This window comes from Gorilla gorilla, chromosome 12 (assembly GCF_029281585.2).
Source record: "Gorilla gorilla gorilla isolate KB3781 chromosome 12, NHGRI_mGorGor1-v2.1_pri, whole genome shotgun sequence".
Classification (NCBI taxonomy): Eukaryota; Metazoa; Chordata; class Mammalia; order Primates; family Hominidae; genus Gorilla; species Gorilla gorilla.
In genome coordinates this window covers 111,471,295-112,501,103 of record NC_073236.2, presented here as the reverse complement: position 1 = coordinate 112,501,103, position 1,029,809 = coordinate 111,471,295, and the positions used below count along the sequence as shown (strand labels likewise).

Sequence of the window (1,029,809 nt, the reverse complement as noted above, 5' to 3'; positions counted from 1 at the left end):
GAAGAATGTGAACTGCATTTGGGGAGGATTTCTGAGGAAGCTGGCTGGACTCGGAGAATGATTGTAAGTGGTAATATTAACTAGCTAGCTTGATAAAAAGAAGCGCCAAGATGAGTGACTTGGACTTCATTGTCGTCCTGGTGTAACCTTTGGCATCGTTTGTCTAGTCTTTGTATGCAGTGTACATTGGAGGGAGAGAGTCTGGGGCACTGTTGTGTTGTTTTTTGTTTGTTTGTTTTTGAGACAGAGTCTCGCTCTGTCGCCCAGGCTACAAGCTCCGCCTCCCGGGTTCACGCCATTCTCCTGCCTCAGCCTCCCGAGTAGCTGGGACTACAGGCGCCCGCCACCACGCCCGGCTAATTTTTTGTATTTTTAGTAGAGACGAGGTTTCACCGTGTTAGCCAGGATGGTCTCCATCTCCTGACCTCGTGATCCTCCCGCCTCGGCCTCCCAAAGTGTTGGGATTACAGGCGTGAGCCACCGCACCCGGCCTACTATTGTTTTTTTTTTTAAGACAGAGTTTCGCTCTTGTTGCCCAGGCTGCAGTGCAGTGGCGCTATCTTGGCTCACTGCAGCCTCCGCCTCCCGGGTTCAAGCGATTCTCCTGCCTCAGCCTCCCGAGTAGCTAGGATTCCACGCCTGGCTAATTTTTGTATTTTTAGTAGAGACGGGGTTTCACCATGTTGGCCAGGCTGGTCTCGAACTCCTGACCTCGTGATCTACCCGCCTCAGCCTCCCAAAGTGCTGGGATTACAGGCGTGAGCCACCGCGCCTGGCCTGGGGCACTGCTACTAGTTAGAGAGCTCTTACTCTAAGCAGGAGATGAGAAGAGCTGGGAGTAAGGTGGTACCACACAGGGTGGCAATGGGAATCCAGATGAAAGGACAAATTAGACAATAACAAATAAGACAGATTTGGTAATAAATTGCATTCAAGGGATGGAGAGAAAAGGAGAAATTCTCCAAACTATGACAAAATTGATTCTTTTCGGCCGGGCACAGTGGCTCACACTTGTAATCCCAGCACTTTGGGAGGCCAAGGGGGGTGGTGGATCACTTGAGGCCAGAAGTTCGAGACCAGCCTGGCCAACATGTGAAACCTGTCTCTACTAAAAATACAAAAATTAGCCAGGCGTAGTGGTGCGCTCCTGTAATCCCAGCTACTTGGGAGGCTAAGGCAGGAGAATAGCTTGAACCCCAGAGGCGGAGGTTGCAGTGAACCAAGATGGCGCCACTGCACTCCAGCCTGGGTGACAGAGCAACTCCGTCTCAAAAAAAAAAAGATTCTTTAAAAAGATAAAACTAATCATGGCTTCTTCATGCTCTTCAGATAGTCCAAATTCCTTATAGTTTACAAGACCCTTCATGCTAATCATCCAGATTCACGTATGCCTCTCTTTAACTCTCCATTTCTCCTACAACTCTGCTTCAGCAATGTCTTTGGGTGCATCTAAAGCCATGGTTTCTCTTACACTTTTACCCGTGGAGCACACCTCTCCACACCCCTCTTGACCATCACTTTCTCCAGGAAATCTCTACTATCACTATACTAGTTTGGGTCCACACTTGTTTGTCTTTCCTGATAGAATATAAGCCTTTATGAAGGCAGAAGTTCCATTAAACTTACCATTGTGTTTTCCAGCATCCCTTGCAAAGTTGTATGTGCTGAATAATATTTAAATATTTGTTGAATGAATGAATAACACCAAGATTTTGACTCTGCATAACAAAATGTGGTGGAGCCATTAACAGAAAAAGGTGCAGTTTGAGGGGATGCTAGTTTTGGGAGGAAAACAGTGGTTCAGTTTAGGGTGACAACTAATATAAAAACATTGAAAATATTAGATTGGAGTTAAGCCATGAGAGTGGAAAAGATGTTAATTAGGCTTGCAGGTTGCCAGGAACCTAGATGAGATCTCTGACCAAAGCAGTGTAGAGGGAGCATATAAAATTACTCAGCCTTGGTTGCAGTGAGCTGAGATGGTGTCACTGCACTCCAGCCTGGGCGACAGAGTGAGACCCTGTCTCAAAAAACAAACAAATGAACAAAACAGCAACAACAAAAATTACTCAGCCTCTTCTTTCTTCTCCTTCTGCTCCTCCTCTTCCTCCTTCTTCTAAGAAATGAGGTCTTGCTATGTTGCTGAGGCTGGTCTTGAACTTCTGGGCTCAAGCAATCCTTCCACTTTAGCCTCCCAAATAGCCAGGACCACAGACATGTGCCACTATGCCCGCCTTCTTTTTTTTCTTTCTTTCTTTTTTTTTTTTTATTTTTGGCCTTTGTTTTTTCCTAAGAATGGAATGTGACATTGTTTAAAGAGCATGAATTTTGCCACGTATTACCTATGAGATCTTTCACAAGTTACTTATTCCCTCTCAGGCTAAGTTCATCTGCAAGACAGACATACAGCATCTACTCTTCAAGACTGCTTTAAGGATAAGAGGAATTGAATGTAAAGTGCTGAGTTATCCATAAATGTTGTATATTATTCAACAAAAGACTGCTGTTTAAGTGTCCATACATACACGCTAAATATGGAATGGAAGCCACATTTAATTGTGTTCACAAAAAATAGGAGGTGGCCTGAAAATAAATGGGAAAAAAACAGACAAGAAAAAAAGTGGAAAAGAAAATATAACTCGAGGCTGGGCACAGTGGCTCATCACGCCCGTAATCCCAGCACTTTGGGAGGCTGAGGCAGGCGGATCACTTAAGGTCAATAGTCCGAGACCAGCCTGGCCAACATGGTGAAACCCTGTCTCTACTAAAAATACTATATAAACACACACACGCACACACACAATATGACTCAAGGAAAAAGTAACGCACTGGGAGAGCAATGATGTTACAGAGAGGGGAGATAGATACTAAGGGGGATCATGGAAAGAGGTGAAAAAGGAGAAAGTACGAAGATTATCCCCTCACCATCCTATTCCCCTCGAAGTCACTACAGTATAGTTCCAATGACGTAAAGGTTTCATGCTTTGACTAGAAGGGAGAAAGAGAAAAATTTTAAAAAAAAGACCGGGCGCAGTGGCTCACGCCTATAATCCCAGCACTTTGGGAGGCCGAGGCGGGTGGATCACGAGGTCAGGAGATCGAGGCCATCCTGGCTAACATGGTGAAGCCCCGTCTCTACTAAAAAATACAAAAAATTAGCCGGGCGTGATGGTGGGCGCCTGTAGTCCCAGCTGTTCGGGAGGCTGAGGCAGGAGAATGGCATGAACCCAGGAGGCGGAGCTTGCAGTGAGCCGAGATCGCGCCACTGCACTCCAGCCTGGGCGACAGAGCAAGACTCTGTCAAAAAAAAAAAAAAAAACCCAAAACGCAATACTGTATTCATAGATCGATTGATAATGCTGAGTCTGTCTTTAAAGTATGAGCTGCAAAAATCTGGCTAATCAGACATGGTAATAGAGCCAGCTCCTGAACATGTACTTGAGGTGTTAGTCCACATGAAAAAAGGGTTTTTATGGCAGGCATGGTGGCTCACACATGTAATCCCAGCACTTTGAGAGACTGAGGTGGGTGGATCACCTGAGGTCAAGAGTTCAAGACCAGCTTGACCAGTATGGTGAAACCTGTCTGGCCGGGCACGGTGGTTCACGCCTGTAATCCCGGCACTTTGGGAGGCTGAGGCGGGCAGATCACGAGGTCAGGAGTTCGAGATCAGCCTGACCAACGTGGTGAAACCCCGTCTCTACTAAAAATACAAAAATCAGCTGGGCGCGGTGGCGCACACCTGTAATCCCAGCTACTTGGGAGGTTGGGGCAGGAGAATCGCTTCAACCCAGGAGGCAGAGGTTGCAGTGAGCTGAGATCATGCCATGGCACTCCAGCCTGGGCAACAGAGCGAGACTTTGTCTCAGAAAAAAAAAAGAAACCCTGTCTCTACTAAAACTACAAAATTAGCAGGGTATGGTGGCAACATGCCTGTAATTCCAGCTACTTGGGAGGCTGAGGCAGGAGAATTACTTGAACCTGGGAGGCAGAAGTTGCAGTGAGCCGAGATTGCACCACTGCACTCCAGTCTGGGTGACAGTGCAAAACTCCATCTCAAAAAAAAAAAAAAAGAAATTATGAACCCTGAGGCATGTAATTATAGATCTCTGGGAATGTTGCCAGCCTGGGAGACATTGCCTTAAAGGTTAAATGTGGATGGGCGTGGTGGCTCACACTTGTAACCCCAGCACTTTGGAAGGCTGAGGCGGCCAGATCATCTGAGGTCAGGAGTTCGACACCAGCCTGGCCAATATGGTGAAACTCTGCCTCTACTAAAAATACAAAAATTAGGTGGGCGTGGAGGCAGGCGCCTGTAATCCCAGCTACTTGGGAGGCTGAGGCAGGAGAATCGCTTGAACCTGGGAGGCGGAGGTTGCAGTGAGCCGAGATCGTGCCATTACACTCCAGCCTGGGCCACAGAGCAAGACTGCATCTCAAAAAAAAATATATATATATATTAAATGCTCTAACTTTAGAGTATAATGTGACATCAGTTCAATTGTAAATTTGAATGTGAACTGAAGATCACTCAAAAAAGTGTTAATCTAGATCATCCAAAATATGCCAATATGCTTGTATTTATATTGCATATTATAAATTTATGTTGTCTTCCTATGTTACCCAGGCTGGCCTCAAACTCCTGGGCTCAAGCAATCCTCCCACCTCAGCCTCCTGAGTAGGTGCATGCTGCTGTGCCTGGATCTCATTGTTTTTGACCCTTTCTTCATATACATGTGATTCATATACATCAATATTATACTATTCATGAAATGATACCTTTAAAAGCTAAGCAGTTTTGATACCGTATTCCTTCTTGGTTGTGATTAAAGGTGAAAGATTGATCCAGAGAGGAAAAAAATAATCTCAGGGACAAGATTTAGGGCTAAGAAAGAAGGAATTCAAATATTTTGAAGGTACCAAAAACGAAGAGGGAGAGTCTATTTCTGGGATTCTGGGCTAGTTCTTACTCCCCTTTATACTCATTAATTTATATATATATTTTCTGTAGATGATAATATTTTGACTTTTTTTTTTTTTTGAGACAAAGTCTCACTCTGTCACCCAGGCTGGTGTGCAGTGGCGCGATCTCGGCTCACTGTGACCTCCGCCTCCCAGGTTCAAGTGATTCTCCTACCTCAGCCTCCCAAGTAGCTGTGACTACAGGTGTGTGCCACCACACCCATCTTTTTTTTTTTTGTAATTTTAGTGGAGGCAGGTTTTCATTGTGTTAGCCAGGATGGTCTGGATCTTCTGATCCTCGTGATCCGCCCACCTCGGCCTCCCAAAGTGTTGGGATTACAGGCGTGAGCCACGGTGCCGGGCCATATTTTGACATCTTTTCTTTTTTTTTTTTTGAGTTGGAGTCTCGCTCTGTCGCTGAGGCTGGAGTGCAGTGGCACGATCTTGGCTCACTGCAACCTCCTCCTCTGGGTTCAAGCAATTCTCCCTGCCTCAGCCTCCTGAGAAGCTGGAATTACAGGCGCCCGCCAACAAGCCCGGCTAATTTTTGTATTTTTTAGTAGAGACTTGGTTTCACCATGTTGGCCAGGCTGGTCTTGAACTCCTGACCTCAGGTGATCCGCCTGCTTCGGCCTCCCAAAGAGCTGGGATTACAGGTGTGAGCCACCGCACCCGGCCCATATTTTGACATCTTATAAAATCCTTTCTGGCTGGGAGAGACTGCCCTTCCAACGCTAACCAATTAGAGAGAGCAAAGGACTTTTTTTTTTTTTTTTTGAGATGAAGTCTTGCTCTGTCACACAGGCTGGAGTGCAGTGGTGCCATCTTGGCTTGCTGCAACCTCCGCCTCCTGGGTTCAAGCAATTCTCACGCTTCGGCCTCCTGAGTAGCTGAGACTACAGGCACAGGCCACCACACCCGGCTAATTTTTGTATTTTTAGTAGAGACTAGAGTTTCACCATATTGTCCAGGCTGGTCTCAAACTCCTGACCTCAAGTGATCCACCTGCCTAGGCCTCCCAAAGTGCTGGGATTATAGGTGTGAGCCACCACGCCCAGCCAAAACCTTCCTTTGATACATAAACTGACCAGTCCAGCGCTATACCTCCCCTATCTGGCCTGTACATCACAAGAAGCAATATTCTTTTGCCTTAATCATCGCAGGCAATTAGGGACCATCCCTAAAGTTTACAGCCTGCAGGAGTTATTCAAACTAGCCAACCCTAAACTCTTTGCCCTGCCTTGCCTTACCCTTAGAAACCCCAGCAAAACTTCTGGCCTAGGCCAGGCGCAGTGGCTCACGCCTGTAATCCCAGCACTTTGGGAGGCCTAGGCGGGCGGATCACGAGGTCAGGAGTTCGAGACCAGCCTGGCCAACATGGCGAAACCCTGTCTCTACTAAAAATACAAAAAATTAGCCGGGCATGGTGGCGCACACTTGTAATCTCAGCTACTCAGGAGGCTGAGGCGGGAGAATTGCTTAAACCTGAGAGGCGGAGGTTGCAGTGAGCCAAGATCGCGCCACTGCACTCCAGCCTGGGTGACAGAGCGAGACTCTGCCTCAAAAAAAAAAAGTTCTGGCCTAGGTTGGGCGCAGTGGCTCATCTTTGTAATCCCAACACTGTGGGAGGCCGAAGCACATGGATCACCTGAGGTCAGGAGTTTGAGAACAGCCTGACAAACATGGTGAAACCCTGTCTCTACTAAATACAGAAAAATAAGCCAGGTGTGGGGGCACATGCCTGTAATCCCAATTACTTAGGGGTCTGAGGCAGGAGAATCGTTTGAACCTGGGAGGCGGAGGTTGCAGTGAGCTGAGATTGTGTCATTGCACTCCAGCTTGGGCAACAAAAGTGAGACAGAGAAAAAGTTCTGGTCTATACTTTCTCCTTGTTACTGTCTTCTGCTACCTGACCCAAACTTGGCATTTCCCCTGTGACCTTGTGTGGCATATAATGGCCCTCTTTCTAAAACCTGTGAGTGTAATAAATTTTGTTTTATTGTGCCTCTCCCGTGTCTCCTCTTGGCCGCACCTGACTGACCGTCCCCTAAAGGAACACAGAACAAGTGCCCAATAAATGAAACTATTTTTTTAAGTCAAAAAAGTGTTATGTTTTACAGTTGTACTTTTCTATTTCTAGAAGGCAAGACATAAATTAATCTTGAAGCAATCTGCCTATACTCATGGAATTCACTAGAATGGGCCCTTTAGACACATATAAAAGAAATACCTATCTCTATCCTAAAGAAAGTCACAAAAGGACCATTAACCAAAATTCAGGTCTTTCAGACTGATATGCTGGGGTTTATCTTTTTATTAATAATATAAATTGTGGGTTGGGTATGGTGGCTCACGCCCATAATCTTAACACTTTGGGAGGCTGAGGCGGGCGGATTGCCTGAGCTTAGGAGCTTGAGACCAGCCTGGGCAACATGGCGAAAACCATCTCTACTAAAAATACAAAAAAATTAGCTGGGCATGGTGGCGAGCGCCTGTAATGCCAGCTACTCCGGAGGCCAAGGCAGGAGAATCTCTTGAAACTGGGAGGCAGAGGTTGCAGTTAGCCGAGATCGTGCCACTACACTCCAGCCTGTGTGACAGAGCGAGACTGTCGCAAAAAATAAAATCAACTGTGACTGGGCTTGGTGGCTTATGCTTGTAATCCCAGCACTGTGGGAGGCTGAGGTAGGAGGATTGCTTGAGCCTGGGAGGTTGAGGCTGCAGTGAGGTGTGGTTGCACCAGTGCACTCCAACCTGGGTGACAGAGCAAGACCCTGTCTCAAAATAATAATAATAATAATCGTGTCTTTAGCAAGATTATGTCCTTCCAGTGGGGGGTGGGGGGTCAGGGAGAGATCATATTTTCTTTTAAATAAGGATATAGAGTGAACTGTCTCTTAAAATCCTTATTTGTTCGGCCGGGTGCGGTGGCTCACGCCTGTAATCCCAGCACTTTGGGAGGCTGAGGCAGGCAGATCATGAGGTCAGGAGATCGATACCACCCTGGCTAACACAGAGAAACTCCGTCTCTACTAAAAATACAAAAATTAGCCAGGCGTGGCGGCGTGTGCCTGTAGTCCCAGCTGCTGGGGAGGCTGAGACAGGAGAATGGCGTGAACCCGGGAGGCGGAGCTTGCAGTGAGCCGAGATTGCGCCACTGCCCTCCAGCCTGGGAGACAGAGCCAGATTCCATCTCAAAAAAAAAAAAATCCTTATTTGTTCTTAGGAGATCCACGTACGGGTTTTTTTTATTTATTTATTTTTTTTTTGAGATGGAGTCTCGCTGTGTTGCCCAGGCTGGAGTGCAATGGCGCAATCTTGGCTCACTGCAACCGCTGCCTCCCAGATTCAAGTGATTCTCCTGTCTCAGCCTCCCAAGTAGCTGGGACTATAGGCGCATGCCACCACGCCCAGATAATTTTTGTATTTTTACTAGAGACGGGGTTTTACCGTGTTGCCCAGGCTGGTCTCGAACTCCTGAGCTCGGGCATTCGCCTGCCTGGGCCTCCCAAAGTGTTAGGATTACAGGAGTGAGCCACTGTGCCTGGCCTCCCCATCTTTTAACTGTATATATCCCGAGTTTTTGTGCTGCATTCTGTGTGAATTAACTTATTCTTTTGTTAGTCATACCAAACTTAGAGCTCTTTTTATTATTTTGTTTCTCTTAATACCAAACAAATCAGGCAAGGAATTTCTTTACTTGTTTTTGGCGAGGTCTTTGTCACTCTCTCTCCAAACCTGCTCCAACAATTAACAAGTATCAGTGATCTGATTATCTCTCTAGTTTTCTCATTTATTTTCTGAAGAATGTTCTCCTTTTCATCCCTGAGAGGTCTGAGAAAAAAAAAAGAAAAAAAGAAGAATTTCTCTCTGGAAAGTCTCCTCTCTTCCCTCCAAGACGTAATACATTTTATTTGTTTGTTTGTTTGTTTATTTGAGACAGAGTCTCACTCTGTCGCCCAGGCTGGAGGGCAGTGGCACGATCTTGGCTCACTGCAACCTCCGCCTCCCGGGTTCAAGTGATTCTACTGCCTCAGCCTCCTGAGTAGCTGAGATTACAGGCGTGTGCCATCACGCCTGGCTAATATTTGTATTTTTAGTAGAGATGGGGTTTCTCCATGTTGGCCAGGCTGGTCTCAAACTTCTGACCTCAAGTGATTCGCCCGCCTCGGCCTCCCAAAGCGCTGGGATTACAGGCGTGAGCCACCGCGCCTAGACAATAAATTTTATTTTTTAAAAAAGATTAAATTTCAAACTGCAAAACTGGAGGTAAGGCAAAAGAAAGGAAACCCACACCCAGGTTCGAAATTTTCAACTATTACTGCTAAAAAGTGAGACATCTTCACAAAACTTGGAGTGGAAAACCATAAGTTTTATGGTCCAAGTTCCTGACTTCCAATACTGGAGATTCTTCACTGGACTTTTCTTCACTTCTTTAACTGCTTGTTGAATTCCTATTTATCATTTAGAACGCAGCTCAGACAGATCAACTTTGTTCTTTGGGAAACCGTATGTATTAGTTTCCTATGACTGTTGTAACGCATTACCATAAACTTGGTGATATAAAGTGCCACACGTTTATTATTTTACAATTCCAGAGGACAGATATCTGAAATTAGTTTCGCTGGTATAAAGTTAAGGTGTTGGCAGCACTAGTGCCTTCTGGGGGATCTAGGGGAGAATCTGTTTCCTTGCCTTTTCTTTTTTTGAGACGGAGTCTCACTCTGTTGCCCACACTGAGTGCAGTGGCGTGCGATCTCAGCTCACTGCAACCTCTGTCTCCCAGGTTCAAGTGATTCTCCTGCCTCAGCTGCCCAAGTAGCTGGGATTACAGGTGCCCACCCAGCTAAGTTTCGTATTTTTAGTAGAGATGGGGTTTCACCATATTGGTCAGACTGGTTTTGAACTCCTGACCTCAGGTGATCCACCCACCTCGGCCTCCCAAAGTGCTAGGACTACAGGCATGAGCCACCGCGTCCGGCTCCTTGCCTTTTCTAGCTTCTAGAGGCTGCCTGTATTCGTTGCCATCACTCCACCCTGCTTCTGTGGTCATATTTCCTTTTCTGTATTCACACCCTCCCTCTGCCTTCCTCTTACATGGATACTTGTGATCACATTTAGAGCCAACCCTGATAATCCAGGGTAATCTCCTGGATTATCAAAAATTTTAATTTAAGTCCCGGTGCAGTGGCTCATGCCTGTAATTTTGTAAAAATACAAAAATTAGCCGGGCATGCTGGCGGGTGCCCGTAATCCCAGCTACTCGGGAGGCTGAGGCAGAAGAATTGCTTGAACCTGGGAGGAGGGGGTTGCAGTGAGCCAAGATCATGCCACTGCACTCCAGCCTGGGTGACAGAACAAGACTCCATCTCAACAACAACAACAAAACAACAACAACAACAACAACAACAAAACGGCCAGGCGAGGTGGCTAGCATCTGTAATCCCAGCACTTTGGGAGGCCGACAGGAGTGGATCCCTTGAGGCCAGAAGTTCGAGGCCAGCCTGGCCAACATGGCGAAACCCAGTCTCTACTGAAAATACAAAAATTAGCCGGGCATTGTGGCACGCACCTGTAGTCGAAGCTACTCAGGAGGCTGAGGCACAAGAATAGCTTGAACTGGGAGGCAGAGGTTGCAGTGAGCCGAGATTGGACCACTGCACATCAGCCTGGGCAACAGGGCGAGACTGTCTCAAAAACAAACAAAAAAAGTGCAAAATAAATAATACATGAATTTGATTTGAACATAATTGAACACAATTGTGGAAATCAAATAATCTCAGCTGAATTAAGATTTAATTGGGCTATGTTTGTCTTTTTATTTCTCAGTGGCCCTATTTATGTATTTGTTTATCTTAGAAGTTGACTCAGTTCCTTATGATAGGACTTACAGGTATACAGCCAAATAATGTTCCCATTTAATAACTTTTAAAATGAAGCTCAGAGGCCTAAGGTATGAGGCAATGCCCCAAGGCATCATTCCAAGACAAGGATAAGGTGTGAGCTAGGGTTATGGTTACTATCCTTCAGCCTAATGACAGGCTATCTGTATCAGAATCACCTGGAAAAATTCTTAGACATGCAGAAACTCAAGTCTCCCTGACCCCAAGATTCATATTCAGCTGATCCAGGGAGGGTCCTGGAGATGTGTGTTTTAAAACACCTCAGATAATTCACAATTATCAAGAAATCTAGGCTTCTCTTATTTAGTTTGAAATCATACAGAAATGTAAATGCTATTTTTATTTGGCCTTCAGTTTGAAAAAAGGCTCTTTTGGAAGAAAGGATCCACACCACATCCCTAGAGAAATGATTAGATTGAAGGCATGGCTTGCAAGCCTCACATTGAGAAAAAAAAAAAAAAACTTAGAGCAGAAACCCAATAGGTTTTCCAATTGCCCTGATCTGTGGGAACTAAGACCTCGAAAGATTCTAGACAGTTTTATTGGAGTATGGGTGCGGCAACTCAAACCTGTAATCCTAGCACTTTTGGGAGGCTAAGGTGGAAGGATTGCCTGAGCCCAGGAGTTTGAGGCTGGAATGAGCTATGATAACACCACTGCACTTCAGCCTGGGCAACAGAGCAAGACCCTGTCTCTAAAGAAAAAAACAAACAAACCTCACTCATTGTGAATTTAATGACTTTCAGTAAATTTACAGAGTTCTGCAACTGGCATGTCACAATGCAAGTTATAGTCCACATGGGAAATTAGGTTAGCAGGTCACCAGGGAAGCTCAGACTTAGAACAAATAGAAATGAGTAGTCTCAAAAATAGACAAGTGAGATTGCATCAAACAACAACAACAATGGAAACTATCGACAGAGCGAAGAGACAGACTATGGAATGGGAGAATATATTTGCAAACTATGCATCTGATAAGGGGCTAATAATGTTAATATCCAAAATATATAAGAAACTCAAACAACTCAATAGCAAGAAAAACAGGCTGGGCACGGTGGCTCATGCCTGTAATCCCAGCACTTTGAGAGACCAAGGTGGGTGGATCACCTGAGGTCAGGAGATCCAGACCAGCCTGGCCAACATGGTGAAACTCTGTCTCTACTAAAAATACAAAAAATATGGCTGGGCGCAGTGGCTCAGGCCTGTAATCACAGCACTTTGGGAGGCTGAGGTGGGAGGATCACCTGAGGTTGGGAGTTTGAGACCAACCTGACCAACATGGAGAAACCCTGTCTCTACTAAAAATACAAAAATTAGCCTGGTGTGACCGGGCGCAGTGGCTCACGCCTGTAATCCCAGCACTTTGGGATGCCAAGGCGGGCGGGTCACCTGAGGTCAGGAGTTTGAGATCAGCCTGACCAACAAGGTGAAAACCTGTCTCTACAAAAAATACAAAATTACCCAGGCGTGGTGGCAGGTGCCTGTAATCCCAGCCACTTGGGAGGCTGAGGCAGCAGAACTGCTTGAACCCGGTAGGCGGAGGTTGCAGTGAGCCAAGACTGCACCATTGCACTCTGGCCTGGGCAACAAGGGTGAAACTCTGTCTCAAAAAAAAAAAAAAAAAAAAAAAAAAAGGCGGGGGGGGCAAAGTACCTGAATAGACATTTCTCAAAAGAAGATATACAAATGGCTAATGGGTATATGAAAAAAGTACTCTAATAATCAGGGAAATGCAAATCAAAATCACAGTAAGATATCACCTCACACCTGTTAGAATGGCTGTTATAAAAAAAGACAAAAGATAACAAGTATTGGTGAGGATGTGGGGAAAAGAGAAAAGAGAACCCTTCTCGTACACTATTGGTGGGAATGTAAATTGGTACTACCATTAGGGACAACAGTATGGAGAATCCTCAAAAATAAATAAATAAAAAATTTAAAAGGCTAAGAACATCTTAAATTTGAATAGATATTGCCAAGTTGCTTTTCAAAAATATACCACCCAGAGTATGTTAGGGTTCCTCTTCCCTTGCATCCTTACCAACACTGAGTAATACCAATCTTTATTTATTTATTTATTTATTTTGAGACAGACTCTTGCTCTGTCGCCCAGGCTGGAGGGCAATGGTACGATCTCAGCTCACTGCAACCTCCACCTCCCAGGCTCACTGGGTTTAAGTGATTCTCCTGCCTCAGCCTCCCGAGTAGCTGGTACTACAGGCGTGTGCCACCACACCCAGCTAATTTTTGTATTTTTAGTAGAGACAGGGTTTCACTGTGTTAGCCAGGATGGTCTCAATCTCCTGACCTCGTGATCTGCCTGCCTCGGCCTCCCAAAGTTCTGGGATTACAGTCATGAGTCACCATGACTGGCCCAAGTAACATCAATCTTTTTAATTTTGATGATACATTAATTAAAAAAAGATATCCTGTTTTAATTTGCACTTATTTAATTATAAGTGAAGCTAAACATCTTTTCCTATGTTTATTGCCCAGTTGTATTTCCTCTTCAATTTCTTGCCTATTCAAGTTTTTTTGTTTATTTCTTTACTGAGTTGATCATTTTTTTTCTTTCTGGCTTGTAAGGGCTCTTTGTACATCAGAAAAATTCTATTGTCTTCCCAATCTCCTACAATGTTAATTTCATCCTCTTGCTACTGGAATTTTACTCTCAATTTATTATAAGTTTCTACTGCAAAGCTCTTTTTCATTCTTAATTCTCCATGATCACTTCAGCATTCGGGATTACTGAACAGCTCTTTCTTAAAATTTTCTACTCACTTCCTTTTCATAATAATTATTTATTTCATTTCTCTCTGTTTCTTAAATTAAGAAAAATTATCTTAATTTTTCTCCTCTATCTTTACTTTCTATTCCTCTTCCTATTAACGTACCCAAAGTTATATCCATTGTTCTCTCTATACCAGAGTTTCTTGCTCTGTTACAGAGGCTGGAGTGTAGTGGCACAATCACGGCTCACCACAACCTTGACCTCCTAGGCTAAAGCGATCCTCCTGCCTCAACCTACTAAGTAGCTGGAACTATAGGGGCATGCCACCATGCCTGGCTAATTACAAAAAAAATTCTTTTTTTTTTTTTTTTTTTTGAGACGGTCTCACTCTGTCGCCCAGGCTGGAGTGCAGTGGCGCGATCTCAGCTCACTGCAACCTCCACCTCCAGGGTTGACACCATTCTCCTGCCTCAGCCTCCCGAGTAGCTGGTACTACAGGTGCCCGCCACCACGCCCAGCTAATTTTTTTGGTTTTAGTAGAGACAGGTTTTCACTGTATTAGCCAGGATGGTCTCTATCTCCTGATCTCGTGATCTGTCTGCCTCGGCCTCCCAAAGTGCTGGGATTACAGGCATGAGCCACCGCACCCGGCCAAAAAAATTCTTTTATAGAGACAGGGTCGCACTATGTTGCCCGGGCTGGTCTCAAACTCCTGGGTTCAAGTGATCATTCCACCTTGGCCTCTCAAAGTACTGGGATTACAGGCATGAACCACCATGGCCAGATGCCTTTTTTTTTAAATTTTTTTGAGACAGTCTCACTCTGTCACCCAGGCTGGAGTGCAGTGGCCCAATCTCGGCTCACTGCAAGCTCCACCTCCTGGGTTCACGCCATTCTCCTGCCTCAGCCTCCTGAGTAGCTGGGATTACAGGCGTGTGCCACCATGCCCCATCTCTACTAAAAATACAGCCAGGGATGGTGGCACATGCCTGTAATCCCAGCTACTCAGGAGGCTGAGGTAGTAGAGTCGCCTGAACCTGGGAGGCAGAGGTTGCAATGAGCCAAGATTGTGCCACTGAACTCTAGCCTGGGTAACAGAGCGAGACTCCATCTCACAAAAAAAAAAAAAAAAAAAAAGATATATGTAGCTAAATGCTCATTGCTGCTTTATTTATAATAATCAATGATGAATGTTATCCCAATGTCCACAGGTAGTTACTAATTAAATGCTGGCATATTTGGACAGTGGAATATTCTGCTGGTTAAAAATTAACCAGTAAAGGGTCGGGCACGGTGGTTCATGCCTGTAATCCTAGCACTTTGGTAGGCCAAGGCGGGCGGATTGCCTGAGTTCAGAAGTTCAAGACCAGCCTCGGCAACATGGTAAAACTCTCTCTCTACTAAAAATATAAAAATTAGTCGGGCATGGTGGCACATGCCTGTAGTCCCAGCTACTTGGGAGGCTGAGGCATGAGAATCGCTTGAACCTGGGAGGTGGAGGTGGCAGTTAGCCGAGACTGAGTCACCGCACTCCAGCCTGGGTGACGGAGTGAGACTCCTGTCTTAAAAAAAAAAAAGGCTGGGTGCAGTGGCTCACACCTGTAATCCCAGCACTTTGGGAGGCCGAGGCAGGCGGATCACGAGGTCAGGAGTTCAAGACCAGCCTGGCCGACATGGTGAAACCCCATCTCTACTAAAAATACAAAAATTAGCTGGGCATGGTGGCACGTGCCTGTAATCCCAGCTACTAGGGAGGCTGAGGCAGGAGAATCGCTTGAACCCAGGAGGCGGAGGTTGCAGTGAGCCACGACTGCGCCACTGCGCTCCAGCCTGGCGACAGAGCAAGACTCCATCTCAAAAACAAAACAAAACAAAACAAAAAGACAAAAAAAAAAAAAAACCCAAGTAAAGTAAAAAATTAAAGTAGTGGTTAAAAAATTAAAGTAGGGCCATGTGCACTGCCATAGAAAAAAGTGAAAAAGGTTATGTAGTATAAACTTGTTTTCATTTAAAATTATATACACATATGTGAATATATACTTAGAAAAATAAAAATAAAAGGTCAGGCGCGGTGGCTCATGTCTGTAATCCCAGCACTTTGGGAGGCCAAGGTGGGCAGATCACGAGGTCAGAAGATCGAGACCATCCTGGGTAACATGGTGAAACCTCATCTCTACTAAATATACAAAAAATTAGCCAGGCATGGTGGCACACGCCTGTAGTCCCAGCTATTCGGGAGGCTGAGGCCAGGAGAATCTCTTGAACTTGGGAGGTGGAGGTTGCAGTGAGCCAAGATCGTGCCACTGCACTCCAGCCTGGGCAACGGAGCGAGACTCCACCTCAAAAAAAAAAAAAAATACACCAAAGTCTTAATTATTGGGGGAAGTAGGATTATAAGAGATTTCACTTTCTACAGAAATTGTTAATATTCATATTACTGTTGTCAGCATTGTTGTCATAAAGCAATTAAAAGTGCCTAACACATAGAAGCTACTATATAAATATTACATTATACTAAAATAGTTTTGGGAATATTTTTGCGTTGTTTTTTGGCAATGAGCATGAATTATTTTTATAAGCAGGAAAAAATAAATACATGAGGTGGTGAAAATGCAGGTAGTATTTGATCATTTTAAATGTAATGAAGGGTTAAAAATGAGAGCTAGAGGATGCCAAAGGGTCCTCTATGCATACTTGAAAGGACCTAGTTGAAAGGGGAAGGTTGATAATGATAAGGCCCCAGGCAGGAGAGAATGGGAAACTCTAATGATAACATGAACTGATATTTAATGAATGTTTACGCTGGGCCAGGTGTTCCAATTGCTTTTGAGCCCACAGGAAGGAAAGGTTAATCTTTTCCTTTGAGATTAGAACCAATAAATTATTTTATTTATTTATTTATTTATTTTTTAGGTGGAGTCTTGCTCTTGTCGCCCAGGCTGGAGTACAGTGGCCTGATCTCAGCTCACAGCAACCTCTGCCTCCCGGGTTCAAGTGATTCTCCTGCCTCAGCCTCCTGAGTAGCTGGGATTACAGGTGCCCACAAGCACACCTGACTAATTTTTGTATTTTTAGTAGAGACGAGGTTTCACCATGCTGGCCAGGCTGGTTTTGAACTCCTGACCTCAAACGATCCGCCCGCCTCAGTCTCCCAAAGTGCTGGGATTACAGGCATGAGCCATCGCGCCCAGCCCAAAGCAAAGATTCTTAACCTCAGTTTCCTGAAATTATATCCTAAATTTGTTGGGTAAGTGCATTTTTTAAAGTACAAGAGAAGGCCCATAAGTTACATCAGATTTTAAAAAGGGTGTTTGAGCCCCCCTCTTCCAAAGATAGAAGAATCAAGGAAGAAAGGGTAAAACATATACCATATATATATATATATATATATATATATATATATATATATTTTTTTTTTTTTTTTTTTTTTTTTTTTTTTTTGAGACGGATTCTCACACTCTGTTGCCCAGGCTGGAGCGTAGTGGTGCAGTCTTGGCCTACTGCAACCTCTGCCTCCTGGGCTCAAGTGATCTTCCCACCTCAGCCTCCCAAGCAGCTTGAGAGAACAGACATGTGCTACCTCGCCCAGCTAATTTTTGTATTTTTAGTAGAGACGGAGTTTTACTACATTGACCAGGCTGGTCTCGAACTCCTGACCTCAAGTGATCCGCCCATCTCGGCCTCCCAAAGTGCTGGGCGTGAGCCACCGCGCCCGGCCGAAAGATTGGTTTTAAAAACGAGTATTTTGAGATGATGAGAAAACGAGAGGGTTTCTGCCAGTTGTCCTTTCTCCCAGTGAAACAGGATTAGAGATTCTCTTTAAGGACAGTAAAATTTGGTGATTGTGACATTTCCAAGTTCTGTTGATTGATTCATCATCTTCCCTCCATCATACACGTCTAAGGGCAGAGTGAACTTCCATCCTGAAGGCTCCGCGCTTAGTTTTCGCAGATTAATAGCTCACCAAGAATTTATCATCTTTTCTTTCCACTAACTCGAAACCAATCTAAATTCTTTCCAAACATCTTCTCAACGTAGTCTCCTTTGATGAAATTTACTGTTTCGGATTCTAGACTTGGTTCTTACCAACTTAACTTTCGGTTAATAGCTTAATACCTCTGATTCAGGTTTTTGCATTTGTCAACTACCATTGAATGATAATTTCAATGAGTTCGTTCTTATGAGGATCAAATGAAATAACATCTGTGAAAACCTCTTACAAAGTTTAAGCAAATAGTGCTAAGCAATCACCAAGCGTTAACTACTAATTTTCAGTGTTAGGTAATTTTTAAAAGCTTTCCGGAGAACTGGCGTCCTGCACACCAGTCTCGTTCCAAAATAATGCAGGCGGGGGCTGGGGTGGGGGCGCTCCTCTCGGACTAAGGCTATGTCTTTCGCTCCTTTTGTCTTTTCCAGGCATTAGAACTGTCATGGCGCCTTCAAGAAGAGGTAGGAGGCCCTCCCTGCGTCCAGCAGAACCATCTGGGGCACCTGGACCGGGCGGTGGGGTGGACAGAGAGACAAGCCCCAGCTGGGACCGAAAACATCGACCCCTCCGAGAGGTCTCGGCCGGACCGGCGCAAGGGGAGGAGAGCTGGTGGAAGCCTACCCCAGCGAACGCCCGGAGGCCGGGCCCCGCCCACCCAGAACGTCACCCAATGGAAACCTGCCGGCGGTGCGGCACCGCCCATCGTTGGTCCGGGCGCCGCGAGGGCGGGGCCCGCAGTTCGGTTGCGCTGCGGAGCGCAGCTGTGAGGGAGTCGCTGTGATCCGGGGCCCCGGAACCCGAGCTGGAGCTGAAGCGCAGTCTGCGGGGCGCGGAGTCGGGAGGTGAGCGCCCAGGGAAAAGAGGGCCCGGGAGGGAGGGGTTCGCGAGAGGACGGAAGGATCGGCCTCCGAGGCCCGGGACGGTGGGACCCGCCAGGCGGGTGCTGAAGGCGGCCCTGCTCACTCAGTAGCCCAGGCCCGATCGGGCCCTGCCTGCTGGAGCCGAGGGGCCGCTTCGGCCCCGCAGTCGCTGCTTAGCCCTCCCTGGCGTCTCTGGCTTGGCGGCGGCGCCCCGGGATTCTGCGGGCGCGGGTCGGGAGGCCCTGGCGTTCGCTTGGAACTCCGGCTGCGAGAGGCGGGGCCCGGCGGGCGGGGGCGGGGGCGGGGGCGGCGGTCGCGGCCCGGCGGCCTGCGGAAGCTCGGCGGCCTGGCCTGGCCTGCTCGCGGGGCGGTGCGCAGACTGCGCGGGGGCGTGGCCTGCGCCCCTGACTGCGCTGTCGGTCCGGCCTTTGATGAGGTGGCCGCCGCTGGCTCCCTGGGCCCCAGCCTGGTTCCCGCGCGGGCCGCGGCTGCCTTCCAGACGCAGGGCATGCGACCTGTTGGAGTGTGAAATTCTAGGGGCCGGGTTCCTCCCCAGAGCGGTTTTATTTCCGACTGGACTGTGCTGCGGGTCTCAGAGGCCCTCTGGTCCGTTCAGGGTGAGGACAGCTGAGAGGCCTGGGCCCGCGAGCTCTTGCAGAGGAGTTGACACGCAGAGGGGCTGCTGTCCAATAAACGAAAGTCTCGGGGAAAAACTTTGCAGGGCGATCTGCATTACTCCAAAGTGAACACACTGCATGTCTCAGGGTGGCTGGAGGCGGCGAGGAGAATCCCCTTATGGGAGTATATGAGCTTTTCCATGTGTTATCTCTTTAAAACCTCTCAGCGGCTCCGAGGCAAAACTCCCAGTGTCGCAGAGGTTTCTTCATCAATAGGAGTAGTGCTGGAGAATCTTGGGCACTGCCTTCATTTTGCCTGCGAAGGAAAAATTAGGAAGGGATAAAAAGTCACAAAAATTAGGAAGGTGGGGGGGGATAAGCAAATTCCAAGGGCATCTATCTCTGATGAAGGGTTGGTGTCTCCTGTGGTGCTCTACTGTGGATTAGTTGTGTCCTCGGTCCAGAAGTTTCTCTGGAGCCCATTGGCTACAGCTTTCCTGTATTAGAATTCTACTCTTATTTCCTACTGTAGTCTGGCTGGGAATTTTATTTAGTTGTTCAGATTCTAGATGCATTCAGTGAATGCAGCTGCTCAAGGAAGTAACTAATAGTGTCTTACCATTTTCTTAGCTACTTTTCAGAAGAAGGAACATGATCTCTAACAGAAGTTTTCTGGTAGATTACTAAAACAGGCAGATAGTAGCTTTCCTGGCTGGCTGAGTTAAATCCCTCTCCAGCGATCCTCCCACTTCAGCCTCCTAAGTAGCTGGGATTACAGGCATGAGCCAGCGCGCCTGGCAAATCTCTCTAGAATAAGTCAGGATCTAGAAAATAACATAGGGAAAGAATATCTTGCCAGATTTCCTCTGTACTGCCTATTGCTCTTTGGTATTTACTAGACTGTCTTCTAATAAAAATCTCCTGAGTTGAGTTAAACGTAGTGTAGATTGGGGGCAGAGATGGGCACAAATGGGCATCAGAGAGTTCTAAAAATAAATGTGGGCTTTTCAAAAGATTGGTGTGTTGACTGGAGACTTCTGAACTTAGAGGAGCACATTTAGTTTCCAGGGTATCAGTTTCTTTTTCTTTTCTTTTCTTTCTTTCTTTCTTTTTTTTTTTTTTGAGTCATAGTCTCACTCTGTCACCCAGGCTGGAGTGCAGTGGCGCCATCTGGGCTCACTGCAACCTCCGCCTCCTGAGTTCAAGTGATTCTCGTGCTTCAGCCTCTTGAATAAGCTGGGATTATAGACGTGCGCCACCACACCCTGCTAATTTTTGTATATTTTTGTATTTTTTTGTTGCCCAGGCTGGTCTCGAACTCTTGAGTTCAAGCAATCTGCCTGCCACCATCTCCCAAAGTGCTGGGATTACAGGCGTGGGCCAGCTTGCCTGGCCCAGGGTATCTCTTTCATACTGTAGAGAACTCTCTTGAGCCGAGCACACACAGGTTCTAACTCCTTCACAGTCTTTATTCTTAGAGATATGAAATAACATTAAGTGGTTGTCTTGTGACTTTTTGTACAAGTTAATGGCATTTAGCTCTCGATAATTCTTTTTCTTCAAGTACCCATGACCCTGAAAAAAATGTTATGCTGTATAATACTTTTTCCTATAAAAGTTGTACCTTGAGTTATTTATACTTGTAAGAAATAACCTAGGCTGGGTGTGGTGGCTCATGCCTGTAATCCCAGCACTTTGGGAGGCTGAGGTGGGCGGATCATGAGGTCAGGAGATTGAAACCATCCTGGCTAACACGGTGAAACCCCATCTCTACTAAAAATACAAAAAATTAGCTGGGTGTGGTGGCACGTGCCCATAGTCCCAGCTACTTGGGAGGCTGAGGCAGGAGAATCGCTTGAACCTGGGAGGCGGAGGTTGCAGTGAGCCGAGATTGCGCCACTGCACTCCAGCCTGGGTGACAGAGTGAGACTCCATCCCCTCTGCCAAAAAATAAATAACCTATATCAGATCTAGTCCCCCAGAGAATGGAAACTTCAGAGCCTTTGAGCAATGTGAATGAAATGAAAGCTAGAAGCTTAAAGTCTTAGCTCTGGCTTGAATTTGTGGCTGCTTGAATGTGGACATTTATTTTGTTTGTTATTGTATCTCAAGGACTTAGCCCAGTGCTTGGCCCACAATAAATGCTTAATAAAACATCTGTTAAATGAGTGAATGAAAAAAAATGTTGTTAACCAATACCCATTTGTCACACTCACATCACAGGAAAGGTGAGGTCATCAGGGATGAAGTCACTAACAACTGCCAGTCATCTGCCCCAAGGGTAGCCTCACCATGGACTAGTGGGCTTGTTCTGTGTGGAGAAGGGATGGATAGTGAATGCCAAGGTTAGTTCTAGCTGGATAAATTAGCCAAGGGTTTCAGCTGGATAAGTTGGCTGAGGGTGCTACAGGTCTAGCCTTAAGGCTGTCTCAGTGAAACATTTTGGAGTCTGGAGTCATCTGTTCTGAATAGCGCCCACATAGTTTATATTTTTTTATTTTTTGAGATGGAGTCTCACTCTGTTGCCCAAGCTGGAGTGCAGTGGCACAATCTCAGCTCACTGCAACCTCTGCCTCCCGGGTTCAAGTGATTCTCCTGCCTCAGCCTCCTGAGTAGCTGGGACTACAGGTGCGTGCCACCACACCCAGCTAATTTTTTTATTTTTAGTAGAGACAGGGTTTTGCCATGTTGGTCAGGCTGGTCTCGAACTCCTGACCTCAGGTAATCCACCTACCTCTGCCTCCCAAAGTGTTGGGATTAAAGGCGTGAGCCACTGTGCCTGTCCACACATAGCTTAATTCTTGAGCACAGTACAAATAGGGTGTACTTCGGGATTCAAAGGGAAGCCTATTGGATGAGTATTTGCCAAGAAGGAATGGAGCACCTGATTTTGCTGTTGATTTGAACCTTACTCTAAGTGGGATTAGACTGCCATAAATCTTGTGTTTGTCATTCCTGGGTGGGTCATCTTCAACTAAGATAGCTCCCCTTCTCTAGACTAGAGTTAGGAGAATAGTTAATGTTTCAGTATTTAGGACTGATTCTGATTTTGGATTTAAAGGAAACAAAGGTGGTGTGTGTTCTCTATTTTTAATTTTTAAAAGTTTTGTGTAGAGACTGGGGTCTTGTTATGTTGTCCAGGCTGGTCTCAAATGCCTGGCCTGTTTTATTTCCTTTTGAATTTGCAGATGAAGTATTAGGATTATTAAATCTTTTTTTTTGTTTGTTTGTTTTTTGTTGAGACAGGGTCTCCCTCTGTTGCCTAGCCAATGGCATGATCATAGCTCACTGCAGCCTCAAACTCCTGGGCAATCAAGTGATTTTCCCATCAGCCTCTCGGGTAGCTGGGACAATAGCTGTGTACCACCTTGCCCTGCTAATTTTTAAATTTTTTTGTAAAGATGGGGTCTCACTTTGTTGCCCAGGCTGGTCTCAAACACCTGGCCTCAAATGAACCTCTTGCCTCGGCTTCTCAAAGTGCTGGGATTACAGAGGTGAGCCACTGTGCTCAGCTGGATTACTAAATTTTTTTTTGAGATGGGGTCTTGCTCTGTCACCCAGGCTGGAGTGCAGTGGCGTGATCTCAGCTCACTGCAACCTCCACCTCCCTGGTTCAAAAAAATTCTCCTGCCTCAGTCTCCTGAGTAGCTAGGACTACAGGCACGCGTCACCACACCCAGCTAATTTTGTATTTTTAGTAGAGATGGGGTTTCACCATGTTGATCAGGCTAGTCTTGAACTCCTGACCTCAGGTGATCTGCCCACCTCAGCCTCCCAAAGTGCTGGGATTACAGGCATGAGCCACTGCGTCCAGCCTGGATTACTAAATCTTTACAGATGTATCCTGACTTTCTCTGCCTTCTCCCTCTGTATTTGCCCCAACCAGTGCAGGCCTGAGTGTTCCTTCCAGCATGTCGGAGGGGGAGTCCCAGACAGTACTTAGCAGTGGCTCAGACCCAAAGGTAGAATCCTCATCTTCAGCTCCTGGCCTGACATCAGTGTCACCTCCTGTGACCTCCACAACCTCAGCTGCTTCCCCAGAGGAAGAAGAAGAAAGTGAAGATGAGTCTGAGATTTTGGAAGAGTCGCCCTGTGGGCGCTGGCAGAAGAGGCGAGAAGAGGTAAGGTTATGGTACAGTCACCCTTGGGCAAGTGAATTCTGGAAAGGTGAGAACTGGAAGAGCAAAGTCTTAAAAGAGGCCGACCAAACTTCAATAGGTTGGGGGCTAGGAGGAGATGATCATATGGAGTGTTAAAATGGAGGATTTGTGAGATAAATTTAATTCTCTTTCATATGAATTTCTTCTCAGGTGAATCAACGGAATGTACCAGGTATTGACAGTGCATACCTGGCCATGGATACAGAGGAAGGTGTAGAGGTTGTGTGGAATGAGGTACAGTTCTCTGAGCGCAAGAACTACAAGCTGCAGGAGGTAGGTGATGCTGAAAAGGTGAAGCCTGGGGAATGTTGGAACACTGATGTTAGAGAGGAATTGGTGTTGGGAAGCTGCCCATGAGGAGAGTATGTTGGGGTTAGATCGTTTCTGGGGAGGGATAGGGAATGGCTTCTCAGGATTATTACAGTGATTTGTGAACTCTGTTATTCCACTGTCTCCCTTGCTTTCAGGAAAAGGTTCGTGCTGTGTTTGATAATCTGATTCAATTGGAGCATCTTAACATTGTTAAGTTTCACAAATATTGGGCTGACATTAAAGAGAACAAGGCCAGGGTAAGAATTTTTTCCCCATATTTCCTGAACTTACTGCAAAGAGACTAGCTACATTTATTATTGTTCCTTTTACACTCAGAGATTAAAACAAGGTAGTTTTGAAACAGAACTGGAATCAGCTGCAATGGCGATAAGAGTAGGGCTTCAGTTGTCACCTATGCCTTTTGTGTGGCTATAGATTGGGCAGAAAATGAGTGAACTTTTGCTTCCTTCTTCCCATAACTTTTATTGCTTGTTTTCATTGCCCTATTTAGTCTAAGTAAGTAAAGCTAAGAACAAAAGGAGAGAAATTTTAACAAACTTTCAAATTTAAAATATGTTAACAAGGGAAGAGATCATTTCTACTATAAGGCCTTTTAGTAAGTGCTTTGCCTCCCCAGGTCATTTTTATCACAGAATACATGTCATCTGGGAGTCTGAAGCAATTTCTGAAGAAGACCAAAAAGAACCACAAGACCATGAATGAAAAGGTATAGAAGGAGAGCAGACAAAGTTTGAGGCTGGTTTTTGGGGGTGGTTTTAAAAAGGACTATGTTAATAATGAAGCTGATCAGGAAGGGATGGAAGGAGCTAGTGGGAGAGAGTTAAGAGAGGGAATTACTGCTGACCCTTGGATCAAACTTTGTTCCAGGCATGGAAGCGTTGGTGCACACAAATCCTCTCTGCCCTAAGGTAAGTAGTACCTGGTTAGTTTCTTACCCATATTTCCTGATGTAGTTACTCCAAACAGATTTCAGGGCACTACTCTTCTGTTCTATTCTGCCTCTCCCCACTTTCTTTGAATCATATACTGTCAAGATTAGGCCCCCTACAGGTCTTTTAAAGGGTGCGTCCTAATGCCCTAACCACGACACTTACCTCCTACCTCTTTCTCCTAGTGCTTATCCAGCTATTTAAATCATCAGGCATAATGGAGATTCAGAGTGTGGGGATTATCTTTAATGGTGACCAGCAGGAGACCTGGCCCTTGCTCCTCTTAACCCTTGGGTTCCCCCTGCCCTTAATTTCCCAGTGGCCCCTCTAACAGCCCAGTGCCCCCACAGCTACCTGCACTCCTGTGACCCCCCCATCATCCATGGGAACCTGACCTGTGACACCATCTTCATCCAGCACAACGGACTCATCAAGATTGGCTCTGGTGAGGGGAGGGAGAGGTTCTGGGCAGGGGAGCCTCGGGAATTTGGGAACCATGGGGGTAAGATGAAAGGAATGGGGGATAACAGAGCAAAATTCTGAGGTGTGGGCTGGTGAGAAGAGAAAGGACCTTGCTAGGGGTAATTCATAGGAGAGGCCAGTTAATTAGTGGAGAGGGGGTAGGATATATAATCTTACACCTTTTTGAAGGGAAAATTGGGGTTAATACAGAGATACTGATCGGAGGCTGGGAAAGGGCAAGAGATGGGTTTGAGGTTTGATTTGAGTCCTGGGGCCAGACCCTGCCAGAGGAGGTTCCAGGCTGTGCCTGCTGTGAGTGCTTTCGTTTGCTGTGTATTGTATGCAGTGTACAACATTTTTGTGTGCTGTGTCTGTGTGGTATTTGTGTGTCCATTTGTCTGGGGCTTGGCTGCTCCATCGCTCACAACTTTTCTCTGTTTTCCTCCCTCCCGCTTACGGGCTGCTCTGTTCCCAACAGTCTTTCATAGGATTTTTGCTAATGGTGAGAGCTCCCTCTGCCCCACTTGGGGCTCTGTTTGTGCTCCCTCTGCTCCCTTGGCGGCTGCCCAGTGCATGCAGTCGTGGGAGCAAACCCTCTTCCCCTATCTTCCCTGCCTAATTATGCCTGCTTAGCTTCTGCCCTGCCAGCCCTCCGCCTGCTTGCCCCTTCATAACCTGCTTGTTTCCTGTGGATTCTGCCTGGCTGGCCACTTACCTCCTGGATTCATGTTCTCCCTCATCATCAGGCTAGTTCCCAGATCATACTGTGCTCCCAGATTCTCTGTGACTTGTAGTCATTGTTTATGATCTGAGTGAGTCCAAATTGGGCCTGGTCCTGGTTCCTCGTTCAGCTCTGTGGCAGACAGTGTTGAGGAATAAGGGGGTAGAACAGGAGTCTAAAATGTTTTGGTGGATTAAAAGTGGAACAGATTCAAGGGTATTAGCTCAATTCTGAGCTGTTTTGAGTTTCACTCAGCAAAGGTGGGTAAGAAGGAGGCTACCTCCTGAGCTGTATGTTAATACTTCTTATCCTTATTTATCCAAGTTCCTGAGGTCTCCAATTGTCCCAGATTAGGAAGGGCTGCCTGTGTTTTTATGTTATTTGCAGGGTGGATGAAAAAACTAAAACCAAATATTTTCATGTGAGCAGGGATTAGATGTACCTGGGATTTAGGGAAGGTGAACGCAGTACAAGTGAAAATTTTTCCTTAAACTTCATTGCTTCTAGACCAGCCTGAAGCCCCCGTGTATCTGTTAATTTAGTCTGGTGCTTTTGTTGCTCCTGATTTAGGGACATTAGATGAGAAGCAGTAGGCTTAAGAAAGGGGAGGTAGGTGGCATCCATGTGTGGTCTGTAGTTCAGGACAGGAAAGGGAATACGTTTGTGCCTGTTGAGGGTCATCAGAAAGGAGACTTCAGGAGAGAATTTGGCTTTTGGGGCCTCTCTCTGGAGTGAGACTATTCTTCATTGATGATGGTCAGATTGTGGGTGTCTCCCCTACTCCCAGTGGCTCCTGACACTATCAACAATCATGTGAAGACTTGTCGAGAAGAGCAGAAGAATCTACACTTCTTTGCACCAGAGTATGGAGGTGAGCCTTCCTGCTTTCTCTGCCCTGTCCTCATCCCCCTGCTTTTGCACCTTATAACTTGAGGTACAGAGGCAGTATAACTGAAACTTCTAGGCCTTCTCTACCAGCATACAAAATATTTTTCTTTTCTTTTTTTTTTTCCTAAGGCATTCCTGCCAACCCTAGCCCCCAATCCTCTGATTAACCAAAGCCTTCTCTGTTTTCCCTAGAAGTCACTAATGTGACAACAGCAGTGGACATCTACTCCTTTGGCATGTGTGCACTGGAGGTGAGGGGACTGGAGGGGAGGGGGGGAAGGGGTCAAATGAGAAGATGGAATTGGGAATGGAGGGAAGACAAGGCGCTGGCTTGGAGGGAGTGATTGTGGAAGCACTGAAGTTCTTAGGTGTCTACTTTTTTTTTTATTCTTCCTCACTGAAGATGGCAGTGCTGGAGATTCAGGGCAATGGAGAGTCCTCATATGTGCCACAGGAAGCCATCAGCAGTGCCATCCAGCTTCTAGAAGACCCATTACAGAGGGTAAGGATCTTCAGGATCACTCCCTCCTCAACTGACCTTCAAATGTCTTCTGGTTTTTCTTCCTTTGTACCCACTGGGTATATGCTCCTAAGAGCTAGGGAACATAACAGAAAGGACACGAAAAATCTATAAAGATTTTCTTAGGAGGTGCCTACCATGTTTTTGCATAGAAACACACAGGTAAGGGGGTTAAGGTGGATGATACTGGGGTTAAAAGTTGTGTGTTGGAAGCCGGGCATGGTGGCTCACGCCTGTAATCCCAGCACTTTGGGAGGCTGAGGTGGGCAGATCACGAGGTCAGGGGATCGAGACCATCCTGGCTAACATGGTGAAACCCCGTCTCTACTAAAAATACAAAAAAAATTAGCCAGGTGTGGTGGTGGGCGCCTGTAGTCCCAGCTACTTGGGAGGCTGAGGCAGGAGAATGGCATGAACCTGGGAGGCAAAGCTTGCAGTGAGCTGAGATCGCGCCACTGCACTCCAGCCTGGGCGACAGAGCGAGACTCCGTCTCAGAAAAAAAGAAAAAAAAAAAAGTTGTGTGTTGGCTGGGCGCAGTGGCTCACACCTGTAATCCCAGCACTTTGAGAGGCTGAGGCGGGTGGATCACTTGAGATCAGGAGTTTGAGACCAGCCTGGCCAACATGGTGAAACCCTGTCTCTACGAAAAATACAAAAATTAGCTGGGCATGGTGGTGTGTGCCTGTAGTCTCACCTACTCGGGAGGCTGAGGCAAGCTTGAACCCGGGAGGCGGAGATTGCAGTGAGCTGAGATTGGGCCACTGCACTCCAGCCTGGGCAAGAGAGCGAGACTGTTTAAAAAAAAAAAAAAAAGTATGTTAATTTAAATGTGTCTACATGGAGGTAAATTAATTTGATGGTTACTTCAGGCAATTGCTGTATACTCTCAGACAGCCATTTTTATATTTTTAAGCACATCAGTCAATTTAAATTAAACCAGTTGTTTGGGATTTTATATTTATACAGTTTTAGTTAGGGACGGTGGCCTGAAATAATGAGCTAAGATTTAAAAGATATAAGGTTATGAATCAGTTGATAGACTATAGTAAGTAGAGCCTGGACAGGAAGGTCCAAACAAGAACAGTTTGTAACTCATTAGATAAGTATAGTAGGGAACAGGAGAGAAAAGAAGACTAGTGGGAAGTCAGGAGGATAGTGTGGAGTAAGTTTCTACTTCAACATTGAGGTGGAGTATTCAAGTGAAAGATTAGGTATGTGACCTTGTTAGCCTTCAAGGTTAAAAGCAGGAAAGCAGGTTAATTGTCATGGGACATGCAGGAGGTAGAAAAGGAGGCGGTGGTGGAACATGGTGGCTCATACTTTTAATCCTAGCACTTTTGGAGGCTGAGGTGAGAGGATCACTTGAGCTCAGGAGTTCGAGACTAGCCTGGGCAACGTGGCAAAACCCTATCTCTATGAAAAAAAAAATAAAAATTATCTGGGTATGGTGGCACATGCCTGTGGTCCCAGCTACTCTGGAAGCTGAAGTGGGAGGATTGCTTGAGCCCAGGAGGTTGAGGCAGCAGTGAGCTGTGATTGTGCCACTGTACTCCAGCCTGGTTGGCACAGCAAGACCCTGTCTCAGAAAAAAGAAAGAAAGAAAATAAGGCAGAATCGTTAGAGGAATCCTGGGAAATTCAGTGAATTCAGTGATTGTGGGCAAAGGAAATTGTGATACTAGGCTTGTGAAATAAAAAAATGGTGAATATTGATCACATTGGGTAAGTTTGGGAAGAGAGAAGCTAAATTTGGCAAGATTTAGAAAAGAAGATAGGCAGTGAGTTGACTAATAAAGCAGAGAGGTAGAAACTAAGGAAAAAGAAAGTGTGGGGCCGGGCGCGGTGTCTCACGCCTGTAATACCGGCACTTTGGGAGGCCGAGGCGGGTGGATCATGAGGTCAGGAGATCGAGACCATCCTGGCTAACATGGTGAAACCGTCTCTACTGAAAATACAAAAAATTAGCCGGGCATGGTGGTGGGTACCTGTAGTCCCAGCTGCTCGGGAGGCTGAGGCAGGAGAATGGCGTGAACCCAGGAGGCGGAGGTTGCAGTGAGCCGAGATTGTGCCACTGCACTGCAGCCTGGGCGACAGAGCGAGACTCCGTCTCAAAAAAAAAAAAAAAAAAAAAAATTGTGAACATTAAAAAAGAAAGCTTGTGGTTGGAGAGCAGAAAAATATTTAAAACCAGAAAGGCAGTGGATGGTATCTTTCATATAATATCTTACAGTTTTTGAAGCCCTTTCAGGTGCATTTGTCAATATATTGTTTTCTCAGCAAGTGCTGAGCACCTACTATGTACAAAGCCTTGTGCTAAGTAGAATGAGAGCTATAAAGATGAACACACTGGGGGGCTTGCCGGATGCCTGCTCCAGTTCCTTGTTTCCTTTTCTAGGAGTTCATTCAAAAGTGCCTGCAGTCTGAGCCTGCTCGCAGACCAACAGCCAGAGAACTTCTGTTCCACCCAGCATTGTTTGAAGTGCCCTCGCTCAAACTCCTTGCGGCCCACTGCATTGTGGGACACCAACGTGAGTCGTCTTGGCCCTATGGGGAATAGTCTTCCAATCTGGAGCCCTGTAACTATCACTGGCATGCTTGTTTTCCTCTTCTATTTCCAAAGGGATTTTTTTTTTTTTTTTTTGAGACGGAGTCTCACTGTGTCTCCCAGGCTGGAGTGCAATGGCTTGATCTCAGCTCATTGCAACCTCCAGCTCCCAGGCTCAAGCGATTCTTGTGCCTTAGCCTCCCGAAGAGCTGGGATTACAGGCATGTGCCACCATGCCTGGGTAATTTTTGTACTTTTAGTAGAGATGGGGTTTCGCCATGTTGGCCAGGCTGGTCTTGAACTGGTGTCAAGTGATCTGTCCGCCTCGGCTTCCCAAAGTGCTGGGATTACAGGCATGAGCCACTGTGCCAGGCCTCCAAAGGGATTCTTTACCCCTTTGCCTGCATGCCTTCTATGACATTTAATCTGACTATCCCTTCATAATATCCCACTCCATCATGCCCTCCAGACATGATCCCAGAGAACGCTCTGGAGGAGATCACCAAAAACACGGATACCAGTGCTGTACTGGCTGAAATCCCTGCAGGACCAGGAAGAGAACCAGTTCAGACTTTGTGAGTAACTGAGAGGGTCTGAAAGGGGCAAATTGGTCACTACCACTCTTGAGGCTCTGTAAACTGTCCATTCTCTGGGAATGCTTGAATTTGCTATTTTGCTTGTTTCTTTCCTTCCATCTCCTTTCTCTTTTCTCGTCCAGGTACTCTCAGTCACCAGCTCTGGAATTAGATAAATTCCTTGAAGATGTCAGGTGAGAGCAGAGTGAGAAGCAGGCTTTCTTGAGGAAGCAGGCAGGGTTGGGTATCCTAAGGCGTTCACAGAGCCCATGTGACCTGTCTTCATCTCCCTCCAGGAATGGGATCTATCCTCTGACAGCCTTTGGGCTGCCTCGGCCCCAGCAGCCACAGCAGGAGGAGGTGACATCACCTGTCGTGCCCCCCTCTGTCAAGACTCCGACACCTGAACCAGCTGAGGTGGAGACTCGCAAGGTGGGGGCTGTGTGGGTGTGGATTGTCTCCATGGTTGTGGTGGAAGGGAGAGAGGACATCTCAAATAAGGCTCTATCCTTTAGAGAAAATGCTCCCTAGCAGCCATGCCCTATGGGCTCGAAAGACGTCTAGGTATTGGGTTTTTTATGGACAGGTCTCTAGAGTGACTCTCTCTTCCCTCCCTAGGTGGTGCTGATGCAGTGCAACATTGAGTCGGTGGAGGAGGGAGTCAAACATCACGTAAGGCTCAGGGCTAGGGTTGCGCAGGGCTAGTAGCCAGAGGGTAGGGAAGAAAAGTCTCATTTTCTGACTGTCCTATTCTCCAGCTGACGCTTCTGCTGAAGTTGGAGGACAAACTGAACCGGCACCTGAGCTGTGACCTGATGCCAAGTGAGTCTCTCCTTTCCTTCAGAGGATGGAGAGTCTATGAGCCTTATCTTTTAGGGATATATTCAGGGGTGGGGGAGGTGACAAGGCAGTAACACATTGACTCACATAGAATGACTATCTTAGACCCTAAAGCAGTGGGTGGATCTGACTGACAGTTTAGCCCTAGTGGGGCTGTCTGAAGGGCCCCAGGTCCCTCAGTCCCGTACTGTACTCACCCTCTCCTGTTTCTTTGTCAGATGAGAATATCCCCGAGTTGGCGGCTGAGCTGGTGCAGCTGGGCTTCATTAGTGAGGTGAGGTTTCTGCCTTCATCTGCCCTGGCTGCCCCCATGCCTTCTCTTCTCTCAGCCCCCATCTTACTGAGCTCTTCTTCCCCAGGCTGACCAGAGCCGGTTGACTTCTCTGCTAGAAGAGACCTTGAACAAGTTCAATTTTGCCAGGAACAGTACCCTCAACTCAGCCGCTGTCACCGTCTCCTCTTAGAGCTCACTCGGGCCAGGCCCTGATCTGCGCTGTGGCTGTCCCTGGACGTGCTGCAGCCCTCCTGTCCCTTCCCCCCAGTCAGTATTACCCTGTGAAGCCCCTTTCCTCCTTTATTATTCAGGAGGGCTGGGGGGGCTCCCTGGTTCTGAGCATCATCCTTCCCCTCCCCTCTCTTCCTCCCCTCTGCACTTTGTTTACTTGTTTTGCACAGACGTGGGCCTGGGCCTTCTCAGCAGCCGCCTTCTAGTTGGGGGCTAGTCGCTGATCTGCCGGCTCCCGCCCAGCCTGTGTGGAAAGGAGGCCCACGGGCACTAGGGGAGCCGAATTCTACAATCCCGCTGGGGCGGCCGGGGCGGGAGAGAAAGGTGGTGCTGCAGTGGTGGCCCTGGGGGGCCATTCGATTCGCCTCAGTTGCTGCTGTAATAAAAGTCTACTTTTTGCTAAAAGCGTCGTGTGTTCTCGCCTTTCCCGCCAGGGGGAGCGGGCCCGGGGCGGAGGCGGGGCCCAGGTGGGAGGGGGACCCGGGACGGAGGCGGGGCCCAGGTTGGGGCGGGGCCGGGCCCAGGTACAGCGGCCCTGCGGCTGGCGCGGCGGACGGGATGAGGCGCTGCAGTCTCTGCGCTTTCGGTAACTTCCGGGCCCTGGCGTCTAGTCTCCTTCCCCTGGGGCTACCCTTGCCCCGTCCTACTGCCCGCGGTTAACCCGCCGCGAGCCGCCTCTCCCCTCCCCGCCCGACTCAACCCTGCCCTCCCCCGTGCTTTGCAGACGCCGCCCGGGGGCCCAGGCGGCTGATGCGTGTGGGCCTCGCGCTGATCTTGGTGGGCCACGTGAACCTGCTGCTGGGGGCCGTGCTGCACGGCACCGTCCTGCGGCACGTGGCCAATCCCCGCGGCGCTGTCACGCCGGAGTACACCGTGGCCAATGTCATCTCCGTCGGCTCGGGGCTGCTGGTGAGCGGGGCAGGCGACCCGGGCGGGGGCCGGGCTCCCGGAGAGCCCAGCAGGCCAAAGGCTTTGTGTCTTCCACAGAGCGTTTCCGTGGGACTTGTGGCCCTCCTGGCGTCCAGGAACCTTCTTCGCCCTCCACTGGTGAGAGGGACTTCCTGGAGCTTTTAACGAGTAGGCTTGAGTCAGGGAAATGGGGGCTGACTGAGCTTGGTCTTTCAATAGATTGGAGGAGCCTCAAATAGAGAAACTGGGTGTCTAGTCACTGGGAGAGTTAGCCAGGCCCAGGCTGCTCACCCTGATCTCCTGTCCCTGCCAGCACTGGGTCCTGCTGGCACTAGCTCTGGTGAACCTGCTCTTGTCCGCTGCCTGCTCCCTGGGCCTCCTTCTTGCTGTGTCACTCACTGTGGCCAACGGTGGCCGCCGCCTTATTGCTGACTGCCACCCAGGACTGCTGGATCCTCTGGTACCACTGGATGAGGGGCCGGGACATACTGACTGCCCCTTTGACCCCACAAGAATCTATGTGAGCACTTTCTCTTCCTTCTTGTGGTCTACAAAGCCTCGGTCCTGCCCTTTCAATTTCCCCTATTTGCTGCACTTGCCCTACTCCCTCCTACTCCCCATCCTTCTTGCTTTTCAGGATACAGCCTTGGCTCTCTGGATCCCTTCTTTGCTCATGTCTGCAGGGGAGGCTGCTCTATCTGGCTACTGCTGTGTGGCTGCACTCACTCTACGTGGAGTTGGGCCCTGCAGGAAGGACGGACTTCAGGGGCAGGTAAGGAAGGTGAACAGGAAGGGTTCATTCCACAGAGATTGGCTGTGTTGAAAAGATGCTGACCTGCAGGGTGCGGAGGCTCACACCTGTAATCCCAGCACTTTGGGAGGCTGAGGCAGGCGGATCACTTGAGGTCAGGAGTTTGAGACCAGCCTGGACAACATGGTGAAACCTCGTCTCTACTAAAAATACAAAAAATTAGGTGGGGTGGCGGGCGCCTGTAATCCCAGCTACTTGGAAGGCTGAGGCAGGAGAATCGCTTGAACCCGGAAGGCGGAGGTTGCAGTGAACTGAGATCGCGCCACTGCACTCCAGCCTGGGCGACAGAGCGAGGCTCCGTCACAAAAAACAAAACAAAAAAAAGATGCTGACCTATCATTCAGGGCGAGGGTGTCTAACTCTACCTTCTTCTGCAGCTAGAGGAAATGACAGAACTTGAATCTCCTAAATGTAAAAGGCAGGAAAATGAGCAGCTACTGGATCAAAATCAAGAAATCCGGGCATCACAGAGAAGTTGGGTTTAGGACAGGTAATGGGCCTTGAAGGTGGTGGCCCGGGTAAGAGTGGGGACAAGGAAGTGCTCTTAGAACTGGGTCTAGGTCTTGCCATGCTGCTTTCCCCTCTGACCTGGGTTGGTTCTCCCCTCTGTCCAGCAGGTGCTGTTCCGAGACTCAGTCCTAAAGGGTTTTTTTTCCCACTAAGCAAGGGGCCCTGACCTCGGGATGAGATAACAAATTGTAATAAAGTAACTTCTCTTTTCTTCTAATTGATTATGATTCCTTTTGAGGAAAAGGCACTGTGTGGTGTTGGGAATGACTTTGATCAAAGAATACAGTGGTCTCAATTATTTATAAAACTTTAATGAGGGAGAGGCCCTAACTCTTCCTCAGCTCTACCGACTACTGAAAGGAAAAGCTGGTGCTGGGGAGCCCTCCACACCACTGACTGATGAATTTCAGCACGTCCTGGCACACTGGGCTGTGGGAGGTCTGTGAGCAAATGGAAGAACATGAGAGGAACTTGTTAATGCTGGAAATAGAGAGAAAATCAGCTCTATCGCAGGCTTCAGGGTCTGCATCTGCCTTCCTGTAATCCCACCCATCTTTCTAGTGTGTATGTGGGTTTTTTGTTTGTTTGTTTTGAGACGAAGTCTTGCTTTGTTGCCCAGGCTGGAGTGCAGTGGCACAATCTCAGCTCACTGCAACCTCTGCCTCTCGGGTTTAAGCGATTCTCCTGCCTCAGCCTCCTGAGTAGCTGGGATTACAGGTGCATGCCACCACACCCGGCTAACTTTTGTATTTTTAGTAGAGACAAGGTTTTAACCATGTCGGCCAGGCTGGTCTCAAACTCCTGACCTCAGGTGATCCGCCCACCTTGGCCTCCCAAAGTGCTGGGATTAAAGGTGTGAGCCACTGCACCCAGACTGGTTTTTTTTTCTTTTTTTTAGTGCTGCCCTCTCTGCCTTCATTCTTCAAGTCCCCCTCTCTAACCTTGATGGCCATAAGGAATTTATTCCAGTTGTCCTTGTTAGCAGCCTTCCCTGGCCGCTTAAATTCAATTTTGTTCCTCAGAATGGGGTATCCTGTGGAGGAAGAAAAAAATGATGAACTGGGGTTTGAGAGAGATTGAGGAGGGAAAAATGAGGAGCAGCCTGGTGGGTAGAAAGCACGGTCCTGTCTTTTGTACCCTTTACTGAATCCTAGTAAAATTAAGTTTATTGATCCTGCTGCTTTCCACCCACCACAGGATCTGGGGTGCTGTAGGCTTCTATACCTGTAATAAGGCAGGGCAGGGCTCGAACCCCAGTGCTCGCTGCCACTAGGGAGGCCTCGTAGGCGCCACGCTCATCCCGAGGCAGAACCTGCTCCAGCCGCTGGTCCATGGAGACTGTAAGCACCCAGTCTCGAACCTCTTCTCTCTCAGCCTCCTGGAAAGGACATGAGGGAGTGGTAGCTTCACACAGGGCAGGGCAGGGCAAGTTGGGGTGGATGGGTGAGGAGGGGGTTTGCTAAGCCCTCATCCTGTAAACCAGCTTTTAGCCACGAATCCTCCTTGGATTGGGGGATGCAGTCACAGCCTTTTCTTTCTACTTTGCTTCTACTTTCACTGAAAAAACAGTGAGGGCTGAGGTCCTTCCAAAGATGGCAGCACAAAGATATTCTCCCTCCTCAAGGCACTCACACTGGTGAGGCCTTCCGGTTTTCCAACCCTGTGCCCTTACCGGTACATGCTGCTTAGCTGGGAGTGGCACCTCAAAGGGAATGTCTGTATCCTGAAAATCAGAGTGGTCAAGGCCATCTAGAGTCCCTTCCTCGATTGCCTGCAGTAAAGTGGGCAACCATGAACTAGGAGGCACAGCTCGCGACCGGCAAAAACCTCCACCCTCGGGGCACAGCTTCCCTACTCACATCGGTCAGGTCCAAAAAGCGATTGAGGAAGATGAATGCCATGTTATCCCAGCCAACTGCCTGCAGCAGAGAAGAGTTGCAAATGGGAGTGAACAAGCTGGGTTTGAATGCTACTTCTCTGGGATCCAGATGCAAATGGGAGTGAGCAAGCTGGGCTTGAATGCTATTTCTCTGGGATCCAGGGAGAAAAATCCAGGAAGACATAGGAGGACTACATCCTCCGTAACATCAGCCCTACACTCAGCTTTCCTCTACCAGAGCAGAAGGGATATTCTATTTTCCAACCTTTGATTTCCTCCTATCTGCCCCACCCTTCCTTGTCCCAGCTCACCTTGGCAGCAGTGCCTGCTTCATAGAAGGCTTTGTCTACAGGTAGTAGCTGGGTGTGACGCAAGAGTGAAACAGAAAGCCTGGCAGCCACGGTTTCCTGGGATTAAAGTCAAAGCATTATGAATATGGCACTAAAGTGACTGAGCTACCAGACCAATGATCCTGTAAGGCAGCCACAGAACTAAAAAACAACAATTATTAAACTGCTCTGGATCTCAAGCTGTTCTGGGTCTTAGTTTTTTTTTTTCTTTTTTTTTTCTCTGAACAAGACACCTGGGCCTAGGTTCAATTCTTTCATCCAGGCTGGAGTGCAGTGGTGCCATCTCAGCTCACTGCAACCTCTGCCTCCCGGATTCAAGCAATTCTCGTGCCTCAGCCTCCTGAGTAGCTAGGACTACAAGCGCACATTACCATGCCTGGCTAATTTTTATGTTTTTAGTAGAGATGGGGTTTCACCACGTTGGCCAGGCTGGTCTCGAACTCCTGGCCTCAGGTGATCCACCCGCCTCGGCCTCCCAAAGTGCTGGGATTACAGGGGTGAGCCATCGCACCCACCCACCTAGATTGTTTCTAAGGTTCTTTCCACTTCTAGAATTCTATCATCCAAGTACATGAAATAAATATACAGTGAACAGTCAAAAATAAGCCCAGAATATGTGTACATTGTAAGAGGTGAATAAAGAAATCATGGGATTTGGATGTTTAAACATAATGAGGCTGAGGCTGTGTCGGCACAGAGCCCTAAAAAGGTCGGAAGAAGAAAACCTCAACAAGGGCTAAAGATTTGTTTAGACAGAAGAGAAGCTGAAAGACGGGGAGATTCAAGAGCCCAAGCTGAAGAATCCAGAATGTGAATCAATTCAGCTTTATACATTTGCAGATGAGCCCTTCTGACTGAGTGCTCCTCCGCCCCCCTACATCTCACCAGCTGTTTGACACTCTGGGCTGCAGAGCGCGTGGCATAGTAATGAGCGATCAGCAGCATCATCTTGAACTCCTCATGGGCTGGAGAGTTTGCCTCACTGGACTTCACCAGGTTTTCACACTAGAGGAGGGAGACAGCACAGCCTGGCTCAGGGGTCAGAGGAGTGCCAGGGCCATAGAGTGGTCTCTGATAGCCACCTGGCAGAGGAAGGTAAAATACATCTGAGAATAAAGGTTTATGTGCATCAAAGAAGAGATGAGGACAAGGACAGATGGAGCAGCCCTTTCGCTTCCTCACCAGGTTGAAGAGAACATCTCGAAGATCAGCCCAGCTATGATAGGCCTCGGCACAGTTGGTTCCAGGAGAGCTCACCATGTCAATGAAGATCCTTTTGTAGATATTGAAGTTCTAGAGGTAGAGGGAAGAAGGGGATCTGAGAAGGGCATAGCTAGAAGAGAAAGTCAGTGGAAGTGGGGCCAAAGGGAGGAGAAACAGGCTTTGTGTGTAGAAATGGGTATGTGTGTGTGTGCAAGGGCTGGGGGACAGTGGCAGATTTTTATTTTTTTTATTTTTTAAATTTTTATTTATTTATTTATTTTTGAGACAGAGTCTTGCTCTGTTGCCCAAGGCTGGAGTGCAGTAGCGTGATCTCGGCTCACTGCAAGCCCTGCCTCCCAGGTTCACGCCATTCTCCTGCCTCAGCCTCCCGAATAGCTGGGACTATAGGCGCCTGCCACCACACCCAGCTAACTTTTTATATTTTTAGTAGAGACGGGGTTTCACCGTGTTAGCCACAATGGTCTCGATCTCCTGACCTCGTAATCCGCCTGCCTCGGCCTCCCAAAGTGTTGGGATTACAGGCGTGAGCCACCGCGCCCGGCCAACAGTGGCAGATTATTAAGTGCTGATTATTGTTAATGAAGTAAATTATTTTTAAGTGCTGATTATTTTTGATAAAGAGAAAAGAGGAAGAAATAACTTTCTTAGCTGGTGCTGTGTGAGTGTGGGCAACTGTACAAATGTAAATGCAGAGTCACAACATTGTGACTCAGATCAGGGAGCAGTGTTCATTCTCTGGAGGAAGTCAATAAAGGCCCTAGAGGTGTGTGCAGGATTCATCTCTGAAAGACAGGTGCCTGTGTATTTGCTAACAGCATGGGGAGCTCCACGGGTGTTTCTTCAAACAGAAGTTGGAAGTTTCTGCAAACCTCCCCATGCTCTTAGCAAATACACAGCCTCCACAGAGGCTGTACATTTCTGGAGATGCGTGGGGGGCTCTGGGCATGACGTTCTCTAAGGATAGAATCCTATGAGAAGATAGTTCCTGAGAAGATAGGTGGTTCTAGAGGAGAAAGAGCTTTCTTGTGGAAACATTCAACCCAAGGAGAAGGCTGGTACCTGTGGGTTAGCAGGGGCTCCGTGCTGTACATACAGGGCCAATGCCTGGGCAGAGCTACCCTCCCGGATCAAGTGAGTTGCATACAAAGCCACGTACTTGTGCAGAATCTTGTAGTTCTGTACAGGGGTGGAGGAAAAGCATGAGTGAGGTTTGGATCAGCAAGACCAAGCAGTGAGGTGACTTGAGGCCATGTATTTGTTGAGGGGAAAAAGGGTGTATGCAAACCTCTGACCCCAGTTTCAGACTGAGCTTCTCTGATGCCCATTAGAAATCTTTGGGCTTTGGGTTTTTGTGGAGGTAGGAGAGATGCATCTTTAAGGCAGGTGGGGAATCAAGGGAAAATGTAAAGAAAAACTGGGAATGGGAAGAGAGCAGTACCTGCTTGGTAGCTGTTTCAATGCACTTGTCCCACTGGCCCTGCTCCACATACAGGTCCAAAGCAGCTATCACATCCACACCCACCAGCTGGGCCAATGGAAGACAGAGTTACAAGAGAAAAGAGATGACATGAGGGAAAGAAGAGGGAGAGAATCTTGTGAGTCTCTCCCTGCATTCTGCCTCCTGCTAACTCTCCAAGTCTCACCGAGTCCACTTTGCCCTGGTTCTTGAGGAACTCTTTATAATGCTGGTCCACATAGTCTTCATACCTGTGAAGATGTTCAGAGAGCTCCATCTTCATGTTCCAGAATACCAACCCTCCCGGTAAGACTTTCTCCCAGTCTTTACAAAAGGAAGTAAAAGAGAATTTCGCAGTAAGAAGGGGTTACAAGCTTACCTGGGATCTAACTCCTTAGCTACACGCTTCGCCTTGTTCCACTCCTCACCCTCGATGAAAGCATCAATTGCTTCCTTGACAAGGTCCAGATTCAGATAGAGCTCTGCAGCCTGCACAGTGGGAAATCAGCGTGGAGACTTTCTCCTTGCTCCCAGTCTTCCCACTGTGAGCTCTCCCATCTGTTTCCCCAGGACTGCAAGCCATGCCCACCAGGAGGCCCACCTCACACACCTTCCTGGGTGTAGATGTCACCCTTGCACCCATCTCTGTGAAATCTATTTCTGTTCCATCTCAGCATCCTACTTACTGCACTGTGCTTTCCAATTCCAATCAGCTGGGGTCCTACAGCCAGAACGACTTCCATATTACGTTGGGGAGGCAGAAACTTGATGGAGAGTTCAGCTGCCTGAGTGGTTGAACAGAAGATGGAAATGGGTAGGAGAGACAAATACTGCTGAGTCCTCAGCCTCATCCATTTCATACATTTTTCTCCTCCAGATGCCAACTTTTTCTCTTACTCTCCCCTTCAACCTTGCACCCTCCTGGGCAAAACCTGGCTCATGGTCCATTAGATCCTTTGATTAGCCATCAGTGGACCTATCTTTCCTCTCAGTTCATTAACTCTTTCAGATACTTCCTGCGCTGCCTGAGGTCACTGCATTTGAACCTTCCACCTTTGACAAAATCATTTTCAAGGTCTTTGTCATAAGTAAAATCTTCGTAGCAGAGTACAGAGAAAGGACTCCTAAAATGAGGAGTCCAGGGCATTCTGTAACTATTTGTGTTGGGCTTTTATGAACTTGTTTCTTCATTCACACACACTGGATTTTGAAGACTTAGTATAAAAAAAGAATGGAAAATATCTAAATAATGTGTGTGAGTACATGTTGAAATGGTAGTATTTTATTTAATTTTTTTGAGACAGAGTCTTGCTATGTCGCCCAGGCTGGAGTGCAGTGGCACAATATCAGCTCACTGCAACCTCTCCCTCCCAGGTTCAAGCAATTCTCTTGTCTTGGCCTCCTGAGTAGCTGGGATTACAGGCACCCACCACCATGCCCGGCTAATTTTTGTACTTTTAGTAGAGATGGGGTTTCACCATGTTGGCCAGGCTGGTCTCAAACTCCTGATCCTCAAGTGATCTGCCCACCGTGGCCTCCCAAAGTTCTGGGATTACAGGCATGAACCACTGCGCCCAGATGAAATGGTGGTATTTTAGATATACTGTGTTAAATAAAATATATTACAATTATTTTCACCTGTTTTTTTTTTTTTTTTTTTTTACTGTTTTTAAATGTGGCTACTAGAAAATTTAAATGACATGTATGGCTTACATTTGTGGCCCGCATTATATTTCTAGTGCCAGTGCTGGTATAGATGGTCTTGATGATACCTTTCAACACTTAAAACTCAGAAATTCTACAAACCCAAGTGTTTAATGAGATCACTCTGTTTCCATTATGATGCTGACATCCTTACCAGATTTCAATTTCCACACAATCCAATTTCGCTGTAGTTTATGCTAATCCCCTCTGGTCTTTCCCTCACCTGTTCTTGCCTCCCTTTCTTACTGTCAAGCCCTTCAAAGCTTAATCTGCCCTGTCTGCATCAGGAAGCCATTTTCTGACTAATCTGAAAAAGGTACAGTCATGCCATGCTCCCAAGTTACATATATCAGATGCTTATTCAATACTGCTGATTAAAATCTGCTAGAACCTCAAAACCAATCATCAGCCCCTCTTTCTACTTCTCTCCCTCTAACTTCTAGGGGTTATTGAGTTTTAAGACCTCAAAAGGCCAGGCACGGTGGCTCACGCCTGTAATCCCAGCACTTTGGGAGGCCAAGGCTTGTGGATCATGAGGTCAGGAGATGGAGACCATACTGGCTAACACGGTGAAACCCCGTCTCTACTAAAAAAAATACAAAAAAATTAGCTGGACATGATGGTGGGCGCCTGTAGTCCCAGCTACTCAGGAGGCTGTGGCAGGAGAATGGCCTAAACCCAGGAGGCGGAGCTTGCAGTGAGCCGAGATTGCACCACTGCACTCCAGCCTGGGCGACAGAGCAAGACTCCGTCTCAAAAAACAAACAAAAAAACCTCAAAACCTAAGGGAAATTTTGCAGGGGCATCACCATACGAATATGTCATTTAGAGGGCCAATCTCACCCCCCTCATGACCCCCACTCACATTTCACTGTATCTAAGGTGTGTAATTTAAACTATACCTGCATCCCAATTTTAAATATATTAAAATATAATTTTATATATATATATATATGTTATTGTTAACTTTATGTATCAATTTGGGCTACAGGGTATCTGGGTATTTGGTCAAACATTATTCTGGGTGTTTCTATAAGTGTTTTTGGATGAGGTTAACATTTAAATTGGTAGACTGAGTAAAGCAAATTGCCCTCTCTACTGTGGATCGACCTCATCCAATCATTTCAAGGCATGAACAGAACATAAAGGCTGGCTCCTTCCCAAGTTAGAGAGAATTCTTCCTGTTTGACTGCCTTTAAACTGGGACACTGGCTTTTTCCTGCCTTCAGATTTGAACTGAAACATCAGCTCTTCTTGGGTCTCAAGCTTGCTGGCCTTCAAACAGGAACTACACCATCAGTTCTCCTGGGTTTTCAGTTTGCCAGCTCACCTGCAGATCTTGGGCCTTGTCTATCTCCATAACTGCATGAGCCAATTCCTTTTAATAAATCTCTTTATATACATGTACACACATATACCTACAGTCATGCATTGTCTAATGATCGGTATGTTCTGAGAAATGTGTCCTTAGGGGATTTCATCATTATGTAAACATCATAGCACAAACCTAGATGGTATAGTCTACTATACACCTAGGTAGAGGTTGCGTAGAGCTTATTGCTCCTAGGCCACAAACCAGTACAGCACATTTCTGTACTGACTACTATAGGCAACCATAACACAATGGCAAGTATTTGTGTATTGAAACCTATTTAAGGCCAGGCGTGGGATCACCTCAAGTGATCCACCCACCTCAGCTTCCCAAAGTGCTAGAATTATAGGCGTGAGCCACCATGCCCACCCATGTGGTCTACTGTTGACCAAAACGTTGTTATATGGCATATGACTGTATATATCCTGTTGGTTTCTCCAGTACAGTATGTCTTATTATTTGTGACACATACTGGCCTGGCTTAATTTGCTGGAGGCTTCTTTTCAGGAAATGTTGGGTGGGGGAGGCGGAGCCCATGCTTTTTTCATGTTCCCTGTCTAGCCAGTTCCTGTGCCTGGAGTTGCCCTTCCAGCTCCTGTCCAAGTCTTCCCTCCTTCTTCACAGAGCCTTCCTGACCCCTCTAGCCCACAGAGATCTCACTGTTCTCTGAACTCTACTTTAAATCATGCACTTTAGTCTTTACTCAGATATGATAGTAATTGAGCCATTTATTGGTCTAATTCCCCTAACTTTTGGCTGTCAGGGCTCTGTCTTATATCCACTTTTACAGCCTTCAGAGGTTCTGGCTCTATCATCCAGCAGGCACTCCATAGATTCCTGCTACCTGATTGAAAATAAAAAGACACAAGAGGAAAGAGCTGCAGATGTGAGAAGCAGAGCCGAGTGTGAATAGAGGCCTAGGGAGAAGGAGGGCCAGAAAGGGCCTGCTGCCCTCACCTTCATCCAGCACTTCTCCGCCAGGCCACTGTTTCCAGAGTCTCGCACTTTGAGGTAGCAGTCCACGGCACGGCTGTACTCTCCAGCCTGCTCCCAGTGTCGAGCTTGTTCCACAAATCCCTCCACACCCCTGTGGAGATGAGAGTGCTGGGACTTGGCATGGTAGGGGGGTAGCGTGCTCTATCCTGTGTATGCCTCATGACCCTCCCAGCCCTGCCAATGCTGCCTGGACCTCTGGCCTCATACCTGGCCCCCTTCTTAGTAGCTTCCCGCTCATATTCTTCCTGCAGAGCCTCCAGCTGGCTGGGCACATAGTCCTTGCAGATGCGCAGAGCGTCACTCCATAATCCAGCCTCCTGCTCAGATTTCCAGGTATCAAGAGGGCAGAGGCAGGCCTGACAGCTTCCCACTGCCACACAGGTGCTCTGGCCCACAGACTCCTGGGTCCTTGGACCTCTCTTCTCCTCCTCTTTCCTGTCTTTCCCACTCCCCAATACTAACCTCCCTGATCTTTCTTCATACCAGGGGTCAGTGTGGCTCTCTGTGGGCTCTTAGAACCTCTCCCCCTCCCCTCATGGCCCTGCATCCAGTGCCCCACCTTATAATAATTGAGGGCCAGGCCTGGTCTCTGGGCCCGGAGCAGCAGCCCTTCTGCTTTCTGAAAGTCCTTCTCCTCCAAGGCCCCCCGGGCCTGTCCCACAAGCACCTCGGCGACACTGTCAGGGTCGTGAGCCTCAGCCACACGCTGAGCTGCCTCCCAATCCTGGTTATGGACAAACCTGCCTCCAGGTGGGGACAGAGGAGAGACTGAGTATAGGACTGAGGCCCCAATAGTGGGAGACAAACAGCCATGTCACTGAGGGGTATAACACTGATTTGTTCTAGGTTTGAATGAAGGTCAAGATAATCATGAAAGATCCTGGGACGGTGACTGGGGAAACAGTATTAAGGAATGTATGGGGTAACTCACATGAGGACTGCCTCCTTGGGTTTACCAGCTCTGATGAATTCAGCTTCAGCCTCTTCGAATTTACCCTACAGGGAGAGAAAGGCAGCCGTGCATGATGAGAAGGAGACTGGCATCACAGGCAGGCATGAGACTGGGGGTCTGCACACCCAGCAGCAGTGCACTAGGGGATGGAATAAGAGGGCTCTGCGGTCGGGGTCCAAATCACACCCATACCTCATCCTCCAGGAACATAGCATATTTGAGATGAACCTCGGGGGTTTTGTGCTTGAGGGCCAGCCGAGAGAGTTCAAACGCAAATTCAAAGGAGCTGAAACAGAAAGTGCAGATAAAGTTTTCTTACTTCATGCTTCCCTTCATAAAAGGAACAAGACAAAACAGAGAAAGGACAGAGTTGAGGGGAGAAAAAGTGACAGATTTAAGGATAACAGATATGAAGTGACAGAAAAGCGTGGAGAGATAAAAAGGAAGACAGGCAGGCAGCCCTGTGAAGACCACGTCACTGTCAGCGTGGATCAAGGGATGCCTGGAAAAGCCTATGCGTTCCCTGAGGCCAGCTGCTCCTGAGGAATTAGTTTGGGCCTGCGAAGGGGAAGGAAGGAGTGAGCCTCGCAGCTCTACACTGACAGGGCTAGGAGGGCTTCTGGTGCTCTCCACCTCTTCCTGAGCCCCAGCTACATTAGCAGAAACAGAGTCTCTCCAAAAAATGAGCAAGACCACCCTCAGCATCGGACTCCACGATTGGCACTGATAACAGTAGCTTGAAAACACTTTGCTCTTTTGGCTATCTTTCTGCACCGCTGCAATAGTACGCATGAATGTCCTGGCTGATGTGCTCAAGAGCATCAACAATGCCGGAAAGAGAGGCAAATGGCAGGTCCTTATTAGGCTGTGCTCCAAAGTCATTGTCTGGTTTCTCATTGTGATGCTGAAGTATGGTAAATTGGCGATTTTGAAATAATTGATGATCACAGCTAGGAAAATTGCTGTGAACCTCACGGCAGGCTAAACAAGTGTAGAGTGATCAGCCCCAGATTTGATGTGCGAATCAGAGATCTAGAAAAATGGCAGAATAGGCCGGGCGCAGTGGCTCACGCCTGTAATCCCAGCACTTTGGGAGGCCGAGGCAGGTGGATCACAAGGTCAGGAGATCGAGACCAGCCTGGCTAACAGGGTGAAACCCTGTCTCTACTAAAAAAATACAAAAAAATTAGCCGGGCGTGGTGGCGGGCACCTGTAGTCCCAGCTACTCGGGAGGCTGAGGCAGGAGAATGGCTTGAACCTGGGAGGCGGAGATTGCAGTGAGCCAAGGTTGCGCCACTGCACTCCAGCCTGGGCAACAGAGCGAGACTCTGTCTCAGAAAAAAACAAAAAAGAAAAATGGCAGAATAACCTGCTCCCATCCTGCCAGTTTGGTTTTATTGTACTGACAACCTCAGTTGGCATCATGGACCATGAAGAAGCAAGACAGCAACACATAGGAGGGAAAATCCTGGGATTCTTTTTCTAGAGATGTAATACATATTTACAAATAAAATGCCTCACGGACTCTGGTGCTTCCAAAAAAAAAGAAAAGTTCGGCCAGGCGCAGTGGCTCACACCTGTAATCTCAGCACTTTGGGAGGCCAAGGTGGGCAGATCACAAGGTCAAGAGATCAAGACCATCCTGGCCAACATGGTGAAACCCCATCCCTACTAAAAATACAAAAATTAGATGGGCGTGGTGGTGCATGCCTGTAGTCCCAGCTACTCGGGAGGCTGAGGCAGGAGAATCATTTGAACCAGGAGGTGGAGGTTGCAGTGAGCTGATATCGTGCCACTGCACTCCAGCCTGGCGACGGAGTGAGACTCTGTCTCAAAAAAAAAAAGTTCACTCTGCATTTGACAGAATCACACTTCCATTACCCAGGAGTAAATTATTGGTTTAGTGCAGTCTGCAGTCCTAGCTTTACAATCTGTTTCCTCTCCACCCTTCTTAGAACAGCCAAAGGTTAAACACTGTTCTGAGCCCCTAGGGAACAGAAGCAGTTAATTTATTCATGCCACTCTATCATGTCCTTCCAAGGATCTTTCTTTCAGTTATACATCAATTTTCTTTCTCTAGATAGTGGCTCTGGCTGGGATGGGGCCAGTGGAGAGAAAGCTTGGGGCCTCACCAATTGTCTGAAGCGTGGTCAACAGCAGCTTCCAGGAGTCCCAGCTTATTAAGCAGTCTAACTGCAGCCTCTCCTCCCAGGCTCTTTGCCCACAGATAGGCCACGTGTTTGTGGGCATTAGCCCCCCCTTGAGTTCTGGCCACCTGTAAAGCAAAGTCACTCAATAATCCTCCAATACAGAGCTTCTCCCTTCTCATCTCTGACCTCGGCTTTGACAAGGATCCAGTAACTGTTCTAAATTGAACAGGAAGAGGCTGGGTGTGGTGGCTCATACCTATAATCCCAGCATTTTGGGAGGCCGAGGCAAGAGGATAACTTGAGGTCAGGAGTTCGAGACCAGCCTGGCCAACATAGTGAAACCCCATCTCTACTAAAAATACAAAAATTAGCTGGGCACAATGGTGAGTGCCTGTAATCCCAGCTACTCGGGAGGCTGAGGCAGAAAAATTGCTTGAACCCGGGAGGTGGAGGTTGCAGTGAGCCAAGACTGTGCCACTGCACTTCAGCCTGGGTGACAGAGCGAAACTCCATCTCAAAAAATAAAATAAAAAGTTAACAGGAAGAGGGTTAAATTTCAGGGTTTCTTAACTTAGGTTAAAGTACTTAGGGTCCAAGGATAGGCTTCACCTGGTCCACAGACCCTTAAAATTATAAGTGAAATTTTCTGTATACAGATGTGGACATGGTTCTGGCAAGAGAGACTCTGATCTTCACTACATTTTCAAAGATGCTCTGACCAATTGTGAATTAGTCACTTAAAGTGGGAAAGAAGGGCTGGGCAAGGTGGCTCATAGCTATAATCCCAACACTTTGGGAGGCCAAGGCAGGTGGATCGCTTGAGCCCAGGAGTTCAAGACCAGCTTGGGCAACATGGTGAAAACTTGTCTCTGCAAAAAAATTAAAAAATTAGCCAGCTGTGGTGGTGTGCACCTGTAGTCCCAGCTACTCAGGAGGTTGAGGTGGGAGGATCAAGTGCTTAAGCCCAGGAGGTCAAGGCTGCAGTGAGCCATAATTGCACCACTGCACTCCAGCCTGGGTGACAGAGTGAGACCCTTTCTGAAAAAAAGGAAAAAACGTGGGAAAGAAGGATGGATGTATCCCTCAGCGTGGCCTGAACTCCTTACCCGGTAGGCCTCTTCCCAAAGCCCACTGGCCCGGTACATGTTCACTGTTGCCTTCCATTCCTGGGCCTCGAGGTAGTGGTACTCAGCCTCCTGTAGTCTGCCTTCAGCCTCCAGCTCCTGCAGGAAGGTGAGTCAGGATGGAGAGATGGGGAGATGGAGCCTGGTTGGGGAAGAGATAGGGAGAGCCAGGAGAAGGGCTCACCTTGCCCAGATGTAGGTGTGTATCACTGAGGAGATCTGGATGGTGCTTCCCTACCAGGCGGATCATGTCATCATACAACTTGTGCTTTTTGTACATGGTGATGGCAAGATCAGGCTCTTGTACTGTCACATATAGCCTGGGGAAGGGAGATACATCTGGGGCCTCCTAGACCCGATCCCTGCTATCACTGCCTTCTGGGCAGAGGGTACACATCCTCAGGCCCCATCCCTCCTCCCAGCCTTGAAATCTCATCTCCCTCTACACCTCCTCTGGGGCCACGGCTCACCTTTCAGCCTCACGGTACTTGCCCTGCTTCTCCATTTCCTGGGCCTGAGTGATGTATAGCACTGACACATCTTCTGGTCTCATGCATTTCATCGCCAGCTGTGGAGGCACAGAGGCAAGGCAGCCTCAGATCCAATTCCCCAGGGAAGCAGGGCTTCAAGGAAACCTGCTTGTTCAGAAACTCTGAACTCTCCCAACAATCACGGGAGTTTGGTTATTGCCACTCTACTAGTGAGGCTGGGGAATTCCAAGTCCATAAGAAGCAGAGGAAGAACTATATTCTGCTAAGGTGGGAGGGTCTGCGATGCCTTGGCTGGGGCATACACTCCCATTACCACGGTAACCACTGGACTCTGAAGTGTAGGTGCAAGAACAAAGTCATCAATGTGACCAGAGGCATCAGGAGTGGTAGTTCAGATTCCCCAGCTCCCAAGCCCATCTACTCCTTCAGAATGATAGATAGGTCTGGAAACAAGGGCCTCTCTTCATCCCTTCCTTTCCCTATGGCTACGGATCAAAGTGGCTCAGACTGTTTTTTGGTACTCTTTGTTAGCTTTCAGGGAGCCAAGCGAAGAGGAGAAACAGGTATCAAGGAATGAGGCCACACTGCCACTAAGGCAGAGTTCTCTTATCATGAACTCCACCCATCCCTACCTTGTGGGCTTGTTCCCAATGACCAGCCTGGGTGTACATGTCTATGGCATCTTTTGTCCGATCTCCCTTAGTATAGAGCTCCTCAGCAATCTGTAGTTGATGGGAGGTAGATACAAAAGGTCAGAGCAACAGACTTAAAGCAGCTTGAATGAGGAAAGAACAAACCTCGGCTGGGATGGTGGAGAGCCTGCGATACGACCTTGTAATAATAGAGAAGAAAAGATGAGTATGGGTGTCTCATACATTCTACCATTTAAAAAGAAAGACCAGCCCCAAACAGTACAAGGACAATACAGTGGAATCCAAAAGGGCCTCACATTTCTGCAATGCAAAGCAATTTTATATGATAACTATGTTAGCGTTATTCATGAAGAATCACTCACGCTGGCTGGAACATAGCTAGAGACTCACTTTATATATCTGGGGTGAAGGGCGGTATCTGTGTCACACTGGAATGAAAATGGGAAAGTAAACTGTTCTCTTCCCCTTCAAGGTGATGATGCTGTTTGGAGCCCAGAAAGAAGGATCTGGTGAACTTGCCTCCACTTCCTGCTTTGGGTTCTCTCATTGTTATCCTCTACTGCATTGCCTCGTGCTGCGGAAAGGGACTCTTCCTCACCTCATACTCCTGCAGGGATGCATAGTGTTGGGCCACGAGAGGATAGTATTTTGTTGCAGTGTTCCGGTCCTGTAGATCTAATATATAAATTGCCTTCTTCCACTGGCGGGCACCCAGGGCGGCCTCAATTGCCTTAATGGAGCACCTGGCAAAGTTGGGAAAGATATAAATATGTAGGATGAAAGATGAAGATGAATGGAGGTAAAAGGACCCTTTAAGCACACTTCAACCCACATTTTGAGATCTCTTCTTTTAGGCCTTGGTGTCCTTACTTGCTCCACTGCCCCTCACTTCACACCTAAATCTCCTTTACATTCCCATACTCCCATACCTGGCTTCGATGTAGTGATTAATGGCTGCATCAAGCTGCTTCTGCTGCACCAGGTGGTCCCCCCATGCCTCCTCTAGTTTCACCACCTCCACTGGGAAGGCCAATCGAGCCAGCTCTACCGCTGCCAGGGAGAGAAAAGATGCTCAGCCCAGATTTCCAGGGATGGGCCTCAGGAAAAAGGTAGGACAGGGAGATGAAGCATGGAGAATAGGTAAGAAGGGGAGGAATGGAGGACTGGAGCCAGGCATCCTGAACACAAGCACCAAGAGGTGCCAGGGAACCAGATGGGCAAGAGTCCACAACAGTAAAGGATGGCTTATAGGTGGCTAGTACCTTTCATGAATGCGTTGCCTTTACGGTAGCACTCCAGGGCCTTCTGTGGATTGTGAATCTTCTCAAACAGATCACCTGCCTGTTAACACATACCACATTACTATGATACCCCTACAACACAAAGAACTAAGTATTAGCTCCGAAAACAAGGGAACACCAGCAGTCAGGAAGCGCTCTGCACCCCAAGACTCCTCTGGGTGAGGGAAGGGTCCTGAGCTCTGGAGATAAGGGCTAGGAAAAGGAAGCCAGCATACCCTTTCATAGAGTTCCCCCTTGATAAGGGCTGCAGTGATGTGTTCTACCAGCTCTGTGTTGGCTAGCAGTTCCTCTCGGGTCAGCACCAGCCGAGCAGCTTTGGCAGGGAGCCCAGCTTTGAGGTAGAGACTGATGGCTGCTAGCCCATCCCCTTGGCTCTCCTGTAGTTCACCTGCTCGCTCCTCTTGCTGTGTGTCCATCAACCACTGGTAGTAACTACGACGTAGCTTCTCCAGGGCTGGGTGCCCCTGGACATGCACAGAGGACAACTAGGAGTCACATCCCCCTTCCTACCCTTCTGCCTCCCATGCTTCTCCAATCCCTCTATAACAAGGGGAATCCTCCTGGGTCAGCAGTATCCTAACTCCTCACCACATCAAGTCCAAGCCCCAACCCTGTTCTGGTTTCTATGGCCTCCTTGACAAAAGGAGGTTTTTGAAATTGGCAGAACCAAATTCTGAACAACTGTGGAGAAGATAAAACAGGTACCTTGGCTTCAGCCACAGCAATACACTCATCCCAACGGTGTAGTTCCTGGTACATGCCCATGGCCTCCTCCACAGCGTTCTAGGGGAAACAGGCAGAGCAGAGAGGGATGCCAGAAAGATATGAGGATCAGAAAGCAGCAAGCTCTCCTCAGCCTGGCTAAGATGCCAGCCCATGAGGACCAAAAGCCTTTTAACTACTATACCAACAGAAATATTGGGAAACTAAAAGAAGCTTAAGCTTCAGGGCTCCTTATTTGCACACACCCTTTCCAAGGCAACTGTTCTTTTTCTTGAGATGGAGTCTCACTCTGTTGCCGAGGCTGAAGTGCAGTCATGTGATCTCGGGCTCACTGCAACCTCCGCTTCCTTGGCTCAAGCGATTCTCCCACCTCAGCCTTCCGAGTAGCTGGGATTACAGGTGTGTGCCACCACTCCTGGCTAATTTTTTGTATTTTTAGTAGAGATGGGGTTTCACCATGTGGCCAGGCTGGTCTTGAACTCCTGACCTCATGTGATCCACCTGCCTCAGCCTCTCAACGTGCTGGGATTACTGGTGTGAGCCACCACGCCTGGCCTAAGGCAACTGTTCTTAAAGAGAGCTCCTCAAATTGTATAAGCTTCCGGCCCACAAAACCTGGATCTACCCCTATGCACAAGAATTGCAAAGACAGGCTCTGGACTGGAGGGGAGGTAGTAGACTGCTTATGAAAGAAAGTAGTAATCAAAGGCCAAAGAAGGAAGTTTGTCTAGAAAAGTAAGGATTAACACAAGAGGAGGAAATTAAGAAAAGGGTGAAGTTAACTATATAAACCCCTTTGAAAGTTTTCCCCAAACCTTTGGAAGCCTAGTTCACCAGCACGCTTTCCTCCCTTGAGTTTGTACCCCCTTTTCTCTCTTTTTCCCTCATATCCCCTCTTCCATCCTGTCCCTCTTTTCCTATTACCTGTTCCAAAAAGATCATTTCAGCCAGTTTGTAGTTCTTTTCCAGCATGGCTAGACGTGCTCGGACCTGATAAAAATCTGTTCCTTCTCCGCCCTGTGGGGGAAAAAGGAGGTTCTGATTTTTCTGTAGGTGCTGCCATTCTGTCTGTGAGGGCTGAAATTGGAAGGCCAGAAGGATGTAGAAAACAAAAGACTTGGGAAGGTAAAACACTTCATGGAGCTTAAAGGTTTGAGGTTTAGCAAAAGCAATTCTGAAATGGTCTGACTTGAGGGTAAAGGTGGGGTGGGCAGGGTAAAGGAAACTAGGGATGGCTGGAAAGCTAGGAATCATGGGGCTGAATACTAAGAGAAATCAGCTTGGGAGACAGAATGAATCAGGAGCATAATACTTGCATATTCCCGGGATACTTGATCTGCAATCTCATTGGTCTCATGCAGGAATCGAGCTTTTGCTACTTGGCCCAAAGCAGAAAAGCACCTATGGCATGGAAGCAATAACATTAATAGTAATATTATTATAGAATCATCATTAATTCATTGGTTCAGCAAATACAAATTGATGTACATCTATGATGTGCCAGGCAATGTCTTGTCACTGGAGACATATAGAGACTAAGGAAGATGAGGGCCTTGCTCTCAGAGAACTTCCATTCTGGTGGAGACAAATAATTAGTAAAATTGGAGATAATAAAAAATAAAATAAAGTAATGTAATATTACAGATCAAGCTTGTTCAACCCATGGCCCAAGATGGCTTTGAATGTGGCCCAACACAAATTCATAAACTTTCTTAAAACAGTATGAGATTTTTTTTGTGATTCTTTTCTCTTTTTTTTTTTTTTTTAAGCTCATCAGCTATCATTAGTGTTAGTATATTTTATGTGTGGCCCAAGATAATTCTTCTTCCGACGTGGCTCAGGGAAGCCAAAGATTGGATACCCCTGTTATAGACAGTGACTGAAGGGGCCACTTAAGTTGGTAGTTGGAGGTCTCTCTGATGAATTGACATTTGAGCTGAGACCTGAATACAAGAAAAAGCCAGTCATGGCAGGATGGGGAAGTTATTCCTGGAGAGGGAACAGCTAGTGTAAAGGCCCTATAGCAGGTATGAGCTTGGCACACTCACAGAGCCAAAAGGATGCCAGTGTGGTTGGAGACTAATGGGCAAGCAGGAAGCTGGCATGAGAAGGAAGCAGAGGCCAAAAAACTTCAGGGCTAAGGCCACACAAGGAGTTTGGGTTTTATACTAAGTAAAACAGTAAGCTAATGGAAGGTTCCAGTTATGAAAATGACACAATCTATGTTTAAAAAAATGACCTCAGCTGCTCTGGGATGAATAGATGGTAGGGGTACAAGAAATAGTATCAGTGCGACTAATTAAGAGGCTGTGCAATATTGCAGGTGGGAGATGGCAGTGGTCTGCACAAGGATGGAGACATCAGGATGTGTTTTGAAGACAGAGTCCTTAGGACTTGCTGATAATCTACATGTGGGAAGTCTGGAGAAAATGGGATCAAGGATGATTCCTAGCCAAAAAGGCAGCAGGTGACATTTATCGAGCACTTTGCACAGCTTCTCTCATCACTCCTTCATTACCAATATCCTTACCATCTTCTTTATCATCATATGAGGCAAATACTATTATTATCCCCATTCTACACAGAGAAAATCAAGAAGCCAAGGTTTGGGAAGGTCAAATAACCTCTCTACGGTTATATAAGTTGGTAATTGGAACCAAGATTTGAACTCAAGGAGTCTGGAGTCCCAAGTTTGTCCTGTGAACTGCACTCCTATACCAAACCTGGATTATATACATGTGCATAGATTGAAGGGTATGAATAGTAAAAAAATGCTAAAGGGAACCTAGTTACAAGAAGGGGCAGTAAAAATAATGAAAGACATACTCTTGTTTTTTCACTTTTTTTTTTTTTTTTGAGATACGATCTCGCTCATCAGCCAGGCTGGAGTGCAGTTGCATGATCTCAGCTCACTGCAACCTTTGCCTCCCGGGTTCAAGTGATTCCTGTGCCTCAGCCTCCTGAATAGCTGGGACCACAGGTACGCACCACCATGCCCGGCTAATTTTTGTATTTTTAGTAGAGCTGGGGTTTTGCCATGTTGGCCAGGCTGCTCTCAAACTCCTGGCTTCAAGTGATTTTCCCACCTCGCCCTCCCAAAGTGCTAGGATTACAGGCATGAGCCGCCGTGCCCAGCCAAGACATACTTTTTTTTTTTTTTTTTGAGACAGAGTCTTGCTCTGTCACCCAGGCTGGAGTACAGTGGTGCAATCTCAGCTCACTGCAACCTCTGCCTCCTGGGTTCAAGCAATTCTCCTGCCTCAGCCTCCTCAGTAGCTGGGATTACAGGTGCCCGCCACTACGCCTGGCTAATTTTTGTATTTTTAGTAGAGACAGGGTTTCACCATGTTGGCCAGGCTGGTCTTGAACTCCTAACCTTGTGATCTGCCCACCTCAGCCTCCCAAAGTGCTGGGATTACAGGCATCAGCCACCATGCCTGGTCAAGGCATACTCTTATAATCTAGGATGGGAGAGTGTTTGGAATATTGTACTGCAGAAGGGTTCTATGCTATTTGCTGGCAGTGGAAAGGGAGGGAGTACCTTAACACCGGATTGGAGTAGCCCACAGGGAAAATACTCATGTGGTCATCCCTCCTAGCTGCCTGGCACCTCTGTTCTACATGTCTACCTCACCTCTCTGCAATGTGTAGTTGCCTTGCCTCTAGCGTCAGTTTACTCAAGGTTTTCCACATTGCCTCTGTTTCTGGGGTCATTTCCAGAGTCTCTAAGAAGGCTGTTGCCCTGGAAAGGGAAGGAAGCAAAGCATAATGAATGAGGAATGGGTTAGGAAGATACAGCAGAAGACTGGTGATGGGGCAAGGGGAGGGGGAAGGGCCATCTTTGTCTCATCCTCTCCCAGGATCACTGGATCCTTATTAGTGCTGGCCAGTTTTACACCCCACCCCAGGTCCTCCCCTCTCAGAACCAGACTCTCCCACCACCTCACTGGTTATTGGCCAGCCTCTCACCGGATGTAGTTGCCATCATCAATGGCTGTTCCAAACTCGATGAGGCCCTCATCCAATGTGTAGGCAACAGTAGTCACACCTTCCATCACCATCACCTCGGTCTTTCCCCCGCCCCGCTCCAGACCTATAACATCACCCTGTAAAAGTTTATCCCCCCACCCACCCCAATTTCAGGTTAGTTTCCACTGAATCAATTATAGAAAAGACCCACCCTCATCCGACCCAGTCAGTGGTCAAGAGAGTCACAGCAGCCCTGATTTTCCTAACATTTTAGTTTCTCTCAAGCATAAAAAAATACTTCATTTATAGCAATATCCTTGGGTTAAAGTATACTCCTATGACAGCACCAACTCCTGGAGGTATAAAGTGTGGCATTCACTTCTGCTTCCAGCAGTACCATAAGAGTAAGATATTCTTAAGGGATCTCTCATTAAAATTTGACTTGAACCTGGAACATACTTTTTAATGCATTGCTTGGGCTTACTTGAAGAAATCACTAAGAATATTCCCTACCCATATCCTACCCTTCTCTCTCAGAAAAAGACAGACAGAAAGAAAAAGGTCAATAAGCTAAATCCTGAGCAAGAAAAAAAGGAAAGTGAGCAAATGGGAAAAGTACAGTTGTCCTGAAAGCAAATGCAGTGTCAGGAGAATAAACCTCAGGCCCTCCAGCAGGATGGGGAGTCTGAATTTGAAAATCCTTAATTAAACCTAGGATCCACTCTTTAGTAAAGGGAACAAAAGAAATGGTTACAGATCATTAATATGTCTGATTCCTGCAGAAGCAAGACCGAATCATCACTGGAGGAGAACATATCCATTTTAAGCCCTCAGGATTCCAAAAAAATACATTCAAAGCAACATGAGCTCACAATAAAAAGGAAAAAAATACAAGGAAACCAACCACTATGAAAAAGTAAACAATAACTACAAACAACAGTTTTAGACCTTCAAGAATTTCAGATATTAAAAATAACAGTTAAAGGCCGGGCTCGGTGGCTCATACCTGTCATCCCAGCACTTTTCGAGACCAAGGTGGGAGGAGCACTTGAGCTCAGGAGTTCAAGACCAGCCTGGGCAACATAGCGAGACCTCATCTCTACTGAAAAAAAGAAAAAAATTATCTGGGTGTGGTTGCATGTGCCTGTAGTCCCAGCTACTCAGGAGGCTGAGGTGAGAGGATCACTTGAGCCCAGGAGTTTGCTCATGCAGTGAGCCATGATCATGCCACTTCACAGCCTGGGTGACAAAGTGAGACCCTGTTTTTTTGTTTCGTTTTGTTTTTGTTTTGTTTTTAAGCCCAGTTATGGATTATTTATGAAGCACCTAAATACCTTAAAAGATGAAATGAAAAATTAAGCAAGGAATAAGAAATTATCAATATGGCCAGGCAGACTGGAGAAATAATCAAATAAAACTTAAGGAAAAATTTAATATTTGAAGTAAAAAACTCAATGTACAGTTTAAATAGCAGATTAGACAATGATAAAAAGCAAATTAATGAATCGAAACAGATCTAAAGAAATTATCCAGAGGCCAGATGCAGTGGCTCATGCCTGTAATCCCAGCACTTTGGGAGGCTCAGGCAGGAGGATTGCTTGAGCCCAGGAGTTTGAGACCAGCCTGGGAAACACAGTGAGAACTTGTCTTTACAGAAAATTGAAAAAAAAAAAAAAAAAAAAAGCAGGGCATGGTGGCATACGCCTGTAGTGGCATACGCCTGTAGTCCCAGCTACTCAGGAGGCTGAGATAGGAGTATAGCTTGAGCCCAGGAGGTCGGGCTGCAGTGAGCCAAGATCACGCCACTGCACTCCAGCATGGGGCAACAGAATGAGACTCTGTCTCCAAAAAAAAAAAAAGGAAATTATCCGGAATGAAGCATGGAGCAGGAAGAAAGAAACTATGAAAGAGAAATTAAAAATGTAAAACAAGAAATCTAACATTTGCCTAACTAGAGTTCTGAAGAGACTAGAGAATGGCTGAGGAGAAGAATGTTCAAAGAGATAATAACTAAGAAACTTCCAAGAGTGATGAAAATATGTGTATTCATAAACACAGGAAACACAATCTATACTAAGCAGGATAAATTTTAAAAATTTATGGCTGGGTGCAGTGGCTCATGCCTGTAATCCCAGCACTATGGGAGGCTGAGGCAGGCGGATCACAAGGTCAGGAGATTGAGACCACCCTGGCCAACACGGTGAAACTCCATCTCTACTAAAAATACAAAAAATTAGCCGGGTGTGGTGGCATGCGCCTGTAGTTCCAGCTACTTAGAAGGCTGAGGCAGGAGAACTGCTTAAACCCGGGAGGAAGAGGTTGCAGTAAACCAAGATTGTGCCACTGCACTCCAGCCTGGATGACAGAGCAAGACTCTGTCTCAAAAAAAAAAAAAAATTATATCTAGACATATTGTAGTGAAACTTCAAAACACCTAAGAAAAAGAGAAGATTTTTTTGTTTGTTTCTGAGACAGAGTCTCACTCTGTCGTTCAGGCTGGAGTGCAGTGGTACAACCTCGGCTCATTGCAACCTTTGCCTCCCAAGTTCAAGCAATTCTCATGCCTCAGCCTCTCGAGAAGGTAGGATTACAGGAGCACGCCACCATGCCCAGGTAATTTTTGTTCTTTTCAGTAGAGATGCGGTTTCGCCATGTTGGCCAGGCTGGTCTTGAACTTCTGGCCTCAAGTGATCCGCCTGTCTCAGCCTCCCAAAGTGCTGGAATTATATGTGTGAGCCACTGTGGCCGGTCCTAAAAAAGAAGACATTAAAAGAAACCAAAGAGAGGCCAGGCACGATGGCTAATGCCTGTAATCCCAGCACTTTGGGATGCTGAGGCGGGCAGATCACGAGGTCAGGAGATCAAGACCATCCTGGCTAACACGGTGAAACCCCATCTCTATTAAAAATACAAAAAATTAGCTGGGCGTGGTGTCAGGCGCCTGTAGTCCTAGCTACTCGGGAGGCTGAGGCAGGAGAATGGCATGAACCCAGGAGGCAGAGGTTGCAGTGAGCTGAGATCACGCCACTGCACTCCAGCCTGGGCAACACAGCGAGACTCCGTCTCAAAAAAAAAAAAAGAAAAAAAAAAGAGAAACCAAAGAGAAAAGACAGATCACCTGTACAGAAATGGCTGATGATAAATTTTTCTGAACAACAATGGAAGTCAATCAATGAAACAACATTTACAAATTAAGAAAAATTAACTGTCAATCTAGAACTGGGTACTGAGTCCAAGCATCTTTTCAGAACAAAGGCTAAATAAAAACATGTTCAGATAATGAAAAACTGAAAATTTATCATCTTTCACTAAAGAAATTTCTAAATAAGGCTGGGCGCAGTGGCTCATGTCTGTAATCCCAGCACTTTGGGAGCCTGACGGAGGCGGATCACTTGAGGTCAGGAGTTCGAGACTAGCCTGGCCAACATGGTGAAACCCGTCTCTACTAAAAATACAAAAATTAGCCAGGCATGGTGGCACATGCCTGTAATCCCAGCTTCTCAGGAGGCTGAGGTGGGAGAATCACTTGAATCTGGGAGGTGGAGGTTGCAATGAGCCAAGATCGTGCCACTGTACTCCAGCCTGGGCAACAGAGTGAGACCCTGTCTCAAAAAACAAAAAACAGAAACCAAAAACTTCTAAATAATATTCTTCAGGAAGAAGAAAAGTCATTCCAGAGGGAAGATTAGCATTGCAAGAAAAGGTAAACAAAGGAACTGGTACCTTGATGGTAAATCTAAATGAATCCTGTCATAAAATAATCAGGCAGGGCGTGGTGGCTCATGCCTGTAATCCCAGCACTTTGGGAGGCCAAGGCGGGTGGATCACCTAAGGTCAGGAGTTCGAGATCAGCCTGGCCAACATGGCGAAACCTCATCTCTACTAAAAATACAAAAATTAGCTGGGCATGGTGACAGGTACCTGTAATCCCAGCTACTTGGGATGCTGAAGCAGGAGACTCTCTTGAATCCAGGAGACGGAGGTTGCAGTGAGCCGAGATGACGCCACTGCACTCCATCCTGGGTGACAGAGAGACTCTGTCTCAAATAAAATAAAATAATCATGCCTAACTTTGGAGACAAAATAAGATTAGAACTAAAATACTGGACAACAATGACAAAGGGGAGGAGATGAAAGTTAAAGTCTTGTATTGTTTGCAGGGGAGTGGTTAGATGCTGATTAACTTTAGACTTTGTTCATTTAACTACATGTTAAACTTTCAAGGTAACCTCTACAGAAACAGGACATATAACTTTCAAACCCAAAATGTGGAGGAAAAAAAAAAGGTGTTTAAAGAAATTAAACACAAAATTAGCTGGACATGGTGGCATGCACCTGTAGTCCTAGCTGTACAGGAGGCTGAGGCAGGAGGATTGGCTGAGCCCAGGAGGCTGAGGCTGCAATGAGCTATGACTGTATCACTGCACTCCAGCCTGGGAGATAGTGTGAGACCCTGTCTCAGAAAGAAGAGAGAGAAAGAGAGAGAGAAAAAAAAAAGAGAGGAAGAAAGAGTAAAAGAGAGAAGGAGAGAAAGAGAAAGAAAAAGAAAGAAAGAACTAAACAAATAAATTTTAGACCCTAATCAGTTTAAAATGAGGTAAAAAGGAGATTTTAAAAAGGTATGGAAAAGGACAAAAAGAAAGCATCAAGCGCTCTACCCATACACACACCAGTCATCCTAGCCTAGCACAGGAGCCTGCCTCTCGTTTTCTCTGGCTCCTCCCAGATTTTGGAAGACTACTGGGTATGTATGATGTTGTGGTAGGACAGGAGAGAAGATCTGATCTGTAATTTGAGAAAAAAAGGCACTTTGAATGGCTTATAACGGAGAATCAGCACAGAAGGAGATGACATTAGAACTGCCTCTCCTATCAGGGATCTTCCAGCCTACAGGGATCTCCATATTATGACCTGGTGACTTCCCGGGGCCACTGTAATGAACCCATACTCCAAGGGTCTAATATAATGTCAGGAATCTGAAAAAGGATGGTTCTGGGGGCTGGTCCATAAGTCTAAGCTTTATTTGCCAATTCTATCACAGAGATTAAGGGTGGTAGACACAGAAAACCAAGTAGCCTTCAGAGTCTCCTCATGGCTGTAATTAATCAGCTCAATACCACATCTGAGGGCCCCTAGTGCCCAACATACCCTAATAGTGAACATGGTGACTCTCTCAGGTGCCTCAATGTTGTACCATACACACAGACTGTTTCGGTTCTGAGCTACCAGCACATCACTTCCTGGGACCCACTGCACATAGGAGCAGAAGTTGAGGATCATTGTCTTAGAGCAGCTTTCAATATCATACAGATGCAACTGAAGAAAGAAAAGGCAGGTAACACAATTAGAAGGGGATGTGGGGTTGTCTCCTGCTTTTGACCATTTTCCTAATGGTGAGATGTGGTGAGCTAACCCACCACTCAGGTTCATGCTGCATTTCAAAGCTTACTGACCTGCTTTCTGCTGAGCTGGTATATCCTAACTCTGGTCAAGTAAGAGATGACCCATAGAACAAAGATCTACATCCCAGGAATTTTAAGTTAGGTGAAGGTCAGACTTTCCTTCTTGAAATAACTCTGGGCCAGAATTACCAGCTTGGATTACAAATGGCAGGCCACTAGAAAAATTAAATTATCCAGAAATTTGTGATGTGGCTTTCACTGAAATGAAAAGTCATCAGGTTGTCTCTTTGATCTGAGGTTGAAGACTCTGGTGCTACCATATTGGGATGAGAATCAATGAGGGACAAAGAGGCTGTCCTCCAGCCAGTTCATGCTATCAGATAAGTGTGGCTGAAAAGCACTGGACAGCAGGTCTAGGTGAAGGTCAGCTAGGCATGAGGAGGAGGAATGCAGGGTTAAGGAAGTTTCCTGAGGGCACAGACTGTGAATAGTAAGAGACACCAACTTCCAAACTCCCTTCTTGACTTTGTTGCCATAATACAATCACCTCTGAGGTAATATAGGATTGCCGGGCGCGTGGCTCAATGCCTGTAATCCCAGAACTTTGAGAGGCAGAGGCGGGCAGATCACCTGAGGTCAGGAGGTCAGGAGTTCAAGACCAGCCTGGCCAACATGGTGAAAACCCGACTCTACTAAAAATACAAAAATTATCTAGGTGTGGTGGCACGTGCCTGTAGTTTCAGCTACTGGGGAGGCTGAGGCAGGAGAATCACTTGAACCTGGGAGGCAGAAGTTGCAGTGAGCCCAGATTGTACCACTGCACTCCAGCCTGGGTGACAGAGTGAGACACTGTCTCCAAAAAAAAAAAAAAAAAGAGGTAATAAAGGATGGGTTTTGCTATCAGTTTTGGTATCAGCTACAGAGAATGTTGATTCTTCTGTGCCTTCTGCCATGCTGATGACACAGCAAAGACAATGTGCTCCATCCTGCCTCCCTCAGTCCCTGGTGGCAGCTTGTCGCACACCCTCTGTGGGCCAGCCAATGCCTAAGGCCTTAGTAGCTCTTCTTACACGAAGTTTCCGGTCCCTGAAGAGGAGCTTGTGTCCAGTCTCATTAAGTTCCAGCCAATCCACACGGCTCTCATGGCTGACGGTGCCAATGTTGTAGCCACCAATCAGATCCACTATAGAATAAAGGAGACAGGGTTAAGAAGAGAGATTCCACACATGTACATAGTATGGCCAACACACATAATTTTGCTAGGATGCCTAGGAAGCTAGGTCTCTTTTAGAATTGTAGAGGTTTTGTTTAACTATGTTGTTAACTCAAAAGGTCCAGACCCACAGAAATGTCATCACTCTCTGGGGCTTATGGAGTTACCTCAGAGCAGACTAGAACTATTGAGCAAGTGGCTTCTCCTACTCACAGAATCCCCTCGAAGGCAGCACTGAGCACATTAAAGATAAGCCTGATACAATACAGCAGTGAGACAAGGCTGATGAATCAATGACCTTGATGGTCATATGCTCTAAGAAGTCACCCGTATATTTGAATTCCTACTGTGTAAGAGCACTGCAAGGGTGGATGGTGGGGAAGGCAACAGACAAACCTCTGACTAAAGTTAGGCTGGTCACTGCAGAGGATGAATATTTTAGTTTGGTTTGAATCTTTAGACATTATCAGAAACTATCACATTTAGAGCAGACCAATTAGGGCTGGCTGGGATGGTTTCAGGGGGTCTCTTGATCAAAGCCTATTTATAAGTTTTAGTGATATCCATTATTAATGAACAATGGGCCTCACTTTGTTATATATGCTTAAGCTAAAGACCAAATGTCCACTGGTGTCCATAATTCTGAAGACCAATTTAAAAAACAATCTTCCTTTAATTAAAAAGTAAAATCGGCGGGGCATGGTGGCTCATGCCTGTAATCTCAGCACTTTGGGAGGCCAAGGTGGGCAGATCACCTGAGGTCAGGAGTTGGAGACCAGCCTGGCCAACATGGTGAAACCCTGTCTCTACTAAAAATACAAAAACAATTAGCCGGGCATGGTGGCTGGCACCTGTAGTCCCAGCTACTCGGGAGGCTGAGGCGGGAGAATGGCGTGAACCCGGGACGCAGAGCTTGCAGTGAGCTGAGATCGCGCCACTTCACTCCAGCCTGGATGACAGAGCAAGACTCTGTCTCAAAAAAAAAAAAAAAAAAAAGGAAAATGATAAAGTCGTATTTTTTTTTTCTCCCGCCTCAGCCTCCCGAGTAGCTGGGACTACAGGCGCCAGCCACCACGACCGGCTAATTTTTTGTATTTTTAGTAGAGACAGGGTTTCGCCGTGTTAGCCAAGATGGTCTCAATCTCCTGACCTCGTGATCCGCCTGTCTCAGCCTCCCAAAGTGCTGGGATTACAGGCGTGAGCCACTGTGCCTGGCCGATAAAGCCATATTTTAATGCCCCAATTATAAGTAGAATCAGAGTTCTAGAGTGGCGAGGGCCCTAACACCTCAGAACCCTGAAATAATACACAAAATTATGTGTGTACAGTATATATTTTTCTCTGAGAAGGTCTACAATTTTAGATACTCCAAAGGGTTGATAGCCCAAAGAAGTTAAGAGAAGAACTTTTTTTTTTTTTTTTTTTTTTTCCCCGAGACAGAGTTTCACTCTTCTCACCCAGGCTGGAATGCAGTGGCACGATCTTGGCTCACTGTAACCTCCACCTCCCGGATTCAGGCGATTCTCCTGCCTCAGCCTCCCGAGTAGCTGGGATTATAGGCACCTGCCACCATGCCCGGCTAATTTTTGTATTTTTAGTAGAGATGGGGTTTTACCACGTTGGTCAGGCTGGTCTCGAACTCCTGACCTCAGGTGATCCGCCCGCCTCGGCCTCTCAAAGTATTGGGATTACAGGCATGAGCCACCGTACCCGGCCTTGAACTCTGTCATTTTACATACATTGAAAATGAGACCTACAGAGTGAAATTGCTTGTCCAAGTTCTCACAACTCATTTTTGCTGCTCGAATCTTAGGCCTCTTGGTCTACATTATTGTTTCCATTATAGATACCTACATTTCTGAGTGCAGAAACCTAATGTGAAATATAATATTCATGAAATGTGCAACTATTTTAAGAATGGACTCATGTATATGGAAACTCGATTTGTGACAGAGATTGCATTACAAATTAGTGGGTGAAGAATGGACTTTCAACAAATGGTTAAACATATGGAAAAAAATAAAATTAGATCCCTACCCACATTATACACAAAAACAAATTCCAGGTGAAAAGCAAAATTTAAAAATGTTAAAATATAGGAGGGAATAGGAAAGGATTTCTTAAATTAGACTTAAAGCATCATAAACTATTTTCTTTTTCTTTCTTTTTTTTTTTTTTGGAGACGGAGTTTCACTCTTATCGCCCAGGTTAGAGTGCAGTGGCACAATCTCAGCTCACTGCAACCTCCACCTCCCTGGTTCAAGTGATTCTCCTGCCTCAGCCTCCCGAGTAGCTGGGATTACAGGTGCCCTCCACCATGCCCGGCTAATTTTTGTATTTTTGGTAGAGACGGGGTTTCACCATGTTGGCCAGGCTGGTCTCGAACTCCTGACCTCAGGTGATCCGCCTGCCTTGGCCTACCACAGTGCTGGGATTACAGGCATAAGTCACTGTGCCCGGCCTCAAACTGTTTTTTTTTTTAAGTGAAAAAAATGGATTATTTTAAAGTGAAATGTCTGAACAGTAAAAGACTCCCAAAAGGAGAGAAAAGACAAGCCACAGGCTGAGGCAAAAATATCTGCAATGCAAATAACCACCAAAGTCTATACAAGCATATGCAAAGAACTCCTTCAAATCAATGAGGAAGAGACACTCTGATTTTAAAAATGGGTAAGAGATAGGAACTAGCAATTCACAGAAGAAGAAATATAAATGGTCAATAATTATTACACATGAAATTAATATGAGATCTAATTTTATATATATCACGTTTAAGCCAAATTATGAAGTCAGATAATTTCAAGTATTACAGAAGATGTCAGACAATAGAAACTCTAACTGCTGGTGGGAATAGAAATTGGTATAACTTTTTTAGAGAACAATTTGGAAATACTTAGTGAAGTTGAAGACACAGCTCCTCTATGATTTAGCAGTTCCATTCTAGGCATGGAACTAACTGAATCACTGTAATAGTGAAAAATCAGCAACTTAAATGCCCATCAATAAGAGGGAGGATATAAAATGATTCAATGTAAATATAACAAAATGTCAGGATTTGACAGAACTGGGTATGGATAAACAAGTGATAATATCTTCTTTTAAAAAATTGGTTTAAAGTGGAAAGCTTCATAAATTCGTGTGTCATCCTTGCACGGGGCCATGCTAATCTTCTCTTTATCATTCCAATTTTAATATATGTACTGCCAAAGCAAGAAAAATATCATTATTTATAGCTAACATTTATTATTATGTACCAGGGATAAGTGTATTTCATATAAAGTACTATTTTTATCCCTATTTTGTAGATGAGGAAATTGAGATATAGAAAGATGAAGTAACTTCCTGAGATCACACAGGGAGAGAATTGAGATGGTTTGACTCTAGAGTCCTATTCTTTTTTTTTTAAATTTAATTAATTTCTTTTTTCATAGAGACAGGGTCTCACCATGTTGCCTAGGCTGGTCTCAAACTCCTGAGCTCAAGCAATCCGCCCGCTTCAGCCTCCCAAAGTGGTGGGATTACAGGTGTGAGCCACTGTGCCTGGCCCAGAGCCCCATTTTTAACAGCTACATTGTATAGGTAATGCTATTCTCTATACTACTTTTTATGCTTGAAACATTTCACGATAAAAATATGAACATATAAGATTTATAAATCTTATATGTTAATATTCGTGAAATGCAAATAAAATTTCTGTCATTATTAGTTACTAATGATAAACTATACAAAAAATAAGACCTCTTCCAGTTCTAACAGTCTATGATTCCATGAAGTCTAAACAGGAAAATTCATAAATTTAATGGGCCTTCTCTACTACTCACAATTTGCCAACCCTAAGATATATGTCTAGAGAACGTGAATAATTATATGGACCTCTGGGTTTTGTTTTTGTTTTTGTTTTAAGAGATGGGGTCTTACTCCATCATCTAGGCTGGAGTGCAGTGGCACAAACAAAGCTCACTGCAGCCTTGGACTACGGGGCTCAAATGATCCTGCCTTGCCCTTTCAAAGTGCTGGGATTACAAGCATGAGTAACTGTGCCTGGACTGAACCTTTGTTTTTATATCTAGATATCCAGATACAGATGCACACATATTGACTTAAACATTTCATATATATCCACTGTACATGTGGAGTTACTATTTACCTGGTGTGTCTCAGATTCCTGCATTCCCCACTGAACGCAATCCTGTGGTATGGAAGTGTGATATAAACATCTATTTTGTTATTAAAATTATGACAGAGTCTTACTCACCTATAGCAATAGTCTTAATATCAATAAGATAAGCCAATTTCTTATTATCTTCTGTTCCTCGCTGACACCTCTCATTAATACGAACACTGAAACATGAAGGGTGAGGTAAGGCAAAATGGGCTGAGGTAGTTGGGATGTTTATTAAAGGCTCTGAAGTACCATATGGGATGAAGCTTTTATTTATTTATTTATTTATTTATTTTGAGACAGGGTCTCACTCTGGTTGCCAAAGCTGAAGTGCAGTGGTGTGATCACGGCTCACTACAGCTTTGACTTCCCAGGCTCTGGGTGATTCTCCCACCTCACCTTCCTGAGTAACTGGGACTACAGGGGTGTGCCACCATGCCTGGATAATTTTTTGTATTTTTAGTAGAGAGGGGGTTTCACCATGTTGCCCAGGCTGGTCTTGAACTCCTGGACTCAAGTAATCTGCTTGCCTCTGCCTCCCAAAGTGCTGGGATTATAGGCATGAGCCACCACGCCTGGCTGAAGCTTTTGGATTAACTGGAGGACACAGAATTTAGGAGTCCAAAAGGAATTATTCTGGGTTTCAGGGATTCAGAGAATCTTGTGAGGTTACCTGATGAGGTGGGGGTTCATGAATTCAGTGCGTACAGAACCCAGGGTGTCATTATTCCCATATTCCACCAGGGTTAGCTCTCCGGCATTGAAGATCATGCATACCTGGGAAAAATGGAGTTGTTATACGGTGGAAAGGCTACATGAAGAAAAACAGTAGTGGGAGGTGTACTGTCAGTTCAAGGTGACTACCACTTTTCTCCTTGTTCTCTTACCCTGCCAATTTCATCCTCCCTGTTTCTTTATCTGCTGTTTCCCTATCCCTTGCAACTTGCCATCTTTATGACACAGAAGCTAGAAGGAGGCTTATCAAGATGGTGATGGTGAATCAAGCTCTACTCACATTCTCATTTTCAAAGAAATACTTCTCATTGCCACCAGATCCTTGCCAGGCTATCTGTAACGGGAGAAGACTTAAGAAGCAATGTGGATAAATACCCAAGATAATGCCGAAAGAATGAAGAATTACAGGTTGGGAAGTGGAAAGATATATTTACATAGGCTTTGGCACTACACAAAAGAGGTGCTGTATCAGAATCTGCTCTGGTCCCTGAGAGAAACCAGAGAGATTTTCTGAGAGATGGCATAAAAACAGTCCAAATATGGTGATTCATACTCTGGGATTATAAACCTCCTGGGTCTCCTTCCCTGAAACCAGGTCCCCTACACCAGAATGTTAGAACTTCTCATGGAGAGCTTACCCCTAGGGATTTTGGGTCCCCACAAATATTAAGCCAAGATGCCCCATTCCCCACCCTACCCTCAATTTTGGTTCCTACCTCACTAAGCCGATTAGTGTTCAGGTCCCCCAGCAGCAGTGTTTCTGATGTGTGAGCCACCAAGTAACGTTCCTTTCCTAGGATTTTCACCTCTTCCACCTCATAGCCATAGTGTGACTTGAGCACCACTCGGGTTCCTGATGACAGGTTCTTCACAATCACCTTGGTAAAGGACAAGTCTGAGCCCCTTAGGCTTCCCCAGCCCAAAAGAAGGGTGAACAACCATGCCCTTTGCCCACCTCCACAGCACTAAACAAAGCTAATACCTTGTTTCTTCCCTGGGTCTAGGATATTGTTGATAGTAATGATATCTTATGTTTATATGGGGCTTTACTATTTATGAAATGCTTTCCTATATTATCTCTTTTGACACTCATAATTTATATAATTCTGAAAGTTCCACTGGGTAAAACCAATCACTCTATGTTCTCATGGTCTTTGTACAAAACCTTATATATCATTGGTCACAGTGTATGTATTGATCAGTTGATTGACTGACTTGACAGGGTCTCAGTATGTTGCTTAGACTGGCCTTGAACTCCTGGGTTCAAGCAATCCTCCTGTCTCGGCCTTCTGAGTAGCTGAGACTACAGGTATGTGCCACTGCATCTGGCTAATATTATTTTTTGATATGTCTGTGTCCTCTGTTATAATGATCTCTTTGATCAAGGGACAATGTCTTACAGATAATTATCTGTGTATTCCCAATGCCTAACACTGCTGACACATAGTAGAGAATGAATAAATGTTTCTGGAAAGAACAAAAGAATGAAGAAACCAATGTATAATAAATGGAAGAACAAAGGTAGAAAAAAGAGAAAAGTGGGCCCAGGAACTGAGAAATTTTTAGCTTGCAACATCATATACAGTGAGCTCAGAGGCCTTAAAACAACAGAGTTCACATTTATAATCCTATTTATCCAACTGCCCAATTGCCAGTGTGTAGCCAGTAAAGTTTTAAGTCAGGAAGGCTTAAGTGGCAATCTCTGCACACCTTATGCCTGGTGCTTAAAATTTTTCTTTTTTTTTGAGACAGAGTTTTCCTCTGTCACCCAGGATGGAGTGCAGTGGTGCAATCTCGGCTCACTGCAAGCTCCGCCTCCTGGGTTCATGCCATTTTCCTGCCTCAGCCTCCCAAGTAGCTGGGACTACAGGCGTCCGCCACCATGCCTGGCTAATTTTTTTGTATTTTTAGTAGAGATGGGGTTTCACCATGTTAGCCAGGATGGTCTCAATCTCCTGACGTTGTGATCCGCCCGCCTCGGCCTCCCAAAGTGCTGGGATTACAGGCATGAGCCACTGTGTCCAGCCAAAACTTTTCTTATAATAAGCTGCAAGAACTACAGGAGGAAAGTTACCACGGTGTTGCCCTGACATATTCTGTTGCCCAGAACAGCTCTTCCAGAGGGATGAAGATTAAATTTGAACTATGGCTGTGGCCAGAAGGCAGGGAAATGTTATAAGGATGAATGAGCCACGCAAGGTCTCAGTGCAGTAGGCTACCATCCTGCTTACCTGGCTAGGTCCCACATACGTCAACTCAAACTTGTTCTTGTAAATACTCCTTCGGAGGCAGCAGTCAAACTGTTCCACCCCACCACATAGTGTGCCCTAGAAGGGAAAGTGACAGCATAAAAGGTCACACACATAGTACACTGGCATGGGGAGAGTATCTAGAGACATCCTCAAAACCTAAGCTCTAGAGTCTAGAGAAGAGTTGGCAGTGAAAGAGCTGGCAGTTTTTGGAATTACCAAAAGGAAAGAGGCTACAATCATTGGACTCAAGGGCACAACATATTAATGGGATAAAAGGGAAAAACTAGCCCTGCCTACACACAATTTTTTGTCCCTTTTGTGACCTAGGGTAAAGTATGAATTTCTCTTTCCTGCCTTTAATGCCAGAATTTTAGGTCAGGGTCAAAAAGGAAGAGGAGATTCTGTAGTGTCAGGGAACAGTGCTTTAGGATAAGGCAGGATTTTTTTCTAGTTTGGTGAAAGTCACCAATCCAGAAAGGGATTACTAGTAACACACCACACAGAGCCGTGAGCCATCGCGCTTCCAGGCCAAGGCAGTGATGGTGTATAAATTGGTAATCTCCTTGGGCTTTGCCTCTTCCCAGATGCTTCTTTGAGGGATCCAGTTGAACACCCGAAGCCTGAAATAAAGTATGTGGCTTTTAGAAGAGATTGAGGCTGAGCTAAAGAGTGCAAATGGGCTGATAACCAAAGGACGTTAGTCTTGCTATATCAGAAAAGAAAGGAAATAAAAAGAACAGACAAGCTAGGCAGTCTAGCAGAAGAGGATATAAAGGTGCACAGGAAATAAGCTGGGAAAATCAAGGCAAAACTAAAACAGAATAAGAGTGAGGGGAGCAGAGAAAACAAAAAGACCAGGGCAGGTGAGAAAAATAAGCTACTAGGAGCAAAAAAATATGGAACAAGGAGATAAATGGTAGGAGTCAGTGAAGAAAGAAGACAATACGAGGAGACATAAGATTGAAGGGGATAGAAAGACAGGACTGATAAAGCTGGGGTTAAACACATGCCAGAGAAATGATGAGACCTGGAACATGGCTGTTTATCTGCTGTTCCATCATTCATTCATTCATTCGCCAAACATCTGAGCGTATCTTAGATATATATAGCATATAGATGCTAATCTAGGCACTGAAAAGATGAATAATAAGCCCCCTTCTCAAGGACTCTGATTTAGCCATCTATCTGGCTAAAACAACAGTAGTTTGCAAACAACAAACTGTAATATAATGTGAGAAACTCTAAGCGGTCTCAAAGGGGGCAATGGAAACAGAAAATAGAGATGAGTTCTGCTGTGGAAGTGCAGGGAGAGGCACAGAGACAAAATAAGAGCCCAGGACATTTTGGAACTGCCAGCACAACAATGGATAGCGGGAGCAGGAAGAGGAAAGCGCATGAATTACATACATACATTTGATTCTGCTCCAGTCTCCCACTCTGGCTCAGAATAATTTGGCTAAAGCAGAGAGTGTTCGCAGGGAAAGTAGGCAGTAGATAAAACTGGAAAGGGGACTTACCTGTCATAACTTCCTAGCACAACAGACTGGCCCCCAGGACTTGATACAGCTGTGGTGAACTCCCGCTCCTGAGGGTCACGGCTATAATCAAAAGTTTGTAGCACGTGGCCTTCTTTTCCATAGGCTACAATTTTCCGATCACAGCCTGCAGCCACGATGCTATTGGTTGCCCATGCCAAGGCATAGGGTGGACACGGGTGGTTAACCAACTTCCCCTAATAAGACAGAAGTAGAGGGTTTCAATCACTCTTCGAAGACTCCACCCGAGAAATTCCTCACTCTCAACACCTGGTACATTCACTCTGACCATCATACCCTGCAGAAATCTCTTCCAACATTTCCCTATCCCAACACATCCTAATCCTGAACTCTTCACAAATTGTCACACACACACACACACACACCCCTATACACATAGGGGTTGACCTTGTGCTCTAGAAAAACCTCAAAATGCTTGTATATTGGAATTTTCTTTTTTCTTTTTTTTTTGAGACAGAGTCTCACTCTGTCACCCAGGCTGGAGTGCAGTGGCACGATCTCATCGCTGCAACCTCCGCCTCCCCAGGTTCAAGCGATTCTCCTGTCTCAGCCTCCTGAGTAGCTGGGATTACAGGTGTGTGCCACCATACCAGGCTAATTTTTCTATTTTTAGTAGAGATGGGGTTTCACCATGTTGGTCAGGCTGGTCTCGAACTCCTGACCTTGTGATCAGCCCGTCTCAGCCTCCCAAAGTGCTGGGATCACAGGCGTGAGCCACCACGCCCAGCATGTATTGGAAATTTTTAATCTGCACCTGGTAAAGCTCCTCAGAAAAGGAGATGTGCTACACATTAACCAACACCGTCTGGGCCCACAAAGAGCATAGGGCTTCTTTTTTTAAGGAGGGTTAAATTTCATTATTATACGAGTAATTCTTTTTTTTTTTTTTTTTAGATGGAGTCTCACTCTGTCGCCGGGGCTGGAGTGCAGTGGCACGTTCTCACCTCACTGCAACCTTCCCTCCCGGGTTCAAGCAATTCTCCTGCCTCAGCCTTCCGAGTAGCTGGGATTCCGGGCACGTTCCACCATGCCCGGCTAATTTTTATATTTTTAGTAGAGACGGGGTTTCACCATGTTGGCCAGGCTGGTCCTGAACTCCTGACCTCAGGTCATCCACCCGCCTTGACCTCCCAAAGTGCTGGGATTACAGGACTGAGCCACTGTGCCCGGCCTATACAAGTAATTCTTTTTTTTTTTGAGATGGCATTTCACTCTTGTTGCCCAGTCTGGAGTTCAATGGCATGCGATCTTGGCTCACTGCAACCTCTGCCTCCCACGTTCAAGTGATTCTCCTGCCTCAACCTCCCAGAAAGCTGGGATTACAGGCATGTGCCACCACGCCCAGCTAATTTTTTTGTATTTAGTAGAGACGGGTTTCACGTCAGGCTGGTCTCCAACTCCTGACCTCAGGTGATCCACCGGCCTCGGCCTCCCAAAGTGCTGGGATTACAGGCACGGCCCACAAGTAATTCTTAATGTAAATGATTCAAACAACACACAATTACATAGAGTAAAATGTGAAAGTTTCCTTTTTATCCCCCATCTTTTTCCTTTCCCCTTTCCAGAGTAAACTGTTAACTCTTTTTTCTATGAATCTACATACATAAATATATATTATATATATTTTACATAAATGGGAATAATTTTCACTTTTCATTACTCTAAGAGTTTTTATTTCCCTTTGTCTCAAGGTCCCTTTCACCTGATTCATCCCTTCTTATAAGCAGTAAGCTCCAGGCTCCTAAACACAAATCCTCTCAGTGGCCACATCCAACTTTTTCTCTGTCCCTGAGTTCTCCTCTAGCTTCCTCTCTTAGTATCTCAATCCAAATGCCTTAGAAGTCCAACCTCCTCTAGGAGGGCTCCTGGAATTTCCTTATCCCCTATTCCACAGCATCTTTTTTTTTTTTTTTTTTTTGAGACACGGTCTTGTTCTGTCACCCAGGCTGTAGTGCAGTGGTGCTATTTCAGCTCACTGCAGGCTCAACCTCCTGGGCTCAAGTGATCCTTCCACTTCGGCTTCCTGAGTAGCTGGGACTACAGGCCCATGCCACCATGCCCGACTAATTTTTGTATTTATTTTTTGTTTTTTTGGTAGAGACAGGGTTTCACTGTGTTGCCCATGCTGGTCTCAAACTCCTGGACTCAAGCGATCCAAGCCTCCCACAACATTCTTTATTCATACCTGTGACTCTCCAGAGCCTTCATCATCAAAGAAATACCTAACGATGGTACCATCTGCATGACCAGAGAGAATTCCTTTCCCAGAGCAACTAAAAAAGGAGAAAGGAGAGAAATACAGGAAGAGACTATTTTATCTCACCAAGAAAGCCCCTTTCTCTGTCAAACACAACCTTGTCTGTGCTTCCTGCTACCAGTTCTCCTGCCTTTCATACTATGGTCTTGCAGTCCAGACTTCCCCACAGCATTTTCCTAACACTTCCAGACTCTAGTGATACTACTCCTCTTTACTCACTTTGTTGTTAGGGACACCACGTAAGACTCTGTCCCATAGATGGTAGATGATTTATTAGTTTTGGTGTTTGCTAAACGAACCTGAAAATGGAAAAATTGATACAAGTATGGTTAGGCTATTTTATATTTAACTAAGCCCTAAGAAAAAAAGGAAAAACTGTCCCACAAAACTGGTCCCTATGCATTCTCCCCAGTATGCAACTTGATCCTAAGAAAGAGGATGAACCATATTCCTCTCTCCAGAACCATTATCCCTACCACCCCCTCTCTTGTGTTTCCCTTCCCTCTTTTACCTTCCCTTCAGCCAGTCCAAAGACAATGATGTATTCTGCCGGCCATTGCAGACAAGTGACAGCACTCTGCGTGAAAGGAAATAATGAAAAGGATAACCCCATCTGTGTGGGCCAGCACTTTTATAACAACTTCAACACCCCACCACACACCACCACCTCAATCTCCTATAGGGAAGGACACAGCAGGGCTCTAAGGAAGACAACAGATGACCATGAACAGCCATGAAGCACCATCCTTGCAGTAGGAAAAGTCACATTCAGATGTTAGAAATGCAACTCCTGGCTGTATTTATAAGTAGATATACTGATATATGTTTGTTCATCCTAAGGTTCCAGGGACTGGTCTGAACTTTACCGTCTGGATGAACTTGTTGCAGATGACTTTCTTGTCACCCCTGCCAAACAAAAGAAGGGGAAACATATTAAAAACCACTTCCAGGCCGGGCATGGTGGCTCATGCCTGTAATCCCAGCACTTTGGGAGGCCGAGGCGGGAGGATCATGAGGTCAGGAGATCGAGACCATCCTGGCTAACACGGTGAAACCCCGTCTCTACTAAAAATACAAAAAATTAGCCGGGCGTGGTGGTGGGCGCCTGTAGTCCCAGCTACTCGGGAGGCTGAGGCAGGAGAATTGCGTGAACCCGGGAGGAGGAGCTTGCAGTGAGCCGCGATCGCGCCACTGCACTCCAGCCTGGGTGACAGAGTGAGACTCTATCTCAAAATAAATAGATAAATAAATACCACTTCCATAAACAAATTGCCAAAAATGATGCTGAGGGAAGAGAAGAAAGAGCAGATTTCTTCCCTGGCCCAGTAGTGTTTCTGACTACTCTGTAGGAGCCCTGAAAGGAGGCATATGAGGGAGCCTAAGCAGCTTCAGAACAATAACAAAGATATGACATCACTCTGGGCTTCCAGGATCTCACAGGGCCTCCTGTTGACCTTGGACTGTTTCCTCCAGGGATGGGATTGAAGAACACGTGGGACAGGTGAAGGCAGAAAAGCAAAAACAGACTCCAGAAAGTCTCTGCCTTCAATGGCCAAGCTTGGCTTCTCATCCCCTGTATTTCCCCTCCCCAGTGAGGCATTTTTTTGCCTTCCCCTTCTTTCCTGGGCCATCCCATCTCCCAATCTCTATCCTCACCAATCTTCTCCAATCTTGTAGACATAGATGATGTTGTCAGTCTGTCCTATGGCAATTTTAGTGGAATCAGGAGAAAAAGCCATGCCCTTCACCATATAGCTCTTCCTGCCATACTGAGTTTAAAAAAAAAAAAGAAAGAAAAAGAAGTAATGAGTACACATGAAAGAGAAAAGAGAAAAAAAGGCATATGTGTGCTCCTAAGGGAGCTTGAGGATTTATACTGAGAAAAAGGTGGGGTATGCCATTTCCTATGCCGATGGCTAGAAGGCAGACTACGTCTTTCAGGTTGTAAGACCCCATCAATAGGTTAAATAAGGTACACATGAATACACTGTTTACCTTCATGTCAGCTGGTTTGGTGGAGAATTTATCTCTCCGTTCTCCATGTTCATCATACAGCAAGACCACTCGGTCCACTGTGCAGACAGCAAATTTGGCATTGTTGTGGGACCAAGCCATGCAGGTCACCTTTGCAGCTCCATCCTGTAGAGGCAAAGGGGTAAAAACAAACCCATGTGCTGGTCTAGAATGCCAAAAGCATTTCTAGCTTCATTAATTCTAGTGTAATACTGGTCAATTTTCTTTCTGTCACGGTTCTATCCTCAAAACAAAGAGATGCCTGTGGCCCATGCTGGTCTCCAAGGCCTTCAGATCCTGGACTGTGAGAACAATAGGCTTCTAGAGACTCATATGCAAATGCACTAAGAGGCAGGGTGCTAAGTCAACTGTATCAATGAATCCCTGCAACGGCCTCCTCGTTTCCAGGTCTACTACTGAAATAAATTCAATTAGTCTGGTAAGTTTTGGTCATTAGCCATTCATTCAATTAATATTTTTTTGAGCACCTTATTGATCAAGGCACTTGGCCAGGGGCTGAGAGAGAGACAAAAAGCAAACCATAGATCCTGCCTCCACGTCTAATAAGATGGTGCAAAATAGAAAAGTCCTATTAAAGTATGTATAAAGTACTGCAATAGTTTGGAGAAGCCTGAGAGAATTTTATGCTTAAATTATCAAAATTAAGCTTTGAAGAATGAATGCAGTTGAGTAGGAAGTTATCTGAGATGGGAGGAATGGCAATGAGCAAAGGCAAATTCTGGACAAGAAACAGTAATTTAGTTTATTTGAAACTATTATACCTTATAAATAGTAGAATAGATGGGGTAAGGCAGGAAAAACAGGCCAGCTCAGGAAGTCTTTGAAGCCAGGCAAAGGAGTTTGGGCTTATTTGAAAGGAAAGGGAGAGACAGTGAGAGTTCAGGATGGGGGAGTACGAGTTGAGACTCAGGATGAAAAATCCCACTTTCTTTTCTTCTTAACTACCCACTTCAGAGAAACCCAAGTTAGAAGTTATCTCCAGGTGAATTATTCTGACCAGATCTGACCCTTCCAACACTAGCTCTGGTCCTAAGGGACTAGCTCTGCTACTAAGGGTTTCCTTCCTTGAAAACAAAACATTTTATTCTGCTTTTCTTCTGCCCCAATTGTTTAATTATTTGGACACTAGAGTTCTGGCTTAAAACATTGACACTTTACACTCCAAACTCACCTATCTCCAAAGTCAGAAGTAAAAAGTCTCTTTTCCTGCAAATCCTCAAACCAGAAAATAGCCACACCACCATCACTATGATCCTCTAACTCTTCATTATATTAGGTTAGAAGGCCTTGAGGGCTCCTCATCAACCTTTGCTGATCCTCCTGCTTTATCGCTTTGCCCAATCCTGGGCATTCAGCCCTACCTGCATCATGACATCATCTTATTTTGAGAGACTGAAGGAGGATTTCATTTCCAATTTTTCCATTAGGGCGGAGAAATTTTTAAAGTACAGATTCAATGGACAGCTTGCTGAGCAATGAGCACAAATCTCTGTCTTTTTATTTTTTTCTCCAACTGAGGAGAGAGCACAACTATCTTTGTTCTAATTTCCTTTTTTTTTTTTTTTTGACGGAGTCTCACTCTGTCCCCCAGACTGGAGTGCAGTGTCACAATCTCAGCTCACTGCAACCTCTGTTTCTTGGGCTCAAGCGATTCTCCTGCCTCAGCCTCCCAAGTAGCTGAGGCTATAGGCGTGTGCTACCGTGCCTGGCTAATTTTTTTTATATTTTTGGTGGAGACATGGTTTCGCCGTATTGCCCAGGCTGGTCTTGAACTCCTGACCTCAAGTGATCCACTCACCTTGGCCTCCTGAAGTGCTGGGATTACAGGCGTGAGCCACCATGCCCGGCCTGTGTTCTCATTTCCTCCTATTGTCCAAATACCACACCCTCTGTGAAGCCTTCCTGATTTCCATAATCAATTAATTCTCCTTTCTCTACAATATGTACCTCACTAGATTGTTTTATTAAGTGAGGTAGGGAATAAAATAATAAGAGCTTGCCTTTAACAAGTACTTACCATAGAATAGGCATTTTGATAAGTGCTTGACAAGCATAATCTCATTTTACCTCATAACACTGAGGTAGATGCTATTATTATCCCCCTTTTACGGATAGATGAATGGAAGCCCAAAAAGATTAAGTAATTTGCCCAAGTTCACATACACAGTTTGTAAGTGGTAGGACCATGATTTATTTATTTAATTTATTTTTTGAGGCAGAGTCTGCTCTGTCACCCAGGCTGGAGTGCAGTGGTGCGATCTTGACTCACTGCAACTCTGCCTCCTGAGTTCAAGCGATTCTCCTGCCTCAGCCTCCCGAGTAGCTGGGATTACAGGCATGCGCCACCACACCTAGCTAATTTTTGTATTTTTAGTAGTTTCGCCACGTTGGCCAGGATGGTCTCGAACCCCTGACCTCGGGTGATCTGCCTGCCTCGGCCTCCCAAAGAGCTTGGTTTACAGGCATGAACCACTGCGCCTGGCCTAGAACCATGATTAAATCCATGTATGTGTAAATCCATAAACCATAATCCCTATTTCTTTATTAAGGTACCCCAGTACATATTACACACTCAGTTATGGAACATCTTATTTATTTTTAAGACACAGCCTCACTCTGTCACCCAGGCTGGAGTGCAGTGGTGTGATCACGTCTCACTGCAGCCTCGACCTCCTGGGCTCAGGAGATCCTCCCACTTCAGTGACCCCAGCAGCTGGGCCTACAGGTGCTTGCCACCACACGAGGCTATTTAAAAAAAATTTTTTTTTTTTGGACAAAGTCTCACTCTTGTCTCACGATCTCGGCTCACTGCAACCTCCACCTCCCGGGTTCAAGCGATTCTCCTTCCTCAGCCTCCTGAGTAGCTGGGATTACAGGCGGCTGCTGCCACGCCCGGCTAATTTTTGTATTTTAAGTAGAGATGGGGTTTCACCATGTTGGCCAGGCTGGACTTGAACTCCTGACCTCAGGTGATCCGCCCGCTTCGGCCTGCCAAAGTGCAGGGATTACAGGTGTGAGCCACCGCACCTGGTCAAAATTTTTTTGTAGAGGTCTTGGAATCTTGGGCTCAAGTGATCCTCCCACCTTGGCCTCCCAAATTGCTGGGATTACAGGTGTGAGCCACTGTGCCTGGCCAGACATCTTATTCTTATTAGCTTTGTATTATTCTGTCCTTTGAATTTTGAATGTCCTTTCCTCCTGTCTATCAATTTTTCACACTGCTTTTCAGTTTACAATGCTCTTTTGCGTATATTACTCTATATAACTCTTCCCCAAGTCCCCTAAAGTTGCTATTAGTACTCATGTTTTTTCAAATGAAGAAGTTGGTGAGTGCTCCGAGACACTGTATAATAAAGGCTAAAGTTAGAGATATCAGGTCATTTGTTTAAAGTACTGGTGGCCAGTCTGGGCAACATGGGGAAACCTCGTCTCTACAAAAAACAAAAACAAAAACAAACAAAGAAACAAAAAATTACCCGGGCGTGCTAGCGCACGTCTGTAATCCCAGCTACTTGGGAGGCTATGGCAGGAAAATCCCTTGAACCCGGGAGGCGGAGGTTGCAGTGAGATCGAGCCACTGCACTCCAGCCTGGGCAACAGAGCAAGACTCTGTCTCAAATAGTTAAATAAAGTAGTGGTGGACCTGAAATAAGGACAAGGTAAGAAATTTTAAAAAGAAAGTAAGAAAGTAGTGGTGGAGCTAGGACTTAAATTCTGGTGTGCTAACTCCAAAGCCCACCCTTTCTTCACCATGTTTCAGGGCTCCTCCCCTAGTGCCCAGCCTCTCCTGAATCAGAATACACGGTTCGGTCTTTGCACTCCCCCTTCAGGGCTTGCACCTAAGGCGCTTATTTAATTATGGGCACATGCATACTCGCTGCTTACATGTGCACCTCTCCCTCTAATACGAGCCTCCTGAAGGGAGGGACATAAGTCGGGTGGTTTGGGATTCCTACGAACCCCAGCATGGGGCCTGTACGCAACTGATGTGAATGAAATGTAAGGAAAGCTACAAGTCCTTAGCTCTGCATCTCGCCTCCTGGACGCTGTATCGACAGGCCAAGATCCAGATCATCGCTATATCCTTTACAGCCTTCTGCACACAGTAGGAGGTCAACATCATTAAACTTCAGTTCCCCCACTTTTCTTGGAACATAAAGCATAAGGGGGAGGGACTGGCACGCAACTCCTCACCTGAGGGCTCAGCAGGGTCCTCAGGTGCTTCAAGTGCATGACGCACACCTGTCTTTCAGATGCTCCTAGACAGCGACAACTCCCGTGGTTACCTGGACAACCCACCACGCAGCCGCAGCGACAGGCGCTGACGCTTATGCGACCGGAGCGCAACACGCGTCGCAAGGTCACACGTAACTTTGCGGCGAAGCAAACAGAACGTGCGCAAGCGCGGTGAGATCTAGGGCGGGCCCTTGAGAGGGCTTCATGAATGTTCTCCTTGACCAATCCCGTCGTCGCATGCAAACTCCAGACCAAGCCCCGCCCACAAGCCTTCAGCCAGCCCCAGGTCCTACGTCATAGCGGTCCGTCTCGTTCTTCGATGTACCTGACTTTCTGAGTGCACTCTCTTAATCCTCACAACTCTGGAGGGAAGCAGGGCGGTTTCCATGATAGGCCTTCTGCAGTCGACGGAATTGTACCCAAATAGGTTACATGATTTGCACGGGCTCGCCAGGCTAATAACGATAGCTAACGATGAATACTCAGTATGTGTCTGCCAGGTACTGTGTAAAGTATTGTACGTGCATTTATGTCATTTAATCCCAAAACCACCTTTTGAAGGGGATAGCGTTATTATTAGTCTCATTTTACATAACACGAGACTCAGGGCACTTGCTCAAACTAACACAGCCAGCGAAGGACTTGGAACTGGAGTTCAACCCAGAGTTAGCAGCTTTAAACAGCTTTTATGTTCCTTCTCAACTCCTAGCTCGCTCTCTCCATGCCACGATACTATAACCTGTCACACTCCCATCCCAATAAATGACATTTATTCTCAGAATCTGAAAGATGAGTGTTTTGGAAGTAGCTGCCAAAGAAACGTAAAGTACCCTACTTCCAAATTGGGTAATGGTGGGTTAAAGACTGCTGTTTACATTGGAATGTTTTTATGGTTCAGTTTGTTGTTGTTGTTGTTTTGAGACAGAGTTTCCCTCTTGTTGCCCAGGCTGGACGGCAATGGCGCGATCTTGGCTCACTGCAACCTCTGCCTCCCGGGTTCAAGAGATTCTCCTGCCTCAGCCTCCCAAGTAGCTGGGATTACAGGCATGCGCCACCACGCCTGACCAATTTTCTATTTTTAGTAGAGACAGTGTTTCTCCATGTTGGTCAGGCTGGTCTCAAACTCCCGACCTCAGGTGATTTGCCCGCCTTGGCCTCCCAAAATGCTGGGATTACAGGCGTGAGCCACCGTTCTCGGCCTATGGTTCAGTTTTGAGGGCAGACCTGACTTGGCTCACCCGATAGGTTGTCTTGTGATACCTGGGGTTAGAGATTGGTTAAGTAGAAAAGAGACTGACTTGTTGATCTTTGGAGTCCCTTTCAGAATTTTTGGCCTATCTTCTAACATACCAGAGAGATTGAAATGCAGAAAGGAGTTATTCATAAACCTGCTCTGAAATGATCCAAAGTTGGGAAGATCTGTAACTCTCCAGGAAGTGTAACATATGCTCTCCAGACAGACTGTGGGTCCAGAAGCCTTCCCCCACAGTGGTTTGCAAGTGTCAACAGGTGTTTGTCTCATGGCCACCAACCACCCCTTAGAAAATAGGAAAGAGCAGAGGACAGCCCCTATTTTCACAGGAAACAAGTAGGCCTCAGAGCTCAAATGAGAATTATTTTGACAGGGGAGTCCCAACCCCTCAGTTTTATTTTCAGAATCCTCCTCTGGATATGGTGGCAGAGCATGAATATAAACTCATTTATGATTTACAGTTATTACTGACTTTGACTGACTAAACAGAGACAGAGATGAAAGGGAATGCAAAAGAGGGAAGAACAGACACAGGAACACATAGGATAGGAGCATGTGGCACCAAGGAATCCATGAGTGTAGCTGTCCTTTCATTAGTCCCCAAGACACTGCTTAGTCCTTTTCTGACCATTAGCCCAGGGTTGATGGAGGAGTCAGAAGAGTAAGCGGTGAGGAGCTGTGCTGTCGATGCAAGCAGTGAAGATAAAAAGGCTACTACCCTCTCATATGATATGTCTTAGTTTTCAGTGGTGCAGGAACTTATATCTTTCTCTTCTCTTTTTCCCCTTCTTACCCAACAAAGCAAAAGAATCTGGGGTTAGTTTTCTATACCTCTTCTTCCTGGCCCTATCCTAGGGTGGGGTATTATCACACCTTGCAATGCTCCTGTCAAGTAGGTGATGGTGTAAGGGGCCCTTGGAGGGTCAGGAGAGAGACAAGGTGAGGAAATGTCTTCAGCATACTATACAGTCAGCTCCAGTTTGTCCAAGAACCTTTATTGGAAAAATGTCCAACAAGTGATATCACTAGCAGCTGAAGGGGCTGCCAGGTGAGAGGGGGAGCACCTGAGGCTCCATGGAAGACATTGGAGTAGTGCAGTGCAGCATCTGCCTCTAGGGTCAGACAATTCCTTTAATTTGCTGGGGTAAGAGGAGTACCCACAGAAACACCCCTCTCTGAGGCCCAGAGGCAAGATGTGGGGCAGCTGGGGATGCTCAGAGTCCTGATACAGGTGAAATGGGGCCCCCACTTGGGACCTAATGGAGTAGGGTACAACTAGTGACTCTCCCCTGGACCGGGGAATGGAAGGAGATATCCCATCTGATATCCACTCCCCAGGTCCAGGGGCACAGACTCTGAACAGACCTACCTTCTGGCTCTGCTCACAGTGGAAAGAGGATGGGTACCAGGCCTGAGATTGTGGGAGTGGCATTACCCTCTGGGAGTCTCGGGCAGATCACCATCTTGGGCTCCCCCTGACCCCATCCCTATCCCCAGTTGTTAGTGCATCTCTCTTCTGGGTGTGTTTCTTCACTCAAACGTCGATGGTGTTGATAGATGGTGACTTTTTCTGTGAAAGAAAATGGTCTGAGTCTCAACTTCAGGAAGGTAATAGGTGCCACCCTTTCTCTCCAGCCTCCCCCATCCCAGGTCTTCCATTCTCCATCTTTTTCTGCCCCTCTTTGACCTTCTTCCTTTCCCTGGCTGCCCCTCAGGGGCAGAATCACCCTTTCCGCCCTCACTGGCCCCCACATCACCTGTCTTGTCCCCACTGGCCTTCCCTGAGGACTCTGTTCCGGCCCCTTTCCCTTCTCCTTGGGATTGTTGTTGGAGTCATTGTCCTTGATGATGTCATACTGACGGCAGAACAGCCCAATTACAGCTGAAACACAATACAGTCTGAGCCTTCATCTCCACTTCCCCCCTCATAGGGAGATACCTACGTAGCTTCTAGAAAATCCATGAAGAACATCCTGAATTCCTGGTGCCCATGCAGTCCTCCTCTCTGGGCTCTCAACAGCCTCCTCTCCCTCTCTTCAAAGTTCAAATCATCCCTCCTGAACTAAGTATCTCCCCACTCCACTCTATTTCTCTTACTTCTTTTTTTTTTTTTTTTTTTTTTTGAGACAGAGTCTCGTTCTGTTGCCCAGGCTGGAGTGCAGTGGCATGATCTCGGCTCGCTCACTGCAACTTCCACCTCCTGAGTTCAAGCAATTCTTCTGCCTCAGCCTCCCGAGTAGCTGGGATTACAGGCGCCCTCCATCACACTCTGCTAATTTTTGTATTTTTAGTAGAGACGGGTTTCACCATGTTGGCCAGGCTGGTCTCAAACTCCTGACCTCAGGTGATCTGCCTGCCTTGGCCTCCCAAAGTGCTGGGATTACAGGCGTGAGCCACTGTATCTCTCACTTCTTTTTCTCCTGACAACCTTTGCCACCTCACACCTTTACTGAGTCCCTGGTCCCCTGTCTAGCTGCTTACTCACCAGCCCACATGAGCAACACCACCACAATGATGACCACTTCCCCAGTCTGCAGTGGCCGCTCTCCATCCAGACCTTCCACTGTGATGTCACCTGAGAAGGGAGAAGGCAGAAGGCAGACTCCAGGTTACTGGGGAATAGCTATCTATGCAGACATATGCAGGATGGAGATGCTGGGGATTAGAAAGGGTAGACCCATCATAATGTTGCCCTTGGAGTGTAGGGTAGCCCCTCCCTGGGAGGAAGCCATTGGTGGACAGGTGGTTAGCGACCAAAAAGCGGGATGGCTGCAGGTTAATTACTCACTCATGCAGGCTGCAGCTGATGTGAAGTTGAGTAACAGGAAGCTTAAAAGGCCTTCCCCCGAACAACTCAATACCAGCCTGTCTATACCCAATCCCCTTCCCACCTGCTTTTCTTTCCTTTCCTGGCAGTACAATGAATTAAATCATTCTATTCAACTCAGCTAGTCTGTTGCTTGTCTTGGGGAAGTAAGTAAGAGGCTGCAAGCCAGGTAAGCAGCCAGAGAATCCAATAGCACAGACCCTCACCTGGGCTTGAACTGTTTGAAGGTAGCCGGTCAGAACCCTTGAGAGTTCGGAAGTGCACCCGGGGCCCTGGGGGACTCTCTCCCCGAAGGCCGATGCTCCTGACCTGCACTGTGTAGTCACTGTCTTCAGCCAGGCCCCAGAGGGCACAGGCCCGGGTGGTGGTGTTCACCTCCCTAATCACACGCTGCCCGGGGCCATTCTGCCGCTGCAGGGAGATGAGGGGAGAGGAGGACAGCCTCACCCCAGTGCCAGGCCACAAGGCTCAACCAGAGACTCTTCAATATCCAAGCACTCCGGGGGAGTAGCGTGAAAAGGGCAGCCTGAGCCAGGATACGCCAGCTTCCAGATCCCCCCCACTTAAGTGAAGAAATGTGCCGAAATCCAAGGACACAGGTTGGGGGAGCAGAAGGGTGATTCATACTTGCTGGGAAATGGAGTAGCCAATGACGATGTTGCCTTCTGGGACGTCCCAGGACACAGTGGCCGAGTTGGCTCTGAGGTGAGTGACCGTCACATTCACAGGAGAGGGAGGCCGGTCTGCGGGAGCCAGGGTGTTTAACAGGTTTCACCCATTGACTAGCTGTGGTTGACCCTCAGCCCCGTTCCCCTTTACTTATTACTTACCTGCTCGCACGAAGCCCAGGTCACAGCTGACCAGCAGGAGGACCGTGGGGCTTAGATATGGGGAAAGGGGCACCAGCGAAGCCATGTCCCCACGGAGTCCGCTGGGGGGGGAACTGTGGCATCCGCTTGGCATCCGCTTGACATCCAGGCGGGGCTCCTGGAGATGGCAGGAGTTGTGGGGGGTCAAGGACTGCCCAGAACGCACGGAGGTTGGCGGGGGGGCGCAGCAGCTCTCCTGGGCTCCCCACAGCTCACAACAGCTCTATTTTCTCTACGCCCTCCCGCCCCCGCATTGCCCGGGCGGCCCCAGAGCGCTGTCCGCCCTGCCCACACCCACCTCCGCCGGTCCTCGCGGTTGGTCAGGCCTCCGGGGGCTGCTCGGTGCCCAGAGGGCGGCCCATCGCCCGACTCGGTGGCGCTGCCCCTACCCCATCCCGGCGCGGGCCCGGCGACGCGGGCAGCGCGGGGCCGAGCTGCGGGCGGAGCGGGCGCGGGTCTGCGGAGCCCCCAGGGCTCGAGCGGGCCACGGAGTCTGTCCGGGAGCAGGGGGCGTTGCCCGGACGCTGGCCTGGGTCCCCGGTGCGGGAGGCAGTGCGGTGGCCTCCGCCCGCCCCTGCAGCGGGATGTGACCGTCCCGAAGAGCCAGCCGCCGCCTTCTGCAGCGCTGGCCCCGCTCGCTCCGCCGCAGCCCGGCCGGGACGCGCGGGCCCGCCCCGCCCAGCCGGGGTTCTCGCCGCCGTCATTCCCCTCCCACCCCCTCACTCCCGTCCTCTCGGGGCTCCTCCCACGACCCTCCCAATGGCGCCTCCGGAGCCCCCATCCCTTATCCCTTCTCTCTCCCAGCTGAAGCGGACGAGTCGGCGGGGGCGTGGGGGGTGAGACGCGGGTGCTAGGGTCTCCGGCACCTGGGAGATCCCCTTCCTCCCCGCATGGAAGAGCCAAGTTGGGAAGAGGAATTCCACCTCCAGTGCCCGAGGGGCTAACAGGAGAGGGGAGAGAGTGAGGGAGATAATAATTGCTTTAACAATCCCTTACTTGTAGACTGCGTCAGCTTTTAAGTCTCTTTCCCATTCATAATCTCATTTAATTCCGTTCGCTTTCTCATTCATTCTTTCATTTATTCACCAAATATTTACTGAGCATCTCCTATGTGTCTGGCATTATATTAAAACCTGGAGATACAGTGATTGTTAAGAGTGTTGGGCTTCTCGGGAGAATCAAAGCGCAAAGACTTTTGGCTTTTTTAAAAAAATTATTATTCCTTTCTTTTCTTTTTTTGTTTTTCTAAAGCTCTACCACTTACGGTGTGGTTTTGGAGAAACTGGTTTATCTGTGCTTCAGGTTTCCCACCTGTAAAGCAAAGTGTGTGAAATCTCACAGGGTTGTTGTGAGGCTCAAATGAGACAATGTTGGGGAAAGATCTTTATAAATCTCACAACACTATGTGACTGGATGATGAAGATTAATTTGCACCAATCTGTTAGTTACTTCTTTGTTCAATAACATGTAAGCCCTTACATTATTTCATGCTTTGGTTGAGCTTGAAATCTGAACTGAGAACCTGGGTGTGAGTCCCAATTTGTCCAGCTGTGTGATCTTAAGCAACCAACTAAACTACTCTGAGCCTGTTTCATCATCTGAAAAATGAGGGTGTCAATACTGACCAACATCTTAGTGTTGGTGTATCCAATGAGATACTGTCTGTGAAAAGTGTGTTGTTCAGTGTAAATAAACGTTGGCTAACATTGTATTTAGGGCAGATTCTTTGGTTTCTAATTCTCAATGCAGTATTTCTGTTTCTGTGGGATTTTTCCCGCTGTAATATCCAGTACAGTGTGTGCACACTTGGGGCTCGGAAGCTTCTACTGCCTTCCTTTCTGAGAGGAGAGGATAAAATGGGACCAGTGGGACTGTGCATGCTGAGCATGTGATCAAGCCATGGGCCAGGTCCTCTGACTTGTGCTGACTTGGTGACCCTGATCTCTGGCCTCGGAGGACACTTGCCCAGGGATTCTCACTGCCGTGGGTGTTGTCCTGCACTCCCAGGCTCCAGGTCCTCTGTAGAAGAGGGCATTGTCCCGGTAGGGCAAGAGTCCCAAGCCTCAGGTCTTCCTCTTCGGGGGCCAAAGCAGAGGCTGGCGAGTCAGGGTGCTTGCAAAGAGGAAGCCCAGGAGTTTCCCTGGGGTTACCAGAGGGCTGGAGGCCTAGTGACCAGGAAAGGGTGGTGCTCTGAGAGCCCAGGGTGCTTGGGTTAATCATCACTGGGGCTCAGATAAGGCCCTGCCAACTGGAAGCAGAGTCATTGTGACCAGAGGGTTTTGTGTGGCTGAAGAGGCAGGAGGAACAGTGTATCCACAGCGTGGGACCATGCCAGGCACAAAACGGCTTCAACATGTCATTGAGACCCCGGAGCCTGGCAAGTGGGAGGTGAGACCCCTTCTTCATGTTGGCTTTCTGTGCCGATTCCTAGAATTATTTTTCATCCAGTCTTCCCTCCACGCTGGTTTCTGCTCACCTCTTCTTCCTTCCTGATGTTCTTTCCCTAATATGCCCAGAGTACCAAGTGCAGGCTGAGTTTCTGGTGTGGTATGTGTGTGCGTGTGTGTAAGTCCAAACTCTGTGCCTGCTGCCACTCCCACCTCCAGCTCAGCAGGCATGAATGAGGCTTTGGCTTCCTGCTCCATCCTTGTCCCCTCTTCCTTCTAGTTGTCTGGGTACGAGGCAGCTGTGCCAATCACGGAGAAGTCAAACCCACTGACCCAGGATCTAGACAAAGCAGATGCTGAGAACATTGTTCGACTGCTAGGGCAATGTGATGCTGAGATCTTCCAGGAGGAGGGGCAAGCCCTGCCCACATACCAGGTAACCAAGACCCAAGACCTGGACCCTGGAAATAAACACGCCAACCCCAACCCCACCTCTGCTCTCCCTCACCATGGCTCCTAATATCGGAAACCCTGAGACCCCCTCCCCCATCCATCGTCCTCCTTTTCTTGGCTTCTCATTCCTGCATATTCCCTACAGAGACTCTACAGCGAATCCATTCTGACCACCATGGTACAGGTGGCTGGGAAAGTTCAGGAAGTGCTGAAGGTACTAACCTTCCTTCTGTTCCCTGCCTAAACTTTTCTGTTTCCCTCTTTCTCTTTTTACTGTCTCTATTTCTCACTTTGATAGATCTCATTCTCCTTTCTCCCTTTTGGAGATCCTCCCTTTTGGATCCTTATTTTCATCTTATTAATAAATAATAATGATAACTTCTCTGCTTAATACTTTATAATTGACAATCTACTTTCACACCTATTACCCTCACAAAAGCCTGTGAGGTTGATATGGCTTCTGTTTGTTTTCCTCAGATGAAAAAACAAAGATTTAGAAAGGATAATCACTGTAGCTTGCTCAAATACACTGAGCTAATAATTGCTGGATAATGCTGCTTTTATTATTTACTTTTATTTAGATGACAAAGCTGCTTTCAGTTCTTTCTGGGAGAAGTAAGGATTTGAACAAGTAGTGGAGCAAGACATGGGAGTCAAACTGGTTTCTCTAATCCAATGTTCTTTTTGCTACACTACATTGCATGTATTTGTTCAATTTTGTGATGAGAGGAGGGATAAGGAGTCTTTCCAATTCCTCTTGCATTGCTGACAAAGAAAAGAATATTCTTCCCCCAACCTGAGCCAGGCCCTGGTAATATATGCCTCTTTCCTTCTTCAGGAGCCAGATGGGGGGCTGGTTGTGCTGAGTGGAGGGGGCACCTCTGGCCGGATGGCATTCCTCATGTCGGTGAGCACCCTGGTCTCCAGTTTTCTTCCCCCTCCACTTCTGGAGGTGACCCTCAGGACCATAAAGATCATCATAACTAAGCTCCCAGGTGGCCCCCTCACTAGACCTGGACTCCAAGCCTGGCTCTTTCTCTCTTCCAAAAGCTAGATGTCACCATGAAGTCCCATTTCTTCTGAGCCCATCTGAGTCCCGCCAGTGTGTTGCCAATGTCTCTACATCCCAAGCACCACCAACTAATCATCTCCAAGTAGCAGCTTTAAGTGCGAGATTCCGTGTAGGACTGGGTTAAGCACTGGTCTAAGAGAATCATTACATAGTCTCTGCCCTCTAGGAGTTGAAAATCCAAGATAATTGTTTCTTCTCTGTCATTACCTCTTTACATCCTCTCCCTGCTTGACAGGTGTCCTTTAATCAGCTGATGAAAGGTCTGGGACAGAAACCTCTTTACACCTACCTCATTGCAGGGGGTGACAGGTAAGCCAAGTTAGCCTTTGAATATTTTGTTTGACCTAAATAGTATTTCTTAGAAATTGAGTTTGAATACCTTTAGACAGAGATTGTGTCTGGCTTGTCTTAGTCCTCACCATTCCTTATTCCCTTACACTTGGCCCATTTCACATACTTATGTCGCCTGACTGGCTGTTGTAGGTATTTGAATTTTTCAACTCTATGGAGTGTCTATCATGCACCAACAAACTGTGGGTGCTCATTCAATGATAGTTTTCCCTTTATTTCCATCTCTTAATGTAGCCTGCCCTAATACACCATAGGCTTCTGCTTCCCAGCCACTGCCACTGACCTTGAGTCTGTCCTCTTAGGTCTGTGGTGGCCTCTAGGGAGGGGACAGAAGATAGTGCCTTGCACGGGATTGAGGAACTGAAGAAGGTCTGTGCTTTTCACTGACATTGACCAGAGACCTCTATCTGTTCCTTCTCATGGGGACATAAAAGCCCCAGCATTCAGCCAAAGCCTATTTCCTCCCTCCCCTGTTCCTGGCCCTGATATCCTCACACAGTAGATTTGTGCCCTGGAATCCTCCCAGTTACACTACCTTGTCCATCCTCCTCTCCTAGGTGGCTGCCGGGAAGAAGAGAGTGATTGTCATTGGCATTTCTGTGGGACTCTCTGTGAGTAAAAAGATGGGTTGAGTGGATCAATTTTAGAGAGAGGAAGTGAGTGGGAATGGAATAGCATGGAAGATAGATCAATGAGATCGGTGCTAGAAAGCAGGAAGTTTGCTCAAGGAATTTTGGTTTTAGTTTCGCTAACTTGGATCAAGTTGTGTGAATGTGGGAAGATGGGGAAGGGATTCTATTTCAGAATAACTGTGTATCAATCAATCAACAACCAAGATAGGTGGACTAGTCCAGGGGTAAGCAAACTATACTGGCTGGCCAATGCAGCCAGCTGCCTGTTTTTAAAGGTTTTGTTTGTTTGTTTGTTTGTTTGTTTGTTTTTGAGATGGAGTCTCGCTCTGTCACCCAGGCTGGAGTGCAATGGCATGATTTCGGCTCACTGTAAACTCCACCTCCCAGGTTCAAGCGATTCTCCTGCCTCAGCCTCCCGAAAAGCTGGGATCACAAGCGCCCACCACAATGCCCGGCTAGTTTTTGCATTTTTAGTAGAGACAGAGTTTCACCATGTTGGCCAGGCTGGTCTCGAACTCCTGACATCAGGTGCTCCACCTGCCTCGCTCAGCCTCTCAAAGTGCTGGGATTACAGGAGTGAGCCACTGCACCTGGCCCTAAAATAAAGGTTAGTTTTTTTTTTTTTGGTTGTCGTTGTTGTTGTTTTTGAGAGTCTCCCTCTGTCTCCCAGGCTGGAGTGCAGTGGCATAATCTTGGCTAACTGCAGCCTCCTCCTCCCAGGTTCAAGCGATTCTCCTGCCTCAGCCTCCCGAGTAACTGGAATTATAGGCACATGCCACCATGCCTGGCTGATTTTGTATTTTTAGTAGAGACAGGGTTTCTACTAAAAAAGAAAACTGGGGACCAGGATGCTCACCAACATGAGGAGTGCCATGTTGGCCAGGCTAGTCTTGAACTCCTGACCTCAAGTGATCTGCCCACCTTGGCTTCCCAAATTGCTGGGATTACAGGCATGAGTCACCATGTCCAGCCCCTAAAATAAAGTTATTGGAACACAGCCATTTTTGTTTACATGTGGTCTAAGGCCTCTTTTATGCTATAGCCATAGGGTTGAGTAGTTGGACAGAGACCATAGGGCCCACAAACCCTAAAGTATTTAGTATCTGGCCTTTTACAGAAAAATATGGCCCCTGGACTAGTCCCTTGCTACTTAAAATGTGGTGCCTGCACCAGCAACATCAGTGTCACCTGGGACTTGTTAGAAATGCAAAATCTCAGGCCCCACTCTGGACCTACTGAGCATTTTAACAAGATTTCTAGGTAGTTTGAGAAGCACTGAGCCAGACGACTCCAAGTTTCCTCTCAGTTCTGCAGCTCTCTGGCTCTAAGAATTCACTTAGCGGAAACTAGATCCCACCAGTGTTATAAATGGAAGGAAGCACACAAAGAGAAGAGGATATTGACTTCAAAGAGTTTACGATTTTAGTTCAATAGTATTCCAACTTTACCGTGCAGAAGATTTCCTTGGGGAACTTGTTAAAAATGTAGTGCCCTTGAGGTACTTGTTAAAAACGTGCTCCCCCTTCAAATTTGGATCCAGTAGATTGTAACTGTACCTGGGAATCTGCATTTTGAACAAGCATTCTGAAGGATTCTGATGCACTTGAGCCTTGGGCACCACTCAGAGTAATGACCCCCTCATCATGCCCTTCTCTCTCTTCACCATCAGGCTCCCTTTGTGGCAGGCCAGATGGACTACTGCATGAACAACACAGCTGTCTTCTTGCCAGTCCTGGTTGGCTTCAATCCAGTGAGCATGGCCAGGTGAGCCTTCTGGAATGACTGGGCAGCCCTGGGGCAGGCTGGAGGGGAACATGTCAAAGTCTACAGTACAACCACAGGGGAGAGAACAGATAGTCTTGTTCACCAAATCTCAGAATATTAAAGTGAATATGGGGTGCCCCTAAGCTTATGATGTTTTTTGTTGGTTGGTTGGTTGAATTATTGTCTTCTGGTTTCAGAAAGCATTAAAGACGGCTTATAAAGGATGCATAAAATATAAGATAGCATACATTCAAAACAGGGATTGAAGAGGCAAGAGAAACAAGGGATAAAATGGAGGATAAAATGGGGTCAGGAAGATGCATACCACAAAGATTTGTGCTTTCATATGGGGGTGAGCCCCAAGCACCTTTTCAAAGTAGCAGTAGTGGGTGCCAGATGGCCCCCTACTCCTTTTTGTCCAGTTCCCTTATTTAATGCCCATTCTCTCTCATCATTCCAGGCACCCCTTTCCTCCCCCGAGGATCCTCAGATCTCTCACTATCTTCCCTTCCCTGAGAGCCCCTCATTACCAAATCACCTCCCTCTTATTCTCTATGTCAGTGGTCACTCTTATTTCCGAATAAGTCAACATATTAAACCAGTAGTGCTCAGATATGGTTCTGTGCATGAGCTGCCTGGGGAATGTTACAAAAAAATAAAGAAGATTCTTAGTTCCTTGTGTAAGAGGTCTGATTTTGTAGGTTTGGAGTAAGGCCCTGAAATATCTATTTTTTGAAAGCAACCCTGGAGATTCTGATGCACAGCCAGGTTTGGGGAACTCTGCTAAATAAACCATTGGAGTGGGCCACCTGACAAAGCTGAGGGCTTCCTCACACCAGAGGGATGCGGCAAAGGCTTGTTGATTATTTTAGAGCAGCTTTTTGTATTTAGCGGTGGTCTTGGGAAGGGGGACAAGTGGGTTTTTCCAAGGTGCTTTTTCACCTTCCAGATTCTAGGCGGTAGTATAATTTATGCGAAGGTGTAAATGAATCTGAAATACTCCTAACCCTGATCCTCTTCATGGAGGGCTCTCCTTCACCAAAAATGTATCTGCTGCAGTGGATGCTAATTTCAGGCCCTATGACTAAGTGAAATGAAGAATTTCAAACAACGTAGGCGTGGAGATCTTCCAGTTGTTCCTTAAATCAGTGGCTCCCAAACTTGGCTGATTTTCAGAGTCATCTGGGAAGCTTTTTTAAAATACAGATTTTTGGGCTCCACTCCAGAACTACTGAATCTGAATCTTAGGGTGAACTTGGTACCCAGAAATGGGTGGTTATTAAAAAACAAAACTCCCCAGATGATTTGGATGCCCAGCTGTGTTTAGGAATCTCGACGTTAAACCATACGATATGAACCCTCTCTGCTTTAGTCTCCTCTTTCTTAGGACTCTAGGAAGTTTCAGAAATAGTTTGAGGAAAAATGACAGGAGACATTTTATACAACGGGCATGAAATATGTGAAACTTGTCTGCCCTAGAAGTAATACAGAAGAAAAAAATACAAAAATAGTTCAAGAAGGGAGGGAACCTTTGCAGGATGGGATGATAAGGCGAAATTAGGGGTGCCATGTACAGAAGTAACTAACTCTTTGAGGTCCTGCCACAGTGGGCGATTCACAAATTATCCCCTAGCAAAGCCATTAGAAATCAACTAAAGAAGATTGTCATTCTTTGAGATTCCATGATTTGTAACTAAGCAGATAACAAGTCTGTAGCTCTCTTGCCTCATGAACACATTTATTTGTTCCCAATTAATTTACTCAAGGAATGTTCAACAACTGTGAGGTGCTACCTTGAAGCTTGGTTCCCTCACTGTTATCCCTCCCTCTGGTACTGAGGGTTCACTCTTTGGAGGGATTTCCAGAATGTATTCCCGCAAATGGGAAGGGCTTCTGATGGACCCTAAGATGGAAAATAAGGTGACAATTTTGACATTTGAATAACAGGCCTTCCCTAAAGGACCTGCAGAGAGTGACATTAGTATAGCCATGGCATTGGGGCTTATGCAAGGAGCAGGACACAAGATAGTTTGGGTCTCAGGCTGGGACTTTAAACTTGAGTGTTGGCTTTGCTCTGGGCTTGAGGTGCTGCATGTTTTATTAACCCCTGTCCTTGGGGTTCAGGGACACAGTGCCTCTAAAAGTTCCAAAGCATATGTCTGTATGAAGTTGTTGACCTCTGACCTCAATCCCAATGCAGTCTTTGATCATGACTCCCAGCTAAGGCCCTTCTTTGAGATCCTCATAGACAATCTCCCCACCTTGTGTCTCTCTGGACCTCAGAAATGACCCCATTGAAGACTGGAGTTCAACATTCCGACAAGTAGCAGAGCGGATGCAGAAAATGCAGGAGAAACAGAAAGCTTTTGTGCTCAATCCTGCCATCGGGGTAGGGCCTCTCCTTTTTCTATGTTCTCCACCCCTCCAACACCTGGGAACTGCTTGCCACTTCCTTGGGGCCTCTGATTTTAGGTTCTATTATATCTTGTTTAAATTCCTGAGGTATTGTGAGTCAGCTAAAATGTTATAAACCAAATCCTATTTTCCCATTTACATTTTCACCTTAAGATATTTCGTCTTCATTCCAACCCTCTCTCTCAAATTGGTAAGCCTTAAACACTTCAGCGGTCTGGGACAGTTTCTATTTAAAGAAGCTCTTTGCCATCTATGTATAGAGAGCGTTGAATAGCCATTGTTATGTTTTAGTCTGTCTCTCTCACATATTTACATTTTAAATATGGGCTTTAAAAAATGGGGTGCAGTTTTGTTTCATTCTTCTGCCTTTCTAAATCCTCTCCAAAATTGGGTGGCCCTTCTTAGGTTGAAAGCTGTTTTCTCCTGTTCCTTTTTTTCTCATCTGGATTGCGGATACATTTCACTAGCACCATTTCTCCTTACTTGGGCCTTACGAGGGCCTTAGCCAAATTCCAGCCCGTGCCTCCCTCTACCAGTGGTGGGCACACCATCTGCGACATTCTCCTCCATCTTCCTTTTGTGAGATAAGAAGGTAGAATTCCATATGACATAAGAATTCCACGGCTTTCACCTCCTAAATGCTCATCTGTCTTTCCTCCTCCCTGCAAATGTTGACTTTCAATGGCTTTCAATCTTCTTTTCTCAGTCACTACTTTTTTTTTTTTTTGAGACGAAGTCTTGCTCTTGTCACCCAGGCTGGAGTGCAATGGCGTGATCTCGGCTCACTGCAACCTCTGCTTCCCTAGTTCAAGCGATTTTCCTGCCTCAGTCTGCGGAGTAGCTGGGATTACAGGTGCCTGCCACCACATCTGGCTAATTTTTGTATTTTTAATAGACAGCGTGTTGGCCAGGCTGGTCTCGAACTCCTGACCTCAGGTGATCCGCCCGCCTCGGCCTCCCAAAGTGCTGGGATTACAGGCGTGAGCCACCGCACCCAGCCTCAGTCACTACTGTTATCATTCTGTTTGCTGTAGCCTCTTTGTCTGTCTGGTGTGCTGTGTTCCACATCTGGACTGCTGCAATCACTTCTTCATTGGTCTGCCCAAAGCATATGACATGTGGTATTTGGATTGATAAACTACCACAGAAAATGGTGGAGGTGGGGGAGAAATTTCTTGGAAAGAAACGCACTCTCTGGTCTGGGTGTGGTGGCTCACGCCTGTAATCCCAGCACTTTGGGAGGCCAAGGCGGGCAGATGACTTGAGGTCAGGAGTTCAAGACCAGCTTGGCTAACATGGTGAAACCACGTCTCTACCAAAAATACAAAAATTAGCCGGGCGTGGTGGCAGGTGCCTGTAATCCCAGCTACTTGGGAGGCTGAGGCAGGAGAATCGCTTGAATTTGGGAGGTAGAGGTTGCAGTGATCCAAGATCGTACCACTGCACTCCAGCCTGGGTGGCATAGTGAGACTCCATCTCAAAAAAAAAAAAAAAAAAAAAAAAAAAAGCACTTTGGGAGGCCGAGGTGGGTGAATCATGAGGTCAGGAGATCGAGACCATCCTGGCTAACATGGTGAAACCCCATCTCTACTAAAAATACAAAAAATTAGCCAGGCATGGTGGCGGGCGCCTATAGTCCCAGCTATTTGGGAGGCTGAGGCAGGAGAATGGCGTGAACCCAGGAGGCAGAGCTTGCAGTGAGCCGAGATCCTGCCACTGCACTCCAGCCTGGGTGACAGGGTGACAGAGCAAGACTCCATCTCAAAAAAAAAAAAAAGAAAAAAGAAAACAAAGAAAAGAAAAGCACTCTGAAAAACCCTTGACCCAGCTGACAAGAGACCCAATCACTGTGACTTCCTCTCCAGAAAGTCCTGAGTATACCTAGGAGTGATCAGAGGAGGCCCTTCCCCTCTTTCTAATCTTCCTCTCGGTCAAGCCCACCCCAGCACCCTTCCTCACAAGCACACTGGGGGCCACTGGTACTATCATATGCATGCCCGGGGGTTACTAACAAGTGGTCTACGGGGTCTTCATCCTCTCCCAATTCCTCTTGGGTGTCTTCACCTCTTCAGCCCGAGGGTCTCAGCGGCTCCTCCCGGATGAAAGGTGGAAGTGCCACCAAGATTCTGCTGGAAACCCTGTTATTAGCAGCCCATAAGACTGTGGACCAGGGCATTGCAGCATCTCAAAGGTAGGGAGGATCTGGATAAGAGAGAGCTCAGAGTCAGGCGAGCGTGAGATGGTGTGGATGGAGATTGGCAGGTCTAGATCCAAGGACTGGGCTGGTGGCAGTAAGACTGCAGCCCACCACGCCTCCCCTGGGAAGGGAGCTGGGTAGTACATGCTGTTGCTCCCACCTCATAGTTGCAGAGTCCGAATTGTTTCCAGTGGATCCTGGATTCCTCAGGCCCAGACCTAATCCCTGAGCCTGCCTGGGGCCTCCAAAGCTAGCCTGGCTCCCTAGGGTCCTTTGATTTGGGGGTGGTCCAGGCCATGCAGGTAGAGCTTATCCTACTCTGGACCTGCCTCCCTCTCCAGGGTCTCTAGCCTCACTCCTAGGCCGCTCATGCCTCTTCCCAGTGGCTCTCAGATCCTGCTCCTCCTGGTGCTTTCCTGCTGCACTCGTCCCTCTTTCTGCTCTTTTGTTTTCTGCCCATTGAAGCTCTTGCTGCCCCTCCGGAACGCAGTCTGGGCCTACTCTCTGCACCTCTCCAGGGACCAGCAGAATTTAGTTCTAAGGGAGCTGTGCCTTCACCTCCCCGCTCAAGGAGGCACCTAAGCTTTCTGAGGGGGAGTTGGGCCCTTTTTGGGAGCTGGTGGCTTTTCTCCCAGATGCCTCCTGGAAATCTTGCGGACATTTGAGCGAGCTCATCAGGTGACCTACAGCCAAAGCCCCAAGATTGCCACCCTGATGAAGAGCGTCAGCACCAGGTGTGTGGATATGTGTTTAGAGGTGAGGATGTGGCCCGGATGAATACTGAGAGCAGGGAGACTCTGTAAGACATGTTAACATGGTATGGGCGATAGGATTGCATGTTGAAGGGTCATGGTTTGTTGACTCCTGTGTTCTTCTGTGGACATCTCTGGCCTCTTTGCACTGTGATCTCTCATGTCCTGACCTCTGACCCATTCTCAGTCTGGAGAAGAAAGGCCACGTGTACCTGGTTGGCTGGCAGACCCTGGGCATCATTGCCATCATGGATGGAGTAGAGTGCATCCACACCTTTGGTGCTGGTGGGACCCCAGTCCAGATGTTCTTCCTGCTTCCTCCTGATCCCAACCATTCGGGCTGCTCTCCAAACACTGTCCTACTCCCAACCCATGGGTGTTCCTCAGTGTCCCATCTTCCCTATCTAAATAGGCACTTCAGTCAAATTCTTCTTCCTTAGAACCCCAACTCAGTCCTTGATCCCTTCTCAGCTCCCACCCCTGTGCTTAACTATGGCCTCCCACAAGGGCTACTCCTCACTCTACGCCCCACTTGCCACTTTTCCTCCCAGTCCCATTTTCTCCCCCTGAAGCCTAGAACCTTCCTTTCGTATATAGCCAATCACTCCTCTCTCCTTGTTCTTAAACTTCCCAGATTTCCGAGATGTCCGTGGCTTTCTCATTGGTGATCACAGTGACATGTTTAACCAGAAGGCTGAGCTCACCAACCAGGTCGGAGAAGAACAGGACTTGGGGAAGTTGGGGAGATCACTAGTGTGCTGAGGGTGGAAGAAAAGGGGAAGGCGGAGCTAGGTGGGAAGTTCATTGGAATAGACGGTCCAGAGAAGAGAATAGGGGTCAGAAGTCATGAGGCTTTGGCTTAGCATGGGCAGTGTGGAAAGCTCTAGATCCAGTCCCCAAACTTGGCCCTAGTCCACTGACTTGTTACATAATCTTGGGCAAAACACTGTACCTTTTGAACCTCAGCTCTTTCACCTGTACACAAAAGTGTTAGATCTCCTCCACGGCCCCCTTTAGTCCTCAAGTCTGTGCTTTAGAGTGTTTTCATGGGAGGGACCCTCCCATTTTCTTCTGCCCCAGGGTCCCCAGTTCACCTTCTCCCAGGAGGACTTCCTGACTTCCATCCTTCCCTCTCTCACGGAAATCGATACTGTAGTCTTCATTTTCACCCTGGATGGTGAGAGGGAAGATGGGAGTGGTGAGGGGTGGGGAGGGGGGAAATAGAATGATTCAGAGGAGCTGTCGTTTTTCTGGGTCTTAGGGTACCTGCTCAGAGGGAGGGACAGGGTGAATATCCTGACTGGACCCCAGCCAGGGGAGCAGGAGGAACAGCTGCACAGCCAGCCTTTCGACTCTGATGCCCTCCCCTTCTCCTAGACAACCTCACGGAGGTGCAGACTATAGTGGAGCAGGTGAAAGAGAAGACCAACCACATCCAGGCCCTGGCACACAGCACCGTGGGTCAGACCTTGCCGGTGAGAGTCCAGCCATGACAAAGGGACCCAGGTGGCAGTTGCAGCCAGGACTTCCTGGAGATGCCTCTCCTGCTCCTCTTTCTCTCTCTCCAGATCCCTCTGAAGAAGCTCTTTCCCTCCATCATCAGCATCACATGGCCACTGCTTTTCTTTGAATATGAAGGGAACTTCATCCAGGTATGGGGAATGAGAAGGTCCTATGTGCAGTAAGGGGCTCAGAGGGTGAGGGATTCCAGGAATAAAAAAACCCAAGGCTGGAGGGCAGAAAGCTTGGAGACCTCTCTGACCCTCACAAAGCCAGCTGGGCAAGGTCATGGGTTACCAGGTTACTAGTCAGAATTCCCAAGGCAATGAACTACTGGGCTCAGCTGTCTCTAGGAATATGCAAAAAGTTGCGGGATAGGCCACCAGTCACCTGACAGATGTTCATTTGTCCTTTGGGACAGGTTAGTTATTTTTACTCTGAGACGGGGTCTCACTCTGTCGCCCAGGCTGGAGTGCAGTGGTGCAATCTTGGCTCACTGCAACCTCTGCCTCTTGGGTTCAAGCGATTCTCATGCCTCAAGTAGCTGGGACTACAGGTGTGCACCACCATGCCCGGCTACTGTTTGTATTTTTAGTAGAGATAGGGTTTCCTCATGTTGGCCAGGCTGGTCTCGAACTCCTGACCTCAAGTGATCTGCCTGCCTCGACCTCCCAAAGTACTGGGATTACAGGTGTAAGCCGCTGCGCCTGGCTGGGACAGGTTAATTCTTGATACCAAAGTCATCATCATTATCCAAAAGCTTTTACCACACCTTTTTTTTTTTTTTTTGCAAGTTTACTATGCTGAATTCATTGCAGATAACTTTACGTGCATATAGTCCCTGCTTGCCAATGAATTATAATCCAGCACAAATACTGATAATAATTACAGAAATAATAATCAGTGTGTGTGCTCTTTGCAATTTAGAGCTTTGTGTGGGCATTGGGAGCTCTGGATGCCACTCTAGCTCTACCGTGTGGCCCAAGAAAGCAAGCAATTTTACATCTCTGGTTCTCAGTTTTCTCATACACCACCTGCCCACCCTCCATGGGCAGAATCAGGGCCCTGAAGGGTTGCTCTGAAGAGATGTGGTCTCTTATTCGTTATTCAAACCATGTCTGTCAGAAGTTTCCTGGCTTGACCAGACACAGCTGAAACACTGACTTACCTGGACTAAGAACTCGTATAGAAGCGGAAGTTTCTCTGCCCCTGAACAGGGAATCCACTCTCCTTCCAATGTCTTTCATTCTTTTTATTTTTTAAAGACAAAGTCTCACTCTGTGGCCCAGACTAAAGTGCAGTGGTGCCATCTCAGCTCACTGCAACCTCCGCCTCCCCTGCTCAACTGATCCTCCCACCTCAGCTTCTCAAGTAGGTAGGACCACAGGCACTCACCACCATGACTGGCTAATTTTTGTATTTTTTTTGTAGAGATCGGGTTTCTCCACATTGCCCAGGCTGTTTGCCAATTCCTAGACTCAAGTGATCCACCCGCCTTAGCCTCCCAAAGTGCTGAGATTGCAGGCGTGAGCCACTACGCCTAGCCAAAACACTGTATTTTTAAAGAAAAATGTTCATTTTAACAGCCATACATTTTTTATAGATACATTTTTTATAGTAAAAACGTTACAAATTACAGAAATGCAAAAAAGAAAAAATCACTCCAAATCCACCATGTTCAAAAAAAAAAAAAACACTCTAACAAATTTTGGAGAATGTCCTTTTAAATTTCTATTATATGCATATATAAATATATTTGTACAAAAGTAAGACCATACTTGATATGCTGTTTTAAAGTTGCTTTATGAACAGCTTTCTGTACTAATAGATCACCATCATTTTCAAAAATTATTATTATTATTATTTATTTTTATCATGCCGGGACATGTTCTCATCTGATAGATCACTACTATCATTTTTTTTTTTTTTTTAAGATGGAGTCTCACTCTGTCACCCAGGCTGGAGTGCAGTGGCGCGATCTCCGCTCACTGCAAGCTCTGTCTCCCAGGTTCACGCCATTCTCCTGCCTCAGCCTCCTGAGCAGCTGGGACTACAGGCGCCTGCCACCACGCCCGGCTAATTTTTTGTATTTTTTAGTAGAGACGGGGTTTCACCGTGTTAGCCAGGATGGTCTCGATCTTCTGAACTTGTGATCCACCCGCCTCGGCCTCCCAAAGTGCTGCGATTACAGGCGTGAGCCACCACGCCCAGCCACTACTATCATTTTTAGTGTCAATGTAATATTCCACTGTATGGATGTACCATAAATTGTTTACTCTAACTCCGATTATCAGACACAGAGACAACTTCAATATTATGGTTTTTATTAAAGTGCTGCAGTGAACATCCTTATAAACACATCTTTTAGACATTTGACTTGTTTCACCAGGATAAACCCCAAAAGCGAAATCACTGGGTCAAAGGGGTTGTAAAATTTTGAAGCTTTTTGATACATATAGCCAAACTGCCCTCCAAAGAGGTTTATAAATAAAGTGTGAAGTTGCTTGTTCCCTTACACCCTTATACATACTGGATAGCATCCTTATAAAAAAATCTTTGCTAATCAGTAAAGCAACAAAAGGGTATTTTAGTGTTGTTTTAATTTATATTTCTTTAATTATTGTGTAGGTGGACTATTTAAAAATATATATTGGCCATTTGATACTTTTTTTTTGTCTTTCATGTACTGCTTCTTGTCTTTTGGGTCTATTTACCCATTCTTTCTTTGGGGGGTATTTTTTTTTCTTAGTTGTAAGAAGGGGTGTGTATAGCAAAAACAGTAGCCCTTTTTTTATTTTCTATATTTTTCCCAGCTTAATATTTTCTTTTGTTTTTACATTTTTTATGTAGAGACATTTTATTTAAAATTTTACATAGTCAAATCTATCAATCTTTTCCTTTGTGTTTTTTGCCTTTTGGTTGATGTTGGTTTTATTTATTTGTTTATTTATTTGTGAGACAGAGTCTCGCTCTGTGGCCCAGGCTGGAGTACAGTGGTGTGATCTTGGCTCATTGCAACCTCCGCCTCCCGGGTTCGAGCGATTCTCCTGCCTCAGCCTCCTGAGTAGCTGGGATTACAGGCACATGCCTCTATGCCCTGCTAATTTTTTCATTTTTTGTAGAGACAGGGTTTCACCATGTTGGCCGGGCTGGTCTCGAACTTCGGACCTCAGGTAATACGCCTGCCTTGGCCTCTCGAAGTGCTGGGATTATAGGAGTGAGCCACTGCACTCAGCCTGGTTTTATCTTTCTAAATGAATTGGAATTGTTTGAAATAAAGAGGCTTTGTTTGGGCTGGTCAATCTTTAGCTATAGAAATATTTTTGACAGACGCCGTGGCTCACGCCTGTAATCCCAGCACTTTGGGATGCCAAGGCGGGCAGATCACCTGAGGTCAAGCATTCGAGACCACCCTGGCCAACATGGTGAAACCCTGTCTCTACTAAAAATACAAAAAAATTACCTGAGCATGGTAGTGGGTGCCTGTAATCCCAGCTAGTCGGGAGGCTGAGGCAGGAGAAGCCGAGGTTGCAGTAAGCTGAGAACGCACCATTGCACTCCAGCCAGGGCAACAAGAGTGAAACTCTGTCTCAAAAAAAAAAAAAAAAAAAAAATTAAAATTAAAAATAAAAAAAAGAAATATTTTCGATGTAAACTGTTCCTACACTTTTATTTTGTTTTGTTTTGTTTTCTTTTTTGCCCTCCGAAGTGACAGTGGATACACTTTTATTTTGATAAAAGTCAAACCTACAGAAAAATACGAAAATGGTGCAAGGAACACCCATATACTTTTCCCTAGATTCATCAGTTATTAACATTTTGCCATATTTGCTTCATCTCTTTCTTTTCCCCTGAATTATATGAAAGATAATTGGAGCCAGGTACGGTGGCTCACGCCTGTAATCCCAGCACTTTGGGAGGCCAAGGCAGGCAGATCACAAGGTCAGAAGTTCGAGACCAGCCTGATCAACATGGTGAAACCTGATCTCTACTAAAAATACAAAAATTAGCTAGGCGTGGTGGCTTGGACCTGTAATCACAACTACTCAGGAGGCTGAGGCAGAAGAATCGCTAGAACCTGGGAGGCAGAGGTTGCAGTGAGCTGAGATCATGCCACTGCGCTGCAGCCTGGGTGACAGAGCAAGACTCCATCTCAAAAAAAAAAAAAGCCGGGCGTGGTGGCTCACAACTGCAATCCCAGTACTTTGGGAGGCTAAGGTGGGTGGATCACAAGGTCAAGAGTTCAAGACCAGCCTGGCCAACATGGTGAAACCCATCTCTACTGAAAATACAAAAATTAGCCGGGCATGGTGGCACATGCTCATAGTCCCAGCTACTCGGGAGGCTGAGGCAGGAGGATCACTTGAACCTGGGAGACGGAGGTTGCAGTGAACCGAGATGGTGCCACTGCACTCCAGCCTGGGTGACAGAGTGAGACTCCATCTCAAAAAAAAAAAAAGAAGATAATTGGAGATACCTGATACGTTATACTAATTACTTTGGCATGTGTCCTCTAAGAACAAGGGCATTCACCTACATAATTACAATATACTTTTCCACTCAGGAAAATGACAATTAATATGATACTATTATCTATTATCTAGACCATATTCAAATTTCCCCAAATATTCGTGTATTGTTTTTATTTCCCAGATCCAGGATCCAATCAAGGATAATGCACTGCATTCAGTTATCAGGTCTTTTGGGTTTTCCTTTACTCCAGATGAGTTTCTCAGTTGTTCTTTATCTCTTTGATGACATTGATATCTTAGAAGTCCAGGTCAGTTGTTTTCCAGAATATGCCTCACTTTGGATTTGCCTGATTGTTTCTTCATGATATTCAGGTTAAGTTTTTTGGCAGGAGTACTGCATAGGGGAAGTTGTGCCCTTATCAGTGTATCACATCGGGAGGTACCTGATGTCAGTTTGCCCCTTTATTGGTGATGCTACATTCCATCATTTAGCTAGGATGGTGTCTGTTAGATTTCTCTGTATCCTATTCCTCAGCAATCTTTCACCCAATGGTTTTAGCATCCACTGATGATTCTTGGTTGAACTAATTATTACTACGGTAGTTTTTCAATGGTGATTTTCTATTTCTATCCCTTCCATCTATATTCAGTAGTTGGCATTCTTCTGTAAAGAAAATCTCTCTCATCCAGGTGCGGTGGCTCACATCTGTAATCCCAGCACATTGGGAGGCTGAGGCAGGTGGATCACTTGAGGCCAGCAGTTTGAGACCAGCCTGGCCAGCATAGCAAAACCCCATCTCTACTAAAATACAAAAATTAGCCAGGTGTGGTGGTGTGCACCTGTAGTCCCGGATACTCAGGAGGCTGAGTCAGGAGAATTGTTTGAACCAGGAGGTAGAGGTTGCAGTGAGCTGAGATCGTGCCATTGCACTCCAGCCTGGGTGATAGAGCGAGACTCCATCACAAAAAAAAAAAAAAAAGAAAGAAAGAAAATCTTTTTCTTCTCTCCCCGTCCTATCTACCCTATCTATCTTTGTTTTTTTAGTGTTAATATGGACTCACAAATTTTTTGTTTTTAAATGTGTTTTAATCCATTCTTATTATTCATTATTTATTTTAATGCTCAAAATGAGAGTTCGTTCAAGCTGGTTCCTGTGTCCTTGTGACATATCCACATCAGTATTTGAACACTCTTTGTTGTGTTTCTTTTTGTAAAATAATAATAATAACCTTCTTATGCGAAAGGTAGCATCTTTTTTACATCTTGCATTTTTTGCTTAAGATATTCTGAAAATCACTGCAGTGCAGTTTATAGATCTCTTCCTCATTATTACTTATTATTTGCATTTGTGTGTGTGTGTGTGTGTGTGTGTGTGTGTGTGTGTAACAATAGTTTGCCCTGTCAGTCTCCTATGCAGGAACACAAAACCACTGACCCAGGTTCACCTATACTTTCCCTGATCCAGCCCTGGAGTCAGTCATTTTTCTGAGGAGACCTGATCTTGTTAGTGGGTTCTAGTATTTAGAAACCCAAATGCTAGGTATGTTCACTGCTACTGGTGTGTCTTTGCCTCTAAGCCCTATCAGTAGAAAGAATAAGGGTGTGTGTATGTGTGTGTTTATGTATATATACATGCATACATACATATACATATGTATATTTGTTTACATACAGATGAATGTGTGTGCGTATATATATATACACACACATACATCGATATATACATCTATACATATACTGTATATATATTCCCACTCTTCTTCCTCTTTCCCTTAGTGATAATGTTGATTTCCAACATCATCAATATATCTGCCGTCTCATTCCATTTCCATTCATGCCTGTAGGGAATTAGTTTAATTAGTTACTGGCTTATCCTCCTATGTTTCTTTTTGGAAAAAAATGTGTGTGTACATATGTATATAGTTTGCACTTCCTATACAAAAGGCAGTCTACTATACTCTTTTGTGCTTTAAGAAGATATTCTGAAAATCACTCCATATTGGCTCATAGAGCTCTTCCTCATTAATTTTTACCTTTGTGTGTTTCCACATATGTAATAGTTTACTCAGGCAATCTCCTATGTAGGACATATAGGTTTCCCATATTTTGCTATGATCAATCATGATGTAATGAATGTACATGTATTTTTGTAATGTCAGAAGAGTATCTTTGGGATAAATTCCTAGAAGTATTAGAGCTGCGTCAAAGGGTACATACATATTCCATTTTGTTAGATATTGCAAAATTTCCTTCCATAGGGTTTACTATTTTGCTTTCCATACCAGCAATATACAAGAATGCTGCTCTCCTACAGCCTCTTGGAGAGTTTCGTGAAGTTTTTGGATTTTGTCAACCTGATAGATTAGAAATGCCACTTCTGTGTAGTTTTCATTTATTTATTATTATTTTATTACTATTATTATTATTGTTTTTTGAGATGGAGTCTTGCTCTGTCACCCAGGCTGGAGTGCAGTGATGTGATCTCAGCTCACTGCAACCTCTGCCTCCCAGGTTCAAGCAATTCTCCTGCCTCAGCCTCCCAAGTAGCTGGGATTACAGGTGCCCAGCACCATGCACAGTTAATTTTTGCATTTATAGTGGAGACAGGGTTTCACCATGTTGGCCAGGCTGGTCTCGAACTCCTGACCTCAGGTGATCTGCCCATGTCAGCCTCCCAAAGTGCTGATTACAGGCGTGAGCCACCACGCCCAGCCTTATCTTATTATTATTTCGAGACAGGGTCTCATTCTGTCACCTAGGCTGGAGTGCTGTGGTGTGATCATGGCTCACTGCAGCCTCAACTTCCTGGGCTCTGGTGATCATCCCACCTCAGCCTCCCGAGTGACTGGGACTACAGGCACTTGCCACCATGCCTAGCTAATTTTGTTTCACCATGTTGGCCAGGGGTTTCACCATGTTGGCCAGGCTGGTCTTAAACTCCTGACCTCAAGTGATCCACTCGCCTCTGCCTCTCAAAGCACTGGGATTATAGGCGTGGTCCAGAAAGCTTTTTCTAACATCTAAATTGTAAAGGAATTCCATCCATGTTTTCTGCTAGTAGAGATGGTTTCTTTTTTTCTTTTTTAAACACTTAGATCTTTAATTTATTGGGAGTTTATTTTTGTGTATGGGGTAAGGCATGAATCCAATTATTTATTTTTCCAAGTGATTATCCAATTGTTCATATATATATATATATATATTTTTTTTTTTTTTTTTTGAGACAGAATCTCACTCTGTCACCCACGCTGGTGTGCAGTGATGTGATCAGATTTCACTGCAACCTCAAACTCCTGGGCTGAAGCAATCATCCCACCTCAGCCTCCTAAGTAGCTGGGACTACAGGCACATGCCACCATGCCTGGCTAATTAAACAAATTTTTTTTTTTTTTTTTTTTTTTTAGAGACAGGTTCTTGCTATGTTGCACACGCTGGTCTCAAATCCCTGGCCTCAAGCAGTCCTCCTGTCCCAGCCTCCCAAAGAGCTGGGGTTACTGGGGTGAGCCACCATGCCTGGCTCAAATATAATTTTTTTAAGTTCATCTTTTCCTGAGTGATTTAGGATGCTATCTGTGTCACATACTCAATTTCTATGTGCATTGGTCTATTTACGGACTTTCTATTCTGTTCCACTGGTTTGTCTATTGATGTGCTGGTACTATATGTTTTAATTATGGAGGCGTTATGGTATGTTTGGTATCCAATAGGGTTTGTTCTTCATTCTTTTTTTTTTTTTTTTTTTTTTGAGATGGAGTCTCATTCTGTTGCCCAAGTTGGAGTTCAATGGTATGATCTCGGCTCACTGCAACCTCCGCCCCCCAGGTTCAAGTGATTCTCTTGCCTCAGCCTCCCAAGTAGCTGGGATTACAGGCACGCGCCACTACACCAGGCAAATTTTCTTTTGTATTTTTAGTAGAGATCGGGTTTCACCCTGTTGGCCAGGCTGGTCTCAAACTCCTGACTTCAAGTGATCCGCTCACCTCAGCCTCCCAAAGTGCTGGGATTATAGGCGTGAGCCACCATGCCCAGCCTATTCTTCTTTTTAAGGATTTTCCTGGCTATATCCAGGCCGATTTTTCCATGTGTACTTTAAAATGAATGTGTTGCACTCCAAATTTTGTAAAATTTAAAATATTTTTGTGTTAATGGTGTTAATGTTAATGGTATCAATGGTTAGTGGTATAACCTAGATCTAATTGACCTCTCTCCCAAAGTGCAGTCTGACACGCACCCTATAGCATCAGTACTGCATACTTACTGGCCAGTTTCATGCTGAAATTTCATGCTGTTCTTATATTTAGTGTCGTGGACATTCACTTGTTAAAATGTTTTCAATATACCCTCTTCCAGGGTTTTGTGTGAACAGCTATTTCTAGAGTTCCAGAATAAAGAGGTAAAAGTAGCAGTAGCCTGTTTCCTCAGCCTGGCTAGGACCACGTGTATTAGTACCTTTTTTTTTTGATATGGAGTCTCATTCTGTCGCCAGGCTGGAGTGCAGTGGCGTGATCTAGGCTCACTGCAACCTCTGCCTCCTGGGTTCAAGCAATTCTCCTGCCTCAGCCTCCTAAGTAGCTCTGACTTACAGGTGCTTGCTACCATGCCTGGCTAATTTTTGTATTTTTAGTAGAGACGGGGTTTCACCATGTTAGCCAGGATGGTCTCAATCTCCTGACCTCATGATCCACCCACCTTGGCCAGTACATTTTCATACTGCTCTAAAGAACTGCCCGAGACTGGGTGATTTACAAAGGAAAGAGGTTTAATTGACCCACAGTTCAGCATGGCTGGGGAGGCCTCAGGAAACTTACAATCATGGTGGAAGGTGAAGGGGAAGTAAGGCATCTTCTTCCCAAGGTGGCAGAAAGGAGAAGTGCCAAGTGAAGGGGGAAGAGCCCCCTTATAAAACCATCAGATCTCATGAGAACTCACTATCCCAAGAACAGCATGGGGGAACGCCCCCTGCCCCCCATGATTCAATTACCTCCACCCGGTCTCTCTCGACACATGGGGATTATGGGGATTACAATTCAAGATGAGATTTGGGTGAGGACAGAAAGCCTAACCATATCACCAATTAATTAATCCCCTCAACACCTTTACTGGGCCCCAGTTTCCCTGCTAATGTGCCAATAGGTGTTATAAGTGCCCCAAGGTGGACAAGATATAAGGGCCAAAAACAAGGGGCAGTTTTATACTCGCGATACCACATGTTTGTACAACTTTTTAGTTTTCAACATGCCTTTACATAGGTTCTCTCATTCATCCAGGAGATATTTGTGGCAAAGTAGGAAATGCCCTCATCATTGAATCAGAAGACCTGGATTTAGGTCCTCATTCTCCATCTCGTTATCATATGAGCTTCTCCAAGTTAATTTACTTCTGACCTCTAGTTTCCTCATATGTAGAAATGAGGATAGGTAAACTTATTCTGTAGGGCTGTTAGAAAAATTAAATAGAATTCATTTTTCAACAAACATTTTTTTTCCCCCTGAGACATAGTCTCACTCTGTTGCCCAGGCTGGAGTGCAGTGGCACAATCTAGGCTCACTGCAACCTCCACCTCCCGGGTTCAAGTGATTCTTGTGCCTCAGCCCCCCGAGTAGCTGGGATTACAGGTGTATGCCACCACTCCTAGCTAATTTTTGTGTATTTAGTAGAGACAGCGTTTCATCATGTTGGCTAGGCTTGTTAAGAACTCCTGACCTCAGGTGATCCCCTCACCTTGGCCTCCCGAAGTGGTGGGATTACAGGAGTGAGCCACTGTGCCCGGCCTCAACAAATGTATTGATCAGCAAACATGTGTCAGTCATGGTCTAAAAAACTGGGGCCCTGGAGCAGAATAAGTCACCATCTCTGCCCTTTCAAGAAGCCTGTGGTTTAGTGGAATGAATCCCACTCCTCCTGTCTGATACCCGGGGAGAAAAAGGAACAATTCAGCAGGATCAAAATTCTAATGTGGAAGGACTCAGAGAACATGTCTGTCTACCTAGGGGTCAAAAACACAAATGAGTGAAGCTACCAGGTTTGCCTGAGACAATCCTGGTTTACATCTATTGCCCTAACATTTAAACCCTGGGCTGCTCAAACAAATCATGTTTGCATTTTGGTCCCTGGTTCTTGACAGTTGGTTTCCTGTCTGATAACAGGGCTCTGTTCACTGTGCTGCTTTTCTGTCCTCTAATTTTTGACACCCCCATGTGTCTGCCCTTTTCAGAAGTTCCAGCGTGAGCTAAGCACCAAATGGGTGCTGAATACAGTGAGCACAGGTGCTCATGTGCTTCTTGGTAAGATCCTACAAAACCACATGTTGGACCTTCGGATTAGCAACTCCAAGCTCTTCTGGCGGGCGCTGGCCATGCTGCAGGTAGGGATATGATGGGGCAGGGTTGGGTGGGGCCTGGCCTCAATGCTTAGGCTGCCAGAGGAGGGCATTTTGCAGAGGTATGGAAATGTGCAAGGGTACAGGCTGCCTTTTCTGTGTGCTTCTGCTCCTCCTATTAGGTGCATCTTCCCCTTAAGGAGTGTGTGTGCACACATGGGTGTGTTTGTGAAATTGTAATTATTAGGCAAGACTCAGTTACAAACGTGATGGAAAATGAGTTTATACTGGTTTAAGCTAAACAAAGAAAATGATGGCTGATATAACTGAACAATCTTAAGGCAGCTGAATCTAATGTGTCCCAGAACTTTCCACCCTTAACTCTGTTTTCCCCTGTGTTGCTCTCATTCTTTCTTTTTCTTTTTTTTTATTTTTTTTTGAGATGGGGTCTTGCTCTATCGCCCAGGCTGGAGTGTAGCGGTGCTATTTCAGCTCAGTGCAACCTCCGCCTCTGAGGTTCCATTGATTCTCCTGCCTCAGCCTCCCGAGTGGCTGGGATTACAGGCACCCCCCACCATGCCCAGCTAATTTTATATTTTTTAGCAGAGACAGGGTTTTGCCATGTTGGCCAGGCTGGTCTCGAACTCCTGACCTCAGGTGATCCACCCACCTCAGCCTCCTAAAGTGCTGGGATTACAGGTGTGAGTCACTGCGCCCGGCTGTTGCTCTCGTTCTTAGGCAAGTTTTTTCCATTAGGTGGCAAACTGGCCACCAGTAGTGCCAGCCTGACAATTTACGTAGCAACACTAGTGGGCAAAGAGCTTGCCTGTCCTGTGGTTCTTGCAAATGCCTGGTCGGGGGCTCTTGCTTGGGACACATGCATGTCCCTGAAGCAATCACTGTTCTCCAGAGCAAGGGATGCTCTGCCCAGTCTGGTTCATGTGCTTTCCCTTCAGGATGGTGGTAGAAGAAGGGCTGGGAGGTGAGCCTCAATCCAACCTCATTACCTGAGCATGGGGAAGCGATAGATCCTCAGAGGAAAACCAAGGTGATGATACCAGAAGGAGGAGTGGATGTTGAGCAGACGGCACAACAGATGGTTATGAAAATGGGGGCGCCAGATTCAGCAAATAAAAATACAGGATGCCCAGTTAAATTTGAATTTCAGATAAATATGGAATAATTTTTCCATCAAGTATGTCCTATGCAATATTTGAGATATTTTTGATTTTTTTCATTATATATTTGGATGTCCTGTATTTTTATTCACAAAATCTGGCAACCCTATGTGAAAGGAATCAATCAATGAACATTTAGTGAGCACCCACCAGGTCCCCAAAATAAACTATGGTCCTTACTGAAGTCCAGTGGAGGTATAAAGAAGGTGGGGGTCAGAATGCATTATAGCAAAAAGAAGGCCTCATGGAAGGGGTGGTATTTGAGCTAGGCCTGGTGGTTATGGCTTGGATAGGTGGACAGAAGAGCATTCCTGTTAGGTCATTCACCAAGTCCCAGAAGGGGGACTGGGCATGATATGTGAGGGACACAGGTCTAACCTGAGTGGCGAGTCACTTTAGAGCGCAGTGAGGGATTGTAAGAAGTAGGAAGGGGAGGGATGTGGGAGGTTAAAGCCAGGCAGGAATTTGGACTTTGCCAAATGCAGCTAGACCTGCGCTGTCCAAAACATTGGCCACCAGCCACGTGTGGCTGTTGAGCACTTGAAATGTGGCTAGTGTGACTGAGGAACTGAATTTTTAATTTTATGTAAAAACCAAAGCTGTATACTTTTTAAATTAAATGTAACTTTAATATTTTGGTAGGACTACATTTCGCTTTTTAGCATTGCAAATCTAGCACCCAAATTGAGGTGGGCTGGCTGGGCACGGTGGTTCACGCCTGTAATCCCAGCATTCTGGGAGGCTGAAGCAGGCAGATCACTTGAGGTCAGGAGTTTGAGACCAGCCTGGCCAACATGGTGAAACCCTGTCTCTACTAAAAATTAAAAAAAAAAAAAATAGCCAGGCATGTTGGCACAGGCCTATAGTCCTGTCTACTAGGGAGGCTGAGGCAGGAGAATAGCTTGAATCTGGGAGGTGGAGGTTTCAGAGAGCCAAGATAGTGCCACTGCACTCCAGCCTAGGTGACAGAGTGAGACTATCTCTCAAAAAATAAAATTAAAATTAAAAAAAGCCACAAAAAAACAAATTGAGGTGTGCTCTAGTTGCAAAATACACACTGGATTTCAAAATACAAAATCCGAATATAGAAAAATATTGCAAAATATCTCACTAATAATGTTTAATATTGTTTACATTGGGTTATATATTGGGTTAAATAAAATATATTATTAAAATTGATTTCAGGCCAGGCATAGTGGCTCACACCTGTAATCCCAGCACTTTGGGAGGCCAAAGCGGGCAGATCACAAGGTCAGGAGAAATAGGTGAAATCACATTTTTTTTTTTTTTTTTTTGAGATGGAGTCTCACTCTGTCACCCAGGCTGGAGTGCAGTGGCATGATCTTGGCTCACTGCAACCTCCACCTCCTGGGTTCAAGTGATTCTCCTGCCTCAGCCTCCTGAGTAGCTGGGATTACAGGCATGCGCCACCACACGAAGCTAATTTTTTTTTTTTGTATTTTTAGTAGAGATGGGATTTCACCATATTGGCCAGGCTGGTCTCCAACTCCTGACCTTGTGATCCGCCTGCCTCAGCCTCTCAAAGTGCTGGGATTACAGGCGTGAGCTGCTGTGCCTGGCCAATTTCACCTATTTCTTTTTTTAATGCAGCTACTGAAAACTTAAACTTACATATGTGGTTTGCATTATATTTTTTTCTTTATTTTTATTTTTTTTAGAGACAGGGTCTCACGCTGTTACCCAGGCTGGAGGGCAGCGCATTGGCACCATCACGGCTCACTACAGCCTCAAACTCCTGAGCTCAGGCAATCCTCCCACGTCAGCCTCCTGAGTAGCTGGGACGATAGGCAGGTGCCACCATGCCCAGCTAATTTGTTTTATTTTTTGTAGAGATGGGGTCTTGCTGTGTTGCCTAGGCTGGTCTCGAACTCCTGGGCTCAAGTAATCCTCCTGTTTTGACCTCCCAAAGTGCTGGGATTACAGGTGTGACCCACTGTCAGCCTTGCATTATATTTCTACTGGACAATGCTGAGCTAGACAGAGAGGAGGGTAGTGACAAAATGGAAGCAGTGTTTGCAGATGAATAGTCTTACATTAGTGTGCAAGATGGATTTGGTTACAGAGGAAACTAGAGAGAGGGAGTCCAGATTACCAACCTACAGGATTGGTGGGACACACATGCAAATTTGAGCAATTTGCCATTAATCCTCCAGTTTAACCCAGCCAGTCAAGCCCACCACCAACCCCTTTAACCTAGTTTTTCTTTACACCTGGGAATTACAATTTAGGATTGCCAACATGGACAAATCATCTACAGCCTCTATAGCCAGGCCTCGGGATCCTAGCCTCTCACTCTCATAGTTCATTCTTCTCCCTTGACTCCATTCTTAGTTCCTCTGGCCTTTAGCCTGACACTGATCTTACCACTTCTTCCTTAGCGGTTCTCTGGACAGTCCAAGGCTCGATGCATCGAGAGCCTCCTCCGAGCGATCCACTTTCCCCAGCCACTGTCAGATGATATTCGGGCTGCTCCCATCTCCTGCCATGTCCAGGTTGCACATGAGAAGGAACAGGTATCCTGCCCACTGCTGGTCATTCAACAAATACTTTTTGAGTACTTTCAGTGTGTCAGGAAGTTTGTTCGGCACTGGGTTTACAAAGCTCAGTGGCACTCTGCTCACAAGGACCTCCACATTCATGGGGTCTTTGGACTGGGTTTTGAAGGATGAATAGGAGGTTTCCTGGTCAAAGTGAAGGTTTCTCTCTGCTCTTAATCCACCTCGTTACCACCTTCTAATCTTCATAACATCCTATTTGCATCTAACCTAGTGGCTCCTGATTCCTGTATCAAATGCTTTAACTCCTCCAGGGTTCTGTTTTTTTTTTTTTTTTTTTTTGAGAGAGAGTCTTGCTCTGTCACCCAGGCTGCTGGAGTGCAGTGGCGCGATCTCGGCTCACTGCAACCTCTGCCCCTGGGTTCAAGAGATTCTCTTGCTTCAGCCTCCCAAATAGCTGGGATTACAGGTGCCAGCCACCAATGCCTGGCTAATTTTTGTATTTTTAGTAGAGATGGGGTTTCGCCATATTGGCCAGGCTTGTCTCAAACTCCTGAACTTAAGTGATCTGCCCACCTCGGCCTCCCAAAGTGCTGGGATTACAGGTGTGAGCCACTGCGCCCGACCTTCCTCCGGGGTTCTTTCTCTGATGACCTCATTCCCTCAGGCTTCAGTGCCCGCTGCCTCTTCCCCACAGGTGATACCCATCGCCTTGCTGAGCCTCCTATTCCGGTGCTCGATCACTGAGGCTCAGGCACACCTAGCTGCAGCTCCTTCTGTCTGTGAGGCTGTCAGGAGTGCTCTTGCTGGGCCAGGTCAGAAGCGCACTGCGGACCCCCTCGAGATCCTAGAGCCTGACGTTCAGTGAACCCATGTTTCTGGGTGGGTGAAAGGGGCCCAACCCTGCCCACTTCAGCCCAGCCCGCCCAAGGGGACTTGTGCCAGCAGCACATGTGGGAGGAAGAAGCCCTGTTTCCAGGGCATCCGCAGCCCAGGGTAGGGAGAAATATTCTCTCCACTTTGGGGGAGAGTTCTTGTTCTTGACCTAGTGGTTTCTACTCTCACCGACTTATTCTGATTTCAGAAATAAAATGAAATGTCTTATTTTGGAAAGTTAACCTTTCAAAGTCAATAAATCAAACAGTAGATCAGAGGTGGGATAGGATGGGTGGCATGGGTTGGTCTTAACAGCAGATTTGTTTCTTTAATTCTGTCCCCAACTCCATTTCATTGGTCCCTAACACAAGCCTTATACTGGCATCCCTATATTTTCATTACCAACATGCAGCCACGTGTGCATGCGTGCACACACACTCCAATCCCACACAGACACACAATGAGAGGTGGGAACTTTTAGATAATTCTAGGGGAAGAGGGAAGAAGTTGTGTACCTAACATAGGAAACCCAGAAAAAGGGCAGTCTTAATCAGACATGACAAGATCTAGAATGAATGCTACATCCACGCATTAGACCATGAAATGAGGGTCACATCCCCTGCCCCGTGTTTGTAAGAGGAACATAAGGAACTCTGGGGGTGCTGAAAGCCCTTGGTGGTGGGACCCAACAAACACTAGAAACCCCGGGCTGTACATTTTAGACATCAGCTGCCCCATGTTTTGACAAATTGAAGACACCGTTGTTCATCCTAGATTCATGCCAGCTCTTTAGGGCCTGTGATATATGGCCCTGACAGTAGAGAGCTGGTTCCTCCTTGTGCCTGAGAAATATCCAGGTAATAGATACTCAGGAACATTCCTCTGGGGATGAAACTCTCTGGAAAGGTCCCTGGAACTTTTAGGCAGGAGAGTGACTGCAAAGGAGCCAGATTTTGGTTTTATGAGGATAGAGTAATCAACCTTTTTAAGGTGGCCATAGGCCCCTCTGTGCATCTGAGGGCCTGCAGCCTCTATGTGAGCTCTGTTTTCCTGTTCCACATCTTCACACTGATGCCTTGGATGATCAGTAATCCCCCTTTCCCCAGCCACTACTCTCACGATGCTTCCTGAGTACCACCCCTTTCATCTTCCACAAACAGCTCTCCCAAATTCAAGATGGCTAAAGTTAGGAAAGGCTCCTGCAAAGTCCCTCTGCTTCTCTTTACCCGCAACTCTCTACCACGTTCTTTCATCGGGTCAGTTCATCTCTCAGCATGGTGTCATGAACAGTGTCAAGTCTGAGAAGATACCTAGCATTCTGGGACCCCAAAGGGCAGAGCACCCCTTGATCCTGTTGATGATGCCAACTGTACAGTAGCTCCCCTCCCACATTTGGAGGGGATAGGGCACAGAGTTAGATTTCTCCAGGGCTGGATGCAGAAGAACTCTAGAAGCCCTGAGTTCTTTTAGTTGCCAAGTACGTGAATGGCATGAAGACATCAAGTGAATTCAATTCTTATGTAGTTGGACACAATATTCAGGTATTATGAATATTGTGGGACATTATGAATATTGTGGGACAGCCTTGGGGGACATTAGAAGCTACACACACTCTGGCATTGTGGCAGAGATGAAGATGACTAAGATCTGATGCCTACCCCCTAGAAACTCACAAGCACATAGCAATTCGAATACAAGACAGAGTTGAAGTGGATTAAACAGTGGGATAAGTACAGAGAGCTGCTGAAATTAGAGGGTAGGCCAAGAGTCAAGGAAAGTTTTGGAAGAAAGGAGGCTGGGGTGGGGTAAAGGAACAGCCAAAGAAAACGCAAGAAGGTTTGAAGATTCACAGTGGGATATGGATCTGATAGCAGAGAATCTGGTCATTGTCAATGGGATTTGTGCTCCAGGCAGAGCTAAAGAAGTTCAAAGATTTTTTTAGAACTATCCAGACACAAATGATGGTGACAACTTTTGCAGTTATTTGGAGAAAGTAAACATCTGAGGGCAAAAACAGCAAGAGAATAATCCATTATTAATACAAGGCAGTAATTATGTAGAAAGGACTAAAGGGCCTGGGCCTGAAGACTGGATTAGATTGTGGAAGATGAAGAAAACAATTTCCCAGCACATATATTTGCTGGATCAAAAGCAAAAGGGGGCTAGGTGTGCCATCCTAGCTACTTGAGAGGCTGAGATGGGAGGATCACTTCAGTCCAGGAGTTCAAGGCCAGGCTGGGCCACATTACAAGACCCTGGCTCTAAAAAAGAAAAAAAAAACAAGAGGGGGTGGGGCAAAATATAGTTGGATATCGCACATACTCTAAGCCTGACATTATTTATATATTATACACACACACACACACACACACATATATGGAATATATAATATATATTACATATATATATATGCGGAACTCATGAACTCTTCTCCAAAATCTAGCTAGCTATTCTTTTCATAATTTAGATGGTCTCTCTTTTTTTTTTTTTAAGGAAAGGGTCTCACTATGTTGTCCAGGCTGCAGTGCAGTGGTGTGGTCATAGCTCACTGCAGCCTCGAACTCCTCGGCTCAAGCAATCTTCCTGCCTCAGCCTCCCGAGTAGCTAGGACTACAAATGTGCACCACCACACCTGGCTCATTTTTAATTTTTTTTGTAGAGATGGGGCCTTGCTATGTTGCTCAGGCTGGTCTTGATTCCTGGCCTCCAGTGATCTTACTGCTTTAGCCACCCAAAGTGCTGGGATCGTGTGTGTGAACCACCACACCAGGCCAACATTCGTCTGGTCTAACATTCAGATTGTTTTGAATGTTACACAGCCTGGAGCCAGCTCTTGAATATTAGATAAGCTATAACGTTGAAAGAGGATGTTGGGACCAGGTAGGAGACAGAGGGGTCTCCATCTGGTTCCAGGGATGGGCTCTACAAATACAGCAAAATGCCTCAGATCCAATGGAAACTTAGGGTTGGACCCAACTGGACAGGTGAGTCAAATCCTAGGGTTGAGAGGACAGGTACTATATCTAGGTGATGCAAAATGCTCCCATCCTGGGAGGGAGAAGTGGGTCATTTTTAAGCTAGTAACTGGGGTGCTGTGGAAAAGACAAGGAAAAAGACAGGAAGAGGATCCCTGGAGCATCTTGTAGTCACAGAAAGTAAAGAATTGCTCAAAACCTCCACAAGGATGAGAATATGTCAAAGGGATACAAGAGCCAATGTGAAAGAGCTCCTAGTGCCTAAAGTGGGAACAATTTGAGCAACAAAATAAGTAACAAGCTGGTCATGGTGGTAGGCGACAGCAGTCCCAGCTACTTGGGAAGCGAGGTGGGAGGATAGATTTCTTAAGCCCAGGAGGTTGAGGCTGCAGTGAGCTGTCATCATGCCACTGCACTCCAGCCTGGGCGACAGAATGAGACCCTTTCTCAAATAAATAAATAAAATTAAAAAAAACCACTTGGTTTAAAAAAATACATAAGTACGCGTGAATTCGTACCGTTATAAGCAAATGATTGCATAAAATAAAGTGGGGGAAAGTACCAATTTTTCCTAAAGAAGAATTCTAAATAATAAACGCACACACACACACACACACACACGCACACACACGCTCCTTTAGGAAATGGAGCTTAATCACCCCACACCACCTCTCCTCCAATGTGGGTTAGATTTAGGAGCTCACTTACAAAAAAACAGAGTATGGGAAAGGGAATGGATTTTACAGTGGAAAAACCAGGCAAGCACTACCCTAATCAAGTAATCAAGATGAGCATCACCAGCAGGTATCACGTACCTCCTGATATGATATCATGAGAAGGGCATGTCACCTCTGTGTTATTCTTCCCCCAAACACATAACCTCAGTCTAAGCATAAAGAAAACATCACAGTAACCCAGCTTTAGGGACATACTATAAAATACCTGCTCATATTACAAAATACCTGAAAATTTTCAGTCATGGAAAACAAGAAAAGACTGAGAAACTGTCACAGACCCGAAGAGACTCAGGAAGCGTGACTCACCTACAGGGTGCTACCCTCGGTTGGATCCTGGAAATATAAAGGACTTTAGTGGCAAAACTGGTGAAATTGCATGAAATCTGGAGTTTAGTTAATAGTAAATACACCAATGTTAATCTCATAGTTTTGACAAACGTACCAAAGTTATGTAAGATGTTAATGTTAGGTGAAACTAGGTGAAGAATATATGGGAATTTGCTGTACTATCTTTGTAACTTTTCTGTAAACCTGAAATTTTTCAAAAATAAAAAGTTTATTCAAAAAATAAATTTAAACTGAAAGCCTTTCCTCTTAGATATGGAACGTGACAAAGATCCCCACTTTCACCACTGATATTCAACACAGTACTGGAAGTCCTAGCTAGAGCAATCGGACAAGACAAAGAAATAAAGGGCATCCAAACTGGAAAGGAAGAAGTCAAATTATCCTTATTAGAAGGAGATGTGATTTTTTTTTTTTTTTGAGACAGAGTCTTGCTCTGTTGCCCAGGCTGGAGTGCAGTGGTGTGATCTCGGCTCACTGTAACCTCCGCCTCCCGGATCCAATCATTTCTCCTGCCTCAGCCTCCTGAGTAGCTGGGATTATAGGTGCACACCACCATGCCTGGCTAATTTTTTGTATATATATATATATTTTTTTTTAGTAGAGACAGGGGTTTCACCATGTTGGTCAGGCTGGTCTTGAACTCCTGACCTTGTGATCCACCTGCCTCAGCCTCTCAAAGTGTTGGGATTACAGGCTTGAGCCACTGCACCTGTCAAGATCTCTACAATGAAAGCTACAAAACACTGATGAGAGAAATTGAAGATGGCGCAGAAAAATGGAAAGATATTCCATAATCATGGATTGGAAGAATCAATGTTAAAATGTCCGTAGTACCCAAAGCAATCTACAGCTTCAATGCAATCCCTATCAAAATATCAATGACATTCTTCACAGAAATAGAAAAAACATCCTAAAATGTATATGGAACCACAAAAGACCTAGAATAACCAAAGCTATCCTGAGCAAAAAGAACAAAACTAGAGGAATCCATTACCTAACTTCAAATTACATTACAGAGTTATAGTAACCAAAACAGCATGGTACTGGCATAAAAACAGATACATAGACCAATGTAACCGAATAGAGAACTCAAAAACAAATTCACACACCTGCAGCAAACTCGTTTTTGACAAAGGTACCAAGAACATACATTGGGGAAAAGACAGTTTCTATAATAAATGATGCTGGGAAAATTGGATCTCTGATATGGTTTGGTTCTGTGTCGCCACCCAAATCTCATGTTGAATTATAATTCCCAATGTTGTGGGAGGGGCCGGGTGGGAGGTGATTGGATCATGGGGGTGGAGTTCCCCCATTCTGTTTTCATGATAGTGAGTGAGTTCTCACAAGATCTTATGGTTTAAAAGTGTGTGGCACTCTCCCCTTTGTGCTCTCTCTCTTTCCTGCTGCTATGTGAAGAAGATGTTGGCTTCCGCTTCACCTTCCACCATGATTGTAGGTTTCCTAAGGCCTCCCAGTCATGTTTCCTGTTAAGCCTGTGAAACTGTGAGTCAATTAAACCTCCTTTATTTATAAATTACCCAGTCTCAGGTAGTATATCCATATGCAGAAGAATGAAACTAGACCCCTATCTCTTGCCATATACAAAAATCAAATCAAAATGGATTAGAGACTTAAATCTCAAACTATGAAACTACTATCAGAAAACATTGGGAGAAACTCTCTAGGACATTACCCTGGGCAAAAGTTTCTTGAGTAATTCTCTACGAGCACAGGCAACCAAAGCAAAAATGGAAAAATGGGATCACATTAAATTAAAAAGCTTTTGCACAGCAAAGGAAATAATCAACAAAGTGGAGAGACAATCCACAGGATAGGAGAAAATTTTTACAACTACCCATATGACAAGGGATTAATAACTATATATATGTATATATATATGGAGCTCAACTCTATAGGAAGAAATCTAATAATCCAATTTAAAAATTGGCAAAAGATGTGAATAGCCGGCCAGGTGCGGTGGCTCATGCCTGTAATCCCAGCACTTTGGGAGGCCAAGGCGGGCGAATCACGAGGTCAGGAGTTCAAGACCAGCCTGGCCAACATGGTGAAACCCTGTCTCTACTAAAAATACAAAAATTAGCTGGGCATGGTGGCACGTACCTGTAATCCCAGCTACCAGGGAGGCTAAAGCAGGAGAATTGCTTGAACTGGGACCCAGGAGGTGGAGGTTGCAGTGAGCTGAGATTGCACCATTGCACTCCAGCCTGGGCTACACAGCGAGACTCCATCTCAAAAAAAAAAAAAGAAAAAAAAAGAAAAAGAAAAAGATTTGAATAGACATTTCTCAAAAGAAGACATGCAAATGGCAAACAATCATATGAAAAAGTACTCGACATCACTGATCATCAGAGAAATGCAAGTCAAAACTACAATGAGATATTATCTCACTCTAATTAAAACGGCTTTTATCCAAAAGACAAGCAGTAACAAATGCTGGAGAGAATGTGTAGAAAAGGGAACACTTGTATACTGTTGGAATGTAAATTAGTACAACCATTACGGAGAACAATACCACTGCTGGATATAAAGACAAAAGAAAGGAAATCAGTATATTAAAGAGATATCTGCACTCCCATGTTTGTTGCAGCACTGTTCACAATAGCCAAAATTTGGAAGCAACCTAAGTGTCCATCAACAGATGAATGGATAAAGAAAATGTGGTACATATACACAATGGAGTACTATTCATCCATAAAAAGAATAAGATTCTGTCATTTGCAACAACATGGATAGAACTTATTTCACTTACTATGTTAAGTGAAATAAGCCAGGCACAGAAAGACAAATGTTGCATGTTCTCACTTATTTGTGGGATCTAAAAATCAAAACAGGCTGAGCGTGGTGGCTCACCTGTAATCCCAGCACTTTGGGAGGCTGAGGCAGGTGGATCACCTGAGGTTAGGAGTTCAAGACCAGCCTGGGCAACATGGCAAAACCCCTTCTCTACTAAAAATACAAAAATCAGCTGGGTGTGGTGGCAGGCACCTATAATCTCAGCTACTTGGGAGGCTGAGGCAGGAGAATGGCTTGAACCTGGGAGGCAGAGGTTGCAGTAAGCCGATATCGTGCCATTGCACAGCAGCCTGGGTGACAGAGCAAGACTCTGTCTCAAACAAACAAACAAATAATTGAACTTATGGAGATAGAGAATAGAAGGATGATTACCAGAGGCTGGGAAGGGTAGTGGAGGGGTAGTGGTGGGGAGGTCGGAATTGTTAATGGGTACAAAAAAAAAATAGAAAGAATGAATAAGGGTGGGCACAGTGTCAAATGCATGTAATCCCAGCACTTTTGGAGGCTGAGTCGGGAGGATAATTTGAGCCAGGAGTTCAAGACCAGCATGGTTAACATAGCGAGAGCCCATCTCTACAAAAAATTTAAAAAAAAAAAATTAGCTAAGCATGGTGGTATATGCCTGTAGTCCCACCTACTAAGGAGGCTGAAGCAGGAGGATCCCTTCAGCCTGGGAAGTTGAGGCTGCAGTGAGCCATGATTGCATCACTGCACTCCAGCTTAGGTGACAGAGCAGTATCCCATCTCAAAAAAAAAAAAAAAGAATAAGGCACAGTATTTAATAGCACAACAGGGAGACTATAGTCAATAATCAGTTAATTGTACATTTAAAAATAATTAAAAGTGTAATTGGATTCTTTGTAACAGAGAGGATAAATGCTTGAGGGGATGAATACACAATTTCCATGATGTGATTATTCTGCACTGCATGTGATATGGTTTGGATCTGTGTCCTCACCCAAATCTCATGTTGGATTGTAATCCCCAGTGTTGGGGATGGGGCCTGGTGGGGGGTGATTGGATCATGGGGGTGGAGTGCTCATGAATGGTTTAGTACTATTCCCCTTGGTATAGTGAATGACTTCTCAAAAGAGCTGGTTGTTTACAAGTGTGTGGGACCTCACTCTCTATTTCTTCTGCTTCGGCTGTGTGAAATGAGCCTGCTTCCCTTTCCCCTTCTGCCATGAGTGTAAGTTTCCTGAGGCCTCCCCAGCAGCTGCTGTGCTTCCTGTACAGCCTGCAGAACAGTGAGCCAGTTAAATTTATTTTCTTCATAAATTACCCAGTCTCAGATATTTCTTTATAGCAATGCAAGAATGGACTAATACTAATGATAGTATCATAATTGTGTTATGGAATATGTATTATGATCTAAAAATAAAAACATGTATTATGGAATACAGTATCATAATACAAATATCTCATGTATTTCATAATATATATTATGTACCCACAAACACTAAAAATTAAATTTTTTAAAAAATTAAAAATAAATATATAAAGTTAAAATTCCTAACTACAATAACATATATTTGGGAAGGGATAAATTGAGTTAAAATATTCTAAGGGCCTTGATTTTTCCATAAAGAAGATAAAAGTTTTTATTAATTTAAGGCTTTGATAAGCTGTGTGCATATTGCATTTTAAAAGGTATCTGCTAAAAACAGGGTTGGCAAACTTTTTCTGTAGAGATAGATAGTAAATATTTTAGTCTTTGCAGGCCCTGTGGTCTCAGTCATTACTGTTCAACTCTGCTATTGTAAGCTTGAAAACAGTCGTAGACAATATGTAAAATGAGTGTGGCTGTGTTCCAATAAATCTTCATTTGCAAAAACAGGCAGCATGCTGGATTTGGCCCACAGGCCATAGTTTGCCAAGCCTTGCACTAAAAGAATAAAAACAGTATAATTTCTAATTAGTAAAGGAGAAAAATGAAGTAATTAAAAATAGTCATCTAATTGAAAGGCAAGAAAAGAGAGAAAAAGACTGGGCCAGGTGGCTCACGTGTAATCCCAGCACTTTGGGAGGCTGAGGCAGGTGGATCACCTGAGGTCAGGAGTTTGAAACCAGCCTGGCCAAGATGGCGAAACACTGTCTCTACTAAAAATATAAAAATTAGCTGGGCGTGGTAGCATACACCTGTAGACCCAGCTACTTTGGAGGCTGAGAAAGGAGAATCGCTTGAACCTGGGAGGCGGAGGTTGCAGTGAGCCAAGATCACACCATTGCACTCCAAAGTGGGCAACAGAGCGAGACTTTGTCTCAAAAAAAAAAAAAAAAAGGAGAGAAAAAGAAACTTAAAATATAGGACAAAACAGGAAGTACTAAGAGGACAGATCATGAACCAAATACTTTGGTAATTACATTAAAGGTAAATGAAATACATGCCCCAATTAACACTTTTTTTGTTATAGATGTGTCTCTTGCAAACAGCGTATATATGGATTTTGCTTATTTTGTATCCAGTATTAAAGCAAAAGCATATAGAAAGGTTGATAGTAAAAGAATGGGAAAAGATATACTGTGAAATACCAACCAAAAGAAAATAGCTATGGCAATTGTCATGCCAGAACCCTATTGACTTCAATAGGGATAGCATCATGTTGCAGAGGCTAGAGAAGAGACCTGGAGCTAGCAAAGAAGACATTGGGCTTATTGAGGGAAGTTACATACAGGGCAGTCCACTGGTGGTGGGCTAAACAGGAGAACCACAACTGCTTATAAAAAGCATGCAGTTTATATAGTATTTTCACTTAGCACCCTCCTCCTAGCAACCTCCTCCTGGCAACTTTCATTTAACTCAAAACAAAAGGCCTCAATCCCCTGTATGTCCTGCATGTCACAGGCCATGCCGGGGGTTCAGATGTTCATTATACATAAGGAATAAATAAATCTCCAGATTGGCCACTTCTGGATTCCTTAGCTTGGAAATCCAAACGCACATTCTTCTTAGAACATAGGGTCATTCTCAGGCTATGTATGCTTAAGTTGATACTGTCAGATGTATCTGCCATACAGGGTCATTCTTAGGGGTATGCTTAAGTTATGCTATCAGGTCCATCTACCATACAGCAATATTAATATCAGACAAAATAACTTACGGCCAAAAGTATTACTAGAAATGAACAGGGACTTCATAGTGTTAAAATATTTAATTTACCAGGAATGTATTGCGATTTTAAAGAATGATTAAAAATATATAAAGCAAAAATCCACAGCTCTCAAAGGAGATATAAACAAATACACAACTGTATTAATAGGTGATTCTACATGCCTGTCTTAGTAATTGATGGATAATCAGACAGAAGCTTAGGAGTATAGATTTGAACATAAAGACTAGCAAAATTGACCAAACAGACATATAGAGACTGTTTTTATCACTTGTGGAATACATCTCATTTTAAAACACACATAGAATTTTTATAATTGACCATAAACTGGGATAAAATCTCAAACATTTCAACGGATTGAAATGATTTAAAGTATGTATTCTGATTACAATGTGACTTGGTTAGATAACTAGAAAATCCCCATATATGTAGAAATTTTAATATGAATTTCTAAATAATCCATGGATCAAAGAAATCAACATGGGAACTATAAAATAGTTGGAACTAAATGACAACAAAAATTCTACATATCACAACTGGTGACATGCAGCTGAAGTAGTACTTGGGAGGAAACATACCCTGATTTGCATATATTAGGGGGAAAGAGCTGAAAATGAATGATTTAGGCATTCATCTCAAGAAGAAAGTTAGAAAAATAGCATCAAAATACATCCAAAGAAAGTAGAAACGAGGAAATAAGGCAAAGGCATAAATTATTGAAATAGAAAACAAACATACAAAGTTAGTTCTTTGAAAGGATTGACAAAATTGGCCAATCTCTAGCAAGATAGGCCAAAGAAAAGGGGAAAAACCCCACAAATAACCAACACCATGAAAACAAAGGAGACATGACGACATTTGAATAACTTTGTCAATACATTTGAAAATGTAGATTAAATGGAAAAATTACTAGAAAATATACCTTCCAAAGCTGACTCAAAAAAAACCTCTTGTGGCTGGCTACAATGGCTCGTGCCTGTAATATCAGCTACTCAGGAGGCTGAGAGAAGAGAATTGCCAGAGGCCAGGCGTTCAAGACCAGCTGGGACAACATAGTGAGACCCTCATTTCTTACTTTAAAGTAATTAATTTTTATTCCCCCCCATTCTCAATAGTATAATAATCTTCAAAAAATGGAATATGTAGTCAAAAATCCTCACTCAAAAAGAACTCCAGGTTTGTATGGTTTTGCTGATGAGTTCTACCAAAAACTGAAGGATCAAAGGGTTCCAATCTTACACAAACTCTTTCAGAGCATTTAAAAAAAGAGGAAACATTCTCTAACTCTTGAATCCAGCATAACTTTGATACTAAAAACCTGACAAGGACAGAAAGAAGAGAGAAAAATTTCAGGCTGGGCTTGATCATGAAAATAGACGGCTGGGCGTGGTGGCTCACGCTTGTAATCCCAGCACTTTGGGATGCCAAGGCGGGTGGATCGCTAGAGTCCAGGAGTTCAAGACCAGCCTGGGTAACATGGCAAAATTCCATCTCTACAAAAAATACAAAAATTAGCCAGGCATGGTGGCACATGCCTGTGGTCCTAGCTACTTGAGAGGCTGAGGTGGGAGGATCGCTTGAGCCCGGGAGGTGGAGGTTCCAGTGAGCCGTGATCATGCCACTGCACTCCAGCCTGGGGGACAGAACAAGGCCCTGTCTCAAAAAAAAAACAGATGCAAATATTCTAAACAAAATATTAGCAATTGGAATGCAATAATTTATTTAAGGTCTAAATGGCCAATTAACTTATGAAAGTGTGTTTTAACTTTAGTAATCAGAGAAATTCAAGTTAAAACCACAATGAAATACCACTATCACACACACCACATTGGCTTAAATTAAACAGCTTGACAATACCATGTGTTGAGATGAAAAGAGAGCAAGAAGAACTACCATTCACCACTGGTAGAAGTAGAAATTGACATATCCACTTTGGAAAGCAGCTTGGCACTGTCCACTAAAGTTTGTTACACATATGCTATAACTTAGCAATTCCATTCCTAGGTAGACACTGTACAGCAGGTATTCTCAAAGTATGGTCCCTGCATCAACAGCACCAGCATCACCTGGGGACTTTGAAATGCCAAATCTTTGGGCCCCACCCCAAACCTACTCAACCAGCAACTATAGGTGTAGGGCCCGGCAATCTGGTTTATAATAAACCCTCCACATGACTGTAATGCATTTTAAAGTTTGAGAACTGCTGCCATAGAGAATTAGGAACTTGTGTTTACCAAGATGCATGGACAAGGTTGTTTTTGACAGCATTGTTTATAATAAGCAAACACTGAAAAGAAGCCCAATATCCATCAATACCATAATGGATAAATATGTTATAGAATAGTTATATAATACAATGAAATGTTTAAAAATGATGAATTACAGCTATACAAAATATGATGGCTATCTCAAACATAATGGTGAGTAAATATTTAAGACACAAAGAATACATTTTTATATCCATATAGAGAAAGGTTCTTGTCAAACTATATATATAATATATAAATATGTTTTATATATTATATATATAATGTTTTAGGAACCCAAAACTATGTCTTCAGTTCTAATCTTTTTTTAGAACTCCAGGCTGGCATATAGCTAGTACCTGCCACTTAATGTGTGTTCAGCTCATATAACATATCCATATCTTATTCTTTATCATTATAATCTGTATAGTGACCACAGAGTATTCATAATATGGGTATAGCACATTTATTTAACTATTTTCTTCTTGATGGGCTTTTCTAGAACATTGCTTAGGCTGCCCCTGTAGGCTGAAAATTCTATGAGGTAGATACCTCATCTGTCCTCTAAGACATTACCTGCTGTTCAATAGTTCATTGAGTTGCTTTTCCAGATTAACTTTCCTATAAGAAAAAAGAATGCCTTGGCCAGTTTTATTAATCTTTGTTATAGCATGAATTGATTCCTTGTACGTTTTTTGTTTATAGTGAATTAGCCCTAGAGAATCCAGTCAAGTCTGGATGACATGCCGGAATAAATGTTCTAGACTTGGAAAATAAGACTGTAGATTCTGGGGTAGAGTGATCCTCTAAGGTAATTTAATTTCCCTCTCTGACATCTCTTTTCCATCTCAATGCAATAGCAGCTAGAAAATGTGTCAAGCCGTAGACTTAGGAAACCGTTTATCTCAAATTTTCTGAGAGTACCTACTTAAAATATCCTAGCTTTCTTAAATTTACTTGACCTTGGCCGGGTGCGGCGGCTCATGCCTGTAATCCCAGCACTTTGGGAGGCCGAGGAGGGTGGATCACGAGGTCAAGAGATCGAGACTAGCCTGGCAAACATGGTGAAACCCCGTCTCTACTAAAAATACAAAAATTAGCCGGGTGTGGTGTCCCGTGCCTGTAATCCCAGCAACTTGGGAGGCTGAGGCAGAGAATTGCTTGAACCTGTGAGGCGGAGGTTGCAGTGAGCTGAGATTGTGCCACTGCACTCCAGCCTGGAGACAGAGTGAGATTCCATCTCAAAAAAATAAAAATTACTTGACTTTGTATTCTAGTTTGTGGTTTGGGGCATTTAACACCATATCTGGACTTCCAGGGAGTGACTGGCTCCAGAGAAAATGCTTGTAGGGCAGAACAGGCCACTTGGGAGGCCTGCTTCTTTAAAACCTTGCCTACATACTCCCTACTTAATGACAAGCTGTCTAGCCCAGTCCTAGAAGAGTCATAAAGGAGTTCTTCCCTGAGCTTTGGCTGTCTGAGTGGAGCATGTGGACAGCTGCAGGAAGGGGCAGTAGATGGTACTTTGGGTATGGCTCAGAGAAGAGAACTAAGTAGCATGCACATTGGCTGGATGCTGTCAGATTTACCTTGGGATGCCCATTGTGATGTCATATGAAGTCACAGCCTTGAGGCAGAAAACTCTGGCTGAGAAGAGCATGGGATTGAGAAATGGCACCAATTTGGGGGATGGACGTCCCACTGCCATCAGATATCAGCCTTCTATTATTGTTTGTTTTTTTTATTTGGGGGCTTTGGACACTGTTTTCCAGGAATCGGAGCTGGAAGCAGGTGGCAGCCAAGATAAACTCAGAGGTATGTGATGTAGCCCTCCCTTGAAACTAACTGGTTCCGCTCCTGATGCCATAGAAACTGCCATACTTTGGGCCATGGGAGGAACTGGATGCAGGGAGAGGGGAGTTGAGACAGTGCCTATGGATAGTCTTCCTATAGGTCACTATAAATCCTTTTTCCTTCAATTCATTTCAACAGACCTTGAGCACCTATTATATATGGCAGTGTAGTAGACATTGAGGAAGAATAAAGACTATCGCCATTCTCTAGGAGCTCGAGGTGAAGTGGGGGAGATGGATATACACATAACTGGAAAGAGAATGTGATTAAGAGTTAATAGAGGTATAAATGTTGCTGACATGGGAGGTAGACAGTATTTTGAACTAGGGGGCTCTATGAAATGCCACCTGGGAGAGCTCAGGTTTGAGTGTGCTTCAGAGGAAGAGTGGGATTTTGAAGGTGGTTGGAGTGAATAGAGGAAGGCAGTGGAAACCTTTTAAAAAAGAGGGAATACATTGGAAAAAAGACGTGGGAAAGGGAAGCGTATTGGATGTGTTTGAGGAGAGATGTCACCAATCTGGATGGAGCACAGGACTGCAGGGACTCAGAGAGAGAAAAGGTTGACAAGTTAACAGAGGTCACACTGTAGAGCTTTGAACGCCAGGCTGAATACTTGGTATAAATACAACTCTGTGCAGTTTGAAAGACATCAAAGATTTTAAAGCCAGATAAAAATGTGCTTAGATCTGTGCTTTGAGGAGCGCTTCTTAAAACTTTAACACGCATATGAATCACCTGGGGGATCTTGTTGAAAAGCAGATTCTGATGTAGTAAGTCTGGGGTAGGGACTGAGTTTCTACAGTTCTAGCAAGCTCCCAGATGCTGCTGCTGCCCTTGGAATGAGGGCCACACAGTAAGAGTGAGGTTTTGAATACCTCCAGTAAGCTTATATGGTAGTTCTCTGGCATAGCTAGGCCATTTTCATGGTTTAGTGGGAAGAAGGGAGGAAACAAAAATATCAGAGCGGCACGGCGAAAAAGAGAATGTAGCCGGGCGTGGTGGCTCTCGCCTGTAATCCCAGCACTTTGGGAGGCAGAGGTGGGCAGATCACTTGAGGTCAGGAGTTCGAGACCAGCCTGGCCAACATGGTAGAACCCCGTCTCTACTAAAAATACTAAATTAGCCAGGTGTGGTGGCGTGCACCTGTAGTCTTAGCTACTGGGGAGGCTGAAGCAGGGGAAACACTTGAATCCGGGAGGCAGAGGTTGCAGTGAGCTGAGACCACGCCATTGCACTCCAGCCTGGGTGACAGAGCGAGACTCTGTCTCAAAAAAAAAAAAAAAGGAAAAGAGAACATAAATTAATTCCCCAAGTATTTATCACCCACTCCTACCCCCATTTCCACTCCTCTGTGCACTATTGATACAGCAGTAAGTGGAAGAGAAAAAAATATCTGCTATCAGGGATGTGAAAGTGGAGGAGGTATTGGGGTGAATGTTTGGATGTGGAAGGTGTTGCAAGACTCCCTTGCAAAGGAGGGAGAAGGGACTGAGTCTATTTTTCCTGATGCAAAGAGTTAATTATAAACATTATCATCATTTTCTATGAGGACTACATTCATCATGGTATTTCCAGTGCCTAGTATACTGGCTGGCATATAGTAAGTGCTCCGTAGTTGTTTGTGAAATGAATGAACGACTTCTCAGTTTTAACCCTGAATGACTCACAAGATGATGGTGTTTTAAACGACATAGGCAACATTACACATGAAAAGTTGTGAATGTGGTGGGAGGCAGAATATGAACCATTGTGTTGGAAGTGCTTGTAAAATTTCTGTGGAGATATTCATCAAGCAGCTCAAATTAATGGCTGAGACCTGTGATGTTCAATATGGTATCTGCTAATCATATGTGACCATTTAAATTTTTTATTTTTGAGACAGGTTCTCCCTCTGTCACCCAGGCTGGAGTGCAACACATGGCTCACTGCAACCTCAACCTCCTGAGCTCGAGTGATTCTCCTACCACAGCCTCCCGATTAGCTGAGACTACAGGCCCATGCCACCATGCCTAGCTAATTTTTAAATTTTTTTTGGTAGAGAGAGGGTATCGCCATGGTGCCCAGCTGGTCTCAAACTCCTGGGCTCAAGCAATCCACACACCTCAGCCTTCCAAAGTGCTGGGACTACAGGCATGAGCCACCACACCCGACCTTAAGTTAATTAAAATTAAATAAAATTTAAAATTCTGTTTCTGGCTGGGCGCAGTGGCTCATGCCTGTAATCCTGGCACTTTGGGAGGCCAAGGCAGGTGGATCACTTGAGGTCAGGAGTTCGAGACCAGCCTGGCAAACATGCTGAAACCCCATCTCTACTAAAAATACAAAAATTAGCTGGGCGTGGTGGCGGGTGTCTGTAGTCCCAGCTACTCAGGAGGCTGAGGCAGGAGAATCGCTTGAACCTGGGAGGCAGAAGTTGCAGTGAGCCGAGATCGTATCACTGTACTCCAGCCTGGGTGACAGAGTGAGACTGTCTCAAAAAAATAAAAATAAAAATAAATAAAATTTAGTTCCTCTATTGAAGTAGCTACATTTCAAGTGCTCACATGTAACTAGAGTCTCTCATATTGGATAGGACAGATATAGAATATTTGATATATTTGACAGATATAGCATATTTGATATAGATGATATTCCATCATCATAGAAAATTCTATAGGATAGCGCCAGCCTAGACCTAGATCTTGAAGACAGATATGGCTATAGTTATATGGGGGTCACAAGGTCCTTTCCATTTTTTTCTCAGAAACATCTCTCAAATTCAGCAATCTAGATCTAGATTGTCTTAACTAAAACTTCATCTCTTGAACTATTTACAGTCTTATAACTGGGGTCTCCTACTTTTCCAGCCTGGAGCACAGACCTTGCCTCCACAAAACAAAAAGACAACATACAGTCTGGGAGTGGTGGCTCATGCCTGTAATCCCAGAACTTTGGGAGGCTGAGGCAGGCGGATCACCTGAGGTCAGGAGTTCGAGACCACCCTGTCTCTACTGAAAATACAAAAATTAGCTGGGTATGGTGGCGTGCACCTGTAGTCCCAGCTACTAGGGAGTCCCAGCTACTCCAGAGGCTCCCAGGCTCAGTGGCTTGAACCTGGGAGGCGGAGGTTGCAGTGAGCCAAGATCGTCCCACTGCACTGCACTCCAGCGTGGATGACAGAGCAAGATGCTGTCTGAAAACAAACAAACAAACATAACACACACAAACCCCCCCAAAGCTAATTGTGTCACTCTGCTAAAAGTAACTAAGCACACAAAATTTCTGTGTACTCTATTGCCTGCAGCAGTATTTCCAAACCTTTTTTTACTCTCAAACTTCTTTCATCCTCATAATTTTGTCAACCTCCTTAGGAACTTAAAAAGCATTTTGTCCATTTTTCATAAGTTATTTTAGATAAATTTTATTTTAAAACAATATCTTTTTATAATTGCAAAGTTATTTTAATATCATGTTTAAGAGTAAAAGACAAATGTCTACTTTTTCTTCTGTAACAAGTGATGCATGACATTTAATTGATTTTATATTAGGTATGAGAATTTTCACATCAATTGGGTATGAGAAATGGCAAGGGCTTTTTTTTTTGTCTATATCAAATATAATCTGGCTTAAGCCTCCCTTTAACTAGGTTGGCAAAAAAAAAAAAAAATAGTGCAGTATCATTTTTCCTCCCCAACCTTTGTGTTGTATAAGAACTCCACAGTTTCTGCAGTTTATCCAGAGTAGAAGTGAGTCAGGCCCTTAAGCCACAGGGATGGCTCTTGCTTTTCTTCTTAGCCATCTGAAGGCAAAAACTGTGTCTCAACCCCTCTCTACCAGTCTCAGGGGTCTTTGCTAAGGTCCCTAAACTGCTGCACCTGGGCTCTTAACACCAGAAGGGCTCCGGGACCCCTACCCAAGGTTCTCCTACCCAGTGCACCTGCAGCTTCAGCACTGTTTCCATTTCAAGGAGCCAGCTTCCCTCCTGTCTCAACCCTCTGGCACATTTCAGCTTAAAATTTTCACAGATCTAGACTTATTGACGGTTGTTTTTTAGGTTCCTGACAATTTTTTTCAGTCCTGAAAAACTAAGTCCCTGCTGTGCATTAGGAGTTCCAAGACCCTATGAACAAAGGCCTGGCTACCTTCTTTGGTATGGGAAAACATGAATCTACTTCCTTTCTCAGAAAGATGCCGCAATAAAAATACAGTGTAAATTACTCAGGAAGTCACTCTGCTTCATAAATCAACGAATACAATTTCTTTCTACATATTTATGTAATAAAAAGCTTTTTTGTTAACAAATACATTTTTATTAAGGTATAATTGAATACCATAAAATGCGTAGATATTAATTGTATGGGGTGATGAGTTTTGATAAATTTATATACCCATGTAACTAAAACCCTAATAAAGATATGGCATAGCCATAACCCTGAATAGTTCCCTCATGTTATTTTCTAGTCTCTGCCCTCCTCTCTGCTCAGACACAACCTCTATTCTGATTTCTATTGTCATGGACTAGTTTTGCCTATTCTTGAACCTTGCAAAAAGTAGAATCATACAGCATATATTCTTGTGTGTCTGACTTCTTTTGCTAAGCATAATGTGTTTGAGATTCATGTTGTTGACAACAATTTTTTTTTTTTTTTTTTTTTCTGAGATGGAGTCTTGCTCTGTCACCCAGGCTGGAGTACAGTGGCGCAATCTTGGCTCGCTGCAGCCTCTGCCTCCCAGATTCAAGCGATTCTCTTGGCTCAGCCTACCAAGTAGCTGGGATTACAGATGCATGCCACCATGCCTGGCTAACTTTTGTATTTTTAGTAGGGATGAGGTTTCACCATGTTGGCCAGGCTGGTTGGTCAGGCTGGTATCGAACTCCTGACCTCAGGTGATCCGCCCACCTCAGCCTCCCAAAGCGGTGGGATTATAGGCCTAAGCCACTTCATCCGGCCGACAACAACAAATTTTAAAGTGACAGTATACCATATCATGCTTGTTAATTTGGGGACCCAGCGTATATTGAAATGTAGAATGAAATTTAACTACCTATTGTGGCATTAAAAATAGCCAAAAAAAGGCTCTGTGATCTTATATTTGGAATTCTTGCACATTGCATTTCAAAAAGTCAATTTTTTTTTTTTTTGAGACGGAATCTTACTCTGTTGCCCAGGCTGGAGTGCAATAGCTCGATCTCGGCTCACTGCAACCTCCATCTCCCAGATTCAAGTGATTCTCCTGTCTCAGCCTCCCAAGTAGCTGGGACTACAGGCATGCACCACCATGCCCAGTTAATTTTTGTAGTTTTAGTAGAAACAGAGTTTTGCCATGTTGGCCAGACAGGTTTCGAACTCCTGACCTCAGGTGATCTGCCCGCCTTGGCCTCCCAAAGTGCTGGGATTACAGGTGTGAGCCATCGCACCTGGCCTGTTTTTTTTTTGTGGTTAAAAAAGTTATATCTATATAATAAAAAAGAAGGTTTCAGGATTTTAATTACACATAATGCATTGTTGGTGGGTTTCTTATCTCCAATAAGAGAGGAATTGCTTGGTCATGTGGTATATATGTTTAATTTTAGTAGATGATACCAGTTTTCTAAAGTGATTATACCAAGAATAGCGTCTGAGAATTCTAGTTGCTCCACCTTCTTGCCAACACTTGGCATTGTCCATCTTTTTCTTTTTCTTTTTTTTTTTTTTGAGACGGAGTCTTGCTCTGTCTCCCAGCCTGAAATGCAGTGGTGCTATCTTGGTTCATGCAACCTCTGCCTCCCGAGATCAAGTGATTCTTCTGCCTCAGCCTCCTGAGTAGCTGGGACCACAGGTGTGCACCACCATGCCTGGCTGCTTTTTTAGGTGGGGTTTCACCATGTTGGCCAGGCTGGTCTTGAACTCCTGACGTTGGGTGATCTGCCCCCCTCGGTCTCCCAAAGTGCTGAGATTACAGGTGTGAGCCATTGCACCCAGCCCATCTTTTTCATTTTAGTCAGTCTGGTGAGTCTGTGTGGTATTGCATTGTGGTTTTAATGTGCATTTCCCTAATGACTAATGATAATGTGCAACCTCTCATGTTTATTGGCCATTTAGAAATTCTCTTTTGTGAACTGGCTGTTCAAGTCTTTTGCATATTTTTAATAATTGGGTTTCTTTTACTTAACTGATCTGTAGGAATTCTTTGAATACTATGGACATGAGTCCTTTGCCAGATAAAGGTATTTAGAATAAATTCTACCACTCTGTGACTCACTTTTTCATTTACAATTGTGTCTTAATGACCAAAAGTTCTAAATTTTAATGAAATCCAATTTATGAAGTTATGTTCTTAAGATTAGTGTTCCCCTCCCTACCCCTATCCCCAGTGCAAGAAACCTTTGCTAACCACTAGGCCATGAAGATACCCTTCTATATTTCTTCTAGAACCCTTATTTTTTTTCTTTCACATTTAGCTCTATGATCCATCTCAAATTACTTTTTGTGTATGGTGTGAGGTAGGGGTCAACACTCCCCTCCTCCCCATATAGATATCTAATTCTTCCAGTAGGGCAGGAACTAGGATAAAAATGAGTGAGGTACTCATCTTGAACACAAAATGTAAGGAACACCAAAAAACTTAATAATCGAGATATTTAATGAAACATTCTTATTCTTTTTCTTATTGAGACAAGATTTTATTCTGTTGCCCAGGCCGAAGTGCAGTGGTGTGATTACAGCTCACTGCAGCCTCAACCTCTTGGGCTCAAGTGATACTCCCACCTCAACCTCCCAAGTAGCTGGGACCAGTGACATGCTTCACCACACCTGGCTAATTTTTGTGTTTTTTGTGGAGATGAGGTTTTGCCATGTTGCCCAGTCTGGTCTCGAACTCCTCAGTTCAAGTAATTTGCCTGCCTTGGCCTCCCAAAGTGTAGGATTACAGGCATAAGCCACCATGCCTGGCCTAATGCAATATTATTTAAAAATAAAAATTAATGCAAAAAAATCCATGATGAACAAAATATCAGAATTTAAAATCTGACCCTACACTTTCACGACTCTTTCTCACCACTTCACTGTAATCCCTGTCCTTTCCTCCAGCACCATTTATTGAAAAGACCATCCTATTCTCATTGAATTTTATCGGTGACCCTGTCATAAATCAGGTAAATGTATACATGTGGGTCTATTTCGGGACTCTCTGTTTTGTTACATTGGTCTGCCTATCCTCACACTGATATCTTGCTATCTTCAATAATGCAGCTTTGTAGTGACTTAAAATTTGGTAATGTAAGTCTTCCAACTTTGATCTTTTTTTTTTTTTGAGACAGTCTCACTCTGTCACCCAGGCTAGAGGGCAGTGAGGTGATCTCAGCTCACTGCAACTTCCGCCTCCCAGGTTCAAGTGATTCTCCTGCCTCAGCCTCCCGAGTAGCTGGGATTACAGGTGCACACCACCATGCCCAGCTAATTTTTGTATTTTTTAGTAGAGATAAGGTTTCACCATGTTGGCCAGGCTAGTCTTGAACTCTTGACCTCAGATGATCTGCTCACCTTGGCCTCCCAAGGTGCTGGGATTACAGGTGTGAGCCACCAGGCCTGGTCCCAGCTTTGACCTTTGAAGTTGTCTTAACTATTCTAGGTCATTGACATTTCCATATAAATCTGTGAATCATCCTGTTAATTGTCACACAAAACATGCAGGGTTTTGATTGAGAATGTATTGGATTTATAGTTTAATTGGAAATAACTGACATCCCCAAAATAATAAGGCTTCTGATCCATGAGTGTTTTCATGTCTTGTTTATTTAGACTTTCTTAATTTATCTCAATAATAGTTTTCAATATAGAGGGGTTTTTTGAAGCTATAGTAATACTTTTTCATTTTTATTAAGAAAATTTTAAACAAATTGAAAATATATAGAAGTGTGTCATGAATCTTCATGGATCCATCACCCAGCTTCAACTCTCTTACCTTATTATTTTGAAGTAAATCCCAGATAATATAATTTCATTTGTAAATATTTTACTATGTATATCTAAAACATAAGAACTCTTTAAAAATAGTTAAACACAATACCATTATCATGCCAAAAAATTTAACAGTAATTTCTTTCTTTTCTTTTTTTTTTTTTTTTGAGATAGAGTCTTGCTCTGTCGCCCAGGCTGGAGTGTAGTGGCACAGTCTCGGCTCACTGCAAGCTCCACCTCCTGGGTTCACGCCGTTCTCCTGCCTCAGCCTCCCGAGTAGCTGGGACTACAGGCGCCTGCCACTGTGCCTGGCTAATTTTTTGTATTTTTAGTAGAGACGGGGTTTCACCGTGGTCTGGATCTCCTGACCTTGTGATCTGCCCACCTCGGCCTCCCAAAGTGCTGGGATTACAGGTGTGAGCCACTGCACCCGGACTTAACAGTAGTTTCTTAATACCATCAAATACCCTTCAGCATTCAAATTCCAATTATCGCCTGGGTGCAGTGACTCAAATCTGTAACCCCAGCACTTTGGGAGACTGAGGCAGGAGGATTGCTTGAGCTCAGGAGTTGGAGATCAGCCTGGGCAACATGGTGAAACCCTGTCTCTACTAACAATATAAAAATTAGCTGGGTGTGGTGGTGTGCGCCTGTGGTCCCAGCTACTCAGGAGGCTGAGGTGGGAGGATCACTTGAGCCTCGGCGGAAGAGGTTGCACTGAGCCAAGTTTACTCCACAGCACTCCAGCTTGGGTGACGGAGCCAGGCCCTGTTTCAAAAAAAAAAAAAAAAAAATCCCAATTGTCTCCTAAGTGATATAAATTATTATTTATAGTCTGTTTGATTCAAGATCACAGATTGAAATGGATTTGTGAGTCTCTTAAGTGTCTTCTAATCTGTAAATTCTCCATCTTCATTTCTTTCTTTTATTCTGTCCATTTATGTGTTGAAGAAATGGGGCCCGGTGCAGTGGCTCAAGCATGTAATCCCAGCACTTTGGGAGGCCGAGGTGCTTGGATCACTTGAGGTCAGGAGTTCAAGACCAGCCTGGCCAACATGGTGAAACCCCATCTCTACAAAAAATACAAAAAAATTGCCAGGTGTGGTGGCACGCGCCTGTAATCCCAGCTACTGGGGAGGCTGAGGCAGGAGAATTGCTTGAACCCAGGAGGTGGAGGTTGCATGAGCTGAGATCACGCCACTGCACTCCAGCCTGAGCAACAGAGTGAGACTCCGTCTCAAAAAAAAAAAAAAAAAAAGAAAGAAATGGGTTATTTGTCCTTTAGATTTTGCAGTTAACATTTTGTTGATTAAATATCCGTATTTGTCATTTAACATGTTCCCTTATCTCCTGTATGTTTTGTAAATGGGAAAGTTGGATCTAAGACTTATCAGAATTCATATTTTTTGAGGAGGGGAAGAAGATATTTCACAGGTGATGATAATCATCAAGAGGCACATAATGTCTGGTTTGGTGTGGTATTTTAAATGTCATTTTCTTTTATTTATTTACTTTTTTTTTTAAGAGATAGGATCTCTTTGTGTTGTCCAGGCTGAAGTGCAGTGGCACAATCATAGTCACTGCAGCCTTGAACTTTTGGGCTCAAGTGATCCTACCACCTCAGCCTCCTGAGTAGTTAGGACTACAGGAATGTGTCACCATACCTGGCTAATTTTTAAAATTTCTTCTGTGGAGGCCAGGCGTGGTGGCTCACACCTGTAATCCCAGCACTTTGGGAGACTTAGCCAGGTGGGATCACCTGAGGTCAGGAGTTCAAGACCAGCCTGGCCAACATGGTGAAACCCCATCTCTACTAAAAATACAAAAAATTAGTCTGGCATGATGGCATGCCTGTAGTCTCAGCTACTTGGGAGGCTGAGGTAGGAGAATCACTTGAGCCTGGGAGGCGGAGTTTGCAGTGAGCTAAGATCACACCACTGCACTCCAACCTGGGTGACAGAGCAAGACTCCGCCTCAAAAAATAAAAAAAAAAAAAAACTTCTTTTGTGGAGATGGGGTCTCACTATATTGCCCAGGCTGGTCTTCAATTCCTGGCCTCAAGCAATCCTCTCACCTTGGCCTCCCAAGGTGCTGGGATTACAGGCATGAGCAACCACACCCAGCCTTAAATGTCATTTTCTAAATGATCCTGATACTTGAAAACACAAAAGATTTTTGTGTATTGACTTTCTACCTAGATACTTTGCTAAATTTTCTTATCAATTCTAATTATTTATCTATAGATGTTTTGGATATTCTACACAACTATATTGTCTGCAAATGATAATTTTATTTCTTTCTTTCTGATTCTTATACCTTTCCTTTTTCTTGTATTATTCCATTGATTAGGACTTCCTCTACAATGTTCAATAGAGGTGGTATAGTGGGGATTCTTTTTTTTTTTAATGTAGAGGATAGTTTGCAATAATTCATCATTTATGTGTAATGTTGGCTATATAAACATTACACATCATTTATGTGTAATGTTTGATAGAGTGTATTTACAAAATACTCTATCAAATTAAGGAAGTTCCCTTTTATTTCCAGTCTGCAAATAGTTTTAGTATGAATGGGTGTTAAATTTTTTTTTTTTTTTTTTTTTTTTTTTAGACAGAGTCTCACTCTGTTGCCCGAGCTGGAGTGCAGTGGTGCAATCTCTGCTCACTGCAACCTCCGCCTCCCGGGTTCAAGCGATTCTTGTGCCTCAGTCTTCTGAGTAGCTGGGATTACAGGCAAGTGCCACCATGCCTGGCTAATTTTTGTATTTTTAGTAGAGATGGGATTTCACGATTTTGGTTAGGCTGTGCTGAAACTCCTTTCCTCAGGTGATCTGCCCGCCTTGACATCCCAAAGTGCTGAGATTACAAGCATGAGTCACTGCGCCTGGCTGGGTGATAAATTTTATCAAGTGATTTTCATGTCTCTATGTGAGATGGTTATATGGTTCCTGGCCAGGTGATAAATTTTATCAAGTGATTTTCATGTCTCTATGTGAGATGGTTATATGGTTTTCTTGTTTATCCTATTAATGTGCTGAATGACACTGAGTTTTGAAAATAAAACAACTGTGAATTCTTGGAATAAATATAATATGTTCATGATGCTTTTCTTTATTTTCTTTTCTTTTTCTTCTTCTTCTTCTTTTTTTTTTTGAGATGGAGTCTCACTGTGTCACCCAGGTTGGAATGCAGTGGTATGATCTCAGCTCACTGCAACCTCCGCCTGCTGGGTTCAAGTGATTCTCCTGCCTCAGCCTTTCTACTAGCTGGGACTAAGGCACCTGCCATGATACTCAACTAAGTTTTTGTATTTTTAGTAGAGACAGGGTTTCATCAAGTCGGACAGGCTGGTCTCGAACTCCTGACCTCAAGTGATCCACCTGCCTTGGCCTCCCAAAGTGCTGGGATTACAGGTGTGAGCCACTGTGCCTGGCGGATGCTTTTCATATATTATTGGATTCACTTTGCTGATATTTTGTTTAGGACTTTTGCATCTGTGTTCATGAACGAGATTGGCTTATGATTTTTCTTTCTAATACTGTCCTTATTAGATTTTAGAATCAAGTTTATTCCTGCCTCCTAACATAGGAGAAGTAATTTCTCTTTTTCACCTCGTTATATGACAGACACCCCTAACACAAAATTCTAAAGGCTTCTGATGTTTTATGCTAGGCACCTGGGACAAAACCAGATTATTCTTTATTATAACAAACACACATATATGAAAAAGAGACAGGGAGAGAGAGATTTTAAGAAATCGGCTCACAAAATTGTCAGGGCTTACAAATCAGAAATCCATAGGGCAGACCAGAAACTCAAGAGTTGATGTTGTAGTCTTGAGTCCAAAGTCAGCATAGGCCAGGCTAGAAACTCAGGCAAGGATTTTCCATTGCAGTCTTGAGGCAGAATACCTTCCTCTTCAGGAAACCTCAGTCTCTGCTCTCAAGGCCTTCAACTGATTGGGTGATGCCCACCCACATTATGGACATTAATCAGCTTTAAGGTGTACTAATTCTAAATGTTAAGCACATCTGAAAACTACATTCACAGCAACAAGCAACATCTAGACTAGCTTTTTTTGTTGTTGTTGTTAGATGGAGTCTCCCTCTGGAGTGCAGAGGTGCCATCTCAGCTCACTGCAACCTCCGCCTCCTGGATTCAAGCAATTCTCCTTCCTCAGCCTCCCAAGTAGCTGGGACCACAGGTGTGCACCACCATGCCCAGCTAATTTTTGTATTTTTAGTAGAGACGACGTTTCACCATGTTGGCCAGGATGGTTTTGATCTCTTGACCTCGTGATCCGCCCGCCTTGGCCTCCCAAAGTGCTGGGATTACAGGCGTGAGCCACCGCGCCCAGCCCTAGACTAGCTTTTGAACAAACAGCTGGTCACATAGCTTAGCCAAGTTGACATGAAATTAACCATCACAATCCTATGTTTTCTTCTGAGAGTTTTATAGTTTTACAGCTCTTACATTTAGGTCTTTGCATCATTTTGAATTAATTTTTTGAATTAGATGGTGTGAATTAAGAGTCCAACTTCATTCTTTTGCATGTGGCTATCTAGTTGTCCCAGCACCATTTGTTGAAGAGACTATTATTTTCCTATCGAATGGTCTTGTTACCCTTATAGAAAATCAATTGATTTGTAGATGTATGGATTTATTTCTAGACTCAATTTGATTTCATAGATCTATATGTTTATCCTCATGCCAGTACCACACTGTTTTGATTACTACAGCTTCGTAAGTTTTAAAATCAGGAAGTATGAGTCCTCCAACTTTGTTCTTTTTCAAGATTGTTTTGGCTATTCAGGGACCTTTGTAATTCCATATGAATTTTAGGACCAGCTTTTTCATTTCTGTAAAAAAGGCTATTGGGATTTTGATAGGGATTATACTGAATCTGTAGATTGCTTTGGGGAATATTGCCATTTTAATAATATTAAATATTCCAATCCATGAACAAGGGAGTCTTTCCATTTATTTAGGTCTTCTTTAGTTTTTCAACAATGCTTTGAACTTCTCAGTGTAAAATCTTGCATGTCCTTGATTAAATTTATTCCTGAGTATTTTATTATTTTGGATGCTAAAAATGGAGTTGCTTTTATTAGCTCTAATAGGTTTCTTCTGGTTTCTTTCCGATATTCTGTATGTAAGATATGTCATCTGTGAACACAGTTTTACTTGTTCCTTTCTAATTTGCATGGCTTTTCTTTTCCTTGCCTAATTGCTCTGGTTAGAACTTCTGTACAATTTTAAACAGATGAGGCATCACTGGGGCAATGTTCCTGACTTCTAGACCCACCGGAGTGAAGGACCTGCTCCAGTGGCTCTACTTGGCAGGAGTTGCACCCCCAGAACTTTGCCAGGTGGCCCTGCCCACACAGCTTTGGGTGGAGGTTGTCTAACCTGTTGAAAGTGAGGCAATGGTCCCTCTTTTTGAAACTGAGGTGGCAGCCCGATGATCTCTGAATCACCTTCCAGGTTATTCTTTCCTTGTCTTCCAGAATAGTGTATGTTTGTGGCTGAAGAGCTCTATGGTCCCAAATTGTAAAATTCAAGAAGACCAACAGCCTTCTCTCATTCCCTCCCATCTCCTGCTCCTTCAGTTCAACCTGGCAGTTTTCCTGCTGTGGTGGCTGATTAAGTCCATGTTTCACACATATACTGATCTCCTTATCAAAGGGTCACTTGGTCACACCTTTAGTGTTCTCTTTGAATACACTTTCTCATTTTTTGCAATAGGGATAGGCTGAAAACTTTTCATATCCTTACATTCTAATTCCTTATAATTCCATCTTCAAGTCAATTCTTCTCTCATTTTACCACAAACAGTCAGGAGAACCAAGGCACTTCTTCAAAACTTTACTTAGAAATCTCATTAGCTGGCCGGGCATGGTGGCCCGTGCCTGTAATCCCAGCACTTTGGGAGGCTGAGGCAGGCAGATCACCTGAGGTCAGGAGTTCGAGACCAGCCTGGCCAACATTGTGAAACCCTGTCTCTACTAAAAATACAAAAATTAGCCGGGTGTGGTGGCAGGTGCCTGTAATCCCAGCTACTCGGGAGGCTGAGGCAGGAGAATTGCTTGAACCCGGGAGGCAGAGTTTGCAGTGAGCTGAGATCACACCACTGCACTCCAGCCTGGGCAACAAGAAAAAAACTCTGTCTCAAAAAAAAAAAAAAAAGAAAGAAAGAAAAGAAATCTCATTAGCTAAATACCCAGTTTCATGACTCACAAGTTCTACTTTCCATAGAACACTAGAATATGAACATAATTCTGTTAAGTTCTTTGCCACTTTACAAGGATCACCATTTCTCTGTTTCTAATAATATGTTCCTTATTTCTCTCTGAGACCTCGTCAGAATGGCCTTTACTGTGCATATTTCTACAAACATTGTGTTCGTGATTACTTAGATATTCTCTAAGAAGATGGAAGCTTTCTCTACAATTCTCCTCTTTTCTTTCTGAGCCCTCAGCAGCATCACCCTTAATAGTTCATTTATGGCAATGTAGGCTTTTTCTAGCATGCGCCTCAAAACTCTTCCACCCTCTTCTCATTACGCATTTTTTGGTGTTTGTGGCAACAGCACCCTCACTTCTTGGTACCAATTTCTATCTTAGTCCATTCAGGTTTCTGTAACAAAATATCATTAACTGGGTGGCTTATAAACAACAGAAACTTTTTTCTCACAGCTCTGGAGGCTGGGAAGTCCAGGATTGGGGTGCCAGCATGGTCAGATTCTGGTGAGGTACTTCTAGGTTGCAGACTGGCAACTTCTTACTGTGTTTTTATATGGTGGAAAGACTGAGAGATATCTCTGGAGTTTTTTTTTTTTTTTTTTTTTTTTTTTTTTTTGAGACAGAGTCTCGCTCTGTTGCCAAGTCTGGAGTGCAGTGGCATGATCTCAGCTCACTGGAACCTCCTCCTTCTGGGTTCAAGCAATTCTTGTGCCTCAGCTATTTGAGTAGCTGGGATTACAGGCATGTGCCATCATGCCCGGCTAATTTTTGTATTTTTAGTAGGGACAGGGTTTCGCCATGTTGACCAGGCTGGTCTCAAACCCTGGCCTTAAGTGATCCACCCACCTCCGCTTCCCAAAGTGCTGGGATTACAGGTGTGAGCCACCATGCCCAGTCCTCTGGAGAATTTTTTGTAAGGACACTAATCCCATTCAAGAGGGAAACCCCTCATGACCTAATCACTTCCCAAAGGCCTCATCTACTAATACATTACATTGATGGTAAGGATTTCAACATATGAATTTTTGAGGGGACATAAACATTGAGCCCATTGCAATGCCCTTTATCATGCTAAGGAAGTCTCCTTCTATTCCTGTTTGGTTGAGTGTTTTTATTATAAATTATTGTAGGATTATGTCAAATGCTTTTTTCTGCATCAATTTATATGATCATGTGAGTTTTTCTTTTTTATGTTATTAATATGGTATATTACAGTGATTTATTTTCTTATGTTGAAAAATCTTTGCATTCTTGGAATAAATCCTGTTTTCACTACTTCTATTCAACATTGTTTTGAAAGTCCTAGGCAGACCAATTAGGCATACTATGAATAGTTTGCTTTTCTTTGACTGAAAATTTCTCTATTTTGCCTTAAATTTTGAAGGGTAGTTTCACTAAGTATAAAAGTCTAAGAGCCATGTGCTATGGTTCATGCCTGTAATCCCAGCACTTTGAGAGGCCAAGACAGGAGGATCACTTGAGGCCAGCAATTTGAGACCAGCATGGGAAACACAGTAAGATCCCATCTCTCCAAAAACCAAAAAAAACTGGCTGGGTGTGGTGGTGTGCACCTGTAGTCCTAGCTACTCAGGAGGCTGAGACAGGATGATTGCTTGAGCCCAAGAGTTTGAGGTTACAGTGAGCTATGATTGTGTCACCGCACTGCAGTGCAGTGCAGTTTCCTTTTAGAGATCTGGTCTCTAAAAGGAAAAAAAAAATCTAGGTAGGCACTTATTTTCTTTTAGCACATTAAAAGATGTTATTCTATTATTTTCTGGCTTCCAATATTTCTAAAAGATATCAACTATTCATTTTATTCCTCCTTTGAATATAATGCATCTTTTATTTTTGCCGGTTAAGACCCATTGTGTTAGGGCTGGGTGCGGTGGCTCACGCCTGTAATCCCAGCACTTTGGGAAGCTGAGGCGAGCGGATCATGAGGTCAAGAGATCGAGACCATCCTGGCCAACATGGTGAAACACCGTCTCTACTAAAAATACAAAAATTAGCTGGGCATGGTGGCACGTGCCTGTAGTCCCAGCTACTTGGGAAGCTGAGGCAGAAGAAGTGCTTGAATTGGGGAGGTGGAGGTTGCAGTGAGCCGAGATTGCGCCACTGCACTCCAGCATGGTGACAAGCTGGACAAGACTCCATCTCAAAAAAAAAAAAAAATGCATTGTGTTGGTATTCAGCATTCTGTAGTGTACTTAAGTTTAGGTTTTCTTTGTCTTCATGCTGCTTCATAACACTTTCTGCATCTAAGGCTTGCACCTTAGGCTTTCTCAGTTTTGGAAAGCTCTTAGCTATTCCCTTTTTTTTTTTAATAGACTGTATTTTAAAGCAGTTTTTAGGTTCACAGCAAAATTGAGCAGAAAGTACAGACAGTTACCATATACTCCCTGCACGCTGTTTCTGCTTGCCTTTGTGTCTGGGACTCCTGTCTCCCCCTTCCTTCTGGGACTCCTATTACTGTGTCCCATATATCTATTGGCTCTTTTATCTATTTTCTTTCCATGCTTCATTATGGATATTTTCTTCAGACATTTCTTCAGTTGTGTCTAATCTGTACCCCTTACTGAGTTCTTTATTTCTCCTGTTCTAGAATTTCCATTAGATTTTTTTTATTTTTTTCAGTTTTTAGTTCTTGGCCAAAATTCTCCATCTTGTCATCTAATTTCTTGTATATATAAAGCGCATATATTTTAAAATCCATGTTTTATTACGCCAATATCTGGATTGCCTATGGATTTGTTTTTATTCCCCATGTTTATCTCTTAGTCTTCAGTCAGTCAGTCTTGTCTTCTAGTAAGCATGGCAATTTTTTATTTAATACCAGAGATTTTATATATAATTTTGAAGAGAAAATTCAAGGTTCTGGATAAAGTTACTTTCCTCCAGAGAGTAGCGATATTTTTGCTTCTGGCAGTCATTTAGATTAGGGATCATCTCAATCCAATAAAGGATTAAATTTATCCGAGGCTGAGCTTCCATTTTTGAGCCTGGTTTATTTCAGGTTTATTCTTACTCCTAGGTATAGCCCTTTGGGGATTCCAGCTGAAAGCCGGGGATATTGGGGGTTCTCAACTCATTTTTTTGTTCATCTATTCCCATAAAACTGTGAAATTTCAGTTTAGCTGGGCTTATTTCCCTCCACTTCCTTTTTCTCTAGGATCTTGGCTCTTCTGGTTTTTGATCCCTTGATAGGTCTCTAATGACTTTAAATGGATATTTTAAAACATATTTTGTCCAACTTTTCTTGTTGTTTTCATTTGGAGGGTTCAAACCATTACTATAAATTGAAATCCCAAACTGGTGCTTTTTTTCTTTCCATTTTTTCCCCTTCTACTAGCTTGGAAGTTATGAACTCTGTTTCTATTCTTTTAGTGGTTACTCCTCAGATTTAAATATGTGTACTTATCCATTCTTTACTCAGAAACGTTTTATCAATGCTAGTAAGCCCATCCATTTCAGTACTTTGCATTCTTATTAATTTCTGGAAGTAAGATTTGATTCTGTTTTCAAATCTGCTAGATCACTTTTTATGGGTTTCTGTTTCTTACAAATTTATACTTGTATTTTATTTATTTCTTTTTTCTTTCTTTTTTCTTTTTTTTTGAGATGGAGTCTCACTTGGTTGCCCAGGCTGGAGGGCAGTGGCGTGATCTCAGCTCACTGCAACCTCCACCTCCCGAGTTCAAGCAATTCTCCTGCCTCAGCCTCCCGAGTAGCTGGGACTACAGGCGCGCACCACCATGCCTGGCTAATTTTCGTATTTTTAGTAGAGATGGGGTTTCACCATGTTGGCCAGGATGGTCTCAATCTCTTGACCTCATCATCCGCCCACCTCAGCCTCCCAAAGTACTGGGATTACAGGCGTGAGCCACCATGCCTGGCATTTTATTTCTTTAAATATAATATGCATAGGTGTTTTCTAATCTACCTCTGAAAATTCCAATACCTGACATCTTTGCAGGTTTGTTTCTGCACTTGTCCTTATTTTTTAATAGTTAACACTTCTGAAATTGGAGTATGTCTTACAATTGATGGCATTTAATAATTTAATTGACTGTATTTTTTCATTCTACTACATATAAATTGATGGTACATTTTATAATCAGTAGCATCTTAAATGTAATAAAATACGATATTTGTGAGGATTTTGAAGCCTAGGATAAAGATTTTCCTCAAAGAGTATTTTTTTTTTTTTTTTTTTGAGATGGAGTCTCGCTCTGTCACCCAGGCTGGAGTGCAGTGGCAAGATCTCGGCTCACTGCAAGCTCAGCCTCCCAGGTTCACGCCATTCTCCTGCCTCAGCCTCCTGAGTAGCTGGGACTACAGGCGCCCGCCTCCACACCCTGCTAAATTTTTTGTATTTTTAGTAGAGACGGGGCTTCACTGTGTTAGCCAGGATGGTCTCGATCTCCTGACCTGGTGATCCGTCTGCCTCGGCCTCCCAAAGTGCTGGGATTAACAGGCATGAGCCACCACGCCCAGCCTCCTCAAAGAGTATTTCATTTACTTTTGACTCTGGCACCATCAATCAGTCCAGGACCACTTTAAATTCATGGCTTGAAGGTTTTTTGGGACAACCCAGATAATGTGAACTTGAGCTGCCAAATATACAAAAGTTAGTCTGTGGTTATGACTTCTCAGGGATTTCACCCCAGACCCCTGGAATTCTCAGTGTGAAGGCAACTTTCTTTGCAGTTACCCGAGGTTAGGAGTGAGTGGTAGATTTGTCATTTTGAGGTTCCATTTGCATGTTGGAAGGTCTTCTACTGGATTAAAAAATTTCTGAGGAGCCTGGCACGGTGGCTCATGCACTTCAGGAAACCGAGAAGGGTGGATCACTTGAGGTCAGGAGTTTGAGACCAGCCTGGCCAATATGATGAAACCCTGTCCCTACGAAAAATACAAAAATGAGCGGGGCATGGTGGTGCATGCCTGTAATCCCAGTTTCCCCAGGAGGCTGAGGTGTTTGAATTGCTTGAGCTTGGGAGGCAGAGGTTGCCATGAACTTTGAGCTACTGCACTCCAGCCTGGGTGACAGAAGGAAACTCTGTCTCAAAACAAAAAACTAATTTGAGACATACCAATGTATATATTTATGGTGTATAATGTGATGGTTTGTTGCATGTTTACACTGTGGATTGATTAAATCAAGTGAATTAACATATCCATCATCTCACTTATCTCTTTTTTGTGTGTGGCGGAAACATTTAAAATCTTCTTTTTTAGCAATTATGCCTATGGTTTATTTTTCTGAAGTTTTCTTTCCTTAAGGAGTTCTCTGCTCTAGGCCACAAAGATTTTCTCCTACCTTTTTTTCTATGTTCCAGTCTTACATTTCACATTTTAGTTTTTAATATACTTGGAGTCCACCTCTATATGTGGTATTAGGAAGTGATACAATTTTATTTTTCTCTATAGTGAGCCAGTTTTTTTTTTGAGACAGGGTTTCGCTCTTTCACTCAAGTTGGAGTGCAGTGGTGTGATCTCAGCTCAATGCAACCACCTCCCGGGCGCAAGTGATCTTCCTACCTCAGCCTCCTGAGTAGCTGGGACCACAGGCATGTGCCACCACGCCCAGCTAGCTTTTTGTATTTTTTTGTAGAGAGTAGAGATGGGGTTTCGTCACATAGCCCAGGCTGGTCTCAAACTCCTGAGCTCAAGCAATCTGCCGGCCTTGGCCTCCCAAAGTGCTGGGATTACAGGCGTGAGTCACTTTGCCCGATTCCCATCACCATTTGCTAAACAATCATTTTCCCATTGATTTATGGGACTCCCTTTATTATAATAAATGGCCATATATACATAAGCTTGTCTCTGAACTCTCTATCTGTTCCATTGGTCTATGTGTTCCTGTTTTTATTTCCTACAGCTTTGTAATGTATCTTAGTGTTTGGTACAGCAAGTCCCTCCTTTGCTCTTCTTTTTAAGGTTGATTTAGCTATCAGTAGGCCTTTATTTTGTCATATTAATTTTAGAGCATTTAGCAAGTTCTTGAAACATTCCAAATGAAATATGAATTGGGAATGCATTAAAATATAATTTAAGCCTGGGCAACATAATGAGACCTCGTCTCTACAAAAAATAAAAAAAAATTAGCCAGGTGTGGGGTCATACACCTGTAGTTCCAGCTACTTGGGAGGCTGAGAATTACTTGAGCCCAGGATGTTGAGGCTGTAGTGAGCGATGATCATGCCACTGCACTTCAGCCTAGGCAATAGAACGAGACCCTGTCTCAAAAAAAAAAAAAAGTAAATAAATATATATATATGTGTCTATATACAGACACACACACACATATATATAATTATATATATATATAATTTAATTTGGCTGGGTGCGGTGGCTCACGCCTGTAATCCTAACACTTTGGGAGACCGAGGCGGGTGGATCACGAGGTCAGGAGTTTGAGTTCGAGACCAGCTTGGCATGGTGAAACCCCATCTCTACTAAAAATATAAAAATTAGCTGGGCCTGGTGGTGCGCACATGTAGTCCCAGCTACTCAGGAGGCTGAAGCAGGAGAATCGCTTGAACCTGGGAGGTGGAGGTTTCAGTGAGCTGAGATCGCGCCACTGCATTCCAGCCTGGACAACAGAGCGAGATTCTGTCTCAAAAAAAAAAAAAAAATTGGGGGAGTACTGACATCTTTGTGATTTCAAGTTATTCCAACCAAGAACTTGGACTATCTCTCCATTTATTCAGATCATCTTCTATGTTTTTTATTAGAATTTTACAGTTTTCTACATGGAAGTCTTCTGTATTCTTGGTTTACTTAATACCTTGATACTTTTATAATTTTTATTGCTATTGTGAAGAATATCTTTTATTAAATTATATTTTTATAGTTTTTACTGTAGTAGAGAAATGCTCCTGATATTTGTAAGTTGTTCTGGTATTCAGAAACCTTGGTGAATTATTTTATTATGTCTGAGGTAGAATGTCTGATTATCATTTCAACTGCTTTCATACTTACTATCTACTCAAATGATCTATTTCTTTTTGGCCAGTTTTGGTATCTTATATTTTTTCTAGGAATTTAATTATTTTATCAGAGTTTTCATATTCATTAATGTGTAGTTATTCAAACTGTTTTCTTCTTCCTCTTCTACTTCTTTTTTTTTTTTTTTTTTTTTTTTGAGACAGGGTCTTACTGTATCATCCAGGCTGGAGAGTGCAGTGGAAGGATCACATCTCACTGCAGCCTTGACCTCCCAGGCTCAAGAGATCCTCCTACCTCAGCCACCCAAGTATCTGGGAACACAGGCACACACCACCACACCCAGCTAATTTTTTTTTTTTTTTTTGAGACTGAGTCTTGCTCTGTCGCCCAGGCTGGAGTTCAGTGGCGTGATCTCAGCTCACTGCAACCTCCACCTTCCAAGTTGAAGTGATTCTCCTGCCTCAGCCTCCCAAGTAGCTGGGATTACAGGTGCACGCCACCATGCCTGGCTAATTTTTTGTATTTTTAGTAGAGACGGTGTTTCACCATATTGGCCAGGCTGGTCTCAAACTCCCAACCCCAAGTGATCCATCTGCCTTGGCCTCCCAAAGTGCTGGGATTATAGGCATGAGCCACCGTGCCTGGCCGCCCCAGCTAATTTTTTAAAATTATTTTTTATTTTTTGTAGAGATAGGGTCTCACTATGTTGTCCAGGCTGGTCTCAAACTCCTGAGCACAAGTGATCCTCCTGCCTAGCCTCCCAAAGTGCTGGGATTACAGGCATGAGCCACTGCATCTGACCACTTCTCCTTTTTAATTTCCAAGGAGATTTACATTTACTTTCATCTTTTGCCCTAAAGCATTACCAGCTCAGGTTCACTCCACTTTTATTTTCAATTTGAGGGTTCCTGGCTACACAGTGGGTATAAATTAGAACTCCAAGCCAGTATGAGGATAGACTCATGGTTAAAATTCTCAGAGAAGGTGTTTTTTGTTTTTTCCCACCTAGAGTACAAATTTTCTTGTGGTGGGCAGATTTTTTCCTAGCCACTTTTCCACTAAACATGTAGCACTTTTGAGAATTCTGGCTTTTTCCCAGGGTCTCCATTCCAAATACACACTTCACATGGGCCTTGTCTTTTGCTCCTACCTTGTTGTTAACCCAAATCCCTTCTGACTGACACTACAAATGATGTGGGGCATTGAAGTATCAGATGATTTTCTACTCATGTTTTTCAGTTTTCTCCTTAATTTTGGCCTGTAAGGATTTCCCTTACTCTTTTTCGAGGAACTTAATTTGGCATTTAAAAGGATGCTGGACTAGGATCACACCTGTAATCCTAGCACTTTGGGAGGCTGAGGTGGGCGGATCACCTCAGGTCAGGGGTTTGAGACCAGCCTGGCCAACGTGGCAAAACCCCGTCTCTACTAAAAATACAAGAATTAGTCGGGCATGGTGGCTTAGCTACTCAGGAGGCTGAGGAAGGAGAATCGCTTGAACCCAGGAGGCAGAGGTTGCAGTGAGCCGAGATGGCGCCACTGCACTCCAGCCTGGGTGACAGAGTGAGACTCCATCTCAAAAAAAAAAAATTGTTTTATTTGAAATTGTAACAAATGTCATTACTGCCTTTAAAATGACCTGGAGCACTTTGAAAAAAATCCCAGAAGTTTTCCAACTACAGAATAAAATTAAAATTCTACCATTAGGCATAACCTGGCTTCCATCTACCTTGTCAGCCTAGCATCTCCCACTACTTAGCAAAAGTGCACCTGACAATCATGACATGCTGATCTCGGTGATGTTCCCACTTGCCTGAAATACTCTTTCTTCACCTAAAAGTCTTGTGCTGATTCTTTAAACTCCAGTACAAATGCAACTTCTTGAATAATTCTCTTCCCTTCTCTCTTAGGAAGTTAATCACTGTCCTCTATATTCCCTGATATTTATATGTTTGTTACAGCATTTACATGTGGTTATGGATGCCAACTGTATCAATATCTGATACATGAGATGTATCAATATCTGATATCTAAAAGGTGAGAAGTGCTGTCAATAAAGTCTCTAACCTAGAACATAATCTGATTTTCTTTTTTCTTTTTGTGCTTCTCTAGACTTCAAAGCAGCATAGATTGAAAAAGATCCAGAAGTTAACAGGTCAGAGAGATCCTATCCTTTACTCTTCAGCTCAAGGTTAATAACAGACCAATTGTGGGTCGGCCTTATGACTCTAGCCTTAAATAGCAGGTGGAGGGAGGTTGAAAAAGAGGATGTAAATGGAAGAAGTGTGCCTCTTCTTTCTAGCATCTCCATGTCTAAAGATATGTATGTATACGGCTCCATAATTCTTTCCATGGTTCCTTTCCTTATACTTCCTTTCCTCAGCTCCTTTTGTGCAAAGCCCAAGGTATTGGGAAGGAAACTTGGTGAGATTTAGAATGGACAAAGGGTAACTACCAAGAGTTTGGTGAGGGAAGTTTCCCTATCTTTTCCCCCCCACCATAGATACTGGATAGACTCCTTTGGAGAAAAAGATATGTATCATGACCTCTGTTTCCCCTACTCTCACTGCTTATTACTATGATTATTCCTATTCTTCCCAATGTATATAGCTTACATCTACTGTATGATGAAGGCAGCATAGTATGGCTTTTTGAAAAATCTTGAGATGGGTTAAGTCTGAGATCTGCCACTTATTAGCTTTATGATCTTGGGCATAACTTCATCTTTGTTTCCTTATTTGCAAAAAGAGGGGGTTGGACAAAATGATCATGATCATCAATAGTCATGAGGCTGACAGATTCTTCACCTCTTCTCCCAGATCCACAGTGGGAAGAAAACCTCAGGATGGCTTGCACTGAAGCTAACCTGACATGGTGAGTAAAGCCTGTCTTCAGCCTATTCTACTGATAAATTCTGTGAAAGTTAGACGTAAAGTACCTGGACTCTGTTTTACTTCCTTCAATGTGATAGCTTTTTCCTTTCTAAGTTAAATCTCTCTTATTGTTTTCCTTACTGGTACTTTAATGAAACTTCAATTACATTGACATACACTGTTGCATCCAGTGTTTCAGAACTCCATGTGGGCTGGACCCAGGAATATGTACTCTGGTCAATGGAGCGGAGCCTTCAACAGATCTTCCGATACCTAGAAAGCGCAAGGTCAGGCAATGTAGTTTCTGGGTGGGGATTGAAGGTGGTAGAGGTTTTAAAAAGAAGGAAGGAAGGGAATGAAGGAGGGAGGGAGAGAGGGAGAAGAGAGAGTTTGTTTTGTCTGTGGGGGAAGTTCTGGGTTCAAACTGGTGGAAGGATCATTTCTGGGTGGAATGGGAACAGTTTCCTCCCTTTGTCCTGGTGGAGAAATTATTTCTATAAGTAATTGATGTTGGGGAAATAAACTTTTTTTTTTTTTTCAAATTCTCCTTCAGGCCAAAAATATTTTGCATTTGAAATGGCCACTTTTTTCCTTTTCCTCTTTCAATGCAAACTGAAACATTTCTCTTTATTTCTTAGATCAAGGCTTATGGAACAGGATTTGCCTGAATCACAGGATATGATTTCTTCCTCTACCACCTCTGTTCTTGTGGCTCAGAAGACTGTTCTATGCTGTTGTGACTATAAGAAAGCAAAACATTCTACTGACCACAGCATCTCCTTTAGTTCATCATGCAATGACTCCAGTCTGTCTCATCTTCCTGTCTTTTCTGAAGGAACAACTTGGGAATTCCGGAGCCATAGTTTACCTATTTCCCACAAAAAGCAATCCTCTGTGTTCGGGAACCAAGGCACAACCCTGCCTCTTTTTCAGCTCTCAGAGCCCCAGAAATCAAAACTTTTTCAGAATTTGGCAGATCTTTCACCCTTACAACCTCAGAGCTCTTTTATCAACTCTATTTCTGAACCCCTAAATATCTGCAAACAAAAAAGGAAAAAAAATGATGACAGAATGAGCAAGAGTCATTTGACATCAGATCATGAGCCAAATTCTGTTTCCAAGGAGAGACCACGACTTCCAAGGTGGGCTACATTCAAGCTCTCTCCTTCAGTTAGAAGGGAGCTAGAAGAACATATGTCTCAGAAGGTTTTTGCTTTGCGGCAACAAACAGCACCTTTACCTTTGAGGAAATCATGGGCAATGCTGAATTATATAACTGAAGTACAAGGAGGAGTTGCTGAATCAGAGAAACCCCAAACTCAGTTATCTATGCCCATTCATCAAAACACTGAGCAAAATATCAACAACAAATCCTCAGACCTTCCATCATTTCAGCTCCATGTGAATGCTGGAGTGGGATCTGGATCAAATAGCACAGAAACAAAACTTTCACAGTCACTTATCTCAGATAAGCAGTTACAACCTGGGGATGGCCCCCAAATCCTTGGATTCAAGCCTTTAGTTACATCAATGGGCAGTCTACCTCCAAGAAGTTTAGAACTTAATGTAATTCAAGAGGAAACTCCTTTACTGAAGAATGATCCAAAACATGTGCTAGAGCTTAGTATAGAGGAGAGGGTCATAGGTTTTCCAGAAAAAAGGATACAGCAGCACAAGACACAAGTGACTAATGTGGAGTTGACCCCAAGGCTATCATATCAAGTCAAAGATAGCCTAAAGGTAACTCCATTGGCACTACTTCGGGTCATGGATTCAATGGGGATGATCCCAGAATCACATTCAGAATTTGCGGGTTTGTTCCCACAGCTGCCAAGTCAAGTTGTGAAACCAATGGAAACCATGGAAACAGTGAGCATAACCCCCAAACCACCAAATCAAGTCATTCAATCAATGGAGGCAGCCCCAAGGTCTCAGCACCAAGTTATGGAATCAGAGACGGTGGCCACAAGATTACTGAATCAAGTCACAGATAATAAGAAAGTAACTCCTGTAGCACTGCTTCAAGTTATGGATTCTATGGGGATGATTAACAAATCACATCCATGTATAGAATCAGTGGGAACGACTCCAACACCACGATATCAAGTCATAGAGTCAGTGAAAATGAACACATTGTTGAACCATCAAGCCACAAAACCAGAAAAGATGAATCTAAGGCCACAACATGCAGTTACGGAAACTGTGGAAATGATGCCAGGGCCACAGCATAAAGTCATGGAATCTGCGGGCATGACCTCAGGGTCACAAAGTCAAGTCATGGAACAAGGAAAGGCTACTCCAGGGCTAATATGTCAAGACACAAAATCACTGGAAATGATCTCAGCACCATTACATCAAGTCATGGGTTACGTGAAAGGAATTCCAGTGGCACTATTACAAGCCATGGATTTCAGGGGGATAATTCCACCAGCACAGCCACATGTTATAGAATCTGGGGGCTTGACCCCAAGTTCACAGTTGCAAGGTAGGAGATCTGTTCATCTGGTCCTACCACCAGAGTTTCAAGATATAAACACTGTGGAGCTGACCCTAAGACCGCCAACGGAAGATACAAAATCTGCGGAGTTGGCCCCAAAGCCATGGTTACACGATGTCAGATCTGAGAAGGTAGCCCCAGTACTATTGCTTGAAGATGTGAAAACTCCTCAAATGGTGGAATGTAGGAGGTCAATTCCTGAGACACAGGTGCAAGGTATGAAATATGGGGAATTGAACAAAGGGACACAATTTAAGGAAGTAAAAGCTGCAGAGATGAGCCCCAAACAAAATCATGAAGCCACAGAGCCTGAAAGATTGACCCCATGGCATCAAGCCTCAGAATCTTTAGAGATGATCTCTGGACCAGGATATCAAGGAAAAGAAGCAAAGTTGACCTCTGACAACTGTCACCAAGTGGGAAAATCTATTGGGTTGACACAACCATCTTTAGGAACTAGCCCAGGGCCACTGAGCCAAACTTCAGAATCTGTGGAGATGAGCTCAGTGTCATTCCAAGACATTCTCAAGACAATGCACCAACTTGGAAAAGCAATGGGGGAAACTCCAGTATCACAACACACAACAAAAGAATCTCTGGATTTGATACCAGGATCAGAAATGCAAAGTGTGAAATCAGAGGGGGTGACCACAGAGCCACAGCCCCATGATATGAAGTTTGTTTACTGCAATCTAGGGCCATGTTCAGAAGTTACTGAGTTGTCAGAGATACCCCCCATGTCAGAATATAAAGAAACTGTGGGGTTGGCATTGCCTCAAGTTGATAAGACCCAGGGGGTCATCCCAGTACCACCACATTCAGAAACACGATTTTTGGAGTTGACTCTAGGACCAGGCACTCAATATGAGAAATCAGAGCCACTACTGCAAAATTTGAAATCTATGGAGTTAACCAGTGAGTCATCTCCATTATTGATAGGATCTAAAAAGTTAATTACAGAACAAAAACCACATGTTATGGACCTGACCCCAGGGCCACAGCTCCAGGGAGAGAAGTCTAAGCAGCTGGATCTAGAGTCACAGTTGCAAGATATGAAACACATGAATTTAATCCAACAGTCAACTACAGGAGTGGTAGAATCTGAGGAGATGATGCCAGAGCTACTGCTACAAAGTATGCCATTGGAGGATTTGACTAAGAGGGAAGAGCTCCAACGTGTAAAATCTGTGGATTTAAATCTAGGCCCATCTCAGCCAAGTGTCAAATCTTCTGGACTGACCTCAGGGCCACAGTTGCCAAGTGTCAGATTTTCAAAGATATTTCCAGGACCACTTCTTCAAGGCGAAAAACCTGTAGAATTAATCTCACAACCCCCACATTATGGTGTGAAATCTGATGAATTGACCTCAGATTCCCCAGTTCAGGACATCAAATTGTCAGATTTTATCCCAGAGCCAACACATCAAAGTGTCAAATTTGTACAGCTGACTCCAGAATCACAACCTCAAGATGTGAAATTTGTGGAACTAAGCCCAGGACTATTCTTGCAAGATGTCAAATTTTCTGATTTGATCCCAGAGCCAAAGCATCAAGGTTTCAAACATATGCAGTTGACACCAGGAGCTCAGCTCGAAGATATAAAGTCTCTAGATTTTGTACCAGAGTCATCTTTGCAGTCAAACCAAGGGACACATATTGAAGATATGAAATCTGTTCTGTCTACTGAAGGATCACAGTTTCACAGCATGAAATCTGCGAAATCGACCTCAGAACTACCATTTCAAAGTGTAAAATCTGAGGAAGTAAACCTGGGGCCATGGCAGCAAGATATCAAATTTTCTGAATTGACTTCAAGGCCAAAGCTGCAAGGTGTCAATTCTGCGGATCAAACTCCAGGATCAATGTTTCATAGTGTGAATTTTGTAGAGGTGGTTCCAAAGTTAGGGCTGCAAGATTCCAAATTAGGAAAGATATTTCCAGGAACTCAAAGTATGAAACAGGTAGGGCTTAACCCAGAGCTGCAGCTACAAGATGTCAAATGTTTTGATTTAGTACCAGGAACTCAACCTCAAGGTGTGAAATCTTTAGAGTTAAACTCAGGGCCACAGCTACAATGTGTAAAAGTTTTAGAGATGACCCCAGGGCCAAAGATGCAAGGGGTACCACCTGTGACAATGGCTCCAGGGCCAGAGGGGGAACGGGTTAAGCCTGAGTTGTTAGTACCAGAGCCACTGTTTCAAGGTGTAAAATATGTAGCAGGCAACCAAGAACCAAGCCTTGAAGCTGAAGTTTCCTATAAATTAGTCTCAGAGCCACAAATGCCAGATGCAGAATCCATGGAGTTGACTCCTGGGCCACAGTTGCCCAGTGTAAATCATTCTGAGTTGACCAGACAACCACAGTTACAAGGTATTAAATCTTTTGAATTGATACAAAGACCACAGTTACAAAACGTAAATCCTGTGGAGTGGAGCCCAATCTTGAAACTTAAAGGTTTCAGATCTGAAAAGCTAACCTCAGAGCCACAGCTAGAAGATATGACATCTGCGGAATTAATCCCAGGGCCACATTTGGGAGATGTGAAAACTATGCAGTTAACACCAGAGCCAGAATTGGAAGATGTCAAATCTATGACGTTAACCCCAGAGCCACAGGCAGGAGGTGTAAACCTTGAGGAGGTAAGCCCGGGCTCAAAGCTTCAATCTGAGTTGCTGACTTCAGGATCACAGTTGGAAGATATGAAATCTGTGACCTTAACTCCAGGACCATGCCTGGAAAGCATGAAATCTATGGAGATAACTCTAAGTCCACAGCTGGAAGGTGGGAAATCTGTGGCGATAACCTTAGGGTCACAGACAGAAGATGTCAAATCTGTGGAATTCACCCCTGATTCCGAGCTTCAAGGTGTAAAATCTGTGGAGTTGACTCCATGTTCAAGAATTCAAGATTTAAAAACTGAGGAGTTGGTCCTAGGTACACAGCTGCAAGATATGAAAGCTGCTAAATTAAAACTTGGGCTAAAGATGCAAGGTAAGAAGTCTATGGCTTTTGCACCAGGGCCATTGCTTCAAGGGGTTAAATCTATGGAGACGCTTCAAAGGCCTCAGCTACAAAGTGTGAAACCTGAAGAACTGACCTCAGTCCCACAAATGCAAGATATGAAATTTGTGGAGATTACTCCATGTTTCAAGCTTCGAAGTTTAAAATCTATAAGGGAGACTCAAGATCCACATCTGCAATGTGTAAAACCTGTAAAGTTGACCCCATGGCAAAAGAGGCAGGCAGTAAAATTTGTGAATATAACCAGAGGAGAAGAGTTTGAAGAAGTAAAATCTGTGGATTTAGCCCTAAAGCAACAGTTTCAAGGGATGGCACCTGTGGATTTAACCCTTGAGCCTGAACAGGATGGTCAGATATCTGTAAACTCACAAGAGCAGCAATGTGTGAATTTTGAGCAAGTAAAGAAAGGGTCTGAGTCAGAAGGTGTAATGTCTTTGGAGTTAATTCCAGAGCCAAAATCTGAAGGTATAAAATCGGTAGACCTCAAGTCTGACCTACAGTCGAAAGGTATAAAATCATCTGAATTGACTCCAGAATCAAATATGCAAGATGTAAAAGCTAAAGAGTTCAAACATGAACCACAGTTGCAAAGTATGAAATCTCCCAAGTTGACCCCAGGACCACAGTTGCACCAAGTGAAACCCTTGGGCTCGACTGTAGAGCCACAGATTCAAAGTGTGAAAATTGTGGAGTTAAACAAAGAGCTAGAGCTTGGAAGAATGAAATCTGTTCAGTGGATAACAAGACCTGAGTTCCAAGGTCTAAAATCTGTAGGGTTAAATCTTGGGTCACAATCTCGAAGTGTCAAACCTGCAAAATTGAAACTTTCCATACAGTTGGGAGATATGATAGCATCTAAATTGGTTCTAGAGCCAAAACTTCAAGGTGCAAAACCTATGGAGTTTAACCGTGGGCCACAGTTGCAGTGTGTAAAAACCTCTGAGTTGTCTTCAGGACCACAGCTGCAAAAAGGGAAAATGCCAGCATCCACCTCAGAGCCACAACTTCAAGGTGTGAAAACTGTGGAGTTAAACCAAGACTCACAGCTTACAAGTGTGAAATCTGTGCAGTGGATACCAGGACCTGAGTTCCAAGGTGTAAAAACTATAGGGTTAAATCTTGGTTCACAATCTCAAGGTGTCAAACCTGGAGAATCGAAATCTTCCATAGAGTCAGGAGGTGTAAAGTCATCTCAACTGACTCTAGGGCCAAAACTTCAAAGTGTAACATCTATGGAGTTTAACCTTGGGTCACAGTTGCACTTTGTGAAAGCTCCTGAGTTGTCCCAAGGACCACAGCTGCAAAAAGGGAAAATTCCAGCATCGACCTCAGAGCCATATTTTCAGGGTGTGAAAACTGTAGAGCTAAACCAAGACTCACAGCTTGGAAGTGCGAAATCTGTGCAGTGGATATCAGGACCTGAGTTCCAAGGTGTAAAAACTGTAGGGTTGAGTCCTGGTTCACAATCTCGAGGTGTCAAGCCTGCAGAGTTGAAATCCTCCACAGAGTCGGGAGGTGTAAAATCATCTGAATTGACTCTAGGGCCAAAACTTCAAGGTGCAAAACCTGTGGAGTTTAACTTTGGGCCACAGTTGCAATGTGTGAAAACTCCTAAGATGTCCCGAGGACCACAGTTGCAGAAAGGGAAAATTCTGGCGTCAACCTCAGAGCCACAGCTTCAAGGTGTAAAAGACGTGGAGTCAAACAAAGACTCACAGCTTGGAAGTGTGAACTCTGTGCAGTGGATACCAGGACCTGAGTTCCAAGGTGTGAAATCTGTGCTAAAATGTGGTTCACAATCTCGAGTTGTCACAACTGTAGAATTGAAACCTTCAGTACAATTAAGAAATGTGAAGTCATCTGAGTTGACTCCAAGGCCAAAGCTCCAAAGTATACAACCTTTGACATCACTCCAGGAACATCAGTTGCCAGGGCTCAAACCTATTGCTTTGAAATCTGGGCTACAGTTGAGAAGTGTGAAATCATGTGGCCCAATTTCAACATCAAAGCTCTGTGATATAAAATCTATGGCATTCAAACCTGGGCTTCATTCACAAGATGTGAAATCTTCTGAGTTGACCCCAAGACCACAGCTGCACAAAGTGAAACCCTTGGAGGCATGCCCAGGAACACAGCTGCAAGATGTGAAGTCTCCAGCGTTTACACAAGCACCACAGTTTTCAGGGGTGAAATCTGGAGTATTAAGCCAAGAGCTACCACTACAAAGTGATAAAACTGTAGCGCTGAACTCCTTACTACACTTGAAAAGCATGAAATCATCTGAATTGGCTCATCAGACAGAACTTCCAGGTATGAAATCTGAGGAGTTCAACTCTGGGCCACAATGGCAATGTGTCAAATCTTCTAAGTTGAACCCTAAGACAAAGTCCCAAGACATGAAGTTTAGAGAGTTAAATCCCAGTTCACAATTGAAAGATATCCCATATTCTGATTTGACCACAAGGACCAAGATTCAAGGTGTCAAATCTACAGACTTCAAACCTGGGCCACAGTTGCAAGGAGTGAAATCTTCTGAGTCGATACTGAAGACAAAGCTTCAAGAAGTGAAATTAATGGAATGCAACTCAGGCCCACGGTTGCAAGATTTGAAATCTTCTAGGTTGATCATGGGTATAAAGCGTCAAGACATTAAATTTATGGATTTCAGTTCTGGACCACACTTACAGAGTGTGAAATCTTCTGAAGTGATTCCAGGGGGAAAGCTTCAGGGTGTGAAATCGGTAGAATTCAAACCTAGTCCAAAGTTACAAAGTGAGAAATCTGATTTGACCCTGGGGAGGAAGTTTCCAGGTGTGAAATCTGTAGAGCTGGAATCAGGCCCACAGTTACAAGATATAAAATCTTCTGATCTGATCATGGGTATAAAGCTTCAAGATGTAAAATTTATGAAGTTCAGTTCTGGACAACACTTTCAAGGTATAAAATCTTCTGAGGTAACCTCAGGGACAAGGCTTCAAAGTATGAAATCAATGGATTTCAATTCTGGACAACAGACACAAAGTGAAAAATCTTCTGAGTTGATTCAGGGAACAAACCATCAAGATGTTAAATCTGTAGAATTCCACCATGGTCTAAAGTTACAAGGTGTGACATCTTCTGAGTTAACACCAGAGACAAAGCTTCAAGGTGGGGAATCTGTGGAGTTCAACTCGGGCCCACAGTGGCAAGATACAAAATATTCTAACTCAATAATGGGGACAGAGCTTCAAGATGTAAAATCTATGGAGTTCAGTTCTGGATCACACTTGCAAGGTATGAAATCTTCTGAAGTGATCCCAGCGACAAAGCTTCAAAAAGTGAAATCTGTGCTCATGCCTAGGCCAATGCGGCAAGATGTGAAATCTTCTGAATTGACTGTAGGTACAAAGGTACAGGATAGGACATCTTTGGAGTTAAGCTCAACTTCACAGTTACAAGATAGAAAATTATCTATGTTGACACCAGGGATACACCTTCAAGGTGTGAAATCTGTAGAATATAATCCTGGGGCAAAGTTGGAAGATATGAAATCTGGGTTGATAAAGCTTCAGATGGTGAACTCTACAGAAGGCAACCATGACCCAGAATTGCAGGTTGCAAAACTCTCTAAGTTGGCCTTGGAATCAAAGATTCATAGTGTGGCACCTTCTGAGTTCAATGCTGAAAAGCAGCAGCAAGATGAGAAATCTCATAAATTGAATCCATGGCCAGACCCTCAAAGTGTAAAATTTATGTTGTTCAATCCTGAGCCACATCTGCAACATAGAAAATCTTCAGAATTATGCACAGGGACAAAGCTTCAAGATGTAAAATCTATGAAATTCAATCTTCAGCAACAGTTGCAAGGTGTGAAATCTTCTGAGTTGTGCCTAGGAACAAGGCTTCAAGGTACACAATCTTTAGATTTCAACCCTGGACCACAGTTGCAAGGAACACAATCTGCCAAGTTGAATCCTGGGCCTGAGCTTCAAGGTATAAAATCTAAGGTGTTCTGCCTTGGGCCACATTTGCAAGATGTGAATTCTTCTGTATCCATTCCAGAGCCACCACATCAGTGTGTAAATTCTACTGGGAGCAACCGTGGACTACCTTTGCAAGGTGTAAATTCTGCATCCATTCCAGCACCTAAACTTCAGTGTATAAGTTCTAATGCGTGCATCCCTGGGCCACATTTGCAAGGTGTGAATTCTTCTGCATCTATTCCAGAGCCACCACTTCAGTGTGTAAATTCTATTGAGTATAATTCTGGGCCACATCCACAAAGTGTGAATTATTCTGCATCCATTCTAGGCCCCAAACTTCAGTGTGTAAATTCTAGTGGGTGCAACCCTGGGTCAAATTTGCGAGTCATGAATTCTGCATCCATTCCAGAGCCACCACTTCCGTGTGTAAATCCTACTGGGTGCAGCCCAGGGCCACATTTGCAAGGTGTGAATTCTGCATTCATTCCACAGCCAAAAGCTCACTGTGTAAATTCTATTGGGTGCAACCCAGGGCCGTATTTACAAGGTATGAAATCGCCTGAATTAACTCCAGTTTCAAAACTTCAAGGTATGAAGTGTTCTGAATTGAACCCAGGGACAGAAATTCAAAGTGAGACACCTATGATGTTCAACCCTATACCACATTTGCAAGGTTTAAAATCTGAATTGACTCCAGGGTCAAAGCTTCTACGTGCAGTACCTATGGAATGCAACCCTGGGCCACAGGTGCAGTATGTGAATTCTTCTGAGTTGAATCCAGGGCTAAAATTGCAATGTATAGATTCTATGGAGTGCAAACTTGCGCCACACTTGCAAGGTGTAGAATCAGGGACAAAATTTCAAGTTATGAAATTTTCTGAGTTGCATCCAGGGCCAGAGCTTCAAGGTATAAAATCTGTTGTGTTCAACTCTGTGCAACATTTACAAGATGTAAAATGTGAACTGACTCCAGGGACAAAATTTCAAGATATAACACCAAAGGAGTTCAACTCTGGCCCGCAGCTGCAAGGTATGAATTCTGAGAAGTTCCATTCACACCTCAGGCAGCATAATGTGAGATCTGTGGTATTTGTACCAGAGCCATGTTCTCAAGATGTGAAATCTGTGAAGTCAACTCTATGGCCACAACCTCAAAGTGTAAATTCTTCAGGGTTGACATCATGCTTTGGGTCACAATGCGTTAAATCTGTGGCCTTTGCATCGAAGCCATGCTTTCAAGATGTAAAACCTATGGAGCTGACACCAGGGGCCCAACAGCAAGGTATACATTATCAAGAGTTGACTTCAGGATGGCAAGATGTGAAATCAATGATGTTGGCACCAGAGCCAACTAGGAAGTTCCCATCAGGATCACTGTTGACTAGTGTCAGATTTTCAAATTTGTCTCCAGAATCACAGCAACAGGATGTGAAATCTTTGGAGTTTACTCTAGAGCCAAAGTTGCAAAGCGTAAAACATGTGAAATTATCTTCAGTGTCTCTGCAGCAAACTATAAAATCTGTGGAATTAGCACCAGGGTCACTGCTTCAAAGAGTGAAATATGGGGAGCAAACTCCAAGAACAAATTATCAAATCATGGAATCCTCTGAACTAATCCCTAGACCAGGGCATCAGTTTGCAAAATACGCAGAGATGATCCCACAGCCAAAGTATCAAGTCCCTAAATCTGCAAATTTGATTTCAATACCAATTTATCACGCCACAGAATCTTCAGAAATGGCACAAGGATTGGCATATAAAGGCATAGATACTGTAGAGAAATCTGTGGGGTTGACCCCAAAGCTAACAGGTAGAGCTAAGGAATCCTTAGGGATGCTGCTGCAGCCAGATCTTCAGGTACCAAAATTTGTTGATCTGACTCCAATGGTAAGGGATCAAGGCTCAAAATTCTTAGGATTAACTCCAGAGAAAAGCTACCAAATCCTAGAAACTATGGAATTGCTCTCTCAGCCACGGCCCCGAGTTAAGGATGTGGGGCAGTTATATATGAAGCCACTGCAGCAAACTGTGGAATATGAAGGGATTACTCCGGAACTCAAGCATTACTTTACAGAAGCTATGGGGTTGACCGCTGAGGCAAGGATACAAGCAAATGAATTCTTAGGAATGACCCCAAAGCCAACAAGTCAAGCCACTGGATTTGCAGAGAGATCCCCAAGGCTCTGTCCTCAAAACTTAGAATGTGTGGAGGTGATCTCTGAGAAAAGACTGCAAGGGGAAGAATCTGTGGTACTGATTCCAAAGTCATTACATCACATCCCAGATTCTGCTTCAGGGATGACACCTGGGTTAGGACATCGAGTTCCTGAATCTGTGGAGTTGACTTCTAAGTCAGGAGTGCAGGTAGAGAAAACTTTGCAATTAACCCCCAAACCACAGCATCATGTGGGATCTCCAGAGATAATATCAGGGTTAGGACATCAAGTCCCAGAATCTGTAAATCTGATCTGCAAGCAATGGCTACAAAGGGAGGAATCTTTAGAGGTGCCCCTGAAGCAAACAAGTCAAGTTATAGGACATGAAGAATCTGTAGAGCTCACCTCTGAGGCATGGCAGCACAGGGAGGTATCAATGGGGCTAACAAAGTCAAAGAATCAAAGTATGAAATCTCCAGGGACAACCCCAGGACCACTGGGTCGAATTGTAGAATTTATGAGGATTAGTCCAGAGCCACTAGATCAAGTCACAGAATCTGCAAGGACACAGCTTCAAGTTGCTCAATCTGAAGAGGTAATCCTCGTAGATGTCCCAAAAGTTGTTCAATCTGTGAAAGTGACCCCTGGACCACCATTTCAAATTGTAAAGTCTGTGACAATACCAAGGCCAACCCCTCAAATGGTAGAATATATTGAGTTGACTCCAAAACTGCAACATGTGAGACCTTCAGAGCACCACGCAGGGCCATGTTTGCAAGATGTGATATCTACAAAATTAATCACAAAGCCAAAACACCAGATTTTGGAAACAGTGGAGTTGACAGGGTTTCAAATTGTAAAAACTATGTTAATCCCAGGGCCATCCCTTCAAATCGTAAAATCTGAGGAGTTAGCACCAGGACCAATTCCTCAGGTTGTAGAACCAATAGGAGTAGCCCTAGAATCAGGAATTGAAGCAATAAATTGTGTGGATTTACTTCCAAGGCCACATCTTCAAGAACTGATAGTACCTGCAGAATTAACTCCAAGGCCATGTATTCAAGTGAAATCTGAAGAATTAACCTCACCGCAAACATCTCCATTTGAGGAACATACAATATTGACTCATAAACAAGGGCTTCAGGCTGTGAAATCTACAGTGATAAAAACAGAGTCTCCTAAAGTTATGGAAACTGAGGATTTGAATCTAGGACACGTGTGTCAGAATAGGGACTGTCAGAAGTTAACATCAGAAGAGTTACAAGTAGGGACTGACTTCTCTAGGTTCCTACAAAGCTCTTCAACCACACTCATTTCAAGCTCTGTCAGAACAGCATCTGAATCAGGAGGACTTTGGGATTCTGGGATACAGGAAGTATCCAGAGCTTTGGATATAAAAAACCCGGGGACAGATATTTTGCAGCCTGAAGAGACCTATATAGACCCTACTATGATACAATCTTTAACTTTTCCTTTGGCCCTTCATAATCAAAGCTCTGATAAGACAGCTAACATTGTGGAAAACCCATGTCCTGAGATTCTAGGAGTGGATGTAATATCTAAAGAGACAACTAAGAGGAAGCAAATGGAGGAGCTAGAGAACTCACTTCAGAGACATCTACCACAAAGCTGGAGATCACGATCTAGGACATTCCAGGCAGAATCAGGGGTTCAAAAAGGTCTCATCAAGTTTTTCCCGGGCAGACAACACAATGTCTGGGAGAGTCATGCCTGGAGGCAGCGACTACCAAGAAAATATCTCTCCACTATGCTAATGCTGGGGAATATTTTAGGGACCACTATGGAAAGGAAGCTTTGTTCTCAAACATCTTTAGCAGAAAGAGCCACTGCAGATACCTGTCAATCTATTCAGAATTTATTTGGGATTCCAGCTGAACTGATGGAACCTTCCCAGAGCCTGCCAGAGAAGGGTCCAGTTACTATTTCTCAGCCTTCTGTGGTCAAAAACTATATTCAGAGACATACTTTTTATCATGGTCATAAGAAAAGAATGGCCTTAAGGATATGGACACGTGGCTCCACATCTTCCATAATACAGCAATACTCTGGGACTAGAGTGAGAATAAAGAAGACAAACTCAAGGTTCAGTGGTATATCCCAAGAAGTCATTCAACATATGCCTGTCTCATGTGCAGGGGGCCAGCTTCCTGTCCTGGTAAAGTCAGAGTCTTCCCTCAGCATATTTTACGATAGAGAAGATCTTGTTCCAATGGAAGAAAGTGAGGACTCACAGAGTGATTCTCAGACAAGGATTTCTGAGTCCCAACACTCCCTCAAGCCAAATTATCTTTCCCAGGCTAAGACTGACTTCTCAGAACAGTTCCAGTTGCTACAAGATCTGCAGCTAAAAATAGCAGCAAAACTCTTAAGGAGTCAAATACCCCCCGATGTGCCTCCACCTCTAGCTTCAGGTCTAGTCCTAAAATACCCTATCTGCCTACAGTGTGGCCGATGTTCAGGACTTAATTGCCATCATAAATTACAGACCACTTCAGGGCCTTATCTTCTTATCTATCCACAGCTCCACCTTGTACGCACTCCTGAAGGCCATGGTGAGATTCGGTTGCATCTTGGCTTTAGGCTGAGAACTGGGAAAAGACCCCAAATCTCAAAGTATCGTGAAAGAGATAGACCCGTCATACGGAGAAGCCCTATATCACCATCACAAAGGAAAGCTAAAATCTATACTCAAGCTTCCAAGAGTCCTACTTCCACAACAGATTTGCAGTCTGGGCCTTCCCAGTCCCCTGCTCCTGTACAAGCCTACATCAGGCGAGGACAACGCAGCAGCCCTGACCTAGTAGAAAAGACAAAAACTAGAGCACCTGGGCACTATGAATTCACTCAAGTTCACAACCTACCAGAGAGTGACTCTGAAAGCACTCAGAATGAAAAACGGGCTAAAGTGAGAACCAAAAAGACCTCTGATTCAAAATATCCAATGAAGAGAATCACCAAGGGACTTAGAAAACAGAGAAAGTTCTACACAAACAGTAGAACCACAATAGAGAGTCCCTCTAGGGCATTAGCAGCCCATTTAAGAAGGAAGAGGATTGGAGCAACTCAGACAAGTACTGCCTCTTTAAAAAGACAACCTAAGAAACCTTCCCAACCCAAGTTCATGCAACTGCTTTTTCAGAGCCTAAAGCGGGCATTCCAAACAGCACACAGAGTTATAGCTTCTGTTGGGCGGAAGCCTGTGGACGGGACAAGGCCAGACAATTTGTGGGCAAGCAAAAACTATTATCCAAAACAAAATGCCAGGGACTATTGCTTACCAAGCAGTATCAAAAGAGACAAGAGGTCAGCTGACAAGCTAATGCCAGCAGGCTCAACCATTAAGCAGGAGGACATATTGTGGGGAGGAACGGGCCAGTGCAGATCAGCTCAACAGCCAAGAAGAGCTTACTCTTTCCAACCCAGACCTCTTCGACTGCCCAAGCCCACAGATTCCCAAAGTGGTATTGCTTTCCAAACTGCCTCAGTGGGGCAGCCTCTGGGAACTGTTCAAAAGGACAGTAGTAGCAGATCAAAGAAAAACTTCTATAGAAATGAAACCTCCAGCCAGGAGTCTAAGAACTTGTCCACACCAGGAACCAGAGTTCAGGCCAGAGGAAGAATCCTACCTGGTTCCCCTGTGAAGAGAACCTGGCACCGACATCTTAAAGACAAACTCACACACAAGGAGCATAACCACCCCAGCTTCTATAGGGAGAGAACCCCACGCAGTCCTTCTGAGAGAACCTGTCATAACCCCTCTTGGAGAAACCATCGCAGTCCCTCTGAGAGAAGCCAACGCAGTTCCCTGGAGAGAAGACATCACAGTCCCTCTCAGAGGAGCCACCGCAGTCCCTCTAGGAAAAACCATTCCAGTCCCTCTGAGAGAAGCTGGCGCAGTCCGTCTCAGAGAAATCACTGCAGTCCCCCCGAGAGGAGCTGTCACAGTCTCTCTGAAAGGGGCCTTCACAGTCCCTCTCAGAGGAGCCATCGCGGTCCCTCTCAGAGAAGACATCACAGTCCCTCAGAGAGAAGCCATCGCAGTTCCTCAGAGAGAAGCCATCGCAGTCCCTCTCAGAGGAGCCATCGCAGTCCCTCTCAGAGGAGCCATCGCGGTCCCTCTGAGAGAAGACATCACAGTCCCTCTAAGAGAAACCATCGCAGTCCCGCTTGGAGGAGCCATCGCAGTCCCTCAGAGAGAAGCCATCACAGTCCCTCTGAGAGAAGACATCACAGTCCCTCTGAGAGAAGCCATCGCAGTCCCTCTGAGAGAAGACATCACAATCCCTCTGAGAGAAGACATCAGAGTCCCTCTGAGAGAAGACATCAGAGTTCCTCAGAGAGAAGCCATCGCAGTCCCTCTGAGAGAAGACATCACAGTCCCTCTGAGAGAAGACATCACAGTCCCTCTGAGAGAAGACATCAGAGTCCCTCAGAGAGAAGCCATCGCAGTCCCTCTGAGAGAAGCCATCGCAGTCCCTCTGAGAGAAGCCATCGCAGTCCCTCTGAGAGAAGACATCACAGTCCCTTGGAGAGGAGCCGTCACAGTCTCTTGGAGAGGAGCCATCGCAGTCCCTCTGAGAGGAGATCTCACAGGTCCTTTGAGAGGAGCCACCGTAGGATTTCTGAGAGAAGTCACAGTCCCTCAGAGAAGAGCCACCTCAGTCCCTTGGAAAGAAGCCGTTGCAGTCCCTCTGAGAGGAGAGGACACAGTTCCTCTGGGAAAACCTGTCACAGTCCCTCTGAGAGGAGCCATCGCAGTCCCTCCGGGATGAGGCAAGGGAGGACCTCTGAGAGGAGCCATCGAAGTTCCTGTGAGAGAACCCGTCACAGTCCCTCTGAGATGAGGCCAGGGAGGCCCTCTGGGAGGAACCATTGCAGTCCCTCTGAGAGGAGCCAACGCAGTCCCCTTAAGGAGGGACTCAAGTACAGTTTCCCTGGAGAGAGGCCCAGCCATAGTTTGTCTAGAGATTTCAAGAATCAAATAACTCTCCTCGGGACCACACATAAAAATCCCAAAGCAGGGCAAGTATGGAGGCCTGAAGCTACTCGATGAGGTGAGGTCCGCCCCTATTATTCATTGTCCTAAGTCTTCATCGTGCTGCCCTTTCCAGGCTTCTTTCCTGCTCAGCCACTGCCTCCAATTCCTGCGCCCCCAGCGTGGAAAGGCTTCCATTTCTCTCCACCGGGGGGAGGCGGGTGAGAATGGGTCTGTAATTTCTCTAAGATCAATAAAGGGGCAGTAAATGATCTTCCTGTGCATCTGGACTGAGACCACTGGGCGGGTGGATGGGGAAGGCAGGCTGGAGGGACACGAGGAGTTGTGCAAAGATTCGGAATGAGAGCCAGGGATTTTGAGGCCCGGCCGAGGCTCCAAGCTCCGCCCCTTCACTCCAGACCCCACCCATAGGTTCCCGGGTCCCGCGTCGCGATCCCAGTGGGGCGGGGTCTCAGAGGAATCGGAGGGTGACTCATCACGTGACTCGCTCCGGCCGCAGCCCCCTCGGAAGCTGCTAGGCGGAAGTAGAAGTTCAGAAGAGGGCTAGGCGGAGCCGAGCCCACATCCGGGAGAGGAGAGCGGAAGTGGCGTTGGTCTGGCCGGAGCCCTTGGGTGAAATTGTTAGGCGTGGAGAGGGAGTGATGTCTTCCAGACTCGGTGCTGTACCCGCCGTGAGTTTCTTGGTTTGACCGTTATGCTTTAGAGGTAGCGCTGTCGAGCCCGGAACACGCGGTCCCTCGCTTTTGTCCCATGCTGAGTTGGTTTTATCAGAGGCCATCGTAGGCCCCACCCTTCTAGATCAGATCACCTGTCCCGTTTTTCTTTACCCACGTTCTGCTGCCTGTTCCCCACCTCCTTGGATTTAATTCCTCGCCACATTACCATTAGTTTCTATTCCTTTTACATCCCCAATGTCTCTCATATCCGTTGTCTTTTCTTTTGGCCTCCCTTTTAGAGCCTGGGACAGGGCTTTGAGAATGGGGGAAGACGAAGGCTCTGGTATTGTTACCCGCCTTTGCACTGCTGGAAGATAGGACAGCATATTTTTCCTAAAAGGTGTTGCCTTCTTGTGTTTGAGGTGGTTGCCCCGGGAGAACTTCATTTCTTCTGGGCATAGGGGAATTCGTCTTTTTGTGGTCGAGGTTCAGAGGTCCCTAGCACTCACTCGTGTGCTTGTGATTTGCTAGACTTCGGGACCCACAACCTTTAAGCAGCAGAGGAGCACGAGGATCGTGGGAGCTAAGAAGTAAGTGAGGTTTTCTAAGGTCCTTTTATGATTGTGTCACCAGCGCTGACCAGTAGAACTTCTTCCTGTGATGAAAATGTTCTGTATCTGCATTGTCCAGTATCATAGCCACTAACCCGGTGTGGATTTTGAGCAGTTGAAATGTGGCTAGTGCAACTGAGGGACTGAATTTTAAATTTTATTTGCCAAGTGAGTGAGGTTTTTCTAAGGTTCTTTTGTGATTTTGTGGCCAGCGCTGTCCAGTAGAACTTCTTGTGACGAAAATGTTCTGTATCTGCACTGTCTAGTATCATAGCTACTAGCCCCGTACGCCTTTTGAGCGCTTGAAATGTGGCTAGTGCGACTGAGGGATTGAATTTTAAATTTTATTTAATTTTAACTAAGTTTAAATAGCCACCTGTAGCTAGTGGCTATCGGATTGGACAGTGTAGGTCTAAGTCTAGTGTGTGGGAGAAAAACCTAGCTTGCAAAAAAAAAGTACAAATTGTAATAAAAATGGAACCAAAGACTCAGTGGTAATTCTGTATTTCTCCAGACATGAAATTCGTGCTCATAAATACATTGATGAACTTGGGATGGATGATAAAAATGGCCGTAAGAAATCCTTGTATTTTTAAACTACTTGTCTGTAAGACTGGTTTATTATTTAGTACACTGAAGGTGCTTAGTTTTTCCATGGTTAATACAAAAGAAAACATTCTTGTTAACTAGACATTAAATGGATTCATTCATTCAGGTGACATTTACTACATGTTTGCTGTGTGCCAGTTCTGTAGTAGGTTAGGTATACAGGCATGAAAAACAACTAGCAGTCTAGAAGGGGAGATAGGCAAGTAGGTCAACACAGTTCATTGTAATAAGTAAATATTTTTAAGTAGGAATTTAATTTAGCCTTTGAGGAAGGGGAGTGATAGTTTGGAAGGGAAGGTTTATCAGAGCAGGTCACTCCTAAGTAGAAGCTTGAAAGTTGAGGAATCATACAGTTAGTGAGAAGGAGAAAGGTTTTTCAGAACAGAGAACAGCATGTGAACGTGTGGAAAAAGTTAATGGGATAGTAAGTAGTTCTGTATGTCTGGGATAGGGGATGAGGGATTGCAGGGAGAGCGTTTAGAGAGGTTAGTAGGGGCTAGACCATGGAGGACCTGTTATGGCATGCTAAAGTGTTTGGATTTTATCCTGGAAGAGATAATGAGGGAATGACATAGCCAGATATTGGTCTTAGGCCACTCTGGCAGCATTATGAAGGATGGATTTGGAAGGGTACTGGGAAACTGGTTCAGAGGTTATTATGACAACCTAAGAGATGAATAAAGAACATGTAGCCTATGGTGGGAACAATACACAGGGAATACGTAGGGAACAACGTATAGGGAATGTACAGGTGGTGATGATGAGAAGTGAGTAAGAGAAGGAAGATAGGATGTCTATGGGTTTCTGGCTTTGGCCATCAGGTGAATTTTGGAGTAATTCACAGAACTACGAATTTCTGAATGAGGAGCAACATTTGGAACAAAAACAAATAGGTTTGGACCTCAGATGAAGAGCTGGTCTGAAATACAGAATTGGGAATCATCAGCTATAAAAAATAATTGGAAACATGATGTTTTCTTCCACAAGCTGAGAGTTTTAATGAGCTCTTCTAGTTAAAGTGGTTAGAGCAATGTTTCTCAGTATGTACCTTGGTCACCTAGAGATAATTGTTAAAAAATAAGATTATTAGGCCCCCATCCATTAACCAGATTTGGAATCATTGGGTTTAGGGCGTGGAAATCTTTACTTTTAACTAGCTTCCTAGGAGATTGTGACATTTGAGAGTCAATGGTGAGAAGTGAGACCAGAGAAGAGTAGAGGAGGAAATCATGAAGAACACTAGCTTTTAAAGATTGGGTAGAATTAAATAAGTTTACAAAGGATACTGAGATGAACTAAAGTACTTTTCTAATGAAATCTAAATATTTGCACATTGAAGAATGAGCTAGGGGCTCTTAAAAATTTTTGGTAGATCAGAAAGGAGTTGAAAATAGGCTAAACTTTTTATGTTTGTGATCAGAAGCTGAGAGTTGCCACACTGGTGGCAACAAATTATAAAATAAATGCAATTATGATAGTCATTGTATCACAACAAAGCTTTTTCTTGTTATATGTATGGAAAGGGAAGTTTGAGCTTAATCTGGTTTTTTTTTTTACAAATAATCAAATGTCCTGGGGTTGATGGGTAGATATTGTAAAATACTTGAGAATTGTTTTTTGTTGAGTGCTTTAAAAATAAAACATGAGACCTGGAGGAGGAATTCCCTAACCACCTTGATTTAATCTCCAAGAGTTAATTATGATCATATGAACTGTTGCCTTTTCAGTATGCTTATGCTTATTCATAAGAGGGTATATGGGTACTGTATTTCTGAGTCCTACACTGATAGTAAGAAATTCCTACATGGAGAGTTTCCTAAGAGTTGTTACATGGGACTTGGCTCTTAATGGCCTGTTGGTACCATCAAGTCTTTGTTGTTGTTGTTGTTGTTGTTGTTGTTGTTGTTGGAGATGGAGTCTTGCTCTGTCGCCTAGGCTGGAGTGCAGTGGCATGATCTCGGCTCACCACAACCTCCACCTCCTGGGTTCAAGCAATTCTCCTGCCTCAGCCTCCTGAGTAGCTGGGATTACAGGTGCACACTGCTGCACCCTGCTAAGTTTTTGTATTTTAGTAGAGAGGGGGTTTCACAGTGTTGCCCAGGCTGGTCTTGAACTCCTGAGCTCAGGCAGTTCGCCCATCTTGGCCTTCCAAAGTGCTAGGATTACAGGCATGAGCCACTGTGCCTGTCCCATCAAGTGTTTCTAGCATTGTTTGGGATGGTAGGTTTTGGCCTTAGAGGCCTGCCAATCCATTAATTTTTAAAAATACCTTTATTGAGGTATAATTAGAGTACAATAGACTGCACATATTTAAAGCGTACACTATGGTCAGCTTTGATGTATGTCTGTACCCGTGAAGCCATTGCCACAATCAAGATAATAAACATTTTCATCTCTCTCAAAAGTTTGTTCATGTCTCTGCCATTTCTTCCTCCACTCCTGTCCATGGGCACCACTGTACAGTGGTTTGCATATTCTAGGATTTTATATAAATGAAGTCATACAGTATGTTCTCATTTTTTTCATGATTTCTTTCACTCAGAATAATGATTTTGAGATGAAAAATAGTTTTTATTGCTGGGTAGAATTCCATTATGGATACCATAATTTGTTTAGCCATCTGTCTTGATTGACATTTGAGTTATTTTCAGTTTTAGGGTGTCAAACAATAAGGCTGCTGTGAACACTCATGTACAAGTCTTGTGTGGACAAATGCTTTCATTTCTTTTGATCAATATCTAAGATGGTATTTACCATCCTAGGTTGGTTGATTCATATGGCAGGAGTATGTTTAGCTTTTTAAGAAACTACCTGCTTTCCAAAGTGGTATTATTTTGCATTCCTACCAGCAATGTATGAGAGTCAGTCTTTTCAATTTTAGCTAATTTAATGGGTGTGTAGTGGTATCTCACTGTGGTTTTAATTCATGGGTTTTTTTTTTTTTCCTTTTTTGAGACAGTGTCTCCCTCTGTCACCCAGGCTGGAGTGCAGTGGCCTGATCCTGGCTCACCGAACCCTTTGCCTCCCGGGTTCAACTGATTCTCCTGCCTTAGCCTCCTGAGTAGCTGGGATTACCGGTGTGCACCACCACACCTGACTAATTTTGGTATTTTTAGTAGAGATGGGATTTCACCATGTTGGCCAGGCTGGTCTCGAACTCCTGACCTTAAGTGTTCTGCCCACCTTGGCCTCCCAAAGTGCTGGGATTACAGGCTTGAGCCACCACACCTGGCCTAATTTGTGGTTTTTAATTCATCATATATGAATAATAATGTTGAGCATCTGTTCGTATTCTTTTTTTTAATCTTTTATTTTTTTTGCATCTGTTCATATTCTTTTTTATTTTATTTTTTTTGAGACAGAGTTTCACTCTTGTTGCCCAGGCTGGAGTGCAATGGTGCAATCTCGGCTCACTGCAACCTCCGCCTCCCAGATTCAAGCGATTCTTCTGCCTCACCCTCCGGAGTAGCTGGGATTACAGGCATGCGCTGCCACGCCTGGCTAATTTTATATTTTTAGTAGAGACGGGGTTTCTCCATGTTGGTCAGGCTGGTCTCGAACTCCCAACCTCAGGTGATCTGCCCACCTTTGCCTCCCAAAGTGCTGGGATTAACGGTGTGAGCCACCGCGCCCAGCCTTCATCTGTTCCTTTTCTTATTGGCCATTTGTGTGTCTACTTTTGTAAAATGTTTACATTTTTGTCCATTAAAAAAAGTGGGTTATCTTATTGAATTGTGGTATTTAAGAAAATCTGTCCTGAATACAACTCGTTTGTCTGTTATACTTCCTTCCAGTCTGGTTTGTCTTTCATTTTCTTAATGATGTCTTTTGAAGAGCAAAAGGTTTACATTTATCATTTTTTTCTTACATTTCATGCTTTTATGTATCCTATTTAAGAAACCTTTGCCTCTCTGGAGGTCGTAGCGAGTCAAGGTGGTGCCACTGCACTCCAGCCTGGGCGACAGAGCGAGATTCCGTCTTAAGAAATAATAATAGTTAAAAAAAAGAAACTTTTGCCTCCCTAATTGCAAAGATTTTCTGGGGTCTTTTCTCCTAGAAGTTTTATAGGTTTTATATTTAGGTCTGTGACTCGTTTAGAGTTAATTTCTGTGAATGTTTTATGGTAAGGGTCAATGTTGACTTTTTTTTCTATTTGTATACCCAGTTGTTGGAAAGAGTTTTCTTTCCCTACTGAATTGCCTTGGCATCTTTGTCAAACTTCACTTGGACATGTATATGTGTAGGTCTGTTTCTGGACTCTTCTTATTCTGTTCTACTGATGTTTATTTAGACTCTTGAAATCAGTAAGTCCTCTAACTTTAGTGTTCTTTTTCAAAATTGTTTTGGTTATTCTCAGTTCTTTGCGTTTTTATAAGAAGTATAGAATTGGGTTGCTAATATCTATTAAAAGAAGCTTGCTGAGTATTGATTGGTATTATATTGAATCTATAGATTCCTTTGGGGAAAATTGCTATTTTAACAATATTGAGTTTTCTGATTTATGAACATGCTATATTTTCCCCTTTAAGTCTTCTTAATTACTCTCAGCAATGTGTTGTAGTTTCATTGTTTTTAAAAGTCTGGAACGTCTTTTGTTAGGTTTGTTCCCAGGTATATTATGTTTTTCTGATGTAATTGTAAATGGTATTATTTTTATAATGTCATTTTCTAGTTGATTGTTGCTGGTATATAAGTATTCAGTTGACTTTGTATGTTATCCTTGTATCCTGACACTTCATAAATTAATTTATTAGTTCTAGTAATTGTTTTGTAGATTCCTTGGGATTTATTTTGTAAACAATCATATAATCTGCAAGTAGGGACAGTTTTGCTTTTTTCCTTTTGATCTTGTTTTAAACCTGTTGCAATGGCATTTAGCAGTGAAACTACATGGGCCTGTAGTTTTCACTGTGGGAAGGATTTCATAAATTCAGTTTATTTAATAGATATAGGGCTACTTAGATTTCCAGTTTCTTCTTGTGTCAGTTTTGGTAAGTAGTATTTTTAAAGAAATTTGTTCATTGTAATTTTTCCATTGATTAGCATAAAGTTATTCAAAGTGTATTATTAATGTCTACATAATCTGCGATAACCCCTTTTTCATTTCTGATATTGGTTATTTGTAGTGTCTTTTTTTGTAGATCAGTCTAAGTCTAGCTACAGGGTTGTCAATTTTGTGATCATTTCAAAGAACCACATTTCCCCTATTGTCTGTTTTCTAGTTCATGGGTTTCTCCTCTTACCTTACCTTTTCTTTGGTTTACTTTGCTTTTCCTTTTAAGGTATCTTAAGATGAAATCTTAAGTCATTGATTTTACATCTTTTCTAGTATAAGCATTTAAAGCTTTAAGTTTCTTTCTAAGTATTGCTTTAGTTGCATCCTACAAATGTTGATATGCATATTTTTGTTGTTTTTCAGTGCAAAATATTTTCAAGTTTCATTTGTGATTTCATTTTGGACCTATGAATTATTTAGAAGTAGATTATTTAATTTGCAGATATTTGGATTTTTTGTGTTTTTTGTTTTTAGATATCTTCCTATTATTGATTCCTAAGTTGATACCAATGTGGTCAGAGAATACACTGTGTAATTCTCATCCTTTTAATAAAAGTTAAAGTTGATGGCCCAGCGTAAGATCTAGCTTAATGAATGCATAATGTGCACTTGAAAAGAATATATATCCTGCAGTTGTTAGATGTAGTGTTGTGTAAACGTTAACTAGAGCAAGGTGGCTAATAGTGCAGTTCAGATCATTTATGTCTTTTACTGAATTTTTGTCTAGTTCTATCAATTGTTGAAAGGGGGAGGTCTTAAATTTTCTGCTAAGATTGTGGAATTGTCTATTTTTCCCTTTAATTCTGTCAGTTTTCGCTTTGTGTACTTTGAGGCTCTATTATTAGGCACATACAGTGGGTAATTATGCCTTCCCAATGATTTGACACTTTTGTCATTATGAAGTGTCTCTTTTTATCTCTGGCAGTACTCTTTGTCTTGAAGTCTGTTTTATCTGATATTAAAATAGTCATTCTAGCCTTATGTTTGCTGATTGTATGATACAATTATCCAGCCTTATGTTTGCTGATTGTATGATACAGTTTTTTCATCTGTTTATTTTCAATCTATAGATGTCTTTATATTTTAGAGTGTGCTTCTTGTAGGTAGCATGTAGTAGGGTATCACTTTTTATTTTACTCTGTCATTTGCTGACTTTTAACTGGAGTGTTTAGACTGTAAACATTTAAATTAATTATTGATATGGTTGGATAGGTCTGCCCTTTTATTTTTTGTATCCCTTGTTTTTTGTTCCTGTGTTTCTTCTTTTGGATTATTTGAATGCTTAGTGTCTGCCCCTCCTCTTGTTTTTTTAAGAGACAGTGTCTTGCTCTGTTGCCCAGGCTGGAGTTGGTGGCACATTCATTGCTTGCTGGGCTGAAGTGATCCTCCCACCTCAGCCTCCCAAGTAGCTGAGATTACAGAGGTGTGAGCCATCTACCCCGGCCTGTTTACCATTTCTGTTGCTCTTTCTTCATTCTTAAAAATCCAAGTTTCTCTCTGGTATTATTTTTCTTCAGCTGGAATCATTTGTTTTAGCATTTCATATGGAGCAGGTCTGCTTACAACGAATTCTCTTAGTTTTATTTCTGAGGATATTTTCACTGAATATAGAATTCTGAGTTGACAAATTTTTTCTCTCAAAATTTTAAAGATATTTCTTTTTCCTTTTCTTTTTTCTTTTTAGAGACAGGGTCTCACTCTGTTGCCAAGGCTGAAGCGCAGTGGTGCAGTCATAGCTCACTGAAGCCTCAAATTCCTCAGCTCAAGGGATCCTCTCACTTTAGCCTCCCAAGTAGCTGGGACTATAGTTGCATGGCACCACACCTGGATAATTGCTTTAAAATTTTTTTATTTTTATTTTTGTGGGTACATAGTAAGGATATATATTTATGTGGTACATGAGATGTTTTAATACAGGCATACAATGTGAAATCACATCATGGGGAATGGGATATCCATCCCCTCAAGCATTTATCCTTTGTGTTATAGACAATCCAATTACACTCTTTTAGTTATTTAAAAATGTACAATTAAGTTCTTAAAATTATTATTATTATTATTATTTTGAGACAGAGTCTCGCTCTGTCACCAGGCTGGAGCACAGTGGCGTATCTCGGCTCACTGCAACCTCTGCCTCCTAGGTTCAAGCATTTCTCCTGCCTCAGCCTCCCAAGTAGCTGGGACTACAGGCGCATGCTACCACGCCCAGCTTTTGTATTTTTAGTAGAGATGGGGTTTCGCCATGTTGGCCAGGATGGTCTTGATCTCTTGCCCTTGTGATCTGCCCACCTTGGCCTCCCAAAGTGTCGGGATTACAGGCGCGAGCCACCGCGCCCAGACTTAAAATTATTTTTTGTAGAGACAAGGTCTTGCTATGTTGCCCAGGCTGGTCTTGAACTCATGGGCTCAGTCCCCCTGCCTTGGCCTCCCAAAGTACTGGGATTACAAATGTGAGCCATTACGCTGGTTCGATTTTAAAGATACTGTACTGCCTTGTGGCATTCTTGGTTTCTGTTGAGAAACCCATGGTCATTTAAATCATTTCCTGTAATGTAATATGTCACTTTTCTGAAGCTTTCTAGTTTAAAACAAAATCTTTGGCTTTGAATAGTTTCTTATTTATTTAAACAATTTTTTTGAGACAGAGCCTAACTCCCGTTGCCCAGGCTGGAATGCAGTGGCGCAACCTCTGCTCACTGCAGCCTCATCCTCCTGGGCTCAGGTGATTCTCCCACCTCAGCCTGCTGAGTAGCTGGGACTACAGGTGCACACCACCACACCTGGCTAATTTTTTGTATTTTTAATAGAGGTAGGATTTTGCCATGTTGCCCAGGCTGTTGTTGAATTCCTGGGCTCAAGGGATCTGCCTGCCTCAGCCTCGTAAAGTGCTGGGATTACAGGCTTGAGCCATTGCACCCAGCTTAGTTTTTTTTTTTTTTAAATTTTTTTTTTTTTTTTTGAGATGGAGTCTCGCTCTGTAGCCCAAGGCAGCTGGAGTGCAGTGGCATGATCTCGGCTCACTGCATCCTCCACCTCCCAGGTTCAAGTTATTCTCCTGTCTCAGCCTCCCAAGTAGCTGGGACTACAGGCACTCGCTACCACACCCAGCTAATTTTTGTATTTTAGTAGAGGTGGGGTTTCACCATATTGGCCAGGCTGGTCTCCAACTCCTGACCTCAAGTGATCTGCCTGCCTTGGCCTCCCAAAGTGCTGGGATTACAGGGGTGATCCACCACCCCGGCCTAGTTTATTTTTTATTGAGGTAAAGTATACCCATATAATTTACCATGTTTACCTTTTTTTTTTTTTTTTTTGAGACAGAGTTTCGCTCTTGTTCCCCAGGCTGGAGTGCAAATGGCGCGATCTTGGCTCACCACAACCTCTGCCTCCCAGGTGCAAGCGATTCTTCTGCTTCAACCTACTGAGTAGCTGGGATTACAGGCATGTGCCACCATGCCCAGATAATTTTGTATTTTTAGTAGAGACGGGGTTTCTCCATGTTGGTCAAGCTGGTCGTGAACTCCTGACCTCAGGTGATCCACCTGCCTCAGCCTCCCAAAGTGCTGGGATTACAGGCGTGAGCCACCATGCCTGGCTGATACATTTATATTCTTTTTCTTTTTTTCCTCTCTTCACTCCCTCATGTCTCCCCTCCCCTTCCTGGCTGAATAGTTTCATTAAGATGTGTCTTGGTTGGGTACCGTGGCTCATGCCTGTAATCCCAGCAGTTTGGGAGGCTGAGATAGGAAGATTGCTTGATCCCAGGAGTTTGATACCAGCCTGGACAACAAAGTGAGACCCTGTCTCTACACACACACACACACACAAAAGAATGAGCTGGGTACCGTGGCACACACTTGTGGTCTCAGCTACTCAGGAGGCTGAGGTGGGAGGATTGTTTAAGCCTGGGAGGTGGAGGCTGCGCTTGAGCCACTACACTCCAGCCTGAGTGACAGAGTGAGACCCTGTCTCAAAAAAAAAAAAAAAAAAAAAAGTGCTTTGGACCAGCCTGGGCAACATAGCAAGACCCTGTCTCTATGAAAAAACACAAAAATTTAGTGGGTATGATGGTGTGCACCTGTGGTTCCAGCTCCTCGGGTATGGTGAGGTGAGAGGATCACTTGAGCCAGAGAGGTCCAAGCTGCAGTGAGCCATGTGCCACTGCACTCTGGCCTGGAGAACAGAACAAGACTGTGTTTCAAAACAAAACAAAAAGATGTATCTTGGTATGTTTTTCTTTGAGTTATCCTATTTGGTGTTTGTTGAGCTCCTTGAATCTGTAAATTTATATCTGACCAAATGTGGGGGATTTTCCACCTTTTATTTTCAAATGTATTTTTCTGCCTTAGTATCTTTCTTTCTTTTTTTTTTTTTTTTTTTCCATTTAACCCTGAGTTGACACAGCACATGTTTCAGAGAGCACGGGGTTGGGGGTAAGGTTATAGATTAACAGCATCCCAAGGCAGAAGAATTTTTCTTAGTACAGAACAAAATGGAGTCTCCTATGTCTACTTCTTTCTACACAGACACAGTAACAATCTGATCTCTTTCTTTTCTCCACATTTCCCCCTTTTCTTTTCGACAAAACCGCCATCATCATCATGGCCCATTCTCGATGGTCGCTGTCTCTTCGGAGCTGTTGGGTACACCTGCAGAAAGGCTGTCACTTCACACTTGGAAGATTGCACAGCGGCCAGTCAGAGGCGCTCCTCACTTCCCAGACAGGGTGGCGGCCGGGCAGAGGCACTCCTCACATCCCAGATGGGGCGGCCGGGCAGAGGCACTCCTCACCTCCCAGATGGGGAGGCCGGGCAGAGGCGCTCCTCACATCCCAGACGGGGTGGTGGCCGGGCAGAGGCGCTCCTCAGTTTGCAGATGGGGTGGCGGCTGGGCAGAGGCGCTCCTTACCTCCTAAACAGGGTGGCGGCCGGGCGGAGGCGCTCCTCACATCCCAGATGGGGCGGCCGGGCAGAGGCACTCCTCACCTCCCAGACGGGGAGGCCGGGCAGAGGCGCTCCTCACATCCCAGACGGGGTGGTGGCCGGGCAGAGGCGCTCCTCACCTCCCAGAAGGGGTGGCAGCCGGGCAGAGACGCTCCTCACCTCCCAGACGGGGTGGCGGTTGGGCAGAGACGCTCCTCACCTCCCAGACAGGGTGGCGGCCGGGCAGAGGCGCTCCTCACTTCCCAGACGGGGCGGCCGGGCAGAGGCGCTGGTCACATCCCAGATGATGGGCGGCCAGGCAGAGACGCTCCTCACTTCCTAGACGGGGTGGCGGCCGGGCAGAGGCGCTCCTCACTTCCCAGACGGGGCAGCCGGGCAGAGGGTCTCCTCCCATCCCAGATGATGGGCAGCCAGGCAGAGACGCTCCTCACTTCCTAGATGGGGTGGCAGCCGGGCAGAGGCTGTAATCTTAGCACTTTGGGAGGCCAAGGCAGGCGGCTGGGAGGTGGAGGTTGTAGCAAGCCGAGATCACGCCACTGCACTCCAGCCTGGGAAACATTGAGCATTGAGTGAGCGAGACTCCGTCTGCAATCCCAGCACCTCAGGAGGCGGAGGCGAGCAGATCACTCGAGGTCAGGAGCTGGAGACCAGCCCTGTCAACACGGCGAAACCCCGTCTCCACCAAAAATACAAAAACCAGTCAGGCGTGGCGGCGCGTGCCTGCAATCCCAGGCACTCGGCAGGCCGAGGCAGGAGAATCACAGGAGCCCGAGGTAGGGAGGTTGTAGCTAGGTGAGATCACGGCAGTACGGTCCAGCCTTGGCAACAGAGGGAGACCGAAGAAGGGAGAGGGAGGAGAGCGGGGAGAGGGAGAGGGAGAGCGAGAGCTGCATTAGTATCTTTCGCCTCTCCCTCTGGGATTACAACTACATTTAAGTTAAAACTTTTGGTATTAGGGTTTTGTTGAATGTTTTTCAATCTTTTTCTCTTTGTTCTTCAGACTGGTTTTTTTCTCTTTTCTTTTTTTTTTTTTTTTTTTTTTTTTGAGATGGAGTCTCGCACTGTCTCCCAGGCTGGAGTGCAGTGGTGCCATCTCTGCTCACTGCAGCGGCGTGATCTCTGCTCACTGCAGCCTCCGCCTCCCAGGTTCAAGCGACTCTCCTGCCTCAGCCTGCCGAGTAGCTGAGATTACAGGCACCCACCACCAGGCCTGGCTAATTCTTTTGTATTTTTAGTAGAGACGGGGTTTCACTATGCTGATCAGGCTGGTCTCGAACTCCTGACCTTGTGATCCGCCTGCCTCGGCCTCCCAAAGTGCTGGATTACAGGCGTGAGCCACTGTGCCCAGTGGAGACTGGGTAATTTCTATTTAACGGTTTTCAAGTTCACAGACTCTTTCCTCTGTCATCTCCATTCTATTACTGAACCTATCTGATGAGTTTTTATTTCAGATGTTGTATTTTTCAGTTCTAAGATTTCATTTGGTTCTTTTTTATGGTTTCTTTTTCTGCTGATGATTCCCACCTTTTCCTTCATTTCTTGTGTGTTTTCTTTATAAGAAAGTATTTCTTTTTTGTTGAGAGTATTTGATAGTCCCAAAATCTGGATCACTTTGTGGCTGGCATGTTTTGGTCATTTGTTCCTTTGAAAATTGCTCACATTTTCCTGGTTCTTTATGTGTTGCATAATTTTGGAATTTATCCTCATCATTGTGAATACTTTTTGTTTAGATTTTGGGTCCTATTATAATTCTTCTGGGGAATGTTGCCGTTTCTGTTTTAGCAGGCCACCCTGCTTCAGGTTCAGGCCAAAACTTCTGTCTTGCTTTTGGAGGCATTGGTTAAAATCTCGGTTCTGTTCTTTATGTCTTTGCTATGTTGATTTGAGCTGTCCCAAACATGAATAGCTTAGGGGCTGGTCTGAGACTTCTGCAGGTGTTTCCAATCTTATTTCAGTTCTCCAAGCTTTTGCTGCTTTGGTTTAGGTCACATTAGAGTTCAAATCTCATTTTGGTTTTCAAAGTCTTTGCTAGGCTGGTACGTATGGGTATATGCCACACATTCATGGCTAAGGTTAAGTTGTGACTTGTTTGGATTCATACATTGAGTTAAGAGATTCTTTTTTTTGCCTGTTTTCTCTCTAGCATTCCTCCCACCCCCAGTCCCCCAACTCTGGTCCACAGGGACCTTTTTTCCTGATTTACCTGGTAAGAAAGAAAGGAGTTTCTAGAATTAAAGCTGCCTATGCTGCTCTGCAAGTGGGGTTCATCCTCATTGCAAATTCTTACTTGAGGGAAAAAGACAGAATTGGAAAACTCACCCCATTTGGGGCACTTCTCCCAACTTTGACTCCCCTGCATAATTTACTTGTTTTTGTTTGTTTTACAGAGTCCAGTGAGCAGGAGGGGTGGGCCTTAGTGGGCTTAGCTGCCCCTCCAGAGCCAGGACTTCTGTGTATTAAATGTGTGTTATTGGACCTCATGTGTGGAGAGCCGAAACTCATTCTTCCCTGTTTGTAACATACTGACATAACCAGTCTCTGTTATGTTTACTCATCCCCATTTCCATCCCCTCCCTCCTAGAGGAAACTGTATAAACAAGTGTGATGTTTGCACTTAAATATTTATGACTCCTTTAAAAAATAAGCTTTAAAATAAGCTGCTTTATGTGTGGATTTGTTTTTAGCTTGCTGAACTGACATTGTGCTAGAGATACTGTTTTGTTTCTTTTTTCATTCAACAATATACTTTTTAGTTATGGTCGTGTCTCTATGTGTAGAATTAGTTTATTGCTTCTAACAGCAGCACAGTATTCCATAGTAGGCATCTATCACATTTTGCAAGGATGGTCACTGTGTTACTTCCAACTCCCTGATGTCATAAACAAACCTCTCTATGTGTAATTCTTATTAGCTCTACATCTAAAGTGTTATCTTGAATCTGCCAATTCAAGTTAACTTTTTTCCTTTTGTTTACTCTTTCTCCCATGGGCTGTCTCCATAGAGCAGCCAGAAGGATCTTTCTGAACCATAAATCTAAAGTAGGCCTCACAGGTATTTAGCTGGAAAAGGGAGGTTCTAGGAGTCCATTGACCACTCTTGGAGAACTGCTGCTCTGCTGCATCTTGAGCCACCTAGAAGAATGTCTGATGCTTTGTAGTTACAGAGTAATGTTTTTTAGCTGTCATACTGACTGGTCTTAGATTTTGGAATCTGGATTCAGCTGTATACCAGAAATCTCTGGCCAGGTTAATTCATGCAAGATAGCATCCATCCTTTAGCTGTGGAAGCTAAGTATCATGTTGCCTAAATAAGATAGGGCATCAGGTTTTAGGGAGAATGCTGAGGGAGAAGGAAGATGAGTCAGATTAGGGCCCACAGACTATTCCTTTCCCTTAGAGATACCCTTTAGTTGCCATCCCTCTGTCAGAGAAAGAGAGAGGCTGGGACATACCAGGTTACAAATCCAGGGAGTCTTCTGAAGGGTCATAGAACACCTTTATTGCTTCGCCTACTTTCTTTTCTTAGATGAATCTAGGAAGGAATGTCTACTTGGGCTGCAAAGTGATCATTTATGTGTACTGCTTACTCTTATTACAATGAAGTGTGATAATAATTGTACATGTTGTGTTGGATCAACTATTGTTATTGTTAGGTGATTACAACTTACATTCTGTTTTTATAGCAGGCTTCTTAGTTTTCTGCAGAGGTAACCAACTTGGTTATAATATAAAAGAATGTATAGAAATTTTGTTCCAGACCTTCCTTTGTGGTATATATTTTTATGTTGTATTAGTAGCAGGACCCAGTGCTCCATAAAGGATAATAGTTTCCAGTACACTATCCCTCATGATGACTCCTTAAGTGGTTCATCGTCTGCATCTTCGTGTGAACCAGTGAGTGATTTTCCAGCATCTTTCCGAAAATCTACCTACTGGATGAAGATGAGAAGAATCAAGCCAGCTGCTACTTCTCATGTCGAAGGTATCAATATCAGTGTCTTATTCTGAAGACGGGCCACTTCCTAAAGTTATAGTTTGAGATTGTTATAAATACCTCTTAAAAGTATTAAATGGCGGCTGGGCGTGGTGGCTCACGCCTGTAATCCCAGCACTTTGGGAGGCCGAGGTGGGCGGATCACAAGGTCAGGAGATCGAGACCATCCTGGCTAACATGGTGAAACCCCGTCTCTACTAAAAATACAAAAAATTAGCGGGGCCTGGTGGTGGGCGCCTGTAGTCCCAGCTACTCAGGAGGCTGAGGCAGGAGAATGGTGTGAACCTGGGAGGCAGAGGTTGCACTGAGCAGAGATCGCACCATTGCACTGTAGCCTGGGCGAAAGAGCGAGACTCCATCTCAAAAAAAAAAAAGAGTATGAAATGCCACATATTTGTTTCTCATTAGTGATTTTAAAAAATTTAAGGTGTTAGGCAATTGCATCCTGTCCCATTAGCTTCATGAACTGCTATGTGATAGAGTGAAATTCTGCTAATCTTACTCCTCTAGATTATACTTAGCATTTGATTTTCCTCTTTGTAGTATTTGAATTCCCCTTTTCTTCTTCTTCTTTTTTTTTTTGAGACGGAGTTTCACTCTTCTTGCCCAGACTAGAGTGCAATGACTCGAGCTCAGGCTCACCGCACCCTCCGTCTCCTGGGTTCAAGCGATTCTCCTGCCTCAGCTTCCTGAGTAGCTGGGATTACAGGCATGTGCCACCACACCTGGCTAATTTTGTATTTTTAGCAGAGACGGGGTTTCTCCATGTTGGTCAGGCTGGTCTTGAACTCCTGACCTCAGGTAATCCGCCCACTTTGGCCAAAGTCTGTAATCTCAAAGTGCTGGGATTACAGACGTGAGCCACCATGGCTGGCCTCCCTTTTCTTCTAGTGTGATCCTCTTTTGATGATTTAGGGGCTGGTGCAAGGATTATTCAGGGGAGAATATTCTGGATCGTCACAATCTCAAGGGTCCTTGGTGGCTAGCCCTCTATCTTGAGCAATTCTTATCCTCTTGTTAGCCTCAAGTCAAGATTAAGCAAAACACATTGCTTGAATGCCCTTATTATTCATAAGGAACAATGGATGATTTGGGATAGATAACAATATAAAAAGAAAGGGAGAGTGGGTCAGTTAATGAGAAGTTACACCAACTTCTCTAAAAATGTCACAGACATTTCTCTGAGGCCTGTGTTCACTGATGATCTTTCCTTTTGATGGTCTTGTGAATGATGTTTTGAAGACAGGCCTAGATGTTCATTTACAAAGTGTGCTGAGTTTTTGTTTTGTTTTTGTATGGTACTTCAGGGTCAGGTGGAGTATCAGCCAAGGGGAAAAGGAAACCCAGGCAGGAAGAAGATGAAGACTATCGAGAATTTCCTCAGAAGAAGCATAAGCTTTATGGTAAGGCAGTAACTTTGCTACTTCTTTTTCCTTGGGTGACTGAGCTTTATTCTTTGAGGGTAAAGGAAAGAGAAGCCTTAGTTTGAGCCCTTCAGTGACCTCTGAGCCCTTTGAATTGTTTGGGAGGGAATGGCCTCCATCCTGCCTCATTATACCCTTTCATTCTGTCCTGACTTAGGCAGTCAGTCGGTTGAGGGACTGGGAAATAGGGTGTTTAAGAGGAGGAGAGGGAAGAGATTTTGGTATTAGCAAGGGTGACATGCTGGGCTTCAAGTTTCTGTCTTATGTCAGGGAGGAAGCAACGGCCTAAAACTCAGCCCAATCCCAAATCCCAGGCCCGTCGTATTCGGAAGGAACCACCAGTTTATGCAGCAGGTATGTTTTCTTTTGGAAGTTTTGTGGGATGTAGTTCTCACACTCTGATTTGTTGTTGGTGTTGTCTGTGAAGGAATCCTCATTCCTTCACACTAAAGCATTTCTTTAAGGAGGCAGTTACTAAGGGCTCTAGTTTGGAGTCAGACAGACCTTTGCTCAAGTTTTGGCTCTTCATTAACTTTGTGACCTGCCTCAATTTATTTAACTTCCTCTTGCCTCAGTTTCCCTGTCTATGAATAGGGGTAATAAAGGCAGTTAGAATTATTTTGAAAATTAAATGGATAAAAACATTTAGCATAGTCTCAGGCACATAAGAATCACTCAGCAGACAGGCTGTGACATTTCTCAGTATCCTATTGTTACATCCTGTGGTGAAAAATGTTGCTGCCTAATTCTTGAAGCAACTGGGCTTTGGAGCCGTTCTCAGGTGGTTTTTATCATGGCGAAATGAGTAGGAGTTTTCAGAAACTCTTCACTGTCTAAAAAATACTACTTTTAGAAGTTATACCCAGCAAGAGCCTCTTCCATTGCAGTCTACCAGGAAAAGGAAAAACCATTTTATGATACTTTTCCTAAATCGTGGGATTATGCTTTTTGTTTCTGGAGAATACTGCAGATTACAAAGTGTTTCTTTCTCTCCTTTGTAGGCAGTTTGGAGGAGCAATGGTACTTAGAAATCGTTGATAAAGGCAGTGTCTCCTGCCCTACCTGCCAGGCAGTGGGGAGGAAGACGATAGAGGGTTTAAAGAAACACATGGAAAACTGCAAGCAGGTTAGATATTTTGGCGTTTCATAACTGTTACGATATTTTTACCCAAACTTTAGACTTCTTTTGCTATGTTGGATATGCTGGTTATAATGGATGAAAAGCAGCATTGTATAATAAAGGAAACATAGGCTTTGGATCTGACAGAGTTAGGTTTGAATCTTCTCTTAGCCACATACTAGTGTGGCATTTAGCTTTTTATATGTAGACCTCAGTTTCATTTGTAAAATAGAGAAAAAATAATAAATACAAAATAATAAAAACCTTATGTAGTCCATGAGAGGATAAGAAAGAAGTAACACAGGGCTAAGTGCCTAGCCCATTACTTGGCAAATATTTGGTTAATGGTAATTCTTATTATTTTAAAAGTGAATTGCCTTTATTTTGCCCTTGAAGACATGACACTGAGTTTCTGGGATTTTGAGATTTATTGACTGTTGAGCTTGAGAAATAAAGGAGACATAGATGAAAGCATTTGAGTAGGACTTCGTGACATTCTGTTTCTCTGTGGAACAACCTAGCACTGAGCAGTATTTTTCCTTCTAGGAAATGTTTACTTGTCATCACTGTGGGAAACAACTTCGTTCACTGGCAGGGATGAAGTATCATGTCATGGCAAATCATAATAGTTTGGTAAGAGTGTCTTCTGTCTTTTGTGAGTGTTTGGATGTCTTTTTTTTTTTGAGATGGAGTCTCATTCTGTTGCCCAGGCTGGAGTGCAGTGGCACGATCTCAGCTTACTGCAACCTCCACCTCCTGGTTCAAGCGATTCTCGTGTCTCAGCCTCTTGAGTGTTTAGGACTACAGGCGTGCGCCACCGCGCCCAGCTAATTTTTTTTGTTTTGTTTTTTGAGATGGAGTTTCGCTCTTGTTGCCCTGGCTGGAGTGCAGCAGTGCAAACTTGGCTCACCGCAACCTCCGCCTCCTGGGTTCAAGCGATTGTCCTGCCTCAGCCTCCCGAGTAGGTGGGATTACAGGCATGCACCACCACACCTGGCTGATTTTGTATTTTTAGTAGAGATGGCGGTTTCTCCATGTTGGTCAGGCTGGTCTCGATCTCCCAACCTCAGGTGATCTGCCCGTCTTGGCCTCCCAAAGTGCTGGGATTATAGGCGTGAGCCATCGCGCCCAGAAATTTTTTGTATTTTTAGTAGAGACTGAGTTTCACCATGTTGGCCAGGCTGATCTTGAACTCCTGACCTCAGGTGATCCGCCCTCCTTGGCCTGCCGAAGTGCTGGGATTACAGGCGTGAGCCACCGCGCCCGGCCTGGATGTCTTTTACTTATGTGAGTGTAGATATCACAGTGCAGATGGCTTTGGGATTTTATAAGGGTGTTAGCAAGAAGACCGTTTTGATAAAAGAGTTATGCACAATGAAACCTTTGCAGTGAATCCATAAATATTTGTGTGTTTAGGTTAGCTCCAAAGGTTCATATCCTGGGAGGTAGAGGCTCAGAACTCTTATTTCCATTATATTCACTTCCTTTGTCCAGGAGAAGATGGAGAACACCAGGAGTCAGAAAACTTGGGCTTCGTTGGCACCAGCTTAGCTGCCAGTCCAATCCTTGATTCTCCTCTGATATTTTTTTTCCCTGTGTCTGTCTTTTCCATGAATCATCTTCTTGTTTACTTCTCTTGATTTCTAGCCCATTTTGAAAGCCGGAGATGAAATAGATGAGCCAAGTGAGAGGGAAAGGCTCCGAACAGTTCTAAAGAGACTGGGAAAGCTCAGGTGCATGCGTGAGGTAAGGGCCCAAGGACAGCAATTGCCTGAATTCTCAGGTCAATGTCTTTCGTTCTTCTTTCCATTTCTTCTCTTCCTCATTGTAGACTTCCTAGTTCTGTACTATCTTGGTCTCTTGAATCATTAATAGTTGTTTATTTTCTTCCTCATTTCCAAAAATTTATTTTTCTCCCCCTTCCCTTTGTTTGATGGGGTTTCCTTACCATCCTTTTTTTAATGTGATGAAGAGGATCCCAGTGACCCCTCACTGTGCTGAACTTTGGTATATATTGCTGGGTATTTGATATTGGGATGGGGTTGGATCACAGACCAAGGAGAAAGCTCTGACATAGAGTAGATGCACAGTTATAGTTTATCAAGGGCTGACTAAGCTGATTGAAAATCATGCTTGATCAGAGTAAGATGGCCAGAGACAAGGAAGGGTTGTGCTGATGGGAGATGTTGGAGAGGGTCTACTGAAATCAGAGGGTCTATTTGTATTTTGTGGTGGTGAATGCTTTATGGCTGTTTAGAAATTTAGGGATCATGTCAAAAGATGTAAGATTATAGTTTAGGCTTCTCTCCTGTGTTCAGAGTTGCTCCAGTAGCTTCACCAGCATCATGGGATATCTCTACCATGTCAGAAAATGTGGCAAAGGGGCTGCAGAGCTGGAAAAGATGACCCTGAAATGTCACCACTGTGGAAAACCATATAGGTCGAAGGCTGGACTTGCGTATCACCTGAGGTCAGAGCATGGGCCTGTGAGTACTGATTCCTTTCTATACCCTGCGTGGGGATGTATTTCGTGGTGAGTCCTTACCCCTCTATCTTCCCATATGTGTTTGGTTCCTCATTTGTATCCTCTTTTAATCTCTGAATGCTTGTGTGTTGTCTCTTCTTTATTCGTTCTTTGTCCTTATTTCTGCCTTTTTAACATTATTAGGTTAGATAAATCAAAATTCAAAGTATAGTCCAGGCAGAAGTAAACTCATTATTATATATTTTATATCTTATATATTTTTATATAGTGTGTGTGTGTGTGTGTGTGTGTGTGTATACATATATATATATATATATTTTTTTTTTCTTCAAGAGACAAGATCTGGCTGTCTCAGGCTGGAGTGCAGTGGTGGGATCATAGCTCACTGCAGCCTCGAACTCTTGGGCTCAAGCCATCTTCTTGCCTCAGGCTCCTAAGTAGCCAGGACTACAGGCTTGCGTCACATGCCCAGCTAATTCTTTGTTTTTAATTTTTTGTAGAGATGGGGGTCTCATTATGTAGCACAGGCCAGTCTCAAGCTCCTGGCCTCAAGTGATCCTCTTACCTTCACCTCCCAAAGTGCTGGGATTATAGGTGCGAGCCACCCTGCTCAGCCCATTAATTAATTAATTAATTAATGTATTTATATATTTTTGAGACAGACTTTCCCTCTGTTGCCCAGGCTAGAGTGCTGTAGAGCAATCTTGGCTCACTGTGACCTCCGCCTCCTGGGTTCAAGCAATTCTCCTACTTCAGCTTCCCGAGTAGCTGGGATTACAGGTGCGTGCCACCACGCCCAGCTAATTTTTGTATTTTTATTAGAGACGGGGTTTCACCATGTTGGCCAGGCTGGTCTCGAACTCCCGATCTCAGGTGATCTGCCCACCTCGGCCTCCCAAAGTGCTGGGATTATAGGCGTGAGCCACTGTGCCCAGCCCCATTGTTATACTTTTAAAACTAAAGGCATTCCCCCATAGCTAGAGCTTTTATGGGCATCTGTCCAGCTGGTTCCTGTTTCATTTTTTTGGTTTAAATTTTTTTTTCTCATTACATTTCCAAGGTTTCCCACCCTGTGGTTTCTTTTTTTTTTAGAGTCATTTGTTAAAATACAATTTACACATGGTAATGTTTACCATTTTAGTGCATAATTATAAGAATTTTGACACATGTATACAGTCATGTAACCACTATCACACTCAACACATAGACTAGGCGGGGTGCCTTAGCTCACACCTGTAATCCCAGCACTTTGGGAAGCTGAGGTGGGTGGATTGCCTGAGTCCAGGAGTTTGAGACTAGGTTGGGCTACATAGTGAGACCCTGTCTCTACAAAAAATGAAAAAATAAGCCAGGCATGGTGGTGTACACCTGTAGTCCCAAGTACTTGGGAAACTGAGGTGGGAGGATCACTTGAGCCCAGAAGGTTGAGGCTGCAGAGCTGTGATCATACCACTGCATTCCAGCCTGGGTGACAGAGTGAGACTCTGTCTCAAAACAAACAAAAAAAAGATGTTTTACAATTCCATCACCACCTCAAGTTGACTTGTGTCCCTTTAGTCAGCCTTTTCCTCCAGCTACAGCCTCTGGCAACCACTGATTTATTTTCTGACCCTATAGTTTTACCCTTTTCAGAATGTCATATAAATTGAATCATACAGCATGTAGCCTTTCAGTCTGACTTCTTTCATTTACCATAATCCATTTGTGATTCATCCATGTGTTGCATGTATCATTAGTTTATTCCTTTTTTTTTTTCTGACTAGGATTTCATTATATGGATGTTTCAAGTTTGTCGTTTATCTGCTTACCAGTTGAAGAACATTTGGTTGTTTCTAGTTTTTGATGATTACGAATAAAGCTGCTATAAACATTCACAAAGGTTTTTGGGCTGGGCACAATGACTCATGCCTGTAATCCCAGCACTTTGGGAGGCTGATGCAGGTGGATCGCTTGAGCTCAGGAGTTCGAGACCAGCTGGGCAACATGGTGAAACCCCATCTCTACAGAAAATACAAAAATTAGCTGGATGTGGGTGGTACACGCCCGTAGTCCCAGCTACTTGGGAGGTTGAGGCGGGAGGACGGTTTGAGCCCAGGAGGCGGAGATTGCAGTGAGCCGAGATGGTGCCACTGCACTCCAACCTGGGTGACAGAGCAAGACCCTGACTCAAAAACAAAAAATGAAAAGATTGTTGTGTTTTGTTTTTTTGAAACAGGGTCTTGCTCTTTTGCCCAGGCTGGAGTGCAGTGGCGCCACCTTGGCTCACTGCTACCTCTGCCTCCCGGGCTCAAGCCATCCTCCCACCTCAGCCTCCCAAGTAGCTGGGATTATAGGCGAGTGCCACCTCGCCCAGCTAATTTTTGTATTTATAGTAGAGATGGGTGTTCGCCATGTTGGCCAGGCTGATCTTGAACTCCTGGGCTAAAGTGATCTGCTTGCCTTGGCCTCCAAGAATGCTGGGATTACAGGCATGAGCCACTGCACCTGGCAAAAAAGGTTTTTATGTGAAAATAAATTTTAATTTCCCTTGGGTAAATACTTAGGAATGAGATTTCTGGGTCATATGATTAATGTATATTTAACTTCATAAGAAACTGCTGCATTGTTTCCCAAAGTGGCTGTGCCATTTTGCATTCCCCCCAGCGAAGTATGAGCACTCCAGTTGCTTTGCATCCTTGTCTACATTTATTATTATCAATTTTATTTTTTGATCCATTCTAATAGGTACGTAGTAGTACTTTACTGTGGTTTAAATTTTCATTTCCCTAATGACTAACAATGCTTAATCTTGTTGACCATCTTTGCATGTGCTTACTGGTGATTTGTATGTCTTTAATGAAGTGTCTGTTCAAATCCTTTGTTCATTTTGGGGGGAAGATTTTTGTTGTCTTATTAAGTTTGGGATATATTCTGGGTTTTTTTATCATTCCGGATACAAGTTCTTTATCTTTTTTTTAACGTTGTCTTTTGAAGAACAGAGTTTTAAATTTTGATATAGTTTGATTTATGTATTTTTTCATTTATGGATAATGCTTTTGTTATATCTAAGAAATCTTTGCTTAACTCAATGTATAATTTTCTTTCTTTTTTTTTTTCTTGAGACAGAGTCTCACTCTGTTGCCCAGGCTGGAGTGCAGTGGTGCGGTCTTGCTCACTGCAACCTCCGCCTCCTGGGCTCAAGTGATTCTCCTGCCTCAGCCTCCTAAGTAGCTGGATTTCAGGTGCCCGCCACCGTGCCTGGCTAATTTTTGTATTTTTAGTGAGATGGGGTTTCACCATGTTGGCCAGGCTGGTCTTGAACTCCTGACCTCAGGTTATCCGCCTGCCTCAGCCTCCCAAAGTTCTGGGATTACAGGCGTGAGCCACTGTGCCTGGCCCTGAGTGTATAATTTTCTGTTGCTATTGTGAATCACCACAAACTGAATGGCTTAAAACAACACACATTTATTATCTCACAGTTCTTTAGGTCAGAAATCCAGTTACAGGATGCCTCATCTGGTTCCTCTGCTTAGAGTCTCACCAGGCTGGAATCTGTGTCGGTAGGGCTGTTCTTTTTTAGAGGCTCTAGTGAGAGAACATGTTTCTAGACTCATTCAGATTGTTCAAGAATTCAGTTCCGTGCAGTTGCAGGAGTTCCTTTCCTTATTTGCTGTGGGCTAAGAATTCTCACTTTCCAAAGGCCACCTGCATTCCCTGGCTCATGGCTGTCTTCAAGTCAGAGACAGCAGGTTGGATGTCTCTCATGCTTTGAATCTCTCCTGCCTCTTCTTCTGCTGGATTGTCTTACTTAAAGTCAACTGATTATAGACTTTTATCACATTTACAAAATACCTTCACATCAATACACTTAGATTTATGTTTGATTGACTAACTGGTGACTGTATCCCACCAACTTGACACATCAAAAAACCGTCATACACAGGATCACACACATTTTCTCCCTTGCTGTCTTCTAGAAGTTTTATAGTTTTATGTTTTACATTTAGGGCTATGGTCCATTTTGAGTTAATTTTTATATATAGTGTGAGGGATGGGTTAAGATTTGTCTCTTTGCATATGAATGTGTCTTTTAACCACTAAGAAGCCTTTTTTCTTGAGACAGAGTTTCACTTTTATCGCCCAGGCTGGAGTGTAATGGCGCAATCTTCGCTCACTGCAGCCTCCACCTCCCTGGTTCAAGTGATTCTTCTGTCTCAGCCTCCCGAGTAGCTGGGACTATAGGCGTGTGCCACCATGCCAAGCTAATTTTTGTGTTTTTAGTAGAGACAGGGTTTCACCATGTTAGCCAGGCTGGTCTCCAACTCCTGACCTCAGGTGATCCACCCGCCTCGGTCTCCCAAAGTGCTGGGATTACAAGAGTGAGCTACCACGCCTGGCCCTAAGAAGCTTTTTTTACCAGTAAAATATACATTAATATGGTGAAACTTGATGCTAGTGGTTAGCAATCTACTACATAGCTCTTTTGATATTTAGAGCAGGAAGCTCAGCCTTTAATCACTGGCTGTGATGGATGCCACTTATCAGGCCTATGTTTTGCTGTGTCTCATTCTTGCAGATATCCTTCTTTCCAGAGTCAGGACAGCCAGAGTGCTTAAAGGAGATGAACCTAGAGTCAAAGAGTGGGGGCCGAGTTCAGAGACGTTCTGCCAAGATAGCTGTATACCACCTGCAGGAGCTGGCCTCTGCTGAACTGGCCAAGGAATGGCCCAAGAGGAAGGTGCTTCAGGACCTGGTACCTGATGATCGAAAGGTAAGGCAGAAGCATGTATCAATTTGGGAACCATTATGTCTAACGTTGTGCCTACTGTACACAGAGAAGTAAATGCACTTGAGTAAGTACGTGATAGGCAGTATTTTGTTTGTTTATCTTTGGAGATAGAGTACATCTGATCTAGCTTCGGCGTTTGGATTCAGTTAGGTTCTAGAGTGACAGTCTGTTTCATAAATTCCTTAAAGAGCCCTCTTAATTCTGGACTACTTCCAGAGGGAACCTGAATTCTCAGATTAGATTTTTGTGTAATGTGTTTTTGTTTTGCTAGGTCATATATAGTAGTTTATATTTAGTTGAGATAAATGGTTTCAGTTTGTTTTGTAGTAACAGAACTCCTCTCCCCCGCTTTTTTCAAAATAAAATCCTATGCAAAACACCAGTATATAAAATAACTTAAAAACAGATTTGCTCTGAGTAACTGTGAGTAGTGAGCCCAAAGCCTTGTCTACTTGGCCTTCTTCTTGATACTTTTATTGTTCCTCTACATGGCCCCAAGCATACTTCTGAGGGGTGCAGAACCTGTTTGGAAGCCCTTGGATCTATTAGAATCTATTAGAATAGATCATAGAAGAAGGGGCATTATTTAGCCAAAAGAAGACAAGGATATATGACTATCGGATAGTCTTGGGAACAGGTTGAAGGGATACATAATAAGGAGTAAGAGAGGAGCAAAGGGCCTCTTATTCTCCAGGGTATCAAGAAGTTCACATTTGGCATAGGGCTCTGACTTATGTGAGAGGAATGTTATATCTTATAAGAAAATAAGGCTGGGTACAGTGGCTCAAGACTGTAATCCCAGTACTTTGGGAGGCTGAGGCGGGTGTATCATGAGGTCAAGAGATCGAGACCATCCTGGCCAACATGGTGAAACCCCCTGTCTACTAAAAATACAAAAATTAGCCTGGTGTGGTGGCAGGTGCCTGTAGTCCCAGCTACTCAGGAGGCTGAGGCAGGAGAATGGCTTGAACCCGGGAGGTGGAGGTTGCAGTGAGCCAAGATTGGACCACTGCACTCCAGCCTGGGTGACAGAGTGAGACTCTGTCTCCAAAAAAAAAAAAAAGGAAAAGAAAAGAAAAGAAGGTCAAACCCTAGTTTCTAACACATGTCTTTTTTGGTCTAAAAATTAGTCCAGAGTGGTAGGTGTGCACTCCTGGTGGACGCTACTGGTGTCCAAGGAGTTGGATTGTATTTTTGAATATTAGAGTATACTTTCTTGTTTTGGACTTATTTCTACATTTTTTTTTCCTGCTACAGGCTAAAGTACATGGCTATCTAAATCCAATTTAAATGTGGGTTTTGCACAGTGATATTTATCTCATGATATTACAGTCAGGTTTCAGTATGCATAGGATGTCATAAGGAAATTTAAATATTTGTTAACTGGCTGGGCGCAGTGGCTCACGCCTGTAATCCCAGCACTTTGGGAGGCTGAGGTGGGTGAAACACGAGGTCAGGAGTTCGAGACCAGCCTGGTCAACATGATGAAACCCCGTCTCTACTAAAAATATTTTTAAAATTAGTGGCTGGGCACAGTGGCTCACACCTGTAATCCCAGCAATTTAGGAGGCCGTGGTGGGCCGATCATCTGAGGTCAGCAGTTTGAGAACAGCCTGGCTAACATGGTGATACCCCTTCTCTATTAAAAATACAAAAATTAGCTGGACGTGGAGGCGAGTGCCCGTAATCCCAGCTGCTTGGGAGGCTGAGGCAGAAGAATCGCTTGAACCTGGGAAGCAGAGATTGCAGTGAGCCAAGATCGTGCCATTGCACTCCAGCCTGGGCAACAAGAGCAGAAATCTGTCTCAAAAAAAAAAAAAGTTAGCCGGGTGGGACACACGTGTAGTCCCAGCTGTAGTCTCAGGTACTGGGGAGGCTGAGGCAGGAGAATCGTTTGAAACTGAGAGGCGGAGGTTGCAGTGAGCCAAGATCATGCCACTGCAATCTAGCCTGGGCCACAGAGCAAGACTTCATCTCAAAAAAATAATAATAAAAATAAATAAATAAATAAATATTTGTTGCCGGGCGTGGTGGCTCACGCCTGTAGTCATAGCACTTTGGGAGTCCAAGGCGGGCGGATCACGAGGTCAGGAGATTGAGACCATCCTGGCTACCACAGTGAAACCCCATCTCTACTAAAAATACAAAAAATTAGCTGGGCATGGTGGTGCTTGCCTGTACTCTCAGCTACTTGGGAGGCTGAGGCAGGAGATTCACTTGAACCCGGGGGGCAGAGGTTGCAGTGAGCCGAGATTGTGCCACTGCACTCCAGCCTGGGTGACAGAGCAAGACTCCGTCTCAAAAAAATAAATAAATAAATATTTGTTAACTCATTGATAAAGTTGGGTATTCTTATCTAGCAGAGGCTTTCCTAAAATCATCAAATAGGTTATATATGTATATATATATATGTGTGTGTATATATATATGTGTGTATGTGTGTGTGTGTGTGTGTGTATATATATATATATATATATATATATTTTTTTTTTTTTTTTTTTTTTTTTTTGAGACAGCGTCTCGCTCTGTCACCCAGGCTGGAGTGCTGGCGTGATCTCGGTTCACTGCATCCTCTGCCTCCCAGGTTCAAGTGATTCTCATGCCTCAGCCTCCCAAGTAGCTGGGATTACAGGCACATACAACCATGCCTGGCTAATTTTTTGTAGAGATGGGTTTTGCCATGTTGCCCAGGCTGGTCTCAAACTCCTGAGCTCAGGCAATTCGCCTGCCTCGGCCTCCTGAAGTGCTAGGATTACAGGCGTGAGCTACTGTGCGTGGCCTGGTTTATATTTTTGACAGCATATAGATAAAAGGCATTATTCTTTCTTAAATATAAAAATTTAATCTTTTTGAGTAGATAACATATTCTTCAAATGGTTCAAAAACTCAAAATGATGCTAAACATTGAATTAGCCCACTCCCACCTTGTCCTTGTTCTGTCCTGTCCCCATGGTTAACCATTCTTATTAGCTTCTTGTGCATCTTTCCACTGTTTCTTGATGTACATATAAGCAATGTATATTCTTTCTTAAAAACTTTTAATTTTGAAATAATTTTAGACTAGTTAGCAGAGTTTCCAAATGCTCTTCACCTAGCTTCTCCTAATGCCAACATCTTACATAACCATATCTTAGGATATTATCAGGATACCACATTTTATTTCATTTCTGTGTCTCCTTAGTCTCTTCCAATCTGTTATAGTTCCCCTGGCTTTGTCTTTTGTGTCCTTGATGCTGTTGAAGAGAACTGGCTGGTTATTTTGTAGAATGTTCCCCAGTGTGGATTTGCATGATACTTTCTCAAGATTAGGTTGAGAGTATCATGACTCTCAGTGGTATTCTTGGCAAGAATACCACTGAAGCAATGTTGGCCCTTCTCCATGTATCATATCAAAAGGTATATGATGTTGATATGTCTCTTACTGATGATGATAATTTTGATCAGTTGCTTAGGGTGTGTTTTCTAAGTATCTCAATGGCAAAACTACAATCTTCCCGTTTGTAATTAGTGAATATTTTGTGGGGAGATGGAATATGCACATATCCTGTTTCTTATCATACTGTTGCCTTCTTAGATTAGCATCCATTGACAATATTTGCCAGTAGCATTTTTTTTTTTTTTTTTTGGAGATGGAGTCTCACTCTGTCACCCAGGCTGGAGTGCAGTGGCATGGTCTCGGCCCATTGCAACCTCTGCCTCCCGGGTTCAAGCAATTCTTCTGCCTTAGCTTCCTGAGTAGCTGGGACTACAGGTGTGCACCACCACGCCCGGCTAATTTTTGTAGTTATAGTAGAGACGGGGTTTCACCATATTGGCCAGGCTGGTCTCGAACTCCTGATCTTGTGATCCACCCCCTAGAGTGCTGGGATTACAGGCATGAACCACCGTGCGTGGCTGCCTGTAACAGTTATGCCTGTGATGTTTACATAATGATTTTCAGTTTCCATCGTTTTTTCTATAATTATTGATTAGAACTCTACTGTCAAAAGATCTGTTGTTTTTCTCTATTTGTATAAGTAAAGACTCGATGTTTATTTTATTCCATGGATTATAATCCAATGCTGTTATTATTTATTTTGCTGCTCAATGTGTCCCGGATTTGGCAGTTGAGAGCTCTTTCACGTGGGCTCCTGTGTCTTTTTGACATCTCCTATCCTTTTTTGAGAAGATTTTTTACTTTATGACATGATAAGACAGGCCGTAGGCTTATCTTCCATTTTTCCTGCCCCAGCCCTGGAATCAACCATTTCTCTAAGGAATCCTGGTTCCTTTTATTAAAGAATATATTTAGAAGTGAACATTTAAGTGCTAGTTCTACTGGAGTGTCATTGTTTCTGTGCCTTCTTGGTGGATAGAGTTAGGATATAAAGGCATGTATAGTCATACATGCACACATACACATCCATATTTATTTTATGGCTGTCTATCTGTATGTATATTAAAAGCCATGAGACCTTCATTTCCAGTCCAACACCACAAGTTTCCTTCTAGCCTTCCTTTTTCCTTATTTGTAACTTCTTTCTCCAACAGTGAGAAACCTGGTTCTGATTATCCACAGTATATTTACTTATTTACTCAATTCTAGTAGTATATAAAATAGTTTCAGAATTACCAACTTATTCCCTTGTAAAAAACAAATTTTCTGTATTTGTGTATACTTCTTTTCATCTTGAGCCTTACAGTATATAGTGAAAATAGTATTTTCCAAAGTTACTGAGGTTAGTTTTTTCTTCCCTGCCCCCATCATTGTGTCACTTATTTGTAATAGGTTCATGTGTTATTTTTATTAAGTTTTGGGTTTCCCCTACATCCTATTTAATGTAACTATTCATTTATTTTGGGAGTATATGAAACTACCATGGTTCTAAATCAGACCTATTCAAAGAGATATGTTCTGAGTCACTACTCCTCATCCCAACTATTCCATTCCCATTCCCCTTTTCTTTCTACTGTGTTCCCACCTACCTCCAAAGATAACCAAACTCATTCGTTTTTAGTTTATCCTTCCTGTATTTTTATGTGATGGATCATCAGATACATGTATATTTTCTTATATCCCCTTCTTTCTTACTACAGATAATTTTTTTGATACTCTGCTTTATTTCACTTAATATAGTTGTGGCCGGGTGTAGTGGCTCACACCTGTAATCCCAGCACTTTGGGAGGCCGAGGCAGGCAGATCATGAGGTCAAGAGATTGAGACCATCCTGGCCAACATGGTGAAACCCTGTCTCTACTAAAAATACAAAAATTAGCTGGGCATGGTGGTGCACACCTGTAGTCCTAGCTACTTGGGAGGCTGAGACAGGAGAACAGCTTGAACCCGGAAGGCGGAGGTTGCATTGAGCCAAGATAGCACCACTGGACTCCAGCCTGGGCAACAGAGCGAGACTCCATCTCAAAAAAAAAAAAATTTATATATATATACAGTTGTCCCTCAGTACATGTGGGGCATTGGTTCCAGGACCTCTGTGAATACCCAAATTTGTGCATACTTAAGTTCTGCAGTCAGCCCTGCTAAGCCTGTGTATATGAAAAGTGGTCTTCTGTATAGATGGGTTTTGTGTACTGAGAATACAGTATGTTTGATCCTTGTTTGGTTGAAAAAATCCACATATAAGTGGACCTGCACAGTTCAAACTCATGTTGTTCAAGGGTCAACTGTGTAACCTGGAAATTACTCCACATGTGTTCATAGAAATCATCCTCATCTTTTTTATAGCTGGATAGTACTTCATTTACATAAATGTGATAGTTTATTACTGTTACTAATATGATAGTTTATTACTATCATATTTATGATAGTAAATATGTATCATATATGATACATTTATAATTATATTTATATAAACTATGTATTATGGAGCTGTAATAAAGATTTTAGATAGGCCCATTTACACTAGCTTCAGAAGAGACTAAATGCTTATAAATAAAGCCACTTTTGTACTCTATAAAAGTATTGTGTACCCTATTCTTTTATAGATTTACCAGAGGTTCTTCGGGCTACCTTCCTTACTTCCTCCATTACCTTTATGGGCTTTGGGTGTGTTTTTTTGTCGCAGAGAATCAGCTTCTTTTCAGACACTTCCATTGTCAAAGCAGAAAGATTGTTTACTCACCAGAAATATAGCTATTTACCCATGGTGGACTTTGCAAGAACTGTCTGTGCAGGTTGCTCTCTCCTCTCTGGAAACTCTAGTTGTAGTTGTAAGGAGAGATCAACTCACGTCAAAGCCTGTAAAAAGAAGTGCTAGAAATAATTCTACTTTTGAAGTATAAGCAGATATTATGTATTCTATTCTGTGATTTCTCTCACATCCCTGTTTTATGTTGAACCTTAATTTTTTTGTTTTAGAATTTTAAAAATACCAAAATTACCATGTTATAATTGAAGAAAAATTAGAAATGCAGATAAATAGGAAAAAATATTAAAATGATTCAAAATCCTACCAGAGATGTAGTCCCAGCTACTCGGGAGGCTGAGGCAGGAGAATGGCGTGAACCCAGGAGGCGGAGCTTGCAGTGAGCTGAGATCGTGCCACTGCACTCCAGCCTGGGCGACAGAGCGAGACTCCATCTCAAAAAAAAAAAAAAAAAAAAAAAATTCTACCAGAGAATACCACTGTTAATATTTTGATTTATACACTTCTAACATTTTACTCATCTATATTTATTTCTATGACTGAGTACACGAATGCGAATTTGTATCCCTCTTTTTTTTTAAATTTATTTTTTTCTTTCCTAATCATTAGAACCTATGAATCTTTCTTTTTTTACACATATTTTAATTCTATGTAGTACTCTGTAGCTTTTTTTTCTTTTTAAACTGTAGGTGAAGTATTATATCTGAGTCTCTTGTCCTCTGTTAAAAATCAAACTTTTCTAAGACAAACAATAGACCATTACACTTATCAGTTTCAGGTACTTTATAGGGTCTTATATCTTACAGTTTTTTTGTGTACAAGAGTATAGATTTCAGAATTATATAACCTAAAGAGTTGGGTGTGAAACTTTTGGGATATTTTGGTTGGGAGTTGTATTTATCTAATGTTTCTGGTTGTCTTGTCTTGTAGTTAAAATATACTCGTCCAGGGCTACCTACCTTCAGCCAGGAAGTACTACATAAATGGAAGACAGATATCAAGAAATATCATCGTATTCAGTGTCCTAACCAGGTGGTTCTTTCTCATTCATTTATTCAGTAAATGTTTATCAAGCATCTGCTCTTGCTTCTGTTATTTATTCCTTCATGACAAAGTACCTGAACCTCAGTGGCTTAAAACAATTATTTTATTTGTTCACAATTCCATAGAGCAATACTGTAAAGGCTCAGCAGGGCAGTTCTCCTGCGATACGTAGCGTCAGCTGGAATCTCTCATAAAAGTGCGTTCAGCTGGAAACTCAGACTGGAATGTTCAGGATGGTTTCTGTGCAGCTGCATTTATCTGGGAGCTTGGCTGTCCATATGGCCTCTCTCTCTAGCAGAGTAGTTGGGCTACCAGCAGGGTACACAGTGACTGACTTCTCAGAGAATATTTTGAGATCATGAAAGCAGGGCTGCAGATCTCTTAAAATCTAGCTTCAGAATTTGCACAGCATCACTTCCATGGTGTTATATTGATCAAAGGAATCATGGGACTAACCCAGATTCTCAGGAAGGGTAAATAGACTCCACTTCTTGATGGCAAGAGTGGAAGAGAATTTGCAGCCGTCTTTATTTTTACGATTCTAAAAATATTTTTATTTTCTAGAGTCAAGATGAGGGAGAGAGCCATCTTTAAACTATCACAGCTATAATAGATTCAGTACTTTGCAGAGGAGTAAATATAAAAGAAGTGGGAACACATTTGCACTAAATAAAGCAGATTTTAAAAAAAACTATATAATTTTCTGTGTTTCTCTTAAGTGTCAGAGAAAGTACTGAGGGAAGGAAATGGCTTAATCTTTCCTAAACAACTTGTTCACCTTCTGTTTCTTTTCTTTTTACCTTTCCTTGGCTTTCCTTCTTTTGCGGCTTGCATGTATATTCTTTTCTCGTTTGTTTTGTGGCACAAATTATTGGTTTTCTTCCTTCAGATGTGGAGTTGGTCAGTGTAAATGGCCAGATTGTTCAGAGAAGGGAGCTATTTGGCATAGTCTTCACACTATTTCTTCTCTTTTGCAGGGCTGTGAGGCTGTCTACAGTAGTGTATCTGGCCTTAAAGCTCACCTGGGCTCTTGTACATTGGTTTGTAACTTTTTAAACTTACTATCTTAACATGTCCTCTAAAATAGTCTGACATGGAAGAGAATTCAGTTTAGGTGATCAGCTAGTTGTCCTGTTTACCATTATCTTCAGAGGCTGCTTTAGATTTTTATATCTCTAAGATTCTTGGTCTGGTATTGGGTGGGATGCCAGGGCATGTCCAAGACTTAGAAAAGATCACCGTAGTCACAAGTCATTATCAATTTAAAGGAATTGGGAGAAACATATATTTGTTCTGAGTTCCTATCCCTGAATTCTGAGAGATTCAGCTCCTTGCATTTGAGCATCTCCTACATTGAGCTTGCCCTGTTTAGGTGGGCCTAAAACTTTGTAGAATCACCTTACATGTGCTTACCTGGATTGGTAAAGATCTTCTATACCCATCTGAACCATACTGGCCTCTGGGGATGGGAGGTGGGATAGGGTGTCAGGCTAACAGCCATTCACCTCACTGAATCTTTTCCATGTTGACCCAGGTGTCCTACAACCTACCAGCCATGGGAATTGCTGCCATTTTCCAATCTCCTCACACAAAATGAGCATCATGGAAACCTGAAGCTTCAGGAGGGGAGAGAAGTCTCAGTTCAAGGCAACAAGGGAGTTGTAGGCATCTAAACCAGATCTGTCCAGGAATGCTTAGGAGTTTGTCATCTTGATCCTAGTTTCTGAGTCCTTAAACTAGGTATTACGGATGGTACTCTTCTAATTCTGGATTTTGAAGGCACTTTTTGCGACAGTAGATCATAGTGGGAAGAATTGTACATTGGTGCCTCTGGTGAATTTTGGGCATTTGATCATTTTGGGGGAGGAACCAAGACAACCTGGAAGTGAAGTGAAAGGAACATAGGAAGGTAGAAAGATGTGGCATATTACCTGAGAAAAAGTAGGAGACTTTCAGGTTGTGTTGAAGTAGGGTGGGTGATTGGAACAGAATTGCACTAGGATGGATTTATGTTGGTAATCATCCATCCAAGCTGGTTTTCCTAAATTTATTACTATATTGGATCTTTTTCCTTCTTATCTTTGCTGAAGTAGAATTCCCTCTTTTCATCTCTAACAATCCCTACACATAGCCCAGTTATGTTGCTGAATTTACCAATAATTCTTTTTTGTTTCTCTCTTGGAAATAGGGAAACTTTGTGGCTGGAAAATACAAATGTCTTCTATGTCAGAAAGAATTTGTGTCAGAGAGTGGTGTCAAGTATCACATCAACTCTGTCCATGCTGAGGTGAGGTTTTTGTAATCCTGTGGGCCTGATATGTAAGCCACAAGAGAGGTAGACTTTGTCCCTATTGTTATGGACTAAGGCTGTCAAGGAAAGTATCTCTAAAGTGGTTACCAGAGACATTAGAGTTAAAATATTCTCTAAACTTAGATATATAATTGTATTTTTCTGTGAAAGTATTTGAAGTCACTGTGAGGGGTGGGCGGGGTAGCTCATGCCTCTAATCTCAGCACTTTGGGAGGCCAAGGCAGGAGGATCACTTGCACCCAGGAGTTTGAGGCTGCAGTGAGCTGGTTGCGCTACTGCACTCCAGCCTAGGCAACAGAGATCCTGACTCAAAAAAAAAAAAAAAAAAAAAAAAAAATCACTGTGACTGTAAGCATCCTTGAACTCTTTTTTTTTTTTTTTAGACAGAGTCTCGCTCTGTTGCCCAGTCTGGAGGGCTCACTGCAACCTCCACCTCTGGGTTCAAGCAATACTCCCTGAGTAGCTGAGATTACAGGCACCTGCCACCATGCCTGGCTAATTTTTGTATTTTCAGTAGAGATGGGGTTTTGCCATGTTGGCCAGGCTGGTCTTGAACTCCTGACTTGAGGTGATTCACTCGCCTTGGCCTCCCAAAGTGCTAGGATTACAGGTGTGAGCCACCATGCCTGGCCTGAACTCTTCTAATTCCTTTAAATCCAATTAAGTCAAACGTTTGGGAAGCAGATTGAGTTTACATGTTTGAAATTCTTGTTTCACAGTGATCTGTATACATTCATGCCTTCTAGCATACTAATGTCTTCCAGCAACCCATTTTTAACGCTGTTTAAAATACTGGATAAAACAACTAAAGGACATTATTGAGACAGTTGGGGAAATTTGAATGCTGACTATATTAAATAATAGTATTGTGTCAGTGTTAACATTCCCAAAGGTGATAGTTGTAGTCATGCAGGAGAATGCCCTTGTTCTTAGGCAGATATATGCCAAAGTGTTTAGGGATGAAGTATTATGATGTCTGCAACTAACTTGTACATAGTTCAGCAAAAGAAAGAAGGAGGGAAGAAGGAAGAGAGGAAGGAAAGAAATTAACAGTGGTAAATTTGATTGTTCATTGAACTGTTGCAACTTTTCTGAAGGTTTGTAATTTTTCGAAATAAAATTTTTAAATTGTGTATAAAAATGCTTTAAAGTTCAGAAGGTCAAGGGTTTTCTCTTGGGGAAGGTTTTTTAGTAATACAGGTGAACAGAGAAATCGTTTATGATATAATTAAATAGTCCTACTACAACAGCTTAGGAATACAATTTGCATTCTCTTGGAATATCTTACTGCAGAAACTATTGCTGCCTGATGTGGAAAAATAAAGGGAACACCTTTATTTATTTTCTGCCCTCAAATTTGATAGTACTTAACAATGTGAGCTTTAATTACTTCCATAAAATTTGGTTTCTGTTGCTTTACTGGCATAAGCTTTCAGAATCCCTAACCAAAGTCTGAGATGTCTTCTGAAGGCAGTCATGTCTTTTTAGTAATAATAGCATATCTTTTTTTGCTTTAGGAAGTATTTAAAAGGTAATTATCGGCCGGGCACGGTGGCTCACGCCTGTAATCCCAGCACTTTGGGAGGCCGAGGCGGGCAGATCACCTGAGGTCAGGAGTTCAAGACCAGCCTGGCCATCATGGTGAAACCCCGTCTCTACTAAAAAGTTAGCTGGGCTGGTGGTGGGCACCTGTAATCCCAGCTACTTGGGAGGCTGAGGCAGGAGATTTGCTTGAACCCAGGAGACGGAGGTTGCAGTGAGCCGAGATTGCGCCACTGCACTCCAGCCTGGGCAACAGAGCAAGACTCTGTTAAAAAAAAAAAAAAAAGGTAATTATCTCCTGACAAAATCTGGCCTTTATATAGTTAAATGGTTTGTCTATTTTCTTCCTAAAAAGTTAAAACCAACAGAATTGGAACCAACAAATTTCACTTGGTTTGGGGCATGCTCCCAGGCATTTGTTTATTGATTTATGCCTCTATGAATTTTGTGGGTGGTAAAACATCTTTACCCTGTTTCTTCCTCCCTCCATCACATTTTCTTACACTACTTTTTTTTTTTTAACAGAAAATTTCAAACACATGAAAGTAGAGAAAATAGCATAATGAACCCAGTATGCTGTCAGCCATCCTCAGCAATCATCAGTGTATGGCCAATCTTGTGTCATTTATAACCTCACTTTTCTCCTCCCTTAAAGGCTTACTTTAAAGCAAATTCCACATAAAATTTCAGCTGTAAGTGCTTCTTTCAATATATACCTGTAAGAGATAAGGACTTTCGAAAACATATGACCACAAACATCATTATGCCTAAAAAAGTTAAGAATTTTAATATTATCATATGTCTAGTTACTATTTAAATTTCCCTGATTATCTTATAATGTTTTTTCAGAGTTGATTTATTCAAATTAGGATCTAAAACAAGGTCTAAATATTGCATTTGTTTGTTTTAATCCAGAGCAGCACTATCCAAAAAAATGTACTGTGAGCCATGTATATAATTTAAAATTTTCTAGTAGCCACATTAAAAAAGTATTTTAAAAAGATGAAATTAATGTTAATAATGTATTAAGCCCAATATATCTAAAATTATTTTTAACATTAAATCAATAAATTATTGAGATATTTTACATTTTTTTCATAGCAAGTCTTTGAGATTTGTTGTATATGTTACATGAAAGCATATCTTAATTTGTTCTACTCACATTTAAACACATCACTTACCACATGTGGCTAGTGGCTATCTCATTGCATGGTGCAAGACTAAAAGCTTCCTCTTCTTTTTTACAAATTTGCCATTTATTGAAGAAACCGGATCACTTGTCACATACATGTACCCACATTCTGGAATTTTGCTGATTGCACCCTATGATAGTATTCCTGTATTCTGGCTATTTCCTTTTTTGCTTTTTGTTGTTGTTGTTGTTTGTTTTTGAGGTACAGGGACCACTGCAGTGGAGTCTTGCAGTGGGGCAGAGAGATTGGGCTCAACTCCCTATTCTGGCTTTTCCTATGAATTGGTAGATTTAGAAGATTGAACAGATCACTAGATAAGGTTGAAGTTCTTTCTTTTTTGGCAAAAATACTTTATAATTGGATTTCATGTCCCCTACCCCTTAATTTTTTAAAGTGAGCCTCGAAAATGTTAAGTAATTCGCCCATGGTCACGTATCTAGAAACAGAGCTGGGATTTGCACCCAGGGGGTCTGGCTGCAAAATTTATGCTCTTAGTTATGATGCCGTCATGGAATAAAAATCTCCTATGGCTCAGTGTGTTACATCTCATGATGAGATTTATACTCAGGAGATGTAAGAGTGGGATGATGCTAAGTAAACAGACTTTGTAGATCATTTATTAAAGTCCCTAGAATTACGCCTTACAAAATATGTGCTTATAATAGCTGCTCTGTGTTGGATTTCTTCATCTTAAAATATAGAATCCTGAGGTATGGTTCCATATCTGTTTCCTTCTTACTGTGTTCTGCCCTAATCATGCCTTTTTTCCATTCTTCCTCCACCTTTCTTTATGTTCTTCACTATATTTTCGACTGGATGACATTTCTATTTTGCCTCTCTAGGACTGGTTCGTTGTAAACCCAACAACAACCAAAAGCTTTGAAAAGCTGATGAAGATAAAGCAGCGGCAGCAAGAAGAAGAAAAGCGGAGGCAGCAGCACAGGAGCAGAAGGTCTCTAAGAAGGCGGCAGCAGCCTGGCATTGAGCTTCCCGAGACAGAGCTGAGTCTTAGAGTAGGGAAGGATCAGAGGAGGAATAATGAGGAACTGGTAGTGTCAGCCTCCTGTAAGGAACCAGAGCAGGAGCCAGTGCCAGCACAGTTCCAGAAAGTAAAGCCCCCAAAGACTAATCATAAACGAGGAAGGAAATAGGCAGTCAGTGTAAAAGTGCTCCTAGGAAAGCAGATGTGATGCTGTTGTCACGGGGACCTGTGCTGGGAGGACTGAGTGAAGATTCTTTCAGCTGTTTGTGTAAGGCTGTGACTTTCTCAGCTCCTTCCTCCTGTGTAAATTTCACTGTCTTCCCTTCTTACACTTTGATTCCCCCCTCCCCTTTTAGTAGGTTTTCCTGCTATTCCTCGTCAAGTCCTCTTGTTTTTTTATCTTGCCCAAAGAGCTCCCTCTCAAGGCCAACTATAGGCTCCTCTTGCCCTGTACAAAACTAAGAAACCTCTTTGGTTGTCCTTTCCTTCCTGGGGTATAGAATGTTCTTGGAAGCTCCATTGATTTAGTAGCTGCTCCATCATCTAGCTTGTGAAACCATTCCAAACTAATTTTTTAAAACCATAACTGATTTGTCATTTTGTATTTGTGATATAACAAGTCTAGAAGCTAGAACTGTTGTCATTCACATAATAAGATTACTCTGTCTCCTTGGGAAAAAAACTTTATGGAGGCTGTTTGTCCTCTCAATATGGTTTTAAGATTGAAAGTAAGAAAACGGATTTAGGATGAAAACTCTAGAACTACCCTATGCTGTTTATACTGGGAAATGCTTTGTACCAAGTAGCAGTGACTAGACCCACAGACATGAAAAGCAACCTTAGGAGTAAAGTGACCCAAACATTAAAATGACAAGAAAGAGAAAGTAGAAGCAGCAATAAATACTGCCCCAACTTTCCTGGAGCCCGAGGCCTCATCCATAGCTATGATCACTTGCCCTCTGAAGCTTATTTTTGCTTCTTTGGTTTTAAGAATTGAGAAATATCACATTGCCCCTGATGTTTTGACAGTCTCTTAGTGCTCCTGGTAGTGCCACTAAGGGAAAACCAAGGTGCGCATTCCTTCTCCCTGGACTTTACCTTACTTGTTAGTCTATGCCCCACTGTTTTCACCCATCCCCTTAGCCAACCTCTGTCTTTTTGAATTTTCTGAGAATATTGTCCTATCCTCTTTTATATATGGAGTTCTCTCCTCTTTATATCCTGAGACTTTGACACCAGATGTAGATATTTATCTGGAGCTGGAAAGAAAAATTCTTTTTCTGTACCTCATGCCTATCTGGTAATGTTTAATGGGTTATTTCTCTTTGAGGGTGGCTTTCTCTGGAACATTGGTTAGAGCAGCTTTGTTGTCGTGTTTCTGGATTCTCTTCCCCATTTTGCGTAAATATTGGTCTTATATATTCTTGCCTATTTTGTGGCATATGCCACATAAAAAATGAACCCTGATATAGACAAGTACTACCTTTTCAAATTCTGAAAGGCTATTACCACTTTAACTCTTTGTGCTCCTCCAAATAGCTTTAAAATGTGGGCTTTTGTGAAGACCACTTTCAAACAAGGGAGCACTGAAACCTGAATTGGATACTGCCAGAATAGGTAGTTTTGAAACAAGTTAAGGACATGGTATATGCACTCTGCATTTTCATTGGCAGTGTGCCCTTAAAGCCCTTTCAGTAGATGAGGGTTGTCAGGGAGGAGAAATGAAGAAGCTATGTTAATTTCTGGTGAGTAAGACCTGGGGAATGTTTGGCAGTGACAAAAGAAATAAATGACTCTCAGAAAGATGTTTCCAGTGTTCTTTGACGCCGACCTGCTGCATGACTCCTTGACACTGTATGGGGGTAAGAAGATGACTAGAGATGGGGGTGAGTTTGAAATAAATTCCACATGCAGTTGTCTCAGTAGTTCTTTGGTTCATGAATTATGCTGGTTAAAATGAGTAGTTTGAGATTAAAGTGAATTAGTATAGGAAACTTGCCCAGTTTCATCCAGGGACCTCTTGCAGGCATTCCTTTCGTTTTTCCTGACCAAGACCAGGGATCAGCAGGACTCAGTACAGACTATTCTAATCACAGTATTGAGTTTTAAAGTTTTTTTTTTTTTTTAAATTCATTAGACTAACAAACTAAGTTTGACAGTATTATGAACTTTCATACATGGTTTGGAATGCAAATTGGTACAATCACTTCAAAAGTGATTTGGCAGTATCTAGCAGAGTTGAAGATATGTACCCGAAGACTTAGCAGTTTCTCTCCTGGGTATACACAGAGTAACTCCTTTTGTCTAGGCGTACCAAGAGACACAAAAAAGATTATTGCAGTACAATTTACAATACAGAAATGCTGAAAACAAGTATCAGAGATCTACTTTCACCTTTGCAAGTTATGGGATTATAGAACAAATGGCTAGACTGTATATTTCCGTTATCCCCCTTCCCTCCACTCTCTCTAGTGAAGGAGAAGCCAGCTAACTCCTTTCCCATGGAATGTGAGTGGAGTGATGAATGCCACTTGCAGGTTAGAACTTTTGAGTGGGTGTACCTCCAAGCTTTCTTTACCCTTCTTCTGGCTAAATGCAGATGATGATGGGGCCCTAGGAGATGGAAGAACACAAAATGGAAGATATCTTGACTCCCTGAATCACCTGTTGAAGGAGAGCCACTTGCCAACCAGGAACATGTATCTGAGACTATTAAGTGAGCAAGAAATAAATGTCTGTTATTTGAGACATTATACATTCTTGGGTCTCTTTGTTAGCCTACTCTAATACACAATAATTATCCATTATCAGAATGGATACATTGCGATACAGTCATACAGTAGAATACTATACAAGCTATAAAATTGAGTAGGGTTTCTTGTATCATCATGAATATGTCTCAATGTCTGGGGCCAGGCATGGTGGCTCACACCTGTAATCCTAACGTTTTGGGAGGCTGAGGCTGGAGGATCACTTGAGCTCAGGAGTTCTAGACCAACCTGGGCAATGTGATGAAATCTCATCTCTACAAAAAAATTTAAAAAATTAGCTGGGCATTGTGGTGTGCACCTATAGTCCCAGCTAGTTGGGAGGCCGAGATAGGAGGACTGCTTGGGTCCAGGAGGTCAAGATGCTGCTGTGAGCTGTGATCACACTACTGCACTCCAGCCTGCGTGACACAGTGAGACTGTCTCAAAAAATGTAAAGAATATTCTGCACATCTCCTTAAAAGAGAACATTTTAGAAATTTACTCTTGCTTCATCTCTCTCTTCTTATAGCAAATCCATTAGCAAGTCCTGCCTACCACCACCAACATTTTGAATCTGTTCACTCTACTTCTGCCATTCCAATCTAAGCCATCATTACCTCTTGCCTAGACTACAGTATCTTCCTAATTGGTTTCCTTCCACTTTTTTCTGGCTTGGATACACTCCACATAACAGCTGTAGTTTTTAAAATTGTAAATCAGGCCTCATTAACCTGCTAAAGGCCCTCGGTGCCTAAACTCCTGCTAGCCTTAATAGCCTCATCTTCCTTTCCTCCACTCATGTTCTGTGACCATTCCTCAACTATACTTTACATACACACCTTTCTGTTCCTTGAACCTACCAAGCTTATTGCCATCTTAAGGCATTTGCATTCACTGTTGCCTCTGCCTAGAATAGTTTCTTCCCCAGTTTTTGCATTGTGGGCTTCATTTTAGCAATCATAGCAGGTCTTAAATTTCACCTCAGAGGTCTTTTCCATCTAAACTCACTTTCTGTAACATAACCCTGTGTAATTTTCTAAATAGCAAAGCAGACAAAATGCAGATTTAAATCTTAGTTGGCCAACTTGCTGCTCACTTAGAGGTATGGATTTCAAGGTATGAAATCAGTTATCATTCAACTTTTAATGTCTTCAAGCCCTCACTCTGGAAGGGACAGCCACAAGCAGTATACCATATCCATTACCTGGGATGATAAGTAAAAATGAACTGAGATCAGGTGGAAGTTACCCACTCCTGAATTAGATAATTGGGACACCAGTGGCAGGAGGAACTAATATGCTTCCTACTTTCCAACTTTTTATCAGCCTTAGAAATATATTGTCTTAGGGTTTTTACGTCCACAGAGACTAAGCCTTCAAGTTTGTCTTGGATACCATGCTTTCCTTGTTCAGTGTTTCTGTATTTTCAGCTCACAAATTGAGATTTAGGTTAAAGTACCTGTATGCTAAAATCCTAATTTCTGCATTAAAACTAGTTTTTATTATTTGCACATGTGAATAAGATATTTAAGAGTGGTAACAGAAGAGTGATGAAGTAGAAAATGTGTTACATTGGAACAGTAATAAAATCAGTGGATAAATGTTTTTATTTAATAACATTGTTTAATAAAAAACTACATATTTAACAGAAAAGTTGTTAAAGCTACAAGGTAAAGGCACATTGAAGGAGAATCCTTTTTAAATCCAATTTTCAGGGAATTCACTTTACATGTAAATAAAGCAGAAAATGCAGGAAAATTATTTTGAAGTTTTTCACCACTTAACAATTTCTGGGAAACAAAGTTCGTCCTATTTTCCCATAGAGGACCCCTGTTAAAATATAAGATTATATTCCCCTATACTAGGATTCAGCATTCAAATAAATCACTAGTCCAACTTCAATGTCGTAGAACCCCAAAAAAAATAACTATCCTAAAAATATATAATTTAAAATATATAGTTATACTAAATGGGAATAAACATATGGCACACGTTAATTACAAAAGATACTTCATGTACTAGAAAGTGCACCTGTAAGAAAATTAATAAATGACCTAAAACTAAAGCATTTAGGATAACAAACATCATTTTACTTGCTATCTTTTAGAATGCTGCTAGGGAAATCGATGGCACTTAAAAAAAAAGTTGTCCAAATATTTCAACTTTTTTTGGATACGTTTTCCTGAAATAAGCGGAGGCATTCAGTCACCTCAATGCTACAGGTGTTTCTTCAAATAAAACATTTTCAAAAGTAAGAGCTGACCTAATATATGTCTCCTTCTTTCCTTACCTTCTCAATTAAACTTGTAGGGGCTTAGCATCAGATGAAAGGTCACTCTGCATAGCACTTACTGGACTTGCTGTTATCAGAATGCTTTTTCACTCATGAGAAAACTAGAAGGAGCTACCTGGTCACTGGCACAAACTCACAAAGAGCTTATAAAAACTGCTTTTGTCTGCTAAGTTGGTCAAAAGGAATGAGGATAAACTGATACTGGTTATTTACTGAGCAGAACGCTATTCAAAGTCTATTTGGAATGCTATCCTTAAAGGTACTTTCTCTATAAAGAAATACAATTTAGCTAGATGAAATAAATCACAACTGTTTTCACTTCCTTAGGTTGGTTTCCTTTAGCTAGTTTGATGTATGGTAAATGGCTAAGTTAGGGTCATGTGTTAGGTTAACTGGAGGTTTGTGGAATAGCTTATTAACAAGAGTATTTAAAGAAAAAGCTAGTTAAGGGAAGCTGGTTACCAAATATCTAGTAGGACTGTTGGATAAAACCATCTAATCCTTCACTCCAACACATCATGATGGAGATTTTACAATAGCAATCTGGAATCCAAAAGCCTTTCTAACCAGGTTAATGTAGCACGTAAGAGTACTTGCTCCAGTTCTTATTTAATCAGTGTTATTTTAGAAGTTACTTTGGATTAATCCTTGATTTGGTGCCTTGGGGAAGACTGGGTGTGGTCTTTGGAACATCCTGTCTATTTAGGCACTGATTATGACTTCCTTGCAGTCTCTGCCTCGCCTGGATTAAGGACTCCAGATACCACTGTTCCTGCTGCAGCTGCTGCTTCCTGTTTTCTAAGTGGCTTTGAGTAGCCGTTAGTTTCTGGGCTTGCTCAATTAGCTGCAGTAATTCCTTCTTGAACTGCTGGTTCTCTCTGTTGATGCCACAGGAGTATTCAAAAATAAACCGCTTTGCTGCCAACTTCAAGGCCTGGGCCTTCATATTAAGCTCTCTTCTTTTTCTCTTTCCCAGTAGCCTCCTGTCTGGCTCGCTCAGTTGTTTCTCCAGTAATCTTTTCTCCTGGAGGAGCTGGGCCTGTACTTCCCGTGTCTTTGAAGCTGTCTCAGCTTGGACTTTCTTTGTCTCCTCCTGTAATGTCTGTATTTCTTTCTCCTGCTTTTCCTTTAATATAGCAATGTCCCTCATTGCCTGCAACTTCCGCTTCAAACTGGATTGGATATTTTCCTTTTGCAAGAGAGCTGTTTTAAGTACTGAAATTTGTTCTGCATATCTGGAGGCTGATTCTTGTCTTCTTCGTTCAATCTCTCCACTTTTTTGTAAATATCTGTTCCATACCTTCTCAGGTTGCTCTGTGTACTCTTCAGTTTTGTTAGTCAGGTATTCCAGAAAGAATCTGTTTTCAGCCTGGACAAGTAACTTTTCTCGATGTAGCTCCCTGGATTCCTCCAGTAGCTGTTCCCGCTGGGTTTGAGCTTGTTTTATATGCTTGTTCAGATCCGTCATTTCCGCCACTATCTTTTCTTTAAGCCTTGTCTCTACCTTTGTTAGCGTCTCTGGCTTGACAAAATTATTTATTAGACTATGATATGGTGGAAGGAGCCTTCTGGGGCCCTCAGCAAACCTGAAAGAACAAACGAGACATTCCTCTGTCAGTTAATGAAACTTTAGGAAGTAAGTGCACAACTGTCCTTCATTCATACAAGAGAATATTTCTGAGCTCCAGAATGTTCCAGACATTATGCAAGGTGTGGGGAATCCAGCTAGTGGTAAAGGATGAGGAATGTAGCTCGTCATTTACAACGTGCATTCACTACAACCCTGGGAGGTATTACCTCAGTTTTAAAAAAGGAGAAAACAGGTTCAGAGAGTTTAAGTGACTTGCCCATGACTCACACCACTAGCAAGTGGCAGAGCCTGGCTATTAAAGCCAGATCTTATGACTTACTGAACACTGTTCGCAGCTACAAAGGGTCACAGAAACAGACTGGGTGGTCAGGAGTAGAAATAATTTTCTAGGCTCTTTCATCATCTTTCCTGAGTTTCTGAGGGACCTTCAGTGACGAGGAAGCTCCCCTCCAGTACCTACTTGCACCTGGAATCCAAGCATTCATCCTGAAGGTCACGGCAACTGTGTAGTTCACTGAGGGTGACTGCCAAGAAATGAGCGCTAGCATCAGGAACCTGCGTCTGCAACTCGCGGGAACAATGTGCAAGTGCGGAAAGCTCCCGTAGTTTATTCGTTCGGTGCTCAAAGGGTCTCGGTGCTGCCCAGCAACCCTGGAGGCTGCACCCTGCTCCAGTCCCGGCTGGTCCAGCCCTGAACTGTTTAACCGCCTCGGCTACCGAATAAGCCCGAGCGGCCGGTCCTCCAGTGGCTCCGCTCCCCGTTCTCTGTGGGCTCAAAATGACAGGCATGCTCCTCGTTTTCTTGCTGTGTGAGCCCTGCCCTCGGGACCCCATCTCTTCTGGCCTTCCTCCGGGAGACAAAAGCCCTCCCAGGCTGCAGAGATCAGCGCCCTTTTCCTAGCTCCCTTCAGCCTTCCTCTCGCTTGCTCAGCGCCCCCACTTCCTCGCCACTGTCACTAGTTGACTCACCAGCCCTGCCCGACGCTTCTTAGCATCTTCTTAGATGCCCTGGCAACCGCCGCGCCCCTTCACCCGCTCCTTTCTGACGCTGTGGTGGTTTTCGTTCGCAGCCCAGAACATTGCGGAAGTTTCTCTACCCATGCGGTGTCTCTATGGTCGGGTGGGTGGGGCCAGGAGGAAGATGGCGGCGTCCGCAGTTGCCGCTGAGCACCAGGCGTCTGGGGGTCCGCGGCACCCAGTGTGTCTGTTGGTGTTGGGAATGGCGGGATCCGGGAAAACCACTTTTGTACAGGTGACGTACACAGCATGGGTGTAGTAGGGGAGCGCAAAAGGTTGCCTCCGGCAGGCGGAAGGCCAGGAAGAAAGGGAGGGAGGTCTTCGAGGATTTGGAGGGTACCGGCGCATGGCTTTCGGGGGCTTCCCATCAACTTTAGTTCCTTCCCCGGCAAAGCCTCCTCGGGCCCTAGCCAGGTTAATTAAGGCTCTCTTCTGCGCACCTTCAGGGCATACTCGGTCCAGCTTACCACGTTGTACAGGAATTGTCTTGCTGATAAAATTGCGTTTCTCGGAGGCAAGGGCTTACAAGTAACTTTAAAGATTAATACAGTGCTAGCACACAGGTTTTGGTGAAGATTTGCCAAATATTTCTTGCACGCCTGTCATGTTCCATTCACTGGGGATATAGTGAAAATGAGGTTGACAAGATTCATTCATGGGGCCAAATATTTAATGGAGGAGATAGAGAAAACCCACATACGAAGAATCAAAACAAGTAAACAAGTGACTACGAGTAGGGGAAGCTTTGTTAGATGGGTGATGAAGAAAGGTAGCATTTGAACTGAGAGTTGTATCTTGGAGGTGGACATAGTGGGTGGATATTTCAGGTAGAAGAAAATCTAAGTGCAATATTCTTAAGGCATGGGTGTTAAAGGAATGGAAGTTCTCTCTTGTCCCCTCTTTGTCTCCTTCCAACCCTCTCCCCATATCTCTGCAGAGGCTCACAGGACACCTGCATGCCCAAGGCACTCCACCTTATGTGATCAACCTGGATCCAGCAGTACATGAAGTTCCCTTTCCTGCCAATATTGGTGAGTAAACCAGTAACATAACTTGTGTGCAGTGCTTTAAAGAGAATGGAAAAGGCCAGGCGTGGTGGCCCACGGCTGTAATCTCAGCACTTTGGGAGGCCGAGGCAGGTAGATCACGAGGTCAGGAGTTCAAGACCAGCCTGGCCAAGATGGTGAAACCCCATCTCTACTAAAAATACAAAAAATTAGCCAGGCACGGTGGCAGGCACCTGTAATTCCAGCTACTCGGGAGGCTGAGGCAGGAGAATTGCTTGAACCCGGGTGGCAGAGGTTGCATTGAGCCAAGATCGTGCCACTGCACTCCAGCCTGGTCAATAGAGTGAGACTCTGTAAAGCCTCCAGCCTGACAGTCTTCAGTGCCTTCTTTTTTCATGTTTTCTAAACTATCTACTTTCATTTCCTTTGGATTTGCTTGCGTTCCTAAACAGCTTAGGTTTTTTTTTTTAGACAGAGTCTCTGTCACCCAGGCCAGAGTGCAGTGGTGTGATTCACAGGTCACTGCAGCCTCAACATCCCAGGCTCAAGTGATCCTCCCACCTCAGCCTCCTGCCACTATGCTGGGCTAGTTTTGTTTTGTTTGGAGAGACAAGGCCTCTCTATGTTGCCCAGGCTGGTCTTGAACTCCTGGGCTCAAGTAATCCTCCTGCCTTGGCCTCCCAAAGTGCTGGGATTATAGGTGTGAGCCACTGTGCCCAGCCTAACTCCTTTTAAAAAATCATGTCTGCATTGCCGTTGCGTTGCCTTTGTCAGTAATAGGCAATTAGTAAGAAGCATTTTTTCCCCCTTGATTTTTGCCTCCCTTTTTCTAGGCATGTTTAAGTTGCGTGAAACTTTGCACTTTGTGGAGACAAAACTCTTTGCCACAACTTTAGAGCTCCTAGCCCTAACATTCTTCATGATTTACTTGGCATTTATTCTTTGTAAGGAAGGAAACCAGTGTGAAAGTGGAGGTGGTAGAAGAGAATGCTGACAGGAGAAGGCTAGAAGGCCAGTTTTACTTTCCTGATGGTAGGGAATGTGTATGTATTACATTCCAGTTAATTCTTTTTTTTTCTCCTCAGATATTCGTGACACTGTAAAGTATAAAGAAGTCATGAAACAGTATCCTTTTCCATCTACTTTGGTCTTGACTCATTCCTGGCTTCTTGTCTGTGTATTTTGTGGCTTGAAAGAGTGTTTTTGCCTTTTCCTTGTGAAATATACAAGCAAAAGGATGGAAGCTGATTGTGGGAGAGGTAGGTGATCAGAAATACTATTTCAGCTTGAGATTTTAGTTTTCTTACCATCTCCCCAGATGGCAGGCTGTTGTAATTAAAGAGCAGAGAGTATGATAGGATAACTGACAGCTACCTGGGTCCCACAAGGTAGTATTTTGCCTTGGAGGATCATCTGTTGGTCACCACCTCTTTAGACTGGGAAACTCAGAAATGAGTGAGTTTAGTTGGATTAACTCTTAGTAAATTGCTGTATGAAATGTGTACTCTCTCCGTAGGCAAGTCTAAGTAGGAAGACTAATCATAATCAGCAGATTGCTTGATTTATTTATGAGGATCAGAGCCGGAGGTGTTATACAGGTGGCCTTAATGAGCAATGCCAGTGGGCTGTCACTGCCTGATGCACCTGTATTACATTTTGGTCACTTTGCTTTCTTCATTTTGCCTGACCATTCCTAAAATCAAATGAGTGAGACAGACCTTGATAATGACTGTTTCCCTGTGTGGTTAAGTTTGTATGGTAGTCAAGGATTAGGTTGCCAGTATCCATTAATGGAACACTAATTTCATAATGCCGTTTGTGTGAATGATAGCCTAGGTATGAACTTTATAATCTAATCTATAAGCGATTTCATTCCTCAACTTGGTGTCTAGATATGGACTTGGACCCAATGGTGGCATAGTGACCTCACTCAATCTCTTTGCTACCAGATTTGATCAGGTATATCTGTCTTTAGTATATTAATATGGTTGTGTAAAAATCTGTGACTCTTAAATTCCTTAGCTTGATCACATTGGTAAAGAAGAGCAGCAAACCTGAGCATAAATATAGAAAATAAGTAGGCATTTTGTCAGACAGAGAAGTAGACTATGAGAAGGTGATCAGTATGGTCAGACACTTCAAATTTAATATTTGTGACAGCTAATAAAAATCCAAAAGACCTGGGTTATTTTCTTGACCTGTTCTTTGCCTGTGGTATTACCCCGAAGCTGGGATGGGGGTATTTGGGAGTGGGATGGACTAGCAGTCATGGAATGGAAAGATGATGGGGCATTTTACTTGTGATACATATTTGTCATTCTTTAGGTTTTCTTTTTCACCTACTTCCATAAGAGTGTTTTATAATCACTGGTTTTTATACTCTGATGTTAGGCCATGAGGCAGGCTGTTAACATTTTGACAAGAGATACGACTTGACATTGACAGATCAAAGTCTTCAGCTTCTCAGATCCTTGGATTGTGCCCCAAGATGGTATTGGAGTGCTGCTGATGTGGCTGTGTTGCTTTAGTTCAGCCTGTTTATTCTTTGTTGTCCTAAGATTGCAAATGTTCAGTAGGTGATTGAGGGATTCAGTAGGTGGTAGTGCCTGTGAGGTATGCCACCCTGGAGAGGGCTCTGTGATTTTGTGTTGAAATCGGAATTTGTTGTCATTGACATCTTTTTCTTTTAGGTGATGAAATTTATTGAGAAGGCCCAGAACATGTCCAAGTAAGTGATGTCAGTAACACCCATTTATTACTCTGTAGCTGACATATTTCTAGGCTTCATGGAGGATCTGGGATACCATCAGCCTCTGAAAGAATATAGATTGAGATGAAACCATTTGGAGTGAAAAAAAAATTGGCAAATCATTAAGATGCTTTAGAATATAGAGCTAAATTTAATATCATTTCATCCTCAATTACTTTGATCCCCAATTTACATGGCTTCTTAGGAGCTCTTTTGAGACTTTGTCCCAATTCAGTTGTCCACCTGCCTTCTCTTGGGAAACCATGCTTGTTGTCATTAAAGTATCTGAAATACCTTTCTAATTCTTATTTAAATGAATATAGTCTACATGGTTCAGAGAAAATTTTTTAATTTGCAGAGTGTCAAAATAGGAAATATTTGTTCTTATGGCCATTACCCAGTTAGCTGTTGTTCAAGGTTTACTTTTTTAAAAAAAGATAATTTATTGTTTTATAAAAATTCAAACCATGCATGGTATTTATAAGATGAAACCATCACCCCGATTCCCACTAGAAGTAACATCATCATTCAGCTACTAGCATTCCACATTTCTATATACACAGATAGAAGGATGAATGGATAAAAGTGCTTTTACAAAAATGGGGTACTAGAGGTAGCTTTTGTTTTGTTTTGAGACAGGGTCTTGCTCTGTCGCCCAGGCTGGAGTATAGTGTAGTGATCTCAGCTCACTGTAACTTCCACCTCCCTGGCTCAGGTGATCCTCCCACCTCAGCCTCCCAAGTAGCTGGGACTACAGGTGTGAGCCACCACACCTGGCTAATTTTTGTATTTTTGGGATGGAGTCTCGCTCTATTGCCTAGGCTGGAGTGCAGTGGTGTGATCTTGGCTCACTGCAATCTTTGCATCCCGGGTTCAAGCGATCCTCCTGCCTCAGCCTCCCGAGTAGCTGGGATTACAGGTGGCCTGCCACCACGCCTGACTAATTTTTGTATTTTTAGTAGAGATGAGGTTTCACCATGTTGGCCAGACTGGTCTCAAACTCCTAACCTCAAGTGATCTGCCCGGCTTAACCTCCCAAAGTGCTGGAACTATAGGTGTGAGCCACTGAGCCTGGCCTGGAGGTATTTTTTTTTTTTTTAATGACAGCTTTATTAAGATATAATTCATATACCATAAAGTTCACTCGTTTAAAGTGTATGGTTGTTTTAGTCTGTCCACAGAGTCGTGTGTTGATAATTACTATCTTCAGAATATTTTTGGCATCCTAAAAAGAAGCCCCATACTCATTACCAATCACTCCTTATTTTCTGTTCCCCTCAGCCCCTAGTGACTACCCCATTTTCCATTCCCATTGGCAATATGATTTCTCCACAACCAGTTCCTCCATAACCTTGCCAACTTTTGTTATTCTTCTTGTTTTTGATTATAGCCATTCTAGTGGATATAGAGTGGTATCTCATTGTGGTTTTTACTTTTATTTTCTTAATAACTAATGATATTGAACATCTTTGTAATGTACTTATTGGCCATTGGTATGTATATATTTAGAGAAATGTCTATTAGAATTCTTTGCCAATTAAAAAAATTCTGATCTAATTCATAATTATATCAAATTAATTCACAAAAAAGTTGATATAGTTCATAAAAACAGCTTTATTGAGATAATTCACATACCATACAATTCACCCATTTAAGGTATACAATTCAGTGGCTTTTAGTATATTCACAGAATTGTGCAACTATCACCACAGTCAATTTTAGAATATTTTCATCATCTCAAGAAGTAACCTGATATTCTTCAGCTAGCACTTTCCCATTCCTCCCATTCTTCTTCCTCTGTTCCACACTCACCCCCGCCCTAAGCAACCAGATGTTTCCCAAGAGATTTACATTCTGGTTTTGTGTCTTTCATTTTAAATGCATTGTGTTTCTATAAAAGTTTCCCCTGTGATCATTTGCAGCAACTCATGGTCTGCTGTTCCTGCCCATTAGCGTGAATATTGGTCATTGAACAAAGTCTAGGGGATCATCATGTGCAGTTTAGGGCCAGTAGGAGGAAGTTAGATTTGGCAGTGTGCAGAGGTTACTCCAGTCTTGGATAACCAGATGTTTATTGTCTTATATGATGGAATATCCTTCAGCATAACACAAATGTAACACTTCTTTAATGATCTTTCTTGACATAGATATGTGTTGATTGACACACCTGGACAGATTGAGGTATTCACCTGGTCAGCTTCTGGGACAATTATCACTGAGGCCCTTGTGAGTATTCTAGGACTTGCTACTGAGAGTAGCTGGCGGGGCTAGACTGGATGAGCATTTATTTTTAATTGCCTTGGACTTTATATGGGAGGGAGTTGTAGAAGCTCTGCACACCCTGCCTAAAGTGGTTTTCCCTTGTTAAGGATGGTGGAAAAAGAGTTTGAGGACAGATCGTGAGCCCTCTGACCAAGGCTTTGATTATTTTGTGGCTTTAGGCATCCTCATTTCCAACAGTTGTCATCTATGTAATGGACACATCGAGAAGTACCAACCCAGTGACCTTCATGTCCAACATGCTCTATGCCTGCAGGTAATTGATTATTGGTGGGGAAAGTGTTCCATCAAGGTATAAGGCCTTTTTCTCTTCTTCTTCCTCTTTTTTTTTTTTTTTTTTGAATCTGGTTGCTTACCCCTGGATTTGTGCTCATTCAGATTTGCTGTTCAGTTGAGTGGCTGTGAGTTGGGGAAGGTCAGAGGAGAAAAGAGGCACATGTGCTGTTGGCATTCTGTCTCAATACCCTCTGATCTTCCTCCCTTGTTGTTACAAAAAGGTGATGTATGAATATGAACTGTCTGATAGTTGTTCCCAGTTGAATAAAATCCAAGTTTAAAGATAAAGTCCTCTGGGCTGGGTCTGTCATCCCTACACTTGGGAGGCCAAGGTGGGAGGATCGTTTGAGCTTGGGAGTTTGAGACCAGGCTGGGGAACATAGCAAGACTCTGTCTCTACAAAAAATGTTTTAAAATTAGCCAGCGTGGTGGCACGCCCTTGTAGTCCCAGCTACTTGGGAGGCTGACGTGGGAGGATTGCTTGAGCTCAGGTGGTTGAGGCTGTAGTGAGCCATGATTGTGCCACTGCACTCCGGCTTGGGGCAACAAGAGCCTGGGGCAACGAGAGAGAGAGAGAAGAATAGAGTCCTCTGGCCTAAATGATGCTGGTAGAGTGAAATTGTAACATGACGAGATACCATGAATAAGAAGATTTATCCATAATTGTAAAATGCACAGGTGGCCAGGCATGGTGGCTCATGCCTATAATCCCAGCACGTGGGGAGGCTGTGGTGGGAGGATCGCCTGAGCCCAGGAGTTTGAGACCAGCCTGGGCACCATGGTGAAACCCCATCTCTACAAAATATACAAAAAATTAGCCAGGGATGGTGGTGTGTGCCTGTAATCCCAGCTACCTGGGAGGCAGAGGTGGAAGGATTGCTTGAGCCTGGGAGGCCAAGGTTGCAGTGAGCTGTGATGATGTCACTGTACTCCAGGCTGGGCAACAGAGTGAGACCCTGTCTCAAAAAAATAAAATGCACTGGTTTGCCCCAAATGTGGCACCATTAGCAGAGGAGGGGCATGCCTCACTAGATTAGTGCATTAAGACTGAGGAGCAAGGCTGACAGTTATTAAAGCTGAGAGAATTTAATTTTGAGGGTACACAAATGCCATCACCAACATTTGTCTTTTCTGATATGACAAGGGATGTCCCTTTTTGTTGGATGCAAGAAATCGTGATCCAAATAGAAATCTGAAGATTGACAGCATTATTTCATTTTCGTATTAATTGTTTATTTATTTATTTATTTATTTATTTATGTTTTTTCGAGACAGAGTCTTGCTCTGTCACCCAGGCTGGAGTACAGTGGCACAATCTCACCGTACTGCAATTTCCGCCTACTGGGTTCAGGTGATTCTCCTGCCTCAGCCTCCTGAGTAGTCACCACACTTGGCTAATTTTGTATTTTTAGTAGAGTCGGGGTTTCACCTTGTTGGCCAGGCTGGTCTCAAACTCCTGACCTCAAGTGATCTGCCCGCCTGGGCCTCCCAAAGTGCTGGGAATACAGGCATGAGCCACTGTGCCTGGCCCATTTTCATATTAATTGTTTAAAAGAAAATTATTTGATTTGCCTGATAGTGTTAATCATTTCTTTTTAAAAAAATTAATTTATTTATTTTTAGAGGTGGGGTCTCGCCATGCTGCCCAGGCTGGTTTTGAACTCGTGGGCTCAGGCAGTCCTCCCAGCGTGGCCTCCCAAAGTGCTCAGATTACAGGCATGAGCCACACCCCCAGCTGGTAATCATTTCATGATGAAACATACAGTTGATCCTTGAACAATTTGTGGGTTAGAGGCACCAACCCCTGCAGAGACCAGCCTGGGCACCATGGTGAAACCCCATCTCTACAAAATATAAAACTTTGACTCCCCCCAAACTTAATTACTAAAGGCCTACTGTTGATTGGAAACCTTGCTGGTAACATAAACAGTAGATTAACACACATTATATATATATTATATGTATTATATGCTGTATTCATATAATAAAGCTAGAGAAAATAAGGGGAAGATATATTAACTGTTCATTAAGTGAAGTAGATCGTCATAAAACTCTTCATCCTAATCGTCTTCACTTTGAGTAGTCTAAGAGTAGGGGTTGGTTTTGCTGTCTCGGGGTGGCAGAGGTGGAAGAAAAGGTGCATATAAGTAAACCTTGCAGTTCAAACCTATGTTGTTTAAGGGTCAACTGTGTATCAAAATATCCCTTTGTACACCTTAAATATATATAATTTTTATTTGTCAACTATACCTCAATAAAGGTAGGGGTAGAAACATTTTTAAGATGTTACTTTACAGATTGAAAAAAATTTTAATGTTCTTTTCCCAGCCTTATTGAGGTATAATTGACAAATAAAAATTGTATATATTTACATGTTATTTGTAAAGAATAAAGGAGATAATACTTATGAAAGTGCTTATTAGCACAGTGCCTAGACTGTACAGATTGAGCATCCCTTATCCAAAAATTTGAAATCTGAAATGCTCCAAAATCTGAGACATTCTAGACACTGACATGACACTCAGAGGAAATGGTTATTGGAGGATTTTGGATTTTCAGATTTGGGATGCTCAACCAATAAGTATTTACAAATATTCCAAAATCTGAAATCAAAAACACTTCTGGTCCCAAGTATTTTAGATAGGAAATTCTCAACCTGTAATAGGTATTCAATAAATGTTCATTTCCTTCTCTGAAAAATACCAATTTGGTTAAAAAACAAAACAAAAACAAGTTCAATATTAAGGCATTATTACTTCAAACGAGAGTGAGAGTGTGTGTGTTGCTTCTGGGTGGTAGTTGTTTTCCTGTTGGCAGAGACTATATGATGTTATGTAAAAATGGATGACTACTTTTTAGATTCTGAACTCATTTCTGTTCTCTTACTTAGTCCCGACATACTGACACTGGACGAGCAAGAGCTTATGTGCTTTTACTAATAACTTCTCAATGTTTGGTTTTCAGCATCTTATACAAAACCAAGCTGCCTTTCATTGTGGTCATGAATAAAGTAAGTGTATTCTTCCTGTTGTGATTCACCATTTTTCATCAGAACCTTGTGGTTAGAAGGTTTAGGTGGGTGAGAAAGATTATTTCAGATGCTGGAGACCAGATTCAGGCTTTACTGAAACAAATTCATAGGCACTTCGAGAAAATGAATCAATCAAATTGAATGAGCAATTATTACCAACTCTTGTCTAAAATTATTTTAGGCTAGGTAGAGTAGCACTTCAACCATAGTATGTAGATTATCCCTCAGAGTCAAGACTGTGTAATTATGAGAGGGACAACTAGTCTACTGGAAGTGGCAATTAAAAAATTCTAAACTTCTCTGTTGGTTGATGGCTAGGATGCAAGAGACCTTTTGACTTCAGAGCCTAGAATGTGCTGGTGTCCATTCTGGCCCTGGTTACTTGGCAGTGGATAGTGGAGGGTCAACCAAGAGAATACACATCTTCATTTAATTACACTGACTACACAATGATTGTGGTTCTTTGTGGCTTGTTGCAATGGAGGGGAAATAGAAGCAGAGAAAGAAAATATATGGATGATATGTTCTTTGCTGTCAACACTTAATTAAAAGAATAAATTTCGCGTTTGTTGGCTCTGGTTGCTCATAATTGACTTCTCTCTGGTACAGACTGACATCATTGACCACAGCTTTGCAGTGGAATGGATGCAGGATTTTGAGGCTTTCCAAGATGCCTTGAATCAAGAGACTACATACGTCAGTAACCTGACTCGTTCAATGAGCCTGGTGTTAGATGAGTTTTACAGCTCACTCAGGGTAAATTTTCTCTCCTGCTCACACTGACAGCCTCTCCAGATAACCTGTTAACCCATAGGATTGGCTTTGAACCTGGCTGAGAAAGGAAGCTTATTACCTACTGAAAAGTAACTTTTAAAGCATTGCTTATTAAAAATTGTGGAGTGTACAAGAAGAATAAGATAGGGACCCCAGCTTCAGAGTTTATAGTCTATTTGGGAGAGAAGGCTACACACAGAATTAAAACATATGATATATTGTAGTAAGTACCTTAAAAAAGATTGGAAGTTGGGCCTGATGATTGTGAGGCGGCAGATCAAAATGACAGATTTTGGAGGATGTAGCATTAGAGGTATGCTTTGAAGAAGGGTAAGATTTATGTAAGCAAAGGCAGAGTGGGTTAATTGCCCAAGCAAAGACATAGACAAAGCAGAAAGTGATTTGGTTTGGTTTGTTAGGGAATAGATAATAAGTCCTGTTAATTGTTCAGTCCTAATTATCTTTTTTTTTTTTTTTTCCCCCTTTGGAGAGAGGATCTTGCTTTGTTTTACCCAGGCCAGAGTGTAGTGACAGGATCACAGCTCACTGCAGCCTTGACCTTCTGGTCTCAAGGGATCCTCCTGCCTCAGCTTACCAAGCAGCTAAGACTATAGGCGTGTGCGGTATACCATACCCAGCTAATTTTTTATATTTTGTAGAGACTGGGGTCTCGCTGTGTTCCACAGGCCAGTCTTGAATGCTTGGCCTCAAGTGCACCTCCTGCCTCAGCCTCCCAAAGTACTGGTAGTATAGGCATGTGCCACTGCACTCAGGCCATATCTTTCTTTTTCAATTTTTTATTTTCCATGGACTTATTTCTGTGACTTTTGACTGGGTGTGCTGTTCTGTTCTTTTTTAGCCTGGCTTTTTGCCAAAGACTTCTCAAAATATAAACCACTCTTACTAAGATTTTACAACATTTAAACAAGTTAATGTACTTCATTAAAAAATATACAATGGTTTCTTTAGTGGCATTTATGATGCTTTTTGGCAGGTGGTGGGTGTCTCTGCTGTTCTGGGTACTGGATTAGATGAACTCTTTGTGCAAGTTACCAGTGCTGCCGAAGAATATGAAAGGTGAGGATAAAGGAAAATTCTATTGATGACATTCTTAATAACCTACAATTTTGATATGAAAGCAGTTTTTCCAGGAAAAGCATTACATTTTCATGATGGATGTATTATTTTTGGTTTGCATATGTGTATTGAATCAGACCACACTTAGGGGTAACAAGTTCCCTTTCAATTTTGTTTTTTTTAAATAGAAGTATAAATCTTCATTGTATTGAGTGATTAAGAGCAGGGATCATCAGACTTTTCTGTAAAGAGCTAAACAGTAGGTATCTCAGGCTTTGTGGGCCATATAGTCTCTGTTGCAACTGCTCACGTCTGCCATTGTAGGACAAAAGCGTCCTTAGACAATTTGTAAATTAATGGGCATGGCTAGTGTTACAGAAAAACATTTATGAAAACAGGCAGTGGGCTGGATTTGGCACTAAGGTTGTTGTGAAGATTGAGAAAACGTATACGGCACTTATCACAATTGCTGACATATAGTAAGCACATTTTATAATAAATGTTATAACTATTGTCATTGTTAATACTGGAATTCAAGTAAAGAAAAGTGGAGTCAGAGCCCTGTGCACTTTCCTTAGGCCTGTGGCATGATAGCCGGCTTATTAGTGTCATGTGTCTTTGGCTTCATATTTTGCAAGATCCTAACAACCATATTTTGGTTTTCAGACATGTTATTTTGATTTTGATTCATTAGACACAAGGGTGTTATCAAAACCTTAGGATAGACTCTTTTCTGTATCCTTTCACTGTTGTTGTTCAAGTAAAGCACATAATTGTATGTTGCACGTCCTGAGCTCAACAGGCTTATCTTTTACTTATCTCACCCTTTTATCTCAAATGAATGGTGAGTTCATCAGTCATGTTCTCACCAGTATTAATCTTTCCAGCCCAGCAGTCAGGATTGTGTCTCCTGGTTCCAAGGTGGGAGCGGGCACCTTGGCTTTTAATTCCATTGGGTAGACTCTGTCAGTGACTAAGATTTGTTACATCTGATGTTGAATGAAGTCAGATGTTTTATTATTGTCAGTCTTAGGAAAATAGAGATAAGGGAATGTGGAGAGTCAGGATAGACGATTAAGCAAAGGAATTTAGAAAGTGTTTCTCTTTACAGGGAGTATCGTCCTGAATATGAACGTCTGAAAAAATCACTGGTAAGAAGGGAGGGTGTTTGTATATTTTAAAAGGGCCATTAAAAAAACCCAGCTCAATCTTGATGACATAAGTGCTTTTGTTTTGGTTATTAATGTATCTTTTATTTAATTAAAAAAGTTTGTTTGTAGCTTTATTGAGGTACAGGTGGCTAATGAAATTTCAGTGTATCTTCTAAATACTTGTTAATTTAAATTTGTAAATTTGTATGTATGTTGTCTGGGTGCAGAAAGGCTCCTCAATGTTTCTTCCCTTTCAGAGGTCAATTTAAAGCTAGTTGTAGAATTTTGTATAAGTGTATAGTGGTGCTTCACAACTCCTTTTCTTGTTGTTGAGAAAGGGTCTCACTCTGTCACCCATGCCAGAGTGCAGTGGCACGATCGCGGCTCACTGCAGCCTCAACCTTTTGGGCTTAAGCGATCCTCCCATCTCAGCCACCCGAGTAGCTAGGACAACATGTATGTACCACATGCCTGGCTAATTTTATTTTGTAAATTTTTTGTACAGACAAGGTCTCACCGTGTTGCCCAGGCTGGTCTCAAATTCCTGAGCTCCTGCAGTCCTCCCTGCTGGGCCTCCTGTAGTGCTAGGATTACAGGCAGGTGCCACCATGCCCAGCCTTCTCTTACCCCAAATGATCGAGTGTCCTGCTTCCATAGGCTCATTGGATCCTTTGTCTCTGAGCCTTCCTGCTATGTCTACTTCAGGTTTTTGTGTTTTTTTCCCCCCATATAATAAAGTTTATTGTATCTTTTGTTTTTTCATTTTGTAGGCTGGGGATGAATAAAAAGAGTAATGCTTTCTATGTAGGCATTTTGCCTAGCCAGTTTACATGTTCCAGTTCAATTAACAGAGCAGGGGATCCACCCTGGACTGAACTCAACACTTTAGAATTGAGGGTTCTTTTGAAATCTTTTTGTGTTCCATTTCTGAACCCTCTAAATCAGTCTGCAGAGCCCTCCAGTCTAAACTTCTGCAGTAACCCAGGCCCACGCTACTTAGTGTTTCTGTCCCTATACCAGACATCCCTTATCTGCATCAGTTTTTATGTAGCCTCTAGTATTTGTATAATTCTTCATCTCCACTGAGAAGTCTGGCATCTAATTTGGGACTCCTTTTTGAATATGATGACATTTTTCTCTATATACAGGCCAACGCAGAGAGCCAACAGCAGAGAGAACAACTGGAACGCCTTCGAAAAGATATGGGTTCTGTAGCCTTGGATGCAGGGACTGCCAAAGGTATTGGAGGGTTTCTTGGTGTTAGGAACTAAAAAAAGGTTACACTTCTTTCTTTTATTTATTTATTTATTTATTTTTGAGACGGAGTTTCACTCTTGTTGCCCAGGCTGGAGTCTCGGCTCACCACAACCTCTACCTCCCAGGTTCAAGCAATTCTCCTGCCTCAGCCTTCCTGAGTAGCTGGGATTACAGGCATGTGCCACCACACCTGGCTAATTTTGTATTTTTAGTAGAGATGGGGTTTTTCCATGTTGGTCAGGCTGGTCTCGAACTCCCGACCTCAGATGATCCACCCACCTGGGCCTCCCAAAATGCTGGGATTACAGGCATGAGCCACTGTGCCGGCCGGTTACACTTATTTCTATCAGCAGGATTCTGTTTATATATGAGAGAGAGAAAGAGAAAAAGATAAAGGAAATGTGGTTTTATATATATATATACACACACACACACATACATATGCATACATATATATTAAAAAATAAAGGATTTGGAAAGGCAAATTTGAAATTATATACAGCTCTACCACTTTGGGTTCCTCTTTCAGGAAGTTTTTGCTTTACTTTGGCAATATACTTGATGTGTGCTGTGGTTTTTTTTTTGTTTGTTTGTTTCTAACACTTTTAACCCTCCTCAATTTTTTTTATAATTAAAGAAAATTTTTTTTTTACAGTTTGACCTTAATTTCAGATTTACAGAATAGTTACATGAATAATACAAATAATTGCCATAATTATTCTATCAGATTCCCAAAATGTTAACATTCTACCATGTTTACTTTATTCTTTATCTATATATGACTTTATATGTTATATAAATATATGTTTTTCCTGAATCATTTGAGTAAGTTACAGATATAATACTCTTTTACCTTGAATAATTCAGTGTCTTTTTCCTAAAAACAAGGATATAATGTTATATAACCTCAGTGCAGTTATCAGAAATCAGGAAATTAACATTGACATAATACTATAATATTAGCTAACATATAGATCTTATTCAGATGTAGCCATTTCCCCATGATAGCAGGAGAAAATCTGGATGTGCATTGTATTTAATTCTCACATGCCTTATACTCCTTTAGAATCTGGAACAGTGCCTTAGTCTGACTTTGTATTTCATGACTGACATTTTTTAAGCATGTAGGATAGTTATTTTATAGAGCATCCTTCAGTTTAGGTTTGTCTCATGTTTCCTCATGATTTGATTCAGGTGACTAATTTTTGAATTGTTGTGTTTTTTCAAGGAATCATATTGGGAGGCACGTGATGTTGATTTGTCCCATTACTGGTGATGTTAACTTTGAGTATTTTTATAAAGTGGTGTATGCTACGTTTTTCATAAAGAATTACTATTTTTAGGCCGGGCGCAGTGGCTCACGCCTGTAATCCCAGCATTTTGGGAGGCCGAGGCGGGTGGATCACTTGAGGTCAGGAATTCGAGACCAGCCTGGCCAACATGGTGAAACCCCATCTCTCCTAAAAATACAAAAAATTAGCTGGGCGTGGTCGTGCATGTCTGTAATTCCAGCTACTCGCTGAGGCTGGAGAATCTCTTGAACCCGGGAGGCAGAAGTTGCAGTGAGCAAAGATCGCGCCACTGCACTCCAGCCTGGGTGACAGAGTAAGACTCCCTCCATCTTAAAAACAACAACAACAAAAATTACTATTTTTAAATATGGCTGTTTTTCTGTTTGTAATAAGAATTTTGTGGGGTGATGCTTTGAGACTATAAATATCCTTTTAGTTTTCTAACGTTCACCCATTAGTTTTAATATCCATTGATATAATATCAATTTTTCTGTGATTATATGTTGCAAATGTTTAATATTTTCTCCCTATCAGTTATCCTTTGACTTTGTTCATGGTGTTATTTTGCCATGCAAAAGTTCTTATTTTGTTTTGATGTAGTCAAATTGATCTATCTTTTATTGCATCTGGGATTTTAAGTCACAGTTAGGAAGCCTCTATATATACCTATGTTAAAGAGGAATTCACCTATTTTTTTTTTGTAGATTTGTCTGGTTTTATTTTCTAAATTGAGATCCCCGATTAATTTAGAGTTTATTCCTGGCTATAGTATAAGGTATATAGGTCGGTGTTTTTTTTTCATAAATAGTTGTATCTGTATGATTTATTTAAAAGTCTGCCTTTGCCTTAGTGAGGTTTTTTTTTGGTAGTGTTATTTTTTTTTTTTTTTTTTTTTTTACAGATGAGGTCTGAGGCTGGTCTGGACCTCCTGGGCTCAAGCGATTTTTCCATCTCAGCCTGCCAACTAGCTTGGATAGGTGTATGCCACTGCACCTGGCTTGTAACAGCGATTTGAGATGCTGCATGTATAATGTTCCAGACCAGCCTCAGACCTCATCTCTAAATGTACTAAAGTTCCATGCATACTTGAGTATATTTCTATATTATTTCACTGGACTGTTTACTTATTTTTTTTTTTTTGAGATAGTTTCTCACTCTGTCACCCAGGCTGGAGTTCAGTGGCGCAATCATAGCTCCCTGCAGCCTTGAACTACTGGGCTCAAGCATTCCCCCTGTCTCAGCCTCCAGAGTAGCTAGATCTACAGGTGTGTGCCACCACGTCTGGCTAGTTTTAAGGAAATTTTTAATAGAGACGAGGTCTCACAATGTTGCCCAGGCTGGTCTTGAACTCTTGGCCTCAGGCAGTCCTCCTGCCTTGGCCTCCCAAGGTGTTGGGATCATAGGCATGAGCCACCATCCCCAGCCCATTTTTTTTTCTTTTAACTTGCTTTGGTGAGCAAGGACTCCTTACTTTTATGCCTGTACCATGTTGTTTTAATTATGTAATTATGTTTCAATATCTGCTAGATCAGATTCTCCTCCTAATTTTTATTTGGCTGTCCTTACATGTTCTTCCACATGAACTGAGTATCAACTTTATCTAGTTCCTTAAAAAAGCTTTTTGGTATTTTAGTTGGGATTACATTATATTCATAATTAATTTAGGGAGAAGTGACATCTCTATGATGTTCAGTCTTGCTACCCAAGACCACAGAGTGTCTTTGTATTTGTCAGGTCTACTTGTGTCTTTCAGGAGTGTTTCCAGTTTTCCACATGTAGGTTTTTCTTATTTCTTTTTAAAATGTTTTTGTTATTTTAGCCAACCTTTTTGACCAAGAGTTTTTGCCTGTTTCTTCTTAATTTTTTTTTTTTAAACAAATCATCTTTATGTATTTGTTTTGAGACAGGGTCTTGCTCTGTCACCCCAACTGGAGTGCAGTGGTGTGATCTTGGCTCACTGCAGCCTCTGCCTCCTGGGTTCAAGCTATTCTCCTGCCTCAGCGTCCCAAGTAGCTGGAACTAGAGGTGCCTGCCACCATGCCGGGCTAAATTTTGTATTTTTAGTGGAGATGAGGTTTTGCTGTGTTGCCCAGGCTGGTCTCGAACTCCTGGGCTCAAGTGATCTGCCCACCTCAGCCACCCAAAGTACTGGGATTACAGGTGTGAACCACTGTACCCAGCTTGAAATTTATGTATGTATGTATTTATTTTTGAGGCAGAGTCTTGCTCTGTCACCTAGGCTGGAGTGCAGTGGCGCGATCTCGGCTCACTGCAACCTCCGCCTCCCGGGTTCAAGCGATTGTTGTGCCTCAGCCTCCTGTGTAGCTGGGACTACAGGCACGTGCCACCACGCCCAGCTAATTTTTGCATTTTTAGTAGAGACAGGCTTTTGCCATGTTGGCCAGGCTGGTCTTGAACTCCTGACCTCAGGTGATCTGCCCATTTCAGCCTCCCAAAGTGCTGGGATTACAGGCATGAGCCACCATGCCCAGCCCCAGCTTGAAATTTATTCTGAGTATTTAACCTTCTTCATTACTGTTGAAAATGGGATTTTCTGGACCGTTATATCTTATAACTGGTTTATGTTTGTATGTATGAAGGCTTTTGATTTCTGTATATTCATCTTTTATCCTGCTACTTTACTGAATTAAGAAATTTTTTTTAGTTTTATCATTGGCTCTGCAGGGGTTTTTAGGTTAGTTTTCACTTACAGCCCACCTTCCACCCCCACCCCTGTATATTGAGGGACTGCCCTCAAGATTCAGGTGCAAGTCTATTGCAGCTTAGTGGAATCCTGCAACCAAATTGACTGTACTTAAAAGAAAAGCTCCATTTATTTATTTATTGTAATAAATTGTACATTTATTTTTTCTTCTCATCAGCAACACTAGCATTTTTTTTTTCTGGGACATCTTTCTTAAAGGAGTGATGCTTCTGTTCATGAAAGTTATTGCTCTATGTCTAGTAGAGAACAGCAAAGCTAGTAACGGACTGGGTTTACCAGTTAAGTGTACTCACTTGTGCCATCCTGTTGTACAGCTCAGCAAAATACATTTCTATGTGCCACAGTCCTTTAGAATCACTTCTGAATATGTGAAGTCAATGTTAAAAATACTGCTGCAAAGGGTCTGCTGTAGTCAGCTAACCTGTTGAAGGTTGGGAGAGTTTAAGTAAATCATTTGAGGAAAGTCACAAGTATAGTTGCATAATTGTTAGGCACAGAGTGAAGCATTTACTGTCAGCATGTCCTGTCATCCTCCTTTTTCAGGCCCACAGGCCCCTTGAGATTTGTGCCACTTGATGTTGCTGTCTCTGGCCACCCTTATTCCCTAGCTGAGCTCTCGCAAGCCTCATAGGCTCCTGAAGAGAGAGTGACTATGTCCTCCCATGGCAGTAGTGACTTGATTAGACTTCTGTCTGATTACTGGAGCTCAGCCCTCACTAGTTTTTCTGAATAGGGAATTTTACTTCTATTAGTGTATTTGATTTTCTATTTTTCCCCTCCCTCCTCTTCTTAAATAATACCCTGGCTCCTTGATAACATTTCACCCTGTATTTTCTGCAGACCTTCTCTGAACTTACATTTCCACCAGGAGGCTTCCTTAGCACTCCACACTTTCACTGTGACTCACCAGCACACTGGATCTGCTCAAATGTTGTTAGCTTTCATAGGAAAAACCATCACCCCTTCCAAGCTGTGAGCCAGTAAAAAAGAATGATGCTACTAGTAAGACAAGCTTCTTGAAAATTATTTCCCTCAGCTTAAAAAAATGGGACTCCTAGGGCTATTTGCCTTATGAAAGCACTTTGTGAACTAAGCTATTATAGAAATGTTAAGTGGTATTAACAATACATTTAGAAGAGGTAAGATCCTGTGTTTATATGTATCATGAGCACTTTCATCCTGCCAGTTTATGATCATAGTTACTTAGTGATTCAAGATCACCTTTTTGAGGAGGCATATCACTGATAGGTGTTTTCACTGTAGACAGCTTATCTCCTGTGCTGCACCCTTCTGATTTGATCCTGACTCGAGGAACCTTGGATGAAGAAGATGAGGAAGCAGACAGCGATACTGATGACATTGACCACAGAGGTGAGAGGTGGCTGAGGTGGCCCATGGCAACAGAGCATCTGCTTATCCTCACATTGTTTGCCCAGGAGTTTCTTACTTTAAGTGTGTAGCCAGTAATAGTGGGGGAGAGATGATAAAGGATACAGCACCAGAAAAGAGTTTCCTATATTGAGAGTTCCTGTCCTGCCTACTGGATGGTTAATACTGAGCTGATTACAGGCCTTTCATTGGTCTTGTGTCTTCTTATCTTTAGGTCCTAACTTGGTTTGAGGGATCCAGGACTTTTGTTTGTTGTTATTAGTATTTTGTTTTAAGAATATGTAAGGGCTGGGTGTGGTGGCTCATGCCTGTAATCCCACCGCTTTGGGAGGCCAAGGCAGGAGGATTGCTTGAGGCCAGGAGTTCTGGACAAGCCTGGGCAACATAGTTAGTCCCACTCTCTACAAAAAAGAAAAAAATAGCTGGGCATGGTTACTCACACCTGTAGTTCAAGCTGCTTGGGAGGCTGAGGTGGGTGGGTTGCTTGAGCCCAGAAGTTTGAGGCTATTATGAGCTATGACTGTGCCACAGAACTCCAGGCTGGGTGACAGAGTAAGACCGTCTCAAAAACAAAAAACACAAATAATACATAAGGTTATATGGACTAAAACAGTAAGGATAGAATGGCTCTGGAAACCCAAATTCCACTTGGCATAGTTTTATGGACTGTGTGCAGAATCTAATTGTTACTATTATTTTTTTGAGACGGAGTTTTGCTTCATTGCCCAGGCTGGAGTGCAGTGGCACGATCTCAGCTGACTGCAACCGCTGCCTCCTGGGTTCAAGTGATTCTCCCACTTCAGCCTCCAGAGTAGCTGGGACCACAGGCACATGCCATCACAGCTGGTTAATTTTTTATATTTTTAGTAGAGACAGGGTTTCGCCATGTTGGCCAGGCTGGTCTCGAACTCCTGGCCTCAAGTGATGCGCCCATCTCGGCCTCCCAAAGTGCTGGGATTACAGGCATGAGCCACCATGCCCTGCCAGAATCTGATTCTTGAAACAACCATAAGCCGGGCACGGTGGCTCACGTCTGTAATCCCAGCACTTTGAGAGCCAAGGTGGGCGGATCACCTGAGGCCAGGAGTTCAAGACCAGCCTGACCAACATGGTGAAACCCCATCTCTACTAAAAGTACAAAAAATTAGCTGGGCTTGGTGGCAGGCACCTGTAATCCCAGCTACTTGGGAGGCTGAGGCAGGAGGACTGCTTGAACCTGGGAGGTGGAGGCTGCAGTGAACTGAGAGCTCACCATTGCACTCAGGCCTCGGTAACAAGAGTGAAACTTGATCTCAAAAAAAAAAAAAAAAAAAAAAACCACGAAAACAACCATACGATTTAGGTCTTAGCTATGGCCAAGAGCAAATCTCCTTATTCTTTAGGCTGGGTTTTACATGTAAATTGCCTTATTTAATCAGATTTTTAAAGATGTAATTTACCAACAGTGAAACTCACTTTTTGAATATATAGTTTGATGAACTTTAACAAATATATACTTTCTTGTAACCACAATCACAGTTGAAATGTAGAGTACTTCCCTCACCCCCCAAAACTTCCTCATGCCCCTTTTTTTTCAGTCCCCATCCTGAACACCTAGTGCCTGGCAACCACTGACTGATTTCTGTTCCTTTGATCTTGCCTTTTCCAGAATGCCATAGAAATAGAATCACAGTATTTAGCCTTTTGCATTTGACTTTTTTGACTCAGTAGTGTAGTCTCTCCATGTTGTTGCATATATCAGTATGTTCTTTTTTATTGCTGAGTGATACTCCATTATTGTGGATGTTCCACAGTTTGTTTATCCATTCCCCAGTGGACTGATATTTGGGTAGATTTTAGCTATTATGAGTAAAGCAACTATAAACGTTTCCAAATAGATCTTTGTGTAGACATATGTTTTCATTTCTCTTGGTTAAAAATACCTACAAGTGGGACCTTATTTTAGCTACTATGAGAGAGGTATTCTTTCTACTTATAAAGAAACTACATTTTGGGCAGCATGATAGAGCATGCTTCTAGGAGACATTTCCTTTTTGAGGGAAGTGAGTACTTAAGTTTCTTAGAAGTAATGTACTGTTTTCTGATGGATGGGTGACGGGCTCTAATCAGTTTGTCTAATGAAAGAGTTGAAAAAGAATTGCCCTTTTTTCCTTGCAGTTACAGAGGAAAGCCATGAAGAGCCAGCATTCCAGAATTTTATGCAAGAATCGATGGCACAATACTGGAAGAGAAACAATAAGTAGGAGACTTTAGCACACTTCACTTGTTTCTAGAAGTCCAGAATTTTGGACCTCCACGTGAAAGAACTATTCTTACCTCTGAACTGGGGGCTCCCATAAGGGATAATTTTCCTCAGAGTAGCAAAGTTTCTCTTATTAGAGAAATCTTGTGACTCAGATGAAGTCAGGGATAGAAGACCCTTGGACCTGGCAGGTTAATGCTGATTATTCCTTGGCCTTTCCCTTGTATTTATGCAAGGAAGGATATATTGAGCTGATACTCTTCCAAGCCTACAACTTCAAGTTTTATCATTTGAACTCAAGTACTTTTGCTGCTGAGGAATGGAATCAAAAGAACGTAGTGTCCTGGTGACCACCTCAGATCTCTATTATTAGGCTAGATGTATAGCCTCTACTCCCCCAGCTTCTTGCTCTTGACCCTGCACTGTAAGTTGCCCTTCTATTAGCAGCCAAGGAAAAGGGAAACATGAGCTTATCCAGAACGGTGGCAGAGTCTCCTTGGCAATCAACCAACGTTGCTATGAAATATGCCTCACACTGTATAGCTCATTATAGGACATCAGGTTTGTTGAAAAAAGTGGGCAAGACATGATTAATGAATCAGAATCCTGTTTCATTGGTGACTTGGATAAAGAATTTTTAATTTTAACTTTGTTCTAAGACTGCTTGTCATGATTTCAAATTAGAAAATTATATAATTGCAAACAGCTTCACTTCTCCTGTTCAACAGAGGCTTAAGGCCACATGTCCAAACTTGTCTCAATAAGGAGGTGATATTTTACTAAAGTTTCCCACGTGCACATACTGACTAAATACAGAGCTAGGCCCAGTTTGTATTGTACTCTGAACTTAATGCAAAGTCTCCTTGGTGATTTTCGCAAAGTCCGTGGATTTGGATCAGAGGCACATTTCATACATAACAGCCCTTATAAACGTTTGCCCTGCCTCCACATTTTACAGTATCTTAAAACAGTACATTTCTTTCAAAGAATTTTATCTCTATGAGTCAGTACTCCAACTTAGTGGTTCTCACAGTGTGGACCAGGAGCATCAGCATCATCTGGGGAATTGTTCAACTTACCTCTTAAAACCTATGAACTCAGAAACCCTGGGGGTGGGCCGAGCAGTCTGTTTTAGAAAGCCCTCCATGTGATTCTGATGCATAGTAGCCTATGACATAATTCCAGACCAGGTGAATCTCAAGATACTAATCCTCACATCATTTGCCTTCTCATATTTCCCTCGTCTTGACCATCTGGTACCTGTTCTGCAGTTTAACATTCTGCAGCAATAAAAGTGTTTTATTATAAAGTATTAATTTCAATATTCTATACTTAGTGGGAACCACTGGTCTCAAAATTTGAAGCTATTCTTTAAGAGGAGAACATTCGCAAAACTCAAGCATACTTGGTTTTTCTCTGTAGTACTTTTGAATGCTTTATCTTCCTTACAGAATAACTTGTCTTCCTTATGCTTTAAGCTCCAAAAGGGTAAGGAATAAGTCTTAATCATTTTTGTATTCCTTGCACAGGACCTAGCAAATAATTGGTACTCAATGTTTGCTGGATGAATGAACTAAATTCCCATACAGCTACTTTATGGAAACTAACTGCCTAATCGCCACTTTCATTATAAACAAAGGAAAATGAAGATAAGACTGCAACAGAGGCCAGGTGCAGTGGCTCACGCCTGTAATCCCAGCACTTTGGGAGCCCGAGGCGGGCAGATCACTTGAGGTCAGGAGTTTGAGACCAGCCTGGCCAACATGGTGAAACCTCATCTCTACTAAAAATGCAAAAATTAGCTGGGTGTGGTGGCACGTGCGTGTAATCCCAGCTACTCAGGAGGCTGAGGCAGGAGAATCGCTTGAACCTGGGAGGCGGAGGTTGCAGTGAGCCGAGATTGCACCATTGCACTCCAGCCTGGGCGACAGAGCAAGACTCCATCTCAAAAATAAATAAATTTAAAAAAAGACTGTGACAGAAAGGGTTTAGAGAAATGTGCTAAAGAGTTACAATTGGCAAATTTAAAATTATATGTTAAACTATAACCTCATTTCTATCATATTCATTTATTCTCAATACCTGGGACACTGAAGGCATTCAATAATGAATTAAAGCTGTGCCTTATTTTGGTCTGCATTAAAGGAGTGGTCTAAATTTTACAAGATATATTTTGCATCAGAAAATCAAACTTCAGCAGTTTAACATGCCGGCATCCATCACCAAGGCATGAAGCAACACATTTGCTAATGATTCCTAATCACTACAGTGCTACATCATTTACTTAATAAATACTGATTCAGTACTTATATATACAGATAGTCTGATGGATGAGTAACCACAGTTATGTTGTTCAGGACATGATGTAAAGTTGAAAGGTGCATATTGCTATGCTTTAAAGGCTGCCTTTACAGTAGAAGAAGCAAAGTGTGCTTAATGGACTGCTATCCTCTGATGACCAAGCAAATGCAACAAATGAAATATGCACAAGGCTGTCCTTGGACAGTACTTGTTTGCTTTGCTCACAAAGGAGAAAAGGAAAGAAACAATTGAAAATATGTATATGGTGAAAGTATGTGAGTCTGAGCAGAAATAACAAAGGCAAAAGGATGAGGAGAGATGGAATAAGTCTAGAGAAGAAAATAAATGGATGAGATAGAGAGCTGTCTAAGCAAAAAAGGTGTCACCATAGACCTCTGATCTTATAAATAAGACACTTCAAAAGTAGCAAAAACAGTTTTAAGAAGGTGACTAATAGATAAGGTGTGTTGTGTTTAGCTATTTCCTGTTAGGTATTAGTAATGGGTTCCCAATGACCTGAGCCAAAAATGAATCAAGTTAAATGAAAACTGACATCTGATATGAGCATATATTATGAGTCTATTCAAGCACAGTTTTGAAGTTAGCAAACATCTAAATCCTCACATCTCTACAAGGTAGGTCAAAGTATGATTCTTCTCAGTTGTACAAGATAAATGGCTGTAGAGAAGCTAAGTAACATGTCTAGTCATAGTTAAGACAACAATCGGGGACAGTGCTTTGGTCTGATTGCCATGCCAGCATCATATTTTATCTGTGAAGGGTGGCTTGGTTGTGGAAAACTATAAAAACTGGATGCAAAAGTAAAATGCAACCTTGTTTGGTGACGTCCAGTTCCTCTGGAATTAGGAAAAACCACTTGTGTTTAAGAACAGGAGTCAAATCAGTTTTTAAGGAAACAGATTCTAATACAAAAACCTTTTCTGTTGGGTCTAGTAGGTCTGGACAAAACATCTCCCTCTTTTCCTTTTATATTTTCCTCATCCTCTTCTTGCAGCGCTGGTTGAAAACAGGGGAGGACCCCATGAGGCTGTCAGTGGAGTGGGAACCATAGCTGCTATCTGAGTCATCAGGGCTCTGAGGAATCCCAGCTTCACTCATGCCTGACATAGGCTCCTCGAAGACATCGCTGCCCAGCACACCATGCCCAGAGACATTGCCTTCTTCACTTTCTTGAGGCTCCATTTTCACATGGGCCAGATTCCAAAGAGGAGAAGCATTTACCTCTGCACCTAGAAACAGAGGAAAGATGGACATATACCAAGTGTATATGTGTAGCCAAGTGTAGAACAAAGAGTAAATATATCACTCAGAACCAACTAATATGCTTTGAGCTCAGTTTTCACTCTGATTCTGTACTTGGCTGGAGAATATGGTTGTTATTCTCTGCTTCAAAAAGTTAACCATCCCAAAAAATTACCAGCTCTGATTATCTTCTTTTCCATTTCTTCTACCTTTCTTTCCTCTACCTCACCCACCCCCATTTCCCCTAAACCAGGGAAGTGAAACTAGGCAGGTGGAAAGATCCCCTGTCTCACAGCCCAAAGACATGCACAACCACAGGACTTGTTCAGTTGTTTAGTTTGCCTGTCCTTCCTTCCTTCTTTCATGGGGCCATCTTGTTTTCCTGCCTTTTGTTTGGGTCTCTGGTCATCTCTTGCATTATGAAAAGTTAATGGTCACTACATAATGCTAACAGCAGTTCTCTACCTGGTCTTCTTTGAAGAGACATGGTCCCGAAGTCCGCAACAATTTCTCTTTGGCCCTCGCATCTCTCTATGTATTCTAGCAATGCTGTTCTCTTATGGTTATTCTTCCATAGTGAAAGGCTCTCTGCCCAACACTTTTAAAAGTATGACCTAATTCCATTTAGACCACATTTGAGGATTTGCTATTTGAGTCATTTGTGCATTGATGACAATTTATACTTGTAAACAACTGAGCGTCCAGACTAATTTGCAACCTAACTGACACGTAACCAGTCAGTTGTCCTGGCTCCTAAGGTAATCACAGAGTCTGGAAAAAGAAGCCAGCTACCTCTAACTGGGAAGCCCTATTTCTTTTTTTTTGAGACGAGTCTTGCTCTGTTGCCCAGGCTGGAGTGCAGTGGTGCAATCTCGGCTCACTGCAAGCTCCGCCTCCTGGGTTCACGCCATTCTCCTGCCTCAGCCTCCTGAGTAGCTGGGACTACGGGTGCCCACCACCACGCCCAGCAAATTTTTTGTATTTTTAGTAGAGACAGGATTTCACTGTGTTAGCCAGGATGTTCTCGATCTCCTGACCTCGTGATCCGCCCGCCTCAGCCTCCCAAAGTGCTGAGATTACAGGCGTGAGCCACTGTGCCCAGCCGGAAGCCCTATTTCAATGTCTTTCATCTTCAGTTTGTTAGAATACTCTAGCAGGGAAGCCAAACTCTGAGAACATCCTTGAGCAATTAACACTCCCCCATCTATCTGGCAGCTGTCTTATTCAATGAAGTACAAGCATCAGGAAGGACCAATACAGAATACTAAAAAAAAAATACTAAAGGAGGAAGGGGATATCTTCCCAACCCGCTGGATCAGCTGAATCAGCCTTGGTAATCAACGTGACAACACATATTGCATCTACATCTTAACTAGGGATTATTTTAAAGAATGCCTGTAAAGCTGTGCTAATCCTCTCTTCACTAATTAGAAAGAGAAGAATGCTGGGATCTCTAGATAGGTGAAACTGTATTCGTTTTAGGACTTTCCATTCTGCCCACTGCTGCTTTTGTTCTTCTACCTCTTGAGCTTGATTCCAAAAAGCAAAAAGTACTGAAATTGGCAGATCTCCCAGAATCAAAGTGAGTAAGTTTATTTGTCTTACTTGAAGCCTGTGGTGAAGCTTCAACCTCCAGGTTAGATGGGAAGCGTTCGCTCTGAGCCCCAAGCACTCCCATAGGCAGTGACTGGTCTCCAGAAGCAAGGTCAGCCTCCAGCTCCTCACTGACAGGAAAAGTGATGTCGCTCACAGGTTCCTCCTTGATCTTCACAGGTTTAGCGTCCTCTGTGGCCTTCTCAGGATTGACAATCCTTTCATATTCTTCAGAGAGTTGCTTACTAATCTGTTGGCAAGCAAGAGTCAATTTTCCAAGGAAATGTTAAAAGCAAGTTGGATAGTCAGCTTGTGACGTCCCATGGAAAAGCCAACAGAATATGAATAACAGAATTTTAAAACATTCACTGCCAATGGAAGGGATTTGTTTAAGGTGTTGAGTTTGCATTTATGAGTGATAGAGATATATAAAGAAAATTGGTTTGGCAGAGAATGTGTATGTCATTAATTAAAAGTTACATAAAGGTAAAAAAATGTGTTAGAACTGGGACAAAAGATTACATTTTTTTGGCTATAAAAATCAACAGTAGGCTGGGCACGGTCATTCACACCTGTCATCCCAGTACTTTGGGAGGCCAAGGCGGGAGGACAACTTGAGCCTAGGAGTCTGAGACCAGCTTGGGCAGTATCTAGTGAGACCCCATCTCTACCAAAAAAAAAAAAAAAAAAGCTGGGCATGGTGGTTCACATCTGTGGTCTCAGCTACTTGGGAGGCTGAGGTGGAAGGATCGCTTGTAGTGAGCTGTGATTGTGCCACTGCACTCCAGCCCAGGCAACCCTGTCTAAAAAAAGGGAAAAAAAAGTTGACATATGACAAAGTTGACAAAAAAAGGTGGATTATTCCTAGGTGAATAATCAATGGTGTGGGAAATCTGGATCACTTAGCAAAGACTTTTTTCTTGGGTGTTAAAAATTCCTAATCATATTTTAGACCTGCAGAAACTGAAACAGTGAACAAATGACTTAAGAGCACGAGAGCTGAAGAGATTAGATATTTCTGGTTCCAAGCAAAATCATCACCACCCACCAACCCATCCTCCAGGCAATATCATTTTACTCTGTTTTTTTCATAGCACTTAACATTATCCAAAATTGTATTTTTTTGAGTATGTGCTTAGAGACAGGGTCTTGCTATGTTGCCCAGGCTGGTCTTAAACTTCTGGCCTCAAACAATCCTCCCACCTCAGCCTCCCAAGCAGCTATATTAGATATATATATTACAATTCCAGTCAAACCATTATATTAGCTGCTTGAGAGGCTGAGGCAGGAGGATTGTCAGTAGGTCTGTGTTCTCTTTTTTTTTTTTTTCAGACAGGGTCTTGCTCTGTCACCCAGGTTGGAGTGAAATGGCACAATGATGGCTCACAGCAGCCTTAACCTCCTAGTCTCAAGTGATCTTCCCACCTCACACTCCCAAATAGCTGAGACCACAGGCATGAGCTACCATGTCCAGCTAATTTTTATTTTTTAATTTTCTGTAGAGATGGGGGTCTCACTATATTGTCCAGGCTGGTCTTGAACTCCTGGCCTCAAGCAATCCTCCCACCTCAGCTTCCCAAGTAGCTGGGATTACAGGCATGTGCCATCATGCCCAGCTCCTGAAATTGTTTTGATCGTTATTTATTGACTTGTGTTTGTCTCCCTTCAAAAACAATGTAAACTCAGGTAACTTAGTAACTGCTGAATCCCACAATGCTCGACTCTCAACAGGCACTCAATAAATACTTGTTGAATAAAATCAGACTAACTGCATTCTCTCAGATTCCATATACTTGTGGATAGTTTCTTCCAGAGGAAGTATCAGTGAATGTGGCCATTCACTGACTAAAGGAGACCCATGGTATTTGGCCAGGAATATCGCTAGGGCCATCATAAAAGTATGTTAAGTTCACTCTGTTCCAAGACTCTGTGCTCTGCACTCTAGACCAAGTGTTGTGGGATCCTGCTGAACACTCCTAGATTGCACAGACATCTGTGCCCACTTTTCAACAGGGTCGCCTCACCTGTAGCATGTAACTGTGATAGTCCTTGATGCGGTGCTGCCAGAACTTCTGGAGGGAGAGCACACTGCCAATACCCACTTCATGGAATACCTGCTCCATCACATCAGGAAAAGGAGTCTGTCCCAGCCGGGCCTCCCGGTCCACAGCAAAACGCAGCAACTTGGTAAACTTAAGGCAATACTCATGTGCCACATCAGTTAGGGTCTCCAGGACACTCTCATTAGCACAGTCAAAGCCCGCGTGGGCCAGGATTGTGGCCACTGCCTGGTAGAGGAGCTGCCGACAGGAGTGCCAGCTGAGTTCAGTCACAGGTTCCCCTTTCCCACTGGAAGTGGAGATACGGTGGTGTTATTAATGTTCTTGCAAAGGGGTGACCCCTCCTGTCTTCCCCAGGGGTTTTACAATTCCAGTCAAGCCACTGGCCTAGCTTTCCAGGGAAATTCCATCCAAGTTACATAGCTCAGTTTCATCCTGCTGCTATCTGGGCATGTCTTAGCAACCCACGGTCATATCTTTGAGCTCCTCCAAAGACATAGTTTGAATAGGCAATACATGTCTATAATACACAATCCAAAAGGATATCTAGTGAAAAGAAAGTTTCCTTCTAGCAACTCTTCAATTTTGATCACTTTTAGGATTAAGTTTAACAGTACAGCCCAGACACTGCTCAATGATGCTCTAATTATTTTACCACAACCTAGTTTTCATACATGCTGGGCAATATATTAATACAAACTTTTAGAAATTCACAGTTCCAATAAAGAGATTCTTCACAGTTGCCAGGAGTTTAAGATTCTTAGATTCTTATAAAATTACAAGGGACCATTTCAAAACAGGGAAGTCAACTCAATTTTATAAAAGCAATTTAAAACGTATATAGCTTACAAAGCATTTTCATCCTATCCTGTGTTGTGCAATGGGTAGGGTCTGTATTATTATTATTTCTATTTGCCAGGAGAGGAAACAGGTTTAGAAGGGCTGACTTGCCAAAATTTGTTTACATGTAATTAGTAAGTGGTAAAGCTTCTGACTCCAGAAACCGTATCCTGCATAATACACCATTTTGCCCCTAATCACTACTGCAGAAATCTTAATTTTCCAAGAAAAAAATTAAGAAAGCTATTTGATCTAAAAATAACTTAAGAAGCTTTTAATAATTTACCTGTCTCTTGAAATTTCCTACTGGCTTCTGCCTACCCCTGACAAAGGAATTTATTTTACCAATAAAAATAAAATAGAGCACAGAAAATCATTTTTCCTTGGTTCGTACTTGGCATGTGTCATCACGCACTGTACAAAAGTGCCTGAGTGGTTATCCACCCACTAAACTCTGACCTGTTCAATAGCAACTATTGCAGTTTACATAATAGTTTGACAATAAGAAAACTAATTGCCAAGTAACTTTTCATTTACTATCTTCATCATTTCCATGGCCAGTGTCTCTGGGCCAAAAGCTAAAGGCCTCATAAGTATCTAATAAACAGAGACAACTAAACCAATATCACTTTCCTAGAATAATATCTGGACCTCTTTCAAAGGAAAATAATTTTTTGGTGCCCCCATAACTGATGCAAATTATTTTTGTTATACAGTTTCCTAAATATGTATAAAATAAAACCAGGTACAAACTTTTGATGGTCATGGCTCTTACTATATAAATTTGATACAAAACTAAAAATGAATAAACAGCATCAATTTAATACGATAACATTATATTGTTGAAATTAAATTGCCCTCAATATGTGAATACAGTATTGATCACCACAGAGCAAGTTTTTTGAGTTGGGCGTGTCTATGCTAGCATATGCTGTGCATGTAATAACATAGTTATGCCTCCCCTTTTCATTATTCCAGTGACTTCAGAACCTTTGATTACAATGGACCTTGATATAATCTGGCCTTCACCTGGCCCAACGGCAATGCAACGCCTGTGTATTTAGTCTATTTCTGTACTTTTCTCATTAGTTTGGGAACCAATAAAATAGTATTACCAGCAACAGGTAGATGTAATAAATAACATATAATATCACTTCTGTAGTATTCTTGCCAAACATATTTAATCTGAATCTAATCTTGAGGAAATAATCAGCAAATCCAGTAACTGGGACATTCTACAAGCGACCTGAACTCATAAAAGACTCTAAAGAGGCATAACAACCAGGTACAATGCATGAATCTTTGTTAGATCCTGGATTCGAGGGAAAAGACATTTACAAAAGATATTTTGTAAATATACGTACAAAAGATAATTGGAAGAATGTGAATATGAACTTATTAAGTGGTACTTAATGTTCATTTACTTTGGTAATGGTATTATGATTATGCAGGAAAATTTCCTTATTCTTAGGATATGCATGCTGAGGAATTTAGGGGTGAAATATGGTGATGTCTGCAACTTACTTTAAAATGTTTGGGGGAAAAAATGTGTGCATATACAAGTATGCATATATGTATGTTTGTATATGTGTGTATATATGTGTATACACACACATATGTGAGAAAGTAAATGTGGCAAAATGTTAAACATTGGTGAGTCATGGTGAAGGTATTTGGATGTTTGTTGACTATTACGCATTTCTGTAGGTTTGGCAAATTTCAAAATGAAAATAAAAAAGTAATTGGCATTAAATACAACTTGCACACTGACATCTAGTAGCAGCTCTAGGTTATAAGGCAGTCATGTTCAGAGGATGTGGAGCAGAGCTTCTCAAACTTAAATGCACATACAAATCTCCTGGAGATCTTGTTATAATGCAGATTCTGATTCAGCAGGACTGGGTGAGGCCTGAGATTCTGCATATCTAAAAAACTGCCAGGTGATGTTGATGCTGCCGATCTTGGACCAGATATTGAGTAGCAGGGATCAATAACATTTTTATATTATTATTTCTTTTTTTTTTTTTTTTTTCCAGACAGGGTCTCACTCAGTCACCCAGGCTGGAGTGCAGTGGAGTGATCTGCAATCTCTGCCTCCCCTGGGTTCAAGTGATTCTCGTGCCTCAGCCTCCCGAGTAGCTGGGACTACAGATGTGCGCCACTACACCTGACTAATTTTTGTATTTTTAGTACAGATGGGGTTTCGCCATGTTGGCCAGGTTGATTTTGAACTCCTGGCCTCAAGTGATCCACCCACCATGGCTTCCCAAAGTCTTGGGGTTACAGGCATGAGCCACTGTGCTCAGCTTATATTATTATTTCTTGAACTATGTTATCAAAATGAAAACACACAATTTAAAGATTCTTGTGTAGACTTGTGGATTCCTAAAAATACCAGAATAAGTCCATGAATCCCAATTTGAAGACAACGAGCTAAACCCATAAATTTTTTTTATATTAAATAGAAAGACTAGATCCTAAGAACTATGAGGCCATGGACTTTTTTACATACCAGTGTATTACCCTGCTCCTAGTAAAGTGCTTGGCACATAGTAAGCACTCAAAAAATTAAAAAATACAGACCCTGAATTCTGAAGACTGGCATTCAAAACTTAGACATCCCACTAATTACCTGGAGAAACCTTGGCCAAGTCAATTACTCTTATCCTCAGTTTCCTCGCATGAAAATGGAAATGCTATTATAGGCTTAACAGGGTTGTTGGGAAGATGACTTGAGAAAAGTAAGATACAGCAAAGCCTTGCCTTACCGATAAAAGTCACTCTCTGGGTCACTGTGCCGGATCTGGAATGGTGCATTGGGATTCTTACAATCTAAAGGCAGGAGGTCATCAGGGAGAGGAGGTGACCCAGGGCATGAGGGAAGAGGTTCACTCTCTTCAGTTTTTACACCTTCTGTCTGCTGCTGATTCTGGGCCTGAGCTGTGGCAATAAGGTTGCGAAGACGTCGGTTGTGCTGAATCAACTGAATCGTATGGATGGTGAGACTACATGGCTCTGAGGGGATGTCCAGCATAGTGGGGGGCTTCGGCTTGTTGGCTGAGGGTTGGTGCAGGGGTGGGTCATGGACTTCCACCAGACGGAACTCCCGTGGGAGCAAATCGAAGGAACTTCTGTTGGTCTGGCTTGATGATATTGGTATCTCTCCCCAGTATCTCAACATTTTGGAATAAGAAGAGAAGAGGTCTCAGGATAAATGTAGACAATAACCTAAAAGTAATGTGTTTAAATCCTGGCAACTTTAGATTATAGGCTTCTGTAGTGAAAAATACGAGGTCTAGCCAGTTATTTATGTAAAAAGTAGGCTATTTGTGACCACTTAGAAAAATGTCAGTGTCAGCAAAACTGTAGGACCAAAGGTGTTCTCCCTAAATAAATTAAGAGAAATGTAACTGTTAGATGCTGGTTATTGTCATACTATGACAATTCCTACTACACTGAACCACAGGGTAGAATTTGGGTCATTAGTGGACCAATAGCTACAACAGCATCTGGAGCTCTAGTATCCCTATTTCCCATCTCACTCACTAACTCATTACCAGAACTACCATCATGCTCAATCCTGAACAATAAGCAAGGCATGATAAGGTATCTTGATACATCTGTGCTGGATCAATAGGAGAAAAACTAGTAGGGTTAAAGATAATAAGAAGTGGTTCTTACTTTCTGTGTCTTAGGCATGATCCTGGTGGAAAAATTTATGAACCATTAATCTAAATGGCATTATGCTTTCAACTTTTGACATATAGAACGTGAGAGATTTCTGCTGCCTTCTAATTGGTATCCCTTCCTCCAATCTCTCTTTGTATGTCATCTATTCTCTACGCTGCTGCTAGACTTACTCTTTTTAAAACTTAAATCAAATGGCTTCCCATTGCTTATTGGAAAAAGTCAGAATTCCTTGGCTTACCATTCAACAAAATTCACAATCTGGTTTCAACTCACCTTTGCAGATTCATTGTCCATATGTCTCTTCAAGTTCAACAAACGTTTATCAAATGCCAGGCATTCTGTGTGGGTCAAAGACTGATAATGTGAGATCCTTGCCCTGAAGTAAGGAAGAGAAACAGAAGCAGAATATTTCAATATGAAACATGGTAAGTACTGTTCTAGAGGTATATGGAGCTGGGGTACTGGAAGCACAAAGGAGGAGCTTCCTGGGTGAAATGACTACCTTTGTTCTAACAACATTATACTACTCAGTTTCTTGAGAATGCTGTACATTTCCACAGTTGACACTTTCAGCTGTGAACTCTGCCAGAAATGCCCTGCCAACCTTGCACATCCCTGGCAGACTCATATTCATTTTTAAGTACAGCATAAGTCCCCACCCTCCGTCACTTCACCAGTGCATCTCCCTTTCTCTGTTCTCACAGTGCTTTGCAAGTCTATGTCACAGCATTTATCCTTGGATTTTAATTAGTATTTATCGCAATAGATTTTTTCTGCCCGTCTATTTCTTATGGCCATGGTCTTGTTACAGGGCCAGGCACACAGAAATATCTGGCATTTGTTGAATGTTTACTATATGCCAGACTTCACCTTTTTTGTTTGTTTTTTTTTTTTGAGACAGGGTTTCACTCTGTAGCCCAGGCTGGAGTGCAGTGGTGCAGTCATGGTTCACTGCAGCCTCAACCTCCTGGGACCAAGCAATCCTCCCACCTCAGCCTCTGGAGTAGCTGGGACTACAGGCGCGCACCATCAAACCTGGATTTTTTCTTTTTTTTTTTTTGGCGAGACAGGGTCTCGCCATGTTGCCCAGCCTCCTCTGGAACTCCTGGGCTCAAGCAATCCTCCCGCCTCAGCCTCCCAAAATGTTGGGATTACAGGCATGAGCCACCGGTCTGGCTGGCATTTATTGTTTGATTCAATTCTTCCAACAACCCTATGAGGCTAATAATCTTATTATCCCCATTTTTCAGAGTGAGGGCTGAGGCCTAGTGTCTTGCCCAATGTCACAAATGGCGAGGTCAAAAATCGACAGTCTCCGGAGTCTGCTCTCTTAACCACTTAACTATTCTGCCTTAATAATTTCAGAAAAAAAAATAAATGAATGAACGAAATAACAAAAAAGTCGCCCTCTTCCCTTACTTTACCGAAAGGAGCACGAAGAACAGGCACGGAGCCCAAGGAATGCCCAAGTCCCTCCAGGGGTTTCCTCGGTCACGGTCCGCCGGCGCAGGCTCCAATCACAGGGTCCTGAGGTCGCCTGACGTTCAGGGCAGCCGGAAGACGGGGAGGTCTGGACCTGAACCGAGACAAGGAGGTACCACACTATTCACTGCTGCGTCGCAGAGCGGGCTGGGCGGCTGTCTGGACCTCGAGAGGCCTGAGGCAAGGATCGCGTCAGACCCCGAAAGCTGGTTTGTTGATTAGTGATCTAAGACCGCCGGAAGCGCTTCTTCTCAATCAAGCTATGCAACAGGAAGTCATTACGATCCCGTTGTAACCTCTAAATATGTCCCCGTTCTGCACAGCAGCCCGATAACCGTTTTGTTTTTCTCATATTATGACCTTCTCATGTTAGCACCACTTCGCAACGCTCCAGGTCGTGAAGGAGCAACTTCACCATCGCCGCCTACAGACGCCACTGGGAGCTTGGGAGAGTGGGACGTGGACAGGAACGTAAAGACCGAAGGGTGGGTTTCGAAGGAGCGGATTTCGAGGTTGCACCGGTTGAGGATGGCTGACATTCTCTCTCAGTCAGAGACCCTGGCGTCGCAAGACCTCAGTGGGGACTTCAAGAAGCCAGCTCTGCCGGTGTCCCCAGCGGCGCGGAGTAAGGCCCCGGCCACCAGTTCTTCAAACCCTGAGGAGGTACAGAAGGAAGGGCCCACTGCGTTGCAGGACTCCAATTCTGGGGAGCCCGACATCCCTCCTCCTCAGCCGGACTGCGGTGATTTTAGGAGTCTACAGGAGGAGCAGTCGCGCCCCCCGACAGCGGTTTCTTCCCCTGGCGGTCCAGCCCGGGCTCCCCCCTACCAAGAGCCTCCATGGGGTGGCCCTGCCTCAGCCCCCTACAGCTTAGAGACCCTGAAGGGCGGCACTATCCTTGGCACCCGTAGCTTGAAAGGGACGAGTTACTGCCTTTTCGGGAGGCTGTCTGGCTGCGACGTGTGCCTGGAGCACCCTTCGGTGTCTCGGTACCACGCAGTGCTGCAGCACAGGGCGTCCGGCCCTGACGGAGAATGCGACAGCAACGGGCCGGGCTTCTACCTCTACGATCTGGGAAGCACCCATGGCACTTTTCTCAACAAAACTCGCATCCCACCTCGCACCTACTGTCGAGTCCACGTTGGGCATGTTGTTCGCTTTGGAGGCAGCACCCGGCTCTTTATCCTGCAGGTAGGTAGAAAAACCTAGAATTGAAATTTCGGGTTCATTGGACTGCGTTCTTGTGCTTCTTAAGCTTTGGATGAGGAAGAAGACTCTCCCACTCAGCGATTACGAAAGTGAAGGAATCAAGTCTGGCCTATCATCTCCAGACCGCTGTACACATTGCTATATTTCTGAAAGTCATGTTCACAATCCCGAACTCTAAAATAACTTGTTTTTTTGGCCAGGCGCGGTGGCTCGCGCCTGTAATCCCAACACTTTGGGAGGCCCAGGCGGGAGGATCGCTTTAGCCCAGGAGTTTGAGAGGAGGCTGGGCAACGTGGCAAGACCCTGTCTCTAAAAAAAAAAAAAAAAAAAAAATTAGCCAGACATCATGGTCCCAGCTGCTCGGGAGGCTGAGGTGGGAGGATCACCTGAGCCCAGGAGGTCAAGGCTGCAGTGAGGTGTATTACAGCCACTGCACTCCAGTCCAGCCTAGGCGACAGAGCAAGACCCTGTCTCTAAATAAATAAATAACCTTTTTTTCCTTGGTTCATCAGGGACCAGAGGAAGACCGAGAGGCAGAATCCGAGTTAACAGTAACACAGTTGAAGGAATTGCGCAAGCAGCAGCAAATATTGTTGGAGAAGAAGATGCTAGGAGAAGACTCAGATGAAGGAGAGGAAATGGATACCTCTGAAAGGAAGATAAATGCTGGTAGCCAAGATGATGAGATGGGTTGCACCTGGGGAATGGGTAAGAAATTAAAATTGCTGCCGGAGGTTAATATTTTAAGTTCATTACAAGTGGTACCCTTAAATGTTTTTTTAAGTCATACAGCTTTTCATGGCTCCTTGAGATAGATAGGGCAAACACAATTTGCACATGAGGTAACCAAAACCCAGAGAGATTCATTAACTTTACTGATGTAAAGAAATTGACTTATAGGCACTTTGGATTTTTTAAAAATTTATTTTTAATGCACTCTCTTGTTCAAAACTTGTCCTAAGCATAAAATTATTATTTTTACAATTCTAAAATTTTATATTTATTAAGTACTGACCTTGTGCTATGTGATTATCATTGGAGGGGATGGAACTCTATTCAATCAAATAAATGGGATGTTATTCAATATAGGATATTCTCTTGAATTTTTTGTACTTTGTGAAGATATCCTGAAATGTGGAATATCTAATCAGATAAAGCTGGTCCCTTAGCCAAAATAATAAACTTTCTTTAACACCAGATATTTTAGAAAATGGATATTCAGGAGATGGGAGTATGAAAAGGTAGAAGATGGCATTAATATATAGTTGGGAAGACAGGAAAAATTATGAAATTACTTGTGCTAAGTGCCAAACAAAAGCTAGAAACCATAAGTATGCTAGAGTGAAAGTTTGGAGAAGAGAGAACAGTCACTGGGGACTTAGACCTGTGTTGTCTGATATGGTAGCCACTAGCCACATGTGGTTACTGAGCACTTGCAGTGTGGCTAGTCGCAATTGATGTGTGCTGTAAATGCAAAATACACACTGAATTTCAAAGACTTAGTCTGAAAAAAAGAATGTAAAATATCTCTTTCATGATATTTTTATATTGATAACGTTGAAATGACAATGATTTTACCTGTTTCCTTTTAATTTTTTAATGTGGCTAATAGAAAATTTAAGATGACACATACAGCTGTCATTATATTTCTGTTGGACAGCACTGACTTAGATCTTTGGGAAACTTAATTTTTTTTATTTTAGTAGAGATGGGGTTTCACCATATTGGCCAGGCTGGTCTTGAACTCCTGACCTTGTGATCCACCCCCCCCCCCCACCCACCCCCCCTTGGCCTCCCAAAGTGTTGAGATTACAGGCGTGAGCCATTGCACTCCACAGGGAAGCTTTATAAGCATAAGGATTTTGAGCTGGAACTTGAAGGAAAGGAAAAGCCTTATGAAGCTGAGTATTGGGATTGGTATTCAGGGTAGGGATTGATGATTTTAAGGAAGTTGTGAGTAGACCAGTCTATTTGGCAGATATAAGAAGTATTAGGAAATTATATTGGGAACGAAAGTTAGATATGAGTGTGAGAGAACAAGAATGCCAGGCTGAGGAGCTCAAATTTTTTTTCCACAATGTGGTAGGTAATTTTACTTTTAAAATATAATGTTGGAGAAAGAAAAATTAAGGTGCCATGAAAACAAGTTTTGACTTGTCACACAATTTAGAAAACCTGAATATGCTCATACTAGTGGTTTTGTGGTGGTTGTTCCACCCCCTGTCCCTGCAAGTATTTATTATTTTTCATCACAGATAAACTATATCTTTTTTTTTTTTTTTTTTTTTGGGAGACGGTCTCACTGTGTTGCTTGGGTTGGAGTGCAGGTAGCGCGATCTTGGCTCACTACAACCTCTTCCTCCCAGGTTCTCCTGCCTCAGCCTCCCGAGTAGCTGGGATTACAGACACCCACCACTATGCCCAGCTAATTTTTTTTGTATTTTTAGTAGAGATGGGGTTTCACCATGTTGGCCAAGCTGGTCTTGAACTCCTGACCTTGTGATCCACCTGCCTTGGCCTCCCAAAGTGCTGGGATTACAGGCATGAGCCACTGCGCCCAGCCTAAACTATATCTTTATGCAGCCTGAGAGAATAGTGGGTATCATTCAAATAGTCTCTTCTCATGTCTGATTATCTTTTCTTTCTTTCCCATATCCTGTAGGAGAAGATGCAGTAGAGGATGATGCTGAAGAGAACCCTATTGTCTTAGAGTTTCAGCAGGAAAGGGAGGCCTTTTATATAAAGGATCCCAAAAAGGCTCTCCAAGGCTTTTTTGACCGAGAAGGTATGTGAACAGATTCTGACCCTACCACTAAAACATATCCAGAGCAGTGTGGTTTTCTAGAGCTTCAGTTTGAGCTTTATACTAAGATATGCTATAATTTTATTGCTGTCCTTCTTGTTCACTTTTTACTCTTGTGGTCAGTTGCTTTAGGTTTATTTTGAAAATTATTCCTCATTAGTATGGTAGAGGGGAAAAAAATCATAAAAATCTTGTTAGTCTTTCTTCTTATCTTAAAAAAAGGAAATACTTTTTCCTGACTCATCTCATTCTTCTCAAAAGATCCTGGACTTTGGTGGTGGGGAAATTGAGCCAACTTCCTGTAGTTTTTTAATTCCGAATTCACCTGATCTTTTGTAATTCCTAACATAGGTTTTGACTTTATATTATATGATTTAAAATTTTTTTTCCATAGAGGATTGTTTTGGTAGGAATACTTTGAGAGAATATCTATGTATATGTATGTATATCTATATATTTTATATGTATATATAAATAATATATGAAATAGCTGTGCACTTAATATCTGTGCTTCTAAAAACCAGGCAACTGTGTTAAAATAACCACTAAAGTCTACAACTTATAAAAGTGAAACGTACTATACAATGAACAGAGCTATGTATGGAGAATTGGTTACTTTGATCTGAGTTTGTTTCTTTCTCTGCCTCAGACTTACTCTAATTTTATTATCAGACAATAATCCCTAGGAATGAGAAGTGAAATGCATTGAAATTTATTATTCAATGTGGTATGGGAACTTGTTCTTTTTTTTTTTTTTGAGACGGAGTCTCGCTCTGTTGCCCAGGCTAGAGTGCAGTGGCGCGATCTCGCCTCACTGCAAGCTCCGCCTCCCGGGTTCACGCCATTCTCCTGTCTCAGCCTCCCGAGTAGCTGGGACTACAGGCGCCCGCCACCACGCCCGGCTAATTTTTTTGTATTTTTAGTAGAGACGGGGTTTCACTGTGTTAGCCAGGATGGTCTCGATCTCCTGACCTGGTGATCCGCCCGTCTCGGCCTCCCAAGGTGCTGGGATTACAGGCGTGAGCCACCGCGCCCGGCCAGAACTTGTTCTTTTTTTGAGACAGGGTCTCACTCTGTCGCCCAGGCCAGAGTGCAATGGCGCAATCTTGGCTCACTGCAACCTTGACCTCCTGGGTTTAAGCTATGCTCCGGCCTTAGCCCCGGTAGTAGCTGGGACAAAAGGCACGTACCATCATGCCCGGCTAATTTTTGTATGTTTTGTAGAGATGGGGTTTTGCCATGTTGCACAGACTGGTTTTGCGCTCCTTAACTCAAGCTGTCATCCCGCCTCAGCCTCCCAAAGTGTTAGGATTACAGTCGTGAGCCACTGCTAGGAACGTGTTCGTATTTAACGTTTGTTCTCATTTATCATTGTATCAACTAGTAATTTTTGGATTCTATTAAAATTGTTTTGTCTGTCTTTCTCCCACAGGAGAAGAATTAGAATATGAATTTGATGAACAGGGACATAGCACTTGGCTCTGCAGGGTGAGGTATGTTCTTTTCTTATTAATGTTCTTTTCTGGAAAATGGCCAATTTCAGGTTTAATGTATGGTTATAGATAACAACCCAAAGAGCAACTTTCATCTAAGTTTAAGCTATTTCTAAATTTGAGCCTTTATCGTTTAGTAACCCTTATATTATTGGAGAGTGGGGTGGGATGGGTAAGAAATAGAAAGAAAATATTTTAAATCCAACATTGGAAAGATAGAACAAGATGGATTCAAAGACTGAAAGGCCATCTAAAAAAAAATGACTATTATCATAGCATAGTAGTTGTTTTCGTGAGAATTGGAGCTTAATGCTGTGCTATAATTCCCACCAAATCAATGAAGATTACCTGTGGATGATTCAACTGGAAAACAACTGGTGGCTGAGGCCATTCACTCAGGAAAGAAAAAAGAAGCAATGATCCAGTGCTCACTGGAAGCTTGTCGGATTCTTGACACTTTGGGATTGCTTCGGCAGGAAGCAGGTCAGTATATAGGAGCCCTTTTTTTCTAGATTTAAAAAAAGGAAAATTCAACACAAACGCTAATAAAACTTCTTTATGGGGGGAAAATATAAATTGTACAGAATTTTTTGAAGTGAAAAGAAAAAGATTCTCAATACCCTAAGGTAGCCACTGTTTATATTCTCCCAGACATTTTCTATGCATATATAGATGTGTGCTGAGACCTAGATCCTTTAACAAAAAACACTCATACACAAATGTAGTCATGTTAATTACAATCTTTTGTGACTTACTTTTTTAACATAAGAATGTATCATGGATGTTGTTATTATTATTTTTGAGATGGAGTCTCACTCTGTCACCCAGGCTGGAGTGCAACAGCATGATCTCGGCTCACTGCAACCTCCATCTCCCAGGTTCAAGCCATCCTCCTGCCTCAGCTTCCCTAGTAGCTGGGACTATAGGTGTGCACCACCCTGCACAACTAATTTTTGTATTTATTTATTTATTTTGAGATGGAGTTTCGCTCTTGTTGCCCAGGCTAGAGTGCAATGGCGCAATCTCGCCTCACTGCAACCTCTGCCTCCCGGCTTCAAGCGATTCTCCTGCCTCAGACTCCCAAGTAGCTGGGATTACAGGCATGCGCCACCATGCCTGGCTAATTTTGTATTTTTAGTAGAGACGGGGTTTCTCCATGTTGGTCAGGCTGGTCTCGAACTCCCAGCCTCAGGTGATCCACCTGCCTCGGCCTCCCAAAGTGCTGGGATTACAGGCATGAGCCACCGCGCCTGGCCAATTTTTGTATTTTTGATAGAGACCAGGTTTCACCGTGTTGACCAGGCTGGTCTCGAACTCCTGACCTCAGGTGATCCACCCGCCTTGGCCTCCCAAAGTGCTGGGATTACAGGCATGAGCCACTGCGCCTGGCCATATCATGAATATTACATCAATACATTAATATGTATCAATACATTAATTGTGTATTTTGCTTGTTTTTTTTTTAAAAGTCTGAGTAGATCATCATTTATTAATAAGGCTTATATTATATTTTTATTATTGCAAAGTAACTTATGTCTGGTTCAAAACTACCAAAAGGCTTATAATAAAATATACTTGTTCCTTGCCCTACCCATCCTCAGTCTTCTTCCCTAAAGGCTTTCAGTTTTTTCAGTTATTTATTCTGGCATTTAAAAACACCTGTATTTCTTGGCCGGGCGCAGTTGCTCACGCCTGTAATCCCAACACTTTGGGAGGCCAAGGCAGGCGGATCATGAGGTCAGGAGATCGAGACCATCCTGGCTAACACGGTGAAACCCTGTCTCTACCAAAACTACAAAAAAAAAAAAATCAGTTGGGTGTGGTGGCAGGTGCCTGTAGTCCCGGCCACTTGGGAGGCTGAGTCAGGAGAATGGCATGAACCCAGGAGGCAGAGTTTTCAGTGAGCCGAGATCGCGCCACTGCACTGCAGCCTGGGTGACAGAGCAAGACTCTGTCTCAAAAATAAATAATTAATTAAATTAAAAAAAAAAAACAACAAACACCTGTATTTCTTTTCTTTTCTTTCTTTTTTTTTTTTTTTTGAGATGGAGTCTCACTCTGTCACCCAGACTGGAGTGCAGTGGCATGATCTTGGCTCACTGCAACCTCTGCTTCTCGGGTTCAAGCGATTCTTCTGCCTGAGCCTCCTGAGTAGCTGGGACTATAGGTGCGTGCACCACACCCAGCTAATTTTTGTATTTTTAGTAGAGACAGGGTTTTACCATATTGGCCAGGCTGGTCTCGAACTCCTGACCTCATGATCCGCCTGCCTTGGCCTCCCAAAGTGCTGGGATTACAGGCGTGAGCCACTGCGCCCAGCCTAAAAACACCTGTATTTCTAAGAACAAGAGTATGCTGTTATATTTTTAGTCACTTATTTTAGACGTTATCTGTCGACTCTGCTAAATTAGTATTTAGTATTTACGTGATTATGCTTATGCAAATATTAGTTATAACTGAGCAGTTTTATTTCTTTTTGTTTTTCCTAAGGGTAATAATTGCGTTTGCTTTTCATGTCTTTGGGGCTTTGTATTTCTTGCTCATTCCTCCCACACCTTTCAGTAGCCTCACCACATCAAACAACTTAATGATTAAGTAATTTATCAGTTCTGATTTTTTTTGGAGACACTTTTTCTGAAGAGCACTATTTTTCTTTCAGGGCTTATTGCTCTGCAGATCTGCTACAGAACTGTCACCTGGGACTTAACTTTCCTATCATCCTTCAGATTTCTTTGTCCTTTCTCCAGGGTTGACTTTTCTGTTTCTTGATTCTCATATTCTCATATTTCTTGGTTTATTTCCTTGCACAGTAGTACATCCTTCTGTACTTTTAGCAGATTAAAAAGCTGGTACAACACTAGAGGGCATGGGTGATGATAGTCTTCAATGAATTTCACATCTTCCCTTTTCTTGGTCTACTTTCTTGTTTTGGTGGACATCCTCTAGTAGATTTCAGAGAAAGAGTGTATAGGAAATAAATTTTATTAATCCTTCTCTTCTGAAAATATAATTATTGTAGCTTCACTCCTGATTAATAGTTTGGCTGGGAATACAATTCTAAGTTGGAAACAATTTTTCTTATTTTACATTCAATGTTGCTTTTGAGAAATCCTAAACTGTTCAGATTTTGATCCTATTGTATGTCATCTTTTTTTTCCGCCTTGCCAGAGTTTGTAAGAGTTTCCCTTTGTTCTAAAGGTTCTAAAACTTAACTATGAAGTACTTTTCTGTAGGTCTATTTTTCTGGGTACTTGTTGGATCCTTTTGATCTAGAAATCTTGGCTGTTCAGGAAGTTTTCTGCAATTATGTCATTAATTGTTTCATCCCTCTGTTTTCTATGGAATTTTATTATTCAGACATTGGACCTCTTGGACAGACCATTTAAGTTTTTTTTCTTCTTTTTTTCATCTGTGTGTCTTTTCCTTCTGTCTGAGAGATTTCTGCACCTTTATCTTTCTGTCTTCTCTATTTTGCCATCAAGGTTTTAATTTCTTTCTCTTTTTTTAAAGTTTTTAAAATCAGGCAGTCTTTCATGCCAGAGAAGACTCAGAGACTCCAAGGTTTTAATTTCTGAAAGTTCCATTTTTGGTTTTTGAATTGTCCTTTTTAAAACATAATATCCTCTTGTTTCATGGGTTGTAAATATCTCCTCTCTGTTTTCTCCATGTTATTTTTCTTTTTATGTGGTTTCCGTTCTGTGTGTTAAAGGCTTTTCTTAGGTGTCATGTAATTCTTCATTGTAGTTTTTTTATTTGGGGATGAAAAAGGTGATTGACAGTTTGGAATATATAGGTGGGGTTTCTGCATGGAATATATAGGTGGGGTTTGTTGACTTTGAGCAGTACTATTGAATGATGTGGGTGGGCCTTTTGTTGGGGAACCCTTGATTTAAGTATCCTTTTGGTTTTCCTCGTCTATGAGCGAGATTCCCCAGAGAGTGCTCTTCCAATCTCCTGCCTGAAACGAAAGGACTGGCTGCCAGCATTCCTAGAGCTAAGTGGTAGAAGGTGGCTGAGTGGCTTCTCATTCAGCTGTTTTCAGGACAGTACTATTTTTAGATTATAGTGCCCATGCCTTGAACTTTACTAGTCAACTCGTAATCCAAAGACTTTCTGTTTTACCCTTTCCAGAGATTAACCTCTGGATTTCTACTGCAGATGGAAAGGAGATGAGTAGGCAGGGAGGAAGATCTGTTTCTCAACCAGTTTTTACTTAGTCCTCCATAACCTTACTATCCATCCCCAGTTGCAGATCCATTTGAGGATTCTGCAGTGTAATCACTTTGGCTCTCAGCTTTCCCCACTGTTTAGGATTTATCTTTTTAAATTCTGCTAAGTTAGTTTCTACTCATCTGTCTACTTTCTAATTTTCTAAAATTTGGGTCTTTATGGATTTCTTTCTTTCTTTCTCTCTCTCTTTTCTTTCTTTCTTTCTTTTTCTTTTCCTCCTTTCCCTCCCTTCTCTTTTTTCCTTTCCTTTCCCTTACTTTCCCTTCCTCCCTCCCTCCCTCCCTCCCTTTCTTCCTTCCTTCCTTCCTTCCTTCTTTCCTTCCTCCCTTCCTTCCTTCTCTTTCCTCTATGCTGCCCAGATTGGAGTGCAGTGGTCTGATCACAGCTCACTGCAGCATCAACTTCCGGGGCTCAAGCGATCCTCCCGCCTCAGCCTCCTGAGTAGCTGGGACTACAGGTGCACACCACCATGCCCAGCTACTTTTTTTAGATTTATTTTTAGTAAAGGCAAGGTCTTGCTATGTTGCCCAGGCTTGGGTACATCTCTTTACTATGGTTTATTAGGATTTAGGGAAAGAGGGAAATTAGATATGTGTGTTTAATGTACCATCTTAACCTGGAAATTAGGCTTATATTAATAAGGACTATTTTCCTTGCAAATAATAGAAGTCCAATTCAAACTAGCTTAGGGGAAAGGTCATTGGCTGCAGAAGCTGGGAAGAATAGCTCAGGATGAAGGAACAGGAATGAAGGAACAACTGCATGAACCAGAACCTCAAGTTCTGAAACCATAACTTAGTACTACTGAAGTAGACTCAGCATCACCAGGACATATACAAGTTGTGTGTGTGTGTGTGTGTTTCTGTGAGTGAGTCTGTCTCACGAGTGCATTTTTAAACTTTGCAGACAGATTCTTACCCTGTGCTGAAAAGCTGATTGCTTACAGCCGTGAACTTACAGTCCCTCACTTTAATAACCTCATTGTAAAGAGAGCCTCTTTGCCCCATCTCTAAATATAAATATGAGGGAAAGAGTCTTACTGATTTGGCTTTGGTCCTATGACTATCCCTAAACCAGATAAAATGGGGGAGGAATTTTCTAGGGGAAAGAGGTACTTTTATCAGAACAAAGGGAGTAGAATGTTGTAGGGTGAACAAAAAAGTAATAGCTGTCATAGTTTCTTATTGATGGACTCTACATATTCACTGTTGTAAATACTATTGCATTGATATTTATAGAATAAATTCCTAGAAGTGGAATTGCTGGATCAATGCATTTTTAATGGCAGATGTTGTAGGCTTGACCATCAAAAAGGTTGTATCAATGTACATTCCCACCAATTATTAATCTTTTTATGTTTTTCTAGTCTAATAGATGAGAAGTATCTAATTTTTAAATTTGTACTTTATTTTTTTTTAAAGTAGCATATTTAAAAATATTTATTGTATTTTTCTGTGAACTGCTTTCATTATCCTTTTTCAAATTTTCTTTTGGGTTATTGTCCTTTTTCTCATTTTTCATTTTCCTTTTTTCCTCATTGATTTTTTTTTTTTTTTTTTTGAGATAGAGTTTCACTCTTGTCACCCAGGCTGGAGTGCAGTGGCGCTTTCTCGGCTCACTGCAACCTCTACCTCCCAGGTTCAAGCAATTCTCCTGCCTTAGCCTCCTGAGTAGCTGGGATTACAGGCACCCGCCACTATGCCCATCTAATTTTTGTATTTTTAGTAGAGATGGGGTTTCACCATGTTGGTGAGGCTGGTCTTGACCTCAGGCGATCCATCCCCCTTCAGCCTCCCAAAGTGCTGGGATTACCATGCCTGGCCATCCTCATTGATTTTTAAAAGCCGTTTGCTCATTAAATAAATTAACTATTTGCTTTAATGAAAAATTATTTAATAAGAAATTGTGGAAAAATATACATAACAGAAAAGTGTACCATTTTAAGCATTTTAAGAGTATCACTCAGTGGCATTAAGTACATTCACAATATTATGGAACCATCAACACTGTTCATTTTGGAACTTTTTTATCATTCCATACTGAAATTCGGTATCTGTTAAACACTAACTTCATTCTCCCTCCTTCCGAGCCTCTGGCAACCACCATTCTACTTTTCTGTCTCTATGAATTTGACTACTTTAGGTACCTCACATAATGCAGTAAGTGTCCTTTTATATATGGCTTATTTCACTTAGTATAACGTCTTCAAGGTTTAGCCCTTTGTTTTTATACATAGTTTGGCAACTTGTAGAACCTCTCTTTCAGTAGTTGATGGTGACATTTTAAGCTCCTTGCCTACTTGCCTTCTTTCTTTTTCTTTTCTTTTTTAAAAACTTATTTATTCATCATTTTACCTACCTCTAGTATCTCGGAAAAGGAAAGCCAAGAACTGGGAAGATGAAGACTTTTATGATAGTGATGATGACACATTTCTTGATAGGACTGGCCTGATTGAGAAGAAGCGTCTGAACAGAATGAAGAAGGCTGGCAAGATTGATGAGAAGCCAGAGACCTTTGAATCATTGGCAAGTTTTATTTATGGAAGTAGCTGTGGTATTTAATAGTTTAATTTTTAATAACATAATGTATTATTTAAATATGTTTTATGATAATTTTTAAAGTAGTAGCATTGAAATCTGATACTGAAGTATAACTTTTGTGGTCTGTTAATTTAATGGTAACAGACAACTAGTCTTATCCAAGTTGTTTGAAAAAAATATGGCTTGCTGCTAGATCCTTTCCTTCAGGATATTGATCCATTAATTAACATTCTTTGGATATGATATTACCTCTCTCAAAAGGAAAGGAAAAAGTTCCAAGTTAGGGCGTTCTGAGGTGAAATTGACTTTAGCCTTCTGGCAGTCAAGAGAAGTCAAAGGAATTTTGAAGAATGTGGTATGGTAATATGTAGTCTGAAACAGTATGTTCTTCAGGAAATTATCACAAGGTGACATGTGTTAATGGGTAGGTAACAGACAATAATAGGTAGGTAATAGGCTACCTATTTGACTAGAAAAAAACATAAGATTAATAATGCAGAGCTTGACCAGAATATGGAGAAGTAGACTCTCAACTGGTGGGAATGTACAATACAACCTTTTAAGTGATCAATCCTACGACATCTGTCAATATTAAAAATGCATTGATTCAGCAATTGCACTTCAAGGAATTTCTTACAGGTATTAATTTATAGTAGGATTCAGAGCTTAAAACATTACCCAACATCTATCCTTTTGATTTATGCGAAAACAAATGCCTTGAGCTCTTTCTTCTGAGTAAAATAAAGTCCAAGTTATTCATTCTGTTTAATTCTGTGTTTTTTAATTCAGAAATAAATTAAATTTGGATTTAACACATAAAAAGTGTTAACTCCTGGCTGGGCATGGTGGCTCATGCCTGTAATCCCAGCACATTGGGGGGCTGAGGCCGGTGGATCACCTGAGGTCAGGAGTTCGAGACCCACCTGACCAATGTGGTGAAACCCCACCTCTACTAAAAAAAAAAAAAATACAAAAATTAGACAGGCATGGTGGTGTGTGCCTGTAGTCCTAGCTACTCTGGAGGCTGAGATAGGAGAATTGCTTGAATGCAGGAGGCAGAGGTTGCAGTGAGTCGAGATCATGCCATTGCACTCCAGCCTGGGCGACAGTGCGAGACTCCGTCTCAAAAAAAAAAAAAACAACTGTTAACTCTGGCCAGGTGTGGTGGCTCACACCTGTAATCCTAGCACTTTGAGAGGCTGAGGCAGGCTGATCATGAGGTCAAGAGATTGAGACCATCCTGGCCAACATGGTGAAACCCTGTCTCTACTAAAAATACAAAAAGTAGGTGGGTGTGGTGGTGCACACCTGTAGTCCCAGCTACTTGGGAGGCTGAGGCAGGAGAATCGCTTGAACCCGGGAGTCGGAGGTGGCAGTGAGCCGAGATTGCACCACTGCACTCTACCCTGGCAACAGAATGAGGCTCCATCTCAAAAAAAAAAAAAAAAAAAAGTGTTAACTCCATAAGTAGCAGTTTAACTGGACTTTTGAATTAATCTTCTTAAAACTTCTAGTAAGAATAATTAAAACAGGAGGATGATAAGGAAACAGTTTGAAAGAAGAAAAACTTTCTAACCCTGTTGATTTGGGTGTTACAGGTTGCAAAATTAAATGATGCTGAAAGGGAACTTTCTGAAATTTCTGAGAGATTGAAAGCCTCAAGCCAAGGTAAGTTTTTCATCAAATATTTATTAATATACCATATATAGTGCTCTATGCTAGGCACTGGGGCTACATTAGTTAATAAGAAATACCATACAGAATATGGAGCCTTTTAAAGGAGCAACATACCATTTTAGAACTAGAAAGAACATTATAAATCATTTGGTTTAACCTCTTTATTTAATAGTTGAGGGGAATGAAGCCCATTGAGACAAAATGACTTCCCAAGGTCTCATGGCTATAACCTGTTCCTTATTCCTATTACTAGTGATGTCCTCTGTCCGGTTTTATGTTAGTGACTTTTATATGGAAACTTTGGCTGAATTTTAAAATATTCAGGATCATCTTTCTAAACATGTGTTATTCTTTTCTTGGACAGTTCTATCAGAGTCTCCATCTCAGGATTCTTTAGATGCGTTCATGTCAGAAATAAAATCAGGCAGTACATTAGATGGTGTGTCCCGGAAGAAACTTCACCTGAGAACTTTTGAACTGAGGAAAGAACAACAGAGACTTAAAGGGTTAATAAAAATTGTAAAGCCAGCAGAGATTCCAGAACTAAAAAAGTAAGTCTTAGTTATATTTGGAATTCTAAATAAGTATGGTAGCATAGATAACATTTTCAATTATCGCTTTATCTTCTTAAATAATCATTATATAATACAAATGTAATGCAAGGAACCCTTTAAAGCACAGAAAGCAGTGGTTTCATAGAGTAACTAAAAACCTGTTTCATATTTGTGAAATATAGACTGATAGAGGATTTTCTGAGAAAACTATATTGATTTCTGATTCATTGGAAGGTTCTGAAGTTTTTTTACTTAATCTTTTAGTGTAGAATAAACTCCTTTAAAAAGCATCATGCACAAAAAGCTAATTTATCTAATATAAAAAGACCTCTGAGGCTGGGCGTAGTGGCTTATACCTGTAATCCTAGAACTTTGGGACGTTGAAGCAGGCAGATCACTTTCAAGACCAGCCTGGGTGATATGGCACAACCCTATCTCTACAAAAAATAAAAACATTAGCCAGCCATGTTGGAACACACCTGTGGTCCCAGCTACTTGGGAAGCTGAGGTAGGAGGATCGCTTGAGCCCAGGAGTTCGAGGCTACAGTGAGCTGTGATCGTGCCATTGCACTCCAGCATGGGTGACAGAGGAAGTTCCTGTCTCAAAAAAAAAAAATTAAATTATTAATAAAAAGACCTCTGAATGATAAGTAGACAGCCAACCACCCAGGAGAAAAATGAGTAAAGGATGTCTACTCACAGGCCACAGGAAAAGAAATACAAATAGCATCTTTTATACAAAGATGCTCAACTTCATGATCATAAGAGAAATACAAATACTACAACCTAATACCTTTTTTTTTTTTTTTTTGAGATAGGGTCTCACTGTGTCACCCAGGCTGGAGTGCAGTGGCACAGTGACAGCTCACTGCAGCCTTGACCTCCTGGGATCAAGTGATCCTCCTGCCTCAGCCTCCCAAGTAGCTGGGACCACACGCATGCCCCACCATACCTGGCTAATTTTTAATTTTTTGTAGAGATGGGGTCTTGCCATGTTGCCCAAGCTGGTCTTGAACTCCTGGCCTCAAGGGATCTGCCCACCTCAGCCTCCCAAAGTGCTGGGATTACAGGTGTGAGCCACCACACCTGGTCTTAATAGCATTTTTATATATGAATTTGATGAAGATTAATTATGATTTTATACTGTGCTGATGAGGCTGACAAAAAGGCACTTTCTTATATTGCTCATTGAAGGACAAATTAGTACATTCTCTATACAAGACAAATTGGCAGTCTCTATCCTGATTACAAATGCACATGCCCTTTGATCTATTTCATTTCTAGGAATTTGTCCCTCACATACTTAGGAAATGATGTACAGCATTGTTTATATTAATAGTAGTAAAAAATTAGAAATCCCCTAAATGTTTATGAAAGGGGATGGATTAAATAAATTGCGGCCAGGTGCGGTGGCTCACGCCTGTAATCCCAGCACTTTGGGAGGCTGAGTTGGGCGGATCACGAGGTCAGGAGATCGAGACCATCCTGGCTAACATGGTGAAACCCTGTCTCTACTAAAAATACAAAAAATTAGCCGGTTGTGGTGGCGGGTGCCTGTAGTCCCAGCTACTCGGGAGCCTGAGGCAGGAGAATGGCGTGAACCCAGAAGGTGGAGCTGGCAGTGAGCCGAGATTGCGCCACTGCACTCTAGCCTGGGCGACAGAGCGAGACTCCATCTCAAAAAAATAAATAAATAAAATAAATAAATTATGATATAGATATACAATAGAACACCATATAGCTGTTGAAAAAAAAAGGCAACTATATATAAGATACAGAAACACTATCAAGATAAGTAACAAAAGCAAGGTGCAGAACGGTGTGTATAACAGGCGCTGTCTGTAAAAAATGATGGTGGGGGAAGAATACATAGATAAGTAGGCCATGGTTATGTTTATAATATCTGTTTAGGTCGGGTTCCCTAAAAACAGACTGAATCGGAGATTCATCTGCAAGTGATTTATTAAGAGAGTGCTCTCAGGAGAAATCTGTATGGGAGTGAGGGAAGCAGGAGAGGGCAGGAGAAGAAGCTGGGCTAAGATATGGTTTCAGGAGAGCCTGAATGGCACCACAGATGCCATGGAGGCATGGGGCTTGGGTTTCGATACCCTGTCCCCCCAACCCTTCATTGGTCATAGGCTGCCGGTGACTAGGGGGTGGGAGGGGCTCGCAGCAATTCTGGGAAGGGTGCAGGTGTGAGCCTTTAGCAGCCGATGTCTGCAGTAGCTGTTTGGCCTGATAAAGGGAATCTGGGAGGGACAGCATCTGCTACTGTATCTCTGGAAAGATTTGTTAAAAATTAATAATATTGATTGCCAATGGGGAAGGCAACTGGGTGGCTGGGGGACAGCAATGGGAGGGAGACTTTTCACAGTATATGTGCTTTATACTTGAGTTTTGAACATGTGAATATACTTTCTATTCTATTCAGATATACTGAATTTGAAAAGAAAATCCTGTACCAAATAGCCATACCACTTTAGGTCCAAATTTACTGTAGTGTAGTTGCAGTTCTAGTTCTAAATAACAAATAACTGGAAAAAGTAAGAATCATATAATAATTTTGTTACAGTAAAACTATTTGTTAATAAAAGTGGCTGGGGACAGTGGCTCACACCTGTAGTCCCAGAACTTTAGGAGAGTGAGTGAGGCGGGAGGATGGCTTGAGTTCAGGAGTTTGAGACCAGCGTGGGCAACATAGTGAGACCCTGTCTCTACAAAAGATAAAAACTTAGCTGGGTATGGTGGTGCTTGTCTGTAATCCCCTCTACTTGGGAGGCTGAGGTATCACTTGAGCCTGGGAGAGTGAGGTTGCAAGACCCTGTCTCAAACAAACAAAAACAAAACAAAAACAAATCTCTGCTTTGGAAAACAACAACAACAACAACAACATTTGGGGCAAGAAGAATTAAAAAAAAAAAAAAATGAAAACGAAATATGTCTCAGCTTCCTCCAGAGCCTCCTCTCCTGCTATCAGTCTGTGTGCTTGCCTGGTTTTTCCTCCCTTTCCTATTTTGGATACTGGTCTAGATGTGTATCTTCTTCCTCCTCTTTTCACTTATGGGTTGAACTTCCAAACTTTCTGCCTCCTACCCTAACCCCTGCAAGCAATCTTGATTGTGATTCCATCTTCTGCTTTTTCATCTCCTTTGAGCCAGTCTTAGCTTATCCTCTAGGCCAGCCCAGCTTTTTAATGTAGCTGAAAACATCTGTGTTGCTGTTGCTTCTGTCTTTCTATGCCAGAGCCTTCCTGAGGCCTGTGGGGAAGGGTGTGAAGGATAATGATTTGACAAAATGTCCTTCATGGCCAGGCAGGCAGCATTCTTCTGGTGGCCTTAGCAAGGGAATGAGTTTTATCTCTGGTAGGGAGAAAGGGGCTTGAGGCTGGACTTAAGAGTGCTACTAAGGGGGTAAGACTTAGGTAAAAGAAGGCAGTAGTAGCAAGTGGGGCTTCAGGGAGGGCCAGGTAGCTAACATCTGGTATGGGTCACTGTGAGTCGAATGCCATTACTGTCCTTATATTCCAGTTTGCAGGGCTGTCCCATGGTCAATGTGAAGAAAACAGAGGGCTTTCTTTTCGGTCTAGTATGCTTATTCTGGGGTTTCCTCTGTCTCCTCATGCCATATTCTCATTGTCACCTCTGCCTGCTCTGAGTATCTTGTCAACTGAATTGCTATCCCTTTTGTTTTTGCTCTGTTCTCCCCCTGCCTTTCTAATTTCTACTATCTCTTCTTTATACCCTTCCTCAGCTTTGCCCTAATGGGCTTAGCTTTTCTAACTATCTCCAGCCATTGAGAATGTTGACAGGCTCAGCAGTTGCAGTCTCTCACTATATCTTTGTCATTACTACACTGGGTATCCTGCATACTGTACCCCCATCCCCATGCACACTTTTTTTTTTTAAATGCTCAGAGCTATTGCGCTTAAGTGGGAGCTCCAGATAAGTAAGACACTCTTCAGAGGTTGGTGGGAAATAGGGCTTTACACCATGGATCAATCTCCTGCTGCTTATATGTTCTCCTTTGCCAGTGACCTTTGTACTGTAGTCATTTCATGGGTGTGAAGTCATGTAGCATGTGGCAAATTACTTGACTAAGGGAGCAGCCTCATCATAGCTCTGTGTCTGTGACAGTCAGCATTGTTCTTGTCCATTCAAAATCTGTTGGTCTGAATACCTCTTTCTTATTGTTATATGCTTAGATATTCATTTTGTAATTTTTATTGGTAATTTTTATTTTGCCAGAGGTTTCTTTGTCAGTATCATGGTATTTTTAGATAAAACCTTGGGACTCCCTGGAATAGATGTGTATAATTATTCTTTCTTCCTAGGACTGAAACTCAGACTACAGGTGCAGAAAACAAAGCTAAAAAGCTTACATTGCCTCTATTTGGTGCCATGAAAGGAGGAAGCAAATTCAAATTAAAAACTGGAACAGTAGGGGTAAGTTGTGAGTCAGGGTGTTAAACTTTTAGCCCTTGAGTTATCCCTGAGCTAATTTTTCTCTTTTCTTTTTTGAAACTACAAATGACTCATTCCATAGTAATGTGAGAAAGGGCTGTGGGCTTGGTATGATCACATCTTTCCCAGAACTTGGTTCTTGGATTCTTTTTTTTTTTTTTTTTGGAGACGGAGTCTCACTCTGTCACCAGGCTGGAGTGCAGTGGCGCGATCTCAGCTGACTGCAACTTCCGCCTCCCGGGTTCAAGCAATTCTCCTGCCTCAGCCTCTCGAGTAGCTGGGACTACAGGTGTGCTCCACCATGCCCAGCTAATTTTTGTATTTTTAGTAGGATGGGACTTCACCGTGTTGGCCAGGATGGTCTCCATCTCTTGACCTCGTGATCCACCTGCCTTGGCCTCCCAAAATGCTGGGTTTATAGGCATGAGCCATTGTGCCTGGCCGGTTTGTGGATTCTTTTTCTCAGCTTAGGGTTATCAAGAATTGATGAATTAATTTATGCCAATCAATTTGCAAGTAAATGGTTTGTAAATTAGAATAATAGTTTATTAATTTCTCATGAATGTTGCATTTAAGGATGGGTCTCCTGCATTAAATGCTTTTCCCCAGGTGGATAGATGTAGTGTTCAGACTCACCAACATTTGTTAAGAACATAGTGTGTGCACTTGCCTCTGCCATATGATTTTTCTTCATTTAATCCTTCCAACACCTTGTGCTGTGTGGGAATTATTGCCTCTTACAAATGAGGAAATAGAGTCAGAGAAGTTAAATACCAGATCACACCAGCGTTATGTAACTAAGCTGGTAATCAGATCCAGGTCTGTCTCTTGAGCTTTATGATTTCTCTGCTACCCTACAATATATGTCTGTCTGTATGTTTTTGCTTTATCTATATTCCTATTCATAGATTCAGCTTTTAAAAGGTTTTCATTACCCCTAAGAGCTGAACCTTGAGTATTAGTTTGCTAGGGCCACCATAACAAAATACTAGGGATTGGGCAGCTTAAACAACAGAAATTTATTTGCTCACAGTTGCCAGCAGGGTTGGTTTCCTCTAAGGCCTCTCTGCTTACCAATGGCTGCCCTCTTGCTGGCTCTTCAGATGGCCATCCCTCTGTGCACTTGCACTCCTGGTGTCTCTTCTTCTTCTTATAAGGACACGAGTCATACTGAGTTAGGGCCCCACCCTAATAGTGTCATTTTAATTCAATTTAATTTAATTTACAGTCATATTCTGAGGTACTGGGGCTTGGGACTTCAAACATGAATTTGGGCAGCAGGGGGCACAATTCGTCCAAAACACCCTGAATTAGGGTATACTGCCCTCTGGTGGCAGAAGTCTGAAGTCCTAGCTATGTATTCTTTTTGTTTGTTTTGAGAGACAGTCTCACACTGTCGCCCAGGCTGCAGTGCAGTGGCCATCTCGGCTCACTGCAACCTCCTCCTCCCGGGTTCAAGCGATTCTCCCGCCTCAGCTTCCCGAGTAGCTGGGATTACAGGCACCCACCACCACGCCCAACTAATTTTTTGTATTTTTTTTTAGTAGAGACAGTTTTTCACCATGGCCAGACTGGTTTCGAACTCCTGACCTCATGATTCACCTGCCTCGGCCTCACTATGTATTCTGAATGAGTAATGGTTTACCTAACAAGTAGGCTTTTCAATCTGTTGCGGTGGGGACTTAGGTTTTAAATAGAAAACTTTTTACTAAAAAGTCCTCCTTAGAGAATTTTAGAACTAAGTCCTATATTTAAAAGATAATATAGGCCAGGTGCGGTGGCTCATACCTGTTATCCCAGCACTTTGGGAGGCCGAGGTGGGTGGATTGCTTGAGCTGACTAGTCGAGACCAGCCTGGGCAACATGGTGAAACCCCGTCTCTACTAAAAATACAAAAATTAGCTGAGCATGGTGGCCTGCGCACCTATAACCCCAGCTACTCAGGAGGCTGAGGCAGGAGAATTGCTTGAACCGGGGAGGCAGAGGTTTCAGTGAGCTGAGATCGCACCACTGCAGTCCAGCCTGGGCCACAGAGCAAGACTGTGTCTCAAAAAAAAAAAAAAAAAAGATATAACCAAGATATGCTTTGGTTCCTTCCCTCTATTCCATAACTGTGATCAACCTTTTCTAATAAATACTTTTATTGAATGGCTTTGATTAGAATATTTAGCTGTATTCTTTGAGAAATGTCTTCCTCCTTTTCTTCAGGATCTGTTTGATGGATTTACGTGCCTTGTTTCCTTGAAATTACTCTAAGTCTAAAATGAAAAAGCAGCACAAATGACTTATTTCTGATTGTCTGATTTATTCCTTAAAAGATTTTGTAATCAATTGAAATCCTTTAATATCATGAGTTATAACAGTCCAGAATTCCTGTAGCTGGCACTCATCTGAAATAACTATTTTAGTTCCTTACAAGCTATTTTCAAGTGTTTTGTATTTAGTAATCTTTGACTCTAGGAACTAATAAAGACACTTGTTTAGGGTCTATAGAGGGGTAAAATTTCATGTCAAAGTCCCACCTCCAGCAGACTTCTGTGGAGTTCATCAACCTAAAAAGAGTAAACATTCAGTACATTTAGATTGACCTCCTTGAAAAGATTTTTCTCTTGTTGTCATTAAGTAGAACTACTTGTTCATGGTTTTGTTTCCCTCTTAGAAGTTACCCCCCAAGCGTCCAGAACTCCCTCCAACTCTAATGAGAATGAAAGATGAGCCTGAAGTAGAAGAGGAGGAGGAAGAGGAAGAGGAAGAAGAGAAAGAAAAGGAGGAGCATGAAAAGAAAAAACTGGAGGATGGAAGCCTCAGTAGGCCACAGCCAGAGATAGAGCCAGAAGCAGCAGTGCAGGAAATGAGGCCTCCCACAGATCTCACACATTTTAAAGAAACCCAAACCCATGGTAATATCTTTCTTCTCCTTCCTGTGTTGTTCAGTGGGCAGTTACATTGATTGTGGATAGGTTTTAAAAAGCAAGGCCAGTTCTTGTCTGTGCATTTGACTTTGTATGTGATATACTGACTCTGTAGCAAGGAAACATACTTTCTTGGTCTTCTTCCTTTGACCGCCAGTCATTATTTGTCTTCATTGCAAATTAAGGGCAGTTATTTCCAATCCATTCCAGAATTACAGAAAATTGAAGGCTATGGAATCTGAAACCATAGCTGCTGTGGAATAATCCTGAGCTGCTGCCACTGTGTGAGTTGGAGGGCAGTGGAATAGGGTACATGATGGGGCCTGATCAGGTGGTCTCCGGATAAGTCAACCCCTATTCATTTTTTCCTCCATCCCTAAAACAGAGGCCAAATCATAATTGTACCCATTGGACTAAAGTTCTCAAGAAGGGTCTTGCTTCATTCATTTTTTTGTGTTTGGAACCTAGCACAAAACCTGACACATATCTACCCGCCTCAGCAAATATTTGATGAAAAATGTTGAAAGACGGAATAGATTGATATTCATATAGATATATGCATCAATTAATTATGTATTTTCTATATATAATTCTAATTACAAAGGGTTATATGTTCATTTTAGAAACTATAGATCATACATAAAAGTCCAAAGGAAAAAAAAGAAATCCCCACAATCCCACCCCTAAAGATCATTGTTTATCTTTTTAGTATCCTTTCATCCCTTGTCAACTGCAGGGGTTATTTTCCTGCTGGTTGGCCAAACTGGTTAGGAAGATAAAGATCTCAGAAAATAAGGAGTATGAGGAGAAACAATAAAAACTGGCACTGAATGTATGGGAATGCATGCATGTCTCCTTCCACAACAAACCAGGCTTGGCTACATAAAAACTCCAGGCCTGGTATGTAGCCCTTCTCTTGAATCACCTTCATTTGTCTGGGAAACAGAAAAGTTACTGTTTCCTCATCTGTGAGAGGTAAGTATTCTGTATCTGCATTTGTCCTTTTCAAAAAGGTACTTACATGAGCTTGGTCTTTGGGCCATATATTGTGAAGGTGGATATAAACAGGTCAGCAGGAGGGGAGCAATAAGTATTATAATTTTTTTGTTTAACAGACCAAAGTAAGTATGTGTGTGTAAAAATAGCTTAGATTTTGAAACTTGGTTTATAAGATTAAATAATTAGTAAATTTGGCCAGGCACAGTGGCTCACGCCTTGTAATCCCAGCACTTTGGGAGGCTGAGGCGGATGGATCACCTGAGGTCAGGAGTTCCAGACCAGGCTGGCCAACGTGGTGAGACCCCGTCTCTACTAAAAATACAGAAAAAATTAGCTGGGCGTGGTGGTGCATGCTTGTAATCACAGGTACTCAGGAGGGCTCTGAGCAGGCAGGAGAATTGCTTGAACCTGGGAGACAGAAGTTGCAGTGAATTGAGATCATGCCACTGCACTCAAGCCTGGGTGATAGAGTGAGACTCTGTCTCAAAAACAAAACAAAACAAAATTAAATACTTAGTAAATTTGCAGTGATGAGGGATTACCCCAGGCCTTTTTTCCTGTGGTTTGTTTTTATTTTTACTTTAATATTTACTTTTATTGAGACAGAGTCTTACTTTGTTGCCCAGGTTGGAGTACTGTGGTGTGATCTTGGCTCACTGCAGCCTTGACCTCCCAAGGCACATGCTTGTAGAGAAAATAGAGTCATAGGGTCTCCCTGTGTTGCTCAAGCTGGTCTCAAACTCCTGGCCTCAAGCAATCCTCTCACCTCAGCCTCCCAAAGTGCTGGGATTATAGGCGTGAGCCACCATGCCCAGCTTATATATTGCTATTTTATAACCTAGTTTTTTTTCCTATGCCTTAGACTATTCTTTTTAAAATGTGGTTTCAGAGAAGGAGCATAGTGGTTCATCACATGCATATGCCATAATGTATTTAGTCAACTCTCAATTGTTAAACATGTAGGTTATTTCTTAATTTTTGCTATTACAAACATATATATAACAAATTTTGGGGCTAGGCTGGGTGACTCACACCTGTAATCCCAACATTTTGGGAGGCCGAAGTAGGAGAATCACTTAAGCCCAGGAGTTTGAAACCAGCTTGGACAAGATAGTGAAACTCTATCTCTACAAAAAATTAAAAAATATATATATATTGGCCAGGCATGGTGGTACATGCCTGTAGTCCTAGCTACTCTGCAGGCTGAGGCAGGAGGATCTCTGTAGCCCAGGAATTCAAGGCAGCAGTGAGCTATGATTGCCCCACTGCACTCCAGCTTGGGCAACAGAGAAAAACCCTGTTTCTAAAATAATAATAAATTTTGGTGGTCATCTCTGATTTTTAAAAAAATATGTTCTGGGAGTAGAATTTCTAGGCCAAGGAGTATGTACATTTTTGAGGGTTTTGGTAAGTATTGCTAAAAAGTTTTACCTCAATGTTGGCTAGTGTTTTAAGTGGAAAATTGGCAGTCTTCTGTAATACATTTGAAACATATTTATTTAAAACCTTAAGATTAGTTGAAGCTGATGATAATAAAACTGGATGATTATGTACTTAGCTTCTCTTTCTCTTGTTTTTGTTTTTTGTTTGTTTGGCTTTCCACCATGAATTAAATCATGACAATATGCTTTGATATTGCTTTTTATAGAAAACATGTCTCAACTTAGCGAGGAAGAACAGAATAAAGATTATCAAGACTGTAGCAAAACCACTTCGTTGTGCGCAGGACCCTCAGGCAAGTAGTACGGCAGCCTTCATTGCTGCTCTGCACACAGGTGGCTGACTGGTTTCATAAGGGAGGGGTTGGCAGCTTACCTGAAGGCAGCACAGAGAATGGTCGTTTAGTTATGTTGCCACTAGGCCCCTGGACAAAGTTGGAACATAAGAGAGGTTTGTATTTGGTGCCATCCCATTTGCCTTTCTTTTACTCCTCTTCCACCTTCTGGGGTTCCCTCTCCCTCCCCCACAAAGCACCTAATGCCTTGATACTTCCCTCTGGCTGTGCAAAGCTCTCCACAATTTTACATCTCCCAAAGTCAAATATGTACCTATTATGGGAGTGATTCCAAAACTATCTTAAAAGAAATTGTTAAAAGGACTGTTTTACTCTGGTTTTACCTGTAATGGTTAAACTGTGGACTAGTAAAATCAGCCTCATTTTTTTTAACTTGTTCACATAATGTGGTTATATTCAAACTTGTAGAACAGCCTTAGGATTTAAAAACTAGGGTTATTCATCCAGGAAAAATTTTCTCTTGATATAGTTTTTACAGCAGTAGAAGGAATTGTTGAGAATTGCATTGTCATGAGCATCTTTTCTTCAATAATTGTAATGTTCTTTTAGGAAGAATTTTGCCTTTTTATTTTACTTATACTGAAAATAGCTATTGACAGTTTTTTGTTTTTCTTAAATTAGCATCAAGGAATGAATATGAGAAAAGCAGAGGTGAATTGAAGAAAAAGAAAACACCTGGTCCAGGCAAAGTAAGTATTTCACTTGTCTGGGAGTGAAAATGAATCCCTTTGTCATGGACCACATCCAGAAAAGTGAATCTTTGGAGACTGACTTAACAGAGTTCCCAGCAGCCTTATCCCCCTCTCCTAGAAATCTAGATTCTTTGATTTTTGTTTTTGAATATTCTGTTGTCTTTATCACTCTTTTCCCTATAACTGCTCACATACAAGCTATCTCTTTTATTAGTTTATGAATCTTTATATCCTAATTTGCCATATAAAGATATTTGAATAACATATTCTTATTTTTCTCCTTTTATTACACAAAAGGTAGGATGTAATGTACTCCATTCTACATCTGTTTATTTATTTATTTAAACCACTCATGGAAATTATTTTGTAACAGTATATTGAGAGTTTCTCACCATATGGAGGACCTTATCTAACCAGTTCCTTACAGATGGACACTTGCATTGTTTTTAGTCTTTTATTACAATAATACTATAATGAACAATCTTGTATATATATAATTTTGTGTGGATATAGTAAGCTCCCAGAAGTGCTAGGCTGTGTCAGGAGGTCCCCAAGACCACTCACAGGTTAGGTCATTCACAAGAGGACCCAGGTCTCAGCGTATGATTGTACTTGCATCTATGATATACTACAGCAAAAGGACACCAGGCACCATCAGCAAAGGGAGAAGGAACATGGGGCAAAATATGGTGGAAACCTGGCACAGGCTTCCAAGGATGTCTTCCAGTAGAGTCACACAGGACATGCTTAATTCCCCTAAGAACAAGTTGTGGCAACATTTGTGAAGTGTTGCTAACTAGGGAAGCTCATTAGAGACTCAGTGCCCAGGGTTTTTATTGGCAACTGATCACATAGGCATTCCCTGCCTGGCATCTACCAAAATTCAGACTTCCAGAAGGAAAGCAGGTGTTCAGCATGAATCATATTGTTTGTACAAACAGTTTAGGCACAATGAGCCATTCTTGCCAGTTAGGGTAGCAGAAACCTTCCCAAAGTCTAGATTCCCAGATGCCAGCCAAGGGCAAACCTTGCAAATAGGTTTTCAAAGGATAGCAGTCAGCCTTGCTCTGTTAACTTTTCTAAACCTTGGCCAAAAGGTAAATGCCAAATTTCCCTCTATGGGGGCTGTACCATTTAGCACTCATACCTGCAGTGTGTTAACTGCCCCTTTTAAAGAGTGTCATGTAACTCACTGGCTGAAAATCAACTTGTGATGCTTTATGGAAAAAAGGTTCAGAGAGAGAATATTCCCCCAAGTAGGTTACTTATGTCAAGATCATTAATAGAAACTGTTCTCTGTTAGTTTTTGTTTGCTAACAGGCATAAGGACAATAGTTCTTAGAGTTAAAATTATACCTATATATATAATTTTTAAAAAATAGCTTTTGGGTTACAAATGGTTCTTTGGTTACATAGATGAATCATATAGTGATGAAATCTGAGATTTTAGTGCACCTGTCACCCAAGTAGTGTACATTGTACCCAATATGCAATTTTTTATTCCTCATCCCCTTCCCAGCCTCCTCCCTCTGAGTCTCCAAAGTCCATCATACCACTCTGTATGCCTTTGCATACCCATAGCTTAGCTCCCACTTATAAGTGAGAACATATGGTATTTGGTTTTCCACTCCTAAGTTACTTTGCTTAAAATAATGGCCTATAGCTCCAAGTTGCTGCAAAAAAAATTTGCTTTTTATTTTTATTTTTATTTTTGAGACTGAGTCTTGCTCTGTCACCCAGGCTGGAGTGCAGTGGTGTGATCATGGCTCACTGCAAGCTTCAACCTCTTGGGCTCAAGTGATCCTCCCACCTCAGACTCCTGAGTAGCTGGGACTACAGTTGTGCACCACAATGCCCGGCTAATTTTTGTGGGTTTTTTTGTAGAAATAAGTCTTGTTTTGTTGCCCGGGCTAGTCTCAAACTCCTAGCTTCAAATGATCCTGGGATGCTGACTTTTATTGAATGCTTTTTCTGCATCTATTGAGATGATCATATGGTTTTTGTTTTTAATTCTGTTGCTGTAATGTATCATATTTATTGACTTGCATATGTTAAACCATCCCAGCATCCCTGGGATGAAACCCACTTGATCATGGTGTATTGAGTAGGGTGTATTATTTTTCTGATATGCTGTTGGATTCAGTTTACTAGTCTTTCATTGAGGATTTTTGCATCTGTGTTCACCAGGGATATTGGTCTCTAGTTTTCTTTTTTTTTGTTATGTCCTTTCCTAGTTTTTGTATCAGGGCGATATTAGCTTCATAGAATGAGTTAGGGAGGATTCCTTCTTTCTCATTCTTTTGGAATACTTTCAGTAAGATTGGTACCAATTCTTCCTTGAATGTCTGGTAGAATCTGACTGTGAATCCTTCTGGTCCTAGGCTTTTTTTTTTTGTTGGTGGTAATATTTTTTAATTACTGACTCAATCTTACTGCTTTTTATTGGTTTGGTCAGGATTTCTGTTTCTTCCTGATTCAATCTAGGAGGGTTGTGTGTTTCCAGGAATTTGTCCATTTCTACTAGATGTTCTAGTTTGTGTGCATAGAGGTGTTCATAGTAGTCTCAAAGGATCTTTTGTATTTCTGTGGTGTTGCTTGTAATGTCTCCATTTTCATTTCTAATTGAACTAATATAGAATCTTCTTTTCTTGTCTAATCTAGCTAATGATCTATCAATTTAGTTTATCTTTTCAAAAACCACCTTTTTTTCATTGATCTTTTGCAGTTTCTTTTGTTTCAATTTCATTTAGTTCTGCTCTGATCTTTGTTATTTCTTTTATGCTAGCTTTGGGTTTAATCTGTTCATTTTTTTTTTTTTTTTTGAGACAGAGTCTCATTCTGTTGCCCAGGGAGTGCAGTGGTGCAATCTCAGCTCACTGCAACCTCTGCCTCCCGGGTTCAAGCAATTTTCCTGCCTCAGCTCTCCTGAATAGCTGGGATTACAGGCGTGTGTCACCACGCCCAGCTAATTTTTGTACTTTTGTTAGAAGCAGGATTTCACCATGTTGACCAGGCTTGTCTTGAACTCCTGGACTCAAGCGATCTGCCCACCCCAGCCTCTCAAAGTGCTGGGATTATAGGTATGAGCCACCGCGCCCAGCCTGATTTGGTCTGTTCCTGTTCCTCTAGTTCCTTGAGGTGTGACATTAGGTTGTCAATTTGTGATCTTTCAGACTTTTTTTTCTCTCTCTCTGTTTTTTAAATAGAGATGAGGTCTTGCTATGTTATCAAGGCTGGTCTTGAACTCCTGAGCTCAAGCAATCCTCCTGCCTTGGCCTTTCAAAGTGCTGGGGTTATAGGCGTGAGTCACCATGCCTGGCTCAAGACTTCTTGATGTAGGCATTTAGCACTATAAATTTTTCCTCTTAGCACTGCTTTTGCTGTATCCCAGAGGTTTTGATAACTTGTGTCACTATTATTTATTTTGAAGAATTTTTAAATTTCCAGTGATTTCATTGTTAACCCAAAAATCATTTAGAAGCAGATTAATTTCCATGTATTTGTATAGTTTTGAAGGTTCCTTTTCAAGTTGGTTTCTAGCTTTATTCGACTGTGGTCTGAGAAGATACTTGATATGATTTCAATTTTTTTAAATTTGAGATTTGTTTTGTGGTCTATCATATGGTCTATCTTGGAGAATATTCCAGGCACTGATGAGAAGATTGTATATTCTGCAGTTCTGGAGTAGATGTTCTGTAAATATGTTAGTTGATTTGTTCTGGAGTATAGTATAGGTCCAGTGTTTGTTGACTTTCTGCCTTGATGATCTCTTTACTGTTGTCAGTGGAGTGTGAAGTCTTCCACTATCATTGTGTTGCTGTCTTTCTCTTTTGTTAGGTCTGGTAGTAGTTGTTTTATGAATCTGGGAGCTCCAGTTTTAGGTGCATATATATTTAGGATTGTAATATCTTCTTGTTGGGTTGATCCTTTTATAATTATATAATAGCCTTCTTTGTCTTTTTTTCAGTGTTGTTGCTTTAAATTCTGTTTTATTTGATATAAGAATAGCTACTCCTGCTTGCATTTGGCTTCCATTTGTATGGAATATCTTTTTCCACTCCTTTACCTTTAGTCTATAAGAAGCCTCACATGTTAAGTGAGTCTCTTGAAGATGGCAGATGTTTGGTTTGCGATTTATTTATTTATTTATTTATTTATTTATCTATTTATTGAGATGGAATCTCGCTCTGTAGCTCAGGCTGGAGTGCAGTGGTGTGATCTCAGCTCACTGTAACCTCTGCCTCCCAGGTTCAAGTGATTCTCCTGCCTCAGCCTCCCGAGTAGCTGGGACTACAGGCACACACCACCACACTTGGCTAATTTTTGTATTTTTAGTAGAGATGGGGTTTTGCAACGTTAGCCAGACTGGTCTTGAATTCCTGACCTCAGGTGATCCACCCACCTCGGCCTCCCCAAGTGCTGGGATTACAGGTGTGAGCCACTGTGCCCAGCCTGTGATTTTTTTTTTTTTTTGAGTGGAGTATTTAGACCATTTACATTGAATGTTAATATTGAGATGTGAGTTACTGTTACAGTCATCATGTTGATTGTTACCTAGATACTTTTCTTCCTTCATTACATTATTGTTTTATAGGCCCTGTGAGTTTTATGCTTTCAAGAGGTTCTATTCTGGTGCATGCCAACCTTTTGTTTTAAGATTTAGAACTCCTTTTTGCATTTCTTGTAGGTCTGGTCTGGTAGTGACAAATTCCCTCAGCATTTGCTTGTCTGAAGAAGACTTTATTTCTCTTTCATTCATGAAACTTAGTTTTGTTGGATACAAAATTCTTGACTAATGTTTATTCTGCTTAAGGAGGCTAACAATAGGACCCCAATCCCTTCTGCAGTTGTAAGGTTTCTGGAGAGAAATTCTTGTGAATAAAACAATCCATCTTTTCTTTTTAGCTTCCACCAACACTTTCTTCCAAATATCCTGAAGATGACCCAGACTACTGTGTGTGGGTCCCACCTGAAGGTAGATTGTTTTTACTTTTTTTTCCTCTAAGGTTCATTTATTTATATTTTTGAATAGGTAATATAGATTTAAGGTTCAACATAAGAAAGTTACAAGAGTATGTAGTGATAATTTGTATACCATGTTTGGATCCTTATTCAAACAAACAACTGTTTAAAAAAATTATTAGCCAGTCAGATAATTTTGAACACTACCTGATATTTGATGATGCTAAGAAATTATTTTTATTTTTTTAAAGTGTGAATGATGTTGAGTTATGTTTTTTGGAAAAAGTCCTTGTCTTCTAGGAATATATACGGAAGTGTTTACAGGTGTAATGTTATCTTGGTTTTACCAAGTCAAAAGAAAGGAAAACAATTCTGGCTGTGCCTCAGCTACTCGGTTGTTTTCCTCACAAGACAACCAATTGTTGTTAGTTTCTTATGGATACTTATATATAAAATGCTAAGTAGAGAGGAGCATCTATAGAAAAAAAATCATAAAAGTTAACCTGCTGGATCAAAGGTATAAACATTTTAAAGATATTATAAATTGCATTCTATAGAGATTGTACCAGTTTTATGCTCATACACACACCCTTAAAGCAATGTATGAGATACTTACTTCCTCATATGTTCATCACAGCTTGAGATTTCTAATATATTAGTAACTAATAGAATTTAGTTACTAGAGATGTCTGCTTTTTCTATGCTAACAAATGTTAGGGTAGAAATGAAAGAGGGCTGTATTTTGAAATTTCATACAAAAAGTAAAATTTCTACCGTAGAATAAACCTTTTTGTCTATTTTACTTTTTGGCCTACTGATATCTGGATATCTTTTCTCTCCTGACTTTGGAAGAGTAAATAATGTATTTCTTTTTTTATATTCTGATCTAGGTCAAAGTGGAGATGGCAGAACCCATCTTAATGACAAGTATGGCTATTGATTGCTTCAGAATCCCAAAAGAAAACCTTGTGGACCATGTGACATGGAATATTTGGGATAATGTATCAAATTGAATGGCCAGAGAAGTTTAGATGATCATTTGTAAGATCTGGTGACTGGCTTTTCGTTCTGTGTTCTTGGCTTCCTAAATTTATCTGCCCATATGATTCTCATGCATTTGATATTTATGTTTAAAAGTGTTTATATATGTATGTAAAAAGGGAACCATATGTTTTGAGAATTTGTAAAGTGAGAGACATGATCCTATTAAAATAAGAAGGCAAAAATGTTCCTAATATTTTATTTTATTTTATTTTATTTTTTTTTAAGAGACAGGGTCTTACTCTGTCACCTAGGCTGGGGTACAGTGGTGCAATCCTAGCTCACTGTAGCCTTGAACTCCTGGGCTCAAGCAATCCTCCCACCTCAGCCTCCCAAGTACCTCGGACTATAGGCATGTACCACCACCACACCTGGCTAATTATTTTATTTAAATTTTTTGGAGAGATGAAGTCTTGCCATGTTGCCCAGGCTTGTCTTGAACTCCTGGCCTCAAGTGATCCTCCTGCCTCAGCCTCCCAAAGCACTGGAACCTCATTTTTTTTTTCTTTTTTTCTGAGACAGGGTCTCTCACTCTGTTGCCCAGAGTGAGTGCAGTGGCATGATAACAGCTTACTGCAGTCTCAACTTCCCAGGCTCAAGTGATTCTCCTGCCTCAGCCTCCTGAGTAGCTGGTACTACAGGTACATGCCACTGTGCCTGGCTAATTTTTATATTTATAGAGACAGGGTCTCACCATGTTGCCCAGGCTGGTCTCAAACTCCTGGGCTCAAGCAATCCCGCTCTCCTCAGCCTCCTAAAGTACTAGGATTACAGGCCACTGCATCCGGGACCTAATGTTGGAATCTTATATTGATTAAAGGTCACAACCTCTTTCCTTAAGACTTAAGGACTGTGCTTTTCCTGAGCAATAGGGTGCTCCTGGTGGTTGGGTTGCAGAACTCACTGATATTGCCTTCTCAAATAACTGTTGAAATATGAGGTTATGCTATGGGTGTGACTCCGGGTGTCCCTGTCATTCTTGGTACTAAAAGTAGGTTCACAGTGGGGGCTTCCTACAACCTTCAACTATAATCTTCCTACCAGGTTTGAGAATAGACCCTGACTTATCAGGACAAAGTTAACTATGGCACCACCTTGTGCATTCAGACACTAGTCCTGATGAAAACTCAGCCTGCTGAATGTCCAGAACTCTGACCAATCAGTCATTCCTCCTCTTGTGGAAGGGTGCAAATAAGGCCATGGAATGAAAAGCTGCATGTGTTTTGCCCAGTGTGGGGCTTCTTACCTCTGTGGAGGGGGGAATAGAAAGAATTTCTCTGGGAACAGGAAGAAATGCAAGAAGATGTCTTATTTCCTCCCCTCACCCTCCCCATCATTAGTGCTTCACTTCCATAGAAAGGAAAGCCCAAGAGTGAAGCAAAGTGGAGAGCATTTGGGGTAGGCTGAGGCAGACATAAGCAGCAGGGAGGAAAAATGCTGTGGCTGAGCTAGAGAGTGGATGAGGCTGATGCTTTCCTAAAATGGATTACACAGTATGCACGGAGGTAGGCAGGAAGCAGTAATGAGCAACTTCAGTTATCCTGACAGATGTGGGAAGTCTGGTCTGCTAAAAGTGATAAGTTCTTCATCTCTCAAAAAGGAATGTTGGTATTATGAGAAACTATTATTTTGGACTTCATATAGACCAACAAGGAAAAACTGGTTGATGATGTAAGAAGTGACAGGAATTTGGGTACAGAATGACTATGCCATCTTGGATTAAAACAGTGAACAAAAGTCTGAGCTAGATCAATGATCTTCAGAGGTGAAACGCTATTCAAACAAAATTGTATGTGGGACCCAATACTTGAACAAGTAAAAATATATCTGCTCTGGCTGAAGTGAAGGCAAAGGGATTGGAGACACACACACACACCCCGACACCACACCACACCACTCCTCCCCCTACCCTCACAATGACCCTGAGGAATCCTAGGCACGTGTCTTAAATTCTTCAAGTCTCAATTCTGTCATCTGTGAAGCAGGGACAGTAATGCTTCCTGCTCTTGGAACCTCAGATTGTTCTAAGGATCAAATGAGATAATGTAGATGAATTTACAGGGCTTTATAGATGTTAATAGTTGTTATTACAAAAAGGGGATAGATCCTAACATCTGGGCCTGACTTTCCTCATCAGTGAAAGAGGAGATAGGATTAGATCAGTGATTCTCAACTGTGGCTACATATTAGAATCACCTGGAGAAATGTAAAATTTTTTAATTGCAGTATTGGGTCCCACCTCAGACAGATTTAATCAGAATCTCTGAGGTGATCCTTTTTTTTTTTCTTGAGGCAGAGTCTTGCTCTGTCACTCAGGCTGGAATACAGTGGTGTTATCATGGCTCACTGCAGCCTCTGCCTCTTGTCCTCAAGCGATCCTTCCACCTTAGCCTCTGAACTAGCTGGGACTACAGGTACACGCCACCATGCCCAGCTAATTTTTATATTTTTTTATAGAGATGAGGTTTCACTATGTTGCCCAGGTAGTCTCAAACTCCTGGCTCGAGCAGTCTGCCCACCTCAGCCTCCCAAAGTGCTAGGAGGACAGGTGTGAGCCACTGCTTCTGGTGAGGTGATCCCTTTTACAAGTACTCCAGGTGACTCTAATGTGGAGCCCATGGTGGGAAACTTCTAGAGCACTTTTTTCTATAACAATCTTTTTCTGTTTAGGGTCAGATATTTTAGGCTTTGCAAGCCATATAGTCTGTCGTAAACACTCTACTGCTTTGTGCAGACAGCATTGGCAATACACAAATGAATGAGTGTGCTGTGTTCCAATAAGTGTTTGTTTATCAAAACAAATGGCAGGCTGGATTTGGCCCACAGGCTGTAGTTGGCCAACCCCTGCTCTACATCTTTAAGGTCTTACCTGGCTAAAAATTTTCTTTATGACATCTTTAAAAAATGTATATCTCAGTTCATGGATATTTGAAAGTTTCTATTCAGAAGGCTAATTATCTCTGAACTATATGGTTGCAGTTTTATGGGTACCAGAATTCAAAGTAATCCTGTCTCCTTTTCTCAGAAACAAAAGTAAGGTTATTAGTCATGAAATAAAATATGCTGTTACAGCAGGAACACAAGAGTTAACTGTAAGCAAGCTGTCCCTGGTCTGCCGTCCTGGCCTCCCTGGGAGTTTTGTATTATATCTGCCTCTATACTTAAAGAGCAATGAGAAGCCATTGGGTTGTTAGTGATGCTGAAATGATTGGGTTTAGATTTTTTTTTTTTTCTTGAGATGGAGTCTCACTCTGTCACCCAGGCTGGAGTGCAGTGGTACAATCTCGGCTTACTGCAAGCTCCGCCTCCCGGGTTCAAGCGATTCTCCTGCCTCAGCCTCCTGAGTAGCTGGGATTACAGGTGCCTGCCACCACGTCCGGCTAATTTTTATATTTTTAGTAGAGACGGGGTTTCACCATGTTGATCAGGCTGGTCTCGAACTCCTGACCTCGTGATCCGCCCACCTCTGCCTCCTAAAGTGCTGGGATTATAGGCGTGAGCCACCACTCCCAGCTGGGTTTGGATTTTTAAAAGAAGATTCAAGCTACAGTGTGAAAGAAGGATGGAAGAAGGCAGGAGGATGCAGGAAAAACCAGTTAGAAGTCTGCAGCAGAAGTCCAGGTGAAAGATAATGGTGGCCTAAATTAAGCAGAGACTGAGGTGGAAAGAGGTAAATGGGGCCCAACAATATTTTTAAAAGTAGCATATGGCTAAGACTGAGTGATGGGATTGTTTGGGGGTAAAAGGGAAGGAATTGAGCATGGTTCCCACATTGCTGGCTTTTACATCTGAATGGGTGATAGGTCATTCATTGAGGTAAGGGCAACAAGTTGAGCTTGATGTTCCTTTGAGACACCCAAGTAAAGATGTCAAGAAAGCAGTTGGTTGGATATATACGTCTGGATCTCAGAGGGCTGAAGAACAGTTGTGGGTGGGTAGGGTTGGGTGGCAGGTACTAGTAGGTGAGGTTAAAGACTACGTGACAGGAGTTTTGAAAGCAGACTTCAGTTTTAGACAGCTGGATCTCCCTATCTTTGGTACAAGGAACAAAATTTTTCCTGGTTATGGGTACTCATTTATTGGGGGAAAAGGGTGAAATGTGTTTATCAGAGTAAGCAGCGTTTTGGAGAGAAAAAGTCAGGCATATGTATTTAACATTAAAACAAGTCTTTGTCCACTTTAAAAATTTTCTTTTTTTGAAACAGAGTCTCGCTCTGTCGCCCAGGCTGGAGTGTAGTGGCATAATCTTGGCTAACTGCAACCTCTGCCTCCAGGCTTCAAGTGATTCTCCTGCCTCCGCCTCCCGAGTAGCTGGGATTATAGGTGCGCACCACCACACCCAGCTAATTTTTTACATTTTTGGTAGAAACAGCGTTTTACCATGTTGGCCAGGCTGGTCTCGAACTCCTGACCTCAAGTGATCCTCCTGCCTTGGCCTTCCAAAGTGCTGGGATTACCGGCGTGAGCCACTGCACCCAACCACTTTAAGAATTTTCAAGGGACCTAAAAACATGTCTAGAAAGCCAAAACTTTATTAACTATTTTGTATTAAAAATTTCCAATAATAATAATAGCTAAGGCCAGATGCGGTGGCTCAAGCCTGTAATCTCAACACTTTGGGAGGCTGAGGTTGGAGGATCGCTTGAGCCAGGAGTTTGAGACCAGCCTGGATAATACAGTGGGACCCCATCTCTACTAAGAAAAAGAAAAAATAGGCCGGGCGTGGTGGCTCATGCCTGTAATCCCAGCACTTTGGGAGGCTGAGGCAGGCAGATCAGCCTGGCCAACATGGTGAAACCTCATCTCTACTGAAAATACAAAAATTAGCCGGGTGTGGTAGTAGGCGCCTGTAATCCCAGCTACTCGGGAGGCTGAGGCAGGAGAATCACTTGAACCCGGGAGGCAGAGGTTGCAGTGAGCCAATATTGCGCCATTGCACTCCAGCCTGGGGTACAAGAGCCAAGACTTCATCTCAAAAAAAAAAGAAAAAAAGAAAAAAAAAGAAAAGAAAAAATAGGCCGGGCACACAGTGGCTCACGCCTGTAATCCCAGCACTTTGGCAGGCCAAGGCGGGTGGATCACCTGAGGTCAGGAGTCCCGAGACCAGCCTGGTCAACATGGCGAAACCCCGTCTCCACTTTTAGTAGAGACAAAAATTAGTCGGGTGTGGTGGCAGGCGCCTGTAGTCCCAGCTACTCAGGAGGCTGAGGTGGAGAATCACTTGAACTGGGGTGGACGGGCAGAGGTTGCAGTGAGCCAAGATTGTGTCACTGCACTCCAGCCTGGGCGACAGAGTGAGATTCCGTCTAAAAAATAATAATAATAATAATAGTAGCTAAGATTTATTTAGTGCCCTCAATGTGCCAGGCACTATGCTAACTGCTTTGTATGGATTCTCATTTAATCTTCAAAATAGTTCAGTGAGGTGTAGGTACTATTACTTCCTTCAGTTATACAGCTGAGGAAACTGAAGACTTGAAGGTTAAAACCCTGCTTTAAGGCCACTTAGCCAATGAATTGGACTGGAACATAAGCAGTCCAATTTCTGAGGCTAACTTTTAACCCCCAGTATATTGCTTTAATTTTAAAAATAGACTTTTTAAGGGCAGTTTTAGATTTACAGCAAAAGTGAACAAAAAGTGTAATACGAAGAGTTCCCATTTACCTGTCCCCCACCCCCCACACACAATCTCTTGTACTAGCAAAGTCCTGTACCAGAGTGGTACATTTTTTACAATTAAACCTGAATTGACACGTTATCAAACCAACTACAGTTTACATTAGGATTTACTCTTAGTGTACATTCTGTGGGTTTTGACAAATGTATAATGACATATATTCACCATTATAGTATCATACAGAGTAGTTTCACTGCCCCAGAAGTCCTGTGTGTTCTGCCTATTCATCCTTCTCTCCCCCTTCAGCCCCAGGAGCCACTGATCTTTTTACTGTTTCCATAGTTGTATATTTTCCAGAATGTCATATGGTTGGATATTGCCTGTTTTTTTTTTGATACAAAGTCTTGCTCTGTTGCCCAGGCTAGAGTGTAGTGGCACCATCATAGTTCACTGCAGCCTCGAATTCATGGGCTCAAGGGATCCTTCCACCTCAGGTCCCCAAGTAGCTGGGACTACAGATGTGGGTCACCATGCCCGGCTAAGTTTTAATTTTTTTGTATAGATGGGGATCTCACTATGTTGCCCAGGCTGGTCTTGAACTCCTAGCCTTAGGGATCTTCCCCTGCCTTGGCCTCCAAAAGTGCTAGGATTACAAGCATGAGCCACCTCACCTAGCCTAACTTTTTACTACTGAAACTCTTTTACTTCTAAAATTAAGGATATTTTGAGAAGAGGAAAATATTTAAAGCAGTATAGTAATTTTAAAGATATTTAGAGAAAAGGGAAGAAATGAAGCATGGGTAAAAAAATTAAATGCCAGCTGAGTGTTGTGGCTCATGCCTGTAATCCCAGCACTTTGAGAGGCCGAGGCAGGATGATTGCTTGAGGCCAGGAGTTCAAGACCAGCCTGTGCAACATAGTGAGACCCCATCTCTACAAAAAATTAAAAAATTAACTGGGTGTAGTGGCAGCACCTGTAGTCCCAGCTACTTGGGAGGCTGAGGTGGGAGGATCGCTTGAGCCTGGGAAGCTGAGGCTGCAGTGAGCCATGATCACGTCACTGCACCTAGCCTAGAAGACAGAACAAGCCCCTGTCTGAAAAACAAATAAAAATAAAAAAATGTCTAAGCATCTCAGCATCACCATAACATGACCACTGTTAAGATTCTGTTTATTTCAGTTGGGCATTGAGGGTTCATTGTATTGTACAGGAAAGAACACTATTCTACCAGGACTAGATGGAGTTAGCCCTTTCGGGAAATATGACACAATTCCCAACAAACATTGAAGCCGTTAGCCACAGCCTGAGGATCGGTTGCTTTACCACTGAAGTGCTGCCACCTCCCAGACAGGGTGTGACAAGTGGCCAGCAGCTGTGGATGCCTTCCTGAGAGTGTGGGAGCCAGAGGGAAGCCTGCCAGCCCTGTGGCAATCAAAAGCCAGAATCAAAGCCTCTGCAGGGGAGCGGGAGCCACGTTCCCATACAGGGTTTGGTCCAACCAGATTCTTGACTGCTGGGAAATGATAAAACTCCTTGACCTTTGAGGAGTGGGTCCAGCATCAAACTGGTAGTCTTCTTGTGACAGGCCACTCTGATTCTGAGATTCCTCACTTAATGTGGGCGTTGAGAACAATTTTCAGGATTTCACCGCTGGTCTCTGAGAAGACTTTGCCCTGCTTTGGTTTTAGAGGTTTGGCACATCATAGTCCAGGGTGGAACCAAGACTTCTATTCAGTAGGATTCTGGAAATCTGCCCCCACCCCCACCATAGGACCTGGCATTGATGAGGCAGGTTGGAGGGCTCCGCATGTGATTGCAGTGTTTTCCATCAAGGGTACCTCTGCCTTCTTTATTCCCCTAGCCCATTTTAATTTCTCCATGTGGAAGTTTTAGGATCTATGCCTTTGCATTGCCCACTGCCCTAATCTAAGCTCCCTTCACTTCATGACTCCACAGGTCTCCCTCTCATCTCTGCCTTATCAATTCTCCTCCACATATGTCAAACACATCCCTGAGCAGAGTCCCTTGCTCTGAAATCTCAAAAGGTTTTCCAGTGTCCAAAGTGTGAGGGTCCAAATTCCTTTGAGGCTTTAAAAGCCTTATCATAGGGTTCCTGTGCTTTTCCATCATCATGACCCCACACCTGCCCTTGTCCCTACCTTTCTTCCACCCGATGAGGCATACCTGCTACTCTAGAAATAACAGGTTATTTGCCCCAAACACACCTTTGCTTTTTCCTCTCCCTATATTTTCTATCAAGCCTTTCTGCATAGGCCTCAGTTTCCTTGTCTATTAAATAGAGAAAATAATACCTACCCAACAGTATTGTTGCAGAGATTAAGTAACAAATATAAACTTTTAGCCATGTCCAACACATAATCACCTCCCCCCACCCCATGTAGTTATTATGAGTATCATTGTGGTCTTCCTTGCTCATGTTTGGTAAGTAAGGTACTACTTTTTTTCTTTTTAAGACTTTATTTTTTAGAGCAGTTTTAGGTTCACAGAAAAATTGAGCAGAAGATACACAGAGATTTGCCATTGTCCCCACTCCTCTCATACACAGCCTCCCCCATTATCAACATTCCCCACCAGAGTGGTAAATTTGTTACAACTGATGAACTTATATTGACACATCGATATCACCTGAAGTCCACAGTTTACATTAGGGCTCACTCTTGATATTGTACATTCTCTGGGTTTGGAGAGATGTGTAACGTCATGTATCCATTATAGTATACAGACAAACATGGTTTCATTGCCCTAAAAATCTTTCTCTGTGCTCCACCCATTCCTCCCTCCCTCCCCCAGGCCCGACTCATTTTTAACACAATCAGCTTGCCCCAAACTACCTTCAGGAGGCCTCCCTGATTGCAGAGACTATCACTAATCCCTCCTTCCCCACTAGCGCTATAGCACTTTATTTCTACTTCTATTACAGCCCTTACTCCAACGGCTTGACATTCATTACTGATATGTGTGTTTGGGTTACTTACGTTTGTCACTTACAAGTTCTTGAGGACAGGAACTACATTATCTTGTACCCCATCCATGGCACCTAGCAGTTCACAAATTGGTGCTCAGTTAGTTAACTGTTGGTTTCAATGGGTGGAGGGCTGAAGGGCAGGTCCTAGCCCCAGCCCTTCCTATCCTTGGGTTTTTCTGTCAGAGAAGGGATACCTTCTAGCCACTTTTAGTTCCAGGACCTTGCTCCAGACAAGCTGGATAGTCTAGGAACTGACCATTTTAGCAAGTTTAATCCAGACAGAGGGCTGGATTTATGTCCTACTTGGGGCAAAACCAGGCATGAACTACTCCTTCCCATCAAGGAGCTCTGCACTCCAGCAGCTGGCTTTAATTTGGATTTTCCAGGACCAGCTGCATTTAACTGGGGTTGGTTGGGTTTCCTCAGGTCTGCCTTTATCACGCACACCCCGTCAGAAGTTAATGCAACCACGGCAGGGAGTGACCACAAGGGGGCAGTATAGACCCATTACAATGCGGTCAACTTGCACAAGGGGCTGAAAGAAGATAAAGGTTTCAAAGCAGAAGAAAGAGTAAGAATCAGAAAAAAAGGAGGATTGTGAAAAAGTTAGGAGCAGCAAGCTAGTTTCGCTCACAGACATTCCTGGGCCCAAGACCTGGCAGCAGAAAGTTAGCCAGGGACACTGGTCAGGCCCATATGGTGCTCCCAACTCTCCTCCCAAACTGCCTTTTCCAGTGCTTAATTTCACTTAGAGAAAGTCGCTCTCCATTTATAATGCCAATATTCTATGGAGGACTTTGGGCTTTGCATATTTATTCCTTACACACTATATTTCAGCTTTACAGTTTACAGAAGATTTTTTTCACACTTGTTTAAAAAAAAAATCCGAATCCCCAATTAGACTTAAAAGGTAAAAACAGATGTTAATTACCTCTGTTTAAAGAAACTGAGGCACTGGGCAGGGTGGCTAACACCTGTAATCCCAGCATTTTGGGAGGCTGAGGCAGGTGGATCGCCTGAGGTCAGGAGTTCGAGACCAGCCTGGCCAATATGGTGAAACCCCGTCTCTACTAAAAATACAAAAATTAGCCAGGCATGGTGACCCCTGCCTGTAGTCCCAGCTACTCAGGCTGAAGCAGGAGAATCACTTGAACCCAGGAAGTGGAGGTTGCAGTGAGCCCAGATTGCATCATTGCACTCCAGCCTGGGCATTGCAGCGAAACTCCGTCTCAAAAAACAAAAACAAAAACAAAAAAAACCTGAGGCTAGACACATGAAGTGACTTGCTCAGAAGTGACTTGCTCAAAGGCACACCGAGTTTGTGGTGGAACTACATCTAGATGTGAGTTTCTTTCATTTCTGTTCCTTTGCTTAGTCCTTCTAGTTTTCAATTGTTTATGTCTGTAAGCTTAGTGAGTTTTTAAGAGCAAGGACTGTATCTGATTCATCTTTATATCCCTGAATGGTGCCCCTTAATCTTTAGGGCTATGGCTGGGTGTGTTGTATAACACCTTCTCCAGAGTTAGAGTCCATGATCTATCTCTTATCCTCCATGATTCAATAATTCTGTGATTTTGAGGCACGGCCCTAACAAAGACAGTGGTGGCTATGAGTGATCCTACTGGCTGAGCATTTCAACAAGGGCAGCCACTTGGCTGCATCCTTCGTAATACAGAGAGGGTGTGAGACAGTTTTCCAAAGTATACACGAGTGTCCCTGGTGTCACGAGAGTCAACTTTAGGGGATGAGGATGAAAATGTTTATTTTAGTAGCTACACATATAAATACATATAAACAGTATAAATGTAATATGTCACATTACATATACATATTAAAATATATATGTATATTTTAATATATATGTACACATATATACACACATATGTATTGTAGCTTAGAATGAAGTTAACTTTTTTATGTCAACAGATTTCAGGGTACAGGTAAGTTTTTGGTTACATGGGTAAATTTTTTTTTTTAGGAGAGATGGGGTCTCAGTATGTTGCCCAAGGTGGCCTTGAACTCCTGGGCTTGAGAACCACCCACCTTAGCCTCCCAAAGTGCTGGGATTACAGGTGTGAGCTACCACACCCGTCACATGGGTAAGTTCTTTAGTGGTGATTTCTAAAGAGATTTTAGTGTACCCATCACCTGAGCAGTGTACACTGTACCCAATACTTAGTCTTTTATCCTTCACCATCCTCCCAACCTTCCCCAGCCGAGCCCCCAAAGTCCATTATATAAATCATGCCTTTGCGTCCTCATGGCTTAGCTCCTACTTATAAGTGAGAACATACAATGTTTCGTTTTCCATTCCTGAGTTACTTAACTTAGAATAATGGGCAGAATGAGGTTAACTTTTAAATTGTGTTTATTTAAGAAAAATATTACGTAAATAATAGTATGGTGGTATGCCGCAAGGCAGAAAGCCTGAAACAGGTATACCAATGACAAGTTCAAGGAACTGTGGTGAGGTGGGAAAATGTAACAAAACTCATTAGTCACAAAACTCACTTCAAGTCTGGCTCTGTCACACTTAAGTGATGTAACCCTGATTAAACTGCTGACCTTAAATGAGGCTGTTTCCTCATCTGTGAAGTTGAAAAAGAACTCCTACCCTCCTAAACTCACATTAAAATATGTAGAAACATGCTGAAGCCCGGAACACACCATGCAAATAGCCCGTGGGGCTGATATCCCAATTTCCTCTTTTACCAAGGTCTATCCAGGGCTTCCTCTTCACCACCCCAGGAAGTGCCTCACAACTAGCCCCTATTCCCCAGGATCCCAAGGACCAAGTTCTATTCAGTTTGTTGTCCACACCTGGGTCTGCCATTCTGAGGGTGGGGAGGCGGGAGGGGCTGGAGAAATCCTGGAATCAGTCTGGGAACAAGTCCCAACACATGTCACTGTTTGCTTTGTCATCCTGATTCAATGACCTCATACAAGGAAGGGAGGGAGCAGAAGGAGCTGTTCCCTTCCAGATACCTAAGGAGGCTTCTGACATCTACTGTTTTCCTTGGCACGAGAAGGGCAGGAGCTGGGCTGTGATTTTTAAGGTCTGAGCTAATCTTGGAAGTGGTGAACAGCACCTCCCACAGCTGGCCAGACTGCTGCTTGGGGAACTGCCTTGAGCAAAGGGGCAGAGGGAGTCGGAATGGGCATCAGAACCCAGGCTGCTGCCCCTGCTCCTTGAAAGGGCTTCAGAACACACTGCCCTATCCATCTCCAGGATCTCACCAATCATAGTACTAAGAATTCTAAGAATGGGCATGTCGCCCAGTTAGGGAGAAAAAGCCTGAAGCTAGGACAGCTCCTTTTTTTTTTTTTTTCTGAGAAAGAGTCTTGCTCTATTGCCCAGGATTGAGTGCAGTGGAGTGATTTTGGCTCACTGCAATCTCCACCTCCTGGTTCAAGGGATTCTCATGCCTCAGCCTCCCGAGTAGCTGGGATTACAGGCGCCCGCCACCATGCCTGGCTAATTTTTGTATTTTTAGTAGAGACAGGGTTTCACCATGTTGGCCAGACTGGTCTTAAACTCCTGACCTCAGGTGATCTGCTTGCCTTGGCCTCCCAAAGTGCTGGGATTACAGGTGTGAGCCACTGTATCTGGCCTAGGACAGCTCTTGAATGGATTCTTAGCCTGGCCCCTCATGGGTCATTCAACTGGGGTTGACAGAGGCTTCATTGATCCCAGGGTCAGACAGTGTAATCGTCCTCACGGACTTATACATATAATGCATACTTTTTGAGCACCTACTATGTACCAGGCCTTTTGGGGAAATGAGCCAGCCATGTTGTATCAAAAGGCTAGATAGGACCTTAGAGTCACCTTTTTACCACGAGGAGTCCTTGTGTCATCCTTATCCCACTCCCTCTACCATCCTGGACATAATTAACGTTTAAATAAATTATTTTGTTGGCCAAAAAAATTGAATTTAGCAAGTATTCATTTACAAGTTTTTGGTAATCACATATTTACATATCTGCAAATAAATTATGATCAAATAACACAAGATAATAGCTAACATTAGTACACTGAGTTAATATCCAGTCAAAAAAAAGCAAAGAAATTCAGCATTTTAGCTATCCTGTTTATTCTGGTTCGGCTTTTTTAAATTTAAAAAGTAGCTGGCCGACTACGTGGGGAATCAGTTCAAGGTTTTAGAAGTGGTGACGTAACCGCTGGGTTTTGAAGGAGAAGAGTTCACAAGCAGATAGAGAAGATGTTGCAGGCAGAGGAGGCAGAATGGTCCAGGTGCTAGTCCTGACACCTCCATCCCCAGGTTGATCAGTTGAATCAGGCTGTAGCTTGAACTCAATGGGTAGGAGCCAGAGTTTGGAATGGAACTAATGATGGTGGAGGTGAGAACCAGAAAGTGTATGGTTGAATGTTCTAGTCTTTCCATATCATAGTACTGGAGAAATCGAGGCAGGAAATCCCACTGAAATCCTTTTGGTTCCCAAGGCAGGAGAATAAAAAAACACAGCAAAGGATAAGCCAAAATTCTGCCCCAGAACTGGCCTGGAACCTGTCTCCCACCCTGGCTGCCCCACCCTTCAGCTCCAAGAGCAAACCATTTATTTTCTATGATTTTTAAAAATTGGCTCATCTCATAAATGTTCCAGAGTCGGAACAAGCTGTGCCATGGCGAAACAAAAACTGCTGAACAAATAAACAAGGCAGGCTGTGAGGCTGGGGAAAGTGCTAGATGTGGGCCCCCAACCAGGTCCATGGGTTTTGGCAAGTCTGTTGAGTCTGGGCCTCTGTTTCTTCCTCTCTTATCAGAGGGGTGGGAGAATGGGATTTTTGGGGTCCCTTCCAGTTCTGTGATCTAAACAAGTTGCACAGAGAGGGGAAGAATGTAGAGCTGCCAGTTCAGAAGCCTCCTTCCCTTCCACTGCATGGTGAGGCTAAGAGCTGGGAGCGGGGTACATCTCCTCGTAGGCAAACATTGAAACCAGACATCAGCCATTTGCTTGTTCACTCATCTGACACTGAGTATCCAGTGCTGGGTGCTCTGCTGCCCCTTCCGTCAAGGAACACACATGGAATTATGAGGTGGTCTAGCAAAGGAGAGAAGGGACGGACAGTTCCTTGCATACACCGAGCCCTTGCCTACCCTGGGGCCTTTGTTCCTGCTGTTCAGCCACCTACATTGTCAGCCTCTCCCTCCTTCTTGTTCTTCAGGGTCAGCTTAAATGTTATTTCCTTGGAAGGCTTTCCCTGGCCACCCTGTATAGGGCAGGGCCCCCTCATCTCTCCCCATCTCTACCGCCACACTCCATTCCCCTCACAGAATTTATACTGTTTGGAATTATGCCTGCCTGCTTATTTAGTCATTTATTTTCCATCTTCTGACTAGAAGATAAGCTACGTGAGAGTAAGAATTCTGTTGGTATTTATCACTTCTGGGCAAGTGGCAGCATATACTTGGAGAGTATGTGAATAATTTTTTGGCGGTGCCAGGGTTTTTACATAGACTACCTCATTTAAGTCTCCTTAACATCCCTAAGAGAGAGACACTGTATTATTATCTTCCTTTTAGGGTGAGGAGACAGAAGCCTGGGGATGAAATATCTTACAGTTGGGAGCCTGGATTTGAACCTGTGTCTAAGTCAGGGCTCTTTCTACTTCGCCATGGTGTGGGGGCAGAGGACGCCAGGCTCTGGGCATGGCGCTTTGGCTCTGTTTTTCTTTTTTACTTTTTACTTTGAAATAATGTTAATTTACTGAAAAACTGCAAGTCTGGCGCATAGAACTCCTTCAGTCAGGTTCACCAAATGTTAAACTTTGCTACGTTTTAATATTCTCTCTGAGTGTGTACATACCTGTTTATACTTATTTTCTTTTGTTGAACCTTTTGAGAGTAAGTTGCAGACACTATACCTTTTACCCTTAAATACTTTCCCAAGAACACAGACATTCTATTACATAATCAGGGAATTTAACATTGATATAATACTTATTTTATTTTATTTTTAGAGACAGGGTCTTGCTTTGTCACCCAGGCAGGAGTGTAGTGGTGTGATCATAGCTCACTGTGGCCTCAAACTCCTCCTGGGCAATCAAGCAATTCTCCTGCCTCAGCCTGCCGAGTAGCTGGAACTGTAGGTGCACACCACTGTGCCTGGCTAATTTAAAAATTTTTTTTTGTGGAGACAGGGTCATGCTTTATTGTCCAGGATGGTCTCAAACTCCTGGCTTCAAGCAATCCACCCACCTTGACCTCCCAAAGTGCTGGGATTACAAGCCTGAACTCTGTTTAAAACTATTTTTTAATATGTACTCAATATTAAACTTTATTGAATTCTCCAAATAATGTCCTTAATAGAGATTTGTTTCTCGCCCAGAATCCAATCCAGATCATACATTCCACATAGTCACTGTGTTTCTTTAATTTTTAATTTAGAAGAGTTCCTCAGCCTTTCTTTGTCTTTCATGATATTGATATTTTTCAAGAGTATAGGCCAGTTGTTTTATAGAATGCCCTTCAATTTGGGCTAGTCTGATGTGTGCTGATAATTAGACCCAGGTTAAGCATTTGCTGGCAGGAATCTCACAGAAGTGATTCCAGGGCCTCAGTACATCATATCAGGAGCCACGTGATGTCTGTTTGTCCCAGGCCTGGTGATGTTAACTTTGATCTCATGTTTAAGGAGATACTTGCCAAGTTTCTCCACTGAAAAGTTATTATTTTTTCCTTTTGTAATTAATAAGTAATTGGGGGAGAGGGTAAATATTTAAGCCTATGACTATCTTGTCCTTATCAAACTTGCATCCTTTGATGATTCTTGACTGAATCAATTATTACTATGACAGTTGCAAAATAGAGTTTTTGTTTTGTTTTGTTTTTATAGAGAGAGAGGACCTCACTCTGTTGCTCAGGCTGGAGTGGCGTGATCATAGCTCACTGTAACCTCAAAACTCCTGGGCCCAAATGATCCTCCCGCCTCATCCTCCCAAAGTGCTGGGATTACAAGTGTAAGCCACCACACCTGGCCCTAAATCAAGATCTTGGTTCTGATTTTCAGGCTGGTGTCTCTATTCCAAGATGATAGGGTGAAATGGAAGGGTGGATGGAGCAGGAGATCTAACTATGCACAATTTGTTTCTCAAATGGCTATTGAGGTGGAAGGTGACTGCTATTGACTTTCTGACCTTACTTACTAAGTAAAAATCTGGAGAATCAGATGGGATTTTAATGGAATGATTTCCATTTACCTACCCAGCACTTACTAAATCTCAAACATCACATCAGCCATTTAGTGCACATGATTTTACTCAGTCCTCATAACAACTCTGTGAGAGCATATTGTCCCCAATTTATAGATGAGGAAACTAAGAAAGGTTAAGGCACGCGCCTAAAGTCGCACAGCTGGGAAGTGTAAGACTCAATTCACATCAAGATCTGCTGGGTTCCAAAGCACTTTCACTGTTTTCAGTGGGAAGGAGCTCTGGGTGGCAGTCAGCCTTGATGCACATTCCAGGCAATGCCAGTTTTCAACTATTCATCAGCTTAGAAATGAGGTATGCTCCAAAAATGGATGTTAAACCTGGGTGTCCGAGTCTTGCAAAAGGCTGGTGAGGTCCTCAGTATAGTTATCTATGGCACCAGCCAGGTGGTCCTTAACTTATAGATAACTCTGCTATGTGAGCAGCGCCCTGGCTGGGAGATCCTCTTGGGTCACCCTGCTGTTGACTCCTTCAGCTCAGGTGGCAGAGCCATCCCCAGACATTGACTCATCAGCTCCCCTTGCCCAGTATTGCTACATCTCCTGTGCTTAGAAAGGCAGGAAACTGAACTCTGGTATTTTAGAAAGCCTCTCAACAATAACCTTGATTAAAAGGGGATTTTCCAGTTAACTCTGGAGAATTTCAGTTAACCAAAGACTTATTGTATTCTAGTTCTCTGAAATGTAGTAATCCACATACAGTGTGTATTTATGGTAATTCTCATTCACCAGAAAATTCAATTAAACAGGATTTCCCCACCATTTAGAGTAAGCCACAGAACCACAGAATTACCAAGTAAAAAAAAAAAAGGCCTTGGGGATCATTTAATGGGATCCTTCATTGTACAGATGAGGAAACTGAGGTCCCAGAGAAAGGATATAACTTATTGAAGATTATTTAGCTCATTACTGGTATAACCAGAACTAGAAACTCCCAATCCAAACTGCTTTCTGCCACCTAAGAATTATTACAAAGCAGGAAATCTTTATATCCAGGGTTACCTGCAGGCTGAACTTAGCCTGCAGCAGTATTTTGTTTGGTTTGCCCAGTATTTTAGAAGTTGAGAAATTTAATCTAAAATCCAAATTTGGTATTTATTAAAAAAAAAAATTGGAAACTCTGAACACACCGGGCCTGATATCCATAAAGGGGGCCTAAGTAGTAACAACTGCTCTAGACTGGGGACCTGGGGTCTAGACGCCACGTCCTGCCACTCCCTATCATTGTGCACCTGCCTTGCCTCACCCATGTCATGACCTGCCTGGCCCCTGCAGGCATTGAAATTTGGGCTCTCTGCTTCTGGGTGAAGGGCACTCCTCGGTTAATTTAAAAGAGCTCAAGTGAGCCAGATTGAAAAATAGTGGAGACCATGAGGAATCAGAAGCACTTGTGTTAAGTGCCAGGTTGTAGCACCAGGGGTCCCAGCTGGCCCTGAGCAAGCTCAGATCAGGGGCTGGGAAAGACCTCTAGGAGCTTCTCATTTGGGTAAAAAATGTGAAAAGTTAAGTAACCATAGGAGGCATGTCACTTGGCAAGATTGGAGGAATTGGCAGAGTGAATGGAACAGGCAAGATGTGCTAACGCTGCTCAAAGGGTCTATGTTCAAAGGAAGTCTCTAATGGAGGTGGGTCTTGGTTCAGATGTCAACCCATTTTAGAGGATGGAGAGACTATGGGCAGAGAAAACAGCCACGAAGCTACTGGGAACGTTGGAGCTGAGGGCTAGCAATAGATGACTACAAATGGGAAAAGGAAGGAAGAGTTGGATACCAGAGCAAGACCCCAAGGGAGGCATGCACAGGGTTTGGTGCCTACATGCAGGTAGAAGAGGAAAGGAGAAGAGTCAAAGTTGATGAAAGCTTTGTGCCTGGGTGAGAATGGTCATGTACCAAACAGAAAAGGGAAACCAGCTGGGAAAGCTGCTTTGGGGGAAGATGAGGAACTCGTTTTTAGATATGTTGAGTTTGAGATGACAACAGGGCTTAAGTTTAGAGTTGTCCAATGGGCAGCTGAAATTGGGACTGGGAGTCAAGAGGTCAGAGCTGGTAACCTAGAGGAGACAACTGGAACCATCAAAAGCAATGAGGTCCCTCTCCCAGAGGCAGAAGGCCAGGAACAGGGAACTGAGGGCAGCATGATAAACGCTGGATAATAGGAACCCTTGAAAAAAAAAAAAACTCAGGGCTGGGCATGATGGCTCACACCTGTAATCCCAGCACTTTGGGAGGCCAAGGCGGGCAGATCACTTGAGGTCAGGAGTTTGAGACCAGCCTGGCTAACATGGCAAAACCCCGTCTCTACTAAAAATACAAAAATTAGCCGGGAGTGGTTGTGCATGCTTGTAATCCCAGCTACTTGGGAGGCTGAGGGGCAGGAGAATCACTTGAACATGGGAGGTGGAGGCTGCAGTGAGCTGTGCCACTGCTCTTCAGCCTGGGAGACAGAGCAGGACTCCATCTTATAAAAAAAAAAAAAAGGCTCAGGAAAGGAAGAGGAGCCAGCACTAGAGTAGGAGCAATCAGAGGGGCAGGAAGAGAACCAAGCTGGAGTAAAACTGCAGACATCTCCCAAGGCAGGCAGAAGGCATTAGGACAGTAACCAGAGGGCACGCCAGAGAAAATAGAAGCTCTAATAAAGACGGAGGAAGGCGAGTTTGCAGGTGGTAGGGACGGAGTCCGTGGGGTGGATGAGACTGTGGAACCCTTTTTAACACCTGTGGGAAAAGGGGCTGCGGACTGAAGACCAGGCTGGCCTCCAAGGCTGACTCCCAAGCTAGCTGCTCTGCATTTGCCTAGGGATGGGCTCTTGACTGCTCACTCATTATTCTGGAGATAAGATGGCTCATCTCACATCACTTCCTTATTTTGGACTCCGTTTACCCATCTTTATTTTTTATTTATTTATTTTTTTGAGATAAGTCTTGCTGTGTTGCCCAGGCTGGACTGCAGTTGTGCCATCTTGGCTCACTGCAACCTCCATCTCCTGGCTTCAAGCAATTCTCGTATCTCACCCTCCTGAGTAGCTGGTATTACAAGCATGTGCCATCACGCCTGGCTAATTTTTGTATTTTTAGTAGAGACGGGGTTTCACCATGTTGGTCAGGCTGTTCTCGAACTCCTGACCTCAAGTGATCCACCCGCCTTGGCCTCCCAAAGTGCTGGGATTACAGGCATGAGCCACTGTGCCCAGTCATAGTTTACCCATCTTTAGTTTAAAAAACGACCACAGGCCGGGCACGGTGGCTCACGCCTGTAATCCCAGCACTTTGGGAGGCCGAGGTGGGTGGATCACAAAGTCAGGAGATCGAGACCATCCTGGCTAATACAGTGAAACCCCGTTTTTCTACTAAAAATACAAAAATTAGCTGGGCGTGGTGGCGGGCGCTTGTAGTCCCAGCTACTCCAAAGGCTGAGGCAGGAGAATGGCATGGACCCGGGAGGCGGAGCTTACAGTGAGCCGAGATCAAGCCACTGCACTCCAGCTTGGGCAACAGAGCGAGACTTCGGTCTCAAAATAAATAAATAAATAAACAAAATAAATATAAATAAATAAATAAATAAAAACGACCACAAAACTTTATTGGATGCTGCCCACCCTGAGGGGCAACAGACAAGTGTGAGTTACTCAAAAAAAGTAAACTAGGCCTTCTCCTTTGACAGGGAGGTGCATTTGAAAGGTGCCTCCCTGTGCACTGACTCACTTAGTCTTGTGAGGGAAGCTTTATTACAATTCCCCATTGCACAGATGAAGTTGGGGCTCAGGGAGGCCAAGGGAATGAAACTACTAAGTATGTAATTGGAACCCAAGTCTCCTGGAATCCAAATGCAGTGTCCTTTCCGCTACTAGATGCCAGCAGGACCCAGGTAATGAACTAGGCCAGAGACCTGAAGAGCAGGCCAGCTACCAATGTGACCTCTATCTGCCCACTTGGGGGTGAGATCCTTACCCATACAAAGACAGTTTTAAAATTGATTAAATGTAATGAGGCCGGGGCTGGGGCAGGCTGGCTCACGCCTGTAATCCCAGCACTTTGGGAGGCTGAGGAGGGCGGATAGCTTGAGGTCAGGAGTTTTGAGACCAGCCTGGCCAATATGGTGAAATCCCATCTCTACTAAAAATGTAAAAATTAGCTGGGTGTGTTGGCACAGGCCTGTAGTCCCAGCTACTCGGGAGGCTGAGGCAGGAGAATCGCTTGAACCCGGGAGGCGGAGGTTGCAGTGAGCCGAGATTGCGCCACTGCACTCCAGACTGGGCGACAGAGCAAGACTCTGTCTCAAAAAACAACAAACAAACAAACAAACAAAAAGTAAAGAGGCCGATAGAGGGAGAGGAGACCGAGACGTAGGGAGCAGTGAGTCGGTTTGGGATGAAACTGGCAGGAGCAGGCAGATACAGTATTCGACCTCGGAGCTGGGCTTTTAGCCTGGGGTCCTGGCGCCCCTAGGGTGTCAGGAGGTGAGGGCCTGAAGCTACAGGCGGAATCCCAGTGTCTGTGTGGGCCGTGGGCTTGCTCTGGACACTCTGGGGACAGGATGCAAGGCCGTCATCAGATTCTCAAAGAGGCCGGTGTCCAGAAAAAAAACGTGTTAAACCTCCGATATGGAAGCATCTGCAGTCCCCTGCCCGGACCGGGGACACCATGGTGCAATGTATCCCCGTCCCCGTCACTTTTTCTAAATCTTTGCCTAGAAATCCCTCGTGCTGGACTCTTTCACCCTGCACGGGGGAGAAGCCCTCCCCCCGGGAGCCTGTTTGGGGGGCAGGCCTGGCCGAGTGGCTCCGTGAAAACGCAGGCGCGGCCGGAGGGCGCGGGGCTCGGGCAGGATCGCGCCGCCGCCGGGCCGGGAGGGGGCTGCGGGCGCGCGGCGGATGTCACGGCTTACCTCAGAGCCCAAATTAGAAGGATGAAAAAATCACAGCAGGAAATAATGTGCTGCCTAAAATAGAAGCATCAACTGGGAGAGAGGCCGGGGAGTAGGTGGCATCTGAGGCTCCCGCCGCGTCCTCCCCAGCGGCTGCCTGACGCTGCATCGGAGGCGCGTGGGTGGCGCCCGGCCAGAGGGGCCCAGAGGCCGGGGCGGCCCGGGGCGGGAGGAGGCTGAGAGCAGGGCACCCTCCCTCCGCCCCCTCCCCCCTCCCCACACCCCTTCCCTCTTCCTCTGTTTCCCTCCCCTACGCCCCCCACCTCCCCCCACCCCGACCCGCTCCCCCGACACCTGGGCTGGTCCTCCCCATCCACTCCTCTCCCACACTCCCTCACCTCCCCCCTCCCTCCCCCTGCCCACGCCCCACATACCTGGGCTCCTGCCCCTTCCACCCCTCTCTGCTCCCTCCCTGCCCCCTTCCTTTCCTCCCCTCCCCTTTATCTCACCTTCACCCCCTTTCCTCCTACACCCCTCCCATGTCCCCACCCCCTGCCCTCAGTCCTCCTTCCTCCTGTTCCCCACATCCCACCTCTCCTTTCCCCCTCCTTGTAGGCCCTCTTTCTCCTCAGCCCCCCTCCCCCCGCCTTTAGTCTCCTACCTCTCCTACAGCCTCCTGCCCCTACCTCCTCACAGCCCCCTACTTACCCTACTGCCTCCCTCCTTGGGCCCCTTCCTCCCCAAGGGCCCCTCTGTTTTCTCCCATTCCAGCCCCTGACCAGGCCCTGCTCCTCTGCTGGGGTCGGCCCCACACAGTAAGCTGCCTGGGAGCCATCATTGCCTTCCTGGGCAACCCGGCCAAAGGCCCCCCGAGCAGCTGCAGCCCTGGAGGTCAGCCTCACCCTGGCAGACCGCAGGGGCCCCTCCTCACCGCCGACCTCTGCACCTTCACCCGTTTGCCTGGTGTCTGAGGAAGGGCCCGCAGGAAGAGCATTCCTTTCCCAGGGTCTTCCTCAGGAGGGATGAGAGGAAGCAAAAGCTTGGTCTGCAAACGGGCTGGTCCTCCCGACGGCCACATCCGCAGGAATGACCCTCAGAGGGGCTCCCCAACTGGCTGGGAGATTCGTCCAGCTGGGCGCTCTGCTACACAGCCCCGTCAAGGGCAAACAGGCATGTACTTAAATGATAAGGGGCGGCCCTTACAGAGCGTGTATATGTGCATATTAGCTCCTTCAAGCCTCACAGCTCCGTAAGCTAGGCACTGTTATTATCCCCATATTGCAGATGACAAAACTGAGACACAAAAGATGAATCAGCTTGGCAGTGTTCACAGAGCCAGCGTGTGGAAAAGCCAGAATCCAGACCCAGACCCGAACTGCAGCGTCCCGGCTCTTACCCCTAACCAGCCACTGCCTCTCAGCTTAGTGCTCTTCCACCCGGCTTTTCTTTCTAAAAAGTGAGTTTCGTCTTTGTTTTTTGTTTGTTGTTTGTTTGTTTTTTTCTGAAAGTAAGCATGAAGCATTACAGGTGCTTGGAGATTTTCAGTTTTTAAAAATCTGATATTCTTACTTCTCTGGGTGTTTCCCCTGCCAGCTGTTGCTCTCCTGAAAACCGTCTCGCTGATTTTTGCCAGTTCCCAGTGCTGTGCGTCCTCATCGCATTGGTTCGTGCTCCAGGGCCCTGCCCACGCACATATGTGCTGCACTCCTTCCCTCCTGCCTCCTGCCTCTGTGTTGCCCTGGGGCTAACAGCTTATGACTTGCCAAACAGAATCATAAGGAGAGGTGTGTGGCTGATGTGGCATCACGCAGGCTTGGAAGGGCCACTTGTTATTGGGATAAGCAGTAAGAAATAGTGGCTGAGATTGTGAGTAGGGGAGTAGAGGCCTCCACAGACTAAAAGAAATGTCAGAATAAAATAATAATATAGCTAATATTCATGAATACTTACTAAATGCAAGGCTTTGTGCTAAGTATTTTCCAGGAATTATTTCACTTAAGTGACATAATAACCCTATGACATTGATATCATCAGCATTTGACAGAAAACTCAGGGTCATGTAAGGTTTAGAGCTGAGATTCTGATGCACTTAACCAGCATGTTCACTGCAAACGAGAATTGGTGTGCTGGTTTCTGTGTTTGTCTCCAAAATGGAAATATCTTTGTCATTTGGCAAACTATAAAAGTAATAGGTGTTCACTGTGAAAGATGAAAACAACACAGAAGTATATATAGTAAAATATAGAAGTCTTTCTCCGATAAGCCCCCTCTTCATACACTTTAATACATATGTACATTTTAAGATACCTGATATCATACCATCATATTCTTCAGTGGATATCCTGACATGGCAGGGCACACCTGATGATTATTTCCAGAATTCTAGCGATGGAATTGGTGGGTCAGAAGGTATAAACATTTTGGTCACATGTTGAAATGGAGAAGTTATTGTTCTATTTAAAGCCATCATATACTGTTGCCCAGGTTGGACTGCAGTGGCGTGATCTTGACTCACTGCAACCTCCCCCTCCTGGGTTCAAGCAATTCTCCTGCCTCAGCCTCCGGAGTAGCTGGGATTACAGGCACATGTCACCTAATTTTTGTATTTTTAATAGAGACAGGGTTTCACCATGTTGGCCAGGATGGTCTCAAACTCCTGATCTCAAGCGATCTGCCCACCTTGGCCTCCCAAAGTGCTGGGATTACAGGCGTGAGCCACTGTACTCAGCTTAATTAGTACAGTCTTAAGGCAATTTGTTAACATGTACCAAGAGACTTTAAAATGTTCCCACCTTTTACTTCATAGCAATTCCATTTATGGAAGTCTCTCTATCCCAGGGAAATAAATAAGTGAAAACAGCAATATTTAGCATTATGATAGCCATATTTGGGGCATCGCTTAAATGTCCTCCAATAAGGAAATGGTTAAGTAAGTCATGAAAAAAATTAAGAACATTTCCTTGATGGAATATTATATAGTGATTAAAATGATGGTTACAAAGTGCAAAAATGTGGTGGAAGTTCTTAGAACATAAAGTCAAATTTAAAAAGTAATATACAAAATTATATATATTGTATGATTACAGCTGTGTGAACAGAAATTGTAAAAGAAATAGTAGCAAAATGATATCAATGGTTATGTTGGTGTATTGAGATTAATGTGGTTTTTCTTTTTCTTTTTTTTTTTCTGAGACAGAGTCTTGCTCTGTCACCCAGACTGGAGTGCATTGGTGCAATATCGGCTCACTGCAACCTCCACCTCCTGGGTTTAAGAGATTCAACTGCCTCAGCCTCATGAGTAGCTTGGACTACAGGTGCATGCCACCACGCCCAGCTAATTTTTGTATTTTTAGTAGAGATGGGGTTTCACCATGTTGGCCAGTCTGGTCTTGAACTCCTGACCTCAGGTGATCCGCCTGCCTTGGCCTCCCAAAGTGCTGGGATTACAGGCATGAGCCATAGCGCCCGGCTGTTTTTCTTTTTTATTCTCCAATGTGGTTTGTTTGTTTACTTGTTTGTTTATTTATTTATTTATTTATTTTTATTTTTGGGACAGAGTCTCACTCTGTCGCCCAGGCTGGAGTGCAGTGGTGCGATCTCGGCTCACTGCAACCTCCGCCTCCCGGGTTCAAGTGATTCTCCTGCCTCAGCCTCCCGAGTAGCTGGGATTACAGGCACCCGCAACCACGCCCAGCTAATTTTTTGTATTTTTAGTAGAGACAGGAGTTCACCACCTTGGCCAGGCTGGTCTCGAACTCCTGACCTCGTGATCTGCCCACTCGGCCTCCCAAAGTGCTGGGATTACAGGTGTGAGCCACCATACCCGGCCTCTAATGTGGTTTATTTTTGTAGTAAAAATTATATTTACTTAAGGACTAGAAAATAGATGGAAATTATCAGAAGACTCTGCTTCATTTTTCTTCTCTGGATTTGAGTTTCTACTCCTAAGAAACGAAGCACTGAGCCTGGAATTAGATAACTTCGAAGTTATCCCAGTTTTGATATTGCAAATTTTCTTATATAATCAGGTGGCTCTGCTGCTGATTCAAAGCCAAAATTCAGTCTTCACATTGAAAACAGATCAGACCGGAACCTGTTCTGTGACCATTAGCTTAGGCTATTCCTACATATGTCAAAGTAGCCACATTAATTGGAAGAAAAAGGAAACAATGTTGTTTGAATCTGTGTAGATGCACCTTTAGGCTTGGTGTTCCCAGTGGGAAGTAGAGGGTACCAGGCTTGGGAGTCCTGGGACCAGATGTTTAGAGCAGTGATTTCTTGACCCATCCCACTATGAGGGGTTGTGTCCCTCATTCCCCCCTCTATCAGCCCGGATACTGATGGTGTGTGAGGCTCTCCCATGGCCATGCCTTGCTCCCTCTGCAGTGACAAGGCATGGTTGGAGACTGTGTTTCCTTTGCTGGGTGGAGAGCTCTTTGAAGGCAAGGATTGGGTTTTTATTCCAGTACCTGAACAGTGAATGAATGAATGAATGAGTGTGAGCATAAAGAAAGCCTGTTACATGGGAGACTCAGTAGGATTTCACTGAACCTGTGAAGTAAGTAAGGCTAGCAATCAGAAGCATGTTGTGAGGTCACTGGTCTGTAGGTGTGTGTGTGTGTATGTGTGTGTTTGTGTGTGCAGGGAAGGGGCAAGGCTGGAAGAATGCCGCTGTGCTGGCACAGCCTTCGTCAGAGCCCTGAAAGGGGCTGAGTGGGCTCTGACTCAGCTCTATGACTCATTCACTGTATTGCTGTCTCCATCCTCTGGGCACATCCTCTGGACCATTTCTGCTCAGCCTCAAGTGGAGGAGGTGAGATTTGGGCCGGTACCTCCGGATGACTCACCTGGCTAAGCTGGAAGGAAGGGGCCGAAGCCCCACCATCCTGCACCCCCTCGTCACCACCCCTGTCTCCCTAGGGGTTCTCGTGCAGACACAGACTTCACAAGTAGGTTATGGCTGCTCCAGTAATGAATGACGCTCTCCATCCCAACCCAAAGCATTACCCCCCAATCACGCTTCCCGGCTCAAATGCCACAGTTTCCCCAGTCCCCTCACATGGTTGTCCCCTGTGCTTCTTGTGGGCCTCTGAGGTCAGCTGATAAGGAAGTTTACAAGGCTCTCCCAGACCATTGGTCATTTTATTCTTCTTCATCTCTTACAAACCTTTTTCAGTTTACAAAACAGTTTTACATCCCCTTTCTCATTTGATTCTCTCCCGGACCCTAGGAAGCCCGGTAGGAAGGCGAATATCCCCATTCTTCAGGGATGGACGTGGGAGCTCCACTAATCCTTTCACTAGTAAAGGAAAGGAAGTGAAGGGCATTGAGGGGACACGGAATGTTGGGAAGGGCAGGCTGGGCAGGGACAGTGGAACAGTGGGCTGGGGGCATTTAGTGGGACAGTGGGCTGGAGAATAGGGACAGCGCTGGCCAGTTGGTGACATGACAAGAAATATGTCTGTATGAGAGCAGAAGACAGATAAGGTCTTTTGACTTTATCCCAAGACCAAGAGGAAGCCATGGAAGGGTCTTATGCAGTGGAACACCATGGTCAGACTGGATTTTAGAAACCCACCCCTGGGTGTGATGTGGGCAGGGAACTGGGGCAGGGCAAGCTGGGGGCTGCCTCTGTTATTCAGAGAAGAGCTGGCAGAGTCCGCCTGTGGGCAGTGGTAGAGGGGGTGGGACAGGGACAGAAAGACTCCTGGGAGGGTGTCCAGTAGGCACATGAAAATAGGGGTCTGAGGCTGTTCCCCTGAAGAAGTGGTGTATATTTATTCTACTGTAAAGGGGGACGGAGTGCTAAGTGGGTTGCCATCCACTTATAGATGTGACTGGAGCCAGGCAGTGGGTGAGATGACTCAGGGAAAAGGGAGGGTCACCAGGGATGCCAACCCTTAAGAGCTGAGCAAAGGCAAGTGCAGGCCCTGCCACAACACCCCGCGCAGGGGAAAGGCATTTGTAATGTGAAAGCACTTCGCCACCATGACCTCCTTTGATGCAGACAAGGCCCTGTGAAGGTGACAGGTGACTCACCTCACAGACACTCAAGGGTGAAATCTAAGGGGACTGCTGGCTTTTCCCTCTGCCGCGTTCCCTTTCCTCTTTCCACCCATGCTGGGCTGCTGGGGTCACCACCTGGCACCACCTGCAGCAGGAAGCGTCCTCTTGCGAGAGTGCCCAGAACCTCCAGTGGGGTGTGGCTGCGGGCTGTGGGAAGGGGCTGGGTCCCCCGAGCCCTTTTGGCCCTGGAGGGTCTGGAGGGTTTCCAGATAAAATATGAGATGTCCAGTTAAACTTGAATTTCAGATAAATTACAAATAATGTTTGGTATAAGTATATCTCAAATATTCCATGGGACATATTTATATTTTAAAAGTACTTGATGCTTATCTGAAATTCACATCTAAATGGCATGTCTGTCTTGTACTTTTATTTGCTAAATTTGGCAACCCACAAGGGGTGCCTCACTACTCCTGCACACCAGGGCCTTGGGGATTTTCCTTTGTCTGAGACCACAGTGAGAAACAGCCTCTTACCCCACACTTGCCCTGGGTCCTTGTGTGGGGCTCAGGGTTGTGTGGGGAGACAAGCTCTGTCCCTGATGGCCTTCCAGCTTCTGTCTCAGCCCAGCAGACGTCTAACCTGAGTTTCTATGGCCTTCCACATGCCAATGGCTCCCCACCTGGATAGATGAATAGCTGCTGCCTCTGATCATGTGACCCAAGAATGGAGGGGACCAGGTCTCCCTTTCTCTAGCCAGCAGCATCTGCCAGGGTGTCACGTCCAGGCGCTTTAGATAGCCCAGGAGCCTGCAGCCCTCAGTCAGCAAGAGCTTACCCAGGGCAGCCTGGGCTAAGGGGTATGGAGGAAAAGGCACCTGCTCTGCCTTGGGTCTAGGCAACGAAGGTGTGGATATTTGTTGTTTGTTCAGTGGCCTACTGTTAGGAAACAGTAGCCCCACAGCTTTGCAGAGCCTGACAAAGGCAAGAAACTGTCACGTGTCTGCCCTCATTTGTAGTTTTTTCTTGTTGTTGCTGTTGTTTTGAGAAGGAGTCTCACTCTGTCACCCAGGCTGGAGTGCAGTGGCATGATCTCAGCTCACTGCAACCTTCACTTCCTGGGTTCAAATGATTCTCCTGCCTCAGCCTCCCAAATGGCTGGGATTACAGGTGTGCACCACCATGCCCGGCTATTTTTTGTATTTTTAGTAGAGATAGGGCTTCACCATGTTGGCCAGGCTGGTCTTGAACTCCTGGTCTCAAGTGATCCACCTGCCTCAGCCTCTCAAAGTGCTGGGATTACAGGTCTGAGCCACCGTGCCCAGCTAATTTTTGTTTTATTATTATTATTATTATTATTATTTTGGAGATGGAGTCTCACTCTGTTGCCCAGACTGGAGTGCAGTGGCATGATCTTAGCCCCCTTCAACCTCTGCATCCCAGGTTCAAGTGATTCTCCTGCCTCAGCCTCCCAAGTAGCTGGGATTACAGGTGTCCGCCACCACGCCTGGCTAATTTTTGTATTTTGGTAGAGGCAGGGTTTCACCCTGTTGACCAGGCTGGTCTTGAACTCCTGACCTCAAGTGATCTGCCTGCCTCTGCCTCCCAAAGTGCTGAGATTACAGGTGTGAGCCACCATGTCCGGCCATCTGCCCTTATTTAATCCTTACCATATTGTTGTCAGGTGAACAGGGATGGCGTTTTCAGCTGTTTCCTACCGCCTTTATGATGAGTGAACTGAAGCTGAGAGAGGTGAAGCTTTGCTCGTAGTCACATATCCTAACCCATGTGAACGTTGAGGCTTCAACCCTAGCTCAGAGAAAAGTGATCAAGGATGCTGAACTCCAAGGAGCCCGGGAGTTGTGCTCCAGATGAAGTTCCTCCACTTTCACAGTAGGGGGCGAGCCTGAAGCCTTCCTTGAAGAACTGGGATGAAAAGTCCACAGTTCTGCCCTGGCCACAGGCAAAAGACAAGGCTGGCAACTCCCACTGTGGCGCTGGGAGAGCTTCCTCTCTCTACCCCGGCCCACACATGGAGTGGGCTGGGGAGTCCTGATGAGAACCTGCTGGGGCAGCAGGTCAGGGCGCTGCACATGCTCTGGGTGGGGAGGAAACCTGCAATAACCGAGAAGGCGGCTCCAGAAGCTCAGGGACCTCTCAGTTCCCCGGAGGGAACCAAGGCTTTAGTGCTGGGCACGGAGTGGGTCAGCCACACCAGAGTCTCTGTGAATGTTAAGCCAGACTTTGGAGAAGGGAGACACAGAGGTGGGTGTGGCAGAGATTGCAGATGTAGAGAGTTCTATGTGTTTATTCCACAAATATTTTCTGAGCATCCACTGTGTGCCAGACACTGTTGTAGACATCAGGGATACAGCAGTGAATAAAGCAAATATGGGCATACAGGTGTCTCATAGACAACTCGCTTGTGAGTCAGCTCATTTGTGAGTTGATTCTTTTGACCCCAGGCAACGTAATGCAAAATTCAGCCCCCTTAGCAGCTTCCAGAAAACGGTTTTTCCCCACCAAACATGGCGGGGCAGAGGGTTTTACTGAAGATTTACTGGGTCATAATGAGAGGCTGCAGTTGCTCCTCTTGTGCCACCCCCTCTGTGAATGTCAGGGTACATGACCCTTCTCCCAGCTCTCCTGACATGCAGCCAAGCTGGGGGCTCACCGCCCTCCCTCCACCTCCTGCACCCAGGCTCCCTGCCTGGCTAGCCTTTCTCCAGCAGTTTTCTCACAGACATTTAGTCTTGGGAGGGGAGGCTTTTGTCCCATTCCTGTGTCACTGTTTGGCCCTGAAGGACACAGCCTCTTTCCCCAGGGCCCCTCCTTTCTGAAATGGGGATGTTGTCCCTATGCCGTTCCTACTTCTCAGAATCATTCCAGGGTGAGATGAGCTCATATCTGAGAAGGGTTACACTCAGAACTCTCTAGCACCTCGGGTCATGGCAACTGGAGACAGCATCTTGCTCTGAACCAGGCCCCAGTGTCCTACAAATGGGTGACCTGGTGTCATTATGGGAGTAAATATTGAGCTGCTTTCCTTTTATTTGGATTGGGTATAATTGAGTACCCTGTTCTCACTCTTTTATTAATAAAATAAAACAATAAACACATACTACCATCAAAAGAACACTGACAGCCTGTGTTTATGTGTTTATGTTGTGTCTGTGTCTAAGAAGCTGCAACTGCTATGTCAATTTTTAACAAAATGAGTTTTCACTCGGTGCTGGGGGGTATGATAATTCAAAACAAAAAGGGAGGGCAGATTCTTCCACTGTGTCTTTTAGTTTTTGCTTTTTTGCTCTTTTCCTTTTTCTTTCTTTTTTTTTTCTGTTAAAACAGAGACATTGGCCTAAGGCCTAGGCACAGAAACTAAGAGTGCCTGTTTTCACTCGGGAAAGATTCCACAGGGGAATCAGGCCCATGCCCCTCCCGTCTCCTGTTCCCAGGGGCTTTGTTTCCTGCTCTCCTCTGCCCTCTGAAAAGGACCCCACAGGTGATCTGAACCCCCTGAATATGGTGCCTGGGGAAAGGAATGTGGGCATGAGGAAAGTAAGGAATGAGGAGGAGAGGAGAAATAGAACAATAAGAGAGAATAATCAGCGTAAACTTTGTGATCTCAGGGCCAGGGATGAGAGAAACAATGGTCATTTATACATTTTAATCATGAGTTCAGTCTTGTGGCTGAAAGTAACAGAAACAAAATTCTAATTAGCTTGAGCCCCAAAGATGAAGGTGTTGGCTTACATAAACTACTGTGGAGACAGGGATAAAACAAATGGCTTCAAGGAGTGGACATCCTTGGGACGTCCCCTCCCCTCAGGATGTTGGTTTATCCACCTGCTCTCAAGGCTGTGAGCCTCTGTGTGCCCATCCTCACAGCCCCATGGCCAGAGAGGAAAGCACTCTTCCACACCAGCTCCGGCTAGAGGACAGCAAACAGCAGCATACCAGTGTGCAGTCGTCACAGTTCAAAAATGTTACACTTTGTTCTTTTCCAGTACTGATGAAGGAATGGAAAATGGAGACCCTAATGCTGTGATACACTATTGGAGGGAACATAAATTGTCCCAGTCCCTTTGGAGGGAAACTTGGCAGTATCTATTATAATTTGAAATGTGGTTACCATGGATCTCATGATGCCATGTCTCAAAATCCAGACCAGTAACTCTCATGTATGTGCACAAGGAAACACAGGCCAGGGTGTTATGTGAAGAATTATTTGTAATGCAAAATTAGGAATAACATAAGTGTCCATCTTTAAACCATGATATATTTTATACTCTGAAAACCTGGAAACTATTAAAAAGAATGAAGTATGTACTGACATAAACCCCTAAGACATCTTGGTAAATGAAAAATGTAATTTGCAGTATATAGATACAATATGGTATCACTCAAGCATAAACCAAAACCAAAACAAAACCTTGAAATAATAATATATATTTATATATGTTTATAACATATTTCTAAATGTATGAAAATGCATAGAAAAAGGTCTAGATTCACTAAATTACCTTGGTTATCTCTGGTGAAGCTAAGATTAGGTGTTGAGATTGAAGGAGACTGTCAGGTTTAAACTTTTTCAGTGATAACGTATTCATGTATAATTTATGTATTTAAAATTAATTTTAAAAATTTTAAAGGAAAAAGCTATGGAAGGAAAGGCATTCTGATTTGTTCAACCCAGACCATGTGACTCTTCCTAGACCAATCACTGTGGCCAAGGGGCTCCTAGGGTTCAGTGACTGGCCCAACCTGGGTTTCACACTCGTTCCTGTGAACACTGGAGCAATACACAATAATTGGCACAATAATTGGCAGCTCCTTCCATAATTACAGCTGAATTGGTGAAGGACGAGTTCCCCCAAAGAAGGGAGGTGCTGTTCTGGGCAGACAAAACAATAAGTCTCCTCGATAGTGGGCTTTATCATCTTCATGGGTTTAAGTATGTGTCATCCAAGGCTGAAATACTTCATTCAATACAGTTCTGTTACAATATATAGGATAAAAATTTGTTCTGCGCCAGGTGCGATGGCTCATGCCTGCAATCCCAGCAATTTGGGAGGCTGAGGTGGGTGGATCATTTAAGGCCAGGAGTTCGAGACCAGCCTAGCCAACATGGCGAACCCCATCTCTACTAAAAAATACAAAAAAATTAGTTGTGTGTGGTGGCGCATGGCTATAATCCCAGCTACTCGGGTGGCTGAGGCACGAAAATCACTTGAACCTGGGAGGTAGAGGTTGCAGTGAGCTGAGATTGCACCACTGTACTCCAGCCTAGGTGACAGAGTGAGACTCTATCTCAAAGAAAAAAAAAAAAAGAATTTGTTCTGCTCATTGCTATATCCCTAGAACCCAGGAAAGTTCTGGGTATATAGTAGATGCTCAGTGTAATAGACACTGGTCAAATGGCAACAGCACTACTATAGCCTATGATTTTTTTGTTTTTGTTTTTATTTTTGTTTTTTGAGATGGAGTCTCGCTCTGTTGCCCAGGCTGGAGTGCGATGGCACAATCTCAGCTCACTGCCACCTCAGCTTCCTGGGTTCAAGTGATTCTCCTGCCTCAGCCTCCCGAGTAGCTGGGATTACAGGCATGCCCCACCATGCCTGGCTAATTTTTGTATTTTTAGTAGAGACAAGGTTTCGCCATGTTGGCCAGGCTGGTCTGGAACTCCTGACCTCAGGTGATCTGCCTGCCTCTGCCTCCCAAAGTGCAGGACTACAGGCGTGAGCCACCGCACCCGGCTGCCTATGGAAATGCCTTATTCTGGAAACTATGACTATGAAGAGAACTATGACTCTTCCCTCAATGCTCTCAGCAGAGGCAGAGGGGAGAAAGGAAGAGGAAGTCAGACTGACAGCTCCGTTTTCCTCCCAAGGCCAATGTTCAAGTCAGATCAGGGAGTGACCATGACGCACGCCTGGGACAGCTTGACAATGATCTGGCCATGGCATGGGGTTGGGCAGGAGGAGTTGGCCCAATTACTCTTGATTAAGTGGGGCTTCCTTCTGTGGTGTTACAGCCTCATAGGTCGCTGTGGGGGATGGGGCCACAACGGAAGAGAAGGTGGTAAAAAGGGCGAGTTGCCTAAGGTGAGTGACCCTTGGGTGGGTCTCCTAACTCATCTGAATCCTTTCCTCTCTGCAAAGTGAGGATATTATTATTATTATTATTATCATTATTATTATTTTGAGACAGAGTCTTGCTCTGTTGCACAGGCTGGAGTGCAGTGGCATGATCTCAACTCACTGCAGCCTCCGCTTCCTGGGTTCAAGCAATTCTCCTGCCTCAGCCTCCTGAGTAGCTGGGAGGCATATGCTACCACGCCTGGCTAATTTTTGTATTTTTAATAGAGATGGGGTTTTGCCATGTTGTCCAGGCTGGTCTCGAACTCCTGAACTCAGGTGATCTGCCTACGGCCTCCCAAAGTGGAGGATATTATTTTTAAAAAAATCTATTCCCCAGTGACCATGTCTCTCTACTATCCATTATGTCGTTGATGTGGAAGCATCAGTCGAAACCCAGAGAGAGCTAACTTTTCTAAGGGAGCCCACCGTAGAGAAGGAAGAGCAGAATCCCAAGGCCTGAGCATTGAGGGTTCCCACAGCAGGGAAGGAAGGGCTTGTAAAGGGCACGGTAAAGGAAGACGGGGTGACCCGAGGGGAAGAACAACGGGGAACTTGAGGCCAGGAAGGCCAAGGATGCAGAGGGTTCCAGGAAGTGGGCACTGGCAGTGTTAACACAAGTACTATTGGATGGAGGCCTCTGGGGCTCTGGAAAGAGAATGGTTCCAGAAAACAGATGAGGCTGGAAGCCAGACTGAAAAGTGCAAAGGGGGAAACAGCTTCCAGTTCTCCCTTGAGAAATGAGAGGAGGCATTTCCCCCATGCTTGACTTCCCCGACTGTATCTAGCCTGCTGAGGTGAGGCCTGGGGAGACTAACTGGGAATCCCTACCGTCTCTCATTCTCCTCCCCTGTACTGGCCTCTGCCTGGGGGAAAGCTGGTCTGCCCCAGTTCTCCAGGCAGAGTGAGCTCAGTCATCAACCCCAGGCCTGGCCCCAGCCCTTGCTACCCCTCTCCAAGGGAATGGATTCTGCTGGGTCGTGTACCCACCCCATCCCCCTACTCCTTCCAATGGGCTGAGGTCCTACCTCAAAGGGCCTGACCAGCTGAAACCATTTTTCCCAAGCTTGACCTTCCCAGGGAACTACATGAGCTTCCTTTAGCCAGGCCTGTACCTGCCCAGGGGCCTCTGGGTCTTGGACCATGCAATTATCCTCCCTGGGTGTCTCGCCTGCCATACAGATGCCCTCAGCCCCTGTGCCTCCTCTGCTGTTGAGTTCTCAGAATCCCTTTCATCTGAGCACATTTCCTTTGTAACAGAAGGGGAGAAACAGAATGGTCTTAAGACAGCACAAACATCAAAACATTATGCTTGTGTATATGAATTTCTACATGTTTTATATTTTGGGGTTGAGACTACTATAGATACACAATTGTGCGTGTGTGTGTGTGAGTGTGTGTGTGTGTATCCTAATCATCAAATCACAAGCGTTTTCCCAGATCATAAAAAAACTGGTGAAGGCATTTTAAGGACAAGAGAGACCAGTGTAGAAACCAGTGCATATGTGTAGGCCAAGAAGAAGGTATGAGTGGACAGGAAAAGCTCAAAGGTACTAGAGGGTGACAGTTCAGCCAAAAGTCCAAGTGGGGGCAGCGCCCGAATGAAGGGTGTAGGGGGCCATTAGGGCTGGAGGTATCCTTGGCAGGCAGACAGGCTGACCCATGCTTTTACTTTCACTTCCATACCAGTTCCAGTGACCCCTGGAGACCAGGCTACATTCTTCAAGTTCGATGGATTTTCTGGTTGGAGAAGCTTGAGAATTTTAATTGCTGCAACCAAACCAATTTAGTTGCTGAACCTGGGGCTGGGTTTGGCTTAGCCGAGTCTTCTGTAAAGAACAAAGGGGATGAGAGGTGTGCACGCCTGGTAGTGACTAGAAACCCAAACCAGACAGCCCCTGGACTGAGCAGATTCAGGTTACATTCTCAGACACCTCTCCTGTTCTCTCCAAACCCTGACCCCTTACTAGCCCTCTCGCTGACCCACTTCACTCCCACAGCTGAGACCCTGTGCCAATATCCATCTCCGCCCTTTGCTGTGCTCATGACCCAGCATTTGATGAGTGTCATTCATTCATTCAACAAACATTGAGCCTCTACATCATTCATTCAACAAACATTGAGCCTCTACAGTGTGCCAGAACTATGCCTCGCTGGTGTTAAAGGCATATCCTTGGCCTTGAGAAACTTCCATCAGCCCAGCACCCAGCTCAAGGGAGCCCAGAGACCACCTAAACTTTTGTCTGGATAATAGATCCCTCTGTGAACTGATGACAGTTTTGCACACCTCTGCAGAAAAATATACACATGCGCAATTGTATACTTGCATACACTTGAGGGGTGGCAGCAATCCCCTGAAGCCCATTGATGATTTAAGGATCTGTGTACCCCAAGTTACAAACACTTGATTTCATTTAACCCTCTCATATTACAGATAAGGAAACTCAGGCCTACAGAGGGAAATGACTTGTCGTAGGTCATGCTGTGGGTGAGGAGCTGAGCTAGTCCTAGAAGCCAGGACCCCTGGCTCCCCAGATGCTGCTCCACCAGGCCTCCCTGTGAGGGGCTGAGCTAGCCCTAGAAGCCAGGACCCCTGGCTCCCCAGACGCTGCTCCACCAGGCCTCCCTGCACCCCTGTCATCTGGGAAAACCTGGCGAGGGAGCTTGTGTGCCCAGGGCCAGTTTCCTTGTCAGCTGCCAAGCCTAGGACTGCCAAGCCTAGTCCCTTCTCTACCACCCCCTGGTTTCTCCGGGACAGGGGCCAGTGGTCAGGAGCTTTCTGAACACTTGCTGTGACCTTGACCATTCCAACCAGTTCCCCCCAGACATCAAGGGAAATGTTCTAGAGGAAACAGGATGTGTTTTCCTGCAAAATCATTTGTCTCATAAGGTGATTTGCATACTGGTGGGGACACAAATGTCATTCCCTGCCCATTTCCTCCCTAGAGAAAAGGGTTTCCATCACAGCTTTCTCCTCAAGAGAGAAGGCAGCTGTATGGGCCCGGTCCCAGCCCTGAGGATGCCTTCCTGACAGTGGGGAGGAGGGACGGGATGTTAGTTAGGGTCTCCCCAGAAGTGGTTGGTAAGCAGGCTCCTTTCTTGACCTCTCCCCAAGTCTCAGGGTTTGGCTGGAAGCTCCCCAGCTCCAGCTCTGACAAACAACCCGCTCCTGCAAACCAGGGATCTAGGCAGCCCACCTTGCTCTTAAACTTCCTTGGGGTTAAATTACAGAAGATTCAGCTGCTAGAAGAGAGAGTTGAGGTGATGGTAGATGACAAATAACAACAAATACTTAGTGCTTACTGTGTGCTAGACATTGCTGTAAGCATGTTACATGCACTGTAAATTAATTTAATCCTTACAGCAACCCAGAGAGATTGGTTCTATTATTTTTCCCATCGTTTGCAGGAGGAATCAAGGTTCAGAGAGGTTAAGTAACTTGCCTAAGGTCACACAGCTGGACAGCTGATAGTTGCACAGACAGGGTTTGAACTCAGCCAATCTGGCTCCAAAGTCTGGAAATCTAAATACTGTGTTATGAGAGGAAGCACTGGAAGGTTGGTGATCTGTTGTAACCCTTGAAGACTGCACAGTACTCAGAAACATTGGCATGCCATTTAAGGCCCCTTAGGATCTGGTCCTAGCTACGCTGCTATTCCATCCTGCCTCCTACTATGATCCACTTCTGAAACAGGCCATAAACATGCCCCAGCTGGTCTGCACAGCGTTTCCTCTGCCCAGGTAGGACTTCCCCATTTCTCTGTCTGAAACATCTCTTTACCCACTGACAACCTCTGAAAAGCCATTTCAACATCTCAAGGCTGAGTTGAGCAAGCCCTTCTTTTTATCAAAGTGGTTTCTATCAAATTGTCTCCTGTAATTATTGGCTAATAAGTCTCTCCTACTTCTAGGTTTCACTCACTCCCAAGAGCTAGGTGACTGTCCTATTCATGTCAGAACACTTAGCACTAAGCTGAGCACCTGATGTGGTAAATAGTAAATGTCTGTCATGTACAGTGCACAAAGCAAGTTATAAAATAATATATACAATATGCTAAAAATTATATTACATATACTGTAAATATATCACAGCCCAGAAGGATATATGCCAAAGTGTTAACAGCAATTTTCACAGAATTTGGGGGTACAGTGATTTTTATTTCCTTGTTTGTATATGTGCATTTTCCAAAATTTCCATAATGAACATGTATTACTTTTGTAGGGCCAGGCACAGTGGCTTATGCCTATAATCCCAGCACTTTGGGACGCCAAGGCAGGCAGATCACGAGGTCAGGAGATCGAGACCATCCTGGTCAACCTGGTGAAACCCCGTCTCTACTAAAAATATACAAATTAGCTGGGTGTCGTGGTGTGTGCCTGTAGTCTCAGCTACTCGGGAGGCTGAGGCAAGAGAATCACTTGAACCCGGGAGGCGGAGGTTGCAGTGAGCTGAGATCACGCCATTGCACTCCAGCCTGGCAACAGAGCGAGACTCTGTCTCAAAAAAAAAGTATTACTTTTGTAATAAGAAAGGAAATGACAAATTATTTTAAAATTGTTTGTGTTTGTGTGTGTGTTTTTTGTTGTTGTTGTTTGGTTTTTTGTTTGTTTGTTTGTTTTTAACAGGGTCTCACTCTGTCACCCAGGCTGGAGTGCAGTCGTATGATCATAACTCACTCACTGTAGCCTCAAACCCCTGGGCTCAAGAGATACTCCTGTGTAGCTGAGGCTAAAGGCACACACCACCATGCCTGGCTAATTTTTCAATTTTTTTGTAGAGATGGGGGGGTGTCTCACTTTGTTGCCTAGGCCAGTCTTGAACTCCTGGCCTCCAGTGATCCTCCTGCTTCAGTCTCCCAAAGCACTGGGATTACAGGCATGAGCCACTGCTCCCAGCCTTAAAATTGCTTCAAATGAACAATAATAGCTAACATTTATTGAGTACTTACCACATGAAAAAATTTAACAGCTTCATGTGTACTATCTCTAATCCTCTGTAAGTTCTCTGTTGTAGGTACTATTGGTGTCATTACCATTTTACAGACTAGGAAACTGAGGCCTAGGGCGGTCAGGTAACTCACTCAAGGTAATGCAATTTAGAAAACAGTGGAGTTGAGCTTGGAGTCCAGATTGTCATGCTTCTGAACCTGTACTACAACCTTTCCATGACCAGCCTCTAGATGGAAGGTGGGTAGATAGGTAAATTTCTCTCTTTTTAAAAAATCAACTTTTAGGCCAGGTACGGAGGCTCACGCCTGTAATCCCAGCACTTTGGGAGGCCGAGGTGGGCGGATCACCTGAGGTCAGGAGTTCGAGACCAGCCTGGCCAACATGGTGAAACCCCGTCTCTACTAAAAATATAAAAATTAGCCGGGTGTGGTGGCGGGCACCTGTAATCCCAGCTACTCGGGAGGCTGAGGCAGGAGAATCACTTGAACCTGGGAGGCGGAGGTTGCTGTGAGCCGAGATCATGCCATTGCACTCCAGCCTGGGGAACAAGAGTGAGACTTCATCTCAAAAAAAAAAAAAAAAAAAAATAGCCGGGCGTCATGGTGCATGCCTGTAATCTCAGATATTCAGGAGGCTGAGGCAAGAGAATCACTTGAACCCAGGAGGCAGAGGTGGCAGTGAGCTGAGATCTCACCGCTGCACTCCAGCCTGGGTAATAGAGTAAGATTCCATCTCAAAAAATAAATAAAATAAAATAATAAACTTTTAAAATTTTGAAGTAATTTCAGTCTCAGTATATTAGTCCATTCTCATGCTTCTAATGAAGACATACCTGAGAGTAGGAAATTTATAAAGGAAAGAGGTTTAATTGACTCACAGTTCAGCATGGCTGGGGAGGCCTCAGGAAACTTATAATCATGGCAGAAGGGGAAGCAAACACGTCCTTCTTCACATGGCGGCAGCAAGGAGAAGTGCCAACCAAAAGGGGGAAAAGCCCCTTATAAAACCATCAGATCTTGTGAGAACTCACTCACTGTCATGAGAACAGCATGAGGGTAACTGCCCCCATGACTAAATTGCCTCCCACTGGGTCTCTCCCATGATATGTGGGGATTATGGGAACTACAATTCAAGATGAGATTTGGTTGGGGACAAACCATATCACTCAGGACAGATACAAGAATAGTACAATTAATTTCTGAATATCCTTTCCCCAGTTTCAATAGTCATTAATGTTTTGCCACATTTGCTTTATCAATCACTTTCTCTTTTTGTCTGTCTACATACATATTATTATTATTATTATTATAACAGCTTTGTTGAGATACAAGTCATATACCATATATGCAACCATTACCACACAGCCAATTTTAGAATATTTTCATCACCTAAAAAAGAAACTCTGGGCCAGGCATGGTGGCTTATACCTGTAATCATCCCAGCACCTTGGGAGGCCAAGGTGCGGGGGAATTGCTTGAGCCCAGGAGTTCGAGACCAGCCTGGGCAACAAGGCAAGACTCTATCTTTATAAAAAATAAATTAGCCAGGTGTGGTGGCATGTGCCTTTGGTCCCATCTCCTGGGGAGGCTGAGGCAGGAGGATCCCAGGAGGTTGAGGCTGCAGTGAGCCATGATTGCACCACTGCACTCCAGCCTGGGTGACAGAGTGAGACCCTATCTCAAAAAAAGAAAAACAAACCAAAAAAGAAAACCCTGTACCTCTTTTAGCTATCACCTCCCTAAACCCAATTCACCTCAGCCCTAAGCAACCACTAACCTACTCTCCGTCTTTATAGACTATAATATGTAGTCTCTATATAGACAGAATAGACTACAATGTCTATTCTGGACATTGCATATAAACACAGTCATATAATCTGTAGTCTTTAGTGACTCACTTTTTTCACTTAGCATAATGTTTTCAAGATTCGTCCATTTGTAGAATGTATCAGCCCTTCATTCGTTTTTATGGCTTTATTACAGTCCAATATATGGATGTATCTCATTGTGGCTATCCATTCATCACTTGATGGACATTGGGTTGTTTCTGTATTTTGACTATTATGATTAATGCTGCTATGAACATTCCCGTACAAGTTTTTGTGTGGACATATGTTTCATTTCTCTGGGACAGACACCTAGGAGCGGAATTTCTGGGCCATACAATAGCCATATGCTTAATTGTTTGGGGAATAATAATGTACTTATATTTTATTTCTAAACCATTTTGAGGTGAAGTTGCAGACATGTCCCTTTATCCCTAAATACTTCAGAGAAGCCAAACCAAGGACATTCTTTTTCATAACCACGTTTCAATGATCCAATTCAGGAAATTTAACATTGATACAATATTACTGTTATATAATCCACATGCAAATTTTGCCAATTATGTCCTTAACAGCAATTTCCCCCCCATCCAAGATGCAAGCTGGGATCACGCACTGCATCTAGTTGTTCTGTCTCTTTCCTTTCCTTCGGTCTGGTGCAGTTCCTCAGCCCTTCTTCATCTTTGTGTAGTTTTGTGAAATGTCTCTCAGTTTAGGTTTATCTGATGTTTGGATGGATGAGTTTCAAGGCTTGTCCATGTAGTGGGCACTGAGGTCCAGTCGTGTAGCTGCCCAGGCAGAGGGGGAGACTTGGCTCGGCAGGAGCCCTGACCCCTTCCAACCCCAGCGCGATTGCACCGCGCTCTGCAGCGAAGGGACAGGCCGCAGACCCGGACCCAGGGCGGGGCCCGGCAGTGGAAAGTGCCCCACCTGGACACCTGGAGGGTTTACTGGGAAGTGCCAAGAGAAAGAAAGGGGTTGTGCGGGAGCTTCGTTCACGCCCTTTCCCAGGAACAGCTCAGGGGCCTGGAGGGCGTGGGAGTGTGTCCCCAGGCCGGGCCGTGGGCAAGCACTTCCCATCGCGGCACCGAGGGCTCCCGGACCTCGCCAACCCCAGCCGCCCGGGAAAGGCTGCAGCGCGTCGCCGGGATATCCGGGAAGGGCGGGCGCGGGGGAGACCAGCAGGCCGGTGCTGGGAAGGCGCTGCCCCTTCTGGGAAGGGCCTTGATGCAAGGGCACACCCCCATGCCCGCGCCCTGCACCCCCGCTTCCGGCAGCCCCGGCGGGGCTCTCGGGAAGGCGCGGGGCGGGGGCGGCTGATTCTAATCCGAGGCCCAAGATGGAGATTGGGCGCCGGGAGGCGGCTGGCTTCACTGGGCCCTGGCCCTGAGCCGGTTTGCTGGGCTGGGCCTACCAAAGGCCCCACCAACTTTTGCAAGAAGACTTTTCTGGGTGCTCCCTCAACATTATTGATTAAGAGCCCCAGAGAATCTGCCATCCTACCGCACAGCTGCCAACTTCCACCTGAGGCAGCGGTGGTTGGGCTGTTCTTTGTTCATTCGTTCATTCATTTTGTGGCTGCAGGTATCTGCCTTCTCCCCACCTTTCCCCCTCCCTGTTGGGGAAGAGGCTCAGTAGGGCTTCCAGGTAACAGTCCTGTACCTAACCTGCTTCTGCTGAGAACACCTGTCCTCATAGTGCCACCCGACCTGCCCTCCCTCAGCCCCAGGGCCTTGAATTCTGGCCACCCCAGGACTGAGCTGACCTCTGCCCACTTTACAATGAGGGCGACAGACACCAGGGGGAAAGGCAGGGCCTTAGGGAGCTAGCCAGGAAGAGGTAGAATGGGGAGAGGAGGAAGGCACCAGGCAGGGACCAGGCCAAGAGCGCTGCAGGAATGTCCTAGTCATCCGAGTTTGCACCCTGACAGTCTGCAGATATGCGTTGTTCTGTCCTCACAGGCTTTTGAAAATTGGAAAAGTTCACATAAAAATCCAGATATCTGATTTTTCTTGACAAATAAAAGGATCTGCCAACACCAAGCTTGCATTCCTGTGGCAGCCAGGGCTGAATCAGGAACCTTCCCTGGACCTGGCAGTGGCCACACACACCCCTTCTTATTGTTTAAACTTTCTGCACTAGCTCCATTACTTGCCTCTTCCCCAAGGGCACCTGTGAGCTCACTCAATCCTCACCACACCCTGTGAGGTCAGGAACCCGACTCCATTTTGTACAGGAAAAAAGCAAGGTGAGAGGTCAACCACCTCGCCCAAGGTCACAGCCAGAGAGAGGTAGGGCTGGGATTCTCCCCCAGGTTATCTGCTCCCTGGTTGATGCTCTCTTCACTCTGCTGTACTGTTTCCTTGTGGGAGATCCGGTGTCTTCAGCAGCAGCTGGGTGGACGGCAGATGTAGACAGCAAATGGAAAGCCCTTGGCCATCGTAGTCTGGGGCTTTCTAGGCCACCACAGAGTCCTGAGCTGGGCTACATAGCTCTTGGCTGAGGCTCTGGAGTGGTGCCACTGAAGTGTGGAGCAAGAAGGTTCGGTCCATGGTCCCACAGTAAACTCAGGCAGGCGAAAGGACATGGGCACCTCTGTGTGGGGGTGTTGGCCTCTAGTCAATTAAGGGGTGCTCTTTCTTCGTTGCTTCTCTCTCTTTGCTGGAAGTGGGCTCCCTCTGCCAGTGTTTTGCTCCATATGGCTTTCTTGCCCCACATGGGGGCAATTGATGGAGAATAGTGTCAAGATTTTCTTAGTGCATAAATCACAGTACATTACAGTCAGGCTTCCCTGAGCAAAGCTCTTTCTGCTCGGTTGTGCGTTCTCCTCCTGGAAACGTTTGCTAACCCTTTTCCTGATTGGGCTTGTCCAGTACTTCTAGCAATTTCTAGAAATGAATCAAAGGGCAGTACCTTACGGTCACAGAGGGTCGGAGGAAGCTAAGGTAACTGCCTTCTAAGAGTAGTTCAGCTGTATATGGTACTCTACAGTTTATAAAACCTTTTCACACTCTTGTGTATTCCTTTGGTTCACATAACTTTAGAGCTGTACAGAGGAGCAATTTGCAAACTTACCTTGAGCAAATTCCTTTCCTCTTTTTCTGTTTTGATTTCCTCATTGAAGAAAAAACAAGATAATACTCTCTTTTTAAGGTATTTTCAGGCAAAGCTACTCTGCTTTCTAACTCCTGAGAGTGCTATTCACATTGAATGCCATGTGATAGGTCCTCTTGGGATTGTGCAATGGGCAGAACTCCTCACATGCATGTTGTGAGGATGAAATGACATCATTTATATACTAGCACAAGTCCTGGGAGATAGTAGGTGATTAATAAATGCTTATCAAGTGAGTGAACTACTCACTTGGTCATGATAAATTCTGAAGGACGCTTATAGGAAGAAGGAAGTTGTACCAGCCCCCTGTGGCTGGTGTTGCCTTTTCTGCCCATTTTTTTTTTTGTATCTCTTGCCAAGTTGCCCTTTGTCCTAGGCCTCTGGGCTCCCAGCCGGCTGGAGGCACAGAGTTATCTGTGGGGCCTGGAGTGCTGGGCCTGGGCTGTGTAATGACCAGCCTTCCGCTTGCTTCAAGTTTCCGCTGGGGGGCTGGAAGCCACAGCATCCAGATGGCTAATTGCTTTGTGCCTGTTTCTGCAAATCACAGTGATTCACTGTCCCTGCTGAAAACACGCTCTCTTTTCAAAGATTTAATGGTTTCCAAAATTAATTTAGCCTCATCTGTTATCCCCCTGCCCTTCTGCACTGTCCTCTCTCTCCCCAGCACCCTGTTTTTTTTCCCTCCCTTCTCCCCATCCCATGATGGAGCATTCTGCGCCAAAAGCCAGCTTTCACTCTGCAGGGCAACGTGGAGAGGGATGGAAAGCCTAGACCCCTTAGCAGGGTCACCTGAACACAAGCTGAGTGTGGCGTATCAGGTGGAAGCCCAGGAGGGAAGAGCCAGCGGCACAGTTATCTCCCACCACCCCACATGCTCCGGCCGCCAGCTCTGGTCTGACCGACGCCTCGGATGAAGAACTCCAAGCAGCCCCCCATTCGTACTGTTTTCCTCAGCGAACTCCCAGGGATCACCTGCTTTTTATGTGTGACGAATGTTGTCAGTTTTGTTTGCTTTTGACAGCTCATTATGGGTCCATGAGGTCAGAGTCCTGGCTGAAAGGCCAGAAGTTTAGGGAGCCTATCTCCAGCTGATACTCGCTTGCTTATTGACCATCTTTGGGCTTCTGTTCTTTCCCAGTAACATAAAGCTTGTATGATTCTGACCTCTGGCACCGATGCATTATTTAATCAACATTTATTGGGGCTCTCTCCATGCCAGGCATGTGGTAGGCCCTAGCAGGGCAGGGGTAAAAAACCGCTGCAATCCTGGCCTTTCAGGAACTCAGTCTAGAGGGAGAAAGAAAACGCCTGAGGCCAGCAGGGCTCTCTCTGATCTGCTTCTTCTATTTCAAGGCTGTGCTTTTAACTATATTGAATTTCCCAGTTATTATATCTTCTTAATGAATTGTTGATTTTATCAGAATGGAATGTCCATCCCACTTTGACCCTTGTAATGCCTTTTACCTTAAATTCTATTTTATTCTGCCCGTCACTAGGGGACTAGTTGAATCAGTTATGGTATATCCTCACAATGGAGTACTATGCAGTTGTGAAAAATAATGAGGGCCATCTTTACGTGCTGTTATGGAGTGATTTCCAGGATATATAGTTAAGATGGAAAAGTAGGAAGGAAAAAATATGTATTGTATGCTACTGTTTAAGAAAGACAAGTATTCATCTGTGTGTGTGTGTGTTTGCTTATATATTAAAATGCAGAAAAATATGGCCAGATGCGGTGGCTCATGCCTGTAATCCCAGCACTTTGGGAGGCTGAGGCAGGTGGATCACTAGGTCAGGAGATCGAGACCATCCTGGCTAACACGATGAAACCCCGTCTCTACTAAAAAATATGAAAAATTAGCTGGGCATGGTGGTGGGCGCTTGTAGTCCCAGCTACTCAGGATACTGATGCAGGAGAATGGCGTGAACCCAGGAGGCGGAGCTTGCAGTGAGCTGAGATCACGCCACTGCACTCCAGCCTGGGTGACAGAGCAAGACTCCATTTCAAAAAAAAAAAAAAAAAGGCAGAAAAATAAATCATTACATCAAAAGTAAATAAATTAATAAAATGGGGTAGAAAGGGAGAGATGTTTGTCAAAGGGTGCAAACTTTCACTTATAAGATGAAAAAGTTCTGGAGATCTAATGTACAGCATGGTGACTACAGTTAATATCACTGTATTATATATTTAAAATTTGCTAAGAGAGTAGATCTTAAATGCTTTTGTCACACACACAAAAATGACAATGATATGAGGTAACATGTTAATTTGATTGTGGTAATCATTTCATAATGTATACATTTATCAAATCATCACATTGTATACCTTAAACACATACAATTTTTATTTGTCAATTATATGTCAAAAAAAGTCTTGGGAAACAAAAAAGAAAAGATCCTCATAAAAAATAAAATAAACTAAAAATAAACAAATAAAAATATTCCCTTTGAGAGAGGGAGAGACTGGGCAGATGGGTCAGAAATAGAAGCAAGGCTTCTCTGAATAGACAACTTGCTAGATTTGATTTTGGAATGTAAATATTATACATAGTTATAAAACAAAATTAAAATGGGAAAGCACTTTTTTTTTTTTTGAGATGGAGTCTTGTTCTGTCACCCAGGCTGGAGTGCAGTGGCATGATCTCGGCTCACTGCAACTTCTGCCTCCCGGGTTCAAGTGATTCTTCTGCCTCAGCCTCCTGAGTAGCTGGGACTACAGATGCCTGCCACCATGCCTGGCTAATTTTTTATATTTTTAGTAGACATGGTGTTTCACCATGTTAGCCAGGATGGTCTCGATCTCCTGACTTCGTGATCCACCTGCCTTGGCCTCCCAAAGTGCTGGGATTACAGGCGTGAGCCACTACGCCCGGCCGGAGAAAGCACTTCTTAAAAAAAGACAAATGATAACAACTATATATCAGTTTGGTGGCAAAACTCACAGAATTATTTCAGGAGACTCTAAAATATAGTATTTAACAGTAGGACTATTGAGAGATATACTCTATGTAGGGAACAATAGCAAAACACCCTGCAAAAATAAACTCCCTTTGGTAATCATATTGTTAGTAATATTATAGATACTATTATTCTGAAACTATTATACATAGGTAGGATGAAGCAAATAAGCAACTATGTTAACATTAGGATCCAAGATTTTCAGTATAATAGAACAAAGTCACAAATATAAAAATCAAATATGTTAAGCAAAAATTCTAAATTTGAATAGAAACTATTATAAGTATGGACTTATGATTAATTTAAAATAATCTACTTCCTAGCAGAGTCAACTGAGAAGGCCTAGAAACAATGATCAATCCAATAATAATGAGCACCTCTGGACCCCAGATTGTGATTTCTAACTACCATGTCCCACTAAAAGGACCAAGGCTCCTTGGGAAAAATTTTCCATGCTTATTTTGTACATTATCCTAACCTGTGTGTTATAGGATACAAATTTGTCAAACTAGATAGAAGGAAGTTGCCAGAGATTATTAGAGTCTTGTCAAAAGAAGAGCAACATTGACTTGAAGAGGTACCCACTGGCCAAAAATGGGATAATTAAGCACGAATAGAATAATAATTGATTGCAGCATTATCCACAGTAGCCAAGATATGAAGTGAATCCGAATGTCCATCTACCCCTCCCTCCCTCCCTGCAGTCTCCCTCTCAAGAGATTATTACTTCAAATCTTCTGGCTGTTTTTTCCCCCTGATAATTTCTTTGTTGTTGTTGTTGTTGTTTTTTCTTTATTGTTGAGACAGGGTCTTGCTCTGTCGCCAGGGCTGGAGTGCAGTGGCACGATCTCGGCTCACTGCAGCCTCCACCTTCCAGCCTCAACTCAAGCAGTCCTCTCACCTCAGCCTCTGCATTAGATGGGACCACAAGCACGTGCCACCATTCCTGACATTTTTTTTTTTTTTCCGAGAGATAGGGTTTAGCCATGTTGCCCAGGCTGGTCTCAAACTCCTGGGCTCAAGCAATCCACCCACCTAGGCCTCCCAAAGTGCTGGGATTACAGGCAAGAGCCACCATGCCTAGCCTCTCCTTGTTTTTAAGTGATATGCTTATACTATTATTTCTTGATACTGTAGGGACACAGCTCTGCCATGGCACCTGGTGACCTTGCATATATCCAAATAGGGCACCAAGGCAAAGTCTTGAACCACAATGAATATGAATCTTGGCAGAATGCCTGTGGTCCTCTCAGAACACAAGACAGTACGAGAGACTTGTAAAGAGCTGCTAAGAAGCCACTTTCCATCCACGTTTTAGCTCCCCTGGGAGGCTGTCATAAGACAGTTATTTATTGCCCTCTGGGTTCTGAGGAGGTATGTGGCTTTCTTCCCTGTCCCCTCCCCACTTTAGGTCATCTGTTCTTTTTCTTTCTTGGCTTTGAAAATTTTTAATTTATTCTTTTCAAAAACAATTTTTAATTGATGTGTAATAGATATACATAGTTTCGGGGTACATGTGATAATACACTCACATAATTTGTAAATATCAAATGAGTGTACTTGGGGCATGGATCAGCTTACGAGTTTATCATTTCTTCGTTTTAGAAACATTTGAATTATTATCTCCTGGCTATTTTGTTTGTTTGTTTGTTTGTTTTTGAGACAGAGTCTCACTTTGTCTCCCAGGCTGGAGTGCAATGGTGCAATCTCAGCTCACTGCAACCTCCACCTCCTGGGTTTGACCAATTCTCATGCCTTAGCCTGCTGAGTAGCTGGGACTACAGATGCGTACCACCATACTCAGCGAATTTTGTGTGTGTGTGTGTGTGTGTGTGTGTGTGTGTGTGTGTGTGTGTTTTGTTTTTTGTTTTTTTGAGACAGAGTCTCGCTCTGTCGCCCAGGCTGGAGTGCAGTGGTGCGATCTCAGCTCACTGCAAGCTCTGCCTCCCAGGTTCATGCCATTCTCCTGCCTCAGCCTCTTGAATAGCTGGGACTACAGGCCCCCACCACCATGCCTGGCTAATTTTTTTGTATTTTTTAGTAGAGACGGGGTTTCACTGTGTTAGCCAGGATGCTCTCTATCTCCTGACCTTGTGATCCATCCGCCTCGGGCTCCCAAAGTGTTGGGATTACAGGCGTGAGCCACCGCGCCTGGCCGTTGTTTGTGTTTTTTGGTAGAGACGGGGTTTCACCATGTTGACTAGGCTGGTCTCAAACTCCTGACCTCAGGTGATCCACCCACCTCCCAAGTGCTGGGATGAGAGGCGTGAGCCACTGCGCCCGACCTCTCCTAGCTATTTTGAGGTGTACAACAGATTATCATCAACTATAGTTACCCTTCTGCTCTAACACTAGGTCTTATTTCTTTTACCAAACTGTGTACTTATACCCATTAATAGCTTCTCTTAATCTTCACTCCCCCCCACCATTTATTTTTGATGTTCTCTAGTTTCACAATAATGTTTTTATATTTCCTCATTTCTGGAAAAATTTCAACCATGGTCTCTTTGAGAAAATGACTTTTTGGGCCAGGGGCGGTGGCTCAAGCCTGTAATCCCAGCACTTTGGGAGGCCGAGGTGGGTGGATCACCTGAGGTCAGGAGTTCAAGACCAGCCTGGCCAACATGGTGAAACCCTATCTCTACTAAAAATACAAAAATTAGCTGGGCGTGGTGGCAGATGCCTGTAATCCCAGCTACTCAGGAGGCTGAGGCAGGAGAATCGCTTGAACCTGGGAGGTGGAGGTTGCAGTGAGCCAAGGTGGCGCTACTGCACTCCAGCCTGGGTGACGGAGTAGGACTCTGTCTCCAAAAAAAAAAAAAAAAAAAAAAAAAAGGCTGGGCACAGTGGCTCATGCCTGTAATCCCAGCACTTTGGGAGGCCAAGGCAGGTGGATCACCTGAGGTCAGCAGTTCAAGACCAGCCTGGCCAAGATGGTGAAACCCTGTATCTACTAAAAATTAAAAAAAAATTAGTCAGGTGTGGTGGTGGCCGCCTGTAATCCCAGCTACTCGGGAGGCTGAGGCAGGAGAATTGCTTGAACCCCGGGAGGTGGAGGTTGCAGTAAGCTGAGATCATGCCATTGCACTCCAGCCTGGGCGATAGAGTGAGACTCTGTCTCAAAAAAAAAAAAAAAAAAGGAAAAAGAAAATGACTTTTTGGCTGGACATGGTGGCTCATGCTTGTAATCCCAGCACTTTGGGAGGCCAAGGCGGGCAGATCATGAGGTCAAGAGATCGAGACCATCCTGGCCAACATGGTAAAACCCCATCTCTACTAAAACTACAAAAATTAGCTGGGTGTGGTGGTGCGTGCCTGAAGTCCCAGCTACTCGGGAGGCTGACGGGAGAATCGCTTGAACCTGGGAGGTGGAGGTTGCAGTGAGCCAGGATCATGCCACTGCACTCCAGCCTGGTGACAGAGCAAGACTCTGTCTCAAAAAAAAAAAAAAAAAAAAAAAAAAGAAAATGACTTTTTGTCATCCAGTCCACTTTCTCTCAGAATTCTTATTATAGGAATCTTGACACATTTAAAAAATCTTGTCTCTTTTATCTTTCTGGCTATGATCTAGGAGACTTCCTCACTTAGATTTTTCAGATCACTAAATACAAAAGAAAAAAGAAAAAAAGGAAAAACCCCAAAAAGAATCGAATCACTAAAGCCCCATACCTCAGAATAGAGCTGAAGAATGTAACTACTTAGCCACAATCTAAGATTGATTCCTCAGCAGTGGGTATCCAACAACTCACGTTTCAGTCATCGGCCCCTTTTGTGTCATCCTTTTTGATGTGTGAGAAAAGGATCACAGGGAGCTAGCGCTTTTGGCTTATTCTCATTTTTTTTTCTCTCTATAAGTAATAAACTGTCTAAATCTGAAGTGGTTCATTGTATCTTTGCTGATTGAATCAGTCAGGTCTTGGCCTTGCCTTGTCTTGCAGGCACAAGCTTGACAGACACCATCTATTGATTTCTTGTGTGATAATTAAGGTTTTAGTTTTCTTACATTTTCCCTCCCTCATATAAACGTAGTATGATTTTTTTAAAAATTAAGTCAGTAGTCAATGTTTATATTATTATGGCTCTACTGAACATGGTATTGCATAATGACATTCCCTCCAGCTTTGTGTTTTTCCTGCAGTTAAGAGTTGCCATAGTTTTTCTTTTGCTTAGTTTTAAAAAATATGTATTGCTAATATTTTCCAAATGTTCTATGTATATCTGTTAAACATCTAGCAATGCTTTTTTTCCCCAAATGTCCAAGTGTATGAAATAATTGGTCACTATCCCTTCCTCTACTGCCAGAGATCTCCCTTCTTAGCCCTGTCATCTTGCTACAATTTGGACATATTACTCTCTACAGCTGGGGCTCAGGTGTCATCTTAGGACTTCTTATCATCAGTCTTCTCCTTTGCATTGCTTCTCTGTTTTCTGAAATCCCTTTGTTCCTTGTTCTTGGCTTAGTCTTTCATTTCACTGAATCATATCCTTCACTATCTTCCTAAGAAAAGGTGTGTAGGAGGTAAAAATTTTGAGTTCTTACATATCTGGAAATGTCTTTATTCCACAGTTATCCTTTATTTGGCTAAGTATAGAATGCCAGGATAAAAATAATTTTCACTCAGAACTTTGGGTGCCCAACACTACTCTCCTCCTGCACTGCTGTTGTACTCCTTCATACATGACATGATTTTCTCTTTAGAGGTTATTAGCTTATTCCCATTTTCCCGGAATTCTGAAATTTAAAATTATTGCCTTGGAATTTTCCCCCATTCTAATGGACACATTAGTGGACACTTAATTTGGAGATTTATGTCCTTCACTTCCAGGAAAATCAATCTATCTGTCTATCTATCTATCTATCTATCTATCTATCTATCTATCTATCTATCGTCTATCCGTCTATCAATCAATCATCTATTCATTCTATCCTTTGTTTTCTCTGTTTCAAAGCTGAATAAAACTTTTGAAACTTTTTGAATATTCTTTTAACACTCTTTTCTTCTCCTAGTTTTCATTCGTTTTATTCTACTTTCTGAGAGATTTCTTCAACTTTATTTTCCTACTCTTTTGACCACTTTTTTTTTTCTTTTTAGAGACAGAGTCTCACTCTGTCACCTAGGCTGGAGTGCAGTGGCATGATCATAGCTCACTATAGCCTCAAACTCCTGGGCTGAAGTGATCCTCCTACCTCAGCCTCCCAAAGTGCTGGGATTACAGGTATAAGCCACTGCACCCAGCAGTGACCACATTTTTAATTTGTAAGAGCTCTTTATCATCCTCTGATTATTTCTACTTCACATCATCCTGCCCTTTTTCATGGCTGTGTATCTTCTTTTAAATCTCTGAGACTATCAGTTAAAAATACACATAAATTTTTTTTTAAGTTTCTTTTTACATCATTTCTATTTCCTTTGAGTTCATTTTTTTCTGTTTGTTTGTTTTGGTCTCTCTCTCTCTCTTTCATGTGGGATATTTTTTGCAAATTTCTGGTGATCCTGGGCTATCCAGTCATATGGAATAGTGAGGCATCACAATGATTGGTGACTCTGTTATATGGACAGATATTTGACTGGCAGGTCTCAATCTGAGGTTATTTCACTGGGAGACCATAAAAGTCTCTCCTTAAGGTCGCTGAAGGGTAGGTTTGAGATGTTTGGGTAGGGGGGCATTTTGACAGCATGGCTTTTCCTTTGGTATGTTTAATTGTGATGTTTGACAGACATCTTTGTAGTCAAAGACGATACTTTTAATATAAATTATCCCCCAATGATGACTTGGGCCCTGTCACTCAACGGGAGAATTAGCAGAGCCTGTAGGATCTTATTTGGAATTGACATTCTCTATTGTAATTTCATTCCTGTTTATTTTTAAATTTTCTTTGTGTTCCACCGGAAAAGAAAGATGTTGCTCAGTTTTAAACTTAACAGTGCACAAGTTGCTTTGTTACAGTAAAACCCAATGTTTACACATACACACAAAGTCCATCTTCAGGGGACTTTTCTCTGGGGCTAACAGTTTTTTTCCAGTGAAGAATCCTCCAGTCTTCTAGCCAGGGAACATACACCTGATAGTCCTTTTCTGGGAATGGGGTAAGGGAAGGAGCACTGGGGTCCACTATTAACATGTAGACTTAAACATAATCCTCCTCCGGTCTCAGCCAGCACCTGCCCTACTGTGGCTGGGATCCCCGAACTTGGGGGTGCTCTGGTTCTATTTCTGTAAAGAAAAAAACCTCCAATCAAGTGCAGGGACATAGTTGCCTGACTATTTGGGATTGGGAGGGGATCTGGAATTGTAATTTCTTCATATATGTCTTTCAACTGCTTCCCTAGGGTTTAGCCTATCCTTCAAACTCACTTCCTGCAGAACCTGCTGCCTCCAAGTTTCCAGCTCTCGGGGCTCTCTGGGAGGATCTGCTCAGTCCTCATCATCAGTGCCATCTTTGGGGCCTTTCAAGTCAGTTACCCCATGGCAGCCACTTTTTATCATCCCCAAATTTGCTAAGTTCTTCTGTCCACTGAGGTCCTCACTCCCATTCTCAGAGTTCTCATGGGTTTATGCTTTAAAAACTTTTGTGGGTCTTTGGAGAAAAAGGAAATAAAGATGTATGGTCAATTTGTTATCTACAGTATCTCTGACATCACGTGTTGTGAGCCACCCACTTTTAAAACTAGATTTTTTTTAATTTAAATTTTTATTTTTAAATTGACACATAATTATATATACTTAAGGGGTACAATGTGATTTATGTATATATGTTTATACATATGTTTATGTATGTGTATATATATCTATCACATTGTACCCCTTAAGTACAACGTGTGTGTGTGTATGTGTATATATATATATATATATATATATATATATACATAGTACAATACATGCATATACAAGTACTATACACATACCCATACATTGTGGAATGATTATATCAAGCTGATTAACACATTCATCACCTCACACCCTTATTTTTTGTAGTAAGAACATTTACAAAAAATTCTTTTAGCAATTTCAGAATATACTCTACATGATTATTAACTATGGTCATCATGTTGTGGAACAGACCTGGAAAACTTCTTTCTCCTGTCTAACTGAAACTTTGTACCCTTTGATCAACATCTCCTCCTTCTTTGCCTTCCTAGCCTCTAGTAACCACCATTCTGCTCTCTGAAGTAGGAATTTATTTTAAATGTTCCCTAAACATTTATTTCAAGCATCCAAGATTTCATAAAAATCTTTATGTCACCATCTTCTTACAGGTCTTGATCTATTCCTGGCCTTCACTTTGCCAAACTAAAACCTCAGTTCTCATGTTGATGTTTTCACCAGGCTCCGGATTCTCTGGTTCTTTTTCTCTGGCCTCCCTTCAGTTGTCCTTCTGGAGGTCCATGACAAGAGATGCAGGCATCCCAGCCACCCCCTGGATGACAAAATCCTCTTCTACAAATATCTCTGCGCTAAGCGGTTGCCTAGGCAGGGTAAAAGACAGGACTTGCCTTTGGTGGGAGAGCGTGTTCTCCACATTCTTCCTCACTGTGGACAAAGTTCTCAGAAGCCACTTTGGCTTCAAGGAGGTATCCCTTAAATGGTGTGTTCACACATCACCACGCACCACATTGCCCAAGGGAGCACTGCTATAATTAGCACGTGAGCTCCTCACCAGTCCATCACATTCTAGTAAACCCAGATGCAAGGGAGACTTGGTGGAAAAGAGGAGAAAGCCAAAAAGACAGACAAAACAAGAAGAGGGGAAGAAGGATGATGGGGAAAGGGTGGCGATAATATTCATAATAAGGTTTGTAATTAATGATTATAATAATTACTTGCATTTGCAAAGAATTTCCACGTGCGTGGTTTCATTCACTATGTGTAACAACACAAAAAAGTACACACTTAGTCCCTATAGACTACCTTATGGGTTCAATCTATGGGTTCAATTCTAGAACTTAATTATAATGATCATCTATGACTTTCTTTCAGAGAAATTTGCTCCAAGTTTCAAACAGTGATTTATAAGTGGAAACATACACTGTGTGGAAGTTCAGGGCTGCCTGAGTAGATGAAGGCACAGCTTGATTTCTCTGAAAAAGGAGGACTCATTCCACAGGGGTTGATGGTGAGTCTCCTCTGAGCCAGCTGTGGTGCTGAGTGCTGAGGTGACGGTAAAGATGAGTAGTGCATGGATGCTCCTGCCCACGGCGAGTGGATTTAAGAAGAGAGCACCTGATGCTGCTGAGGGATTGCAAAGGAAAGATTCAGTGAGGGATTGCAAAGGAAGGGTTCAGTGAGGGATTGCAAAGGAAAGGTTCAGTGAGGGATTGCAAAGGAAGGGTTCAGTGAGGGATTGCAAAGGAAGGGTTCAGTGAGGCATTGCAAAGGAAGGGTTCAGTGAGGGATTGCAAAGGAAGGGTTCAGTGAGGGATTGCAAAGGAAGGGTTCAGTGAGGGATTGCAAAGGAAGGGTTCAGTGAGGCATTGCAAAGGAAGGGTTCAGTGAGGGATTGCAAAGGAAGGGTTCACTGAGGGATTGCAAAGGAAGGGTTCACCGAGGGATTGCAAAAGGATTCACTGAGGGATTGCAGAAGGATTCACTGAGGGATTTCAAAGAAAGGATTCACCAAGGGATTGCAGATGAAGGATTCAGTGAGGGATTGCAGAAGGATTCACTGAGGGATTTCAAAGAAAGGATTCACCAAGGGATTGCAAATGAAGGATTCAGCGAGGGATTGCAAAGGAAGGATTCACTGAGGGATTGCAAAGGAAGGGTTCAGTGAGGGATTGCAAAGGAAGGGTTCACTGAGGGATTGCAAAGGAAGGGTTCACTGAGGGATTGCAAAGGAAGGGTTCACTGAGGGATTGCAAAGGAAGGGTTCACTGAGGGATTGCAAAGGAAGGGTTCATTGAGGGATTGCAAAGGAAGGATTCACTGAGGGATTGCAAAGAAAGGATTCATAGACCAGAACTTTGACATGGGATCTGTCCAGCAGAAAAGGTAGGGTAGGGCATTTTTGCAGAGAATGTGATGGACAAACACATGAAGGCACAGTTAATAATTTAATATGGACAAACCAAGGGTGGCATCCCTGTAGCAGACATGGGAATTGTTACCACCCAACAAAGAATCCTCCTTCTTTGAGTATTAATTCACTGATTTCCTCAGGGGAGCTATTTCTCCACACCCAACTTTCAGTCCCCATGATTGGATGGGACTGGGTATATCACTCAGCCTGACAATTCATCAGAGAGATTTACTCAGAAATTGGCATGTTACCCATTCTAGGCCAATGAGAGGGGGTCCTGAGATTTTTGCTAGAACTCTTGGAAAAGAAGCATGTTCTTTCTCTGTCAGGATTGTAGGATTAATGTAGGTGGATGTTCAGTATATTAGATTATTTGTTTGTTTGCCTGTTTGTTTATATGCATTGAGTAAAATCAGAAAGAAGTATCTTAAAATATTGACATCAATGAATTTTTGGTTGTGGGATAATGATGACATTTATGGTTTTTGTACATTTACATATTATTTATATTTTCTACAAATTTATTATATTTATATTAAAATAGATTTTTTCTTTCTTTTATTTTTCTGAGACAGTCTCATTCTGTCACCCAGGCTGGAGTATGGTAGTGTGATCTCAGCTCACTGCAGCCTCTGCCTCCCAGGTTCAAGCGATTCTCATGCCTCAGCCTCCGGAGTAGCTGGGATTACAGGTGTGCACCTCCACACTTGGCTATTTTTTGTGTGTTTTTAATAGAGATGGGGTTTTGCCATGTTGGCCAGGCTGGTCTCTAACTCCTGGCCTCAAGTGATCCGCCTGCCTAAGCCTCCCAAAGTGCTGGGGATTACAGGCATGAGCCACCGAGCCCTGCCAGGTTTTTTTTGTTTGTTTGTTTGTTTGTTTTTTTGATACAGACTCTCACTCTGTTACCCAGGCTGGAGTGACGTGGTGCGATCTCAGGTCACTGCAGCCTCCACCTCCCGGGTTCAAGTGATTCTCCTGCCTCAGCCTCCCAAGTAGTGGGGATTACAAGTGTGTGCCACCACTCCTGGCTAAATTTTGCATTTTTAGTAGAGACGGGGTTTCACCACATTAGCTAGTCTGGTCTCGAACTCCTGGCCTCACGTGATCCACCCACTTTGGCCTCCCAGGGTGCTGGGATTACAGGCATGAGCCACTGCCCAAAATGGATTTTGATGTTATAAATTATTATTTTAAAACTATTTTAGGCTGGGCGCTGTGGCTCACGCCTGTAATCCCAGCACTTTGGGAGGCCAAGGTGGGTGGATCACCTGAGGTCAGGAGTTCGAGACCAGCCTGACCAACATAGTGAAACCCCATCTCTACTAAAAATACAAAATTAGCCAGGCGTGGTGGCGCATGCCTGTAATCCCAGCTACTTGGGAGGCTGAGGCAGGAGAATCACTTGAATCCGGGAGGCAGAGGTTGCAGTGAACGAAGATGGCGCCATTGCACTCCAGCCTGGGCAATAAGAGCAAAACTTAGTCTCAAAAAAAAAGTTATAATATATTATAAAACAATATAAATATGTACCATAATATATGTTTATGTTTATAATATTATATAAATAATAGATTCATGTAATTTTTACATTAATATAGAACAGAAGTGCTTTAAGCCCCAAATGCCCATTTATTCCTTCCCTTGGTTCCAGTTTTAAACCCAACTCCTGAAACCTGGCAGGACCTGCATCCTGAATCCCAGGTTAATCCAGTTTCCTATAAAAACTTTTTCAAAAGAAAGCATTTTACCTTTTCAAAGTCAGGTATTTAGCAAAAAGAGACATTTCAAAGTAAAACATTTAGGAACTAAGAGGTTACACTGGCGACCCGTTAGACCTCAGTCCTCCTCTCAGCACAGAGGGTGGAAAGATGGGTGGGGCTCTGTTCTCAGGATGGGCTCTGACTCCAGGCCGGCTGTGGCAGGGGAACCAGGGGTGGCCGTGCCTCTTTGACCTGACTTTGTAGTCCTTTTAGGAAGAGCTCAGTGGGTTGTTGAACTGGCGTGGATGCCCTTGGTAGCCCTGCCAGAGAGAGGAATAGGACACAACCCCCACCCATCCTCCTGTCACCTGCCTTCACAGTCACAGTCCCTTCAGTCACCAAACGGGAACAGCACAGCTCGGCCCTGCCTGGGTTTCCTCTCCCCTTGTTTGCAAGGACTCCTGAGAATTCACACACATCCTGGGTGTCCTCCCTGCCAGTCACCAGCTCAATCCTGCTGGTGCCCACTGCAGAAACAGACCCCTCTCTTTTTTTTTTTTTTTTTTTTTTGAGATGAAGTCTTACTCTGTCACCCAGGCTGCAGTGCAGTGGCGCCATCTCAGCTCACTGCTATCTCCACCTCCTGGGTTAAAGCGATTCTTCTGCCTCAGTCTCCCGAGTAGCTAGGATTACAGGCTCCTGCCACCACACGCAGCTAATTTTTTTGTATTTTTAGTAGAGACAGGGTTTCACCATGTTGGCCAGGCTGGTCTCGAACTCCTGACCTCAAGCGATCCGCCCGTCTCGGCCTTCCAAATTGTTGGGATTATAGGTGTGAGCCACCATGCCCAGCCCAAGCCCCTCTCTTAAATTCTCCAAGCACAGCTTTAACAAAACTCCCCATAACCTCTGCAGAGATACCATTCTCTCTCAAAGAAAGCCACATTTTACAGTGACTAAGAGGAGCCTGTGGCCTCACGTTGTCCTGCATTGCACTGTCTCCTTTCCAGAAAAGGTTCACGTTTTATCCTTGCATAACCCAAAGACCTATTAAAATCTTTTCCTAAAAACAAAAGGGATTATTCCCACAAGAGCAAGTTGCTTCCACCTCCACCGGAGACAAAGAAATTGGAATCAAAACCCCAAGCCCATGTGGCTCAGAATAGCAGTTTGCTCTTTTTTTCTTGCCATTGCTTTTTTCAAAAATAGCGGAGGCCATTTTTTGCACACCACATTCTATACCTGTTTGGAAACTAAAGGCTGAGTCTGAAAGAGGGTCAGGGACTGGGCTGGGAAGGGAAGGCTGCAGGAGAGACTCAGGAAGAGGGAGTGAGGTCAATGAACACAGCAACCGCCAGTTTTTCCAAGACTGAGACCTTTTATCGTGGAGTCAGATGTGGGGAGAGGGGGCCAGGCGTCAGCTAGCTGTGGGATCACGGGCAAGTCTTGGAGGTGCCTCTTCCAGCTTCGAATCTCTATGTACTTTGGGGAGGCAGGGGGTTTGCTCCCCAGGTGCAGGCTTGCACCTGCCTCTTTCTGGATTGCATCAGAGCTGCTCAGGACTCATTTCCCCACCCCCACAGGCGCCTACAGCTCCCTCCCCCTCCCATAACTTATTAGCTACAGATAACATCCCTTTGTTCTCCCAGTGACTCCACACCCACAGAAGGAGAGGGGGATGAAGAAATCTGCCAGGAGGGTGCCTCCCGCCAGTATCTGATGAAGGTAAGAGGTAAGAGGCTGCCCGTTTACTGCTTGTGCCTTCCAGGGAAGCTTCTTCCCCAGGGCCACTACCCGTTTCGGGAGGCGTTTCTGGGCTACGCTTCCTGGCAGGGGAGGCTCTCAGGCACTGGGGCCGCTGAGGGTATGTGGTGAAGCGCTTGGCTTGGAAATCTTTGCCTTAGGGACTCATTAAGAATTTTTTCAGGGAATCCTCGTCGGGTGTCTTCGAATGGCTTCCCACCAGGTTACAGTCAGGCCGAAACTTCTTTTTTTTTTTTTTGAGATGGAGTCTCGCTCTGTCGCCCAGGCTGGAGTGCAGTGGCGCGATCTCGGCTCACTGCAAGCTCCGCCTCCCAGGTTCACGCCATTCTCCTGCCTCAGCCTCCCGCGTGCCCGGCATGGCCCAAACTTCTTAGCCTTTTTTGCCAGTCCTTTTCCCAGACCCACTGAGCTCCAGTTACATAGAACCACGTGCGATTTCCTTGAAAATATTATGCATTTTCATGCTTCCGTGACTACTGTGCATATGCTGTTTCCTTTGCCTGGAGTGCCCCCTACCACTTCTCTTCTTAAAGAACTCGTATTCATCCTTCAAGACCCTACTCAAAAGTCAGGTTCTTTTTCAAAGCCTTGCTTGACTTCTCAGACAGGGTGGGATGCTCTGTGCTCTAGGCACAGGGTTCCTTCCCTGGCTCATCTGGGATTAGGGTAATTATTAGAATTTACATGTTTATCTTCCTTCTAGTTGTTCCTCCAGGGCAGGGACTGTCATTCACCTTTGCAAATGTGGTGCACAGCACAGTGCCAGGCCCTAGTAATTCCTCAGCCAGTATTTGTGGCAGGATAAACACAATTTCTTCTGGATTTATTGTAATTTTGAGTAGCATTAAGAGAATGCTTTTGTCTCTGTGGACATTCCTTGGCCTCCAGTGGCATCTCTCCAGACAAAGGTCACATATTTGTGAATCTGTATATTCACACAGCATCAGCATGTCACTTCTCAGGTATTTTACATCTGATTTATTTATTTTACACATTAACCCTATGGGTGGTTGTTATTGTTACCATCATAAAATAAAGAGATCGAGATGCTAAGAGATTAAGTACCATGTTCAAGGTATCAGCACTTGGATGGCAGAGCTGGGACTTGAAACCAGGTATTCTGGCTTCAAAATCTTTTATCTACATCTGAGTTTCTGAGTAAGTGGTCTTTGAATCAGTAGGTCAGCGTCCCCTGGGGACTTGTTAGACAACCCGAAACTCCAAGGGTGGGGCCCGGGAATCTGTTTCAACCAGCCCTGCAGGTCATTCTATCCTCAAGTTTGAGAACCCTGGCCTGTGCCACAGCTGCTCCAGTAGCTGTCCACGGCCATGGGAGGGCGCTCCAAGGCCAACTTTCACCGCTGGGAACCTGTCAGGCACAGCAGAAGGCAAGAAAATGCATGAACTGGGAATTAGGCGGCAGAGTTCTAGTCCTGCCAGTTCTGCAATTATTGGTTGAGTGATTTGGAGCACATTATTTAATGTTTAACCTCCCTGGGCCTCAGTTTTCTCATCTGTAAAATGAGGATGATGACTAAATGTTCTCATCTCTAATTTCCCTTTAAATTCTGTTATTCAGCTCTCCTTTGGAGTAATATGTTGTCTGTGCCAAGGATGGAATGAAAACAGAGTATGATGGCTCATCTTGACTTTTTCCTTACTTACAAATGGAGAGCCCCAAAGTCCAAATCCTTGGACCAGCTATCCCCCACCTTCCTCCTTAGGGGCAGAAGGTGAGAGCAAGCAAACATTTGAGTTGATTCATGAAACTTTACTGGGCAAAGAAGAGAAAATGTTGGTTTGGACCCTCCTTCACTATCTGGGGCCCCTCCACACGAGCTCCTTCACCGATCCGTCTCCTTCACCTGCTTCCCCACTGTGACTCTACCAGCCCCTCTCTATACTCCCTGCAAGCCTGAGCACTTTCTCTGCACCCCCACCTGGGGTTGCCCAATTCACATGCTCTTGTTTATTCACTGCTCTTCTGAGGAAGGGTGGGGCTGGTGTCAGGGTGACTTAGTAGGTTTGACAGGGGCTTGGTGGCCTCATGGGGAGCCCCTCAGACGCTGGCTTCACATGGTCCCTCCTGCTGGCTTCACATGGACCCAAAGGCCCTCCCTGGAGCCCACCTCACAGTGGATGGGACTGTACCTACTGGGCACTGGTGGGGCCCAGCATTCAGCTGAGAGCTGAAAAAACCTCCGGTCTACACTGGGCTAAAAGGGAGGAAGAATGTTTCTTGCCCTTTTGAGATGTTTGCAAAAATCCCCAAAAAGCAATTGTGTTGTCAGAGTACAGCCTTGAATCAGAAAGGTGGTTAGAAGAATTTTAATCACCCAGGAGCTTGGCATCAACATAAGAACATGGCTGATACTCAAGTCCAGAGAGACTAGGAGAACTGGGGAGTTTCAGAAGTTGGTCAAAGAACGTGTTGCCTTTGGCAAAACCACACGTGTCAAACAATCCGAGTGTCTATTCAATCTGTATCGCTCTCAGAGAGACTTTCAGCACAAGGTTTCAGAAGCCAGGAAAAGCCTAATAATGTAGGACATCAGGTGTCCCCAGTAACCCTGGGGTGAAAAGCCAAAGAAGGTGGTTCTTAAACAAGGGCTTGGCCAGGCCCAGTGGCTCACACCTGTAATCCCAGCACTTTGGGAGGCCAAGACGGGCGGATCACGAGGTCATGAGATCGAGACCATCCTGGCTAAAACGGTGAAACCCCGTCTCTACTAAAAATACAAAAAATTAGGTGGGCATGGTAGCGGGCGCCTGTAGTCCCAGCTACTCAGGAGGCTGAGGCAGGAGAATGGTGTGAACCCGGGAGGCGGAGCTTGCAGTGAGCCGAGATCGCGCCATTGCACTCCAGCCTGGGCGACAGAGCGAGACTCCGTCTCAAAACAAACAAACAAACAAACAAACAAACAAACAAAAAAACAAGGGCTCTGGGAAGACCGGAAGCCAATGTCGACTCCTCCTCAGTTGAAGGTCACCGAGGCTCCATTTCTCAGCTGCAAGTGACCAGGGAAGCTGACCGACCACCCCTTAGATGATCAGTGGAACAACATGTTAATAAGAATATGTGTGTAAAGTTGTGTGCAGTTACGGTTTCTGTGCCTTTTAAATCAATACACATTGTCTCAACCTAGTACCCTGGAGTCCCATGTCAACACCTTCTGCTGATGGCTGCTTTCTTGACCCATTCTGAGCACCCCAAAGTGGGCCTGGTAATTGAGTTCAACCGGGAACCTGCTGACCTGCCTCAGCAGTCTTGGAACTTCCCAGGATCCCAGGGGGCTTGGAAGCCTGGGGACCACCCAGGCGTGGATTAGGATTCCTGGACTGCTCCAGCATGGGCCCCTCTCCCTCCCCACAGTCAGCACCTGTCCCATCTCAGCCTGAAATTGGCCTGCTTTCCTCCAAGACTTGGATTGAAAGACTCTTCTGCACATGTTCAAAATGTATTTCAACTCCTTAGAGTCTCCTAAGCCTCCCATTGCCAAGCCCCTGTGACTTCACAGACACTGAGCACTCATCTCTGGTGCTGTCTTCTACCCAAAGAGTGGCCACATCTGAACATGCTGGTCCTTTAGCTCTCTGTTGTGCAGGAGTGAGGAGACACGGGCTGTAGTCTCAGCATGCTGATGCAGTCTAGCTGTGGGCCCTTCGGCAGGTCACTTTACTTCTCTGGGCCTCAGTTTTATCATGTGTAAAATAAGAATGTTGCTTTAGATGCCCTCTGAGATCTTCCAGCTCTAACATTCTGAGATTCTGGGGGCCGCCCTGGCCAAAACAGGTTCAGAGGTGCTGCACATCACCACACACATAGCCATGAGGACATAGGAGAGAGTCCATGTAGTGTCAGGACAGTGGGGAAGACCCTGGGGCAGATGAATACTTTTCTTTCATGGACTTGGATTTGAGGAGAGCCTGTTGGGTGGGTCCTGGCTGGAAAGAGTGAAACAGCCTCCCTCAGACTCCCTCTATGCTTGAGTGGTTGCCTCACAGGCTGTCACTTAACCCTCCTCACCACTTCCCAGGGTGGGAAAGGGAAGGGCAGACGGGGGACAGCTGATGAAATAGGCAGACACAAGCGTGTGTTCCTCAAAGACAAAGCCAAGGTCAACAGAGCTGGGCCAACTTGGGCTGCAGCTGCAGGCCCTGCTCTTTGCAGAGTTTCAGCTTCCTCTTCTTGACTCTCTCCTAATAATTTAAATGGGGTTCTTTCTCAGAGCACCAGAGCCAATGGTTGATACTTTGTATTAGAATTTACCCACAACTATCCACTTGTGTTGCTCTTTAACCTGCAGCCAAAGAGAATGTCCTTGGCTGCTGGGAATGTGTGCAGTGAGGGCACCCAGGAGTGGGATGGTTGTTCGGAGACTGTGCTCCCACCAGACCATACTTTCTGTGTGCTCTTCCAGGAGGAAATGGATCCAGCCAGAAGGATCAGAGAGTGTCAGAAGATCTGGAAACTTCCTCTGTAGGGCCAAAGCCTCAAAGTATGCCATTCTATTCTAGGGAATGCCATTTCTATTCAGGGCTCCATCCATCAAATGGAAATGGGACTCTAGGCTACTTTCCCATCTCCCAGGAATTTGGATGCCTAGAACACAACAATTCTTTTAATCTTCTAAGTCAAAAAAAAAAAAAAAATTCTGGGACAGGTGCAGTGGTTCACTCTTGTAATCCCAGCAGTTTGGGAGGCCGAGGTGGGCAGATCACTTGAGGCTAGGAGTTGAAGACCAGCCTGGGCAACATAGTAAGACCTTATCTCTCAAAAAAAAAAAAAAAAAAACAAACAACAGTTGGGTGTGGTGTTTCATGCCTGTAGTCCCGGTTACTTGGGAGGCTGAGGTGGGAGGATCATCTGAGCCCAGGGAGATTGAGGCTGCAGTGAGCCATCATTGCACCACTGCACTCCAGCCTGGGCAACAGAGTGAGACCCAGCCAAAAAAAAAAAAAAAAAAAAAAAGATTCTATAAGGGGGAAAAAGACAAGGCGTATCAAGTCCTTGACAATAGGAAAATTGCTAAATATTGCACTCAAACTAGCTTAATAATGAACAACTATACCTTCATCGTAAGTTGCAAAGAACTTTGTCATACTAAATTCATACTTCGACACTGTATATTCACTCAAAAGGCTTTATAAAGAAAGTGCAAATATAGTTAGACCCCCAAATCAGTCATAATCATCATAATTTACTGAATACTTATCAAGTGCCAGGCCCTGTACTAGGTGACTTAAATGAATTATCATATTTCATCCTCACAAGAACCCTATGAGACTGAATCTATTATTATCCCAATTTGATAGATAGAGACACTGAGGCACAGAGGTTTTTTTTGTTTGCTTGTTTGTTTTGTTTTTTTTTGAGACAGAGTCTTGCTCCATTGCCCAGGCTGGAGTGCAGTGGCATGATCTCAGCTCACTGCAACCTCTGCCTCCCTGGACCAAGTGATTCTCTGAGGCACAGAGGTTTAAATAACTTGTCCAGGCAGGGCGTGGTAATCCCAGCAGTTTGGGAGGCCGAAGCCGGCAGATCACGAGGTCAAGAGATGGAGAGCAACCTGGTCAACATGGGGAAACCCCATCTCTACTAAAAATACAAAAATTAGCCGGGTGTGGTGGCGCGCACCTATAATCCCAGCTACTCGGGAGGCTGAGGCAGGGGAATTGCTTGAATCAGAGAGGCAGAGGTTGCAGTGAGCCGGGATTGTGCCGCTGTACTCCAGCCTGGTGACAGAGCGAGACTGCGTCTCAAAACAAAGCAGAACAGAACAAAACAAAACAAAACAAAACAAAACAAAACAAAACAAAACAAAACAAAAACAACTTCTCCAAGGACACAGAGCTAGTAAGTGATAGAGCCACGGTATCGAGCTGGTTTCCCTGACTTTGGAGCCTGTGCTCATAACCAGCTGAAAACTTCACATACACAAATAGAGAATTTAGGGGGACAGAATCCTTAAAAATACAAAAGGTTCGCTAGAATGTTCTCTAAACCCCAAATTCCCCCATAATTTCAGTAAATAAGACCTATGGCCAGGCGCCACGTGGCTCATGGCTGTAATTTTAACACTTTGGGAGGCCAAGCTGGGAGGATCAGTTGAGCCCAGGAGTTCAAGACCAGTCTGGTTAACATAGTTAGGCCCTGTCTCTACAAAAAAGTTTTTAAAAATTAGCTGGGTGTGGTGGCACATGCCTGCAGTCCCAGCTCCTTGGGAGGCTGAGATAGGAGGATGGCTTGAGCCCAGGAGTTCAAGTCTGCAGTGTGCCAAGATGGCACCACTGCACTCCAGCCTGGACAGCAGAGTGGGACCTTGTCTCAAACAAAAAACAAACAAACCACCATAATTTTCTTTTTTTTTTTAATTTATTTTGAGATGGAGTCTTGCTCTGTTGCCCAGGCTGGAGTGCAGTGGTACCATCTTGGCTCACTGCAACCTCTGCCTCCTGGGTTCAAGCAACTCTCCTGCCACAGCCTCTCAAGCAGCTGGGATTAAAGGCATGTGCCACCATGCCCGACTAGTTTTGGTATTTTTAGTAGAGATGGGGTTTCACCATGTTGGCTAGGCTGGTCTTAAACTCCTGACCTCAAGTGATCCGCCCACCTTAGCCTCCCAAAGTGCTGAGATTACAGGCGTGAGCCACTGTGCCCAGCCCATAATTTTATTTTCTAAAATTTGTCTTAAGGAACATACATTTTGAATGCAACATATAGATTTTTGCTTTGTGGGAAGGCACACACCTAAACCTTTCACCTAGTCGGTTAATTCTGATATGATTAATTCTGTTAATAATGAACGATTGACTTATTTTCTTATTGGTTTTGAATAACCACATTCAGAAAGGAGCCTAGGCAAGGTGGTTTATAATTTAAGTATGAATCTTCTAATTACACATTTGTTTGTATATATTCATGCATAATCAAATTGAATCAAATGGACAGCCTGAAAAATGAGATTATAGTGTTAGTGTGGTAGAGCAGGAGTTGGGGGCATTCTTCTTGCATCAGCCATCAACTTGATTTATAGATGTTTTATCTCATTAACCTTTAAGTCATAGAGCTAATTAGTGGCTCTGGGAACTGCAAAACACACTTGAAGCAATCACGTAGCTCTTTAACTTCGTCATGCACCAAATTAAACTGGACCCAATTATTCCAAATCATAGAAGACATCTTTTGAAAGACTTTGCCTCCTTCATTTCAAATGGCTCACTGGGATGAATATCATACTTGATGAGAACCCAGATTTCCTCTTCTAGCTGCATGCCATATTGTGTTAAAACCATCTGAATTCTTCAAAAGTTCTTGCTTCACAAAGAGACACATATATGCAGGTTGGTGTGATTATTCCTTTTTGGGTAAAGTTGTCCCAGGACCCTATGGAGGGTGTCACCCTGAGGATAGCACTGCTGACCTTCCACCTGCAGCTGGGGATCAGGGCAGCCATGCTGGAACCCAGATTGTTCAGGAGGCTGCCATCTTGAAAAGGGAGATGGTCCCTTGGCACTAATAGACCTATAGACATCCTTTTGTTTTCACTTCCCTGTTCTCATTTCTGGGATAGAAGCCCTCAGAAAACTGTGACAAAGACCCAGACCCTGAAGCCTGAGTAGATACAGCCTTTCTTCTCTTTCCAGCCTTCTGATGGGAGGATTTTGAACTTCTTGGCTCCCTGTTCCTTGTGGCTGAATTAAAGTAATGGCTAGGGCCAGGTGCGGTGGCTTACGCCTGTTATCCCAGAACTTTGGGAGGCCGAGATGGGTGGATCACTTGAGGTCGGGACTTCCAGACCAGCCTGTCCAACATGATGAAACCTTGTCTCTACTAAAAATACAAAAATGAGTCAGATGTGCTGGCACACACCTGTAATCCCAGCTACTCGGGAGGCTGAGGCAGGAGAATTGTTTGAACTTGGGAGGTGGAGGTTGCAGTGAGCCCAAGATTGCGCCACTGCACTCCATCCTGGGCAACAGAGCGAGACTATGTCTCAAAAAAAAAAAAAAAGTAATGACTAGGATGATATGATGACAGAAATCTAACAGGCTAATTAATTTACATAAGGAAGGGCATAAAGCTACTTTCTGGATGGATAATGGGCTGGGTGCAGTTGTTGAGTGGACTTTGGGTAAGAAAGTCCACTCTCCAAGACGCTTAGTAAAGACTTACATTGTTTTTAGGGCATTTGGAGTTCAACTTATGTTTCTTTTGAATAGGACACCAAACAAGATGAACCTTCATAAGGGAGGAAGAAGGCTCAGGCTTATTCAAGTTACATTTCAAATAATTTCCTGATAGAGAAAAGGGATTTGGGCAGAAACCCCTAAGATGATGACTTACAGTGGGGTTTTCTGAATTCTCATGTTCTTAGAACAGGACTGTGAAGTGTAGGAAGCAGAGGCCTGTGGGGTGCAGTCTTATCAGATTGGGGGCCTTCACTTCCACTGGACATGCGGGTAAAGCTGAGGTTTCTTTTGGGCCAGATTTCTCATGAAGAACAAATCCCAGTGTCAGGGGACACCAAACTTTAATTTTTTTCTTGGATTTAGTTTGAAAATGGATTAGATTGTTAACATACAGAAGAATTTTTGTGTGGGTTCTTGCTCCTTAAATGCCAAACTGATGTTCTAATGCCTTTTGACATGTCTCCTGCAGAGTGACTCAGCCCTGGCCTCATGGACCCTCCACAGGCTCTCCCTCCCTCAGGGGTGCAGGTGTGTCCCCACCTCGGATTGGAGGCCAGGAAACTAACCACAATCTCCTTGGCTATGAGACCTGGCTCCTGCCTTGGAGGCAAAACAGGGTGAAATACAGGCAGGCAGGATCCCAAACCACAGAAGCTCAAGTTAGGTCATTCTTGTGAACATGACAACTCGCTGTCTCTCTAGGTCAACAAAAAGAGACATAGATCCATTTGAAAATGGACTTAAAAGACTAACAACATGGCCGGGTGCAGTGGCTCATGCTTGTAATCCCAGCACGCTGGGAGGCCGAGGCAGGTGGATCACCTGAGGTCAGGGGTTCAAGACCAGCCTAGCCAACATGGTGAAACCCCGTCTCTACTAAAAATAAAAAAATTTAGCCAGGCGTGGTGATGGATGCCTGTAACTCCAGCTACTTGGGAGGCTGAGGCAGGAGAATCTCTTGAACCCGGGAGGCAGAGGTTGCAGTGAGCCGAGATCACATCATTGCACTCCAGCCTGGGCAACAAGAGTGAAACTCCGTCTCAAAAACAAAAACAAACAACAAACAAACAAAAAACCTAAGAATGTGCATGATTATTATTGCCATTGAGTGCCATTCCAAAGCAACTGAGAAAGTTAATTAGCTGTTCCTTTACACAAGCCAACAGAGGTGCTAGAGGACATTTGTACTCTCTATAGCAGGGATGTTGAGTACAAGGAGTTTAAATCACTTATCCAACAGCCAGTGAGTACAATGTCAGATTCTTGTTCCCTATTCACATGCAGCTGGCATCTTTGGGGGAACTGCACACTGGGCAGGAACCATCTTTCAAAGCCCCTGGAGAAGCTGCAGAGGCACTTGCAGGATGATCCCTCTCTGGGACAGGCTCTCTGAGACAGTTAGAAATGAAGTTGAGGTGCCGGGGGGGCAGTGACTCACGCCTGTAATCCCAGCACTTTGGGAGGCTGAGGTGGGTGGATTGCTTGAGGTCAGGAATTCGAGACCAGCCTGGCCAGCATGGTGAAACCCTATCTCTACTAAAAATACAAAAAATTAGCCGGGCATGGTGGCACACGCCTGTAGTCCTAGCTACTCAGGAGGCTGAGGCAGGAGAATCGCTTGAATCTGGGAGGTGGAGGTTGCAGTGAGCCGAGATTGTGCCACTGCACTCCAGCCTGGGTGACACAGTGAGACTCCCTCTCAAAAAAAAAAAAAAAAAGAAAAAAGAAAAAAGAAATGAGGTTGAGGATCAGGATCAGTGCAGAGGAAAGAGTAATGGAAAATTACTACTCCTCTGAAATAATAATTCTTGGAAACTTTGCCATGGCTGGTGTGGCTCTGAATGTGGTCATTTTTCCTTAAACATGGGATCCAGCCCAAGGCAGAAGTAGATGAATCCTTGGGAATGCACAATTACTATTCACTCAGTTCACTGTGGGAATCAAGCAAATGAAATTGCCTGATGAAAAAAACAACACTGCCTTAAGAAGCACTCTGTCATGTTCACAGTGAATTTAAAATAATTATTAGGAAAGAGGGCTTGGCAATGTGAAGAATGTCAGAAATCTTCAGCCCAATTTGTTCTTAGGGTATGATGAAAATGGATATATTTTGGCTGAAATTCTAACTTCTACTCTCAGGGCTACTCAGAAAGTCTGGCTAATGCTTCATATAGGAAAAACAAACAGATTTTTTTTCTTTCCTAGACTGGCATCCCTGAGGCTTAGGAATAATAATCAATTTCTCTAAGGCTAGTTAATAACAAACACTGTTTGTTCTTTGTAGTATCTAACATTTGCCCAACCTACTTATAGCACATGGAATTTGGACTGAACCCACAAGATACACACTGGTTGCCTTTGACCCTGGGATAGGGCTTACTGACATCTATTTTGAATGGAGGGAAGAGTGGAGTACTAGAATTGATGCTGGGTGAATTAAATTCTACCCATTATAAACCGTGTTTGAAGCAGCTCATGGGATCACTCTTATAGACCACATGAGTTATTTCTGGGCCTGGGGCTTCTCTGGCCGCCCGCCTCCCCACTGGTTGGCTCAGCCCCTGGTCCTTAGAAGACCTTCCTGAGAGGCCAGTGTATGTTCTTGGCTACATTTCTCTGCAGCCTTTTAATATTCACACATGAGACAACTTAACACACTGCTGCCTCACATGGCCATGAGTTCTGTTCTGTGCCAGCGTCAGGACCAATCTTGTCTTGGACAGGGGGGCTAGGAAGACCTTTGCCCTAGTAGCTAGCATCAAGTCATGGTAGTGGCCAGCCCCAGGCTGGCCTTATACTCTGGCTCCGGAAACTGGACTCTCACCTCGTCCATTCATTTGAGAAATATTTATTGAGCATCAGACACTGTACTAGGCCTACAAATAGAGCACGAACTAAAAGAGATAAAGATGTCTGCCTGGCTGGGAGCAGTGGCTCATGCCTGTAATCCCAGCACTTTGGGAGGCCAAGGCGGGTGGATCATGAGGTCAGGAGATTGAGACCATCTTGACCAACATGGTGAAATCTCATCTCTACTAAAATACAAAAAATTGCCAGCTGTGGGGGCTCACGCCTGTAATCCCAGCACTTCAGGAGGCTGAGGCGGGCGGATCACCTGAGGTCGGGAGTTTGAGAACAGCCTGACCAACATGGTGAAACCCCGTCTCTGCTAAAAATACAAAATTAGCCAGGTGTGGTGGTACATGCCTGTAATCTCAGCTACTCGGGAGGCTGAGACAGGAGAATTGCTTGAACCTGGGAGGCGGAGGTTGTGGTGAGCCGAGATCACGCCATTGCACTCCAGCCTGGGCAACGAGAGTGAAAATCCGTCTCAAAAAGAAAAAGAGAAAACAAAATTAGCTGGGTGTGTGTGGTGGTGTGTGTCTAGTCCCAGCTACTCGGGAGGCTGAGGCAGGGGAATCGCTTGAACCCGGAAGTTGGAGGTTGCTGTGAGCTGAGATTGCACCACTGCACTTCAATTCAGCCTGGTGACAGAGCAAGACTCCATCTCAAGAAAAAAAAAAAAAAAAGATGTCTGCCCTTCTTTAAATTCTACTCTATTTTAAGGAACTGAATCTTTTTCTCTCATTCCCAAGTTTCAGTCTTGGTTCTCCAATCATAAGTCACTTCTTCCATAATGATGTTTCTCAAACTTTAATGTGAATACAAATCATCTGGGGATCTTGTTAAAATGCAGATTCTGGCTGGGGACAGTGACTCATGCCTGTAATTCCATCACTTTGGGAGGCCAAGGTGGGAGGATTGCTTGAGCCCCCAGGAGTTGGAGACCAGCCTGGGCAATATAGCAAGAGCCCATCTCTACAAAAAATACAAAAATTAGCTGGGCATGGTGGCAAATGCCTGTGGTCCCAGGCACTCAGGAGGCTGAGACAGGAGGATTGCCTGAGCACAGGGGTTCAAGGCTGCAGTGAGCCAAGATTGCACCACTGCACTGCAGTTTGGGTGACAGAGTGAGACCCTGTCAAAAAAAAAAAAAAGCAGATTCTCATTCAGTAGGTCTGGGGTGGGACCTGAAATTGGACATTCCTAACAAGCTCCCAAATAATATAGTGTTGCTGCTAGCGATGCTGCCTGGATTACACTTTATTTTATTTTGGGGATGGAATCTGGCTGTGTTGCGGGGCCTGGAGTGCAGTGGTGCAATCTTGGCTCACTGCAGCCTCGGGCTCCTGGGTTCAAGCGATTCTCCTGCCTTAGCCTCCCGAGTAGCTGGGAGTATGGGCGCATGCCACCACGTCCGGCTAATTTTTGTATTTTTAGTAGAGACAGGGTTTCACTATGTTGGCCAGGCTGGTCTTCAACTCCTGACCTCAAGTGATCCGCCCGCCTCGACCTCCCAAAGTGCTGGGATTACAGGCATGAGCCACCATGCCTGGCCTGGATTACAGTTTAGTAGTCAGGATGTACAGCTAGCAGCATCAGAGAGCTTGTTAGAAGTGCAGAATCTCAGGCCTCACTTCAGACCCACTAGCTCAGAGTCTGCCCTTCAACTCGATGCCCAGGTGCTGAGAACAGTGATCTAGAACAATGACTCTCAAGGCACACGGAACATCAGGAGCACCGGTGAGCGTTATAAAGTGCCCCTAGCCGCCCCCATTCTCCACCCACTGAATCATGTTATCTGGCCATGGGCACCCCACGTGATTCTTACGGGTATCAGGTTTGAAAATATCAAGAGTTTTAGGAGGACTAAAATCCTCCCAGGTTCCTGTGACATCGCAACGGAAACAGCCTTAGGAATGATCTAGACGATCATCATCTGAGATTGTGGGCTCCTCCGAAGTTACCACACAAGTCCCAGATCAGAAACTGGGGCGGGGGCTTGCCCAGTGTCGCGTGGCTGGCAATCCGCGGCGGCCTCCGGCGCATGCGCAGTTCCTCTCTGCACGGCGGCCTTGCAGCCCCGCTTCCACCCACCGCAGGAATGCCTCTCCTTGACCGAGACACAAACCTTTTCCTCCTCCAGCCGACAGTTTCAGCCCATTACCTCTAAAGCTCCACACCCTTACAGGTGCTGGACTCCCACAAATGCCATCCTCTCCCCACCCCTGTCACTGACCAATCAAGCCACACGTTTAACTGGTTGACTCTCCCCCAAAAACCGATGCTGTCAGCCTTTTGATGCTGTTTGCGGCTCTTCTTGGGGCAGGTGAGGTATGTGGGTGGGAAGGGTGTTGTCTGCTGGACTTCCATTCATCTTTCAGGAAGGCAATTAAGTTTCCTGCTTTGGGTCTTCTATTTCAGAACCTCTTCTTTTGGTGGGTTCTACAGCTTTCTGGAATGTATGTAAACACCTCCTCTCTGGGCTTACAACTTCAAGACTTCCTCATTCTTTCAAACTGGCCACTTTGTCCTCTCCCCTCCTTATCCAGATAGGTGCTGCTCACCAAGTGGAGTGAGTTGAGCACACCTGGAACTTAAGAGTGTTTGACAGGGGGTTTAACCTGTCCGTGAATCCCAGTATTTTACAATCTTGGCATACGTTAGCATCTCCTGGGGAGTTTAGAAAACCCAAAGTCCAGACTACACTCAGATAAATTATTTTGATTTTTTTTTTTTAACAAAAATAGAGGCGGGATCTCACTATGTTGCCCAGGCTGCTCTTAAACACCTGGCCTCTAGAGATCCTCCCACCTCAGCCTCCCAAAGTGCTGGGATTAGAGTCGTGAGCTGCTGCACCTGGCCTGCACCCAGATAAATTAAATCAGAAACTCAGGGGGTAAGAAACAGGCATAAAGAGTTTATGGCCGGGTGCACTGGCTCATGCCTATAATCCCAGCACTTTGGGAGGCTGAGGTGGGTGGATCGCTTGAGGTCAGGAGTTTGAGACTAGCCTGGACAACATGGCAAAACCCCCATTTCTACTAAAAAATACAAAAATGAGCTGGGTGTGGTGATGCGTACCTGTAATCCCAGCACTTTGGGAGGCCGAAGCAGGCAGATCACTTGAGGTCAGAAGTTTGAGACCAGCCTGGCCAACACGGTGAAACCCCGTCTCTACTAAAATTACCAAAAAAAAAAAAAAAAAAAAATTAGCCAGGCATAGTGGCATGTACCTGTAATCCCAGCTACTCGGGAGGCTGAGGCAGAAGAATCGCTTGGACTCAGGAGGCAGAGGTTACAGTGAGCTGAGATGCGCCACTGTACTCCCACCTGAATGACAGAGTAAAACTCTGTCTCAAAAAAAAAGTTTATAAAATTCCCTAGGTGATCCCATTGTACAGCCAACATTGAGGCCCCCCAGAAAGTGCAGGTAAAATTGTTTGTGGATGGGCATAAGTGCATTTTCTTCTGGAAAAGCTAAGCCATACCTCTCAGCAGATTCTCAAGAGGTGTACAACACCCTCCTCCTTTCTTCTTCAAAAAAGGCTAAGTGACAATACATAAGGAAGAAGAACTTGCCAATTGTTAAGGAAACACCAAATACATGTGTTAACTAAATAAATAGGCATGAGCATGCAGAGCAAGAAAAGTGTCTATTGTTCTCAAGGGGACCTTTGGGGGGCCTTTGGGTGGGATGGGAAAGTCACTGCCACTCTCCCAACTAAGTGGGAAAATGGCTGATTTCAGGTGCTGCCACTGCAGAAATCTTACTTAACTCTTGAGCCTTCCTGCTGCCCACAGAACTAAGCCTGACTCCCAGCTAGAACACTGGTTCTTTCATTGCCTAGCCCCAGCCATCCTTTCTAGCTCACCTCCCTCACTTCACCCCACACTCTAGCCCCAAGAGGATGCTCATTGTGCATTTTTTAGATGCCTTTTTTTTAGGTGCCTTCCCCCAGTTTCTTCCACTCTGCCTGTCTCAGGTTGACCTGGGAGGAAGTGGGACTGAAGGGAGAGAGAATAACTCAAGGCAGAGTCCCTTAGTAGAGAAGGTTTGGTCTGTATTTGTCAAAAACGTGAGTGGGATAGCAACCTTCCGTTAGGTGCTCCTGCTTGGGGGAGTGGGGGAGATTCAGAAGACCTGGTCCTTGAGGGACTTAGGTCCCATAATAGGAGGCAGACCTGTGATCCAAGGCATGCAGGGAAGCTTAATGGATGCTCTGAGAGGAATCTGTGGAGGGAAGATGTGGGGTGGAATGGGGAATGCAGGGTGAGGAAAGGCTTCATCCCTAAAGAGATTGGCATCCAGCAGCCTCAGTGAAGAGAGATGGGACTGAATTAGGAGGGTGAGGCCAGATGATAGAGGCCATTGAATGCCAACTGGAGGACACCCACTACACACAGATTGAACCCAGTTGGTGGCCCCAGCTTCACTCGTCTTGCTCCCTCAGGTAGTCTTTGCTATAATGCTAAGCCATTGAGGCTGAGGGCCTGATTTTGAAGCTGTCCCATCTGCCTGTGGTGTCTGAGCTTGTAAAGGTACCAGCTCTTTTCAGGAAGCCCCAGCTTTCTCCTGTAGCGTCTTTCTCCTTCCACTGCCCATGTTCCCAGGCCCCTGGGACAGGTCAGGGAGCCAGGATCACTGATTCTGTAGGCAAGAACAGTGGCTGTACTTCCCAATCACAAGTCAGGCAAGATGTATGTGTGACAATGGGCTGGATGATGGGCAGCCAGGGGTCTGCCAGCACAGCAGAGGAGGAGGGGTACAGCTTCTAGATCCTCGGGTTTGAATCCCATCACTAAGTGCTGGGAATACAGTGTCTACCAACCCAATACAGATGCTGTGTATGGAGCCCTGACCCAGAGTAGATGTTCTCTTCCTCTATCTGCTTCTCTGGGCTGAGAATCTAGGTTAAACAGCTTGATCTTCTCCTCCCTGTAGCACCCCACCTCCCAAAGAGGGTGCCCCTTCTCTAAGGACTACACTTTTTCCATTTGGGCTGCCAGGATGCTCTAATTGTTATGCACTTTCCTCTAATAAGGCATAGAGGGCTTATTATGTAAATTCAAGGAAAAAAGCCCCAAATCATGAATTACATCTGTATTATAATAATAAACATTTTAATTAACACTTACCAACTGCCAGCTATATTAGGTATAAATAACAGGTGGATGCAACATGAACTCCTGAGGCTAGAGAGTCACTGCCTCCAGCCTAGTCCTTCAAGAATTTCAAGAAATAGTTCATATGCTATCTCTTTTCTTCCTCTCCCCTCTCCCCTCTCCTCTCTTGACATGGAGACTCCCTCTGTTGCCCACGCTGGGGTGCAGTGCTGCTACCTTGGCTCAATGCAACCTCCGCCTCCCAGGTTCAAGCAATTTTCCTGCCTCTGCGTCCTGAGTAGCTGGAATTACAGGCGCCCATATCTGGCTAATTTTTTTTTTTAATTTATTTTTGAGACGGAGTCTTGCTCAGTCGCCCAGGCTGGAGTGCAGTGGTGCGATCTTGGCTCACTGCAGGCTACACCTCCCGGGTTCACGCCATTCTCCTGCCTCAGCCTCCCGAGTAGCTGGGACTACAGGCACCCGCCACCACGCCCGGCTAATTTTTTTTTTTTTTTGTATTTTTAGTAGAGATGGGGTTTCACCATGTTAGCCAGGATGGTCTCGATTTCCTGACCTCATGATTCACCTGCCTCGGCCTCCCAAAGTGCTGGGATTACAGGTGTGAGCCACCGCGCCCGGCCAGTTGTGTTATTTTTTAGTAGAGATGGGGTTTCGCCATGTTGGCCAGGCTGGTCTCAAACTCCTGACCTCAGGTGATCTACCCTCGTCGGCCTCCCAAAATACTGGGATTGCAGGAGTGACCCACTGCACCTGGCTCTTTTCAAAAGCAAGCTTATACATTCTCCTGGATCCTGAAACTATTGACAATACTTAAAGTTAGTTTTTTTTTTTTTTTTGCCATTTAAACGTAAATATTAATGACATTTGTATGGTGCCTCTCACCTCGGATTCATTCATTCAATAGATATTTAATAGATGTAGCAGGCATTGTTGTAGGAACCAGAGATACAGCAGTGAGGGAATAAGCTGAAGTTCTTTTTTTTAATTAAAAAAATTTTTTTAGAGACAGGGTTTTGCTGTTGCCCAGCATTCTGGTAGCCAAAGACAATAGGGAAATCAACAAGTACACAAGTAATACTAAATGGCAATAAGTGCTGTAGGAAAACATAAAGAAGAGTAAGGAGAATAGAGTTGGGGGCAGGGGCATGGAGTTTAAGAACTGCTATTTGGCTGGGCTAAAGTTAAAGTGACTTTCTAAGGGACAGAACAAGGACTAGAAATCATGTTCCTTGGCTTCCAGTCTTGTGTTTTCTTATAAATCCTCTAAAGGAAATATAAGAAACCTTATCCTCTTGAACATCTGAAGCTCTTTTTTGCCAGTGCAAGGTAAGAAAGGATTTCGGCACCTGGAAGGTACTCAGTAGCTGGAGTCAGGTTATGGGAAGGTAAATATCAAGAATGATTAGAAGGAAAAAAAGTATTATAGGTACTAAGGAGAAGGACGGTCTTAATTTAAAAAATTGAATTGTATTGTATGGAGAGCTGATTTTTTTCCTCCTCATCTTCTTTGTGATGGCACAGAGAGCTGAATTTTCTTTAAAACAGTTTTATTACCTTTTTTTTTGAGACGAAGTCTCGCTTTGTCGCCCAGGCTGGAGTGCAGTGGCGCTATCTCGGCTCACTGCAACCTCCGCCTCCTGGGTTCAGCTAATTTTTGTATTTTTAGTAGAGGCGGGATTCCGCGACGTTGGCCAGGCTGGTCTCAAACTCGTGACCTCAAGTGATCTGCCTGCCTCAGCCTCCCAAAGGGCTGGGATTACAGGCGTGAGCCATGCGATTAAATCTTATTTCACATCTGTAAGACTTCATATGTAGATACAAATCACGGATTAGGAAAAAAATTCAAAAGTCCTGATTATTAGTTGCGAAATGAGGTTACTGACGAGGTCGTTGGTGTTAGAGGAGCCCAGGTTCCTTACAGAGCCATGAAAAATTAATGATTGCAAACTGGTAGGTCCCAATGTCTGCTGGGAAAGGCATGAGTCTTCAGAGTCAGATAAAATCTAGGTTTAAATTCTTACTCTGCCACCTGGTAGTTCTGTGATATTAGGCACGTGATGTGAATGCTCTCAATCTGTTATTTGGCTTCTATGTCAGGAACTGTGCTAGGTGTTTGGATACAGAAGTTTGAGATGCAAAGGGTCCTGCCCTCCTAGAAATTGGGATAACTAAGGAAAGGTGGGGTTCTTAATGCCGAAGGGACTCAGAAGAGTGAGAGTAAGGCTTAACCAGGCGGAGAGGGAGTTGGGTAGGGGGAGGCAACATTTTAAGAAAATATGCGAGGGGCTGATAGGCTGGAGCGGCCGAAGTACAATACACAGTTGTTCTTGTGGGTCTAATGCAGGTGGTTGCGATTATTTCGTGAAACAAATATGGAAAGCACCTAACGCTGAAAGCACTTGACCCAGAAATAGGAGTCAGGGCCGGGGCGCGAACCCTGAGCTGTAAATCCCTTTCCAGAATGATGAGGATTCCAACCTCCAGCACGACAAAAGCAAAACACACTCGCTCTGAGAAACCGAGGAACGAGCCAGACGACTGGAGGCAGGTTCCAGGCGGGGGGCGTGGCCTCGGGCGACTGCCGGATGTCCTCTTCCAGAACCGGCCCGTGCCCCGGAAGCAGTTGTTGTCGGTTGGGGGCCTTTTGGCCGGTGACGGAGACTGCCCAGGTGTGGTCACCATGTTCCTCTCCGCGGTCTTCTGTAAGTGGGGCTGGTGACGCCGGTAGGGGTTACGGCGAGGGTTAGGGGGCTGTGACAGGCAGGACCCCGGAATGATGCGGGGAAGGATGTGCGAACAGGACGGGAAGCTGCAGCTGCGTACTTTTCCAGGCCTTCAGGACCACAGCGTCCGGCATGCCCCGCGGCGCGCCTCCCTGCGCGGACCTGTGGGTGCCTGAGAAGGGGTCTGCGGTGTCTGGATTCAGTTGCCGTCCGCACGGACTGCTGAGTCTGGCTGTGGGGCGTTTTTCTCCAGCCCGTGTTGGGAGAATCTTTGTCCGAAGGACCTCAGAATTTGCAGCCCACCCATTTCGAACTCTAAAAATAAGGAAACCGCTCCCGAGAGGGGCAATGAATTGCCTGAGTAATGCGGCAGGGCAGTTAAAGAAGTCCTCGGGCTCCCGAGTCAGTGCTCTTCTTTACCCTTGGCTGACTTCCCAGTTAGATTTAGTATCTGATTTTCACCACATGTGATGGTTGTTGTAATTTGCAAAGGTTAAACTTGTCAAACAAGAAGCTTGCTGCAGCGCGAATACTTGCACCTTAGAAGAGGGAAAAAATGGAGCAGGTATTACTTTAGAAAGATTTAAAAGGTAGCCAGTCCAACTGTCATGAAATTATGCAAAATATTAAATATAGAATTGTGTTGGTCTGATTGGATCTTTTAACCTTCCTTCTATAAAATCCTAAGGGGATCCCTAATAGATAGGGAATAGTTACTTGAGTGACACCTCATGGCATATTTCATAAGTTAAATATTTTTGGTTATTACTGATATTTATATGAACTTTGCATAAGAAAGAGAATACATTTATATTTTTATTTTCTTTTCCAACCCTTCCTGTCTACAAAAAAGTTGCCAAGAGCAAGTCAAAGTAAGTAAAGATTTTTCCTTTTTTAAACGTCACTTGTTTATATTAGATTTGTTAGTCTAGCTGCTCCCAGTACATCCTTATATGAAATTAAGCATTGGGCCTTGATTTCCTAAGAGTTGGTTTGTGATTACTTAGTTGATTATTTTTTCTCTATGAACTCTTTCAAAAATATTTTCCCTCCTGCTGAACTGAGCTACTTCTGTGAGCATTGAAATACTTGAAGGAACCTTTGCTGCTTTTCTAGTCCCAGGATTTGTGAGCTCATTGTCTGTTTCTAAACAAACCATTGGGCTGTGCTGTATTTGGACTACCACCATATTTCCATTTCCTCAAATCGAGGACCAGGGGCCATTTGTCTGGAGCTCACTACATGAATCCAGAAGAACAAACTCTGCTTTGATTAAATCATAGTCTGTTTTAATGAGTTTTATAATCCTTTGCATTCATGGTATAAGCATTTCAAAAATAGCCAAGATTAAAGATTCCATGCTGTACCAGAGAGACTAGAACTACCAAACTTGTATTTCAAAATAAATGTTGTAGACAATAACTGAAGATTTTGTGGTAAAAATAGGGAGGTTCTAAAGCAGCTTTTCCTTGCAACTCAAGATATTGAAAATCCTTAAAGCTAGTCTTTTGGATTAAAGTTAATGAAAAACATGTATGTTAGCGCTTTCCCTCCCAGTATCTTTCAGTAATTCACGTAGCTTTCGCCACAGTCCAGTTATTTATGTCAAAATTCCCTGCCCCAAGGATCTATAGGAATCCCTTGCCTTTGGTTTCTGTAGAGGTATATTCTGACTCTCGTTCTTTCTACCCTTGTGACATATTTCATACATGTCTTGCCTGATTGACCTCATGTACCAACTCACCTTCCATACGGTACTGTTAGCTCCTAGAGGACATAGACATAGACTTGTAGAGCTTTGTATTTCCCAGAGTGCCTTCCACAGAGTAAGTGCTTAATATTTGTTGAATCTGTGTTGAATGAGTAATTATTGTCTATCTTAATTACAAACAAATACTGTATGCCTCTTACGAGGCACTGTGCTGAATGTTGAAAGCAATGCAGTGGTGTGTAATATAGTCTTAGATGCTTCCAGGTTGTTTTGGAATTACATGAGAAATAAAATAACATGGTCTACATGGGGAGACAAGACACATGAAAAAATAACAAACAGTACAGGTATTAAAAGATCTGGTGAGGCAAACATGGACTTTCTGCTTTGGATGAGTGGAACTTAAATGAAATATGAAGGGGCACAAGGTTTTGCACATTAGCAAACTAAAAGCTTTAGTCTCTTTATTTTGTCCCTTCCTGAATATAATCATTTATGCCCTGGAAGAGAGGGCTGTTCTGAGACAGCGATCTTTACAATTTCCTCACTAGCCAGCTGTGGTTACCAGTATTTTGATATTTTCCCCTTCCTGACTTCTGCTCCTCGTGAAGGGTGGATGTCTGAGGCTAGTCCCGCAATGTGGCTTGATTGTTCTTATTGTTTTGGTTAGGTCATTGCGAAGTAACTCTGTGTAGTGGAGCAAATCGTAGAGATTTGAAACCATTGAAACTGTTTCATGGAAAACTTAGGCTGTCTTACAACTGAACCTTCTTAGGGCCAAGTGATATCTCACAACTAATATTACCCTACAGAGTTCTCAAAATGTGCCATCCCCCCGTGACTGATTTTAGTTTATTTCGTCAGCTCGTACATAACAGCATACTTTTTAATCTTAGAAACATTCTGGTGAGAATGGTGAGCGAAGCTGGGACAGGTTTCTGCTTCAACACCAAGAGAAACCGACTGCGGGAAAAACTGACTCTTTTGCATTACGATCCAGTTGGTAAGATCTGGGGAGGTTAATGCTTCCAAGGCCTGTTGCCCCCTTTGTAGGCTGAACATCTGAACTCTCTGGAGGTGTTTTTTTAGCCTCTGACACTAGCATTCATTTAGTAAATAGGTATTGAATGATTGTTATGATGCTATTTAACATCCCAGGTGCTGGGATACACCAGGACACAAGACAAGTCAAGTCCCTGTACTCTTGGCACTTAGTCTAGTCTGAGAGGGGGAGAAAAGATGACAAATTATAAGTGCTGTGAGAGAAACAATCAGGATGCTGAGGTGTAGGATGAAGTTGGGGAGTGGTAGGGAAAGTCACATTAGATGGCTAAATCAGGGAAGGTCTCTCCAGGAGGAGATAGTTAACCAAGACCTGAAGGTGAGAAACCAGCTATGTAAAGAGAATAGGTGGTAGTGTTCTGGAAACAGACAAGTGTCTTAAGAAGGGGACCGTATGGTGTCCTGGCATCATCTGTTCGACAGTGGCTAGTTTTTGGGTCCTGATAGAAGTTAAAGGAATATGGTTTCTATATATTAGTGCAGTGGGGGTAGGAAATTTGATTTTTCCATTTTGTGCCATCCACTAAAATGCTGTACTATATGGTAACTTTAAATGGTCTCATTAGATGGAAGTATTTATCTAGAAGAGACAAGTGTTCCTAAGGCCATATTATCTGCTCACAAACAAAAATAGAGTCAGCACCTGATTGCTGTTGGTGGATGCCTATCCTGTTTCTGGATTTTATGTGCAGATTTATGTAAAAATAGCAAATGTGTTTTTTAATTTTAGAGCTCTGGCTGTTCATTTTGTGTTCTTTATAATTAATTTTTTTTTTTTTTTTTTTTTTTGAGATGGAGTCTCACTTTGTCGCCCAGGCTGGAGTGCAGTGGTACAATTTCGGCTCACTGCAACCTCCGCCTCCTGGGTTCAAGTGATTCTCCTGCTTCAGCCTCCCAAGTAGCTGGGACTACAGGTGTGTGCCACCACACCCGGCTAACTTTTATATTTTTAGTAGAGATAGGGTTTCACCATGTTAGCCATGCTGGTCTTGAACTCCTGACCTCAGGTGATCCACCCACCTCAGCCTCCCAAAGTGCTGGGATTACAGGTGTGAGCCACCGCACCCGGCCATTGCTTCTTAACAAGATAATGGCTAGAATAACATGAGCAGACATTTTTTAAAGGCTCCAAGAAGCACAGTTGTCAGCTTAAAGTTTCTTGTGTTCCATCCTTTAACAGAAATAAAATTCCTTGCTGTTTTTATGGTGTTCAAATTTCTGTTCATTATCAGAGTGAAAAGGGAATTCTAGGTCTGTATCTGATGATAAGGAGTCTGAATTTCAGGATGATTCCTCATATGGTGGAAAAATGATGAGGTTTGCTGTTGGATTGATAAGGTTTAGAATTGGATTGGTATGTTTTTCTCCCTCTGATTTCTTTGTGTCAGCTGGTGAAAAGTCAAAGGGATGACTGAATAACATTCTGTGATATTTTAAGTATGAAAAAATGTACTGGGCTTTTCATCTTTAGTATGGAGGTATTAGGAACTTAATAATTGTCAGTTTGATTTTAAGTTTTGAGATTGGGAAAGGATACAGCCATAAACAGTTCTGATCATAGTTCAAAGTGGGAGAAAAGATTCACGTATAAATTTCAAACAGACGCTTAGAATTTTTCTGATAAGGAACGGTCTTAGCTTTGACAGCACAACTTTGTCTTTTCTGAAGAAGAGAATGTTCTGGGATAGCAGACTGCCTGGCTTTCTGCCCACCTGCTGAATGCCCTGCACGTGTTCGTGATGAAGATGTTTGCCTCGGGGCCTGCCCCCATTGCCCAGGGTACCAAATAGCTTGGCAGTTCTCCCAGCATGTTTTACTGTGATGAGTAAATTGTTAAGTTTGAGGACGATGATTGTTGGTCTGCTTTATGAAGGAAATAGGTAAGGAAACGTGAAAAAATTCACAATTATTTGAGCATTTCATAATATAGTCTGTGGCAAGAAGCAGCTGCATGTGCCTATCCTTTCGAATTCCTTTTCCACGTATAAAACTAGATGCTAATTTCCAAAGAGGAAGGATTAAAGGCTGAGGCATGAGCTTATTAAACTTTCTTAAATATATTGAAGGTTTATCATAAAGAGAGTGAAAACTTGTCAGTTTTAATTCCTTGGATGACTAAACAAGACAATATAGACTGTAATTGAAGCAGAATCGATTTTGGTTAGATGTAGGGAGAGAACTTGACAGATTCATTCTTCTATGAATTAAGCAGCAAATATTTTGACAGAAAATTAATTCATGTTTACAATTGTGGGTAGCAGTGTGTCATTTCAACTCACAGTGTTGAGTGCGCACTATGTGTCCAGCAACGACCTTGTGAGGGAGATAGTTATCTCTCCCACAGGGAAGAAAGCAGGATAGAGTACTTTGAGAAATTTTCCCAGGGATTCATAGCTGATAAATGGTGGAGCCAGAGTTGGAACCGAGTCTTTCTCACTCAAGTCCCTGTTCTTCTATGTATTTATTTAATTTTTTAAAATAGAGATGGGGTCTGTGTTGTGCAGACTGGTCTCGAACTCCTGAGCTCAAGCAGTCCGCCCACCTTGGCTGCCCAAAGTGTTGGGATTACAGGCCTGAGCCATTGTGCTTAGCCCTTCTAATTTAAAAATAGTTTTTTGTTTTTGTTTAGTACAGACAGTGTCTTCTGTGTTGCCCAGGCTGGTCTGGAACTCCTGGCCTCTACTGATCCTCCTACCTCAGTCTCCCAAGTGCTGGGATTATGGGCATGAGCCACCATTCCTGGCCAAGTCCCTGTTCTGTCTCTTACATGGAGCCAAATTAATCTAAAACTTTTTTTTTTTTTTTTTTTTAAATCAAGACCCATCCCTGTGGTCAGGCCATGGATCCCCACTGAGACTCCTGGCACCAATCCCTCTACTAAACCAGATGCCCATTCCTGGTTCATTTAATCCAAATGCTGATCTGTCTTCAGGGACCAAACTTGACACTTTCCATGAGGACTTCTGTCACCATTCCTGTCCCTTTCTGACCTTTAGGTTTCTCTGGGGTTTACTGGACATTTGTGTGGGCACCTCATGATGTACTGATGTATTAAATCAGGGAGTCTTCTTACACTTTTGTAAACTCTACATTGCCTAGCACAGTTCTATGGACTTAAATATTTTATTCTTTGAGTTAAAGGAACAGGTGCAGTGAATGAATCAAAGAATTCTACTCAATATAGCCTTGCTCTACTAACCTTAATCAGTTACTCCTAGTCAGGGTCATTTAAATAGTCTCCAGATTGCTTTTCAGTGAGACAACCCCCCTACCCCCCGCCTTTTTTTAAACCAAGTTTTTAGTTCTCTGTAGAAAACCATGGGGGAAATATTTCTTGTCGTAACATTGATGAGAAACCGTTTTGGTTCTTTACTACTATCTTGTAATGCATTAATGCATTGTAGTCCTCCTTGGAGTTTTAGGAGGATCAATCCTACTTACATTTCACATGATTTGAAGTATGTTAAAAAGATCCCTTATGTACAGTGTATTAATATCATAGATCTGTTGACAGGTTAATGATTCTTAAATTCAGCTGCCCATCAATTGAGTAGTTTTAAAAAATGTAGACTTCAGTCCAACTCTAGCCCTACTAAACCAGAATTAAGGTAGGAGTGGAGGTGAGAATGGACTTACTTAGATAAGCTCATTCTTAATCGTAGATAACTTGGGAATCTCATATGCAGAGTATCCATATTGACTGTAGAAGAAAAAAGCTAAAATGTCTGTATGATAGGGACAAGTGAGGAATTGTTAGGTCATAGTTGTTTAAGTTCCTGGATCTTCCTTGGGTGATTATTCCATTTCTGGTGTTTTCTTGTTTTTGTTTTAGCAAAGAGGAAATAGGTAGGGGTGTGTGTGTGTGTGTGAGAGAGAGAGATGGAAGTTAATCGAGTGCCATAAGGCATTATAGAACTATGAAAGCCTTACTGCTCAGCATCTAGTCAATCTTTTCTTCTTTTTTTTTTTTGAGACGGAGTTTCACTCTTGTTGCCCAGGCTGGAGTGCAATGGTGCAATCTCGGCTCACTGCAACCTCTGCCTCCCGGGTTCAAGTGATTCTCCTGCGCCAGCCTCCCGCGTAGCTGGGATTACAGGCATGCACCACCATGCCTGGCTAATTTTGTATTTCTAGTGGAGATGGGGTTTCTCCATGTTAGCCAGGCTGGTCTTGAACTCCCAGCCTCAGGTGATCTGCCCACCTCGGTCTCCCAAAGTGCTGGGATTACAGGTGTGAGTCACTGCGCCCAGCTAGCCTTCAGTGTTTCATCCAGGCCGGTAGCACTTTGTTTCAGAGAACTGTACTCTAATATTGACAATAATGAGATTTTGGTTATGATATTAATTATAGTACCAAACTAAAAACTCCGTATTTGGGTGTATTAACCCATCTCTGGGAAGTAGAGGTTTAGTGTCTATTACTCTTCCAGACAGCGTGGTCCACTTGGTTCTTGCTGCTCTCTTTCTGGAGTCCAGCTCCCAGTCTGTCCTTGCTTACTTCCTACAAGAGTGGACATTAATTGGGTGAAAACATTGTTTTCCATTTTTGTCCCTAGTTTTCTTTCTTAATGTGAATATTTCTTCATTGGTTGAAATATGACTTGTGGCATACCAAGGATGCTGCTGATTAGCTAGTGGCCCTATAGCCATTTTCTCCAGTCTGCCCTGGCTCCTGGGATGGAGGAACTGAGTTTGCAAATCAGCTCCATCTTCATATCAAGGAATAGTAAAATAAGAGAAAGGTGAGGGCTTATGGTCTGATATGTATTTTTTATGAAAATGGCGATGATACTTAATAATAATTTTCTGCTACAATTCTTTTTTTCTCCCTCCATAGTGAAACAAAGAGTCCTCTTCGTGGAAAAGAAAAAAATACGCTCCCTTTAAATGGTGGATTGAAAATGACTTTGATTTATAAAGAGAAGACTGAGGGCGGGGATACTGATTCAGAAATCCTGTAGCGTGTAATAAAAGAAGAGGAAATGGCATGGAATCACTGCCTCCTGTGATTTGAAGGCCATTGTGAAGGAAAACAATGCAGTGAAAGAAAGTTCTTCATATTAGGACAGATATCATTGCATCACATTTATTTATCTTTCTGGGTATTTTTATAGCCCTTAATAAAAAATATTAAAATAGCCTATGCTATTGTGTCTTAGTGATGTTTTTCCCCACTATTTGAGGTTTTAAAAATCAACCACATTACTAAAAAATAACCATTGTTCCATGTAATAAATGTTTCCATAACAACACTTATGTAAGAGTTTCCAGCCTGCTCCCTCTGTACTCAGAGAAAAGGCAGAGTAACATTCCAGAGTGATCTTGAAGAAACTCCCGTGTAATAACAGAGATGGCAAGGGGGACCAGGAATGACAAAAAGAGGAGCCTTGTAACACAAACCAAGAGAACCTCTATTTCTGATTTGTGCTTATATAATTAGGAAAAATGCTACAGGCCTATATTTTCAAACCCAGATCACCAAAGCAGTATCTAGGATTTTCTGGGACAGCTTTGGATTCCTTTATTCCCTAGATTTTTCTTTCCTTTTAAAATAAAAGAAGGTATAGTGTTTCAATAAAGCCACTGCTAAGACTTCTGGGGCATGGTGGTACCACACAGCTAACTAGCATGGAATTCTGGGAGCAATCCCTAATGTTCAGATATGGACCTCTGTCCTGCCCAGAGCCATACACTTTCTCACTCAGGCTGTTGTTTCCCACAAGTTTTGAAAATTGTCCAGTTTTCTCCTTTGTCAAGTTCCCGGTTGAAAAGGATCTGCTCATTTTAAGATCTGTTGGTTCACATCCTACCCCATTTAAAGCATTTGTGTGGGAGAATGATACAGTGCCCACCCTGACTACAAAATAAGAAGTTCCTTCTCCATGGCCCAAACCTGGCTCTGAGGGAAATGTAAGAGCAGCTCTCTGGCAGTGGAATTAGAGGCAGATACTTGATGAGTCTTAGGGCTTGTGGCCTCATAGTCAATCAGCTATTTTATGGCATCTTTTGATAAAGCTCTGGTTCAAAGCAATAATAGGTGAGATCTTGGCTCTTTTTAGGCTGAAACTGTATATAGTGTTGAGTTGCAAGAAAAATCTTTCACCTGATCCTAGCTAAGCTGATGTAAAGGGTCTGTGACATGCATGAATTGCTTAAAAAAAAAAAAAAAAAAACTTACCTGGTTTAACAAATGACTTATTTATTCAGCCCATGGGTTGAATGTGGCCCATAGGTGGTGGTTACTTCTTTTTTTTTTTTTTTGATATAGGGTCTGCTTTGTCACCCAGGCTGGAGTGTAGTGGTGTGATCATAGCTCACTGCAGCCTTGAACTCCCAGGCTCATGTTATCCTCCCACCTCAGCCTCCTGAGTAGCTGGGACTACAGGTGTGTGCCACCACACCTGGCTAATTTTTTGTATTTTTAGTAGAGATGAGGTTTTGCCATGTTGGGCTCAAGCAGTTCTTCCGCCTTGCTTCCCAAAGTGGTGGGATTACAGGCGTAAGCCACCATGCCCCTGTGGTGTTTACATTTAAAAAAAAAATTAGTTGCTGATACATAAACATTGAAGGGTTTCAATAAATATCCAAACTTCTGCCTTCCCTTACAAAACCAGAGGCGTTGACAACACTAAGCTGAAGTTGAGTATCAGCTGCCCCTCTTAGAAAGTGCCCTTTCCCTTATTTAAGAAGAGTCTGCTCTGACTCTAGACACTGTTGTCCACAACCCCTGCCATATGGTGCACATGGGGCATTAACAATCTGTTGACAATTGACGTTACTTGTCTTTATGTTTGTACAGATCTTGGTTGTGGAATCTTTAATTCTGGTTGTTTTGTGCAAATGCATGGAAAGCAAAAGAATCATCGTTATAAATAAATTGAAGCTTGAGGATGACTTCGTGAAAGAACTAATATTTGCAAAGAAAGGGGACGAGGACATTTTCTAATAAGCATTAGCCAGGAGCAGCCACCCCCAAGTACATTTTATTCCCAGGTATATTTATTTTGGGACTAATAGCAATCAAAACAGAGTAAGCGGAAGGTCTTTTTTGTAAGGATAAGATGACTGTGTTCCTGCAGCCTGGACACTGACTGCTGCAATGAAATTGGATCTCTTGAGCATGTCTTCCAAGGACAGATTTGGATAGTAAGCCAGGTAGAAGGCCAGAGCTCCCACAAAGCTGTCACCAGCACCCTGTAATTAAAAGCACAGTTTTGAAGATAAGCATGTAGTCAATCTGTTGCCCAAACTGCATATTTTAAAAATATTTAAGTAAACTTAATTTTAGTTTTAGATTTACAGAAAAGGTACAAGGATGATACAGAGTTTCCACGTACTCAGACCCAGTTCTGTTAACACCTTACTGTGGTACATTTATCACCACTAAAGAAATAATATATTATTAACTGAACTTCATACTTTTTTCAGAGTTTACTAGTTTTGCTTAATGTCCTTTTTCTGTTCCAGGATCCCATCCAACATACCATATTACATTTAATCGTCATATTTCCATAGACTCCTGTAGGCTGTGATAGTTTCTTAGACATTCTTTGTTTTTGATGATTTTTTTTTCTTTTTTTTAAAGAGACATGGTCTCGCTCTATTGCCTGGGCTGAAGTGCAGTGGCACAATCATAGCTCACTGCAGCCTGGGCTCAACTCCTGAGTGAACTCCTGGCTGGGCGCAAGCAATCCTCCTGCTTCAGCATCCCAAGTAGCCAGGACTACAGGCATGTGCAACACTTAGCTAATTTTTAAAAATTTTAGTTAAAAAAAAAAAAGGGTCTCACTATGTTGACCTGTCTGGTCTTGAACTGCTGGCCTCAAGCAATCCTCCTCCCTCAGCATCCCAAATGGTGGGATTACAGGTGTGAGCCACTGCACCTGGCTGTTGTTGATGACTTTGATAGTTTTGAGGAGAACTGGTTATGTATTTTGTAGCACATACCTTAATTGGGATATGTCCGTTTTTCTTACAGGCTGTGGTTATGGTTTTTGGAAGACCACAGAGGTGAAATGTCATTTTCATCACATCATATTAAGGGCACATATGATCAACATGACTTCTTACTGATGGTGTTAACCTTGGTCACCTGGCTAAGGTAGTCTTTGCCAAGTTTCTCCACTGTAAAGTTACTTTGCTCCCTTTTTTCATGTTTCTTTAATTTTAATTTTTTTTTCATGTTGGAAAGCAAGTCATTACATGTATTCCACTCTTAAGGGTTGGGGAATTATTCCCTGAAGTTATGCTCTATCTCCTTAAGGGTGGAGTTTCTATGCTCTATCTCCTTAAGGGTGGAGTTTCTACATAAATTATTGGGAATTCTTCTGTATGGGAGATTGGTCTCTTCCATTTATTTATTCAGTCATTTATATCAGTATGAACTCATGGTTATTTATTTTATTCTTTGGGCTATAATTCAATGCTATATTATTTTGTTGTTCGAATTGTTCCAGCTTTAGCCATTGGAAGCTTTTCCAGTTGGCTCCTGTGTCCCTTTGACATACGCCCATCCTTTTGGTTTTGAGTACTTTCTGGCATTACAAGATGCCCCAGGGGGCCGGGCGTGGTGGCTCACACCTGTAATCCCAGCACTTTGGGAGGCTGAGGTGGGCAGATGGCTTGAGCCCAGGAGTTTGAGACCAGACTGGGCAACATGGCAAAACCTCGCCTCTACAAAAACAAAACAAACAAAATCCCCCAAGATGCTCCAGGGTCATCTTGTATAGTCCCTGCCCTAGCCCTAGAATTAGCCGTTTCTTCATTAAAAATGCACACAGAAAGAGCTGAGAGCCATTTGATATTATTTCTAAACCAAATATAGGGACACATCAAGTTTCTTTCCATTTTCTCTGAAGCTCCAAAGATCCAAGCTGGTGAAGGCCATGGAAACAGAAAACATCCTGAGAAAGTCTGTGGACCTGTGCCTTTGGACAGAGCAATACCTGCTCGTGTTTGTCTAACAACTGTGTTCAGGACAATTTAAATGTGACTACACAGTCTCACTTGAAAAACCATTCTTAGGCCGGGCGCGGTGGCTAACGCCTGTAATCCCAGCACTTTGGGAGGCCGAGGTGGGTGGATCACGAGGTCGGGAGATCGAGACCATCCTGGCTAACACGGTGAAACCCTGTCTCTACTAAAAATACAAAAAATTAGCCGGGCGAGGTGGTGGACGCCTGTAGTCCCAGCTACTTGGGAGGCTGAGGCAGGAGAATGGCCTGAACCCGGGAGGTGGAGCTTGCAGTGAGCCGAGATCATGCCACTGCACTCCAGCCTGGGCGACAGAGTGAGACTCTGTCTCAGAAAAAAAAAAGAAAAAAAAAAAAGAAAAACCATTCTTGTATTCAACAGCTCTCAGGGTCATTTTCTACCTCTTCCCAGTTTGTTGTTCCTTAGACCTAAGGGCTTTCATAACAAATCGTGAGGCTATAACTCAGGCTTTTTAAAGAACCTTGGCATGCAAGATTGTTTCAGTCACAGTCGATGTATTTAATGGGCTATGTGCCCAGCACAGTGATGGGTGCTAGAAAAGGACTAAAATCCATTGTGGATTAAATGCTAAATAGTATTGCAGAATTTATAAGTACTGTTAGATTTTAAGAAGGGGTTTGAAGAAAGCGCCCCCCACCTTGCCTCTGCCAGAAGGGAGTCCTTATAGAATGAGCCAGATTTATAAAGAGAAGGCAGACCTCAAAGAATAAAGACACAGAAGGAGGAAGGACCAGAGTGAACTCATGAGACCAGGAGTGGTGTTAAGGAGAATGACATTTCCCCTTGTTTACACAGACAAAGCCATCAATATTAAACTTGCCAAGGGGTGATAGTAATGCGGTGTGAATGCAACTTTCATTCCCCCCCATGAATGTTGTCTGAGTGCCTAAAATGTGTTAGGCCCTATGCTAGGTGCTTTGCAACATTTACTGGTCCTTCCTGAAGGATGCAATGGAGAAAGAGACAGACATGGTTCCTTCCCACTATCAGTTTGCAGCACAGCAGCCGACATGAGAAAGGCCTGAAACCTGAGGAACTATGAGCTGACTGGAGGGTTATTATGAAAACATGGAAAATGCCACAAGATATGAAGAGTTATGGCAAACTCCCAGATGCCAAGTCTTGACTCCTCCTCACATTACATACAAAATTAAATTCTAGCTAAAGTCTTGAATGTAAAAAACAAAACAGTAAAATAATAAGACGAAAATTTTGATGAATATTTTTGTATAACCCCAGATGGAAAACACAAGCAAGTCAGTAAACACAAAAAGACAAATGAAAAAAATAACAGGTTTTTAATTTTATAAACATTTTAAAAATTATATGTCCAAAGATACTATAAATAAAGCCAAGTGAAAAAGTACAGATTTGGTGAAAATCCTTGCAATACATGTAACATATCCTCAGTATTCAAAGAATATCTTCAAACTCCTAGGAAAAAGACAAATGTAGGATAAAAATGAATAAAGATATAGGCCTGCAATTTCAGAAAAGGAAATGTATATGGTCAGTAAGTAATAAACATACAAAAAGATGGTAGTGACTAGAAAATGTGTAACGCTCGGACGGGCGCAATGGCTCATGCTTGTAATCCCAGCACTTTGGGAGACTGAGGCAGGTGGATCATGAGGTCAGGAGTTCAAGACCAGCCTGGCCAAGATGGTGAAACCCTGTCTCTACTAAAAATACAAAAACTAGCCGGGCGTGGTGGCACATGCCTGTAATCCCAGCCACTTTGGAGGCTGAGGCAGAGAACTGCTTAAACCTGGGAGATGGAGGTTGCAGTGAGCCGAGATCACACCACTGCACTCCAGCCTGGGTGACAGAGCGAGACTCCATCTCAAAAAAAAAAAAAAAAAAAAGAAAGAAAGAAAATGTGTAACGCTGTTTGATTCAACAATTTCAATCCTGCTCCTGGGAATCTCCTACAGAAGGAAAAGCTCCTGTAATATAGGAATATAGGTACAAAGATGCTTATTGCTGCATTATTTTCAAAGGCAAAACACTGGAAACCATCTGATTGTCTATCAAATAGGATGAATAAACTGGTACATTCTTATTATGGAAAAGTATGCAGCTATTAATGAGAAAAGTCTAGCAACAGAAGCACATACTTGGAGAAATGTCCATTAGTTAAGTCAAAAAAGGAGGTTTCGGCATCCATGATCCCATTTGGGGGAAAAGAAATAAAAGAATGAAAAAGACAAATACCTATCTATATGAGCATATGTGTATTTTTTTAAAGAATATAGAGAAAAATGAAGGATATGTATCGAATTGTGAATATTTGGTTTTCTTATGTGCAAGGTACAGGGACAGTGGTCTTTTCTTCTTTATATACTTTTATATTGTTTGATTTGCTATAAGCTTATAATATCTTTCCAAAAAAGTTTCAGATAATAAGAGTATGAATAGGTTAGCCACGCCTCTGTGCCTCCCTACCTTGCACCCTGACCAGAGTGGAGGCACAAGGTGGAAAGGAGACATTCTGGCATTGCCGATAGAAATCAGGTCTACCTACCCCTCTGTTAGCTAGCAGGGTATTTTTTGGCTGCAGACAAGGTTTTTTAGAAAGTTTAAAAAATATGGCTGGGCGCGGTGGCTCATGCCTGTAATCCCAGAACTTTGGGAGGCCGAGGCAGGTAGATCATGAGTTCAGGAGTTCAAGACCAGCCTGGCCAAGACGGTGAAACCCCGTCTCTACGAAAAATACAAAAAAATTAGCTGGGCGTGGTGGTGGCTGCCTGTAATCCCAGCTACTCGGGAGGCTGAGGCAGAGAACTGCCTGAACCCGGGAGGTGGAGGTTGCAGTGAGCCAAGACCGTGCCACTGCACTCTCGCCTGGGCGACAGAGTGAGACTGTCTCAAAAAAAAAAAAAAAAAGTTTAAAAAATATTGTACCCACACCTGAAAACACTCTTAAAATCACTTAAATTCCCTTCCACTACAGCCAAGGCCAGGGAAACACAGGGCTTGGTGGAACTGTGTGTGCTGGAAGCATTATTTAGGCAGCAACGATTCTCACAACTTGATTACCCTTCATTCTCAGGGCTACATCATGTGTTGCTTTTTTCTTTCTTTCTTTTGACATACGGTCTTGCTCTGTCACCCAGGATGGAGTGCAGTAGTATAATCATAGCTCACTGATGCCTTTGTCTCCCAGACTCAAGCAATCCTTCCACCTCAGCCTCCTGAGTAGCTGGGACCACAGGTGTGCACCACCACACCCAGCTAATCTTTTTATATTTTGTAGAGATGAGGTTGGCCAGGCACGGCGGCTCACGTCTGTAATCCCAGCACACTGGGAGCAAGACCAGCCTGGGCAACGTCGTGAAGCCCTGTCTCTACAAAAAACATAAAAATTAGCTGGGCATTGTGGTGTGTGCCTGTAGTCCTAGCTACCTGGGAGGCTGAGGCAGGAGGATCACCTGAGCCCAGGGATGTCAAGCCTGCAGTGAGCCGTGATCGTGTCACTGCACTCCAGCCTGGGTGAAAGAGTGAGATCCTGTCCAAACAAACAAATAAAACAAATAAATAGCCAGGGTCTTCCCATGTTGCCCAGGCTGGTCTCAAACTCCTGGGCTCAAGGGATCCTCCCGCCTTGGCCTCCCAAAGTGCTGGGATTACAGGTACGAGCCACTGTGCCTGGCCTACACACTGTGTTGATAGAGAATAGAAGTCCTTCCTATATTAAAAATAAGGGGTTCCCAACAAAGAAAACTCTAGACTAGATGGCTTCGCTGGATAATCCTTGCAAACATTTAAGTAAGAAGTAATCCTAATTCTACACAAATTCTTTAAGAAAATAGCAGAGCCAAGGAAACACTTTATAATGCTAGTGTCACCATGATACCAAAACCAGACAATGACATTGCAAGAAAACAAGATCAATACCCTTTGTGAATATAGATGTAAAAACCTTAACTTTTTAAAGCAAATTAAATAAATATATGTGTGTGTGTATATATATATATATATATGTATATAAAATATATGACCAAGTAGAATTTATCCCAGGAATGCAAGATTGGTTTAACATTTTAAAAAATCAGTGTAATTCAGTAATATTAAAAACCTTATGATTATATCAACAGGAGCTGAAAAAGCATATGACAAAATTCTACATTCATTCATGATAAAAGTTCAGCAAATTTAGAAATAAGGTGTAACTTGATCTTCTTGATAAAGAGCATTTATGAAAAATCTACAGCTACCATACTCAACCAGAAAGACTGAATGCTTCCTCCCTAATATTGGGAACAATCAAAGATGTCTGTTCTCACTACTTCTACTCAACATTGTACTGGATTGCCTAGCCAATGCAAAACGACAGGGGGAAAAAAGAAAGAAAAGGCATACAGATTGAAAAGGAAGAAGTAAAACACTTTTTCTTTGTAGATGACATAATGACCTACGTAGAAAATCCTAAGAAGTCCAGCCAAAAAGCTACTAGAAATAGTAGGTTTAGCAAGGTAATGGGACACAAGGTCACTATAAAAAACCAACTGTAGCCAGGTGCGGTGGCTCATGCCTGTAATCCCAGCACTTTCGGAGGCCGAGACGGGTGGATAACAAGGTTAGGAGATCGAGACCATCCTGGCTAACATAGTGAAACCCCGTCTCTACTAAAAATACAAAAAAAATTAGCCGGGCATGGTGGCAGGCACCTGTAGTCCCAGCTACTCGGGAGGCTGAGGCAGGTGAATGGTGTGAACCTGGGAGGTGAAGCTTGCAGTGAGCCAAGATCGCATCACTGCACTCCAGCCTGGGTAACAGAGTGAAAAAAACCAATTCTATTTCTATATGTTAGCAATGAACAAGAACTCAAAGTTATCAAAACATTTGCAACAGCATTTTAAAAATGAAGTATTTAAGGCTAAATTTAACTGAATATGTGTAAGATCTATCCACTCTTGCTATGGAAAGTAAAAGAAAAATAAATGGTGAGAGTTTCAAGGACTGGAAAACTCAATATTCGTAAGATATAAATTCTCCCCAAATTGATCTATAGATTAATGCAATTCCAATAAAAATCCCAGCTGCCAACTATTGTAAATTAATAAACTGATTTTAAAATGTATATGTAAATGGAAATGACCTAGAATAGCCAAAACAGTTTTGAAAAAGAACAAAGTTTCCAGGCTTACCATAAGCTACAGTAATTAGACAGAGAGATACTGACATAAGGATAGACACGTAGCTCACTTGATAACTTGATAGAAGAGTCCAGATACAGACCCATAAATATATGGTCAACTTATTTCCAACAAAGGTATAGGTTGAGTATCCCTTATCTGAAATACATGGGACCAGAGATGTTTTGGATTTCAGATTTTTTTTTTTGGATTTTTGGAATATTTGCATTATACTCACTGGTTGAATATCTCTTATCCACAAATTTGAAATCCAATATATTCCAATGAACATTTCTTTTGAGGATCAGGTTGGCACTAAAAAAATTTCAGATTTTGAAGCTTTTTTTTTTTTTTTTTTGAGATAGGTCTCACTCTGTTGCCCAGGCTGGAGTGTGGTGGCATGATCTTGGCTCACTGTAACCTCCACCTCCTGGGTTCAAGCAACCCTCCCACTTCAGCCTCCCAAGTAGCTGGGAGTATAGATGTGTGCCACCACACCTGGCCTTTTTAAAAATATTTTTTTGAGTCAGAGTCTCACTCTGTAGCCCAGTTTGGAGTGCAATGGTGCTGTCTTGACTCACTGTAACTTCCGCCTCCTAGGTTCAAGCAATTCTCCTGCCTCAGCCTCCCAAGTAGCTGGGATTACAGGCATCTGCCACCATGCCTGGCTAATTTTTGTATTTTTAGTAGAGACGAGATTTCACCATATTGGCCAGGCTGATCTCGAGCTCCTGACCTCGTGATCCACCCGCGACGCCCTCCCAAAGTGCTGGGATTACAGGTGTGAACCACCATGCCTGGCCAGCTAATTTGTGTGTGTGTGTGTGTGTCTGTATATATAGAGTGTGTGTGTGTGTGTGTATATATATATATATATATATATATATATATATATATATATAGAGAGAGAGAGAGAGAGAGAGAGAGAGAGAGAGAGAGAGAGAGAGAGAGAGAGAGATGTGGTTTCACCATGTTGCCCAGGCTGGTCTTGAACTCCTAGGCTCAAGGGATCTACCTGCCTTGGCCTCTTGAAGTGCTGAGATTACAAGTGTGATTACAGGGATGACACTGCACCTGGCCCATGATTTTGAAGCATTTTGGATTGCAGATTTTGGATTAGGGAAACTCAACCTGTACCCAGTAATTCAATGGAGGAAAGGGCAGTCTTTTAAACAAATGGTTCTGGGACAAATGGATATCCATATGTAAGAACACAAACCCTTACCTCACACCATAGACAACAATTAACTCAAAATCGGTCACAAACCTAAATGTAAGAGTTGAAACAACAAACTTCTAGAAGAAGACAGGAGAAAAGCTGTAACCTTGTGCTAGGCAGATTTCTTAGGACACCAAAAGCACAAAGATTAAAAAACCTGATAAACTGAAATTTATCCAAATTTAAAGCCTTTGCCCTTCAAAAGAATATCAAAAGATAAGCCATGGACTGGGATAAAATATTTGCAAAACATGTATCTAGTAAAGTACTGTTATAACTCAATAATACAATCCAATAAGACCAACAACACAATAAAAATGGGCAAGAGATTTGAACAGAAGCTTCATCAAAGAAGCTTCATCATGCATATGCAAATAAGTATATGAAAAGATGCTCAATATCATCAGACACTAGGGAAATGCAAATTCAAAACACAGGGATATGGCATTATATACCTAGTACAAAGACTAAAATGTTTAAAGCTGAAAGTACCAATGGTTGGTGTAAATGTGGAGATACGAGAAGTCTTATTCATTGCTTGTGTGAATGCAAAATGATACAGACACTTTGGAAAATAGTTGGCAGTTTCCTAATAATGTTAAACATATATTTATAAAACCCAGCAATTCTATTCCTAGCTATTTATCCAAAAGAAATGAAAGTATATGTCCACATAAAGATCTATATGTGAATGTTTACAGCAGCATTATTTATAATCACTCCAAACTGGAAACAATCCAGATGTTGTAGAACTGATGAATGGATAAACAAACTGTGGCACATCCAGACAAGGCAATACTACTTAGCAATAAAATGGAAGGAACTGCTGATAAAACAGCATGGATGAATCTCAAAAGAATTATGCTAAGTGGGAGAAGCCAGGCACAAAAGACTACATATCATATTGTATGAGTTTTGTGATGGTGAATTTTATGTGTTAACTTGACTAGGTTGAATGATGCCCACATAGCTGGTTAAACATTATTTCTGTTTAATAGAAATAATGTTTCTGTGTCTGTGACAGTGTTTCTGGAAGAGACTGTCATTTTAATTTGTAGACTGAGTAAAGAAGATTGATCCTCACCAATGTGGGCAGGCATCTTTTAATCTGTTGAGGGCATGGATGGAACTAAAAGGCAGAAGGGCAAATTCTTTCTCTCTCTCCTTGAGCTAGGACATCTATGTTCTCCCCTCTCCCTCAGCACACTAACTGGGATCTCAGGCCTTTGACCTCAGACTAAATTGTACCCCTGGCTTTCCTAGTTCTCCATCTCGCAGATCGTGGGCCTTCATGGCTTCCATAACTGCACGTGTCAATTCCCATAAATCTACACACACACACACACACACACACACACTACATATACATATACATATACATATACATATACATATACATATACATATACATCTCTCTTGGTCTGATTTCTCTGGTGAACCCCAACTAATATCAATTCATTTATATGAAATCCTAGAAAAGGTAAAAATGTGGCAACAGAAAGCAGGCCAGGGGCTGGGGAGTACTGACTGCAAAGGGACTGCACAGCAACTTTCTGGGGTGATGAAAATACTCTAGGTTATGATTATAGTGGTGATTAAATGACTGTATACATTCATCAAAACTCATTGAATCATGTACTGAAAATGGGTAAAATCTTATTGTATAAAAATTATATCTAATACAACTTATTTTTTAAGAAGGCAGAGGGGTGGGTTTGTGTATTGAGTTATACAGGAATGTCAGGTTTGAAAACCTTGACAGTTACTTCCTGGGTTTACTATTGATTTACTCCAAAGCGCGTGGTTGAGATAATTACTGAGATTTACTGTGGGCCATGCTTAAGTGTTTTGATTGGCATATGGGAAGTTATTTGTCCTTATATTGAGAGCTCCACCTCTGCTCTTCCAGTCTAAAGATTTCTTTCTTCTGGCAGCGTGGGCTTTGGAGTAAGATAGACCTGTATGTGAATCTTGGCCTCACCACTTACTAGCTTTATGACATTGGGGAAATTAATGTAAATTCTCTGTGACTTTGTTTTCTTATATATAAAATGAAGTTATTAACATCTCTCTCATAAGGATTTTGTGAACATTAAAAAACAGCTCAACTTTCAATAGACGAGAGAAATTAAAAAATAAAAGCTAAGCACCTGTTAGTTCTTTCCTTTCTGACCAAAAGCATTTCTAGTCTTTTCCCTAATTAAAAGTTGATGGCTTTGTTTCCATTGAATCTATCATTCCTCGGTGCTCAATCTTTTTACCTAAAATCAATGAACAGAACTCTTAACACACGTCGTTTCTTCATTTATTTTTCCACTTCCTCCCTTGACCTCCCTTGCTCTTTTGCACACCCTCCACGCAGACTGGGCATGTTCACTTCACTGCTGGTTCACACTTTGCCCTTCTCCCACTCCTTCTTGCCCTGCCAAGTCCCCCTTTCTCTGTGTCTAGTTTGGAAGCCATTGATCCTGCCAGTCTTCTTTACCTTTTTGGGCCTCCATTCAAAACCCTTTGCTGTCTTTCTTTAGAAGGCCCTGCTCCTTTATGATATCTTCCCAGAGTACCTCATTTTGCCAGAGTTACTCGAAACACTTCAACCACCTATGTGATTAACCCAACAATTCCTATAAAAGGTCAGCATTCTATTTCCTGTTGGCCTTGCTATAGAGTGGAGTATAGATTAAATGGCCAAACCCACATCAGGAAAGAGCTCTGGCTGCAATTAGGTTGACTCATCCACAAAATGCAAAAGCAATTTACTTAAAGGATTCTGAAAATAGATAAACTGTTAACAGTCACATTAAATGTTATTAAGAATCCACAAGTCTATACTGATATAAAATAAATAAATATACTGGAGAAAGAAAAATTCTTCCTTACAGTAGAATGCCAGCTAGTAAAAACCTTTAAAAAGTCACTATTCTGGAACAATCATAGTGCTGTCTGATTCAGGAAGGAATCATCAATGGAGGCATTAACACTGCTGGGTAAAGGTAGGATGAGGGTAGGATATTTACAAGTTATAAATAATCCCCCCACAGATTATGTATTAATTACAGAGGCAAAAAGAGTAATTGTACACTTGAGAAACCTGCTAGGCACCACCTTAACCAAGTGACCAACAGTAGCATCACCAATAAGAAGACAAACTGACACCACTGCTCCCTGATGTGGGGCCTGGGGAAGGACACAAGGTTACAGATGTAGTATTCCTGCCTGAAATGCGTAAGACAGACCTAAATTGACATACATTCTACAAAACAATGAGCTTGTGCTGTTCAAAAAATATCAGTGTCATGAAAGACAACATAGTTTAAGAACCTGTTCCATATTCAAGGAGACTAAAGTAACACACAGTCTTGGATTGGATCCTGAACCAAAAATGATAAAAAACCACTATTGGGACATTACAGGACTGTACATATAAGATTATCTCCATGTAAAACTTCTTGAATTTGATAATTATATTGTATTTTTGTTATGTCCTTTTTTTCAGGAGACATATCCTGAAGTATTAAGAGGTAGAATCATGATGTCTGTGACTTACTCTCAAATAGAAAAAAGGATGATATTGATGTGTTTTGAGAGAAAGCAATAAAACAAATGTGGCAAAATGCTAATATTGGGGAAACTAGGTGAAGAGTATATGGGGCTACTGCAACTTTTCTGTAAGTTTTACTTTTTAAAAATAAAAAATTTTATTAAAGAAGTTTTGGGGGCTGGGCGCGGTGGCTCATGCCTGTAATCCCAGCACTTTGGGAGGCCAAGGCTGGCGGATCACCTGAGGTTGGGAGTTCAAGACCATCCTGACCAACATGGAGAAACCCCATCTCTACTAAATACAAAATTAGCCAGGCGTGGTGGTGCACGCCTGTAATAACGGCTACTTGGGAGGCTGAGGCAGGAGAATCGCTTGAACCTGGGAGGCGGAGGTTGTGGTGAGCTGAGATTGCGCCACTGCACTCCAGCCTGGGCAACAAGAGCGAAACTCCATCCCCCCCCAAAATAATAATAATAATAATAATAATAATAATAATAATAATAATAAAGAAATTTTAAAAATCCCAAGTGTGAGAAAGAAATCAATATCAGTCACTCTTTGTGAATTTGCAAATGGGCCAATTTCTACCCCTGAATGATTTCTCTCTTTCTTTTTAATTAAGTGGACATCTGCTACAAGTCGGGGTAGACTGAAGTGAAGCTCTTTCCCACACTTGGGAATACCCACCTCATTGAGGCAGTTTCCGTTGTAACCATGAACTAGACAATGACACCCCCATGAAACAATGAGAGGACTGGGAGGAACACTTTCGGTTTTTTTTCTTTTTTTTTTTTTTGAGCTGGAGTTTTCACTCTTGTTGCCCAGGCTGGATTGCAATAGCATGATCTCGGCTCACTGCAACCTCTGCCTCCCGGGTGTAAGCAATTCTCCTGCCTCAGCCTCCCAAGTAGCTGGGATTACAAGCATGTGTCACCACGCCCGGCTAATTTTTGTATTTTTAGTAGAGACAGGGTTTCAACATGTTGGCCAGGCTGGTCTCAAACTCCTGACCTTGGGTGATCCGCCTGCCTCGGCCTCCCAAAGTGCTGGGATTACAGGTGTGAGCCACTATGCCCAGCCCGGGAGGAACACTTTTTAGTTGTGACATTGATTGCCCAAAAACAAAAAATTGAGGACTGGGATGTTAGTGGCAGTCCTGTTGTGATGGTATCCAGCGCCCTGTGCCAAGACCACCACTGGTTTTTTCTGTTTTCAACCAAGAACCATGACAGAGGCAATCTCCATGTGTTAAACTCTTACGAGAGGTCGGAAATCTCGTCCATGTCTTTCCCTGCTGACTCCTTAGAGTTTTACAATCCCTTAAAAGTACTGTGTGTTCAATTAATGCTTGCTGATGGACCGTCTCTCAGTTGCCCCAGTCTCCACCTTCTCACCAGATGTGAGATGCAGGGGTTCTGTGTTTTTCTGCACAAAGAGGGCAGCAGTTGGACTACTGAGCCCCAAACCACAAAGAAGCAGGGAGGCTCCTGGCTGACAGGGGCCTTCGGGTCAAAGACAAGAAGGCTGATCTGAAAAGTCACATTACATCCAGCAATGGAAAAACTCTTTGAAATTTAAACATAAAAGAGGCAGAAAAGGCCTTGTACTCTTTACAGAGGAGTGGAAGGGTAAGGAAGAGAGTGAACTTCTACTGTTTGCTCCTCATCAAGAGGCAGCAAAGCTGGGTATTTATATACACACACACACAACATTGACCTCATTTCATCTTCACACTGACCCTGCACTCCCCCGCCACTGAAACTTGAGGGAATTGAGTCTCAGAAACATCCAGTCATTTGTCCAGAGTCACAGAGCTGGTAAATGGCAGAGCTCCACTTTGTACCCAGACCCAGTGATTCCTGCTCTCATCCTGTTTCACCACCCAGTGAAGGTTTGGGGCAAGCAGGCAAAGAGGGAGGGAAAAAGGAAGGAAATCAAGCTGAAAAGAGTCTCCCTCCCTTTTGACATCCTGTAATCCCTTTGTATTTCTCTTAGGACTCTGAGTTCATTGTGCTGAATGTTTTCTGTACAAGCCTTCGCTCTGGGACAATCTGAACTCTCTTTAGGGCAGGGACTACTTCTCTGTCCCCTCTGTTTCTCCTGCTGCCTTGTCCCTTGCTTTAAGTTGACCTGACTTATTGGTCCTGGTTCTATCATGTTCTTCTCTTCCCATGATCTCTTCTAAGGTGACCAGATGGCCCTTGCTGAACTACACGTGACTTTCTTTTGTGTTAGTGAAAATGAAGGTTAGGTTGCCATGGCCCAGAGTTACTTGATATTCTCATTGTTGAATCTATTTATACCACAAAGCTTTCAAGTGCCAATAAATTACTTGGCTGTTGATTCACATCTTCGTTATAACTATTTTTATACACTGGTATGATTTTTTTTTAAATGGAAAGTGCTTTAAAAGTAGGAGCTGTATTGTATCACTGTGATTTTCCTGTAAGTCAAGTACTTTCCAATCAATCATTCTTGGAATAATGAAATAGTTCTCATTGATACAACATGATGGTTTTAACCTTTTACTGAAAATTATTTTTGTGCCAAAAGGGGTGATGGCATAATTCATCTTCCTTCAATATAATACCCATGTGGCTACTACCCTTTGCCTTCTCACAGTGATTTCCTCTTAAGGAAGAGCTGCTCTTATAGAATGGGTGTGGCATCTGAAACCCCTGCCTTCCTGAGGTCCTTGACACTTCTGGGTTCTGAGTTCTAGTGGTGCCCATTGAGGAAGCTGGGGAATCAGGGAAGCGCAAGGACAGGAAAACTGGCCCCATGGAATACCTGAGCCTTCTAATGGGGGTGGGAGGGGTGCCGGTGGGGAGGGTTGAGGATTTAGCAGGGCTGGTGAGAGATGACACTCATGAGCAGCTGGTGAGATGACCCCAAGGGGAGAATCTGAGAGGCAGGAGCCCCTGAGGCAGCGCCTGGAGCTGGGTATGGGTCTGGGTGGGCAGCCTCTGCTGCTAGGGCTCGAGGCAATGTTGCCATAGGGAGGCTGGTTTCTTATTTCCCTTCGCCTCCGTTTCAGACAATCCTGTCTGTCCATAGCTGCCTCACTCCTCTCTCCCTCCCATTGTCCCTTGCCTGCCTGGGCCCTTGACTATGGCCATGGGTTAGTTCCTTCACTGAAGGTACCCGACTCATGTCCCTGCTTCTTAAGGCTCTGCTCTCTAATAAACGCTTTGGAGCTGGCATAAATGTGTGACATCCCCAGCAGAGCACACTTCCATGTTAATCTGAGTCTGCTGGTCTGCAATAGCTTTTATTTTGAGGCTCTGCTCAGAGTCAGGCTCTCTGCTGAGTGCTTTCCAGGTTACGGCCTTTGTTTTCATCAGAACCCAGGGGAGGTAGGCTTATTTGGGGCTGCGGTGTACGATTAGGCAAAGTGGCATTGCGCAAGGGTGCCCAGCTGAGGGCTGAGAGTGGGCTGTGGGCCATGGCCAGCTCACCAAGCTGTGTGCCTATCGAGAGGGGCAGCTTCTTCTATAATAATTTGCACAGAGTGTCACTGACGCCAGCAGCAACCCTGGGCCATCCTTATTTTACGCTGAGGAAACTGGGATTCAAGGAGGTTAAATCTCTTGCCCAGTGTAAAGAAAAGGTGGTAAATGGCAGTTGAGATTTGTACCGAGGTCATCTGTGCAGGAATTCAGCAGCAGAGCAGATGGAGAAGCTATTTTGGGGGAAAGAGACTGCCCACATTTTCCCATTTCCCCATGGGAAGGCTTATGTTTTCCATAGTGATGAAGAAATACAGGGATGGAAGAGGGAAGGCCGTGAAGCTCCAGTGAGGCTCCACTGCATGGGGGGTCCATTTTCCTCTGTGTGCTTGTGGCAGGAGCAGAGAACATGAACTAGCGTTGTCCTGGGCAGGTGTGGGAGAGGAGCAGGGGTACAAAGGAATCAAAGGTTTCAGGAAAGAATATTTCAGATGAACAGTCGGAGAGTCTGACCTGGATCAGGAAAGAAGAGAGGTCAGGAGGGGGTCAACAGGCAAGGAGAAAGTACAGGGAACTAAGACAACTGGGAACGGCGTAGAAGAGTTGAAAGCCAGGGGCTGCTCAGAGAGGAGGATGTGAGGTTTTACCGGAGAACTGAAGTGGTTCCAAGGAGGTACTAGCAATGTCCTGGAGGTTGTCATGGGAGTGGGAGGCTGCAGTGGAGTGGAGGTGAAGAGTCACCGGAGTAGAGGGCATCTAGGAGCTATGAGACTTGGTAATGGTTCATTCCCTCATGGCACTGAAGTCATCCCACATCATGACAGCATTGGGACAGAGAGAAAAATGGTCATGTAGGCGCCCAAGTCCTAGATAAACAGACATGGATCAGGAAAGGAAGTTGGGGTGTATGTAGCCATACAGTTTCAGCTGCTATGAATATAATGGGTCCTAAATCAGTATCTTTAGCCCAGACTCTCCTCTGTCTTTGGATTTGTGTATCTAACCACCTGTGAGCCTGCTTAACCTGGCTCATGTCTCTTGCAGGCAATTCTAACTCAACACGGCCGAAATGAACTCAAAACTCTGCCTTAACATGGGCCTCTTCTTATCTTTGCAGCTTGTGGCACCTCTACACTGAAAACCTGGGGGTCTCCTGGGCATCTCCTTCCCATATACTTCATCAATCACCAGTTGTCGAGTTTAAATCCTAAATGTTTCTCAAATCTGTCCTCTTGTCTCCACTCCTACCCCCACTGCCCCAATAATGTTCACATCACCTCACAGGGTCACATTAACTTCCTAGCCAGTCTCCCTGCCTCCGGTCTGGACCCTTCTAGCCCATCCTCTACACTACTGCAAATCTGTCCATGTGGCCCCCGTGGCATCAACTTCTTAACATGGCACACGAGGTTCCCTAAACCACCTTTCCAGTTTCATCTCTTACTTCCTCCTATTCACTTAAGGAACTTACTTCTTCCTATTCACTTACGGGTCTCAGTACATGGAGACACCTCGGCTTGGACTTTTCCCTAGACTAACTCCTATACTCATTTTTGGAGACTCAGCTTGGGTATTAACTTGGTCATCACATATTTATTGCCTAGTACTATGTTCAAAGCACTGTGCTGTCCCTGAAACCACCAGTCTCAGGCCCTCTGGCTGCCCCCTGCCCTCCCCTTGAGGGTAGGACGCCTGTCTTCATCACCTCCCTGTCCTGAGACCTAGTGCAAGGCCTGGACCATAGCTGAGGTAGGCACTGACTGAACCAAGAGCTGTCAGGAGGATGGGTGCTGAGCGATGAGGTGAGGAGCACACACTGTCCCAGGAATGCCCTGTAGGAGGATGACAATGCAACAGATGCATGAAAGTTCTGGTTTGCCAAATTCCAGTTGATAGAAAAGGGGACAAGTTGGAGGAAATGATGGGTATGAAGTGTAGCTAGGAAAAACCCCCAAGTGATGAAAGTCTCCAAGGTAAGATCTTGTCAGGCAGCTCTAACAGATCCCAGACAATCTTGCAAGAATGACGTCACTACCAAGCTTCACTTGTTAGGAATCCGTACCCACGCTGAATGAGTCACTACCCAAACTGCCGAGGGACCCTAACAGTTACAGCGCGTGCATTCCTCCCCGATGTCTTCATGCATTCCATCTCACAAGTAGATGCCACTTTCTTCTCTTTTCAAAACCTCTCCCTACACAAAGCTATTCAGAGCCTACACTGTGGACATGAATTCCTCAGCCATGCTTGTGGTTTTAGAAGCCAGGGAAAAGCAAATGGGATGAAACATGACTAAATCATAAGTCAATGCATTATTTCTTAAAAAAGAATATTGCCAGGGGTTCAGGAAAGGGAGAGAGGGCAAATGTAAACCACCAGGGTCTCTGCTACCTCCCACCACCATACTGGGGCCACCAGATTCCACCAACAGGGTCAGCCTTGCTGGCTACACTGGGTTTAGGTCAGAATTTCTTCAAGGGAGAGTGTTTCAAGGAGGGCTGCGCCAGCTGCTGAGATGGCTCATACTTAGGCTGGCCCAGGGGCCAGGCTTGCTCTGCGCTTGCTTCCAAGTTCTAAAAATGGGGCTTCTGCCTTGTTCTTGCCTGCAGGAGGCTGAGGCGTGAGTATCTAGCTGACTGGGCCTGGGAACGTAAAAGTCATTCTTTGTCCTCCAAGGGTTAATCACTGACAGGCAGGAGATATGGGTGTCATATGTACCTGGTTTTAAGTCCTGCCTCTGCCCCTTGTTGTTAGCTGTGTATTTTTTTTTTTTTTTTTTTTTTGAGATCGGCTCTTGCTCTGTCACCCAGGTTGGGTTACAGTGGCGCGATCATGGCTCACTGCAGCGTCAACCTCCTGGGCCCAAGCAATCCTCCCACTTCAGCCTCCTGAGTAGCTGGGACTACAGGTGCAAGCCACCACTCCTGGCCAGCTCTGTCATCTTTTAAGAATGGTAAATTCACTGCCTTTTCACTGGCAATAAAGGTCTTGTGTCATTTTTATTGCTATTCATACAACTGGAAAATGTTTTTTTCAACTGGGACAATGCAGTAAATGGTTTAGATTTCAGACAGACCTGGGTTTAAGTCCTGATTTCACCACTTACTAGCTGTGTGACCTCTGGCAAGTTACTCAGCTTTTCTGTGGGTTTATTTATCTGTACAATGGGAACTTACCTCACAGGGCCATTGTGAAGACTGAATTAAGTCATGTATGTGAAAAGGCTTAGCACGGTGCTTGGCACAGAGCAGGTGTTCAACAAAGGCGAGGCAGACAAAGATGGTATTATCTCAGTGGCCCCTTAAGTTGCTCAAGTTTTTGGCAGAGAAAGCCCATGACCTAGGTCAGAGGGGGCCAGACAAGGCTTCTAAGAAACAAAGTAGGTCACCATCCTAGGGCACAATTCATAGGATTGTGAGACAAGGGGTTTATGCTGTGACTGGCTTTATGTTTCCAGCTCACAGTAGAAGGATAAGGGCATCCGGGAATGCACTTGGAGCCAGGAAGAGGTGAAGGCCAGTGTCCTGTGGCCCTTGTTTATGAGGGATGCCAGGCTCCAGAGAGTTCCAGCCATGGTCAACATTGTGTGCTGGGGTCTCTGAAATCCATTCCCCATGCTTTCATTTGGGGAGGACGTGCAGAGGGAGAACACTGAGAGAGGCGTCTGGACAGAGGCCTAGAGCTGGGGCGGGTAAGGCTGCAGGACAGGATGGGAACAGGGTTACTGCTGGCAGGGACAGCGTGCACTTCCTCAGCAATGCCAACTTGATGGAGCACTCCACTGTCTACCACAGCTAGCCGGCCACTGGGCAGAGGGCTGCCACCCATGGAGAGGAGATGTAGCAGAGGCTGGAGGAGATGTTCAGCAGGCAGGCTGAACAGATGGTGCAGGAACAATGTGATTTTGGAGGACGTTCCTCTAGCAGGGCAGCGCTGGAACCTGAGGTCAGGGCCTATCCTGATTAATGATGGATATAGGGCCACCTGACCTACTTACTCCATGTAATCAACCTCGCCACTCAGAGTGAACAGAAGGGCCCTGCCTACAGCCTTCATTTCATCCAGGGCATGCATTCCCAACTGGGGCTATACCTCCCTGAAAGGGGTCAAAATCCATTCTTGGTGGCAGTGCGTGAAAAAAATCTTAGATATTACACAAATGCTCTCCAAAGGGCCACAGTATACACACACACACACACACACACACACACACACACACAAAGTGGTCCCAGCTTATGATGGTTCGACTTATAATTTTTCAAGTTTATGACAATGTGAAAGTGATACACATTCAGTACAAACTGTAATATAATGTTTGGTAGGTGTGTTAGGCAGTTCTTGCATTGCTATAAAGAAATACCTGAGGCTGGCTAATTTATAAAGAAAAGAGATTTAACTGGCTCATGGTTTTGTAGCTGTACAAGCATGGTGCTGGCATCTGCGTGGTTTCTGGGGAGGCCTCAGGGAGCTTTCACTCATGGTGGAGGGCGAAGCAGGAGCAGGCATGGCACATGGGGAGAGCAGGAGCAAAAGAGAGTGACGGGGAAGATGCCATGCACTTTTGTTTTTGACACAGGGTCTCACTCTGTCACCCATGGCTTACTGCAGCCCCAACCTCTGGAGCACAAGTCAGCCTCCTGTCTCAGTTTCCCGAGTAGCTGGGAAAAAAAAAATATATATATATATTTTATATATAAAAAATATATATATATATATAAAATATATATATATATATTTTTTTTTTAGAGAGAGAGTCTTGCTATGTTGCCCATGCTGGTCTTGAACTCCTGAACTCAGGCGATCCACCTGCCTTTGCCTCCCAAAGTGTTGGGATTACAGGCGTGAGCCACTGTGCCCCACCACCATACTTTTAAACAACCAGATCTTGAGAGAACTCACTCACTATTTTGAGGAGAGCGGCAAGGGGATGGTGCTAAACCATTCATGAGAAATCCACCCCCATGATCCAGTCACCTCCCACAAGACCCCAGCTCCAACACTGGGGATTACAGTTCAACATGAGATTTAGCAGGGACAGCATCTCAAGTATAGCAGTAGGTTAGCTGTATTAAATGCATTTTCTATTAATTATATTTTCAGTTTACGGTTGGTTTATCTGAATGTAATCCCATTGTAGGTCAAGGAACATATGTGTGTGTGTGTGTGTGTGTGTGTGTGTGTGTGTGTATGTGTGTACGTGGTATAAAAATTTCATAGGGGAAGAGGGAGGGTGATTAGGAAAAAAAGTCTCAAAAGTTTCCTTGGCATGGGATGATGATGAAAAACAAAGTTTGAGAAAAAATGAAGCAGGACCTCTTGTCCCAAAGAACTACCAGTGGCCCAGTCAGGGACTTCTAGTGAGTTAAGAAGCCCTGCGCAGCAACTCTAAGTTCAGTGCACGCTAATACCTCCGTGCTTTCCTCACTGAGCCAGAAATCCCTACCTCTGTCAGCCAGTTCCTCTCCTGTTTACCTCCATTTACAGTCTCCATGGCCACCAGTGAGTCCTGGGGAAACTCAACCCCTGGAGTGAGGAATTTAACAAGAAGATGAGAACCCGCATGGCATGGCCTATCTTTCCCAAGGTGGGAAAGTGGAAAGGTTCTCCCCTATGCAGACAGGACTGAGCGGTCTGTTCGTGAACATGCCATTAGGCACAGTGCCGCTTACACAAGAGCCTAGTTCCACAGCTCAAATCTGAATTTTTCTTTTTCTTTCTTTTCTCTTTAAAAAATATTTTTATAGAGACAGAGTCTCTCTTTGTTGCCCAGGCTGGTCTCAAACTCCTGGCCTCAAGTGATCCTCCTGCCTTGGCCTCCCAAAGTATTGGCATTACAAGCACGTGCCACTGTACCTGGCCAAAATCTGAATTTTTCTAACTTCTCTTATCAGTGCATATTTCTATCATAAGGATGAGATCACATCCTTTTCTGAACCTCAACCTTGCAGCCTTCCCTAACCAGGTCAGTTTATGAGCATCATGATGGACACTGAAAGTTCAGTTTTCTTATCATTATTGTGTAAGTGCTGACTTTTTTTCTAAAGAAATCTGTAGGGAACATGACAAACCATTACGTCGCAAATGTCCGTGACTTTGCCTTCTACTACCAGCCACCTTGATTTTTGACATTTAAATTTCAATTATTAGCCAGGTGTGGTGGCTCATGCCTGTAATCCCAGCACTTTGGGAGGCTGAGGCAGAAGGATCAGTTGAGGCCAAGACAAGCCTGGGCAACATGGTGAGACCCTGTGTCTACAGAAAATACAAAAGTTAGCTGGGTTTGGTGGCATGTACTTATAGTCCCGCCTGCTTGGGAGGCAGAGGTGGGAGGATTTATTGAGTCAGGGGGTGGAAGTCACAGTGAGACAAGATTGTGCCCCTGTTGGATTGTGCCACTCCATCCTGGGTGACAGAGCAAGACTCTGTCTCAAAAAAAAAAAAAAAGTCTGAGATAATCCATTTTTTAATTACTCTGCAATTAAAAGACAGAGCAGGGGCCAGGTGCGGTGACTCACGCCTGTAATCCCAGCACTTTGGGAAGCCAAGGTGGGCAAATCACTTGGGGTCAGGAGTTTGAGACCAGCCTGACTGACATGGCAAAACCCCATCTACACATAAAAAAAGTATAAAAATTAGCTGGGCATGGTGGTGCGCACCTGTAATCCCAGCTACTTGGGAGGCTGAGGCACTTGGGAGGCTGAGGCACTTGAACTCGGGAGGTGGAGGTTGTTGTAAGCTGAGATCACACCACTGCACTTCAGCCTGGGCGACAGAGCAATACTCTCAAAAGAGCAAATATTTTCTGGCTTAATGTATTTCAAATGACCACTTTCATATGAATCAAGTCTGAAACTGCATGCAGCAAAGTTTTGATATTATTTTTGCTTCTGTCTTTTAAATAGGTACAATTTTTTTGTCTTGGCTCTACAATTCATTAGCTATTGGATTTAAAAAACAACTTTGAGATATAATTAATATACATATAATACACCCATTTAAAGTGTACAATCCAATGTTCTTCAGTATAGTTACAGAGTTGAGCAACCATCACCACAATCTAATTTTAGAAATCTTCATCTCCCTTGAAAGAAACCTCATACTCATTAACAGTCACTCCCCATTCCTCCCAACCACCCGCAGGCCTAGGAACCACTTATCTGCTTTGTCTCTAGAGATTTGTTAAGTGGGGACACATTTTTGAGCAAAATCATTTCATATTCTAATTCTATAATTAAACAATAGCTTATTGTTCTGTAATTATCCAATAATGTAACCATAATAAACCAATTATTAATATATTCACACCTAATCTCGATTTTAGCTGGCACTTTGTGTGAAAAGTGAAGTTGGTGTTGGCCAGGTGGTTCTGTGTTATTGAAACTTCATTCCCAATAAGCACTGAGGCAACAGGTTTAGCTTCCTTCCTGCCCAGAAGTGTTCATTAAAGAGTTTGTAAAGTTTTCAAATTAAATTATAAATGTACCAGGAGCTTGCTGTTTAAGAATTCCTGGCCAGGCACGGTGGCTCAAGCCTGTAAACTCAGCACTTTGGGAGGCCAAGGCCGGCGGATTGCTTGAGCTCAGGAGTTTGAGATCAGCCTGGGGAAGATGGCAAAACCTCGTCTCTACAAAAATATGCAAAACTTTAGCCAGGTGTGGTGGTGCACACCTGTGGTCCCAGGTACTCTGGAGGCTGAGGTGGGAGGATTGTTGAAGCCCAGGAAGTCGAGGCTGCAGTGAGCTGTGCACTCTAGCCTGGGTGACAGTGAGACCTTGTCTTAAAAAAAAAAAAAAATCCTATGATGTTGTTTGTAAAGGCTAATCTCTAAGGTAAAAATCCATCCACATTCTTCTCAAACACAGATACATTCAGGGGTGTCTAATCTTTTGGCTTCCCTGGGCCACACTGGAAGAATTGTCTTGGGCCATAAAATACACTAACGATAGCTGATGAGGTTTAAAAAATCGCAGAAAAATTCTCATAATGTTTTAAGAAAGTTTACAAATTTGTGTTGGACAAACTTGCATTAACTGGTTTGGTCTGTAAATCTTGGTTTCCATAGACCTGATTTTCTTGAGGGCTTTTCTTTTTGGTCTCTCTGCAGTGATTAATGTGTGGCAATGAGCACTGAGCTTCCTCCTTGAAGGTCCAGACACCCCTGCACAGGGATAAAATGATGTTTTTAGGACAGACCCTTGCACTGCTGGTGTGTGCCATGTTCCAGGCATAAGAGCTTCAGTATCCGCACAACATAATTGGCCCTGATGGCTCATTTCCCAGCTTTCCTGGGTCCTTGTAGGAAACAGCAAGTTTGAAAACTGATATATTTTTCCTTTGTATTTTTTATTTTCATTTTTTTGAGACTGAGTCTCACTCTGTCGCCCAGGCTGGAGTGCAGTGGCGCGATCTCAGCTCACTGCAACCTCTACCTCCCGGGTTCAAGCGATTCTCCTGCCTCAGCCTCCTGAGTAGCTGGGATTACAAGCGTGCGCCACCATGCCTGGGAAATTTTTGTATTTTTAGTAGAGACGGGGTTTCACCATACAGGTCAGGCTAGTCTCAAACTCCTGACCTCAAGTAATCCACCCACATTGGCCTCTCAAAGTGCTGGGATTACAGGCATGAGCCACCGTGCCCAGCCAAAAAATGGATATATTTTTCTTTTCTTTTTTTTTTGAGACAGGGTTTCACTCTGTTTCCCAGGCTGGAGTGCAATGGCATGATCTCAGCTCACTGTAGGCTCAACCTCCTGGGCTCAAGTGATCCTCCTATCTCAGCCTCCCAGGTAGCTGGGACTACAGGTGGGTGGTTAATTTTTTTGGTATTTTTTTGTAGAGTCAGGGTTTTGCCATGTTGCCCACGCTGGTCTCAAACATCTGGGCTCAAACGATTCGCCCGCCTCGGCCTCCCAAAGTGCTGGGATTAAAGGCGTGAGCCACCAGGACCGACCTGAAAATGGATATATTAATATTTTTCTAGCATTCTGTAGCTACTAGTCAGGCAATGGTTTTCCTCTCTTAATACCAGATGAATTGGTAGGCTGAAATGGCAGAATCTGATACACATCCATAAGGCCATTATATAGACAAAAAGGTATATCTGGCCAGGGAAATGATAAATATAAGCCTTTGCCCCACTCATTTCCCTGACATAATGTTCAGGCTACCAGAATTCTGCCTGCAGAGTGACATGACTTTCAGTTTTCCACAGCACTTTCTGGTTTACAGGGCATGTTTGCAGATGTGATTAAATTTGAATTTCATTGCAATGCTGTGAGGTAGGTAGGGTGGGTCTTTGATTTTCCGGATGAGAAACCAAGTGTAAGAACTTGCTCAAGGTCAAATGGCTAGGTGATAGAACTGGAACACCTTGGTTAAAGCCCAGTCCCCATTAAAGCAGTCCTCTGGGGAGGCCATAAATGTATTCTAACTTTGCTCAAAAATATTTTGAAACTTCTCTTTCAGTACCTTCAAAATCTGTAGCATATCTTTGAATATCCTCAATGGAGGCACATTTCATCTCAGTCAGTGGTTCTTAAACTTGAGCGTGCACTGGAATCGCCTGGAGGGCTTGTTAAAACACCGACTGCTGGCCTCCATCCCCAAAGTTTCTGATCCATTAAATCTAAGGTAGGGCCTGGGATTTGTGTTTCAAATGACTTCCCAGGTGATGCCGATACTGCTGGCTTTAGGGCCATATTTTGAGAACCATATCCTAAGGAATTTATTTCTGGAAAGAGTGAATTGTTTAAAGCCAAGTCTAATGATTAAGGTGAGGGATCAAGCTAGGGAACTCCGCCATTGGCCAAAACCAATGGGCAACTGTAAAGAACAAGATCGGCTCTGGCAGAAATTCAAATAAAGAGCTCCAAAAAGGTTCTGAAAACAACATGTGGTCTGAATGTGAAGCTTCCCATGTGACCACTTTAAAAGGAAGAACACTCTTGCATGTGTGCTAAAGAATTCTCACAAGTGTACAGGAACACCTTGCACAAATTTACATTGTGAGATGTTCACTATCAACCTTTTATTCTCAGCTTAGGAAAAAAGAAACCATGGAGGTAACACCCACATTAGTACTGTATTAAGGAGGGATTAATAGTGATTTACAACAGCTGAACTGATTACACTGGCATGGCAGAGGTCTTTTTTTTCTTTTTTTGAGACAGGGTCTCGCTCTGTCACCCAGGCTGGAGTGCAGTGGTGCAATCACGGCTCACTGCAGCTTTGACCTCCCCGGACTCAAACGATCCTCCCAACTCAGCCTCCTGAGTAGCTGGGACTACAGGCATTTGCCATGATGCCTGGCTATAAAAAATTTTTTTGTAGAGATGGGGTCTCTCTATGTTGCCCAGGCTGGTCTCCAGCAACTCCTGGGCTCAAGCGATCCTCTTGTCTTGGCCTCACAAAGTACTGGGATTCCAGGAATGAGGTACTGTGCCCGGCCACCAGAGGTCCTTTCTATGCTGCAAAGGTGTGGAAGATGAGGGGGAAACTCCAACTCTTCATACCCTGAGTTTTTGGTTGTGACTGGAATGGAAAAGGTGAAAATATTTAATTTTGGATGCCAGAAATAAATATGTAGTATTTTGTTGGGGGGAATCCCAGCAGAAAGGAAAAAAAAAAGAACTACATTAGGTACTTAAGCTGGGAGAAAGTCAATCCTTCATGTCACAGCAGGGAAAAAAGAGGCGGAGGACTGCCTAAATATTGGTTCTATTTTAATTCCAATTCTACATTACATTAAACTCTCCCTGTACTCCTCTCTAATTTACAGCAAATGCTGACACAAATTGGTATGCCTTCTCTTCTTTGACATCAGTGTTTCTCTTGAATTATGTATTTCTATCTGGAATGAGGTTTATGAGGCTAAAGCCTTCTTTCATTAAGATAGGTGAGAACAGAGAAGGATCAATAAGCGGTTGAGTGCAAAATCAAAGTAAGGTGGGGCTAAGATATGCTCAGGGCAGCACTTCACTGCCCAAAGTGACTGTAAGTGGTATTACAAATGACACTGATCTTCTGAATTTCAATACATTGATTAAATTTCAACTACTATAAAACAAGAAAAACTCTATTAACCTTCATCCCAGAACTGCCAGATTCTTCCTTTATTGGTACCCTACAAGTATTTAGTAACCATTTTTAAGAAAGAGTACAGATAATCATAATAACTGCATCACTTGGATTCCATCTAAAATTGAGTCAAAGACAAAAGAAATCCCCTGCCTGATGCAGTGTGTCTCAGCCATCTCAGTCTTCACGCAGTTTGAGGTGCTTGGTTGTGGTGCTCAACCTACCTCACAGGTTGGTGCCATGGACAGATCTGGCCCCACTATTGTTGACAAATGGCTCCCAGTCCCAGTCAGCCATTAGTTCACATTGACAGAGGCCACTGGCTGGCTCCATCTGGGGCCTGACCGTGTCTCAGGGTCCATTCTCAGCTTTGTTAGTTTGTGATGGGCTCTGGGCTGGCTGGTCAGACCAGGACTGAAGTGGAGCATTTTGACGAAGCTGTTTTGAGATAACATTTGTAAAAAATGTAGATATACTGTCTTGTATTGCCAAATAATATACAGAACAGACATGCCTGATCCTTTCCGTTTTCTATACCTCATTCACCCTCGGCCCAAGCCTGAGCCTCACCCTCTAGGTAATCTTCAGCCATCTCTGAAAACTCTTCCATTTTTAATCTTTACCTATCACCCACTTCCCCCCAGGAATGGGAACTGGAGATAAAATGAAACTCTTTGTTTTTTCACATTTCTTGATAATTTAAAAAAGAACATTTTCTGTTTTGCTTATAATAATGTAAAAATTGTCCCTGAGTCAATATGGGCACATTAATGCAGCTCAACCGTAATGTTCTTTGGCTGAAACTGGCTGTGCCCAGCAGCCTTATGGTGATGTGGCTTACGCACTGGCACACCCCTTGTTTGGCTAGCCTGAGGAACATGTGAAGGACACTGTCACCCTGAGAGTGGGCTTGGGCCAGGAGCCCAGTGGGCTGCTCTAGCCTCTCTTCAACTTCAGGGGCAGGTGCTGCTCCCAGCCATGGCCCTCACCGCTCTGCTGGCTGGCAAGCTGCTGAGAAGAATGGCCTGTGGAGGCTGAAAATTGCTGAAAACCCCATTCTGCCCAAAATGTCTGCGGTGGGTTAATTTATTCTATAATTTAAAGAATTCCATGTTAATGAAAGAGAAGTGGAATCCTGAGAGCGAGCTAAAAATGGAATTAAAAAGGGCCCATTCTTCAGGCAATATTAATGAGAGCTTTGTATATATATTGGTGAGTAAATGGCAATTAAAACTAAAATGGCTGTTAGTGATTCACTGAGTTCTAAAGGTTGGCCTTTTGCCTTTTGTGGTCAGCAATCCCCTTTTTTTTGTGACCCCACTATTCTAGACAGAAAACAGTTAATCCAGTAGGACTTAGTATCTTACAAAAGACTCGCTAAAATATTTTCTGCTAAATGTTCATCTTCTAACAGCTGCTTTTTTATTTCAGTGAGAGGTACTTGAAATAAAATCATTGTTCTCCAAGAAAAATGCATGCTGAATAATATAGAGCTACCAGATTATTAAACAGCAAAGGCATTTCATAATATTAGCACCAACCACAGGTTCCACTTCTGCTGATGCACAAAATTTTGAGTAATTAGTCATTGCACAATGTTGTATTTATATTCATTTTTGCTCGAGCTGTTAGGCCACAAAATCAGTAGGCAGTTGCTGTTATAAAAGGATTCTCTGGGTTATTTATAATGTTTCTGCTTCTTCACACTTGCTGCTTCACTCTTGGGTCTTGAGCCAGGTCTACACTGTGAAAATGAAGGAAGGAACTGAGCAATTGTTCTGTGAATCTAACTGCATTGAAAGCTGGTGTGGATGATTCACAACCAACTGTGTATGTCTTGGCTGGTGCACCTGGTATATTTGTCTACACAACCCAAATTCGTCATATACTGGCTGATTTGTCACTTTATCAGGGAAGGATGCATAGTTACGTGAAGGCTGTTTCTACCACGAATAAGCTAGTGTCTAAGGCACAGGTGGTAGGGCAAGTATCTGAACTAGCATTATGTTGCAAAAGAGTTACCTTCAAATGTCAGTTACTTTAAATGAAGGATTGATTTCTGCTCTAAATGCTTGCCTGTTACACAGATCATTGATTCCCTAGAAGGCAGGCATACTGGATGGAAGGGCATTTACCGGATGGAAGGGCATTTATGGATCACCTGAGATTTTAATTTTATTTTTTGTAAGTTATACAGGCATCTTTCTGTGCTATCTGCAGAGAATCACTGATGACAGGAACTCTTTCTAGTGGGAGTAGGTTTTAGCTTTTATGTGAGTCAGAGTAAAAAATATGCTGAAAACCACTCAGACTGACAGAATGATCTGTTTGTTTCAACTATGAAATAACCATCTTAGTTATCTCTCCCCTGCCCCCACTTTTTTTAAGGAAATGAACTATCTTTATGTCATCTGAATTCCCATGAGCTCTCAAACCCACTTCTCAGCATCCCCATTTCCACTTCCCTAGTCCAGGATGCCACCATCTCTCACCCAGATCAATACGACAGTCTCTGGACTGTTCTCCCTGACTCCAGTCTTGTAAACTCCAATTTATTCTTCACACAGCAGCCATATTAATCTTTTTATAAAGTATAAATCTGATCAAATGTATCCCTTGCTTAAATGGCTCTCCATTGCCCTCAGAAGTGTGAATTCTCAGAAGTGGCAAAGGAAGCCCTTTACAACCCAACCCTGCCACCTCTCCACTTCATCCTTAACTCTCCTTTGTACTCAGGTCTTTCCAAATGGAACTATTTGAAGCAGCACAAATATGCCATGCTCCCTTTAGCTGCTTCATGAGCTGCTGCCTCTGCCTGAGTGCCACTTTACCAAGCTGCCTCTGCCTTATGCTTCAGCTCAGCTCCTTCCCTTACCCTCTCAAACAGCTTCCCTGGGCTCCTCAGGCTAGGTGGGCCCCCTCCACTGCATCACCATGGAACTTCTCATTCTAGCTGTATGGACTATGCACTCTTCTAGATTCCAAGCTCTTTGTGGCCAGGGACTGTCTTATTATGCCAGTGTGTCCCTGGCATACCAGTGTATATCCACTGTGTGGCATGTGGAAAATTCAGAGTGTGCTGAATAAGAAAGTGTACGGTGGGATGTGCCTCATTCCATTTTGCCATTCTTTCCAATAGAATATTTCCTATTTCTTAAGGAACTGTTTTCAGTTCTAGAGGCTGCTTTTGTATCATTAGTCTTGGAACTCCCACGATGCTCTGAGAATAAGATGAAAGGCAGCCTGAGGACCTTGACTGTGATCACTGCCTGTGAAGAAATCCAATTTAGGCTTCTCTTTGTAGCAATGTTATAGCCTAGAGATCTGAAAACTCTCCTTCTACAAGATACTCAGAACTCTGGGATAAAACAGAAGCCTTATTACTATTAATATATCTAAAAAATAGAAATAAGATTTTCCCAGAGTCCAAAAACAAAGAGAGTTCTAAAAACTAGCATGGCAAGAGCATAAACTACGGCCATCCAAGCAGTTTGCTGGTCTGGGTAATCTTGGGGCTTGGGTTTTAATGGCCATGTTTGGACAAAAGGTGGGTTTCAAGCAAAGTGGAGTGCTGGAACTAAGACTCCTACAGAAAACATGAACCAGGAAAAAAAAATTCCACCACTGGCTCAGAGAAACAGCAACAAATCCTGTCACTGAGACTTTGTAATGTGATCCTCTTCCTAAGCAGTTTGGGTTGTGAAATTTATACTACCTTTTGAGAAGTGTTTGTTCATATCCTTCACCCACTTTTTGATGGGGTTGTTTTTTTCTTGTAAATTTGTAAGACATTTATGCAGCCAAGAGACACAGGAAAAAATGCTCATCATCACTGGCCACCAGACAAATGCAAATCAAAACCATAATGAGATACCATCTCACACCAGTTAAAAAGTCAGGAAACAACAGGTGCTGGAGAGGATGTGGAGAAATAGGAACACTTTTACACTGTTGGTGGGACTGTAAACTAGTTCAACCATTGTGGAAGACAGTGTGGCGATTCCTCAAGGATCTAGAACTAGAAATACCATTTGACCCAGCCATCCCATTACTGGGTACATACCCAAAGGATTATAAAATCATGCTGCTATAAAGACACATGCACACGTATGTTTATTGTGGTACTATTCACAACAGCAAAGACTTGGAACCAACCCAAATGTCCATCAATGATAAACTCGATTAAGAAAATGTGGCACATATATACCACGGAATACTATGCAGCCATAAAAGGATGAGTTCATGTCTTTTGTAGGGACATGGATGAAGCTGGAAACCATCATTCTCAGCAAACTATCACAAGGACAAAAAACCAAACACCGCATGTTCTCCTTCATAGGTGGGAATTGAACAATGAGAACACTTGGACACAGGAAGGGGAACATCACACACCAGGGCCTGTTGTGGGGTGGGGGAAGGGGGGAGGGACAGCATTAGGAGATATATCTAATGTAAATGACGAGTTAATGGGTGCTGCACACCAACATGGCACATGTATACATATGTAACAAACCTGCACATTGTGCACATGTACCCTAGAACTTAAAGTATAATAAAAAAAAAAGTACTTAGAAAAGTGCTTAGAAAAAAAAAAGGGTTAAAGTTAGGATTAAGGTATAGAGATAGACCTGAAGAACAGATCATCTAAAATATGTAGTTTTATATGCTGTAGTACATTTTAACAAAGGTTTCATAATATAAAGCAGAAATAAACAGACAAAAAGAAGCCATTAAAAAAAAAAAGAAATTTATACTACCTGTGTGGCCAGAAATTCACAAGCCAAGAGATCAAAATAAAAGTATTCCTCAGCTAGGGATACTCCTGGGGCAGCAGGCAGAAGCAAAGGCAAATCTCTCTGGCAAGAAATACCTTCAACCTAGACTACATAGGATTCTCACAGATCAAGTACCACTGAAGATAAGCTCACAGCCCGCAATTATAAAACATGTGACAAAACAATCTATCATGAAGAGTAAGCAGTTAGACATGAAATTAGTCCTCAGCAATTTCAGATAATAGAGCCAGCTAAAAGAAACTACAGACACATGTTTAAAATGATTAAAGACAAAATAAGAAATTTTAAAATAAGAATCTACCATATGAAAGAATGGACAGGTTTGAGATAGAATCAAATGGAAATTTTAGAAATGAAAAATACGGTTTCTAAACACAAAAACAGGTTGCTAAACAAATTAGACATGGCTAAGAAGACAATTAATGAACTGGGCAAAAGACCTGAAGAAATAACCCAGAATATAGTACTGAGAGTCCAGGATATAGAAATTATGAAAGAGACAAAATTTAAAAGACATGAAGAATAGAAAGAGAAGGTCTACATAGATCTATATCTACATATCTATATATGTATGGAGAGAGAGAGAGAGAGAGAATATCTAATAGGGTTCCCAGAGAAAATAGGGGAAAGGCAACAATAAGAGAAAATGGTTGTGAGTTTTTCAGAATTGATGAAAAACATAAATACTGAGATTCAGGAAGAAGAGTCACGAGCAGTATAAATAAATTCAGATCTAGATTCCCTGTAGTAAAACTGCAGAATGACAAAGAACAAGAGACATTTTAATAAGCTAATACTGTCTTCAAATGTATTATTAATAGCTAAGTTCTGGTTCAGTGTGGTGGCTCATGCCTATAATTCCAGCACTTTGGGAGGCTGAGGTGGGAGGATTGCTTGAAGCCAGGAAGGAGTATAAGACAAGGCTGTGCAACAAAGTGAGACGCCAGCTCTAGAAAAAAAAATCAGCTGGGCATAATGGTGTATGCCTGTGGTCCCAGCTACTCAGGAGGCTAAGGTGGGAGGATAGCTTGAGCCCAGGAGTTTGAGGCTACGGTGAACTATGATGGTGCCACTGCACTCCAGCATGGGTGGCAGAGTGAGACCCAATCTCTTAAAAGAAAAAAAGCTAATCTCTTCATAACATTAAGCATCTTAAACACAGGAGTCATAGTGTGTTTGTAATATTTTATTTCTTAAAAACTATCAGAAGCAAAAATAGCAAAATGTTAAAAATCAATAAAGCTAGGTGGTGAGTCAATGGATGTTCATGATATTATTCTCTATACTGTTTAGTGTGGTTGAAATATTTCATTTGAAGGAAGAAAGGATAAAAGAAGGAAAGGAAGGAAGGAAAGAGAGGCAATCTGATTTGCCTTGGACTAGTGAGGGGCGAAATAAATGTATGTATTTAATGCAAATTATAGTCACAATACAACTTGATCTAAACAATCAGATTCCTACATATTAAAACTAAAAGTTAAAGAGAATACTAAATGAAGGAAAAAGATTTTCCTAATTGGGAACAGGACAGTCATGCGGAAGGCACCTAGCAGATGTCATTATAATCTTTCTTTTTCTAATTTTTGTTTGCTTGACCAAGGAAAGAAAACAATGTAACATTTTCAGTTTTTAGAGCATCTCTTAGGGGAGATGTACTTCACCTAACCTCTGGATCCCTTTGATCTCCAAATCCATAGCTTTTTCAGAGGCTGTACCACAGTATAGAACACTTCTGTATTTGTTCTTAAAGGAACTGAAATAGGAAGAGGAAAGCAAGAATGAATTGCTTTATAGCTGCTTTAAACTCTGTCCCACTGCAGTACATTCTGTTCACACACACACGTACACATAAGCACATGACATTCATGAAATTAACTGTTTATTCACAGTACATGCCATCAACATAGACATGCAAAGTATACACACCATTAACCTACAACACAAACACACATGCACACACTTTTATACAAAGGGCAGAGTTCAGCAAGCTATGAACCACACACCTCTTTTTCTATTTCCTTGTCCAACTCCATCAGCAGCAATGGGCATTGAGGGCAGTGGGCATGGCTCCCACTGCCATGGGCTCTATGGTTTGGCTCTAGGTGGTTTTTTTTTTCCCTCTTTTTGAGACAGGGTCTCGCTCTGTTGCCCAGGCTGGAATATAGTGGCATGATCTCAGCTCACTGCAGCCTTGGTCTCCCAGGCTCAAGTGATCCTCTTGCCTCAGCCTCCGAAGTAGTGGGGACTACAGACGTGTGCCACCATGCTGGCTAACTTTTTTTGTCGAAATGGGGTTTCGCCATGTTGCCCAGGCTGGTCTTGTACTCCTGAGCTCAATCTGCCCACATCTGCCTCCCAAAGTGCTGGGATTACAGGCTTGCACCCTTGTGCCTAGCTCTAGGTGGTTTTTTTTCACCTCCTCATAATTTCAGGTCTACCCTAGAAACATTGTCACTCAATGGAAACCACTAAGAAAATCTTTTGTGTTGTCCTTGCAGTTTTGCTCCTGAGAACACCATTACAACATCCTAGGAAGATGGGCGAGGAGTAGACCACAGGCTCACTGCCATATTATCACATCAATGTCTTAGAAGCTTAAGGAGGGTGGACAGGTGGGGCTTAGACGTAGGAAGCTAAGAGGAAGCGAAATCCTAATCGTAGTTGGGTAAGCAAGCTCCCATAACCTTATACAATGCCCTCTCACTGGGAAGAGGGACTATTTCATGTCTAGGTCCACAGAACATTCTAAATCTAGATTTAGTTCTTTCTCTCTTGACTTTTTCCAAGGCTGAAACAATGGTTCCTTTTCTGTACTGTACATCCACTTCCATACCCCGCTCCTACTACCATATTCCTCTTTCAGTCCCTGGCCGTATTTGAGTTCTGAAGCAGGGCCAGGGGCCCAGATCCCCTCAGGGAGCCCCTAAGCTGTCGGGCGGTAGTCACATGTACACGCATGTCCAGGTCTGTGGGACAGTACCTTGGGAAAATGGAAAAAACAGCCTTAGATTTGGCCCTGGTTCAATTCCTCAAAGTGAAGATGACATTTCTGGTAAGCAGTTACAATTAGATTTCTAGAGCCCTGGGTATTCAACTGATCACACGCAGGATTAAGAAAGATAATTTAAAATATTGAATTCTGCCTGATTAGCTAATAAATGAGGTGATCTGTTGATGTGGAAGTAATGTAATAGAGCTAATATGGCCCCCTGGGCATGACAGATGTCTTGTGTCTTGTCTATCCATCTCTTCTGCAATTACCTTGTCCTCTGTCCTTTCCTTACAGTCAGTGAACAACTTTTTGTCTTCTTCATTTTTTCTAGCCACCAGAGTCTGCAGAGTTTTACTAACATCATTTCTAAGGTTAAGAGGGCTGTTTCGGAACCTCATTTGGGTTTTCTTTATTCTATGATGCTGATTTCAGAGATGTTGTGCACTCTCTGTAACTTAGTTTTTTTTGGCCTGGTCCTTGTATGACTGTAGGTAAAACAATCTAAGGATATGTTTTTGTTTTTTTTTTTTTTTTTTTTTTTTGAGGAGTCTCCCTCTGTCACCCAGGCTGGAGTGCAGTGGCGCGATCTCGGCTCACTGCAAGCTCCGCCTCCTGGGTTCACGCCATTCTCCTGCCTCAGCCTCTCGAGTAGCTGGGACTACAGGTGCCTGCCACCACGCCCAGCTAATTTTTTGTATTTTTAGTAGAGACAGGGTTTCACCATGTTAGCCAGGATGGTCTCGATCTCCTGACCTCGTGATCCACCCGCCTCGGCCTCCCAAAGTGCTGGGATTACAGGCGTGAGCCACCGCGCCCGGCCTAAGGATATGTTTTAAAATGGAAAACTGGGCAATTATTCTGTTTTCAAATCATTTATAAGGAGCATTTATATCTAAGATTTATTGTTTCCCTGGGCATCTTAAATGTAGAACTTAAGGAATGTAAGAAATCCAGTTGATCCCCTAGTCCCCTGAGAAAACTAAGGCTCAGGGAGGGTAAGCGACTCTTAACACTCAAACTAGTTACTTTCCCAGAAGGAACCAGAACTCTTTTATTATTTGCAGAAGGCCTGTTATTATATGCCAAGCATTGTATTAAGCAGTGGGGTTGCCCCAAGAGAACTCTCTGAGATGGACCTTAAGGATGGGCAGGAGTTTGCCTCAACTAAAAAGCTAGTTTGTGAATGTTAAAAAAGAAGAATCACATTTTCACTAACCTTTATAGTTTAGCAGTTTATAGTTTAGCTTCTACTTAAAGAAATGTAATAAAAAAATGATTTGGTTATAGTGTCTGAGAGTGGTGCACCTCTCCTCCAGGTTTGATCATTCAATGATGAGAATGAATGAACATGAGTTGTTCCAGAACCTTTGCTGTCTGGAATGGGCATGATCCTGCAACATCACTGTCCATGTGTATTAGTCCATTTTCACACTGCTATAAAGAAATACCCAAGACTGGGTAATTTATAAAGAAAGGAGGTTTAACTGACTCACAGTTCCGCATGGCTGTGGAGGCCTCAGGAAACTTACAATCATGGTGGAAGGAAGCACTGTTCTCAGGGTATACATGGATTATTTCATTTAAATGAGGCTGCAGTATACTGTACAAAGTAAGCAAGGCCTTTTCAAGATCTGGCGGCTTCTGAAGGTCTACAGAAAAGGAGTAATTATAGATGCCTGTATCATGACAAGTGACAAGTAGGCACATCTTCCATGGCTGCAGGTGAGATAGAGCATGTGAAGGGAAGGGAGAAGAGCCCCTTATAAAATCATCAGATCTCGTGAGAACTCACTATCACAAGAATAGCATGGCGAAAAGTGCCCCCCATAATCTAATCACCTCCCACCAGGTCCCTCCCTCAACACCTGGGGATTACAATTCGAGATGAGATTTGGGTGGGGACACAGAGCCAAACTATATCACCACGTGGTCCTGCTCCTTACCATGGTAGGAAGAAGCTGGAGTTGCATCATGGTGCATTATACTAATATACAGAGCCAAGAGAATATCCATTCTGCTTAATGGTGGGTGATACAAGCTCCTGGTCTACGCTACCTGGTACCTAAATGATCCATAAAGTGGTAAAGTGAACAATCAGGTATATAGGGATGTACTAGTAAGAACTAACACATACTAAGGGCTTACATGTGCCAGGCACTGTTCTCAGGGTATACGTGGATTATTTCATTTAAACGAGGCTGCAGTGTACTGTACAAAGTAAGCAAGGCCTTTTCAAGATCTGGCCGCTTCTGAAGATCTACAGAAAAGGAGCCTGTATCATGACAAGTGACAAGGAAAGTCAGTGCTGGAATGTCAAATAAGAGAGAGTGAAGGCTAGGCAGACTGTCACCAAATCAAGAGGCAGGGTGGTGACTGAGGTAGCAAGTACATGGGTGTTGGAGACAGACAGACAGACAGATAGGCAGACCGACCAACTTAAAAATCAATCCTGGCTCTGCCAACTTACCAGCTGTAGGACCCTGGGCAGGTCATGTAACCTTTGAGAACCATAGTTGCCTCCTCCCTCAAACAGTCAAAAACCCATCCTGCAGGTTGTTCTGAGAATGTGAAGTAACGCATAGAGTCCAGCATGATGCCTGGCACAGAGTGGTGCCCAGCTTTTATTATTAGCCTAAAGAATCCTCATGCCCCCAAATAATCTAATTTCAGAGGCTAATGAACCAAGGAATTTCAGAGGTCAGAGGTGCCTCAGAGATCAGCCACACCAGACACATCATGCTTAGATGAACAACCTGAGCCCCAAACATAAGACATCATTTGCCCAAAGCAGCACCGCTAGTTAATGGCTAAATCAGGGTTAGAACTCAGGCCACTGGGACTGATGACTACAGCTAAACCATATGCAAAAACCCTTGAGATATTTCACCAAAAAGATGATTTAGGCCAGTCCTCTTAAGTTTGCTTTGGATTACTTTCTCCTTACAGAACAGCCAATTTTCTAGCATTCACTTCAGGTCACTTGTGAAGCACATTCACTTGATTCCTTGTGTGTATTAGGCTGCTAGGGCTGCTGTAACAAAATACCATGGACTGAATAGCTTAAATAATAGAAATTTATTTCTCACAGTTCTGGAGGCTGGGAAGTCCAAGATCAAGGTACTGGCAAAGTAGGTTTCATTCTGAGGCCTCTTCTCTTGGCTTGTAGGTAGCCACCATCTTGCTGTGTGCTCACATGACTCTTTGTGTACACACACAGAGAGAGAGAAAAAGGGAGAGAGCGAGAGAGTGAGCTCTCTGGTGTCTTTCCTTATAAGGATACTAATCCCATCGAACCAGGACCCTACCCTTATGACCTCATTTAACCATAATTACTTTCTTTTCCTATCTCCAAATACAGTCACATTGGGGGTTAAGGCTTCAACATATGAATTCTGGTGGGAACGCAATTCAGTCCACAGCATGGTGTTACATGTTCCTCCATCTTTCATGAGCCATTCCATCCAGGACTGTTTCAAATGGGAGATGAAGTACGTGAACTACCAAATACCTAAACGTGAGGCATCACCTATTGGCTGATCCCTTTTACAACTCCAGATAATCCATCAACTGAAGACCAAGCAATGTGGCAAAAGCCAGAGTTAATATCACTCAAGCTATGATTAATTGTGAGACTGAGGGTTGAAGAGTTAAATGGAAATCTATAAGCAGATTCATTCATTCAGAAAACCTGAACGTGAGGAAAATTTGTCTGAAGATCTGCTGTACATTTGAATGACGAACAGAAACAGTGATGCTTTGACATTTATTCTGGTATTTCCAAGAAGAACTGTATAAAATAACATGTTTTCTGAGGAATGGTTTCTTTAAAAAGATTAAGGAAAAAAACCTGTCAAAGTATATAACAAACTACCAGACAGAAGGAGCCTCAAGTGCCCTCAATAGGAAGGTAATGGAGATCTACGTTTTTGGCACCAGGAGTCTATCCATTCAGAGGTTATCCTACGTCAAGGGGCTCCTCGGCCCAGTTACATGAAGATTATGAACTGCTTGAGAGGTTCTGTGTGAGGATAATGCCCAGTACACCCTCAGAGAAATGATATCACCAATCTCATTTGCTAGATGTGGCTCCAAATAGCTTTTGGTCATGCCCAAAGTCATATTTATTTCAAATTACAAAGTAATACATGAAAAATACAGGCTTATGGAAAAACTCAAATAATTCAGTAGAGTATGGATAGATAGAAGTCCCCCTTTATAACACCTTCTCCCCAGCCTATACCCCTTCCCATGAATAATGATCATAACAGCTAGTGAGGTTTTTTCCAGATTTTAAAATATGCATTTACTTAGAGATAGCTAGAGAGTTACTTTCAAGTAAATGGCACTACATTATTATTCATATTTGCCCTTCTCCTATTGATGATTAGGAGGACACACCTTCTCAAGTTTTGGTTATTGCAAACAAAGTTGAATTAAACATTCTTGTACAAATATTTGTGTATGTGAGCATTTTTGTAGGATAGACTCTTAGAAGGAGATTTACTATTCTCTCTCTCTCTTTCTTTCTTTTTCTTGAGACAGGGTCTTGCTATGTTGCCCAGGCTGCTCTTGAACTCTGGGCCTCAAGCAATCCTCCTGCCTCGGCCTCCCAAAGTGCTTGGATTACAGGTGTGAGCCAGCATGATCAGCCAAGATTTACTATTTTCAAAGGGAAAGTATATTTTAAAGATTAGTACTGTCAGCTGGGCATGGTGGCTCACGCCTATAATTCCAGCACTTTGGGAGGCCAAGGTGGGTGGATCATCTGAGGTCAGTTCAAGACCAGCCTGACCAACATGGTGAAACCCTGTCTCTATTAAATACAAAAAATTAGCTGGGAGTGGTGGCGCATGCCTGTAATCCCAGCTACTTGGGAGGCTGAGGCAGGAGAATCGCTTGAACCGGGGAGGCAGAGGTTGCGGTGAGCCGAGACTGCGCCATTGCACTCCAGCCTAGGCAACCAGAGCAAAACTCCATCTCAAAAAAAAAAAAAAAAAAAAAAAAAAAAGATTAGTACTGTCAAATTTCCCCTCTGGAAACACTGTACAAATTTACATTCCCACCAGAATTACATGATTGTATAATATTTGTTTTGTGATCTATTTGGACTTAAACATTCTCAAATTTTAATTTTGGCCAAACTTATGGGTAATAAAGAGGACCTCACTGTTATTTTAATGTGTATATTCCTGACTTCTAATGAGGTTAAGCATTGTCTCATTTCTTTATTTTTTCGTATTTCTTATTCAGTGACTTGCCTATTTATATTATTCTAGGGAAATACTTGATTTTTTTAGTTGTAATTACACTATTTTTTAGTTGTAATTTTTTGTTATAATATGTGCAATTACACATATTAATCCTATAATATTGCAAATATTCAAATTAGCTGTAAGTAGATATTCAAAAGTGTATGACTATGCATAGAAAAAAATCTGGAAAGATTTACACCAAAAGGTTAACAATTACTTTTAAGTGGATGGGTCATGGATACTTGACTTTCTTCTTTATACCTTTCTGTGTTGCTGCTCTCCTTCCCTCCTTGAACACTAAAGTATGTATTAATTTCACAAGTAGGAAAAGCCCCAATAAAGTGATTAGTGGAATAAAGGTGATAATGAAGGCTCTCAAGGCAATTCTAACAGAGGATTTCCAAAGGCACTTTGAGTAGTAGCTGTGTCAATAGAGTAAGTCTCCTAAAGTCAGGGTTTGAAGGAAACAACAGTCACTTCTCGGATAAGAAAAACTGACAGTGCAGTTCAAAATTAGCCTTATTACTTTACCTCTTCAGCACCCAAGATTCGACCATTTTTTAAACCATATTATTTTACCCACCCAGCCCTTTCTCAAGTGTTGCCAGTAAACAGTAAGGGACACCGAAACATCTTGGCTATAACAGAAGCTTCTGGACAGAAATGTGCAAAGGCTCTATTCAAGGACAAAATGGCTTTTGAGCCATAAATCCCCCCAGAAACTCAACTAATTACTACATGCAAAGGAAGTATATGTTGATCAGAAAGGAGATGAGAAGAAGAAGAATAGTCTGCTGGGGAAACACAGTTCAAGGAAAGTCACGGAGACTAGTACTGGCAGTACCCATGCAAGAACTGCTAAGTATTCAGTCTTCCCAGAAGGACTATGGCTAAGCAGGGAACAGGGCCTCAGGTTGCCTGGGTTGAGAAACACCTCTTGAGATCACCTCAATTCATTAGTTCTGAGTACATTTTGCAATATTAGTTTGACTTTCCACTGGTGGCAGTGACAAGGGTGGGGAGAGGAGAATGTAGGGTGGAGGAAAGGTCACACCAAGTTGGGAATGATGGCCCCTCAGATGCTAGGTTTTCAAAGATTGAACTGTCAGTCTGGATAGGGCCTAAAAGGTGGGTCCATTAACCCCATCCTTGAGACAGCCGGGATGGCCGCAGGCCAGACCCCAGGATGAGAGGAATACAAGAGGCCACCTGGGAAACCTGCGAGTAACCTGCCAGCCCCAGCAATCACCTCATCCTAAGAAAGTGCTTCCGTGCAAACTTTAACAGAAATTATCTCTACTTCTTACTGGTGAAATCCTAATTTAGAGTTAACTCTCAAGCCCTGAGTAGTTATGGGACACCCATGCAGCTGGCTGCTGCTGCCTAGTGCCTCATCAGCAACTCTGAACACTATAGGACTCAAATGTGAAGGATAGAAAGAAAGGAGAATAAAGAATAGGAAAGATAAATTCCCTGTGCCCCTGGCTTTTGTTTGTTCTCAGCTTACTTACATACCCATGCATTATTACAGAGTGAGTGTTTCTTAAGAAGACAGATTTAGCCTATGGACTAAATTCTTGAGAGTGTTATTGTAGATTCCAGGACTTAACCATTTACATAAAGAAAAGCAATTTATATGTCAAGAATTTCAGTGCTTATAAACCAGGGATAACTAATGTTATAATATATCACAGTAGCACAATAATCCTAAAATATACCATGCTTAGGTGTGTGTCTCTGATTATGGAGTGCTTACTCAGTGCAATCCTAAATGCAAGCAGGCAAACCCCCTAACATTCAGGTTGGAAGAACAGAGGGCGGACATGCACTCTCTGTCATTTGGAGGCTGAGATTCAGATAACATATAGAAATGGGAGAAGAGACACATCTGTCATGTCTTCCAAACTGAGCTGAGGACATCTGCAGCTACTGCCACCATCTCACTCTAGTACAACGGGAAAAACAGATGTAAAAATAGAAGTGATATATTCAACTATTAACAGTGAGGCAAAACTGAATATAGCAGTCTGCAGAAGCACTGACGTAGAACGGGAAATGGCTTCTTCTAGGCAGGCTGTCTGCCTTGAGTGGACAACATGCCAACTAAAGATGTTTCCACCATCCATGTCATCCCTGACTTTTTAATAAGGGATTAGGAGGAAGAGAAAAGCGAGAAGGTTACAAACCGACTGAGAGCAAGTAATACCCTCCTGACAGAAAAGTGAAGGAGCCCATTTGTTCAGAAGAAAATGCCTCCCTGGGAGCTCCTCACTCGCCACGTGAATTATCTTCTCTTTATCAGATTTATGAAGAGGCTGCACAGCTGTATGAAGAACAGGTAAGAATTTTAATAATGAAAGTGCTGGATGAGAGGACGAAGACAGCATAAAAAAGATGAGGAAGATTCTAGACCCAGAAAATCACTACCCTGGTTCCTGTCAGTGTCACTGCTGCTCCACCTGGGGGATGCTGAGAGTCCATTCACACATATTCAGCAGGGCAATTCAGTGGAGAGTCTTTATCACGAATATCCATTCATGAGTGAATTGCTTAGGCGGAGCTTTTTTGTTGTTGTTTGAAATATAATTCATGCATCATAAAATTCACTCTTTAAAGGGGTATGCTTTAGTGTTCTTTAGTATTACCCACAAGCTTGTCCGACCATTACCACTGATTCCAGAACATTTTCATCACCCCAAAGAGGAACTCCATACTCATTAGTAGTCACTCTCCATCACCTTCCAGCAACCATCAGTTGACTTCCTGTCTCTATGGATTTATAATACCTATTCTGGATATTTCATAGAAATAAAATCATAATATATGACCTCTTATGCCTGGCTTCTTTTACTTAGTAGTATGTTTTCAAGGTGCATCCATGTCATAGCATGAATCAGTACTTCATTCCTTTTAAAAAAGAATTATTTAATATTTCACATATTTTAACATAAATAACTCAGTGCATTTAGTATTGTCACAATGTTGTACGATCACCAACCTCTTACCTAGTTTCAAAACATTTCCATTACTCTAAAGTAAAACTCCTTACCCATTAGGCAGTTTCTCCCCATTCCTCCTCCCCCAGTCCCTGGCAACCACCCATCTATGCTCTGTATCTATGGATTGATCTATTCTGAATATTTCATTTAAATGGAATCATATAATATGTTAACACTTTGTGTCTGGCTTCTTTCACTTAGCATAATGCTTTGGAGGTTCATCCATGTTGTTGTATGTATCAGTATTCTTTTTAATGGCTGAATAATATTCCATTGTATGGATATACCACAATTTGTTTATCCATCATCTGCTGATAAACATTGGGTTCTTTCCAATTTTTGGCTATTATGAATAATGCTGCTATGAACATTCACATACAAGTTTTTGTGGACACATGTAAGGCTTAAGTATAAATGCCCAATCCCTCTCCATTCCCATTTTCATGAGGCTAATACTTTAAATTCTTTTAGTGGTTTCTTCTGGTAATTATCTGATGTTTCTGGCAATACACTTATACTGCTTTTAGAAAACCAGTTTTAGGGTTGGGCATGGTGGCTCATTGCCTATAATCCCAGCACTCTAGGAGGCTGAAGTGGGTGGATTGCTTGAGCCCAGAAGTTTGAGACCATCTTGGGCAACATGGTGAAACCCTGTCTCTACTAAAAATATAAAAATTAGCCAGGCATGGTGGCATGTACCTGTAGTTCCAAACACTTGGGAGACTGAGGCAGGAGGATCACCTGAGCCTGGGAGGCAGAGGTTGCAGTGAGCCAAGATGGAGCCACTGCGCTCCAGCCTAGGCAGCAGAGTGAGAACCTGTCTCAAAAAAAAAAAAAAAAGTCAATTTTAGATATTATCTCTTGAGTTCCAATTATGGAAGATAAACATTTAGTTTTCTTATGTCCCCCCATGTGCAAATGCACACTCACTTTATCCTCCCATCTTCACAATATTATTCTAATCTCCATTTCTGGTTAAATCTAGAATTAGCATTTACATTGTTATGACTATGCATTTATAGCATTTATAGCCACGTCATGTACAAAGATTATATTCACTTAATCATACATTTTCCCCTTAGGTTCTAGATGACCTAGAAGGGAAAATTTGCTTTACTTAAACATTTTCCTCAGTTTCCTATGTACCAATTAATAGTTCATCTTCAAATTCTGCAAGAAAATGAAAAATCTCTAGATATATTAAAACACACTGGACATTCTACTGTTTTCTTGTCAGCATCCACTTCCCTATCCTCTGATAAGAGTGATTTGTATCTGAAACCAGGGGCAGGGACATGACATGAGGCACAGCGTGGGCAGGGAGTGGACCCACCTGAGCTCATAGCCCACTATGAGGAAGGCAGAGCTGACAGGGAGGGAGCCAGTGAGCAAGTGACCTGACTTGCCTGGATGACACTGTTCAGCCTCTGCATTCTGCCATATCTTTACACTTTGCAATTATATGCACCAAATAAATCCTTTTTCCTGCATAAGCCTGAGTTGTGCTTCTGGTGCTTACAACCCAAAGGGGTAGTAACTAACATGGACACTGAGAATAGGGGCTAAGCCACTTCTGTGCATCCACGTAGGTCTTTGAGGAACCCTCATTTTACTTTTAGCAGGAGATGCATAGAGTCTTTTCATTTTAGTGAAAGTAGTGTTAGTCTAATGCAGGATCAATTTCAGAACTAAGGATCCCCTCAAATTCAGGTTCTTGTCCTTGACAAAACAGAAAATAAACTAATAGTTTCAGAAATGACTAAATATGAAGAGAATAGCAACACCAAGCACACTTTATCAAATACCTGGTAAAGCACATTTTGAAAGGCAACCAGGATGTTAATTTCATGTCACATAACCATTTCTTGCACTTGAATATTTTTCAAAGTATATTCACATCCAAAACTTCATCAGATCCCCTCAGCCTTCTTTTTTCATAACGACCCACATTTTAAAGTCGCTTCTAAGCATAAAAACAAGCCAAAACATATTTTATGAACAATTATCTATCAGTTTCTTCTAAATAAAAACCCTAAAATGTTTATTCTTCCTCAAGTCTAGTTTACTTACTTTTCTAGTCAGCTCTCCTGAATCTGTTTTTCTTTCTTTTTTTTTTTTTTTGAGACGGACTCTCGCTCTGTTGCCAGGCTAGAGTGCAGTGGTGCAATCTTGGCTCACTGCAACCTCCGCCTCCCAGGTTCAAGTGATTTTCCTGCCTCAGCCTCCCAAGTAGCTGAGACTACAGGTGTGCACCACCATGCCCAGCTAAGTTTTGTATCTTTAGTAGAATGGGGTTTCACCATGTTGGCCAGGATGTTCTTGATCTCTTGACCTCATGATCCGCCCACCTCAGCCTCCCAAAGTGCTGGGATTACAGGTGTGAAGTGGCGCCTGGCAAGCTCTTCTGAATTCTAATAATAAACAAACAATTTGTGTTTCCCTAGCTTTAGGGGAACCATGAGTCTTTTTTCTAACTTGTTTCCTTTTCATTCCTACTCTGTAGCCATGGCTTGTTCACTTAGCACACTTGTCCTTAGCACAGCACCGTACATAAAAAATGTCTGTGTGGAGTCCATATGCCTAGTTTCGAATCTCCAGCTCTGTTACCTACCAGCAATGTGATCCTGTACAAATTTCTTCTTCTGTAAAATGGAAATAATACCTGTCTCATAGAATTGTTTAAAGATTAAGTGAAAAAAAAAAAGATTAAATGAGATGTATGCAAAAGAGACACAGCAAGCATGCAGTAAATGTTAGCTGCTAGAATTTGTTGGTTAAAAGAATGATCTCTGCTAACCAGTGCTCCTTGCTGTTCATTTCACTTGAGAAGCTTGTAAGACACAGCTACTTGTTCACTGTCTAGAATCTAAGCCCCACAAGGGCAGAGACTTTGCCTTATTTATTGCTATATCCCCAGCAACTATCATATGACTGGGACATAATAGGTATTCCACAAATCCCTATTTGTTGATGAATGACTGGATAAATGGATGAATACCGGTAACACAGGTATAATTTTACTGCTATTCTGATTTTATGAATGAGGAAACTACGTCTCAGAGAGGTCAAGCTGCTTGCATAAAGTCCCACAGAGAGTTAGAGAGGGATTAAAATACAGTTCCCCTGCCTGGTTGTTCTTCTCTTTTACCATATCACTTACTAAGGCTTTATTTCATTATCCAAAACTTCAGGTACAGCATCTAATTAGTTACTAAGTAACAATTTTCAAAGGCTAAACATGATTCTTAAATTTTAAAACTTACCGTGGTATCCACAGCCTTGACTTTCTCTGTGGGAATGTGCTTTGGCTCAGGTTCTGTCTGTGACAGCACCACACATCCTTCAGCCCCTAAGGTAATGATTACCACCTGGCAGCCCCTTTTCAAGAGCACTAATGCAGCCTCCCCAGCATCTGCAGCGCTGCCCACCGTGAGGCCAGTTAAAATCTCAGCCTAGAATACACAAAAGTCAACAGAAACAGTGGTGAAAATAAGTAACCTGAATCCACTTCCAGATGCGTTTTTCTAGAAAATGTCTCCCTTCTTTTTTATAACAACCAATGCAATGGGAACCTTGATAGATACTGGTACAGGAAAATAAATAAAGCAATAACAGTGATGACAAAAACCATCAATGAAAGACATTCTGGGGGCAACTGGGGAAATCTGAATGTGGCTTGGATATTAGATGATAGCATGGAATTACTGACAATCTTCCTAGGTGTGATAATGGTATTGTGGTTCCTCTTAGGAGATGTATGCCGAAGTATTTGGGGTGAGGTATCATGTTGTCTGCAACTTATTCTCAACAACAAAATACTTTTTTTTCACTTACTTTTCAACAAAAACAAAACTAAATACATACAGGGAAGAGGAAAAGCAAATACAGCAAAATGTTAGCAAATGTTTAGGTGAAATGTAGAGTGTTCATTCAGCTTTTCTGCACATATAATAATTTTAACAAAGAGTTGGGGCAACAAAGAGAAGTCTACCAAAAAAAAAAAAAAAAAAAGGAAGGTTGGAGGGGAGGCAGGAAAGGAGAAAGAAAAGGGCCACTGCCAAGAATTTTAGCATAAATTGCACCTGTAAGTTTGGCACCTAAGGACGTAATTCTTCCAAGCCTCTCTTGGGCCATAATGCCTCTTCTCAAATTTCCAGTTTTTGCCTTCCATGTTTGCAGACTACTCATTTCTTTTGTTTGTTTTTGCCAGAGAAGATGGAAGCAGATTAGGAGAGGTAATGACAGGTAGCAGAAAACGCAATGCCCTGGCATTCAGGAGGCCTCTCCTACTCATTCAGTCTGTGACCTTCCCCACACCAATTACAATCTGTAAAATCAGGGGGCTTTCAACAAGATCCGTAGTTTTCTCCCAATTTCTCTTTCAATATACTAATTTTTCATTCCATTCTAATGTTTATTTTTCTACTGAGTGATTTAAAAACATTTCCATGACTTTTTCGGTTTTCAAGACTTCTAATTGGTTGTTTTTCATATTCACATGTTGTTGCTTTGATTCTGTTTTTCTTTCACAAAATTTTTTCTTCTTTCATAATGAATGTTAATCTTAATTATACTATTTAAAGTATTTTTTGCATTGTTTATTTATTTAGAGATAGTATCTTGCTCTATTACTCCAGCTGGAGTGCTGTGGCATGATCATAGCTCACTACAGCCTCAAACTCTTAAGCTCAAGCAATCCTTTTGCCTCAGCCTCCCAAATACTGGGACTCCAGGCATGCACCACCACACACAGCTAATCTTTTATTTTTGTAGAGACAGGACGAAGTCTCATTATGTTACGCAGGCTGGTCTCAAACTCCTGGGTTCATGTGATTCAACTGCTTTGGCCTCCCAAAGCAGTGGGATTACAGGTATGAGCCACCACGCCTGGCTGAATTTTATTATATGAATTTCATCTTGGGCAAATTCATCTGTAGGTTGTTGATTGTGCTGGGTGAATTTTGTAGAATTATGTTTTTCATTTGCAGGCTCACTTTACTTACTGTGAGTTGGAAAGCTGTCACACATCAGTTCCCACCTGGTTGATCCCTGCTTTTCAGTGTTTTTTTTTTTTTTTTTTTTTTTTTTTGAGACAAGAGTCTTGCTCTGTCACCCAGGCTGAAGTGCAGTAGGGAGATCTCGGCTCACTGCAACCTGTGCCTCCCAGGTTCACACGATTCTCCTGCTTCAGCCTCCTGAGTAGCTGGGACTACAGGTGCATGCCACCCCACCTGGCTAATTTTTGTATATTTAGTAGAGATGGGTTTTCACCATGTTGACCAGGATGGTCTCGATCTCCTGACCTCGTGATCCACCTGCCTTGGCCTCTCAAAGTGCTGGGATTACAGGCGTGAGCCACCACGCCCAGCCCTCAGTGGTTTTACAGTAGCTTCCCCCAGGTACACAAGAGTCTCTAAACCAAAACCAGGTATTATATTGGCAATAGGGATTTCTTGCTCTGCTGTTTCTGGGGCTACTGCCAGTCCAGTCACTAAGTCAGTGGTTGGCTTGGTTTACTTCTTGGTCAGAGGCTGTGTCTCTGTCCTGCTAACTCCTCAGGTTGGGGGCCTTAAATATGCTTCAGGCAGCAGGGGTAGCAGGTTCCTCCCCCTTTCACTGTTAGCAGGGGAGCCACAGCCTAGCATGTATGGTTTCCATCTGTGGGCTTGGCTCCAGTCCACTATAAATGGCACACTTTTAGTATCCATGACCCACAGCGGGTGAACTTCCTACCACTTCTGCCTGTTTCTGGGGCTAGTGTACAGCCAGCATATCAAGGGCTTGAATGCTCTGTGAGGCTGTTCCATTTCTGATCTGTGGAGTTATTTATCTTGTTTTAGAGCTTGTAAGTATCTTTTCATTGTGTCCATTAGTATTTACATATCAGTGGTTTGTGTTTGGAGCACAGTGAGTATCATAAGCATGAATTTACATTATTGCTGTGATTAGAGTTCATCTATAAGAACATTAAGCTTTTTTTTTTTTTTGAGACAGTCTCCCTGTAGCCCAGGCTGGAGTGCAGCCGCCTGATCTTGGCTCACTGCAACCTCCACCTCCCAGGTCCTGGTTCAAGCAATTCTCCTGCCTCAGCCTCCTGAGTAGCTGGGCTTACAGGCACATGCCACCATGCCCAGCTAATTTTTGTATTTTTAGTAGAGACGGGGTTTCACCATGTTGGCCAGGCTGGTCTTGAACTCTTGACCTCATGATCTGCCCACCTTGGCCTCCCAAAGTGCTGGGATTACAGGCGTTAGCCACCGCGCCTGGCTCCAGAACATTAAGCTTTTAATGTTTTTCTTTCTTCCATTAAGTTTTTGAGACCAATTTCCTTAAAGACCAGAGTTCTTTCATTTATTTATTTCATAAGCATTTACTAAGTGCCAGCTATGTGCAGGTACAGTGTAGCAGATGTTATTTTCCAAAGATAACTGTATTAACCTATATCATATCACACATCCTGGTTTTACACTGTGCCAATGACAATCTTCTAGTAAGGGGTGGGGTACTAGGGTGGACCTTCCTGCTTAAATCAATAGAATGAGTCAGAAGTGATGCCGTGTTACTTCCGAAGCTAACTCATAAAAGCCAACATGGCTTCTGTGTCTCCTTCTCTCGGGAAGCTGGATCTTGAAACCCAGCTACCATATTATGAGGAAGCCCAAGTCACACGTAGAGGCCATGTTTACATGTTCTGGCCAACAACCTCATTATGCCCCCAGCTGAAAGCCAGCATCAACTGTCAAGCATGTGAATGAAGAAAACCTCCAGCTCTCAGCCTTTGCGTCTTCCAACTGAAGCCCCGGGCATCGCATGGGAGAGTCAAACCATGCTATCCCCTGTGTGAATTCCTGACATGCAAAAACTGAGAGTGACAATAAATAATTATTGCTGTTGTAAGCCAGTACATTTTGGAGGTATTTTATTATGCAGCAATAGATAACTATATACACAGGGATAGCCATCAGGGATACAACAGTGAATAAGACAGATGTCTCTGACCTCATGGAACTTGTAATTTAATGGAGAAGACAGAAGAATTGAATAAGTAATTTGAGCTCTGATGAACATTTGAGGAATAAATAGAGTGCTCTTCAAGTATCTAGCAGGAAAATTCAGGCCAGTTTGGCAGTTGAGGGTACTCTAACCTCTTATTGTGAAATGATCGCTATTTCCCACAATTCCTTCTTCCTAGCATGGTGGTTGCTCAAAAATATTGCATAACCTATTGTGGTTTGTTAAAATTAGTTTCTTTGTAGCAGTCTTCTTTCTTGTTTCCTCTGTTTTGAGAGATGAAATTATCAAGAAAGCAGGTCAAGAAATCCTAAAAGCCTTCATATAGCCTTTAAACCAAATGGAAAATTAGGCTGGGTACAGTGGCTCACACTTGTAATCCCAGTACTTTGGGAGGCTTGATTTAGCCCAGGAGTTCGAGATTAGCCTAGGCAACATGGCGAAATCCCGTCTCTACACAAAATAAAAAAATTAGCCAAGTGTGGTGGTCCCAGCTACTTGGGAGGTTGAGGCGGGAGGATTGCTTAAACCTGGGAGGTAGAGGCTGCAGTGAGCCATGATGACACCACTGCATTCCAACCTGGGTGAAACAGTGAGTTCCTGTCTCAAAAACAAAAAGTAGAAATTTAACTATTACCGTTCATTAATTTCTTTCTCTCCATGTTGCATTTACTAATGTGTATACCTGCATCCCACTGATGGGCGAGAGCTCTGTTCTAATGCTGTCTGGCTTATAAAAAGGGAGAAATATTGAAATTTTCTTCCCAACAATATTTAAGAAAGGGTGGTACAATATCCTTTCTTATTGTACCAGTTGATAGATAGTCTGTTCAGATGATATATCATGACACAGGGTCTTCACTACAGAATGTAGCAGATCTTCCAGGAGTTGTATACTAATTAGGGTTGGCAGACAAAATACAGGAAGCTCAGTTAAATTTGAATTTAAGATAAATGACAGGCAATTTTACAGTATAAATTTGTTAGGTATGTTATTTATTATCTATCTGAAATTCAAATTTAACTGGGCATCCTGCATTTTTACTTGCTAAACCTGGCAACTTTAATATAGTCCTCAGAACATGAAATAATTAGAAAACAAAACACCAACAGTGTGAGGACAAGGAAGGGACTAAAATTAACTGAGGTTTGATAAGTGCCAGAATATGGAAGTGACTCAGAGAATCCTTTTTTTCCCCCCTAGGATTTACTAATTTCCTTTTCTCCACACTCCAGTAAACTGAAAAAATCTGTTTTCACCATGCCTGAGAATTCACGTCATCAAATTGATGTGGTTAGTTCTGCCCCTTTGCTTTATCCACTGTACAAACTTTTGGTTTCTCATAGAATGAGCAAAGCAATTCACCCTTACCTCACTTTCATTGCAGCAGAACACATCTGAGAGGGTGTAGAACCGGGGATCCAGGTCAGCAATGGCAGGGGCTGGATTGAACAAGGTTTTCACTACAAAGGAATGGAAAAGGGGGTTATTATTAGTTTTCATTTTTAACATGGTGCATTTACAGACATTCAGTAGGGAAAATCCCTGAGTTCGTTTTTGTCTTCATCTGGTTAAATATCCACTTAGTTACGGATGTAGAGAAAAGTCTGAAATCTCAATCTTCACGACAGCTGGGTACCAATTCCCTGTTTCCATTTTCTTTACTTTGTACTTTACAACATTTCAGCTTCCAGGGAAAAGAGCAATATTACAGTCAACGTGATTATAGAGTTAAGGCAAAGGCAACAGGAACATTAGAGAAAAGTAAAAATGCTGTGGCATGAAAGGGCATGTGTGAATGTGAACAGGCTGGTGGACATTTTTGTGGGTTACTTTAAGTGCTTGGTTTCAAGGCTAGTTCATAAACCCATTTTCCAGGGAAGAAAAAGAGATGATAGAAAATAAACAATGAAAGGTTCAGAATTTTCCCGGTGGGAACAGTAAGCAGGAAGCTCATGTGCATATGCATATTTTGTACACCTATGTATGCCTCCCAAATATATCACAATTACTCCTGCAAACATATGCACTTACACAAAAGCTTACATTCTTGGCTTCTGTGAGCAATCTGGGAATATTAAAAAAAAGATTGAGAAAGGAGGAGGAATTCAATCAGAGGCTGGTGCTAGCTCAGACGGAGAGGCTACAAGAGAAGGATAGATGGGAATGGCAGACACAGGGAAATGAGAATATCATGGCCATTTTTCAGAGGGAGGAAAGTGAGGCTCAGAAAGATGAGGTCCTATGTCTCAGGTCATACACTGGGACACAATTAAGATGGACTCCTACTCAGGGTCCTCTGGCTTTAAGTTCAGGGTTTGGTTCACTCTAGAAAAAGGGGCCTCTCTAGGCCAGGACTCTGTCCACACCAACACATACCTCAATGCCAATTCACAATATTTTAAAACACCCTTTGGTTTGGGACTTCGTAAATGTAGATACATATATTTCAAGTCTTTAGAAATTACACTCATAGGAAGCTCCTTCTTTGTCAAAGCACTTATTCACTTGAGTACTAGATTGGTTAGTCTTCTTTTTCTCAACCCAGGTCCACTGACTTGCGTGTTAAGTAGTCTCATTTGACTATAGACCCACAGTGTAAAAATCTCTAGCTGCAGTTCTCAGAGACTTCAATAACAGTGGTTTGCAAACTTGGTTGCATATCAGCATCACTAGGAAAGCTTGTTAAAATGCATAATTTCTAGGACCGACCTCAAACCCACTGAATCAGAATCTCTGGGGGTAAGATCAGGGAATCTGCATATTCACAAGTTCTCCAGGAGGCTCTCACATAGCCAGCTTGGCACTAATACATTCCACATTCTTGGGGAGATGCTAATCAGCACGTGGCTAATGGAAACTGTCTACTGCTTCATCCTGGTGAGGACATCTAGTCTACTTCTGCACCTTCCTTGGTCTTACCTAGCATTTTGATTCAGTCAGTGGGTCTTGTCCAGTATAGGCTAACACTATTCCCACATTTTTGTTATTTCAGAATCCAGAATGTCCACCCACAGAAATTCTATGGTATATTTTTGGCTGCTCAGATTTTTGTATAGAGTTATTCTGCAGCTTAAATTAGAAAATGGATGTAAAAGCCCAGTGTAAAATCTAACCTGCTGTACAAATGTAAAGGATTATTACTGTTATTATATTGTCCTTTACAGATAGCCCAACACCCCTGCCTGTCTACCCATCTCTTCTGCCTTCTGCTGGAGTTTGTAGCCTGGTAACAGTCTCTCTCATTGGTTCTCTCACTTCTGAGAGGTCTTAGAGATGTCAATTACACATAAGGGCTCTCATTGTCCAGTATTCTAACACACTCACTTAAACTTTTTAGGTTTTCAGAACAATATACTGTTCCCAGTTTTCCTCAAGCATTAAATGGAAACAACTGCTCACCTAGTGTAATCCACAAATCTACATTCATCAGCATTTGAGCACAGATTAGAGCAAGCTACAAGTGTGGAACAACATGGTAGAGCCATTCTTAAAAGATCAATTTTTTCCCTCAAAAGATGCATGATCCTGTAATTCCTTTTCTAAACCCATCCTATAGAAATCCATAAGCATGCAAAGATGATATACAATGTTGTTTGTACAGCTCTGTTTGCAATAGAAAACATAAAAAGAAGCCTACACATTTATTAAAGGGGATTGGTTTAAAAAATTATGACATAGGCTGGGCGTGGTGGCTCATGCCTGTAATCCCAGCAATTTGGGAAGCTGAGGCGGGTGGATCAACTGAGGTCAGGAGTTTGAGACCAGCCTGACCAACATGGTGAAACTCTGTCTTCACTAAAAGTACAAAAATTAGCCAGGCATGGTGGTGCGTGCCTGTAATCCCAGCTACTCCAGAGGCTGGGGCAGGAGAATCGCTTGAACCAGGGAGGTGGAGGCTACAGTGAGCTGAGATCGCGTCATTGCACTCCAGCCTGGGCAACAAGAGCGAAACTCTGTCTCAAACAAAAGAAAAAAAAGAATTATGACACGTCTGATGTAGATCACTACAGCTGTTAAAAAGAGTAAAGTAGATCTCCGTTTATCAAAGAAAGATTTCTATAATTTATTTATAAGTGAACAAGGAAGTTTTGTACTACCCACCCACCCCATCCCCTCTTTTTTGAGATGGCTCTGTCACCCAGGCTGGAGTATAGTGGCGCAATCTTGGCTCACTGCAACCTCCACCTCCCAGACTCAAGTGATCCTCCCACCTCAGCCTCCCAAGTAGCTGGGACTAATGGGCCCATCACCATGCTTGGGCAATTTTTTTTTTTTTTTTTGGTAGAGATGAGGTTTTGCCATGTTGCCTAGGCTGTTCTTGAATTCCTGGGCTCAAGCGATCCTCACACCTTGGCCTCCCAAAATGCTAAGATTACAGGTGTGAGCCACCATGCCCGGCCTACCTTCCCTTTTTAATAAGAACAAATAACAAGCACACATAACTGTATGTGTATTTACATTTATACACTTACATAGAAGGAAAAAATGTCGGAGAGGTTTCTCACCAAACTAATGAGCCATTAGTTATAAAAAGCTGATGGCACTAAATTTGACTACAGGTTAAGTGCTGTATGAGGTAAAGACATTACTCTTAAAACACATAGTATCTGGCCGGGCACAGTGGCTCATGCCTGTAATCCTAGCACTTTGGGAGGCTGAGGGGGGTAGATCAAAAAGTCAAGAGATCGAGGCCATCCTGGCCAACATGGTGAAACCCCGTCTCTACTAAAAATACAAAAATTAGCCAGGTGTGGTGGCACGCGCTTGTAGTCCCAGCTACTTGGGAGGCTGAGGCAGGACAATCGCTTGAACCTGGGAGGCGGAGGGTGCGGTGAGCCGAGATCGTGCCACTGCACTCCAGCCTGTGACAGAGTGAGATTCTGTCTCAAAAAATACTACTACTAATAATAGTATCTTACATCAAAAAACAGGTATACTATAAACGAAATGATATAACATCTGGGTTTTGCTTCAACATAATTCAAGGTGGCAGTGCGGGGTAGGGAGCCATGAGGCAGGATACAGATAAAACAAGATTGGCCATGTGCGACAAAAACAAGTAATGGGGAAAAGACTCCCTATTCAATAAATGATGCTGGAATACCTGGCTAGCCATATGCAGAAGAATGAAACTAGACCCTTATCTTTCACCATATACAAAAATTAACTCAAGATGGATTAAATATTTTAAATGTAAGACCTCAAACTATAAAAGTCCTAGAAGAAAGCTTAGAAAATACTCTTTTTGACACTGGCATTGGCAAAGAATTTTTGGCTAAGTCCCCCAAAGCAACTGTAACAAAAACAAAAATTGACAAGTGGGACTTAATTAAACTAAATAGCTTCTGCATAGCAAAAGAAATGGTCAATAAACAGAAAACCTACAGAATGGGAGAAAATATTTGCAAACTATGCATCTGACAAAGGTCTAATATGCAGAATCTATAAGGAACTTACATAAATCGACAAGCAAAAAACAACTCTGTTAAAAAATGGGCAAAGGACATGAACAGACATTTCTCAAAAGAAGATACACGAGTGGGCCAACAAACATATGAAAAACTACTCATCGTTTCACTCATCATCAGAGAAATGCAAATCAAACTATAATGAGATACCATCTCACACCAGTCAAAACAGCTATTATTAAAAAGTCAAGGGCCAGCCGAGGTGGCTCACACCTGTAATCCCAGCACTTTGGGAGGCCGAGGCGGGCAGATCACGAGGATCGGGAGATTGAGATCATCCTGGCTAACACGGTGAAACCCTGTCTCTACTAAAAATACAAAAATATTAGCCGGGCATGGTGGCAGGTGCCTGTAGTCCCAGCTACTCGGGAGGCTGAGGCAGGAGAATGGCGTGAATCTGGGAGGTGGAGCTTGCAGTGAGCCGAGATCATGCCACTGCACTCCATCCTGGGTGATAGAGCGAGACTCTGTCTCAAAAAACAAAACAAAACAAAACAAAAAACAAAAAGTCAAAACACAACAGATGCTGGTGAGGCTGCAGAGAGAAGGAAACACTTATACACTATTGGCAGGAATGTAACTTAGTTCAGTCATGTAGAAAGCAGTTTGGAGATTGATTCTCAAAGAACTTAAAATAGACCTACCATTTGACCCAGCAATCCTATGCCTGGTACACACCCAAGGGAAAACAGATCATTATACCTAAAGGAAACATGTACTTGTATGTTAATCAGCATGCTAGTCACAATAGCAAAGACATGGAATCAACCTAGGTGCCCATCAATGGTGGACTGGATAAAGAAAATGTGGTACATATATACCATGGAATACTAGGTAGCTGTAAAAAAGAATGAAATCGTGTCCTGGGCAGCAACATAGATGGAGCTGGAGGCCATAATCCTAATCAAATTAAAATAAGAACAGAAAAGCAAATACCACATGTATTCACTTATAAGTGGGAGCTAAATATTGAGTACGCATGGACAGAAAGATGGGAACAACAGACACTACAGAGTACTGGAGCAGGGAGGGGCACAGGTTGAAAAGCTACCTATTGGGTACCGTGCTCCCTACCTGGGCGCAATACTCCCATGTAACAAATCTGCATATGAAGGCCTGGTGCGGTGGCTCATGCCTGTAATCCCAGTACTTTGGGAGGTTGAGGCAGGTGGATCACCTGAGGTAAGAAGTTCAAGACCAGCCTGGCCAACATGGTGAAGCCCCATCTCTATTAAAAATACAAAAATTAGCTGGGTGTGGTGGTGCCTGCCTGTAATCCCAGCTACTTGGGAGGCTGAGGCATAAGAATCACTTGAATCTGGGAGGTGGAGGCTGCAGTGAGCTGAGATCATGCCACTGCACTCCAGCCTGGGCGGGCAGAGTGAGACTCTATCTCAAACAAGCAAAAACAAAACAAAAACAAGTCTGCACATGTACCCCCCTGTGTCTAAAATAAAAGATGGAATTTAAAAGTAGAAAAAAAAGACTGGCCACATGTTGGTAACTGTTGAAGCTAAATGATAGTATATATAGGTTTACCATACTATTCTCTGTATGTCTATATATATTTGAAATTTTCCACAATAAAAACAAATTTTAAGGAAAAAATTACATTAAAATTTAAGTATCAATTGCTAGAATAAGGAATTCCATAATTTTACTGTAAATACTGTATAAAAATCAACCTTATTTGCCCGTACTTTACTGAGGGACAGCATTCTTCAATAGTAACTGGATACATAGGCTTAGAGTCTGACTGGTAACTAAATTTAGGGGAAAAGTGTAAATGCCATAAAGAAAGCATTCTTCTCAGCTTGTGCTACCACAAATGAGCATACTCCACCATGATGAAAGAAACATAAATTAGTAGATGCAGTTAATCAAAGAAGAATGCAAATCTGTAATAGACAAGGTGGAAGCCATGATGTCATCCTGGGACCAGGCAGAGCAAGAGAACACAGAATGTACCATGGAGTAACTTGGAGTTGCAGAGGTGACTGGCAGCACCCAACAGTAATTATTATTAATTACAGTGTCAGATGAACTAAACTCCTAGTTATCTTAACTGCATGTTAATGGATAGCACAATAATGTCAATAAGGAACTGGTGAGGCCTGGAGGAGCAGCTGTATAGGCTAAAAGGCAGGAAAATGAGGCAGAAACTCTTTATGGTGTTGTCACGGAGGGCAGGGGCTGGACAGTTAGGAAGGCCCTAATTATTAGCTCAGAGAAACCGGGGAAGAAAATCACCCTGAGTGAAGACACTGTGAGCATGTTGGGACACTCAAAATACTGGCTGTGCTGTCCATTACTCTAGAGGCTCTTTTCTGTGACTTGAGCAGCAAAAACACTCAAAGCTTGGGCTATGTGCTGGACAATGTCATTGTGAAAGTCTGAATGGCCAGATAAGAAGTTTTGTTTGCCAAAGGCAAAAGGACTGAAGTGGCATTAAAAGATACTTTGTATCATACTGATAATTTAACTTTGGCAATTTTACAATCTCAATTATTTATAATTGTTTATGTACTGTTCCATTTGCTTGGAAATGGATATACAGACCAGAACCAACATGCATAATTTCATCACAAGCAGCTGCAGCATTGGCTTTTCAGTGGGCCTACTTCATAGCTTCGTGGCCTGGTGGGGATGGGGGGCGCTATACAGGGCTACTGATTTTTGGTGTTGTAGCTACTATGTCTTTAAAATCAATGCTTTCATTTTGATAAGAGACAGAGAGTTTTGAGACAGTATATTCAAAGATGTAGGGATCTTTTCCTCTGGATTTTCATAACTGATATATTAGCATAATCTAGTTATGCAATGTGCTTAATTCAAAATTCACTACCTGTAAGCAGTGAAGATAATGGAACTGTGATAATAAAACCCATAGATGATGATGACGATGAAGACTTTATCATCCTTCTTGAAGACGGAATAATGCTGTTCAGCACATAGGCAGCTTCCTGGGGCAGTGGGTATGGTGCTCAATGCTCAAGAGATCATTAAGCCCACTGTGCTCTGGGATCAGTCCAAAGTGACATGAAAGAACTGTGAGAGCTGTCAGCCCAATTCTGGTTTCACAGAAGAAAATGACGTCCAGAGTGAGGAACTGACTTACTTGATTGAGATCCCCCATTTGCTGATTGATTATGAATTTAAAGCCATATTTCACGATTCCCAAACCAATGGTCTCCTTTCATTATACCACTCTTCTTCCTTTTTTTTTTTTTGAGATGGAGTCTCACTCTGTCACCCAGGCTGGAGTGGAGTGGCGCGATCTCGGCTCACTGCAAGCGCCGCCTCCCTGGTTCATGCCATTCTCCTGCCTCAGCCTCCCGAGTAGCTGGGACTACAGGCACCCACCACCATGCCCGGCTAATTTTTTTGTATTTTGAGTAGAGATGGGGTTTCACCGTGTTAGCCAGGATGGTCTCGATCTCTTGACCTCATGATCCACCTACCTCGGCCTCCCAAAGTGCTGGGATACCACTCTTCTTGCATATGAGAATGATGATGCATTACACACACACGCACACACACACACACACACACCCTCCTCATGGTATAGAATCTAAGCTGCATCTGGCCAATATCTACCAAATAGGGACCAGCTGACTTGGCCAGAGAAAGCCACCAGACTGGAGGAGTAATGGACAGATGAGTGTGTGTGCTTGTGTGCATGTGTGTTTGTGTGTGTGTGTGTATGTTCTACTGGGGTTACAGTGCTGAAAACACTGTAGAGCCTCTTCTCTGTTTCTTGAGCAGCAAAAACACATAAAGCTTAGGCCACGTGCTGGACAGTGTTAAAATTTATGGACTTGACTTTTCTAGAGATACTCTTCATAAAGGCTCAGTTTGTTGGAATCAATGGGTTGTGGCAGTTTAAAGTGTGGTTTAAACTAGGAGACAGAACTTGGGTCTTAGAGTCTGAAATCGTGGTTTCTTCAACTTAAAGTGCGACACTGTTTGAACAAATGACTTAACCTCTCAGTCTCAGTCTTCTCACCTTTAATCTGAGAGAACAATGCCTGCCATATCTTTGTCATAAGGTTTTTCTGAGGGTAAAATGTGTACGAAAGTACTTTTTAAGATGTAAAGTACATATAAATGCATGGTATTACTATTTCTGCTCTTATTATATAAGGAAGTTCACGCAGAATTAATACCAAGGCATGCTGGCTCTTAATAAAAGTGTGAAGTAGGCCAAGTGGTCTGTGGCCCACTGTCACCTACCCCCCTTCCTGCTGTGCTGGGTCCTCCAGCTCCCAACTGGAAGAGCTACATGGAAGGTGATGGAGGAAGCCTTTCTGGACCCCACCCAATGACAGCCCCAGGGTAGGCTGCCTGCCCATCCAGATTACTCTATTCTCACCTGTGGAAGGTTAGCTCCTCAACTGTGGCTGCTGTATCTTTCTCTCCTTCACAAGCAGGGTAGGTAACAGGCAACTAGACTAGGTCAGAGGAAACAGTGATCTCTGAGCAGCAAGGGATAGTAGGAAATAAAGAGAAGTTACATGAGAATGCGCTTTGATCTATACAAAGAAAGACAAGAGCAGGAGCAGGGTGGCACCCTGTATTCACATCACTCTGCTGAGATGGGCATGGTGCAGAGAATGCGTAACCATAAGCATTAGACTTTACTGTGACACTCCGAGAAAATGGAACCAAATGGGTTTTGGCTTAGAATTCTTTCTGACAGCTTCATGTCCATTAAAAATACACTAAATGTCAGGGAAAATTTACCACAGCATGTTGTTTTGCCAAGAGGAAAATTTGTTAAATCAGGACGAACATTTTAAAATTCTCCACAAAATCACTTCAGTGACTTATTTTCCATTTATTTCTATGTAGAACACTATACACTTTGGGAGAAATCACTTATATAAACACACACAGACACACACACAGTTCTTTTTCTTTTTTATTTTTAGTTTTGTATCTTGAGAAATAGTCAGTGTGGTTCTCTATTTTATTCTTTAAAAAAATCACAGAACTATTGCCACGATATCAAGAAGTCATCATGTTAGAGTGGCTACTATTTATTTTGATTTTTTTCACCAAATGATGCTTGATCAGGATATTATCCTAACTTTAAAGAGAGAAGTGGATTGAAGAGAAAAAAATTGGGATTTACCACCATGTACTACACCATGCTTGGCATCCTATTTTATTTTATTCCATCCTTAGAACAATTCTGCAGATGGAGTATTTCTATATGCATTTTACTGAAAAGGCTCAGACAAATCAGGTAATTCTGCTAGGACCACGAAGCTGACAAGGGACAGAAATGGGATTCTAATTCAGAAGATGCTTTCCCCACTAGTCAGTGGTGAAAAAGAAGCAAACAAAGAAATCATCTGGATTTTTAAAAAGCCTGTTATTTGCTGGAGGCGAGAAAAGAGGAGTGAGTGGGAGAAAAGATGAATCAAGATTAGCTACAGGTTGATAACTGGAAGCTGGGTGATGGATTTCACTGTACAATTCTGCTGCTTTTGTAGGTTTGAAAATTTCCAAAATCAAAAACAAAAGAGGCAATGTCAATGGACATTGATAACATAGAAAATATTACATATAAATAATCTTTTGTTGTTTATTGAAAGATGATAAAGTTTTACAAAAAGGAGATAAAACCTAATCTTCAATTCCTAGAGATGTTTGTCAAAAAGTAACTGGGCTGCCCCAGTTACTTTTGTATGTATGTATGTATTTGTATGTATGACATGCAGCTTAACCTCTGCTTCTCAGAGTAGAAAACATTTCACCACCTAGAGTGTACCTTGGACAAGGGGCTGATTCAGGGATTCTTTTTTTTTTCGAGACGGAGTCTCACTCTTGTCACCCAGGCTACAGTGCAGCAGAGCGATCTCGGCTCACTGCAACCTCCACCTCTCGGGTTCAAGCAATTCTCCTGCCTCAGCCTCCTGAGTAGCTGGAATTACAGGAATTCTAATTCTACTTGTACCATTTCTGCCAACTACATTGAAGATTTATATTGCGGGATCTCGGAAATGCTACTCATGTGTTTTTTTTACCCTGTTTGCAAGGTTTTCTAACATTATCAAGAACCACAAGATTGTGAATCTCACAGATGGAAGAAAGAATATTTTACGACAGAAAGAGTATTGCTTTGCTTAACTTAAAAGGTTAACTTTAATTAAGATGGCGATAAAAGCTTTTATAGAAAGAATGACAAATATGTATAATTACCTCCACTCCTGCGGGCCATTGTTAGGGCTTCCAAAGAAGTTGCTGGAGTTATTTCGAGCTGGCAGACCATGACTTTAGCTCTGTTAATGACATTGGCTGCTGCCCTCAGATCCTCCGTATTCAAAAGTAAATTTGCTCCAGCCACTATGACAATGATATTCTGGCCTATAAAGAAATTCCACCTATTATATTAAAACTAAACAAAGCCAAGCAAATGATATTCTGCAGTGTTATGAATACAATCGCCCTTGTAAAGTCATTACACAAAATGTGTTGTTAAGTATTAATTTTAGCATTTCTAGGTTATTCAGCTTGAATTTTGAGTTCCAAATGTATCTTTTATAATATCTCTGTAAGATGCACATTATTCTGATCACCTTAAGCAAAATCTTAAAAAGATTTTCCCAATATTCTTATATATAAAGAATATTAGTTGAGAAATGACATATAACATACTTTAAACATTTCTTTTATAGAAAATAGCTAGTATATGTATGCGGTAAAGGTTCTGAATCCTAAATGACAGATGCCATAGAGATGAATATAAATAGGAATAAACTTGTATGACACTGTAGTATGCAAGCAGTTCATGTGTGTACCCTATAGTATTCTAAAAAGTGATTCTGTCAATCAAAACACATTTTAAATATCTAACAGATAGAAAATTGTATCAGATATAGAGGAGAGAGGGATACCTGGCTTATACTATAATGGATCAAACAGAAACAGAACTAAGGAATCTGATATATTCTTATTACTTGGACCTGCTGTCTATAATCCCACCTGAATGAGGCAGGGGTGGTGGTGCATTTCATCTGTAAGGTGAACCCTTAAGAGCTGTGCTGTCCAACATGGTAGTCATGAGCACGAGCCACACATGGCCACTGAACATTTGAAATGTGGCTAGTCCTGGCTGGGCAGAGTGGCTCATACCTATAATTTCTAGCACTTTGGGAGGCCGAGGTGGGCAGATCACTTGAGGTCAGGAGTTCAAGACCAGCCTGGTCAAATGGTGAAAACCCATCTCTACTAAAATTACAAAAATTAGCTGGGCGTGGTGGTATGTGCCTGCAGTCCCAGCTACTCAGGAGCCTGAGGCGTGAGAATCGCTTAAACCTGGGAGGCGGAGGTAGCAGTGACCTGAGATTGTGTCACTGCATTCCAGCCTGGGCAAGAGTGAGTGAGACTCTGTCTCAGAAAAAAAAAAAAAAAAAAAAAGAAATGTGGCTAGTCCACTGAGGTGTGCTTCAAGTAAAATACAAGCGGATTTCAAAGATAGTACAAAGGAAATAAGGTAAAATATCCATTTATTCTTACCATTTTAAAAATTAAAAAAAAATTAAGATAAATTTTGGGGTCTCACTCTGTCGCCCAGGCTGGAGTGCAGTCGTGCGATCTTGGCTCACTGCAGCCTCCACCTCCCAGGTTCAATCAACTGTCCCACCTAAGCCTCCCAAGTAGCTGGTATTGCAGGGGTGTGCCGCCATGCCTGGCTAATTTTTTTTTGCATGTTTAGTAGAGACGGGGTTTCACTATGTTGGCCAGGCTAGTCTCGAACTCCTGACCTCATGTGATCCACCCGCCTTGGCCTCCCAAAGTGCGGGGATTACAGGCGTGGGCTACCGCACCCATCCAAGATAAATTTTTGATTACACACTGTAATGATAATATTTTGGACATATTGGGTTAAATATATGGCCTAAGTTAAATTTACCTGTTCCTTTTTACTTTTTAAAATGTGGCTACTAGACAATTTAAAATTCCACATGAGGCTTGCATTTTATTTTTATTGGACAACACTGATCTGGAGGAATGAGTTGTAGCAGGCATTTTCTGTGCTCCAGGCTGCTCGTGCTGATCTTGTACAGACATGACCTAAAATCACCTCTCAACACAGAACAAATTCTATCCTATCATCTTACCACAGATGTGTTTGTTGGCCACGAGGAAGACTTAATAAAGTGGGGATGGTTCAGCATAAACCTAACCTCAGTCCTGGAAAAATTCAAAGTTCCCACTTGCTGAAAGACAGCATCTCTCCTTCCTTTTCTTCAGTGACCTCATTTTCTCTGTTGGAGTCAGCTGCTGCTTCCATGTTGCTGTCTCCCAGATCCAAATTTTTGGCCTGGCCTTAGCTGCTAAGCAGCAAGCCCAAGACTATAGCTGTCTGATGGATAATGCCATATGGCTAGCTTATTCATGCCTCAAATTTAACTAGTCAAAACTAAACTCATTACTTTATCTTGCAAACTCACTCCTTCATTGAAAGGAGCTGATTGTCCCATCTCTGTGTATTTGTCCTAATTCTTCTATTACCACCTATACTCTTGAGGGCATTACCGTACACTGTAAACCAGGCAAGGTCTACCAAATAGGCACTTGACACACACTATGACATTATATCTTTGCATGGAAAATGCAGATTTTGTTCATAGATAAGAGAACTTGAGGATAGTCCTAGAACAACAACAACAACAACAACAACAAAAGAGGTTTAAGACAAGGAATGAGCTGCTGTTGGCAGGAATAATTACTTAAAATGTAGCTTAAATGAACACAGGCTTTCTATAGTTAGAATGCAAACTTTTATCTACCACCTTTAGGTGAAATATATCATTATTATTGCAACTTGGAATCACTAAAGTCGAGTTAAAAATACCATATTTTCTGTGAGAAATGATGCTGCAAAGCTGCATTATAAATAAAAGACACATTGTGACAAACCCTCATTTAACACAAGCACGCTGTCCACAACACATGAGGTTCTGTCCTAGGTGCCCCAGGAAATGCTTGGTCCTTCTGAATATTGATTCTGATTTAAAAAAACTTATGTAGGCGTTTTTATAATTAAAACAGTTGGCAGAAATTATGAAAACTTGACTTGAAGGTTGTTACCATTTTTTTTTTTTTTTTTGAGACAGAGTCTTGCTCCATCGCCCAGGCTGGAGTGTAGTCACCCAATCTTGGCTCACTGCAACCTCCGCCTTGTGAGTTCAAGCGATTCTCCTGCCTCAGCCTCCTGAGTAGCTGAGATTACAGGCATGTGCCACCAGGCCTGGCTAATTGTTTTTGCATTTTCAGTAGAGATGGGGTTTTACTATGTTGGTCAGGCTGGTCTTGAACTCCTGACCTCAAATGATCCACCTGCCTTGGCCTCCCAAAATGCTGAGATTATAGGCATGAGCCACTATGCTCAGCCTCTGTTTTAATTCATTCATTCATTCACTCATTCATTTATTTATTTAGAGTCAGAGTCTCACTCTGTCATGCAGGCTGAAGTGCAGTGGTGGGACTGTGGCTCACTGCAGCCTTGAATTCCTGGCCTCAAGTGATCCTCCCACTTTAGCCTCTGAAAGCATTGGCATTACAGGTGTGAGCCACTGTGCCAGGCCCAATTACTATTTTAAAAGATAAATGTATCAGCTATGATGGCAAAGCCTTGTGGCAGACTTAGTTGTATATATAGACTTTTGAGATTTGATTGCTGTTGAAAGACAAAATTGAACACTAACGATAAGTTGGATGTAATTAGTTGCTGCCATTTGCTCAGAACATATTCTATAAATATGATTCATCAAACTTTTCTTTGCACCTATTTACATTTACTTACCTAGTGTAACTGAAATGACAGATGAATGCTTGACTGCTTTTAGAGACAAATGTCAATTATAAGTTCACATGAAGGGTAATGGGGACATTACAGCATATACATATTATTTTGAGGCAACTTCATATATATTGGATAGACAATTTTGAAAACTGTCCAAAAATTGATCTGAACGATCCATGTGAGAAGTATAAATAAAGGGAAACACATTTATATTTGGATTGGAAAAACTATGTTTTAGGCCTTGGAGTGGTGGGTATAGTAAGAGGTCCACAGGGTTATGGTAAAAATTGATGCTTCTGATCTAACTCTGGAAATACACTGTCTTATGAAATGACACTCCAATATGCAAAACACTTACCTTCATTATTGACAATTATAGAAGCAGTTCCTGTAGCAGCATCTTTAGTCTGATATGTAAATTCTGAAAGAAAAAAGAAAATTACAATCACATGTATACAGACTGGCATGGATAATTTATTTTAACAATTTCAATACAACACTAATCCTTGGAAAACCTTTTTAACCTTTAACCATCTGGAATGATAAAAAAATAAGTAATTAGTCCTAATTTATACCCATCATCTAAACAACAAGAAAAATAGACAGCTTTACATGTAGTTGCACCTTTTCTCTGCATTAGTAACAACCCACCAAACTGCTCCTACTTTCGATTCCCCCCAATTATTCATAATTGTATACATATGCATTTTTCTAGACCAACACACTTATGTTCTTCATTGAAAGGAATGTCAGAGTTGAGATAAAAAGTAAAGGTCAAATCTATAAAATGAACTTGTTTGATTATTTTCGTTCTCATAAGCTTGTTATTTCACCAAGAACCAAGGTCTGGCATATAAACAGAAATGTTGACCAGGCAGCCTTTGGTAGCAGCAAAGAGCCCTGAACTGGAATCAGAAGATCTTCATTCTAGTCCTGGCTCTAGCTCCAACCAACTGTGTGCTCTTGCAGAAATCACAGAACATCTCTGACCTTCGGTTTTCTCTTCTGTGAAATAATGGTTTCAGCCTCTATGGCTTCTAATGATTGTTGCCAGCTATAACATTCTTAAAACATCTTTTGTGAATGCAGCACCTTTTTCTCCTTGTCATTTGTCACATGTTCATGAGATGAAGGTTTGTAACCTCCTATCATTTTATTACCATCTGGAGGAATGTACATGGAAGAATCAACCCAAGGACATTTAAGCAAGAATGGACAAAGCTGTGCATAAAAATTCTCTGGCCACCAGGGGAAGGTCTAATAATTCTCCTCTAGATTCAATTTTTCTCATAACAAAATCACAGAAAAAAGCTATAAACACTAACTTTAAAAAAGATGGGAATTTTACCTGTAGAAATATCATTCTGTTTTAAGTTTTCTATGTAATCGTTGCCAAAAGAATCTTTGCCAACCTGTACCAAAGAAATAATGAATATTAGATCTTTTAGAGTTAGTAAAATGCTACAATGTAGTTTTTAGAATACTTAGCATTTTAAAAGGGCATATCTGCACAGTACTTTATAAACATTAACTAATTAATCTTCTTAATATAAGATGCTAGACTTGATTGCAGCCCAAAGAATTGTTATATAATAATGTTTCACTTATATCCTACTTAAAATGTGAAGTATTTAATGAACGTCACTCATTAAGTCATTCTCATTTTGAGCTGTTCATGTGATGATTCCCACTGAGATAGAGTTATCTACCATCATCAATCCTCAATATTTATGAAGAATCTCAGCTGTTTGTACTTCACTGTAAATATGGGTATCTTTGTCATGACTTGCCTGATGTTCCAGAATCTTTTTATCTTCTCCCTTGACACTGACACGTGGAGGCAAAGAGAAGGAAATTTTAAAGGCCATAGCTAACTTGGGTAACTTGGTATAACAGAATTGTGTTTTTGCATCCTAGCATCTATTCTGTTAAAGGTATTTCAGTTTTTCCTTTGGACACCGATTTCTGTCCCATTCTATAGACAACAAGATTAGGTTGGCCAAGGGACCCAGGCCTGATTAAAAAGCGTGTTCCTTATAGTCCCAGCTACTCGGGAGGCTGAAGCAGGAGAATTGCTTGAACCCGGAGGTGGAGGTTGCAGTGAGCCGAGGTCACACCACTGCACTATAGCCTGGGTGACAGAGTGAGACTCTGTCTCAAAAAAAAAAAAAAAAAAAAAAGTGTGTTCCACCATCCTGGTCACAGTGATGGGTTCATGAATGAGCATGTGACCTAAACTAGTCCAATAAGACTCAGTCCTGGGACTTTTACTGAAACTACCAGGGAAAAGTTTTCTTCCCAGTAAGATTGCTGGCTGTAAGAGAATGTAAGCCTGCAGCCACTGGGGCTCACCATGTGGAGACAGCTAGAAAGAAAAGAGAGAAACATAACAGAAAGCAGGAGGGTGACAGACACAAACAGACACAGACTCCTAATAGCCTAATGGAACCCTAAGTCATCTGAAGCCAGCTCTACCACTGGGCTTTTCAGTTACATGAGGCAATACATTCTTTTTAAAAATTTTATTTATTTTTATTTTTTTTTGCTTAAGCTATTTTGAATTGGGTGTCTATTGTCTGCTATTAACGAAGTCCTGACTAGCTTCAGGCTGGGTGCGGTGGCTCATGCCTGTAATCCCAACACTTTGGGAGGTCAAGGCAGATGGATCACCTGAGGTCAGGAGTTCGAGGCCAGCCTGGTCAACATGGTAAAACCCAACCTCTACTAAAAATACAAAAATCAGCCGGGTGTGGTGGCGCACGCCTGTAGTCCCAGTTACTTGAGAGGCTGAGGTAGAACTGCTTAAACCCAGGAGGCGGAGGTTGCAGTAAGCTGAGATTGTGCCACTGCACTCCAGCCTGGGCGACAGAGCAAGACTCTGTCTCAAAAAAAAAAAAAAAAAAAAAGAAAAAAAACAAAAGAAAAAGCTAGTTAGCCTAGTGCCTAGTGTAACCCTGAACCACTGAACCATAATTTAAGTAGCTATGTTTGTGCCTGGATCCTGTGACCACATTCTTGCTTTGTGGTCCACTTTGGTAACTGGATCTCCCCTGTTTTTGTCAGCATGAGTGTGTATCCTAATCATCTGGTTAGCCCTCTAGCTCTTTCAGAACAGGCACTCTTCTCTGCCTGGCCAGCCACTTGCAGGGGCCAGGCCTTTAGGTCTGTGGCTCAAAACCAGAAAACTATGATTGCAAGGCCTTTGATACCAATGCTGGCATCTTATCGACATCTCCCTACTGTCCGTTTCTGGCCTCCGTGGTGCTGCAATCACTGTGCTAGTCAGCACACCCTTGTTATCTTCTCCCATACCTCTCTAATGCTAACCATTTGTCTGACTGCTACCTTGGCTGGACCTTGGCTTGAACTCTACAGTTGAATCTACAGCAGAGGTTGTAAATTGGTGGGCTGAAAGTTGAATCTGACTGCTAGATATGTTTTGTTTGCCCTACTACTGTTTTTTAAAAACTAGACTTTATTTTAAAAACAGTTTTAGGTTCTCAGCCTAAGAGAGTAGAAAGTACAGAGTTCCCATATACTCTCTGTCTCCTCCGGCAACTAGTATCCCCCACTATTAACATCCTGCAACTAAGTGGTACTTTGTTACAACTGATAAACCTACGTGACATATCATTATCACTCAAACTCCATAGTTTACATTAGGGTTCACCCTTGGTGTTGGATATTCTATAGGGTTTAACAAATGTAAAATGTCATATACCCACCATTATAGTACTATACACAATAGTTTCACTACCCTAAAAATCCTCTATGCTCTGTATATTCATCCTTCTCTCCCCACTAGCCTCTGGCAACCACTAATCTTTTGTCTCCATAGTTTTGCCTTTTCCAGAATATCATACAGTTGTAATTACACAGTATGCAGCCTTTTCAGATTGACTTCTTTTACTTAGTAATATGCAACTAAAGTTCCTCTGTGTCTTTCTGTGCCTTGATAGCTAATTTCTTTTTAGGGCTGAATGATATTCCATTGTCTCGATGTACCAGAGTTTGTTTATCCATTTATCTACTAAAGGATGTCTTCCAAGTTTGGGAAATTATGAATAAAGCTGCTATAAATCTCTGTGTGCAGGTTTTGGTGTAAATGCCCTGCTATTTTTATCAGTTCTCAATACTTAAATATTAGAAGACTTCACAAAAACAGACAGATGTCCAGGGGGTTCTGAAAATTCAGAGGTTCTGGTAACACTGGGTCCACATTCCTGCAAGGCAAACCACTTGGAACTGAGAGGTGAGTGCCTTAAAGTGCTCATAGACTCTTGGCTTCACCTAGCCTACTGCAATTTCTGTTACCTGCTTGGCTCCTGTAGGCCTTTAGTCTTGCTACCTCTGAACTATACTTCTGAACTGAACTTCTATTTTTCTGTCCTGCAGGTGAGCAGGACAATGGACTATGTCTCAATCCAGGTTTCAGTCACTCCTGGTGTGTTCTATTCTTCCACAGAAAATTGTTCCTTTCTGGATATATCAATAGAAAGAAACCTGTCTGTTTCCTTACCATCATTTCTGAGAACTTAGAAGTCCTTTGCCCTCTCTCCTCCACTAAATCAAACCTCACCTGTTTTTCAAGTATCAGCTTAAGGTCTACCTTCCCTACTCTGGCCCTTGTTAATCCTCTCATCTCCACACCTCCTATGACATTCCTAATCAAGCCCATAGTTCAATACCATCTTATATTGTTGGCGATTTCATATTTGTTAGTCTAGTCTTCTTAAAAGCTTACTGGAGATTCTTTAGGATTTGATCATATTAGTTGTCCTTCTGTTCATTTTCCTTGGACCCATCTTGTAGTCATGTTCCATTCTTTTTTTTAAAAATTTTTTATTTTTTTATTTTTGAGACGGAGTTTCGCTCTTGTTGCCCAAGCTGGAGTGCAATGGTGCGATCTCCGCTCACTGCAACCTCTGCCTCTTGGGTTCAGGCGATTCTCCTGCCTCAGCCTCCCGAGTAGCTGGGATTACAGGTGCGCACCATCACACCTGGCTAATTTTTGTACTTTTAGTAGAAATGGGGTTTCACCATGTTAGCCAGGGTGGTCTTGAACTCCTGACCTCAGGTGATCTGCCCATCTCAGCCTCCCAAAGTGCTGGGATTACAGGCGTGAGCCACCACACCTGGCTGTCATGTTCCATTCTTGAAGGAACATGACTACAAGCACCCAAACTATTCTAGAATGGTTCCATACAAGTTTTTGTTTCCAACAGCCTCCTTGAAGGCATCCTCACACTCTTTTGACTATAGCAGTGAAATACTTGTGGGTAGAAAGATTCTTGGAAACCTGTATAGTCTGAGATAACCTGTCTGTGTTAACTTGTTCCACGTGAAGGAAGCCAGGTCAAGAGCAACTATGGACAAGCACCTGCACATAAGCCAAAAGGGAACTCTCAGAACTCAACATGCTCTTTGGAAATCCCAGGCTCAGTTCCGCCCTGAATATTGTAGAGTAGTGCCATCCAACAGAACTTTCTGCAATGATGAAATGTTCTATATCTGTGCTGTCCAATACAGAAAATGTTTTCTATTTGTTCTACCCAATACAGACACTCGAAATACAGACTCTGTGAGAGGAATTCAATTTTTTAACTTTGATTACATTTACATCTAAACATCCACATGTGGCTAGTGGCTTCTGTATTTGACAATGCAGCAAGGGTCATGGAAAGCAAAAGGGCTGGGTGTATGAGGAAAAAGAGCATTTCTTCAGCTAAGGTGGCTGAGGTGCTTCCTTCACTCTTATCACTGGGAGGGATCCTTCTGCATTGAAGAAGAGCTTTGGGAGGGCTTCCAGAGTCCAGAACTATGACCTGAAGCTAAGGAGGGCAACTTCAGTCAGCATCATAACTTCTATTTTGCAAAATGACTGAGGAATGGTTGTTTAGGCTGCTTGGAATCCTCAAATGGCAGAAACCATCTAGTAATTCTACTCCTCAACATACATTTGGGGTAAATAAAACATAGGATATCAAAATATCCTACCCAAGGCCACATGAAATTGAATATTCTGCTCAAGAAGTTATCACATATATTAAAACAGAATTTCAAAGCATTAGAATACAGAAAATATGTTTAACACTAAAACTAAGATGAATATAATTTAATCCTTGCAACTGAAGACATTTTGTCACTTTTCAGTGCCTGAGGGTTATAGTGAACAGCTGGTTGAGGAGACTAAGTTGCATTTGTTGTCATACAAAACCCAGCTGTTGCTTTTTTGAATAAATCCTTCATATTAACTTTTAACTTGTCATTTGTGGCCTTATAACAAAATACATAAGAAGAATATATAAAATCTCAGTTATTAAAGCTTGCTGGTTGTTTAAATCCTAGATAAAGGGGTGTTTACCTTAATAATGGCCTTTAGGCTAGGCATGGTGGCTTATGCTGTAATCTTAGCATTTTGGGAGGCTGAGGTGGTAAGACTGCTCGAGGACAGGAGTTCGAGACCAGCCTCAGCAACACAGGAAGACCCCATCTCTACAAAAAATTAAAAAATTAGCTGGGTGTCGTGCTGCATGCCTGTAGTCTCAGCTACTCTGGAGGCTGAGGTGGGAGGATTGCTTGAGCCCAGGAGTTTGAGGCTGCAGTGAGCTGTAGCACCATAGTACTACAGCCCAGGCAACCTGTCTCTGAAAAAAAAAAAAAAAAAAAAAAAAGGCTTTCGGGCATGGTGGTGCACACCTGTAATCCCAGCACTTTGGGAGGCCAAGGCAGGCAGATTGCTTGAGCTCAGGCGTTTGAGACCAGCCTGGGCAACATGGCGAAACCTTGTCTACAAAAAATACAAAAATTAGCTGGGTATGGTGGAATGTGCCTGTAGTCACAGCTACTTGGGAGGCTGAGGCAGGAAGATCACCTGAGCCCAGGGAGGTTGAGGCTGCAGTGAGCCCAGATTGCACCACTGCACTCTAGCCTGGGCAACAGAGTGAGATCCTGTCTCAGAAAAAAATAAAGACCTTTAATATACAAAGTTAATGTTGCAATCACCATTATTAGGCCTGATTATCTGAGAGTGGTGATAGGTTTGAGATAATACAGTTATTTTCTCTCATTTCTACCATTTCTTCTTATACAAGGTGTATATTATTTGCTTGGTTATAGGATCATTTGTTTGAACATATGGCTAAGCATTCCAATCAACATAGGCAACTAATTATATCTAGCTGTCTTTCAACAGAGTTCAGGAAAGGACAGATTTCACCTCATTATATATTACCTGGAAAGACCTGGTGACTAATTTTTGATCTCTGAAAATGAAAATCTCAATGCATGATCAGATGATTCTCCTACAGTAATCTAGCACAGAAGGTACTTTTTGGTTAAGGTGATGGATACTCTAATGCACTGCTTTTCAAGCTATCTGTGGAGAAGCACTGGCCTTGTTTTCCTTTTCTTGTTTTCAATCCATTGTGGACTAACAATTTTATAAAATACACTAACAAGGAGATGAAAACAAAAAAGAGTCATACAAACTACAAGGCCTAATTTATTATTACTATTATATTCAACGGCTATAAAGTTATTCTGTCAAATTGCTATAAATGATCCTAACTGCTTACTCTCAATTCCTGTGCTGTTTGGACCGGTGACAATCTGCATGCAGCCTGGCACCAGCCTGAGGACTGGACTTTGAACAGCACCACCTTAATGTACCGAGTTAGGAGGCCAGCAGGTCTTATTTTCCGGTTGGACCCTGCTGGTGGAAGCAGGATCTGGTCAAAACATGGTGCAATGAAGAAGCTGGCTGAAACAAGGAAAGCGACCTCTAGTTGCTCTCACTGCTCATTAGCACAAGACACTCCTACTGGACCCAAGATAGTTTACAAATGCCATGGCAATGGCCCAGAAGTTACCTTATATAGTTCTGGAAATTCCCCACCCTTTTTCCAAAAAGTTCTGAATAACCTGCCTCTTAATTAGCATATAATTTAAAGTACAGTAAATATAGTTGCTAACAGCCCATACACTACCCTCTGGACACATAGCCTATCAGTTAGCCCTGCAGCACTGGTTCAATCAAAGTTGCTTTTTCTTTTTTTTTTTTTTAATATTTAACAGCTTTATTGAGATATAATTATAATAAAAACCCTGCATATATTTAATGTATACATTTTGATGGGTTTGAATACATGCATACATCTGTGGAACCATTACCACAATCAGTGTAATAAACATCCATCACCTCCAAGTTTCCTCCTGCCCATTTGGCAAGATAAAATAATATCCAGAGATCTGCTGTACCACATCGTGCCTATAGTTCATAATACTTTATCGTATGCTTAAAATGCTCTTAAGAAGGTAGATCTCAAGTTAAGCATTCTTACTACCCCCCGCCCCCCCACCACACAAAGTTGCTTTTTCTTATCCTTGGCTCACTCTTAAATTCTTGCCTGGGCAAAGCCAAGAACCCTCCTTGGCTAAGCCCCTCAGGGCAGCCTGCATCAGTATCACCTCTGTCACAAAACTTCATGCTTGATGGTTCTGAAGGGAAAACAGATAGCTACCTGTATTAGAGAGTTTGATAGTCTCATATTTGAAGGATAGTCTCATATTTGAAGGATAGTTTTATAGTCTCACATTTGAAGGAAGCAAGACAGGGTAATTTCTTGAAGGTGGTTCCAGTTTGCTGATTCCTGACCTGGGTCATTTGGGTTTATACCTGCTCATGGTTTCTGTGCTCATACTGGGCCAGTGCATCTTGAGTTCCTTACTTGACCATGGTCCTCTCCTGAACTGCCAACTTTTGATGTTTAGGAATAACTTCCTCTTCTTAACATTTGGCTTCAGTGGAATGGAGCAGGAAACACTTAACTCAGGTGAAGATTTAAGAAAGATGTCCTAATAGGCTCTTTGCCCTGGGAGGAAGACTTTCATTTTATACAATATCTGCCAGGATTTTAAATCTGAAAATACCATCTCCAGTTATCACTAGACTGTAGCTTTGGTCCATGACTCAGCTAAATACTGACTAACTCTTAAGTACTTGAAGTGTTTAATAATACATGTATCACTGTATAAATAATGAGGTAACTCATTTAATATTCTTTGTCACAATATCTTAACAAATATTTCTCCCTAGCTCAATATAAGAAGTTTGTTTGGGCCATCAATCTTACTTCATAAGAGTTTGAATTTTAGTTTGTTACAGGTAGCAAGAGGTAAATAAATCTTGCTGAGAAAGCCATAGAAAATTTTTACCTGTTTTTCTTTTGCTCCATCTGTTAATTTTTATCTTGATAAATTTCATGGTTTTGGTTTCTACTTAGAACTTGTCATCTTTAAAAAACTGCTATAAAGCAAGTTTGGCTAATTTGCTTAATAAAAATGTATTTCACAATGGATAAAATATGATTAATGGACAGATAATAACTTCTTTTACAAAAATATATGATTTTCTTTTTAAGAAGTCTAAGAATATTATGCAATTTGCTTAAGCTTTTAAATAATTCCATGTCTAAAGGTTCCAGGTTATCTAACCAAAGTTACCCTGGATAGGTTTTAGCTGCAGTCATGTTTTTTGATCCTCTGCTATGCAGACACACAGGCTAAAATCCACTGTGGTGCTAAACATTAGATGACTAAATCAGGGGCATGGTAGATGTATAGAACTTTCAAAATTGTACAGATGCTAACATAAACCATCACACACAAATGGTACCTTTGCTTTAATCAACCTCCTAACTGGAACATTTCCCAAAATACAGCCCCCTGCTTCTATTTCTCTCCTATCCACTCATATGGTTTTAGGATTTATTTCCCAAGTTCAGTTCCATAACTCAAATATTTCTCTTTGTCATTTCTTTCTTTGCCTCAAATTCAACAGACCTAAAATAAAATCAATTTCATAATCTTAGGGTTGTAAGAGATCCCAGGGGACATCCAATCTTGACTTTAATGGCTACATAAATAGCTTCCATAAAACATCCAAGAGAGGGGTTCTCTAATCTCTCCTTTAACGTCTCCAGCTCTAGGAACTCCCCTCTTCCCAGCGAAGCCATTTTGGGTACATAGCTTCCAACGCCAATTCTACGTCCAAATTTTCCTACACAGGAAATTATATCATCCTCTTTCCAGTTCCCAGGTCCTCTTAATTAAGTCAGCACCATCTGATTACTCTCCAAACGCTCCACAGCTAATCAGGTATGAGATGGGTCAGGCCTAAGTTTTTAATCAGCCCCCTCTCACAGACCCATAATTCCTGGAACATAGTTAATTGCTGATTAATTACACTGATATTTTAAATCTATCAAGAGCTCAATCTTAGCAAAAGAGGGTTTCTTGCTTTGAATCTTATGCTTCACGTGATGTTTTTGACCAAATAGCCATGTGAAAATTATGTTAATCATAGGTTAGAAATAAAATTACAGTTTACTAGCAGATAGAGTGATAATTGTATAGTTTATACATCATTTAAAACTCCTGTGGAGAGAAAAGTGCTGACTGCAATGAAAAATGACATTTCGAGAATTTTTGGTAAAATCTACATAGTTCACAGGAGAAAGCTCATTCTTTTAAGTTCCTTGTATTTTTCTTGCCCTTTAATAATGTGCAGACCCAGGCTGGCTTTCCCTAAAAATCAAAGAAACACAATCATCTACCTTTCCTGTTATACTAATGCTAGCACCTTAAAATTTCATGAAAAATGAAAAATGAAAACTTTTGGCAGCCCATTTATTTTCAAATTATTTTGGTAGCATGGATAAAAATAGGAATACTGTATGTTACAATATCATATCTCTACATACATGAAAACAAAACTATGCCAAAAGATCAGTTATATGTAGCTCATTAAGGCCCAGATTCTTTTCAGATCTAAGATACAGCATTAGAAGAAAATGACTTAGAGATGAGTAAATCACCAGTTATTACAAGAAGTTTCCAAAAGCTGTGTTGCTGCAGTGAAACCTGCTAAAAACAAGGTGACTCATGCTGTTGTTTAGAAGCTGGATGACAGAAACCCATTGGAGTACGCTAATTTCCCTCACTTCTCACACCCCAGTTACAAACTCATTACATTCAGGGAATGCAGCATTAAGTTATTTGAGAACTGCTACTTCCCAGAGGATTCAATGAGGTAGAAATTAATATAAAGGACAAGGGAGACTACTCTCTGTTATTTAGATCTTTAAAAACAATAAACTTCCACAAGAATTGAAAGCAGGTACTCAAGTAGATGTATATGCATGTTAGTAGCACTGCTATTCATAACAGCCAAAAGGTGGAAACAGCCCAAGTGTCCATCAATCCATTCATTGATGAATAAAAAAATTGTGGTATATCCATACAATGGAATATTATTCAACCATAAAAAGGAAGGAAATACTGATATATGCTACAATGTTGTACCTCAAAAACAGTATGCTAAGTGAAAGAAGGCAGGTACAAAATGTCACATAATATATATTCCATTTATATGAAATGTCCCGAATAGATAAATCCATAGAGATAGAATGAAGACTGGTGGTTCCCGGGGCTTTAAAGGGAAGATGGAATGAGGAGGAACTGCTTAAGGGGTAAGGGATTTTATTTTGGAATGATGGTAAAGTTCTGGAACAAGACAGAAGTGGTGGTTGAATGTATTAAATGCCACTCTATGTATTACATGCCACTGAACTGTTCACTCTAAAATGGTTGAAAAAATTAAAAACAATGAACTCCAGTCTTAAAACCAGATTCTTACCTCTAGAGTCCTCTCCACTATACTTTATACTTACCTTACACACCATGGACGTCATTGCTCCAAGCCGAGCAGCTTGGACACACTGGTTGGCACCTTTCCCTCCAAAGCCAATAAAAAACTTATGTCCATGGATGGTTTCTCCAGTTTTTGGCAAACGAGAAGTAAGGCTATTGTAATTTAAAAAGAGAAGAAAAAAGGCATATTGGTAACTGTAATCAATTTAAGTTCTTTAGAAGAGAGAGAAGGCTATATGGTAGAGCTCTAAATAGGCTTAACAATTAGAACTATAAGCAGAAGCAAGGAAGATTATCTCTTCCTTTAGGATGACATTTAGTAGTTTGCATCATTATCAAGAATGAGTCTCCTTGACAGAATTCCTCTCTCTCTCCTAGAGACCACTACTGTGGCTAGTGTTGTACTGCATCAGGGTTATTCATGAATACTTTTCCTTCATATTCTCTTTCCTAATGCCAGCACAGAACTTTATTCACAGTGGGATTTAATAAATGGGATGAAATTAATGTATATTTCTATATGGGTTTATCTGGTCACTTTAACAAGAAGCAGGAAGTGTTAAACCAAGAAGCAGGAAGTGTTAAACCAGACCAGGATTCTGATAATCAAGTACAGGACCTAAGGAGAAGAGGGAAGTTACAATTCCAGGTGCTAAAGAATCTTTTTTGTTTACTAAGGGGTAGAGTAAGAGTGGGGTGTTCAGAGAGCAGGATCAGGTTTTAGTCTTAGTTCATCCTGCATACCACATCACTTCACGTGCTCACTCAAAAAGGGTGTCTATTTTAAAAAAGGAACCCTAAAGAGCTAAGTTATTTTTAAATTTTTATTATGGAAGATTACAAACCTATAAAAGTAGAGAAAACAGCATACTGGCTTCCCTTTCCCTCATTCACCTATCATCCAGATTTAATAATTTAATAATTATCGTTTCATAGCCAATCTTGTTTGAGTCAATACCTTCATCAGCTTCTCTAAGAGGTAAGAATTTTTACCATAATGCTATTATTGCCTAATGATGATAGTATTAAGTGAGGCAAAAAGAATAAAAGGTTTGATCCAGGGTAAGATTTTTATATTTCATATTATTAAAGATGGAAGGTGTGAGGAAATAAAATATTTGAAGGATGGAAGGAAATGATTGACTTTAAAATGAAAGAGGCATTCTGGGGAGTTCTAAGGCAAGTGAAGAAGATGGGCTCAGGTGGCACGAACACTGGCTAGCTGGCCACAAAGAAGTGGGCCAAGGGCCAGAGGGAGCAGATAAAAAGAGGGTAGGTGTGACCAAAAAAGGTTAACTAGCTTTAGATAGGAAAGAAAGGTAAAGAGGTAAGTTCACAATGGTAAGGCCACTGAGAACCTACACTGCTTTTACAGGTTAGAAATTTATATTAATTTCCCACATAGGTTGTGATCTATCTGAAGTCAGTATCTTATATTAGAACAGAGCAATGACAAGTCCTAACAGCCAGTTTGCAATGGGATGACATATAACTGATGCTAAGAACATACGATTGCTTCAATAAAGACCAAGCTCAACCTGTTAACCTCCTTTATATAGCTCTAAAAGTGTCAATAAATTGAGCTGAACTACTCCATTCCCTTGCAGTACACTGTCAAATATGGTTGAGATTCAAAAGAGCCTCATCAATAATTTGAAAACATCCCACTCCTCCCCTTTAAATTCTATTTTTATCTTGGATTCTAAATGCATTTATAGTACTGATGAAAAAAATATACATCTAGAAGGTTCACTTCTGAAAAAGGTACTCAATCAAGAGAAAAATGGTTTTAATGTAATGTTATTATCCTGTCATTTAATTTAGCAATGACAAGTGATGATGAGATTTTGATTTGCATTAGAAATCTTAAACATCTTAGGATTCTGTTATGAACAGGCAATGATGAGTAATCTGTGTGATTGAGTAACTATGTGAATTCTTGGCTTACTGATGCTGCTACAAACAACACTCATAGCAACCTGAAAAAGAAAAAATATCCCATGTGGCTAAAAGCAGGCCAAATAACTTGATTTGTAAGACTGTCACTAAAGAAACTTATGATTTCCACTACATTTATACTTAGATCTGGGTTACAATTCACTGGTTCGAATCAAGTGTAATTTTTATTACTAACTGTGAGAATTCATTTAAAAATCACCAGATTATTACTGGGATGTATATGTATGTGGGGGAAGGGCAAAATCATGGGTACAGTAGGTGTGTTTGATGTGGGAGCAGATGGCTGGGATTTAAACTCATTTCTAAACTTCTATTAACACAAGCATTGTATTAATTCAGTGATCACTGAAATTCTTCACTCTTTTGGTATTTTACTAATTTCTCCTCTTTTTCTTCTGCATCCTTCCCCTACTCTTGTCTCTTTCTTCCCTCAACTGTAGACTTTCCCTGCATGAGGACAGGGACCAAGTCTGTCATGTTCTCCATTTTATGCAATGTGTCTGTCACTTGACACGAGGTTAACAGATATTTGCTGATGGAACAGATTTTTGTAAGAGTCTCCCTTTGTCTCTGTCTCTCTCTCTTTTTTTTTTAAACGGAGTCTCTCTCTGTCACCAAGGCTGGAGTACAGTGGCACGATCTCGGCTCACTGCAACCTCCACCTCCTTGATTCAAGTGATTCTCCTGCCTCAGCCTCCCAAGTAGCTGGGATTACAGGGATGCGCCACCAGGCAAGGCTAATTTTTGTATTTTTGGTAGAGAGGGGGTTTCACCATGTTGGCCAGGCTGGTCTCGAACTTTTGGCCTTAAGTGATCCGCCTGCCTTAGCCTCCCAAAGTGCTGGGGTTACAGGCATGAGCCACCGCGCCCAGCCTCCCTTTGTCTCTTTTCTGTGTCTCCCCCGTATAGCATCTATTCCTGTTCTGAAATGAGGATGTGGAGGTGTTGATTAGGGAAGCAGGGGGAGACTGGCAGGGATGACTGGGCAACTGTTCGACAATAACAACTCCGTATTTTACCAGATCTTGCCCACTGCATTCCCAGTATCAGCAGCATTCCTCTTCCACAAGCAAGAACTGTAACTAGAAGTCATATATTCCTTCATTCATGCACTAATTCAACAAATGTTCATCACTGTGTCCTGATGTATCTCCTACAAGGCAAAATCAACTTGTTGACAATGGCATTAAACCTAACCCTGATGAAAGTAATACACGAGTGAAGAAAATAATTCACGGAATAAGGAGATTAGTATGTTCCATTTTTTTGGGGGGGGGGGGTGGAGTCTCACTTTGTCTCCCAGGCTGGAATGCAGTGGTGTTATCTCGGCTCACTGTTACCTCTGCCTCCTGGGGTCAAATGATTCCCCTGCCTCAGCCTCCCGAGTAGCTGAAATTACAGGCATACACCACCACGCCCAGCTAATTTTTTTTGTATTTTTAGTAGAGATAGGGTTTCATTTTATTGTCCAGGCTGGTCTTGAACTCCTGATCCCCCTGCTTCAGCCTCCCAAAGAGCTGGGATTACAGGTGTGATCCATGGTGCCTGGCCTGATTTTTTTTTTTTTTTTTTTTTTTTGAGACAGAGTCTGCTCAGTTGCTGAGGCTGAAGTGGAACACAAAAATGGCTCACTGGAGCCTCAACTTCCTGGGCTCAGATGATCCTCCCACCTTAGCCTCCCAGATAGCTGGGACCACAGGTGCACACCACCACTCCTGGTTAATTTTTTGTATTTTTTTGTAGAGATGGGGTTTTGCCATGTTGCTCAGGCTGGTCTCAAACTTTTGGACTCAGGCGATCCTCCTGCCTCAGCCTCCCAAAGTGTAGGGATTGCATGCGTGAGCCACCGTGCCTGGCTGATTTATGTTATTTAAAAGGAAAAAGATATATGTATATGTTCTCCCATGATATGTACATGCATAAAAAGTGAAAAGTTAAATGACAGGTATTCACAAAGAAAGGTGGGGACTAAAAGTTCGTGTGTTATTTTATATTCTTATGCACATAAATACATACGACAAGAATATTTTAGTGTATTATACGATACCACTTGTCACTACATCAGATTCACGTGGCCACTGCCTCATTTACTAGCCACCAGTTCTTGGTGGGCACCAGCTGGCTTCTTGCAGGTGTCACCTAACAGAGCCTTACTGAATGCTGCTCTCATTCCACCCCTGGGCTTCTGTCTCTTCAGACTGTCCTGAAGGACTGAGCAGCCAGTGGTCAACTTGCAAATGTGAAATACCTTTGTATACGCTCTTCCTTCTTCCCTGTCCCCTGCTCTTGACTCGGGGGTTATAGTGCCAACCGACTATGTGCACTTAAGCCTCTGTCTTAGGCTCTGGTTTCTGTTAAACCCAGACTAAGACAGTTTATGGCGGATTTAATTTTTTATAAAGTAAATAAACTGAAGAGTGGAGAGAGCAACTAGGAAGTTAGTTACAAACAGGCAGAAGCATTTCTGAATTATAAATCCTAATTTAATTTGAATTAGACTTTCCTATCTTTCTTCCTTATTGAAATCATGAAATTATGTTCAGGTTCAAGAAAGCATCTGCACAAAGCACCGTCTCCTGGGATGAAAGCATTACTATGATTCGTTCTAATTTAAAAAAAAAAGAGGTTTAACAGAGTGTCAAAGACAGAAAAATTAAATTGCTCAAATTAAAAAGAAAAGGAAACAGTATTAGTAGAAATACATTGTTACTACCATTTAAAGGTAAAAATAGTGTAAATTTCTGAATGAGGGAGAAAACCTGAACAAGAAAACCATGCCTAAGAAATATATTTGAATTCAAAACAAATTCATAGCTTTTAAAATGCCACAATGTCTTCAGGTTGGACTGAAAGGAACAGTGATAAATGTTCATACATGGCCCCAGTCTTCCCTGCCATGAGAGGCCACGTGGTTAGAGCCTGGGTGTGCCAGGCAGGAGGCCTGAGCCACTTACTGATTGTATTACTTTTGACAGCTTTTCCCTCTTTGAACCAGCTTCTTCTCTTGCAAAACAGGTTTAATAATACTTGTCAACTCCTTAAATGCCTGGGTTTTGTGCTCTGAGTTAATTCACTGACAGGTGTTACCAGAACAACTTATCAATTGCTTTTAACTTCTTGACAATGATGTGGTTTTTACAGATTCTCAGAGATTATTCGAACCAAAGGAAGGAATGACCCGGTAATATGGGGGATGAAAAGTCTTTCAACCAAAGAGGTCATGCTAATATTGGCTTCAGCCAAAAGTCACCAAATGTGTTGCTTTTTGGCTTTTGCATTGATCTTTTCTCCTTTTGGCTGCAAGCTTCTGACAACAGAAGCCTCTATAACAGGAGATTGTACTATTAATTATTACCCAATTAAAATTCATTACACTAATTTATTATTCTTACTGCCTGTATTCTTCAACCATATTTATTCTTCTCAGCATTTGTATATGCCACATTTAAAAGGCTGAGAGTAATTTCAAAATCAAGTGAGTGACATCTATTTCTACCTCTGTAAAAAAAATCTCCCAACTAAAAATTCATTCTATGTTCCCTAACCCTTCATTTGCAGACGTATATGTTATTTATTTAAGGTAATGAAACATAAATTATGCTTTATGCAGTTTTTAACTGATTTTGATTACTAACCCATATCTTTTTTTTTTAAGAGACAGGGTCTTGCTCTGTTGCCCAGGCTGGAGTGCAGTGGTACAACCACAGCTCACTGTAACCTTGAACTCCTAGGCTCAAGCAATCCTCCTGCCTTGGCCTTCTGATTAGCTAGGACTACAGGGGCACACAACCATGCCCAACTAATTTTTTTTTGTAGAAATGGGGTCTCACTATGTTGCCCAGGCTACTCTTGAACTCCTGGCCTCAAGCAATCCTCCCACCTTGGCCTCCCAAAGCACTGATATTACAGGCGTGAAACTCATATCTTTTCCTAGCTAAAATGTCTGCGACTAAAATGTCATTTTGTCTGAAGATGCAGCTACTCTGGAATTTGTAGAGTGGACAAACAACACTCTAGCCAGAAGTGACCAGCCTTTCACAATGTCATATCCTTGACCCCTATTTATTTAAAACTTACTTATGTGTGAAAAAGTGTACCAGGCAATGACAGAGACAATAAAGATTAGTACATATGGTCTTCTCCCATGTTACAGTCTTACAGGGCTGACTTCATTCACATCTCTGCTCAAATGTTACCTCTTTAGAGAGGACTTCCCAGACCACCTTATAGGAGACACTCCCTTCTTAATATAATTTTTAAGTATTGACTCATTCATTCTGAGAAAAAAAAAACCAGGTTTTTGAATCAGAGACAGCATTTAAATACTTATACTTTAGTTCTCCAGTCCCCCACAAGGTTACATGATAAGAATAACTCCCTAATAATAAACTTTGGAGCCTATATAGGACATTTCACACACAGCTGCTGCTCCTTCTCCCCTCTGGGGTGGGGGAAGAAGCAGCATGCATCACCTGCACATGACCTACTGACCTTTGCTTTGTAAACAAATCCTCTCAGGGAGAGAAGGGGAGGGTCTCTAGGTTTACAACCTTCAGAAGGAAAACAAATTATCTTGGGGAGAAGTCTCTGAATCTCTCCACAGGTCTTTAACTTCCAAGGCTTCTTTGCCATTCAAACATTCTTTAGGCCGGGCGCGATGGCTCACGCCTGTAATCCCAGCACTTTGGGAGGCTGAGGTGGGCAGATCACGAGGTCAGGAGATCAAGACCATCCTGGCTAACACGGTGAAACCTCATCTCTACTAAAAATACAAAAAATTAGCCAGGCGTGGTGGCAGGCACCTGTAGTCCCAGTTACTCGGGAGGCTGAGGCAGGAGAATGGCGTGAACCCGGGAGGCGGAGCTTGCAGTGAGCCGAGATCGCGCCACTGAGCTGCAGCCTGGGCGACAGAGCGAGACTCCTTCTCAAACAAACAAACAAACAAAATTCTTTAATCCGGTGCCAGAAATCTTTGCTCAGAAAGTCCTGATCATGCAGAAACATGAAAACATTCATGAAGCATTGCTTCCCAACAATTTTCTTCATAGCAATATCACTACATGACATTACAATACTCATTTCCTTCTTTTCCTGCTTTCTTTTGGATTAACTGTATTCCATTTTACGTTCCCTGTTTGTGTGTTATATTCTACCTTCCCTTCTCCTCCTCCTTTTTTTTTTTTTTGGTAGAGACAAATCTCAGTAAGTTGCCCAGGGCTGGTCTTGAACTTCTGGCCTAAAGTGAGCCTCCTACCTTGGCCTCTCAAAGTGTTGGGATTACAGGCATAAGTCACCATGCCTGGCTGATTTTTTCCCCTATTATTTTAAAAGTGGTTGATCTAGGGTTTACAATATGCATCTTAAACTGATCACACTTTATTTTCAAACAGTACCATACCACTTTACTTAAAAATGTAATCTACTTTACATATTCTTCCATTTCCCCTTCCTAACCTTTGTGCTATTGTCATACATTTTACTTCCACATGATGTAAACGTCACAATACTATGTTATTACTTTATTAATTTTAAATGTCAATTGCCTTTTAAAGAAATTGAGAAGTGAAGAAAAAGTCTTTGTATTTACCCATATGTTTACCATTTCTGGGGGTCTTCATTCCTTTGGATGGATGTGGGTTTCCATCTGGAATCATTTTGGTTCCACCTAAAGGAACTTCCTTTAACATTTATTATAGTGTGAGTTTTCTGGTGATAAATTCTTTTATTTTCCTAAAAAGTCTTTAGGAAGTCTTTATCTTTCCCCTTTTTATTGGAAAGATATAGAATTCCATGTTGACAGTTTAGTTTTCAAGCACTTTAAAGATTTTATTTTCTTCTGACTTGCATCTTGTTTCTGACAGGAAGTCTGCAATCAATCTTTGTTCCTCTATATGTAATGTGTACCTTTTTTTTCTTAACCTCTGGATGCTTTTAAGAGTCTCTGTTTATAACTGATTTGCAGGAATTTGATCACGATGTGCTCTGATGTAGTTTATATCACGCTCATCCTGCTGGATGTTCATTGTTTGCATAGTTTGCATCAAGTTTAAAAAATTTCAGCCATTATTTTTTCAAACGCTTTTAGTGCCTCTCTGCTTCTCTCTCCTTTTATTCTTAGACTCCAATGACATATATGGTAGGCTGTTCCACAGGTCACAGACACTGTGCATTTTTTTTCTCTGTGCTTCAGTTTAGATAATCTCTTTTACTAGTTTTTCAAGTTCACTTATCCTTTCTTCTGTCATGTTCACTCTGCTATTAGGCTCATCCAGTGGATTTTTTATTTCAGATATTGCATTTTTCATTTTTTAGACCTCGAATTTGGTTCATCTATAGATCTTCCATTTTTCTTCTGTTCATCTTTTTCTTTAAATCACTGAGCATATTTTTAACAGGTCTTTTAAAATCACTTTCTGGCTGGGCGTGGTTGCTCATGCCTGTAATCCCAACATTTTAAAAGGCTGAGGTGGGAGGATTGTTTGAGCTCAAGAGTTTGAGACCAGCCTGGGCAACATAGTGAGACCTTGTCTCTACAAATAATTTAAAAATTAGCTGGGTATGGTGGCGTGCACCTGTGGTCGCAGCTACTTGGGAGGCTGGGGCAGGAGGATTGCTTGTGCCTAGGAGGTTGAGGCTGCAGTGAGCTCTGATTGCACCACTGCACTCCAGCCTGAGTGACAGAGAAGACCCTGTCTCAAAAAAAAAAAAAAAAATGCCTTTTTGCTAATTCCACCATCCTTTTTTTTCTGTGTTTATTTTGACTGAGTGGTTTTCTCCCCACTCTTGGTTATTGATCACATTTTCCTGATTCTTTGCATGTCTAGTGATCTCTGGATGCTCACTAGTTACTCCAACATGGGTAGAAGTAAATATTTTTGAATGAACGGTCTACAGCTTAAAAGACATTATATTATAGAAAGTTGAGATGACAGATGCCTAGGTACATAATAAATAATACAATGGGGTGAGAACAGGGCAAAAGTGCTATGTATGACAGAGGCCCAAGGGAAAAAGTAAGCCAGTTATGAAATTTCCGAATTGAAAATGAAGTTATGTGACGGGAGTCTTTATAAACTTAGTTGGGAATATGGTCAGAAAAATGGGGACAAAAAGGGGCACATCCTTTTTATTCTTCCAGTATGGCATGGAGGGCTGAGTATACAAGGTGTCAGGAGAGGCTTATCACTCAAAATATTAAACATACACATAAAAATTAAAATACTACCTAAGCTCAGCAAATCTTTTTGGATAATTATATATATACCTCCTTACTTCCAGCTGAGAACAGTCCTAGAGGAAGAAAAAAGGTTGGATAGGGAGCTGGGGAATGAGCTAATTTTGGAATTAGAGATTGCAAGAGGCGAGGGCAGGCAAAATGTATATGTATGTATAGGGGATTAGGAAGTGGGGATTGGACAACTATTTTGGATGGCAAAGGTATGTGTACAAGAACTGGAAAGTGGGAAAATCAGAATGCTGAAAAACAGAGCAGAAAGGGTTTGGTGGAACAAAGTCATTTGTCAAAAGTTCCTGATGAACTGCTTTTAAATTCACTGAAGACAAGAAAAGTAGGCATTTGTAAAATAATAAAAATGACAGTGACAAATAACTACAAAACCAATATTTTATTTTCTATTTTGCCAATTAATTATAGTAAATTTTAAATTCCAGAATGACTTCTGTCACTACATTATAATTATCTGGGTTACATCTTTTTGCCATCTGCTGGTGTAGTTTAAAGAAATAAAAACAGATTTTAATTTTATCCTAAGCAAAATATAATTAGAAGGATAAATCAGCATAAGAAAAAATAATGTAATCTGGAATCAATTATTAAATTTTAATTTATCTACTATTTTTGGTGATCATATATAATCAAGAACTCATTATGTTATTTTGAGCTTAACAATATATTTGTAAGATGATCTAGGGTAGGCATTATCATCATCTGTTTTAGGGAGAAAGTGAGAGTTCAAAAGGTATTGGCTTATCAAAAAAACACATAGCTGTTAGGGGTTGAACTAATTTTTAATTCAGCTCTTCTGACTCCATTGCTATAGTTTTTAACCACAATATGCTACTTTCTTTGACAATTGGTATTCTTTCAGTTTTGACTATAATGTTGGATATTCAATACATAAAACACACAAATATTTACTTAACAGTCATTTATATAAGAGCATAAGAAACAATAATTCTATACTAAAAACGACCTATATTTCATCCCTTTCTACCACTTCTTGTTTTGAGTGTGTCACTAGGTGATGTTACACAGGAAAGAATGGTGGGCTTTCCTCGTGGTCTCTTGACACTGTTCATTCTTAAAATCTTACTTGTATTTCAAATATCTTTGCATAGCCTATTCTTTATGCCTGAAAGTTCTTTCCTTTGCTTCTAGGCTGAGCTAATCCATTCAAATCCTTTAAAATTCAACTCAGACAATCATCTCCTTTGGGAGTCCTAATATAGTAAGTCCAATTGAAATAACTAATACATTAATAATGGCAGATATTTCTAGAGGACTTATTATATGATAAATACTGCACTAAACACTTTATAACTATCAATTCACTTAATCATTACAATAACCCCATGAGAAAGTTATTATTATTTTGATCCTACTTCACAGATAAGGAGAATGAAAATCAGAGAGATTACAAAACATATCCATGTTCACCCAGTAGAAGATGGCAGGGCCAGGATTCAAAGCAAGGTTGATCTGACTCCAAAACTTACAAAATATTATCCAGAAATGTACCTAAAGCTCCTTGGACCTATTTATATTTTAGGATTTTATAATTTATTGTGTAATTTTTATTTAATAGTAATTATACTTCTGAAGAACACTGGTGTTCTTCAAGCTGAACCAAGATGCTGAGACAGCAAGGCCAAGTAATGGTGCTGCTTTCTTACTTAATTCAGAAGGCATTAAGTGAATGGACACTATGTTATCAAATTTAACTTTTCTTCTTAAACCTGAGTGCAGTATTCTTTATGTAACCTATAGTCTAGCAGAAGAGAGCATACAATTTCATGGGAAGTATGAATATAGTTAACTTAAGCTTAATGTTCTGTGGTATTCCACAAAAAGCACGACTTACTTGTGCTCTACAGCAGTGGTCCCCAGCCTTTTTGGCACCAGGGACTGGTTTTGTGGAAGACAATTTTTCCAGGGACCGGGGGAGGAAATGGTTTTGGGATGATCCAAGCACATTCCATTTATTGTGCACTTTATTTCTATTATTATTACAATGTAATATATAATGGAATAATTATACAACTCATCATAATGTTGAATCAGTAGGAGCCCTGAGCTTGTTTTCCTGCAACTAGACGGTCCTATCTGGGGGTGATGGGAGACAGTGATACCTGAAGTGTGTTGTTTATGTCCAGTCTACTCCATAATCTCGTTCTGGTTGCTGTTACTGCAGAAAACCCTGCTTCACAAAGATAGGGTGTTGGAAATGGAAGCAAGCTTTTCAGTGCTTTTGGGGCAATCTCTGGATATTATGCCTTGACTTCAATCCGGACTGTGTGAAGATTTGAAGCTGTTTCAACACACTTTTAAGGCCACCGTCATTTGCGATCTCAAGCAGTTGGTCCTTTTCCAGCATGGACAAAGTCGATTCACCTTGGCTTATCCACAAATGGGTTGCAGATCCATTCCTTCCCAGTTTGGGGGGTCTTTTGTGGTTGGGAAGTAATGTTCAAACTCCTTTGAAAGCTGAGATAGGTGATCATGCACCAGCTGGGGGAAAGAAGGCCCTGGTTCAGTCTCTTTCAAAATATCTGTTAATGTTTGAAACATGTCAGAAATCCCCATGTTCACTTGTCACCCCCATAATTCCAGTTTGGCTTTGAATGCAGCCCCTTTATCTGACAATTTGAACACAGTTGTTGTTCTCCCCTGAAGTGACAGATCGAGTTCGTTGAGCAGGTTGAATATGTCACACAAGGAAGCCAGGTTTGCAACCCATTCTGTGTCACTGAAATGTGCTGCCAGTGGTGACTGTTTTTCTAAAAGAAATCTCCGGAGTGGCTCTTGTAACTCAAAAACTCTGATCAGTGATCTACCTTTAGAAAGCCATCTCACTTCTGTGTATGAGAGAAGACATGTGTGCACTGCACCCACCTCCTCACAGAGCTGTGCGAAGAGACGTGAGTTAAGGGTATGTACTTTAACGTGGTTGATAATTTTAATCACATCCTGCAAAATGCTGTTAAGTTCAGGTGACATTTTTTGGCTAGCCAGCATTTCTCTATGGATGACATGGTGTGTAGACTCACATTCAGAAGCAACCTCTTTGATGTGAGTAGTGAAACCGGAAGCTGTCCAGCCATGGCAGCCACTCTGTCCATGCATATACTCACACAAAATGACTAGTTCAGTTTTCCTGACATGTAATCACTCAAAGACTTGAACAGTTCTGCAGCTGTGGTGTGGGCTGGCAACAAAAGTGCACATAACATATCCTCATGCACATCCTCCTGAAAAATACATTACACAAAACAAGCATTGTTGCCTTGTCAACATCGGTAGACTCATCAACCTGGACTGCGTACCACAGTGACTCATTAATCCACTCTAACAATTGTGCCTCAATGTCCTCTGCTATTTCATCAATTTGTCTAGTTATGGTGACAGCTGAATGAGGAACTTGTGCCACCTTTTTAACTGCAAGATCTCCTAAAAGTTCAAGACAAATGTCCTTAGCAGCAGGCAGGGTCAACTCTTCACCAACAGTAAAGGACTTCTTAGCTTTAGCAATGCGTTTAGCCACTAACAATGATACTCTCAGTACAGACACATTTGATGAAGCTGTGGCCTTCAATGATTGCTTCTGTTCTTCGTGTTCACTAAAAAAACAACAACAACAACAACAACAACAAAAAACCCCAGAGGCTTGTTTTTTAATGCGAGGTGCTTGGTCTCCATGTAGCAAAGCAGTTTTGAAGGTTTCATGGCTTCGTTGGATAGCTAGTTACCACATATTACACAAAGCAGGTTCAATGCACCCGTAATTTAAATAGGACTCTTGGTATTTTCTTTTAAATGCAGCTTTCGTTTTGTTGCCAGTCTTAAAAGTCTTCTGCTGTCTCATCATTGGGTCTTTCCACCCTTTTCAAAGAAGCTCTCCAGTGACGTTTATTTTTTACTAATTTGGCTAGGATTAGCTCATGGGCTTACCAAAACTGTGACTGAGACAAGTGTGCAGTGTGAGAAAGAGGCATGGTAAATAAAATAATGGGTGGGCCATGTGTGGGCTAAAATAACTGTTGGATTCTGACTTAAGCCCTGCTACCAGATGCAGCTGTACAACTGAAGTACATCAACTCACTTGCCACTATAAAGTTAAGCCTGCCACCAGATACAGCTTAACTGTCATTTGCCACTCACTGATAGGGTTTTGATATGAGTCTGCAAGCAGTTGATTTATTATGGTCTCTGTGCAGTCAAACCTCTCTGCTAATGTTAATCTGTATTTGCAGCTGCTCCTCAATGCTAGCATCAGTGCCTCAGCTCCACCTTAGATCATCAGGCATTAGATTCTCAAAAACAGTGCACAGCCTAGATCCCTTGCATGTGCAGTTCACGATAGGGTTCACACTCCTATGAGAAACTAATGCTACTGCTGATCTGACAGGAGGTGGAGCTCAGGAGGTAATGTGAGCAATGGGGAGTGGCTGTAAATACAGATGAAGCTTTGCTCACTTGCCTGCCACTCACCTCCTGCTTTGCAGCCTGGTTCTTAACACGCCACGGATCAGTACTGGTCTGTGGCCCAGGGGTTGGGGACCCCTGCTCTACAGGCTTAATGAGTTTGAAAAATAGTGTTCTAAAGAGCGGTTTATTGTAACGTTACACATTTAAAATAAATTCAGATAAATCAGAACTCCCAGCAAATGTGACTGGATTACATTCTCTAGTAAAAAAAAAAAGTAGTGCAGTTATAAAAAAATTAATAAATAAAACAAGCCAACAAAAGACTAAAATCCAGGTATGCACTGTTTATGAGACACATTGAACGGTGAAAAGAAAAAAAGACAGGAAAGGATATACAAGGCAAATAGCAACTAAAACAAACCTGGATAGCTTTATCAATATCAGCCAAAAATTAAAAAATAAAAAAGCTTAGGGCAAAGACAGATAAAATATGGTAACTCACTTTAATCAAAAGGTTAAATTCATCAGCACCACAGGAAAGGGAGAAAAAAGGTTAAACTCGGCAGGAAAATGTAATAATTCAAGTCTAAGTATAACCAATAAAATAGCCATAAAATACATAAAACCAAAAAAATATATAACCACAAGAAATTGTCAAATCCACCATCACGGTAGGTGATGTTAATACAATTCCCTAGGTAAGCGAAACGTCAAGCAGACAGAAAGTCAGCCTAGCTTAATGAATGTATATGAAACACCACAGCTGAACACCCATCAAATAAGAAACAGGGCAAGAAGGAAGCAATTTGTGGTGGAAGCAGAAGCTTGAATGGATGCAGAGGGGTAAAGGAGGCCAATAAAGGCAAAACACTGGCAGGGTTGGGAATGAGCAGGTGCTATACTCGCAGAGAAAGCCTGCAAATGGAGAGAGGAGTGAGGGTATGGAACACACATGAGGAGGGCAGTGGGGCCAGGATAATGATGGAACACTGGGGTAAAAATTAAAGAACAATCCATTTCCTAGGAACTTTCCCTGGTTCCTGCTCCTCCTGAGACCTGGCTGTTAAGCTAATTCTGGGTCACCTTGCAAACAAGTACCCATTCTTGAAGTAACTGAAATGATCCTCTGCTCATTACAACCCAAAGAACTAACCAGTTAAATAATGCAGTTTCCTTGTTGCAGCTGTCAATAGGGTTAAAGTTCTGCTGGAACCGGGATCCCCACACAGACATTCTACACAGCTGCTATTCTTGGGCAACTGTGGCATGCAAGCATTCCCTCCTTCCCTCCACAAATGTTCACTGAGTAACTACTTTGAGCAAGGTACTGTGATAATTTCAAATGGCTTAAAAGAAACATTTTAGATAATACTCTATTTTCTTTATGGTCTTGACAGAATACCAAAGAACTGCTTATGATTTTCATTGAGACAGCCTGAAGGACTTTAAAATTGAGTTTCTAAAAGACTTTTGGCAGAGTATTTGGTTGAAAATTTAGGTAACTAAAAATGTAGATTTGTATTTCTCACTTCAAAATGAAGACTTCTAACTCAGAAAAAAACAATATTGTTGCTATAACAGTGTACGAATTGTAATTTTTTAAACTGGTGGTAAAAATCCAGATGTAAAATGTAATTTTTAAAGCGTACTTAAAAAACTGTTGCACAAATTATTTTCTGCAATGATACAGAAGAATTGCATTTGAACGTATTTTTGACCATGAGAGACAAGCCAGTACCTAATATGTGATGTATTTGGGAAACAAACAAAAAAAACAAAACACCCTGAAACAAAAAACCCCAAACCCAAAGCAAAAACGAAACTCTCAGCTTTTATTTAGAAAACACATCAACCATATACAGAGATAATTTATAGCAGCCTTCTGTATGTATACAAGAAACACTCCAAGTCAAACTAGTGATATAAAAATCATAAAGGTAAAGCAAGGCAGATGGAAATATTTTAAATGCTCATATGAAGAATTTAAGGCCTCAAACGTGTCTTCAATCAGTTGTCATAAGAGGAACCTTCTACAATTCAAAGAAACCTTGTCCTTGAAGATCATATGACAAAAAAGTAGTTCATCACTGTGTAGAAAGTACTAAAAAGTGATTAAAATGGTATTCAATGAAGCAAATCTTGATTTAGTATGATAACTATGGAAGAAACTGGAATAATCTCAGATCCTTTTTATGATACTCAGTCCATTCTCCGCATATATTTGTTACAATTACTACATTCCAGACTCTGTGTGAAGTTCTGGAGATATTCAGACCCTGTCCTCACTTAGCTTACAGTTTAGTTTTAACATTGTACAATCACTGTCAGAATGGAGGAAGGTGCAGCCACTCAACTAGGAGGCAACTGTCCTGGGCAGAACTCACATCATTCAAGAACTGATATCACTGGACAGCATCATGTGACACAACACGTCAAGAGTGAAGACTCTGTATTACCACAGCAGAGAGACTGGATAACCAGGTATGATGCCACTTATACGTTGATGTGTTTATCTGTGCCAATCATGACTCCCCTTGATCAGGAATAACTCCAACCCCTTTCTCTTAAAGGTTAATTTCTCCAAATTGCTACAGTATTTTGTCACATTCACTCTACTTCATAGTTCCTGCTTTTATCAGTAAGTCACTTTTTGTCTACCCCTGTGGAACATTAAAATTTATGGGGAGTTTAAAAAAACAAAAATTGATGCCTGGATTCCCTCCCTGGAGAGTCTGGTTTAACTGACTCTAAAGGGCAACCAGGGTTGAGAATCTCTCTCATCCATATTTCCACAATATTTTATGCTAGCCAGAGTCTTAAAATTCTCCTTTCACTCTTATACTATTAGTTTCTTTGCTGCAGAACTCTTAACCAGCATCTTTACATTTTCTTTTCTTTGAACTGTCTTGTTTAAAATCTTAAGGAGTGTCCAACAGAAAAATGGACAAAGGAACCATGGCTGGCAACTCACAAAAGAAACACAAATAACTAACAAACATCTGGAAAACATTCAACATCTCCTCTTGTAATCAAACATGAAAACATTTAACATCTCTCAACTAGTAATGTGTTCATTAAAAATCCAGGAAATAGGCCTTTTCATACACTGTGAGTAGGAGTGTATTTCAGAAGAATTTTTATGAAGGCAAATAGGCAATATATTTCAAAAGTTTAAAAAATGTTATTTCCAGCCAGGTATGGTGTCTCACGTCTGTAATCACTGCACTTTGGGAGGCCAAGGTGGGCAGATAGCTTTAGGTTAGGAGTTCGAGAGCAGCCTGGGCAACATGGCGAGACCTTGTCTCAACCAAAAATAAAATATAAAAATTAGTTGGGCATGGTGGTATGCACCTGTAGTCCCAGCTACTCAGAAGGCTGAGGTGGGAGGATTGATTGAGCCTGGAAGGTCAAGGCTGCAGTGAGCTGCGATCGCGACACTGCATTCCAGCCTGGGTGACAGAACTAGACCTTGACTCAAAATAAAACAAAACAAAAACAAGAATGTTATTTCCTTTGGCCTAGAAATTCCAGCTCTAGGAATTTACCTAAGGAAACAGACATGAGTCCAAAAGATAAGTGTTCAAAGAAGTTCATCACAGCAAACAGAAACAACTTAAAAGTATTTATTTAGGGCACTGAATCAACAAATTTTTGTATCTCTACGTAACAGAGTATTAAATGGCCACAAAAATGCTGGGGCTGAGATTGAGGGTGGCAGAGAAGGTATGAGGTTTACTGAGCTCCTTGCCTGTACAGACACATTTTTCCTCTTGCACAAACGTATACTTAGACATGACAGATATACATACATATGGGGATGCAAAATTGCATAAGAGGACATAAAAGAGGGATTACAAATGGGAGACGAAACAAAAAAATAGGCTAAACTGAAATAAGAAAAGGAGGCTTGGTGAGTAAGATGCAGAATAGGGACTTTACAAAGAAGATGCAAGAAACTAAAAGGAAAAGCAGTGTTGCTGTTATGGAAAACAATATGGTGGGTCCTCAAAAAAAATAAACATAGAATTACCATATGATCCAGCAATCCCACTTTTGGGTATATACTCAAAAGAACTGAAAACAGGGGCTCAAACAGGTATTTGTATTCCCATGTTAATAGCAGCATTGTTCACAATAGCCCAAAGGTAGAAGCAACCCAAATGTCCACTGATAGATGAATAAACAAAATGTGTAATGTACATAAATGGAGTATTTTTCAGCCTTAAAAGGAAGAAAATTCTGAAACATGCTACAACATGGATAAACTTTGAAAATATTATGCTAAGTGAAGTAAGCCAGTTACAAAGACTCCACCTATATGAGATACTTTGACTCCAATTATACATATGGTAGACTGTTCCACAGGTTACAGAGGCTCTGTGCATTTTTTCTTTATGCTTAAATTTAGATAATCTCTATTACTATGTCTTCAAGTTCACTTACCCTTTCTTGAGGACGTTATGCTAAGTGAAATAAGTAAGTCACATAAGGGCAAACACTGCATAATTCCACTTATATAATGTACCTAAAGTAGTCAAATTCATAGGGATAGAAAGTAGAATAGTAGTTGCCAGGGGCTGAGGGGAGGAGGGGATAGGGAGTTATTGTTTAATAAGAACATCATTTCCGTTTAGGAAGATGAAAAAAGTTTTGGAGATGATTAGTGGTGATGTTTGTAAAAAAATGTGGATGTACTTAATGCCAATGAATTGTAAATTAAAAATGGTAAATGTTATATTATGCATATATAATAAAAATTGCAGGTCTGAAAAAAATTCTAAAGGACAATAACACTAAGTACTCTGATACTGATAATTGCAATATTAGCTTTGTTTTCTTTTTCAAGGAAATCAGTCCTTACTAGCACTTTTGAACACTTTGTCTCTTGCAAATCCAGTACATGTCAAACTTCTGAAATGCTACTCAAAACTTCACAATAACACAATGTGTTAGTATTTGAGAGCCAAAAGATAAAAACTTTAATCCTGGCTCCAATCTTAATTAGGTATTAGCTGGGGGAAAATCAGTTAATTCTTTCTAGACTTGTGCTTCCTATATTTAACATGAACAGGGTGGTCATTTCAACACAAAAATGAACTCAAGTTTCTTTGCTACTCTGATATTCTCTAGTTCCACAGTCTCTAAGTTCCCCGACAACACTTTACACATTATAAATATCTTTGTTACATGGGTGGTTGAGCTTTGTGTAGTTTTTTTCTTCCCCCTAAGAATGCTGTATTGGTATATGGAAGATTCTATTTTGTATTTTAACATTCTTTTTTATGTTTATATCTTCTGTCATTTCATTGCCTCCAGTTAATATTTGTAAATTTTTTGAGCTAAATTTGTCATTAGCGTCTCCATTACAATTATGAAAGAATACCTGTATTTTTTCTTAAATCTCAAAACAAAATTAGGATTTTTTCCCCTAGACAGAATTTGACTATCTCTTAATTATTTGATACCATTTATTTTGATTTTTAAGGAATATAATCGCCCCCGCCCCCCCAATAAAAGTAGTAAGCATGGAATGCTTTTGTTCCATAAGATGGGATTCTTTCCAAGGACTCTACCTTCTAGGTCTTGTCAATGTGGGAAAATAAAGTTTCAACATTAGTGTTTCCTTATAAAAGATCAGAAAGCGAATGCTTGATTCATGCCCACTTTACTAAACAGTTGTTTCCAACTATTTTAGCCCCTAAATATTTCTTTAAGCTTTTTCCTCTTTTTGATTCCCAGCACTACTGTCCTAGTTCGCACCATCATCAACATTTGTGAATACTACTGTTTTACCTTTCAAATAGGTCTTCCTGTCTTCAAGAAGAATGCCTTTGATGCCTTTAAAACATTGGCTTCTTTTAAATCTGACTTTAGCACTAAGTGAACTATGTGAAATATAAATCTGGCTGTCATTCTTTTTTTTTTTTGCCTTTAATCAGTTTATTTTTATTTTTATTTTTTATTTTTTTAAATTATTATCATACTTTAAGTTTTACGGTACATGTGCACAATGTGCAGGTTAGTTACATATGTATACATGTGCCATGCTGGTGTGCTGCACCCATTAACTCGTCATTTAGCATTAGGTATATCTCCTAATGCTATCGCTCCCCCCTGCCCCCACCCCACAACAGTCCCCAGAGTGTGATGTTCCCCTTCCTGTGTCCATGTGTTCTCATTGTTCAGTTCCCACCTATGAGTGAGAATATGCAGTGTTTGCTTTTTGTTCTTGCGATAGTTTACTGAGAATGATAATTTCCAATTTCATCCATGTCCCTACAAAGGACATGAACTCATCATTTTTTATGGCTGCATAGTATTCCATGGTGTATATGTGCCACATTTTCTTAATCCAGTCTATCATTGTTGGACATTTGGGTTGGTTCCAAGTCTTTGCTATTGTGAATAGTGCCACAATAAACATAAGTGTGCATGTGTCTTTATAGCAGCATGATTTATAGTCCTTTGGGTATATACCCAGTAATGGGATGGCTGGGTCAAATGGTATTTCTAGTTCTAGATCCCTGAGGAATCGCCACACTGACTTCCACAATGGTTGAACTAGTTTACAGTCCCACCAACAGTGTAAAAGTGTTCCTATTTCTCCACATCCTCTCCAGCACCTGTTGTTTCCTGACTTTTTAATGATTGCCATTCTAACTGGTGTGAGATGGTATCTCATTATGGTTTTGATTTGCATTTCTCTGATGGCCAGTGATGATGAGCATTTTTTCATGTGTCTTTTGGCTCCATAAATGTCTTCTTTTGAGAAGTGTCTGTTCATATCCTTTGCCCACTTTTTGATGGGGTTGTTCTGGCTGTCATTCTTGTACTTTGAGCCCTTCACTGGTTTCCAGGGCCTACAGAATAAAACCTAAGCACCTCAGCATGGCTGATTAGGCCTTTCATCACCACTGTATATCCTGATGTTCTAAGACCCAAGGGTTGCTGCCTCAGCAGATACCACGCAAGCCATATGTGCCTCAGCACATACCACACAAGCACATCCATGATTTTGCTTCTGTGTGTAACCCCAGGTGGTGGAATGTCTTCCTTCCCCTTTTTTTCTGGGTTACCACCTGCTTATTTTTGAAAATTTGGCTCGGGGGCATCTCTTCCAGGAAGTTTTCCCTGTTCTCTCGCATAACCTGCACGCACTTACCATGTCATACTATAATAATCTCTTTTTGAGTCCGCCTTCTTCTCTGGACTGTAAATTCCCCAAGAGCAGTGCTATGGTTCAAATGTTTGTTCCCTCCTAAACTCCTGTTGAAATTTAATTGCCAGTGAAATGGCACTGGGAGGTGAGACTTTTAAGTGGAGTTTAGGTCATGAGAGCTCTGTTCTCATGAATGGATTAATGCCATTATCATGGGAGTGGGTTTGTTATCAAGGGAGTGAGTTCCTAATAAAAGGACAAGTTTAGCCCCCTTTTACCTCTCTCTCTTCCCCTCAACCTGCTTTATTCTTCTACCATGGAATGATATAGCAATCTCACCAGATGCCCTTGATCTTGGACTCTCCATTGTGGAGAGAACCACGAGCCAACACATTTCTGTTCGTTGCAAATTATCCAGTCTTAAAGGGGATATTACCACTGACCCCACAGAAATACAAATAACCATCAGAGAATATTATAAACACCTCTATGCACACAAACTAGAAAAGTCAGAAGAAATGGATAAATTCCTGGACACATACACCCTCCCAAGACAGAACCAGGAAGAAACTGAATCCTTGAACAGACCAACAATGAGCTCCGAAATTGAATCAGTAATAAATAGCCTACCAACTAAAAAATAGGCCAGGAGCAGATGAATTCACAGCCAAATTCTATCAGATGTACAAAGAAGAGCTAGTACCATTCCTACTGAAACTATTCCAAAAAACTGAGGAGGAGGGACTCCTCCCTAACTCATTCTATGAGGCCAGCATCATCTTGATACCAAAACCTGGCAAAAGAAAAAAAGAAAATTGAATCCAGCAGCACATCAAAAAGCGAATCCACCATGATCAAGTAGACTTTTCCCTGGGATGCAAGGTTGGTTTGACATATGCAAATCAATAACTGTGATTCATCACATAAACAGAACTAAAGGCAAAAACCACATGATTATCTCAATAGTTGTAGAAAAGGCTTTCCATAAAATGAACACCCCTTCATGTTAAAAACTCTTAATAAACTAGGTATTGAAGGACCATATCTCAAAATAATAAGAACCATCTATGACAAACCCACAGCCAACATCATACTGAATGGGAAAAAGCTGGAAGCATTTCCTTTGAAAACCAGCACAAGACGAGGATGCCTCCTCTCACCACTCCTATTCAATATAGTATTGGAAGTCCTTGCCAGAGTAACCAGGCAAGAGAAAGAAATAAAAGGCATCCAAGTAGGAAGAGAGGAAGTCAAACTATCCCTATTTGCATGATTCTATACTTAGGAAACCCCATAATCTTGGCCCAAAAGCTCCTTAAGCTGATAAACAACTTCAGCAAAGTCTCAGGATACAAAATCAAGATACAAAAAATCACCAGCATTCCTATACACCAAGAGTCAAGCCAAAGCCTAATTAAGGACATAATCCCATCCACAATTACCACATACACAAAATAAAATACCTAGAAATACAGCTATCCAGGGAGATGAAAAATCTCTACAATGAAAACTACAAAATATTGATTGAAGAAATCAGAGATGGCACAAACAAATAGAAAAAACATTCCATGCTCATGGACAGGAAGCATCAATATCATTAAAATGGCCATATTGCCCAAAGCAATTTACAGATTCAATGCTATTCTTATTAAGCTACCATGACATTCATCACAGAACTAGAAAAAAGAATTTTAAAATTCAAATAGGGCTGCACACGATGGCTCACACCTGTAATCCCAGCACTTTGGGAGGCTGAGGTGGGTGGGTTGTTTCAGCCCAGGAGTTCGAGACTAGCCTGAGCAACATGGCAAAACCCCGTCTCTGCAAACCAACCAACAAACAAACAAAAGAACAGAAATTAGCTGGGCATGCTGGTGTGTGCCTGCGGTTCCAGCTATTTGGGAGGTTAATGTCGGGGGATTGCTGGAGCCTGGAAGTTGAGGCTGCAGTAAGCCATGATCATACTGCTGCACTCCAGCCTGGGGGAAAGAGCAAGATACTGTCTCAAGAAAAATAAGGCCAGGCACAGTGGTTCACCTCTGTAATCCCAGCACTTCGGGAGGTTGAGACGGGCAAATCACCTGAGGTCAGGAGTTTGAGACCAGCCTGGTCAACATGGCGAAACCCCGTCTCTACTAAAAATACAAAAATTAGCCAGCCGTAGTGGTGTGGGCCTGTAGTCCCAGTTACTCGGGAGGCTGAGGCAGAAGAATTGCTTGAATCTGGGAGGCAGAGGCTGCAGTGAGCCAAGATTGTGCCACTACACTCCAGCCTGGGTGACAGAGTGAGACTCTGTCTCAAAATAAATAAATAAATAGAATAAAATAAAATAAAAATTCATATGGAACCAAAAAAGAGCCTGAATAGCCAAGGCAATCCTAAGGAAAAAGAAAGCTGGAGGCATCACACTACCTGACTTCAAACTGTACTTCAGGGCTACAGTAACCAAAACAGCATGGTACTGGTACAAAAACAGACATATAAACCAATGGAACAGAATAAAGAGCCCCCAAAATAAGGCCACATACCTACAACCATCTGATCTGTGACAAAACAGATAAAAACAAGCAATGGAGAAAGGACTCCCTATTCAACAGATGGTGCTGGAATAACTGGCTAGCCACGTGCAGAAGACTGAAACTGGACCCCTTTCTTACACCATATACAAAAATCGACTCAAGATGAATTAAAGACGAATGTAAAACCTAAAACTATAAAAACCCTGGAAGACAACCTAGGCAATACCACTCTGGACATAGCACAGGCAAAAATTTCATGGCAAAATACCAAAAGCAATTGCAACAAAACCAAAAATTGACAAATGAGATCTAATTAAACTAAAGAAAACTAAAAGCTTCTGTACAGTAAAAGAAACTATTGAGTAAACAGACAACCTACAGAATGGGAGAAAATTTTTGCAAACTATGCATCTGACAAAGGTCTAATATTCAGCACCTAAAAGGAACGTAAACAAATCTACAAGAAAAAAAACAACCCCATAAAAAGTGGGCAAAGAACATGAACAAACACTTTTCAAAAGAAGACATACATTTTATTTTGTTTGCAATAAACATATCAAAAAAAGCTCAACATCACTGATCATTAGAGAAATACAAATCAAAACCACAATGAGATACCATCTCATACCAGTCAGAATGACTATTACTAAACAGTCAAAATTAACAGATGCTGGCAAGGCTGTGGAGAAAAAGGAATGCTTATACACTGTTGGTGGGAGTGTAAATTAGTTCAACCATTGTGGAAATCAGGGTTGCAATTCCTTCAGAAGCTAAAAACAGAATTACCATTTGACCCAGCAATCCCATTACTGGGTATATACTCACAGGAATATAAATCATTCTGTAACAAAGACACATGCATGTGTATGTTCATTACAGCACTATTCACAATAGCAAAGACATGGAATCAACCTAAATGCCCATCAATGGTAGACTGGATAAAGAAAATGTGGTACATATACACTATGGAATACTACACAGTTGTTAAAAAGAACGACATCATGTACTTTGCCAGAACATGATGGAGCTGGAGGCCATTATCCTTAGCACACTAACACAGGTACAGAAAGCTAAATACTGCATGTTCTTACTTATAAGTGGGAGCTAAATGATGAGAACACCTGGACACACAGAAGTGAACAACACACACTGGGGTCTACCTGAGGGTGGAGGGTGAAAGGAGGGAAGAGGATCAGGAAAAATAACTAATGAGAACTAGGCTTAATACCTGGGTGACAAAAAAAAAAATAATGATGCCTGGGTACAACAAACCCGTGTGACATGAGTTTACCTATATAACAAACCTGCACATGTACCTCTGAACTTAAAATAAAAGTGAAAAAAGATAAATCACCCAGTCTTAGGTATTCTGTTATGGCAGCACAAAAGGGACTAAGACAAGACAAGCAGTAACCATGTTTTCCTAACTGCAGTATTCTTTTTTTTTTTTTTTTTTGAGACGGAGTCTCGCTCTGTCACCCAGGCTGGAGTGCAGTGGCGCGATCTCAGCTCACTGCAAGCTCCGCCTCCCTGGTTCACGCCATTCTCCTGCCTCAGCCTCCCGAGTAGCTGGAACTACAGGCGTCTGCCACCACGCCCAGCTAGTTGTTTGCATTTTTAGTAGAGATGGGGTTTCACCGTATTAGCCAGGATGGTCTCGATCTCCTGACCTCGTGATCTGCCCGCCTCGGCCTCCCAAAGTGCTGGGATTACAGGCGTGAGACACCACGCCCAGCCTCCTAACTGCAGTATTCTTAGTGTTTAGCACACTATAAGTATTTCAGTATTATAAACAAGTCATCAAAATACTAGAGCAAAACTCATCACAAAGTCCACCTTACTTTGTTCTCCTTAGGTTACAGACATGAAAAGCCTAAGGCACAGAGAGCCGGCAAAGGAATGGATTGCTAAAGGGACTGCTTTGTAATAGTACACAGCAGGTGCTCTTTCTTTGTCATATGCAGTTTTTTTTTTTTTTTTAAGAGACAGAGTCTCATCACCCTGTTACCTAGGCTGGTCTTAAACTCCTGGGTTCAAACAATCCTCCCACATCTGCCTCCCAAAGTGCTGGGATTACAGGCATGAGCCACTGCACCCAGCCATAATTTTTTAATGTATATTTTCATTAAAGGGACATACCAAATTTCCCATGAATGATTACTTTTGATATTAGGGAATACAGTTGACACAACTATGTTTAACAAAATACTAATTTAATGAATGATTGGTAACTGATAAGCAACTTTTCAGACCAATTTAAGAAGCAGAAAGAATAATGAAGGATATTATATTCCTCGAATACTGGGAAAGCATGATACTTTTTGGATCAATATTCCTTTTTTAGTTTCTGAAAATGTGACTGTAAAAGAGATTTCTCTGTTCTAAATATGACAAGCCAAGAGGCTTCTTGACTCTGTAACCTGTGTCCCAGTTACAAAGTACTGCATTACGTCAAACAAATACAAACTTTGATAGGTACAGTATAACTCTCTTTTATTTTTTTATGTTTAACAGGGTCTCACTCTGTTGTCCAGGCTGAAGTACAGTGTACAATCAAGGCTCACTGTAGCCTCAACCTCTGGGTCTCCAGCGATCCTCCCACCTCAGCCCCCCAGTAGCTGGGACTACAGGCTCACACCACTACGCCCAGCTAATTTGTGTATTTTTTGCAGAGACGGGGTTTTGCCATGTTGCCCAGGCTAGTCTTAACTCCTGAGCTCAAGTGATCCACCTGCTTGGCTTCCCAAAGTGCTGGGATTATAGGCTTGAGCCACCACTATGCCTGGCCATAACTTTTTTTTTTTTAAGTAATCTAGGTCCAATGCTTCATCTGCTTTGGATCTAAAAGCTTCTAAATTCACTTATTCCACTATCCAATTAAACCTTTTGAAAATTAGGCACTCATTTCCTGATTTGGCAGGATTAAGCTTAGATGCTTGGGTGAACATGAGTCTTATCTCTCAAGCCATCACTTTTAATTGGCAGCATGTAAAAAGATAACACAGAGTTTTAGTTGACATCAGAGTCTATTGCCATGGAAATATAAACATAGGTTTGTATTAAGCATGTCTCAAAGCAAGTTTTAGGACTGCAGAGAGACTTGAAGAGAGACAGGAAGTCAATTTTATTAAAAATTTATCCTTTAAATGTTGTAGTGCCCTAGGAGATCAGACCCTCAGTGATCTCATCCAGCCTCATGGCTTTAAATACCATTGATACACTGATGACTCTGAAATTTATATCTCCGGGTTGGACCTCTCCTTTGAGGTCCAAACTCTTGTATCTATTTTCTTCACCTCCTCAATTTGATGTCTAGTAGGTACCTCAACCCTCCCAATTGCACTCTGTGCTCCTGATACAGCCCTCTCCCACCCAACTTTCTCTGCATACAATCTTCTGCATTTTCGTAGAGGTCAACTTCCACTAATCCTGTCAACTCTACCCCAAAAATATAATAGAAAGATGCTTTCTCTCCACTTCACTGCTTTCAAGCTACCATCATTTCTTGCCTAGATTGTTGGGATTGACTCTGAATTTGTCTCCCTGCTTCTGTATTTGCCTTCCCCTTCATGCTATTTATTCTCATATAGCCCTTGGAGAGATCCTATTATAATCAAAATAAGATTATGTCACTCCCCTGCTCAAATCCTCCACTAGCTTTTCATCTCATCCAGAGTATGACTCAATGTCCTTTAATCACTGATTGCTGTCTCCTGACTCTTTTTTTCTTCTTCATCCATACTGGACTCCATGTTCTTCACTGAATAGGGCCTTTGAGTACACTATTCCTTCTGCCTGGAATGCTCTTCCCTCAGATTATGACTTGTTTTCTTTCCTCCTTTAGGTCTTTACTCTAAATAACCTTTTCAGTGAGGCTTTCTGAAGCCAGTAATCTAAACTTCCTATTCCCATCCCTCCTTACATGTTTAATTTTTCTCCTTAGCTTTTACCTAACTTACTATGTAATTAACTTATTTCTACTGATACTGTCTTACTAGAATGTAAACTTCATGAGGCAGGGATTTTTGTCTGTGTTTTCACTGCTGTATCCTCTGCACATCAGGAAGTGCCTGGCACATAGTATAAATTCAATAAATATTTCTTGAATGAATAATTAAAAAAATGGGTGATACAGGTCATAAAAAATAAGGATTACTAATGAAAACATGATTAACAAAGGCCTATGAGCCTAACGTCTAAAAATATTCACACATTGTTGTTTTTTTGTGGAAATCTGTCTTTGGAAAATCTTTGACTTTATATCCCATAAGACCAGGGTTGATTCCTTGTATTTTTGTAATGTGTAACTTTAGAGATGAGTGTTCAAGAAGGAAGAGGATGATGAGAAAAATATAAGTGAGTATTAAATAATTTCAATTGTTTGCCATGCTGTATGAGCTAATGATTTTTAAAAATTATTACTACATACGACTTACTATTCATAGCTGACTGAAATTAGAAATGAAAAAAAAGGTTATTCATTGATTGAATTAGCAGTGTCTGGCACACAGTAATGTAATATATAAAGTAAGTTGGGCTTGGATGCCATCCAAAAGGGCTTAGTTATTGAAGGAGTTTTATTTCTGAAGTGATACTAAAGAATAAGCATGGGTGTCCAGGCTAGTTACAGTTAAATTTAGGAATAAGGCACAGTAATAAAGATACTATCTTTAGACTTGAAAATTATAAATCCTTAGTTGTTATTCCTTATCAGTTTATAAAGTTAACAATGAATGTACAGACTACAAGCTATCAAATGTACTGTAGATGAAAAGGGCAATAAACACTAGTCAGAGTTAGAGGTAGAATGAAATAATGGAAAGGTAAGAATTGGGGCCAGGCACGGTGGCTCACGCCTGTAACCCCAGCACTTTGGGACACCAAGTAGGAGGATCGCTTGAGCCCAGGAGTTCAAGACCAGCCTGGGCAATATAGTGAGAGCTCATCTTTAACAAAATAAAAAATAGAAAATATATATTTAAAAAAATAAAAAAGAAAGGTAAGGATTGGGAAACCTGGGTAGTAGCCTTTACTAACCACTTACTAGCCAGTAAGTAACCACTTACTGGCTGTGTGATTTGGAGTAAGTCATTGAAGCTCTCTTCCTTATCTCACTTATAAAATGTGAGGATAGAATGATAGGCTTCAAAGAGTCTCTGAGAACTAAGTATTGTAGGATTTTTTACTTCAAGCTTAACCACTGTGGTAGCAAAAATAACATACTCTCTGCTCCCCTCTCCCAAAGTATGTCCACATCCAAATCCCCAGAATTTGTGAATATGTTGTTACATGGCAAGGGGAAATTAAGGTTCCTAATAAGTCACCATAAAATAAAGAGATTATTCTGAATTATTTGGTTGTGCCTAATGTAATCACAAGAGTTCTTATAATGTAGAAGAGGGAGCCAGAAGACTGGGGATCAGAGTGATGTGATGTGAGAAAGACCTGAACAACCATTGCTGGCTCTGAAGATGGAGGAAGGGGCCACGATGAGGCAAGGATGTGGGCAGCCTCTGGAAGGTGGAAAAGGAAAGAAAACAGATCGTCCTCTAGAGTCTCCAGAATGGAGCCCAGCCCTGCTGACACCTTGATTTTAGCCCAGTGAGACCTGTATCAGACTTCTGACCTCCAGAACAGTAAAAAAATAAACTCGCATTAATTATTAAGTTTGGTAATTTGTTACAGCAGCAGTAGATAACTAATATAATCATGATACTAACTGTAACTGGAAAAGTTGCACCCAAGTTTATCACAGATGCAGGGTTTTAAATGAAAATCCTATACGCAGATTTTTGTAAAGATCTTCAGTGTCATAAGTAATGAGAGATCATGAAAAGTTTGTTGAAAAGCTGTGGGAAGTAGCAGAGAGAGTCTATATGGGAATAAAATTTTTACTAATGATTTTACTAATGATTTTTTACTGATGATTTTACTAATGATTTTGCTAATCATTAGTAAAATTTTTACTATTGATTTTGCTAATCATTAGTAAAATTTTTACTATTGATTTTGCTAATCATTAGTAAAATTTTTACTAGTGATTTTGCTAATCATTAGTAAAATTTTTACTGATTCATGTGAAGAGAAGAAACTTGGATATTTTATGAAGGAAAGAATATGGCCAAGAGGAGAAATTCTTCTCTGGGCTTCAGTTTATTTATCTAAAAACTGAAGGACTAGAATAAATAATTTCCAAATTTTTCTAGCTCTGAAATAAGACTTTAAAACCCTGACGGATGCTAAAATGGGCCTTTGACACCACTCCCCTACCCCACCCCACAAAGTACTATAGTTATTTTTAGTATCTGATGGTCAAGCTTCACAGAAAGCTCTCAGTTTGGTAACAAGGAAGTAGCTCTGAATTTTAACCCTGACACTTTTATTCAGGTAGGATGTATGAGAAAATTTTCTTTTCTTTTTTTTTTTTGAGATGGAGTTTTGCTCTTGTCACCCAAGCTGGAGTGCAATGGTGCGATCTCAGCTCACTGCTACCTCCACCTCCACCTTCAAGCAATTCTCCTGCCTCAGCCTCCTGAGTAGCTGGAATCACAGGTGCCAGCTACCATGCCCAGCTAATTTTTGTATTTTTAGTAGAGATGGGGTTTCACCATGTTCGCTGGGCTGGTCTGAAACTCCTCACTCAGGTGATCTGCCCACCTTGGCCTCCCAAAGTGCTGGGATTACAGGTATGAGCCACTGCGCCCGGTCCACTTTAGTTTTCTTACTCTTCTGCCACTTCACACATAAAATCATGGTAAACATTTAGCTAGGTGGATTTCCCCTGGAATGAATCATTTTAGATGAAGGTTTATTCCTTTATGTAACTCAACTTTATGAATTTTTGATGAAACTTTTTCTAAAGTGAAATACATGCTCTATTTTTATACAAAATTTAATAAGTACCATATAACCTTTTCTTGAAAAGAGTCATCACCAGTAAAATCAATTGCTATATTGTGTTGTAAACACAGTAATGTTCTTTCTACACAGATGTCTGCAAACTATGGCCTGCAGGATGTTCTTGTAAGGCTTGGGAGGTAAGAATGGTTTTTACATTTAAAAAATGTTGTTAAAAAAAATGTGACCTTCACCATATATGGCTTGCAAAGCCTAAAATATTTACTATCTGGCCCTTTACAGAAAAGTTTACTTACTCTTGCTCTAGAAAAAGATGTACAGGCCTCTTCAACAAATGTCTCCAACTAGATTCAATTTTATGCTCTGTCACCAAAGGAAAGTATTTTTATCTTGGCACAGTGTCTGACAGAATAGTTCTAATATTTGTGGAAAAATAAAGGTCATTGGTATTTAAAATTCTTTTGTTGCTTCTTCTCGTTACACAGTCTCCTACTCATCCTCAAGTTTTCGTCAGTCACTATAACTGCCTCTAGCAGTCTCTTCTCTAACTCCCACCTTTCTAATCTCAGTGGAAATTTGGTAACACAGCTTATAAATATTTTAAGGTAAGGTTAAATTGGTTACATGAAGACCCTAGACCTATTTTCTGAGTAGAATACAGGTGGTTTGGTGCAGCAATTTGGTGACTTATTTTGATTGACCCAAAGCCTTTTTGTTTAGTTCCACGTTCTCTATTACCCTTTGGAAAAGCAACATTTCAGGACGAATGAGGTGTTACTGTAGTATACCTGATCATTTTTATAACATAAAATAGCATTACAACTGAAAAGATATTCATCAAAAGACTGAACTGCAGTAATTGGAGTGGTAGGAATTTCTTGGAATATGTGAATTTATTACTAGTTTTACAATGAACATACATTACTTTTGTAATCAGAAAAGCTACCTTAATTTAAAAAAAAAGAAAAATCAGAAGGATCTGTCTACTCAATCTTACTGACTTAACTCAACAATTTTCATTTGGCATATTTTCTATCATAATTTGATCATAGTTTTTAGAGGTTGTAAATACTGTGTTTATGTTTTTATTTTGATTCATACTTGGCTTGCTGAAAAATACGCTGTAAATATAAAATACTGCAGTAATGCCGACAATCAGCATGGTGAAAGGTGACAGTCTCTTTGATTTCTGCTCAACTCATTATTTTATACAATAAGCTCAGACGACTAATACCCAATTTGGATAATGTTACGCTTGACAAAACACTTTACTTCATTTAGTCCTCACAACAACCCTGTGAGGTAGGTACATTCTCCGAGGTAAAATGACGTGGGCAAAGTTCCCTGGCTCGTTTGGGGAAGGGCTCAACAGCCGGGCCAAAAAAGGTCTTTGGGGGCGCAAGTCTTTGGAGGGCAGGTCTTTGGGGAGCGCTTTGAGTAATATTAGAGCTTTCACTAAACCCTGGCCTCTTACGTCCCCTCCCCTGAGATTTACCTTTATAGACTCAAATTCTTTCATGCCAGGAAGGCAGGTTGAAGGCTTCGAAAACCTGCAGCTCATACCCAAAGCTAGCACTGTCTATCCCTGGAGACCCAGCGCCCAAGAGCTCCACTGGGCGCATAGCGCACGGCACGCCTCCTCCCCCGAGCCGCAGACTGAGTAACTGGCCCCGGACTAACCTGACCAGGTCGGTCATGCAGGAGCCCACCACTACCACCGCCGCCACCTCCTCTTGCCACTGCCTCTGGGGTTCCCCAGACGCCGCCATCGCTCAAAGGTGCTGCAGTCCAACCTGGACGGTGACCTCTGCCCTTTGCCCGACCCCGTAACCAGAGACGCCACTCCTGCCCTCCCTAACGACGCGGGCCTTTCAGACGCCTACGCGGGTCGCCCACCTGACTGCCCGAAATCACCCCGCCCACCAAGTGTCCCCTCTTCTTCCTGGAATAGTCTCCGTGCACAGCCTCACGTAACAGGGCCCTCCTGATATGGCGAGACTCCGCGCTCCTCGCCACTCACGGGGCAGGCGCTGAGGAAGGAACTCTCAGGCACCGCGGGGACGCCTTTCCGAGCGCCCGGCTCGGCGCGGCGCGGGGGCGCGCACGCCGCCCAGCTCCGGGGCGCAGAGGGGGCGGGGCGGGACGTCCGGGGAGTGCGCACGCATCCTGCCCGCGGCGCGCGCGCAGGTCGGTGCGTCGGTCGGGGGCGCGCTCGGGTACCTGTACCCCACGTAGTCGCCGGTTACCGATCGGACTAAGTTCCAGGTACCTGGACTGGGGCTGGTGCGGGGAGGTTGGATCCCGAGTCGCACAGGTGGCGTGGAGAACTGTGGTTTAAATATGGCCAGGGGACTCGCCTCCTCTTCCTATGGAGAAGGCCCCCGTTCCAAAGATGCCCTTCTCATCCCCATCACGCTGATTCCCTCAAGAACGAGCCCCCAAGGCCAGAGGCGTCTCTTTCTCCGTATCTGGCCCATCCCCTCGTCCCTGTAAACCCCGAGTATTAGTTCCTTGTTGCCTGATGAGGGGAATCATACAGTTTGGAAGAGGGGAGAGTGTCCCTTTTTAAGACGTCCCCTAGAGTGGGGTGGTCATTCTTCGGGTCTGAGCTAACTTGTTTTTCTCAAATGTTGCCCCTTGGGGGAAATTGCTTCCCCAGTGTAACTTCCCTCGTGCGCTGTATGACGTCGACGTGACGCAGCAGGATGCCACCCCTTTCCGTTCCATGACGTCAGCAGGGCACATGTTTCCGTGTTTGTCATCTCATTTTAATTGCAAGAACCTGGATGGTGCTTTAGACGACTTTGTAATCCCCAGGCCTCTCATCAAAGGACCTTTTGTAACTTTATTTTGGGGTAGCAGACCCTTGCAAAAATTGTAATTTTGCATTTTCCTTTTGCAATACGTCAAAATCAGGAAATACAAATTGCAGGAGTAGCATTCAGGGGACTCTGACCACCATAAATATTTGTATATCTGGGGTGTATTATAGTGCTGCCATGCGTAAGAGTTACTACCGGTGGTGACTCCCGGTTCTCTGCACCAAAGGGCCAGTGTTTTTGGCTAAGTGACTTCTGATTTTGGAGTCATTGTATTCCACTCCCCACCCCCCCCTTTTTTTTCAGAGAAGTCACACCTCCTCATGGTTGAAATAGATTTTAATACTGCGTGAAACCTTGCACTGTTAAAAAATAGCATTATGGCTGCCCTGGAAATAAAGAGAATTCATTCCCTAAGGTGTCATTTTAAAGTCACGACCATTGCTGAATTAATACGTATTGTTGTCACTTAGTATGGTTTGGCTTCTAGAGCAAGGTTGTTCCCTTTAACATTTGACTAGTGAATCACTCAGACCAGGTTCAGCAGTAGGTCAGCAATAGTCCAGTTTGTTTCTAGTGGTAAAGCAATCATTTGTTTAAATTTGTTACTTTTTGTCTGTTCACATTTTATAAGATATACGCTTTACAAAATCACCTTGATGCTTTTCTCTTTGGTGATAGAAGTTATCAATGTTTATTTGAGAGAAAGATGGGTATAGTGGACTTGGAGAATCCGGATTTGGATTCTGATCCTCCAGCTTCCAACATTCAACAAGTTACTTTATTTTGCTGAGCTTTAATTTTCTATTTGTCAAGTTTCTTTAGCTTCCACTTGTCAAATGGGAACAATTATTGTTCTCAGGGAACAGAGTTGGGGAGATGTAAATGAAATTACAGATAGAGATGAGTAATATAATGCCTGATAATGGGTAGATAGGTGTCTAGAATGTGTTGGTTCTGTTTCCTTCTTTTGTAGAAGCAAGAGATAAAGTAATAATAGGTACTGTGGGGAAAAACACAGAAGAACAATTCTGTAATATAGGTGAGACCCTTTTGCTTTTTTATAAGATAGGTATATTTGTACTTAGCATATGACTTTGATAAGCATCCCTTCAAGAATTGTGACATAGACATGAAGGTGGAAATGTTGGCGAATAGAAAAAAATAGGCTTCAAAATTATGATGTGGATTAGTATACTGTTCAGAATCAAATTATAATAATTACCCATATTATCTGCAAACTGGGAATTAAAATTCTTTACTACCTCAGGCTTGTGAAGATCAACTGCAGTAATATATATGGGCGCTCCTTGTAAGTGATAAAAACGTTTAAAAAAGTACATGATTTTTATGATTGGTAGTACAGTGTTAGATGTTTAGTCTTACTTTGAAATGAGAGACTAGTCAGGGGGCGGTCATCTGTTAAGCGGTCAGAAGAAGAGCTTGTTTTATATTTACAAAAAGGATGATTTTAGAACTGAAGTATGAATATAGAGGTGTTAATCTCGAAGATACTTCCGGTTGTCATCACTATATAGGGTCAAAGTGTTATTATTTTTTGAGCTATCAAATTAGCAAATAAATTTATTACTTACTATCTGAAATAATAAACTGAAACAGGTTCTAATTTTCAACATTTATTTTAGCAAGGACTTGTAAGTTTTCATGTGGTATAATGTATGAAAATAGAACCAGAGCATCATTTACTGGTAACTTGCTGGAAATTAATTTTCTTTTGATGTGTCATTATTCTTTAAAATTGAGGAAGGAAACGATCATTTGAATCGACTTTTTCCTCTGAAGGAAGAGGCTTTCATTTAGAAATCTATTAAGAAGAATTCGTGTACTCCCTCCCCCAGCCCTATGAGTTTCCAGATAATTTAGATATGATGTATTGGTTCTACTTTTGTGGTTTTAAGTGTAAGGACTTAGTGCCTTAAAGTCAAATACCTTAAGATCCATGTTAGTCTGTGTTGCTTGATAGCTGCATAGATGTATGTTTTCATAATTTAATTGTCAAGTAGATTTTTGTTTTATCTATCCCTTGGATTTTGTTATATCTATTCCCCTACCAAATTCTGGGGAGGGGGCACATTATCTTCTCTCCATACTGAAATATTTCTCTAACTTTTGTCCCCTTACTCATTTATTTATTAAAAAATGTTTATTGAGTGTTTAGCATGTGCCAGGTATTTCTGTTAAACCCTGGGGATTCAAAACATAGACCCTGCAGGGAAGAGATCACGTAAGCGGGTAGTTATACTACACTGTGGACGCAAAGGTATTAAGAAAGGTGTATCAGCAATAGGCCGGGCGCGGTGGCTCACGCCTGTAATCCCAGCACTTTGGGAGGCCATGGTGGGTGGATCATGACGTCAAGAGATTGAGACCATCCTGGCCAACCTGATGAAACCCTGTTTCAACTAAAAATACAAAAATTAGCTGGGCGTGGTGGCATGTGCCTGTAGTCCCAGCTACTCGGAAGGCTGAGGCAGGAGAATCACTTGAACCCGGGAGGCGGAGTTTGCAGTGAGCCGAGATTGCGCCACTGCACTCCAGCCTGGCAACAGAGTGAGACTCTCTTGCAAAAAAAAAAAAAAAAAAAAAAAGAAAGATATATCAGCAGTAAATAATTTCTAGTAAGTAATAGCTTCAAGCAGGTCAGCCTGTTGGTATATGGTATTATCCATCAAGTTTTTACTCCTTGTGGGGACACACAGGGAGAGATTGCTAACTCAGTGATGTGTGTGTTTTTGTGTTGGGATAGAGGATTGTTAGCGAGGGCTCCTTGGACTCAACTAAGGTAGAACGAGTCAGTTGTGAGATAGAGTGGGACCACTTTGAGTAGAGTGTGGCAGTGTAGAAATCAGCTTTGGGAAGGAAGAGGGAATTGTATTTCAGGAGTTCCTTCTGTTCCTGAAAAGCAGTGATGTAGTCCCAGTCCTGAGTAGCTGAGCAGCAGTGAGGTGGTTTCTTCTGGAGGATCATTGGAAGAGGCTGCGCTAGAGATGGGAAATGAATTATTTATTCATGCAAGAGGAACTGCTGTATGCTGTCCAGTTTTCAGGCAGAGTGTTGTATCTAGTCCATTTGTAAGCCCTGATCATTATTCTTTCCTTCTGCTTTCAGTGGTGATTTACAAGTCAAGTTAAAATGTCCCCAGAAGTGGCCTTGAACCGAATATCTCCAATGCTCTCCCCTTTCATATCTAGCGTGGTCCGGAATGGAAAAGTGGGACTGGATGCTACAAACTGTTTGAGGATAACTGACTTAAAATCTGGGTATGTACCAGAATGAATTCAGTCAATGTACCAGAACCAATTCAACCTTTACCTAATGACAGCCCTTCCTTACCAGACTCATAAAAATTGACCGCCACAGAAACCCGCCAAGTCATCATCTCATCATATGTTGATTCAGTTGGTTTTGTTCAGTTCTTGACATTTTATGTTTCAGGTTATTTTATTTGTGTTGTGGACCATTGTTTTATGACTAGAATGTTCATGTCTTTTTTTCTGTTTTTTCTTTGTGAAGAGCATGCCGTCAGAGTTTTAAAAGTGTGTTTTTCATTCATTGGCTTGTTTTCTTATTGTGTTTGCTGCAGTCCAGCAACAAACATATTCTGAATCTGATACCATTTGGTAAACTCTCTTAATATGAAAATTATAATAGCTAGCCAAAATGGGTCATTTCTCACAATGGGGTTGAAACAGCAAGATCTCACACCTAGAAATGTTGCATTAAAAAACAGATTTTTTTTTCCTGAAACAAATTTAGATTTACAAAAAAGCTACAAAAATACTACAGGAAATTAGCATTGTTATAATATTGTTAATTGTTCTACAGGTCTTATTTGAATTTTGCCAGTCTTTCCATTAATGCCTTTTTTGTTCCAGGATCCAATCATCATGTCTCCTTAGTCTCCCCAACAGTGACAGTTCCTCAATTTTTCTTTGCCTATCATGACATTGACACTTTTAAAGAGTACTGGCTACTTATTTTGTAAAATGTGCACCCACATGGGTTTGTCTAATGTTTTCTTTTCATTAGAGTGAAAAATATGTTTTTTTCCCAAGTGTAGTACAGATGTGTTGTTGTACCATCCTCAATGCATCAGATCAGGGAATATATGATATCCATATGCCTTTTTACTACTAAGTTAACTTTGATAACTTGGTTAAGTGATCACTGTAAAGTTAACTGATTTTTCTCCTTGTAATTAGTTAAGTACTGTATTTTGCTGAGTGATGCTTTGAGACTTTGCAAATACCCGGTTTCTCATCATCCTTTTGTCCATTAATTTCAGCATCCATGGATGATTCTTGCCTATAACTATTACTACTCTGGTGCTTGTCTAAGTGTGCTTTTTCTCTTTTTCTCATTCCTCCCCATTTATTAATTTGAATTCTACTGTAAAGAAACACTCTTCCTTCTCCTTCAGTTATTTATTTATTCAGTTATTTACTTATGCCAGTATGAATTTTTAGGTATTTATTTTCCTCTGTGGGTTATAAATTAAATATTATTATCATTTATTTTGTTGGTCAGTTGCTCCAGCTTTTTGTCATTGGGAGTGCTATCAAGTGGCTTTTGGGTCTTTTTGACATATCCCCATCATTTTTGAGTCCTTTCTTACTAGAAATGTTGCCTTTTTTTTTAAGATGGAGGAAATTTCACTGGACTCTGGGATTTGTGGGAAGCATAGGTATTGGGCACTAGGGCAAGTTTGCAGGGGCCATGCTCAAGGTACCTTCTTGGATATGGCATCCACAAATGAAGCTGTTGATATGGACAAAGATGCAGCCAGGAATCTCACTGACCTGGTATAGGGCCTCCTGAAGAAGCCACCATGGCTTGAGCAGGGGCAGCTAGCTTTAGAATGAGTGGGGCTCCTCAGGCACACACTGTACTACTATTGTCTAGTCTGGTCAGTATAGATAACAAAGATGATGGCTGGGGTAGGGGCAGCCTAGATTCCAGGTGGTAGAGTTGTTCCTTTCAAGGGCATCCACCTTTTGCCATTTCCCATCTCTCTCCACTTAGGTGCACCTGGAATCACTGGGCCAGGGCCCCAGGCCCCAGTCTGGCAGCCAGATGTACCAATAGAAGCCTAGTCTCTGCAGAAACTCTTCTCTAAGAGTTAGATCCATCACATACTTGAACCCTACCTTGGTTGGGCTGGTTCCAGGTGGGATTAAGTTGAGCCAGCATTCAGGCTAGTGGTTAGGGTATGTCAAAGTTTCCCCTTCTTCCACTGGTAGGTCTCATTATCTATTGTGTCCACCTCCTCCATGAAGTTCTTGTACATCTTGTCATAGAGGATGCACACCATATTTTCCTCTTCACTAGGCTCCAGCAACTGGGCCAGCAGCTTGTGCCCAGCTGGGTCTGGAGCAGCTTGTGCCCAACTGGGTCCACATTGCTCAGCTGGGTCCGCCATTGCTTCCCAGGTGACAGGGAGCTCGTGGTCTCTGTGGAAGATCTCTGGTGATGGTCATATCAGTGTCTCTGTGGGTAGTACTTTTCACACATGTCCACTATGATGTCACATGAAGCTGATTTTTCAAGGTCCTCGGTCTGCACCATCTCTGCATCCCGTAGTCTGGCAGGAGGCAAAGCAATGTGCATGTCAGTGTCTTGTCACAGTGAATGGTGCCCTTGTGTGTCTCCATTCATGATGGTGCCATGAGGTTGCTGTGGGACCATTTGGGTAACAGGATGGACTATGAGACAAGCATGCAGTGCTGGGTTTGGAGGGATGTTAGCAGTGGTGGCAGCAGCAGTAAAAGCAGAAATGTTGTATTCTTGATTCTCTTTCTGCTTTCTCCTTGTTAGACTGTTTGCCTTTTGCCATCTACACACCTTGCTGTTGTTTGACCAAGCTAAAGACTTGGGTATAAGAATACTGAGTTAACGTTCTTTAGTGGTAAGATAAAAAACTAAGACACTTCTTTGGAATAGTAGGATGCTTTTGAAAACATCTGATATTATCTTCAATTTCATTAATCAAATACTTATGGAGCATTTACTATTTACTAGCCATTTTGCTAGTGTTAGGTTAGCTGCTTTTTTGTTGAGGCAAGAGGATTTGGTAGAAAGAACTCTGGTGGAGTTGATAAGAAGACAGCTTTAACTTTTTTTTTTTTTCTTCTAAAAGTTAACTATACACATTAGGGGATTTATAAATTAACTCTCATCCTTAGATAAGCCAGGGATTGGAAAGTGACTTTTTAGGGTTTTTTTTTTGTTGATTTTTACTGGTTTAGAATTTTTGCCATTTAGTCAAGCAGCAGGCCTGGTGCTCAGACAGACTTCCCCAGCTTATAAATGGTGGTAGGAAGTGGGGATTCTGAAATAGAGACTGTATATAGGATTCATTCAGTCTGAATTTCCACATTATTATAGACAATCTAGATAAAGATTGGAGCCTCCTAAATTACAAAATGCTTTCTTTAAATGGACTCCATCTGTAATTGAAGTCATCAAGATCAGATCTCAAGAGGGTATTTTCCAGTTTCCCTCACTGTAATTTTTGGCCTGCAGAAAGTAGAGTGATGTACTTCCTTTACTGTGCTCATTTCTTCTCAGTTTGTGGTTTTGACTTTGATTTCCTCTTTCTGGGATCTTTAAATCAGTATATTTTTCTTCTGGGTCTGAGAATAAAAAGATTTTCAAATGGATCACTGGATATTTCAGAGTAACTCTTCAGGTTTTCCCACACTTTCATGTTTCTTTCCTTCTTTGATTAAAAATAACATCTTTATGTCTGCATTGTGCTCATCTCTTTTTTTCTGTGTTTTTGAAGGTTTAAAACTGTTGGTCTTTTCATAAGTTCCTTTGGTTCAGCAAGACTGCGCCTAATCCTATTTTCTTTTCCTTCCCACCTCAGGTCTTCTGGACCTAGCCTATCTTGCATTTTACTGCTAGGAACAAACACATTAAGGATTTTCTTCTTTTATTGGAATGGGGTGAGCTTGGAGAAAAGAAGGCATTTCAGATGTCCATTGATAGTCTTAAGTCTGCGTAGCCAGAGGCAGTTCCCATTTTCTCACTGGATCTCAATTTTTTATCCATAAAATGGACAATCAGATTAGATGACTGAGGTTTTTGCAGGTCAAAAGTCCTGCAAAAACAACTCAAATGTCTATCAGGTGATGAATGGATAAACAAATTTGGCATATCAAAAATAGAATATTATTTAACCATAAAAAGTAGTGAAGTACTGATTCATAGTACAACATGATGAACCTTGAAAACATTGTGCTAAGTGAGAGAAGCTCATTACAAAAGGTCACATAGTATGTGATTCCGTTTATGTGACGTGTCTAGAATAGGCTAATCCATAGAGACAGAAAGTAAATTAGTGGGTGCCAGAGGCTGGGGGAATCAGAAGGGACTGCTTGAGTGAGGGATTTCTTTTTGGAGTAACAAAAATGTTGTAAAATTAGATAGTGGTGAAGGTTGCATAGCTTTGGGAATATATGAAGAATGATCAAATTGCACACTTCACAGTGATTTTATGGTATGTAAATTACATCTCAGTAAAGCTGTCATTAAAAAAAAAAAAACCAAACAACCTGAGCTGGGCACGGTGGTACATGCTTGTATTCCCAGCTACTCGGGAGGTTGAGACAGGTGGATCACTTGAGCCCAGGAGTTTGAGACCAGCCTAGGCAACAAAGCTAGACCCCTTCTCTAAACAAAAATAAAGAAAAAAAATAAAACCAACCCATCAACCAGGAATGTTCATTGACCTGAATATATAGGACATAGAAATAAATCTTTCTTTTTTAGCATGTCACAGACATTCTTTTCAGAGGTAATGAAGACCTGACAGGGGCCTGATGGCTAGTGGACTGGTGACTGGTATATGTAAAGTGATATCAACCTGAAATTCTTACTCTTTGTATCAGTATCCTGAGAAACCAGTTACGTTTTTCAGCATAAAGTCTTGTTGCTTCTTTTTCACAGATTCCCTTTTGGGTGTTCTCAAATTCCTGAATGTTTAGTTGAAGATTTAAGTGCCAATAGTGGGATCTGATGACAAATTTGAAATGAATCCACTAGTCCTAGTGTTTTTTTTTTTTTTCGTGACAGAGTTTCGCTCTTGTTGCCCAGGCTGGAGGGCAATGGCGCGATCTTGGCTCACCTCAACCTCTGCCTTCTGGGTTCAAGCGATTCTCCTGCCTCAGCCTCCTGAGTAGCTACAGCGTCCGCCACCATGCCTGGCTAATTTTTTGTATTTTTAGTAGAGATGGGGTTTCATCATCTTGGCTAGGTTGGTGTCAAACTCCTGACCTCAGGTGATCTACCCACCTTGGCCTCCCAAAGTGCTGGGATTACAGGCGTGAGCCACTGTGCCTGGCCTAGTCCTAGCTTTTTCTGGATTAACTGCCTGAAAAATATGTGACATGGCATTTAATGACATTTAATATGTATGGAATTTACTTTCATTAGCTTCAAAAAAGAAATAAAAATACCTCTACCCACATTCATAAAATGATATGAAAGACCTTGTTAATCTGGAACGTTATTGATGCCTTTTATGTAGTACTTGTCTGAAAGATTCAGGGAAGTTCTTTAGAAGTTCATTAACAATTCCTTCTTCAATCCTTCCATCAGCCGAAGTGTGAATTTCTCGTTTCTGTAACAAAACAATGACAGAGTTAGGGAAAAGAATGGCTTCTTTTTGGTGTGTCATTTGGCATTCCTTTCTTTTAGATCTTCAGCAGACACAGTTATGAGTGGTAGGATCTACATGTCTAATTTCTATTAACTCGAAGAGGTATACCCTATAGGACACAGTATAAATAAAAGTATAAAACAAGGAGACAATTTTTAAAGGTCACAAGAACCAGTCTTATTACATGTAGCCACTTGGCCTGGAAGAGATAAGGTCTAAGTATCTATATTCTAGATCTGGTTCATAGGAGAAATAGGCAAGAAGCTAATCGAAGCAAGATTTCTTTTTTTTTTTTTAAATAGCAATTCATATATATTTCTCTTATGGTACCTAGATTTTTCTACCTTACTTAATAAGACTGTGTATGTTTCTAAACTCCATTGCTAGACCCATCAGTATCTTAAGGGCCAAGTTCTTGTTTAATTTATGTTTATACCTCCTTAAGATCTATCTTGGTACTTTTCACATGTAATGTAGTAAGTAGGATTTGAATGGATGAATGAATGAGTTAGATGTTTTCCTTGAGAAACTACTTGTTTTGGGTATCAAAGTGGTTTGTTCTTGTGGTTTGGAAGGATTTTTATTGGCCTGATAGTGTATTGCTTACTTTCTGTTATGCATAATTCTTTTTAATGACATTCCCTGAAATGAGTTGACATTTTTGAAATTATAGTAGGCCGGGCGTGGTGGCTCACGCCTGTAATCCCAGCACTTTGGGAGGCCGAGGCGGGCATATCACAAGGTCAGGAGATCGAGATCATCCTGGCTAACACGGTGAAACCCCGTCTCTACTAAAAATACAAAAAATTAGCCGGGCATCGTAGCGGGTGCCTATAGTCCCAGCTACTCGGGAGGCTGAGGCAGGAGAATGGCGTGAACCCGGGAGGTGGAGCTTGCAGTGAGCCGAGATCGCTCCACTGCACTCCAGCCTGGGCGACAGAGCGAGACTCTGTCTCAAAAAAAAAAAAAAAAAAAGGAAATTATAGTAAAGTGTATTATCTAATACTGGATTTACTCTTGCAGGTAAAATACAGACTGAGATCTGAAGGGACCAAATTATTAATTTTAGAGAATTATTCCATGAGCTTACTGTTTATTAGTTCTTTGCTCTGTGTTAATTTGATCACAAGCATGTGCTATTTGTAAGATGCCATATTTTGTCATTTTTAGTGATTTTTCTAATCTTGAAAATGTCTAAGTGTCTGTTCAGCATTCTGGAATGATGCCTGGCAAATACAACAGTGAGGAAAGCAGAGAGGGCTCACTGCAACCTGTGGCAGCTGAGCCTCAGTATCTTTTTTCAGCATATTGCAGTGACTCAACCTTACTGGCACATGGCTGTGTTTGGGGCATCTGCTGTGACATCTCATCCGCCCACAACTACCTATTGCATTTTTTTGTCCATGTTCTGAATTTCATTACTTAGTTAAAAATAGATACTCAGTGTAAGTACTTGATTACTAAATAGACAGAACACTTTTAAAGGATGAGTGCTGTAAGCTTTGAAGACTGATCTCAGTTTGGCTGCATGAGTCTCTCTAACTGGCAATCTGAATCTTCATTAGCCTTGTGTCTGGAAGGAAGCTGCTGCCCTGGGAGGCAATAGTTTAATTTTTGTCTATGGCCATACCACCTTGATTGCGCCCAATCTCGTCTGAAGATGGGCAGTTTTTAATAATTTAGATTTAGTTGTTCACTTAACTTTTCTGTACTTTTCCCTGATCTCATTCCCCTTTTTCCCCACGCCTGTCTTCATACTTTATGTATTCATTATACATAAATATATTCCTCAACAGTATTATTTTGCGTGTTTAAAAAGTTTGTACAAATGATATACTATATATATTCATCTATATCTTGACCATTTTACTTAGTATAAAGTTAATGAGATTTATCTGTGTTGATATTTACAGCTTTGGTTCTTTCCTTTGTGCTGATATTTTGTATTCCATTGTGTGAATATGCCCTTAATTTTAAATTCATTCTTCTGCTGATTGACTGTTACACTGTTTAAATTATTTTTTTGACAAAGAGTGCCACAGTGAACATTCTCTCACATGTGCACAAGAAAATATGTATGAGAATATTTTCTGGGACAGTTTTTTGAACTGAGTTTATTTACCCATTAGTGGTTGTAAAATCAATTGAGTGAGTCACCCAACATTAAAAAATGAATGAGAACAAAATGGAAACTCTCAAAATGTGTGACAGTAAGAATAAGCACTGTTTTGTGAATTTTCATTTCGGTTAAATAAGTAAGTATGTGTATACTGGGTCATAATGAAAATATGTGTGATGATCAAAACTTTGAAAGCTACCCATCAAAGGTATATTCCTAGAAATAGAATTACTAGCTCTTAAGGTGTATACATCTTCTATTTTATTAGATATTGCCAGATTGAATCATTTTCCTTCCATCAGAAATGAGTTTCTACTATTCTGTAGCCTCACCAGTACTTGATATTGTCAAACTTATATTTTTGCCAAGCTGATGAGATGCGACCTGGTATCTCATTATGGTTTTAATTTGCACTTCTGTGATTGCTATTGTGGTGAAAAGTCTTTTAATATGCTTATTGGCAATTCAGATTTCTTCCTTTGGGATATCCTTTGTTCGTCTTTTAAGTGGATTGTTTGTATATTTCTATAGATTTTAAAGCATTCTTTGTGTATTTTGGATACTGATCTTTTGGTAATTACATGTATTACAAATATCTGCACAAAGTCTGTGGCATATATTCTTATTTTAGTGCTCCTGACATCCAAGAGTTTTGATTTTGATGAAGTTATATTCTATAGTATTTTCTTTTTTAGATTTGAATATATGTGCCTGTGTGCACGTGTGTGTGTGTGTTTGTGTGTATGTGTGTGTGTGTGTGAGAGAGAGAGAGAGAGAAAGAGAGTTTTAAGAAATCTGGGCCTATCCAAAAGTCACACATCTTTGTTTAAGAATTTTAAAGTTTTCCTGTTTCCTTTTTTGGTCTTTAAATGGGAATTTATTTTTTCTGTAATATGGAAGGAGATAGAGATATTGTCTCCCCCACCCCCCCACCGTATGGATAATTGGTTGACCTAGCCTCATTTATTGAGAAGGCCATCCTTGCCCATGGATGTCAAGTTTATATCACACATGGGCCTGTTGCCAGGCTTTCTGTTTTGGTCAGTCAGCCTCATTGTCCTTGTGCCAGTTCCATACTTTCTTAACTATTACAGTCTTGTGAAATGTCATGATAGCCAGTAGGACAAATTCCCCCCTTCCATCTTGTTCTAATTCTTAAAAATTGTCTTGCTTAACCCTGTGTTCTACATACGTTTTTGTAACCTCATTTAAATAGTTGTATACTGTTTCATTAGGAAACATACCATAATTTAGTTAACAAAAAAACTTCTTTTTAATTAATTGAGAAAGAGAAATGAAGAGAGATTACCCTGATGAGAGGCAAATTGAGAATTGAAGGTTAGAGAAGCTCTCTCTGAGGAACTGAGATTTAAGTTGAATCATGAAATAGATGAATATAGTAGTTCCCCCTTCTCATTAGGGGATATGTTCCAAGACCTCCCCTAGTAGATGCCTGAAACCTCTGATGGAACTCTGTTGCTGTCAGTCAGAACACGTTTATGTTGGTGTCTTCCACCCACAAATTTAATGCCTTTTCTGTTTCAACTGAGCACGTAGCACATGCTGTAGCTGTTATTTTTGCAATTTGAGGTGCAAAGCAAAACTAGCACAAATTTCTTTTTCCTTCTTCACAATTTCATGGTTAGAAGATTTGTTCTTATGTTAGGTCTTAGCAACATCAGCATATTTTTTTTTCATTCCTTATTAAGTCAAGAACATTTACCTTTTTCCTTAAAGGAAGCACTTTATGGCTTGTTGTTAGTGTATCCGAATTGCCTGCATCACTACTCTTGTGCTTTCCCGAAGCACTTTATTCAGTAAAATAAGGATTACTTGAAGTCAAGCACTGCTGTACCAAGGCAGTTGATCTGATCACCAAGACAGCGACTAAGTGACTAATGGGTGGGTAGTGTAGACAGTTATGCTGGACAGAGGGATGAGTCATGTCCTAGGCGGGACAGAGCTGGAAGGTGTGAGAACAATCTCAGAACAGCATGCAATTTAAAACTTATGAATTGTTTCTGGAATTTTCCATTTAATATTTTCAGACCAAACATTGCGTTTTCTTGACCAAGGGTCAGGGTTGGCCAAGGGTAACTGAAATCACTGAAAGCAAAACCATAGATAAGGGGGGACTACTATACATCAAAAGTCTTAAATTTGCATACTTCTTGGCCCAGTAATTAAAATTTTGCTGATACATAGGAATATATGCATCCATATGGGCACATTTTATTTTATGGTCCCAGAGAAAGACCTCCAGATAATCAATCTGGCAGTCCTCCAATAAAAAGGCCAGAATGCTGCCTGATAACACTACAGTGAAACTCAGTCGTTGACAACACCCATGTATAAAGGGCTTCAAATTTTCATGTTAGAAATGCATTCTTTAACAGAAATGTACAGCCAGGAATCATCAGTCTGAGGAAAGCCATCAACATGAAAGACAGAGAGCAAAACAGAGACAATGCAAGGTACAGAAGAATTTTTTTAAAGCTATAATTAATGTCCTTATAAAAATAAGATAAAATACTGCATTCATGAAACTATGACAATATGTCTGTTGGGCCAACTTCTGTACCTGCCCAAATTATCAATCAAATTTAAAACTAGACATTTTCAGACTTTCAAGAACTCAAAAAATTTATATCCTTTTCTCCCTTTCTTAGGATGCTAGTGGAATATATGCTCCAACAAAGCAAGAAGGTAAAACAAGAAAATAAGTGATTCAATACAGGAAGGGAAGACCTAAAATAATAGCTGTATGGCAGACCTAGAAAGCAGTCAATACAATTAAAGCAGTTCTTCCATACTGCGTGCTTACTGTTAACTTTATTACTAGATGTTTTATCATTTAGCTGCTATTGTGTAGGAATTCAGTTGTTTATTGGCATATATGAAAGCAAACACAGAAGTTAGATTGAGGTAGAATCAGAAGATACATGGGAAAATTTACTCAATAGTTCAACAATCTTTTATCAGAACACTTAAGATGACTTTGGAGAAAAGAAAAATAGCCAGGACCAGAAGAAATAAAGCAAGATTTGGCTGGGGAGGGTCAGGTGTGGGCAGAAGCTGGAAGTCAGATTGGACAGGGGTTGGAACACAGGAAGCCATCTTTAGAGGGGTTGTGTGGCAGGATAATGTGATGGTAAGCATGTGGGTTTTTCAGTCAGTGAGGTCTGAGTTTGTATCCTAATTCTGCTTACAGCTTAATGACCTTTGATAGGTCTCATAACCTTTCGGTGCTTCAGTTTTCTCTTAAATGGGGATGGCATTAATGACCTCATTAAGTAGTTATGGGGGTGAAATGAGATAATTCATATAAAGCACTTACAGTGGTGCTTGGTCATAATGTTCATGTTATGGTGGGTGATATTATTGTATGTTGTGATATATAATAAATAATATGTGGTATGATATATTATTATTTCACTGTGTTATTGTTGTCACATTGTTATTTTAGAATCAGGGAGTCTATAAAGAGTGTCTGTGCAAGCAGTATAACAGGAACTATTGAATAAGACCCAGGCAAGCAGAGCAAAACAGGAGCTCACTCTCATCTAACAAAACTCAGAGAAATCATGTAGCAGAAATGGATGGGAGATCCAGAGATTTTTGATTCTGAGACAGCCTTCTTTCCTTGTTCATTGCTTTTTGCAAATCTACGGAGGTAGGAGAAAAATCACCATGGCTTCCTCTGACCCTGCAGGTGGATGAAACTTAGAATATTTGATTAGGTTGAAAAATGAATGGGCATGAAGATGCCAGCTGTTTTAGCAGACAGAACTTAAGAGTTTTTAACAGTCATTAGAGATTGAACACTGATTGTCTTGAGCGGATACATGCAACAGTTGTTAACAGAGGGGTGAAGAAGCCTCTTAAGATAGATAGTGCAGGGAATTCTGTCTGAAGATGAAGGGCATAAGCGGTGGGCTGTTGAACTCTGCTAGTGTGGGCAGTGTGTGGGGTCACAGATGTGCAAGAAGTTTGGCTGGAACTTAGGGTGTTTATCTAGGTACCAGAACATCTGGAAACTCAGTGAACAGTGCATGGTGTTGATATTTTAAGTGTTTTACTGAGGGCAGGATGTCCATCAGGAAGTATTCCTTGGGATTGCTAACCAGAAGGAAACATGGGTTCCTCTTACTCCTCATATCCCAGCCCATATTCTTTTCTACCCTGGGTAGTTAGCTGCCTGTCTAGACTTTTTGTGATCATAATAGTATAATACAGTAATATAAATTATTTTAATTAAACAGTTTATGAGCCTTTTAACATTACAAAGTGCTCTTGCATATGGTGTTTTATGGCCTTTTGTATTTTGTGCTTAAGATTGTAAGTGGTGGTGTTGGCCTTAACCCAATGAAGTCTGAAATCACTTTGGGAACTTTGTCTAGGCTTCCAGAGTCTGGGGTAGTAAGTGCCAGGATAAATTGGGGTCTGAGATTTTAGGTGGTTCTGATCTTGGGCTTTTCATGCCCTCCAATGACTTCATTTTAGGGTGACTTCATTTGGTATGGAGGTTGATGTAGGGGAAGAAGTGAAGGGAGGTAGCCAGTCTAATGTGTAAAGAAAAGTGGGTAGAAAATTCATCTAGTCTATTCCTGGCTCCACTTTACATTGTTCAAAGGAAAAAAAAAATCACTTCCACTGTTGTCTTTTGTCCCCTCTATTGTGTACAATTTTTAGATAGTATTTTTGGATTAGTTTTTGTTTTATTAGGATGACAAATTTACAAAATGCTTTGAGTTTGGAAGATAGGTGAGGGTTTTTTTTAGTACAGGTTAATATGCATATACATTTGTTTTAGGGCTCCAAATTAATTATTCTTATACCATCACTCGTATGTTAAAAGTCTCCTTATGCTTACATAGAAATGTAGAACAGCCTCTTTTCAGCTTCCATGTTACTTGAATAGTTTTATTTTTTGGTGCCGTGTTGCTTGAGAATTAATTTTGTAATCTTCCATTCAGGGCCACATTTCCTCAGTAATTTGGTTATCTTTCTAATGGCATGTTATGAAAGTTAAGTTTATCCCACTGACCTTGCTTCTCTTGACTTTTTGAAAAATACATCTTTTTTTTTTGTTTTCTGAGAAGATTTTTTATCTCAACCTTTGCTCTTGCCAATTTATTGATAACAAACCTTGAATCAAGTGGAAGTTTTGGAGAGCATTTTGATGTTCCACTTTTAAGTAGGTGTAATGCCCTCAGAATGATTTTTTTTCATCTGTGGACTCCTGAATTTTTGATTTAAAAAACATTATTTTAAAATTTTTGTGGTTCAGTAATTAACATGTTGGGTCAATTTTGGGCTTGGCACATTATGTTTTATAATGTGGTAAAATATACATAACATGAATTTACAGTTTTCATTATTTTTAAGTGTACACATCTTTGGCATTAAGTACATCACAAATGTGGCATTTGGAGACGTATATCTCCAAAACTTTTTTCATCTTGCAAGCTGAAACTCTCTACCATTAAACAACAACTTCCATTTCTCTTTTCCCCCAGCTACTGGCAGCCACCATTCTGGTATCTGTCTCTGAATGTGACTACTTTAGGTACCTCACTTGATGTAAGTGAGTCATGCAGTATTTACCCTTTTGTGACTGGCTTTCTTCACTTAGCGTAATATCTTCAAGGTTCATCCGTATTGTAGTGTCAGAATTTCCTTTTAAAGGCTAGATAGTATTTCAATGTATGTATATATCACACTTTGTTTATCCATTCATCGATCGATAGACACTTGGGTTGCTTCTATCTTTGGCTATTGTGAATAATGCTATTAATATGGGTGTACAAATACCTGTTTAAAGTCCCTGTTTTCAGTTTTTTGGGTATATACCCAGAAGTAGAATTGCTAGATCATATGATAATTCTGTTTAATTTTTTGAGGAACCGCTATACTGTTTTCTTTCTGTTTTTAAAAATAATTTCAACTTTTATTTTAGATTCAGTGGATACATATGCAAGTTTGTTACAAGGGTATATTGTGTGATGCTGAGGTTTGGGGTAGAATTGAACCTGTCACATGGGTAGTGAGTATAGTACTCAATAGGTAGGTTCTCTTTTTTTAAAAACAATTTTTTTTTTTTGAGCTATGGTCTCACGGGTCTCACTCTGTCACCCAGTTTGGAGTGCAGTTATATGACCACAGCTCACTGCAGCCTCAACCTCCTGGGCTCAAGCAATCCTCTCACATCAAGTCTCCTGAGTAGCTGGGACTGAAGCACATACTACCACACCTGGCTAATTTTTTGTATTTTTTTTCAAAATGGGGTTGCGCCATGTTGCCCAGGCTGGTCTCGAACTCTTGGACTCAAGCCATCCACCCACCTTGGCCTCTCAAAGTGCTGGATTACAGGCGTGAGCCTCTGTGCTCGGCCCCAGTAGGTAGTTTTTCAACCCTTGGCTCCCTCCTTTCTCCCCTCTCTTGGAGTCCCTAGTGTCTATTGTTCCCATGTTTAGGTCCATGTCTACCCAGTGTTTAGCTTCCACTTATAAGTGAGAACATGCAGTATTTGATTTTTTGTTTCTGTGTTAATTCACTTAGGATAATGGCCTGCAGCTGCATCTATGTTGCTGCAAAGGATGTGATTTCCTTCTTTTTTTATGGCTGTGTGCTATACTGTTTTCCACAGAGGCTGCACTGTTTTGCATTCCCACCAGCAAGACACAAGGGTTTTAATTTCTCCACATCCTCCTCAACACCAACACTTATTACTTTCTGTTTTTCTTTGCTTTTGTTTTTGTTTTCATAGTAGTAATCCTAATGGGTGTGTAGTGGTATCTCACAGTGGTTTTGGTTTGTATTTCCCTAATGTTTACTGATGTTCAGCATCTTTTCTTTATTATTATTGTTATTATTTTTTTTGAGACAGAATCTCACTCTGTCACCCAGGCTGGAGTGCAGTGGTGCGATCACAGCTCACTGTGCAGCCTCCACCTCCTAGGCTCAAGCAGTCCTCCCACCTCAGCCTCTTGAGTAGCTGGGACCACAGGCATGTGCCACCATACCTGGGTAATTTGTTTATTTTTTGTAGAGATAGGGTCTTGCTATGTCACCCAGATTGATCTCGAACTCCTGGGCTCAAGCAGTCCTCCCACTTTGGCCTCTTAAAGTGCTGGGATTACAGGCTTGAGCATCTTTTCATGTACTTCTTGGCCATTTATATATCTTCTTTAGAGAAATGTCTATTCAAGTCTTTTGCCCATTAAAAAAGTTTTTTTTGGTATTCATTGTATGATTTCTTTTTGGATTCTGAATATCAGTTCCTTCTCAGATAGATGTATGATTTGCAAGTATCCCATCCCATTCCATAGGTTGCCTTTTTACTCTGTTGATAATGTCTTTTAATGCCCAAAAGTTTCACTTTGACAAAATTTGAGGTACTTCATATATGTTCTCCAGTTGGTTAAATTTCTCTAGCCTGCCCCTCTGTTAGCATCATCTTTCTGTGCTTTCTTCCCTAGAAAGATCAGAAAAGGCTCTGGTGAAATTGAGCCAGACCTTTGTATCACTAGTATCTCCTTCTGTGGCAAAGGACACCCATTTACCAATGCACCTGCTTCTCCCATAGTAGAAGCCTTTTGACTGAGAATTAGTGACTTATAAAATATCACTCATTGTTATGATTATGGTAGTAGTGTATAGAACATGCTATGACATTGGTTAACATAAGCAGCTCTATATTGGCAGGAAGGACAGTAATATAACAATAGCTGTTATCATTAATAATTTTTCATTGTAATGTAAGTGCTTTGAAACGTTTTGTTGCATATAATCCTTCTAATAATCCCTTAAGGCAGATGAGGTAACTGAAACTCAAATAAGTTGTGTGACTTGTTCAGGGTTGCATAGCTAAGCCATTCCATCTATAACAGTTCTCCCTTGTTATTTTCTGTATCAGAATCTGTCCTATTGCCAATTTCAAGCTTTTATTTATTGTTTGTTTGTTAGGCCTGTCTCCCTTAGTAGAGGAGACAAGGCCATTATCTGGCATAACAGCTGTGTCTCCACCACCTAGCATAGGACCTGGCACAATAAGTATAAAACTGTGGATCTGACAGTAATGTCATGGTTCCAGGTTCAGGGGTGTATCACAGTTGTCTCCTAGGTTGAAAAAAGTCATTAGAAAGCATCAGAGAAACAAAAAAGGTTAGTTGTTGCTACTTCCCTCCCCTAAACATTAAAGGTTTAAACTAATTGATTTTTAAATTTAAAAACTTTTTATTGAGGTATAGTATACATTCAGAAAAGTACACTGAATCATAAGTAAGTATATAATGCATTGAATTTTCACAAGCTGAACAGACTTGTGTAACTAGCACCCAAAACCCAGAACATTATCAGCACCTTGTACGTCCTCTTTGTGCTCCCATCTAGTCACTGACCCCTCTTCCCATGAAAGGATAACTGCTATCCTGACTTCTAACAAAATAGGTTAATATACTTTTTAAAAAATATATATAAATGGAATTTATACTGCACAAAATGGCATTTTGTGTGAGGCTTCGTTTGTTCAGCGTTATGTTTGTGATATTCTATATTGTTGCAGATAGTTGTAGATCACCCATTTTTCTGGCTGATCAATGAGAGTTCCATTGTGTAACATGCCACGGTTTATCTACTGTACTTTTGAAGGGCATTTGGGTAGTTCCTAATGATATGGTTTGGGTGTGTTTCCACCCAAATCTCTTCTTGAATTGTAGTTTCCATAATCCCCACCTGTCATGGGAGGGACCCGGTGGAAGGTAATTGAATCCTGGGGGTGGTTACCCCCGTGCTGCTGTTCTTGTGATAGTGAGTTCTCACACAATCTGATGATTTTATAAGGGGCTTTTCCCCCTTTTGCTCGGTACTTCTCCTTGCTGCCACCACGTGAAGAAGGATGTGTTTGTTTCCCCTTCTGCTGTGATTGTAAGTTCCTCGAGGCCTCCCCAGCCATGCTGAACTGTGAGTCAATTAAACCTCTTTCTTTTATAAACTACCCAGTCTTGGACATGTCTTTATTAGTAGTGTGGGAACAGACTAATACACTAGTATTATGAATAGTGCCATTTTGAATAGTGCCATTGTGAACATTCTATTACATGTCTTTTTGCAAATGTATAATATGTATACATGTTTGAACCCTCTGGATTTTAAGTTAAGAACTATTCATAAATAGAATAAATATTTTAAAATTCTTTCAGTTCCATATTGTGTGTAAGCAAAGGAGAAGGTTAGGGAGGGAAGAAAGAAAGGGGTGGATTTGAAGGGAAAGAAGGAAGACAGAGGAAGGACAATAAGATAGGAAGAGGAAATCAGGGGAGAAGAAAAGATTATAGAAAAGGAAGGGTAGAGAAAAATGGAGGCAAGCGTGCAGCTGTGGGCTCCTAAATAAAATGAGATACTGAAACTAAATCCTTATCACAATCTTGAGCATGGACTTCAAGGTGTCATTACTTCTTGAAATGCAAATCTCTCTTCAAGCCTCATCAGTTCCTCTCAGAAGCTGTCTGACCTCTAGTTCATCCATTTCTCTCTCTCAGTACTGTCAGCACTCCATCTCTTTTCCTAACCAGTCCTAACTAGACTCTTCATAACTGTTCTAGATCTGATCTATTTTCCACTAGCAGCCGTTTATATTATTTTAAACAAATCTAATAATAAAAAATAAAAACCAGATCATGTTGAGATAGAATAGGAATAGGACGTGCCTCCTCCACATATTTTTCCTTTTCTTCTTCTTTTCACAAAACCTACACCACTACTTTGCCTACACTATACCCACTAACCCCCAAGCTTTTAGCCACTCAAAGAAAAGAGCCATTCTTCTGTGCTGTCACGTTGTTTAACCATGCCTAATTCCAGAAACTGGCCTTAGGAGATACAAACATTGAACCAAGGTTGTGGAGTCTCAGTCTCCCACCTTGGGAAAGAATGCTGAACAATTACTAGGGTATGGAAAGGGAATACAATTTCATTGTTGGAACTGGGGCAGAAATTAAACACATATAGTTATTTTAAGTCTGTCACTGATTTGCTTTTTGACCTACATTCGCAGACTCCTTATTCTTTTTTTTTTTCCATTATTAAAGTTATTGAGGATTTGGAAGCTTGAATGACTTTGCAAATCTTAACTAAAACTAATGATATAATTCTTGGCATTGTGGAATAATTTCTTACAGCACAGCACAATGTATTTAATTTTTAAAGAATAGTATTTATCATGTTTTTGCATCATAAAAGTATCTTTTGGAATTGTCATTGGCAGGTTTTTATAAATATGTTTATTATATCTATGTTTGTATGTATTTACTTAAGAAATTAAAAAAGTATGTAAGTCAGAAAAGGATTCTGAGAACCAATATAGTTCAAATGGAAGATTGGAATTATAGGTAGATTGGCAGGAATTCAGGACGCGAGAGACCATTACTTTAGATGGTCTCTTTAGAAGGCCTGGGATTTAAAACTGAGCCATACTACCTTTAGAAGTTCCAAAGGATAGATTGCCACAGATTATGCCAGCAGTCATGTTGCAAGATTGGGTGACCCCTTCAAACTGGCTTGTCAAATTTATTAATATCTTCTTGCAAGCAATGAATCCAAGAATATGTTGGAGCTACATCTGGATGGAAATGAAATAGTGTTACAGGTTCTGAGTAGTCAGACAGATAACCTGATGATAAATTTTGGGCAGTGAACTATATTGATGTTGCTGTCAACTTAGTAGAGATATCAAAAGAACACTTGGAAAGAAATAAATTAATGTTTGTTACTGTTGTGGGAAAACCAAGATGAATAGGGAGATTAGAAGACATCAAAGTAAAGCAGCTTATCTTCATATCCAAGGACCTTCAGCATCTAAAGATTCTTTAGAAAAGTGTTTTTCAAACTCTTTGATGGAAGAACAGATTAAAAAAATCTAGCTGGTTACCAACTGATACTTTTGTAAAATATAAAAATGAATTGCTAGAAGAGTGAAATGAAAAAGACATGAAATACAAGGCTTGACTCCTTTATTAGTAGATTCATCAGATTTATTCTTACACATTGCTGTAAAAGTTTTAAAATTCTTATCTCATTTTCTGTACTTTTCTTATTATGGATTAGTAATAATTTACAGACCAGAACTGGTCCATGGACCTGCTCTCTTTGAATAGCACGATTCTAGAAAGATTTCTGCATTCTAACAGTCCAGGAGTTGGCCTTCTTAAGAATTCTATCTCAGAGGGGCAACAGTAGTATGTTATTGATAAGTAATTCCTAACTACATGTTAGATAATTGGAGATACTGTTTTTTAAAACAAATATGGTAGATGGTTATACAAATAAAAACTATTCTGAAGATAACTCAAATTTTCAGTTAGTTGGATCAGTAAAAAATCAGAGGACATTGTTACTTTGTCCATGCTTTACATATATATACACACACCAAAGAATGGCTTTTGGGTAAGGAGAGAATTTACACGTATATTTTATACGTATAAAATGCACATAAAATCTACACATACCAAAGAATGGCTTTTGGGCAAGGAGAGAATGTTTATAATACAATCTTCTTTTGTAAACACTCTTATTTCTGTACATTTTAAAGATCACCTTTTTTTGATGTTTGCTTCTTAAAGCTGTAATGTAGTTATATTTTCTAAGTTGAACATCTTAAACACTATGCCAGTGATTTGGGTAACATTTCAGTTTTTCTCTAATTGTAACTGATGAAGATTTTTAATGACTATGATAGGCACATTGCCAATGTTTGTTACATTCTCTTGTTACAAGAAAATATCATTTACCATTTCAACTTTGTTTCATGTGGTTCATGGTAGAATTCATTTCTTATTAAAAACTTAATAAAGAACTAGTGTTAGCTTTAGTAGTCATATTAAAGTATAACATTGTTTTAATCTACACCAGAATTATAGAATTTCAGGAATGGAAAGCATTACACTCTAATGTTAACCATATGATCTATGAACCCCTTCTAATGCTTCTCTGCCAAGTGACTGTTCAGGCTGTCTGTAAGTATCTCTAGTCATGTGGAAGCTCCATGAGTCCCAGCACAGCTCCCTGGGCAGCTAATACTGTTACATAGTGCTTTTCTACATTGACCTGAACCCTTTGCCTTGCCACTTCTAGCTCTTGTCACAATATAGAACAAGCTTAATTGATCCTGCATGTTAGTGAAGATAGCTATCATGTTTGATATTTCTTTCTTCTGTAGGCTAACATGTAGCCTTTGCTTCTATCATGGATTTGTGTCCTTCCCTGTCTTTTTTGGCTTCTTCTGAATGTGATCCAGTTAGTCTCTATACTTCTTAAAGTGTAACACCTAGAACTGAATGAAGTGTTCAAGGAATAGTTTTGACCAAGTGTAGGGTTGAGTATTTTTATCTTCATTTTCCAGGAAGCTACCTTCTGTGAGATTGTACTGGACAGAGCTGTGGGTTACAAACCATTGATAGCTGTGACCTTTAGGTGTGTTATGAAATCATTTTAGAGGGTCTTGATTTACATAAAAAACAGAAGAGAATGGAACAAAAGTACATGTCATGTAATAAAGCTAAGTATCATTGCTTAACAATTTTGTTTTCAATTTATATATGAACACGTACACAGATATATGTACACATATGCATATATACATATTACTCTGTACAGATATCTCTACTGATGGTGATATAAAATGGTGATATAAAAATTTCTTATTATGTGTCAAAAAAGTTTGAAAGCCTCTGGCCTAGACTAGATGCTTCCTGTCCTTGTTTCTCTGATGGCTCCGTCTAGTCTCTGCTTGCTCTGCAGCCAATTTACATGCCCCATCTTGATATTCTTCTCTTTGTTTCCCTGTAAATTTCTGCTGTGTAACATGAGAGGCATGATGGGCTCCATTAGATTTGCTTTAGGACACTGGAAAATTATTTTACTGCTCTGATTAAGTCTTTTCATGGTTGGACCCCCATGAGAATTTTTGTCTGTGGAATGAAGAAATGAAGTAGCCCGGTGAAGAGGTGAGGAGGTCAATTGAGGTTTTTAGCTCAGAAAATTATTGCCCCAGTGAAGTAAAGGGTTTAAGGAAAATGGTGTTTGAGGTAGATTCTCCTCCTCCTTATTTTTTGGTTTTGCAATTTGTACTTTTGAATACTCGTGACAGTGAGTGCTCTGTGTGTGCCAGGAACTGTTCTAAATACTTTATTTATGTGCACCAAGTCAGTGGATCCTCATAACAGCTCTCTGGAGCATGACTGTTATCCTTATTTTACAAATGAGAACACTGAAGATGAGAGAGATTATTTAACTTGCACAAGGCTTTAGAATTTATAGTGTATAACAGTAGCATCTCAAGCAGCAATCTAAGAACGAAATCCTTTCAAACTACCTAACAACCAAAAATACGTGGATGGTACACTTATCCCATTACCCTGTAGTTCCAAATATGCTCATATAGCAGATGCTAAGTCTTTTCATAATCATTTAAATATAAGAATTTGAAGATATAAAAAACGTTTTTTTTCTATCTTTAGAAAGCACTTTTCAGTAACAGGAAAGGGAATCGTTTAATGACACTTCAGAATCTATTAATTCTTCCTTTTCCTTTCTTCCCCACTCTTCTTTATCTAATTCTCTATTTTTGGCTCTACCCTGTCATCAGTTTCCTACTACAATTCTCTCTCTCTACTTTTTCATTTTCTTTTTGTTTCTTCTCCCCATCTCCGTATCTCCCCATCCCCACTGGTTTTCCATCTGTTCTTTCCTTTACTCTGCTTTTGTGCTTTCCATATTCATTCAAATTAATTTTTTTATATAAGTTAAGCATATACTGAGCACCAAGTAAGTGTGAGGCATTGTTGAGATACAAACATAAATAAAGCATGTAGCATGAGAGCTAATCAGGGTGAGATCAAAGCTCTGCTAGTACATTCCCTTGAGAATCAGAGCTATTGGAGCATGCCAAGGTAAATACTCCTTAGGCCTTCCCTATATGGATCAGGAATGTCTATGGGATTTAGATAAATAGTATGCAAATAATATAAAATATGAGCCCCAGAGTTCAGAGAATAGGCAGCATTTAGGACATGTTTTGGATCAAGGTATAAAAACAGTGGCCTAAAAAGTTTACAGGAATATTTTCATTGGAAAATTAGTAGTGTTTAGTATAAAAATTACTTCTTATAAAATAACACTGTACATTGAATGTATGAAAATGGTATTTAAGTTGGCCTTGGCCCTGGGGATCTCTTATATAACATTTACTAATATGAGTAATAATTACCAGCATTCCCACAGTTGAAATAGCAAACAGTCCAGGACATTTCTGTAACTTATTTGACCTTGTCCACTCCAGCTCTACCTTGCTCACTTGCAGTATTTATGAAATAGCTTTCAGGTACTTCCTGTGTGCCAGCAGGTATGCTGCTGGACACTGAGGGATCCAGGGTTTAATGCATTCTCTTTCTTCTTAGAGTTTTCAGTCTAGCAGTGCCTGTCTCTTAGGTTTTGCCCTTACTTAAAGACAATTGCCCATAACTATTTCTCCTTCCCCTCACTTGGCCAGATCCTATGCATTCTTAGAGGCCAGTTGTATTCCAGTTAACCTTCCTTGGTTACCCAAGCTAAAAGTGGTTTCTCTGCTCTCTTCGCTCCTATTGTGTTTATTTTCTTTAACCACTAATTTGGCAATTAATCATGTTAATTGCTTTGTGACTTGTATCTATTGTTGTCTTGACTTGTTATTTAAATTGTGTTGTGTGACTTTCATGGTTTGATTTTTGTCTTCTGATTACAAGTTCTTGAGAATAGAGAATCCTTTGTATAACTCTTATAGCAATGATCACTCCAAACTTTTTTTTTTTTTTTTTTGTGACAGAGTCTTGCTCTGTTGCCAGGCTGGAGTGCAGTGGCACGATCTCGGCTCACTGCAACTTCCGCCTCCTGGGTTCAAGCGATTCTCCTTCCTCAGCCTCCCAAGTGGCTGGGGCTACAGGCACGTGCCACCACGCGCAGCTAATTTTTGTATTTTTAGTAGAGATGGGGTTTCACCATGTTGGCCAGGATGGTGTTGATCTCTTGACCTCATGATTTGCCCGCCTCAGCCTCCCAGGATGGTCTTGATCTCTTGACCTCATGGTTTGCCCGCCTCAGCCTCCCAAAATGCTGGGATTATAGGCGTGAGCCACCACGCCCGGCCCAAAGTGATTTTTTTAATTATGCACCCTGTCTTAGTCAGTTTGGGTTGCCATAACAAAATACCTTAGACTTGGTAATTTATAAACAGCAGAAGTTTATTGCTCACAGTTCTGATGGCTAGAAAGTCCAGGATCATGGCTCTGGTAGATTGTGTCTGGTGAGGGCCCGTTCCTCATAGATGATGCCTTCTCTGTGTCCTTGCCTGGCAGAAGGGAAAAGGGGCAGACAAGCTCCCTCAGGCCTCTTTTATAAGGACACTAATCCTATTTATGAGGCCTCCGTTTTATGACCTAGTCAGCTCCCAAAGGCCCTACCTCTTAATACCAACACATTGGGGATTAGATTCCAATAGGAATTTTGAGGGGCCACTAACATTCAGTCTATAGCACACCCCAAATTATTTTATTGTGTACCTCTGCTACATGCGTATTTACTTATAAAAATATATTTATAGATTATAAAACATACATAAAATATAAGCTAAAAATGATATAAAGATAAAATTAGCAACACTGTAAAAATAATTTATATTACTTATGTTGTGGTATTTTCACCTGCCATACCTGAAAAAGAAATCTGAAAAAATATGTAGATACTAATGGAAGAAATGCTTTTGTCGTAAATTAAGTGTCCAGAAATGTGAGGGTCTGTCTCTGAACTCTTTATTCTGTTTTACTGGTTTGTCTATTTTTGTACCAGCATCAGTATTTTAATTACTAACATTTATAGTAAATTTTGAAATCCAGTATTGCAAATTTCCTACCAAAGCTTTTCTTACTGTGGTAAAATACATATAACATAAATTTACTATTTTAATCATTTTTAAGCATACAGTTCTGTGGCATTAAGTATATTTACATTGTAGTACCGTCATTACAACTATCCATCAGAAACTCTGTACCCATTAAACTATAGCTTCCTATTTCCCTCTCTCCTCAGCCCCTTACAACTACTGTTCTACTTTCTCTGACTGTGAATTTGACTACTTTAGATACCTCATGTAAGTGGAATCATATAGTCTTTGTCCTTTTTTGACCAGCTTATTTCACTTAGCATAAGGTCCTCAAGATGTATCCATGTTGTAGCATGTGTCAAAATTTCCTTCCTTTTTAAGGCTGGATAATATGCCATTCCATTGTGTGTGTGTGTGTGTGTGTGTATGTATAGTATTTTATATATATATATATATATATATATATATATATATATATAAAATGTATAGTACTACATTTTGTTTATCCATTCATCCATGGATGGACACTTGGATTGCTTCTACCTTTTGTTTATTGTAAATAATCCTGTCAAGTTTTTGTTCTTCAAGATCATCCAATCTATTCTAGGTTCTTGGCATTCCATTTGTATTTTAGAATCTGCCTTTCAGATTGCAGATCAATTTAGGGAGAACTTACAACTTTTCATTATGAGTCTTTTTTTTTCTCACTCCGTGGCTCAGGCTGGAGAGCAGTGATGTGATCATGGCTCACTGCAGTCTCGACCTCCCTGGCTCAGGCGATCCTCCCACCTCAGACTCCCAAGTAGCTGGTACTACAGGCACATGCCACCATGCCCACTAACTTTTTGGTATTTTTTGTAGAGACAGGGTTTCTCCATGTTGCCCGGGTTGGTCTTAAACTTTTGAGCTCAAGTGATCCACCTGACTTGGCCTCCTAACGTGCTAAGATTACAGGCATGAGCCACTGTGCCTGGCCTCATTATGAGTCTTTTAATCCATGAACATGATATCTCTGTTCATTTATTTGTTTACTTATTTTCTTCTTAATAATAGCTTTCTGCATAGAGATCTTGCACATCTATTGTAACATTTATTTCTATATATTTGATCATTTGTTATTATTTTAGATGACATCTTTCTAAAAGTTTTATTTTCTGACAGTCGATGGTATATGGAAATACAGTTGACTTCTATGTGTGCTCTAACAACTTTGCTAAACCCACATATTAATTCCAATAGTGCATATGAACATTTACAAAATTTTCTATGTTCACAGTCACATTTTCTGCAAAAAAGTAAGTTCTGTTTCTTCTTTTCCAATTTTTATACTCCTAATTTCCTCCATCCTGGCTAGGATGGAGGAAATTCAACCTCCAGTACAATGTTGAATTAAAGTGATGAGAGTTGATATTCTTGTCTCATCCTCTATCTCAAAGAAAAAAATTTTAATGTTTTGTTTTTAAGTATGATGTTGCTTTAAGTTTTTTGTAGATAGCTTTGATCACATTAAGGAAGTTCCCTTTTATCCCAGTTTATAGAGAGCTTTTAAAATTATGAATGGATGTTTAATTTCATCAAACACTTGTACTTATTAAGATAATCCTATCAATTTCCTCTTATTCTCTTAGCAGAGTTAATTAAATGCACATATTAGAAAAGAAGAAAGGTTGAAAATTAATAAGCTAAGCATCTATCTGAAAAAGTTAAAGGATTTTTTCCCCGATCCTAGTTAGCTGTTAAAAACTGTATGTGAGCCCATCATTCCTACTGAAACCATATTGTAATTTAAACCACATTTTTGTTATAGGGACACCTACCAACATTTAAAAATACTTCCTACTCTAAAGTAGAGTTGAAGTTTATCATTTATAAATGGAGATATGGCATAGAAGCTGAGAATAACAGTTGACGCCACATGAACTGGCAAACACATTTTCTTGAATATTTTAATTTTGTAATTTTTAAAACATTCTGGGCTGAGTCACTTATTTTGGTGATGGCATTTTGGAATCCTATGCTAAGAATTAAATGTATCATTTTTTCTAGGAGGGTCTAGCCATAGTTTTTAGGTTTTAGAGATAGAATGTACTTGATGTATCAAGAATATCATATGTCATCAAATGCATAGCCCCATTCCCCTGAAAATCAACCTAGAAAATCTATCTGAATGCAATTTTGTCTTCTTTTACCAATTTTAATTTGTCCTTTTTGCTTGTAAAAAGGTCTAAGACTTGACCTTGTGGATTTGGTCTGGCCAGTCAGATGGGGTATAATTATAGCCCTTTCAAGGCTGAATATGTAAGATTCCATGAACCAGTTCAGATGCCTTTGCAGATAAAATGCCCATGTTTTAGATTATTTAGATAGATGTTAAGATACACTTTGTCAGTCTTCCAGCTTCTTTACTGCTGCATCCAGTCTAGAAACCATGATAATTTTTGAAACTGAGTAATCTATGTTAGATTTAATTCAGAGAAAATAAATTCTAAAAGATGAAAATGTAGTTAATATTAGTTAACAGTAATTTACTGTAATATGTGACTTTTTTTTAAAAGGCAGTTATTGATCTTTGAGCATATTTTATTTGAGAGTCACTTGTTATTTTAGGTTGCCAAAGTTGAAGACTTCCTTCTCAGCTGATGTTAAATATTGTTGGTTTAGCACAAACGTCACTATCAAGAAAACAGGAAGCTATGTAGGACACATGCCAAATGGTAAATTAATAGTCAGGGTAAAGGAAACTGACGTAGACTCAGGAAAGGAACCCTGGACTCATCTACTTTGTTCTTTTTAGGTGGCTTGAAGAATAGAAATGGTCTAAGTCATTATTTTTTCCAGACAGTGTATCAAAAAACAGGGTTAGCCCTATTAAGCCAGAAAGAATATATTTTCTTATATTTTGCATTATTTAAAAACTGCTAATGTTTTAAAGGTTGTAGAATATCTTCATATAGCTTTGTTAATCTTGATTAGTTCTTGGCTGTCACTAAAAAGCCTATAAAGTATAGTAAAATTTGCCTACTTTTATTTTTTATAGTGAAACCTTAACATTTGAGTCTGATCTCAGTAACTAGGAACAAATGATAATTTAAAGAGGAGTCAAATCCAAATTTACCTTTCATTATTTACTTAAAGTTTATATATATAAAGAGTTTGCTAAATCAATGAACAGTGTCATCATTGTAGAGTCTGTGTCAAGTTACAGGGGGCTTGTTCCCTCTCTTGTAGCCTTGATTTATGTGTTTACAGTTTTTATACTTATTACTGATAAATAATTTTCTTTTCATTAGAACGCCTGTAATAGAACTTCTTTTTGGCAATATTTTGTCATCTTTTACTTCTCATTTTTCTAGGTACTTAATAAAATATCATTTGTTGAAAACATTTATAGTTCACCAATTATGAGATTTATAGTTATAAATCTTTATAAGCCACTAATTATGATTTATAACTCACTAATCATATGATATTAATCTGATGGTTTTCTCTTAAATTATTGAGAGATGGTTTAATGTAGTAATTAAGAAAGTGGGCCATGGAGGCAGACATCCTGGGTTTGGATCCCAGCTCTGTCACTCACTAGCAAGTTACATAAGCATCTATGTGCCTCAGTGCCCTCATCTGTAAATTGGGGTAATAACAGCACCTATCTTGGAAGGTTGCTGTAAGTTTAAATAGTTTAATATAATTAAAGAACTTAGAATAGTGCCTGCCACATTAGTAAATGCCCGACAAATATTAGCTGCTGTTATTTATTGTGGAAATATAATAATTAAGGTAATAACTTAAAGTTTAAATTCTGAGTTGTGTGTACAGTTCTTCAAAGGGAAAACCTTCCACAAATAATCACACTTTTGCCTTTCTTGGAGGTGAGGATGAGCACATCATCCCAATTCCAGTTAAATCAATAGTCTTTTTTTGTTGTTGTTTTTAATCATGAAAAGAGTACAACACTAGGAGTCAAGATATATGCATTCATTCAGCAAACCTTTATCCTCATACATAGTTGTTGGAGTGTTCACCTCCTGGATATCAGTGCTAGACACTGGAGATTTAAAGATGCCTAGGCCATGGAGACTAAGATATGGTTAGCGTGTCCTGTAAGTGGTTTCCAATCCCAGAGTGCCAGTGAGACCCTTTGCTCTTTGATGTCATCATCTGTAAAATGACAGTTCTTGAGCTTAGTTTATGAGTGTTAGTAATATGCTAAAATTTCATCAGTGCTGGATACTTAGCACTGTGCTAGGTGCTATACTAGGACTTACTTAAAAAGGAGTATAACATAGCGCTTGACACTAGAATCTTATGATCTGGTTGGGAAAACAAGCCACAATGAGAAAAATAGACAAGTAATACTGGGAGTCATGTGATTAAATGTAAAATAAGAGACTCAACAGATGAGAATGTGCGAAGGTTCTTACGCTCAGCATTTTATTGCGTCAATGATTAACTGCCATTTCTGTAATAAAGTACTAGATTAAACTACCTCCTTTGATGCTATCAAGAATTCCCGCTTGATAATTCCCACTTTCATAATCTGTATAATGTGAGTTTAACTCCCTTTGTTCACTCACATGTTAAACTTTAAAATAGTGCATTCCTGGTATATTTAGGTAATTTGAAATTGGTAAAAGATATATTTTTACAGCATAGTTTTTATCCAAAATCCTTTCTGTACTCTAACACCAAGATATGTTTTTTGTTCTTGTTACTGCTATATTCCTAGCACTTAGTGCCAGACACACAGTGAACACTGATGAAATATAGTTGAGAGACAAATTTGAAATTATACTTAACTGTCAGCAATTTTAAAATCATTTAAAAATAATTTTTAAATTAAAAGTGATTCAATTTGGAATACTGGCTTTTTCAACCTTGGCTCTAACTATGTGTGAGGACAAGTTGCCATTCTATAAATATAATTTTAATGTAGCCAGTAGCTTTTTCTTTACTAGCTTTTTCATACTTGTATAAGGAAATGGCTTTCTAGATGAGTGAATTTCCCTGCTGTATTAGTTATCTGTTACTGATTTATGACAGCAGCTTCATGGGAGACCTTAAGCTAGAACTGCCCAGCCAAGCCATTCCCAAATTCCGACCCAAAGAAACTGTGAAAGATAATAAATGTTAGAAATGTGAAGTTTCATGATATCACAGTATAAAGACTTTCATATGCCTTACTTGAAGACTGTTCATCAGTATATCACCCTGAATTCTTTCCTTCTGAGAAGGAGTGAAGTACGTCAAAAGAAAAAGATAAAATCAGGCCATCATAGCCAAGTTTTCCTAGTCAAATAGAAAAGGGTTGTATTTAGCCTTAAAATATTTTATGATTGTGTAAAACCGTGGCTCATGCCTATAATCCCAGACTTTGGGAGGCTGAGGCGGGAAGATTGCTTGAGGTCAGGAATTCGAGACCAGCCTGGGCAAAGCCCTGAGACCCTGTCTCAAAAAGAAAAAAAAAATTTAGCTGAGTGTGGTGGTGTACCTGTAGTCCCAGCTACTTGGGAGACTGAGGTGGGAGGATTCCTTGAGCCCAGATGTTCAAGGCTGCAGTGAGTTATAATTGTGCCACTGCACTCCAGCCTGGGCTCTAGAGCAAGACACTGTCTCCTAAAAAAATTATAATAGTAAAATAGTTCATAGTTCATGTTCATTATAAAAATCAAAACAATGCAGAAAGCAGATGGATGCAGTGGCTCATGCCTATAATCCCAGCTCTTTGGGAGGCTGAGGCAGGAGGATCGCTTAATTCCAGGAGTTTGAGACCAGCCTGGGCAACATGGTGAAACCTTGCCTCTATTAAAAATACAAAAAATTAGCCAAGTGTGGTGGCATGTGCCTGTGGTCCCAGCTACCTGAGAGGCTGATGTGGGAGGATCACCTGAGCTCGGGAGTTTGAAGCTTCAGTGAGCTGTGATTTCACCACTGTACTCCAGCTTGGGTGACAGCAAGACCGTGTTTCAAAAAATTAAAAAAAAAATGCAGAAAAGTAATTAGAAGAATGTTGTAAAAATCATTTCAAATCCGGCCACATTTTGGTTACTCTCCTTCTGAAATCTGTCTATGAGTGTAGATATACATACTTACAAGTATCCTTTTTCCATAAGTGGAATCATACTATTTCCATGTATTTTTAAAGCTTTTTAAACATTACCATGGGTTTAGAATTTACCAAAACTCCCCTTAGTGCTATATGACATTGGAAAGATCACTTACTTTAAGTGGGGATGGGAGTGGGTAATACTCCCCAAAAGCACAATCAAGTCGAAATGGTAATCTCCAGTTAGCTGCAGGCCTTCTGTTTTGCTGAGAGGAATATACAGATTTGGGGCCAAGAGTCAAACTCCTCAAGGCAACAGAGGAAAGCTCTTTTAAACCCATGCTCTTTTTTTTTTAGGCGGAGTCTCGCTCTGTTGCCCAGGCTGGAGTGCAGAGGCATGATCTCAGCTCACTGCAACCTCTGTATCTTGGGTTCAAGCGATTCTCCTTCCTCAGCCTCCCTAGTAGCTGGGACTACAGGCATGCACCACCACACCTGGCTAATTTTTGTATTTTTAGTAAAGATGGGGTTTCACCATGTTGGCCAGGCTGGTCTTGAACTCCTGACCTCAGGTGATCTGCCTGCCTCAGCCTCCCAGAGTTGTTGGGATTACAGGCGTGAGCCACCGTGCCCTGCCCCTATGCTCTTTTTTGATTAACGGAAAAATGAGCACCCTCCTCTTGTGCAACTTGAATTTTCACAGTAAATTAAAGAACATGACCAAACCAATTTTAGACAGAGGTAACTTAAGAAAAGGAAACAGTTTAATCTTAGAAGAAACTTGAGGTACATGGCATTGGCTTGTTTCCTATACACCTATTTATCCTAGACAATACAAGGAAGATAGAATGTAACATATCTTAAATGATTTGCCCAACATTTCATTGGAAGACAAGCTGAGTGCCACTTAGGAGAAAGAGACCTACTAATGGCAGCTTTCCTCTGTTCCCTTGAGCACTTTGGCTCTTGGCCCCACACTTGTAGATTCCTCTCAGCAAAGCAGAATCCCTGCACCTAACTGGAGATTATAATTTTGACTTGAGTATGCTTTTGGGAAGTATTACTCTTCATACCCCTGTCCCCCATTCCCACTTATGATATTGGAAAGTAAGTGATCTTTCCAATATCATAAAACACTAAGGTGAGGTTTTGTAAATTTTTCTTCTATCTTTTCTGTGACGTTTTAGTGGCCCTTATAGATTGGCTAGCCCACCCATTAGCCTGACTGTTTCCATAGAAGATTTGGTTATTATCTCACACTTTAAACTCTCCATTTCCTTTTCCCTAAACATGCTCCTTTCCTAGAAGTCTTATTCAATAAATCCATTTGTCTCGTCTCCACTGCTGTTACCCTAGTCCAAGGATCCATCATCTTTCTTTCTTTTTTCAGATCTAAAGTGGTTATTATTATTATTATTATCCTACCTGCATTGGGTTTTCAGTCCCACTGAAGACTGAGAAACCTGGTGAGACCAGTAAGCATCCCTTGGGGGGTAAACACAAGACTCATCCACATTGCTCGCAGCTGCCCTGGCCTTCCTACAACACTTAGAGGTTTGCAGTCCCTGTTCCTTATAGCCAGCTATGTAGCGATGTCTTTCCTTAAATAGTAGAGACTTTGGGCAGCAGAGCTCCTCATCTCATTCCAGGTAGATAACCACACCCTGAAACACTCCTCTCCATGACTGAAGGTGAGAGGCTGAGGGGAATGGTCTCTGCCCTCTGTGACCCTGTTCGTTCCTTTCCAGCACCATTCTTGCTCTCATGCGCCTGAGTGTGGGCCTTATCTGCCAGGTGGGCTACACTCTGCTCAACTCCCACATCACAGAACACTGTCTCCTCACTGAAGACTGTGAAGTGAATGTTTACTGAAGCAGCAGCATTATTACTGCGTCAGAGCTAGAAAATGGACAGGCAAGGATCTCTGTAGATAGCAGAGAAGTGGGTGATACCATCTACAAATGCATGTTGGTTTTGCTCCATCATCTTTCTTGACTAAAATGGTCTCCTCCCTGGTCTGGCTATGTTCATTTTATCTCTTGTGGTCTTTTTTTTTTTTTTTCTATACAGTAGACAAAGCGGTCTTTTAAAAACATAGATGTTTTTACTCTTCTGCTCAAAACCCTCCTTTGTGCTTGGCATAAAAGCTGAATGAATTGCAACCACTTGCAGGTCCAGTGTGATCTGTCCCTTCCTTTTGCCCCTCTCTCCCTCATTTACTGTGTCCTAATCTTTTGCCCTTCTCTCCCTCATTTACTGTGTCCTAATCTTTTGCTCTTCTCTCCCTCATTTACTGTGCTCCAGCCGCATTGCCCAGATATATCAAGATTTCTTCCCCCGATGTACCAAGCTTGTTCCTGCCTTCACACCTTTGCACCAGCTGTTTCCTCTGCCTGGAATGCTCTATCCCAGAACTTGGCATGGTGGGCCCCTTTGTGTTATTCGGTTTTCGGATTTCACCTCCTCCAGAGGTCCTCTTTGATCTTCCAGTGTAAAGTAGCTCTTGCTTCAGTGCAGCACCCTGTTTTATTTTCCTCATAGCATTTAGCAATCCTAAACCATCTTTATGTGTTTGTCTCTTGTTTATCATTTTCTTCTTCCCTCACTAGAATTTAAGTACCATGAGACGGTAGATCTTCTCTGTCTCGTCCGTCCTATAATCCTAACACCTAGAGCAATGCTTGATAAATCTTATCTAAATGAAAAAAGTCAGTGAATGAAACACAGAGATAGAGAAATATATTTTTTTCTTCATAAAACTATAATTTGTTAGTCAACACATAGGAATTGTACATATTTATGGGATATATAATGATGTTTTGATACATATAGTGTATAGTAATAAGATCAGGGTAATTAGCATATCCTCATCTCAAACATTTATCATTTATTTGTGATGGAAACAGTCAATATCCTCCTTCTAGCTATTTGAAACTATTTATTATTGTTAACTCTAGTCATCTACAGTGGTATAGTACACCAGAATGTATTCCTCTTATCTTGCTATAATTTTGTATCCTTTAACAAATCTCTTCCTATCCCCCTTCTGAAATGTACCTTTTAATACACTGAGGTTGCTGGAACCAGCTGTTGATGTAGTAAGGGAGGAAGGTGACGTGGCGGGGCACAAAAACACTTAACCAGTTCTGGTTAAAGTATATAATAAAAAGTGTGGCCCAACAATGAGTGTAACCATTCGGGAAAAAAACAATTTGTCATTGAAGAAGGAGTGAGTTATTCAAACAAACTGGAATCAGGTTAATCCTGAGGATTTCCTGTACTTCGAATAACTTCAGTCTTTAAGCTACATAGTTAGATAATTTGATCCCCAAGCCCCAAAAAGATCCTTGATTGTGAATGGTGTTTTTCATAAATTTAAAGCATTGCAGTTGAATGCAATAGAAAAGGAAAAATCTTAGTGTTGCTTATAGGGCTCATAACAGCATGCTCATAATGACATGATGCTCATTACCATCATTAGATTGTACTTCATAATGCTAGAATTTATGTGTTTTCTGTAGTCTTTTAAAATAACTACTGTGTTGTGGGGTAGAAAAGATTACACTAAAAGGGAAATATGATGCCTCTAAAATGTACTCTGAGGAATTTTTTTTATATTGAAAGGAAAATGAGAAAGTATTCTTAAAACCTGTGAAATATAAAAATTTGTTACCATTCAATTACTGGTGCAACTTAGTTGTTTAGTTTATAAACTGGTATTTTTATTGACCCCTGAAGATAATGAGGAATAATCAACTTAGTGATTTATGTTAAACATACCCTTGTTAAAGTTTCTGTTTTTTTTTTTTTTTCTTTTTTGATACAGAGTCTCACTCTGTCACCCAGGCTGGAGCACAGTGGTGCAGTCTTGGCTCACTGCAGCCTCCACCTCCCAGGTTCAAGCGATTCTCCTGCCTCAGCCTTCTGAGTAGCTGGGATTACAGGTGCCTGCCACCATGCCTAGTTATTTTTTTATTTTTATTTTTTGAGATGGAGTCTTGCTCTGTGCCCAGGCTGGAGTGCAGTGGCGGGATCTCGGCTCACTGCAACCTCCGCCTCCCGTGTTCAAGCGATTCGCCTGAGTTAGCCTCCCAAGTGAGTAGCTGAGACTACAGGTGCGTGCCACCATGCCCAGCTAATTTTTGTATTTTTAGTGGAGACAGGGTTTCACCATGTTGGCCAGGATGGTCTCCATCTCGTGACCTCGTGATCCGCCTGCCTCAGCCTCCCAAAGGGCTGGGATTACAGATGTGAGCCACCGCGCCTGGCCTAATTTTTGAATTTTTAGTAAAGATGGGGTTTCACCATGTTGGCCAGGCTGGTCTTGAACTCCTGACCTCCAGTGATTTGCCTGCCTTGGCCTCCCAAAGTGCTGGGATTATAGGTGTGAGCCACTGCGCCTGGCCGCTGTCTGGTTCTTTTCTCTTTCACATTCAAATCATTTTGGGAAAAAGTAATAGTAAATCTTTAACATGGGGTCTGAGTTACTTAAAGCCAAAATTTTTTGAATTTATCTTTAAATGACTCTTGCCCTTCCAAGTTGCCATGTAGGGAAGTTGTACATTTATTTCAACTATGCATCCATCCGTTAAATTACTTTTATAGGTTCTTTTTTAGAATTGCTTCACAGCCAGTTTTGGAATTATGAAAGAAAATTAGCCTCCTTGCTTTCGTTTGTAAATTAAAACTCTCATGTTTTTAAAACAAAATGAAGACATATTACTTTCTCAATTGACTTCATATTAATATTTTATTAACTTATGAAGCCCATGCAGCTGTTATGCAGTTGAACTTATGACTTCTAAGATAAAAATTATCTTGTACAGCAGATCTGTGAAGAGCAAGAAACATTGTATAACTTAGTGAAATAATAGATTAAAAAAAAAAAAACCAGGCCAGGTGCAGTGGCTCACGCCTGTGATCCTGATACTTTGGGAGTCTAGGTGGGAGGAGGATCACTTGAGCCCAGGAGTTCAAGACCACCCTGGGTAACATAGTGAGACCTCCTCTCTTAAAAAAAAAAAAAAAAGCCAGGTGTGGTGGTGTGCACCTGTGGTCCCAGCTGCTTGGGAAGCTGAAGTGGGAGGAGCTTGAGCCTGAGAGTTTGAGGCTGCAGTGAGCAGAGATTACACCACTGCACTCCAGCCTGGGCTACAGAGTGAGACCTTGTCTTGAAAAACAAAACAAAAAGAAAATACCAAACTGTTGAGACCTGGATAACTACCCCCCACCTTTTAAATTTGCATTTTACTTGAAATTGAGTATGCATTGTGCTTTCCTGCAGATGAAAGTTATGGTGTGCCAAATCTAAAGGAAGCACTGAACCTTTGTGGAAGGAAAGAAAACCATCTGGTACCAGAAAAAGGCTAAAAGTGGGCTCTTTTTCGTACTAACAGAATGAAAGCTAAGAGTCCATATTTAAAGTATGATCATAAAACTATTCTTATTTTACAGTTCTTGGCATAAGAATAGACATGTGTTTTGGATAATATACCTAATTTTAAAGTCGAGATATGCCTCTTTGAGAAAAGTAGTTGAAGCACACTGTTGATGTTTGTCGTTAGAACACATGTAAGTTTTATTGTGAAATAAATGAATTATTTGTTTTAGGACGAGTCTTCATGTCTTGGCTTCCATGACTATTAAAGGCTTTTATTTTGTTCTGTAAGCCAGTGTTTTAATCTGTTCTGTATAAAGATCCTGTTTTGTTTAGTATCATAAACATGTGGGTTTTTAAAGTTTGTTTTTAAAAAATCTTTTCTTTCTTCTGTTTCTGCATTTTTTAAAGCTGCACATCATTGACTCCTGGGCCCAACTGTGACCGATTTAAACTGCACATACCATATGCTGGAGAGACATTAAAGTGTAAGTAAATGATGACTATTTTACTCAAAATGTAGGTTACAGTGTCAGCTATTGGACTTTGTGCTTTAGTTTTCATTTCCGGCTGTTAGTTGTTATCTCCTAAGATATTGTTCACTAGCATTTACCACTTTTCTTATCTGCCATTCAATTCTAGTTTGATTAAAAGTGAGGCAGTTGGCAGGGAATACGTTGTGGTTAAATAGGCATGCACAGAAATTCCTAATATTTAGGCATGCTTGGTAATTTTTATGTGTTTTTTTCTCTATAGGCGGCTTTTACATAATACTCAATAAAGAGTCCACTGCTTTAGAATACCTGGCCATTTAGAAACAGTTTTTAGGTAGGAGTGGCTGCTGTCCATCGCTGCTGCTAACCCCCCTGTGGAACCGCTGCGCCACGACTTGTCACTGATGTATCTCCTGTTGTTACCGAAGTGTAAGAGTCCTACCTCAAAAACTCTTGGCATGGCTTAGGCATATCAACATGTTATCTCCTTTATAGCAAGGATCAGAGATACAAACGGTCTACAAGGGCTAGATTGGTAATATAGTGAGGGAAACAGGCTAGGTGTGGCAAACTGGGACACCCTGTCACTTAAGGGGAGTTACCTTTACTGATTTATTGAGAGAAGGTGGACGTCTGAAGTTTTACCTGAATTCTGTCAGTTTTAGATGTTGCTACTTTTTCAAAATTAAAAACATGGTGTTGGCCAATATTATGCAGGCTAAACTCAATGTGTCTGTGGGCTGGCTTGAGTTCCTGGACCACAAGTTTTTGATCTTGGATGGATAGTATGGAAGATCTGTCATTGGACTTAGCCCATCAGCTACAGCAGCCCTCTAGACTGTATCAGCTTTTCTCTGTCACTGTTACCAATACTGAACCTCTAGCCTAGTGTGGAAATCACAGTGGCTTTGGTTGGTTATTGTTGGTAATCTCACCAGGAATTTTCTCTCTTGAACCTATTCTTGTGGTGAACAGCCTATTAAGGTTTTTCTATTCCTGAAAAGAAAAATAAAGTACATGGATATTAAACATGGAACAGATGGGTAAACCGCTTTTTGGCCATTGGACCAGTGTGTTTTACCATTACATGCCAGGAGGGGCCATGTCTCTGTATAGTATTTTGTATTCTTAGTACTATATTCTATAGAATCACTTGATACTAATTTATCAAATGCAAGATTAAATGAGAAATGTTGGACATGTTGACTTGTCAGCCTTGCATTATTAGACCATTTTCTGGAAACCATTAAAATATAAAATAATTTTACCTGTCTGAAGTAGTAGGACAGATTCGACTGCTACTTTTTTTTTTGAAAAAATTATTAACTAAATTTAAAAGAAATGATCAAAGTAAATAATTCATGTGGTTAAAAACGTAAAAGTACTGGAATTTTTTGATACATGAAACCAGTAGTCTTCTCTCCCAGTCCAGTTTCCTGAGAGAATCACTTGCAGATTCTAAAAATTTTCAGTTTAGCTCTCTGGGGATGATCTCCATATCTTTAAATAATATACTTTTGCCTCCGTTTCTTGCCTTATCAGTTTTAGACATTGTTATCTTTTGACTTCCTGCGCTGATACATGAAGCATCAGCCTATTTTCCCTATGCCCCTTAACTCTTTTTTCTTTTCCTTCTTAATGTAGTTATATCACCATTATTGGTTCCTGTGTTGGTTACCCTGTAGCTTAAAAATTTTTACTTACTTTTTTTAATGGATCACTTTAGACATTGTATTACACAGTTAATGAATAACCCCTAAGAATTCTTAGTAAGTACCTGGTACCTGGTACACAGTTAGCTTTGTTATTACTTAAGGACAATCTCTAAGCAAGAATGGTGAATACTTAGGGTAGTATACTCTTTAGTTTTACATTAACCATAGATACTGTGTCTTTTGCCTCTGCATTTTATGAGATGAATATATTAGCCCCTGCCCTTCCTTCAATTCCTCTTCCTTCACCTCCCAGCTTTTGTCTTTGGTTATTTTCCTTTTGCATTTTCAAGATTGTTAACTTACTGTCCGTTCTAAATCTGTAGTTGTCTTCTGTGCCTTGTCTATAAATTGCTTGAACGATTGCTCTGGAGGCCTGTTCCTGCATAATTATCACTGTGAGATTTGCCTTTATTACTTTTTTGAATTTGACCTTGTTTTGTAGAATCTATGTATCGTAGATTCTATGTTTTGTAGAATGATTTCTTGATAAACAGGTTACCTACTTATCTTGCTGGCACCCATTCTCAAATAACTTGCTCAGATTCTATTCCTCTTTCTACCCTTCTGTTTTCCTTTAGCCCATCCGATAATTTTTTATTACTACAGTCACAATTAGGTATCTTAATTTCTAGGAACTCTTTCTTGCACTGTTTCTCATTCTCAGCATCTTGTTCTTATTTTATGAATATAGGTCCTTTAAAATCCTTCAAAGAATAAAATTTAGAGATTAAAAAAATGTTTTCTTCTGTTATCTGAATTATTTTAATTTTCCCTAGGGATTATATTTTTGTTTATCATATTTTCTCCCTCTTTTATGCTATAGTTTTTCTTCAAATAAAAGGTATTCATTTCTGTTTAAGATAGACAATAAAATAGTGATTGGGACTTCTGAGTAGGTGAGCAAGGCTTATGGAATGTGTGGATGAATGATGGGCCAGATGTGAGTCAACTGCTCTAGCTCTCCTCAAATAGTTTGTTCTGTTTCTTCATTGAATACCTGGGCATACATACCTGATCACCCTGTCATTTTCAGGGGGTACGTATATAGACTATTCCGTGAGGAGCTTTTGCTTACTCTTCCTGTTCTTAGCCCTGTGTCTCATTCTTGCCTCCCCTTACACTGGATAACTAGAAACTTTTATGGGTTTACTAGGACAGATGGCTTCCTCCTCATCAGTAGCCTCTTCCTCACATTATTACAGGTCAAAGCTTTCCTCTGCCCTATCTTGTCAAGTACTACACTTCCATCTGCATTCTGTCTCTAGCAATTTGCTAAACTTTCTCATCTACTGATTAACTACTCTCCTCCCTTCCTCTTCATCTTCCTGTTGTTTGGGATTTTATCTTTCTGTATTCACTATCATTTAATGGGATTGGAGGGGGTCTTAGAGAAGAAATGAGTGTGTGTGGTCAGTCCACAGTCTTGAGACAAAAATAATGTGACTTCACAGGCATCTTTCTAGTAGCATGGGTTTATGTTAGGAAGCATTTGCTGTTACCCTATATCCTCTCATTACTATAAGCTCTTCATGGGAAACCTTTAATAACATTTGTGATTAGTGTATTAGGACTGTCACTCATCATATAACATAATTATATTCTAGCAAATTATTGTTGGATATCGTCATTATACACTGGGGACTTAATTTAGCCCACAGTATGCTCTATAATAAATAAATAATAAGTGAACATTGTATAATGGCAATTCTTATGCTAAAATGAGTCAAGATTCTAGTGTTAAGCAGCTCACAGCCAAATAAAAGGAAAAGGTAATTGATCATGGAAACTATATTTATAAAAGTTCATAGAATTAGAAAGATGAGTTTTTTTTAAAAAACACATATATATGTATGTATATATGTATATATATAACATACACATATATATACACACACACATGTGATCTTGGCTCACTGCAACCTCCACCTCCCGGGTTCAAGCAATTCTCCTGCCTCAGCCTCCGGAGTAGTTGGAACTACAGGTGCCCACCACCACGCCCGGATAATTTTTGTATTTTAGAGACAGGGTTTCACCATGTTGGCCAGGATGGTCTCGATCTCTTGACCTCATCATCTGCCTGCTTCAGCCTCCCAAAGTGCTGGGATTACAGGCGTGAGCCACTGCGCCTGGCTTGTTGTTGTTGTTGTTGTTGTTGTTTTTGAGACAGTCTTGCTATGTTGCCCAGGCTGGACTTGAACTCCTGGGCTCAAGTGTTCTTCCTGCGTCAGCCTAAGTAGCTGAGACTACAGGCACACACCACCATGCCCAGATCTTTTGTCCTTTTAATAATACAGTTATCCCTCAATATCCATGGGGGATTGGTTCCAAGATGTCCTGTGCAAGTCCCTGATATAAAAGGGCATAGTATTCACGTATAACCTATGCCCATCTTCCTGTGTACAGGCAAACCTCATTTTATTGTGCTTCAACAAGGATTTTTTTTTCTTTCAAATTGATTGATGGTTTGTGGCAATCCTGTGTTGAGCAAGTTTATCAGGGCCATTTCCCCAAAGCGTGTGCTTATTTCATGCCTTTGTGTCACATTTTGGTAATTTTTGTACCATTTCAAACTTTTTAATTATTATTTTTTCAAACTTAAAAACTTTGCTTTCTAAATCATGAAGCGTTTCCACATACTTTTTCATTATTATTCTGTTATGGTGATCTGTGATTGTTGACTCTTGAATGTTACTATCTTCATTGTGTTGAGATGCCATAACATACATACCCATATAAGATAGTGAATTTAATCAATAAATGTGTATGTTCTGATTGCTGTACTGATCGTCCTTTTTCCTTTCTCCCTCTTCTTGGGCCTCCTTATTCCCTGAGACACAGCAGTATTGAAATTAGGCCAGTTAGTAACCTTGCAGTGTCTTCTAAGTGTTCAAGTGAAGAGTCCCACACCTCTTACTTTAAATCAAAAGCTAGAAATGATGAAGTTTAGTGAGGAAGGCATGTTGAAAGCTGAGACAGGCTGAAAGCTAGGCCTCTTGGCCAAACAGTTAACCACGTTGTGAATGCAAAGAAAAATTTCTTGAAGGAAATTAGAAGTGCTACTCTAGTAAACACATGAATTATAAGACCGTGAAAAAGTTATTGCTATTACGGAGAAGGTTTTAGTGTTTGAATGAAAGATCAAACCAGCCACAAGATTCCCTTAAGCCAAAGCCTAATCAAGAGCAAGTCCTAATTCTCTTCAATTCTAAGATTGAGAGAAGTGAAGAAGTTGCAGAAGAAAATTTGAACCTAGCAGAAGTTGGTTCATGAGATTTAAGAAAAGAGGCCATTTCTATCACACAGAAGTGCAACGTGAAGCAGCAAGTGCTCATATAGAAGATGCAGTAAGTAATCCAGATCTAGCTAAGATCATTGATGAAGTGCTACACTTAGCAACAGATTTTTAGTGTAGATGGAACAGGCTTATGTTGGAAGAAGATGCCGTCTAGGACTGTCATAGTTAAGAAGGCAATGCCTGGCCTCAAAGGATAGACTGACTTTCTGGTTAGGGACAAAGGCAGCTAGTGACTAATTTGAAGCCAAGGATCATTTATCATTCTGAAAATCCTAAGGCCCATAAGAATTATGCTAAATCTAACTCTGCCTGTGTTCTACAGTAGAATAACAATCATCTGTTTACAGCACGGTTTACTGAAAGCCACTGTTGAGAACTACTGCTCAGAAAAAATGATTCCTTTCAAAATATTATTGCTCATTGACAATGCACCTTGTCACTTGAGATGTGTTGGAAATAGCAAGAGAACTAGAATTAGAAGTGGATCCTGAGAATGTGACTGAATTGCTACAATGCCATGGTAAAACTTGTACCGATGAAGAAGGTTGCTTCTTGCAGATAAGCAAAGAAAGTAGTTTCTTGAGATCGAATCTACTTCTGGTTAAGATGCCATGAACATTGTTGAAATGACAACAAAGGCTTTAGAATATTTCATAAACTTAGTTGATAAAGCTTTGCCAGGGTTTGAGAGGATTGACCCCAGTTTTGAAAGAAGTTCTACTGTTGAGTACAATTCTATCGGACAGTATCTTGTGCTATAGAGAAATTTTTCCTGAAGGGAAAAGTCGATTAATGTGGCAGACTTCATTGTTGTCTTATTTTAAGAAATTGCCATAGCCGTGCCGCCCTTCAGCAACTACCACTCTAATCAGTCAGGAGCCATCAGCATCGAGGCAGGACCCTGCAGTAGCAAAGAGATTGTGACTTGGTGGAGGCTGACATCATTGTTAGCATTTTTTAGCAATTCAGTATTTTATTCTTATTTGTATTTTTATTTTTTGGTATTTTTGTTTTGAGACAGGGTCTTGCTCTGTCTCCCAGGCTGGAGTGCAGTGGTGCGATCTTAGCTCACTACAACTTCTGTCTCCCAGGTTCAGGCGATTCTTCTGCCTCAGCCTCCTAAGTAGCTGGGATTACAGGTGCACACCACCATGACCCAGTTAATTTTTATATTTTTAGTAGAGACGGGGCTTCACCATGTTAGCCAGGCTGGTCTTGAACTCCTGACCTCAGGTGATCCACCCACCTTCGCCTCCCAAAGTGCTGGGATTACAGGAGTGAGCCACCATGTCCGGCCGCAATACAGTATTTTAAAATCAGGTATTATCCCATCTCACACCAGTTAGAATGGCAATCATTAAAAAGTCAGGAAACAACAGGTGCTGGAGAGGATGTGGAGAAATAGGAACACTTTTACACTGTTGGTGGGACTGTAAACTAGTTCAACCATTGTGGAAGACAGTGTGGCGATTCCCCAGGGATCTAGAACTAGAAATACCATTTGACCCAGCCATCCCATTACTGGGTATATACCCAAAGGACTATAAATCATGCTGCTATAAAGACACATGAACACTAATGTTTATTGCGGCACTATTCACAATAGCAAAGACTTGGAACCAACCCAAATGTCCAACAATGATAGACTGGATTAAGAAAATGTGGCACATATACACCATGGAATACTGTGCAGCCATAAGAAATGATGAGTTCATGTCCTTTGTAGGGACATGGATGAAATTGGAAATCATCATTCTCAGTAAACTATCGCAAGGACAAAAAACCAAACACCGCATGTTCTCACTCATAGGTGGGAATTGAACAATGAGAACACATGGACACAGGAAGGGGAACATCACACTCTGGGGACTGTTGTGGGGTGGGGGCAGGGGGGAGGGATAGCATTAGGAGATATACGTAATGCTAAATGACGAGTTAATGGGTGCAGCACACCAGCATGGCACATGTATACATAGGTAACTAACCTGCACATTGTGCACATGTACCCTGAAACTTAAAGTATAATAATAATAATAAATAAATTAAAAAAATAAAATCAGGTATTATCATTTTATTTTAGACATAATGCTATTATACACTTAATAGACTATAGTATAGTAAATATAACTCTTATATGCACTGGGAAACCAAAAAGTTTATATGACTTTGCTTTATTGTGATACTCGCTTTATTGCATTGGTCTGGAACCAAACCCAGAATGTCTTTGCCTTATGTTTGTACTTTAAATCATCTTTAGATTCCTTATAATGCCTAATACAATGTAAATTCTACGTAGATAGCTGTGATATGGTATTGTTCAGGGAATAATGACAAAAGTCCGTAAATGTTCAATTCAGATGCAGTTTGTTTTTTGAATTTTTGTTTTTAGAGACAGGATTTCACCATGTTGGCCAGGCTGGTCTCAAACTCCTGACCTCAAGAGATCTGCCTGCCTTGGCCTCCCAAAGTGCTGGGATTACAGGCATGAGCCACCGCACCCAGCCTGTTTTTTGAATATTTTTGATCAACTGGTTTGCTGAACGCATGGATGTGGAACCCACGGATAGAGAGCTGACTGTAGCCATTGTGTAACTGGAGTGAGATGATATCTCATTGTGGTTTTGATTTGCATTTCCTTGATAATTAGTGATGTTGAACATTTTTTTCATATACTGGTTGACCATCTATATGTCTTTTGAAAAACGTCTCTTTAGGTCTTTTACTCATTTTTAATTGGATTATTTTCTTTTTCTATTTAGTGGCTTGAATTCTTTATATATTCCACATATTAACTAACCTCTTGTTAGATGTATAATTTGCAAATATTTTCTCCCATTCTGTAGGTTGTCTCTTCAGTCTGTTGATTGTTTCCTTTGATGTGCAGAAGCTTTTTAGTTTGATGTAATCTATATATTTTTGCTTTTGCTTTCTGTATTTTTGAGAGCTTATCCAAAAAATTCTTACTGAGACCAGTTGTGACGAGGCATTTCTCCTATGTTTTCTTCTAGTAGTTTCATAGTTTCCGATCTTACATTTAACTCTTTAATCCTTTTTGAGTTGATTTTTGTATATGATGAAAGGTAAGGGCTAGTGTTACTCCTCTTCATGTGGATATGCAGTTTTCCCAACACCATTTATTGAAGAGACTGTCCTTTCTCCAATGTGTGTTCTTGGCACCTTTGTCAAAAATCAGTTAGCTGTAGAAGCGCGGTTTTATTTCTGGGCTTTCCATTAATTTTAGCAACCTTAAATCTATTGTATACAAGATCAGTAAGGTCATAGTGTTTAATTACCACAATATTTGTGATAGAATTCAGCCTCCTACAACCAACATAATATTCATCTTTAGATGAACAAACACACTTCTCAGTAACACACATTTTAACAAATGTAGTATTCTAATACAAACACACTTAATTGAAAGGTTATATAGTTTTACAGACTCTTGGAAGATAACTATCACAGCAAACAGAAAAGGTCTTTGCCTTTTTTTTTTTTGAGACAGAGTCTCGCTCTGTCCCCCAGGCTAGAATGCAGTGGGACGGTCTCGGCTCACTGCAACCTCCGCCTCCTGGGTTCAAGCGATTCTCCTGCCTCAGCCTCCTGAGTAGCTGGGACTACAGGCATGTGTCACCACACCCAGCTAATTTTTGTATTTTTAGTAGAGACAGGGTTTCACCATATTGGCCAGGCTGGTCTCGAACTCCTGACCTTGTGATCCGCCTGCCTCGGCCTCCCAAAGTGCTGAGATTACAGACGTGAGCCACTGTGCTCGGCCAGCTCTTTGCCTTTTTAAAGAAACAGACCTCTAAGGAAACCTAATTATACTGTAAGAGGAAAATGAGTAAGTATAGATTTAAATTATATTCTATGGTAAATAATAGATAAATATTCTCTAACCTTCTCCTTTTTGTTTCCAAGCAAAGGGTAAAGGCTAACTCAGTGCTTTGCAGTCTTAACATTTTTATATAAATAATTTTTTAAATCTGAAGTTTCTCATTAAATCTCATTGAAAACTTGTGTTGTATGGTTTAAACTATAGTTATTTATTTATTTATTTGAGACCAAGTCTTGCTCTAGCACCAGGCTGGAGTGTAATGTAGCGATCTCGGCTCACTTCAACCTTCACCTCCTGGGTTCAAGTGTTTCTCCTGTCTCAGCCTCCTGAGTAGCTGGGATTACAGGCACTGGCCACCATGCCCAGCTAATTTTTGTATTTTTGTAGAGACAGGGTTTCACCATGTTGGCTAGGATGGTCTCGATGTCTTGACCTAGTGATCCGCCCACCTCGGCCTCCCAAAGTGCTAGGATTACAGGCATGAGCCACCGCACTTGGCCAGTTTAAACTATAGTTCTAACCAACGCTGAATCAAAGTATTCAGTAATTTACTAGAACTTACAGTAATTTTATTTCATAACTTAAGCTCAATAAAGTTAGAGATGGAGACTGTTGTGTTTATTAAATTAAATCTTTAGTCTCTAGCACAGTAAAGATATTCAATTAAATATTTGTTGAAGAAATAGAATGAATGCATGCATGCATAAATTAATGAATCTTTAGTGTTCAGATTTTCGTTGGTTGAAGTATGTGTTATAAAGAATGTGGCATTCTGTTACTTGTATCAGCCTTTTGCCAACAGAAATATGATCTTTAGAAGTTATTTATTGTACAAGGAATTTGTAATTGGAACATTGCTTTTAACAATTCAGAAAACAGGAAGAATGTACAGTCATTTGCAGATTTGGAGTCTGAATCAATTTTATCTTTATATATTTTACTCTGCCCTCTGCAAGCAGATTAATGAAAATAGCATGTAACTAAACTTATTTTTCAAAATATTTTATGTATTGGAAAATAGTACTTCTGTAAATCTGTTTCATTGTAAATAAAGGAAACTGCAGTTAATGAGAATGAGAGATGAGAGAGGGCGTATTTCTACTCACTAATTGATTCTTACAGAATTATCCCCATTCAAAGTTAAATAATTGAAATAAAAAAGATCAGAAGATTATAGTACATTAGGAATGATATTATTGTTTCCTCAGGTCTTTTACTGTGAAGAGACAATTGTTGGCCAGTGAAAGAGTTGCCAATTTGTATAAGATTCTATTGAAAAATGTTAAAGGATATCCTAAGTAAAGAGAAGTCCTTGAATCTCACAATTGCAGAAGACACAACTCCTCCTGCAACATATTCTATTACTTAAATGATACTGGAAATGTGAATCTTCAGTGATCAAGATTGATTTAAATGAAATACACATTAAGGTCTAGGATGGTGCAACTGAAGTGGCTGAAAATTTTCCAGCTATAGCAGCTATTCACATAAAAAGAGCCATGAGTGTCTTATAAACACCTGTTTGTAAATATAGCCATCCTAGTCATACTCTAGCAATTAACTCTAGAAGAAATTATTCCATTTGTATTTTTGTGTACTGTATTTAAATAGGGCAAAGAGTGAGGCTGTTTGCTCATACTTTATTCCCAATCTCTAGTTGAGTATCTGGCATTTAGAGAGGTTTAATAAATGTTTGTGGAAAGAATGAGCCGTGTTCATTCTTTGGATCTGACAACAATGAGGTTTGATAGGAAGTGACAGAACTTAATTCTGCCAGTTCTTTGAATAATGCTGTTTATGCAGCTTTGAAGAGAGATTATTGAAATATTGTAAGTTATATTGAGCAAGTCTGTGGCTAGTAAATCAAACAGTTTGCTAACATTGGTAGTTTGCTAACATTGGTTTTACATTTGAAATTATCTGTGGTTTAAACAATTTATTTTAATCAGGGGCTGTTTTGTTATAAGAAACCCACTGGAACTAACATAAATTGAAGAATTTATTTGTCTTTGTAAGGAATCAAGTAAAGCCTATGATGCCCAAGGGCAGAAAGGACAGCCAGGTTCTCAGGGACTAGCACCGGGAACTGGAAGGCTGGTAAACATAGTAGCCAGTCAGCATCTGTGTCCATGTTTATGTCTTTCTCCTGCAACATATTCTATTGTCACTGTATTCTAACTGCCCCTCCACCCCGACCAACCCCAGACTTCTGTTTCTCCCCACATTGGGTAGAAATGACTTCCTGAGCCCCTACATGAGGACTCAATTCAAGGCCACCAGAGGAGTTATCATTGAGTTTAAATTCCTGGGAGAGAGGATCTGATTGGCAGCTTGGGCCAAGTGACCACTTGTGATCAAGTTATATGGCCAGGATTTCTGGGTCGTGTATTATCAACCTGATTAGTAGAGGTCAGTTTTAACACAAGATAAGATAAGCATAGCCTGGCAGATACCCAGAAAGGTATCTATTACCCTGTTTCAGGAATTCTTTCTAAAGAATTTCCAAATGAAAATGTAGACTTTTTTTTGTCTTTAACAATAGAGCAGTCAGGCGCGGTGGCTCACGCCTGTAATCCCAGCACTTTGGGAGGTCGAGGCAGGCAGATCACAAGGTCAGGAGTTGCCTGGCCAACATAGTGAAACCCTGCCTCTACTAAAAATACAAAAGATTAGCTGGGTGTGGTGGCGGGTGCCTGTAATTGTAGCTTCTCAGGAGGCTCAGTCAGGAGAATCGCTTGAACCTGGGAGGCGGAGGTTGCAGCTAGCCGAGATCGCGGCACTGCACACCAGCCTGGGTGACAGTGCAAGACTCCGTCTCAAAAAAAAAAAAAGAGCCATATAGTTGTTTATCATCTGAGAGGAATGATGGATATTTCAAAGCTGTTTGTGACAGAGTGAAGAAGTCATGTCAAGAAATACCCAAAGGTTTTGAAGTTGATACACTTTTCCTTTCAGAGGAAAAAGTCAGAAAAAAATCAATTATGATACGAATAATATATTATCTTCCATGTCCTCAGAGAAGCACTGTAAAATTACTGTTCATTTTTAAGGATTCCATACTATATCACTAAATTTAAATATATATTTTTTGAGAATGATTAAAACAAAATGAGAACAGTTTCAGAACTGTTACTTGAATGGAATGTACCATTTAATTAAATAGTGGCCAAACAGATGCATAGATTTTTACAGAAACATTGCACATAATGTTCTGGAGCTTCTACTTTAATGAATCTACCTGAAATTCAACTTCATTTTTGATCTATGTCTCCTTGAGTGCTTTGGCTGCTGCTTTTGTGTGTGTGTGTGCTTGTGTGTGTTTTAACACAGTGCTTCCCCATCTCAGATCTATTACATATTAATTTGTTCTAGCTAATCAGCTTAATAAACTGAGAATGCTGCTCATTACTTATGTAGCACAATGCAGAGACACTGTGGGGCTTGGCATGGATGACTGTCAAACAGAAACTGATAACCAAACTGATGGCGCCTGGAGGACCCAGTGGTGTTGCGAAGTTTGTTGTTGCATCAGCTGAAATAGATATTGAGACTTTATTGATTTATCTCATCTATAAGAATTTTGCACTTTCTTTGCTTTGTTATACTGTGCTATTATTTTGTTTTATTTTATTTATTTTTTTGAGACAGGGTCTCGCCATGTCACCCAGCCTGGAGCACAGTGGCGCGATCACAACTCACAGCAACCTCTGCCTCCCTGGCTCAAGCAATCCCTCCACCTCAGCCTCCCAGATATCTGGTACTACAGATGCACACCACCACACCCGCTAATTTTTGCATTTTTTTTTTTTTTGTAGGGGTGGGTTTATGCCATGTTACCCAGGCTGGTCTGAACTCCTGGGCTCAAGCAGTCCACCTGCCTCAGCCTCCTGAAGTGCTGGGATTACAGGCATGAGCCATTGCACCCGGCCTTGGTTTCTTAATGTAATAGGCTGTTCTTTAATTGTTTCATAGCCTGCCTACCAACCCCATCTAAGTGCAATATTGTTGGCAGGGCACCTGATAATAACTGTTTTACTTATTCTTTCTTAAAAAATTTATTTATTTATTTATTTATTTATTTATTTATTTAGACAGGGTCTTGCTTTGTGGCCCAGCCTGGAGTGCATTATAGCTCACTGCAGCTCTGACCTCACTGGCTCAAGTGATCCTCCACCCTCAGCCTCCCGAGTAGCTGGGACTATAGGTGTGCATCACCATTTTTTTGTAGAGATGGGGGTTTGGTTTCACTTCATTGCCCAGGTGATCTTGAACTTCTGGGCTCAATCTATCCTTCCACTGTGGCCTCCCAAAGTGTTGGGATTGCAGGCGTGAGCCACTGCACCTTGCCCATACCATACATTTTGAACCTTGTCCGCTAGGTCCAAAAGCTGGCCATTGTGACTATAGCTGTTGGCATTTTTGTTGGGATGACAATGTTATTTTATTTAAAATTTCTTGTACTATTTAAAATAATCTGTTTGGAAAATGTTAACCAAGTAATCTTTCTGCTTCCACTTCCCCTTCAGTATTTTAGTGGACTGAATCTCTCAGCCTGGCATTCAAGGCCAGTCACAGTGTGACATTCCAGCCTCCCAGTTGGAGCTCAGCTAACAACAAGCCAAGTCAGAAAGCTGCTCTGCAAGACTGATTTGCCCATTATACTTCCCAAATACCCTGCCTTCCTTTCCTGCTTCTGCTTTTGCCACACTGTTTTGGCTTTAGCAGGACAAACCAAGGAATAATAAAATAGCCTGTCTTGTGATGTATTTGGTTTTTCATTCGCGCTCACAAACCTGCCACTCTAATGGAAATGCTCTCTATTTAGGAGGCTCCCTAGACCAGTTCTCTTCTAGTCTGCAAGAATGCTTGCAAGGAGAGTAGGAGTTAACCATTTTTACTATGACTTGCAACAGTTGAGCTAAGTAAAAAGTTGGACGGTGTCTAGGGACTTAGTATTTTGCATCATGCTGAGAGGCATAATTTTACTTTTATTTTTGTCTTTTAAAAAGATTCATTTACTTAAAGATTGTTATCATCTAGCATTTAAGGTATTTTTAGAGGCTAATTGTGGAGGCAGTTCACCTTTGATTTAGTGAATGTTCTACAAAATGCTCATTGAAATGCAAGTAAAGAGTGCTAATTTTCTGGATTAGACATTCTCTCTCCTTAGATATTCAGGATTCCTTTGTCTTGGAGTTTTAGAATATTTTATTTTCTTGGAATTCATGGGTTAGAAGAAATATATTAGGAATAGCAACTAATATTATTAATTTAAATTTATAAAGTCAGTTTAATTATAGCTATGTATTATATATAATCTGTCTTTGGTACTGATTATAGTTTATTAAAAATGACTGATATGATTACTAAATTAACTTATTGGGCATTTTCTGGTTAGGCTTATTTACATGCATTATTTTATTTTATCGACACAATAACTCTTAGGTCAGAATTTATATCCCACTCTTTAATATCAACTTTATTGAGGTAGTGTAATTTACATATAATAAAATGTACCCACTTTAAGTGTACAGTTCTGTGTGTTTTGGCAATTGTAAACACTTAAAACCACACCATATCAAGATAAAGAACATTTCCATTCCCTAAAGGTATAGAACATTTCCTTCCCCACACAAATCGGTCCCCTCCACCACCTTCCTCTTAACCCTGAGCCTTATCATTTCTCTAAAACTGAAACAGTTTTGCCTGTTTAGAATTTTATATAAATGGAATAGTATATTATGTAGTTTTTGGTATATGGCCTCTTTCAGTCAGCATTATGTTTTTGAGATTCATCCATGTTACATCAGTACTTTGTTCCTTTTATTGCTGTATAGCATTACATTGTATGGCTGTACCACAGTTTTTTATTTATTCATCCATTGAAGGACATTCGGATTTTTTTTTTCTATTTTTTGGCTATTATGAATAAACTTGCCATTACATTTTTGTATGTGTCTTTTTGTGGAGATGTGTTTTAATTTTTATTGGGTAAATACCTAGCAGTAGTATTACTGTGTTGTTAGCTGAGTGTATGCTTAACTTTTAAGTGCTAAACTGTTTTCCAAAGTAGTTGCACTGTTTTACATTCCTGCTAACAATTTATGAGGTTCTAGTTCTTTTACAGTCTTGCCAACATTTGGTATTGTTGATCCATTAGTCTTTCTATATTCTTGCCAGCATTGGTATTGTTGATCCATTTTGAGCTACCTTTTTTTCTTGCCAACATTAGTATTGTTGATCCATTTTGAGCTACTTTTTTTTTTTTTTTTAAAGACAGGGTCTCACTTTATTACCCAGTAATAAAAAGCCTGTGGTGTAGTGTAGTGGCACAATCATAGCAATCATAGCTCACTGCAACCTTGACCTCCTGGGCTCAAGCAACCCCTCCTGCCTCAGCCTCCCAAATACCTGGGACTACAGGCACATACTACCATACCTGGCTAATTTTTATTTTTTATTTTATTTTTGTAGAGACGGGGTTTCACTGTGTTGCCCAGGCTGGTCTCGAACTCCTGGCCTAAAGTGATCTTTCCACCTTGGCCTCCCAAGGTGCTGAGATTACAGGCATGAGCTACCATGCCTGGCCTTTGAGCTACTTTTGATCATATATTTGTTAATTAACAATTTAAGTGTGGGTCTATTTCTGGACTTTATGTTGTATTCCCTTAATATGTGTATCCTTAAGTGAATACAACACGATCCTGACTACTGTAGCTTTATAGGAAGTCTTTAAATAAGGCAGTATAAGTCCTGTAACTTCTTTTTCAAAGCCGTTTTGGATATTCTAAGTCCTTTGCATTTCCATAGAAGTTTTAGAATCAGCTTGTAATTGTTTACAGAAATCCTGCTGGGAATCTGTAGATCAGTTTGTAGAGAATTAACATCTTAACACTGAGTCTTCCAAGAGATAAACGTGCTAACATCTCCATTTATTTAGGTCATTTTTAATTGCTCTGAGCAGTATTTTATAGTTTTCAGTGAATATATCTTAATCCAATTTTGTTAAATTTACCTCTAAATATATCATACTTTCTGATGCGAATTTATAGTAGTGTGTTTTTTTTTTTTTGAACTTTGTTTTCCTGAACTCATTGAAATGTAATTGATTTTGGTATATTTAACCTTGTATGCTGATGCTGCTATGTCCCTAAATTTACTTATTAATTCTAATAATTTTTTGGAGATTCCTTAGGTATTTTCTTCAACACATTTGCTTGTGAAAAAGATAGTTTTGTATCTTCCTTTCCAATCTATATAATTTATATTTCTCATTCTTGTTTTATTGTACTATCTAGTGCAGTAGACAATACCTAATAGCCAGTGGCAGGTAGAAGTGGTGAAGTCAGACCTTCTTGCCTTATTCCCAGTCTTAAGAAGGTAGGTAGTCTTTCATCAGGTGTAATTTGTCAGTTCTAGGTGCCTTTTTATCAATCTAAGGAAGTTCCCATCTATTTTAGTTTGCTGAGAGTTTTTATTATGAAAAGAATGTTAATATATGTTAAATTTTTTTCTCTACTTGGTTTATTTCTTTTATTCTGTTAATATGATAAATAAACTGATTTTCAAATGTTGAACCACTATTGCATTCTGCAGATTAATTCCGCTTGATTATTATGTATGATCCTTCTGATGTATTACTGGAGTTGATTCACTCATGTCTTTTTAAAGAACTTTGCATTTCTGTATTTGATGCTGTATTTCTTTTCTTTACTTTTAGTTCTTTGCTTGGTTTTGGCACCAGAGTAATGCTGTGTTTATAAAATAAGTTGGGAAGTATTCAGTCCTCTGTTTTCTGAGTTTGTGAAAGATTGATTTTATTTCTTCCTGAAAGCTTAGAAAGCTTAGAAAGGTTAGAATTCACCAATGAAGCCATCTGGACCTGGAGCGAGATAGAGAGAGAGAGAAAGAGAGGCGAGGGAGAGAGGAGAGAAGAGAGAGGAGAGGAGAGGAGAAGAGAGGAGAGAGAGAGAGAGCAAGAGAGAGAGCGAGCGAGAGGGAAGGTTTTTAACTATAAATGCAATTTCTTTAACAGATATAGGGCTAACAGGTTTTTAAATTATTCTTAAGCGAGTTTTTACAGCCTTGTCTTTTAAGGAATTTGTTCATTTCATCCAAGTTGTTGAAATTATTGGCATACCGTTATTCATCTATTTCGTCCTTATTCTTTTACTACCTGTGTGACCTGTACTCATTTCCCCTTTCATTTCTGACATTGGTACATTGTGTCTTTTCTCTGCTTTCCTTGATGAATCTAGCTAGAAGATTAACAATTTTATTTTTTTTTAAATAACCAGCTTTTTATTTCATAGATTTTTCTTTATTATTCTCCTGTATATTTCATTGTTTTCTGCTCTTTGTTTATGCTTGAGAATCTCTACCTTTTAAATGGAGTGTTTAGGTAATTTAATCTTTAATCTGATTGCCACTATGGCTGGATCTTGCTGTTTGTTTTCTAATTGTTATGTCATCTGTTTTTCATTTCTTTTACTGCCTTCTTTTGGATTAATTAATATTTTAGGATTTTATTTTGTCTCTACTGTTGGCTTCTGAGCTATATGTCATTGTTTGATTTTTTTTCCCCCATGGCTGTTCTAGTGTTCAGAATACATATCTTTAACTTTTCACAGTCTACCATTAAAAATACTGTAATACTTCATTTATCATGTAAGAACCTAACAATATCATATACTTCTTTTTCCCCTACTCAACTCCTCTGGCCATCCTTTTCTGCTATTATACATTTCATTTCTTTATATGTGATAAATTGTCTTTAGCAAAATGTTCAAACCTTTTGCCTTTTTAAGAAATGGATTCTTTTCTTATCATTGAGTTTTGAGAATTCTTCATATATTTAGGTTACAAGTTTTTTATCAGATGTATGATTTGCAAATATTTTCTCCCTGACTGTGGCTTGTCTTTTTATTGTCTTAACGAAACTGCCTAATTCCATGCCACAAAGATTTTTGTACTATGTTTTCTTTTAAATGTTTTATAGCTTTAGGTTTTATGTTCAGGCTTGTGATCCATTTTGAGTTTAGTTTTGTATACGATACAGGTTTTTAAAAAGTATGGACATCCACATATTCTAGTATCATCTGATGAAAAGAATGCTCTTTCTCTTTTAAATTGCCCTTGCACTTTTGTCAAAAATTAATTTCCCACATATGTGTGAGCATTTTTCTTAACTTTCTAGTCTGTCCTGTAGGTCTATATATCTAACTTTATATTGAAACCACAGTTTTGATTGCTGTAGTTTGATAGTAAGTTTGGAAATCAGGTGGTATATATCCTCCAATTTTTATTCCTTTTTTTTCCAAAATGGTTTGGAAATGTTAGATTTTTTTCATTTCTCTATAAAATTTGGAATCATCTTGTCAATTTTTTAGTTTTCTATGTTATTAGTATTCCATGTACAGGTTTTGCACTTCTTTTTGTTTATTAAATATTTAATATATTTTGATGCTGTTGAAAATTATATTTTTTAAATTCTAAATTTCTGATTGTTTATTGCTGATATATAGAGATACAGTTGATTTTTTTTTTATCTATTGATGTTATATCCTTGGTAAACTCAGGTTTGAGTTACAGAAGTTTGTCTGTAGACTCCATAAGATTTCCTACATAGAAAATTATGCCATCTGTGAATGACAGTTTTAGTCCTTCCTGTCTAATCTGAATGCCTTTTCTTTCTTTCCTGCCTTAGTGCACTGACTAGAATCTCCAATATTTTGTTGGTAGAAAAGTGTTAAGGCTGGGTGTGGTGGCTCACACCTGTAATCACAGTACTTTGGGAGGCCGAGGTGGGTGGATCACCTGAGGTCAGGAGTTAGAGACCAGCCTGGCCAACATGGCAAAACCCTGTCTCTACTAAAAATACAAAAATCACCTAGGCATGATGGCACATGCCTGTAATCCCAGCTACTTGGGAGGCTGAGGCAGGAGAATTGCTTGAACCCGGGAGGTGGAGGTTGCAGTGAGCTGAAATCACGCCACTGCACTCCAGCCTGGATGACAGAGCGAGACTCCACCTCAAAAAATAAAAAAAAAAAGTTTTAGGATTAGATATTCTTGCCTTGTTCCTGATTTTAGGGGAAAATAATTCTGTCTTTCACCATTAAGTATTAATATTATGTTGGCTATGTATTTTTCAGAGATGCCCTTTATCAGACTGATGAAGTCCCCTTTTATACCTAGTTAGTTGGGGATTTTTTGTTTTGTTTAGTTTTTTAAAATCAGGAATGGTCAGCCACAGTGTTGTCCTGTGGGGAAGGGAGACAGATTTGTAAAACCAGGAGCTAAGGTCTGCCTACCCCAGACTGCTGCTGTGCGAAGACTCTCAGGGGAAGCCACTGTCACCATGTCTGACCAGCGGCCAAAACCTTCAACTTAGGACTTGCGGGATAAGAAGGAAGGCGAGTACATTGAACTCAAAGTCACTGGACAGGATAGCAGTGAGATTTACTTCAGTGAAAATGACAGCACATCTTAAGAGACTCAAAGAATCATATTGTTGGCCGGGTGCGGTGGCTCACGCCTGTAATCCCAGCACTTTGGGAGGCCGAGACAGGCGGATCACCTGAGGTCAGGAGTTTGAGACCAGGCTGGCCAACATGGTGAAATCCTGTCTCTACTAAAAATACAAAAAATTAGCCAGGCGTGGTGATGGGTGCCTGTGATCCCAGGTACTCGGGAGGCTGAGGCAGGAGAATCGCTTGAACCCGGGAGGCGGAGATTGCAGTGATCCGAGATCGCACCACTGCGCTCCAACCTGGGCGACAGAGTGAGATTCCGTCTCAAAAAAAAAAAAAAAAAAAGAATCATATTGTTGAAGACAGGGCATCCAGTGAATTCACTGAGGTTTCTCTTTGAAGGTCAGATAATTGCTGATAATCATATTCTAAAAGAACTGGGGATGGAAGAAGAAGATGTGATTTAAGTTTATCAGGAACAAACAGAAGGTCATTCAACTGTTTAGATATTCTTTTAATTTTTTTCTTTTCCCTCAACCCTTTTTTATTTTTAAAAATAGTTCTTTTGTAGTGTGGTGTTGAAAAGGGAATTGAAAACTGGCACCCATCTCTTTAAAACATCTGGTAATTTGAATTCTAGTGCTCATTATTCCGTATTGTTTGTTTTCATTGTGCTGTTTTTTGGTGATCAAGCCTCAGTCCCCTTCCTGTTGCCCTCTCCTTTTTAAAAATTATATGTGTGCACAGAGAGACCACCTTTTTCAGGACTGTACATTTTCTGGCTTGTGGAGATAAATAAGATTAACCAATGCAAGTGTTCGTAATGAATTTCCAGTTGGCCCTGAAGTTCTAGATTCACTCCTAGACTTCCAGCAGGAGACGGATGTTTTTCAGAGAAATCAACTGTGGAAAAATGACCTTTCCTTAACTTGAAGCTACTTTTAAAATTTGAGGGTTGGGAACAAAAAATATCAGGTTGAAGTCAAGATGACAGGTAACCTGAAAGCAATAACTAACTCTAAAGATGGCTTCAGTGAAGAAAAGGCATTTTAAGATTTTAAAATATCTTGTCAGAAGAACCCATAACAGTTCTAATTTTCATTAGCAATTAATAAAGTTATTAATGTAGAAATGACTACCACAGAAAAAAATCAACAATGGATGTTAGATTTTGGCAGATACTTATCTTCATCTATTGAGATGATCATGTGGTTTTTCTCTTTTAATGTTATTAATATGGTGGTTTTCATTCATTGAGTTTTGAATATTCAGTCTACCTTGCATTCCTGGGATAAACTGATTGTTTTGATGTAGTGTCCTTTCTCTATATTGTTGGATTTAATTTGCTAAAGTTTTTTTAGAGTTTTTCATTTATATTCATGAATGATATTGGTTTGTAGTTTTATTTGAATGCTTTTTCCTATTTTTTTTCCTCATAGTAAAGCTGGCTTCAGAATAGAATGAGTTGCTAAGTGAACCCTTTTCTTCATTTTTTTCAAAGGTTTGTGAAAAATTCATATTATTTCTTCCTTAAATGTTTGGTAGAATTTGCCAGTGAAACCATCTGGGCCTGGAGTTTTCTTTGTGGGAAGGTTTTAAAGTACAAATTAAATTTGCTTAATAGATTTAGATCTATTCAGATTATCTACTTCATCTTGAATGAGTGTTGCTGATTTGTGTCTTTAAAGGAATTTGTCCATTTCATCTAAGTTGCTGAATTGATTGACATAAAGTTTTTCATAAATTTTTTTATTATTTTAAAAAAATGTGTAAAATTTGTAGTGATGTTACCTCTGTGTTTCCTGATCTTGGCCATTCCTTTCTCCCCCGCAACTGTTTTCTTTGCCAGTCTGGCTAGTGGTAAAGAAAAAAGTGGTAAACATTTACTCATGTTGTGGAAGAACCAGCTTTTGGTTTCATCCATCTTCTCTGTTATATTTCTGTTTTCTATTTTATTGATTTCCATTCAGATTTTAAATATTCTTTTACTTTCACTTGCTCTTCTTTTCCTAGTTTATTAACATGGTCATTGATTTGAGATCTTTCTTTTTTCCTAATAGTGGTGTTTAATGCTATAAATTTCCAGCTAAGTGGTGTTTTAGATGTATCCTACAAATTTTGCTGTGTTGTGTTTTTATTTTCACTCATCACATGTTCTGAATTTCCCTTAGATTTTTTTTGACCTATGAGTTATTTAGAAATATGTTATTTGGTTTACAAAATTTTCTGGATCTTTTATTGAATTTGAATTTAAGTTTATTGTGGTCAGAGAACATACTTTGTATGACTTACATCCTTTTAAATGTATTGAGATTTGTTTTATGGCCCAGGATATAGATTATTTTAGTACATGTTCAATGTACACTGAAAAGAATGTGTTCTATTTTTCTTTGGTGGAGTGTTCCATAATAGCAATTAGGTCAAGTTGGTTAATAGAGTTGTTCAAATGTGATCTATTGTTACTAATTTTCTTTTTGTTATTTTAGTTTTCAATTTTTAAAATTTTTTATTTTTCCATAGGTTATTGGGGAACAGGTGGTGTTTGTTTACATGAGTAAGTTCTTTAGTGGTGATTTGTGAGATTTTGGTGCACCCATCACTGGAGCAGTATACGCTGCACCCTATTTGTAGTCTTTTATCCCTCGCCCTATTTTAGTTTTTTAAAGAGAGATACTGAAATCTCTGACTATAATTATGGGTTTATGTTTAAATGTGTACCATATCTTTATTGAGCTTCTGCATCATTCCTCTATCAATTATTGGAAGAAGGATATGGAAATCACAGACTATAATTGTGGATTTGTCTACTTGTTCTTGCTGTTCTGTCATTTTTTGCTTCATTTATTTTGAAGCTCTGTTATTAAATTTGTAAACATTTAAGAATGTTATGTCCTCTTGAATTGACACTCTTTGTCCTTGGAAATGTTTGCTTTGAAATTAATTTTACATGGTACATCTTTTCCATTGTTTTATTTTTAACCTATTTATGTCTTTAGATTTCTTTTGAGTAGCATATAATTGGATTTTACTTTTAAATCTGACAGTCTTTGCCTGTCAGTTGGGATGTTTAGACCATTTACATTTAATGGGATTATTGTGTGCTGGATTGATGAGGCTACATAGTGTCAAGAAATGCTTACATTTCTATTAGTTATCTTTGTATTTCAGAGTGATTCCCTTTTTGCAAGTTTATGGCACTGGTAATGCTGTCTTCATATCAGAAAAGACAGGACACATACTTTTTCAGAGTTGGTAAAGCAGAGATTTAAAAATTCTGGCCTGGCCTCATAATGAAGGGTGTTTAGGAAACTAGGTGCTTAATGGAAGTATCCAGAGGGCACCAATGTACTTATGTTTGTTTTGAACTATTCTTTTTCTTTATTATTCTGGCTGTTAAGGGCATTGAACTGTTCTCATCTCTGGGATATTTGAGACAGAAGTTGGCATAAGACCTTTTGGGACATATTATGGGTGCTCCAAATGTTACAGGCACTCCAGACCAGTTTGGGATGCATGGCAGGCTTCATGTAGCATTATCTGACCACTGATCTCCATTGATTTTCACTAGGTCTGCTTCAGGGGAAACAATTGTGTATTGAAATTAAAAAGCAAGACTTCCGTCTGATATAAACAGCCTAATTCTTCATAGAATAATTCTTGTAATACTGTTCCCAGGCTGCTGTCAAACCTCCAATTTATTGAAATCTTTCTTCACATTCCAGAGTTAGGCAAGATAATTAACTTTTGATTCTTTAGCCAGTTCTATATTGGCACATGAAAAAGAAAACCAGTAGTAGCTCTACCCTTCACACTTCTCTTTCTCTCTTTTTTTGAAACAAGGTCCTGCTGTGTCACTCAGGCTGGAGTGCAGTGGTATAATCTTGGCTCACTGCAGGCTCGAACTCCTGAGTTCAGGTGATCCTCCTGAGTAGCTGGGACTACAGGTGTGTGCCACTATGTCTGGCTAATTTTTTATTTTTTAATTTTTTTTGAGACAGAGTCTTGCTCTGTCGCCCAGGCTGGAGTGCAGTGTTGCAATCATGGCTTACTGCAGCCTTGAACTCCTGGGCTCAAGCAGATCCTCCTACCCCAGGCTCCCAAGTAGCTGGGGTGGGAGGAGCCTGAGCTCTTCGCCTGGCTAATTTTTTTACTTTTTATAGAGACAGGGTCTACCTGTGTTGCCCAGGATGGTCTTGAATTCTTGGGCTCAAGTGATCCTCCTGCCTTGGCCTCCCACAGTGCTGGGATTACAGGTGTGAACCACCGTAGTGACAGAGTCTCTATATGTTGCCCAGGCTGGTTTCGAATTCTTGGGCTCAAGTGATCCTCCCTCCTCGGCTTCCCAAAGTGCTGGGATTATAGGCATGAACCACCGCACTGGGCACTTCTCTTTTGTTACCATCTACATTAATATCATTACCAACGATCTCACCAAAAAAAAAAAAAAAAAATCTTTTTTTTTTTCTGCCTTTGGCTACAGGGCTAGCTAGTAAAAGGAAGGGAACAAAATGTTTCAGTATGATCATGTTTTTAGTGATGGAAAATTAAAACCATTAAAAATAAACAATGAAAAATATGGCAAAATAAGAAGGTGAATGACAGAAGATTAAGGAAGTTCTAGAGAGTTTTGCAGATGTGGGATTTCAGATGAAGACCAGATACATCTAATTTGTGAGGGGAATAAAGAGACAGGTAAGAGAGATGGGTGGGAATAGAGCTAGCCTGAGGAGAAAGAGAAGGAGATTAAAAACAATTCGTATCCAGTCTGAAAAAAATTTGTTTCATCCCTTCTTGGCCCTTAGAAATTAGAGTCTTTTCATATTATTGTCTTTCTGTTTGGTAAGCTGTGTTTGATAGCGGTGCACAAACTTGGGCACAGAAGCCTGAGTTTGTGGGGTTGCATTCAGTGTATAGAAAAGTTACAACTCATTTCTAGTTAGTTCTTCCTTTGTACTTATGCCTAAACCTCTCCATCTGGAGAAATGCCAGCTTGCCACTAAATTTAAATAAATAAGAACATGTCTCATCAATAGGGGCGGCAAATTTAGCCCCTCTTTAGAGCACTGAGCAATTTATGACCATATGTTAAATACCATAAAACAGCTTTAAAGATTTGGTCGCTGGCCATTGCCAGATTGCACCGTAGGAGTGCAGCAGCACTGTGAGGGACTGGGAATGCTTCCTCCGGCCCTTGGAGGCCTCAGCAACTCACTGATGTCACAGCCAAAGAGGGCTGTTTTCAAACATTCCCTTTATAAAGGTGAAATACTAAAAGATTCCATTTTGGCATTTGGGAGCAAAGAAGGCAAGACTTCTTTTTGATTCTTAAGGGTCAAAATTAGTATGGAAAGTGTTGTGTGGGAGAATGAGTAACTTGGCAGCAGTGAGTACAGAAGGCAAGTCTAGAAATAGGTAATAGATATCCTACTCATCCTTTTTCTTGGAGCATGAACTGGACTTTTATGTGGCATAAGCCAACCAAATATCACGTTTCTCAATCAATTTCTTTTTGCCAACTTTCGTCGAATTAATATTAATGTTAAAAACAATTTTTAAAATTTCATGCCAAAGGGTTGCCAATTGTAAGGCTTTCTTTTCTTCCAGAAATATGACTCACTATTTGGTGAACTCCAAATATTAGTTTTTCTTCTTACCACCATGACAGCCTGTGAATCATTTATGGCATTCAGTGGGCTCGTGGCTGAGAGAATGAAGGTGTGTGCCAGGAAACATGTGATTTTTGGTCAAGTAGTGCTCTGGGACCTTCGATGGGCTTTTAACACATGTGAGGAAACCAGTGGTTCAGGCAGGGGGCAGTATTATTAAATAGTAATAGACACCAAAAAGCTTTGTACAAGATTTTTCAGACTGCTCTCTCAGAAATGTAACTCTTCCTACAAAGGAAGATGATGAAATTTGGCTGTCAAAGGTCCAGGATTCCTAGCCTTCTTGAATCTGTAGTTGCCAGCCCAAGGGCTGATTTCCTGTCAGTTCCTGTGTGGTTTGCACTACATCCTCTTTGCAACAGATCAGTATTTTAGGTCATCCATCATAACTGCTCTCCTGTAAGTTCTTGGCAATTTGATCTCAGTTTGCAGAAGGCAGCTGGCATACTTTGCTAGGAAGTGCAGCTGGAGAGCTCCTGTCTCACTCTTCCTAAGGCCAGGAAGCACACTATTGTTACTCATTGCTGCTTTCTTCCTTTAAAGAACAAAAAACTTCAAACTTTGGCAAATTCTAAAGTTACTAGGTAGCAATTTGAAATTACTCTGATCGTTTTGTTGGTCTAGGGCAAAAACTTGAGTGATCTTTTATATCATTTGTAAATCTTGTCTGGTTTTTCCATAACACAGATATGTGCATTAGTGGAAGTTTCCTCCCCATTGCAAATGAAGTTATGCTTGTCTTCAGAGTCACACGGGAATTTTTAGTTTTATTTTGTTTTAGGCTTTGATTGTCAAGGACAGTAACATGGCCTAATTTCTTCTCTGTGTTTTATTCCCTTAACATTGAGATTTTTCTATTCCTAATATCAGCATTGGGTAAGACTATTTACCTTGGGTATGACTTGAATATTTGCATTGGATTTTCAAACTATACGAACAAAGATAGTTAAAGCACTTTTTTTGGACTATTTAATGTTAAAATAAAAGTATCGTTTTAGTTTTTCTGATTTCTCATTCCATAATGGGTGACCTATGTTGTGAGATTTAGAAAAATCAGCAAGTTTCCTCCTTTCTTATGACTCACAGGTCACATTTTGGCAACCTGTTTTTTTTTCCTGTAGAATGGTGATTACCTTTACCCCAGTTCACCTAAGAGAGGAACCTGTTTATAAAGAGGATACAACCTCATGCATGAATTATTTTAAATGGTATTCTTAATAATCTATGATGGCACAGATCTTTTGTACTTCTGAGTTGTCTTCTTTTCATCTTTACGAAAACCATATCTTCTGTAGAGTTAAACAAGATTATTAATGTAGCTCTTGGTTTCTTTTATGTTCTGGTTCCTAACATAAATGAAGGGAAAGGAAAGATAAGTTGTGCTGCTTTATAGAAAAATAGTAAACTTTTTGAAGGCCAAATTTATGTCAGATTTATGGGTATCAAGCAATAACATCATAGAAACACCCCAAATCCTGATAGTGCACTAAGGATGGCATGAAGGAAGAAATTTTTGGATTTGAGATATGAAAGAATTTGATGTCCAGATTATTTCTATCAAACCAAATCTTTAGTCTCTAAAATAATATATTGTTAAATTCTAGGAGCAAGAATCCTCTGTGATTTCCAAGGTCTGTTGCCGATGACCCACACAGTAGACAATCAGGAAATGTTTATTAAATGAGTGATACAAAGGCACTAAAAGATGATGTCTTATGTGGAAATTCTTAATTGGAAGGACACTAAGTAATTTTGGGAATCTTCCAGTGGGATAAGGAAGTATCTAAAGATTTGAAAAGCAGCAGCATAGTTTCTGCATTAAAGAAAGTAAAAGATAATTATGAAGGTTATATAGAGCAGGTTGACATACATATTTAGAAAGAACTCAGAAAAAGAATCACAAAAGTAGTTTGCCAACATTTGGACTAGTATAGGACTAACCAATTTTGCTTTGTAAAAAAAATTCTTAATAGATCAATTCTTATTACAGAATGATGAGTATAGTACATTGGAAGCAAAAGATAAATTTAATTTATCCCAATTTTAGCAGAGGTTTTGATTCTGTCCTTGGGATGAATCTGATAAGCAAATCATGAAATGATTATTTAGACACAAGATGTGTTGCTCGACAGTATGCCTAAAGTATGTCATGACTAAGGAATGAATGCTACTTAATGTTGAAATCAGACAATTTGGTCATCCCAGTGTAGAGCAAATTGCAAAACTGTTTCTTCTCTGGCTAAAAAAATTTTGGTTATTGTCTTCCTGTTTCTCCTTTTTCTGTTTTCCGCAACATTATCTCACTACACTTGGGTAAAACAAGTGCCAGGCAATTGCAGGGATGACAATCTCCTGTAGAAAGAAAAGGATCCACAATTTTCAAAGTACTTTATTTCATTCATCTATGCACCAGTTACTATTGAGGACCTACTCAGTCCAAATTTTGAAGTACAGTATTTGATGGCCTCCATTTTTTTTGGCACCATCATAATCTTTCCAGCATTCTCTTTACCCCATTTTCTACTAAACCAGATTGCCTTGATAGCCTGTCCTTAACCTCACTTTTCAACACTATCTGCTATTCTTCAACATTCCTTGAGCACATAATTTGCTTTCTACCCTCTAAGTTTTGCTTCTTTTATCTCTGCCTAGAATTACCATCTCATTATTTCTTTATCTAAGCCTACTCTAGACAGCACTAAGAGTAGACATTTTAAAAAATAATTCGGTAGAGCATGATTTTAGATGAAAAGGAAGTAGTAAGTTAAGTAAGAGACTGTAGCAGACTGTGTTTTCCAAAGATGGCCACAACAGCATTTCCCATTCCACATGCTCTTCTATACCATGATCTTACCACTCCTCCAGGTATAATTTTCCTCCTCTTGAATCTGGGTGGGCTTGTGATTATTTTGGCCAATAGAATATGATGCTTATTATGCCGTATGACTTTGAAGGCTGGGTCATAAAAGGCAATGAGGCTTTCATCTTACTCTAGCAGGAGTGCTTTTGCTTGGAGCCCTGCACCACTGCATAAGAAGTCTGTCTATATTGAGGTTGCCATGCTGTCAGGTAGCCAAACTACATGAAGAGGCCACATGTAGGTGCTGCAGTTGTCAGTTTTTATCTTGGAGGTTTCCCAGCCCAGGCATCAGAAATGTCAGTGAAATTGTGTTGGGCCTTTCAAACTGAGCACTACCAGCTGAACACCATTGAGTGATCTCAGTCAATGCTGTGAGGAGCAGAAGAATCACCCAACTACATTCTGCCTATATTTCTAACCCACAGAATCTATGAGCGTAAGAAAATGGTTGTTTTAAGCACTGAGTTTGGGGTAGTTTTGTAGGTGGCAGTAGTAATTGGAATGTAGACCCTGAAGAACAGGAGTGGACAAGAGCCTGTAGGAGGGTGGAAGAGATGGGGAGAAGAGCAGAGATATAGAGGTTAAGTCTCCAGAGGGAGAAGGAAAAGACAAAAGGATTAGGAAAGAAATGGGTGAATATTGAGGAGAAAGGGTGAGGAATTCACAACTGATGACAGTAAACAGCATTTAGTTTTTTCAAGAATTCCACCGGCTGCTTTATATATTATATATATATATAAATGTTTATAAATGTATATATATAACATATATACATATACATATATGTATAAACATATATATGTTTATATATACACACACATATATATGTATATGTGTATATTTAGTTTTTTTTTAATTTTTATTTTTTATAAAGTTGAAGTAGAGCTCACCTGCCAAGAGGTAGAAGGTCTACAAAGGCCTGGCTGCTTGGTGGAGAGTATTGAAGACGGTATAGATGACTGACCTTTAGCTTCTTGCCTAACAAATACTCTTGTGAGGAAAGACAGACAGAGGCTTGGCATTTTGTCATTAAGTGTGAGTGGTCTGCCTTCCTTGGGAGAATTTGCACACAGTATACACTGTCAGTGTGAAGTACTTTGAGCCCCGCAGAAGAAGGAGAGATGGTTTTTTCCAGAGGAGTGCCTTGGGCTCAATGTGGCTCTGTGTTCGTGAGTTCTGAATCTCAAGATAACTTGAGGAATTTGAATAACCCAAAGCCACTTGTAGTTTTGTGAAATGGAAGGACACCACCTTTAGAGTGGGTACTTAGATTTTGAGTAGCAGCTTTCTTGAGAGAAGAAGGCAACAAATCTCCAGTTCTAACTATGAAGCTTTAGAGAGCTTTTGTCCAAATTGAGAACTCAGCACGAGTTGCTAATTGAGTGGCAGAGTTGCTTCTATAAAAGTAAGAATTGTTTTCTGTAGCATCCAGCAATCTGGTCACCAACCACATGCGAGTCAATGTATTGTTTCTGTGAAGAATTACATGCTCCTTGTTTAAATATGGTCCTAAGAGCCTAGGAATCCTGCAAGTTTTAGACAGACAGTTTTCCATTTAGTGAAATAAGATACCTAATTAATTGTTGGAATCTTTTAATTAATGTTTTATGAAGAGAGATGCTGGAGAGCCTCATTAAAATACTATTACTGGATAAAAGAACAGTACTTTCATGACAGGATAACTGTGATATATCCAATCTTTATGTAGTCTAGTCAGAAGATAGAATTTGCTTCTAGGTTATCAGGAGTCTAATATATTTCACTTTTAATCTCTGTCACATGCTTCTATTTCAATATTTCTTAATGTTCTATTTTTTTTTCTGCTGTGTTGGAGTGACCTTGGCACTTCTGAGATGTTGTGACTTGTGTTTGCTTCTTTCCCTACTCCTTCCCTGAAAACTGCAATACATGTAGATAACTCGCTGTCACAGACACTGCTTGATTTCCTTCTGTCTGACTTGCGTAATTTTCCTGGCAGAGGCACAACTGTCTTTGTCCTTTGTTATCATCAACTTACATTTAAACTATCAGAAAAAATTGCCATTGTGATGCTATTGCTTTTGAAAAATTGCTCATTTTCTTTTGCTTGATTTTTTTTTTTTCGTACTTTCAGTGAATGTTGGCTAGAGCTTGTGTGTCTTTAACCGTTTTTACTCTGGTCATAGTTTTATTTTTATTTTTTAGTCTTTTCATTCATTGCTTCTGAAAAGCATTTTTTATATCTACTTTTGAAGAATTCTGATTGCTTCATCCTAATTTTTCAGCATCTTAATTTTTCATTCATTTCAATAGATTTTTTTCCCCACTTCATCTTCTGTGGATTACTGGACTTGCTTTTGTTCATTGTTAGACTTATTGTTTAGATCTGTCGTGTGTGAACTCAAAGGATCCTTCATACCATTTTTTTTTACATCTTTCTTATCCAGTTACTGGGCATTTCAGAGTTATTTGACAGTAGAAAGTATTCAGTTTTTTTCATGAATTCCACAGGCTAATAAACTTGATTTTCACAAAGTTTGTGAAGGCGGGTGGAGTTTTGCACAGACTTCCAAGCACTATTTTGTGGGGGCTAAAGTATAAGGCATAGTCCAAGATTGCCCTTTGTGTGCAAGTTTGATTCTGCTGCTAGTGCTCTGGTTTGTGCCTGTGTGTGCAGTCAGCAAAAGACTCATTGTTAAACAACGAACTCAGAATTCAAAGAAAGATTGGTGTGGTTTTTTTTTTCTCCCCAGCTAGCATTCTGTGGTTATTTCTACTGATTTTTTGGCAAGTGTTGCTTGTCTGTGTCGAGCTGTGCCACATCAGCCTTAAGTTTCTACTTTGCATAGCTCAGCTAGGAATTAGAAAGAAATATTTACAGTCATATAACATTTCGTATTTTCCAAAGTAGTTTTACTTAAAATGATCTCATTTTAATCTTACAACAACTTTCTGAGGGCTGGCTGTCTTGCTTTACATATAAGACAGGACCACGGAGCCTAAGTGACTAGCCTGAGGTCAAATAACTGGGAGATCAGGGACCTGGAACTCAAGTCCGGGACTTCTGAGTCCCAAGCCCAATGCTTTTTCCACTTCACATGTTAGGAAATAAATATCATCTTTATTATCATACAATAATAACCTGCTTCTCAGTATTAGTAGATAAGAGCAAATCAACTGCTTATGATGAGAAATAAGGGTGAGCAATGGCTTTGCTGAATAGGAAGTAAACACACTATCAGATGCTAATGCCTTCTGCCATACATCAGCTGGGGAAGGTGGTGGTCAGTTGGCATTGGGAAGTAAACTGAAAAACTTCCATTATTGTGTGGCCATCTCTTAGACACTTTAGGAGTAACAACTTGTGGTCGGTTATTTTTGTTTTGTTTCTGAGGACAGAAATCACCTGCAGAAATTGGTGAAGATAGGGTGAGAAGTTAATCAGGCTTATGTGAGACAAAGGCTCAGTTTCAGCTTTGAGATGTAGAGAATAGTCCTAAGTGCTTTATTTTGCTATATGTGTTTTTAAGACAACAGACGGTCCGATCCTCAAACTTACAATGGTTCAACTTAGGATTTTTTTCCCTTTGCGGTGGTGCGAAAGTGATACACATTCAGTAGAAACTATGCTTTGAGTACCCATGCAACCATTCTGCTTTTCACTTCCAGTATAGTAGTCAATCAATTACATGAGATAGTCAACACTTTATTATAAAATAGACTTTGTGTTAGATGATTTTGCCTAACTATAAGCTAATGTAAGTGTTCTGAGCACATTTAAGGTAGGCTAGGTTAAGCTATGATGTTCAGTAGGTTATTAAATGCATTTTTTACTTAACAATATTTTCAGCTTATGATGGGCTTACTGGGAGGTAACCCCATTGTAAGTTGAGGAGTATCTGTAGTTAGCGTGTGATTGTATCTTCTATGCCCTGACCCAGTAATATGGATTTGTGATTCACTTCTATTACCTGGCCTAATACATCTCTAATTCCCTTAATTATCTTTTTTTTTTTTTTTTTTTTGAGAGAGAGGGTCTCACTCTGTCACCCAGGCTGGAGTGCAGTGGTGCAATCATAGCTCACCATAACCTTGACCTCCTAGGCTCAAGTGATCCTCCCATCTCAGCCTCCTGAGTAGCTGGGACTACAGGCATGCACCACCACATCTGGCTAATTTTTAAATTTTTTTTGTAGAGATGGGGTCTCACTATGTTGTCCAGGCTGATCGCAAACTCCTGGGCTCAAATGATTATCCTGCCTCAGGCTCCCAAAATAGTGAGATTACAGGCGTGTGCCACCATGCCCGGCCCCCCTTAATTATATCTTTTTGATTCATAAGTTAAACAACAGTTTTGAACTACTTTCTAAAATCATTTGGAAATTTTTGTTTGTTTCTTTTTTTTAAGAAATGAGATCTCACTCTGTGTCACCCAGGCTGGAATGTACTGAATCATAGCTCGCTGCAGCCTCAAACTCCTGGGTTAAAGCAATCCTCCTGCTTCAGCCTCTCAAGTTTCTGGGATTACTGGTGTAAGCCACTGCATCTGGCTAATGTTTTAATTTTTTATGGAGACAGGGCATTGCTTTATTGCCTAGGGTGGTCTCTAACTCCTAGCTTCAAGGGATCCTCCTGGCCTCCCAAAGTGGTGGGATTACAGGTGTGAGCCACTGTGCCTGGTGGTTTTTCTTTAATGTGGGAAATATGAGGGAAGGAAACTTAAAGGTCAAGATAATAAAGTGGACCAGATACGTATAGCTAAACTCTTTGAGCATTTGTGAGTGAAAAAATTGGGTTTTCATTTTCAAATGTACTTAAAATGTATTTAGAAATGAAGTTATCAAAACATTTTAACTTTAGCTTTTGATTTAAATAAGTACCCAGTTTTATTTTATGAAACAGAAGGGGTCAGAAAGAAATTTGATATGGTCAAAAGCAAATTTAATTAAAATAGAATATTAGCTCTTCAAGCTACTATTTTGCTATAGTACCTCTTAAGAAACATGGGTTTGTCAGAATTTATGTCATCTTAATAATTAACTGAACTGAAAGAACTGCATATGTTTTTAGAGCTAAAGACCATTTGATGTCATCTAATTTACTACCTATTGTAGCAGTTGCTTTAGTAGTGTTCTTGGTAAATGCATATGTAGCCACTATCATTAAAAAGAATATTATCCACGAGACAACATTACAGTGCTCATTCAAAAAATATTTTTGTCCTAGGAACAAAACAACTTTATTTTCTTATCTGCGTTGACAGTTTTATGGTACTGAAAGGAGCTCTCAGCAGAATTCTTATTTGAACTAATTAACCATACCAAAATTCCTTTTATAGTGGTGATCTTTTTGACAAGTGGAATTACTAGAATTACCACAGTAATCATCTGGTTGAAGAAATTGTGGATAATGGCAGCAGACTATAGATGAAGGAAATCATCGTCCCAATATTTAAAGAAAAGAAGGAGAGTCCAGGCAAGGTGGCTCACGCCTGCAATCCCAGCACTTTGGGAGGATGAAGTGGGTGGATCACCTGAAGTCAGCAGTTCGAGACCAGCCTGGCCAACATGGCAAAACCCCGTGTCTACTAAAAATACAGAAATTACCTGGGCTTGTTGGCGCATGCTTGTAATCCCAGCTACTCCAGAGGCTGAGGGAGGAGAATTGCTTGAACCTGGGAGGCAGAAGTTGCGGTGAGCTGAGATTGCACCACTGCATTCCAGCCTGGGTGACAGAGAAAGACTCTGTCTCAAAAAAAAAAAAAAAAAGAAAAGAAAAAGAAAAGAAGGAAGGATATATTCTTAAAGGATTCAGTAAATTGTCTGAGAGCATTTAAAACCTGTTGTATCTTTAGTAGCCAACATGGGTTTACATAGAAGCAAGTTATACCAAACTAGTCTTACGGTTTTTTAATGGTAGATCAGCTGACATAGCAAATCATTTCAGCAGAAAATTTAACAATTTCCCTCTGATGTCTTTCTAGATGTTTCATATGTTATTATACCAAAACATAGTTAAGTAGATTTGCAGTAAATGGAACAATCATTGGAAAATCTCAGATGAAATACTCTAGGGTTGTATTTTTGACTCTGTTTTATTCAACATTTTTCTGAGTGATATAACATACTTGTTCAACTTGTGGAGGACTCAAGTTTAAAGAGACAGCTACTGTGACATATGACAAAATTTCATTCTATCCCAGTAGGTTAGTATGTTGGTTTGGAAGCAGCAGGATGTAATAAGAGTAAAGTCCATTGCTATGGTTTGAATATGGTTTGCCATATTGAGGCTTTGTCTTCAATGTAGTGCTGTTGAGAGGTGGTACCTTTAAGAGGTGATTAGATCATGAAGATAGATGGATTAGTGTATGTCTCTTGATACCGGATTAGTTCTCTTGAGAATGGATGAGTTCCCAAGAGAGTGGGTTGTTATAAAATGAACCTCTCATGTGTTGCCCTTTTCCCTTCTCATGTACCTGCTTTCCCTTCCATTTCTCTGCCACGTTTTGATGCAGCATGAGGCCCTCACTAGAAGCTACCACACTTGACCGCTCAAACTTGAACTTCCCAGCCTGTGGAACTGTGCACTAAATAAACCTTTTTCTTCATATAAATTCCCCAGTCTCAGGTATTCTGTGATAGTAACACAAAACAGATGAAGACATCCATTATTTAGGTTTCAAAAATTAGTTGTATAAGTAGAGGAAAGCAGTTACATGAAAAAATTATCCGCGATATATAGTATGAACCAATAATGTGGTGCAATTACTGCAAAAGCTAACCCAATCTTGTGCTGCATTAACAAAACTTTGGGTCTACAGTGTGGAATGAGGTTGTTGTGCTGTGCCTGTAATATGGTAGGCCATACATGAGTGTTGTATTGACTTTTGGGCAGCACAGTGTAGGAACATTAGGGTGTGTTCGACAGAAATCATGACACATTACACACTGCTTGAAGAAGCTAAGAGTGCTGGTTTTTAAAGATAGAAAGGGGTGGAAATGGAGGCTTAGATAGGTTTTAGGTTTTATAAATTGTCCAAGATGATTTTATTAGTTCTTAGCAGATCCAATTCTCTGTTCTCAGTTCTGGATTCTTTCTACTCATCACATTCTGTTCTTCTAGAAATTAAAACCAATGCTACCAAGTAGAAGTTATTAGGAAACAGATTTTGACTCTGCAGAGAGTTTTTAATAATTGGTGTTGTCCTCTAATATAAGGAATTGCTTTGGGAAATAATGAGGTTTTTGTTACAGGAGAAATTGAAATAGACATAGTATAACTGCCTTATTGGAGATGGGGTATGTTTTAAGGGATAATTGTGAGTTCAACTATGTCAGAAACTGAGCTGAATAAGATATGGAGGGCAATTAACCATATCCCTCTCTATGTCTTTTGTCCTGGTTAATTATTAATAATGCCCTTTTTTCCCACTCTGGGTGTCCCATTTTTGGTGATAAAATTTCTGGCTGCCTTCATTATAAGGTTTTTTCCAACTCTGTAAGTATGCTGAATGAAAATTATTTCAACGTAAATTATATTGGTTTACCATGTGAAATCAAATCTTGGTGGCAATATGTGGAGTCTTGGAGAAAATCACTTAAAATATTTTTGAAATGGAAAATTTCAAACACTTAGAAATGTAAAGAGAATGGTATAATGAACTCTTATGTACCTATCACACAGTTTCACAGCTATCAACTCATGGTCAATTCTATTTCATATGTCCTCCATCAGCTTTTTCCCAAATAATTTTGAAGCAAATTCCGAGCGTCATATCGTATCATCCATAAGTATTCAGTATGTGTCTTTATAAGCTATGGACTCTCTTTGTAAACAACTTTAATATCATTGACACACTTTAAAAAAAATCAGTGTTAATTCTTAAATCTTTTATTACTAGTCATTATTCAATTTTTTGGTTGCTATATATATACACACGTATACATATGTACATACATATACAAACATACATATGTAAAATGTGTGTGTGCTGTACAGTTGTGTGGATACCGATTGTGTGCACATTGCAATAGGTTGATATGTCATTTAGCTCTCTTATTTGCAGTTATCTTTTTCCCTTATTCCTCCTTTTTTTCTTTGTCTTTTTTTCCTTTTCCTCCTCCTTGTTTTCTTCATATTCTTCTTCACTTGGTTCTCATTTCTTTGCCTTCTCTTCATTATTTTTTTCTGTCTTCTTTTTCTTCTTTGTTTTATATTTATTTGTAAAGAAGCTGGGTCATTTGTTCTCTAGTTTTCCACAGTTTGATTTTGATGATTTCATTTCTGTGGTGTCATTTGATGTGGTAGTTTGATGTAGAGGCTTACTCAGGTTCAGGTTTTGTTTTGTTTTGGTTTTGGTTTCTGGCAAGACTATCTCACAGGTAACATATTCTTTCATTAGGGGCATATAATATGGCAACCTTCAATCGTCTTTGCTTAGATCCGTTAATTTGTTAAGTGTTGCAAAATGGTGATATTCTGTCATTTCTTCTTCATTTATTAGTTGGAATACTTGTGTAAAGAGTTTTTCCTGATCAACTATTTGGTAATCCTGAGTACAGGTTCCTTTAGGAAGGATAGGATAAATTCTTTCTTTTTCTTTATTTTCCAGTTTTCAAAATAATGTGTAGATCTTTCACATCTTCTGAAGACAACTTGATTTGTTAATATATCATTAACTCCTGGGTTTAAAATAATGTGGTGTGTTTTAATTCATTACAGTTATTGTTACTGATGCTTAAATTCATTCGTCTTTGACCAGGAGCCTCTGCATGATGGCTCTTCAGGTCTTGTTGATCTGACCCCCAAAGCCTTTGATAGTTTCTTGCTTTCTGGCATGACCAGATGTTTCAGGCTCATCTTGTACTTTTTAAACTCTGGGCCTCAGGCCAGTCTTTTCAGTCTTTGTCCCCTCACCCCTCATCAGCTGTAACTCTTGTAAGAAATTGCTGTACTCTGCGAAAATGTCTGGCTGGCTGTAGTGGGTTGCCAAACCAGACTCTCCCAGGGCTCAGGCTATGCTTTTTGTTTGGTTAATTTGGTACATCAAGCAGCTTTAATAGCTTGAACCATTCTCCTCTATATTAAGTAGCTTTTTTTGTTTGTTTTGTTCCTTTATTTGCCTTTTGCGCACAGACCTGCTGCCTTCCTTTACTAGTTGTAGAATAGAAATAGAAATACCAAAGACTTATCTTATGGCATTGATCTTTAGTGGCCCAGACTAAGTGCTATCTTCTTGTGGGGTTGTCATTTAACAGGCAGAACTGTCAGAGATATGATTTTATAAAATCACATAGGGTCATGAATAGATATCAAAAATTTCATTTCTCCAGGAGAAACATATATTTCTTCATTGAACAGCCAAGCTTCTTGCCTTTGTTTGGTTCCTGAAACAGAAGACCCTGAGACAAAAATTTGAGTACATATACTTCACTGGAAGATGATACGGTTTGGCTGTGTCCCCACCCCAGATCTCATCTTGAATTCCCGTGTGTTGTGGGAAGGACTTGTGGGAGGTAATTGAATCATGGGGGTATGTCTTTGCTATGCTGTTCTCGTGATGGTGAATAAGTCTCATGAGATCTGATGGTTCTATAAGGGGGAATTTCCCTGCACAAGCTCTCTCTTTTCCTGCTGCTATCCATTGTAAGATGTGACTTGCTCCACCTTGCCTTCTGCCATGATTATGTGAGGCTTCCCCAGCCACATGTCACTGTGAGTTCTCCTTCAAACCTCTTTCCTTTGTAAATTGCCTGGTCTCAGGTATGTCTTTATCAGCAGCCTGAAAATGGACTAATACAGTAAATTGGTACCCGTAGAGTGGGGTGCTGCTGAAAAGATACTTAAAAATGTGGAAGTGACTTTGGAACTGGGTAACAGGCAGAGATTGGAACAGTTTGGAGTGCTCAGAAGACAGGAAAATGTGGGACACTTTGGAACTTCCTAGAGACTTGTTGAATGGCTTTGACCAAAATGCTCGTAATGATATGGACAATAAAAGCCAAGCTGAGGTGGTTTCAGATGGAGATGAGGAACTCATTGGGAACTGGAGCAAAGGTGACTGTTGTTATGTTTTAGCAAAGAGATTGGCGGCATTTTGCCCCTGCCCTTGAGCTTAGTGGAAATTTGAACTTGAGAGAGATGATTTAGGTTTCCAGCGGAAGAAATTTCTAAGCAGCAAAGCATTCAAAAGGTGACTTGGGTGCTGTTGAAAGCATTCAGTTTTATAAGGGAAGCAGAGCATAAAAGTTTGGAAAATTTGCAGCCTGACAATGTGATAGAAAAAAATCCCATATTCTGAAGAGAAAATTCAAGCTGGCTGCATGAATTTACATAAGTAATGAGGAGCCGAATGTTAATCCTCAAGACAGTAGGGAAAATGTCTCCAGGGCAGGTCAGAGGTCTTTACAGCAGCCCCTCCCATTACAGGCCCAGAGGCCTAGGGGTAAAATGTGGTCTCATGGGCTGGGCCCAGGGTCCCTGTGCTGTGTGCAGCCTAGGGACATGGTGCCCTGCGCCCCAGCAGCTTCAGCTGTGGCTGAAAGGGAACAATGTAGAGCTTGGGCCATGGCTTCAGAGGGTGCAAGCCCCAAGCCTTGGCAGCTTCCATGTGGTGTTGAGCCTGCGAGTGCACAGAAGTCAAGAATTGGGGTTTGGGAACCTCTGCCTAGATTTCAGAAGTTGTATGGAAATGCCTGGATGCCCAGGCAGAAGATTCCTGCAGGAGTGGGACCCTCATGGAGAACCTCTGCTAGGGCAGTGCAGAAGGGAAATGTGGGGTTGGAGCCCCCACACAGAGTTCCTACTGGGGCACCGCCTAGTGGAGCTGTGAGAAGAGGGCTACCATCCTCCAGACCCCAGAATGGTAGATCCACTGACAGCTTGCACCATGTGCCTAGAAAAGCCAGACATTCAACACCAGCCCGTGAAGGCAGCTGGGAGGACGGCTGTATCCTGCAAAGCCACAGGGGTGGAGCTGTCCAAGACCATGGGAATCCATCTCTTGCATCAGCATGACCTGGGTGTATTTACCCAATGCCTGTACCCTCATTTTATCTACGAAGTAACTAACTTGCTTTTGATTTTATAGGCTCATAGGTAGAAGGGACTTGCCTTGTATCACATAAGACTTTGGATGCCAAAATGAGTTAAACCTTTGGGGAACTGTTGGGAAGGCATGACTGGTTTTGAAATGTGAGGACATGAGATTTGGGAGGGGTCACGGGTGGAATGATATGGCTTGTCTGTGTTCCCACCCAAATCTCATCTTGAATTCCCACATGTTGTGGGAGGGACACAGTGGGAGGTAATTGAATTGTGGGGGTAGGTCTTTCCCATGCTGTTCTCGTGATAGTGAATAAGTCTCATGAGATCTGATGGTTCTATAAGGGGGAGTTTCCCTGCACAAGCTCTCTCTTTGCCTGCTGCCATCCATGTAAGATGTGACTTGCTTCTCCTTGCCTTCTGCCATGATTGTGAGGCTTCCCCAACCACATGAAACTGTGAGTTCTCCATTAAACCTCTTTGCTTTGTATATTGCCCAATCTTGGGTATGTCTTTATCAGCAGCAAGAAAACGGACTAATATAGGAGGTGATCTCTGGAAGCACAGTGAGGGGGTGGGGAAGAGAAAGAGAGGGAGAAAAGCCAAAATAGGGTGCATTGAAGAGTAGGTTATTGCTGTTGTTAAGTGGGGTTACATTTCACTCACAACCCCCCAGCTATGTGAAAGTCACTTCAGTATTGTGCCAGGGAAGGGCAAGGAAGTTGTTTACACATCCACCCTCATCCTTCATTCTTAGTGTCATTCACTTCCAAGTAGTCCAGCCTTTTTATATACTGGCCAAGCTACCTTCTAGGCCAGATAATGCTCTTATGCAGACAGATGCAGTTACTGGAGCTGGATGGCCACGATTTCTGGCAGTGGTTCTTTCTCAAACTGAGGTTGGGGCTCAGGGGAGGGGAGGAGGTTATTTTGCTCTCCAAGGAGCATTTGGTAAATTCTGTGGACATTTTTGGTAGTGACAACTGGGGGAGGGAAAAAGTGCTACTGGCTGGCATCTAGTGGGTAGAGACCAGGGATGCTGCTAAATATACCGCAGTTGATATGGTTGCCCCCTACAGCAAAGAGTTATCCATCCCCAAATGTCAGTAGTCCCATGGCTTAGAAACTCTGTTTTACAGGAATTCAGAGCTGCAGGTGACCTCTGGGTGGGAGGACGAAGGGAGTATGGTGGGTCACCATGGCATCTGCTACACTTCTCAGGTACACCCTGAGTTTCTTGCTACTCTGCTTTTGCTCGTGATGTTCCCTTTGTATCCTTATTTCCAAATCCTTTTTATTCTTTAATTTTTTTGGTATATAGTCTATATGCTATATTTTTTCACTTTTTATAAAGGAATATATTAATGTATTTTTAACTTTTTTAGAGTTTTATTGTCTAATTCCCAGTCCAAGTGCCACTTCTTCAATGAAGTCATCTGTTAGATCCTGACTAATTCCTGTATTTTCAGAATTTGCATGGTGTGTTATTTGTTCATTTCTTGTGATGCTAATACATTTTTACTTTGTGTTATATTTTTCTCTCAAATTGTTATTTTAAAGGATAACATCTGCCTTTTAAAAATTGGAGCAAATAGTACTATGAGCATCTGTAAACCCTTTATTTAATCTATCAGTTGTTAACATTTTGCCATGTTTTAAAAGTCTCTCTCTACTCACATGTATATGTGTATGCTGATATAGATATATAGTTTACAGTATCTATCTCTAAATCTTTGAGTCATTTTAAAGTAAGTTGCAAATATTTTCATACTTCACCCCTAAGTACTTCACTACATATCTCCCAAGAAAAGAACATTTTTCTCCTATAGAATCTCAATGCCACGATCATACTCAAGAAATGTAACATGGTTACAGTAGCATCTTATGTGTGGTCCATATTTATATATACCCAGTTGTCCATTAATATCCTTTTAGCTTTTTTTTCCCCAGATCTGTGATCCAGTGAAAGATCATTCATTATGTTTACTGCTCACACTTAAAAAATGTTTTAAATTTTTTTCTTTAATCTGGAACAATTCTCTTACCCTTTTTTTTTTTTTGGTTATTCATGACATTAATGATTAATGATTTTGAAGAGTCTGGGGCTGTTGTTTTGTAACATATCCCACAGTTTGGTTTATCTGATTTTCTCTTCATGGCTGTATTCAGTTTAAACATATTTGTCAAGCTTTTAAAATAAGTGATGTTATATACTTCTCAGTGCAGTTACCACAAGGCCCATGATATGTTTCTTCCATTGTTGCTGCTGCTTGACCACTTGTTTAAATTAAGTTGGTGTCTACCAGTTTTTCTCATTATAAAGATACCTTTTCTCAATTATAATGAATTAGTGATCTGTGAAGTGACACTTTGGGACTGTATCCTGTTCCGAAAAACATTTTGCCCAGTGTTTTTAGTATCTTGAATCAATACTACAAGCTTTATTGGGGCAGAATCTCCTAACTCTTTTTCTGTCAGTGATAGTACTTAACATAATGTATATGTTTATTGAGGGATTGAATGAATTAATAAATGAAAATTTTATCTTTAGAGAATGAGAAAACATCTTGATTTATCCTGCCAGTTTAACCAAAATCTTTACAGTCACATGTTCTTTTTCTTAAGCTTGTTCAAGTATAGAATAATTGATTACTGTTTTTTTTCCTATTGCTTCACATCTCAGGGTTTTTCATCATTTCCTCCAAATGGCAATGTCTCTTTTTCTTATCAGTAAATACAAAGCTACTTATTCTGTATGTTTAAACCAACTTTAAAACATCCATCTCACTACGATATTTCGTTAAAAGAAAAATAAATGTAAATACATAGTGTTCTAGGAGCTACAACTAAATCAAGGGTGTGTGAGTGTGTATATGGGTATGTAAAAATCAAGCTTACTTGCTAAATTTTCCCATGTGTTTTTTTTTTCAATGTTTTACTATTTCATGACAAGAATCATTACTGATTTGTTTTAAAATTATATTTAATTCTGAACTACTTTTTAAAACTACAACAATCATAGAAAGGTTGAAAAAGCTTACTTTCTTTTTTATAGTGTCACTTGCATTGTAGTTATTAAAGAGTTGATAACAAATTGCAGTAATGAAACAGTTTGTGAATATGCATTAGAAGATCACTAAGACTAAAATTTTCTGCAGTAGAATATTTATTGCTCAATAAAGTAATGCTAATTTATAGCATTTGGCTTAAAATATTGTTATTTTATGCACCGAAGTAAGTATACAAAAATACAAGGTTAAAAGTTCATTTAAAACATATTACATCTGAAGATGGACAATACCCCTTTCTGAATTAGTCTAATTTTCTAAGAATCAACAACATGTATATTATCTCTGATACACATAAGAATCACGTAGCTTAATTTCCTGAAAATTGTCTTATTATAAACCACTGAAAGAACTAGGCATATTTAACCTGGAGAAGAGAAGATTAAAAGAAGACCTGACAGTCATCTGCAGATGGTTTGGGGACTATCGTGTAGAATAATGCTTAGGGTAGAACTAGTGTTAGTGGGTAAAAGTGATTTGTAGCTATATTTTCTGTTTCAATATAAGAAAGAACTTTTTTCAACGGGTAATAACTGCCAAGGAACAGAGTGTGGTATCTAATGAGGCAGGGAGGACATTTTACATGGAGATAGTCATGGAAAATTAAGTGACCTTTCTTACCTTCCCTTCATTCCCTTTGTTTCCTTCTTTCCTAATCAGTGTTTCCTGTAGATCTGTGCTGTCCAATATAGTCGCTGCTAGCCACATGTGGTGATGGAGTCTTTGAAATGTGGCTAGTCTGAATTGAGATGTGCTGTTAAGTGTGAAATACACATCAGATGCTAAAGGTTATATTTAAAAATATAAAATATCTCACTGATAACTTTTATATCGATGACATGTTGAAATGGTATTATTTTGTATATCTTGGCTAAATAAAATATAAAGGTTACGTAACTTTAATTTATTATTATTTTAATTATTAGCTTTTTTTTTTTTTTGATGGAGTCTTGTGCTGTTGCCAGGCTGGAGTGCAGTGGCTTGATCTCGACTCACTGTAACCTCCACCTCCCAGGTTCAAGTGATTCTCCTGTTTCAGCCTTCCGAGTAGCTGGGACTACAGGCGTGCACCCCCACACCTGGATGATTTTTGTATTTTTTAGTAGAGATGGGCTTTCATCATGTTGGCCAGGCTGGTTTTGAACTCCTGACCTCAGATGATCCGCCCACCTCGGCCTCCCAAAGTGCTAGGATTACAGTCATGAGCCACCATGCCTGGTCGTAATTATTAGCTTTAATTACCAGTTCTCGGTAAAAATGAGTGAACACTGCACCCCATCTCTCTCATTGGTTATAATTTAAAACCATGGTACCTAAAGAATACATATAAGAACTGCTTGAGGACTCTGAAAAGTAATTATCAGATATACTAAGGAGAATTAAAAACTCAAAGATTAACCCATATGGAGGTCATTTTCTTGTGTTTTAAGAAATTTGTTTATCTTTTCTTTCCATATCTCCTGGTTTGGATCCTAGGACATCCTGGACCCTGGCACTATGCACTGGGCAAGGACAGAAAATTCTCCAATGAAAACCCTCTCCCAGGTCAAAGACATAGAAAGGGGGACTCTTCAGGATGTAATCTTTTTTTTTTTTTTCCCCACCAACTCTTCTGTCCCTAAGGCAGGCAAGCTCTAGTGATGAAACAGGACTCTTGCAGTAGCCTCTTAGACTCTTCTTTTGGGGTTTCTTCTCCAGATTGACACAGTAATGGAAAGTATATAAAAACATGGGGAGGGAAAAACTCCCAGTTTCAAGCCAGAGTACCAGGAAAAGGTGCCACTGGGAGGCAGAGTACGGGGGAAATCACAGAGGAGAGGGGCTGGAGAAAAGGATCCTTTAATCTGTGTATGAAGTCTCAGGTTTATCCTTGAGCTTCACACATGGAACTGGACAGAATGAGTATAGCAAAGTCTTTGAGAACTGAGCTACAGCATAGAACAGTGCCCAGACTAGCCTCTGGGTGGTGCGTACTTTGGGAAAACCAGAGTAGCATTTAAAGGCTTTGAAAACTATTCTGATGAATCAGGTCCACAGAAGATGGTTTAGTGCTTTCACTCTGAACCTAACTTTATGCCAATTCATTTGGCAATTAAGTGAAATGAACACATTCCTTGAAAGAAATAAACTATCAAGATTCACTCAGAAAGAAATAGATTATCTGATTAATCCTATATCTGTTAAAGAAATTGAATTTATAGTTAAAAAAAATATTTCACAAATGAAATGCCAGACCCGGATTATCTTGGGTGAATTCTACCAAACATTTAAGACAAAAAATCACGAATTTTATGCAGTATCATCCAGAAATTGAGAAGGATACAACAGTTTCTGTCTTATTTTATGAGGCTGACATTTTTCTGATATCAAAATCAGTCAAAGAAAGTAGAAGAAAACAAACAAACAAACTATAGGCCAGTATCCCTCATTTGAACGAAGAAGTAAAACTTTCGAAAAAAATTAGCAAATTGAATTTAGCAACATATATAAAATACATACATATATATGTATACAACATACATTATCTATGTATGTATACAAGTAAAATAATATATCATAATCAAGCAGGTTTTATTCTGGGAATGAAAGCCTGATTTTCAAGTTCAACATTTGAAAATCAGTCTATGCAAGTCTCCATATTAACAGACTAATACAAGATAAACTGCATGATCATATCAATGGATGCAGAAAAAACTAAAATTTAAAATCTATTCATAATAAACACTCTTAGCTGAATAGGAATAAAAGGGAATTTCCTCAGCCTCAAACTTAAAAAGGACATCTACACAGAACCTACAGCTTAATATCATACACGGTGAAAGACTGAATGCTTTTCTTCTAAGACTGAGAATGAGGCAAAGATGTTCACTTTCCCAAATCCTATATAACATAGTACTGGAAGTTGCAGGAAGTCAAGAAAAAGAAATAAAAGGCATATGGATTGGAAAGGAAGAGATAAATCCACCTAATTTGCATATAATGATTGTCTATGTAGAAAATCCCAATGCATATTCAAAAAATCCTAGAACTTATGAGTTTTTTAAGGTTATAGGATGTAAGATCAGCATAGGAAAATCAATCATATTTCTTTATACTAGCAATGAACAATCAGAAACAGAAAGTTAAAAAATAGTACCAATTATAATACCTTCCTGCCAAAAAAATGCTTAGTTATAAATCTAATAAGGTATGTTCAGTATCTATATGTAGATAAAGGAATTGAAGAAGATCTCAATAAATACAGAGATATATAATATATTCAAGGATGGGAAGACTCAACATAGTTAAGATGTTTTCCCTAATTAGTTTTAATTAGTTTCCTAAGTCAATTTTCCCTAAATTAATGTACACTATTTAGTGTAATCCCCATCAAAATCCCAGCAGGATTGGGTAGATATTGACAAGATGATTTTAAAATTTACGTGGGAAGGCAAAGAATTAAAATAGCCAAAACAATTTTGGAAAAGAACAATAAAAATGGAGGAGTCAGACTACTCAGTTTGAAGACTTATTATCAAGGCAGTGTGATATTGGCAAAAGAAGAGCCATAGATCAATAGAACAAAATAGTCCAATAATAGGTCCATATAAATATCATCAATGATGTTCCACAAAAATGCAAAGGCACTTCAATGGCAAAAGGAGTCTTCTCAGCAAGTAGACATCTACATGCAAAAAAAAGGACCTTGACTTATATTTCAAACCATGTTCAAAAATTGGTGAATCACATTCTTAAATGGAAAATTTCAAACCATAAAAATCCAAGAAGTAACCATAGAAGGAAGGCTTTGTGACTTGGGCTGGGCATTGAGTTAGATACCACAGTAGAAACATAATCCATAAAAGAAAAAAGTTGATAAATTGGATTTCACTGAAGCTTAAAACTTTTGCTCTGCTGAAGAGACTGTTAAGAGGAGGACAAGAAGCAGTAAGAGAAAATATTTGCAAATCATGTATCTAACAGAGAACAAATTTCAAGAATATGTAGCTTTCAAAAGTCAACATTAAGAAAACCAACAACAATAAAAAAAATGGGGAACAGATCTGAACAGATACTCCACCAAAGAATATATACAGATAGCAAATAAACACATGAAAAGATGCTCAACTTTATTAGTCATTAGGAAAATGCAGATTAAAATCATGAGATGCCATGATGTACCTGTTAGAATGACTAAAATCAATGACAATAATAACAAAATTGACCACATTAAATGTTGGCACGAATGTGTAGAAACTGGAACTCTCATGCGTTGTTGGTTTGAATGCTAAATGTAATAGTCACTCAGGAAAAAAGGATGGCAGTTTGTTTTATGGTTAAAGATACACTTCATCATATGACCTAGCAATCCAGTCTTAAACATTTATCTAGAAATGGTAAATGTACATTCACGCAAAACATGTACATATATGTTTGTAGCAGCATCATTCATAATCATCACAAACTGGAAATCACCTACATGTCTTTCATTGGGTAGATGGATATACAAACTATGGTACATCTGTACAATGGAATATACTAGTAGGCTATAAAAAGGAGCAAGCTATTGATACATGCAGCAATTTGAGTCTCAAATGCCTTATGCTAAGTGAAAGAAGAAGCTGGTCTCAAAAGGTTACATACTACATGATTCCATTTATATGGCATTCTGGAAAAATGCAAAACTGAAGGGGCCAAGAGCAGGTCAGAGGTTTCCAGGAGTAAGGAATGGTCGGAATATTTAAATACACAGGGATAGCATGAAGACGTATTGGAGAGTGATAGAATTGTTCTGTATCCTAATTTTGGTGGTGTTTACACAAATCTCTGCATGTTATACAACTCTTATAGGTGTACAGAAAAAGATGAATTTTACTGTGTATAAAGTTAAAAAATAGTTTATAATTTTTATGTCACCTTTTTTCTTTTTACTGTTTGAATGTGGCTACTGGTAAGTTTAAAATTACGTATGTGGCTTGCATTATTATTTCTATTACATAGCACTGCTTCAGATATTAGAAGTGCAAAGAAAGATTAGGTGTGGTCCGAAGTCTAGGAGAGGGATATGGCAGAAGGAAGTCTTCTAAGAAGAGGAGGCAAATTTAAATGACCTCAGTTTAGCCTCCGCCCCCTACTTCCATCCTTTGTTCTACAGATTTTTTTTTGAGAGCCTAATTCATGTAAATATGCCAAGTCTCAGATGTAGTAATTCCTTACAGTCTTTTTCCTTGATATTGGAAATTAAACTCTACCACTCAAGATGAAAAGAATGCTGTGCAATGGAATAATTAGTGGCATCCTTGCATTTGTAGGCACAACAGCTTACATTGCTGAGGCAGTTGACAAGTTCCTTGACAAACTTGTGATGAATGTTTAAGTTCATATTATTATTGGTTAGACATTATTGTTTAAATTATTGCACCCAAGATTGTTTATTGTTTATAAATTGCCATAAAGGGAGGTTTCCAGAAGGATGCCTAGCCAGTATGTTTATAATTTGAAGTTAGGAGTGCCAACCCAAAATTGGAGTAGAATCTAAGAATATCATGATGGACTTTAAATAGGTAAATCTAGCGATATTGAAATATAATACAGATAAATTTAAAATTTCGAAATGGATTCTAAAATTTAGTTGTCCCAGTTAAGAAGAGGGATATGTAGCTTAGCAGTGGTAAATACGTAAAAATGTTAGGGCTTTTAGTTAATAAGAAGCATAATAGGAGTCACTACTGATGAGGCTGCCAAAAAAGCTATTTTAACTTGCAATGCCATTTATCAATAGAAGTTTAATACATAAATTAAGGCATGGATTTTCATATTTGTTTCTGTGCTCTTTAGAACACACCTAGAATCTTATCTTGAGATCTGGGTTTTATCCTCTAAGAGAGCTATAGACAAACTGGTACATATTCAGAGAGGAGAGAGCCAAATGATGAAGGAAATTGAAACAAGTCAGATGAGGAATAGTGAAGGAGACTGGGATAGTAAGCCTGTCTAAGAGGTGACTCCTAGTGGGGTTGAAAGATAGGTCACGAGAACTGCCTTCAAATAATTGAAGGGCTGTGATATTACAGAGAAATTAAACTTGTGCCATAAAGTTCTCAGAACCAGCAAATGGAATTTTCAGAGAGATATTAAATTTCAGTGTAAGGACACACTAAGGGTTAGAGCTAACTCTTGGAAATGAGTCACCTCTTCAAAGTCTTTCGTAAAGCTCTGAAATGGTTTGGATATGTGTCACCTCCAAATGTCGTGTTGAAATGTGACCTCCAGTGTTGGAGGTGAGCCTAGTGGGAAGTGTTTGGGTCATGGGGGTGGATCCCTCATGAATGGTGTGGTGCTGTCCTTGTGATAATCAATGAGTTCTTGCTCTGACTTCATGTGAGATCTGGTTGTTTAAAAGAGCATGGCACCTCCTCTTGCTCTCACTGCCACTCTCACCATGTGATGTGCCTGCTCTCCCTTCACCTCCTGCCATGATTGTAAGCTTGCTGAGGTCTTTGCCAGAAGCAGATGCTGGCACCATGCTTCCTGTACAGCCTGCAGAACTGTGAGCCAATTAAACCTCTTTTTATAAATTATCCAGTCCTCGGTTATTTCTTTATAGTGATGCAAAAATGGACGGACACAAACTCTATTGCTTGAACTTACTTTTTGTTGAGACTATCTCCTTCAAACTGGAGTTTCCACAAAGTTCTTGTCTGACTCTCACGTCCATACTTGGAATTTCAGTAAGTAATCATTTAATGCAGCAACTGATAAGAATAATCTATCATTGGCAGAAAACCAATCATTTACCTTTTTCTTTTTTTCTTTTTCAACTTTCATTTTAGGTTCTGGGGGTACATGTGCAGGTTTGTTACGTGGGTAAATTGCATATCACTGGGGTTTGGTGTACAAAAGATTTAGTCACCTAGATAGTGAGCAAAGTACCTGATTGGTAGGTTTTTGACCATCACCCTCCTCTCACCCTCCACCCTCAAGTAGGCCCCAGTGTCTATTATTCCCCTCTTTGTGTCCTTGTATACTCCAGTGTTTAGCTTCCACTTACAAGTGAGAACATGTGGTATTTGGCTTTCTGTTCCTGGTTAGTTTGGTAGAATAATAGCCTCCAGCTACATCCATATTGCTGCAAAGGACGTGATCTCATTCTTTTTTATGGCTGTGTAGTATTCCATAGTGTATATGTACCACATTTTCTTTTTTTCTTTTTTTTTTTTTTTTTTGAGATGGAGTCTTACTCTGTTGCCCAGGCAGGAGTGCAGCGGCACAATCTCGGCTCACTGCAACCTCCACCCGCTGGATTCAAGCAATTCTCCTGCCTTAGCCTCCCAAGTAGCTGAGACTACAGGCATGCGCCACCATGCCCAGCCAATTTTTGTATTTTTTTGTTTAGTAGAGACGTGGTTTCGCCATGTTAACCAGGCTGGTCTCGAACTCCTCACCTCAGGTGATCCATCTGCCTCAGCCTCCCAAAGTGCTGACATTACAGGTGTGAGTCACTGCGCCTGGCCTATGTACATTTTCTTTATCAGATTCACTCTTGATGGGCATCTAGGATGATTCCAAGTCTTTGCTATTGTGAATGGTGCTGCAATGAACATATGAGTGTATGTGTTTTTTTCATAGAATGATTTATATTCTTTTGGGTATATACACAGTAATGGGATTGCAGGGTTGAATGGTAGCTCTATTTTAAGTTCTTTGAGAAATCTCCAAACTGCTTTCCACAGTGGCTGAACTAGTTTATGTTCCCACCAACAGTGTGTAAGCATTTCCTTTTCTGTGCAGCCTCACCAGCATTTGTTATTTTTTGACTTTTTAGTAATAGCCATTTTGACTGATGTGAGATGGTATCTCGTGGTTTTGATGTGTATTTCTCTAATGATTAGTGATTGTATTAGTTGTATTAGTATTGAATTGTTTCTTAGAAACTATGTTTTCCTGGCAGTTATTGAAACTGATAGACAAAATAGTATGATAATATTTCACTGGTGAGGAATAAGGCAAGGATCCTGTGGACAGGCTGTGTTCCTTCTGTAATTAGGGAGTAGGACATATGGTCCACTCTGCATATCTGGTAAGTGGGCCTTCCTGAGATGGTGCTGATACCTTCTAAAAATTGTCAGCTGCTAAGGCACAAGCGTGTAAATAAAATCTACTTTGTATTTAACATTTCTGTGATTTCATGTATGTGTCATATTATAAAGCACTGTTGATGTGCATTTTGAAAGGAAGGAACTTCTGCCCCCATTGCTCCCACTATTATAGCCTAGCAAGTTTCAGGGAGTAATGAAAAATAAGACTTGAAACTATTATTTTGTTGTTAGGTGGTTGTAACATTTCTTCCTTTTTTTTAAACCTCGCCTTATAGCACCTCTGATCCTGCTTTTATTTCTTTGTTCTCCTGCATACTCTTCCATTTTATGAAAAGTTGGAGTAAGCAGTGTCCAGGTAATCTGTACTCTGTGTTCATATCATCTGCTCCAGGGTGAAATAAAGGAAATGTGATGTTATAGCTCTTCTATATGATTTGTGTTGGTCTTTTCTCTACTGTCTCTGCCTTGAGGTCAGGTACTATGTTTTCTGCTTCCTGTATAACTCCCCAGGTGTCCAGTATCACATCTGTGCATTGTGGGTTTTTAATAAATGTTCTTGACTGATTTACTGACTGTTCTCCATAGCAAGAGAACAATGCCACAATTTATTTCAAAGAGGCTGTACAGTATTGAGGCAAAGTGTTTCACAGTTCTCTGAGGTTGAAGGTAGGAGCCTGAGAAATTCTGGAACATAACTATGTGAGATTCTGAAAGCTATTTTAAGTTACTTCTTTGTTTTGAAAAATATTTATATAATGTTTTTATTACATGTAATGTAGTAAACTTCCTCCCCTTTTAGTACATATCTTTTCCTTAAAAAAAAACTTTATTATATATTCAAATACTGGTTGGTTGCCTTAAAATTTATTGAAAAATCAGCTGTAGAAGTAATAAGATCTAGTGTTTGGCAGCACAATAGGGTGAGTATAGTTAACAATAATTTATTGTGTATTTCAAAATAAAGAGTGGAATTGGAATTTTCTTAACACAAAGAAATGATAAGTGCTTGGGGTGATGGATATCTCAATTTCCTTAATTTGATTTTTATACATTATGTGCTTGTATGAAAATATCACATATACCCCATAAATAAGTACAGCATTATATATCTATAATAGTTAAAAATTTAAAAAGTCTGTCTTTAACATTATCCAGTCGTGTCCATTAAAAAGACACATTTTGTAAAGTTCCTTAAAAATAAAGATCTTTGCAAGTATTTATCTTAAAAAGCATTCTTTACTTTTATAAAGGGCTCATTGCAGAGTTCTTTTAAATGCAGAAACTCTTCACATTGCATTTTTAATATGATTTTATTTATAAAAGTAACTGTGTCACAACTATTCAGTAAACACTTTGTAATTTATTTAAGATCAGGTTTTTTTTAAAGTGGGACAATTTTTTGCATGAGATTAAAAATAAAAACAGCTTTATTGAGATATAATTACATACCATGCAGTTTACCCTCTAAAGTATACAATTCAGTGGCTTTTTACAAATATAGTCACAAAGTTGTACAACCATCACTAATTTCAGAAAATATTTATCATCACAAAAAGAAAGCTTGTACCAGTTAGCAGTCGCTTCCCATTCTCCTGTTCCCCATTGTCTGGCAACCATTAATCTACTTTCTGTCTCTATGAATTTTCATATTGTAGACATTTCATATAAGTAGATTCATACAATAATAATACACTAAGTAGCCTTTTGTGTCTGGCTCATTTCATTTAGCTTAATGTTTTCAAGGTTTATCCACATTGGAGCATTATATCAGTACTTTCTTTCAAATTTGAATAATATTCCATTACATGTATAATGTCACAATTTATTCATTCATCAGTTGACGGACATTAGTTGTTTCCACTTTTTGGCGATTGTGCATAATGCTGGTACAAACAATGTGCAAGTTTTTGTGTGGACATGTCTTCACTTCTGTTGGGTATATGTATACCTACGAGTGGATTTGTAGGGTGAGATGGTAGCTCTATGTTTAACCTCTTGAGGAACTGCCAGACTGTTTTCAAAAGTGACTGCACCATTTTGCATTAACACCAGCAGTGTATAAGTGTTCCAGTTTCTTCATATTTTCATAAACACTTATTATTATATGTCTTTTTGATTATAGCCATCCAAGTGGGTAATTAAGCGCTATCTTACTGTGATTTTGATTGCACTTCCCTGTTGGCTAATGATCTTGAACATCTTTCTATGTATTTACTTGACATTTGTATATCTTCTTGGAGAAATATCTGTTTAGACCCTTTGCCCTTTTAAAATTGGGGTATTTGCCTTTATATTGTTGACTTGTGAGATTTCTTTGTTCTGGGTACAAGTCCTTTATTAGCTATGTGATTTGCAAAATTATCTCCCTGTGGATTGTCTTCACTTTCTAGATAGTCTCATTTGAAGGCCAAAATTTTTAATTTTGATGAAGATTAATTTATCTATTTTTGTTGTTGTTGCTTGATTTTGGTTTCATGTCTGAGAAAGCATTGCCTAGCCCAAAGTTATAAAGATTTATTCTTATATTTCCTTGAAGAATCTTGTAGTTTTTTGCTGTTACACTTAGGTCTGATTCATTTTGAGTTAATTTTTGCATGATATGAGGTAGGGGCCCAACTTCATTCTTTTGCCTGTGGCTTTCCAGTTGTCCCATCACCATTTGTTGAAAAGATGCTTAAAAAACCCATTTAATTGGGATAAAATATACTTAACAAAATTTACCATATTAACCATTTTTAAGTGTACACTTCAGTAGTGTACTTTTATGAAACACACTACTTCAGGTGTTTCGTATAAGTGGAGTCATTATAGTATTTGTCTTTTTGTGACTATTTTACTTGATGTCGTCAATATTCATTCATGTTGTAGCATGTTTTAAAATTTTTCTCCTTTTAAGGCTGAATAATATTTCATTATGTGTATACACACACACACACACACACACACACACACACACACACATATATATGTCACATTTGGTTTATCCATTCGTCTGTTTGTGGACAATTGGGTTGCTTCTACTCTTTGGCTATTGTGAATCATGTTGCTGTGAACAGATGTGTGCAAATATCTCTGATAATCTGCTTTTAGCTGCTTAGGGTATATTCCCAGAAGTAGATTTCTGGATCATATGTTAATTTTTAATTTTTTTGTGTGGAATTACCACTGTGTTTTCTATAGTGGCTGTACCATTTTACATTCCCATCAGCACTTCCAAGGGGTTCCAATTTCTTCATGTTCTCACCCACCCTTGTTATTTTTTTGTTTGATAGTAGCTCTTCTAATGAGTGTGAGATGATGAAAATACTTTTTTGCCCCATTGAATTGTCTTGGCACCCTTGTCAAAAATCAGTAGGCCATAAATTTGAAGGTTTATTTATGGACTCTGAATTCTGTTCCATTGGTCTGTATTCCTATCCATATTCCAGCACCACATTGTCTTCATTGCTGTAGCTTTGTAGCAACTTTTATAATTGAGAACACCTGCAAGTTATTTTTAAATATTTCTTTGGCTATTTGCATCCCTTGCATTTTCATATGATTTTTAGGATTGGCTTGTCAATTTCTGCAAAGAGTCCAGCTAGGGCTTTGGTAGGGATTGCATGGGATCTACAGATCAACTTGGGTTGTGTTGCCATTTTAACAATAGTAAGTCTTCTAGTTGACAAACATGAGATGTCTTTCCATTTATTTAGGCCTTTTTAAATTTCTTCCAACAATATTGTGTAGTTGCTAGTGTACATTTCTTATACTTCTTTTGTTAAGTTTATTCCTAAGTATTTTGTTCTTTTTGATCTCATTGTAAATGGAATTTTAAAAAATTATTTTTGGATCATTAATTACTGTTGTACAGAAATGCGGTTGATTTTTGTATATTTATCTTGTATCTTGCAACCTTGCTGAAGCTGTTTATTAGTTCTCATTGTTTGTGTGGATTCATTGGGATTTTTTACATGCAAGATTTATGTCATCTGTGGATAGAGATAGTTTTGCTTTTTTCCAATGTAGATACATTTTGTACCTTTTTTTTTTTTTTGCCAAATTGTTCTTGCTAGAGCCTCCAGTATAATGTTGAATAGAATCAACCAGAATGGATATTCCTTTAAGTAGATTTTTTCAATGTTTACCAGTTTGGAAATATTTATTACTAGCAGTGTTCCTTTGTGAACTTGAAAATGCAGCCATTCTTCTATAGCAGCAAAAGTGATAAAATTTCTTTTATTGGAATTTAGCGTGTTATTTATTTTTAGAATGTCAAGGGACAATAGATCCTAGATTGGCATTTTTCAGAACTTTGATATCTTTGCTCTGTTAACTTTTTGATTTTTTTTCCTAAAGTAACTAAAGTAAGCCAACTATAGGACTTTTAAAAACACATCTCTAAAGTATGTTCCTTCCTAAAGAATCTGCTTGCTGCGTATATTTGAAAGAATGAGTAATCAGGACATTCATATTATCTCTACTTGTGCTTTTTAGCCAAGGCTTGAGTTAATGCCTTATAGTTAGCACTTTTGAATTTTATGATTTATCATAGATACAGTTGATCATCTGAGATGATGATAGTGGGTAGGGTGAGAGGTGGTGGTTGTACTACTTTTGATAATTCAATTTTATACCTGTCTTCTGAAGGATACATTTTCTTCTTTAAATTTCTTCCCTACAGAAAGCTCCAGGAGTGACTTTGCTATGCCTTCTTCTTCTTTTTTTAAATAAAAATATATTTTATTTTTAGTTTTTTTTGTGTGTTGCATTTCTCACATTTTATTTTATTTTTATTTTTTATTCCAGTAGGTTTTTGGGGAACAGGTGGTGTTTGGTTACATGAATAAGTTCTTTAGCGGTGATTTCTGAGATTTAGGTGCACCCATCACCAGAGTTGTGTAGACTGTACTCAATGTGTAGTCTTTTATCCCTCACTTCCTCCCACCCTTTCCCTCGAGTCCCCAAAGTCCATTAAGTCATTCTTACGCCTTTGCATCTTCAAAGCTTAGCTCCCACTTATGTGTGAGAACATACAATGTCTGGTTTTCCATTCCTGAGTTACTTTGCTTAGAATAATCGTCTCCAATTCCATCCAGGTTGCTGCAAATGCCATTATTTTGTTTCTTTTTATGGCTTAGTAGTATTCCATGATGTGTGTGTGTGTGTGTGTGTGTGTGTGTGTGTAACTACAATTTCTTTATCCGCTTGTTGACTGATGGGCATTTGGGCTGGTTCCATAGTTTTGCAATTGTGAATTGTGCTGCTATAAGCATGCGTGTGCAAGTATCTTTTTTGTATAATAACTCCTTTTCCTCCAGGTAGATACCCAGTGGTGGGATTGTGGATCAAATGGTATTTCTACTTTTAGTTCTTTAAGGAATCTCCACACTGTTTTCCATAGTGGTTGTACAAGTTTACATTCCCACCAGCAGTGTAAAAGTGTCCCCTTTCACCACATCCCCGCCAACATCTATTATTAATATTTTTTTGATTATGGCCATTCTTGCATGAGCAAGGTGGTAATCATATTGTGGTTTTGATTTGCATTTCCCTGATAATGAGTGATATTGAGCATTTTTTCATATGTTTGTTGCTATGCCTTATTCTTCACTGAAGATTTTTTTCAGCACTTAGACGTTCAGTTCAGAGAATAGAATTTCTTTAATTTATTGAGTGTTTATTGAATATATTCTATTTGTGCTGTACTTTCCCCTGTCAGAAACATTAAATAAGTATAAAAACATGTCTGTTCTCTGGATGCTTACAATTTAATTAGGAAGATCAATTATATGTACTCACCTTGTACCACTGTGTATTTGTGGCTCTGGGTCTATGTCTTATATCCCTCACTAAACATGAGCTCCTTGAGAATAAATATCTTTGTATTGACACAGCGTGTCACAGTATCTCACAGGTAGCTTGTGTTTATTATGATTTTTTAAAATTAATAGAGCAATAAAACAATATAAGACTACTTACAACTAAATACTAAAGTGAATGGCGTAACTAGTCAGGATTTTAATTTCAGAAGTAACAATGATCTGTGTGTTCTGGATTTATTAGGGTAGGCTTCATACAAGAGACAATTTAGTGGGCTCATAAAGGATGGTAAGAACTGAGCAAGGAGAGAGATATAGTATTTGATGTCATAGTATTTGGAGGGCATTGAGCAGATCATATTGACTGGAAGAAAAGACAGGCTTGTAGATAAAGAGAAGGGTGGATATCAGTTTGAAAAGTTTGCTTTTACTCCATTTGATATTAGAGACTCATTTAAGTTTCTTGAGTTAGGAAGTTTTGGGACAAAATAGCACATTAAGAATATTTACTTGGTGATAATATGTATTATGGACTGGAGGGCAGCTAGTATTAGGAGATCATTTTAAAAGGTATGATAATGATTGAGTTTCTTTAGTCTGTCAGCTTTTAATAGCAGGGTTTTTTTTTGTTTGTTTGATCTTTAATGCCTATCATAGTGCCTATGGCAAAGTTCAAATATTTATTCGGTGGATGAGTGAATGTATGGACTAGGTGATCTGGGCCCGGAAGGGGCTGTTAACAGTAGGAAAAATCCATATGAGTGACATTTTGGAGGAAAAATTGAGATGACTTATTTTCTAAGAGTATACAGGGTGTATGAAAGGTTGAAGATGACACTGAAGTTTTAGCATGGAATCAGGGAACGAGTGGAATGAGAAAAGGGAGAGTCATCATCATGTTTTAGTCTTCTGAGTTTGACATTGAAATGCCTAGTACTTAGATATTTAAGGACTCAAATGAGAACTGAAGTTTAAATGTTTACATTTGGATAAAATTTTATAGATACTGTTTGAGCAGTAAAAATGATTGGATTGATAAAGCTGTTATGTATGTATGTGTACAGAGGTGGTATATATGTACACAAGTATACATATTTTTATACATTACAACTCAATATGTGTGTTAGATTGTCGATAAACTAATCTACTTGTTAGTATTAGCATAATGATAAGAGCTGATTCTTGGGATGAGCAGAGGAAAAAAGGGAGCTACAGAAGGATTCAGAAAAGAAACAAGTAGAAGAACTTGCAATCTAAATTTGCTAATGAGACTTTGTAAATTTGTCTTATGTTTCAAAACAAAAGTAATACTTCCATTATCACATGTTGAGAACTTACTGTATGCTGGACCCTGCCAGGCATGCCATCTCTTTTTATTGTCACAATAAATCTGTGACATTAGTACTATTATATCTACTTCTTACTGATGAAGAAACTGAAGTCTAAAGAAGTTAAAACTTGCTCAAGATCACTTGAGCTAATAAATAATGAGGAGAACTTGTGGATATAAATCTAAGTTTTTGTGAACTATAAGCCATATGTTCTTTCCATTATACAAAAGGTATGTATGTTTAATTTCTGCAAGGCAAAGACTGTGTCTATACAGAATCAGTCTTCGTAAAGGCTAATTAATTAGCAGGCAGTGACTGGACAGTAATGTTACCTGTAAAAATAATCAGTACATATTTTGGATGTGGCTGCTTCTACTTTTCTCCTTGGATATTTACATTCACAGTGTACTTGGAGATAAAGCTTTTTTGATTGCTTGTTGTGGATGTTAAATTAAAAAAGGATAGCAGGCCTGGGATGGTGGCTCACACCTATAATCCCAGCACTTTGGGAGGCTGAGGTGGGTTGATCGCTTGAGCTCAGGAGTTTGAGACCAGCCTGCACAACATGGCGAAACCCCATCTCTAATAAAAATACAAAAATTAGCTGGGCATGGTGGCATGTTCCTGTAGTCTCAGCTCCTTGGGGGGCTGAGATGGGAGAATTGCTTGAGCCTGGGAGGTCGAGGCTGCAGTGAGTCAAGATGACACCGTTGCACTCCAGTCTGGATGACAAAGTGAGATCCTGTCTCAAAAAAAAAAAAAAGATATCAGTTTATTTGAAGAATTAATCATCTGGAAAGTGCTTTTCAAATGGTTTCCTTAAACTAATGTAAATTTCTTTTAGAAGTTTTTCTGATACAGTCTTCAGAATATTCATACTTAGAAAGGAAATAAAAAGGACCTGTCATTTTCTTTTATTTCAGGGGATATCATTTTCAATGCCCAATACCCAGAACTGCCTCCCGATTTTATCTTTGGAGAAGATGCTGAATTCCTGCCAGACCCCTCAGCTTTGCAGGTGAGTACTGCAGACTTGCTTGAATGATCTTTCTTTGGTGAAAGGAAAACAAAATTGGCTTTCAGCAGTTGCTTAACAGATAGATTTGTCACACATCTGCATTTTTTTCCCACCCCTCTTTTCTCTGTCCTGTGAAATAGATGGAACTCTTTATGTGCCATAGTAGTTAAATAAGAGGTTTTTTTCATTGCTGTTTAGTTTCAGGGTATTTCGAATTAATGAAAGTCTCTAGCATATTGGTTGAAATATTTTTACTTCAGTTTAAAGAGACATGTTGAAAATATTTTCTTTGTTTTAACATAATATATCATGCCTGCAATCAATTTTCTAATGTTTACTAACACTTCATTACAGGGCTCGTTAGGAGAGTGTTTCTTGGCTCTTCAAGAAGCCGTTTTTATATAGAAGTGAAAGTGGCAAATTTGGACTTGTATCCGCATTATCTCAGTATCTCAGTATTGTTATCAGAAGGGTAAAGACCAGATTAAGTGTTCTTTATCAAGCAACACCAGAAACTTTGTAGTTGAAATAAAATGTTTCTGGAATTAAAGCAGAAATATTCACCATTAGGGAAAGGGTGGTGGTACTTGTTGGAGCACATATGCTTTACTAAGCATATGTACTTACTAAAAAATGTTGTGTGTTTTGCATGGTGGATGGAGAAAAACACATGCCATTTTGTTTAAATGGTTCTGACCAGACAAAATGTCTCTTTTTATTTCTTCTCAAATTTGAGTTTGGTATGATACCTATACTAGAAGAGGTTTTATAGTTGTTCAAAACTATACCCTTAGTTTTGTTTCCTGGAAACTTTTTGTCTTATTCAAGTTTTATAGTTAAAAGTTTTGATGACTTACTTTGAACTCTTGCCCTGCTTCCACTCTTTAAAGGTATTAAACAGGAAGTAGTAACCCAAACCTAAAGTATTGTCTTAAACATTAGAACATAGCTGTAAAAATATTGTTGGCAAGAGTAAGGTGGATTCGTGGTGAAGTTTCTAATAATTGAACATCAGCTGTAATTTTTTTAATTAAAAAAATCTGAGTTCAATATGGCCCCTTTAGATGCTGTGTGTTACGTATTCACCCCATATTAAAGCTGAGAGTCTTAAACCTGGAAAAAAAAATGACACAGATTTCACCACAGACTTCTTCTGTATTAAGTCTGCCCAGAGGAGGGTGGCATATGCTGGATGCCAAAGATGTATTCCAGGCTAAGTGCCTCAGGAATTTAAAGAAGGTGGTCAGAAAAAGCTTTGTAGTTGAGGCGAGACTTGTACTCATTCTTGAAGAATGGAACAAAAGTGGGAGGTATGACAAAGAGTATTTCAGGTGGGGGAATGACATAAGCACATTGGGGGAATGACATAAGCACATTGGAAGAAGCTAGGATTTGTCTAATGTATTTCAGAAGGCACTGACAGGTTTGCTGAAATGTAAGTCAATATAAGGAAGGGATCGACAAGGTTAGAAAGGTAAATTGGGAGAAGACTGTGGGGCACATTGAATGCTGGGCTAGGAGCCATTGAAGGAAATGATGAAGGGAGAATCATCTAATAGCAGTGTGGTCAATATAATGGAATAAGGAGAGATCGAAGACCAGAATTGAGGATAGTTGTAAAAATTCAGTGGAGGGAGAAAGGGCTTTGAGCTAGGGTGATGCAAGAAGAAACAGCATAATGGAAAGAATAAAAAAGTCATGTTTACAACTTCTTTTTTTTTGAAATTGCATTTAAAATTCATAGCACATATCTTTAATATTTGGCAAGTATTGTGTAAGTGTAGAATTTAAACGCTAGAAAGGATCTTAAGATTCATTTTAATCTACTCTTCCATTTTAATATTGAGGAAATTGACCTAGATTTATATAATTCTGTGTCAGACCTGATATTATAACACCACTCTTAAGATGTTTAGTCCCTGAGTGAAGTTATCACAAATGTTTTGAGAATATAGCTGAAAAAGAATAGCCAAAAAAATCAAAGCACTAGATCTAAGTGAAAGATTGCAAATCTAGGGGAACACCTTCTCCTTAGTGATAGTTCATCTGAGGCCTTGGGTAGACTACCCAGGGCTTCTTCATGGATCAGTGGGCTGAGCAAGCCCAGATAAGCAACCAGAGCATACCCTCCACTAGCTGGGCGATGTCCAAATAGTTCTGAAGGTTGCTCTTGATGGTTATTGTTGTCTGATTAAAACACCAGACAGGTTAACTACAAGGCCTGATCCCCAGCAGACATTTCTCTGAGTGTAGCTTGTCTCTGAAAGATTTTTCACTCACTTGTTAACAGATTTTGGTTTAATTCTTGGATTCAGTTCAGACATTTTTCCCCTTCCTGTAGTGCTCAGAGCACAATCATTAATAACCTGACTAGTCTACATATGGTTCTGAACGAAGGGGGAATACAAATTTCATCACCCGTGGAGTGGAAAACAGAATGCCTAGATTTCTTGGATTTTTCCTGAAGTATGCCTTGCAGAAGGGCATGAGTATATACCCTTAGAACCTGGGAGTGTAGTCTAAAGTAGTTCCTGTGGCAAGTGTGGAATTTCTTTGAAGTTTCTGGGTTTTATCTTAAAAATTCATGAAAATTTTATATTTGATTCTGTAATATACCTGTATTTTTAAAACAAAAATATATTAAATTATAAATATTTGAGAAAAAAATGACTCTTCAATGTGTCTCAGTTTGAGAAATGTAGTTTTAGAGAATATATGTAATATATATAATCTTTTATTTATTTGATTTATTTAAATCAAATCGTTTCTGGGAAAAAAAAAGGATTTGAGGTAGCTTAAGTAAAGGACACACATAAGGTTAATAGGAATATGTGACGTGCTGTGATCCATCCAATGAGGCAACCTCTTTCTAAACTCAGACTCTTCATTTAGGGAGGTGAGTTCCATTAAGGAACTTGAGATTTTCAGATAAATGGAAAATACTAGATAGAGAGGTATCTCATAGATAGCAAAGGTAAACTCTCATAAAATCATTGAGTTAGGACATTAATGGTTCAGTGGTTCCCAATTCTAGATATACATTAAAATAAATTGAAAAGCCCTTTAAAAATACAGATTACTGGACCTACTGAATTGTATCCTTTGGGGAGCCCAAGAACTTATTAAATTCTCTGGGCTATTTTTATGATTTCTCTGAGCTGTTACTGGGAACCACTGATTGAATCCATCTTTTATAGTAATGTTTCCAACAGAAGGCTGTTTGCCTTTGCTTAACATTATTTCCAGTGAAGTATTATTTTCCATTCTGGAGACAGTTCAAAAGTTTTTTTAAGTAACAGCTTTATTGAGACAATTTATATGCCATACAATTCACCTAAAGTGTGTAATTCAATTGTTTTTAGTATGTTCACAGAATTGTGCAGCTTGCATCTATCACCACAAATTTAGAACCTTGTCATAATCCCAAAAAGAAACCTTAAACTTATTAGCAGTCACTTCCCTATATTCCCACCCTGATCCACCACCACCCAAAGTAGCAACTTATCTGCATTTTGTCTCTATGGATTTGCCTATTCTGGACATTACATATAAATGGAATCATATAATATGTTGTCCTTTGTTACTGACCTCTTTGACTTAGCGTATTGTTTTCAATGAAGCATGTATTACTGTTTTATTTTCTTATTGCCAAATACGATTACATCGTGTGCATATACTGCATTTTATTTATCCATTCATCAGTTGATAGACTTACAGGTTGTTGCCATATTTTAGCTATTGTAACTACTGTTGTGTGGATATTTTTATTTCTCTTGGATATATTTCTAGGAATGGAATTGCAGGGTCAAATGGTAACTCTATGTTTAACTTTTTGAGGAAATACCAAACTGTTTTCAAAAGTGGCTGTGCCATTTTACATTCTTACCAGAAGTGTATGAGTGTTTCAGTTTCTCCACATTCTCAGCAACACTTGCTATTATGTCTTTTTTATTATAGCCATCCTAGTGGGTATGAAGTGGTATCTCATACCCACAAATGAAGTGGTATCGCACTGTGGTTTTGATTTGTGCTTTTTTTGATGGCTAGTGATACTGAGCATCTTTTCATGTGCCTATTGGCTATTTGTATATATTCTTTGGAGAAATGTCTATTCAGATCCTTTGCCCATTTAAAAATTGGATTGTCTTTTATTGTTCAGTTGTAAGAGTTCTTTATTCTGAGCATAAAAATAAACAAAAGACAAAGAGTCATATCCATTAGTATTTATTGCTTGTATACTGTGCATTGAACACTGTTCAATATGGAACTTGACCTCAAGAAGTCTAAATTTTATGGAGGTGGCTGGGTGCAGTGGCTCATGACTTGTAATCCTAGTACCCTGTCTCTCAATCAATCCATCAATAAATTTTAGGGAGGTAAGATATAGATATCTAAAAGCAAATACAGGTAGTATATAATTAAAATGTTGGAATAGTTGAAACAAAAGCAATGCTATGGGGTAGTTAAATACTGTTTTTTACGTACAATATATGACGTGAGAAGAGAGGATGTTCAATAAATTAAGATGGAGTCTCCATTATAATAAAAAAGGAAAATTATTGTAGGTTGGAATTGTGGGATTAAAATAATCTAGAAGAAGTTAAGTGATGGGTAGGTTATGCTATAGCTGTCACCCAATTGCTTCTTTAACTTGAACTTCTTCTCTTTTGCTCTTTTGCTCCTTGCTCAGCCCTTTCCAGCCACAGAGGCATCCTTGCCATTCCTCAGACATTCTAAACACACTCCCATCTTAGGGCCTTTTCATTTGCTATTGACCATTTTTTATTCACTCTACCTGTAACCCTTCCTGCACTTACCTGAATGGCTTGTTCTCTCCTTTCTTGACGTGTCATTATATCAGAGAGGCTTTCCCTGACATCCCTATGCAAAATAGCAATACTCTCTTCAGTACATTCTCATCTTTGTTGTGGTCTGTTTTCTTCAAAGCACTTATCATCATTTGATGATTTTTGGTTGCTTGTTTGGTGTCTGTCTCTGCCAGGGTGACCAACTGCCTTGATTTGCCCTGGACTGAGGGGTTTTCTGGGATGCAGGACATTCAGAGTTAAAAAAGGGCAGTCCCAGGCAAACTGGGATAATGAGTCATCCTTGTCTTTTCACTGGATTGGCAGCTTCAGGAGAGAGTGGAATTTGTTCACTGATATATCCTGGTAATGTGAAGAGTGCCTGGTATGTAGGGGTATACAATACATGTTTGTTAGATCAACAGATTTCCTTTAAGGTTCTGTATCCCTTAAGGGACTTGCAGCTTTCCAGGACTAGAAAATACACTTTAGATTAAAATTTTAAAAAGTAGAAAAAAAATTTAGAGAAATTTGGAGGGATAAAAATAAAATCAGTTAACAGAACCTCTGAAACTATGATTTTCAGCCTTTGTTTTGCAACACCCTGTGGTATGTTCATCTCCCTCAAAGGATATTATGAAATTCTTTACCCCCAAGGTAATAATGATAATTCACTTTAACTTAAAATGAAGTTGCATAAAGGAGGAAGAGTGGATCATAAATTTAAATGAGAAAAGCATGTTATAGTAGATTGGAAACCACTGCTATCTGACTTCCTGGTTTGAGGAAGCTGAGGGTAATTTAGTGTTTGGGACAAGCATCTTCAGGGTAGTGAACCTAATGCTACTGCAGGTATTAGTCACTGGTTGTATGAGTCCTTCAGTGACTGTTCTGCTTGCGTAGGTAAGAGTACCAACACCTTGTCACTTTTCCTCCTGTGCTCTTCACTGTGCTACCTACAGAAGGACATCTTCTGAATGTGTCCTTGCAAAATAGTTCCCATCCCCAGTATACACAAAATATATACAAAGAATGCACTAAGCTGAAATGGACTGCATGTCACACACTTGAAAAACGCTATCCAGATGGATGGTGCTCGATGCCTAGACACTTTTAAGTGCCTTGGCCTACAACATATTTTAAAATAGAATGTTCTCTCATTTTTCAAATCTCCATTTGATGCCTCATTTGAGACCTATAAAGCACTTGTCCTTAGCCCTGAAGCTGAACATAGTGCTCAAGACAGATAAGCAGAATTATAGCACAGGGTGACAAGTGTGGAGATAGAGGTATATGTACAGAGTACTGTGGGAACATGGAGAGGGGCACTTTACCATATCCATGTATGCGTGGTAAGTACCAGGGACTTGGAAACATATTATTTGATTTTTTATGAATAATATATCTCTCTTAGGTAACTATTATTAACAAATAACATTTATACAGAAGAGTGTATAAATCACGTGTATAGCATGGTGAATTTCCAAAAGGTAAACACACCTGTGTAAGTAGCACCTAGATCAAGAAATGATATTTCCAACATCCAGAAGCCTCACTCATGTCCTGTTCCATCACTATGACCACCTTGCCTCAGAGTAAACACTATGCTGACTTATGATGTCATCATTTTTGCCTCTCTTTGATCTTCATACAAATGGAATCAAACTATGTGCTTGTCTTCTTTCACTCAATATTTATTTGTGAGTGTCATCCATGTAGTTACTTTGGTTGTTGTTCATGCTCATTGCTGATAGTATTCTGTTGTATGAGCATACCACAGTTTATCCATTCTACTATTGATTGACACTTAGGTTATTTTCAGTTTTTTTGCTGTTGTGAATATTGCTACTATGAACATTCTTGTACATGTCTTGATTAATGCACATGTATCCATTCATGATGGCTATGTATTGAAGGGTGGACTTGCTGGGTCATATAGTATAGATGATAGGACAGTTTGAGGTTTCTCAACTTTATTAGTTTATCATTTAGGGTCCAGTCAGGAGACAGAAACCATAGTAGTAATTTGAATAGGGAAAATTTAATATAGAGAATTACTTACCTAAAGGGGTAAAGGAGATCTCTAAAGAATGCAAGACTAGCAGTTGTAGGGAAGACCTATTCTAGAGCTAAGGGAGAGGAACAAACTTTGAAGACCCTTTCCCCCATCACACCACGTCACAGCTGAGATTCCTACCTCCTTGTTGGAGAGGGTGTGGCTGCAGGCTACGGGAAGATGAAGACCTTCACTGGGGTGCTGTGGGCCAGAATTGGTGCAGGTGGCCTACTGGGTGCTGGTAAGCCAGAGCTGGCAAAGTGGAAATGGGCTGGTTACAGTGAAACAGGCTGGAGGATGAGCACTAATAGGTCTCCTGCATGGCTCTGGCAGCTGCACCGTGGGAGCAAGGAGGAAAGTACACAGAACCAGGATAAGAAGCTCTTCCCTCTGCTGTGCCTTGCACTGTTCCTCCATCACTCTCTGTTGACAAGCTGAACACTGCACCCACTGGCAGAAGAAAAATGTTTACAGGGTCTGGCCCCTGCTTTATAAACAGGGTAAAGCAGAATGGCTTTGGGAGATGAGAGGCAATAAATGAATGAATAGCACAACTAGATAATGGCAAACTTATCTTCCAGTTTATTATTTTTCCTATTAAACCCATCCTCATGAGTTCTTTTTTGTTTGTTTGTTTTTCTTAGATGGAGTCTTGCTCTGTTGCCCAGGCTGGAGTGGAGTGGCACGATCTCAGCTCACTGCAAGCTCCACCTCCTGGGTTCACGCCATTCTCCTGCCTCAGCCTCCCAAGTAGCTGGGACTACAGGCGCCCGCCACCACACCCGGCTAATTTTTTTATATTTTTAGTAGAGATGGGGTTTCACCATGTTAGCCAGGATGGTCTCCATCTCCTGACCTCATGATCTGCCCACCTCGGCCTCCCAAAGTGCTGGGATTACAGGCGTGAGCCACTGTACCTGGCCCCTCATGAGTTCTTAATTTTAGAGAATATGTTCTTCAGTTTTACAATTCTATTTGATTATTTTCTGTAAATTCCAATTATCTGGTTAACTTATCTTTTCATCTATATCTAAATGGCTTTCTCCACTTTCTTGCTTGTGTTAATTGTATTTGTTTTCCAGTCCATGTGAGCTAATTTTAATATCTGGAATATCCTTTGATTTTTCTGTGTGTGTTTTGTTTGCTTTTTTCTTGGTTATCCATCATGTGGTTCTGTTTTTGGTGTTTCTGGTAGTTTTGAGTGAATGTCAGACATTCCAGTTAAAAAACTACAGAGGCTCCAGATCACGCAGTCTTCTTCCAGAGAGAGGGTTTACTGTCCCCTCTGATAGGGACATAGGCTGATGTGATTGGATGGTCACTTTAATCCAGTCAGGGATTTTGCTGAGTCAAAGCTAGTTTATGGCTTTGGTAAGAGTCTGTTTACTTCTGGTTCACTTCTGTTCTGGGATAGTGCTCTTCAGGGTTTTACTTGGGAGATTGGAGTGGCCAGTGTTCCTAAACAATTCTAAGTGCCTTGGCCCACAGCATACTTCAGAATAGAATTCTCTGTCATTTGTCAAATATTTAAACACACAAGCAGTGTGGATCTCAAATTCTAAATGTTGTCTTACAAGACTGCTGATTGCTTTGCTCTGCTTTTCAGAGGCGTTTTCTTAATTTTTAGCTTCTGACCTGGGCTACGCCAGAATTCATCAAAGTCTTGAGGGGAGCTGGCTGCATGTTTGAGGTCTCTCAACACTCTGCCAAAAGCTCCAATGGTTCCTCTAAGCCTCAGCAGCAGTTCTGTGACTGTGCATAGCCTGGATTCTCAGCCTCCCTCCTGTACCCTAAATTTGCAAATGTCCCCAGGGTAGAAGCAGCTGCAGACATCAGCTCCTCTCCTTGAGGTTTTCTCCTCTTGATTCTCAGCCTCCCAGTTCTCATTTCTTCCATAGATAGCAAATGCCTTCAAATGGATTTCTATATTTTATTTAGCTTTCTAGTTGTTCTTATTGAGAGTGCTGACCTGTACAGAGCTACTTCGTCCCACCTGGAAGTCCTCTCCATTATATTTTGAGAACATATAATTTTAAAATTTACTTTGAAAGCAAAAGTACAAAAGACTTCAGCAGATCATAAAATACAATGTACATGTATTACACCTTGGTAAGAATACAGAATTAATAAAATTAATCAATAATTAATAAAAATGATATTAATAAAATGTTTAATAACAAATTATTAAAATGAAGATAACTGTACTTCTTCCTTTTATATGAAAACCTAGGTGTTAACTTCCAATATATATATTCCTAAGGTAGAAATAAAGCATTGTTAACATGGCATCTCTGGTTCTCTTGAGTTGAATGCGGCTTGTAATCAAAGGATGCATCATCAGTAAATGACCCAAGAGAATATGAGAAAATTACTAGAAATTTTGGTGGAGAACTGATTTGTGTGTTGATGAACTAAAAACTACTGTATTTCTACCATGTCTGTTTCATCAGCCAGGGAAACATTTTATGAAGTAGGAAGAAAGTTGATGTTATTTTTTAAAAAATATACTTCCTAAAGGAAGACAGTAGAAGAACCCTGGTTCAAAATTAAGATTTATGATTTCATCTGTTTTCCAAAGGTGTTGCTATTATAGCTAATTATAGATTAAGAAGAGTATTAATATATACACATATGCATACACATATAATTTGAAAGCATGTGTTATAAACAAGGCTTTAAAAGCACAGTTGTAGAAAAACAGAGCCCCTTGAAAGCACAAACAAGGTATATTAAAAACATTCACTCTCCTAAGACAAATAAAAAAAGGCAAACCAAGTTATTTTTTGAAATCCAATGGCAAATATAACATTTAGCAGGCGTTGCCAGTTTTGATTTACTCTATTGAATTTGTAAGACAGCTATTGGGAAAATGAGGTACGGAGTTGAGTATAAACCATTGCAGTTCAAGAATATGCTTATCCAGGGCCAGGCATGGTGGCTCAGGCCTGTAATCTGAGCACTTTGGGAGGCTGAGGTGGGTGGATCACGAGGTCAGGAGTTTGAGACAAGCCTGACCAACATGGTGAAACCCTGTCTCTACTAAAAATACAAAAATTAGCTGGGCGTGGTGGCGCGCACCTGTAATCCCAGCTACTCAGGAGGCTGAGGCAGGAGAATCGTTTGAACCTGGGAGGTGGAGGTTGCGGTGATCCAAGATCATGCCACTGCACTCCAGCCTGGGCAACAGAGTGAGACTCAGTCTCAAGAAAAAAAAATGCTTATCCAGAGGAGTTATTTAATCAGTTTTGAAGATTACCCATTGTCTTTGGTTGGTCGTCTCTCGTCATCCATCCACTCTTTGTCGCCTCCTGTTCTCTCCATCACTCCCTTCAAAGAGCTGGATTTAAACAAAAAAAAATAATAATTCTTATTATTATTAGCATTTGAAATACAAGTAAATACCAAGAAAAACCAGTCTATAACCCTAGATGAGTTAAAGATGAATATTCACAGTTTAGTAGATTTTTATTTCCGGTGTTTTTCTGCCTATGCCACATGGACATATGTTTGTCTACATTTTTCAATTTTGTTTTACTTTATATATTATCATAAGCATTTTTCCTAAGACATTACAGATTTATCTTAAGCACCTTTTAAAATTGGTTTCTGTTCTTTTGATCTGTTCCTGATTGCTAGTACCTCTGCAGGAAGATAAAAGATGTATCTCAAACCAGTCCTTTTTCTTTATTTTTGTTTGTTACTCATGGAGAGTTCCACTTGAATCTAAATGAAATGGTGATTACTTGTGAATTCTTAACCATCTTTCCCCTTACTGTGAATAACTAATAGTTGGTTATGGTTGATAACTTACTAAAAAAAGCTATTAATTCATTATTTTAAGACTACTGTCTGTGAACAAGGCTTTTACCTTTGTTTCTCTTAAGAAAGTAAGGGAGAAAGGAAGGTTTTAGTAACATCAAAATTGTTTTTAGCTAATATATGTATAGCATTGAGTAGAAGATAGAGAACCAACCTTTCAAGAGGACTTTGGTTTAATTGCAGAATCAGGACTTAGACATTAAAAGGGAAATATTGTAGCAAATTACAGTACAGTATATTATCATAGCACATGATATACACCTTTGTAGCATTGTATTCTGTCTAGTAATTGCTTGTTTACCTTTTTGTCTTCTATACATTTGTGAGAACACCTTGAAGGCAGAGACTATTATCTTACTTGTCTTTAGTTTTCCTAACATCTATTTGTGGTACCAGGCACACTAAGATTTTTTTTTTGTTTTTATTTTAATGAATGAATATGCTGAGTGCCACATTAATGGTACAAGAAGTCTGATAAAGTAGAAAGTAGTGCTTATTGTACCTAAGGTGATCTGAGACTTTATGGAAGAAGAAGGGTTCTAGCTGACTCTTCAAGCAGGAGTAGGATTTAGAAGGCAAGAGATGGGGGGATGGCACTGTAGACAGGGGACAAAAGTACAGAGAAGCATCATATACCAAGGATGGCATATTGGAAGCACTGAGCAAGCCAGTTGGCTTGGAGTAGTTTGCACAGGCAAATAGTAGAAAATACGGTTACAAAAGTAGGTTGAAGTAGAATTGTAAGGGGTTTAGAATACAGTGCTAAGGATTATTCATTGCCAGTCTAAGCTGTGATTTTAAAAAACTTCCACAGCCTTAGGTTTTGTTTTCCTTCTTCCTAGTATGATTTAACCAAGACATTGAAACTTTTGTGAGATGTTCATGATTTGAGGATAATATTTTTTTCTTTATGGTACTAAGGATTTCAGAAATTTTTAATGCCTTTTTAGCCACTTGCTGTTAAGCACGCTTCCTGAAATAGTTACGAACTTCATGTGTATACATTAGTTTTTCAGAGGAGTCAGACTTTTATTATACATTTAAAAAGAATGTGTAGTTGCTTGTTGATTATATTCCCTCAGGATCTTTAAATTAAGTATTTCATATTCTTCACTTGTTTCAAAGGCTGTTCTTACAACTAGCTTGCTTTGTGTGCTTTTGGTATACAGGGTCTTTTGAGGGAAGGGCTATTTATCTTTTAATAAAGTTTTAATTTTAGAATTTTTGTTTTAGATTTATAGAATTGCTGCCAAGACAGTACAGAGAGCAGAGAGTTCCTAAGTGCCCCACATTCAGCTTCCCCTATTGTTAATATCTTATATTACTATGGTACATTTGTGACAATTTGTCGACAAACCAGTAATGATATATTATTATTAACTAAAGTCCATACTTTATTCCGATTTAAAAAATTTTTTCTTAATGTCCTTTTTCTATTCTAGGATACCATCTAGGATTCCACATTGCATTTAGTCTTCATGTCTGTTTGGGTTCCTTTTGTGACAGTTTCTCATATTTTCCTTGTTTTTGATAACTTTGATGGTTTTGCAGAGTAACTGGCCAGGTATTTTATAGAATGTCACTCAGTTGGGATTTGTCTGATGTTTTTTTCATGTTTAGGCTATGGTTATGGGCTTTTGGTAGAAAGACTTCAGAGGTACAAATCCATTTTCATCACATATCAAGTCATATTGATAGCCACATACTATTGATATGACTTTGCGCTATTGTTGACCTTAATCACTTGGCTTGAGGGAGTGTTTGCTACCCTGTAAAGCTACTCTTTCTTTCCCCCTTTTATCCTTTACTATGAAAGGGTCTCACTGTGTGCAACCCACAGAAGTGGGAGTTATGCCATCTTTGAGGGCAGTATCTACATAAATTATTTGGAATTCTACTGCCTGGAAGATTTGTCTATTCTCTCCATTTATTAATTTATTCAATCATTTATTTGTATCAGTATGGACTTATAGTATTTATTTTATACTTTGGGTTACAGTCCAATACTATGTTATTTATTTTGTTCTTCAAATTCTTCCAGCTTTGGCCATTGGAAGTTCTTCCACTTGGTTCCTATATTCCTTTGATATGCCCCCATCATTATAGATGTTTTTATTTGTTTGTGTTTTTTTGTGGCATTTTCTTACTTTCTGGCACTATGAGATGATCTTGGTTCATCTTGTCAGTTTCCTGCTCCAGTCTTAGTATCAGCCATTTCTCCAAGGATCCCTTGTCCTTTTTATTGGAGAAAGGTCTTAGAAACCAAGATCTTAGTGCCAGATGTGCTTGTTGCTACTGGGATGTCATTGCTTTTATTTAGGTCCTTTCAGCTCACAGAGCAAGGAAATGTGCATATCTATAAATATTTGTCTATGTAGCCATCTGTACCTATATTAAGGGAAACATGATTTTACTGATGTCTTCAACTCTTATCTACTTCCACATGGATCATTCTAGTCACCAGGAAGGATTATTTTAAGATCCCATTTGTGTATGTACTGATGTCTGCCTTCCTGTGATATTATTCCTTTTTGTTAGTTAATTCCTACTATAAACATGTATTGAGCCTATATTATATTTAAGGCTTGCACTAGGTGCAAGGGATACAAAAATGAATGATTCATTGATGCATTCACAGTTTCTTCAATACCTGTTTATTGAATACCTCATATTTAGGCACTGTGCTCCATGCTCACACTTTAGTAGTGGAGAAAATATGGCTACAGACAGTTATGCTATAAGGCGGGATGGAACTGTGATACAAGGTTGAAAAGAAAGTGTGTTCTTGTGTTGCTATTAAATAGTATGTAAGACTGAGTAATTTATAAAGAAAAGTAGTCTATTTGGGCTCACAGTTCTGCAGGCTGTACAGGAAACATGGTGCTGGCATCTGCTTCTGGAAAGAGCCTCAGGGATCTTACAATCATGGCAGAAGGCAAAGGGGAAGTAGGCATATCACATGGTGAGAGCAGGAGCAAGAGAGAGAGGAGGGGGGTGCTATACTTCTTCAAACAATCAGATCTCATGTGAATTCAGAGTGACAACTCACTCATTACCATAAGGATAGACCCGCCCCTATGCACCAAACACCTCCCACCAGGCCCCACCTCCAACATTGGGAGTTAGATTTCAACATGAGATTTGGAGGGGACAAATGTCCAAACTGTATCAGAAAGGTAATAACAGAGTTCAAATGAAGAAGAAATTACTTCAGGAAAGGCAATCACATGATGAATTGTAGCAGTTAGAACTTGATGAGATGCAAGTGACAGAAAATACAATCAAACAGGTAAAAAAAAAAAAAAGGAATTTATTGATTCATATAACAGTAAAGACCAGGGGTAGAACTAGCTTGGGGTGTGAATAGTTTTAGGGCTTAAACAATGTTATCAGGGCTTTGCTCTGCCTTCTGCTCACGCTGATATTATTCTTAGGCTCTTCCTAGTATCTCCTAGTACTTCTAGGTGAACATCACAACACCAAGTTCCAAAGAAAAGAAAGTCTGGTATCACAAAGTCTTGGAATTGAGACTTGTCTTGACTTTCCTCATATAGGTCATTGTATCTGTGAACATTATTGCTCTGGGGAATAGAATGTGCTGATGAGCTTAGCTTTGTACATGTGCTCCATCTGTTTCACAGATGTTGATTTTGTGATTGTTATTAATTAAGGTATTCATTTTTGTTTTGTGAACTTGTCCATATATTTGTTATATTTTACAATAAAGTTTTTTTTTAAAAAAGAGCTAAATATATTCAGTATATAAATATTAATCAATGTAATTACTCAGATTCAGGTAGTCCTCTTAATCCTAAGATGGCTATCTACAAAGAAATTTACTCCTAGACACATCATGGCAAATTACAGAAAACCAAAGACAAGGAGAAAAATCTAAAAAAAGAAACCAGAGAAAACAAAAGAGCAACCATTAGATTGTTAGCTGACTTCTTAATAGCATTAATGGAAGAGAGAATACAGTTTATTGATATATTTAATGTGATAAACTAAACAACTGTTTAAAATCCTATACCTAGCAAAAATATTATTGACTAATTTAAGTGAAATAAATCCATTTTCAAGTAAACAAAAGCAGAGACTTCATCATTAGCAAACCTTTGCTAATTCTTCAGGGAGATGAAAGACAAAAATCTCAGTTGGAAGATAGAGATGCGGAAAGGAGTAAACGGCCACAAAATATAATAAAGGGAGCCAGTAGCTAAAGAGGGTATAAAATTATAAATCATCTAGAGGGTGTTTTAGCTAGAATTGTTTTATACATTTTGGTGATTATTAGGATTTATGTTCCCAATATACTTCATGTAGGCAAATACTAGAATTATGTGACTTCTTGGTGTTTACTGATTTGGGAGTGGGGAAGTGAGTGACTGTAGGGTGAAAAAAGAAAATGACATTAAAGCTTCGTTTTGCAAGTAGATAATTTAGTGTTGACCATGTCTGCCATCCTGCTTTCTACGTTTCTCTTCTTGTATTGCTGTGTGGTGCTGTGATTATTTTATGGGGAAATCAGGAATGTATTGATTGCTGGATCCTAGCTCCCAAAGATTTCAATTTATTTATTTAGTCTGGGGTAGAACCTGGGCATCAGTGGTTTTAGAAAGCCAGTTCTAAGGCTGGGCAACATGACAAAACCTTGTCACTACAAAAAACAAAAATTAGCCAGGCATGGTGGTGCGCACCTGTAATTGCACTACTTGGGAGGCTGAAGTGGGAGAATCGTTTGAGCCTGGGAGGTTGAGGCTGCAGTGAGCTAAGATTGTCCCACAGCACTCCAGCTTGAGCGACAGAGCGAGACCCTGTCTCAAAAACAACAAACAAACAAAGCCAATTCTAGTGTTATAGCCAGAGTCGAGAACTACAGGTATTGAAAATGAACATGGGCGAGACAGATCTGAACTCTAGATTTAGTTTTATTGATTGCTAGGTGGATTATGCAGGATCTATGTATTTATTTATTGATAAAACTGATAAGTACCTGTCTCACAAGGCCACTTTAGGGAATAAAGACAGTAATATTTGAATGTAAAAATGGAAAGAAAACCAGACGTGTGGAGGCCAAAATGACCAAGGACAACATATAATCATTACCAGAGAGAGCTTAGCACATGGATGTATTTTCAAAGCAGCCCTAAGTTTACCTTTGTAATTGAAGCAGTTTGTTTTGATTTTTGTACATATCTTTCAACTCATATAGCAATGAGGTTTTGTGCTTAATGAAGTCTTTAGGATTGGGATTGCTCTGCTGTACTTGGGTTATCTACAGGAATGGGCACATTACAGAGGAAGACTCTCATAAATTTTGAACCTGGTTCTAATATATGTTTTCTCCAACATTTTTAAAAAGCAAAAAAAAAAAAACAACACTTAACCATTAAAAAACATTTTTCAGAGAAATTATCTGCATCCTGCTGAGAATTTTATGCCAAACTGCAGCCCCCACACAAGCTTTGGAGAGCCAAGATATTTAAACCTGTAAAGGAAAACGCCAGCTCAGCCCTTACACTGGTTTGATGTAATCCTTTAACCACAGAATGGTTGGTTTCTAGCCTTGAATTGACAATGACTCAGTAGACCTTGTATACATTTTAAGAATGTTTTTAAGTAGGTAGGATTACAAAAGTAGAAGTACAACATTATTATAAACAAAACATTCAACACATTGAATACAGTTTCTTGAATATGTTTCAAGAACATTTATGAAGAAACTAGATTGAAAAATAAAGTCTGGATTATTATAGAATTTTCAAAAGAAGGACAGCTAATTACTTATAGTATCTAAAATAGTCTACCAGAGGTTATCAGTAACTTTTTAAAATCAAAGGAGGTGGTTCTTTAGGAGGTTAAAAAATTAATTTGCACAAACACTAATTGACATAACAATTACATATAATTTGTGTGTTTAAAGATACTTTTTTTTTTTTTTTTTTTTGGTTAAGATATGGGGTCTCACTCTGTTGCCTAGGCTGGAAGTGTGGCGCCACAATCACAGCTCACTGCTGCCTCGACTTCCTGGGCTTAGGTGATCCCACCTCAGCCTCCTGAGTAGCTGGGACCACACTTCCATGCCTGGCTTAAAGATACATTTTAAAAAGACTTATTTATTTTAGTAATTTGAAGATGTTTCCAAGGTTAACATGAACTTTAGCCTAGTTAGCGCCTCTGGGAATTATTTTTAAAAAGCAAAATGTGTCTCAATGAGATTTGACTATAATTTAAAACTAATTTAATGTACTAGTTAACCATTTATTTTACTTTCGACTACTATCTAGGTTCTACTCCAAATTCAGTAAATCTATACAGATTAAATTAAAAGCATTTTCAAGTCGGGAAAAGAGATAACTATTTCAAACTTTTGAGTTTATATATTTTTATTGATATATGAATAGAACTGAATAGAAATACTTTTGGAATGAGCTATAGATTTATTTTATGTATGTATCTTGTCTAGTTCGTAGTGAATACATCATAGACAACCTTAGCTGTGTTTTACTGAATTAGAAAATCTGTCATAGTGATTGTCAACCTTTTAATACTAAACACAAATAATTGAAATACTGTCTGTTAATCTAAGGATTTTGACTTCCTGAAGAGAGCTTTAAGTCCATTTCTTATGTTTTGTTAGTATTTTTTGGACTTTTTAATTTGTAATTATTAAATTTGAGATAAAAATTTTTGTGCTGTTTTGCAGCATGCCCTGTGAAAATTTTCTTTTTCAAGGAAACAATGCATTTTAAAATGTTTGTAACATTTAGAATAAAGGACTAAGGGAGTTTTGAAAATTGATAAATTTTTAAGCCAGATTAAACAATTAAGATTAATTGCATACCTTCTTTAACTTTTAGCATCATGTCATGGCTATAAATTTGTAAGTAGCCATTTTAGAAATCCAATTATAATTCTTAGGTATAATTTTCAGAAATCAAAACAACAAAATTAATTACAACTGTAGAATTTCCTTATTTGAAAAACTTTCTATTTTGGGGTGTTGTATAATGGATCCCCATGGATCTCGTTTCAATAATTGCCACGTCATAATCTTGTTTCATCTATACTCCTATTCACTTACTGCCTAGTAGCATTGTAGTTTGAAGCAAACCCCACATGTTATGACACTTCATCTGTAAATATTTCAGTATAATATGCAAAAATATAAATCTTTTAAAAAGCATAACCAAAATACCATTATCTTATCTAAACAAATTGACAGTAATTCCCTAGCATCATCAAATAACCAGTCATTGTTCAAATTCCTAATTGTTTGAATTAAGATCTATGCATTGTGATTGTTATGTCAAATCTTTTTAAGTTACTGGTTTTCTCCATCTTTTTTTTCCCCTTTTTTGCAATTTATAGCTGCAGAAGCAGGGCCATTTGTCCTAGAAAATTACCACAGACTAGATTTTGCTGATTGTATCTCTGTGGTATAGTTTAACATGTTCCTTTCTTCCTCTGCAGTTCATATAAATTGGTAGTTGGATATATGTCCCAAATTTCTTGTACCTTAAATTACTTGGTACATAGTCACAAACCAAAAGTAACCCTGGTTTCCCCTACCATCCTGGTTTCTAAATTTTGTGAAATAGCTGAAATAAGGACTATGTGCTTTATTTTATAAACAACATATAGAGGCATCTTTAGATTTTATTTAGATAATTGTATATAATGCTTGACTGAAGATTAGAATTTGCAGTGACATTAGTTTTAGCAAAATGAGACAAATAAGTGTATAGCAAGTAGAAAATAACTATTAAAAGCAACAAGGATTCTAAAGGTACAGTATCCTGGTGTCATTTATTTTAAGGACAGGTAGCCTATTCACCTAAAACGTCCCTAACTATATCACTCTTTTTAAAAAGTGGCTATCTGTTCTTATAAGAATGACCCTTGTTCATCAAGTAAGGTGAATGATACTAAGTATGCTTTATTTTAAACAATAACAGGAGCAACTAGAGAGTTAGCAGTTTAGTTTAGCACTTGAAGGATTAAGGAATTATATATTGTAGTTGAAAAATATGGTGATCTGTTTAATCTGTAACCTCTGTGTACGATATATTTAATGTGTGTATATTAATGTTAGGTGTCATATATAAAAATTACAGAAATTCTTCTGTATTGAGAATTGTGGGGAAATAAGGTATACGGATTAATCCAATATTCAGACTCATAAAAATATACTATATAAGCTATATATGGGCCACCAGTTCTTTTAAAATAATTGATTTTTTAAATAAAATACCCCTCCCACTAAAAGTAGAACATAATTTGAGCTTTTTTTTGATGGTTTGGAAGCATTTAAGAGACTTTATAGCATCAGTATTATTATTAACCTTAATTATCATTATATTGTAGCTGTATAGCAGAGTTGATTAATGCAGAGTTCCAAAGTAATGTTTGTTACCAGAGAATTTTCACTGGATTAAGAAAGCCTGAATGGTAGTCACAGAGAATCACATAAAGAGACAGGAACTACTATGGATGCATATATATGTGTGGCTGCATACACAGACTTATATTTACTCATGTGCACAGGTGTACATATTATCGTTAAATTTATAATATATATTGTTAAACATATATACATATATATCAACCTGTGACATGTGCAGCCATTACCAGTACTAAGGAAGCTGTAAATGGAAGAAATTTGATCAAAATTTACCAAGAGGAAATTGGCTCCAAGACATAATGCTTTTGGCTGGAGAAGATAGTGATCCTGGCACAGTATACGCTCTATTTCCTTGTTAGAGCTCCAAGATTAAAAGAATTAGCTACATAGAGGCAGATGCTTGGTAGCTTTCTGGAAGCACAATTATAAGGTTTATGAAAAACAGGAAGATCAACATCACATACAGGTTTTATGAACTGGGGACTGATTTAGTGTGCTATTTTGTATCCCTTAGACCTTGTCTATTGAGCCATAATAATTTCATTTCATTTTTATAACTATTTTTACTTTCTTATTTTAAGTGTGATAGCCTTTGGAAAGAAATTATGTCTTAGAATGCTTTTAAGATACTGTTTTTCAGATTGTTCAAACTTTTTGTGATTGATGACTGTAATTAGTCATATTGCAATATTGTATTTTCAGAATTGCTCTCCAATTTTCTTTTCTCTACTTCTGCTAATAACCACAGATTAACTTGGCTCCCAGTAGCCAGTATCTTTATTGACCCTGGAAAATGTTTTGGATCCTTTAATATACCTAATTTTGTTTATAATGAATTGAATAGTAGTGATCATTCACTTGAAAAATAATTTGAGTGCCCATTTTGAATAACCCATAATGTCTAATGCAGTATTTGCATAGAGATGAATAAGATACTGTTCCTGTCCTCCCATAGTTTATAATCTCATAGAAAGACAGTGATATGAAATAACTGTATTACCCAGACAATCAGTGATTTCTTATGAACATTAGTGGGTGCAATAAATAGGAGAGGTTTCTTTTCATCTTTAATTTTCAATGACTGAGAAACTTCAGCTATTCTTTTGCTTACATGACACCAATAAACACCTGATGCATCTACCATAAATGAAGAGACCATGGGAGGAAATAAACAGTCTTTTTAGGAGATGCCCTAAAATCTCAGTAATCTTACTTGTAGCAGGGGCTACGAACTCAAATGTCTGAAGGAGCCAGTCAAGTGTACCCAGGTAACACAAATGAATGAAAAAGTATGTATGAAACAGTTGGAATTGGTGGGGATTGTGTATGCTTTGTTTAAAGATTTTCAAATAAAAATTTGTGTGGGTCAAAGAAAGCATGTCTGCAGGCTGAGGCGGTCAATTTGCAAATGCTCCGTAATTCCTTAATCTTAATGAAACCATCACAGAAACATTTGAGAGAAAAGATGATGATTTAAAAATTAAACACAAATAAATATGTCCAATTTGAGAATGATCACACCATTGAGTAAGCTATTTGGCACTTTCACCCCAGGGCACCAGTGACATTAAATTGGGGTGATGGGATCTCACAGACAGCCTGGATGATATTACAGTTCTAGGCAGATGAAAGGATCAAGTTTAGTAAAATCCATTACTATAGGAGAAGCAGAAAGGAGCAAGAGTGATGTTTGCTCTCCATTGTTGAAGATGTTTTTCCACCCTGGATATGGGCGGCTCTGGATTCCAGGTGATATTCATTGTTAGAAGTAGACCAGAGGTCTGGAGACACAACCTGTAACTTCCTGGGATACGTGTGGGGCAACTAGTGGAAAGCTCTAGTGGGTGGAGCTTTTAGCCATCGTTTGGTCAATGGATTGTATGTGAAGGTCTAGCGAGTTTATATGAAATTATTTGGGCCTTCAATCACAATGAGAAAATTCATCGGAAAAATAAGTGTTCTGGGTTTTGCCTGCTATGTGGGTGCCTGAACCTGACTCCAAAATCATGAAAAGATTGTATAGGGCCAAGGAGCAGGTCTCACCCCAGGCGTACTTAATCAGTGTATCAGAGGGTTGGATCTGATACTGTGTCTTTTTAAGATGCTTCCACAGTTATTCTGATGATAGCCAGTGTGGAAGCTAGGGTAGTAGGTAGAAAAGGTTCATATACTTGTAGGGAAATATCAGCCTTCCCTGGTTAATGAAGATTGCATATTGACAGCCTTCTATTAAGGGATTTTTAAAATATTAATTATTAATAAATGCTCTTTATTAATAAAAAGAAACCTAGTCTATTTGACGATGAGTTGATGGCAGTCGAAATTGGTAGCTTGGGATGTTAATGCTTTGTTAAGGTTCGTGAAGCACTTCATTGGAGAGAGTATGTCTTCATGATTATTTGTCCTGAGACCCAGGGAAGGCTGTTTGGATGGTACCGTTTGAAACAGATGCTTTTATTTAGTTTACTTTGAGAGGCACCACAGTTTTGAAAGAACTGGTGAGGAATGGGTTTAGGGGCTAGAGACGGATGGCAGTAGTTTAAGGAAGTGACAGCTGATGAAACAATAATCATTGTGTATTGCTAAGTTGATAAATGGTTTGAAGGCAGTCACCATGGCTGCCTTCTGGGGACCCATTTTAAGTCTCCTGGAGAGAGAATGTGTGCAAAAGATGTAAAGGTTTACTGGCCAGAGGCACACATTTCCAGTGTGGCATGGAGCCAGCATTCATATGATACCACAGGACAGCTTGTACGTACTGAATATGTTCCAGTCAAGTGGAGGAAAGGTAAAAATATCTCCTGTTTAAGGGACCGTGAAGCCAGTGAAGGCCTCCTGTCTAAGCTCAGTGCTAAAGAAGGACTGGGGTACTTGCTCATTGTGTGCATGTCAGTAATCAAAGACACATGTCAGTAATCAAAGGGTCCTTATTTAGTCTGGAACAGTTGTTCATTTTTCTCCTTTATGTCCTTCAATGGGACTGTTGGCTTTTTTATAAGTTTCACTTGATTACCCACTGAATCAAATACCTTATTGGTGTTTGAAAAGATCTAGGATGGGGAACATCTCAGATACCTATTTCAGATCCATTTTAACTTAAATTTACTGAATGAGTTGTAGTATACAAAAATATAGATTCTGTTTTTCCTCTTTTCCTTATTGTTTATTTTTTCCTTAAGAAAAATCATTATAATCATTGTTGGGTTAGTAAAAATAGATTAATCCTCTATGTAGATTTTTCTGCAGATAAATGTAGGAAGCTACTCAATTTTTGTCTCTGGCAGAAAACCCAAACCAAATCTATACTTTTGGTTGAAGTGCTCTTGAATAGTTATATGGCCTAGTAAGAGCTTATGTGCCTCTTCCTCTGATCTTTCCCCTAAAGAGGTAAAAGGGTGATAATGGTGTTGTGGTGTGTCAGTGCTCTTTTATTTTCTTATTATTCTTTATTTCCATTTTTTTTAAGTGACAGGAACCTGATTCAAACTGGCTTTAACTATAAAGAGAATTAATTGGCTTAGAGAACTTAACAGTCCAGGATTGAGCATCAGACAAAGCTTGGTCCAGTGGCTGAAATAATGTTATTTAAGGACCTGGTTTCTTCCCATTTCTTTTCTTCTCTGCTCTGCCTCCCATTGTGTTAACTTTTAGTCCCCATAGCCACACAAGTTCACAAGTCTTTTCCCTTGTGAATAAAAAATTGTTACTCTAATTCAGACTTTATATTCTCCTTTCATAGGAAGAAAGAAAGCCTTTATTTCTCAGCAGTCCCAGCTGATGTCTTTATTTATCTCATTGGGTTTGACTGGATATGTGTCCAGTGGCTGAATCAAACATTGAGCTAAGTGCATAGGCAATGTCGATGGGGTTAGATAGTGAGGACCTATAGAGCTTATAGAGAACTGGAGGTTCCCACTCAAAACTTATGCCTGAGAACGGGGAAGGGAAGTCTCCCCCACAAAATTTGGTTTGGTGTTATCAGCAAGAGGGGAATGGATGTTGGACGTGAAACAATGGATGTTTACTAAATGTATTTTTAGACCAAGGATATTATATGGATCTGGGGATAAGAGGTAGAGTTTTTAGGGAGAAGAGTAAAGACATTGAAAGCTCTTTAGTATCCCGTGTATTGTGCTTTGTGGATATCCTTTCCTTCAGCTGAGTGTCTATTTTGCTTTGCTTTTTCTTTCTTGCTCTTATAGCTGCATGTGGCTGTTACAACCCGAAGAGCCTCGGGTAGTCTCGTTTTCATTCAGAGTTCTACCTGCCCATTTACACATAAGTTGTGTTACTAGGACATTGGTGGTTTTAAGACACCGGCCAGAAAAGCCTATAGCTGGGATTTTGACTAAGAGGAAGAGGGTCTGGCAAATATTGCAGGTCTAAAGTCCAGGGAGCTCAGCTAAGGTGCGGAGAAACAGTTACATAATATAAATCATTGTAGCCCAGGGGCCTGTTCTCACTAGGGAAGTCATCTAGGGAAGAGATCAGAAACTAGGTGTCAGAGCCTGCAGATGTTTCTCCAGTTGTAAATAACAAATTGGTTGAAACTGTTTGCTCTTCTTGTTCCATACTGCCCATTCCTGTGGGTTTGTTTGTGATTATCGTAGTCAGAAGGAAATCAGAATCTACTGTGGGGTCTGGTGCCGGCTGAGACAGGAAAAAAGTTACTATCTTGATCTGGGAGAATGGATAGGGGTTCCCTATGGCTATAAAATATTCAGTGCCAGCAAAGGGTCGCTAAGCTTAAATGATCTTTCATTGTGATTTAAATAATTTGCTCCAAGTTTAAAATCTTTGGACGGAATTGGGATTCTTAACTCTCTAAGTTTGAAAGATTCCTGAAGACATTTTCTAATGAAAAGTGTAACACTAACAAAGTGTTTGCTTTAACTAAATGATTGCAGTTAATTTCTTGTAAAGAAACACAGAAGCACACATTAACTTAAAATAAGCTCACACTGTTGTTTCTTGTAGTACAGCCAGGAAAAACAGTAACAAGCTGTCTCCTTCAAAATCACATCCCTGGATGATATTCGAGCAACCTGGAAAATTTAAATACATCCCCAGGAAAAACAATTTGAATTAAGTTAGAAATCATATTTGCTAATTCCCTTTCTGCCATTGCCTTTCATACTCTGGGTCTGAGTAGCATTAATTGAGAAGGTGTGTGGCATCAATAGCTAAGGTAAATGGTGACATTCATTTTAGAACCACAGCCAACCTGGGGCCACAAAAATAGTTTTAATGTTTAGGATTCATAAGTCAAATTTTAGCCTACATTAACATTTTGTCCTAATAATATTAATTCATATATTTTTGAGAAACCACTGGTTTAAAACTTGAGCATTTTGGCCCCAAATAGATTTAATTTTGTATTTAAACGATATTACCTTAAAATTGTGAGGATAAAGACAACACCTGTGGAAGAAATAGAGTATATTTAGTTGTTAGTCACTCTAGTACTCTTCACGGTGCTTATGTTCAATAATTTTGTGTTCTTGACCTTAGTTCTCTAATGCGTGTTTTGGAAAATACATTATTTTTATTCTCTGCGTGGTTACAGTTTTAAGAGAAAAATGGCTAATTAAGATTCTTTTCCTTTGGAGGGTATTCTTTTCATTCCTGTCCCACTTGAGGGATTTTCCAAGATAGAAAGGAATTTGCCTACTTTCTTTCTCTTAATAAATGAGGAAGATTAGATCAAGAGATGTGGTTTAAAATTTCTTTGTTCTCCACTTCTCTCCCACCTTTGTTTCCTCCCATTTATCTATCCCCGATTCTTAAGAAAGAAACACAAGTTGGAATTAAGCTGGGTGATCCTAGAGACTCATTCGAAGTGGAAATTCAAGATGGAGTGGGGCTGCATACTGGTTACCTTCTTTTAAGAGGAACTGAAAGGTAATCTATATAGCAATTTCTGATGGGCAAGAAGGGACATCACAGGCTTTTGAATTTTATAAATGGAGCCATAATTATAATTAGCTATCATTTTGGGATACTTTTGCATGTTTTAGGTTTAAAGCTTACTTGCCTATAAAAACTAGACATGTGAAGTATGCCACCTCCAAAAATTCTGACATCCTGGCACAAAATTGAGATGATAAATTCTGATAAGATTCCACCAGTAGGTCATCTCTTGATAGATATTTGAACATGCCCTAGAATTCCTCTGTTAGTTGGAAGTTTGGCTTACCTAGCAACTGGGTGAGGCTGCCTACTGAATGGCATTTTGAAAAGTTCAGACTTAAAATTTCCTATTTTGTTTTTTCTCCATTATGAGTCTTACCAGTCCTATCACAAACTTTTATGGGAAAGTGGTTTTTCAGCTACAAAGGTATTTGTGCATTTTGCCCAAGACATATGTCCTCCTCAAGAATATATAACTGTCATGTTCTGTATTGACATGAGAATCAGGATCATATTACCACAAGTAGCTAGAAGATTTCATTGGTTGTAAGCCAGGGAATGGTCTGATTGATTTTGTCCAGCAAGTAAAAAAAAAAAAAAAAAGCTCTTTCACACACACACACACACACACACACACGTGTGTGTGTGTACACGTGGCTCACAGCAAAGTTGGTTGTTGGTTGAGAGGCAGGTCAGAACCTTGGAGAGCTCAAGATAAAGGAGGGGCAGAACCACAATCAGAAGCTTCCATGGCTTCCATGGCTGCTCCCAAAAACTCCCCAAAACAGATGAGTTTTTCTGGAGCAACTGCCAGCTCCACTCTGCTTATCGTTAAGATATGTAGGATTTAAGAAGATAAATCCATTTTACTCCAAGCATGAGCTGCATATTTGTTGACTAATTTGATAATTTGTGGCTAAAGTCTTAAAAACAAAAACTGAAAGGAAAAAACAAAGGGACATACTTTTCTTCACGTTTTTGTGAAGATCCTATGCCATTCCTCCATGGCCATGTTATGATTACTGATTCCACTTAGCAGGGCTTCTGGTATTGAGATGAGGGTCACATACAGGACGGAGGGAGGTAACATTAAGATTTCACTGAACTATTCACTGTGTATTAGACTAGATCAATTTTTCCAAAAAAAGATTCTTTTCAAATAACAACATCTTTGATAAAACTCCAACCAAGCCAAACTAAAACAAACAAAAACCAGAAGAACAGAGGTGTTCTGGTTAAAACAGGCTTTAGAAAGCCTGAAGTGCCTTCTGTTCAGACTAATTCTGGCTCCACCAGAAGCCCCTAAACACAAGTCGCAAATCACCTTGTTTTACTGGCATACATTCAGTTTACTTGACAGACACAGTTCCTAAGTAAGTGTGAGGACTTAACCTAACTGTGTTTCTAGGAATACTTTTACTAGCCCAAATTAATCCCAGAAGTGGCCATTTATTGGTGTCTACTTAGCTATTCATTTGGATGGCAGATATTTGCATTTCTTTCTTTCTTTTTCTTTTTCTTTTTTTTTTTTTTTTGCCACTCAACTTGTTTATGGTTAAGTCTCAGCTTCAATATGAAGCTGGTTTTTTTTTTTAAATCAAAACCCTGCATTTTACATGCTAAATATCTTGGCAAGTAGGTTGTTAAACATAGTAATGAACTTAAAACAGCGAGAGTGAGGAGTTAACAAAAACTAAACATTGCAGCCTAAACAAAATTCATACAAAAAATAAACTATCACTGGTTACATAAAATTTTCCTGACTGGTTAAAACTTAGTATAAAATGTGCATTTTAGAATCCTTAGCTATCAGGTTCAGAAAGTACCAGTGTCTATTTAAAATAATTCCTTTCCGAAGCCAAAGTGTAATCAAAATTAATTCAAATGACATAACACATTCTAATGCTAAAAAATATTCATTATTATTGAAGTGGAAGTAAATCCCAGAGCTTTTGGGGCTTTCTCATGCTGCAAATGGCTGTTTCTCTGGTTCACTCAAAGCAGCATATGACAGCATCCAAGGATGACACTAAGCTCAGTAAAGGGCAAGACTGCTGGTAGCCAGCTCTGACCTTCCTGTGAAGCATGGCTGCTGTGTCCACAAAACAGATGTGTGAGGATCAAAGGCACACTATTCTGCTAGCTAAAGAGATAGCAAACCACCCCCTAACCCTAAAAGCTCCTTCCCCAGGTAAATAAAAGTATACAAAGGGAAAAATTAAAATACATTTATCTACAGAGTAAGGGTTTTGAAATATTAATTTAATCCCGCCTTCAAAAATTTTAACTAGAGTCATCTAGTCGTTTCTGATCACATCTTAAAGATGTATCCAGATTCAATTTCTGTTGGTTTATCTTTAGACACTTCTAGTCAAAAGTGTTAATTTTATTCCCAAATATCTTAACCACTAGTACAACTGCAGTGTATTATCTACCAGAGTTATCAAGCACTGGAAGACAAAAAAATAGATGTTCAAGCAGCAGGCAACATTTATGGCCCTTTCACACAGTGGCATCTGAGTGGCTACTGAATAGTCCAGGAATAATTCTAAAAACAAGAAAATTCATGCATTTTAGTAAATATGTTGTAGTTTTCACAGTTGAAATTTCCTCAGACATTGTGCTTTCTTTATAAGGGAATCCTGATTTTTCTGAATGTTATGGTGAGTCAGGACTTGAACTAACAGGCTTCTTTTTCTTCTTCCACTGTTTTTCTCATGCTTCTTTTTCTGTTTTGTTTTTTTCTGTTGCTTTTTCTCGTTCTTCACTGCTTTTCCTCTTTTTTGCTCGTACCTCCTCCATATACTCTGATTCTGACAAGGACTCAGATGATGAAGGTTTATCTTCAGAATATATCTTTCTCTTTTTTCTGAGTCCTTTAATGTCCTTTTCTTTCTCAGTTGCATCTTTTGACTTCTTTTTCTTTTTTAAATTATCCTTACTGTCTGATTCAGTTTCTGACATGGATCTTTCAGAAGATTTATGTGAACCGTTCTTTTTCTTTCTCAGTTTTCCGTGTTTCTTACCCTTGTCTTCAGAATCAGAAGAACTGCTGGAAGAATCAGAGCTTGATGAAGAAGAAGATGAATACTTACCAGATTTCTTCTTTTTTCTTTCTCTGTCTTTTTTTGGATGAGCTCTCACTTCCACTTAACAATTTCCCCCTGTGTTTTTCTAGTTCTTTCTTCCAGTTCTCATTCATTTTTTCTTCACATTCAACCAAACTCTTGGAGCCTTTCTTTTTCTTTTCTAGTTGCTCTTTTACTTCTTCCCAGGTAGGCCTTGATCGATTCAGATAATCCTGTATTTTTGGCCCTGAAGACTGGATTGGACCCCTTGATCTCGCCATTGCTGTTGGGTTCATATAGGCTACCCATTTGTCCCACTTGCCCATGGTGCTGGGCTGAGCACACAGTCGCACGCTGAGGGAAACCGGGCGGGAGAGATGGCCGAAGCGGGCCCGCTGCAGGTGCATTTCTTTCTAATTAACTTCTGTGCATCCCAGAATCCACTGTGTTTTAGACTGCATTGAACAGCTTCAAACATCATAGCAACAATCTCATCAGACTCTATAGGCTCTGCTTACAAGGGGGAAGAGAATTATTAGAATATTTGAAAACAAAGCCATGGAGGATCACAGAACTACCCTGTTTAATTTTTTTGCCTTACCAATATTTATTTCTATGAGTGTGCTACAATTTGTAGTGGTGAAGGGTACTACTATGATATTCTTTCTTGTCTCCACTTCATTTTGTTCGTAATAGTTGAAATTTATCAAGAACAAAATCCCAAAATATAATCTGCAAGTTAAAACCATAAGGGATGTGATTGGCAGTGCTGTGTTACCTTTTTTTGTTAGCCACATGACTATAAATATTTGAAGGGTATTTACATGGAAGAAGGAGTAGACTTGCTCTGAATAGTCCCAAAGTTAGTTTTTCTTAATCCAGCTTCTCTTTCTCCCATCCTCAAATTCATGTTATGTCCACTTGACTTTACAAAATTTGGAAATTGTTATATTTGAAGAAATTAGGAAAATATGTTTAAAATGATTTCATTTCAATTGTTTTAGATGATATATTAGAGGAATTATACATACTTAACAAAATGTACAGTGTAAACACTTATTGCTGATAATACTTGGTCCTCTTACAAATAGGTCAATAGCAAATTTATTTTTGTTGTTATCCTTGGTATTCTCCAGATGGAGTGACGTTTTAAAAAATCATGCTCGTTCAGTTCCAGTTTTGTTAGAAATGTAAAATGTTGTTGGTGATTTCCTAAGACTTCCCATTTATTTTATTTTTTCCGCATATTCTGTATAATTTATTCATGATTATAGACATTAGAAGTTTAAAATGAGAAATTACCTAATGCACTATTACTTTCTAAGTTGTAGATTTTTACTTTTTTCCTTTTTAACAGCTTTATTGAGATCTAATTGATATGTAACTCATCCATTTGAAGTATAAAATTCAGTTGTTTTAGTATATCCACAGAGTCGTGCAGTCATCAATTACCATAGTGAATTTAGAACATTCTAATCATTCCCAAAAAGAAACTGTGTACGCGTTAGCAGTCCTCATTTTCCCCCAAGTCTCCAGCCCTAGGCAACCACTAATTTACAGTCTGTCCCTATAGATTTGGCTTTTTAGACATTTTGTATAAATGGATTCATACAATGTGTGGCCTTTAGGTCTGGCTTCTTGCACAGCTTAATGTTTCAAGGTTGATCCCTGTCATAGCATGAATCAGTATTTTTATTGTGGAATGATATTCCATTGTATGTGTGTACACATTGTATTTATTCATCATTGGTTGATGGACATTTGGGTTGTTTGTACTTTTTAGCTATTAGGAATATGCTACTATGAACATTTGTGTACAGGTTTTTTAAAATTTTTTAATTTTTGTATTTCAGTAGGTTTTGGGAAACAGGTGGTGTTTGGTTATATGAATAAATTCTTTAGTGGCAATTTCTGAGATTGGTACATCCATCACACAAGCAGTGTACACTGTGCCCAACGTGTAGTCTTTTATTTCTTGCTACCCTCACCCTTTCCTGAGTCCCCAAAGTCCAATGTGTCATTCTTATACCTTTGTGTCCTCATTCTTATACATTTGTGTCCTCGTAGCTTAGCTCCCACATGTGAGTGAGAACATACGATGTTTGTTTTTTTATTCCTGAGTTACTTCACTTAGAATAATAGTCTCCAATTCCATCCAGGTTGTTGCGAATGCCATTATTTCATTACTTTTTATGGCTGAGTAGTATTCCATGATATATATCACATTTTCTTTATCCACTTGTTGATTGATGAATATTTGGGCTGGTTCCCCATTTTTGCAATTGCAAATTGTGCTGCTGTAAACATGCATGTGTAAGTATCTTTTTCATATAATGACTTCTTTTCCTCTGGGTAGATACCTAGTAGTGGGATTGCTGGATCAAAAGGTAGATCTACTTTCAGTTCTTTAAGGAATCTCCACACTGTTTTCCATAGTGGTTGTACTAGTTTACATTCCCTTTTTTTACTTTTATAATATAAAAGTGTTCCCTTTTCACCACATCCACGCCATCTGTTATTTTTTGATTTTGGTCATTCTTGCAGAACTGAAGTGGTATTGTGTTACCGTTTTGATTTGCATTTCTCTGATAATTAGTGATGTTAGCATTTTTCCAAATGCTTGTTGGCCATTTGTATATCTTCTTTTGAGAATTGTCTATTCATGTCCTTAGTCCACTTTTTAAAACATTTTACTTTAAGTTCTGGGATACATGTGCAGGACGTGCAGGTTTGTTATATAGGTATATATGAACCAGGTTGGTTTGCTGCATCTGTCAACCCATCATCTAGGTTTTAAGCCCCACATGCATTACATATTTGTCCTAATGCTCTCCCTCCCCTTACCCCCCAGCCCTTGACAGGCCCCAGTGTGTGATGTTCCCCTCACTGTGTCCATATGTTCTCATTGTTCAACTCCCACTTATGAGTGAGAGCATGCAGTGTTTGATTTTCTGTTCCTCTGTTAGCTTTCTGAGAATGATAGCTTCCAGATTCACCCATGTCCCTGAAAAGGACATGAACTCATCCTGTTTTATGGCTGCATAGTATTCCATGGTGTATATATGCTACATTTTCTTTATCCAGTCTATCATTGATGGGCATTTGGATTGGTTCCAAGTCTTTGCTGTTGCAAATAGTGCTGCAATAAACATAGGTGTGCATGTGTCTCACTTCTTAATGAGATTGTTTTTTTTCTTGCTGATATGTTTGAGTTCTTTGTAGATTCTGGATATTAGTCGTTTGTCAGATGTATAGATTGTGAAGATTTTCTCCCACTCTGTGGGTTGTCTGTTTACTCTGCTGATAGTTTCTTTTGCTGTGCAGAAGCTTTTTAGTTTAATTAAGTCCCATCTATTTCTCTTTGTTTTTGTTGCATTTGCTTTTGGATTCTTGGTCATGAAGTCTTTGCCTAAGCCAATGTCTAGAAGGGTTTTTCCTATGTTATCTTATAGAATCTTTATGGTTTCAGGTCTTAGATTTAAGTCTTTTATCCACCTTGAGTTGATTTTCATATAAGGTAAGAGCTGAGGATCCAGTTTCATTCTTCTACAGGTGGCTTGCCAGTTATTTCAGCACCATTTGTTGAATAGGGTGTCCTTTCCCCACTTTATGTTTTTGTTGGCTATGTTGAAGATCAAATGGCTGTAAGTATTTGGCTTTATTTCTGAGTTCTCTATTCTGTTCCATTAGCCTATGTGCCTATTTTTATACCAGTAACATGCTGTTTTGGTGACTATGGCCTTACAGTATAGTTTGAAGTCGGGTAATGTGATGCCTCCAGATTTGTTCTTTTTGCTTAGTAAGACTTTGCATTTAGATGAATGCAACACAAAAGAGTTCTGGCTAAGGAAACACAATAAACTGCTTCAACTGTGACCACTACACTTTAGCATGTTGCATTAGCTTTCTGGAAATGCTCTGCGAGGCTCAGAATTTAAGAAATAGTAAATTCAAAGTTACTTGAAGCATACGTGTTTAGGGCTAAATGATGCAAGATTTGTTTTCCAGACGGTTATGGCACTGGCTAACTTTTTTAGTTGTGTAGAAGAGACAATTGGAGTCTGACCTCATAAAATGTATAAATGGCAAATGGAATTTCTTAAACTTTGAGATTGAAAAACAGAAATGAAATATGTGAAGTGTGAAATAAAATACGTGAAGTATGCTATTATATTTTCTTAAAAGTTATATTTCCATTATGAAAGTATGTGCATGTCTTATATATGCATACATACATATGCATGTATATACACTCAGAAAATTTGGAAAATACAGAAAAACAAGAAGAAGAAAAAAACTCTTTTAAATAGCTTCCAACTATGGATATCAGTTATTAACATTTCTCCCAATAAATTTTCCATGTTAAGATGGTTTTTGCTGTGGAAGGTTGGGAAGGGATGGGGATAGCCAAGTTGTAATCATAATGTATATATAGGTTTATATCTCTCCTCATTTAGTGTTTTAACAAAAGTATTTTCTGTGTTATTGCAATTGTTTCTGTGCTATTGTAATTGTTTATAAATTATATATATAATTGTATAAACATACTATAATAGTATAGAAACATAGTTGCAGATTATTTATTTGAATTACTTTAACAGTTTTTAAAACAGTTCTTATTATCAGGTATTTAGATTGTTTGCAGTTTCATGATATTACAAATTACTCTATGTGTATTTCTGTCTATAAAGTCCCCCCCCGTTATTTTTAGTTATTTGCAGATTAGCTAGATTCCCAGAAATAAGATTTCTAGAGGCATTGAGAATAAACATTTCTAAGACTCTCTGTCTCTCTGACACACACACACACACACACACACACACAAACTACTTGTATGAGTTTACAATTCCTTGTGTAAAAAGGTCCATGAAATTATATCTTCACCAACATTAGCTGTTTGCTGAAAAAAAGAACTTGACTAATTTAAGATATAAACATTGTTTCTCATAATTTTTGCCCAACTTTCTTCTCTTGTGGGAAATGCTGGGTGAGGGACAGGCCAAATCAGAGGGTTCCATGGGAGCCAGAAACAATTTGTGGAGCTGAAGCACTATCAGGATAATAATTTGAAAGTAAGACACTGATCTGAGGGAAGCATGCACCATGGAAGCAGTGTTTGGAGCTTCAAAGAGTGGGAGAGGCAGCATAGAGTGGCAGAGCCATGGGTCATGTGGAGGAACTTAGGAAGGGTCAGACATTGGTGTCGTGTGCAGGCCCTGTGTGGGGGAAGGTATCTTCTCTAGGGAGAAGATCTCATAATATAGGCTGGAGGGAGACTTAATATTGTTCTTTACATTCTTTTATGCCATTTAAAAAATATTCGTTTTACCGTGTGCATATATTACTTTTTCAATGAAAAATTAGTTTATTAAAAAGGAGAAATTAGGAAAATTATACTTCCTTAACACTAATGGGCTTGCATACTTTTCATATATTGTCAGTCTCTTTTAATTTCCTTTTATTTTATCGATATGCTAGAGAGTTGGGCAAAATTTTGTAGTAAGAAGTTTTCGATAATTTTCTTGTTATATTTCTAATGTATTCCTGTACCTTATCCTTTTATTAGTTGAACATTTTTATCATAAGATTAATTTCATTAAATAATTTTTTTCCCCCCGGAAGACTTTTTTCCCTCCCTTTTTAAGCAGAGATGGTTCCAAGTCTCATTTCTTCATTTGCTTAGTTTCCTCCTTTATCTCCCCACAAACATGGACAGACTACATTGTTTCTCAGTGTTTTCCGTTTATAGGTATCCTCGCGCATGTCTAAATTTGTGGCACTGTGGCCAAAAAACTATGGGTTTTGATAAGTGGAACTGGAATTGAGGGTGAGCTAGGCCTTGAAACTACTATTCCTCACTGTCTTTCTGAAGAAGGAAGCTCTGATAAGGAGGAGCTCTGAGGATTGGTTGGGCTTGTTCAAGTCTGCGGAGCCATTGATATGGGAGCACATAGGTACGTGATGGAGTGTATTTACGAGAGAGAAATGTGGGAAGGTGAGGGGTCACATGAACTCGGAGCACTCGTCCTGTCAGGCAGCCTAGACAGGGGAGCCAAAGTAAACAATTCAAAATTACCACTATGCATGAGTTCGCTCATGACCACAAAGAGGCAAGTGCCAGTTCGTTGGTTCAAAACTGATATTTTAGTTAACTGATTGGAGGAAGAGTAGGCAGATTTACATTCTACACAGTCTCAATTATTGTTTACACTTGAATGTGAGCAGTTATTTAATCTCTCTAGTTAACTAGTCTTTAAAAAGAATTGGCGTGATACCTTCCCTGAACTGTTTCATGGGTGTTTTCGTGAGAATGAATGAAGTTTCTATTATAAAATAGTAGTGAATTTTCTTTTGCTTTTGTTTATTTTCTTTGACTGTGTTTTATCACTTTCTCTGAATGCGTTTTTCATTCCTCATTTTTGGAATCCTTTTTTGTATGCTCTTTTCTCTGTTAATATGTGATGTGCCCTGTGCCTACTCTTTGTGACCATCTTCATTTCAGATTTCTTCCTTCAAGCATTACCAAAAAGATGTAGAAGAAGAACTTTGTGAATAGAGAGAGAAACACTTATTTTTCTCTTTTTCATAGATGCCTGCTAACTTATGCCTCCTCCTCCTCTTTCCCTGAAGGAGCTTTGGGCATTTTTCTGTATCTCCTACTCAAGAGAATGGAAAGCTCCAATGCCTTGTATTGCCAGACCTGTTTTTAAAATATGCCCTATTCTTAGGGAGTAAGTAAAACTTTATATATCTTCTGTTTTCTCCCCTTCTAGGCAAAGTGGTTCAAACCACAAATTACCTAACAAGTAAAAGTGGTCGTGTAGCAATACTAGAGGAATTTTTATCTTGTTTAGTATAGCTAAACCATCCTTGATTGGGAGTGTTTTCCAGTGAGCTTGCCTTGAATGGCTAAGGAGATCAATAAAGAAATTATATTTTAATGGAAGGAGACTGGTTGGTATGTCTTTAACAATTTGTTTGAATCACTTGAAATGAATTCAAGTTGGTAAGGTATGTTGCCAACTTATATGTTTTTACAATTTTTAAAAATTATTTGGATATAGGCCTGTAACTTGCCAAATAACTAAGGAGAAATGACAGAATTTAAAAAATGTAAATCAAGACAACTAAGTTTTCTTTTTGCTCTAGTAGGGAATGAGGACTGGTAAGGAATACTTGACCAAGAAATGAAATATTGTATTTTATTCTTGCTTATAAATGTTTAGCAATGCTCTCTGAAGGAAATGCATAGCAAGCTATGTTAGGATCATTTTAAGTTCTATACAGTGCTGTTATATCCTACTGATACTTTAAATTTAGTCTTGAACAGCTCAGACGGAGTTTCTGGCTATTGAGGTCAACAGATTTGCCAGGGAAAACTTTGTACTTTACTTATCAAATCACTTTCATATCAAGATACCCCTCTTATTCACTGTATGATGCTGAAGCTCTTACCTTTTCCTCTGTTCATCATCTTTATCTCAACATCCTAAGACCCATTTTTCCTATAAATGAAAGAACACTTACGAATTTCCCCATTGTCATTTAGTTCCTATAAATCAACCCACTCAGTAGAGCAAAGTAATTCCTTTAAAAAATGCATTCCTTTACTTTTTCTTTGTTTTCTTTTGGTGGAAGCTATGCTTGGTTTGTCCTTAAGACAATATAAAGTAGTGTTGATGGTTCTCAAAGTGTGGTCTGCAGACCTCTGAGGATCCCTGAGACCATTTCAGGGGTCTGCAAAGTCAAAACTGTTTTCATAATCATATTAAGATATTATGACATCTTTTTTACAGTGTTAATGTTTGCATTTACATTGCAGAAGCAGTGGTGGGCAAAACTGATGACTTGGCATTAACCACAGCAGACATCAAGCTGTACTCATGGTTATTTTATTCTCTGTTGTCACACATACTCAGTTAAAAAAACAACGACAGTTCACTTAAGAATGTCTTTGGCCGGGCATGGTGGCTCACGCCTCTAATCCCAGCACTTTGGGAGGCCGAGGTGGGCGGATCATGAGGTCAGGAGATCGAGACCATCCTGGCTAACACGGTGAAACCCTGTCTCTACTAAAAATACAAAAAAAATTAGCCGGGCGTGGTGGTGGGCGCCTGTAGTCCCAGCTACTCGGGAGACTGAGGCAAGAGAATGGCGTGAACCTGGGAGGCGGAGCTTGCAGTGAGCCGAGATCGCGCCACTGCACTCCAGCCTGGGCGACAGAGCGAGACTCCCTCTCAAAAAAAAAAAAAAAATAAAGTCTTTGATGAAGTAACAAAAACTATGAATTTTATAAAGTCATAACCCTTGAGTACACATGCTTTCAATATTCTGTGCGACACAATGAGAGTACACATGGAGGACTACTGCATACCTAAGTACGTTGTCTCAAGGAAAATCCTGAGTGTGATTGAGTTCCAAGCTGAACTAGCTGCTTTTTTCTTGGAACCACCCTTTTTCACTTGGAGGAGTGACTGACGGATGAACTGTGGTTATTCAGATTTGCGCATTTGGCAGACATTTTCCCATGTCTCTATTTTATGCCTATCTTTTTCAGGCCTAACCGTCACCATTGTGCTTATATTTCTGTGAGGCTCTAGTGTTTACAGAGCGTTTATTTATATCTGGTATTACAGATACAGATGGTCTGTGGATCTGAGTTGAATTACTTTAGCATATAATGCTGAATTTAGGTAGAGATCAAAAAAATTAAAATTATAAAAGAATAAGAAACAAATTAAGTCTTCCAGGGCTAAAATTATGGTCTTCTAGGATATTTAGGTTTCTTGTTTTGTTACTACCCAGCTTTACACTTCACTTTTTCTGCCTATTCATGATGGAATTCCTCCTCAATTTTTCTGCAAGGATTTTTTTAGAAGGCAGGAGAAATTGCCAATATCAAAAGATTTCTCTAACTTCATCTCTGGGTATATGGCTAAGGAGGAGTAGTCTGTTCCTCTTAGATTTCTATTACTCTTTTCCTCTACATTGATGTGTGAATGTGATACTGGATTTGTATGAAATTTCAGTTTTAACTGGTCTTTTATTTGTTACGACTTCTACAGAATCTTGCCTCCTGGAATCCTTCAAATCCTGAATGTCTGTTACTTGTGGTGAAGGAACTTGTGCAACAATATCACCAATTCCAATGTAGCCGCCTCCGGGAGAGCTCCCGCCTCATGTTTGAATACCAGACATTACTGGAGGAGCCACAGTATGGAGAGAACATGGAAATTTATGCTGGGAAAAAAAACAACTGGGTAAGGATTTTTGAGAATGGAAAAAAGATGACTTCATCCATAACGAAATAATCAATTCAGATGTCCATTTGTAAATCCTAGTCATTTCTTTAGATAAACATGGTCCAGGTAGCCTATATGTTTCTCATAATTTAGAGTTTAAAGAGACCTTAATGTTTGTCTAGTTCATTGTGTTTCTCAAAGATATTACCTGGGAAGTTTGTAAGATTCAGAGTCTCATCCCCAGCCCCAGATATTCAGCAGTCAGAGGTGGAGCCTGAGGGCCTGCACGTGCTACCAGCCTCCATGTTGTTCTGATGTATGTGGCTTGCAGGCCACATTTTGAGACACTAACAAGTTTCCCCCTCCTTTGAATGGAAAACTTCTCCAATATCCCAGTCAGGTAAGAGAGGTCAGTAACTCTGGAAGCAGCTAGCTTACATGGTGCCTTTTATATTTTCTTTTTGCAACTTATAATTATATGATCCTTTAAAAAATCAAGTCAGACCTTATCGCTTCTCTTCCCAGAACCTTATGTACTTCTCTTTTTTTCTCTCATGGTAAAAGCCAAAGTCCTTCCAGTGGTATAAAAAACTCTATATGGAGAAATGCAAATCAAAATCACAATGAGATACCATCTCACACCAGTTAGAATAGCGATAATTAAAAAGTCAGGAAACAACAGATGCTGGAGAGGTTGTGGAGAAATAGGAATGCTTTTACACTGTTGGTGGGAGTGTAAATTAGTTCAACCATTGTGGAAGACAGCATGGTGATTCCTCAAGAATCTAGAACCAGAAATACCATTTGACTCAGCAATCCCATTACTGGATATATACCCAAAGGATTATAAATCATTTTACTATAAAGACACATGTACACGTATGTTTATTGCAGCACTGTTCACAATAGCAAAGACTTGGAACCAACCCAAATGCCCATCAGTGATAGATTGGATAAAGAAAATGTGGCACATATACACCCTGGAATACTATGCAGCCATAAAAAAGGATGAGTTCATGTCCCTTGCAGGGACATGGATGAAGCTGGAAACCATGATTCTCAGCAAACTAACACAGGAACAGGAAACCAAACATGGCGTATTCTCACTCATAAGTGGGAGTTGAACAGTGAGAACACATGGACACAGGAAGGGGAACATCACACACCCGTGCCTGTTGGTGGGGAGGAGGCTAGGGGAGGGATACCATTAGGAGACATACCTGATGTAGATGATGGGTTGATGGGTGCAGCAAACCACCATGGCATGTGCGTACCTATGAAACAAACCTGCACGTTCTTCACATGTATCCCAGAACTTAAATTTTGTATATATATATATATAAATATATATATAAATATAAATATATAAATATATATAAAAATATATATAAATATATATATAAATATATATAAAAAATATAAATATATATATAAATATATATAAATATATATATATAAATATATATAAATATATATAAATATATATATATAAATATATAAATATATATATAAATATATAAATATATATATAAATATATATAAATATATATATAAATATATAAATATATATATAAATATATATAAATATATATAAATATATATATAAATATATATAAATATATATAAATATATATAAATATATATATAAATATATATAAATATATATATAAATATATATAAATATATATAAATATATATAAATATATATATAAATATATATAAATATATATATAAATATATAGAAATATGTAAATATATATAAATATATATAAAAGAAACCCCAAAAAAAGAAAAAAAAGAAAAAACGAAACTCTGTATGATTCCCATCACCACCATCTTCCATCCATCATTAATTTTGTCTGTTCATCTCCTACCTTCCTCTTTCAAATTCAGCTCCAGCCACACTGGCACCCTGCTGTGCAGCAAGCACACCAGGTATTCTCCTGCCCAAAGGTCTTTGCATAGGCTCTCTGTTGTCGAGATGTTTCCCTCAGATATGCACATGGCTAATACTCTTCCTTCAAACTTCTACTAATGTTATGTTCTCAATGATGCCATGTTAACAACCCCAGTAGCCGTTTTGAGGTATAATTTACATATCATAAATTTACCTGTTTTAAGTGTACAGTTAAATGACTTTTAATAAGTTGGCTGATTTGAGCAACCACCACCATTATCCAGTTTTAGAATGGTTCCATCACCCCAGTGAGATCCCTCATGTCCACTTACAGTTAATCTTGTTCCCACCTCCAGCCCTAGTCAATCACTAAACTACTTTCTGTTTCTATAAATTTTCTTTTCTGAACATTTCTTATGGTGGAATCATACAGTATGTGGTTTTTGTGACTGACTTTTTTCACTTAGCCTATGTTTGAGGTTCATCCATGTTGTGGCATGTATCAGTACTTCATTTCTTTTTATGGCTGAATAATATTCCATTGAATAGACATACTACATTTTGTTTATCCATTTACCAATTAATGGACACTTGGGTTGTTTCCACTTTTTGACTTTTATGAATAATGCTGCTGTAAGCATTCGTGTGTAAGTATTGGTAATACCCCTTTTAAACATTGTTTTTTACATTGTTTAAACATTTTTTTAAAAAAGACTTGCACCTCTCCTCTATTTTTTACTTTGCTCCACGTGGTTTTTTTGCATTTCCTTTTGGCATGCCATATAATTAATGTATTAGTTATATGTTGCTATGTAAAATAATCATTCCAAAACTTAGTGGCTTCAAACAATAACATTTATTATCATAGTTTTTGGCAGCAATCTGGGTAGGTCCTTTGTCTCAGGGTGTCTCACAGGCTGTGCTTGAAGTGTTGGCTAGGGCTCTGGTCATCTCAAGGCTCGACTGGAGATGGAGTCATTATAAATGCGTGCATGTAGTAGTTGGCATAGTTCAGTTCCTCATGGGCCATCGAATGGAGGGCCTCAGTTCAGTGCTGGCTGTTGTCTGGATGCCGCCTTCAACTCCTTGCCTGTCTACAGGGCAGTGCACAAGATTCAGAGCAAGCAAGTAGGGGAGAGCAAGAGGGAGTGTGTGAGCAAGATAGAAGTCATAGTCTTTTATAACCTAATCTTGAAAGTGACAGCCCATCACTTTTGCTGTATTCTATTTGTTAGGTCCAATATCCCACCCTCCCAACACACCTACACCCCCCGCCCCTCCCCCCCACCCACACGCAGAATTACATAGGAATGTGAATACCAGAGACCGCTGGGAGCCACTTAGAGGGAGCCTACCATACTTATTGATTATGTTTATTGTGTGTCTGTCTTCATTGGAATGTAAAATCTCATGAGGGCAGGGATCTTTGTTTTGTTCACTGGTAAATCACAAACGCCTGGAACAGTGTCTTCCACTTCACTGGTATTCCATAAACGTTTTTGAATGAATGAATGAATAAACTCTCATTAAGCACAGAAAAAGTTTAGGTGCTCTTCTCTGCTAATTCTTTTAGGTTTCCCTGTCTTTCTTAGGCTAAATAACACTCCGGCTTTTATTCTTCAGCTTTTTCTTTTTCTTTTTTTTCTTTTTTTGAGACGAAGTCTCACTCTGTGGCCCAGGCTGGAGTGCAGTGGCGTACTCTCGGCTCACTGCAACCTCCGCCTCCTGGGTTCAAGCAATTCTCCTCTCTCAGCCTCCTGAGTAGCTGGGACTACAAGTGCATGCCACCACGCTCGGCTAATTTTTGTATTTTTAGTAGAGACGGGATTTCACTATATTGGTCAGGCTGGTCTTGAATTCCTGACCTCAGGTGATCTACCCGCCTTGGCCTCCCAAAGTGCTGGGATTATAGATGTGAGCCACCGTGCCTGGCCTCTTCGGCTTTTTCTTAAAGGTTATGATTTTAAGGTTTTACACATGATTAATGCCTTCGAATCAGCATGACTAAAATTTTTCTTATTACAAATCATGTTGTTTGTTCAGTTCAAGGTTTTTTTCCTTTTGTAAAGTCTTGAATTTATATTTCAGTAAAAGACACATAACACTACATTTGCCATCTTTACTATTTTTAAGTGTGCAGTTCAGTAGTGTTAAGTATATTCACATTGTTGTGCAACAGATCTCTAGAACTTTTTCATCTTGCAAAGGAAGCCATTAAACACTAATTCCTCCTCCCCCCAGCGCTTGGCAGTCACTTTACTATTTTATGTTTCTATGGTTTTGACTCCTTTAGATACTTCATATGGGTAGAATTGTATAGTATTTGTTTTTTTGTGACTGCTTATTTCACTTAGCATAATGTCTGAGGTTCATCAATGTTGTAGCATGTGATAGGATTTCCTTCCTTTTTAAGGCTGCATGGTGTTCAATTGAGTGTATTTACCATATTTTACTTATCCATTCATCCATCAGTGAACATTTGGGTTGCTTCTACCTCTTGGCTATTGTGAATCATGCTACATTGAACATAGGTGTGCAACTATCTCTTTGAGATTCTGCTTTGAGTTCTTTGGGATATATACCTACAAGTGGGATTGCTAGATTATATATAATCCTATTTTTAATTTTTTGAGGAATTTCCATACTGTTTCCTTAAGGGCTGCACTATTTTATATTCCCACCAACAGTGCATGATTCAGACTTAAACTATGGATTGTTTTGAAATGTTAATATGTTTATATGGCTCATAAGGAAAACTTTGTTGAACTTAATTTATCTTCTATCCCCAGCATTTTCCTATTAAATAATCAACTTAATTGTCCTTACATAAATGGGTGTTAGGTTAACTCTTGGTGAACATGTGTTGTCTTTAGTGCTGACAGGCTCATCTGAAAACAGGAATCGCTGTCAAACTAACCAGTCTTTGGTTTTTAGAATTTGCCTTCCTGTCTCATTTCCCCTTTTTTAATATTAATAGTGAATTTGAATATAATCCAGTTTTATGGCACCCTTTGTTACCTAATAATTTTCAAAATGTTATTCAGTGGCTCAGCTAATACTTGAGTTGTAGTTCATCTAGGTGTAGAAGTTTAAATTCATTTCAAGCAGATAGTTTTTATTTATAGTATTTTTTAAACTTTCTGTTTAATGTTACCGATATTCCTTTCTTTACTTACAAAACCTACTACTGCTACACTTATCTCAGTTTATTTTGATTTGATGTTAAGTAGTTTGTAAACATTAGGGCAATGGTTATGGATTCAAGTGAAGTAAAGAAACTGAGAATCCTGTAACAAGGCAAAGCTTACAGCAGATCAGGCCTAGGGAAGGCCTAATAGAAATGGTAGCTGAGTCTGTAGAAGTAAAACTATGAGTTGGAATCAGGGAAGATCAAGAAACAGGGTATAAAAGTGAGTCTTGAGGGATGAACAAATTAGAGCTTGGCATGAGGGTTCAGGAATATTAAAGGACAGCCTGCTAATGGAGGAAAAATATAGACCAAGAGTCTGGAGATAAACACTGGACCCTGGCAGAAAGAAAGGAGCTTGATTTTGAGCCAAGATTTTTTTGAATCAGGGACTGTATTAGTTTCCTATTGCTGCTGTAAAAATTACCACAAACTTGGTGGCTTAAGACAACACAGACTTATTATGTCATAGTTCTGGAGGGCAGAAGTCCAAAATGGGTCTCCCTTGGCCAAAATCAAGGGGTTGGCAAGGCTGCATGCCTTCTGGAAGCTCTAAAGGAAACCGTTTCAGGGTACTAAAGAAACTTGCAGATATGCTCTCTGGGACAATATCTTTGAGAAATTTTAGAGAAGCAGAAAGATCCTAGAAGACTGTTATAAATAACAACATCCTGGAGATTTTTAAAGAAATTAAGCTCAGATCTTTAAGTAGATGATTTGCAAACATTAAAATAAAAATGCAGTAGTCAATTGGAAAAATAGTTGGGTAACTGGGAAACTGTCATGACAAACTTAGTTTACTTCTTTAAGGAAGGGTAATATCATAAACTTAGATGATCTCATTTTCAGTGAGGCACTTGGTCATTCTCTCTTAGGATTCCACTGACTTATGCTCCTTTCTTAGTTGTTGGGATCTGTGGAAGCGTTCCACCTAAAAGTTTGGATATAACTCTTACCAGCCTCAGGTGTTACGTGGAATGTCACAGGGCTTTTCCTTTGACCCTGTCTTGTTAAGGGTTTTGTTAGGGACTTGAATGAACCCATACAAAGTATGCATTTCTTTTTTCTGCTAGCACAGAGCTTGAAAAGATAGCCATTGTACAAGATTACAGAATCAACATTAAAAATTATTTTTGTGTGCTGGAATGCTGCACCAAACTAACAAGATGCACTTTAGTAGGGCTCATCCAGTATGGGACTAATAGATTTATGGAAAGTCTACTATGCTAGGTTTTGGGTTAAAAAAAAATAAAGTAGATCAGATATGGCTTTGGCTCCTGAGACTGTTAAAATCCAATTTGGAAGGTTTAATCTATATCTGTAAAAGAGGAATTTGAACAATACTGGATAGATTACATCTCAAATAGAATATACAGGCTGTGTGAGCATTCAGCAGAAGAGACAATCACTGAGGAAGGGAGTAACCAAGGAAAGCCTTTACTGGCCAACTGAGCTAGACCCTAAAGGAAGGTGGACGTAGATGGCTCTCTCAAGAGAGATGGTCAGTGGGTTGTATGACTGGGGAAAACTTAGGGACATGACATATATGGGGAATAGAATTGTAAGCATATATTCAACTGGCTTACTGATCAGTAAAACACATCTATTATGTCTTAGTGGCATTTTGCAACATGAGGACATTTTTGTATGAAATAAATGGATATTTTTTAATTAAAACATGAAAATAGTATATTCTCTAAATGAAACATTATAAGAATCAATAGGTTCTTCCTGATCTGAATGGAAATTCAAGTATTTTAGTTTTTTCTGGTCCAAGTAGTCCATCTGATAAATGCTTGCTATAAAGAATCTAAGACTAGGAATGATTATTTAATCCCTTTGCATTATGCAGTTCTGTATCTGTTAGAGAGGATGGTCTTTCCTGTTGTCATCACTGAATTTTTCTTTCTGTCACATACATTTATATTCTTAAAAACATTTCTGCTCTAAAAGTATGAGGCTTTGAAAAACCTGATATGCTTCTTCCTTTTACTATCAGCTGGCATGAGGAAAATGTTACCATGTAGAAGAGGAAAAGGGCTCTGATTTACTATCAGTCTTCCGACAAGTCTGCGAATTTGAAATACACTATTCTCCCCACCCTATGCACTCTTCTCCCTGCCCGCTGAACCTCCATTTAGAAGTTTTAGCAAGCACACATTTGAAAGTAAACATTAACAAAAAAATACCCATTCTTTATTGTCTAATTCTTTACCTTTGTATTTTTATCAAATTGTTTCTCCTTATTGCTTTGCTCATCTCTTTTAATGATTTTTAGACATTGTAGTCCTTGTCTATGCTGGTTTTATAATGTTTAAGAAATGGTAATAATAATTATAAAACTATAATGTTTAGGAAACCCCTGTTTCTCTAAACAGGTGAAAACAGATGCGTATTGGGATGCAAGCTTAATGTTACGAATGAAGAAGACTTTTCTGCCTGCATGCTCGGAGTCATTTTTTAAAAGTGTATTTATTTTATATTTTGTAAACATTTTCATTTTGAAATAATTAGAGATTTATAGGAAGTTGCAAAGTAGAGATCCTGAGTATCCTTCACTCAGTTTCCCCCAGTGGTTCGATTTTCTGTAGCTATAAAAAAATACAGAAACCAGGAAATTGACATTGGTACAATGTATGTGTATAGTTCTGTGCCATTTCATCACACACGTAATTTCCTGTAATCACTATTGAAATCAAGATGCAGATATTCCATTACCACAAAGATCTCTACTGCTACCCGTTTGAGCAGAGCTATTTTTAAGATCATAATTTTAAAGTGACGAATTCCCATAATGTAAGAACTGCTATTGAAAGTATATATCCTGTTTTGATATATCAAAAAAAGATACATCATACATTTTCTCAATGGGTAAATCCTAAGGTTTCATTTTATATTGCCACTATTATTATTATTTACTATTATCTCTATTTTATATTGCCTTGTTAACATTTTTGTCATGGATATGTGTATCAGAAGAACCAGTGTGTCTTAGTCCATTTTCTGTTGCTTACAACAGAATACCCGAAACTAATAACTTATAAAGAAAAGGAATTTATTCCTTACAGTTATGGAAGTTGAGAAGTCCTAGGTTGAGAGGCTGCATCTGATAAGAGCCTTCTTGATATTGGGGACTCTGTGCAGAGTCCTGAGATGGTGCAAGGCATCACATGGCGAGAGGGCTAAGCATGCTAGCATGCTCGCTTAGGTCAATCTCTCTCTTCTTGTAAAGCCGCCAGGTCCCCTCTTATGATAACCCATGAATCCATTAACCCAGTAACCCATGAAAGGCCCCACCTCTTAATACTGCCACATTGGGGGTTAAATTTCAGCATGAGTTTTGGAGAGGACAGATATTCAAACACAGTGTTTATTAATTGCAACAAAGCACAATAAGCAAATTTGTGAATTTTATTTTGATTTGTTTTGATTTCCAGAACTTAAAGTTGGCTTATCATACCTAACATTTTGATTAAAGTGTTTTTTTTTGAGATATGAAATGTAAGTTTTGAGGTATTCCAAAACCATATAGTTTACATATAAAAATCATCAATGGGTGATCTGTGAGAGAAAACAGTTTTTTAAGCAACATATTTTTTCCTTAATAATGATTTATGCTTTTATAATGGGGATGTGAGACAATTACCTTTTTTGCTTGTATCTGACCCAAATCCTAGTAAGGTTTTAAAAGTCTTTGGCTTATCCATTAAGGTCTGGCAACATTAAAAATATTGTGGAGAAAAGAAAGGAGCCATTTTATGGTATCTCCTCACTTGAGTTAATGTCTTAAGCTTCCCTCATGTCATCGTGCTGCAATATCATGTGCAAAGGGAAAGTATCTGAGCAATGTTTGAGTGTGAGCTCCTCTACACAGAGGCCATTGGAAGATGTGTTGGAGAGGGAGAGTGATCTAGGGGGCAGGAGCTTTGGGTTTTCATTCTGCCAGCCGTTCTTTTTGTGTGACTGTAGGTTTTTCCATGTGTCACTTTCCTGGAGATAACTACATTGTTGCCTGGACCTTGACACAAAGATTAAATTAGATCTTGTGTGGGAAACAGAGAGTTAAGTAAATATGGAGTCAAGTAATACAAAGTGTTATTATTACTATTAGCTTTTTTTGGTATATCCTTGTTGTAACTTATTATAACAGGTGCTCAATAAGTGCCGCTTCAATGATTGTTCCTGTAGGATCTCTCAAAATGCTGTTAATCATAAAGTTACCATATGTGACCAATAGAGGCTGTGACCTCCAAGGTGCAGATAAAGTGTAGAGAGCAAGGTAAAAGTGAAAATTAGAAAAAGAGAGTGTTGCTTATCTTACCAGGAGCAGTTCTGATGGACTTCTGAGGATGGGAAAACAGATTTCAGAGAATTAGGCAGAGAGGTGGAGAAGAGGAAGGAAAGGCAATAGGTTTAGACAGTTTTTGGAGGAAAAAGAAAAAAGATATTGGCTAAAAGAGGCTGTCTCATGGTCATTCCCATTAACCCGCTGACATTTATCAATCTGCTTGTGAGGAATCTTTCAGGTTTATGGTATTTGGTAGCTTACGTAGGTCTTTAGGTATTTGTGGCAGGGAGTGTTTACCTTAATGTCGGGATTAACGTTAATGGGAAAATGTCTAGAACTATGCTGTCCAATACAGGAGCTTCTAGTCAAACATGTGACTATCGAGCATTTGAAATGTGGCTAGTCTGAACTGAGATGTGTGCACATGGGAAATACACACCAGAGTTTGAAGAATTAGTACAAAAAAACTCATTAATGATTTTTATGTTGATTGCATGTGGAAATGCTAATATTTTAGATATATTGGGATGTATTATTAGCTTTTCACCTGTCTTTTTTTGCCTTTTAAATTGTGACTATTAGAAAATGTTAAATAATCTTAAATTATATATATGGCTCACATTTGTACTTTGCATTATTTTTCTTTCAGACAGCACTGGTCTAGCGTGATAGGAGAGGAGGGCAAGAGTTGTTAAGAGAAAGATAAAAATATCTGGGGAGCCTGGAAGTGGATGGCCTTTCCCCTACTGGCATGAGGATGTAGTAGGTGTTCTGGTCATGCCAGTCAGCCATATATAGCAGGGCATGCAGGGACCTTCACCTATAATCTCCCTTTAATTTTTGCTGCTTGGGAGTTATGTCCTGATGGCATTTGACGTGGGGATTAACATGTGGTGGCTCCTTTGAAAAGGGTGTAGTGTGGTGGTCAGATATGCTACAGTATACTCCAAGGAATTGACCATATTTGTTTAGTTTTGTTTTTAACCACGCGGAACTGTTAGGAGTTGGACGTGATGTAAAATAAATGAACCATGACAGTGTCTCTCTTTTTAATTGTCTTTGTAATGGAATTTGTTGTACTGAATTTTGACTTGCATGTCAATGGAAATACTTAAGATCTTGCTTACAATAGCTTATATTTCTGGTTTTTAACCTTATTAATAAAAAGTAGTATGTGGATACCTAAATTACTTTATACCTCAAAATATTAAAGGTGTAGATTATAACTTTTAAAATCATACTGATATTCCAAAGGAACTTTGTTATTGTTTTTTAAATAGTAGAGGTATCAGTAGGAAATTCAAGTTACTTTCAGCAGCAGGATGCATCAAGTGGAAAAGATCTTATTTTCAGGAAGCATACGAAACACAAAGGAAATCCTTTCCATTTCCTTTGCCTATACTTTTCAGAACAGCATGTGAGGAAGGACTCTAATTGCGCCACCTTACTTATCTTTGTGAGGCCACTCATTTGTTCTGAACTGATGGGTGCATTGCCCCATCTCTTTGGTGGCCATTTAGATGTAGGGTGCACTCCTTGCACAGTGTTCTCGCCATGAAGGAAATGGATAAGTGTTGTCCAAGGACCAGCTGAGGCGGGTTTTAATGCCTTTTTTTCATGTACTAAAAGGCAAAAGACAAAAAGAATCCTACATTTCAAGTATTCTGTACGAAAACTCTTAAGGTGTTTAAAAAATTGTTTTCGGAAATGTACAAATGATGCAATCTGTTTCCTTCCTCAGAAAAGAGTTTCCTAGTTTTTCAATTATTTTCAAGAATTTATGGTACCATTAACTTATTTACTTCAAAGAACTGTGGAAATGTGTTGATTAGATCAGGGAGGCTTAACCTAAGCCAAACAGAATTCTTCCCTGGGAATTTGGAGTTAGTACTGAGGGAGTGAGATTGGTCTCTGTATGAGTAATTGGTCTGTAACATGTAAATCTGGGAACTTTTTTCTAATAACATCTGGTCAAAAGAATCAGAAGCTGGCAAATAGAAAGGAAAATGAAGTACAGAGACAGCAGAGACAAGAGACTAAGAGAAAATTCTGTGGGTATTAGAATCCTTGGAACTGAGGCCATGCTATGTTTTTATCCTTAGGTTTCGTGAGATCCCTCATATCCTTTCAATAAATTCTCTTTTGTTTGTTCAAATTAGTTTGAATTGGAGTTCTGTCACTGGAAACTGAGTGTCCCGATTAAATTACTTCCAAAGCGTCCTGTGAATATCTCTGTCAAAACACTTACCATGTCATACTATTTTGTTTAATTGCCAGTCTAGTCAAAATAGACTTTAAGTTCCTTGAGGACACATAGACTGTTTTGTCTTAAGTTCTCCATTATCTAGCCTAGTACTTGGCACAGTATGTGCTCAGTAAATATTTGTTCAATGAATGAATGAATGAATAATGCATGAATTGTGGACATTTTATTATATACGCTTTTAGTTTTTTTTTAAATTCCTTAAAATTTTTTCGAATGGATAATGTATTCATATTGTTCAAAAATCAAAGTCTATGTAAAGTAATATAGTGAAAAGTCTCCCTCCCATCTTTGTCCTTTGTCCGCCCAAATCATACCACTTTCCTCCTGTCCAGGTAAGCACTAATATAAATTTTTTCTAGTATAGATTTTCAGAGTTAGTTTGTACATATATAAGCAAATACTAATATATATTCCCCCTTTTTATGCAAATGGTAACGTATATTATGCACTGTTTTGGATCTTCCTTTTAACTCAATATAGCTCAGAGATTTTTTCTGTATAAACATATATAGAACTCCCTCATTCTTTTTTTACAATTGTATATTATTACATTGTATAATTGAATTATTATTACATCTGAACTCTATTATTGGATATTAAGTTTGCTTCTAATCTTTCGCTATTACAAACAATACTGTAATAAATAATCTTGTATATATGTCACTTTGCATGTGTTCAGGTATGTCTGTAAGATAAATAATTAGAAGTGGAATTATTGGATCAAAGATTATGTGTTCATAATTTTATTGTCAAAGTAACTTCCATAAAGTTTATACAGGTTTGTTAACCCAGCAGCAATATATGAAAGTGGTTGTTTCTCCACGGTATTGTCAACAGTATATTAAAATATTTGTAGATTTCTGTCAAGTTGCACTTTTTGTCATGGCCAAGTAGCTCCTGTTGACCTAACTCTTCACAACAGCTCAGAGCTCCGAGCAAAATATAGAGCCATTTGCCTGAAAACACTAGAGAGTGATCAAAGCAGGCAGATACTGGATGGACATTGATACTTGGAAGAAGGGAAAGCAGAGCCTTGGTATTATGGGATAGTATCAAAATGTTTAATATATAAGAAACGGGAGTCCTAGAAGGGGAAGAGAAGGGGAGAAGGCAGGAAAGTATTTGACAAAATAACACATTTCCAAATATGGTGAAAGACAGAAATTTACAGATTCAAGAAGCTCAACAAACCCCATCTGGGATAAATGCAAGGAAAAACTAAAACAAAACATTATAGTAAAAATACTGATAACCAGACATAAAGAGAAAATCTTAAGTAACCAGAGAAAAATTATGCTTTATGTACAGTTCCCTCTCACTGCTTTTCTTCTTTAGACTTTTCCTACCTGGTGTTATTTATTTTTCCATGTGGTCTTTTGACTTAGCTTTAAAAAAAATTCCCTCCAAGTAATGAGCCCCCAACCCTAGATGGTTCATTTCCTCCTGGAATTTGCTCTCAGAGCACTGTGCCCTTTGATAGCATTTATCACAGGTTATAATTTATTTTATTTATTTTTTATTTTACATTCAGGGGGTACATGTACAGGGTTATTACAGGGTTATGTTGTGTGATGTTAAGGTTTTGGTTTCTATTGATCCTGCCACCCAAATAGTGAACATAGTACTCAATAGGAAGTTTTTCAACTCTTGTCCCCTTTCTTTCCTCCCTCCTTTTGGAGTCCCCAGTGTCTGTTGTTCCCATCATTATGTGTGTGTGTACTCAGTGTTTAGCTCCCACTTGTAAGTGAGAACATGTGGTATATGGTTTTCTGTTTCTGCATTAATTTCCTTAGGATGATGACCTCCAGCTATATCCATGTTGCTGCAGAGGACATGATTTTGTTCTGTTTTAATTTCTGTGTTGTATTCTATGGTGTATATGTACCACATTTTAAAAATCCAGTTCACCATTGATGGGCACCTAGGTAGTTTCCATGTCTTTGTTATTGTGAACAGTGCTATAATAAACATATAAGTGGAGGTGTCCTTTTGGTAGAGCGATTTATTTTCCTTTGGGTATGCACCCAGTAGTAGAATTGCTGGATCAAATGGTAGTTCTATTTTTAGTTCTATGAGAAATCTTCAAACTGCTTTCCACCTGCCTGAACTAACTTACATTCCCACTAACAGTGTTTAAGTGTTCCCATTTCTCCACACAGGTTATAATTGATAGGAGTGATTATTTTGGTTAATATCTGACTCACCTACTAGACTATAAGCTCCATAAGGGCAGTGGTCCTGTCTCTTTTACTCACTAGATGCCTAGCGGAGTGCCTGACACGTTTTAGGCCCTTAATACATACTCGTGAATGGATGAATACACCTTGAGTCTTGAGGTTGAGCTCTGTGACTCTTTGTTACTCTTTCAATAACTGTAGGCAAGTTTCTTGACTGTTCGAGGCCTCAGTTTTTTCATTTCTAAGTATAAATGAATTGTATCTACCAAGCAGGGTTTTGGGATAATTAAATGACATATCTTAGAAAACATTTTGTAAATTATAAAATTCTAGTTAGACTAACTTTGACTTTCCTTTTCACATTTAGTGTATATTTATGCATGTGCTAAGGAACAATCTCCAGATTTAGGCTCACTGGTTTTCAGAGTCCATTTGAAGAATCAGCCTTACCAGTTTGTCACCCAGCTAAAGTTATAATCACTTGAGTGTTTCTTAGCTTTTAGCTGTCTAAGTGGTAAGAGCAGTCAATTTCAGATAAAAGCTTGTTTGTTGACAAGGGAAGTGCCTCTAAGAAAGGAAGTAAAATTTTCCCTTACAGAGCAACCTGAACTTGGACTCCATTCTGCACAAAATGTCTACCTGTCACTTCTAAAAGGAGAAGAAAACTGTCACAGCTGTGATTACCAAAAGCAAAGCTTAGACTTAATAAATTGCCAAAACTCAGAGTCTTGTTAGTTTAAGTTGCTTGCCAACGTACTATAACTTGAAAAAAGGAAGGATGCACATATTTATTGCTAATGCTGGGGAAATTGCCATTAAGACAGTTGGCAGAAAGGCTGACATTTTAACAGTCATAGGTTAGATAATTTTCTGCATCTATCCAAGAGAAGATTTTGACCAAGGACTGACAAAAAAAAAAAAAAATCAAATTATTCTGTTCACTTGGCGGCATCTAAATGTCTCATTTTCAGCTTACAGGAAAGATTGCTGTGAAAGCAATCTTTGACATTACAACTGAGTGACCATAAATTGCTTGAATAGCTGTTGGAAATTCAAATATAAAACCACATGAAAAGTCATTATCTGAGGTAGAACAAGGATTTTTCACTTGTTTTGCTCTTCATTTACAGTTTATAACTTAATTTTACGTTAAGATTGTTTTAAAATTATCATGTACTCCGTTTCACAGATGATGATTAGCTTATAGGTCATAAGGAAAATCAGTGCCAGAATGAAAAACTGAATTCTTGAGTCTTAGTGTTCAACATTTCCAGTGCTGTCAGAAACAAGTGCTGAGTTTTCTTTGTTCTTCCAATGGCAAAATAAGGAATGTATGATAGGCTTGAAAGTTGGCAATCATAAAGTGCTTTTTATGGTTTCCCAAATTCCCTTCATAGTATTGTTTCTTTTATTATGAATTTAGTTGTGTAAATCAGCCTGTTGCTGATAAACAAAAATTTATATTAGTCCTGGGACCAACATTTCTTTCAGTATGACATTAGTTGTGTAAATCAGCCTGTTGCCAATAAACACAAATTTATATTAACTCTAGGATCAACATTTTGAGAAGGAATAAAGTAGGGATCATCTAAGAGTTTTTAAAAGAATGTGGGTCTAAAATAGCTGGTAGAATAAAAATATATTGTACAAACTAAAATAGGGCAAAAGAGCTAAAATGCCATGCATGGACAAAAATAACTAGCAGTTCAAATGAGTCCAAGTGCTAAATATGTAATTATCTTCTCTATTACCTTATATGTACAAGAGTTATTTTAACTTTTAAAATCCTACATTTCACTTTTGTTGTTGTTTATTTATGTATGTATATGTAAAAAACAGGCATATATGTATACACACCTCTGAGTTTGAAAGTTTTAAAATTGCATTTTAATTTACAGGTTACAGGTTGACATTTTACACTAGTAGGCAGAAATGGTTATTTATTTATTAGTAGGTGGTTTGCTTTATAAACTGAAAATGAAGAAATGACTTGAGTTTGGTTTATCATCATCCCTCCAATTCCCTTCCCCAAACTCTTTGAATCCCATGGTACTTTTTAAAAGCTTGCCTCAACATGCCCAGGAATAACTTCACAGTTGTTCCACATAGATGTAGTAGCCATTTTCTTATTCACTAATTTTATGAATGATTGTTGCACATCCTCCAGGGGTTTAGAAATTGCTCATACCATGGAGGAGAGAGTTTCTGGGTGACTTTGATCCGTGTTAGTGCTTATTTGTTCCTGTAACCCTGATGTTTTTGCCATCCCCTGAACACAGGCACACGCCTGCATCAACCCTTTTTATACTTGTTCTCTGGGGTGTTTTTCCTTCAGTTCCACATGGTTTGTTTCTTACCCTCTTTCCATCTTTGCTCAATTGTTAACTTGTCAAATTACTCTGTAAAGGAGCTAAATCCTGACCATTTGGTAGTTTTGAGCAAACGAGGATTAGAATCCAAGTGATGTGTTGAAAGAATCACTCTGCCTATTGTCATGAGAATAAACTGCAGATGAACAAGGGCTGACAGAGTTAGGGGCAATTGCAGTTGTCCATGCGTAGAGATAAAGGTGGTTCAGATCAGGTGGTTAGAGAGGTGGTGAAAAGTGGTTGGACTCAGGATATATTTTGAAGGGAGAGTCCAAAAGTCAATATTTTGAAGGGAGACTCAGGATATATTTTGAAGGGAGAGTTAACAAGATTTTGCCGCCACTTTGAATGTGAGGTGAGAGGGAAAGATAGAAGTCAAAAATGATTCTAGGTTTTTGGCCTGCATGACTGAAAGAGTGGAATTGCCATTTACTGAAATGAGGAATAAATATCAAGAGAAGAGCACAAAATCAGGAATTTAGTTTTGTTTATAGGAGTTGGATAAATGAAATTTGAATTTAAAAAAAGGTCTGGGATGGAGATACACAAGTTGGGAGTCATCAGCATATACATTATTTAAAGTCATGAGCCTGAGTGAGATCATCTGGGCATGTAAATAAAGAAAAGGGGTCTTAGAGTCAAGCCCAGGCATACCCCAATCTCCAGTGTTCAAGGATTGAGGAGACCAGAGGGAGAGCCAGTGAAGTAGAGAAACTGGGACTCTGGAAACCAAGTAAAGAATGTTCCAGGAAAGGAGTGATCAGCTGTGTCAAATGCTGCTGGTAGAACACTAAGATAAAGAACGAGAAATGATCATTGAATTTGGCAATGGGGAGGTCATTGGTGACCTTGAGGAACTGTTTTGGTGGAGTGGTGGTAGGGAAAGGCTGACTGGTGAGGGCTTAAGAGAAAATAATAAAAGAGGAAATGTAGACCTCAAATATAGATTAACTTTTTACAGGTGATTATTTTTTAAAGTAAAACAGAGAAATGAACTGGGAGCTGAAGAAGGATATGAAGTGAATGGAAACATTTTAAAAATGATGTTTATAAGGCCGAGACGGGCCGATCACGAGGTCAGGAGATCAAGACCATCCTGGCTAACATGGTGAAACCCCGTCTCTACTGAAAATACAAAAAATTAGCCGGGCGTGGTGGCGGGCGCCTGTAGTCCCAGCTACTCGGGAGGCTGAGGCAGGAGAATGGCGTGAACCCAGGAGGTGGAGCTTGCAGTGAGCTGAGATCGCGCCACTGCACTCCAGCCTGGGGGACAGAGTGGGACTCCATCTCAAAAAAAAAAATGATGTTTATATGCTGATGAAAGTGATTGAGTAAAGAAGGGAAAAATTAATTATATAGGAGAAACAGAATGTGGACAGTTGTTGGGAGCATGATTTTTTTTTTTTTTTTTTTTTAGATGGAGTCTTGCTCTGTCGCCCAGGCTGGAGTGCAGTGGTGTGATCTTGGCTCATTGCAACATCCGCCTCCTGGTTCAAGGGATTCTCATGCCTCAGCTGCCCCAGTAGCTGGGATTACAGGCACATGCCACCACGCCTGGCTAATTTTTGTATTTTTAGTAGAGACGGGATTTCACCATATTGGCCAGTCTGGTCTCGAACTCCTGACCATGTGATCCGCCTGCCTTGGCCTTGCAAAATGCTGGTATTACAGGCATGAGCCAATGTGCCTGGCCTGGAGCATGTATTCTTTTGTGAGTGGTCCTTCTTCTGTGGCACTGTACACAGTGCTAAGGGAAGACTTTTCTGTCTTTCCTTCTATACTCCCAAACTCTCACTGAGCTAGGTGTCCCTTTTATAAGCTCCCATTTAACTCTATGCTGTTATTGTTGCCTCTACACTTACCCCTTTCAAAGTGTGACCCCTTGTACTTAAAAACAGACCTTTTTAGGTTTAGCTGTGTCTTGATCCAAAGAACCACACTTACCAGAGTATGTTAGTTTTAGAGTCATCTAGGAGCTTAGCATAATACCAAAACCACACCTTTTGGTAATCTTGGACTGTAACAGAAGGCAAGAATTATAATAGGATCTCACAAACCTTCTCCCACCCACCATGATGAGCTATTTGTAGATCCTTAGTGGCTCTTAAGTATTCTCCCAAGTGTTGAGTTGTGAGTAGCCTGCACATAATGGCGTTCAATACTGAGAATAGCTACTCAGCTCTGAGCATCCATCCTTTTTCTCACCATTGGCATTCCTGGTGGCACAGTGGCTTCTATCACTCTCTCTGGCTTGCCTCAGCTTTGATTCTCTCCATTCAATTCTCATTTCCGCCTTGTCTGTCACAGGGTTAGGCTTATGGTAATGAAGAAATGCTCTGTCCTTAGCCAGAGATTGGTGTAAGTTAAAAGATGCTGTGAGCGGTAAAACAAACAACATTTAGGCAGATATTAGTTATTATTATTATCTTCAGAGCTCAAGGTTTATGTTTCTGTCTGTATTTTTAAGGTTTAGATCAGAGTTTTAAAATTAGGGCCATAACCTTTTTTGTTTTTTGAGACGGAGTTTCGCTCTTGTTGCCCAGGCTAGAGTGCAATGGTGCAATATTGGCTCACTGCAAACTCTGCCTCCCAGGTTCAAGTGATTCTCCTGCCTCAGCCTCCTGAGTAGCTGGGACTACAGGCACGTGCCACCATGCCCGGCTAATTTTTGTATTCTTTAGTGGAGATGGGGTTTTACCATGTTGGCCAGGCTGGTCTCGATGTCCTGACCATGGGTGATCTGCCTGCCTTGGCCTCCCGAAGTGCTGGGATTACAGGCATGAGCCACCATGCCCGGGCAAGGGCCAGAACCTTGAAGCCACTTGCTAGGGTGTTTGTAGAATGGAGTGGAGGCTGTGGTGAAACTGTCTAAAGTGCTATGCATGTGTGCCTAGGTGCATTCATCCACCCACTCATACAAATATTTGTAAACGTTTGCTATGTTTTAAGATGTGTTTAGGGGAGTTTGTGCTGCTCATTTTTTAAAGAGTGGGAACTCTTTGGTAGTTACGATATTAAAAGGATAGACATCCACTCTGAGTAGTTCTGGATCATTTCTGGAGTTCTTTTTGCAAATATGTCTAAGTAAAACACACCATGTCAAAATACCAGGCTGAGCTGCACACTTGCAGTGAGACAGGATGGAAGACCGAGGATTCCACCAGGTCAGGACGCATCTTTGTTACCTTTGCAGAGGTTCTCTAGCACCTCTAGATCTCTGCATGATCTAGTTGGAAAACTCCTCCTCTAGACTATGACAAAGTTAAAAAAAAAAAAAAGTGATTCCCTAGGCTTTCCTGTCATAAAAATTGAGAGGCAGACGTTTTTCTTTTAAATGAGTTTTCTATTTTAGCAAATAGAAGCTATTATTTATAGCTTAGTTAAATGTTTTAAATCGCCAAACCTTTGTACCTCTTTCCTATAGAGATTAGTTCATGGAGGGAGTTATGAAAAAACATCAGTTAATGATAATGATATAGTGGGCTTTCAGGAGATGAGAAACTTATTTTGAATACCCACTGCTAGGTAGAAGTTTGACCTTTGCATGTACTTCCAGACATACTACAGAAAGGATGGTGGTGTATGCCATCAGCCTTGTGGTTTATAAATATTAGTGATGTGATCTGAATGCTTTAATAAAAACAAATGAATCAAAGGGGTAGGTCTGTCTTTATTGTTTGGGATTAAAAAAATAATAATCATAATTCATATATTCTTTTCATACTTTTAAGAAACAAAAAGGCAATACTGCTACATTATAATTTTATTGTACATTTAAAATGCAGATTTTAAAAATTCAAATTGTGCTTTTTAGTAACTAATAATTTAAGAACTCTTTCTGATCCTCCCCTACTTTTCCAACCTTCTTTTCTTGCCTAATGTTAGGAAAACCAAATTGAAGATGCCTGCATTTTGAACAGGTTGAACTTGTGGCCTTGGCTATAATTGTCACTTCATAATCTATTTTTGATTTTAATCTTATTATTATAACTTTCTTTTTACAGACTGGTGAATTTTCAGCTCGTTTCCTTTTGAAGTTGCCCGTGGATTTCAGCAATATCCCCACATACCTTCTCAAGGTAAAAATATATGATTATCAGTATGAGAATATAAGTGAGCTTTTTAAGTAATTATTTAACTCAATATTTGTATGACTGGTTTGTCAACATTTTGTTCAGATGATGAATTCTATTAAAAATATTTCTTACATGAAGTTCCATTGAGCTGTTTTGCTACCTAAAAGCTAAAATAGTAACTGTGAAAGTCATTTAGAAGTGAGTTTTCCATATTAAAATAAAATTATTATAAGTGAATTAAACTTCGGGAAAAATCGCTTTTATTTAATAATGTTACTGGAATGAAAGACTCTTATATAAATTACCTAATATGCAATATTAGCCGCCACTCCATTCTACAAACACCCTAGCAAGTGCCTTCGAGGTTCTGGCCCTTGGCCGGGCGCGGTGGCTCATGCCTGTAATCCCAGCTTTTTGGGAGGCTGAAGTGGGCGGATCACCTGAGGTCAGGAGTTTGAGACCAGCCTGGCCAACATGGTGAAACCCTGTCTCTACTAAAAAAATATACAAAAATTAGCTGGGCATGGTGGCAGGCTCCTGTAATCCCAGCTACTTGGGAGACTGAGGCAGGAGAATCGCTTGAACCTGGGTGGCAGAGGTTGCAGTGACCCAAGATCGAGCCACTGCACTCCAGCCTGGGTGATAGAGTGAGACTCCGTCTCAAAAAACAAAAAACAACAGATAAAAAACAAACAAACAAAAAGATTTGGCTGGCCTCCCTCTGCACTGTATTTGTACTTGTGGTTCTTTAATTGCAATCTAGTGTAAGAAGAATTTCTACCTTCCTAATTTGATGTTGTTCAGAGAATTAATGATATTCATAACTGCCTAGAGAAAAGACAGAATCTTTGTACAAGTTTGCTTGCATATTATACTAATCAATAAATAATATTAGATATTAATTTTTATAATGGTTATAAGTATGACTTAGTAGAATATAAACTATAAACCATAGAAAAGGTCAGGGAATTTTTTTTAATACATTCCATCTTTTTTTTTTTTTGGAAACATGGTCTTGCTCTGTCACCCAAGCTGGAGTGTAGTGGTGTGACCATAGCTCACCCCAAGCTCAAGTGATCCTCCCACCTCAGCTTTCTGAGTAACTGGGACTACAGGCGTGCACCACTGTGCCAAGCTAATTTTTTATTTTTTGTAGAGAAAGGGTCTCAGTGGTCCTCCCACCTCACCCTCCCAAAATGTTGGGATTACAGGTGTGAGCCACTGTTCCTGGTCTATACAGTTCATCTAAAGAAGAAAATTATTTTCTTTTTCTCTAAGTAAAACATAGGATTTTTGTACTTCATTAAACTTTCGTTTTTAGTTTCCAGTTGACTAGTTCTCCATTTTGTACCCAAGGGTTGTAAAGTCCAAATAAGAATGGAAATAATCAATTTCTATCAGTTTCTCTACAATCCTGTTGTGGAAAATATATATATTAGATTTGTGATAACCAAGCATAATTAATTTGATTTTGGCAATTACTGTGCTCTATTAGACTAGTAAGCAGTCTTCTAAGAAACCCTTATAGCATATACTCAGGACCTCCTCCATGTATTCCAGTTAAAACTCTCTTTCAGCTCATTTAGAGGCAAGTTCAACAGCATATGAAAGTATCTGATTTATATAATCCACAATTTACAGTTACAGTGCTTTGTTTTAATTTACTGTGCCTTATCAGTTTCAGCAGTCTTCCTGTTTATTTGAAATTGATGTTGCCTCTGCTCATATTCTTGAAGGGTCAAAGGAAAAAAAAATGTTTGTTGGCTCATAATCTCATATTTATCTCTTCAGCATCAAATTATCATATTTTTATTTTAAGAATTCTAACTTTATATGCTGTTCTTATTTTCCTTGCCAGTCAGTTAAGAGAAAGGTGGAATCTATTTGCCAAAACAGTAATGTTGTTTAACCCCTGCATTACTGTGAAATGATGTCTCTTCTATAGATAAAATATCTACATTGCAACACTAATGTCCTTCTGGATCTTTAAAGTTCATGCAAAAAGAGTAAAACAACAATGACCAAAAAGGAGAAACTCTTGTATAACACAAAGCAACAGCCAAAAAAACAAAAACAGAAACCTACCAGCACACCAGAAACAATCCAGAATACTTGTTGAGGGTTTTAATATCTACATTCCTAAAGTTGTTGTAACATGTGGTTATGCTCTTCAAAGGAAGTTTGCCTTAGGAGCTGCTTTACATATTATTTGCATTTGGATGCTCCTCATCTAATTACTAGGCCTATAATTGATAGTCTAACTACAAAAATAAACTTCCTGAATTCCTAGGGTTAGGATACTCTTCACCAGCATCAATATAGTTTTACCTTATCATTTCAAACAAATAAAAGAGAAGGTAGAACTTGAAAATATTGAGTAGTATGGAGTTTGACTGCATACCCTATTGATTTGCTACAATGACATTTCATTACACTGTGAGGAGGCCATCATTCACTCATAAGTTCATATTACCAGATGTGCCTGTTTTACCCACTAATAGAATTATTTTATGTTAAAATGAAAAAGCCATTCAATATTCAGTGATATGATTTCCCTTAATATTGTATTGTAAACATATGTAGTTCTTACAGGGGATAGAGTGAATTTATTCTGAAGATGAAGTCTGATTTCAGAGTCTGAATTTCACTTTTGGTTGAGGTTAATCAAAGGGTCAGATGAATCACTAACATAAACACGAAAAATATTTCTGTATTTGTTAGGATTCTCATTTTGCAGGTGGTAGAAATCCAGCATGAGCTCATGTAGACCAGATGAGAAATTTCATACAAATCCTCTTCTTCTGTGGTCTGTATAGCAGGAAACAGTCCATACTTAGTACTCTACAGATCAGGCGTAGACCAACTGTCTTGTGTCTGTTCCACTGGGCTCAGTTGTGTACCCCTGAACTTCTCAACTGGTGTGTTTATGGGGAGAAATCGTGGTCCCCAGCATAAAGAGGAGATTACAGAAATGATCAAAGTGCAAGTATTCTTTACAGTTACTGAACCAAAGAAAGATGGTTTTATAATTACATACTTTCTCTTAACGAACAGCTAGTCATTAGATGCTGCTGCTCTTAATTTTCTTAGAGTGTGGTGAAAAGTGCTGTATGTGTATTCCTGTCTTTATTTTTGTCCTGAGAATTAGTGAACTTAACAATATGATGCTAAGAAGGCTGTGTTTTTGTTTTTGCTTCTGTTTTCTGTAAAACCATACTCCATAGAAAAGTAGCTAAAGAAAAGGTTTGAATTGTCTACTAACATTTTTATTCTCTGAACAAGAAGCTTAGAAACTAAGAATACAGTATTTTGGGGGATAGGAGAGGCTTACTTGTAAATATGATGTGTGTTTGAATTGGTCACTTAAAATAATAAGCCAGTTTTATACAGAATACAGTGAAGTTAAATCCTAGAGCTAGGAATCCCTTCAGTAGCATCATATAAAAATATGGAGGCAAATTGTTTTATCCCACTGAACTGGAGGGTTAAATAGCAACTATTTCCTGCTGATAGTGGATATGGCAAATATAACCATACAAAGAAAATCAACATTAACTTTTTTTTGTTGGGTAAGAAAAGACCATATTGTTTATGTAGGCTAAATTGTTGTTGGAGTATCTCTAAACTAGAAATCAGTGAGCCCTAGCCCAGGTTAGAAGTAAGGCTATAACCAATTGACTATGACTGAAGTACTTGGACTTTTATTGGCATTATTTAATATCACACACTGAGCCCATTCATCCTGATGGATTGCATGTAGAAATTTAGTTCCACTGTGGAATCCGAATCATGACACTACAGCGAAATTAATTGAGTGTGAAAAAGCTAAAATAGGTTGTTTATACAAGAGATGAAGTTCTCATCCTTCTTCTGAAGTCACTGTGGCTGTACTGATCAGTCAGGGCACAATCAGTGCAGAGCCCAGGTCACTCTGCCAAACAGAGGCAGAAAGCAGGAATTCAGTTCAGGGTGTCTAGACTTGTTCAGGAGCCTAGGATAGGCAGAGAGTTGTGAATATGTAACTATGCAATGGTCTAAGCAGATCACTAACATGGAAGAGAGCATCTAGGTGTGCTGAGATTATCTGATGTAGGAGCAGCCTCCTCAGCCTGACATTGGCCAGCCGGTTACTTACTTATAGTCAGTCTGCTTTCTAACCAAACCTAGTAGCAAATGCAGATATTCACAGAGCCAGGCAAGTACTGAAAAGGAGTGAATCTGACTTGATACAATACAATAGGAAATGGTAGGGACTGGAGTGAACTAGCATGTACGTGCTTCATCTAAAGGCAGCAGCTGCTATACAGCTACAGAGTTGTTATCCATTTGATAATTTGGGACTGGTGTTGCCGGATATCCAGATGTTATTAAAAGAAGCCCAGAATCTCAGGGCTTCTTCTTCTTGTTGTTGTTAATATGAAAAACTACTATCTTTTAAGTAATAGCAATGATAAATATTGTTTACAAACACTGTGCAAGAGCACTTCTATGTCGTAGCCATGGCCTGTGGGTTAATTTGTGACCCTTGCTCTAAAACCTAACTGTCTTGTACCAGGTGGGTGGCAGAAGGCTTTTCTTCACTTTCCTTGATTTATACTATACAGTGTGGTATTCAGGGAGATCTTACTATGACCCAGTGGGTAACAGGAGAACCCTGAACTGCAGTGCCACTCAATATCCTGAGCCGCTTATCACAACTGCAACAGAGTGGCCAGAATGAGTTTGGCTTGGTTTTTGAGTGCGGTACTGTGCAGAACACCTAAGTACTGATTTTGCCATAAAATGATACTGGGATTAGACAAACAACAAAAAAGAAATTCAAGCATAATCATTGTCCTCAGAGACCTTATAATATAATTGATAAGTTAACATTTACTGATAAATAGTTAAGTGTTAACTTGTACGCTACCTGCCCAGTAAGCTTTTAAAAAGAATAAGATTGTTATGGATTGGAATGATTAGGTCATAAAATCTTTATGACCAAGTTTGGGCATTAGCTAGACCTCTAAGTGGCGTAGCTTTTCAAGGCTGGAGGGGAGGAGGAACAGATCAGGGATGGATGATCAGGCAGTCAGTGGTGGGACTGTGTGGACATACTTGATTTGGGAAGTAGGTAGTAATCTAGGTTGCAAGAGAAATTTCCTGCAAGAGACTACTGAGAGATAAAACCAGAAAAAAAAGTTGGAAAGATACTGAATGCTGGAAGTTTGATTTTAGACTTCATTTAGCAGGTAGTCTTAATCCCCTTATAACTGGGTTATCATGGTAAGAGCTATTTCCTTGGCCCCATTCTCTTCAGTTCCCAATCTTCCTGCAGTGTTACTGTTAGTCTCCTGTAACGTTTCTCAAAATGAGTAGTACTTACTTGTTGGATGCTGCTTCTAGAGCCCGTTCTCCCATGCAGTGCTGTTTTACACAGCTTCCCAAAATGTGTGTTTAATCTCAGAAAGGCAGCTATCCTCAGTGTCCTGCCAGTGCTGTGAGAATTCCCAGTGCTGTCATTTTGCTCATGCTCTTCTTTCTGGCTCTGAAATTCCTACTCTTTCATCTTTTTCTGGATAATTCGCTTAATTGACATAAAAATAAGGAGAAGTCCAAAGAAATTCAATTACTTGCCCAAGACTGTGTTTGTTTGGAGGTATTGACAGAATATCTTATTTTGATTATTGGCCGCTAGAATGAGAGAGGTGCTAAAAGGTCAAGGTGGAAAAGAAGCAGGATAATGAAACCAAAGTGAACCTTTTGAAGGAGGAAGTTTTGCACACAACTGTGGAGAAGCCTGAATTTGGAGAATCCAATGGAAGAGAATTGTCGTATATGTAGAAGGACAACAGGAGCTCAGAGTCATAAAGGTCAAGGTGTGGTGTTTTTTTTTTGAGACGGAATTTTGCTCTTGTCGGCCAGGCTGGAGTGTAGTGGCTCCATCTCGGCTCACTGCAACCTCCGCCTCCCAGGTTCAAGCAATTCCTTTGCCTCAGCCTTCCGACTAGCTGGGATTACAGGCTCCCGCCACCAGGCCCGGCTAATTTTTTGTGTTTTTAATAGAGAGGGGATTTTGCCACATTGGGCAGGCTGGTCTTGAACTTCTGACCTCAGATGATCCACCCACCTTGGCCTCCCAAGGTTCTGGGATTACAGGCATGAGCCACCATGCCTGGCCAAGTCAAGGTTTTAAAATGTTCATGATGAAGGAAATACTCAAATGCCATTGAAAGAATTAGAACCAAGAAAAAAAGCATTTGAATTTGTGAGGATGATAGGGATGGTGAGAGTAGAGATAACACTTTCAGTAGGATGACCAGAATAGAGGCCAGATTGTTGGTGTTCATGAGGATATGAATGATTAGAAAATATACTCAGTGGGTATCTGACAAAATGAATTTTGGAAATGGGATGGAAACTTGAAGAACTGAAATGATCAAGTGGAACTATTAAGAAGAAACAACTGAAATGATAGCATACTAGCCAAAATAATCATAGAGAAGGTTTTTTTTTTTTTTTTTTTTTTTCAATAGACAGAGTCTTGCTCTGTCACCCAGGCTGGAGTGTAGTGGCACGATCTCGGCTCACTGCCACCTCCGCCTCTGGGATTCAGGCAATTCTCATACCTCAGCTTCCCCAGAAGCTGGGATTACAGGCACATGCCACCATGCCTGGCTAATTTTTGTATTTTTAGTAGAGATGGGGTTTTGTCATGTTGGCCAGGCTGGTCTTGAACTCCTGACCTCAAATGATCTGCCTGCCTTGATCTCCCAAAGTGCTGAGATTATAGGTGTGAGCCACCACACCCGGCCGTAATCATAGAGAAGGTTTCTTAAGAAGTTGTTTTAATTCGTGATATGCTTAAATATGATCATTATATCAATGTTCTCTCCTGGAAAAGTTTAAAGGAAATTTTGCCTGGAAAAGCCCATTGCAAGTGGTGCTGTCATTCTTTTATATAGTTAGGAGAAATAGGTAATGGCGTGAGTGTTAAAAAACAAAGTGTGTGTATGACAGTCACATTTTGTGACTTGCCATTAAAGATTGAATAAGTTGGCAGAGTTTTGAAATTTCTCATTCTTCTCATCTGCCCTTAGGAACAGGGGAGGATTTTGCATTCTCTGCACCCAGAAGAACATCAGACTGATTAACGTTACTGGAATTTTTTTGTGGATGAATTCTTGCATTGTCTTTTACTATTTGGAAATGCTTGAAGCCCATTTAGTATTACATGTTTGCTAGAAAGGAAACTGGTAATTTCCCCCCAGATATTCTCTTTATTTAAAATCCAGCAAGCTTGTTAGGGTGGTATGTATTGATTATAATTCTTTTTCAGCACATGTAAGATAGAAACATTGAAAAGCCTTTGATTCTGATAAGAATATATAAATTCAAAGGCTGACCTTACAAGTTTTTCTCTAAACCACAGATTAAATAACTCCTCTGAATTTGAGACTTTTTAGTTCAGGGAATTTTTTTGATTCAGTAAAGTCATACTTAATAGTCAGCTTTTAGAGAGAAAGACTGCTTTAACGCACTCTTGCAAAATCTAGCTTTAAAGCAAAATAGTCGTCTGGTACTTGAAGGACCATAAAGAATTCACACAGAACCGTCATCTTCTTATCTTAAAGGAAATAATTTCTGTCTAATCAAATAGGAGTGGGCATACTTTTCTAAAAGTAGGAAGGAGTACTGGGAAGATAGTGCCATAAAAGTAGGGTGCTGTTTACTCCTGTAATAAGACGATTTATCCTTGCTAAATTTGAGCCAAAATTTGCATTTGAGACTTAATCACAAAGAAAGCAGTGAGATGGTCTGAACACTTAACACTGCAGGGAATCTGTCTCTTTCTTTATTAAGCACTGGACCCATGGCTGCGCTCAGTACCTCGTCCTTGTTCCACCTCCCTTCTCTAGAGAGCAGACAGGACTTAGGGAAAAATACACTCTAGTTCAGGGTCCAGCAGGCTCCTCTAAAGGGCAAGATAGTAAAATTTTAGACTTGTGTGCCATATGGTCTCTATCACAACTACTCAACTCTGCTTTCATAGCATGAAAGCAGCTACAGACAATATGTAAATGAATGAGTGTGGCTGAGTTCCAATAAAACTTTATTTTCATGTTTGAGATGATGGATATGCTAATTACCCTGATCTGATCACTATACATTGTGTGTATAGAAACATCACTATGTTTTTCATGAATATGTACAGTTATTATTTGTCAATTAAAAAATATGAATTTCTAAAAACAAAAACAAAACAACGTTTATTTTTAAAGTAAAGGATAAACCGTTTTTTTTTTATCCAGCCCAGGCATTGGGCTGGATTTGGCCCATAGGCAGTAGTTTGCCGATCCCTTTTCTAGATGATGGAGGGGAGTGTTTCTTCACAAAGACACCTGGTGCATCATAAATAGATAAGTAAAGGGATTTGGCTCAGTGAGTGTCCGTGGTTTTTATACCATGGTCTCTGTTTATGTTTGATTAGTACCTTCAACCTGTTGAAGTCTCCCTTCTTCTCTTTCTCCCCCTACCCTTTTTTTTTAACCTTCCTTCTTTTATTCCATCTTCTCTCTGATTTTAAATCATCTGTTATAACATAAAATTTACTGAATTATCTTTCAAGTCTTAGTTTCCCAAACCGTTAAAATGAGGTTAGCTATTATTATGATCTGAAATTTTATACCCACCTTCCCCCAAATTTATATGTTGAAATCCTAATCCCCAAGGTGATGGTGTTAGGAGTTAGGACCTTTGGAGGTGATTCAGTTATGAGGGTGGAGCCCTGGTGAATGGGATTAATACCCTTATGAAAGAAGCCCTAGAGGGCTAACAGGCCTGAGGACACAGTGAGAAGGCACCATCTGTGAACTAGGAAACAGGCCCTCACCAGACACCACAGTTGCTGCTACCTTGATCATGGACTTTCTAGCTTCCAGTACTGTAAGAAACAACTCTCTGTTTTTTACACAGTTTATAGTATTTTGTTAGCTACACAGTTTATAGTGTTTTGTTATGGCAACTGGAACTGACTAAGATAGCTATGCTTACCACACAGGATTGTTGAGACTATTAATGGGATAATAAATATGATGGTACTTAATACACTTCTGAGCTTGGTGCAGGTGCAGAATAGAAATGGTTTTGATTTCATTAAGTCATTTAATTTGTATTTCAAAGTATTGAATTTACTGTGGAACTAAGCACTATTCACAATAGCAAAAACATGGAATCAACCTAAATGCCCATCAGTGGTAGACTGGATGAAAAAAATGTGGTACATATGCACAAGTGAATACTGTACAGCCATTAAAACAATGGGATCATGTCCTTTGCAACAACAGCGTTGGAGCTGGAGGTCATTATCCTCAGGAAACTAACACAGGAATAGAATACCAAATACTGCATGTTCTTACTCATAAGTGGGAGCTGAACTTTGAATATATGTGGATACAAAAAAGGGAGCAATAGCCACAAAGGCCTACCCTAGGGTGGAGGGTGAGAGGAGGGTGAGGATCAAAAAACTACCTGTCAAGTACTATGGTTATTACCTGGGTAACAAAATAATCTGTATACCAAACCCTGTGGCATGCAATGCACCTGTATAACAAACCTGCACATGTACCCCTGAACCTAAAATAAAAGTTAAAAAAAAGAAGAAAAAATTTCATTGAAATTATGACAGAGTTATGTTTACTACTTAATTTTTCCTCTCTTCTGATTTCCGTTATGTAGAATTCAAAACTTAAATTTTTACTTGCCTTAAGTTTCCAAATATGATTTATGGTAATTCTGACAATGGTATATATATTTTCTTAGTAAAAATGAAGAAGTCACAGGTAGTTTCTTGGAAAAAAGAAGTTACAGGTAGTTTCTTGGAATGTAGATTGGGGTAACCAATTACGGAAAACACAATGGAGGTTTCTAAAGAAATTAAAAATAGAACTACCAGTAATGCCTCTTCTGGGCATATAACCAAAGGAAATGAAATCACCACCTCATAAAGATCTCTGCACACCCATGTTCATTGCAGCTTTAGTCACAATAGCCAACATATGGAAACAACCTAATTGTTCCACAGTGGTTGAATGGATAAGGAAACTGTGGTACATATACATTTTGAAATATTATTCAGTCCTAAAAAAGAATGAGATCTTGCCATTTGCCACAACATGGGCGAGCCTGGAGGATATGATGCTAAGTGGAATAAGCCAGACACAGAAAGAAAAGTATTGCATGATCTCGCTTGTATGTAGAATCTTAAAAAAAATTTCAAATATATGCGGAGAACAATACAGAGGTTACCATGGGTTGGGGGTGGTGGTGAGTGGCGAATGGGGGGATGTAGGATACATCTTCTCTGTACATCAGAGGGTACGAAGAGCACCTGTGTAGGATGAACAAGTCTAGCACTCTAATGTGCAACAGGACTACAGGTTATAAAATTGTACCGTATATGGAATTCATGCTAAATGAGTAGATTTCAGCTGCTCTGGCCATAAAAACAACAACCAAAAAATGGGTAACTATGTGAGATGATGGATGTATTAATTTCCTTCACTGTAGCAACCTTTTTATTGTCTGTATATATCCCATAACATCAGGTTGTATGCCTTAAATATACACAATAAAATTTATTTTTTAAAAAAGAGAGCCTTCCTCTTTTGGCTTTCTTTTATTGTTTTACAGTTTATTTAAAATTTTTTTTTCTGATGTGCTTCTTTCTTTTTTTCAAAATTTCTATTTTAGAATGTAGGTGTATCTCAAATGATTATCAGTTGACCTGCTTTGCTACCCTGTCCCCATTTATAGTGATTGTCATTTAAGTACAGTCTATTCTGCTACAGGACATGCTTTAGTAACATGAATTAGTTCGTTCACAATTGGTAAATAGTAGAAGCCTCTCAGTGTAATGCAAAAGCAGCTATGGCTTACAGTTGACTTTTTCTCTAGCACATTAATTATTTTGACCACTAAATAACAGCAACTAAATGCAAAGTACACTAATACAGATGAACATAGCAAGCTTTGGAGGCATACTGTATTATTTATTGTATCACTTATTATTGGGAATATAGCATCTTAAATACATTAATATTTTACTGAAATTACTTTGGTTTTTGTCAGTGCTGTGCTTACAAAGTTGTGCAGGCCTTAAGTGGTCTATATTTTCCTCATAAGTCTCTTATTTTTAGTACGTAATTTACTAGAATGCAATTTTTTAAGGAATGCATATATCATATTATAGCAGCAACACTTGTATTTTAAAACTTATAGGCTAGGCATTCTTAGTCCTTTACACTTTCCAAATATGTCGCAGGTTTTTAAATCCTTCTCCATCTTCATACTTCTCTTTAGGGAGTGTTCCAGATTGCCAGCATCTCTCTTAAACTGTGGTGCCCAAAAATAAGCACAAAACTCCAGGGAGGGTTGATCAGGTCAGTGTTTATTAAGACTCTAAGCATCAACATTAATTAGTACTTCTTGAGTTTGTAGAAGACCATACTTCCTTGTCTTACTAATCCAGTTTTAAGCAGTTGGTTTTTCTAAGCCAATGTGTAGACTTAATCCCTTCATATCAGCTTTTTGGATTTGCCCTATTTTCTTCAGTCCGTTTATGAGGGAAGCCTTGCAACCTATGATCCAGAAAGGGAAGTGGGGATTGGAACCAGGTAGCACAGTGAGATTAACAGGAATTATGGGATGTGATCACTACAGGTGACCTTTTTTTTTTTTTTAAATCTGGAACTACTTTCCTCTATGGTAGAGTTTTCTTCACCCACATCTTAAAGGTGCCACCTGGCACCTGACAGAGGTTGTGCCGGTTTGTTTCTGTCATCTGTTCTCATTACTCCATTTTCATCAATCAGCAGACCTACAACTCAAATAAAGGTAAAAGCTGACTAATGGTGTAAGGTGACTACACAGATAATAGTGTAATGCATGTTAGGATAATACTTAATTATTAAGAAAAGTACAAAATTTAGTAGGTTGGTGAGAGAGGATTACACCTGGCTGGGAAAAAAACCTTTATAAAGGAGGCGACATTTGGAATGGCCTTGAAAGACTTGGTTTTGATAAAGAGAAGCTAGACAGGCCAGGCACGGTGGCTCACGCCTGTAATTCCAGCACTTTGGGAGGCTGAGGCGGGAGGATCACAAGGTCAAGAGACCGAGACCATCCTGGCTAACACAGTGAAACCCCGTCTCTACTGAAAATGCAAAAAAATTAACCGGGCATGGTGGCAGGCACCTGGAGTCCCAGCTACTTGGGAGGCTGAGGCAGGAGAATGGCGTGAACCTGGGAGGCGGAGCTTGCAGTGAGCCAAGATCACGCTACTGCACTCCAGCCTGGGTGACAGAGCGAGACTGTCTCAAAAAAAAAAAAAAGAAGCTAGACAGAAAGAACAAGCATTTTTTTAGGTGGCAACAGTAGCACAGTTGGAAAACAGTTGAACAGTCCAGTTTGGCTAAAACGTAGAACTTGCGTACAAAGTAGTGGGAGATAAGAAAGGAAGGGCATTTTAAAGACATAGTGATACAGCCTTAAATACTTAACTCAAATTTTAGTCATTATTTTTGAGCAGGGTAGTACTACAATTGGGATTGTATTTAGGAATAGAAATCTGCCAGAAACATAATATAAAATGATGGAGAGGAGGAAGGAGGAAGTGAGGCTGGACCCTGGATCCAGACCTGTTATCATAGTCAGGGCTCAAGGTGATAGAAAACTTAATATCAAGGCTTCAGGTGACGCATGTTTTAGATTTTCTGAAGTGTATATAAAATATATATATATATGTATATATATAAACATTGTATAATTTTATATACCAGCTGGGGTGCATGGTCACTTAACTCAGTGATTAACCTGGGAAAGTAGGGGTGAGGATAGATGCCAGAACCTTCTAGCCAGCGCTACCCAAAGTGCATCAGTTTTGGTTCTTGATGAAACAAACACAGCATTGAGAGCGTTTAGAAACATTAAAAGCAGCTGACAGAATAATCATATATCTGTTGAATCTAATGATAGAAATGTTGGGTTTGTATTTTGTATGTGTTTTAAAAGATTTCTTTTTCTAGTAATTCACTTTGAATGTATTTTGCAAATCCATCAGCTGGTGATGGATTAGAGAGAAACAAACAACAATGGCTCCTTCACTGTGGATGGTTTGAGAAGCGTTATTCGAGCCCGCCCTGTGCCTTCTGTGGCTGCTGGTTACCGTTGCCTCCCTTATCCTGAGATACAGCAGTCTGAGGTGTCTCTGAGGTTTTTCGGTTTTATTCTTTTTGCTTAGCTGAGTTTTACAATCATTGTCACCCAGCACGCCCCTCCTTTTTATTTTTATTTATAAATACATTTCCAGGATTTGGCATAGGAGAAGCCCTTGACTTGGTTGACATTTAATACAGAACTAGAAGAGAGGGATTTTTTATTTTATAAAATATTTTAAAACATATTTTAACAGTACACACATACCTTGATCTAGTTTAATGACAAAATAATGTCACAAAGGGATCTACCCTCTTTCCTTCATTTTTCTGAAGATCCATTTTCTTCCTTGTAACTGTTTGTTGCAGATTTGTTTTCATATTATGATCATATTATATAGTTGGGATGTGTGAATCCCAGAAATAAAGTTGGTGTTTCTCCTTGTTCCAGGATTGCTCATAAGCAGTTTGACTCTCTTGAAGCAGGATGGGATATGATTTAGATTTGTCAACTTTGTGTTAACCCTAGAAAGTCATGTGAGTACTTCATGAAAATACTCTTTAGCAGAAGATCCTGGAATATTGATAGTGTTGGCATTCTTAGTCTCTTTTCCATAGACCAGCAGCTCACAAGTATGGTCCAAGGACTGCTGGTATTTCCAGGACTCTTTCAGAGAGTACATGAGGTAAAAACTATTTTCAAAATAAAATTAAGAATTTCCATACCTCATGAGTGAATAGTGGAGTTTTCCAGAGGCTACATGGTGTGTTATGTCATCACTCTCATAGCCAAGGCCATATTTGCTTGTGTGTTCTTGCATTTTAGAAATTTTCTCGGATTTTACCAAAGTTTATTCAAGAAGAAGTAGGTAATTTGAATAGCCTTGTGTCTATTATAGTTAAATATGTTCCCACCATGAAAACTTTAGGCACAGATGACCTCCCTGGTAAATTCCACCAATCATTTAAGGAAGAAATAGTACAGAAAATCTTTTGGAAAATTGAAAAAGGGGAAATGATTTCTAACTTGTTCTGTAAGGACAGCACTACTTGATGACAAAAATCAAGCAAAGACATTACAAGAAAAGAAAACTCCAGATGCATCTGTCTCATAAACACAGGTGCAATATTTGAAATAAAATTTTAACAAACTCAAAAGAATGATACATAAAAAGGATGATACATTATGAATAAGTGGAGTTTATCCCAGGGATGTAAGGTAGGCTGAATATTCAAAAATCAACAATATAACTAATCATATTAACAAACTAAGAAAGAAAAATCATGTGATTATCTCAATAGACATAGAAAAAACATTTGACAAAATTGAGCATCTATTCCTGATTAAAAAACTCTTAGGAATCTAGGAATGGAAAGGAACTTCCTCAACCTGATAGAAGTACATCTATGAAAATCCTATAGCTAGTATCATACTTGATGTTGTAAAAGACCAAATACTTTCTCTCTAAGATTAAGAAGGCAAAGATGTTTACTCTCACCATTCTATTCAGTACTGGGGGGGCCTGGCCAGAGCAATAAAGCAAGAAAAAGGAATAACATTTAGAGTAGAAAGAAAGAAGTAAAACTATCTTTTCACAGCTGATATTGTTGACTATGTCAAAAAGCCTAAGGAAATTACAAAAAAGCTTCTAGAACTAATAAGTGAATTTTGTAATGTTGCAGGATACAAGGTCAATATATAAAATCAATTATATTTCTATAGGCTAACAAGTAATTAAAATTTGATATTTTAAAGATATCATTTATAATAACCTCAAAATTATGGAATATTTAGAGATAAATCTAAGAAAAGATATGAAAGACTTTTATCCTGAAAACTACAAAACGTTGCTGAGAGAAACTAATGAAGATCTAAACAAATGGATATGTCATGTTCATATGCTGGAAGACTTAATCTCGTAAGATATCAGTTCTTCCTAAATTGGCATATAGATCTGGCACAATTCTAGCAAGTTGAAATCTCAGCAGAAATTGTAAAAATTGACAATCTGATTCTAAAATTTATTTTGAAATACCAAGGACCTAGAATAGCCTAAACAATTTTGAAAAAGAAGAACAAAATTGGAGGACTCACATTCCCTGATTTCAAAGACTTATTATAAAGCTACAGTAATCAAGACAGTGTGATGATGGTCTAGAAAAAAATATACCAGTATAGATCATTGGAACAGAATAGAATATTCAGAAATAGATCCACACATACGTGGACAATTGATTTTTGACCAAGGTGCAAAAGGCAATTCAGAGAAGAACAGATAATCTTTTCAACACATGATGCTAGAACAATTGGATATCTATATTTAAAAAACAAAAAGAGAAAAGGCCTGGTGCGGTGGCTCATGCCTGTAATCCCAGCACTTTGAGAGGCCGAGGCGGGCAGATCACGAGGTCAGGAGATCGAGACCATCCTGGCTAACACGGTGAAACCTCGTCTCTACTAAAAATACAAAAAATTAGCTGGGCGTGGTGGTAGGCGCCTATAGTCCCAGCTACTCAGGAGGCTGAGGCAGGAGAATGACGTGAACCTGGGAGGCGGAGCTTGCACTGAGCTGAAATTGTGCCTCTGCACTCCAGCCTGAGCAACAGAGTGAGACTCCGTCTCAAAAACAAAAAAAAAAAAAAAAAAAAGGAAAGGAAAAGAAAAGAAACTTCAATCCATGCCTTGAAAAGACATATATATATATATATGTTGACATATATATATATTTGTTGACATATATATATTTGTTGACATATATATATATTTCCATGTAAAGTTTAACTCAAAATGGATTAAAGACCTAAAAGTAAAACCTGAAACTATACAACTTCTAGAAGAAAACGTGATAAAATCTCAATAACTTTTTTTTTAAAAAAACCTGTGTTATAATTTCAGATAGGCTAAATGTCAACAGAGATAGCACACATAAATGGGAGCACTTCATGATTCTCATTACTTGTAAAAGGGAGTCCCAAACACTTTGAGAACTGCTGCTGTAGACTTTATGGCCTGTTGTATTTGGTAGTAGATTCAAAACAGCATATAAACATTTCCAGGATTGTTGGCCAGGTGCGGTGGCTCACGCCTGTAATCTCAGCACTTTGGGAGGCCAAGTCAGGGGATCACCTGAGGTCAGGAGTTCAAGACCAGCCTGGCCAACATGGCAAAACCCTTTCTCTACTAAAAATACAAAAATTAGCTGGGCATGCTGGCAGGTGCCTGTAATCCCAGCTACTTGGCAGGCTGAGGCAGGAGAATTGCTTGAACCCAGGAGATGGAGGTTGCAGTGAGCTGAGATTGTGCCACTGCACGCCAGCCTGGGTGACAGAGCAGGAGTACATCTCAAAAAAAAAAAAAAAAACCTGGCCGGGCATGGTGGCACACACCTGTAATACCAGCACTTTGTGGGCTGAGTCAGGCGGATCATGAGGTCAGGAGATAGAGACCATCCTGGGCAACATGGTGAAACCCGGTCTCTACTAAAATACAAAAAATTAACCTGGTGTGGTGGTGCGTACCTCTAGTCCCAGCTACTTGGGAGGCTGAGGCAGGGGAATCGCTTGAACCCGGGAGGTGGAGGTTGCAGTGAGCCAAGATTGCATCACTGCACTCCAGCCTGGTGACAGAGCAAGACTCCATCTCAAAAAAAAAACCCCCAAAAACCCATATTTCCAGGATTGTTACCTGCTTCATAAAACTTCTTCTGCATTATCAGCAATGATACTTGTGTTAAAAAGGCATTATCAGCTCACATCAATGTAGAGTAAAGCTGAGATCTTCACCAATTGCTCTTTGAAATCAATCCTTCTTATAAGCTGCCAGCATCTAGGGCTTAGTATCATTGGTTTAGGTACATTTGATGAACACTCAGGTGTAGAAATCTGAAGTGTTTATCCCCAGGGTTTCTAATGTGTGCCATTCTGTGTTATGACTTACAGCCACTTAATGTCACCACTAGCATTTAGAGACAGACTTTGGTCAGAATAAAAGACATCTCACAGCCACCCTGTAAGGTGGCACAGTGGATGTATGTTGTTTTGTCTGCCTAGCACGTCTTTTCCCCTTCTTCTTGTAGTAGTATCCCATGCCCATGTTCTTTTCCCTCCTTCATCCATGTGATTCTGCTAGGACTGTCTAGTGCAGTTCCCCTTCTGCCTGGCAGGGGTTAGTTTAAGAACTGGGTATGTGATCTAAGCTTGCCCAGTCAGAGTCCTTCCTAGGACATTTACAAACTGAAGTAGGAAGGGAAAATCCTTTTCTTTTCTGAGATGTTTGTAAGCTTGAATTGAGTCCAGAACTATAAGAAGCTGTGTTTCTCATCACATGGGAAAAGACTCTAGACAGCACTGTCCAGTACCAATATAATGCAAGCCGCATATGCAACTTAACATTTTCTAGTAACCACATTGAAAGAACTAAAATAAAGTAGGTGAAATAATGTTTTAATAATGTTTTACTTAACCCATTGTACTCAAAATATCATTTCAACATATAATCAAAATAAAAATTGTTAATGACTCATTGTATGATTACATATTTTGTGCCAAGTCTTTAAAATCCAGTGTATTTACCCTTTACCACCTCTCAGTTCAGACTAGTCACATTCTAGGTACTCGGTAACCACATTTGGCTAGTAACTGCCATATTGGACAGTGCACCTCTACACAGTGAGAATGAAAGGAAGCCAACATGGAAAATGATGAGTGATAAAGATTTAGAGAGAAAGAGTACTGTCAGTGGTGAGATTTTTGGTTTTGGTCCTTGAGGTTTGAGAAACTATTTTGGCTCCAGCTCCTATAACCAGCTCTTCTTTGGAATCTTTGAGCCCCTCCCATAGTTTTCCAATAAGTAACTTTTTTTTATGTGAGTGTGATTTGGGTTCCTGTCACTTACGATCAAAAAAATCTTGACTCATCCAGTAAGCCAGTAAGGCATTATTATCTTCATTTTTTTAAGATGAAGAAACCTAAGCTCAGAGAAGTTGAATGGGTTACCCAGGGTTATCCTAACTGTATGTGGCAGGGCCTGGATTTCAATTCAGGTCTGTCTCACTCAAAAGCCCACGCTCTTTTTACCCCAAGAGACTGCCATGGAGGCTTCCTGTAGAGCAAGCCCTTTTCACTGGATGAAGGGTTGGGATTTCAATGCTTCACATATTCTTTGTAGTCTCTGATACAGTGGAACTGTGAAAATGCTTATTTTTTGACAGGAACTTTTTGGTAGAGACCCATGGTAGTCCTGTCAACAAATCTCACCTCCCTTTCTTTCTAAAAAAGTGACATTAGCAAGTTACTTGGCACTGAATGGAACTTAGTTTGCTACTACGTATCTTGTGGGCATCTGCAGGCTATCTTGTAAAATGGTGGAGTAATCTAATCTTGTTTCATTTGAAGTATATTGGCCTGTCCAGGAAACTTTATTAGCACCTCTAAACAATTACGTCATTAAAGGGCAAGACTTAGAAGCCTTGTAAAGGCTGTGGGCTGTGTAAGATCTGTTTTCCAACTTAAATGAAGTTAAGCAAATTCCCATAATAATTTTAGAATGATTCAGTGTTTTCTAGTTATCGTAAATGATATTGCAAAAAGCTGGAAATCAACATGAAGCTATTCTTTTTCATTTTTCATAATCAGCCTTTTGAATGATTCCTATACTCTAATGTTCAATTGATACTTGATTCATTTTAGAAAATTGTCATAGACCCATATACTTGAGAATTGGCATGTGTGAGGCTGAAGTTTTATGCTAATGCACCCAGGCAATCCATAATTGCAGTAAAGAAACATATACTTGGCTGGGTGCGGTGGCTCACGCCTGTAATCCCAGCATTTTGGGAGGCGGAGGTGGGTGGATCACCTGAGGTCAGGAGTTCAAGATCAGCCTGGCCAACATGGTGAAACATCTTCTCTACTAAAAAATACAAAAATTAGCCAGATGTGGTGGCGGGTGCCTGTAATCCCAGCTACTCGGGAGGCTGAGGCAGGAGAAATGCTTGAACCTGGGAGGCGGAGGTTGCAGTGAGCCGAGATTGTGCCACTGCACTCCAGCCTGGGCGACAGAGTGAGACTCCATCTCAAAAAAAAAAAAAAAAGAACCATTTACTTGAGGGCACACAGCTGAAAGTTCAACTTCATTTATTTAGCACACCATCAGAAGTTTCTTTATTAGACAATCATAACAAATCAAGGCGGTTTAACTTTAGTCAACACTGTAATATAAAGCTATCCCAAATTAAAATCTACAAAGCAAGAATCCTGACTTGTTCATAAGTGTGAGGTCTAAACCTGTTACCACTATCACCTTTTCTCACCTGAAAATTCCACTGGTGCCTCTTTAATGCCACGTATTAAACATAAAAAAAGATACTAAGTTTACATTGACAGTCTTCCTATTCCTGATCCGGTCAGACTGCTCTGGCTTCTCACTCACAGGTACTATGGCTAGCAGCAAATTATAATGCCATAAAGAACTGTGCTCACGAGGTTCTGGCCGTGACAGGAGCCACTCCTTGGGTTGTGGTTCTCCTTAATATCGCCTCTGTTATTCTAAGCCTGAATAGTCTGGGATGAGGGAAAGGAAACTACATCCATCCACACACACACAGCTTGAAGGGGCTTCTAGGATAGCTGACGAAGTTCTGTTTCTCTACCTGGGTGGTTTTGTCCTGTAGTAATTCGCTAAGCTATAGAAAGGTTTTGTGTAGTTTTCCATATTTGTATTTTATTTTGCAATAAAAACGTAATTTTAAAAAGCAATATATTGAATACAGAAAGTTTTAAGGAATTATATTTTCTCTCCATTTGCCCTGCCTGGTTTTGCCTTTTGTTAAGAAACCCAGGACATGAAATCTATCATAATGTAAGAAAATCTCCTTCAGAGCTGTTCTTGGAAAAGGATCCACCAATTTATTCAACAATATTTATTGAACTGTGGCTGGGTGCGGTAGCTCATGCCTGTAATCCCAGCACTTTGGGAGGCCGAGGCAGGCGGATCACTTGTGGTCTGGAGTTTGAGACCAGCCTGGCCAACGTGGTGAAACCCTGTCTCTACTAAAAAAAAAAAAAAAATTGCAAAAATTAGCTGGGCGTGGTGACGCATGCCTGTAGTCCCAGCTACTCAGGAGGCCGAGGCAGGAGAACCACTTGAACCTGGAAGGTGGAAGTTGTAGTGAGCCGAGATCGCGCCACTGCACTCCAGCCTAGGCGACAGAATGAGACTCCATCTCATCTCAAAAAATAAATAAATAAATAAAAAATAAATAAATAAATAAAAACAGCCACGATAATTTATTAAATTGTGACTCTGACTCAGGCATTGTATTCAATGCTGACGTATATATGTTGGTAAATATGATAAATGTGGTCAGTGTTCCTCACTGTACTTATTAGTCATATCAGTAATATGACAGCTTAAAAGGCTTTTTATTCTTTAGTATATTGTTTGGGATATTATATATATTTATATTTGAAGTCACTGATAGCCTCTTTTGTAGACATGTATCGATAGGTTATATTAGTTATCTATTGCTGCATAATACGTTACTCGACATTTAGTGGCTGAAGACAATAAACATTCATAATCTCACAGTTTTTCTGGCTTAGGAATTTGGGATTGAGTTAGCTGAGAAGTTACAGCTCAGTGTCTCTCAAGTGGCTGCAGTAGCCATCTGAAAGATGAACTGGGGCTGGAGGATGCGCTTCCAAGATGGTTCACTCACATGGCTGTTATTAGGAAGGCTTGATGCCTCATCACATAGGCTTCTCCAAAGACTGCTTGAATGTCTTCACAACATGGGGCTTGACTTCTTCCAGAACAAGCAATCCAAGGAAGAGTGAGGATGCCACAGGGCCTTTTTTGACCTAGTGTGAAGTCTTACACTGCCACTTCCTTTTACTCATTTCACTGGAAGTTATTTAAGTCTAGCCCACACTTAAGATAAAGGGAATTATCTCCACCGTTTGAAGGTAGGAATATCAAAGAGTTTGTGGACATTTTAATTTAATTTTATTTAATTAATTACTTATTTTTGAGGCGGAGTTTTGCTCTTGTCGCCCAGGCTGGAGTGCAATGGTGCAATCTCAGCTCACTGGGTTCAAATGATTCTCCTGGGTTCAAATGATTCTCCTGCCTCAGCCTCCTGAATAGCTGAGATTACAGGTATGTGCCACCACACCCAGCTAATTTTTGTATTTTTAGTAGAGATGGCGTTTCACCATGTTGGCCAGGCTGGTCTCAAACTCCTGACCTCAGGTGATCTGCCTGCCTCTGCCTCCCACAGTGCTGGGATTACAGGCGTGAGCCACTGCGCGTGGCCCTTGTGGACATATTTTAAAACCACACAGGTATTAGGTAGGTAGGCAGAGAGATAGAAAGATAGTTAGATACTCAGATCTATAATAATAGCTCTTGAGTGTTATTAATATATTGTCCCTGTCCCTTCTGCTTACTTACATCAATTTTATACCGCAGTCATACTGAACAGTTAACCTGAACACATCTTATACTTTCTTGATTTTGTGTCTTCCTCAATCTGTAATACTCCACATTACAATTTCTATCTGTTGAAATCTTACCCATCAGATATGGCATTATACAACGGTCACCTCCAGGAAGAGTGCAAGTTTGAGGAAAGGCCCAGAGGTGGATGAGTTTGAATTCTGTTCAAGGACAAACAAGATTGTTGAGTGTGGAATGCCAGATTAAAGGATTTGGATTTCATCAGTACACATTAAAGAGTCATGTCAGGTTTTAAAACAGTCAAGGTACAAAGTGGCACCTTAAGACTTCACTGGGGAAGGCACATGGAGGGAAGGAGCATAGGTTAAAGGAGGCTACTGGAACTAGAAATGAAGTGATCCACAGGTAGCAGTACAAACAGGAAGGAAGGGCAGATGCTGGGAAGAGTTGAAGCTCCTTATGGCAGAGTTGGTGTAATTCACCTTTGTATTTTCTTGCTTTATAGCACAGTGCCCTGAACACAGTGTATACTCAGTAAGAATTTTCTTTTTTCCTTTTTTAAAAAAATTTCTTTTTAAAGAAAAAATAATATATGTGTGTATGTAAAATGATTTAATGATAATGTAGATGAGTTCTTACATTATTTGAGTGGACCTTGCTTTTTCTACTTTTTTTTTTTTAAAGAAACACTGTGATCCACAATTGTAGCAATTAAAATCTTAAATCTAAAAGAAACATAAAAGGGAATATAATGCTAGAGCTCATTCTATTTTTATTCAGTACATATATATTACTTAGTATGATGAGACTACCGTAATAAAGAATAGGAACAGACTTCTGATTATGTAATAGCCTGCAATTATTTTTATGGCTATTGCATTCCAATCTTCTTATGCAATATTTACAACATACATATGTAGCGAGGGCACAAAATACAAGTTCTAACAATCCTAACCATAAATCAGAATCAAAGCATGCAGTATAACATTTGTGACCTCCCTTGGCTGCTGCAGACAGCCTTTGTTAAGAATACATAAAATACTGAGTTTACAACTCTGTGGTAGATCTGGGATTTTAAGTTATAAAACTTAATCACTCTCTACCCCATAATTAAAGATTCTGTCAAGACAATTTGATATTAGTTTAATTGTGAAGATGGTGAAAAACTCTTATATTCCATTTTCGAAAAATAAAAACACAAAATGTTTTAAATATTGTATGAGTGTAATGAGAATTTCAGCAGATTATAACTACAAAAGATTATGATTCAGCCTGAAAACATAACCTATGGAAAATCATCAACTGTGCAGAATGAGCTCTTCCAGATGACAGATCTTACTAAGAAAACCTGCCAATGAAAGATAGAGAATGCTAGAAGAAAAAGAATCCCGTTGACTTTCAACATATGGCCCCGACACCGACATATCTTATAGTTTTTAGTGAATAGCAACCCAAAATAACTAGGTTGATAAAAACTAAAAAAAATGAGTGCGTGAATTTAAAAAATTCTGCTTTGACTTTTTCCCCGCTTTTATTTCAAAGGGTGTTTTAATGGAAAATAAGTGTGCATGTGTCTGTGTATGAGAGTGTGAAGGGGTACAGCTTAATTACATTTTCACTTTTCAGGATAATGGAGACTCCTGGCAAACTGAATAAAGATAGCTATCCATGTATATTTACATATCAGTGAGAAAAGCTTCTTCATCATCATCTATTAGCCTGTTGGTTCTCTCAGCTACCTCATACTCCTGCATTTGTTCTCTTCCTCTCTGTTTTCTCCAGGCATTTTTCTTACATCCCCTTCTTTAGTTAGCCTTTTCAACAACTGCTTAAAATTAAAGGGTCCACTGGCAATTATCTGGTTTACGTACTTGGTATTAGGAAATTATACAATATGTCGGAATGTTCTGTGATTGTTACTCATGTATTCATTTTCACTTTCATTCAATAAATATTTGTTGAGTACCTACTACATGCCAAGCACTGCACTAGAGAAATCTATAGTTTACAGGCCATACCCTATCTAATGTACTTCCAGATATCCTTGGAATATAATGGATTAAAGAGTTGCAGAAGTTAAGCTTACAGGTTAAGCCTACTTCTAACACTTCCTTCCCTGAAATGGAACTGTTTCAGATAGGCCTTCTTTCTAGAGAGCTTAGTTCTTCCTAAATTCCATTAAGATTGCCCTGCCACCATGAGAATTGTGGTGCTACTTTAGAGCAGGATTGGCCCAATGGGAAGATTGACTGCCGAGTAAATGCAAGCAGTGGATAAATGCAGACACACAATAATGTCAGTATTCCATTTCTGTTGCTTATTGGTTGCATGCCTTGGCTTCCTCATCTGAAAAAAATAGTGAGGCTGTAACTACATACTTCCAAGAGTATCTGTGAAGGTTAAATGAGTTAATACATGTAACTGGTTAGTTCAGACTACCACAGAGCTCTTGATGAATGTTATTTATTATCATTCCTGTTACTATGATTGTTATAAAAATTCAAGTATGTTTCTTTTTTGAGATAGGGTCTCGCTCTGTTGCGCAGGCTGGATCACAGTGGTTTAATTCATAGCTCACTGCAGCCTCTAACTGCTGGGCTCAACTGATCCTTCCATCTTAGCTTCCAGAATAGCTGGGACTACAGGCACATGCCACCATGCTAAAAATTCATTATTAAAGTAGCAGGACAAATTTTTACTAATTACTATGATTTATATATCAAATCCAATTTGAGATATTACATGGAATCAACTTAAAAGAATTAGACCTACTCAGGCACAGTTTCAAATAGCTTCATTAAACCTAACTATAATCAAATTACTTTTTCACTCTAGTTTTCCTTATTGCTCTAAGAAAATCTTTTAATTTGCACAACAGCTTTCTAGTGTCTGTTTCTGCCTGCTTCAGGGTGCTATGAAAACTATCCCCTCTGTTAGGTAACCTGCAAGTTTTTATCTTTGAGCATTCCTACTATAATGCCCCATGCATGTCTCTTTTTCTGTGGATTGAAGCTACTTTGTCATGTCTCACCTCCAATGGCCATATGCTGGCTCTCTTAAAAAATCCTCAGGGAGGTTTTTATTTTATTCAGTAAAGAAAAAAGCATCATTTCTGACTCTCCTATCCCCCAGCTCCAGGTAAAGCTTGCTTACTGCTGCAGTCTTTGAAGTACTTTTCTTATCAATCTTAACTTGTCAACAAGTTGGCTTTGCACTGAAAGATATTTTCAAAAAGAGGTTAAGCATTCCTCTCTTTATATGGACGTTTAAAACCTTGAGAACAAAACTATTTAATTTGTAAAGTTCATTGAACTTTACTCTCAAGTAAAGTTACACTCAAGATTTGTGCACTTTAGTTTTTATATACCTTTAGAAAAAAAGGTGTTAAATCACAGTTAAGAGCCTGAGCAAGAGCTCAAGCTCTTAGTGAGATCATAGCACACCACCACTTGCTGTGTAACCTTGGCAAGTTACTCAACGCCCCCGCCCCCAGCCTCAGTTTTCTTACTTATTAAATGAGAATAAGATCTGCCCCAAATGTCACCTTATTAGAGAGTTCTTCCTTCTCTCCATGTGCCCCATCCCAATCACAACTTTCTTCCTCCCTCTAAAAGTAGCCACCATTCTGACTGTTAGGAAGAAACCCTCGACATTCTTTGTCTTCATCACCAAGCTGTCCCTCAACTATGGTTGAGTCTTACCCATTGTTTTAAATTAGATGTCTTTTAAGTCTCTTTTCATTTATAGATTCCTCCTCTATTCCTTTCTTTTTCTTATCGTTTTGTTATTGTTGTTGTTGAAGAACTCAGGTCATTTACTTGTAGTTTCCCACAGTCTAGATTTTGCTGATTGCAGGCTCATTGTGCAGTTCAGCATGTTCCTGTGTATTTACTGCCAATTGGCAGCTGGATGGAAAGGCTTAATTAGATCTGAGTTCAATTCCTTTGGCAGTGTTATTGGTGGTGATGTGTTCTTTTATCCGAAGGCACATATTGTGTGATTGTCACTTGTTTATTGCAGTGGTAGTAGCTGTTGGTGCATAGTACCTAGATCCATTAATTCACTGGGGGTTGCAAAATGGTGATACTATAATTTTATCATTCTCTTTTCATTTATTAACTGGAATAATTTTGTGAGGAGATGCTTCTCTACTATTTGGTTATCCAGCATTACAGTTCATATAGGAAAGGCAGGATAAATGCTTCTTCTATTTATTCTGTTTTCAAGATAATGAATTAGCCTGTCATCCTTCAAAGTTGACTATTTATGAATTAAATTAATTTGAACTTATGACTTTAAATATATTTGGGTTTCAACTTACTGCAATTCTTACCCTTACTGAAATTCATTCTCATCTTTGGCCAGCTGTAGCCTCTTCAGGTTAGCTCCTGAATCCTTTTGACATGGCCCTAGTAGTCTTTGATATCTGCTGTGCCAAGATGTTTGAAATTCATTTTGTATATTTCATGACCCAAATCTGAAACTAAACATTTTTTTTAAACCTGGATTCTGTTTGTTTTGTTTTGAAACAGGGTCTCACTCTGCTGCTCAGGCTGGAGTGCAGTGGCACTATCATAGCTCACTATAACCTCAAACTCTTGGCCTTAAGTGATCTTCCTGCCTTGGCCTTCCAAAGCACTGGGATTACAGATGTGAGCCTGGATTCCTTTTTTTTTTTTTTTTTTGAGATGAAGTCTCACTCTGTCGCTAGGCTGGAGGGCAGTGGCGCCATCTTGGCTTACTGCAACCTTCGCCTCCCGGATTCAAGCAGTTCTCCTGCCTCAGCCACCTGAGTAGCTGGGATTATAGGCACACACCACCACGCCCAGCTAATTTTTGTATTTTTAGTGGAGATGGGGTTTCACCATGTTGGCAGCCTGGATTCTTTTTTTTTTTTTTTTTTTTTTTGAGGCGGAGTCTCGCTCTGTCACCCAGGCTGGAGTGCAGTGGCACGATCTTGGCTCACTGCAAGCTCCGCCTCCCGGGTTCATGCCATTCTCCTGCCTCAGCCTCCCAAGTAGCTGGGACTACAGGCGCCCACCACCACGCCTGGCTAATTTTTTGTATTTTTAGTAGAGACGGGGTTTCACTGTGTTAGCCAGGATGGTCTGGATCTCCTGACCTTGTGATCCGCCCGCCTCAGCCTCCCAAAGTGCTGGGATTACAGGCGTGAGCCACCGTGCCCGGCCAGCCTGGATTCTTCTAATGGGAAATATTTCGCTATTACAGTTTAGGCTCTTGGTATGCTCATTGCTACCAGATTGATGATGGTTTCTCAGTCTTTTCATGGTACAGAGCTGGAAAATATATATTTGACTTGTTAAATGTAGAAAACTTTGAACGTATACAAAGATAGAATGACTACTGTCCTGTAACCCATTACCTAGTTCCAATAATTATCACAAGGTTAATCTATTTCAACTGTATCTCCTCTCCTGTCTCCCAAACTGGATTATTTTGAAACAAATTCCATACATTTAAGTTAACTGGTAAATACTTTAGCTCCTGTTCAGTTTTTAATGCCATGCTGCCTTTCCTTCTCTTTCTCTGCTAGATTGAGTTCTCTGGTATTGAGCTGGCTCTGCCATTTATCAGTAGGACTTAAGCTCTCTAATCCTCCCCTTCTCATCGTTTGAGTAAGGTATTGTTCTAGATGATTTCCAAGCTTTCTTACACCCTTAACCATTGTCCTTTTTTCTTTTTTAAAACATAGAAATTTCTGGGTGTGGTGGCTCACACTTTTAATCCAAGCACTTTGGGAGGCTGAGGCAGGAGGATTGCTTGAGGCCAGGGGTTTGAGACCAGCCTGGGCAACATAATGAGACCTTGTCTTTACAAAAAAAATTATTTTAATTAGCCAGTTGTCGTGATGTGCTTCTGTAGTCCCAGCTACTCAAGAGGCTGAGGCAGGAGGACCATTAGAACCCCAAAATTTAAGGTTGAAGTAAACCATGATCTTGCCAGTGCACTCCAGCCTGGATGACAGAGCAAGACCCTGTCTCTAAATAATCAATAAGAAATCTGTTTACTTTTTTGTTTTTTATAAATACATGTTCATTGTAAAAAATGTATGAATGCATGTAAAATAGAAAAGGAAAAATTCATGAAATTCTACCCCCTAGAAATGAACATTAATAATAATATAATATCCATCAGTTGAGGCTGTCTTGGTAATTTTCTTAATTGGCTTCTTTGAGTTAACTGTGTATTGTGGACTCACCACATCCTTTGGGCGGGAAAAAAGGTTGTATAGGGTTCTGGATTCTGTTAAATGAATGTGTCATAATTTAATTAATGGTGCTAGATAGTAAGATTGTTTTTAACTTTTTGGGGAGTGGGGGAGGTACTCTTACAAAGAGTGCTACAGTGAATATCCATGAACACACAGACATATATATCTAATTGCTAATTAGGATAAAGTCTTATGAGTAGTATCCCTGGGTTAAGCAATATCCAGGTTTTTATATATAAATATATTTACATATACATAGATACGTATATATTTACACATATATACACACACATATATACACATATATATACACACACATATATATACATATTTGTAACTCTCAGGATATTCTGTCAGTTTACATTTCCTATAATTTTTATGACTGGTGCTCAAAGATCTGGTTATACTTGGAAGAAATTGCTGGGGCCATTAGGAATTGGGGTAGTGGACAATTCAGAAAGTAGACATGAATTTATTTGTGACAAATAGCTATTCTCTTACCCAGTGTTTTCAGCCTCAGCACTATTGACATTTTTGGCCAGATAATTCATTTTTGCTGGGGGCTATCATGTATGTTATAGAATGTTTAGCAGCATTCCTGGCATCTGCCTGCCAGATGCTAGTATAATTCCCCTCCTGCCCCCAAGTTGTGACAGCCAAAAATATCTGTAGATGTTGCCAAATGTCCCCGGGAGGGCAAAATTACCCCTGGTTGAAAACCACTGAATATTCATTCAGCAGATACAGAGTGCCTTAATTCTGAGAAGGGAGTCTAGGACCAGGACTTACAAAGCAAAATTCAAATTTAGCCTTTTATGTGTTTGTATGTTTGTGAATAAAACAGGGTTTTTACTTCCCTAACCCCTATATGAGAAGTCATGCCGTATTATACTGTTGATAAATTTTCAGTGGACTGATTTCCCTTTCTGTGGACTTTCTCACTGTCTTTTTTCTTTACTGACCTCCATGGCATTAGTTGGGGTGAGGGGAGGTGAAAAGCGTGAAGTACGTATGGGACAGAATCGTCAGCCAAGCTGACCAGGACCAGTGGAGGGTGCCTGTTTACCGCCCGGAGACTCTCCATTTATTTAGCTGAATTTAGATTTTCAAGCTTTGTTTGAGATGTAAGTTTTCCTTGAGAATAATAGGCTTTATTTGTACTTTTAGTGTACATCTCACTAAACTGATATTTATTAAAGAAGTTCATTCTTCTTCCAAGATTTTTGGAAGTGGGAGGTTTGATATAGACCAAGAAAAAGGAGGGCAAGTTGATGGAGCTCCCCTAGGACATGCTTAGTAGTCACAGATTTTTTTCAGTTCACGGACACTTGGGGACACATCTGCATTGATGCCTGAAGATTTTCCTTACTACAAAGTCTTAAGAAGGCAGCTGTTGCCCTTGCCTGCCTCCGTTTTTAATACCGAGTGCACCCAATTTAGCTAATACAAGTTCTAACAAGCAAGCCTTTTTCCTTGATCACAATGGAAACTTTGGACTTAGCTGCTGGGACACACAACTGTCTGGATTGGACTGCACCTCTGTAAAAGCTGAGAAGGCTGTTTAGGTTTTTTGTTGTTGTTTTTTCTTTTAAGTGCAGATTAACTGGGCCTTCAGGCTCCTAACAAATTAGTAATAGAGCTGTATAACTTTGAGGCCCTACTCCTTTAGTAAACAGTGGCTCCCAATACATAATGCTGTTCCCTTCTAAGCAAAGAATATTTGTGTTTAGGTAAGAAAGAATAAAAGTAAGGTTAAATTTCAAAGTATAGCCTCTATAAAAACAAAAACATCACGTTTCTCTCTCTCTCTCTGTGCATGTGTGTGTGTGTGTGTGTGCGTGCGTGTGTGTGTGCATGCAGTGTGTCTTTTTAGGGGCCGTCACCTGCTTTTGCTGATTGTATAAATCTCATGTTTCACAGTTTTGATAGATAATGGAAAATCATTCTGATTAATTGCTTAAATGCAGTATGCAGTATTTGCTACTTATATGTCAGAAGTCACTGCAAATAGGCAGCTAATTCAAATGTTTTTTAGAATTTATGATTCCTGAAACTATAATAGAACTATTATTTTCACTTCATTTGAATGAGAGACTCTGTACTTCCACATTGTCTCATGTATTTTTTCTTTCCTTTGTATAGCTTATTTTATATTGTATATATTATATACAATATACTAAATAAATATGTTATATATTGTAGTTTATTAGATTTAATTAAAATTTTTTGAGGTGGGAAATTTTGGGCCAGGTGTGGCGGCTCATGCCTGTAATCCCAACACTTTGGAAGGCTAAGGTGGGCGGAGCACTTGGGCCCAGGAGTTAGAGAGCGGCCTGTGCAACATAAGGAGACCCTGTCTCTACAATAAAAAATAAAAATGTATAAAAATTAACTGGGCATGGTGGCATGCACCTGTATTCCAGCATACAAGGGGGCTAAGGTGGGAGGATCGCTTGAGCCTGGGAGGTCAAGGCTGCAGTGAGCTGTGATGGCACCACTGTACTCCAGCCTGGGTGGCAGAGCAAAACCCTTTCTCAAAAAGAAAAGAAAAGAAAAGAAAATCTTATCCCTGTTTTTAAATTAAATTTTAGATAAAATATTTTTAGATAAAACATTTTAGATAAAAAATTTTTATGGCAACAACTCCTCTTTCAGTAATTCAACATATACTGTATTTGAGATCATTTAAATCCTAGATAACCATTGAACATTTTTATTTTATATTTATTTATTTATTTATTTAGTTAGTTAGTTAGTTAGTTATTTTTGAGACAGAGTCTTGCTCTGTCACCCAGGCTGGAGTGCAGTGGTGCAGTCTCCGCTCACTGCAAGCTCTGCCTCCCGGGTTCATGCCATTCTCCGGCCTCAGCCTCCCGAGTAGCTGGGCCTACAGGTGCCCACCACCATGCCTGGCTAATTTTTTTTTTTTTTTTTGTATTTTTAGTAGAGGTAGGGTTTCACCATGTTAGCCAGGATGGTCTCGATCTCCTGACCTCATGATCCACCCGCTTCGGCCTCCCAAAGTGAGATTACAGGCGTGAGCCACTGCGCCCAGCCCATTGAACATTTTTAATAGAAAGTTTTATCATCTCAATTTTCTCTTTTTACTTTGTATAAAGATATTTCTGTACCATGCACTCTTTAAGGACAGGCTCCATGCCTTATTCATCTGTATATCATTGCCTAATTTAGGTGATAAGCAAGGTTTTATCAACTTGATATATTCTTTCATTAATTAGAAATTGGCAGTAGGGGTAAATGACTTAGAAAATCTGTAAATATTCTCTCAAATGCCACTGTCTTTCATTTTTAGAGGCTGACAGGCCTTTTCAGCCTTTAGGTTTTAGAGACAAACACTAAAATTACCCAGAGCTTTGCCTACTTTCTAACAATAGTATTAAATGTAATTAATAGGAATGGAGAGACGAGTTAGTTATAAAAGTACATAAATGTTTGTAACAATAAGCGCAACCTGCTATATTTGAATATCTTCTTACAACATATTTAAATTAAGTTTTTCCTTTTTAAGAACTAAAGTTTTAAGATAAGACTATTGTGTTTCGTTCCTATATGCTTTATGAACTTAAAATATTTTTATGGCGTCTATAAGCTGCTATTAAAATTGTATTAACTTTTGGCTTTTATTCCATAGTATAATTATCCTTGATTACAGACTCCAGAAGAGGTAGTGTACAGAGGAGCTGTTTATTTCACAAAAAACTTCACATAGGATTCTAGAACTTCTAAGGATAAAGGCTGTTATTTTTGAGATAATTTAAACCCAAATAAATATTATTTTAGAGGAAGATTACAGTTAGAGTTTTTTTGAGGGGAGGGGACAACTATCTTCTGTTTTGAAGAACAAATACTCTTCACTGTGGGTTATTGTGACACCCAGAATTTCTAGCAATACCATGTTTGATCCTATCTCTTTATTTCGTAACCTCCCTCTCACTCCCTCAACTCCACCCCAAAGAAAATTCTCAGGAATTACATCAAAAGCACTATATCATGTTATCAGACTTCCTTTTCTTGATTCTCTAGAGTGACAATGTCTTGGAAAGACAGGACAATGTTGAACATAGTTTTCATAAAATTCATGATTATATCAAGAAAATTAAATACCAACAGAGAGAAATCAAGGATGACCACTTGGTTTCTGGCTTAAGTAACTGGGTAGATGTTTGCACCATTTACAGTAGTACCTCCATCCTCTTTTCCACTTTCTGGGATTTCAGTTACCTGGGTCAACTATTGTACAAATAAATTAAATGGAAAATTCCAGAAATTAATAATTTATACATTTTAAAGTTTGTACTCTTCTGAGTAACATGATGAAATCTCATGACATCCGGCTCTGTCCCACCCAAGATGTGAATTGTCCTTTTGTCCAGCATCTTCACAATGTACAAACCACTTTGCTCTAGCTGTGTACACTGCATGCCCTTCCATCACTTAGTAGCCAATTAGCAGATCTGATATTGGTTATATCATATCTCTTTATGGATGTCTGATATAACCAATATCAGATCTGCTGTTGCTGGTACCACAATGCTTGAATTAAGTTGACCCTTATTTTACTTAATTATGGCCCCAAAGTGCAAGAGTAGGGATGCTGGCAATTCAGACATGCCACACAAGCCGTAAAGTGCTTTAAGTGAAAAGGTGAAAGTTCTAGAATTAATAATGAAAGAAAAAACACTATGCTGAGGTTGCTAAGCTTTACAGTAAGAATGAATCATCTATCCATGAAATTATGAAGAAGGAAAATGAATTTTTTGCATAGTATATAGGGGGTTTGATGCTATCCATGATTTTAGGCATCCACTGGCAGGTCTTGGAACATGTTTCCCATGGATAAGGAAGGACTATTGTATTTAGATGGGAGAATGGGGATTAGAGTGGGGTATAGGTCTGGGTGGGGGTGAGCACACTGAGGTGTTGATCAAGATTTCTATAATAATTTGGCAGTGTTGATTTGGAATTGCCTTTCAGACATCTAGGTGAAGATGTCCAGTAGCTAGGATATGCAAGTCTGGCATTCAGAAGAGAAACTGAGGTGGAACTATAAACTTGAAAGGGTTTAGCATGAAGGCATTTCTTATATCCACTGGAATGGTTAGCCTTCCTTCTTCCCTTCCTCCCTTCCTCCGTCCTTCCATCCTTCCTTCGTTAATCATTAAACAAGTGGTTCTCATTTAGATTTATTTACAGTTAATCATATTTCCAGCATGAACCAATTTTTCAACTCTCATTGTTATGTCAGCTGAACACACAAATTAACACATATTCTCCAAGAAATTGGGAAATACTGATCCTACTTCTTTAGCAACTTATTTTCTAAATTTATATAGAAAAAATTGCAGAAAGAAAAAATGGCAATAAAATCATTTCTCAAGAACCATTAAGTGTGCCAGAGTTTCCTCAAAACAGAAATTTCAGAATAGTGGATACCTGGCAGGGGTAGTAGGTAAGGGGATGAGAAAGGTAAGGGGCTACACAGGCCCTTCCTTTGTATTTCATGTTATGTTTCTTTATCTGCATGGTGGCTAGATTGGCATTCATTATATCAGTGATTAGACTATTTCATCTAAGGGAAAAAAACCAAACTCTTGCACATATTTCTAGAGAAAGTCTTCAGAATTTGATTACTCCAATGACAGTGTTTATTTGTTTTCTTTTTGTTGTAGTACAAGAGAGGCAGGAATTAGAGGTAAAATAAAAGCTCTTTGCTTCCTTTATTAGTAAATATAGCTTACTAAAGAAAAGTTTTATGACTAATTTTTGAATTGCAGTAAATAAGCATATTATTTCACTGTTCAAATACAATGGTCTGATCGTTGTATATTTTTGAAATTAAATTGAGCTCTAGGCCTTTGGTCAGGTACCTTACCTTCATACTTATTTTCATGGGAAATCCAGCCTAATTACATTGTGTGGATTTACAGTGCTTATTAAGGAACATAATTCTCTGTAAATGTAAGCATTGCCTTTAATTTGAAGTAAAGGTGGGTGGATTTCATTTCACTGATTGAGACAGTGTCATAGACATTAGAAAATAAACTGTTAGGGTTTATGTTTTCACATAAACTCTTTGAAAAAGCCAGAATTATCTTAATGTTTTATTTGTAGTGGCATTAACAATAAAAGTTATATTATACTATTTTAAAAATATGTTACCTAAAAAATAAATTACAAATCTAGGCTCATAGTTAACATTATACTGTAGATATATTTCTGCAGGGTTAGTATACACTGTTTTGCACAGTGAATTCTTAAAAAGAAACTATAGGAGCTCACCATTTAAGAAACCCTTCAGCCAGTCCTTCTATACAAAGAATAATATTTGTACATTCAGATTTTTAGATTAGATTCTTAGAAGTAGTTAAATTGGGCACCTTTTATCATATTTGTCTTTAATTAATGGTGTGACTCTGGGGAAAGTAAAGAAACCTCTCTGAGCTCCAGTCTTATCTTTAATTTCAAAAGTGAACTAGATAATCTCTGAGGTTCAGCCTTAAAATTCTGTGATACTCATTTAAAAATAACTGTACCATCCAGCATTTCAGAAAAAGCATTAAGGACATGTGTTTCATTTCCTTAAATGAAAACAGATTATAATGTATGTAATCAGAGCATTGAAAAGAGAAGGAGAGAGAGGTGATTTCAGTACCAAAATTTGTCTATAGGGTAGACTACCTGGATGAGACAAAAGGATCTATAGACTACCTGCCTCAAAAATCTCTAGATATAATGAGAGAGATGGTAGGTACTCCTTGAGATGAGATACTAGTCTGATGATGGCTTTTTTTGGTGATGGCTGTTGAACAACATGTAAATAAAAGCAGTAATCATGTTAGAAGAGACCAATCTGTGCCTGTGTTCTGTAGACTACATTGTTAAGAGCATGGTTCAAATATTTGAAAGAGAAAAGAAAACTGCTTTTAAAACCACTTACAATTACCTTGGCATTCTCATTTTAAGTAGCCATCTGCAAGCATATTAATTTTATTATTTCAGTGAACTCCCTATTTGATTAATCCGTGACCTGATTTAGTAAACATTTGTCAGGATATATCTTCCCTGGAGATATATTAAGCTTGGAGCATGTAAGGCATCTTTTTTCCTATTCAAACAGTGAAGTTAGGAAAGTGTTGTGGTAATAATGTGAGCACAATTGTCTAAGAACATTAAGAACCTTCGTCTGGATCTTTTGTTACCATAAAAGGCAATGTATCATGCTTTCCTGTTTTGCATGGATGAGAAGGGAGTAAAAAACACCAAAAGAATTTTTATTGCATAGAAATATTTCCTTCCTAGCAGTTGGTGAAGCAATAATGAGCCTACAAAACAATCTTCCTATAGCTGGGGAGAGGAGGGCAGGAAAACGTAGTGCAGCCAGCCACATAGACTCGCAGACTGGCAGGCTGGTCACAGAGCGCCTGCTTCCATCCAGAGTCCCTTCTACATGTAACTCCCCAGGGCAAAGCGCCTGCATGTGCTTCTTCTCACAGCCCTTTAAGATATACAGGGCAAGTAGGAGCTGCTGCTTTTCTAGAAGAAGAACTTATCCAAGCCTGTGGTGCAGACAATTGTTGTAGGCAGGCTAGAGCCACACTTACCTGATTCCCAATTTGTACGTAAGACCAGGCAAGGTCCACTGTGTTGAGAAGATGCTTTCTGTGAATCAAATTACTTAGTACAGAAAATGTTGCTTTCAGTGTATCTTGTGGCAACTTTAACATTGTAGACATCACCACTGAATAAGATGAATGTGTGGGAATTGTGGATTTGAAAACACTAAAAGTGGTTATCAGGCTTTAGCACATCTTAAGAGTCTGCATTTCCACTAGCCTAATTCACACTGGGCCCTTCTCAGCGTTTCTTAATGCTACGCTACTCCCACTTCCTTTCCTCTGTTTCCCTCACTTCAGCCCTAAATGAATTTAGGTTGTTGAACAGAAATGACCATAAATCCCTTTTTAAGCCAAATGAAAAGAGGCCCATGATTTCTTTAGTTTGTTTCAGACCCATTACCTTTCAGAAGGTCAAACCTGCCTCATTCTCTAGGTGTGGACATGATACGGATAACAAAAAGGCATGGGGATATGTTTTATCAAATGTCCTAAAGATGTTTTTACATGCAGTTTTTAATAAAAAACAATTATCTACTATGCATAAGAACTAAAGTAATAATGTGCAATGCATTTTGTGCTTTTTAATAATAAATTATTAGTAATGAAGTGGAGACAACTTAGAGTTGATTGTTTTCTTTGGAGGTAAGGAAACATATTGAAACTAAACAATAGTAGCTGCCTAAGATTTCATGATGTGACAATGGCATATTGCTATGGGGGAAAAAAAACAACCATGCACAGAAGAACAAGCCATTCACCCTGATATCAGTAATTTGAAAGTGAAGAGCAATTATTTTTTAGCGTGATATATTTTTCAGTTTTAGGTTAAGAGTGTTGCATTCCAAGTAAGGCACTACAGTGCATTCTCAGTATAAAGCAAATAGTTTTGTGGTATTGGTTGTCTGATGTGGTTGAGCACTGGTATTTCATAGCTTTCAAAGAAACATTTTAAAGATAAAAAGAAGAGCAGAAATACTGGAAAAGGCAATATGTCATCTGAATTCTGTTGATGCTTAAGAACAGCAAGGGCTATCAGTTACCCTTGAGTTCCAGTCCCAGTTTTGTCACTGACTCTGACCTTAGGCAAGTTATTTAACTTATTTGTGCCTTTGTATCCTCTTCTCTAAAATGAATCTAATACTTATCTCACAGTGTTAAGTTGTGAGGATGAAATAAAATAATGCCTGTGAAGCACTTCCTATAGTGCTTGGCATGTGAGTCCTCAGATAATGATCACAGTTAACGAATTGGATGGTTGCTATTTTCATGGTTCTTTAGTTTAAAGGTTTTCAGAGTATTTTACTAGTAGACTCTATGCTTAATTAATTCATTCAACTTAATAGTAACCAGAAATAGTGTTCTTTCATCTGGAGTTGTAATTCTCTCACTTGTAAGTAATTTTTCTGCTGCCTCTTGTCTTTACTGAAAATTGATTCTGTTCGTTGCTGTGGAGGCCTCACCTTTCTCACTTCTGCTGATACACTGTGAAAATATTAAAACCTAATAATTTGTCCACATACACCACTCTTTTCAGTAATCATTGCTGACTCTGTCAACCCTAGACTCATTCCCACTTTGCTAGACAACCTCAGTACCTGGGTCTTATCTTCTCTCCATCCTCTGCCATCATCCTCCCCAATTCTGGCACGTAAAATGATGATCCGTTCATCCTTCTTCAGCCTGTTAGTCTTTCCAGCTCCATTTCTGCTCCCCACCTTTCCTTTTTGCTGCACCTTGTACTTCATCATCACTGCTCTGTTTCTAAAATATCAGTACTCTCTTTCTCTGCTTACCAAGTCCTGAACTGCTGCTTCTTCCACTCCTCCACATCTGTGGAGCTAGATCTGTGCCTTCAGTCATTCACTCTTAGACTCTGCTGATTGCATGCTTAGCCTTGTCTCAAAGACCTACTACTTCAGTACCACCTCCTCAACCCTCCTAATCACGTTCTTTGTCCACTGTGATAGTCACTGCATGCTTTCCCACTTTTTGCAATCTGCTGTTGGAACATTTTAGAAGCAATCCGAGAACCGTACTGATTTGGCCCACTACAAATTTGTGATTCTAATTTTATTTTGGGCCCTTTGTATGGCTTAACAGTAGTTATCAATTCTTCAGCACATTTGCTTTAATAACTATTAAATATTTCCTATTTTCTAGTCTCCTTATGCTTCCAGTCCTAACCAGCCCTCCCTTCCTCTTGGGACATGATCTTGCCTCTTATTTTTACTGAACTGATTGATGTTATTGCTGCTGTGTATGTACTATCATTGTCCCTGGGAGATTGATGAATAAAACATTACCTAGCAGTGTTTGTGTTCCTGAGGTCTGATTTGGCCTGTGGGTAACTAGATACTGACTCTTATCTTTGTCCCAGCGAGTGGCCATCTTTGAAACAGATGATGTTTCTTTACTTGTGTATCTATATATTTGGTCATTTCATGATCTGTATTTATTGAGCACAGTGACCTGTGTTAAGTAGGTAGTTAGGACAATTAGAAAGAGAATAAAACACATAGCCCCCCTTCCCTTTCTGTGAATTAATAATGAAGACAAACCTACCTAATTTTAGTAACATTTTGTTATTATACACTTGGTTCTAACCATGAATTTGGTTACCTTAAAGGTGTCCTGCCCTCTCTTGTGATGCACAGCAGAGTAAGATGCGCTTGACGGGTAGCGTGGTTGTCTTTTCCTTCTCACTCCAGGGTTGTGATAGTTCCTGTTGTACACATGGATGATAGAGACACAGCAGCAACCATACAGGATTTTTATACTTGTACTAAGGACTTGGAGAGGGTCTAAAGGTAGGAAAGTAGTAGGAACTACCAAGTTGATTAGAATAACAGGCCTGGAAAGGCCTCTGAAGAGTGCGTTAAGAGAGAAATCATAGCTGGCCTTGGAAGGGAGAGGTGTCGTTTGGTGAGGCAGTGTGCATAGGATATCTCAGGGATGTGAGTGGTAAAGGCAGATAGGGCATTTTTCCAGAAGAAAATATGAATGTCAGTTATTATAGAAGCGTATAGATAGAATTTGCTCACCACTTTGTGTGTGTGTATGGAGTTGTGTTTGAAAGCAGAACTTGGATGGAATCTATGGATCAATTACTTTCCTCTTTTCTAGGGTTATGGGTATTGAGGGAGGCCAGGGGCATTGGAAGAAAAAAAATGTGTGTCATTCAAGTACCCTTGGGTGTCTTCATTTTGGGTAGTTTCCTGAAGAGATAGTGTTGATGCCTTTTGTTCTGTTAGCATTGTCATCTGTTGCTGGAAAGGGTAATCCTGGAGCTTTGATCCATGGAATGAATCCAGGGAGCCAAGTGTAGACTCTGACCGTTCTACACAGTAGTTTAGGGGCCATGAGACGTGAAAACTTGGCCTGAGGAGCCCTTCTGCCTTCTCATAGTCTATTAAGAAACCATGAAAAAGAGAGGAACTTAACATAACCTTAACTGTCTACATTTTTGACACTTTGCCAGACCTGTGTGATTTATTTTAAAAGATAGAATGTGTATTCAGGCACTCCCAGCGTCATTTTACTTAGTGAAGTATTAGAAGTCAACAAAATTAACTTCTTTATTTGGGTTTTAAAAAAACGGAAAGAAGACAGCTCTTACAGAATGAAGGGTAACAGTACTAGAAACGATAAAAGGAAAACATTACCATCCAGTTTTATACTTTTTAACTTCTCTATTTTGTGTATTTTCTAACTTGAATACAGCTTTAAAATGCCATTTTTAGTTAGACATGGCATAGGAAATGTTTTAAATAACAAATTTCAGTTGGGGACGAATAGAGCATTACTTGTATTGTGTTAACAAATACATAAATGTAAATTGTTTTAAGGTGCATATTAAGCTTTATTAAACAAAGAGATAAATATTTTGTCTCTGTTAATGTTTTACTCAAGTAACAGTAAATCTTTTAAGTCCACCAAAACATGAAGGCATTGCACAATGAATGGTACATTATAAATGTATTCCGCAGGAATGATTTATGCATCTGACTTTTATGGCACTGAATTTCAAAACCTCATAAAGAAGTCATTTTAGAGAAATGTCATGCTGACCTGTGTAGAGGGAGACGTAAAATTTGCCTATGTGGTCAACTTCGTATTAACTTGATGTTCAGAGTTACAGAAATATTTGAATACTTATATATTTTAGATGATAAATGCTTGTCAAAGGAATGAATATTTAACGTATTACTTGACTTATAGACTAATGACCTCTCTAAAATTTAAGATTTTTAGCCATACATGATTCAGTTTATTTCTCGTGTGTCATGCAATTGATTCTTCTTGTTGTGCTACCCATAAAAACTTTAGTGTTTCTAGGGTGTTGCCTCAGGATCATCATACACTACTTGTAATTATTTGAAAAATTCATACCAAAGCATTTTAATATATGGCAGTTTTAATATTTTGGCATCTCCTACACATTGACTTATCAGAGAAGATTATGTCTTTATTTTACTTTAAATGAAGTACTGTTTTCAGAGATGATTTCCTTAAATCCATCTGCACTGAAAAAATGTAATTAATCTGACATTTTGTAAAGGTTTCATTGAATTATATTCTTGTCTTATGCTGTACAGGGATAAGTACTTACACATTTTCAGCTAAGATTAGCTTTAGGATGTGTTAAGGAAAAAAGATAACAGTACATATTTTATGATCAATATATTTTAATTAGTCAATTTTCAAATGAACTTGTCCGTCTGTAATTTGTAGACAGGATATGCCCAAGTGCAGAAAAAATAGAATTTAAAGCTTAGACAAATAGATGGAAGAATTTGAATCTATCTGTGAAAATCTCATAGCCAAGAATATGCTGATTTGTATATGACCCAGTGTACTAACACATTTACACAACTTCCAAGTACAGAGAAAATGTACCTTGAGCTTTAAAATATAAATAATTTGTCTTTGAGTTCATAGAAGTCTTTTTTTCTTCCTAATTAAATTAATTTTATTTTATTACTTGTTTATTCACCACAATGAATTAATTTAGACCTCAACATAAACATGCTCCCATCTTGGGGGCATTTACAGTTTTTACTTTACAGATGGACAAGTTTATGCATAAATACCTGTTCAATGCATGTGAATACCTGTTTGAGGGCTGAAAAAAGTTTTTTTGCGTCTAACCTGGCAAATAGTAACTTTTGTGAGCTGATAGAGGTCTTCTTTTGCCTGAAGGAAGGAGAATATTGAAATATGTTTTCAAGGGCCTTATCTATTTTTCTAGTCTTATGATTCTTTTATTTAACTACTGTAAAACTGTACTTAGACAGAAATAACAATGTAAGAACTTATTTAAGATGCACTTTTCCTTCCCTTCAAGTTAATAATTTCAAAAATTCTTCACATAAGCACGACAGTGCTCTTAAAAATCGCCAGCACATCTTCTGTTTCTAATTTAGTTTCTTGAATTGTTTCCCATAGCTTCATGTATCTTCAAAATATCTGTATAGAGTCCACTTCTAATTACTTACTTTCTAACTTAGGAAAAAAGAAACATTTATCTCATCTTGGTTTTCCTCTGATTTGCCACCATACTTGAGCAATCTCCTAATCTATTTTTGTTCCGGGAATGCAAAATTAATTTTAATATCAGTTTAAGCAAATCGTAATTAGCAGAGAAGCATCCTTGTTAATTGAGGGCTTAACTATGAGAAGACCAGGAGTGAGCTGTCTTCTTCATTGACAGATCTTCAAATGCCAGCATCAGTTGGCCATTTCTGGAGGAGTTTTCAATTTCTCCAGAAAATAAATTTTTGGTCTCATATCTGGGGATGGATGTGGAGTGTAAGAACATATAAGGCTTGGCTCCTGGTGGCCAAGGAATGAATTTCTGGTTTCAGCTCTGTGATCTGAAGAGCTGGAATGATGTAGGTCCCATTTTTACCACAAGAAAAAAGCTGGACAGACAGATTTTCATGGACTCATCAGAGAACTAAGGCAACAGAACAAACAGCTATCCTGAAATGTGGACAGAGACAAGAGCTCTCAGTGAGTCCTAGGATGTCAGCATTTGCTTACCTGAGGCAGAAGCCACTAGATCCTTGTAGGAAAACTAGAGATATTGATGAATTGCTGGAGGCTGAAGCTAATGAGAACATGAAGCTTCTGGGCCCTCTGTCGTAGGAGGGGTTCTTACCGTTTTGCAAGCTTACACAGGTTTTTACTCCTCTTTTTAGCCTTGCCTCTCGCTGCAACTGCCAGTACCTCTATTTTACCTTTGGGGGCTTCCTCAATATGAGGTGTTTTTTTTTTTTGACAGAGTCTCGCTCTGTCGCCCAGGTTGGAGTGCAGTGGTGTGATCTTGACCCACTGCAACCTCTGCCTCCCGGGTTCAAGCGATTCTCCCTCCTCAGCCTCCTGAGTAGCTGGGATTACAGGCGTGCACCACTATGCCCTGTCTAGTTTTTGTATTTTTAGTAGAGACAGGGTTTCACCATGTTGGCCAGGCTGGTCTCAAACTTCTGACGTCAAGTGATCTGCCCATCTTGGCCTCCCAAAGTGCTGGGATTACAGGCATGAGCCACCATGCCTGGCTGAGGTTTTGTTTCTAATAAATCAGTAATGCTTTCGGTAGTTTAATCTGTCATCTCAACCAGAAGTCTTCATCACAATATCTTGTTAACTGAAAATAGTCCACTACAAAACAGAATTTGTAGCATAAATCTCTAAATTTTGTTTATGTGAATGCATAGACACACACACAGGAAAGAAGTCTGGCTTACATAGATGGCATAGATTATGGTGATATTTTCCCTCTATTTGTATTTTCTTATTTTTTTTTAACAATTCTACAGTAAAAAGTGTTTAAGAATACTCAGAAAACAAGTGTGTATCTATAATTAATCACTAGTACTTACAATATTCTCTTTTTAGTTTGTTTTCTTTCAGCTTGTTCTCATCCAGATGTTTAGAATCCTAAATGACTGTTTTCTCCTGACATTGCCATTGGGGTACATAAGGTGGTGACTGCCATAGTTCTTTACAACTCCAGTGATTCTCTTAAAACTTGCTCTTAGGATCCCTTGCCTAACCCTAGGGCTTAAAGGTGACTGCTCTGGAGCTACAGGTGTGGACGAAGATGGCCCTTGGGCTTCTGCAATTATTCTGTTCTCCCAGGTGAGGAGACTTTTGTAGGACAGGGTGGTTATTTAGGAAATCCTGAGCTGCTCTAAGCCAGTGTTGCCCAACCTTGACCATACCTGGGGAGCTTTAAAAACTCCCAATCTAGGCTGCACCCCAGACCAATTAAATCAGAATCTCTGGGAGGGGGACCAAGGCATCTATAGTTTTTAAAGCTCTCCAGGGTGATTTCAATGTATTGCTGAGGTTGTGAGCTGCTGCTTTAAAGGAAACAAGTATGTTTATTCCTAATCCATTTGGATCTTGAGGGCCAATCTGGAAAAGCAATCTCTATACCCACTGTCATCTCGATACATATCTTGTGGGGATTCTGTAGCCACTAGCAGGCCATGTTCATCTGTGTGTGTGTACCTGCCTTGATGTGACAAATCATAAGCACTAAGAGGAGAGGCAGCCTCTTTTATTCACCATTGTATCCTAAGTCTCTAAATCAGTGCCTGGCCTAGTAACTTACCAAAAGATATTGTAAAAGTAGTGCATTTAGGGTTTTTTTTTTTCCTTTTTATTGAAAAGGGACAAAGACAAATGGTCAAAACGTCATTTCATAATACTTGATTTTTACAAACTCTCCTGGCCCCAAGTGTCTGTGATTCAGTGAGGAAAGATCTCTCCTTCATTCCTTTGACATGAATATACTGACTACCCATTGTTTACATAAGGCTGGGATGGCTGTGATCAAACCAACATCCACAGACATGGTACCTAGAGAAATAAAGCGCGGAAAGCCAAACGTATGGAAGAATAACAAATACTGCAATTCAAAAGTGAAAATCACTGTGGACTAGCTTCATATTTCCATTTAACAGCTATGTCTTGGCCACCTCTTTCTCTGCTAGCACTAGTCTAAATGCTGGAGGTCTTGAGGGCAGTTTGCTAAGTGATTTTAAAATACAACTTTAGCACCTGATTTTCTTTCTTTTCTTCACAGTCAGATTTTGGGCCAGAACCTAAGTGATAGATTTCTAGGCATTGTAATAGATAATGAAATGCATTATTACTTTTGAAGTTATGATAACCTGACAAGAAAAAAATGGATATTTTTATTATCTACACCTTACAGATGAGGAAACACTTTGTGCACTTTAAGTAACTTGCCCAGGCTCATAAACCAGTGTTGTTAGCTCAGCTACTTCAATAAAGGTCCTCTGATTTCAAATCTTATGAGTAAGAAGACTTAATATTCCACTAGTTACATAATGGCAGAATGGTTCTGATTTTGTATTCAGTGCAGTAAAGTTAAATATGCTGTTAAAAAATTTAGTCTCCACAAATTACCTTCAATGCGATTAATGTTTGTTTTGAAATTACCTACCAGTTATCATTGTTAAACTCTGTGGTATTTTTTTTTCTTTGTGTGTGTTTTATGAGTTAGCATTATTTTATAGAAAGATTTAGGGATTTATTATTTATATTATTTATATCACTATTATTTAGATTATTCTGACAGTCTTCTGTGTCCTCAGACAAGTTAGCAGAGCACAGATATAATACATTAGTCAGAATTTTTCCATTTCGAGTGTTCAGATTAATCTTAGAATAATTTTTACCTGTCTTTGTTAACAGGTATTATGCTTTTAACTTCTTAACTCCTAGTACATGAGTAAAAGGTAGTAATCATGACATAGCCAAATGACAGAGTGCTTGTATTTGGCACAAAGCATGTAGATCCTTGTAAATCTTTGAGAAAGGTAAATTATCTCTCTCTCTTTTTTTGAGACGGAGTCTCGCTCCGTCGCCAGGCTGGAGTGCAGTGGTGTGATCTTGGCTCACCGCAACCTCCCCCTCCTGGGTTCAGGTGATTCTCCTGCCTCAGCCTCCCGAGTAGCTGGGAGTACAGGTGTGTGCCACCACACCCAGCTAATTTTTGTATTTTTAGTAGAGATGGGTTTCACTGTGTTGGCCAGGATAGTCTCCAACTCCTGACCTCGTGATCTGCCCACCTTGGCCTCCCAAAGTGCTGGGATTACAGGTGTGAGCCACTGCACCCAGCAGTTTCTAGCTGTTGTTTTCATGTCCATATTTTCTTTCCTGTAGGTAGCACCTATTGGAATCTTTAATTTTGAAGTTGAAATACATAGGTATGCTTCTAGCTTAGGGTCATTCCCCGGGGATTATTATACTTCTTTAAGATCTCTATTCTTTAAGATAGAGATGTCTTCTGGTTTACCTCTGGACATTTCATGTGTAAATTTTATGTTCAGCCAACCAAAGGGCCCAGGGGTTAGTAGCGTTATTTTGTTCTCTGCTTTAGAGGACAAGGGTTCAAGTTCCAGATCTGCCATTTGATGTTAGTGTAAACTTTAGTAAATTAACTTTCTGAACCTGTTTTCTCACCCTGAAAATTAGGATACATTATTTATTTTTCTATTTTCCTGCATTTTGGGAGGATCAAATGAGATCTACAAAAAATATTTTCTTAACTGCCAAGTGCTATAGAAATATTGGATATCAGTGTTTTTTTCATCTACCATAATGATTATGTTATTTTCCTAATACCTGAGCCTTAACAATATATTTTCCGTTTATACTACCCTTATAAATTGAAGTTTTTAATTTCAGATTTTCTATAAAGATAAGAAAGTCAATTTGTTTTCATGTTAGCTTTAATATCCATTAAGCCTTTTGTTTTCTAGTCCTAAAACAATAAAAATGGGGCCTTATGCCAATCAGTACTGTCCTTGATTTTAAATGATGCGAAAAAAATACAAACTCCTTTAATAGAGAGTCTTTTAACCAGATGGATAGGTGATACATAGGTATTAGCATCTCACAGTTGCAAAGTATCTTCGGTTGCATTTGCATAGGATATATCAGGAAAGGGTGTGGGATGAGGAGAGTAGACTATTTTTATTATTATAGGTTGGGAAGGAGTAGTTCCATCTCTGCCTGTGATATCAAAGGGCTGGATGACACTGGAGAACTCATTTCTCACCTTGACCTATTCATCCATCTTTAAAATACCAAAGATGTTAAGTTGGTGATCTCCAAAGCTCTTTCCAGTTTTAGACTTTGCTGCATCTGAAATGAATATCAAGAGAATACAGGAGGATTATACTTGAACTGAAAATAATAATAAACTTGGAGAAGTTTTCTTTCTGAGTCTTAGAGAACTATAAAGATATAAAAGGTAAATAAACACAGTCCTTTCTTCCTTGTCTATGTGGGTAAGTGATTAGAACTAGGAACTATGAAACTAAAGTGAAATGTGGCTTAGTTTTTTCCTTATGCGTACTTGGGAAAATAATATTTTGTCAATAAATACTTTGCATGTAATATGCATATATAATAATTTCTTGAATTACCTTACACATAAAATGTCACAGCCATTCCCTGGGCTTGGTATTTTTAGTCTGCATGTTGCTAAAATCTGCTATAAATTTCAGTCTATCAAGGTAGTCCAATAGAACCTCAATAATTGTTATGAGGTAAGAATAACTCTTTGTACCAAAATCTATCTAGGATGTTAGGATGTTGCAAGAATAGAAAATTACAAACCATTATACCTCATGAATGAGCACATAGATACAGAAAGCTTTAGCAAAACACTAGAAAACAGAACTGAATATTATTTTTAAAAAGGTAATAATAATGCATTAAGACCAAGTAAATCAGGAAAAAGGCAAGGATGTACACTCTTATGACTTTTCTATTCAACTTTGTAATCAATGCCATAAGACAAGAAAAAATAAATAAAAGACATAATGATTGGAAAGGAAGAAGTACAACTGCCTTTGTTTGTAATTGTGTATGTACAAGATCTAATGAAATATACAAAAAGATTGCTAGGACAAAGAGTGAATTTAGCAAGGGACAAGATACAAGGGTAGTAGTAAAAATAATTTATGGCATTTCTGTATACTAACAGAAAAACTGGAAAAGTATCTATATATAAACAGAAAAACAATACCATTTAAAATAGCATCAAAAAGCATAAAATATGAACAAATTTGTTTAAAGATATAAAGGAGCTCTATAGTGAAATTTGTAAAATATTGCTGAGAGAGATTATAGAAGTCTTAAGACAGAGGTATACCATGGGATGGGCCCAGGAATCTTTACAGCACCCCAGGATGCTTTGAAACAGAAGCCTGGTTGAAGAATAGGGTAGCATGGTTCTTAATTCTTCGATAGTATTTTGTACCTAACCAATTAATCTTAATATATCCAAGTCCTCTCTCCCTTCGTCTCTGCCTCTCTCTCTCTCTCTCTCTCTCTCTCTCTCTCTCTCTCTCCCTCTCACGCTCTCTCTCTCTCTCTCTGCCCTGATCATTTGTACTTATTCTTGCCATCCTCACTGGACTGTGAGCTCTTACAGGGTCAAGATCATAGGATCATGTTTTCTTTGTCTTCATCTTCTCAGCATCCGACAGTCCCTGGGCACATAGCATTGAGTGTGCTGTCTATATAGGATCACTGCCCTTTTGCTGGTGTTATCTTCAGATCATTCTTTATGATTATCATCAAATTATTAAAAGGTAGCTTTTTAGGAACTTACATTTTAGGTAAAATGTAATTTTCCCCTATTACATTAGTCTCATTGAATTTTAATCATTATTTTTAATTATCTTGATCCAGCTTTGAAGAGTAATCATTTCTGTTCTTTAAATTTGTATACACTTTACTATCACAAAACTCTTTCACAAAGAGTATTTTTTATGCTCATCCCAACAATTCCATGTGGTAGGCAGGACAGATTTGTACTGTTTTGGTTTTAGGTTGTTTTGTTTTCTGTTTTGGGTTGTTTTGTTTTGTTTTGTTTTAGCATTTTAAGAGAAGGAAAGGCTCAGGGGAGGCTGAGAAAAGTTAAACTCTTGCTCAGAGTGTCATAGCTAGTAAATAGGAAAGTGGGATCTGAACTTGTGTCTTTTTATTTCAAATTCAGTTTTCTTTACTGTACCACACCAGTCACTACCATCTTAGCTGAGACACTTGCCTTTTTTGGGCGAAGACAGCATGTCATCAGCATAATGTCAGCACTCTGTAACCTTTATTTCCTGCATGGCCATACCCTGCTTTTGGGACTGAGAGCCGGCTACGGTGTATACCTGTAATAGGAATAAAGATAGAACATTAGTTTCCTTGTAGGTTTCTTGGTTCCTTTACAACTTTTTAAATTTAGCTTGAATTTAGTTTTGTTATGAATTAATTATTCCATTGTTTGTTCACTTGTTCATTTTTAAAAATCTATTAAGCAAATGATTATTGAACATCTCCTATGTACATCTCAGGCTTAGAATAAGATTGAGACTGAGCCATCACAGTATTCACAGTTAGTGAGGGAAACAGATAAGAAATTAATTGTTATAATAGTTAAAACAAAAGTACAGACTTCATCGTGAAATATTTGGACCAAACGTAAGAATCAAACATTAATGCTGCTGACAGATTGGGAGTACAATAGTGTATATGGGAAGCCAGGCTAGGGGGCTGGTGCAGGAAATGATAACCAAATTGTTCTCTGTCCTGAGCCAGGTTGAAGGACACATTGAAATAGCCAGGAGTGTTTTGTAGCCTGTTCAGGGCAGGCCTAGGTTGGATTATCAGAACAATGGACTGACCCTTCCCCAAATTTAATTTAAAACATTTAAATCAGATTTTCTACAAAGTTTTCTATTAAAAATTAATAAAAAATTAAAAATAACACAAATATCTATATGTAGAGAGAGATGATTGTGTTTAAATTCATTATTAACATCTGTAATGAGGATGATTTATGGTCACTACAATAAATGCTTTATTCAGAGATGTTTTTGGTCTTGTTCATGGCTGTGTCTGGCCCAGAATAGGTACTCAATACATCTTTATTGGATTTTAATACGTTTAAAGGGATTTAAAAATTAAATATAGATAGATGGCAATGATTGAGTTTGCCACAGAAGTGTTTTTAATATATTCATATTGTTCTGACCTAAGTATCCTATTTTTAAAAATTATAAACTAAGCATTTTTCAAATAGACAAAGAAGCTGATGAATATTTGTATTATTACAAGTTAAATGTGGATTGTTATATAATTATAGAATGTTAAGAATGGAAGAGCTTTACAAATTATCTAGTCCCACCCTAAAATTAATGTAAATAGTTAGATAATATTTTTATATGACTCAAAAATGTTTAAAAAGATATACATTGAAAAAAATCTCACTCCCATCCCATCTCTTTCTACTCCATTCCCTTTCCGGTTCTCTATAGACAGTCACTTTTATTAGTTTCTTATGTATCTTTCCAGGATTTCTTTATGCAAATGCGAGTATATGTTCTCATTTATTCTCTTCCTTCCACAGAAGGTGGCATACTATATACACTACTCTGCATCTCAGTGTTTTTACTTAACAATGCATCTTGGCAATCTTTTCATACCACTACGTAGCTCCCTCTTCTTTTTTTTTTTTTTTTTTTCACAATGCCTATTGGTCTATTATGTGTTGTATCATAGCTTCTTAAATCACCCTCTGTAGGGGAATGATTTATGATAGCCAGTCTTTGGCTATCATAAACAGTGCTGCAAGTGAATAACCTTGTAAATGCATTGTTTCCTCTGTATGCTGATATTATTTATAGGACCAGTTCCCAGTGGTAGGATTGCCAGGTCAACGGAAATGTATTTGTAATTTTGATGGCAAATTTCCTCCATAGCAGTCCCGTCATTTTATAGGTGAGGAAACTGAGGCGTTGGTAGTTAAGTCAACCATTGGGAGTGGCAAAGCCAGGACATATATCCAGGAGGCATTTCTATACCAAGTCTGGGTCAGGTGCCTTTCCTCCATGCCCCTACACTAGCCTATACCTTCCCTGGCAGAGCCTTCATCATAGGTTTTGTAACTGTTGGCTTACTTTCCTGTCTTTCTTCTACACTATAAGTTCTCTGAGTGAGGGCAGGGCCCATGTCTACATGCTCACTATTGTAGCTCTAATACCTAGCACAGGTGCTAGTACAGAGTTGGTGCTTGATAAATATTTGTTGAATAAATGGAGACAAGCGAAGCCTTCTATTCATAGTCCAGTACTCATTATATTCCATCTCACACCTTTACACTCAATGTAAAAAAACAAACAAACAAACAAAAACATACCAGCCAGACAAATAAATGTAGGATATGGAGAGATATCTATTTAGAGCTGTTCATGTGAAAAAGATTTGGGGTATTTAGGGTTCTTATGAAAAGATTTGGTACTCAGCTGTCCAAAAATCTCATGTAAAACAAGGTTTCATTAATGGAAATGCTGTTTCAAGAACAAAGGACGTAATAGTTCCAACGGCTGTCTCTGAGGTTTTAAGTAGTATAATCCTGGGTGTTGCATCTTAAGAGGCTTGGAGGTGAAGAAGAGAACCAACAATGGAAGGTGATCAGGCTTGTGAGCAATCTGAATTTCTACCAAGTACTCTCTGTAGTCCAAAATAGATATTAGTGGCCTCTCTTTATAGATGAGAAATCTGAGGACCAGGGAACTTAAATATTTCTAAGAGTCAAACGTTAAGTAGTTGAATTTGGATTCAAATCTGGATTAGCTTCAAACCATAGTCTGTCCTCTTACTCCCTGTACTCGTCTTTCCCTACATTGTTCACAATGGGAAAGGGACTCTTAATAGGTCTGGCCAGGCCCCTGTTGGTTCAGGGCTAGATTGGTTTGAATCTAGTAGTCCTCACAACCGAGTGAGCAGGGATAGATGGGGCCTAACAGGAAAGTCTCCAGACAAAGCAAAGTTTGAATGGCTGACATCTGTCTAAAATGCCATTGTTTTAAAAAGTGAATTGTGCACGAGTTGTGCAAAGCTTGGAAACCTATTGTCATACATTTGGACCCTCATTTAGAAACAGGAAAGTTACAACAATTTTAGGTATTGTTGATCAGCAAAAAAAAAAAAAAAAAAACATATTAAGCTATGGTGGAGAAAATAAAGGACAGCTTTCTCATCTTAGCGGGAGTGAGGTCGAGGGAAAGTACAGAAAGAATATGAGATGTCTTAGGCTTTGGTATGAGCATGGGGTTGAAGCAAATAATTACCAAATCCTTTCACTTCGATTGTCACTAAACCAGCTCTCCAGTGCTCTTCATAACCATTTCCATATATCTGTGGTTTACATAGTTGCCCTTTTTTCAGTAGTGTAGAACATTCCATTATGTTAACATGTCATAGTTTTGTCAGCCATTCTCATACTATTAGCTATTTAAATTCTTCTTCCTTTCCTCTCTTCTTACCCTCCCCCACTCCCTTCCTTCTTCCCTTCCTCCCTCACTCCTTCATTTTCTCTTTTTTTATTTTTTAATAGGGCTGCTGAGAACATCTTGCACTAATTTCTTTCTTCCTTTGGATTATTTCTTTGAACTAATTCCCCAGAGTAGAATTATTGGGCCAAAGGATAAGGAGAGCTTGTTACATATTTTAGGTTGCATTCAGGAAAGATTAGACCAACTTGCAGGATTCCCAACAATATGAAAATGTATCTCCATGCTTAATCAAGACTCTGTTTTCTGTGGGTTGGGATAGGCCAAAAACTCTGCCTTGGAAAATAAACCAGTCTGTTAAGTAGGATGGTCAACCTAGGAAGGTGACAGTACTGGATAATGGCAAGGGGTTCAAGCTGGCAGAAAGAGAGATGGGTAATTGCCTGAGGACATGAATAAGAGCCGTGGGGAACCATAGCTGTAGGGAAACCGTGATGCCTGGCAGCAAAGGACCTGGGGACAGGAAAATAAAATGCAGATTCATTTACTAGAGTATGTAGAAAGTGAGTTCTTGACCATAAGTAACCATACAGGACCCTGGAAATATAACCAGTACCAAAATCTAGGACTAGCTGGAAGGTGGGTGGGCATGTGGGACTAGGAAGCAGAGCTTTGTGTACTCTAACCCTGGCCTAATTGCATGTTTATCATTTTTATTTATTTTTGCTAAGTTAGTAGTTATATAATGATACCTTAAAATGATCTTTAATTACCTTTATCAAGTTGTACATTTTTTCCAGGTTCATCTCTTTGGACCACTTTTTCAAGTAAATCTGGTTATTGACTCTTTTTAATTATATGCAGTGGATGATAACCTTATATCACTTATAATTGTTACATTGAGCTCTTCTGTACGCTCTGTCCTTTTGATATTTTGTATTATATTTGCTATATTTTTGAGTATAGAAATTTTCTTTTTTTATATTTGAAAATGTCTGTGATAATATTCTACTTTTTTGGCAGTTATAAAGTTCTCTCTCTTCCACAGTTGGAGTGAATATGCTATTCTGTTTTCTTCTACATATATTTTCACTCTCTAGCCTGCACGTATGGTGTGAGCTTAAGGCTCTAACTTACTCGTTGTCTTACTGTTTACTCTCCAGTTGCTCACTAGCACTTTCCCCTCTGTAATCGGATTGCTTCTGGCTCGTCGTGTCCTCCCTTTCATCTTTATTTCTGAATTCTATTTTGGGTTTTTTCTATTCCAACTAATACCATATCTTCTTTTAAAATAATTCTTCTTCTGTAACATTTTAAAATTTCGTAGTTTGAAACCACTATCATAACTTTGGTGTTTTTCCTTTGGCATTTTGCCTACTTTTCCAACACATGTTTTAGTACCAATATCAAGTTCTGTAAAATCAGTGTTTTATTAAATCTACATAATAATTTAGGGAATGTTGTCATCTTTACTATATTTAGTTTTCCCAGCATGGAGCAAATAATATTTCTTCATTTATCTGTCTGTCTTTAATTCTGCTGTCAGACTTTATGTCATCTTTGAATAAGTCTCTAATTTTCTGATTTAAATTAATACCCATTTATTGAATTTTTGTCAGAATTATAAATGGGGTCTTTTCTACTGCGTTTTCTGGCTACAGCCCATAGTATATAGGCTTGTAGTAGTTTTAGATGGATTTCTATCCTGCAACTTTGCTGAAGCCATTTAGATAACACTAGTTATTTTAAGTTGATTTTATTGAGTTCTGTAATCATATAACTTTATAACTTGATGATATAGAGCTATGACATATATCAAATGTATTTTTTCCTTTTTCCCCATGTTTATATTTTTAATTCTTGTTCCTCTCCAATATCTAATTGCCTATTCAGTCAAGTAGCTACCCTTGCTTCCCTATGAACTAGGAAATAAAGGAATCAGCTTACTCCATGAAAGTCGCAGCCAGCACATAAATGGATTAAGGTGTAAACGTGATATTCTCTTTGGGAGATGAAATGGATCCCAAGTGAGCAATATTGGACTTGTTGGAATGTGTTCACATATGTGAAGAAAGAATGTATCAAACCAAATCTAGGGAAAGAATAAGAAAAAATAATGTTAGAGAATTTGGCAGTAACTATTCCAGCATTATCCAAAATAAAGGATGGTTTCGCCAGTGAATTTTGAATAATGTGAAAGTGGAGGTAAATGCAGAAGGATGAATGTAGATCACAGACTTTAAACTGTCTTGATATTCCCTTTGGATATACTAACAAGGTTAGGATCTCAGACTCTATTAAAAGGCAGTTCCTGTAACTCCCCTTGTTTTGATCTCTTGTTCACTCAGAAACCCACATAAGCCTTTCTCATAGGAAGATAATACACTGATCTTAGGGGTTTGGAGTATTCATTCCATCCTTGTGACTGTGATTTATTATTACAAAGTAATAAATTGACTTCTTACAGGGAAAGAATGCAGTAACCATATGAACATAGAGAATTTTAGTACCAAATTAATTTTGATAGTAAACTAATGAGTTAGCATTCTGGCTGTATAATGCCACCTTCCCTTGAGCCATGGCTGTGCAATTGGTATGCAGACAGAATTGAGTTTCTGTGCCCAGAAGGCCAAACTCTGTCCACCAAGAACATAAACTGCACCCCCCGAGGCCTCTTGGGGAGAACCTGACAACCTGGTTGTAGTGTGTTTGCTTTGCCAAAGGGCTCAGAATGGGTGTTGCAGTTTTCTATAAGCACTTGTTGCATTAATGATATGATTTCTATACTGTCCCTCTTTGTGTGATGAATTATATTGTTTTCCTTGTGTCTAGTTATGCAGTACAAGAACAAAACTCTGCTTGTTCATGGGAAAATTATTTTAATGTGATCTTTATTCTATTTACTAGGGTTTTTATTTAGTTATTATAGCCATACTCATAAAAAATCATTGTGCATATCTTGTCTGTTTTTGGAAAATAAGACTATATTTGCCTTATGAGGTAGATTGAAAAGCATAACATTCTTACCTATTTTTGGAAAGTTCCAAAACATTCTCCAACAAACTCATTGGCTATAGGCATCTTTGAAAACAGTAATCCTAATAACATTTCACTCTGTTGTTGTAAGTTGTCCATTCAGGTTTGCTATTTCCCGATACCTCTCTTTTATCCTCTTGTGGTCTTGAATTTTTATCTATTTACATTTAACTACCAAATTTACTAGCATATAATCAGGATTTATAATGCCCTAATTAAAAAAAATTTCTAACATATAGTCTTGATTTAATGTGAATTTTTCTGTCTTTTGTGTTGCTGCGTGTACTTAGCTTATTTTTACTTTTGCTCTTCATTTTGTTTTTTGTCTTTTCTAATTTTGGTTTGATATTGATTATTTTCTCTTTTTCTAAATTATTTTAGATAGATTTTTAATTGTTTTGATTTTTTCTTTAAGAGGCCTGATTTTTCTTAAGATGGCTGCCTTGGCCAGGCACAGTGGCTCACACCTGTAGTCCCAGTACTTTGGGAGGCTGGGGGCGGGTGGGGATGCCGATCACTTGAGGTCAGGAGTTCGAGACCAGCCTGGCCAACATGGTAAAACCCCATCTCTACCAAAAACATAAAAAATTAACCGGGTGTGGTGGTGCGTGCCTGTAATCCCAGCTCCTTGGGAGGCTGAAGCAGGAGAATCGCTTGAACCTGGGAGGTGGAGGTTGCAGTGAGACGTGACCGTGCCACTGCACTCCAGCCTGGGTGACAGCGCGAGAGACTCTGTCTCCAAAAAAAAAAAAAAAGATGGCTGCCTGACTTTTAAAAGTCACCTAGTTGAAAAACTATGCTTTTGTGTATATGTGTATGCCCGTTCCTGCCGTTGTGAGCAGATTCTTTTGTGTATCGCCTTCTAATCTCCAAACTCAATAAATGATTTCAGTACATGTAACTATTCAAATAATAATATCAGGAAGCACAAACGAGACACTGGAAAGGAGACCATGACTAGAAGAGAGAAGTTGCTACTTGTTGAGATTTTGTGCCTGCAGAAGCATAACGACTAGAAAGCTCGATGCCAAATGAAGGGGCAAGTGTGGGCTGTTGGTCCATGAGGCGTAACACTGAATTCGAAGTCAAGGGCATGTATGTGGGCCTGGCCAGGAGCGAGTAGGTTCTAAGGGGGCAGCTGTTGTGGAGGTACTCATTCATCATGGTCAGGAGGAAGAAATTGGTTTTGTACAGACAGGCCAGGATTTGACGACAGAGTTTACATATAGAGAAGGCAACAGATAGGTATCATTTCCAGGGAAGCAGGCAAAGCCCAGTGTCCACAGATAGCAGGGAACAGATGGGTCAGATAGTCCCAAGATGATCTGGGATAACAGTGCCAATAATGGTGGCTACTATTACTGATACAGCAGTTTTATAACTTCTCATTTTATAGTTGAGGAAATAGACTCATCCAGGTTTTAAATAACTTATCCAGCCAGGTTGACATAGCCAGTAAGCGATGAAGCCATGATTCTCACTAGTCTGTCTAACTCCAAAGTCTGTGATCTTTCTACTGTACCATATTGCCTGATATCTAGCATGCATGGACTCATTCACACATGATTCAAACAGCTGACACAACTGGGTTATGGCTGCCGAACCTATGACAGAGTTTGTCTTTTTTTAGATCTGGTTTTACCATACTTAGTGTGTGTTAACAAGAATGGGCAGGTATATGTTGGCATGTGAAGTGAGACACAGGGCCTCCCAAATTCCTGTCACTGAGATGATGATAATTTTAATGCTCCTCTGCCTAGTTCTCTGCACCCATGTAAGTTTATGGAGCAGAGTGAGGGCTGAGATAGAGTCTGTCTTTCCAAGCTGTGAGTTACAGGGCCTCACCTGTGGTTGTCCTATCCCCAGTCCATGTGGGGAAACTGCAGACCTCCTAACATGCCCCATATAGTAAGCCATGCAGTTGTGTTGATTTTTATCTCACCCTCTTAGAATTTCTACTGTTTGTGCATGTTTTATGATGTTCATAATGTATTAGTACAGGTTCATCTATATAGCTTATAAATAAATACATATAAACATATTGATAGGAAGCTCAAACATTTTTTTATTGCTCTAAGGCAATAGACCCCAAACCTGGGTGGGCAGTTCAATCCCCTTGTAAGTTTAAAAATCATATTTCCTTGACTTACCCACACTTACTGAATCATAATCCCCGGGGCAGGGTTCAGGAATGTGTGGTTTTTAACAAATGCTAGAACTTGAACCACTGCAGTAGCTCTCTGTAGTTGCTAGAAAAAAATCTTGGTATCAATTGTTGTAAATAAACCATTAGAAACAAGATAACTCCTATAGTGTTTTGAAGGCTATTTATGAATTGGCTGACTTGTTTATTCGTCATCCCCTGCTGAAAGGTAGGCTCCAAGAGGAGGGCCATTATCTAGCTTGTTCACCAGTTGTTCCTAGAATAGTGCCTGACACATAGAAGTGCACAGTGAATATTTTTTGAATAAATGAATGAATAATGAAACGCTTTTTCACTGTGCTTGGGTAATACATGTCCCTTTTTCCCTCAATACCAGAGAAAGAATTGGTTTCAGCTGTGCCGTTGTAAATTTGAATGATCTGATAAAAATCCTTGGTTATTCCACTGAACCGACTGTGATTTTTTAATGTCTAAAACATATTTATTCTCATATTTTGTTACATTTTTAATACCATTTAAGAGTAGTAGAATTTGGAAGGTGACATAGAGATCCACTTTTATTTCATTTTCATTTCAAGCCCCTGTGTCTTTAAGGAAAGGGCTAAGCTACAACTTGGTCATTCTCCAGATCCAAGAGGAAATGGATTGGAGCAGTTGTGCCTTTGTAGAGCAGATGTTTTGGTTGGAAAGGCTATCAGCCATCTGACTCATAATAAATTCTCAATTCCAGTAAATTCCCAGTTTTCAGTTACAGTAGGTAGGATGCAGGAAAACAGTGTCTTCCACTTTGGGGTCTTTGAACTTATTTCACATGTTACCACTCTTCCTTGTGCATTACAATGTGCGAACAGACAAAATACTAGGGGAGGTTAGAGCAATTCCAGGAATAGACTCAGTCAGTTGGTGTTTTTGAGAGAGACCATTGGAGGTAAACCAAAGCCACTGCCCTCTCTGACACAGTACTAACCACAAGAAACATAACTGCATTGAGTTTTCTTATAAGTTCCTATGTTAAAATAATGATTTTATATAGGAATGGTGTAATAAAATAATGATTTTTACAAACTGAATTATGTCAGTTTGAGTAATCTATAAATGGCCTATAGTTTTTTGTTTTGTTTTGTGAGGAGGGTTTCCTTTATCCTTTTCATAAAATGCTGAAAGTAATTATATGGTCCTGATGTGATATCTTTCATTTTAGAGTATTTGTTTTTTGGGAAAATTTACTCAATACTTGAACTTATTGAGTAAAAAAAAAAAAAAAAAAAAATTTACTCAGTAAGCTTCTCAAAGTTCTAGTAAGGCCTTATAGCCAGTGTTCCAGATGGATGAAGCAGAATTATGAAAGTGATATTCAACGTGTCCTACTTTGTATTGTGAGCTGAGTTGAGAGAATTCATTATTTACTTAGTATTTTTGTTTTGTTTTGTTTTGTTTTTTAGACAGGTTCTTGATCCTGGCTCAGGCTGGAGTACAGTGGTGTGATCACGTATCACTACAGCCACAATCTCCTGGGTTCAATTGATCCTGCCATCTTAGCCTAGTAGCTGACACTATAGACACATGCCACCATGCTCGGCTAATTTTTGTATTTTTTGTGGAGATGGGGTTTTGCCATGTTGCCCAGGCTGGCCTCGAACTCCAGGGTTCAATCCATCCTCCCATCTCAGCCTCCCAAAGTGTTGGGATGACAGGCGTGAGCCACTGCACCTGGCATAAAGTGGTGTCTTATTCTCCCTGCTCTGTTTTTATCGAGCAGTCAGTTTCTTTTCAACCATCATTGAAGTGGGAAGAATAGTGTACTCCTCACAGAGATGAAAAGGTCCCATTGTTTCTCCAGAGAGCAACAGACCCATTTCTGCTCTTTATGAGAGCTTCTTAGGTGATCTCTTCTACCAAGTGAGACATTAGAAATTTGGGAGTCAGCAGTTCAGTTGTCCAGAACTCCTAATAGTTCCTAGGTTGGCCTTTGGCTTTTCTTATCCAACATCAAATTATTCACAGATCGTACTGTTTATCTTTATACTCCTATGTCATTTTTTCTTTCCAGTTTTAGCTAAGTGGTTATCATAAACTCAGTAAACTCATTTTTTTTAACCCTTATATTCTGAGGCACATTTGTAAATCTTTAGGATTGCTAATTAATTCAAGATGGATTAAAGACTTAAATGTTAGACCTAAAACCATAAAAACCCTGGAAGAAAACCTAGGCAATACCATTCAGGACATAGGCATGGGCAAGGACTTCATGACTAAAACACCAAAAGCAATGGCAACAAAAGCCAAAATTGACAAATGGGATCTAATTAAACTAAAGAGCTTCTGCACAGCAAAAGAAACTACCATCAGAGTGAACAGGCAACCTACAGAATGGGAGAAAATTTTTGCAATCTACTCTTCTGACAAAGGGCTAATATCCAGAATCTACAAAGAACTCAAATTTACAAGAAAAAAAACAAACAACCCCATCAAAAAGTGGGCGAAAGATATGAACAGACACTTCTCAAAAGAAGACATTTATGCAGCCAACAGACACATGAAAAAATGCTCACCATCACTGGCCATCAGAGAAATGTAAATCAAAACCACAATGAGATACCATCTCACACCAGTTAGAATGGTGATCATTAAAAAGTCAGGAAACAACAGGTGCTGGAGAGGATGTGGAGAAATAGGAACAGTTTTACACTGTTGGTGGGACTGTAAACTAGTTCAACCATTGTGGAAGACAGTGTGGTGATTCCTTAGGGATCTAGAACTAGAAATACCATTTGACCCAGCCATCCCATTACTGGGTATATACCCAAAGGATTATGAATCATGCTGCTATAAAGACACATGCACACGTATGTTTATTGTGGCACTATTCACAATAGCAAAGACTTGGAACCAACCCAAATGTCCATCAATGATAGACTGGATTAAGAAAATTTGGCACTTATACACCATGGAATACTATGCAGCCATAAAAATGATGAGTTCATGTCCTTTGTAGGGACATGGATGAAGCTGGAAACCGTCATTCTCAGCAAACTTATCACAAGGACAAAAAACCAAACACCGCATGTTCTCACTCATAGGTGGGAATTGAACAATGAGAACACTTGGACACAGGAAGGGGAACATCACACATCAGGGCCTGTTGTGGGGTGGGGGGATGGGGGAGGGATAGCATTAGGGGATATACCTAATGTAAATGATGAGTTAATGGGTGCAGCACACCAACATGGCACATGTATACATATGTAACAAACCTGCACATTGTGCGCATGTACCCTAGAACTTAAAGTATAATAAAACATAATAATAAAGTAAATTCAGTTTGTGATGTCAAAAAAAAAAGTATTGCTTTAGCATCTCTTCAATGAGGAAAAAGGTAGATTAAATAATGTCCCTGGACTTACCCACTGATGAAAACTAGTATGTGAGAGAGTCCTAGTAAGAGGGAAGAGGCAGAAGATACTGACTGTGGTATGAAGAAGAGAAGGCAGAAGTACTTCACTGAGAACTTGCCTCATTCATCTTTGTCTCTCCCACAATGAAGAGCGTGGTGCCATGGACCTGGGGAGCTGCTGGATTGCAGTGGGAAAAGCACAGGCCATGAGTTGAAAGACTTAAGTTTTTTTTCTAGTGCTCTGTTTACTAGAGGAAGATCCTGAACATTTTGCTTAATCTCCTTGAGAAAAGTTCAAATCTGCAAAATAGAAATAATAACAGTATTTATCTTCAAGGGTTGTTGGTGATGTATGTTAAGGTGCGATGCATAGCACCCAGACAGAAATAAGCCTTATTAAGCAATTTCAGTAAGAAGCATTGCTGACTTAGGTTTGACTGCTTTGGGCCTCAAATCTTGACTCCAGGATCCAGTGGAGATTATTCCAGGTAGACTTCTTTGACCAAGCGTGGTGAGATTCTTTAATTTGGGAAAAATAGTTATATTTGGGGGAATTATACGTAATTTATCATCCAACTAAGTATAAATATGTACCATAAAACTTGAAAACATGTGCAATGGGTTTCTAATTTAAAATTCCAGCTTCTGTCTTTTTTTTTTTTTTTGGTCCTCTTTTAATTCTTTCCTTTAAAAGAAAATTTCAAACGATCTCAAATTTATAATAGAAATGTAAGAACAATAAAAGCACTTTTAAAAAACCATTTGAGAGTAAGTTGCTGGTGTGATGGCCTTCACCTCCAAATACTTTAGTATGTATTTCTTAGAAATAAAGGCATTCTCTTACATATTAATAATTGCAATATGGTAAAAAAAATCAGGAAATTAACATGGCATACTACTACCATCCAATTCTAAGATCCCATTCAAATTTCACTTATATTGTCCCAATGATTTCTTTGTAGCAGAGGAATTCGGTTTAGTTTTAAATCATTTATCATCATTGTTATTTTTTGTAAGAGATGAGGTGTTGCTGTAGCCCAGGCTGGTCTTGAACTCCTGAGCTCAAGCGCTCCTCCCACCTCAGCCTCCCCTGGCATGACCTACCATGCCTGGTTCAGAATTCAGTTTAGAATCATGTGTGATTTTAGTTGTTTCGCTAGTGTGTAATAGTTCCTCAGTTTTTCCTTGACATTTACAACATTTTTGAAGATTATAGGCCAGTTATGTTATATCATTTCTCTCAATTTGGATTTGTCTGATGTTCACTCATGATTAGATCCATTTATGCATCTGTGGCAGGAATATCACAGAGGTGATATTATATATTTTCATGCCTTCTCTCAAGTGGCAGAGGATATCTGTTTGACTCATTACTGTTGATGTGTTCACATTGATCACTTTAAAGGCAGTGTCTGTTGGGGTTTCCACTGTAAAGTTACTTTTTCCCCCTTTGTCATTGGTATTTTGGGAAGGTCCTTTGAAACCACCCAAATATCCTATTTTTTATCAAGCTTTCAATTTATTTAGCATGGACTCATTAATTTCTAATTCATTTAATGGATTATAGTCAGTTTCTGTCATTATTTTGATGCTCAATATTACTTCTGTATATCTACCCAAATATGTTAAACAACCATTTTCATACTGGTACCTCCAATTCCAATTCAACACACTGGGTTCATTCTGTTTTTCTCTTTATGCATATTTGTAACTTCCTTCTCTGAAAGTGATAAATCTGGTTCGCATTATCCTTAATATGTTACTGTAACATAATATATAGGTTACACACATATATATTATATCCATCCCCCTTTATGTAACCAACTTGCTACTGTTACTCCTGCCCCCTCTCTTGGGTGTGCACTCCCTTCACTCTGCCTGGGCTCTGACACCCTGCACCAAGTTGCTTCTCTATGTGAACATCCTTCTTCCTCTCCTCTGGACCACTCTAGAGCTCCCTCTTCCACCATGCATTCACCCTTGTCCTCCTTGAATCCAGCCTTCCAAAGCTCTTAGAATACTGTAAAACAGTCTGATTATGTCATTACTCACTTTGTAATCCCTTTCCACATTGCCCTTAAAATAAAACAAGTTCCTTAACTAAAATGCATTAAGGCTGTTTACGCTCTGGCCCTTAAATGTGTTCAGCTTTGTCTTTCACCCTTCTCACCAGTATCCAGTATTTCATCCTTCCTGAACAGTCCCTTGAATGTACCATGTGCCCTTCTACTTCAGTGACTTTCCATGTGCTGTCATCTCTTCCATCCACCCCCTTATCCTTTTTACTCCCTTGGATCGTTTGGATTCCTTCCAACTACGACCATTACCTCTTCCTTGAAAAGCCTCATGTGATGCCCAGTCTTGCCCTCTCTTGCATCCTTCCTTTGTCCGGCCGCAGGTGCATATCTCTCTTATAATATGCCTTTATTGTAACAGTTTCAGCCTAATGAATAGTTTAGTTGTTTATTTTTCCTACTAGACTGTGAAGGTTTTGAGGGCGTAGATCCTTAGTGCCTTTAGGTGTTGCCCAACACATAGTGGGGCATTAATACATGTTTGTTGAATGAATTCTGTATTAATGAATCCTGAGGCTGGCCCCAAACTTATACTCAGTATAGCAGGAGAATGGAATTGAAGACAGGAGAAAAGAAAAAGAATCAGCAACATCCATTGCCCATGCTGCATAGGCAGTAGTGGGTCCAGCCTTGGTTTATCTGAGGGGAAAGTCCAGTTTATTTTATTGGAGCATTAGGAAGGATTATTTTGCTGTTCTGCTTTTTTTTTAACATAGTTTTGTTTGTTTTTATGTTTGTTTATTTTTTAACATAGTTTGTGAAGCCTGCTTTGTACTGTTTTACAGGTTTTCTTATATATATATATATATATATAGCAACATTTGATTTAGCAGTAGACCCAAGAAACCTAGCTTAAGGGCCCAACCTAGTCTGCTATCTTAACTGCATTCTTTCTTGCCTATTTAGTATAAAATTTTTTGAGAACTTGTCTCATTCAAGTTGAATCATTCCAATGTGAACTAGAAATGTTAAGCTGTTAATAGCTTCCCTGGAGAATTACAACTTGCTAGGATGCTTCAATACTTTCATCATCATTTATGCATCGTGAAATGTCACAATTTCTGTTCATAAGCACGAAACTATAAATGTTCATCAATTGGTCTATCTTAAACCTGTTATTAGTTTAGAAATTAAAGAAATATTCTTACTAACCCAAGCCAGTGATAAAGTCTGACTGAATTTATGGTTCTTCTAAATCTGTTCATCAGCACTTCTATAATTAGTAAAGTTCTAACAAAGCCACCTACTCAATAGTTATGCTAAGTCCAACATTTATAGTTTTTCATTTAGGGAGCTATTAATATAATATGTTCTTCCTTTTATGAATATTTCTATTCTTCATAACTCAGTGTGGAGACACTTTTGATCTCTCTTCCTCTTTGGGATCTTGCATTTCCTTTTTTATTCACACAGACCTCATTTAGTAAGTGACAAAGAATTTTCAAAGCAAATTTGGATATAGCAGAATGATGTCGTGAAAAAAAAACATTGATGCAGGAATCAGCAGTCATGGGTTTTGGTTTCATCTCTGTATCTAATTAGCTCTACATATTGGACAGATAACTTCCGTTATCTCAGTTCTGGAAGTTATCTCAGTTTCTCCATTCGTAAATTTGTGAAATTTTGGTGTTGGAATCAAGAGTTACAAACTTTACTTTTTAATATACTAGAAATATTTTTACAAACGAATCTTCCTCCTGCAATGATTATATAAAACAGAATAGTAGCCACTACAACTGACCAGGGGAGGAAGGGCTGACGTGGGGACCAAGGGCTTACACAGGGACCATTTGGTTTCCCCTTTGCTGCTCTAAAGACACATACTCTTTTTGAGACAGAGTCTCACTCTGTCGCCCAGGCTGGAGCGCAGTGATGTGATCTCGGCTCACTGCAAGCTCCACCTCCTGGGTTCATGCCATTCTCCTGCCTCAGCCTCCCAAGTAGCTGGGACTACAGGCGCCCGCCACCATGCCCGGCTAATTTTTTGTATTTTTAGTAGAGACAGGGTTTCACCTTGTTAGCCAGGATGGTCTTGATCTCTTAACCTCGTGATCCGCCCACCTTGGCCTCCCAAAGTGCTGGGATTACAGGTGTGAGCCACTGCGCCCTGCCAAGACACATACTCTTAAGGTACATTTGATCCCTGCTTCTCACAACATAGGCTGTCAACCGCTGGATCAGATGTCTAAGGTCCTTTTTACCTTTAACATTTTCTGATTTTCTTTACTCCTCATCCCTGGTTATACCATTATACCAATGGCACAGCTTCACTGATATCACTGACCCAAAGGGGATAGTCTCGCCCATGCCAGCTCTCTCCACGTGACGCCTTTCTCTGGCTCATCCGGGGTATACGGACGTGACCAGTATGAAAAGTATTTGAGAAGTACCTTATTGTACTTTTCAGTTTCTACTATGATTCTTCCTCCCTTTTACCCGAGTTTTTGGAATATGCCATAGGTTCTTATTCTCTTTTCTTTATTTTTTTTTATTGTGGTAAAATATATATAACATAAAAACCATCTTAACCATTTTTTAGTTACAGTTCAGTGATGTTAGGTACATTGATAATAATGTTGTGCGACCATCATGACATCCGTCTCTAACTTTCTCATTTTCTCATTTTATAAAACTAAAACTCTAAACCTGTTAAACAAATCATCCCCCTGGAAACCACCATTCCACTTTCTGTCACTGCGATTTTGACTACTCTCAAACCTCAGATAAGTGGAATTGTGCAGTACTGTTTGTCTTTTTTGTGACTGGCTAATTTAGTTAGTATAATGTCCTCGAGGTTCATCCGCGTTGTAGGATGTCAGAATTTTCTTTTGTAAGGCTGGATAATATTCATATATGTGTACATATGTACCACATTTTGCTTTTCCATTCATCTGTTGACGGACACTTGGGTTGCTTCTACTTTTTAGCTAATGTGAATAATGCTATTATAAACACAGGTGTGGCTGGGTGCAGTGGCAGACGCCTGTAATCCCAGCACTTTGGGAGGCCAAGGTGGGCAGATTACCTGAGGTCAGGAGTTCGAGACTAGCCTGGCCAACAAGGCAAAACCCCATCTCTACTAAAAATGCAAAAATTAGCCAGGCGTGGTGGCAGGTGCCTGTAATCCCAGCTACTTGAGAGGCTGAGGCAGGAGAATCACTTGAACCCGGGAGGTGGAGGTTGCAGTGAGCCGAGATGGTGCCATTGCACTCCAGCCTGGGTGACAGAGCGAGACTCCATCTCAAAAAAAAAAAAAAAAAGAAAAGAAAAAGAAAATAAAAACACAGGTGTGCAGATAGCTCTTTAAGATCCTGTTTTCAGTTTTTTTGGAGTATATATTCAGAAGTGGTATTGCTGGATAGTATGGTGATTCCGTTTTTAACTTTTTGAGAAACTGCCGTACTGTTTTCCATAGCAGCGATCCCATTTTACACTAACCCCAACAGTGCACAAGTGCTCCAGTTTCTTGACATTCTCGCCAACACTTGCTATTATTTTGGATAGTAGCCATCCTAATGGATTTGAGGTGATATCTTATTGTAGTTTTGATTTATGTTGAATATCTTTTCATATGCTTATTGGCTGTTTCTTTTTTTTTTTGAGATGGAATCTTGCTTTGTCACCCAGGCTGGAGTGCAGTGGGGCAATCTCAGCTCACTGCAACCTCTGCCTCCTGGGTTCAAGCAATTCTCCTGCCTCAGCCTCTCAAGTAGCTGGGATTACAGGCCTGCACCACCACGCCTGGCTATTTTTTGTATTTTTTTTTAGTAGAGATGGGGTTTCACCATATTGGCCAGGCTGGTCTCGAACTCCTGACCTTGCAATCCACCCACCTTGGCCTCCCAAAATTCTGGGATTACAGACATGAGCCATCTCACCCAGCCGGCTATTTCTATATCTTCTTTGGAGAGATGTCTATTCAAGTTCTTTGCCCGTTTTTGAATTGAGGTTGTTTGGTTTTTTTGTTACTGAGTTTAGTAATTCTCTGTATATTCTGGATATTAATCCCTTATCAGATATATAATTTGACAATATTTTCTCCCATTTCATAGTTTGCCTTATTGATATTTGTCTTTTTATGCAAATAGTTTTAAAATTTTCATGAAGTACAATTTGTCTACTTTTTTGTCACTTGTGTACTTATTCTTAAATCCTAAACTTTGTGTAAAATATCTTCCACTCTCCTAGACCAATGAAACATCATAGTTCATCTGTGTTCTCCTGTTTAATCATAGGATAATACTTCAGTGTGTTGCTTTTCAGTTCTTTTTTTCATCTTTGGACCCGTTTTCTTTTTCTTAATTGTCAGTCCTCTAAGCCAGTGCTTCTTAAACTTCAGTGCACATACAAATAACCTAGGAATTTGTTAAAATATCCCCCAGGTGTAGTTGATGCTGTTGCTTTGGGTAGCAAGGCTCTAAATGAAGTCATCCACTCATCCAGGCTTCAGCTGCCTACTGTTCACAAATTCATGCTACACCCTCATTTGGGTGCTGATACTGGTCCTCCTGTCTGTACACATTTTGAGCTAGATGTTCTGAAAACCGGAAGAGGTAGAATGATCTCCACTGAAAAACATCCATAGCTTACTATTTAGCATTATGCAGTCTGGGAAAGCCAGAGCCTCTTTCCTCACCTTTTACCACTTCTAGAAGATGTTCATACTTTTTCTTGGGATACCCATTACTCTTTCTTTCTTTCTTTCCTTCCTTCCTTCGTTCCTTCCTTCCTTTAAGTTCTGGGATTCATGTGCAGAATGTGCAGGTTTGTTACATAGGTATACATGTGCCATGCTGGTTTGCTGTACCCACCAACCTGTCATCTACATTAGGTATTTCTCCTAATGCTATCCCTCCCCTAGCCCCATACCCCCTGACAGGCCCTGGCGTGTGATGTTCTCCTTCTTGTGTCCATGTGTTCTCATTGTTCAACTCCCACTTATGAGTGAGAACATGCGGTGTTTGGTTTTCTGTTCTTATGTTAGTTTGCTGAGAATGGTGGTTTCCAGCATCGTCCATGTCCCTGCAAAGGACATGAACTCATCCTTTTTTATGACTGGATAGTATTCTATGATGTATATATTCCATATTTTCTTTTTCCAGTCTATCATTGATGGGCATTTGGGTTGGCTCCAAGTCTTTGCTATTGTGAATAATGCTGCAGTAAACATATGTGTGCATGTGTCTTTATAGTAAAATGATTTATAATCCTTTGGGTATATACCCAGTAATGGGATTGCTGGGTCAAATGGTATTTCTAGTTCTAGATCCTTGAGGAATCGCCACACTGTCTTCCACAATGGTTGAACTAATTTACACTCCCAACAGTGTAAAAGTGTTCGTATTTCTCCACATCCTTGCCGGCATCTGTTGTTTCCTGACTTTTTAATGATTGCCATTCTAACTGGCATGAGATGGTATCTCATTGTGGCTTGGATTTGCATTTCTGTAATGACCAGTGATGATGAGCTTTTTTCATATGTTTGTTGGCCACATAAATGTCTTCTTTTGAAAAGTGTCTGTTCATATCCTTTGCCCACTTTTTGATGGGGTTGTTTGTTTTTTTCTTGTAAATTTGTTTGAGTTCCTTGTAGATTCTGGATATTAGCTCTTTGTCAGATGGATAGATTGCAAAAATTTTCTCCCATTCTGTAGGTTGCCTGTTCACTCTGATGATAGTTTCTTTTGCTGTGCAGAAGCTCTTTAGTTTAATTAGATCCCATTTGTCAAATTTGTCTTTTGTTGCCATTGCTTTTGGCGTTTTAGTCATGAAGTCTTTGCCCATGCCTGTGTCCTGATGGATTAAATCTTTAATCCATCTTGAGTTGATTTTTGTATAAGGTGTAAGGAAGGGTTCAATTTCAGTTTTCTGCATAAGGATAGCCAGTTTTCCCAATGCTATGCAATAGGGAATCTTTTCCCCATTGCTCATTTTTGTCAGGTTTGTCAAAGATCAGATGATTGTAGATGTGTGGTGTTATTTCTGAGGTCTCTGTTCTGTTCCATTGGTCTGTATATCTATTTTGGTACCAGTACCATGCTGTTTTGGTTACTGTAGCCTGGTAGTGTAGTTTGAAATCAGGTAGCGTGATGCCTCCAGCTCTGTTCTTTTTGCTTAGAATTGTCTTGGCTCTATGGGCTCTTTTTTGGTTCCATATGAAATTTAAAGTAGTTTTTTCTAATTCTGTGAAGAAAATCAATTGTAGCTTGATGGGAATAGCATTGAATCTATGAATTACTTTGGGCAGTAGAGCCATTTTTACGATATTGATTCTTCCTATCTATGAGCATGGAATGTTTTTCCATTTGTTTGTGTCCTCTCTTATTTTCTTGAGCAATGGTTTGTAGTTCTTGAAGAGATCCTTCACATCCCTTGTAAGTTGTATTCCTAGGTATTTTATTCTCTTTGTAGCAGTTGTGAATGGGAGTACACTCATGATTTGGCTCCCTGTTTGCTTATGATTGGTGTGTATAGGAATGCTTGTGATTTTTGCATGCAATAAACTGGATATTGATGGAATGTATCTCAAAATAATAAGAGCTATTTATGATAAACACACAGCCAATATCACACTGAATGGGCAAAAGCTGGAAGCATTCCCTTTGAAAACTAGCACAAGACAAGGATGCACTCTCTCACCACTTCTGTTCAACATAGTATTGGAAGTTCTGGCCAGGGCAATCAGGCAAGAGAAAGAAATAAAGAGTATTCAAACAGGAAGAGAGGAAGTCAAATTACCTCTGTTTGCAGATGACATGATTGGATAGAAAACCCCATCGTCTCAGCCCCAAAACTCCTTAAGCTGATAAGTGACTCTAGCAAAGTCTCAGCATACTCTCTTGCTTTCTTTATCTCTTTTCTTTTAAAAGCATAATGTCAGAAAAGAGTCTAACGAATTCATTCTCGGTATATAGAAACAACTGAGGAGTTCTTCATCCTTTCCTCATAGGGCTCTTGATAATTAATCATGTATTACCTTGTAGGATCTCCTAGTGAAGAAGAAGGAAGAAACTTCTCTCATTTTCATGTGTTTATATTGACCTCTTTGAGGGGTGGGACTGATTCTTACAATCCTTCTGTTTTTTCTTTATTATGCTTGTCACAATGCCTTACACGTGGTTGGCAAAGCATGAGTGTTGACTCAGTGAACACCATATAATGTGTTGCTTAGAAGTTTATTGGCTTTAGTTTTAGGAGATCCGATTATGGTTAGACATGGCAAAAAGATTGCTCTTGTTTTTCTGCACTCTAGGGTTTGATCATTCAGTTAAGTGTACAGATCCAAAATTTCCTCCTATTCCAAGGCATGATCTAAACCTGGGGAGAAATGGCCTATTCTGCCCAAACTTATACCAACTGATTTACATTGGAAAGTCCAGTTAATAATTTCAACAGATTTCTGTTGTGTCTACTAAGGAAGTCTGCTTTTGAAACCCAGTTTTGAAACAGTAATTTACTGGCAAACATATGTAGTCATTCATATACACATTCATACATTTGTTTTTCAGATATTTATTGGGTGCCTATTTTTGTGGTAAGCACCATACTGGACACTGAATACAAAATATGAAACAAATACAAAATGAATATATTAATTCATTTTGTATACAAAAATGAATGAAACATAGTCATTGCTCTTAAGGAACCCAATCAGATAAATGATAACTCATATATAAATAACTTTAAAACACACACACACACAAACCAATCAAATACTATCATATTTGGGTGAACCTAAAAACCTGTAGGATTTTAGAGGAGAGACCATTACATGAGCTGGTAGGATAAAGGAAGTCTCATGAGAGGATATGACTTCTAAATTGAACTTAAAAGAGTAGGTTCACTGTAATCCCAGCACTTTGGGAGGCCAAGGCGGGCGGATCATGAGATCAGGAGATCGAGACCATCCTGGCTAACACGATGAAACCCTGTCTCTACTAAAAATACAAAAAATTATCCGGGCGTGGTGGCGGGCGCCTGTAGTCCCAGCTACTCGGGAGGCTGAGGCAGGAGAATGGCGTGAACCTGGGAGGCAGGGCTTGCAGTGAGCCAAGATCGTGCCACTGCACTCCAGCCTGGCGGACAGAGCAAGAATCGTCTCAAAAAATAAATAAATAAAAATAAATAAATAGATAAATAAAAAAAAGAGTAGGTCCAATTTGGAGATTTCAGGTTGGGGGATGTAGACCAGGGAGAAGGTGTCCAGGATTGAGTGGCAGAGCAGAGACCTGATGGAGTGACGACATGGAGTGTGGGAACCTGCAGTAGTTAGGATGTATCAGCAGGGTGGTAGAAAAATGAAATTGGGAGGCTGGGCATGGTGGCTCATGCCTGTAATCCCAGCACTTTGGGATGCCGAGGTGGGTGGATCACCTGAGGTCGGGAGTTCGAGACCAGCCTGACCAACACGAAGAAACCCCCTCTCTACTAAAAATACAAAAATTAGCTGGGCATGGTGGTGTATGCCTGTAATCCCAGCTACTCGGGAGGCTGAGGCAGGAGAATCTCTTGAACCTGGGAGGCGGAGGTTGCAGTGAGCCAAGATCACACCATTGCACTCCAGCCTGGGCAACGAGAGCGAAACTCCGTCTCAAAAAAAAAAAAAAGAAATTGGGAAGACACCTTGGAGGAGCTTAAATGTCAGGCTAATGTAGATGGAGGAGGGCTTCTGAGGCTGGGAGAAAGATATGGTATTTACACTGGTTCTCAGAGCTCATTTTCTGTACAGGGCCTTCCCATAGACAGTTCCAGAGGGATATGGCTCCAGGCCTCTCTTTTTCAACTCTAAGCTGCCCTTTAGGTTCTACAGATAACAATATGCAAATCAAAAGACCTCTGATCACGTCAAGGGGAGACTCTCTAGTGGGCTCCATTCTCTAACACTTGTGGTTTGTGATGGTCTCCAGTTAATGAGCGTGTGCTGCCAGGTATCTGAAATAACTTGGAAATAACCAATTGCTTAGTTGCCATGGGCACAGACAGTCTGAGCCAAGTGACCTGCTGGCTGGGTGGGTGGGAACAAAGGTGTTATTAGCTTCTAGGGTGGCTTTCCCTTCTGTCTTCACTCACAGAGCCACCTGGGAAGAATTGCTAAACTCCAGAATTCACAGCAACCTGGAGAGGAGAGGACAGGGTGTAGCTTTAATAGCAGGAAGAATAGTATGGTTTTGAAAAGGATATCAGACCAAGAGTCTGAAAGAAATAAGGCAAGTGAAACTAACTTATTGAGCACCTTCCTCATGCCTGGATCTTGCTGGGCACTTCCACGTACATTTGCAAAAGCTGTGTAAACCTTTTTGCTTCTCCAAATACCCACATTTAGCATGTCATATGGAAAAAAAATGAAAGCATGTAATCTCTTTGACAAAAATTTTGTCTATAGCTAGAAGATCATCATATTTGTGTAGTTGTTAAGTTGCATGATAAACTGGCAAAACATTTCATGTATTCAAATGGCATACTCCTATGGATTTTCTGCCTTTAGCATTGGCACCTCTGATACCTTTTCCTTCATTGATTGAAGAGGAGCAGTGAGTGCAAGGTGTTCTAAGGCCCAGGATGTGTTACTGTGCTGTTTTAAGTCCACCAAGATGAGAGGCAGCAAGTCCAGAGAACTAGCCTAGCTATAGCCAGAGCCTGGTACTGCAGGCAGATTGCTCTAGCAAAGCTTTCCTCTGGCAGGTAAGGAGGCATGCAGCTTATCTGTGTCCTCAGAGCCCTTTGAGGTTCTGATGAAGGCCCAGCATTCCATAATGTGTAGTAAGTATTCAAATAACCCAGAGATGAAAGCCCTTTTTAGCACTTAATTCTGTAGAGTTTGATTTACCGTGGTGTCATCTGTGTTCGTTTAATAATTTACCAGAGAAAATGTTGGTTATAAGTGAAGGAAAACCACTTCAAACCAGCTTAGGCATATAGTGCAATTTATTAGCTTTCCAAAGCTAGGAGCAGATGGAATAGTCAAACCACAGTAAGAGCAGGGACACAGCTGCACCAAGACCCACAGGAACTAAGGGTGTGGATGCAGCCTGGACTCTCTCCTCTCTTGCCTGCACTTCTCCCAGCAGGTTGGCTTTATTCTCTCCCACTACAGCCTGGTCTCTTCTATATATGGGAAATATGGCAGCTCACCATTTCTTCTGCATCTGCAGAGACTGGCCTACATTTAGTCACAAATCTTGAAGAAAGGACCAGCCTTTTCCTAGACCCATCAGCTGTTCCCAGGGATTAGGACAGGCAGCTCTTTGAGGGGCTTTATGGATTGGGGCCTGGGGATGGGGTCTAGGAGAGACAGAAGCTTCCTGAGAGAGGAGAGGGTATCAGGCAAGCAATATCACATATGTCCACTATATCAACTGCCACTTTAAATCTTCCTATCCATTAAAAGAGCCACCTAAACTATTTAAGTGAATACATCTTCTACCTTTTCTTTAAGTTATGGAGACGTATTAAGGATGTGGTAAATGGTATTCATGTCTGTTTCATATGTGCTTAAATAAAAACTCACTATTGTTTAAACTTGTTGGGCTCTTGGATTAAAGTCTGGCACAAGGTTTTTATCAGCAGGAATGCATAACATCACAACTCAGAGAAACTCAAAGATGTAGTTCAATATGATTCGTAAAACAGTTGCAAAAATTGTAAATAGTGCTGCAATAAACGACGTATGCATGTGTCTTTATAGTAGAATGATTTATATTCCTTTGGGTATATACCCAGTAATGGGATTGCTGGGTCAAATGGTATCTCTGGTTCCAGATCCTTGAGGAATTGTCATGCTGTCTTCCACAATGGTTGAACTAATTTACATTCCCATCAACAGTGTAAAGCGTTCCTGTTTCTCCACAACCTCGCCAGCATCTGTTGTTTCCTGACTTCTTAATAATTGCCATTCTGACTGGCATGAGGTGGTATCTCACTGTGGTTTTGATTTGCATTTCTCTGATGACCAGTGATGTTGAGCTCTTTTTCATATGTTTGTTGGCCAAATAAATGCCTTCTTTTGAGAAGTGTCTGTTCATATCCTTTGTCCACTTTTTGATAGGGTCGTTTGTTTTTTTTCTTGTAAATATGTTTAAGTTCCTTGTAAATTCTGGATATTAGCCCTTTGTCAGATAGGTAGATTTCAAAAATTTTCTCCCATTCTGTAGGTTGCCTGTTCACTCCAATGATACTTTCTTTTGCTGTGTAGAAGCTCTTTCGTTTAATTAAATCCCATTTGTCAATTTTCAGTTTTGGCTTTTGTTGCAATTGCTTTTGGCATTTTTGTCATGAAGCTTTTGCCCATATGTCCTGAATGGTATTGTCTAGGTTTTCTTCTAGGATTTTTATGGTTTTGGGTTTTACATTTAAGTTGTTAATCCATCTTGAGTTAATTTTTGTATAAGGTGTAAGGAAGGGGTCCAGTTTCAGTTTTGTGCATATGGCTAGCCTGTTTTCCCAGCACCATACTGAATAGGAGATCCTTTCCCCATTACATGTTTTTGTCAGGTTTGTCGAAGATCAGATGGTTATAGATGTGTGGTGTTATTTCTGAGGTGTCTGTTCTGCTCCATTGGTCTGTATGTCTGTTTTGGTACCAGTACTATGCTGTTTTGGTTACTGTAGACTTGTAGTATAGTTTGAAGTCAGGTAGCGTGATGCCTCCAGCTTTGTTCTTTTTGCTTAGGATTGTCTTGGCAAAAATTGATACTTTAAGTAAGCCCAGAGGAAGCTTATCAAATGTATTAAGAGCACACTTAGGGCAGTAGGGGAAACTCCACACTCCAGATTCTTTCTCTAAAAACTCTTATGAGTAGAGAAGTTGGCAGAAGCCAGGAAGCATCATTTGCTTCCAGTGAGGACCCTGGCTATACTACAAAGGATTCCCCTCACCCAACCTCTCTGGCCTCCAGAGTAGGGGCTCCATTTCACACACCTTTTAGATTAATGTGTGACTATTCAAAAGCTGGTGATTCTCAAGGCTGTGTCTGTTGGGTATAATAACTGATTGGACAGTATTTGGCCAACAAAATCTTGATCATCATTATTTTCAAAGAGCCGGGATTTTCCTCCCTAAAGTTTGTTTGTATGACATGTGTTTCAATTTAGTTTTATAAACAGTAGCTATAACCAATATATTAAGGATAAGTACAGCTTCACAAACATATTCCTGCATAAATAAGAGCAGTCAAATCGTCTTTGTTTATGAAAATAATAAGCAAGATAGAATTTTAAAAAAACTTACCCTATTCTGTATTGTGACATCTAGTAGTAATGAGCTCAAGATGTCGCTTTTGGAAGACATGGGCAGGTGGCAGCAGCTCTGTCCTGGTGTCCTGGGCTCACCCTGTAGGAACTAGCTATTTCAAGAACATTGCAGTTATCCTTTCCTGACCTGACAATCAGTGCTTCTTATTTTCACTGAATATAGTTAGTTAATCATAGAATGGCCCTAACTGTACATTATTACAGGAAGGTTGATATTACCACCTTAGAATGCCATGGTCCTCATTGATGTCCTCAGAGAAGCCATTCTCCTTCCTTAATTAACTGAGTCCATGTAAAGATGTCAGGTGAATACATTTAATTTGGCACAGTGACTTCTATAGCCTTTAGTCTTTATACATTTGTTAATTTTAATTTCTTGCCCTGTACTTTCTAAAAGTAGACATTAAAACACATAAAGCATATACTTTTAACCTATTTTGAATATCTACTGTGTGCCTGGTGCAGACAATATCGTTTATTCTTGGATAATAAGGGAAGAAGAAATGGTTCCTTAAGTTGCTCATGATCTTTGGGCCATACAGTGTTTAGAAACTAAATGTAGAACAAGTAAATATATAGTAAATCTTTCCTGCATGTGAGTTTCCAAGTTTTTTGTACATTTCTTTGAGCACTGGTGCTGAGTCTCTTCTTTGTGCCCAATAGCATCCTAGAGGATATAGTATCATGATTAAGAGGCTAGGGTCTGAGTCAGCATACGTGGGTTCAAAACTCGTCTTCACCATTTAATCTCTCTAAGCCTCAGTTTCTTCATCTACAAGTGAGAATAATTTGTTCCTACCTTATACAGTTGTGACGAAGATTAGAGATAATGCATATACAGCTGGAAGCTAATGACTATTGAGTAAACACGGAATAAATGTTAGCTGATATTACTGGGCCTAGTAGGAAGAAGGAGATCTCTACCCTGCCCTCAAGAAAGTCACAATCTATTTGGAATATAAAATATATATTGCTGAAACAGCATGGGGAATTCATGAAGCAACATGGGGAAAACTACCGAGGGAGGACATAGATCACATTGTAATTGAAAGGTATCTTAATGGAGCAAGCGAATTTACAATCAGAATTAAACTTAAAGCCACACCAATTAAGAAAAGAAGGAGAGAAAGAACTTTTTAAGAAGGGGAATGGCAAATGCAAAGATGTTAGTCAAGTTCTGCTAATGTATAAAGAGTGGCCCATTTTGTCTGGACTAGGTGGGGAGAATATTTTTACTCCCATTTCCGTTTGGAGGAACCAAATCAGAAGTAACTCTACTAAATGCTGCCTTCATAAGGGATATCAAAATATCAAGATAATTTTTAACCAAGAACTCAGTATATGTTGGAGATAGGCTGTAACTAGGCTTTTGGAACCCCCAATCCAGTGCTGCAACATCCTCCTTCATGGAGTAAAGCCCCAGGTTTAGCCACAGGGGACCCGTTTATTGCTCTTCCTCATCTGTTTGGCTCAACTTCATTCCCTTACTTTTGGATTTGTTTTGCTTTCTGACTATACTGCTTTCCCTGGCACTTGTACATTTCCCAGTATGTTTATGAAGAGGAAATAACCTAATTACTGAAATGACCAGTGTCATTATGAGACAGACCTCTTAGCAGTGAGACCAAGGTCTTACATATATCACTTTCCTTGTTCTTGACTATCTCTTCTGCTTAGATTTTATTTCATTCCTACCATATTCCTACCATAACACAGTGTGATGTCTTTATGCCAGTAGAACCCAAATTCAAATTTTGATTGGGGCTGTATATGCTAATATATAACATAGCAAGTCAAGAGCACTTTTTATCTTCAATCTCTGTGAAGTAATGAAAGGCCACTGCTGATTCTCCATAAAGCCAACTTTGAGCACCCTTTTAAACTTTCATTTCCTCCTCATTCCTTATCTTCTTTCTCTGCTTTAATTTTTCTCTATAACATTTGTAACATACTACATATTTTATTTATTTTGTTAAATGCTTGAATGAATGGTAGTACCCTAAGAGAGTCTTATTCTCTCCCACTTGAAAAAACTTGATGTAAAAAATCTAAATTTATATAATTTGATGGATATTGGAGCCTCTAAAATACTAACCTCACTTTGTATATTTTAAAATAGGATTCTGTTTTGCAAATTTGCATATAGTTTGTCAAAAACTCATAACTTGGTCAGGCGCAGTGACTCACGCCTATAATCCCAGCACTTTGGGAGGCCGAGGTGGGTGGATCACGAGGTCAGGAGATCGAGACCATCCTGGCTAACACGATGAAACCCCGTCCCTACTAAATATACAAAAAAAATTTAGCTGGGCATGGTGGCGGGCACCTGTAGTCCCAGCTACTCGGGAGGCTGAGGCAGGAGAATGGCATGAACCTGGGAGGTGGAGCTTGCAGTGAGCCGAGATCGCACCACTGCACTCCAGCCTGGGCGACAGGGTAGGCAACAAAACTCATAACTTTTGTATGATGAAGTACTTACCTAGACCTAGTTTTTGGTTACTCGAGGAATTACACTTAATTCTGAGTCTAGCTTAATACCATTTTAAAATGGTGCTTACTTAGGTGGGTGTACTTCATGCTTGTAGTCTCAGCTACTTGGGAGGCTGAGGCAGGAGGATCACTTGAGCCCAGGAGTTTAAGGCCAGCAAACAAACAAACACAGAAGCACTTACTTGATTTTTGACATACTATGTAATAGCGCCTGTATAGCCATATATACCCACTGAGTGGTTTTGCTAGTAACAATTATAACTTTATTGTAAGCCTTTTTGAATTGAGAAATACAATGGCTTTTTTACCGTCCTATTACGTGACCTGTGATTTGCAGTATTTCTGGTTCAGCTAATGTCTTTCAGCAATTAGTTAATTGGTAGTTTGTACCTATATTGACACTAATGTTCTCAACATATAGGGACTTGTTTAATGACTGCTATCTTTACTTGGGATAATTAGCATATCAAAGGAGTAGAGCATAATGATAAATTGTACTTGGTTTACTTTCATTTCCAAGGCTAATTGTTGTTGTTTTCTACACCCTTTTGATATTTGCAAAGAGCCTCAATTGAGAATAGTTATATAAATGAACCATTATGATCTAACCAGAAGTATTTTCTCTTATTAATAGGTGTATCCTTGGCGATACATAGTTCAGACTTGAGTTTTTTTTTTTAATAAAATCTTAAGTAAGCATAGACTTAAGGAATTAAGGAGATAAATACTGAGAATCTTCCCTATTGAAAGCATTTTCCACTTAAGTCCATCATTTATACTGTCAGTCCTGAAACCCAAATATTTCTCTGTTTAGAAAAGCTAGTTCAGTGGCTTATTTCATTCATTTACTCATTCTTTTAGTTATCTCTGCATTAATCCCGTTTTTTCCACCAGTTGCTCTGTATGTACTATGTTCCAGACACTGGGGGTGCAAAAATGAACACGAAAATCTCCCAGCCTGCCAGGAACTCACCTATAGTGAATATTCATTATACACCATAGGAACTCCTTTAATCAAGGGCTGAGCCAGATCCACTGTTACATCTCACCAGAATATCATGGCCATTATTGCTTTACCGTACTTGTGTCAGTGCCTGGCAGACTTTTATAAAGGTGGGGGACAATATTCTTCTTTAGCTTTATCAGATTCGGTATCTTTCCTCCCATTTTAGCCTTCTGCAGTTTCAAATGGTGCAGATACAGAGCCCTGAAAATGTATACTTGTACGTTTTTAAATGTCCCCTACTATGCTGTAACCACCCCCTGTTTTCCAAATGCTGCCATTAGTGGTTACAGTAATCATCTGTAATGTTAGCTTCTCAGAACCATGGTACAAGAGCTTCTTTTCTAATTTCCCAGATGGGAGGGAACACATGTACATGCTTGTTAGAGTTGCAGAAACTAGAAACAGCACTGTGTGGATTTGTATTTTTGGAATTCTATGGGCTTGTTTAAGCACTCAAATTCAAACTTAGATATCCATTAGGAATCAAATACCATTTCGGGGAAATCTCATGTGCCACACCAACAGGAATAACACATATAAAACGAACTCCTGGAAAAAACTAGTTTCATATTCAGACTCATGTTTTATGTACTTTCTTCAGGATGCCAGATGATAAATGTTGATTATATAAACCAGGGTCATTCCGTTTGTTTGGAGGATTGTCTCTAAGCATTTCCGCTCTTTATTGAAATAGTAGTGAAATTGAAAGTTTAAAAGTCAGAAAGGGAAATAATTATAAATTACCCATAGGCATATGGAATAAAGCCCCCAATTATAAAGGATTTTGGTGGCCCCTGGTTCTTTGCAGTGTGTTTTTGCAAGGTTATGTGATTTGTAATCATAGCCTCTAGCCTTGACCTTACATAAGAAAACTTAGTCATTGGGGAAAGGTTTCTGAAAGTAAATGTTATTTCTTTTTTAATTGTCTTTTTGACCAATCTAACTCACATAGGGCTACTTCTACACTTAGATCATAAAATGAATTTGTTCCTATGAATGTCTTCAAGCTCAGCTTTAACCTTAGTTTTAGATGTTTGATGAGTTTTAAAGTCATATTATACAATTGAGTAGTTTCTGTTTGTTGCAGACCCTAAGTATTTTTTACAATTTTCATTCTCATTTTACAGAAAGGAAAGTTCAAGGTTGAATACTCTATCATCTATAAAAGAGCAAGAAGTGATCAGTAAGCTCAGACTCCTGACCTGGGCTCTCCTTTTAAAGTCACTAGTTCTGGAGGACTTGGTGTATTAACAAGGCCAGGAGCAGGGAGCCAGCATTTAGTTTCTAGAGATTATTGGTGACAAAAAAATTTGTAAAGTAGGTTCCTGAAAAGTCTCTAGATGTAGAGAATAAAAATTAGGGATGAACATTCTATTTGTTCACTAATTTATTCATTCAGCTAACATTGAGTGGTTTCCATATGCCAGATACTGTGCTAAGATCCTGCTCTTACCCACTTATCCCCCTCCTCACCCAGTTAGAAACAGAACAAGACAAAACAAAGCTATACTTCTTATATCATGCCACCTAAAAATATATTCCAGAGGTATTGCAAATCTACAATGTACAGATAAAATTATAACAATATAAGATGAAAAACTAGAGAAGCAGTTATGGAACCTCAGAGTTATTGACCGGATTTAACTCTGCAAAAATCTAAATTTTCTGTGATGGCAGAAGAGCCCTCAAATGAAGTAAAAAGTCAAAAAGAGAAAATAACTTTAGCACATGTGACAGAAAAAGATTAAGAAACTCAATGAACAACAACAACAAAAACTAAGAACCTTAAAGCAAGATGGATAATGGATTTGATCAGGAAATTTACAAAAGAAATGTAGATGACCAGTAAATAAGTAAAAAGTTGCTCAGCCTCATTCATTGAATCTAAATGGAGATACCATTTTCCAGATTTTAAAGAGTGGTAACAGCCAGTGTTATCCAGTGATTCAGGATGAGGGGAAGCAGGCTTATACAAACTCACAGGTCCAAATATGAATTGTTGCAAATTTTTTTTATTTATTTATTTTTATTTTTATTTTATTTTATTATTATTATTTTTTTGAGACAGAGTCTCACTCTGTCAGCCAGGCTGGAGTGCAGTGGCACCATCTCGGCTCACTGCAATCTCCGCCTCCCGGGTTCAAGCAATTCTCCTGCCTCAGCCTCCCAAGTAGCTGGGATTACAGGCATGTGCCACCACGCCTGGCTAATTTTTGTATTTTTAGTAGAGATGGGGTTTACCATGTTGGCCAGGCTGGTCTCGAACTCCTGACCTCAGGTAATCCACCCACCTCGCCCTCCCAAAGTGCTGGGATTACAGGTGTGAGCCACCGCGCCCGGCCTGTTGCAAAATTTTTAGAAAATAATCTGTCAAATTCTTTTGAAATGTAAAATGTTCATAACCTTTGACCCAAGAAGCTCAGTTTTAATTCTCTATTTAAAAATATAAGTTCCACTACTAACAAATGCACACACACAAATGTACATACACTGACACAAACATACACACACAAAAGAATATTTATTACAGCACTATCAAGTGGCCAAGAATTGTGAACAACCCGAAGTTTGTTGCTAAGGAAATGGTTTAATAAAAAATAAATCCATGCCATGGAATATTATGTGGCTATTTAAAAAGCAGTTGATAGAGCGATATGATTCCTTTAGGGAAAACAAAACGGAAGGTTAAAGAGCTCTTTATATGCAAATGTGTGTATGTTTTTATGAGCATAAAGAAAGTAGTTTGAAGCTACCTACACACACAGTTAATATTGGTTACCTTGAAAAGTGGGGGCGAGAGAGGGGTGGAAGAGCTTTTACTTTATAAATTTCTGTATGGTTTGACTTGTTAAGGCAAGCCTAAATTTTGTAATCTAAAATTTTTTTTAATTTAATTTTATTATTATTATACTTTAAGTTTTAGGGTACATGTGCACAATGTGCAGGTTAGTTACATATGTATACATGTGCCATGCTGGTGTGCTGCACCCTTAACTCGTCATTTAGCATTATGTATATCTCCTAATGCTATCCCTCCCCCCTGCCCCCACCCCACAACAGTCCCCAGAGTGTGATGTTCCCCTTCCTGTGTCCGTGTGTTCTCATTGTTCAATTCCCACCTATGAGTGAGAACATGCGGTGTTTGGTTTTTTGTCCTTGCGATAGTTTACTGAGAATGATGATTTCCAATTTCATCCATGTCCCTACAAAGGACATGAACTCATCATTTCTTATGGCTGCATAGTATTCCATGGTGTATATGTGCCACATTTTCTTAATCCAGTCTATCATTGTTGGACATTTGGGTTGGTTCCAAGTCTTTGCTATTGTGAATAGTGCCACAATAAACATAAGTGTGCATGTGTCTTTATAGCAGCATGATTTATAGTCCTTTGGGTATATATCCAGTAATGGGATGGCTGGGTCAAATGGTATTTCTAGTTCTAGATCCCTGGGGAATCGCCACACTGTCTTCCACAATGGTTGAGCTAGTTTACAGTCCCACCAACAGTGTAAAAGTGTTCCTATTTCTCCACATCCTCTCCAGCACCTGTTGTTTCCTGACTTTTTAATGATTGCCATTCTAACTGGTGTGAGATGGTATCTCATTGTGGTTTTGATTTGCATTTCTCTGATGGCCAGTGATGGTGAGCATTTTTTCATGTGTTTTTTGGCTGCATAAATGTCTTCTTTTGAGAAGTGTCTGTTCATGTCCTTCACCCACTTTTTGATGGGGTTGTTTTTTTCTTGTAAATTTGTTTGAGTTCATTGTAGATTCTGGATATTAGCCCTTTGTCAGATGAGTAGGTTGCGAAAATTTTCTCCCATTTTGTAGGTTGCCTGTTCACTCTGATGGTAGTTTCTTTTGCTGTGCAGAAGCTCTTTAATTTAATTAGATCCCATTTGTCAATTTTGGCTTTTGTTGCCATTGCTTTTGGTGTTTTAGACATGAAGTCCTTAATTTTTTTAAAAAGAAAGAAAATGGAAAGGGAAGTGGCCAAAGAGACAGGAAAAGACCATCAAGAAAAGAGAGTTTTGAGAGGCAAGTGTTCACCCATGTCAAATACTGTTTAGACATCAAGTAAGAAAAGGGCAGAGAAGCATTTGGTGTGTTTAGTGGTTACCCTTGGTGGGAATGGTCTTCATGAACTTGTGGGGTCAGTAGTAGGCTATCGTTGTGGGCTAAGGGATAAGTGGAAGAGAAGGGAATAGAGAGTGTGTAGATAACTCTTCCAAGCAGTCTGTGAAGGGGAGGAGCAAGAGGAGAGGGAATCCAAGGAGCTCTGTAGAGTTCAACAAGATTCTTTCCTTTCCTTTAAAAATGTTTCTGTTTTAGGATGGGAGAGACTTGTGGTTCTTGTCCCTGTGTATACATGTCACACTCATCCATCTTATACACACAAGAGAATGCAGAGCAAGGAGACCAAAGTTTCCGGAGTTGAGCAGGATGAGTGATGGCCAGCTTCCCAGGATGAAGGAAAAGAAGGGGTGGCGTGACAGACAAAAGACATTGTATTTGAGGTTGAAGATACAATGTCAAGCTCATGAGTAGTGAGTCTTTTTTTTTTTTTTTTTTTGAGGTGGAGTCTCGCTCTGTCGCCCAGGCTGGAGTGCAGTGGTGCCATCTCCGCTCACTGCAAGCTCCTCCTCCCTGGTTCACGCCATTCTCCTGCCTCAGCGTCCCAAGCAGCTGGGACTACAGGTGCCCGCCACCACGCCCGGCTAATTTTGTTTTTTTGTATTTTTAGTAGAGACCGGGTTTCACCATGTTAGCCAGGATGGTCTCGATTTCCTGACCTCGTGATCCACCCGCCTCAGCCTCCCAAAGTGCTGGGATTACAGGCATGAGCCACCGCACCCAGCCGAGTAATGAGTCTTAAAGTCTAGGTGTGACCCCTCCCTCTCTTGCTGCTGGTGTGGCTGCTGAACCTTCCTAAGGACCTATGAACTGATCCAGAAATATAGGTCCGTTCTTACCAGTCTCTATGAGTGAAAGATGTTAAGTGTTTAACACATATTAAGTGTTTAGTAATTAAGTGTTTAAAATTTTTATATTTGACTTGGAGCCACTACCAACCAAAAATAAATTAAGGGTTATTAAAATTTGGTATTCACAAATTAAAATCAATGTGTGCCACGAGATTTATTTTAATTCAGTATTTTATTCAGAAGTCTGGCAGACACTTGGTGCTTGGCAATAATCATAAAGCACATGCACATAGTTGTAAATTCCACTATTTTGATTCAGGACACTTCATCGGTGTATCATCAGCGTTGGCTTGAGTTGGTTATAATATTCAGTTCCTGCTATTCTTGCTTTTTAATTATAAATTACAGTAAGTTTAGTTTTATCATTATCAGTTTAGTTTATTGTGTGTTATTTGGTTAATCTCACAATGTTTATTGGTACATACTTGGATCAACAATGTTTTGTCTTATAGTGTTCTTATAACTAGACTTTTAAGATATATATGTCTCGTGATTCACATGTGAATCATCCATTATCATTTTGCCAAAGTAGATGTGTACCTAACCCCCTTGTCATTTGCTTGTATGGTGACACTCTTCATGGTGATATGTTTCCTGCAAATTTTTGCTATTTAAATAGCTTACAACATACTGTCAAGGTAGGTGTAAGAAAATTACTGGATATTTTAATGTTTTTTGATGTTGTAGGATATAAATTATGTTTATAGTAATATGTTTACTGCAACTTAATTATATTTTTGCTGAATTCTTTGTTACCACCAGGTTCACTACCTGCCCCCTACCTCCTGAATGTGGGAACAAGTGAGATAGGTGGAGGTCTTTCGCTTTGCTGTGGTGGGCTTTGCTCAGAAAGTTTAAAATCCATCCCTCTAGAGGAGTGGGTAGATGTGTGGAAAGGATGTGCTAAGCAGCTAAGCTAAAGTGGAATAAGGGTAACTCACAGTCATGGCTTCAATGCCAGTGGACTGTGACCTTGTCACTAATAAGATATTAGGAGAACAGGTGCTGATGTTGTGTTTTCACTTCTTGTTTAAGGATGTAAATGAAGACCCTGGAGAAGATGTGGCCCTCCTCTCTGTTAGTTTTGAGGACACTGAAGCCACCCAGGTGTACCCCAAGCTGTACTTGTCACCTCGAATTGAGCAGTAAGTGTCATTAACATGAGGTAGCCTGGTGCTACTTCTTGCTAACCAATATGTCTCATTCTTTCTTTTGCCACTCTTGAACTCTTACATTTATTTCTCTTCATTGACTTTTGTTTCCTTAAAAAATTCATCATATTAAGAGTTTCCATTGCAGAATAAATGCAGTTAGTACTTGCCACTACAGCCTTTTGGCAAGTGTTATTGTGCATTTAGTGACATGAATACTGTACCTTTGTAGAGAGAAAAGAATAGGCAGACTGAGTCCAAAATTGAGACTCCTTCCAGATGTTCCCTGGAGTTCGAATGGTTGTAGCCTACAGTGGGCTGTAAACATCTGGCCCAATTTCTTACTTATTTGTAACTATTAATGTTATTTGTAAAATGTAACTAGCCTCTTCAAAATATTTAGCAAAAACTGACTCAGAAGTTAGTAAAGCTAATATTAAAAGTAGATAGCTTAAAAAGATAACATGTTTTATTTTGCTGCATCGAAATAGCTGCGTATAATTTTACACAACATTCGGGCTACATGGCAGAAGTAGTTTGATATCGCATTTGTGTTATAACCAAGTAACATTATTCATCAGTAATGAATTTTGTAAGGCCTGAATTCACAGTGTGCTTATTGTGGGTGAAATGCTTTAGTAGCTTATTCTACTTCAAAGGAAGCTGAGGTTCATTGAAAATGGATTATAAGCAGATTTGGTTGGGAACTTCTGACAGGACAGATTTTTCATCAGCAGAGAGAGTTTTTACAGACTCTGATTGAAATGTATTATTAAAATTCTCTGTGAGTCATTTAGTTACAGTTGGCTGATTTCTGTCTGTGAGTAGATGTGGTCACTATCTAGCATTCTTAGTAAAAATACTGAGCCATTTTTACCCCTTCCGACCTTAGTTGCTCTAATTTATAAATCATGGACACGTCATCTTAAAAACCAATATGACACAGCTGTTTATACTCAAATATGGGAGCTTATGAACATCAATAATCTATAGGCATTTTCTTGTCTTTTTATATATCTGACACAGCACTTAGAACAGGATTTTACAGTAGCAGGCACTCAATGAATGTTTAATTTTTGTTTTGAGACAGCGTCTCACTCTGTCACCCAGGCTGGAGTGTAGTGGCATGCTTATGGCTCACTGCAGCCTTGACCTCCTGGGCTCAAGTGACCCTCCTACCTCAGTCTCCCAAGTGGCTAGGACTCCAGGTGCCACCATGCATGCCTAATGTTTTTATTTTTATTTTTGTAGAGACCGGGTCTCGCTCTATTGCCCAGGCTAGTCTCAAACTCCTAGGCTCAAGTGATTCTGCTGCCTCGGCCTCCCAAAGAATGTTTCTGGTTTTTGTTTTTTGTTTGTTTGTTTGTTTTGAGACAGAGTCTCACTCTGTCATCCAGGCTGGAGTGCAGTGGTGCAATCTCGGCTCACTGCAACCTCCACCTTCTGGGTTCAAGTGATTCTTGGGTTTCAGCCTCCCAAGTACCTGGGACTACAGGCACCAGCCACCACACCCAGCTAATATTTTGTATTTTCAGTAGAGACAGAGTTTCACCATGTTGGCCAAGCTGGTCTCGAACTCCTGACCTCAGGTGATCTGCCCGCCTCGGCCTCCCAAAGTGCTAGGATTACAGGCATGAGCCACAGTGCCTGGCCCCAAAGAGTGTTTTATTATTTTTTAATTGAAAATATTGACCTATATTAGTAAGCGATCAGTGGATACCAGAGGCAGTACAATGATGTGGCATAAGGCAAGGGCTCTGAGTCAAGCAGATCTAGTTTAAACCTGGTTCCTGCCACTCACCAGCTGGCACAAAATGTAACTTCTCTGAGCTTGTTTCCTCAGTCATAAAATAGACATAATAATACCTATTTCTTAGTGTTGTTTTCAGGATTATATTAATACTGTTCATAAAGCATTAATCACAGTGCCTGGCACTACAGTAAACACTCAGCAAGTAATAGCCATGAATATTATTATTATTGATACAGTTCCTAGGAGAAGAACGAGTGAGTGTTTAGCAGGGATAAGTTGGGGCAGAAAAGGAGAGGATGGGTAAATAAGGGAGCAAGTACCAGTTCTAGCGTAGCCACTCATTGTGTAACTAATGAGTTAAATTACAAAGGTGCTTCGGTGATGAGAAAAGAGTTAATGAAACAATCGCAAGATGTGGGCAATATGAATATATTAGTTAAGCTGCAGGCAATAATTTGCCAGCTCAGAAAAACATTTGTTCCAGCAGCTAGGTTGTTTTTCTTGGAAGTTACTACACCTAATTTGCAAATAAACTTGCTAATGAAATAGTCTCACTCTAAAAATCTAACATGTGTGGGAAATGATTAGGGAAGGGTATATTTTAAAAGTCATTTTTCCAATCTCCAAAGTCCAGCTCTCTCATGTCCTTCCTCCCTTTTTTTTCTTTCTTCTTCTTCTTCTTCTTTTTTTTTTTTTTGAGACGGAATCTCATTCCGTCCCCCAGGCTGGAGTGCAGTGGCACCATCTCCGCTCACTGCAAGCTCCGCCTCCTGGGTTCACGCCATTCTCTTGCCTCAGCCTCCCGAGTAGCTGGGACTACAGGTGCCCGCCACCACGCCCGGCTAATTTTTTGTATTTTTAGTAGAGACGGGGTTTCACCGTGTTAGCCAGGATGGTCTCAAACTCCTGACCTCGTGATCCACCCACCTCGGCCTCCCAAAGTGCTGAGATTACAGGTGTGAGCCACCGCGCCCGGCCTCTTCTTCTTTCTTATGTTAAGAGCTCTCCACAGCATACCCTTTTAGATCATTTTTCGGTTGCTTCCCCTCATATACTGTTTCCTTCAGCCAGACCTGAGCACTTGAAGTTTTCTTACATTGCCAGCACTCTCTTGCCTCTGTGCTTTTGCTAAAGCTGCTCCTTCCATGTACAAGGCCCTTCTCTAACCCCTCTTCCTGTTGAAATACTATACTTTTTCTAAGGCCTTATTCAAATACCGTCTCTACCAACCATTTTCCCTGAGGACAATTAGTCTAGCCTTCCCCAGAGCTCTTTGTAACACTGAATTTATATTAATCTTATAATCTATATTTATATTATAATCTACCCATCATAGCTTTAATTGGTGATAAGGATTTTTAAAAATCTTTTGCTGAATTGCAAGCTACTTATTGAGGTGAGGAACAAGTCTTTTTTTTAATGCCATGCATAAATGCAATACACAGTTATCAATTGCCTAATTGGCAGTCTTCTAGGTGAATAAGTAGTTCTCACCAAAATATTGGAAAATGCCTCACTGAAAGGTCTTATACTTTTCCTGGTTGCTACAAATTCACTTGGTAGAACTACGTTTATAATACCAAAACAAACTACCAAACATTCTTATATCTTTAAGTAGAAGTTTTCAAAATGAGGTTTTAGAGAAAGATTAACATAAAAGAAGTAAACTTGGGGTATGACTTCTGTAAGGGCTTAGATATTTGCTAAAGTTATTAATACTTTTGGTTAATTCTTCCAGAGTTCAGAGCATAGAACAGACATAATGCCATTTCAAGAAGGCCGTAGTCATGGGATAGGTTTTGAGAACTGACTGTGCTAAGCTCTCATTTGTTTTCTGTGTTTTATACTATCTTGTCAACTCTTAGCTATCCAAGCATTGATTATCGACTCAGACTTGGAGAGTTCTTTCAGGAGTCATGGGAAAAGCATCCCATGTGGACCCGCCCAAAGCCGACGTCAAACTCTTGCCCTAGCTGAGGCTTGTACTCCTTTTGGCTTCTGCTATGGCTCTTTCTAGGAAGTCCCAAGCCCCATGCAGTGCATTTGACAGGGAGAGGCTCAGGAGAGACCAATAGCCCCATCCACACTGGGTAAAAATTACCAAGAGAAGGCTTGCATTCCCACCATCTCCTCCATGGGCATAGAGAGATATCGTGGGCCTGGGAGGAACCACATTCCAGTCTGACTGTTCCTCTGTCCCAGCTTGTCCATGCAGGAGGCAAAGATATTATACTCACGTTAACTACTCCCAGCATTTGGAAAAGAAAAGGGCAACTTTTGGGTCTTGTCATCATATGTAGGAAAAAATATTGATTTGTTGTACCCTAAAAAGACTACAAATTAGACAATCCTGACAAAAGAGAACATCGGTCAGATTCATTGGTAGAAGACTCCGAGATGTGTTCTAATTTGATGAAGCTCTGAAATGTGATCCCACTTCTGAAGTCTGTTTGCCCAGGGTCGTGGAATAGTTGTCTGGTGTCCCTGGCAGCCCTGCCACACGTGGCTGCATGCCCTTACGATGCTTAGATGCATATTGTTTACCGGTCTCCCACTGCGCATTTCTATGACTTGCGGAGTAAATGCTTCTGAGAAGAACTTTGTGTTCTTGCACAAGGGACATTTATGAAATAAACATATTTCTGGCCCTATACATTTGTCTTCCAAGGAACCAAAACCAATCCATTGAATTAGACACAAGTAAGTTCTGTTAATTAAAAAAAAAAAAAAGTCAATGGTGAGTTATGCAAAAAAAAAAAAAAAAAAAAAAAAGCTAGTAGTCAGTGTTGCAAATTAGATTTTGGTTGAATATTAGAAAAGGGGAAAAAATAGTTTCTAAACCAGTTGCTTTTTTTCCCCCTGGCAGAAAAGCTGTGAGTTTTAAGGTTACATCATCAGAGCTGGCGTGAAACATGCTCTACCTTTCCCTCCTCCCCAGACTGTTGGCAGTTGTTGTAGTGAAACCAAAGGTTAAATGGGCATGAGAGTCTGCATAGCACTCTTCCCCAAAAGGTGTGGGCCCTTTTCTTGGCTTGAGCCACTTTGTGGGAGTGGTTTAAAGACAACCAGCTTCCTCATTCCCTGTGCTGTTCCCACTCTGTGCATAAAAAGAGGACTTCAGCCCTGAGGCAGACCAGGTGGCATCTTTCACAAGTACAGAATTTGTTTTTAGAACTTTTTGTTAAGTTACATCTGCCTTGGAAATGAGTACTCAAAACTTCCCAGCCCACGAACGCTCACTATTACTGAGGCCTGTGTACCTGCAATATGCATGTTTGTTCTTTCAGGCAACAGAAACCCAATGAGAATCGACCACATGTGAGGCCCTTTGCTAGGTGCTTCAGAGGCTGTCAGCATAAATGAAATGTGGCTCATCCCCATAATTTCCTTAAAGTAAGAGGGATCAGAACAAATATGGCAAGTTGTGACTTGTGGATTAATAGAAAAGGCATATTAATACATGGCATCAAAAGCCCCCTGTTCCTTCACTTATTGGCTGGCAATCTTGGCTTAAGTTAACGTTTTTGAGCTTCATTTCATCTTCTGTGAAGAGGAATAAATCTAAGTTTCAGTTTCATCTACTCCAAGTGGGGAGGTAGATGAGAAAGGCCCTACTGTAGTGCTTGGCCCATGGTTGATGCTTAGTTAGTGCTCCTTGAGAAAATACTTATTAAGTGCTATAAGAGTTCAAGAGAGTGGGAGATCACATTTCCATTTGATTTGGTGGAGAAGGAGCTTTGGAAGATTATGGAAAGCCTGGCTTTTCTAGAGATTAAATATGCAGTACTGTAACAATAACAGATATGTATTTGTTCAGTACTTTAAAATATTCAAACTGCTTTTCACTTTACCATCCCATCTGATCCTCATGATAGTATGTCTATCATGTGTTTTATAATATAGCTTTTTTCTTCCATAACTTGGAGTTTTTAGATCCTTCCTTGTCTCCTTCACTGCTACTCCTTCCTTTTTTCAACCCATTAAATTATGCTAAATTGTGCTTCCTGTGATAACATCTCTAGACACTTTTGTGGCATTGCCTGTTTGTGGATGACACCCAGATCCCCATTTCTAATCTCAGCATTTCTCCCTGCTTACAGATCTGCTTCTCTAACCACTAGATAGACATGTCTATCTGTGTGTTCAGTTGACACCTCAAATTCAAAGGGCCTGAAACTAAACTCATCATTCCCCCAATAAGCTGATGTTTCTTCTTTACAGCCTGTTTTTATTCATGACACTCTTGTCTTCTTGGTGCCCAGGTGGTACATCTTAAAGGCATTGACCATACCTCATGCCCCTATTAGCCAGCCAGTTGTTTTGGACTAAAAACCCACTCTCCACAATGTCTCTGAGTCTTGTCATGCCTACTATCATTACCTAGTTCAGTCTTTCAGTTGCCATGGGTCCTGAGGGGCTCTTAACTTCTAGTTCCTTCCTATATCAGTTTATCCATGCGGAACTGTCACTGTCCTTTGAAGTAAATTCCAGTCCTGTAATGTCCTTGCTGAGAAGCTTCAATGCCGCTCTGTTGCCAAGCGAAGTAAATGCACAGCTCTCCGTCTGGCATTCAGAGTCCGTGTTACAGTCCTGTTCACTTTTCCACCCTAGGCTGGACTCTACGTGTATCCTGTTGTCCAGCCAAACAGAATTTTATGATTTCCTGAACACACCTTGTATTTTTTTCACTTCCATACCTTGCTCAGGCTACTCCTTAGACCAGAACATTGAGTTTATTTACCTCCCCCACAGGGTCCGTTAAAGTCCTGCCCATGTTCTTAGATCTTCTCAATCATCACCTCCTCCATGGAACATTTCCTGACCACCACTGCCTGCCTCCACAATGGCACCACACTTTTTCCCTCTGTGTTTATGCCTCCTTTGTCATATTGCCTCCCTGGACTCTAAACTCTTTAAGGCCTGGGCCTCTTTTCCATCAGTTGAGGGCTGGTGAGCCACAGCCCCTCTGGCCAAGCTGGCCCCAGCCAGGCCCCTGCCCAAGCTCAACCACAGTCTCCATTGACAGGTCTGGCTGGAGAGGCAGAAAGCTGTGACACTATGTGCATGTTAAGGTGGTGGGTTTTCACAGTCATTTCTTATTGCTGTGCCTTGTGCTAGCCAGGAGGATACTTTCCTTTATGGTCGCCTGTTCATGTTTCTGAGAGGTGGAGCCCTGTTTCGTAAGAGTGGTTTATCAGCTGAATCCTGAAGGTGGAATATGACTTTGATCTTCTGTGACCTATGTGACCTAATATAGTCCTGTTGGCGTCTCCAGCCTCCCCTCCCCTGCCTTTACCCCACAGCGTGCCTGGCAGCAAACATGGTCTCTTGGAATATTTGGATAGCCTGGGATCTACAAGGGCTGGGATAAAGTGAAACTTGGCTAAAGGACCTAGGGAAAGGGTGAGGGGAACTGAAAATTAAAATAATACTACTTAAAATTATGGATGAGTAAGGATATTACATTCAGATAAATTGGATCAAATACGTTTTTTAAAAGCAATAAGCAAGTTAAATATATTGGTATATGTGATTTTATTTACCACCAAATTTGATATCTTAACAGAATGGAAAATTTTTGTTTTAGATGCTTAAAATATTTTTAAAACAATGAGAAAAATTGTATAACTAACAGGTATAGATTTTAAAGAAAAAAATTCTTGCCTTGAAAAAAAATCCGTATTGGTCATCTCAAAAAAGAGACCTTCCAGATCTGTTAGGCTGATTTTGTGTCAGGATTTAAGTAATAGAACGTAATAGTAAACATGGTTTAATTTAGCCTTACTCATGTTTTCTTGAGTCACTGAGATAATCCTATAATAAATATTGTGCTCCTGGAGAGTTTTTTTCTTTAGTCCTTTGATAAATAGATGGTCCTGAGTATGCTAAGACAGCCAGCTCTCAGGAGAAGATATGTATTTGATTTTGGTAGAGAGAGCTGTCTTATCCTCTAGGGACTTGAGATGTTCGTTTTACTAGTCTGGGAGCAGGGCCAAAAGGGTTCTTCGTGACTTAGAATGGAATTCTGAAAAGTAAGTTCAGCAAGTTTTCATTAGTGAGTTTGGCCTTTTGTCTTGCCTGTGCCTCCCAAAAGATCAAGAGCTCAGCCTTTGCTTTGAAATATTACAAAAAAGAACCAGAACATAATTTAGTTGGGGGAGAAAATCAATCAGCCCCAAAATATCATATTTTTGGAAACATTCTGGTGTAGAACTCCCACCTCCCTAGCCACTTAAGTTAGTGATATCTCAGTGTTTTTATCTAGCTTCCTTTTTAGGCAGAAAATACACATTTAGAAAGAAGATGTATATAAATCTGTGATAACTCAAATCTCACTGGTACATGTTTCTTAAACTTGTTTGACCCTTAAGTTCTGTCTTAAATTTATTTTGAGTCTTGGGGAAGTTCTGTGCCTTATTTCTCTTAAATGCTATACTCCTCTCTACAGCATAATAATTAGTCTAAAGCTATAAGATATACTATATCTTAATTTAAAAAATCAGGCCTAGCACCTTTCTGCAAAACATCTCAAGGGTTTTGTGCAGATTTTTTTTCTGCCGTGAAGATGAGAAATTCATGATTTCCAGTTTAACACTATTTCTTAACAGCAAAGCTTTTCACACCGATCATTACTGTTTTATGCAGTTGCTGTTCATTTATATTTATTCACAAGTAGGAAAACATTCCTCAGTGGAAGGTCTGAGATGCAAAGTGCTAGTTAACAAAAACATTGAGCAAAGAAATCAGAAAGTAGATGGGAAAATGCCCCCAGAATGTCCCAGAACTGATGGAAGATATCAACCCTCAGATTGAGAAAGTCCGGTGAATCTCAAACAGGCCAAATAAAAAGAAATTGACACCTAGACATATCGTAAGGAAACTGTACAACACCAGAGATTAACAGTAACCAAAGTTGACACAGTATGTTTAAAGGAATAGCAGATTGACACAGACCTCTTTGAAAATCTAATGAGAGCCATAGACTTCACCCTAGAAAAATATATATGCATAAAAAGTTTAAATATAGTTTGGAGAGTAACGCACCTTCTCCTAAAGCAATTCCTAAATCTCATTTAAGGATCTGTATTCTATAGTTCAGTTCTGCATTTTTAATGTCTTCTATGTTGCCTCATGCTAGAATAGTCACTATATCTTCATATGTAATATTTAAAGTGTGAATTATCATCTAACACTTCCTGTCTTCCTGTCCCCCAAATCTATACTTCTCCCATGTTCTTTATTTTCGTTAATGGCTTTACCCTCCTTCTAATGACCCTAGCCATGAAACCCAGGCATCCTATTTTTGACCTCTTGCTATTGCTTCCCATGTCTAATCAATTGCCAGTTCATTTTGCTTGTGTGTCGTCTCTCATGTTCATCTCCTCACCCTTGCCCCAGCATGTTTCAAGCATCTAAGTATCTTATTCTTTGCTAGATTAATCTCAATAAAACAGAGCTTGATCCCTGTCACTTCCTTGGTACAACAGCCTTTATGCCTCTTTACAGGACAGACCATGCAGGAAAACTGCATACGACATTGTTCTCTCTGAGAAGCCTCAGTGCCCACCACACTCACAGCCTGCTGTGGACCATGTGCCCCAGATACCCAAGCCATAGGTAGTAGGACCAGGGATAGGTACTCCTGGGAATTATTCTTAATTTGGAGGAAGTGTAACTATGTTTAAAAATTTTTTTTCAGCTGGGCGCAATGGCTCACGTCTGTAATCCCAGCACTCTGGGAGTCCGAGGCAGGGGGATCACTAGCTGGGAGGCTGAGGCAGGAGAATCGCTTGAACGGAGAGGTGGAGGTTGCAGTAAGCCAAGAACGCACCATTGCACTCCAGCCTGGGCGACAAGAGTGAAACTCCATCTCAAAAAAAAAAAAAAAAGAAAAAGAAAAAAAAGAGGTGGAGACCATCCTGGCCAACATGGAGAAACCCTGCCTCTACTAAAAATGCAAAGATTAGCTGGGTGTGGTGGCATGCACCTCTAGTCCCAGCTACTTGGGAGGCTGAGGCAGGAGAATTGCTTGAACCTGGGAGATGGAGGTTGCAGTGAGCTTAGATTGCACCACTGCACTCCAGCCTGGTGACAGAGTGAGACTCCGTCTCAAAAAAAATGAGTAAATAAAAAATAAAAAAAATTTATTCAACACCTCTTAGTGTTTTGTTGCAGGAGGACTCTAGGTTATCCAGTTAGCCATATTGCTAGATGTCTTTCTGTATTGTGTCTTGATGATTCCAGTTTTCTACAAGGATTGACTGGGATTGCAGATATGCTCTGAATGACATACTAGAGATATTCTAGCTGTGCAGCTGTTGAAATACTTTCCTGTTTGTCTTTGCTTCTTGTGGTTTTATATTAAACTTCTATCCTTTGTGATGACTTATCTGAGCTACTAGCATCTCTAAACAGGACTGGTAACTGGTCTCCCTGCATCTCCTTTTTCCCCACTTCAGTCTAGTTGCCACATTACAGACAGAGTAGTCTTCTGAAAACACAAATCTGATCTATCATTCTCTTGCTTAAAAACAGAGTTTATTACTTTTCCTTGTAATAAACAGAGTTTATTACTTTTCCTCGTAAATGATCGCTCATCAGCTTTATCCAACTCAATGCTTTTCCTGCATCTCTCAGGCATATTTCTTTTTTTTCTACCTATATCGCTTCCATCTTCAAGTTCTAGCATTTATTTCTTTGTACTATCTTGAAGTCTGAACTCTAAGTCTCTAATTCCTCGTATCCTGTTGTTTCAGTGACTTTCCCCTTCAATCCTTTATGTCAGACACTTGATGGAAGTAGAAACCAATGTATAAAAAAGGTAGCTTAAGGTTATAAAACAGATGGTCATCAACACTGTGAGACCATTATTCCAATATCTTCCAAGTATGAGGACCTTTTATTAATGTCAAAACCTTTTATATGGGCATAGGAGAAGGGCTTGACTACAAAGAGGCAGGACAAGGCAATTTTTTTAGAATGGTGGAATTATTCTCTGTTGTCACAGTGAATATACAACTCTACATATTTGTCAAAACCCATAGAACTGTATATCACAAAGAGTAAATTTTACTATGGGTAAAAAATAAATTTCAAAAACATTTCATAGATCCCTAGAGATAGAAGTAATACTTTTAGCATTTCATATTAATAAATGAATTCAAAATGCCTTTTAAATATACTTGTATTTTTTAATCACAACAGTATGAGTATATATTTGAAAAATAAATACATATATACATGTATAGATGCACATATTGTATATGTGCTGTATGTATATGTGCATACATACACACCTAACACGTGTGTATAAAAGATATATGTAGCTATGTGTGTGTATATATACATATGTATACGTATGCATTGTCTTAGCTTGTCCTGCCATAGCAAAATACCATAGACTGGATGGCTTAAATGGTAGAAGTTTATTTCTCACAATGTGGTTGCTAAAACATTCCAGATCAAGGTGCTAATATATTTGGTGTCTAGTGATGACCCTTTTCCTAGCTTGCAAATGGCCACCTTCTTGCTGTATCCTCACACAGTAGAGTGGAAGCCCTCATATCTCTTCTTTTTCTTGTAAAAGTACTTATTCCATCATGGGGACTCTACCCTCATGACCTTATCTAAACCAAATTACCTTCCAAAGGCCCCACCTCCTAATACTATCGCATTGGGGGTTAGGGCTTCAACATGTGGATTTTGGGGGCATAAATATTCAGTTCATAACATACACATATATGTATATGTGTGTATATATCACACACATACACACACACAGAGCATTTATTCAGTCTTCAAATAATGCTTGGTGTGTGATCATTTAGTAAACTTGTTCTAGCAACCCTAAACCCCCATGATGCCATGAGGCCAACAGATTGGGAACATTTGTTATAAAGGATATATAATGGATGATCATTTTTGCAAGAATTCTGTTGTTCATATTTATTGATATTTGCTTAAATAAGAACACACTTTTAACTTTTTTCTTGCTCTCGATAGCTAACATAATTCTGATGTTAGGAAGCAGTTTTTACCCCTATTATTGCAGAATGAGAGATTCATGAAGACCTCTCCTACTCTGATGCCTCCCCACCCAACATAAACACCTAGGTTTCCTAATTTAGTTCATGATGGGGACAGAAGAATTCCAGAAGGAGCAAGGCTCTAGGGTATTAAAACCAGCACTTCAGAGCTTTCCTCTTGTGTTAGGACCGTGACCTCATTAAGCTCATGTTGTTCACAGCACTGATTCTTCCAGGGCCCCTAGCTCTCAGATTGTCCATGATTTTCTCATATCAGTATGTTTCCGTCTAGACAATGATCAATGATTGGTTTGTTATATTAATAAAGCATCATTTACTTAGTTTTCAGGGCAGAATATCAATGTGGATGGGGGATATGTCAGGTGGATTTTTAAAATAAAGTTGTTCTACTTCATCTTTGCTGTAGAAAGTATGTTATGTCCACAGCATGGTTTTAAAAGGTAATTATTTAGTATCTAAAGTAATGGTATGGTTCTTGATTACAAGTTTGGTGTAAGTAGGCAGTGACTGAGGCTCTTAAATGTGTAAAATTCATATATGAAGTGGAGCTCTGTACACTGTTGTTGGAGGAACGGTCTAACATCAATGTTTTCAGATTTTACTGTGTGAAGTTTTATCAAAGAGCATATAATTTGATCCTGGTATGTCTGATTTTGAGTCCCGTAATAGAGGGACTAATGATCATATTGGAGTTTTTCTAGACTTGTTAAAATTCAGACATGCTGTCTTTCATTAGCAATGCTAATGACTTAATGAATGGGGAAGCCTTTAGTTTAAAACAAAACAAATGATGGGTTAACATAATATTGCAAATAGGACCATAACAGGGAATGAACCTCCTGTCTGTGAACATTCTCTTTTATAGACAGCTTCAACAAAATAGAGGTCATTTTTGAAAAAGCCTGAAATCTACCTTGGCAAATTTCAGCTGAGCCAAACCATTAATTTGAAGAAGTTATATGTATCAGTGGAAAATGTACTTTACTGACAACCTTTCTTTCCCTGCATGCAAATAATTTTCCCTCCCACTTTTTAATCCCTCCTCTCCCTACTCCACCCTAATCTTTAAAAAGTATGATGTCAGATTGGGTTTCTTTGTGCCAAGTTTTTATCCTGGAACAGATTTTTATAGCCATGTTTCTCTGAGAAAAGGAGTTTACGACCAAATGGTGATAACACTTCCATGTTTTCATTTCCTCCTCTGACCTAGTACTTTTTTCCTAACTTTAACTTTGTCAGAGTTTAGCACAACCAATTTAATGTGTTTTAAAGCTAAAGGAAATTATTTTGAGAGCTTTTAAGGATTCATTAACTATAATATCATCATATATTATTCCTTGAGAAAAACAGATTATGGAGCATGATATTTTAAAATTTTAGATTTTTGTGTTCATTCAGTATGAAAACCCTTCAGAATATTTGTGTGTAGATAGATATTTTGGTGATTGGTCTTTGTTATTTCCACCCTGGTAGAGTTGTTCACCAGAGATTGTTCATTTACTTTTTTCAAACTCTTTCTTAAAAGTGTAGATTAACTTGGCCCTGTAATTTAATGTTAAGGGTGAAAATGGTGGAAACAACTGAAATGGTCATCAGTAGGGAAACAACCTAATTGTCCACTGACAGATTATTGGATAAAGAAATATATATATATAACAATGGACTAGTATTCAGCCTTCATAAAGGCAATGTGGATGAACCTGGAAGACATTATGCTAAGTGAAATAAGCCAAGCATAGAAAGAAAAATACTGCCTGATCTCACTTATATGTGGAATCTAAACAAAATGTCAAATACACAGAAACAGAGAGTACAACAGTGGTTACCAGGGGTGGGGAAGAGGTAGGAAAATAGGGAGAAGTAGGTCAAAGAATACAAACTTGCAGTTATATAGGATGAATAAATCTAGAGATCAGATATACAGCATGAGGACTATAATTAATAATGTTGTATTGTATACTGAAAATTTGCTAAGAGAGTAGATTTTAGGTGCTTTTAACACACACACAAGTAACTATGGAAATGATGAATATATTTGTTTTACTATAGTAATCATTTTACTATGTGTATGTATATCAAAAACATCATGTTGTATACCTTAAATATATACAATAGAAAAAATGAAAAAACCTAAACATCAAAACCATATTAACTATTTCTATAGGAAAATATGTGTATGTGGATACTGATGCTGGATACTACTAATGGCTAATACCAATGAACACTCATGCCACATGTGTTAAGCGCTCTATACCTGTTAGCTCATTCAGTTCTCACAGCAACCCTACGAGGTTGGTTGCCACTGTTGCCCCCATTTTATGGTGACAAAACAGAGAAAGGATCAGAAACTTACCTGAGTTCTGAAGTTCATTCCGAAATAGAACTTCATCTCTACCCTCAACAGCCTCTTTACCTTCTATCCTGACCCACCTGCCCCTCCCATCATGATAAAGTCTTTAGTGAAATGCAAAGGCACACACTGGTTAAGACCACTGCTTTGCAGTAACATTTGGGTTTGAGCCCTGGTTGCCGCTTGGTAGTCGTGTGAACTACTGGACGTTACATAATTTCTGTATAACTCAGTTTCTTTGTCTAGAACCCTCATAGAATCTTTGCCAGGATTAGATGAGAGAATGTGTTTAAGTGTTTAGCATAGTGCCAGGCACATTGTAAATACCTGATGTATTATAAGTTGCTGTTCTTGCTATTACTGTCATCATCATCAACATCAACATCTTCTTCTGAATCCTTCTTTCAAAATGTTCAGGGACCCCAATTTTTGAAATTCCCTGTAGATACTGTGCACAAGGACCTTAGGTAATACCAGTCACCTGAATTCATTTAGGATAAACTAGTGAGGAAAATGTAAAAACAGACATCTGAAGTGAGGGACTAAATATTTCTCTCAGGGGACAGCTCTAGACTTTGCTTGAGTCACAACCCCACTTCAAACTTGAGAATCTCATGATAGCTGTAACCATCCACAACTCCCTCTACCCTCAGATAATCTTGCATATTCTTCAGAACATGCATGGACTTCCTTGTATATAAGCCCAAATGCTTTAGGGATCCACTGACTCTGAATTAAGACTCCTTCTCTAAAGTTTTTGTTGAGATAGCAGTGAGATGTCCACCGGCCATGGCAGTGATACATTGGCCAGGGACAAGAATCACAGACAAGAGCAATCCAGAAGCCACGACGCTGAAGACGCTGTGCTGAACCTGTTACAAACACTATTTTATTCAGTGTGCACAATAGACCTTTGGGTCTGAAGACACATGGAGATATTAAGGCACACAGATGTTAAGTAACTGTCAGAGGTCAACAATGAGTATGTGGCAATAACAGGATTCAAACCCAGATCTGTTAGCTTCCAAAGTCCTTGGTCTTACATGCTACCCACTACTTCCTTGGAGGGGGCTCCAGACCATGGAGGTCACACACCAGTGCTCCGAGTGTGGTCCTCACAGCACCTGCATCAACATGAGGTTGGGATTTGATTAAAAGTGGATTTCTGGGGCCACCCACATTCTGAATCTAAAGTTCTGGGTGTGGGTTTAGGAACCTGTGCTTTTAACAAGTACCCTTAGTGATTTATATACTTACTAAACACTTGAGAATCACTGATCTTTACAGTGTGGTGTGACTTATAGACAGTGTTGGACAGAAATGAAACAAAGGAGAAAGATGAAGCACAGACAGAAAGAGCTGGGAGGATGCCCTGCATGTGCTCATATCTGTAAATACGCATCTCTTCTCCTTTGTCTCAGCCCTTGCTGTTTAAATCTAGACCCTTACATTTTTCAGCTATTTGGCTCCAGCCTCCCCTTGCCTGACTCCTGGCTTTGTATATTACCTCTCTTTCCTGACTTTCACTGCCTTTTACAAGTTGAGTTTTCTGCTCATTTTTAGTGATACCTACTAAGGGCCAAAGGAAAATACACTGTAGCAGAAACCTAAAATTAATTGTCACCCTGGGTTTAAGGCATTCTGTCATTCTTTCCCTTTCCTTCACTACTTTTTGCCTCAGCCTATTCTTTTATTTATTTGTTAGTAGCAGTTTTATTGAGCTGTAATTCCTGTACAGCTCACCCATTTAAAGTGTACAGTTCAGTGGTTTTCAGTATATTCGCAGAGTTGTGCAGCCATCACCACAATCAATTTCAGAACACTTTCCTCACCCCAGAAAAGATATCCCACACCCTTTGCAGTTACTCCCAGTTTTCCCCAACCCTCCAGCCTTTGACAATTATTAATTTACTTTCTGTCTCTATGGATTTGCCTGTTCTGGACATTTTATGTAAGTGGAATCATACAATATGTAGTATTTTGTGACTGACTTCCTTTTTTTAGCATAATGTTTTCAAGGTTCATCCATGTTTTAGCATGTATCAATACTTCATTCATTTTCATTGTGGAATAATACTCCAGTATATCAATATACCACATTTGATTTATCCATTCATTAGGTAGTAGACATTTGGATTGTTACCACTTTTTGCCTATTGTGAATAATGTTGCTGTGAATATTCATGTTAATAAGTTTTTGTGTAAACACATATTTTCAAATCCCTTAGGAGAAATGCCAATTCAGACCTTTTGCCCATTTTTAAGTTGCTTTATTTTTCTTGTTATTGAGTTGTAAGAGTTCTTTATATATTCTGGACACTAGACCTTTATTAGATACATAATTTGCAAATATTTTCTCCCATTCTGTGTGTTGTCTTTTCATTTTCTTGATGATATCCTTTGAAGTCAGCAGACTATTCTTAAGCTCACTTGTTGAAGTTCCTCTTGGCTAGAATTCTTATCTACTTCCTACCCTCATCATATTTTAAAGTTTTTCCATGTGCATATTAGCATTTCCTACATTAGATTATTTATGTCCCTGATAGCAGATCCAAATTGCCATTTCTTAGTCTCATTGCATTTAAAAATACAAATTATCAGCCTAAAATAATTGGCACAGGATTCATATCCAAAATAAAGAACTCTTTAAAATTAAGAAAATGGCAAAAAATCTGAAAGACAGTGAGCAAAAAAACCATGAACATTAATCACGGACAAGGAAACATGAGTGGTGAATAAAATATGAAAGGATGTACCATCAGTGGGGCCACTGTAGAATGTTGAGTGGCTGCAACTATTGAGTAACTCTGGATGTTGCCCAGTCTCTTGGATCTTGAGGCTGAACTGGGCTTTTGGTCAGAACTGGAAGCCTAGGGGGTCTTCAGCCCCCTAGCGAATCCATTCTGATCCTGACTTGGATTTTAATCTCTAGAACTCTCATGTATAAAATTTTCAGCCATTTCTAGGAATTTTAAGAAAAGCTAATATGGGACTTTTCAGTTCAGTTCAGATTTAAAAGTGTTCAGGACCCCTGAAGGGAGTACTGAAACTAAGGAAGTTTCCTGAATAACCTAAACCTGAAATTGGACTAGGAGCAGAACAGAGTAGGGTCTGGAGGATCTTCCCATCCCAGACCTAAAATTCCGTAGCCTTTCTGGAGATCTGAAATGAGTGATTTTTGCACTTAATGACTTCCCTCTACATAATCACTAACTACTGGCATGTAAGACAGAAAATCTAAGTTAGTTGCAGAGTGAAAAGCAGGCCTACGTAGTCCCTGACCTTGGGCCACAGGATTCTGAACTCGAAGGTTGCAGTAGGTGCCATGACAGGTTTACTCTCCCAAGCCCAAGAATGGAGCCTCTGTTCACACTGTGCTGTCCTGTCTTAGAAAGTCAAGTTGCTTCCTTCTTCGTTTTGACAAATCATTTTTAATGTTCTTTTACATCATTTGCTTAAGTTCACATCTTTGTGATAGAACTCTCATTAAACAGATTAAGAACTTTTAAAAACATTATTTAGATTTTTTTCCTCCCCTTAATTTTTTGTTTTAAAGAAGAAAGCACAAGTAGCAAGAAATACAATAAAAAGTTATAATTTTTCCGTTTAGGAAAATCTTTTTTTTTTTTTTTTTTTTTTTTGTGACAGAGTCTCACTCTGTCCCCCAGGCTGGAATGCAGTGGCCCAATCTCGGCTCACTGCAAGCTCTGCCTCCCGGGTTCACGCCATTCTCCTGCCTCAGCCTCCCTACTAGTTGGGACTACAGGCGCCTGCCACCACGCCCGGCTAATTTTTTGTATTTTTAGTAGAGACGGGGTTTCACCGTGTTAGCCAGGATGGTCTCGATCTTCTGACCTCGTGATCCACCCGTCTCGGCCTCCCAAAGAGCTGGGATTACAGGCGTGAGCCACCGCACCCGGCCTCCCTTTAGGAAATTATTTTAGTAATAGGACACATGTCTCAACGTGGATGTTGTACTCATTTTGTTTTGTGATATGGTCCAGTGCATTCTTGGACATCTGGCATCCATGGTCCTTGCCTGCTGGATGAATGACCCCTTAGTGATTGAGACCACTTAATATACCTCCCTACATTTCATACACCCCCTAATGGGATATTATCACTCCAACTGAAAAGGAAGGTAATACCTTCTTTTCCTTTGAGTTCCAAATTGTAGACTGAACACCTTGTTCAAGGTTGAGAATCTTATTTCAGTTCTTAGAAGAGATTTCTAGGAATGCCAGAAATACTTTACTCTTATTCTGTGGTTGTCAGGTCCATTACTTTCAGATCAAGATCTCATCTCTTGGAATACTGTGTACCGCAGAAACAGTATCGCATTGCTCAGTCTGGCACACTTTAGGTTTGGCTCTCCCACTCCCTGGCCCCTTCCCTGATATGATGCCCTTTGAATGGGCTCCACAGAGGCATGTGCTTTGGTGCCACAATAAGGTAACCAGGACTGTTTATTAAGCTTATGCATTTTTTCAAGTGCAGGCAGCCCCCCACTAATAAGTTGCATTCCAAATTGTATGTGTAGGTTGGTTATTTGGACTCTGGAACGTGTTTTGCCATGGAAACCATTTAGTACATAGTTGGGTTACCAAGGAAACTGGATGTACTGAAGGAGTCCATCAAGCCATAGTGCCTGCTACATGCATAACCACATTTTGGGGGACAGAACCCAACCCTTTTTCTTTCTTTTTTTGTAGCTGTCAGTTGGGCAGCTCGCCTTGTTGGAGGATGGGCCAGGAGCTAGCAGTGATCCAGCTGCAGCAGATTGGACCTGCTCAGTTCACCCAGTACAAGTCCATATACCAGGAGGGCCCAAAAGTCAAGTCAGATCTCTCTGTAATAGACATGCAGGGCAAATAAGAGCTGTACTGTCACTCACTTCTGGATCGTTACCTGGAACAGCACTAAGCAACTTTTCCTCCTTGCTTATGAAACCCAGTCCACATCCCAGAGCCAGGAGAGCTGGAGCCAGAGTGAGCACAGTGCACACAAAGTGCTTGCCTTTGTTCCTCGTGTTTTCAAATATCCTTGCAATAAATGATCATCTCTCCAAGTAGTCTGTGTGGACCCAGTATCACGCAGGAAAAGCCGACCACCTCAAACTGGGTGTGGGGCTTGTCCACAAAAGCTTATGGCCCCATGATCTAGGTTCCTTATTAATAGCAATGCATTTTCCTGTTATAGAATATGTCACTCATCACAGTAAAGAGAGAATGCTAAGCCCATTGTACTATTCCAAAGACAAGGAATGGAAATGGTAACAGCATTATTATTGTAGTGTTTTGATTGTATTTTTAAAAAATTAAGCTGAGTATAACTTAAATGTTTCTTGTGCCTGTTTATAACCAGTGCTGCCCTGTTCCCTTGGTATAATGGATGGTAGTCTACACACTGAGTACTGGGTACGAAGACTCAGCTCCTTGGTGTTACTTCCTTGGAACCTTCACCTGGTGTCCTAATCAGAGTGATGGCCTTCATTCCCCTGTCTTGTCGTCACCCTTTGGGGCTTCCTTAGTTTTGTCTTTTGTTTCCTATCTTTGTATATTTGCACAATCACAGTAGTTTAACTTTACATTTATATTGTGCTTTCTACTTTACAAGGCACATTCTCTTTGCAAGCTAGATAGGGCCGGCATTGTCATCTCTGTTTTCCAGAGTTAAAATGAATACTCCGGCATTTTAAAGGACTTGCCAAACTCTCACATCCACTGGCAGCAGATCTGGAGGTAGAACACGGGGTTTCCAGGGCCCAGTTTTCCTGTGCTCTTTCCACCGTATCACTCCACACGCCTGTACAGTTGCCACTTCCTTTAGCTTTGCTTATTTCTTGATGGGTGGTTGTTAGCTGTCTTGGGATTTTACTCAGTGCTGAACATCTCTAGTAGGGTAGTAGCCTTCCCTCTCTGGCTGCTTTAGTCAGTGTCCCTGGCACTTTGGCCCTAGCATGTACCTCTCGCTTCAGCAAATTGGCATCTTGGGACAAGCTCCTGCCATAGTGTATTTATTAGTGAATTGGTACCTTTGCATATTTTATACATTGAATTAATGCCTCCAGGTATTCATCTTGATGGTTAAAATCATATTTTGTTTTATATAGTGTCTTTTCATCAGAAGTATATATTATCTTCCATTATATAGGGGAGGCTAACTGGTTAAATTACTTGTCTCAAATCTTAACCATAACAGCAGAAGAGAGAAGGAAACTAATTTCTTTGAGGAGCTCATGCAAACCAGACACTGTACTAGGTGCTTTGCATATAGAATCTCATTTCATCCTTGCAAAAACCTTGTGGAGTAGGCGATGTTTTACATTTTACAAGTGAAGACACTCTAGTTCAGACAAGCTAAGTCTGTCTATAGTTCAGACAAGCTACCCTGCAAGTGAAAAGTAGAGGGAATAATACAATCTAGCCTTCTCTGATTCCAAGTCTCATGTTCTATCTGCTGTCCCACATGGCTTCCTCTTGCCCTTTGCAGGGTATCTTACAGTAATAAAGAAAAGAATGCCTTGGATACATGGCAATACAGAGGGGAGGGGGAAAAAGCTGGAGTACTGCCATCTCCTTTTCCTGACAACAGCCAGAAAGGAGAGAACTCACTCCCTTGTCTTTCCTCTAAAGATCATGGAACTGTTGACACATGTTCTGATAGAAGTTTGAACTTGTAACTAAGGGGAACTAAGGTAAACTAAATGGGGCAATCTGTAAGTATTTTAGTGGCTCTTGAAGGAGGACCAGTTCATAGACATCACCCTCTCCTGAGCAGTTAGAAAGCTGCTTGGAAAGAGCTATGCTTCTCTCTTGGAAAGACCGTGAGACTGGGGAAGAGCGCCAGCCAGTGAAGTCAGGACTTCTGTGTTCTGGCGCTGGTTTCTACCTCTCACTCTAGCCAGGTGACCCGAGGCTGGTAAGTCACTTCACTTCTCTGGATTCCTCCACTTGTAAAACATGAGAAGTGAACTGGATGGTCCTCCCAGCAACTGCAGTTTCATTCTTTATCTTTAAAGAAATGTATTTTTTTAAAAAACAATGTGAGAATGATGAAAAGCTTCTCGCTACTCAATGTCCTTGCCAATGATAGTTTGATAGGGAACCTAAAGTTAATAGCTCCCACAGCTCTGACTCTTTAAGGAAATTAAGAGGCCAGAAGGCAGCGTTCTAATCAGATTTGTGGGTAAGATGGTTATCGATAGTAGTTAATGATGGGTGAAGTGCACTGAGGCTCTTAAAAGATACTTAGGATTTTTGACTTTACTCTGTAGGTTCTAAAGTAAACATATATGAGGTTTTTAATTTCTCAGATACTGTACCTGCAGCTCTTTTTGCTGACTCAAGATGATTTTTGGTACCTGTTTTATGCCTACATGCTCCAGCCAGATCAGCTCCTCTTGAGGCATTGAATACCTAGGAAAAAAGAACAAAGGAGGCTGGATGTGGTGGCTTATGCCTGTAATCCCAGCACTTTGGGAGGCCAAGGCAGGTGGATCACCTGAGGTCAGGAGTTCGAGAGCAGCCTGACCGACATGCAACCCCATCTGTGCTAAAAATACAAAAAATTAGCCAGGTGTGGTGGCAGGCACCTGTAATCCCAGCTGTCCAGAAGACTGAGGCAGAAGAATCACTTGAAACCAACCAGGAGGCAGAAGTTGCAGTGAGCCGAGATCGCGCCATTGCACTCCAGCCTTGGCGACAAGAGCAAAACTCCATCTCAAAAAAAAGAAAAGAAAAGAAAAGAAAAAAGCATCCCTTCCCTCTCTACAGTGAAGTTTTTCTACAATAATTCTTCAATAGTGAGTTAAAACTAATTGCTAATACTTACAAGCATGAGAACAACAATAAATTAGAGCAAGATAGTTGGAAATGCTTTGATAACATTTGGTCCCTTTCTTAAAATTAAAACTTTTAGCATTTGCTACCTATCTACCTCTGGATTTCCCTAAATAGAAAATTCAATTCAAATCTTTTCTTGGAGAGAAGAGTTTCCAGGTCTTTCTTGAGATATCCAACCCCTTTTGGTAGTCTTCACACACAGATTTTCCCCCACTGTTCGTGGGCACTGACACCTCACCAGAGAGTGGGCAGGTTTGCATGGGGTGACGACTGGATTATTTACATGGCACTGTGAATAAGTGATAAGCCTAGTTCTGCAGGGGGCTGTTTTTATTTCAAAGGATGATTTAAATCTACCATGTTAGAATATGTAAGAATAAACTCAGGTGGAGATGCTTTCCTGAGGCCTTTAAGCTATAACATTCTGTCTATAGCACCCCTTTTCTATCCCCCGAAGAGCCACATCTGAAATTTAGCAATCCATTTCTTCAAGATTTCAAACTTGCCTTAAACAATTGAGAACGAAGAGCCATGTGCCTCTGAGAGCTTTGACCACAGCCCCTCTGCCCTGGGCCTCCCAGAATTTCCACACCAGATCAACAGGGCTGTGGAGTTTTCAGGGCCACTGCTATCCTCTGGCAGCTTCTCAGCTCTTGCTGGTGGCCTCAGTACCAGCTTTGATTTCTCTCTAGGTCAACCCTTTCCCAGGGAAGAGTTCCCTCAACTTCAAGGGATCTTTCTCCTCCTCCAAGTCTAACCTCCGCCTTTTTTGGGTTTGGCGCAGGGAGGGGAAATTGCAGGAGCTGATAACGGGAAGGAGGAGCTGGGAGTCTTCCTCGGTTTTACTGTGAAGGTGTCTTGGGTAAGTGGCTGGGGAGACAGGAATGGGCACAGGGGATGAACTGGAGAGAGCTCAGGATGAATGACACTGCTCACCCATTCTGAAATCATGCTACTACACCAACAGAAATACTGGTATTTTGGTTATAAAAATAGTACAATACCTGAATACCAAAGCCAATGTTGTAGTCACTAGCAAATTTCTCCTGCTGAGTTAAGGAAGGGAAGGCTTCACAGAAGAGGTGTGATTTGAGCTGAGTCTTAAAGGATGGTCATCGGCTACTAGGCATTGAGCCCTAAGTACAGATCCAGTTCATTTCGCTGGTGATTATACCAGGAGTTTTATAGGAAGTTTATATGCTTTTTCTTGCCAATGGTTCAGTCTTTAATTTAGTTGGGGGCTGGGGGTAGGTAGATAGTTCTTCTGCTGTTCTGCAAAGCCATCCTCTTCATTTAGCTATATCTCTTGTATCCCTATTTGTCTTTGTAATAAAACCCTGTGGTAATCACTTGAGCAGTTTTGTGTGTTATTCTTAGTGAGTAACACTTTGATACATTAACACCTCATAGCATTTCACTTGGAGTTGTTTTTTTCCTCCCCCATGACTTTAGCATTTAAGAATGCAAAGACGTATTAGGATTTCAGATCCTGTTCCTTGGATGTTCCTCCTTACAGAAGCTTATTCATAAATGGCTTATTTTTGCTTATGTATTTTACTTAATAGGCCTTAAATTGGTCCACTGTTTGCCACATCTGTTTTCTAAGCTGCTAGTTGGTGTATTTGAAAATACAAAATGTATAACAACCACTTTTGCTATCTAAAGTCTTTTCTTCTGCCTTATTTTGTTCGTATACATGTAGATTTCTTGACATTGCATTTTTGAAACATTTTCTCAATTCAACTTGTCTTTGGTCAAAACTTTGGAACTAGTAGTCCAAATCTTAGCCTCTTAAGTTGCTGCTTTATAGAAACTGTGATAAAAATTAATACATTACACTTGGTATTGCTGTCTTTGAGACCTCTAAATTTTTGTTGAATGTGTTGAATCAGAATTTTGCTATTTTATTAGCAGGCTTCCTGGAACCCCAAAGCAGTGCTTCTCAAGAATGTTGTCAGCGGACCACCTGCATCAGCCTTGGGAACTTGATAACAGTGTAGACTCCTTGAACCCATGCCAGACCTACCAAATCAGAATTTTAGGGGCTCAGAAATCTGCATTTTCACCAGCTTCATAGGTAGTTGAACACACACTAAACTTTAAGAATATCTGTCTTGAAGTTGGTTAAGTACTGATTTATTTAGGAGTTACTACCTAATTTTCTCCGGGACATGCACGATTGAGTTTTTGGTTTTTCTGTGGTCTATCTTGATTTGAATTCTGTAAAGAATACCCTTAGGGGAAAGAGTAGGGTCATATTTTTCTTAGTATTCAGCAGAGTTGCACAGAAAGTTGGACTCCAGCAATATTATCAAAGCCCAAGTCACTGTGCCTGCTTCTGCCTATTGTGTGTGGCTCTTTGGAGTTGCACAAGGACAACAGACTGACATGTGATGCTTGGAAATCACCTTCCTGGGTTGTAGATCACTACTGAGTACATTAGACATTAGCATATAGCTCACCTAAGCTCTGGAGCCTTATAATAATAGTAATTAACATAATGATACTTTGTACTTCTCAAGTGTCTTAAAACTGAAGGCCTTAAAGTGCCATATTAAACAAAATATGCAACACCTTGGCAAGAGAGGTCAGTTTTAAGTTCCTCATTTTATGAATTCAAAACCTGAAGCTGAATATGGAAGTTTAGCTTAGAGACTTCTTTTGGATAATGACACATTCAACTTGGAGAAACAGGAATATTTCAAAGGAACCATTTCTGATTTTAGGGGAACAGGGGAGTGGTGGTGGTAAGGTGGTTGCTATTTTGGCATTGCAGGGTATATCCCGAGTGAAAACAGCTACATTTGGTTACTTTAATTAATGCCTTTAATAAGTAGAGGTGTTAGGCTGGAAAGCATTATTTTTCTTACATTTCTGTGTATGAAATCTTATATTCCTTCTGGTGCCTTCATTTGCCTTTCCTTTCCTTGCCCTTCTTTATGTATTTTTTTTAAATCATTCATAGACTCAGAGAATGTTCAAAACAGCAGCAACAACAGCAAACTTCTAGCTAGAAGAGTCGTTAAAAATCATATAGTCAGGTCCTTTTGTTTCACAGGACAAGATACTTGAGAATAGAAAAGGTTAAATAAAAGATTTCTTCAAAATGGCTCAGAAAATGTGGGTATGGGAGATATGTCAACAGTGTAACTATTAACAGAGTTTGTATATTTGTGTTCTTTTTGTCTTTTCTTAAGTAAACAAGTATATGAATACACTTTATAGTTGAGAATCAATCAGTCTTTCACAGACCCTGTTTTGTATCTCTGTGCTATTCCTACCTTTTAAATTTTATTCCATTTGCTTTATCTGTATTCTTCCTGTATCTCTCTTCTCTCTCTTTTGCTTCTGTAAACTAATACCTTTGCAACCTAAGTAACTTAACATTACAGAAAAATAAAATTGAAGTTTTAAAAAATCTTGAAGGTCAACACCTCAGAAAAGGCAGGCTAAATTAAAAGATAAAGAAAAAAGTACTTGGAGACTTCTGGAATATTTGAGTTCTTTTTAAAAACTACCTCAACAGCTGTAGAAGTAGATAGTTCTTTATTATCACAATCTTTACCCTCCGTTTGCTCAGCTGCAAGTATATGTTTAACTAGCACAACTCAAATGGATGATTTATGGTGGCTTTTGCCTTACAAATAAAATGAAGAACAGTTCTTAAGGTACCAGGTTAAGAATTTGGAGAGAAAAGGATAGGGAATTTATTCATTTATTCATAAATAATTGATCGATAGAGAGGGGTCGTCTCCTTATGGAGTACACCACATTTTAATGCAAGCAGATGAGAATCCTGATGATTTATACAATACTGTTCTTCATCTTCATACTAAGGTGACTGAGCTAAAAGTGCTGAGGTAATAAATGTAAAAGTGCTTAGGAAAAATGGAAAAGCCTTGTGTTAATGATTTCTTATTCAAAACAGCTCAGTTCTATAAATATTTATTGGGAATCTAAAAACAAATATTTGTGTGCTGAGGGCCAGGTGCTGGAGATAACGAGCTATAAAGAGAAAAGGAGAGACAGTGAGAAAAAACAGCATTTTCTTTCCTTCTGGGAAGAAAAGTAGAAGGATGGAAACCCTGTACCACACAGTTCCCCATACCAACCACCAGATGGGGCTATCAGCCACAGGCAGCTCAGTTGCTGGTCCAGAGGGCTTCCTTTTGGATTCTAGGAGGTGGAAATTAGTAGGAAGTGTGAAATTAGTTGTTGCATACACGGATAATTCATAACATGAGGTACCTACATTTTAGGAAAAATATTTACCTCTATTCACTAGATCACCTCCTCTGAGAAGAAAAGTAATTTTATTAGATTTGTTAATAAAATTATGCTAGTTATTAGTAATGCTTCTTTTTCCAATACTTGCAAATTTGTTTTTGGGGTAAGAACAGGTATATTTTTCCGATTTTGTTTGCCCAGAGTTAAGAGAGTTAGTGTGGGAAGGTTATTTTGTTTTTCTGTGCTTGTAATTTTGTCTTCCTAGTTAATTTCTACTCCTCCCACAAGATTCATCGCAAATGTCACCTCCTCTCTGAAGCATTTCTTAGCACCCTTCTACCAGACAGTTATGAATGCCCCTTTTTGTATTTCTACATGGCTGTCTGTGCTCAATAATAATTGTTATGATATGAATTTAAATTAATTATCTGCCTTTCTCTGCTACTAATTGGGAGATTCTTGAGACCATGTATTATTTATATATTATTTATATTTCTGTACCCACTGCTGACTACAAAGCTTGGCAGGTATTAGTCACAGAATAAGCAAGTTATAAATATTTGTAAATTACAGTTTTTCATAGTCTATTTAAAGAATACTAAGTTATTAATAGTTCCCGAGCAGTTGTCCCCAGCATTATAAATAAGCTATCAGGAGTTATCCTACAAAATAATTAATTTTAGAAGACTTTTAGAAAGGAATATTTACCTTAAGAGAGAAAGGATTATAGAATTAATTGCAAAGAGCATAAAAGGCTTATCTTATTTTACAGTAGGGTCTACTCTCAATGAAGCAGACATATGGAATTTTAAGGCTTATTTGGAATTCTGATTTTGTGACTTATTTACATTTTTAATTGGTTGAATTGAAAAAAAATTGCCTTTTTCCTTAAATGAATATACGTAGTCTAGGGACATCTTTGAGGAGAAGGCCAAGTTTGATTCTGTATTACAAATTTTTAAGTGGAACTTAATGGGAAAATATGATTCACCATTCAATTTAATTGATAGAAATCTCTTTCACAGCCAACTTTTCTTTAAAGTGAATTACGTATTTCTCTTTAGAAAACAAATGTATTGGTCTATAATTTTTAGACTTCTGTGAGAATGAAAATAGGATGCTCTTTTATTTACAGAAAACTGTAAGACTTTTTTCCTTATGAAAATAATTTCCCAGTTATTTCCCTGTGTGTGGAAAATTTCTGTGTCTCTAATCTTGACTGGGAAAGCTTTTCCTGGGCAATTTAGAAAACTAAAGAAAAGTATCATTATCTTCAACAAACATTTATCAAGTGCCTACTATAGGAAGGTCAGATTCCCAGTCCTGGAAAAACCTCAGTTATCCAAAGGTGAGACTCCTAGCAACACCCTGGAAAAGGACCTTGATCCCTAAACTTAAAGAAAGGAAGTCTGAAGAGCCAAACACCCCATTTTTAAAATGCAGTCAGCCATTTTGTTTTATACTGCCTTGGCAAACTTAGTTAGCTTATTTTTACACTCCTAGCATATATGAGACAACAGATTCAAGGTAGACAGGCTGCTATGGATAAACAAGCTTTGATAGCAGCAAAAATAGACAGCTACAACAAAGTCAAATACAAAATACATTAACTGATAATCCTCAATGATGGCTACATATCATCAATCAAGTTTGGACCCAAATGTATTAATCCTGTTCAGCAAATTATTATTACTTTTTTGAGATGGAGTCTCTCTCTGTCACCAGGCTGGAGTGGAGTGCAATAGCGCGATCTCGGCTCACTGCAACCTCCAACTCCTTGGTTCAAGCTATTCTTTTGCCTCAGCCTCCTGAGTAGCTGGGATTACAGGCATGCGCCACCGTGCCCAGCTAATTTTTATATTTTTAGTAGAGAGGGGTTTCACCATGTTGGCCAGGATGGTCTCAACCTCCTGACCTCGTGATCCGCCAGCCTCGGCCTCCCAAAGTCCTGGGATTACAGGCTTGAGCTACCGTGCCCAGCCAACAAATTATTTAAGGACCTGATCTGTGGGGTCAGGCAGGCCTGGGTTCTAATCTCTGATATCCCACTTACTAATGATATAATCATGAGTAGTTATCCAAGCTTGCAAGCTGAGCTTTTCTTCTATGTGTCAGAAATAACATGAAAACTATTTAAAAAACTGGAATGATATTGATCACAAATATAATAAAAAGTTAACAGCATTTCTATTTAAATTGATCAGAACACTTAAAATCTCAATAGGTAAAAGAGCAATGTTGTTCAGTTTACATAAGAAGAAATGAAACAACTAATGAACATAGAACAATGTTCACCCTCACCTAATAATAAAAAAATTCAAAAATAAAAACAACAAAATATTTATATCAGGTTTAAATCAGCAAGATAGTAAAACTATACCAATAAACTCTAAATGAAGAGGCCCACATAGGGAGAAAAGACAGATCCAAAGGGAAAACAAAAATGACCACTTGAATAACTACATCAACACAAGAAAGTTAAAAAGTACTGAAATACACACTGTTGTAGTAATAAGGTAGCTCCTCAGTTTATGCCTCATGGCGGCCCTAAAACTACTAGCAGCAAAAGTGGTTTCAGAGTGGGACTGTCTGCCACCATGCTAAATCTCAGTACCAGTATGAGCTCCTTGGAATGTTCATCTGTTAGGATTGGCAATATCCATGCTTGAATTTGTATTCTCCATTTCTTGGACCATTCTGCTGTTTGTCTCTTTCATTGTTTGGAAGTCAAATTCCTTCTTTCAGCATTATAATAAGGCTATGTAATATAGCTTGAGACTTCTACTACACTTGTTAATCTTACTTATCTAATGCAGCTTTTGCGTGCATTATTGTTAATTATTGCATGATTTACACTTGAATTTTTACATAGGAATTGTGGGAGGTTTTCTAAATTGAAAAGAGATTTTAAGTTGGCAGAGTAGGAAATTTTTGTTCATTCTCATTAATGCCTTTGCCCTTTCTTTCTCTGTCTGAAGTTATCGCCAGTGGTTTAAGCTGTCTGGCGGCCTTGATTCTGCTTTAGTGCATGTCTGGAAATTTTACTGGTATGAAAAGCATTTTTTGGAACTTTAACATCATCAACAAGTTCTCTTTTCACTTAAATGGCTAAAGGATAAAACATTTTATCTCAAATTCCTGCATTCTGAGGGAATTCACTTATTTCAATTTCAGGAGTTTCTGTTTGTTTCTAAAGAACTAGTGTAATATGTCATTATTCATTCATTCAACCAACATTTATTTGAGTGCCTATGACATGTCAGACAGTCTACTGACACTTTTTAAGTCAGGATGGGAGGTTATGGAATAAGATTGAAGATGTCTGACACTCAAGAAGAGTAGAGTCTACTGGCAGAGTCAGGCACAGAAGTAACTAACTTGGACAGCATGATGAATTTTGTAATAGAGGTGTGCACGTAGAACCATAGCAGCCCAGAGGAAAGAGCTGTGAGCTCTGTCTGCTATGGAGTCCAAGAAGGACTCAAAGGGTGACATCTGAAGAAGACATTGAGGAAAGAATAAAAGTTTTCCAGGAGGTAAAGGAGAGAATGGTCATTCCAGACAGAAGGGACATGTGAACTAGGCATGAATGCAAGAGGGTGCCTGGCATTTTTAGGGCTCTGTGAGTAGACCAATATGGATGTTTCTAAAATCGCCAGAATTGGCCGGATGCAGTGGCTCACACCTGCAATGCCAGCACTTTGGGAGGCCAAGGTGGGTGGATCAGCTGAGGTCAGGAGTTCGATACCAGCCTGGCCAACATGACAAAACCCCATCTCTACTAAAAATACAAAAATTAGCTGGGCGTGGTGGCAAGCATCTGTAATCCCAGCGACTCAGGAGGCTAAGGCAGGAGAATTGCTTGAATCAGGAGGCAGAGGTTGCAATGAGTCGAGATTGCACCACTATACTCCAGCCTGGGCGACAGAGCAAAACTCCATCCCCGCCGGAAAAAAAAAAAAAAAAATTGCCAGAATTTAGTTAGGTAAAAGGTAATAATCTGGAAGGGTTTTACATCCTGAAAGAAACCCAGAAAATGATTGGGTTTTTGTTTGTTTGTTTGTTTTAAGAGAAAGAGTCTAATTCTGTCACCCAGGCTGGAGTGCAATGGGCCAATCATAGCTCACTGTAACCACAAACTCCTGGGCTCAAGTGGTCCTCCTCCATGAGCCTTCCAAGTAGCTGGGACTACAGGTATGCACCACCATGCCCAGCTAAGTATTTTTATTTTTGTAGAGTTGGGGCCTCACTAAGTTGCTCAGGCCAGTCTTGAACTCCTGGCCTTGGGATCCTCCCACCTCAGTCTGCCAAAAACCTGGGATTCCAGGACTAGCCACTGCGCCTGGCCATGATCGGTTTTTAGTATATTCTTTTTAGCTGGGCCCGTGCATGGAGCTTAGTGTATGGTTATGTGATAGCTAATCCCCCTCGGGCTCCTCAGACACCTATCCAGGTATGTATTAATTTATCTTATCATACATTGTGTTGAGAACATTTTCTTCTGTTCAGTCAGCCACAGCATTAGGCTACAGAGGCAGTAATTTAAGGGAGCCCCCAAAGTGCACATATGCACAGTCACCACCCACACATTCACATACTTGTGCAATGCACACGATCACACAAATATGGCTTTTTTTGTATTATCTCTCATTATTCCTAATAAAAAGTTGAACCCATGGGCGGTACTTCCTAAATATTTAATGGTTTGGTTTTTTTTTAGCACTAGCATCTAGCATGTGCCAATACTGCATACACATGGATCCAGAAAACTAAATTAAATGAACATAGAAAGGAACATATAAATTGTGTTTTTTTTTTTTTTTAAATAAAGAGTAGGTAGGTGGGATGAAATAGTGAGTGTGGGCAAATGGGCAAAGGATGCAGTCTGGTAGGTGTTAGAGACAATGGATTCCTGGGAGAGTTTGGAAAGTACAGAAATTTGTAATCTGTATAAGAGTTGTCAGAAAGTACATGGAAGATTTCTACTATCTATGCTTTTAAAAAATATTTAGAATCATTTATTCAAATTTGCTGGAGACTACCGCAGAGTTAAACCATGAGGCGAGGTTCTCTGTGAATTTATTAATGATTAATCATGTTGGTCCCAAGTTTCCCAATTGTGCAGAGCCAGCTTTCCAACAGATTCCCTTTACAGGAAAGATGCATAACTGGGAAATTGCATAAACCAGCCAGACGTCTTCAGGGAATTATGGGTAGGCAGTTTTCTTTTTAAGTGGCTTATAAAGCATTTGAAGAATGCCATTGTGGAGCAGAGAGCACATGCCCAACCATTGCCTTTTTTTGGGAAATTGGCACATTCTTGTTTTGAGTTGCCTGTACCAACGGGCTTCACTGTGTCTCCTAGGGTTCCTGGGGGGCTCCAGGAGTCTAGGTGCTGGGGTCAACCAGTGACTCACTCAGAGCTTGAGCCAGTTTCCAGTCAGATGACTCCAGGGAATGGGAATGGGGATGGGAGCAAGAGTCGGGTTGGGGGTAGGTAGAAAGTAGAAATTAGAGATAGGCCTTCAAGGAAATTCCAGTTTGCTTTCCCCATTTTCAGAGTCTCTGGTTTGGCTCAAACTCCCAAAGTGTCTCAAAGACCCTTCTTCCTTTTATTCTGGAGCTACTTAGAACCCAAACTCTTCCACTTTTCAAGCAAGGGTTAGCCAGAACTGTCTAGCAGACCTGTCCAGCATCTTACCCTGAAACCCCTTGGGCAATGCTGAGGCCCTGCATTCCTAATACAAAAGGGAGCGCAAATGGGTGGGTGTGTCCTTTTTGGCTCTTGTTCCCCTCCACTTTGCTCTTTTGCGGTCAAAAAGTCTTGCACAGCAGTTACTTAGTGCCAAGCTGACCCAGCTGCAGCTAATTTAATCACTCATCTGTTGAGTGAGGTACTATTTTCATTTTGCACTTGGGGTAAACTGAGGGCAGAGATCTTTAATTATTTTATTTAGCACCAGAAATGGACTCTGATAGATATAGGATGAAACATTTGGACACTCTTTTGTTTGCTTTCCATTTGAAACATAATTCACTATATTATATACTGCTTCCTGTGCCCTAAATTAGTATAAATTTAAATTTTAGCTACTGCAACCTTCTCTTCAAACTAACTACTAATTCCTAGAATAAATACTAGTGATTTCAAATGAAACCTTTTAAATTAATGGGCAAGTGGCAAGGAGTTGTAATTGTTTAAATAAAAATTATTTAGAAACTTGAAATACCGTATTTTGTCTTTTTAAAAATACCAGTGGGTGTTTAGGTCCACGTAAAGAGAGTACATTGCTAGGCCCTGCAGCGCATACCTCACACCTGGACAGTAAAGACAAAGGGCACCTGAAATGTACATGGCTCTCTGCAGGTTGCTTTGAGAAACCAGAACTTAAGTAATGGTTAAAGTAGAGACTCCAAAGTCGGACAGACCTGGATGTGAATCCAGCCTCCAATACTGAGTAGCTGGGTATTCTCTTAGCCTCCTTTTTGTCACCTTTTACCCAGGCATGAGGATTGTATCCACTTCACAGTTTTGAGGATTAATTGAATTAAAACATGTGTAATGAGACTACTGTCTGGCATACACTACTCTATGGAGTCAGTGCCCAGCGAATGATAGCTCTTCCTAGCTCAGCCAACCCTGCACCGGGCTTCTTCCTAAGTGCTGTTAAGCACATAATCTCATTTCATTTCCCTACCAACCAGCCAGGTAGTGCTCTTCCTCGCACAGCTAGAGCAGTGTTAGTTGAACATTTGAATTTTTAAGCATCTTGACTGAATATGACACTGCATTGGTGACATTTTGATAGCTGTCACTGCATGGTTTAGTTCCAGCATCTTTCAGCACATTCAGAAGCATCAACCTTTACATGTTGGGGCTTCTCCAACAGCAATTATAGCCACAAGTGGAGAAAAGCTATACATGTTCTCATAAAATATCATCGAGATTTGTGTCATAGGCCTCTAGTGACAAAGACATGTTTAACTGCTAGATGTCAGTTTTTTTTTCCCCTTTCAGATAAAATTAAACTGTGGAGTTACCATTTAATCCACAAGTGTAAGAATAAATTGGTTTTTTAGTCCCAATTCTGTAGAAAATCAAAACTAGTACCAAATATTTTTATTTATAAACATTTTTATTGTGGGTGTAGGCATATCTGTGTGTAGACAGATAGAATGAGGTGCCCCCCCAAAAAAGATGGTGGTGTCATCTTTTGTGGCCAGCCTAGTGAAATCCTCACTCTCCTCAGATGCCTCCCAGCCGGCAGCCACCCTGCTTCCCCCATGACCTTCTTCTGAGTGTGAAGCTCTGGGTGCCAGCGCTTCTTCCAGCCAAGTCAGCAGGTGGGCCAGGATCAGATTGAGAATTAGTTTTCTTAACAGCCCCAACTGGCCACTCTCAGAATAATTCTGTTAAATGTGACCTCTTGTGTTATGTGGAGTAAGTCAGTAGCTGGCTATCAGGGAGACTTTAGAGACCCAGAGAGCTTTATGCCTAAGGGGAGAAAAAGAACATTTTTCTTGTCTTGAGGCAGGTCACAGAAAATGTACACATGGTGCTGGGGACAAAGGTCTAGGAGAAAAGCAAAAGGCAGTCACCCCTGCCAGATATCTAATAGAATGCCAGAGTTAGACATGAATGCCATGAGAATAATGAAAAACTGAGAGCCGTGGGCCTTAGGAAGAGAAAATGGAGTAAATTGGATGATAGAGCAAGAGAAGTTGTGAACCCAGCCAGAAAGAAAGGTAAGGGTGAGGCAATCTGTCCCCATCTTAACACAATGTACTCCTAAGGGTGAGACTTGTGTAAGATCGGCTGGGCTGATGGAGCTGGGTCAGAGCCCTCAGAATTGGACTCGCGTGGCCCAAGGCTCTAAGGTAATGTGATCTATCGTCATGGAGATGAGAATTGAGGCCATCCACCCCTTGTGGGTGTTTCCCTCAGGGCACTGCCCATTGCACATTGCTAGATCATTTCCATCTGGCTTCATCTGTAGGCCCACTGCTATGCACCTCTTAGAAACTATCAGGTGGTACTGAAAACTGAAGATGAATTTTCTCATGGAGTTCTCTTCTTAGAAACTCCTAGACTCAGTGACTGATTGCAAAAGGCACATCTGGCACAAGAAAACAGACTCCTACAACTTGTTGCACTTAACATCTTGATACCAAGGATCATAGGGATGGATAGACAGTGCTAATCCCCGTAAACGTGTGGTGTCTGGTCACTTCCGTGCATTCCGTGCAGTCAATAAAATACAGTGTTGATGGAACCCAGTGCAGGTGGAGCAGGGCAGTTCCACATGTGCAATTGGTATTTGCTCTTCTTCCCTTCAGTGTGTTTTTTGTTGTGTCAAACACAACCGAATGAGAGTTGCCCCTACACCCCCACGTGGAGTTAGAGGAGTGCGTCCTGGCCTGGAATAGGTCTCTTTCTGGGCCACTCTGTGGGCTGTCTGAGCAGTGGAAGCATAAATATAAACCTCGGGCACATAAGGACACACACAGGCCGCAGAGCCTGTCAAGGGCTCTGTCATGTTCCGAGTGAACAGATGTTTATCCCACAACATTTTTTTTTCCTTCTTGGAGTTTGTCCAATGCATTAAAAAAAAAAAAAAACTAAACTGTTTACACTAATTATTCCCTTTTGCTGCCTTTGCTTGTTTTGTTTTGCTCTTTTCTTTTTCCCATACATTAAGAGCTATTCGTGTGAGGAAATTCTGCCCAGCTGCTTTCTGGAACAGATACTTCCATAGCTTAAACCAGGAACCCTTTGTTCTTGGATCTGAGTGGAGCTCAGATTGCCTTGTCACATGTATCTTGGCGCTTCTTCCCTGAAGTTTATAGGCTTTTAAAAATCCATTTCCTTTTTTCCCCAAAGATAATCAGCTTCTATAACTTTTCTTAAAGTAAATAACTCCAGATCCCTTCATGGTTTCAGATTTTCCCGTATGCTTCAGTCAGGATTTTATTCAGCAATCATTTATTAAGTACATTCTTAAGTTTGGTGAGTACCATACCACTGTACTAGGTATCAAAAGAGAAATTAAACCCTTTCCCCTTTTATTGGTTTGTTCATGTTTTCACTTATTTTTTCATTTCCTTCATTCAAGAAATATTTGTTTAGCTCCTACTGTGTCCCAGGTACGGTTCTGGGTGCAGAGGAATCAGTGATAAGCAAAAACAGACATCGTCTTTGCCTTCAAGGAATTGCCAGTGTACTGCGGGAGAAAGACGTAAAGAATTAATTGCAATTCAGGGTGATACATACCATAATAGTAGGGTGTTCAAGTTTCTTTGAGGAATGGGAAGGGTGTAATTGGCTCTGCCTCAGGCATCAAAAATAACTTTACAGATTACTGGACATGTGAGAGGATTCTACACAGAGAGGACAGCACATACAGAGATGAGGAGGTATAAAGTATGGTTGGTTCGGGGAGCTTGATATCTGAATGCAAAAACAGCAGATACAAGAGGTGAAGCTGGAAAAGTAAGTTGGGTAGCCAAGTTGTTAAGGTCATTTTGCATGCCAAGTTTAAAAATCTGGAGTATGTCTTAGAGAAAATGGTGGGGGAAGGGGCACTGAAGCTTTTTTTTTTTTCCTTGCTTTTTTTTTTTTTTTTTTGAGACAGAACCTTGCTCTGTCACCCAGGCTGGAGTGCAGTGGTATGATATTGTCTCACTGCAACCTCCACCTCCTGGGTTCAAGGGATTCTCCTGCCTCAGCCTCCTGAGTAGCTGGGATTACAGGCATGTGCCACCACACCCAGTTAATTTTTGTATTTTTAGTAGAGATGGGGTTTCACCATGTTGGCCAGGATGGTCTTGAACTCCTGGCCTCAAAGTGATCCACCCGCCTCAGCCTCCCATAATGCTGTGATTACAGGCATGAGCCGCTGTGCCCGGCTACACTGAAGGCTTTTAAGCAGAGAAAATGCTTTGGAAGTAAATTGTGTTTGCTCAAAATTCATGTGTTGAAGCCTTAACCCCCTAGTACCTCAGAATATAACTGTTTTTGGAGATAAGGCCTTTAAGAGGTAATTAAATTAGAATGAGGTCATCAGAATGGGCCCTAACCCAATATGACCAATGTCCTTATAATAAGAGGAAATTAGGACACAGATACACACAGAGGGAAGACGCAGGGAGAAGACAACCATCTACAAACCAAGCAGGCCTCAAGAGAATCCAGCCCTGCTAACTCCTTAGACTTCCAGCCTCTACAGTTGTGAGAAAAATCCATTTCTGTGTTGAGGCCACCCAGTCTGTAGTACTTTGTTATGGCAGCCCTAGGAGGTGAATACACCAAGGTTTAAGTTTTGTAAAGATAACTAGAGTCCATGGAGGATGCTGGCTTGGAGAGAAGAGTAACTTGAAGTAGGAGGAGCTGCAGTAGGAGAGTAGGAGCTGCAGAGGTCTAGGTCGTGATAATAAGGTTGAGTGACCAAAAACTACTCTAGCGAGTTATCCTATCAACCAAAATAGTGAATACCACAGGAAGGACACATTTTGGGGGAGTAGGGGGAGGGGTGGATGCCAAACTAGTAAATCTGGATTTGGACCGCTTCAGTTTGGTGTGTGCCCTGGATGGCTGCATCAAAATGAACTTTCTTACCTTCTGGCCTTTGATTGGGTTCAGCAACTAGAGATTTGAGGGTGGAAGGAGAGTAAGGAGGGATATGTCTCTTACCCCTGACGTCCTCCCTTCTTTGCACTGGCGTGGCTGTGTTTGAGTCTTCTACCTATGGCCACAACTCCATTGGGAGCCCCGCTCCTGACATTACAGTTATCTTTGGTTTGATCCCAGTGATAAGTAATGCCTTTCCTTTGTTGCCAGCCCTAGGGTGCTTCTCTATCTCTTTTTGATTTCTCTTACGCTGTTTACAACCTCATAACGAATGCCTTCATCAGACTTGCTTCCACCTCCCCTCACCGTGTGCCATCTATTTCATGCCATGACCCTGATGAGTTTTAAATGCCTACTGGACATCCAGGGGGAGATATCCAAGAGACAGTTAGAAATTTAGGATTAGGGACTTGGAAATAGGTTGAGACTGGATATAGCTTTAGTGTTAACATGCTGGTGGGTGTGGAAACCATGAGTTGCCGATAATATAGTGTGAAAAGAGAAAAAGATTCTTGATTGGAATGCTGGAGAAGATAAACTTTTCAGGAATTGACAGTTTTCTGCAGCTAATAGAATCTCACTTATGCATATGTTCTTCATTCTGATTGTGTGACTAATTCCATATGAATCATTCAGACTGAATACTTGCACCATCACTAGTTATATAGATAGGTACTGAAGTTTGCCTTTGTCTTCAAGAAGGGACTTGGTGACCAATGAACAGTGAAACAATTTCAGAGAAAATATGTAAGTAGCATAATCAAGGAAAACATTTTTAAGCATCCTTAAGGATTTCATAAATGTATTTATTTCTAAATCTTTATTAATAACGGGTTATTTTTAAATGATGCCGTTTGCTCTGGGAGCAGTGGCTCACGCCTGTAATCCCAGCACTTTGGGAGGCCAAGGTGGGAGGATCAGCTGAGGTCAGGAGTTCCAGACCAGCCTGGCCAACATGGTGAAACCCCGTCTCTACCAAAAATACAAAAATTAGCCAGGCATTGTGGCGGGTGCCTGTAATTCCAGCTACTAGGGAGTCTGAGGCAGGAGAATCGCTTGAACCTGGGAGGCAGAAGTTGCAGTGAGCCGAGATCACGCCACTGCACTCCAGCCTGGGTGACAGAGCGAGACTCCATCTCAAATAAATAAATAAATAAATAAAAATAAATAACGCAGTTTGCTAAGTCTGTTTGGTAGGCAACGCTTTGATGGCTAAGATTTGGTTACTCTATATATTCTAAAATAGTTAACCTATATTCCCTATAAAATTGAGAGAATCATGATGTTCAGATGCTAAGTGTTTTTCCTGCACTCTCATTTAATCTGTATTTCTCCTCCTATAAGGTGAGTACCATTAATATCTTCCTCACTACTGATGAAGAAACAGGCTTAGAGAAGTTAATAATTTTCTCAAGACCACACAGCTAGCTAGTAAATGTCAGAGCCAAGTTCTATTTATCTGAATAAGAGAGTTTTTGCTAATACCTGGAAAGACTTTCTTGGACCTTCCTCATCCAAGGGCTTTTTGTTACAGAGGAACTCAAGGAGCCCAGTGGAAAGCACTTCCAACTAAAAGGTGTTCCCGTGGTCTAGACGTAGAAGCTGCCTTTAACAAGGGTCCACCAGCACACAGTGGAACCATTTTATTATAAAGGGCCAGAACTGCCTGTGTCGAATGCATAAAATATATTCTTTCTATTCTTTGGCTGGTATAAAAGTTATATCCGTTGTCCAAATTGAATAATTCAGCCAGAATCTGATTTTCTTGGAAGGCCCATCTCTCATAGGCTCACTCACATAGTATAATCAGAGGACATTTGGCACTTTCGAAAGCCATAGCCTACTTCTTCTGGAGGTCTGTGTGTGACATGGTGTGTCATCATAGGAGCTTGCCCGGTCTGCTTTGTATGGGCTGTGATCACTCCTAGTGGCTATGAATTTTTTCCTTTCATTTATGCCAAATTCTCCTCCCTTTTGAGGTTTGAAAGGTGAGGGGCATATAAAAAGGAAGTGGTTATGGCCCAAGGTCCTTTATTACCTTTTTTGTCCAATGCATTGTTGACAGCAGTTTACTTATCATTCTTAGAGGGCCAGAAGCTTCATTCCGATCAGGTTTCTAACCACTGAAACTTCTATTTTAAATGGATTTGAAGGCCCTGCCTTTAGTTGAAAGTTTTCGAGTCAGACTTGAAAACATCAGGAAGATTAATTAGTGTCTTCACAGTTTTTTTCCCTTCATGTTCCATCTGGGCACAGATCCAGTAACTTACCCAAGGAGCAGGATAGTTAGTCTCACCCCTGCTCCCCAATTAATTAATTCAACCCAACTTCCAGAAAGATAACAACACTGTAGGTGAGGGCTGAGTCCTGCTACTTATTCCCTCATTGGCCACCTGTACCCTCTTCTCCTGTGATCAGCTTCTCAGCAAGCTGATGAAAGACTTAGCTTAGCTCCAGTATGTGTTATCCAACTACTCATGTTAAAGACTTGGTTAACTGTGTTCTATTATGGGCTTATTTAAAACTTTACCTCCTTCAAACTCCAGTAAGGATTGTGGGTCAGTTTGTAAAAGAGCTCTTCTGAACCACACCATGGAGATTTATTTCAAGCTGTTGTAACAGAGTAATCCTGAAACATACTACTTTAATTATTGTGAATGTCTTTGGTTAAGAGGAAAAAAATCACTTTTATTTTTAAAGATATTTTTATTCTACTCTAAGTAGTGCCAATATTGGTGGCAATGTTTAGCTATTCTGGAAGATAATTTAACAATATGTGTTAAAAACCTTTAATACTTTCATACCTGTTGCTCTAGGATTTCAGTATATTATTGTAATTCTAACCTGAGTGGAGTGTTTTTACCTGGCAAGCATTTATTCCCCAATTTTTATGTTCTTTGTGACCTCTTAAAAGAGACAATATAAATATCCAGGCCAGGTGGGGTGGCTCACACCTGTAATCCCAGTACTTTGGGCAGCCAAGCTGGGAGGATCACTTGAGCCCAGGAGTTCGAGACCAGCCTGGGCAACATAACAAGGCTTATCTGTACTAAAACAAACAAAAACAATAGCTAGGCATAGTAGGGCGTGCCTGTAGTCCCTGGGAGGCTGAGGCAGGAGGATCACTTGAGTCTAAGAGGTCAAGGCTGCTATGAGCTGTGATTGTACCAATGTACACCAGCTTGGGCAACAAAGCAAGACTCTGTCTCAAAAAAAAAAAAAAAAAATCCAGTAATAAGGGATTAGATATTACAGTATAGCAGCATAACAGAATCCTGTTAGTCAATGAAAAAAAAAGCAAAAACAAAAACCATAGCCTGGGATCATATTTATAATACAGGGCATTCCAAAAGTCCCAGTACAGTTTTAAGCTTTAATAACTTCAGAAATATAAATGCTTTAAACTTTCAAAAAACATTTATTTGAAAGTTTATTTAAGGTTCTTTAAGATTTATTTCCATTTGTGAATTTCAGACAATAAATTTTTAATTTTTTTTGTTTTAGTTAACATTTGTCAGAGATTAACAGAAAAAATTAAAATTAAAATTTGAAATTTTATAAATAACATGTTTTATAATCTTAATCACAAACAAAAGATAAGTGAGGGTGATAATTTATTAAAACAGACTTTAAAAACAATATATGCAGCTTGATTCTGATTATATAAATAATATATACATGCATGTGCTGGAAATTAAAAAGGAAATCTGTATATCAAAATTAATAGTGGTTTTCTCTGGAGTGGTGTGATTATGTATTGTTTTATTTTTTCTCTTTGCTTTGTCTACTTTTCAAGTTTTCTGCAATGAATGTCTACTAATTTCTATTTAGAAAAATGTCATTTAAATACTTTAAAGAATAGAGCCAATATTTTGACTTACTCTGAGTCAAATTATCACAATTAGTGTATATAAAAAGCTAGGAATATTAACTTCATCTACCAATTGCCATTAAAGTAATTAATTTAGCTATTAATACTGAAAATAAAGAAAAATTAAATATAAGAAATATTTCCTCCTAAAATAGCTAAAAGCTATGCTCCATATCTTTATGTTTGATTGATAGTATCACATTTTTAAGAAGTTATTTTTAGATGTTTATGAACTATAAGAGAATCATATAAAAGGAATAGCTGTAAAGGGGGATTAGAGGGCTTTTTGTTGTTATTATTTTGTATTTTGTCATTCTAAGAGATTAAATAAAGATTCATGAATAGAAGCTAGAATGGAAAAGAATTTAACTTTGCAAGAAATTAATTTCTCCCTTACATCTTATAACATTTTTTAAAGTAGAGAAAAATCAAATAGGATAAAAGGACTACAGATTCTTTAAAAATATGTTTAAGTAAAGAACACGGTATAAAAGGATATATGCTTCAGAGTACATTTCCTCCAACCCGAGTCCCCTCGTCTTCCAGTTCCCCTTCACAGAGGCAGTCAGTTATGTATGCGTGTCCTTCTATGAATATACAAAGGTATGTGAACATATCCTTTCTGTCATTTGCATGGTAGCATGCTGTACATACTACATTGCAGTCTGCTTTTTAAAATATATACATACATACATATATGTATATATATATATAGGAGATTGTATGATATCAGTCCATATAGATTCACTAGTTGGTTATAACAGTTGTTTAATCATCCTTACTGATGGATCTGAGTTTACTTTCTGTCTTACTACAATTAATGACGAATATCTTTGTACATATATTGAAGACTACTGTTCTAATAGTCGTGTCTGTCAAATGATGAAAGATGATGATGGGATTCTCACATCCCGATAATACTTGATAGCTTTCAAAGCACTTCCTGTATGTTTTTTGTTTTGGAATGATCTACCTTCAGGAATGGTTAGCGACCCACTACTGGAGGTGGTCAACCACTGAGTGCATTTACAAGGTTGCTATGAAGAAAGGATCAGTCCCTGAATGGTGCCTTCTGGCTAGGGAGTGGAGGAGACGGGCTGTCCTTTCCTATTTCCTGTCTAGTAGATCTTTCCATAATAAAGGCATTTTTTAAGCAGCCTGTTTTCTTACTATCTTGAAGACATGGGAAAGGAGGGAAATCCATTGTGTTCTGATTGTTTTCCATGTTTAGTGCTTTATGCCTGTTTTTAATTGGACTTTTGTGGTTGAGATTTTCATTTACCCCTTTCTTGGAGTACCTTCCAACTCTATATTAATTACTAAATTCTGTCATGGATGTGTGGCTGGCTCTCCTAGGTATGTGTAGCACCTGGAACATTTTTAGTGATTGTTAAGAGGCATGTCAGTGAAGTTTATAGATTGAAACCTTTTGTTCTTCAGACTTTAAAATTAATTTCATTTTCTTCCCCTCAGCTTAGAAGCAATGGCTACTCAATTTCTTTGTATGTATAATTTTAGAACAAAGGACTTTCTTAATATGTTATATGCTATTCAGAGTTTACTTCAGGGATGTGATTAAAAGGGAATGGAAGCCAGAGGAACTCAGGAAATGGAACCCTGCTAAACATTACCTGTGTCTTCTGTGTTTTGTTTTGTTTTGTTTGAAATGTGTGTGTGTGTGGTGTGTGTGTATAATCTAGCATACTACCCTTAATAGAATTGATCATTCCTTTTTTTCTGGATCTGTAGCATCATCAGATGTGTGCATTCATTTAGGACTTTGAAGAACATCATCTGCAATAATATACGTCGTTTTGTCCTCCCTATCTTTAATTGTTCCATATTCACTGTGTTAATTTTTCTCATCAAAACAACAAGGACAGGTTCTTAGGAGAGTATGGAGGATCTCCTCTGAAGGGTTACAGAGCATGGAAGATGCATGTGTGTTTCATGGCTCCCTACCCACCCTGTGTGGCCCTAGTACATCCCATCCTGCATGTATCTACTTCTTGTCCGATTTCTGTGGCTTCTTCAGACAAGAAGCACACTACACAGTGACTGGGTCAGAAGTCCAGGGCTGCAGGACTCTGCCCAGGCATGTCTGTTTTCCCCAAAGTATCCTAGAACTGCACTTTCTATCAACTTATGTTTCCCTGTGAAGAAAACCTTGTCTCAGCGAGGTGTGGCTGTTCTCAGAGTACTGTCTGTATATGCACGTGGGTGGGTGTGGGTGTGCATATATGTGTAATGGGGACGAACGAGTATTCCTGTACCTTCTTGTTGAGTAGAAGAAAAACATCAAGTTCAAAGTATCACCAGCAGAGCATTCCAAATATGCTTTCCGGGAGTTTACAATTTAAAGCAGCCTTAAAAATCTATAACCTTGTGTATTAGTCAGCTCAGGCTGCCATAACAAAGTGCCATAGACTGAGTGGCTTAAACAATAGAAATGTATTTCTCACAGTTCCAGAGGCTAAGAAATCCAAAATCACTGTGCCAGCCTGGTTGGTTTCTGGTGCAGCCTCTCTTCCTGGCTTGCAGATGGCAGCCTTCTCGCCGTGTCCTCTTATGGCAGAGAAAGTTTGTGAACTGTCTGGTTTCCGGTCTTATAAAGACACTAATCCCATTGAACCAGGGCCCTACCCTCATAACATTATCTAATGTTAATTACATCCCAGAGATACTATCTCTAAATAGTATCACACTGAGGATTAGGATTTTAACATTTGAATTTTGGGGTGACACAAACATTCATTTCATAACACCTCCCTTGAGTTAGCCTTGTGGGGGTTGCCCTGGTACAGGTTACCATTTACTTCTGATAAGACTCTAATTTACTTTTGGCAAAAACTGACTAACCACATATAAATAAGTGATTTTATTTACCTTTTCCCCCATTTGGTGCATACAATTTACCATGTAGTCCAAGCCTTTAGGCCTCACAAGACTTCAGCTCAGGACCAGGTAGGCTGCCAGTTCGTCCCCCATATCCAAACAGCCCTGGGAGAGAGAAGGGAGAGAATTTTTAAAATGACAAACCTGGGATGTCCTACAGTTCAGAGCACTGGGAGGTGTACCTGTAGTCATTAAAAAGCAACTGCAGTGACCCAGCATAGTGCTAGTAATCTGGCTCCCAGGCCGTTGAGTGCAGCAGGGAGCAAGACTTCGGGATCACACTGCGTGTGGCTTTAATGTGCACAGACTGACTTCATGCTGGGACCACAGCATCCCTGATCTTTCCTTGCTGTTTTTAGACTTTTAATTCAGCTTAGGTCTAGATGTTGGATTGACATGATATTGTCCTTTCTGTTTGATTTATCAATTCGTCGTTTGATAGTATACTGTCAAGAAATCAGTGACAGCTTTGTATTACCAGTGAAAAGTCCTGACAGCTTAAAGCGTTCAATAGTACAGGTTGGTACATGACCTTTGAGTTTTCAAACCTTGGATATAATCCATGAGAAAACAAAAAATAAAGACAACATTGATAAATAGGATTTATAAGGGTTGACAGAATTAGGAGGATGAAGGGCAAGATAAAGATTAACCATACATTCCCTAAATATACAGGTATTCAGGTGAAAAACAACAAAAAAAAGTTATTGAGGGATGAGATCCCTTGCTTTTGACTAGAATGGTACCTTCCAGCCAATTCAAATAAAATCGCTCAAGCTAGTTTATCTGTCTGTGAAGCACATTTCTCTGAATAGTTTTAATTTTCCTCTTAGTCTTCATAACAAAATCATAAATGTAGCTTTTTGTAGGACTGTGTTCTAAACCTTTGGGAAGGCCACTCATTCACTAATTAAACAAAGGTGATATAGCAGTGAACAGAGCAGACAAAAATACCTGTCCTCGTGGAGATTCCATTCTTATGGAGGCAGGCAATATATGTATATATATAAAAGAAATATGGTGAAAAATAAAGCAAGGCTTCAAGAGGGCTGACTAGACGCATCCGGCACTTGCCTCCTCCACAAAGAGGAACCAAAATAGCAAGTAGATAATCACACTTTGAATAGAGAATCTAGGAGAGAACACTGGGATTCAACAGAAAAGTGGCAGGAAACACCCAAGGCAAGGAAGGAGAGGGAAGCACAGCCGGGATCAGCTAGAAGCCCTAAGAGGCTCCTCAGTGTGGGGAAAGGGGGAGAGATCCCCAGGGGTCCACATTTCCACCACAGAGTCCTGCAATCCTAGCCATGGGAGAGCCTCTTGACCCTCAGAGGCTCTCAGACTAACATGGGGAGCTGCCTTGAGACCATGCTAGGGAATTGCTCCAAGGAGGGAACTCACACTGGGTCCCACATGCATCCCCTGAGTCCTAAGCAGCTGTAGCATGGTACGATTTTGAGAGCCCAGCCCTCACCAGACAGCATCCTTTCCTAGGGCCTAACAGCACCTGCGTCTCCACATCTCTCAAGCCCCACTGATATCCCACTGTATCTACCTAGAGGGCTACTGTGGTGTGATGCCCCAGCACTACAGCACACAGTATCCTGTATCCCAGGAAACAGGCAGTGCAGTGCACCAGGGAGATCTGCCTCAGGACAAAGGAAGCCAAAATGCATGCTTCCCAGAGCCCAAAACCTATCTGCCTAAAGCTGTTGCCACTGACAGCAACCACCATCCCAACTAGCAGCAGAGCTGTAGTGCAATTGCATGTACCCTGAGGACTGGCTCTTCCCACTGCTGCTGTGGCTACTGCCACAGCTGTCACCATTAGGAACCGAAGCTCATGCTCCCCAGAGCCTGAGAGCCACCTACCAGTACCTGCTGCTACTGACAGCAACTCTGTCCACCCCCTGCAGGGCTGCAGAGCACTTGCACACACCCTGAAGACAGGCTTTGCCTGCTTATAACTACCACTGCTGCCACCACCCGAGCACTCCACCTGGGGGCCTAAGGATCACCCCACCTTGCGCACCATAGCCTGCACAGGAGGCCCTGAGTACAAGCCCAACCAGCCTGGCACTGCTACCCCCTCCCAGTACCCAAGCATGCCTTCCAGTGTCTTGGGGATTATCCCACCCTGTCCCCACTGCCAGCATTTGTGCACTCCTGCCAGGGACCTGAAGATGGCCCACCCAGCCTGTTGCCACCATCACAGCCAGCACCTACCTGCATGTTCTACCTGGAGTCCTGGGGATTGGACCACCCAGCTTGTCACAGCCACTGCTAACACAAGTGTGTGCCACTGGGGAGCCTCAGGGTTGTCCCACCACTGCCGTGGCCATCATCCATGCTATGCATGCTGCCTAAGAGTGTGAGATTTTGTCCACACTCCAGCCTACCACTGCCACTGCTGGCACCTGAGCAAGCCACGTGGAAACCCAAGAATTGGCCCACTTGGACTCACTAACGCCAATGCACTCATACACTGCCCAGGGGCCCAAGGATAGATACCCTTGGCCCACTGCTGCCAGAGAACCGGCTCACATGGTGTCCCCATCCCCAACAAAACCTCACCACAGCCTCTACTAACAACTGCAGCCTAAGCCACTGAGAAGATCACAAATACCACTGACACTGTTTATGGCTGAAGAAATAATACAGAAACTACACTCCTGCATGCACCCAGAATCAAAGTTAAGGTTTTCTGACCAACTAACACCATACGTACATCTTCAGGAAAAAGTCTTCCCTTATGAAAGTCAATCCAAAAAGTTAGAAGTGACTTTTGCACCAAATGTGCAGATATCAACGTAAAGACACATGAAATGTGAAAAAACAAGGAAATATGACACCTCTAAGGGAGTACAATAATTCTCCAGCAACAGATACTAATGGAAAAGAAATTTATGAAATGCCAGAAAAATATAAAAGTAACAATAGTAAAGAAGCTCACTGGCCAGGCACGGTGACTCATGCCTGTAATCCCAGCACTTTGGGAGGGTGCAGTGGGTGGATCACCTGAGGTCAGGAGTTTGAAACCAGCCTGGCCAACATGGCAAAACTTTATCTCTACTAAAAATACAAAAATTAGCTGAGCATGGTGGCGCACACCTGTAGTCCCAGCTACTTGGGAGGCTGAGGCCCAAGAATCACTTGAACCCAGGAGGCAGAGGTTGCAGTGAGCCGAGATTGCACCACTGCACTCCAGCCTGGGCAACACAGTGAGACTCTATCTCAAAAAAAAAAAAAAAAAAAAAAAAACTTCACTGAGATAGAACACAGATAAACCGTACAAAGAAATCGGAAAAACAATTCAGGATGTGAATGTGAAATTTACCAAAGAGATAGATATCCTTAAAAAGAACCAAATGGAAATCCTGAAACTGAAGAATTCAATGAATGAAATAAAATATTTATTCATGAGCTTCAAACAGTAGACTAGATCAAGCAGAAGAAAATTCAGAACTTGAAGATAGCTCTTTTGAAATAACCCAGTCAGAACAAAAAAAAAAAAGAAGAAGAAGGAGAAGAAATTTTAAAAAATGAACAAAGTATGTATGACATATGGGACACCATAAAGTGACTAATTCAAATTTTGAGTGTTCCAGAAGGTGAAGAGAAGCCCAAAAGTCATAGAAAAGCCTGTTTAATGAAATAATAGCTGAAATCTTTCTAAGTATAGCAAGAAATTTAGACATTCAAATAACAAGAAGTTCAGAGATTCTCAAATAGATAAAATCCAAAAAGGTTCTTCCCTGCAGCACATGATAGTCAAACTATCAAAAGCCAAAGACAGAAAATTCTACAAACAGCAAGAGAAAAGTGTCTAGTCACATGTAAGGAAACCTCCATCAGACTAACAAGAGATTTCTCAGCAGAAACTTTACAGGCCAGGAGAAAATGGCCTATTCGAAGTACTGAAAGAAAAAAAAAAACTGTTAGCCAAGTATACTATGCTCAGCAAAGTTATCTTTCACAAATGAAGGAGAAATAAAGTATTTCCTAGACAAGCAGAAACGGAGGAAATTCATCACCCCTAGTCCAGCCCTACAGTAAATGCTTACCAGGGCTCTACACCTGAAAGTGAAAGGACAATATCTATCGTCATGAAAACACCCAAAAGTATAAAACTCACTGGTAAAGCAAACACACAAATGAGGAAGAGAAAGGACTCAAGTGTTACCACTACAGAAAATTACCAAACTGCAATGATAAACAATAATAGAGAAAGAAACAAAGGATATACAAAATAGCCAGAAAACGATTTAACAAAATGACAAGAATAAGTCCCCTCATATCAATAATAATCTTAAATGTAAGTGGATTAAATTTGCCACTGAAAAGATACAGACTGGCTGAATGGACAAAAAAAAAAAATGACCCAATTATATGCTGCCTAAAAAAACTCACTTCACTGGTAAGACATATATAGACTGAAAATAAAGGGATGGAAAAAGATATTCCACACAAATGGAAGCCAGTAGCAAACAAGCAGAAGTACTTATCTTAATATCAGATAAAACAGACTTTAAGTGAGAAACAGTAAGAAGAGATAAAGAAGGTCATTATATGATAATAAAAGGATCAGTTCCACAAGAGGATATTACAGTTCTAGACACATATGCAGACAACACTGGAGCACCCAGAGTTATAAAGCAAATAGTATTAGATCTAAAGGGAGAGATAGACTCCAATACAATAATAGTTGGAGACTTCAACATCCCACTTTCAGCATTAGACATATTATCTAGACAGAAATTAACAAAGAAATATTGAATTTAAACTGCACTTTAGACCAAACGGACCTAACAGACATCTACGGTATATTCTACCCGACAGCTGCAGAAAATACACACATTCTTCTCAACAGCACATGGAACATTTTCCAGGATAGACCATATGTTAAGCCACAAAATAAGTCTCAACAAATTTCTAAAAATTGAAATTATACCAAGTATCTTCTCAGACTATAGTGGAATAAAACTAGAAATCAAAAACAAGAAGAACTTCAGAAACTGTACAAATGCATGGAAATTAAATAACATGCTCCTGAAGAACCACTGGGTCAAGGAAGAAATTAAGGAGGAAATCACAAAATTTCTTGAAACAAATAAAAATCAAAACATAGCACACCACAACCTATGAGATACAGCAAAAGCAGCGCTAAGAGGAAAGTGTATAGCAATAAATGCTAACATCAAAAAGTAGAAAGATTTCAAATAAACAATCTAATGATGTACCTCAAGGAACTAGAAAAGAAGAACAAACCAAACCAAAATTAGTAGAAGGAAAGAGATAATAAAGATCTAAATAAAAAAGAGGCTACAAAAAATACAAAGGACCAATAAAACAAAGGTTTTTTTTTGAAAAGATGAACAGCAGCAAAAAAACCCCTAGCTAGACTATACAAGAAAAAAGAGAAGACCCAAATAAACAAAATCAGAAACAAAAAAAGAGGACATTACAACTGATACCACAGAAATACAAAAGATCATCAGATTCTATTATGAGCAACTATACACTAATACACTGGAAAACCTAGGAAAATAGATACATTCCTGGACACATACATACCTACCAAGATTGAATCAGGAAAAAACAGAAAACCTGAACAGATGAATAATGAACTACAAGATTGAATCCGTAATAAAAACTCTCCCAACAAAGAAGTTTAGGACAAAATAGCTTTACTGCCAAATTCTACCAAACTTATAAAGGAGAAATAACATTACTTCTTCTCAAACTATTCCAAGAAACTGAAGAGGAAGCAATTCCCCTTAATTCATTCTATGAGGCCAGCATTACCCTGATACCAAAACCAGACAAGAATGTAACAAAAAAAGGAAATGGCAGGCTAGTGATGAACACAGACATAAAAATCACTGACATAACACTAGCAAAACAAACCCAACAGCACATCAAAAAAGGTAATGTAGCATGATTAAGTGGGATTTATCCCAGAGATGCAAGGATGGTTCAACATACACAAATCAATAGATACGATATAGCCATCATCAGAGTGAAGGACAGTAGCCATATCATTCTCTAAATAGATGCAGAAAAAGCATTGGATAAAACTTGACATTCCTTGGTGATAAAAATCTCAACCAACCAGGCATTGCAAGAACATATCTTAATATAATAAAGGCCATATATGACCCATAGCTAATATCATACCAAATGGGGAAAAGCTGAAAGCCTTTCCTTTAAGAACTGGAACAAGACAAGGATGCACACTTTCACCAGTCCTGGTCAACATGGTACTGGAAGTCCTAGCCAGAGCAGTCAGTCAAGAGAAAGAAGTAAAGGCATAACAATCAGAAAAGAGGAAGTTAAATTGTCCCTTTTTGCAGATAATATGATCTTATATCTAGAAAAATCTAAAGACTCCACCAAAAAATCTTAGCTATGGTAAGCAAATTCAGTAATATTGCAGAATGCAAAATCAACATACAAAATAAATAGTGTTTCTATACACCAATAATGAAGTAGCTGAGGAAAAGAATAAGACAATCTCATTTATAATCACTTCAAAAATATACCTAGGAATCAATTTAAACAAGGAGGTGAAAGACCTCTACAATGAAAACTACAAAACATTGATGAAAGAAATTGAAAAGGATACAAGCAAATTGAAAAACAGCCTACACTCATGAATCAAAAGAATTAATATTGTTAAAATGACTATACTACTCAAAGCAATCTACAGATTCAATGTAATCTGTATCAAAATACCAATGTCATTTTTCACAGAATTAGAAAAAACTATCCTAAAATTCACGTGGAACCAAAAAATAGGCTGAATAACCAAAGGAATCCTGAGCAAAAAGAACAAAGCTGAAGGCATCACACTACCTAACTGCAAAATATATTACAAGACTATGGTAATCAAAACAGCATGATATTGGTATGAAACAGACACATAGACCAATGGAACAATATAAAGAATCTAGAAGTAAATCCTTGTATTTACAGCCAACTGGTTTTTGACAATGCCACCAAGAACATACATTGCAGAAAGGACATTCTCTTCAATAAATAGTGCATGGAAAACTGGATCTCCATATGCCATGGAACGAAACTAGACCCCTATCTCTTGTCACATACAAAAATCAACTCAAAATGGATTGAAGACTAAACATAAGACCTGAAGCTATAAAACTACTAGAAGAAAACATAGAGCAAATGCTACAGGACATTGGTTTAGGCAAAGATTTTAAGTCTGTGGCCTCAAAAGCACAGGTAACAAAAACAAAAATAGGCACATGGGACTATATTAAATAAAAAAGCTTCTGCACAACAAAGGAAACAAATCAACAGAGTAAAGAGACAATCTGTTGAATGGAAGAAAACATTGACAAACTATTCATCTGCCAAGGACTAATATCCAAAATATACAAGGAACTCAAACAACAGCAAAAAGAAAAAAAATCACATTAAAAAGTGGGCAAAGACATGAATGTACATTTTTCAGAAGAAGATACACAAATTGTCAACAGGTATACAAAAAATGCTCAATGTTACTAATCATCAGGAAAATGAAAATCGAAACTACAATGAGATAGCATCTTATCCCAGGTAGGATGGCAATTATTAAAAAGACAAAAAACAACAGATGTCTAGTGAAGATGCAGAGAAAAGGGAACCCTTATGCACTGTCAGTAGGAATGTAAATTAGTACAGCCATTGTGGAAAACAGTATGGAGGTTTCTTGCAAAACTGGAAATAGAACTTCCACATGATCCAGCAGTGCTACTACTGGGTATTTATCCAAAGGAAAGGAAATAAGTATATCTAAGGAGATACCTGTACCCCCATATTTATGGCAGCAGAAAAAACAATTGCAGTACTATTTACAGTAACAAAGATATAGAATCAACCTAAGTGTCTATCAAAGGATGACTAGATAGAGGAAATGTGGTATTTATACACAATAGAATACTACTTGGCCATAAAGAGTGAAATTCTGTCATATGCAGCAACATGGAACTGCAGGTTAAGTGTTAAGTGAAACAAGCTAGGCACAGAGAGACAAATATCACGTGTTCTCATTTATATGTGGGAGCTAAAAAAGTTAATCTCATGGAGGTAGAGAGTAGAATAATGGGTACAAACATATAGTTAGAAGGAATAAATTCTAATATTTGATAGCAGAGTAGGGTACTCTTGTTAACAATGTATTGTATATTTCAAAATAGCTAGAAGAAAAGACTTAAAATGTCCCAGTACATAGAAATGATAAATACTCGTGATAGATACCCTAAATACCCTGATTTTGATCACTACATATTCTGTGCATTTAACAAAATATTACATATACCCCATTTAAAAAGTACAGATTTAGGTTGGTACAGAAGTAATTTCAGTTTTTGCCATTGAAAGTAATGGCAAATAAAAATTTTATTTTAAGAAAAGAAAAATATGCACCAATAAAATTTTTTTTTTTAAAAAAAAAAAAGACAAAATAAAGCAGGGAAGAGCGGGAGTAGGGGTTGGGGTGGGAGTGCAGGATGAGGTAGCTATTTTGGATAGGGTGGCAAGGGAAAAGCTTCACTGCGAAAGTGACATTTGAGCAGAAGGAGGTGTCAGAGTGAGCCATGAGGATTTCTGGGGGCAGAGTTCTCCAGGGCGGAGAATCTGTGAGCACAAAGGCCTGGGGCGGGAGCTTACTGAGAGTGATCAAGGATCAGTATCCCAGTGTGGCTGGAGTGGAGTGAAGCAAGGAGGTGGCCATGGAGCCAGGGAGAAAGATGAGGTAGCAGTAGTGCTGATCATGTAGGGCCTTACAGGCCACTTTAAGGACACTGGCTTATACTCTGAGAGACTCACTGGAGTGTCTTAAGCAGGCTTAAGGAGATTGTCCCCAGGAATCTCTCTATTTGGGGGAGAATAGCATGTGCAGGGATGTGTCAGAGCTGATGATCTCCCACTCACAGACAGGAGTTCTTCTGCAAGAAGATATTACAGGGTCTGTATAGAAACATTTCCAAGATGCCAAAAAGAGTTGGGCGATTATGTTACATTTTGGTAGAGCCACTCTCCTGGGGATCTCACGTTTTCTGCTGAAACATATCACACACAGAATCATAGCTGCACAGTGCTGTGATGAAACATCGCTAGGGTACCTCCAACTCCCCATACAGTTAGGAAACTGTGGAACAGAGACATCCTCCCGTGTTCAGAGTCACACAGCCTAGATAGTGGCAGTGGTAGGACTACAATTATGGCAGGTCAGTGCTAGAAAGGCTTTAGAGTGTCTGTATGTCATTCAGGGTTCCCAGCCTTGAGAAGAGGACCTGCTATGCAGTTACTGCGGACTGCAAATTCATATGTACACCAACTGTTGTTTGTAGACTAAATAAATAACATCTAACATCTGTATACCGTTACTTTAAAAACGAATGTTGACTCTGCTGTGATTAATAAATTGGAAGTTTATTTTCAACTGTTACTGCATACAAAGTATCTTTTTGTCATTATATTTTCTCACTGCACAGATTCTTAAAGTATATCTGCTGTTGTTTGATTAGTCTGAGAGAGGTTTTGATGTGTGAAGTGTCCCTCGTGCTTGAAAAGATTGGGAAGCACACATCTAGTCCAACCCTTCCACTTACTTTACAAGATAAACCAAAGCCCATGAGGGTTCCCTTTACTGCCTTAGGGTTGGGAAGATTGTCAGTAATAAAGTAGGGACGAGATCCTGATTCTTTAGGACCCAACAGTGAGTGCTTTGTTTTTTTCTTAAGTATATCATATTAATGGTTCCCATTAATCCAGAACATCCCTATGAATTAGAAAAATTCACAAAATATGGTCAGGCGTGGTGGCTCACACCTGTAATCCCAGCACTTTGGGAGGCCGAGTGGGGTGGATCACCTGAGGTCAGAAGTTCAAGACCAGCCTGGCCAACATGGTGAAACCCCATCTCTACTGAAAATACAAAAAAATTAGCTGGACATGGTGGTCGGTGCCTGTAATCCCAGCTACTTGGGAGGCTGAGGCAGGAGAATTGCTTGAACCTGGGAGGCAGAGGTTGCAGTGAGCTGAGATCGTGCCATTGCACTCCAGCCTAGGCAACAGAGCAAGACTCTATCTCCAAAAAAAAATTGACAAAACATATTTCTTCCCTCAATGTAAATGAAGGTTATATAATAGTGAGGCTTGAAGTAAGCAAGCAATAGCTGCCCAGTGGGACAGATGATGGTGCCTGGGCTTACTTTACAAAAAACAACATTCTCCAGCTCAGCCACCTTATCTTAGACCCCATCACTGGTTCAGACAGCATCCAAACAGGCTCGGCAGGTGTTTGCTCCATTAGAATTCTTACACAGATTTTGCAGACACACTGTCAAAACAGCCACACAGAATTTTATGTTACTTTTGGATTGAAGATCTCACACACACACACACACACACACACACACACACACGTACATTGACTCGTTTGTGAGAGCTGAGGGCAGACACCAACATCTGTTAACCAAATGGTGGTATACAACATGCATGTCCTGTTTATGTTTGTGTATGTGCTTTTCCTTTCCATAGTTGTTTTTCGTTTCCTTTGGGTAGACCTAGCATCAGGGAGTCAGAGTGTTGTTATTTGCTCATAGAGACACACACAACTCTTTTCTTCATGCTTGTATTCACACAAAACTAACTCCTAGTTTGTTGAACAATGAAAGTTTGCGTTTGGGCATAGGAGATAAGTACACACTTGCTCACATGGATCAGTAACACTTTGACTATTGTTAGCCTTCTTTTGAAAATAAAATAAATCTCTGGCTTACCGTGAAAACTTTACAGATCCAGGACCATTGTGGCATCAAGAACTAGGACTGCCTCCTATTGTTCAATTTTCCAGATGCATGTCTGTCTTTCTGTCTCTGTCTCTGTGTCTCTCTCTCTCCCTCCCTCCCTCCCTCTCTCTCTTTCTCTCTCTCTCCCCCTCCCTCTCTCCCTCTCTCTCTCTGTCTCTCTCTCTCCAGGTATTTTTTTTAATACTTTAAGTTCTAGGGTACATGTGCACAAAGTGTAGGTTTGTTACATATGTATACATGTGCTGTGTTGGTGTGCTGGACCCATGAACTTGTCATTTACATTAGATATATCTCCTAATGCTATCCCTCCCCCCTCCCCCCACGCCATGACAGGCCCCGGTGTGTGATGTTCCCCTTCGTGTGTCCAAGTGTTCTCATTGTTCAATTCCCACCTATGAGTAAGAACATTCAGTGTTTGGTTTTTTGTCCTTGCGATAGTTTGCTGAGAATGATGGTTTCCAGCTTCATCCATGTCCCTACAAAGGACATGAACTCATCCTTTTTTATGGCTGCATAGTATTCCATGGTGTATATGTGCCATATTTTCTTAATCCAGTCTATCATTGATGGACATTTGGGTTGGTTCCAAGTCTTTGCTATTGTGAATAGTGCCACAATAAACATACGTGTGCATGTGTCTTTATAGCAGCATGATTTATAATCCTTTCCCCAGGTAGTTTATGTAGGAACTATTTAATGTTAAATGAATCATCAGATAAAGTGCGTATACTACTTCATGAGATGGCTTTAATTAAGTCACTTATTTTCTTAAGACTTTATCTTGATAATTTTTTTCTTGGTTCATAATGAAATGGAAAAGATTTGTGCCTTGACTATCCTGAAACTTTTATGTTACTCTCACAAGTTTATTGAAGCTGCAAAGAATAAATAAGGCTATTTAAACTATGGTGACTATAACCCGTTTATATTGAGAAATAAGCCTTTCAAGAGGTTAAAAATAGCATAAAGGCAGGTACAAAAGATGCTTGTCAGCTAAAAAGACCCACCCAATTTAAAGTAACATTAATATATTAAAACCCCATTTCTTATCTCAGCATATTTATAGCAGAACAAAACTCCAGAGATAAATTCATCTGCCTTCAGACAGCCGTACACCTGAACTCCAGGTAGATGTTTGTGTTTGGGTCTGTTTCTAGGTGGAATGATCTCATGTTCTCCCTTACCGCAGAATTGTGCAACACTGATACACACCTGTGTTTTGATCTTTAAAATCTGTCGTGGTAACATCTCAAGTAATTTTTAATAGCTTCGTGGATGATCCAGATTGCACGTCTGCCAGAAACATCCTTGGGCACAGTTTTGGAGCTGACTTGGATTCCTGCAATACTAAACTTGAGTCATATTGAAAATATACTAGGCCTTGGGTTCTGTTCCTTTCACTGAGACTTTTATCTTGATGCATTTTTTTGTATAAGTAATCCCCTTGGCCAGCGTCAGTGCATGAGTTCTTAATTATCATTAAAAGAGAGTGAGATGAACTATTTAGAAAGTAAAGCAAGTTACCTGGATCACCACATTTCTGTCATTGCACATGTATTTGAAGAATTATTTTTTTTGCTCTTTTTTTTTTGAATTGCAGAAATTTATGAAAATTAGAGACATTGTTTAATCTTCTTGTGCCATGAGACTCCATCAGGCCGTCTACAAAGACCACTGGGAGGCTACGGATCACTTGAGCCCAGGAATCTGTGCTCTTTTAAATATATCTTTTTCATAAAAGTTATTTTAAAATGTGACAGTTTAAAATGCCTGCTGAAAGAGTTTATCTTACCTGTAAGATCACTGATTTCTTTCTTTAAAAGCTAGTGGATACCCAACTTGTAAAGTACCAGAGTAGGACTTAGTGTGGGAATGGGTAAAGAGGAATGAAGCAGAGTTGAAGACATGGCTTCCTTATTTCAAAACACAGTGACTCATGAATGCAAAGTAATGCATTTCTGTTATGTTTGCAGATTCATGGTTAATTCCGACCTTAGCTTAACCACCATATTTTCAGGGCAAAATGTTGATGTGGTAAATTTTTTTCTAATGTATTTATTTTATTCTAATTATTATGGGTAATACCAAAAATATGTAAAAAGTAGAATAGTGTAATGAACCTTCGATACCCATCATCCCACTTCTATCTGTGGTTAGCCCTGTACCCCACTCACTTCACAGTCCCCATGTCCTTCACTGGATTGTTTCAAAGCAAATTCACAAGTATGTGGTATGAATTTTTGTCTTTATGGGAACATTTTAGAGGATGTTACACCTTAGAGGGTATCACCTACATGGAGAGCAAAAGAAAGATGAGAAGTACATTCTAAAGAAGGCTGGGCGTGGTGGCTCACCCCTATAATCCCAGCACTTTGGGAGGCTGAGGCAGGAGCATTGCTTGAGCCCAGGAGTTCAGGCAACAAAGTGAGACCCTGTCTCAAAAAAGACACAGAGACAGAGACAGAGAGAGACAGAGAGAGGGGAGAAAGAGAGAGAGTGTGTGAGAGAGAGGGAAAGGAAAAGGAAAGAAAGAAGGAGAAAATGGAGAAGCGAAGCGAAGCAAGGCAAGGCAATTGAAACAGTAGTGAAGAAGAGTGGTAGTATATCCTGTTAGCCTGTACTATCTATTGTAACATCATGGATCACAAGGAATTCAACATTTTTTTTTTTTTTTTGAGACAGAGTCTTGCTCTGTCGCCCAGGCTGGAGTGCAGTGGCACGATCTCGGCTCACTGCAAGCTCCGCCTCCCAGGTTCACGCCATTCTCCTACCTCAGCCTCCAGAGTAGCTGGGACTACAGGCACCCGCCACCAAGCCTGGCTAATTTTTTGTATTTTTAGTAGAGACGGGGTTTCACCGTGTTAGCCAGGATGGTCTCAATCTCCTGACCTCGTGATCTGTCCACCTTGGCCTCCCAAAGTACTGGGATTGCAGGCGTGAGCCACCGCGCCCAGCCGGAATTCAACATTTTTAATAATGGGGGCATAGGTTTTTGATTGTGCATGCTACTGCAACTATGGTATGTGAGTCTTGATTCCTATTTTCTATCTCTCATGAGCACCTCTGCAACTCAGCCTGAATCTTGCCTATGAAAGTGGCAGAAGTGAAGCTATTAAGCTCCTAGAGACCCATAGAGAACGGCCACTAGAGCATCTTGAGGGCAGGAGCCATGTCGGTTTGGGGTAGCACTATAGTGGCTTGCACAGTGCCTGGCACATATTTGTTGCATGAGTGGATTCTAATATCCACAGAACTGTGACTTGAGTGAGTGCAGGAGAAGTTGTATAGCTCTTTCCACATACAGTTCCCCCAACCAGAGTGCTGTAAAGACAAAGCAGAGTCCCAGGAACAGTTCGTGGGATTCTTTGTGCTTTGAGTCTTTCAGTGTAAAATTTATATATCTATCTGAAATCTTAAAAAACTTGGTAATGCCCTCTGGCTTTTACCAAAAGAATTGAAACACACTCATATACACAATATAGTCATTACCATTCTCCTAAAACAGAACTTTGGAATTTTTTTTTTTTTTTTTTTTTTTTTTTGAGACGGAGTCTCTCTCCTGTGGCCCAGACTGGAGTGCAGTGGTACGATCTTGACTCACTGCAACCTCTGCCTCCCGGGTTCAAGCGATTATCCTGGCTCAGCTGCCCAAGTAGCTGGGATTACAGGGTCACACCACCACGCCCGGCTTATTTTTTGTTTTTAGTAAAGACTGAGTTTCACCATGTTGGTCAGACTGGTCTGGAACTCCTGACCTCAGGCGATCTGCCCACCTCGGCCTCCCAAAGTGCTGGGATTACAGGTGTGAGCCACTGCACCTGGACTGGAATTATTTTTTAAAGACGCTTTTCTATTACTTTTGTCATTTAAAAGGACTCAACTATTTTTCCCCGGGCGCAGGCAGTAGATATATATGTATTCTTTGGGGTTGAACTCAAGTTTGAAATTTTAATCTGTAGACTAGGTAGCCTCTGAGGTATGTGCCACTGCATGATCCATACCACAATGCCCGCCTCGTTCATTTACTCTAGAAGGCTCCCATGCCGTCATTTCTGAGCATGTATCACCTTCTCCATTCTACCTACACATTGGCATAAAGTCCCAACCCTCTAATTGGCTCACCACTTAAAAAGCCCTATTGACTACTTCCTTAAACAGCCTTGTATTCTTTGTGATAAATACATTTGAAACTGATTTACTCTGGGGTGGGCGGAGGGAAGGTTTGGGAGGGAACCCTACATTTTAAGGACTTGAAAACAAGTTGGTTATATTTTTAAACTATACTGAGAAGGGGCTAGGGTCAGAACCCAATAATGGACCTGAAATCACTGAAAATAATTCTTGAATATTGAAGGGTAAAATTTGGCCTATGTCTTGTAAACAGCTGCCTGTATCCCGTAAACAGACTCAGTCAGATGCTAACAGATATTTGTCAAAATTGCACATGCCAGAGATTGAAACGGAAAATGGACATGAGCCATTTTGGAGTTAGGCTTTCCCAACAACAGGCCTCGGGGCTGTTTAGGTTCTGCCACCTAGATACACAGGGGATGGTTTCTTCAGTGTTTTCCTTCCTCATGAGCTCCCAAAGGACAAGGAAGCAAATCCACAGCTCCTTGAAACCCCTTAGTCCCTAAGCTACAGTTGAACACAGCAAACACATATTTAATATTGTTTTTATCTGCTTAATTGTAAGTTAGTATTGAACACAGACTAGTGTCAAAGTTTTATTTGCTTAACTTTATGAGTCCTTTCATTAAAAAAAGGATTTCTCTGCCTGGGCACAATGGCTCACGCCTGTAATCCCAACACTTTGGGAGGCCAAGGTGGGAGGATCACCTGAGGTCGGGAGTTCGAGACCAGCCTGGCCAACATGGTGAAACCCCGTCTCCACTAAAAATACAAAAATTAGCTGGGGATGGTGGTGCGTGCCTGTAATCCCAGCTACTCAGGAGTCTGAGGCAGGAGAATCACTTGAACCTGGTAGTTGGAGGTTGCAGTGAGTCAAAATTGTCCCACTGCACTCCAGTCTGGCGACAGAGTGAGACTCCCTCTCAAAAAAAAAAAAAAGGGATTTCTCTTCTGTTTGCTTATCAATACTCTAAGCATTATGGATTTACAAATAAATATAAATTATAGATTTCATTCCCAAAGGGCTTGCAATTTAGTTGGGTAGATAAGACATGTACAAGAAAGAATTAAAGAATACAGCAGCATATAAAAAATTATTTAAGTTTTGTGGTGCAATTAGAATAAATGGTACTGATTAAGTATTATAGGTGGTGAGAGCAAAAGAGAAAACATCAGCATGGACTAGAATCTTTGGATCCTGGCACATGGTAGTTGCACAGAAAATATTTGTTGAACAGAGGATAGGCCGTTAAACACCATTTAAAATAGCATCAAAAATATGAAGTACTCAGGTATACATTTGAGAAATGATGTACAAAACCCATATACCAAAAACTGTAAAAGATAAATTAAAGAAGACCTAAATAAATAGAGAAATATATTGTCAGTGGGCCAGAAGTCTCAGTATTAAGATGTCAATTCTTCCCAGAGTAATCATTGATCTATAGATCTACAGATTAAGTAGTCAAAAATCTCAGCAGACTTTTTTTTTTAGGGATTGACAAGCCGATTCTAAAATGTATATATAAATGCCAAGGACCGAGAATAGCCAAAACAACTTTTGAAAAGAAGAGCAAAGTTGGAGGAAGGACTTGCAATACCTGATTTCAATACTTACTATAAAGCTACAATAATCAAAGCAATATGGTATTGGCATAAAGAGAGAAAAATAGATAAATGAAACTGAATTTGATAATGAGTCCAGAAATAGACCCACACATCTATAGACATTCAGTTTTTGACAGAGTTGCCCAGGTAATTCAATAGAGAAAGGATAATCATTTCAACAAATGATGCTGGAACAACTGGATAGCCATAACCAAAAAGTTGAGCCTCAATCCTTACCCCATAGCATGTACAGCATTAACTCAAAATGAATTTATAGACCTAAATGTAAGAGCTAAAATTATAGATATTGTCTTAGTTCATTCAGGCTATTATAACAAAATACTATAGATTGAGTAGCTTATAAAAAACAGAACTTTATTTCCTATAGTTTTGGAGACTGGGAAGTCCAAAATCAAGCACCCGCAGATTGAGTGTCTGATGAGGACTCACTTCTTTCATAGATGGCCATCTTCTCACATGGCAGGAGAGGCTAGCTCCCTGTAGTCTCTTTTAAAAGGGCTCTAGGCCAGGTACAGTGGCTCACACCTGTAATTCTAGCACTTTGGGAGCCCAAGGCAGGCAGATCACCTGAGGTTGGGAGTTCGAGACCAGCCTGACCAACATGGAGAAACCCTGTCTCTACTAAAAATACAAAAATTAGCTGGGCGTGGTGGTGCATGTCTGTAATCTTAGCTACTCAGGAAGCTAAGGCAGGAGGATCACTTGAACCCGGGAGGCAGAGTTTATGGTGTGCCGAGATGGCGCCATTGCACTCCAGCCTGGGCAACAAGGCAAAACTCTGTCTCAAAAAACAAGGGGCGGGGGGAGGGGGTGCTGTAATCCCATGAGGGCAGAGCCCTCATGATCTAATCACCTTCCAAAGGTTCTACTTACTAATACCATTAATACCATCACCTGAGGGTTAGGATTTCAACATATGATTTTGGGAGAGACACAAACATTCAAACCATGACAAACATCTAGAAGGGAACATAGGAAAATAATCTTAGTGAATTTGGGCTTAGCAAAAATTTCTTAAGTATGATACGTAAAACAACATTAAATATAAAAGAAAAATCAATACATTACACTTCACCAAAATCAAAATATTTGCTCTTCAAGGCACGGTTACAAAATAAAACAGCCAGCCAACAGACCCAAAGAGGAGAAAATTGCAAAACATATATATGACAAAGAACTGTTATCCAGAGTATACAAAGAACTGTTACAACTTAGGAATAAGAAGACAAACAGCTTAATACAATTTAGGCAAAAGATTTGAACAAATACGTAGTCACTGGGGAAATGCAAATTAAAGCCACAATGAGATTAATACTATACACCTACTAGAATGGGTAAAATTTAAAAGTTTGACCAAAACAAGCATTGGCAAGGATGTAGAACTGGAACTTTTATGGAAATATAAAATGATACATTAACTTTGAAAAACAGTTGGTCAGTTTCTTACAAAGTTAAGCATACAACTGCCAGATGACCCAGCCGTTCTACTGCAGGTACTTGGTCAAGAGAAATGAAAGCATACATCTACACAAAGACTTGCAGATGAGTGTTCATAACAGCTTTATTTATAATAGCCAAAAGGTGGAAACAACCCAAATGTCCATCAACAGGGAATGGATAAACAAATAGTGGGATATCCATTACAATGGAATACGACTCAGCAATAAAAATGAGTATACTATTGGTACGCACAACAAAATGGATGAATCTCAAAATAGTTATGCTGAGTGAAAGAAGCCAGGCAAAGAAGAGTACATGCTGCATGATGTACTATTTATATAATTATAAGTATACATTTATATAAAATTCTAGTGAATGCAAATTATAATGACAGCAGAACAGTGGTTGCCTGGGGACAGGAGCAGTGTAGTTGTGGAAGGGAGAGATTACAAGAGTAAGAGGAAACTTAGGAAGATGCTATATACATCCATTTTCCTTATTGTGGTTTCTCAGGTGTCAAAAGTCATTAAAATTTGAAATGTACAATTGTACATCAATTATTTCTCAAAACTATAAAAAAAGAAAAAAGAATTGATTGCCTACATGGCCATTTTTCATTTGCATGATGACAGAAATTGAAGAGCTATTTTCAACATGAGCTCAGTGTCCCATTGATGTAGGCAGGAGATTGTTTTTTTGTTTTTTTTGTGTTTTTTTTTGAGACAGAGTCTCGCTCTGTCACCCGGGCTGGAGTGCAGTGGCATGATCTTGGCTCTCTGCAAGCTCCGCCTCCTGGGTTCACGCTATTCTCCTGCCTCAGCCTCCCGAGTAGCTGGGACCACAGGCGCCCGCCACCACGCCCAGCTAATTTTTTGTATTTTTAGTAGAGACGGGGTTTCACCCTGTTAGCCAGGATGGTCTTGATCTCCTGACTTCGTGATCTGCCTGCCTCGGCCTCCCAAAGTGCTGGGATTACAGGCGTGAGCCACTGCGCCCGGCCAGGAGATTGTATATTACCTTTAATAGAGAAGCTGCACACCAACATGGCACATTTATACATATGTAAAAAACCTGCATGTTGTGCACATGTACCCTGGAACTTAAAGTATAATAAAAAAAAAAAATAGAGAAGCTAATGCAGTCACAATTTATGGGTCTTTATTCATTTGACTGGGTTTAGAGCTCTTTTTTTTTTTTTTTTGAAACAGAGTCTCACTCTGTCACCCAGGCTGGAGTGCAATGGCCTGATCTTGGCTCACTGCAACCTCTGCCTCCCGGGTTCAAGTGATTCTCCTGCCTCAGCCTCCTGAGTAGCTGGGACTACAGGCACGTGCCACCACGGCCAGATAATTTTTTTGTAATTTTAGTAGAGATGGGGTTTCACCATGTTGGCCAGGATGATCTCTATCTCCTGACCTCGTGATCTGCCCACCTGGGCCTCCCAAAGTGCTGTGATTACAGGCGTGAGCCACCACACCTGGCCTATAGCTCCTTTTTATAGCTTAAGATTGCATTTGTTTCATGAAAATTGCTCTTAAAAAATAGTTCTGTTGGCTGGGTGCGATGGCTGACACCTGTAATCCCAGCACTTTGGGAGGCCGAGATGGGTGGATCGCCTGAGGTCAGGAGTTCGAGACCAGCCTGGCCAACATGGTAAACCCTGTCTCTACTAAAAATACAAAAAAAGTAGCTGGGCGTGGTGGTGCGCACCTGTAATCCCAGCTACTCAGGAGGCTTGAACCCAGGAGGTGGAGATTGCAGTGAGCCGAGATCATGCCATTGCACTCCAACCTGGGCAACATGAGCAAAACTCTGTCTCAAAAAAGAAAAAAAGAAATAGTTCTGTTTATGGTACCTATGAGGAATAAATTGGGCACATTAAAAAATTAGATTGATTAGATTTTAGTTTGTTCAAGATAGAGGCTAATATCTCTGCACTCTTGAACCTCTACATTCTTGAGCCCTAGGTGGTAGGCAAGGTGCTGGATTTATGCACCGTGCTAAGGGGGCCCAACTCTGCCTTCACCAAGGAATCTGAAGGCCTGGTCTAGGGCTCTGGCTCTGACGCTTAATAAACATGTGACCTCGGCAAGTCATGTGTCACTGAGCCTCAGTTTCCTCATGTGTAAAATGACAGTAATAATAATACCTATCTCACTTGCCTCAGAATTGATACAAGAGCATACTGCTCTTTAAAAGCTGTAAAGTGGCATGAAAATACAAGGAGTTGTTATTTCTGTTGTTCTCCTGCTCTGGATCCCAAAATGCTTATCCATTGCTCAAGAAAACCAAAGGTATATAATCTTTTCAATTTACAAGAAGGAAAAGAAGTTACGTCATTATGTAACTTCTGTAACAGATGATGTCACTAAAACTGATCACACTATGGCCATGATCCTTCAAAAGCAGTTTTTTCTCTCTTCCTCTTTTCCCTCCTTTGCTTTCTCATTTTATTCCATTAATTTAGTCAACAGATGCTTGCTAAGTACCTGGCAAGTGTCAGGTCCTGTAGGCAATAGAAATAAAACAAAGAAGAAGACAGATGAGTCACTGCCTCTGAGAAGCTGACATATCTGTGGGAGGCTGTGGTGCAGTTTGACAGGTGCTATGAGAGGAAAAGCACGAGGGGCTCGAGAGCACCTGGGAAGACCCCGTAACCAAATTGGGGGGTCAGGGGAAGGACACTTGAGGATAAGTAAGGGTTAGCCACCCAGAGAGCGGGCAGGAGTGTTCCAGTCAAAGGGAACAGCATGTGCAGAACGCATGGAGGAGAGCTTTGTGTGGCTGGAGTCAGAGTGTGAAGGCTGGTCAGTGAGAGGGAAGTGGGGAAGTTTCCCAGGACAGATGGTGTTGGGGCCTTGTAAGCCACGGTGAGAGCTGCAGGGAGCCATCTGGTTCCCTGCCTATAGTTTTAAGCAGGAAATCAACATGACTGACTTGCCAGTTTACTGTCTGTGGTAAGGCTTCCTGCTCTCAGCTCCCAGAGTTCCTTGTGAAGCCATGTTGGTGGTCAAGATTAAGAAGGTTGCTGACCTCTTTCTAGGCAAGATTTTCTTGGATAGAACTTAGCTTATGGCAACCAAACTGACTTTGTTTACATTGTTTTCTGCCAAGAAAACAGAAACCTCTCCAAATAAACAGTGACTATTTCTTATAAATAGGCTAGTGAAACCGTAATTTTCAGTGTTTCCCTCACAATTTGTTGTATGGTTACAACGTAGACTTTTTTTTTTTTTTTTTTTTTTGAGAAGGAGTCTTGCTCCACTTGTACCCAGGCTGGAGTACGGTGGCACGATCTCGGCTCATTGCAACCTCTGCCTCCTGGGTTCAAGTGATTTAGCTGGAATTACAGGCACGTACCACCATGCCTGGCTCAGTTTTGTATTTTTAGTAGAGATGGGGTTTGCCATGTTGGCCAGGCTGGTCTCGAACTCCTAACCTCAGGTGATCCGCCTGTCTCGGCCTCCCAAAGTGCTGAGATTACAGGTGTGAGCCACTGTTACTTGCCAAATTTTTGCAGTCTTAATAGAAACAGGGTTTTGCCATGTTGGCCAGCCTGGTCTTGAATTCCTGGCATCACGTGATCCACCCGCCTCCGCCTCCCAAGTGCTGGGATTACAGGCGTGAGCCACCACGCCCAGCCAACATAGACATTTTAAATGGGGATCGTATACCAGAGAGAAAATTGTGCTCTAGCAAGAAGACCAGAAATACTTGAATAGAGAGGAACCTCTCTGAGCTTAAATGCAATGGGATTTTTTTTCACAGTAGGATAATTAATTTCTGTTTTCATTTTCCCCAATGCTACACTGGCACTGGGGGATAAAAAATATACCCTTGGGAAGGTGTGCTAACTTCTGCAGTCCACAAGAATACTATTAAGAATGTGTCTGCAATTTGTGTTCTTTGTGCTTGTGTTGATCTTTCCTTTATTTTTTTATTTTACAGCTTTAAGTTTCTTTGGACAGGATCTCTTACTATACTTTTCAAATGTCTTGCTCTCTTATAGATAATAATAACATAAAATCTTTACATAATTTCCCCCAGGTGTCAAGATAGTTTATTGTCTTTTTGTTTTGACATTCAGATATCTGTCTGGAAAAAAAATCTCTATGACATGAGAATTCCTAAGTTTAGAGGACATGAGGACAGTGTAACAAACTCACAGATTCATACTGTGGCAACTGAGGGAATGGTTTCCATCCTTTTGGGTGGAGAAGTCTATCAAGAGGGCCAGGGTCTTCAGGTACAGCAGTGAATTGTTGAACAAAATATCAGTGTCTATTTTTATCGTAGATACATAGCTGTAATATATATACAGTTCGGATATAGACAGCCTGTCTTTATAAAAGTGACTGTCATAGGACAGTAAGTGTATTTGACACAGGCCATCAGCAGAAATGAGAGTGCCAAGTTGGACATAGCACAATTTTCTCATAAAATAGTGAAAATTCAAGTCTACCTAATTCAAAAGTAGTTTTGAGTAAGTCTAATGCACATATAAAATATTAGTTCAAACAAACCAAACACATCACCCATGCAATATCTCAAGGATACTGTTAATAGTGCCAGCAAGGTGGAAGATGGTATGCTGTCACTGCCATAATTATAAGCTGGCATCAGTCTCTACATGGTGAGCATTTTGTTTCTTACAACAGTGTACAATGAACTCAAAGTTAAGAATTTTTGGCTGGGCATGGTGGCTTACGCCTGTTATCCCAGCACTTTGGGAGGCCGAGGCAGGTGGATCATGAGGTCAGGAGATCGAGACCATCCTGGCTAACACGGTGAAACCCCGTCTCTACTAAAAATACAAAAAATTAGCCGGGCGTGGTGGCGGGTGCCTGTAGTCCCAGCTACTCGGGAGGCTGAGGTAGGAGAATGGTGTGAACCCGGGAGGCGGAGCTTGCAGTGAGCTGAGATTGCGCCACTGCACTCCCGCCTGGGCAACAGAGCAAGACTCCATATAAAAGAAAAATGAATTTTTTACAAAAAAACATTAACATATGTGTGTATGTGTCTGTGTGTATATGATTTGGTTAAGCATGGCATTTGGAACCAAGGACTCTGGTTAAAAGTACTCACTTTGCCATTAATGTGACATGTATCTGTGAGCTTGTCACTGACTCATTTTTCTTTTCTCACCTCAGTTTCTTCATCTTTGAATTGACACACCAGTTTATCAATGAAAAGGTAAGCTGTAGGTCAGATATGATGGCTCAATGCCTGTAAGCCCAGCACTTTGGGAGGCCGAGACAGAAGAATCACTTGAGGCCAGGAGTTTGAGACCAGCCTTGGAAACATAGCAAGACCCTATCTCCACACACAAAAAATTGTTTTTAATTAGCTTGGCATGATGGCTTGTGCCTGTAGTCCTAGCTACTCAGGAGGCTGAGGTAGAAGGATTGCTGGAGCCCAGAAATTCAAGCCTATAGAGCTATGATCACACTCCAGCCTGGGTGACAGAGTGAGACCCTGTCTTTTTTTTTTTTTTTTTTGAGGAAGGTCTTACTCTGTCACTCAGGCTGGAGTGCAGTGGCATGATCTCAGCTCACTGCAGCCTCCATCTCCCTGGCTTAAGGGATCTTCCCACCTTGGCCTCCCAAGTAGATGGGACTACAGGTGTGTGCCACCCACCTAGTTAATTTTTTTGGTATTTTTTGTAGAGATGGGATCTTGCTATGTGTGTATGCCCAGGCTGGTCTCAAACTCCTGAGCTCACATAATCCACCCAACCTACACCTCCTGAAGTGCTGGAATTGCAGGCACGAGCCACCACACCCAGCCAAGACCCTGCCTCTTAAAAGTAGGGCAGGAGACTATTTTATTCTTCTGAGAAACACATCAGGTATAGAAAGACTTTCTTTTGAGTCACATTGACTCTTGTTTTAAAGCCTTGCTTGAGCGCCGGCTGATACATATCCTGACCAATTTCTCTAGCCTCTCTGAGCTTGTTCTTTTATTTGTAAATGTGCAGCTAATAGTATTTAACTTGCTAAGTTTATAAAAGAAACAGTGTTTATGAAATCATAAAACAGAGGACTTTGTGCTTTGCAAGTGCTCAACAATGTTTTCTACCTTTTAAAAGTACCAAAAACACTTGCTAAAAAATGGGCATGGCAAATTGATTTAAAACATTTCCTCTTTACAATGATCTAGATGTCCTACCCTTAAACCTAAATGAGAAATGGAAATGGAGTAAAAGGGATGAGATAGATAAATTGCTGTTTTTGTTAGAAGGAATCAAAGAATTGTGTCTATTACAGCCATAGTAGAGAGCACTAGTAACAAAGCCCCATTCCATGTCAGAATCATTTGGAGAACTTTTAAAAAAATACATGTTCCAACTTCTGTTTCTCCCAGTATGTATGACTCTTCCTGAGCAACCCTCTAGCTAAAAATCTGGAAATGAAATAAGATAAAATAAAAACTGAAAGTAACACAACCTCAGAGGCCAGAAATAATGTTTAAGCAAGATCCAGAAGAGTAGGTCAGCACTAAAGACAGCTTTCAGAAAACCCAGACATCTACCTAGCCACCATGTCCTTTAACTTAAGTTCTGATAACCTAATTAGGTGTAGGAGACAGGAGCTAAATCCAACGTTTTGTCCAAGGCGGGAACCCAGTAAGTCCATATGAAATTGAGACCCCCAAATTGCAATAGCCTCCATGTAAGGAGAAATTAGAAGGTAATCTGTGCTACAGAGGGAGAATGCAAGGAAATATGCTTATGTTGACTTGGTTTGGGGTAGAAGGGAGAAAAAGCTCTCCACTGAAAATTCACTACCACAGGACAGCTTTTTTTTTTTGAGACTGAGTCTCGCTCTGTCACCCAGGCTGGATGGAGTGCAGTGGTACAATCTCGGCTCACTGCAAGCTCCACCTCCCGGGTTCACGCCATTTTCCTGCCTCAGCCTCCCGAGTAGCTGAGATTACAGGTGCCTGCAAAAAATGCCTGGCTAATTTTTTGTATTTTTTTAGTAGAGACGGGGTTTCACCATATTAGCCAGGACGGTCTCAATCTGCTGACCTTGTGATCCACCCACCTCGGCCTCCCAAAGTGCTGGGATTACAGGCGTGAGCCACCGCGCCTGGCCAGGACAGCTTTAAAGGAAATTTGCAGCCTGGATTTACAATGATCAGAATGGCCTGAAAACCGTCAACCAAAGAGTGTTCTTTAGCATCATCTTCAATTGTTGGTACCTGAGGTACCTTCCTGCTGTGTATCCAAAGTACCTGTCCTTCCTTCTCCCCCTTGCCTTTAGCTCCAGTGACTAAATACCAGGGAAGCCTGAGCCTGGGCCTGTGTTGCCCTTGAGAGATTAGATCGTATAGTCGGCCAAAACATTTTTCACTAATATCAGTATTACTTCAGCCCTTTAAGTAAGCAGAGACCCACTGTGGTATCAACAGTCTTTGGTCTTGACTTGCAGGATACAAGTGGGAGGGGAAAATAAAAAGGAAAGGAAAAAGAAGAGAACTTTTTAATGTCTTACCTGTATTTAGAATCTGTTCTAGTGATAACACTTCCCCTGCCCCCACCTGTCCTCACAAAACCTATGAAAAACCTAAAGCAGGTCCACTCTGAACTTTAGGGAGGAAGGCCAGGCAATGTGGATGAAGAGTATGGTAATTTACCTAAGATTATTAGAATTTTTGGTTTGTCGGCTTGAATGTGTGTACCTGTTACCATGGTTCTATCCCAGCCTATCTTTAAGTGCCTTGTTTTTGCACTTCTTGGATTCCTTTTTATAATGCAGTGCTAATCCCTTTGCTGGGTCGGCATCGAGGGAAAACAATTGATTTTAGAAGTGCTGTGCCAGTTGGTGTAATCCCAGAAGCAGGGTGGCGTGTGTGACATTGTATGCTGAGTTGACGTCTTAGCCGACACACATCCTTTGCTCTTTCGTTACGTGCTTGTAGCAAGTTGCATGTTTTATGTGCATATTCTTGGCTAGGCTGGCACAGGTAAGTGCCACCTAGCCCTTCCTGTTCCCAGCCTGCATTTGCTGTTTGAGTGGCTGTGGATTTTTCTAGCAGATGACAGTCTTTGTTTCGAAATTTTAAAAATTCATAAATGACTTTGTTCATTCCTATCCACCAAACTCCTAGAATTGTGCTTGGCAAATACTAAGCACTCAAATTTTTTGAATGATTATTATTTTGTTTAGACTATAATTAGGGCCCGGAAGATATCATTGAAACTAGGTATTAGCTTAAGGAGATGAGGTTGACTAGGCACTAGTGTCCTAAGCTAAGGCTGAAGAAGAGTTCAGGAGTCGTGTTGACCCTTTAGTTGGCAGTAAGGCAAGTGAGGAACAGAGAACGAACTTGTGCGGTGGTCCAGGACCAATAGATTGGGTTCTAGGAAGGCAGCGGTGGGCAGCAGTGGGAGTTTGAAGGACCTGCAGACTGATTAGTTTCTGGCCAAAATTTAGGAGCCATTGTTGACAGGTATGGAATGAAACATCTTGGACCCTAAGACCTAAACAAGTGATCCTTATCTAGGATTGGCACCAAGGCATTGTGTGGAGCTGGACGGTTCCTAACACCTGTTATTTTATAAAATAAATATTAGGAAACCCCTATTCATTTTGAATGTGTTAATGAAAGTGAACTGCTAATCACAGTTAGCACTTGTATCTTTTCTACTAAATGTGTGAAATGTGCCTTTTAGGGAAATATAATACACATTTTCATTCTTGTTTACGTTCTTCATACATAGCTGGTTTAGAATCAACTTTCCAAAACAACCCTACCTATCTTCTAGGCTGTTGACAGTGATTGACAGTGAAAAACACTAAAAGAAGGAGAAGCCAGGACAGGACATTGTATTTCTTCACTAAATTCCTTTCCCCTTATTAGTCATTGCTGACTCTCCTGTATTCATTTTTCACTGATCATCATTCACCATTTCCATCTCACTGAGTCCAAGTGTCTCTCCATACATGTTTGTCCCTTATTACCCTCTACTAATGGAAGGCTACAAAAGCTAATTTGTTAGAGAAGTGAATGAAATATAATGTCATCTATAAATATTAGCTCTCTTCTTCACTCCCTGTTAATAAAAGCAGTATATCATTTCAGAGAGAAGAAAAGACCAGGACCTATCCATTTGTAATCATACTGTGCACACATTCAATTAGCCAGAGGGGTAAAGTGCATATTAGTAGGCAGCCTGGGAGTTTGCTGGAGCAATTAATCGGCTTTGTCATCTATAAGTAATAGTTTAAATAACTTTCTCTTGCTCACTTGACTGAAACAGCCAATCAGATTCAAGCAATAGATAGCATCCTTAACCTTCCCAAAAATAGACTTAACACTACAATGTTTGTCTTTTCTTATTAAAAGCTCTATGCTATTTACTAGTTTACCAGGTATCTATGGGGTTTTTTGTTTGTTTGTTTGTTTGTTTGTTTTGAGACAGAGTCTTGCTCTGTCGCCCAGGTTGGAGTGCAGTGATGCAATCTTGGCCCACTGCAACCTCTGCCTCCTGGGTTCAGGCGATTCTCCTGCCTCACCCTCCTGCATAGCTGGGACTACAGGTGCGCACCACCGCACCTGGCTAATTTTTTTGTATTTTTAGAAGAGACAGGGTTTTGCCATGTTGGCCAGGCTGGTCTCAAACTCCTGACCTCAAGTGATCCTCCCACCTCGGCCTCCCAAAGTGCTGAGTTTACAGGCATGAGCCACCATGCCCGGCCTCTGTGGGTTTTTTAATGGGGAGAGCAAGGGGAGGAAATTTTGGTAATAACCAAGGATCCGTGTCCTGTGTTCCATTTTTTAAAAAGTAGTACATTATTGTGTGGTATTAAAGTGTTTTTTAATTTTTTTAGGATTTGACTATAAGGAAAGAAATTCCAGTATGCAACATGATAGCAGAAATAAACAAGCTGTCAGATTTTGGAAATGAATATGAATTTCATTTTCTTTGGTCCTAATATCACATAATGATTGTTTTTATACAAAAATACCATATGGCTAATGTGGACCCAATCTCCTCAACATTTGTTTGCTGCCTTTCACACACATTTTTATTTATATTTCTTTTTTTATATATGGATCTTCAAGTGGGATGCCAAGTGAGATGATATTTTTGAGGAAGTCAGTGCACACTCAAAGAGGATATGAACCCAGTCTAGGTGTTACATGGTGCCCTAATATTCTGCTTGCATAAGAAGAAACCATTTGTTTGTGGCCTTAGTTGTCACCAGGAGACCATTGTTAATTTTGCTTAAAAGCTCTTCTGTTGTGTTTAGGTGGCTTTTTAATATAAAGGAAAGAAAAAAATGAAGAACAAGTTTGGCCAAACTCTTAACATTTGGCTCTATCAGGAGTCTCATCTCCGCTTCGTAGCCTCAACTAATCCTCCACAGCCTCTTGCCAGAGATTTCTTAAGTCTTAAGACTTATAAAGACGCTGGCAAGAAACTGCGGTGCATCAGCAGGAACAGGTTGCAAAATGAAGACAAAGCCTCTGGCAAGACACAGGAGGATTAATAGAGGCCAGGCCATGAAATAGAGATGAAGCCCCGAATGGTAAAAGATCACTGAAGTCACAGTACAGATACAGAACCGGTTGTTCTGTCATTTGGGAAATCATATGGGATGAGCGACGGGGCCCAGTTGGCCAGGGGAACAACTGGGAATTGCAGGTCAGGAGCATCCTTTGCCAGAGGAAGTTAAAAGCTTTTAGAACTGGGAGTGCTCAGAGATCCCAGAACAATCTCTAGATGTAATTCACACCTCTACTCTGATAAGGAGTGTGAGACCAGATGGAAAACCACTACTGGGTCAGAGAGTGAAAATAAATCCTAGAGAAGATGCCAGAAAGATTTGGCTAAGCACTACTTAATGGAATAAAATTCGTGACTGGGGTACTTACTGTGTCCCTAATGTTGGATTATTTTAGCCTTGCTCTATTAGTAGTCCTCAGCTTTGAACCCAGCCTCTCTCCCTTCCTGTCTCTTCCCACATCCCATTGAGTCCCCCCTTTCCTGGAGCTTCCCCCTCCTGCTTCCCTCCCATGCCCCTGCCCCTTCCCTGTCTTCTCTCTCTTCCTCCCATTTAAAATGTTACTTTTTCTCAATAGCTTTATCAAGGACTACTTTCCTATAATGTTGAGTAGGAAGTTCCCCAAAGAATAGAAAAATCTACTTTAATTCCAACATCTAGTTGCTTCAGAAACAGCTGGGTAAATTGGACTTACCCAAGTTGGACTTAGTAATGTTGCTCTAGTTTATGCGATGGGAACATTTTAGTTGGGGCTTTTGTTCATTCAGCACATGCAGCTGGGGGAGGAAATGGCATTATTTAACTTGTCCATAGTTTATCTTTAAATATGAAAAAGAAATGGAACCTATGAATACAAATAATCAGGACTCTCATCCTTTCTTTAGACTTAAAAAGAGAGAAAACAAAGACTTAAATAAACATCTTCAACAGGTAGTACAACGTAAAAAGCCTGTAAAACATTGCCACAAGGATATATGCCTTGAGTGCTTCAATCACGGGGAATATTCCTCCCATGTTTTACTGCAGTTAATTATGGCAGAGCACCAGCATGGATTTTGTACCTTAACCTCACCTGTGTCCTCCACCCCGCCACAGAAAGAATGCTTTCCTATTGATGAATCATTATGGGGGCACATCCTCTCTTGTGTGTAGGGTAAGAATGTGCCAAAATTAAGACATACTGGAATTAAGAAAGCCAAAATGAAATGTCACGGTGAGCTAAGGTGACAGGTTGTACCTTGACCTTTATAATGAATTCACTTAATTTACTTCTTTTAGTCCTCTCCGAATATGTTCGGCCTTGTATTTTAGGATCTGGGTTTCTCATTTCAAAGCATTTATCAATTAATTCTGTAAGAAAAGGACTCACTTTACTGCTGAGAAACAGTTGCGATCTTCTCTAGTAGTTAGAAAACTCAATTCAGATCACCATCATCCCACAGCCTATTTTATTCCATTTAGCTACATATGTCAATCATGAATTTTTGGAAGACCCTCATGGATGAGTACCAAATAATTCCTGCAAATGGTTTTCTACTTTCTTGTGTGAGGGTGGGTGTCTCTGGCACCTTGGGTTAGAGAGTTGAATTCATCATACTGGTTAGTTGATAGCACATTATCATCACCACCAGTCGGTGCATGGCTTTGCTTTTGTTTTCATCTTTTTACTTTTTCATCTTCCATCTCCACTCTTCCCATTCCCATTAACAATGTTCTTATTTATTTATATGCCCTTAAAAATATAGTAGGTTGTTTTGTGGCCTTTACATAAGAGATGTTTTTCATTTACATAGGTGATATACTAAGGTTCTCATTCTGTTTCTTATATTCACTTGGCTTTATGCTTTTAAGAGCTTTCCTTTTACATTTAGGTTGTTGAACCTGATTGCCATGTGGGGTTCCATAGCAGGCATCCACCACACTCTTCTTTCCATTCCCATGGTAATAAGCAGCCCAGTTGTCTTAGCTGGCCAGGGTGAACGTCCTTAGAGCACTGCCAGATTGCCCTTCTGGAAAGGCTGCGCCAGTTTAGAATCCCACCAGCAGCACTTGCCAATGCTTGTCCTCCTACATCCTTGCCAATACTTTGTATTACCCAAATTTATCATTTTTGCCAATCATTACGATATCTTGCTTTAATTTGTATTTCTCTGATTACTGGTAGGCTGATCATTGTTTATTTGCTTTTATCCATTTAAGCTTCCCCTTCTATTTTTTTAACCTATTTTTACATTTGTTTCTTATTTGTTGGAGTTACTTACATATTGTGATACTAATCTTTTATTTGAGTCTTTGTTATTATCTTTTCCCTATGAGTTACCAGTCTGTTCATTTTGTCTGTAATGTCCGTCTTTGAACAGAAATCCTTATTATTTATCCTACTTAAATTTTTGTACCTTTCTAGAGAAAAATGTAATTTTGTATTTGCATTAAGCTAGAGGCTGGCAGTAGATGGTATGAAAATGTGATGTTTGGGCCAAGACCTCAGAGAATTCTAGAACCGTTCTGATCTCTGAAACAAGCATTGTTGCAGAGTGAATTTTCTGCAAACCTGCGGGAGAAGTATAAGCACAGGGGACTCAGCAGTTACCCACAGTATGTGCCAGGGCTGGAGTCATTTGTGGGGACCCTCCTGGCTCTTTGGCCTATTTTTTTTTTTCAACATACTTAGGACAAGGTCATTTCAAATGCCCAGATAAGTGCAGAGAAATCAGTCATTAAATTCTAACTCAGCCTGAAGTTTCACTCGGTGGGAAATTTTTGAATATAAATGTCTTGTGTTACCATATAATAGTAGTGACTTATAGTTTTAGCCAACCTTTATTGAATGCTTACTATGTATTAGGTATGTTCTAAGAGCTGTACATTTATTATCTCATTCAGTCTATGCATCAACCTTATCAGGTAGTTATGACAGAAGTAGTATTTTGAATTCACCAAATCCCATTTCATATTCCTCCATTCTGGACACACAGAAAACAATACCTCGCAGCGCCCCTTATGGGCCTGGACCTTGCATGTAACTAATTCTTGTCAGTGATATATGAGCAGAGTTGACAGTGTCACTTTCAGTAAAAAAGGTTTTTTTTAACTTTGGTTAAAAAAAAAAAACAACGTTCTTATTAAAATCAGATTCTGCTGTCATTCTTTTCTATTTTTTTTTTTTTTGGCCAACCTGGATCACTGGGTCATTGAAAACAACTGTCCTAGATGGTCATTCATGCACGTAGCTGACTTTCTATGATTTATTGTTGTAATAAGACACTCTCCCATTGATATTGGGAAAGAGGGGCATTTGTTACTGCAGCATTGCCTAACCTAGCCTAACTAATAAAGTAAATAAGTATCGCCGGGCAGGGTGGCTCACGCCTGTAATCCCAGCACTTTGGGAGGCCGAGGTGCGTGGATCATGAGGTAAAGAGATCAAGACCATCCTGGCCAACATGGTAAAACCCCATCTCTACTAAAAATACAAAAAAAATCAGCTGGGGATGGTGGCATGTGCCTGTGGTCCTAGCTACTCAGGAGGCTGAGGCAGAAGAATCGCTTGAACCCGAGAGGTGGAGGTCGCAGTGAGCTGAGATCGTGCCACTGTGCTCCAGCCTGGCGACAGAGCAAGACTCCATCTCAAAAATAAAAATAAAATAAAAAATAATTTAAGTACTATTATTACCCCTACTTTACAGATGAAGAAAGCACAGGGAGATTTACTTGCCCAAGTTCCTTACAATGTATGTCTGATACCAGAGCCCACCATTTGAGCTTCAGTGAAGCTCTTCCTATGAAATTAATATGGTCTTAAGTCTAAGCTCAATTAGGTCCCAAACCTTCTGTAGAGTATGGAGTGAAGCTAAGTAACTTTGCTTGTTTTAATTAAATAATCATTAGCAATCTATATTTATATATATCTCACTTACAGCAATAATGGATGAGTAGAAATTTATTTCTCCTAAAGAGCACTAGAATAATTTGGCTAGTTCTAGAGGAGTAAATGGCTTTTATCAATACTTCAGCTTTTAAAATATTAAAAATTCTGTTGCTGGCTTGCTTTTCAAATTAGTTTGTTCAAATTATTCCATTTGTTTAAATTTTTCCATGGAAAAATCAAGTAGGAATTAGGAAGGCTTTTGTGTAGGACTGACGTTGAAAGAAGGATAAAATCTTCAAGGCTGGAGGGGTTTCCAGGTAAAGGGGCCTACAATGAGCAAATGCATTTATTTTCCAGTATTTGTTGAGCACCCACTATATACCAATCACTCTTCTGGGTGCTTGGAATATGTATTTGAACAATATAGACACAAATCTATGTTTTCATGGTACCTATATTCTAGCAAAGGTAGGAAAGGATAGGACAGTTATTTGCAAAGCTGCTAAGTTGCCATAGAGGAAATAAAGCTCAAAGATAAATAGGTACCCTTGGGAACCTGAATGCCAGCCTGAGGAATTTGTGTGTAATTCAGCAAGAAATAGAGAGCCAGGAGACTTCTGCAAAGGGGTGAGGTACCATGATCCGAGCTGTGGCCTAAGACTCTTCATTAGACAAACAGAATTCGGAATATTAGAGTGATCAGGAATGGAGAATTAAATATCGACTACAATTGTCCATACCTTTTCTGAGGCTTAGTTTTTCTTCCGGGTTCTTGATGGTGGTGATGATGATACTGACTGATGAGGTGGTGAGTGGAGGCTGAAACCCCACCAGTGCTCCACTCGCCCAGCTGCTCTTCTGGCCAAGTCTTGTGTCTTTCCTTCGGCACATTCCTCTATCCAGAGGAAGGGACATCTGTTTGTCGCCTATCTTCCAGGGGTGACATCTTTTATAATTTGCACAAAGATTCTTTGTATGCCTGCAGCAGCCCTGATTAAATGGCAGTACTAGGATTTGACCCCAGTCCTACCTAACTGCGAACGCTGTGTGATTTTGCCAGTGTTTACTACTCTTACAACATTATTTGCCACTACTCTTACAAGTCCTTGCCAGTGTTTAGTACCATTACAACAACTACTCCCCCTACTATTGCTGCTGCTATTATGAAGGAGGAGAGGGAAAGAATAGCATCTGACATTCTTTGAGTGCTGGCTGTGTGCCAAGCACAGTATTCAGTTATTTACATGCATTATTTCATTTAATCATCACAGTTTCCCTGTGAGGTAGGTACTGTTACTATGTTGCCAAGTGACAGAATAGGAATTGAAGCCAGTCGTTCAGACTCCAAGTCTGAGGACTTAACCACTACGCTAGTATCTTCCCTGAATACTTAAGGATGAAATATCTTAGAAAACAAAACTGCTGCTCTATTAGAAGTCACATAAAACTACAAAAATTATTTAAAGCAACAAACTTGAGGCCAGGTGCAGTGGCTCACACCTGTAATCCCAGCACTTTGGGAGGCCAAGGTGGGAGAATTGCTTGAGCTCAGGAGTTCAAGACCAGCCTGGGCAACATAGCAAGACCTCATCTCTAGTTTAAAAAAAAAAAAATCCTAGGATGAAGCTTCTAGGAAAAACAGCAGCAACAACAACAACAACAACATTAGCTAGGAGTGATGACGTGCACCTATAGTCCCAGCTACTCGGGAGGCTGAGGTGGGAAAATCACCTGAGCCCAGGGAAGTGGAGGCTACAGTGATTCTTGATTGCACCACTGCACACCAGCCTGGATGACAGCAAGACCCTGTCTCAAAAAATAAATAAAAATAAAGCATCCAACTTGAGCAAGGAATAGCATCAATCCAGTACCTTGTCATAGCAGGTGCTCAAAAAATATTTAACTTGATTTGCACAGATAAACATTTTGAATGTTGGTACTTGAGGGGAAAAAAAATAAGGCTAAATCAGAGAATATGATTAAAATAAATATTTTTGTGAACACTTTGATGGTTATTTCTGGATACTTCCAAAGGATTTTAAGTTTGATTGGATAGCCTGTTAATCAGATCTAATTTCACTTCTTTTTTTAAAATACAGGTATGTCTAGTTCACTGTTAATTACTGGTGTGCTTCTCTGTAACTTAGGACCCTAAATTTTTTTGTTGTTTTTATTTTTGTTTCATTTTGTTTCTTTCCTTCACAAATAGAGAAAAGAGAGAGAATACATACATACAAAGAGAGAATACATATTTCCTAAGCATTTCATCAAGAATTGTGAGGGAGGAGGGTGTTAAAGGCTGTGTGTGTGTGTGTGTACACATGCGCACACACTTTTGGGAATGGGGTTGATCACCTGCAGCAGATTTCACTGAGCAGCAATAGGAAGATACTTTCAGGCAGGTCGTTAGCTCCTGGTACTGCTTTCTAGGGTTAATGCAGGTGCAGGACAGCCTGGCTGCAGTCAGAGTGACCTGGAGTGGGACAGAGGGATCCCAGCTCAAGATGTTGTGTCTGTATCAGGTTGTTTATATTTATGAAATGTTTCCTAACTGGATATTGCTATAAAAGAAAAAAGAAAGCTAGATTATTGAGTTTAATTTGTAAGCTCTGTAGGACAGTGGTTTTGAGACCTTTAAATTTTGTATTGTTGTTTATTTGCAGAAAGATTCTAACCCTAGTTTGCACAACTTAGAATCAGAACCCAGCCTGATGGGACTGCCTGCTGACCCAGTCTTTCCCACATCCAGAAGGGGTCCCCTGAGGCACTGCCTCTAGGCAAATTCTTCCTTTATTGTACCTTTCCTACAATTTGTTTTTTTCCTTTCTTCCTTCCCTCCTTCATTTCCCCCTTCCCTCCCTCCCTCCCTTCCTCTTTCTTTCTTTCCTTTCTTTTCTTAACTTTCTGTTGCACATCTGCATGAGTGCTCACCCTTTTCTCATATTTTTCAGATAATCATGTAAGTTCCTGAACAGTTCTAGCTTGCTAACAGTTGTGGCCTCTGAGTACATACATAGGATTTCACAAATCTTCCTAGGTGAGCAGGGGCTCTGGAGTTGCCAGGTGGGGAGATGAAATGGTAACCTACGACATGTATCTAAATGCCCCAGTCCCTGGTGAACAATTGTAGGATTCACCCCTCTTTCTTCTTTGTTCCTTGGTGCCCTTTCTCCTTGGAAATTGGAAGCATGGGCAAGTTGTTCTAGTCCCAACTCTGCCTTCAGGCTTGGTGTTCTCAGGCAAGTCTGAATGTGGCTGGGCCTCAGTTGCCTGAAATGTACAGTGAGGCTAAATTAGGTCTGAGGGTCCCTAGCAAATTATTTGCAACAATACAACTTTTGATATTCATGGCCAGCTCACTTATTCACAGTTGCTGTCATTCCTCATTTCCGCAGCTTAGAGACCCTTTACTGGCTAAAGGTGGGCAAGCTAGGAGTATGTGTCCATAGCAGAAGTCAATATCTCTCTCAGTCCCCTGATTCTTCCTTAGAGTGGGGTGGAGTGGGAATGATGATTATTTGGTTTACCTCTGAGGTCATGTTTTCTATAGTAGCTGCACTGGGTGGAGAAGGTTATGATTACCTATTAGCAATCTGCTAGGATTGTCATCTCACAGATTGGAGGTGGGAACTTTGACGATAATAAAGACTTTGGACTTTAGCCTGATCTTCAGATTCCCTGTGGAAGGTGTGGCCTGAGGAAAAAGGGTTACCTTGATAAGGAACAGTAATAATTTTTATATTTCTGGACACTGAATTATAAGCATTGCCAACTGAGAGGGAGGAGGGGAGGCCTGCCAGATCAGTAGACTGTGACGTATATGCTCTAAGTGTATGGTTTTGTTGTCATGTTACTCATCCATTCAACATGCATTCACTGGACACCCATGTGTCAGACACTCGTCCAGCCATTGAGAGTTCTGTATTCCTCAGGGCTGAAGACTGTATGTTTTTTCTTAGATATTTGGCCTGCAGTTAGTTTCCTGCCATTAGGAGACAGTGATTTTGTTGATCATGCTATAGAATTCAATCCTAGGGATTGAGATATAGACATGTTTTACCTAGGAGGGAGATTTTCCTTTTTGGAAATAAAATTATTTAGTAAAATAATCTTAAACTCTAAGGTTAGATATTAATATTTTAAATAATTAATATAGAGAGAAATCTAAAAGAAAGCAAAGGTCTAGATATAATTAGGTACCTTACTCACATACCCTTAACTGTTCTAATTGTTAACCTGTGATTCCATTCCCATTGTGTGTAAAAGAGGAACTCTCCATTCTTTTTGCACTTCCTTCCTTGAATGTAGAAGTCCTTAGGCTTATATATGGCTCACTGGCACTGTGGCTTCCCTTAAATCTTTTCATCTTTTCAATACTTGGCCTCTTGAAAAAGAACAGCCTGCAAGGGAAGGCCTGTCCTCCCTGGTTCTCCTCCCTGCTTTCCTGCCTTTTATTAATTTATAAGGTATTCAGTACCTATTATGTGCCTGGGATGGAGCCTGCTCCTATAACTTGGAGAATAAATAGGAAAGACACGTTTGTGCCGTGAGCTGCTCACAATCTAGGGAGGGAAAACAACATATGAAGTGCTAAATTATGCTACACTACTGCAAGTTTTGAATGTGGTGTACCAGAAGAATAGAAGAGAGTGCTTGTAACTTCCTGAAAGGCTAGGGTGTAGAGTTTTCATCGAGGTATGGTGATGGTTGAGCTAAGTATTAAAGAAGGCCTTAGAGTCTTTCATTTGGCAAAGGTGGTACCAGGAGATAGTATTTCACCTTCACAACTCAAGAGAAAGATGCCAAAAGCATGTGCTCCAGGGATTTTGGTTTTCAATGAAAAAAGAATCATTTTCTGTTTTTCCCCTTCAGAGAGAAAGCATTATAAAATGCAGGAGAAAGGAAAAGCGAGGGCAAACAAGCCTCCCTCATCCAAATAGTGCCAATGGAAGGTCCTGGATTAGGTGTTCCATGAAACTGAAGTACAGTAGCAAAGCTGTCATGAAATACTTTTGGCCAGTCCCTTAAAAATGAATCTCCAAAAGAATAGTGGGTAAGAGTGCTTCCTTAGGGCAGATTTCTTGAAATGATTATATTTCTTCTAAACAAAACATTTTAAACATTTGAGGAGAACACTTAACAGAAATTTTGGAACAGAAAAATAAAGTTATTTCATCCCAGTGTTAACTCTTAATTCCTTATGCAAGTAAAGGCCAGTGGTAAAGACAATGCAAATATTTGAAATCTGATTTCAGAATGTAATCTATATGATTTGGTTCTTTAAGTGTATCATATACTTTTCTTGGATCATTAAAATGAGTTTGTATTCCCTGAGCAAATAGTTGCCAAAAACAGAGGGGACACAGAATTTCATCTGTCATCCTGATTTCGCATTGGTTCCCAAAAAAGAGAGCTGTCAGTTAGCTTTTGAAAACTCTAGACTCCAAGAGATCAACTGCTGTCTTCATGTTGAGTTAGTTGGGACTTAAAAATAATTTTTTGATTGAGAGTTTTCAAGCATACATAGAACAAGAGAACATAGTATAATGGACCCCAGATAGTCATTCTTAGTATTTAATAACATTTGGTCATACTTATCCATGTATAGTTCCTTCCTTATTATCTTTTTTTTTTTTTTTTTTTGAGAAAGAGTTTCGCTCTTGTTGCCCAGGCTGGAGTACAGTGGCGTGATCTCGGCGCACTGCAACTTCTGCCTCCCGGGTTCAAGCAATTCTCCTGCCTCAGCCTCCCGAGTAGCTGGGATTACAGGCATCTGCCACCACGCCCAGCTAATTTTTTGTATTTTTAGTAGAGACAGGGTTTCACCATGTTCACCAGGCTGGTCTCGAACTCCTGACCTCAGGTGATCCACTCATCTTGGCCTCCCAAAGTGCTGGGATTACAGGCATGAGCCATTGTGCCCGGACTCTGCCTTCTTTTCTTTCTTCCTTTCTTTTTCTTTGGAAGGGGGCCTATAATATTATATTAAATCCAATCACAGACATTGTCATTTCACTTAAAAGATTCCCATATATCTTTAAAAAATATAGAAAAATTTTGTATCACAATACTGATATTATATATAACAAAATTACCAGTAATTCTTTACTGCCATTTAACTCAGTCTACATTTAGATTTCCTCATTTGTCTCAAGTGTCTTTTTATAGTGGTTGGTTTGTTCAAATCAGGATTCAAATAGTCTATAGCATTAGATTTTTTTTCCCCATTAGTCTCTTAATCTAGAACCGTCCTCACCCTCTTGCTGTTTTTCTTCCCTGTAAAATTGACTTGTTGACAAAACCAGATCAGTTGTCCAGCAGAATGTCCTATATTCTAGAAGTTCCTGCCTACTTTCTCATGGTGGTATTTAACTTATTCTATCCTCTGTATTTCCTGTTAGTTGGAATAGCTTGAGATATTTGCAAATTATTTTGGCCATTTTTTAAGGAAATATAAACATTTTACAAATTTCATTTCAGCCATTCATTTATTCAGCATTTGAGTGCCTCCTATGCACCAGGCACTGTTCTAGGTTCTAGGTTCATTGGGCTAAGCTTTGTTTTCCTAGCAATTCTTTTGTTCTAGAGGAACTGCACACTTGTTTTTTAATTTAGGTTTTTTCATCCATAATACATTCTCATGGTTCAAACCTTAGTAATTACAAAAGAGATGTAGTGAAGTCTCTCTTTTACCCTCTCCCTCATCAGACCAAGTCCCACATAATTACATTTTAAGTTTCTTATATCCTTTGGAATTTTTTTTCCTACATTTATCAGATAATATGAGCATGTATTCTAAAAATATAATATTTCTAGTTTATCTTTAGCATCAACATTAAAAGTAGTTTTTTAGGCCAGAGTCACTTGATAAGTATATATTCTTTTTATCCTTGAAACTAATCCTTCCTTATCTCCTGCTCCCAACCCCCTCATTTTTGGGCAAATGATAGTAGTTCAATTTTTAATGTAAAATAGTAGAGATTTTTATTCTAGAAAACATTGTCCAGTATCAGGTGACACTTAACAATGTTATTGGCAATGCTGGTAAAATGAGAAGTATTAGAACTGTGTTCCTGAAATCATAAAATCTTACTGAGGATTCTAATTCTTAGATCTTTTAATTTGAGCTACAGCCCAAGAGGCTTACCAAAAGGTGCTAGGCAATTATTAATCTTTTATGGCTGGGTACAGTGGCTCACACCTGTAATCCCAGCACTTTGGGAGGCCAAAGTGGGTGGATCATTTGAGCCCAGCCAGGAGTTTGAGACCAGCCTGGGCAACATAGTGAGACCCTGTCTCTACAAACAAAAAATACAAATATTAGCTGGGTGTGGTGGCATGCACCTGTGGTCCCAGCTATTCAGGAGGCTGAGGTATGCGGATCACTTGAGCCCAGGACATGGAGGTTGCTGTGAGCCCAGATCATGCTACTGGACTCCACCTGGGTAACAGAACGAGACCGTGTCTCAAAAAAAAAAAAAAATTAAAAAATTATTAAACTTTTATATGGAGATGTCTATTTGGGGATCTGGTAAGAAACTGAACACTAAAGAAGCTACCAAGAACTCAGTGGATACTATATAGGAGCTTTCTTGATCTACAGCGGTAGTTTGCATAAGAAATAGAGGCGTTTGCCTACCTTTTTGAGACATACATGCAAATTGTTAGAAGTAATGGAATTTCAATAACTTAATATATGAGTAACATAGAGCATTTAGTGAGACCAAGGGTGGGAATGCTGTATTATATTGAGAAAATGGGGAGTGTATAATATTAATAAGGAATATAATTAATTTCTTGCCAGATCAGACCTAATTAACTTCTACTAATTATTTAAATTTTGCTTTACTTTATTAAAATATGCTTATATCCCATTTCTTTTTAAAAAATTGAACTTAAGATGTATATTATAGGATTAAAAAATAGTAATAGACATGGAACATCAGAATTAAAATACATTTTTGGTTTATTTATATGTCTAATGTAAGCACTCTAAGTTTTTATTATTGTTGTTTCTTTCTTCCTTTACTGGAACTCATGCTTGGTTCTATCATTGATTGCTTGGATATAAAAAGCCACTTTTTTTATCTGTAAAAGGAAACAAGGAGATGAAATTTACTTGGTTTTCTATGTTTTTTAAAAGTACTCTAGAAATGGAGAAGGTCCATTACTAGAACTTTAACTTGCTTTAAAAAAAAAAAAACCAGCACTTTTTATTTTGAAATAAAGGCAGGAAGTTAGCAGAAATGGTGCAGAGTCTTATGAATCCTTCACCTGGCTCCCTCATTGGTGATATTTTATATGGCTGCCGTGCAATAATCAGAATCAGGAAATTGACATTGGCATGTTACTGCTAACTAGACTAGACGTTAGTCAGTTTTCATCATCTTTTTAACCTGCATTCACATGTGTGTATGTATATGTGTGTGTGTGTAGCTTAGTGCAATTTAATCTGATATATAGATTCATGTAAACACCACCACAATCATGATACAGGAACTGTTCTATCACCACAAAAGAAGTCTGTTGTGCTGCCTCTTTGTATTTGCATTATATTTAGGTATTTCTTTTTATTTTTTGAGAGCAAATAAAAATGATATTACATTTTTAATTTTGATTTCCATGTGTTCATTGCTGGTATATAGTAAGACGATTAACTTTTGTGTGTTGATTTTGTGTCCAACAACCTTGTTGACCTTGTGTTCATGAGAATAGTTCTGTGAGTGTTTTTATAGATTCCTTGGAATTTTCTTTGTAGACAATCATGTCTTACACAAATAAGGGCCGTTTTATTTTTTCCTTTCTGATATACGTATGCCTTTTTTCTTGCTTCATTGCATTGGCTAGGACTTCCAATACCATTTTGAATAAGAGTGGTGACAGCAGACAATTCTTGCCTTGTTCCCAATCCTAGGTGGGGAAACATTTAGTTTTTGTCATTAAGTATTATGTTTGCTGTAAGATTTTTGTTGATGTTCTTTATCAGCTTGAGTAAGTTCCTCTCTATTCCTAGTTTGCTGAAGTTTTTTTTTTTTAATCACAAATTGTGTTGGATTTTGTGAAATGCTTCTTCTGATAATGCTTATGCAATTTGGCAAGTGAAATTTTTCCTGTGACTGTTGCCCTCCCCAAGCACTCCTTGCAGGCCCCATATTGCCATGCTTAAATATGATAAAAGGAGAAAGATTCCAGAGAAAGCAATTTGGGATATGAATTCATATTATTGTTAATTCTACATCAATGAATGTCAAGCAGAATTTATTATATACTGCTAACTAGACTAGACCTTATTCAGTTTTTACCATCTTTTTCACTGCATTTACTTGTGCGTGTGTGTTTGTGTGTAGCTTTGTACAATTTAATCCAATATATAGATTCATGTAAGGTTCTGGATTTTGTAGTTTTTTTCCTTTCTTAGTAATATTTATTGAGGTAGGTAGAGAGCAAGGGATTAGGAGTGTGCACTTTGGAACCAGACTTTGTTCTAATGTGGCCTTTATCATTTACTAGTTATGTGGGACCTTAAGCAAACTCTTTAACTTGTCTAAGCCTCAGTTTCCTCAACTTTAAAATAGGGCTAAGAACCATCTAATGTTGTCAAGATTAAATGAGATAATGTGTGTAAGAGGCTTCATGCTTATGGGCATTTAATAGGTGTTAGCTGTTGTTGATGCAGCACTGATATGTTTAACAATTTATTAAACTCTCTTACATTCAAAGCATTCTGCTGGGCATTTGGGATGACACAGGGTTATATGAAGTACATAATTCATTTTAGAAGAATGTGCTATTTAATTTTCAAACATCTCGTTGTTTGAATAAATGAATGAAAACTTTTTTATCTTGCATCCATCCAAGACCATCAGTCTTTGGTTTTTGCCCTTCCACTCCTTCCCTTTGTCATTTATTTTCTCTCTCCTACCCATTTCCCTCTCTCTTTCTCACTCCCTGTTTTTTAGGTAATAATCAAGCTGTCATAGGTGAACCAGTTTCTGCCGCTCTGCTGCTTTCTGCTCTCATGGGAGTTCCTCCTTTCCTTTCTCCCTCATTTTACTTTTTCAGGTTTTCATAGTTACCCTGTAACTGTATTTTAAGCCAGCTTTCCCTTTAATGTTTTCCATTTCCTTGAGGAACCTCAGGGTAGCCCCACTCATGTTTTACTCTCCTGTTTCTGAGCCAAAAGGACCATGATCTTGACTAAGCTCTCTCAGAGACACCTGAATCCAAAGTAATGCTAATTTTGAAATCAATGACATTAACCTCTAAAAGACTTGATGGTGCCCAGAATTATTTAATAGAATCTTCACTAAATTTTCCACTTCTCTCTTAATTTTCTTCTAATTAAACTTTATTTTCTTCAAATAACAGCATCATAAGTTAAAAGCTTTGACTTAATTTTTGTTTAATTGCCATATTTTAAAAGAACTTATTTCTATTATTTTCTCAGTGCAAATGTACAGTATTTCTGCCACTTTATGAATTTTTAAGAAGTTTTCGTGTGTTGTCCTAAGAACCTAGCCTCCTTTACAATATTATTTCTAGAGGAAAATGCATTCTGTAAACACCTAACAAATAAGCCAACTCTAGTGACTCCTTTTGTTGGTAAATTGGGTACTTCTTGTACTAAATGTTCCAACTTGTAGAGGATCGCAATTTTTGCAGGTATTTTAGAGAACCAAACCAGCCTGTAATTGCAGTATTTAGTTCATCTTCCTTGGAATGAAAACCATCTAATTAGAGTTGCCATGACAACTCTGTTTTCATGCAGTATAACAGACCTATTGATCTGAAGTTCAGGTTGATGGAGCATGTGTACGTGTTAGTGACAGAAGCCAACATCCAATATCGTACAGAGTGTTGGCTCCATTTCCCTCCTAGCTTATTTTCTACCTTATGCACTCACAAGTATTTATTAAGCACCTATTGTGTAGAGAGCTCATAGAAGCCCATGAAATATTCACCATAAGAAGAAAGAAACAGTTATAAAACCCTATCGTGGATGTAGAATAAAACCCCAGTAACTTACCCTCTCCTTCATAATCTGGCCTTTTCCTGGACATTTGACTCCTTCTTCTCCCACCTCCCCGATACCCACCACTTTGGCCACACTGGCCCCTTTCTGTGTTTCAAACACTTCAGCCTCATTTCCACCTCAGGGCTTTTGTACTTCACATTCGCTCCGCTAGAAGGTCATTTCTCCACCTCTTTACATGTTTGGCTCCACTTTATCATTTGAGTCTCAGTTTAAATTTATTTCCATAGAGAGGCTTTCCCCGATTGCCCTAAAGTTGCCACCTGCCATCTGCCCTCATCCATTGTCGTGCTCTTTGACATTATGATATTTCTGTTTCTTTCTTATATTATTATTGCATTGTCTCTTATTAGCATATACTTTCTATGAGAGTAGGATATGGCAGTGTCTTGTTTACTGTCATATCTATTAATATTTGTTGAATGAATGAGTCATAGAGTGATTGAATATCATAATGGTCAAGAAAGGTTTCATAAATTGGCACTGATTTAAGTGCTTTGGAAGACAGTGGATATGGCTGGGCAGAAATAATGCTCAGAGGCATTTTATGCATGAGGAACAATCTATACTCAAAAGTACTGTATGGGTCAGTTTGTTCAACAAGAGCATTTCTGAGCATCCAGTTGAACTGTAAGGAAGGGACCACTTGGAGAGTGATTCTTTAATTTTCACAGTAGCCCTGCGAACCTAATTATTATCCCCATTTCATAGATAAGCAAACTGAGGCTTAGGGATGTTTTAAACAACTTGCCCCATGGGCAGTATACTAAGTGATGAAACTGAATTTCAACTCTACATTGCCAGTCCAATTTCAGAGCAAAGGTGCTTAACCACCTCATTTTTCTGGTTCATTCACACTTCAGCTTAATTTTTTTAAAGTTTTTATGTCATATCATGCCATATATCTCCATGCTTTTACTTGGGGTGCTGACTATCCTACTAGAAGTAAATTGCTTGATGTTCAGTCTATAGGTATTTATTGCTTGCCTACTGTGTGCAAGGCATTATCACATATTAACAGCATTAATTGAAAAAAAATCACCTAGCCAGTTACAGTGTTCGAGAAAACTAAACTCATTGAACTCATATTTTCTTTCTTAAAATTCTCTGTATCATATAACAGTGGATCTAATATAAACATAAAAATTTAAAGGGTAGTTTACAGGGTTTTTTGTATAACTTTTTATGTTGATATTTAAACTTAAAAGAGAAAAAGTTGCAAGAATAGAACAAGAAACTGTCTTATTCCTTTTACACAGATTCCCTAATTGTTTACATTTTGCCCCATTTGCCTTATGTATTTATTCTCTATGTACTTATATTTTTGTATCTGCTCATTTTTTTCCTAAACTATTTGAGAGTAAATTGGGGCCACATTGTACTTCACCCCTAAATGTTTCAGAATGTATTTCCTAAGAACATGGACATTCTCTTATATAACCACAGTGCAGTTATCAAATCAGGCAGTGTATCATTGACACAGTACTATTATCTAATCCACAGTCCATATTCTAATTGTGTCAGTTGTTTCAGTAAACCCTGTTAGCTATTTTTTACCCTGGACCAGGACCCAAGCCAGATCACACATTGTCTTTAGCTGTTATATCTCTTTATTTTTTAAATCCGGAACAGTTTCTTAATCTTTATCTTTCTTGACCTTGACATTTTTGAAGAGTACATATCAGTCATTTTGTTCCTTAATTTGGGTTCATTTGATGCTTCCTCATAATCGGATTTATATGTGTGACATGATGTGTCTGTCCTGAGTATAACATATCAAAAGTCACATGATGTCAGTTTGTCCCGGGATTGGTGATGTTGACTTTGATCACCTGGTTAAGGTGGTGTCTCTGTGGTTTCTGCACTCTAATGTTACTAGTTTTCTCTTTAATAAGAACTCTGTGGAGTGATGTGTTGAGACTATGTAAATGTCTTCCTCAGACTTTCACCCACTAATTTTGACAGCCATTGATGATTCTTCAGCTGCATCTTTCTTTCTACGTTTATTAGTTGGCTTTCTACTGTAAAGAAGAGCTTTCCTCATTTATTTATTTATCCATTAACATATGTGTTTCAGAGGGGATTTATTGATTCTGTTTTATTCAATGGGACACACACCATTACTGTCATTATTTTGCTGCATAAACAAAGCCTCATTTCATCATGTTTCCATCAAAAAACAGTTGTATTTTGAATGCTATATTAGATTTCTACTGTTGCTGTAACAAATTACCACAAATTTAGCAGCTTAAACCCATGCCAATTGATTATCTTACACTTCTGTAGAACAGAAGTCCAGTGCAGAGCTCCTGCGGCTACAGTCAAGGTGCGAGTGGGCCACATTCCTTTCTGGAGACTCTAGTGGAGAATCTGTTTCCTTACTCTTTCAGGTTGTTCAGAGAGTTCAGTCCCTTGCAGTCACAGAACTGAGATCTGGTCCTTTGCGGAGGTCAGTTGAGCTTCTAGAGGTGCTGTCCTTATTTGGCTCATAGCCCCCTTCCTCCTTCAAGCCAGCGATGGCAAGTCCAGTCCCTCTCATGCTTCAAGTTTTTCCTGCCTCTTCTTCTGTCATCATATTTCTCTGACTCACTCCTCTGTTTTCCTCTTCTACTTTAAAGGACTCTTGTGTCTAGATGGATTGAGAGCCCAACCAGATAATTCATGATAATCTCCTCATGTCGGGGTCCTTAACCTTTATTACATCTCACCAAAGTCCCTTTAGCCATGTAGGGTAAAAAATTCATAGCTTCCAGAAATGAGGGTTTGGCAGCTTTGGGGAGCCATCATTCTGCCTACCACAAATGCCTACCTGTGTTCAAGGCTTGTGCTAGGAGCTTACTTCTTTCTGTTTAATCAGAAAAAAAAAAATCGGGTAGAGGATTACAAGCAAAGAAGCTTCAGTGAGAAATTGCTTTATGTTTAGTTAAAAGAAATAGGCTTGTAATCAAGAGTGGGGGCTGAAGAGATGATGTTGTAGTAACAGAGCCTCAAAAATAGTGCCTGAAGGTTGCTTGAGCCATTGCGGAGCCAAGCAAGCACGTAGGGTTTAATGCTCAAGTGTCCCTGCTGCAAAATGAAGCTGTGCTGCTGCTGGCTGCAGGGACTTCGGTGAGAAAAATCAGGGCTGGTGAGAAAAAATGATACTGGATGAGTTGTGGCTCAGTGCTCCTGTTTCCTGAATTTTGTCCCTCACTTGTCTCAGCACCTGGGCCTGTTTCTGACGATGTGCTTTCACTAGCTAGTCACTATTTCTTCATTTTGTACCAAACAAGTTTGTGTGGTAAGATTGGATCTTTTGATGTTATACACACCAGCAAAACGAACTGATTGTCGAAGCCCAGCTGGTCTGTGGTGGGAGGCAGTGTGTAGCGCAGCAGTGGAATGTATGGGTTCAGAAATTGGACGGCCTGGTTCAGTCCTGTGTCCATCATTTACTGGATGAGTTCTTTTGAGTCAGTTACTTAACCTCCCAAGCCTTACTGCTATTTGTACAATATATCAACGTTACAGGGCTTTTGTAAGGGTTAAATAAAGATAAATAAAAGAAGCTCTTAATATAATGCCTGGCTCATGGAAAATGTTCATTATGTGTTAGCTGCTATTGATGTTCTTCTAAATAGTAGTAGATTTTAGATCAATAACATAGAGTTCCATAGTCTTTGGGAATTAAAAAAGCTCAACTTCACAATCAAACTGTGTTCTTATATACCTTAGTGCCTCTCTCTCTCTCTCTCTCTCCATCTCTATGTCTGTCTCTATCTCTGTCTCTCATATTACAAAAGTAATATGTGTCAGTTCTAGCTTTCCAATACCAACCAAAAAAATAAATAAATAAAACAAGGATACAACTGGGTGTGGTGGGTCACACCTGTAATCACAGTACTTTGGGAGGCCAAGGCAGGCAGTCTGCTTAATCCCAGGAGTTTGAGACCAGCCTGGGCAACATAGGAAGACCTTGCTTCAGCAAAAAATACGAAAATTAGCCAGGTATGATGCTTGTAGTCCCAGCTACTTAGGAGGCTGAGGCAGGAGGATCACTTGAGCCCCAGAGGTCAAGGCTGCAGTGAGCTGTGATGGTGCCACTGCACTCCAGTCTGGGTGACAGAGGAAGACCCTGTCAAAAAAAAGAACAACTATACAAAATGCAATGTGATCATGTGTCTTACTGTAATTCTCCCTTCCTCTGCAAGATGATCTTGTCGATTCCCAAGTGGGAAGTGAAGTAAAAAACTCTTCACTTGGATTTCCCTCAGTTAACCTAGGTGTCTCTCCTTTCACCACCGCTGCTTCTCTCTCTCTTTCCCTTTTTTCCTCTCTCTCCCTCTCTCTCTCTCCACTGAGACCCAAGGAAAACCTCTGGGACACCAGGCAGTCCCTTTTCCCTCTAAACTTCTCCCCTTTCTGCTTTTGTTTCTTTCCATTCCTGTCTGAGGGATGTGCTCATCCGGTGCCACATCCTTCTTCTTCCCTGTGCTGGCATTTCTCTGACTTGGGTGGTGCCACCCTCTTCCTTGGGACAGTGGGCCTCAAGTCTTAGCCTCAGTGAAAGTGCAGGGGGGAAACATGATTTACTGAGAAATGCGAAGTACGTCGATTTAGTATGTTTGCAATGTTGCCCTATTAAATCAGTTTGGGGTATTTATTTATTTAGTTGTTGTTGCTTTAATTTAGCCACAAAAAATGTATGACATATTACATACTATTCTGCAACTTGCATTTTTCCTATCCAATATATCATGGCCATTTGTCTGAATGGAAATAATGAATGTATTTTTTAAGTGGCCATCAGAACCTGAAGGCTGCTATCTTCCTGGTGGCTGTATGGTACTCCACTGGAAGACTTTGCTATAATGTGTTCAGCTCCCCTGTTGTTGATTGAAATTTGTCGTTTACATTTGTGATTTGGTTCTACTCATATGAACTTGTCATTTATTCTCTCCAATGTTTGTCTTCAGTCCTTCGCCTGCCTAGGAGGCAGAAGTCACTCAGAATATGCCCAATCTCTGTTTCAAGTCTAGAGTTGGGTTGGTGTGTTTGTTGTTCAGGCAATGAGCATGCCTGCAGCTTAACAGTTTCAGAATGTGATGGGAGCGAACTTAAGGGCTCGCCTTGCTCCCGAGTGACCCTGATCCCAAGTTGGTTCCGAATGAAATGAGGAAACATCCAGAAAAGCAAATTGTCCTGAGTTAGCCCCAGACTGTATTGAGAAGCAATCTCGGTCTTGCTGGGAAAGGGAGGTGCTGATGTGAGCCTGGGGCCCCATCGAATGGCCGGAAGCTCTGTGATGGACCTTACATATTCTCATGCTCAGCGCTTGCCGGATGGCCCAGAAGTTGTGAATCCTTCCCTGCCCTCTCCTCTAAGACTCTAAATGCCTACACAGGGTTCTGTGGAAGTGTTATTTTTGGAGAGTACTAGGAATCCTGAGAGTTAAGAGTGTCTTGAACTGAATCCTTACACCAAGAGGCCTAGATTGATGGAGAGCCCAACCAGAGAATTCAAGATAATCTCCTCATGTCGGGGTCCTTAACCTTTATCACATCTCACCGAAGTCCCATTTGCCATACAGGGTAAAACAGTCATAGCTTCCAGAAATGAAGCTATGAATATTCAACATGTGATTTCACGTGAGTCTGAGCGAAACTACTTTGGGCCCATTGATGCCATGGATGCAGTATTGATACCTTCACATGCTGCAGGGGCAGGAGATAATAGCTATGGGCCAGCCATACAACTTTTCTCATAAGTCATGTTTGCATTCCCCTCTGTGCTATTAATACTGCTCTATTAGTACATGTTTAGTGTTTTGGTTTTGAAGCCTTAAGAAAACAGTAGCAATCCAAATTTTCAAGCAACCAAGAAAGTGGTTTCCAAAAAAGTTATTAGGCCAACCTCAATTATATTTGGCCAATTAAATTGGCATTGTCCTTGTCTGCAGTTCCCAGAACCCCTTCTCTTCCTGACTAAATCTTTCCCTTTCTGTTGTGTCTTGTGTCACTGGTTTAAAGAAAGCAAACGCATCCATCTTCTGGAGTTATCAGGCGCCTCAGTACAGGTTCCCCTGAGTTCTAGGCAGCCTGGACCATGAGGCGCCCTGGCCCTGCTTCCCCGTGGGCCCGCCCCGCACTCTGTCTGGGGAAGTGTGGGCCGTTGTTACTATTGTGGCTGTTTTGAATCATCTATTTTAGAGAATTGGCTAAAAATAGTATTTAAATTAGTGGATTTTTTTAAAAGTAAAAGATGCAGGTAAATAAATTATGTTATTTAGAAATAGATTCCTAGTTTTGCACAGATGGATATTAACAGAACTGAACTCCCACTTCCCTGTTATTAAGTAAACAGTATATTTAGTAAGATCAAATGTTTTTGAAATGATAGCAATCTACTGAATGTATCTTATTTTTATTAAAACACTAACCACACTTATAGCCTCCTCAATTCCCTCTTCCCAGTCTGCTCCAGAAAATGGTTCCTCCTGCTTTCCAGCTGGTTTGGGGAGCACACTGCAGAGGGGGACAGTGCCCCCATCCAGTGTCTGTGTCCTGCTCCCCATGCTCACCTTTGTGGGCATTTCCTGGGGCAGTAGCTGGCACCAGGGCCAGGCACCTGGGCTTGGCACCTGAGCTGCATCAGCAGAATGGGGAGGAGAGAGGGTCCTTACAAGCAAGCACCTGCCTGCAGCCCCTTAAACTGGCTCTGCCCTTCTTCCCTTCATTGTTCACCGCCTTGACTTGATCGTACTCTCTGCTTATTGGGCAGCTGTGGTGGGAGTGAGAGTAGAGGTCTCCAGAGGGGACAGGAAGATCAGTGGGCAACTGGAATGACACCAATAACTCGGCTCTTCAAGGTAGAACTGGGGCCAGGCTGAATGTTGCCAAAATTAGAAGAGCAGCAACTTTACCTATTAACTGAGGTCTTTAACTTCTGAGGATAGAAGATTCCTTCTGTATGGTTGAAACAGCATTTCTCAGGGGTGGGGCAGTCAGGTAGTCTGTCCTTTTAGTCCATATCAGAACCAGCTATGAGCTTTTTTCTTTCTTTTCAAATAACACATTTCTCCACCCTGAGATTCCCATATGCTATGCTAGAACAAGGGTGGGAGAAAAGGTATGTCTCCTCCCACCCCTTCCTCTCTCCCCAGGAGAAATCTCTGAAGGGAGGTCACACTACTTTGGTGTTCAGGGACAGATACACTTCTACTCACTGCTTGTATATGCAACAGATGATGTTGAAGAAGAGGCTATTTCCCACATTAACCAAAGTGGCACGTGACTCCATGTGAACCAAACCAAAACAACAAAAATACTTACCTTCAAACAGTTTAATTTACCCAGTTAATCACAAAAGATTAAAAAATTACTAAATCAGAAATTCTCTACCTGTAACTGATGTTTTCATTGATGATGAATATTAGAAACATTAACTATATCACATACTCTCTGAGGACATAGAGTAGTGACTTGCAAATGTTTTGGTTTGGAATTGTGGCACCTTATTGTTGTCCCTAAATGGTTTACATATTGCACACATTTTTAATTTAAAAACAAGAAACAAAACAACCACTTTAATTTCACGCAAGCCCTTTTGTGATAACTGCAGACATGAGTGTCATAGAGCCAGACCCCTGACTGGCTGCCAGTAAAATGAATGTATCTTTAAAATTTTTGCAAACAAATTTAGTCTTAACTCTTCTCTGGCTTACTAAATTGTGGGATGCTTTGTACTTCAGTTTGCGGTACTTGAAGTGACTGTCCCTCTTGCTTTAGAAGCGTGCCTGAATGGTGCTCGAGACACTGCTGTGGGCCTCTGCTGACAATGCAAGCTCTCACAAAACTGAACGTTTGGCCCATTTACCGTAAAGAAGCAAACAGTCCCCATCCTAAGGACAGGCCTAGCCTAAGGTTAACAGTAAGAGCAACATTTTGTTGCTTCATTTTCCTATTAAGCTCTGGGTTGCTGATTGAAGCAGAATTCCAATGTTTTGACACACCACCACATTGTTAGCACGATAGGGAGGATTTGATTATGGGAGAACAAGTCCAAAAACGGTAAATTGACCAAAAAAAAAAAAAAAAAAATCTGGGGCCCTGTTTCTCAAGGCAGCTTTTGTGGTTGCATTCCTTTATTTGATGTGGTTCTTTCCTTCTCCTGTGCCAAACGGTGCAATGTGGAAAAATGATGAAGTTGCAAAAAAAGGAGAGTGGATAGGGAGTGAACTGTTTAGTAACAAGAGAAAGAAAACAGAGCTTAGGGATCAAAGACAAAAATACCTGTTTCTCCAAGTAGGAAGAAGAAAATTAACTCAGGGGTTCTTTCCTGAAGCCTGGATAAAGGCTGAGCCCTGCTCTCAGCTGGTGCTGCTTAGGCCAACCCGGGCTGATCGCAGTAGAGACAGGGAAGCCACAAGCTGTCTGTAGGTGAGAAGAGCAGCAGCTAGAGAAAGGACAAGGCTGAGTCCTATGGGTTCCCAAAGACAGTCGGGCTAACAAGGGTGGGCCCCAGGGAAGAAGGATGGAGAGCAAAGGCTGCCTTCAGCATCAGACTGAACACGGTTAACACCAGCCAGCCCTGCAGGCATCAGAATCCAAAGGAGGAAGCATCAGAATCGAAAGGAGGAAGAGGCTTCCATGCAGGAACAGGATTTTATTTATTTACAATTTGAAGGCTGGATAGCTTCTCTATTGTGTGGTTTATGACATTTTCTGAGTGTTAAAATTATCTCTTTTTTCACTGTGAAAAGAGCATATATGATTCATGTTAATATTTCTGAGGATCAGTCACCAACTAACAGCTAGTATTTTGGGTGGGAGGAAGGCTTTTGTAGGCAGCTTTTTCACCTAACATAGAAGTTAAAAAGCACCAGAATATGCCTCAAGCTTCGTTCAAAATCATATAAATAGCTCCCTCTTGCACAGTTACAATCTAGTATGGTTGTGAGAACTCCCACAGTCCACGAGTTGCCTAATGCTCACCTCACCCTTGCCTGAAAAAAGCTAATTCTTGTGGTTTACCTGCTGATGGAATATAGCTTCTAAGAAGTTTGACCAAAGGGCCTCTTTTCATTTTTGCTAATAACCTATTCTAGGGGGGTGGGGTTTGACTATATTTCTTCCTGGATACTTTTCGTACTTTCAGCATCTGTAGAACTGTCAAATATTTCTATAATCCTAGATCAAGAGTCAGCAAACTAAAACCTCCTGGCCAAATCCAGCCCACAGCTAAGAATGACTTTTACATTTTTTAAATGGTTAGAAAAATATTTAAATAATAATGTTTCATGACGCGTAAAAATTACATGAAACTTGAATTTTAGTATTCATAAACAAAATGTTGTTGGAACACAGCCGTGCTCATTCATTTACATATTATCTGCGGCTGCCTTTGCACTTCAGCAGGAGAGCTAAGTAGCTGCAATACAGGCATTATGGATGCAAAGATGACAATATTTACTACCTGGCCTTTTACTGAAAAAGTTTGCCAATCCCTTTCCAAGACCGTTAAACTCTTCTTTTCCATAATGATTATTTCCATAAAGATATATACATTTATTGGCTTTTAATGTTCATTTAGAAATTTGACTTCCATCTCTTTTTTATATTCATTGGACTTTAATACTACAAATATTTTTTAAGTGTCTAATATGCTTGGCATTATTCTTGCTAAGAATAATGAGGTTATAAAAGTGAACGAAACAGAGGCAGATCCTCATTCTGGAGGAGATTATATTCTGGCGAGGAGTCATGGGGGGAGATGATGAGTGAATACGTGTAGAATGTCTTACGCCACGGAGAAAACGACAACACAGAAGACCAAGTACCAGAGATGGAAGGGGCTTATCTTAAATAGATGGTTCAGGAAGCCTCACTCAGAAGCTGACATTTGAGTAAGACCTGAAGCAGGTGAAGAAGCCCGCCCCGCAAATGGCTGGGAAGAGTTCCAGGCAGAGAGAACAGCAGGAGAACTGGGCCAGTGCCCTGAGGTGAAATTGCCCCAGCTTATCCAGGGAGGTTTTAGCCCCAGTGAGAAGTTCAGTAGGTTCTGAGTCCTGCTCTCAGTGGGCGCCTCTTAGGCCAACCAGGCCAATTGACTATGGAGTGTGAGAGAAAGGAGTCAGCAATGACAGAGGTTTTTGGTCTGGGAACCAAGAGATAGAAGCTGCCATTTTCTGAGATGAGGTGGATATGGGAGTAGGTTTTGGGGGCAGGTTTGCTTGTGAGCAGGTTGAGTTACAAGTTCTGAGTTCAAGAAAGGCCTGAGCCAGACAGATAACATTTAGAATTTGTTAGTTTAAAGGAGAAATTTCAGCAGTGAACCTGGCTGAGATTCAATCTCAAAGCCCAGATTTTTTTTTTTAATCCCCAGAACATCTCTCACTTTACAACTAAACAGAACTTTTTATTTTTTTAACCTCACGTTTTCTTTCCTTTGCAGTTCACCATTGGCATCGCATCAGGATCTATCCCTGTTCTTGCTTCCTCTCTAGGTAGATACCCCTCACCAGTAGGCACCCTGGGCAGCCTGAAATATGAAATATGCCTTTCTCAATGGGCAAAAAGCTGCTCGATGTGGTGCAGGACGCATGGTCTGCTGTCCACATTGAGAACCTGGCCTTGGATCCATTGCCCTGCCTTGTTAAGTAGTGTCTGTGTCCTCGTTACTTCCAGCCTCAGTTTTGATTTGACTGCTTCCTTGCCTTGCCTTCTGTTTACCTGAATATAACCACACTCATTTTACCCATGTGTACATCTGGCAGAAACCACCTTTTTTCTGGTAGTTTCAATAAATGTCTTATCTCCCATACTAGGCCTTAAGAGCAGACCTGTGTTTTCCTTACCTTCCTGTTGTCCACAGTGCCTTTCAAGTAGTCAGTGATCCCATGCCACGGGGATGGGAGGCACATTTGCATTGACCACACCCCTTCCCATTCCAGCCCTGGCTGTGCATCATTGCATGAGGTCTAGAGCAGTATTTTTTCAAACTGTGGTGTGAGGACCACCTGCATCCACTAAGGAACAGGTTAGCATGCACATTCCCAGGTCTCACCTCCGACCTGCTGAATAAACCTAGTAAATTGCCTTCTTTGGGGTGGGATCTGGGTATCTGAGTTTTTAACAAGCCGTCCCACCCCCTCCAGATTATTCTTAAGCAAATATGAAAACTCCAGGTACAGAGAAAGATTACAATTCCAGTTTCACTGTTTCCAGCTTGGACAAATCATCCATCTCAAGCCTCAGGTTTCTTTCTTCTCTCTACAATGAGTATGTTGACACTTGCTACCTGTTTTGTAAAGGTGTTGTAAAAACTCAAGCAAGGAGCACTTTGGAAACCTGTGCTAATCTCATCTTCTGGTATCTTTTCGTTTTCATGTGGAGGTCAAGCTTTAGCTACCTACAGATTGACTTCTTGAACACAGAGACCAGTGATGTGCACGTGAAGTTACCTAGTGCTATTTATGTGCCTGAACTTTTAGTAAATACCAGTTAATAGAAATCAGGTAGATACCCTTCTGTGTCCTGGAAAGGCAGAAGGCTTTTTTCTTATTCTCTACATCTTTCTTGGACCATCATTAAAACATGTGTGCAGTGAGAAAGAAGGAGTTAGAAAAATGTTTGTAGGTTAGTCTAGGATAACTATTGTATGCACTGTTTTTTTTTCCAGGGAAAATATTTTAAAGGTAATTCATAGGAAAAGTGATCTGTACCTATTTAAGAGCAGTAAAGCCATTCATTGGAGTTTTATAAAAAACTCATAGTAAATTCACTCACTCCTGACCTCTGGCTTTTGAAAATAGTTTCACTTCTTAAAGAAACTGTAATGCAATCAACAGCAGGTAGTAGGCCTGGAATCAAGATGCAACAAGAGAAAAAAAAACTTTTCTTCCCCTTACCCTTTTCGTGTCTTGAGTGACTGGGCATCATTAGAAGTAGTTCATACCAACTCTTAGTAGAACAACATCTGCTAAGTCTGTTATTGTTTTGGGGGGCTTACTTAAAATACTTTTCCACATGCTAAGAAAATCCTGATGGTGGACATCTGTTAAGATTACTGCCCTCTTAAAGGCTTGTTTGAGATGTTAACAAACTTACAAAACACATTTCTGAACAAAGACTTGGTTAGGGTTCATGCCATTAGACATACTCTGTTTGCAATTACAATAGTCTCATCTTTCATATTTTTTAAATGTAAAGTTCTTTGCTTGCATTCCACCTTCTTTCTACTGGAAAGTGTCCATCAAGTCCTCTGGCCCTGAACTAATCACTTCAGTTCAGGTACCAAAATAAGTTTAGTAAATATTCCTGGAAACACCCTCAAGGACTTGGCCAGCCCAGGCATCTACTAAAACACCCAAGTCACATGTGGAACCAGATGTCAAGTATGCAGATAAGGACATAGAAGTCACAAAAGTGGTAACCAGAGACCTAAGAGTGGGGTAGATTTAAGTGAGAGAAACCTGGAGTTCGATGCCTCTTTGTCATTCGCCACCTATATGACCTTAGAGAGGTTCTATAGCTTCTCTGAAGTTCCCGTGCTCTCATCTGTAAGATGGGATAACACTTCTCTCATAGGTTGATATGAAGAATAGATGATATCATAGAGGAAAAGCACTTAATACAGGACATGATGCATTAGTGCTTAGTAAATGGAGTTATTATTCACTACTCTGTTCTGTGGAGAATTCATTTACCAACTAAATTCCTCTTAATGCCTTTTAAACTCTTCTCATTTATACTGTGCCTGATCAGAGAACAGCTGATCAAAATTATCCATATAGTAGTATGCCTTCTTTTTTTCTTTTTTTTTTTTTGAGACAGAGTCTTGCTCTGTCACCCAAGCTGGAGTACAGTGGCACAATCTCATCTCACTGCAACCTCTGCCTCCCAGGTTCAAGCGATTCTTCTGCCTCAGCCTCCCAAGTAGCTGGAACTACAGGTGTGCACCACCACACACCTGGCTAGTTTTTGTATTTTTAGTAGAGACGGGGTTTCACCATGTTGACCAGGCTGGTCTCAAACTCCTGATCTCAAGTGGTCCACCTGCCTTGGCCTCCCAAAGTGCTGGGATTACAGGCATGAGCCACTGCACCCGGCCCATATTTTTAATTACTCCATTTAATAATGGTGTATTTTTAAAGTTATTTAACTTAGCCATTTCAACTTTTTTAGACTTTGCTCCAAGGAGGAATGTTTTCTGAGTGCTTAATCATAGTTGTCATTGTCTCAACATTTCCATTTTTATATGTCCCTTTAAAAGTGAGAAACAAAAAGTGGAATACAGTACTCTCACAGAGTCCTTACTTACAGCTATAAAGTGTGTTTAGTAGAAATATTAGATTAGTCACAAATGTAATACAGCCAGGTCTGAATTGATGCTTCCGTGAGCCTCTGATTCCATGTGAATACCCAGATTTTCTTCCACTGGTATACTTAACTCGTCTTTCTGATCTCCTTTTATTTTCTTGTCCTATTGTACTCACTTAAATTTTCTCCATATTGAATTACACCCTGATTTTGTTTAACTGAAGGACTGACACTCTTGAGATGGCTCAAAGTTGAATCTATAAAATGAGTTGAGAGCTAACAACAGGTCTAGAAAATGCTTTGCTAGAAAAAAAAGATTTAGCTAGAAAACAGAACAAGTCTGGGCGTGATGGCTCACGCCTGTAAACCCAGCACTTTGGGAGGCCAAGGCAGCAGATCACTTGAGCCTAGGAGTTCGAGACCAGCCTGGACAACATGGTGAAACTCCTTCCCTACTAAAAATACAAAAAAAAAGAAAATTAGCCAGGCATGGTGGTGCACATCTGTGGTTCCAGCTACTCAGGAGGCTGAGCTGGGAGGATCACCTGAGCCTGGGAAGTTGAGGCTGCAGTGAGCCGTGATCACGCCACCACACGGACAACAGAGTGAGACCCTGTCTCAGGAAAAAAAAAAAAAAGAAGAAGAAAAGAAAGTAAGAAAACAAAACTGGAGCCTCTCCTTAATTTAATACTTATGTTCTTCTGGGTTTTCAGAACGATGAATGATTTTTTTTTAGTCCCACCAGGTTACTTTGTTGTGACATATGGTATCTTTAAGATGACAAAAAGTGAGATGACAAGGTGATTAATTTTATGTATAAAAGCTTTGAAGACGATTTTAATCACTTATTCTACTATTTCAGTATATTGGTAGGGATTAGGCTTTTAAAAATTCTACTTCATCTTTCTGTGAAAGAATTCCTAATGAAAAAGGACATAGACTTTGGAACCAGAAAGACCTGGGTTTAAGCCCACCTCTACAACTTACTTGCTGGGTTATCTTGGATAAGATACTTAGACTCTTAGAATGTCAGTTTTCTCATCTGTAAATGGGGCTAATTAGGTCTACTTGGCAGGGTTGTTGTGAGGTTTAGAGATCACAAAGTGCCCAGTAGAGTGTCTGGCAAAAGTGGGAGCTCAATAAATAACAGTGAGTTGTTTCACGGTAATGGCTCTGCTGGCAGGCCACCAGGAAACATAATCTAGTATTACAGAGTGCCCCAGATTCTTGAGGTCCCTGGCATTCCTCTACTTTGGAAGGACTTATCGTTGGTACCCTAGTCATGTGTTCAGAATGGGAAACTCAAGTCCTTAGACATAGTTAGGCATACAGTTAGTGTTTGTTGAATTGGATTGAAGGCAGCACACATTGCTTTAGGATTTCTCTTAGCTTGGAGTCTGCAGGCTGCTTGTTTCTACATCCTGGATGTTCCCCTTTCCATGCTTCAAGTTCCAACAGCTCCTGAATCATACTGTGGAGGAGGCAGCCAGGTCAACTTCCTCTCCCTCAGAACCCAATTCAGGGGCAAAAGCAGGATGCTAAGGCTGACCCAAATGTCTCTGACAACGCCTTGTCATGACCCTTGGACAGAGAAGACTTTTAGAGTAACGTCTCTCTTGGAGTGCTTGGTGCTATTTTTGTGTTAATGTAACTCTAATTGGTACTCTAGCCATTCTAATGCTTTGAGAGAGATGTCTTTTTTTCTTTTTTTTTTTTAAGAGACAGAGTCCCAATCAGTCACCCAGGCTACAGTGCAGTGGTGTAAGCATGGCACATTGTAACCTCCAACTCCTGGCCTCAACTGATCCTCTTGCCTCAGTCTCCTGAGTAGCTGGGACTATAGGCACATACGATCATGCCTGGCTAATTTCTGATTTTTTTAGAGATGGGATCTCGCTGTGTTGCCCAGGCTGGTCTCAGACTCCTGGCCTGGAGCAGTCATCCTGCCTCAGCTTCCCAAAGTGCTAGGATTACAGGCCCAAGCCACTGTGCCTGGCCAGGTGTCTTTGAGAGTGGTGCTATCCCACTGAACTGGTGAGAAAGTTGAGTAGAACCAAAGAAAGAAAACTTGATAGAAGCAAGAATTATGATTGTGAATCCCTAGCCCTTCTGATTTTCTCCAGTCTAAATTATGTTTTGCTCATTTTACTTGACCAGTAAGGTAAAACCCCACGTGGGAGGAAGGGGAGTTGCTGTTTCATAATGGGTCAGAATCAAAACCCCATTGTCCGAAGCCAAGCTTTCAGACAGGCTGACTCCCTGCATTTTTCTATGTCAAAATAAAAACAATTCCTTTATGCCGTCACGTTGCAGCCAAGTTAAGTCTTCAATACAGTCATGCATTGCTTAATGGCCAGGACACGTTCTGAGAAATGTGTCATTAAGCAGTATTGTCGTTGTGCAAACATCATAGAATGTACCAACCCACACCTAGGTAGATAGTATAGCCTACTACACACCTAGGCTATCTGGTGAGCTTATTGCTTCTAGGCTACAAACATACACAGCATGTTACTATACTGAATACTATAGGCAATTGTAACACAATGGTAAGTATTTGTGTGTCTAAACATATCTAAACATAGGAAAAGGACAGTAAACATACGGTATTGTAATCTTATGGGACCACTGTCATATATGGGGTCCATCATTAACTGAAATGTTGTATGTGGCTCATGACTACATGAGAGATGTGATCATTTGCAGACAGACCGAAGTTCACAAAGGGCTCTATTAGTTTCATTTGCATGGAAAAGACTAGTATTAATACATTCAGTATAGACAGTTCTTACATTTGAGTTTTAGAGCCAACAAGACTGACCTGGAAATGCTTTTCTGGTTTCATTTTCATCTATTTAATTACCCCTACCACAGGAAAAGATTTTAAAACTCTGGCCTCATCCTTCTAATTTATATCCACAGATTAAGTTTCAGTTCTAAGAATGATCAACTAATTTCATGTTTTATTTTATTCCATGAAGAGAGAGAAGGTACCTTCTCATCAGAACAGCCCTATCACCCTTTTCTCCTCCCAGGTTAAGCCTGAGCCCTTGCCACACCGATTTCCTTCTCACCCGCTTCCTCCCCGCACCACTCTGGGGATCAGAAGTATCAGTGCCAAGTGGTCCCTTTCATCTCCTCATAATTCTTCCCCAGCCACTTAGTGGGTTAGTCAGGCCCTGCCTTCTCTTCAGCCAGCCCTGCAGTCCCGGGAATGTCTTAAGTGAGCCCTGGAATCTCTGCACAGGGTGAGTTTCCTGTTGTACATGCTCAGCCCAATATTTTTTGATTCATGAATATTAAAGAATTAGAGATCACAAGGCCTTACCACCATCTTGCACCCTCTGAAAACATAATGACTCTTTTATTTCATGGCACTTTACTTAGTTTATTCAGCATGATCAGGGCAGCATTCAGGCTATAGCAAGCCTGTTAAATATTTACCCATGAGGCTGATATTTATACATGAATCAGCAGCACTTATCAGTGTGTGACACTGGATGTAGATTTTGGACACTTACAAGCTAAGAAACTACTGGGTTAAATAAAGGGTGAAATGACGTCCTTTAAAAAATAAACTCTCAGTTAAAACTATCTTTCGTAGTGCCTAAAGTGCTTTGCACCTGTTGAGGCTCACCCCGGACAGCCAACCAAGTCATTCAGAATCAGACCTGCCAGAGTGTCTGGTCCATCACATTTGAGATCAAATGAATCTGATTGTTTGATGGTTGGGGTGGGAGAGTACTGAGGTATGAACAAAATTAAGAGGAGTTCCTGCTTGCTGCTGTGTGGGAAATTGTAAACGGAGATGAGCCGTACATCACAGTGTCTACTTTGGTGACGGTCTGAAGCCTCTAGGAGCCCCTCATCATGTTGGGATGCTGGCCTGGCTCCCTGATAGCCAGCCCTACTGTTTCTTCCCATCCCTGTAGTCTTCCGTGATTAAAATCCCCCTCCTCTCAGGGAGGTAACATATTTCAGCAGAAACAGCCTGAACTCCGGTGACAGGCAAACCTGTGTTCAGATCTTGGTTTTACCTATGTCTAGTTGTGTGAACCTAGGCAGTATTTTCTGTTCTCTGAGCCTCGATTTTTTCACATGTAAAATTACAGCGATACTTCCCACCTCTTTGAACTATGGAGAGCATTTAATTAGATAATGTGGTAAAGCACCTAGCAACATGTGTTAGTTCTTGGTAGTGACTGAAGCAGGGTGCGGAAACATGGGCCTGGCAGCAGAACACCTGGCCTTTGGATCTCTTCACACCTCTGCTTTTCTCCATCATTACAGGTAATTTTTGTCTAACGGCTGTATTTCGGAATGACACAATCCAAGCAGAGAGAGGGAGAGAGTTTCAAGTTTAAAGGATTACTCAGACTGTTTTCCTTCCATGTATATAATTTAATGACTGATTAAAGACTTCTCTTGTAATATTTTATATAAGTCAAAGCCTATTACTGTCAACTCCAGGGAAGCATCCAACTTATTTTCTTTTTCAGAATTTTATTATGCCAAGGATTGTTCCTCTAAGTGAGCAATGAGTAGCTTGGATCTTGCCATTCTGTATGTTATACAGATATTCAACCTGTACCTACAGGACATAAATATTGTATTTATTTTTCTTGCACTGTGGATTATTTTTTTCTTAATCAGCTTTCTATCCTTATGAAATCATTAGAACCTTCTGGTTAGATGTGTGCCTTCTGTGTTATTTGTGCATACACAAAGAGGAGACAAAAAGCCTTCCTCTTGTTTATAGGAAGTCACAGGAATTTTCCTAGCCATCTTTAGAGTTTAGGCTAAATCTAATCCAATGCCTACTCTAAGCGTAGCAAAAGGAAATGATGGCCTTGCTGATTCTGTGCAGTTGCAGAATGCAGATGATTCATTAATGTCATACTTAGTCAAACACTGTCTTATAATTTTCTCAGCTGTCAGAGTTGTGCTTTTAGGTAACATCTGAGTAGAAAAAGTCAATACTGAATATTTCCACTCCACACTGACTTCCTTGTGTCACTCGAGATTTTGTTCATTTAGACTTTATATTTGCATGAGCAAACACAAAATTTATTTATTTATTTATTTTGAGATGGAGTCTCACTTTTGTCACCCGGGCTGGAGTGCAGTGGCACCATCTCTGCTCACTGCAACCTCTACCTCCTTGAGTGCAAGCAATTTTCCTGCCTCAGCCTCCCGAGTAGCTGGGATTACAGGCACATGCCACCACACCCAGCTAATTTTTCTATTTTTAGTAGAGGCAGGGTTTCACCATGTTGGCCAGAATGGTCTCGATCTCTTGACCTTGTGATCCGCCCCCTCGGCCTCCCAAAGTGCTGGGATTACAGGTGTGAGCCACCATGCCCAGCCCCACAAAATTTATTTTTACCAGGAAAATTAATTTCAGAAATCTGTAGTCAATAGGGAGACAGGATGGATTTGGAGTCCTTTTAGTAGTGTTTTATACATATATATGCACATTCACATACATACTCCCTGTATCACAAACCCTAGACTGAGTCAAAGTGCCCTAAACTCTTTTTTTGTTTGTTTGTTTGTTTGTTTGTTTGTTTTGAGACAGGGTCTCACTCTGTCGCCCAGGCTAGGGTACAGAGGCACGATCTCGGCTCACTGCAACCTCTGCCTCCAGGTTCAAGTGATCTCCCACCTCAGTTTCCTGAGTAGCTAAGGCTACAGGTGTGCACCACCATGCCTGGCTAATTTTTTAATTTTTTTTTTGTAGAGACGAAGTCTTCCTATGTTGCCCAAGCTGGTCTTGAACTCCTAGACTCAAGTGATTTGCCAACCTCAGCCTCCCAAAGTGCTGGGATTATAGTCATGAGCCACTGCACCCGGCTGCCCTGAACTCTTTAGAAATGATTTTCTAGGCAGTTATTGTCACACCTTTTTCTTCCACTTACAACCTTGTAACTGCAGGGTCTTGGATAATAATCCAACATTATAAATAAATAATCACAACATTAAGAAGTAATCACAACATTAAGGGATTTTAGGAATTTTTAAAAATATCCCATCGTATTACAGAGAGGGTTTAGGGGCTTATGGAAGTATATGCATTAAAATGAAATTAAGAAAAGAAAAACAAACTAAGGCAAAAGGAAAGTGAGCGTAGGAAAGAAGATGAAGTCAAGATTAAGGGTGATAAACGAAATGTATGCCCTAAAGTTCTGAACAATTTCTTTTAATAATTGTGTGCTTTTTCATTTAAACTGAAAAAAAGAATTTCTTTTTTTTTTTCTTTTTTTCTTTTTTCTTTTTTTTTTTTGAGACTGAGTCTCACTGTATCGCCCATGCTGGAGTGCAGTGGTGTGATCTTGGCTCACTGCAATCTCCGCCTCCCAGGTTCAAGCGATTCTCATGCTTCAGCCTCCTGAGTAGCTGGGATTACAGGTGCCCACCACCACACACCCAGCTAATCTTTGTATTTTTAGTAGAGACAGGGTTTCATCATGTTAGCCAGGCTGGTCTCAAACTCCTGACCTCAAGTGATCCTCCTGCCTTGGCCTCCCAAAGTGCTGGGATTACAGGCGTGAGCCATCATGCCTGGCCTGAAAGAAGGAATTTCTGAAAGTTGTGGAAATTATTTCAGAATCAACATTGTATCTTAGTGCTTGGATCAGTGATTATTGACTGCAGCTTCTTGTATACCTTTTGAAATACAAGATAATGGCCGATAAGCTGTAGAACTAGAGTGTTGCAGCAATTCATTTTAGTTCAGTTTCAATGTTTAATGAATAACTTATCTGTGCCCAGCAAAGAATTGGGCATAATGAAGAGTATAAAAGTGTATGTTTCAGTAATACTTACAGCCCATTAATGTTGGTAAGACATTTACCCATGCCAATCAAAATTTTCTAATTTGTACTGTTGTGTGTTATCAATGATGTGTAATGCAAACATGCTAATTTATTTAAATGAATTAAAATACAGAAATGTAATCATAAAGTGAAGCCCATATACCCATCATCATTAACCTAGGCAGTTGGTGGCCAGACTTTGATGAGAGAAGCCAAGTCTGCTTGGGGGTGTCACTTCTTAAGTTGCTTGAGCCCTAAGAGAAGTGTCCATTGTACTCTTGTCCTTTCAGTGCACTTGGAGGCTCCTCAGCTCTTCATATCCCAGCTTTTCCAGGAGGAGGATGTCTCATTGATTACGTTCCTCAAGTATGCCACCTGCTCACCAACAAGGTAAAAGCAAGTCCCCAACTCATCCCTCTTATGAGATTTCTTCCTCCAGTCCACCACGTACCCAAAATCATCGTGCATGCTCCATCCTTCTCGGACCGACTGCTCAGTTTCAGCCTCCATCTGACACCTGCCCTTCCTACTGTGAATTACAGTTAATCTGTTTCTCTCCCTATTTCTTTGCCCTCCTTCTTCCCTTTCTAAGGATTCTGACCTCCTGTTCCAGTCTTATCTTCATCTCTTAACTTTATGTCTGGGATTTAAGTCACGTCTTTCTTGAATTTCCTTTACCCAGTTTTTGCCAGATCTTGCACCTTCTTAAACTTTAAAACTTTGGAACCCCATTGCTTCCCAATTATCCAGTGCATGCACGCGTGTGTGCATGTGTTTGGCAGTAGTTGATATCCGAGTAATTGTTTAAAACTACCTTCATCCCTCTCTGCGTTTCTGTACCTTACTTTTTAATAGTCAGTCTTTGATTCTTCCCGTCATATCTGGGAGCAGTTCACCAGAGTCCTGTGCCTAGGGGTAAGATTCCCAAGTCAGCTGGTCTTTTTATTTTTATTTTTTTGAGACAGAGTCTCACTCTGTCGCCTGGGCTGGAATGTAGTGGCGCGATCTCAGCTGACCGCAACCTCCTCCCGGGTTCAAGCGATTCTCCTGCCTCAGCCTCCTGAGTAGCTGGGATTACAGACACCCGCCACCAGGCCTGGCTAATTTTTATATTTTTAGTAGAGATGAGGGTTCACCATGTTGGCCAGGCTGGTCTCAAACTCCTGACTTCAGATGATCTGCCTACCTCAGCCTCCCAAAGTGCTGGGATTACAGGCGTGAGCCACCGCGCCCAGCCAGTCAGCTGGTCTTATACTCAGTCAGATGATCTAAAGCTTCTCTTAGCTACATTCATGAGCCATTTCATTAGCAAGTAGCTGAGTCGAACGGTTATTGTTAGATATTTCCAAAAAGTGTAAGAATATACTTGTTAATGTCCAGCTAGTATATTTAGCTGAAAACTAGTGATACTGATGCACAAACAATGCTGACTCTCTTTCTTCTCCCACATGGACTGTGACTCAGTTTGTTTAGTTGCCAGAGTGCAATTTCTTTGCACCTGTTGACTTGTTCACATTGGCTTGGAAAAATAGATCTTTTGTTTGTCTCTTTCACTCAAAAGATAGCTCACTTCTATATAGAAAATAGTTTAAAAGTACAATAATATTTCAAGAGCTTCAGTATTATTTTTCAAATGTCAGAGAAACTAAAATCTAGCAACTCCACCGTCTGTGGGCCCGGCATAGATTCCAGGCTTTAACCCTCATGCAGGGGTTGCTTCTCATCAGACCAAATCTCCCCAGCCTCTGCCCTCCTGCAAAACTGATCGGAGGACAGAATTCTTATTTACATTCTGGGGCTTTGCACTGCCTTCAAATCTGTGTCCCAGAATTATAGAGAAACATGCAAATTTGGTCTTCTAGAACGGAGAAGAAAAGCCTTTTTAAAGCTCTCCAATTGAGATTAATTTCTAGTCATACATTTTCCTCAAAAAAAAAATTATAACACCGTTTTCCCAGAAATATAAGAATCAGTCAATTTTTCTTATCTGGTTTCCTTTCATTAATTTTACTTGTCTTTTGAAATTGGTGTTCTTCTGTTTGCTACAAATGAGGACAGTATGGGCTGCTTTTAGAAACAATCTCTTCAAATGAATTTCCATAATTATATTGGAATCTATCTTTATAGCCAGTTTTGTTGTGGGTTTCTGTTAAAATGGTTTTCTGTTTTTAAAATCAAGTATACAGAACTGTTTTCATCCCCTTTTTAAACAAAGCCACTTAAGCAAACTTATCATCTGTTTTTCTTTTCTCAAAATAACAGTTCTGATCCCACATTAAGCCTGCAAAGTAAGCACTGTTTTTATAAATTGACATAAACCTCTATTATATAAATAGAATTGTTTTACATTTAAAGGGTTCAACATGGCTATCAGTACCAATTGTGTCAAGGTTATTTCAAGCACTTTATCTTGAGCTTTTGTTAGCCATGGAAACTCAGTGTGGCTATAGCCAATATAAACAATTTTGGGGGTCTCTCCTTCCCACTGTTTCTTCCAGCCATCATGAGAACATTATAAGGAATGTGTTTTCGTGTTAGAAGCTGGTGGGTAAATGACTAACTTTCAGATGCCTAGCTTAATGAGTTTGCAATTTTTTTTATAGAAACTGTCATTGGGTGATAATGAGGAAATACAAAAAGGCAAAGCAAAATAAAATCTCCTATTGTAATACTCCTTATTCTGAATATCAGAATTTTAAAATGAGAGAAGTATTATTCTGCCTTTTTTAATAGGAGCTCAAGATAACCAAATAACCCCATTTGATGAGAGAAAGCTCTTTACAGAGTATGTCAGCTGATGTATGCAAAAGGAATGATGGGGTTCAAAAATCATCATTTTGCAGTCCCTAATGAAATCATTGATTCAGACAAGGATCTCCAATAAATACTAAAACCATTAGGTGAAGGGTTGATGGGAAACTAGGTTTTCCGCTGCTTCAGAGGGTATGTCCATAGACTATTCACTGTGGCAGAGGGAGCATTCCCTTCCATTGGAGGGATCTGGCTGTTGTCACCTTAGCCAAGTGATCAGGCCCAGTATCATCTAGGAAGTTTTCTTGCCAAAAATGTTCAACCTGGACCTAATCACCCTTTAGCTCTAATTTCTAATTTATTGGAAATACAGAGAGTAAAGGAAAAAGGAAGAAAACAGAATTGAGACGTTCTACAAGACTACTAGCACAATTTGTTTTCTTTTTTCTTTTTTTTTTTTTTTAAGAGATAAGATCTTGCTCTTTTAAAGAGATGAGGTCGCCCAGGCTGGGGTGCAGTGATGCCTTCTAAGCTCAATGCAGCCTTGAACTCCTGGGCTCAAGCATTCCTCTTGCCTCAGGCTCCCGAGTAGCTAGGGCTATAGGTGCATATCACCATACCCAGCTAATATTTCTTTTATTTTTTGTAGAGATGAGGTCTGGCTGTGTTGCTGAGGCTGGTCTTGAATTCCTGGCCTGAAGTAATCCTCCTGCCTCAGACTCCCAAAATACTGGGATTATATGAGTGAGATTCCACATCTGGACATAGCCCAATTTATTTGAAAAATTAGTGTCATATATGTGCATGCAGGCACACACACATACACACACTCAAGGAGGTACTATTTATTATAGATTTAGAAACTTAAAAGGCATTAAAAACAAATGGCTGATCCTTAATCATACATTGTTTTTTAAAAAACATTTTGGGCCAGGCTCAGTGGCTCACACCTATAATCCTAGGACTTTGGGAGGCTGAGGCAGGCTGATCACCTGAAGTCAGGAGTTCGAGACCAGCCAGCCCAACATGGTGAAACCTCGTCTCTACTAAAAATACAAAAATTAGCAGGGCATAGTGGCGGACTGCTATAATCCCAGCTACTTGGGAGGCTGAGGGAGGAGAATCACTTGAACCCAGGAGGTGGAGGTTGCAGTGGGCTAAGATCGCGCCATTGCACTCCAGCCTGGGCAACAAGAGCAAGACTCTGTCTCAAAAAAAAAAAAAAAACAAAAAAAAAAACCGTTTATTTTAATTCTTTTGAATTAAAAAATAAAAATAAACATTTTGGGGACAATTAGGAAATTTTGAAAATGGACAGGGTACTAGATGAATTCAGAGACCAATTGCTAAATTTGTTGGGTACAATAATGGTATTGTGGTTATGTAGAAGAAAGTTTTATTTTTTAGAGATGCATACTGAAATATTTAAGAGTGAACTGTCATGATGTCTCTCATTTCCTTTGAAGTGTTGATTGATAGGTTGATAGATAGATGGATGGCTGGAGGAAGCAAGTAGGCACAATAGTCATAGTTGTTGAATGTAGGTAGTGGGAATACCGGTGTTCACTTTACTATTCTTTCTGCTTCTCTGAATCTTTGAGATTTCTTATAATAAAGCATTTAAAAGCTTCCCACTCTACTTCTCAGCTTTGGGTTTCTATTCCAGGTGCAGTACGTGATTCAAGGGTATCACAAAAGAAGAGAGTATATTGCTGCTTTTCTCAGTCACTTTGGCACGTAAGTTCTGCCCTGTTTGAACGATATACCGGTGATGCCCTCGCTTGCTGATGACCTCAACATGGGGGCTTGATTAAGAAAATAGCACTTAGTTCTTACACATGATACCTTTTTTTTTTTTTGAGACAGTCTCGCTCTGTCACCCAGGCTGGAGTGTAATGACATGATCTTGGCTCACTGCAACCTCCACTTCCCGAGTTCAAGCGATTCTCCTGCCTCAGTCTCCTGAGTAGCTGGGATTATAGGCATGGGCCACCACACCCAGCAAATTTTTGTATTTTTAGTAAAGACGGGGTTTCACCATGTTGTCCAGGCTGGTCTCAAACTCCTGACCTTGTGATCCGCCCACCTTGGCCTCCCAAAGTGCTGGGATTACAGGCATGAGCCACCACACCCAGCCCCACATGATACCTTTTTAATGCCACTTTGATCCTTTTTGGTATGCTGTTTATACCAAAGCTCCCAGGATCCCTTTTTTTTTTTTTTTTTTTTTTCGGTACTCTTTGGCAAATAGTAGAATCAAATATCTTCCCTAGAGCAGCAGCCTGGACAGCCCTGAACTCAACAGTAGTAATGGTGGTAACGGTCACTAGTTGTAGAACTCTCTACAATTTGCATAGCACTTTTCACCTCCATGCCCTCACAGTAGCCGTGGGGTGAACCAGGCAGGCATCACTGACACATTTTGTTGAAGAAGCTCTGAAATTGCGGTAAGTTCAGTAACCCAATGGAAGTCGCACCCCTAGAAGAAGTGGAGCCAGGGCAGGAACCCCATTTCCCCAGCACTCAGGTCTCCTGCTAGGACTCCACTGCCAACAGTGCCACACAGATCCGGGCAGGAAATCCAGCATTCGATGCAAAAGCGGTGGCTCGCACTTGAGGTTAGGAGTTGAAAGCAAGCACCAATAGGGGAGAGGGAAGCCTGTGACACCATGGGCACCTCTGGCTGCTCCATCCCTGTGCCTTTGCCCTTTCCTTCTGGCTGCCTGTGGTTGTGCTGCTCTGCAGCCCTGTTTCCTTAAGTAAGTCAGAGGCCTGATCAAGCTTCTCCTCAGGCTTTGCTCAGTGAGACAGGGAATGCGTTTTCCTCACGATCTTTAGAAGATAGAACATTCTACCCATTGTCGTTAACGAGGCACTAAGGATTTTAGAGGTCTGATGATAGCCCACCTTATTCCACAGAAGGCTTATAAATATATAAATATATCTAGTAATACAAAATTAAAATTTTAAATAAGGAAATTAGGAATAGGGAGAGAAGATGAAACCAAGAAAATGATTTGTCACCCTCTGGGATATAATTTTCAAACCATGGCACAATTATAAGAAAATTTCTGACTCCTCAAACCAATTTTAAGACATTTTTCTCATTCCCATAATGGAATTTTTCATTTCTCCGAAATAGAAGTGTCAATAACCAAACAGTATGACTGCCTCTCACATGAGTCTTTAATACTTAAGATTTTTTTCAGCTTTGTTTGTGAACATTTTGAGAAAGTACTTTTGATACAAATAGTGGTTAATAAATAACACCATTGATCTTCTTATTTTTAAGTAAGATTATCTTTAGTATATATAATTAAACATGAAGAAGCTAGCACAGTGGCCTCCAAAATGTAGTACACACACCCCAGAAGTTACACAGCTCACTCTATTGAAGTACAAGAAATATATGAAAATTACATTGACATTTGCTTTCAAATCTCACTTTTTTAATGTACTTTTTTGTGTACATTTTATTATGCATGTAGTACAGTAGTATACTAAAAAGGACTATATACTTGTCCTTGCCTATGGGATGCAGGATCTGAAAAGTATTGATATCAGCACTATAACATTATTGGGCTAATTATAAATTCATAGAGAGGCCAGGCACAGTGGCTCACACTTGTAATCCCAGCACTTTGGGAGGCCGAGGTGGGCGTATCATGAGTTCAGGAGTTTGAGACCAGCCTGGCCAAAACAGTGAAACCCTGTCTCTACTGAAAATACAAAAATTAGCCAGGCATGGTGGCGGGTGCCTGTAATCCCAGCTACTTGGGAGGCTGAGGCAGGAGAATCCCTTGAACCCGGGAGGCGGAGGTTGCAGTGAACCGAGATCACGCCACTATACTCTAGCCTGGGCGACAGAGCTAGACTCCATCTCAAAAAAATTTAAAAATTAAAAAAAAATTAGCCAGGCATAGTGGCAGGTGCCTGTAATCCCAGCTATTCGGAAGGCTGAGGCAGGAGAATTGCCTGAACCCAGGAGGCAGAGGTTGCAGTGAGCCAAGATCGCACCACTGCACTGCAGCCTGGGCAATAGGGTGAGACTCTGTCTCAAAAAAATAAATAAATAAATTCATAGAAATATAAACTAAAGAATTGTTGACTTAAGATCTGAATGATATACCAACCATTTTTTAGCAGATCACTTACCCTTCAGTATCTTAGTTCTTTTACCTTTATAAGGGGTATAACTGTTCCTTCCAACTTAAACTGGGCGGGCATCAATATCAATGGTCTGATTGGCCTGGTTTGGTCAGGGATAAGGCATCTCTAAGGACATCAGAGTCCTCCTTGTATGGATGAGAAAGAAAATTATATCTGTCCTTAGTGTGGTTAGTATTGTCACATTATGGCGACATCCTCCAGGCGCTCAGCTCTTGAGGGAAATGGATGAGGTGAGGCTACAGAATTGCGCCTTGGCCCCTTCAGAAGTCAGGGGATGTTTTCTTTTGACACATGAAATATGCATCTCCCTTCCTGAACCCAGCATCCACCCATCTAATGTTGCTACTTTGCCTTAAGCCCAGTGGGAAGGACAGGGGAACACAGTGAAAGGGGACACAGTTGTCTGGTGTGATTGCCCTAACCCAGCTCAAGAAGAAAAGTAATATATAATACTAAATTTAGTAATACTGTCATTGCATATTACTATGTAGTGCCCAGTGAAAGTCAGACTTAACAATCACTGTACAGGTAGTATGCTGACATTTGGCATTATAGTGTCATTGCTGACTTGATTTCTTAATATGTCCTTCTACTCATAATTAATGTAATAACTCACATTTGTATAGTATTTTATGATTTATCTTATTTATTTTTCACAACCCTGTAATGAATTTTGCAAATATTTTTATACTTGTTCTGCAGGTAAGGAAACTGAGGCTGCAAAGGTTAAGTGATTTGCCTGAGGTCATAGTAGATAGTCAATGGCAAAGCTGTGACTTAAACCTAGATACTGTCATTCCAAACCCCAGGCCCTTCCTGCATTAATCCTCACTTGCCTTAAACCCGTCTCAGAGTCAATAACCCTGACTTCACGAATATATTCTTTACTTGGTTTTATTGCTTTTATACCTTATTTTTATGAGGGTTTTTTTTTTGTTTGTGTGTGTATGTTTTTATTACTTAGAGGTGTCGTGGAATATGATGCAGAAGGCTTTACAAAACTCACTCTGCTGCTGATGTGGAAAGATTTTTGTTTTCTTGTACACAGTGAGTATACTTTTGCTGTCAGCATGTCAGCATACATTTTTGAATGTCCTAAACCACATGTAATAATCAGTACTAGAACCTTTTCTGTCCTGTCTCGGTTGCTTTTACTGTAGCGTATATATATATTTATTGTGGGATATTAAAGAGAAAATATCTCTAGGCCAGTGGTTCTCAACCACTGGAGCAATTTTGCACCTCAGGGGACGTTTGGCAATGCCTGGAGACATTTTTGATTGTTATGACTGAGGGGGTGGGGATTTGCTACTGGCATCTAATGGGTAGAGGTCAGTGATGCAGCTAAACATCCCACAATGAACAGGACAGCCCCTCACACACACACACAAAAAATTATTGAATGCAAAATGTCAGTATTGCCAAGCTAGAGAAACCTTACCCTAAACAGATTTCTGTTTCTAATTATCTTTCCAGTATCAGGCCTCAAGACTTTTGGGATTATTGGAAACATACCTGCTGTGATCATTTGGTTATCATCCTTATTCAGTGAAAAGTCTATGACTTTGATAAAATGTAATACATAACTTAAAGATGGGGTAATGTTTTAATGTATCCCCAACATCATTTCTTCATGTTCTTCTGCGTAGTAGGCATACTTAATGGTGGTTGTCACATATTAATCCATCAGTCTGTAAACATCGACCCAGCTTTCTCTTGGTAGATAATTTAGAGTCTTTTTATTTCCTGATTATGTAAGAACCAGTGACCGATGGAGTCAGGTTCAAGTTGCAAGTCAACTGAGACCTTCATTCTGTAGTAATTTGGTACGTACAATGTTCAGTCTTCAGGCCAAGGCAAAGGAGCCGACTTTCCCAGCTTGAGTTAGAGAAAAGCAGTGGGTTTGAATTGACTTCACTCAAACCCATGGCTTTTAGAACTTACCCTATGCCTTAATAAACTACTGCAGGAGGAATAACTTTGGCTGTATTTAGCCAAGGCATCAGACAGTATAAAGATACTGACTTTAAGGGATTTTTCTTCTGCAGCAGATTTACCTTCTTCATTATGATTTGCTTTGGTTAAAATAGTTCTTAAGTTCATTTTTCTATCTGATTACACACCAATAGATAGTAAGGGAAGAAACCAAAAAAACATCCATAGTGGCAGAAAGAAGAAAACGTCTAAGTAAAACCTTATCATGGTAAAATTCATATAGAGATGATCGAGCGCAGGCCATAGTTTTAAGGAGATGGGCCTCTCTGCCTTGAGGTGTTGCCCAACAATCACCACTTTTCAAGGTGTCAGGCACCTTGTCACCATCATAACCTACAGTGTGGGGCCAGGTAAGGAGGAAGCCCCACAATCAAGGCCTCCTGGCAATCTCCTCTTTGCTCACTGTCTTCGATGGCCCTACTAATCTGAGCCTAACACTGGTACTGCAGCCACCACTTTTGATTCTGACCTTATATATCCTTGCTTTGGTTTGGCATTCTGTGGCTTAATTCCTTTGTGAAATCTCACCTTCTATTTGCTGTATTCACTTTACCTTACGACCTTGGTCCCAGTGATTCTTTCTCTAACCTGATGACCCAACGGCAGATCTTGATTGCTTCCTTAATTTATTCACATCTCTTGTGACTTGGGAAGGTTGTCTGGTGTGATTATCCTAACCCAGCTCAAGAGGGACCTGGGCCTTACCTCAAATGATGGTGGTGACGGTCTTGTGCCTCCTGAGTGGCTGTGGACAACTCCATCACAGCAGGACAATTGCAAACACTAAGATGAATGCTTCAACCAGTTCCTTCATCTCCAAGTGGCATAATAGCCTGTCTTTTTTCCTGAATCTTTAGTCTGCTAGCCATGGTTCTACTTTCTGTTGATGTCAGATCATATCAGAATAAGGGAAAAATATATTTCATGGCATTGCTCAATTATAACCTACATTTTCCACATGCAACTCAAAGATGACTATTCTGGTGGTTGCTAGCAAGAAGAAATTGTCGCTTGCAATGATGGTCAGAGATAAAAGAACATTCACCTCTCAGCTCCTGCCAACTCGTTTGTCAGTACATTCAGTAATGTAGCTATTGCTGTTGCTTTTGAAGGTTTATTCCCCACAGAATATTTTCTCCTTGGTACCATGTGTTCAGTATTTCTTACAGCTCCTTCTCCGCCTTTCTATCTTAGCTTTTCCAAATCAGACATGCAGAATTGAGTCCCAAAGTCATCTTTTCATTTCATTTTGAATTACCTTCTTCAGAAACATAGAACCCCCAGGCACTCATTAGAACAGCTACCCGGGACCTTGGGAGTTGTTTAATTGACTTTTTCCAGTGTTTCCTGGAGCTCTTATTCCTGCACTCCCCCAGCTGTTTGGTCCCTGTCTGTTAGCATCACTGCCACACTCTTGGCTCTTCTGGCAGATAAGACCCTGCCTGTGAACCAAAGGACTTTGATGCTGTTTCCTGCTCCCTCACTAACTCACAGCCTGTCTTTAAATAAATTATTTTCACCCATTCCCTTTTTTCTTATCTAAAATATAGGACTTGCTACCTCGGAGTGAAGCTTGGTTAGATAATGTGTTTTACTTAGTCATGCAGTTAAGCATCTGACACTTACCTTCCTTTGGAAGCATCTGCTGGCTTGGTTACAATGCCCAAGGGACCACTTGTTCCTTTTTCTCCCTTCCATGAAGATGGGGAGGGGAATATGAGGTGGCAGAGACTTAACAAAGAACATTGCAGTGAATTATTCTGAGATCTCAAGAGGTGAAAAGGAGGAAGGAAGTGCCTGGAAATAGAGCCATTCCCCTGTGGCTGCCTCTACTACTTCATGGAGGTTGAAGACCTAGCAGGACATGAAATAGCATCTCTGTTCTCCGCTTCCTCCCTATTCTCCCCGGGCCCAGGATAATTGCTATTGATAGGACAGCTCCTGGCAATAATTATGTGCATTTTGGATGCTAGAGGAAAGAGGCACTCTTCTTGAGACAGACAGCTCTGACCTCAGACTTTGCCAGACTTTGAAAAAGCAGATTGCCTTAAGGAAAAGCATTGCACAGATTCTGGGATCTCTCAGGAGGTACTGCAACATCCTGGCATTCTGGCAGTTCCAGGAGTGGGGACTGTGGCCATGATTGTGGCCATGGAGCATTTCCATCCACTTATTCCTTCCTTACATCATTCATTTTCAGCATGTCTCAAATCTTGGAACTGTAGCAGGATCAGAAACTTGCTCCCATCCAGAAACTATTTTTAGGAAACTTTCCTGGCCATCATCTAAGAATTATTCATAGCAGTTGTATAGGCAATTCCATATTTGCCAAATTATGCTTACCTCTGGAGGTAGATGTTACCTTTAAGCTAGTAGCTTTTGTTTCTTTTCTTTTCTTTTTTTTTTTTTTTTGAGACGGAGTTTTGCTCTTGTTGCCCAGGTTGGAGTGGAATGACGGGATCTCGGCTCACTGCACCCTCTCCCTCCCAGGTTCAAGCAATTCTCCTGCCTCAGCCTCTCGAGTAGCTGGGATTACAGGCATGCGCCACCATGCCTGGCTAATTTTGTAATTTTAGTAGAAACGGGGTTTCTCCATGTTGGTCAGGCTGGTCTCAAACTCCCGACCTCAGGTGATCCACCTCCTCAGCTTCCCAAAGTGCTGGGATTACAGGCGTGAGCCACTGCTCCTGGTCCACTAGTAGCTTTTCAGAATGCAGCGTAGCAAGAGAACCAGATAGCAAGGCGAAGTAACAGAACAAAAAAAATCCTCTGGGGAAAAGCTACATGCTTTTTTCATGGGTCCCAGTCAACTGCACTGTAAGTAGACACACAAGGAGGCAGCTGTCTACAGGAGCAGAGTTGCTGCTTAGAAGGGGAGACAATTGAGTATTGAGATTTGTGACTGTATGACAAGCTGTCTTTTTCCATTACCTATAAATCTTTGGTAAATGACCCTTTGAGTCATTCAGCCTGGACTGTAGGCCTTTTCTCCCTGGTAAAATTCCTGTTAGACCAAATCTGACCACTTTTTTCTCTTGTTTTCCTCTACCTCCAACTTAACTGAGTTCTGAGTTTACTAAGAACCTACTGCATGCTCAGTACTATGCGAGGTATTAGGGGATGTGAGTATATAATTCAGAGTTGACCTTAAGATACTTACAGTAACATAGCACAGAAATTGGAAAACTACAGCCTGTGGGCCAAATCCCGTGTCAGCCTGTTTTTATAAGGCCCTTGAGCTAAGTATAGCTTTTTGTTTGTTTGTTTGCTTGTTTTTTTTTTTTTTGAAACAGTGTCTCACTCTGTTGCCCAGGCTGGAATGCGGTAGTGTGATCTTGGCTCACTGCAGCCTCCGCCACCTGAGTTCAAGCTATTCTTCTGCCTCAGCCTCCCGAGTAGCTGGGACTACAGGCATGTGCCACCATGCCCGGCTAATTTTTGTATTTTTAGTAGAGACCGGGTTTCACCACGTTACCCAGGCTGATCTTGAACTCCTGGCCTCAAGCAATCCACCCGCCTAGGCCTCCCAAAGTGCTGGGATTATAGGTGTGAGCCACTGCACCCTGCCCTAAGGGTAGCTTTTATATTTTAAAAGGATTGTTAGAAAACACAAAGAAGCAGAAGAATATGCAGCAGAGACAGTATATGGTTTGCAAGGCCTAAAATATTTGACCCTTCACAGAAGTTTGCCAACTTCTTGTCTAGTTGATGAGAAAAAAGATTAGGTCAAGGTGAAGTACAATGGTATGCATTTTTAAAACAAATATTTTATGACTTGTCTACTTTATGCAAGACACAGTTATATGAGAGAGCCTCATATGTTATATGTCTTGGTCTCGGGGAGGTCTTCTTTCTCTCTCTCCAGACTGGAGTGCAGTGGTGCAATCATGGCTCACTGTAGCCTCAACTTCCTGGGCTCAGGTGATCCTCCCACCTTAGCCTCCCAAGTAGCTGGAACTATACATAAGCGCCACCACGCCCAGCTAATTTTATATAGGGACGAGGTTTTGCTGTTTCCCAGGCTGGTCTCAAAACACCTCGGGCTCAAGGGATCCACCTGCCTCAGCCTCCCAAAGTGTTGGGATTATAGGCATGAGCCACCACACCCAGCTTCTTTTCTTTCTTAATGAAGTCTAATGAGAAAAACAGACAATAAAGACATAAACTTAACAAATATATACATTCAAAAGGTGACAAATAGCGTGATGGAACAAAGTAAAAGGCTATGAATAGAGAATAAGAAGGAGATGCTGTGAGGAAGATGAGGAAGATGCTGTGAGGAAGATGCTGTGAGGAGATGCTGTGAGGTCTTCCCTATGCTTCTATAGGGAAGACCTCCTATAGAAGGTGACATTTCAGCTGAGACCTTAGCAGTGATTCAGACAGCCAAGGAAGGCAATTCCAGGGAAGGCAGTCCCTGTGCAAAAGCCCTGAGCCCTGAGGCAGCAAAGAGCTCTGCTGAAGCAGGCGTGGCTGGAGCACAGTGAGGAAGGGGAAGGGCATTTGTTGAACTTTTTTTTTTTTTTTTTTAGCTATCTAATATTGAGTTACTTTCTTAGTGGTTTATTCTAGAGATTACAATATGCATCTTTAACATAATTGCCTTAAGATTAATAATGCCTTCATTCTGGTAAAATATAGCAACATTGCTCCTTGTCCTCCCGCTTATTCGTTCTATTAATTGTCATATATATTACATGTATATATGTTATAATATAAACACAACACTATAGCTTTTTCTGTCGTTACTATAAACAATCATATTTTTTTTTCTTTTTTTTTTTTTTTTTGTTTGTTTGTTTTGTTTTTGAGACGGGGTCTCACTCTGTCGCCCAGGCTGGAGTGCAGTGGCACGATCTCAGCTCACAGCAACCTCTGCCTCCCAGGTTCAAGCAATTCTCCTGCCTCAGCCTCCCGAGTAGCTAGGATTACAGGCATGTGCCACCACTCCCGGCTAATTTTTTGTGTTTTTAGTAGAGACAGGGTTTTGCCGTGTTAGCCAGGATGGTCTTGATCTCCTGACCTCGTGATCTACCCGCCATGGCTTCCCAAAGTGCTAGGATTACAGGCGTGAGCCACGACGCCCAGCCACAGTCTTATGTTTTTAAAAGAGAAAAAAAGTTATCTTTGGATTTTGCCCTGCGCATTATTTCCAGTGTATCTTTGCAAGACTTTGATTGCTGTGTTCCTCCATTTCAGAGCTGTAGGATTGGGGCTGGGGTGGCAGTGTTTATTCAGTCTAATGAATGATAAGGTTCTTACTCTGATGTTTTTCTTTATTTTAAATGACTAATGTTCACACAGATGTCTTAGTATTATTCTTTCTGTATTTGTCTTTAACTATCTGTTTGTTCATTTGTTCATTCATTGGTTTTCAGTTGACATTAAGTAAAAGGAAAGCAATTATTTTGTTTTTCAGAGAACACAGTTTCTGGTAAGACTTTTTTTTTTTTTAAGCCAGAGGAAATCAACAACTTCAGACTAATTCTGGTAGTCATTTAAATAATTCTTTCCTTATAGGCCTGTAATCAAGGCCAATAAATTAGAAATCAGGACAGCTTTTGAAATTTTAAGTAAAAATCAGAAGCTTCTGTTTATTGCTACAAATGCTTCTGCCAAGCTCTGATTTTGTCAGGCTCTCCAATTCCTAGTATAACCAAGGAAATTATTTGCATTGATGTCGCACTGTCACCTCACCACTAAAACACAAAGCTGTCGTAGTAGCAGCCAGTCAGTTCCTGAGCTAAGCGAGGTAGACTTTCATCTGCCCGCTATAGAAACAGTGTTTCGTCGTAGAATATTTAGCACTCAACAAACAAGATGGCTACTACATAAATCGGTAAAACCAAAACTGTGATGTTGCTCAAAACCTGCTTACTTTTTTGGATACAGATCACATCTTTATATAAAGGAATATATTTGAAAAGCAAATCAGAATCAATAAAATAATTAAAATTAAGAACCACAATGCTATGTGTTAGAATTTGTTTCAAGCCAAATCTATAGAAAGTGTAATATTATTTTAGAATTACCATGTTTACCTCATATCAGACATAAAGATTCTTAGTTTAATTTTATCATTTCTAGTATTAATAACTATCAGGCTAGGTGCAGTGGCTCACGCCCGTAATCCCAGCACTTGAGGAGGCCAAGGTGGGTAGATCACCTGAGGTCAGGAGTTCGAGATCAGCCGAAACATGGTGAAACCCTGTCTCTACTAAAAATACAAAAATTAGCCAAGTGTGGTGGCACCTGTAATCTCAGCTTCTTGGGAGAGGCTGAGATAGGAGAATCACTTGAACCTGGGAGGTGGAGGTTGCAGTGAGCCGAGAACGTGCCGTTGCACTCCACCCTGGGCAAGAGGAGTGAAACTCCATCTCAAAAAAAAAAAAGCAAAAAAACTATCAAAGCAACAGGAATGAAAATTAATTATCAACAAAATATCAAACCAGTCAGTTCTCTAATATTGTTCCGAATGATAAAAGAATATGGAAAAAGATAAAAGAAAATTTACTAAATGCCTTTTTGCTTTAATTATGAGAACTACTGAGTCCTTTAGATACTTTTACATTTTGGTTAATTTTTATACTGAGACTTCCTTGAAAGTGGTTAGCTCTACTAGGCAAAGTGGTTTTCATCTTTTGATTATACACACAAGCACACCCTTCACCCGGTTTACAGTTCAGAGAGCTCCAGTCCTTCAGCAACCACTGTCACTATTTTGACTCAAATTGAAACTTCTGTTTCATCTTTAGAGTTTACTTCCAGAAAGCCTGTTTTGTAATTTCTGACACTAGTTAGAGAACTTACTGGATTAATCTTCACTGGGAATATTGTCTTCATTATAATACCTTAGAATTACATGACCCCTTTTTAGTGACCTTAAAGGATTTCTTTTAAGGAAGAAGGTTGTAAATCACTTGCACAATCATGCAATGAATTTTTCCCCTGTACCCTCTTATATACGTTGTATGAATCTTTTCAGTTGTAATTATTGGATTAAGTAATTGCTAAAGCAAGTGTTTCTGATCAAAGAAAGGTCTTGAAAAATTAGCAATTTTGACTTCTCAGTGATTTTTGACATGCTGTCAAATTAACAGCTGTAACTCAAGAAGTCATCTTACCCAGTGAAAGAAAGGAAGCTGTTTACAGAGTAACTCTTATGTTATTGATGTAGTTCAGTATAACCTTTTCTTAGAATTAATATTAAAGTACTGTTGACATTGGTGAAGCATGGGCATTATTATGTTTTGGTGCAGAGCTTCTGCTGTTGTTGAAAATAATAGCAATAACAGTTCACAGGTATGGAGTGAAGGCCGAGTGCGGTGGCTCATGCCCGTAATCCTAGCACTTTGGGTGGCCAAAGCGGATGGATCACCTGAGGTCAGGAGTTCAAGACTTGGCCAACATGGTGAAACCCTGCCTCTACTAAAAAAAAAAGAAAATTAGCCAGGTATGGTGGCATGCACCTGTAATCCCAGCTACTCAGGAGGTTGAGGCATGAGAATTGCTTGAACCCAGGAAGTGGAGGTTGCAGTGAGCTAAGATGGCACCACTGCACTCAGGCCTGTGTGACAGAGCAAGACTTTGTCTCAAAAAAAAAAAAAAAAAGTATGGAGTGTATACCATGCTGTAGACACTGTTCTCAGTACTTTGCATATGTTATGTTATTTAATCTGCGGAACATCTTTCTGAGGTTAATTACCAGAATAACCCATTTTACAGATAACAAAACTGGCACAGCAAGATTAAATGACAGAGCTAGTGTTTAAATCCAGGAATAGACTCTAGATCCCATGTGCTAAACTACATTACTATACTGTTTCAGATAATTGTTTGACAGTATCCCCAGGTATGTGTGATAAATTTCAAAAGCCTTTAGAGCTTCACGGAAACCCTGTAAGCCCCAAGAACAAGAGCAGAGGGTCAGTGTCTACAGCCATGCACAGGTCAGAGAGATATGGAGACTATCTCATCTCTCAGGAATGGAGTGGATGTCTCAGCAGAGACATTACTGTTCTGAAGACAACGGGGCATTAAGCTGGAGTTGTTCCTCAGTGGATGTGACAGGTTGTTCACTTATAATCCCCTGTCCTGTGGCACAAACTACTGGGTCAAGGTAGGGATTCACTTTTGGCCATTGAAAGAACAAAACTAAGCAGCTTATTAAGGAATGAAAGAGCTATTGATTACCAAAAAACGTGATTTAACCTGTTTAGACATAGTGAATGTGGTCAGTTATAATGGTTTGTCATACAAAGTTCATGTTAACCTACAAGGTCAAATGCCTCCTGAGAAAGAGGTGATTTAGATGTGGGAGTAGCCCTGGTTCTAAGACGGTTGGAGGAGTAGGAACTGTGGCAAACTGCACACTCCTTTCTATCCTCTTCATTGTTGATCTCGGCTCATTCCAGCCCTGCTGCCCAGGTTCAAGCAATTCTCCTGCCTCAGCCTCCCAAGTAGCTGGGACTACAGGCATGTGCCACCATGACCAAATAATTTTTGTATTTTTTGTAGATACGGTGTTTGACCATGTTGGCCAGGCTGGTCTTGAACTCCTGACCTCAGGTGATCCTCCCGCCTCGATCTCCCAAAGTGCTGGGATTACAGGCATGAGCCGCCACGCCCATGCCCAGCCCATTGTTGTTTTTTTTAACTGAATAAATCCAGACATTTCTGTGGGTTGGATCTGTCCTGAGAACCTGTTAATTAAAAAAAAAAAAAAAATTATTGTAGAAATTTCAAGCAAACGTGAAAGTAGAAAGAAAAATATAGTGAACCGCTATCACCTGTATCGCAGTTTGAATACCTTGTTTCTTCTATCCTGCCTCCTTTTTAATTTCCTGAATATTTTGATGCAAGGGAAATGTTGTTTTACCTATAAATACCTCACTATGTATCTGTAACAGATAAGGATTTTTTTTCAATTTTTTTTCAATTTTTTTTTTTTTTTTTGGAGACAGGGTCTTGCTCTGTAGACCAGGCCAACGTGCAGTAGAGTGATCATCTAGCTCATTGCAGCCTCAAACTCCTGGACTCAAGGGACCCTCCCACCTCAGCCTCCAGAGTAGCTGGGACTATAGACACACACCACCATGCCAGCTAATTTTTTAAAAATTTTTCCATAGAGACAGAGTCTCACTATGTTGCCCAGGCTGGTCTCAAACTTCTGGCCTCTAGTGAACCTCCCACCTCAGCTTCCCAAAGTCCTGGGATTGCAGCCATGAGCCACTGCACCCAGCCCAGATAAGGATTTTTTAAAAAGATATATTGACGATAGTATTATGACATCTAATTAATTAATATCACCTAATACCCAGTTTGTGTTCAGATTTCCCCATTTGTCTCAAACGTGGGTTTTTTTGCACTTGCTTTGTTCAAATCAGGATCCGAACAAGTAAGAATCCGTGAATCTTGAAAGCCTTTCTTTAGAAAATAGGAGAAAAAGTGTTTTTAGTTATTTCATTTAGAATCTGAGCCATTCCATCTTTTTTTTTAGATGGAGTCTCGCTTTGTTGCCCAGGCTGGAGTGCAGTGGTGCAGTCTCAGCTCACTGCAACTTCAGCCTTCCGGGTTCAAGCGATTCTCCTGACTCAGCCTCCCAAGTAGCTGGGATTACAGACGTGCACCGTCATGCCCGGCTAATTTTTGTATTTTTAGCAGAGATGGGGTTTCACCATGTTGGCCAAGCTGGTCTTGAACTCCTGACCTCAAGTGATCCACCCACCTTGGCCTGCCAAAGTGCTGGGATTACAGGCATAAGCCACAGCACCCAGCTGCCATCCAGTCTTAATGCTAGTTTTTAATAGAATTCTTAGCACTAGAATGAACAGTTAGAGGCCATCTAACTTAGAAGTTTTTGTTTGTTTGTTTGTTTTTATATTTTTGAGACATGGTCTCACTCGCTCATCCAGGCTGGAGTGTAGTGGTGTGATCTTGGCTCACTGTAGCCTCAGCCTCCCAGGCCCAAGTAATCCTCCCACCTCAGCCTCCAGAGTAGCTGGCATTACAGGTGTACACCACCACACTCAGCTAATTTTTGTATTTTTTGTGGAGACAGAGTTTCACCATGTTCCCCAGGCTGGTCTTAAATTTCTGAGCTGAAGTGATCCGCCCACCTTAGCCTCCCAAAGTGCTGAGATTACAGGTGTGTGCCACCACGCCTGGCCTAGCTCAGAAGTTTTTAACAGGTGTTTTTTTTTTTGTGCCAAAGATTCCTTTGGTGAATTCCATGGATCCGTTCTGTAGAATGGTGTATTTTGCGTAAAATAAAATATACTGTGCTAAAAAGGAAACTGATTATGTGGAACCTGTTATCAAATCTTTAAAAAGTTATGATATGGAGATGTATCTATAATCAGATATATCGTTTCTTTAGCAGATACATAGCTTCTTTGTTAACACATTAAATAATAATATCCAGTAGCATATCTAATAACCACCATAATTTTGAAATAGTGATAAATGTAAATAATATTTTGAGATATGGGCAACACTTACAATTTGATATAAAAATACCTGTGATTTCTATTAGTACCAAAGTTATTACTGCTAAAGCCACTGCAGATTGTTGCCTATATTCATAATAGAAGGAAATGCTAAATTTCAGTTAAAGGTTGTAAAAACAAAGATACACATTTATGTAAAGAAAATGCGTAAAGATACACATTTTCCCATCCAAATTCCCAGATGCCCTGAATCCAAGGACGCTTTCAGGGGCAATGAGGAGAGATGCATGGACCTCAGATTGAGAATCTCTGAAAACTCTTAGCATTTACTGAGGTATTGGCTGAGTACCTGGCCCAAGGTCATGCATGACATTAGTGGAAGAATAGGACTAGAAACGAAGTTTCTTAAAATTCAGTTAAGTATTTTTCATATGTTTGGATGGCTCACTTCTTTTTTTTTTTTTTTTTTTTTTTGAGATGGAGTCGCGCTCTGTCACCCAGGCTGGAGTGCAATGGCACGATCTCAGCTCACTGCAGCCTCTGTCTCCTGGGCTCAAGCGATTCTCCTGCCTCAGCCTCCCAAATAGCTGGGATTACAGGCGCGCAGCAACACACCTGGCTAATTTTTGTATTTTTAGTAGAGATGGGGTTTCACCATGTTGGTCAGGCTGGTCTCGAAATCCTGACCTCAGATGATCCACCCACCTCGGCCTCCCAAAGTGCTGGGATTACAGGCATGAGACACCATGCCCGGCCTGGACAGGTAAGTACTTTACAGCAATACATGTCCAGTATTGTACTGTTGGCATCTCAGTACTGGCCTGAAGTTTAGCATAAGGAAAATAACAGAAAATAATGCCCTGATTTGAGGTTTAATGACTTTTCCATTTGCATATTGTATACTCACCAACTGCACAGATTCAACTTTCATGAGTTCATAGAGTACACTTTCCCATCTTTTTTGAGGTATAATTTACATATGGTAAAATTCACCATTTTAAGTGAACACTTAAAGTTTGGCAACCACATACAGGCATAGGTCTAGCCCCACCATCAAGACAAATAACATTTTCTATTATGTTAAAAAGTGTCCTTGTAAGCCTTTGAAGTTGGTCTCCTCCCCTGACTTCCAGCCCCAGGTAGCCACCGACCACTTTCTGTTTCTCTAGTTGATTCTGTTTTGTTTTCGATTTCTTTTACTTAGCATAACGTTTTTGAGATCCATCCATGGTGTTGTGTGTGTCAATGTTTTGTTCTTATTTATTGCTGAGTAGTATTTCATTTTTTCATTCCATTGTTTATGCATTTACCAGATGCTGAACATTTATTTGTTTCCAAGTTTTAGTTATTAAGAATAATGCTAGGCCAGACTCGGTGGCTCAGGCTGTAATCCCAGTGCTTTGGGAAGCTGAGGTGGGAGGATTACTTGAGGCCAGGAGTTCAAGACCAGCCTGAGCAACATTGCAAGACCCTCTCTCTACAAAAAAATTTAAAAATTAGCCCAGTGTGGTGACATGCACCTGTAGTCTCAGCTACTCAGAAGGCTGAAATGGGAGGATTGGTTGAGCTCAGGAGGTCAGGGCTGCAGTAAGCCATGTTCATACCTCTGCACTCCAGCCTGGGTTACAGAGTAAAAAAAAAAAGAAAGAAAAGAAGCCGGGCGTGGTGGCTCACGCCTGTAATCCCAGCACTTTGGGAGGGTGATGCGGGCAGATCACTTGAGGTCAGGAATTCGAGACCAGCCTAGCCAACATGGTGAAACCCCGTCTCTACTAAAAATACAAAAATTAGTCTGGCATGGCAGCAGGCACTTGTAATCCCAGCTACTTGGGAGGCTGAGGCAGGAGAAACGCTTGAACCCAGGAGGTGGAGGTTGCTGTGAGCTGAGATCGCACCACTGCACTCCAGCCTGGGCAGCAGAGCAAGACTGTGTCTCAAAAATAAATAATAAATAAATAAAAAGAAAAGGAAAGAAAGAATAGTTCTTCTTGAACGTAATTCAAGTGCAAGTCTTTGTATGGACATATGTTGGGTAAAAAAGTAGAAGTGGAAATGCTGGGTCCTATGGTAAACGTATTTTAACTCAGTAATGTACTGCCATGCTATTTTCCAAATGACTGTCACTTTTTACATTTTCACTGACAGTGTGTGAGAGTTTAATTTTTCCACATTCTTTCCAACTCTTGATATTGTCATTTTTAAGTTTAGCCATTATAGGATATATAATAGTACCTTATTGTGGCTTCAATTTGCAATTCCCTAATGACTAGTGATGTTAAACATCTTTTCCTATGCTTATCTGCCATTCGGGTAAGTTAATTTGTGAAGCATCTGCTTAAGTCTTTTTCTTTTTTCCTTTTTTTTTTTTTTTGAGACAGGATGTTGCTCTGTCACCCAGGCTGGAGTGCAGTGGCACCATCAGGCTCATTGCAGCCTCTACCTCCAAGACTCAAGTGTTCCTCCCACTTCAGCCTCCTGAGCAGCAGGGACTGCAAGCATGCACCGCCATGCCTGGCTAATTTTTTTTTCTTTTTGAGATGGAGTCTCACTCTGTCACCCAGACTGGAGTGCAGTGGTGCGATCTCGGCTAACTGCAACCTCCATCTCCCAGGTTCAAGCAGTTCTCCTGCCTCAGCCTCCCAAGTAGCTGGGACTACAGGCACACGCCACCACCCCCAGCTAATTTTTGTATTTTTAGTAGAGACAGGGTTTCACCATGTTGGCCAGGATGGTCTCGATCTCTTGTCCTCGTGATCCACCCACCTTGGCCTCCCAAAGTGCTAGGATTACAGGCTTCAGCCACTGCACCTGGCCTTTTTTTTTTTTTTTCTCAGACTGAGTCTTGCTCTATTGCCAGGGTGGAGTGTAGTGGTGTGATCTGGGCTCACTGCAATCTCCACCTCCCAGGTTCAAGCGATTCACCGGCCTCAGCCTCCCAAGTAGCTGGGACTACAGGCACACGCCACCACACCCAGCTAATTTTTGTATTTTTGGTAGAGACAGAGTTTCACCATGTTGGCCAGGATGGTCTCCATCTCCTGACCTCGTAATCCACCCACCTCGGCCTCCCAAAGTGCTGGGATCACAGGTAAGCCACCGCACCTAGCCGGCTAGTTTATTATGTTTTGTAGAGATGAGGTCTTGCTATGCTGCCCCGGCAGTTTTTCTTGTTTTTAATTGGGCTGTTATGTTCTTACTTTTGAGTTGAGTTTTTTATACATTGGGATACAAACCCTTTGTCAGTTCCGTGTTCTGCAAATATTGGTTGAGAATATTTAATTGTGTCTTTCATAGAGCAAAAAATTTTAATTCTGATGAAGTCAATTTTATCATTTTTAAATTTTATGAGCCATGCTTTTTATGTCCTGCTTAAGAAATTCTTGCCTAACCGAGTTCACAAATAATTTTAAAAATGTTTTCTTTTAGAAAGTTTCTAGTTTTAGCTCTAAAATGTAGGTCTGTGTTCCACTTCAAGTTAATTTTGTGTATGGTATAAGGTAAGGGACATGGTTTTTTTTTCTGTACTAATATCCAGTTTGTTGAAAAGTCTAGTCTTTCCCCATTAAATTACCTTAGCATCTTTCTCAAAAGTCAGTTGACCATATAAGTGTAAATCTACTTCTGAATTCTTTTTTTTTTGGATGGAGTCTCACTTTTGTCGCCCAGGCTGGAGTGCAGTGGCACGACCTCGGCTCACTGCAACCTCTTCCTCCCGTATTCAAGTAATTCCTCTGCCTCAGCCTCTCAAGTAGCTGGGATTACAGGCACATGCCACCACGCCTGGCTAATTTTTGTATTTTTAGTAGAGACGGGGTTTCACCATTGCCAGGATGATCTCAATCTCCTGACCTCATGATCCGCCCGCCTCGGCCTCCCAAAGTGCTGAGATTACAGGCGTGAGCCACCACACCCAGCCTTCTGAATTCTTACTCTGTTCCATTGATCTGTGTGTCTGTGCTTTTCCTTTAGAGTAGGTCTTGAAATCGTGTAGTATAAGTTTTTTAACTTTGTATTTCTTTTCTTTTTTTTTTTTTTTTTTTGACATGGAGTCTTGCTCTATCATCCAGGCTGGAGTGCAGTGGCACAATCTTGGTTCACTGCAACCTCTGCCTCCCGGGTTCAGGTGATTCTCCTGCGTTAGCCTCCTGAGTAGCTGGGATTACCCACGCCCGGCTAATTTTTGTATTTTTAGTAGAGACAGGGTTTTGCCATGTTAGCCAGGCTAGTCTTGAACTCCTAACCTCAGGCAATCCACCCACCTCGGCCTCCCAAAGTGCTGGAATTACAGGCGTGAGGCACCGCATCCAGCCAACTTTGTATTTCTGTATTCAAAATCATTTAGACTTTTACATCCTTTGCCTTTCCCTGTGCGTTCTAGAATCAGCTTGTCAGTTTCTTCACAAAAAGCATGATTGGGATTGCATTGAATCTACTGTACCTCAATTTGAGGAGAATTGCCATCTTGGAAATAATTGCATTTTCCCTTTCATGAACATGGTATATGTTTTCATTTATTTCAATCTTCTTTCATTTCCCATAGCAATGTTTTGTAGTTTTCAATATACAAGTCTTGCACATCTTTTGTTAAATTAATTTCTAAGTATATTTTTAAGCTATCGTGAATGAAGTTTTCAAAATTTTTCGTTTTCTTTCTTTCTTCTCTTTTTTTTTTTTTTTGAGATGGCGTCTCACTCTGTTACCCAGGCTGGAGTGCAGTGGCACAATCTTGGCTCACTTCAACCTCCACCTCCTAGATTCAAGCGATTCTCCTGCCTCAGCCTCCCAAATACCTGGTATTACAGGCACACACCACCATACCCAGCCAATTTTTGTATTTTTAGTAGAGACGGGGTTTCACCGTAATGGTCAGACTGGTCTCAAACTCCTGACCTCAAGTGATCCACCTACCTCAGTCTCTTAAAGTGCTGGGATTACAGGCATGAGCCACTGCACCCAGACTAAAAATTTTCATTTTCAAATTGCTAATTGTTAATATATAGAAATATAATTGATTTTGTGTGTTGACCTTTAGTAAATTACTTAGAATTTTTTTTTTTTTTGAGGTGGAGTCTCACTCTGTCGCCCAGGCTGGAGTGCAGTGGCACGAGGATCTTGGCTTACTGCAAGCTCCACCTCCCGGGTTCATGCCATTCTCCTGCCTCAGCCTCCCGAGTAGCTGGGACTACAGGCGCCCGCCACCATGCCTGGTTAATTTTTTTTTTGTATTTTTAGTAGAGACAGTGTTTCATTTCACCCTGTTAGCCAGGATGGTGTCGATCTCCTGACCTTATGATCTGCCCGCCTTGGCCTCCCAAAGTGCTGGGATTACAGGCGTGAGCCACCGCGCCCGGCCAATTACTTAGAATTTTTATGTATATGATCATGTCATCTGCAGATGACAGTTTTACTTTTTCCTTTCCAGTGAGTTTTGTCCTTCCTTCCTTCTTCCCTTCCTTTCTCTCCCCTCCCCCTCCTCCTTTCCCCTCCCCTCCCCTTCCCTTCCCTCCCTTCCAGTGGCTTCCAGACCTGACCTATGCAATACTTTATTCATTTATATATTGATTTATCCCTTCGGTCATCATGTATTTGAGGACCTGCTTTGGTTCCGGTACTGTCAAGACTCAGGGATACCAGAATGAATGATACCTTGTCTGAAATAGCTCACAATCTAGTGGGGAAAATGAACATATGAAAATAACAAAGAAATATTACTTAAAGTGCATTTCTAGGCATACACCAGATGTTACGAGAATACAGTGAAGAGTCACCCAACACAGTAAGGGAGGAGGGCCATAAGATCATTCCAAGCTGAAGGCCTGGTGTAAACAAAGGCACAGAGGGAAGAAATCTTAGAGTGGAGGTGAGGAACTGAAAGTGGTTTCCAGTCTCCTAAATGTTTAGAGGATCCCAAGAAGTAGTAAGAGATTAAGCTAAAGAGGCAGTCAGAGGGCAGAACACAGATGTAACGTTGCCTAGGAGGCTGACAAATGTGACTTTATCCTAAGGATAGCAAGGAGTTATTGAAGAGTGCTCAGTAGAAAAGTGGCATGTATTTGCTTTTATAAGAATAGACTTTTCAGGTATTATGTAAAAGATGATTTGGGATGGAGACCAGGGACCTAAAAAGAGAGTCCAGGCAAAAGATTAGACCTGAACTAGAGGAGTCATAGTAGGGATAGAGGGGAAGAAAAATGTTTAAGAAACATATTGGAAGTAGAACTGGAAAAACTTTGTGATTGATCCCAAGTAGAAGATGAGGGACAGAGAATAGGATGATTCCCAGGTTTCTTTTTTAGGCATCTAGGTAGCTGATGATGCCATCATCTGAGGCAAGGATTACTTTAGGAGGAACAGAGTTGGAGATGTTGAGCTCCGTTAGGGATATAATGAGTTTTAGGAGCCTGTGGACATCCAGTTAAAGAATAAATGAGAGAACATTCACATAGAACAAAGGTGTGGTGGAGGCTCTCACCAGCTTAACCTAGAGTCCATTCCAACCTGCAAACTGCTGGTTGTCCCCAGTCCAGATGATGCTGAACTCTTTGGCCTGGCTGAACTCTTTTGTCCAGTCACATGTCACACTGGACAGGAAGTGGCTTGGAACTTGAAACCTTGTTGATACACTTTTCCTCCCAAAGAGGTGATCCAAATTCCTGAGATGGCCCGACCTAGGATGTACTGAAAGAGGCTTTGGGGAGTAACTTCTAAACTGAGAATGACCTGTGGCTAAACTTGAACCCTTGCCCTCCAGTAGATGAAAGGTGAAGCAATTTATCTCTCGAAAGAAAAAATATGGTATGATTCCACTTAGTTGAGGTAACAGCAAGACACTGTCTCAAAAAAAAAAAAAGAAGAAAAGAAAGGAAGGAGAGGAGGAGAGGGGAGGGGATTATTATTATTAATAATAATACCATTGTTATGCATAAATAATATAATTTATTGAGTATTCACTATATGCAAAGTACTGTGCTACATACTTTACAATAATTCCATATAATTCTCTCAACAGCCCTGTGAGGTTGGGCTACTTATTATCCCCATTTTACAAAAAGCACCTACAGATAGTGTAACTTGCCAGAAGTCCCATAGCTAGTAGCTGAAGGACAGAGCATTTGAACCAAGACCATCTGATTCCAGATCTCTTGTTCCTAGCAGTTTACTAAAGCTTCCCAATCCATGTGCTGGGGCACACTGATGGGTTAGGGATAGGTTACAGATAGGCTACTGACCTCTTCAGTCCTTGGGGGAGCCGGAGCCCACAGTGAGTGACCTCTGCCAGCCTTACCCATTTTCCTAGTGTGCCATAAAATAGTACCATTTTCTGGGTAAGTGCCATGATTTGAAAGGAGTTGGGGGGCACAGTACAACTGTACTGTCTCTTCTGTAACAGCTACCAGACCCTACACATGTATATGGTCAGAATTCCAACCTCAGAGCACGTGGTGGGTAGGGATCCTAATTTCTAATTCCTTTCTGCAAATGAGGTGCTACGGGGCTCCCCAGTGTTACCTCTGAGGCTCCCAACTGTGGAACTTTCTCTTTGTACTATGAGTCTTTTGAACTCTCCCAGTGTTGAAAAGGTGGATTAACAATTCCCCCGTCTCCAGGGAAACCACAGTACCTGCCAGTAATGAGAAACTTTGCATACAGGCAAGCCTAGTGAAGATAATTGCCAAAAGGAATCCGTCAGTGTGATTGAGGCCAGAGAACTAGCAATTACATTCAAATTTTTAAATGCCAACCACCCATCAATTTTTGCTCTAAACCATTGTCTCGTTTCAGCTTTGTTTTCCAATAAAGATACAAGTTTAGTTCCATACTAGTCTTTCCAGCTAGGCTTTCAGGTTAAACATGGAATCTTATCTAGTTTATAGGACTTAACATTTGTAGAGATGGGGTTTGCCTTTTTTATACTCCCAGGTAAGAGCTGAATGTAAGCATGTTCTTTATGCCAGATACCATACTGGATACTAAAGATATAGGACTGAATGGGACATTCCTTTTCTAGAGGAACTCACAGTCTTATATACACAGATTCCCTGTATTTAAAAAAGAAAAAAAACTCTTTGGCTAAGCTAATATTTCTCATTTTTTATTTGGCTATATGCTTGGAAACCTCATCTGTATTATAAACTGTCTCCTATGTCAGACAAATTAAAGAGAATTTGCAAAGTTTATCCTTGAGCTTTTGTTTGATTGAGACCTCAGAAATGAATTGTGGTCGCAACAAAAGCATCTCCAAATGGCATAGTCTTTGTTTTATGTTGGAAGAATGGAGTGGGCCAAAACCGTCAGTTCATACTGTTCCACCACAACCAGTCAATGAGAAGGTAGAGCCCATTTGGATGGGATGGTGCTTGAACACTGTATTTACAAGAAGATGAAAACATGCTGAGTTGGCCTCTAACCAAGGGGACAAAATACTTCAAAAGACCCATTTTTCTGGGAGGTGAACAGCCCAAGATTGCAGACTCAGTGGACTCCACAGAGAGTAAACACAAAGACTTTACATGCTAATGTTCAAAGACAGTTTACCCCAACATCATTCATTGTTTCCATTATTCCAGAGGTCATGGGGGCTTCAGAAAACCAACACAATCTGAAAGAATTGCTTCTTGATTTCAGCTTTTCAAGTTTGATTGTTTTAACAACTAGAAAGTCATTTGAAACAACCCAGACTTAACTTTGCTACCCAGAGATAGCATTAGTTTTTCAATCCACATTTGACCCAAGGATGTACTGACCAGTGGGCACAGGGAAGGAGTGGGAGTAAGGACTGTGGCTTCTAATTCTGGTCTTGTTTTGCCCTATAAAGTGTGTTAGATCAGCCTCAGTCTCCCTATATAAGACACAATTAGGCCAGGCGCGGTGGCTCATGTCTGTAATCCCAGCACTTTGGGAGGCCGAGGCGGAGGATCACCTGAGGTCAGGAGTTCAAGACCAGCCTGGCCAACATGGCAAAACCTCGTCTCTACAAAAATTAGCTGGGCATGGTGGCGCACGCCCGTAATCCCAGCTACTCGGGCAGCTGAGGCAGGAGAATCACTTGAACACGGGAGGTGGAGGTTGCAGTGAGCTGAGATCAGGCCATTGCACTCCAGCCTAGGTGACAGAGCGAGACTCTGTCTCAAAAAAAATAAATAAATAAGACACAAGTAAATCAATTGGTGTCCTTAAACAAAATGGCCTAAGGGGCAGAAAACTGAAAAGCAGGGGTAGCTGCTCCAGTGGTCCCCTCTCCATGACTCCTGGGTATTGCCAGCTTTGGGGGATGGGAAAGAGGTAGGGCTTGACCAGAATTCTCCAGCATGTACAGTCCTATTCATACACATGCATGCACATATGTGCACACACATACACATAACACACGTACACTCTAGTGATAACACTCAGCTAACTTCCCTACTCTTGGAACTAAGCCTTTGAGAAAAACAAAAAGTGGTTGCCCCTCCCCACCCCACATACAAAACATAGGGACTCTCTCTAAGAATGTACCTTTAACAATTTTTTAATTTTATTGTTTGAATCTGCAATATATTCACCTAATTTTTTAAATACACAATAGGCAAAGTCCCATCCCCACCTGTTCCCAGTCTGGCTTGTTCTTCTCATCACTTGTGTTAGTTTTTTTAATTAGGCCTTTCAGAGTTTCTTTATGTAAATAAAATAAATACAAGTACATATTCTTAGTTTTCTTCTTTTTTTTTTTTGAGATGGGGACTCACTATGTTGCCCAGGCCGGAGAGCAATGGCACTATCTTGGCCCACTGCAACCTCCACATCCTGGATTCAAGCGATTCTCATGCCTCAGCCTCCCAAGTAACTGGGATTACAGGCACATACCACTACACTCAGCTAAGTTTTTTGTATTTTTAGTAGAGACGAGGTTTCGCCATGTTGGCCAGGCTGGCCTTAAACACCTGACCTCAGATTATCTGCTTGCCTGGGCCTCCCAAAGTGTTGGGATTACAAGCATGAGCCACCGTACCCAGCCACCTTTCTTCTTTCTGACTTGAAAAGTAGCATATTACATACCTTATGTGCACCTGCAGCAAGTGCTTTTGATATTTTATTGCCATGGATGTGCAGTTCTTAACCTCCCCTCCATCTTGGTCACTGAGTTAATTCAAAGGCTCAGCACCTGCAGCTTTGCAGCTCTTCTTCATTCATAAATGTAAGTGGATTAATAGTATCCTCTGTCATTCCCAAAGTGTTATTAGAAATGTCTCTTCATTGTTAGTGATAAGATCTTATAGTATTTCAGAGTACTTTCCCATTTATCATCTTATTTAATTTGATCTTCCCCAAGCCCCATGAAGTTGGTAGGACAGGTATTGTCCTTGTTTTTAAGGTGAGGAAACCAAGGGTAAAAGGTTGGCATTGTCACACACCTGGGTCTAAGGGCTGTCCTCTGTACCTGATGCCACTTTATTTCTGTTTTCCAAAAACAAAGGAGGAACTGCCTTCCATAGTTTTGTTAATACTTCTCCATATTTACCGTATAAGTCTTTCATGGTTGTTAAAACTTTTTATTTTGGGATAATTGTGGATTCACATATAGGTGTAAGAAATAATACAAAAGGCTGGGTGCAGTGGCTCACGCCTGTAATCCCAGCATTTTGGGAGGCCAAGGCGTGTGGATCGCCTGAGATCAGGAATTTGAGACCAGCCTGATCAACATGGTGAAAGCCCATTTCTACTAAAAATACAAAAATTAGCTGGGCGTGGTGACAGGCACCTGTAATCCCAGCTTCTTGGGAGGCTGAGGCAGGAGAATTGCTTGAACCTGGGAGGCGGAGGTTGCAGTGAGCCCAGATTGTGCCACTGCACTCCAGCCTGGGTGACAAGAGTGAAACTGTCTCCAAAAAAGAAGGAAAGAAAGAAAGAAAGAATACAAAGATCCTGTGTACCCTTCACCCACTTTCTCCCAGTGGTATCATCTTGAACAACTGTAGTACAATATCAACAACCAGGATAGGATACTAACATTGACACAATCAAGAGGCAGAACAACTCCACTAGGAGGATCCCTCCTGTTGCTTTTATCTCCACAAGTCCCTCACTCCCCCATAAATGCATGAGGCAGAGCCCACCCCCAGGCCCAGCTGTTGCTTCATTTACACTGACTAGACACACACACACATACACACACACACACACACACTTTTAATGTATTTTGAAATGGTGGTTTTATCAGGAAAGTCTAACACCTATAACAAGCAACCCCCAGTCTCTGTGGCTAACACAGTAACGTTTTATTTCCTGTGCTGTCAATTCAGTGGTGGTCATTATGGATGAAAGGAGGACTCTGCTTCTTGCAGAAGTTCTGGGACCAGCTTCTCTGTCTAGTGGCTCCACCATTCCCTGTGGCCTCAGCATCCTCCACTGCACCCTCTTCTTCAGGCCAGCGTGGCAGGGGCCATAGGGGTCAGGCCCAGAAGTGGCATTTATCTCTCCAACACACAGAATTTAGTCATTTGGCTCCACCTCACTGCAGGAAGGCTGGGAAATTTGTTTGGCTATGCCTAGGAGAAAAAGGAAAAATTGTTGATGAGCACATGTTCAAGAATAATCATGGCAGTATCTCTAGTTGTAGTTCAAACTAGAAGAAACCCAAAAACCCAAATGTTCACTGACAGAGGAATGGATAAATAGTGTCAAATTTACATTATTATACAACTGTGAAAATGACAAACCGTATCTATACACAATAAAGACGAAATCTTAGAACCCTAATATTGACTGAAAAAAGCAAGTTCCAGGAGACACACAATAGAATTTTTATATAAGAGCTCAAAAACAAGCAAAACCAGACAATCTGTCCATTTACTTATTAGGGATATAGAAATCTGCATTAAAGCCATGTTTCTAAAAAAGTGAAGGTGTCCTGGCTGCAGTGGCACATGCCTATAGTCCCAGCTACTTGGGAGGCTGAGACAAGAGGATACGTTGAGCCTAGAAATTGAGTCTAGCCTATCAAGACTCGGTCTCTAAAAAACAACAAACAAAAATGAAGGAGTGATGAAGAGGCATTTTAGGACAGTGATTATCTCTGGAGAGAGAGGCAGGGAGACAATAGAGAGAGGGATGGCAAGGTCGCTTCAGCTTGTGGCTCATGTCTTTGTTCTGAGAGGGAGCATAGATTCAGTCATGTTCTGTTTTTCTGCTGTGTTTCAGACCTTAAGTGTGTATTACAAGTATTCTTTGGTATGTATCACATATTGCATAATTTTTAAAAGAATGAACCAAAACATTATAATTAGTAGTAATAAAGATAAGTCTTTATTAGTTCTAAGAATGTGACAAGGAACAGATCTATTGCTTGAAAAGGTAATTCTGATAAACTGGTTTTCCTAATGATGTGGAGTTGACCCACACTGAGGTGGCTCTACCCAAGATCACAAATGCCGGCCCCCATTGTTTGGATCAGCCCTCGTGCCCTGGTCTTGATCTTTTCTGGTCCTCCTGCAGTTTCCTTTAATTGCCTTGAAGTTTCCAAAAGTTCGTTACACTCATCCATTGACTCAATCATCTTCAGAATCCTAGTGTGAAGTCTTGAGGTCCACTGTAGAGATTATTTGTCTGCGGAGAAATCCTACAAAGCTGTTATTGTGATCCTTGCCAATGAAAGGCAAGTTTTACATATCTAAATTTACTAAACACTGTCCCTTTAAAAGTATCTCATACCTACAAAGATATAACCAAATCTAACATTTCAGCAAACAAAAGCTGAGGCTTGTAACCAACAGAAGTAATTGCTATACAGTTATCACGAGAAGTACATGCCCAGCTTCCAGGGTAACCACATTACTTAATAAACATATCAAATCTCTTTTATCTTAAAATGAAAGACCCAAAGAAACCACCCCAGTAATGGTTGCCAGCCCTGATCCATCCCTTATCTGTTGCTGGCAAACTGTCTGTAAATAATCAATCCAGAACACTCCTCTAGGTTGTTTTTTCTTGCTCTCTCCCTTCCCCCTTCTCCTCTCCATCTTGGAAGTATTCGCCTTTGCAGTCTCCACCCTCTGTAGAGACTCTGTGCTCTCTGCACCCGGAATGAGTCAGCATGTGGATACATACCTGCATTTCTAGGGAAATGGACTGGGGTTATCAGAAAACTCAATCTGTCCAACCATGGATAAAAATCAAGACATTTTATTGCAACCCAGATAGTTAGCTCAGCAGCCGCACTCTGGAACATACAGTACAACTCCTTTGGGAAATACCTAGCTGGGAGTGACTTTCGGTCTCTTGGGTAAAATGTTCCCTTCTCATACAGCAAACCTTTTGTAAAAGGGAAACAGACTCCATCCAAACTGGGTGGTAACTGGAGATAAAGGCAGGCCACTCCTGTTTGAATGTTTGTCATTTTGATGGGGATTTTGTTTAACAAGGTTTCTACCTTATCTGTCTTCTTTCAGATTTACAGCTCCAGAGCCCATAAAAGGGAGGCCACAGATGTGAACATGGGCTGTGGGAAGATTAAAAACAAACTGAGGCTATTCAATAGAAATAATCTTGAGATATTTTGGATTTTTTTCTTGTCTTTTTTTTTTTTTTTTTACATTGACAATGACATCAGGAGCTCTAATAGTATTTGACTGATAGTACTTAGTAGTACTTGGCCAACTATACATATTAGGAAAATGCTGGAAGGGATATTGTCTTGACATTATTTATAGCCTGTGTTCTATTTCCTTTACTCTATGCTGAGAAACAGGGTTAAGCCTATTATTATAATTTTATTAGAAATTATTTTATTGAACACCTGTTGGGCCAAACACTGTATCAGGTACTTGAATAAGATATGGTCCCTCCCTCATGAAATTTTTTTTTTAAGAGACAGGGTCTTGCTCTTTGACACAGGTTGGAGTATAGTGGTGCAATCATAGCTCACTGCTGCCTCAAACTCCTATACTCAAGCCATCCTCCTGCCTCAGTCTCCTGAGTAGCTGTGGTTACAGGCACGTCCCAGCACACCTAGCTGATTTTTTTTTTTTTTTTTTTTTTTGTAGAGACAGGGTTTTGCTTTGTTGCCCAGACTGGTCTCAAACTCCTGGCTTCAAGCATTCATCCTGCCACAGCCTTCCAAAGTGCTGGGATTACAGGCATGAGCCACTTTGCCTGGCCCCTCATGAAACTTAAAATTAAATTATCTCTTTAAAAAGGAGCAGGCCTAGGAACAAGCTCTTTAAGTAGTGGTGTCTGGCACCTATGTGCACACTCTGTGTGGTCTTTATGTTTTGGAGAGAGTTATGGCTGCTGCTGCTATTGGTCGTGTATTTGACTGTACCTGAACCACATACCACCTTCGTCTTTCCTGAACCAAGAGTCGACCTGCTGTTCACCCAGATGGCATGACTATTCCTTCAGTCTGTTGCTATCTTCTGCTGTTTCTACAGTAGAGCCTCAGCCCTGAATCCAGATCACACTAATAGTTGTTATTTATGAAACACTGCAACATAAAAGTCATGATTGCCGTTCTATAGCAGAGAGGTTTAGTGACTTGCCTAAGATCCCACAGGTGGTAAATGCAGAACCAAATTTAAACCAGTTCTCAAATGTCCAAATTCAAATGCAGCTCTTTCTCTTCTGCCTTGCTTTATCTTACTCACACAATGATGTAATGCTAGTGTTTCTTGATCCTTATACTCATATGATCTTGCCCTTTTACCTGGGATTCAGGAGGCAGGTCTACATGAGATGCAGGCACACCGAGTTAATGTGTACAGATTATGTTCCAGAGCCTTGGAGAAACAAAAGGCTATAGTGTGTCTTATTTGGTTCTTCCCAGTTTGGAAGATAGCTGTCCATAAGCACATAGCTAGCTCTCAGTGGGATGCCTAAGGTGTTTGGCAGTGTTTGAGATAAAAGGAGGCAGCTGCTTCACATATATGGACTTCTTCAGAAGCACACAGGTGTAAGGTCTTAGGATTTTCACCCAGCACCCCAAATAGAGGAGATTTTTGTAAATGCAAGGTGGTCGAGTGTGTTTGATTTGATTAGGCCTCAGGCTGGACAAGAGCCACTACCTCCCACCCAGGCAACTTCCTGCTGCACCCTGGATTTGTTCCTTCAAGGATTCCCCAGCCAGTCAGTGAACCAACATGATTTCCTCTCCTCGTGGCCTGGGCCCTCACAGGGACAGCTGTGCTTCCAATTCCAGTGACATGACTCTGTCACAGTCTTCAAATAATTTCTAGTTTTCTTTTTCAAAGAAATTTTGAGAGCTCTATCCACACATTGTAAAGGAAACAACCCTCTTAAATATCCATGCCGTTTACAGTGAATATTCCATTGACATATTAAACCAGAGGCAGTCTCATGATTTTGAAAAGGATTTTGGATAAATATAGAAGGCATGTATCACCCCAGATCCATCCTTTATGGAGTCATTAGTTAAAAGGGAAAGGGCCAACCAGGCAGGTTAACAATATGATATAATACTGAAAGACTCTGCATATCAGTTTCAAAATTGTACATTTAAAACAAGTTCTCGAGTTTCAGTTTCATTTTATGTATGCATTTATGCTCAAGCTTGGTAATTACCCTCAGCTCATGACATTTATACCAATCAGTAATGTTTAATTATCCCAGATGATTACTCCGTCAGTTCTAGGCACATGGTGGAATGTAGAGGTGGTTCCTACCTTCAAGGGCATTAACTTTCAGTTGGCATGTTTGGAGAGATGTGGTAGATACAAATACATTTTGGAAGGGGAGGGGAAGGAGAGTTATGTTGGCTGGTAGAGAATTGGGAGAATTCTTTTGGGAAAGCATCCAAGAGGAGGTGGTTTTAAGATTCCACTTTGGAGGCTGGGAATGATGAACAGGAGACAAAAGATTCCTTCTGGGATTTAGACCCGCTTACTGTTCAAAAAGCAACAATGAAGGTCTGTGACCATAATATGTTCAGAACTTCAATTCAAAGGACAAATAGAAATCAAACCCTTATCCATGAAAAAGTTGTAAAAACTAAATTAAATATCAAGTTTTTTGTTTTAGGTTTAGAAATGTGGTTGCTGGGTTTAATAATTTGGACATGTCATGGGAAAATGATCCTTTAGGCAAAATCCTTTAAAACTTGTAGCTTTGAGGAGGAAAGTGGAGTAGTGATGGAACCCCACATAACAAAAGGGACAGCCTGTTGCTTAGGCAAAGGCTGCAAGATAAGAGGAACGCAAACTGGCTCAACTCAAGGATTCAGACCTTGGTGTAATTCAGAACCGTCAAATGAAGGTGACTTCAGACTTCTGTGAAGCTCACTTTTGCTCCAAAGAGTGGTGGGAGCATAGCAGAAAGTCAAGAATTGGACAGAACTTTTTCAGTTTGACTGAAGACTCAGCGGGGCTCCACGTAAACCAACAGTTATTGAGACTGTCCCATCCCAGAGGTACAGGATAATGCAAGGTGGTCCCTGCTGTCAAGCTGCTCATTGCCTGGCAGGGAAGTTTCTGAGACCAAGAAAGCCCACAGTGGGATAGGGACTTCCGAGCGTTCTGTGGGAATCAGAAGGGAGCACCTCCCTCTGCCTGAGGGAGCTGGGGAAGGCTTGACAGAGAGGCCATTGAACTGGGGACTGACGTGGCTGGGACGGCATGTGGAGGGATACAAGTTTGGGAAATGGAGAGGCTGGGATCTGTCTCACTGGAGGAGGGCAAGTGCAGGAAGTCATCCATGGCCACACTGCTTGCAGCCAGTCTTCTGGAATGCCGTGGAACTTTCTTACTCTGGCTGTGAAGGGTAAAAATAAGAGCTAGCACAGGCACATGGAGCTGATACGACATCCCTGTTTAGGGCACAGTTCTTACCCAATTCCACGGACCGAACATTTTCTGCCCCATCCAGCTTTTAATGGCAGACCAGTTTCTATGAACTGAGGCTTCAACCCTTGGAATGATGTCTCATTTGCCCTTCTCTTTTCTCCTTCTTAACCACTTAGGTACCACATTGTATAGTGCAGTGTCGTGCAGTGGTTCCTGCCCTGACTACATCAGAACCCCTGAGAGCCTTGGCAGATTCTGAGGACTGAGCACCTCCTGCCTTTCTTCTCTTCTCTCCTCTCCCTGTTCCACTGTTCAATCTGAAAGGGGTTAGGGAGGATTGGTTGCTGAACTTGTGTGGTTTTAATAAAATAGCTTCAGGCCAGGCCCAGTGGCTCACGCCTCTAATCCCAGCACTTTGGGAGGCCGAGGTGGGAGGATCACTTGAGGTCAGGAGTTCGAGACCAGCCTGGCCAACATAGTGAAACCCCGTCTCTACTAAAAATACAAAAATTAGCTGCATGTAGTGGCATGGACTTGTAGTCCCAGCTTCTTGGGAGGATGAGATACAAGAATTGCTTGAACCTGGGAGGCAGAGGTTGCAGTAAGCCGAGATTATACCACTGCACTCCAGCCTGGGCAACAGAGCAAGACTGTCTCCAAAAAAAAGAAAAAATAAAACAGCTTCATGGGTAAATCTGATACCCAGCAAGTGTGGAGGCTACACAGGCAGTCAAAGGAGCACCCATCTCAGTCAGGAAACTGGGTTAACTTCTCAGCCTCACCACGCAGTGGCTCCGAGATTCAGCTTCCTCGTCTGTGAAATGGGATTGACACTTACCCTGCCTAGCTCACGGAGGTTTGTGAGGATTAAATCACATGAAAGCAAAGGGGAAGGCATCATGTGCTATAGAAATGCAAGGTGTTACTCATTCCTGTGTTTGCCACTCCCGTGCCTTCACCCTTGCTTATAACCTGTCACCTCCACGACTAGCTCACTGGCCAGCTGGTTTGTCTGTGGCTCTTGGGCCTTGCCACCACATTAATCATTTCAAGACACCACCTTTATCTGGCGGCCTTCCCCAGTAGACAGGCTCAGCTTCCCCATCCGGCTTTCTCTCCCACTCAGCCTTGGCCTCTTTGTTGACCCTTCTTGCTTTCTCTCCTTGACCTCCTCATCTTTCTTGCACCATTTCTTAAAAGCTGTCTTCAGCTTCACTCTCTAACCGAGCACTCCCACCTGAATAACACTTGATCCAAATAACGTAATTATGAGATCTGTTATCTTGAATGGTTCCTTAATTGTCATATGTATTTGCTTCATTATTCTGCTTAATTTGCTTACTGAGGTCCAGGACTAAATCTAAACCATGTTTTGTTTTGTTTTTTGAGACAGAATCTCATTCTGTTGTCAGGACCAGAATGCAGTGGTGCGATCTTGGCTCACTGCAGCCTTAACCTCCTAGACTCAGGCAATCCTCCCACCTCAACCCCCTATGCCAGTAGCTGGGACTACAGGTGCACCCACCATGCCCAGCTAATTTTTTGTGTTTTTAGTAGAGACAGGGTTTTGCCATGTTGCCCAGGCTTCTAAACCATGTTTTAACTCTTTGTTATGCACAGCGCCTGGCCCGGTGTTAGGCACTAGACAAGAGCTCAGTAACCACTTGCTGAAATGGGAGAGCGGAGTGGTCAGAGCACCTTGAAGTCTGTATAGCACTTGCATTTACAGTGTCCCTTTTCATCATCACAGCCCTGAGAGGTAAATGGTGTGACTCTTCCCATTTTGCAAATGAGAAAAGAGAAACTTAGGAGAGGTTATGTAACATCAACTTTGTGGGCTGAGGCTGAGTGAAGACCTCGCAGAAGAGACCAGACCCAGCATGCTCCAGTAGCTCCACTGCAGGGGGTGGCTGCTTACGAGGACAGAGAGCAGAATTCAGACGACTCCAGCTGACCTACTTGGTGCAAGTCAAGTGAATACTAGTCGGGAGGGATTAGATGACTCAGCCTCTGCCTTCGTTGGAGTCAGGAAGTAGGCTTTGCAGTCCATTTCCTGGGGAATTTTCAGATGGACCAGTGATTTCATTTTCCTCTTCTAAAGCACCCCCATGCACAGGGAAAGGTTGTTCACATGGCCATTTGGATGAAGCCAACGGATCTGATGTCTTAAAGGAGAAGCTGAAACAGCAGTGGAAACTTTCTAGGCCTGTTGGTATTAGTAATTTCATTCCTGGCCAAACATGAATGAGAAATCCTTCTAGTCCACTTTGACTGAAGCTAGAGTGTGGATTAACAGTGCTTTGATATTTCAGTATTGCTGCCCAGGTTATGAAGGTATAAGCCTCATGCAGGTCACCTGCTCTTGCCTCCATTGTACCTATTGCCTAACTGGGACAGGCCTGGGGTGGGGCTGCTGAGAGCTGACAATGCCAGGCCCGGAAAGGCAAGCTAAAGACCAGCAGGCAGGCCTCGGGGTTGGAAAGCTACACAGTAAACGGGTGGAGTACCAAAGCTTAGTTGTGTGTCTAGAGAATTCAGGGCGTGGTGAGTGATCAGCTCCTGGAAGAGCAAAGATTAGTATTTAATACATATGCATTTATTAGCGTGGCTGGGTCTCTCGTCAAAAATGTCATAATTTCACAGATCAGGATTTTAAAGCAAATAGAATTATTGATATATCTCTTCCAACAGCCAATAAACATCCCGCAGAGAGGACAGCTTACGCATGGGCTCACACAAAGAAAATTGCAGAGTCTTTGCTTAAGCTACAGCCTGAAATATTAAAATTCTGATTTTCATGCACTGTTAGAAATAGTTTTCAAAGAATTCCTTCCTCCAGCCCCATCACAACCCCTGCCCATGTGAGACGTTAGGAGTAAATCATATGTTTTTTAAAACATTTGCTGAAACCTCCTCCCTTTTCCAAGTCTACCAAATATTTATCTCAAAAAAAAAAAAAGAAAAAAATGGGACTAATATGACAACAAGATTTGTACCTTCACAGTAAATAGTACAATTTAGCTGAGTAACTTGTGGAAACTTGTTAGGTTGAAGTGACTCACTTGCGTAGATGAAGTTATTTTTAGAGATGTAATTTGTACTGTTTAGAAAAGAATAAAGAGATGGTAAAAGGCTAGATCGCTCATTATAGTTTACAGAGCTCATGAACCCAGCATCCATGCAAAAGATGACTAAGCAAGGGGTCGGTTGGTACTTTCTCTCAGAATTTTACAGATGTGAGTCATCCACTTTAGTCTGCAGACACAGCACCGAGATACCTGTGACTCAGCTCTCATTTAGAAAAAGCCCTAGAATTCAATTCTGATACACTTTTATAGTTAAGTAGTGAGGAAATTACATACTGAAGCAAAATATGCTTTTGTAACGCGCAGCCGTGGGATGTTTTTAGCAAAGACTGATTTATCTTCATCTCTGGCCTTTGAAAGAATCGACCTGTGATCCATGCTGGGTAACGTGCCCATTCAGCCTGCTGGTGCACATCACTGTGCCCACCTTCTTCGTGTTTGGCTCACAACCCAAGTACTAAATTGTCCTCAATAGAAATCTCAGCCTCACCCTTTCTACACTTGGATGCCCCAGCACTAAGGCCCACTTCCTTTAACCAAATACATGTACATATATGTGTTTGTATATATGAAAATCTTCAGCCTAAAATATTAAAATTCTAGTTTTCATAAGCTGGCAGAAATAGCTTGCAAAGGCTTCATCTCCTTCACTCTTTACGTATGTTAGGGGTTAGAAGGAATAAAATCATGTTTTCCTACAGTATTCTCATATTTTTAGTAAACTCTGCACAAAACACACATACAGATGATGAGCATTATCTTTACACATTAGCAGACGGCAGAGCGAGCCCATGTTCTCTGTGCAGGGCCATTGCTTTGTTCTGAGGCGCAGGGCTCTGCTGGCCTAGTGACCCTCCCCGTGCAGCCTCATGCTTGGATATCTCCCTCGTCACTGACACACACTGATGACCTAGCCTGTTTGGAGTTAAGCCCTCAGAACGTAACCTGTCCATTTATTCATTTATTTTTAGACAGAGTCTGGCTCTGTCACCCAGGCTGGAGTGCAGTGGGGCCATCTCGGCTCACTGCAACCTCTGCCTCCTGGGTTCAAGCGATTCTCCTGCCTCAGCTTCCCGAGTAGCTGGGACTACAGGTGCCCGCCACCACACCTAGCTAATTTTTGTATTTTTAGTGCAGACAGGCTTCACCATGTTGGCCAGGCTGGTCTCAAACTCCTGACCTCAAGTGATCCTCCAGCCTCATCCTCCCAAAGTGCTGGGATTACAGACGTGAGCCACTGTTCCCGGCCCATAATCTGTCCTTTTAAATATATGGAAAGTGGTCCCTTGTAGTTTGCAGACACATCAATAGATTATTCATAACCAACAAAGGATTTTATTTATTATATTTGCCAAAGAAACATGGACATGGTTGCAAAAGCAAATACTTCACAAAGATGTATAATGAAAAGCAAGAGTACCCCGCCCCATGCCTGCCCTTTCACAGCTGCTTTTAACCACTTCTGGTGCTTCGCGGTTGCCTCCGTAACCAGCTGACTGTTTTGTTCCTCACCTGCTATGTCTGTAGCACTATTACCAAGAGCGTTCGGGCATGCAGAGGTTAAAGTCTGGTCCTATTGTTAAGGAGAAAAGCCTTGTGTACCTTCAAGTCAACTCAGCAAACATTTGAGTATCTACTATGGACCAACCCCTAGGTTAAGCCATGTGGTCACAGAAATGGATAGCTACACTAAGGAGTTTGTACTCAGGTAAGGGAGACAGGCATGCAAACACTGCATGGAAAATGCCATAATACATGTGTAGAAACCCCCTCAGAGGGGTTTTACACATATGTCCTAGAGCTCAGTCTTGAAGTGCAATTAGAAATCTGGTAGGTAGATAAAGAGGAAAGGATGTCCAAGGCAGAGAGAACAGTGTATTCGTGGGCTGATGCAATCCATTCCAAATATTGGGAATAATTCATAAAATCTGATTTTTAGGATAAGTGAGTTAAGGAAGTAATGAGGAGATGAGACAGGAAAGAAATGCACCTAGTTATAAAGACCCTTTTATATACATTGTTCAAAATATATCCTATTACTGATGGAAAGCTTTGGGAGTATTTTGAACAGGGATGTGGCATTTTCTCTATTATACTGTAAGTCCAATGGCAGAGGGGAGGATGAATTCAAGTGGAAGAAGCTGGGGTTTGATAAACCACTTGGGAAACTGGTTCAGGAAAGATAATATGAGGTACTGAAACAGTGGGAATAGGGAGGAAGAGGAAAGGAGAGATTCTAGAAATACTTCAGAGTAGAATCAAAAGGACTTGGTGAACACTCAGATTTTGGAGGTGAGGGAGAGGGAGGAATTGCAGATTACTGTATAACTCCTAGCTAGGGTAGCTAAGGAAAGAGTGGAAATTTTAAGAGTACCAGAATCTGGAGGAAAGTGAGTGAGTTTGAATATATTGAGTTTGAGGTGTTTATGTGATAAGCAGATGGAGATATTCAGTAAGTAGCCAAAATTGTGAGACTAAAGTGGTGGCAGTAGAAGCCACAGAGCTGGTAGAATTCCCACAGGATGAATCTGTGATATGAGGGGACTGAAAACAGATCTGGGAAAGGCCAGCGGCTGGCGATGGGCTGAAGATTCGTGATGGAGACCAATCAGCAGCAGAGGGGTGAGATGAGAACCAGGAGAGAGGGCACCATGAAGGCAGCAGAGGACCGGATCTGGGGAGGCGCAGGTGACAAGGGAGAGGAGCATGAAAAGCATTTGCTTCAGTAATGATGGTGCCCATTGATGGTGTAGAAAAAGAAACACTCATGCCTTAGAGTAGGTGGAAGCCAGGTGTGAATGGGCCACAGAATTCATTCACAGTGAAGGTGAGCCCGTCCTCTTTTGAGAATTTGGGGAATTAAAAGAAGAGTAAATGGGCGATAGCTAGTAGGGATGATAGTCAAGAGGCTGCTTTACAGGATGAGAGAACCTTCAGCATGATGAGAAGGAGCCGGTGGAAGAGAGGTTGGAATTCCTTGGTATAGAGTTCGGCTTCCTCTGAGCGAAGAGGTTCTGCTGCCTGAGTGGCCCCTTGGAGCCACTGAGGAGTTTGCCTTTTGCTTTCTCTGCCACCACCAGGTGAATAGGCGGCTTGGGAGGTGAAGCCTAGAGTTACCCTTGGACCTGAGGTTTCGTCAGCCGGAAACCTCCAGGCAGTTCAGCAGCGATGCACATCAGCAAAGCAGGGCCATCCATCTTGCAAGCTGCTTTTTGTTATCTCCACTTTGATTATCTCCTAAATAAAAATGGCACAGTATGAAGCAAAATAAAGCCTGAGTAGGAGCCAGTCAGTCCTTCCAAATCCCAGCAGCCTTTCGTGCAGCCTCCTGTTTTAGCATTTCTGATACTATATTGGGATTATTTTGTTTACTGACTTTCCCAAATGATGAGCCCTCTGAGGTAGAGTTCATTTTTGCTTCATCTCGAAATCCCCAACTTCTGTATTCAAACTCCTTACCCCTTATCATAAGGGTTAGTGCAGACAGGGCAGCTCAAAGGCTTTTTTTTTTTTTTTTTTTTGAGATGGAGTTTCACTCTTGTTACCCAGGCTGGAGTGCAATGGCATGATCTCAGCTCACCGCTACCTCTGCCTCCTGGATTCAAGCGATTCTCCTGCCTCAGCCTCCCGAGTAGCTGGGATTTACAGGCATGCGCCACCACGCCTGGCTAATTTTGTATTTTTAGTAGAGATGGGGTTTCTCCATGTTGGTTAGGCTGATCTGAAGCTCCTAACCTCAGGTGATCTGCCTACCTTGGCCTCTTCCAAAGTGCTGGGATTACAGGCATGAGCCACCACGCCCGGCAGAGGCTTTTTAAGTAAATGTAAAAACTCACATACCTTTTCTTATTTGACTTATAAGAACGCATTTGGTCCTAGTCTCATATCAAATCATAACTAATTTTTTTTTTGAGACGGAGTCTTGATCTGTTGCCCAGGCTAGAATGCAATGGTTTGAACACAGCTCACTGCAGCCTTGACCTCCTGGGCTCAAGCAGTCCTCCCATCTCAGCCTCTCAAGTAGCTGGGACTACAGGCACAGGCCACCACACTCAGGACTTTTTTTTTTATTTTTTGTAGAGATGGGATCTTGCCATGTTGCCCAGGCTAGTCTCAAATTCCCTGGGCTCAAGCAGTCCTCCTGCTTTAGCCTCCCAAAGTGCTGGGATTACAGGTGTGAGCCACTGTGCCCAGCCTCATAACTGATTTTTAAGTATTTAAAAATCCCACAGGTCATTCTTTAACATGCTAAAAGTTGCTCTAACTCTCAGTGGTCTAGAGTCCCATGGTCAAGAATACTCATGGTCACCTTCTTTGAGTTTCAGACAAACAACTCTCTTTTCGTACAAGTCTTAAACTGCTCTGCTCTTTAAACCAAATACATACACACATACACAGATATAGTTAGATACAGATGTGTGTGCATATAAAAATATGACACTCCTTAGTAAAATATTCCTCTAGACCTGGGGTTCACACATCCCTCCTCCTGGTCTGTGCTGGTGCCTACTCAGGCACTACTTTGCAGATTTCTCTTCTATGAGCTAAGGTTTTTCTGAGCTAAGGTCAAGCAGTGACTTAGCAAGTTGAACGTGTAATGAACCAAACCTGTTTTTCCATGGAACCAATAATAATTAATCTAGAATGAGCCATTTGGCCTCCAGAAACAAAGGGATTTCCATCACAGAGTGTTGGTGAGGGATCATGAGTAAGGCGGGGGGGCAGTGAGAGCAGCTGTTTTACTGTGAGAGTAGCAGGCAGGCTGAATGAGAAGGGGTTAGCTGTTGAGTCCACATCAGGCTCTGCTGCAGTGTGGCCAGGGTTAAGGTACTTTATTTTAAAGCCCTTTGGAACTTTCCTTTCTCTTTTATTTCCAATCTGATTTTTTTCATCTGTCCTTAAATGCTCTGTGTATATGAACTTCAACTTCTTTATTCAATCCCTAGTCTTTTAACCTGAGCTTGATGGGCTATACCACACCTTAGAAGGAAAGGCTACCTAGGCCTCCCCTGGGCTGCCCCCACCGGCATTCAAGGATTGTATTTTTATCCAGGAGACCTGGGCTAGTCCCTATGGAGGAGGACAAGGGGCACAATTAAGGTAATTAAACTGGCCTCCACGTGTAGGACAGATAGAAGGACAATTCTTGGAGGTAGACAAAGCTTACTGAATTGGTGTGATATGATTGGTATTTAGGATTAACCAAAAGTATATTTTGCTGTATGAAATAGGTCAATACTTTTAAAAATATACATTCCCATTCTGTTTATCCATGGTGGAAGTAAATGTGACCCCCCCGAGCCCCACCAGTCTCCTCCCAGCAGGATATTGTCCTGTCCTCTTCAGAATGGGAGCCTTTCCAGAGATGGAAGCAGCAGAATGAAGAGTACTCAAAGTGACTCAGAGGTTTTGCATTTGGCAGAATATTAGACCCAATCTGATGGTGAATGGGGAGCAGGTTGTAACTTTTATTTCGGACATGTAGTATAATTCTTCTCCAGTTAGTACCAGAACATTCTACTGGCATCAGAGCCACTGGATTTAACATCTGAAGACTTGAATTCAAGGCCCGCTCTGTCACCTAACTAATTCTAAACAAGCTACTTTGTGTTGCTGAGTTTCAGCGTTCTTGTCTGTGAATGGGATGGTATGCCCATCTTAAAGACACAAATGAGACAATACACATTTGACCTGTAAAGTTTATATGAGGACATCCTCCAGGCCTCTGAAATTATCAGACTGGAGCAGAGGTGAGCAGTCAGGGAAGGATATGGAGATTTTGAAGTCTTCAAAGGTTACTGACAGATGAGACTTTCTGAAAAGGAAGTGCTGAAGTGCCAAGCCTTCAGGCTTAACAGGTCCCTCAGCTGAGCTTTGGGAGTGAGGGCATGTTAAGCAGATGGAGAAAAAGAGGCAGTAAAAAATTTAAAAGGAAGAAAAGTAGCAGATCAATACAGTGTTATGGAAACCATGGGAGAAGAACAGAAGTGAGCAGCAGTGTCAGATGCCATTAAAACCCCGTAGATATAACCGTAAGATGTTTTCCCAACCAAAAGGAAGAAAACAAGGACATGGAAACATCAAAAATAAAAATTCTTAAAAGTCTGAGCTCATCATGCCCTTGAGCTTAACTTGGTCTGAAAGACAGACATCATACTCCTCCTCTGGTCCAAAACGACTGTGTTTATCAATCTCTCAGACTTTTGTGCTTTCTTGATCAACAGCCAGAGATGTGCTTGCCTATAGCAACCCCTGGCTGAAATGGTAGATCAGCCAAAATGCCCAAGCAGAAGCTCTTTCCACAATGTCAGAAACAAGCAGTAAATCACATTTATAGCACTTGTAGATACAGCATGGGCTCCAGACACAGCAGGCAGGGTCGAATCCTGGCCCCATCTCCTCATAGCTTCAAGTTCTCTGGCTTGCCCAAAGCCAGGCTTACTCCTAGTAGAAAGGGACGAGGGGGAATCATATGGCAGAAAGCATCCAGCACATTGTAGGTATTCAATAAATGCTGATTTTCCTCCTTTTTCTTAACATTAAGAAAGTATTTATAGCCGGGCACGGTGGCTCATGCCTGTAATCCCAGTACTTTGGGAGGCCGAGGTGGGCGAATCACGAGGTCAGGAGTTCAAGACCAGCCTCGCCAACATGGTGAAACCCCATCTCTACTAAAAATACAAAAAATTAGCTGGGCATGGTGGTGGGCACCTATAATGTCAGCTACTCGGGAGGCTGAGGCAGGAGAATCACTGAACCCAGGAGGCAGAGGTTGCAGTGAGCCAAGATCACACCACTACATTCCAGCCCGGGCAGCAGAGCGAGACTTCGTCCCAAAAAAAAGGAAAGAAAGTATTTATTAGAATGAAAACAAAACAAAAAACCCCATGCCTAACTATTATCTGTAGTAAGAGATCTTTCAAGCATAGATGAATCAGTAACCCAAAGTCGTACAGCTATTGTAGTGGCAGTTACTGTGTTCCTGCAGGGAGATGTACTGTTAAATACAGTGGCCTTGTAGTGTGTATGTACCTCACTGGGCTTGGAATCAAGACCCTGGGCTTCTCTCTGCGGCTGCTGAAGCAGTTGAGGCAGTTCACCACTCTATAGCATAATCTCATTTGTAAAATGGAGAGTTGATTTCTTGGGCTCCTTTTTGAACTGTGCTTTAGCAAGTATATCCTCTGTTATGACAAGACTCAGAGATTTTTAAGTAAGTGTCTCACCTAGCTACAGTACACCCTGTAAGTACACTTGTCAAAAGATAGCCAGAGGAAGTAACTCAAGAGGGTCACCACTTCTCTGTATTTCACCCTCAGGCCTGGCTCTCGCCTTCTAGTAAACTTGGTGGCTGGTTCCCAAGTCCCTTGGAACATTCTGTGTTTTGTTTGTTTGTTTACTTGTTAGTTTGTTTCAAGTCCCTTGCAGTTTAACTACCCAGAGAAGATCTGTGGTACATAGATACACTAACGTTGTAAGAGTACAAGAAGAGTAACCTAATAGCCTGGGCCCAGGAGGTAGGTGTGGAGGGAACCAGGAAACTACAGATATAGGCCACACTTAGCTTAGGGACTGGCATGTCTGATTAGGCCTTGGTGTCACAATTGTATGGCCCACTATCAGTATTGATATTCTTAAATTTGACTTTGAGTCATTTAGAAAGGGATAGGGGAGAAGTAAATGTAAGGTCCATTTTATAGAGATTTTTATCAAAAACAATGAAAAATAAAAGTTTTAGAGCTTTCAAAAACAAACCCCAGTTATCTGGAAAGCACAGCTGTCAGAAATCGTTTACTGACTGTGAATATGCATGCTTTTCTTAGGATTAACAATGATTCAATACCTTTGATTGAAAAGTATCTTATTCCTTTAAATTTGGATGTACAAGTCAGGCAACTCACTCAAGTCAAGGGCTTGCCTCAACATGATCACCTTATGTTTGCACAGTTTATTCTCTTTGAGTTAGTTAAATTTCAGAATAATATGACAATTTAAAAACAGTATTTTAGGCAACAATCATACCTTTATCTCAAATGAAATTTCTAATCAGAATTGCTATCAAAGAGGAACATTAATTTCCATTCCCCTGCTGCCTGTCCCACCCATGCTCATAGAAGAAGTAATGACCAAGGAGCTAGTCAGAAAACAATAGCAACAAAACAAAACAAAAAGCTGGACAATTCACAGGCCAAAGAGGTAATCCTAAATATACAAAGATTGATTATATTGCGGATCTTTAAAAAAAAAAAACACTCACAAATAAATTGGTTAGCAAAAAAAGAAAGAGCCTTTATCTTAAAGAAAGCACCTATGAGAATGGGGAGAATATCGCATGATCAAAGCACAAAGGAAAAACTGTCTGACCGAGGTTTCATCAGGCTTCCTCTCTGTTCAGATCTTTTTCTGATCTGTGGTCCGGTTTGGCTGCAGGACCCCATTTGACCGTAGATTCTCTAGAGCTATGATTTTTTATTTGCTGGAAGAAGATTGTAGAATTAAAAATGAAGAGTTCCAAAGGACTCTGGATTTACCTCAAATAAATAGATGGACAAAACTAAGTTGAAAGCTTAGTTTTCAACTTGTTTTGAAAGTTGTTTTGAAAGCTTGGTTTGTATTTTCTCAGCTGGAAATCAGGCTAGGAAAAGAAATATAGACTCAGGTTTGTTTGTCTGTTTTAATTGCTTCTAAGAGAAAAGTGAGTAATAATAGGTATCATTTATGAAGACCTGCTATGTGCCATGTATTCTGCACATATATTCATTATACCATGTAAACCATCCAGGAGCCTTGCAAGGTAGGTATTATCCCATTTTAAAGATGAGAAAACCTAGACTTAGAGAGTATAGTCAGTTGCCTGAGGTCAGGTAGCAACTGGCAAAGGAGGAATCAAGCCCAGATCTGTCAAATTCCAAACACCGTTTTCTTCCCAGTATGCCATCCCTCCCATCCTTAGTTCCTTTAGGTTGCAGCCTGTATTTATTGAGCACTTTTCTATGTGCAAGACTCTATGGCGTGCTTTACCTGCTTCATTTCCAACCCTGAGCTTAAAGTTTTTTCCAGTCTTGGGAATGGGAAAAGAGGAGCACAGAGGTCAGTTCACCTGCCAAAGCTTGCCCACCTCGAGTACACATGCCTTCCTCACTCAACACTCGGCTTCACCCAGATAAGCTGTTCCCCACCCATCTCGCAGACTGAGTGGCTGATTTTTTAGCATTTCTGGGGAAAATATCCCCATTCCACACATTCTAGTGGGTCAGACATTGTCCTATAATTGTAATATCCCTGCACAGTATAAGTCCAGCATGGAAACTGCTTGGAAAGGATAATGTAGAAATAAAAATAGGTTAATGAAGGTTTCTGCATGGGGGAATGACATGGTGACCAGTGCTTCTAACCAAGTCTTATGAGGAAACATGTAATCCTTCTGCCAGATATTTGATTTAAACTGTGTCCTGTGCCAGCCTTACATCCAATCCCAAACTTCAGGCCTGACTCTCTGGATTTTTCACATAGTAAGTCCATTATCAAGCCTTCCACTCAGCATCTCCCTTGAACGTAAGAGACGTGCAAATAAGTCTTTTTTTTTTTTAATGGAAACGGGATCTTGCTATGTTGCCCAGGCTTATCTCAAACTCCTGGGCTCAAGCGATCCTCCCGCCTAGGCTCCCAAAGTGCTAGGATTACAGGCATGAGCCACCACACCGGCTGATAAGTCTTAAGAGATGTTTTTTAGAGAGGAATTGGTTCCTATACTGAAAGTAAATAGTCACCCCCTTCTACTAATGAATAATAACTTTTTTTTTTTTTTTTTTTTTTTTTTTGGAGACAGAGTCTCATTCTGTCACCCAGGCTGGAGTGCAGCGGTACAATCTCGGCTCACTGCAACCTCTGCCTCCTGGGTTCAAGCAATTCTCCTGCCTCAGCATCCTGAGTAGCTGGGATTACAGGCAGGCACCACCACGCCCAGCTAATTTTTGTATTTTTATTAGAAACGGGGTTTCACCATGTTGGCCAGGGTGGTCTCGAACTCCTGACCTCGTGATCCACCCATCTCGGCCTCCCAAAGTGTTGGGATTACAGGCGTGAGCCACCGCGCCTGGCCTTATTTTTGATTTGTACGTGATACTTTCCAAAGCATTCTCCATTCTAGAGGATTGTGCCATGCTGGGGGCATTATAGGAAAGTGTCTGCCACACTGGAATGAGTGGTGTGAGCTTTTTTCCCTAGAAATGTTCAAGGGTAATGCTGCTCATAGAAAGACGTTCACAGTCCTTCACTATGTGTTCAGAGCACTCCACAGTTTGCAATCTTTATCCAGAGCCTCTCTGCTCCAGCTTCTGTCCTCCAGCCTGTATTCCGTCTACCCAGATCCCCCGCATTCCCTCGCTGGGCCTCTACGGTGACTGCGTAATACTTTTCCCTCTGCCTGGATTCTCTTGCTTCTCTCCCTCCCTTCCCAGTCATAGTCCTCCCACTGCCACTGCCTGTCCAAATCCTAGTTGTTTTTCAAGGCCCCGCTCAAAGCAATCTCATCTAATAAGCCTCCTAGAAGCCCTTCAATGGAGTATCTTTGCACCCATACTGCATGGTGGTTGACACCTCTGTTATAACTTTCGTCCTCGTCTCCTTTCCTGAGAACAGTGAGTTGAGGACATTCTGACACTGTGGGGAGGAGTTGGCCTTACTCAGCTGGGTTTCCCTAGAGCCGGCCATGGTATGTGCTCAGGGAATGTTTGTCAGTTTGGATACATGTTGTTTTCTCTAGAATGTAAAGGTCATAACTAGATCCTTTAGGGAAAAAAGTTAGATTCATTTGAGGAACTTTTTTTTTTCTTCCTAAAGCCACATTAGTCATACTTCGCATTGGGGTAGTCACAATATTCCCAAATTTGTATCTAACTGCTTTGTTCTAATTTTTCAAGACAGGAATTTAAACTGACCCTTTACTTTAACCACAGACACCTCATTTGTCCTTTTTCTTCTAATCATTTACATTTGGTACATTGTCTATGAATTCTTTGAAATTAAAAGCTTATGACTTTTTAAAGACTTTGCCCAATTTTTAAATGCTAAGGATTTTGCATTTGAATATATTGTAATTTATTTAAGGATTCTTTTAATCAAACTCTTCCTTAATTTAACCAGATTTCTTTTTTAATCCTCCCAGGCCAGGAGTTTATTTATTGTGACTCAATTCTTTTAAAAATAGAAGTTAAAACAGTACTAAATGCTATTTATGGTGTTCTCTCTTGCTCAATTTCTTTCTGCATCTCATAAAAGCATGTTTCTTTGTACATGTCTAGTGCAGTCCCCATTTCCTCACTAATCAATGCCAGTTAGTCACTAAATATGCATCCACTACCTACCGTGTGTCTAACCCAGTGGCAAACATGTAGGGATCTAACATAAAGATAAGTACACTGAAATTGTCAACAATCCCCCTGAGAAGTGGATTATATGGACATGGAGGCTGGAGAAATCACTGAGCAATGGAGCATGCAAGGAAGGCTTCCTGGAAGAAGGCGGGGCTTGGACTGCATCACAGAGTTGGAAGCAATAGCAGGTTGAAGGGAATGAACACAGAGCCAGGCCCGAGGAAATGAGAATGTCAGAGCAGCAAAGGGGCCAGGATCCAAGTAGGTGGTATATCCAGAGGGCACAGAACCCAGATGGCATAGCAGGCAGGAGGTGCAGAGTTCACACCCGGCCCCTCTCCAGGAAATGTGGACCCTCAGTTCCAGCAGGCAGCCTGGAACAGAGAATCTGCTCACTCAGTGTGTGATGGATGAGGGAGTGGATGAAGCAGAGGGACAGAGAAGCACTTGGGACAGGAGGGGTTCCTACTTTGGGGACCCCTTCATCCCAGCCTCAGCCACTGGTATGCTTTTGTCCTCATGAGGACTCACCCTGAGTGAGCCTGCTTGGGAGCACAGGTTGGAAGGATGCAGAGTTCTAGAAAAGAGGTATTTCTGATCATCTGAACTTTGATGAGAGTAAAACCAGATAAACCCAGAAAAGCAAGGGGCGCCCTCCAGACAGGGAGAAGGACTTGACCTGTGAGCTTCCTGACACCAGCGTCTGCTTCCTTCATCTTTGTGTCACCTATTTCTCTTCACAGATACAAAGGGCAGGAGAGTAGTGGGAAACATTGGTAATATAGGACAGGTTGTGGCTTTTCTTTTTTTTTTTTTTTTTTTTTTTTTGAGACAGTCTTGCTCTGTCACCCAGGCTGGAGTGCAATGGCGTGATCTCACCTCATTGCAACCTCCCCCACCCCGGTTCAAGCAATTCTCGTGCCTCAGCCTCCCGAGTAGCTAGGATTTCAGGCACCCACCACCAAGCCAGGCTAATTTTTGTATTTTTAGTACAGACAGGGTTTTACCATGTTCGTCAGGCTGGTCTCAAACTCCTGACCTCAGGCGATCCACCCACCTCAGCCTCCCAAAATGCTGGGATAGATTATGGCTTTTCTACATCGAATATGAGATACCAAAGGAGCAAAATTAAAAGTGGAGAATTATGTTTACAAATATCAAATGGTTTATTGAGTCTTTTCCTTTCTATGAGATATTCCTGTCTCCAATTCTGATTCAACTTGTAACCATCTAGAACCAACTCAAAGTCCATCTCTTCTGCAGAGCGGTAACCTCAGGCGACTGCCCTTCTCCCTGCGTGACACCGTGTGTGTGCCTCTGCCATTGTCTTAGCATGCTCAACTGAAGTTGCTTCTTGACCTTGCCAGGTCTCCTTTTCCAGACCATGAGCTCAAGGGCATGGACACCCTCATTCTTCCTGGCACTCTACCCACTGTGGGTTGTTGTTGTTTTTTTTTTTTTTCTGAAGACTATTCAGTTTTCCTGACCCTCTTAGTTTTTTTAACAAATACCCCCATTTTTAAAGTAATATTTATCTGTTTATACACACGCGCGCACACACACACACGATTATGTAAAACATATCCACACACTTTAAAGATTCATAAACAGTACTCAACTTAAGAAATAGAATAGTGCCAGTATCATAGACGTCCTGTGGGTGTCTCTCCCAGAAGGAAGCACTACCCTGAATTTTATGTTAACTGCCCCCTTGATTTTCTCAATAGCTTTACCACCTAGTATATATCCATAAAAATATATCATTTATTTTTTCTATTTTTGAACTTAATATAAATGGAATCATACTGATTTCTGCATCTGTGAATATTAATGTCTTACTTTTTTAAACTTTTTAAAATTATAAATATTTAAGCCATACACATGTGTATAAAGACTATGAAAACAAATACCCATGTACCCACCTTAATCAAATCTTCATAATTTGCTGTAATTGCTTCTGAGTTTTTTTAAAAAGAAATAGCACATTGTCAGGCCGGGCACAGAGGCTCATGCCTGTAATCCCAACACTTTGGGAGGCCAAGGCGGGCAGATCACCTGAGGTCAGAAGTTCAAGACCAGCCTGGCTAACATGGTGAAACCCCATCTCTACAAAAAAATACAAAAATTAGCTGGGCATGGTGGCACACACCTGTAGTCCCAGCTACTTGGGAGTTTGAGGCAGGAGAATGGCTTGAAGCTGGAAGGTGGAGGTTGCAGTGAGCCGAGATCACGCTACCACACTCCACCCCGTGTGACAGAGAGACTCTGTCTCAAAAAAGAAAAAAAGAAAGGAAAGGAAAGGAGAAAGGAATAGCAGAAAGGAAAGGAGAAAGGAAAGGAGAGGAAAGGAAAATAGCACACTGTCAATTCAGTTGAAGCCCCCTGAGTGCCCCTCCAAAATGCACCCCCATCCTTCACTCATTCCCTTTTCCCCACCCACAGAGGTAACCACTACCCTTAATTTGGTGTATATCTTTCCTATGCATGTTTTTATACTTTAATTACATAGACATTCCTAAATAGTATGTAATGTGTGCACGTTTTTGATCCTTGTAAGTATATACTGAACAGTGTTCATCTGCAGCTTGCTTTTTTCACTGAACATTTGGTCCTTGAGATTCATCTAGGTTAACACATGTAGCCCTAGCTCATTCATTTAAACTGCTGTAAGGTATTCCTGTGAAAGAATAGGCACAATGTATTTATCCGGTCTCCTGTTGATGGACATTTAAGATGTTTCCAGTTTTTGTTATCACAAGTGGGGCTACTTTAGGCCTTCTCCTGCGATCTTTTTACACACATGTGGTAGTTTCTTAGGAGTGGAATTGCTGTGTCGTGGAGTACATACACCTTTACTTTTACTGTGCAAGGTTTTAGCAATTTATATCATCATCATCATCATCAGGGAATGGGAATTCCCAATGTTCCACAGCCTGACAACACTTGGGTATTTTCCAGTTTTAAAATGTTTGTCAATCAAATGGGCATGAAGTGGAAGTTCATTGAGGTTTTAATTTGCATGTGCTTTATATGAGCCTTTACTGAGTGTTTCTCATGTGTCATGCGCTGTACTAAGTGCTAGAAATACTAAAATAACTAACTCACAGCCCCTGCGCTTAAGGACTTCATGGTTCTCTGCAGTGATTCCTACCTGGGGAGGCGAATTAAAATCACTTGAGGTGCATTTTCAGAAATGAGGTTTAGGGAATGCAGGCTCTTAGGTAGGAGGCATTTGTGAAAAGTAAAAGCTAAATCTTCCTTAACACTTGGGCCATCGTGTATAACTTGTTAATGTGTTCTCTGTCATCCAAAAAAGGCTAATTTATTTTCAGTATATCATATTTACTGAGACATGAAGTTTAGAAAGATTTTCATCAAAATAGTTAAAATTTAAGAACCTGAAACGTATGCTACAGTTATCAGAAATTTCACATATACAGAACAGTGTATAAAGTTAGACAGAAGAAAAAACCACTTAAAGAAGGGTGGTAGGGAAAAGAAATGAACACATACTGAGTACCTGTTTGGTTTTTATTTAGTTCTTTCAACAAACACTATAAGATAGAAATTATTATCCTCATTTTACAGATGAGAAAATCAGGATTCAAAGAGGTGAAAAATTTTGCCTATGATATCATCACTAATTAATGGTGTAGCCAATATTTGAACTCACTTTATCTGACCTCAAGGGCATACCATGCTGTCTCTTTCCATAATAGGATTTTTTAGCATATGTGGCAAAATCTAAGAAACTTCAAGCTTCAGTTTAATAATGTTGAAACTTCAAAGATAAGCCGGGCATAGTGGTTCACATCTATAATCCCAGCACTTTGGGAGGCCGAGGTGGATGGATCACCTGAGGTCAGGAGTTCGAGACCAGCCTGGGCAACATGGTGAAACCCAGTCTCTACTTAAAATACAAAAAATTAGCCAGGCGTGGTGGTGGATGCCTGTAATCCTAGCTACTCGGGAGGCTGAGGCAGGAGAATCACTTGAATCTGGGAGGTGGAGGTTGCAGTGAGCCGAGATCGCACCACTGCACTCCAGCCTGGGCAACAAGAGTGAAACTCCGTCTCCAAAAAAAAAAACAAAACAAAGATAATTTGTTTACATGATCATATCATAACCAGCTTAAACCAGTGAAAAGTAGAACACATGTAACAAAATCTGGTTAACATTTAGTCTTTCTTGTCACTTAAAAGAAAGGTAGTGATAATAAATGGAGATACCTTAAATAGATACTTCTGAATTGGAAAATGTTACTTTTATATTTCTTGTAGGTGAGTATTTTGGATATGTAGTGTTAATTTTCCAGTGGTTGGAATCCACATGTCTCAAAGGTTTAGTGTGTAGGTAGTAAGATCGTTGTTGGTCGGTAAATATATGGCAGTCTTCCCGCATTGTGGGGATAGCCTGGGAATGAAAAGTATACAGATTGCTCTCAGGAAGAATCAGCCTCAAATGGAATCCTCACTGGAGAGTGACTTTACAGCAATTCAACAAGGGGTTAAAACGTTTCCTAACGAGGCTTGGAGGAACTGGAGCATCCTGAGAGGACTGGAAATGGGAATATAACCATAACCACCACAAAGCGCGTCTATGAGTATCTTCCCTGCCGTCCCGAGATATGGGGGAAAGCGCAGAAATATATAGTTTGGAAGGTTTGAAGAAATGAAATAATGGCCAACTTGTGAATAATGGTGAAAATATTTGATGATGTGACTCCCAGGGAAGCAATTATGGTTAACCCCTCATTTGTTGGGCATTTTCAAGGATCGAACTGTCCCGCAAAACTGAACTTTCCAGACAACTAAAATTTTCCTGTTTATATGCCTTGAATGCTTTCTTAACCATGCTTGGTGGAAATATTTCTGAAATAGATTATACAATTATATGTAAATAGATTATACAGTTATCTTGCCTTCTTGAACAGAAGCTTCAGAAAATAACGTTTCCTTAGATGCCTTTGACTGCACGTATCAGAAGACCCTATTATAAGAGGTTTAATAGTAAAGATTGTCTCACATAACAAGAAATCCAGAGCTGGGTAGTTCAGGGATGATGAATCCAGCCACACAATGATGACAGGCTGACTTTCCCTCATGGTCACAAGATGGGGCCTCAACTCCAAGCCTCGAGACCTCACATGATCAGCTCTAAGGCAAGAATGAGATGGGGGCTTCTCCTTACACGTATGTTTAATCAGAGAGGAAAATATTTCTCAAAAGACCCATAGCCCACTTCCCTTCAGGGGCTATTGGCAGGACTGAGTCACATTTCCATGTCTTGGTTTATTGAAGGCTGAGTGATATCCAGCACTGTCAGACTCTGGGGTGAGAGGAAGGCTCTGTCCATAAGAAAGAAGGATGGAGAATGGCTGTTAGGTACTCAACCACAGCTGTCTGCCACCACTGCCAAGATTGGGAGTGAATATCACTTACTGTATGGTGATAGCTTAAGTGACAGCTGGGATGTACGGAGCTTTTTGTTCCTACACTGAATGGCCAGACTGGGATTCTTTCAGCTCTCCTAACCCTGCTTGTTTTATTCTATTCTTCCTCTGTGCTAGAGTACAAATTGTGACTACTTGCCGTTAATGTTCCTGGTCCTCATTTTGCCATTAGATACTTTTTTTTTTCTGGAGAAATCATATAATCAAACTTGTTGAACTATGCCTGAAATGTTGAGTGTCTGATAGGCTATCCTGGGAATCAGATGCATGGTACGGCATTTCTTTTGGCTATTCATTTTTCCATTGTTGAGGTGTTTGGAGAAGTGAGAAATTTCTAGAAAGTCTTATGAATTGAGATACCACCTTACTAGAGTTGTCTTCTAGTGAAAAGATGAGCATTTAGGGGCAGATAAGCATGTTTGCTTGGGAAGGTAGAAATGCAGCCACTACTTGAACCTCACCAGAGTTCACAGAGAGGCAGCATAGTTTATCAGTGCATTCGGCTTTCCCCTAAAGCTGCATGGTTGGCTGTTGTCTGGAGAGCACCACAAGCTCTGGGACTGCAACCCGCAGAACCCATCACTGCAATGACTGTCCAGAGTGAGGCAACCAGTGCAGAGCTTAATTCTTCCTCCCTTCCCCCAGGGCTTCAGAGCCTTGTGAATGCATCCTGTGAACTGCCTGGTTTGTGCAGAATTAAGAAGCATTTGGTGTGACTTGTTTCAGCAAGTTCTTGAAGAATGCTTCAGAAATAGTTATTGAGACTGAGTGTAGTGGCTCATGCCTGTAATACCAACACTTTGGTAGGCCAAAGAGGGAGGATCACCTGAGGCCAGCAGTTTGAGACCAGCCTGGACAACATGGCAAGACCCTCATCTCTAAAAATAAAAAATAAAAAATTTTTAAAAAGAGAAGAAAGAAATGGTTACTGAAATTCTACTAAACAAGTGCAGACCATCCCCTCTGTGGATGAAGAGCCAACCAAGATTTAGTCTCTGTATATGGGAAGAAGGAAATAGGAAGCAGTTGTCAAAATAATACTGACACTAAGTAACTGAATCAAATGGGATGATTCTGCTCTAAGAATCAAACCTGACCCAGTAGGTTCTAAGAAAGTAAATGGCTGGCCAGGCATGGTGGCTCATGCCTGTAATCCCAGCACTTTGGGAGGCTGAGGCGGGCAAGTCACAAGGTCAGGAGTTCAAGACCAGCCTGACCAACATGGTGAAACCCCATCTCTACTAAAAATACAAAAAATTAGCTGGGCATGATGGCAGGCATCTGTAATCCTAGCTACTTGAGAGGCTGAGGCAAGAGAACCACCTGAACCTGGGAGGTGGAGGTTGCAGTGAGCCGAGATCGCACCACTGCCCTCCAGCCTGGGCAACAGAGTGAGACTCCATCTCAAAAAAAAAAGAAAGAAAGAAAGCAAATGGTTAAAGTGTTCAATTTTGATATAGCTGACACTATGAGCCCCAAATCCTTGGAATCTGGGCGGTTCCTTCAGAGCAAGTTAGCTGTTGGAAGTCCTAAAGTAATTATTTTACTATGCATCAGAAAATCATGAGTTAACCTATAGGCAAAAGTTAAGTGACAGAAACATTTGGGGATAAGGAAAGCAAGTTTTAATTTTTTTTTTTTTTTTTTTTTTTTTTTTTTTTTTTTTTGAGACGGAGTCTCGCTCTGTCGCCCAGGCTGGAGTGCAGTGGCGAGATCTCGGCTCACTGCAAGCTCCGCCTCCCGGGTTCCCGCCATTCTCCTGCCTCAGCCTCCCGAGTAGCTGGGACTACAGGCACCCGCCACCATGCCCGGCTAATTTTTTGTATTTTTTAGTAGAGACGGGGTTTCACCGTGTTAGCCAGGATGGTCTCGATCTCCTGACCTCGTGATCCGCCCGCCTCGGCCTCCCAAAGTGCTGGGATTACAGGCGTGAGCCACCGCGCCCGGCCTAATTTTTTTAATCTTGACTAAGTTGTACCATTCAAATCATTCTTGTCAGAAAAATGTGAAGTATTTCTCATAAATATTTTAGTTATTAACTCATTCTTATGCATAGAACATTTTAAAATAAGCCATCGTTTTATTGACCATTGACTGATATAGACAGGATACAGCTTAGTTAAGTTGAGCAAGATACTGTATTTTTAAAATTTTATTTTCTCATATGTGAATTACCAGTTTTATCTCTGAAGTACTCTGACTGTTCCTGCTCCCCTAATAATATATTTACTGTGTGCACTGAGAAAGTATTCAAATTTTAATATTGGCTTCAATTACACTTTGTTAGACAAATCTCCATGGAGAAATAATCATGTAATCAATGCTTTTTGGGGACTGTGGTGGATATCAACATTACCTTGCTGCTGTTTTTTAAAAATCAGAACAACTCACTTGCCCAGGTAGATACATTTCCTTCACATTTTGAATTATTTCTGATGCTAACTGGGCATTTAGGGAGTCAAAGAAGATGGTTCCAAAATAGGTGGGAAAAAATCATTTTTTAGCATATTAAAATATTAATACCAGCAACTCATTTTATACAAAACAAAATAATAAGAACGAAAATAGAAGGCATTCCAAAACCCGAAAAAGCCAGCAGCTTGAAAATCACATAGCCTGTGGTATTATCTGCATTGCTTTGGATACTGAGTGATGACTGTATTTGCTTTAAATTTATAAATTATTGCAATTGAGTTCTACTGTTTAAAATTGTTGCTTTCTTGTAGGGAAGCTCTCATGGTACTTTTCTGCTGGTAAAGATTGCTTTGGAGGTTAATCTCAACCTTGTTTTATATTTGCAAAAGTGTACATAGTATAAAACAACTGAAGTCAAAGTATATGTGAATAGGCTTTTTTTTTTTTGAGACGGAGTTTTTCTCTTGTTGCTCAAGCCACAGTCCAGTGGCGCTATCTTGGCTAACTGCAACGTCTCTCTCCAGAGTTCAAGAGATTCTCCTGTCTCAGCCTTCTGAGTAGCTGGGATTACAGGTACGCACCACTATGCCCAGCTAATTTTTTGTATTTTTAGTAGAGACGGGGTTTCACCATGTTGGCCGGGCTGGTCTCGAACTCCTCACCTCAGGTGATCTGCCTGCCTCAGCCTCCCAAAGTACTGGGATTACAGGAGTGAGCCACCGCGCCCAGCCATGAATAGGCCTTTTTAAAAAATTAATCAGAAGAGGCACGGTGGTTCACGCCTGTAATCCCAGCACTTTGGGAGGCCAAGGTGGGTGGATCATCTGAGGTCAGGAGTTCGAGACCAGCCTGACCAACATGGTGAAATTTGATCTCTACTAAAAATATAAAAAATTAGCCAAACGTGGTGGCAGGCGCCTGTAATCCCTGCTACTTGGGAGACTGAGGCACGAGAATTGCCTGAACCCAGGAGGCAGAGGTTGCAGTGAGCTGAGATCGTGCCATCACACTCCATCCAACCTGGGCGACAGAGCGAGACCCTGTCTCAAAAATAAATAAATAAATAAATAAATATTAATCAGAAGAAATGGAAGTAGTAATGAGAAAAGATACAAAGTTAATTTTAGAAAGCAATATTTGTGCAGAGTGACTGAAAACGTTACAGATCATGCTTTGCAATATGCAGGGACTCAAAAGCGATTTCTGAATTGAATTATTGATTTTAATCAGTCTTTCGTATTGTTCCTCTATACTATGAACTCTCTGCTTTGGCACCAACAGACATGTATTCAGACTGCCCTATTGTGGTACTTGAAAAATGTGACTAAAGAGTGGACATTCAAAATCGTGCCCTTTTCTCTGACTGTCGTGTGATTCATCTGTAGAAACCCCCTGCAGCACTGAGTCAGTCATCATCAGAGTCAAGTGCACTCCGAGTCTAAGAGGCCCTCCCAACTGTATGGTTTTTTGATTCTCGGGAGTTTTTTGGCTTCTCCTTAAAAGTCTGCTGCGGACCTAAGTTTTCCTTCAAGAAATCATATTGAGTGCTGAGAGTACCTAGTCCAAGTTGAATGTCACCCCAGACTAGAATAGTGATAGATGTATAATTATCTAGCATGTATTTTTATTATTTATTTATTTATTTATTTATTTATTTATTTATTTATTTATTTTTAAGACGGAGTCTCACTCTGTTGCCCAGGCTGGAGTGCAGTGGCGCGATCACAGCTCACTGCAGCATCCGCCTCCCGGATTCAAGCGATTCTTCTGCCTCAGCCTCCTGAGTAGCTGGGATTATAGGTGCTTGCCACCACACCCGGCTAATTTTTGTATTTTTAGTAGAGATGAGGTTTCACCATGTTGGCCAGGCTGGTCTTGAACTCCTGACCTCAGGTAATCCACCCACCTCCACCTCCCAAAGTGCTGGGATTACAGGTGTGAGCCACTGTGCCTGGCCTAATTATCTGGTATGTATTTTTAAATATATCTTCCTCATGTAGCTAAAAAGATGAACCTTATACATACTTCACAATGACAACTTTAGCTTCCTAAATTGTGACATAGTGAATGAGTCGTAAGCAGGTTATGCCAGTGTCCTCTGGAGTAAGAGAAGGCAATGTGGGGCATAGTAGGAGCCGAATGTTTGAATCATGGGACTAGATTTGAGTCTTGCCCCTGCCTGACTGTGACATGAGCAAGTTAATATACCTCTTAGAGTCTCTGGTTTGCTCACCTGTTAAATGCAAATGTTGAAGATAATGTCTCTGTCATGGAGTTCTAAGTAACAAATCAGATAACGTGTATAAAGATACCCTGTAAATCTAGAAAATTCTATACTTGTTTTTCTTATTATTTTTATGCTGTTCCTATTTTTTGTCCCAGAAGTGGATAACATTCATACACATATACGTTATATATCTTTAAAAATGTGTTATTGAAACAGTCTGTGTTTTTAATGATGATTTGCCTCAACTAATAACAAGTCAGTTTACTTTTAAAAATTGAGTTAAAGAACCCCAAAATGAAAGATAAAGCATATAACACATGTTAACAGCAAGGATTGGAATTAGCCTGTACTATCACAGCAGACATATTTAGTGCTCAGAGTAGTCCCTTATGCGTTCCATTAAGGAACTCCCACTGATTTAGGAGATATAAATATATGTGGTAATGCATATGGAAAAAACTGAAACTGCTGAGTATCAAAATTCACTGCTTGATTGGAAGTAGAGTGATAACTTCATTTTTCCTGGTAGTCTGGTTGCCATATCCTATAAAGTAGAAAGATTATCACCTGCACTCTTTACCGCTTCTCCAAATGCATTCTTGAAAAACAGCCTCTGTCCCACTTCCTCCATCAAATTATAGATGTGGAAGATATTGCCCAACCCTTGAAGAGTTTATGCTATAATAGACACTTAAAACAGATAGAAAGAGAACTCTGCTATGGAATATTGATCCCGGGAAGTGCTAGAGAGGAATGTCAGATGGTTGCAGGCACCCAAGCATCCTTCCCTAAGCTTCTGTGACCATTTCAAAGCATTGTTACAGCACCTACACATCATGCCTTCTATTGGTGACATTTTCACCCACTTGTGATTTGCCTCTCTAGATTATAAACTCCTCGAAGATGGAGAAGTCACTTTGTATTTCTTGGTCCCTCTCTATACACCACACCTTTCATCCAAACTGCAAGCAGTATTTGTGGTTCAAATAGAGTTTCGTACCTAACATTTGGATTTAGTCAAAAAAAAAAAATCTTAAGATGTGTTTATGCTCTTTCTTTTTCTTTCTTCTGTCTTCGCAGTTGACCTGCCTCTGTTTTTCCCTCGAGACCAGCCAACTCTCACATTTCAGTCCGTCTATCACTTTACCAACAGTGGACAGCTTTACTCCCAGGCCCAAAAAAATTATCCGTACAGCCCCAGATGGGATGGAAATGAAATGGCCAAAAGAGCAAAGTAAGTGAATCTGTCGTTATTTCCTACAGGTAAGAGCATTTTGTTTATCTAGTCCAGGGGTTGACAAGCTACTGCTTGCAGGTTAGTTCCTGCCTTGTGCATATTTTTGTAAATAAAGTTTTATAGAAACACAGCAACACCCATTTCTTTACTTATTATCTGTGGCTGCTTTAATGCTACAGTGGCAGAGTGAGTAGTTGCAACAGAGACTGGATGGCCTAGAAAACCAAAAATATTTACTGTTTGGCCCTTTGTAGCTTCATCAGGAAGAAGCTGATCTACATCTGGAAGTGTTTCCTTTTTCTACTGTTTCTGTTGGTCTCTAAAATTAGCCATGACAGCTTTTTTTTTTTTTTCATGGAATGTAGAATTTATCAGAAAACTACCTCTCTATTTAGAGTAGAGGATAAATACTAAATAGGAATTCGAGTTGTGGGTAAATGGCATAAATGATGAAAATGTTGGCAGCTACTTTTTATAGTTTTTTAAAAAATGGAAAATTTCAGGTGGCAGTAAACAAACAATTTTTGCTTAGTAGTCAACACCTGGAGCCGGTAGCTACTCTTTCATATGGAAATGAATCTCTGAATTCTATACCTCATTGCGTCTCTGCAGTGTATACCATAGCTGTTGCCCAAAGTAGGACCTGTGTATTTCTTGGTCAAATAAACAGCTACACAAATAGCTTAGGGCTATTAGAATAGATATGGAAGTAGGATTTCATAGAGGTTGAAGTTAGCTAAAGTTTGGAGTTTAGAGGTACAGCTATTGCTCATGAACCTCTCAGTGTGGAAGGCCTCACTTCAGTCATACAGAATAGGTAAATATAGAAATATGCTGAGTGTTTTTTATATTTAAGACTTTGGTGTCTGGAACATCAGTCTTCATAAACCATGACCTCCTAGATTGAAGAAGCAGTGGATCAAAATCATAGTTTCCAAAAATAAATCATAGAGTGGCATGTGGTTATAACTTTATCGCTTGGAACAGTCATATGCTTCACACCTGTGATCCCAGCTGAAGGATGATCAGATCCAAAGTATCACACAAATATAGACTGTCTATTAGGCCTCCTCTTCATTTGCTCATCCAGTATTTATTAAGCATCTACCATGTTCCAAGCATTGTGCTCAATGCTAGGAATATAATGATAAACAAATTAGAAATTGTCCCTGTCTTCATGGAATTTATAGCCCAGCGAAGAAGATAAAGCCTTTATCATACGAAACTTCTGACAATTTCAAAGTACCTACTAACAAAACCTGGACCTCCAGATCTGGAATGTTCTTGATTAGCCATGACTAATCAAGAACTTAGTAGGACTTCCTGTTCTTGCCTCCCCCTCCCAGAGAGACCCCATTCCCTTCCATGGGGCCTCCTGACCTCACCTATATTTTTCTGTAGTACAAGACTTTCACTTATAGCAGGCTTGAGAACTTTTATTTTATTTTATTTTATTTTATTTTATTTTATTTTATTTTATTTTGCGACAGAATCTTGCTCTGTTGCCTAGGCTGGAGTACAGTGGTGCAATCTCGGCTCACTGCAACCTCCACCTCCCAGGATCAAGCAATTCTCCTGCCTCAGCCTTCTGAGTAGCTGGGACTATCGGCATGTGCCACCACGCCAGACTAATTTGTGTATTTTTAGTAGAGATGGGGTTTTGCTATGTTGGCCAGGCTGGTCTCGAACTCCTGACCTCAGGTGATCCGCCCACCTCAGCCTCCCAAAGTGCTAGGATTACAGGTGTAAGCCACTGCGCCCAGCCTGAGATTCTTAAATAATGTCAGGGTGTCTTCTTCTAGAAACCAGACTGCCTCAGATTTATATGCAGAATCCAGAGTTGTTATCTGAAACTTTAATGTGCCTTCTTCTTTCCCTTTATTTTCTCTTTTTATGCGTGACACCCAAGTCTGAAATCCCATTCAGGACAAAAACAAGCATATGCAAATATAGCAAGTAACAATGATTAAGACTTACACATCTTGAACTACAATGGAAAAAAGGAATTTTGAAGTATTGATATCGTTTAATTTTCTGGGCTTTCCTTGTGTATACATAGGATCTGCCCTAAGAAGATGGGCATTATTTGTGGTAGGTGCTGAACCAGATGTGTCTTTGTGGTTTCCATGGCAAAGCTATCTTGGTGTGTGTGTGTGTGTGTGTGTGTTTCCTAAGTAGACATTTTAGCAAGTATGAATTGAGTCTTTAAGAAGTTGCAGACCACAAGCCCATGATTTCAGTATGGGAATATCGTAAGTGAAGCCTGTTTATCTTAACAGATTAGTTCAGAGTTTCAAGAGACATTTGCTTTATGTTAACACCAGTCTAAAGAAAACATCTGAAGTAATGTTTAAAAAATCTGCTTTCTACTGTAGCGAAGATGGATCCATTTTAAATGTAATAAAAGAGAAAGCCAGCAGCTCGTGCTAGCAAGAAGAAATAGTTTAAAGTTTCCATTCTTCAGCTGAACTGAGTAACTACCCTGTGCTGTGTCAGAAAGCCAGATAAACACCGTGAAAGAACTGTCCTGCAGTATAGTCTTGAGATTGGTGGAGAAGGTTGAAGACAAAGGATGGAAAGAGAGGAGGGTCAACTGTAGCATTCCTTCCACACCCTGTTTCTTTGTCCTGTGAAAATACTGTACGTACACAGTGCGTAAAAGGCTATAATTCACTTGGGGAGCTCTGCCCATGACATAAACACTCTCATGGTTTATGAACAGCAGTGGAGCCTTTTGAGTGGAATCAGCTGTTTATTCCCTCCTGTAGAGCAAAATTCTAAACAATGTAACCTCAGAAAGGACACTTCCTGGCACTGACCAGGGCTTTTCCTACCACATGTGCTTCTTTCTCATGGCTGTCTAGCAGATTCTGTCCCTTGCAAATGAAGCAGCATTTACAAGGTGAGCACAGGCTTTGGGGTCATGTGTGCCCCAGTTGCTATTGCAAAGTCTAATCCTGCAAGCTCTGTGGTCTTGGGCAGAGCTCTTAAACTCTCTGAACCTCATTCCTAAAACAGGACTGTACTCCTCCCTATTGGATGGACTTGCTATGAGAGGCCAGCAAGTTAACACGTGGAAGACCATGGGTTTTAGCTTCTGCTGTGTACCTCAGTGCCTTTGCTCACGCCTTTCCTCCCACCCTCTTTCCGCCCCCTCAAACAGACACATCCTTCAACCTTCTCCCATATGGGTTTTCCCATCCACTCTACTTTGCCAGCAGCTCTCTCCCCTCCCAGTCTCCTTTGACTCTAATCACATACTGCTTTGGAATCTCTTTGGTATTTTCTTTTTGTTCTTCACATCTTCATATATATTTTGTTTCCTTAACCAAACCATGAGTACTTTGAAGGAAATGGCTTTGCATATATATCTTTTTTTAAAATTGCAGTATAATTTATATACAATGGAGTGGACAGGTTTTAAGTATATCTTTTGAAAAGTTTTGACGAAGTTACCTTATAGCCTCTTTCCAAATAGTCTCTTTACTCTCAAGGCAACTATTGTTCTGTATCACCCTGTCTTAGTTTTTCCTTTTAGATACTTCTAAATGAAATAATACAGATCATACTCTTTTGTGTCTGACACAATGAAATTTATCTTCATTTCATTCAACATAATTGTTTAAGATTTAGCTGTTATGGTGGCTGGGAGCAGTAGCTCACGTCTGTTCTCCCAGCATTTTGGGGGACTGAAGCGGGCGGATCACCTGAGGTAGGAAGTTCGAGAACAGTCTGGCCAACATGGGAAAACCCCATCTCTACTAAAAATACAAAAATGCCTATAATCCCAGCTACTCCGGAGGCTGAGACAGGAGAATCTGTTGAACCCAGGAGGCGGAGGTTGCAGTGAGCCAAGATCACACCACTGCACTCCAGCCTGGGTGACAGAGCGAGACTCCATCTCAAAAAAAAAAAAAAAAATGTATCTGTTATGGCATTTCTTTTTTACTGCTGAGTAATATTCTATTATATGAATATAATGTATTAATCCATTCACCCGTGTGTAGATACTTGTGTTGTTTCCAGGTTGGGGATTTTATTAATAGAGCTGCTATGACCAAGTCTTTTTGTAGACATGTGTTTTCTTTTCTTCAGGTAAATACTTGGGAGTGGGAGTACATATGTGATTAACTTTATGAGAAGGTGACAAGCTTTTTTAAAGTGGTATCAGTTTACCCTCCCATCAGCAATATACCAGGGTTCCAGTTGCTTCACATTCTCACCAACACTTCCTATTGTCAGTCTTTTTAAATTGAACCATTCTAGAGAGGATAAAGTAAGATCTCATGTTTTAAATTTACATTTCCTGGTGATAAATGATGTTGAGCATCTTGGCATGTGCTTATTGGTTTATCTCTTTCATGAAATATCTGTTCAAATCTTGCCTATTTTTAATTTGGTTGTTAGTCTTTTTATTAATGAGTTGTATATATGAGTTTCTTTATATATTTGTCAGATATATTTTTTGTGAGTATCGTCTTTCAATCTGTGGCTTGCCATTTCATTTTCTTTTTCCTTTTTTTAATAGAGACAAGATTTCGCTATGTTGCCCAGGCTGGTCTGGAACCCTTGGGCTCAAGTGATCCTTGATCCTCCCGCCCCAGCCTCCCAAAGTCTTGGGATTACAGGTGTGAGCCACTATTCCTGCCCTTTTCATTTTCTTAAGAGTGTCTTTTGATGAGCAGAAAATCTTCATTTTTTAAATGAAATCTGTTTTTTACGTTAATGCTCTTTGTGTACTCAAAATTATTAGCCTACTAGAAGGTCATGAAGAAATTATCCTATGTTTTCTTCTAGAAGCTTTTGTTTTGATACATAGGCCTATGATCCATCTCAAATTAATTTTTGTATATGATATGAGGTAGATGCCAAGGTTAATTTTTTGTTCATATGTATCCAGATATTACAACACCATTTGTTGAAAATACTTTTCTTTCCCTATTGAATTACCTTTACATCTTTGTCAAAAGTCAATTAACCACATGTGAGTGGATCTATTTCTGGATACTCTATTCTGTTCCATTGATAGGTTTGTATACCAGTACTTCTTGAAATCAGGAAAGGTATACCAATATTTCTTGAAATCAGGAAAGGTATCCAAGCTTGTTCTTTTTAAAGATTGTTTTGGCTATTCTAGGTCCTTTGCATTTTTATATATCTTTTAGAATCAGCTTGCCAATTCCCACCTCTCCCCACTCCAACCCCCCGCCCCAAAAGCCTGCTGATCAACAAGGGAAGAATTGACATTTTTACAATACTGAATCTTTTATAATACTGAATCAGTGAACATGGTTTTATTTAGGTCTTTAGTTTCTCAGAAATTTTTAAAATATTTCAATGTAGAAATCTTGAAATATTTTTAAATGTTTTGCTTTTTCTTTTTTTTTGAGACAGAGTCTTGCTCTGTTGCCCAGGCTAGAGTACTGTGGCACAATCTTGGATTACTGCAAACTCTGCCTCCCAGATTCAAAAGATTCTTGTGCCTCAGCCTCCTGAGTACCCAGGACTACAGACGTGTGCCACCACGCCCAGCTAATTTTTGTATTTTTGTTTATTTATTTTTTTGAGACAAAGTTTTGCTTTTGTCACCCAGGCTGGAGTGCAATGGCATGATCTTGGCTCACCGCAACCTCCACCTCCCAGGTTCAAGTGATTGTCCTGTCTCAGCCTTCCTAGTAGCTGGGATTACAGGCGCCCGCCACCACGCCAGTCTAGTTTTTGTATTTTTGGTAGAGATAGGGTTTCACCATGTTGGCCAGGCTGGTTTCAAACTCCTGACTTCAGGTGATCCACCCGCCTCAGCATCCCAAAGTGCTGGGATTACAGGCATGAGCCACTATGCCCGGCCAATTTTTGTGTTTTTAGTACAGACAGGGTTTTGGCATGTTGACCAGTCTGGTTTCGAACTCCTGGCCTCAAGCAATCCACCTGCCTCGGCCTCCCTAAGTGCTGGCATTACAGGCCTGAGCCACTGCATTCCACCTGTGTTTGTTTTTATTGTAAATTATATAAAAATATAAATATAAAATATTTATAAATATATAAAAATATAAACAAAATTTTTAAAAATTTATTTTCTAGTTGTTTGTTGCTGGTATACAGGAATACAAATGATTTTTCTATATTGACATGGCATCCTGTGACATTGCTAAATTCACTTATTACTACTAAAATCTAATAGATTTTTTAAATAGATTTCTTTTTTTTTTTTTTTTTTTTTTTGAGACGGAGTCTCGCTCTGTCGCCCAGGCTGAAATGCAGTGGCATGATCTTGGCTCACTGCAACCTCACCTCCCAGGTTCTAGCAATTCTCCTGCTTCAGCCTCTCAAGTAGCTGGGACTACAAGCACACGCTGCCACGCCAGGCTAATTTTTTGTATTTTTTTTTTAGTAGAAACGGAGTTTTACCATGTTGCCCAGGCTGGTCTCGAACTCCTGAGCACAGGCAATCCACCTGCCTTGGCCTCCCAAAGTGCTAGGATTACAGGCGTGACGGGATTTCACCATGTGGCCCAGGCTGGTCTTGAACTCCTGAGCTCAGGCGATCCACCTGCCTTGGCCTCCCAAAGCACTAGGATTACAGGCATGAGCCAGCACGCCCAGACTGCAATTTCTTACATAAACAGTCACGCCTTATGCTAACAGCTTTACTTCTTTCCTTCCAATCTTTATGTTTTTCTGTTTCTTTTTCCACCTACTTGCACTGAATAGGACCTCCAGTACAATTTTTTACATAAGTGATAAGAGCAGAATCTAGCTGTATGTTTCTCTATTAAGGCTAATGTTGAGGTTTTACATAGATGTCTTTATCACGTTGAAGAAATTCTTGTATTACTACTTTGCTAAGAGGTTTTCTTTTTTTCTTTTTTTATCATGAATGGGTGTTGAATGCCATAGATTGCTTTTTCTGCATCTTTTGACACTGACATAATCGTGTGGTTTTTCTTTATTCTGTTAATGTGAATTACATTATTTAGTTTTTGCATGTTGAACCAACCTTGCATTCCAAAGATAAATGCTTCTCAGTCATGATTTTATCCTTTTTTATATTATTAAATTTGATTTGCTAAAATTTTAAGATTTTTACATCTACATTTATGAATGATATTGGTCTAAAATTTCTTTTCTCGTGTTTGTCCTTGTCAGGTCTTTGGTATCAGTACTATGCTGGCTTCATTAAATAAACTGGAAAGTATTCCTTCTTCCCTTGTTTTCTGAAAGAGTTTGTGCAGATTTAGTATTATTTCTTTCCAAATGTTTGGTAGGGTTTCCTTTGTGCAAAAAATATTTAGTGTCTTTAGTAAATGTAGGGATATTCAGATTGCCGTATTTCTTCGTGTTCATTTTAGCAAGCTAGGTTTTTTAATAAGAAATCGATCCATCATGTCTAAGTTGTCAAAGTGATTGGCAATACATTGTTTCTAATGTCTTCCTTTTCAAGTTTCTTAGAGTAGAAGCTTGGGTCACAATTTTAATCCTTTTTTCTTTTTTAATATAAAATTACTTTCTACAGATTGCTTAAGCTGCATTCCACAAAGTTTTGTATGTTATTTTTCATTATTATTTTATTAGAAATATTTTCTGATTTCCCTTGTGATTTCTTCTTGAACCATGGGTTATTTATAATTGTGCTTCTTGAATTTCAAGTGTTTAGAAAGACTTTTCTAAATATCTTACTGATTTATATTAATTCGGTTTTGGTCAGAGATCATAACCTGTATGATTTCAAGCCTTTGGAATTTGTTGAGAATTGTTTTGTAGACCAGCATGTGATCTATCTTGATAAATATTCCATGTAAACCTGAAAAGAATGTGTGTCCTGCAGTTTTGGGGTATAGTGTTCTATATATACATTAACTAAGTTAAATTACTTGTTAGTGTTATTCAAATCTTTTAGCTCTTTACTGGTTTTTTATGTCTATTATATCAGTTATTGAAAGGAGGTATTAACATTTTCACCTGTGGGGTTTTGGATTCGTCTGTTTCTCCCCTTAGTTCTGCTAATTTGTACTTTTTATATCTTAAAGCTTTATTTTTAGATACATATTTAGAATTGTTAGGTCTTCTCAATAACTTGGTCCTTCTATCATTATGAGATGACTCTCTTTATTTCTGGCAATATCCTTTGACTTGAAATCTGCTCCATTTGATATTAAAATTGTTACACCAGCTTTCTTCTGTGTATTTTTTGCATGGTATATATTTTTTTCATCCTTTCTTTATCCTGTCTGTGTCTTTATATTTGAAAGAAACCTTTTGTAGACCTTGGGTTTTTTAATGTAGTCTTAACATGTCTGCCTTTTAATTGGAGTATTTCTTTTTTATTTTTTTATTTTTATTTTTTTTTTGAGACAGAGTCTCGCTCTGTTGCCCAGATTGGAGTGCAGTGGTGTGACCTCGGCTCATGGCAACCTCCACCTCCTGGGTTCAAGCAATTCTCCTGCCTCAGCCTCCCAAGTAGCTGGGACTACAGGCTCGCGCCACTATTGCCTGGCTAATTTTTGTATTTTTAGTAGAGACGGGGTTTCACCATGTTGGCCAGACTGGTCTCGAACTCCTGACCTCATGATCCACCTGCCTTGGCCCCCCAAAGTGCTGGGATTACAGGCATGAGCCACCACACCTGGCCTTAATTGGAGTATTTCATTTATTTATACATTTAATATAAATAATAAGCTTACTGGGTTTAAGCCCTACAGTCTTGCTATTCATATTTTTGGTTTGGGTTTTTTTTTTATTCCTTTGTCCTTTTCTTCCTGTATTCTTTCAGTTTATTAAAGTATTTTTTAGTTTACCATTTTCTCTTCTGTTGGTGTGTTAGCTATATTTCTTTGTATATTTTAGTCATTTATACACTAAAAATACACCGTTAACTTATCACAGCCTACTGTGAATTAATATTATAATGCTTCCTGTATAAACAGTGTAATTATCTGTGTACCTTCTATTTATCTTTGTGCTATCATATTCACACACTTTCAGTCTTCGTATTTTATGAATTCCACAATACATTGTTATTACTTTGGCTTTTAATAGTCAAATAACTTTTAAAGAATTCAAGAAAAAAAGAAAAATTACCTTCCATCTTATTCTGTAGTTTTTCAATAAATGTAATAAATAATCATTTCCTCTAAAAAAAAAAAAACCTATTTAAAATGACTTCCTCCAAATAAGCCGTCAGAGTGATCATATCCAGCCTATAGGCAGAGGACATTGAAATTGGCAGTCATCAAGAAAAGAAAATGATACCTACATGACATCCAGGTGCCTCTGTCTGCCCTGTGGACTTCATTCACAGTGGCCCCTCACACACTTTTATGGGATCATCAGCTGCAGCCCTTCAAGGGTTATAATGCAGAAATTCTTAGTAGGCCTCATACAGATTATAAAAACTGAGGCTCAGAGTGATTAATTGACTTTGCCGAGGGCACACAGCTGGCTTCTAGAGGAGTGAGGGCTCAACATAGGTCCTCATTTTCACATTACGGCACCAAAAGTGAAAAAAGTTCTTGCCCCTCCCAAAGCTGAAGCCAAAGTGAATGCTTTGAAGGCCGGGAAGGTAGTGCTTAAAGGTGTCCACAGCCACAAAAAGAAGATCCAATCCACACATCACCCACCTTCCAGTGGCCCAAGACAGTGTGGCTCTGCAGGCAGCAGAAATATCCTTGGAAGAGCACTCCCAGGAGAAACAAGCTTGACCAATAATTCATCATCAGGTTCCCCCAACCACTGAGTCAGCCATGAAGAAGATAGAAGACAACAACACAACTTGTGTCCATTGTGGATGTCAAAGCCAACAAGCACCAGATCAAACAGGCTGTGAAGAAGCTCAGTGACACTGCTGTGGCCAAAGCCAACACCCTGATCAGGCCTGATGGAGAGAAGAAGGCATATAGGGATCATCTAAACTGAATCCAGCTAGTTGATTCTATATATATGTCTTTTCACCATTTAAAACCAAAACAAAAGCATAGGTCCTCTGACCCTTCTGCACATCCACACCCAGGCAGACAGAAACAATTCCATACTCTTTTCACCATGTGTCTGAGGCTCTCTTCTCATACAGAGAGGAAATGTATGAGGCAATGAAGAGCACTGACCATAAAGTCAAGACATAGCTGGGTTTAAACCTGTCTCTGCCACTCACAGGCTATGTGACTTTGGGCAAATTCCTAATTTCCCTGAGTCTTTGTTTCCTTGTCTATAAAATGGTGAAGCCTACTTGAGAGGGTTATGATGGGTGTCACATGGGGTGTATGATTTTCTGTGTTGCTAATTTTAAAAATATCATAAGTTAACCCTTTTAAAACACCACTAATTATTAATCTCACAGTTTCTGTGGGTTAGGAGTCCCACTCAAGATGCCTGGGTTCTCAGTTCGGGGTTTTAGGCAACTAAAATCAAGGCTTTGTCTGGGGCTGTGATCTCACCCCTGAGGCTTATGCTCCTCCTTCAAGCTCTTTCAGTATGTTGGCAGAGTTCAGCTCCTTGTGGTTGTAGGACTGAGGCCCCTGTTACCTTGCCGCTATCAACTGGAGACCACCGTCAGCAACTAGAGGCTGCGTGCGTCCTCTGCCATGTGGTCCCCTCCATTTTCAAGCCAGTAGTGGTGCGTCAGATCCCTCTTATATTTTGAATCTCTGCCTTCCATATGTCTTCTGCTAGTCACAGATTTAAAGCCTCCCTGTCTTAAAGTCATCTGTGCCATATAACAAAACCTGTTTACCAGAATGAAATCCATCATATTCACAATCCTGGGGATTACACAGAAGGTGGAGAATCTTGGGGGTCACGTTAGAATTCTGCCTACTACGTGGGATAATGTCAGTGAATTGTCCAGCATAAGGTCTGGCATATGGTAAGAATTTGATCATTTTTAGCTATCAGCAGCAACATCCCTAGAGAAAAAGAGGAGATTTTTAAATTAAAAGCAGAGTCAATATTGATACCATCATATGTACCCCAGTAAACAGTTCCTTAACCTCGGTGACTTGGCTAGAGTTCCCAAAGTTTAAGGCCACCCCATTAGTGGACTGTCATCCCCTGTGGTTGTATCTTCTTGGTACCAGCACAACCAGCTGAACCAACCTCATCTCAGCTGAACTCCCCACAAGAGAGATGAGGGAGTTTTCCAGGCCCAGGCCAACATAGCTCGGGTGATCAGAGCCCCTGAGAAGACAATAAAGTCAGTGCTGGTGAGCGACACAGGAATTGGGGACTGAGGTCACCAAGGCCTTCCATTCCGCACGAGCAAGCTCACCCGTCCCTCCTGGGCCTTTTCATTATGGGGTTTAGAAGTAGAGCTGTGAAGAGAAAAGCAAATCATATAAATAATGTGGAATTATTGGATCCTTGAACCCTTTTGAAAAGTATCTTAAAGGGATTTGGTTTGTTTTTCCTTACAGAAGAGAGAGCAACTGAGATGGGGAGGAATCCAGCTCTGCCTGACATCCAGGCATCCTCTCCAAATTGCATAGGTCAGTGAGAACGTGTTATTTATTAGAACCTGACATCTGTTGCAGTGAAATGATAAGCTCCATTAAAAAGCCTGGCCATCAATTACTGCCAATACAGCCTTCATCCCAGAGGAAGCCACTCACCATCCTCTCAGCCTGTGCAGACCAGGCTGCACCAGGCACGGAGTGTTTACAGTCCAGCTCAGCCTCCTGGCTCCCCTGGGGGAGGGGCAGCAGGTAAATCCCTTCTGCAAGTCCCCTCAGGCCATCTCTCCCCAGGCCCTCCATCTGTATTCCTTTGGTTCCACTGGAAGCTTCTCTGGGAGCTGTTTTAAAGACTGCACCCCCTGTTTATCCTGCTTTCTCAGTGGAAAACAGTTAGGGCTTTTGTTCTGGCCTCAGTCACACAAGCCAGAAGAAGCTGCACTGAACTCAGCTTATCAGGATAGTCACACAGAGAGAGTAACTGGGCTGGGCGTGGTGGCTCACACCTGTAATCCCAGCACTTTGGGAGGCCGAGGCAGGTGGATCACCTGAGGTCAGGAATTCAAGACCAACCTGGGAAACATGGTGAAACCCTGTCTCTACTAAAAATACAAAAATTAGCCAGGCATGATGGCGGGCGTCTGTAATCCCAGCTACTCAGGAGAGTGAGGCAGGAGGATCACTTGAACCGGGGAGACAGAGGTTGCAGTGAGCCAAGATCGTGCCACTGCACTCCTGCCAGGGTGACAGAGCAAGACCCCGTCTCAAAAATAAAAATAAAGAAAAAAAGAGTAACTGGAAGGTCAGCACATCTTTGTCGGGAAAATTAACTCAGGTGTGCCCTTTCAAGAACAATTGAGTGGGCTGGGCGCGGTGGCTCACGCCTGTAATCCCAGCACTTTGGGAGGCCGAGGCAGGCGGATCACAAGGTCAGGAGATCAAGACCATCCTGGCTAACATGGTGAAACCCTGCCTCTACTAAAAATACAAAAAATCAGCCGAGTGTGGTGGCGGGCACCTGTAGTCCCAGGTACTTGGGAGGCTGAGGCAGGAGAATGGCGTGAACCTGGGAGGCGGAGCTCGCAGTGAGCCGAGATCGCGCCACTGCACTCCAGCCTAGGCGACAGAATGAGACCCTGTCTCAGAAAAAAAAAAAAGAACAATTGAGTGTTCAAGCTTGGGTTCCAATTACCCCGCCAGCCACTGGGGAAGTGTTTGGGATCACCAAGGAGAGCAACTTCCTTGCTTGTGAGTTAGGGTCACGTATTCTCTTTCCTGGAAAAACAGACAGATGCCCCATAGAGTTAGAAAGGAAAGGGTAGAGGAGCTGGTTTGGGATTTTTATGATAAACCGTAGTAGGAACATATGCTATTAATGGAATCAGAGTTCCTTTTGAACAGCTGGGGGAAGAAACATACAGTAAGTCAAGAAAAAGCAAAGGATAGTGGCCTGGGAGTCAAGTGACTTGGGTCTCATCTAGGGACCATTATGAATTTCCTTCATGATCATGGAAAAGACACGTCACCTTTCTGGACTTCAGTACCCTCCTCTGAAAGTACTGGGCTAGTACCCACCTGGTAATCACTAAGCTGTAATATATTTCTGGAATTTTAAGTGAAAATTGTTTAAGGTAGATGAGCATACTTTTTTATTCATGTTGAGAAACTTCCATCTCTGTTGCCGGAGGTCAGACACAAATTGAAAACATTACTAAATGGAATTAAGTACACCGTGTACGTGATGCCTTTTTGTACAGCTCGTATCTGATATTTATAGAACACTTCAGTTGCAGAACGTGCACACATATGCCTTGAACACACACCCAATAAAATAATTCTAGATGCAATACGTTTTCAGATGTCAAGTTAAAACAGCTTCTTAGGAATTAGGCTTGACTGTTCAGATGTGTGTGTTAGTTTATGACAGGTGCCGCCAGGGCTGCTCAGGGCTGTCATGAGTGATGTGGAGTCCAGCCAAGGCAGGAGGGCCAAGCCGCTTGTTTCTATCACTTCTCATTAAGGCATGAATTCTAGAAAAAAGGGAAGCATCAAAGAACCATCAGGATTGTCCATTGTGTGCATATCATAATGACAAGCAGAGGCCTTGCTTCTGCAGAAACAAGATTCTGTCTTGTCTTTTGTCAGATCATTCAGCACAAGGGCCACCTGTGAAAATGAACTAGATTCATGCCTTATTAAAGTAGAGGATTTACAGAGGTGAGCAAAAATGGGAAGCAGGTACCATCCAGCTCATTATATACAGAGTATGTACAAAGCACTGGAGACTACCACACACACACATATTTTGAAGAACCCCAACTCAAAGCCTACTGATTGATTTCTGGAATGGTCTATCACTCCTTGAGATTCTATTCTGACAATGAGGCTATCTGTGGCATTAACTACTCAGAAGATTGAGTACAACTCAGAATTACAAAGCAGGAAGTTACGTAGTTCTTCTAAAAATCAAAACCAAAATTTAGAAAACTCACTGGGGCAGTTACCTCTACTCCACTGTCCTGCAAAATCCACAACCAACAGCAGAGATAAGTTGGGTGACTAAGTAGGAATGCATCCTGGGAAGTTAAGTGTGACAGTGGGGGCCAGTCACAGAACATGGAACATGGAAGGAACTTTAGAGATCATCTAGTACTGCCAGGTCTAAATATGGTAAGCATTAACTATTGTGATAGACATTCAATGAAATAATCGATATAGACCTTTAAGCACAGTGATTGGCATAGAGTTGACTTTCAGTTCATCATTTTCATTTCCTAGAAGAATTTGTGCAAGGCATACAGTATCAAGATTAGAACCCTATGCCCCTGATTACTGGTCCAAAGCCCAGCCCAAGCCACCTCTGACCTCCTACGTTTCCCCTCTTTCCTGCTCCCTTGCTCACAGGAGCAGCACAGAATCATCAAGGGCAGGAGTTTAGCCTGCACCATGTACACATCCACCTACCCGTGGAGTGGCCTGGCATGGGTGCCTTCTTCCTAGTGGCTCACCCAGGAGGCTGAAGGCCTCTGTGCCCATGGGGAAAACCCAGGGTGTTTGTGAGCAGAAATAACCCTGCTGAGAGTCTAAAAACCAAGTGCTTTTAAGAGAAGGTAACATGCTTCTGTGGCCAAACTTATTACTAGCGTCTATGGGCAAAAGAGAAGAAGGAGTATTGTAATGGAATGCGCCAAAGGAAAGACATCACTTTACTGCTGCCTCCAAAGCAGCAGGGAGGCTGCACATTGAGAAGAGGATAGAAAATTCCAGTGACTCCTATTTTCCCAGACAGACAGAACCTCTGGCACTTAGTCATGCCTAATGGAAAATCGAAGCCAAGAAAGCAGAAGTGGGGTGGGGGTGAGCTAGGGTAGTCTGTAATCCAAAGTCACTTCTGAGGAAAAAAAGTAGTTTGTTTGTCTCCTTGTGTGCCATGAGTGGGCAGGGCTGAGTTGCCAGATAGCAGGGCCTTGACACTCGGAAGAACAGCCTTTAGAGCAGCCATGATTGTGAGAATTGGGCAGAACAGTGGTTTCCTAGTTGGTCCAGAAGCAACTAGTAAGCCTACAGTCTGTGTGTAGCTGCAGTTAAGTTACTGCTAAATCTCTTCAGCAAACGTGTAAGAGCTCACTATATGCAGAATATGTACAAAGCACTGAAGACTAACACACACACATTTTGAAGAGCACCAACTCAAAGCCTACTGATTGATTTCCGGAATGGTCCATCGCTGCTTGAGATTACATTCTGACAGTGAGGCCGTCCACGGCATTAACTACTCAGCAGACTGAGTACAGTCCGAATTGCAAAGCAGGAAGCTATGTAGTTCTTCTAACAATCAAAATCAAAATGTAGAAAACCCCAGTTTTGCATTATTGATCATTTGGGAGAGTGGATAATCCTTAAACTGTCATTATTCCAGGTATCCAGAAAAGTGAGCATTACAGGAACATGCATATAAAGGCAAGATCACATATTTTCTCAGAATAAACAATGGGTCACCCAGTGCCTCCTAATCACCTTACAGACAATAAGAATTTTTAAATGTATTGAATAATTACAATACACCAGCATAGCTCTAAGTGCTTTATGTTTTTTAACTTCTGTAATTCTCGTAACAACCTTATGAGCTAGGTACTGCTATTACACCTATTTTACGGGTTATGAAATTGAGGCCCTGCAAAAGGAAGTGACCTATTCAAGGTCACAGAGTCACTTAGTGTAGGAACTGAGCATATACCTTGGCGTTCCCAACTTTTAGATTGGTTTCGTACTGCGCCACCTCTTTTCCTCAGATTAATGGTCTGAGTTGTCCCAAATTCACGAGGCAGCTGAGCTCAGCTCTCTGTTTAGAACTGCAGGGTCTAGGCTGTTTGCCTTGGTTGACACTCAGGTTTGGCATGCCCCAGTGTGGATCTGTAGTGGCTAACATTTAATTAGATTTTGCCCAGATCACTAGCCTAGATCACTTTTCCCATTCATTCATCCAGCAAATGTTTATTGAATTCAAACTAGGTGTTAGGTACGATGTTAAGTGATGTGTAAGATACAGTCCCTGCTTTCAGTGAACTAGAGGAGGGATGAGAGTTGCACGTAGATTCTTCTCTTTAAGGTGGCAATGTGCAGGGAAAGAGCACTAGGAGTCAAGGAAAGAAGATTATGTCTGTTTACTGGGACCCAGGAAGCTGAAATTGGAGGCTGGGTAGGATTTGATGTGCAGAGAGGGGAGGACACTCCTCCAGAGGAAACAGAGTGCACAAAGGCCCAGAAGATGGGAAGCATGGGGGTTCCAGGAGGTATGCCAGTGTCCACTGAAGACAAGAGCAGTAGATAAGGCAGGAAAGAAAAGAAAAGAGAAAAGAAGGAAGGTGGGGAGGGAGGGAAAAGAAAGAAAGGAAAGAGAGAAGGAGAGAGAGAGAAGAAAGAAAGGGAAGGGGAGGGGAGGGAAGGAAGGAAGGAGAGGAGAGGGGAGAGGAGGGGAAAAGGGGAAGGGAAGGGAGAGAAGGAGAGGGGAGGAGATATGCAGGGTACACAGAACATGCCCTCTGGAATCAGACCAGCTGAAATTCAAGTCCTTGTTCAACCACTGTCTAGTAGAGTTTTTTGTTTGTTTGTTTGTTTGTTTGTTTTTAAATCTCTGTGGGCCTTGGCTTTCTCACAGAGGATTGTGAGTGTTAAATGCTGAAATGATTGTAAAATGCCTGGCACATTGTTGGTGTTCACCATGCTAAAACATTTTATCTTTTTTTTTCTGTAGGCAGTAAGGTATTTCTTTGTGTGTGTGTGTTTTTTTTTTCTTTTCTTTTCTTTTCTTTTCTTTTCTTTTCTTTTCTTTTCTTTTTAGAGACAGAGTCTCACTCTGTTGCCAGGCTGGAGTACAGTGGCGCAATCATAGCTCACTGAAGACTTGAACTCCTGGGCTCAAGCAATCCTCCCACCTCAGCCTCCCAAGTAACCAGGATTACAGGTCCATGCAACAGCACTGGGCTGATTTTTTTTTTTTTTTTTTTTAGAGGTGGAGTGTCGCTATGTTGCCCAGGCTGGTCTTTAACTCCTGGGCTCAATCAATCCTCCCATCTCGACCTCACAAAGTGCAGGGATTATAGGCATAAGCCGCCTCACCCAGCCAGGTTTTTTGTAAGTTTACAAATTACATATTGGTATAATGATCTGCTTTGGTGTTGATATGTAAATCATAATAGATCCTTCTTGGCCTTGGAAATATTAATAAACACAGTCAAAAACTAAGGGTCACGCTCATGGAACACCATAAAGGAATGTTTGGCTTGGGTCCTTTCACCCCTTCTTTGCCACCTCCATGTCCAGGGCTTTTAGAGACCCCACTCTGGATCTTCAGAGTTAGGATTGCCAGATGTAGCAATTAAAAATGCAACATGTCCAGTTACACTTAAATTTCAAATAAACAACAAATAATTTAGTGTAAGTATGCCCCATGCAGTATTGAGGACATACTTATACTAAAAAGTCGTTTGTCTGACATTCAGATTTAACAAGGCATCCTGTATTGAGGAGCAGGTCAGGAATCAGCCAGAACAAACCTGTTCCCCATATTTGGGGAAGGAGGCTCACCTGCCTGCTAGCCTTGTCTCTCGGGTGATAAAGGCTCCACGCAGCAGGCTTTGAGCAGGGCCTTCAAATCACTTCCTGGGTAGAGACATCAAATCTAATGGGTCCCACTGTGCATGTTTGGGAGTGGGAGTGGGAGTGGAAATGGGGGTGGGAGTAGGGGTGGGGGTGGGGGTGGGAGTGGGGGGGTGAAGCAAGGAAGAATGTCTTACCCCAGCCTTCACATATCCTCAGCCCCCTCTGTCTGGGCAAGAACACACATCAGCCTTTCCCTCCTCCAACTTAAAGGCCTTATGGGGGATTTTCTTTGCTTTCTTCAGAACATTCCCACAGTCAATTGGTAGAATGAAGACAGCCTTTGTGGTCTGATAACGTGTCTCATAGAATACGAGCACGTCTCAGGGCAGAGCATCCTCTTCAAGTTTCTTCCAGGAACATTGCTCACAGCGGGAACTTGAGTTGTCCCTTGTGGGGAGATGTGTGTGTGAGTGACTTGACACAGCCACCCACACGTGATGGGAACAGACTCAGTGCACTGTGCCCTGGCAATCCAAGGATCATGATATCAAAGCCAGAAAGATAATCCCGCTGCTTCACTTTAGAAATGAAACAAGGGAGAATTCTGCCCAAGGTCACAGATTTTGAGTCTGAACTCAGGTCTAGGTGTCTGTCTACTACTTTGGGCTCTCCAGTAATAGCTCAGGGGATCCGAGTATTCTTGGCACCCTTGTTGGTTGGTTTCTGGGTATTTTCACTGGATTACCTGATGAGTATCCCCCAGACCCCCGCTTGGCTGCATGTCCTTCGAAGGGCACTGCCATGCTCAGCTTTATGCTTTGACCCTCCTCTCCTAACAGCGAGCAGGACCACTGCTGCTAGGAGCTAATGGCACTTTCTCTACCAGCCGGCTCATGGCCGTCCCCATTAGTGCCTCCTCACTGCTTTCTTTGCCCCACCCTGACCAAGCGTCCTGCGGTTGAGATGGAAAAATCCAACTCAGAGCAGATAGCTTTTCACCTTGGTTTCAGGGGAATAATTCATCCACATAACATGAGGTAAAAATTAAAACAAAGCAGGGTGTAGGTTCAAGCAGAATAGCACCCTTGGGCTTAAGAGTGACTTTGACCTATTCCTCCCAGACTAGAAAAATTATCTGGCTGCCAGAGAGTTCTTAGAGGAATCACTTTGTTCAATGGTGTCACTGGCAAGGTGGTATTAACCCTAAGACCAGCTTCATCTGAACACTGAAGGCAAACCTGACTGTGCAGGCAGGGCCAGCCCACATGGAAGCCCAGGGCAGCGATCATGGGATCTTCCACTCTTTTTATTTTCTTATTCTTGCCACAACCTGTCATGAGACCAAGAAAACTTGTTTTGAAAATGCTTGACAGCCAAAACAACCTGTTCTCAGCCCTGGATGAGAGGGCTTGTCCTCTCTGACCACTTACGTACTGTTAGAGGTTTGACTAGCTGCTGACTGGAAAACATGAATTTGCTGTTTTCTTCTCATATTGTTCAGACAAGTGCCAGTGGCTTTCCAGTTCCTGTTTCTCCCCTTTTCCCAGCCTTTTCTTCACCAGATACGTTTTAAGATTGTGCCTGAGTCTAACTGATGAATGAACACTAGCAGCATACACTTAAGAGGCTGTAACCGATGGTTATATCTCTGCAGGCTGAGCTTGATATGTAGGTTGTCTTTCCAATCCCATTTGATCTTAACCTGTAGATTTAATCTGTGGATAGATTTTAACTCGTGATTTTCCACCTGCTTTTTGGTCCTCTCTGGTGAAGTTGGACGTGTTAGTCAATCTCTAGTTATCCAAGCAGCCATTTTGGCCTCTGCCTTGGTGGCCCTGAGGCCGGCAGTAGTATCTCTGTTCCTCCCACCAAGCCTTGCAAGTCAGGTCTTGGTCTTGGGTGGACCTCCAAATGACCCTGACTGTGAAGGAGCGACCTCATCTCTTCTCCTCTGTACAAGGAAGGGCTGGACTAGATAAGGGCTGGGCAAACAACAGCCTGAGGGCAAAGCTATCCAGCTGCCTGTTTTTATAAATAAAGTTTTATTGGAACACAGCCATACCCTTTGATTTACATATCATCTATGGCTGTTATCACTCCAAGGCCAGAGTTGAATTGTTATAATAGAATACAGGTATGGCCTTGGAAGCTGCAAATATTCATTATCTGGTCCTTTACAGAGTTTGCTGATCCCTGAACTAGATAATCTCTAGGGTTTTCAAATCCAGCGTTCTATGACTCTTGAACTTGAGGCAATTCTTGAATAGAAAGAGCTCCTGGAATAGGGGCTAACTGGAAAGGGCCTCTTTCCATCCTGTAGTAGTTAGCAAAACAAAGCATGCTTTGAGATTGTTGAACTTTACAAAGGGCGGGGCTTATTTTGCTGTGTTTTTACGGAGTTGATTTTGCTGTGTGTCTGTATTTGTTTATTGGTCTAATGGCTCTGGTATGCATGGTGTCCACCAGTTTTGGAGAAAAGATATCCCAGCTGTGTAGGCATGGTTTAATCTGACTGTCTTCAGTGGCATCGTTTGAGGTGGGACACCCATTTGTGCCCACCTGGAAGAGAATGCTGATTCGTCTGCTTGATAAACATGGCAGGAAAGGGAGCCAAATGCTGTCCTGGAGAACCTGTAGGGCTGCCCAAACTCCACCTCACCCCTGGGCTGTCTGTGTTTGCCTTCCTTTCTGAGCCTAAGCAATGGGATGGAAAAGATTAACTCTAAGCGGTGGGGCAGTGCAGTAGGCTGTGGCCAGGAGAACAAGAATGGGTTCTGAAGATGCCTTTAAAAATGCAAATTAGGAAGGAAGAAATCTTCACTTTCTTACTCCAAAGCCCATCCAAACAAGGTTCTAATTTATAGAATTGCGTCCCAGTGAAGTTCCCCTTGCCCATGTTAGTGCACCAGATGTGTAATAGGGAACCCAACACACAGAACTGAATGGACTTCTCAGGGTCACCTTGGCCAGTAAGAACCTTTGTGCAAACAAAGAAAAGGCTCCCCTTTTGGGTTGGTGCAGAGTTAGCTTTAGGTAAAGTAGAAGCTGTCCCTTTGTCTGGGCCTCTGTCCCTGAGTGAGCACACAGCTTAGCACGCAGAGCACAGGCTCAATTTCAGCCCCCGTTTGCTCTCTTGGCCTGATGCCTTTATGCGGGGCAGAAGCTGCACTTCTAAATGCACAGCTCCCTGCGCCCCTTGTACCTGGCATGTTAGAAGTCTGTGGGGTCCCCTCAGGGTTCCAGCTGGACAACAACAGGTTAACTCTGCTTGGCCTTGGTCTTTGAGGACACAGCGGACTAGGCTAGCCACCAGCACACCTCTTCATCCCTGTCTCCTTCAGCAACACTGCAAGGCAAGTGTGGCTGGTGTCAGGGCTGAAGGATCGGTGCCCCATGCTGGGAGCAGAGAGTTGGTCCTCTGGCCGCAGACGCTGTAGGCCCTGCTCTAGGCCAGGTGCTTATGCAGGAGAGCCCAAGCCTTGGCTCCTCCTGCCAGCTTCAGCTCAGCTCAAGGAGTGCACATGATTTTCCACACAGTTCAACCTCAAAGGCAATACACTTGCAGCACAGAGAAATGTGCTCAGAGGTCCAGAATAGACAGGCTCACGGTGGGGGAAGTGACCTCACTCCCGAGGCACTGGGTTCCCCACTGCGCAGTGTGTGCCGTGGCGGCATTCCACCGGGACACCCACCCTCGGCAGGGAGTGTTGTCAGAATGGCCTGGAGAAGACTGTGATGAACTCTGTGGGTGCTGCAGCATTGTGGTCAGATCCGATTTCCACCGCTCAATTCATGCTGGAAATTGTATTTGAGCCAGCCATATGGGCAAACTTTGAAAGACTCCTGTCCTACCCTTTTAATTCTGCATCTATCAGCGGTTCCCAGCAGCTCGGAGGCTAGAGGAGTGGGAAGAAAGAGGCAGCGAGCCGACAGCAGCCCAGGACCCAGTGTCTGCTTCCTGTCCCCTTACTTGGTTTTAAGAGCCTACTGGGAACAAGAAGGAATGAAGTTTGTTCCTGTTGTGAGACCCAAATGTGCAGAGCACCATGCTAAGGAAAAGTTAGAGTCCTGCGCCCATCGCTTCTTCTCTGTGACCTAGAAGGATGTGACAGGAAGGTAAAGGACAGTACCTGCATGTCAGCGCTGTCGCACACTCTGAGAAGGGCAGTGGGAGCCCAGTGAAGTCAACCTGGAAACATCTGTGCACATCAGGGCAGGACGGGGGCCCAGGGCCTGAGAGAAAGAAACCCGACTGCTGGCAGATGTCTCCAATTTCAGAAACTTACTACTCCACGTTGCCAGGCCCATGGTGATGTCCTCACATTTAGCTGCAGCCTGCCGTGGCCAGGCATAGGTTGGCAGCATCACTCAGCGGGGTGCCTTCTAGTGGAACATGGGTGCACCCAGAGCCTTGCCCTTCCTGCTCAGCCTTAGCCCTCAGTGGCTGCAGAAGGCAGGAAGACCCTCCAGGGCTGGCAGTGTGCTGTCATCAGGACACGGGCTTGCAGCTTCCAAGTCCCGCTCTGCCTTTATCATGTGCCTGGCCTTGGTCAAGTTACTCCTCTCCAAGCCTGCTCCTTCATGTATATGGGGGGAGTAGAGTAATGGGATCGATTTCATACACATGATTGTTGCTTGGATTAAAATGAGGTTATTTTGAAAGCACATTATAAACTATAAAATAGGAAGTATCAAGTTAGTTAATTCACTTATTCAACAAATGTTATATACATACCTATTGGTACCAGACACTAGTTGGACAGTGTTCCCAGGAGGTCCAGGCCCTTGTCAATAAGAGCTGTTCAATAACTGTTTGCTGAGTTAACGTGAAACAGGAGGTCCTCAATGTGTGTGTGTCCGCAGCTGTATGATGGCAGTGGAGGGGTGGGCAGGAAGGAAACCAAGGCTTGAGTTCTTACCATGTGCCTGGCACTGTTGCCTCATAACAACTAGTCACTGGAGAGAAACAGAGACTTGGGGGCTTTTCCAGACACACAGCTAGTAAGTAATAGATCCACATTTAAATTCAGTTTTCTCTTACTCCAAAATCCATGTTCTTCCCACTTAATCAGATAGGGAATGATTGCCACGTGTTCCTCTTGCCACAGAATGACAGCAGGAGGTTCCATCTCTAACCCATGTTTCTTTTCCCAAGCATCCCTCAGATCTATGACCCAGGCCAAACCCAAGCCAAAAATGATCACCCCTGATTCTAGGCCAGAAAATAGGAATCGTGTGAAATCTAAGCAGAATGAGGCTGTGTCACCACTAGCCAAACCTCTTGTTCATACTGCGCAGGTTTTAGGAAAACAACAGCCTTTAATGCATGCTCGAAATTCCTTCCATGGTAAGCCACTGTGAGAAAAATCTCACCCAAACAATGTGCTCTTGGCAGAGGGAGGGCCGGTGTCTTTTCAGGCAAAAAGCAAACCAGCAGGGACCCAGAAATCACTCTAGGGAGTGTTGGTTTCCCCAGAAGATCTAGCTTTTTAAAAATAAACTTAGCAAAGGATTTCATTTGCCCCTCTGCCCCACCTTTGCCTCTCACTGCTTGGAGAGGAGGAGGATTGTGGAGTTCCTTGTCCTGGGTCAGTTCCCAGCTCAGCATTGATACATCTGCTTCTCAAGTTTAGCACCAAATATTTATTATTCTGATAAAGTGAGTTTAAAATAAAAAAAAAACTAAATTGATTATTGTCTGGCTTGGTCTCCAAAAACAAGTCCCTGCAATTGACAGTGGTTGCATGAACTTAAGAATAATAGATCCTTAGGAAGGAAGGCTGTTCATTCAGTCATTCAACAGAAAATTAGGGTACTTCTGTGTCACTGAGGTGCAGCCCCAGTGAAATGAACTCAGAGGCCTCCAGTGTTTATACCACTGAGACTGGGGCAGAGTAGTCTGGAGTGCTGCATGTAAAGCTAGGCACTCCCCAGTGATGGAGCTTCCAGCTGCCCCTACCATTCGGTTCACAAGTGTCCCTGAACTTCGGTGAAGTATGAGCCACCAAGCTCCGCCCAAGGATGACCACAGAAGTAGACAACTTACGAACCAGAAACATCAACCAGCAACCCCAGACAGTTTATGTAAGATTGCTTCATTCCAGAGAGCAGAACTGGGATCCATGGGCAGAAGTTTCAAGGGGACAGATTCCAGTTCGGGAGAGAGAAGAACCCTGTAACTCTTAGAGGCGCCTTTGAGCAACGTGCTCTCCATCACAAAAGGTGTTCCGGCAGGGTGAGGATCACCCCCGAGAAGTGCTGCTGGGCCAAGCCCTGCCTTGAACAAGATCCTGAGGTCTCGCCCAACAGCAAGGTTCTCTGGTTAGCACCAAATGAGTGGCTCAACAGTTCGTGTTGTGGAGCTTCAGAGGCAGGACAAGCAGTCATGGGCTGTGGTTGGCGGCCGCAGGCCCCGATGCTTAGGCCAGGCCTTGAGGGTGGGTAGGTGTCAGGTAGGTGGGAGACCCCCAGCATGTTGCAGGCCCAGGAAAGCACCCTTCACCTGCAGAGTAAAGGGGCTCCTGCTTAGCTGACTGCCAGACTTGCAAAGGGGAATTAATTATTGTTTGTGATACAATTAAAATCCCCCAATGAAAGGCCTTGTATAAATGTAAATTATCATTATTGTCATTAAAGGGGCTAGACGTCTGGCCTGCTGGATAATATCCCCACATACCTCTGAGCAGAAAAGAAAGCCAGCCCAAGGCAGGAATTTTGCTTCTGCTCTTCCAAAGCAATAGCAGTAAGAAGCGGCAGGCCAAGGAGGGCTCTGCCCGTGGCTGTGAAAGCAGAGCCCCCCACTCTCATCCAGGGTGAGCACGCAGCTCTCTCTGCTCTGGGAGTCAAGTGACTGTGTGTCCCCTGAGGGCCAGGGCCCTGCCCAAATGCAGTCCCTTACCCCTGCAGGAACCAGCCCATTACTAGCACAGGAGTGGCCCATGAGTGTGTGAATATTTAGTTGTCTGCTGATTTGAAGGGTGGAAGGAACATGAGCAGGATGGATACTGGCCAGCATTCTTGAGGTCCTAAGTCAGATCTGGAGACAAAGGGGAGATAGACGGCTCAGACCCGTGCAGCACCTCTGATGATGCTTGTGAAGGCTCTTGCCTCTTAACCCCTCTAGCTAAGCGCTGGGAGAGGTCATTTGTTACATTACTGCTTCCACTTAAGAAACTGTCTCTGGCTAAGTGGTTGGATTAATACCAAAGCAGAAATAATAATAATGGATAATAGTATATTAGACTGAGCAGTGACCTCAGAAACCATCCCCTCACTTTGCAGATGAGGCATCTCTGGGGTACAGAGAGGTGAAGTGGCTTCTCCAAAGCAGCGTAGCAGAGAAAAGCAGAGCTGGAATCACAGCTAAAGCTCCCCGTGCCAAGTCCACAGTTTGACTATGCGGGATGATGATACCTCCCCTGTGACAGCACGTCGCAGAGATATTGCCCCTCATCAACCCTAGGGAGTTTTAAGATGACCTTTATGTTACAGGAACCTTCTGGGCTTCCTTTGCTCTTCTGGGGCTCGTTATTTAGAGAACATTTGTGGTCCCTCACATGTCACCTAGGTGGACTGCACACACCCTCCTTCTTGAACTTCTTTTCCTTCCCCCAGACACTCAGAGTAGCCTGCATTCTTCATTAGGGTGCCCCGGCACTTCCAAGAACCACATGGGCCCGTGAGAGGGAGGTCAAGGTCATCCCTTTTGTCTCTTGTTATCATAGTCATAATTCTGCTGAAAAGCTACACGATGCAGATCCCAAGGTGAGAGCGAACAGCAGCAGTCAATACCTGTAGACACACAGAGCTACCAGAGGGAGGGCCATCTAGGGGGTTTTGTAGAACAAATGTAGGTGCAATGGGGGTTGGCAGTAAGTAGCCCTCGAAATTCATTACTGAGCTGTTGGCAGCTCTAGGAAAAGTTTAATGGAGGAGACTAAAATACAGCCACAATGAGGTTTGGGATAGGAGAGAACACGAAATCAAAAAATTTTAGAAATTATTTATCTTACTCCCTTACTGCATAGATGAGAAAACAGAGCAGTGATTCACCATGATATAGCAGAGCCAGGGACAGAAGCCAAGGCTCCCGACTCAGTGGACAGTACACTTGCCACTGGAAATCATGGTGGCATGGAAAGAATGTGCCCTTTGGAGTCAAGCAGCTCTGGATTCATAACTAGCATTGCCACCTATTAGCTGTGTGATCTTAGAAAAGTTACTTTGGGCCAGGCATGGTGGCTCACACCTATAATTTCAGAACTTTGGGAGGCTGAGGCAGGAGGATCACTTGAGCTCAGGAGTTGGAGACCAGCCTGAGCAACATAGTGAGACCCGTAACATAGCGAGACCCCATCTCTACAAAAAAAAAAAAAATTAATTAGCTGGGCATGGTAGTGCACTCCTGTAGTCCTAGCTACTCGGGAGGCTGAGGCAGGAGGATCACTTGAGCCTTGGAGGTCGAGGCTGCAGTGAGCCAAGATCGCACCACCACACTCCAGCCTGGGTGACAGAATGCAGACAGAGAGAGACCTTGTCTCAAGAAAGAAAAGAAAAGAAAACTTACTTTCCATCTCTGATTGTAGATTTATTTTTGGCAAAAATAGAATCACCTGCCTGGTAGTAAGCCTGTTAGAAGGAGTAAATATAAAATAATACACATGAAAACAAGTAGCATGATATCTGGTATGTAGTAGGCACCTCCCTTTCCTTATACTCATGGCTTCCAGACTTTTTTTTTTAACCACAATCCACAAGATATTTTACATTTGGATCCAGTATATATAACTAAAACAAAAGTGCCACATACAATGCACTCTGATTTTATTTCACTTTATTTTAATGCTGCTCAGAACCCACTAAATGGATTTTGTGATCCACTGTTTGAACAAGCCTTCTTTACACCACGTGTGGATATCATTCATCCACGTTGCATATATGCCCTTCCTTTCCTTCCCTCCCTCCCTTTCTGTAACGGAAGCCTGGGGCCGCAGAGCTACCTGCTGTCAGCATGTGCAGGGCCTGAGCTGGTGCAGTGTGGAGTGATCCCTGCAGCCCAGCAGAGCAGGTGCATCTCCTCCTCCTGTGCTTGCCCCCAGCCTCTCTACTGCATGATTACAGAAGACTCGTAAGGCCCCCTCCTGCCAGACGTTCTGTCACCTGCCAGCCTGCATGGAACTTCCCCACACTCTACCCCAGCAGAGCCCACCTGAAGTTCCTGTTGTGAGAATTACTCATGTTACCAAAGGCCATTGTCTCCAGAAGGCCACTGTACCCCAGCAGGGAGAGTGGAGCTTGGACACCCTCTCCCATTGAGTAGTTTCTTCTTTGGGAATTGCTGCTTTTCTGTCTGAAAGCCCAGAGAGCCAGGTGTCTGGGGTGTGATTTCAGCTGTCGGGGGATAAGGGTGAAGAGAGGAGGGACCATGGCCATCTTGCTGCCCCTCCCCCACATTCTCAAATACCCAGCCAGGGGGGTGAATGTCCCAGAGTGTTGGGTGACCAAAAGCTGTGTCCAAAAGCCAGCATGCAGGGGCCTGAGCACCTGTGGAAGCCATGAGCTCTGGCCTCTGGATGCTGAGATCTGGTGGAAGAAACTGAACTTACAACCAGGCAAATAACACTTCAAAGCCCTAGAGAGACTCAGGGGAGGGGAAGGTTAGAGGCCTCAAGGAGTTGATCTCCTAAGTGTTTCTGAGGCCCTCCTTTGGGAGTCCTGCACTTTGCTGTGGAGGCTGATGCCTGGCCGTGCTGCGCACAAACCTCGGAGCACTGTTCCAGCTGGGGTGTGACTTGGGGCCTGGACCCACATTCCAGGGTCAGCTCTGCTGGGTCCCTGGGCACTTCCTCTTTGAGGGTCACCCTTTGGTTTTTCCCCTTTCGATGACTAAAAAGTGGAGGGTAATCTGTGAGCTTGGTGGTGACTCACCACCATCCGACAGGCGGCCCACTTTTCCCAGCAGGTGAGCTGCGTGAGCAGCCCTCCTCCTGGCCGGGACTGTGGTGAGCTCCCTGCACCCCACCCCAGGCAGCCACGTGGCCATCAGCACATCATGGTCTGTGCTGAGCACCTGCTCTTGCAGCCCTGGGCAGAGTGAGCAGAGGACTCACCATCTGGGCACACCAGGCAGGTGCAGATGGGGAGACAAGATAAACCCAGGGCTGGGGCTCTTCTCTGGGTTCCCAGGCCCCAGGCAGCAGCACATTCCTTAGCCCCCCACACCCACCACCTGGCCTCGTTCCCAGCCCCAGCCCAGCCAGGTGCACCCATCTTCCCAGCTTTTCTCAGTGCCACACAGCCATTCCTGCCTCTCATCAAGCAGGTTATGATGGGCACGGCAGTCTGAGAGGGAGGGGGATGGAGAGGACTGGCTCACGCTCTGCCTACTAGCTCTGGGGCCTCAGGTCAACCCCCTGGGCAGGCGGGCATTCATTTAGCACCAAATTGACATTCATCTTCTGGGAGCTTCTGACAGGGTGAGCACCAAGGGCACTAAGGGTGAACCATCCCCAAATTCTGCCCTCTAGGCACTTACAGGGATGACCTATGCTAACGTGTCATTAGGATATGCAGTGTCACAGGAACCATCCTAACCTCCCACCCTTAGTCTCCCCTTCCCCTTCCCTGTAATGTTTGACCTCAGCAGTTTCCTTTTTCCTTCTATTACAACATTCTGTCATTCTAAAGTATATCTTAAGTAAGCCAAATGCTTGCATTTGAGAAATATTTATTGAGCTGGTGTGTGTTGGACACTATACTCCAGGCTGGGGATGCAAAGATGGATGAATATGACCCATGGGCTTTGCCCTCAGGGAGCTTCTCCCAGGGTGTGAGAGAATGGTTGGTATGTGTAGATGCGTGCATACATCTGTGATGAACGCCAGAGAAAGAAGCTGGTCCCATGGCCGGTGGAGGCTCAGGAGCCCATTAGGACTACCCTGTCCCTCCATCCATTTAGCCAGCTGGCCCTCCCTTCTCCTCCTCCTTCTCATCTGCTGCACCAGGGGATGCCAAGGGAGCAGAGATGCCTGCAGCCCGTGGGAGCAAGTCCTGGCCTTTGCAGTTGCAAAAACTGGCTGCAAGCTGCTCCAGCCCCAGAGGAACTGGCCAAGCTCCAGAGGGCCTCCTTGGAGGGCCTCAGAGGGAGAGAGAACTGCTCAGTAATTTTGATCACTTTGGTAAGTATTTAAAAATACCCTGTGATTTAGCAGGAACCAGAATTCATCCCAATACTTTGATGTCTAGAAATGGATCTCAGTCAGTTGTTGTTGAAGTCCTCCTAAAACAGCATTTGATTTAATTCAACACATACTGAGACCACAGTCAGCCTTCTCACAGGCGAGGAGGCCGAGCTGTATAAATTGTAGTCTAGACACCAATCTAAATATCTCAAACGCAAGGCAGACATAGCCCAGCCTGAGGTTGGAGGCCCGGCATGCTGTGGAATCGAGTAGAGGGGAGATTGATTCCAGCTGAGGGCAAGGGCCTCTGCCTGAAGCTGTGAGCATGTGATACTGTGTTCCCACTGCGATATCAAGCCTTTGCATCTCAAGTTTGTTAATTTCCTTGTTTTGCAGCTTAGACCCCCTGAAAACAGACCAGGCATGCTCAGGGGTTGGCGCATTTAGCAAGATTGACTGTGTACATGAACCAGTTACAAGCACTTGTTTGTTCCTAAAGCCCACACCCGAGAGCCAGGCTGCCATCGCCCGGGGCATAATTACAAAACAAGCTCCCATCGTGCCAGTCACTCACTCACCAAGGCACCCAGAGTTGGATGGCAGTTGTCACAGGGGCCTTTGGAGGGTTTGGGGTGAAGGACATTGAAACAGAAGCAGGTCTCTTTGTAACCATCCTGTTGTGAGGATGACCCTTTGACACGAGGCCCTTTGACACGAGGCGAGTAACCCCAAGTGAGTCAGAATTTACAGTGGCGGTTCAGGACAATGAGGACAAGGCAAGACCACGAGGCATGATTAGCAGGACTTGTCTTACACTATTTACAGGACTGCTTTGATTTTCAGACCACAATCGGTTTTCATATGACTGATTAAAAACATGTGCCGGTTGAAGTCACAGCTGCAGAAGAAAACTGGAAAAAGCAGTGAGCCTTAGATGTTGGAACTTGCCTCTATTTGCAAAAATGACCTCTGACTTGATTTATGCCCTTGATTTCCTGACAGTGAGGGCTGTGTCCCTGAACCACTTCTCCTACCACACCCCACCCTACCACCACATTGGCCTGACTCTAGCAAACATCATGAGGCTCATCTTACAATTACCCAAAGAAAAGCATTTTTGAATTCCAGAATTCAAGTCCTGTTTTGGAAGAAGGCAACTTTAGGCTCTTGCCAAATAAAAAGTTCCAAGTGAAGGAGGCTAACAGCAACAAGACCACAGGGTCTCGTCCACGGGGCCGGGCTCTAGTGGCACTGGGGTTGGAGTGACATTGGCAGGTATCTTAACTAAACTTGCTAAGCTTCTGTTTTCTCTCCTGCAAAATGGGGAGCATGACCCCTGCCACACCCAGTAGTGTTGTGAGCACCACCTTTGCAAAGCTTAACTGCCTGAGGTGCTCTCTCCCCGCTGCCAGTCCCCAACCTCTTTGGGTTGTATATTCTGTGTTTTGTTTTCATTTATTTAAAGCTATATTGATTCAGTTTGTCAGATGTCTATTTTATGGATTTTTATCCTTTTGAAAAGATCTATTGAATCAATAAAGCATTGTAATTCCAGTAGGAAAGAACCCTTTAGATGAGACTTTGTTGAACAAAGTTTCCTACTGGCCTCAACCCCAAGGCCTCTGAGCATTTCCCTGATAGCTCCCTGTCTTCACTTTCTTCAGTCTCCTGATTTCCCCTTCTCTAGAACCCAACCATTATGTCATTTTCCAGGCATTACCCCTGATAACTTATGCTTCCTGAGCTAGAGGGCAGAGGGGTGGCCGAGAGGAACAGGCCTTCATGTCCCCCGACAAAACTGTCTATGGCACTTTTTGCTCAGGGCTCTGCAGTGTTCACTAACCCTACCCCATTTGTATAAAACTATGCAGATGGAAACGATCCAATAATAACCCAACTACTCCCACCACCTTTGCAGCATTACCACCTCCTACTGAAACTTGCATTTGTGTGGGGCCCTGGGCTTGGTACTTGATACACATTTCCATTCTCCTCACAACCTCCTTGAAAAGAGGTGCTAGTCAATAAAAAATGATAAAGGGGCTATCACCACTGACCCCACAGAAATACAAACAACCATCAGAGAATACTATAAACACCTCTGTGCAAATAAGCTAGAAAATCTAGATGAAATGGATAAATTCCTGGACACATACACCCTCCCAAGACTGAACCAGGAAGAAGTTGAATCCCTGAATAGACCAATAACAAGTTCTGAAATTGAGGCAGTAATAAATAGCCTACCAACCAAAAAAAGCCCAGGACCAGATGGATTTACAGCTGAATTCTACCAGAGGTACAAAGAGGATCTGGTACCGTTTCTTCTGAAACTGTTCCAAACAATTGAAAAGGAGGGACTTCTCCCTAACTCACTTTATGAGGCCAGCATTATCCTGATACCAAAACCTGGCAGAGATACAACAAAAAAAGAAAATGTCAGGCCAATACCCCTGATGAACATCAGTGTAAAAATCCTCAATAAAATGCTGGCAAACTGAATCCAGCAGCACATCAAAAAGCTTATCCACCACAATCAAGTCAGCTTCATCCCCAGGATGCAAGGCTGGTTCAACATATGCAAATCAGTAAATGTAATTCATCACATAAACAGAAGTAAAGATAAAAACCACATGATTATCTCAATAGATGCAGAAAAGACCTTCAATAAAATTCAACATTCCTTCATGTTAAAAACTCTCAATAAACTAGGTATTGGTGGAACATACCTCAAAATAATAAGAGCCATTTATGACAAACCCACAGCCAATATCATACCGAACAGGCAAAAGCTGGAAGCATTCCGCTTGAAAACCAGCACAAGACAAGGATGCCCTCTCTCACCACTCCTATTCAACATAGTATTGGAAGTTCTGGCCAGAGAAATAAGGCAAGAGAAAGAAATAAAGGGTATTCAGTAGGAAGAGAGTTAATCAAATGGTCTCTGTTTGCAGATGCCATGATCTTATATCTAGAAGACCCCATTGTCTCAGCCCAAAAGCTTCTTAAGCTGACAAGCAACTTCAGCAAAGTCTCAGGATACAAAATCAATGTGCAAAAATCACAAGCATTCTTATACACCAACAGTAGACAAGCAGAGAGCCAAATCATGAATGAACTCCCATTCACAGTTGCTACAAAGAGAATGAAATACCTAGGAATACAACTTACAAGTTATGTGAAGGCCCTCTTCAAGGAGAACTACAAACCACTGCTCAAGGAAGTCAGAGAGGACACAAACAAATGGAAAAACATTCCAAGCTCATGGATAGGAAGAATCAGTATCATGAAAATAGCCATACTTCCCAAAGCAATTTATAGATTCAATGCTTTTCCCATTAAACTACCATGGACATTCTTCACAGAATTTTTTTTAAAATTCTACATTAAAATTCATGTGGAACTAAAAAAGAGCCCATATAGCCAAGACAATCCTAAGCAAAAAGAACAAAGTTGGAGGCATCACGTGACTTCAAACTTTACTACAGTAACCAAAACAGCATGGTACTGGTACAAAAACAGACACAAACCAGTGGAACAGGATAGACATCTCAGAAATAAGGCTGCACATCTACAACCATCTGATTTTCAACAAACCTGACAAAAACAAGCAGTGGGGAAAGGATTCCCTATTCAATAAATGGTGCTGGGAAAACTGGCTAGCCATATGCAGAAATTTGAAACTGGACCCTTTCCTTACACCTCATACAAAAATTAACTCAAGATGGATTAAAGACTTAAATATAAAACCAAAACTATAAAAACCCTAGAAGAAAATCTAGGCAATACCACTCAGGAAATAGGCACAGGCAAAGATTTCATGACAAAAACGTCAAAAGAATTGCAACAAACGCAAAAATTGACAAATGGGATCTAATTAAACTAAAGAGCTTCTGCACAGCAAAAGAAACTGTCTTCAAAATGAACAGACAGCCTACACAACGGGAGAAAAATTTTGCAATCTATCCATCTGACAAAGGTCTAATATCCAAAATCTACAAGGAACTTAAACAAATTTATAGGAAAAAAACAACTCCATTAAAAAGTGGGCAAAGGACATGAACAGACACTTCTCAAAAGAAGACATTTATGCAGCCAAGAAATATATGAAAAAATCTCAACATCACTGATCATTAGAGAAAACCCAAATCAAAACCACAATGAGATACCATCTCATGCCAATCAGAATGGCAATTATTAAAAAGTCAAGAAACAATAGATGCCAGCACGGCTGTGGAGAAATAGGAACGCTTTTACACTGTTGGTGGGAATGTAAATTAGTTTGGCCATTGTGGAAGACAGTATGGCAATTCCTCAAAGACCTAGAACCAGAAATATCATTTGACCCAGCAATCCCATTACTGGGCATATACCCAAAGGAATATAAATCATTCTGTTATAAAGATACATGCACGCACATGTTCACTGCAGCACTATTCACAATAGCAAAGACATGGAATCAACCCAGTCCATCAGTGATAGATTGGATAAAGAAAATGTGGTGCATATACACCATGGAATACTATGCAGCCATAAAAAGCAAGGAGATCATGTCTTTTGCAGGGACATGGATGGAGCTAGAAGCCATTATCCTCAGCAAACTAACACCGGAACAGAAAACCAAACACATGTTCTCTCTTATAAGTGGGAGCTGAACAATGAGAACACATGGACACAGGGAGGGGAACATCACACACTGGGGCCTGTTGATGGGGGGGCATCAGGATAAATAGCTAATGCCTGCAGGGCTTAATACCTAGGTGCTGGGTTGAGAGGTGCAGCAAACCACCATGGCACACTTTTATTATGTAGTAAACCTAACGTCCTGCACATGGATCCCGGAACTTTTTTTAAAAAAGAGAAAAAAGAGGTGCTAGTGTCTGAATTTAATAGATGAAGAATCAAGACACAAAAGGGTTAAGTGGCTTGCTCAAGATCACATGGATGATATCTCAGACCATAACTGGGTGGTCATAAGATCATTAAGTAGAAATCATCCTGTTACAGGTGAGGAAATGGAGTCCCAGTTCTGGATGACACAATGAGCCAGGGCCCAGGCTAGAGCTGTGAGTCCTGTGCCTCCTAGTGCAGTGCTCTTTCCACTTCCCCCACTGCCTCCCCTTGACGATGCATGTTGTCCTGGACAGAAGGAGAGCTGTTTTAGGACCAGGCCAACCAACACCCTGCTCTTGGCAGCCGGAGCCGTGTGATTCCTAAATACCCTTCTAGGAAGAGCTGCAGCATCATCCCTGGTCAAGCCCTGACCAAAACTGCACACCACACACAAGGAGTACACCTGGCAGGTTTGGGGGCAGAAGACAGGCAAGGGCTGGAGGTGCCTCTGGCTACAGAATTTGTCCTTTGATGCCATAAGGATGCCACGAGCAGCTCTAGACTGGATTGCAAAAGACACACAGTGTCCCATGACTTTGGCTGAGTATCCAAGCCTGAGATTGGCCATCTCTGCCTGCGATTGCCAGCTCAGTGTGATCAGTGAGAAGGGAGGGCCTGATCCAAGGAGCCTCGGGAAAGGCTGAACTGAGGACAAGGACCCTAGACCTCACAGGTTTCCCGCTTCTGCACACACGCGTTCTTCTGGCTGTTTCCACAGACTCAGAGCCTCTTCCCCTTGGCCCCAGCGGGTACCCATGATAATAGTTGACATCTATTGATCATCTCTTATGCCAGGTACCATGCCAAGCGCTTACCCAGACCATCTCATTCACTCCTCACAAGAACCCTTTAAGGTGGGCAGTTACTCCCACCTTTTAGATGAAGAAACTAACGCTGCAGTCACTTGCCCTCGTGATCAACGAGTAAGGAGTGTGGCCAGGCCTCGAGCCCAGTCCGCCTGACTCCAGAGCCTGCCCCGCACAGGCCACCCTCACCTTCTACAGCCCACCGGCCTTAGGACCCTCAGTTATGGCACCCTGCTTTGTAGGTGAGGGAGCTGAAGCTCAGAAGAGATTTACCCTGGGCCCAAGGCCCACAAAAGTAGACCCCCTGACTCCTGATTCAGTTCCCTCCACCATGCCATGCCTGTGAGCTGAAGCCTGGGCCAGCCCTGCTTCTGCTCTGAATTCATGGGAAACCTACCCAGTCCTTACGTTTTCTTCTCCTGAGACTCCTGGGTTGGACCGAGTTGTAATTTTATGAAACCCTGAGCAGAGAGACTGAGATCAGTGAAGAGGGCCTGAACCTCATTTTGCCCTCAGGCATATTGAGCTCTAATGCCATCTAAAAATAGATTCCCTTACAGTGTGCATTCAGTGAGGAGCTTGACACTCAGGGCCCTCTCCTGTGGGCCCCACTTGGCCAGTTAATGGGGAGGTAAGAAGACTTCACTATCCCCTAGAACACACTTACACTTTTAAAGCTTACTACGTACTTTGTCTCTGGGTCAAAGGTTTTTTCAAAGATGACAGATACCTGTTGCCATTAGCAATCTGTACTCTGGGCAGCTCTCCATTTTCTCTGATAAAAAGTGAAATAAATGAAAACAGTGTTTTTAAAAATCTATAAATGGGTGGGAGCCAGTTGTCATTTTCCCTTTCCCCCTCCTCCCCCTCCGTTAACTAACTTAATGAGGATCCAAGTTGAGAGGCACTCGCTGAAAACAGCTGGTAGCATCATGCCTTTAAATAGCCCTCGCCACGCTTCCCCTTGGCAGCACGCTGTTGGCCCTGGCAGGGAAAGCCCAGGACAGAACAGGAAACTTTAGAACTTTCTAAAAAGAAAAAAGCTTGCCTTTAAAACGTGCTCCCTTTTGTGTAAGGAGCTTGCAATGTTGTAGCCCCTTCCCCTAGAAGTTTACAAGGAAAAACTGAGCTGATGAGGCTTGCCTCGGGACCCAGTGTGACTCTGGGCCTGGGGAAGTAAGTGGAGGGCTCCCCGGACCCGACCCCTGCCCAGCTCAGGCCAGCGTCCAGGGCAGCAGTGGCTCCAGCACCATCTGCTCATCAGGCACCTGTGGGGGCTACAGTGCAGCTCAGCTGCAGCCTCTCCCCTTGATGTTCGTAGCTGTAAGGTCAGGGAAGGTGACGTCCTCATCTCTAACTTAGGGAACATTCAGCCCTCCCTGAAAGTGGTACTGGGATGGGCCAGACTCCACAGTGCACATCAGGCCAGAGTCCATGCAGCAGAGGTTGGTGGCAGCCTGTCGATCTCAGACCCTCTGGAGAAGCGGGGCCACAAGGCTCTCTCCGGCCGCACTTCCATATTGCTGGGGAAATAGCAGCAGGTGAAACACATGGAAGGAATAAGTGGCCCTCACGTCTGGGTGGCAGCCAACAGTTGACTGTCTCCTCCCACACACTGTCCCATGCGAGTGTGGCGTCAGGTGGCCTTATCACCCCTACTGTTCGTAAGGGAACAGAGCCCAGGGCTTCTCCTGCCCTGCCTGGCCTTGCCTAGGTCTGGAGCTCTTTCTGTCACATCACAGCACCCCTTTTGCATTAAGGGTGACTGTGGCGACTGTGGCATGGTGCCGTTAATGGATAAGGGCTTTGAGGTCCTGAGTGCCAGAGAAGGTGGCGGTTTGGCTGGCTCAGGGCTGTGCTGATCACAAGTGGATGGAAGAGGGTGCTTTTTCTTACTAACTGTTGGCAAAGTTTGAAATTTGAGAATGGACTAAAGTGTTCTTCCTTAGTACCTAAATATTATACCTGTTTTCTTTCTGGGGCTGCTGTCTCTCCCACCTTTTTTTTTTTTTTTTTTGAGACAGAGTCTGGCTCTGCCGCCCAGGCTGGAGTGCCATGGCGCGGACGTGATCTTGGCTCACTGCAACCTCCGCCTCCCGGGTTCAAGCGATTCTCCTGCCTCAGCTTCCCAAGTAGCTGGGACTACAAGCGCCCACCACCACACCCGGCTAATTTTTGTATGTCTAGTAGAGACGGGGTTTCGCCATGTTGGCCAGGCTGGTCTTGAACTCCTGACCTCAGGTGATACACCCGCCTCGGCCTCCAAAAGTGCTGGGATTACAGGCATGAGCCACTGCGCCCAGCCTCTCCCGCCTTCTTAAACAGCTTGTAATGGACATACCGTAACTGCTTCTTGCAAGCTGGTGGTCATCATTAGTTACATTAAAGCCACAGCCCATCACCAAGTGCTTTCTACCTGAGCCAGGCCTGGTGGTCACTGGGAGCAGGATGTGCTCCCGCTTTCCAGGGGCTGGCAGATAAGACCTGTGCACATGGGACAAGTGCCCCAGAAGAAGCACGGACAGTGTGCAGGGAGACGACCTCCTGGGGACCAGGGGAGACTTGATGGAAGCAGGAGTATTTGTCCTGAGCATGAATAAGCCCAGAGGTGGCAAATGGCATGTGTGAGGAAGAGCAAGTAGTCAAATGAGAAGAAAGGAGAGGCAGTAGATCCAGGGCTCGTATCCTGGACCGTGGCCAGCTCAGGGGAGTCTGTGACATCCCCGGGTTGCTGTGGGGGGTCTTACCTGCAGTTTCTCTGAGGAGAGGATCCTTAACTTTCTTAGCTTCTCAAAGGGTCGCATGATCTCAAAAAATGTGATAGAGGAACAGAACAGATTTTCTTCCTAATGACTTGGAGCCAGATAGTGAGAGTCACTGAATGCCAGGCTGAGAGTTTGGAGGACGTTAAGGTCTTGGTCAGGAAAGGGACAGAGACTCACACTGTAAGAGAATCAGTGTAGCTGCAAACAAAGGCAAAGGAGGCCTCGTGTCCAGGGGAGAAGCAGCTTCTGCAGCAGTGCCATCGAAAGATGACAGGAGCTATGGGAGTCACTACGGATGGAGGGACTTAGCGGCAGGAACCTAGAGGATGAATTCACTGTAGGGGTTTAGGGAGAATGGAAACTGGTTCAGAAGGAAACTGAAGGTTCTGTTACAGAAAACCAAATTGGTCAGAGCATTTTCAGATACATAAAAGTGATTAAAACATCCATTTGGAACACTGGTTTGAGTTACAGAGTGACAGGTAGGGTGTCCCATAGGTGGTTGGAGACGTGGGACTGGATGTTTGAGGGGAGGGAGGGCTGGGCTAGCGGTGCTGCAGGACCAGGAGTTCCCCCCTTGCTCTGTGTGACCCCAAGGACGATGGCGCCTGGGAGTGCCGAAGGAGGGGCAGGGAGAGGTAGAGAGAGGCAGGACAGCTGTGGCACCACATGTCACAGAAGTCACAGGGAAAGAGAGCTTCCAGAGAGAGGAGCTGACATTTCAGTGCTGCAGAGGCCATGGTGGAGGCCAGCACTGAGAAAGAGCCGGAGCATTCCAAGGCCAGATTGGAAAGAGGGCTGCAGTTGACTTGAAGGGGGCGGGCAGCCGGTGGCACCAGCCGCTGCATTTGCTCTGCTCCAGAGACAACTCCAGGGCCTGTCGGATTGCGTGGGGCTCTTTGCCCTACGGCACAGGATCCCCGGTGAGTGCTTGTGCTTCCTGAGCAGTTTTCTGTTCTCTTCTCACTGCTGCTGTGAATCTGCCTCCTACCCTTGGGTTAGCTCCTCCACTCCGGATTTGCTGCTTCTGATCTCCTGGGAGCTGGGAGCTGGTAGAGCCAGGCTCAGTAGGACCAGATCCTGAATGAAATGGACTGTGGGAGGCTCCCTGTGGGTGAGGCGATGAGACCTTTGCAGTGCTGAGGGTGACAGGTCTTGGTGGCCCTGCCTGGTTCTTGCCACTGCTCTGAGGTGAGATATCTGGACACGTAAGGTGTCACTGTGATTGTGTGGGTGTCGGTGGGGCAGGGGTAGAAGGCAAGCCTGGTGACCAGGAGCACGGGTGCCCACCTCCTTCCTCTGCAGCCCCTCCCTTCTCCTCCCCTCACTTTTCTCCCTCACCTCTCAGCTGACAGCAAGCTGCTGCTGGAAGTGCCCCTCCACTGCCCCTTCCCTGCTGCACGGACTGTGGCCCGCGGGACTGCCATTGGTGCCCTGATGTGGGGTTACCCATGTGTCCGTCTCCTCCACACTGCATTCTCCCACACGGCGTGATCTCATGGCTGGGTCACCCCACCACCCCTGATGCCTTGTGCAGTGCCTGACACGGTGTGGGCTCGGCGGGTGCACATCTGAGGTAGAACGTGGCCCTGCTTCCACAGATTAGAAACCTGGATGCCAGAAAGGCCAAATGGGCTGCCGCTGGTCCTGCCACCCCTCTTCCACTGACTGGGAAATGTTCTCTTAACACCCAGCCTAGCTTTCTTTCCAGTAGACCAGACTGCATATGCGTTTGGAAATAAATGGAGCCCATGAATCATTTAGAAATTATTAGGGCTGGGTGTGGTGGCTCAGGCCTATAATCCCAGCACTTTGGGAGGCCGAGGCAGGAGGATCCCTTGAGGCCAGGAGTTTGAGACCAGTCTGGGTAATGTAGCAAGACCCTGTCTCTATGAAAAAATGAAAAAAAAAAATTGCTGACATGGTAGCACACGCCTATAGTCCTAACTACTTGGGTGGCTGAGGCAGTAGGATCACTTGAGTCCAGGAGGTCAGAGTTACAGTGTGCTGTGGTTGGACCACTGAACTCCAGCCTGGCTCACAGAGTGAGGTCCTGTCTCTAAAAAAATCAAATGTGTTAAAAAACTTTTAGACCCTCTTTGTCTTTATGAAGTCAAAGGTCCAACTGAGTGGAAAATGCAACCTTCCTGATACTCTAGATCACTAAATGACTGTGTGGTTCAATTGCACACACACTGTCTTGTGGCTTGGACCAGGCCCTTGTCTTTGTCCTGAAAAAAGGCAGCAGGACCTAAGTGCAGATATCTCATAGGAATTGGCAGCCAGGAGGGTGCACGTACAGGCCCTTTGAATATTCCTGAGAGATATCACAGTAGTGAAGTGCATGCACCTCCTCGGAAAAATCCGGAGGGCTTTGCCTCAGCAGAGAAGGCAAATCCAACCCAAGATGCATGAACAATAAAAACAACTGTTCTGAGTTAGCTTGAAAGCTCCCAGTTGCACTTTGTTTCAAGTTGTTTGTGCTAACCACAATTTTTTTTCTCCCCTTCTTTCCCACCAGGGCTTATTTCAAAACCTTTGTCCCTCAGTTCCAGGAGGCAGCATTTGCCAATGGAAAGCTCTAGGAAACACCAATCTTGAGAGGTGGCCAGCCAGACTGCCTGTCCACATGCGTGTCAGCACATACAGCCGCTTCCTGGAAGCCGCCTGGAATGTCTTCACGGCAGCGTTTTGCTCACACAGCAGCTTTTGCACGCCCCAGGCAGCCCCGACTGCTGAAATCCAACTTGAGCTGGCTGGTGGTCCCTGGATCCTAGAGCCCTTCACTTCGGGTTACTCCCTCTTTCTTGCCTCTATTTCTTAGTTGGAAGAAATAAACTCACAAATTATGGTGCAGTAATTTTCCGGGGAAAGTAAAGCGTCAGGAATGCCCACGCCTTTCTTCCAAAGCCTTTGTCTCTGAGACCTCTTAAGTTCTAAGATTAAATGCCCCTCGCTGTTTTTCCTCTGAAACTAGTGTCTTCCCTCTGTGCGTGCATGTGTGTGTTTCATACCCAAGCATTTCCTATCTGGGGCAGTCCTTCACGGCGAGGAGTTACCTGAGTCAATGTGACCAACGTGCTGGGTTTCAGCCACTCATCCAGCCTGGCCTAAGGCTGTTGCTCAATAACAAATGGCCTCTAGCACACACAGCCCCACCCCCTGCCATCCATATCCCTCCAGCCCCCTGTGTGGACACCTTGTTCCCAGGCCAGCCCCACACAGTAGGCAGTCATTAAAGTTTGGTGAGTGCACCAACGGCTCTGTCCTTCCGGCTCTCCCCTCTCCATCCCCTCTGGGCCTCTGCAGCACTGTGTGAATTATACACAAAGACAAAGCTTGGGTGTCATGGTTTATCAGAGGAATGTGTCTGCTTTCTGGGCTTGGGGACTGGCAGTTGTGCAGCCAGCCAGGAACAGAGCTGGGGAAGATACCCTGAGCAGGCGACATCTTCCCTGAACTTACTGATCATCACAGCCAGAAGGGTCTTCAGAAGTCATCTCATTCCTACCCCGTTACTCCCTTCAGTGTACAGAGGACAGAACTAAGGCCCAAGAGTTAAGGAAACATGCAAATTAGAAACAGCAAATTAGGAGCAAACCTGGGAACTTGGAGCCAGGCCTCCTTGTACCATCACACACTCGCTTAGCTGAAACACAAGATGGCTACCGTCAGCTTGGCCATATCACCAGGTTTACAGTTTGGTTTAGCATGGTCCTGTCCTGATGGCCTTTCACACAGGGAAGCGGGGCCCACGCACCACACACAGAGGTGAGGGCAAGAGCTGGCCTGGGTGCTCGACCTGACACCCTCTGGCTTTCCCATTCCAAGGCGAAGCCACTGGCCCCTCCTGCAGGACACACACATGATTTTACAGGGCCTCTCACCTGGTCCCTTAGTTCCCTTTGTGGCTATTGGAGCCCATTTTTACCAGGTGAGCGCAAAAGAGAACCATCCCTGGGCCCTTGTGAAGACTGGTGAGGAGAAGTCGTGCCTCTGCTTCCTGTGTTCTCTGGCACCCAGGAATGTTCTCAGGAGGCTGGAGATCAGCTGGAACAGACCTCCCGTCTTGCCTGTCAGCTGGAGGCCTGCCCAACTCTGGGTTTTTTCACCGTGTGGGTACTATGCCCCCTACCCTGAAACTTTGGGAATTCCCAGGACAAGAACAACAGTCCAGTGTCCTATGTCCATATCCCAGCCCTGCCATTAACTGGCTTTGTGGCCTTGAGTAAGTCCCTTCCTCTCCATAATATTAATACTAGGAGGGGGCTGGACTGGATTGTGGGCTCAGCTCATCAGATCACCCAGGGAGATTTTTTTAGGAACTACTGCTCTGGTAGTTCCCACTGCAGGCCTGTTGACTTGGAATCTCACTAGCTGGAGCTTAGCCTTCTAGGTTTTGATAAAACTCCCCCAGCGATTCTACTGAGCAAGTGATCATGACCCACTAAGCCAGCTGACCACACTGGCACTGCTTCTGACCCTGACCCGCTGAGTGCCCACAAGAAGGTGCCCCTCTACTCAGGGCAGCTGTGTGCTATGCCCCATGTCCCCTCCATCCCCCACTAAGGTGCCATGGCACGGTCACTTAGGATTGCTAGGGTCACCCTCCCCTGATGGAGGGGTATGGATTGGGCTCTACTGTGTACAGCACCAAGAGTTGACTGAGCCCGGACTTGCTTCTGAGCTGCAACTGGGTCTGAAGCAAGCCCAGGCTCAGTCAACTCTTACTGGTTCCACTTCTAGCAGATGGTGGTTGGCACTGTGGGAGGGGGTGAGGTCCTGTGGACTGGTCGTCCCCTCAGCATTTCAAATAAGCATTCAGCAGTGACAGCAGCCAGTAGTGGGCAGTGTGGTCTGGGAATGTCATCCTCCTGCCCCTGCCAGCCCCTGGGGGCCCACAGACCCAGATAACGAATGAGACCCTGCCCATCAGCGAAGCACACAGTCTAACTCAGAAGTTTTGCCACACACATTAGCTCACACAGCTTTACAGCAGACCTGGGCTGTGAGCAACTGAATGGGTTGCTTTTGTTCCACAGATGAGGAAACAGAAGATGAGAGAAGTTAAGTGAGTTACCCACGATCACCAGCCGGTCAGGGCCGGAGCCAAGACCCAATCCAGGCTCCTGGCTCCCCTCCAGCACCAATTCTCACGTGTCCATACTCTCGTGAACAAACTGAAGCTTATTTTTTTCTTTCCCAGTGAAGGATGATGGACGTTATATAGGTTTGTGAGGATGGAAATTTATGATTATTTTTAAAAGACTTTCAGCTTCCTTGCCACAGGGGAGGATTTGGGCTGGTTTTCTTAGAGGGGACTCAGCACAAGGTGACAGTCACCACTGTATGTTTCCAGAACCAGGGACTCAAACACCAGGGTTTGCGTGATTTTATCTTTACCCTGCAACAGCAACAGAAGCCAGTGGCGCCTGTAAACGAGTGAAGGTCACCTGTATATTTGTAAATACTTCTTGCCGGTTCAGCCTGTCATCGAGCATTGTACCTGCACACAGAGGGCAGCCCAAGACTAATTAGTAAATGGCTATAAAATGCTTTGAAGATGAAAAGAACCATATGTGACAGCATATTATTAATACTTAGTAAATCCTGTCTCCAGCTTACTCAGCCCTTGTAATTTCAGTTGAATCTCTCTTGCTTAGCACTGATGAGGAAAAGGACTCACACGTGTTTACCAGTAATACTTGGATACGATCAAGCATCTGTGAGGCCCCGAGAAGGAGGGGCAAGGGACCCTGGTCAGCCAATGCTCAGCTTCTTCCAGCAGCCCGGCTTCCTGAGGACCCATCGCCTACAGCCAAATGACGCCTTTTTTTTTTTTTTTTTTTTTTTTTTTTTTTTTGAGAGGGACTCTGGCTCTGTCGCCCAGGCTGGAGTGCAGTGGCACGATCTCAGCTCACTGTGACCTCCGTCTCCCAGGTTCAAGGGATTCTCCTGCCTCAGCCTCCCGAGTAGCTGGGATTACAGGCACACGGCTGTAATCCACCACGCCCGGCTAATTTTTGTATTTTTAGTAGAGACGAGGTTTCACCATGTTGGCTGGGCTGGTCTTGAACTCCTGACCTCAGGTGATCCGCCCACCTCAGGCCTCCCAAAGTGCTGAGATTACAGGCATGAGCCACCACGCCCAGCCTCAAATGATGCTCTATTAAAGCTCATTTTCTTGTGGAGACATGAACTAGAAAGAATATGAAGTTGAGGATGAGAGAGGAAAAAAAGAGAAGGACCTTGGTTTGTACAATTTGCCAATTTCTATGGTGTAAATACGCCCCCCATGATGGACTGCAGGCCACCAATGTGAGGTCACTGGATGCAGAGTTGGGAGGAGCAGGGAGGGTCATCGTGGGAGCCTCTGCTGGAGTGAGCTGGCCCCAATGTCTGTCTTTACTTAATCTGAGTTTTGTTATCCTCATCTATAAAATGGGAATAAATATCTGCCTCCCGGGGTTGTAAGAATTAAATAAGAAAAGTACCTAGAGCACCATGTGCAGTGCTTGGCACACAGTAACATTTGACAAACAGTGGCTATTATTACCGCAGACCAGAAAAAAGATTTTCTGGTGTTGACTTTGGCCTTTTTCTAAAAAGTCAGAATGTCCCTGTTAAAAAGTCCTGCCAATGAATTTGGCCTTTGGAAAAGTGACCCTGTCTGTATTACCAGGAAGACAAAATGATGAGTCATCTTGAATTTTAACGGATAAGAGATGCGATGTATTTGTGGGGGTTCCCCACCCCACACGCTGGTCTTGCTTAAGCTCTCGGCAGGACTTCAGGCTCCGAGCAGTGCTGGAGAAGAAACAACCCACTGACCTGTTTATTCGCCCCGGCCCCTGCTTTCCCACAGGCAAGGAAATCAGAGCAGCGTGGTTCACTTTTGCCTCTGACTGGGTTTCAGTTCCTGACAGCTCCACGCTCTTGGAGTTGCGGCTGACTTGCCGGAGGGACGACTGCATTTGGTTTGCCTCTTGCTCAGGCCTATAAATACAACTATCCCAGAGCCTGCCCCAGTTCATGGGGACCAGCCTGTCCCACAGTTCCTAATGTGAATGTTAAGAACATCATCTAATGGTAATAGGACATCTCATTCTATTAATGGCATCATAGCTAATTCATTGGTGCTCGAAAAAATTAAAATACAACCTTTGCCTTTTTTTATGCATCTACCGTGCTTACGTGCAGGTCCAGTACAAACACTAACTAGAAATCGGGTGTGGGGTGCACCCATCGCCTTGTGTAATCCTCGAAACAACTACATGAAATAGGGGTTATTGTCTTCATTTTATAGATAAAAACATGGAACCTCAAAGGTGTTAAATAAATAACTTACCCAAGGACAGGAAGCTGGCATAATTCACTCATCACCCATCCTACCTTCTCCCCCTTCCCCTCTCCTTTCTTTGCTTCCCTTCCTTCCTCTTTTTTTATTTCACAAAGAAGTGAACCAGGTCCCTCTGTTTCTTTCCACTTCTGTTATCCAGCTTCCCCAAATGAGAGCTTTATTGAGCATCTAATGTATACAAAGCCCTGATAAGACATTTACACACTAGTTTTTGCCATTTTCCCTGTGAGGAGAGGGGCTTGGAGTAGCTGGGTCTGGCCCGATCACACCCAGAAGTGGGTGTCAAACCCTGGTCAGCTGGGTCCAAGGAATTCTGTGGGGTCATATGCAACAAACTAAAAAAGACTTGGAAGTGGTCTTTGTATATGTGGATGAGTATATCTATATGGCTACACACATATATATATAAATAACTTATTTTCAGGTGGCTGAGCCAGAGCCAGCCCACAGCTGGAAAAAATTAAAAAATAAAAAATAAATAAACCTGACTTCAGAATTTGTGCCATAGTCTCTGGTTAAAGTCCAAAACACACTTGGTTGAAATAACAGCCTAATATTTGAGGAAAACAAGGTGAAACAGTTGTTACAATTATTAAAGAAAATTACCGAGGTATTACCAAAGACAGCAGGGTCCGTGAACTAATTCCAGGTTGAATAGGAAGCAGTTAACTCTAAGAGGCCTAAAGAAGTGTTTTCCTTCTACAGGGTTCTTGGATTTACTCTGTCACTATTCTCTGATCCCTTTGGAGGAACCACACTTCCCAAGTCTAAGAGGTCGTGCTTGGGGTCATAATAAATCATGGGTCATCATGGCCAGAAAAGTAGCCCCACAAGCAACCCAGGGATGGCCAGAATGAGCCTCCCTGCCCCGGGCCAGCCGCCTCTGCAACACGTTGGGATGAGCCAGCCAAATGGCTTGTGGAGGGTGTGGCACACACTCATCTTCCCCTAAAACAGCCCACCACCCCCTTCTTAAAGTCCCATGGAGCAGGTCCCTCCACAGAAGTCTCCTCGTTCCAGAGAGCCTCTTTGAAACGTGCCCTTTGTGTGAGCCTAGGAGCCAGGCAAGAAAGTGAAAATCAGTCCCTTTCAACTCCATGATCTCACTTTTGCTCCAAAACGGAGCTCTGCAGCTCCCAGTGACTTTTGGCTGTCTGCGCAAGTGCCAGTAGAGCAGTACGTAGAAGGGTGCTGGGTGCCATCTGGAAATAGGGTGGTAGGTGGGTGTTAAAGGTGACAGCTGCCCTCTCCCTTCTCAAGCATCATGCGTGACAGTCCAGGCCCTGTTCCAGGTGGTTCCCACACGGCGCCTTCTCGATCCTCTGACCCTTCAGAGAACTAGGAGAGCCCACCCCTGCAGGCAGCCGAAGCAATGTATCAGGGCAAATCCTGGGGAGGCCAAAAATCATTTGAGTAAGGCGAGGTCTGCCGAATAAGAGGGCCGCTTACCCAGGGTCAGCTCTGAAAGTGTCAATGAGGGACGTAAGTTCAAGTAGGTGTAGGGAAGGATTCGACTGGGACTCATTTCACAGCCCAGCTGGGGACTGATGTCATGCCCGAGGACAGGAGGTTTGGGGCAAGGGTCAGCCTCACACTGCCAGGTTGCCCTAGGGGAGATTCCACAAGGGCGCATTCCCTCGCCACGCACATGCGCAGGCACGCACATCCGTGTGCACGCACTCACCCACAACCAGGGCTTCAGATGAGCTGATCCCCCGCTATCCCACTCCAGCACCCGCTCCTGGGACTCCAGCCCACACCAGGTGGGAGGAGGACTCCTCATCCTGACTCCACGCTGGTGGCTCTCGGCGTGCGTGGGCTGCAGGTTGTACAACCCAGACGGCTGCCTCTGCCTGTCTCTCCCGCCTTTCTGCCCGCACCGACACCCAGGCGGCCCCCTGAGGCACCTCCCCTTCCTCGCCGGCTCCTGCCCAAGCTACCCAGGCCCAGGGGCCCCCTCAGCCTCGCCCACTCCAACTGCCAGCTGTCAGCAGCCAGCGGCCACCAGGGCTAATCCCCTTCACAAAACTAACTCCAGCCTGGAGCCCCGCTTCAGCGAAACCAAGCCCTGGCAAGGCGAATGGGCTCGTTGGCTGAGTTGAGGCCCATGGGCTCTGGAACCAGCCGGCCTGAGTCAAACCTGGCTCCACCACTTCCTAGGTGCGTGAACTTGAACAAGCCAGTTGATCTCAGTTTCCTCCTCTGCAAAATGGAACTTCACCACACGGTGCTGGCAGGAGGACTCCATGATGAGGGCACTGAGTTACAAGCATTGCAACACTTACACCAGTGCCTGGCACTCAGTGGGTGCTCAGAAAAGCCTATCTTTATTATTATTGCCTTTTAGGTTTGGCACAAGTTGCTCCTGGTCCCTCTTCTCACTCCTTCCTTTCCATTCCATATCCCTGTCCTTAAGCGTTTAACTGACCGAAAACAACAAAATCTTTTTTGGCCTCTCCCATACGATAGTCCAGTCCTCTTGCTGGAGCCACTCCCACTTCGAGTGTCTCTGCCAGCTGTCCACCTCTGTGAGCTCCCAGGCCCTCTGCCCAAGGCTATCCGCCTGCCGCCTCCCCCTCCTCTCTTCCCACAGCTCCCCGGTAAGCCTGTGCTAAGCAGCGCGACCTGGGGGCCCTGACTCGTCACTTCTGTCAAGCTCCTAGATTCCCTTGTTTCCAGAGGTTTTGTCTATTAAGTTACTTTTTAAAAAAAAATTTTTTTTTTTTTTTGAGACAGGGTCTCACTCTGTCACCCAGGCTGGAGTGCAGTGGCACAATCTCAGTTCACAGCAGCCTCCATCCCCTGAGCTCAAATGATCCTCCCACTGCAACCTCCCAAGTAGCTGGGACTACAGGTGCGTACCACCATGCCTGGCTAATTTTTGTATTTTTATATAGACGGAGGTCTTGTCATGTTACCCAGGCTAGCCTTAAACTCCTCAGCTATGCGATTCTCACACCTCGGCCTCCCAAAGTGCTGGGATTACAGGCATGAGCCACCATCCTTGGCCAAGTTACATTTATTAAATAATAATTTATTTCCCCCTTTTTAACCAATAACTCATGTACTTGCCTTCTAAGGATTCCAGTGGGCACTAAGGACCAGTTACCCCACGGAGTGGGCATGTTTTCTAAGGATTCCAGTGAGCACTAAGGACCAGGTACCCCACGGAGTGGGCATGTTTTCTAAGGATTCCAGTGGGCACTAAGGACCAGTTACCCCACGGAGTGGGCATGTTTTCTAAGGATTCCAGTGGGCACTAAGGACCAGTTACCCCACGGAGTGGGCATGTTTTCTAAGGATTCCAGTGGGCACTAAGGACCAGTTACCCCACGGAGTGGGCATGTTTTCTAAGGATTCCAGTGGGCACTAAGGACCAGTTACCCCACGGAGTGGGCATGTTTTCTAAGGATTCCAGTGGGCACTAAGGACCAGTTACCCCACGGAGTGGGCATGTTTTCTAAGGATTCCAGTGGGCACTAAGGACCAGTTACCCCACAGAGTGGGCATGTTTTCTGTCAAATCTAGAACACAGGATTAGCCAGGGGGTTCTCCTGTCTGGAAAACATACAATAAACATTAGACTTCTTTCAAGTCTTGACTGCCAGGCACAGCCCCATTGCTGATCTGCTGCAGGCCAGCCCCTGCACTGGGGGCTGTCCGTGATCTATCTGGAGAATCAGGATAAACACGCAGTGTGACCATCCACAGCTGTCGGCTGAAAGATGAGATGCTCCCTCTCCAGTACCCGTCCGTCCTCTGGAGCAGTGCCCGCTTGCTCACATGTGAGCCGCCCTGGCAGGCAGCCCAAAGCCAGAAGCAGGGTTTCCAGGGCTGGAGAGGGTATTGTCTTCTGTGGTCCAGAGGCCCTGAGGAGTGTCCCACACCCAGGGTGGGGTGGCCAGGCCTGCAGAGGCTGCAGGAAGAGGTGTTGGGTCATCCTGGAGCCAAAAGGCCTTGACCAAGATGGGCCTAGTGTGACCAGGACACAGGTGAGTACACAAGTCTGGGCTCTGACAGGTCAGGACGGGCAAAGCATTGATGTAAAATGGAACGGAAAAGCAGCACTGGGCCAGGCAGCCATTCATCCATTCCACACACATTGGCTAAGCTCTTTCTGTGTGTCAGCAGTGGGTACTCTTCCGGGAGCAACAGAACTTGCATCCCATTTATGCACTTGACAGACATCTGTCGAGCATCCTCTCTGTTCCTGGCACTGGGACTGTATGGATAAGCCTAGCCCTGCGCCTGAAAGGCCAGGAAGCTGGGGCTAGTGCACACCCCTGCCACTGATGGGAGAGGCTGGGGTAAGCCACATAACAGAGCTGCAGATCCACACTGCTGGCGTTCAGCTGAAGCAAATCCTGGAGGGCTTCCTGGAGGAGGGACCAGCTGGGCATGGTTTTAGCCTCTTGGTTTCTTTGCTTCATTGTGGTGGTTTGGTTTCTGGCGAACTCTCCCATGGGGCTGAGGTGCACACAAGGTCTGGTTCTCATGCATGCAGTCATGTTGAGCACCTACTCCATGCCAGGCACCATTCTATAGCAGTATAGCAGTAAATACAGCACCACAACCCCTGCCCTCATGGGGTTTCCATTCCCATCAGGGGAGAGGGGATATGAACAAGATGTACAGAGGGAATGTTAGGAGCCAAGCATAGGGAAGAGAAAGCAGGGAGGGGTGGGAGTGCATTTTTAGCCAGAGAGGCAGGGCTGGCCTGGCTGAGGAGGTGACGTCTGAGCCAAGGCCTGGAAGAGGCAAGTGAAAGCGGTAGTCCCCAGCTCTCCTCCCGAAGCCTGCCCCAGGCCCCAGCCCCGGGGCATTGCCTTGGGTCCCTCCAGAACCTGCCCAGCGGAGCTTGTCCCTGCATCCAGAACGTCTGAGGTGACAGGCAAGGAGCAGTGGGGTTAAGGAGATCGCGGTGAGCTGAGTCCTGGCTGGCCGTCCCTGACCACACTGACGGTGGCTTCCCTGACCTAGACCTCCTCATTTGTAAAATACCAAGCCTGTTTCACAGGCTGGTGCTAAGAACAAGGCAGATACGGTGAGGGGAGGCTTTGGGGACAGTAAAAGGTCATGGCCACGTGAAAACGTAAGCAGGTTGCCACTGCCACCACCTAACACACAGCCCCCGCTGCTGCCAGGTCAGGTTAGGGGCCTGGTGGAGGTGCCCTGAGGAGGTGGTGACAATACCACGAACTGCAAAGGAAACGGGAGTGACGCCCATCCTGCCTGCCCTCCCCGGCCTCAGCCAGCCTCTGGGACCTGCCCTGGCACCCACCCACTAGATGGAGGGGAGAGTGGGGAGGAGGTGCCCCATGCCAGGCGGCCTTCCCCTTTCACTCAGCCCCAGAGAATCCAGCTGCCTGAAGCAGGCGAACAGGGCCCCCGGAGTGCCTGAGAAGGGCCAGCCATGTTCTGCCCAAAAGCTCTGCCACCCAGGGCCTGGGTCAACAGAGGTGGGTGTGACCTGGAAGGTGGGCTCCCAGGCAGGTATCACAGCGGGCAGCAGGCTTCCAACCCGCCCATGCCACTGCCAGCAAAACGGCTAGCACAAGAGACTTTTCCTCTGTTTTTTGTGTTTTTTGTTTGTTGGTTTGTCTGTTTTGAGATGGAGTCTTTCTCTGTTGCCCAGGCTGAAGAGCAGTGGTGCAATCTCGGCTCACTGCAACCTCCGCCTCCCGGATTCAAGTAATTCTCTCACCTCAGCCTCCAGAGTAGCTGGGATTATAGGCACCCACCACCACACTCGGCTAATTTTTTGTATTTTTAGTAGAGATGGGGTTTCACCATGTTGGCCAGGCTAGTCTAGAACTCCTGACCTCAGGTGATCCACCCATCTCGGCCTCCCAAAGTGCTGGGATTACAGGCGTTAGCCACCGCACCTGAACTTTTCCTCTTATGAAAGGAGCAGACACCAGAAACGACGCAGGCTCCCTCCTCCAGACAGAACCGCGCTCAGCGTGTAGGTATTTAACAGCGTTCAACAAATATTTTGTACTTATTTATTCTGAGGCAGGAAATGATATCCCAGCTGAGGTCTGAGGACTAAAGGGGTTTCCTTCCAGTCTTTTTCCTATTCACTGTTAACATGCTTAAAAACAATGGAAAACAATTACGGATCTTGTTTCGTTTTTCTCTTTTGTTTCCCGAGTGTTTACCATCTTGCCATCTTTGGTGAACCCATCTCATATTTCTCCATAGTTCACTTACCCCTTCCCGTTATTTTTTAGCCATTTGAATTATTTCTTGATTTTTCCCTATTATATAACTATCCCATAAATAATCACTTGTACCTTTCTGTAGGAAAGGCACCTGGGTCAGAGTCACATAAGATTGGTCAGCAAGCAACAGGGAGAAACGAACGTGGTGATGGTGTCAGTTCATGCCTCAAAGACTGCAGAGCTGGGGGAAAGAAGTGAATGTGCTGGAATATTCTGGCAGCTCAGTGGAGGAAGGGCCGAGGTGGGTGCCTTCCGTGAGACAGTGAGAAGCGTGTTGAGCCTCCAGGCTGTGAGGCTGCGCCTAGGGTGGGAGTGAGGAGAAGAGAGGCCGTGGTTGAAAGAGTTGGCTTCTGGAGGCCTTCCCAGCCGAGCTGAGGTGACCAGGCGGCTGCAGGAGGACACAGCAGAGGAGGAACAGGACAAGGCTGTCCGTGGGAGTCCCTGTGCCAGTGTCCAGCCCACATTCCTCACTGATGCCATGAGCTGTGGACATGGTGGAGGTGACTGTCCTCTGCCCGTACCAAGGACTGACCCCTGGGCAAGCCTTGAGGTGGACTCACCGGCCTCCAAAGTCGTGCCCACCCCCTGCATCACCTCAGCCAGCCCAGAAAGCCCCCAGAGGGAGGGGAGTGTTTTCCTGAGTAGCTCAGACCCGGGACAGGTGCCCATGTTGGGTTTCCAGGGCTGAGCAGCCCCAGGCCACCAGATAGTCCCAAGGCTGATCCCAACACCCATACTGGGCCTGAGCTTCCTCCACTTCCTCCTCCTCTTCCTCCATGAGGAGGCTCAGAGCCACCCTGGCTGCCTGATAGGCTGACGGGAGCGGGGGAGGGAGGCTTTGAGTTTGGTCTGTCTTTTCTTCCAGGGGCTCAAAGCACTTTATAAGTATTAATTTCCTTCATCCACCTCAGCTGTTGTCCTGTTTGCTCTTTATATTTTATTATGAGCTGAGGTGTTGTGTTTAATCCTCAGGCATTCAGCAAGAGGGAATTCCCCAAGCCAGACGCAGCGGAGGCGGAGGACGCAATCCCCGCCAGCTCCTGGGACCCAAGGGCCGGGTCCCTCCCGGGCTTGTGCCCAGCTTGTCTTCTCCCCTCCCTGCCTCTGGCCGGGTATTTGCTCCCAGCATCCTCAGCGGCCGGCAGGGAAGGTGTCCCTGGGAGGCCACCGTGGAGTTGTAGTGGACCCAGAGGCAGTGAGTTCTGCGGAGGAGAGCACTCAACAGGGAGGTAGGCGACCTGGGCTCCACCACGCACTGCAGTGTGACCCCGAGCAGCTCACTTCACTCCGAGTCCTGGTTTTAATAAAACATAGCGCAGCGGGGATGAGACTCTTATTAGTATCACATCACAGCCTGTGGAAGGGCTTTATAAACGCTAAAGCTCTGTGCTAATGTTCAGGGCACTGTACCCCTCTCCATAGGATGAGGGGTGGGTGAGATAAAATGACCCCATGGGGACATCCAGCCCAGACTTGTCACTCTGACTCGGATTCTAAGATGAAACGAGCTCATTCCCTCCTCCCACACAGCCCTGGGCCTACACCCCTTGGCCCAAGTGACCAGAGTGGAGGGCTGGGGAGGGAGATGGGTCAGGAGGTATAGCTCGGGGAGCCACAGATATCCTGACCTGAAGGAGCTCCTTTCAGAGCTATGTGATGGGCCAGCTACGTTACCCGTGACCGCTCAGACACAGGTGGGCCTTCAGAGTGTCCACACCGGTGAGGGTGATGTCAGCCCACCAGGGCCCTTTGGCCTGCAGGGCCGCCCTGTTAGGCTGTGTGGTTTGCCGATGTGGTACTGCCTGCCCAGAGGAAGGGATGCCTTTTGTTGCATACAAGGTTTCCATCTACAGGGCCAAGTCTTACCCAGTGGTTGCTGAGCCTGCAGGGAGGGGCTGCCCTCTTCCCAGCAGGCTTACCTGCCCCCTCTGGCAGGAGGGACCAACCCTTTTTCCTAAACACATAATTACAGTAACAATACAGTCCCCAATCCCTTGTCCACAATTCCAAACTCCCAAAGCTCTGAAAATCCAAAGCCTTTTTTTTTTTTTTTTTTTTTTTTTGAGGTGGAGTCTCGCACTGTCACCCAGGCTGGAGTGCAGTGGCACAATCTCGAATCACTGCAACCTCCGCCTCCCGGGTTCAAGCGATTCTCCTGCCTCAGCCTCCTGAGTAGCTGGGATTACAGGTGCCCGCCACCACGCCTGGCTAATTTGGTGTATTTTTAGTAGAGACAGGGTTTCACTACGTTGGTCAGGCTGGTCTCGAACTCCAGACCTCGTGATCCGCCCGCCTCGGCCTTCCAAAGTGCTGGGATTACTGGCGTGAGCCACCGTGCCCGGCCGGCTTTTCCATACCTTATTTAGCAAAACCTGGCCTAACCTAAGTCCTTTTTTTCTCTCACTTTGAGTAAAGATTCACATTTCAATGAGGAAACCATAATGTGTTTGAGCATGGGGTGTTTCCCCAGATCCATGTATAACAATGTCATGTTATACATGACATTGGAATATGCATATTACCTTTTTAAAACTCCAGAAGCACAGACATTCTGAAACACATACGACCATGGGTTTCCGCTAAGAAACAGATCTGTAACAACCAGCACTGAGTATATAGGCTTCGACAAATCCCCAGCACTGCGCTGTGTACTCACAGGCACCCATTCATGTAATCCCAGCAACTCAACTTATTTCACGTTATAGCTGAAGCCCAGGGAGGTTAAGTAGCCTCGCCAAAGTCACACAGTTAACTCAGGGGTGGTGCCAGATTTGAACTCCGGCAGTTTGGCTCCCTGTTACTAACCCTAGGCTGTACAGATGAGGAAACTGAGGCCCAGAAAGCAGAAACTTGCTCAAGATCCTCTGATGGGTATGAGTTGGAGCTGGGCCGGAGTCCTTGAGCCCCAAGCCTTACCTGCTCCTGTCTGTTGGGGACCAGTTGGGGGTGGTGAGGCCACCAGCAGCAGCCCAGGAACTCACAGCCTCCTCAGGCTGAGTTTATCCAGCCCATCCGGGAGGAGCTTAAAATAGAAGAAGTTCCCATGGAAAAGTTTTAAGACTTCACTGGATTGAAACCAGATGACCCTGTGCAAACAGACCCCACCAGCAGGCACAGGGTCTGGGCGTGAGCTGTGCTCCCTACGGCTGTTCCCAGCCTGCCCTGGGGAGGGAAACTGCCCTGGGGGTGCAGACAGGCCAGCAGGGAAGAGAGCCCAGGGACAGGGGACACCAGAGGGGCAGGCCTTTGCTGTTGGGAAGGGGTGGGAGACGTCTTCCCCAAGGCAGAGAAGTGTCCCCAACACTTTCACTGGCTCCATCTGTTTCCCAGCTTCTGAAGATGGACAGAGAACTTGGAGACGGCATTCACTCATTCTCCCACCCTGCCAATCATCTCCCTGTTCCCCCACTTATTCTTGCCTTTACTTGCACGCCACAGTCATACGGCAAACACAGCACCTCCTTGACACGGAGGGCTATGTGTGAACCACTAGGGACACAAGAATGCAGCAGACACTGTCCTGCCCTTTGGAAACTCCCAGACACACTGAGCAGTCGTCACAGCAGGATGGTGGGGGGTAGGGGTAGGCTGGGGACACCCGAATAACCCTGGCTGGTCAGGGGGAGCTGCACAGACGAGGTTTGGAGCAGGACCCAGAAGGGAGGGAGAAGAAGGGGTGTTCTGGGCCAGCGGTCAGGCCTGGTCACCCCAGCTGGCTGGCACACAGGGTGCGCGGAGAAGGGCAAACAGAAAAAGGCTGGAGGGAGGTGCGGGCCCCATTAGAAGGCCTCATCGCCCCATTGAGTTTCTCCCGGGAAGGCTGAGGAGGCAGGAGACTTTATGTCTTCCTGGACTCCAGGTTGGTGGAGGAAGAAGACTCTTCTCCGTGTAACGGCCAGTGGTAGTGACCTGAGCACTCCTCTGGGGCAGGGCCTGTCCCTGTCGCCTATTCAGCCCAGCCTCTGGCACATGGCTGAGCACCGTAGGAATAGATTGCTCAATCTCCCCATGCCTAGAAACCAAGTCCCTGCTGCTCCTAGAAGGATGAGACCACCAGGGAAGTGGGAACCTGAACTGGGTTTTTTTTTTTTTTTGGAGGGGGTGCAGGGAGGACAGGGTCTCACTCTGTTGCCCAGAATGGAGTGCAGTGGCATGACCTCAGCTCACCGCAACCTCGCCTTCTGGTTCAAGCGATTCTCCTGCCTCAGCCTCCTGGGATTACAGGCTCGCACCATTATCACCTGGCCAATTTTTGTATTTTTAGTAGAGACGGGGTTTTACCATGTTAGCTAGGCTAGTCTTGAACTCCTGACCTCAAATGATCCACCCGCCTAGGCCTCCCAAAGTGCTGGGATTACAGGTGTGAGCCACCACGCTTGGCCTGAACTGGGTTTTATATGATATTAAGAAATTGTTGTACCATGGAATACTATGCAGCCATAAAAAGAATGAAATCATGTCCTTTGCAACAATATAGATAGAGCTAGAGGCCATAATCCCAAGCAACCTAATGCAAGAACAGAAAACCAAATACCACATGTTCTCACTTATAAGTGGGAGCTAAATGTTAAATACACATGATCATAAAGATGGGAACAGTAGACACTGGGGATCACTGGACTGGGAAGGGAGGGAGGGGGTGTGGGCTGAAGAATCACCTGTTGGGTACTATGCTTACGGTCTGGGCGACAGGGTCCCTGGGACCCCAAGCCTCAGTGTCATGCAATTTGCCCATGTAACAAATCTGCAGGTGTACCCTTTATAATAAAAGTTGATTTTTTTTTTTTCTGAGATGGAGTCTTGCTCTGTCACCCAGGCTGGAGTGCAGTGGCATGATCTCAGCTCACTGCAACTTCCACCTCTTGAGTTCAAGCAATTTTCCTGCCTCAGCCTCCCGAGTAGCTGGGATTACAGGCACGCGCCACCACGCCCAGCTAATTTTTGTATATATATATATATATTTAGTAGAGATGGGTTTTCACTGTGTTGGCCAGGCTGGTCTCGAACTCCTGACCTCCAGTGATCCACAGCCCCTCAGCCTCCCAAAGTGCTGGGATTACAGGTGTGAGCCACCGCGCATGGCCAAAAGTTGAAATTTTTTAAAAAAGAAATTGTTAACTTTATTAACATTTGCTAAGACTTGGCATTATAGTTACGTTAAAAAAAAAACGAATCCCTCATTCTGTTGGACATAAAAACTAAAGTATTTATGGATAAAATAATATAGTGTCTGGCACTGTTATAAAATACCAAAATTTTTTTAAGTGAGCTAAGAAGTAAAGAAGGGCCAGTTGTGGTGGCTTACACCTGTAATCCCAGCATTTTGGGAGGCCGAGGCAGGAGGATTACTTGGGTTCAGGAATTCAAGACCAGCCAGGGCAACATATGGAGACCTCATCTCTACAAAAAATAAAAAAATTAGCCAAGCGTGGAGGCACACATCTTTAGTCCCGGTTACTCGGGAGGCTGAAGTGGGAGGATCGCTTGAGCCCAGAAGGTCAAGGTGGCAGTGAGCCATGATCATGCCACTGCACTCCAGCCTGGGCAACAGAGTGAGACTCTGTCTCAAAAAGAAAAAAGAAATAAAAAAGGTAAGATGACAATGAGCCTTGAAGCTGAGTGATGGGCTCTCAGGGCCATGATAGTCCCTTCTTCTTCTTTTGTGTGTTTCCAGTTTTCATGGTTTTAGTTACAAGTGGAGACAGGAACGCATGAGTTCCCAGAGCACCAACCTTGCGGGGTGGTTGGAGCAGAGAGGATGAGACCTCACTCGTTCCCACCTTGGAAGTCAATGGGATCAGGGATCCCTTGGAAGCTGAGGGATGAGAGCACGGGCCCAGGGGGCATCAGCCCGTGGCAAGTCGCTCAGCAGGTTGGGAGCCTCAGGCTTCCAGCTCAGGCCATGGCGCCCCAGGTTGTGCAAGAGAGAACTCCCCACTGTCTAATCCTGACATCCAGTCACTGGTCCTGTTTATTCTCACCCCAAAATCTCTCTCAGATCCACCTACCTTGCCCCATTCCCTCTGCCCACACCCCCCTCCTTCAAGCTGCCATCATCTCTTGCCCTGACCACTCCAGTAGCCCTGGCTGGAGGCCAGCCCACACTTTTGTCCCCATCAGTTCTCCTTGCACTACCCACTCTGCATTAGTCCGTCTCAGGCCCTCATTTACAGGCGGGAACACTTAACAATGGACACTTGGCTGGTTGCGAGCTTGGTGCTCGGGAGCTGATGAGAGGCACAGACCAGGCCCCCTTCTCGGACTCCCAGGCTGGGACATCGACGCAGAGAGCTGTGTCTACGGATGGGTCTGCCTGGGCAACCAGCTCTCCAAGAGCAGAGCTTAAGCTGCAGTCCTGCCTGGATGCAGCAGACATGGCTGGCTGGCTTCCAGAAAGGTCAGGCTGGCTGTTGATGGCTGACCTCACCGTCCTGCCCAACTGGAGAGGTTACTGTGGCCACAGCTGCCACTGTAGATAAGGTTGCCTGGGGACTGCAGTAGCCCCATCTCTGGCTCCTGTGTCACTCAAGCTTGGCCTGTGAGTGGGCCCGGAGCAGGCCTCACCCAGCCCACTGAGGATGGCAATGGTGTCCTGGGGGCCTCGCATCTTCTAGGGTTCCGGAGCCGGGGATGGAACTGGGCTCTGGACAGCAGGATGGCAGGGAACAATGCCACCCACCCCCTTCAGAGCCTCCCAAATTAATGACCACAACAGGAGGGAGAGCAAGGAGAATTGTGAAGAACTGAGGAGGTGGTGGCTGGCCCAAGTCTGTATGATTGGAGAGGCATCCCTGTTGGTTCCTTCCACCTCCACACAGATGCTTAATGAAGAAAACAGCTTTTCAGTGCCTCCCAGCAGCCACACACAGCCTGGGCAGGCCCCACAGAGCAGCGAAGGCCCAGAGACTTGACTTTCCCAGGCCCCTCCCACCCAGAGCAGGGCCCACAAGGCAGCTTCTCAGTCACGAATCAGCCTGTGAGGCTGGCTCTGCGCCTGGGCCTCCTGCCAGGGGTGTGAGGAAGGGAGTGCTGGGTTCAGACACTGTCTCTGCCGCCTCTGGCTCAGGGCTCACTGCCTGTGGCCCTGCCTCTTCCCCACCTCCAAGTCACCTTGGACCTGGCAGTCCAGCTCGGAGTCCTGTCCTGCCTCCACTCTGGAGCACCTAGCAGCCACTTCACTGAGGCTCAGCTCCTGAGGATGGAGGAGCAGAGGACAGGCTGCTGAGAGGAGAGGGTGGCTGGGGACTGGGGGCAGAGGGAGCTGCACAGGGCTCCGAGCAGGCAGCTGTGTCTACCTAGGAGTGACTCCTGGTGTCGATGGATGACTCGGGGATAGAGTCTGGGGTCTGGAGGCCCTGCAGCCAGCACAGCCTGTCCAGGAACAGTCTAGCTGAGCTCTGGGAGCCCAGGCCAAGGACAGAGCCGCCCTGCCTGGTTCCCTCCCCAGGCTCTCCCAGAGACCACCCACGTGGGCCCTATCAGCTGGGATCATTCTCCAGCCCTCTGGCTCAACCCACAAACCCACTGGCTCCGAGCTGCCCAGGCCTCCCTCCCTGGAACGGCTAAGTCCCAACAGCTGACCCTGGCAGGCATCTGGGCCACAGGGAGAGATGGGGGAGAGTGGCTTCAAGTGGAGGAGGGTGGCACCACCCTGGACGGGCCTTTGACCCTGAGGACACAGACTTCTGAGTGGGGCCCAGGCCTGAACAGCGGGAAGGGAGGGTGGGCAGCAGACTATCACCTAGCACCAGCTTTGCTCTGGTCTGGCTTTGATCTCCCTCCCCAGGCCCTGGGCTCTGGCCCCATAGAACAGTTTGCTGAACTCACACAGGCGTCATGGCTCCTTCCCTTGAAACTGGGCTCAGGCCAGTCTGTGTCTTGGGAGTGCCTGTGCCTCCCCCTGCCAGTCTAGTTCCTGCTTGTCCTCAAGGTTCAGGCCCTTCACAGGGCCCTGGCTCCCAGCATCTCATGCTCTGCATGTGCACAGCACGTCTTTCTGGAATGTGCATCCTTCTGCCTCAGGTCTGAGGCACAGTGCACACTATGGACCACAGGTCCTACAGCCTGAGCATCCCAGAGTCCACTCCCAGCTCCACCACTTCCTAGCTGGGCGATCTTGGACAGGAAACTGAAGCTCAGTTGCTCATCTATAGAATGGGAAAAATAATAGCCACTTCACAGGTTGTTTTTCTTATTGTTTTATTGGGCTTTTTTTTTTTTGAGATGGAGTCTCACTCTGTCACCCAGGCTGGAGTGCAGTGGCACCATCTTGGCTCACTGCAACCTCCGCCTCCCAGGTTCAATCAATTCCCCTGCCTCAGCCTCCCAAGTAGCTGGGATTACAGGCACCTGCCACCATGCCCGGCTAATTTTTTGTAATTGAGTAGAGATAGAGTTTCACCATGTTGGCCAGGATGGTCTCGATCTCCTGACCTTGTGATCCAACTGACTCGGCCTCTCAAAGTGCTGGGATTACAGCGTGAGCCACCGTGCCCAGCTTTTTTTTTTTTTTTTTTGAGACAGAGTTTTGCTCTTGGTGTGATCTCGGCTCACTGCAACCTCTGCCTTCCAGGTTCAAGTGATTCTCCTGCCTCATCTTCCAGAGTAGTTGGGATTACAGGCGCCCACCACCACACCCAGCTAATTTTTGTATTTTTAATAGAGACAGGGTTTCACCATGTGGGCCAGGCTGGTTTCGAACTCCTGACCTCAAGTGATCCACCTGCCTTGGCCTCCCAAAGTGCTGAGATTACAGGCGTGAGCCACCGCACGCAGCTCACAGGTTGTTTTTTAACAAGGATTAAAGTGGAAGAGGATTAAAATGAGACATCTGTGGGACCTGCTTAGGCTGGGGCTCAGGATGTGCGGTGATTATTCCGCACCATGGTGATGGTGGCAGTGGTCATCGTTCCTATGGTGAGTCCTGAAAAGAGCGTTGATTTTCTGAAGACAGGAACATGTCTTCTGTCTCAGTCTTCTCTGCCCTCCCGCCCACTCCTACTCCCCCCTCCTCCGACCCCGCCTCAGTGCCCTGCAGAGGGAGCCTGCTGGGCATGGGTAGAGAGCCCATGAGAACCTGGTGCAGGTGGAAGGAAAGGGGACCCCACAGGGAAGGTAGAAGGGCCAGGGCTTTCCCCAGCAGTGGCCAGATCTGAACAGAGATGACTCTGTGTTGCTGTGGCCACTCCAGACCCCAGACCGCAGCCTGATATCCAAGCTCCCGAGGGAGCAGAATGCATCAGCCGCCTCAGAGAGGAGGCGCAGCCCAGTCAGGGCCCCACATTGTCACGGGTCCAGCTATCCTCAGGAGGGAAACTGTCTTGCAAGCCTAGAGACTTCTGGTTGCTTCTCGGAGGAAAGGTAGCATCTCCCTTCCTTTCTGGGAAACAAACATTCCCGAATACCAACTGCGTGCCAGGCCCATTGCTAGCTGCAACCTTGGGCAAGTCCCAAACCTCTCTGAGCCTTGGGCCTGTCATCTGGAAACAGAGTACTCTATAAAAGATTGACTTCAAAGGGCTGTGAGGACAGTCAAAGAGACCATAAAGCACAGAGCTTGGGCAGGGGTGGGCATTCAGCAGAGGTGGTGCCTGCCCCTGGGAAACCCTGTCCCCTACCTGGCTGGCAGCACAGGAGACGTGGAGAAGGGACAACCCAGTCTGGGGATGGGGCGGTTTCTCCAGGCTGGGCTGCCACTGTCTTCCTTCCCTGTGTGGGTGGTGGCTCAGGGCCTGGTGGTCTGCCACAAAGGCCCAGAAGGTCCACCCTTTCTGGTGGCTGGGGGTGGCAGTCAGGGGCTTCAGGACAAGCCTCTGGCTGCTGTGGCCCCCTACCCTTCCTCTGCACCTTGGGAGCCCCAGCCCCTGGGCTGTCTGAGTCTATGCTAACAAAGTAGGAGCCAGAAACCTTCCTTTAGACACAGGTCACTGTGAGCCTTGGCTAAGCCTGGGGACCTCTTCTTGGCCTTGGCTACGGCCCAGATGCCCACCCTGAACCTTCCACGAGTCAGGGCAGGCACCATTTCCCCAGGACCAGCTGAGCAGTAAAGTCTCTTCTGGTTTATCTGGAGGAAGGAAAATGACGTCATGAGGTAAACCGCACAGCCTGAAACCACGAGGCTGGGCGCCCCAGTGATGTTTGCTTTTCAGCAAAAGTCACCATGCACACAGAGGGACAGGGAGCCCAGGCCATTGTGGTCAGAGGGTCAGGGGGAAGACAGAGGGAGATTTTTAACACGGAACCACAAGGAAGGAGAGGCCCCTGGAGAGGACGGACGTCAGAGGCCAGAGGGCGGCTTCCTGGGGTGCTGTGAGAGACTTGTCACCTGCTGGGCGGGGCGGTCTCTGCTGGTGTCTCACGAGGTCTCGGGCTTGGCACCTGAGGCACGCAAAGTCACGTTTGCCATGGCGGGCATAATAATAGTGGCAAGAATAATAATATCGATAACGCATCCTGACCATGTGTCTCTGTAGCCCTGTCACCTCCTCACCACCGCCCCATAAGACGGGACCCTGCGAGGCAGATGCAGCCTGCACACAGAGGAGGGAGGGGAGGCTGCTGGGGCTCCGGCCTGTGCTTTCGCCTCCAGACCATGGAGCTTCTTCGCCCACATGCTGGGTGCCGTCCAGCCTGAGGCCTGTGTGCAGGGTCCCGGTTTCAAGCCCCGATTCCCACCTGCTAACTGTGACCCAGGAAGCCCCACCCCCGCAGCCCTCAGTTTCTTCACCTGCCAAACTCCCTGCCTTCAAGGTGGGAGATTACGTAAGTAAGGTAAAGCTTATTCTTCGATACCGTTCTCTTACTCTGTCAATGCTTTGAGCAGGGTTCCCTGGAGAAACTGGCCCCAAAGTGTGGGCCCAGACACTGGTCTTGATGGGCTGGCTGAGGCGGGAGCTCCGTCTCATGGGAGTGGATGGGAGTGGCAGGCGGGTGGGTGGCACCTTCTGTGGAGCGGGGGCCAGTCGGCAGCTTAAACGAGGGCAGAGAGAGCTGTCTAGGGAGGTCCGATGGGGCTTCACTTTTCTCGGGAATCTCGGGGTCTCCAAGCCCCCACTCTAGGGTGGCATGAGTTTGGGGGGTTCCTAAAGGAAGTCCCCTGTGTGTCTGGGTGTGCCTTGGTGGCAGTGTAGGGGCAGGTGTGGTGCCCACACTGTCCATATGTCCTCACCCGCCCCAGGCCCCAGGCCCTCTGCCTCAGGGTGGGGCCGCAGCTCAGCTTTGATGCCCCTGAGGGCCTGCCTGCCGGAACTGCTGTTTCAGGCAGGAGGTGGGAGGACGCAATGCAGGCGGGGTTGCCCAACCAAAACACCCTCAGCCCAATTCCTCCCACAGGCCTCCTGAAACCCGCATTTCTTCAGTGGAGTCACAGCTTTTTGGGCTATGGCTCCTCTTTTCAGTTCTTTTTCTTTATAACACAAAGACACCATGAGAGAGGCCGTACTTCACAATCCCCAAGTGTTAGAAGGCAGAGGGTCTTCCAGACAGCCACCACCAGGCCTGTGCTTTACAGAGGAGGAAGCTGAAAGGATTGGTCCAAGACCACACAGCGGGGAGCAGGTGGCAGCATGGACGCTGGAAGCTTGGTCTCTTGCTGTGGAGTTTTCTCTCGCCTGTCTCTACCGCTATCATCCTAATACTGAAGCATCAGGTCCTTTTTCAAGACACCACCAGCTACAAGCAGAGGGCAAGCCTGGGGCTGAGAAGCACTGTGGGGAGGAGGGGTGGAGCTGGGAGAAGATCACGGGAGTCAGGGGCCAGGGAAAGCTGCCAAACAGAGACAGCCTCTCCTGCCCCTTTCCCAGGGCTGACTCAGCACCTTACGCGTGAGGATTTGTCATCAACAACTGACCCCAAAAGCCATGGTGCCCTGGGTTGGTGTCCCAGTGATGCTTTTCTGACTCGTGGCCCAGGATGACACAAAGCCCCGAGGGACAAGCCAGAGATCCCACTGGCCCAGCCAGATGCTCCAAGATTCCTTTTGCCTGTAACCCAGAACTGGCCCACCCTCTTGCCTGGTTACTGGGGCTTTCAGGAAAGAGCAATGGACAGTGGGAAGGGCTGGCTGTGAGGCAGGGTCAGTCCTGGGGCCCTGGGAGTGTCTCTTCCCTTCCCCAAGCCTCAGTGTTCTTGTCCGTACAATGGAAGTTCAGGTCAGATGGTCTCTGGATTCCTTCCCAGCTCTGAGAACCAGGTTCTACCTCAGCTGTTCTCAGAAAGGACAGGGTGGTCTGGGCTGGGCATGGGCTTGAGGCTTGTGCCCCTCTCCTAGCCCCAAGGACTTCCCATCCTTTCAGGTCCTGCTGGGGCTCAGCTGCCCAACTCTGATCAGAAAGAAGAGCCATAAGTCTGGCTGGGCGGTGGCTCATGCCTCTAATCCCAGCACTTTGGGAGGCCAAAGAGGATGGACTGCTTGAGCCCAGGAGTTCGGGACCAGCCTGGGTAATGTGGCAAAACCCTGTCTCTACAAAAAATACAAAAATTAGCCAGATGTGGTGATGTGCGGCTGCAGTCCCAGCTACTCAGGAGGCTGAGGTGGGAGGATCACTTGAGGCCAGGAGGTCAAGGCTGCCATGAGCTAAGATCACAACACTGCATTCCAGCCTGGGTAACAGAGCAAAACCGTGTCTCTAAGAGAGGAAAAAAAAAAAAAAAGCCATGGGTGTCTAAGCTGCAAGGCCTCCCAAATCCTGAATCCCACTAACCATCTCCCAAGTGAGTAGAGGGAGGCCAAGAGAGGGCAAGCAGCTGTCTCATGTCTTCCCTGAAGGAACCCTCTCATGGGACAGCTGGACACAGCCAGGCGGGAAGGACTCTTCACCAGCCCCGGCTGCCATCACTGCTGGCATCGACACTGACCCTCCAGCTCCAGCACCAGGTCACCACCCTGCCCCTCATCCATCCTCCTCCTCCACGCGTGATGAATGAGCTTTTCTCATTCAATCATTCTCAGGGGCAGCATAGCGTGGCCAGTAGGAAGGAGGATGCGGGAGCCAGCCTGCCTGGCTCCACCACCCACCAGCTGCTTTTATTCCCTGCCTGCTGTAGTTCCCTGGCTATAAAATGGGGATACAAATAATATCTTCCTCATCAGGTCACTGGGAGGCTTAAATAAGCCCATACTGTAAAGTGCTTAGAACAGGGCCTGCCACGTAGTAAGTACTCCATAATTGCTATCATTCATTCATTCATTCATTCATTCATTCGTGAATTCTATCCTGCCTGTTTCTGAAAGAGTTGAGATGACTCACAATGGAAATGCAATGATAACAGGCCTTTAAATTCAGGTTAAAAGAACACAAGCCTAGGCTGCAGAGGAGAGAGTGTCCCAGAACCTGAGCCAAGCAAGCCTCACCTGAATACAACCTCCCAGCGTCTCATCCAAAACATAAAGGTTGCTGGTATCAATTCTCCTTTTCTGATAAAAGGAAGCATAACAGCTTTCCAGTGGAATAGAAGATTTTTTTCTGGTTCAAACTTTATGAATGACATTAAACAATGCAATGAGTACCTCCCCCTCACCTCAACCTGTCCGCCTTTTTAATCAACTCCTGAGAAATGGGGTCTGCTCTTCATCCCATCCCACTCCCCATCTCCAGACCCTGCGGAAGCCTGTGGTCCTGGAGAGCCTGAGAGCCCTCAGAGCGATACCTTCAGCTATCCCAGGAGAAGGACACTCTTCGCTTTCAGCACCAGGGGAAAACTAGGAAAAAGCCAAGCCACTGAGTCAATGAGGGCCTTCCCTCAGCTGCAGACAGCAAGCCCCTTCCAGGCGCTTCCCCGCAGCTACGGCAGCAAGCGCCCCAGGGGCAGGGCCGGGAATGCTCACTGAGAAATCCCAGAGCTGCCTGCACTTCCTCTCACCGGCTTCCCCTTCTCTCAGCAGCCACAGGCACGGGAAAGGTGAGCAGGGCCTTCCACCTTTCAGTCGCCTGAAAGATCTGGGGCCCAGCAGGGAAAGGTCTCATTCCATCTCCTCCAGGACCCAGGGGGAGTAGCATGGTTCTAACTGTGGCCTGAGACCCTCTTCACGGACATAGGTATCACCAGAGAATGGCGCCCTGAGCCCTCGCCCCCCAAGTGTGTATGCGTTTGCAGACACACACACTTCACCAGGGCACCGCTGCCTGGCTCCGCGCAGGGGACGATGGGAATCTCCTTCCTGTCCTGCAAGCCTCTGCCTCATCTTTGAAAGACTCACAGAGCCCCCAGTTCTTACCCACCTGTTACGTGGGAAATTCCAATCTGGGCTCTGAAGGGAGTGGCCCCTTACCCCCTCCCTTTCCCAGACCCTTCTCAGCCTCCGGGATGTTTCCCCAGCAGCCCGTGGGCTTCCATCCTCAGTTGTGGGCCTTCCAGTGGGTGGGGCATTCATCACTGCAGACAGCACGCAGAGGAGCCCACCCGCTGGGTCCCTGGGGCACCGCAGCCCCTCTCCCAGTCCCTGTCCCTGTTCCCTGAATCACAGGTAGGAGAGAAGCTGGCCCCACGTCTGGCCTCACTTGTCCTCTTGGCTGGGGAAATTTCTTTTGGCGGTAGCAGAATGTGACTAGCCAGGACGTGATGACCTGCTACTCAAGGCTGGCTCATACACTGATCATGAGAACGGTTTGCTGAGAGGGGTTTTTGAGTGTGAGGAAAGTCCCAGCTGGTCTTGGACCCTGGGTACCACTGGGGTGGGGTGGGTGGAGTTAGATCGGGACCTGGGGCTTGTTGGGTGGGGTGGGTGGAGGTGCCAGGGCCTTCCTCTCCTGCCCCACTCAGGCCTTATCACCGCTCACCTGACTGTGGCCACAGCCTCCTCCCTGTCAGCGTCTCCCCGCCCAATCAACGCTTCACACCTTTGCAGCTGCTGATTCCCGGAGGACCACTTACACCAAGCACTGTGAGCTGATCGATGGCAGAGTCTCTCCAGCTCATGAGTCTTCAGTGACTCCCCATTGTCCATGGAAAACAGAAGACACCTGAGGCCTTGCACAGTGGACCTTATTCTCATCCCTCCCTCAGGAGAATCCTCTGCCTCGAGCCGAAGGCTGTGGGCTCTGCAGACTCCAGGCCTCTCCTTCCCAGGGCGGTCTTCCCTTTCCCTACGCTCAAGGCACAGCCCAAGTCCCACCTCCTCCATTGCAAGGGACACCACCCTCTGAACTCCTGTTGGGGAAAGAGCCCAGTTTTGCAGCCAGATAGGCCCGAGTTAGAGTCTCAGCTCAGTTCCAATCCCATTAGCTGGTTACAAGTCATTAACTTTGTCAACCTTCAGTAAATGGAAATCAGGCCCACACTGTAGGTGCCTGGGGGTGCTGATGGTTGAGTGGAATCTGTTCTTTTGACCTTCCCAGCATCCTTTCCCCTTCCCAGCATCCTTTCCCCTTTCTTTTGGTGATGTCCCCTGGATTTTCTGTTGGGTATGTGGTCCAGGGGTGGCTGACCTCACTTCCTGGTTCCAGAGTAAGATCATGACTGAGGCCTGGCCAATGAGAATATTCCCTCACCCCAGCCACAGAGTCAGATTCCCGGGGATGAACTTGTGAGTCAAAACAGGCTGGTGGGAACACACTTGGGGTGTTAGCTGGAGTTATTGAAGCTTTCTTTCCCACTGGAGTCACTAGGTAGATAGAAGGAAAGCTGAAGCCTTTAGCCACTGCTGTGGGTTGAAGTGTGTACCCCAAAAAGATATGTTCAAATTCTAATCCCCTGCACCTTTGGAGGTGGCCTTATTTGGAAAAAGGGTCTTTGCAGATGTAGGCAAGTGAAGATGAAGCCATCCTGGATCAGGGTGGCTTGTGGCTTGTGTCCAATGCCTTGTGTCCTTCTAAGAAGAGAGAAATCGAGACACAGACACACACAGGGAAAAGGCCGAGTGATGACAGCAGCAGAGATGGGAGCGTGGCAGCTACAAGCTGAGGGATGCCAAGCATGGCTGGCACCACCCAGGAGCCTGGAGAGAGACAGGGGACAGCCTCCTCCTTAGAGCCTCGAAACACCCTACCCACACCCTGGCTTCAGACTTTCAGCCTGCACAACTGGGAGAGAATCACTTTCTGCTGTGTTAAGCTACACTAGTTCATGGTGATTTGTTACAGCAGCTGCAGGAAATGAACACAGACACCACATGGAGATACTGTGTCTGAGACTGAAGCCAGCACCGTGGAATCAGAGCTGCCAGGAGGGAGATGTGGACTCTCGACCCTGTGGCCACACTTGGTTCCCCCAGCAGCTGAAGCACGAAGTCTACTGGACTTACTAGACTTTCCAGTTACCTGGACCAATATATTCTCTGTTTTACTTAAGCTGTTTCAATTGGATTTCTGGCTATTTCAACTGAGAGAGGCCTAACTCTCAGTTATACAGAGACAATGGATGTAAAATGCATTGAAGGCCAGGCACAGTGGCTCGCGCCTGTAATCCCAACACTTTGGAAAGCCAAGGCGGGAGGATGGCTTGAGCCCAGGAGTACGAGACCAGCCTGGGAGACATGGCAAAACGAAACCCCGTTTCTACAAAAAAATACATTAAACCATTTTAAAAAGAAAATATAAAATGCGTTGCATGCTGCCTGGCCAATGGGAGACAGTAGAGTGAATGCAGGAAGTAGTTAGTAGAGTAAATGGTATTTATTATTACTGGTATTGCTGTTGTTTCTATTTCCAGCTAGGCTGAGCACTCTTGAGTGGCATAAGGGCCGAGTCTCTATTGGGCGTGGGAAGCAGGCTCTGAGGGGGTGGGGCCTCCTGTGGATAGGGGGACAGGAAGCAGGACTGGGCAGGGTGAGGCCAGGCTGGGATATGGGCCCGAGGGCAGCCTCAGCCAGCCCCACAGGGGTTCTGGAGCCAGAACTGCTCTTCAGAGTCCCCCTTGGGCCAACGGTGTCAGGCCTTTCTGCTGCTGCATCCTTCAGTCACTGAAGCTGGTTGCCTGGGAAGAGGTGAGATCCTGGGAGAGGTGACTCCCTGCCACTGAAGCTACCCCTGAAAGGGCACACGGCTAAACGGCCACCCTCCTAGCAGCTGGGGCAGCAAGTCTTTCACCAAAGGGTGACCTGGGATGGGCATCACAGCGCCCACCACACTCAGTGCATAACTCTGGGCTGGCACCCGATAAACACTCATTATTGACAGCAGTCATTCGTTCACTCAAAACCCAAGGTCGATGGGGTAGTCAGGTGGCTGCGTGGTCTGAGATGACGGAGCTCTTTGGGGGTGTTGCCCTGGTGGAGGCTAGGGGTGGGATCAGAGCCTAATGGAAACACCACAGGGGGCAGGAGGGGATGTGGCCAGGTCGGGTGTGACCAGGATTGGTTGTGCGGCCTTGTCTGGGGCTGGCACTGATAAGATCCAAGGCGGTGTCCGCTGAATGAACCAGGCTGCTGACCAGGGTGCTGTGAGCAATTCCCATCGCTTCCCTCTGGGCTGTGAGGCTCCTGCGCTGTAATATTTCTCTTCCTTTCTTAATGCTGATTTCGTTGTGTGTAGGGTAGAGTTCAGAGGCTGGCTAAGCCTTTAAAGGCTCCTTTTTTGAGTCTTGGCCAGGCCAACCCATGGCCCAGCCCCTATCTCAAAGCCAGGCACTCCCTCTTATCAGATAAGAAACCACGACTCAGAGAGAGGAAGCTAGCTGTTCAAAGTCACAGTCGGTGGTTGGGCCAGGAAACGGGACCCACTTCTCCCTCCCAGGCCTTCCTCATGTGCAATGCAGGCCCCCAGCTCAGGCCACGCTCCTCTGCCTAGCGAGGGTCCCAGCCTCTCTGCCTGCATCTGGCTTCACGCACACTTTCCGAGGGCAGGGGCTGCCCGGCTTCTACAAGCCGCAGTGGTAGGGCAGTGACTTGGCTGAGGGGGACGTGGGGCTTGTCATTCCTCCCAGGGCTTCTCCAGGAAGTGACAGCCAGAAGGGCCCTGGGAGGCCGCTTGGTTCGATCCCACCCCCCTTTCCCATATCACAGGTGACTGGAAAGTCCAGGTCCCTGAGGTAAGGAGGTCACATAGTGAGTTGTCAGTGGGGGCAAAACCTGAGTTGCTTATTTGTTTTCCCTAAATCGCTCCTCTCCCTGAGTTTGCATCGAGCCCCTCAGAGCAATATTTTTTTCCCAAATGGTCTTCGCAGAGCACAACACAAGAATTGGTTTTACCACATGGCCCGCGTGCACTTCTTAAGGGCAGGCTGCCAATAAGGATCGAAAGCAGGGATGGGGAGGCAGCTCACTCCACACGTGCCCTCCTCGCCTTTATTTATTTCTTCATTGAGACAGAGTCTCTCTCTGTTGCCCAGGCTGGAGTGCAGTGGCGCGATCTTGGCTCACTGTAATCTCCGCCTCCCGGATTCAAGCGATTCTCCTGCCTCAGCCTCCCGAGTAGCTGGGATTACAGGCGTGGGACACCGCGCGCAGCCCCTGCCTTTATTTTTTATAACCAAGACTGCTGTCTAAGAAGGTGGCTTCCATGAAGATCATTTTGCCCTGTGAGCACCCGGCTGGGTTGGATGTGCAGAGAGGGGTCTAGAGGAGTCGGCAGAGGAGATGGGAGGCCCCATGGGCTGCCTGAACAAAGGGAGAGGAGTCTGGAGAACACAGCAGGGAGAGCAGGGGTGATGGGGAGAGAGGGGTGGCAGGGCCAGGGCTGTGAGAGGTGGTGGCTGGGACTTTGGCACTGTGCAGCGGGGAGGCCAAAGTCCCCAGTGAAGCGACTGAAGGGCATGTGAAGAACCTGAACGTGCTGTGTTCCAGGAGAAGCTGTTTCCCTGTCCACTGTGCAGTGAAGGCCCCCACCTGCTCCCCGCTCCAGAATGGGAAGAGAGGGAGGGACAGACGCTGCACCTGGGTTATCACAGGGTGGCACAGAGAGAAATGCAGAAGCAGGGCCTAGAGGCTGAAGACCCCCGGAACCTAAGCCCCACCGCACTGCCATTCTAGGGGACCAGAAGAAATCCTGGGGAGGGCCCTGGGTTCCTCCGCCCCTGGCATGGGGGTTCACATTCATCATGCTTAGACCTCAGGAAGCTGGGAGTCCCCCGCTGATATCTGGGTTATACCTACATTTTCTGACTTACTCCTTTCCGCATCTCTCTGCCAGAACTGTTATCCCCGTTTTCCACCATGGGCACCCAAGGGCAGAGAGGTTAGGTAACTCGCTGAGGCCCCTGATGGTGTGTGGTTGAGCTGAGACTGAGAGTCCAGTGTGTCCCCTGCAATCCAGCCTCTTCGTTCTACACCATGTACCCTCTGGCCCTGCCTGACCCCTCCCCAACACCTGGCCAGAGCTGGGCTCACCCCACTCACTCAATACTTGTGCACTGCACGTGGAGGGGGCCAGCGCACAGGCATCGGGACTCTGAAGATGTGGGTTCGAATCCTGCTCTGACACTCACCGCCTCTGTTAGGTTTGGTACATTTAACTCTGCGAGCTTCAGTTTTCTCACCTGTGAAATGAGACCTGGGACAGGTGTGAATGAATGTTCGTATCTTCATCATTACCTGCCCAGCAGCGCACCAGGATGAAGGCCCCCTGGGAGAGCCTCACAGTAAGTGCAAGAAGCTCCAACCTGGCCCTCCTTTCTGTCCCTTCCAGCTCTGTGATGAGGCGTTTTTAGGACAAGCCCCCAAGTTCACCGCAGCTTTTCCTGCCGGCTCCATCCCTTGAGGAGTGAGCAGTCTACTCGGGGGAGTGGGAACCCCGCCAGGGACCCTGGGAAGGGCCAGTGACCACCCAATGCCCCCAGAAGGGCCTTTGGGACTAAGACCATGGCCGGAAATGGGCCAGATAGAGGCACGTGGTAGTGGCTGGTTGTTTAGTTCCCAGTTTAAATGGGGAACTGCAGAGACCACCCACCTAACCACAGGTGAAGGAACTTAGCCTTTCTCTGCTCCTGAGCCTTGGAGTTGCCAGTGTCTGGATTATATTCCTGGATCTTAAGACATGATGAATTACCGCCTCTGTGGAATGAAAAGCCCTCTCCCTATCTCCTTTCCTTCCTGCTCCTCTGCCGGGGCTGTGGGATTCCAGAACCCAGCTGGGGCTCCCCCTCTCTCTTCCCTTTTCTGCTCCTGGGATCTGCTCAGCCTCTGAGAAGCAACCAATTCTGTGGCACTGGTGATCCTGGGCTCAGGGTGCCGGCTGGAACATAGCTCAGGGGACCATAGCACAGATGCCCTTTCCAACTCCAGGAGGCATCGTTACCCATTTTACAGATGAGGCCCAAGTTTGCCCGAGTGCATGCCACTTGTCAGTGTGGCCTCTGAGCTTTGAGCCAGGGCCTGGCTGATATGAAAGGCTGCCAGAAGGATCTGTAAATGAGAACGGGAGTGGGGAAAGTGGGGGAAAGATCATCTTGCCTGCCTGTAGCAGAATGTGTCAATCACATTTCATGGGCAGTGTCTGGAACTGCCTTTTAGCATTACTTGAAAAACATTTAATTACTTTGTACAAATTAATAATAACGGTGCTACTAGATTTGCTCAGTGCCAGGCACCAAGTGCTTTACATCTGTGAACTCATTTAACTGAATTGGTCCCGGGGTTGGGATAGAACAGCTGCCCCTCCTTCAGCAGCGGTTCCAGCCGTCCTAGCTCTGCGGCCTGGCCACTTTGTTTTCCCCAATCCCTGGCCTCCAGGAGCAGGGCTCTCAGCTCCCCTGGCTCTCACGTCCTCACCTGAGCTGAGGAGAGGACAGGGTGGCTCTCTCCAGCTCCACACTGGTCTGTATCAGGCTATTTCACCCTCATTCAAAAAAAAAAAAACAAAAGACAAAAAACAAACAAACAAAAATAGGCCGGCACGGTGGCTCACGCCTGTAATCCCAGCACTTTGGGAGGCTGAGGTGGGTGGATCACTTGAGGCCAGGAGTTTGAGACCAGGCTGGCCAACATGGCAAAACCCCATCTCTACTAAAAATACAAAAATTAGTTGGGCATGGTGGTGCGGGGCTGTAATCCCAGCTACTTGGGAAACTGAGGCAGGAGAATCGCTTGAACCTGGGAGGCCAAGGTTGCAGTGAGCAGAGATCGTGCCACTACACTCCAGCCTGGGCAACAGAACGGGATTCTGTCTCAAAAAAAAAGAAAAAAAAGAAAAAAAGAAAAAGAAAAACAAGCTGCCTCCCACTTTAGGGGCTTTTCCCTTCTCCTTTCCAAGTTGTAATCCCCCAACTGGCCTCCAAGTCATGACCCCACTCGCCATGGCACTGACTCAGCCAGCCTCTGGGCCACCACCTGGGAAGATTTCGACACCCTGGCAGGCAACCCATCCAGTACCCTTGCCTACAGCTTCTTGACCTCTGCAATCCTGTGGACTTTCAGCTTTCTCTCAGCAAGCCACTCCCTGGCCAAAATCTGAGCCTTGTCCCCACCTGGAAGGGCTCCATTTTTAAAATCCCCCTTCAGACTGTACCTTCCTGTGCACCCAACTCTCCCTTAGGCCTGCAGGGACTACCACCTCCTTTCTCCCCACTGCTCCTCCTTCCCTCCCTCCATGGCCCCCAGTCTCTCAGTTCTGTTACACATTCCCTTGTATTCTATTTCCACCTCACCTCCAATGCCAGCATCTGAACACAATGATAAAAAAGGGAATGCTAGGTTCTTTTCACTTGGGACTGTTAAGCGCACAATTTCTAAGTGAAATATTAGCACAATGAATCAAACATTATATTATAAAAATACATCCTGCTCAAATAGAGTTTATTCAGGGAAAGCAAGCATGATTAATACTGTTGAACTTTGTACCATAATGCCCATTAATAGGTCAAAAGAGGAAAAACAATTTGACTGTCTAGATAGATGCCAAAAAACGTATTTTATAACATCCAACATAGCTGCTTTAAAAAAAATCTCTTAGTAAAACTGAAATAGAAGTATGCTTCTTTGATGTGATTAAAAAATACCTGTGTCAGACCAATAGGCAGCACCATGCGTGATGCTGAAACACGAGGGATATTGAAGTTCAACTCAGGCACAAGAAGAGGATGCCAGGATTTGCCACTATTGTTTAACATCATTCTGGAACTGACAACCGATGCTGTTGATTAGAGGCAATTACTACAAGGCAATGATACCCCAGTAGCAGTAAGCTAGAAAGCCCCAGATCTCAATTTTTAAATGCCATTCTCCTTAAACAAATTTATAAGAAAAAATCAAACAACCCCATCAAAAAGTGGACACAGGATATGAACAGACACTTCTCAAAAGAAGACATTTATGCAGCCAACAGACACATGAAAAAATGCTCATCATCACTGGCCATCAGAGAAATGCAAATCAAAACCACAATGAGATACCATCTCACACCAGTTAGAATGGTGATCATTAAAAAGTCAGGAAACAACAGGTGCTGGAGAGGATGTGGAGAAATAGGAACGCTTTTACACTGTTGGTGGGACTGTAAACTAGTTCAACTATTGTGGAAGACAGTGTGGCGATTCCTCAGGGATCTAGAACTAGAAATACCATTTCACCCAGCCATTCCATTACTGGGCATATACTCAAAGGATTATAAATCATGCTGCTATAAAGACACATGCACTCGTATGTTTACAGCGGCACTATTCACAATAGCAAAGACTTGGAACCAACCCAAATGTCCATCAATGATAGACTGGATTAAGAAAATGTGGCACATATACACCATGGAATACTATGCAGCCATAAAAAAGGATGAGTTCATGTCCTTTGTAGGGACATGGATGAAGCTAGAAATCATCATTCTGAGCAAACTGTCACAAGGACAGAAAACCAAACACCGCATGTTCTCACTCATAGGTGGGAATTAAACAATGAGAACACTTGGACACAGAGTGGGGACCATCACACACCGGGGCCTGTGGTGGGGTAGCGGGAGGGGGGAGGGATAGCATTAGGAGATACACTTAATGTAAATGACGAATTAACGGGTGCAGCACACCAACATGGCACATGTATACATATGTAACAAATCTGCACGTTGTGCACATGTACCCTAGAACTTAAAAGTATAATAATAATGAGTAAATAAATAAATAAATGCCATTCTCCACTAAACAGAACCAGAGATCCTTGGAGAAAGGGGTGATCCCAGGACTGGAACAGAGATAATGCAAGATGAGACTGGAACATCTTTTTGTGTCAGAAAGTAAGGAAGTGCTCAAAGAACAACGTGGACATGTCAAAATGACACAGGAGTCTGCCTGAAGGGGCTCCTACTGACTAAAACTGAGAGAATTTGAGCATCAAAATAAATAATTACAGTAACGGATCACAACGCTTTGACTACAGTGGAGATCCATGGGTCCAGATGGATATAAGTGAATGAATGAATAAATAAATGAGGGAGAAAGGAAAACTCTTACAGTAGAATGCCAGCTGATAAATGTAGAGTGAGTGACAGAAATAGTCACTGTTTGGCAACCATCATAATGGTGATTGATTAAGGTCAGAGTCATCAAACGATGCTAAGGCTGGTGGGCGAGATTTGATGAGGAACAGGCTTTATAGTCTTGGCATCTGCTCACCACATACCTATCAAATGCAAAGGGAAAGACGGTGAGTTTATGGTGGAGAAATCTTTCTGGCACCAACCTGACCTGGTGTCAAGGTTAACATCACTAATGGTGGGACAGGTCAGAATTATAAGCCCAATGTGTGATGCCCCGAGGAGAACATGGCATCTCTTCTGTGGCATCCTTGCCAAGAATGCCCAGCCCCAGAGTGGCAATTGACAGACTCATTTGGGGGTCCATATTCTACCAAATAAATGGCCCAAACTTTTGAAGACTGTCAAGGTCACAAAAGACAAGGAGAGATTGAAGATCTGTTTCCTATTCAAGGAAACTAATGAGGCATGACAACTCAACGCAGCTCAGAACCCTGACTTGGAACCTGGACCAGAAAGGCAAATGAGGCATCATTGGGACAGTTGGAGAAATCTGGATGGGGTCCATGGGTTGGAGGATGGTGTTAAATTAATTATGACTTCCTAATTTGGAGGATTTCATGATAGTAACAAGGAGAAGATGTTGTGTTGGGGAAATATAAACTGGAGTACTTAGGGGTAATGAGGCATCGAGTCTATAAATTGTTCTGAAATTCTCAAATGGTTCAGCAAAAAAAAAAAAAAAAACAGATGCAACTCTCTATACATATATACATAGAAAGAGAAAGAGACAGGAATAGGGAGGCACAGAGAGAGAGAGAAGGCACAAATATGGTAAAATGTTAACAATCAGAGAAACTGGGTGAAGGGGATATAGCAGTTCCTTGTACTGTTCTTGAAATGTTTCTGGAAGTTTAAAGTTATTTCAAAATAAATTACTAGTGAATAAACCTAACACCACCCCAGGTTACCCTGCAACTGGCTTTTGCACAGCTCTGCCAACAGGTGCCACTGCAAATGTGTGGTGCCCAATGCTCACGAGTGTTTTTACTTGTGGTCAACAGCCCCTTTCGTTCCTGAGACAGAGTTTCCAAACTTTTACCTCTATCCTCAAGCCCCCACCTGTCTCTCTCCCCATCCTTTTTTGTCAGATGACCTAACCCCTATTTTTCAGAGCAAACATAGGCCAACCTGGAGAGTCTTCCCTGAATTTCCCTAACATGACAATTTGCAAATGCTATACATCAGGTTATTGTTGTTTTGTGTTTTGGGGGTTACTTGGATTTTTCTTTAAGAACTGGATATTAAACATTTACCAATACACCACTGAGTATCAATGTCTCTCATCTCGTGCTCTTGTCCTAGGGAGTGGGTTGCAGGACGATTGTGTGGAGTTGTGTAACAAGGCAACCCTGGTAGGGATTGATGTTCTGAGGCTGGGCTTGCTGTTGAATACCTCTGTTGAATGCCTCTGCAGCTTGCTGCATTAATGAATTGATTTTACTTTACGTGCTTGGAATTATGACTTATTATGCAAACAAGTGCAACCTATCTTCAAATTACTAGCTCTGGGACACTATTTTTTTTTTTAATAGTCACCGTATCCACATGGCAGGGCGCCATAGAACCAACCACAAGCACCAGGGGATCCTGATTGTGCCCAGGAAGCAAATGCATGTCTTCCTGAAAAGGTAAACCAAGGACTCTCTTGTCCCCTCAATGTGGTGGGCAGCCTGGCACATACCCCACCTCATCAGTCTTGTAACCTCCTGTTTCTACTTCTCTTAGCTGCTCCTGTAAAGATAGCTTGAAAGGCTGGGCTGCCCTTGGTTCACCCAAGGCTCAACGTGATCCCACATACAAGGTGACCAGAGGAGTTTGGGGAGTGCAGAGAAAAAGAGGGAGTCTGTTCTCAAAGCCCCGGAGCAAAGGGGTTGCCCGGGGTCTTGACTGTCTCTGCCCTTTCATGCCCTATGCTTCCATCTCCTGCAGCTGCCCTCTTTCCAGTGCCTTCAATGCCAGCTTCTGCTGCCCAACCAGACTGAAGATGGGCTGCCCGGTGCACACTTCCTGGGGCAGCACGAGGCGGAGGGAAGAATCAGGGAAGCAGGTCATGAGGTGCCTGCTCTGAGCCTCTCACTGGCCCCTTGTGGACTCTGACTGGTCCAAAGGAAGGTGCCCTAAGTGGACCCTGGGGGTCGGGGGCACCCAGGCCTGGGCAGCATCAAATTCTAGGTATACTAGGTGAGCACCTACCCTTCTGCCCTGTTTTGATTTCTTTCTGTGCCTTAGTTTTCCCATACATGAAATGGAACTAATCACCCTCAAAACACCCCTTCAAGGTACTAATTACTGTCTTTGAAAGGCTCTGAGATCCTTGCGTGGAAAATAACAGTACTAATAATAGATAATAACACTCTCCTTCTCCAGGGCCTTTCATCCACAGATCTCAAAGCCTTTCACAAACCTTAATTATTCTCACAACACCCCAGCGCAGGAGGCTGATGGTCATTAGCCCTATTTTACTGGTGGGGAAACTGAGAGAAGCCAGGAGACTGGCTTGAGGCCACACAGTAAGTTAGAAATCTTATGAAGGTTGGAACTCACAGACCCCTGGCACTTGGGAAGAACTCAGACAATGGGGGCTTCCACCCAGCCCGGCAGGGGACAGGAGCCCAGCAGGGCAGCAGTAGAGCCTCCCAGCCCACCAGGGCCCTTGGAGTGGCTGCAGAGGGGAGACTTGGGAAAACAGGAGGAGGCCCATAAGCATGGGCTTTGCTGGCCTGGCCTGGCGATTTGGGAAGAGAAGTAGCATTTATAGGGTTGTTCCTGAATGTCTTCAGGAAGTAAGTGGGCCTCCTCCAAAAAAGATAGACTACGGACTCATTTGTCCACTGAGCCCTTGATGGGGTTGGCAGCCTGGCATCCCCACCCCCAGGCCTCTATGGCTAGTAGGGCTAATGACCTTCAACCTCCAACATACACCAGATCCCATAAGAGGAACTTTTGTGTTGTGGTCTCCTCCTACCTGTGAGGAAGGGCATAGTGTTCCCATGAGGCAACTTGCTGTTGCCTTCATTGGCCCTAATACAACTACAGGCCATCCAGGTACTGTTAGCACTAGGCCCTATTAACCATCATTTTAGAGATGGGGAAACTGAGTTCCACAGAGGAACACTGACTTGCTCAAGGGTGTGACTGTGACAAGTCACTGTTCTTCAATGACCTCTCCCCACCCCCTCCCAACCCCAAGTGAGCAGGTGAGGCTGAATGAGATCATGTCCAGAAGGCCTTTGAAGTGTGTGGAGACTGCAGCTCTGGGGCCTCCCAGGGGAAGATGGAAAGCCTGGGGTCCTGGGCTCAGTGTCATCCCACAGAAGAATGGAAACAGCAGGGTCACCTGGGCTGACCGGGGATCACCTGGGGACATGTCCTGCCTCTGAGCTTCTCTGGGGGAGGACCATGCTTCCTGGGACAGAGGGGTGAGCCCATCTCTGTTTGGGGCAGAGAGGCTCTGAGACCAGAGCCGTGTGATGGGACAGCTGCTCCCCTTCTGCCAGGCCCAGTGCTCCAAGGGGTTAACCTAGGAGACCTCTGAGGTCCCTGCCAGCTCTGACAGTCCCAAGTCCCTTAACTTAGAGCCACACTCTTCAGAACACTGTCTGTTTTTCATGATTGCCCCTGCATAAGCTTAAAGAATGTTAGAAAGCAGATTCATCCCAGAGACAGTGGCAGGACCTTGAGGATCCAGCGGGTGTCGGGAGCCCCGGCTCGGGCTCCTGGCCATCTCACAGACATACTGTGTGATCTGCACAAGGGCCTTCCTGCTCCTTGCCTCAGTTTCCCTGTTGGTAAAAATACCAATGGAGAATACCAATGAAGTAATCCTGAGGGGGCTTGTGAAGCCCAAGGAAAGATATGCAGGGGGTGGCAAGATGAGCTTTTCTTGGCCAGGGAGAGAGCATGCAGGGAACGCAGCACTTACAGAATGAAATGGGGGTGGTGCACGTAGCATTTTCTTTTGGGGACAATGCTAAAAGCTCTATTAGAGTTTTGCTCACAGCCTGCCCAGCCTTGATAGAAGTAATATCTCGTGTCTGTGTAGCCTTTTACCTAAGTGAGCAACAGGCTTTCTCTCCTACGTTATGTCTTTCCATTCCCCTGGACACCTCGGGGAACAGGTATAGTACCCTCAATTTACAGACAGGGAGACTGAGGCTCAGAAAGATGCAGTAATCTGCTGGAGGACACACAGGTAGTAAGGGGCAAACCCAGGCCTCGAAGCCAGCAGGCCCTTTGAGACATGCGTCTCTAGAAAGTTTCACACCATGGAGTCCTTCCTGGGACCAGTACAAGGCAGGTCCGTCCTAGTGGTTGGGAGTGTGGTCACCACGTGCCTGCGTTGAGGGTCTGGATCACAGAGCCCACTTTCTGGATCCTTTTCCTCCTCTCGAGGGCCCCAGGAGGTGGGCAAGGTCCCTTGGAGTGGGGGGGCCTGGCCCCACGTGCGAGGTGAGGGCAGAGTGGGCGAGGTCCCTTGGGGTGGGAGGCCTGGCCCTCCTGACGGTGAGGGCAGGGTGCGGCCAGCAGTAGTTGGGAGGTGCGGGAGGCTCCTGCTCGCTGGCTGGGCAGGGTGGGGCAGGGCGGGGCAGGCACTGGGAACAGGGTGACCTGGACACCGCGACCTGCGATCATTGAACGAGGCACGCAGCGGTGGTGGTGGAGATAGGGAGACCCTCTGTGCCTGGGGGGACCCTCACCAAGGTGGGCACCCTCTGAGCCTCCCACCCTGCTAGCTCCCCCTTCGCCACCTCTAGGCAGCTTCCAGCAAGGATGTTCCTTCTCCCTCCCAATAGGCCCTCACCTGGAGCCTGCTCAGACCTGCCCTCTCCACAAAGCATGGTAGCAACTCCCCGGGGCAGAAAGTGTCTCTTCTGAAAGCAAGACAAGAGTTTAATGAAGCCCTAAACACGCACAGTTGAGCCTGAAATTAGGGTGGTGAAGGGAGGGGGAGAAGGCAGTTGAGGACATGGGGGCTTCAGCCCAGCCCTGCCCCAGCTGAGCAAAGCAACCTGCAAGCAAACATTTGCAGAGCCCGAGGGCTTGGTTACAAAACATTTCTGACCTAGAAAGGGGAGAATGCCACGTTCCCTTCCCCCCAGACTCAGGTTTGGGGAGTGGTATTGGGGTTTGGGGTTAATTTGGAAAGGGGGAACCAACAGGTAAAGAGAGGCCACCTCTGAAGGTGGATGCCTGGGTCTCTGAGGGTGTGGGGGGAAGCATGGGTCTGCCCGGACTGAAGCTAGGCAGGTGGGAACCCTCCCCACCCTGAGAGGGAGGGAAGGAGGGAGGACACTGAGGGCTGCTGGGCTCTAGGTAAGCCAGTCAGACTGCACACACAGGTGTGCCAGGGCTGGGACTCCTGCCCAGGACACCCAGCACCGCTCTACCAGGTGGGCAAAGCTCATTCTGCTCCCCAAGGAGGAAGGGAGTGGCCAGCCCTGATTGACACAACCAACTGGGCTCCTGGCTTTAGGGACAAAGCAACTGAGACTTGCTTTTACCAATGGTTGCAGGCATCTGGACAACTGGCAGTGTTGAAGGGAGCACTGGCCTCAGCCCCTCTCTATCCTGTCCCCAGGTCTCCCCAAAATGCTGCTGAGACATTCAAACCGCAGCCTCCTCCTTTACCTGGTAATTGATCCTCTTTTGCCCTGCAACTTGGGTTTGGTCTTAATTTAACAGGCACTAAAGGCAAGAAGAGACGGGCAGGAGGGCGTGTTATCGCTTGTCTCCGGGCACAGAGGCTGTTGCAACAGAGCTCCTGAGTGCGTGTAAAAGTGCACGCGTGTAGCAGAGGAAGGGAACAGGCTGCACATGGGGTGGAGGATGGGTCCCAGCTTTCCTCCCTTGTGTGTGCCTATGGCAGGGGGAGGGTCACTGGGCTGATTTCTGTCGCTGAGGCAGGGGACCCCAGGACACAGAACAGACCCAGCAAGGCCTCTGTAGCTGCAGCCGGTGCCTGAGCTGCTCAGCCTCCCTGTGCTGACTGACACTGACTGAAGCTGGTCTCATAGCCCAACTCGTAGCTTCTCAGCCAGTCTTGACTGGCACCTGCCTGGCAGCCTACTGACCACTTAGTGGAGATGGTCTGACACCCTGGGGGCTAGAAGCTGGTTGTAGGTTCTTTGACTTTAAGGGACTATCTTCTAAAGAGGCCAAAGTAGGCACCTTTGCTGGTGGCTCTGGCAGAGCTGCAGAAGCAGCAGCTCAAGTTCTGCCTTGAAGCTGAGTCCATTTGCTTTCCCCCTTCCCGGGACAGACGGGGAATCCTACCACAGTTATCTCATCACCGAATCAAAGGTATCATTGGGGGTGACGACCAGTGGGCAGGGGGTCAGAAGAGGCCCTGGGATCACTCAGTGCAGACTCCTTCACCGCCTTCCTCCTCAGCACCCCTACCTCTCTTGGTTTCCTGTGGCTGCTATAACAGATGACCACAAACTTGGTGGTTTAAAATAACAGACTCTTCCTCTTTCACAGTTCTGGAGGCCAGAAGTCGGAAATCAAGGTGTCGGCAGGGCCTCGCTCCCTCTGGAGGCCCTAGGGAGATGCATTCCTCGTCACTTCCAGCTTCTGGAGCTGTCAGCATTCTTTAGCTTGTCCCTGCATCTGTCTCTGCTCTGTCTTTGTGAGGCCTTCTCTGTGTGCGTCATCTCCCTGTACCCCACTCTTATAAGGATACTTCCTGTTGAATTTAGGGTCTGCCCAGATAATCCAAGAATCCAAGATGATCTCCTCTCAAGATTCTTAACTTCCTTACATCTGCAAAGACCCTTTTTCCAAATAAGCTCACATTCACAAGTTCCCGGGATCTGGACACAGACCTATCTTTTTGGGAGACCACCATTCAACCTGCCATACCACTCAGTGGTTGGTAGGTTGTGGCTTAGACCCCTCTAGTGATGGGCGGCTCACTACTGCATGAGTTGGCTCCATCTATGTCCAAACAGGTCTAATTATTTTAGAGTTCTTACTTGGGTGGAGCTGAAATTTTGCTCAACAGGAACTTTTACCCACTGGCCTTAGTTCTGGTCTTCAGAGTACATACATCTAAATAAATAAACCCTCCAATCCCACCACCTCTGCCCCTGATTACAAGGCAAAAACAAAAGGAGAAAAAGGATGAATGGGCTTAGTTTTGATACCAGGGAAAATGCAGAGACCCCGGTCTCCCTGGTGGCCCTGTCCCTAGGACTTTGTGCCTGTTTCCTCGCCGTAACACCAGAGAGTGGCCGAATCACCGTTTCATGGGATGCTTTTGAGAAACGCATCCTGGAGATTCACAATTTGCACTGGTACATTAAAGGCTCTGAGAAGTCCTAAGTAAAGAAATCCACTTAACCCCAATATTTTCCAAACTTATTTGAAAATACAGTGCTTTTATCCACTACCATCTTCTTTTATCACCTTGCAAAACTTCCTCACTCTTTGGGGAAATGTTTTCAGTGATGCCTCGGGGTCTTTTCCAGCTTTCACAATCTGTTTAGGTCAAACCTAATCGTTCATGTGCTCGGATGCCCATCCCTAGCGCTGTTGTTAAGCATTTTGCTGGAGGTAACAAATAATCTGGAAAATTAGAGGCCCCTGCCCCAAGCCACAGACAGCCAGGGCAAGGCTGTGGGCGATGGCCTCCGCCTAGGGGCCCTGGGCCTCTCTAGCTCCTACCTGGCACTACAGGAAGCTGAGGGCCCCTGTGGGAGGAAGCCAGGGAAGTAAGGAGTATTTCTGTTGCTCTGTCCCCTGGAGATCCAGACCTTGTCTCAACTTCAGACTCAGCACTGCTCAGCCATCCTCGTTAGGTAATGCTGTCTCTGAATCAGGTCTTCTGGAAGCTTTATTTGAAGGTCTCAATTAACTTCTACCTTGGCTGTGGGGGGCGGAAACACACACACACACACACAATCTCAAAGGAGTTGAAGCTTATGAAGTGGGAGCAAGAAGAATACCTGGACCTCCCAAATGAAAGGTGCTTCTAGTGGGGAGAAAGAAGGATCTGAATGATTTGTCCTAATGGAAGAATGAGAGAGACTGAAGATCACTCACTGATGGAATCGGTGGGGCTGTGAGCTCTGAGAGAGACGGAAACGTTGACAGGAAAGCTGAACTAGGAGAATGGAGTGTCTTGAAAAGGCTACCATGTTTCTCCCCTTGCCCAGCGTGAGATGACATGTGGGCTATTACCCTCTCCTATCCTTTTCTGTCTTTAAGACTCTTAGAAGAGGACACTCAGCCTCAGAGGATCAACCTTTATGGAGTGTCTGTTACCCAACAGTTTCATCTGCAGAAACAAGGTTCGCTGTGCCCTGAGATACAGCTGTTTACTGAGTGCCCTGTACCAGATACCATGCTAGCTGCTGACACATATATATTATTTAATCCTTTTAACCTCTAAAATCTTACAGGTGAAGACACCGAGGCTCAGGGAGGAAGCAAAGCGCGGAGCAGGGCCAGATCTGTCTGGCTCCTGACCCCACACCACAGCTTTCGACATTATTTAGTAACAGCCTCTGCATCCTGAGGGTGCTCTCGCTAGGTGTGACTTGAATCTCTCCTCCCCTCGCCTGCGTTGGATCTGATGGAAGGACTGTGTAAGTAGGTCGGATCTGCTTCTAACCCAGCCTTGAGAGACATCACCTGTCTTCTTGTGCAGGTAAGTCACCTTCTAGCTACTGGGGTGGGGAATGTTTGCTTTCTGTTAATGAAAAGAAAGAGGTGATAATAAATAAATGCCCAACCCAGTGCAGTAATCAGTGTCCCTAACAATAAGGCTCTGTGTTTGGTCTTGGCTGTGGGTTCTATTCATTGGCTAACGTCACTACTCAGGAGCCCCTGGGCATGTCAACAGGGTAGGGCCCCAGGCACACTTACAGGTGAGCGGACTGAACCTTTCTGCTGTAAGCTCCCAGAATTCCTCCTGGGAAGTGAAGTTCCTGCAGACTTGCTTCCAGGTGCCCCAGGCCAGAGTGAGGGAGGTGCCTTGGGCTCCCAGGTGCATGGGGCAGTGGAAATGGCGCCCTGCGCCTGGCATCAGGAAATGGGGGGGTCTTGGCCCAGCTCTGCCTCTGGTGCCCTGGGTGATGTGAGGCAAGCCTGTTTCCCTCTCTGAACCACAGTTCCCACATTTGTATAATGGTGGGGGGTTGCACCAAATACACTCTCAGGTTCCTTCTAGTTCTGACATTACAGGATCCTGTAGACGCAGCTTCTCCCACATCTGCTTTATTCCGGGTACCACAGCACAGGGGCCCCCAGCTGGTAGGTGGAAGACCTCAGAGCTTCAGCAGCCCAAACTCTTTTTTCTGTGAGCTGCTGGACACGCTTTCCTGCCTCAGCTTCCCCAGACCCTTCCTTTCTTCCCCACTTGCATGTGTATGAAATTTCCCACTTTGTGAGACATTTTCAGAAACATTATCCTACTGGAGCCTCACCACAACCCTGTGAGATGGGCAGAGAAAGGAATGTAACACTGTGGGCATCACCCATGTGCCATGCCCCTTCCGGGCTGTTTCAGTGAATCTTCCTATAGATAGATAGAGAAATCCTTTTGGGAATAAGGCAGAGTATAAATAAACAGACGGTGGGTGGATAGTTAGATAAATACATACATGTGTAATTCTCACCGTGGCCTGGAAATCTTGGTGTTATTATCATCACCACATCACAAGGAAGGAAAGTGAGGCGCAGAGGGGTTCAGTACCTACCCAGGGTCCCCTGGCTATCAGGCAGCAAAACCAAGATTTGAACCCAGGCCTCTGTGGCCTAAGCTCATGGCCCTTTCTGCTGTGTCATCAACATTCTTTGCTCCAGATGAACTGGGTATATAGAGATGAAGTGACTTTGTCAAGGTTACCGAAGCTCCAACTGGCAGAGCCAGGAATGAAACCCCCATTTTTTGCCTACAAACGTAAGGCTGTTTCTGGAAACATCATAGTTGCCTCAAAAGAAAAACCAGTGGAGTCCCTTCCACCTTCCCTCCCTTTCTTCATTCCTCCCTTGCTTCTGTCTTTCCAGGAACATCCCCTCTCCTCTCACGTGTCCTGAGCAGGAAATCGCATGATCTGCTCCTTGGCGCAGATAACAGAGCCACCACTCCCCAGGCTCTATGTGTCTTTAGGGGTGTGGGGAGTGCGGGCCCCAGGCAGCAGCACATGTGCTCAGTGACCCACAGCAGCTGATCTATGGGGTGCGGGGTGGGTGTGCTGACACCCAGGGGGACACTCATGGGGATTCTGGCAGCACCTGGTCCCACTCTGCGTGTGTTGTCCTTGGGGTGTCTGGCTGAGTCTGTGCAGGTCTCCCCTGTCCCTCTGAGCATACCCCAGGCAGTTGGAGTGGCAGGGCCTGCCCACACAATGAAGTTGGACTCTTTCTCTGAAGCGTACTTGCCTTCCTGTCACCTGGCCCTGCTACAGAGTCTCCCTACCTCTCTCCTGAACCATGGTAGAAGACACAAGCTGCCAGCCTCCTCTCTGGGCTCTTCCTGTTGCCTTCCATTCTTTACCCTGCCACCAGAGAGATGAGCTTAAAACCAGACTTTTCAACTTCAGGCTGCAGCCCATGACATATGTCCCATGGGTCATGGGAAAAAAACATCTCACTCTGGAAAGCAGCAAATTTGTTTGGAAAACTCTTGCTTAAAGCATAGCCCAGAGCATGTCTTCTCCCCGCTTCTCAAGAAATTGATCAATGGAGGAATCCTACTTACTTCAGATCTCTCCCCGTGTGTGTGTGTGTGTGTGTGTGTGTGTGTGTGTGTGTGTGTGTGTGTGTGTGTGTGTGTCTGTGTCTGTGTGTTTTTGTGTAGGGGGTGGTATTTTGGAGTGAATTTATTGAAGTCTAAAACATACATAAGGTACACAAATCATGTGCACAGCTCAAAGAGTTTGCACAGAGCCAGCAGGCCTGTGCACACATTACTCAGCCAAGAAACAGCACTCAGCCAGCACCAGAGGCCCTTGGACCCCTCACGTCTCTGCCTTCCCCTGACCCTACAAGGCCAACCATGTCCTGACTTCTACCATCATAGATTCATTTGCCTTAAAAAAATGTATATAGGCCAGGCACGTGGCTCATGCTCGTAATTCCAGCACTTTGGGAGGCCGAGGCGGGCGGATCACGAGGTCAGGAGTTTGAGACCAGCCTGGCCAACACAGTGAAACTCTGTCTCTACTAAAAATACAAAAATTAGCCAGGCGTGGTGGCAGGGGCCTGTAATCCCAGCTACTTGGGAGGCTGAGGCAGGAGAATCGCTTGTGAATCCGGGAGGTGGAGGTTGCAGTGAGCCAAGATCGTGCCACTGCACTCCAGCTGGGTGACAGAGCTAGACTCCGTCTCAAAAAAAAAAAAAAAAAAAGTATATAATGGAACAATATGTATTATCTTGTGTATAGCTTATTTTGTTTACTATTCTATTTGCTAACCAGCTATGCACATGCATGTAGCATATACACATACCCACATAGATATACGCCCATATATGTACATATACATGTGTGTAATATATACATTTGTGTATATATGAATATCACATATGTGTGAAAAAATAATGTGTATAAAATTTGTCCCCACATTTTGCTGAAATATTTAAAATAAAAAATCCAAACATTATGTCATTTCATCCTATATTCTTCAGTATGCATCTCTAAACAATATGGACATTATCTTACACAGCACAATGAATGGTATTATCCCACCTAACAGAATTAAAAACAATTCCTGGACATCATCTAATATCCAGTTCATATTAAAAATTCCCAGTCTGTGAATTTATAGAAGTGCACAGATACAAGTGAGGCTGTGATCCCCACCACTGTTCCTGCCTTCTTTCCTGGCTCCTCAAGTCAGTGTCCATCAGCACTGCCTTTGGAATTCAATCCCAACTCTCCCAGGGTCTTCTGCAGTAGTCCCAAGTCTGGCACAAAACTCACAGAATGTTAAACTCAGCTAATTCAGACTCTCATTTGGTTTCTGAGTCCCTTTTAACAGCATCCACCATACAGACACAGCCTCTTTTTGAACATTTGCCCCAAACAGGTAGCACCATCTTCCTTAGTCAGGGGTCAGGTCTACTTCCTCCATTTGCGAGCGTCCATTTTTAGTCGTAGCCTTGTCCTCTGGGGTCACTCCAAATAAGCCTAGTTTCTTTTCCATGGGGAATATCTTCAGATATTTGGAGATACTTCATATACCTCAGAACCATCCTTTCCCCACCCCGCCCCAGCCTCAGACTGTACGTTTTAGACCTTTCCACTGGTCCCAGGCAATCCCATCAATTTACACTTGCCCCTGCATGCCCATACTTCCCTGAACCTGGGCCCTTCCTCATGCTGTCTGCCCTGTAGCTTCCCTGCCTTCACCTGCCAACATCCTATCAGACTTCTGAGGCCGATTTCACTGCTACCACCTTCGTGAGAACTTTTCTGATGTGTTCCATCCAATATAGAAAATTCTCACCCTTTGCATCAACCAGAGAACCCGGGTAGCTGCCTTGTGCTGTCAATTGTCTTCTGACTTGTTTTAAAGTTATTTGAGAATCTTTGTAATCCCTCACCAGCTTCCAAGTTCTTTGAAGACTGATCCTTTCTTACCTGCATTTGTTTTTCTGGAAATGTCTTGAAAAGCATAGGTGCTCGGGCTGGGCACAGTGGCTCACACCTGTAATCCCAGCACTTTAGGAGGCCGAGGTGGGCGGATCACAAGGTCAGGAGTTCGAGACCAGCCTGGCCAACATGGTGAAACCCCGTCTCTACTAAGAATACAAAAATTAGCCGGGCGTGGTGGCATGTGTCTGTAATCCCAGCTACTCGGGAGGCTGAGGCAGGAGAATCACTTGAACCCGGGAGGCAGAGGTTGCAGTGAGCCGAGATTGCACCACTGCACTCCAGCCTGGGTGACAGAGAAAGACTGTCTCGGAAAAAAAAAAAGAAAGAAAGAAGAAAAAGAGTAGTTGCTCACAGTATGTGCTCTGTGTTCACTAGTACATTTGGACCTTTTTGGTTGTAAGTGACAGATATCCAATTCAAATTGGCTTCAACACAAAAGGGATAATTTCTGTGTAACAGGAAAGTCCAGGGAGATAACCAGTGGAAGTATAGTGGGGTTTAGGCCATCAAACAATGTCATCAGGAACTTGCTGTTCTCCACTGCTCAGCTTTGCAGCCCTCTAGGTTGGCTTTCTTCCTGGTAGTCCGTCTTCAAGGAGTAGTAAAGACTGTAGTGTCTCAGTTGAAAAAAGAGTGCTTCTCTAAGAGTTTGAGCCACAGTCTCAAATGTGACTCTCAGAAGCCAGTCTTGGGTCATTGCTACAATCCTGAACCTATCACTAACTGTAGCCAGGGAAGTGAGATATTCTGTTTGGTCAGGACTGGATTGTGTGTCCATGTGTTCACCCCAAGAGCTCAAGGGTAGGGTCACCCATGGCACATGAAATGAGGAAGTGGAGGTTCTCCAAAGGAAAATCGGGGTGCTCTTACCAGAAGAAGACTTGTTCATTAACACTATTTGTACCAAGACTCTGGGGCCATTATACCTGCAGTGAACTCTCTGCTCTGTTGCTTTTCAGCTCTGGAAACTTGGGCAAGTTGACCTCTTCTGATGTCAATTTTCCCCATCATTGAATGGGGATAATAATTGTAGCTACCTCATAGGGGTGTTGTGAATATTAACTGAGTTAATGCACTATATATGATCCAATTAAAATACTGTCTGGTACCAGGTAAGCCCAATTAGAGGTTTTTATAGGTGTACCCACAGTTATTGCCTCATGCCCCCAATATTTTGTGTGTTACTCTTTATTCTTCTTGGCTGGATTGGAAGTTGCCTGAGGGCAGTGCCCGTCTAGGCTTCCAGCTTCTCTTATACCCTTGAGGACAGGCTGATAGTGGCTGTGAGACCATGGCTGTGAGACCCTGGCAGCATCCTGGGCCCCCCACCACATCAGAAGTAGATAAGCCTGCCTGAGCCTCCTGGTCTGGGCCTGGAGCAAGCGGGACTCCCAATAGCCCCTTCCCCCTTGCTTTCCCAGATCCTCAGAACAGGAAGGTGGCAGAATAGTGTTTCAAAGTGGGACTTGAAGATGCTTGGCAGGAGACTCGTCCAGATGGAGGGGCAGTGGGGAAAAGCTTTATCTCCTTTAGGACTTCTGTGTCTCCCTTGCCTTAAAACGTACCCAACATTCAATCCAGCGTCTTGGTGGCAGATGTGGAAGCCGAGTCTGGAGATGTCAAGGGGCTTGGCCCAGGTCACACAGTCTGCCATAGTAGGGCTGCCCTTGGAGCTTCATTTCCCAACTGGAAGCCAAACCCTGTACCGCCTCTGCTTGTGCAGATCCTAGAACCAGAGAAGAAGCGGGGCAAGTTGTCCTGTTTCTCTTCTCCCAACCTGACAAACATTCCTACCAGGGGTGACTTCTGTTCTGACTCATAAAGATATTTCTGAATAATAGCACTGGTCACTTTATCTCTGGAATGTATCCGGCTTTTAAAAAAACAAAAAACCAAAAAACTGGTGGCAGGGAAGTACCCTCTTCCTGCCCACCCCCTCCCCCCCCCCCCCCCCCCCCCCCCCCCCCCCCCCGGGCACTGATTCCACTCAGTCTCCTAGGGGCCTCTTGGGGGTGGCCAGAAAGGCCTTATTTGCATATGCTTTCTCAAAAGTCTTGCCTACACTTCAACGTAACTCTAAATGTGTTCTAAGGAAATAAAAAGGTTTTGTTGTCGTTGTTTGCTTCTTGTTTTTTATTAAATTGAGGGTAACATACATAAAGTAAAATGAAGAAAATGCTGTAATCCTAAGGGCAGAGCCTGTGGATGAACTTTTACATACCCACAGATGTGTAAATACCCCACTCAGATAGAGATTGTTGTTTTAAAACTATGATTATGATTGCCTCTAGAGTGATATTTCTTGTCTTCATTTCTTCTCCATTGGCATATAGCCCATTCATGAAATGGGAATCATGTTGGGTGAAGGCTTATGTGTCACATCTGAGAAGACTTTAGCTGGGAGGGTTGCTCTTGGAATTCCAAGGAGGTTGTGTAAAGCCACAGGAGAGAAAGTCATACTTGCTTCTTCCCCAGGTGTGGATCCCTGTTCATCAGTGGGTATAACGTTTTCTCTGCTCCACACCTGAGAGATACAATACATGCCTCAGTGGCTCGTGTATCATTGTGAGTGGCTTCGTGTATCAGTAAAGAGGGGAGATGTGGTTTGAAAAAGCTGTTCTTGCTATTCCAATGTTCACTTCCACAGTAGGTGAGGTGTAAGGCTCACTGATTTACCTTATTTCCTTCATTCTGAAACACGATCCCTCGTTAGATCCCTCATGTGCTTCATGGGATCTATACTGGTTATTCCCCATTTGCTGAGTGCCCCACTAGATGCGCTCTCTACCCTTCTTTGCCATTCTCTGTGCCCTGGGAGGCCAACCTTAGTGGACTGCATTGATCAGCAGCCCCCTGCCATGTGGCCAGAGAAGGAGGTAAGAGGTGGGAGAGATGGTCTGGTATTTCTTGACCCCAACTCCTCCCTCCCTTTCAGCAGGCTATCTCTGGCAGTGGCTCCTTCCCTCTACCTGCTGGATGGCCCCTCTTTCATGGTCCCAAGCTCACTAGGCTCCAATAACATGATTGTCTCCTCTTTTCAAACCTAGGGATGGTCATCATTTCCTGCTGTTACTAGGCTCTAGGTGCCTCAAGTTCCCTCTTAACTCTGCCCATACCTCTATAAGGAATTTCTCCATTAAAGCATCATCCTTTGAACCATCTGGGTTAAAGTCTGTTTCCTGATGGACCCATGACTGATTCACAGGTCCTTGGACAAAAACGGGAACACTTGCATATTCAATAGTCATCGATTATAAGATACATCTGGCTTTCAGAAATGTTACAACATCATCAAAAAGTATGGCTTACTGTAAAGAAATGATGGCAGGTTCATTCAGGCACGATGGATATAGAGGACAGTGTATCATTAAGAGATGTAAGCTGGGCGCAGTGGCTCATGCCTGTAAACCCAGCAATTTGGGAGGCCAAGGCGGGCTGATCACTTGAGGCCAGGAGTTTGAGACCAGCCTGGCCAACACGGTGAAACTCCATCTCTACAAAAAACACAAAAATTAGCCGGGTGCAGTGACGTGCGCCTGTAATCCCAGCTACTTGGGAGGCTAAGGCAGGAGAATCACTTGAACCTGGGAGGCAGAGGTTGCAGTGGGCCGAGATCACGACACTGCACTCCAGCCTGGGAGACAGAGGAAGACACTGTCTCCAAAAAAAAAAAAAAAAAAAAAAAAAAAAAGATGGAGTTTGCTCCTAAACTTACAAGGCCGGAAGCACGGCAAACAGCAAAGCGCTGGGTTTAAAGTCAGGTGAGATGGCTTTGAACTCAGGCTCTGACACTTACAGCTGGAAAATTTTGAGTAGGCTGCTGTGACACTCTGCACCTCGGCCTCCTTTCTGGCAATCCAGAGTCACTCTGCTGTCTATATCCCTTTCAGAGATGTCATGTGTAAGGACAAATGAGGCGATGTGTGTGAAAGGGCTTCATGTATCCCGTGCTGAGATGTGTGGGCCAGCACAGCTCTGAGGGGGGCAGCTATTCTGGGATTCCTCATCTCTCAGGGGCCAAACACTGGCCAGGATGGACAAACAAGGAGACCGGCAAAAGTAGGGCAAGAGAGGTCTCAGAGACCCAGAGAGGCAATGAGAAGACAGCTCACCTACCCTTTTCTTCCCAGCTCATCTACCCTTTTCTTCCCACCCCAGCTTCCCTCTTCCCCTTCCCTTCCCTCACTTGACATGGCCTCTTCTCTAAGCTGAGGGATGCCGCTGAGGCTATTTGTTCAGTGGAGAATTAAGGTGCACCTCTAAGTGTAGGATAAAGTCATGCACCAGATAAAGACCATGCCTTCCAAGACCAGTAAGAGAGAGACAAAGACATTCCAACAGGAGGCAGGTCATGCCATGTCCTGGGGAAAAAGAAGAGCCTGGTGTCGGAGAATCTCAGCTGCACTCCTAACAGATCACTAACTCACTAACCAGTTCCCCTGGACAAGTTATTCAATCTCACTGTCTTCTTCTGCAACCAGGGAATAATACCCACCTCCAGCGTTTGCTGTGAGAATTTCACGGAACAAGCCCTGTATTAAGCATGGTGCCTGGCTCTGATTTTAGCACTCAATAAAGGGTCACCTCTATTTTTAGCATTCCAGGGAGCCAGAGGACCCTTTCTAACTGGATGATTCTGGAATGATTTCTCAAGGAGAGGGCACTTGGAGGCTGAATTCTCTGTATGGCAGGCACAGTTCGCTGAGGCACTCGCTCAACCGGGGGAGGTCAGTCCCGCAGCAGCACCAGGGCACAGCGGTGTGTGTCCGGCGCTGGGAGGACTGAAAGGGGGTGAGCGGGCTGCGGAACGCAGGCCTCCCGGCGGGCAGAGGGAGCCAGCACGAGTTCTGGAGTAGGAGAGGGCCGGGATCAAAGCGCTCTGAGGCAGGCCAGGGCGCACCAAAGGGAGGCTAGTGAATTGCATCAGCACAGATTCCGTGATGCTCTGCAGACGTCTCCAGGCTGCTGGGCTTTACGGGAACCCACAAGAAAGGAAAGGACCGGGGAGCTGGCAGGGCGAGGGCGGGCGAGGGCGCGAGGGTGCGCTCGCCCGCGCGCTCCCGGCGGCGCCTGGCCGGGGCTGGGCGCGCCCGGGACTGCGGAGGCCGCGGAGGAAGCTCCCGCTCCCCTTCCCCCGCCTCTTTCCCCCCGCGTTACTGGAAGGACTGTGTGGGAGAGACCCAGAAGCACCCGGATTTTCGAGCGCCAGGTGGGGGAGGGCGGGGCAGCCTCTACTGCTCAAAGGAAAACCAAAAGTGCGTCTGTTCGCGCCGCTCCGACACGCGGTTGCTACTGGGAGGGCTCAGGCAGGGCGCTTTGGCCGCGCCTCCCTTTGCAGCCCCCAAGACTTGGCTAGGGCGGCCTGAGGCCCGCGTGGCGCGGGGAGGGGCTGAGAAGCGAGTGGGAAAGTGTCACGATTTCTTCTGTGCTCCTCCCGTCCCTACCCCCACCCCCAGTTTTCTGGGTTTTGCTGCTGCCGCTGGGGAAGGACTGATACGTTTTGCGTCAAAGGACTGCATTTACTCAGTCCTGCTGGGAGAGGCGCGTAAACACCCAGGCAGGCCAGGACGCAGGGATGGGGAGGGGGAAGAAAAAAGCAAAGCACCCACGGCCGGCGCGCGCGTCCGCCTGCCCCACACCCCTCTCCTGGGCCTGCGGAGTTGGGGACTCTGTCCAGCGGGCAGCAGCGGAGGTGCGAGGAGTCTGGCCGGCCTCGCCTCGTCGCGCACGCGCGCGCGTCCTTGGGGATAGCGTTCAGGACAGAATGTGTTTTATAGCTGTAAACAATGACCCCGAGTATTGTTTGGGATTACCGTATCTTGGGGCCCTTGGGGCGGCCAGATGCCGCCAGCCGTCCCGGAAATGCCAGCGCTTTATATAGAGCCCCAGGAAAGCTTCGCGTTCCCGGCTCTATTTTTCTCTGCTACCAACACCCCCACCTTACAGATAAGGAAACTGAGGACAGAAGTTGTGTGACGGTGCACAGCGAGTTGTCAGCAATGGACTCTCAACACCTCTTAACATTGGGTCCTCATAAGGACCCTGTGGGGTACAGATGGCTGGCGCTACTTAAGAATTGGGTAAACTGAGGCTAACACAGACCCTGGACCAAAACCTAAGTTCCCTGACTTCCGCTACAGTACTTCTCCATTCACACACACCATCATCTCAGCGGAAAAATTGGAGCTCCAGAGCAGAGAAGGGCCTAAGGTCATGTCTCCAAACTCCTTCACTTTATAGGAGGAAACTGAGGCCCAGAGAGGTTAAGGAATTCGTCCAAGATCTCACAGCTCGTAAATAGCGTAGCCGGGCGTTCCTGCTCCAAGGTCTGTGCTCTGTACCCTGCGCCGCGCCCCTCCCAGCCCCGCCCAGCGAGGGAGGAGGACCCAAATGTCCGGCAACCCGCGCCCTGAACTTCGCTCCAAAACAGCTGAAGACGACAACGTTGGGGCACACCCTCTCGCTGGCTGTTTTTTTTTTTTGTAATTCTTAACAGTCTGGAGTTTGCTTATAAACGCCCGATTACTCTTATTAGATGCGTCCTAATTGCCCGGCGTATAGGGCGGCCGGAATGTCTTGACTGGTTAATTTCATCTTCAAGGCTACTCCTAACGAATTAACTGTAGGACCGAAAACATGAAAAACAAAAAACAAAAAGGGAAGCGGTAGGCAGACCGCCACGGAGGGAAAAATAGGCAGGCCAGCCCCGCCCGGCGCCGTGCCCCGCCAAGACCCGGCCGCAGGGCGGCGCGGGCACCCTGCGCGCCCGGGGCGCCCGCTGCACTCGGCGGCGCCGCGGAGGGCGCCTACGACCGCGCGCAGCCGCGCCCTCCCTGCAAGCGGCTCTGCGCGCCCGGCTCCCGGCCTCCCGGTGGCGCCGCACCGAACCGCCAGTCTCGCCGTCAGGGCTGTGATTATTTTCTAAAATCCGGAGCCGAGACCCGCGCGGCCGCTCTCGGGGCCCCGCCCCGAGCCCCTTCCCAGGGCGGGGGAGAGGCCGCAGCGCACTCGGGAGCGGGCGAGGGAATCCCTCTCCCTCCACGTCACCCGAAAGCGAGGAAACCCGCACTCGCGTCCTCTAACGCAAATGACCATCTTTGGCAACGTGCGCCAATGGAACAGACCAAGGGCGCTGGGCCCGGGGGGTGAGCGGGGGACTGGGGAGGGCCGGGGCTGCCTCGGCGCCCCCGAACCGTGCGTGCCGCCCGCTCCCGCCCGGGCCACCGCCTGGCTTCCTCGCGCGGGGTGCGCGGTTGGCGTCAGCGCGACCGGGAGCCGGGGCTGGGAGGGGAGAGCTGCGCCCGCCTCCTCCCCTCCCGCGCCTCTTCCTCCTCCGCGGCCTCCTCCCCGGCCTCCTCCCCCCGCCTCCTCGTGCGCTCCTCCCTGCAAGGTGGAGTCTGGGGTTGACGTGAGTGAATCCACATGGTACAGGGCTGGAGAATAAAGAGTGTGAGTTGAACTCGTGCCATTGTAGTGACTCATCTCGGGCAGAGCGCTAGGGCTCCGAGCGAACCAGCGAGCGAGCGAACGAGCGGCGCTCGGCGGGGACAGAAAGAGGGAGAGAGAGAGAGAGAGAGGGAGAGGCGCGGCCGGGCGAGGCGGGCCCATCCGGGAGCGGGCTCCGGGGAAGGGGTGCAGGTCTGGGCGCCGGAGCGGGGAGCGGGGCCGCGTCCCTCTCAGCGCCAGCTCTACTTGAGCCCCACGAGCCGCTGTCCCCCTGGCGCGCTCGGGGCCGCGGGACGGGCGCACGCCGCCTTCTAGTGAAGTATCCGAGCCGCCCCGAAACTCCGGCGGCGAGTCGGCCACGGGAAGTTTATTCTCCGGCTCCTTTTCTAAAAGGAAGAAACAGAAGTTTCTCCCAGCGGACAGCTTTTCTTTCCGCCTTTTTGGCCCTGTCTGAAATTGGGGGTCCCCGGGGCTGGCAGGCCAGGCTAGCTGGGCTCCTAATCTTTTTTTTAATTTCCAATTTTTGATTGGGCCGTGGGTCCCCGCTGAGCTCCGGCTGCGCGCGGGGGCGGGAGGGCGCGCGCAGGGGAGGGACCGAGAGACGCGCCGACTTTTTAGAGGGAGGGATCGGGTGGACAACTGGTCCCGCGGCGCTCGCAGAGCCGGAAAGAAGTGCTGTAAGGGACGCTCGGGGGACGCTGCTCCTGAGGTGTCGCCGCCTCCCTATCCTCGCCCGCCGCGGTGGGGGAGAAACCCAGGAGCGAAGCCCAGAGCCCGCGGCGCGGCCGGCGGACGAACGAGCGCGCAGCAGCCGGTGCGCGGCCGCGGCGAGGGCGGGGGAAGAAAAACACCCTGTTTCCTCTCCGGCCCCCACCGCGGATCATGTACCAGGATTATCCCGGGAACTTTGACACCTCGTCCCGGGGCAGCAGCGGCTCTCCTGCGCACGCCGAGTCCTACTCCAGCGGCGGCGGCGGCGGCCAGCAGGTAGGTGCGGGCCCCGGTGCACCTGGCGGCGCGGGCGGACCCCTGCCCTCTTCTCGCCGCCACTGCCTCTTTTGCTTTCTTTTCTTTTTCTTGGCGAGAAAATACCTACGGGCCACCGTTGTAAGTTCTGGATTTTCGTCCTCCCCTTCCCCCCCACCCCCTTTTAAACTAGGGGATTGGGGAGTGGGCTTGAAGAGACAACATGCCCTTTTCCTCTCACATTATATTTTACCCAGATAAACTCCTGGAATTGTAGGCCCCCTACCAGGAGCCTGTTACCTCCTTCCAAGAACTACTCCCCCTCCCCAGTGTCTGCCCCCCCACCCCCACCCCTGCCCCGCGTCTTCTCTCTGGGTGGTGGACAGACAAGAAAATCTTTGCACCCACTGGCACCTCTCGACATCCTGGGACCCTATTCCTTCAGGAAAGCCCTCTCTCTCTCCTCCCCGTTCTCCATCAGTCTTAGCTCCTTGCTGAAAGGGGTTGGGGACCCAGAAACATGGTTGGACTCCTTCAAGTAATCTGGAGCGAGGGCGAGGGCTGCCGCTCTGGGAATCAGGTGCGAAGGTCAGGAAGGAAGAAGCCAGCCTTGGTTGGCTCATGCCGCCTGTGTGCCCCCTGCCTGCCTGCCTGCTCCCCCGCCGACCCGTCTTCTGTAAGGATCACGGACAGGAGGCTGCACTGCCCCCCCCAGGAACGAAGGAGCACCTTGAGGGTCTGGGGGTACCTGGAGCAAGGAGACCGGCAGAGAGAAGAGGGGGTCGGGTGGGGGAAGAGACATCACGCAGGCTCCTGGGTGGTTCTGGAAGCAGAAAACAACTTGTTTCTAAAGCAGCCGGACTGGTTTGCACTGGAGGGATTGTGCGTGTGATCTCTGTGTTTATAAATACCAGGAAGGTGCTGTTGGCGGGGGGGGGGGGGGGGGGGGGGGTGCTGATGGCATGCCTGCCCTCTGCTGCAGCTCCCCCATCCGCTCTGTCTCGAGAGAGAGCTGGGTTAACGCAGGCCCAATACAACATGAAGCCCACCGTGGTCAGCATCTGTGGAGTCTAGCATAGTTGGCTGCAGCAAGGGATGCTCCGTAAGGCGGTGGCCTTGGCCTCTAGAAGGGGCTGTGGTGGGCTTCCAGGGAGGGGTGGACTCAGCTGGAAAGAATTTTGGAACGTGGCTCTCTTTTGGATCTGATGGGGGGTCCCTTGTTCCAAAGTGATTCCCTATACGTGGTGAGTCCCCAAAATGGCTTTTCTGTCTTCCCTCTGCCTCCCATGGTGCTCCTATAAGCACCCAAGTAGAGACAGCCTAGTCTGTTCATTGAGGGTGCAGTCAATGCACCCTTCGTAATGAGCACCAAGGTGATGAGTTTAAAATCCGAAAAGTTGTTGATTATGTTTGCTTCCCAGCCCCGCTAGTGGTTTGTGTTGAATGTAAACATCATGAGGGAATAGGTTGAAGTCTGTACCCACTCCCTCCCTCTCCCGTTCAACAAACCCCAAACGCCTGTCTGTCTCCTCCTCCCTGAAATCAGGAAGGGATCTTTTGATTTCTTCTCTGTTCTTTTCCCTAATGTGTCTTTGGCAGTGATCATTGGAGTATTACAATCTCACTGCCTGGTTTAGCATAGACCCTGGGGCCTGGAGGGAAGTCAGACCGGACATCAGTGCCCCAACTGAATAATCTGTGTCACTAGGGCTTTGAGCCCAGGATGTGAGCGGAGGCAATTCCCGGTTTTGGAAGAAACTCAGACAGGAAACCAGTGCTAGGAAGAAGGAAGAGAACTCAGTCCAGCAGAGTGTAATAGGGCCTCATTACCGAAGCAAAAAGCAGCTGTTGGCTAATTCCTAGCATGCTGTAACACATGAGTATTTTGCAATTAGCAATAACCAGTGCACGGGGTTTCGCATAGACGCCTGCCCATTCGGCCCGGCAGTGTGTGAGGCGCCTTTCAAACCGGAGGGATTGGCAAGGTAATGCCACTTGAGACAAGTTTCTTGGCCTGTCCGCTCCTTGGTGTGGTGGTGGTTGGGTGGGGGACGAGGAGGAACTGGTGGATTTTTCTGTCATTGCTCCAACTGTGAACAAAATTGTTCTGTGGTCCTAAGGACTGACCTCAGAGGCTTCTGTTCCTTCACAAGTCTATGCTATGACCTTGCCCGATCTTGGGCTCAAGGTAACTTTACTACATACCAGATAAAACCTGTAACCACTTTATTTCTCTCAGCTTCCTGTACTGGAAGACTTTCCTGGCAGTTAATGGATGGGCCTTTTTCTTTTATGGCATCTCAGTGGACCGATCCATATGAGACAGTTCTCTGGTTTTTCTTTGGGGAAGTGAATTTTATTTTTTTCAGGTCTCTCTTTTGGGGGTCCAATATTCCTGATTAGTTTGTTGCCAGTTCTTCAACCCAGAGCTTTCCCGTCCTCTCTAGCTTCATGAAGCTGGATCTTAATACATGGCCATGAGCTCCAGTGACTTTGGGGGTGGGGGGAGCAGACTAGTCTTTGTTACAGCCTCTGTTCTTATATATGGCAGGAACTTGAGGCATGAAAAATATTTCCTGTTCCAGTTATAGTTTTAATCTCAAAGGTTGGTCATTGGTGATTTTGTTTTGTCAGTAACCGTTGCACACACCTCCCCTTCTTGGATTTTTCTTTTTGCTGTTGTTTTTTCTCTCCTAACTTTCCTAGGAAAACATCTCCCAGATATATGCCCTGCCTGGCTGCTTGACTATTACGGTTTCAGGGCCTGAGCATTACGCAATCCAGCCAGTTACACAAACATAGGTCATTTCATAACTTGTTTTCATCAGCTGGGCCCCCTTTTAATGAAAAAACAAAACAAAAACAAGACCTAGAACTTTTCCAAGGCTGCTATTTGTTTCTCAGATAACTTGTGAAAATAAATCAAGGGCAGTATTTCCTTTTTGGAGTTAAGGAATACCAGACTAGCACTCTTCTTCCTCAACCACCCCTTCCCAAGACACACACACACACACACATACACACACAAACACACACACACACACACAAAATTCCCCAGAGTGAACTTTTGCCAATTGTACCAGACTGGGACATTCCTCACATCAAAGAACTTTTACCAGAAATGACTGTGATTCCCAAGCTAGCCTCAATCATACCTCTCTAGTGCCCTCTACGGGAAATTTTTAGGAAAACTATCTTGGGAATGTATTTTTCCAGTCCCAGAGAGTGTTAAATTGGTGAGTTTGGAATTCTTAGGATGCTTTTTCTTTTTAATGAGGGACAAAGAAATGCCACATATTTAACCGTGGTTAACTAGGAACTGCTTGACTTTGAGTTTCTTTTTTGTTTTCTTCTAAATAAAACCTGGTTAAAAAAGGAGTGCTTTTTCGTTGTGCACAAGTACCCTAGAACTTAAAGTATAATAAAAAAAATATTAAAAAAGGAGTGCTTTTTTCTTTTCCTATTTTGATGTCTGTCTATTCATTAGATTGCCTTCACAGTTTGTTCAAATTCCAAAGGCATGTTTTCCTATGTGCTTATATTAGGAGGGGGCTTGTTCAGTTGGTGGGAATGTGGGAGGCATAGATTAAGGGTCTGGGTGCTTTTCTTTTTCCCCTTGATGTTACAGATGTTGTAGATTAGGATCAAACAAAATGTTATCCCAAGAATTTGTCTGTTCCGCTGATTCTTGATGGTGGAAGTCAGCTTCACTTTTTCATCAAAGGGAATGGGGTGAAATAGCAGTCATGTATTGTCTGAAAGGCATTTGAATTTTCCTATCCAAAACGCTGAGTGCATTTCCACTACCTATTTCTGCTTCTGCCTGTCTTATTATTCAAGGTGAGGGTAAAATTGGGAGACTTGTTTTTTTTTTCTCTATCTTAATACAAACACAGCAGAACTTATTCATCCTTATCACTGTCATCCCCTTCCTTGTTTTTTCCTTGAGGAGACTAAATGCTTATCTGAATGCTGCGGCTATGCTTAGACTCAGAAAGGTTTTGCAGTACCCCCTCTTTTGCAGTTGCTTTCAGCGTATTCTTTTGAAAATCCTCCCTACTAACAAATCTTTGTCCTTTGAAGGGTGAATTTGATATTTGGAAATTACCAAAAGCCTCTTTGGAGCCGAGTCTGACATACAAGTCTGGATGATCAGGCTGAGGCCAAAGTAGGGTGTGACCCTGTGTCCTGCAGGCCTCTAGAGTCTACCTGGGAGAGCATGCCCACGACAAAGGACACCAAAGCAGGCACCTTTGCCGTCAATAACTTGGATTTTTTTTCTCATTTGTTAGATAGGAATAAAGATACTGGTTGTGAGAATTAAGGAGACGAACGTTCTGGTCTATTTGTTGAAACAAAGAAAAAAATAGCATCATTACTTTGTGGATATGTCTCATCTGTGTTGTATGTGGTGTCTTTTGGTGGCCACAGTATTTCAAAATGACAGCAGCTGCCCTGATTGAGGCAAATATATCTGTTCCAAACCCCATCTGGTAATTCTATCCCTTCTCCACTCCCTGGGCCAGAGAGGGAAGGTATAAGATTTCTCCTGGCCCACCTGGTCTCTCGGCCCTGTCCTGTGGCAGTGAGACTTTCCTAGGCTCACCTTCCGGTGGCTTTAACAGAGGATGAGAGGACATGTCATTCCCATGGAGTACAGAGCCGCCGGGGAGCTGTGGGGGCTCCAAAGGGGCCCACAGAATAGTGGAGTGAATTCCCCAGTGCTTTGGAGTGGCGCTTCTGGCCAAAAGGGCCCTGGCAGGGAAGCAGCTGGGGAGCCTGGACGAGGGCTAAGGCCTTCTCTTTCTGTTTCTTTCCTTCCCTGCTTCTCTTCCCCCGGCAGGCAGCCAGGTGGAGGAGGATAGAGTAAGTCTTTCAAGGGAACCCAGGAAAGCGTGGAGGCTGAAGGGAGGCGAGTCACCTAAGACAGCGTTTATAAACTGTAACGCTTTGGGAAATCACAACTTATTAGCAACAGTTTCCGTTGTGACATAGTGGTATTTCTTCAGAGAGGAATGAAAGGTCAGAGGTCAAAGTGATGTTCAACGCAGAACCTGTGAAGAATGGTTAAATTCCTTATGGAAGGCTTTGGGGAACATCCCAGGTTCAGTAAAAATACAGAGTATTTGCGTTAAGCTGGACCTCAGTGGGGATGTGATGGGAGGTATGAGACAGATTGTGCTCTTATCCTTTTCTCTTCTTGGGAGCCAATCTTCTAGGTTGTTAGAATTGTCTCTTTTCCATCCTGGGAATCTAAAGAAAGGGTTCTTAAAGGGAAAGAACCCAGTCCCTTCCTAGATACACTCAATCATACCTGCTTGCCTGGCAAGCAGGTTACGGAGTCCACAGGGCTTCATGGCTTGAATGCTTGATAACCCAGACAAAAATCTATCTGATGGAGAATTGCCTGGCCAAGGGGCTGGGCCAAGAACCCCAACCCTGACTTCCATCTCACATACCAGTTCTGCCCACTCATGAGTCTCTGGGATAAGCCCTTGGCCCCATCCGGGCCTGTAGGGGCCCAAACCCTAGTTCCAATACCTGTCAGCAAAAAGCCATGGGTTCATAGCTGAAGCCAAGGCTCCAGTATAGAGTCTCAGGAGGCAGTTTTCCCAAATCAGCAACTGTTGTGGAGGGAACTTCTCTGACCTGCTGAGGTTTGGTGGCCCTAGAGGGTCCGTGTTTTCGGCCGTCTTTCTCATTGGCAGTGGAAGGAGCACACGCATCCTTCCTAAGCAGCCCAGTGGCACCCTAGCAACAGGGTACAGCAGGGTGATGGGAGTTTCCATGCCCAAAGACCACAAGGCTTGTAAGGGTTTGAACGTCGGCTCAGGGTCTGGAGGTTCAAGCTGATAAGTGAGAGCCCGTCTCCTCGGCTACCTGGGTTGGAGGAACATCTCAGTTCTGCCTTTTTGCTTTCTTATTTCCTCTGTATTCGTTTCCCTCCAACCTGAGCATGGGAGATGAGAATGAACCTCTGGGACAGGGGTTGGCAAACTATGTCCTGAGTATTTTTCTAAATAAAATACAGTGGCACAGTCATGCCTATTTGTTTACATGTTATCTAGGGCTGCTTTCGCACTGCAGTGGCAGAATTGAGGTGCAGCCAAGACCGTATAGCCCACCAAGCCTAAAATATTTGCTGTCTGACCCTTCACAGCAAAAGTTTGCTAAACTCTGCTCTAGGAGGTGGATGGGGACCACTATATCCTTTTATAGGCATTCTTGCCCACCCCGCAGTTGACAGGGTGACACAGTGAAATATTTGGAGGCTTTGCTAGGCTGGAATGCTACATAGGCATCCAGCATCTTCAAAGTGTCCTTGAGGAGGACATGTTGGCTACAGAGCCCCAGGCAGCCGAGTGAGGTTTTGGGTTACCTCTCCCGATCCCATCACTCCCAGCACACTCCTGGCATGCATGCAGCAGGTTTGAAACTGCCCTGTAGCCCCCAGCTGAGCAGCTCTATCTTGGTTTGTGTTTAGTGTTAACTCATCCATAGAGAACCACGATGTATCTCCAGTGTGACATGTGGCTGATTCTCGGGTCTATTGGCATAGAAGAATGCTAGGCTAACTTCTGGGACCACAAACTCCTAACTTCACCTCTTCTCTCCTACCCCAGTGTCTGAATAACACGTTTCTGAATAACACATTTCTGAATAACATGCTGGGAGTTGAGACAAGACCCATCTGCCAGATCTAATTGAAACTTTTGTGTGTCTCCCAGAGAAGCTCCTCTTGGAGACAAAAGCCTTCTTTATCAGAGCCCCGGGCCCCTCTGGGGATGGGACATTGTTTTCCTTGCAGTTTAGAGCCAGTGTATTATCCAGATGGCTTTGCCTCCTGTCTGAAACAAGGTGTACATGCGTTTCAGAGGCAGTCATTACCTCCTGGCTGGTTTTTATTGCTGTCTTGTTTTGTCTAGACCAAGCCATTGCTGCGAGGAATCTGGCTGATGTATACCGGGGAGCACACACCACGGACCTGCCCTCCAGAGCGGGTGGACTGGAGGGCCTCAGAGGGGCTAATAGGCATCCACTTATTCTGAAGGGGTCTTTGTCCCTCAGCTTTGCTTCAGATTTTCTGCTGGGTTCCCCAAGCCTAAAACGGGAACACTTTTATTTGTTGGAATGAGGAGTGACTTTCTTAGGTGCTTTCCTAAAAGGAAAGCTGACAGCTTCCCCATGGAGGAGGGGGTCATATCAAACCATTGTGCTGAATGCCTCAGGTGCATTTCAAACCCAGAACCTGGCTTGGGGAGAGAAATGGAATTTAAAAGTTGGGTGCTTCCCAGGAGTGGGAAGCTGGCACTTTTCCCCGGAGCCTCCTGTGCAGAGTACACAGGCACATCTAATGATGGTGGTGGTGATGGTGACCTTCCATCGGTTTGGAGCAATGTTTCTCAACCCTGGCTGCACAACAGACTCTCCTTGGGGGTTTAAAAAAAAAAAGCTTATCAGAGCCCTGCCCCAAACCAATTATTTTAGAGGTCTAATGGCGAGGCTCTGACATTAGTGTGTTTTTTACAAGCTCCTTGGAATATTCTAATGTATAGCCAGGGTTGAGAACCACTGGCGTGCTTTTATAGCCTGTGATTACAAGTAGCTACTCATTTAATCCTCATGACAGTGCAGTGAGTTTGATGAGTATTCCCCTTTACATCCATGGAATTGAGTCCTTGAGCCCAGGGCAAGGCACTCAGTGGCTAAGCCAGGCCTCAACCCCATGCCTCCTGACCCTGAGTGCAGTGTTGACTCCCCGCCCCTCCCATCCAGCAGCTCAGGAAAAAAAATAGCTGTCTGGGACTTGGTGCTTCTACACACACTCAGCCATGCCTGCTGTTCTCCCGACTCTGCCTACTCACAGCCCAGCCCCAATTGGCCATTTTTCCTCCTTGAAGATCATTTCCCACTTGGATGCTTTCCTGTTCACTGCACTCTTCCCTCCTTCATATGCACACACCTGCTGCTTTTCAGTCAGTGCCTGATAAAAAGCCCACTTTTCTTTGCCTTCAGAAATGCAACTCAGAATCTATCACCCTGGGCAGCTCTCTTCACGGGATCCCAGAATCCATTGTACTGGGTAACTTTTCTCCAGAATCCTGGAACCCATTGCTCTAGGCAGCTGTCCTCTCGAATCCCAGAATGCATTGCGCTGGGTAACTTTCCTCCAGTATCCCAGAACCCATTGCTCTAGGCAGCTCTCCTCCTGAATCTCAGAATGCATTGCACCAGGTTAACTTTCCTCCAGAATCCCAGAAACCATTGTTCTGTGCAACTCTCCTCTTGAATCTCAGAATGCATTGTACTGGGTAACTTTCCTCCAGAATCCCAGAACCCATTGCTCTGTGCACCTCTCCTCCCGAATCCCAGAATGCATTGTGCTGGGTAACTTTCCTCCAGAATCCCAGAACCCATTGCTCTAGGTGGCTCTCCTCCCAAATCCCAGAATGCATTGCAATGGGTAACTTTCCTCCAGAGTCCTAGAACCAATTGCTTTAGGCAGCTCTCCTCCCAAACCCCAGAATCCATTGCACTGGGTAACTTTCCTCCAGAATCCCAGAATCCATTGTGCTGGGCAGCTCTCTTCACTGAAGCCCTTGGCCTGGGCCCCCGAGGTGGTCTGGGAGATGAGGCAGCCGTTCCACCATGCAGACTAGGGTCAGGCAGATAGCAGGGAATTGAGCAAGAAGGGGTCCCCAGCTCTGTCAGCTGTAGTGAGGTACTCTATGTGTTATTTACACAGCAGGAACCCTGATGTTGTGACAAGGCAAAGACAATGGTGGTGCCAGCTTCCATTGCTGCGAATGCTTCTATCCTAGTTGGTCTGATTGGACCAGCATAGGGAGGGTTCTACAGCATCCATGCTAATGATAGTGGGGTTCCATTCGGGGCCAGACAGACCTGTGGTACCTTCTTTGTGAGAGGGGAGGTCTATAGGGGATGACCTGACACTCTGTCTGAGGGCAGTGGGGGTGGATAACCAGCACTTAGGGCTGGATTTTGAGGAAGAAAGAAGCAATGGAAAAGGAGCTTGTATACCACTGTGTTCAGGGGCTCTGGCCTCTTTGTCAGGCTGGACTGGGTTTGAATCCTGACCCCGCTGCTTATTAGCAATGTGGCCTTGGATAAGTTACTTAATCTCCCTAAGCCTAAATTTCTGTCCCTAAAATGGAACTAATGGTCGTTCTTCACTCAGAGGGAGAATTAGTGAGATAATCTAGGTAAGACATGGTGTCTGGCATTTAGTAAGTGCCCAGGAAGTGTTGTTAGCTATTGTCATCATCTCACCCAGTTTTTAAGTGGGGGAAGAAACTACTTGGAGAAGCTTTATGTGGACACAGGAGTCATCTGAAGATGAAGGTTCACCTGGGTTCCATTAGGGGGACTTGCCTCTGAAAAGCTGGACGTAGGGGGCTCTTCTCTCCTTCCCGCTTCTTGCAGTTTCCAGTAGCTGCCTTGGAGAAAGGTCGAGACCAGCTGCTAAGGAGCACAGCCCATTTTAGTTTCTATACTCTGTCATCATCTTATATTTTAAATAGAATGCTTCCTGCAGCATGTTCCAGAGAGCTCTGCAACGTGGTCTGGGCATAAATTAAGAAGCGGGGAGAAAACTGCACTAGCAGCACCAGAGTTTCCCACAGAAACATCTGTGAACATAGATCAATGCCTATGTAGCTGGGTAGAGAGACACACTCAGCCAGTCTGCCCCAAGCAAGATGCTGATGATGGGAAGGGAGGAGGGACAAGGACAGCGAGGGATGTCTGGCTGCAAATGCCGCTACTTGTTAGTCTCTTGGGTTAGAGGACATCTTTTCACGGACCTGGCTGTGCCCTGATGGAGTCGTAGCTCTGTCCTGAACCTCTTTGGAAAGTGACAAAGGCAGACACAGTATGCTCCCTTGGTGATCTTTGTTGGTCCAAGGCTACTGGTGTGCAAATCCCTTCAAGGTGTCCTGAGCTGGTACCCTGAGAAACAGTTGGCAGGCGACTCAGAGGCTTAAAAACCCAGGTGCCACATCCTGCAGATGTGTATCCTGGAGAGCTGCCAAGAGGGCCTGCCGAGTGTGAGTGCTGGGGACCACGTCTATCTTGGAAGTCATTTGGAATAGGACAGTATCCTCACTGAGCCACCTGGGGATGGAGTTCTCAGGACCCCGGTCAGGGAGCAGATCCGACGTGAAGCCCCAGGCATAATTAAGATTCCCCCCTTGATTCTTGGATGCACAGGACTTGTCCAGGCCCACCTGGGGTCCTGACCTTGCCCTTCAAACACTGACCCTACTCTGTGCTGGTTTTTGCCTCAGCTCTGTTCAATTATTATTAACTATCCTGTTCAGCTTAGTATTTATTGGCTCATTTGTATTTTTTTTCCTCATTTCAGAAATTCCGGGTAGATATGCCTGGCTCAGGCAGTGCATTCATCCCCACCATCAATGCCATCACGACCAGCCAGGACCTGCAGTGGATGGTGCAGCCCACAGTGATCACCTCCATGTCCAACCCGTACCCTCGCTCGCACCCCTACAGCCCCCTGCCGGGCCTGGCCTCTGTCCCTGGACACATGGCCCTCCCAAGACCTGGCGTGATCAAGACCATTGGCACCACCGTGGGCCGCAGGAGGAGAGATGAGCAGGTACAGCTCAGACCAGTGGAAAGGAGCCACGTCAGTGGCTTTCAGAGCCCCAGAAACACGGAACGGGTTTCTGCAGACTGGTAGGGTTAATGTTCTGAGAGCAGGGGAGACAAGGGAGCTAGGGGTCGAAGAGCACGTCATCCTCCTTACTGGAGGCCGAGCTGGAGAGCCAAGACTCAGGCTGGCTCTGTCATCTCGCTTATGTCCCTTAGAATCTCTGAGTCTCACTTTCCTCAGCCACAAAATGGGGATCATGGTCCCTGCAAGCCAGGACTTGGCTACAGATGGGAAGGACCATTACGACCTGCCCACAGCAGGATCCTTCTCTGATCCTTGGCAAAAGGGCCATGGGACAAGCAGCCAATGAACCCTGGCTGTGAGCTTTTTAGGATTATCCCTTAGCTGTCTCCCAGGGTCTAGTGCAGGCCAGGCACCCAGCAGACCTATGGGGTCAAGCTCTGGGTCGGTACTGCCCACGACTTCCCATTCCTCCTCAGTGTTCTAGGCCTCCAACTCGGAGCAGGAGCCCATTTCAAGGGCCTGGAATGCATGTTCCAGAGGTGCAGTAACTCTGGGGCCTTAGGAGTCTGTTCAGTGGCATGGACAGGAGGATGAGGCAGGGGAGGCCAGACATCAGCCCTTTTCTCTTCAAGGGGCTCAGCTTTGAGAAAGAATTAACCTGGCTGGGGAGGGAAGCCAGAAAATGGGGAAGGGGGGCTCTGCTATTTAGGCAGCACCTACCTAGTACTCAAGAGCCTCATTGCCTGTATCAGCAGTAAGCCAGGGCAGTGCCAAGTTCCCTGGTCTTGGAAAGGGAAATCAGAATCATGCATAATTCCAGAAAGAATGGGATAAAGCCTCAGAGAGCCCCATCTCTCCCCCATGTCAGATGATACAAGCAAGGGCCAGACATACCTGTGTGTGGCCACTCGGCCAGTGAGTGGGGAAGTCTGGGCTAGATCCCAGTTCCCTGGACCCCCTATGCAGTATTCTTTCTCCAAGGCTATGCCACCCTGAGCCCAGGGAAGGGAAAAATACTTTAGCAGTGGAATCCCTTTTTCAAATGAATTGTTATCCTGGGAAACTATTCCAGTGACAGCCTTGGAACCCTTCCTCATTTCAACCACTGTCCATCTTCACTCTGTGATCCCCAGGGCCACAATGTTCCAATATACAGACCTTTCAAACATGGTTCCCAGTGGATCAGGGTAGATCCAGACCCCAGGATACTTGGAATTACAGGGATCACCACACCAAGAAACTGGAAGCTTTCTCAGGAGCTCTGCTCCTGCGAGGACAAAGCTGGGTCTTGTATCCACTACTTGTTGGTTTGTTCTGTTAATGGCAGAACCACGGTGCAGAGCCACTTGGGGAGGTGTGTCTGCTAGACACTATAATGGATTCACAGCTGCATGTTGGGCCTCTGCTGCTGGAGCAAGTGGCCAGTATCCTCCTCACAGTTGCTTTCTATAATTGCAGTTGTAAATATTGCAGTAGCCATGCTTGTAAGGACCTTTATAAGTAGGCTTCCTTCACGGAATCCAAGGTGCAAAGCCTTATACTCACTGATGAGCTGGACTCTTCTGGGATATAAGTGATCCTGAGTGAGAGCCAGGCTTGCCAGGTACTCTTTGGGGCTAGCAGGACCACAAAGCCCGAGGATGTGCTGAATGCTCTCCATTCTCTTTTTTTTTTTTTTTCTTTTTGAGATGGAGTCCTGCTCTATCGCTCAGGCTAGAGTGCAGTGGCACAATCTCGGCTCACTACAACCTCCTCCACCTCCCCGGTTCAAGCAATTCTCCTGCCTCAGCCTCCTGAGTAGCTGGGATTACAGGCATGCACCACCATGCCTGGCTAATTTTTTTTTGTACTTTTAGTAGAGATGGAATTTTGCCATGTTGGCTAGGCTGGTCTCGAACTCCTGACCTCAGGTGATCCGCCTGCCTCAGCTTCTCAAAGTGTTGGGATTACAGGCGTGAGCCACCGCGCCCGGCCACGCTCTCCATTCTCTTCTGGGCCTACCTCACACCAAATTTAGAAATTTGTATCCAGAGGGACTTTGGAGACCATCTTTTCTCATTTTCCCTTTATACCCATTTTATAGACAAGGAAACGGAGACCCAGAAAGGTGAAGGGCCCTGTTAGAGTCTCACAGCGAATTAGTAGCAGAGCCAGCACTGGAACCCACTTCTCCTGACCTTTGGCCCTGTGGTTTTCCCACCACACCACCTAGGCGTGCCTCATACAATCTGTCTGGAGAGTTTCCTTCCTTTTTTGAGAGGGAGGGAGAGAACAAGGAGCATTTTATCCCACATCAGTTGGGAATTCACACATCTCCCAGCAGCTTTAAGGAAGCCTGGGCAGTGGCAGCCTAGAACTTTGGCTGTTCAGGTTCCCAGCCCTCAGGGCTTTGCTCTGAAGCTTACTCCAGCCATCCCCAGCCTCCCCCAGCCTCCCTGCTAGGGAGGAGCCTGCCTCCGGAGCCGGCCTGGTGCCTCATAGGCCTCCTCTTGGGAGGTTCCCTCTGTGCCCTGTGGCGGCGACTCTGAGGAGGTGGGGAGGGGAGGGTGTGTGTGGCTTGTGGGTGGGTACATGGTGCTGCTGACACACTCAAGCTGGAACCATGTTGATCTCACCGCCCCTGAACACTTCCTATGTCGACAGCTCCCACAAGTTGCCCCACACCTCACCAGTCAGGGGAGAGACTTCTAGGTCAGTCAGGAGGCCAAAAGTTGTCCAGAAGCAGCGAAGGGGGAAGGAGGGCTTGAACTGGGTCAAGGCCAGCCTCCTTCTTTTCTGCCCCTCATTAGCGAGGGATCTAGGGGGCTTCCTGGGCCTTAAGGGGAGCCCTGGTGGCCCTTTCAGTGGTGATCCCTAAACCCAGGCCTGCAGCAGGGCCATAAGGCTTTCTTGGCAATTCTGCTGGGCTCAAGACAAGACAGGTTTAGGAGCAGGAAGTATTCAGGGCCTTAGTCAAATGGCCTCATGACCTCAGCCGGGCTGTGGACTCCCCTCTGTGAGACAGGCATGGGATTGTCCTCTCTGGTGCTGTGATGATTGTCCTCTCTTTGCTGTTCAAAACATCACAGCAACAGACCTCCAGGGCTAAAGGGAGCATTGTGGGACTCTGACTTGGACCCAACCAGGACAGTGGCTCTTTCCTTCATAGGGTGACCTGAAGTCCAGGCAGTATCCCTCCTTGGGGTAACTTCTCCCTGCTCCTCCAAAAGTAGCTTTGATTTTGCCCCCAGGTGTCCCGTGAGAGCTGACCCACGTCTTATTCCCCTTGAGATCTTCTAAGCTCCTAGTATAGCACTGGGCACTTAGTAGGTGTGCAGTCAATGTTTGATAACTGAATGGGTGGGCTTTCCCTTTGCGTTGCTTTCTGCTTTGGCCCACGGCCGTCTCCTTGTGTCACCTCTGCCTGAGAGAGGCATTGGGGTCACAGCTCTGCAGGGTTCTGTGGAACCAGAGCATTTGCCCTGCTCAGTAGAGCAGAGTTCATGCTTTCTGGTATGAGTGACAGATTCCTAACTGTCTCACTGGAAGAAGCTAGATCCTAAGCTCTTTGCAGGGGAATCTTCCTTTGTTTGGTTCGCAGATAAATCCCAAGCCCCTAGAACTTCATCTTGCACATGGAACCAGGTGCTCACTTGTTGAGTGGACAGATATGGTGGGCAGCAGGATTTTACCTCCTGGGGGCTCCTCTTACTTTTGCATGTCCTGTCCAACTTAGCACTGTACCAGGCATGTGGGGGAGTACCTGGGGTTGAACCGTGAGCAGCTGGCACCCTGGGATTGGCAGAGGAAATCGGGAGTGGAGTGGCACTCTTGGCCCTCCCATCAGCAACATAACATTCCCCCCTGGGTGGTTCTTAACCTGTGTGGGGACTCCAGGCCCAGCTACTTAACAAAATGGGGATAATGAGGCTTGCAGAGCAGGCAGAGTGTTGGGAGGAGTAATTAGCCAGGGTTTGGAAGAAGCTGCTCAAGTGGGTGGGGCCACGCCTGGCTGACAGGAGGGGACTCTTGGAGAAGCATCCCCAGCTCCTTCTCTCTGGCCTGAGCACTGAATCAGGGCTGATGTGATAGGTGCTGCCATCATGCCTGGGCCAGTGAATCTCTGACCCATTGCTGTCCTGTTTAAACATGGACTTTAAACTTGGACATCACCTTCCGGGGCAGATTCAGCTCAAAAGAGCCCTCCCAGGCAGCCAGACATCAGGGATCCACATGTTCTGGGGCCTCTGAGTCCAGCCATGCTCCTCTTGCCCTTCCTCCTCCTTTCTCCATTTCCAGAAGGGCTTCTTGCCTTACTTAAAATACAGTTTTTAAAAAATACTGTGAACCATTGTCTCTGTTCTAATCATGATCCTTGGCTTTGGCCTCTAGCTGTCTCCTGAAGAGGAGGAGAAGCGTCGCATCCGGCGGGAGAGGAACAAGCTGGCTGCAGCCAAGTGCCGGAACCGACGCCGGGAGCTGACAGAGAAGCTGCAGGCGGTGAGGAACTCTGCGTAGGGTGGGAGCACCTCTGGGTGGGCTGGAGTGAGAGCCCCGGGGGTCCTGATCCTCTCTCCCACAGCTGTCTCCTTACCCACAAGTGCCCTACAGATGAGTCAGTGGAGATAGAGCTTTCCTTCGTTTGGACACATGGGTCAGCATTGTGTTGATTGAAAAGAGAGAGAGAGAGAGGGAGGTGGCGTTTAGCACCAGCCAGGGCCCAGAGGGAAGAAATGAACAACCTTCTGTGGGGGTGCTAGCCACGGTTTTTACGCAGCACCTGAGTGTTCTCTGCTCACAGAACTGTGGGGGCTCCTGGGTGAGGGATGATGGAGGGTGGGAGCCAGGGCAGGTCCAGACCTGCCCCATCCAGGGCTGCTTCCCAAGATTCCAGCCACTCCCATGCCTGCCGCCATCAGGAGTGGCCCAGCCTGGCCTAAGCGCTCTGGGTTGGGCCAGGGAGAAGTCTTGATGGAGATAGGTCACGTGGCAGCCGGGTTGTATTTTCTTGGGGTTTTCTCATTTCCTTTATGGGCAGGCGGGTTCCCCACCTCTATCATGAACTCAGAGCTGTGGCCATGGTGCCGCATGCTGCTCTTGTGAGTCACTCTCCCGTGCCGCCTAATTGCCGAGACCTGAGGACCCACAGCCCTGCCCTTCCCTCTGTTAAGCTTGACCTGACCAACGTCACGTAACTCCCTTCAGAGCCTGGCCCTGCAGGAAGGGCCGTGTGCTGTGTGGAGGAAGCCCCGAGCCAGGGTTGACTCTCCCCAGTGGAATGCTTTCAGAGTGAGGAGATGAGAGAGACTCTGTCAGTGGTCCTCACAGTGACTGCCCAGGATGGGGCTTTGGAAAACATCCCCTCACACTTTTTTTGTTATTATAATTTTTTTGAGATGGAGTTTCGCTCTTGTCACCCAGGCTGGAGTGCAGTGGGACGATCTCAGCTCACTGCAACCTCTGCCTCTTGGGTTCAAGCCATTCTCCTGCCTCAGCCTCCCAACTAGCGGGGATTACAGGTGCCTGCCACCATGCCCGGCTAATTTTTGTATTTTTAGTAGAGACAGGGTTTCACCATGTTGGCTAGGCTGGTCTCGAACTCCTGACCTCGGGTGATCTGCCTGCCTTGGCCTCCCAGAGTGCTGGGATTACAGGCGTGAGCCACCGCGCCTGGCCCATCCCCTCACTTGAGTTAATGTTTCCAGGTACCATCCACCCGCTTAGGCTTGTCTTTCTCTGTCCTGCAGCCCTCACTCTGGGGTGTTGAATGAATTGAATTGCGTGAATTCTGTGATGCCTGTAGTAATGTCCCTCGGAGGTGTTAGAGCCGGGGAGGATGAGTGGGAATTCTTCATTCCCAGGTGAGGCAGATCCACAATCCACTTCCTCAGCGGGCACTCCCACCACTAACCTTTCTCTGATTGGCACTTCAAGGAGCTGTGCCCCATGTGGCGCTCCTCACCACCCGCCCCAGAATAGCCCTGCCCCCTGAGGCTCCTCTACTTTCCTTCCCTCCTCCCAGAGGCCTCACACCCTTCTCCCCTGCCTTCCCCACCTCCCCCGCCCTCTGACCCAGCCACCCAGGCCCCTGAGCCACATCCTCCACAGGAAGCCTCTCAGAAGCTCATGACGTTCGTCAGACCCTTGAGACAGACGGAAACTGTTTTTCACTCCGGAATATGCTGTCCTCTGCTGAACGAAGCCCTTGCCCGTATGTCCTCACTGATGAACAGGAATCCATGTTAGGGAAAACGTGGGGAGGAGGCTGGTGACACACACCTCTTCCCCTCCCACAGCGGCCCCTCCACGTGCACTTGCTCGCTTCTGCTTCTCTGGCTGGGGTTGAAAGAAGGGGGCTGAGGTCCTCGCGGGGTGACCCTGGCATCCTCACAGGCCCTCTTGGGCTGTCACGTTACTTCTGTGTCAAGCGTGGTGGCTGAACCAAATGTTCTCTGAGGGTTCTGGGAGTCCTGAAATATGTGCTTAAGAAATTGGAGCAAAAGGCCAGGCGCCGTGGCTCATGCCTGTAATCCCAGCACTTTGGGAGGCTGAGGCAGGTGGATCACCTGAGGTCAGAAGTTCAAGACCAGCCTGGTCGATGTGGTGAAACCCCATCTCTATGAAAAATACAAAATTAGCCGGGTGTGGTAGCAGGTGCCTGTAGTCTCAGCTACTCGGGAGGCTGAGACTGGAGAACAGCTTGAACCCGGGAGGCAGAGGCTGCAGTGAGCCAAGATCATGCCACTGCACTCCAGCCTGGGTAAGACAGAGCGAGACTCTGTCTCAAAAAAAAAAAAAAAAAAAAGAAAGAAAGAAATTGGAGTGAAAAAAGGGAGGAGGAGAGGCTGTGATAATCCCACAGGGATTTGCTGAGCACTTTTGAGAAGCCAGGCACTGTTCTAGGTGCTAGGGATACAGGAGTGTGCATGACAAAGTCTCCACTCTCTAGCAGCCTAGGGCTTAGTGTTTATCCATCCACAGGTGGGCTGGCATGGGGTTGGGGAGTAAGAGAAGGGGAGAGGTGGGTAGAGCTGTGTTCCATGCCCCCTTCTCCATGCAGATCTCTCAGTACTCACCCCTCAGGGGTACCGAGGGGGCAGTCCTGGCACCAAGGCCATAGAACATAGACCCTGGAGTCAGATACATTGGGAATCAAATCTGGGCTACCCCACCTGCTAGCTCGGTGACTTTGGAAAATTAACAGAACCCCTCTGAACCTCAGTTTCCTCATCTGCAAAATGGGGCGATGATAACATCTGCTTCCAAAAAGCTCCTGGAAGATTGAATGAGATCATCTCTGAAATGCTTAACACGGTGCCCTGCACAAAGTAGGTGCTGGGTTATGGCAGCTGCAGTTGTTGTCTTACCCCCTCTCCAAGCTGACTTTCCTTCTTTGGAAATGAAAGGAATCTTGAGCCTCCAGGTGACTGAGAGACTCAGACCAGCGGGGTCTGTGGTTAGGTGTGTGAGCCTCTGCTCTCACAGTGTCTGAGAACATTACTGGTTTTCTCTTTCCTGCCTAGATTGGTCCCTGGCAGGTTGCTGTCCCTCACATCCCTCTCTTTCCGTGGCAGGAGACAGAGGAGCTGGAGGAGGAGAAGTCAGGCCTGCAGAAGGAGATTGCTGAGCTGCAGAAGGAGAAGGAGAAGCTGGAGTTCATGTTGGTGGCTCACGGCCCAGTGTGCAAGATTAGCCCTGAGGAGCGCCGATCGCCTCCAGCCCCTGGGCTACAGCCCATGCGCAGTGGGAGTGGCTCGGTGGGCGCTGTAGTGGTGAAACAGGAGCCCCTGGAAGAGGACAGCCCCTCGTCCTCGTCGGCGGGGCTGGACAAGGCCCAGCGCTCTGTCATCAAGCCCATCAGCATTGCTGGGGGCTTCTACGGCGAGGAGCCCCTGCACACCCCCATCGTGGTGACCTCCACACCTGCTGTCACTCCGGGCACCTCGAACCTCGTCTTCACCTATCCTAGCGTCCTGGAGCAGGAGTCACCCGCATCTCCCTCCGAATCCTGCTCCAAGGCTCACCGCAGAAGCAGTAGCAGCGGGGACCAATCATCAGACTCCTTGAACTCCCCCACTCTGCTGGCTCTGTAACCCAGCGCACCTCCCTCCCCAGCTCCGGAGGGGGTCCTCCTCGCTCCTCCTTCCCAGGGACCAGCACCTTCAAGCGCTCCAGGGCCGTGAGGGCAAGAGGGGGACCTGCCAGGGAGCTTCCTGGCTCTGGGGGACCCAGGTGGGACTTAGCAGTGAGTATTGGAAGACTTGGGTTGATCTCTTAGAAGCCATGGGACCTCCTCCCTCATTCATCTTGCAAGCAAATCCCATTTCTTGAAAAGCCTTGGAGAACTCGGTTTGGTAGACTTGGACATCTCTCTGGCTTCTGAAGAGCCTGAAGCTGGCCTGGACCATTCCTGTCCCTTTGTTACCATACTGTCTCTGGAGTGATGGTGTCCTTCCCTGCCCCACCACGCATGCTCAGTGCCTTTTGGTTTCACCTTCCCTCGACTTGCCCCTTCCCTCCCCCAGCGTCAGTTTCACTCCCTCTTGGTTTTTATCAAATTTGCCATGACATTTCATCTGGGTGGTCTGAATATTAAAGCTCTTCATTTCTGGAGATGGGGCAGCAGGTGACTCTTCTGCTGGGGCTGACTTGTCCAGAAGGGGACAAAGTGCAATACAGAGCCTTCCCTACCCTGACGCCTCCCAGTCATCATCTCCAGAACTCCCAGCGGGGCTCCCTGAGCTCTCAAGGAGATGCTGCCATCACTGGGAGGCTCAGAGGACCCCTCCTGCCCACCTTCGGAGACGGCTTCTGGAGGAACGGCTTGGCCAGAAGACAGGGTGTGAGTGAGACAGTGGGGCACAGGTTGGGTTTGCCAAACGCCTAATTACCAGGCCAGGAATCATGCCAACAAAGCCACACGGGTGTCCTAGCCAGCTTCCCTTCACCTGGTGTCTTGAGTAGGGCGTCTCCTGTAATTACTGCCTTGCCATTCTGCCCCTGGACCCTTCTCTCCGGACCAGGGAGGCATCCCTCCCTAGGAGCCACACATTATACTCCAAGTCCCTGCCGGGCTCCGCCTTTCCCCCACCCTGGCTCTCAGGGTGACGCCACCCACAGAGATTTAATGAGCGTGGGCCTGGACCTTCCCCAGATGCTGCCAGGCAACCCCTCCCCAAGCCTCAAAGAAGCATTTGCCGAGGATGGAGAGGCAGGGGAGGGAGGCGGGAGGCCGTCACTGGAGTGGTGTCTGCAGCAGCTGCTGCCCCAGCACCCGCTCAGCCTGTCCTGGCTGCTCACCTCCCCACAGGGCGCCGGGCCTTTCCTGCCCTCTGTGGTCATCTGCCACCTGCTGGATCAAGTGCTTTCTCTTTTACACTCCCGTGTCCCCACCCCAGTGCGCTCTTCTGGCCCAGGCAGCAAGCAAGCTGTGAGCAGCTGGCCTGAGCTGTCGCTGTGGCTTGTGGCTCATGCGCCATTCCTAGTTGTCTGTTGAATCTTTCTGGCTGCTGGAATTGGAGATAGGATGTTTTGCTTCCCACTGCAGGAGAGCTGCCCCCTTTCACGGGGTTGGGGAAGGGTCCCCCTGACCTCCAGCAGGAGCACAGCTCAGCAGGGTCCCTGCTGCCCACCCCTCTGAGCCTTTTCTCCCCAGGGTATGGCTCCTGCTGAGTTTCTTGTCCAGCAGGGCCTTGACAGGAATCCAGGGAGTAGCTCCTGGCCAGAACCAGCCTCTGCGGGGCTTGTGCTCTGCAAAGACTCTGCTGCTGGGGATTCAGCTCTAGAGGTCACAGTATCCTCGTTTGAAAGATCAATTAAGATCCCCCGTGGAGAAAGCAGTGACACATTCACACAGCTGTTCCCTCGCATGTTATTTCATGAACATGACCTGTTTTCGTGCACTAGACACACAGAGTGGAACAGCCGTATGCTTAAAGTACATGGGCCAGTGGGACTGGAAGTGACCTGTACAAGTGATGCAGAAAGGAGGGTTTCAAAGAAAAAGGATTTTGTTTAAAATACTTTAAAAATGTTATTTCCTGCATCCCTTGGCTGTGATGCCCCTCTCCGGTTTCCCAGGGGCTCTGGGAGGGACCCTTCTAAGAAGATTGAGCAGTTGGGTTTCTGGCTTGAGATGAATCCAAGCAGCAGAATGAGCCAGGAGTAGCAGGAGATGGGCAAAGAAAACTGGGGTGCACTCAGCTCTCACAGGGGTAATCATCTCAAGTGGTATTTGTAGCCAAGTGGGAGCTATTTTCTTTTTTGTGCATATAGGTATTTCTTAAATGAAGCTGCTTTCTTGTCTTTTATTTCTAAAAGCCCCCTTATACCCCACTTTGTGCAGCAAAGATCCCCGTGCAGGTCACAGCCTGATTTGTGGCCAGGCTGGACAAATTCTTGAGGCACAACTTGGCTTCAGTTCAGATTTCAAGCTGTGTTGGTGTTGGGACCAGCAGAAGGCAAATGTCCAGCCAACACTCAGGACTGTAAGAGGACTCTGAGCTACGTTCCCTGTGAAGACCCCCAGGCTTTGTCATAGGAGGTCGTTCAGCTTCCCCAAAGTCAGAGGTGATTTGATTTGGGGAAGATTGAATATTCACACCTAAGTCGTGAGCATATCCTGAGTTTTACTTCCTTATGGCTTGCCCTCCAAGTTCTCTCTCTCATACACACACACACCCTTGCTCCAGAATCACCAGACACCTCCATGGCTCCAGCTATGGGAACATCTGCACTGGGGCTGCCTTTGTGTTTGGCTTAGGAACTTCTGTGCTTCTCGTGGCTCCACTTGCGAGGCAGCTCGGAGGTGTGGACTCCGATTGGGCTGCAGGCAGCTCTGGGACGGCACAGGGCGGGCACTCTGATCAGCTCGTGTAAAACACACCGTCTTCTTGGCCTCCTGGCCAGTCTTTCTGCGAATAGTCCTCTCCCTGGCCAGTTGAATGGGGGAAGCTGCTGGCACAGGAAGGAGAGGAGATCCCGGCTGAGGCTTAGGAAATTGCTGGAGCCGGCTTCAAGCAGAGAATTCACTGGGGAGGTTTTCAGAGTCAAACATCATTCTGCCTGTGTTGGGGGCCAGGTGTGTCACACAAGCATCTCAGTCAAAAGCCGTCTGGGGCTGCTGCTTCTCTTTCTCAGGCTTTGGGGAAAGGAATCTCCCTCTCCTCTCACTTGATTCCAAGTGTGGTTGAATTGTCTGGAGCACTGGGACTTTTTTTCTCCTTTCCTTGATGGACCAACAGTGCAAATGCAATCTCGCCATTTAACTTTCAGGTCGATTTCCTTTCCTGATCAGACATCTTTGTGCCCCCTTTAGGAAGGAAAAGAATACACCTACTATGTGCCAGGCACTGTGTTAGGCGCTTTTATATAGATCCTCGTTAGGATGAGACTAAGGGATGAGGACATCTCTTTATAAAAGGCCCCTAAGTAATGGATAAACAGAAATGCTTAGAGGTGAGAAGGTCTGTCTTCAAGATCCAAGGTAAGATTGCCTTCAGTCTGATGTTTGTTCTCGAGGACTTATCCCTACAATATTCTCCCACTCCATACTTCTCCTTCTACCCCACCATGTGCTCCCGTGCACTCCTCAGATGGTCAGAGGGGTAACCCAAGTCCTTAGAGAATTTGGGGACCAATAGAATATGTGATGTGTGAATTTTCTTTAAAAAACTTAAGGAGTCTTTGCTACCTTCTGCTTGTTGAGTTGTTTTGGCATTCATATTAAAAGCCAGCATCTCACTATTTATTGACAGGTTGGGCTGTGTGTGTGCGCATGTGTGTATACATTTCCAGGCGTGCCTGTGTCCTGTAGCTTTTTAAAAGGAAACCCAGTCATCCCACTATGAATCTGGCATCTTCTTATGCTTCTAGTGTTTTGGCCATACATCAACCAAGGGGTTTAATTTATCCAATGCTTGACGACATGTTCAGGAGGGGCTGGATCAAATTTTGAGAGGGTTATGGGAAAGGGAGGGGGAGAAGAAATTGACATTTATTTTATTATTTATTTTAAATGTTTACATCTTCTTTATGTTCTATCAAGCCTGAATAGAAACTGATAGCATTAAAACACTCCGTTCCTCTCTCTCTTCTCGCTTCCTTTTTTTTTTTTTTTTTTAATTTAGGATAACACATTTTTGTTTCTAAAGTGATTTGTGATTTGTGCTGTATAAACTGTATAAAAGGTTCTGTTTTTAAAGGTGGATTTTCATTCCTCTGGGGACAGTGGTCGCCAAGACATCTACATTGTAAGAGAACACAGTGGAAGATCCTGTCCTGATTCTCAAAAATTATTTTCTCTGTATGATTAAAAGTTTATTCCATTTATTTTAGTTTGTGTTTACTTGATTTTGAGGAAGAAAATATTTGACTTTGTGTAAAGAGTAGGGTATCAGGGTGTCTTTTCTGCCGTGGGAGATGTGTATATATATAGTATTTTGGTGTATAGTAGAAAATAAGCTTTGTGCATCTGTATTTGAGATATGTTAATGACGTGGAGTAAAGTCAGCTGTAAGACTCTGGAGGCAAACAAGTTGTATATGGTTCATATGGCTCTATGGGGAATTTAATTACCTTTCTGGGCACTTTTTTTTTTTTTTTAAAGTAATGGTGAAATGGTCCCATTGGAGAGTCTCCTAAATAGACCTTCCAGGCAGAACCGCAAGCTCAAAATCTTTGTATAGTTTTGAAAATTGAGGAGTAGCTTTGTTTGGAAGCGTTTCTGGTGGTGGTTTTTGTTGTTGTTGTTGTTTTGTTGTTTTACTATATGTAATACAAGCCTACAGTATTTGCACTAAAGAAAGCTTGTTAGAAGAAGCTTGCTGCTATGGAAGAAAGAACATATTAAAACTTCTTTCCCTTGCGATTTTTTTGGGGGAGGGGGGTTAGCATTTCCACTTTCAGTTGAGTAGCATTTTGTAGAATAAAATGAATTAAGATTGAAGAGCCTCTGATGGTTGGTTTATTCTGTCTTCCCATCTCTCCTTTTTCTTCTCTTTTTCTGCTATTCCTCTCTACCTTTGGCCCTCATGGGTAAAGTTGGTTTTTCTGCTGGTGGGGTGGCAGGGGGGCTGGGGGAGCTGGGAACTTCTTTCTGCTTGCTTAGAACCTCTTTCTGCAAAGCTGTGAGGTGGGCTTCTGGGAGGGCATCGGGGCATGTCTACCTCCCCGTCTCATTCTTCTTTTCCCTTTTGACCCCTTCCCAATCCCTCCTGATCCTGTTTCCTTCTCAGGGCCTAATTCTCAGCCAGCTGCCAGCTCTTGCCAAGCTGTGAGCCAATAAAAGTATAAGGTGCTATCCCTTCCTTGGGGTATTTTGTTTGAACAGGTTGACTCTGGAAACCCAGAAATCTTCAAAGAACCAATTAAATGTATGGCTAAGGTTGTCAGGGTGGTTGGATGAGATCACGAGCAGGAAAGGGCTCAGAAAACCGTGCAAATATGTGGGGTGATCACATCTCTAGACTTCTGTTTTTGAAAAGTCACAGGCTGTTAGGTGTTGAGCACTTTAAAGTGTCAGCTCAGGCCCCCATTATCCTGTAGACCAGGAATCCCAGGGTGATTGGGGAACATCTGCTCTGGGGTACTCTTTCCTTGTAGTGCGAATGATAGGGACGAAACCCTGTCATGAGTTAAGGCCTATGGTGGCTGGCAGCTGGCTGAGACTTAGCCCTAGAAATTATACCACTTTCTCCAGTATGCTTTATTCTTTTATTTTATTTTGAGATAAGGTTTCATTCTATCACCCAGGGTAGCATGCAGTGGCACAGCCATGGCTCACTGCAGCCTTGACCTCTCCGGCTCAGGTGATCCTCCCACCTCAGCCTTCCAAGTAACTGGGACTACAGGCATCTGCCACCATGCCTGGCTAATTTTTGTATTTTTTGTCGAGATAGGGTTTCACCATGTTGCCCAGGCGCTTCTTGAACTCCTGGACTCAAGCAGTCCTCCTGCCTCAGTCTCTCAAAGTGCTGGGATCACAGGCGTCAGCCACCATGCCTGGCCTCCCACATGCTTTGGACAAGCTCAGTGTATAGGCCTCATTCTCTGGAGACACCAAGAGCTGGGAGTCACAGGGACCCTAAATCCTAGGCCTGCCCCCAATACTCACTGGCTATTGAGGTTTGGAGAGAGCCATTTAACCTCTCTGACCCTTAGTTTCCTCATCAGTAAAGGAGCAGGGTCATGATAATATTATATTATATATGTAAAATATATAAGTAAACAAGAGGAATAACTATGCCTTCCTTTTCCTTTTTTATTTTATATATAATATATAATATAGAAGAGTACCTACTTAAGAGGAATAACAATATGCCTTCCTTTTCCTTTTTTTTTTTTTTTTTTTTTTTTGAGATGGAGTTTCACTCTGTTGCCCAGGCTGGAGTGCTGTGGCATGATCTTGGCTCACTGCAACCTCTGCCACTTGGGTTCAACTGATTCTCCTGCCTCAGCCTCCCGAGTAGCTGGGATTACAGGTGTGCACCACCACACCTGGGTAATTTTTGTAATTTTAGTAGAGACGGGGTTTCCCCATGTTGGCCAGGCTGGGCTCGAACTCCTGACCTGAAGTGATCCACCCGACTCAGCCTCCCAAAGTGCTGGGATTACAGGCGTGAGCCACCGCACATGGCCTCGTTTTCCTTTTATGTGAGCCAGGGGCATTAGGGAACAGGGCCACTCAGAGTCGTAGCATTGGGCCTTGTAATGACCTCTTCTGCCTGAGTAGACAAGGAACCAGAAGGAATCTGGAGGGTTTCAGTGCTACCTGTACTTTCTTGAGCAACTGGTATGTTTCCTTGTGGTAGAAATGCCAAGGAGGCAGATGCTCGGGAGGTCCACATCCAGCTTCTCTGAGCTTTGGGGATTATGTTGTCAAGAGAGACACATGTGCTCATGCTTTGATGCTTGGCTGTCATGCCTAGGCCCTTCCATAACATTGTTCATCTTCAAAATCCACTGTTTATTTAAATTCCCACCTCTTCACCCATATGGCAATTAGAGAGGTTGATGGCTGCCAGGGGCTTATTAGATGGAGTCAGAAGCTTCTCTGAGCAGCTGTAAATGCTTTCAAAGCATCCAGACAGTTTTTCAGTCTCTTATGGAGAAAAAAAGTAAGGGGCAACCTCTACTGGGTTCTCAACCTAAGACGGTCTGTTGGGGGAATGTTGCAGTCACCTGTCATTCTAGGCTGCCTCGGCCCAAACCAGTTCAGTGACCTGGGGTAATGGTTAACTCTTGATGACATTTCCAACAAATTTGCAGTTTTGAGGATTAAGCACAATCTGCTTCCCCAGGAAAGCTGTCTTGGCGAGGGATCCCTGGGACCATCCCCTTTTGCCGGACCTAGAGTTCCCCAAGTGAACACAACCCAGTCTCCAGGCTTTCTGTGTTCATTAGGCCCGCCACTATGTAAGGGAAAAGGAATTTCTCCTGGAGCTGATATTTTCCAACATGTTGAGCAACGAGACCATGTATGTGTGAGGGCATATGAAAAGAAGTGAAGGGCTCAAGTCAGAGGGAAACTTAAGTAGTTGAAATCATAGACCTTTGTGACAGTGTTGATGGAGGCAACTTGATTAAGGTGAAGCCACTGGGCTCTGGGCTCGTGCCATGTTTGAAATGAAGAGTGCAATCTTCCTTTTGGCCTGTGTGTTTAAAGAGTGAATGGGATGCTTGTACATGGGCAGCTCAGCCACTGCTGGCCACAGGGCCCTGCCAGGCCCTCACACAGGTCTGATGGCCTTCAGGGCCGACTGTGTACCTGGTCTAGGATGCTGTTCTTACACCTGATGAGACAACTAAAGGACTGTTTCCTGAGACACTGTGAGCTGTTAGGACAAGTCCATCCAGCCTTCTTTGTTTTTTTTGTTTTTTCGGGTTTTTTTTTTGAGACAGAGTTTTTCTCTTGTTGCCTAGGCTAGCGTGCCGTGGTGTGATCTTGGCTTATTGCAACCTCTGCCTCCCGGGTTCAAGCAATTCTCCTGCCTCAGCCTCCCAAGTAGCTGGGATTACAGGCGCCCACCACCACGCCCAGCTAATTTTTTGTATTTTTCGTAGAGACGGAGTTTCATCATGTTGTCCAGGCTGGTCTCGAACTCCTGACCTCAGGTGATCCACTCGTCTTGGCCTCCCAAAGTGCTGGGATTACAGGCGTGAGCCATTGCACCCAACCCATCCAGTCTTTGCAGTCAGCTTCTGCCTTTGCCAAACCTTCCTGGAGTGGAGAGGGACTATACCCCATGACTGCCCATTGGGCAGATCCTCCTCCTCCTCCTCCATTAGGCCCCTCATGAGTAGAGGCCACAGTGAAGTGCGTCCGTAGTCTATCCATAGCCTGTGAGTTGTTGTCCCTGGAAAGTTCCACTCACTTGAAGAAAAAAAATAGAACCTTCTTCAGGCTCCACCTCTGGAAGTGGGAAGTCCTTAATCAAACTAAACACCTCCACAAGTCCTTCTGTAAGCCCAAGGGGAAAACAAACCAAAACACAAACACTCGGCAGTGGCCTGGACTGCAGTGTCATTCGGCTGAATGTCTCTGAGGGCACTGTGAGGACAGGGCCCTGGTTAGACACGGGGGACCCCCCTTCTTTCTCCAAAGGCAAAGTACAGGCTGCTGTGGGGCCTTCAGATCTGCTGCTATTTCAGAGCATAACGCTGCCTTGTCCCTCAGGACCTTTGGAAACTATTCAGTATTATATAGGTGACATATCTTTGTTTTGTGGTGGAATTCATATAGAAGAAAATGAACCATTTTAGAGTGAACAATTCAGTGGCATTTATTACCTTCACGATGTTGTATAATACAACTACCACCTCTGTCTAGTTGCAAAATATTTTCATCACCCAGAAAGAAAACCCCAAACCCATTAAGCTACTACTCCCCAGTCCTCCCTCGCCCACCCCTGGCAACCACCAATCTGCTTTCTGTCTCTATGGATTTATATTTAGGTAGTATTTCTGAGAATCCCAGTGACTCTATTTTCTGAACTAAAAAAGAATCATGAAACATTAGCACAGAAAATAAACTAATAGAGACTAGTGGTACTGTTTCCCCTTTATTTCCATACTTTGTAACCTTTTCATGTGCCTTTATATAAATGGTCTCATTCAGTAACCCAAGAGACAAATGTTGCTGGATGTGTTGGAAAATCTCAACTCCATTAGAAATTCTCTCTTTTTTTTTCTTTTTATTTATTTTTGAGATGGAGTCTCGCTCTATTGTTTGGGCTAGAGTGCAGTGGCACAATCTCGGCTCACTGCAACCTCTGCCTCCCGGGTTCATGTGATTCTTCTGCCTCAGCCTCCCGAGTAGCTGGGACTACAGGCATGCACCACCAAGCCCAGCTAATTTTTGTATTTTTAGTAAAGATGGGGTTTCACCATGTTGGCCAGGCTGGTCTCGAACTCCTGATCTCCAGTGATCCACCTGCCTCGGCCTCCCAAAGTGCTGGGATTACAGGGGTTAGCTACTGCACCCGGCTAGAAATTCCTTTTTTCTTACACAGTGGTGTGTCTGTTCCACTGGCAAGTACAGTTACTACCTTGATCCAGTGCAAATGGCATGCATTTGTTTCTCAAAGATGGAATAAATCTGAAAAGACAGACTTCATTCACTGATAAAAACAGACACCTTGTGTTGTAAACATAAGAGAACCGCATTTTAAAAAATTAGTGTGCAGTTGGAGACTGTCACCATTATATTCTTACAGGGATGAGGGAGAAAATATTCATTAAAAAATATTTTTGTGTTCCTACTAAGTGCATGACACCGTCAAAGGCACTCTTGGGACACAGTTCTATAAGACACTGTTGATGCCAGTGTTAGAAATGAGGTGTCTCTTTATGTCACAGTCAAATGTTTTCATTGGAAATAGCAATGAACTAAAAACTAGAAGCTGCCCTCAAGGAGGTTGCAATCTGGTTGGAGTGGAAGGAGAAGGAGCACAGACATTTTGGCCTGTGGCAGGTGGGGGGATTTCAGAGACAATTCCATGGAGGAGAGGATCCTAAATTGGAGACTGAAAGTGGGATGGCTATGGGTAAGATGGAGCGGAGCCGGGCACGGTGGCTCACACCTGTAATCCCAGCACTTCAGGAGGCCCAAGGCAGGTGGATCACTTGAGGCCAGGAGTTCAAGACCAGCCTGGGTAACACGACAAGACCTCATCTCTATAAAAACTTAAAAAATTAGCTGGGTATGGTTGCATACACCTGTGATCCCAGCTACTCAGGAGGCTGAGGTGGGAAGACCGCTTGAGCCCAGGAGGTGGAGGCTGCAGTGAATTGTGATAATGCCACTGCATTCCAGCCTGGACAGCAAAGTGAGACCCTGCCTCAAAAAAAAAGGATAAAGAAGAGATCAAGCATGCCTGGCCAAGGGAACAATCTAACACAAGGGGAAGAGAACATGGGTTGGCTTTGGGGGCTGTGCAGGAGGCCTGGATGTCCTGAGCATGGGCTGATTGGGGATGTTGGAAATTTAAGCTGCCAACCTGAGGCAGGCTTGAACCTTTCTGTAGTCAGTCTATCAACGCTTTTTATTGAGTGCCTATTTGTGCTAGGCACTGTTCTCGGCTCCATGAAGACAGAGGGGACAAGGAAGCCTTAGGGCCCCCACCCCCACCCCAGGCCATTGTCCTGGCCACTGGCCATTGTAGAATAAGTAATTACGGGTTCACGAGTGTCTCAGAGAGATGTATAAGGCACCATGGGGGCAGGTACCAAGGGGACTTTCCCTAGTCTGGGGGATGGTTAGAAAGGGCTTTCCAGAATCAGTGGCATTTAAACAGACCCCAAAAGTAAGAAGAAATGAGAGATTTATTTCTAGGTATTGGAAGCTGCAAATGGGGCAGCTGCATGGGGGGGTGACACAGCCACAGTCCTACTCTAGAGAGGTTATTGCTGCAGGTGTGCAGGAAAGGTGGGCGGGGGGAGGAAGGAGGCCCCGCAAGAGTCCGCACTAGCAGTGATGTCAGAAGGACGTTCCTGGGGAAGCCGAGTCTGAGAGGTCTGGTTCCAGGAATAAAAACTGGGAGGCAAGAGGAGGAGCTGGGTCGGGGACAGGAGGCCCAGGTCCTGAGTTCGGTTTTAGGCATTTAATGCCAGGAGCTGGAGGACGTGCAGATGGGTGCCACCATCACGTCATGTTTCCACCCTGCCCTGGTCCTGAGCCCTCTGTGTTTTCCCGGCCAGTGTTCTCTTGTTCCCCAGAGGGGCTCCCCTCTTTTCAGGCCCCCCAGCCCCCTCACTTTCTACAGACGATGTCACCTTCCACCTGACAGAAAATGGAGGCCATCAGAGGGCATCTCCTCCATCTCCCATCGCTGCCATCTGTCTCCCACCTTCCCTCCTTCTCCTGATTTGACAGAGAAGGGCCCCTCCTGCCCCCAAGCCCCTTCCTTCGCCCAGCTCTGGGTCCCTGCCGTGCTCCTTCTTCTCAGGGACCCTCTTCCACCAGCTTCCTCCTATTCTTATTTTGTGGTTGACGTCTGTCTTTTCAAGGGCCCTTTCCCATCAGCATTAAATGTGATCAGGTATCATCCATCTTAAACATGACAAAAACCGACCTTGGCCCCACTCGCATTTCAGCTTCACAGCTGAGAGTCTTGTGAAGTTATGTTTACTTACTGCATCCACTTCCTCACTGCCACTCTTCTGTCAGCCCACTGAAGTCTGGCTTCCCCTCTCTGCCCTGAGCCTCTGTACTTCCTTGTGACAAAATCTTACACAGACACATCTCAGCCCTTATCATCTTTGATTACTGCCCAGCATTTGACACTGCTAACCACTTTTTCTGTGAAATGCCTTTTTTTGTTTTTAACTTTCCTCTCCCTGTCCTTGACTCTCATCTCTTGCTCAATCCTCATATCAATGCAGACACCCCCAAGTCCTGTCTGCTCCCCGTGTGAATGTTCTATCCTGCCCCACTGCCTCCATCCTAGTATAAGCCCCTCTCATCTCTCATCCAGACAACCACAGTCATCTCCAGTCCCCACTTTGCAGCCAAAGCAAACTGATATGAGTGTTCACAGCCTGCTATTTCCTGCTGCTGCTGCAGGTTCTGGGTCCCTAAAACCAAACTGATTATTTCAGGCTCCTGCTCCAAGCCTATTGGAGAGGTACTTCCGTTAGGATTCCATCCAGCCGCCTGTGCCTGAAAACCCAAATCAACAGAACCTTGAACATACAAGGTTTTCTTCTCTTATCTGAAAGTCTGGAGCCAGAGGTTGGGGGAAAAATTTGCTCTCTGGGAAGAATTATTTTGTTCATTGTCTGTGTCTCTGGGCTCTTCCTTCTGGGAGGTTCTTCCTGGTTCACTAACCTCCATGGCCACCCTCGATATGGGCATTGGTGAGTGGGCTCCCCGGGTATTCACAGCCTACTTCTTGCTGCTGCAGGTTCTGGGGCCCATGGATTGTTTTAGGATTTAACTGTTAAGGTTATGACAGACCATACTCACTGCTTTTTAAAAAAAAAAATTATACATTTTTTTTAAAAGCTTGGTAGGTTTTCAATCTATTTGCTTCTAGTCAGTTTCTTAAGCAAAAACCACAGCTAAAGATCTAGCGTAGACATCATTTTCACACCACATGGGAACCCAGGGTGGCTTGAGAAGGTTAAGTTCAAACCCTCTCTGTGACTAACCACACCAAACCACCAAGTTTACTTTGATGTGAAGACCTTTGGATAGATATTCAAGGAAATCTCTTCCCAGGGACCTAAAAGGACCGCCTGTTCCTCTCTGTTCTAAGGCATCTTCACCCTCCGGGACTTCCAATGGAAGATAGAAGATTAGGACGCATATCTGACTTCCTTCCCCACCTGCTTTCTCTCTGGCCTCCTCCTTGCCATCCTTTGGGCTAAAGGTCAGGGGTTTCTCTTCTATTCTTTTCTTTAGGTAAAGCCCCATGATTAATTCTGTCAGGGCTTCTTGATATCTTAAAGAGGGAGCTAAAGACAACAGAACAACTTTTTTCTTTTAAAAAGAATGTCTTTTGAGACTATTGTCTGGCTGAAAAATCTTATTTTGGATGTCAGAAGCTATTCATTATCTTTCTCTCCATTTTTTTCTTTGATAATCCTAGTCCCTTTCCCCAAGGAAGCAGATGTTTGAGCTGAGCAGGAAGAAGGTCACATGCACAGAAATGCAAAAGAGAAATGCAATTAATCCTATTTTTCAAAATAGGGTCCTGTTTACATCATCAAGGACTTCCTATTTTGCTTAGGGTAAGTCCAAAATGTGTAATAGGGTCGTTCTGGTCTGAGCCCTACTTATCGCCCCAGCCTCATCCGATCAGTCTCCCAGCCTCACACTCTTCACCGCAACTACCCTGGACTTCTCTCACTTCCTTCACCACAGGTTGCTCAGGACGTTCCCAAAAGCTTCAGTGTTGGCCAACTCCTGTTCATCTCCCAAGTTTTGATTTCAAAGTCCCTCCTGGTCTTGAGAAGGATTTTCTTGACTCATAGCATCCCTCAGAGCACCTTGCATCCTTGTGATTAATTCATTAATTTTTTTATGGTTATTTTTGATTAAACACCTCTGTTTTCCAGTAGAACACCAATGGCAGGAGTGCAAGAATGACGTTCTGTCTGCTGGGAGCCTCGTTAGGTCATCATTATCCCTAGCCTGGATTAGACAGATGTGTTTCTAAAACGTACATCTGCGCAAAACCCTTCAGTGGTCCCTCTTTTTACTCAGGTCGCTCTTTTTACTCAGTCAAACTCCTTTATGTCGCTTCCAAGGCCCTGCATGATCTGGCCCCAACTTCTTCTGCCCTTACCCCCCATCTTCTTCAACCTTCATCTACACCGAAATATCACTCAGTGTAATAAAAGGGCTGACCCTCTTGCCTACAAGTCTCCAGATATGCTCTACCCATTTTTTCTGGTAGAGACAACTCGTATTCATTCTTCAGCTCTTGGCTGATAGATTGCCTGCTTGATTCATTAACTTGTTCACTCATCCCCGTTCTAGTTGCCAGGAACTACCCTGAGTGCTGAGGAACAGTGAGCAAGACAGACCCGGCCCGCCCTCCCCCGCCCCGCATCTGTCTCCTCCGTGTTGTCTTCCCTCACCAGCCTCACCTCCAGGCTGAATTAGTTGTCTCTCCTCCGGGTCTTCGGCTCTCTGTAAAACTGCTAGTGTTGCCTTATCACAGTTTTAATGACACTTAACCTGTCTCTCCCCGCTGCTAGCCTATGGGCTATTTGTTGAATGCATCTATGACTCCTCAAAGTACTCTGCTAAGGGTAATTAAAAGGAATAGGATGTTATGAATTAGATGAAAAATAAAAATCAAACACTATTGGAATTAACTGTTTTTTTCCTTCAAAGCAACTGATAACATTGATATGAAATTGGAAATATTTAACCGTTTGCAAATTCTTTTTATGCTAATAGAGCCAACATTTCAACAGCTATTACTTCACTTTTTATTTGTGTAATGAGAAAATTTAGAATTAAAAATGTACAAAATTGAAAAAAAAAAAAAGGAATAGGAGGCTGAGTATGGTGGCTCATGCCTGTGATCCCAGCACATTGGGAGGCAGAGGCAGGAGGATCACTTGAGGCCAAGAATTCGAGACCAGCCTGGGCAACATGGCGAAACTCTGTCTCTACAAAAAACAAGTTTTAAAAATTAGTTGGCCATAGTGGTGCATGCCTGTAGTCCCAGCTACTCAGGAGGCTGAGGTGGGAGTGTCGCTTGAGACTGGGAGGTTGAGGCTGCAGTGAGCTACGGTCGGTCACGTCACTGCACTCCAGCCTGGGCAACAGAGTGAGTCCCTTTTTCAAAAAATAAAAAAGAGAAATAGGAAATAGCATAGAATGGAGGAGCTGAGCCACAGGTGCTGCTGGTGGGCGCACAGGGCAAGGTGGACAAGGGACAGGGAGGGAGACAAAGGCAGAAGAGGTCCCTTCTCCTCCTCCTTCCTCGGGGAGTAATGGAAAATAACTTGGACCCAGACACAAAAGGTCACATGTTGTATGATTCCATTTATTCCATTACCAGACTAGGTAAACCCAAAGAGACAGAACACAGATTGGTGGCTGTCTGGGGCTAGGAAGAGGGCGGAAAGCGACACCGGCTGCTTAACAGGGATGGGGTTTCTCTTTGGAGTGACGAGAGTGTTGGAACTAGATAAAAGTGGTAGCTGCACGACGTCGTGAATGTGCTAAATGCCACTGAATTGTTCACTTTAAAATGGTCAATTTTGTTGTTTTTTATTTATTTTGTAGAGACGGGCTTTCTCCATGTTGGCCAGGCTGGTCTTGAACTCCTGGCCTCATGTCATTCACCCACCTTGGTCTCCCAAAGTGCTGGGATTACAGGCATGAGCCACCATGCCTGGCCTAAAATGGTTAATTTTTATATTATGTGAATTTCGCATCAAAAAGAGACAAAGAAAGAAAGAGCTTGGATCTGGAGAGAGGGGAGCACCATGGGGGCCTTTTCCTCTCCTAGTCCCTGATGACGTTCCAGTGACTCCTCAGATTCTGGGGCTGGCCGGGTCTCTTCTGACTAGAAAGAGGGCCTTGCAGAGCCACCCGGGTCCTCTCTTGGCACAGGTAAGCTTGGACAACTGGACATTGGCCCCTGCGCATGCCAGGGCACTGCAAGAGCATCGCAAGCTTCTCAGACACAGGACCTGGATGGATGACAGTCTTTCCTTCATGGAGCAGAAGAAGGATGCCTCAGGAAGCTTCTGCACCAAGAATGAGGCCTCAAAAGCAAGGGTGAGGAAATGTGGGAGTGTTTGTAAGGGCATGGGATTGGCTTGTCTAGCTGAGGGGACAGTGTGGTCAAACAGAAACTACCCAGAGTATGGAACCAGAAGTGCTGCTCTACCAACTAATAGTTGGGTAATCTTAAGCAAGTCACTTTCATCTGTGATTTAAAATAAAAGTCTCAGCCGGGTGCAGTGGCTCACACCTGTAATCCCAGCATTTTGGGAGGCCAAGGCTGCCAGATCGTTGAGCTCAGGAGTTTTGAGAGCAGCCTGGGCAACATGGCAAAAACCCATCTCTACAAAAAATACAAAAAATAGCAGAGCATGGTGGTGTGTGCCTGTAGTCCCAGCTACTTGGGGGACAGAGGCAGGAGGAACACTTGGGCCCAGGAGATTGAGGCTGCAGTGAGCCATGTTTGGGCCACTGCACCCCAGTCTGGATGACAAAGCAAAATCCTGTCTCAAAAAATAAAATAAAGTTTCATTCATTGCCAGTGGGAATGCAAAACAGAACAAATACTTTGGAAGACAGTTTGGTGGTTTTTCACAAAATTAAACATATTGTTACCAGGCGACTCAGCAATTATGCTCCTTGGTGTTTACCCAAAGGAACTGAAAATGTACATCCACACAGAAACCTGCACACCAATTTTATAGCAGCTTTATTCACAATTGCTAAAACTTGGACGCTACAAGGATGACCCTCAGTAGATGCTGAATAAATAAACTGGGGTATATCCAGACAATGGAATACTATTCGGTGCTACAAAAAAAAAATATGAGCCATGAAACCACAAAAAGACATGGAAAAAACTTAACTGCATGTCTGTAAGTGAAAGAAGCCAATCTGAAAAGTAAATACTATATGAGTCCAAAGATATGACATTCTGGAAAAGGCAAAACTATGGAGACAAGAAAATGATCAGTGGGGTTATCAGAGGTTTGAGGAGAGGGAGGGATGACTATACAGAAAACAGAGGATTTTAGGGCATTGAAACCGTCTCATACTACAACGGTACATACATGTCATTATGCATTTGTCAAAACCCACAGAATCACAACTGTAAGAGGGAATCCTAGTGTAAACTGTGGAATCCAGGTGATAATGATAAGTCAGTGCAGGTTCATTGATGGAAAGAAATGCACCACTCTGGTTGGAGCTGTTGACAGTGGAGGACCCTATGCACGTGTGTGGGCAGGGAGTATCTGGGATCACTCTGTACTTTCTGCTTAATTTTGCTGTGAACCTAAAAGCACTCTAAAAAATAAAGGCTATTTTTAAAAATTGGTTTGAGACCAGCCTGGGCAATACGGTGGGACCCCATCTTTATAAAAAAATAAAAAAAGTTAGCCAAGTATGCTGGTGTGCCACTTGTAATACTAGCTACTCGGGAGGCTGAGGCAGGAGGATCACTTGAGCCTGAGAGATCAAGGCTGCTGTGAGCTGGGATTTGGCACCACTGCACCTAGCCTGGGCAACAGAGTGCGACCCTGTCTCAAAAAAAAAAAAAAAAATCGGACCTGAAAAAGACAAAATAAAAGCTGTTGGTTTTGAGTGCTTACTCTGCAGCAGTGCAAAGCATTGCACACCCACTCTGTTTTTAGTCCCCACAATTACCTCCAGGTTATACATGAGAAAAAAACAGGCTCCGACAAATGGGTGACTTGTCCAAGGCTACCCATCTGGTCATCGAGGAGCCACAGAGGACTCTGCAGTGCCTGCTGTTGGTCACCTTTCTGCCTCAATTGACCACCAAAATGATGAAAATAGTAATATCCCCTGCTGGGTGGCTGTGAGCATTAAATGAGCCTTGGACAAAAAGGCCCTTTGTAGAGGTTTTCATAGGAGTTATTGTTTTATTAAATGGATGATTAGGAAGTTGCTGTGTAAAGAATGTATGGACTAAGCTTTTGCAAAGGAGGGCTCAGTTTAAACTCAAGCCAGCATGCTATTGCTGAGATGTGAGAAATAGATGACAATCAGTAGCCCTTCTTAGACAAGTCAAAAGACCTCTGGAGCCTGCAAGAGCAAGCAACAGTGTGGGTTGTGGAGGCCACAGGGCTCCTACTGCTCCATGTCATGCAGGGCCTGATGGTGGACTAGCGCCATCCCTGCCCATCCCCTGTGCGCAAAGCTGAGAGCCCAAGCCCTCAAGCAGCGGTGAGGTGGAGTGCAAAGGAACCTAGGCAACCTCTCTCAATTTTTCATGCTGAGGATGGAGCACAGAACTGGCCCAGAGGGATCCCAGCTGGGAGTTTCAGCAGGTGCTTTGGAACTGGCCATTCCAGGGTTTAAAGTCCTTATTTGTTGAGTGACCTTGAACACGTTACTTAACTTCCTTGAACTTTCATTTTCTCATCTGCAAAATGAGGATAATAATATCTATTTCATAGGGTTGTCATAAGGATTACATGAGATAATGTGCTAAAGTCACTCAAATATAGTAAGTGCTGCAGGGTGGTTAATGCTATCATTATGTAGTCGTTGTCCTTATTATAACAAGAAGGAGGGTGAACCCAGAGAGTTGAAGCAATTTGTCCAAGGCCACACAGTAGCTAGCTGCAGGCCTGGGCTTCCTCCGGGGTCATGATTTCCACCCCTTCCTGAGTCGGGGCTTTTCTGAGAATCCTTAACAGGTCAGATGAACTGATAGTCTGCACCTCACGCCCTAAGTGCTGCCTCTCTACACCTTTTGACAATGGCATTAGAACACCACAGGCTGCCACTGCTTCCAGCTCAGCCACTAATGCACCACTTGCCAGGCAAACTGTGGAGGTTTTGTTGAGCTGCTCTGCACTGATCCCCTGCCCCCTTCCTGGGAGAGGGTCCTTCCTGTGGGAGGTAGCTGTGCTCCTGAGTGGGTCAGCATACCTGTCCATCTCCACGAGCCACTGGAGGATTCTGAAGGCCCTGGCATGCTGGTTCTGCAGCCAGAATCAGTATCCAGATCCATCCCCCACAACCTGCCTCTCCAGAGTGGAACCAAACCCATCAGTATTTCTGACTTTGTGACGCCTACTTCCACCTTCTCAACAGGGCTTCCTGGCACACAGATGTTTTCACAATGGCCCCTGAGATCACGAAAGACACCTCAGCATTGTGACACAGAGCTAAGGAGCTCTGGCCCATATGAGGCTGTCTCTGATACCCAACCCTGGGCATTTGGTGACCAGCAGGTGTGCTCGGCTCAGCCCTGGGAGGATCTCCCTCTTTAGTGTCTCTGCTACTCTGGAACCCCACCTCCTCCTGTCCTCTCCTCTCACACCAGGGGCCGTGCTCCTGGCATTTCAGAGCCCCCAGCCTCATAACCACCACCCCAGAGCCAGCACTCCTTTCCTTCCTGGGCAGTAGGCCACACATGGGCCCTGGGAGCAGGTGTAAGGGGGTGACTGGTTGAGAGTGGCACTGGGTAGTGTGGAAACCCTGAAGGGGTCCTTGCCTGCCAGGCGCAGCTGGGAGATCCCTGAAGGGGCCACAAGGAATTGCCACTAGCACCGAAGCAGCCTCACCATGCGCCAGCTGTTCTATGCACTTAACACACAGCAGCCTATGTAGTAGACACTATCATTACCCTCAGTTTAGAGATGGGAAAATCAAGGAAGGGGCTAAATAGCTGGTCCAAGGCCACACAGCTTGAGACTGGCAGAACAGAGATCTGAGCCCATCATGGGAGCCAGCATGCCATTGGCACCCTGCAGATGGTACCCCCTAATCCAATCCCGCTCACCCCACCATCTCTCTCTGCCACAGACAGGTCTGTTATATCTGCAGCTGCATCCTCAAGACATGTGCTGTCTCTCCAAGTCAGGACAAGCTCATGAGGTGGATGGCCACTGATTGAAGTCCCTCAGCCTGCTTTCCCCACCAGCAGGCCCAGCACCCCCACATAACCCACGCCTGGCCCTGGCTTGGATACCATACCCTTCAAGGATTTTATGCAGAGCACCTTGCTGCCAGGATGACCGGGGCCAGGTCTGTGGCCACTTGCCTGGGGCACCTCTTGGAGATCACTTGTCGACCCTTAGGCACCAGGTCCAGGGTCAGGGTCCCTGGGAAGCTCCCTTGGCCCCAAGTCCTACTAGGCTGCCTAAGTCTTTTCTGGAACTTAGACCTGCCTTGGGGCAGAACTGGTGGATGGGGCCATAAGAAGCCCAGAAGTGTCTGGGGATAGTGGGGGGAGGGTGTTCCTCCAGCTCTGGCCCTACCCCTCCCAGCCTGCATCTGCTGCTCTAACGGCAGACCCTCCCCCAAGCCCCTGCCTCCTTTTCTCACGCTTCTCATCCATTCCGGACCCTCTCTCCTCCCATAAATCATACAGCCAAGGTTCATTTACACCCAGTGAGGAAATGCCTACAAAACCGCTCAGCTTGGGGCCTGGCAGCCTGCGGCTCCAGGTAGGAGCTTCCCTTCCCTTTGCCTTCATCTCTCCACGTGGCTGGCCACGGTCAAGTGGCAGATTCCTACCTCCAGCCTCTACTCCACATCACCTACACTGCCAGATAAAGGGCAGACTCCTTTTGAGCCATGGTCATCTGCAATACTTTTCTCCCTTCCCTCTACCTGGAGAACTCCTTCTTCTCCGGAAGAACTCAGCAGAAGTGTCACTTCCTCCAAAGCCTTCCAGGGTGCCCCAGGCAGTGGGCGGCTCCTGCCCCAGTGGCCACAGTGCTCTGCCCACACTGCCTAGAATACTTACTGAGAGCTTTTGGCACTGGCGATTTATTTGATGACTCTAGCCGGGGCCCCACAAAGATGAGTACATGTGTCTTCTTTTTTTCTTTGGATTACTTAACAAAAATTTTTAAAAATTGTAAAAATAACTAATGAACAAGATGCATGTTATAAAAAATGTTTTTAAATGCACAGTGTGAAGCCCCAGAAAATGCCATGGTTAATAGTTTTGTCAGTTTCATTCTGTCTGTGTTTATTTTCTCTGTGGAAATTTATTTGATTTTTTTTTACATAAACAAGATCAATCTATATGCATTTGTCCTACAGCTTGCTTTTCTCACTTAATAACACATTGTGTGTGTGACAGAGTAATGCTTCCCCAAATATGTACACATCCTAATCCCCCAAATCTTTGAATATGTTATCCTAAATGACAAAAGTACCCTCGCAGATGTCACTGAATTAAGGCTCTTAAGATGGGAAAGTTACCCTGATAATCAGGGAGGGTCTGATATAATCCTATGGATCCTTAGAGAGGCAGGAGGGCCAGAGAAAAATTTGAAGATGCTATACTGTTGACTTTGAAGATGGAGGAAGCGCCCATAAGCCAACGAATGCAGGCAGCCTCTGGAAGCTGAAAAAGGCAAGAAATGGACCCTCCCCTGGAGCCTCCAGAAGAAATGCAGCCCTGCAGGTACCTTTATTTTAGCCCAAGGAGACTCTTGACTTATGTAAACAACACACATTTATGGTTCTAGGATCTCCTAGAACCATAAGGTAATAAACTTGTGTTTAAGCTGGTACAGCTGTGGTAACTTGTTATAGCAGCAATCAGAAACTAATACAGTGTGAGTATACAATGGAGGGAAAGAATGTTGATGGTGGTAGTAGTTAGCATTTATTGCGTATTGTATGCCAGATACTGTTCTAGTGCTTTATGTGGTGTATTAATCTACTAGGGCTGCCACAACAAAACACCATAGACCAGAGGCTTAAACAACAGAAATGTATCCATGCAGAGTGCTGGAGGCTGGAAGTCCAAGATCAAGGTGCTGTCAGGGTTGGTTGATCCTGGGGCCCCACTCCTTGGCTTGCAGATGGCAGCTTTCTTGCTGCCTCTTCCCATAGTCATCCCTCTGTTTGTGGGCACCCCTAATGTCTCTTCCTCTCCTTTTATAAGGACACAGTTAGGCTGTATTAGGGCCCACCCTAATACAGTTTAACATATTCACCTTGCTTAGGTCCTGTCTCTAAATACTATCACATTCTGAAGTACTGGGGGTTAAGATTTCAACACATGAATTTGGAGCAGGAGCATCCACAATTCAGCCCACAACATGTGGATTACATCATTCGGTGTCCACAATAACCCACTAAAATAGAATAGATAAGAAAACTGAAGCACAGAGTGTTTGAGTTAGTTGCTGAAATTTATACAGCAAGTAAGTGGTCACGCCAAGTCTGGGAGTTGCCTGTTCATATCCTTTGCCCACTTTTCTATGAGGTAGTTTTCTATTCTTTTTGGTTTGCAGGTGCATGAGTCACCATTTATTGAAGGAAGGAATGAGTGGGAACAGTTAGTACTAGTCCTAGAAGAACATGGGTGAGGCTGGGCCGAGGCTGGAGTTCGGTCATGCTCCCCCTGCAACCCCGACTGGCAGTGAATGCCTCCAGAGGAAAACTGAAAACCAAGCGGGAGGTGGGGGCATGCAGAGGGCTGGGGAAAGGGAAGGTGTCACTCTCTATTCACCAACCGAGCACAGCCCTGGGAGGCTTTCTGGAGGTAGGGGATGTTCTGGTCCATTTTCTAACCCTCAGGAAACTGTGGCCAACTTCAGTAGCTTGGGGTGTCCAAGCCACAAAAAACTCCCAGTTCTGAGAAGTATGCACAGAGCACTGTTGCCACAGGGGCAGGAGCCTCACTGCCTGGGGGATCCTAGAAAGCTTGGGGTGTCCCTATTACATTGCTGGGATGCTACTATCAAATCCCTGCACCTGAAATTCCAGGTTCCAGATTCGGGTGCTCAGATGTCCCAAGAAAACTCCTCCCAGCATGAAAGATCTGTCCAGTCCAGCTGCAAAGGAGAGATGGCCAGTGACCTGCCAACTGTCTCCTGGATGCAGGTGGCCGGCCAGAACACATGGCCAAGACAGGGCTTGCCTCCACCCGCCTCACAACTCATTTTGTTTACTGTGGTGAAGAGGACAGCTGCCGATGGGGCCCAGGCAGGTCTCTGGCTGGCCGCCCAAATCAATGGGAATGTCCCGGTTGTTTTTCAGGGAGAGCAGAGAGTGAAGGCTTCAAAGCACTCAGCCCTCAGAGTGTGGAGCTCCAGAAGTTCCTTCCTGTGTCAGCCTTTTGGCTTGCTGTGGCCCAAGGACTAACACACACATGTACACACACACACACACACACACACACACACACCCTGCTTCTTGACTCCTTCTCCCAACTCCATTCCAGTCGTTAACAGCAGAAGGTAGAGACACTCTGACAACTCCATCTTGATTAAACATGCCCCATAGAAGGGCATCAGGAGTCGGAATAGAAGCTGAAATAGTTCCTGTTTCAGATCATGGGCTCTTGGCAAATAAGTGGCACCCCTGGCATAAATAAGTGTGAATATCTTTCACCCCATTCTTCCCACTCAACTATCCAGTGGTTGAATTTCCTCTATAACATTCCTAGGACAGAATGGTTACCCAGGCTTTGCTTGAACTCCCCCAGTGATGGGGAGCTTACCACCTTCCAAAGTAACATCCCTGGCAATTCTTGAGGCAGGAGGGTTCGTTCTTACCCTGGTCTTTCCTTATGCCATCCCATCTGTTTCCTGCTTGGTCGCCACAGGTGACCGTATTTGAAGACAGCTAACAGCTCTGTTTCTTTATGAGGAAACAGTGCGGGGTTTAGCAGGAGGATATAAATTCAGTCATTTCACACTTTAGGGAAGGTTTGCCCTGAGTTTCTGACCCACTACAGAGAGGCCATCCTTCTCTGTGGGCCCACACGTGGGCCCAGGACAACAGTGGAATGGATCTCTGGGCCCTTTTGACTGTAGACCACATAGCCTCGCTAGCTGCGAGGGACTCAGCCCACTGTCTGGGTGCTGGTGGAGCTTTTCTGGGTCCCTAGGGCCTGGAGAGAGGGACTCCATGCTCTGAAGAGAATGCTGTACTTGGAATCTGACCTCCAGACTAGCAGGCCTGTTTCTTTCTACTTCCCAGTTGGGATCTTGTAAGCAAGCTGCTGAAACTCCCTGAGCTTTAGTTTTCTCATCTATGAAATGGAGAAATATCTATTGTCTTTTTATGAGGATCGGATGACATCACTTATGGGAAAATACCTTATAAACCAAAACACAGTCTACAAATGATTAACCAGTCTAAATGGTAAGTGAAGGAGCTTGTGGCGTTTGGAGCTTGGAATTTCTTTGTCCCAAGTCTTGCTGGTGGGTGAATGTCTGGAGCAGAGTTGGTTTTAGGAGGACTTTGGACTCTTCTTCAAGCCTTGTGGATGTTTCCTGGTACCCCGGGGTTCCCCGGTGCAGGGCTCAGACCTGTTCACCCTGCGTGACCCCCGGCCCACATAAGGCCTCTCTGTGAGGGGACTCTGGGTCCAAACTCACAAGATCAAGTTTGGGGTGGAGGTCAGGCAGGTGGAGCCAGACGGGGCCTTCTGTTCTCCTCCCCCCTCAGGTGCCCCAGGGCTGCCAGCCCAGATCTGCACCTGCACAGCCTCTGTTCATCATGGCCCGCCATCACTCCCTGCCCAGCCTTTAATTTAGACAGAGGTGAATTCTAATCCCCTAATTAGAATGGACTTTAATGAGAGGAGCAATGGAGGGATCGGGAGTCGGGGAACCCAGACTAATGACGGTGGAGGAACTCTGAAGTGCGAGGATCTCTTTTAATCCAACCCCCTCATTGAACAGATGAGGCCCCTGGAGTGGGCAGAGGCTGGGCTAGCTGGTTCCCCTGGAGTCTCCTGTCTGAGCCAGGGCTCTCCCCTGCAGCCTGCTGCTTCTCGTGGTCTCTCTGTGCAGACTCCTAGCCTTCAAGCCTGCGGTCGTGGCTCTAGCCTGGCTCTCTGGACGGGCCGAGTCCCGTGACCGGGTGGGGATGGCCGCAGCCCTCGCCCTCCTGGAATCACAGGAGCAGGAAGGGCAGGAGCCTCCACAAATAGCAGCGTGTTGCCACCTGCCCAACCCCAATCCGGTTCATCCTGACTTAGCAGAAGCACTCGTGAGATGTCCTCCCAGGCAGGGATGGGCCAGGCAGCCTGTGCTTCCTCATGCCACACGGTGCCCCGAGGGTGGCAGTGCTGCAAACAAAGGGCATCCTGCCAAAGGGCCTTGGAGCAGGCAGGTAGTGCGGCAGCCCCTGAGAAGGAAGGAGAGCGAGGTCTGGATTTTCTGGGGGTGGGTGGTGTGAGCTAAGGTGGGGGGCAGGCAGCTTGTTTCAGGCAGGGCACATGCCCACCCCGAGGTGGCAGCGCGGATCCCAGGGTGGCGGTGGGGGGAGGCGGGCAGCCGCACAGGCCGGCAGGGTCCTCTGCCCAGGTGTGGAAAAGGTGCTGGGCTATGCCTGGCAGCCTCCTCTCTCTCCATCTCCAACTGCCCTGTCCTCTCTGCCTGGGCTCCCAGCTATAAAGCAGGAACAAGCCTCATCCCTTACCTGCCTGAGGGGACATTGAGCAGGAGTGAGATAATGTCTGCTGCAGCTCAGCCTTCCACTGAACGAGGCAGTCTCTAGACGGAGTCTAATTTTACTGCCTAGAGCTCAGCCAGCTCCCTCTGGGGGCCCCTTGCTGCTCCCTGGCCCCTTCTGCAGGATCCACAGGCCCAACCTTGGCTTGGCTGTGGGAGGATCCCAAGGGCCAGCGCCCAGCTCTTGGGCCTGAGGCCTGGGCCTAGATTCATTCTTTCATAGCCCATTGTTCAGGGTTCAAGGAGCCGCCCACCCGCCCGCCCCTGGCATTCTGGTTAAACCAGGAGTCTGGGCGGCCAGGCGTGGCCTGGGCCTAATGAGCAGGGTGTGCCCGGAGGAGTTGTTAGGAGCAGGGCGACAGCTGTGGGCAGGTTCCTACCCACCGGGTGGGCGGGTGGCTTGCACAACAGCCCCCTGTGCGTTGGCGTGCTGCACGGCATTCTTGCCATGTGTTTATTTTTTAAAAACAAATGCTCAACGTTGGTGGGAGTGGTGAAGATATTTCTAAATGTTTCAAAGACATTGTGTTAACACGTTTTAAACCCCAAAGTTTATTGTCTTAGGAAAGTTGGTGCAAGTCTGTAGGATTTCCACTGGTCACAAAGAAGGCAGAATGCCAAAATCATAACAGGTAACCCCTTCCCCATGATTTTCAAAAGGAGGAATCTTCCAGAGTCACTTGGGGATTATGGGCAGGTGGCCCCACCAGGACCATCCTCCATGCCTGCTCTGTGGAGGAGGAGCTCCCTGCTCTCAGGGCAAACACAAGTGCATCCCAGCCACTGGTTTCCTCTCCTGGGCTTGTTGACAGGAGGGTGGAATTCCAGGCCTGCTTGGTTTTCATGCATGGGGCTGTTAACTAGGATCCCCGGCAGCTCGAGGAGTTTTGGACCAAATCAATCCTCCAAGTAATGACCAGGTGAACTCAAGGCACTGTCTGTGTGTCACTGTGTATCTGGGGCAGCCTTTACTGTATCTGAGAGAAGCCGGTCTCCCGCCTTGCAGCAGAGCGTAGTTTGGTTGGTAGTTGGGGGTGGGTCGTCCTGTTGTTGAAGTACCTCTTTGTGCCCCTGGAGACTTGCATTCTGGGTCCTGCTGTTAGTTGGGAGGTTTCCAGCTTAGAAACATCGTGGTCATCAGAGGCCTTAATGGGAAAGCTGTAGAGAGGACAAGGGCAGGTGGGCCTAAGAAGAAAAGAGGTTGGAAGGATGTGTTCTCGCATTCCAGATGGATGCCGCATAGGTCTAACAGCACAGAGGGAGAATCTGGAAACACCAGACTGCAGAGTTGGGTGGGACCCAGCATGGAGGGTGTTCCTCTAGTATCTCTGTCCAATATCATAATCGCCCAGGCTGCAGTGAGAGCATGGGCTAAAATTCACGCAGTCATTTCCTTCATGAGATAGCTTTGCAGATCACTGTGGTTGACTCGTGGGATACAGAAAGGTCAAGCCATTCTTGAAAGATCTCTTGTCAACACAACATCCCATCTAGCTCGAGTTCAGATCTCTTATGTGAGCCCCTGACGCTGCGGACCTGCCCCCCGGGCCATCACTCATCCAGCCTTCACAGGGCAGCAGGTGGCCACCACCTCCTCTGCTGAAAACGCCCTTGGAATGAAATGTACACCTCTTCAGTGCCCCCAACCCCTCCCTCCCTCACCGCTCCCAACTAAGCCACTCACTGCGCTCCAGACAAAATGGCCTCCTGCAGGCTGTTGCACATGATATGCTACGCCTTCCCTTCCGTCTGCCTCTGCAATACACTGTCATTGCTATTCTTATCCCTATTTTTCCTATTTATTTCAGAAAAATTAAAATCCTACCTTCCCTGTTCTGGAAAGCATTCTTGCACCATGCCCTTCAAGTCTGACTCAGTGGAGGGGGCTGCTGGAAGGAGCTGGAAGTTATATTGTTAGGGAGGGGACAGCCATGAGTTGGGAGGTCAGAATAGAAGTATTTTCAGTCTTGCAAGTAAGACAACTATCTATTGTGATGAAAAGAGTGACGTCACTTAGTGTGAGAACTTGGGCAAGTTCACCCCACTTTCTGAGCCTCAAATTCCCCATCTCCAAATTGGGAACCATGAATCCCACCTCTCAGGGGCTTGTGAGGACCCATGGATGTGACCCTCATGAAAGTCTGGACCTGACACGAGGGAGATACATCATGAGCATCAGCCCTCCTTCCCTGGACCTGACACGTGGGAGATACATCATGAGCATCAGCCCTCCTTCCCCATCCCACAGGCCAGGAGCATCTGTCAGTGCCCCAGTGCTGACTCTACAGGACACTCTTCAGACTGAGAAGGAGGCAGAGGGCCTCATCAGCGGGGGCAGGGGGACCAGGAGGACTGGGTGTTAACAAATTGCCCAGCACCAGTGGCCATCATATTTGTTTCTTAATTAGGCCGAGTTAATGAATGTCGTGGCTCGTGATTCACTGCTTTGGAGGATATATCCCTTTCTGTTTGCCTTCCTCTCACCTGGGCCTGACAGCTGCCACCCCCACGCCACCACCCTCCACACTCCTCTGCCACACAGCAGGCCTTGGAGTCAGCCCACCTGCCGGAGGGGGTGGCCATACTCAGTCTTGGGCCCCCAGCCCTGCTCCATCGGGGTTCCTGGACTGGCAGAGCCGGAGGGGACAAAGGAGAGCCCCCATCAGTGCTGAGGAACTCAGCGTAGAACACCCTGAGCTAGGCCCTCCCCTGAGCCCCGCTTTACTTTCACAGGTGGCAGGGCGGGCAACGGCTGCACGGATGTTAGCAACAGAGTCCAGGCCAGCGGGCTGAGGCCCTGGACAGGTGTCGGGAGCCAGACTCATGATGCGTCCCCCACCTGCCCCCTTCCCTCTGCCCCCTACAGACAACACACGCCTGAAGCAGGACTGAGCCCTGGGTGCAGTGGATAAGGCCTCTCCTTTTCGTTCGTGCAAACCTCTAGGGGACTTGCCATGCTTGTGGGGAGCCAGGTTCTCAGAAGATGGGCTCATGGGTGAGGTCTCCTGAAACTTCTAGCTTCTCCTGGGAGACCAGGGAGGGCAGAGATTTTAAAGTTTAAAAGGGTCCACATGTTCCTCAGTCTGAGAACCAGGCAGTCCTACGGAGAGGCCAGGGCTCAGCACTCACTCACTTCTTCAATGCCACCTTCCATACCCACTGTTTAAGAAGTCACCACCTTGGGCCTGAGCTGGGGGTGCTGTAGAGTGGAGCAGGGGCAAGCTGAGGGGGACAGAGGTCTAGCGGCAATTCCGGTGGAGAGTAAGCTCAACCTCTGGACAATCCAAAGACATTTCCTCCATGTGCCTTCCTCCAATGCCACTTTTTATTTTCTGAATTGTCTGCAAGGAGAGTGAGATGTTGGGCACTGCAGCCAGAAAGACCTTGTTCTCTGCCTGGGACAGAGGCAAGGATGGGCCAGAACCAACATCCTTGTCAGGGAGACTCAGGGCAAGTGGGACCGAACAGCTTCAGGGTTCAGCGTCCCCACCGGCTGGCTCCTCCACCAAGCAGGTTCGCAGGAAGACAGCATGACGCAGGAGGAACACAGTCACCTTGAAAGGCACTTGTTGACTCCCTAAGATGCCTGGGCTCAGGGTGTGGGGTGGGGATGGGGGAGGGAAAAAGTGAAAAAGATCCAATATGGAGACACAAGAAACCAGGCTGTTTGGGAAGAAATTCATCAGGAAGTAGTTCTGGAACGTCTTTCTCCTAGTAAGCAGCACAAGCCATGCAGGCATTTGGAGGGGAGAACTTCTGCCCTCCAAACCCATGATGGTGCCATATGGAAAGTGATGATGCCACTGGAAGGCACCAATTGCCACTGGACAGGACACCGTGGTGTCTTGAGAGCAAGAGCACCAGCCTGTTTTTTATTTTATTTTATTTTATTTATTTTACTCTGGTTAACTATATAAAAGATTTATCTTGCCTCTTTTATTTTAATAAACTAGATAAATATTGTATTAAGAAATCAAGTTGTTGGCTGGATACAGTGGCTCACACCTGTAATCCCAACACTTTGGGAGGTGGAGGTAGGCAGATCACCTGAGGTCAGGAGTTCGAGACCAGCCTGGCCAACATGGTGAAACCCTGTCTCTACCAAAAGTACAAAAATTAGCTGGATGTGGTGGTGCACACTTGTAATCCCAGCTACTCGGGAGGCTGAGGCAGGAGAATCGCTTGAACCCAGGAGGCAGAGGTTGCAGTGAGCCGAGATCGTACCACTGCACTCTAGCCTGGGCGACAGAGGGAAACTCCGTCTCAAAAAAAAAAGAAATCAAGTTGTTTGTGTTTAAATACTCATGAGTAAGGTTTGTTAGGTTTTATGTGCTAGTATTTTAAAAAATTTTTTATTTTTAAAATGTAATAAAATACACTTAACATAAAATGTACCATCTCTTCCATCTTAAGAGTACAGTTCAGACAGTTCAGTCACATTAAGTATATTCACATTGTATGCAACCAATCACTTTTTCTTCTTAGGAAACTGAAACTCTGTACCCATCAAACAAAAACTCCCCATTTTCCCGTCTCTTCTGCCCCTGGCAACTGTTTTTGTGTGTGTGTTTTTTGTTTGTTTTTTTATTTGTTTGTTTTTTTTTTGAGGTGTACTCTAGAGACAGTGAGATGCGTCGATCTTAAGTGTAAAACTCACTGAGTTTTGACAGACGTGTACACCCATGCAACCACAATTCCAATCAAGATATAGCATATTTGCTTCACTCCACTAGGTTGCCTTTTTACCTTCTTCATCAATCTCCAACCCCACCCTGAGGCAACCAACGTTCTGATTTCTATCATCACAGATCCTTTTTGGAATCATCTCATATGCACTCTTTTGTGTTGGCTTCTTTCTTCCACACAATGTTGACATTTATCCATGTTGCATTGTTTGTTCATTTTTATTGTTCAGTAGTGTTCCATTGTACGAAGAAACCACAATGTATTTATCTATTTATCTACCTGTTCATGGTCATGTGGGTAATTTCCAATTTTTGCTAATAAAGGAATAAAACTGCTATGGACATTTTTGGACAAGTTGTTTTTTGGGTGAAAATCTGTTTTTATTTCTCTTGGGGGAATACTTGGTTGTGGAATTGGTGAATCATAGGGTTGGTGTATGTTTAACTTTCTAAGAATCTGCCAAACTGTTTTCCAAAATGGTTGTACCATTTTGTGCCCTCACCAGTGTGTGTTACAGTTGCTTCACATCCTCACCAGCATTTGGTATTGTTGGTCATTTTCAGCTTAGCCATTCGAGTGGGTGTGAAATGTTACTGCTGTGGTTTTAATTTGCATCTCCTGATTAAGCACAATGAGGTTGAGCAATTTTCATTTGTTTACTGGCCCTTTGTAATGTTCTTTTGTGACGTGTCTGTTCATGTCCTTTGCTCTCTTTTATTTATTAGGCTTTAAAAAATCATTTTATTCTTGATTTGTGAGTATTTATATATTCTAGATACCAGAACTTTGTCAGATATATGTTTTGTGTGAATATTTTTTTCACAGACTGACTTGCCTATTTTCTTAACAACGTCTTTCCAAGAAAAAGAAAACAAAAATGGCCAGGTGTGGTGGCTCACACCTGTAATCCCAACACTTTGGGAGGCTGAGGTGGGAAGATGGCTTTGAGGCCAGGAGTTAGTTCCAGGCCAGCATGAGAAACACAGGGAGACCCTATCTCTACAAAAAAAAAAAAAAAAAAAAAAAAAAAAAAAATCAAAAACCAACAAAAGAGTTTAAAACAACAAAAAATTGATAATGTCCAATCTACAAATTATTTCATGTTTTAATAGTTTGTGATTGTTTTTCTTTGTGTGTGATCTGTTTAAGAAAGCTTTGCCTTCCCAAAAGTCATGAAAATTCTCTCCTCTATTCTTTTTTAGAAGCTTTATAGTTTTAGATTTTTTTGTTTAGGTCTATAATCCATCTACTTTTTTTTTTTTTTTTTTTTTAGACAGGGTCTGGCTCTGTTACCCAGGCTGGAGTGCAATGGCGCATTCTGGGCTCACTGCAATCTCTACCTCCTGGGCTCAAGCCATCCTCCCACCTCAGCCTCCCAAGTAGCTGGGACTACAGCTGCATGCCACCAGGCCCAGCTAATTTTTTGTATTTTTTGTAGAGACAGGGTCTCGCCATGTTGGCCAGGCTGGTCTGAACTCCTGATCTCAAGCAGTCCGCCTGCCTTGGCCTCCCCAAATGCTGGGATTACAGGCGTGAGCCACTGTGCCTGGTGCAAAATAATTTTTGAGTATGACGTGAGGTAAGGGTCAATGCTCATTTTTTAATATCCAGATGTTCTAGCATCATTTAAAATTAAAAAGACTTTCCTTTCCCCCATTGAATCACATTGGTGCCTTTGTTGGGAGTCAGTTGAGCACATACACATGGTCTCACTCCTAGGCTTTCTATTCTGTTTCCTTGATCTCCTTGTCTATTCTGACACCAATACCTTATTGTCATGATTACAATAGCTTTACAGCAAGTTCTAATTCAGGTAGTGAAGATGCTCCATGGGGTACTGCATATACATATTTTGTTCTTGTTGTTTTGTTTTGTTTTGTTGAGACAGGGTCCCACTCTGTTGCCCAGGCTGGAGTGCAGTGGGGTGATCATAGCTCACTGCAGCCTTGACCTCCAAGGCTCAAACGATCCTCCTGCCTCAGCACCCCAAATAGCTGGAACTACAGATGCACACCACCGTAGCTGGCTAATTTTTGTATTTTTTTAGAGATGGGGTTTCGCCATGTTGCCAGGCTGGTCTTGAACTTCCAGGCTCTAGCAATCTACCCGCTTTGGCCTCCCAAAGTGCTGGGATTACAGGCATGAGCCACTGTGCCCAGCCTGTGCAGCATATTTTTGAAATATCAGCCCATTCCTCCCAGTATTTATTCTTTGCCCTTTTCACCACCAGTTCTGAGCTGATTACCAAGGGGGAAGTGGATATAACAGGATACAAGGCAGAAAAAAGGGGTGCCTTTCTGGCTTTGGTTTCAAAGCCCAAGTCCTAAAAGGAACAGAGTCACAAAGTTTGGAGAAAACAGATGACAGAGAGCAGCTCCCACTCCCGCTTCCAGCCAACCACCCTTCTAAGACTAGCGAAAAATCCCCTAGGTGGGGAGGAGAGAGAAGAACAGGAGGGAATTAGAGAGCAGCTCCGCACCCCTATATCTTGGGTTAGGGTCTCAGGAGCCAGCCAGATCTCACAGAGGGGACAGACAAGTCTTGTAGAGCCTCCCCTGGCTCTGATCAGTGCGGGAGCAGCAGCATGAGTTCTAGACCCTTAGTATGACCCGGAGAGAGGTGCACACTGAAGGATCTGTAAGATCAGAACAGCAGCCATCCCAGCAGAGGCCTGCATGAGGAAAGTCTCCCCAGTTCCTTAGCTCTTGGTGAACCTCCTAGAAAATCACTCCCAACACTGAGAAGAGTGAGCAGGAAAACCTGCATTGACTGGGTAATTTTCTGCCATTCTGGTGGTGAGGTATCTCAGCTGAGTTACAGGAAGGGAAAGAAGGTAATATTTTTTGAACATCTGAGTTAGTTACTTAAGGTTTATTCCAGCTTTATATGGAACTTCTAACACCCTACATTTTAAGGACTAAGCCTAATGTTAATACAGAGTGGTGATGAGGAGGGAACCACCCACTCCGCTGGGAGAGGAGCTGGTGGGGAGGAATTAGGAGAGCCTGGGCCAGTAGGCTTCCCTGCCTCACTTATTCTCAGCCCTGTGTTTGGGATATCACAGTGCCATCAGGCAACTCAGCTTCATAATGGGTTCCTCTGAGTTCTATTCCTCTGTCCTGCAATGCTTTAATCAAGTCCTGCCTCTTGATGCATCACTTTCATCTTGAGCAACTCAACGGACATTCAGTCCTCAAGACCTGCATGGAGCAAAGTTTGAGGGTGAGCCCCATCTCTCGCATGGCAGTGACTATTTGGGAAGCTAAGGCTCCAAGTGAGGACACTGTCTTGTGCCGGGTGCAGAGGACATTGAGGTGGGGCTGCCTCATGCTTCACAGTCCTAGCGTTATTTTCCATGCCATCTGTGTTCTGACTAAACCCACTTTAGGTATGGGGAAACTGATGCTTCAGCCCTATTTATTGCATGCCAGGAAAGTCTAGTTCGCATGTTGTTTTGCTTATGTTAGCATGTTCACCTTGCACAGTAACTCCAAGAATGTAAAAAAGACACTTCAAAATGCATTGAATAAATACATTCCTTTGCTGTGATCCCATGTCCACCAAATGTTCTGAAATGAGACACATGGAAAATGGAAAACAGACCAAAAATATTTGCTTGACTGACATTGTGGATTAGGGTGTCCACGAGAGTATAAACACACACACCCACTACACACACACACCCACTACACACACGCACCCTGCAGAGTGGGCCCCAGGATTAGGGACCTTCCACAGCAACCAAGGCTGGCTGCCAATTTCAGAGCTGCCCCTGGGCCTGGCTCTGCTGGAGTGAGGCCAGGAGTGCCTGGGTATGAGGAATGCACTCACCTGGAGCTCAGAAGGAGCCCCTGCACCCTCTACCTGGGCAGCCCAGAAAGGTGTTGGGGCTGTCACTCCACACTGAGAGGGCATCACCACTCAGGGGCTTAGAAGAAGGGGGAATGGGTCAGGACTTTTAGTTCATTGCTAAATGAAGCCTAACTCCCCTCTGGGGTCCTGTGGCCTGGACCCCTGGTGCAGGTCCACGGTGGCCTTGCTCAAGGGAGCACTGAACTCATTCACCCTCCCAGCAGTCAAACCATGACGCGCAAGAGCCTCTTACTCATCCCGAAGTCATCAGTCATGTTTCCAAGAGTGTGAGTAATTCAGGGAGGGAGGGAGAGAGGGCTCCAGCTGG

General features: G+C 42.3%; 16 protein-coding genes, 2 long non-coding RNA genes, 2 other non-coding genes and 1 pseudogene across 58 annotated transcripts; 13 read left to right on the top strand and 8 right to left on the bottom strand.

The window, feature by feature from the left end:
• The first annotated feature begins 18,170 nt into the window (after positions 1 to 18,170).
• NRBP1 (nuclear receptor binding protein 1) lies at positions 18,171 to 31,944 on the top strand. 3 transcript variants are annotated; one of them, XM_031007967.3, is made up of 19 exons: positions 18,255 to 18,426; positions 21,285 to 21,406; positions 22,948 to 23,182; positions 23,372 to 23,494; positions 23,689 to 23,790; positions 24,171 to 24,260; positions 24,422 to 24,462; positions 24,834 to 24,928; positions 26,454 to 26,537; positions 26,747 to 26,805; positions 26,958 to 27,056; positions 29,470 to 29,602; positions 30,089 to 30,194; positions 30,338 to 30,388; positions 30,491 to 30,626; positions 30,813 to 30,866; positions 30,953 to 31,016; positions 31,253 to 31,308; positions 31,394 to 31,944. In XM_031007967.3, exons 2-19 carry the CDS (start codon positions 21,399 to 21,401, stop codon positions 31,496 to 31,498), a joined length of 1,641 nt encoding a protein of 546 aa, XP_030863827.2. In that variant the 5' UTR covers positions 18,255 to 18,426; positions 21,285 to 21,398; the 3' UTR covers positions 31,499 to 31,944. The 3 variants fall into 3 exon arrangements, with proteins under 3 accessions (XP_030863830.2, XP_030863827.2, XP_030863831.2); XM_031007970.3 differs by lacking the exon at positions 21,285 to 21,406 and having other exon boundaries at positions 18,171 to 18,426; XM_031007971.3 differs by lacking the exon at positions 21,285 to 21,406 and having other exon boundaries at positions 18,291 to 18,426; positions 22,953 to 23,182.
• Positions 31,945 to 32,025: 81 nt separating this feature from the next.
• Positions 32,026 to 33,986, top strand: KRTCAP3 (keratinocyte associated protein 3). 4 transcript variants are annotated; one of them, XM_004029020.4, is made up of 7 exons: positions 32,026 to 32,125; positions 32,264 to 32,448; positions 32,527 to 32,586; positions 32,762 to 32,968; positions 33,086 to 33,220; positions 33,637 to 33,749; positions 33,877 to 33,986. In XM_004029020.4, the coding sequence occupies exons 1-6, from the start codon at positions 32,098 to 32,100 to the stop codon at positions 33,742 to 33,744; spliced, it is 723 nt and encodes a 240-aa protein (XP_004029069.2). In that variant the 5' UTR covers positions 32,026 to 32,097; the 3' UTR covers positions 33,745 to 33,749; positions 33,877 to 33,986. The 4 variants fall into 4 exon arrangements, with proteins under 4 accessions (XP_004029069.2, XP_004029067.1, XP_063552065.1 ...); XM_004029018.3 differs by having other exon boundaries at positions 33,874 to 33,986; XM_063695995.1 differs by having other exon boundaries at positions 33,637 to 33,986.
• Positions 33,987 to 34,060: 74 nt separating this feature from the next.
• On the bottom strand, positions 34,061 to 78,135 carry IFT172 (intraflagellar transport 172). Of its 2 annotated transcripts, XM_019021382.4 has the most exons (48): positions 77,919 to 78,135; positions 73,686 to 73,829; positions 73,347 to 73,459; positions 72,557 to 72,596; positions 72,202 to 72,267; positions 71,910 to 71,989; positions 71,619 to 71,706; positions 69,395 to 69,609; positions 68,374 to 68,497; positions 67,857 to 67,952; positions 66,342 to 66,503; positions 65,906 to 65,959; positions 65,564 to 65,667; positions 64,984 to 65,069; positions 60,586 to 60,698; positions 59,262 to 59,429; positions 54,114 to 54,250; positions 53,779 to 53,886; positions 51,461 to 51,545; positions 51,069 to 51,161; positions 50,127 to 50,204; positions 49,637 to 49,885; positions 49,383 to 49,461; positions 49,050 to 49,170; positions 48,719 to 48,863; positions 48,100 to 48,189; positions 47,447 to 47,544; positions 47,161 to 47,296; positions 46,959 to 47,075; positions 45,835 to 45,977; positions 43,895 to 43,988; positions 43,682 to 43,746; positions 43,310 to 43,490; positions 42,958 to 43,067; positions 42,712 to 42,841; positions 39,365 to 39,463; positions 39,058 to 39,167; positions 38,866 to 38,929; positions 38,661 to 38,747; positions 38,282 to 38,398; positions 37,181 to 37,291; positions 36,884 to 37,003; positions 35,960 to 36,055; positions 35,629 to 35,688; positions 35,442 to 35,540; positions 34,994 to 35,147; positions 34,711 to 34,802; positions 34,061 to 34,209 (listed from the first exon to the last, which is right to left on the bottom strand). In XM_019021382.4, the coding sequence occupies exons 1-48, from the start codon at positions 77,955 to 77,957 to the stop codon at positions 34,120 to 34,122; spliced, it is 5,250 nt and encodes a 1,749-aa protein (XP_018876927.1). In that variant the 5' UTR covers positions 77,958 to 78,135; the 3' UTR covers positions 34,061 to 34,119. The 2 variants fall into 2 exon arrangements, with proteins under 2 accessions (XP_018876927.1, XP_018876928.1); XM_019021383.4 differs by lacking the exon at positions 35,442 to 35,540 and having other exon boundaries at positions 77,919 to 78,120.
• Positions 63,839 to 63,940, bottom strand: LOC115933583 (U6 spliceosomal RNA). Its single transcript, XR_004069461.1, has one exon. It is a non-coding gene; the product is annotated as a U6 spliceosomal RNA (small nuclear RNA).
• Positions 78,136 to 80,186: 2,051 nt separating the features above from the next.
• FNDC4 (fibronectin type III domain containing 4) lies at positions 80,187 to 83,568 on the bottom strand. Its single transcript, XM_004029022.5, has 7 exons — positions 83,207 to 83,568; positions 82,870 to 83,026; positions 82,667 to 82,782; positions 82,246 to 82,450; positions 81,698 to 81,787; positions 80,970 to 81,094; positions 80,187 to 80,782 (listed from the first exon to the last, which is right to left on the bottom strand). The coding sequence occupies exons 2-7, from the start codon at positions 83,000 to 83,002 to the stop codon at positions 80,747 to 80,749; spliced, it is 705 nt and encodes a 234-aa protein (XP_004029071.1). The 5' UTR covers positions 83,003 to 83,026; positions 83,207 to 83,568; the 3' UTR covers positions 80,187 to 80,746.
• On the top strand, positions 81,093 to 82,155 carry LOC129531538 (uncharacterized). Its single transcript, XR_008676773.2, has 2 exons — positions 81,093 to 81,278; positions 81,686 to 82,155. It is a non-coding gene; the product is annotated as an uncharacterized lncRNA (long non-coding RNA).
• A 1,314-nt stretch (positions 83,569 to 84,882) lies between the features above and the next one.
• GCKR (glucokinase regulator) lies at positions 84,883 to 112,030 on the top strand. The gene is made up of 19 exons (XM_004029023.4): positions 84,883 to 85,296; positions 85,576 to 85,731; positions 85,894 to 85,962; positions 86,587 to 86,655; positions 87,056 to 87,129; positions 87,474 to 87,540; positions 87,729 to 87,782; positions 89,473 to 89,567; positions 91,851 to 91,956; positions 94,055 to 94,173; positions 94,815 to 94,913; positions 95,119 to 95,216; positions 95,566 to 95,642; positions 96,012 to 96,108; positions 96,309 to 96,406; positions 96,500 to 96,583; positions 107,119 to 107,268; positions 110,801 to 110,935; positions 111,615 to 112,030. Exons 1-19 carry the CDS (start codon positions 85,237 to 85,239, stop codon positions 111,783 to 111,785), a joined length of 1,878 nt encoding a protein of 625 aa, XP_004029072.1. The 5' UTR covers positions 84,883 to 85,236; the 3' UTR covers positions 111,786 to 112,030.
• A 13,590-nt stretch (positions 112,031 to 125,620) lies between these two features.
• On the top strand, positions 125,621 to 166,669 carry SPATA31H1 (SPATA31 subfamily H member 1). 2 transcript variants are annotated; one of them, XM_055377642.2, is made up of 5 exons: positions 125,621 to 125,841; positions 149,104 to 149,146; positions 149,811 to 149,865; positions 150,056 to 150,151; positions 150,503 to 166,669. In XM_055377642.2, exons 1-5 carry the CDS (start codon positions 125,698 to 125,700, stop codon positions 166,572 to 166,574), a joined length of 16,410 nt encoding a protein of 5,469 aa, XP_055233617.2. In that variant the 5' UTR covers positions 125,621 to 125,697; the 3' UTR covers positions 166,575 to 166,669. The 2 variants fall into 2 exon arrangements, with proteins under 2 accessions (XP_055233617.2, XP_055233618.2); XM_055377643.2 differs by having other exon boundaries at positions 149,104 to 149,182.
• Positions 166,670 to 166,777: 108 nt separating this feature from the next.
• ZNF512 (zinc finger protein 512) lies at positions 166,778 to 207,200 on the top strand. Of its 3 annotated transcripts, XR_010130028.1 has the most exons (15): positions 167,048 to 167,188; positions 167,705 to 167,763; positions 182,186 to 182,373; positions 183,693 to 183,788; positions 184,080 to 184,163; positions 184,811 to 184,935; positions 185,476 to 185,562; positions 186,577 to 186,675; positions 187,248 to 187,415; positions 191,970 to 192,164; positions 199,256 to 199,357; positions 200,347 to 200,409; positions 201,558 to 201,656; positions 203,748 to 203,826; positions 205,258 to 205,346. XR_010130028.1 is itself a non-coding variant. In XM_019021250.3 (14 exons), exons 1-14 carry the CDS (start codon positions 167,159 to 167,161, stop codon positions 205,564 to 205,566), a joined length of 1,704 nt encoding a protein of 567 aa, XP_018876795.1. In that variant the 5' UTR covers positions 166,778 to 167,158; the 3' UTR covers positions 205,567 to 207,200. The 3 variants fall into 3 exon arrangements, 2 of the variants coding, with proteins under 2 accessions (XP_018876795.1, XP_018876796.1); XM_019021250.3 differs by lacking the exon at positions 203,748 to 203,826 and having other exon boundaries at positions 166,778 to 167,188; positions 205,258 to 207,200; XM_019021251.3 differs by lacking the exon at positions 203,748 to 203,826 and having other exon boundaries at positions 166,958 to 167,188; positions 182,189 to 182,373; positions 205,258 to 207,200.
• A 2,530-nt stretch (positions 207,201 to 209,730) lies between these two features.
• CCDC121 (coiled-coil domain containing 121) lies at positions 209,731 to 213,210 on the bottom strand. 2 transcript variants are annotated; one of them, XM_031008152.3, is made up of 2 exons: positions 212,491 to 213,210; positions 209,731 to 212,025 (listed from the first exon to the last, which is right to left on the bottom strand). In XM_031008152.3, the coding sequence occupies exons 1-2, from the start codon at positions 212,862 to 212,864 to the stop codon at positions 211,071 to 211,073; spliced, it is 1,329 nt and encodes a 442-aa protein (XP_030864012.1). In that variant the 5' UTR covers positions 212,865 to 213,210; the 3' UTR covers positions 209,731 to 211,070. The 2 variants fall into 2 exon arrangements, with proteins under 2 accessions (XP_030864012.1, XP_030864013.2); XM_031008153.3 differs by having other exon boundaries at positions 213,000 to 213,144.
• On the top strand, positions 213,034 to 234,944 carry GPN1 (GPN-loop GTPase 1). Of its 2 annotated transcripts, none has more exons than XM_019021256.3 (14): positions 213,034 to 213,282; positions 213,985 to 214,078; positions 215,140 to 215,179; positions 215,947 to 216,013; positions 216,745 to 216,782; positions 218,951 to 219,029; positions 219,245 to 219,339; positions 222,324 to 222,369; positions 223,000 to 223,146; positions 224,159 to 224,241; positions 225,353 to 225,392; positions 226,541 to 226,631; positions 231,930 to 232,037; positions 234,213 to 234,944. In XM_019021256.3, exons 1-14 carry the CDS (start codon positions 213,034 to 213,036, stop codon positions 234,296 to 234,298), a joined length of 1,263 nt encoding a protein of 420 aa, XP_018876801.3. In that variant the 3' UTR covers positions 234,299 to 234,944. The 2 variants fall into 2 exon arrangements, with proteins under 2 accessions (XP_018876801.3, XP_055233620.1); XM_055377645.1 differs by lacking the exon at positions 213,034 to 213,282 and adding an exon at positions 213,543 to 213,561.
• LOC115933634 (small nucleolar RNA SNORA36 family) lies at positions 226,155 to 226,283 on the bottom strand. The gene has a single exon (XR_004069500.1). It is a non-coding gene; the product is annotated as a small nucleolar RNA SNORA36 family (small nucleolar RNA).
• On the bottom strand, positions 226,680 to 248,181 carry SUPT7L (SPT7 like, STAGA complex subunit gamma). Of its 6 annotated transcripts, XR_004069395.3 has the most exons (8): positions 247,469 to 247,607; positions 246,318 to 246,420; positions 245,123 to 245,527; positions 241,479 to 241,803; positions 239,467 to 239,704; positions 237,535 to 237,848; positions 230,960 to 231,087; positions 226,680 to 227,006 (listed from the first exon to the last, which is right to left on the bottom strand). XR_004069395.3 is itself a non-coding variant. In XM_031008156.3 (6 exons), exons 2-6 carry the CDS (start codon positions 246,329 to 246,331, stop codon positions 237,586 to 237,588), a joined length of 1,245 nt encoding a protein of 414 aa, XP_030864016.1. In that variant the 5' UTR covers positions 246,332 to 246,420; positions 247,469 to 248,181; the 3' UTR covers positions 234,907 to 237,585. The 6 variants fall into 6 exon arrangements, 4 of the variants coding, with proteins under 4 accessions (XP_030864016.1, XP_030864017.1, XP_030864020.1 ...); XR_010130029.1 differs by having other exon boundaries at positions 245,123 to 246,420; positions 247,464 to 247,591; XM_031008156.3 differs by lacking the exons at positions 226,680 to 227,006; positions 230,960 to 231,087 and having other exon boundaries at positions 234,907 to 237,848; positions 247,469 to 248,181.
• Positions 247,588 to 279,078, top strand: SLC4A1AP (solute carrier family 4 member 1 adaptor protein). Its single transcript, XM_004029024.5, has 14 exons — positions 247,588 to 248,717; positions 249,248 to 249,443; positions 251,398 to 251,520; positions 252,971 to 253,031; positions 253,375 to 253,514; positions 259,626 to 259,786; positions 261,400 to 261,469; positions 261,843 to 262,029; positions 266,363 to 266,474; positions 269,152 to 269,392; positions 272,052 to 272,138; positions 272,820 to 272,887; positions 277,796 to 277,865; positions 278,743 to 279,078. Exons 1-14 carry the CDS (start codon positions 247,893 to 247,895, stop codon positions 278,790 to 278,792), a joined length of 2,391 nt encoding a protein of 796 aa, XP_004029073.3. The 5' UTR covers positions 247,588 to 247,892; the 3' UTR covers positions 278,793 to 279,078.
• A 20,959-nt stretch (positions 279,079 to 300,037) lies between these two features.
• Positions 300,038 to 323,304, top strand: LOC115933480 (uncharacterized). Its single transcript, XM_063695993.1, has 3 exons — positions 300,038 to 300,763; positions 300,878 to 301,049; positions 322,289 to 323,304. The coding sequence occupies exons 1-3, from the start codon at positions 300,616 to 300,618 to the stop codon at positions 322,536 to 322,538; spliced, it is 570 nt and encodes a 189-aa protein (XP_063552063.1). The 5' UTR covers positions 300,038 to 300,615; the 3' UTR covers positions 322,539 to 323,304.
• Positions 323,305 to 355,841: 32,537 nt separating this feature from the next.
• On the top strand, positions 355,842 to 363,870 carry MRPL33 (mitochondrial ribosomal protein L33). Of its 2 annotated transcripts, XM_019021248.3 has the most exons (4): positions 355,842 to 355,934; positions 356,809 to 356,827; positions 358,563 to 358,669; positions 363,565 to 363,870. In XM_019021248.3, exons 1-4 carry the CDS (start codon positions 355,913 to 355,915, stop codon positions 363,612 to 363,614), a joined length of 198 nt encoding a protein of 65 aa, XP_018876793.1. In that variant the 5' UTR covers positions 355,842 to 355,912; the 3' UTR covers positions 363,615 to 363,870. The 2 variants fall into 2 exon arrangements, with proteins under 2 accessions (XP_018876793.1, XP_018876794.1); XM_019021249.3 differs by lacking the exon at positions 358,563 to 358,669.
• Positions 363,798 to 474,350, bottom strand: RBKS (ribokinase). Of its 7 annotated transcripts, XM_055377656.2 has the most exons (10): positions 474,035 to 474,350; positions 442,215 to 442,347; positions 431,831 to 431,894; positions 430,841 to 430,903; positions 426,873 to 427,037; positions 416,566 to 416,657; positions 411,446 to 411,634; positions 408,882 to 408,999; positions 403,018 to 403,130; positions 365,623 to 365,921 (listed from the first exon to the last, which is right to left on the bottom strand). In XM_055377656.2, exons 1-10 carry the CDS (start codon positions 474,121 to 474,123, stop codon positions 365,748 to 365,750), a joined length of 1,200 nt encoding a protein of 399 aa, XP_055233631.1. In that variant the 5' UTR covers positions 474,124 to 474,350; the 3' UTR covers positions 365,623 to 365,747. The 7 variants fall into 7 exon arrangements, with proteins under 7 accessions (XP_004029083.3, XP_055233631.1, XP_055233633.1 ...); XM_055377658.2 differs by lacking the exon at positions 403,018 to 403,130; XM_063695992.1 differs by lacking the exon at positions 408,882 to 408,999 and having other exon boundaries at positions 365,834 to 365,921.
• On the top strand, positions 469,663 to 922,175 carry BABAM2 (BRISC and BRCA1 A complex member 2). Of its 14 annotated transcripts, none has more exons than XM_063695986.1 (14): positions 469,761 to 469,852; positions 472,487 to 472,533; positions 478,303 to 478,454; positions 513,720 to 513,796; positions 571,872 to 571,966; positions 609,094 to 609,288; positions 629,459 to 629,533; positions 712,821 to 712,930; positions 820,384 to 820,483; positions 824,511 to 824,581; positions 827,979 to 828,061; positions 881,862 to 882,015; positions 910,565 to 910,738; positions 911,138 to 912,306. In XM_063695986.1, exons 3-13 carry the CDS (start codon positions 478,327 to 478,329, stop codon positions 910,722 to 910,724), a joined length of 1,248 nt encoding a protein of 415 aa, XP_063552056.1. In that variant the 5' UTR covers positions 469,761 to 469,852; positions 472,487 to 472,533; positions 478,303 to 478,326; the 3' UTR covers positions 910,725 to 910,738; positions 911,138 to 912,306. The 14 variants fall into 14 exon arrangements, 12 of the variants coding, with proteins under 12 accessions (XP_055233629.1, XP_063552056.1, XP_063552058.1 ...); XM_063695985.1 differs by lacking the exons at positions 469,761 to 469,852; positions 472,487 to 472,533 and adding exons at positions 474,492 to 474,619; positions 476,150 to 476,215; XM_055377654.2 differs by lacking the exons at positions 910,565 to 910,738; positions 911,138 to 912,306 and adding an exon at positions 921,724 to 922,175 and having other exon boundaries at positions 469,663 to 469,852.
• LOC129531540 (uncharacterized) lies at positions 526,430 to 527,412 on the top strand. Its single transcript, XR_008676776.2, has 2 exons — positions 526,430 to 526,854; positions 527,177 to 527,412. It is a non-coding gene; the product is annotated as an uncharacterized lncRNA (long non-coding RNA).
• On the bottom strand, positions 599,619 to 600,354 carry LOC109025757 (protein FAM133B-like; annotated as a pseudogene).
• Positions 922,176 to 976,250: 54,075 nt separating the features above from the next.
• FOSL2 (FOS like 2, AP-1 transcription factor subunit) lies at positions 976,251 to 1,000,775 on the top strand. Of its 3 annotated transcripts, none has more exons than XM_004029036.5 (4): positions 976,251 to 977,214; positions 987,578 to 987,829; positions 992,222 to 992,329; positions 995,404 to 1,000,775. In XM_004029036.5, exons 1-4 carry the CDS (start codon positions 977,110 to 977,112, stop codon positions 995,920 to 995,922), a joined length of 984 nt encoding a protein of 327 aa, XP_004029085.3. In that variant the 5' UTR covers positions 976,251 to 977,109; the 3' UTR covers positions 995,923 to 1,000,775. The 3 variants fall into 3 exon arrangements, with proteins under 3 accessions (XP_004029085.3, XP_063552052.1, XP_063552053.1); XM_063695982.1 differs by having other exon boundaries at positions 976,257 to 977,214; positions 995,353 to 1,000,775; XM_063695983.1 differs by lacking the exon at positions 976,251 to 977,214 and adding an exon at positions 978,157 to 979,178 and having other exon boundaries at positions 995,353 to 1,000,775.
• Positions 1,000,776 to 1,029,809: the final 29,034 nt, after the last annotated feature.

Excerpts from the sequence above, each read along its gene's own strand:
- NRBP1 (XM_031007967.3), top strand. Across the intron at positions 24,929-26,453 it reads ACTCATCAAGATTGGCTCTG|TGGCTCCTGACACTATCAAC; the intron begins GTGAGGGGAGGG and ends CCCTACTCCCAG. Across the intron at positions 30,867-30,952 it reads AGGAGGGAGTCAAACATCAC|CTGACGCTTCTGCTGAAGTT; the intron begins GTAAGGCTCAGG and ends CCTATTCTCCAG.
- KRTCAP3 (XM_004029020.4), top strand. The coding sequence starts at position 32,098 with ATGAGGCGCTGCAGTCTCTGCGCTTTCG. Across the intron at positions 32,126-32,263 it reads CTGCAGTCTCTGCGCTTTCG|ACGCCGCCCGGGGGCCCAGG; the intron begins GTAACTTCCGGG and ends CGTGCTTTGCAG. Across the intron at positions 32,587-32,761 it reads ACCTTCTTCGCCCTCCACTG|CACTGGGTCCTGCTGGCACT; the intron begins GTGAGAGGGACT and ends TGTCCCTGCCAG.
- IFT172 (XM_019021382.4), bottom strand. The coding sequence starts at position 77,957 with ATGCACTTGAAGCACCTGAGGACCCTGCTGAGCCCTCAG. Across the intron at positions 72,268-72,556 it reads GCAACAAGTTCATCCAGACG|AGTGCTGTCACTTGTCTGCA; the intron begins GTAAAGTTCAGA and ends CCTTTCACGCAG. Across the intron at positions 39,168-39,364 it reads GAATTGGAAAGCACAGTGCA|GCTGCAGAGCTCTATCTGAA; the intron begins GTAAGTAGGATG and ends CCCACTGTGCAG.
- FNDC4 (XM_004029022.5), bottom strand. The coding sequence starts at position 83,002 with ATGCCAAGCGGATGCCACAGTTCCCCCCCCAGCGGACTCCGTGGGGAC. Across the intron at positions 82,783-82,869 it reads CCTGGGCTTCGTGCGAGCAG|ACCGGCCTCCCTCTCCTGTG; the intron begins GTAAGTAATAAG and ends TGGCTCCCGCAG. Across the intron at positions 80,783-80,969 it reads GGCCAGTGGGGACAAGACAG|AAAAAGTCACCATCTATCAA; the intron begins GTGATGTGGGGG and ends TTTCTTTCACAG.
- GCKR (XM_004029023.4), top strand. The coding sequence starts at position 85,237 with ATGCCAGGCACAAAACGGCTTCAACATGTCATTGAGACCCCGGAGCCT. Across the intron at positions 85,297-85,575 it reads CGGAGCCTGGCAAGTGGGAG|TTGTCTGGGTACGAGGCAGC; the intron begins GTGAGACCCCTT and ends TCTTCCTTCTAG. Across the intron at positions 96,109-96,308 it reads CTTCATTTTCACCCTGGATG|ACAACCTCACGGAGGTGCAG; the intron begins GTGAGAGGGAAG and ends CCCTTCTCCTAG.
- SPATA31H1 (XM_055377643.2), top strand. The coding sequence starts at position 125,698 with ATGGCACCAATTTGGGGGATGGACGTCCCACTGCCATCAGATATCAGC. Across the intron at positions 149,183-149,810 it reads CCTTTACTCTTCAGCTCAAG|ATCCACAGTGGGAAGAAAAC; the intron begins GTTAATAACAGA and ends CTCTTCTCCCAG. Across the intron at positions 149,866-150,055 it reads ACTGAAGCTAACCTGACATG|TGTTTCAGAACTCCATGTGG; the intron begins GTGAGTAAAGCC and ends TGTTGCATCCAG.
- ZNF512 (XM_019021250.3), top strand. The coding sequence starts at position 167,159 with ATGTCTTCCAGACTCGGTGCTGTACCCGCC. Across the intron at positions 186,676-187,247 it reads AGCTCAGGTGCATGCGTGAG|AGTTGCTCCAGTAGCTTCAC; the intron begins GTAAGGGCCCAA and ends TCCTGTGTTCAG. Across the intron at positions 199,358-200,346 it reads GTATTCAGTGTCCTAACCAG|GGCTGTGAGGCTGTCTACAG; the intron begins GTGGTTCTTTCT and ends TCTCTTTTGCAG.
- CCDC121 (XM_031008152.3), bottom strand. The coding sequence starts at position 212,864 with ATGGGGTCCCGAGGGCAGGGCTCACACAGCAAGAAAACGAGGAGCATG. Across the intron at positions 212,026-212,490 it reads TGCTTGGATTCCAGGTGCAA|GTTTGCTGAGGGCCCCAGAA; the intron begins GTAGGTACTGGA and ends TTGTTCTTTCAG.
- GPN1 (XM_019021256.3), top strand. The coding sequence starts at position 213,034 with ATGCCCTGGCAACCGCCGCGCCCCTTCACCCGCTCCTTTCTGACGCTG. Across the intron at positions 214,079-215,139 it reads TCCCTTTCCTGCCAATATTG|ATATTCGTGACACTGTAAAG; the intron begins GTGAGTAAACCA and ends TTTTCTCCTCAG. Across the intron at positions 219,030-219,244 it reads CAATTATCACTGAGGCCCTT|GCATCCTCATTTCCAACAGT; the intron begins GTGAGTATTCTA and ends TTGTGGCTTTAG.
- SUPT7L (XM_031008156.3), bottom strand. Across the intron at positions 241,804-245,122 it reads CCAGAGAGTGACTTTTATCG|TGGGAAAGGGGAACCTGTGA; the intron begins GTAAGGCAAGGC and ends CTCCACTTCCAG. Across the intron at positions 237,849-239,466 it reads AGCTTCACCACAGGCTTCAA|GTGCAGAGGTAAATGCTTCT; the intron begins GTAAGACAAATA and ends CTCTGTTTCTAG.
- SLC4A1AP (XM_004029024.5), top strand. The coding sequence starts at position 247,893 with ATGTTAGCACCACTTCGCAACGCTCCAGGTCGTGAAGGAGCAACTTCA. Across the intron at positions 262,030-266,362 it reads GAGATTCCAGAACTAAAAAA|GACTGAAACTCAGACTACAG; the intron begins GTAAGTCTTAGT and ends CTTTCTTCCTAG. Across the intron at positions 266,475-269,151 it reads TAAAAACTGGAACAGTAGGG|AAGTTACCCCCCAAGCGTCC; the intron begins GTAAGTTGTGAG and ends TTTCCCTCTTAG.
- LOC115933480 (XM_063695993.1), top strand. The coding sequence starts at position 300,616 with ATGAGAGGAAGCAAAAGCTTGGTCTGCAAACGGGCTGGTCCTCCCGAC. Across the intron at positions 300,764-300,877 it reads GCCCCGTCAAGGGCAAACAG|ATGACAAAACTGAGACACAA; the intron begins GCATGTACTTAA and ends CCCATATTGCAG. Across the intron at positions 301,050-322,288 it reads CCGGCTTTTCTTTCTAAAAA|CACCCTGTTTTTTTTCCCTC; the intron begins GTGAGTTTCGTC and ends CTCTCTCCCCAG.
- MRPL33 (XM_019021248.3), top strand. The coding sequence starts at position 355,913 with ATGTTCCTCTCCGCGGTCTTCT. Across the intron at positions 358,670-363,564 it reads TTTGCATTACGATCCAGTTG|TGAAACAAAGAGTCCTCTTC; the intron begins GTAAGATCTGGG and ends CTCCCTCCATAG.
- RBKS (XM_055377656.2), bottom strand. The coding sequence starts at position 474,123 with ATGGCGGCGTCTGGGGAACCCCAGAGGCAGTGGCAAGAGGAGGTGGCG. Across the intron at positions 431,895-442,214 it reads TGACGTCCATGGTGTGTAAG|GTTGGCAAAGATTCTTTTGG; the intron begins GTAAGTATAAAG and ends TCTTTGGTACAG. Across the intron at positions 411,635-416,565 it reads TCTGCTGCAATGAAAGTGAG|GCTGAGATTTTAACTGGCCT; the intron begins GTAAGGGTGAAT and ends TGTGTATTCTAG.
- BABAM2 (XM_055377655.2), top strand. The coding sequence starts at position 478,327 with ATGTCCCCAGAAGTGGCCTTGAACCGAATATCTCCAATGCTCTCCCCT. Across the intron at positions 513,797-571,871 it reads TGCTGGAGAGACATTAAAGT|GGGATATCATTTTCAATGCC; the intron begins GTAAGTAAATGA and ends CTTTTATTTCAG. Across the intron at positions 712,931-820,383 it reads TTGTCACCTCGAATTGAGCA|TGCACTTGGAGGCTCCTCAG; the intron begins GTAAGTGTCATT and ends TTGTCCTTTCAG.
- FOSL2 (XM_063695982.1), top strand. The coding sequence starts at position 977,110 with ATGTACCAGGATTATCCCGGGAACTTTGACACCTCGTCCCGGGGCAGC. Across the intron at positions 987,830-992,221 it reads GCAGGAGGAGAGATGAGCAG|CTGTCTCCTGAAGAGGAGGA; the intron begins GTACAGCTCAGA and ends TTTGGCCTCTAG. Across the intron at positions 992,330-995,352 it reads TGACAGAGAAGCTGCAGGCG|ATTGGTCCCTGGCAGGTTGC; the intron begins GTGAGGAACTCT and ends TTTCCTGCCTAG.